This window comes from Plectrocnemia conspersa, unplaced genomic scaffold, assembly GCF_051122295.1.
Source record: "Plectrocnemia conspersa isolate PC_06_02 unplaced genomic scaffold, ASM5112229v1 ptg000009l, whole genome shotgun sequence".
NCBI classification, from domain to species: Eukaryota; Metazoa; Arthropoda; class Insecta; order Trichoptera; family Polycentropodidae; genus Plectrocnemia; species Plectrocnemia conspersa.
In genome coordinates, this window is record NW_028277173.1 from 11,280,001 (window position 1) to 12,355,000 (window position 1,075,000).

The 1,075,000-nt window shown below is 29.9% G+C and overlaps 21 protein-coding genes, 4 long non-coding RNA genes and 1 other non-coding gene across 55 annotated transcripts in view; 14 read left to right on the forward strand and 12 right to left on the reverse strand.

Annotated features, from left to right (window-relative positions):
* Positions 1 to 5,140, forward strand: part of LOC148231915 (uncharacterized) — a 20,425-nt gene extending 15,285 nt beyond the window's left edge. For both annotated transcript variants that reach the window (XR_015810601.1, XR_015810602.1), the window contains 2 exons: positions 67 to 2,882; positions 4,007 to 5,140. This is a non-coding gene — a long non-coding RNA (uncharacterized LOC148231915). The remainder of the gene's footprint in view (positions 1 to 66; positions 2,883 to 4,006) is intronic.
* The window catches only part of Mob2 (MOB kinase activator 2), a 192,325-nt gene extending 102,847 nt beyond the window's left edge, over positions 1 to 89,478 (reverse strand). The window contains exons 1-2 of one of the 4 annotated variants that reach the window (XM_088191724.1): positions 12,478 to 12,672; positions 7,239 to 7,525 (exon numbers count right to left, since the gene is read on the reverse strand). In XM_088191724.1, the coding sequence (XP_088047850.1) occupies positions 7,239 to 7,369 (131 nt within the window). In that variant the 5' untranslated portion in view covers positions 7,370 to 7,525; positions 12,478 to 12,672. Of the gene's footprint in view, positions 1 to 7,238; positions 7,526 to 12,477; positions 12,673 to 77,999; positions 78,569 to 89,319 lie in introns of those variants that run through there. The other 3 variants (XM_088191725.1, XM_088191720.1, XM_088191721.1) reach the window with 3 other exon arrangements.
* A 901-nt stretch (positions 89,479 to 90,379) lies between these two features.
* LOC148231916 (uncharacterized) lies at positions 90,380 to 90,779 on the forward strand. The gene is made up of 2 exons (XR_015810604.1): positions 90,380 to 90,533; positions 90,637 to 90,779. It is a non-coding gene; the product is annotated as an uncharacterized LOC148231916 (long non-coding RNA).
* A 1,276-nt stretch (positions 90,780 to 92,055) lies between these two features.
* Positions 92,056 to 97,295, reverse strand: NAT1 (N-acetyltransferase 1). 3 transcript variants are annotated; one of them, XM_088191733.1, is made up of 12 exons: positions 97,250 to 97,295; positions 96,488 to 96,753; positions 95,494 to 96,413; positions 95,284 to 95,420; positions 95,057 to 95,206; positions 94,832 to 94,941; positions 94,548 to 94,764; positions 94,295 to 94,473; positions 94,084 to 94,218; positions 93,774 to 94,025; positions 93,524 to 93,707; positions 92,056 to 93,450 (listed from the first exon to the last, which is right to left on the reverse strand). In XM_088191733.1, the coding sequence occupies exons 3-12, from the start codon at positions 96,261 to 96,263 to the stop codon at positions 93,266 to 93,268; spliced, it is 2,319 nt and encodes a 772-aa protein (XP_088047859.1). In that variant the 5' UTR covers positions 96,264 to 96,413; positions 96,488 to 96,753; positions 97,250 to 97,295; the 3' UTR covers positions 92,056 to 93,265. The 3 variants fall into 3 exon arrangements, with proteins under 3 accessions (XP_088047859.1, XP_088047858.1, XP_088047860.1); XM_088191732.1 differs by having other exon boundaries at positions 94,832 to 94,986; XM_088191734.1 differs by lacking the exon at positions 95,057 to 95,206.
* Positions 97,296 to 100,491: 3,196 nt separating this feature from the next.
* LOC148231918 (interferon-inducible double-stranded RNA-dependent protein kinase activator A homolog) lies at positions 100,492 to 105,661 on the reverse strand. The gene is made up of 5 exons (XM_088193172.1): positions 105,504 to 105,661; positions 103,750 to 104,061; positions 101,251 to 101,466; positions 101,047 to 101,182; positions 100,492 to 100,978 (listed from the first exon to the last, which is right to left on the reverse strand). The coding sequence occupies exons 2-5, from the start codon at positions 104,059 to 104,061 to the stop codon at positions 100,716 to 100,718; spliced, it is 927 nt and encodes a 308-aa protein (XP_088049298.1). The 5' UTR covers positions 105,504 to 105,661; the 3' UTR covers positions 100,492 to 100,715.
* An 804-nt stretch (positions 105,662 to 106,465) lies between these two features.
* On the forward strand, positions 106,466 to 110,063 carry LOC148231919 (mitochondrial disaggregase-like). Its single transcript, XM_088191921.1, has 11 exons — positions 106,466 to 106,747; positions 106,835 to 106,886; positions 106,960 to 107,159; positions 107,231 to 107,460; positions 107,532 to 107,637; positions 108,699 to 108,877; positions 108,944 to 109,105; positions 109,168 to 109,330; positions 109,414 to 109,619; positions 109,689 to 109,821; positions 109,881 to 110,063. The coding sequence occupies exons 1-11, from the start codon at positions 106,507 to 106,509 to the stop codon at positions 110,003 to 110,005; spliced, it is 1,797 nt and encodes a 598-aa protein (XP_088048047.1). The 5' UTR covers positions 106,466 to 106,506; the 3' UTR covers positions 110,006 to 110,063.
* Positions 110,064 to 113,480: 3,417 nt separating this feature from the next.
* Positions 113,481 to 126,872, forward strand: Tmem214 (Transmembrane protein 214). The gene is made up of 10 exons (XM_088192914.1): positions 113,481 to 113,627; positions 113,807 to 113,982; positions 114,042 to 114,297; positions 114,367 to 114,555; positions 114,614 to 114,822; positions 114,887 to 115,115; positions 115,185 to 115,327; positions 124,237 to 124,414; positions 124,494 to 124,884; positions 126,353 to 126,872. The coding sequence occupies exons 1-10, from the start codon at positions 113,546 to 113,548 to the stop codon at positions 126,474 to 126,476; spliced, it is 1,977 nt and encodes a 658-aa protein (XP_088049040.1). The 5' UTR covers positions 113,481 to 113,545; the 3' UTR covers positions 126,477 to 126,872.
* On the reverse strand, positions 126,870 to 130,422 carry LOC148231921 (deoxyribonuclease TATDN1). 5 transcript variants are annotated; one of them, XM_088192916.1, is made up of 8 exons: positions 130,284 to 130,422; positions 130,101 to 130,214; positions 129,604 to 129,656; positions 129,317 to 129,496; positions 129,069 to 129,252; positions 128,806 to 129,009; positions 128,540 to 128,743; positions 126,870 to 127,010 (listed from the first exon to the last, which is right to left on the reverse strand). In XM_088192916.1, exons 2-8 carry the CDS (start codon positions 130,103 to 130,105, stop codon positions 126,908 to 126,910), a joined length of 933 nt encoding a protein of 310 aa, XP_088049042.1. In that variant the 5' UTR covers positions 130,106 to 130,214; positions 130,284 to 130,422; the 3' UTR covers positions 126,870 to 126,907. The 5 variants fall into 5 exon arrangements, with proteins under 5 accessions (XP_088049042.1, XP_088049045.1, XP_088049044.1 ...); XM_088192919.1 differs by lacking the exon at positions 129,604 to 129,656; XM_088192918.1 differs by lacking the exons at positions 130,101 to 130,214; positions 130,284 to 130,422 and adding an exon at positions 129,735 to 129,874.
* A 3,129-nt stretch (positions 130,423 to 133,551) lies between these two features.
* LOC148231922 (uncharacterized) lies at positions 133,552 to 138,090 on the forward strand. Of its 6 annotated transcripts, none has more exons than XM_088191492.1 (9): positions 133,552 to 133,751; positions 133,812 to 134,062; positions 134,130 to 134,321; positions 134,907 to 135,088; positions 135,164 to 135,303; positions 135,830 to 136,127; positions 136,191 to 136,339; positions 136,407 to 136,556; positions 137,737 to 138,090. In XM_088191492.1, the coding sequence occupies exons 2-8, from the start codon at positions 133,841 to 133,843 to the stop codon at positions 136,511 to 136,513; spliced, it is 1,290 nt and encodes a 429-aa protein (XP_088047618.1). In that variant the 5' UTR covers positions 133,552 to 133,751; positions 133,812 to 133,840; the 3' UTR covers positions 136,514 to 136,556; positions 137,737 to 138,090. The 6 variants fall into 6 exon arrangements, with proteins under 6 accessions (XP_088047618.1, XP_088047620.1, XP_088047621.1 ...); XM_088191494.1 differs by having other exon boundaries at positions 137,740 to 138,090; XM_088191495.1 differs by having other exon boundaries at positions 137,884 to 138,090.
* On the reverse strand, positions 136,553 to 139,407 carry Pngl (N-glycanase Pngl). 2 transcript variants are annotated; one of them, XM_088191491.1, is made up of 8 exons: positions 139,255 to 139,407; positions 139,010 to 139,178; positions 138,768 to 138,943; positions 138,513 to 138,695; positions 138,113 to 138,435; positions 137,770 to 138,047; positions 137,014 to 137,175; positions 136,553 to 136,950 (listed from the first exon to the last, which is right to left on the reverse strand). In XM_088191491.1, exons 1-8 carry the CDS (start codon positions 139,288 to 139,290, stop codon positions 136,766 to 136,768), a joined length of 1,512 nt encoding a protein of 503 aa, XP_088047617.1. In that variant the 5' UTR covers positions 139,291 to 139,407; the 3' UTR covers positions 136,553 to 136,765. The 2 variants fall into 2 exon arrangements, with proteins under 2 accessions (XP_088047617.1, XP_088047615.1); XM_088191489.1 differs by having other exon boundaries at positions 139,252 to 139,407.
* Positions 139,408 to 145,528: 6,121 nt separating this feature from the next.
* On the forward strand, positions 145,529 to 149,278 carry LOC148231924 (uncharacterized). The gene is made up of 4 exons (XM_088191766.1): positions 145,529 to 145,623; positions 145,781 to 147,013; positions 147,082 to 148,038; positions 148,206 to 149,278. The coding sequence occupies exons 1-4, from the start codon at positions 145,578 to 145,580 to the stop codon at positions 148,997 to 148,999; spliced, it is 3,030 nt and encodes a 1,009-aa protein (XP_088047892.1). The 5' UTR covers positions 145,529 to 145,577; the 3' UTR covers positions 149,000 to 149,278.
* A 4,790-nt stretch (positions 149,279 to 154,068) lies between these two features.
* Positions 154,069 to 156,751, reverse strand: LOC148231925 (putative RNA-binding protein CG14230). The gene is made up of 10 exons (XM_088193213.1): positions 156,663 to 156,751; positions 156,406 to 156,596; positions 156,232 to 156,347; positions 155,729 to 156,172; positions 155,517 to 155,666; positions 155,240 to 155,443; positions 154,956 to 155,167; positions 154,641 to 154,891; positions 154,346 to 154,579; positions 154,069 to 154,274 (listed from the first exon to the last, which is right to left on the reverse strand). Exons 2-10 carry the CDS (start codon positions 156,593 to 156,595, stop codon positions 154,108 to 154,110), a joined length of 1,968 nt encoding a protein of 655 aa, XP_088049339.1. The 5' UTR covers position 156,596; positions 156,663 to 156,751; the 3' UTR covers positions 154,069 to 154,107.
* Positions 156,752 to 158,395: 1,644 nt separating this feature from the next.
* On the forward strand, positions 158,396 to 164,876 carry Eb1 (microtubule-associated protein RP/EB family member 1). Of its 6 annotated transcripts, none has more exons than XM_088193214.1 (7): positions 158,396 to 158,424; positions 159,025 to 159,307; positions 161,592 to 161,835; positions 162,777 to 162,866; positions 163,030 to 163,121; positions 163,194 to 163,349; positions 163,710 to 164,876. In XM_088193214.1, the coding sequence occupies exons 2-7, from the start codon at positions 159,041 to 159,043 to the stop codon at positions 163,776 to 163,778; spliced, it is 918 nt and encodes a 305-aa protein (XP_088049340.1). In that variant the 5' UTR covers positions 158,396 to 158,424; positions 159,025 to 159,040; the 3' UTR covers positions 163,779 to 164,876. The 6 variants fall into 6 exon arrangements, with proteins under 6 accessions (XP_088049340.1, XP_088049342.1, XP_088049345.1 ...); XM_088193216.1 differs by having other exon boundaries at positions 162,792 to 162,866; XM_088193217.1 differs by lacking the exon at positions 158,396 to 158,424 and adding an exon at positions 158,535 to 158,812 and having other exon boundaries at positions 162,792 to 162,866.
* A 1,523-nt stretch (positions 164,877 to 166,399) lies between these two features.
* LOC148231927 (uncharacterized) lies at positions 166,400 to 168,211 on the reverse strand. 2 transcript variants are annotated; one of them, XM_088193222.1, is made up of 6 exons: positions 168,041 to 168,211; positions 167,841 to 167,963; positions 167,703 to 167,778; positions 167,595 to 167,638; positions 167,466 to 167,515; positions 166,400 to 167,395 (listed from the first exon to the last, which is right to left on the reverse strand). In XM_088193222.1, exons 1-5 carry the CDS (start codon positions 168,137 to 168,139, stop codon positions 167,471 to 167,473), a joined length of 387 nt encoding a protein of 128 aa, XP_088049348.1. In that variant the 5' UTR covers positions 168,140 to 168,211; the 3' UTR covers positions 166,400 to 167,395; positions 167,466 to 167,470. The 2 variants fall into 2 exon arrangements, with proteins under 2 accessions (XP_088049348.1, XP_088049347.1); XM_088193221.1 differs by having other exon boundaries at positions 167,466 to 167,518.
* A 550-nt stretch (positions 168,212 to 168,761) lies between these two features.
* On the forward strand, positions 168,762 to 171,907 carry LOC148231928 (uncharacterized). Its single transcript, XM_088192333.1, has 9 exons — positions 168,762 to 168,955; positions 169,146 to 169,358; positions 170,123 to 170,306; positions 170,365 to 170,561; positions 170,628 to 170,738; positions 170,803 to 170,943; positions 171,008 to 171,185; positions 171,256 to 171,482; positions 171,552 to 171,907. The coding sequence occupies exons 1-9, from the start codon at positions 168,822 to 168,824 to the stop codon at positions 171,748 to 171,750; spliced, it is 1,584 nt and encodes a 527-aa protein (XP_088048459.1). The 5' UTR covers positions 168,762 to 168,821; the 3' UTR covers positions 171,751 to 171,907.
* Positions 171,908 to 171,965: 58 nt separating this feature from the next.
* On the reverse strand, positions 171,966 to 309,303 carry stl (ADAMTS metallopeptidase stall). 2 transcript variants are annotated; one of them, XM_088191736.1, is made up of 15 exons: positions 307,416 to 309,303; positions 187,794 to 187,866; positions 177,357 to 177,619; positions 176,467 to 177,290; positions 176,268 to 176,402; positions 175,646 to 175,752; positions 175,443 to 175,585; positions 175,177 to 175,382; positions 174,920 to 175,101; positions 174,721 to 174,857; positions 173,599 to 173,847; positions 173,420 to 173,531; positions 172,695 to 172,843; positions 172,293 to 172,482; positions 171,966 to 172,214 (listed from the first exon to the last, which is right to left on the reverse strand). In XM_088191736.1, the coding sequence occupies exons 4-15, from the start codon at positions 176,901 to 176,903 to the stop codon at positions 172,060 to 172,062; spliced, it is 2,202 nt and encodes a 733-aa protein (XP_088047862.1). In that variant the 5' UTR covers positions 176,904 to 177,290; positions 177,357 to 177,619; positions 187,794 to 187,866; positions 307,416 to 309,303; the 3' UTR covers positions 171,966 to 172,059. The 2 variants fall into 2 exon arrangements, with proteins under 2 accessions (XP_088047862.1, XP_088047861.1); XM_088191735.1 differs by lacking the exon at positions 307,416 to 309,303 and adding an exon at positions 225,677 to 228,280.
* Positions 228,329 to 234,331, forward strand: LOC148231930 (RNA polymerase II-associated protein 3-like). 2 transcript variants are annotated; one of them, XM_088191737.1, is made up of 9 exons: positions 228,329 to 228,513; positions 230,931 to 231,044; positions 231,237 to 231,347; positions 231,418 to 231,545; positions 231,607 to 231,817; positions 231,995 to 232,225; positions 232,295 to 232,729; positions 233,089 to 233,290; positions 233,358 to 234,331. In XM_088191737.1, the coding sequence occupies exons 1-9, from the start codon at positions 228,361 to 228,363 to the stop codon at positions 233,444 to 233,446; spliced, it is 1,674 nt and encodes a 557-aa protein (XP_088047863.1). In that variant the 5' UTR covers positions 228,329 to 228,360; the 3' UTR covers positions 233,447 to 234,331. The 2 variants fall into 2 exon arrangements, with proteins under 2 accessions (XP_088047863.1, XP_088047864.1); XM_088191738.1 differs by lacking the exon at positions 230,931 to 231,044.
* On the forward strand, positions 236,939 to 244,069 carry LOC148231931 (cytochrome P450 4C1-like). Its single transcript, XM_088191739.1, has 11 exons — positions 236,939 to 237,160; positions 240,864 to 241,047; positions 241,106 to 241,212; positions 241,275 to 241,365; positions 241,425 to 241,613; positions 241,681 to 241,750; positions 241,814 to 242,013; positions 242,096 to 242,208; positions 242,278 to 242,346; positions 243,203 to 243,371; positions 243,443 to 244,069. Exons 1-11 carry the CDS (start codon positions 237,143 to 237,145, stop codon positions 243,778 to 243,780), a joined length of 1,548 nt encoding a protein of 515 aa, XP_088047865.1. The 5' UTR covers positions 236,939 to 237,142; the 3' UTR covers positions 243,781 to 244,069.
* Positions 251,862 to 254,502, forward strand: LOC148231932 (cytochrome P450 4C1-like). 2 transcript variants are annotated; one of them, XM_088191743.1, is made up of 12 exons: positions 251,862 to 251,988; positions 252,067 to 252,241; positions 252,316 to 252,422; positions 252,557 to 252,647; positions 252,709 to 252,894; positions 252,956 to 253,045; positions 253,171 to 253,272; positions 253,345 to 253,454; positions 253,522 to 253,590; positions 253,750 to 253,918; positions 253,998 to 254,177; positions 254,234 to 254,502. In XM_088191743.1, exons 2-12 carry the CDS (start codon positions 252,067 to 252,069, stop codon positions 254,395 to 254,397), a joined length of 1,443 nt encoding a protein of 480 aa, XP_088047869.1. In that variant the 5' UTR covers positions 251,862 to 251,988; the 3' UTR covers positions 254,398 to 254,502. The 2 variants fall into 2 exon arrangements, with proteins under 2 accessions (XP_088047869.1, XP_088047868.1); XM_088191742.1 differs by having other exon boundaries at positions 252,956 to 253,022; positions 253,094 to 253,272; positions 254,234 to 254,501.
* LOC148231933 (cytochrome P450 4C1-like) lies at positions 257,346 to 260,031 on the forward strand. The gene is made up of 10 exons (XM_088191740.1): positions 257,346 to 257,664; positions 258,040 to 258,146; positions 258,212 to 258,302; positions 258,359 to 258,544; positions 258,609 to 258,678; positions 258,742 to 258,935; positions 259,001 to 259,101; positions 259,174 to 259,242; positions 259,306 to 259,654; positions 259,724 to 260,031. The coding sequence occupies exons 1-10, from the start codon at positions 257,475 to 257,477 to the stop codon at positions 259,891 to 259,893; spliced, it is 1,527 nt and encodes a 508-aa protein (XP_088047866.1). The 5' UTR covers positions 257,346 to 257,474; the 3' UTR covers positions 259,894 to 260,031.
* An 11,164-nt stretch (positions 309,304 to 320,467) lies between the features above and the next one.
* On the reverse strand, positions 320,468 to 646,591 carry LOC148231934 (uncharacterized). Its single transcript, XR_015810605.1, has 3 exons — positions 646,318 to 646,591; positions 355,529 to 355,593; positions 320,468 to 320,977 (listed from the first exon to the last, which is right to left on the reverse strand). It is a non-coding gene; the product is annotated as an uncharacterized LOC148231934 (long non-coding RNA).
* LOC148231935 (uncharacterized) lies at positions 426,218 to 427,416 on the reverse strand. Its single transcript, XR_015810670.1, has 4 exons — positions 426,696 to 427,416; positions 426,550 to 426,629; positions 426,352 to 426,475; positions 426,218 to 426,238 (listed from the first exon to the last, which is right to left on the reverse strand). It is a non-coding gene; the product is annotated as an uncharacterized LOC148231935 (long non-coding RNA).
* LOC148231936 (zwei Ig domain protein zig-8-like) lies at positions 562,903 to 660,572 on the forward strand. The gene is made up of 8 exons (XM_088191744.1): positions 562,903 to 563,202; positions 582,152 to 582,386; positions 601,296 to 601,510; positions 610,199 to 610,315; positions 610,405 to 610,498; positions 623,710 to 623,837; positions 656,580 to 656,748; positions 660,027 to 660,572. Exons 2-8 carry the CDS (start codon positions 582,323 to 582,325, stop codon positions 660,125 to 660,127), a joined length of 888 nt encoding a protein of 295 aa, XP_088047870.1. The 5' UTR covers positions 562,903 to 563,202; positions 582,152 to 582,322; the 3' UTR covers positions 660,128 to 660,572.
* Positions 660,573 to 755,566: 94,994 nt separating this feature from the next.
* On the forward strand, positions 755,567 to 800,795 carry LOC148231937 (zwei Ig domain protein zig-8-like). The gene is made up of 7 exons (XM_088191778.1): positions 755,567 to 755,912; positions 766,881 to 767,083; positions 770,428 to 770,544; positions 775,962 to 776,055; positions 787,900 to 788,027; positions 799,052 to 799,220; positions 800,440 to 800,795. Exons 1-7 carry the CDS (start codon positions 755,870 to 755,872, stop codon positions 800,538 to 800,540), a joined length of 855 nt encoding a protein of 284 aa, XP_088047904.1. The 5' UTR covers positions 755,567 to 755,869; the 3' UTR covers positions 800,541 to 800,795.
* Positions 800,796 to 850,947: 50,152 nt separating this feature from the next.
* Positions 850,948 to 851,061, reverse strand: TRNAL-CAA (transfer RNA leucine (anticodon CAA)). The gene is made up of 2 exons: positions 851,024 to 851,061; positions 850,948 to 850,992 (listed from the first exon to the last, which is right to left on the reverse strand). It is a non-coding gene; the product is annotated as a tRNA-Leu (tRNA).
* Positions 851,062 to 970,645: 119,584 nt separating this feature from the next.
* Positions 970,646 to 1,075,000, reverse strand: part of klar (klarsicht) — a 210,741-nt gene continuing 106,386 nt past the window's right edge. For 4 of the 5 annotated variants that reach the window (XM_088193582.1, XM_088193584.1, XM_088193583.1 and 1 more), the window contains 16 exons: positions 1,017,514 to 1,017,693; positions 989,643 to 989,789; positions 988,990 to 989,239; positions 988,225 to 988,919; positions 987,977 to 988,156; positions 987,538 to 987,825; positions 987,203 to 987,468; positions 986,681 to 987,017; positions 985,717 to 986,607; positions 984,062 to 984,176; positions 974,866 to 975,032; positions 973,729 to 973,910; positions 973,447 to 973,651; positions 973,214 to 973,375; positions 971,358 to 971,500; positions 970,646 to 971,286 (listed from right to left, as the gene is read on the reverse strand). In XM_088193582.1, coding sequence (XP_088049708.1) covers positions 971,028 to 971,286; positions 971,358 to 971,500; positions 973,214 to 973,375; positions 973,447 to 973,651; positions 973,729 to 973,910; positions 974,866 to 975,032; positions 984,062 to 984,176; positions 985,717 to 986,607; positions 986,681 to 987,017; positions 987,203 to 987,468; positions 987,538 to 987,825; positions 987,977 to 988,156; positions 988,225 to 988,919; positions 988,990 to 989,239; positions 989,643 to 989,789; positions 1,017,514 to 1,017,693 — 4,467 coding nt within the window. In that variant the 3' untranslated portion in view covers positions 970,646 to 971,027. Of the gene's footprint in view, positions 971,287 to 971,357; positions 971,501 to 973,213; positions 973,376 to 973,446; positions 973,652 to 973,728; positions 973,911 to 974,865; positions 975,033 to 984,061; positions 984,177 to 985,716; positions 986,608 to 986,680; positions 987,018 to 987,202; positions 987,469 to 987,537; positions 987,826 to 987,976; positions 988,157 to 988,224; positions 988,920 to 988,989; positions 989,240 to 989,642; positions 989,790 to 1,017,513; positions 1,017,694 to 1,060,453; positions 1,060,709 to 1,063,161; positions 1,063,203 to 1,075,000 lie in introns of those variants that run through there. The other variant, XM_088193586.1, reaches the window with a different exon arrangement.

Here is a 1,075,000-nt window from a genome sequence, read left to right on the forward strand (position 1 = left end):
TTAATTATTTAATAAAAAGTCCCGGCAGTTCTGGAACATTTTTCCAAAAATGCCCGGCATCCAAAGGGTTAAATAAAAAAATACATAAATATATTTAGAATTTCATATACAAAGATTAGTCTCATTACATGATAACCATGTTCTTTATGAGCATTATTTTTTCTGATTTTAAGAAAAAATAATTAAAATTAATATTTAAAAAATATACGATCGCGGATTCTATCATTAATTATATACGTTTTATTCAAATTTTAAATATAAAATTAAAAAAATATTAACAAAAAAGTTTATTAAAAGGTAAAAAACGTTAATATTTTTCATAAAAAAAAAACGTTTCCGTTCACGATATATTTTTTAATGTTAACAACAGAATGACGTAATGACACCATTTTACTTGTTGAAAACGCTCATAGCTTCATACTCGAGCGTTTTTTCTCAAGCAAAATTGCAGGGTGGTTTGAAGTTTCACTTTAGAGACTCAATTTTTCATTATGAGTAAACTTTATGAGCTTTCTATAGGGTCCAATGACCAGAATAAAAAATGACGTTGTATTATGTTAAATAGCAATTGTTACTAAGTTTCTCTAGAAGTGGATTTATTTGTATAACATAAGCCATCCATTACTTGTTCACGTGAGACACTTATCTATGTACCAATATGCATGTGCATATGATTTGGTAACACGGGGAAATAAATGAACAATTATAGTAGACATGTTAACAACCGTTGGGCAACTTTAAGCCCTGAAGGTTTCTCAAGAGCTATAAAAAATACAGCATTTTCACGAAAACCCATAAAACACAACCATGACAAGTCGCAAATAAAGAGCCCGAGTCTCGCCGCTGCAACATTCAAAGCACAGAGTTGCACAATGCTCTCAACTCAATCACAATGATGCAGTTTACTTCTCGCATCCGACACTGGTGTCGAAATCCATTGTCTTGTGCGGCACTCGCCAGAAAATACTCGAGACATTGCCGATTTGCCCATTTCTACCGCGTCTAATGATCCATCCTCGGTAGAGCAATCAATCAACGAAAAAGCAACAAAGAGCAGTAAATTTACGTGATTGACACGCATCCAAAATCTAAGAAAGGCTACAGGTAAGAAAGGGAGATACCTGCGGACCTGACGATTCTCCATGCGGATCTTTATGTTTCTAGGAAAGGCGCACTATTATTATATTTATAAAATAAGCATACATACAATACGCACTTTTGCAACCGACGGAACGACCATTGTATGGTAAACGCATCGGATTAAAAAAGTTAACAATGAAAATTAACATTCGTACGTGTGAACGATTGCGAAACTCGTCGCAATAGTAAATAACCCGTTATGGCTCGTTACTGCTGCTGTACGTATTTTTTTAATAATAATAAAGCTGTTTACTTCACGTTGCGCAACCGACTGTCGTCGTATCTCTCTTCCCTTGAAAAGCTCATTAGATCTTGTTTATATGCGAAGACGCTCGTTGAGAGCGTAGTCGCAGTTGATTTGCTCTGTTTTTGTCCATTCGGTGAGCTTTATTACACTTTCGTCTAATTTGCGTATAAGCTTTGAGCAAATAATAAAAACAAACAAAAAGCTCGTTGTTCCTAGTAAAGCCATCTTGAATATTGTCAAAAGATATCGTTCATCATAAAATGTTAAAATAACAATAGAACTTTTAAGAATCGGCTTATTGTATGTATTCTTAATCCGTTCGCAGAAATGGTTAATGATCATTGACAGACTTCATTGAGGTAGGGTATACTTTTTTTCGTTTCTGTTCATTGAATATTGAAAACACGCACACCTCATTTATCGTCATCGTGTACCATAACTAATAAACCGCAACGAAACTGAAACAGTAGTTTTATAGAAAATTCATTTTACGGTTCAATTGTGTCCAATGAGCAAACCCTTTTAAAAAAATATTTATAAGAAACAAACAGTAGTATTTATTACTCAAATATTTATTTCTTGACCGTTGATAAAGTAATTATTACTTCAGACGTTAAACATGGATCTGGATATTTTTGATTTGTACAATTGCTCGATCAGTAAGTTAAGCTCTCGTGACCATCCAAAGAAACATTTTAATACTTCGACAACGCAATTTATAATTTACTAGCTTACTAACATATTTAAGCAATAACTAGGAGTAGTAAGAGGAAACAAAATATCAAATCTGATTCAGTTGTTGTAACCTCACAACTGATAACATCGAATCATTATAATACAAGGCCACAGAAAAAAAAACATCTAGGATTAGAGTTTTTTCAAACGTTGAATTATACAGGTAATCATCCGCGTACGTGAATAAAATTCAGCGATAGCGAAGAAACGCAAAAAATTAACATAAATCACTCGGTTGCCAAGCGATGCGTTCGGTATAAACACCACGGTCGTGATTCTATGTGTTGGATAACGTTGTTATAAAATATGCCTAAATATTGTCGAATCAGATAGCTGCAGTACAAATTGGTATCATAAAACATTTTAAAAATACTTTACGTTTAACTACAAAATAATTGTGTAATAAATTTTCTGCCCTCTTTTTAACAGTTCATAATGATCACCCACAATTCACGAGTCATTGGGGCGAGGGTGTAAAAGACTACACCGTGCTAAGCTAATAATAAAACGGTGGAAACTCTGATTGCGAGTAACTTGGTTTAGTGTTTCGCAATACGAGCATTTCCCCCCAGAAATTTTGACTTGATGAACGAGCGGTGTGCATCACTTTCTCCACAACTGAGCCGAAGAAGTCGATGATTCTTCTTGCAGTGAAGAAATACCATTTGGAAAATAATTTGCTGCTCAAAATCGTGTTGATTATGGATAATACTCATGTTCATCCTCCAGATCTTAAGAACGACTTACTGAAGGCATTCGAGTTTATTAACCGTTCTAACGCCAAGCGCCACATACGAGGCTCAGTCGCTACGCGACCGTAATGCTAAGAGCCGCAAACGGGGCATTTACAGAACCAATTACTTACACCACCAAATAATATTACAAGACTATTTAGGTACATAGTCATCTATGGGGAAGATTTAAAAAAAAATACCTCTTGAATAGCAGTCTTAAAAATGGTTAAAATTAATCTACTTCTCGACCAAATTTCATGCGTTTCATAATATGATGAAATTGCCGAAAAGATTTTTTATTATTGTTATATTGCTGGTTTATATTTTATATAAAATATGTAAAAAAATATATATTTTTTACTTTCTATAAAAATTAATTCAATGTTGTTTTGACATGACATCGATTTTAACAGCTACAAATGGTGTCCAGATGTACTGGAAAGATGCACCTTTTGGATTATAAGTATCTTTGTCAAGTCGTTCAAACTTGACATCTATTTTTTAATTCTAAAAATAGCAGGCATTAGAGCCGTGTACTAAAAAATATATAGTGGCACGAAAATTGTTAAGATTCTTTCTCTCAACATCACACTATTCCACTCCATGAATCAGGAGGTCATTTCATACTATAGACGAAAATCTTTACACAAAATCACTATTTAGCGATGCTTCAAAGTGACCGAAGGAACAAATCTTGTTCTCGGAGACTTTTAATAAAAATCATTTTCACATCGTGAGTTTTTTAAAAAAACATTTTCAAATCAAGATCATAAATAAAGCATGGGCCTGAGTTACCAAAAGAACCTTCAATTCTGCTAATTGCGTTGACGGGATTGCTCATGAACAGGAGTCGCCAACTGAAGAACATGGGACTGGATGTGAATGTTAGTGGAGGAACATGGCCAGAAGCTGATCACCGAAAAACTAATAGATCTGCAACGCGAGCAACTACAGCAAGCAATTAGTTTATACTAATGAAATATAAAAAAAATTGGGAGTGAAACTATTTGTATACTTGAGCAACACAAGGGAGTCGTTTTTTCTCTCTCAATATACCCGAGTGACTAATGCCGCTCCAAAATCATTGGGTTTTTATGCATGTTTTGAAATACAAGCTTGTTTCCAGAACGAATTATGATCGTAAACCAAGGTTCCACTGTACATTATATTATACAAATTCAAGTTCAACCCGCATGCTAAGGTATCTTCTTGCGCTGTGGACCCTTTAATGAGCGCATCACCGCAACTGCGTGAGCTTTCGTTTTGTCAACTTAACGAGATGACATCCGAGTGCGTGTCGAAAAAAAAATGAAAAATTTACCTCTAGCCGAGATACGAGAAGTAGCAACCTGTTTACTTTTACACCTTTTTTCCTCGGTCGTTATTTAACCTGTTGCTCTCGGCGGAGGCGGCGAAAAGCAAATACATCATCCTCCTCGGCAAGGACATCTTGGGCAAGTTAATGTTATGGCACGGCCGTTGCGCAAGGCGCCCACTGATTCACCTCAGCGGGTCGCCACAATATTTTTTATTCGTAATCGAGAACACTGCACTAATTACACGCTTCGTTGACAAATTACGAACGCAAATTAATCGGTCGATAGGAAATGAAAGTTAAAAGTAAATTTAATTACTTGTCGCTGCTTTGAATGACTCTTCAGAAATATACACCCCAATGAGTATTTCGCGGAGAAAGTATATTTAAATTCGATCATCCGTATAGGTACTTTTATTTCGCACGAAACCCTTTCACGATAACTTTCAGTGTTGGCACTGATCCCGATCCTACTCCCGATACATACATATTTGATTCTTTGCTTATCACTCCTTGCAACGTACGTGCTAAGCATATAAACGAAATATACATACATAATATTATCATGAAGAGAAAAGCTGATAACATTATATAAAACTAGATTCAATCAAGTAGAATATTGTATTAACATTTAAATTACACTGTGACATATATGATGATTTAAGATAAAGCAGTTTCACAATTATATAGTTAGACCACATACATCTTGCTTACGTATGCATTGTTTACAAAGGAAATCCGCATGCATTGCTCAATTTATATAGGTCATTAATCATACGCGTGTGAGTTTATACGTAATCGTTTACATTGATTCAACCACAAACGGATAACACACAAACCAACCGCGAGCGAATAAAGTTGGTAGCTTATAATATTTATTTTAGCCTATATTTATATTGCAATAAGCGAACTGAAATATATATTATGTAATAGTTGCGTTTTTCATACCCTGTACAAACGGTCACACTCACGCCAGTAAATTGGGCGAGCCCTAAATCTCTCTCAGGAGGGGCCATTTGTTTAAAAAACAAAAGAAAATTTCCACTTAGGACTTCAAGAACAACCTAGTTTTTATAAATGCGAGACCAAAAGGATGCATAAGAACTTCAGACGGAGAATACAACTCGATGTCCGGAATTCAGATCCTTCGGACGCAGACGACATAAAGTAAACTTCATAAAATGTCATACATCTTATATGGAAATATTTCCATTAAACTTCTAGATACAAAGAGTACGACTTAATCGAGAAGCATCCAGCAACCCATATAAAATTCATTTTGACGCTGAACCTCAGCTCAACCCTGCGAATTTTAATTATGACCGATTCGTCATCTTTGTCTGTGACGTTCGCTTTTATCAGCAAACCCGTTCGACGCGTGCAAGGCGTTCGAGGTTATTTCCTGTTATGTGCCGGTCGTATTAGCATAATGACCATAAACCGTCGTCAGCATAGGAAGAGCGCCACGGCTGTTGTCACAGGTCAGTCGTCCGATCGATGACCGGAGCGGCCACTCTTCCGAGCAGCTGACGCATCTGGCTCTCCAGGTGGACAAAACGACGAAATTTCTTCGGAGACAAAGGTACAAGTTCAGCGGAATATGACCGGCGTTCGTCGATTCGACGCGCATGAGCTGACGCCGCGCTCTACTGGCCGACACGACGACGGCTTCCACTGCGACTTTTTCTTCCGGCGATCAAGCAACGGGACCTCCATTGTGTTCCAACAGAAGACGTCGTCATATCCAGCGAGCATAATAAACTACCATTCGAATGTCACGAAACGATGCTGCATAATAGATATGCAGATTGGTTCGGAATAGAATTTCCTTCTGCATCGTCGTATGTATGATGAGGTTATCGCACTATCTGCGTTTCAGAGTTTCAATCTGAACGAGCGAAGATAGCGGATAAAAGGATAATAATATATTAATAGTTGATTGAGAGCTATTGTTATAGTGAATTGTATAAAATTACGAAATACATAAATCCACGCACATAGAATAAACAAGATTAACCAGGCTCAAGTGTGTCTATATTTTGCCTACACGTAATCGAGGAGAGATTACGCATTTGTTTGTACACTACGTGTACATATGTTTGATTATCTACGATCAAGTTTTCAACGTCGAGACTACAACAACGTGGAAAGAGTTAAAATCACATAGCTCTGGCGGTGAACCAAAACAATAAGAACTACTATATCTAAGTACTATTATTATTTATTTATTCTTGTAATGAAATCATCATCTTACAAAAATCATTAACACACATCAGACCATTTAAAAATCAATACTACACGATAATAAGACGAGTGTTCATAAAAGTCGGCAAATAGTGACATGTCAGAAAAAAGCAGGAGCTCTACTCACAAGAGAACGAAACACTCGAACATTGCGAGATGTGACAGTACATAGCTTTAAGACAATTTATTGTTTAGTGATGTTCATATGATTTTTACGGCTCTTGAAATTTAACGGACTAGAAGTTGAGAATGAGCTCATCTATATTAGATCAATTCTGACAAATAATAGTAGATGTGAGCCGAAAATAGATAAAATACAAACCTATCGAAGATATGGAATATCATCACATCAACGAATGTTCGCATAGTTAGATCACATGTTTTTATAGTGGTGACATGGCCATTTACCCAATTATTTTTTAAGTATACCTTTACGGGGAATAAACTATTTGATAAAAAAATGGCTTGTAACCAAAAGCCTTCCTTCCATATTTAGAACAAAAATAATTCACATATTTATGATTACTACTCTAAAAATGCTATCATTTCGACTTCAATGATATCTGTTCAATTAAGCCAAATAGCCAAATAAAAAATCTTCACTATGGTCGTCGTATAGCGAGGTAGTATTTGCCTATGAGCAACAATGTATATATATGTACTTAGCCGAGTTTCACATCGACGTATTGTGAACAAACCGATGCTTCGCTCGACTTCCTACCTGGACTGTCGTTAAAGACAATCCGCATCATTATATACAGGTGTCGGTTAATCGCGCTCCGTTTGATAACATAAGGAATATATAAACATAATATAAACTTACGCGACTAAGCCTCCCAGGAAAGCCACCGGCCCGCCGCCGATCAGCCTGATCTTCCTGTGACATGAGTCCAGCAACGAGGGGCGCGGGGGCGGCAGCTCGAGGGCGCCCCCGCGCTCTGGCGACCTCAGCATCACCAGCCGCGCATAACTACACCAGCCCGACACCCGAGCGCATAGCACACCCACAACCGCCACTGGGGACAAACCTAGGCGACAACATTCGACCACACAATATCAACAAACTGCAGCGCCTCCTCGCTCGCGTCGTAGCACAATCATAGACGAACTCTGCAAATAACGTTTAACTTTCACATGGCCGTTGACGTTACGCCACGAGGCGTAATTGCCAAGGCGCGCTCCTTCTTGACCGACACGACACTTTCTACGCGACCTTTGACGTGCGCGCCGCTCTACAGTGCGATCCATATCGATCGAACCCGATCATGTCGGCCGATTCGCTCACGTGGTTGGCCTGTTGCCATTTGGCCGCGCAACGAACCGGTTTCCAGCGGCAGTGGTGACCGTTCACTCTTGTTTTCCCCGCGTCGGAAGACCGACCGGCGACCGGTCACTTCCCGGTGAGACCGAACTGGAACGGTCCAGCTCGATGTTTACGCAGAATGGGCAAAACATCTGCAGAATACGTGAATATAGCACAACGGAAAAATACTACATTATATCCATGACAACTATGAGAATGTGATTGTTATACATTTTAAATACATATTAACCTTTTGTAGTTCAAAGTGTTAAACCAAGTCCTAGCCATTTTGAATGAATATATTTAATTAACCTTTACAAATCCAAAGGCATGTATGTCATGTCCAATATATTTCCTATTTTCAGAAGACATATTAAATGATTTGATGTTAAATGGCTATTATTACCAATATTACTATGGACTTTTAATATGAGATTATCGGACAAAATATATTCAAACCGAATTTTGTTCAATAGGAGGGCGCAAAAACAATTATCACTTCTCAGAAGTCAAAAATTCACGTCAAAAGTAATAAAAACGTGTCGGCGACGACACGATTTTATTGCTTTTGATAATAAAGGGATAATTGTTTTTTGCCCTCTCTTATTGGGCAAAATTTGGTATATATGTATGTCCCTCGTTTAATTTGTAATATTATTATAAGAGTCGTAATATGAACGCTAGATAACCGAGCGATTCCACTGCGGCGACGACGGCACGATTTTATTGCTTTTGATGTGAATTCTAAACAAGGACCGAATTTGAACTTGGTCAAAAAGTGTCATTTAATGAAAAATACTATGAATCTTCATGAAATCGAAATATTAAAAAAAACGACCACTGCGCATTATTGACAGCTGTCTGATTTACAGTGCTGGCTAAAAAACTCGAATTGAATCACAATTTTTCTTATTAATTTAATTAAGAATATTTTAAATAACTTGAGAAAAAACGTCCAGACGTTATGGACATAGGAGCTGCCAGTAAAAACAGACGTCTAATACGTGTGGACAAAGGGTAAAGAATAATTGTACGAGGCGTTCAGAATATTAGGGACGAACTCAACTAAACGAGGGTAACGGTCGAAATGATATTATGAAAGTTCTCCCTTGATATTAGTTTCAATTGTATATCTATCCTGCATAGTGCAACTGCAATGCATGATTGTTTATTATTATGTTATAATTTAGGAATTAATTCTAGAATCGTCTATTTCACTCTACTATATAATATATTATTATAAAATAAAAAAATGACACTTTGTTGAGTTAGCATATAATGTGGCATCAAACAGAATTATAGCGTTATTTCACGTATTCGCCATATATTATGCTTATTAAGGATAATAGTAACTTTCGTCAAATCAACGTAACATGTGGTAAAACATGGATATGTGGTCTACTTATATACATATGTATAAAATCGCAGACAAGCAGATACAAAAACACAGAAATGGGTGATTCTAATTGCTCAATTTTAGTCAAATACATATCATTTTTTCTATATACGTGTCTGCAAATATATCATTGATTAATACAAACGATTAATTTATAAATTGTATAAATGCAGATTTATTTAATATATTAATAATTATTTAAATTACACCAATTATTAACACACATAATTGTAATTGTTTTGTCTTGAAGCAATTAAAGTAAAAGTCAAGAGATAATGTCAGTTATGGCACGTTTATTTTACTCAATTGGCATAGTAATGATCGAAGAAGAAACTACCAGCTATCCAGTTGAATTCTTAAGCTCCTTAAATCAAAATATATTACGACAACACATACTATTCCTATTATTATACTGTTAATAAATTTGGAATCACAAATTCTGACATGTAAAGGCATGGATGAGTTTATTACAATCAATTCATTGAATTGACTTGAGAGATGAATGCTTCTCTCAAGTCCAATTGTATGTATAATTCAACAAAAAATCAAGTGTCTAAATACCATAAAAATCTTTGTATAGGTATGACATTACAACATTAAAACTGGTATTAAATAAAACATGTGCGATTTAATGTTTCTGGTCACGAAAGAAAGCCCCATAATATTACTACATACAGCAATTGGCATAATTACTCGTCAATGATTGCATAAATCAGTAATGCTGACTACGAAAATGTTAAGCACTGTGACAAGTATTGCTTTTAATCGCCCACTGTGGATCAATAAATATTATAAACGTTACGTAAAACCATATTGACCATAGGTACCGGTTATTTTCTACTGATTCATGCTATTGTATTAACTTATGTATTGTTCAAGGCGGCATGAAAAGCCACATTTTAATTACGTTTACTAAACGAAAAATTAATTACACTCGTTTGTAATTCGATATAATGAAAATGTATTTTTTATTTTGTTATGTTTGATGAGAAACATACTTCAATATGAACATATTGAAGGGTTATTCAATAAAAATACCACATACCAGTTTTCCACTTCAAAAAGGGGCAACCCAAAAATAGCAATTTTCGTTTATTAACGTCAAAGAAGTTTAAAATAAGCTTAACTTTAACCGGTAAAAGTTACAAAGGCGAGACTCTAAAATTAACCTGTGCTTGATACAATCTGTATCACGTTTAATTAGGAGTTGTTTTAACAGAAGCAGTTTGATACTTTTTATCAGTGAGGATGCAGTAAGTTTTTGATGTTCTTTTAACGATTTTTAATTTTGGGTGATTATTATATGCTTATTAATCAAACATAATATTACCTAAAAATATTCTATAAAAGACAATATTTTCATTTGTCAAGAATTTAATAATAAAATAAATTATAACATAATACATTTTAATGTTAAAATTATGCTGTATTCTTCCATATACATACGCGATTTAACTACAGGACACACGACAGTTGAACACAGTGATAAGTGAACTCAATGACTATTGAACACAATCAGCAAAAAATTGAAATAATATGAATAAAACAAATTAAAAAGCATTAATTTGGATCATTTAAGCATTTAATATTATTTCTGAGAGTAGCAAACATTTAAATTTAGTTACATAAATAAATAAATCAGTTAATCATTAAATAATGACTATGCATGATCACTTTTCACCAAAAAATCTATCTGAACATTTAAAAAATAATGAGGCAATATTTTTTCCGATAGTCACATAAATAAACGAGTTTATCAATTGATCGTGATATAATAAAAAAAATATATGAAATGTTAGGGCAACGTTCACAAACCGGTGTTCCGTGGAGAAATTTGAATATACTTGAATCTGTTCATTAAAATGTTTTATTATATTCTAATTCGACTTTTTTCGATTTTTGCCCTAATAAATTGCGCATTAAAGGCTCAAGCTATTATACAGTATTAGCGATGGAATTGTTAATAAAGTTGCCATATATCGCGTTTGTTAAACATATTTAACAGGCGCCCCAAACCTATTCAGATAACAGGTTGCACTGTTTAAACTAGCGCGACAATCATAAGCAAGAAAACAGGCTACTATAATTATGCCTCCAGAGCGTCGTTCTTGCAATAAGTGGGCGAGCACTAAGACTCCCTCACGTCAAAACAAGTACCCTTTTTTATTTAGAATGTTGCTTCCATGACAATTAGCATGGTCGGGGTCCGCGGGATTCAACATTTTGAGTTTAATGGTCCGTGAGGTCCGAAAGGTTGACTGAGTTAGAGTACTTCATGATGGTTAAATGATCCAAATTAATGCTTTATAATTTATTTAATTCATACCATTTCAAACTTTATTGCGGATTGTGTTCAATTGCCGGTGAGTTCACTTGTCACTTTGTGCAATTGTCGTTGTCGTGTGTTATCTAAATAGCAAAAGATATGTTGAAAAGACTGAAGCAAACAAAATATTTTGATTTTGTCAGAAACGTAACTGTATAGATAAAATTACATCTCATGTAGAAAAATAGATTTATCTTGCAGAGCAACTAAATTTATCTATAACTGAAACATCGAGCTTTAACTAAAGACTTTTGAGAGAGAACTGAGGGATGTTTTGTCTACGATTAACTTTAACTTTTATTATTTTCTAAAACATACTTTACTGCGTTTTATTAAGAGATTTAATGGAGACTAAAGCAGAAAATATTAAACAATATGAAAGAGGCGATATAGTAGCAGAATCTATTTCGGGGGAAGAAAATAACTAACTAGAAAGTTTTAAATTAAATTATGGAAACCCTTAGAAAAACACTTTAAGTTTGTATTTATTTATATATATGTGCAATATTATATAAATATACAAATGTTAATTAAATTAGGACTGTTCTTTGGAACGAACATATATTAATTCAAAATTTGATTGAAAACTTATTGTAATGTAGTGTACACATACAAATAATCTAATTTACATAAAGCATTTCGCAGGTAAAATAACAATGGGCTCAAAGTTCGCAAAACAAATTATCGTTCTACATGACAACCTGCTGTCAATTCAAAACTTGGTTGATATTCACCATTCCTCCATATATATATATAACAAGTAATAACAACAAAACCACAATCATACCTAACCACAGTCATCCGTTACGAAAATAGGTGCTAAAAAAATATTTAACTCGAATAGCTGATAATAATCGATAATATTTAAATTTCCCCTTTCCACCGAAACGAATTATAAAAAAACAAACAAATGACAATCGGCCTAACGGCGCGCGCGTCAATATCACGTGGTATTTTTTTATTTGTGTGCGCTCGATATTCTACATCGCCATGCGTTTTGCAATGCAATTTATTCGCGTTTTGTTGCATTTTCTTACAATTCGACTCAACCGCTCTTCAGCCGAGAACGGGCCGAATTCTATCTTCGTATAACACAATTAGACCGAGTTTAATTCATACGAACGCAAATATAACGTCTCAATGTGACAAACGGAAAAACACAATGCGATAGACTCGCGAATACGAGCGAAACTAACGCAACCGACAACAGCCGCGGCGCCACTGGCGCGGTGCGGCGATTGCAGCAGCTGACGGGCAAGCGTGCGCGCATGCGCGCCGTCGCATTAACTTTGCGCGTGCGTCAACAATGACGGCCGGGGGCGCAGCGGCAATTTCAAATTTGTTCTATAGCGAAATCGATATATTTTAATATGATCTAATATGTTTAATATGATCTAATATGATGGAGTGCACGGTGGCGTATTTCGAGCTCATGACGCAGATGTAACGTTGTGCGCGAGAATAAAGCGCACGCAGTGTCACGCAACGTCAGCTGATCGCCGCGTCGCTCCGTCTCTTTCGCGGCAGTTGTGTCACATAGCGCCGTCTCGCTCCCGCAGTCTCACCTGACGTCTCTAGCGGTCGAACACATTGCGTTGGCAACGGAATCACAATAACAACGGCACAACGGCCATATCGACGTTCGCATGCGGCGGGACGACGTCTGTAGCGCTATGGCCAAAACGTGCGCTCTATTGTTTTTCATGTTTTTTCAAGAGAAAGTATATACCCAATGTGATACATTTTAATCAAAATGCATTTTTTTTCTTCAATATTAATATTAACCCCTTAAAATAATACACTTGCACCACGTTTCTTTCAATCAATAGCGGTCCGTCCATATGGGCTACAGGGCCGCAGCCTGCAGCCCTCCCAGTATAGAATGATTTTTTTAAATATTTTTATTTATGTAACTTAGTCAGTAAATTATTATTGTCAAATATAATGTTTTATATAGAACATTAGGGATATTTTTTTCAATATTTTAACTTTTATTTCTGCAGTCCCACTGCAACTACAAATTCAAATCCGCCACTGTTTCCAATCCAATGCCATACTATAATACACAGAATTCAGCTTACTCGTCTTAATGTCGCAAAACGACGTCCTATTTATCTACCACTGCGGGAACAGGAAAAATGTGCAGGAGGGCCATGTTTTTTTAATTCCCTTTAGTAATATAACAGGCGGAAACCCAATGCGCTACAACGGGGTAAATCAATCAGTATACATACACCAGACAGAAATTCAAATCTGGAAATCGGTAACATATATTTTATTTATTAAAACTTATCAATATTCTTTACAATAAATTTATGTAACTTTGCAATTGGGGCCAGTTTTTAATAATTCAAATCTGCGGGATTCGAATGTGGGGCTCTGGATTATTACTTCAGCACCTTAGGGACTACACTATGTCAGCTTTATCCTGTGAATGCAGTGTTGTTTGTGGCAGTGGTGTATGTAGTACTAAATTAAATATACTACATATGTATGTTGATTGACTCAACTTAAAAAAAAATTAAATATATTTTGATTTTTTGTAAATCTTATTCTGTTTGTAAATTTAAAAATTGTGACATTGTATATAGGTTTGAAAAAAGACACCCACTACCACTGCTTTTAGCCGAAGCTACGCGAATGAATATTTAAGTATGAATTTAATATTTATTTTCGTGTTGCAAAATTCATTTTTTGTACAACTTGCTTTTTCCATTTTTTGTACAACTTGCTAATAATATAATATTTTCTATCAACACCAATTGAACTTGACGTGCTTTTTTGCCACTGAGACGATTTGAAATTTAATTCGATTTTATAACCATATTTCAATTCTATCAACGACTTTTTAACAATTACTCAGAATTATTTTTGTTGAAAATTAAGCAGATATAAGACAAATTTTTATGACATATTTTAAAGATTTTTAAAGTTTAAGTTGACCTCTTAATAAAAATGTAAATTTAATTTGCTGAAGCGCTTATCAGATTTACAACAAACATTTCTGGAACATTTTTCTGACCAAAAAGAAAAATGATCTTGGATTCAAAATCCTTTTGAAGAATCTTGTGATACCTCACAATTTCACAAAAAGAATAATAACACATTATTATATCGACAGACTCCTTAAATTTAAATGTAGGTTTATAAATTAAAAGGGTTCCAAAGTCTGTGGAAGGTTATATTGACAAAATGATATTCGATAGTGGCTTTTATTTATTTTGTTTTTGTTTGTGAAGACATCATTTTTTGACCAATATCATATAATATACTTTTTATCTGGAACAGTTTTTGGATTCATAAAAAAATCGTTAAAACTAAAAACGATTTTTTCTAAAATTTAATAATATCAAAAATTTGATAAAACCAATACCTTTCATTTATTAGGAAGGTAAGATCATGAAATTGTATGTTTAATTTCAATGTACCGCGAACCAAGTATTGAGAATCGATGAATAGATTTTAAGCATTATTTTAAAGTTTGTGCACTGCGACAAAAATAATTAATACCTCTGCTTGTAAAAAAATATCGGTATTTCGTGTAGTTTCATTAGGTAAATGTAAATTTTTTTCGGGCCGCCATTTTGAATCGTTGGTGTTTTCATATGATGCGCAAAGTCATATTTCTCAGCTTTACATACTTTACGCGGCACGAGATTAAATTGATTATTTATACGGAGAGGCCTGCCTAATCAGAGTTTTCCGAGCGGAAGAAAGGTCGCCTTATCGCCGAGTTAACTTTAAGGCACAAAGGCCGCAGGGTCCGAGTCGATCGATACGATTTGAATAAAATTCAAAAAATGTACAAATTTAACAAAAGCCTCGAAAAAATTCAAAACAAAAGACGTTCTTTTATACAAATAACAAAATAAAAACTTTGATAGTTTTTTTCTTGTCGTATTAAAAGCTCTAAACGCTTCGTTGACCCATTTTCACGTAATAATTCTTTAGAACATTTCAAAAACACTCAATTTGCTCTCGAATGTGCGTTTTGACATTGTAGGTTTGTATATTTTTTTTCTAAATAGATAACTCGTCACTCACTTTTACTACAGCATTTCTTTATAGATACTCTTGGACCGTTTCCAGGTTTTGTGAGATGAAAGCGCTCTGAACTTACCTGAAACAATAATAATAAAAAATATTTAAAACATGGATTTTATTCATTAATATTAAAAAGCTTTATTTATTATACTAATATATACAATAAACACGTTTGTTTAATTTATTATATAAAAATAAATGTATTTGTATAGAGGCTTGTAATGTATTCTTGTTCGGTGATGGAAACGCAGTTGATGGTTAAATGATTGATTTATTCTGTGTGCGGAAGAAAAAATGTATAAAAGCATATTTTTAAAGGAGAGCTAAAACAGAATGATATAGAACCTAATTACTCTTACTCGTGTCATAATGTAATAGATTGAAAAAAGCTTTTTTCTTTTATATAAAAATATTTTAAATGCAATTATATGATTCTTTCGCAAGCAGTAATGTTTTATATAGTAAAAAGCTCGATTTGAAAGCTAGAGAAAAATGATCTCTTACGTGATTTTACTTATAAAGATCATCAGAATAAAATTTTCGACATATGCACAAATTCACAATCCAGACTTAAATTTCGGATTGATTTCGTTGCTGAAATGTGATGCCTTTTTTGGCGCAAAAATGATGGGCCAATTTGCTTCGTATAGTTTTGTGTGTCTACTGAAACCACATGTCTTCCAACTCTAATTTGGGTCTCAAAAGATCACGTAAACTGACAATTGTTGCTATGCTTAAGGACCACTATCAAATTGTTTCACAAAAATATTATCACAATTATTCTGCATCCTTGAAGAGTATAACTCTTTTTTATTTACAATAGCGTATATTGCATAGTTTTACTACAAGACTAGCATTAATCAGATAATATAAGTTGGTAATAGCAAAAATAGTGGACTTTTCTTATAGTTTCATGTTTTTGTATTAACCGACGTTTCAAAATAGCTGTCGATATATAAGGGTCTATTCGCAAGTATCTGACTTTAGTCATAATTATTGATTCTTGCTTTTATTTTATTTCCTTAGAATTGCATAAATATTTTTACTCTATGAGGTTGAATTAATTATTACGAAAACTTGCAGTCGGAAAAATCAATAGTACCGACGATGGATTGTTTCTGTTTGGTTTACTTTGAGATTCCAATTAGAATATTCCAATACTTTAAATTATTCATTCATTTTTGTTATGGAATATTCTTAAATGTTTGATTTCTAATTATGAACTTTAAAAACAAAATTCAACAACGCAAGTAGTCAACTTTTTTTCGTAATTTACCGCAGCAGTATTTATAGCACATTTTGTTTTTTTTGCTGTTTTGCGAAATATATCTTATATTTATAACAGCAATGACCGAGCTAAAAGCCGATAAAGAAACAGTCGCATACAAAGTAATGGGAAAAAAACTTTGTAATTGCGGAAATTCCAAAAATTATTTATATATTCGAGATAATATTATACAGTTGTGAACTCTCTCAATCTCTTTTAAATTAATACGTCAAAGTCTGTTTAAGTAAAATGTAATATTTTTTGAGTTAACCGAATTGTAATTGCTGCAAACCATTGCTGTAAATTTTTAGCCCACACCAGCAGCAACTAAATGAGTGTTTTCCGCAGCAAGAATAATTAAATTTAGTTCGTACTTACTTTAAGTTTAAAACATTTAATGCTCTAATATATTTTAAACAAAAAAATTATAGTCTTAATACTTTTTATGGTAATATATATGTATATAGATATTCGAATACCTGAAAATAGCAAATTTTTGGAAACTCCAGATGCAATACAAGTAGATATGTACATACAATAGAAAATTATTGACTGTACTAATGTTTCCATAGAGATTGTATTCTATAAGCAATTAATAATGAATGCATATCTTATAATCTTATTATGACAAGGTTTTTTGATATAGTTTCTTTGTAAATTACAATAAATATTTCACCATAATACTAAAAACGTAACATACTATTAAACCTATTTATAGTTTTTTATAATATACGGTATTTTGCTAATATCTCTTATATTTCGTGTATCGGTGTATTGATGAGTGGTCAGTCTTTGCCTTCTATGTTGGAAATTAGTATAATATAGTTACTCCGATAGAATCATTTAAAAACATTACAAAAATTAATTAAACAAATATGAACCTCATGCAAAACCTTATAAACACGCAAAAGCTAGCTTCATATGAATTGTTTACGTGACAGCGCATTTCTCTTTAGGGTGCGCATGTGAATGTAAATAATAAGAGCGGTTAAAAAGCACCCCCATGGGACAGTTTACAGCTGGAAAAGCTAACAAGTTCTCGGGATTTTTATCGCGCGGGACACTTATCGGCGGTCGCCGTGACCCTTTTTTTGGAAACCGTGACCCGCTTCGGACCCGCAACGTTACAATATAAATAGACAGATAGGGTCCCGAAGTATATGTATCATAGTTTGCCGCAGATAGATATATGGAGCGCCAATTACCAAATTGAAAACGTCCATCCGTTATATCCCTTAAAGGCAGTTAATCTGTCAACGTAACGGCAACGGGAGTAAATAACCGCTTTTCCCCACTCGCTCTCCGGGGAAAACTTAATACAGTTAATTACGATGACATATAAACAATTTTCGCAAATTGTGAGGCTATTGTTTTCTGGAAATAATTCGAATTTTAATTGGACATTGAATACAAATAATAATTGGGTAACGGTAAAAAAAGTATAATTAGAATGAATGTTTGTTGATATAGGAATGTATTAAGAAACGCTGGTAAAACAAGAATTTAGTTAATGGGATGGTTTAGTTAAATTTATGTTTTAACGTTCCTCGGGGATTAAGTATTCTATTTCAAATCGCCATTATTAGATCGACTAAGATTAGCTCGTACTTAATAGGGCAATAAAAACTAGATGTTAATCAATCTGCATCGCAGCGGTTCGGCCTTAATAATAAAGTAAATACTAAATAATAAAATAAAGCAATAAAGCAGCCAGTCGATTAAAACTAAAAGTTAAATGTCGCTTTGCTGAAACCAATTTGCAAATTTTATTGAATAATGTATCTTAAAACTGTTTGTGAAGCTAGATTGAAAAATAGAAAATATACTAATCGGGATGCTCTAATTCTAATGGATCAGACATGGCTTCTGATTTAATTTTAAAATCAGCCTGACTGTTCTTCGTTCGTCGTTTCATTATCGGTAAAAATTCACAATGATTTGTTATAATGAAAGCGAATAATTGAAGGATATATTTGCATGTTTAAAACAAGATACAGAAAAAAACGAGATTGAAGTTCGCCGACAAGCAAATATATTGGTGTAACTCTACGGAAAGCTCCCATACACTTTTGCGATCTGTCGATTCGCACACGAGTGGTTTCTTTTCGTCTACTAATGTAGCTATTATATTTCCAAATCAACGATAAGGCCGATTAGAGTAGTTGGGAAAATCATAAATAATTTTTTGTTATTTAAATGTTTCCGACCTCTATAAAAAGTTCTAATGCCTGTACGACACTCTCTGGAAGTTGGTCGAGTTTGGTCAAAATCTCTCGGAAGTTGTACGAGGTTACTCAGAACGGGAGGTAAAGGGGTAATTCAGTCGACTTGGCCAGCTTCGAGCGCTTCCGAACATTGTCGGCAAAAGGACCGAAGTCGGAGCTGCTCTTTCGATCGCAAGCAGTGAGATACTTCCCCTTTCGCTCTCTCACGTGTTGAGTGACGAGAGTGAGAGAGATAATGATATGGTGTTTCGCAAACTGAGATAGAACGAGTAACTCGGTTCAATTTCAGTATGCGCGAAGGCGTCCTATAGTTAACACGCACGTCGAGCACTGCATTGTGGTCACGTGGTCAAGTTATAATACCACATGCTTATCGGGGACTTCAACAGACTCTTACTGACATCTTTGAAAATTTTAGGGCACCGAAAGGGATTAATTATATTTTTGATAGTATATTATTCTAACAGATATCGTTATTATATTTTTTTTCATATAAAATTAAATAATTAAAAAATAATTAGTGGTACAAATTTATTTTCTAACAAAAAAAGACACTATTTAGGTGTAACTTAAAAGCCCATGATGATCGAATTTTAATAAATAAATATTGTTATGTAAAATACCGTTACATTTTTTTTATCCTCTACATTTTTAATTACTTTTAAAAATACGAACATCACGTTTCTAATACGCTAATAAATTCATTAATCATATTTTATTTTCGACTTAAAATGTATGCTTAATAAGACGATGATGTGATTTTAATTCTGAAATTTATGATCCAAATCTGTTGTACCGTACTGTAAGAATTAATAGAAAGATTTATCACATAATATCTCAAATTCAGCAAAAATGATACAAAACACATAAAAACTGACAATCCTAATATCAGTTCCTCCCCCACGGAGGAGTAAATGATTGAGGCCCATAATTTTTCATCCCCCAGGAAACGAGAAGCGCGTGTTTTCGTTACATAACTATTCGCGTTATTGCTTACAAAAAAAATCGCCACTGACCTCGGATAATGACGCCTACCGTGAATAATTTCACTGCGCGCACAATAAGCACATTTTGAGAGACTCGGCATTAAATTAACATAATCTTGAATAGTACAAAAAATTGAGGCCGCGTAGTGGCATCGTCACGAGACATGAAAATGCGTGCGCGAAAAAAGGCCACTCCCATACCGGAATTCGTTTGACTTTGAACTTTGTGGTGATTTTGATTCTTGATTCTAAAAAATCACAACCTAAACCGCAGTCTAGGGTCAGCAGTTATTTTTAAAAAAGCGTGCGGTGAGAATTTTTATAATATTGTGTTTACGGCGGATGCAAAAATTGCCTCTGACCGCATCAGGCGTGGGAAGGGATAAAATTGGAATTGATGTATAATAAGTAAAAAAAAAAACTATGAGAGATCTACCCTTTGGCTCAGGGCAATTGAGCTAGATTAAATATTTAAAATATACAATGAGTTACTTAAAATATTTTACTTATTTATTAAAGGGATCGACAACTTTTGTAATCTCGCGAATCCCATAAATCCGTACGTCTACAAAAAAATTACCAGGTAATTTCAACATTTCCAAGACACCATCCTCTTAACATAGATAGCCCTTAAAAATGTCATCCAAAATTCCACTATAATTAGCTAAACCACGAAAACTATACAGGCGGCCCTCGACTTTCGAACGTTCGACTTTCGTGCAATTCGCTATCTCGCACATTTAAAAAAAAAACAATTTTTTTCAATTTAATTTTTTTTTATAAAACGTTCTGATAGCGGTGAATCTTTTGCTTCAATCGGACGTTTGTATGATACAAACAGGTCTACGATATGTTCAATTTTGCAAAATTACAAATATAATTAAAGAATACGCTCAAAATTGTGGAAAATAAAGATATATTTCCACAATCTTTAATGATATGTTTCCAAAACAACACAGAAAAAAAAACATGGATGAAATGGAAAATCTTTGTCATCGTAGATCGATGACCAACATCAAAAAGATGTCCCTCTGACTTTCGTACATTCAACATTCGCACACATTTTCAGGAACCAATTATGTGCGAAAGTCGAGGGCCGCCTGTATAACTTAAACAATATATTGTCAGATATAGGATTATTAAATTTTCTAGTATATCCAAGAAAACTAAAACACCTAGTTACAAAGCTTTAGAAAAAAGAAAGCCGTTTCAGAAAACAGCAGTGACTCTTAGCAACTGGAGTCTTTTGAGCGAAAATTTCTGAGAAATATTTTCGGAACGATATTAGAATGATGCTGTATATATTTCGCATGGATAAAATGACAGAAATTAAAATACACAGGTTCATATGGGATTCGAACCCAAGTCTTTCAGATCAATAGTCAAAGGCTTATACCACTCGTATGTCGTCCTGGTTTAAAAAGGAATAACTATAATTTCCTTCATGTAATGTTATTACTGATATGCCTGAAAATATAAATATTCTTTCAATGTCTGATTTTTTGATAGGATATGTGAAAATGAAGATTTTATTATAATACATTTGAGACATCCATGTATTTATTATTATTATTATTATAATTATAAGCATCTACACCTGTAAGTACATAAATAAAATTAAAACAGTATTACAGGTTTTAAGACTATTATAATACTAACTTACGTTGCCGCAAGATATTAATCTGGGTTTAATATGAGCGCTTCCATTACTTTCTGTAGAGCTTATCAATTATTTGTTCTGGCTTATATTGACATTGACCTTTTAACCCAGGTGGCAGAAACCCAGTTTAAACCCGATTGCATCACAATTTCGAAAAATAACACAATACTGCTGAATTTCAGTCGAGAGAGAGAGATAGAGAGAAAGGTGGGCGACTACGGGAAAATTCGATTAGAAGCCGGAAAAGCACATACACTAATAACATTTTTACATGGACATAATGTAAATACATAAACATTATAATTTGATTAAAATTGTGCACATGTTATCAAATTATACATATATATGTAAATCATTTATTCTTGAGATATGTTATTTTATATGTAGATACCTTGTACACATTGAGTCACTACATAGAACAAGATAGCCGCTCATATGATATTCATAGATCCCAGAGGAAATTTTTTAATCTTCTTCTCTTTAAATAAGAGAGCAGCCATCAAAGAATGTTTTAAAAATGCGTTAGTCTACTCAGTTTGAGATCGTATTGTTCACGTGAACCGCAAAGCAGTGCCGCATTGTGCGTTGCAGGTAAACTCTTGTGACCGGTCAGGTCGAGAAAATTATAGCGAAAGGCAATTGTGCTTTGGAAAGTTTCCAAGAAGAAAAGTTTTAGTACGAAATAACCCCTTATTTGGTAGCACAATTATTAATAGATAGTTGCATGCATTCATTTTCTAATAACGTTGTCATATTTAACTACAGTCGGATTCCTGATCTTTGTTCTTTTGTGTTTTATTGTTACTAATAACGCAATATAAATATATTATAATATGTAATAATAATATTAGCATAAAATGATAATATTTGAGTCAAAATCTAATAGAATTGATCCATAAAATGATCTCAAATGTATTCAGTATGTAATTTAATTTATTTTTAATATAAAATATAAACGCAGATCATACTTTGAGTCACCACATTAAAATATTGCATTGCAAAAAGTGACTCAACAAATTTATTGTTAATGACAGTGATTAGTATTTTATCAGACTTATGACTCAAAACAAAGGTTATTAACTGTATCCAATGACAACTCGATAAAGGCAATTATGAAAGCTTTAGCATTATTAAAAAAAAATTCTTTGATATTTTATTTTGCTAAGGAAGGCTTGGAAAACTATATAAATAATATTTAACATTACAAACGAAAGAAAATTAAAAATAAAACATCCATCTGATATTCAAATTTTTGATCTTCAATATGTAATCAATAGCTTTCAATACTGGTAATAAGATATTTTACATAAAATAAAACTGTCTGCTTTGAAAAATTATGATTTTGTGTGAGAAAGGACGGTAATGATTTATTCAATTTTTTAGAAGACTACAGTTTTTAAATGTTTGGTTATCCCTGTTAGAAAATATACCTTTTTAACTGGCAACGTAGTAACCTAACTTCTATATACAGCCTACAAACGAATTATTGCTTATTTATGTATGCCCGTAAAATATTCACATCTACTCGAATATTATTTTATGAGTAATATAAATAATGTTTATATTAATAAAACCCGAATACGGAGAATTCTACTTTCATTTTTTATACCGACACAATGAGGAAAACTAAAGTATAAAATTATATAGAAGAGATTTTTACACAGCAAATCATATAAGGAAAATGGGCGCAACGTCAATGTTGCCAGTTGAAAATCATATCGCTCCTTTTGCAAAATTTACAACATCCGCACACGCTCCCCGGAAAACAATCAGACAATCAACTTATCCGATATGAATAGTCAATTTTCGTTCGTCGAACTCTGGATCGTACTTCCGTGGGAATCGTTCGAGTTTCTTCATCATGACGCAATCCGGTTCGAATTTGAGACATAGCTCCATACTACGGACGGTCATTATTATTAACTCGAGTGTTTTAACTTTATCTCGCCTAAACTAAGAGCGTAGCACGGTTAAAAAGGCTGTTTAGAGTCGAGAAACACGGTCGCGAAAAGCGGTCGTATATTAATTTAAATTAGGGAGCGAGCCTCGCTCGGGCTTTTAACTCCTACGCCTAAGTTAACTTGACCGAAAATATGTGTAACGGTGTTCGCGGTTTTTCCTCTTATTAGAATCAGTGTAAACCATAAAAATAACATTTCAGCGAATAGTCTAACTTGTGCGAAGTTAGACCGGTCTACAAATATACTGAAATTAGTGTATTGTTTGCTAAATATAATACATAATGGTCAACGTATGAGACTTAAACACTTGACATATCAAATCCTGCGACTGTCGTCCCTAATTTGAAGTAGGATAAATTATAATACATACGTATATGGCGTAAGTATAAATTATAGAATATATAAACAACGGATCGTATAAATTCGCTCACATAATAATTGCGAGATCGCTGTTTATTAATGTTTGCAGTGCAATTTTGTAACATTGCACCAAGAATCGGGTATAGCAATCTGATATTATACTGTATAATTAGCATAGTGTTATAGCTGTTTATATAACATGTTTGCAGTTTTACGATATATTTTTTATCAATAATCTACATTGCAATAGCTGTTATATGCGCAGTCGTAAAAATTTGATTTTTAATTTACAGTTGTATTCGAATCACGTCTGAAAGATAATATTCAGCACTGCAACGTATGAACATACTACCAGTGTAAAACCTAGATGACAAACTGTAGCCAGAAGATATTTAAAACGTGTTTTAGTGATATTGTAGTCTAATAATACAGGAATTAATAAATAGGCGTATAACAGAATTGTAAATATTATTATTATTTTTATACAAATCTACCGTCACGATTTGACAGGTTTCCATAATATGTCATGGTAATCATTTTACAAAAATGTTTATATAACATTTAATATAAATACATATATGTATATATACATATGCAAAATATTTTAATGGACTATGCTAGTACATTAAAATATTTTACCTAAATTATTAACATATTAACAATACTATTACAATAAATTCAAAACGTTGTCCATATTGTTCACTCGAGCGAAGCTCGGGGGCACTACCTAAGATAGTGGTAGTGAAGTATTATAGACTGTCGTACGTGTGTGTGCGTTGCCGCAGGTCAGATTTGCATGGACTATACTGTATTTGCATTAACACAGTCAGTCGAGAGCTATTCATTTCATCATTATTCATAATTGAGAAAGAGATGGCAAGTTTGTGTTTACGTCCCTACTATACCCATACCTCGCTATACGGTCGCTCCTTATACGGCCTTTCGCTATAACGGCCTTCTTCAATTAAGGCACGTTTTCGATTTACGGCCTAAAATGTTTCGCTATAACGGCAAAAAAACTTTTTTCGATGTCGATTTTAAAAAAAAATTAAAAATAGATTTAATTTGCATAATTTTAAAATGAAAGGTGAAGCAGCTAGCGCCGATGAGGCCGCATCTCAACATTTTAAAGGGAATTATTGAAAGAGGTGGTCATAAACCTGAACAAGTGTTTAACGTAGACGAAACAGGGCTTTATTGGAAGCGAATGCCTGATTGCACGTACATCTCAAAAACTGAAAAATCTGCGCCTGGTTATAAGGTGTCTAAAGAACGATTAACTTTGCTACTTGGTGCAAATGCCGCGGGTGATTTTAAGCTAAAACCACTTTTAATATATTTGTCCGAAAATCCAAGGCCTCTTAAAGGACTAAATAAAAATCAATTACCCGTCATATGGAGATTCAACAAGAAAGCTTGGATGACTAAAGCTACTTTTGAGGATTGGTTCAAAAATCACTTTTGCACAGAAGTGAAAAAATATTTGCGAGACAATAACTTAAGCAACAAGGCTTTGCTAATTTTGGATAATGCACCAGGGCATTCTACTAATTAATCCGAAATATCTGAAGATGTCATGATTGAGTACCTTCTGAAAAATACAACAGCTCTGATCCAACCAATGGATCAGGGTGCAATAGCCACTTTTAAGGCATATTACCTAAGCCGAACTTTCCGACAACTTATAAGGGAAACCGGTGGTAAATCTTCAATTAAAACATTTTGGAAAAACTATAACATCAAGAATGCTGTTGACAGCATCAGTGAATCATGGAAGAAATTAAAATTAACAACAATGAACCATGTTTGGAAAAAAATATGGCCAGAATGTGTAAAAAGTACTGATGCAGAAGTTAATTGCCTTCCTAAAATTAGGCAAAACATTTTGGATCTAGCACATGATCTCGGCTTTGAAGGTTTGAACGAACGTGATGTGCTTGATCTACTTGAATCTGATAGGGAACCCCTTTCATATAAGGAACTCATTCAGTTGCAAGCAGAACCGGCGTTTGATGAAGAGACAGAGCCTGTTGTATTCAAACAGCTAACATGAAAAAAATTGTCAAAAGCTTTTTCCTATTTCGAACAAGGAATAAACATCTTCCTTGAAAACGATCCTGACGTCGAACGTGGCACTAAAGTTTCTCGAGGAATTAACTCAGCCATTAGCTGTTATAAATCACTGAAGAACGAAATAGACAAGAAGGTAAGACAAACAACGTTGGACAATTTTTTTAAGCCAGGCCCATTCTTACCAGCGAAAAATGATGACGACAGTGATCTGCAGGTTACCATTTCTTCATCGTCTTCAGATTAAAGCCATTTTAAAAAATATTATGTATGTATACATACACATATTTTATGCAACATGAAGTTGTTTCATTTTTGTTTATAGATTATTGTTGGTTTTTGGAGTCTGTTATTATTTTATGTACAAATGTATGTACTTGTTATGTATGTATTTTTGATTTAAATGAAATAAATAGATAAAATGCATTTTAAATGATAAATCATGTTACATATTTAACAAATTTGGAACCGATCCCATTGAATTTGTATGAATTTGTATTAGAATAAGTGATTCGTTTTACGGCTTTTCGCTTTGCGGCCAAGTTTCGTGGAACGTATCTAGGCCGTAAAGCGAGGTATGGGTGTATTAGCACTAAAGCACACGATAATTATCTTTACTGAAAGTTTATATAGTATCGACAAAAACTATCTGCGCTTGTTCAATGAGATATTTGACACTGTCGTAGAACAAAATGGAGGTAAGATTTAAAGAAACAGTTGATTATAAAAAAATCTCCAAATCGACGTATGGAAGTTTATTTGATTCATCAAAATTGAAATGTGAATTGATGGTCATATACAGTCCATTGATTTTTTCTGCCAAAACGGTTACATTTACATGGATTATGAAATTCTTAATGGAAGTAGAACTGGAGAAAGAAGCGTTTTCAGAAATGTTTAATACAAGCTATGTTGTTTGATCACCACTATTCCTGTCAGTACTTCAACAGTCGAACGTACCTTCTCATATTTGAAACGCATAAAAACATCAGTTTGCAATATTTAGGGTGAGGTCGGACTTTTCACGCTTTTACTAATGTCGAAAGAAAAAGTTTTACATGAAAAATACAAAATCGAACAAATTTATTTGGTACAAAAATGATTTTGAAAATTCACGTAATTAGTTTCAATTTATTCAATCGTACCATCATCAGTTAATTTAATTGTGCTATTTATTTATGGTATATTATGGGTTAATTCAATTTGCTTGTTCCAATATTTTTGCACAATTTTTCTTGTGTATATTATGATGAGGGAAGTGATTCAAATAAGCTAATCATAGCTTTTTAATCAGTTAAGTTAACATGTGTATGTATTATATCTATCAAACAAATTGATTGATTTTTTGACCTTTTAATGTTAGTCTTTATCTGGATCATTTTGCTTTGAGATATTGCACTATATCTTTGCCGATAACACATCGTTACGAAACTTGATAGTAATCGTCATATTACACTGCAGACTAATAGTCGCCATATTCGACCCAAACACTACACTGTAACAAAACACATCAACCATTTTACGATGTGCTTTTAATGCGAAACTTGAATACATATAATGTGCAATATTGTATGTGCTCATGCATTTTGATCAAGTTTATTTAAGGTCATAACTCGGAGACAAAGCCTCCGGACCACGACGTTATGTCACGAGTGCTCTCGGTTTAACAGAGTTAACAATGTGTAACACTGAAGGACACGAAGTCATGAACGCGGATCTTGATCGCGGCGAATAATAATAATTGTGAAATTCTGTCGTTTGGGAGACAAAAAGAAAAAAAAAGCTATTTTCAATCCAGTCGTCATCATCATTCAGGGCAAAAACCGTGAAGCTCGGGCATATTTTTGTATTGTGCGCAATTTGTCGCGAGGCACGCAGACTTTTGACCCACCGCGTTCGAAGTTGTGAAACAATAATTTTTTTTGATAAAAAAATTTTATCGCATGTGTCGCACCTGGGATCGAATGTATGAGGTTTGCTTGGCTTGTTCAAAAATAAATTAATAAAAATTGGGCAAGATAAATATTTAAATATCTTAGAGGGATATTTTATAAGTCAATCCTAATCTAACTTCAATGCAATGAGTCCGGAAACGACTTTTTGTATTCCAGTGGCATATAAGTTTTTGTATGCTCTCTGTTTCGATATTCAACGCGAACTATAATTTCAGAAGCAGTTTCTTCTTTCGCATAGGAACGGATCAAAGATTATAAAGAAACGGCCATTTTAGTGACATCTTGAGCCTGTCACGTTACGCAGACACTAACGGAAATTTCAGATTTTAATTTTCGCAATATCTATCTCTTGAATAAGGATGCATGTATGTACATGGCGAATACATTAAAGAATAAATAAATTTATGGCACGAAATAATGTTAATTTTTATCTATAGTCAAAAACTTTAATCACCTGGGATGCATTTAAAAATACTATAAATAAGCACTGAAATAAAACGCAAAATAGTGTAGCTCTTCATTTTCTCACACAATAGGATTAAGTACAACTCAAGAATAATATAAAATAAAACTTGACAGTATGTTTAATATAAAGTACGTTATGATGAAATATGTTTTATTATTAAAGAAGATAAAAAATCTCTTACAGTATATATGTGTCGGAAAAAGTAGCGTTATTTATCAGAGAAGCACTTGTATTTATATGGTTCACTAAGCTTTCGTTAAAATATTTATTTATCATATATATATAATCTAAGCTTGCCGAACTCAAGCGTTTGCTTAGGGACCCGCTCGTGCTATGCGTTTCTGTATACCTACTGTATGATTCATTTTTGAATTCGCCATTAGAAAGAAAATCTGACTTCTGAAGAAAATATCTGCAGGAATGATACATGGATATAGAGAAGCGATTTTAATTTTATTTATTAATATTATATTATATAATTCATATTTGTACTTAATGTACACACATAATTTAGACTTGTGGTACAAGTCGGTGACTATTAACTAAAAGACCTGTGTTCGAATTAGGGTTCTGAATTATTCGTAGTTTTCAATATTGAATAAAAAATGGGTGAAGTATTCGAATATTCGAATTTATTGGTAATTTTTTTCTAGGTTTTTACTGATATTAATTTATTTATTAAATTACTGCAAAGAGTAAATTAATTGCAAGTAAAATATTATTTATTTACAAAATAATTATTGTTTAATAATAAAAACCTTAATTAATCATTAATTACTTTCATAATCGTTACACTTTATGAATTATATAAAATATGCACAACACAATGCTGTGCGAATTACTGTGAGTGAGGGCGTCAAAAGGAAAATGCATAATTTATTATTTTACGTACTTTTTGATCAGGAATGTATTTCCGAGAATGGCAAAAGCAAATTTACAGCGGATATAGGAGTGATTTAAGACAATAATAAATAATGCTGCTCTTATTGCTTTCTATGTATACAATATTCAACTGTTTGTCGGTGAACTATTAACAAATGAATTGATATATTAACAAATGAATTGATAAAAAGACAAATTTTTCAAAACGATATAAAGGCGCATTAAAAACCACGAATTTTGGAGTGGCACTAGTCACTCGGGTATATTGAGAAAAAAAACGACTAAGTATTCAAATTACAAATTATTTCATTTTTAATTTTTTTAATTTTATTCGAGATAGTATACTATATTTTATGAATATTCGATCAATTATTCATATAGTTGAAAATTCGAATAATAGAATATTCGACTGAGAACCCTCGTTAGATTCCATATGGACCCTAGTGTTCCTCAATTTCTATCGTGGGTGGGAGATCGGAATAAGTGATTATTATTTAATTATAATAGCCGCCTACGACCACATGAAGAAAAAAATTGCGCCAAAGGCAGTAAAATCATGCGACGGCATGATTTTATTGCTTTTGACGTGGATTTTTGACTTCTGATAAGGGATAATTGTTTTTTGCGCTCTACTATTGGTCAAAATTCGGTTTAGGGCATGGCACGATTTTATTGCTTTTGACTTGGACTGGAAATTCACTACATGGCAACACTGAGCAGTATAGAAAACACGACTAATTATCAGGTAAATATTATGAGTAAATACTTTTAATAATTTTTAATGTCTAATTACAACATTTCGCATAAAATATGATTTTAGAAAATATGTTTGAACGGTGTCTAATTTTTATATTTATTTGTAGCACAGTAAAGGTTTACTCGTACCTATTATTAATTATTTAAGAAATTATATTACGATGTTAAAAAATATATAAAATGCCATTTTTGTCATGAGGCCCGGAATCATTGTTTTCCCAGAACCCGGGTTCGCCCTGGTAATACATATAAGGGATTCAAAATTCTCTAATAATAAGATAATAAATTCATAGATATGTATGTATATATAATATATTATACTGTTAGGTTATGTATGTAAATATACATATATTCACAAAACTAATAATAAAAGAAAATATTTTTATTCTCTCCACTTTTATTAAATTTCTAAAAAGGTTATGGAAAAATGAATCTTAGCTTATGCATTTCTGTTTTACATGTGTAATAGTGTACATGTTAAGAATGCATATAAATTAAAATTACATATATTCATATTTAGTTATTTATATCACAATATATTTGTATTCTTTAATATTAAATTATTATTAATAAAATGATCATTTTTGCTAATTATACATTGAACCAGGGAAAATCAAAATTAAAGGGATGATTGAATACTGTGTTAATTTTCTGATTGATTTTGTGGTTAAGAGGTAGTTACAATAGGAATCAATTATTGAGGTCAGATTTGAAATCCTACGGCCGGATAGAGCACGTCCAGCTAATCAGATATACGGAGATATATTTTTTAATTATTTTAATACAAAGGTAATTAGTCTTTTTCGCTTTAATTTTGCACACTCCTAAAAATAATAATAATGATGATGTGCGTGAATTAGCCCTAAACTTATGGCTTTAATTAATTAAGAAAATGAATACTATTATGTATAATATAATACATAATTAAGTTGAAGGATCATAATAAATTACAATATTGACTATACATCCTCAAATGTATTCAATGCCAATAATAAATATAGTAGCACACACCTAAAAAAAAATGTGAACCATCCAGCATAAAGAAGGGCGTTCTCGGGCGTTGACGTCTTGGCCGCGATCAGTAATAAGGGATGCGATCGCGACAGCTGAAACTCACCGAGCATAAATGGATTGTCTCTACATAATCTAAAAGTCTTTATAGTATTATTTTATTAGTATCTGTAGAATTTGATATGTTTTATTGTTAGTCTATGGCACGACCATGAATAAAGTATAAATATTATTATGCAATTTAGCGGAAATTTTATTATCCGTTGTATAGATTGTGAACGATCGAATCAAGTGTTTTAGAAGTGATTTTTTTAACCTATTGTGCAAAAGAAAAACATTAGTCATTGTATAAATTTATATAACGATGGAAAACTTTCCACAGTGCAAAGACCGTCTTTTAATAATACTTAATTGACCACGGTTTTAATGTTACATTTTAAAATAATTACAAACGATTAATAATAACGTCGCGGACACAAAGAAACGAACAAAAAGGACAAACGAGGTGGATAGTGAAAATAAAATAAAAAAGCAATGAAAGCGAAGGCGTCCAACAATTGAAGTGTTTGTTAGCCGGACTGAAATGATAGGCACAATGGGCGTCGGAAGCGATTTTGACGTTGATAAGTTGCCGAAATAACCGTTACCAATGTCAAAACAGGGACGAATTGCCGCGATGACGTTTCTATTTGTTCAGATAATAAAATAACTGACCTATCATAATTGCGAGATCAGATCCAAAAGCGACGATACGCAATAAATAAATCACATAAAACATTTTTGGTATTGTTATAAAATAAATTCTCAAATAAAATACTTTCTTTTATGAATATCATGATATAGGTAGTTTATTTTATACAATTTATTTTATGGCCGAGTATATATTTTAAGCACCGCTATGATAATATATAACGTATTCTAAAACCCATCACTAAATAATAAACTGGCTTACGAGCACCCGACTAGAGTAACGTCCTCTTTCAGCAGTATAGGCTCAACCATCTTTACTGTATAAACCGACGATAGCGCAAAAAAAGCATTTCGCCTTTTATGCAATGGGTTCACAATGAATGCTCATAAAATTTTGAAACCGGACGCTGTACATAAAACACTACGTGCTCTAGTTAGCCTCCGGATTTCCACGCCACTATAGTTGCATAATAATATACATGCTCATATCGCAGCGCACTCACTTTATCCATAAATCTATGGGTTGTGGGTACAACCCTAATGGACGAATCGATTCGTGCGTTTTATGAGAAAATCGCAACTAATGCGAATTTCATATTAGGATAATGTGTTTTGATGAATGGTCAAAAACCGAAATTCGGACACGAGCCAGAAAGAAGCAGCCGTGTGGTGAATGGGTATCCCATGAAATATGTATGCGAAATCTGATTGTGTATCTCAGCAGTTCCACATCGGCGGGCCGAGAGTTACGACCATAGCATTAGATCATTAAGAGATATCATCGTTACATGAATCGCAAAGATGGGACTAAAACCTACGTAATTTTAGGCGTATTGAGATATACAATTTGAGGTGTTAATCCTTTGAACGGTATCGCCGTACATGTACGATGGTTGGTTTTTGACTGTTTGGAGGTACCTCAGATAGTTAAATATTTACATATATAACTAAAGAAATAATAAATAAAAAGCAATACATTTATATAATATTTAAAAAACGATTTTATGTAAATTATTTAAATATAAAATAAAAGATATTTTTATTAATTTTATAAATATTAAGAGCCTCTGAATTGATATAAAAAAAATCACAAAAGCCGAATAATATAATACATAAAAAATATGCAAAGTAAATTAACGAAATTTAATAATAGAAAAGTGTTAAAATAAATTATTAAAACATAATAATACAAAAAAATAGTAAAATAAATCAAAATCTAATTTTGCTGCTACTACATATGTACATACATACATATGTTGTATCAGGAACAGTTTTACAATATTCACTACTTCGATTCAACAGAAAATGTATTTTAGTATATGCTTATTTTTTCCATACTGAACTCTAATGCCTGCACTACACTCTCTAGAAGTTGTCCGAACCGAAGTTACAACTGAAGTCGGCCGAGACCTACGACTTCGAGTAAGCGACCACACTATCGCAAATTTCATATACCGTCCGTGAATGACGTCCGGACGGTGGCTTCTGTCACATACAGCCGGCATATTTGTTCGCGATCGAAAAATGTGCCAAATATTCGCAATTTTTAAATTATCATATTATTAAAATTACGCTACTGATAATTATAAAAGTTTGTGTGGGCACTCACCAATACAATATCAGTGAAAACTTTTCGGTCGTAAATATTCAATTTAGGCAAAATCTTTGTCGGCTTTTGCAGAATGCCATAAGGCATCAAAATGATACTTCAGAATACGAACACCACATCTGTGACTATCCCAGAATTTGTCGCCATCGATTCTTAATAAGAATTCGTTATAGTGTGACATTTATATAAACCGATCTAGGAAAATACATAAGGATATTCGAAACGGTTACTACGAATTATTTTTTAATTATTTAATTTTATATGAAAAAAAATATTATAACGATATCTGTTAGAAGAATATACTATCGAAAATATAATTAATCCCTTTTGGTGCCCTAAAATATTCATAGATGTCAGTAAGAGTCTGTTGGAGTCCCCGATAAGCATGTGGTATTATAACTTGACCACGTTACCACGATGCAGCGCTCGTCATGCGTGTTGACCATAGGACGCCTACGCGCATACTGAAATTGAACCGAGTTACTCGTTTTATCTCAGTTTGCGAAAAACCAAATCATAATCTCTCTCACTTTCGTTACTTAACACGCGAGAGAGCGAAAGGGGAAGTATCTCACCGCTCGCGCTCGAAAGAGCAGCTCCGACTTCGGTCCTTTTGCAGACTATGTTCGGAAGCGATCGAAGCTGGCCAAGTCGACTGAATTACCCCCACTTCACTTCCCGTTCCCGGTAACCTCGGACAACTTCCGAGAGATTTTAGAGCGGGCAGAACCGAACTCGACCGAAGTAACCCACTATATTCTCCGTCCTTGGCCAACCTTGGCCAATTTCCAGAGAGTGTGGTGCAGGCATAACATAAGAGCAAATTTTTTCTAATACTTTTTCAATGTTAATGTTACTTAATGTGACACTATGTGATTTAATTTTCACACATTGAAAAAGTACATGATATACTAAACTAACTCTAATAGAAAATGACAACCGAAGGTTAATTGAATATAAACTACCACCCACTTTACCAATTAAGACATAAGAGTATATACACTGCAGTTGGTACATATAATATATTATGCCTGCAATTAAAACGAAATTTCCAGTCCACCTTTCGAATAGCGTGAAACATTTAAATAAGACTCATACAATATACAACGGTATACGTATACCCATAATATATTAGGAGTCATAAAAAACCTCATTTTATAACACACCGTCGATAACGTTCATATATCATCGCTGACACGTTATTTTCGCACAAAAGTGAGGTCGCGCGCCCCACGCTCCAATCAAGGATATGTTATTGACGTGCTTCGGTATTTTACTAATCAATTAAGCTTAAACGCCTAATCGGCAATTACGTTAAGTGAATATAGTAAATATTATCTGACTTATATCAGCCAGGGGAAATATATCAGATTTCTTCACCAAATAATTGAATAACATCTTTCGAACCCCTGTATGTATTCAAGCATACGCTCAAGCGTTAAATAAATAAACGATCAATTACGCACCCTACGAGACTTTCAAATATTATTTTTAAACCCTCGAAAATCAATATGGCTCCGAAGAAAAAAATAATACCGCATTTTATTTAATCTAATTTGCCACATTAGCACTTTCCGGCCTGCCTCTTACCCTAACAACCTTTTTCAGTTCATTTCCGCTGAAAGTTATGCGGCATGGCTGCACCCACGCTTACGTTAACTAATTAACCTATCGAGAAACATACCCTCGTAACTCATAAAAAAAGTAATTGAATCCTGATAGTTGACCTTGAATATATAAATTAAATCTTTAAAATAAATCATGTGTCATCTCAGTTTATATCTACAAGAACCGAAAATAATTTGATGTACTGCAAAGAGTTGTTAAGTCACATATTTGCGCTGTAGTTTATCACCAATCCATAAAGCTCTTCAAACAAACCGTAAAGTGCGGAATTGTCCCGTTCGGATATAGAAAAGCGTACGTGTGCTAATACATACGTGTTAATATATATTTTCACGATGGTGTAATGTCACAGAAACGTAAATTACGGTAATTAGTCATAATATACATAAAAAGTTAAAATTTGTATAAATACATAATAGAATATTAATGAGATTTTTATCAGATTCGCATTAATAAAAGTTAGAACATGATATACGAGAGTAATTTCAAAAAAGTCTATAGAACGTAACACAAATATAATTTAAGAAAAACTTTTACGGTATCAAATCGCGCTTTTTAATTAAATTCGTTTCAACTTGTTATGTTATTTTTTTTAAATATATTATTAAAAATATAGATATTGCAAATAATAAAACTTTACGTAAATATATATCATATAAGTCAATTTTTGTATGAAAGAATGCCTTAGCTTAGAATAAATTCAAACTCATTCTTCATTCATTATAATTAAATTTATTTATCCTGTTATTACCAATATATTTAATATTTGGCTATATACAATATTTTTAGTCTCTTGCAGTAACACGTCATCGGTTGTCAGCGCGTCGCTGTTCTGCTCAACTTTCAATTTTAAAGTTGAAAATAGCATAGTTGACATGGCAGCTGGCAGCCAGAATGGCACGTGAAAATGTTCTTGTCTGGAAGAAATTTTTGTGACAGACAAACATAGGGGCACATGTATTTTCTGTTTTATATAGATTGTATAGATTTGGGTCTAGCATACAGCGACCTCTAACTACCCTTACCACCCAATATATATCATCGATTAACAATTAATTTAGTCACTCAACTCTTTGATATGCTATTTAACATAACAAAACCAATGATGCGCAATATTTTTTTTTAACATAAAAACAATATTTCTTAAAAAATAAGAAATTATATAGAAGTATTGTATGTAATATATAGTTTATACTTGTAATGTTTCAGTATTTTTTTGATTGATAGACTGATTTAATTTAATAATGTATGCATGTAAATTATATTATAGTAAATAATTAATATATAAGACATTAATTAAAAGATACGAGAGCATAATTAGTACATTATTAATTTATTTCAAATTCTATATGAGATATTATTGTAAATCTGACTGAAATATTTAATGCATGTTTAATTAACGATTATTTCCATCACGTAATATTTTCCCTCATATTTTGCAATGGTTTCTACATCATTTATACGAAAACATTAGCTTTTGCTTAATTTAATCAGAAGATAATAAAATCATTTTTAAGTCATTGCTTAGCAAATGTACGGGAAGTCAAAATTAAATGTTTGTTAATAGCAATTATTTAAAGTGTTAATCAGAAATTTCTGTTCCATTTCTTTGAATGCAATGTGAATTTAACGGTCATTTAAAAATATTCGTATGAATTTAATTTTTTATTAAAATACATTTTATGAGAATTCTCGAGAAGGGAGAAAAGCTAGTTTTTATATATTTATAGGAAATAAACACCAAGTATGTATATGTGTAAATAACAATCACTTTTGGACATAAATATGTACCTAATACTTTATGAACCTCATTTGGAAAACGCTGATATATATTTTAATGCAAAAGTACTGATTATTTTATCGCTGCGCACACATCAGACACGCCCCGAAAAACTTGGACAAGAGACCGTTATGGTCCGAAATGCATTTATCACAATTGTCGAAACCTTTTGTTTTATTCTGCTTTACACTAAACTCTGGATTGACCAAATCTGCAACAGTTAGTGAAAGTTTTATTGTTTTAGCCTTCAAAACACAATACTCATTAATAGTTTTTGCTGCACTTTAAATTAAATGGCATCAGTAAAATATCTCTAATAATTGTGCTATAAAAATATTTTATAATATAGCTTTCAATCACAGAAAATCCCCATTGTGCTTATAAGAATCGAACCTACGGCTAAAATTATCAATCTAGCATTTTTTCCTTCCCTTATACGTATATAATTCTTCGTTATCGTTATCTTTTTTATATGCTTTATAATTTATGGATTACCTTTGACGAGGATAATAATCGACAATTAATGGATTATTGGGGCATTAAAAATATGTTACAGTGCAATTTATTTTTTTACTAGTGAACAACTTGTTTTTATAATTGCATCACACTAATGGTATAAAAACATATGTTCTGCTAAAATTATTATCAGGGTTTAAAAAAGCAAAAAATCTTGCTTACAATTTAAAAAAGCCGTAGATTCATAGTGTGATTCAAAACCTAGACTTTTTAAGCGTAAGCCCATTGCATTACAACGGGGTAAATTTGGACCAAATAGATCAGACATAATGAATATGTAACGATTCCCAGAATAACTACCACTTTCCGTTATGGAAATCAATGACATCTATATAACTAATTATATATCATTATGTGTATTATAATTTATAATCAACAGATGCCACTTTGCAGCTAGATCCAGTTTTAGGAGTAGTGCATTTTTTATAAATAAAAATTTGAATCTGCTGCAGTGACTCGCACCCGCCGCCTCTGAATGATTAGTCTAGACCTTATAGACCACATTATTCCGACCGTTTAACTGATTATTACCATATTTTACTTGTGCAATGTCTTTTATAAAACAATATGCATTTTAAGTTAGTTTTTAATGCAATGTCTTTTAATAAAACAAGATGCATTTTAAGTTAGTTTTTTAATACTAAAAATAAAATTAAAGTACAATAATTTTCAAACGAGAAATTACACCCGTTTTTAATGCACATATATTAAATCATAGACAAAAAAACTGCAGATATTTTTCACAGCTAAATTTCACATTTCGTTTCAAATACATCAAACTCTTTAGCTTATATTTTTATTTATTAACATTATCTACAGATATTTTTTTTTTAATTCTATTGTATATTAGTTGATCTGCAATTCTTTTTGACAAAATATGTAATTTGATCTTTCAAAGAATTGACTAAAATTTATTTTGCTATGTTGTATAGTTAACAGTTAAAAATACATCAATAACCAAATATGTCAGGATTTGAATGAACTGAAAGAGTTATATGCTTTTTTCTTATTTTGATAATTTCATATTTAATTTAATTAAAAAGCACCGTAAATTCAGTACCACTGCGCATTAACAATGTCGAATCTTCACAGCTCGAATATTCGACAGTTATTCTAACGGTTTATTATGCTACCATTAAAATTTTAACGAATTCGTCATCCCACATATTATCGATATTCAGATCAATTAGTGGCAATTTATTAGACATTTTAATTGTCATTTCAATGCATTGTCGTGCAGTATAATTGGTCCATTTGTTCATTAAAATTTGCTGTTTTTGTAATTTTTCGTTCATATCATAAATTATAGGACAATATGAAATAGCAATAATTGATTTGATATGTTAAAAAATATTAATGAATTACTTTTTTAACGGTCCACCAATTATCTGCTTTGGTGCATTTTTTTAAACCATAATCGGATCGCTCTCTGGATAGTTGTTCTTTTTCTGAACACCTTTTTAATATTTTTACTTGTCACAGCTGCATTGTGTCCCAACTTCAATTCAATATATTTGTAAATTACAAAAAGCCGAAGGGGTTGACTAGTGTATGGAACCTTTCTCAATCGCGATCGATCGTAAACTGACTAAAAATCGACTGAAAGTTCATGTGATACACCTAGGGTAGAACCGGAATTGGGTACACCCGGTTACCCGCGCATTTAAAAAATAACCGAGTACTCTGTTATTTTTAATTTCAATTTTTTTCCATATAAAATATGTCTCAAGATGCAAAATTTGCAAAACCCATTTAGAGATTAAGTTGGTAGTGAGAGCGGTGTATCGAAAAGGGACAGAAAATTTATATTTAACAATCTGATAATATTGCTTCACAATGTAAGTTTTCTGACACATTTTGTGTCGGCATCCTCAAACATTCACGCTCAACAAAAACAAAATGAGAGGATTTGCTTAAAATACACACGGCATACTCGGGGGACGGTCGTACACAAAAACGGCATTTAAATCTATTGTTATTATTTACTGTCAATGATTTATGAATCTTGATCGCTTGTTATCCATCATTTGATAGATAACTAACTAGCAAGAAATGTGAACAGATTTTTGTTTAATACTCCAATGCAATTTTTAAATCAATTTCCCAGAATAAATTATTTGATAAGATAATAAATATTTATTATCGATTTACAAATAACAAAAATATTTATTCTTTATTTTTGGAAATATGAAAAGAGAAAAAAATACTTGTACACTTAAGTGATTTATAAATAGAAGATTATAAAAATTTTATAATCGGCGAAACACGTTAACAATGATCGGATCATAAAATATGATTTCAGAAAATATGTTTCAACGGTGGCTATTTTTATATTTATAACTCGTACCTATTATTATTTATTCAAGAAATTATTTTGGTCATGAGGAATCGTTGTTTTCCCAGGGTCCTGGTTCGCTCTTGGCGGCCCTGTATGCGATGAGTCCATTGGAATATATTATATATAGAACCGGTTAAAAAAATATGAATTATGATTTACTAATTACACACAACCAAGTGATTTAAAATTGAAATTTCTTTCCAAATCGACCGATAAGCTTCAGCTCGTTTGATCATATTCTGGACATAATCCAAAAGAATTTCTCTAAAGGTTCACATACACAAAACCCTCTGCGTGGGCATAAGAGAGACACTTAACGCTCAACGACTATTTTCGGTTAATTCATAATTAAGCCCCACGCTGTTTATAACAACGCCCCAGGAAGCATTAAGCAACGGATCCCCGACGAGGACATTATAAATTTGCTGGCAGGTGGGGCGCCGCCGCGGGTCTCCTCCAACCCTCTCTCGCGATCTTCCCTCCTCCCCTAACGGCCTTGGGCCTACGCTCCAAGGACGAACCCCCGCGACCGTGACCTTGCGCGGGGTCAGGTTGCGTAACCTAGCGAATCAATTCCGCATAGGCCGCTTATTGTAATCGACGCAGATGTGTAAAATGGATACTAATACACACACGAGCACACGTCATCACCGTTGCTCACACCAACCCTTATTTCCCTCATTTCCCTCGAGAAAAATCGATATCACATTCACGAGGCCCGCGACCCACTACCCCTGTTGTGTGCTTGTGTGCCATTCATTCATTCCCTTTGCGCTTTGGTAGCCGCCGAGGACGTTGTTGTAATTTTAAATATGTTAGCACTTGAGCGCATATATGTATGTACATGTATAATGTATATGCCAGCGGTTCGCAAACTTTTTAATACCTCGAACTAATGTAATGTTTTTATATAATACATAAAAGAAAATATTTTGAAGCAACTAATAATAACAACCCTCGAACAAAAACAGCGCAGGCCCAAGGCACTTCAGCGCTCTAGGCAATTCTAAATAAATCTGAGCTACCCCCCTGATTTTTATTTTATATACAAATGTATACAATGTACATCAAGTATCAAAATAAAAACATATATCTATATATTGAAAATATTTTATTTTTATTTTTATTTACATCCATAATTCAAAAATATTTCTATTATTCAGCACAAATGATTTTGATATTCAATAAATGGTATTATAATTATATTAAACAAGCCAAAAACACGTTAACTGTATTTTTTAACGAAAATGCGTTATAATATAAACATCAGCGGTTCTCTATGTGTGTTATGCAAAACTTTAGGGTTACTTATGAAGTTAATTGTTACATACATAGGGATATCGGGGCTCTTGCCATAAATAGATGCATTGTTTGCAATTTGTACAGAAACTAAACATTTCAAGTTAATAATAACATTAGATTACAAAAGGTCACAATGGATTCATACAAAATAAGCTATCATATTGCAACTCATAAAACCACACATTGAAAATTCTATATGTAAAATGAGAAATCTCGTAAACCAATTGAAATAAGCAATAATGAGAGGGGTAAAATTACCATATTTCTCCACAACTTTGACAATTCACGCACCACTAGGCAATCCAATCCCGAATCAAAATTTTAAAACCATGATTTTTAAATCGGATTTAACGATCCGGGATCAGTAAATTGCATTTTTATGTTATTACATCAAGTTATATATGTATATATATATACTATAAAACAAAAAATACACGCGTCTGTCTGTCTGTCACAAGAACTCCTCACAAACAGTGAACAGTAGGAACGTGACATTTGCACATATCATTCAAGGTGCCATTTCTTGGGTAACTGTGCTATTTTCAACTTATTTGTTAAAGACGATTACATACTACTGCAATACGTGTTAATGAAACCGTTGAAGAAGCCAAACAGCGACGTGCTGACGACAGATTACGAGCTACTGAAATATGCCATGCAATACGTAAAATGAAATAAATTTGTAATAAAAGGATGAATACATATTTTAATGCAGCAATTAAATCTATTCATCTTAGTTTTTATACATGTTTTTTTAAAAGCATTTATCATGACTTTTTTTAATACAGAAATGCGAATTTAAAAATTGCGTCGTCTGAGCACAAGTTTAAATCACGTCTTCGGAATGTTTCAGAAATGAATATTAATGGCTTAAAAACTTCTGTAATTTCTGGTATTTTCGTTATATGTAACAGTTATTTAAATCTATAAGCATTTTTTATATAATTAATTTAAAACATATAAATCGCTTCAGCATAATATGAGAACTATTCACCATAGTTTTACATTCTAAGATAATAGATTTTTTCCCGACATTTTTGTATAAATGAGCATCTTTTTGATGATATTTTTAATATTTTTTTCACTGTATTTACTATCTATATAAATATAGTAATTTTTTAGTCAAAAAATATTTTTTTTAAATAAGAGATAATTTTTATTGCCATCAGTAAATTAACTGATTATTTTCTCCGGATTGATTTAAATTCCATTTGTAAGGAACTTCAGAAATGGCAAAGCGAATTTCATGAGCGATGCATAATTGGTGTTTTGTAAGTTGTCTAACGCGTACCATGACACTGCGCACTGGTTTCTCGAAATAGGCATTCTGGTTTCTCGATGAATGAAAAACACCGAGACTTAAGTATCCAGCGCTGAAGGCAGTCACAGCCCGCGGATAAACTACGATCATGGACTCAAACATCCCCCCGCCAGCTTCTCCACCACCGCTCGGAGAATTACTGTCGATGCCACACCAATCCGAACTTTGAGTTATATGTAAATATAAGGTAATAAAACTCTAACTAGATTCCACCCTAAGTCTCACTGGCTACGAAGTCATCACACCTCTAGGGTTCTCAAACCCTATGTTTTTGCCAATTTTGACGATAGTTGATGCAGCGCTATAAAAAATGCAACGGTAATAAAACATTGCAAAATAATAATACAAATTTAATTATTATCAAAAAAGGCTCAAAGAAAATTATCGATAATCGTATGTTACAATAATAACTATATATATACTCATTGAAATACGGTGCTTTTACAGGATTTTTTCAGTAATTCTATACAAGAATCGGACGCTTAAAATTCGTACATACCATCTCTATTGTTTTTAACAAAAAATAAATCGTCCGGGATCTCGAGAATGAAATTTTATTTTATTTTGCAAGACAAAATACAAAAAAAATTGTAAGACAAAATACAATTTCATTAGACCCTGGCTAAAAAAAATTAAAAATATTGAATATATTATAATAAATGTTTGGGAAACGTTGATATGTATGTTTATGCTAGATTTTAACGTTGATGGCGATTGGAGTGATGGAATAAAACGAACGACACGACTTTTGCATTACTGCGTTTTGGTAAAAAAAATACATCAGTGAACCACGAACGAAATTTTAATGTTTTATTTGTGATGTTACATTAATTGTAAAATAAATTGAGGTAGTATATTTTGGTGCTATAAAAATCAATAATTTTGGATAATATAATATATATAATATTGGATTATATTATTTATAAATCTTATACCAGCGCACCCTAGCTTGGCTTTTATTAATAAACATCAATCCGTAAGATTAGGAAAATCTATAAAAACTGCTTGTTTCATATAGTTAAAATAATATTAAATATAATTGAAAAGAAAGCAATAAATAAACATAAAATATAGTACAAATGGTACCTTGAATAAAAATGAAAAACGAAATAATTAAAAGCTCGGCAACCCGAAAAAGCGTCATAAATGCGAGCGAATATTTTTGAAAGCAACGATATCACAATATAATGAAAAATAAAGTAATGAAACTCTTTCGTGTTGCATGTGAAAATATTTTAATTTCATTAAAGTGCTCGTTGTGATTGAAAATCTCGATTAACCCAATGCAGTGGTGCACTATAGAAAATCTCAAAGGATATCGAATTAATCGTATGGCGATGCAACAAGATGCGCTTTTGTAGCACTGCACAAACATTAGCTAATGGCGTTATATAATCATTTTATCACGTGACGTTCATACAAAATTGTTTTTGAACGTGGATAATGGATATGGCAGTGATCGCGTGTTGTTTCTTCTAAATTGCTCTCCGTACTTTAATTATCATTGTCAATCACGAAAGTTATTCGTTTTGTTGTATTATACCTACATCTTTTTATGCGAGTATCGAGGAAAGGGAAAGTTGTCGATGGGCGTGACTGACGGTCGTGCAAAAATCAATGTTATTTCAAAACTAGACAACATTTATGAGGAAATTTAGAAGGGAAGCGTGTAGTGTGCGACTCGCTCGAGTATCGAGCGATCGGGTCGTGTGGTTAAAAACCCATTTTCTTAATAATAAAAACAAAATGCCCGCTCTCGAAAAGATAGGACAATGAAATACGAGAGAGAACTGAATTATTATAAAATAAATGTATTCAAAGTAAAATAGAATTATTTATAAACACAATAACATGTCAGTATGTGTTATACTGTTATGCTATGAGAACAATAGTTTGTTTTCAAAGGGTAATACGATATTTTAAAGGCTATACGAGTATGTATAATAATTAGTAAGAGTTTCTGATGCCTACGTGTATGGATAAATATTATATAATAACTATGTACATATAAAGTAATGAGATAATTAGTTAAACCTGACCTATATAGTGGAATTACTCGAGGATTACCTCTGGCAAGTTGGGAAAACAAAGCTTGATAAACTTGCTATGGACATGATTTATCAAATTTGATTATGCCATAAAATGGTAGTAATACATTCTCATATAATTTATTAACAACACATGTTTTACTCCAATTATATTATACAATAAAAACAGAATCATTTAACTAGAAATATAAATAAGTGGTCAGCGTAAGATTTTCTGTTCATTAGAATTAATCGATCAGTATTTCCATGGAAATAAATAATTGCTAAAATAGATTAAAATAATAATGTTAACTGAACATTTGCGGCGACTACAGATAATTATATTTTATTAAATATATATGTATATATCATACGCGGCCGATTATAGAAAGAGTATTTCACCCCTTCGAATGTTCCTCAAGGGTCCATCCTGGTCCCTCTGCTCTTCACACTATTTTTAATGACATAAATACGGCAGTTATAAATTCAAGTTTTTTTCTGTTTTATACATTCGATATGTTGCGAACACCTTCGTTTTACAGTGATTTAGATTCCCTATGGAGATAGGCTTCAACCGTCTGCTATTTAGTGTCGGAAAGTGCCATACTGTGTTATTATCTCAATCCTGTTCGCCATCAGTTTATTCCTACGATCTCGGTGGGAACATTTTGGCTAAAGAAACTTTCACTAAAGATCCCCGAAACACTTTTGAGCGCAAGTAGAGATTCTCTCTACGCGTAAACGACATCTGGGATACATATTCCGAGATGCTTGGCTTCGTTTCATTTTATTCGCGTCTATGACACTTTAGTTTTGACATTTTTGAATCGGAATCTATAATTTAAAATCACCAAATAACCAAATACTAATTAATTAATCGAAAACTTTCAGAAAATGTTTTTGAGATACGCTTAAGAAATATTTGATTATTATCTGTTTTTGTATCACAAAACCTTTCATTTAAAAGCGTTGGAATACGATTCACTGAGTTCTCACAGAAAGTTTTTTTTTGCTTAGAACTTCTTTAAGCTACTGAAGAGTGCTGTTGACAATCAAAATATTGTTGAGAAATTCCAGTTTTGGGTTTCGGAACGGAGAATCACGATCGCGTCCTCTTTTATGTCTGTTAGAGACAGGATGTCCGCACAAGCCGACACACCTATGGCTGTCGCTACCGGGCTCCTTAATAAGCTGGCATTGCACATTGTTCTGTTTAATGTCAGGTACGAGGAGCTGGTCCGGCTCGTATTATTTAATTTTAATATTTTTTTTCTTCTTTTCAATGTATTATTTTTTATCTAGTATTACATTTGTTGTATATTGTAATAATACAATAAGAAACGAAATAAACTGCTTACTGGTTTAATATATTTTTAACTAATGCATAATTATATTGCCAATTAAAACTATTTTCGAAGTTGCTACCAAAAAATATTTGAAAATGGGAAAGATGTATTAAAACATCTTTTTTCTAATTTAAATACAGAAATAATTAATGAAAAAATTCTGACAACGATTTTATTAACATCAAGTTGACAATCAAAAAATAATTAAATAAACCACGATGATGATAAACGTCGATGAAATGAATTTAAGATTTTGCAACCATTTGGAGAATGGACACAAAATCTAAATCTCTAACATAAATTTTTGCTCACACTTAAACCAACATCAACGGAAAGCGAACGAATATTCTCAATGGCAGGAATATTTACTACGATAATCTTATTCGTGCCTAAATGCCTTCGTCTTTCCAAAAACTTATTTTGCCCAACCAAAATAAAATATTCCTATTTGTATAATAGAGCCTTGGCCATAATGATGAGGCAACCATTAAAATAGTGCGTAACTCTTTACAAGAGCATAGTTTGGCTAAAATATTTTAGTAGTAAACTTAATTAATTTAATAATTTTTTAAAATAATCATATCTTTTAAACATTTTTTTAATTTTTTGAGACGTGCGTCAAAGAGTCAGAGAATAATAGCATCCAAAGTCAAATATTTGGCGGAAGTGTTATGGTCTGGGGTTGCATGGCAGCAGCAGGGGTAGGAAACCTGTGACCTTGCGAGGGAGGTATAAATAGTGACATTTATATTTCAATGCTGGAATCCACTTTAATGGATTCCTACTGGAAAATATTCCAAAGCACAGACCACGCTACCAACTGATTCCAGCAAGAAAACTCTCCATGCCATACTACGCTAAAAAGCATGGGTTAGTTTTCGTCAAAGGGTTTGACGCTTTTAGGATGACCTACACAGTCTCCAAACTTAAATCCTATAGAGCGTTTATGGCTAAAATTAAAAAAAAATGTTGCCCAACACGATTGCAAACCCAAAATTAAGCTGCGAGAAAATTTCAGTTGGAATTAAGAAAATTGTCTCCGTCCTCCCGCAAGTCATTAATTGACAGTATGTCAAAAAGGGTTGCAGCTGTATTTTTAGCTAAGGATGGGACAACTATATATTAAAAATAAGCTTGAAATGAACACTTTAAACAATCTTAGCTGGTTTTTCATTTATATTTTCACGATTTTTTAAGATATAACACATTTATTGGGGTGCCCCATTATTATGGCTAAGTATATGTAATTTCACAGTTATTGTTTTAAATATAAAATTGAAATTGATTTTTTTAGTTAATATAAATAATAAATAAAAATATCAAAAAAAAAATTTAATCGATAAGCAAATTAAAATCTCACTTCTCGAGACTTTAAAATCATTAATCATATCGCGACCATGCGGGTTGACACGTTCACAGTTCCCAATCGTAACATTATTACTGAACCCATGGAAACGAATGGTTTATTTTATAACCTAGAAGAAGCATATTTGTTTTACATATAATTATGTACTTACTTCTTCTTATCCTGTTTTCGTTCGAGAACCCATTTTACAATTCAAATTTTAAATCGTGTCGAAATTTGGCAAATTGGCCGTGAACATCCGTCGCTCAATTTACATTTCTTTCCCATTATTTTTGGCACACAAAATAAAAACACCATACGAATTAAGTGACAATTTTCCTTTCATTCGAAAGCGAATGCATCAAGCCGAAAACGTAATAGTGTAGAGACGTATTGCGCAAAAAAAAGAAAACTGGTTCGGTGGGGAAGAAAAAAGCGGTCTCGTACCGTTTTCGTCAAAAAAGCCAAAGAGAGCAAAAAATAGCGTTGATCCGAAACTTTCACCTTATAGATCATGCTGAAAATTGGCATTACGAGGTGGCAATTGACGGCCGTCGATCTGACCAGATAAGACGCAGGATTCGTACAAAAAATGAGTTAACTACCGCGTGGGATTCGTGCTATTGTTATTGTCAGCAATGAATTGAAATGAACCAAAAAATATACAAAAACAATAATAAATATTAAAATAAAATTGGCTATTGAAAGCAATATTGTATTGATTTAAACAAAGAGCGTTAATTACATTGAATAGTTATAATAAATAATATAATTAACTGTGAGATATTCTTATGGTAGTTAAAAAAATTATTAAAACGATTTTTCATGAATATAAATTAATTTTTTATTATAGTTTGCTTGCAGATTTCTCCATTTTTAATAATAATTTATTACGATAGAAGCTAATGTCATTTTTAATGACTGACTTTCACAAATGACGTGGAAAATTAAATGATTAATTTATTATTATTATACTAATACTGTACGACACAGAAAATAGCTATGTCACCTAGTTTCGCCCGGGACCAACTAATAATTATTTTTACATAGTTTGTTACAACATTTGTTTTTAATTAATATTTCTCGGTAAATTTTACATTGAAAAAACCGAAACCAAATAAATTTTATCATTATGTTAAAAGTAAAATGTTAATTTTCTCTTTAAGTAAAATACCAACTAAACCAGATACGCTATTAGGCACAATTTAGAGGTCACAATAACGGCAACTTGAACAACGAAAAGAGAATTTTTTTACACTAGAAAAGTATCTACACATTTACGAAAGTTAAAAACACATACATCACACAACTGAAGAGAGATCAAAGTACCACAAAATACCAACGGCAATAATAGGAAATATTGCACAAACACAAAATTATTTTTTATGTAAAAAGACCAGCGCCAAAGGCAAAACATTTTACACCGCATCTATTACCATTGTTTTTCGAAATTCTTAAATATAGAGATGTTAACCACCCATTATCACCGCCAATAAAAGCAAGCCTTTCTATGAGAAGGCGCACGCCAGAGACAATACGTTCGACCCTGCGTCTAGTATCATTACCAAAATAGCCATCTATATCGTGTTTTCTCTTAAGGCGTGAATTTTTCGGAGGTGTGATTAGGAACCGATGCAATTGATTCATAACAACTGAGTCAATAAAAGAGCGCAAAAGCTCTCAGAATGCAAAAATTCACATTTTGACCTGGACTGGAAATTCACTATATGGCAACACTGAACAGCAAAGAAAACACGACTAATTATCAGGTAAATATTATGAGTAGATATTTTTTATAGCATATTTTATTTGTAGCATAGAAAGGGTTAATGTTAAACTATTATTATTTATTCAAAAAATATATAAAATGCTATTTTTGTCATGAGGCCCGGAATCATTGTTTTCCCAGGGCCCAGGTTCACTCTCGGCGGCCCTGAATACGATTCTGTGATAAATCGCATATATTAAATAAGCTGTTATCATCTTTTTTGGCGTTTTTTTGTATGATGTACACATATATATATATAAAAAACTGCAACTGTAAGATTTGGCTCAACTTGCGCAATATTAATCCATTAAAATATTTATCACAAATTATGCGCCACTAACCTCATTACGACATTAGTCGTTTTATGATGTTATACCTTGTAGGTGTTCGGATATTTTTTATACTAATTTATTTAATAATATGAAGTCTATTACGTCATAACTATAATATATACATCGATCCCTAAGCTTCAACAGCGTGTTTGTAAATTTTCATCGCATACCTTTGTATCCCTCGTTACGTAACGACTGCCATGCCTTCGTCCTCTACGTTCATGGTCCGATAAACCGATGCTAGGCGGAAAAAGAAGACCGCTACCTTTTATTCCGGCAAATTACTCACCTGAAACAAAAAGAGTCAAGAATGAAAACGACCGCTGAAGAAGAGAAGAAAAAACGCAATCAGACACAGCCCACCGAACTCATTTCGGATTGTGGGCAGGAGAGATTTTTATCTGCGCATAAAACATTACAGCTTATTCTATATTTCATGACATCATAACGCAAAGTACTTAGGTGTGTATCGAAAAAATACGCTAGTCATGAGACTTACCATTTACCGCTCAAGTTTTGTGGTTTACCGCATTATCATTATAAAAATGCATTACAAAACAATATCGGTGTTTTTTTAATCGAACGTTTGTGGGCATACAGGATGTTAAATTATCACATCATCGTTTAATTACTCGTTAAAAATACACAATCTATTAATAAATCATCGTATCAAGATTTTTTAAACACAATACAATTGATATGAAACGATTTTAATGCGGTAAAACACTGTATATATAACACGGTTCGTACAACACAATCTCCTACAATTAATTATTCTATCAGGAAATATTGTACAACATATATTTTTTTAGAAAGCTAAGTACTGCGAAATCTGTGATATTCTACTCAAAAGTTTTAACAACAAATAGATGTTTCACAAAGATTTTACAGCAGGATATAATTTCACTAGTGTTATCAGTTAAATTATATTTTTACTAGTAGATATATGGTGTAAATATATTTGCATATTATTTTACTAAAACGCTAGTGAAAATATATGTTCATTTGTAATATACATTAACTGTACTGTAAAACTGTAAAACCAATACAATGACCATTACCATGATTTTTATATGTTTTATTTAATCTTAAAGTTAATCTTACCTGTAAAAAAAACAACATATATATGATGAAATATAATAACATAAGAAATCAATGTGAATTTATATTCGGACCTCTTTAATAAACATTTTTGTACGTGATATTATTAAAATTAAAATTATAATACCACAAAACATACCATACGAAGGCGCACCACGGAAATGGTTTAGTTTACGAGAACTAAGATCCGTGAAAAATCATGATCTGCTACAGCGGAATCGAGGAAATGATTACCAGCAAAGATAAGGAAATTAAATATTCCGCATCGTCGAGAAGAAGAAAAATACAGTACACAGATAATTAGAGACAGGAAGAATATAAAACCAGCTTTGATGTGCGCCATTTTCCCCATTGCGATCGTACTTATCCGGATAACGCAGAGATGAACTGAACAATAACGATAATAAGCCAACGCTACGGAATGAAAACAAATTATTGAGAGATAACCGCTTTGGTTATTGTGAAAAGCTAGCAGATTAAAAGACGCTGCGCTGAGAAAAGGACAATATATATTATATTATGTATACGTAAAATAAAATGTATTGTTATTGACTAAGCCTCCATTCGATTATATTTATATTCATGTATGTAAAGCTATGGTATTTTTTTAATATCTTAATAATTCAGATTTTCCGGGCTTCATCGCTACAAATATCCACGATAACTCAAGGCGCCGATGTCCCACAACTTTTATACAGCGTCACAGAAGTCTATTAAAGATTGCAGACTTGTCTTTTCAGCATCACTCTTCTCATAAATACTGACGAGTTTTTGTGTCGGGGCGACGCCCTGTCGCTATAAATAATCACAGACGATCACCGCATACAAAAAAAAACACAATAATTGAACAGATCCGTCGAAAGCTCGTTTCTCAAAAGCTCCCATTAGTGCATCGGAACTTCACCGTTCGCCCACTTGACTATGAGCGTATAGCACACGTCGAATGCACCACTATTATAGTAGTGACTCAGACACGCGTGCATTAATCAAACAATAATAACCACCAAGGACTCGGTGGACGACCTTTAGCTTTGGAATCAGTGGACCGTTGACCTCCGGTGACCGCTCTGGCAATTGTGACGGACGACGTTCAATTACGGGATGATTAGGCGAAAACGTGTGCGAAACCGTTTGAATCGTAAAACGAAAACTGTGATTTTTGCTTAACTGTATTTCTTGATTATCGTCTGTTATTTAGTAGTCTGAACAACAGGTGTTATTGACAATTGTCTCACGATTTTTATTGACGGCCAAAAGGACCTTAAATTTTTTATTAAAACAATTTTAAAATATCAATTCTGAGCTAAGCTCAAAATTTCAATTAAAGAGAAATGATATAATCAAGAAACCAGACATTGATGTCACTAATTAAATATTTACAAAATCCAGAATCTTTCACCAGTCAAAAAAATAATGACTTCTTTAGTTATTCTTCAAAATTATAAATATATAAAATGGGAAAAGAAATTATTCGCAGATAATTTAATGGCTCGATGAATTCTAAGGACCCTATGAAATTGAAAATGTATCATTGGCGCAACAATTAGAGAAAGATATTTCTTTTAGCCTTACAGAAAGTAGTGTAAGAAAACCAACAACTTAAGAATTAATGAAGAAAGAATTCAAAATATTTTAATCGACGGGCAAGAGAACCAACATCAACACAAAACTAGAGGAATTTTTCCACGACCGAAATTTTTTTATCAAAAAAAAGAACGAGGATGTTTGATTATACTTTATATGGCATGTTTTTTTAAAGAGTTATTTAAAGAATCATATGTAATAATGTATCTTCAATACTTTACCGTATTACATACATTTTTTCATTCATAAAATTTCTCAAGAAATTTGAGAAATCGGGAATTCTCATTTTTAAAAAAATTAAAATCATCATCAAAAAATCAGAATGCCTACTTTTAGCCATAAATAAAATATTTATTTTTTCACGTGCGACAAACTTTGTGTCTAAGTTTAACATGTATCTAATATTAAAACGGTATAAATCTGCCTTTAATAAATTGTTCACTTGTAAACACAGTTAATTAGAGTTAAAAGTTTTGCACAAAAATATCAATAAAACAGTTAAGGTCCCTATTTTTTGTAGTTTTAAAAACAAACCTGAGAACATACATTTATTCATTAAGTGCGTCAACGAACAGGCAATTGACTTTAGTGAATCATTGACGTAGAACGGAACTCTACTAGAACAAACAGATTAATTGTGAATTGACCGACCAAATTGGCCAAACAGTCTTGCCCGTATATTTCTGCGTTCGAATATTATACAATATTTGCATAGCAAACACAAATAGGAACTGTTATTCAATCCATCATAATTTAAAATTCTGTAAATAAGCGAGGTAATGGCTGTATGTACAAACGTAGTGAAAATTAATTACGTACACTTTGCTCGGAAACCTAATATCAACTATCGAGAAACCAACTATTTATATATTTAACATAAAAATCTTTATGTATATTCTGTGAAAATTAGTAAAATTAAATATGGTACAAATATCTTTATAGGTGAAGAAATTATTGAGAACGAACATTAAGTTTTAGCCGAAATATACACCTATAAACTTCACAATAAAAAAAATATTTGACAGAGAAAAAGTTATGCCTGCACTACACTCTCTGGAAGTTGGCCAAGGTTGGCCAAGGATGGAGAATATAGTGGGTTACTTCGGGGTTACTTCGGTCGAGTTCCGTTCTACCCGCTCTAAAATCTCTCGGAAGTTGTCCGAGTTTACCGAGAAGTAAAGTGGAGGTAATTCAGTCGGCTTGGCCAGCTTCGAGCGCTTCCGAACATTGTCGGTAAACGGACCGAAGTCAAAGAAACCGAAGTCGGAGCTGCTCTTTCGAGCGCGAGCGGTGAGATACTTCCCCTTTCGCTCTCTCGCGTGTTAAGTGACGAGAGTGAGAGAGATAATAATATGGTTTTTCGCAAACTGAGATAGAACGAGTAACTCGGTTCAATTTCAGTATGCGCGTAGGCGTCTTGTGGTCAATACGCATGACGAGCGCTGCATCGTGGTCACGTGGTTAAGTTAAGTATTACTGACATCTTTGAATATTTTAGAGCACCAAAAGGGATTATTTATATTTTTGATAGTATATTCTTCTAACATATATCGTTAATATATTTTTTTTCATATTAAATTAAATAATTAAAAAATAATTAGTGGTACTTGATTTTGTTAAAAAAAATCGTTTCGAATATCCTTATGTATTTTTCTAGATCGGTTTATATAAATGTCACACCATAACGAAATCTTATTTAGAATCGATGGCGACAAATTCTAGTATAGTCACCGATGTGGTGTTCGTATTCTGAAGTATCGTTTTTATGCCTTATGACATTTTGCAAAAGCCAAAAATATTTTGCGTAAATTGAATATTTACGACCGAAAAGTGTTCACTGATATTGTATTGGTGAATGCCCATACAAACTTTTATAATTATCAGTAGCGTAATTTTAATAATATGACAATTTAAAAATTGCGATTATTTGGCACATTTTTTGATCGCGCGCAAATATGCCAGCTGTACATGACAGCAGCCGCCGTGCGGACGTCATATGAAATTTGTGGCAGTATGACCGCTACTCGGAAGTCGGCGACCTCGGCCGACTTCAGTTGAACTTCGGTTCGGACAACTTCCAGAGAGTGTAGTATTATGTCCTGTACATGTATTTAAATAAATAAATAAATTTACTGCAAGGATCAAGTTGAACTTCGGTTCGGATAACTTCTAGAGAGTGTAGTACAAGCATTAGAATGATAATTAAATTCAACATTATATTGGAAATTTATAGTGCTACTCAACGCTGACTTCATTGCTATAGGTTGCGTGGCGCATATCTTTAACTCATGATAAGTAATGCTTAGAGACTATGATTTCCAATATTTGTTATTTTCAACTATTCGGATTACGAACAGTGAACGATAAAAATTCGAATATATTCTTAAAGTAATAAAGTATAAAAAAATATAGTTTGAATAATGAATATATTATACATAGGTTCATAAAGAATTACAATTATTATAAAAAAAACAATACAAATACATATTTTTACAATACGTAAGTACGAATGAGGCGCGTATGTTGAGATATTCTCTCTTTGGCTGGCTCACACAGAAAGTAGCGGGCACCTAAATAGCACGTCCCCAATTTACCGTGTTATTGGGGGGTCTACCGTAGGCTATTTTCTACTTCATACACTATTCCTGCAAATACTATATTATTGTATCCAAATACAATAATATAGTATTTACAGGATTATTATTCTGAAGTTAAAAATAAAGTTGAAAAAAATACATTCCGATATTTTTTATTAATTTCAAAAAAATATATAATCGATCCCATATACGCATGACTTAAACGTAACCATTGATCCATCGTCATCAATCAATAATAATAATTGTGTTTCATTAGAAGCTCTCTGGTAATAAACCCACTGAATTTACTTCAGTACAAGGAGTAGAAAGTGCAAAATAAAATAAGCCTATAATCGTTTTTATACCATAAGTTGAACATTACTATTTTTTTATTAATAATATTCGTGATCAATATCAGTTTATTTATATACAGTATTATAAACGTAGCAAATAATAGACGAGACGACTGAATATATTTACAATATTGACAAAACACAATACGAACCGTGATTCGTAAAAAAATCTTTATTACCTTAACAATTTTCTCAACGCCTTCGTGACTTACAAACAAACTTTTCTATACATACTGAAAATCTTTACATTTAAAAATAGAATTTCTTTTATATAGAAGTCACATTATATATGTTCGTACATCTACATTATCTATATTCCCTTTCTAAGCATTTTATATATTATTCACCTTGAAAATTTTCCAAAAATATTCTTTTCATACTTTTTTTTGTGTCACCGAGCATCTGCGTGCTTTTATCTCAATTCGCTTTATTCAATCGCAGAGACGACTATGTCTCTGCTCGTTTGTACAGTTCGCATTCGAGACAGTTCCAAATTGCCCAAGTTTCACTCTCATATTAATTTCCCGTGCGATACGACACTCGATGGTCGTTTTAAAGCATGAAACTTTCCGAGAAGCCAATTCGTCAAACTCAGCTTTTTTACGACAACACATATTCGCTCGTATGCAAACCTTATTGAATCGTACAATGCGAGAGAATGAGAATTAGAACGGGCGAAGAAAACGACGCATATTGTGTATTTGTCAAGGCTATATTTTTAATACGACATTGGAGACAATGGTCTTGTTTTAATTCCGGCTTCAGTTGTGCGTCATGCTACATACGAATCAAGATTTAGGGACTTATAATATATAATATAATACATAAAGTAAATTAATACTGAATATTAAATAAATAAAATTATTAATCGTGATAATTAAATTAATACATACATTTTTTACTTTTGCTTAGTTTAATTTTACCATTATTCAATCATTTTCAAGGTTGACTACGTAAGAAATCACGCAAGGAATAAATAAAATAGAAAAGTTGCAAAATAATCGAACGATAAAAATAACAACGGGCGTAAACTTGATCAACAGTTAAACGCAATACTTTTCTAAAGGATTATACGAGAGGTAAAAATGTAAAAAATATGTTTCCAAATGAAATCTCCCTGAAAAAGTAATACGTCAATCTGCGGTCTAATCCACGGATTTGCGACACAAAACCCCAACGATTGATTATCGAAAATTTATTAGGTTTTTGTTGTAAGTGACAAGGAAACATTCACATACTATTATTATATTACATACACCACACAAATTTGACTGAAATAAAATAATAATTTAAATACATAAAGGACATATTTTAAATATTTTTTTAACATAAATATTTGATTTCACTATATAATAATAATAGTCTAATCTAAACTGTAATGTAGACCAGGTTTTTCAACCGGTGGTCTGTAAAAAACTTCTGATGCTCTGCAAATATTCGGCATATATTTTTTTAAAATGCTACGTTAAAACTTTCAAGAAAATCTTAAAAACCCATACATTTGCAATTCGTTTTTAATACCATGTTGTTATATTAAAAAAAATATATAATAAGCCCTACAAAATGTAAGTAAAGAAAAATAAACAGCAAAATCTTTTAATATTCTTTACCAACAATAATAGTCAGGAGAAGAGTAATGAAGTAACCGAAAATATTTCAAAAACATCAAGTCTATAAGAAACAAGGAAAACGAAATGTGTCGATTCGTCATTCGTCAAAAAGAATAATTGCTAGGCAATATGATAAAAAAGTACATAAAATTTGATACAAGAAGAACACACAGGAATGATTCTACTTTTAGAAGAATTTTTAATTGCTGTTGTCCTAAACGAAAATTCATATGCAATTAATACTTGAGATTCAGATCGTACTATATAATTAATATTCTATATTTCTGCATTAGCGGTCCGCAATATGTTTATCATATTTTCAGTGCATATGTAAAAAAAGTCGTGAAACACTGGTCTAAGGTTTTACGACTTAGCCGTAGAACGAAAATATTTCATATATAATAAATATTTGCTCACAGTTAAGCCAACATCAACGGAAAGCGAGCGAGTATTCTTAACAGCCGGAATAATTATTACAAAAAGTAAAAATATAGTATCCAATTCGTCCCTAAATGCCTTGATCTTTCTTTGCCCAGCAAAAATAAAATATGTATTCCTTTTTTTATAAAATACTTAATAAAATAATCCTATTTTTATAATTGTGTGGAATAATTCATTTTTTCTTGCCCGTTTAAGTCCGACAACACTGTAAAAACAACAGCGCTACCTATCATATTTTCTCTAAACACTCCTGGCTCTTATAAGAACAAACTGTGAAATTTTAAGCGAAATCGTTCCAGTAGTTTTTGAGTCTATAGGGCACACACATACAAACATTGCCTTTTATTTATATAGATTACAGTTGCTGTTATGTATATAAAATTAAAATTGCATGTTTTGTAGTTGTTTTAAATAATATACGAATATATATAAAATTTACGCATTGAATTATTTTAATAAATTAATATGTATGTATGCTTTTCAGACACACACATACACACAATATTTATCAAAAATATTATTTTGCTATGATTTTACATCATTAGTATATGCAAATGTATATTTACTTAGGTTACTGCCGTTTTTAAAACACTTACATCAATTATTGCAATTGTTAGAAAATATCCGTAAATTCAATTTGCGATGTTTTTTATTAAAACTAGTAATGAATCCAGTTTCGTATATGTATTTTATATAAGCTTATAACTTGGTATTGCCTTTACTGTTAATTATGCTATGCTTATTGATTATGCATTTGCTATCGATTTCACTGTTATATAATATATAGCATTTTAAATATGCACTTCAATGCCAACACTTCAAAATAACAGTAATTTAAAATAGGAGAATAAAAGAGCAAAACGCATTTGTAAGACTAATAAAATCAATCAATAACTGTAAGTGGAGCACTGGACGTTCAACGAGCCGTATAAATCATCTATATTCGTCTGCATTTAAGACGATGATACACCACTCAACTTCATCCATTAAGAAGCATTTGAGATATGTCTGGAACCACTGCTTAATTTTTAACGACCGGCTAATTAAAATATTACACTAAAAAGCTTTTGAAGCAATTTAAGAATTAAAATATTCACCACTAGCTCTATCACTATGTCAACTACGCCCTTGTCCCGTACACGTAAGGCTTCTTCGAATTTATGCAAAACGATCGCAAACACACCGCCGCCGTCACGTAACGTGTTTGTTACGTTGACGCGACATATATCACAAAAGATTCCCCCCTTTAAGGTGTAAATCTAATATAAAATTAATTGGCAAACACAGATTCAATCTGATACATAAAATATACATGAATACGTCCCATGCAGATCAATACTTACATCCTCCCCGGCCCGGTCGTGTAAACAGTTTAGAATTTCCCACTTCGCCAATGGGTTTTCTATGAATAGACGCGACGTCGTCGTCGTCGGTAAGTAAAGTCGCCGGTACCGACGACAGTCTGCGACCTCCGACGAAAAACAACCATCCATCATACATATGTGCAGAGGTGTGTATGTAGTACGTATCAAAGGAAATTGCAAAACAACGCAGGACCGCGCAGGCTGCCGCTATGAATTGTTTCTCGAAGAAAAACGATAAGAACACTCAAGAGTATTCCGCAATGCAGCACACCGATAAATTCGTCCTGGGGTCTAATATTAAAAAAACGACCTTGTCCACAAAGGTCGAATATTACTAAATACCTCATTTTTACTTGTAAATGTGAAAGACAAATTTGAATAACGTCTGCCTATATTTTATGCAGTGTATTAGCTTAATGAGTCACTCGCTGAAAATTATGTTTAAAAATTATACAAGGAAGAATTCACACACGTTGCGAAAAAGTAAACCCGTAGAATACATCTAATAACTCGAAAATAATACAGAAATACTTATAACTTATTATTAGTTTTAAATTATCATTTTCGTGAATTATTTTAGTAAACTATAGATGCTTCAGAAATATGATAAAAAGAAATTAAAAACAATTGCGGTCTTCCTCGAACACATAACGTGCATTTTCTTGAAAATTCAGAATGTAAAAAATAAGCATAACAAATATGAAAAATCCAATCTCATGGAATGATTTCGCCAGCGATCTGGAGCACTTGATATACATATACATATATAATATGTATATCAAGAGCAACATTTGTGTTTTAAAAGAGCTTTAAAAAACAATTGTGAATTTAATTGAAAGGCTTAATAGATAAGTCTATTTTTTCAGAACTTTAAAAAGGAAAAGCTGCATTCTTAGCGTGTAAATTAAATATGGACTGAAAATAGAAATCGTATCAATGAAGAGAGTTCTATGAATTTTAAAATTGACTGAATATAATTAGGTTATTAAATGAAAAAATATTGCTTATTGATTTTGTCAATTTGCAATTCAAAATTATTAGTTTATAAATTATAAATTTTACTCTTTTAACCTGTTTTTGAGATAAGCATAAAACGATAATAAATGGTGGACCTTTACAACATTTTATTTCGTTCAATTAATGAATTCTGCAAATTTCGGTCATAGTAGATACATCCGATAAACATTCAAATCGCACATGTTTTTCGAATGCGTAAAAGCATTTTTGGTTGAGACGCATTTTTCATTACCTCTCATTTAAAAAAGATATAAAGAAGCATAAATGACCATAGATTTTGAAGCGGTACTAGTCACTCGGGCATAATGACTACCTGTGTTTCTAAAGTATACAAATTGCTTCATTTTATTTTTTTATTTTTAGTTGAGATACAGTTGAAAATCGGGCAAATAATCCGATCAATCGAATATTCGATTGAGTGTGCAATGTATATGTTAGAGGTTAAGATTATATGTATTGTATGTACCTATGTTTTGCTTTTAATGATAATTTATACTGAAAACTAGTTTATAGGTTTACCAGTGTATAGACCACAGTCCTCAAAAGTTTGTCCATCTCTGATGTAAGTCAAGAATTCAATACCTCAATAGTTTGTATGCGAGGTGGAAATATCTTTTATATTTATGTAGGAGTACAAAGTGGAGCTTTTATTTTCCCCTTTTTCATATTCAATTTTCAAGCGTTCGCAAATTGGATTTTTACATCGGCGACATTCCGCCCGAAGGAGGACAATAATTGTCATCTCTAAATTTAATATGGCGTCGTTTTCGCAGTTGGGGTGAACCCTTCCGCGACAATGAACCTCACGACAATTCCACGACTTAATAAAGGCAATCGAAAAGTGCAATGTTAAATAAATGACCGTCAATTTTAACAGATGCACACACAAAAGTCTGAATCGAGTTCAAATGAATTCTTAAAAATCGCTTCGTGCAAAGCGAGTAAATTATGACAGTGATTTTTTTCGGCCTAGGCAAATATGTTTATTTTTTGCAGATGAATGCGTCATTGAGATGTGAAAAATGATCAAATTTAATGTTTGCACGTGACGTTGCTATGAATACAAAAAGTACAGGGTGATATAGGTCTATGAATTTTCATTTTAAAAAATCAATAATAAAAAAATATAGAAATATCTATTGTAGTTTACATGTACATATATCGAATCATTCTCAGAAAGAATATTATCCTTTAATTTTATGTATTTATTGGTTGGTATTTAACAGGGAATTATGATGATATATAACAGGGAAGAGATATGTGCATTTAAATAAATACTTTGTTCCATAAAAGAAATTGTTTTCTTCAGAAAAGGATTCGTTGCAGAGTTTATTCATAAGGTGTTTATTGTTCTGAAAACTACTCAATCGCTACCGCTCACTCGTTCGTAATGCACAAACAATTCATTTTATGGAACAATTATTTTATATATTGCGCATTTAAATTTTTTCGTATTTATTTATTTTATTGCACTGTGTTTTTGAAATATGTATGTATGTATGTATTTTGATGTTAAATAGAGGACGCAACAATGCGAAGTCTTCTAAAAGTTGTGCACTAATGGACAATGCACAAAGATATTCAGAAACATTGACTATTTATTTAAAAAAAAAACCCAGTGGATCTACTTCAACATATAGTTTTAATTAAATGGTGCAGTATCTAACTCATTTAATGTGTATTTTGGCATTGCGAAATACATGTTTATAAATGAATTCTAACTTCTTTCAGCAACACTAAAAAACTTATTATTTATGTGTCATTTTATATTTGCCGTTTCTCGTTTTTTAATACATACATATAAGATATTCCATATGAAGTTATAATATTTAATAAATAGAAGTATTTCTGATTAGTTATCGTCCCATCAGTTTATTGCTGCCATTTAGTAAAATATTTGATCAAATAATCTTTGGGGAATAAAGGATTAATGACGGTTTGGTTTCCGTGAAAATCACTCGACAATACATCAACTAAATAGTTTGGGTTTTTTTAATTTTAATATGAAGAAGAGTAAGTCTTTTAATGTTAGATATAAACACAGTGTGGCATGATTTGATTCATAAACTATACAAATACAAAACCTCTGACTAACTGCTTAATACGCTCATACCTGAGAAGTAGAAGCTATCTAGTTTAACTAAATATTGAGCTCTCGATCTCAGGAAAGTTCCTCGGAGAAGTTTGCTCTGGCCGTTTCTCTTTATCTTATATACGAACGATATACCAAAAATAAAAAATACTCTGACGATACAGCAATTTTAATTAATGTTTACGGTCTTAACCCAATCGCTCATAAATAACAAAAAAAAATGAAATCTTAAATATTTTTTTTGGGAGGGGGAAAATTAAAATCAATCGAATCAAAATAGATGCAATTATTTTTACAAAACGTAGACAAACTCTGCCACCACCTTTCTTAAATTAAGAGGGCAGTGAAGTAAAATGGAAAACAAGCGTTAAATACCTGGACTCCAAGTTTAAATTTAATAATTTTAAAACTTCGTTTTAAAAGACTTGCCGCTATTGCGGACATTAAGCCGATATTTAATAGAAAAAGCGAGTTAACTTAAAAAAAATATGAGACATTTTTTAACATATGTATAATCCGGTGTGGAGTAACACCTGTAATACTATTATTTTTTGAATTACAAGTCATTTAAAATAAAGTTATAAAAATAATATATAATACACCTTTTCCTACTAATCTTAAAAACTGCATATTAGCTTTCAAATAGCAACACTGTTATTTTCATACCATAAAATATTAAAAAAATATTTCGTGAAACTACGATAAAAACAAAATTAAATTTAAATACAAGCACAAGATATTAAAGCAAGCATTGCTTTAGAAGCTAAAGACAACATATCAATGGTTTCAGATCTTTAGTGAAATATATTCAAATTATCACTTATTTTTTTTTTCTTTTTCTCTCATTAAAATTGTAATTCTTTTATAAAATTGTAGTATATATAATTATATATGTTTGTGAAATTATTTATATTATTGAAATAAATACACACATTCTTAAACAGACTTAGATGACTATAATTAGGAATCACACGAAATTTTGTAATATAACATTAAACATTAAAAAATAAAAATTATGGTGCATATCTAAAATAGATGAGCACTATCACACTTGTTTTTTTTTTCTAGTTTTAGTTTTTAGCCTAGTTGAGAAGCTGGCTAGCAGCTGAAAGTAGGCGAGCTTCGACGGATTGTCGACACCACCCCTGAGCAACTTCAAAAAGAGCTTTACTGAATAGCTGAGATTGCAATTACTTATATCCCAACGCTTCTAGCAAAAATACACTAGGTCTTCTTTTCTTGTATTTATATTATTTAGATTTTTAAATACATACTTCCTTATAACGTCATTTTATAAAGATAACGAAATATTACTTATTTTATTATCTATGTGGAATAAACTTGATTGCACTATATGCACAATGTCATATACATGAATTAGATAATTCGCTTATCAAATACACGATTTTGCTTTTTAGGTCGAACGATAAGCAAGAATTGATAACTTTATTTAAAGTAAAATACAAAGATAATTAATTTTCACTATATACAGTGAAAATTTACAATTTTGAATATTCCTCTTATAGCCGAATGTGTACTGTGAGCCAAAATTTCAACAGACTTAACTGATAAGCAAAACAGTGTTTACAACGGATTTACGCAAATTAAAGCCTCTGATATGCAAATTCCTTGATGTTTTGCTGAAAAACACTAGAGTGTTGCACAACTCGCAGACCATTTTTTTAAGATTCAACTCGTCGAATAACATTTAAAAAATGTATATATTCGCCCTACTAATATGATAATAATTGTAACTTTTAACTTTTAACGGGTCTTCAGAGGTCTATGATCTGTTTACCGGATTACGTTGACGTTAAGTTTGTTGACGAATAAAATATAAATTGCCCGAAGTAATGTCGCTGAATTCTTTGGCAATGTATCAAAATGTTTAAGTAAAATTAGAAGGTCTACATGAGTTGTAAATGCGCACTTGTGAACCGCAAAAAAATACAATGCGATATCTAGTGCGTTCAATTTAACCCGGAAAAGGTATATGAACACAGTCCGCATACGTTGAAATCTGACCTATATTAAATTACCGACACTTATGTAGTATCAGTAAATTGACTTATATAGATTGACGATTTACGAATGAAATCCATTACTTTTTAAATCATAGTATATATATATGTATATACATATATATTACAGACACTTGTTCGTAGTAGATTCGCAATAAAAGGATTTTTAGCAAATTAATTGGATTGAGTCTTACTTTCATCAATCAAGTACAGTGCGCTTCAGCGAATCGGAACTATAAGAAGTAAGTAATCTAAACGCTCTGATAATTATTATAATGCTAACTTCTAACTAATAAACCATAGATTAAGAACCATTAAACCAGTTCACACAGTATCAATAATTAGTATAAGTCAGTATTTTCTCATATTCCTGCTAAAGAGTATACAAATTAAGACGATAGCTCTAGTATATACATATGTATAGTATACTTCTTAAAGATTATTTTATTGTCTCAATAAACATATAAATAGATATGAAATATTTACAGAACTGCTGCTTAGAAATTTAGATACATTAAAACTGTACAATGGAACGTAGTTAGTTGTGACGGCAACGATTTTAAGCTACAATTTTTTTACTTCGCGCAAATTTGCTTTAAAAACAATATAAAAGAAAATCGATCAAGGACTTAATTGAGATGAATACTTCTCTCGTAGTCCATTATATGCTGAAATGATCCTTTATATAATATTTAAGAAAAAAATATGTATTAAAGGAAATAATATTTAGACAATAGTTAATAATATAAACACAGATCCAACGCTTAAAATATGCCTCCCTTCATAATTATATGTACATGCCTAATAATACATAACCTGTATCCAACATAATAAACAAATATGTAATACCTCATTACCGTACTTATAGTCGAAAGCCTGAATCGGCACTAACCCAGTTCTATTATATATCACTATAAAGAGCCTCAAACTGACATCTTTATAGAGATTCAATAACGGTATTAAGTGAAACACAGTAACGATCCATTTATAGGCTTAGCGTCATAAAACCAGTCAAGTCAATATCGAATATTAAAATAAAAACGTATCCTTATTATCTGAATCTTCATATACCGCGCTGAACATAGAGTTACAGTCACTTTTTACGGTAAAATCTCAGCGTATGAGAAATCTGAAGAAGCAAACGACCTCCGCCGTTTGGCACGATTGCACCCCCGCTCCATTCGAAAACACCAGTGGTGTAGTGGGAACGGAACGTTCCGGAACGTCGTTCCTGCACTTCTTTCCACGACCGGAACGCGTTCCGATACGATGTGTTAGAAGATCTGGTAAAAAATATTCGAGCTTAATTGACTAGTTATCGACAGCACATTTTTAAACAGCGCACAATACCACCCGACTACAAAAAAAATAACCATTCGTAAATCTCATTGATTACCTTAAAAGAGAGTTGCGTTCCGATATCTATTTTTTCAAAACTACATCACTGCAGATTGGTAATATTTTTTGGCGGACAAGTTTGCCAATTATACGCAGTTTGGGTTGTTTCAGTAGTATTTATTAAATTATATGAATGAGATCGTCGGACGAGGCTCCGCTGGCCGTCGCGCTCCCGCTGTCACGTCAGTATTGCCAGATAACTGTCTAGTTTTCAGATAAATAAATCGACTTCTAACGAATTAAATATTGGTAAGTTTATTTTAAATAATTTTGATTGATTTTACAATCGTAGTTTAAATCTAAATAAATAATATTCTTAAGATCAATATGACACTATTCAATAAGGATTATATGCCCGTATCTGGCACAATATGTGTTTAAAGGTATATGTTGCCTTTCACTGGTCCTTCGAAGCACCGTTAAAACGGTATAGGACGGTGATACGCATCGTTTATGAACGGTCTTCGAAACCTGAAGTGATGGTCTTACAATGAGAGAAGAGTTGATAATTAGAATCGGTATCAATAAGTACACAGGTAACAAGTTATGCGAGGTTGATATAAAAACATTCCATTACTTGTTATGAGGTTGTTATTAAAGCATTGATATATCTAAAGTTGTGTCAGTGCCGACTGATTTTTCTAAATTATTTATGGAAGCTATAAGTGTGGAATTAAACGATTCAATATTAGTTGTAACAAAAATAGTGAATTAAATAACTACTCGAGCCTTTCACAATAAAGAATTTTCCGCGCTTTTACAGAAAGTTGATACAAAATTAAAAAATAATTATTTTAATTAATCATTAAAAACTAACATATGCAAAACATAATGCTGTACCCAAAATATAATATTTTATTTATCAAAAAATCAATTTATCCTAAAATATTGGCACATGTTATTTTTAAATTATAGTTACACACATATATACGAGGGGGGTTAAGTTTAAATTAGCGCTTCAGCACTATTAAATTTAACACTACACCACTGCCTAGCACCGAACTCACACCACAGGCGGGAGTTTTGAGACTCTTCGGAAGGAAAGCTCCTGGAAGGTTTCACCGCCCCTAACCACTTTTCTGCCCCGTGTCCCACATTGCCAGCGGTGACTCATCGAGTGTGTACGACCAGCCAGCTACCCGCTGAGCTACATTCGCATTCGTAACCAACAATATTACAATTTATTGACAACGGAATGATCGATGTGTTACATATAGCATACGTATAACAAACAATATGCAAAATACAGCATATTTAACAAATAGTATTGTATTACTATCTATACACGAAGTAACATCGTCATTAACATCTATTAAACACTGTATTCTAAGGTTTTAGAACGCTAGCAAGAATGCTTGCTAGCGTGCTAAAATATTAGCACGTACAATATAATATTAATTTAATATATACACGAATATTTTTAAATAGTGTATAACCACTGCATGCTAAATTTACAGTTGAATTCAGAGCATGTAGTGAGAAAAGAGACATGGATTTTTTATTAACATTCCAGAAATATGGTTTGACAATATAAGTTTTATGACCAACTATAGGAATTACGATAAGCAAATATTTTGCTCTGATATTTGCTAAATAATTATATTATTATAACATGTAAATGCTATTTAAATCAAACGATAAAAGAGTGAGATATAAGAGCATGCGGTCCGCATGCCTTTACCTTTCATTCACTCTCATCACTTTACACGCGAGCGATCGAGCGAGAAAGTATCTCACCGCCTGCCATCCATATCCATATTTTAGCTATTTGAAAAGCATCTGACATTGATTGTATGCTGGAAGTATTATTATTACACTTGAACGCCTCAGACTAACCCTTCATTTTGAAGCAATTGATTAACACTAATAATCACAAATAAATGCAGTATAATTCAATGTTGTTTTTTTATTTTTTAAGGCATTTAAAATGTATATTTATCTTTAAAACAAGCAAGTACTGAAAAGCTATTTTCAGCTGAGTGCTGATACTTCAAAAAGACAAAAATCAAACACAGCAGCAACATGACACCGTCGTTAATGGATATTCGGAGGCAAAATTGGCAGTTTATCAAACGTTTTTGAAATTTAATACTATAAGTAAATACAATTCTTTGACACAGTTTACTACGTCTTTAATATTATATAAAATATTTTTATTATATCGTTCGTGTTACAAAATTATAATTAATACTGCTTTTTGTATAGGTTATTTGACGTAGCGCGGCTCAATCTTGAACTAGTGACCTACTTGAAACACATAATCTGTTGATTTAACCGCTCGAACTCGCCAAATACCACTTTTTGCCACTTTTATAGATCGCTCGAATATAATAGCGTCTTAGCGTACATTTATAATAGTTCGCGTGCAATATGCCTTATTCGGTAAGAATATTTAAGACAGCAACGATCGAATTTTCACCCGTGCTTTGCGATCAAAACTGGTCCACCTTTTCGGCTAGCACCAGAAAAATGTTTGAACTCATCCCACATAGGAACTACCTCCACCTATCTAGCTGCATGGCCGTCTGCATTGCGGTAATAAATTTTAACGGCGTGCGACAATCTGGAGTGCACTCGAAATGCAATTTGTCAAGTGGGAATGTTTATGCTTTTCTTGTTCGCACAGAGTACTTTGGCTATACATAAAACACGCGAGTGGACATGACAGGTGGAAAAATCGCGATACCGGGAAAAATTGCAATTTTTCATGTCATGAATGACGTTTACCCTTCGGCGTTTGTTTAAATCCTCTCGACAGCGTTTCAAACAACAATAATTCCATTCCCATGTAAATATTAAAATACTCACTCGTACATATAAATTCAACGTTCAAAAGTGGTGTAAAAAATTACAGAATTTCAATATGCCGCAACGAGCAAAACCGCAGTATCTTATGGACCACATAATGGTATAATAATTGGGTTCAATTGGGCATTTTAAAGAACAACTCAATATTGATTATATACACATACATATCTACGTAAGTGTAAAATGTCTGCAAATCTGATTTAAACGTTTAATTGAAATATTATATAATGCTTTTAATATTATTTTCTAATATTGTGGTGAATATATAACAATACAGTATAAATTTGTGTTATAAAGATAAAGAAATGAAAATAAAGAAACTTACACATCAAATTTAAATTTTATATGTGTTTCTTTCTAGATTCTTTCTAGTTTTACTCCTTGGCGGTAGTTTGTGATGATTTAAAAGATAATTAAATATTTCTTCAGGTAGATTTATAAATCTGATTAAATCTACCTAAAGAAATATTTCATTATCTTCTAAATCATCGCAAACTACCGCCAAAGTGTAATACAAAAAAGATTCTCTACGTACAATATTGGTGGCATACATCTTGAATTTTCTAAGAAATTAATGTGATAGATTTTATAATGGAGAAAGATTTGATAGAAAGATACGAAAATTCGGTATATTTACTACGCAAAAGAAACGGTCAGAAAAGTTTTTATCGCAACGCATTTTTTTGTGAAAAAATAAAATAAAATGAACTTGTAACTAAAGTCAGTTCATAAGTAGCTCATTTATTAACTAATTAATTAAAGCCATTTATCAATGGTAAAAAATAAAGTCGAATATGATTGTTGCAGTCTTATTTAAATCTATCAGTCTTTCGGTGAGAATAGTTGCATTGTGAATTACATCAATAGGCAATTTAATAGCAAAACAAATGATTTTGAAAGACTTTCTTTGACTTCACCCAGTGCTCCCAAACTTTATTTTTAAATTTAACCGAGACACTATTTTGAGAAATTTGCAATTAATGCTAAAATAAATACACCCATACCTCGCTATACGGCCGCTCTTTATACGGCCTTTCGCTATAACGGCCCTCTTCAATTAAGGCACGTTTTCGATTTACGGCCTAAAATGTTTCGCTATAACGGCAAAAAAACTTTTTTTCGATGACGATTTTAAAAAAAAATTAAAAATAGATTTAATTGGCATAATTTTAAAATGGAAGGTGAAGCAGCTAGCGCCGATGAGGCCGCATCTAAGGAGTATCCCAACATTTTAAAGGGAATTATTGAAAGAGGTGGTCATAAGCCTGAGCAAGTGTTTAACGTAGAAGAAACAGCGCTTTATTGGAAGCGAATGCCTGATAGCACGTACATTTCAAAAACCGAAAAATCTGCGCCTGGTTATAAGATGTCTAAAGAACTATTAACTTTGCTACTTGATGCAAATACCGCGGGTGATTTTAAGGTAAAACCACTTTTAATATATTTGTCCTAAAATCCAAGGCCTCTTAAAGGACTAAATAAAAATCAATTACCAATTAAAGCTTGGATGACTAAAGCTACTTTAGAGAATTGGTTCAAAAATCACTTTTGCACAGAAGTGAAAAAATATTTGCGAGACAATAACTTAAGCAACAAGGTTTTGCTAATTTTGGATAATGCACCAGGGCATCCTACTAATTTATCCGAACTATCTGAAGATGTCATGATTGAGTACCTTCCGAAAAATACAACAGCTCTGATCCAACCAATGGATCAGGGTGCAATAGCCACTTTTAAGGCATATTACCTACGCCAAACTTTCCGACAACTTATAAGGCAAACCGATGGTAAATCTTCAATTAAAACGTTTTGGAAAAACTAAAACATCAAGGATGCTGTTGACAGCATCAGTGAATTATGGAAGGAATTAAAATTAACAACAATGAACCATGTTTGGAAAGAAATATGGCCAGAATGTGTAAAAAGTACTGATGCAGAAGTTAATTGCCTTCCTGAAATTAGGCAAAACATTATGGATCTAGCACATGATCTCGGCTTTGAAGGTTTGAACGAACGTGATGTGCTTGATCTACTTGAAGCTGATAGGGAACCCCTTTCATATAAGCAACTCATTCAGTTGCAAGCAGAACCGGCATTTAATGAAGAGACAGAGCCTGTTGTATTCAAACAGCTAACATCAAAAAAATTGTCAAAAGCTTTTTCCTATTTCGAACAAGGAATAAACTTCTTTGAAAACGATCCTGACGTCGAACGTAGTGCTAAAGTTTCTCGAGGAATTAACTCAGCCATTAGCTGTTATTAATCACTGAAGAACGAAAGAGACAAAAAGGCAAGACAAACAACGTTGGGCAATTTTTTAAGCCAGGCCCATCCTTACCAGCGAAAAATGAGAACGACAGTGATCTGCAGGTTACCATTTCTTCATCGTCTTCAGATTAAAGCCATTTTAAAAAAATTATGTATGTATTCATACACATAATTTTTGTAACATGAAGTTGTTTCATTTTTGTTTATGGATTATTGTTGGTTTTTGGAGTCTGTTATTATTTTATGTACAAATGTATGTACTTGTTATGTATGTATTTTTGATTTAAGTGAAATAAAAAAATAAAATGCATTTTAAATGATAAACCATGTTACATATTTAACAAATTTGGAACCGATCCCATTGAATTTGTATGAATTTGTATTAGAATAACTGATTCGTTATACGGCTTTTCGCTTTGCGGCCAAGTTTTGTGGAACGTATCTAGGCCGTAAAGCGAGGTATGGGTGTAATAGATTTAAATGTGAAAGTTGTAAATTTTACAGCAAAATACCATTTTTAAGCTCACAAAAATTTGCTTTCTAGCCCGCCGAGTTTAATATATTTCTGATCCGGACCTTTACAAAAGAAGTTTGCCGACCCTTGGACATATATTAAGCGTTATGCTCTGTACATCATTGGACCAATACGCACCTGGAAAAACAAGGAAGAAAAGACGAAAGTAATAAATATTTTTTAAATCAACCAAGGATAAGGTTTTAGGTTTTGTATATTAGTAATAGCAAATACGCTATTTTAATTTTTTAATCTTAAAAGGCAAAATGGATAAATAAACCGAACTTAATTAAACTTTCCCTTGATTAATTGGAAGGTCATTCGAATGAGACCAAAGCAGGACTCTCGGGGGCGGATGTCGTTCGGAAAGCGACTGTTTTGGCGCCGGAGGCGACAGAATTTCCGGAACGGCGACAGTGTAGAACTTTTATTAGATATAACACGGCGGGGGTTCTGAAAATGAGTCGGTTCACGTAGTGCACAATACGTAGTGACCTAATAGAATACTGATGTCACGTACATATAGATAAAAAATAATACCAAATACAAGACCTTTTAATGCGAAAACTGTTGTATCAACATGAATACATAGATGTAAAAATTTGTTCACCCAAAGAATATATGTTATATTGTAAATATAATATATAATTTCGGCTTCTTAACAATCTTAATAAAATATTTATTTTCTAAAAGATGTTTATATCATCTACAAACCCGATTAAGCTTTAAATTCGGTACGCATGCCTTTTATCAACTTCATATAAATATATCTAGATGCGTTTTATTATTTCTTATATCATAGTAATAAGATTGAATTAAATAGAGTACGGCAAAATAACTATTAAATATCACTGATGACAATTCATTTTAAATAAACATGCATACTGAAATAAAGCTTGGGGACTATCAAATGAGGCACAGTTCATTGTATAGAGAGAAGAGAAGGGCGGAAAATTTATTAAAACTATGCTGCCAAACATCTATTAGAACTAAAAGAGCACGACTGGTGTTTCTTACCGGAAAATATATCTCAAGAATTTCTCAAAAAAAAATGCTAAATTGAAAATACTCGTTTCTTGAGAAATTTGCTGATTTCTCGAGAATTTTCATAGAGCCTACTTTTGTTGAAAAATAAATTTGTAATATTTTTAAATGTTTTAGAACCGTTACATTTTTTGTACTACTGAATAAGAAAGGGTAGATCCGTGCCAGGTGCTTGAAAATATGCATGCTTTCTTGGAAGGAAGAGAGGTAGTATTTGTATAGCAAAAAATACGATTTTCTTAACTACTCTAATCGATCTCGTCTTTACATTGGTAATTTAAGAATTACATTAGAATTAGAGCTAAGTAAAACATATTGCAAAAAATATGAAGGCATTCCACAAAATTACGCCATAATTTTTTTTAAATCCTTGAAAATTTTTTGATACTGCCCACAAATTATTTTTAAATCTCGCTTTAATAGCACTTTCTTGACCGCGTTAAAGCAAAACCGCGTAAAACGAGTACTGCGTAAATCGAGGTATAAGCGAAAAAATTGAAAAGTGAAAATGAGAATTCTAATTTCTAAAGAAATTAAAAACACATAGAAAGCAGAATACCTACTTGTAATATATGACATTATAAAATGCTAATAATAAATAGGTTTCATATTAAAATTGAAGATAATTAATGATATATAAAAATGTACCTTATAGTGAGTAACTAATGCAAAAATAAATCGAGTTATCATGTTATCTTATCTTTGAGGATGAATTTTTATCGTACAAATGATTAAATAACAATTTTTCATTGCTATATCATATATTTCATTTAATTGTTTAATATTATAGTAGAGCTAGTTATCTTATATTTTACTTATATATATATATATATATATATATATATATATATATATATATATATATATATATATATATATATATATATATATATATATATATATATATATATATATATATATATATATATATATATATATATATATATATATATATATATATATATATATATATATATATATATATATATATATATATATATATATATATATATATATATATATATATATATATATATATATATATATATATATATATATATATATATATATATATATATATATATATATATATATATATATATATATATATATATATATATATATATATATATATATATATATATATATATATATATATATATATATATATATATATATATATATATATATATATATATATATATATATATATATATATATATATATATATATAATATATATATATATATATATATATATATATATATATATATATATATATATATATATATATATATATATATATATATATATATATATATATATATATATATATATATATATATATATATATATATATATATATATATATATATATATATATATATATATATATATATATATATATATATATATATATATATATATATATATATATATATATATATATATATATATATATATATATATATATATATATATATATATATATATATATATATATATATATATATATATATATATATATATATATATATATATATATATATATATATATATATATATATATATATATATATATATATATATATATATATATATATATATATATATATATATATATATATATATATATATATATATATATATATATATATATATATATATATATTATATATATATATATATATATATATATATATATATATATATATATATATATATATATATATATATATATATATATATATATATATATATATATATATATATATATATATATATATATATATATATATATATATATATATATATATATATATATATATATATATATATATATATATATATATATATATATATATATATATATATATATATATATATATATATATATATATATATATATATATATATATATATATATATATATATATATATATATATATATATATATATATATATATATATATATATATATATATATATATATATATATATATATATATATATATATATATATATATATATATATATATATATATATATATATATATATATATATATATATATATATATATATATATATATATATATATATATATATATATATATATATATATATATATATATATATATATATATATATATATATATATATATATATATATATATATATATATATATATATATATATATATATATATATATATATATATATATATATATATATATATATATATATATATATATATATATATATATATATATATATATATATATATATATATATATATATATATATATATATATATATATATATATATATATATATATATATATATATATATATATATATATATATATATATATATATATATATATATATATATATATATATATATATATATATATATATATATATATATATATATATATATATATATATATATATATATATATATATATATATATATATATATATATATATATATATATATATATATATATATATATATATATATATATATATGTCAATAATGGACTTCGTGGAATCTTTTACCATCGGCTTTATTACATTATACTTCATTACAGCACATTTTTCAACATTGCTAATCCACAGTACGTGTTCCAGTGATAAACTACAGTAGACTCCCCAATAACACGGTTGACTGACTAAAATATTGTTTCCTAAATCCGTCGATAGATTAACAGATTTTAAAATGATAAGAAACTACTAAATCTTTTTACTGCAATACATTGTTAGAAGTATTTCTGAGTAACTAATGATATAAAATACTGGAAATGTTATCATAAAGTCATTTAAAATGACTTTAAAAAATATAAATATATTGAGCATGACTTTGGACTGTAATGATAAAACCATTTTGCACATGACATACATACATGCCTTTGGACTTCTATACGTTAATGATAGTTTGCCTTTATAAATAAATATTTTTAATTCTTACAAGAACTAAAATAACACCAAAAATGCTTATAAAATCCTTATTAGAAGTCGATCGCCATAAAAATTATGATAAAAATACCCCAAAACGGTTGAAAACCCTTGCATTATATGATATTATATTATAAATTCGACCACCTACTTCAATAAAAATACAATAGGGACGAAAAAAATCAATCAATGTCCCACATCCTGCCACGTGCTGTACTTTTAAGGATACTCCAATGAAATGCGTACTTCCGGCAATGCGGGGGAAAAGAATTTGTAATAGAACATAGGACAATGTGATGGTGCTTCCACAGTGTCGTATACATTTCAGATGAACACTCGAGTTACACGCGCGTACAAATAAAATTGTATTGATTTACTTTTCGTCCGACCCATCAGCATTTCGTTTAACGGTCTGGCGTTAATTGAATTTTCAGCGATCCACTACAATTAGCGTTTGATAACAAGAGTAAACGCGTCCAGCGTGTGTACTAATTGAACGATCGAATCTCGACCCTATTTTTACGCAACGTATGAACGTAGTTCCTACATGGTGATAATTATCGTTCCTCATACATCATAAGTACAAGGTTTCAGGAGCTATTTAATAATTTATAAACGCTAATAAAATCGGCGATAACAGCGGGAAGCGTCCGAGGCCTTGTTTTTGATTTTGTCCAGAGAAGTGCATTCTAATGAGTTTTTTTCAGTCGTCGAATACATAACGGAAGCGAAAACGTATATAATTCAGAAAAGTGTAGTTAAATAATAAAAACGGTTATTTGGCTGTGCATGTTCTGGTTAAGCGTTTCGCCTGGCGGTTAAGAGTTAACGGTGAATATGCGGAGTGATTTAATTGCGCAATCGAATTAGATGCGGATTATTGTATCGAAATATTTACTACGGTAGCGTTGAGATTGAGCACTGATTTGGCGAAATTAGGCGCTTTCTAAGAAGTTACCATTACAAATCTATCAAATACAGCGACTCACCGATTTCATGCAGTCTGCCACTACTCAAATTAAAATCATTTATATTCGTATGCCAAGGAGGATTGACCTTGGTGGAAATTGAACGAGCACTGAAAGACCTGACCCGAAGACCGCTCTGGGCCGAATTACATTTATTTATTTTTTATCTAAGTAAAATTTGGTTTAAAAATAAGCCTGTATTCTGCAGGTTGAATAATTTTACCATTTTTATGATTTCGCAGAATTCGGCTAAGGATCAAATTGACCTATATATCTCTGTTTTAGAGATGTTTTGGAAGCGCAGCTAAATAAATCTGGACAATTTCTTATATTAAACTGTGATTTATTTATTTATTTTTTATTGCGAATCTGACCACCATGACTCGGCATTTTTATACAAAAATAAATATTTAGCATTTCATACATACACATACATACCCTTCAACATACATATTATTATTATTAATAGTTCACACAAAATGTTTAATTATACCATAAAATATTTTTAAAAACGCAAATGGTGCACGCTTTAAATATATGAACACCACTCTCCATATTTTTTTCCTGCTCCTCATATCTGTCGCCTAAAACATTATTATGTTTGAAATGTACGTTGAGAAGATTGTGCAAGAGGAGCGTTTTATGCGCTGACGTCCTGACCGCGACAGATTAGGGACGCAATCGCGACTCTCTAGGGCACTTTGAAATCGTCGAACATTAACGGATTATCGACACTAAAAAGGGTTTCATCGAGTAGACCAGTGTTTCCCAAAGTGTGGTACGCGTACCCCTGGGGGTACGGGAAGAGTTTAGTGGGGGTACGCGCTGCATAGGGCTTTGGCTACGCCTGGTGCAACAAAAGAGCCTATTCCACTTTTTCATTTGTTATGAAAACCTAACAAATGAAAGCATGAAACCATCCAAACTAAAGCACCATCTTAAGACAAACCACAATCAGTACAAATATAAGGCATTCGGCTTTTTTTTAAATAAACTTAAGGATTTAAATTAGTCTCGAAAAGTAATGTGGAGTTTGACAGGAGGTGACAATCAAAAAATCCTAGAAGCTTCGTATCGGGTGTCGCTTTTGATTGCAAAATGCAGTGCAACGGAGACAGGCTTTTGGATGTGGACAAAGAAAAAAATAAATATTTTTTTATTGTTATTAAAGTATATACAATTTTTTTTGACGAGGGGTACTCAGTGCTACGAAAATTTATAGAAGGGGTACACAGATGTCGAAAGTTTGGGAAACACTGGAGTAGACGATACACCGAGAATTCAATGAAAAGGCACTAGGATACAAATACAAATACGATCCAATTACAGCAAGGAATTATAGACCAGGGGTCGGCAACCTTTATAATATTATATTTATTTATTTATGATTTAAATAATATTTTTTTTATAAATATAAAAATATTATTTATATTTATATAATTTTTTTTTCATTTAAATATTAAATTTAATATAAAAATAAAAATAAAATGTATTTTTCACATCTAAATTTCGTTCAAATCATATTGAACAACTTTGCAAGAAATAGAATCGGAGTTTAAGGATGGTTGAATTAATGATGCTGTTCTAAAAAGATTTTTGCTTTAAATTTTTCACAGTTAAAAGTACACAGTTTATATGGTAATAACCATCCAATGGAATTGATCAGATTTTAACGTGTGATTAACTAGTTGATCGCAATCGACTGATAAATACCGGTAAATAAAACTAAAACTGAATGTGGCAAACGCGCTCCGCATAACGAAGCCGAGCATCCTCGACGCCTTATCTAAAACTTTGGCGATGCAAATCCCTGCTCGAACGCCACTCTCAAATTATCGACGGAAGATTTGTGTGAATAATATAAAACATAACCACACTCCAAAGAAAAATGGTAATATATTAATAAAATGTATATGGTTTCATGCTGTGAGACCTAAAGTGGGACGATTTTAATTTTTTTACGTACAAAATCAATAAATTCAGTTTTATTTCTTATTTTTAAGTTAATAACAAATTATCATATTTTACTTACATATGTAAGCTGTTTTAACTCATTATTGTTTTTTTATCATGTAAGCATAACAGCTCGATTTTAATTAATTATCATGATATTCATATTGATTATCGATTGGAATTTTAATTATTAAATAATCACTGATTCCAATCTCACTGACACACACTAAGGTTCAAATGGGATTCGAATTGCAGTCTTTCATGTGTTAATCGTCGACTAACATCATTGATCTAACGTGTTGGTAAAAATATGATAGTTAAGTCGGTTAGATATGTTGCTAGTCAGGGACGTAATTTGAGGGGGGCAAAGAAATGTATGGCATATAATGAAATACTATGAATTATAATAATATCAAAATATTTAAAAAATGACCACTGACTAACCTAGTTTTGCCCTCTTCCCCCTTGGAAAAAGCTGAAATGAAATGTCTCTGTTATGTTATAAAACAGCATGGATAATGTATTTACTATTTAGATAAAAAAATCTAGACTAGAGGTTCTGTAACAAGTCGATATGTCATTGTTAGGGGTCGATTCGGGCTCGGAGGTCGATGGAAAAAGTGAATTAAAAACCGCTACAGAGTAACGTCATATAAATTATTTTTTAAGTGCAAATGTAGTTTCATTGTTTTAGTACATTCGTGTGAAATACTTTTTTGAATTTTGCTCAATTGATTTTTATGTTTTTAATAAAATGGTTTAAGAGTGAAAAACCGAAAAAAAACGCACTGGGCGGCTGAAAAGATTCCCGATTTTTAGTCTAGACTGTTTTTTTATAGTTTTACCTGCAAAAGCACGTGACCGTCTCCTCCACATCGAGCGGCAAGGCGAATCCCCTCGGAGGAGGGCCCACACTCGTGTAACGAATGTTGAGGGCCCTTGCGGCAACTCCCCTGGCCGTCAAGTTGCCGAACATGGTCGAGGGCCACATGTTACCCACCGCTACGACCATCCGGCGCTAAACACTAGCACAACACTTTCGGATCATTTTATATATCGTCCGCGTCACAATAACTTTTCACTGTATCGATAGCAACCCACTCGCGCTATCTACGATAGCAACACATTATCGCCAAATCCTCCGCGATAAACAAATTTAATTAATCGATCGATACACACGTCTAAACACAATAGTGTTGCAATACAATAATATATGGACACATGAACGTCAGACACACGCGTCGCGGAAAATAACGTAAATTAAAAAGTTCATTGGTGGGGGTGGCGCTCTACGGAGTGACTCAAGGAAAAGGCAATGGCGATCGTCAAATTGATTGTCTTGCCTGATAACGACGCTTGTCGGCGGAGCGTCGTTTTGTGCGAGTGTACCTCGTTTCGAGAGCGTCGCGGCACTGGAGACCGAGAACAATTATTACGAAGATAACGTATCGCACGGATTCGTTAATCCCACCTGTAAATACAAAAGTGAGAAAACACGCCGACCGTTAACTATTGCACAAACACCGCACACGTATAATGCGAACGCAACGTGTATGAATAATGTTATTCAGATATTAGCACAATTCAACGAATGTAGATCTTGAATTCATTTGTTACTAGTATTAAAATTATTTACTGACCATATTTAAACTGAGAAAATGAGATACTATAGCACCACATATTTAAATAAAATATAACGGCGAACAAAGGAACTATAATCATACACCCCCTTCCCTGTGTTTGACATTTGTAGTGATACCGCGTAATAACAATTTTTAATGAAATGTATATTTTTAATTTACTCGACTTTTTATTTTACTTTACATCAGGGCTGCCCAACCAGTCGATTGCGATTAGAGTACTCAATTATTTGTAATTTTCAAATATTCGAATATTGAATAAAAAATGGATGAAGTGATCGAATATTCGAATACATTCGTAATTTTTTCCCGGTTTTTACCGATTTAAATTTATTTAAACAAATCAATTAATTTAAAAATAATTATTAATTAATAATGATTATCTTCATAATCGTTAACATTTTAGACACAATGTGTGCGAATTACTGTGAGGGCGTCAAAAAGTTTGTAAATTTATATATACAATAAAATAACCCCTCTCATATTAAAAATCGTCAATGTATTTACTGCTTAGGTACTTTCGAGTGTTCTGATCATAAACCGGGTGATTTTGCAGTCAGAAAGTGACAGTTGGAAACTAGTAAAAATTTTATCTAGTTTATATTATACATTGCGACAAACTGTGATGGGCGAGACTGTTATTCTCCGAGTAGTGGTGGAGAAGCTGGCGGAGAGATGATGTCAGTAGAAAACCCTTAGAGTTGTGATTGATGTGGCAGCGACGGTATAGCGGAGGTTGATTCCTCTCTGCTGCGGTGCTCGCATGGTAGAGTACCTCTCAGGATGTGAGCGTCCATGACCGTATGTTGTCCGCGGGTGGACAGTGTCTTTGCCCTCTTTTCATTGAATACCAGCCTTAAATATTCAGATATGCAAAGCTTGCTAACGAATCACAATCATCCAGCCAATCGTTTCACTTGCTTCTTAGAACAACGAAATATATATATACGCCTTTAGAAAGTGACACTTGGTGGACAACCCTCCGAGGCCAAATTGTGCAACGGGAATATTGTAGTCTTGTGGTGATATATTATTTCCCGTGACAGTTTCATTCAATACACCGGATAATTCTTGCGTGTTATTTTTGTGAAACCCTTTTTTCTAGTCATAACGAGGCTTTTGTGTGGTCCCACCCTTTACACTATTGTATAGTTTATCCTTAATGATAAATGATTTTTTTTTGGTCAGTCATTAACGCGAGTTTCAATAATAAGATCCCACATTGTTGCTATATTAAAAAAATGCACCGCAGAACAATTTTTTTTAATAAAATCAAATATGTTTTAATTGAGTTTTAGATTGTTGACAAATAATAATTCTATGATTAAATTATTTTATAATGTAACTCCATAAAGAATCACGTAATTAGTCAATTATACAGTAAAAAATAAAATTAAAGAATTAATCCTGAACGTAAATATAGTTGCAGCATAGAGTATTTAATTATTGCTGTAGGGGTACTTACAACTTTGCAGCTTTGGAGTAGAAAGAGGTTACATTATTGACAGCCGAAGGGCCTTTACAATTTTTGTTAAGACAATTGGTAAATAGCAATTCTGAGCTAAGCTCAAAATTTCAACGGGCAATTAAATAATCGAATAAACTTGATATCACTCAAATAGACCCAAACATAACGATCCTCAAAATTAAAAATGTTTAAAAACAATTTCAAGCGAGATTCGTAGATTTGGGAAAGATTGAAAATATCACATTTTTTTTTTATATTCCTTTCATAAAGATATTAACATAGAATGAATCGCAAGTCAAATCTCTACAATATTTAAAGCAAATCAAATTGAATACTAGAATAATAAATAACCAAACTTCAGAATAACTTATATTTAAAATCCAGGCATTGTTTTTGAAAATATGTACACCAAAGATAAATACATAATCCTTACAAAAACAGTACAAAAATTAATGTATTGTTTGGGCTCTACATAATGGCTGAATCTGCATTTTCTGACATTATAAATTCTAATATACGAAATATTTTGAGTGGTGAACATATTGACCAATATTTACTATTATCTTCTTCGTCGTATATTCATGACTTGAAAAATCTGGGCAGATCGACGATCTCATTATTAATATTTTATCTAATGTAGTATTTACTTTGTTTTTTTTATATGATTTTATTTTAAATTGTTAATTTTTTCTACTGAAATGTTTAATAAACATTCTATATTTAAAAAAATATATATTATTATTTACCCCTTGTTTATTGGTAGGTCGTGATGATTTTTTATAAAAAGAAATTGATCGTCAATACTAAAAGCTTGGGCAGCCCTGATAAGCACCGTAAACGTTTATTTTTTGACATTCTCTGCATGTATGATGCAATACATACATTTGTGTAGGACGTGTAGAAAATTGATCAATGTTTTAGAAATATGACTATATGGTTGCATCCTTAAAAGTGAGAGGCAAGATTGTGTCATTGAAATATATAACTATCGAACGACATTATACATATTTATTTTACTGAATGAAAGGCGTTATAAGTTGTGTGACACAAATACTGACCATAATTATCCGAGAACCATGTCTTCAAAACGAACGAAACAAAAACACGGTATTGTCCCGTTCAAAACGGTGTGTGCTCAGCTTATATTTAGGTAAAACTTTTACTATACATTCATCTAATCACATGGTGAGCCAAAAGATACTTTATATTTTAAAAGTATTTTTTTTTTATTTTGATCAGATTCTATAAATTTTTTTTTAATTTTAATCACGTTCGGCACACAGGAATTATATATTAAAAACCCAGAAGAAAGGACGTTTTTTTTATTGAAAAGTATTTTCACAATATTTTTTTGTACAATATTATTCTACAAAATAATCTTCATCGACAGATACAATCTTCTTTCATCGGTCAAGCAAGTTTTAATTCCCACATTTGTAAAAACTGACTGGCTGCGAGTTAAAATATTCAGAAAGAAATGTTTAAACTTCATTAACACTATTAAATTTTTTATCATTTAAATTATATTGTAGAGACTTAAATAAATGGTAATTTGATGGTGCTATATCGGTAGATTATGGAGAGTGAGCAACAGTTTTTCATCCGGGAGCATTAATTTTTTATCGCGTGATTCTCGCAGTATGAGGCAGGCGCGTCGCCTTGTTCTCGTCGCTTAATGCATGTGGAACTCACACGCCTTCCCAATATTTTTTAACTACTTTGCTTTATCATGAATACCCTGTCTTATCTGTTAACGCCTGAATCGACATCTCTGTATTGGCTTCAATTTCTGCAGCTATGCGGTATCATTGCTGATTTTTGGTGGTCTACTTCTAAGCTTGTCTTCCAAACAAAAAATTCCAGATTTAAATCTTTTGAACCATTTTTTAAATAAACTTAACCAAACATGTTTTTGCTGTGGTTGTCGATTTTTTTGTGAAATTCATACAATATACAAGTGCGTAGAAACACTTTATTCGGAACGAAATCTTCCATAAAAACTTGGGGTGTATTGTTGTTATATTCGTATCGCGCTCTCCAGACGTTAATCCAAACACTACCGAAAGAAGGACATGCGACTCGAACAACAAATAAATCACAAATCACCGTCAAAGTTATTCAGTATAAAAGCATGCTTTCTTTTGGGTACCCCTATTATAAACAAACTAAATTAAATTTTCTAATAGCTTTAGTTAAATTAATAAGCTTGTTTTTAAATGGTAGAATCTTTCAAATTAAAATGATTTGTCTACTGTCAAACTCATATCTGCTGGAGTTCCCCAATGTTCAATTTTAGAACCCTTGCTATTCACAAAGCTTGCTGATCATCCATCTATTCGCTGGATGATCAGCAAGCTTTGCAGCCCTGGATACTTAAGCATGGACTCCGATGAGGAGAAGATTGTCACAAACAGCCACTCGACGCCCGCGGACATCATACTGTCATGGACGCTCACATCCGAGAACAGAGGGACCATCCTCCGCTATACTGTCGCTCCTATGCCACCTACTAGACCTTTGAGAACCTCCCACGGACATCATTCCTGCGCCAGCTTTTCCACCATCGCTCGGAGAAAACATCTCGCCATTTATCGTCTGTCGCAATTGTAATATAATCTAATAAAACTGTAACTAGATTCCACTAAGCGTCTCACTGTCTACGTTCTCAACACTTAAAAGTGGTAGACTCTGACTTAATATGAATACTCAAAGTTCAAATCCCGAAAGTATATACCTTAAGCACAATATCACCGCTTTATTCGCTGATATGGCCATTTTATGTTCTTATAAAAAATGCCCATCGAGCAGTGGATAGACTTCAAAACAGAATAAAAAATATTGCAAGTGGTTCGACAAATCATTGTTCCACTGAAAGCGTCGTAGTAATTTCTGGGTAGTTTATTTATCTTTGGAACATAAATCAATTGTGTATCAAATTCATGAAAGACATAATAATCTACAGCGTATAATATGAAAATTATTATCCATACACACATTTACCATATTTTCCATACACCAACCCAGGAATTCGCTCATCCAAAAATTAAACATATTATTTTTAAATGTCAAAATAATATTCATCGATTATTCCGAAACGTATTATTTTATTTTAGAGAACGATCTGTTTTACTATATAAATACATAGCTATCACGACGTACCCACGTAATTGCGGATGGAAAATTACTAAATCGTGAGGTACGCAACACAATTGGCTAATTAGATATCAGACGAAAACGGAAAACTATTAAATATATATGTACATACATACAAACAGCGGACTCTCGAGAACAGACTGCTTCACTTACATTCCTAGGGATTCATAGAGCATGCATTTTGTGTAGTACTTCAACGTAAAATAATGAAACGGAAAGCTCAAGAAAAACTCCACTAAGGGCGTTTATGTTTCTAAATAATGAATTATTCAGCTTTATGTATATTGAATACTGAAATACATTTTAATTAAAGTAACGAATTCTCACGATTATTTATGGTATAAAATGTATCTCGAATTTTAATTAAAACGAATACTAGAAGTCCATTCCATTTTCTGGAAGATAAATTTTACAATTCGCGTAAATCGTCCGTAACAATATTCTGGATTAATGTACGTGCTTTTTTTATAACAAACAGTACATCATCGATGAATTATGAATAAATTAACAATCACATTTGACTCATATGTATATACAATAATTGAAAAAACACGTATTAGTGCAGGGGTCTTCAAACTACAACGAGCGATAGTTTCATCCATGTAAAATAAAAATAATTTTTATTTTACATTTCATTACAAATCTGATTTTTTTATATTCCACATACTATACTCTCAAAATATTATCTTTGTTGTATTTTTCAACGTTAATCTTTTACGTGTGGACGTGACAATTCTGTATGTCGAATCACAAGTTTTTTACATACAATATGTGTTCATAGTTCGCAATTTGAATGCAAATCCGTGAGTAAACATCCAAAGCACCATATACCATCACAAATAGTAATTATGTACATCTTCCAAAATAGCCACGTCAAATTACAGAGATTAATATATGTAGGTGTGTCAACAATGACGAACGCTGAGTGATCTAAATCGCGTGAATCATCGCTGCGGCAAAACGTTGCGAAACATTTAGATAAGAGACGACTGATTAAATGATATGTATTATAAAACAAAGCAAAATACGAGTTTATTATTTACCGTGTCTAAAAAATGGCAAGATGTAAAACAGTACTCAACATATTTTTAAGCTTTTCGTGCTTTTTAATTAAATTTATAACAATGGCATACCATTGATAAAACTATAAATATTTAATTAGCATATTTTTATTACACTTAAAAATACATAAATGAGACACGTCTGTTTTTGATTACAGTCATATTCCTAACGCCAATTTATTCGTTTACTTACTCATTTTATACAAGGGGAGACCCAAAAATAACGAGACGAGGCTATGGAGGGGAGGAACGTTCGGCGAACGAGTTCTGAGTGCTGGAGTGTTGTAGAGGCAATCAGTATGCGACTTTTCGTCACAGTGAGAGCATCCGTTCGTGCATAGCACTTTTTTTACCAAAACAAATGTGGCGAAAATGTGAGATGGCTGACGCTAGAGTTCTTGTAATGCTTCAAACAGCTTACACGTGTGATCCTTTGGGTAAAGCTCGGGTTTATACTGGTTTTCGAGGTTTAAAAGGGGCGAAATGACGATTGAAGATCATGAAGATCAAAAATTCGTCCCTAAAAAACACCCTAGTCCGTAAAGATCGTCGCTGAACAAATTGACCAGCTCTCTGAAAGGATTTTGTTGTAGAATTTGCACATGAGAAGAGTTGCAGCCAAATGTTTTCCTCATCTCGTCACTAAGGATCAAAGGGTGCGTCGTATCCAGGCCTGTCATGAGTTTAAAAATTAATTGGAATAAGACCTAGATTTTTAAAGGTTATTATGAGTATGATTCCGAAACCAAGCTACAATCAAGCTAGTGGAAGACGATTCACTCTCCTCGTCCGAAAAAAGTACGTCAAGTGAAGTCAAACATCAAGATGCCAGAGGTCTTGTGCACGCATAGTTTATCTAGGTCAAAGAGTTAACCTACACTTCTAAATACATGGAGGTATTGAAAATGTTGAGAGAGAGCATCAGGAAGAAAAGGGCGGATATTTGGCGCACAGGGGATTGGTTCTGCCACCATTACAACGCACCGGGTCATACCGCGTTGTCTGTGAGGCAGTTTTTGAGCAAAAACGGAATGGCACCGATTATTCACTCGTCCTACTCATCTGACCAGGCCCCCTGTGACTTACTTTTGTTTCTTAGACTCAAAAAGGACATGAAAGGTGAACGTTTTGGGATTATATATGAGTTAAAACAAAAATCGCTGGAAGGGATAAAAGACATCCCATTATGTGAGTCTCGGAACTCTCTCCTACCCGTCTCCTTAAATTGATTAGTATTGTTGAAAGCAATCTATAGTTTTGCGTCGATTTACTTGTCAATCGCAGTCTACTACAACCCAGGTAGGAGGTCGGACTTAACCACAAGCTGCCCAAGGCTTTGCGTGCAAACACTAAAAGACGACATTACTGCAACCATTACTTTCCGAATATCACTTAATTTTCTTACACGTGCAGGCGAGAGGCAATAACCATTCAGTGCCACAAAGGCGCGCACAGTGAGATTTCAACAACTGGGTCAAAAATTGTTATATTGTACATTCGCGATACGTCACCGAATCATACGGAATAATTCAATTACAAACACACAGAGCGACACTTATTTTCTTTGCCCGTCAAATTTATATTCCGTAAGCCGCACCTGAACCCGCGAACAAATATTTACCGTTACGCAATTTGTCAGTTTAACGGCGAAAAAAATCAACGGAATATAACGAAAGAACAGCGGCCGGTAACGACGGTTGTGACGATTGTGTGCAAATGTGGCGATTCTGACCACTTTGTGCGCTGCGAAGCACCATAAGCGCCAAGAAGCCTCCCCAAAGGTGGTCGCTAAAAATTCTCTTGAAAAATTTTTACATTCTTGGCAAGGATTTCGACCTGTCGCCAGTGGGTGGCGGTCAGTCACCTGAAAATATGGTACGCGCTAATCTTGCATCAAAAAGAAAACCCGCTTTACTTTTTATATCAACCTCCATTTACATGAAAGCTGAAATTTATCTATCGGTATTTTATCTAAAAACTCGATGAAGCTATTTTGATGCGTTTTTATCCAGCAAAAACAGACTACGTCTATGTAATATTAAGAGACTAAAAGTCAGGAAAGCCGGAAAAATAATATAACTAAACGATGTAGGGGTATTCTTAAAGTAAAGTTACAAACTCGTAAGCATTTTATTTCGGGATTAACTTATAATACCTTTAATACTGTGTCCTAAACCGCAACATATTTCAGTACTAAAAAATATGCATATATGTGTCAAATAAATTAATGGTTCGTAACAGTATCAAAATACGATAACTTTCTCGCGGAAGCGGTTTAAAAATAGTTATTGTGGCAGGTTACCCCAATGCGTCATGATGGTCAAATATATAATACATAGTATTATTACAATACACAAAAAAAATACAAATAAGATTAAAATAATACATATACACTCTATTTGCGATAACACAGTCAGTTCGAGAGCTATCCATTTCATCATTATTCATAATTGAGAGAGAGATGGCAAGTTTGGGTTTGGATATACTACGTTCGATATACTTATCATTACTCCGATTGATTGATAAATATAAAAGATGATTATAATATGGGTTTATCATGATAGCTTTACAACTACCATTGTAGATGCAGTATAAACACTTCTACACAAGCATGAGATTTCTTATGGAATTGAGTTTACATGTTTATTGATATTTCAGTATATATATTAAGCACTTATCAGCACAACTGAACAGCATTGCCAATGCGCAGTTGTTGGGCCTAGCTGGACCTGCTCATTGAAAATATAATATAATATTTAATTTTTAGTATTAAGTTTACAATAATATTTTAATTCAAGAGTGTTTGTACAAACAGCCTGCATATTCCTAGGTTAATTTACATGCAAATATGTTAAAATTGTTCTGTCTATATTTATATTTAAAATGTCCATAAAACTTTTATTATTGAAAATAATTTATGAGAATTAGAATGAAGCCGAAATTAACTCAAAAATGTATAATAGAGACTTATGCCAAGCATTTAATAAGCCCATATAGAGATAAAAATAGTCCTACTTAAATAGGCATAATATTCGGCATACTGTCTAAAAAGCATCAAGTTACCTAGACCTAGAGAACAACGGCTATCCATATATGTATATTGAATGTGTTAAAAAATGTGGGATTTATAGCGAAAGCTCTAATATTTCGTTACAAAATCGTGTGAAATATTACCATTAAAATTACCCGATACCAAATACTCAATATCTCTTATGATCAGATAAAAATGTAAACCATAGCATGCTAAATGTAGCATTTTTGAAGATTATCAAAATAATTTAATTTTACAAGCGAGTCATCGCATTAAGGTCACATATATTTGGAGCTTTTAATCTTAATATTATAAGTGGAAGTTGTGAATCTAATGACTTGTCTAATACCTTGTTTTTACATAGAAGAATATGAAACTTATATGTATGAAAGTATAATGTTAGTGACATTTATTTACTTTTAATTATTTATGTATGTAATAATGTATGATCATTTTCTTACATACATGTAATATATCTATGTAAAAATCTCCATCTAGTACTTCAAGACGATGTACTGTTTGTACAAGTTTTTTCAACAATCAATACGGCCGTACCTGCTGCACTGATTATGAAGATATAAAATAGCTTTCTTTAAGAAATTAATTATAAAAAACTGACGATTCTAATACCTCTTCCCCAATGTGAAAAGTTGATAACACATACACTTGTGGTTGTATTTGGAAACTGGGAATTAAAAAGATTTTAATTAATACAAATATTGTTTTAATTGAACATCTGTACATTCTATATATTAATATTGTAATAGTTTATCATTAACATTGGTTGTTTTGTTCCCTGGGGTAAAATTGAATAATCCCTCAGAAGTGCCCGTCCTAGAGCAAGCTTCATATAGTCGATCGCATGAAAAACAAGGTGATTTCAAATTTACATTGTCCCTGAGAATTATTTCTGGTATTGCGAATTTAAGTTTTAGTGGAAATTAAAATCTTTTAAAGTTAAAAGGTATGTCAATCAGTATTTTCACCTTTAGCACAGCCAGTTTAGGCAGATCCATGTTACGAAGTAGCATAATTGGAGTTCCAATTTTTAAAATCGAATTGCATGTAAGCATCTAAGATAGTTCCAAGGAATATATAATCTCGATAGGAAATTGTACTGTGTGTTCCTTAATTATTGTATCTACCGATTTATATTTATATTATTTTTGTTCAGTTACCATAACAATGTATACGGAGTAGTATTTTTTACACGTATAACATAAAATACCAAAATTTTAGATTTCTATGAAATGGTGTGGAAGTAGTAAGTCAATGTACATACACCACATGACCTTTTTATATATACAAATGTATATTAAGATCATCAAGAGTACTAAAAACGTTTACTAATCTACTCACACTGAATTTTAAAATATGCATGCATGTGTTGTTCTAAAACTAAATAAACTAATGCTTTGTGCTTTATGTGATATGAATGAAAACGTTTTAAGGAAGAGGATGAAGAAAAAAAACGCCAAGATAAAATAAATCTGAATGGTAGTATATTATATTATAAAAAATAAATACATTTGTTAATAAAGCAATATCGTTATATAACAATGATCAATGATTATAATATACATAAACATGTAAATAAACACATTACAATACATAAGGAACGTTCTGGATTTGTAAAGTGGGGCATGAGGATCGTTGTTTTATATGATGGATATTGATATTGATATTACTGCAGCATCTTATTATTTTATTACTAAGACGACGATGACAACGCAAAAAACAAAACGTCTAGTGATCGAAGAGGGTGGGGTGAAGGGTGGTGCAGCAAAGGGACACAAGGGTGGTGGTACGTACCCCATAAACCAGTCGACTGTGTCCCTGAGGTACTCCGGAAGCCGCTCCAGCTTGGCGATATGCGGGCCTCGCGGGCTCCGAGGGGCGAGCGGGCGGCGGGAAGGGGCGGAGCGCCCGCCGCCAGCGACCGGCGGCTGCTGCGCGGCCACGACACCCACTAATGCGGCCATGCACCGCATATGTCACCTGAGAATCGGATGCAATTTTATTTTTAATTCTTAACGAATCAATCTCACATACGGATTGTACAAATAATTTTAATACATTTTGAGACTAAATACGAGATATCAAATATCGCATATAAAAGCCCCTTCTCTCCCCTTTTTAAAAATTTAAGTTGATTATTTAGTAACAATATATAAAATCAACCGTAAATTACATATAAATAATAATAAGCTATATTTGAAAATAATACCTTACGCATAATCGTTACTAATATCGTAAACTTTTATCCCCCTATGTCACAAGATTTCATTGAGCCATACTCCTCTTTGCTTTACACTGTCTCAATTCCACTGCCCCCCCCCCCCCCCTCTAAACCTATGATATAATTTATGGAAGCTGCTCCAGAGTGAGATTAATTTCACTTCAAAAGTGAAATGGTGTGTAAGTTATTTAAAAAAAAATACTAATTCATGAATTTGATTATTCCCAGTGAGTGGTGTTTCTTAACATGTACAATGATAACGACTTAAAATTAAGTATAAACTTATTTTTTTAACCACTACTTACATCAATTAAAAGGGACTCGTCTGGCCTTAAATGTGACGCAGTACCTCAATTATTTTCAACTTATGCTATGCTATATTATAGTTATTATAAATCCGCTTCTGAACCATATCTCGTGTATTAGAGTTGTGATGCCTCAATGCTCTCGTATACTTTAATACCTTCTCAAACAGTTTACTTTTATTTCCAAACGCTCTCACATGAAAATAATTATTTCGGTGAGAAAATTGCTCAAAAACATTATTTTTAAGGTATATAGAATTGGTCTAAATAGCAAATTTGCCGAAAATCGATAATTTGTCGCTTACGCTGGCAGCACTGAGCTCTCTTCACTTCATTCGTGCTCTGACAGCTGGACTTCGACGCAATGTTTCGGCTTCCGATCGGAGAACGCGTGGATCCCGCAGAAGAGAAACGTCGCGTTAGGGAATCCACATGGCAGAGCGTAGCCACCTTCGTCGCACTCGTCACCGTCATAAGAATTAGTAAGTTTATAGGTTATGTTCGCAAATGCGCATAAGGCCTTTGACCCTGAATGTTTTATAAATTACGTGACGCTAGTTATAATTACGCGAAATTTTGTTTCAGCCCCGTTCATATTGGAGAATATTCAAGTATAAGATAAAACACTCAGGATACGAGACGAGAGGATGATGGGAGTACCGGAGGATCTTGCGGTTGTGTATAATAGATGTAAAATGAAACACAAATATAATAAATTACATTGAGGATCTTAATAGTTTGATTTGCAAATACAATATATAATATATCGTTAGTCAAAAGTTTTCAAAATGTTTGTCTGTCGTTCAGATATATAATATACAATTTGCAATACATATACGTACATCATGTAGTTGATGTCCTTTAAAACATATATAATATATATTTTAATTTAGAATTGATATTATTATAATTGGCATGTTGTATCATTAACACTGAAATACGGCTATATATATCATGATAAAGTAAATAGATATCGATTCATACGTATTCATGTCACCTAGAAATTATTATAAAAAAAAAACAACAAAAAGACACTACTCGTGATAAGAATCCCATGACAGAGGTGCTAAAAATTCACACATATTCGATGTAAATATGTAAAAATTCTAATAATTATCGTTAATGCTAATTTTTTACGAATTCAAGTTGGCAATCATTAAAAGGCACAATTATGTATGTTCGTGTAATACAAAAATTCAAATTTACCAATACCATCTCTTGAGAAAACGTCACAGGAGTCTCAACACAGGAGTGAAAACAACCACTCTCCCTCTTTACCTTTCGAAACCTAATATATAAATAAAAATATTGTGCACGGCCCGAACTCGCTCGACTTAGTTCTTATTTGATTATGAGTACAACTATTAAGACCTCCTGAGACTGATTTGATTCCCGCGTTGTTAAAAAAAGAAAAGTGGCTAACATATAAAAACTACAATCTAGACTCGATGGAAATAAAATCACATCTCTTTCCCTAGGTTATATAATATATAAAAAAAAATCATGGAGATCTGCAGATTATTAAACGATAAATCAAAGCGAGCGTTTAACTAAATATCACTATTACACAGAACACTAAATCAACAATAAATATCATATTTTTCTCAACTCAAATTGAAGTTTAGAGAAGACATAGATTTCGACTATTTAAGCACTCCTGCGGCGATTCTCTCGCATCTTATCTTAATTATAGTGACTGTCGCTAGAATGTTCGTTACTTCCCGAAGATTATGCAACAATGCGATTAACCTAATTGGGAACGATACTATTAAGAGAATCGCCGCTTTAATAAGAATGTAAAAAATAATTAATGCATAAATTACTATTTAACATTAACAAATCACTATTAAACATTAAAAATATATATATATGTATATATAATATTCATTATAAGATTGACGCATTCCTAGGTATCTGAAATCTCATCATGTCGAGAACGACATATTAATCATCACATACAATTACCTAAAAAATTAAAAACTGGGATATAGTGATATTCACAAAGATGGCGCAGTTTCAGTTTATTTTAATATATATATACGAGAATGATTACAATACACTTTTGAATCCACAATTAAAAAATACCTACAAATAAACACAGTATAAAATAGTTTTTAAAAGTTTGGAAATTGAAAAATTCATACATTTTATTATATCACTTTCCCAACGTTCCGACTTGTTATGAACGTATTCATTATACTAGCGTTAATGTATATTACGGTATGTTAGTTTCGCCTCACTACAGGATCAGTCAAAGGTAACATAATTTTTCTAAAAGAATTAAAGCTGGTATAAATTCATCGAAAACAGACTGTTATATCATACAATATTCATCCGGTGCGAGTTTCCTTCGAGCGATCGACTCAACGGGCGACAAAATCGGGTCCAACGAAATATATATATTTATATAAAATTAAACCAACACAATAAATCGTATATATGCACTGCAAAGTTTGTTAGTGGCAGTTCATAAAGGAGTGTAAAATAATAATTAACAAAATCATCTCGACGATAAGTAAGCATAGTAGTCGGTTGAGAAATATTTGGAAGTAGAAATTAAAATTGCAATTTACACAATTAATATATTTAAACATAGACAGCGTATAAAAAAATCTTTGAATATAAGTTAAAACAATCACAGCAAAAAGGGGATCCACAAAAAAGATCTCACTTTGATATATAAAGTTATACGTGTACGAAAACAAATTATGAAAAAAATTAAGAAGTACACCTTCGGCTCCGTCGACTTGTCTTTTTGTATCTCGACAAAAAAACAAACAACGCGCTGTCGGGCAATTATGCACGGAGTTACGTTGAATTTTTTATCAGATTTTTAAATTTAAACAACCTTTAAATTAATTTGGTTACAAAAGTGTATATTGGCCAAAGACGATGGCCGTTACTCACCACCGTAACATTTTTCTTTTAAAGACGTAATTTCGACGGCAGTGATCTGTGTTTTTATTTTTTGTGGATTTCAAGAGTTTGCAAAAAGCACAAAACTCGTCTTACTTTTTAAATTCACTAGTATTTAATACTTTTGAAACAAAAGTTCCATACATTTTCATCCATAATATATTGAAAAGCGACTACCCGACGTTAGATATGTAGGACACGATGTCGTTTGAGAAGCGCTGCTTTTCAACATATTTATGAATTGGCCAATATCTAGTTCATTTTTTTAATATTTATAATATTTTATATAAAATACCACTTATTCGTCAGTCTCATCTGAATCACTCTCGGCATTTTGTAACCAGACAAGCCAACTGTTAACTTGGAACAGTGCGTTTCCTTTTCCCGGATAAGCGTCGGTGATATCTTCTTTCCACATGAAAAACGCATCCTCCTCGCAAATCTCAGAATCGTATAATGCCATAAACCATTTTAATAACATTCCTAGAAATAAAATCGAGAGTCAAAAATCACATTGAGCATTTTTATATTATAGTAAAACAAGAGATCTACTAGCCTTTGGGAAAGTTGAGAGAATAACAATAAGCTTGCAACGAATGAAGAGCCATAAGCTGAAGTTGGAGATTCTGGTGTAGGAAAGATCGTAAGACTGGAGTGTATCGCGCGAGAAGAGCGCACTCTTTTTCCGTCAGAGCGACAGCTTTGTCGCCGACGGGCGCTCCGGGCGTCGCGGTCACCTCCTGTTTTAAAAAATTCGATTAGCGGCGAGCTTATTTAAGAGAGCGCATAAAAGACTTGGCAAATACCTGAGTGATGTATTTAATCAACACGGTGACGAGCGCGTTGATAAAACCGGGATCGGAATGATACGGAGCGTCCAGATTTTCCTTGATCCATTTGTAGAATTGATTCGGATTAGGATCGGCCTGCAACTGCTTCGATAATTCGGCTTGTATGCGCAACAGGGGGAACAAGAACGACAAGCTGCGCTCTTCTAGAATTTCGGCGAGTCGCTCCTTAGTGCGTTCGCTCGCCGGCAACAACGACATCAAGTTAACCTGATAAAACGACATTTATTATTAATTAATTCCTTAACTTATCGTACGTTTATATTACCTTGCTGCTGTTGTACGACTCGGTGAGAGCTTGCTTGCCCAAGGTTTTGTTCAACTGCTGCAGAACGAGCAAGAACAGCGGATAATGAGTTCCGTTTTCGGTTATAGCGGCTATCTCGGCGAGCATGATCAGTCCCTATGAATTAAAATTCGCAATTAGTATTCCTATTTCGTCGGACGTAAAATATATCTCGTTATCGACGGTCGCAGACCTGTTGCATCGAATTAGTCAACAGCTGAGCCACAGCCGTTCCGATACGAGGAGTCGACGCTTCGCGTTGAGAAATGACCGCAGCGAGCGATCGAAAACCGTCAGTGCATACGATCGTAGTAAGCAAAGACGCCTTCTTTAATGTCATTAAAAATTCGACACATTTCTCCGCCTGAGTATCTGTAAAATTAGCATATAAAATAAAAAATGTATAACGGCTTATGCTAGCGAGCGGAATTAAAAAAAAAGCTTACCTGATTTTTCCAGAGCGTAATTAAGTACAGTAAACGGTACGTCTTTGACGACTTTATCGGGAACTTTGATATTATTATATGCCTCCAAAGCTATCGATATCGGATCTTCTGGCAATTTTTCATCAGCGGGCTTCTCTTCTTGAGACGCTTCGTCTTCTTTCGTGAGATCGTCTAAAATACCGGTTACCTTTTTCAACACCTCTTCCCTATTCGGTCCCTGTAGAAAAATGAGCGTTAAAAATATTTTCAAACGACTCGACGAAGCGAACCGAAAAAACGGAGACCTTGTCCTTCTTCATCTTGCTGGCTTTGTCTTGCGCTTGCTTAATGGTGATGGCAGATTCTTTGAGCAGCGATCCGGGCTGTAAGTTAGCGGCGGACGACTTCGGAGGACCTGATAAGAAATCGCCTCCGCTATTAGAATTCGGTCTCAAACCGCCTAAAACGATACCGTGGTAATTTTCAACTACCGATCGACAACGATAAAAACAACTCGTCTGCGAAACTACCTGATTGAGGCTGGAGAGGCAGAGATTGGGGTTTGAGATTGTTGGCTTTATAAAGCAACGAATTGGCCGCCGGCCTCATTTGCAAATCTTCCACGGCGCCGGGCAATGCCATACTCTTTTTGAAACGAGGCGCTAGATCTTTGGCGCCAACTAAAATATACATAAAAACACAATCACTCCGAGCGAACTATCGCTAGAAGGATAAATTAGAAAAATTGAATAAATACCGTTATTGCTCGGATGTTTATTAAAGCCGACGCCTGGTTGTCGCTGATTGAAATTTCCGAAGCTGCCTTGCTGGTTGCGACCTCGGAAACCGTCGCGACCTTCGCTTCTACTGCTGCCGTACCCGTTGGATCCGAATCTAAAACGACGAGGATATCGGTGGAATGAACGGATCGAAAGCGGCTTATTAAATAAAATTCGAAGAGACTTACTGATATTTATCGTGGTGAGAAGGAAGGTGAATGAGATTATCGGACGACGAGTTGAAGGAGAGAGGAGAGAGCATGATGTCGTCCATTCCCGCTCTGGTCTTCAAGCTGGATCGGAACAGCGAGTCCCCGGCGACGGAGTTGTGGTTCTGCTGGCGAGATCGATCCGATCCGCCGCCGCGTCCTCCGTAACCGGAACGCAAGTCGTCGTCCCTGCTCAGCTGCTGAATGGGCACTGGCCCCTCGGCGGCGACCGCCTTTCTTGGCACCCATCCGTTTTTTCTCAAATCGATCAGGTCGCGCAACATGAATCGGATGCGCGGGGTCAGCTTTTCGCACTTGGATAATATGTCCATACGTTCAAAGTACTGATCCATGAGGCCCCTCCCCCTCTCCGTGTCCAGGATGCGGCCGCAGGTTCTGAACAACTGCGCCAGGCACTCCAAGTCTTGCTGGTCGAGCGCCTGCCTCGACTTCTCCAGCAGCTGCAAGATGCACTTGCGCACGATGCTCTCGGGCAGGATCTCCAGTTTGGCCAGCTCGCCGATGAACTTGATGTTTCCCAGCATCTTGGATTTGGCGACGTAGCGTCGCTCCTCGTCCTCGGGAGACAGCGTACCTCCATGTTGATCGAAGGTGTTGGTGACGGCGGATCTGTTTTCGAACTCGCTTCGGCACTTGTTCAAGAGGAGAATGTCGAACGTGCAGCTTTGGCTCTCTTTCTCGAAGTTGGGTACTTCTTCTGCTAGTCTCTTGCAGAGCTGCGCATACATAGACGAGTAATTGGGCTCGTCTAAGGCCTTGTCGAAGATGAGGATGATGACGCCCCTGATGATGGTCTCGGTGTTGAGGCCGATGCTCAGCAGGTCATCGCTCAACTTTTGAAATTTTTCGGGCGTGAGTTTATTGAGGAGACCTCGAACCTGCAAGGGGACAAAGGGGCGAGTGACAACACCGACACGGCCGATCGCTTCATCATCTTACATTACAAGTTTACCTTTCGAAAGATAGGATCGTTCTCCGACTCAAAAGCGAGGGCATCCTGATGCTTTAGCGTTGAGGGCGGGACCCAGCGTCGCTTGGCGGAGAGGACAGGAGCCCTCTCCGAGACACGAACAACTGGCCCCTCTTGCCTGGGGCTCTCCGTCTTGCTGGCGTGGAACGCACCGCCGCGACCACTCTCCGACTTCCCCTGCGCGACGATGGCGACGCCGGCCCGCCTGGACTCCTGGACGCTTGGTCTCCGCCGACCGACTCGAAAATCTGCAAAACGAACGAAACGCACGTCGCGCCGTCATCGCGAGGTCAAGGACCCCGATCGATACTCGACGTCGATGGCCGAGCGAGAGCTGCGCGCGCATCCCGTGCAACCCCGCAGCCCTCGACTGCACCGCGAATCCGCGATCTCGCGATCCGGCGATCCGGCGATCCCGCGATCCCGCGACCCGTAACCTTGCCCTCGTTCCGAAGACCGAGACCGAGACCGAGACCGACTCTAACGGTAACGGCGCGGGCGGCCGCTTCTCGCTCCGAATCGTCCGTCGTCACGGCTGGAGACCGCCGCGGCGCCCCTCGCGCGGCGGAGATTCGCGAACGCAACCCGAAATAAAATGGCGCACGAACAAAGGAACGACGAATATCCCGATTATCGCTCGCCTACGCTCCGAAAATCACGGGGGCGAACGGAAACGGCTCGGCGCCCGCGCTCGTTCGCGCTCGATTCGCGGGGAGAGACGATGCGACGAACGTAGAAACTTACGTCGATCGCGAGCGTCCGCTTCTATCGAAGGACTTCGTCGACGTCCGGCGGCGGGGCGGCGACGGTGCTTTAGATGTTGCCACCGCGAAAAATTACAACTACGCCAGCTCGTTACTGCGAGTCGCCGATGAACCGTTATTTTTTAACACTCGATTATTTTAACAGATATGTACATTTAAATAAATACTCTATTCTATAAAACTAATGTAAGCCTAATCTTTTTAATTATTTTCATAGTTATTTATAAGGTGTTCACTTTTCGGACCAATGGTCGCAGTAATGCGCAAATAATTCCTTTTAAAGAATAATTATTATTTATATTTCTCATTTAAATTGTCTACCTTTTTTAATTTAGAAATCCATTATCGAGAACATAATTATATTATCTTAAATTGGCATCCACTACGTCTTTGTTTATTTCATTTTAATTTTTCTTTTGAAAAATATTGTCCTAGATGGTTTTCATAAAATATGTGACAGGTTTTTCATGAAACTTTTACCCTCCCTAAATCCGAAACATAATTTATGATTTAAATATTTTAAGAAAATATGAGGCAATTATCGCTTGATTTTATAGACTTATATTCAAAAACACACCATCACATTTTTTTCCCTCCATTTCAAAGTTTGTGACTTTGTTTGATTGTGAAGTGTTGATTCCTAAAATCTAATCGGTGATTGAGAGTGATTTTTTTTTTAAATTATGGCTTGTATTATTTTTAATATTAGTCTTTCTTATATCTTTAACATTATCGGAAGAAAACTTATAGCCCTGTATTATACGACGTCCAACGTTTAGTAGGTAGTAGAATTATTGAGCCACCTTTTATAGGGTTGGGAAGTAGTTGAGTATGCTTGCTGTATTATATAAAATGGTCATTTTGTCTTTATCGGTAGTTCCTTCATAATTCTTTCATTTATCGTGTGGCGGCGTTCTGACAGTTCCAGTGCTGCTACACCACCGCTCAACTTGAGGAGCAGGTGGTTTTTAACAACTGACAACACATTCTCTCTCTCTCTCGCCATGACCAAGGCCTAGCACGCCGCGTCCCCGCCAGCTTTCCAAAAAAGGTCGTTTAATTAAATAGCCTTCAAAAAACACATACGCTACAATCGAATCATATCCCAGTGCCTTTTTAATATACAGCTTATTTAATAATAATAGATTGAACTTCTTTAAGAGTGAAATTCCTAATTGGCAAGTCAAGTTGAAGAGGTGAGCTTAATAGTCATTTCCCTGAGAGGAAGGTTTCAGCAAATTCTTTAGCTATTTCCTTGTTTTCTCTAGCCCATTTCTCATTAAATAGTCTGACCGGTGGTATAAATTGTTGAGACTTATTTATTCTATTCGTTACTTTGCATAAGAGTAATCTGTAGCTTCAGTGGCGTTGAATTCTTTAAATATTCCTGGATTGATTAATTTGTACTGTTTTTATTAGAGTGTTTTTATCGTGCAGAATTTGTGCGTTGGGTTTTATAACTATGCTATAATTTAGTTTGATAAGTCAAGATTCGATTCAGCCATTAAATAATTCTGGGATTACTTTTAATACAGTAAAGTTAACCAGTTTTTTTGCGATCCGAAAGCCAGTATGTAGGCTCCTTATAGGCTGTTGTTATTCGAGGATTTTTGGCGTTAAAATCATCTCCGACGAAAGTTCTGCTTTCCAGTGGTTTGAAGAAGTCTGTGTATTGCTTTTGCATAATTTGAGGCTTAGGAGGGCTATATATAGCTATAAATTTATTAGCCCTATGCTGTCTTCGGCTTTGACACTGGTGGCTTGAAAATAATGTTCTTGTATTTTGGTTTCTCGTAGTGTTTTAAAGAAGTTTTTATTAGAATACTGCACTTCCTCCGCGAGCAGAACCGTCCGGGTGTTCAGTATAATAAATGTTGTACATTCAAATTTGACTAAAAATTTTCAGAAGCAGTTATCTATCCATGTTTACGATCAGACAGGAGACTTATACCATATTGATTTTAATTTTTATGCACTGCAAAGAAATTATACTTCAGATCAAATTAAACAAAAAATGCCTTTCTTGGCCTCCCTTTCTTTAGATAATTTTATGACAAATAATTTTACGATTTAATACTAATTTTCAATAATTTATATTTGAAATTTATCTGAAATAATGTAAACATACTACAGATGTGAAAATAAGAACTTATTTTTCTTTTATTGGAAAAAAAATACTTCAATCTGTTATTGTATTTTTATTTTAGTTTGAAAACGACATATGTTTTCATTAATTCGTGTAGCGCAGTGTATTTTTTCACGAATAGGTAAAAGCACTCATTACTGTTAATAGGGAAATAACCAATAAAACTATAGAAAACATCCATCATATAGTACACGAATAAATCATTACTCAAGTTATATTTGTAAAAAAACAATAATCAAAATCAAATACCTCCATTTTGACACGCAGCAATATATTTTAATTTTAAATGATATTTTTGTATAAGAAATGTACATTTACTCATGCAGCGTTTTATTTAATATTTTAAGTGTAAATTTGCTATCTCTACTGTTGTAATCTAGTCATAAATTTGTTTGGAAAGTGACCTATGAACAAGTACAGATGAGAGTATGCTATTTTTGTTAGTGGACAATAACTCTATATTCATAGAAATGTATATCAAAGTATGCGCCGAGGATTTTGAGAAAATCATATTTCTTTTTACCATAAGACATGGGTTGATACGGGTAGGTAAATAAATAAGACGATTATTACTTTTACAACTTCTAATTTACGTGGCCGTGAGAGCAATGGAAACGTTGGTGAAACGTCAAAGCTTAAGTTATCAATAGGTAGGTAATCGAAAAATACATAAAAATTCACGATAAACGATGAAAAACTGCGCAGACGCATGTCACTACTTGCAACGCAACAGAATAAACCCTATCGCTCCGTTCCACTCCGTCCCGTTATGTTATGTAATGTTTAAGTTTGAATATTTTCATTTTTGTAGGTAATATATTGATGGTGTCAAAATAAAAAAATTAAGTCTTGATTAGTTTTTTTAAATGGTATATAATTCGTCTCCATTGGTCCATAGGCCACTTTTGCCCAATATCTTTAAATGTCAAAGCTAAGTTGATATGTTAACAGAAGCATGTGAAAAATTTATTTCATATTAACAACTAAAATATTCAATAGAATGTTCTATCTATAATAGTAAAATAAATATCTGTCCACAAATCGGTTCATATGAATGTAAGGAATAAAAATAAATCTTCTGTTAATAATATTTATTTATATAAATCACACACATAGAGTATCAATTTTTTAAGTCGAAAAATCATTATTTACTTTTAAAAACTACATATAAACAGTACAAAAGATTAATAAAAAACAAAATTTATATATGTTATTCTTAAGTTACACTTAATACGTTATATGATTTGGTTTGATAAGACTAATTTCATTAAGAAATATGGAATTTTTATAAATCAGTATCTTACAGTACAGTTATAATGTACTTTATAAGATCATCTGCAGCTTTTCTTTTCGCTTCCAAGTCCGTTTTTCCCAATGCTATCATACAAATGGGGGGATTTGCGTGTGGCACATTTAAACATCTGATTATGGTAGCATTTTTAGATGGTAAAGTTGTCCATGTGAAACTTAATTCTAACGATTCCAGGATTGATTCGCATTTCACGATCGGATCGAGGCCAGTCTCGGGCAATCGTCTTTCTAAGTCTTCACGTTGCTCTTTACCTGAAAATTAGTCAAGTGTGAAAACAAAATAAAACAATAGAAATATATTCAGTATCCTGTCGACTGACTTAAAGAATTACTAAATGCCAAATGATACTCAGATATCACTTGACCTAGTTTCGGTCTCCAAGTTGTAGGGTTATCCATATTATTGTACTTTTCTGCAGCCACATCGGACATCCTTGCGATTTGAGCCTCTTGTTCCTTTTTAAGCGATACGTTTGTACAATAAATCGGTGACGATAAAATTCTCATATTTTAGGACATAATACCTCAATATCGGTGATTCTTTTAGGAGCATGAGTGCTGAAATATTCCAATACTTTGCCGGCTGCTAATTGTCTGGCATTTTTTTTGGTAGATGCCATAGCCGTTTGCTCGATGGATGCCACTTTACATTTCACAGTAAATATTTTGCTGTGAGGTGGACCAGATTCGGACAATAAGTCATATTCCGGACAGGACATAGAATATTCCACGCACATGTCCTATAAAGTAAATATAAATAAAAATATAAATGCGTCATAATGTACTCCGGTAAATAAAAAACAAAAACTTGTTTAAAAAAATAATCATGTTTAGATGAGTAATCGATAATCTTTGAAGAACTAACAGTCTTGAAAAATAAAAAACATATTTGACAAAAAAAAATAAAAAAACTTGATTCTAGTTAACTATCAGTGTGTGTTCTGGTAGAACATCGTCAAAGATAAGTAAAGCAAATGTGACTGCAAGTTTGCTTCAAACTCTTTATACATCAAGAGTTACAGCAGTAGGGAAAAACTTTCAATTTTCAGCATGTTATGCTGCCGGTGTAAAATACAGGAATAAAATTAGAGCAAGAAAATTAAATAGAAAGAGAATACATATTTTAAATTGTTAGATTTTTAAATAAATATAAACAGCTATTTGATTTAGCGTGTTCAGTATATGTTATTAATTCTAGCTTGGCGAAACTAAAGAAAATTCATTAAAGTAAAGAATTTAAAATTATTATTTATATGAATTATGTCTAAGTCATTTTAAATATAAATTAATAAAGAACATTTTCTTTTGCTCTCGTAGTGCATCGTAACAGAGTATTGGGTCAAGTGTTCGTTTCTATGGCGTGTTTGAACTAGAGCATAAAGAAATTTGCACATGGAAAGCAGAGTGGGCTAGACCAGTGATTCCCAACCCAGAGTATGCGTTTGATTGCTATGGGGTATGGAAAAGATGAATCAATAATTGTGAACGTACGGAACTTATACATTATATTAAACATAAAAGTTTATTTCTTATTATATTCTAAAAATATACAAATAATTTTACTTTGAAAAAAATTCTACGTTGAGTAATGTGCTGAAACCTTCCTTCCTAATTACACAAACTGCGTGATGTATTTATTAGTAAACTTTTCACTGTTTTCTTATTCTGTTTCATTTCCCATCTTTCTCACTTGTGTTGCTGGTGTTCAAAAGAGTCAATCAGTCTGATAAAACACGTTTGACGCGTGGCATCTGTGGCAGTGGTGTCATCTTCGTTTCAGTAAATTCAACGCTCATTGGTTAATCAAAGTCAATATAATGAGCAATCATATCTTAATTTTAAATAATTTTATATATCATTTAAGGTTAGATATGGATCAGTTAATAGATAACCGTATTTCATTATAATTATCTTTTGAGTATAAATACTAAACATGTTACATGCATTTTATAATTACTTTGAATTTTTATCAAACAATTTATAAGAGCAGCAGTGTGGCAAGATAATAGAAAAGTAGAACTAAGCAACGAGCACATCTTAACTACGCCTTCACAATTAAACATTTTTTAAAAACTTCATCAAACAGAGCTTATTACGACTGCTGCTGCAATTCTATTTATTCATTGTTACAACAAATTAACTACACAAAATACAAACATTTTTTTAATGCAAGTAAAAAATGGTTGGGAGCAATTGGCCTAGATCAGGGGTTCCCAACCTGTTTGTATCCTAGAGCGCATTTTACAATATCGGTAGGGCGGCGGGCACCACCTGACTCGTCAAAGATTCCTTTTTTGCCACTTACAGGAGCTATAATCGGAAAAAAGTCGGCGATCTCGGCCGATTTCAGTTGTAGCTTCGGTTTGGACAACTTCGAGAGAGTGTAGTAGGGGCTTAACAAATAATTAAAAATAATTTAAATTTTTAATTAGTGTTTGTGAAAAAAATTCTATTGCGGTCGAATAGTGGCGGGCGCACACAAATCGGTCTGCGGGCGCCATGGCGCCCGCGGGCACGGGGTTGGGAACCCCTGGCCTAGATGGTTATATATGAATCATCAGCGTCCGCCAAGCATCATACCAGAGCATATTTTCATCGCATTTGCTAGTGTTTTAAAAACCTTTTATATGTAAGATTAAACTTTTATTAACTATATTATCGAAAAGTTAAAACAGTTGTCACACTACTTTTACATACGTGGTTTATCGTCAGTTAAGTCAGCTCTCCGTTTTTTTTTAACCCTTTACAGCAGCTGATATTTTTGCATGCCATTTCGCACTTTGCTATTGTGTGTTGGGAGAACCCATTTATGCCATAAATTCTTGAAATATTTGAGTTCAAAAAATTAAAATGTTTTTAAATATATAAAAATAACCATATTACAATGCTCAAAGGTTCATGGCACCTTTTGGTGCCCAATGCATACCGGCGATTTTCTTGATGGCATCTATAGATGCTATCCGCGGTCAAAGGGTTAATAGACGTATAACAAATTTGATTGTTAATTCAAATTTAAATAATACCTGTAGTTTCCCAACATTATTAGTGGGTATTACTGCTTCCGTAGATTGGACTTTGTCTTTCGGAAGGCTGTAGTTGAGATCGGGAGTTGGCGTGTATTTTCCTGCGCTCTGTAGTTTTTTTAACATCAATTCAGCGGCCAACTGCTTGGCTTCTTTTTTTGTTCTGGCTTTGCCGACAGCGAATCGTTGACAAATGTGAACATTGCATTGAAATTCACCAGGCGTCGTTTGCTCCAAAAAATTATAGATAGGAGTTTCGCTGTGTTTAACGGCGTACTCTTGCAACACCATTATGGGTGTTTTACCCGTCATCTATATAAATGGGAGAAAAACATTAATAAACAATTTATATTTCAATTAATAATTAATATTCCTAAGACAATCCACAAAAAGAAAAATGTAGCAGGTTTCCTTAATGGAACAAAGAAACATCTTTGTGCATTAAGTATTTTTTTATATTCTGTTTATGCTTATATTAAGTTTTATATGTAGGCTTGGATTATATTTGTTTAGTATATAAATAATTAGCTATATTAGCAAAATAAATAATTCTATGCAAATTCATCAAATTAACAATGAAAAAAGTGCAACGCTGGCTATAATAAAAACTCAAGATGATTTTGATTCTTTCAACCGGCTGAGACAAGCCAATGCTGTCGCACGCTTACTTTTGAAAAAGTCATTCAGAAGTACATAATAATCCAGGAATGGCAGTCAATTACCCCAAACGGGGTAAAAAATATAATATAGGGTGTAGGGTAGGGGGTAAAATATAACTTATTACATTTTTCACAAAAATGTAATAAGTTTTATTTTTTACTAGAATAACAAACAAAAAGGTTTGCAGTCATTTTTTGAACTTCGCTCCAACAATGAAACATGCATTCAATTTCAAGAGGTGCAAACTAGGAGTTAATATTCATGAAATAAAAATGTTAGAGTAAATTGCTTTGACATAAAAAAGCCTTAATTTATGTTCCATAAAAACGATAAAAACATATTTTCAGTGAAATTCTTTAGTTCCCTAATGAGATTTTTAGTAATTTTGTCTGTTACTACTTGCTTAAATTATGCAATGTATTTTTTAGTGGATTATTTTGTTATTAGTATTATATTTTTAAAATTGATATTTATCCTGTTTTAAAAAAAAATAATAATTATTATATTTAAAGAGAATAATGGCTGCACAGCTAATTGAATCTCTAAATTTTCTTTAAGAAATATAGTTGATTATTATAAAAACATCCAAAATATTTACGATGCGCTGGTAATTATTTCTAAGCATTTTCTTATAGAGAAATATTAGTACATGAGTAAAATTTTCGAAATTTTTATTATTACTTTTATTTATTATGAGCAGCAAAGAGGTATTTATTCTTCAGATCCTATTTCATATTTTTGTAAATCAATAATGTAAAGAAATTTTGTATTTATAATTGACTTTCATCAATTTTTATACATCAATAAAATTACATTCCGTGTAGAGATTTTTGGACCTACTCGGGTACTTGGCGTCGTCGATACAACAACGAATTATATGAGCCAGATCAGGAGTCTGATATCGTCAAGTATATCTAAACACAAGGTCTCGGGTGACTCGAACATATGTCCGGCATGGCGAAGATATTAACGTCTAATATAAATCCGAGTTTTCTAAGGTTTTTGGTTGCTTTAAAGAAAGGGGCTTTGTACCTAACTCTCTAATATATAAATGTATACATTGTGAGATAAAATAGTAATATTTTAATGCATACTTTACGACTTTTTGTCGAACGGCGATATCAGCCAGGGCAATAGTAACTGACACTACAATGTTGCCAGCTGCTAATAAAACCGACACTTGACATGCGCAATATAAGCGATCAATAAATCATTACAGTTAATCCCCGTTCATCACGACCCCGGCGAGTGCGAATCATTATATCGCTACCGACAATTTTAAAAATAATAGTGTCTTTGGAAAAGTAAATTAAAAATTATTTAAATGGTAGAAAATGGTGACAAATTCAGAGCTGTAGGAAGTTATTTTAAATTGGATTGCATTAATCACGATTTTTACATGATCGGATTTTTTAAATGAAATTTAAGTAAAATAATAATATATTTACACGTAATGCTCAATACAAGCTATTTAAAATAAGGTCTAATTTATAAACTAATCTGGTTTTAGCAGCGGAGGATCCAGGAATTGATAAAGTGGTAGTCATTCATAATTATTTTCCAAAAAAATATTTTTTTTTGTTTTAACACATATTTCGTATTTATTTATCAAATATTTCTTAGAAAGAAATTATTTTGTACTAAATAAAAATTTAAGCTTTTTCGATTTATGAAACTTCCTCTTTCTACGTAAATTCCCAGTTCTTGTCGAACTATAGAGTCTGTATTGATATTTTTTTATGAGTGGTATAATGAGGCGTGCGAAAATAACAATGCACTATGTTAAAACGTTTAAATTTTCTGTGTACATATTTTTAAGTGATTTTAATTGATATATGTATATTTTATAAATATTTAAGGATTTTAGAGAGGGTTAGAAATATTCTTTGCCTTTGGCGCCAAAGAAAAAAGAGCCAACCCTGTATTTATACAATATTAGGCGGTATATTTTTATATTGACAGATTAATTAGAATTACAAATAATATCTTTTATTTTTTATTTAGTATTTATTTAAATATTTTTTTGTAAGATTATGGTGCTATGGCCAAAATTATCGAGTGACAGATAGTCGCCCGGTGTTTCCGAATGGGTACGAGATGTTTACGCAGGGGTTGAAGTTCAGCGGTAAACTGTGTAGTGATTTTATAAAATTTGCATCACGAATAGTCAAAAAAGACAAGAGAAGCTATTCCATTCAGAGCGATTTGCTTCGTTATTCGCATTTGGCATTTAAAAGCAATGTAAATCGAAACTTTAATTTTATACTACCCAATTTTCACACTTTAACTTATGGAACCGTCGCTGTGGTATTGGCCAGTTCTCAATATGACACACGCGGTAAGCAATATAAAAATAAACTAAAACTAATATTTCATCATCTTGTAAATATTCTCATCATTTTGTTTATTTATATTTTTATTTCAGAAACTTCCGCCTTTATAGCCGCACAATCAGGAAACGCTGATGACATTAATAGGTAATCATAAATACAAAAATTGAAAATTTCTATTATGTTTCCATTTATAATAAAAACAAAAACTTGAATATAGACTGTGTGGCATTGATAAAAATAAAGTATCACCTGATTTACGGCACGAATTAGGATGGACGCTATTGATGACCGCTTGCATAAACGGAAACACGGAAGCTGTTCAAGCTTTATTGAAGTGTGGGTCTCAAACAGACTTACAAGATGAATATATGAATAATAGAAAGACTGCCTCAATTTTGGGTTTAAATCCATTATCAGGTTTTATAATAGTTTTCAAATGATATTTTAACATTCATTAGAGTGTAACAAAAATAATTTATATTAACTAGTCTTGCGTAAAAGAGAAGAAGAGTTTTGTCCTATGTTGAATGGCCGAGCAACATATGCAGGTTTTACAGCATTGCATTATGCTGCACTTGCTGATGTTTCGAATATTACAAAATTATTATTAGAAGCTGGTGCAGATCCTACGTTACGCGATAATGCTGGAAGGAGACCGTTAGATTATGCTAGAAGTGACAGTGAATCTATCAAGCTATTAGAAACATACACTAAAGAAGTAACACTAAAAAATATAATAGTTATTTACTTCCAGGATTGCACAATTGTTTTCAATTGTTTTATTTTTAGAGAGAAGCACAATTTCAATTGGAAGAACGAAAACGATTTCCTTTGGAACAAAGACTTAGACAATTTATCGTTGGACAACGATGTGCAATTAATACAGTTGCTGCAGGTTTAATTAATTATTATCATTATCATTACATGTTATTAAAAGAAAACTGTCACAACACAATCTTAATATATTTGCACGAGTTGCATAATATTAAAATATTATTAGTAGGCACTATTATGCAAATCAAAATCTTAAAAATGTCTTTGATTAACGAGTTAATTTTTTTGTAAGCACATCTTTTTTCTTTTATGTTTTTTACGTTATGTTGTGTTTCTTAAATTTAAATAAAATCCGTGGCTCTCAACATTTTATTCTTTGACAATAAATCAAATCACATTTAAACTTTTAAGAAAACGAAATAATGTATCATAGACTACATTTACTGAAATTTTTGTAGTTCGTATTTTATAAAAAAACATCGCATTAAACGTTTTATATTTTAAATTGGTTCCTAACTTTGTTCTGATTGTTCCTGTTGCTGGAAACACTCATTGACAAGCCCATGCGGTGAGATCTTTTCCCTTTCCCACTCTCGGGTGTTAAATGAAAGAAATGAGCATGCGGCAATTGCCTTAATTGTTAGAACTGCTTTAAACAAAGTGTCCTACGTTTCTGTTGTTTTTAATTATTTCGACAAACTATTAAAAATATTTTTTTTTCTCAAAATATCTGATACAATTAAAATGATTTTCACATATCATTGATAAATTTATGAAGTATTTATACAAAAATAAGTAATAATATTTTATTTGAAATTAAAAGCTAGTCATTTTAAAAAAGACGCCAGGGCATATGGGCGAACATGTACGCCCATATTAATCAAAGTTTTGACACTAGATTTACGAAACCTGTCAATTTGACGTGTTTTTGATTTATATTCTGATTTGGTTTGTATCAAACAGTATTTTTTTACGTCTTTTTATATTTGAGCAATTTTTATTTTCGGAAACTTCTTATTTTTGAAAATCTGGACAATATATACATATTTTTAATGAGACCCGTCAAATTGACGTATTTATTCCTGTATATCTAGTGTTAAGTTGAGACGGTTTTCTTCGAAACTGACGACATACAATTTTTATAATAATTTTATGTAATACTTATTATTTTTTCATTAAAAGCCATTAGACGTAAGGAAAACGGTTGGGCGGACGACGAACATCCTTTAGTATTTTTATTTTTGGGGAGTTCTGGAATCGGGAAAACAGAATTGGCGAAGCAAGTAGCAAAATATATTCACAAAGATAATCCGAACGGGTTTATCAGGCTCGATATGTCCGAATATCAGTCTAAGCATGAAGTGAGCATTTTTAAAGGTGCTGATTATGATTATGTGAATGTTGAACTAACTTGATGGTTATGACAGGTTGCTAAATTGATTGGAGCTCCGCCTGGTTATATAGGTCACGATGAAGGTGGTCAATTAACGCGCCATTTATCTAAACAAAAAGATGCCGTTGTATTATTTGACGAAGTTGACAAAGCCCATCCGGATGTTTTGACTGTGTTGTTACAACTCTTCGATGAAGTATGTCAAAATGCATTAACATAAAAAATAATTGATAATAAAATTGAATGCAATACACTTAGGGAAGACTCACTGACGGTAAAGGAAAGTTAATTGAATGTAAAAATGCCATGTTTGTGATGACTAGTAATCTAGCCAGTGAGGAAATAGCTAAATATGGCATTAAACTTAGAAAAGAAGAAGAAGATGTATCTAAAACCAAATTAAATATCGATTCATCAATAGGTGATTATTTCTTTATAAGAATATATATTTTTGATGACCAATATATGTACATTTATTCAACATAAATCAACTTTAATTATTAGACGAAGATAATGAAAGCGACGAATCAAACGCCGATATCACAGTGTCCCGACATTTCAAAGATAATATTGTCCGCCCTATTCTAAAAAGGCATTTCGGTCGTGATGAGTTTTTAGGGCGCATTAACGAAATTGTGTATTTCTTACCATTTTCAAGACAAGAGCTATTAACGTTAGTCAAAATGGAACTTGAATCCTGGTCTAAGAAAGTAATACCGTTTATCTAATTATTAATTGTATAATAAAATTATTTTTATTAATTTTTATTCAATTTAAAGGCAAAATCAAGACATTCTATTGAATTAAAGTGGGAAAATGGTATTTTAGGCTGTTTGGCAGATGGTTATGATGTATATTACGGTGCAAGGTCAATTAAATATGAGGTGGAGAGGCGGGTTGTGAATAAAATAGGTAATAAAAATATTAATCGATTTAATATTATCATAAATATATTGTGTTTATATTTATAGCTTTGGCTGCCGAAAAAGGCATGCTAGAAAAAGGAGCCAGTATTATGGTCACCACTGCTGAAAATGGATCTATTAATGTGACAGTTAAAAAGAAAGGAGAAGATAAATATGATGTTGTTATTTAAGTTGGTTTTGATTGTATCAAACATTGATTTGAAAAATAAAGTAAAAGTTGAATTTTAATATTTGTTTTTGTAATTAAAATAATCAACTTTTTAGATCATCTACACATTTTTATTAACATTGTTGTATTTTTATAACGCATTAATTTTCACAAAAATAATTTTACAAACGTAAGGAAAAAATGTTAACAGTTATAGGAGAAGACATTCACGGCGATCAATAGATGTAGTTGAACATTTAAAATAAAATAGAGAAACTATTATAAAAATGCTAGAATAAAAATCAATTTTCCTGGGCATCGCTGAAGTAATGGGTATTAATTTGAGTATCACACTGTGTTGTCAGCGGTATAGGCGTTTTCCCAAAATTAATATTATAGTTCAACACCAACCGTAGTAATCTATTACCGGTTACACTTAGTTTCAGGAAGATGAGTGAACTTTTTAACTTAACGCCGTTTTTCAATTATCTCTAGACCGGTAAAATCTAGGGCCTGCGATATTTATTTATGGGGCATTTGAAGAGTGTAATCTATGTTGACTCCCTTCCAGTGCTGTCAGCCAAATTTCGGAACAATGGGTTTTCGATATATACACCCATACCTCGATTTACAGGGTATCCACTTAATGTAATTTCGCTTTAACACTAAAGAAAGTGTTAAATTTAAAAAAATTTAAAAATCATTTTCGGGTAGTATCAAGAAATTTACAAGGATTTAAAAAAAATAAAACGCAAATTTTGATAATAGATTATTTCATAAGGGTTAATCCATAAGAATCTACTGCTAGATTTGCAAATTTAAAGTTAAGTTAACTTAAAAATATATTTTAATAATAATTTTGAAAATTATTAGTTTAATTTTTCTTAAATGACTATGATAATAATGATTTTGAACCAATTCTTAGGGAAAAAAACAGGTTAGATTAGAATACGGCAGCGACAAATAAGAATATCAAAATTGTTATCCCGTTTTAAGTTATGTACATATAAAGAATTGGTTAGTAATATTTTCGAGTACATATTGTTATCGTAAAGTAATAAATACTAGTTTTACCACAGTGACATGTTTTGTATTGATATACGAGAGTTCACATATATAATTGTAGGTGTACGCTTTACGTGATTTTTTTTAACTTTTCTCCCAATTTTGTATAGAATTTCATGTCTCGATTTATGCAGATTTTTATTTTTTGTAACCAATCTTCCTAAATTCGTATTAAATGTCAAGATTGGGGAAATTAACTATAAATACTGTAGGGGGCCTATTTATATATGTATATATTTAGGTTCATTATAGCCAAAACTGTGCGGCACTCTGGTAACTGGCGTAACGGACACTTCTCATGGCAGCTCTGGCGGGCTCGTGCTCCGTTCAATTGTAAACACCATGTAAACTAATACTTATAAATAAAAACACTACTGCAGCGGCTCAATCTGTGTCCCGTCGTCAAAATATATATTCTCAAAACTAGGATAATAAAGTATATGACTTTTTACTGGGAAGGACTATGAGTGCGGTTCACATTGAATGTCTAACAGCTAACCTCGCTTACGAGTTGGAGGTCCTCCTCCAGCCTGCTATGTATATGATTGTGAATCAACTATAACTTGTTATCAAAGTTGTAATCATCGAAAATAATATTAAAACATTTATAAATTCAACTTTAATAAAAAATACATTAATTTTCTAATTTCAAACAACGGGTTTCCAGAAACTTTTGCGTTTTAGCAACAGGTTTCCGGACCAAACAGAAAATCAAAATTCAATAAAAAATAATCAGAAACCCAGTTAAATGGTGCACGCTGATATTAAGAATTTGTTTGTTTGAATGAAGAACCTTTACCTACCATTAGAGATTTGTCAATCTATTTAATATTAAAGCCATTTATTTAATATGTGAATGAATGTATCACGTGCACAGAATATTATCTGTTCTGTGTCATGTGACACGCATTTAGCCTGCGAATCCATTTTAATTTAATAAATAAATATAGAATTCACCCAATCTTTAGGTTTATGTATATTTCCATATTTTTCAAACCAAAAACCATGTTGCAGATTTTCTAGAGAGCTTGAACACTACAATGTGTATATTATGAAGAAGCTCCGCAGATATTCAAGTCTTCTCTCGTTTTTTACATTATCTTTTATAATTTTCAAAGGCTAAGCATTATTATTGGTACTCATTTAGAATGTCAGCGCCACGCTCAGAAACCAATGGTTATAACCTTTCCCCTGCGTCAAATTGCTGGTTTGCCCCTAACGGCTACGAAAGCGGCCAACAACGTTTTGCTACATAGATACTTTTTAAAATTTAAAAAGGTTAGGTGCGAATGAGCGAGCGTTGATCAGAACAGTGAACATCCCACGAAAAACCATTTGCAATGAATTTACTTAATAGTAGTGTAGCGCATGTGGGTTCTGATGGCTATTATTAAAACAACCTATTTTGGAGAGCTGGCGGAGACGTTACATGCTAGTCCTTGGCCATGGCGAGAGAAAGAGAGAGAGTCTGGGTGCTGCCAGTTTTTAAAAACATCAGCTTCTCATGTCGAGCGGTGGTGTGGTAGCACTGGTTACTGTCAAAATGTCGCCACAGTAAAATTATATAAATTAGCAAAAAAATAACTTTACATAAATGTATGGGGGCCAATATAAATTTGTTATGGCCATAACTGGTCGGCACTTGAGTGACACTGGCGTGACAATTTTCTCTCTACATTTCCAATCTTCCGGGCGTCCGGGCGCGTCGTCTCGCGTCCGCCCTTTTACAATGTAAACTGCTCATATCTTCAATACAAATACTACTGCAGCGGCTCAATCTGTATATAATTGCCACCCGCCACCATCACCGTCCCTAAAAATGTTTTAAATATTCTGACCAACGCTCGCTTGCTCACACCTAACGAGTTTAAATTTTAAAACGTATTTGTGTAACAAAACGTTGTTGGCCGCTTTCATAGCCGTTAAGGCCAAACGCAGCGGAGAGTTCATAACCATTGGTTTCTAAGAGTGGCGCCGAAATTCTAAGCAAGTACCTTATTATTTCAATTCGTGGCATTGTAAAGATTTGCACAAAATTTTGATTCTACTTTGGCGACGGGTGGCAATTAGATACATATTACATGGTGTTTATAAAGTTTAACGAGGCGCGGGCCCGCAACCACGTGCGAACGCACTAGTGGTTGCTAGTTGCTAGTCGAGAGAATCCGTTACGCCAGTGCTACCAGAGTGCTGCCAAGTTTTGGCCATATATAAATATAAATTGGCCACTACACCACCATTCAGAAGTTGTAAAAGTTTAAAAAGAGGACTCATTTAATTGTTTTCAATTAAACTTGTTTTTGAGATAGGTCCTGGAACTTGTTTTTATGTGCATGATTTTTAATTTGATTAACAATTTTTCAATATTATGGTCGATTTAAATCAAGTTTAGGCCAATAAAGCTTGACAGTTAGACGCGTATAGTTGGCTGCAGTGTTAAGTGAGGTGTCAGCAGGCGCTAGTTGACACGTACTTGTCAAGAAAGTTACAGGCGATCATGTCGGATAACTGGAAAGTCGTAGAGCGCAACCGCAAACAACGCGTACGTCCAGGGGCTACCAATTCGAATAACATCGCAGGTAATTATATACTTTTAAACTTAATATAACTTTCTAACAATCTTTCAACTTGTCCACGTTAATTGTGTTAATGTTTATTTTTGTATAATAAATCATTTTCTCTTAGTTTTATTAATAAAAGTGATTATTTATTAGTATTACATAGTTTTATTAATTCTTTTTTTCTGTATAAACTATAGAAAATGGAATACACCAAGTGAAAGAAAACCATAAAGAAAATGAAAAAATCATTAAGAACGACAAGCCGAAAGAAAAACCCAAAGTGGAAAAACCGAAGATGGAGCCTGAACCTAAGAAAAAAATTGAAGCCGAAAAAGTTAAACACCCCAAAAGCTTAGAACAAGCAATGATGAAGGTGCGTGCTATTCATATAATATATTTAAATAGATTTTAATTTTTGTTTATAAATTGAAGATAAACTTGGAAGAACTACGTCAAACGTGTAACTCCGTGGCCTTATCGGATGTAGCGAGATTTTTAAATTCGCAATTGTACGTCGACCAAAACGATGAAACTTATTCTAAATTACCTATAGGTTATCCGCTTACCATTGTGCCTTCGATATATAAATCTGTAATTGAAAAAGCAATAATTGAGGAATCGAAACGTTCAAGTGTTCATTTTTGCCTTGAGTTTTGTCTATCTTATATTGCTCACAACATGATGAAAGGTATTACGTAATTACTTATTAACTTACATTAATTTACATGAGAGCTTAACGCGGTAAATTTACTTAAAGGTCAACAAGTCGCCGGATACAAACTGATGATACAGTTTATCGCCGAGTTTGATCCGAAGTTGTTTATCGAATGCATTCCGAAATTCTCAAACTTGATGGGTTCTTACCAGAACTGTCCTCCGATTGGTCTATCGCTTCTTTGGTCTATAGGCCAGGGAGGTTTTAGAAATTTCAGCGTCGGAGTCGAAGGTACTTGATTTTTCATTAAAATTTACTATTTATTATTTTAATTTTTACAAAATTTCAGTTTGGAAAAAAGCAATGCTTCCGCTGATGGAATTGAGACATTACTCAAAATTTGTGATAAATTATTTAGTAACGCTTCTGTCTAAATCTAATCTTAAATCAACGATAATAAAACCCATGGATTTTTTGGAGCTATTTAATTACATTCATTCTGAAAAGCCTCAAAAAGAACACGACAAATTAATACGGGAACAGTCGCCTATTTTGCGGGTACGTTCATTTAAAATTTAACAGTACCTTATATCATAAAGCAATAAATATAATTTTGTTTTAGGAATTATACTTTAAAAAGACAGCTTCTTGGAAAAAATTCAACTTCATGGATAAGTTGCTGGACTACTTACCAAACACTTATACTAAAGAACAAACTCAAGATTTTAAGAAGAAAGAAGTGTTGAATTGTATAATAGATGCTCTAGAAAGTGACGTAGCTAATTTTGATGTATGGAAGAACTCACATATTAAATATACAAAACAATCGAGCCATATTTTGTATTATATTGGTAAGGACAACAAAACTAAATTGTAAAGTATATTTATATAATAAATTAAACATATTGCTTTTATTATAGAAAAAGATTGGAAAGCAATTTCATTTAAAGTGAACAATACAAAACTATTGCAATGCATCAATCATTTTAAAAATACATATCAAGAATTAATAAACATGAAAAAGAAAGATGCAGACTTAGAAGTGGTTCTACAGTGTTGTGAGGTATGAAGATATTTTTACCTTATCTGTAATTTTAAATGCATGTTGAACGATAAGTAATCGTTATATATACATACTTATCTCTTTGGGTGCTAAATTTATGTTAAAAATTATTATATCACTTTTTATTTTTATTAATAATAGATAAGGCTTTAAAACAAAACATATCTGAAATACTGCCTATTTTCTCAATAGATAATTACCACTTTTTATTATCAACTACATCTAATTAGATGCAAAGTTTCAGACTATTAACTTTAATCCCAGACTAAAGGCTTTGTCAAACAGAGAGCTAAGCGAAGGCGTGGCGAAAGCGAATCGAAGCGTGAGCAATGCGAAGACATCACACTAGACGCATGGACATAGCGAAGCGAAGGCATGGCAAAAGCGTGACGATATTTTATTTTTGACTGTTTTATTATTAAAAAATAAGAAAAATGGCAAAGAATTTGGGTACACGACATAAATAAACCCGGGAAGACTATGGAGAGTATCATAGGCCCCATAATTGAATCTTATGAAGACCGATTTTACACTTATTTTCGTATGTCTTAACGAATAGTTTGTAAACAATTACAACCGGCACGCTTCGCCTTCGCTTCGCGTCTCGCGTTCGCTGTCTGTCTGTCGTCTTCCATACAAAGTCATATAATACTACTATCGCGCTCACGCTTCGCTTCGCTTTCATGTTTTGCTTCGCTTTGGGTTTGTCACGGCGTTAGGTTCGTCATGAAAACGCCTCGGAACGCTTTGCGTTCGCTTGTCTGTGTGACGAGACTCGAAGGACTCGGTGTATTACAAAATAAAAACGCCTCGCCACGCATTCACTTCACTCTCTGTTTGACAAAGCCTTACAACTCCTTGTGAAATTTTGTTGTTTGCTTTATATATGTATTTGGCTCTTATACCACTAAAAATCCAACAAATAAAAGCTATTAATATTTTTATAAAAATAAATTACTTGTAATTAACACTTCTTCCAGAATCTGTTGCAAAAAACAGGTATATTTTGGACTGTGAAAGGAAATAATGCTGTTTTATTATCAAGTTTTCAACTTTATTCTCTAGAATCAATATTAACTTAGTTATGATTTTATTAAATTTTTAAAATACCTACAATAATAACTTATATTTACAAGATTACAGTTTAATTTTATATTACTAGTGGGAAGATTACAACTTTACGTTTTACATAAAAAAACAACACTGAGTTATTTTTTTTTAATACGAGTCTTCAACTTCTGATTTAATAAAGGAAGTAGAGATGCAAAGAGTATTTTCAAGATGCTCGTATATAATTTTGTTCTAATTTTACTTTTTGTATACTTCATACAGAAAATAATAAACTTACTCTCCAAAATAAACATGAATAGGGCATATTTGTAGAGTACGTGATATGTTTCATTATACAATTACAGCTTATGAAAGTCCAATTAGAACTCTTAAATAAATAATTATTTAAAATGTATGTCTGATTTCAATTCTATACAATATATTTGTAAGTTTCCAGGCAACGTGTCTGTCAGTTGAGAATATTGTAGAAAATATACTAAAATGCAGTTGCTATTTTTTAAAATTTTAATATCTACTGAGTCCTGTGATAAAATACCAATTAATGCAGCATAATTTCTGCTGTTTATGTGGCTTTGTTCGGACAGTATTTCAGAGTAAATTAAGTTATTGTTCTTATTCTGAGATAGTCATCATTTTTGTTCAATTTAAAATGCCAATGCTATATGAAATATTTTTTAAGTGATTTTCATCGTAAAGATACATGCTCAGTTAATTTAAATGAGCTGTGACACCTACTAGAAATGTTAAATTAGCAATTTGTAAATTCAGGCACAGGTTTTCCTTTTGAGTTAATGATTAAACCACCTTATTGCAGTAATATACAGTGACTCCATACTGGTTTCCACGGTATTCAGAAACTTTAAATTTATGGTGATTTAATCCTTTTGATTTTTATAAACTTGATTGTGTTAATAATGTTTACAATATTGTCTGTTTTTAAAGTTGCTTTATTGATATAAAGTGAAATGATAATTTCAAATTTTTTGAATTGTTATGAACTAGTTTCGCTAGTCTTTCTTAATCTAATAATAGTTGGGGCACCATGCTAATACTGCGTCATACAAATCTGTGGAAAAACACGTGTCCTGCAGTGAAACAATTCTTCGATAATTACTAATTCGTTGTTAATAATCCTAATGAAATTGAACCATATCTGTAACACCAGTGCTTTCATCCAAAACTATGGATAAAGATTTGATTTTGCTATTGATAAGACTAGCGATTTATAGGAAAAAAATCAGGATTTTTATGAAAAAAAATTTCTACCTACACTTTCAAAATATTCCTTAAAAAATTCATCGTCAGTAAATTTCTCGAAATCGTTGAGACTTATTATTTTATATATAAGGCACATTCGTTATATTATGTTTTGGATGCAATAAAGCATAATGCTTTTAAAATATTTTTTTTTGCATAGCAAAATAGCAATTTAAATAAACCGGGCTCAGGTAAGACATCCATGCTTTAAATCATGAATTCTCAAACCTAATTACCTTATCGCCCACTTGTAAACCACGAAATTTTAAACTATTTCTATCTCATTTAATAATAAATTGTAAACATAGCGATGCCCATATGTTTTTAAAAATTCCACTAAAATATTTATATAGCTTGTGCAACTATAAAATTTTAAAGAGCAAGTTGAAAAATAGTTAAAATTATTTAATAAAATTAAACAAAAAATTCACACTTCATCACAAGATTTTCACTAAAAAAAAGAGTATTTTTTTGCTATTTAAATAATTATTTTTATTTATGTATACATATGTTATATATGAAAGTAAAAATGCTATTTATAATTAATATTTGCTATTTATATTAACACTTTGGGTGCTAAACAACGATATATCGTTGTTCGTGAAACTAGTGTGAAATTCTAACAATGATCGTTGTCAGCTCGTTGATGATGCACGAATATGAAAACTTTTTTTAATTAATTATTGTGTAAAATAGATATGGATATGTGACTAGGCAGGTTTATGAATTTCAATTACTGCATTTTATAATCCGGTTAAGATTGTTTATATAAAAAAATCACACAAATTACAAAGAAAAATAAAAAATACATAAAAAACACAAATTATATTAAAATAATCTCACTAATTCGCCACTGTCCATCAGTGGCCGATATTACCCACTTTGTGAACCTATGTTTTAAACGATGAACTGTTCTCACAGTTGCCTAACAGAAGATACAATATGATGTGTGAACCAATCTTGGAAAAGTTGTATATTAACCCGGGCTTTAGTGTTTGATTTCCAAATGACTAGATTAATTTATTTTTCTTTCCCCTTTAACGCGCTTAAGATTTTATATTTAATTAATTAGATTGGCGATATATATATCGATAAATACCTAACTTTTATATAAATATAAATTACAAAATTTTACGATAATTGAAAGCAGTTTGTATATAAGGACCAGGGCCGGCTCAGATGTCATGATAGTTCCCGAGGTTTAAATACCGTAAATATTATATATGTTATGAAATTAAAAATATTAGAAGTACAAAATAACTATGTTTTATGATATTAAAGAAATAAATATTTGATTAAATAATTAATAAAATCATGCTCATGCATTATTTTTACCTTTGTTTCGGGGTGCTCTGTATATAATATTTTGTCGAGGCCCAGCAAAAACTCCAGCTGGCCCTTATGACCTCAATGCAAGAACTTGTTAACTGATTAGATATTGACTGGATCAGTTTGTTTATCGATTGCCTTATCTTAGTACAAAAGAAGGCACAGTTCGTATCACTCGTCACTATCTCATACTATTCGTTCGTATCGCTCGTCAATTTAAATTAACTCCAATAATGGAAGCAATTAAGCAAATTGTAAAAAAAATGTATGTGAAATTTGCTGCTCAAGCAAGAAAAATTATGGAACAGCAAATATTAATTACTGAATTTAAAGGACTGCTCAACATCCAAACTGCAGCCCAACAACATTAGCCCGCGAATCTTAATAAATACAAGAAGTTGATCGCAAAACCCACGGACTCGGGGCCAAGCTATGCAATGGTAAACGGCTCGAATTTACCATCACCGATACGACCTGTTATCTCGCCGATGATGCATTAAGCACCATCCAGTGCTGTAAAGAAGAAGTCTTTGCCCGATGTTACGCCAGATGCCTGGACCGAGGTTAAGAATAGAAGGAGTGCACAATCGCGCCCTCAACTTTTTCGGTCCGGCCAGTAGGATGGACAACTTCGACTGACAATTAAAATGAGGCATGTTCATGTTCTTTTTTTGCACCCGGAGATGACAAGCTGTAGTTGCTAAATATTTAAGTGCAAAATTTCCTTTGTGTGAAATGTCAGCTTCGAAAATAATAATAAAAGGCACAACTTATGCATCTTTTAAGATGCCCCGTCAGTAAAAGTTCTGCGTCCAAAGTTATGGCTATCTGGATGCGTATTCAAAGAGTGGAGGTTTCTGCAAGGAACCCTAAGGAGGTTTCGGCAATATACGGAATTTGAGAAGGCCTTCGACAAGGTTTGTCATGTGTTATTTATAAAAAAATTGTCAGACCTTGGTTGCTCGGATGATTTAACTAGGCTATTCTCGAGTTATTAGAGCAATCGTAGACAGTTTGTAATCTATGGCGGGCAATTGTCTAAAGCAGGAGTGGCCAACCTGCGGCTCCGCCTTGAACATTTTTCTGGCCCGCAAGATTCATCACACTGTTACAAAATATATTTATTTTATAGACAATTTTCACTCCAAAAAAATGTCTAGTGTTTCTAAATCTAATATGGGGATATATAATTTTATATGTGGCCCGCGGAGTTATGATGCATTTCCAAAGTGGCCCGCTAGATCATTTGGGTTGGCCGCCCCTGGTTTAAGGAGTATTTCACCCCTTCGGGGGTTTCTCAAAGATCCAACCTGGGTCATCTGCTCTGCACTTTACTTATTAATGACATAAATACGGCAGTTACAAATTCAACTTTTCTTCTGTATGCAGATGATTTAAAATTGTATTAATGCATTTGATCTATTGCGGACTTCGTCTCACTACATTTAGATTTTCTATAGAGATGGGCTTCCGTTGACTGTCTACCCTTTAGTGTAGGTAAGTGCCATACTGTGTCATTTTCTCGATCTCGTTCGCCATCAGTTTATTTCTACAATCTCGGTGTAAACATTTTTACTAGAGAAACTTGTACTAAAGTTCTCGGAATCACGTTTGATAGCAAGTGGAGGTTAGCTTTACACATAAACAATTTCTGTGATCATTCTTCTAATATTTCGTTAGAGGAATGCATTTCTGACGAACCGTCAAACGTTATTTGCATCCTCATTGACACTAGTTCGCAGCATTTTTTTAATCGGAATCTATTATTTGGAATTCCAGAACTTCCATATGTGATACTCCTTACTCGAAAAAGTTCTTGAAATACCTTTATAAGAGGATATTTGGTTATTATCCGTTTTTATATTTTAGCGCCTTTCTTTTAGGAGCATTAGGATACGATTCGCTGAGTTCACTAAGCATTTCTTTAAACTACTGAAGGTTGCTGTTGATAATCAACAGCACCCTTCAGTAGTTAACAATCTATACTCGAGGAATTCCAGTTTTGGGTTCCAGAACGTCTTGTTTTTTTGTGTATTACTTTTATTCCTACTTATATATTTTTTGTGTATTTAAATAATACTTTATTGTTTTTTAACCACCATGAAATATTGGAATAACCTGTTAGATCACGATGGGCTTAATTTAATTTTAATAAACTATGGCAAAGATAGTCATTGATTACAAACGTAAAGTTTCTGTAAACTAAATTTTGTGTGTCCTTTCAAGTTAACATGGTAACACAAATAGAAAATATTTTTTGTATGTTCGCCTATGTATTTTTATATCAAAAATATCTTCAGGAGCTCATTCATAAAAATATTGTTATTGTTCCATAAATAAGTTATGTTCTTTACAATTAAAAAAAATATTTGAATACCAGAAAACTTTATTTAACATTTTAATCATTACATTTGTCATAAAACTTATTATACAATAATATAAAAATAGAAATCTGTTCTCAAATGTCTAAATATCTCAAGACTGTTATATTGTAATAAAATAAAGCATATTAAAACCTTATATTTTCAATAGACTTATAGTTGTGGGACATCACAGCTATTATTCATAGGATACTTAGTATTATATATTTTGCAACTTGAATTTTTATTGTCAGATCAATCTTTAAAAAATGCTAAGTCAATTCTACGCTGCGTTAGAAATCAATTCATTGGTTGTTCAGCTATGACAAAAGCTTGCTTTAGCTATTTTAATGTTCTTTTAAAATATTGACGTTGCAAATTCATGATAATAATAAATAGCAATAAAATATTTTCTGAGAATTTAATTTCACCATGTTACACATATTACTTGTATCAATAATATTTATTTTGATAAATGTGTACATAAATTGGAAGCATATTTTTTTTTAATGAGTTTTAATGAATAATCATATTTTCATCAAAAATTTATAAATTTAAAATATAATTATAAAATGTTTACAACACGTCATGATACTAGGTTAACATTTTTTTGTTTATTGTAAATATGTAATTTTGGGGTCGGCATAATGAACTATTAATTAAGTAGTGAGATACCAGTAACATCTATTATATTAATTATAAAATACCCACCTTGAGAATGCCATAAGCCTTACGGCATCCTCCAAGATAGGATAGTGCTGTCGTTGTATTGAGTTGCGCAATACGATTGTTTGAATATTTGTTAGTAATTAATATTATGCCAGCAAGAGGCAATTCCAACTTTATCGATTCCTTCATACCAAATGTCTAGGAAGTTGTTTTTAAATTACCAAAAAATGTTAGCTTAACCATTTCCTTGGTTCATCACAAAGAGTCTAATACAATCATAAGTACATGTAATTTGTATGTGATAAATTATATGACACATTTACTTCTGATTATATTTTTTGCTAAACGTATATTTGCGTCTTTTATATCATAATGTAGAATTTAAAACATAAACGCTACAATAAGAGAGTAGTCAAATAAACTTTATGATTTCAACTCATGCGGATTATTTATATTTTAAAGTAGAGAGAATATATGGCTCTATTTTTAAATGTTAATTAATTTAATAATCGAGACAAATTTGAATCGTGTATTTTTATTTTACGTGGGCAACATTCTCAACAATTTTTTTATTTCTTAGTTAGTTAATTATTAAATATGAACCGAAAATTAAACAGTTACTGTATTTTTATAATAAAGAAATGGTAACGTCAGCCTTAAAATAATAGTTGGCAACCGTGCTCTGTTCCGGTCGGTCCTGTTGGCAACACTAGCGGGGAGTTCCTCGCGTCGTTGACGCAGCACTCGTGTGGGAGCCTCGTTGTGCGAACTCGTTTCCCTTTCCCATTTCGCTGCCGCTGCCGTTGCCGCTTTCTTTTCGCACCGTATCCGCACACTTGGGCTTTTTATCTCGCGAGGTGAGGTGGCGTCTTTCACATAATTTATTCTAACTTTCTTCGCGCGGATAACTGTAACTGAGATTGTGCCGTTCTAAGCGACCCCTCACACCCCGAACGCGTTCGTGGCGGTCTTCGACGGTGATTAAATTCGACTTTAATTTATCATTTTTAGTATTCTTGCGATTTGGTCGATTTCTAATTAGATTTTTTGGTCTTGAGCGGTCACATTCGGTCCATGAATACGTTTCTTTAATATATTTTAATTTATTTCTACGATTTCTAATTGGGTTTTTTGGTTCCGAACTTTCTCACCATCGATACTTTTACCGTTTTTAATTTGCTTTTTTGGTCGAAATATTTTTTTTTTATATTTAATAATTTCAATTTTTTTATCATGTTACCTTTACATAGGTCATTAATATTGACACGTGATATGAAACGGTCAATCTTTAGTTGACACGATGAGAGCAATACAAGATAAAATTATCGATATCAGTCAAGAATAATATTTTCTACTTATCTATACATCCAATGTTTTTTTTATTACTCGATTGAAGATAAGCAAATAGAGAACGATCTAATTTTTTCTTGTGTCTTTAAAATAAGTAATTGCCTAACTCGATCAAATTTCTTTTATTGTAATCTTAATCGGCGGTTATCAGGTCTAAAAATCTTCTGCAATAAAAAATATTATTTTAGTGTTGTTTGATTCGTTGAGCGTGGAATAATAAAGGGTTGCCCAAATATAGTAATCTCAAATTATGAGGTCAAGGTCACTAAGGCCGATTTACACATGACACATATTTAATATTACATTTACAGTTTTCGCTCAATTTTACCTAAAAGTAAAACATAAAAATACACACATGAATTTTTAAAAAAGCTTGGTATGTTATATGATAATAATTCATATTCTGTTTGCAATTATAAGTGCATCGGCGCTTATAACTAGCGAGTCGTAGCCGGTAGCGATTAGAACTCGAGTGTTTTTTAATTATAAAATCTCATTGAACATTGCTCGATACAATGTGTTAAAAATAAGTAGTCTTAAATTTTTTATATTTTATTTACATACAAGTCATTTCTAAAATTAAATCTTTATTTACTGACACGGTAATTGAAGCCAGTATAAATAAAATATCTAATCTATAATATAAATGTATTATTTAGAAATTAATTTCTAGTTTTAAATTTGTACTTGTTATAATTCATACATTATCGTTGAATTTAAATATCTAATAAAAAGTCTTCTTGATCTGCCGTTCCAAAAAATAAATCTTGGTTTTTTTTGCTATTACTGAATGTCTATGAATTAAAAGAAAACTAATTGCAATCTCTTGTTTTATGACATGAAATTAAACTCAATTATTTATAATATTTTCAGAACATCATGAAGAAGACGTCGAAAGCTCAACAACAACAACAACAACAACAGAAACAACAACAACAGGCGAAAACGAAACGCGGCGGTTTCCCGTGGGTTAAAGGAATTTTTGTATTGCTAATAGCCATCGCAGTTGCGCTATCGGTGTACGATGTGTCACAAGCTGGATCGTTCGAAAGTAAAATGCTTATTTTTATTTCATTATTGCATTCTTAAGTTTGCAACACAATTAACATGCAATCGTTTCGTTCTTCTAGAAAGTCAAACTGGAAAATTCACTAAAATAGGTATAGAACATAGTCACTGTGCCCTTTCAAAAACTTTGGCAGTGTCAGCTCGCGGGTACAAATACTTAGAGAAGAATGCACCGCCATACTTCGTCGCCTTCTCCCAATCAGCGAAACCATACGGGGAGTTGCTCCGCGATCTGGCCATAATAGTCTTAAATCAGGTTCAACAATTTTACACTCTTACGAAAGAATACCTCGAAGAAAAATGGCCTATTGTGTATACTACGATCGACGGTTACGCGCCTGGTTTTTTAAAAGCTGTTCAGGAATACTCTTCGGCCTCTTGGAGCACAGTGAAGAGGTTTTTGATTCAGTACTACGACATAACTCAATCTTATTTGAAAACCAAAGTGTTCATGTGAGTATTTGATTTGTTTTTATCTAAATAAGATACTGTATATTAAGTTACATGTACACTAAATCAGACCAAAACACATTAAACATACATTTTTGTCGAAAATCAGTTATAGACTAGCTTTGTGTTCTTTCATATAGTTAATTGCACAAAAAACAGCTAGAATACGTTGAACCATTAGTAAAGAACATGTTAATTGTAATTTTCTATTGGAGTTCTATTTCATTAACCCTTTAAGTAGTGAGTTAATTTTACGTATTTTTCCATAAAATTTTTGTCGTCATCTATTTATTATTATTTTATTTATAGAAAAAATTTGCAATTTTAAAAGTTATATTGCGTTCATTTATTTTATTACTTTTTTCAATTCATATATTTTAATAATTTATTTTAACAATTTTCTAATATTAAATTTCGTTAATTTGTTTAACATACTTTTTGTGATATTTTTATTATATATATATACATATATATGTATCAGGCGCGGGCGGTGAGAGTGAGTGAGAGATAAGAGCATGCGGTCCGCATGCCCTTAACTATCGTCACCTAACACGCGAGCGGCCGAGAGGGAAAGTATCTCCCCACCCGCCCCTGATGTGTATATATCAATTTAGAGGCCCTCAATATTTTTTATGAAGTGAATAATAATATTTTTTGCTGTGTTAATTACATTCTGTCCAACATTTATTGATTGATTGTAAGCAGTTTTTGGTCATTGGCTTCCTACAACTCATTCAACGTACAAGGCTACCTTTATGACTATAGACACAACTTTTTAAATAATCCTAGAGGAAAAAGTCATAAATTGATAGATCAAGAGACCTAGGGGCCTAAGAAATAACACAACAGGTCCTTGTGTGTTATTTCTTTCGTTATATATGTAAATATATAACTATCCGGGTTACCACAAAACAGTGAAATATCGACCACCGTACATGTATAGCGATACCTCGTAAGGGTCTTTCCTTTGCAATATGAAAAATTTAAGCAACTCTTGAGCCATTTTCAGTGAATCTGTCAATAATTATGTTTAAAGTAATAAAAGAAAAAATCAGATTTTGATATATATATACTATCTTTATGCCTTATTTATATTTTCCAAAGTTGTGAAATTTATGCAATTTGCTAATACTATGTTTATGTCATTTGACGTGTTCTTGCCTTAGGGTCTTCATTGTTAAAGCAGACAAACATATGATGTACCAATCACAATATTTCCCCTATAAAGTTTTTAAGTGGTTCTATTTTTTTGTGCATACATGTGTAATGTACATTCACGTTTTCAGATTATTTCATTTTAGGTTTTTATTACTTTTTTATAGCACACATATTAGACCTATTTCAATAATAATATACCCGTTTATCAATCAGGGTAGTGTCATTTGATTAGTTCCGATATGTGTCAATTCATTTTTGTCTTCTGATTTTTTGTAATTGTATTCGTAATAAAAAATACATTTTTATATTTCAGAGATAATTGGGCTCCGGAAGTGTTGCATGCTAAACTTTCGCAAGCCTTAAACACAACGCAGTTGCACGCTGCCGACTATTACAAGTGGTTCTACAAACACGTCGACGATTATTCCAAGCTTTAATGATCTCTTACTTCTGTAATAGTACAATAAATACAATTTATAATTTCCAGCCTTTTGGCAATAATGTATCTCGACTGCCCTTAGTTTTTATTAAATTTTTTTTATACATATAAGTTCATATATTATACTTTATTTGTGGACGTAATACTTTGCATTTATTTTTATATAATTATTTATACTCTCGGTTGTATCATTTGAGTGCATTTCTCGCGCTGGTCGTCTTGAACATTTTCCATATTTATTATTTATGATAACGTATACAAGTCAAATGTTTTTAATATATAAATCGTTAAGATTTCTAATGCGGCAAAGAAATATTTTTGTAAAACGTTTCAAAGGTTGATCGATTTTTGTTGTCATTGAATTTTGTTGTTACTAAATAAAATATGATTATAATTTCCTTGTTTTATTTTTAATTCAATCTTAATTCATTACACTGCATTGAAAAACAATTTATTTGAATTTTCCAAGATAGTTTTGCATAATGTATCCTCGTCCTCGTTGCGTACGCTGGCCAACACTTCGAGTACTTGACTGAAAATAAAAATGAAAAGTTATGCATAATATATGAGAAAAAAATAAAAAAGGGGCGTCTAGATTAAGCGCAATATTGATACAGTTTGCTTATTTTATGGTGATTCATGTTACATATTATGATAACAAAGCTAGCCATAGTATTGCGGTTATTTTTTTATGTTGACAGAGATAAAACATGTTTGATTAATTTTATTGTACAAAATGTACTAAGGAAAAGCTATGTTATAATGTATGATCCTTGAAAACCATATCACTATGACTTAAGAGACCAGTCTATGCAATTATATGATCGTATTGCAATAAATATACTTGTAACAATAGAATTTCAATTGCTCGTTGAAGACAGTATATTTATTGAAGAGTTACACGGTAGTGACAATGTTTGATGATAACTAGAGATAACCAAAAATTTAAAAGGCGCGTGTACAGAAGAGCCGTGGCTGTTTTGAAATAATGAGAATGATGTATGTAAAGCTTTTATAAGATTGTAGTTTCGTTCTATGTATACATGGGTGATAGAAAAGAAAACCTTAAAGGCCTTTCCAAACAGAGAGCGAAGCGAAGGCGTGGCGAGGCGTTTTTATTTTGTAATAAACCGAGGCCTTCGAGTTTCGTCACACAGAAAGCAAACGCGAAGCGTTCCGAGGTGTTTTCACGGCGTTTTCGCGGCGAAGCGAAGGCGTGACGATATTTTATTTTTGACTGTTTTATTATTAAAAAATAAGAAAAAGGGCAAAGAATTTGGGTACACGACATAAATAAAACCCGGGAAGACTATGGAGAGTATCATAGGCTGCTTAATTGAATCTTATGAATGAGAATCGAAGGACTCGGTGTATTACAAAATAAAAACGCTTCGCCACGTCTTTGCTTCGCTCTCTGTTTGGATAGGCCTTAAAAGTGTTAGAATTCAAAACAGCTCTATTGTTCCGTAAAGTGGCAGAGAGCAAATGAGATATATAATTTGAAGAGTGACTAACACGTGGCCATTCTACTATCAGATTCAACATGCAAAGTGAAGGCACAGCATTATCTTTTAAAATAGCCACTGCATTTGCAATGCGCAATAATTCTTTTTATTTAATTTATCAAGTAGAGAAGAAGTTAAACACAGAAATGTACAAATAATAGTTCAGTAATGAATGACACATGTATGTCACTCCAGCAAGTGTAGACGTGTCCCGGTGACTAAGCGGCCTTAGAGGTCAGCACTTTATTCAAAAGAAAAAAGAACACCACAACCAAACAGTAAAACATAGTTTTGATCAGTTGAATATTCAAAGGAATAAATTTAATTTAATTAACTAAACTAAATAGACTAACCAAATTGTCTAAATGGTTTGTCAACCTTAAAAGAACAAGAATATTATTTTAACAGCAGGCTTAATTTTAAGCGGCATAATTCATTCAAAAGCTAAGTATTAGGTCAAAAAAATGCTTGGATTGTATGGTCACTCATCTTTGGGGTACATATAATAAATCAAGAGTGGACCGAATTAAAAACGAGAGAGAAAAACTATACTCACATTAAATTAATAGGCTCGTTTCTTCCTTTAACCATTGCGCCATTTACAAATTTTTCTTTTTTATTTGATGGGTATTGAGTTTTTACATATTTAAAGCTGGCATGAGCTGGTCTTATTTCGCACCATGGGCAATCAGTTTCAATCAACAATCGGTCAGCAGGAATAGAAGCAACAACCGATAAGTTATCTTCAGTTTTTAAAGAACTATAAAAATAATATAATATATTATTATAAAATAAATCCAAAATAAAACATATAACCCATACCATCCATTAATTCCAATATAGAGTCCCATTTCTATAGCTCTTTTCATGTTTTCTATTGAACCATCAAAAGAATGAACGACTCCGCCTCTTAATTTCGAACTATTGTTAGACATGATACAAAAAAAATCATCCCAAGCAGCTCGACAATGTAGAAACAATGGCAGATTATAAATTTCACACAATTGCAGTTGATATTCGAAATATCTGAAATAAAAGTTAAATTAATACAAATAAAAGTTATATCATATAACATTCTGACGTACGTCTTCTGTATTTCTCTTTCGCAAAAGTGAAGTCGATCATAATCTAAGCCGCACTCTCCTATTGCGACGACTTTGTCTTTCGCCGAGGATAGCAGATCTTTCAACGAGTTCAAATATTCGGATGGATTTAATACAAACTCATTACATCTCGTAGGATGACATCCGACTGTCACGTATAATCTATCTGAAAATTAAATAATGTATTTCTATAACGGTTTAAATAAAAGTGTTGAGGTTAAATGTTTTACCGTCAGTTTTTGCTAATTCCAGCGCAGTTTTTATATCGTTGACGCAACCACCGGTGATTATAATTTTTTCTAAGCCTCCATTCCAACATCTTTCCAACACAGTTGTAATATCGGGCTCGTGTTTTTTAGAGCCATGATAAATTCCTTTGTACATATCATCAGTAAGGTTTGCACCTATATCTAAAAATGTGATAAAAATAATAAAATACCAGTAGTAAATTAAATAAATTAATAAAAATTAGTTAATTAACAAGATAAATTAGTCATTAAACAACAATATCAATTACCGATAAACTTGCGAACAGAACTCATTGTCAAACTACGAATCATAACCTGCAAACTGTTTCAAACGACAACATGACAGCTGTTTTAGACAAAATTTTATTTTTAAATAAAATTATTACTGTTATTTATATACCAATTTTTAGTTTGTGTTTAAAAAATATTTTTTTCATAAGTGAAGGGGAAGTTAAAAATCATTAAACATTATTATTTTAAATCTCTAGTTCGCCGTCTTCAAGTATTAAGGTGAGCAGATTTTGAAGATATCAAAGGACACTAAAAATAAAAAGGTCAATTCGGAAATTATAGTCCGGATATATTGTTACAGGAGCAAAAAAATGGTCATCACAGAAATTTTTGCTTGAGGAGGACAAAGAAGGACAAACTATTATGGGATATAAAAAAAGGGCGTTTCAAAAATATTTGTTCAAGGTGGACAAAAAAAAATTAAGTAGGAGGTCTGGTCTATGTATATATGGTCTGATTATATGTATATCCTCACCTCATCAACTTCTTCAGAACCTTGTCGCAACTTCAATGCAGACCATCCCCCCCCCCTCCCATCATATAGGAGTAAGTAATAACACCAAAGGAGTAAGCTAAAGAATGGTAAAATCTAAAATTTTGATTTCTTTTAGTAAATCAAAAATATACATTCTGTTGTAATTTAGTACAATATCTATACTTATAAGCAATAACGTCTGGTGACAATAGAAACAGGTGGGGCTAGGAGGCAAAATAATATTTTTATTTCTTTCAAACTAAATATTATTTTTATTATAGATGCAGTGATGTGATCAAAACAAAATAAATTTTTAATAAAGACATACTGAAATAACATATATACAGAACAAAGAACGTATACATCTAGAAACAATATAAAATACAGGTTAAGAATAAAATAATAATAATAAATGAGTGGTTTCGTGACAGGTGACAATTATACATAGATTGAGCCGCTGCAGTAGTATTTTATTAAAGATTATTAGTTAATAGTTACATATTTAATAAATATCTGAGCGCACGGTGCACGAAGCCCCCACCGGCGTGCGAGCCACACAGACACGCCAAATGAAAGTGTCCGTCACGCCAGTGCTACCAGAGCGCCGCCAAGTTACACGCACCCTTATTTCCAACACAATGATGATGAGCGTTGACATCTTAGATGGATTATAAATAAGTATAAAAACATTTATTAATATATTAAATTACTGCAATAGAGTTATGAAATTGTATGTGAATGGGCCCGTGTCAGCCGGCTATAAGAAATGTACTGAGTCTGAGGGCCAGAGATTACTGGTTCTAACAACAAGAATATTCAATACGTATGTCGCGCCGCACCGATCACCGATGTTCTCGCGTTAAATTATTATTTTATAATAACTGATAAAATGACGACTGTCAATATAAAAATGCATACTTTAAGCTTTTTAATATAAATTATTTCGAATAATTAATTTAAATAACTCGTGGAGCCTGGCTCATGAAGACGGCCCCAAAAGAGGAGCCGCCTCTGCTTATAAGTTATTTTAGTGTTTTATTTTTATATAGGAGTATAAAATATCAAAAAAGCAAAAAAACAAACAAAAAAGACACCAGACTGATCGCGAGATATGCAAATGTCATTGCAGAATCAACAATACACGTGAAGGCCCATATACAGAATTGGTTAAGCACGTATTTAGGTTACCTAAGTAATTTCTCCAAAAAACACAATAATAAAATACGATGATCCAAAACAAACGTTTTAATCTTTACTTTGGAGGCACCAACGACTCTTGAATGCTTATGCCCTCTGAATGTATTAATCCAGTCCTGTCCACACGAGAGAATATCTTAAGCTACCTACTAACCAAACTAACTTTAGCTCCATTTATTCAAAATTTCTCAATAATTTTGGTTATAATAAAATATATTAATAGACCACAACAAAGCTATTGTGGAATAATATTATATTAAAAACGGATAAAAAATATATTAAAGTTAGAAAGCTATATTTTTTTCAGTCTCGATTACAAACGTTTTCATCGAAATATAATTAAAACATTTTTATACCAATGTTTTTTCCTATTTATAATATGTTTAATTGAGACCAAAATTTAAAATATTTTTCAAGCTAACCATCAAATTATTATTAACCCTTATACCGCCGACCGGTAAATTCTTAATTACTCGCTGTACGCCATGCGTTTTTAGCGATATAATTTTTTGGCTACTTACTCTGTTTAACACATCATTACAGCCAAAATACTCAATTTTTACATTTTAAAATTATATATGTATGATTAACATGATTTAAACATTCTAATTATATCAATAAACAAAAATTTTTAGTCGTATTGTTGGAAATATGAAGTGAACAAAACTAAATCAATTGGTCGGTCCGCGTGTTGGCTCGCGTGCACACACCTACACACACATGCACGCGCGCGGCACTATACAAGCGAACGACAAGCAGGGTCATGCTCACACTGAGACAATTTTAATATATAAATCTGCAACGCATTTTTTCTTCGTCTGACCTACATCCTATTATAAAAATTTACAAATCGACAAGATTTCTTTGATGCATACAAAATCACATATATCGTACACAAAAATAACCCTAATAACCAAACCGTTTGTTTTTAATCAATGGTGTTTGCAATTGGTTGTTGTTGAAGGTTGTCATATTTCTTTATATATAAAAATAATAAATAATAAAACTTGATAACAAGATACGATGTTACATTTAACTATATATAATTAGATGTATAATTTATAATATATACATATTCTTCTTCTTCTTCCACGGCACTACAACCGGTGATCGGTTTTGGCCTTTCCACCTAATTTCTTGTAGGGCTTCTAGATATATCTTGAGTTTTAGTATTTCTTCCGCTATTGTTTGTATTTTTCCTGGTTGTAATATTGCACATTCCAGCTTCCAAAATTGAAGTCCAATCGTTTATCTAGATTTCGATCGTCTAGAATCTAGATCATTATGAATCGGGGCGGATTTATTATTTCTTTGTGATTTTTTCATAACTATTTGGATTTATCCACGTTGGTTGGTTTGCTCCATGATAGAAACCCTCCTCCTTTATCCGGGCTTATGACCGGCAAGAGTGCAACATATCTACACTCCAGGCGGAATATGTAATATATATTACACACACACACACACACACACACACACACACATATATATATATATACAATAAATAATAAACTTTTCGACCATCGTGACGCATTGGGGGTAACCTGTTAGGTCACGATGGTATTAATTTAATGTAAATAAATAAACACATTACAAATAAATTATAAAATAATAGAACAAGTAAAATAAAATGATTCTACGACAAGGAATCGTTTTTGTTATTATTATTATTATTTAATATTTACTAAGAGTTAATATTGATATTTTATTAATTATATCTTATTTATATTTATTAATAAGTATTTAATAGTAATTATTATTATTTAATTATTACAAACAATAAAAAGCAATCACAAAAACAGTTGACAATATTAAAACAGTCGAAATAACGTATAAATATATTCACAAGTATTTACAAATCACAATTATCATTGAAATATTGATGACATAATTTAATTTCGATTCATAAATTAAAGTATAAAAAACGAATTTCCGCGATGCGTTTGTGCTAACCCTAAATGTGGCCTAAAGAAGCACGATCGAAACCGCGCGCGAAATACAAACGACTAAAATTAAGGCGTGACTTTATAATTATATATACCACTGTTTCATCGCAAATTCTATAAATAAAATCACTGAAATCGTTTACTAGGAACTCAAACTGATTTTTAAAACATATATTGCCAACTTTTACCTTACCGTTTTTTTAAAAAACGAAGGTTTTAAAGAGCGCATCATATCATGCGCTTGGCGTTGAAAGGATTAAGAATATGTTCTTGTTATTTGTAGAACTAGTCTAATTCACATTTACCACACTGGCGAAAAGGACTTTTGCAGCGTCAAAGTGACAGCTACAGTAGAAATTTACTTTTCGTTATATTATGATATTTTTAAATTATTTAACTTCTCCCTCACGTCGATATTAATCGAATTGATTATAAACCTATCGGAAAGAACCCACGAGTGTTTTATGACTTCAGATACTTCTTGAAATGTGTGTTGTATGATTTTTAGGTTAGTTTGAACATTGTACACATTAAAAGACGTAATTATAACTGTAAATTATTTTTGTAGAATATTATTTTTGATATAAAAAATATAAAATGAGTGCTTCGGATGGTGAAGTTGCAGTGTTATCTGATTCGAGTGAATCAAGCAGTGAAAATATAGAATCTGATAATGAAAGTGTTGTTGGATTTGAAACATCTAAATTAAGAAAATCATTACATCTACCCAATAGTGATTGCTTGAATGTAGACAATAATCTAGATACAATTCATTCTACAATGGTCAATTCTAAAAAAGCTCAATCTGATTTCATCGAGGTTCGTACATACTTTTCTGATGATATAATAATATTTAAAAAATAAACTATACGTTATCTTTGAATAGAAACTTCACTCTTGCAATATAGAAGTAACTTGGATACTACCAGAGCTACATAAATTGTCTACACAAACTGTACGACTCCCTGAAAAAAATGTACGAAACCAAATCATCACACTAGGCTTACCGCTTAGAAAAGGAAAATTTACACCAGAAGAAGACAAAATTTTGGCAAAAAACTGGAGAAAGCTTTGTAGAGTAAGTTATGATTTTCATTTAACACTTAAGCGGCGGGTCGGGTAGTATTTACCGATTTCGTCCACTGATGGTAACTGGTGGGACCGGTAATAACTACCTTTTACGATTTCTGACGTCGTGACTGGGTCCAGTTGTTTCTACCCACAAAAACTATGAATGAAGGTTTGTACTACAAGAAAAAAAATATTCCAAGGCAAAAATATGTGAGGAACAATCAAAGAACTCTTTGCATCAACAAGCTAAAGTAATAAAACCCGATCGTAAATTATTTTTAAAGTGTGACAAAGCTTGGCATAACAAATTTAACCCATGGAAGACCGAAATATTATTTACATATGATAATTCACATAGTTCATTTTATTTACATAATTAATTATTATCTATTTTTTTAAACTAGAGATATAATGAAGTAGAATAAAGCAAATTTTATGATATTAATTATTATTTTATGCAACCCACAGATTGAAAACCATTGATAAAATAATTTTAACATATGAACCAATACAATGCAGAACATTTGATAAATTTTTGTTTTTTAATACCGTTTAAGACCAAAACATAAATGATGTATTTTTCTCTATTTAGAAATTCAATCTTCCCGATGTTCCTCAAGCTTTGACTTCTTGGCGAAACAAAACCAATGATAGTTCATTAGCTAAAACTAGACGAACAACAGTATTATGGCTCGCCCGTGGTCTAAATAATCGCACACCAGCCCAAGTATTTCAACGATTTTCGCATACGTTGGGCGCTAACGTTAAAGGAAGGTAATAAAATAAATATTTTAATACATTTACAAAAACGTATTATAGAAACGTATATTATATGAACATTTTTTGTAGATTTTCAAAAGAACACTTGGAACTCATAGAATATTTCATGCAGAATAAACTAAAACAACATACACAACAACATTTAGCATCAATGTTGGGCAGAGATGAAAGATCAGTTTATAGATGCATTAAATTATTAAAAAATAAAAGTGAGTACAATTTTTCTATGACCTAAAGCTAAACTATAAATTAAATATTACATAGACAATTCCTGTTAAGATTAAATTATATCTCGAAGAATATCACAATTGTGGCAGTAAGTGGATGATGTTACTATGTGATAAACCATGATCTCAACTTCGCTTAGATCAACTCGTATATAGGCCGCTACTCCCTCGGGTGATACCATAACGCTCCACTGCGAGGCTGTGCTACACAAGGCGAACATTAACGAATTCGCACTCGCTTTCTGTTAATGTTAGTGCATAGACAATCTATCTAGTGGCTCTTATGATATTTTGTCTTAATTTATGTATCTGGTGAACTTTTACCTACGACTGTGTTTCACACGTGTACAAAATTGCATACTACACCGATGGGGTGCTTTAAACATCAAGTTTTATTCATTTTTTAACAAATTATGTTCCTTTTTCTTGGGTCCATATGGGAATTAAATTGTCACACTTCACGTAACCATCTAGGTTTTTTATTTATTATTCTCCTTCAATAATTTAGATCCAGAAGGCAAACAGCGACAAATAGTGTGGAACTTGGAAATTTGTGAAATAATTCTTAGGGAGTTGATCTCAATTGTCGCTGACAAAAATTGTCCGAATGCTAAAGAATTAACAACAGAAAATGTAGAAATGCTGAAGACAGTGACAATTACTGCGCAAAATTGGAAAGACTGGAGCACTGCAACTTCATTTCCTGTCGTGAGTTTAAAGAATCATTGGAGATTGAAATTATATAATCAACTTTTTTCGCCGAATCAAATTAATACAAAACCGATAGTTTTAAAAATAATAAAAATGTAAGTAAAGTTACCTGCTTGATCTCCTTTAGTGACACTTTATAATTAGAACGTTTGTAACAGATTCAAAGAGAGAGGATATAAACATTGGTCAGACATTGATTGGAAGAAAACAGCCCAAGAGTTTGAATTTTTAAAATCAACTCTTTTATGGAAAATATACTACCTTTGTGTTCTCAAATACTGTAAAAGTAAAATTAAATGTTTGAAAGGTTTACTTTTTTCTTTTGTTTCAATAGGAGTTTAAGAATCACAATTAAAATTATGATAACATTTCAGATACCGTGGATTATTTATATGATAACTTCGTTGTGGGCGATTGCAAAATGATGAACCAGAGATTAAAACGGTTAGAAGTGATAGATGGAAAATTACACTTCTTTTGACCGATTTATGATTGGCTGTATCAACGATTCAAGAAGACGTTTGGTAATCAACAATTTCCTTTATTTATATGAAGATACATGAAATTTAATTTATTTGAAAACAAATATGGTATTATTTGTTATACTGTGGAATTTAATATCATTAAGTAACATGCATTAATTACTGATAATCAAATTCTACGGTAATGGAATTGATTCAAAGATAACAAATTTAACGTTTTACATATTGTATATATAGATTATCGTTGAAAATTATTCAATACAACGCGGATCATTTATTGCCGAGATATATATCTCCATAGGAAAACTCTTAGAGTTCAATTCTTGTCTAAAAATTTGAGAATGTTGCCAAGATGTATCTCCATCTCCTCCGCTCAAATGTGCAGTTAGATTAAATTCACTTAGATTATCTACATTTTCGTATGTAAAATCAGATTCTAAAACAATAAATAATATATGTAGCTTGTTTATATTTTATATTCTTAAAAATAAATGTATACCTTGGTCTTTAGGAATTTTTATCAAATCATCTCCACACTGTAAAGACCACTCAACTTTTCCACTATGGTACTCTTTAGATATAACTTTGAATCTCAACTTCTTGATTACTTTTGCATCGCCTGCTTTTATTTTCCATGTAATTTTGGCATTCTCAGATTTTTCTAAATATATAAAAAAATAAATATTATGTACAAGTATGAAACAAATGAAAACTTTAAAATTGCAAAGTTAACAAATATTCATAATGCAAGTAAGACATAAGACAGCTGGCGATATGAATCAGGCATTTAACACAAAGGTATAGCAGTAGTTTAAAATGAGTGTTTCTTAAGTATTGAGAGTGAAACCTATTGAAATTTATAGAGAATGAAAGTTAGGTATAGTGATACACATCTATTACTCTAGAAAGTGTACAAGTGTACTATAAACTGTAGCAGACATCTATTATTGGGGTGCTATTTAACAGGAAATTATTTTGAGATATGGGCATTTAAATAAATACTTTGTTTTATAAAACGAATTGTTTGTGCATTAATGTAAGATAAACCTTCGGGTTTTTCTTCAGAAGAGGAATCGTTGCAGAGATTTATTCGTAAGATGTTCACCGTTCCAATGTTCGCTCGCTCACACCTAATCTGTCCATCAGTAATGCACAAACAATTCGTTTTATGGAACAATTATTTTATATATTGCTCATTTAAATTGTCCTCATTTTATTTCAGCAGTTGAAAGCATCATGAAAACTAAAAAAATACCCTCTCGTGCTAGATACACCATCTTCCAATCGGTTTCTTCTTTCCTGAATATATTTTCATAGCAGTATACTCCTCTATGCCATTTATTGATTGTGTGCGTTATTCTTCCATCAGATGTTGCAACTTCGTATAAATCGGACGTCGATTGATACCTGAGACAAGTTTCATCGTCATTTTCTACAATCCAAACAAACGGAGTGGCCAAAACTTCTTTTCGGTACAAACGCCAGGATAACGATCCAGATAAACGACCCACTTTTTCTTGCTCGCCGGCAATCCTAAATTATTATCTTGTTAATTAAATAATAAATTATTTAAAATTATTGTAAATAGTTTAACTTACTTCTCGTTCATCAGTTCCACTAATTCAATACAAAGCCTTTTTCTGATGTAATTCACTCTTTCAACGGAAAGCGTAGCCCATCTCTTATCGCGTAACTTAATCATCGTATCTATCAAATCTTTTTCTTTGCATTGTTTCCGTCTGCTCAAAACGTCTTTATGATTGCAGCTATATCTCCATGTGACGTCTTGAATGTCGTCTTTTGAATACGCCATGATGTAAACCAATTTTTTACCCCACCCACATTCATACATCAACGGTGTATCGACTGCGTTTTCGCATGGATCGCAATGTAGCCATCTTCGAAGAGAGTGCGAATACACCTGATAAAATATTAAGTTTCGAATCTTATTATTCCAAAATGAAACTTAACAACCAATCTATTATAAATATACTATACCTCAGTCCATACGTGATCGGTATTATCGAGAACATAACGAGCGTCGTAGTTCAAGGTACGACACATGAGCGTGAAGCAATTTGCAAACTCTCCACATCTTCCTTCTCTTGTAGCGAGAAGAGTTGCAGGATCATTGTATCTAGGAAAGTCAGTCATAGTGTCGCATAACGTACACTTGTATTGCTGTAACGTAAAAATATATAAATAAAAATATTTACACTGTTATATAATATTATAGTAATCAAATTATTAAACCTCGACTCTAATTTGATCTCCGCAATGCCATACGACTTTCATACCGCAAGTTTTAGTTTCGCCCGTACAAAAGCTGCAAGGTGGAGTATCGACCCAATTAAAGAATTCAGTCTTAAACCAATTTAATAATTCGACTAAAAACGCATCATTATATGAAATTTCGTTTTCCTTGCTACCTATTAAAAAATGTAAGTATGAGCGTTTACATCATAAGCAAGTATATTAATATTATATGTACGTACCTAGTTTGATACCCTTTTGCACTAGTCTAATTCTTTCTATAGCCTTGATCTCCAACCTTTCAACTGGAATGTATGATCGGGCTTTGATTTTCAACAATTTGTCTTCATACTTCAAAACCCTCTGGAATTGGTGCTCAATGTCGAGCAAGAACGGATTACTTACTTGTGTCTGTGTAACATATAATAATACTAATAAAAATATATAGGAGTAAGAGAAAAATTTAATGTTTTCAATTCTTTACAACGGTTGCAGTTGACGTAGATGGTAAAGATAAATCCATTATAAGCGTGTTTATAGCGCTTAATTATTATAATAAATTGAGATTTGCCAACGCACATTTAAATATTAATTTTAGGTTGAGAGACGTGTAAACATCGCTCGAGAGGCGATGTCAAACGATGGTTCTAGGCCATAACAAATAATATATCAGCCATATAAAAAAAATAATTAACACATTCTATTATTTCATACAGCTGTTGAATTTACTGATTTCCATTCCGAATCCATTAGCTAAAACAACTTTACTACTCCAATACGCGAACATATTTAAAATATAACCATCTCATGTTATGGTGAATGTAATATATTTATGATGCGAAAATGTTAAATTATTGCTATTGCGTAAAGCTGCTTATTACCTATATGGTTTTCAATTCAATTTTGTTTTTAAAAACTGCAATATAATCTTATAATGCAATTATTTAAAAATATATTATTTGTATTTATTGTTATTAACATGACCACTGATAAGTGGTTATAAACTTTAAAGCCAGGGACATCTTTTAGGAGGGGAATTTTCCCCTCCCTTAAATTTACACAGTCATCTAATGAAATACTATGAATCTTAATGAAATCGAAATATTAAAGAAACGATCACTGACCAGCCCCCCCCCCCCCATACAGGAAAAATCTGTCCTTGCTACAAGTCTAAATATGATATGTTTTATCTGTTATAAACTCTTATTTTTCTAATACGCAAAGAATTAATACAATATTTAGGGACGGTGATGGTGACGGATGGCAATTAGACACAGATTGAGCCGCTGCAGTAGTATATTTATTGACGGTTACAGTGCTTACATTACAAAATGGGGCGGACGCGCGACGGCACGCGTCCGAACCCTTACAAGCTTGCCGGTAGAGAGCGAAAACCGTCACAACAATGCTACTTCAGCGCCGACCAGTTTTGGCCATAACAAATCTATATTGGCCCCCATAAATACATGTAGTTTTTTACGTGTTTTATACTTGTAGTGTCAAATAAATAAATTTAGACAGGGCGTTTTTTTTTAAGTTTAATGTGAGTCGCAAGTTTGACAGGATTGAATTAAGAACCCACCATACACTCACTATATAAATTATGAAAATACCTGTTAATAAAATTTGTACGTTGTTTTATTTACAGTTCTAGACATTTTTAGCATTCTAAATGAAGATAAACATCATTGTAGTTTACGATTGATTTATTTTTATATAATGAAATTACAATTTGTCTAGTTATAATAAACATCATCGGAGTGCTTCTATCTACTTTTCCTTATGTACGAAATAAGCATAACAATACTTATAGTCTTGCTTTGGCATTCGACCGAGTTAGTCGCGCGCGCTATCTGTCACTCTGATAACTAGTGTTTGTGATAAAAAGTGGGAATTCCCGCTGACTCACCAGCCGCCTTCGCAAGCTACGACATGTCGACTGGTAAAACATCGTCCGATTCCATTATTATGGACACCGGGCAGGTGAGTGACCATGTATCGATTAATTACCTTAAAAAGGAAATGGAAGCCTTGCGCCATGAACTCCTTGAGGAACGGCGCCTTAGGATTAGTTTAGAAAAGGAGATGGAAGATCTCCGAAAAAAAATTAAAACTAAAAAACATACTACTAACCAATCGCCAACTAAAGTTAAAATTCCTACTAACCGATCGCCAACTAACGTTAAAACTCCTACTAACCAATTGCCAACTAACGTTAAAACTCGTACTAACCAATCGCCAATTAACATTAAAAATAACTTATCCGATCCTGCGACTACTACATCGCAAATTGCAGCTCCTAAAGTAGTAGAAAAGCCCCCAGTTAAAAAGAGACCACGCCCAAATTCTCCGGAAATGTCTGATGTTTCCGAAATTGTTCGCTCAATCGAGCCCGTGACAATTCAACAAACAGTCGAAACTAAAAAGGAATCAATTCCTCCGATTGTTCTTAATAAACCCTCCGACTTTAAAGCGGCTCGTCAGACCCTATTAAACAACGGTCTTTTATTTACCTCGGTTCAAAAACCAAACAATGTAAAAATAATTGCACCTACTATAGAGCTCTTTAGAAAAATTACAAAAGTCTTGGACGAACGTAAATTCTCATTCTTCTCCTATACATTGCCCGAAGATAAGCCTCTGCGCGTTATAATTCGAGGATTAAATTCCAACTTCACAATAGATGAAATAAAAGAAGAATTAATTCGTTTAAATTTCGATGTACTCCATGTTCATCAATTAATAAATAAAACTACCAACCAGCCGATGTTATTGTTTGCCATTTCATTAAAAAAAAGTGAGCAAAATAAAAATATATATAATTTAACCCATTTGTTACATCAAAAAGTTTCAATCGAAATTCAAAATAAACCAAAAAATACTTTACAGTGCCACCGCTGTCAAGTCTTTGGACATGCTGCTGTGAATTGCAGGGCAGCACCAGTTTGTGTTAAGTGTGCAGGCCCTCATGTGGCATTAGAATGTCCACACGGTAATAAAACAGATAACCCACTATGTGGTAATTGCGGTGGTAAACACCCTGCTAGCTATGGCGGATGCATTAAAAATCCTAATAATAAAAAAAGTGAATTCTTTAAAACAAAAAACAGTAAAAAAAATGATAATACAAAAAATCAAAAGACATATTCACAGTCCCTAAACTCTGAAATACCGACCACTCAGTCCGTACCTATTGAACCAGTAGAAAATACCCCAGCACCACTACAGGATATTAATATAGTTAAAACTATAATTGAAATGCAGCAGCAAATACAAGCGCTTATAACTAAACACTTAATTAACATAAATCAATGAAGTACGACTTATATAACAATAGTATAATAATAATCCTAAGACCGAGAGTAAACTCGCGAACAAAAATATAGAAATTAACTTAAAAAAAAAAGAAGCCCCTATGACTAATCCTAATGACATTAAAAACCCAAATCGTAAAATACTAAGAATAATGGCCTGGAACGCAAATGGCCTACGTGATAAGAAAAGTGAACTCCATCAATTTTTATTAGATCAAAATATAGATATTGCTCTTATCTCCGAGACACACTTAAAGAACTCGATAAAAATTAACTTTGCCAATTTTACAACTTACCGCACGGATAGATTATTAGGCGCTGGCGGCGGAACAGCAGTATATATTAAAAATAATATAAAACATAATGAAACGAAAATAAACGCGTACGCGCAATTAGAAGTAACGAGTATAGAAATTAAAACCGATGAGCATTCTCCAGTCATAATACATTCCGTTTACACTCCTCCCACACCAAAATATCCCATAGAAGATATTAAATCACTGTTTAATTATTCACAACCCATATTTGCCGCAGGTGATTTTAACTCCAAACATAAAGATTGGAATTGCCGAGCTACCAATCGCAACGGTAGAACTTTGAATAATTTTGTTAATGACATTTCTCATAGTAACATACACTTAGAAATACCGTCCGTGCCAACTCATTTCTCTACTCGCGGAGGCTCGGACATATTAGACATTGCCATCTGCAAAGATCTGCCCGCGTGTGAAATAGAAGTCCATAATAGTCTCGCATCAGACCACAACCCGGTAATATTCACGCTTGAAATTAATCTAAGAAATAATAATCCAGCCCCACAATCGCATAAAATACTATGGGACTTCTTCCCCTACTTCGTTGAGAAATCCCTTCCTGGTATCAACATCTTAAGAACTGAAACTGATATCGACGATGAAATAATCGAATTTAACAAAGTGATTAAATCTTCAATTGAACGGTGCACCGTTAAAAACAAAATTAATAAACATGACCCCCTACCCAAAGAAATTAAAGAATTAATTAGAGAAAAGAATCATTTAAGACATCTTTGGCAAAATTATCACGAAAAATCGGTTAAAAGACAACTTAACAAATTACAAAAAGAAATTAGAATCGCTATTGCTGAACATAATAATACTACTTGGGAAACCAAATTAAGAGATCTAAAACCTGAAGATAATTCACTTTGGAACACTTCAAAAATTCTTCGCCGCGAATCCACTGGCATATGTAAAATTAAAACAATAACGGGTAACTTTGTATATACAGTTGAAGAAAAGTGCGAAACTATAGCGGACAGTCTTCAAAATCAATGCTCGGTCGATTTAAGTAAACTTAAACGTAAATTTAAAAATAAAACAGAAAAGTGCCTAAAATCTTTTTTTGAAAAAACAGTGGATACTAATATTGATATAAAAATTACACTACCTGAACTAGAAAACATCATCCGTCTACTTCCTAATCGAAAAGCACCCGGCAATGATTCCATACCAAATAAAGCTCTCAAAATCCTCCCCCCAAGTGCCATCAATTATTTTTTAAATATAATTAATTCTTCTCTCGAGTGCCTATACTTCCCGACGGTGTGGAAACAAGCAAACGTAATAATCCTTCGCAAACCGGGAACAGACCCTTCATTAGCCTCTAGTTACCGACCTATAAGTTTGCTACCCGCTGCAAGCAAAATTTACGAAAAAATTATTCAAGCCAAATTATTAGTTCATGTTAAAGAAAATAAAATCTTGCCCGACGAACAGTTCGGCTTTAGAAACGCACACTCTGCTACTGATCAACTTCATCGAGTGGTGAAACATATCCAAAGGGGCTTTGACAAGAGAATGTCCACTGGAGTAGTGTTCCTGGACATCGCCAAAGCCTTCGATCGTGTCTGGCACACAGGCATCATATTCAAACTAATACATTTCAAATTCCCTGCTAATTTAATTAAACTAATCAACTCTTTTTTAAATGGGAGAAATTTCAACATAAAACTTGAAAATCATTTGTCAAATCCCAGACCTATAACTGCTGGAGTGCCCCAAGGTTCAATACTGGGTCCTTTATTATTCACTATATTTACGAGCGACTTTCCAACCAAGCACCGCGGTAACGACATAACTGCTCTATTCGCTGATGATACAGCTATTTTGTGTACCTATAAAAATCCTCATCGAGCGGTAATTAAACTTCAAAATAAAATAAAAAATATTGAAAAATGGTTCGACAAATGGCTGGTCACTGCAAATCCACTAAAAAGCGTCGCAGTAATGTTCTCTCTTAGAAGAAAAAAAGCCTTTGCTATAGAAAATTTAGCCAAAATTAAAATGTATAATAAACCGATAGAATGGCATAATAAGGCCAAATACTTAGGTCTTACCTTAGACTCTAAACTTTCGTGGAAACCACACATAGACACTCTAATTCATCGAGTTAAATACACAAGAGCTAAGCTTTACCCCCTTCTTTGCCGCAAAAGTAAACTAAGTATAAAAAATAAACTGCTAATTTATAAAGCAATAATCAGACCCGCAATGTCTTATGCATCCCCTGTGTGGGGATACATTATAAATACTCGCAAATACCCTCAAAAATTACAAGCCCAGCAGAATATTTCACTGAGAATCGCAGCAAACGCTCCTTGGTATGTTCGCAATTCGATGTTGCATCAGGATCTAAAAATAGACACACTTAAAAATCATTTCGAAAGGCTTAATAATAGACACCGCGAACGAATACAAAATCATGCAAATGGCTTAATAGCTGATTTGTTTGATTAATTCCAGTTAATATTTCTTAAACTCTAATAAATAAAATAATAATTAAAAGGTGATGCGTGTTAACACACACAGACACCAATCCTCGTCAAGCAGGTGAGAGACTTAAGTCTAGAAACTGCGAAAAAATATTAGATATTACAATACTTATCCAATTCATGCATTCAGTAAATAATTTACCTTATTTATCAATCAAGCAACAGGCTTGCGTTTTTCATGAACTAGGAAAATTCTTGCATATTTCACGCAATAAGCGATTTCACCGATTCAGTATAACACATCCACATTTCATTTAAGGTCAATAGTTTATTGTTGAATCTTATACGATTCATTGCAAAGTTCAACTAGAACGCAACAAACAAATAGCCAATGTTGTCGTCTCCGGCTACACATAAACTAAAATTTTACTGATCATTCGAATGTAGAGGAGCTTTTCAGTATTCTTTTTTTTAGCACTAAAGCATTGTGTATTTGGAAACTAATATATTTGTTTGAATTTACTTCACGTATTATTTTTTAAATAAATCAAAATACTCTTAATATACGTATTACGTAAATACATTTCAAATTTATTAATCAACATATTTAATTAAATAATTTTGCTCTCGCAGGTAATCTAAATATTTATTCATATTTTTTTTCTTAAACTGACAAGTACATTATTTCGTATGGCAACATTTGCGTTTGAATGTCGCGCGTCCGTTGGGTAACGCTGACTGAAGATGGAGAGCCCAGGACCGCGGGCTGCAAGTACACCTTTTCGTGCAGGTATTTATTTATAATTTTTATGTTTCGCTGTAATAGTCTCTGTGACGTATATTTATTAATATTTATTTTGACAACTTGTTTACCGATTAATGGATTTATACGAATATTTGTTAAAATATACTTTCCATATGTATAACACAACAACGCTTACTTTCAGAGAGCGACGCGATTAGTTCACAAAATAGTCGCAATGGGTCACAAAATTTATCAAATGCATCCTTTGATATTATTTCCTCTTCTCAAAAGAGGAAGCTGTCGCCTTTGAAAGCTAATAACAGTTTATCTAAGAAGAAGAGGTATCCTGCCGATTTGCAAACGCTTGCGAGTAGCAGTTTCAAAGATGACATTAAAAAAATCTTGGAAAATAGTGTTAACTTATCCACTAGTAAATTGACGAGAAGCATTTACAAAAAAATTGCAAACAATAGTACTTCAAACGCCAGAATAAATGTTAAAAAATCTAACGACTATTTGCATTTGAATGCGTCGAAAGTGAAAATTGTTGAAAGTAAAAAATTACATACCAAAGATCTTCCCAATGATGAAAAGCAAGAAATATCAAACAGATTGTCTAATGGTAAAAGATTAAGTAATAACAACTCCTCGAAACCTTCGTTCATCAGAAGAAAATTGTATTCGGCTATATCAGATTACACAGACAGCGATAAAACTCCCGAAACGTCTTTTTTAGATAAAAATACACTTCCAAATATTTATAATTCGAAAAAAAGTACAACATCCAACATTCTCGTTAAAACGGGAGATAAACTGGACTCCAGCAAAAAAGACACAGAATATTCTTTGAGGAAGGGCAATAAAAATTTCAAACAATACTTTGACGACAATATTACTCACAAATCTCAAGTATTTACTACCATACCAAAAGAAAACACATGTCAGTTCATAGCCGGCTTATTAAAAGGTATCAACAACGAATCTCAAGATACATCTGAGAAAGAGAAAGTGAACATGGATGATAAAATCTCAGTTTTGGAAGAATCTGATAATATGTTCATATTAAACGACACAGAACCTTCGATCGATAAATCTAATAATAGAATGGATAAGCTAAAACAGACTAAAATTAAAATATCTCGCAAAAATAAATCTGACAATAAAAATACTAATGTAAAAAAAGCAAAGATTAAAAATAATTCTGCAGTTATTTCTCCTTTAAACAGACGGAAAGTTGCGAAGAAATCGCCACTGGTGAAAAAGGTCAATAATAAGAGAGGAAGAAGTTTGCAAAGGAGTAATGTTGCCGAAAAGTCTAAAAGGTCTATCAGTCCAATGAAGAACATACGATCTTCAAAATCGAAGAAGGAAAAAGCGACTGTTCGATCTGAGTTAGATGAACTGGCTCGTTATAATAAAGTGCCTATAACAAAAGGTAAGTTTTTGAAAAACTTTGGAAACTATTAATATTTTATTATTTATTTATTATTTTTTTACTTTTAGATGTTGATCTTCAATCAAAATTGGGTAATATTTCTAATAAATATTTGATGAATGACTTATGTAAAGAAAACTGTTACAGACCAATCGGTAATAATACGATTACATCAAAATACAGTCAAAGCAACATATCATATTACGATTCGAGAGGTGAACCAATAAATCACCGATTTCCAAGAAATTGTGAAAGCAATATGCAAGTCAGAAGATACAATCCTGATTTATATAATAATAAATTTTCAAGAAATAACGAAAGAAGTATACATGTTAAAACATATGCTCCGGATAACAATCACCAACATATAAGAAACAACCAAAGCAATATGCATTTGCAAAGTTATGTCACAGACAACAATCGTCAATTTTCAAGAAACGATGAAAGCAGTATACATTTAAAAAAATATGCTTCGGATAACAATCATCAATTTATAAGAAATAACCAAAGCAGTATGCACTTGCAAAGATATGCCATGGATAACAATCATACATTTTCAAGAAACGAGGAAAGCAACATGCAACTTAAAAGGTGTGTTCCTTATAGTAATCACCAATTTAGGAGGAACAACCAAAGTATTGCGGAATCGCAAAGATACATTCCAGATATGTCAATGGGTAGATTCGGTCATGGGACGCATCTGCGAAACGATTACCATACTGCATTGGTGGCGGAAAATAATACATTCTTCAAGAGCAAATCTGATATGTCGTTATGTCAGTCGTCCACCGGATGCGATTCGATGATGCATCCGAACATGTCTTATAGGGATGCAACTCTCATAATGAACGAAAAGGTTTTAAGGCCGCCAGTTAAGAAGAAGAAAACATACAAAATTGACATAACAACCGATACCAGAATTGAAGTCATGAATGCTTGTAATGACGGTTTCAAAATTCCGATTGGTTATTCTCGAAAGCTTGCCATTACCGATCCACACATGGATATAAGAGAAAAATATGCTGGTTTGTAATTAAATATCTTATATACGAGGTTTAAGTTTTTTAAACAGCAGATTTCTCCTGTGTGTCAATATATTTTATATTGACTCGAGGATTAAAAAAATTGAATCTCCCATTGTTATTTCATTAATGGATCAAAAGAAATATATTCAATTTTCTTTCTTTTACAGGTGTTTCTTGTTTAGGTAATTCGACTACTGCTTTCAACCAATCAAAATCTCAAATTATCAGGCGAGACTCAGAAATTAGCAACAGGTCAACTTACGTTTATCGTAAAAATTCATTCAACAGAAGCTTGTTCAATTCGAACAGAAATTGTACACAAGCTGAAGTATTCGATAAAACAATGCAAAGAATCAACACAAGAGTTTGTCCTGAAAGTGTATCGTCTGATAGTCAAAATGGCCCTTTTACGCAATTGAGAAACAAATTGAGTGTAATCGAAGACGACGACGATCGAATTGATTTTGCTGGACCTTCGAGAAACAAAGAAATTATATCAGAGTTTCTGATACAACAAAAAAATGACATGCATACTTTTAAGGAGATTAACGAAAGAGAGGTTAATGAACCAACTGTAGAGTATACGTCGACGTTGAATAACAACAGAGAAATAATGTGCGTATCCCCAATTTTACAGAAGCCCAAGAAACCACAATTCAACACATCTCATGATGTGCTCCCTTCAAAGATTCCTTTCAGTATGTATCCAGTTGCTTCGAAAAATGATGTGTGTGATTCGCCAGGTCTCCAAAAATATGGAATATCTTTAAACGTGAAACCGGCCAATGACATTCCTACGATATCCAGATCAGAACAGGAGAGTAGAATATCACCGGTTTTTTCTTGCAAGATCAGAAACAAAGCGAAAATAAAAGATGGCTCGCCGCGTTCCTCTGAAGACAGTTGGATAGCTGTTAAAAAAACACCTTTGAATTGCTCACCTTGGAGATTTACTGGCTGATTAATCTTGAAATCAGTTGTATAAATTTAGATTTAGAAATTATCACGAGTGGCGCATGTATGACTATGTATTCTAAATTAATGTTAAAAACTATTGTATTGTGTAGTATTAAAAATATTTTTTGATTTAAAAATATGAGCTAGTTAGATCATGTTCAATTATTTTTTAATAAATAGACTTAATGAATTGAATTGTTTAGTTATTTACGTACATATGTAAAGAACCATGTTTATTTTTATGTATGAAAATATTTTGTAATAAAATATTGTTGTTTATATTTAATAATATTTTTGTTCAAATGATAAACGTGTATAGGTTTATTGTCTTTAAGTTGATGATAATTTAGCTGGACATTCGGCTAGTTTAAATTAACTTATTATTAATTAACAGAAGTAAATAGGTATGTTTAAAATTATGGATTGGTTTCATAGTTTTAATTCATAATTAATTTTATTTTTTGGATGAAATATTGTTTTTTACAAAAATATGCAGCAAAGTTCATCATTTTTCAATATATTGCATTAATATAATAAATAGTACACATTTAATTAATTTGTAGCTAAGTTTTGGGCATATTTGTAGAAAATTTATAAGAATCAGTATAAAATGTCTAGGTCGACATAGTTTTTTTACTTAATGATTGATTTTATTTTGCTGTTGACTGGTTATTGATGTAATTATTTTTTTCCTATACGCATATACTTCATTTAATATAATCAGATTCATATTTTTTTATAGTCGTGTGTAATATATATATAATTTTGTTTAAAAGAATTACTAATTTATCATTTTGTTATTATCGACTTTATTAAAATAATGTTAAAATACCTTGTTTTGCATCCAGCAGTGCAATTTTTATTTATTTTACTCATTTATTAACCAATTTATCCTTATTTGTGGGTCAGTCCTGTGTTGATTTTTGTATTTAAATCAAATAAAGAATACGCTAAATATTATTTTTTAAATTTCTCAGAAATAGTAATAAAATTAAGGTCAAAAATTTAAATCGTTTGAAAAAGATAAGCACTATTATAACCATTATTTTTTCGAAAAGAAGAAAAGTACATAAAATTATATTAATGTGGGTGTAATTTGAGCTCTCACTCTTTTATAAAAGGACAATTTAAATTAGCAATTTATGAAACACTTGGTTTCATAAAACTAATTGTTTATGCATTACAAAATAAGAAATGAGCATTAAATAAATGCATGGATTGAGCGACGTTTTGTTAGCAGTGTGCATTAAAATATATAAAATGCGTTTCGTTGGTGTAGCGAACGATAGAAGATAAGCAGCGTTGGGCGCAGTCAGGTTGAATGGGTGACCACTTTTAAAATTTCTGGAATAGTTTTGTATGTAGGGACGACATTTCAGCTTTTTTCAAGGGAGGGCAAGAGTGAAGATTCATAGTATTTCATTAAATGACATGCATTCTTTTGGGCAAATGCGCGCACCTGCCCCTCCCCCTCCCCAAATGACGTCCCTGATTGTATGTCTTGAAATAATGTTTAATTTGAGTTTATTATTACAAAATAAAGTATAATTTAAATGAGCAATATATGTAAAAATACGCATTTGTTGTAACTATTTTATAAAATTGTGAATTAAAAAAATATACTGAGTTTTCTACCCTAGGTGTCTAAAAACCGATTAACTTTGCTACTTGGTGCAAATGCCGCGGGTGATTTTAAGCTAAAACCACTTTTAATATATTTGTCCGAAAATCCAAGGCCTCTTAAAGGACTAAATAAAAATCAATTACCCGTCATACGGAGATCCAACAAGAAAGCTTGGATGACTAAAGCTACTTTTGAGGATTGGTTCAAAAATCACTTTTGTACAGAAGTGAAAAAATATTTGCGAGACAATAACTTAAGCATTAAGGCTTTGCTAATTTTGGATAATGCACCAGGGCATCCTACTAATTTATCCGAACTATCTGAAGATGTCATGATTAAGTACCTTCCGAAAAATACAACAGCTCTGATCCAACCAATGGATCAGGATGCAATAGCCACTTTTAAGGCATATTACCTACGCCAAACTTTCTGACAACTTATAAGGCAAACCGATGGTAAATCTTCAATTAAAACGTTTTGGAAAAACTATAACATCAAGGATGCTGTTGACAGCATCAGTGAATTATGGAAGGAATTAAAATTAACAACAATGAACCATGTTTGTAAAAAAATATGGCCAGAATGTGTAAAAAGTACTGATGCAGAAGTTAATTGCCTTCCTGAAATTAGGCAAAACATTTTGGATCTAGCACATGATCTCGGCTTTGAAGGTTTAAACGAACGTGATGTGCTTGATCTACTTGAATCTGATAGGGAAACCCTTTCATGAGTAACTCATTCAGTTGCAAGCAGAACCGGCATTTGATGAAGAGACAGAGCCTGTTGTATCCAAGCAGCTAACATCAAAAAATTTGTCGAAAGCTTTTTTTTGTTTCGAACAAGGAATAAACATCCTCCTTGAAAACGATCCTGACGTCGAACGTAGCGCTAAAGTTTCTCGAGGAATTAACTCAGCCATTAGCTGAATAAATCACTGAAGAACGAAGTAGACAAGAAGGCAAGACAAACAACGTTGGACAATTTTCTTAAGCCAGGCCCATCCTTACCAGCGAAAAATGATGACGACAGTGATCTGCAGGCTACCATTTCTTCATCGTCTTCAGATTAAAGCCATTTAAAAAAAAATTATGTATGTGTACATACACATATTTTATGTAGCATGAAGTTGTTTCATTTTTGTTTATGGATTATTGTTGGTTTATGGAGTCTGTTATTATTTTATGTACAAATGTATGTACTTGTTATGTATGTATTTTTGATTTAAATGAAATAAAAAGATAAAATGCATTTTAAATGATAAACCATGTTACATATTTAACAAATTTGGAACCGATCCCATTGAATTGGTATGAATTTGTATTAGAATAATTGATTCCTTATATGGCTTTTCGCTTTGAGGCCAAGTTTCGTGGAACATATCTAGGCCGTAAAGCGAGGTATGGGTTGTATATAGAAAAATAACATAACGAAATTCGTCGAGAGCGTTTATTTGGAACACAATAATTGTAAGTTATAGAAAACACATTTTCAATACCGTATAAGCTTTTCGCGAAGAAGTGGGAACGAGTCCATATTCATGAACTACTTTTAAGGATAAAGTTACAATAAATACAATAATTGGTATGAGGGTGCTTCACCAGGAACTCCAAGTACCAACAATAGTCTCGAATCCACAAATCGTGTAATAAAACATGAATATACATTTAAGGAAAGATTATCACTTTTCCGATTTTGTTATGTGCTGATGAAAATAGTAGAATCCTTTTCTAAAATGTATGAAAATAATATTCAAGGATTTTCGAACAAGCTTTTCTTCGACTTAAATACATGGACAAGCGCTTACCAGTGGGCTTGACTAAATAAGAAGGTTGAAGCTGTATCTAATAGTTTAGAAAGAATATACCTTATTCCTGTCAGAGTATACAGCGAAACAAATAAAATCAACCTAGTGAGAGAAACATAAGATAGTTTTAATGAATATATAAGGGAGAAAGGTTGTTATTAAAATTTAACCCTACATATGTATGATGAAAAATGGTCATTTTTTTTTAAAGTATAACATTTATTAGACGTTACAATAAGATTTAAATTGATTTATCCACCTCTGAAAGCGAATAATCTAGAAATTTGTATAAAATTAAAGCGCAGGTGACAATCGAAAGCTAAAAATCTTTTATATTTTTGTTTTTAAATAAGATTACTTTAATCAATATGTTAGTAATTTCTGAAATACTATTTTATGTTTTGAATTAATGTGTAATTTGAGTTTATTATATTAAAAAAGAGTACAATTTTAATTTGCAATATATAAAATAAAATCTGCATTTACTGTAATTTAATGAAATAAAAGAATTGTTAACTTTTATAGGTTTTTCATTAAACTGTTGGACATATTAGATGCGAACGAACGAGCATTGGTCGTAACGTGAATACCCCATGAATAACTCTCTACTACGAATCTTATATAAATTAGCATCAAATATTTTTTTCATCTATTCCGAATTTTAGCATTTATCACAAAAAGCACGTGTCTAACAATTTGCCATCCATGCAAAAACAAGCCGACTACTTTTATTCTAATAGTACTAAAATTTTTATTTAGTCATTGAAAAAATAAACTTTTAATGTTTATATTATTATTATGTACAAATAAACGCTATCGACCAATTCCGTTAGGTAATTTTCCTGTAAATATTGTTATAAGCAATTTACTGGACCAAATCACAAAAAATATTGCATACCAGAGGTGCAAATCTAGAGGGTAACCATAGAAAACTTACTATATTTTTTTAATTCGCATATATTTAATAAATTGCTTACAATAAATGCACATTTTATTTATTGCTCATTTAAATTTTATAAGGGGTCACATATCCAACTACTGATCGCATCCAATGCTGGTTAGCTTTGGTCATTTGCTAATAAGGAAATGATAATGCGCAGTTTATATACTTTAATGCACACTACAAATAAAATATTGCTCAATCTATAAATTCATTTAATGCTCATTTCTTATTATTGTAAAGCATAAGCAATTAGTTTTATGGAACAACGTATTTATTTTAATGCCAAATCTCTTAAAATAGCACCCTTTTTATAATATAAAAACAGAGTGTACAAAATGATTTTTGAATGAAGCTAGCTATTTGAAGCTAGCTATATTGGTTACATTTTGAAATAAAAAGAATTAATTTTATATAAGATATCTTATGCGATTAACCGCCCTACCTCTGGGTTATTATTCAAAAAGTAGTTAAAAAATACATTGGGTTTTTTTTTTCATTAGATTTCACAATAACAATACTTGTTTACAATATAACAGAAAAAAATACGCAATAGACACATTTGTGATCCTTTTTTGTATCCTTTGCAAGTCAGAGGTTCTCGAAAAAAGATTTCGCAAAATATTTTTTATAATACCCATACAAACGTATCACGTACGTTCGTATGTGTAGGGCGGTTAAAACAAAGTAAAAATAAAAGTCAAATTCCATAAAAATATATTTATTATAGAATCAATTCTACAATCACCTTTTTTTAAATGGCTTGGCGTTAACATTTTTGTGTAATGACTTCTTAGCTTGAAATTTGTCATTCCTTATATTGTTTTGAATTCTTTTTTTGACAATAAATTTAAGTTTTTCTCTCGATTGGTTGCATGCGAGACTCTTATTCATGAAGAACTCTAAACCTTCTGTAAATAATAATATTTTTAACGACAATCAAATCAATGAATCATACAAAAGTGCAATCAATATACAAAACCTTTTAAACGAACATCATCATTTGAAAAAAATAAATTTTCCATAATCATCAACGGTCCGCTGTCAATTTTACTATCCAAATCATTTTCAAGTTTATCAGATTTTACTTTTGTGTCATCCTCACTGTCAGACGAGTCGTAAAAGAAAGGAGTATCTTTTGATTTTAAAGGATTTTTAATTTTTTTTTCTGTTTTTTCGATTGCAGTAGAAGCATATTCTTCAGCATCGGCTATTTCTAAAAGTAAAAAAATAAAGATCAGATAAAGATTAAAAAAAATACTTTAAGTAAATTTTACCTTCATCTTTTTTCCCAAAAAGTGACAATAGGCTAAATGGTTGCTTTTCTTCCATGGATTTTTTTAACGAATCATCAACTTTATAATAGCGTTCTTTGGACACTTCTGCTGCTGGAATTACTTCAATTTTTTCAATATCTGCCTTCTTTTTCTTCTCTTTTTTTGCTTTAGGTTTTTCGGCAGGTGTATTTATATATTTTACATGATCAACTCGCGTCGGATCATACCGAAGCATGGTTTTGATTTGACCTCTAAAAATACACATTTTATAAATAATAACATTACATTTTTATAAATAATAACATTCATTAATACTTTTTAACTGTATTAGTTGAATTTGGAACATCAGGTGTCCCAAGTACGCTTTGAAGAATTTGCATCTGTCTAAGTCTTTCATTGTCTTCAATTGACTCGATGGCGTCGACTGGATCTTCTCCGTCATTTCTACCATTTTCTCCATTTTCCAAGAAACGTTCATCCAAAACGAATCGTTTATCAGACTTAAAACGTGATTGGAGTTCCATCAACTAAATTAATACCAAAGTTTAAAGAACGTCGCCGATTTAAGAAGTGAATTATAACAAATGATATAAATATACCTTACGACCTGATTCACCGTGATATTTTTCTTTGACTTCAAAGTTGTATTCGTTATCATCTTCCGATTCGTCATCGAACAATTTCTCTTTGTTTTTTGATAGTGTTTTTTTATAATCGTTTTTATTAGTTAAATTCTTATTTTGCTTTTGAATAGAAGTTTCATAATCATCATCAAATATAATTTTGTTATTTGCTTTTTTATCCTGAAATTGAAATTATGCTGTAAGTAAACTATTATATTTAATAAACCTTAATTATAATAATTAAAAAACATACCACATTAGATAAGGCTGATTTAATGAGCGATTTCTTTTCATTGTAAGCAGTGCGCATATGTTGAATTGATTCTATTCTTTTTATGTCCGATTGTGTTAAGACTTTCTCCACTTTATTATTCACTGGAGTTATTGTAACATCCGCATTTACCTAAAGGTATATTAATCAAAGTTAAAATCACATTAAAAAATATCTAAATCAATTAAACAAACCGTTTTTGGTGTTTTTTCGAATGGCACAAAAACTTCTTCATCGCCATCCCATTTTCTTTTTAATTGAACGACTTTTTTTTCTTCGTAATTTTTAAATGGAGTTGCTTTTTCATAATTATTCCATTTATTTTTGAATGGAGTTACTTCTTCTTCATATTTTTTGAACGGAGTTGCCCTTTCATTAATATCCCATTTATTTTTGAACGGAGTTACCTCCTCTTCATATTTTTTAAACGGGGTTGATTTTTCATTGTCGTTCCATTTATATTGAAATTGAGTTACTTCTTCTTCATGTTTATTTTTTAATGGGATTATTTTTTCGGCAGCGGGTTTTAATTTGATATCAAAATTGTTAATTTTTACCGAATCTGGTTTGTATTTTGCAACGAGTGAATGATCTTCTGTGCCGTTTTCTTGTGAACTAAAAGATTTATTTTTTTCTGCCTAAAAATATATATTAATAAAAATCTACTTAATACAAAAATAAATATGAGAATAATTACTTGTTTATTCAACGCTTCTGATCTCTCTCGTTTTAATCGATCCATAAAACTCTCCTTTGCAATCGAAACGTCCAAATACATTCCTTGAAATGAATTTTCCGAAAAGTCTTGAATGCCTACAAGCGAACGATATTAGCAAAAATACTATTTATACGTATAGAGCAAAATGCATACATTTGTTGACACTGTAGTTGTCTGCGTCCAATGTGACGAAAGCGAATTTATTCGATCCATCTTCTAAGCCCTTTTTAGCCTTTATTTCAATATTATTTACGTTACCGTATGATGAAAATTGTTTACGTAAATTTGATTCATCTAAATCTACTGGCAGACTTCTAACGAAGAGACGAACTCCGGTAGTCATGCTATGATTATATTATTTTAAAATACATATGAAATATTTATATAAAACGATATGTACAATACGATACCTTGATCAAGAATAATACGTAAACATAATACGACAAATGACAGTTTAGGTTATGGCACGTGTGACACAAACTAAAGTTGCAGCGCTTTCAAACCTTTTTAGTAAGGTTCCGTTTAACGTGCTCGTTATTAAAAAAATAGCACATAAATGCAAATTATGTGAAACATATATTTCGGACAATTTTATTCAAATAAAAATAACACATATTTTTATATATGATTTTAAGAAATATTAGTCATTAATTCATGTCAATGCAGATTTTAATATAAATAAATGGGTAATTTTATAATATTTTGGAAGTGGATTTTTAGCAGTGTTGGGGTCTATTTACATTTAAATTTAGATTTTGTTATGGCCAAAACATGGCGGCACTTTGGTAACACTGGCGGATGGTTATTCTCTCGCATGGTAACCCTCGGCCCCACTCAAATGTAAACAATTTTAATCGTCAATAAAAACACTACTGTAGCGGCTCAATCTGTGTCTAATTGCCACACGTCACCATCCCGTCGCCAAAGCCGATTTCATAAGTTTGTTCGATTTGCAGTTTTTTTAATCGCGACCATTTAAAACTTTTTTAATGTAAATAATAATATATTGAAAAGAATTGAAACTTTTGCTTTTATTATTCAGGCAGTATACCATATTCACTGTATCTAGCAAGCACAGTTGCTCGTTAATACTTTAACGGAATGTGTTTTCCACCTGAAGCGGTCGCGGGGTTACGCTTCTATATTGTAGTTATCAGCAGTCCGGTTGACGATCTGTGATAGGACGTTTGTACAGCGAACCGTACAAAGTGGCCCTTATGAAATCGTCCGGTACGTTCTTGACGCGTCCTGACTGGGATCCTTCGACAGTCGTCGATATTAAACCTCGAGCGCGTGTCCTGGAGATGGTTGCTCAAACAGGAGGCGAGGTGTAGAATCCGTGTAGTCCAGTCAGAAGTCCAGAGTCGAAGGTGTCTAAAGTGTCCTTGTGAGCCTTTTAGCGCCGCCTTATAATCCCGGTCGGGTGCGCAACAGTATCCCTACTCCGCGCGTTGCTTGCGGTGGTGGGGGTGCGGTGTGGTTGTACAACGCCGCTTAGTTCGGGTGCGCGGCTCAGCGGGACTTTACTTTCACTTATGCTGCGTCACGGACGGTCGTCTCGGGATCCCCATACACCCATTATTTTTTTTATAATTCCAACGTAAAATTAAGCAGTTTATAATTTTTAGATACAAGAAAGACATTTCACAGAATAGCCAACATATAAGGTTTCTAAAAATAAAGAAAACACATTTATTTCGTCATTTTAAAATCTTTAATGGTAAATTTCAAATAGAATGCAATTATTAGTACTTTTATGTTAACGGGGGTTAACAACTGTTTAGGCATTTTATTAATTTATATACGCCACTGTTCTGACTAATTCTTTATCACTGTTAAAAAAATGTAAAAAGTGAGCGTTGATCAGAACAGTATATAAATAAAAAAAATTAATAAGTTTTGGAATAAATTTGGACCACGATAACAGGAAGTATTATTATTGAATATATTTTATTATGGTGTTGAAATACTTAATCTAAGGTAATAATGTTTTCTTGAAATAAAGTTGATTTGATTGAAGAGAAGAAAAGAGAAGAGAAGAGAAATTTTTCCTCTTTTTTGAAATTAGAGGTTAATGGCCGCAATTTGCATCTCTGGGGCGAGGCGTCGCGGTTGTCAGCGGCGAGAGGCGCCGCCCGTGGTCACTGCTCTGGTGGCTGTCAACGTTCGTCGGTGAGCTCGGCGCCCCTTTTATCCGTCCTCGCTCTTTTGCCTCCTCTCCCGCGCCCCCACCCTTAACCGCGAGGCGAACGGAAGCGCATCCCTTCCCGCACGCTTCCGCCGACTTTGGTGCGTTATTTTCGGCCGACGCTTACTCACCGCACGCACCGAATAAAGGCGTGCATTTTGTCGGTTTCGTTTGTGCTGTGCACCGCGACGTAAACGCCGGCCATCGCTTGCATCGTGAAATTCACGTGTTCCACTTTAAAGTGGCACACCGAAAACCGACTGTTACTTTGCTCGAATCGACGGTTTTCGGCCACTTGCACATTATAACGGCGCAAGTTGTTCGCTCGTGTCCATCGTATCCATCGTATCCATCCAGACAACCGCACGTTAGGTTAGGTCCGGGTGCTGTCGTTTTGATTAATTGAATGTTAATTATAGTAATGGAACAATAAAGGGTAGCAAATAGAGAGAATATTTTGTTAGAAAAAAATTGCGCAATGGGCGTTAACTGCGAACTTGATTTATAGTCGTCTCGTTCTTGTCACGGATCACTGGGTTCAATTCATTCATTCCTTTCGAATAATTTTTATTGTAAAATTGCAGATAAACTACAACTAAAATGGCGGTCAACGTGTATTCCACCAACGTCACCACGGACAATCTGTCCAGGCACGATATGCTCGCCTGGGTCAACGACTGTCTGCAGTCAAACTTTGCTAAAATAGAGGAGCTGTGTACGGGCGCAGCTTACTGCCAGTTCATGGACATGCTCTTCCCTGGAAGCGTCATTATGAAAAGGATAAAATTCAAAACATGTCTAGAGCATGAATATATTCAAAATTTTAAAATTCTCCAAGCCTCATTCAAAAAAATGAACGTAGATAAGGTAAGCTTTCGACTTTTTCATCCAATTTAATATATGTACGAGAAGAACTAAAGATGAGAACATGTTTCCTTTTTACATTTTTATACTGATATTAGAATTGCAGTTTTTATTCGAATCTTACAAGAAATTTTAGATTGTTCACTAAATTAGGTTAAATTTTAATTAAACGCTACTGCGAGATGAGTAAAAGAAAGTGCACTTTCTTTTAATTGTCTCAGTTATTGAGTAGAATTAGAAGAATACTGTTAAAACACAAAATTTATAGATTTTAGGCAACATCTTGACTAAAGAGAATGTGATGTATTCTGCATTAAATCAGAGTTCTTTTATTTGATAATTTTATTGCCTGTTAGCCATAAAGCTTTTTTATAAACTGGTCGTCTTATCATATATTATTGTTAATATTAGTTGCCCGATATAATATTTTTTTAGATATGTTAGTTGTTTATATCTTATTTTTTATAATAACTATTATGAATCGACTATTATTTGTAATACTATAAATGCACAAAAAAATAATAACTTACACTATAAAATTTTATTGTAAGATATAATAAAGACCATAAAAAATATATAACACTTAATAATATCTTAGCAATATATCACGAGTGTCGCTCACCCCACTTCAACTGTTAAAACAGACTGAATTTTTAGGATATACAGCTTTTGTGACACGTCGTGCTGTTTACGGATGATTCATATTTGAATTGTCATGCATTTGCACACACTAAATTTATTTTGATACAAAATTGTGCGTCATACAATGGTGTAAAGCATATATGCATCACCATGCACTGTAAGGTTAATACCTATTTTCTCTCTTTCAATACACACGTGAAATGAATCGTCATTTTGCCTGTTATTTTTTATATATCTATTACAGTCAGCTTCCAAAGACCACAAACAAGTCTTCGACCTACTTCTATCTTTAGGTCTCGACGAAAGCTGTCGAGACCTAAACAATAACAATAGTTAACTAACTTTTGTACAAAATATGTTGAGACCACCAGAAAAATTGGTCAAATGTAACATTAAGATATGAATATAATATATACAGTGGAATCCCAATTTTACATGCCTAGAATTCACGTTTCCTGTTATTTGCGTATATTTCTGCAGTTCTTTTTCATTTTAGTGAATTTAATCTTGATTTTACGTTTTTATTTCTCGTAATTAAATTAGATTAAAATTCATGATTCAATTTATTTTAATACATTCAATTATGTGCATGGCAGTCGTTAAAATGAATATTGAGTTGCAAATGCACGTAGTGCTAAGTATTTAAGGCTCAAGGTTACACAGCGCAATTGGTTGGTGATTTTTAGCCAATTAGGAAATTCTTTTTAGCCAGTATACCTTTAAATCCATATATAAGATTAAAAAGGATTTACATATATGAATAAAAAATATACATTGAACCTTTACAAATCTACATTTCCCTGTTTTTCAAATTTTTGTCAGTCCTTTCAAAAACGTAAAATCGGGATTTACATAAAATAGAGCTAATTTTCTGAAGGCCGACGGCAATAAAATTATTTATTTTCAAATGTTTGTTAACGTGTTCTTGTCTTTGTTTCTTCATATGTCAATAGTTATCTAGATTAATTAAAATTACATTTTAGATAATCATTGACCCTAGTGTAAGTCGTTCCAGACAATATATCGAAAAAATATTTTGCAATGTTAATTCGTTCCAGGTAATTCCCGTTGACAAACTTATTAAAGGGCGTTTTCAGGACAACTTTGAGTTTTTGCAATGGTTTAAAAAGTTTTTTGATGCTAATTATGACGGGCGAGAATATGACGCCATGGAGGCGAGAGGTGGTTTTCCGATAGGCGCGGGCGCCATGATGGAATGCGGCGGTTTGCCTTTAGGAATGCTTCAGGTCGCGCAGCCGCGGTTGCCGCCTGTCCAGAGACTCGCCCTTAATCAGTCTTCGCCGAGGACGCAAGGCACAGAATACAGTTCATATAGAATTTTACCTTTTTATATACTCTTACGATAGTCGCAACTTTGTTTTTTACAATCACAGTATTTTCATTGGCCGTGTTCTACGTCGTATATATACATATGAATATGAGATGTCTATCGTCGATTGTGCAATAATGAAAATATTGTGGTCGATTTTGTACCTTTTTATTTTAAATAGACGGCATGTATGTTAATTTCACACTTTGGAGGTACACGGCAGCATTACAATGTTTCCTTTATTGCTTCGTATCGTAGTTGTCGTACGTACACTTTTTCATTTTTTGTTTTCTTTTTCTTTTGCTCGTTGTGTAGATTGTGCCGATTGACAAATTGGTGAAGGGGCGTTTTCAGGATAATTTTGAATTCCTACAATGGTTTAAGAAGTTCTTTGACGCCAACTATGCGGGCAACGATTACGACGCCGTGGGCCAGAGGGAAGGTCTGCCCATGGGCATGGGAGGTTCGAGCGCCCCACGTGGCGGTGGCCACGTCGGCATCGCCAGGAAGCCCCCTTCCACGTCACCTCCGACAAAACAACCACCAAAACCTTCAAATAGTATTATTTTTTTAATTTCATTATTTTAAAATATTACTATGTAGAACTCTTCATTATTTGATTGTAAAACATTTTTATATTATTATCGTATTAAGCATAACAACATAATAATGAAGGTTTCTATATGTTGCAAATATACTAACTTACATAACGTTTGTTTTCACAACTGACGGTTAAATCGGCTTTATTGCATATTTAAAAATGTTATTTCACATTTTTGCAGATTGATATTTACTTAACGTTCAATCTAATATTTTTTAACATTATGAATTGTTTTAATACACGCTTTATTAATATTTCGATATGTTTAACTTGAAAATTAATTTCTTAACCTAGTATCTATTTTATTCGGTTCACACTCGTTTGAGAATCTCTAATAAAAAAATTCAAATTGATTATAAAAATACATTAGGTTGTCACGTAAGTTCTGTCTATTTAACCAAAAGTGAAACTATTGTTGATAATTAATCTTGCAATAAATTTATTAAGTTCTCACTTTGCTCACAGTATTGTGGTTACCAATATTAGAGTAGAGGGGTATTTTAAGTGAGATTATATTACAGTTTGGAATTCTTAATGCTTTTTTGTTGAATTTTAACATCATAATTAATTTATATAGATAATGCATTATGATTATGGGGTCAATAGTGTGTCCCATAAAATTCCAGACTTACAACCCGAAGGTACCGAGTTCAATTCAGCTGTTTCGAATTTTACCATATAAATTACATTTAATAAATACTGGGGCAAACTGTTGTTGACATTATATTGAATTAGTCTAAAATAAATGTTGTCAAATAAATAATAGTAACTGATTAAAAAATATACAATAGACAGAACTTATTCAACGATCTATTAAATAACTATTGAAAGTGCATGGCAATTTTGTTCCCAAACTATAAATGTTATTAGCAGTGTGGTGTGATTATTTTGGAATAAAGTTTTTTTGTCCTCAGATTCTGCAAACGAGACGAACATAAGTCACGTCCTCAAATTTGCACCAGCACAAAAAAATGCTGCTATTGATAAAAGTTTGGGATTTTCTATTAGTCGATCAGATGGATGTACATTTAACTTAATTTTTGCGTGAAATAATAAGATTAATAAAAAATACGTTGAAAAATTACTGTTTGTGTACATCACAGTATAATCTTTGTTTCTCGAATGCTAAAATTATCCTGTTTGATTTTCTAGTGAACAGAGTTCCGGGGGCTTGTAAGCCGGCTCCAAGACCCGCCGCTCCTAATTCGAAGAACGATCTGAAAATGGACGAGTTAACGATTCAAGTATTTATATTTATGTTTGGATTGAATTTTTTTATAAAAAATAGGAGACGCTAATGTGTTTTATTATTATAGTTACAAAATATGCGAGTCACAGTCGAGGGTCTGGAGAAGGAGAGAGACTTTTATTTTGGCAAATTGAGGGATATCGAAGTGTTGTGTCAAGAAGCAGAAGACGACGATAAAACAGGATTAGTCTCAAAAATATTGGCAATTTTGTACGCTACAGAGGTGACTGTCTTTATTTTTGTTTCAGTTTGCTTGTAAATAAAAATCAATTTTCTAATTGATTAATAGCAATAATCCAGTAATAAATTTTGTACAATTTGAATTTTTGTGCTGCAATTGCTTGCATAAATATCAAAAATGTGTAAGGTGAATTAAATGTTAACATTAACTACTGATGATGTTAGAGGTAATAAAAAATACATAGAAATTAACACTGGGAAAAAAATTACTTTTGAAAATGCCCTTTTTTAACACCGGAAAATAATTCGTTACTGAATTACTGTTCATGGAAACAATTACATCTTGTACTTTTACCCTTGCTTTACTGTGAAGTTCGATTTTAATTTTTATTTCTCTTTTCAGGACGGTTTTGCACCACCCGAAGAAAACGATATTGATGATGGTAACGGCCAGGATAGGGACGAATACTAAACGATGATCTTAACAGAATAGCATGCTTATACTCGACTCATATTGCAGTAACAGTTATCCAAAAAGCTTCGTTTATTTTAATATTCTTTTTCACGTGTTATCATTTTAAAAGTCAAAAAGTCTTATTTATGAACGACTCGTCTAATTAATCTCTATATCCACGTTGCTTAATGTTTAAGAGTGTGTGTTTAGTCTAAAGCCGTTTGGCGTTGTGTATTCTATGTACCATTTTTGCAGTTGTGAGATATATTGTTAGTTGTTTGTCATTGAAGTTACATTGCCTATATTGTTTATTACAGTATTTAATTTAAGCCGAAGTATCCCGAACACCGTACTATAAAAAGGCACAATTTGTGCACGCTTTTTTGATCGATCGGTTTGTACTCTGATTACTATCGAAAGATTTTGGTGCTAGGTTTATTTAAAGTTAATTGCGACGTTATATGACATTTGAAATGAAATTTAATTTTCAGTTTGGTGCCAATAATTTTGTCAGTGACAATCCTGAGATTATTTATTTTATCGAGTTTGATTTGCTAGTTTTGTACTACTTATTTTTGTCTTTAGGTCTAAATTGTGGAAATTATTGTGTATTCCATTGAAATTCCAAATTTAAGATTGTGCGCGGGTTTTTAGACGTGATACGTATTGGAAGGCCCCGTGCGTCTGTATTCCAATCACTGATTATTGTAACGCATGCATCCTGATTTATAAGTGGTGCTGAATTTTCGACAGGGTGCATATCGAAGACTAATGAAGCTAAGTTTAAAGTCAAATTGACGTAATTCACGCCAAATAGCTTTATTGTCACATATGACGAATTCCCAGCCTTAATATTTTTTCTCATAATAATATATGTGTTTTTTTTTTATTTTAATTCATAATTTGTCGTTAATTAAATGCTGATTTAATATTACACTTATCTTTTATTATATTGATGCTTTAAGGTAAATAGACATTATTATCAGGGTTCCTTTTTTTATTACGTATACTTTGACCATTTGCATTTATCTTTTGTCTTTAAATGATTGTATGATCATTTTTAATACAAAGAAATTATGTTAAATAATAAAAATAAATAAATAAAAAACAACGACACCATATGTTTTTATTTACTTAACCTATGTAGAGTTTACATCTTCTATATGTTATACTAACCTTTTCTTTCCTGTTAAACTGTATCCTTTAACACCTGACTTATTTTCATCTGCTAGCAATTTAGGTGTATTGTGTGTTGTAACATTGCAACATAAAATTCAACATGAGAGAGGCACTAATTTTAAATAATTTCTTGTTCAGAAAATGTCCTTGGGACTTTGCCCAGGGCCCAGATAATAAGTAAGTCTTCACCTAGATTCTAGGCAAAGGATAGGTAAATTGGGAATTGAAGTCACAAATTGCTTGGAACAAATTTAATTCTGAAAATAAAACCATTACATTTAAATATTACTATACAATATTTGCGTTAACACGGTCACTTTGAGAGCTATCCATTTCATCATTATTGATAATTGAGAAAGAAATGGCAAGTGGGTTTACGCCCTACCGTTAGCTCTAAAGCACACGATACAGGTATACGTTTGATATACTTATCACTCATGTTTATATTTTGAACAAATTTATAGAAATTAAAATCATTACTATATTTTTTAATATTATCAACCCAAACTTATCTCTTTCTCAATTATGAATAATGCTGAAATGGATAGCTCTCCAACTGACTATGTTAGCGAAAATAGAGTATAGTCAGCATTTTTTTAATCATGTATTCAATGCATCATGACCAATCATATTCAATTGCATAGGTGTAGTGAATTTAAAATCCTCAGTAGTAAATATGGCAACCAATCTGGAGGGTTAGTTTGTAAAAATGTATCAGCTGCTTTAATTTGCTACGAGCATGGAACAACATTTTCTCATTCGCGATATTGACATAGAACAAGCTTTAAAATTCCAATGAAACCTGTATATTTGTATGGCTGGGTACAATAAAGTATAAACAACTTGTGAAACAAAAGCAACACATAAGTGGATAACAGATTTCCTTATAACAAAAAATTCAACAACACTGGACGATAATAATAAAAATCTTCATTAGATTCTAGCACATTAGACGTGTCAGACATTCTAGCGATGAAAGCCATATTTTTTCCTGTCCGTCATAAACGTGCGCGCATATTATCAGGTAGCAATGAATAGTATGTATTATTTTATTCTTAATTAAAATACATATCTATGAATAATATTTTGTAAGATTTATTTATTGGATATTCATTATTTCCTTTTTTAGACGATTTTCTATACCACAATATTGTTATTTTTTCAAATAACACGGTTTTTCAAATTTAGGGAACCAATCTTCAATTTTTATGTGTATTCATCACTTTTTTACAGATGTTTTGGTTGAACATACCTACCGTGTAAAAAAATTATTGGGTGTATATCATTTCGCATGTTAAGACGCAAAACAAAAATTGTTCGGACCAAGTTTGTTCTTATGTAAATTTGTGAGCGAATTAATGTGTCTAAAAAAAGGTTAAAAATAAAGTTATTAAGGTTGTCTCATGATATTTTACTGCATACAAAGCCAATACAAGAGCGAAAGGTAAAAATCAAACGAATTTACATAATACATTTTTATTTATTAATTAATTATTCATAACATCCTACGGATAAATGTACAATATATTTTGAAATTTGACTAAACAGTTAACTGGTCACTCATAAAATCTATTTATGAGTTACAAGCCCGGATTGGCAGCTAGCTAAATACACAAGTGCTTGTGAAATATTTGCGAGAGGGAAGTTGGTTTAACTGGGATGCACTAACTTTAACGTATAGCTATGAGATTATCATTATTTATTTATGTATACTTATACATAACAAAATGCACATATACAGGTCGACAATGAATACAAATTTTAATATTCTTGAATTAAGGAATAACAAATGTACATTAAATTTTATTTACAATAAATTGTACAATACCAACAGTCATATAAAATAAAAAAATTAAGAAATATAATGATTTGTTGTTTCGTTAAATAAATTCTTGCATTATTTTTGCATATATACTTGTGTATTTGTGAGCACCAGTTATCCGGACTCTACATATTAAACTAATAAATAATAAACATCTACTAATAAATATACTTTGTTTCAATCGGTCGTTATGCTATAATTCATTTTTGGCAATTTACATATATATATGTTTTAAATTAAAATAAATAGATCATACATGTATATAACTCGAGCAATATGTTTAATAGTAAGAATAATAAATTCCTTTAATTATTAAATTAGTATGACATACTACAAGGATCATCATATGAATATTTTTTATGTGTTTAAGGGACAGTGGACATTTGCCCTTAAAAATTTGTTTCTGGCTCTGTCAAGTCATTGAATAATAAATATGTATTAGACTGATATGATGTTTTTTTTGCTGTCTTCACTTGACTGATAATATTCCAGACTTTTAGTCCAATTTCTGTATTTAGGAAAATATCTAATTTATACAAGCGTGCATAAAAATTAAATTGCCTATGGAATGAATGTTAAAATTTAATGACTAGAATGACAAAAATAAGATGTTGCTCTTCAATGTTACGGAAATCTGAAAAAATATAATTGAAAATTACAAAAAGCACTGTACAAAGAAATATTAATAAAAAGCATATGCTTACCTATTTTAAAAGTCAAGTTGTTCAACGTATTCCTTTTTAACTTTAGTGTCCTTCTTAACAACAACATTTCTATATTGTAATAATTTTGTTTTCATCACATTATTTTATCAATGTAATTAATAAAACTACCTGATTTGCATGGTTTATCTCCACCTGATTTTCATATACTCTTTCTAAAATACAACACGAATTTTCAATAATATTATATTACAATAAAAATAAAATAAATTTTGTTACCCGTTTTGATATTCTGTTGTGCACATCCTCTATCTGGTCTTTTGTGATCATTTTCATTTTTGACTTCGACGAATTTCTATGTAATAAATTCATATTTAATCGTTTTTAACTAATTACATATGATAATTCGTGACAAACCTCTTCACTTCGACGCGAAATGGCATCTGAGCGGTAGCATAATTTTTTGAAATGGTAGAATTTATACACCTTTTCATAGCATGGTTGACAGAGGTACTGAGATAGCGCATCATTTGCGTTTATCTGGAAAGAATTATTAACATTAAATGCGGGTATTTTTGCATTTTGTATACTTTGTGTGACACGATTCATTTACTAACATTTAATGATGTACATTCCCTGAACGCAATTGCGCAGTCATTTTCACGTATACTTTTTAATTGAGTGGTTTTGCAGAGACAAGCTCTGCAAGCGTTCATTTTTTATTGAAAATACTTTATTTTATAGAACGATCCTTCATCAAAGCGAACTGTCAATTTGACGTTTGTCACAGTTTGGCCTAAACAATATATTAATTGAGTTGATAAAAATGAAATATAAGATTGATTTTAATATCACAACACAAAGTCGATAACATAAAACTAAATGTTTTTAAAATAATTTACATTGAATAAGATTACTACAAGGAGTCTATCGGCGGTATTTAGTTTTTACTGCTAATATTAAATACTTTTTTTTGATACAATGTGTATAAACTAATCTTATTTTACATTTAGCACGTACATGCTATGCTATTGATTTGTCATTTCATTTGTAAAAAAATAACATTATATTTTTTTTATTTTTGTTTATAATAATGATTTATTTAATATAAAAACCAAACGCTATATTATTTCTAGAGTAATTTTTAAGATGCGGAAGCAAATTCAAGTTATAAAAATATATATTTTTAAATTTAAAGTAAAACATTTTAAGCAATATAAGATTTTTTTTATTAATAAGAATTTGCAGTTTAATAATTAAAGGAGTATTTTTAGTAATTTAATTTATATTTAATTCGATATAACGAGCGTTTTATTATATCGATTTAACGAGTGACGTGAGTTCGATGTAACGAGTATTAAGTGACGGTTGCCGTTGGCGTTTGAAAGTTTCGTTGCGATGTCTGAGGGGGCGAAGGCGTTGAACGAGAGCGTCAGCCCTTTTTGGCTGGAGGCCGAACCAAAAGCTGCATTTGCTCTGGCATGGACTAGAAAGCGCATCGACTCCAAAAACCAGCTCCCTGATCTCGACAAGTAATTCCCTTTTCTATATGATTACCTGTCAATAATTTCATAATATATAGCATCTACTCGATTAAATATAATCAGTTAAACCTGATTTTTCGAATCAATGTTAATTTTAATTTTAGTTTCAATGCAAACTTGAAAAAATAATATTAATTTAAAAGAAGAAAATACTATAACGTATTACGTATAATTTCAGATGTACTCGCGCTGAAGTTGGTGGTATTTTAACTGATTTCCAAATCGATTTGGAGCTCGAAGAGCTTTCCACAACCAAATCGCACATTATAGATTTCGTCGTCGATGAAGAAAGCCTCGAAGAATACGAAGAGGGTCTGAACGATCTGAGAGAACAAATTGACAACATTTCTGCGCAATACGATTCTTTAGATAGACTGATCGATCATGGATTGTTAGTATTTTCATACAATTTAAAACTACAGAAACTAATGGATAAAAGTGCTATGTTATTAAATCAAAACTTAAATGATTTTAATTAATACAAATAATATTTTTATTATAAATCAGTACATTCATTAAATTACTATTGCAATGCTATATTATTAATAACATATTTTGTTGTTTAGGGTAAAATTAATAATTTCTTGGGAATGTCCAATCTAGAGCAAGCCACATGGAGACTTAGAAAAGCAAAATGATTCTAAATTTGTCTAAAATCCTTAAAGAAATTATCCCCAAAATTAATTTATGGTAATTGCAAAAGCAAGACTTACTGGAAATTACAATATTTTAAAGTTAAATGACACGTCTGTCAGTCTTTTTGTTTTTAAAATTCATGTTATGAAGTTGTATAATTGAAGCTACAACTTTTAATATTGTAGATGGTTCCATAGAATTTAAAAATTACATTTAAATAATCAAAAAATGTACACAAATTTTTAATAGATATATTATGGACATAATATATCTATTAAAAAATGTGTACATTATGGATATAATATACCTATATATAAATACCAATTAGTGTAACATAACGCTAGATATTCAGATTCAATGAATTTAATTAGATGTTTGATATGTATATATGCAAAAAAACAATAGATTTTTACCGGATATGGTTTTGGCTGCTATCTGCCAATTTTAGATGTTGAGTTTATTAAAATATTTGTTCAGGAAGTCGTCGTTTTAATAAATGCATAATGTATGTATTTTTAGAGAGCTGGACGGACAATTTAGCAAAGAACTGGATTTTTATAATGATATTAAGGCTCAAAGATTGCTGGAATTAAACGACATTACCAAAGAATGTGAAGATTTAGCTATTGCTCTTGAGGCCGAAAAATCACAACTATTTAAATTAACTAATGATGAAATGCGGGCATTCATTAGAGCCGGACAGGTGAGATTAAATTTATTAATGCTTATATTAAAAATTTGTAACTACAAATCTTTTTTAGAAACGTGAAAATCACAACAATGATGAACAATTTGAAGAATATTTTTCGACTAACGAAGATCTAAATTCATATTTTAAGTTATTTATTAGTAAATATCCAAATTACGATTGCGAAGATGCTGACATTCTGAATTGCGATGATAATCTTTCATTATATTTAAGCACTGACATTAAGAAGATACTTGAAACTAAAGAAAAGTGAGTTTATTTCGCAGATAAATTAATATTTAAATTATATTATAAAAAACATATTTCTTTTTTCAGTGTTGAGAATTCAATGATTAAATATATAAACACTAAAGTCGAATTGAGCAAAGCTAAGGAATGTTTAAAATTTCATTTGTGTCATAATGAAAATTATTATCCATCATTGAGGTAAAAATTCTTTAGTAATAATATTATTATTTTATTAATTATTTACTATATAAATATATTTTAGAAGCGATATAAATTATGACATGCATACAGTTAAACAAAGCGATTATGATAAAGAAGTATCTAATGCGGTTAAAAGTTATGTTAAACAGCAAATTAGTTTTGTTCTTTACGACGAATTAAAAATGAGAAATTTCGACGCTGAGTAAGTATATTTTTATTTTTATATTTGATTTTTATACGATCAATATAAATTGTTTTATTTATAGGAATTTATATAAAGAAATTAATATTGCATCTACAATGGTTTCGTCTCTTCAATGCTGCAGCGAAATGCTATTGAATTCTATCAAAAAACAAGATATCTTGAAAGAAAATATTATTATATTTTTTTTTTCATTGGTGAAGCTTTTTATGAATGACGTAGACATTGTTAATACTCGAGAGGTTTAAATTGTTGCTTATTGAATGTTCAATATTGGAAATGATCATATTATAATTATATCTTATATTTTAGCAAAATATCGAACGTTTAATCATAGAAGCTGAGACGAAAAATTCTAACGAAGTAGATGAGTTTAAATATTTCAAGAATAATATTTATAAAATATTTAAGCTCACAAAAGATACAAAGATGAGTGAAGCTTTCGACTATTTAAATTCCTTCTTAAATTCGTTGAAGAAATCTCAGCAGATGATCCTTTTCAATCGATGTTTAGATCTCTTATTGGAATGTGATAAATTGTTAGTATCCTATATTATTTATAAAATGTGTTTTTTATTCGCGTGTGTATTAATTAAAAAATGTTTTAGGTATAAAAGTTCACTAGTTGCTAAGAAATTTATTTGGGACGGTGCAGCAAATCAACCTAATATAATCAATCGGAAATTAGAATGCGATATATACGAGATGGAGAAGCATAATTCATTAGATGCCGATCAGATGAAAGCCGTCACTGGCAAATTTATTCAACTGAGAGAGACTTATTCCTGTGATCTTACTTTAAAATGATTAAAATAATTATTATTCAGCGATTAATCAATAATTTCAAGCTTTAATAACATATTTATATATAAAGTATATTTAGATTATCAGTTAAAATATCTTAAAAAAACGTTTATTTATGTTTTAACAATGAACTAATAATAAATCTTTTCAGAACTATAAAGTCTTTAATTAATAAATCCAAAAGAATCTTATAATGCATATATTAAAACAATCACTTACATTAATTAAAATTTATTTTAGTCTTTGTAATGAAAATATAAAACGACTATTACATATAAATAATTTATATATCACATTTATTATTATGTATAATTAATAATCCCATATTATGTGGTGTCTTCCGACTTTTGCCATGATGGTATCTTCCGGAGCTACGAATACCGGATTGTTGAAGTCCACTATGAACATATCGGGACTCTCTCCGTTTGGCATCATATCCAGGTTTAGCATTGGTTGATGATACACACCTGTGATTAAATAATATAATTAAAAATTTACAACGTTTGATGTATTATATATACTATATAATGTTGGATTATAAATACCTGAGAAATTCAAAGTAGAGATAATATTTTCTAAATCTTTCTCGTCTAGTTTAGCTTTGATTATAATTCGATTTTCTATGTTCCTTTTTATTCTCACCATAGATCGTGATGAAGTTGTTTTATTCATTCTCGACAGAAGAGGAAGTGTAAATTCAGTTTCCGATAAAGGTGTATCGTCAGGACCGAATTCCTATGATTTATAAAATTATATTACTGTTTGCTTTTTACGGTAGACTATATACGAACTTTAGAAAGATTGTATTTAGTCACTTTGTATGCAAATACCATTGCCGCTTTGTATTTTAGTATATTTTGATTTAAAAAATAAGAAACATCGAGGAATTTACAATTTTTTTTGTAACAATAGTCATGAATCAAAAATGCTCAAATTAATAAACTTACCAAACATTTTCCACTTATACAAAAGGCTTGTTTATTTTTACTGCAAGACGTTCCAAACGGAAACCATCCTTCTTGTCCGTTAACAAGATAGAATCTATGAGAAACGGATTCATCTTGACAGGCTATCCTACAAGGTCTATCTGGATCTTCTATACAATAATATAAAAATATTAACAGTGAATTCAATTAAAGTATATTGTGAGTATTATGACTTATAATCAATATCAGACATTTTTTTAAATATGCCAAAATGTAAAGCAAAAAAGTGAATTTCAGACAAATTAAACTAAATAATTAAAGGCAAATATTTGGTTGTTATTTTATTTGAATTTGATTGTATCCACGACGCCACTGATTGCTGTTTCGATTGGTTTCCATTTTTATAATTTTCTCTATAAATGTACTATAATTTTTGTCATTTAATGAGATCTTTGTTACCACAAAAATATTATATATAATTGCGACAAAAAGTTATGTTGATTAATAAACTAGTAACAGTGTTTTGAAGAGTGGCTTTCAGGCATAGGAAGGCACAACAGTAGCTTAAAATATCTGCTGCAGTTAAAATATGCACTAAGTGAAGCAGATCTTTTACTTGTTTTTTGAGTAGTAAAGTTATGAAACCCATTGGAATTCATTAGCGAATTAAGGTTTAGTTGTCAACCAGGTGAGGCAAGGCAAGAGGCAGTCTGATATTGATTATAGACATAATATATTATGTATACCTAGCGCCGGTGATATTTGCATGCCGATACCCGATAATCTCCTAACTCTTTCTTTATACTTTGTACATACGAATGTAGCGTGTTCATGTGGCGTTTTTAATCTGCCACATCCCTGAAATATTCAATATTCAATGACATTTATATATTGTTAGTGTTTCATTTAATAAAGCGAATATTACAAATTCATCAGGTCTGCAAAGTTGGATGCTGTTTTTAGGGAATGTGCTTTTATTTTTCACCAGTCTGATTCCAGATCCTGGGGAGATGCAATGGTAATGACATCCACTGGCGGGATACCATTGAGGACCGCTGGATCGGCGCCATTGTGTACTGCTGCGAACCGAGTCTTCTTCTTTGTTGCAAATGCCGTGACTGCTTGCAAATTCATAATCTTCATTTACGTCGTTTGAAGTAGTGCATTTGAATTCCTTAAAGTTTATAGTAAAGATTAAATTATAATACGTATAACATTCCATTATATTTTACTTTTACATAATCAAAATTTTACAATGTTCATATGATTTTATAGCTGAGATATAGATTTATTTATTATTTACAATCTTTTATTTGTAATATAAGAGTGTATGTATGGATACATACATATCCATACACACACTCTTTAACATACATATTAAATATTCACATGAAATATTAAATTATACAATTAAAAAAACGATTATGGTGCACAGCTAAACTATATGAGTACCATCCGACATATTTTTTCAGCTTCTCATAGTTATCGCTGAAAACATCTTTATATTGGGCAAGCTCCTTGAAAATCTGGATGGCTTGTACAAGACAGGGACGTCATTTGCATTGGGGTAGTGACACGCACTCTGCATAACGAAGCCGAGCATCATCGACGCCTTAACGCAAACTTTGGCGACGTGCATAGAAAATCTTCATCCCTGCTCTAACTTCATTCTCATGTCATCGATGGAACTATTTCTGCTTAAAATACCTCAGCCTAAACTCTAAGAGTATTCCGCCGGGCAAGGGATCTTAAAAATGTAACAACGTGACACTTAGCGATTGTTGATCGACTATCTCTACTGATATTAAATGTATTTATAAAGAGAGTGAATCTGAATTTGTGCGAATTCTCTGAAACACTTTCAGGTCATCAGCATATAAGAAATAGTCCAAATTTTTGGTTGATGAAAATAAAAAAGAGCAGGAAACCCAGATTAGATCCCTATGGTTTTTCAGAATAAGCAAAATACCCATCGGAGCGATGATTACCGTAGCAACTGCTATGATTGTTTATAAGTTTTTTTGAGAAATTATTAAAGCAATCTTACCACGCACAAACCGCTGATACAATGCATCGGTTTGCTTCCCGATTTCGTCTGACAAGTGGTACCATCAGGAAAAGTCCATCCACGACTTTTCAAACCTCCGCCTCTTGTATGACACCAAACTGTACAAGCATCCGCTCCTAAAATTACATACGATAAATCAAATAATTCTGCATATAATATACAAATAATCAACACACACCTTCAGAGTTATATCTCTGGAACCCAGTTCCAATTAAATCAGCGTCTACTTCTCTAGCACGCAGGCATATCTGATCAGCAAATTCGCTGATCGTCATACGAGGAACATTCAAGCACTGAGATGCTACGCAACTTCTGTATTTCTTAGAATTTCCTTCGCAGTATTCACCCCCATTATCTGGTCTATAGACAATAACATATTTTTTAAAGAATTCTTATATCCCATTTGAATGAAATTATATGTATTATATATCTTACTTAGGTTGATCGCATTTCCTCATTGAAACCATGATACCAGTACTTCCGGCACTAAGTCTACCAGAATCACTGTGTAAGCATCCAGATGCGCAATCTGGAAATGAACTCCATACGCCCCATCCTCCAGCTAATGGTGCGGATACCGGGGCATTTATGTTGTTAGCATCTCGACCGTTTCTACCAGCGCAACGTCCACCTCTACACCACTAAAATATATAGAAAATCAATAGATGCAATCGAGTTGCTTTTAAATTTGCTCAATTTACTTTGTGTTCTCCGCATCTTGTCCCTTCAAGAGCCGGATGAGACGTCCAAGTGTATCTTTCTCTTCTGCAGTGCAAATCTCTACATACTTCAGTCAAGGGTTGCTGTACTGCGTGTCTACTTTCTCTGCCGTATTTTAACATACCTACGTTATAAAATAAATGTTTATAAGTATTTTACAAATTAAATTATATTGCAAAATCACATTGTTGATCTGCTCCGAAGCGTTCGCCTGGTAAGAGTCCTTCAGCGCTATGATCCAACTGTCCAGCAGAACTACCATGATCCAATAAGCACCTCGATTGTTGTGTACTGTAATCATGAATTTTATATTCATATATTAAATTTTGCATTTTTTCTTCAAAGATAAGATTGATATGTAAATTTAGACGTCATTTATTATTGATTATAATAATTTCTTCAAGCAAAATATAATATTTAACTAGCTTCTAATAGGAATATGGTTCAAACAGTATTGGTTTAAATTTTATACTTACTAAAGGGTTAAAATTTATCATCAGCTTTTAATACTGATAAAAAAATACAAATATATTAGAATATTCGAATACTTTGTAATTGAGAACCCTATTACAAGACTGTTTTTTAGATTTTCTTTGAGGGATAACTCTTTAATTTATAGTTTGGAATTATTTTTTTAAATATTTCTATTTCATTTAGATTCATAGTATTTAATTAAATGAATTAATTTTTTCTGGCCAAATACAAGAGCCCTTTCATATGACGTCCCTGATATACAAATCAAGCCATTTTATCGTTGTGGCAGAATCTTATTACTAAGTGGTGTAAAACTTAATTACAGTACTTACTCTAAGAATGTTTGAAGATATCGCTTGCTGCAAGGTGACCATGTTATTTTACCACTACCCAAAGTCGGTGACATTATAAAGCTGCTAGGATCGCACTCGTTTTCTGCAAGTGGTCCATCATGTCGCATCCCTAAACTATAATAGTAACATATTAATGACAATTCTATTCAAATATATGCTAAAAATGAAATACTCATACTTGTGTCCTATCTCGTGAGCTACTACATAAACGCTCTCAAAATGTCTTCCTTCGTTAACTGTACAACTGCTGGTCACTGTACACATTCCAGCAACAGGAGCAAGACCTACCACTTGGCTGCTCACTTTCCCATGTTTACTGACTACGTACAAATCCAATCCTGTTAAAATTAAAGCATGGTCCCAATGAAGTGGATCAGTGTCGCCCGTTGGATTCTCCAAGCGTTGCCAGGCACAAAAGTTGCTCAAAAACCTATCTATATCATGAGGCCGCTTCAATGCTACTGGATCTTCGTGCAGTATCTCCAATCGTTTCAGTACAAAATTCACTGTCTGACCTAAAGTCGGATCGTGATATAGCAATTGAACAGCGTTTATCATAGCCAAGACAAAGCGCACCAATTCTCGCTCGGTGTCTTTAGGATAATTCACAGACATGTGCTTGTGCAAGTCTCTATCAACAAAAACTGCAGTTTCTACAAATATAGCCGGAACTATAGATCTCTTGCTTCGTTTATGCTCATTCAATAAATCGCCTTCTTTGTAATAATCGTTTAGTTTATCTAAATCTAAAAAAGTATCACTATCGTCAACGTCTTGTTTTCTCCTATATTTGGACCATTTGTGTATTTTTCTAACTTCATCTTCGAACACCGTATTGTTTTTGTTCTGAATTTCAGAATTGAGTTTGTGTGTTATAGGCGATACATATTGTTTTGAAGTTTTGCGGATAATCACTTGTCGGTCGTTTTGTAGAGTTTTGGAGAATCTCTCAGGAATCGGATGGACAGTGTATAAAGTATTATTGTGAGCAATAATGCCTCTCTAAAATCAAATTAACTTTTAGATTATATATTCTAAGACGTGTATTTTAAATTCAATAGTACTCACCACTCCACCGCAGAACGATAGAGCTACTCTATCGCTTTTATACAAGCATCCTTGTATGTCATCATTGGTTGGAAGTTGAGAAGCAGGCTCACTTCTGTTTGCCCACCGCCTCACGAATAAGAAATGTGGATCTAGGATATTCAAGTTTGGTTCTAGTTCGGCGTTGACTGTATCTAAAATATCTGATTCGATGATAACTTTCTTGCGCGTGTCTCTCTTGCTTCGTTTGCTAAATTTGAGCGTAGCCAAAGAAAAGTTGGAATCTGAAAATAAAAAAATAACCTTTAATAATATCTTATAATCATAAGTCGTCCAATATATTTTATTATTCAAAAGATAGCATGTGTATCAAAGAATTGATACAATTGGCAAATTTTAACTAAAATGTGCTTAGCTTCTATAATCTGGTAGAAAGTTAAAAACTATAAAGCGTAGAATCCATGTTAAATCAATTAAAATATTTCCTATATTTAATTGTGATTCTGACGATTTAAATACTGTATTCACCATATGGATTTCTTTTTTCTAGACTGGTTAGATCGTATCTGTGATTGATTACCCTTTAATAATTATATCCTCATTCTCAGGTAAATATTGATTCTCGGAGTAATTTTTAATCTTATTATCACCTTATTCAGCTATCATATTTTCATGTAATTTAGACAACATACAAAATTTGTAAGCTATTCTTATTTCAGCGATTGACTCACTATTTTTCTCTCGTTTTTAGTTAGACTATGCTCAATAAAAATACTAAGGGTGATATTTTTGTTATCTTTAAGCCATGATAACATATATATAATTTACTATAATATACTAGAAGCATATTTTCTATTTTTTTATCGGTTCTTTACTATATTTAAACATAATTATCTGAAAAAATAGTTTTAAATTAGAAAATTCTAACGTCTTTTATAATTACATGTTACTCTAAATGTAGACATTTCTTATTTAAAAAAAATTATACTTCTTGGCATTTTATCACATAGTAGGCAACTATTTTATGAAGTTTGTTTTTTTCCATGCAGGGGCATCATTTAAGCTTTTTCCAAGGGGAGGGGGGGGGGGCAAAATTTGCCCAGTCAGTAGTCGCTTTTTTATTTTAATGACATTTATTTAATGACATGCATTTTTCTGACCAATTCCATGTTTAGTCCACGTCAAAAGCAATAAAATCGTGCCGTCTCTCGGTTATTTAGCGCTTATATTAAGTAATTTTATAGCATTACGAATCGAATGAAGCACATATAAACCGAATTTTTCCCAATAGGAGAGCACAAAAAACAATTACCACTTCTCAGAAGTCAAAAATCCACGTCAAAAGCAATAAAATCGTGTTGGCGCCGTCGCAGTGGGAACCCGAAGAAGCGATGTTCGCGACAAAAAGAACAAATTAAAAGCCAATATATTGAAAATAAAATCATGTTGAAAGTGTTCATAACTGTTTTTATTAAAACGGTTGCGGAAAAATCTATCGGAAAAGAGAGCAAACGTTTCAAGTTACACAAAAGGTATTGAGGTCCAAGTTAACTATGTTGAATATAAATAACGGCATAAAAAGTTTTTGTATCTCTGTTATTTTATGTACTGTATTTTATTATTTGAATATATCTGGTTCGAACTTTTAGATAGGTATCGCACAAAATCATGCCTCATGGGTTTAACAAACTCAATGCCATAGTGATTGGTATGTAATGTCAATCATTATAAATTAATTTTCTTGTAGATATTGTCACTCATTTTATGCCTAGCGATTTCGCATTGAAAACTTCAAGCTCAACAGGAAGAAAGGGCAAAAACAAGTCATGCGATGAAACCCTAAGATTGCATCGACCTTCGTTATGAAATAAGGAACTGTTGCAATGGTTCCGCGAGCATCTGCCGTGATATAACAGTTTGAACTCCGTTAGACTTAACAACGCGGAAATTCAGTGCACATTGTTGTCGCGTGTGTTTTATCTACTACCGAACATCGTGGACTTGTTTGATGTGTAAATTCAGATGCCTTGCAATAACAATACACAGATCAGTAATTTACACACACTCTTCGGAAATCACTCGCCCTATCTTTGTTGATATCCGTCGAACATATGGTAACTATGAAATAACATTATTTTTTTCATTTTTATATATTTTTAAAGTTTTTAAAGCAATTTCAAATACTGGGTTACCTGTTTTAAACCATACTGAATTAAATTTTAACAAAAATCATACAAATATAAATTTATTTACACAAACTAGTTTGAAAATTAGTGCACTTGTTGTTCTCTTAGCAACAAACAAACAAAAAATATTAAAAGATAATATCTAATTAAAGACGATGTAGCTGAAAAGTCTGCAGCGGCTTAGATAAGGTCAAAATTATGCACTAGATTTTACAATATGTATGTACATGTGCCGGATTAGGTGTTACAACGTTACGATCAGACCACATATATGGTTGTTAGGACCAAAAATATTTACTGACCCGAATTATCTTCTTAATAGTTACATCTAAAAAATGTTGACTTGTAGCCAAAAAAGGTTGCCGAGGCCCGGTTTAGTGACTAGACCAGGTCTCGGCAAACTTTTTAGGCTATAGGTCAAATTTTTTTTAGATGTAACTATTAAGAAGACCATCGGGTCAGTGAATATTTTTGGTCCTAACAACGATATATGTGGTCTGGTCGTAACATTGTAACACGTAATCTGGGACATGTACATATATTAAAAAAACACAAAATACTATTTGCAGAACTCTAATGGGTCACTTAAAATCATCAAACCGACCGACAATTGCCGACCCCTGCACAAGACGATGACCCCAATATCAGTGGTCAAAACGTCGGCAAACGCAAGCCCGCATATCTCAAAAGCTAAGTAACAATATATTGTATATATACAGGCGGCCCTCGACTTTCGCACATAATTGGTTCTTGAAAATGTGTGCGAATGTTGAATGTACGAAAGTCGAGGAAAGTAAAAAAATTGAAATTGTGTGTATTTTAAAATATTTATTTATCAAGTAAATATAAGATGTTTAAGAGACACGTTTAAGTGGGGTTTGCGGGTGCTTCCTATGAAAAGTTATCAAGAGTTAACTGTTTTCCACTATTCTTTTTCTTTTCTTCATATAGTATTTTATAACATGCTATGTTTTTATTGATCGCCCCATGCACTTGAGATATGCGTTCTCCATTGGGATCACAATCTTCCATAATATTAAAAAATTTGTCAAGGTGCGTGAAGGCTTCATTCATATTTTTCATTGTTAAAGAGTCTTCCAAAATAAACCTGTCTCATCTACAGTAAATATTTGGCTAGAGGAATATTCTACATTTTCAATAATTTTGGATAATTAGGAAATAAATTATTTGGCAGCATCTTTATCCGCATCAGCCGATTCTCTAGTAAATTTAATATTATGAAAAGAATACCTCATTTTAAAATTGTAAAACCAACCGTTACTTGCTTGAAAAACCGTGTTAAAATATTTTTTAATCTATCTTTCCAATCCTTGTGCAAACTAAGAGCTTTTACTTGAAATTGAAATACTCAAAGGGACATCTTTTTGATGTTGGTCATCGATCTACGATGACAAAGATTTTCCATTTCATCCATGTTTTTTTTTGCTGTGTTTTTTTGGAAACATATCATTAAAGATTGTGGAAATATATCTTTATTTTCCACAATTTTGAACGTATTCTTTAATTATATTTTTATTTTGCAAAATTGAACATATCGCAGACCTGTTTGTATCATACGAACGTCCGATTGAAGCAAAAGATTCACCGTTATCAAAACGTTTTTTAAAAAAAAATGATATTTAAAAAAAATGTTTTTTTTTAAATGTGCGAAATAGCGAATTGTGCGAAAGTTGAACGTTCGAAAGTTGAGGACTGCCTGTATATATTTTCCTGAGAATTCTTATGAATTAATGAAAAATATAAAAAACATTTTTCTTATTTTTATATTGCATACCATTTCAAGTAGATCAAGGAAATTAACAGAATTATTTAAAAATAATAATGGATTTGAAAACATTTTATCAAAATTTTTATCAGGGAAATTGTCAGAATTATTAATAAATATTAATATGTACTTCAACGTAATTCCTCATATAGCTGTGAGTCTGGTTAAAGGAGAATGATAATTTTGTGTTCTGAAAAGTACTAAAAGCTTTCTACTATCAATAATAGGTCAAACGCGACTTAATATACATAAAATGTATATTTTAGAGGATTTCAAAATAATGAAAAAAAATACTAATACTAAAGCCCGAAAAAAAATATATAATATTTTTTTCTATAATTGAAAAAGTACAACTAAACAAGCATTACCATTTTATATTTTTTCTTGTGGATTTTAGTCTAGAAGGACCGCAAAACTACAATTTATTTAATCTAAGACGCTGGACGGATAGTTTAGAGGCCGTGCGTTCGGGTTCCGCAGCAGACTCAAAATTGTATTCATAAAAATGCGCTATTATTAAAATCCGGCTCCGACTGCAAAGTTACGTTTATCGATTGTAAGTAATTATAGTCTATATTTAATAAAGTAGTCGCTGATTTTCAGAAGCCCGGTTGATATAGTCGATTGTGTTTCTTCCGTTGAAATGCATTGGGCTCACACCTATTACGTTACAACGGGGGATTAAAAAAATATATTGAAAATCTGTCTATGCACAGAATAATATGTGTTTGATTCCAATGCAGTAAAAAATAACTTATAGCTTTAATCTAATGATGTGTGTAACCTAAATAGTTTGATAACTGAATTTTCAGCGATTTTAATGAATTCGTCATAAACATATACGTACATATACATATATAAAACAATTTGCTTTATTAAACCAATCATTATATTCCCACGAATCTTTGTCATTTTTTACAATAAATTCCATATTGTCTTGCAATCAAAAATTATATTTTACTTATTTTTGTAAGATACTATTTATAATTGGATGATTCGCCAACAATTTTCCGAATACAATTGATTTTTTATATTCGGTCATCTGTGATCGATTTAGTTTTAAAATAACTGTTGTATTCGTAATTCACATTTACATATTGCGATAATTTATCATTGGTATCACTATCATCATATTGTAAGTAAACGTATAAATTATTTAATTTCAAATTTTATAGTAGATATAATTTCTCGAGAAATAAGAAATCAAAATTAAATTTGTCGAGAAATTCTCGAGCAGAAACACTCGTTATCTTCAAATTATAAATAGCAATTTTTAGAATGACGCTACAGAAGCGATGCACGGGCACACAAGTTTGCATACAAGCACATACGCTTGCGTCACTTCGAAATCGTTACCGCGATCTCCTCGCGATTCTGACACCTTGGTAATACGTTAATCCGCCACAAAAGTGACTCGCTACTACTGTAGCGATTGCACACAGACGAGAAGCAGTGAAAACGGGTCAACACCGTATTCCTATTGCAATTATGCTATCCTGATCCAAAGGTAGGGGTGGTAGCGCTGTTGTCGAAATGCTTGACATTTTGTATGAATAAAAATTAAATCTTAATTCTCATTTCTCGTACAGGCGAATTTAACATATTATTTAATAATTAAAATATTTAGTTGCTTAAATAAATATTGCAACAGTCTATTTAATCTCAAAATGTGGATGTGAACTCGAAGTTGAATAAAAAGAAAGAATTAATCAAAATTACTGTGAATTATTAGGTCATTGAATTGTCATATTATATGCCAATTGGGAATGATGAAATGTATATTTTTTTTAAATATGATTTCTAAACCTTCCAAAATGTTTGTGAATTGTTTACATTCTCGCATTTTAGACTAGTTATTACAATAATTATATTTTATATATTGGTACACAAAGTTACAGTTAAAAATAAATAGCAAATAATAGTCTAGATTTTAAAGTATATTTAAAAATTAAAATACAATATACTACAATTTTGATTTTATTACAAAAAAATTTCTGCGAAATCTCCGGAATGTGAATATTCCCAAAACATATATTCTAACTCAAATATTCCTGAGTTATTTAAGTGATTGTAGACAGTTTGTAACATATGTAACATTAAAACCCAATTAATGCTTAAAAATTGTTTTTTACTCGTGACGCATTGGTTAACCTAGGTCACGATAGTCTTACTTTATTTTAAATAAATAAAGAAATTAAAAAGAAAGCTTTATTCTATGCGAAGTTTATTTCCTTATCTGGCGTCTGCAAGCATGTACCACTTTTCCTTCATATGTATCTTAGTGCCCAAATATTATACTGTCTTCGTTAACATAAACGCCATGCTGTCTTCGATCTATTCAAACTCTAGCTAGAGTATACATACATACATATATCTTTGAATATGAGAATTCAATGTTAAATTTATATTATGTGTATATTTTTACTGAAGTTTAAAATCTGTACTAAATATAAAATAAATATGGTTTTAACAGATTAACTTATATCGTGATAATATAACGCATACAAATATAATAAATATATAATTTATATGACGAATAACCGTTACATCGAGTGCTCCACATAAATTAACAATAGACCTAGTAAATGCGTGAGTTGACCAGCATTTCGTAACTAAGCTAGATTTTACTCTCCGAAACTTGTGTACAACGACGCCTGGATGGTGACGTATAATATACTAGATATTATACGTCACCGTTAGCTACCACTTTTAATTATGCGGTCCTGATTTATCGCGTTCGCAAACGCGATCTCCTAGCATATTTCGAAAGCAAACGAGCCCGTTCAAATTCTCTGTCACGATAATTCTCCTGTCAGTTATGCTATCCTTGCGCTTTTCGGACTAGTGTTGGTGTTGTTTTAAACCACTGTGCGCAGAAACGTTAGAGAAACCTCTTTTCGTTATTGTTATCCTGATGTATATCTTGTATCTTTCTTGACTGACGCGTGCTTGTTTTGAAATGTATCATTTTTCGCCTGTGTCAAAAATAGTAACAGCGTAGCGCAGAATGAGTAGCTCGTATCTTATTTATAAGTAATGATAATAATTTCAATAGGAGGTTTTTGCCAACTTTTTCTCTATCCAAACACAGATAGCGTTCTCAAAAACGTAACGATAAAAAATATACATTCACGTAATTAAGGAAATAGTTTATATTATACACTTACATTTAATTGTATATCAATTGCACCTGAAAATAATATTATGTTAAATAAATAAATTGTTAAGTTCCTTAGTTTTTTTTACAGTAGAGGTGTTGGAGTTGGTTCTCCTTCTTACTTATGCTAGGTTTATTTTATTAGTTAATTCAATATTTTTAACATAAAATATTTCTCCTCAGTACTAACTATCTTTTATATCACTGCACTGTTATGCCTACACTACACTCTCTGGAAGTTGTCCAAACTGAAAAGTTACAACTGAAGTCGGTCGAGAGCTACGATTTCGAGTAAGCGACCACACTGTCGCAAATTTAATATGCCGTCCGGACGGCGGCTTCTGTCACGTACAGCGCAATCAAAAAATGTGCCAAATAATCGCAATTTTTAAATTGTCATATTATTAAAATTATGTTACTGATAATTATAAAAGTTTGTGTGAGCACTCACTAATACAATATCAGTGAAAACTTTTCAGTCGTAAATATTCAATTTACGCAAAATCTTAGTCGGCTTTTGCAAAATGCCATAAAGCATAAAAATTATATTTCAGCATACGAACACCACATCTGTGACTATCCTCGAATTTTTCGCCATCGATTCTAAATAAGAATTCGTTATGGTGTGACATTTGTATAAACCGATCTAGGAAAAAACATAAGGATATTTGAAACGACTTTTTTTAGCAAAATCAAGTACCAATAATTATTTAATTTTATATGAAAAAAAATATGATAACGTTATCTGTTAGAAGAATATACAATCAAAAATATAATTAATCCCTTTTGGTGCCCTAAAATATTCAAAGATGTCAGTAAGAGTCTGTTGAAGTCCCCGATAAGCATGTGGTATTATAACTTGACCACGATGCAGCGCTCGACGTGCGTGTTAACCATAGGACGCATACGCGCATACTGAAATTGAACCGAGTTACTCGTTCTATCTCAGTTTGCGAAACACCATATCATTATCTCTCTCACTCTCGTCACTTAACACGCGAGAGAGCAAAAGGGGAAGTATCTCACCGCTCGCGCTCGAAAGAGCAGCTCCGACTTCGGTCCCTTTGACTCGTATTAGATTGAGATTTATAAAACTTAAATTTTGCACTTTATTTTGTGACTACAAAGTCACAAAAATAAAGGAATAAAATAAATTGAATATTATAAAAGCAAATTGAATAAAGGCGTGCAGCACATAAGTTTCATCTTATCTGAATATTAATGTATTTTATAGATTACTAAAGCAAAACATTTTTTGGTATTCAAATACTTTAGCCTATATTAAAAGCTTTTAAATATTCAAACATCTGGCATGGACCCACCTTTTTTATGCAGCGGTTGTAAAACATTTACAAATATTCGTATGAATTTAATTTTTAACAAAAATAGGTTCTGAAAATTTTTGAGAAATCAACAAATTTCTTGAGAAATAAGAGTTTTTGATTTTGAAATCCTTTGAGAAATTCTCGAGAAAATATATTAGTGTAGATGTTTCCAATATTAAAAAAATACCTGGTTACTAAAAACGTGACAATTCTGAAGGCATGGTTATTTCTACAACAAATATTATATATTTTGAAAATATAATTACAAGAAAGCTCAATGTGGACCTTATGTTTTGTTATCTAGACATACTAAAAGATTTAGAAAATACCCAAAGCATTGATGTCAATACATTTAAAAATACAATTTAAAAATTCTACATTGATTTAAAATAAAACTGGTAAAGTATTTGAATGGGTTACGATTTTTTATTTCCAGTCACTGAAATTGATTACGTTTAAACAGTAAATATATCATATACAAACAGTAAAGTCCTGGCAACACAAATGAACTAAAGAAAATCTTATTATATTATAGATGATCGAGATGAAAGTAGTATATTATTTATTCTATTAGAGATATAAATTAAATGCCACATTTTATTTAGTTAGTGTTAATGATTTCAGATGGATGCATGTGCAACGTTCACATGAAACGTGTGAATTTCCGCAACTGCACGTGAGTTTACCTACTAAATTGATTGGTAAATTTTGCTTGATAAGATACCATCTGAGTTTTGAGTAACAAAGAATGTTTGTATGATAGATAAAAACGTGGCATTGGTGATGATGATTTTTTTAGAATCTCTATTGCAGAGTCGTTATATTTGATTACAAAAGAGTTGCACTTAACCTAAGCAAAATTACTGGCCTGGACAATTTGCCTCGTGATAAATTGTACGTGAATTGTCGTGGCTAATAACCGTAAATTTTGACATTGGTTTCGGTTTGAGAGTTTCTTGATTTAAACCTGAAACTTTGGCAATGACTTGGGTGAGTGATTTGCACTTTTTAGAGCTACTGGTAAAAGTTAATTTATATATTATTCAAATAGAAACGGTAAAAGACTTTTAAATCTAAAAACTATTTATGCAATAAAGAAAAACTAATTAATACAAATAAGTTATATTGTATGATAGATCAAAATAAATTTAGATATGGTTTAATTATTGCATAAATAAAATTCTTTATATTAAATAGTTTAAAATATAGAATTATTCGATATCATGTGTCAATGTAACTATTTAAAAGTAAATAAAGTGCGGTTAACGTAATAGTGTGGTTTAAATTATGTTTTTTTTTTGGAAAATATTACGAATATGAGGCGGATGTTATTTTTCTTATTATTAGAAATTACTAGAAAGGTCTGTATCAATATTTTATTTTATTTTTTATAAGTTTGTTTGTCATATTTACACTCGCGTTCTACTTCAGTTTTTCTGTCATATTAAAACACGCTAATGGTACATTGTTGTCATGTTTTTTTTTTACGAAACATTCTACTGGACACTTGATTAAAAAATATTGTCTAGGTATGTACTTAAATAATTCAATAATAGGTTTCTTAATACAAATTACTTTTTTAATTTCACCTTTGCTAAGAAAGTCATTTATAATTGAAATAAATATCAAAGATATTTATCAAACTCTAATGTGTTTCAAATGTGCATTTCGATACATATTTTTTATTTATCTTAGGCATTCTAAGTTCGCCCCAGGCGATGCCGGGTGACACAGTTAGTATAATATAAAAAATATACTGAAACATTATAGATTCATCGAATTATAAATATTGTCGCGTTTAAATAAATAGTAGGTCGATCTATTTACCAGAGTAGATTTCTATTTTTTTTGGTACATATCCGTGAACTGAGCCAAACTTATATACTTTTTTGTCTCTCTAGATTAAACATATGTTTTTTAAAGCTGACTTTCCGGTATTAAATCCACAGTTAAAGTGTCGCTCTTGTTGATATAATTAATTAAATAATAATAATAATCACTCACCATCATTGTCGTTTCCGATTATATGAGACCATTCACTAGAAGTCAGCTCTCTCCTCAATATATCAGCTGTGAGCTGTAAAAATATAATAATAAAATAAAATATATGTTATAGTTCAGATTTATTTTAACAGGCGACTACGACCAACGGAAGATTTTGACAGGAAATGTTATTTTTGCATATTGCCATGTCATTGTTTGATTTGTACGCAATTCAATAGGACCGGGGACTGTTTTTTTCATTTTGGATATTCAACTGTGAGAACTGACTAGACGTGTTACAAAATCACAGTTTCATGGGAAACGCATCGACAGATTTATAGCGAAGTTGTTTTTATGATATGATTATTTTTAACAAAGGGCTCGAAAATGTCTCGGAAGAACTGTTATTTGTTATTTAATGGGACAAAATTCAATGTACATGAGTCTGATGGCAAACTAGAGTGAAATTTATTCGCGGATGAAAGATTGTTTAGATTGATAACGTTGCATTGTGGATGTGATGAACGTTCTTCCTGTTAGAATGTCTTGGAGAGGAACAGAAATTATTCATTTTCATGAGATTGAATTAATTTTTAGCAGATTTGATAAGACATTCGTCTTCGCGATTGTTAATTAATGTGTCATAGAAAAGCTATAAAAAAGTGGGCAAATCGATTTTTCAGTTACAATAGAAATTTAAACGACTTTACAATTAATGATTTGTAGCACTGCTCGTGCTGGTCTTTAACTCTACAGACAATTACTTAGTATCACAAAGAAGAGAAACTATATCAAAGAAGAAAAGCTTTTTTATAAATAGAATTCATATGTTTTTTTTTCTATTTTATTATTATTGTTGCTTAGAGATCAGCAGTAAAGATAAAATAATTTTCGATCATTGTATGATATTTACTGAATCTTGGAAACGTACGTCAATTATCATAATTTGTGCAAATTGTTGTTATTAGTGTATATTTTTTATAAAGTTAAGTTATATAAGTGGATTGAAATGCAGTAAGGATGTGAGAAAAAATCTAAACAAAAAGAACCGGAGATGCTGTACATTGGTACTATGAATTATTTATATATGCCTAATTGCACACTTAACAATGGATCGTTTTGTTCGCATTTTTATTTACGGGAAGCAAAATAAAATTTGGTTTACCTCCTAATCGCTACAGCAATGTTTCTAGATGTTTTAGTAAAAAATGCCATTATATGATATCACATAAAAATTATTGTGCTTAAAATATAATCACATAATTATAATACAAGGAAGGCATTGTATTTTTCAGAAATGTATGTTAAATAATATTATTTTAAAGTTGAAAAAATGAACGAATAATACACAAAAGTAGTTTTCCTTATTATTTACATATAAAAAATGAAGTAAATTGAATTAAAAAAATATTAGTTTAGTTATAATCCCTCATAATTAAAAAAAAACAGGTTGTTTAAGATGCGCCTAATAATTATGATGTGTGAAAATAATAATGTTGTATTTATTAAAATATTGCTTTAATATTATTGCCTATTTATTTTCTGATTATTTATTTAAGTAGTAGGAAACTAAAATCTGATATTTCGAATGTTTGAATACTAAACATATTTTTCTGTTTTTTAATTATTATTTATTAGAATATTTGTTTATATTTGGAATATTTTTTTAAATCACAAAAAAAACGCTCAGCTCTAAAAATACAGTTGTGTATTATTTTATTTCAACTCAAGTAGATATAAAAAGTCTATATATATATCATATCAATGTAGTCTATGTGTATTATATCACCGCAGGTAGTTATTTTTCTTCGATGTGCTGCTGCATTAATAATGGTTTTTTAAAAAAACTTTTGCGGCGTTGCAAAATCCAAATATTTTTTTTTGATAAAAAATATAAGGCTCTTATTTAACAAAAATCTAGTACTAGTAAAATATTTAAAATATTATCAACATTTATATTAATTTTTGTAACGGCCGCATAGCCAAACAGCTCCAATAGCCAGATGGAGTGCCAAGCGATGCGGCGCAGATTACGTACTCTCTCAGTCTCTCAGCGACTGCTCGCGATTAATTATGTTACACTTTTTTATTGCCAAAATTTAGGAAATTACTCGTATTTCCGAGTTAATATTGTGTAGATGTGAACCTTCTCAATGGCTGGTGTTATTTTTTCATTTCTTTGAATTAATTTAAACACATACGTTATTTATTAGTATACATATGGAAGTGTGTTATTTATACGTATTTTTCCATAATTTTTTTTGTTGTTATTTATAGTAACATAAATAAAAATCAATGTTTCTCAGCTTTGATTGATTTTACTACTTTTTTGTATAAGTATATTTAAATAATTTATTTTAACATTTCCCCAATACTAAATTTCGTTAATTTAATATACATATTTTTTGACTTCTGTGGATTTTTTTATATCAATTCAGAGGCTCTCAATATTTTCATATAAAATTAATGTAACATATATTTTGGTATGTTCATTTACGTACTATTTAATTTATAAAAAAATATTATATAAATATAATATTTTTAATTTTTTTTTTTTTAGTTATATATGTAAATATATAACTATCTGGGGTACCTCAAAGCAGCGAAATATCGACCGCCGTACATATACGGCGATACCGCTCAAAGCGTTAATGCAAATAATGTTAAAATTAACTTTGTATTGATTTAAATTTTGCATTTAACACTTGATCTATTATTTTAAATTTTTTTTATAACGTGTGTATGTGAATCTTTATTGATGATATAACTATAATAGCGGATTGGTAAATTATAGGGTTTATAACTTAAAATATGTTCGATTTTCATAACATAATTTTATTAATAATCAAATTATCAATTTAAAAAAACTGCTGAAGTTATTAGTTACTTAAAATTATGTTATAAATAATTTACATTTAATAAAAACAGATTATTTTATTGAAGTATTGTTTCACAAAGAAACGCTTTGAGTCATTCGCATACTGTAGATTTACAATAATGTATTAAAAAAGCATTGAAAAATTGACATGCAAATTAATTTTGTTAAAATTTTGGTAAAAAATATTTTCATAGTAAAAAAATGTTTGTATAAAACGTAAGTGCTTTTAACACTTTTTTTTTAATTACAATACTTTCTCTCTTATAATTAATTAATCTTAAAGTTCCGCCGCATATATGCATGCAAATTGAACATAATATAACTATATAACATTTTTATCCAAGTACACGGAATAGAAAATGCTAAGCATTTGTACTTGAACCTGGATAAAATATCAATAATTATGGCAAATCATCATCATTATAGAAAGACCGGTTTGCGTTTAGCTACGCAAGGGCAAGGAACCGCTCGAGTTGCATAGAACATTGAACTGGCTCTTGTATATGCAAATTCTCCATGAATTAACTTCAACAACATCTCTACAGAATTCTTCTTCGGTATGTTAATTTGTCTATTCAACAGATAATTAGCGCAAATCGGATTCCATAGCATCTTACTTTTATTTCGTGACCTTATCACGATTTTATATCTTAGGAGAATTTTACAATTGTGGGAATGTTTTCAATATTAGTAAAAAACAATCAAATTGCTTAGAACGTTTTGATTAATTGGTAATATTTTTCTAACAAAAATATAATTGTTAGTGTCAGTTTTAATTAATTAGTCACGATAGCGTAACGTATCAGCGTGATTAAACAGTATTAGTTATATAAATTAGCGTTCATTGATAGTCACGACATGTGTAAAATCTGCATGATTTGAATGATTTTTTAGTATTTAGAATATATAATTTATTATAAGGTAGTATTGAGTCTGAGAATTGGGCCAAGTGATATTTAAATATCGAGATGAATATGCAAATTATAAAAAATATTGATAAAAATATAAATTTCTTATACATAACGAGTACTTTGCTAATAAATTGCTGCCCCATTTGATAAATATGATATATTGTCATACATTTGTCATTACTAAACGAGATAAATTTCTTAATGTCTTTAAAGGAGTATTATTTTTATTTAATAATTATTATGATATGATACTGAAAAATATTAATATTTAATCAAAATCTCTCACTTCTTTTGGTTTTAATATCTATCCATTCTCACTCCTTTTCTGTTATATTATAATCATCAATAGAAAGATTTTTCATTTCAGTCCCCTTACTGAACTAGGATTTTTTTTCCAATCACCAAACGTTTAATTTAACGAGTTTAATATACTACTTTTATATTTGGTTTTTTACTGACATTTATATTTATTAAAATAAATAATTGATTTCATGGCACAGCTCATAAAAAAATAGCCAAATCATCCAACACATATGAATATAAAAGATCGAAATAAAATTTGCATTGCGAATTTTTGTCGCTAAAAGCGTAGAATATTTTTCAATAGATTTCTGAAAACACGCAGTGAAATGCAAAATGTATTGTCTGTAAGGTTTTGTATTCATATATATCTCCAATAGACCCTGAATAATAAAATACATAATCCTTTCCTCATTCACTGAGGCTGGCGACTCGAATGTTTGTATGGGGAAATGATTCGGTTTAGTAGTTTTTTAACACTGAATCTGTTGGTATAAAGAGATTTTTAAAATATAGTTAAAACCGTACAATAACGTGCAATTAATTTACATTTAATTATTATTTATCAATTAATTTAATATGCACTTATATTAAAGCGTGAAAATATATTGTTACATATCCGCATCTTGCAATACAACGATTGATGTTATCAAATTAAATTTTTCAGCGTTGCACAATTTATACATATTATCCTTGAAATCGCTATTTGTTAGGAAAATTAATAGGTCCGATTACAATCGTGTCGTAATATTTTTTTAGTACTTAGCAAGTGCTTTAATGGTTATAATCCGTTTCTTAATAGATCATGCTACATTTTAGTCGAGACGAGGGAGATTTGAGAATAAAACAATGTGGATTCTTGAATGAGGAAGGTCAGGTCATATTTGACGTTGAATTATTTCATATTATTTAAATTTTTATGTATGAGTTTGTATTTAGATATTATCTTTATTTATAATCACTGAGATAATATCGTAAAATATAATTATTATTATCAGTTACATCTTATATATAAATATTATGCATTTTTTAGACATCTGGATTGAATCCAAGGCAGGGGTAATATTTATTTTTGTCTATAGTGTTGCACATATTATCATATGGGTCGATAACTGTCTTACTTCTTAGATCAAAAAACAATAACATGTTATTCTTAATGTGAATACTGAGCTTGTTTTATCAATATCAGTAGATCAATTTCTGGTTTGATAAAGGATGTAGCGATGTTAAGAGTATTTTAAAGATGCCCATCTAATTTTTTGTTTGCTTCATACGAGAAAAAATAAACGTACATTAAAAAAAAGTAGTAATAAACAGGTTGTATTCGTAAGATGCATGGTATTTTCCATTATGCAGTTACTAATTACAAGTTGCTGTTTTCTGAAATTTTAAAATAAACACTCCTATGCTGTTTAAGTAGCTTTATTATGACAGTGTTTCAAAGTGATTTAAGTTACTGTTCTAATTGTCAGAAACATTAAATTTATTCTGATTTTCATCGTGGAGATGTATGTTCAGTTCATTAAAATCCATTAGAAATGTTAAATCAAACATTTTCCAATTTAACTGCAGGTTTTCCTTTTGAGTTAATGACTTAACTATCTCATTACGGTATAATAAATTGTATATTCATAAACTTGAAATTAAAATTAATTTAATACTTTTGATTTTTATTTAATTTGTTTAGTTAATGAGGTAGTTCATATACAATTAGGTGCTAATATGAAGTGGAAGTTATCGATCTTTTTTTACATCATCGTCCACTAGTTTCAGTGACAATTTTAAACATATAATGGTTAAGCGAAATCTTACTAATCTTGCCTTTTCTGCTTCGTACAAATCTGTGAAAAACTTTAGAGAATAATTCGGTAATATTAAATTCGTTGTCAATACCTCAAAATAAGTTGAACTATATCTGTAATATCTGTATTTTCATCCAAAGCTATGGAGTAAGATTTTAGGACAAATTATTTATGCTACGCTTTCAAGACATTTTTCTTCTTTTTTAATATTTTTTATTAGAAATTGAATTTGATACTAAATAACTTGCATTGACTAATAAATGAAAAGTCATTTTTCGAAATAGTTGTTGCTCAGATGTAATTTTGTTTACCAGTTTTTTTTATTTTTTTGTATAACGTACTTTCCTTGTAGTTTACTCAATTTCTTTAACAATTAAAGATAATGTTTTGAAAATCAAGTTATTTTGCACGTCAAAAAAAAAGTTGTTAGTAATTTTTACATAAAACGCCAATTTTTCATTTAGTTTTATTTTTCCTTTCACAACTTTTTTTATAAGATATTTAATAAGAAATGCTAGAAAATAATATATATATTTTTTTGCATTTTTTTAATACTGCACATTTATCATTTTTATTATCTGACACTGACGCTTTTAGCTTTAGTAAAAATTCATATTCATTATTTCATTAGTTCTTTTCTGATAATTATAAGATTTTTATTAGCATTTTTTTTTTTAAATTATAGAAAAAATGTTGAAACCAAAGATGAAAATCATAAAGAACAAATATTTTATTTATACTGTTATAAAGATAACGTATTGTAATTAATATTCATTAAAAATAATCATGAAATATTATATATAATACATATATGGATTGTTCAGATCAGTTAAAAAAACTCGCGTTTTTTTTCACACGCGTATGTGAGATACGCAGGCGCGTATGGTGAGATACATTTCCTTTCGCTCGCTCGCGTGTTAAGTGACGGGAGTGAGTGAGAAATAAGGGCGTAGTTAAATGCGTTCCGAAAAGGAATGTATCTCACCGTACGCGCCTGGTATTTGGCTTGGCATATTAGTGGCATGCTTTGAATATAATACGTAAATTAATATAAAAATCACTGAGACAACATAAACGCAGTATCAATTAGCATAAAATTTTCTATATGTATTACCAATGAAAAATATTATTTGTATATATTATAATCCCAAATGTTAGTAAATTGTCAAAACATTGTTTAATTTTATAAAAAATGATCCTATCCAAATATTACACATAAATAAATATAATAATGTTTATATATAAATATATTAAACATATATTTAGATATGATAACTAGTTATAAAATCTAGGCTTTAAAGCACTTAATATATGATCTCATTAGCAGGTATAATAATTGTATAGACTTTCTAAATTAAATTGAGAGTTTATTATATGTCTAATAATCAGTAATATTTTTACCATTATGGCTGAATGTATTTAAGTATTTTTCGTTATAAAACACTTACCTCTTTTTTAAAATAAATGATCGTACACATATATAGAGTACTCTCGATTATCCGTGTGCGTATTATCTGGTTTGCAAATTATCTGTGCTTGTTTTTGGTGATAGGAAAAGCAAAAATATCTAGATCCTTTGAAGGGACTGAATTTTTTTTTTTTATTGATTATCATTATCAAAATGAGCTCATTCATTCAAGAGGAATTTAAAACCAGTAGATTCCTAAAGTGAGATTTTTTTTAAATGTAAAGGGCTGCCACAGAAGCAGTGCTAATAAATAATGCTATTTCATACATAATTGAAAGTATATTAAAAATAAATGACGGTTTTATGATTGCAGATTTTGTACCGCCTAATATTGCAAGCTTATGTCAATCCATGGACCAAGTTCTTGCCGAGGAAAATAATTTCTGGAAAAAATAATAGCTTTGGATGCTATACAGTCACACTTCGATCGAACTCCTAACGTGGAAATAGATGTATTAGTTTCTGAAGAGACTGAGGTAAGTGATATTATGTCTTAAATAGGCAGATTATTGGATAATTTAAAATGCTTTGAAAATGTCCATCGAGGAGTGGTTTAATCGCGATTCAAACGATCCGTGCCCTTTTCCCCCAGCATTAGCCCGAATAATCGAGAATATGTTGATTTATTTTGAAGAAAATATAGTAAAAAAGTATATGAAAATATATAAACGCTGCCCTATTTAAATTGAATGAATATTTTAGAGCTACTAAACTACTTAAAAAAAAAATTTTTAACTAAATTTTTTATACAACTAAAACCACTAACGACGTGCAAAAGTTGACCTAGACAGGAAACACAAATAAAATCATGAACCGGAAAATTTATATATCTAATGCCTCTTGGGTTAACAGCCGTTTCACACGGTACATCAAGAAAGCGCCAATTAAATAGTCTAAAACGATTATGTTATCCAGCAGACTACAAAGGAAGCTTTTGCACGCAGGATGCGTTCTTTAAAACTCCCACTTTGTGTCTATTAGTACAAAAACTCGTTTAATACAATATTTATAAAATAATAATAATCAGAGACGTTATGCCACCATATTTAGACCTTCTAAATTGTATTTTTTTATTAAAATGATATACATAATCTCAATGACGTCCATCAAAACACATGTATTCATAATCTAAGTTCTCATATAGCTCATTGTCTGTTTTTCTCCGTGAGGTCTCATTTGCGTATAATCCGGGTCGTTTACAAGTACCAATATTGCAATTATAACACCCGATGGTTGGAATTGAACTCCATGAAACAACACAATGGTGTGCGACCTTCGCCGACGAACATGGTGGAACATTGTTTATATTTACTGGCCATGTGAATAATCCGAATTCACGCCGGTCAGTGCCATATTTAACAGGTCTCTTGTTCGAATCGTGGTTCTGTCATATCCGAACAGAAATGCGTAACACATGAATGTAATCTAATGGATTTTGCAAGGTCATGATATCAGTGAAATCTAGATTATGATATCATCGAATTATACTTTATAATAGAAGCAAGTTACGTAAACCTTTCTTTAAACCTAATTTTGGGGGTTTAAGAATTTTTGTGTGGTAACAATTTTATATGCATAGGAAGTCTGGTAATAGTTAAAAAAAAAATATCAGCGAGAAGATCAAAAACAAATAAATGTTATGCCTGCACTACACTCTCTGGAAGTTGGCCAATGTTGGCCAAGGACGGAGAATATAGTGGGTTACTTCGGTCGAGTTTGGTTCTGCCTGCTCTAAAATCTCTCGGAAGTTGTCCGAGGTTACCGAGAACGGGACGTAAAGTAGAGGGTAATTCAGTCGACTTTGCCAGCTTCGAGCACTTCCAAACATTGTCGGTATTTTTTCCGAGTCAAAGGAACCTGCTCTTTCGAGCGCAAGCGGTGAGATACTTCCCCTTTCGCTCTCTCGCGTGTTAAGTGACGAGAGTGAGATAGATAATGATATGGTGTTTCGCAAACTGAGATAGAACGAGTAACTCGGTTCAATTTCAGTATGCGCGTAGGCGTCCTGTGGTTAACACGCATGTCGAGCGCTGCATCGTGGTCAAGTTATAATACCACATGCTTATCGGGGACTTCAACAGACTCTTACTGACATCTTTGAATATTTTAGGGCACCAAAAGGGATTAAATATATTTTTGATAGTATATTCTTCTATCAGATATCGTTATTATATTTTGTTTCTTATAAAATAAAATAATTAGTGGTACTTGATTTTGTAAAAAAAAATCTTATGTATTTTCCTAGATCGGTTTATATAAATGTCACACCATAACGAATTCTTATTTAGAATCGATGGCGACAAATTCTAGGATAGTCACAGATGTGGTGTTCGTATTCTGAAGTATCATTTGTATGCTTTATGGCATTTTGCAAAAACCGACAAAGATTTTGCGTAAATTGAATATTTACGACCGAAAAGTTTTCATTGATATTGTATTGGTGAGTGCCCACACAAACTTTTATAATTATCAGTAGCGTAATTTTAATATTATGACAATTTAAACATTGCGACTATTTGGCACTTTTTTCGATCGCGCGCAAATATGCCGGCTGTACGTGATAGAAGCCGCCGTCAGCATATGAAATTTGCGACAGTGTGGTCGCTTACTCGAAGTCGTAGGTTCATTTATAAGAAGCTCTTTATAATTGACAGATTGATCTTATTTTCAGTATAAAATATTTTCTATCGTATTTAAAGTATCGATTATTAATATATTTTGACTATTTACTTCGAATCCATAGATACATAAAGAGAAAATTAAGTATAAAGTCTATATTTTTGATCATCTTGATTCATATTTTTTCCCTAACTAACATTTATTAGAAACATTGTAATACAAATCTTTATTTATTTCTTCCATCTTAAATATTCCGGAAATGTTACGGCTTGGTAACCATGTTGTATCATTTTTTAACAAGTATTTTAATTACTGTTAGTGTACGTGTTATTATGAGATTGTTGCCTTTTCATCTCAATTTAATATCTAAAACATTATATTATGCAAACAATTTTGGAATAGCTATCAAACATTCAAAGAAGTATCGAGATATGATACTATTTTATTATGTATATTATGTAAAATGTATACTTAAACTTCAATTTCTTAATATTTTCTATTTTTATTACAATATAATACTATTAAGATATCTCTAAAGTCCACTTTAACTTTTTACGAAATAGGTCTAAAATTTTTATATTTTATGTAGCTACATTTCATAAAAAAATTCGTTAAGTAGCGTATATTCACTGACAGTAATATTATACTAATTTGACCTACACACAGTTAAATTATGATTAACTGAAGGATCAATGCATTACATAAGAGCATTATCTTTTCCGGTTGACTTTGAACGTTTGAGTTAAACGCGTTACGCCTTGCGATTTCTTTCATTTTACAATATAATGTCTGAACGTAGCTATTATGCTTGCCTATATACCGTACCGAAATTTAAGGTCAAATTATTTCCTGGGGTCATGTCATAAGCGCCTTTATATTAAATTTCCGTTCTTTATAAGCTGGCATAATTGATTCAATATTAAAAAAAATGGTTCCCTTGAATTGATTGCACACGCTGACACTTCATTGTTATCGTATTTTTAATCGATTTTATGGCTTTTTTGTGTATTATTAATTAGTTCTACAAGTCGATATCCCCTCATTATGTTTCTTGATTTTGACAGGAAATACTTTTGAGGTCGTATAGTTCGTTGTTAATTGAGTGGATTTTTTTTAGTTAAGAATTGAAAATTGCCCAGAAGCTTAACAATTCTTTGTTGTTATCTCAAATTGATTTGAATTTGTTGGCACAAAAGACAAGACAGGAAAATTGCGCTGTTACATAAGCTTAAAACGCATTGTGTATACAAAAGCGTCGTGAAAATGAGGTCGTCAAGCTCGCATACTCGAATCGAAGAAAAGTCAACTTATTTGCATACGTAATCGTCGCAAAAGAAAACGGTTTTGACTAATTAACGACATTGCGAATTGCTGCGACTGATTTGTTTTTCATCGATAATATGAAGTTATGAAAGGAAATCTCATTTTGTCGGCATAGCAAAGAAAGTGACAAATAGTGCGGTCGGTGGTGAAAGTGTGCCAAAGAGAACTGAAATTATAATTTCTCTTAAAACACACCAAATTAGACGAAGAGATACCACTGTTTTTCGATTGCGTAATAAAAGATTTTCATGTATTTGCATACGATTGCTCCAAATACGCGCTGGCTGTACATAAAATGATATCATGGTACTTAATTGCTATTAGATGAATAGTAAGTAAGAGAAAATAGATTGTTTGTATATGTTACGCCAATCTATCATTTTCCATATTTCTTGGAAAACACGAAACTGAACAAAACTACAGTGAGCCTCTATTTAATGATAAGCTAAATCGTCGATTGACTTTTAATGTATGTACTTGAATATTTACTGATTCAATAAATAAAATTATGGTTTATCAAATATAAGGATACAAACAAAATCATTGGAGCAGTTTTCTTGGATTTCAAGAGAGCCTTCGAAACAATAGACAGAAAAATAATGTTAAAGAAATTGGAGAGTATAGGTATAAGTGATATAGTTTTAAGATGGTTTATTATTTACTTACATAAAAGAAAACAAAAAGTTAAAATAAATTATGTATATTCTGAAGAGAAATTAGTGTCTCTTGGAGTACCACAAGGGTCTAAATTGAGACCATTGTTATTTGTTTTGTATATTAATGATATAGTTAATAACGTGAAAAAATGTAAAATTCATCTATTTGCGGATGACACATTAATGTATTGCATAGGTGATAACATTAAAGAAATTGTAAATAATTTAAATAATGAATTAAGTATATTAGAAATATGGTGAAAGAATAATGTACTTAAATTAAATGAGAATAAAACTAAATGTATGTTTATTAATTATAAAAATGTGTTAGATGATAGTACCAAAATAGTAATAAATAACTCTAGTATAGAAATAGTGGATAATATAAAATATTTAGGAGTAATTGTTGATACAAAATTAAATTTTAAAGAACATTGTAATTACATATTAAAAAAAATTAGTAGAAAAATAGGTTTATTATCTAGATTAAGAAATATATTAAGTATAAATACAAAAAAAATAATTTACAATAGTATAATATTGCCCCATTTTAATTATTGTGCAACACTATTAAATATGTTAAATAAATTAGATAAGCAAATGTTGCAAAAATTACAAAATAGGGCAATGAGAGTAATCTTAAATAAAAATAGATTAACTAGTTGTAAAAGTATGATTGATAGATTAGATTGGTTGAATGTTCAAGAAATATTGAGTATGAATGTTTTAATATTTATATATAAGTTAGAAAATAATATGTTACCAGAATATTTTAATAAGTATTTATTAAAAAAAAGAGATGTACATAAATATAATACTAGAAATAAAGAAAATTTAAAGATAGATAAGTATAAGAAAACGAGTAAGGCTAGGGGACTTATGTACGGAGGTTTTGATTTATATAATAGTGTTCCAAGAATAATCAGAAAAAGCAAAAATATACCGGGTTTCATAAATGGAATTAAAAAACACCTTCGTACATATAGAAATAAATTATAATATTAAGTCTTATTAGTGTATATTTTTATTTTCTATTGTATATTTTTATATATGTTTATATACTTAAAGTTGTTTGATGTAAAGATTAGCTATTAAGCTAAATAAATAAATAAAAAGTAAATAGAAAATAGTGTATGTATATATATATATATATTTACATATATATATTTGTATATCTAGCATCATCTTATGGACGTGAAGTAAATGTGAAACTGTAGGTGTAAGCAAACTCACTTAGTATTTTGATCTTCATTGGTATATCTGACAGTGGCTTGATTTAATTTTTAAATAACTGGTAGTTAGTGGTCATAATATGTTTATGAATAAGCAATATAGGTCACTAGAGTAATAAATCCATTAAAATATATAGTAATAAAATTAATCGTCTTCTTAAACTGACGATTATCGAAAGTTGTTCTATCATATTAAATTAAATACACTAGTTATACAAATTATGGTATTATAGATCACAAGTTCTTGTTACATATTATTGTATATACATATATCCCTTTTTGGATTAATAAGCTTATTTTTATTGTATATTGCAACAATGGCGATATCATCTCTGTCCCACATACGATTTGCAATAAAATTATTCTACTAATTCGGTCATTCATATTATATCTGTCGTCATATATATTTTTCATATTGTGGTATAACAATATATCACGGTCGATGGTTTAGTTGTAGTGCCATCAAGACTAACGGAACACGTTTTATTACAATTTTGTAATATTATATATTTTTTTGATTGTTCAATGAGGCAGTCAATTGTGCGAATATTGCACAAAATGGCTACTTCATAGTTGCATTAATTTGTAATACTGGTATAGAAAGAGGTTTATTGTATCTATATGTACTTTTATAGGCCAATATTGCGTATATCACGTTCACCGCATTCAGACAACAAATATTATGCGATTGACTGGTCAAGCAGTTATCAGTTGCCAGATTAAATAGTTAATTTAGGTCGCCTATGTGCTTTCTTAATACATTCAATAAGTATATATCATTAATATTTAAAAAAAATAGTGTCTGGGATAGATGATTATAACACTAAAAAATAATAATTATAAACGTATCATAAATAACGCAATTTTTTTATTGCCGCTTTTCTTAATTTTTCCACGACTGAAATATATAATTATAGCTGCGATTGTGACTAATAACTTTATCATTCATTTCGTAAATTGAAAAATACGTTAATCAAAAACGTAATCAAATTGCTACAATTTCGTGATGTTGCTTTACGAAATTTACTATACGAGTGAAAACAAACAAATTGCAAAGGGAAAACAATAGGAGGCGTAATATACTGTCAACAATTTGACTGAGAAGATGTTTGTATAATTGTGGCCAATTAGTAAGAACATCAAATCAATCTCGAGATTCATCTCCATAATTGGAATATATTTATCTAAAAATATAATTTATTATCGCGCTTCTTTTTACTATATATTTAATCAGCAATTAGTCAAATATAAACTAATCATTAATGTACAGCGATACATCTAGAAAAACATTACATATTTAGCACGAAATCATTTTTTATGCATATATTATTCTTGATCATGATACTGAATATTTCTCTGTTAAAATTGTTCGTGCTTAATAGCGCAATGTTTTACCATTTAAACAATATGTTACCTTATACATTTCTCCATCTTCATACAACATCGTTTCAAATCTAACCTACTTGCCGACTTATAAATCAAAGTCGGATTGAGCCCTGATATCTTCAAAGTTCTATTGTGTTTGAGAGAATATTTCTAATTAAATATATTATAATTTTAATATGTGAATAATTAGATTTGATAAATAAGTCGCGCTTGAGCGCTGTCCAATTTATTTTAGAGCACGGACATTTTTTTATTTTGCAAACATTTCGGGGGCCAAGCAAAACAGCAGGTAAAATTAGTTTTTATCACAAAAAGTTTTGTATTAAAACAAAATAATGAAATAAAAAAATATTAGTAAATACTATTAATAAAAACATATTCAGAACCATATAAAATGTTCAAATTAAAGTATTTTAAGTAAGCGTCTGATTTTAGACTTGTTTCATTCTCAATTAAAATATTAAATATTTATTGCAACTAATTTGGCGTACGCCTGTCAAGTTGTAATGTTAGATTTATTATATAATATAATAATCAGTGCAATAATATTAATATGTTCATAAAATAAAACATATTTAGTATGTTCATAAAATAAAAATATTTTACTTTGCAATAGACTAAAATAATACATTTATAAAAAAAATTAAAAAAATTGAAAAAATTGTCGAACCTCGGTTGCTCGGATAATTTAACTCGGTTATTCTCGAGTTATTTAAGCAATCGTAGACAGTTTGTAACCTATGGTGGCCGATTGTCAAAAGAATATTTTACCCCTTCGGGGGTTCCTCAAGGATCCAATCTGGGACCTCTGCTTTTTGTGTTATTTATTAATGACATAAATACAGCAATTAAAAATTCAAGTCTTCTTCTGTACGCAGATGATTTAAAATTATATAAATGCATTTGATCTGTTGTGGACTCCTTCTCTCTACAAAGTGATTTAGACTCTCTGTGGAGATGGGCTTCCATTAACCGTCTGCCCTTTAGTGTCGGAAAGTGCCATACTGTGCCATTTTCTCGATCCCGTTCGCCATCAGCTTATTTCTACCATCTCGGTGGTAACATTTTGACTAGAGAAACTTCCACTAAAGATCTCGGAATCACTTTCGAGAGCAAATGGAGGTTCTCTCTACACATACAAGACGTCTATGATAAATCTTCCAAGATGCTCGGCTTTGTTATGAGGAATGCCTTTCACTTTGACGATCCATCAGATATTCGCATCCTCTATGACACATTAGTTCGTACCATTCTTGAATCGGGATCTATAATTTGGAATCCCCGAATAGCCAAATATTCCCTTTTAGTGGAAAAAATTCAAAAAAGGTATTTAAGATACCTTTACAAAAGGACATTTGGTTATTATCCGTACTTATATCCAAGCGCCTTTCTTTTAGGAGTGTTGGGATACGATTCGCTGAGTTCTCGCAGAGAGCTGTATGTCGCTAAGCATTTTTTTAAATTACTAAAAGGTGCTGTCGACAATCCAGCTATTCTCGAGGAATTCCAGTTTTGGGTTCCGGAACATTTTCGAGAATCACGATCGCGACCTCTTTTGATGGCCGTTAGGGCTAGGACATCCGCACTTGCTGACTCGCCTATCCGGCTCCCTAATACGCTGGCATTACATATTGACCTATTTAATGTTAGCTACGAGGATCTGATCCAGTTTGTATCATTTAATTTTGATATTTTATAATTTTTTGTCATGTTTAAGTATTGTTATATTTATGTATATATACGTTTTTTTATGTTTTATAAATTTAAAATTTGTTTTCGACCATCGTGGCGCATTGGGGTAACCTGTTAGGCCACGATGGTCTTAATTTAATCTAAAAAAAAATAAAAAAATAAAAATAACGTTTCATCTTTAGATATTTTTCAATTGTGGGGGAGTGGATTTATTTGACCAAAAGCTGGCAACATTGACGTAGTGGGACGAGAGCAACATATTATTTAGTTGTTTACGACGGGAAGACGACGACCGGTTGCGCCTTCATCAATCTCATCCATAACATTCAATAATTATGTTTTGTATTTTGAGGCTGACGGGTGTCAAAATAGACGCTGTATTTTTATTTTTATTAAGTAAAATTTAACACCGTACAGAAATAGTGTTAAATTGTATTCCGTTCACTAAGTACCGATGGAGAAACTGGGATTATTGTCGCGATGTTTTCTGGACGATGTGTTGATGTCTCTCATGTGGATTTGGGTCTCTCTCGATTTATCTCGGATGCTGTCCTCTGTCGCTAATGTCATCTGACTGTCTGAGCTTGTCTCCGACCATCTGCTATCTCGAATCGTCTTTGACTGTCTCGTCTCAAATCATTTGATTTAATCACAGATACGGATTCGCCCAACGAAGCTTGAACGGAAAATGATAATAGCGGTTTTTACGCAAAACAGACGCATTGTCTATCGGAGATCCTATAGTACAGAAGGGTATTTTTTGGTGCTTACGAGTGGACGTGCTAGCTCTATAATATATTCCAATTATTACGCAATAGTTTAGCGTTGAGAATTTTATTATATTGTTAGGCTTTTTGTTTGGTGAGTTGTTTTTTTTTTATATATTTAAATTACCTCAGAGTTAAGGATGCAGCAGATTGGACCTTCTACAGTAAACAGTACCTTCTTTAATAAATTAAATTGCCACGTCCATATGTATTGTTAACTTCAATGTATTTAAATTAATTTCTCTCAATAATAATTTCCGATAACCTAATCTTTCGGTAACGTATTTATAAATAAATAAAGAACTGTTCTGTACATTGTTCTTGATGTTATGTTATCACTGAATGAGCCTCGCGCTTGATGTTATTAGCAATTGACACAGCTTTATATATAATACATACACACTGCATGTATAATACAATGATGCTGCGAATCAAGTTAAGAAATTAATGCCATTTTCATAGCATATTTATTGTATATATATCTACATGTATTTTAATTTTATTATTTATTTTTAATCAAAAGTATATTGACAGAAAAAATCGATTCTGATGTATTTATGATATTATGATTTAAATGTCACAGTAGTGCCACAGTGTCGTATCTTTAAAACAGCTGAAATTTCACTTAAGATAAGGTCAATCTATAACGAGAGCGGTCATTGCTACCATTTTTTTGACAAATATTTATTTATATTTGCCTAATCACGCTTTGTACCGTTTTTGTGTTTTTCAAACAGTTTTAAGTTCTCGACCTTTGAGGGGAAACGACCGATTTCGTCGTCACGCAGCGTTACCTGCGCTTCGAATGCAATTTGCCCTAGGCGTAGTAAAACTGTGAGAATTTGACAAAAAGTGTCTTTTCTTATTTTTCGCACTGAGTTTTCCCACGGGGTTTTATCATACTAATACATCATGCTTAAAGACTTTGATGTAGATACTTGTAGGAAAAATATGTTTAATACATTACTGTATTATTTTACGACTCACTTTGTTCCTTTATTTTAGATAATAATACAAATGTACGTACGATATAAATACCCTCTGTGTTTTTCTCACAGAAGAGAAAATAAAAAGTGGATATATAATGTGATGCATTTTTTATTTTGTAGTTATCACATACTTAATTATAAAGAGTTAAAAAAGGATTTAAATATGTTTTGGTTGTACCAACGTTGAATTGTTCAAGTATAGTATTTTCTGTATATAAAATACTAATATCAATAGCGGTAACATAAAAACATTAAACTAAAGTTAAACATATTTTTAATACGTTGCAACTAAGGATATTAAAGTGACTCTAATTAAATATTTTCAAAACAAATACTGTTGGACTTTTTGATGATAGCATTAAAGATACTTTCGATACACTTCAATATATATTTTTATTTATTTATCCATATGTTCACAGATAAAAATTATTTCAAAGTATAACTTTAAATAAATATAATACAATATTATTACTAATTTTTATAAAATCAGGATGTTTTCGAACTAGATAATTTTATAAATTAATCTATCTTCTTATTAAAAAAAATATTGAATTTGGAAATATATTATTTGGCAATAGTTACAAGTTTTGTAATGTTAGATTCAATTGAAACTTACACAAAATTAAGGAAGCAAATAGCTGTTTTCTACGTCGTCATGTTTTCCGGATTCTTTTTATAGATGCAAATTCCCATTTTGCCCAGAATAATTAATGTTTAAGTATCACTGCTATTTTTACATTGCTTACTTACATAGATAATAAAAATCATGCCTCTGAATTGATATAAGATAGGCTATTTTAAATCAATGGCATAGCATTTTAAGCCATTCTCTCTCTCACAAAGAAACAGTTAAACTAAAATTCTTCAATTTTTTGGTTCATTTTTGTAGTTAATGTATTTAATTCAGGTAATCTTTTATAAAAAAAGTCATCGTCATCATCTCCGGTTGGCCCTTGGCCCCATCTAAGATTATTTTCTACCTCGCTTACGCCACGCAGAGCATGTCACTGATGCCGATCTTCGAAAATATTTTTTATTCCGTCCGTAGTCGTGTTCTAATTAATTGTATAAAATACTAAACACTTCGTGGGGTTTGAAGTTGTATTTTAATATTTATCAATTGAATTTAATTAAATTAAAACTAACGTGATCTAACAGATTATCCCAATGCGTCGTGATTTCTTATTTTGCTTTTTATTATATCATTTTTTATTATCGTGATGGTAAAAAATAATGTAAATATAAGAACAACAAAAACAAAAATGAAGAAAAAAGATTTTTTTTTCTTCAATTTCAGTTTCATAAGACCATTTCGAAGGTCTTAGTCCTATTCAGCAGTCTTTGCAAGTTGTCTATATTGAGGAGTTTGCTGCTTCGATGTTGACGTGCTGTTGCATGTTTAGTAGCAAAATGTTTTATAGCATTGGCGACGTCTTCGACACCTAGGTCAGGATATATGTCTATCGCGAACATACCACGGAGCATTCATAATGTTTCGTAGCACTTTATTTTGAAACTTTTAATCATTTTACCATGGCACTGTTTGACACATCCCCAGAGTAGTATGCCGTAGATCTAAACTGGTTTCAGGATTTGGTTGTATATCTTGATTTTATTGTTGAGTTTCTTCCCATAAGACTTTCTATATTTTATTTCAAGTTCTTATTTTTTCTTTTTTATCTGTTCCTTCCATCGCAGTTGTCAAAGGTCATGCTAAGGTATTTAGCTGTATTTCCAAATGGGATAGTGTTGCCTTTTATGAAAATTTGCAATTGATCAGTTGTATTTTTATTAGTGAAGTTGATATGTAGCGATTTTAATTCACTCAACTTTATTTTCCATTTTTTCGGTAGTATTTGCTAATTATTTTCACACTGCCAGTATTGCTATAAGATTTCCCAGACTTATGACTGGCGAACAGAAAGAAAATGTAGGGTTCCCAATGGAAAACGAGTGGCTCTCCTCGCTCTAAGAAGGCACGTCAGTCAAAGTCGAACGTCAAGATTATGCTAATTGTTTTTTTTTTCTATGGTGAGGGCATAGTGTGATCAGAGTTCGTTCCAAAGGGAACCATTGTAAACCACACATATTACAAGGGCGTACTGCAATGTTTGCGAAAGACGGAAAAAGAGGCCAATGTTTCATCCTTCATCACGACAACGCGCCGTCCACATCCACCTTACTCTCCGGACTTAGCACCATGTGCCTTCTAGCGCTTCCCAAAAATAAAAATCATGCTAAAAATACAATGTTTTGCCACCATTCTGTAACTGAAGGCCCTGAAGTTTATCGCTAGCCAAGGAGTGCTTTAAAAGAGATTAATTTAAATTTGATGTAAGCTTATTACTTTCTTCGTAATAAAATTATTCACCGTATTTTTTGATCACACCTCGTATGTATATTGCATGAAACCATCAAAAATATTCTTGACGATATCAGGCTCCTTATACAACTCGTACATTTCTACAGCACCAAGTACCACTTTTCCTCATAGCCCCGAAAATCTTTCTCGGGATTCTTTTGTCAAAAGAAACTTTTATTGGCTCAAATTATTATCCTGTCAATCTCGGCAATGATATCATTATTTGTGTTAATGAGAGATTCTAGACAAACAAGCACGTCAACCAGATATTGTCTCGATTTTAGTCATTGATACGAACCTACATTGTTTCAGTCAAGACTTTCCTAATGATGTACGTAGATACTTGTTGCACACGGCGCATCAATTCGCTTTGAGGTCCATACCCGAGTTATAAAATTATTGACCCATAAAAGGACCTTTAGCAATCGACGCGCGCACGTCCGAGCTAGCTATTTATAAGATTTTTCCCGGGTGCATCCGGAATTGCCAGGTTGCACATTATTGATTTCGAAGTGAAGCGAACACATTGCCCTAGTTGGTACTCGTCCGTCAAGCTGTCAACACGATACTGTGTGTCACCGTGACATGCCACATTGAACCCGTGCCAATATCTCATTGAGCACTTGTATTGATAGCAAAGAAAAACAATAGCACACAACAACAACAACAAACACTTCTCGAGAGTCCGTTTTTGTCATCACATTTGAGATAAATACCGGTCACATATGGTTAGGTGAGTGTACAATAGGTTCTATGTTCCTGCGTTATTATTATTATTAATTATAATTTTATTTATGCGCCGTATTGTCATTAAATGCAATTATGATATGTTTTATATTTGTATTTATCGTACATTTTACATCCAGACATACATGATCATGTGACATGCGCATCACGCTCTTTTCTTTTGTCTGGGGTCAGGTAGTCCAGACAACCAATACATATTTGATTCGCATATACATGTATCTGTGCGAATAAATTAATAGGGAGTGTCGAGGCTTTCGCGCAGAATCAAAAGTGCTTCATATGCATACTACGCATCATATTGCTAATTTCGTGCTTTAAATCTAGACATCGGACCATTTTTCCGTAAAAACACGGAACGTGATGCGCTTTTTTAACAGGCAAGTGGATAATTAATATCTATATTTATTCTCTATACGTATATATAAAGAAGAAAAGTATAGCCTTTGTCTTTCTCCGCTATATTGTATATTTAACTAAGTAAGTTTATAGCTGCAGTTTATCAGCAGGATGTTGAGCATTTAAGAAACTTTAAAATATTACGCGTGAGATAGGCGTGCCTTTGATTTCTAAATTTTTTCATCAGCGTTTATATGTCCAATAATATTTACTGAACGAGCACACATAAAAATGGCTGAAATAAAATAAGATAGCATTGTCCTGGTAGATAGATACAGAAGGCCTGTTTATTTCTTAGCACGTAGTTTATTTTATCTATATACATATATGTATGAATAAAATAAGCTAATAAGATGCTGTCTATATTTACGATTATAGTGATCTCTTCCTTTATATTCCCAACGCCTATTATAATACCAGTACGCTACCTCCCTTTGTTTATGCGACCTCAGTGATCCATACCAGAGTAGCGATCCTATCAACGCAGGCACGCTTTGTAAGCAACCGTTGTATAAATGTGTTACATTTACATAAAAATCATTGAATATTTACGCTCAATTAGTAATAATAATAATCAACAACTTACCTATCAGTAGATAGGGATAGGTTCTAAATCAAGTAAAACACCTTATTTAGATATCTATAAAATAAAAAGCGGTTTTTCATTGAGACAGTGACGCTTTGCAATATCAAAATAAAAAATATGATTTTAATAATAAATGTTTTGCGTATATTGCAAAATGATTCACTAATATGCGAAACTGTATTTTGCCTTTCATTTTCACGATAAAGTATGATGTCTTATGAACGTATTTATATTTATTAATATTAATATAGTAGACGTGACATTTAGTTGAATATAAAACACAATTAATTTATTTAATACGAATTATATGCATATAACTTAGTAAACCATCAGAATTTAAGGCACATTTCATTTAGTCATCTGCATCACATTTTAGTAACGTTCCATTACAAAACCTCATTATAATACAAAGTTTTGAGGACGCGATAAGCTCCTGCATGGTCGAGTTGCCAGTCGTGCCTACTTGAGCAATCATTCACGGAGTATTTACGAAAGAAACTCGACTAATTTCTGCACAAAGCAAAGCAATTAACAACCAGTTGCTAATATGATAAGTGAAATTATTTAAATATAGCGCACAGATGGCTTTCCAGTCTGGAGGCAGATCGTTAATGACCTTAAGATTATATTGGCTGAATTAGGAAGTTGTTTTCGATTGGCCTTTAAACTTGAGTTGACTTTATCTTGAACGACACAATGAAACAATTCTCTTAATTCATTAGTTCGTTCGCACAGTTTGTAAGATTTTTTACTTACAGCAGAATCTCTTGAATTTGATTATGAGCGTCCTTAATTATTTATTAAATGATGTTAGTTTTATTAGGAAAAATTCAGAAGAAATATATCGACAGTATTTCCATTATAAAAATAATAAAAAAAGATATTGATTTTCCATGACTATTTTCTTTTAATCAAGTACAACTTTTTTTTAGGAATATATCAACTTAATTATTGGTGATTCTTATGTATTATTATTTTTTTGTATTTATTTTATCAGGTAATACTTTGTAACTTTCTTCTGCTTTTTCTCTTATTTATCAGCCAAAGAATTGTATGTTGCATTTATTCTAAAATTAAGTTGCGTTTCTTTTTAATAATCAAAATATTATTTTTTACCTCACTTTATAATATTAACTTCGGTAAATGTTCCTAAAACGAAACATGGCTATAATTTTTACATTTAAAATACGAAGTCATAAAATAAAATTCATAATCGATACTGTAAAATGTGAGATTTGTGCAATTTTCTCATTTTTTCACACTTTTACCTGCTCTATATACAATAAATGCAAAATGATGAATTCTCATTTTTAAAGAAATATGAATGCTATATGAGAATTTTCATAAAACGTATTATTAGTAAAATTCAATTAATACAAATATTTTTAATGGTTTATTTTGAAAGCAAGTAGTGGTTCAAATCTGATATATTCACAGCTGCATTCAAAGCAGGTAGTGAGAAAAGAGACAGGGATTTTTAATTCACACTCCAAAAACCTTGTTTCACAATATAAGTTTATTGACCGACTATAGAAATTACGATAAGCAAACATTTCGCTTTGATTTTATTAATCATTTGCGGGTCAATAAAAAATAATAAGAACTCAAGGATCAATGACATAATAATGATCCATTTGCCGGCTAAACGAGACAGTAGTTATTATGCAATATAAATCATATATTAAAATGTTGTGTTTTTTCAAAATACAAGGGAAAATATCAATATGTCACTTTGTAGCTGGAGTCCGTTTTTAATATTAGCGCATTTTTATAAATACAATTTTAAGTTCTAACCAGCGGCCTCTGGGGTTTACCAGTCTGAGATGTTACGGACTGTACTATTCCAGCCTTTGAATGTGATGCAAGCTCAATATACTATAAGCTGTGCCGCTTCTGTGGGCCGCCCCGGGCGGCACTTGCTTGGGGGCGGCATATTCGCGGTGGAATCGTTTAGTGTGGTTCTTAACCATGAATAAACTAAAATTTATGTAAATCTACGAATAGCAAGAGCTTAACAATAATAAATTTATTATTTTAAGAAATGCTGATTTTATGATCCTGCAAAAAAATGTATGGGGGCGGCAATTTTAAGGATTGCCCCAGGCGGCACATACACTATCTACGCCACTGACTTGATTACCGGTACAAATGTTTATTATGTAGGATGATTTTCTTTGTAAGTATATAATCAATAGATGTAACTTTGTAGCCGGTTGGTTTAATAATAGCGCATTTTTATAAATAAAAATTTGATCAGTCTAGACCTTGCGGACTACGCTATTTCGACCTTTACATATGAGTATATATTTACTTATTAATCTCCAATAATTTACTATGGGCTTTTGTAAATCGTCTGTCCTTTAGTGTCGGAAAAGCGCCACACTGTGTTTATTCCTATGATCTTGATGGGAACATTTTGACTGAAGAAACTTCCATTAACTATTTCGGAATCAATTTTGAAAGCAGCTAGAGGTTCTCTCTACACGTAAACGACGCGACGTCTGCGATAAATCTTCTAAGATGCTATGTTAGGAGGAACGCATTTCACTCTGACGATCCGTCAGATATTCGCGTTCTCTATGACACTAAAGTTAGCAGCATTATTGAGTCAGGATCTATAATTTAATATTCCTGAATAACAAAAAAAATTTGGAAAAGGTCCGTTACGAGGAGCTGGTCCAAGTCGTATCACTTAATTTTTTTTTTTTTTTTGAATATGTATTATTTTTTGTGTATTATATTAATACGATTTATTGTTTTTGACCATCGTGACGCATTGGGGTAACCTATTAATTCACGTTGATCATTTAATTTTTACTACTACAAAATGTAAAAAAAAATTCTTTAATACATAGAATATTCTAAACAAAGTAAATTTAATATAGATTATTTCATTGCATATTAAAATGTTTTTTTATTGATTTTTATATTTGGTAATATTTTCATTACTGCACTTTTTCGCTAAAATGAAAATATAAAACAGCTTAGAACTTTTTAAGTGATTACTTTATAAAGAAAAAATATACATGGTAATTTTATTTTTTATGCAACATGCATATAGGTGTTTCTAAAAATGATTTAAAATAAAAATAAAAATAATAAGAAAAAAAATACACTTTAATTTTAGTAATATTTCAGACACAGTTATATGTAGGATATGTATTTGTAGTAGTTTGCAAGATAAAAGTCATAAATAACAATGAAAGTCAGGAAAAGTTTGCGAGAAAGTATAATAAAACAAGCCCCATTGACAAACGTTCTCGCAAACTTACTCGCGAAACAGGTGATCAATTTGAGAACTGTAAAGGGGTTAATGGTAGTCACGAAAAACTTATATGCTTATTGCATACATGAAAGCATAGAATGTTTTTTTTTTATATATAATATGTTATTATTTTGCAAAAAAATATTTCAGATGTATTGCTTAGGAAATTTAGCAAAATACATTATTAATTTTTTATCTAAGTTACCAACATAATTGATAAATTGGCAGTAATTAAAACCAATAATTTATATATAAATACATATATTTATTTTTAGACTATATGTATGTATATATTTTTGTGGATTGAATTTATTTATTTAAAATACATATATATCTATTTTTTTAATACATATAGGATATTCTCTATGAGCTAAAGTAGATCATTATTAGAGAATTTTCAATATCTAATAATTACGACCTAGCTGATATTAGTAAAATTAAAGAAACTTCTTCTGTGATGATCGATCAAAATTACAATTATTTAATAATCATCAATCCGATCTATCAAATATGATAGTAAATGAAATATGGGATTTGAACACAGATATTTCAGATTAATAGTCGATGACTTATACTACTTATCTACCGTTCTGGTTAAGTTAATTTAAGTCATAATTATATTTATAACAAATTGTTAAAAGAATAAAAGAACGGAAAAATTGATTCGTTGCACCTTCGCAGTTTCACTTAAAATAACACTTTCGTATTTCGTTATAAGCCCACTTTTTCAACTCTATAATCTGATACTTTACAGAGATCTGGCTCGCTCCGATAATAAAGCGCAGATGCAATCTTTGCGAGAGTGTGTTTAGTAAGAATTGGTTCAATGGGTTATTTATTTTCGTTTGCTTCCTTTCACTTTTATGGTGTGGTGCTTTTTGTAAAACAAATTTTGCATATATTACTTATGGTAATAAAATATAATTTAATGTATAATTGAATATATATATTTATATTTTTACAGACGCGTGGCCCTGTTTATCAAGCTCAACGTTTCCCGTAGGCGAACCGCCGACAGGGAAAACAATAATCAAGAAGACAACAATCAAGAAGCGAATAATCAATGCGTCGAGTACGTATTTTATTTATAATATTTTTGCGCGATAGCTGTAGCTGTTAAGAAAAATCTAATTGAAATTATTTTTTATGTAATTAATATATCAATTTGTGAGCACTCAATGAATATATGACAGTCCCGATGGGCAATTGAGATTTTTTTCACTGTAATACTTGAGTATCGTGGAAACTGGCGTTGCAATGCGGTTCCAAGGAAAAATCATTCATTGATTTAGCCGTGTGAGAAAACTTTCAATATATATGAAGTTTTGCCTTATTGTTTTCAGTGAATAACTCATTCGCTTATGCGTTTTTTCCTTTTTGCTTTTCGAAAGACATCATGCGAATGTTTATTGTGATAATTTATGGTAAAAAAGCGATTTACAACAACAAACGAGGTCGGATGAAAACGCAACAGAATACACACTGTGATATTATTATTATAATAACTACAGTGAAAATGAGATCAGACGTGTTTTTGATATGAAAGTACGAGGGCTTCCACCTTTGAATATAATATAATTAACCGTAAATAAATTTATATCTTCATTAACTTAATCAATTATGCTAAATAAATTGAGTTTAAATTGAATACAATAAAAATGATTCGTTATATGTACATATATTGTTTCGAGATCATTGGACTCTGGTGTTTAAGTGGACGTTATTTATGATACATAGAATTATAAAAAATATCTCATTTCGAGTTTTCTAAAGGTCTTATAAATTTAATATCAAATTACTTGAGCGATTGATAGTTCGTCAAGTATGAAAACTCATTTTCAGAACGATACAATACCTCTACTGGAATACCACAAGGATCCGACTTAGGTCCATTGCTGTTTTTATTGTTTATTAAAGACATAGAAAAAACAATCAATCGCTCATATTTTTAAAAAAGCGATTCCCTATTCCTGAATCTCAATTCTTTATGGAGGTAGGATTTCGATTGCCTTTCAGTGGCATAAAATGTCACAAAATTTAATTATTTTCAAGGTCCTCAATTCCAGTGGAATACTCCTACTATCTCGACGAATATAAATTATAGACAGGCATTTCTTTACTACGAATTTTTGGGTTATGTTTGAGAAGGACTGGAAATTCAACCTGCACGTTACAGAGACTCTCAGTAGATCGATAAAGAAATTCGTGCTATTTTAGGAGGCTTCATTATATGGATTTCAGGCGTAATGAGTCAATTGAAAAAATACAGCGTGAATTATTTCAGCTAGAAAGACGCCGTTGGAAACTAGTAATAGTTTATTATATAATATGACATATATTGGGACAAACTATGGTGGGTGAGTATCGCTGTTCTCCGAGCGGAGGTAGAGAACTTGGCGGAGGGATGATGTCCAATCTCTTCAGAGGTCTTGTAGTTGTGGCAGTTCATTCCTATCTGGTGCAGTGATCGTCTTCGGGGGTCTCTCTCTGGTCCTGACAGTCTATGAACATATGCCGTCTCTGGGCTATCCTCATTAGAGACTAGCCTTAAGTAGCAAGGGTTGCAAAGCTCGCTGACGAATCACAACCATACAGCGACCATTTAGCTAACTGTTGCACTTGTTTCTTCGACCAATGAAATATGTCCACGCCTCTAGATTTCCGAGGTCGAATGGTACAACGGGAATATTGTGACTTTATGGTGCTTTTTATCTTCCGCTGATATTTTGTTTTCGTGCCAATTTCGCAACTAGGAAATATTCTTTCAATACATCGGAGAGTACTTAACTGTTATTTATGTGAAACGTAACGAGGGCTTTTGTGTGGAACCTTATTTTACACTCACGTGCATCCTTATTGTATCGTGTTACAGTAATTAAGGGCGCGAGTTTCAAGAAGAAGTAACCCCACAATTTTTTCGATATTTATATTTAAATTAATCGTTGTGGCAAGAATCCTATTGTATAGTATAGCTTAAAAATATGAAAATATGGTATAAATTATCCCATATAGTATATAGTATTTTTATGAATGTATAATATATATCAATTGCACATGCAGGCGTTTCGTCAGTGTCTCTAAAAACTGTGTTATTAAAAAATAGTGGTAATATAATATCTGTATAGTTTATTTTAAATTTCGATAGTTTTTCTTTGATTTATTTACGAGTATGATACTGTCAAAACTAAATAATAAAAATTCGATAAATAATTTACATTTTAATGTTGATATTATTATTAAAAACTCAATTTATTTATTACCATCGCTTATACATGATATATGCTATTTATAAGAGTTTATAAAAAATAAAGTAGTTTACGTTAAATTCATTAGGCAAAGGAAACTTTTTATCAAATACAGTTTGATGTGATTTTTTTATTTGATACTAATACTACTGTTTCTGATTGATAAATCAAATCTAGTCATACTAAAAATAGCTTTTATGCGCTGGTCTATTTTATAAGTATATAATTTGGTTTTGACTATTCGAAAACACAACACATAAAAGCAAACCACAGCATTTAAATAATTGTGCATATCGAAGAGAAACTTTCGTTTGATTACGCTGTGTACTCTATAAGAGTTTCGGAACTTCGCTAAGAATACGTGTTTTGTTCTACATAGTTAATCTTTCGTAAAAGTGTTTCGATCCAATTTGTTCGTAACGATTGTTGAATTTCTCGAAATTTATTCAGTGCAACTGAAGTCTCAGTTACGAGATGGTTCGCACATGATCAACAATTTGCACAATACTTAATCGATGAAGATTTTTTTCCACTAGATTGAACTGCAATAGTAGCATGGGACTTTCAGTTATTTGGTTCATTCATGAGGTCGTGATGCACGAAACGTAGCGAAAAAAATCACGACAATGTGTTTAAGGTTTTGATTTGTTGCATAACTTTGTTTAGCAACGTTGCGATTTTAACAATGCCACGTCTCAATCTGTAAATGGCAGTTAATGGTCGTGAATTGACAGACCTGAAAGCACATTTTTAGAAAGTGTTTTTTCAAAAGACGTGAATGGAGAAGGATGCACGTAAATAGCGTATAATTGTGACGTCTAGAAACAGCATCAGATATTTACAATTTTATGGTGATTTTATTATTTATGCAGAAATGTAGAGCAAATACCACAAGTCTTTAATTTATATTCAGGGGGCACTTGAGATTGGAACACGTAATGATTATTCAATTAGTGGACAATGCGATGCATGCGAATCATCAAATTGTTTAATGCACTAACAGTTTGTAAACCAAACACATGTTTACTTGTTTATTTTTAATAATCTATAAATTCCTCTTTTTTGTTTACAAAGTTTTCATAGGCCTTCAAAAATATCTATCGTAGATTTGGGCTTTTACCGCATGACTAGTTACAGTATAATATATAAATGGTATATTTTTAATAATATAAAATGATTTTATAATCAAAATTAACATTATTATTATTGATACATCGATTTCTCCTCTATTGTTTATTGCATTATTATATAATAATATATTCATTGATACGTAAAATAAATGATCCATGGATGTTAGTAACAAGTTGTTATTAACAATTAATTAATTGACTACAGTATTTAGCATAAAAATATGTTTGACTAACTATTTTAGGAAAATTAAAATCAGATTTTAAAATCTTGTCGTTAGAGGAGATAGCAGTACAGATACATTATTTATCATGGTGTATAACAAGGTTGTCTATTTTTTTGTTTTGTCATTGAACAAAAACAATACTGATGAAAATCAACGGGTTTAAGTATATAATGATTACAGTTACTCATTCAAGGCCTCAAAGATTATGAGTTAAAACAGTGTTAAATAAATAACTGACACTTATTACATACTAAAAGTGCTAACGAAAAGGAAAATTATTGTGAGAAAATACAGTTTATGGAAGTATTATATGCTTAATAAAATAATACAATTTTATTAACTAATAAAAAAACGCTGTATATTTGGCATAAAAATATAAATTTACGGTTATATACTTTTTTATTACAATTTTACATGTATATTTGCACACATATTGTAAAAATGACTTATCTGGGCATCATACATATGTCATTAAGCTTAATACGGATATTAAAAGAGTAAAGATACAATTTTAATATCAATATAAAATATTTTTGGATGCAAGTGACATCTGAACGCAACCCGTACCGTTTAATATGACGAAATTTACGGTGTGATCAACCAATGTTTCCTCAGGAAACGGGACCGCCGCCCCGGGCTAGTAGGGTATACCCAAAGTATTTTTATAGTGACATTATTATAATACTCAAAATGAACATGTCGAGAATTGTGGGCCAAAACTAATACATATGATCATATGCCATCGAGATTACTATAGAGAATGTAATAATTCTTTCATCAGTGATCTTGAAACGTTTTGGAGTTTCGTCGGCTCTAAGCGGTGCGCATAATTTGCGCCAGAAGTTATTCATTGCGATGGAGAAATTTCCGGTGGATATAAAAATATATATATTATTTTTATTCCGTCTATGACGAATCATATTCAGCTTCCGATCGTAGTTCCACAAGACAGTTAATTTCCTTGCTCCCCTTCGATTAATTTTTAATTGGTCGCTTAAAATTTTATCGTTTCCTGATTTATAGAGATAAGCGAAAGTGGAAGCTTGCTGAAATTAATAGTCATATGTTTCAGTTTGTGAAATATGAAATATGATGAATTATTTAGAACATAAGAAAGCGACTTTTATGAATAGGAAAAGAGTGGAAAACCATCACTTATGATTAAAAATATTTTTTATTTATGAAAAGGTTTAATGAATTTTAGAATCATGTGTAAATAAATAAGCAAAACTCTAACATACTTATTAAATGATTAGCAAGATTTATGATGTTGAATAAGTCATTCCTAGGGTTACCAAATGAATTGAGATCCATCATTGTTAAATAATAGATTATACATAAGTAAATTTGAATATCTATTTCAATCTTAAAATACAACGCTTTAGAAATATTTTCTGAATATTGATCGTACATCCTGATGTGCCTATTGTAATACAACTAATGTTGTATGTATTTTGAAAGTCTATTGTATGAAAATATATTAAATTTTATACATAAGAGTCAGCAACGCAATTTCTGTTCTAGTGCATTCCTTTCCATCCAATGAAATTTTGTTGACATTAGCACATTCAGTCTGAAAGCCAGTCTATGCTGGATGCGCAAATTGGTAGACCGTTCTGTGATGTAAAATGGTGTACTTTCAATTCACACGTATGCAAATTGTATTCAAAACCGTATCGGAAAGGGAGTAGTAGTGTCACGCACGCCGCTGTTACACTTTTGCGTTCATATTTATGATGCTGTAAACTCTCTCCACTCCGGATTGATGTTTTCTAAAATCGCCCGGTTTCCTGCTAATAACGAATAGCATTTCGCTCAACGCCAAATGATGCAGTCGGGTTACTTTCGTACACACCAATTTGAATATCGAGCTTGGCTTTCGAACGTAGTGCAAAAAAGGTCGTTAAGAATAATGTATGTACGTACTTACTGGTTTTGCCCTCAATTCGAATACTTGAAGAAAATTCTATTATTTCCTGACGAAGAAAGAGGTACATACTATGTTTGAAGTGTGTCACAATTAATGGTTTCATAAATGTGAACGTGAATGATAAAAGCTGTCACAATTAAATTTTAACTTCTTCTTAGTACTTTTCGTGTGCTGCAATAATTAATTGCTGTTTATTTCAAAACTGGTAAAGAATGACAATTTTTCAATTATAAAGTAGAATTTGTACTGTAAAGACTATACGATAATTAAAAAAAAAAATAACACGATTTATGCATAAAAGCACATCCTAAAATCGTATGTGTAATTATGTTCTTTCAACAATGTTTTAGATGTCATTGATTTATTTTTAACAACATACAAAGTCTATTTCTTAATATTAAATATTATAATTTAATTGTCAGCTTATTTTTTGCCGAATATTATGAACGGTATAATATACATAATAAATTGGAAATTAATGTTCAGTGTTATATAAAAATAATATTTTGCGTCGTCATCGACGACGATAGATGGTACATACTCGCTGTGGTCGTGAGAAAAACAGTAAATTAATTTATTTATTTAAGAATCTGACTATTGTAATTTGACAGGTTAACCTAATACGTCACGACGATCAAATAAAAAATGAAAAAAATAAAAGCATTAAAAAGGATAGACAATTCATCTCAAAAGATGTGCACTGTTCCATACAAACTGAACCTACCTGAACCTTGTATGTGCACAAGAATATATCCATTGCCAGAGAAGAGTTGGCAAGCGCCTTGTCCAAGTCTTTACAGTCAAGAACATTGGACGCGACCGAGAACTATGCCCGCAGATGCTCGAGCATTAAAGAGTGTTTTATTACATCTCTAAGCAATTTCAAAAAGTATTTAATTACATAAACATTTCTGCGCGTTGATAATGAAACGTTTCCCAGAGCTTCCAAAATGAAAGAAATTGATAGGAACGCTAGGAATTCATATAATGGAGCTAGCTTCTAGTACACTAGGCGTCATAACGAGTGCACAGTACCAAAGTATTTTTAAAGTAGCACGCATTTATCAAAATAAAAGCGAGAATTTCCAGTGCTTCTCAAATGTCACACCATAGTCCTTATTTGAAGAATGCTTGTCTAGAATGAATCTATCGAGATGATAGGAGTATTCCGCTGGCATCAAGGAACTTGAGAATGAAATTTATGATACCGAAAGGCAATCGGTTATCGAAAGCCCACTTTTGTAGATTTTAAGATCCTCCAGTAGTTCGAAGAAATCCGAAATCCACTATACTCACTTGAAAAATTTAAAGTGATTTATTTCCAACTCTATGTCATTAAAGAACAGCAATGGACGCAAGTTGGATCCTTGCAGTACTCTAGTAGAGGTATATATATCGTTCTAAAAATGAGTTTTTATACTTGACGAACTGATATCTACTGGTCAAGTATTTGAAAAACATCTTTATAAGACCTTCGGAAAATATGAAATTAGATAATTTTCTTACGAGTAAATCGTGAATAACTTTATCAAATGCCTTTTCAAAATCTGTGTATATAACGTTCACTTTTACACTAGAATCTAATGAAATAGTATTTAAATAAAATAAAAGTAGCTGACGGATAATGCCAGCTGATACATAAAGAAGAGGTAGTACTATTTAATATAACATAACATAGGCAAAGCGTAAAAAGTTATCCAATTTTTAATATATTAATATTTTTTATGTAGTCCAGAAAGAGGAAAATCATTATAGAGAGGTTCTCCTGGAAGTCACTATTTTTATATAAATAGTTTGCTTGAATAAGTCGTACGGATTTTTTATAACAACAATATTTATCCGACTTTATATAATTAGTGTATTTATATGGAGTATATTGCTGTAGCTATTTTATCACTGATTACAGCTAGTTTAGCATATAATTTTACAATGCATACTTATGACTCAATCATGTAACAGAATTTTTAACATTAAAATCAACTACAAAGAAAAATACTATCGCGAAATTTTATGTATAAATCAGGTTAATATATTTGTCACAAAATGTTATGTTTATAAAAAGCTATACAGATTTATAAATATCACATTTTGGCGGAAGAGTGCATGGTTGCTAAAATTACAAATAATTCGTTGTATTATAATTCTAGCTTCCAGATATATATGTAGTATCATGTAGCATTTGTATTAAATCCGAGGCTTGCTTATAACCATTAATATTTATAATATATTTATTATAAAATATATAATAATTAATTTATTTAAATTTCGAATGTCTTATATACCAATTATACCTTATATTCCGTAAAATCCTGTACAACACATTGTCACAAGGATATAATAAGTTATAATTTAGCCTTGGATTGGAGTATGAATTGAATAGCTCTACAACTAAGTAAATATTTTTAAATAATGCCACAATGATCCTACAATTCTAATACACATTTTATACAAATATCACGTCAAAAACAGTAAGTCAAACACATCTAAAAAAAGCGTATCGATTGTATTAATATATGATTGTATCATCATATTCACATATTTCTTATTATTTCTCTTACTATTCAATAATATTAGTATAGTTTTGTTCGTATTAAATGTTGATTTTCCTATTTAGTCAATTTAAAATTATCACAACTTACATCTCTGCGGTAATTCATGAGATACTTTAATATGGTATTATAAATATAAATCGTGTATATTGATACAAATCTATCCATGGAAACCACGTACATAGATATAAACAAAATGTTCTCAGTTGCATAGCAAAATTTTGTTGTGAGTTGCTACGCTACATGCATGGACAACGTCTCGTGTGCACTGCAAAATACATATACATGTAAGTCTACTATTCTATTAAAATCGTTTAAAATCACATATAATTTATTAAACGGTATACCTACAATATACGATTATGCAATAGAGTTACATATACAGCTGAAACGAGCAATAATTTATTTGCATCTGAAAAAACAACGGTCGTTAGGTCAACTGATGACTTAAAAAAGCAAACAGAGAACAATGGAATTCTACTAAAAAGAGAGTACTTCACTTTTATTTACATCACTGTGCAATCGAAAGTGCACATCGAAAATTGGAACGCTCGCTCGTAATTAAAATCCGGTTTCGTCTCATCCGCGTGTGAAATAAAAAAAATATAATTGTAATTTTTCGGTGTGTTTTTTCTCGTATTATTTCATATTCATATCGCTCTCGACATTAACAATGAGCGCGTATTTTCTACTTTTCATTTCGACGGTTCGCTCTAAATATTTCAAAATTCGACCATGAAAGCAATGTTGCCAGTTAATCGATTCGCGCGGTTGATTTTCGATATTGCCCCGCGAGAATAGGGGGGAAATAACCAAAATGAAATGTCTCGGTTCGGAAATAATACGCACTAATTAATTATAGTCTCATTGTCTCGGTCAAATTTTATTATTATCATTTAAAATTGCAAGTTTAATTGTGAACTAGTGTTAATTATGTATCCAAAAACCATAGAACCATGTTACTGAATTGCTCTATTTATATTAGGATTCCATGAATAATTCGAGTTAGATTTTAAGCTTTTATCTATTATAATATTATATAAATCTACGAGAATATATTACTATACGACGCTCTAAGTACGATTTATAGTATTTATTAATTCTTTTCAATAATTCATATTACATTGTTAAGTCTATGGATGGCTAAATATACATTTGCATAGATTGTAGTTAGACATATTTGGTGTATGTTAGCAGATAAAGATTTGAGATATTAAGGTTTTTAGAAGATTGAGGTTTAAATTCTGCAATTTTTAATGTGAAATTGTGCTTAATACATTTTCAATTAATACCCATTCGTAAATATAATAAAATAACGTCAGATCTCGAGTTTGCTCTTTGTGCCTTATATGTTCCACTGACAATTTGATAACCAGAAATGAGAAATGGGTGTTGTACGACTACAATCGTCGTAGAAGACAGTTGTTATCCAAAAGTCAAGTAGCAAAACATATCAAAGCCCAGGCTTAAGGTAAAAAAATATTTTCTGTGTATTGTAGGATTGCAAAGGGATTGTACATTACGAAACTCTTAAGCCTGGTCAAACAATAACAGGTGGCTTATATTGTGATCAGCTGGATCGTTTGCACAAAAAAGTGAAAAAAGCCGAATAGTTCAACAATACGACAATGCGCATCTCGGTGTGGTTATATTGACTAGATAAAATCAAGGAACTTGGCTGAAAGGCTTAAACTCATTCACCTTATTTTCTAAACCTTGCTCCACTTCCAGGACGGAAAAAATTAAAAATGCAGACGATGTGAAAAAGGGGCTATTGGAATATTTTACATCAAAACCACCAACATTTTACGCTAATGGAACTAAAAAATTGACCGAAAGGTAGAAGCAAGTTATTTCTTTAAAATAAAATTATTCGAATCCGCGGATTCAAATCCCCCCGCAGACTCAAATTGTTATTTATAAAAAATACGCTATCATTAAAAATCGGTCATAGATGCAAAGTGATGCCTATTGATTGTAAACTAAAATATAGTACTAGTTAACAACTAATAAAATAGATGATACCGATTCCAAAACTTTGATTTTCGTTCGGTGACTTAATATTTACTTGTAGGTATTGATTGTGAACTGGTTGAATTATCCGTTGTAGCGCATTGGGCTCACGCCTATAATGTTACAACGAAAGTTGAAAAAATATGCAAGAAAATAGTTTTGATTTATATGTCCCAATAATATGATTTTTCAGTTTAGTAGTTATAAATAAAATATTTTTAATTCTTTACTTAAATATTATAATAGTATTTAATTGCATGTATGTATATTCTTTTTAAAGTAAAGTATGATAATTATAAATTCCATATAAAGAAAATTAAATAAAGTTGTGTTGTATTTTTAACAATCGCGTGAGTGTAACCGATGCATAATAATAATGATTAATGTTTTTCACTCTTATTGCATTTTGTTCATGTTCAATTTAAAACACGATTTTTTACTACAAAATGGTTCAAGTTATTTTTTAAATTATTATTTTCTTTTGTTTCTAAAATATCATACATTCTTAATTAGGTTGCTCTTAGTTAAAATCAACAAAACAAAATATTAACTGGTCATTTAGTATAAGTACTGTTAAATAAAATGTATCTGTGTTAAGTTATTTATACTGACTTTTATATCGAAGCATTCATAACTGTTTTGATTAGGATTATTAGTGAGTCTATTACATATTTAAAATGATCTTTAATTTTTAAATAAAAACATAGTAGTAGTAGTAGTGCTTGCATATTATTCCAATTATTAAGTTGGTTTTAAATTTAAATCGTTTTTCCAATAGTGTTAAAAATTTTTTCGCGTTATTATTTAAAAAAATATATTTTTAATTGTTATATATTTGATAAAATTATTTAACTTTTATTTATAAATAACTGTTTTATTTAATATACTAAACTTTATTATAAATGTAGATATATGTAGTTATAAAAGTGAATTATATATAAAAATGTATACATTTATAAAATATGTAGATTTTTCATATAATAATTAATTATGAATATTTCTTTAATAAAGACAATTTTCTATAAAAGTATATACATCATTTACATATTTATGTACGTGATGATAAAAGATAAACGATGTCTGTCTTTTTTTTTAATTTACCGATAAGCACATTACTGAAACTTTGGAAGCTATTTTTTAACATAATTTTTAATGGAATTTATTGATAATTAATAAACTAGTGTTAAAATATTTTATATAATATAATGGTAATTTAAAACGCGTGAAAATATATTATTTATTTAAATATTGTTGAATCAGAAAATGCTGCTTTATCGTACCTACTTTCAAGAAAGCATAACAAAATAATTATGCTGCAGCTTAGTATCGTATGTAGCTATGCACTACAATTACGTAGACGAGAAAATTTACACGTTAATACCAACGACTATACTTATTAAATTAATTAATTAATAACTGAAAATCATGACTCACTTTTGTGTTTTCGTCGAACGGTGCGGCCGCAACGCGTCCTATCAGGAAGATACAGATTGTCAGGAAGGCTCTCATGTCTTCCCGGACTCGTTGCGGTCTTCAGAAAAGCTCCATCCATGTGAGATCAACGATACTTTATCGATGTACCAATATGCATCGTCGCATATCGATCACCACATCACAATTATTGAAACATTCGATTTGTTAAAACGTAACATTATCCCCGGTTAAAACGGTCGGTTAAAATTAACAGGTTTTCGACTGTGTGTATATTGTTGTTGATTGGTTTAACCGGTGTCCGTTTGATGCGATTGTTGAATCGGTAGTGATAGTAGATCTGCAGAAATTGGTTAAAGCTAGAGCGAACGCTGGGCTCCCACCACTAACCACCCACTCTTATTTCTACTACCGTTCTCGCATGGTAAAATATAACCGAAGCATTTGAACGCTTTTCAGTAGTCGAGCTGTGATTTTTTGCGTATGTTAAATATGCAAACTATTTGCATTTTAATGCGTATTTTTCGGCCTGCGCCCGTGAGGAATGCAACAAATTAATTTATTAACTTAAAAAAAATCATGTTATATTATCATCTATAAAAACTCTTTACTCACTAAAACTTTGCTTTCAAGTAACATTCAAATTAACAGTTACTTAATTTACACAATTTTTCGTAGCTTAGACTATTTTGTATAGTATTTAAAACGAAATAAAAATATAATACTATCTTAAAATAGATCAAAAAAATTTTGCAATTTCATATTCACTATCAAAAATGTTTATTTTTAATTTCTAGATAGGTTGAGGGAAAATTGTGCTCTAACTATGTTTTAATTAATATAAATATACCGCGTTTGTAATTTAAGTTAAATCTTATTAACACATTAAACTGTCTCAACATAAAGAATGTCGTATTATGCTTGCGATTTATCAGTAGTATTCCTTTCATTTATTTAACAATATCTTCTACAGACTTAAATTTGATAAGTAAATAAAAATATTAAAAAATATTTTCGACCTTTCACTTCCATAATTTATATAAATTTATTTAACGACATCTCTTGTAATTTTCTAGAAAACATTTCAATGTGGTATTTGGAATTAGAATATTTTATTTCTATTAAAACAATGAAAAACTTATTTTAAAATAAACATAGATAGAAATTTAAGAAAAATAGCTAAATATTTTTCGTATATGGATTACAAATAAAAGGCACGTTGAACAATTGATTTCAAAAGGATTAGTGGGTCCTGGGGAGCAGCTATTAAAAAGTTTCATAATTTTATTTCTATTTGACTCGACGTCTAGCGGACCTGGTGCAAACCAGTAATCCACTTAATAATAACTGTTTGCAGAAGCCTCTACAAATGATTACTTGGTAATTAAAAAATATTTGCTTTCACAAAGTTCCATCAATAATTTTACATAAGCCATCTTAGGAAAACTTGAATTTAGCAAGGGCACCAAAAGTCGAACAAGCTTGAGGAGCATTGGCTTAACCCAGTGGTCGGCAAACTTATTGGCCGAAGAGCCAAATATGTACATTACAACGATTCAAAAAAGTTCTGAGAGCCAAATCTGTTTTTTTAATTTAGTAAACTTTTATTATAATTTTAGACCTTCATTAAATTAAGGGTACACTGAATAAAACTTGATTTCACACTTAATAAAGATTTATTCGTTGATAAACAATATTATGAAAGTAAGGTATCCATAAATTTAAATCATGACAATGAGTGACAAACACTTAATGCGAACAATGTCCTTGCATCTCCTTGGAATGTTTCAGTAAGTCAGGTTTATATGTTGTTGTTTTTAATTTTAGGCATGATTCTAGGTTCTCATTAATAAGACGACTTCTCAGTTTACTTTTGATAAAGTTCATGCTTGAAAAGGATTGTTCGCATGAATATGTAGAACCAAAAAGGGAAAGAATAGCAAACGCAAGTTTTTTCAGCTAATCGTAAGAGTCAGGAATACTATTCCAGACGTTGAAAATGATCATGTCTTTATTCTCCAGGTCTTTCAAAGCAGACCACTTGTGTTGTGAACTTAGATCACATTCGTTCTTCTCCAATATTTTTAAATCAATACAAAGACGTTGAAATTTAGAGCTCCATATTTCCTTGTTTTTTAAATCCTGCAATTGTATTTCAAAGTTACCAATGTCAATGCCAAAAGGAGAAAATTTCAACTCAGTTATTGTAGCATTAAGAGGATTTTTGACGAATGCTAAGGTCGCTTTGCTGTTTTTAAACTCCTGAAACCTGCTGAGAAATGCTTCCCTGATATTTAAAATTGTTATTTTGAAATGGTGTTTGTAAATAGATATATATATATTCACAAGTCGTTGAAGTTTGCTGTCTCGTTCATAAAACTATCAAAAATAATTATAAGCAGCAATGAAACGATTTTAGATATATAATTTATTTGAAAAATATTGCGTATTTTGCAGTCTGTATGAATTTATAAAAATTGTTCGTTATTACCCCATTTAAATATTAAAATATAATTCGTAAGAAAAACATAGTATCAAATACGCGGGCTTATTCGTAGATTTGAATATAATTTGAAATAATGTAATGTTTCGGTCCATAGTGGTCGTCGTTCGCTCGCCACCGTTCGCATAGGTGGCAACACTGCGTCAAGTGACAGAAACGCGCGGTTCGGGTGGCCGTGGTGGACATGGAATCCGCTTGCGAGGCGATCCAGAAGGCCAGACACGGCGCCGACGACCTACAGGCGTTCGTGGCCGACCTTCGTCATTGGGAACAAGACATGCAGCGCCAGGAGGCAAGTTTGGGCCGTCGCCAGACCGATGTCCGAGTCGGTTCTAAGGTATGCCTAACCTACAATTATTTTTAACTAAACTTTCCACGCACCAACGGGCGATTTATTATGTTTTTAATTACTTGTCTTAAGCTGAGTATAGGCTTATATGCCCAAAATCTTCTCCAAGTTGATGATATGAATAGTTGCAGATGACTGGATGTTTTGAACAGTGCTGAAATTATTTTCATTTTGTGAAACATAGGTTAGCTACGCGAAACTCAAGCTCAACAGCTCTTGCAAAACCAATATACTATTTTTCTTGCTAGAATTTTTTTTCACAAATTTACATCCATTAAAACTTGCGTGTTTGTCACACGTTCACACGGTTAATTGTACGCAAATAACCTTTACATGGACAATCTTTCCTTATCAACTAAAATAATATTATTAATTGCGCATGTAAGAACTGTCATATTAAAAAATCGCAAAATATAAGAATTCGTGATTGCATGCGTAAGCTTTGACGCAAGTGATCCTGTACACTCTAAAAAGAACGCGCGATAAAGTGTACTCTGTCACCAAATAAAATGTGTTTTGCCCAGCTATTAAAGTGATTTTAACCCATTGAGTGGTATCGCCGTACATGTATGGTGGTCGATCATTCACTGTTTTGAGGTACCCCAGATAACTGAAAAAATAACAAATAATAGACATTATATTTATATAATTTTTTTTTTTAATTTCATTTAATATAAATGATTTTTATATAAAATAATACCAATAAAGTTGAAGAGTACCAAATAAATTAATGTAACAAAAAATAATTATAAAATAATATATTAATTTTATAATATACAAGTCGAATAATATGTAAAAAATATGTTAAATAAATTAACGAAATTTTACAATAAAAGTGTTATATATACAGTAGACCCACTAATAACACGGTAAATTGGGAACGTGCTATTTAAGTACGTGTAGTTGGGGGACTAGAAAATACTCATACAATTTTTTGCACTAGGTACGTATCCTCCCTTTGGCTCATTCGCACATAAAGCGAATCACCGGATTTGTCTGTCTTAATAGGTGGGAGTAGATTCTTCAACATTTCTGATGACGACTCCTAGCAGTCATTGGCTGCATAAAAAAGATAACCCGGACTGATTCATTAACATTTTGCCATTTTTTTATCCTATTTAAGGTAGCCCTAGGGGTGGTTGACCTCGCGGCCAATGAGACTTGTGTGAATCTAGTTGGACTTTTTATTAAGTGATATTTACATGTGAGAAATGGACGATTAACGGCGTGACGTTTCTCCCGACTGCGGTGAAGGTTGCGCAGGTGGTGATGCCTGTAGATGATTTTCAGGGTTCTTGTGCCTGCGTGCGGCGAGTATCAGGTGTGACTCTTCGAGCGGCTGGTGGTTCAAGAGTTCCAGGAGTGATCTTCTGGTCTGTCGGTGATGGCGCGTGGCTGGTTCCTTCGGATGGTTGCTGATATTTCTTCTCTCTCCCTGGCTGGGTGGATCGTCTGCGTCGCTGGCTCTCTGCCCGTCTCTTGCCCGTCTCTTATCCTTTGGGGGTTGCACGCTTGCTGGCCAATCGCAATTGTGCATCGATCTTCTAGCCAATCGCTGCAGTCGCTTCGTAGAACTCGAGAAATCGGATGTGCCTTTTCGAAAGCGAGTTTTTGCTTGTCCGGACTTTCGAATTCTTCGGAAAGGGTTTGCAAGGTGGTGATTGATTGCGTCCGTAGCCGTTTTGTCACAAAGGGATTCTCTTAACGACTTGTGTTTTGTGGTCAAAAGAAATCCCTCTTGTGCCATAATATTTGTCTCATTGTTAATGAACGTTTTTGGTCACAGTCATTAACAATGAGACAATTGCCCTTTTTTGTATGTGGACCTATTTGTGTGGTCGCCACACCTATTTTACTGGCAAATAAAACGAAACTAAGAAAATAAAATATATAAATGAGAACTGTTATGATCAAATATATTTATCATTTATAAAAAAATAATAGCTGTCTTATATATATAATTTAGTTTTGTTAAACTTGTTCTGCAATATGCAGTCATGTGCATTCTTAAATGGAATTACATATGTACATACACAGGCAAATTGTCGACGGGTAGTAATAAATATACTGCTATGAGATTATTTTGTAATAATTTGATATCATTTACATTTTTCGCTTATAATGCCTTGTTAAGCATTTAGGTGATTTTGCATTATACAAATATTTTCCTTTCATCGTTGAAAGTATTGTTACCTCTTGTTTTTATATCGAAGCAATTGTTAATATTTTATATTATGCTTTCGACATTCATTTTGCATTTTTATGGTTTTATAGCAAAATGATTTATTGGATATCCTAAAATAGTAGTGGCTATAATAATTATTGTTATAGTATGTAGTGTTAGCTCCAGTTCTTAACATCGTCTGACTTTTTAGTTATTATTTTATTTTTAACGAACATTTCAGGAGTTACCGCCAGTTAGGAATGAACCGAAGAAGGCGATATCTTCTTCTAAACCAAAAAAGTCTGAAAAGCGTATATCTTCATATGACTATTCTGCATGGGAGAAATTTGATGCTGTAAGAATAATATTATTTTTTAACCAATTCAATGCAAAAAAGGAATAATTTATTTTAAATTTAGAGAAGAGGTTCAGGTTTAATGATTTATGAGTTAAAATTAATTACGAGCTTATAATACAAATAACAGTATGTAAATGGACATGGTTTCTGTAATTTTTCTCAGTAAATGTATGTATTTCAATTTTTCAGGATGAAGCTTGCGATGGCTTGGATAAAAAAGCTTCTTTTGAAAATACGGATGAAATTGATGATGTCAAAAGTCAAAAGCTCCGAGAAGAAGCCAACCTTGAAAAAGAAAAAGTTTGATTATTTTCCTAGTCTGTTTGAATTATTTTTGTATGAATTGTAATATTTAAAAAATATATTTCAGGGGAACAACTTTGTTGGCTCCAAAAAATGGGAGGAGGCTATATCTTGTTATACGCGTGCAATTGAACTCTACAGATATGAAGCTACTTATTTTGCAAATCGAGCTTTGTGTCATTTAAAAAAAGAAAAGTATGCATTCTAGTATTTTATAAAGTTGGACTCAAATATTTATCGTCTCTTTCCTTTATAGCTTACATGCGGCAGAAGCAGATTGCACGTCTGCATTAGAATTAGACTCAACATATGCAAAAGCTCTTTTACGTCGCAGCTCTGCCCGTGAAGGTCTCGGCTCTCTTCGTCGTGCAGCATCTGATCTCAATTTACTATTAAAACTTGAACCAAACAACGAAGCTGTAAAGCGTCAATTAGCCTCACTCGTTAGCCGCATGGGAACAAAAGGAGTATGTTAATAAATTTTTTATGATTAGTATAACAATACAGAAAGTCGTGTTTTTAAATTGGGAAAACATGTATAGAAAATCTAGTTTATTTAGTACTCTATATTTTGAAAAAATAACTTAAAAGTTTTGCATTAAATTATTCTGCTTATGTCATTATAAATCGTTTTCTTTTTTTAGCCAAATTCAAAATCATCACCGGCAACAACACCCTCTGATTCACCGCAAAAGATGTTCTTTTCTGATGATTCAATTTCGAAAGACGATTCTAAGGAGTCTGAAAAGAACGACGGGAGTTTGGAGAGTATTAATGAAATAGAAAATGAAAAATTGGATTTTAATAGACCTAATCAGCTGTGCGAGGTTCAAACAATACAAGCTGTGGATAAACCTCCACATTTAAGATCCAAAGTAATTTACTAAAATCGTGTTCATCGATTGTAATATTACAGTTAATAATATATTTTAATTTATTTATAGAAACATTTGAAGAGAATCCCAATCGTAGAAGTACCGAAAGGCTCTGTAGTAAAATCTGTTTTGTTAAAATCTCGTAGCAACGAATCAAATGAATTATTAGAGAAACATTTGAATAGTAAAACATTTAGACCGAATAATACTAGATTAAAGTCCGCAGATAAGTGTGTCATTAAAGAAATCACCCAAATTAAGCCTGACGTATTAAAAGACCAAACAAAAGCTAAATCGGACGCGCCCATGGAAAAATCAAAAGAGCAGCTTTCTTGTATTATTAGAAAAAGTGAATCCATCCAATTAGATAAAACTGAAATTGAAACAATAACAATATCGGATATACCTATAGAAAAATTTTCGGTACCCAAATCGTCTATCCAATTTCTGTCCGATTGGAGGTTGCTCAAAGGCAGGGATAAAGATCTGAGTTCTTATTTGAAGGTACGTTGATTTTATAAGTAATCTCTGTCCGTTATCTAGTCAGTAGATAATTTACAACATTATCAAGTCAGATAATTTACAATGTTTGACTGAAGCTTACATTGTATGCTTTCCAGTTTTTATTTTTTATGATAAATTAAATTAATAAAGTATTTTCTGAGAATTGTTAATTTTTAACACATTGAATTGCATCAATAATATTATATGGGTGATGATTATATTAAAGATATATACATGCTTTGAAGAGTGAATCAATAATTGTATTTTTTTTACTAACGTATATTGACTTCATATCAGACAGAGTATGGACTTTAATTATGTATAATATAAACATGCAGGAATTTTAATGTTTCTTTCAGGCCATCAAACCCACTGATTTGCCGATAATATTTCAAAATTCATTAGAGAGCGACGTTTTATCTGAAATATTAAATGTAATACACGAGGGAGTCGATTTTAACAAAAACGACTTCACATCATCTATAAAATATCTAAAATCACTTTCGGAAGTCAAGAGGTTTAGTGCTTTAGCAATGTTTCTGTGCAGTTCGGATAAAAATGGTATAATTTTTTTAAATTTGTATATTTTTCCATAGTTATTTTATTTAATATTTTTTATGTTTTTCAGTTTTATCAAAAGTTCTACAAAGGTGCAAAGAAAAAGAGGGTTGTTCAGATGATGATATCAAACAAATCAAAAATAAATATGAGCTTTAATGATTAATACAATTATACTTTTTGAATACAGTGGAATTTCATTTTTATCAGAGAAATTAAAAGATTTTAATAATATACTTAAAATTAGTGTTATTCATGGAATTGATGTTTAAATATGTTTGTTTTTATTTTCATTCTAAACCTTTGCAGTCTCAAAGTAAAATATGACTTAAAATGTGCTGCAAAAATTAATGTTTCACTGTGTTTTCCATATAAAAGTAGAATATCTTTAAGTACTTTTATTAGTAGAATTTTATTTACATAGCATTTATTTTCATGATGTAAAAATGTTTCATTTCATCCAAAGTAAGATAAAAATGAAAAATTATTTTTGTAATATATGTAATAATTTTTTAAAATCTGTAAAATAACAAAGTTATCTGCGAAAGCTATCGACAATACAAATAATTAAAACAGGCAATAGCAATAAAGATTGATGGATGCTGTTTTCTGTTCTATTTGATTAAATAAATGTGTGTACTACTATTTCTGTAGGTCTAATCTGTCGAATATTTTTCACAGATTTATTGTTCAGAGCTGCCATAAGAATATCTTTTGCATTTTGTTTAGAGCTAAAATAAGTATTAATATATAGCATTAATATGTCTTAAATCACGGTTCAATTGTGAATAAATGTATACTACTATAGACAAATTAATGAAATTAGGGAAAAATAGGGTAAGCATTATACACAATAGCATGGTTGTTGGTTTAAAAACCTTATATTGCAAATGCATCGAAACAATATTGATTGTAGAGAATCTCTTTTACAAAAAATTTTAGACTTGCCCTACTTTTCTCCTGAGGTTTGTTTTACTTTTGTTGAAATAATACATAATGTAATCAGATTATTTTTATGTGCAAATAAATGTTTAAAAATCTGTACTATATATATTTTATTCAAAACACTTGTTCCACAATTTTTCCAAAAGGCTTTGATATATGTAGAAAGGTGGGGAAAAGAAAACTACTTTATTGTTCTGTAAACTTACATATATAAAAGAATAAAGATTAGTCGACGGGTGGCAGTACGAATCAGGCATACAAGGCGAAGACAATTTCAGAAGATTTATTTTTTTATTTATAAAATAAAAGTAATTTATTTTATTTCATTAAAAATATCATTATTTTTTTATCGAATAACTAGATATTTTTTTTGTAATTTTGTGACATAGTAGTGAGGGAAATAGCAATATCAAATTAAACAACGTAACATTTATATTTTCCTCGTTTGATTGTCCTTCTCAGTAACAGGATATGGTTAACATTCCAGTTTTGTTTATATCGCCAGTGCCGCATTGGTGGAGATAGCGTGTTTCATATTACAATATTATTTGCAACTATAAACTAATATTATAACCAATGAAAAAAAATCAATGGATTGTTTATATAAATAAACTAACTGTTTATTCGGTTTGTATTGTACCAAGTTTGGTCTAACTTCTTTCTATTTTCTAATTTGGTGATCTCTATATTATGATCGAAAAGTCCTCTTATCCGTGTCTGCATCTGAATGATTCAATCATCTGCAAAACGGGTTTAACTCTATATTTTGGACATCGAGCTAGACCAGGATTGACGTGAAAAGGAAAGCGGGTGCTTACTCAAGTGCTGGGCCATAAAATCAACAACGTAATATGTAGTATACCCTTCGGTTAATATGTAATTAACTTCTCTTAGCCGGTCTCTAGTTAAGATTAAAACTATATACTGGTCCACATACCGAAAAAGTTTGAGTATGCCTGCTATAGGGTACGCGTACTCCATTTTTGAGACCACTGGTCGAATTAATGCATAAGTTACATATTAGGTCAAAAATTCGCCTCCAAATCAAATAAAATGCTATCAATTTTGGTAGTGCTATACGCATTGCTGAGTATACTATTATGCGCTGTGTAGCACATGCCATTCAGCTATCGACTTCTAATGCATTTTAATTAAAGAAAATATTGAGTTGCTAATAAGAAAATATTTTATACGTAATGAGCAAGCAAATATGTTATGGGGACCCATTTATGTATGTATTTATTTAGGTTTTATTATGGTCAAACTAGGCGGCTTTGGTAGCATTGCCGTGACGTAAACATTCTTTTGGCGAACTTTGGCAGACTCGCAACAGCCGGTGTTGCCTCGTGCACACTTTTTAATAAAATATTACTAATGCAGCAGCTCAATCTGTGTCTAATTGCCATCCGTCACCATCCGGCGCCAAAATGTATATATTTATTACGGTGTAAGTTGTAATATAAGATATGTCGTTTACAGTGGCGTAATGGGGCCGGAACGTCGTTCATGCTCCATCAGGGGATTACTGGCCCCTATTTCTTCGAAAACTAACGAGGTGAGGCTGTAATCGTGAATTCTAACTGGTACACAACATTATACATGATTTTTTCATCCCGGAATTGCAAGAATTTGAAGCCTACAATAACAGGCCATGGTTTCAACAAGATGGCGTCACATGCAATATGTCTAACGAATCTTTGGCTGTCGTAAAGAATATATTTGCAAGAAAACTCATTTTGTGTCGAGGTGGCATTTACGACAGTAATTGAAAGATAATGTTTGAGAACAAATGGCTTCTATTCCACCCGCAATGTGCTAGCGAGTTTTCACAAATTTATGGTCCAGATTTGAATAATTCTTGCAATGCGATGTGCACGCCTGGATAATATTATTTTTAGGATATGATTGTCCTGAATGTTTACTTTAAAATTAATTAGAAAAATCGATAAGATTAATAGTTATTTTAAATAATTTATTCCAAGCCACTTATCTGTACTGGCAAATAATCCAGCATAAAAAATAGTCATCATCTTAAATTGTTTCGTAGAAGTAACATTAAATTGGTGCTTAAAATAAAACTTGAAGAAAAAACAATCGTTATGACAAAAAACGAACTAAAGAAAAAACAAGGTTTCGTGCATAAAAATTGACTATATTAAACAAAATACCTCTCATCTTATCACATTAAATATTAGACAATATTATTCTATGAGCAGCATTAGCGTCACACGTTGCTCCTCAGACCATTCAGGAAGCTGATTAAAGCATTTTAGTGTAGAGGCGTTACAAAATGGAGAAGTAATACCGTTATGTGAGCAGATGCTTATTTTTTCATTGAGAACCTAATTGAACGTGCTGCTGACTTGCATATTTATTGCTGCAGTGCAGCATCACCAGTGAGCAGTTTTTTTAGCTTATCTGGAGGAATTTATGCTCATAGATTCCTACTCTGACTTTCTCCGTCTATCACATTAACATTCTGCAATGCTTATCATGGTTACCAATATTTAATATTTGATCAATAAGCTAATATTCAATCATTAACATCTACCTTTTGAAAATATTCTGATAGTAGACATATTAAACTTGTTAGATGCTTAACTAATATTATGTATAATATTAATAATCTAATGCAAATAAAACAGTTTTGATATAAAATTCGTAGCAATTATTTTATTTTTATTTGTAGATATACAGGTTTACTCTCCAGTTTAGTACTGTTGGAGGTCAGAAACTTGCCGCTCGGAAAGATTATTCGATCAGTTGTACCCACGATGGTGCATAGAATACATGTGTTGGACAGTGAGCAAAATTAGTGTTAGAGTGAAACGTAAAAATAAACAAAGATCTATCAATATATTTTGAAATACCACTTGCAGAGCACAGTTTAATTATAGTTACACGTTTAAAATGAATTCGAAAGATATGGTTTGTTTTTATTTTTTTATTATCATTTAATTGCTCAGTAACACACTGGTAAACAACAAAAATGTTTCGGTAACGAAATTATCAATTTATTTCAATGATAAATATACGTTTGATGTAACATCTTCATTTACATATATACATACATATGTTTACTAAGTAACATATTTAAATATAGGAGTGACGATATTTGTAGATATCAAAGTCCTTAAATATTTTTAAGAAGTTTTTAAGGAAGAATATTAATAATAGAAGTATATTTCACACATACCTAATAGTTAACTATTTAAAGGCCAGCGACTTTTTAATTATTATCTTCACGCATCTGTATCTCTTTCTTTAAATAAATATAAGATACTTGGTGTAGTGAATAATGAAGCTAATACATACAATAATCTTTAATAATTAATTAAAAAATATTTTTTAAATAATTCGTAAACTTGTTTTTAAAAAATAGTTTGTTTAAAAAAAATAATCATCAAAGTCGCTAGCGTTTAAGTGGTTAAGTAACTTCATATTGTAGTGAATTAATGACTTTTATTGCCTTAGATAATTCACTATTATTAAAGTGTATTAAAGTTATGTCGCAGAGGACAAAATATATTTATATTTAGCATATTAAATATTTGCTAATGTGATAAAGATAAATTTAAAAATGTCTTTATACTAGTCAAGCTATATCATTTTTTTCCACAGAGGTGATATTGCGATGTTAGTAAAACCTTTTTTTAACTACTAGGTGCACTACTAGTTTTTGTCCCAATAAACTCGTTGTTTAGAAATAATCGATTTCGTTTATTATTTTTTAATAATATGCACAATCAAGGTATCTTACCTCTGCGGAAAAAAATAATGTTTTTTTCCTAGATTTTTTAAAACCACTGCAGAAAAAAATATAATTATGTATTTACCTATACATATTAAGCATAAAATTATTATTATATATAAATTAAATTAACAAGAATAAATTATTGTATTCCTGATGTTATAAAATCGATTGAGAAGCCTAAAATTTGTGATGTAAATATATATACTTACATTGTGCGTACATATAAAAGTATTAGCTGATCCATCGCAATGAACCAAAGAAAACTGGAATACAGCTACTGTTCGTTCGATTCAATAAAGTAATTTATTATAATTATTTTTAATTCATTATCTTAAAACAAATATTGCATTTGTGCATAATATTAAAATTAATAGTAAAAGTTGTTTATTATACAATATGTATGTACATACATACTATTGAGAGTAATCATAACATTTTTTATTGCATTAAGGATAATATTTTTTATTTTGTAAAATGTTATGAAATAAAAAATGTTATGATACAATTTACAATCATACTTTTAAATAAAAATACTGATTTATAAGCATTTTTATGTTTACGATTGTGAAAAAGAAAAGAAAATTATTACGTTATTGGTTAATTCAAGGAAAATAGTTGTAGAGTACATTAATTGTACGACCCAGCAAACCCAAAGTGTACATCATCCAATCCGAAATGATGCAATGATGCAATTATTGTGAAATTGACTCACTGAGGGTGAGAAACAAAAACAAGTCGGTAGACTTTTGTCATACCGGCCGATAGAGTTTAAAGCATTGGTCTTCAAACTGGTGGTCCGCGGACCGGCACCGGTCCGCAATAAATTATTCCCGGTTCGTAAAAACTTTCACCCGATTCGGGGAATATAAAATTCTGGGAATCATCTACTGGTGCGACACAGCTTTACCAGAGACCGAATGTTATGCCTGCACTACACTCTCTGGAAGTTGGCCAAGGTTGGCCAAGGACGGAGAATATAGTGGGTTACTTCGGAGTTACTTCGATCGAGTTCGGTTCTGCCCGCTCTAAAATCTCTCGGAAGTTGTCCGAAGCTACCGAGAACGGGAGGTAAAGTGGGGGTAATTCAGTCGACTTGGCCAGCTTCGAGCGCTTCCGAACATTGTCGGCAAACGGACCGAAGTCAAAGAAACTCGGAGCTGCTCTTTCGAGCGCGAGCTGTGAGATACTTCCCCTTTCGCTCTCTCGCGTGTTAAGTGACGAGAGTGAAAGAGATAATGATATGATTTTTCGCAAACTGAGATAGAACGAGTAACTCGGTTCAATTTCAGTATGCTTGTAGGCGTCCTATGGTCAACACGCATAACGAGCGCTGCATCGTGGTCACGTGGCCAAGTTATAATAATACCACATGCTTATCGGGGACTTCAACAGACTCTTACTGACATCTTTGAATATTTTAGGGCACCAAAAGGGATTAATTATATTTTTGATAGTATATTCTTCTAACAGATATCGTTATTATATTTTTTTTCATAAAAAATTAAATAATTAAAAAATAATTAGTGGTACTTGATTTTGTTAAAAAAATCGTTTCGAATATCCTTATGTATTTTCCTAGATCGGTTTATATATATGTCACACTATAACGAATTCTTATTTAGAATCGATGGCGACAAATTCTAGGATAGTCACACATGTGGTATTCGTATTCTGAAGTATCATTTTTATGCCTTATGGCATTTTGCAAAAGCCGAAAAATATTTTGCGTAAATTGAATATTTACGACCGAAAAGTTTTCACTGATATTGTATTGTTGAGTGCCCACACAAAATTTTATAATTATCAGTAGAGTAATTTTAATATTATGACAATTTAAAAATTGCGATTATTTGGCACATTTTTCTATCGCGCGCAAATATGTCAGCTGTACAGCAGCCGCCGTGCGGACGTCGTTCACGGCCGTCGTCTGGACGGCATATGAAATTTGTGGCAGTGTGGCCGCTACTCGGAAATCGACGACCTCGGCCGACTTCAGTTGAACTTCGGTTCGGATAACTTCCAGAGAGTGTAGTGTAAGCATTAGAATTGCGTCAGCTCGCTTGTCGACGACGCTTATCGCGCTCGTGTTTATACAAGCTTTATTTTTAATACTGTGTTGTCTAAATACGGAAAACAAGTGATTTATTTGTTAAAATTATGACCCCCTACAATATGGATAAAAAATACATGCAGCAAAACCTTTTAAACTTCCTAATAAACAAAAGTCTAACTGTTAAGGACGGGGAAGAGGAATCGGCCAGATTAACGATTTGTTTAAATGAGTACGCTTTTGTATTGGTTCTGACCGCACTCTCTCTCTCTCTCCAAGTTCAAGATCAAGTGCTATCTCTTTATTTCATTACCATATTTATATACATTCAACACGTGATACATTTCCTTATGACACATTCCATAAGGTAACAAGTACACCATCTACCCAGTGATTATAACACGTGACACATTTCCCTGGGACAAAGAGAACAAGTGCAGTACTGTTTTCGGTATCGAGTATACTATTGATTCATCGCTTCGTTCAAACGAATGATACAAAATCGATCCCTTGTTTGCTCGATTTGCTTCACTATAAACAAACGTTCATATAAATCGATTTTGGGCAATTAACAAATTACGTCACAGCATAGCAATTGTGTTTTTTTAAAGTTTGAGTGGCTATTGTGCAATTATAGGTGTTCTGCTAATTTATAATATTGATTGTCTAACCAAATCGTTGTCGTTTCGCATGATTTCTAAATGTTATAAGTAAAACCATAATAAGTGCTTTAAAAAATGTATTGTAAAAATAGTACCTACATGAGTACAATAATATTATTATAAAAAATAAATTCCTCTATATCTTTGTATTCTGTAATTTTTTAGATAATTTGGCGCTACATTAGCATTAATGGAATTCTATGGCTAATATTATTTATATTTGGTGCTATAATTTTGAGAAAAAAATACACAAAGAAAGACTATGCTACCGAATTAATCAACTTGATTCCAGGCCCAAAAACTTATCCACTGGTGGGTAATGCTTTTCAAGTAGCAGCAAAAAGGAGAGGTAAAGAAAACAGAATATGTTTGATACTTTAAATGTTTATATTTTGCGTTAAAATTAGAGGTTGTCAAGAATATTCTTGGAAGATTTAAGCAATTTGGACCAATATTCAGAGTATGGCTTGGCTCAAAACCGATAGTTACTTTAAGTCGAGCTGAACAAATGGAGGTATTATTACTTCCAAGCATATCTTTTAAATATTATAATAATAATAAGAAATATATTTTTAGAAAATATTAGGCTCTTCCAAGCATATTGAGAAATCAATTTTCTACACTCAGTTGGAATGCTGGTTGGGCGATGGCTTATTACTTTCTAAAGGTAATTTATAATAATTAAGAAAAATAAGTATCAAATTATATAATAAATTTATTTTTCAGGAGCTAAGTGGCATTCTTATAGGAAACTCATGACGCCAACGTTTCATTTCAAAATACTAGAAAACTTTTTAGAAGTGTTTAACGAGAAAGCTAATCTACTTGTTAATAAGTTATCCTTAGAAAGCGACAACAATAAAGTGTTTGATGTTTATCCTTATATATCAAATGCCACTCTTGATATCATATGTGGTAATTGATATAAATTATTTGTACAAATTAATTAACGTGTGATTAATTTAGATATGTTGTATTTTAGAAACAGCGATGGGTTCAAATGTTAATGTTCAAGTAAAATCTGATTCTGTCTACGTAAAGTCTATTTCTGAGTAAGTTATTTTTATAATAATATATGTATGTAATTATAAAATTTATAACAACTGTTTTTGTAGAATAACAGAACTAATAGCATTTCGTAGCAGAAGGCTTTGGTTGTATTCTGATTGGATTTTCAACATTACAAGTTATGGAAAAGCATTTTATAAATCTTTAAACATCCTTCATAACTTTACAACTCAAATGATCAAAGAAAGGAGATTATATAGGAAGATTAAATCATATTCTGACACAACCACTAAATCAGATGATTTTGGTATCTGTTTTTATTAAATTTTATAAAGCTTTGAGCATAAGTACATAGATGGCGTATTTAATTATTGTATTTGTTGTAAAAGAGTATGAAAAGAAGAAAACAGCTTTCCTCGATTTGTTATTGGACGCGTCCGATACAGGATTTAATATAAGTGAAACGTCTATACGCGAGGAAGTCGATACATTTACATTTGAAGTAAGCCTTTAATACACATTAATGATAATTAATGAATTCTCAAATACATATATAATCCATTGCAAATAGGGTCATGATACAACTGCAACGGGTATTTCATGGTGTCTTTATTTGTTGGGTCTTCATCCTGAATGTCAGGTAATATTTATAGTATTATTATAATAAACACAATGAGTTGTAATGTAATGCACAAAGTTATACTCAATTAAAATTTATGGTTTTAAACTTAGATAAATACATTGACGTTTACATACATAATAAAATGATTAATTTAAATTAAAAGTATACATATGTATATATATATAGCAATAACCCATTTTTTTTTATACAAAATACATTTTTAAATAAATTAATATTAGTTATAAATTATATTATTTATGATTTTACTAGTTAAACTATACTATTTTATGTACTATTTTCTGGTTTATCAACGGGTACGTTATTATTATAAATATGAGGATCTTTAAGAGTCCCATAGATCCTTGATTTTTTTAAAACAATATTTTCGAGATAGATTCGAGACTGTTTTCTGTTCTTTGAGAGATAATCCGAGAATTTCTGGTTTAGGATCAGGGATTTTTAATTTCAGCTTTTTTCAATATTTCATTAAGATTTATTGTATTTAAATAAATGATATGGACTTTTCAGTTCCCCCCCTCAAATTACGTCCCTAGCGAACTTTGTAATATTGCAATAAGCCATGTTTAATTATGAAAAAATGTTGATTAATAAATTTAAAAAAAAATTGTTAATTAATGTAAAATCTCTCTTAATATTAATATTTTTTGCTTAATGATTTTAAAGCTCATTATAAATGCCGATACAAGTGGAAAGATTAATTCACATTTATTTTGTATTTTTTTTTATTTATTGTAAAATAGACTATGTAGTTATTATACTAAAGATAATTAGCAAACAAAAAGTTTAATTATCTTAAAGAATTATTAAGCTGCCTTCTTAAACAATGTTTATAATCGACTTGATGTTTCTACAGGAAAAAGTGTATCAAGAACTCAACGACATATTTGAAAATGAAGAACGACCAATCACATTCAACGAGTTAGGACAAATGAAGTATTTGGAGAGAGTTATAAAAGAAACATTAAGGTTATTTCCACCAGTGCCTATGATTGGCAGAGTATTAGAAGAAGAAGTCAAAATAGGTGTAGTATTTTTTATGTTTATAATAATAATAGAGTATGTATTTTTAATATTTTTATTTATTAATTTTAAGATGGCTACACTATTCCTGCTGGTGTCAATATGGGATTGTTCATATATCAACTGCACAGAGATCCAAAATACTTTCCTGATCCTGAAAAATTCGACCCTGATAGATTCTTACCTGAATTGTGTATCGAGAGACATCCATATGCTTATATTCCTTTTTCAGCGGGTAATAGGAATTGTATTGGACAGAAATTCGCTATGATGGAAGAGAAGATAATATTGGCTAAAATATTAAGGAAGTATAAATTTACATCTGTCGATCAAAGAGAAGATATGACTGTTTTATTTGAGCTTGTTTTAAGATCTGCTGATGGTTTTAAAATGAAATTTGCTAGCAGATAATTGTCAGTAATTTTGTTCGAATTTAATGATATTATTTTATACATTATGTATGTATTATAATACTCGTATATAAACATAGTATATTTGGTTATAGTATTGAAAAAAATAATCTTATGTTTGAACAGAAAGTTCTATCACAAAGCAATTAATTATGTTTTATGTGTTACAGTGCCCTTACTCCATTACGTTTTTATTGTTATCTCACAATTCCCATGAGTTATGTTATAAACTTTTTAAATAATGTTTGTTTCTGTTATTTTTCCATATAATAAAATAAAAATTGAACAGTTTTATGTTTATTATATTATATTAATATTTTTTTAATATCAGTTTAAGTTGCTTTGAAATAGAGCGAAAAGGGTATTAGAACCACGAAAGGGGTTGATTGATGATTTTCCAACATTGGCAGGTAGTTATGAGACCAAAGTTGTTAGTTTTCACGTTGCTAGCAAGTTAACTTATCGTTACACAAATGTCGTGTTAAATGGAATGTGAACGCTCGTAAATTATTTGCGTTTCAGGAGTAGAAGGATATCGTACGAGATAAGGAGAAAGAAAATATCTTCACTACACATAACGACGCTATGAAATATTCTAGCATAAAAAATTAATAGCTGATATAATACTTGATAAAAATATTGATAAATGTATATTTAAAAAAATAATTTATAGAAATTACTCCTGATATTAAAAATATCTGTACATTGAATATATCTCAGTATACTTATAGTGTGTACATGTATAAAAATATAATATAATATATACTTAGTATTATATTAACATAAGCTAAGCGTAAGGCTTGCTTGGCAGCGACCCATGGGAGAAGATAATTGCCCCAAAAAGTATTCGCCCAAGGAATAAATCAAGAAGAGGGATAATCATAAACGTATTATCTAGCTTATTTTTACCTCATTCCCGACGATAGCTTCCTTGGCTTAGCTGGTATTCGATTACACCTACTTTCGCCGTATCATTGATTTATGGTTCTGTGGCTCAATTCTCAATACTTTTATATCTATATAAAGTGCAGGAGATATTATATATGTTTTTTAACAATACATTATACTTTCGAGTGTGATATATAATATAAGTAAAATAGCGTTATGTAATATTTTTTTTTTATTGTTTTTAATGAGCGACTGCTAAATATAATCTTAATATTTCCTTTGTATGTTAAAATTTTCATTTGACAAATCTATATTATTTCAATAAGCAAATATCTGATCACCCAAAAAATACAAATTCTTATAAGTGGGTGGGCTACTAATGAATCCATCGTTATAAACAAATTGCAAAACACAGAGAGACGTACAAATGCATATTTCTCAGAATATACCTAACATATATCGCTTTACTGAACGCAATAACGATTATTAGAAATGTTAAAGAAAATGGGAAATTTCAAGACACAACATTGCTAGAGGTCAAAATGGCGAATTGTCTAGAATTTAAGCACCCCCGTTTAAGTTACTAGATAAAATCTTCATCGCTACCCTAGGATATTAACTCCATTCTGGATTCCGATCGATCTTTAATTTCAGAGATTTGAATATCCTAGATACTCGATAAGTCTGTACCAGAGATCTTTTAATCACGGGAGTTAGTCGATACCTGGCCTTATTCGACCTGACCTGTCAAACTACATATGAATAATAAAACAACTTGTAATGAACATTCAGAAGCAGCTTACGCCATCGCAATAATTTTCAGGAGAAGCGAAACTTTATGTCTGTGCAATAAACATAATTTAAAATCAGATATAGTTCTTATTAAAATCATTTTGACTATTTTGTTTGTAATCGTAAGGTCGTTGGATCTATGCCTAATAATCAGATATATTATATTTGCGTTAACACAGTCAGCTTAAGAGCTATTCATTTTATCATTATTCATGATTGAGAAAGAAATGAAAAGTTTGCGTTTACACCCCTACTATTAGTTCTGAAGCACATGATACGGATATGCGTTCGATATGCTTATCGTTATTCCTTTTAATATTTTGAACAAATTAACAAAAATTGAAATCATTACTATATTTTTTATATTTATCAAACAATCAGAGTAACCCCAGACTCGCCATCTCTTTCTTAATTAATAATAATAATAATGAAATGGATAGCTCTTGAACTGACTGTGTTAACGCAAATATAGTCTACGCTTTTGTTGTTGCGCCAAAAGTCCGTGGAGATTTTGCAGTGATGCGGTTAAAGATATGTACATATAATATTAAATAAAAAAAATATAATATTAAATAAAAAATATACACTTAAAATAGTCATAGAAAAAAATAAAAATGAATGTCAAATTATAAACTATATACATATATATAAATTATTGTGAAAAATTTAATAAACATATGCTGATATTTTGTGTGTGAATTCACAATTATGTGTTAAAAATTGGAACGCACGGTTGTGTTCCTGGGCAAAAAACTAGAATACGGCTAGGATATTAAAACTAATATACTGTTTTTTTATTATTTAAAAAAATAAATGTTTGATTAAATGAACTGTCAAGTTATATGTCATTTATATAAATGTTTCACTATCAGTTAGTATAGTTTTTTGTTTCATAAAAATAATTTGTTTAATATTTAAGAACATAAGTAAAAATAATTTGTAAAATATTAAAGAACATAAGTTGTAAAAATAAAAGGGTTAAAAATATAAATATAAAAGTATAAAACAATATTAATGTGCTATTATTCAAAAATAATAATAATTAAATAACATTTGGAGATACATATTTTATATCTATTTTTTACAAATAACATTTTTTATGCATTATTTTTGCGTTTATATTTACTGCAATTTAATTCAGGACATATCAACGAATAATATAATATATAAAAAAATTATTGTTTAAAAGTCAAGAAAAAAGCTAAACATAGTATTTTTTTATTACAAATCTGACCATCATCAGTTAACAAAATTCCCTAATGCGTCATCATGGCCATTATACAAACAATAATAATATCATAAATATTTTAAATTAAAGATAAAAAACAATTATGATGCACATCTAAAATAGATGAGCACAACCTCACATTTTTTAGTTCCTCATAACTATCGCTAAAAACATCATTAACCCTTTTAGTGCCAAACGAAATTATGCAGTGTATGCTAAAAATCATTTTTTTGATAGTTTAAAAAATATTACTAGGAGCAAAATAAAAACTATTTTATACAAGTAAGTATCATTTTTTTTAATAATTTAAAAAAATACAAAATTAACAACGGATATCCGTGTACTAGCAGCAGTTATGTCGTTGGACACAGGCGTCATTACGACATTCAAAAGGTTAAGCAAGCAAGCTCGTTGAGAAGCTGGATGGCTTGTGCAAGAGAAGCGTTTTCGAGCGCTGACGTCCCGGCTGCGACGGGTAAGAATAAAAGACACGATCGCGAATTTTTAGGACACTCAAACTCGCAGTTAAAAGACGCTTAGCATTGACGGATTGTCGGTACCGCCCCTAAGCAACTTCAAAAAATATTCCATCGAGTGGATACTACGCCGAGATTGCAATGAATTGTATCCCAACGCTCCTATCATCTTTGCATCAATTCATGTGTGTAGTATGTATCATATATTGTCAGTGTAATGTTGGCAAGGCTTTCCCCCGAATTTTACATTTGTTAATTAATTGTAGACATTTTTGTCAATCAATTCATTTATACTGTTTAAGATATTTTTAATTATTAAAAGATTAAAAATCTTGCTTATATAGAATGTACATATACAGTAATGTATGTTTAGATTTTTTCTCAAAGCTATCCAACGTCATCCGTGACCTGAACTTATTTGGCAGCCTTTTGCTTAGTCTTCTCCGTGTTCTGTATTCTATAAATAGAACTTCAACATAATGAACAACTCTTTTTCTTTGCGGTTGTACACGAACGTATATAGCACAAGTGTTTTGTGTTACTCCCGTCTTTGCTGGACAGTTTTAAGTCTGTTTCACAGGGCTAGCGTAAAAATAATATAAAATAAAAATAATTAAATTTTATACAATTATGGCAATATTTATATTATCGACGATTTGTAAAAAATGGAAATAAGCTAAATACTATTCTGAAATGACGTATTGTAATAAATACAAGTAAAAAAACACTATTTTTTAGCTAAAAGTATTTTTTCATGTCCAACCCTGAAAGTGATGTGCAGGTGAGTCGAGTCGGAGTGTGCATGAAATTGCAATTAAAATTTCACTCAGCCGCTGTGGCGACGTCATTATGGAAATGTACCGAACGTGTTGTGTGGATATAAAGAGACCCCTCACACCACTGACGCCCAGTGGTTTTGCTTTCATTCGCCACGACGAGGGTTAGAGGGATGCATGACAAACTTTAAAATTTATTTTTCCCAACGCGTGGCTGAAAAAATGTCAGTAGATAGCAAAAAATACACCATTACTCTTGGTAAAGTCGTTAGTTTGTTTACTTTGCCTGATACTGTGCTATCATATATAATATAAAACTTTGTATACACAGACAATATACGATGCTCCAAGAATATATAATATCTCAGATTTACATACATTTTCATGAATGATTGCTTTAAATTTTATATTTATATACTTTTATTGCATAGTTAATTTCTAAGACTCTTTTTATTCCATTGTAAATTTCTAAGATTATATTTATGTAGAATTTAGGGTTGTTACTACAGTAATTTCTACATTGTATCATATAGAGATTTTTTGCCAGAATTTAAACAAATTATTGATTATCTAAATAAAATCAAGCGCGGAGTCAAAACATGCCTAAAATTTACGTTAAAAAATATAGTAATAATTGCTGGATAATATGGTAAGAAAGCCATCGATAAGGTTTGTCATGTGTTACTCAAATAATTTAACTCGATTATTATCGAGTTATGTAAGCGATCGTAGACAGTTCGTAACCTCGCTTGGTGTCGGAAATTGCCATATTGTCTCATATTTTCTATCTTGTTCGCCATCAGATAATTCCGATCTAAGTGGGAACGTTTTGATAATAGAAACTTTCACTTAAGATTTCGAAATCACTTTTGAGAGCAAGTGAAGGTTCTCTCTACATGTGAACGAAAAATATTCCAAGATGCAAGGTTGGAAGAGAAACGCGTTTTATTTTGACGTTTATCGGTTATTCTTGTTCTTTATGACATTTTAGTTTGCAGCATTCTTAAATTCCTGTACGTATTTGGGTGATATAATAATATCAAAAATTCAGCAAAATAACATAGTGTGGTGACCACACATATAGGCACATTTAGAAGGGCGATTGTCTCATTGTTAATGATCGTGATCAAAAACGTCAGTAATTAACAATGAGACAAACATCATGGCATATGAGGGATTTCTTTTGACCACACAACACGGGTCGTTAAGAGAATCCCTTTTGTGACAAAACGGTACGGACGCAATCAATCACCACAATGCAAACTCTTTCCGAAAAATTCGAAAGTCTGGAGCCAAGCAAAAAACTTGCTTTCGGTAACATAACATCCGATTTCTCGAATTCTAAGAAGCCACTGCAGCGATTGGCTAAAGGATAAGCCTGTACTCCGACGAGGAGAAGGCAGACGGCCCAAGGCAGACGGTCCGAGATACGAGAGAACGAGACAAGAGACGTCACCAGACAGCAGAGCCAGCGACGCAAACGACCAGAGAGCCAAGATATACCAGCAGCCATCCGGAGGATCCAGCCACGCGCCCTCACCGACAGACCTGAAGATCACACCCGAATCTCGCCACACGCAGCCACAGAGCCCTGAGCCATCATCACCTGCACACCTTCATCGCGAGAAACGTCACGCCGTAATCGTCCATAAATTAGTTATATTATTTTGCAAGTCTTTTTGTACTTACTTCTGATGTTTTTAAACATTTTTGGGTGATTGAGCTGAAAATTAAAGCTAAAATTTTTGACAAAAGCTGCTATTTTGTAGATTATAATACAACTTTGTAGCTGAAATAACGCATAAAAGACCCCAGAAATATTTAATATTTTTATTAGTATATTATTTAATTTAACTTTGTGCGTTTATTTGCAAACATTTTTTTGATGTTTTTAGGTTGTTATGAGTTTAAAAACAGCTGTAAAGCTACAATAGTGTATTATATTGTACGATTTTTTAAGAATTTTTTTCGTATTATGATCTCTGAAACTTATTAAAAGTTACATATTTATAGCTTACTGAAAGTCGTTTTTTGCCTATTTGTGACGTTTTTAAACATTTTTGAATGATTTTCTAATAAATACAGCTGTGAAACTAAACAAAAAACTGCTTCTTTGTTTAAAACTTTGTGAGGTTCAAGAACGAGATAAGGAACGAGAGTGTTAATACTTTCAGCGCTTTATAAATTTTCTTGTGTTTATTTTTGTCTTTTTAAAACAATTTTTAATCATGTTTTGGGGTGAAATGAACTCAAAAACTGTTGTACAACTACAATTGTTTAAAGCAGGGCTTCTTAAACTATGGGACGCGACCCCATATGGGGTCGCTTAGCGAGATTTTAATTTGAATGAATTTAAATTAAATGTTTTAAATATTTTTTTCAAGCTCCTCATTATGATCATATAAGTTTTACTCACTGTCTTTTTCATCGGGAGTCCCTTGCAGCAAAAAAAATTAGCACCAGAATTGAACGATGTGCTTCAGGATGTTGTTAAGCTTATAAATTTTATTAAGAGCCATGCCCTTAACAGTCGCTTATTTTTAAATTTCTGTAAGGATACGGATTCCCACTATACATATTTATTATTACATACAGAAGTAAGATGGATATCAAAAGGTCAAAGTTTAAAAAGATTATTGTTATTAAAGGACGAAATCGAAATATTTTTAACCGAACAAAAATGTGATCTTGCTGCTTTTTTTAAAAATGACCTATGGCTATCCAAGCTGCGTTATCTGACAGATATTTCTGAGAAATTAGACAGTCTCAACTTGTCTCTACAAGGAAACAATTGCGATATGTTTACTTTGAATGATATAATTGAAAGTTTTATTAAGAAGATCAACATTTGGAAAAGTAGGGTAGAAAAGGATTCGTTCGAAATGTTTTCCAGTATCGACAATTTTTTAATTGAGAAAAATCATTGTAAAACTTGTATCGCAAAAATGATTATATGTCATTTAAAAATGCTAGAAACACAGCTTCGTATCAATATTATTATTTCAAAAAGTTATCTTGGATTCAAAAACAATTTTTGATTGGCTTGAGTGAAATTGATCACCTGCCATATAAAGCTCAAGAGGAATTTGCTGAGCTTTCGAGTGACTCAAACTTAAAACTAGATTTTCCAAATAAGCCCTTGACTGAATTCTGGATTGGAACTAGAACAGAATTTCCCACATTCTCTGATATGGCATTCAACACCACATATTTATGTGAAATTACTTTTTCGGCTTTAACACATATTAAATCCCAATAACGTTCATCGCTAAAAAATGTTGAAGAGATTTTACATCCAGCAGTGTCAAATATTGCACCAAGATTTATTTTGTTGCAGTAAAAAACAAGCACATCCGTCTCATTAAAAAACGATTTTTTCCTTTAATTTTTGTATACTTAACCACTTAACGACTGCGCTCGAATATATTCGAACGGACTAAGACGACCAAAATGCCCGGGCTCTAATATATACCAGTGACGATATATTTTGCTCAATATTCTCTTTTATTTATGTTATTACATAAAATGCAGTTTTGATGAAAAATAGGGCATATAATTTTTGTAACTATAATAAATACAATTTTACAACTATTTGTGAAATTTTTAATTTTATATTTTTGTATGTTTCTAAGCAAATTCTAAAACTATTTTTTTTCATATTAATGTATATTGTTAGCACAAATTAATTATCTTTATTTTGTATTTATCTGGGGTCGCAAAGAAACTCACAATCATAAATGAGGTCGTGAATGAAAAAAAGTTTAAGAAGCCCTGGTTTAAAATGATAAATGACATTTTGTTAATAATACTAGATATAATTAGCAATGAAACTGATTTAAAATAAGAAATAAATATAACAATTTTTATCACATTTTTCTGCGTATAAAATATTACATTATTAAAGAATAAAGCAATGTATAAACACGTTTTTATAATATTTTTTACAAAATATGTTAATCATTTAAAATCATATACTGAATATTTTGTCAGTGCTGTTCGAGCAGCATATACATAATATAGACGACTAGACATTCAATAGTTTAAATATAGTAAAATACATTTTTACATAAAGTTACTATCTTATAAGTTTAAGTTAATTTTTATAAATCACCCTGTTATATTTTTAGATGTTTTCTTTCAACTACGACTGTTTAGAGTTATTTGTTCATTCGTTTCTATTTGTCATTATTTTGGCATTTATTAAAGGATTTATAAAATGGTGCCGTTTTTATGTGATAGCTAGGAATATACCAGGTCCATTAACTATTCCGATTATAGGAAGTCGATTTAAATTCGAAGAAGGTAAAAGTGATTTATACATTCGTTAACTAAATATTATTTTAATATGCGTACCATTATATAATGTTGCAAACTAGACAATTTCAATAAATCTAAAAGAAGATTTGAGTATTATGGATCGACTTTTACTATGTGGTCTGGTCTGGACATATATGTACATTTTAGTCGGGCTAAAGATGTTGAGGTATGTTTATCATTGTTTTTTATTTATATTATAATATTTTATGCATGACGTCAACAATTATTATTTTTAATTATACATACCATTACATTGCAACATAAATTTTTAAAATTGATTGCATACTTATAATTTTTTAGACACTCCTTAGCGCGTCAGCGAATTTGACGAAATCGTGTTTTTATGTACATTCAAAGCCATATTTGGGAAACGGCTTACTAACGTCAAGAAGTAATCATTATATTAGAATTATATTTCATAAATACATTTACTTTTACCGTATAATTTTTAGGTCCAATGTGGAATTTAAAAAGAAAAATTATGACGCCTGGTTTTCATACAAAGTTTTTGCAAAATTATTTTGATTTTCTTCAAGCTAGGGCCGACACATTTGCAAAAGAATTAGAAATACATTGTAATGATGAAAATTTTGAGATTTTACCATTACTTTCATTAGAAGTTATAGCCTCAATTTTTGGTAAACCATTTTTAAATATCTCGGTAGATTAATATTATATATATTTTTTTTTAATTTTTAGAAACTATGATGGGAATAAAAATAGCTGAAGACAGTGATTATATTGATTATGTTCAATGTCATAATGAGTATAACAACATTCAATTAATAAGTTATAATTTTTTTATTATCGAGTTTTTAAAGTAACCGTACCTTTCAGAATATTAAAAATAATTTCACACAGAAATAGAAACATTTGGATATTTCCCAATTTTACTTATAAATTTACATCTAAAGGAAGACGTTATAAGAAGTGCTTAAACACAGTACTAAAATACAATAAAAATATAATTAAAGAGAGAAGAATGCTGAGACTAAACAACAGAGAGAATGAAACAGGTATTATAATTTAAGTATTATAAAAATAAATGTAACTGTTTATGTATGTGAATATAAAAATGTGCGTTTCAGATTTAGTAAAAAATGTAATTCTTCTCGATTTATTATTAGAAGAACAGGAAAATGGAATTTTAATAAATGATGATGAAATTATCGATGAAGTGAATACAATGGTATTTTCTGTGAGTATTTTTTATACAAGTTAATGGGAAAATATTATAGCATTGTATGTAAATATATTTTTTTCAGGGTAATGACACAACTTCCGGAATTATCGGATTTTGTTTGTTTCTTTTGGGAAATAATCACGACGTTCAGGTAATATTTCTTATTTATTTAAAATGACTATGATTGATGTGTAAGAATATAAGTCTATTAGTATATTAAGAAAATCATAGTAAAAACACTAAACTGTATTATTAATTTAAAAATACTGAATTATGACGTTGCTACTTTTATTGGTTAAATTGTCAATAGAAGAGAGTACTTCAAGAGATAATCGAAGTTGTCGGAGATGAGAATCGGCCGATTACGATGGAGCATTTGGCCGAGATGAAATACTTGGAGAGAGTTTTTAAGGAAACTTTGAGGCTTTATCCTCCGGCGCCGATTATAGGCCGAATAGCCGATGAAGACATCAAAATCGGTAATTGATCGCCAAACTTGGTGCACAATTAATTACGTAAAACTTTTCGGATTGTGTTTGAGATTTGGATTCTTTTCAGGCGAATATACTGTACCAATCGATGGAAATATTGTTGTGAACATATACGAGCTACATAGGGATCCGAAATACTTCCCGAATCCGGAGAAATTCGACCCGGATCGATTTTTACCAGAAGCTTGTAAAATGATACATCCATTTACTTATATACCATTTGGGACGGGTGCAAGAAGTTGTATAGGTAGTAAAATTTATATTACTTTTACTGATTGTTTTTTAATTTGTTTATATTTATAGGAAAAAATTTTGGAAAATTGCTATCTAAATTAATGCTGGTCGAGGTTGTGAAAAAATATAGAATTTTTTCTATGGAGAAACCCGAAGAAATAGACTTGGTGTTTGATGATGTACTTCGAATGAAAAATAATTTCAAGCTTAAATTAGTTAAAAGGAAAATATAATAAATGGGTTGTTGGCGTTAGTCAAGTGAAAATAAAAGGAACCAAAGATTGTCCTTTTAGATAAAGTTACCATAATAAATAAATTTAATAATGTAGTAAAAAAAGTACTACATCTATGTTGATAGTATTTTAAAATTATTTAGATATAGAAAATATAGTTTGTAAAAAATACATGTAATTATTAATGAATAAAGTATTACACCGTTATATTGCTAATCTTATTTATTATTTTAAGGTGCTAACTAGTTTTATGCCTATCAAAGTTTTTTTCTTAATATGAAAGTTATTATTGATATTATATATATATATATATACATATAAGTAATGAATCAATAGCTTTATCAGATGTTTTGTTTGGTCATTAATTTCATATTAAAAAATATTTTTTTATTCCTCTATCAGGTAAAGCTTTTTTATGTAATTTTTCCCATAACACATCATTTTTTATATGCGTAAGAGAATTTTTCGTGAGATTGTATAAATTATTTAAATTGAAAACATATTAAATTAGCGAGATAATAGCCTGAGGCATTTGCCCCTCTTGCCCCTCCCTCTATACATGAATATAATAAAATTATTTATAGAAGCTGTTAAATATAATATTAAGCCGTTAAAATGAGCACATATATAATAAATCCAGTTTAACGAATTTTTCAAAAGTGTAACAGAAATTAAAAACTTTTCTCTATGGTTTTTTAATTAAAAAAATGGAAAAGTGCCTGACAGGATAAAAGCACAATAGTAGCTTAAAATTACCACCGCAATTTCAATATGCATGAAAATAAAACTGCGGACTTTCTGTTGTAAAGGGATAAAACACATTGAAAATCAATATGTAGCAGAAGTTATATTAGAGTAATTAATATATTTGGACTGCCTAAAGAGACGATAATATTTAATAAGTTGCAGCAGGTCATGCACGTGTAACTGCGCACATGGAAAATAAATTTGTTTTAGAGGTTTTCTTGGACTTTATAACCGTTAAAAAAATGTATTGAACGTTATGGAGAGTATTTAATAAATATTTGTTGTTTTGTATCATGTTTGTGAAATAAATAAGCAAAATTGCTATAATCTGATATAAATAAAAAAAATGGATATTGGCTCAACATACTGACAAATAATCTGCTAAAAGATAATGTTGTAATTAAGTATAGACTTGAGCGTAAAAATATATATTTAATTACCTTGCTTAACATAAGCAATATCATGACCACTAAAAAATTTACTACCAACTAACTTCTAATAAGATAAAGTTTAGACTATAATTTAATTTAATTAAACATATCATAATTTTAAGATATTTTTTTTAAAGCATGCCTCCAGTGGGAGATTTAACACATGTAATTTTTCTTTTTTTCCCCTTAAGTGCCAAGTTCTGGGAGAAAGGAGAAAGAAGGAAATAAATACATATATTATAAGAATTGCATATTGTCCATGTAGACAAATTGCATTTTAATATTTTATTTTATTTTATAATCGATGTCACTTTAGAAACGTTCTGTATATAGTGTGTCATATAATGAAACGTTTTTATGCTAATGGTTATTTTTAATATTTTTGCTAAAAAAATATGATTAAAATATTTTATAAATATCTTTTATATGTAAATAGCTTTAGTAATCGCATATTTTACACAGGCAATAAAATATTTTTGTAAGACTATTTTTTAGGTTGCCAATATCGTATTTTATGAATTTAGAGGTCATTAGTTCGATTCCCAGTAGCGAAATAGTGTTTTATTTAAAAAGTCCAGTCGCTCTTTGTATTATTTAAAAACATACAGCCTTGGCCATTAATGGGACAGCCATCAATTTTTTCGCGGACGGTGAGAAAAAAGCTTAGCAATGTGGAACTCAGAGGTTTTAATACCCGACACAAGCCGTGACTTTCAGAAACAAATAAAACTTGAAGGTTAGAGTGGTCCCGAAAACACCGAGACTGGACAACTGAAGATTAGGCGAAAGTTATTTGGTCCGATGAATCCGAGATAATTTTAAATTAAAATTGGTTAATATAAAAACTAAATTTACTCAATTTAAATAATATAATCCAACTTTGTTTAAGCTTTAATTTAAATTTTCGCGACCCTTGGTCACGTACACGTGCGTCGAAGAGTCTGAGAAAAATATCTAACTGATTGCGTAGTACCTAAAGGCAAATATAGTGGCGGAAGCGTTATAGTCTGGGGTCGCACGGCATCAGCAGGAGTAGGAATCATGTATATTTGCGAATATAAATAGTGACATTCTTATTTTAATTTTTGAATCCACTTGAATGGATTCCTACTGGAAAATATTTTCCAAGTACTGACCACGCTACCATCCGATTTCAGCAAGAAAACGCTTCGTGCTGCCATACTTCGCTAAAAAGCAGGGGTTGATTTGCGTCAAAGGGTTTGATGCTTTTAGGATGGCCTACACAGTCACCAGACCTAAATTTTATAGAGCATTGATATACAAAATTAAACTAATAGGTTGCTAAACACAATTCCAAACCCAAAATTAAGCTGCTAGAAAAATTGTGTCCGTCCACCCGCCTTAGTTGACAATTTGTCAAAAAGAGTTGCAGCTGTAATTATAGCTAAGGGTGTGCTTAGTAAATATTAAAAATACGCTTAAAATAAGCACTTTAAATAACCTCAAAAATCACGTATAAGGAAAATTGATTCAGAAATTAAAACAATCGCAAAAATTTATTTTTTAAAATATGCGATATAAAAAAGTTAAACGTATTGAAAAAGATCCAATAAGGAAAAAATTTAGAAACAAAATTTACTGATCAATATAATAATAAATTTTCTACAGTAAAAAATACGTATACGTCATATATTATGGTTGAATCACACAAATTTTCCCACAAAAAAAGGTGACAATGTACATAATTTATATTAAATATAAGCCTACAAAAACGAAATTTTCATCAGTACATAACACACATTCTGTTACTCTTCATTTTGATTTAAAACTCGGTTGATAATGCGTGTTCACCGAAAAAATTATATGTAGTGTAAATGTGATATGTGAAATACGTGATATACATTTCATCTTACGAATTCATTCTCGTTTCAAGAAAAGATGGAATTATTGAGATTTTTTAATATAAAAGAATTATTAGTTTTAGTCTTATTTTTATTTTTAAATGTGATGCTCATAAAAGTATACATAAAATGGCGAAAGTTTGCGAATGTTGTGGATAAAATTCCAGGACCAATAGCATTACCATATATTGGGAATGGCTTAGAATTTTTATTTTCAAGTTCTATGAGTAAGTTACTTAAATTGTATTTTTTTGCATATTTATATTATACACTAACTACATGTGATAGTTATAACTAAACAATATAATTTGGATTTCATTATTATTATACAGTTAATAAATAATAATATTTTTGCAACAAAGATAAAGTTACTTGATATTTGTATATAATTATATGTTAAGCAATACTGCCATTATTATTTTATTGTTGTGAAATTCTAGAATAAAAACTCCATTTGTTTTTTAATAGTAATAGTCAAATTTTCAGTAATAAGATCGTCATAAAAATACTATATATTTTATTTTTTAAACATAAAGTGCAAAATTGGTGTATAATATTATAAACATGTTTTATTCTTTAACCATAAATTTCTCTACTTTCAGATTTATTAGGTGTGTTTAGTTACCTTTTTCATGAATATGGACCCGTATTTAGAATATGGGCTGGCAGTACACCATTAATTGCAATAAAAGACCCTGAAGTAGTCGAAGTAACACAATTACACTATTAGGTATAATTATTTTTAAGTTGATGTTAATATATTTATTTTTTTAGGCTGTTCTTAATTCACCGGTTAATATAGAAAAAGCGTATGGATATTTGTTTTTGTATCCGTGGTTAGGAGATGGATTATTAACAACATCAGGTAATTTTTAGCAATTAAGCAAGCTTGGTTCATTATTAAACATATCATTTTTTTAGGAAATAAATGGCATTTACACAGGAAATTAATAACGCCAACTTTTCATTTCAAAGTTTTGGAAGAATTTATGACTATATTTCAAGAAAAAGCAAACGTTCTTGTTAATAAATTAGAAAAAAATTGCGACACAGGACCGTTTAATATTCATTTAGACATTACCTTAGTTACTCTATATGGATTATGTGGTAACATATAACATATTTTAAATACTTTATTAATTTGCCTCTATAAGTGATTATTTATTTATAGAATCTGCAATGGGAATTGATTTTGACGTAAAATCTGGAGCTCCTGTCAAATTTATCGAATCTCTTTTAGAGTAAGTAGAAAATTTAATATATTAAAAATATATTGATCTGGTTAATTTATTTTTTATTTTTAGTGTTTCAACAATGGCAAGTGAACGAATGAAATGCTTTGTATTACATCCAGATTTTATATTTTATAAAACACAGAGAGGGAAAAGATTTAAGGAAAAGATAAAATCGCTACATGAATTTACCATAAATATAATACAGGAAAGGAAAAAAAATAGAAATAAAATTTTATATAGACAACTTTCAGCTGAGGAGTTAGGTAATGTATTGAAATAATATTTATAACTCTACATTTGATAATCATATTAATTAATTATTTTATAGGTATTAAGAGAAAACATACTTTCCTTGACTTATTGCTAGATTACACTGACAATTTAAGTGAAGATATGATTAGAGATGAAGTAGCCACATTTGCTTTTGCAGTATGTATATTTAGCAAAAAATGTTTAAAAATATATATTATATTACAAATATTAATTTTTAAATAATTTCAGGGCCACGATACGGTAGCATCGACTGTATATTTTTGCTTGTTTGCTTTAGCAAATAATTTAGAATGCCAGGTAATAATACATATTTAACAATATTCATAAAAAGAATGGCAAATAAATATGATTTTTTAATAGGATAAGGTGTATAAAGAGCTTTGTGATATATTTTTTGGAGAAGAACGCAACACCACAATGGAGGATGCGGGTAATATGAAATATTTGGAAAGAGCCATCAAAGAAACGATGAGAAAGTACACACCTGTGCCATTCATAGGAAGAAAAATTGTGCAAGACATTAAAGTTGGCAAATATCATATACCTGTCGGTGCACATGTCATGCTACAGATTTATCACATGCACAATGATCCAAAACTATTTCCAAATCCAAAAGTATTCGATCCTGATCGTTTTTTGCCAGATGCTATTTTAGATCGACACAAATACGCATTCATACCGTTTTCTGCTGGTTCAAGGAACTGTATAGGTATTATATTCATGTATATATAAATATTATTTTATGAATATGTTCAAGATTTTATTTTTATGTGTTTAGGACAAAAGTATGGAATGTTACTTGCGAAAGTGCTTTTAGCGACGATTTTGAGAAGATACAAAATAACAACGCTGGAGAGCGAAAAAGACATGAGGCTATCTATGGATCTGGTTATGAGACCTGTTAAGGAATATAATATTATATTGGAAAGGAGGAAAAAAAACACTTAAAATAATTGCAAATTTTTAAAAATATGCTGTGAACTATTTAAATCAAATAAACTATAATAAGGTTATCGTTTAAAAGTAATTCATAATTCATGTTTAGCAATTTTTTGTGTCTAGGTGAAATCTGTTTATTCTTCTTTATTTTCGCGTATATGAGATAAATCTGGACACTTTTTTATTTATTATTTAAATTTTTAAACATATATAGATTAAAATTAGATTTTTTTCAAGAATTTCTTGAGATGAACGCTAATCGGGATTCCCATTTCTCTAAAAATTTGCTGATTCCTCAAGGATTTTTATTAATAAATAAATTATATAGTTTATATAGTTTAAAATAAACAGATTTTCTAGATGCGTGGTGTAAATATTAAAACTTATTTTAAAAAATAAAATATAGATGTGATATTTCGTGATAAAATGGTATTTAGTTGAATACATATGCTAAATAAATATTTATTAAACAAAATAACATTTTTTAATTATTCTTTATTTTAATTTCGAACTACTTATAATAAAAAAAGTTCACTATAATAACCATAGAGAAAAGAATATATATAATAGAGACGGCGACATAGGCCAAATCATGCCAAGTTTTGATCTCGACGCTAGTCGCGCGATCATTACACTCGGTAAGTTTTCTAATCGCGATTTCATCTATAACTAAATTGCAAACTAGTTTATAATTTGTTGATTAAGATTTTATTTTTAATGCTTCAAATGCTTCAAACGTAAATCCTGGATCTCCGTTCAAGTTCTGATAGCATTTACCGATGGTTCTTAAATGAGGCAGGTTAAAATTTAAAGTCTGTCGAACATAATAATTAGCTTTGGGAGAATAAAAACTTAAATTTAATGCAAACGATCAATCTTGGGCTGAATACTTGGCTACTTTTGAATTATTTTTTCTTTTTAAAAAAGTTAACAACTCTTTTGAATCAGAATCAAAATTTGATAATAGTGACAAGCCGTTTTCCTCACTTAAAAGTCGTTTGTCTGTTATTGACTTAACTATATTTTCCAAAGTAACTATTTTTTTTTTGTTTCTACGATAAAGTTTTTGCCTTAGTGCATGTATTTTAAAAATAAATCCTAAAATAACACAAATAATTTCAAAATGTAACATTTGAAATGATAAATTGCAATATCTCTGCTGATCAATATAATATCTCTGCAGGAAGCCATATTTTATTATTAGAAGTTTATTAAATGCGCTGAGAGGGGCATTACCGGTCACGCGTTCGGGGTGAATGATCTAGAGACGAGGCGAATACTATTTTAAGGCACGCTAAATTTCTTCCTATAGGCCGCTCTATATTATATGATATTTTTTACTCTGTGATAATAACATATACATGATTTAAATGATATGGAGTTTTTAAAAAAATACTTGATAAAACTTATCGGAAAGAGAAAGTTAAACCTTATTTAACGATCAATTAATTTGTAACAATGCTTCATGAAGTTTAGTCATTCAAATTTTGGCAGTGCATACCTACACATGCTAGCAATTAAAAAATACTTTAATATACAATTGATTATTCTAGTTGCATAACACTAGATAGTTAATTTCATTGACCATACGCAATTGCGTTCATTTGAGCGTAGTTTATATATCTCATTCGCAGCGGGACGTTATGTTTGAAATTGCCACAGCCGCAAAATTTTGCCGACAAATTACTAATTTGCTTTGCGGCTTTGTAAACGGTTGACTTAAATTGGGTTACCATTGGCACAACCGAAACTTTTGTCGAAGCCTAGGCGCGATGGTGAGTGATTCACGACCAATCCAAACTCATCTATCAAGGTTTATCAACCGAGACGAACCTCCACAAAAGGTACACAGCCGATCCCTTTTCAAAGACACCCCCTCGCGCAATATTCAAGGCGTATTTCGAGCTTAATCATGCTTGCAAGAAATGCACTAATAAAATTTTAATCAAAAATTTCGACGAGAAAACAGGGTCGGAAAAAAATACTCATAGAAAATTCGACCGCCGAGTTATCTCGTAAAACGCTCTGAGAGCACTTTTTATCGTATTGTTTTTATTTTTTTTGTAAAAAAAATATATTTATAAATCCCTTTCTACGTTAGTTAGTAAATGCATCCAGTGCTGGACTTGGTGTAATATAAGAAGGTTTCAACACTCAATGGCCTCTTCTAAAGCGTCGTATACGAACAGAGTCTGGCTTTAACTACTCGGGTAGCTATGTGTGTATATAGCTTTGTATAATGTGAGCCGCACAGTTACACAACTTTAGATAAGTATATTTTTATTTAAAAAATATTTTATTATTTTTTAAAAAAATACTAAAAATAAAGGACAAATTAAACCATCCAGAAAGGTTGTATTTTCACCAAATTTGATTACATATAAGATAGCGCGGTGCAAATATGTTAATAATACCAAGCCTTGCATATATTTGTTATGTTTAAGATTTAAACTACTCCTAATGCTATACAGGTCACATAGATTTCCCTAAGTCGGTTGTATAATATGTCTCTGAATCTCTATCTCTGCGCAGTACGTATAATTTTTTTTATGGATATCGACTTTCATCATGGCACAATGATTCATACTTATTATTAATACAAAAAATGCTTATATTTTTGTCTTAAATTGAAAGAAATAAGTTAACAAGTTACAAGATCTACTTAATTTGCAGGGGGCAATTCATGAGGAATTCAAAAGTCGTATATTAAAACAATAACGTGATAGGGACGCTTCGGTATTTAACTAATCACCAGTCTTCAAACGTTGCTTAGTGATTTTGAAGTATTGGCATTTTTGTCCCGAGAATCAAGAAAAGTATATCGAAAAATATTTAAGATTAATATTTTTGGTATATATACACACAAGGCTTTCTTTGGAACAAAAATAGTGCCGGAATTCAGTTCTTAGCAAACATTTTACTAAAGAAAATTATATTCAAATAAACAAGAAGCGCATACAAAATTTAACATTTTTTTTGAGAGTTTTATTTATTTAGAGAAAAATTTATTGCTATGAGAGTATTGGTCTAAGTGTATTCAAACCGAATTTTGTTCAATAGGAGGGGACAAAAACAATTATCACTTCTCAGAAGTCAAAAATTCACGTCAAAAGCAATAAAATCGTGTTGGCGCCGTTGCAGTGGGAACGCTCGGTAACGAGCGTTCCCACTGCGACGGTGACGGCACGATTTTATTGCTTTTGACGTGAATTTTTGACTTCTGAGAAGGGATAATTGTTTTTTGCGCTCTTCTATTAGTCAAAATTCAGTTTGGATGTTCTTGATTTCATTATCATGTTCTTCATTTGGCAATGTAACTGAAATTTTCTTTCATTTTTAAACTTTTACCTTTAAAAATAAAGAAAATAAAAAGAATGATGGCATATTTACGTAAAAATAAAGAAATAAAATTTTACGCAGTTTGTCAATCAAATTTTAAACAGCTAAAGTACCGCAAAAAAAGTGCAATTAAAAAAATGAAAAGCGTATCCATTGCAATATTAAAAAAAAACTTACAACCACTACAAAAAATGCAATTTCAATTATTCATACAAAATTGCAATTGTAAGATTAAGAAAATAAAAATATGTATTCTATTTTGCTCTGCAAAATAGGTTTTTAGAAAGGTCTAAGCATTTAAGGAGGAATCATATAGGATATTTCAAATTTTAGTAGTGAATGTTCACTTGCTTTCCGTTGATGTTGGTTTAATGGTTAGCAAAGATTTGTATACAATACTTAGATTTTGGGTACGTTCACTAGTTGGTTGCAAAATCTTTAATATATTTCGTCGATCATTATTAATTTTGGTATCCGATTCTGAACTAAATAAAATATTATTTTTAATATAAAATATATTTTAAAATACTGATTTAAATTGCATGCTAAGGCAACAATTTATTATAATATATTATTTCAAGGCAATAATTAAAAAACAGTTAAATAAATTATATTTATAAATATAAAACGATGTGGGACTTTTGATCTAAACCGCATATGTGTTTTCCCAAGATCTGTATACTTAGAGCGTATGTAAACTCGAGAGAGTTTCAAGTGCAAATGTCGCACTTTAATGTCATATGTGTGGCTTATTTTGCACGCTCATTCTATCTTATTATATATTTATAATATTTATTACATTTTTTAGTATGATACAAATAGTTATAAAAGCATGCGCCGCTAATCGATTTAGGGTTGACCTCGACAAAAATGATTGGTTTCGTAATGAAATATGTTGGAGCTAAACGCGAATAAAATAATATTCATTATATAATACTTTGAAATTAAATTTGTATTTGGTTAGGTACGCTAAAAGTATTTACGTTGGCAATCAAGTGAAAACACGAAGTGTGGTGAATCTAATTCTTCGTAGGATATTTCACGGCGTGTCGACGGAGCAATTAGGGAAAAGTTTTCAAGTCATATTCTCCCTAGCTCATTCCATCGGCAGAATGGAATAGAATTTCTTATCAAAGGCAACATTGTCACCAATCAAAGGGGTTTGTGCCGAATTCGACAATTCCGATTGTCCCTTTCTCCTTTGCCGGCGTGGCGTTAATTGAACAAAGTGATGATTAAAAGCAATGTTTGCAATCTAGACTTTAATGTCTTTTTAAATTTTATTGTAAGGCGTAATACAAGTGCAATAAATTGCAACCAATGAACTTTAGATTACTAATAAACTTTTTTATGTGAAAAAAATGACATTTAACTTAATTTATTAAACGTATAATTTGAATCAAATATGTATGGTACAGTATTCCATTGAATTTTTGGGCTTGGGTTATCTGTTTTACGGATTATTCGTATTCGGAAATGCACCTAGAAATTATGAAATTAAGGTTTTGGTGATTAGAAAAGAAACAATATTCAAAATGAAGCATGGGTGGATAAAGAAATCTTCGAATATTTGTTCAAAACTATATAGGTGAAGCGGTTATACTGTGCTGATCTTTTCAAAACTTCTACTGAAAAACCTGATGGCTTGAGCAATTTTTGGAAAAAATAATGACATTGGATGCTATACATGGAATAGTAAAATCTTAGTCAAAGGTAAAGTAAATAGCACTTATTCGATCGTAAAAAATAATATTTTTGAGACTGAGCCATGTGCTTTATCTGAAATATGCAGATTAATGCTTTGAAAGTGTCGTTCGGTAAAACATCGAGGAGTGGCTTAGTCACGATTCAAGGGATTCGAGTTTTCAAACTTGAATGATGCGGATATCGTTTTTATTGTCACTCAAACAAAAGAGGAAGAGAATGATAGTGTGAATACAAGTTTCTTAATTTCTTATTACTTTTAAAATACAGTATACTCTCGATTATGAGGGCTAATGCTAAGTGGGAAGGGCACAGATAATTGAAAAACACGGAAACGCCATTATTTGGTTTTAATTCATCTACACAATTCTGAACATATTTTTTTTATTTATTAATAAAATCTGTGATTTTGAGAATCTAGCAATTATTTTAAAATATCAGTACGATTTTTTAAATATTGTTATATTCGAGTCACTTTTGGTCGATATAGTCTTGTGACTAATGTAATTGTTAGTATCTTGTATTTTTCTATCACTCCCTTTCTCTTTGGTTTACGTGTCAATAAAAACTCGGATCATTTGAATCGCGAGCAAACCATTCCTCAATGATTTTATTGATCGACATTTTTAATTGTAATCTGTGAAATTACTCAATACCACAATTTTGGCGTTGAGTATTAAACCTTTTGTCAAAACGAGTTGCTATCTTCCTTTCATTATATTTAAAATGGTCATTTGAATGACCTCAGGGTAAACGTTGCTGCTGGTTGGAGTTTCCCACAATTAATTATTAATTTGAATATAACAATATATACAAGTGACGTGTAAACAGAATAGATATACTTTAATTTGTGCATATATTTATTTAGTAGCGTTTCTATTTTATTGTAATTAAAATTCAGATAATTTATTATTACGCTATTGATTTATACAATACATTTCCATATTTTAATATGTAATATTGCGGTTTCGATTCGATCGTGCCGAACAGATGATGTATAACCTGCAATTTTTAGCATTCGACACAAATTCTACGGAGCCTACAATTTCCACAACAACTAATACGTTTCAATAAGCGCTCGTTTTGTCTGAAAACGTGATGAAAATGCGCACAGCAGCTGCAGAGTATTGCATCCGTTTACCGCATACTCGATGCCTTATTGAAAATGTCAACCGCACTCTGCGCTGCTCGAAACGATTAAAGGAAATTAAATTTCCGGATCCATGAAAAATCGTAAAATATACATAATTAAACTCACTGCTTAAAAAAATGTATTTTCTAGACAGGAGAGCGACATGGATGACAACAACAATACATTACGAACCTATCCTTTTAAGTTGTTTTGCTTTCACGGTCGAGCGTTGTGCTTCTTGGACTGTCTGGGTTCGAAGTGACCATCTGTCTTCATTCCTCGTTTTTCAGAGGTTTTCCGAATGCAACGTTTATTGTCGAATGTGTCACCTATTCTGTTTGATAAATCTATTTTGTCATATTATATTCCTGCATCCACATATGGATGTTTACTTAGAAAACGACTGATCAAATTTGTTAAAAATAATCTCTAGTCTGTCATCTAAACATAGCTCAAAATATATTTTTTTTTGTTAATATTTTATTTTATGTTTCTTTAGTATATAGAAAGGCTTTAATTTATTACACTAACCCTGCATAATTGTAATGAAATTCTGGAAGAACAATAATATGCAATAAATTATATATTTTTATGATTGAAATATAATGCATTTTATAATAATAATTGATAATTGTATAATATACATATTATTCGTCATGTTGTTTTAGATCAGAATGTGAAAAGAATTATTTAAACACTAAAAAACTATTATAATTTAATATTACTTATGTGCTATGCATTATGAATAAAAGTGAGGCTACCGATATATTTTTTTTAATTTCGTAAAAAAATAGCACAAAGACATCCAATATTTTTTTGTAATTAAAAGTCAAGGCGATGATCGATTCACTTATTATACTGTACGATGCAAAGCAAAGAAATATTTACATAAAAAATATCAGTAGTGGTATTACAATAGAAGTTGGAGAAACGTCAATAATACATACCAAAGAGTAAAATTAATAAATTATAAAAATAATTTATTTTTTTACTAAATAGAATTATCTGTAAGAGATAAATTCATTCATCAATTTAAGTAAATTAACTATAAGTTAAAATAATACAAAGTATTTGAAAAATGCTTGTTTAAAACTTTTAGTAGTTTTTATAATTATTTAAATTAAAAAATAGATTTTTAAAGCATATTCACTGCAAAGATTAGCTCTTTCTCTATTTCGAAAGAAAACTCTTTGATGCGTTGTAAAACAGTACGATTTATGACAGTTAATAACATATGATGCTACGAATTTCACACGTGGCTTTATGAGTGCCTCTTCAATTGTATGAGCTTCACCATTGAGTAACTTATGCGGTAAGATGCCTCTCTATGGTTAAATAAATACTGGAATATGTTCCATAACACATTAATGATCCGCGGAAAGTTAAAATATGTTCCACAAACAAAATTAAAATATGTTCGACCTCATATTAACAAGCGAGTGATAAAGAAAGTCTAATATGCATGAAAGAGATGGCGTATATTAATTTTATTCGGTTGTCTTATCCCAACTGACGCGACAGTCGACTGTCATTAGTCTGTCGACAGTTGCCAAGATTGTCAAATCGGTTGGTCGCGCCGATAAATTTGTTTACAAATCTGAACAAACACCATAAAAAACAGCATAACTTAAAATATCATATTATTATTTAATGAATAAAATTTATATTGAAATTATCTGTAAATTATTCACATGATAATAGTCTCATATACTTTTAGAAATATAAGTTATTTAAATTTTAATAAAAATTACATTTTTACAAAATCGTTTTTTTTGTTACAAAATTTAAATATTAATTAAAAATATCCGTTGATTATTGCTGTTGTAATTCAACTGAAAATTTCACGATTAAAGAAGAAAAGGATATGCAAAATATGGCTTTTTCAAAATCTAATATTAAAAAACAAGTGTCAAAGTGCCAAAGAAGAAGCTAAAAGAAATTAAATTTTAATGCATTTTTTAAAAGACAACACGACTCACTAAAAAACTCTGTAGCGACTCATACGATGACACTGATAATAAATATTTCGTTAAAAATATATTAGAATGTAAAAAAACCCAAATATCTTAATACGCAGTGGAATATCAAATTAGAAAATAAAGTTAAAACGAATCGTAAAGGATCATAGGATGAGATATAAAAGAGCAATCCTTAATATAACAGGGTACGTATTCTTTACAAATTGTAAATAGTGAACTATATTTTTATTAATTTTATTTTTATTAAATCTTCAGCTGTAACTTGACAGACGTAAGCCCAATGGGTTACAACAGGCAAATCTATACCAACTGAGTAAGTCAATCAGTACAAGTAAGTATTAACCACCAGATTGAAAGTTTGCGAATTGGTGCCATCTACATTATTAATTATAAATTATTATGTGCTATACAATTTATAATGAATATATATAATAATATAATATAAATAAAAGTTCGAGTGCCGCTGCGGGGCTCTAACCTGCAACATCAGGGTTACTAGTCTGAGGCGTTACAGACTACGCTATTCCGTTATATATATTATATTTGTGCATATTCTAATCTAAACGTTTGTAAAACGCCAAAATAAAATAATGAAATATTCAATATTCCAAACCAAAAAGTATGTTTTTTACATATTGAGTTTAACCAATTTTATTCGCTACTGACTTTTAATTCATTAACCGTCAAATAATCTATAAAACATCTACAATATTATTTTTTAGTAGTTACTTAACATTTGTTTTTATTTTACTATATTTGAAATAACTTATATATCTTAATAAAGTGTATTTTCTATTAACTTAAAAATACTTTATCGGGACTATATTTTTTAAAATACTAAAATATCGATTTTGTTATCGAATTATATATATTTTTTAACGGTACATTTAAAGGCAAGAATGTTTTTATTTCTTAAATCTATGGCGACCATACATATAGGCACATTTATCAGGGCGATTTTTTCATTGTTATAGACCGTTACCAAAAACGTTCATTCATTAACAATGAGACGAACATCATGGCACAAGAGGGATTTCCTTTGACCACACAACACGGGTTGTTAAGAGAATCCCATTAGTGACAAAACGGTACGGACGCAATCAATCACCACATCGTAAACCCTATCCGAAGAATTCGAAAGTCTGGAGCCAAGCAAAAAACTCGCTTTCGAAAACGCAACATCCGATTTCTCGAATTCTAAGAAGCCACTGCAGCGATTGGCTAAGAGATTGATGCACAATTGCGATTGGCCAGCTAGCGTGCATACCCCTAAAGGATATAAACCCGGACTCCGATGAGGAGAAGGCAGACGGTCCAAGATACGAGACGGCTGAGGCACGAGACAAGAGACGTCACCAGACAGCAGAGCCAGCGACGCAAACGACCAGAGAGGCAAGATCTACCAGCAGCCATCCGGAGGAACCAGCCATGCGCCCTCACCGACAGACCTGAAGATCACACCTGACACTCGCCACACGCAGCCACAGAGCCCTGAGACATCATCACCTGCACACCTTCATCGTCGCGCCGTAATCGTCCATAGTCAAAATTGTAATTATAACTTAATAAACAATCTAATAGGATTCACCGAAGAGTCTCATTGGCCGCTAGGTCAACCACCCCTGAGGCTACGCCCCTTAAAAAATTATATCCTTAATATCGCAATCTCAATAGTTCTTGGCGTGATAATCAATAAGCGATAATAACCGTCGCTCAATGTGACATTATTAAAAAAAATAAAAAATGGTTCTCACAAGACCACAAATAAAACGGCAAATTTCTGTATGTGATAAAAGATTAAAATAAATTAATAAACAAACATCGTTTATGTGTTGAAGAATACTGTATAATTAAGAGCATAAAGAGGACGAAACATACAAAAGGTATTTTATATAATATAAATATGGTTTATTATTGTTCGTTTTATTTTTATTAGGACTGCTAACTTTACAAATAAATAATAATTTCATAGATGCTACGACACGTTTGTAGTCTCTACGGCAGAAGCAACACCCAGAAGTCGTAATAGGGTATAATTAATTATTGCCGTATCGAAAAACTTTCGCATTAGGTAAAATTAATATAACTAATACACACTAAACTTAGGTTTAAGTTGAACTGTGATAAATATTTTTTTGATTAAACATGAATATTAGGCTTCTACAGAATATTTATTTTTTTCGTTAGAAGGAGAAAATCGAAGGTGTCTGATTTTAGAAATATTTATACCATAAGAACATGCGGCCAAAAAGCCGCATGTTCTTATGGTATAAATATTTACACACACGTTTTGAGTAATTCATCCCATTATTATTAATTCCGGAAAGGTCGCGCGTTCAATTAACTTAATAAAATTATCAATTATTATGTGGGGCGTGTTCGCGGTCGCGTGCCTACGACCACTTCACACTCTCTCAGGTGCGATGTCATATGAAAACGTTAAATATGCCATAAATCCGGTTAAAATACTGCCTCGTAAACGACTTAATGGCGCCATAAACACATAATAGTGTTCCAGACGCGTAATTGTGTATGCAAAATGTATTTTTTTTTTGTTGGAGCGAGGTGAAAAAATTACGAAAGGCATATCTAGATAAAATCTATTGTTAAAATTTTATTGCATTGTTTTCCGTATGCCTTAAATCATGGTTATAAAAATATAACACATAATTTTTACTGTACATATAATATACACATAATATGTATATTACAAAAAATACGTATACTATAATATATAATTTTATTGCATATAGAATATTTGAGCAAAAAGTTTTTTTAAAGTGATACAAACGCAAAACTAAAATCATTGAGTAGTTTTACAAATAAATTCAGTTATTATTATTCTCAAAACATAATATGTGAACAACAATCGGGATTCAGAGAAAAGCATTCGACTGAAACTGCATTACAAGTAGTGATAAATGATTGGATGTTGGCTAAGGATACAAACAAAATCATTGGAGCAGTTTTCTTGGATTTCAAGAGAGCCTTCGAAACAATAGACAGAAAAATAATGTTAAAGAAATTGGAGAGTATAGGTATAAGTGATATAGTTTTAAGATGGTTTAATAATTACTTATATAAAAGAAAACAAAAAGTTAAAATAAATAATGTATATTCTGAAGAGAAATTAGTGTCTTATGGAGTACCACAAGGGTCTAAATTGGGACCATTGTTATTTGTTTTGTATATTAATGATATGGTTAATAACGTAAAAAAATTTAAATTCATCTATTTGCGGATGACACATTAATGTATTGCATAGGTGAAATTGTAAATAAAGAAATTGTAAATAATTTAAATAATGAATTAAGTATATTAGAAATATGGTTAAAGAATAATGTACTTAAATTAAATGAGAATAAAACTAAATGTATGTTTATTAATTATAAAAATGTGTTAGATAATAGTACCAAAATAGTAATAAATAACCCTAGTATAGAAATAGTAGATAATATAAAATATTTAGGAGTAATTGTTGATACAAAATTAAATTTTAAAGAACATTGTAATTACATATTAAAAAAAATTAGTAGAAAAATAGGTTTATTATCTAGATTAAGAAATATATTAAGTATAAATACAAAAAAAATAATTTACAATAGTATAATATTGCCCCATTTTAATTATTGTGCAACACTATTAAATATGTTAAATAAATTAGATAAGCAAATGTTGCAAAAATTACAAAATAGGGCAATGAGAGTAATCTTAAATAAAAATAGATTAACTAATTGTAAAAGTATGATTGATAGATTACAATGGTTGAATGTTCAAGAAATATTGAGTATGAATGTTTTAGTATTTATATATAAGTTAGAAAATAATATGTTACCAGAATATTTTAATAAGTATTTAATAAGAAATAAAGATGTACATAAATATAATACTAGAAATAGAGAAAATTTAAAGATAATTAAGTATAAGAAAACGAGTACGGCTAGGGGAATTATGTACGGAGGTTTTGATTTATATAATAGTCTTCCAAGAGAAATCCGAAACAGCAAAAATATAACGGGTTTCATAAATGGAATAAAAAAACACCTTCGTACATATAGAAATAAATTATAAAATTAAGACTTTATTATTGTATATTTTTATTTTTCTTTCTGTTATGTATTTTTTAAATATTTTTATATATGTTTACTAAATTTGTTAGATGTAAAGATTAGCTATTAAGCTAAATAAATTAATAAAATAAATAATAATAAATAAATAAAACTGAAACACAAAATTAATTTTATTTTGATAAATTCTCTTTTATATATATATTTATTTAGTTTTGATGTGTTGTTGTAAGCATAATCTACTAAAAACGCACTGATTGTTATGTAAACATGTAGGGACAATTTTGAAACTATTTTGAAATTTTTAATTAATAGCTAATTAGTCTAAAATTAATAAAATAAATATAATATGTCGAACTCTTATGAAAATAGTTGTAATTAACAAATACATTTTCTACATATTCTGTACCCGAAAATATATTTACCCTATAAGCCTTTACAAACATATTTACGGCAAAACATAAGCATAATGTGTAAATTATCCGAAAACACAAAACATGATAATTTGCCTCGTCAGCGAGAATGATTCCAATTGGCTTGAGCTTTTCGGCGAGTTATCCAGTTACGAAGCTTATTCGTTCCCGTAGAGCATAAATCGTTTGACCAAAATTTATTATAGGGTTCCTCACCTGGGGTTTCTTTAGACTCCATGAAAATAATGAACAGTTAGCCTCGTAATGGTCGCACATTACTCAAATCGTCTCGGACCCTATTGCTTTATTTCCACTGAACAAATGACCACCGCCGTCGGCTTTATTGTGATAACCTCGACGAAATTTCAACAAAATCACCAAAGGTCACGAACGAGCTTTCGTCTTTAAATATATAGGAGAAAATGTCTTTTTAAAAAATATACAGGTTGACACAAAACAAATATATTTACTAATTTATACATATTATATATATATATACTACTTTTTAAAACTGGGGACCCGACAAAGCCGCGCCGGACAATCCCGCGCCGACTAAGCCGCCTCGACATAGCCGCGCAAGACAATCCCGCGCAATACAACCCCGACATTGCCGTGACGATAAAGCCGCGCCGACATTGCCGCGCAAATCAAAATTATAAAATTGAATAAAATGAAAGAATATGATTTTTTTAATTCTAATTATTTTGTTTTGTGGACAGCTCTATCACTAGTGATTCGCTTTTTGAACATTTAGTCATAGATTGGATGATGCTGGACAGTTACAAAATATACCGAAAGAAAATAAATCAATACAATATCATCAAAAAAAGGTTAGGTTGTTTGGTTCTACAGTGAAAGTCGGCGCGAGCGGTAGCAAGACGCCTCCCTTTTCCTATATATATATTTGTAATTATTAATAAATAAAAACCATGTTATAAAATGAATTTTGTTTTGACTTTGCGCGGCTATGACGGCGCGGCTTAGTCAGCGCGGGATTGTCCTGCGTGGCTTTGTCGGGGTGCCTTAAAAACCATATCACAAACAAATAGTAATTGATGCTAAAAAATATTATAAATGTTCATTTAAAGTCACATCGTATAATTCTTACGCCCAGCTTTTAAATTCGTAATCAATTTGGTTCTATCTGACACAATTGTGCTAATACTTCAAAGCTGATTTTATGCATTGATGTGACGCATATTAATCAAATATTTTAAAAAAGCATATAAAAATGACCTGGTATATATCTAACGAATCCTGAACTAATACAATTTAATAAATCGTTCCGCTTTTTGGGTCACCCTTTCATGAATGCATGTACATAGTCAGATTTGATATAAGCTCAAAGCCGCAATTAGCCGAATGAAAATGTCGACGGTAGTGTATGAAAAAATATTTCTCTCGGTTTTCTCGACTATCGCTTTTATGGCCGTTCGTTTTATAAGCGGGCTCTGTGCGGCATTTAATAACGCATTAAAGCAGTGGTGCTCAAATAAAAATTAATGGCCTAAAAACCGCTTTATAATCCCGGCACGGTCGGCCTCAAAAGTAATCGATCTTCCACTAAATTGGCTAATGATCGCCGCTAGATTTTATTTGCGACGAAACGAAATTTAATTGCCAAGCTGAGCGAATTATTATAAATAAATTTGCAATACAACTGCGTTTGGAAATATGTTTGGAATCCATATTTTGGGATTCCGCTTAGAAAGGCATTTTTCATATAAAATGTTAACACTTAAGGCACGTGGAAATGCTTTAGAGTTTTGATATATAAGGGAAGTACTTTATACAATAATATGTATGTACAATATATGATAAATGGTATGTAGGTGTAAATTATCTACATGTATACGAGTGTGCAATAAGACGTGAAGCAGTAAAGCATTTTTATCCTAAACACATTATATCAGTGGATTGAAAAAATGTATGGTTGCTTTCCATACAGCTACAATATAAAATGTGTCAGAAAACTTTTTACCTTATTCTAATTGAAAATAGAAAAAAATGTACATATCAATAGCTGGCATTGACAATTTTTATACGATTCAGGCATAAATATGGTATAAGTCCGAAATTACTTCTTAACTAGTCGATCTGTAAGCAATCGAAGTAGTTTTTAACATCCATTATAATAAATCAGCACACTATTGAAGTTTGTATTTTCAACTCTCGTTCTCTGTTTATCAATAATATGTTGCACGTATGTAAGTATGCATACTTAGTTTAGTTGGCCAAATTCAAAAACAGTGATTTTGTAGCGATTCATACTCAGCATCAGTTAAGAGACATACTAGACATGTGTCTGAAGTCCTGCGAACTGTACCTATTAACCTAGCAGCTGTCTAGAATAACGCTGAATTCCTTCTAAACCCTTTAACGCGCGGAATGGGGTTACGGTTTGCGTACACCAGGCGCGTATGGTGAGATATATTCCCTTTCACTCGCTCACGTGTTAAGTAACGGAGTGAGTGAGAGATAAGGGCGCGCGTTACATGCGTTCCGCACGCCCACTTCTCCTCACTTACTCTCGTAACTTAATACGTGAGCGAGCGAAAATGCAATATATATATATATATATATATATATATATATATATATATATATATATATATATATATATATATATATATATATATATATATATATATTATATTATTTAATCAAGATATTTAAACTATTGAAAGTTATATTTGTTTACGGGAATTTAATTATTCGCTATGTGCGAGAGGAAATCAAAAGCGCCGCGGGGCGTTTCCCGGAAAAGTTTCGACATATGCACCCTGGCAGATTGCGGTGTGGGTGCAGCAAGAGCGGCGAAAGCCGGTTTGCGAATGCGGGTCATGAATGCCCCCCAGTTTATTTTATCACTTTGTTTGGCGTCGATGTCGAGGTGCATTTGTAAGATTCGCAGCACGCGACCTCGCAACTACGTGACTGCAGTCGGCGCAACTGAAACCGATTCGTTGCTCGTGCCGCTAAGATATTTCTACGTCTTATCGACGTGTATACTAAAGAATCATTTTATTTTACAATATATAGCTGAGGTGAAGACCCTGCTGATCCAATGGCCGAAACCAGTAGCAACAGTTGCAGTGCATATACGAAAGACGTGGGATCAACGATATAAAGTAACAATTACTTACAGTATTATATAAGCTCTCATATGAGATAAAATCAGCACTTTTTACGTACATAAAATATTTATAAGGATCTGCTGAGTAAATATAAATAATTTTCAATAATTTTGGCTTGGCTTGACATGCTCTTTTTTTTTAATTAATCACGTTTTTTGGTTATTTGACTAATAGTAACCTGATACACAAAACATATTTTTTATAGAGTAAATAATATATAAGCTATATTAAATAACGTCTTTTGATATATTGAGTTTTTATTAAAAAGTGTTATATATAACAGGGCAGTCTAATATTTTTGTAGTTGCGATTTACTTTTTTTTATTAAAAATCATCGCGATCTACTAATATGCAGAAAGAAATATTAATCTTGCTGCTGAAAAACACCCAACTCATTTTGTTTAAAAATATAATAATAGAATAAACTACTTTAAGCAGACTTAAGATTATATTTAATTAGTATTTAAAAAAAGTCATAATGCTGCGGTAGATTAAAAAAAAATGATCACCTGCGTAGTTGTGATACGCAAAAATTTAAGAAATAATACATTAATGTTTTTATGCCTGCACTACACTCTCTGGAATTTGGCCAAGGATGGAGAATATAGTGGGCTACTTCGGTCAAATTCGGTTCTGTCCGCTCTAAAATCTCTCGGAAGTGGTCCAAGGTTACCGAGAACGGGAGGTAAAGGGGGAGTAATTCGGTCGACATGGCCAGCTTTGTCGGCAAACGGACGATAATTCCCATTTCGCTCTCTCGCGTGTTAAGTGACGAGAGTAAGAGAGATAATGATATGGTTTTTCGCAAACTGAGATAGAATGAGTAGCTCGGTTCAATTTCAGTATTCGCGTAGGCGTCCTATGGTCAACACGCATGACGAGCGCTGCATCGTGGTCACGTGGTCAAGTTATAATACCACATGCTTATCGGGGACTTCAACAGACTCTTACTGACATCTTTGAATATTTTAGGGCACCAAAAGAGATTAATTAAATTTTTGATAGTATATTCCTTTAACAGATATTGTTATTCTATTTTTTTCATATAAAATTAAATAATTAAAAAATAATTAATGGTACTTGATTTTGTTAAAAAAATCGTTTCGAATATCCTTATGTATTTTCCAAGATCGGCTTATATAAAAGTCACACCATAACGAATTCTTATTTAGAATCAATTTCGACAAATTCTAGGATAGTCACAGATGTAGTGTTAGTATTCTGAAGTATCATTTTTATGCCTTATGGCATTTTTCAAAAGCCGACAAAGATTTTGCGTAAATTGAATATTTACGACCGACAAGTTTTCATTGATATTGTATTGGTGAGTGCATACACAGACTTTTATAATTATCAGTAGCGTAATTTTAATAATATGACAATTTAAAAATTGTGATTATTTGGCACATTTTTTGATCGCGCGCCAATATGCCGGCTGTACGTGACAGCAGCCGCCGTGCGGACGTCATTCACGGCCGCCGTCCGGATGCCATATGAAATTTGTGGCAGTGTGGTCGCCACGGCCAACTTCAGTTGAACTTCTGTTCGGACAACTACCAGATAGTGTAGTGCAAGCATTGGAGTTTGGCAAGTTTTGGTGATTTTAGAATTAAAAAATCAAAATATTTCACTATACATATAAACAGTTGCCTCACGTTGAACTTATTTTTGAAAAAAAATCGGGAAAGTGTATTCGGTATTTGAATATTTTAATATATGAATTATGGTAAATACCGACGTAGCTCCACTTTGTGCGAGTACAGATTAACCTAAGTCGGAGGATATCACGTCGAAGTTTTTGTTTATTGCGTTTTTAACGCGTAATAATCGATGTTTTTCTTACAAATTTCTGTACCTGATGATGGTCGCCGGTGGTATAGTCATGCATATTTAATAATAAATAAATTTGATGTCAGTCAAGTTAATACGGCGTTATCCAAGAAGTAATGGACTCCGTGGGTTTAATATATCGCAATAAAAGTTATTATACGATGACATATGTATATCGATCATAAAAAAGTTAACAGTTAATAAAATCTATTATCGATTCCTAGATTGGTATTGTTTAATGTGAATATGCTTGTAATAATAATACATGCAAAATATATTAATTTAAGAATTAAGCTGTCAGAGAAATACATTTTTAGAAATAAAATACTACAAGCGAAAATCTCATTTTTTAATTGGTCTGGTAGAGGTTTTTGCATTGCATTGTGTGTTGGAAAACTGAAAAGATTTTTTTTTATTATTTTTACGCTCATTAGCCTATCGTCTGTACGTATTATTATACGTACTCGTATTTAATGAAAATCATTAGACGTGTCATAGTCTCGTTTCGGCTGCATAATAGATTTCCCTCTGGAAAATCGTGCGCATTGGGACATACACAAAGGAAGAGTTCCAGTCAATAAAATGCGATAACAAGGGTATTTTATTGCCATACGAATGGAGCATAACACGCGAAGAAGTAGATTCACGGTAAACGACTTCAATGTTTGGAGCTGCCCGGGCAATCTTTGTGCTTTGCCAAAGGAGCATATCAAATTTTATCTCTTATCCGAAAGATACACTTGCACACACGCACGAGAGTATTTTTTTCTTTAACCGGCGTGACGTGAGACTATAAAAGAATCGTAACGCTTTCTTTACGCATTTGGCTGCGGGTTGAATAAAAAAGTGCACGTATACGCTTTACGCGTGTGTAACTATAACATTTTTCAACCTGAAAACGGATATGATAACTACGTTCAAATATATGGGGATAAATAAAATAAACGTGACTTTTATTTATGATTAAGCCAATAAAGTATTATTAATATTCAAAATAATTTTAGACGTGATTTATAAAAAGCATTCCACATTATATGGAAGCAAGGGAATAAATTTTCTATGAAATTAAATTACTTTTTTAGATATTCTGCTTTTATATTTTATTTCATTATGTTTACTTATGGTTATTAAACGAAAAAAAAAATCATTATGGTTGATAAATGAAAAAAAAACATTTACCTCGGTATTTATGTATATGCACTTTTTTATGTAGTAGCTCGTACAAAAACAAAATTGTAATAAATTTACAAAGAAAAAAACAGACGGCTTAAGCATTCGCGAAAAAACGAACGCTCTCTGCTAATTAACTGGAGTCGAACGTTGAAAAATTTTCGAATAAATTTTCCATCGCTCGCATCTGCGTCTAATTATAATGAAATTTGTCAGAAATTGAGTTAAAAGTAGGTGGGAGAAGAAAGCGTTAAAATTCAAAGTTTCAATCGCGACTCCTTCGAGAGCTTTTTAACCTTGAACCTAACTGCGCGGCGTACAACTTCGATCAATTTTGGGCAATTAAACGCGTCTCTCGATTTATTATACTTTTATATGTGATAAAAACATAAAAAAAGGCTTTAAAATGTATCTTTTACTTGCCTTAAACGCATAAAACTGCGCATGATTTACAAATATATAATATTTTTAATATATTTACTAAGAAAAAACTAGATAGCTATATGTATGCATATTCATATAATATATAATCATAATAAGAGAAGAAATACCAATAATAAAATTATATCTACCAAACCGTTCAGAGTTTCAAGAAAACACATAAAAATTGTTTATACCTTCATAAGACTTCTATATCAATTGATATGCCGTTTTACCAAAAAAACAAACAAGTCTGTTTTAGCGCAATATGCCTTAAAACAAAATCAAATATGATTTTACTGTAAATAAAGATATGCAAAGTAAGTCAAAATTGATTCAATTGATTGAAATAAAACTATTTAAAATTTTAAAATATGTGCTTTAACGGAACGGACAACCGTCGATTTGAAGAGTTATGACCGTATGTGGTGCTCCTATTGCTTTGCATTCCATTGTGGCGATACGCAGTTATCATTCGACAGTCTATTCAGTGTCCTATGTAACACTTAGATTTCATCAAAGTTAATGCACGAATGTCGTGCTTTTAAAGCAGAGTGGAATGTGAATTATTTTGTTATCGAAATATATAAAAAAAACATTATGTTAATTGTACGATTATGTTATATCTGTACTTTAAGAACACAATATACGTCTTCTATACCAGACAGACTAAGCACTTGAAAATATATCAACAACTTGCCAAAAAAGTTTAAAACGGGTTTTTTAATTACAACGCATTTTTTCGTGAAAATATTAAATATACTGTAACTAAAGTCAGTTCAAGTGTCCATTTCATAATTAAAAAAAAATTTAGCGAGAGTCAAATGATTGAGTCACGTTTGATTTTTTCAGTCAAAGAAATGTCCTGGGTTGTTGAAATGTTCAAACTAACAGTTGTTAAAAGGGTTGAGCATATTGTAAGCTAATATTTTAATAAAATTTCAGCTAATATGATTGAATAATTGGTCTTGGAAATAAGTTTTTGCTGTAGATATCTTAACGAATTTAACTTGAAACACTTATAATGCGTTTTAAAATTTGAAAGAAATGACAATATTTTTTTGTAGCTCACTTTAATTTTCATTTCGAGCCCGCCGAGTCATATCACTTAAAATTTTAGGTAAAAGTTAACGACTTATATACATACACACATATAAACCACTAGAATTGCATTGTTTTATGCATAGAAAACTAAAAATATAAGTCAAAATACACATAGCAGCCGGTTTGGATTAAGTAGTCTTCAATTTTTTAGGATATATGGAATCCTTCAAGCTGATAATATAATTATAGAAAATTTATTTTGATTTAAAATTAATATTAAAAATATTATGTTATATGAAAGTTACTGACACATATATGCAGGGCTTTTTTTTCACTGAAACGACGAAGGGAATAAAAAAATTCAAAGAATGAGCCAACAATCACACTCTGGGAAAGATGAAAAGCTACAATTGAAAAAAAATCGATCACAGAGAATCTGCTGCACACAAAGCAGCGTTAAAAATTATTTCTGAAAAAATTAAAAAATTGCTTTTTAAAATTTTGCGAAAAAGTAATAACAGCAAAAAAATTAAAAGAGGATATAAAAATCAGGCATTCTATACTTGAAAGTGAAATTTATCTTTAGACGTTCCTGTTTAGTATACACATCAAAAGCAATAATATAGTGCCGTCGCATGTTATCTACCGTTCATATTAAAACTTTTTATCGCAATATTACGACTTACAATAAGTGATAATCGAATGGGGCATTTTTAAGCTAAATTTTGACTAATACGAGAGCGCAAAAAGCAATTATCCTTTCTTAGAAGTCAAAAATCCACGTCAAAAGCAATAAAATCGTGCCGTCGCCGTCGCATTGGGAACGCTCTATCTATCTAATGATATTTTAATATAATTTTCTTTAAAAAAGCTCGATAAGAAGTGAGTTTCGGCACCTTTTTTGTATATAGACGTTTATGATTTAATGAAACAAACAATTTTTTTACTAAGTCAGTGTGAGCAGGCATTTACCAATTAGATGAACTGCATTTAAAAATATGATTAATTAATTAAATTATATTAATATCATATTTTCATTATATTTTGTTATGTAAAAGTTTGTGTAGATTCGCACGAATTCGTTTCGCGAAATCCGCTTTTGCCGAGCTACATACATAGATTGATTTGGATCACTGCCAGTCGGATCGCTTCACAAGTTAAACATGAAACTGTACAAAGGCGACAAGCGGTGTGAGTGAGCCTCTCTCTCTTTGAGATACGTACGAGAAAAGAGGAGCAAATAAAAAAACGCCTTAGCGTCATTGTGAAAGTTTAGATTGTACAAAATGCCGAACGTAGGGGGACCGAGCATTAAAACTTAGCTGTCCCGATGCAACAAAATTGGCTATGTTTGCCTTACTACGTGTATAAAGTTTAAAGTTCCACCCGGAAGGGGAAGTCCGCAGAGCTTTGTCGCCCTGAATAATATAAGGCTCTAAGTCGCGCCGCTGCAGAGTTATTGATACAATGAAAGGATTCCGATTCTCTCTAGATCTACACGGAGGCAGACCACCCTCGGGAGGACCAACTAAACCGATATATCAATCGGCCAGACCCCAACTTGGAACTGAATGAGACCAAGTTGTTGGCTCAGACTTGGGGATTACTGCATAATATCTGATCGGCTATACGGATCGTGCGATGAGCTCGAATTAATTGCATTGTAATGCAACAGAACGCCTGAAATATTATTGATTGCTTAGCATGTCAAACTGAATTCGTACTACGTTTTATCATAAAAAATGTTTTTAAAATCATAAAGTAATCTACAATCAGTGTGCAATAAAGCAAACTGTTACTGAAAAAAAAACAAATTCAATTTATTGAGATTCTTCCTTAGTGCATTCAAAACGTTAAGCGTCGTATCTTTAATTTCAAAATTCTCTCTACAGTGTGATTAAGATTCCCTATGGAGTTAATTTTCCTTTTAGTTTCGGAAAATGCCATTGTTTAGATCCCTTTAGCAAACAGATTATTTTTACGATTTTGGTAAGAGCTTTTTTCTTAGGGAAACTTCCACTAAAAGTCATAGAATCATTTTTAAGAGCAAGTGGAGGTTTTTTGTTATTTTTATTCAGCATTTTCAACGAACTTATAAATTTCTCTGAATGAATTTGAACGAAATTTTCATGTATTAGAGTTAAAACCTACTATTAGAGTTTTCGAAAAAAATTTTGCTTTATATAATTCGCCTTTTTGTTGTCTTGTTGTTATGTTTGTGAATATATATAACAAAATATAATTAAAATATAGCAAAAGGCAATTCATGCCTCTATTAGAGTCGGTTCATATATCAGAATCTCTGAGCTAGACTTTATAAGACATTTTCTCAAAATAATCTATTATTTAATTAAATTAAAATATTAAAATTAAAATTCGAAGGTCAAATCTCACGTGACATAATTTGTTTAATTTTTTATAGTGTCTAAGAGATCAAAATGAGTAATTATTTTACTTTTAATTTAAATAGGTTAACTCACTTCACCTACTCAAGCGCTGTTTTATTATTTAAATACTGAATTTATAGATCCAAACTAAATTTATAATAATATATTTATGCTAAGCACATTTGTTTTATGCTGATATGCTTACAACTTATTACAACACCTGACTTGAGTTTGTATAATTTCTTAAATGTTATAAAATTATAACTTAAACTCACAACACACTTGGTAAATTAAGATTATAGATAATTCAAGCTTTATAAAGTTCAAACTATTTTACGTTCCTAATAGCTATAATTGTATAATGATTCCTTATCACGGCATGTTTCAAAATGACAAGACAATAATTACAGATAATCAGATAATTTTTATTCTTAATTATATTTATAGAGTAAAACGTATTTTTTTTTATAAAAATAAAATAATTTGTATTAAAAATAAATAAATTGCTTTTAAAATTTTGAATACATCAAAAGTAAAACTATTAGTATAAAATTGCTTCAAAAAATATGCTAAGTATATACATACATATGTGTATATATATGAAAATGTGTACTTGTGTGTAATATTAAAAAAAATATGTTTAAATATGGGGGTTAAGATTGAATATTATTTTAAATATTATGTTTTATAAAATTATGTATTATAATAATTTTTAATCATTTGTGAACGAAAGTTACCAATTGTCGATGAAATTGTGTTTTTGGGGAAGAACATTTCTAGGAGCTGATAAACCCTTCACTTCAAATGAAATTTGGGATATTCGTAAAATTTCGTAAAAATCCACCATCCAAGTAAGTGCGAGCCATGAATCTATTAATGACAATGCATTGTCATATTTTTGCCAGATCCTCAAAAATAGACAAAAATGATTGGATTGGTTTTATTTGGTTCATTGAGTAATTAGTGATACCGATATGATTATTTATTAAATTAAATTATTTTATCATAAATTTAAATAATATTTTGTATCAATATTTTTTAGGTATAAACAAATTATGTTCATGAAACAAAGTTAAACTGTACATAGAAAAAATTGCTATCATTACTGTAATGTATATATTTAACGTTGCATTAAAATTTCTATAAGTTAACTTTGATTTATACAATATAAACAGTTAAAAAATAATTAAAACCACTATGTCGATTTTGGGGAGCTTAAATGAATATTAATTCTATGTTTCAGTCGAACTTGACGAATCAATAAAAATATATTTAAATAAATTTAGCGTATATTTTTATTGTAAAGAAAATACCTAAATATTAATATATATAAAATAATCTTAACCTGATTAATTGAGAAATCTTTCCAATACAAGAGGCTGCTCACAAAAGCTCTCATCGTCGTCGTTCTTTCAGTTTCTCGAGCTAAATAGCAGTCATCAATCATGTCGTGTTTACGAATACAAACAACAAAAGCTGAAATATATGCAAAAGCAGCGAAATTTAGTTTAAAAATCGTATTATAATTTTAACGAGAGGTAGTGCGATAGAAATATTAGATTTATCATACTGTGAATCGGAATTACATATAAATAAATAAATATTTATTTTTATTATTTTATTTTACCGGTTCTCTTTTGCTTTAATAATTTCCTAAGAGCTATTAGTAATTAATTGAGGTTTGTGCTTTTATTCTGAAAATAATGCATTATCATATGCTAAACTTCTAACGTTTTTAATAAACATGACTAATTGGTAATTTATTAATATCAATCTGCATTAATATATGCGACAAATATTTAATTAACCCTTTGAGCAATATCGCCGTACATGTACGGTGGTCGATCTTTCACTGTTTTGAGGTACAACAGATAGTTATATATTTACATATACAACTGAAGAAGTAATATATTGAAAACATTAATTTTTAATAACATTTTTTTCATTAAATTTTATATTATTTAAATGACTTTTATAGAAAAGAGTACGTAATAAATGAACATAACAGAAAGTATTTAAATTAATTTTATAAAAAAAATGAGGGCCTCTGAATTGATATAAAAAAATACACAATAGCTGATTAATATATTATATAATAAGTAATATATATTATTAAATAAATAATAATATATGATGAAAAATTATTAAAACATAATAATACAAAGAACTAGTAAAATAAATCAAAGCAATAAAAAGTAAGAAATCCCTGATTTTTCCCCTATAATTTTCTATAAATGCAATATAAAATAATTATGGAAAAATGAATAAATTAACTCACAAATAAATTATTACAAAATGTGTATAAATTTTTATTGGTTCAGAGGTGAACAATAATTATTATAATTATATCGATATTAGATATTTATCCTAAATGTTCGGCAACCAAAAGGTTAAGCAATATTGCATTATATGTTTTCGTGGAAATTGTGCAATGGCTTTTCCCGTATTATTAACGTAAATATAGATTTATGCAAATGAAAACAAGTTTGGTAGAAAGAAATTGCAATATATTGAATAGTCATATTGTTACTGAAATATAAATACTGTCATGGTAAAATATTTTTAAAAATTTGGAAATATAATATATTCTACGCTGATCTATTTTATTAACGTTAATTTGTTAGTTTTGCACTATTTATAGGCAGCACCAATAAAATTGTGTGATTTGGTTACGAGTTGCGAAACGTTTCCTCCCACAAATCGAGCATTATCGCAGTGAATCGAAATGGGCGCTTTGTAACTTTTAACGAGTTTTCTATTGAATTATCTTTGATGTATACACTCGCGTTCCAGTAAATGAGTCGACTGAACTGCCGAAGAAAAGTTTGGCATAATGTAAAATATTGATTCGAGCCTCGAAATTTTGTACGATCTTATGTAGACGCGTGTAGTATATTTTGTACCGGGAACATTTCGCGCGTAACACGCATTAGGATATTAATAGGTGCGCAACCCCAGAAAGGTCTGATCCCGAGTAAACATCCTTGGGCACAAGATACTTATTCAGCAATCAGTATTCCCTTCTCGGTGCCGGCGACCCTACCTAGCTGGGATATTACCTTACCTCTAGGCCAGGACACGAGAAACTATTTATCCTTTTTCAACCCGACTTAGTTATGAGAAGGTTAGCGCGTGCGAGGCTCGTAATAATTACGTTTGTGGTTTTGATGATTTGCTAAAGACATTATTGTGAAACGCCACAAACATTTATTTTATACAAAAAAAATATATTTTTATTTGCTTTTAACGAAAAATGGGTCAGGGACGATAAAAAAGCTGAAGCTTTCCGCGAACACATGATTAATACATTTAAAACATATCCCCAGAAAAACACTTTTAAAAATGATCAGAATAGTGACAATGAATTTTTCGATTTTTCGTTAGATGTAAAAATAATTCTAATTTTTTTATAAATAAATAAGTAAAATACACATTTATGTCAAGAAGACAATAGGATATGCACAAATAAGCGGCAATTTCAGGTGAAAGTCGTCAGATTAATAACTATTCTATTCAAGGTAGTAATTAGATTATACTAACTTTCAACCCAATGGATGGTTGCGCAAATTATAATTTTACTGAAACGAGGAAAAAATCTAGACGATATATAAATAATTTTCAATTTGCCTCTGAATCAATATTTCATTCATTTTATTATTATAGTTTTAATTTCATGAGTTTCGTTTCCATAATAAATTAAATCGAAAAAAAAATATTTCTGTAAATAATTTTAAAGACTAACTAAAACGGACTGTATTTATGAAATAACACTTTTATACTATCTTATATTTTATTTGATTATCAATTATATTTTATTTAATTATCAACATATTTAATACAACGAAAACCGAGTCATTTATAAGAAAAATATTAAGTAGTTTATTACAATGCTTTAATTTATGTATACGAATTATAATATACCATATTAATTCAAAACACTTTACACACGTAAAATTCAAGTAGATTTTAGTCCTTTATATAATATAATATAATATATAAAAGCGACCTTCTATTCCTGTTTTTCCGTAACGTCCTCTAATAAGGTTTCCTCGAATACCGTCTAATTTAATAAATAATTGAAAAATACCTCATGTGCGGGTATTTTATACTCCAACAACTAATTTGTCGCTTTTCATTCAACCCCTAAATAGAATAGTATTATTTAGGGAATAATATTAAGTATTTCAGAAGGTACAATACCGAATTTTTTTAATAAAAAACGTTTCTAGATTAATATTGTATGCAGCTAGTGCCCGGTTTATGTACATTAAAAAAATATGAGCTCGATTAAACATTTATAAACGATATTTCATTTCGAAATTAGAGCAATAAAAACTATAAGTTTGTGTGTATAATATTTGTGTTCACATAATAAGCTTCTTTATAATCTGTCCTCAAAGGTTTACGTTGAAATATGAATCGGAAGTTATCGCACGATTTACGAGCACCGACGTCTAACGCGAAGGGGCGTTTTCCAAATTTCACAAAATGATGTTCTGGTTCGAAAAAATATGGGCTTTGATAATAAACGATAGAAATTTGCCCAAAAGAAAGAATAAATATTTATATGAAATGCGGATTGTGCGATAGTCTGACATTAAAAGCTGCAAAGTCAATAAATGTGCAATATCTGAATATTGAGGAATAGCTTATCAACTACAATTATCTTTGATTCTTGGCAGATTAGTATGTTTATTTGTCTTAAAAATTTAGAAATAGATTTAATAGTTTTAATTAATTAATTTTATTGATTAAAATTTTTCCGTTGATAGCGGATATATTTATATAAGTAGGTACTAAAATATAATGAAATGGTTTAATAGTGTGATAAACAATGTGAGAAAACAGAAAAGATATTATTGAATCGTTAGAGCAGGAACGATTTCTCTGGAGATTAAACTAAAAGTAGGTGCTGCGGTAATCACATCAATACGGAAACTTTTGTAATAAAGAGGAGTATGCAATGGAAAATTATTATTATTTACAAATATAAGCTAGGCGAATCTTGAATAAACAAGCCTATTTATTAAATTAAGCGCATTATTTTCGTGTACTTGTTATAACTTTTCAAAAATACATGTTTCTTCATAATAAAACATATATGAAGCGTGTTTAAAATTTCATTACACCCTACATATATTTATGATATTATATAGTAATAATAATTAATTTTATTCATGTACCATACTTGTATTTAGGCGTAAGCATTTCTTTACATATTTTGTCGAATAATTTTCTGTACTCTGATATAACATTAACGTTATTTAAATTTATAAAATAAAAATAATAATATATAACCATAATTTAAATAAAAAGGCATCGTAAATATATAATAATAATTCAGGAAAATATAAATAAATTAGGTTAATGTTTGAAGAATATTTTTATCATCTTCCATTCAGCTTAAGATTGTATTGGGAAATGTTTTTTTTATATTTATCAAAATGTTCTAATTGTACGTAGGAGCCCAAAATTTTTTTAATTTAATTTAATTTTAAATACAGTCTACTCTCAATTATAATGGTGCGGATTATCCACAAATAAATTCTTAAATTAATTTAAAAAAAAATTGAATGAAAAATAATATACAGGCGGCCCTCGACTTTCGCACAATTCGCTATTTCGCACATTTTTTTTAAAAAAACATTTTTTTTTAATTTAAATTAAAAAAAAAAAAATATAAACATGAGTGAGAAACGGAAAAACTTCAGTGTTGATACGAACAAAAAGAAATCAAGGACTCATAAACTTCACACGATTCGAGACAAAGATGGAAATTATTAGATGTTCTGATAGCGGTGAATCTTTTGCTTCAATCGGACGTTCGTATGATACAAACAGGTCTACGATATGTTCAATTTTGCAAAATAAAAATATAATTAAGGAATACGTTCACACTTGTGAAAATTAAAGATATGTTTCCACAATCTTTAAAGATATGTGTCCATAAAAAAACACGGCAAAAAAAACATGTCATCATGGATCGATGACCAATATCAAAAAGATGTCCCTCCGAGTATTTAAATTATTCAAGCAAAAGCTCTTCTTTTTGCACAAAGATTGAAAGGATAGATTAAAAAAAAAAGTAACGGTTGGTTTTACAATTTTAAAATGAGGTATTATTTTCATAATATTAAATTTAATGGAGAATCGGTTGATGCGGATAAAGATGCTGCAAAATAATTTATTTTCTAATCATCCAAAATTATTAAAGATGGAGAATATTCCTCTAGCCAAATATTTAATGTAGATGAGACAGGTTTATTTTGGAAAACTCTTTAACAATGAAAAATATGAATGAAGCCTTCACGCATCTTGACAAATTTTTAAATATTATGGAAGATTGTGATCCCAATGAAGAACGCATATCTCAAGTGCTTAGGGCGATCAATAGAGACATAGCATGTTATAAAATACTATATGAAGAAAAGAAAAAGAATAGTGGAAAACAGTTAACTCTTGATAACTCTTTATAGGAAACACCCGCAAACCCCACTTAAATGTGTCTCTTAAACATCTTATATTTACTTGAGAAATAAATATTTTAAAATACACACAATTTCAATTTTTTTTACTTCCCTCGACTTTCGTACATTCAACATTCGCACACATTTTCAGGAACCAATTATGTGCGAAAGTCGAGGATCGCCTGTAAAGATCGTAAAATGGTCAAGTGTTGCGAAAATGCATCTACAATTCATAAAATAAAACTTTTTCTGGTTAGAAAAGCAATCAATTAAAGGAATTGAAATAAAATTATTTCAGTTGATTATTACAACCAAAAAGAAACATGGATGGATAGAGAGATCTTCGAAGTTTAGTCCTTAAACAAGTACATACTTGAAGTGAATTTTTTAAAAAGAAAAGGGCTGCCTTAAAAAGTAATATTGTTATTAGATAATTCTTCTAATCTTTTGAATGAAAGAATATTGAAAACGAACGACGGTTAAAAGTAAAGCCAATTACACTCGTTCGATTTTAGGAAAAGATTATTCTTAACGCAAAAATAAATGTACTGGATTCTGAAGAGACTGAGATATACAGATTATTAAAAAAAATTAGATACTTTAAAATTTTTAATTGGGAAAACATCGAAGAGTGCTTCCGCGATTCCAATGATGTTTTTAATGATATCATTTCTATTGTCACTCGATTAAGAATATAAAATGATCAAAGCTAATCAAAAATCCCTGCTGCTGCCATACAACTTTATACCTCAACTAATGCATTTCTGTTTGACCGCAAATATACATATATACATATATTCGACTCTACACCTATGATTTATGTATGTACGTATTAAAGCAGGAGTACCAAAAACCTCGAAAATTAAATATAAAAAACGACAAGCTTTTTAATTAAAATATTGTTATATTCTATTATTATTTTTTCTTGTCGTAACTTTAGTCTATTTTACACTTCTGACATTCAGTAGTGGAAGCTGACATACAGTTAATGTGTATACAGTAGTGGAAGAAAGCTATTATGGTCGGTAATCGTCAATTTTATGTTCATTATTAAGTGATTCATTTTAAATTATATAAATTAAGGTTATTTTAGTTAAAGTTAAAATATATATTTCCTTTTTTTCAGAGCTTGGAGTCCCATTTTTTTACTTTTTCTTCACCGTATGTGACGAAATGTTTGCCACCCACTTGCTGCCATATATCCAGAAAGTTTTAAAAGCTCCCTAACGGTTTCCAAGTAACGCAATATATAATTGAATGCACAATATTTACTAAGCTGTTTTTGCTTATATAGGACAGCATGACGTAATAAATTGATTAGTTTTAATTCAGATCTTTCGAATCACATCAAATTAGATTTGATTTTTTATCTTAGCACATGCACATTTTTTAAATGTGGATATATTATTAAAATAAAATATATGATTTGCTTTATTCAGACTAAAAAAACTATATAATTTATAAACTAAAGACTATGATACTTATTTAAACAGTAAGCAAAAACATATATACCAGTTAAAACTACTACATAAAAACATTTAATAAATTTCCCCTGTTAACAGGTAGCTCATATACACTTATTTTTTTATAAAATTTAATAAAACTCAATTCTAAGAATGCATTATTATTTTATATTATTTTTTAATAGCGTAAAAGAGCTCCAGTCTTACGACTTAATTTGTATTGCGCTGTACGCCGGCGCCGGTGAGTTATTGCAATTTTTTTCATCGTTGGCTGTAACATCCAACATGCAATCGTTTTCATGAGTGATACATGAGAGAATTACGTGTTGGGAAAGTTTCGTACAAGTCTCGTGATTCACTGTGCGTGTACTTGACGTAATAAAGGTGTCAGAGGGGGTCCCTTGAGCGTGTTTTGTATGTAATAAAAAGTCACGTCCTCGAAAGCCTTCAGTCAAGGGTGCCAACGGCGACATCTGTTGCCCAAGATTTTTTTCTATCCCGCTTTGAGGATTTTCTCTTTGACTGGCACGAAAACTGTTAGAGCGGAAGTGTTTCGGATTCGTCGTTTTTTTAAAGCAATTTTCAATTTGAGAAAATGTTATTGGAAAACTCGGATTTAAATTCGAACATTGTTTGCGCTTGAAGAAAAACACAGCGTCTAAACAAAAATATTGTACATTCAATACAATGACCTTAAGAGTAAATTGACTAATATTATTTTTGGATAAAAATATTAAATAATTTCATTTTGTTACAAATATTTTATTTATAAATTAGTAAGTAATCTAATAGAGCGCCCCATTAAATATTTTTTGTTATATTGATGATAAAGTATCAGATACATCAATGTCTTTAAATGTAAAAATGTATTTGACAATATTTATCAAATACTAAATACAAACAGCTTTTAATACTTGTCATATAAATATAATACATCTTAAAAATAGCAAGTAATCATAATAAAGTTTATTAATTTTTTTGGCAACTCTATTGTCAGCGAAAGTAACGCTTCGAAATGTCTAAAAATAATTCCAATATTTTGTTCGCGAACCTGTCAAAGCAGAAAGTGTTCACGGGTGATGAAATTTTTATTAAAAACTGAAAAAAAATATTTTTACGAGAGATAAAAAAAAACAGATATACTACTAAGAAAATTATAATCACTTTATTTTAATAAACCTGTCCAACAATTATAACAAGTTAGACTTAAGCTTCTTGAAATTATCATCTACATATATATAACAAAATTATCTTTGAAAACTAGCCCATACGCTTGATTATAATTTTTTTTTCAGATGTTAAGACGTGAATCCTTTACAATGAAAATCTGAGAATAATAAACAAAATCTCGAGAAATATTAGACAGAAAAATAATGTTAAAGAAATTGGAGAATATAGGTATAAGTGATATAGTTTTAAGATGGTTTAATTATTACTTACATAAAAGAAAACAAAAAGTTATAATAAATTATGTATATTCTGAAGAGAAATTAGTGTCATATAGAGTACCACAAGGGTCTAAATTGGGACCATTGTTATTTGTATTGTATATAAATGATATAGTTAATAACGTGAAAAAGTGTAAAATTCATCTATTTGCGGATGACACATTAATGTATTGCATAAGTGATAATATTAAAGAAATTGTAAATAATTTAAATAATGAATTAGGTATATTAGAAATATGGTTAAAAAATAATGTACTTAAATTAAATGAGAATAAAACTAAATGTATGTTTATTAATTATAAAAATGTGTCAGATAATAATATCAAAATATTAATAAATAACTCTAGTATAGAAATAGTGGATAGTATAAAATATTTAGGAGAAATTGTTGATACAAAATTAAATTTTAAAGAACATTGTAATTACATATTAAAAAAAAATTAGTAGAAAATTAGGTTTATTATCTAGATTAAGAAATATATTAAGTATAAATACAAAAAAAATAATTTACAATAGTATAATATTGCCCCATTTTAATTATTGTGCAACAATATTAAATATGTTAAATAAATTAGACAAACAAATGTTGCAAAAATTACAAAATAGGGCAATGAGAGTATTCTTAAATAAAAATAGATTAAATAGTTGTAAAAGTATGATTGATAGATTAGATTGGTTGAATGTTCAAGAAATATTGAGTATGAATGTTTTAATATTTATATATAAGTTAGAAAATAATATGTTACCAGAATATTTTAATAAGTATTTAATAAGAAATAGAGATGTACATAAATATAATAATAGAAATAAAGAAAATTTAAAGATAGATAAGTATAATAAAACGAGTACGGCTAGGGGAGTTATTTACGGAGGGTTTGATTTATATAATAGTGTTCCAAGAATAATTCGAAAAAGCAAAAATATAACGGGCTTCATAAATGGAATTAAAAAACACCTTCGTACATATAGAAATAAATTATAATATTAAGTCTATTAGTGTATATTTTTATTTTCTGTTGTGTAGTTTTTATATATTTTTTATATATGTTTATATACTTAAAGTTGTTTGATTTAAAGATTAGCTAATAAGCTAAATAAATAAATAAATAAATAGGTAACGTTTGTTATTATTATTTATCGTTAATTTTTTCAAAATAGTAAAAATTATAAATATTAAATAAAAAAAAGTAAGGAAAAATATTCTCGCGGCACAAATATATTTATTAAAACTGCTACCTTAAAAGTTTTATTTAGAGATTTTAGTATTTAAGAAATATAATTATAAAATACCTATGTTGATTTATTGTAATTATCTTAGATATACAAATAATTTTTCACAAAAAAAGTATAGAATAAACATACTGTATATAATAGCAATTTTAAATAAATACTATTTTAATTAAAAAAATGCTAATTCTAGATGCATTTAAAATCAATTTAGAAAGAAAAAGTGCTGTTTACAATGATTAAGTCCTTTCTTACCAATCTGACATTATTGAAGCAAGATGTTGAACTGTTGGTAAAAGAGTATCCGAAAGATGTTGACTTGAAACTTACTGAGCTTTTGCTCTTTCATATATACGTGAGACAAAGCCATAGGCTAATAAAAATTAATTTTGGTATCATACAGACTTTTATCAAATTATATACAAGAAAAAAAACAGTTGGCCTTTCCCAATAAGGAAGCAATCTTGCGAGTTTTTCTTAGCTTAATGGTCAATAACTGTTCAGAAGAAATGTATTTATCATTTTGTGCAATGAAACTGAAAAACTTTAACAAATAATTTTGCATTAACTCTTAGTTAGCTTTTTATTTAGCTATGAAAAAATCTAGAAAAAAAAGAAATAAACTATTACCAGCTATTCAGGCGTCTAACTGGCTGCAATGTCACGCTCTTTGGGTTAAAACCTCAAAGTATTTTATGAACGATTACACAAATTAGGCCGCTGCAATAAAAGTTTATTAAAAGTTGTTATGATAGTTGCATAGTTACATTACTCAATTAAATGATATAATTGCTTGCGGACGAGGGCCCACCGGTCGTCGTCCGGTGGGCTCATGTCCGCAAAACAAAACATATATAACAGTATTAAAAGCTCTAATTATTATACAATATTGCCTAACGTTTTGATTTTAATTTAAGGACATATGATAAAAGGAATAATTGTATAGTCGACCCAATTACTGTAAGTTTACTCAGCACAAAACGATTCTGACCTCAAAATTCCAAACGATAAAATTAGAACGCTGCACCAGCTCACAATAAAATTCAAAGGATTATCTAACACAAAGCTCCCCTGCCGTAACGTTCTTAACCGGAAAACACATTATCGCTTTGGTGGTGCTGTTAAAAAAATTAACACAAACAAACATCGCTGCTGCATTTTCAGAGCTGAGAAATTTTCGGCACTGCACCATTAAGGTGCTGCGGGTAAATTTCCCGCTCCAATAGGCACATTAACGAATCAATTATAGCGGTCTTAATGTTTCAAGTTGTAGAACAGATCGGCGGTCAAACTAGCTAAGCTCTGTTTGGAATATACATATACATATAATAGCCAAGTTGAGGAAAGTACGTCATTGCGGATTCGCGAGAACGAACATTTATTTGCGAGCAAGCAATGAAATCTTACCATATACTGAATGCAATTTTGTATTCTGCGCTATAAGTTTCACTACAGCCTGTCTATATAAGTATGTTAAGTTATGATTACGAGTTTTCCAACGGGAGCATTCAAAGCAAGGATATTATATCTGCCTGTAAAATACCATCGATACGTTGCTCGTCAATATCTAATTTTGCGAACTGCGTAAGACGATAATACACAAAATGTTTATGGAAAATAATTTGCATTTAAAAATAAACGCGTTTGCAATTAGCATAGGTACACCAAATTAGTATGTATTACTTATATCCATTTATATTATATATCAATTTTTAGATAAGAACATTCAGAGATAAATATTTTTATCATACTAAGAAAAATAATACACTAGTAAAAACAGATTTTTAAAAAATCTGTTAAAAATAGAGATAATCAACGCCAATTAATACGCCGTAAATTAAGGTGGGATTGGATTGAATGTGTTATTAGGGTAAGAGTGGGTGTGGGAGTGGGAGTAATATTTTACGAGATGTCAGCGATTAAACTTATTTAAAAACGATGTTTGCTACTTGACACTCATGTGAGTGGGAGTTTTAAATGTAATTTAGTATTTATTTATACACTGTTTATGATGTATTTATTTTAAATAGGCGTTATATGAGTAGATAAATATATTGGCTTGAAATGAAAAGTAATATTATTTTAAAGTGAGTTTAAGATAAGCGTTCGATACGTCAAAAAAAAATTAAAATGACTCATGGGTATATGAGATATTTCAAAAGTACATTTTTAAGTCTGCTTCGCATTATAAATGATATATAGATTAAATAAAAGATTAAAATGTAATTTTTATTTTTATACTAATGAGTAATTTAATTACTTTAATATCAGAAGTAATACAAATTTAAAACAAATTTATTTTTAATCTATCGTATTGAAATGTTGGCAAATGTTCATAAAACGGAGATAATATTGACATAATAAAAATCTACAAATAATTGCGATAACACACTGTTTTATTAAATTTATATTATTCTTTACACCCATTAAATCAATATTGAATTGCACATAGTTGCATATTAAATTTTAATTTGAAAGTCAGCTTTGCACAACGAATGAAATTTAACTGTTTTACCGGAAAAGGAATTATATTACAAAAATTATATACACGTACACAATTACCTTTAAAAATCGACCAATTTGACTTGATGTCCTTTGAGATTAGGCTTTATAGCGCATGGCGTAGTATTTTGACCACGCTAAAACCACAGCATGCTTCTAATTTATATTTCAATTTGCGACTAGCACATTTGGATGTCATCAGCGCGTAAAGAATTTATCTGCGGCCGTGGACCGCTGGCGAAATTGCACACGGTATGGTCAGATTTCATTGCGCGTTCGCAATTAAAAGCCCATTCTGGCCAGTCCACAATGATGAACTTTACGCAAGCTGGTCTAATATATTTCAGAGTAACACTTAGATTTAATGTATATAAGGTTGTTATAGTTCCATTGCTAATATTTAACTTGAGTTATATTATATATTTTATGTAAAGTAAAATTGTATTTAACAATAGTATCAAAATAATATTTTATATATATATTTTTTTATTTTTTAAGCTTAAGACTAAGATCATAAAGAGAATCTTCTGATACATCTCAAATTAGCGTATAAATTTGGGCTATTTTATATTTGTAGCAAAAACATCAACCCTAAGCATACGTACAAAGAATATAAAACCGCGCATGATTTACAAAAATATAATATTATTTTTAATATGTATATTAGGAAAGGACTAGATATGTTAATGTATGTATATTAATACATAAAAATAATAAATAAAGAAATATCAGAAAGAAATATATTTACGAAACCGTTCAAAATTTCAAGAAAACACATATTTGTTTATACATTTATAAGACTTCTATTTCAATCGATATGCCATTATATTAAAAAAGTCTGTTTTAGCGCTATATACTTTTAAACAAAATCAAATATGATTTTATTATAAACAATGATATTATTATGTCAAATGATGGCTCACACATTAGACGAATGCCTGCACTACACTCTCTGGAAGTTGGCCAAGGTTGGCCAAGGATCGAGAATATAGTGGGTTACTTCAGTCAAGCTCGGTTCTGTCCGCTCTACAATCTCTCGGAAGTTGTCCGAGGTTACCGAGAACCGGAGGTAAAGTGGGGGTAATTCAGTCGACTTGGTCATTGAACATTGTCGGCAAACGGACCGAAGTCAGAGCTGCTCTTTCGAGCGCGAGCGGTGAGATACTTCCTTTTTCGCTCTCTCGCGTGTTTAGTGAAGATAGTGAGAGAGATAATGATATGGTTTTTCGCAAACTGAAATAGAACAAGTAACTCGGTTTAATTTCAGTATGCGCGTAGGCGTCCTATGGTCAACACGCATGTCGAGCGCTGCATCGTGGTCACGTGGTCAATTTATAATACCACATGCTTATCGGGGACTTAAACAGACTCTTACTGACATCTTTGAATATTTTAGGGCACCAAAAGGGATTAATTATATTTTTGATAGTATATTCTTCTAACAGATATCGTTATTTTTTTTTCATATAAATAAATAGTGGTACTTGATTTTGTTAAAAAAAAGATCGTTTCGAATATCCTTATGTATTTTCCTAGATCGGTTTATAAAAATGTCAAACCATAACGAATTCTTATTTAGAATCGATGGCGACAAATTTTAGGATAGTCTCAGATGTGGTGTTTGTATTCTGAAGTATCATTTTTATGCCTTATGTCATTTTGCAAAAGTCGACAAAGATTTTGCGTAAATTGAATATTTACGATCGAAAACTTTTCACTGATATTGTATTGGTGAGTGCCCACACAAACTTTTATAATTATCAGTAGCGTAATTTAAATAATATGACAATTTAAAAATTGCGATTATTTGGCACATTTTTCGATCGCGCGCAAATATGCTGGCTGTACGTGACAGAAGCTGCCGTCCGGACGCCATTCACGGCCGCCGTCCGGACGTCATATGAAGTTTGCGGCAGTGTGGTCGCTTACTCGAAGTCGTAGGTCTCGGCCGACTGAAGTTGTAACTTCGGTTCGGACAACTTCCAGAGAGTGTAGGGCAGGCATAATGTTTGTCAAACGACATCCTATTTTAATCCGGCACTCGAGTTCGAAATAGATTTAATGGGAGGTAAATAAAAATGAAAATAAGAGATACGTTCCATTACTTAAAATCAATTAATAGGATTTAGTAACTACGGACTATAATATTATTAATAAGAAAATGGTAGCAATGTACAATCGAGTTGAATGTGTCACATCCATTGGTGGTAAAAATATGTGTAGAACGGGTTTAGGTATAGCTGTAAAAAAGGCTTCTAAAAATGTGTTCCTTTGAACCTTCCAGCAAGTTATGTGTAGAAAGTATAGCAATCTATCATGTGTTACTGAACCAGTTGTGTCAACAGTGAAATTACCCGTGATTTTTTATCAGAAGTGGTAATCGAATATCTTGACTTATCCTACCATACAGCAGTTTTAAGGTTCAGTTATGGTAATATTTTATTGTCATTTTTTGAACTTAAAGAAGCAATTAATTTTTTTAACAAATTTAACTTAAGCCTACAATGAGATATAGTGCTTATGTATGAAACTTTTACTAAATCATTTTCTCTATTGACATTGATTAAGTCACTATTTATGGAAATCTGATTTATGTATTTCCCATGGTAGCAAAAAATTAAAGATAAATAAAATCACTATTACCACATAAATTTAAAGCTTGAAGTGTAGTTTTAGCAGCGTTTTTTAAATATTGTTGCAATTGCAAAATATATTAAAAAAAATCCATTCAACTGTACAATTAAGAAACTTTCACTTTACCTTCAATTGGAAGTGATTAATTCGCAAAGTAATACTAATTTCCAAAAAAGGAAACTAACAGATTTATCTAACTGTCTTATATTGAGATTTGTATTTATATTTGGCAGCATCTATGTGTACTAAAGTACACGAAGTACATAAAAACACGATATTAAGTCAGTAATAACAGACAAACATTTGCAATAGATTTTAACGATTGAAAGTGATGAAATTCGAGCTCCAGTTTGATGAAATATTAAAAAGCAACTACAATATTTTCATAAGTAAAGCTTATTATTAGAGACGTGTATTTGGAGCAATTTACGATAGATGCCAAAATTCAGAATATATATTCGAATGTATAAGATATGCAAGTATATGCTAAAAATGTTAATTTTTTTATAAAATTATGTTTTCTATTTTTTAGGCTCTCTTAAATTTTGCTTTTTACTCTGACGTCTAAAATATTTTCTATCTAGTCTTTTATAGAAAAAGTTTGTAGATCCCTGTTTTATACGTATACATGGTTCGAATTAAAAAGACTTGCTAAGTAGTTAAAGCAAAAAATATACGTAACTTCACTTGACAAACTTTAATAAATTATTACTCAACCAACTTTAGCAGTAAGCGTCTAAATTTAATAGTGGGAAATAAAAATGTATTTTGAATAATAATTGTACCAATCAAAAATGTTTGTGATTGAAATAATTGCTTTTTAATATTCAATAAATATAATTAGCTTTAAGAAATTATAATTACACTTAGGTATTACATTAAAATCTAGTTTTTCCTTATAATTTAGTAATACAAAAGCGACCAAAAAGATTGATTGATAAAAAGTGACCTCACGGTTTGCCTCGGTTCGAATTGAAAACGTGCGGGTTTTATTGAAACGATATCGCGAAATTGAAACGTTAAAAAGGATCCGCACCCATTGTGCGGATTCCTTTTTCGGCCTAAGTTATGAAGGGTTATCTCGGGATTTCTTAACGCAAATCGACACTTCCACGACATTAGCGGCGTCGGGGAGTCGAGACAAAGAGCGTTTTGAAAATTAATGCCCGGACGGTTCGGCGATATGGGACGGAACGAATTTATTGGCTTACCTGGGATCGCGTGTCATAAAACTGGGCTCGTTTTTATGCCGATACAGAATGCACAAAGTTATAGATTTATGGTGCCAATCATAAATAAAGCCGAGGGAAAAATCCTCTGCAAACGCTCAAACGCTACGAGTTTTATTCGTCCGCCAACAACGGGCCTGGACCTCAGATGGTCACGGTTTTGAATACGTAATGCCATACATATGTATTCATGTGGCTGTTCGAGGCGTGTCATCTGAATTTTTTTCAAAAATATCTATAAAAATATCACATGTGATAGAATTTTTTTGAGACGTAAATGATTTTTTCTATGTATCGAGATACAATATACGCGTTATAATTGCACAATATACTGAATAAGATTAAATTGTAAAGCAACGGTTCAGATTAAATATATTGCAAAACACAGGCTAGAAAATGAACGTTTAATATGTACAGCAAATTAATTTAAGTAAAAACATGAAAATTAAAATTAAATACAAAAAATAAACATTCGGCATTGAAATGTCAGAAATTAAGTCTCTCACTTTAAATGATTAAAATCTTTAAAAATTGTTGAATTTTAATGCAAAATGAATTGTGGGTTAATTTTTTTATATTATTATTAGAAAAAATCGGTATCGAGAGTTCATTATTTAATGCCTGCACTACACTCTCTGGAAGTTGGTCAAGGTTGGCCAAGGTTGGAGAATATAGTGGGTTACTTCGGTCGAGTTCGGTTCAGTCCGCTCTAAAATCTCTCGAGGTTACCGAGATCGGAAGGTAAAGTGGGAGTAATTAAGTCGACTTGGCCAGCTTCGAGCGCTTCCGAACATTGTCGGCAAAAGAACCGAAGCCGGAGCTGCTCTTTCGAGCGCGAGCGGTGAGATCTCTCGCGTGTTAAGTGACGAGAGTGAGAGAGATAATGATATGGTGTTTCGCAAACTGAAATAAAACGAGTAACTCTGTTGGATTTCAGTATGCGCGTAGGCGTCCTATGGTTAACACACATGTCGAGCGCTGCATCGTGGGCACGTGGTCAAGTTATAATACCACATGCTTATCGGAGACTTCAACAGAGTCTTACTGACATTTTTTAATATTTTAGGGCACCAAAAGGGATTAATTATATTTTTGATAGTTTATTTTTCTAACAGATATCGTTATTATATTTTTTTTCATATAAAATTAAATATTTAAAAAAAATTGAGTGGTACTTGATTTTGCTAAAAAAAATCGTTTCGAATATCTCTATGTATTTTCCTAGATCGGTTTATATAAATGTCACACCATAACGAATTCTTATTTAGAATCGATGGCGACAGATTTTAGGATAGTCACAGATGTGGTGTTCGTATTCTGACGTATCATTTTTATGCCTTATGGCATTTTGCAAAAGCCGACAAAGATTTTGCGTAAATTGAATATTTACGACCGAAAAGTTTTCTCTGACATTGTATTGGTGAGTTCCCACACAAACTTTTATAATTATCAGTAGCGTAATTTTAATAATATGACAATTTAAAAATTGCGATTATTTGGAACATTTTTCGATCGCGCGCAAATATCTGGGCTGTACGTGACAGAAGCCGCCGTCCGGATGTCATTCACGGCCATCGTGAATGACGGCCGGACTAGCATTAATAATTCTAACAATAATAGTCCTGTATTTTTTTATGTTAAAATTATCAAAAATGTGTTCATTTAACCTGTTAAATTGATAAGTGAATTGTTTGTTTATTATTTGACTATCCAGGGATTCAATTGAGCGCGATAGAATAATTTTTGTAATATTTTACTATTTACCCATAATAAAAGTTATACGTACAACTTATTTTATCGCCAAGTGTCATGTTGCAAAGGGATTTTCTAAGAAAGACTTGAAGTTATTTAAATATTAGTCACTCTAATTTACTGATATGTGGATATATTCGTGTCGATTTCCAAACTTTTCGATTGAAATGCGAACGCCGTAAGTTATTGTACGACGTTAAATTCCTTTTGTGTGCGAATACGCTTATAAGTTTCTTTGCCACAATTTGTTGTTATATCCGATCGCATGTGTTGAACTCGAACTCTAATTAAACACGAAATTCTATCGGTGGAAATTAAAGCGATTAAAACTCCTCTATAGTTAAACACGGTCTGAAGTTTTGAAATATTACATCGGCGCTTGCACGGGATTGACCCAAACGCCAAAGTTAGATTGTTCGACAGATTATGTTTTTAAAACGAACATGAAAAAAACACACATACAACCTAAAAGTTTGGGGGCGATTCAATTCTGAGTAAGCGACTCAATATGGCAAAGTTTACGGTTTTATTATCGAGCGTAGCTTTAGCAGTACGCTTGGTTAAACATGATATATTATATAAATAAACACGGATAACAGCTCGGGTATATATGATCTTAATAAACATAGATCAGGATTATTAAAGCCGAGCATAATAGAAAATATTGTTTATCGTATACTTGGTCTATATTAAAGCGATTCAGTTAAAAAAAAATCATGCTGTTGTATTTTAGTATAATATATAACGTACATATATTTTATGATAATTAATTAGATTATAACAAATATATATATTGTATAAGAAATGGTTGTTAAAATAATCAAATATAGTCAAGCTCAATAAATTATACACTTATTTATAAAAAAAATATTATATAATACAGACTTTTACTGTAGTAATAATGTTCTATTTTTGGTTCGGTAAAACCTAAACATTAATTAATTTAACCTATTTCCGGATAACTGCATTTTAATAACACCATTTCAATATCACATTTACAAAATAGTGCCTGTGATCACAAAAAGATCATATATTTTCAACAAAAATAATCCTCAAAAATAAAATGTGCCTTGAAAGTTTATTTCAATATAAAGAGAACGCTAGCAGCTTTTTATTCAATCGCAAACAATTACTTGTTAAAAGCTAAATTATTTACAAGTCATTGTTCCTTAATTTACCGGCAAATGTACAAGGAATTAGAAATGAACACTTTGCTAATCGTACTTCCTAGAGTCGGTCATAAAACTTATATTGTCAAACAATATTTTTAGAGCGCTATTATAAAATCCCATATACATCTACATGGCTTAACAGCTTAACGACCGAGGACTCACCCACGAGTCCTGAGAGTACCTTCTGTAGCGGCCGAGGACTCGCCCATGCGTCCTGCGTTATGCGTCTTCTTTTATTAAAAATACACTATGATACAATACAGTTTACCCCTATATTATAATGCGAGATGGTAGTATACTATTTCTACCTAATATAAAATATAAAATAAATTATATTTTACTTTAATTTTTCGTAAAAAGAGTCGTTTTATCCCACTGCGTCGCAATGCAACGAGTCGTCGCCTATTTTAGTTTGTTATATTCTAATATTTTTGGGCTAGTGTGTTGTTTGGTAACGGTTCTCCAAGCCGCTCCCCACTTACAGTGACCATATTTTTTGCATTGTGGAATATTATATTTTTATTTATTGTTGTTGTTATTAATAATTGATAATTTATAGTAAAAGTTAGTTTATAATAATAAAAACAGTGAATTGCGTATTTACAAAAATAGTTAAATAATCATTAAAGAAATTTTTGAAATTTGACCACGCTGATTAGTGCACGATTTTTTTTGAACACCACATTAACTTAAAAATGTGATAATTAAATTAATAGCATGTATATTTAAATGCTTCTAAAATTTTTTGTATAAACGATTTATAAAAAATATCCATTTATAATAAATAATAATTTGCACTCACTAAATTTTTTTGGGTCCATTTTCTGCGTACAACCGTTTCGAACACATTTATTTCCATAATTACACTGAGTGATACGTGTAAAAACATTTGTCATTATGAAGAAAATGAACTGGATGAGTGCAAACTTGTCACACGTGGTCTATGTTCACGTACACTTGAATTAGAATTACTTTCGCACACATCACTATGTTCACAATCACTGGGGGCGTTGGACAACGCGTCATCAAAATTTTCCAAAAAGGTTTAATTTCTTTCGTCCATTTTGCCGTGATTGAAAATAAAATTTTTAAATCAAAATCAAAATCACGAAAGATCACAGAGAGAAGAGCTATTTACGTTTCAACCGATAGTTTAGAGGAGACTAAATATACTGCATTACTTCGATTATAAAATGCATATTTTATCTGTGTGGAATTCCCGAATTTGGGAATTCCACAATAAAAAAAAGTGTCATATACCCCAATAGATGAATTCTTAAAAGGTATGCACAAGGTAAGCTGATAAGACGGGACAGGTAGTGGCGATTTACCCTTTTAGTTGATTGTAATTTATAGTAAATATTTAATATTATATTTGTAAACAAGTTTTTTTTCGTTATATCACTTAAAGAAACTCTGGTTAAATGATGTAATTACAATATATTTATGCAAAAAATCATAAGGAAGCTACAAATTAAATTTCGATAAAATATATTATTTGATTTACAAGTTATAGAGAATTTACTAAAAAGAATAATAAATTAACTAACTTAATTAAGAATAATAAATTAACAATAACATTAGATAAAATCGTAAACTATTTTTTTTAATAATAATTTCTTAAATAAAATATTATCATAATATTTTTGTGAATTACTATACACCTTGTAGTGTATGCGAATATTGTGGGCTGATCTAACTTGTGTTTCATGTAAATAACCAATACAAAATTAAGTAGAAAATATCTTTCCTAAGATTAGAGCCAATCTATCTATCGCAAGTGCAGGTAGTAAATTGTCAACAATGAACCTTTTAGAAATGGGTGTTGGCCTTTGCTCAAAGCATACAATATAATTAGAAAGAAACTGTTCTGAGAATTTATGTTTGGTTTTTTGTTTATATCAGCTATATAATACCAAATTATTATTATGGAAAGAATGAAAATGATGAATATAAAATATATTGAAAGCATACATGTTACTTTTAATTTATTTAAGTGCAATAAGCAAAATATTTTTAGTGAAGTGTACCGTAAATTCATTTCGTGAGTATGGGCATACAAATGGTCAGACATGGTGGCCCAGAAATAACAAATCAAAATTTTTATTTTTAAATTTAAAAAGTGATAAAGAATCAGGTAATTAATACTAATCTATTGAAGGGTCTCACTTACTTTGTATTTGTAAGATGTTTGCCAATGATATAAATTTGTTTTTGAAACTATTATTTTAAACAATTTGGACCCACAGGTTTAGAAACACTGGTTAAATAACGAACTTGACAGGTATTTATGCGAAAAATCATAAGGAAGCTACATAATAAATTTGAATACAATATCTTAATTGGTTTACAAGTTATAGGGAATTTACTGAAAAAAATAATTGTTCGCCATTTTTCCGTGAGATCGCCCGGCCACCAAGCAAAGTTCGGCAAATAAATACCGGTCGTTAAGCTATTAATATGATACTAATACACAAAAAAAATCTGACAACTGCTAAAATAAATACATATTTTTATATTCAGAAATAGTTTTAATTAAATTAAAATGCAAAGGAACTTTTATTGTGAAAACATATTTATTATTCACTTTAATACTCAGTCTAATGCAAACACTTCTAGCAGTCTTGCTAGAGCTGTATTTATCCTTTTTATTTATTTTGTTGGAGTTATTCCCCACATGTGTCCCTATCTCACATATATTTTGAATAAATTTCATGTGATATTACATACCGTGGTTAAATATATTATCATGTTGCAGAGGATGCACGACATGGATGAATCGCTTTATATTGCATGAAAAATAATCTCAGGCGTAAGATTTCCATAATTTTCAGTGAGATATAAGTACCTTCATATTGAAGATTAAGGGCTTTTACTGTGTGGTGAATAATTTAATCGCATTAAAAAAGCATGGAAAGAGATTCAAAGAAAAAAAACGCTCCCTCGGAGATCATTTCTCAGTTAAATTGCATCTTAATATAAAATGCTTTTGCTGAGGTCTGTTTATCTTAAAATCAATTCAGCTTATATATATCATTGTTAAGTAGAGTCAGGTTAATATATTAATATATAATTTATACTCATCTAAAAGAAAAAGATAATATAATTTTGACTAAAAGTCAAAATTAATTACTACTACATAGCAATGGTCTTGTACATGGTTAAAAATAATATAGATTATTAGAATAGTGTCATGTGACATAGAATATTATCTCTTCATGATATATAAATTACATTATAAATAGTTTAAGGTCTAGTTTTTCAATTATTTTACTTCTATTTTCACCTAATTATTTTTTATAGTTGTGGAAATGAAATTTTATATACACTTATAATGATAAAAATCATTAATCGTATAAAAAAACAAAAAATATTATAAATGCGTTTTTGTTACTGTGGGTTCCATATGTCTTCTAGGCGGGTTACCGTGAAGAGAGAAGCGACGGCTTTTGCGGTCTTCAATGGTTTGAAAATGGGTCGGGATCTCATTGGTTCACATTAGTGAGTCCAAGATAAATAGCGTTTGAAGTATAAATCAGTAGAAATGTCAGATAAAATCTCTGAGAAAATGTATTAAAAAATAATAGTTGGTTGCTTTTGCCTCTTACGGTGGAACGGCCGATTACAAAAAGAACAGATTGTGTTTCCGGTTACTGCAGAATGGCAATCTGAATGCGTGTTTATCTTTCTCGTCACATTTGTGACGGATCATCTTGTTGAAAAGGTTTTCTCAATCAATTTCACTCAACTCACTAAAGAAACCGCTTTTATTGTCTGAGACTACATGCCGACTGATTTTGTCACCCGAGCTTATGATTTAATAAGGGTTCCAAATGACTACTTTGGCGAATAGTAACAAAAAGTGAAAGAAAAATAGTATTATGCGAAGGGGAGAATAGCTAGCATGCGTCCTTTCCAAATAAAGAGTAGATTTTTGGTAATTGTGGGTGATGTTTTGGGACGGATGTGAAATATTTCCAATTTAAAAGGCAATTGTTTGGTCACGAGTTCTCTCTTCCACTATTGCATTAAATATTGTGTATTATATCATTTTGTTTGTTGAAAATGATCGTTCGAATAACATATATGTAATAAAAAATTATGCAGAAGGCGGAAACCTCCATAGTTTAACAGCTTAACACCCGAGGACTCGTGTACGAGTCTCGAAAAAACATTGTTTAGTGGCTGTGAACTCAGGCATGAGTCCTGCGTCATGCGTTTTTTTTTATTAAGAATATATTTGGATACCGCCAAGTTTGCCTCTACATGATAATGAGAGATGGTAATCTACTATTTTTAAATAATTTAAAATATAAAATAGATTATATTTTACTTAAAATTATTGTGAAAAAAATCGTTTTATTCCATTGCATTGCAATGCAATGAGTCGTTGCCTTTTTGGGGTACGTAAATTTTTTTATCTAAAAAATAATATTTTATGTTACACTTCTTGAACAGAAATATATTTCAGGGCCAAAACTGTATAGCTAGGTAAGTATAAAATCAATCAAGAAATCGAAACATCCGCGGTTGATAGTACATCAATTAACAAAGTTTTTCAATCTCAAATTCTGTATATTATTAAAAAAATTAAAAGTAAAAACGTTACGGTATATGTAGATAAATTAGATAACACCGTAATCAAAGAACTTAAAAAAATATCATCAATTAACATACGAACATTTTTACGGGTGTGTGTTATTTTAATATTTCCTCGCCATTTGGAAAACCGCAATGATTCTCAGATTAAGAAACTAAGGGGAAAAGCTACAATTCGGATAAATTTTTGCCGTTATTAGGTTAAATATTAAAAAAAAAATATGAGGAATAAAATCATGAACGAAAAAACATGTTTTTTTCATTTCTAATATTTTGTGTAAATTGAAAATAGTTGCAATAGTTACAAACCAGTTATTTGTAAATTAATAATATGGATGCTTAAATGCTTATATAAGTTTTTGTATAAACGATTTATAAAATATATCTATTTATAATATAAAATAATTTGCACTCACCAAATTTTTCGGCGTCCATTTTCTGCATACAACTGTCACAGACACATTTATTTTAGCAATCACACTTATAAACTACACTATTTATATATTTAATTTATTATTCACACTTTTTTATCTATTTATAAAATAATATAATTTGCACTCGCCAAATTTTTCGGCATCCATTTTCTGCGTACAACTTTCACGGACACTTTTTATAATTACACTTATAAACCACACTATATCCTTATTTTTATTTATTTTTATTATTTACACTTTTTTTATCTATTTCAATATATTTTCATACGTATAAATGCATTCGTTAATATGAAGAGGAATTTCACAATTCTGCACGTGCAGAACAAACACGACATTTTCTTCTCGCATACTCAACCCACGTTTTATTTTTATTGCCTGATGATTTTTCAGTTTATCCGAAAGCCATTATGGTAGATCGACACCACGGTAAGATAAGATAGAAACTGGAGAAATGTCTTCAGAATCGATAGATTTCACTGAATTTTGCATCTTTCCTTTAGCATTACTCAAAAGAAAATCTTTGAATTTAATTTTACCGTTACGATTCAAATTTTGATAGACACTGAACGAATTAAACAATGAAATAAATAACAAACAACATTTTTTGTTTATTCCATTGTTTTTCAAAATATTAGGTAACTATGCATTGTTTGATGTAATCAATACTTTTCATATATTTATTATAATTTTTTTTCCGTGTCTCTCATCTGGCTGTTATGAAAAGTATGTATCATTCTGAAATTTCTTTTCTTATTTGTTTTCTAAATTTAGATTAACGTCTTAATTATGTTTCATCTGTAATTTCATATTTTTGAGATTCTGGCTATTTTTCCGGATTGTTACACAAAGTCCTGTTCCGTAAAAATAAATGTTTTTCGAGTAAAATGCTATTATAAAAAGTGTCAACATAAACACGGTGCCACTTGCCAGTAAATAAATTGGCTACTTTTTCGATGCTTATTGGAAAAATCTTAATTGTTTATTGTTGGATCAAATTCACTTCAGTCTTCTGGGATAATATCACTATCACACTCACCATCACTGGATGAAAACAAATTCATCACACGTGATCTATGTTCACGTACACTTGGAGGCGTTGGACAACGCTTTTAAAAAAATCGAAAGGGTTTCATTTCTTTCGTCCATTTTGTGGTGATTAAAAATATTTTTTAAAATTAAAATCATAATTAAAAAAGATTAAGAGACTTAATATACTGCATTTCTTTGATTATAAAATGCATTTTTTTATCTGTATGCGTCATATACTCTAATTGATGAATTTTCAAAAGGTATGTCTCAATATATTTATGCAAAAAATATATTAAATTTCAATTAAATATCTTAATTGGTTTACAAGTTATAGGGAATTTACTAAAAAATATATTGTTTGCTATTATTCTGCAAAATCACCCGGTCATCAAAAAACCCCAGGCAAGTAAACGGTTAATACACATTTTCTGCATTTCGAATAATTGTTTTTAAAAAACTCTGGTATATTATTTTAAGGCAAAACCATTGTTTTAAATGAATGAGGCTTATTCATGATATTCCAATTTAATTATTATATATCAAACAAGCCATGCGGTTTTCATCAGTCGCGTGCAAATATTTCTTTGTGCCTGTGAATATTAATATAGGGGTGCAAATATTATTATCTCGTGCAAAAACTTTACATTTACCTCGTGCCGAGCCCAATTTTCAAATAGCCACTACACTTTCCGTTCAAAAACTCTCATCGTGGATTCTGAAGGAGCAATTTTCATTCCACAGTTTCTCGACAGGAAAACGCTCGGTTTAACCCAGATCCAGGGTTCGTTTATTAACAAACACATTATTATAACAGTCTGTTTAGTACGTGCTCCCGGCTTATGGTCTAACACGAGCACACGAACAGATATGTATATATTTTTTATTGTTTATCTTTGCGCTCTATTCTATCCACTATACAATTTAATTTATTCTGTATACTTCTAATCGTTTTAAACAATGTAAAGTAAAGGTAGTTAATCATTGCATGCATATTTGTCGACGTTCGTATCGTTTGAATTATCACTTGACGCTAATTAAAAGATTGTGTGATACATTTGAATTATTGAATTATGTTAATTGCCTATCGCGGCGAGAGGAGCCAGACCGCGCCAGACGTTACCAATCATCGGTCCGCGGCCCGCAACCGCTCACTAATTAAAACCCTAATTTATGACACCCGCACGGGGCACAATCATTATGTAACTATCGTCGCAAATTTCGAATTAGAGATGAAAATCAGCGAATTGAATCAGTAACGGAATTTAAATTTAAGGCTCCCCACAGAAATATCCGAGGTAATTTTATTGTATATATATATAATGTTAAATATTCAGTATTTTTTAGAAAATATATAAAATATTATACAGGTATATAATACTTAAAATAATGGCGACACACATAGTCTATTTTTTTAATTATTGACTCAAATTGATTAACCTTAGGTAATTTAATAAAATAAACGGATTTGATAAATATGTAATTACGTTAATACAAAAAAATACATAATACGCGAAAACATTATATAGATAAAAGCAGATCATATAAAATTATTGCTTGTTTAAATCAATGTGACTGCCTTTTTTTATCTTATTCTTTCAAGTGCTGCTGCGTTTTCAATTCTATTAGATCTTCATTACTTAGCTTTCCTTTGCCATATATATTTTTTTCTTCAATGTCTTCCACTTCAACATCTAAATAAGCACATTATGCCACAGTTTCTTGACGTATGACTAGTGGCGTAGCTATGGGGGGGTGGAGGGGGCGGGCTGCCCTGGGCGGCTCTTGCTTGTGGGCGGCATATTCGCGATGGGATCGTCTAGTGTGGTTCTTAGCCCTGAATGTACTAAAACATATAGAAATCCACGAACATTAAGAGCTTAATAATAACCAATTTATTATTTTAAAAAATGCTGATTTTATGACCCTGCAAAAAATGTATGTGTGGGGGGGGGGGGGGGGTGGCAATTTTAAGGATCATCCTGGGCGGCACATACCCTAGCTACGCCACTGCGTATGACATCAATTTACTCGTCTTTGTCAAAACCTTCGAGTTTACTTAGGTAACGTTTTAGACATTTTTTCATATGCATTGAATACATATTTCTGTCACTCTCTCCCAAACTAATTTAATATTTTTTATGACGTCTAAAATGTTTTATGATTTCCAAAAATCACGTAAGCTTAATTAATCATTTTATGTTGCTACTACAGTTATGATAAAGGTTGTGCGCTAATAGTACGCTTTGAACATACTTTTAAGGCAGATACACTATCTTTAGGGGTGGCATTATCATTCTTGACCAATGGTATGAAGTAGTTGATGAACCAATTCTCAAATAATGTTTGCATTATCCATGGCTTATTATTAAACGCGTAAAGTGTGTTTATCAATCTGCTTCAATGTACGTGAGTTTTTGGAGCGAGAGATGAGTAAAGACTTTAACTTAAACTCAGCGATATTTCCTCACAGCAACAACATGATTTTGTATTTGAAAGCCTTAGAAACAGGCATTGCTTTAGTTTATTTGTGTATGTAAGACCATTAAGGCATTTTTTCTCAACAAAGTCCGGTTCTGGGCAGTAGCTGCCTTTATCGACCATTTCGTCAAATTGGTCAGCAAATATTGCTGCCTTTACATCCGCGCTTGTCATCTCACCTCTGATACTCCAACTATGCAAGTTCAATCTCTGCCGACACCGTTGAAACCATCTATTTGCTTTCGCGTGTTTTTAAAGTCTCAAAGATGCTGCGTGCCTTGGTTTGAAATATTAAAAATTAAAATTCTCTTTTGCATCTGGTTGTCAAACCAGATCACTTATGAGGCCTTTCCGCTCAGTGGCGTAGCTAGGGCAATCCTTAAAATTGCCGCCCCCCCCCATACATTTTTTGCAGGGGCATAAAATCAGCATTTCATAAAATAATAAATTGCTTATTATTAAGCTCTTGTTATTCGTGGATTTATATATGTTTTAGTGCATTCAGGGTTAAGAATCACATTAGACGATCCCATCGCGAATATGCCGCCCCCAAGCAAGTGCCGCCCGGGGCGGTCCGCCCCCCCCCATAGCTACGCCACTGTTTCCGCTACTTATTATGGTTTAAGATGTTGTCTATGTATTCACTGCTTCTTTCACTCCAACCTTATCCTACAAGATTGTCGAAACGATCAAAAGCGCTAGCTTCAAGTCACGTGCTATAGCTTTAACATTCTTCAGTATGTGCACTAAAAAAATGCAAGTACAAACTGTTTAATGGAAATGTCTAAGTAACCGATTACCGTTATTTTACTTACTAGTTCATCACTTTTTACAATTATTCATTGGGAAAAATAATTGAAAATGAAAACAGACAGTTTCAAAGTGAATAGAAAAATTGTATTTTTTTGGTCAGATGAAAGACAAAGCAAAATGTTTTATTCGTCATGACTTTATTTAAATAGTAAAATTATACAATTTTAGTAGACTTTATGATAAAAACTTAGAAAGAATATACTGGCGACGTTGGGAAATTTAATGAACAAAGTCCTTGGATAAATCAGCAACAAGCATATACAGTAACCGCAAAAGCAACAGTGTTATTCATAATTACTATTGTAGCAACATGTCGATGATAAACAATATTACATCAATATTTATAATACAATTAAACACACATTGTAACACTTTAACAGATGCTTTGAGAATAATTACAAATACATAAAAGTGTACTTATATTTGGTAGTCAATAAATAAATTTTGCTCTTTAAAGACAAAAAAAAAAAATTTTGGTCGTTTTTTTTTCAAGCAAACTTCAATATGCGATATATTAAGAAGTGTCAATACTTTATTTTTATTTCTATTCAAAAACATATTTTTTTATACAAATATGATTTAAAACATAAATTGTTACAAAAGGATGAACTGTTATGATGTTTTCAATTCATTTCCGACTGTTTTGAGCAGGCGGTTAATTTAACTGTTCATAATTATGGTAATTTATGCGTTATACGTACCTTATATTGCACGTGCAAAATATCTGTCGTCGTGTTATGACAATGTTAATTAATATCTGACGCGCTACAACGACGTGCTTAATAAATAATTACGTACGATAAAATGGGGTTACTTTGGCAACGTAAGATTGCTTTAACTTGATGTTTATGAACTTTTAAAATGATTTTCTGACAATATTATTTTTTTAATATAAACGTTTATAACATTACGAGACCAACACAATAAATTAGCGATGTATGTATGTCAAAAAATATGTACAACAAATCGATAATAGAGCTGCTTAAATTTAAGAGAGGGAATAAGAAACTTATCACAATAATTGTTATTTTTGTATCGTTTCATTTACACCTAAAATAAGGTTATCGTTTTTATTTTTGGATTTTTACCAGAGATCATAGATCACACTTGTATGAAAACACAATAAAAGTACACACAGTGATAGTGATTTTAAAGAAACTTTATAAATATCTCAATATTTCAAAGAGCTTGAACTGAATAGTCTTAAAAATTGACGGCCCTCTGCTTTTTTTATATCCAAAATAAAAATTATTTCATTCGTTTCTTCTTGATGGGAAATAACATTATATAATAATATTTCGGACGGTCGTTTGAAAATTGTGTAGATTTTGGTTTATTAAATAATTTACTTTTAGGTATGGACTGGAGCCGAGTGGGCGGGTGCGTTGATGTTAAATCTTCCCTAGCGGCCCTCTATGAGGTTCTTTACTGTGCATTCGACCAGCTCTTTATTCAAAAGCGCCCTGGAGTGCTTGACGTGTCATATCCTAGATGGTTTTCTCATGAGATCATCTTATTGCTAAAAAGAAAGCACGCCTTTCATAAGCTATGGAAGAGATCGGGACATCCATCTGCTCTCGAGGAATTTCGTTTGATAATTTCCTGTCATCGCAATCATTACAAAAGTTGCCAAAAACAAATAATTAATGATTCCAAAGCGTTCTGGAAATTCATTAACACTAAACGCGCTACTCAGTCGACGTCGAAAGTGATGAACCTCGACGATAAAACATTGGACGGCTCACAAAATTTTGCTGACGGTTTTGCGCAATATTTTCGTTCTGTTTACGAGGAATCTTTTTCGCCTTCTGCTCAGTCGCTTCCTTCTTCATGTTCTTGGTCTTCAGTACTGACCATCAAAGAAACTGAGCACTCAGATCTTAAATACGAATTTAATAAATTAAAGACAAGGCGTTCTTCTGGACCTGATTTAATTCCCGATTTTATTTTGAAGGGTTGCGAAGTCAGTCTCGCTGCTCCTCTAAAATGTATTTATGATCTGATTCTCAAAATATCGTCATTTCCTGATCTATGGAAATGCACAAAAGTCACCCCTATTCATAAAAAGGGTGACAAATTATATGTAAAGAATTATAGACCAGTTGCAGTGTTGTCAGCTCCTGCTAAATTATTTGAAATATTTATTCATAAATATCTCTATAATCACTTTCGGCAAGTTTTGTTAGACCAACAGCACGGGTTTCGTCCTGCCCGTTCCACTGTTACTAGCCTTCTGTCATTCACCAAAACGGTGACAACTTCTCTCGATGCGGGAATTCAAGAAGACGTCGTGTATACAGATTTTGAGAAAGCCTTTGACAAAGTTTGTCATAGGTTATTATTAAATAAATTGTCGAACCTCGGTTGCTCAGATAATTTAACTCGGTTATTCTCGAGTTATTTAAGCAATCGTAGACAGTTTGTAACCTATGGTGGACGACTAACAAAAGAATATTTTACTCCTTCGGGGGTTCCTCAAGGATCCATTCTGGGACCTCTGCTTTTTGTGTTATTTATTAATGACATAAATACAGCAATTAAAAATTCAAGTTTTCTTCTGTACGCAGATGATTTAAAATTATATAAATGCATTCGATCTGTTGTGGACTCCTTCTTTCTACAAATTGATTTAGACTCTCTGTGGAGATGGGCTTCCATTAACCGTCTGCCTTTTAGTGTCGGAAAGTGCCGTACTGTGTCATTTTCTCGATCCCGTTCGCCATCGCTTATTTCTACCATCTCGGTGGTAACATTTTGACTAGAGAAACTTCCACTAAAGATCTCGGAATCACTTTCGAGAGCAAATGGAGGTTCTCTCTACACATACACGACGTCTGTGATAAATCTTCCAAGATGCTTGGCTTTGTTATGAGGAATGCCTTTCCCTTTGAAGATCCGTCAGTTATTCGCATCCTCTATGACACCTTAGTTCGTAGCATTCTTGAATCGGGATCTATAATTTGGAATCCCCGAATAGCCAAATATTCCCTTTTAGTGAAAAAAATTCAAAAAAGGTATTTAAGATACCTTTACAAAAGGACATTTGGTTATTATCCGTACTTATATTCCAGCGCCTTTCTTTTAGGAGCGTTGGGATATGATTCGCTGAGCTCTCGCAGAAAGCTGTATGTCGCTAAGCATTTTTTTAAATTACTAAAAGGTGCTGTCGACAATTCAGCTATTCTCGAGGAATTCCAGTTTTGGGTTCCGGAACATTTTCGAGAATCACGATCAAGACCTCTTTTGATGGCCGTTAGGGCTAGGACATCCGAACTTGCCGACTCGCCTATATCGCTATCCGGCTCCTTAATACGCTGGCATTACATATTGACTTATTTAATGTTAGCTACGAGGATCTGATCCAGTTTGTATGATTTAATTTTAATATTTTATAATTTTTTGTTATGTTTAAGTATTGTTATATTTATGTATATATACGTTTTTTATATTTTATAAATTTAAAATTTGTTTTCGACCATCGTGGCGCATTGGGGTAACCTGTTAGGCCACGATGGTCTTAACTTAATCTAAAAATAGAGCTCCAAGTGTATAAAATGTCCTTTTATATAACAGCAAAAAAAATCTTGGTCAATCTAAGAATATAAAAGAAGATGAAACAGTCGCTTTGGTCTTGGATTAAATTAAATAATAATAACATTAATGGATATTTTATGTAGTTTAAATAACTCTACATGGAGATACAAGTATCTAAAAAAAATATCTATGCTTTTATGTGTTCGAGATAGTAAAGCTGAATAAGATCAATGGACAAAAAGTAATTGGCCTTTGAGAGGAAATAAAACTGGAAAAATAAAACATCGAAATATATTTATATTATATTTTAAAAATAAGAGATGATGAAAATTATTTTTTTAATGAGCAGTATAATAATATTTTTATATTACGCGGCATACTTTTTATTATAAAGCATTTAAAAAATCAAAGATTTTTTTCAAGTCAAAAGTGTTAAAAATATTAATTTAGTCTTTTAAAAAAATAGATTTTAAATTAGCATGTAATCTAGCTGATAAATCTATTTATTTTATTTTAATGCACAATCAAATAAAAAAACTAATTTACCATTAATTATTAATATTAATAATTGGAAAGCGAAATTTGTTAATTTGTTTCTGATAATGACAAATTTGAACAAATTTGAACCTGATGGGAAAATTAATCGTAAATTATTTTGTTGACAAATGAACAAAGCGCCATTGACTGTGTAAATTGTTGTTAATTAATTTTCTTCGCAAATTGTTGCTTGTCATAGCAAAAAATTACTTTAGCATTCGCCACCAATGATCGGTATTTATGGTCCGAGTTATTGAATTTAATATTTTTTACATTGACAATATTTTAACATTACCTTTCTAAAACATTACACATACAGTTTCCTTATATACATAATATCTAGTCAAACTTGATACGATAAATTATGCACCCGCGAATACGTGAAATGCCTATTTTTATGGCAAAAAGGATACATATTATATCTTTGAAAGATCACGTAATTCGAGCAGTGTGAGAGCTATAGGCTGAACAGACGAACGCCCTAGGCGTCAGACTAGAAGTAGTATTCATACAGAATACTAAGTATTTTTTTAACGATTTATTCATATTTTCTTTATACAATGAATCCTGGGCGAGTGTAAACAAAAAACTAATTTCGGAACTCGCGTAGTAAATATACCGCCGAGCTGAAATTAAAAACCAAAACTCGCATTTCAATGTTAAATATCGCAAACGAGTATGGTTTTTAGCGCTCTTAAGCATAATTAAAGTTGTGAGCAAACGTTTTATGCCCGTATTTATATGGTAAGCTACATATAAAGCCCTAGATAAAGTTAATAGCTTTAAATGTTATGCATTTAAAACACTGTTTCAAAAACTTTATGAATAAACATAATACTACGCTATTTATCAGTACTTTTTTGGTACATATTGTATAAATGTCATGCAGTAAATTCAGGCAAACATTTGGATTCCGAGCATGCGTTGATATTGTTCGATCTTCGACATTATTTATTTTCTATTCGACCTTCGACACTTTCCGGCGCATGTATTAAATTAGGGAATACCATACAAAGGTGATACTTTGAAAGCGTTGCTCGTAGGTACTTTCGCCCTTTCGCAGATTTTCGCAACCTTTTCAAGGATACAGATAACCGAAATATTGTAATGTGCTTGAAGGTGAACATGAATTGGAAGCTCTCGCATGCGAGTTCAAACGGAGGAAAAATAAAATATATTTTCTTATACATACACATATGTACAATATATGTATGTGTATAGAAATATCTTATAATGAATATGTTTCAGTGTAAATATCAAGTAATTTTTTTCTTAAATAAAATAAATTTAACGCTAGTTCAAAACTGATGGGAAGTCTAAAAGTTTATAATGTTATGTAGTGTTTTTTATAATTAATTATACGTAATATATTTATTTATTTTTAAATATTACTTTATTGTAAAAAAATAATTAACTAAATCTTGTAATATAATAATCGCATTACTCAAGCATTAAATTAAATTTAAATAAAAATATTACATTTATGCTTTTTTGGGGGTCGTCGTGATGGAGCTCGGTGTCGCAGTGGCGTAGCCCTACGGGTGCGTGACGGCGCCGGGTGCTTCCTGGGCCGCGTGGTCGGCGGCGGCGACTGTCAGCAGCGACGGTGGCTGACGAAGGCGGCACATGGTCGGGGCTGCGGCAAGTAGTCGGCGGAAGCGGCGAGGGCGTGAGCGGAGCCAGTAGTCGAGTCTCGTAATGTAATCGGGCGACCCTGCTCTGTGGAGCTTCTGTCCCGTCTATTTATATACCGAACGGGAATATTCATAATTTATTGTTACCTGTCGCCACAGTACTCCCCCCTGGAGTAATTTGGATAAAATTACGATATGTTTTCGTATGTGTTGTTGTGGCGAAGAAGGCGATGGTCGTGGCAGCGGCAGGAGGATAGCGTCGTCGGCAAAGAAGGCGATGGTCGTGGCTGCGGCAGGAGGATAGCGTGGTCGGTGAAGAAGGCGATGGTCATGTCTGCGGCAGGAGGATAGCGTGATGGCGTCCGTGCTCGTACCGACCCCGTCCAGACTTTTTGCGTTAGTCTTCCGTCTGAGACATCAGAACGCAAAATTGTTATCCAAATTCACGTCGGTAGGTCACCAGTATGGGCGTCGATGTTGTTGTTGACGGAGCTGGTCATGATCAGAATGTTGCGTGTTCACGTCGGGTTGTCACCAGTGTGGGGGTAGTGTCGTCTGGTGCTGGAGCTCGTGCTCACGTCGGGTTGTCACCAGTTTGGGGGTCGTCGTGATGGAGCTCGGTGTCGCAGTGGCGTAGCCCTACGGGTGCGTGACGGCGCCGGGTGCTTCCTGGGCCACGTGGTCGGCGGCGGCGAAGGCGGCACATGGTCGGGGCTGCGGCAAGTAGTCGGCGGAAGCGGCGAGGGCGTGAGCGGAGCCAGTAGTCGAGTCTCGTAATGTAATCGGGCGACCCTGCTCTGTGTAGCTTCTGTCCCGTCTATTTATATACCGAACGGGAATATTCATAATTTATTATTACCTGTCGCCACACTTTAAGTAGTATATTATTGCTTTAATTTTTTTATTATTATCATCTTATATATAATTGTTCTAAGCCGCTTCCGCTTCTGGAAGCGTACGCTTTAAATGAAACATTATATGCTCTATTTTCTATGTAAATCGTATCGCTTTGTATGAACAGTGTATAATAATACACGTAAACAAAAGAAAAATATTTAATTATAATTAATAAAAATATAAATAGAGTTGGCATGGTGATTTTCGAGCCACCGGTAATGAATTCTTTTGTTGTCGACCAATGAAAAATAAGCATTCAAATATAAAACAAGATGGCCGACAGTAACGTGACAACAGTTTTAAATAATTATTATTTGCTACGCGACAGTAATTTTCATTAATTCGTTATGTGCGTTGTTCGATTTAAGTGAATAAAAAATAATCGGATTGCAAATTGACTAGGTATGTTATAAGTATGAAAATGAAATATATACATAATGTGTGTAAGGATTATAAGAAAACATTGATTAATCTAGATAAACGATCATAGAACAATCTTCGTAATGAAATCTTCAAATTTTGAATTCCCGTCGACAGACTCCGAGGCCGAAAAGTGAGTTTTTTCTTTTAAAATTACTTCCAATTTAATGCGATTAGATTTGACTCAATATAATTACTCGAATTGGAAATAGTCCAGGTACGTTTTAAACGTGAACATGTAATACATACTTAGTATGTATGAGGATTAAAGGTTAATGTCGATAAAACCAAATAAATGCTAATAAAACGTATTTTTTATCTATTGATATTTGAGAGACTATCTTTCACGATAATCGCTTGACGATGATTGTGATGCAGTCGGTTACTTAGCTAAAGAAGTTTGGTTCCATTTTTGTATAGTCATCTTATTGCTCGCTGTAATTGAACTTTTAAACTAATTTTATAATTGTCCTAAAAAGTCAGTCATGGGCTCTCGTTTTTTTTAACGTTTTTTGTGCCATATTTAGGGTAGTGAGTAAGTTGTTGTATACATCAAGGTATATACACAAAATAAATTAAAACCATTATCGCAGCATAAAAATTCACCTAGATCATTCCGTTTCGAGTGACGACCCGCAATATGTCAGCCATCGGACAACTCTTAAATGTGTAGTTTCTTGGATGTTATCTCATAGACGACATTTTACAATGTTATACATATGTAATTGCATACCTGGAATATTCGATAGCCAAAATATCTAAAAGTGGGTTATTTTTGATTCTGATGTGGCTAAATATGTATCTACATCATGACTTTTTTAGCAATTTTTCTTCTGTGCAATCATTTATCTTTTGGAACAGCCAAATTCGGGATATTCAGTCACATAAACCTGTATTATCTTTTTATAAAAAACATGTAGTATGTTTTCATTGCTTCTGAAAAATAATTAAAAACAATAAGACCTTTACCAAGAGCTAAACATTGAATACACTATTACTACTAATATAATCCATAAATTAAATTTAAACCACAACCGAAAAACAAAATTAACGAAAGTTACAGTAGAGGATAAAAAACGTAGATCGGCATCACTTCTTAACCCTTTGAACGCGGAAATTGACTAAAGTCGCCCAATTGATTTTTTATCTCTTTACGCAAAAATCAGTAAAAAAAATGCTTTTTAAGATAAAACTTTTTTGTGAATAAAAATAAAATATCATTTTAAATAAAAAAAATTAAAAAACAGAACATTTAAACACAGTATCAAGGTAAACTTTGCATTTTTCAAAAAAAAAAAAAAAAATTTTGATTAACGCGTTCAAAGGGTTAAACTGATCAGCTGTACGCCATAATTTAATTGTTTGCCATACGTAAATGTTATTAAATCATTAATTGCTTCTGAAAATTAACTGTAAAAAATACTATATAGTGGGTAAAATGCAACTCTTTGTTTACACTAATATGAGATTTTTCATTATTACTACCATTGCAAAATGTTTAACTATCTTTGGTATGTTTTTCTTTAATTGCCAAATCACTGCTGTTTGTCTTTGAATATTTGATCCTAAAGTTTATTATTATCCTTAAAGTTACACTAACAAGAGCGTGGCATGCGCTTGACAGATTGCAAGAGTTGTCATATGTAAGCAAATTTAATAGTTCAGGTTTTGAGCGCACTTGAGAACAAATGACGCAATTGATTTTATCGATTCAAATTGTAAAATACATATCAAAATATGTAGAAAAATCATCTGGTTTAAAAAAAATATTTTTATAACATAACAAAAATATATTTGCTTTATAAGGGATTTGAATAATGTAGATTTGTATTAGCTTCTCCATATAAAAAAAAGTAAAAATTCTGTAAAAAATATTTTTCTAGGGAATTTTTAAAATTTCACTTAAAAAAACATTTTTGCACCACTGCCGTTACTGGTACTTTGGTCTTACGAGTCCAACCCAATGGGTGGGCACCCAGCTTTTGATGGCCAGATGAGCGGGACCCACCCCCCGTAGTACTACATAATTATCAGATTTTCATTAGTATTTCTCTCAAGCGTACGACGAGACGTTCTCTCGTTGACTGACCTGCATTGCTTTGCATTGTGTGCATTGCATTTCATCCTTGTTACAACACCACCCCCCTGATCTTCGTGGAATGTTTATGCTGCCTTAGGCTCACAGCCTTGGCCCTCAGTTTCCTAAGTGAAAAATAAGTGATCTTATTATTTTAGAATTACGTCATAAGTTATACATCAACATACATGATAATGTAGATTGCGAATGTTCAAATATGATATAGTGATATAGTTATGTAATATATGACAATAAGTATCTTATTGCCGGTTTCTCGCTTCAATTAAGTCGAATTACAAACGGCAGTTTCAATTGCACAAACCATCAATCTAATGAACCAACTTTCGACTAATATTATCAAAGTTCGCTAAAACTTACTCGTTTCATAACGAAAAATGGAAATTCGGTTAAAGTTTGGTAAATCGATTTAATTGTGTCAGCCTTCGTTTTGCGGGTCCACCATCACGCGAAAGTTATAAAGTATAAAAAAATATTATAACAATCGCAAACACGCTTCGATTGAACAGCAAAAAAAATATGTCCAAAAAAACCACGTCGCAAATCATACTGTGGTTCGGCGGCGTAATTTATTTCTTTTTGCGATCTGAAAAAAACAATCTGCCTTTTTGTTTCATCTTCATCAAAATTCAAATTCGCCTTTAATCGTTGCGCTAAGGAAAACCATAATGGAAAATTTGCATTCAAATTAGGCAAATTTTTCGTACGACTAAATCTTCACCTTTGAAGACACAAAAATGATTTTTCTTTTTATCGCCGCTCCGTTTTTTTTATTTACCATCAAGAAACGCACACAATTAGTATGCATATTTTACTCGGTCGAAAAGTCTTTAAAAAACGTTTAACTCCCCTTTGGAAATCTTATAATGAGTTTTTTATCGAAACTCCACAGAATGAAACAATAATCGAGTTTTAAAGTAACAATAATTTTAAATCGTCCTCCCTGCGTTGCGACAGATTCACCCAATTCCGTTTGCCTTTTGATAAGATATTGCCTTTTTATTTCTAATAAGTAGGATATTCTATAATAGAATTACGTATTTAGTTATTTTATTTTTTATGATTTTTTAACATAAATTTTTATTATTAATTCATAAACTTTATAATCTGATAGATCAACAGAATATGTTATATACACATATTGTTTAGAACACATCTCAGATTAGTAATTCTGAGGTTGCGGGTTCGAGCCTCGGTAGCGGCACTCGAATTTGTATGTTCAAAAAATGCGTTATTATTATAAGTCGGACCCAGCTAAAATGACATTTGTTGATTGTAAAGTATATAACACATAATAATTATTAATTAATAAAAAATATGTCACAGATTCCCAGACTTTCAGTCTTTTGGTTTAATACTTACTTGTAGGTATTCATGATATCTGATTGACTGATATAGTCGCTACAGATTTACCCCATTGTAATGAATTGGACTTACGCCTGTCAGATTTTTTTAAAATTTATCTAAAATTATACTTTATACTGTTTATTTATTTTGTCGTTAAAATAAATAATGTATGAATTTATGTATATAAGTCAGTAATTTTAAATTTATTACCATTTTAATGGTCTGGGGTTTCCCAAATTTTTTCTGCGATTAAACATTTCATAAATCCTAAAATTTTAATACCTTGTTTATTTTATAGGGTAGATAATAATACATAATCAAAATTAAAATAGATAATAAAAAGCAATTATTTATTAAGTAATTATTTAAAACATTACACATTCGATAGAAAATAATAAAGTTTTTAATGCCTTTGATGATTTTAGGCTATTGAATTGAAAATATTCTTTAAATCAGGACCATTTTAGAAAGTTTAATTCTTATATCTAGTGTGGCATCGAGCCTGTTCCAGGACTTTGGCTTAATTGCAGCCTAATAAAAAATTCATGCTTCATATAAATATGCCGTAGTAAGCGGAAATAAAAAAAGAATTGTTTATTTTGACAAACTAGACCCCTCTTCTAATCAATTCTCCCAGAAATGATTTAAAAGCTGATGTTTGTATTATTGTTATAAATCAAAGGCATTAAAATGGAACGGAAAATGAATTACGAACCAAAAAGTCCTCATCATTAGATTTCGGAAAATATTGCAAAAGTGTCGTTTTTAAGTCATACAAGTATTTAAAAACATTTTTAAGAAACATCTTAATCTACTTTAAAATTAGATTTAGTCAAACATTCATGTGAAGCGAAAAATCAATCAAAATTATTCTGTTCAATTTGTATTAAAAATTTTAATACTCTTTCCTTGTAATGATATTTTAACTACATTTCATTTGTGAAAATATCTGCCACATATGCAAAATTTAGCAACAATGAAGGATTTGTAAAAAAGTCAATTAAATTTGGTCATGATTTATTGTGCTCCTTAAGTGCTTTTCTAAAAAACAAACTCAGTTCAGTATGAATTAAAAGTTAGTTATGTTCATTACCTGTTTCATAGTGCAACAATTTAAATATATTGGATTGACGTGGTCAAGAGATTACATAGATTAATATATTTAATACTTCATCCATAATAAGTTCTTGCTTATGCAAATTGAAGAGCTTGTTGATGGCTCTTGGATCTATTTACAGGATATGTGATACAATTTCCTTCATATTTCCTACCATTGCTCGAGTAAATATCAATGCACTTCTGCTAACTTATTTAATGTTTTATAAAGTTATCATTAGTGCAGTTAAATATACATATACATTTTTGTAGTTTTCAACCTAGATATGCGCACATGATTGAATCTTCTGCAATACTTTTATTAAATGTGTAACGAATATATACTTGTAGTACTGCCAGGCGATAATTCATTTCAGATTTAAACTTTTTTGTCACGTTGTCTCTTAAAAAAATGCATGCTCATTATTTTCTAATCACCATCGTTTCAAAGTGCATATGAAATTTAGCTGATACCAAAAATCTGTTTGCAACTATCTAATGACATAAAACAAACATTGCATCTGAATTACTTATTTAAATAACTGTACATAAGTGACACTTGTTCTTTTTTGTTTCATTTTAAAGAAACCACAGTTTGTATATCTTTTTTGTTTTCAATTGTGAATATATCAGTAAATTACAATGTCTTGAACCAAAAATTAGTTTTTGAATGAATTTTAAATTTTTTCAAAATGTAATTTTTACGCAAATTCCAAAGTTTATAAGCCTATTAACATGTAAGTAATTTAGATATAGTATCGATTAAACATTGAATTAATTTTAATGATAAAAACAGCAAACATTTATTTGTTAAATATGTAGGTAATATTTCCTCAGACTTTAGACAGCGGTATACTGAATATTTAACACGTATTTTAAGCATATGTTTTTAAATTTGAATCAGATTTCTAATAAAAAAATTATCAGCGAGGCTAAGCCATTTGATATTCTTGTCAACTGTTGACAGACTAATGACAGTCGGCTGTCACGTCGGTAGGGAGTGGGTTGCCAAAAAAAAAAACAATATACGCCATCTCTTTAATGCGCATCGGGTGTAAAAACATAATATCACAAAATAAATTGCAGTTTAATATATCTCTCGAACGATTGACGTTACTGAGAAAAAAGACTAAATTTTTATTATTATTGTTCTACTTAACTCTATATTTAGAGTTAAATGATAGAAAACCGTTTTGAAAATTATTTTTTACTAATTAGAATTAAAAAATAGCTTTTGGACCAACTGGTATATTTTTATTAAGAAGCTTAGATAAATAAAGGTCACGCCACTTTGTGGACGAGAGTCTTGTTTAAATATTTAAAGTTTATCGTCGCATAAAGTACGTTAATGATTTATTCCATTTAATTATAAATTTCTTGTGTCACGGTCTTTGGAATTTTACGATCAGTATTTTTGAGAGTGCAGTAATTTGGCACTAGGCCTCCGGTGTTAAAGTTGCCTTATTAAAACGTGCAACGCCAAAGACCCCGGGGTCGTAATCGACCCGCGGCTCCTAGAGATTCATATAAAACGCTAAACAAGCGGAGCATATAATAAAAAGAAGTCGTCAAACGAGTCTCTTTCTGGTGTTGAAACTGTCTAGTGCCTTTTAATAACGTCCTTCGGACGTCGGATGTCGACTACATAAGTTCATGTCTTCGTAGAGCAATTTGTTACTTTGGGACTTTAAACGAAGTGACGCGAGACCTCCCTCTGTGTATTCAACCGACATCGACAGTAACCAAGTTAGATGGGTTGTGTCCCATGCATCTATCAGTCGATGTCAAAGGTAATATTTTAACAAATTTACAACTTAATGATGTTATTTTGGAAAAAAATAAAAATAAAATACGACTACTAGAGTTGTATTTATATATGCAAATAAAATCCCCAATTTTTATTGCTTGAATATAATTTTAGTTCAACATGATATTGTATATAATAAAAACATTGTCACTGAAACAATTAAAACGTGTAATTTTCAGTGACAATGTTTTGATTGTGTATATTTTGAGTTAAAAAATAAATATTATTTACTTGTCATTTCGCAATAGATACAATCTAAAAAAATATCAACTTGGCCCTACCATAAAAAATTAAAATCTTGACATTATTTGTTTTAACCAAAAGCTCGCGTGCTAGTAACTCGTAGTTGAAAGAAGTATATTTCCACATAACATTCACAAAGGGACATGGACCACGACAGATGAAAATACTTGTAATCGAATAATTCATTACTTGATATCTTGAAAACACCGCCACAACCTTATTGGTGAAGAAGTTATATAAGAAACTAACACAAATTCTGGTCACATGCTTGTAATCGCAGAAGTACGAGTGCGAATATCAACCGCAAATATAAAGCTTCACCCTCGTAACCATAGATTCAACGTGAATCGCCTCAAACTTCCATATGTCCAAAAGGCGTACACTAGGGAACTTAACTCCTATGGCAGAAACTCAAAATAGTGGATTCATTGTCAAAATAAAATAAATCAAGCGACGGAAAAAGTAGTCGGAAAGATACCCCCCCGTTTGGAAAAGATTGGTTCGATGAAGAACGTGTTAAAATAACAAAAACTTGGCATTTAAAAAGACGCTACAAAGTCATTATACACGTAGTACCCAAGAGGACTATCGATATGAACCAAGAAAGAAAAGGGAATACACTAAGGAAAAAAGGAAATATTTTATATTCTTAAAATTTATGAATGGCAGCATTTGAAGTCTAATAATATAAACATAGCTTTCTATAAAAATAATAATGAAGCTCGCAGCAACTGCAATGCAATAATATCAATCTGAAACGTTCAAAGTTCATAAAGATTGCATAAAAATCCACGTGAAACAATATACAATACTAATTGTATTAAAACTCTTTATCTTTAACGCGGTCAAAATAAAAAAGACGACGCCGTCTAGATTAATAAAGCTTTTTATAGACAGATCCACTATTTAATTATAAATTTACAAAATTCAATAAAGTCAGACATTTTAACGGATTAGTTAATAGCATATCTTATTTTACCTTTAGAGATTAGTGTAGGTATATAGACGTAGTGTAATATTCGTAAAAATATTTAATAATTAATTGCTTTTATGCATAATCTAAAATTGATTATTGAATAAATTAACGAAAAAAAGATTATTATTTAGAGATAAAATAAATATTTTCGAAAGTGCTATTATTGTAAAATGTTTTATGAGAATATAAGCATAAATGAATTGTTGCAAGGGATATATTGCTATATTTATAAAAATCCATTTTCCAATGTTAAGTGTGCATCATACTCGCCGTCGTGTAGTATGTAGGTGAAGTGGAAATCTCAGTCGGCGCAGTCGAGTGTCCGTACTTAATGCTCACTGAAAGCTGGTAGACTTTGGTACTACCAGCTGAGAGGGTTCAATATGTTTCACTTTAAATCCTCAGTACTTTGTATACAAAATCTTTGTGTGCTTGGTGTGCATATGAGACAAAGAGATAGCGCTGCAGTTTATTTTTTACTATGCATCCATTTGGGTAGCTTTTTTATCTGCAAATAGCTAAGTCGCATTTGGGCTTTTATGATTTTAAATGCATACATGTCTTATTTTATTTAAATGATGAAAGCTTTCAATTTTAAAGTTTAAAATAAGACTGAAAATATTTATTATTAAAAATATTTAATAAGTGTTGTTTGCTGTTTAATACCATTTTGGGTTTGAGGTATTTTAACTAATCAAATATGCATTTATTAATTGTTTTATATTCCATTCTTTAAAACGTTGATTGTTCTTTGACAAACAAGATATAATACAGTGAATACTAAAATAATAAATCTTCAATTTGTACTTGAAAAACTTTCATACATTTTTCATTGTAACGAAGACTGATCTCAGTATAACGCAATAATTTGATCCGAATTTAAGAATCACGTAACAAATTGACACAATATTTCTGCGAATTTAGTTCGTTCTTGACTTGGCGTGTGTTCATAAGCAATATCAAGGTGTTTCGCGGACCTTTTTTATAAAACTTATTTTAAGCAAATTTTATTGTGTTCATTACAGTATCCTTAAAAATGGACAAAAAACGATCTGTCGAATAATATGGTAATTAAAATAAAATAAAAATATAGCATCTTCCTTGAATTCAATATAAAGAATTTTCAGTATAACAATTTTTTTCTTCGGTACCGCGAGCTTCGCTATATTGAGATTTCCCTGTACTATATGGAACCCCGACAGAGCCGCGCAGGACAATCCCGCGCCGACATAGCCGCGCAAAGTCAAAACAAAACTCATTTTATAACATGGTTTTTGTATATTAATAATTACAAATATATATATATATATATATATATATATATATATATATATATATAGAAAAAGAGAGGTGTCTCGCTACCGCTCGCGCCGACTTTCACTGTAGAACCAAACAACCTAACTTTTTTTTAATGATATTGTATTGATTTATTTTCATTTCGGTATATTTTGTAACTGTCCAGTATCTTCCAATCTATGACTAACTGTTCAAAAAGCAAATCAGTAGAGATAGAGCTGTCCACAAAACAAAATAATTAGAATTAAAAAAATCGTTTTCTTTCATTTTATTCAATTTTATAATTTTGATTTGCGCGTCAATGTTGGCGCGGCTTTATCGTTGCGGCAATGTCGGGGTTGTATTGCGCGGGATTGTCTTGCGCGGCAATGTCGGCGCGGGATTGTCCGGCGCGGCTTTGTCGGGTCCCCGTACTATATATTTTCATTGGATTCTAGGATATTTTATTTTTACAATGTTGGTTGAATTCAAAAGGCAAAGATATACACGTGTTAGAAATAATTCTTGAGAAGGTTTTATTTCTGGGCAAATTATATAAATTTACTTTGTGTATAAAAATGTTTTTTAATTAGAACAATAATAATTACGCTAAATATAAATACTTATGAATATGGTATTTAAAGATAACCATTCTATTTAATTTTAATTATTTTGCGCCTTAATTTGCTGCAATTTGTTTTATTTTTCTTTGTTTTATACTTTTCTCAGCTTCTAAGTTTAACTAATCAAATGTCAGGACCTTTCGAATGTACAATCAAAACCTTTTAATAAGGATCTCGTTCAAAACAACCAAACACACTGTATTCATAACTCCTTTTCTTTTCTGGAAAATGTACAATGGAACTAAGTTTGCTAATGAAACGTGATTGTATTTTAAAACACTCGTATATCAAATAACGTAAACTCAAGTTGATTCGTTCTAAGACCCAAAAATATTATTATAAAAATGCTTAATATTAAATACACATCATTAAAAATTCATATCAAAATCACTGATGATAGCTCAATGAAATGTTAATTTAAATTTGCAGGCTTCGAAAGACCAAATTCAGGCTTATCATTGAAAAATAAATTGATCAATACTTTTGACAGATTTCAGAATAAATTCTTCAGGTTTATGATCGGTGCTCTTTGATCTATGCCTGACAATTATAAATTTAGCGACTGCAGCTGTCTTAGTGTAAAATAAATATTTAAAAATATAAATAAATAATATTTTAAAATATTAAAAACTCACCTTAACATTCTGGCAAATAATCTGCTATAATATAATTTTATAACTAAACGTAGACTTCAGCGTGCAAATATGTTAGAAATTAGAAATATATTTAATTAAATTATTAAAAGTACTATTAACTAGTTTTAAATTTAAATTTTATTTATTATACTATAGTTAAATTTTAATTCTATGTTACTTAATCAAAATATATTAAATTTGCTTGATTTGGAGAGACAATCGATGTGTTTTGTTAAAAAATATATTTTAGAGTCTGTCAAGTCGTTATTAGGTTTTATTTTATTAAATGTTTTATTGCGAAGAGGAGAGTCTAAATATAAAACACAATAATTATTTTAATGGAAAAGTTTAGTGAAAGTTTTAATTTTAATTCGTTTAATTGTATAAAAGTAAGTTGCAATTTAAACTTCCTAAGAAATATATGATAGGGTAAACATGAAAAATCCTACGAACTTTTAAACTAAAGCCCAATAATAAATTGGCTTACATTGTAATATTTATTATATCTATAATCTCAAGTGATATCTCTTGTGAATTTGATTAAATACAGTGACTCAAAATAAGATATAAAAACCCTCTGTATTTTGTAAATAGAAACATTGTTTTAATTATGTTTCGCCCAGACACTTTTTGCTTGACACACTGTATTTGTGTATAAAAAAGTCAAACTTGTCACAAAGTCTCAGAGTCCGAGATGATAAGTGTTGTTGTACGTCATCAGCGTTATATGGAAGAAGTCAGAATAAATTGTTTGGATAGCAGAGGGATAATAGAGCAGCGTCCCCAAAGGGAGCTTTGTGTATTGCCCCGACGCCCTACAGTCACAAGGAAAAATCTCTCTGACGCAAAATTTATATGCAAAATCCATAAGGGAAGCGCCCTTGCAAATAAAGCGCCACTATTATTTTCGGAAAAGTGCTCATCGAAAAAAGAAATTGCTCGTTGCCGGAGATTTTTCTTCGCTTTTCGCGCATATTTTATGCTTTCGATTTCTTTTTATTTCTCAATGAAGCGAACGAATTTCAAGCATATATATGTATATATTACAAAATAACAATAATTTACTATAGTGTAAATCAAAATGTACGTTTCTAATGTTAATTAACTTTACTAAAAATTTGCATATGAGATTTCGCTGAATAAATTTACCATGTCGATGAATATCGAGTTAATTGTAGCGGCTTAACCCTTTGAAAGGTCTATTATTTCTGTGTCAAAACCAACCTTCGACTACCTGAAAGTAGTAATTAGTGATCGGTTTGCGTCGATGTTAAAACGTAATTAATCATTGCTTGCAAAAATATATGCTGTAGTTAAAATGGCAAATTGTTAATTAAATATCATTTTATTTTCAAGTACTATATAATACGTACAAGATAATTAATTATTATGAAAACGAATGGGAGCAAATATAGCTAATTAATTAAGTGGAATCGTAAATTAAGAGTACGTGTTTTGCTTCCGTGCCAAAGCTTTAGGAGTGTATGATTAAAAGTTTGTTATTTTTTTATTACACTTTACAACAAGGTAATAAACTAGCTTTACAAGTAAAATTATACGATAATTACAGCTACATGTATAAATAGATTTTTCATAAGGTTTCTTTTTCTGATAAATATAGATTTTTTATATGTATATTTATTTTAAGCTCTTGTGTTATATATTATATAAGAGTGGGAAAAAGTGTTTAAACACACTTATTATTTTTATCACATAGTTAAGCAACAAATTGTGACAATATCAAGTCTTAAAATAATCACACAATTAATGAAGTAATTGAGATGACTTAAAATGTTTCATTTTTGTCAATTTTGTGTAGGTAGTAAATTGTGGTGGGTACACAAAGATCATTAAAAAGTATCAAGATCAGATACATTCGAGTCATGGGTGCTTATATTTGTTTTTTAAGATAAAGTTTGATGTTATTTAATTTTTGTGCAATTATTAAAATCATTTTGGCCATAATAATGGGGCACCCCAATAAATTTGTTATATCTTTAAAAATCGTAAAAACATAAATCAAAAATCGATAGAGGTTATTTTAAGTGTTAATTTTAAGCTTATTTTTAATATTACGTAGGCCCAGCATTAGCTTTAATTACAGCTGTAACAAATTTCGGCATAATGTCAATTAATGACATAAAATTTTCTTTATTCCATCTGAAATTTTTCTCGCAGCGCAATTTTGGATTTGCAATTCGCGAAGTATGGGACGTAGCGTTGTCTTGCTGAAATTGGATGGTAGCTTGGTCTGTGCTCGGAAATATTTTCCTGTAGTGAATTCCAACATTGAAATATAAATGTTACTATTCATACTACCCTGGCAAGAGCACAGGTTTCCTACTCCTGCTGCTGCCATGCAACCCCAGATCATAAAGCTTCCGCCACAATATTTAACTTTGGGTACTACGCAATCAGCTATTTTGACGCATGTGTACTACACCAGAGGTCCCTAAAACTTTAAAAAAGTATGATAATCTTATAAAATTATTGCTTTGAAAATTTAAAAATAAGTTTTTATTAGGTCTAAAATTACATTAAAGTTGGATTCATCGGAGCAAATGATATTCGCCCAATCTACAAATGTCCAATCTCGGTGTTTTTGGGCTCACTTTAACCTTCGAGCTTAATTTATTACTGAAAGCCACAGTTTGTGTCAGGCGCTACACTATTTGAGTCCTTCATTGTTGAGCCCTATTTTCACCATCTGCGAAAAAATTGATGGCTATTCGATTGCAAAGATTTCAGCAGCCAGCTTTAAAGAGGTTTTTCGACGATTTTTAAGGGACTCTCGAACTTCCTGGGCTTTGTTATCTTTCGTTTTTTTCAATTTTTGGCTTTGATTTGTAAGAACCACATCGTTGAACCGTTTCAAATTATTTTAGACAGTGTGTCGTGAACAATTTGCAATAAAATTATATTAGCTCTTTTAGTTTCACTTAAATCGCATTTTTCTAGCATTTTTTAAGTGTTAGAAGGGGTGCCTTATAATTATGGACAAGGATGTACAGTTTATATACGTGTAAGTTTTCTGTGGGTGCATCTAATGTCTTCAAGTGTCTTCTGGGACCAGGAGACGCGAAGAGAGAAGCGGCGGCTTCTACAATCTTTGTTGATTGACAAGTGTCTGTGGTGATGATCTTTGGCTTATTTATACATATGGTCTACATAAAAAAATATATATTACAAATGGCCGTTTGGATGGTAATCCAGAATTCATGTGCTAACCTTTCTCAAGGTGTTTGATCTTCCTGGTTCATGACAGGTATTTTGACTAAATCTGCAAAAAGTTTTTACACGGTAGTATCCTATTTTTTTTTATCTTAAGCGTTTGAAATTCGTTTTATATGTTAAATCACTACTGACTGGACTTTAACATGATTTAATAGCTTAAAATTTGGAGTCTCACGCCTGTAACTTTTGCTAAAATCTTTTTGACTGTTTTAGAACGGTCGATTAAATCCCTTCGCGGATGGGGGGGGGGGGGAGGGAAGGGGATGTCATTATTTAATGTTCACTTTATAACCACAATTTTTTTTATTACAAATACTGTATTTTATATAAGCTGAAGTTTTTTATTATATAATAATTTTTAATTTCCAATATATATGACTAATTAATCATCACGATATTTATCCGTGATATTAGGAAACTTTATGAATTATAATTATATATTAATTACTAATCTCGCAGATACGATTTAAATTAAAAAAAAGTTAAGACCCATATTAGGTTTTAACCCAGGTTTTCCGGTCAATAGTCAGAGATTCATACTACTTGTCTATCATGCTGGTTATTTTTGTTGATGTGTTTGAATTATTTTGAAGTTTTTTACTGAAATAAATTAAAATAAAATCAGATTTTTTTTACATATAAGGAAGTACATAGATAGTATATCTATTTAGACTGAATCAAGACTGGTTGTTAATATTTCGCCATTTTGGACAGTTGATGTAGAAAGAAAGTGTAAAATATGGAAAGTTTTGTGGTCACTTGAAACGCCAAATATAAAATAATAATATTAAATTTAAGATATACGATCCTTGTCAATATCAAGTGGGAGAAAGAAATTCACATAAAACGTTAATAAGTGAAAGGCATCAAATTAAAATTTATATCGTTTTAGGCGAAACAGCCGCCCGCATGTCTTGATGCGGAGTGAGCATCAGAATGTACTGCCAGTTAGTATTTTTATAAATTGAACTTTTCATGGTTAGATTAAATCATTTAACGTTTAACATTCGCTCCGCAAAACCATTTCTGAATTAAATTGTAAGTAAAAGAGGATTGCGCTAGGTCACCGCCCATAAATTGTTCACTGGTTTGTTTAAGCGAATACAACGAAAAAATAAGTAAAACTACAATTCTCAAAACGATGGCGGCTCTCTCATGCAGCAAAGCGCACGCCTTTTAACGCTTTTTGTCCGCCCTAAACCATTTATGTATAGCGAGTTGTCGCATTGTATCGTGGGACAAATGAGACAGAGTCACGTCAACGAGCGGCCAGCGCTTGTTATCCGATGAAATGTTACGTTTATATATTTTTATACATTTTTTTGTATAGTTCATGCAGCGCATGTGACGTGTATATCAAAAAATAATATAAAAGTACACATAGCTTTAATGCATTTTTTACGCGCACGATTTCCCTTTGGAACTCTCGGAAAAAATACGTGAAAAAAATGAGGAAAAGCGGTGCGTGGACTCGTACATATATATTCTGTAATACCTTTTCTCGAATGTGTTTTAATATGAAATATCGCCAGAGGTGTGTATGTGGGATTGCTTTGTGTTTCTTGAAAATCAATGGGTATGAAATTGAAATACTAAAAATGGATATATCAAGCACTTTTTTTAGCCGCCTCTGTAAATTATATAACAAAAATATATTGGGGTGTATTCTGATTCACTGTATTTTTTCTTTGAAATTAATTGAAAAAAATATATGAAACAGCGTTCATGGAATAAGTAAAAATATTAAAATAGCTGAAAAAATATACTGTGTGAACAGATTTTGTAATTATTTAACACAAAATGTGAAAATAATGTTTGTGTCTTTATTTTAACTTTTTGTATTTCCTAAAAAAACACTGACGAATAATTTTAGTTGAAAAAAACCCATTTGTTTTCTATGTAATAAAACTTAATGTTAAAAGACATTGTGTATAATTAGCTTCAAATTTTAATAAATTGCAAAAAATGTGTTGTGTAAAAAATTAAGATTTAGAAAAATTTTACGTTTCAACAACTATTCGAAAAATACTTCTTATTTAATATATTAGCAGGTTATTTGGTGGATAATTTAATTTATAAACAAAGAAAATTCGTTTACTGGATATACATTTATTATGACCTGTCTTAAAAGCTTAGATAAAATAATTTGTTCTAAAAACATACAGATACTTATAAGTTAAGCAAAGCTCTGATGTTACAGATACGACCGAACTATTTCTAAGGAATAGACAACTAATTTACTGACTTTCCTAGATTTACTAAAGGTCGAATTTTCCATTATTGCATAAAAAAAAAATAAAGTTGTTTTTTGGAATATGCCCTGTTTTTGCCGTCTCTTTTGAAGGTTACGTAAATTTTTTTTAAGTATAAAAAAATAAAATAAAAACAAAATTCATTCGAACATCTTTAAAATACTCTTTGCATCAAAACCGTTTTAGAGTCGATTGAAGCACATCTAATTTTGACCATTAGAAGAGCGCAAAAACAATTATTTCTTCTCAAAAGAAAAAAAATCACGTCAAAAGCAATAAAATCGTGCCGTCCCCGTCACAGTGGGAACGCTCGTTGCTGAGCGGTACCGTTTTACGTGAATTTCTTTTCTTACTTTTTATTGACAAGAATCGTGTTTTTGAAATTTTATAATACAGTGCAATCTATATTTCTCATTCCAAATGAACACAAATCTTTCCATGTTTTATTTTTATTTCCACAGTTGATTGTGTGATAAAACATTGGTACGTCATTGTGTCATGAAACATTGAAATGGCTCTGTTTTTGTATAAAAATCTATAAACTTTGTTGGAAATAAAGAAAATACCGATTTGTATATGCCGTTTAAATGTAGATAAAAAATTGCAATAAATTAAATCGCTTTCATTTTCTTTGAAAATTTTCTTTCAAAATTACCAAATTTTTTTTAACTGCTTAAGCCTTAAGGATAATATGTATATTTGTTTATTAAGTTTCATGCAATTATATTTTTTTTCATATAAATTAGTTTGAATAGCATACCCTGAATTATTATAAAATTAAGCAAGATATGTGGAAAACTCATTTCCTTATTAGAAAATCCTCACCCATCCAATTAATTTTCTGTTCCCACAGCTCTAATTAAAATAGAGGTTCTTGCTTTGCGAGTACTGAGTATACGTCATCCTTTACACGTAAGCTACATCATTTTTTCAGTATTATTATTACCAACGCAGATTGTGGTTTTTCCACGAACGGAAAATCCGGAAATGAAACCGCGAACACGTACCTACCGGAAACTAACAAACTCCAAGCTTTTGTTGCCAGCCACTTCCTATGGTTACATACTAAGAATGAAATAAGTGAGAAATAATAAGATCTTACTCATACTTATATGTAACATATACATAGGTATATAGTATATGAGCACGTATTGTAAATATGCTGTTCAACGATAGGAAACGATTTTATGTATTATTAAATTCTATAAATAAGTACAGTATTATAAAATAAAATAAAAATGGCTTTAATACATTTTTATACGCTGTAAAAGTTAAAAATAGTCTAATAAATATGAATTGAAATAATGAACATGCTTTAGAAACATTGTGAGAAAATATATATAATAGATTAGTGATTAGATTATATCGCTATCTTTGGGAATTAAATATATATGTTTCATTTTTGCTTATCTATTTTTTACTCAATAAATTATAACTTTAGCATCAAAATAAGTGCAATCGAACTTGGCGATTGCAAATTATTATGATACACTTTATTTTGAAGCACTTTATTTTAAATAGAATTTAGAAATCCAGTTCATATTATAAGTATAATTGCAGTTAAATAGCACAACCGAGCAACATTGCCAGTTAACATATGTTTAGCTATATTTTTTGTACAGTCATAAATTTTAGGAATTTAATTAATATACTGACTTTAGTTCAATAAGTAGTGTTTAAAACGTATTTTATTTAAAGCATATATGTTCTTAGGTATAGAAAATACATTTTTTATTTAAAACGTACTTCGAATCTAAAAAAAGCTTTTATTGTAGCTGGTTTCTAAAAATGATTAAATGGTTTTGTACTTGTTAATTATTTTGTACGTATTTATATTAAAATACATTTACTAAATATATTTAATAAAAATGTTACACTTAACAATTTCATGCTCTTCATATAAAATGTATTGGGTAAATATTTTAAAATAAGCTTCTCCTTTAGTTAACGTGTTTTTAATTATAACAATATCGACCGTCTGCTTTCTATTGTAATTATGATCGTAATAACTTTTTAATACATTTTATATCCACATGCATAAACATCGTTAAACCCAAGTTAATAAGTGTACATTTCGTGATTATCAACACGCCGTTATGGGCTCGATTTCTGATGGGGTTTCCAATTTTAATTGAGCAACAAATTAATGGCGGGTTTGCGGGTTACCATTACGGTGCGAATGTGACGCTCCGCCCGTTAACGATTTACTACCAAATACTGACCTTACAAAGCTCGTTTGAGCAAACACAAATATCTTACTGATAATAAAGATATTTCTGTATAGAAAAATCCTATTGCTTACATTCAATAAGTTCTTACAATAAAATTTGGTTTGATATATTTTTTCATAAGCCAAAGCTTACCATATAAATTGAGTTAAACATTATTATTGTGTTTGTATTGATCGTATATTATAGTGATTCAATAATAATCGATATTAGGTTAACTGGATAAAAAAATAATGTAAGAAGGTTTTTACATAAAATTGTATATATGTATATATCAACAGTTATTATAATTATTATTTTATTTATGCTCAGTAGCACTTTAATTTAATAATATTTAATAATATATTTTTCTGGTATATCGGGTGTTCCTCAATGGTCAAACCTTAGCACTCTGCTATCATAAATATGGCAGTTAACAATTTAAGTTCTTAAAATGAGTTGTGGAGTTCTTCTTTTTACATGGTGATTTAGATTCTCTATGGAGATGGGCTTTCGTCAACCTGTGTCATTCTGTGTTTAGTTTATTCCTAAGATCTTGGTAAGACCATTTTAACTAGAGAAGCTTTCACTAAAGATCTGGTAATCACTTTTGAGAGCAAGTGAAGGTTCTCTCTATGCATAAACGACGTCTGTGCTCGGCTTTTTTACTTTGCAGATACGTCAGTTATTTGTGTCCTATGACACTTTATTTTGCAGCTTTTTTGAATTAGGATCTATAATTTAAAAACTTCCAATAAAAAAATACTTCATCTCAATCTAAAAAGCATAGAAAATGTTCTTAAGATACCTTTATAAAATAATATTTTCTTATTATCGGTTCTTGTATTCCAGCGCTTTTCTTTTAGAAGTGTTGAGATATTAGTGCTGAGAAATTATTAAAAATCACGATTGCGTCCTCTTTCGATGTTCATTAGGGCTGTCCGCACTAGCCGATTCATTTATGGCTGTCACCATCCAGCTCCCTTATACATTATGTTATGATTTTTTCTTTTTCTTGTTATGTTTTTAATTTTTTTTTGCGTGTATTGTAAGTATACAAAATGCTAAGACTAGTTATGTGTGAAATTAAATAATTTAATAGTATTCCTAGATTTTTACAAATTATATGTATCGTGTTTTTTAAGTAGAATAAAGAAAAATGTTCCTGTTATAATAATAACGTATTTTAAAGTTGTATATATTATTTTAAATATTTGTTTCGATTTTTTTGTTGTATTTTACAATTACAAATATTTAAGGAATACATTTATTTAAATATTTTATGAAAAAGTTATAGGGTTTCATAAAAATGGGATGTGTTAAGTGTAGCTAATAGTGGATATAAATATTGTTAAAATAAATAATGTATATATTTTAGTATTTATCTTGGCTATGGATTTGAGTTTAAACATATTTTTGGGTATTAATAATATTATTCCAGATTTTAAACTTTATCTTTGAATATTAAAATTGATTAATTGTAACTACAAAATAAGTTGTGAAAGGGAGCTATGGTTTATGATTTTTAATTTCAGCATCCAAGGGCTAAGTAAATACCCTAATATTGTCATAAAAAATATTTCAAAAAGATATACATTAAAATTAACGTGAGAAGAATAGCTCTTTGTAAAATTTCTAGCTCAGTTTCCATTTTCCTTACTAATTATTTATGATATGAAAATTAAATAAATACCTTATTATAGTATATATGAATTATATTTATTGCCAATGAATTATACTTAGCCCATTAGAGCAACAAATACATTGGTACGTTGGACGGATTTTTGTGGGATTTTAACAAAATATATTAACCCTTTGGGGGAAATTATTGTAATCCTAATAGTTTCGCGAGAGTAAATCCCGTTATTTTTATTACACAAAACCCACATTTACATTCGCGTAAAAGCCTTGATCATTATTATTTTCTTAAGAACATATAAAATTTTTATTAAATGCTTATCTGTCGTTTCTTATATAAATAATATTACCCTAGCAACGCGCCAATTTCATTGAACTAAAATTAAATTTTACATCCAAACAATATATTTCCAGCGCTAATGGAAGACAAAGGGTCCTTCTTTAATTAATTTCCAACGATCCTGCCGTCGAATAAGTTATTTTGTGTAATAAAAATTTTCGCTTCGCACTTGAAATAAGCGCGCTTAATCAAGTACGATTGCTATCGCTTTGCATTAAACGGATAAGCCGGTTGCAATAGCGCCGCAAAAAAATCGTCGGTGTAAGGGGGCCAGGGATCGTAAATCTCTCTCTCTAAACCTCCTTGTTTCTTATTCAGAAAGGGAGGATCCTTTGGCTAAATTGTCGAGCGACACGAGAGCGCTGTGCTAAGTACGCAATCTGGCCAAATGATCGGCTTGGTACCGAGGCACAGATTGCACTGTGTAAATATAATGGGTATAAGTATAATAGAGACCTTACTAATATTAGTTAAAAGTATATAATAGTGTGTACATATGTATTAATGAAACAATCACATATAAATATATGTACACAAGATCTAAAACTAATACTATGATTGTGTATATTTTTGGACGTATATAAAGCACAAGTAATTTACAATATCTAGAAACGCGAATGTAGTAATACATCTGAGAATATTTAATATGATAAATACCTTTGTGTTTATATATTGAATATGAAAAGCATACACTATGTATGTAATTAGAATAATTTCGGGGTTTAAGGCCGAAGGGGTTTGACTTTGTAGCCAAATAGACGCTGGAAAAGCTAGTAACAGTTTATTTTATAAACATATAGTAATTACGACATACATGTATAGAAAAACGTAGTAGCCATTATCAGGCGGTGGAGCTGAAATGGCAGGTTTTGTAAGTGGGAGAATCTCTGCTGGCGTATCGAGTTGTATTATTGTCGGATTTAATTTTGATTTATCATTAACTTAAATCTTGTTTTTTCAATAATAAAATTTTATTTTTTATTTTTATCTTGTTTGAAATTTGAAAAATGTAAATTAGTATACCGGAGTCCAAAATTCCTTCGTAGCTCAACGCTCTATAATCAATCGATGTAGATCGATTCGTTCTGGTACTTTCACTCTTTGCTATCCTTAATCATCATCTTATTGAGTTTGTTCTTTGTAACGATCATCCAGTTCTCTGTTCGTCAATAATATAAATATATTTACAATCATTTTCCACATACTATGTATTGAATATATTTTATTATTTATGAACATTTTTCGATAAAATCGTACAGTAAAAATAATAATTCTTGGTATAAATGATCTATTAGTTGATCCGTGAAAATTTTTGAAATATCAACACAATTGTTTGGTTACATGATCTCTCTTCCATTGTTGAGAATATACGCATAGCTCGACTTAACAGATTGATTTATTTTTTCGTTTATTAGAAATAGTTGTTAAAATGAGCTGTAAATTATAACAAATTGTGCTTGTGATTGAAACCTTCAAAATCATATTATGAAGACTTGATATTTAAATTTTGTATTTATTTTAAATATTGTTTATGCATTGATAAACTTTTGTTATTTTTTTGTAAAAGTCATTTAATGTTTTACCATATACAGTGTAAATATTTTATTCTTGACTTACATTTTTTTAATCAGCTTAATAAGTAAAAGTTTTTCAAATAATTTTATGGTTTCTGGTTTACATCCATAATTTTTTTTTATAATAATATTAAAACAAAATTTTAAACCGTAATCTATTGATTTTCTCAATGCAGATTTAAATCAAGTTCCGCTTTACCGGTGCGCAAAATATTTTTCCGCCAGCCGACATACTAAATAAATATATACAATGTAAAACAATATTTTATTTGGATCATTCAGCAATAAATTCAGCAATAAACAAATAACTGTTTACTTCACTTTAATCTAATTTTTTTAGAAGTTTTGGAAACGTTTATGCTTCTTAATTACAAGCATAAATGTTTCCAAAACCTGTTTTTAGATAACATTAAGATTTGTCTCTTTTTTATTGTACATTTATTAATTTATGTTTTTGATTTTGTATTTTTTAAATTAATTCTAGATAATAATTTGTTATTTTATCATATAAAACCTTAACATGTTTTGATATATAAGCGGCGCCGAGTGACGCATCACGTTTCGGCTGCTCGGCAAAGATTGAAAATTTCGACGATTTTTAAGGATTTTCTTTTTATTCACACACTAGAGTGCGACATAGTGGAAATGGATATAAATCGAAAAAGAGGTTTTTTGTCTGTAACGATAAATAGAACGACTCGTTCGTGACGTGCTTTGTAATAAATAGCTTTTGACTTAGCGAGAGAATATGTTGAAAAACATTTTGAGCAAAAAACCCAAGCGGATTTAAAACAGAAATTCACATATATCATAATATTTTTCAAATGAATAATATTAACTATTTAATGCTTGCTATATGATATTTTAATAGCTTTAAAAAAACGCAACAAATTTTCCCAATTTATATTGAAATAATTCGAAAGCTTATTAATACAGCAAATATTAATTTACACATTCGTCAATGTATCGCAATAATTAAAACCCGAAAAAGCTTATTGCGTGTAGATTTAGATGGTTCTCCGATAACGTATAGCACCTTATCCATTTAATATGAGATCAAGTGTGTTTTATGGGGGCGGAAGTCGAGTGGAACATCCACCCTCGAGTAATTCATTTCCAAAAAGGGTTCGGACCTTACTCTCCACTCCTAGTACATACGTCTAATTTGTTTACCTGTATATGGGTCTCAAAATTTAGAACTCCTGCCAGACAATACGCTTTGTCGCAGATCCAATTTGAGCCGTGCCAAGCGATTGTAGAAGTAGTTCACTTCACGTTCAGCACTTTGTTTGTGTCTTTGAACTTATTTACTATAAATGTTCTATAAATAATGGCAAAGCAATGTTTATAAATAACGTTAAAGAATTTATTCTTTATTAATAAATAATCATATTTTTACACGTTATATGAGGCATACTTATTTATTGATACGAGAAACTTATCAGGAAGCAATATAATATCGTCGCGTCCTAGCGCAACTTAAGTTAATAAACTCGATATTGGAATGTGCTTCGAGTTCTATTTAATACTAATTGTAATATCATACATTGATTGTTTTTTATCGATACAGGATGCGGCGTTATTTAAATATTGTATTGCTAATTAATTTATTTTACGTATGATGCAAATTAATATGCTATTGATTAATATATATTATAGTTTTGAAGTGGATAACAAATAGTATATTATACTGATATATTTTCATTCATACTGTGTAAATAAATATGTATTTGTATACGCATATATAGATACACATAAAAAAAATCAAATTCACATATTCGAAGCGACCCACTTTCATGTTGTTCATTTTTCTTCCTGACAATCCAAACACCGAGATTGCCAGAAATACTCAGATGACAAAGGATAAACTCGACTGGGTCACCAGAAGATTTTCGCCGCGTATGGAAATATTTATAAAATGAAAAAATATAAGATAAATAATAAAAATAGAAAATGAATTATAAATTAATTTTATTCACAAACAACGATGCAAAAATATCACTATCATTACATAATTTATGTATCAGGGTGATTTTTTCCGTTATGTGAAAATTTTCATAAAAATGGATTGATATCGATCCTGAGATTTGAGTTTTTCTAAGCTTTTCTTTATGTAGAAAATAATACGATCAAGCAAATTTATTTATCGTGAGGCAAAGATCATTCAATATATAGTGAAATAATTCCATCATTTTTTATGTCAAAAAAATTGTACGCACCGTTAAGAGCAGACAAAGCTTCAAAATCTCTTGGGATTCCTGATTAATAAAAAAAATATTCAAAGGTCATAGGTTATTGTACTCTTAGCTCGGGTCCACAGGACACGAAACTCAGTAATAACAAGCGAGTTTCTCGACGCCTTCCGAAATTTGTGGAGGGCTTTCTTCAGAGTAACGTAATTACGTTTTGAAACAAAAACAATTTAAATATATCCTATTGCTTATAATATTATCTGAGCATTTTAGAAGTGTCGAAACAATGTTGTTGCACTTATTTGTTCGCCTCCAATCATATTTTGCAAACATATTACTTGGAAAGACTAAATTGCCATTTCCGAATAATTCCAAGCACATATTTGAATCAAACGTCTCGATAATTAATGGAACGACATTATCATTAAATGTCAATTTCGACTTAATTGCGAAAGCTGGGTGATAATTATTTCTAAAATGGTTAAGTAGTCACTGCTAATTACATCACAGTTGATTATGTTTGTAAATAATTAATCAAACCTACCGCCGTGATAATTGCGCACGCGATTGATCTCTTTGAGGTCGAATAAATCCGACAGAGTCAATATTGCTGGTCCAATCCTATGATTGAATATTGAAATAGATTGTACTATTTCAGAAAATATATGCAGATAATATTATTTTATGTGAATATTTATGTTATTAAAATAATTATTTCTTTTTATAGAATATACATAGTTTGTTACCGTTTTCAAAGTGTTAAAAACGAGCGCCCCGTTGTGTGATTTACACATAAAAAAATAGAAAGTCAACCGTTGACCTTAGATTTTTTCAGCCCTTTTTCTATTGCCGTTGTATTTGTATTTCGTTAAATTTATGTATCCTTTAAGCGCGTGAATAGCGTCACTTGATAATAATAGCAGGCGCGTCGGAAAAGTGAGCTTTCGGCGATAAATCTGCCGTATCAAAATAAAAAAAAAATACATAAAGGAGGCTCAGTAAAAGATAAATGTTATACCGACAATAACAAATAGACAATGGGGTCAAGAGGAAATAATGTCTTCCGTGCGCCGAAAAAAGGAGAGCCTTCGCAGTCCGACCACACAATGGGCAAAATAGACAAAAACAGACCGGGAAATTGTTGACATTTATTATTTGTTACCAGTCGAACATGAAGGAAAAAATGCCTATAGCCTCTTAGAATTGACCTTTAATAAAGCAGATATGTTGGCCATTATGGACGATTTTCACGCCACAAATGGTTATCGTTTATTTTTTAAATTCTAAATATCTGTATTTATTTGTTTCAAATTAAATTATAACCATAGTGATTATACAGGTTACCCCAATGCGTCATGATTTTATAGCCAAAATGTACTCAGGAATAATCTAATGGCAGACGCAATACAGAAAATGACACAGTATGGCATTTTCCTACATTAAAGCCTATCTCAATAATTATTATAAATTACCCTGTACAGATAAAAAGCCTAGAACAGATCAAATGCATCAAAACAATTTTAATTTATCCTACTTGAATAAATACATATTTTAGAACGTATTTTTGATTTTACTTTAATGTTACGTAGTTGTATAGCAGAAAAAAATAGTTAATAATAAAAATAATAAAAAATATAAAAAATAACAGGTAAAGAGCCGACTAAGCAAATTAGTTATAAATAATTGCTGAATTTCTGTTTTTAGACGTTTGTACCTTGTCATTGTTTTGCGGCTTGGTTATAAGCAAGTTAGGTTAATTAAGTTGTTCAGATTCCGAGCTCAAAAAATTCGTAATTAAAATCCGAAAAATATATGAATTACCTAAGTTGATTGAGAAGATTTTAATTAAATCCAAATAAGGTGTACACTAATTGTAGATCAATTACCCAGAGTTGTAAACACAAGAAAAAGGCAATTATTAACTTTTTTACTATTTCGCTTTTTTCGCAATTATAAATTTATTTTATAAGATCCATAAATTAGCATACTAATTAAAATACCGTTTTTTATAATTTTGTTTTTATTCAAGGAATAAGACGTTACTATAACATAATATTAATTGATTATCTTGGCTCGTTTTGTAATGCTTGTCATTATTGTGTTTAGTGAAGCAAGGTGATTTTCTTTTGATAATAATGGATTATCACATCTCCGTGTGTGGGTAGGCGTTTTTCATAAATTTCCTTAGTTTGCGATATTGAATTGTCTGAATTATTTACGTGAAATGTATTATTTACGTAATAATATGACTCCCACATAACATTGAAAACAATTGCTTTGAAAGGCTTCTTGGAAAACCTGAAAGCGCACAATCACTCCATTAAATATTTCTATGATAATTTATATTTTTGTGAGCATATAAATATTTTATCATTATTATTTTAAAATAAGTCAGTGAGTGAGCAAATGCTATTTTTAATACCGGAAATCATTTTTGCGATTATGATCATATAAATTTATAAAAAAAAATAATTAACGGTACAGCATAAAAACATGCAATGCTGTTTTATTTGCCAATTTATTTATAAATGTGACGTTTACTATACATACAATAACAAAAATATAATTTACATATTTATATAAAAAAGATAAATTATATTTGTAAAAAAATATATAAATAAATAATCATCCCATTTTAACATGTCTGCAAGATGTAATGTAGCATTTTATTTTATAAATTTAAAATAATTGAAAATATAGCTAGTATTAGTATGTAAAAAAATAATATATTAATTATGGCATATAATGTTTTTTTTTTAAATTAAAATTCACTAACTTTCTAGTTAGCTTTTATAAAAATGGTTTTTAAGAAAAATTAGGAAATGATACGAAAATGTAAAGTTCGTGTAATTACGCCATTGATGATATGTATATTTGATTTAATTAACATAATTAATACATATATATAAAATTTGAATTTAATACTTCTATAGCCATCATAACATTCGTTTTAAATGAATATTTATAAGGTTGTTCATTTGCGTTTGTGTAATTATGTATGCTTAATTTATAAAGTATTAAAATAATCTATTAATATTGTTAATTTTATTTTTTAATCATTTTGTGAAATTCTACTAATAATAATAATAAAAATAATAAATTTATTAATGTCATTTACTTTTTATAAATTAATAAATATTTGCAATTTATAATAAAATAAAATAGTAATGACAAAAGCAACTTCAAGCTGGCATGATAAAAACGTTTAAGGCGAAAAATATAACCGTCATATTTAAATTCTCATCAAAAATGAAATACGAATTTATGAATTATTTATAACTGACTTTATAATGCTAATATAAAGGGCCAGATACTGGTTCTGAGATGGATTAGTATGATTGACATTTAAGCAGATTAATGTGTAAGTCATGACTTTCAAGAAAATCTGTTTTTAAAGTTATATTCAAAACTAAATTATAATGAGCATTGAATGAAATTAAGTTAAAAGCAATTATCTACAATTTCATATAATAGTATTAATTATATATATTCTGTCAAAAATATTTTTCTTTTAATCTAATTGCCGATGTAGTTTATTATATATTATGTCATACTGGAGGCACACCGCACATTAATACAATATAAATTAATTAAATTTTCTCATGAATGAGATAATCGAAGGACAATTAAGCGTTCACGGTTCGTTGCTTTGGGAACCTTTGGAATCTAAACCGTTTGCAATTCGCATCTGCGGTGTATCGATTGTACTTGCGTTAATGAATTGCTTAATTAGTCGGTTTTGATATTAAATTATATATATTGAAATTACTTACATAACAACGTGTTCGATTTACATTTCTGTTTGATATGAAATCACATGTTTTTGCCTTAAATTGTATTATATTATATAATAACCACGATGTTTCTGAATTATTGAATTAAATAATCATATATTCAAATAGTTAGATATTTTTTATATATATTAATATTAATCAACATAAAAGTTTATTTATAGAATTAATAAGCTTAGTGTTTTTCACTTTAAATTATTTTATGTTAATATATATTTTTTATTTTGCTTGATGGCTTAGAGTTGTTTTTATGAATTATATATTTTGATTGAAAATATTTGCAAAATATTGAAAAAAATGTAGATAAATAATATAAAACAATATTGGTTTTATTTTTTTTATTAAATTTAAAAAGAAATTATTTATTATATTATATAATTATAATTACGCACAATTCCAAAATAGTAGTTATAAATAATGAGACCGCTTCGCTTACAAGTCGATTATTGTAAAACCATAGTCCGGATATTGTCCGGTTTCGAAAATTCATGACAATGAATCTTCCCTTTCGAAAGGGTTGGGAGGATCGAGCTTTTAGCACAATGGCATTGCGGTTGCATTGAGACATATTACATGAAGTATAGATCGACTTTACATTTAACTTATATATAATACATCCAACTGTAGATTTTATTGTTTATAAATTAAATTTTTATACATGCAAGTAATAAAATAAATTATAATTTAATATTGACATCTTACAATAACTAATAAATTACTTAGCAAAATCTCAACATTCGATAAAAAAGATAATTTAAATCAGTATTTGCAGGCCCCATTGTGCTTTGGTTAGTCGTGTTTGATGATGGTCTATTGTTAGCGAAGTTATGGTTTCTAAAGATTCCTAGAATTTATTAGAACCCTACTATATTGTATATATTTTGTATAGCGCATGCTATCCATATATTGTAATGCATGCAAATTTTACATAAATCAAGTGTTCTTATTCTAAGCGACTATGTAAACACAATACTATTATTTGTTTATAACGTGGTGAAACGCTTTGAATGCATTTGCACATAATATGCAAGGCATTATTATATTTCTTGCCGGAACTTACTGAATGCGGTCAACAAAAACAGTACCTCCAGTTGCTCTACAAAATTAAGTTTGTCAGCAAACTTCACAAATAGATGCAAATTCGTGAGCAAATTGTACTCGGTTATAAAGCACGATCCAAAACTACCAATAGACGATTCTCTGGTATGTAGTCTTAAATTACTGTTTCGATAAATATTGATGGCAATAACGGATATTAATATTATTTATTTAAGTATTAAGCACACACTGTTAGTATTTTGGGCATATAAATATTATTAGATTTAAGACAACAACAAAAATATTAATAATAATTATTAATGTAATATCAAATTTCACGTCCAATTAAATTTGTAGGACTTTGTTTAATACAGAAAATTATGTTGTTTATTATTATAATTGTGGCTAATTGGAAACGGTAACTAAATACACGTAGACATATATGTATGTAGCAATGTGTACTCGGATGATAAGCCTAACTTATTTTCTTATATTTCATTATCGTATACATTTATATTAATTGTTTATTTAGTTTGGTGCAGAATATGTTTATTTATAATTGTAACTAATATATCATTTTAATTATGAAATATTATACAAGTAATACTATTAGTTTATTAAATTAAAGAATCGTCTGCTAACGAATGTATGTTACATTTTTCACATTCCATATATATCGTTTATATATGTACATAATAATTATGGTCCTTACTTGTACCCTTGTTTTACATCCTGAAATATTGCCCTTCCCTTTGAATATACATAGTATATTTTCACTTCCTAATTTACAAGCATTTCCATACGAACTATGCCTATATTCTCTAGTTATTTAAACATTTATATTTATCTATTGTTTCAAAAACTACCTTAAAATCTAAGATTATTAATAAAATAAAAAAATAGAATTGTTTACATCCTAGAATATCAACTAAGCATTTTTGAATATTAATTTTTTAAGAAATAAAAACTAATATTTTTATTTCTTCATGTTCTCGAGAATTTTCGTGAAATTTTAATGATTAAATATAATGTGATTTAATATTTTAGTATATTATTGTACATAACTTAATGTATGTGAAAAATCTTAACTGTTTGTATTTCTGCAATATTTTTTTGCCAATATTTAGCCATGTTAATTATATTATTTGTAGTAATAGAAATATAAAAGAACTGGAAGAATGATGAAACATTAATGATTTATTAATACACATTAATAAATACATTATTACACATTATTTTTAAAATATTTTTTTAAAGCACACCCCATCTAAAGTATAATCAGCCACCCTTGTTATTTTTTATTGTTAGGAAATTTTGGCCGTGGATTTTTTTTTTCGTTTTGTGTAGCGAGACTTGCAAGTGTGCGTACTTTCATAAGTGCAAATTATTAAATATGATGATGAATTGTTATAATGGACACAAATTATCAATCTACTTTGATTGATAGATCATCGAATTATGAAGAAATTTTATGCTTTCGTAATAAACCTAAATCGTAGACAACCTTTTTTGAAGTGGTTTATCACCATATGCTGATTGAAATTGTACAGAAAATCAATAAAATTCTTTTGCCTTTCAAATATTCCGACCTTTATTAAAAGCTTTCAATAAAGCATGCGTATTTTAAAACATCTGGCACAGACCCACCTTTTTTTGCGCAGCGGTTGCAAAACATTTAAAAATAGTCGTACAAATTTAATTTTTAACAAAAAATGGTTCTATGAAAATTTTTGATAAATGATAGATTATTGATTTGTGCATTTATCAAAAAGAAACACTACTACCAGCGAATCATTTATAGCTTGGTGCGATTCTTGTTCATTTAAAATATTTTATGTAATAGCGAATCCTCTTATTGGTTCTATGGCAAAAAAATTTTTATAGCATTAGTTTCATTGTCCTAAAATTTTTGATATTTAAATTTCATGTTTAATAATAGCATTTCTTTGTTAGAGAGTGACTTTTTCACATTTTAATGTTATTTTGTCTTAAACATAAAGTTTAATAGATTTTTGGCATATATTTATTTATTTTATTTTAAGCCGGAGAACGAGTCTTCTGATTTTGTTGTTATAAAAGTCTTACATTATTTACCATTATTCGGCATTCAATTTGGGCAGAATTTAATAAGGAACAAATCTAAATATTTCTAGTCATTTATTATCATAGTCTTCTAATCGTTACTTCTTTAAATTTAAGGCACGCTGTATTTATATTAAAAAAATAAGTAATTATTTTGTTATTTTATTGCAAAAGAAACTTATAAATAAAAAAACCTCGCACTTACTTTATTGTTTATGTAGTGTTTTATAGTATTTTCTACTTCAATTAGTTTTTTGTTATAATCGATTGGCATTGTTTTTGTGACTCCTTGTAATATCTTAAAGATACGACATTATTTTAGAACATATTTTTTCTGTTTTAGTTTAGAGTGAATCTGTTTTAATTTAACATGTACTAAAGTTTTTAGTTTCCTATAAAACGAGCAGTTTTGATATAGGACATACAAAGGTGATATAACTTTTAATTTAACTTATATTGAAGTTTTATACACATGCATTTTATATTATAAAAAAATTAAAGAAAGCTTGAATTATATTAGTTTTAATGCTTTTAGTGACAATAGAGTTGTCCGATTTTATTCAAGCGCTTTCTTGTAAGGATATAATTTTTTATGTAGGATCAGTATTCCAAATATGCGTCAATCTTTATTTGCGACCTACACTATAGTAAATAAAATATCAAATTGGTTTTAAATATACCTAAAGTTATATATATGTACAGTATGTGACGCTCATAAATACTCTATATTTTTATAGTGGTTTGTTATCTTACACATCAGTAGGAAGGGTTTGGAAGATAGCCAACAAAAAGGTGACACAACACGATAATAAATTACATTTTTTGTAATACTACATTGATTATTGATCCAATTTTACCCATAAGAGTTTTCTTTCAAGACATTTTTTATTGGAAATTTTTATTAAAATTTAAAAAAATCTCACCAATTTGTTTAAAATTAAAACCATTGTGACCTGATAGGTTAATCTAATAGTCCAAGATTGGCAAAAACATAAAATATATAAAAATTAAAAAATAAATACGTACACGTATAATTAAAAAATCTTGATGAACAGCATTGAGCAGTCTTATGAATTTTGTTAAAGCTTAGTATGTTGCAAACTAGAGCATCATAAAGAGTGCCTAATATTTATTGACAAACGCGCATTTCTCAAAATAAAATCGATAAATTTTTTATTGATATTTTGTGAATCTCTGGAATGTGTAAGCTAAATTTTATGTGCTTTTTGAAAGTCACACAAAGATCATTAGTAAAGAAAGATCTGTCTAGAATATTTCCGCCAATATGATGGGAGTATTCCGCCAGCATCGAGGATCTTGAAAATTAAATTTTGTGACATTTTTGAGATTGAAAGACTATCTAAAGCTTACTTTCATAAATAATTAAGATTAAGAGAATCTGAAATCATCTTTAAGATTGATTCATTGATATTAGACAAACCTTATTTTATATAATTAAGAACAAAATAAACATTTACCTAAATTTATAAAATATGGGTCATAATGCTAGCGTAACATACCCTAACATAACCTAACATAATCTAATCGAACTTTTATAATAATTTATTTATGACTGACTGATTTACATACTATAACCAATATATTACAATTTTTAGGTTGCTGTCATTTTTTTTGTTGTACACATATAATTTATTTTTTATAAGCTCAAGCAGCTCATTTTTTGAGAATTTTCAATACCTGATATGTACGACCTAGCTCGATTATAATCATCACCGTATTTATCCGTGAGATTAGGAAAATCCAGGAAAACTTAATCTGTGATGAATAATTAGAATTATATTTATGTAATAATCACTAATTTTGATCTCCCAAACATAATAGAAATTGAAAAACACGGGACAAAAGGACTATAAGGGATCTTTAGTATAAAAAATAGAGAAGACATGAGATATATTATTGTGAATTCCAAATTACTGCATTGTCTTCATTCCTTTGATACTAGCAAAGCCCATAGTGAGTTCTTATCCTTCATAAGAATAATGAACCACCAGGCTAAAGGCGCTGGAGTTTATTATTTAGTTATTTTGGCACGGCTGTAAAATGTATTACGCTATAAAGTTGTATGTCAGAGTCACTCTCTCTCAAAGTTGAGTAACACGTACTGACTTTGCCGAGGTACTACTTCTGGTGCTACTCTAAGGGTTCATCGTTTCGCTTTGACGACGTGTGCCGTTTTAATTGACACGAGTGTCGTTTGCCTTAATAAACGTAATATACGACGAAGGGCTACGTTAGAACACAAAATTCTAGCTTTTCATATAATAACTGTTAAGATGATTTTTTATAAATAAAATTGGATAGATTATTTTGTAAAGCTGCATCACATTAAAAATTAAAACGAGTTTATTCTGTACGTAATGAAAAACTGCTCAAGCAGTAAAAATACGTTATAAACAGGCAAATGTATAAAAATTGTGTCGGGAATTTAAAGTAGTAAGAATCGTTCATGGGGAAGTAAAAAATGGAAAGTCATTCTTTGTCACCGGTTAACTCGTTTGATACAATTTGAAATAAAATGTTTAAGCAATAAAACAGAGAAAAGCTCTGCGCGCTTTGGGTTCTAAATTAGATATATAAAATACTTCTATGACGCTAGAGTCAATTAATTAGATTACAACAAAATAATTATGTACATGTCGAACATGAAAAATAAATAAAGGGGTATTTTAAAGATAATTATGTAAATCATAAAATAAATTGAATTAAAAACATTTTCTAATTTCTTTATATATTTTATGTTATATATGATATATCAATTAGTTGTATTATGTATTATTTTAAATTATTAACGATTCCTGAAAATATAAATTCACAAGCTTAAAGAATTCTGGAAATTTGAAGGATCCCTTAGGGACAACAATTCTAGATCATTGCCTCTCTTCGTCTCGAATTCGAGACACGGAAGTCGGAAAAAAGCGGAAAATAATCGTCGGAATTTTCTCGCGTTATTAATACCGAGCGAACTTTATCGCTCGGAATTTATGTTATACTCGAAAGTTTTGCCAGTGGCTAAATTGCACTATTGTTGCGGATGAGTTATGCGATTTTAAACGCGCTGTCTGTAATTAATGCAATTAAGCAGTAACTTGTCTCATATAGCAGTTAAATGCCATCATATCAACTATAACGTTTTTGATCTTGTCTAATAGACTAAGGTTTGATTAGATCTGCATGATTTAATGCGCTACAGGATCACAAAATATCACAACACATTTTAATTTTACATGGCCAATAGCTGGCCACACACGGGCGGATCTGCCCGCCAAATTTCTCCGAAATGGATGTCCGACGGACAAATCCGCCAGTGTGTGGTGTTAAAACTCTCGGACAGATCCGTCTGTTGTCTGTCCGTTGTCCGTGCTCAAAACGAACGGATCGGACACGGACAAGCAGATCTGAGCAGAGATCGCGCTCGCGTAAATGACCGTTTACTATGTTTTTTGTTAAAATTTGTCCCTTAAATGATTTTATGACCCGGGCCTTTATTAATTTGCGACAAAGTTGCCGCCAACGTCTAAATTTTTTTAAAGTTTTATTACTTTATGACCCCTTTCTATTATATTACTATACAATAGAAAAAATAATATAAATTTAAGATGCACTTAGAGACTCTAGATATGTAAATATTACATACAATATTACATAATAAAAAATATAATTTTAATTATATTAAAATTAAAGTTATTATCATTATTGAAAATGTATGAAGAGATCAAGGTGTATATATATATGTATGTATATATTAAAAATATTAATAAATGTCATTTAAATTTAGAATTTACTTTAGCACTTTATAAATTTAACTTCTCTTTTACAATATCTACCGAGCTCAGTCAGACAGATCCGAGCTCGTACATTTTGCGTCTGTGGCCAAGCCCGGACAAATCCGTCAGATGTCCGACGGGCAGATCCGTACGTATGTGCTTAGCTAATATCTTTAAATATATAATTAAGTACACTAGATTTTTTGGTCTAATGTTGGAGAGCAATGGCACGTATAATATATTTAATTAAGAAAATCTGTGATTCAGGTTTACTTTTGAGAATTTCTAAATATTTTTTTATTATAAGTACAATTTAAAAAAACTTATTACATCTTTGTATTCTAATCCTTTTTATTAAATGTATTTCACTAAGTTTTAACAGAAATCAGTGCCATCTTGTGACTAATGTATAAGTATATTCTTTACTTATATTTTTACTCCACTCATTTTCTGTTTGCATGACAATACAAATGATTAGCATTGAAAATCTGGATCAATCAAACAGTAAGCAAAACACTTTTTGATGTTTTCCCCACCGACATTTTTAACGCATTTAAAAGTTCCAATAATCTAGATATTTCATATTTTATCAGAATCCAATACATCTATTTCCACATTAAGAAAAATCTTTCTCCATGATCGAATACATGTAGCTGGTTTTAATTTTGACTAAGATTGTGCAATTATATGTATAGAATTCAATGTCGTAATTTTTTCCAGAATAAATTATGTCATTATCTTCCAGCACAATAAAGCAGTTTCATTGATGATATTACACCTTGGTCTAAAGATTGAATTAAATTCGTAACTTAGGTGTGTTTTAAATATGCTTACGGATTAGATTAGGATTAGAAGAAACAATATTTATTAACAATACTGCTGTGGCAATCCTTTAGCTTAAAAAAATACTCTAGGAACCAATTTTCATTTGAACCAATCTTTAAAGATATTTATTTACAATAATAATTAGCAGAAAGATTTTTATTTCATTCCCTTTACCTTATCACAACATTTTTTTCATATGTCACAATAAAATTTAATTTATTTCAAACGGGATAATCCGCAACCGGATAATCCACAGTATATTGTATTAGTATTTAGTAGGTCGTTCTTTGAATCATATACGATTTTTTATCGTGTCTTTCGTAAGTAATTACTTTCATAGTAAATAAAATGGCAGATAATATTACAATAGACCATATAATAATTAAAGCATTTAAAAATGTCATTATAATACTAAGCATACACTAATTACTCCGCACGGTAAAGTACTTCTAAAATAAATAAGGAGCAAGAAATTATTATCGAGTGAAGAATTAACAAGCTGGCCATCGGATAAAAAAAAAATTCTTGAATAAATTCTGCGTAACAAAAAAAATATCAAACGTCTTGGACCTCTAATCAGACCATTCATCAGTAATAATAACTTAAGGAACGCAAATTTTAACAAAACCTATGCCGAAACTTATTAAGGAACATAGAAAAAAATTACGAAATTACATGATCCAGTTAAAACAAAATAAATTTTGGATCAAGCATTTGCTCAAGTTCAAGAAGCCATGCAAAACTCCTAGTTTTACAAAAAAATATAGCGGAAAGGAAACTAAAAAAACTAACAAGGAAACCAAGCATTAAAAATAAACTAAATATGGTAACAGAAGAGTAAAAGGAAATTCTAAATGATAAAAAAACAATCAATACAAAACTATTATTAAAAAAATAATTGCAACTAAAGACACAAGTTATTCTCTATGAAAAACAGCAAATAAATCAAACAACCACAAATGCTTGAATCATAAGAAAATGGGAACTGGGCGCAAATTTCTGAACCATTTCCAGCAATATGTATAAAAAAAGTCATTTCAGGAAGCACGGTATAAACTAGATTTCATTTAAAAATAAATAAAAATAAAATAAATTAATCCTATAATTAAAATGAACTAAGCCTTAAAAAAGCTCTTGGATATAATTTATTTACTAAGAAATGTATTAAAAACTTCCGAAAAATAAATAATTAAAAACATTTTCAACGCAATAATAAAACTCCAATATTTCCCAATGCAGTGGAAAATGTCACAAGGAAAGGACCCAAGAGACGTGAAATCTTACAGACCAATTAGTATTTTAAATATTTGAGATGTTACTGTTGCATAGACTAAATCCAATACTACAGAAAAAAAATAATCACAAGCTACCAATTTGGCTTTTTGCAAGAGTACGGCACGATTGAAAAAATACACCGAGTGGCAAACGAGATTAATAAAAATCTACAAGAGAGGAATATTGCATAACTACTTTCCTGTATATAGGTCAAGCTTTCAAAGTGTGACATATGGGATTAAAATATAAAATCAAAAATACATTATCTCACCATATGTATGAGCAATAGATTTTTTTTAGTAAAATATAAAGTTGAAATATCATACGTTTGTCCTATAAAATCTGGAGTATCTCAGATCAGTATACTAGGAGCAGTACTATTTTTAATATGTACAGAAGACATGCAGACTACAAATAAGACTACCTGTGCAACCTTTGCTGACGACACAGGTAATATGGCTGCTCATTCAGATCCGGATTGTAGAAAACCTAAATAAAATACAAAAATAAGTAAATATTTGCATTGAAAAGAAAAACGAGTTAAAGCCGGTCCATAGTACGTTTACAATGATAAAAAAACACGTCCTTCAGTCTGTCAATATTAATTGCTTGTATATAAATCTATCATTAAGTCAATTTGGATGTAAGCAACTCCAATATAATTCAGAGCTTATTTATCAATTTATATAAATATTGATTTAGTTAGTTAGTTAAATCACTATCTACTATTACAAAATGTACCTTTAGTTTATGCAAAAAAAAATAAACCATCAATAAGCCATTAATTATTCACAGATTACTGCGACACTGTCGTGTAGTTGCTGGTATTCACTCGCGGCCATGATTATTGTACATTATTAATGCATAATCTCATCTCAAATACGAATAATCAGATACCGTTCGGGAATTGAGAGACGTACCCTGTTTTCGTGAAATCGATGTAGCATAAACATAAATACGTTATTAGCATGTATTAGGAGGACAAATTAATTACCGGGGGTGTAGCGATTACTTCGTTGTTTCGCTACAACGACTAATTATAATCGTTAATACTTAAAGGGCTAAAAGATTGCACAACTAGACGGTCGTTGATTATAATACGGCTGTGTTAAATGTGGTTGAACAAGATATCAACGCCACGAATAAAGTTGTTTTGCAATGAGTTAACAAAGCCGTCAACGCCAAGCAACAACTTTCGCCTTGTAACCACTGTAGAGGTACACAATACAACATAATATTATATCGCACAATAAGAATTGTATTTTATTACAATGGTGTGATAGCCCGTTGACGTAAATAAGAGATTTGTAGATGTATTATATAATATTTATATATCAAAAATGATTTATATTATTTTAGTGGTTTTTAAATTATTTTGCTCGTGTTTATAGGTTGTATCCTTCATATTAAATTTATATAGTTGTTATTTAAAACTTAGGTGTATATTATTACTGTAAATAAATAGCTGTTGCGTGACAAGGAGTGTGCAAACTGAAATAGGCGTCGCATTTTGTGTGCCATCATAAAGATTTGTAACTAAAAAAGGTTTTTTGTGCGGAGGGTAGGGCACAATTATTAAGTGCTTAGTGCTTAGTATAATTTTCACACAAGTCTTGTTTTACCACACTACCGTTCTGATAAATAATTTAATATAATAATATATTGCATATATTTATTTTAATTAAAAACATTATAAATTACAAAAAAAATATTTCATATTATTTTTGCTTGATTTGGGCTCAATATTTTTTTTATTAAAATAGGGTAAAACTAATAAAATATAATATCTTAAATTTTTAATTAAATCAATAATTTAACTATAATTGTTCTTTTTTTTTAGAAATATATTTTTACTAGCGCATATTCTCTGCAACTAGAAGTAAATAGGGAATGTACGTACATTTGATTTCAGCTTATAATATATGCCACAAATATGTCCCTACTACGTAAAAAAATACCAGCGGTGTTAAAATGGTTAAAAAATAGTTTGCCTAGGGTTACTCAGCCGATGTAAAAGATGCTTGATACAATAGTCTATGTCATACATCGTTTGTATTTCTGCAGTAGTTCATTCTTATTTGGAATGTACTTATGTTTTAATAGTTATATTCCTGTTAAAATACTTATTTGCAACAACCAGATTGTTATATTTTGAATTTATAGTAAAAAAAATGTCTCATACTATCAAAAAATAATTAGAAATATTTCAAATATCATAATCCACACCATTTATGGAGTAGATTACAATTATTAGAAAGATTTCTTTTCAAGAAATCGAGTGCGACTAAAGTTATGCAGATTCTAAGCGATAGTTAAAATAATAATTATCCTGCTTTAACTTTAGTTCATCCCATTTCATACCCTAGTATGTAACTTAAGGTTATAAATATCAAATAAGGTAACCAATAAGGTTATTATCACCTAGTATAACATTTTTAACTAGCACAAATATCAAAATACCGATTTTTTTTATGGAAGCCCTGTTCAAAATTTCTATGCACTATAAATTATATATATAATAGTTAACAAGTAAATATATGTCACAAAAGTTTAAATTGTAGAATTTCTTATGGGAATTATTTATATTCCGAATATGAAAGCCTCTTAATTGTAGGCCATTCTTTACAAAATTCATTTTTTTGGGAAATATTTTTTTAAATCTTACTTCACTTAGAATATCTCCATTTTCAAAGCCGCAGAGAAAGAGGAGAAAAATGTAAAATTGTGAAACTTGTAATAAAAAATTTGGTTTTCTTCTAGGGCAGTGGTGGCCAACCCGTGGCGCATGCGCCAAACGTGGCGCATTGGATGATCACAAGTGGCGCATTGCATCCTTGCGTCCCTTAATTCAATTCATTCAGCCTTCGGTAATGTCCAACTTTATGCGGATTTTTCGGCTTTTCATATTTTTTTTCGCGGTGCACCAGTTCAGAACCGCTGCTATAGGTGTTGCCATTGCGCGTTCCCACTTAAACGTTCGCAAGCACTGCGCACTAGCAACACACAACGTGCTTGTCAGTTAATTCTGAGTGAGCCACCGTGGCGTGGAGCTTAAAGCGGAGTTTTTGCGAGTGTTAGGTGTACTAGCGTGGTTTTTGTATTGAGTGATTAAAAGACAGATTCAAGAATAAATATGTATTACAATTGTCGAAGCAGAGCAATATATAGAATTCAAATCCCACATAGTTGATATTCTGTGTAATATGACGTACGTACATTGGATCTATTTGTTCTTTTTCAACTTTTTAGAGTTATATACTTTTCTATGTTTTTTATAAATTCCTGTTATCTGTTATAATGCAAAAGAAAATGAAGAAAAGAAGCCAAGATAGTGATAGTAAGCGCGATTTCAATGAAAAGTGGGAAAATGAATTGCTATTTATAGCAAATTCATCAGGAAAACCGTTTTGCATTGTTTGTGAAAGTACTCTTTCACATAATAGAAGACATGATCTTCAGAGACACTATCAACCACAGCATCAGACTAATATAGAAGAAAAAATGAAGCTTGTTTTTGAGTTACGAAAAGAATATGTAACTAAGAAAAAGGAAGAAATCAGAAAAAAGACAAAATATATTTCTTAAAGTAGGTTGTGAAGACTTGGCGATGACAGAAGCATCATATAAAATTGCTTGAGCATTGGCAAAAAAAAAAGCTTTTTTTCTTAAGGAGAAGAAATTGTTAAATCTTGTCTCCAAATATTTATCCAAAGTTTTAGAAAGAAAGGATGTAGATCAGCAACTGGGAGATGTTGTTCATTCTTGTACTTTCTTTTCGCTAGCTTTGGATGAATCAATGGACATATGTGATGTTGCCTAGTTAAACATTTTTATAAGAGGAATTAATGATAATTTTAATGTATTTGAAGAACTTGCTAGTCTGAAGTCATTGCATGGTAAAACAAGAGGAACAGACATATTTGAAAAAGTAAAATTATGCCTAGAAAATCTAAAATTCGATTATAGTAAACTCATCAGTGTCTGTACTGATGGAGTTTCTGTATTTACAACTTTGCTTGAAAACTTTTTATGACGTCCTGTATTAAAATATCACTGAATTATACACCAAGAGGCATTGTGTGGGAAAACTTTAAATATAAAACATGTTATGTTGCTGGTTGTGAAATGTGTGAATAAAATTAGAGCAAGAGGATTAAACAGACGAGAATTCAGAGAATACTGTGAATTGCTAGATTTGGAATATGGTGAACTTATCCTTCAATGTGAAGTGTGCTGGCTTTCTAGAGGTCCGATTCTGAGTAGATTTTGGAAATTGAAAAATGCCGTTTCTAATTTTTTGGTAAAGGAAAATGAACTACCTGATAAAATAACTTTATTATACTGGCTATTTGATTTGGCATTTTTAGTTTACATTACTAGCCATCTTAATGATCTAAATATAAAACTACAAGATAAGAATACATTATTTTTTAGCTAAGTAAATAGCATTAGTTTATTTAAAATCAAATCAAAAATGTTTATCTCCCAGTTACAAAATGAGGATTAAAATCAATTTTCACACTTAAAAGAGCAGAGTGAACGTGCTGCGGGTAATAGCAATTTGACCAAATATATTGACAAAATGAAGATTTTGCAAGAGTCATTTTAAAGTGGTTTCGTGATTTTGCTAAAGAAGAAAACTGTATGCTCTCATTTATAAAGCCATTTTCAGTAAGTGAACAAAATTATATGCAGATGCTTTGTAACATGCAAATGGAATTGATTGATTTAAAATCAAATTCCTTCATAAAAATGAAATTTGATAAGCTTTTCCCGGATCAAAATGCGTCTGACATTATTAATTTCTGGCATTCATTACTTAGTGAACATTTCCCAGAGCTAAGAAAATATGCAAAAGTTATATATGTCGCTTTGGAACCGCATACAGGTGTGAACAAGACTTTTAATAAATGAAATTAGTAAAAAGCAAAACAGGGTCGCATAAAACTAATTAGAATTTGAACAGCGATCACCCTCTCGCCCATGTGATTATTTCTTACTATTGTAGATGTGTGCTCTAATAAACGTGTGCTTTTAAAATGACGTAAATTAATTAATTGAATTCCGTGATTGAGTTATTTCTTTTCCTCCCATAAGCGAAGCAGTTCCTACTTCTATCTTTATTTTACAACCCCAAATGTGAACGTAAGAAGATAAAAAAAGTGCTTGAGTTGTATGGCGCATCTGAACTTGTCTCTGAAAAAATTGGCGCATGGTATACAAAAGGCTGGCCACCTCTGTTCTAGGGGATGGCTTAAAAAGTATCACACTATACTTTATTTCAAAAATTGGTTAATTAAATAAATAATTAATATACACATTAAAAAAGCTACTTTTATGTATGTTAAAATTTGTGTTTTAAACTAAACATCATTATTGACAAATTTACTGAAAATGGCTTAAATTTTCTGGAACACTTTTGAAAAAACATTAGGGTATAAAATTTTTATAAACAAATGTGTAACTTAAAAGCAAAGTAAAAAAATGGTTTTAAAAATACTTGATTTTAATTTTTCGAGGTATTAAATTGCAGAACAGCTTTAAATTTTATATTTTATATAGGAAAAATTAGGCTCTCAACTATATAATGTTTTTTTTTGCTTCTAGCTGTACAGTAAAATACATGACGGTATTTTTTTAGTCACTGTAAATTGCGAATTACTGATTTAGTGAAATTTGTTACCCAGTAAAACTATATATTTATTATAGTCCAGTTTATTATATTATATAATACATATAAATCAACATATATGTTGAATAATTATTGGTTGTGCTAAATGTATATTTATTTGCCTTTATTACATTCTTCTGAATTTTCGGTGATTATACTCTGCCGTAATAAAGAAAGTAGTTCTATTCACTTTGAGGTTTTAAAGATAAACTTTTTTACATTTGTTTGTAATAATTTGAGCAAAATTCTTTGGTTAAGTCCATGAGAAAAAATACTTAAAAAAGCAAGTAAGGTAATAATAATATTGGGGATTAGGAACAATTTCGTTATTTTTATAGCCATTTATATAACATTAAAATCCTATTGAAAAAAATCTAATAACCCATTACAAAAAATATTGCTCCAAAACCCTAATTCTATACTATTATAAATAATAAAAATAATTTTGTTGTAAAAATTAATGTATTTAAACAAAATAAAAACATTATCTAATATATTTTAAAAATAAAATTAAGTTGTATCTTCTTTGTTGTAATATATTATAATATATATTGTACAGCGTTGTTTATTTTGGTATAAAATTATTATTTTTCCTGGCATTAACCTTGAAACTTCGGAAATAAACGTCGCAGATGGCAAATTCTGGATATCATTAAATGTTTATTTTTTTTTGCTGGATATTCGATAATAGGTAAAACATTCAGGGTATTATTTGTCGTCTCTTGTATTTCACAATATTATATTGAAAATAATATCGTACACAGAAATATTATATTACTGTATCTAGATGAGCAAATAATAAGCGATTTTTCACGTTTATGTGATGCACAGCCTGCGTGTAAGTATTCCTTAAACGAAGGGAATAACTATTTGCGTTTCAGTTGTATCGTTGTAAAAAAATATTATAGATACAATAACATGTATCATGATGCCTTTGATATTTACCTTATTTGTTATTTAACTACTGTAAGAGTGAACCATTGCTGCTTCAAATAAATGAGTAGCTCTTATCCAAGTCTTAGTTCGTTAGTAATAATAACATTTTCAATAGCAAATTTTTGCTAACTTTTCCACTACTTAAACACAGATAGCATAGTCATGAAGATGATAAATTATACAGACACGTGATTAAGAAAATAAGGATACTTTAGTTAAACTGTATATCAATTGCACCTTATGTTTATAAAAAGATTTTTTGTTTACCCTGTATGAAAAAAGGTTGCTGATTATTTTTTATAAATAGGGCTTAGAAATTATTATTTAGATTAAGCATTAGCGATTAAGCGTAGCATAATTTTTTTTAATATATCATTATATATTTTATGTTGTAAATGGTTTTAATTTTAATTTTAATATGAATTTATTTGTTATATTTTTATTAATAGTAAAAATACTTTTATTTATTTACGATATTAGAAAAATCTAGCCCATGGTGATTGATTGAAAATATAATTACATATTTTTCAGACACGACAGAAAATTGAAAATGTGGTGGGTTCGCGTGAGACTCGAACCTTCAATTTATAAGCAATGGCTTTTATTAATTCTTTATCGTGCTAATAAAAATAAAAATAAATATTATAACAGAAAAATATGTTTTATGTTATAATGTTTTTTTTTGAAATAAATAAAATGCTAAAGAATAAATATACTAAATTATTATATAAATTTTCCATGTAGTATCAAAAATATGTCAGGTCTTTAATAACAATTTTTTTGTGGCTTTTGATCAGACATCAACAAAAATTGGATGAACTTTTTTAAATGCTTTTCATAATATTAATAAATAATCAAAGTTTCAATATCTTTACTTTTTATGAATAGCATAATAATTCACATGATATCTTGCTTCTCAAAACAAGTTTTTGCTTAATAATATTTTAAGAAATTTAAAAAATTTTTTTTTTCGTACCCAATTTAAAAAACCTGTCTTCAAAAACATTGAATTTATATGAAATATAAAAGGCATTCATATTTTATTTATTAGGATCATATTTTTATAAAAAATACATTTATGATATTAAAGTATTGTTTGCTGAACTTTTCATTGAATTGTAGCACAAACTATATGTACATTTAAAAAAACAATTTTAAATTTTCTTTCAAAATAAAAAGTTATTTGTTACGTTTATAATTCAATTCTAAAATAAAAAATAGTTTATAATATTTGTGTTATACATAGACACAGTCGCGAAAGTGATAAGGAGATGCTAAATTGGAAATTTCCTTATCAACCAATAAACGATTAATACGCTTCAGCGTAAGCAATAAATTAGTTCTTGTAAGACCCTTTCGTTATTAGTGTGCAAATCTCTCTCTAGCAAAACATGGCAAAGCTACTTACGTTTGACAGTAAAATACAACTCTGAAGGTGAAATGGAATACGTCTTTTATTATCGATATTGTTCAGTTCACGCGCCGGTAAATATGGAAAACAATACAATATATTCTCTACATGCTTGTAATTGCTACGTCGTCTGAATTACATTGATACATATCATACATGCGTACAATATTTTATCTTGATAAAATTGTCTGCTTTGGAAACGTCGTATGGGGAACATTAGTCCTGGGAGACTTGTCCTGAAAATTTATAGAGTGAGGTTCCCTGTCAGTCGGATTGACCAGATCAACCCTACAATATAATCAATCCTGGCGAAAAAGAGGGTAGAATCCCACGAGAAGATGCGTGACAGTGGGCAAGAATGGGAATCACTGATCATATCATGGACTTTCAAGGAGTATTATAAATTACTGCAATGCAAAATATTTTGACATTCAAGCAGTAAAAATATATTTCGATGTCTATGGCTTAAACATTTGAAATGTTTATATGTTTATAAATGTATTAATAAGACTAATATCAATAATCTTTTATCATCTTTATGGTAGCTAAAGAATTTATATTTAAAATAATTATTGAAAAATAGTAGATTTATACCACTGCAAGAGATCTTTGTAAAATGTAAGGTTAGGGTGCTAGGTGTCTTGAATATTCCATACAAGTTTAAGTATATATAGTCTCCATATTTTCTTCTGGGAACTCTGTCCTCTGCATGTTTTTGTCAATCGTCAGCATCACGTATAGAAATATCGCTAGGAGAATTTGGGAAAACAGATAGATATTGAGATTACAATGTACCCCACAGAAATATTATAAATACATATTTGTTACTATTCCTTATAAAATAATCTAAAATAATGTATTTAATACATGCAACTACATATAAATTATCATACATATTTTTAATTTATAATATGTTTTAAATCCAACTGGCATGTTTCGTACATTATGTCAAGCCTTTCGGGATTAAAACACGCACCGGACGGTTAATAATAATTTGTCACTAGAAAATGTCAGTCTCACGTGACGTTTCAAGCTCACACACAAATTTTCTTCTCCATTTATACGAATTTGGATTCTCTTTCATTCCTCTCTCACTCTCTTCTATTATTTATTTACTTCATCTCTTTTTCCAACCTACGTGAAGCTCTTGCGTCATTAATTCATATTCGGCATCGACATGCTCCATCAGTGCGAAAGAAATTGGTTTGTTTGCTAAAATGGTATAAATTTTTCGGTAAATCTATTTTTATTGCCATATCGGGCGAATTTCGCGATAGATAATGTATAGAGGTGTATTCAAAGGCCCGTATCCATCGGCCATTAGATGTGTACACAGATAAAAGATTAAACATCCAACTCCGTAAACTCAGATATTGAACGGTTATTTATTAGGCTAAAAGAAATATTGCGGAAGTATCAGAGCTAATCCATTAAAGCAGTATTGATTCTATTATATTTATTTATGTCGCCGAATAGTTGCCATTTTATTTCAATGTAGTGTAAAGATAACGGAAGTAATAGATATTTTTTCCTTATTTATTAACCTACATATTCAATATACTGTATATAATATAAAAATTAAAACATACGATAAGTAACATTTATTAACTTATTATTGATTTTAAGCTAGATGTATGTAAGCATATTTTACATATTGTCTGTGTATTATAATTATTGAATTTTGTCGTGTAATATTTTAAAACAGTATATTCTAAAAGCTTGTATTTTCATTGTGGAATATCTTTAATTACTTGATTTTGATATTGTATATTATATAGCAGGGCCCAGCAAACATTCTTACTAAATGGCTATATCGTAAATATTGTAATGCCTGCACTTCACTCTCTGGAAGTTACCGAACCCAAAGGTCTACCGAATATGGTCAAGGTCACCGACTTCCGAGTAGCGTCCACACTGCCCGCAAAATGTATAAATTGCGCACGGTGTGGTATTTCGATTAAAATCGACTATGAAAATTTAAGCGCAGATAAAAAAAGTTGCTCTGTAAAGCTGATAATTTTTCGCAACTCGTACATTGGGCAATTATTATTATTTTATTTGAGTACAGTGAAAAATTCAAATCATTGATTGTGATTAAGCAGGTAAGTGTTTCTACGTTTCATAGCTCTTTCTTGCAATAGCTGTCATATTAAACACACAATATTATTTTGAATAAGTACCATTTTTTAGTACATTTTCCTAAATTTTTTTTTTTTTTGAGTTCATTAGTTATATTTCCCACTACTTTTTAATCTAGATTTTATATACAATATGTAGCTTAGGTCTTTCTCTTTATGATACATGTAAAATTGACTGCGGTTTTTAACCCATTGCATACCTTAAAAATGCATTATTCTTAAAAATGGGACGGGGCTTAGTCGCGAAAGTTAGGACCTAAACCTTTTAAACAATTATAATTTTTTAAATAGGTAACGTGTTAACGTCAAATTTTAAATACAGTTTTGTAATGATTGTAATTTTTTAATAATATGGTTACCGCGGTAAAATCAGTAAACGTCAAATTGTGGATCGCGTACTAATAAAATAAAAATTTGTTTAGAATTACCAAATATACGCATATTTAAAAAAAAATACGATACCGAGTATGATAAAATGCTAGTCAAATACTTTTTCTTAATAAAAAAACAGCAAATTTGTGACATATACAATTTTTTTTACGCTACGCGGCGAAATTCGCACGACCGTTCAACACGGAATTCCTCTTCCTCGGGCCTACAATTAAAGAAATACTTTAAATACTTTTTAAAATAAAATTGCATGAATTATTTCATTAAAAATAAAAAAAAAGAGTTAACTTTTTTAGTTTTTTTAAAAAAAATTTTTTTTTCTATAATGTATTTTTTAACACTTATAAAATCATATATTTGACTAAGAGCACTTATGGAATCAACTAAAGTGGAGAAATAATTTTGGCCGTCCAGATCGGGCAAATACCACACAGTGCAGCGATCGTGAAGAACGCCCACGCCCATATTGAAATTGAACCGAGATACTCGATAGATATCATTATCTCTCTCACTCTCGTCACTTAACACGCGAGAGAGCGAAAGGGGAAGTATCTCGCCGCTCGCGCTCGAAAGAACAATCCGACTATTTCTTTGATCTCGGAATGTTCGGAAGCGCTCGAAGCTGGCCTAGTCGACCTAAATTACCCTCACTTTACCTCCCGTTCACGATAACCTCGGAGAACTTCCGAGAGATTTTAGAGCGGGGAGAACCGAGCTCGACCGAAGTAACCCCGAATTAACACATTATATTCTCCGTCCTTGGCCAACCATCGCCTACTTCCAAAGAGTGAAGTGCAGGCATAAGCGTTGCGGGTTAAAAAGTCAAATTTAAGTAAATATTGTATTTTTTTCCAAGTTTTTTTATTTTTATTAATTTTTCAGATATAAATTGTGATTCGATTATAGATCATTTTTATTTACATATAAATAATATATGTAAAATTAAAAATAAATAAGTGTCGCTCTCATCACCAGAAATATGTAGTGGTGAGATATTCTCATGAGTATCTTAAATAAAATTGACATATTATATTTTTGGTAAATTATAAATGTCGCATACGAATTCAGGTATCACTCCCTGTGATTATTTAGTTCTATACATTATATTGATATTGAGAATGTGCGATACATACTTTTAAAGCAAGTTATTCTGGTAATTTCTGTTAAAATTATCTCGAAGTTTAATGGCTAGTTAAAAGCCTTCTAAAATTTAATTTGAAGTTAGTGGAACCCCTTATGCATCATTGTTACACTGACCTATCGTAAAATCACGTGCTCTGAAGTGCTCTGAAGTTTATTACCAATATTGTAAATTAGCACATCATCCAAATACGTAAAATAAACACGTAGAAAATTATATTAACGTTCCAATCAGCGTTACAAAATTTCAACGCAATAATAATAAATAATCCATTAAAACCGTACAAGAGCACTCATGAGTTTGTTAGTACTACATACCAAGTCCGTTCGCAAGCAAGGGGCTTAACTAATGATCTCGCATAAGGCACTATCGGCAAGTTTATAATTATCTGACCCGATGTCTGCTGCCTTCCGAAGTTTATAGTAGGACATCCAATCGATGTAGTTTGCGGTGCCATATTGCGCGATTTTGGAAACGGGGCCATCATAATGTAACGCTTTATGGTACACGACCTATAATGAATACACTACAAACGATAAAAGATGGAACAATATACGTCTGCGCCTTTACGTGATCGACCTACTAATAATTCCGACTACCGTGTTGCTGTCCAGTTGCTCTCGATCACTCTCGGTTTGTTAACTTAAAACTTGAGCTATCGATAAATATTCATTGGCGACTGATCCGGAAATATTTTTTTGCAATTGGAATTGTAAAAGTTTAACAATGGGTCTTGTGCGTCGTCGTTTGATAATTACGGATTAACTGAGAAAGAATCATTTTATTTAATTTGGAATAAAAAGTTATTGTATTAAATTAGCAAATTAGACAAAAAGAACTCGCTTTTTGGATAAAGTTTTTCTATACATATTATCGAATTTATTATTATAAGGCTTGCATTTCTCGCTACACTTATGTATTCTGAAAATTATACAATAAAGCGTATTGTATGTATTCAAAATAAAAATATTGAGGTTAATTCTATGGGTTAAACCAGGGGTCGGCAAAGTGCGGCTCCGGAGCCGCATGCGGCTCTTTGGCTCCTTGAGTGCGGCTCTAGCACAAATATCCACGGGCCAGGGCGCTAATTCTGGTCGAGTGTCCTTTCCATGTAACGTTGAATGTGTGCGTGAGCGTTGACGTAGTACCTGTTTCGTCCGGTAGGGGCGCAGCGCAGCGTAGTAGCATGACAGCTGTCAATCTGCGTATTTGGCGGTTACAGACGGGGCCAAAAGTATGACCGGCGTCAGAAAAGGGTCTGTTACCATTTTGGTTTATCATTGCATTATTCACCAAGAAGCGCTTTTTTGCACAGACATTACCGGAAGAAATTAGTAAAGTTATGGGATTAGTGATCACGATCATCAACTCCATTGTAGCTAAAGCTCTTAATCATCGTCAATTCAAAGAATTTTTAGTTGAAATGGAGAGTGAGTATGCTGATCTTTCGCTTCATAACAAGGTTCAATGGTTATCAAGAGGGTACGTTTTAAAACGTTTCGCATCCCTATTGCCAGAAATTGAAGCATTTCTCCCTGAGAAGGGTGTTCACTATCCAGAATTTACAGACAATCAGTGGATCCACAACTTTCATTTCATGGTAAACGTTATGTCTCATTTAAATCAGCTTAACCGTCAACTACAAGGGAAAGGCAATACAATTTTTTCGATGTTAGAAAAAGTCATTTAATTCGAAAACAAATTATCCCTTTTTGCTCAAGATTTTGAAAGACCAACCTTGTTTCACTTTCCGAGCCTGCTGAAGCATCGCCAAGAAAATAATTTCTCTATTGACAAACACCGTTTCAAAACAATAATTTTTAATATGAGGGAAGCATTTCTCAGCAGGTTTCATTCGTCAAAAATCCTCTTAATGCTACAATAACTGAGTAGAAATTTTCTTCTGTTGGCATTGACATTGGTAACTTTGAAATACAATTGCAGGATTTAAAAAACAAGGAAATATGGAGCTCCAAATTTCAACGTTTCTGTATTGATTTGGAAATATGGAGAAGAACGAATGTGATCTTAGTTCACAACATAAGTGGTGTGCTTTGAAAGACCTGGAGAATGAAGACATGATCATTTTCAACGTCTGGAATAGTATTCCTGACTCTTACGATCAGCTGAAAAACTTGCGTTTGCTGTTCTCTCCCTTTTTGGTTCTAAATATACATGCGAATAATCCTTTTCAAGCATGAACTTTATCAAGAGTAAACTGAGAAGTCGTCTTATTGACGAGAACTTGGAATCATGTCTAAAATTAAAAACAACAATATATAAACCTAACTTACTGAAACTTTCCAAGGAGATGCAAGGACATTGTTCGCATTAAGTGTTTGTCAGTCATTGTCATGGTTTAAATTTATGGATACCTTACTTTCATATCATATTTTATCAACGAATAAATCTTTATTAAGTGTGAAATCAAGTTTTATTCAGTGTACCCGTAATTTAATGAAGGTCTAAAATTATATTAAAGGTTTACTAAATTAAAAAACAGATTTGGCTCTCAGAACTATTTTTAATCGTTGTAATGTACATATTTGGCTCTTCGGCCAATAAGTTTGCCGACCACTGGGTTAAACGATTGTTTTTTAAACATATTTTTGTTGTATTCCATAGTATACAATTGACATATGTTTTTATATTATTATTTTATTTTTTTGTGGTAAGATTTACATTCTACGTTACTGCTCTGTTTAATTCGAGTAGGCGGTGGTAAAATTTGTCTACGATTCTTTGATTATAATTATCCATCTTAATTTAAATAACCAAAATATCAATGATTATAAAGAGTTCTGGAAATTCCCTAACACTAAACGCGCTGCTTAGTGACGCCGAAAGTGATAAATTTCGATGGTAAAACTTTGAACTGTTCACAAAATGCTTTAGCAGTATTGCGCGTCCTTCTTCTCGTACTTGATCTTCAGTTCTAAGCAGCAAATAAATTGAGGATACAGAACTTAAACAATTAAATACGGCTTTAAGAAGTTGAAAAATGGGTTTCCAAGTCAATTTCGCTGCTACTCTAATATGTATGTATTTTTGACGTTATCAATCTTAAGACGTCATCATTTCCTGTACTTTGGAAGTGCAAAAAATCAAAGGGTAAAAAATTGTAAATAAAAAACTATAGCCCAGTCGCAGTGTGCAGCTTCTGTTAAATTGTTCGAATTAATTTCAATTACATTTAGCAAATTTTGTTGCACCAACAGCATTGGTTTTGTCACGCACTTTATATTTTGTCTTTCACCATAACGGTGACAATATTTCTCGATTCGGTAGTACGGATTTTGAGAAGGTCTTCGACAGGGTTTGTCATGGGTTATTATTAAAAAAAGTCAGACGTCAGTATTTATAATGCTTTAACTATTTAAGCGATCGTAGATATTTTGTAACCAATGACAGCCGATTGTCGAAAGAGTATTTAATTCCTTCCGGTCTTCCTCTAGGGTTCAACATGGACTTCATTCTTTGCGTTATTTATTAATAACATAAATATGGCAGCTATAAATTCGTGTATTATTTTGTATGCAGATGATATAAAATTGTTTAAATGAATTTGATTTGTTGCGGACTTTTTCTCTCTGTATTAAATTCTCTATGAAAATAAGCTCCCTTTAACCGTCTGCCATTTAATGTTAGAAAGTGCCATTCTGTGTCATTTTTTCGATCCCGTTTGTCATCAGATTATTCTTATGATCTCGCTGTGTTTGCTTAGGCTAGAGAAACTTTTACTAAAGAATTTTTGAGAGCAAGTAAAGGATCTCTCTACTCGTAAACTATCTAAGATGTTCGGTTTTCTTATGAGAAACGCATTTCATTGTGCCGATATTTCAGTTATTCGCGTTTTTTATGACACCTTATTTCGCATTAGAATCTATAATTTAAAATCCCCGAATAACCTAATAATATTTCTTAATCTAAATAGTTTAGAAAAGGTTTTTGAAATATCTTTATTATAGGGTATTTGGTTGTTATTCTTTGTATTCCAGCGCTGTTTTTTAGGAGCGTTGATAAACGATATTTGCAGAAAGTTGTATATCGCTAATCAATTCTTTCAACTGCTGAGGAGTGCTGTCAGCAATCAAACTATTTTCGAAAAATTCCAGTTATAGATACCGGAACGTCTTCGAGAATTATGATCACGTCCTCATGTTCTCACTAACTGAGCCGCCTATGGTTGTCACCACCCGGCTCCTTAATACGCTGGCATCATACATTGCTTTATTTTTTCGAGGAGCTGCTTCGGTGTATATCATTTAATTTTTATAAATTATAATTTTATTTTATTTCTGACTTTTACTATATTTTTTGTGTGTGGTAATAATACTGTGTATTGTATTTTTATCATCGTGATTTAATGGGATAACCAGTTTAGTCACAATGGTACTTTTTAATTTAACCCATAACGCATACAAAAATAATAAGAATTAAGTTTTTTTATAATTTATGCTTTTTTTTCGCGATTGGTTTAAGACCGTAAGCTATCGTTAAAATAACTATGTCATTAGCGTATATATTATATAATAGATAAAGAGGAACGCTTTAAGCAAAATTTCATGAGAAACTTTAGCTGGAATTCTATACAGTATCGAGTGTTAATTATTTGAAACAACATACCTTCTTCTTTTTAGGTATAATCGTATTAAATGTAGCAGATAGGCAAGGTATAGTTTGTGAATAATACCATATAATATTGAAAGTTATTTCTATATCTAACATTTAAGGACCTGTAATTTTCTTATTGTTAAAATTAGCGCAAATATGCTTTGTCTACATATTAGATTGACGTGTTGTCAAGTGATTTTCGAGAAAGTCGAATTGTTCGTTAATAATTTTATTACTCAGAGGAATACTTTATTCATATTAAAATTTTACACAGCGTATTGCTAAAAATTTATAGGTTGATGCTGCTTTGTAGATAATATATAAAGTCACACTTTTTGCTCTCACAAAGTTAGTATTTATTTTATATTTATCTGTGTTAGTGTAACGGTAGTGAAAATTATATTGTATTTAATTAAAAATATATAAATAAAATACAATTTTCATACAATATTATTTTTATCCTACTCTTGATATTATAAAATATAAAAATATTAATATTCTGAATATATACAAAAATTAAATATGAATGTATAAATAATTCATTTAAAGATACTTGGACGTTATTTTTAGAAAATTAAAAAAGAGGCGCGCTTGGAAATTTTGATAATTAAAATGTATGTTTTGGATTTTTTATTTACATTATTAAAAGCGGTTTTCTTAGTATTTTACACCCGCACAAATCATTCGCGAGCTAAAATATCATAAGAAAAAAGGCGTATAGACACAAAGAGGCAGTTTTGTCAACAGTCTCATATTGATTTTGGCATATCACAAACTTTATTTGCTCACATCTCCCAATGTGCGGAGGGGGCTGTATCTGAGTGGTATGGGTAGTCGTCTGGAGAAACTGGGGAAAGATTTCGAATGAGAAACCCTGGAGATATTATCAGCTAAATATTTGATTTGCGGCCGCTGACTAGTTATTGGTTTTTCTTCATTTTATATTGAATTACGTGAGCTTCCTACTCAGAAAAGGACCTTATTACCAACAGAAAAAAAATCGTTTACGGATTCGTTTCGAAGCTTAACACTCATACTATTTATAACACAATTGTATTGTTAATTTTTATATTTTTCAATACATTAAATGTGTGTTGTATTAGATTATATCGTCTACTGTAAATATTTTGCGATGTACTGGTCAGCTTCCAGTCGTTCGAGGAAATGAGAATCATTATTCAAGTGAAACTTTTGTAGAATAAAACCATGCTTTTACGGTTAGTTGTATGAAATATGACTGTAGGACGATACATTCATTTTTCAGTTGCATTAAAGCATAAAGCTACAAAATATTGCATAGATTATGCACAACAGTTATTAATTATGCTTAACAAAAAAAAAATTAGGAATATTTTCTAGAAAATAAGCAATGTATTTTATTATTATATAATAACCAGCACTTAATTAAGGCTTGCCTGCGGCTGTTTCGCGCACAATGTTTATACTTACGCAATAATTTATCAATAGTAAGAATTTATTGCTAAGTTGTAATTTTTATTTATTTTTAATACTATAAAATATATACTTTTCAATATTCCTGGACGTCAATTTAGCCTTTAATCGATGAACATGATATCAATTATTCACCTTAGAAAGCCATCAAATTTGAAAAGAATAATCGATTATTGGCACAGCATTGTTTTCAATTATATACTAAATTTACTAATATTAATTCCCATGAAACAATCAGTCAATCAGTGACTCAAGGGGCAATAAACAAATAAAGCTTTTGACCTAGAAACAAGGGCATAAAATCAAGATTTCGCTATAATGAAAAAAAAAAACGGTCCTGTGATTACAATTAGAAGACTTAGATGACGATTTACTTATGTATAAATAATTGTTTTCGTTATAATGTTTCTAATTTTATTTTAAATATTTTAATATATAATTATTGAAACGAAAAGAAACACTACCAACAAAACTTATGACGTCTATACGATACAAAATTTATATTTGGAATGATTAAACGTATGCTTGCGTGATTTTTTATGAACTACTTTTCTCATAATTAGATTTACTGATACGATAGATAGCTAAAAACATAGGATGTACCTTGGTAGATAGAGGCAGGTTATCTGTCTTTATCGACCACAAAACCTGTTCCCGTATTATGATCTTGGTATTCCACAGCGGTAGTCAATAATAGTGTAAAATATTATTATGATATACATTTATATAGAATAGATTTAAGCTGTTTCTTTGTAATTTTTTTTATTAAAAATTACTTCAATTTATTTTTTATTTATTTTATTAGTAAAATATTTTTTTTTCTATCAACAATAACATAGGATTATCAATAACGCGATGACAAATAATACACTGGCGTGTTATAAACAGTTTTAACTTCGGTTTTGGTTAAATACATAATCCATCGAATTTCAGCCTAAATTATTATTCGCGAAATTGCCGGAATCGAATGACATTATTTAAATGGCATATTTATTATATATATATATATCCCTCGCTACGCAAAAGTCCATTGTGTTTCAAAATGGAATACCGTTTCTTTATATTCAATGCCAGATTAATACGCCTGATTGGATTATTTCAATTGCACATTTGACTGCTCAAAGCCAATTAGTAGATACGTACGGATCGTTATTAATTATAAAAGTGGGTCAAATCATTCTATCTTTTAATTTAAATATATTTAATGCGCCATTATTATGTCGAGAGTTCCTACATTCCAAACATTTTCTTAAAACTAGCTAAACTACTTTGCATGTCTTTTGAAGAGGGCTTTTTCTGCTCGTATTTAGCGTAGTGATTAAAAACCTCTTTTTTCACTAGACGGGAAACGAAGAAACTTTCGTACTGGAAAGAAACAATGTGCATATAAAGTTTCTTCAAGAGCTTTTTTCCCCCTGGCTGCGTTAAAAGCTTTGTTATTCGCCATACACCGTGTAATCCATTGTTTTCTATAAATTTTCATTATTTTAATTGCTTTTACTCACTCGTCCGTATAACATTAAAATATACACAGATTTAATCGAACGTCATCTCGTATTATTTATTATAATTCGGAATTTTACACGGTCCGTTTAACCTCATTAAGCTTTCATTCGATATTCGAACTTTTGTACGCCAAAATCCAATAGAACGCTAACTTGTATTAAGCGAGTAGATATTATATAAAGTTGTAACAAATTTGATTAACGTCATTTTCGACTTTCATTATTCGGCACGAGGGGGGTGATTCTAAATTTTGACATTTTTTTTACTTTGTTCATTATATTGTAAAGGCAAAATATATGTAATATATTTTGCAAAAAAATGCTTGCTACGATTATTTGAACTGTGAAATTTAATAGTGCACAAACAATATTCTTACTTTCGACTCTATAGGAACACTCTTTGTCTTTTTATTGTACATATATTTTATTTTTCCTAACGATTACATAGAAAAACGATAAATTCAATACCCCTTTGTACTTGATATACAAGAAATAGAAATCATGTCTTTCTAATATCAGTTATAAGCAAACGTTCAAAAACACCTCAAAACGCAAACTAATATTTATGGCTAAAATAAGTTATAATCTTTGCTAAATATATATAAGTGCTATTTTAAATAAACACATTTTAATAACAAGTAAGGCGGTAGAATACATTAAACTAATAACTTGATTTTTTATGACAACTGAGTTAATTTTAAAGTAGTTTTAAAAAAATATAAATTAAGGAAAAAAAGATAGTTTCATATTTACATACATATAATAACAAAAAATATGAAATAACTCATTAGAAACAGAATATGCTTTTAAAAAAGGCCTTAGTAGTATTTTTATTCATAAACTAAGTCACACTAGTTTGACTAAGGCCTTCTGTATTACAATACAATATGCTGTAAAAGGCAGCCGGTCAAAAGAGCGTGCGTCAAATGAGCGCCGTCAAATAAGCGCTGCGTCATAAGAGAGTTTACCAAAGTAGCGCTATCACAAAATAGCGTGCGTCAAATGCGCAGAGTCATATGAGCGCTTAAAAAAATAGAGCACGTCATAAGAGCGCAAAAACAGAATAGGAATTATGTATACAAAATATAAGTAATTGTGAGAAATTTACTAAGAATTAAAATTCACGAGATATAGGCGGTAAAATTAGTATTTTATGTGCCAGAGCGCAATGACGATTAAAATGATTAGACAATAAGAATATTATTATTTATTAATTATTACGTACATACGAAAGTATGGCTCCCCATCCCCATACATGTGATATATGCATATCATTGTCGTGCGGTAACTTTGAAACAGGGCATGCGGTTAGTGGGGATAGGAACAAAAACTATATTTTTAAATTTATTACAATTTAGGTGAAGCTCATACAATAGGGGGAATGGGAATAAAAACCATATTTTTAAATTTATTACAATTTAAGTGAAGCTTTTAAAAAGCACGAATGCTCTTAACCTCACATATGCGCTACTATAAAATTAAAAAAAAATAGTAAAGAAAATCGAATCGATGATTTCTTCAGTGCTCAATTTAAGGCAAATGTTGAATTAAATAATAAGAAAGTTACTGCAAACAGATATATTATTTCCAAATTAATTGACGTGATTTGGTTTTTATCTAAACAAGAACTTTCTTTTCAAGGACCCTCTGAAAATAATAATACCGTAAATGGAGGCAACTATGTTGAATTATTGTATTTTCTAAGTGAATCAGAAACATTATTAAAAAAAGTGAGAATAGATTGTCAGCTCTTGCATTAATATCAATAGAAAAAAAACTCTTAGACAAATTAAAGAAAGGCAATATACTGATTACATAATGCGGTTATTGCTGAATTTTGTAAGGAGCTTCGAATAAAATTAATTTTCAATTAAAATAAATACATAATATGTTTATTAAATAAATAAAATAAATTTCAAAATATAGTTTTGTTCAGCCCCCCCCCCCTAACCCCCATATTATCAATATGTAATAAAAGTATTTTTTTTTCACTATTTTCAATGAAAGAACGTCATTTGAAAATGTCGTAAATTTGGCACATATAAATTAGATTTAAATAATTTAAAACTTGAAATCATCGACATTATACTTTTAGAAGGTCAACAAGTCAACAACAAAGGTGACCTTCGTGTCACTCTCGCATTAAAATAAATTGAACAAAAGATACATATTTAAAAATAAACAAACAACTTGCATTAAAATAATTCGAATTAGAGATAAATATTTTAAAAATATACAAATAGGTGAATGACATTTGGTATTTTTAATGAAGCATAACCTTCAATTGTCTGGATGCATCTAGAAATATTAAAAAAAGACCAGTAGCTATGCGACCACGATCGTAAACGGACGAATAAATTCTTTTGTTCCATTTTTCTCGAATAAGTGTTCTCGTTCATAATTTTTTATAATAATCCGTTTCGATGTTTTTAATTATAAAGTGATAGTGTAATTTAGTGTATGTGTTAGAATTAAGCGGTGTATAATTTAAATTAGTGTTACTATGCAAGGCACCGTTGCATCAGTGTTTTTCCACGGCGTGCACCGGACGCGACGCGTCCCTTCCCCCGCCGGCCTCGCGGGGGAAGGAACGCCAATTGAGCCATACTTTTTTATGTACGTAATAATCAATAAATAATAATGTTTTCATTGACTAATCATATAAATTGTTAATACGCTCTGGCACATAAAATATTAATTTTACCGCCTATGTTTCGTGAATTTTTATTCTTTTTAATGTTTTTACAATTTACCGTTATTTTGTATACCTCATTCCTAAAATATATATTATTAAATTATCTTCAAGTATTTTTGCGCTCTTATGACGTGCTTTCTTTTGTCAAACGCTCATACTAAAGTCAATTTTTACCTCGGGACCAGATTTTATTCCAGACTACATTATGAAAGGATGCAAGTCTGGTATTTTACAGCCTCTAAAATTTATATTTAATTAAATTTTGAGATCCTCTTGTTTTCCAGAATTGTGGAAATGTTCAAAAGTCACTCTGATTCATAAAAAGGGTCCCAAATCTCAGATTGACAATTACAGGCCAATAGCTTTGATCTCATCACCTGCAAAATTATTTAAAATTGTTTTGCATAAATACATTTTTAATCATTGCAGGTGTATGCTTCTCGACCAACAACATGGTTTCCGTAAATCTCGATCCACTGTCTCTAATCTAATTGTTTTGTCTAACTATGTTTCAAAATCATTGGACTCTGGTGTACAAGTGGACGTCGTATACACAGATTTTGAAAAAGCATTTGATAAAGTTAACCATGCTTTACTTGTAAAAAAGTTATCTAATTTCGGGTTTTATGAAGATCTCATAAATCTATTCTCAAATTACTTGACCAATAGATATCAATTCGTCAAGTATAATAACTCCTTTTCAGAACGATATAAGACCCCTACTGGAGTACCTCAAGGATCCAATTTGGGTCCATTGTTGTTTTTATTGTTCATTAATGACATAGAAACAGCAATAGAGCATTCAGATTTTTTATTATATGCAGATGACTTGAAAATTTACAAGAAAATGCATTCGATTTCTGATTCCCTCGACCTACAGGAGGATCTCAACTCTATATGGAAATGGGCTTGCTATAACCAATTGCCTTTTAGTATAAAGAAATGTCACGCAATTTCATTTTCAAGGTCATTAACGCCGGCAAAATATTCATACCATCTAGGCGGATATTTTCTGGAAAGGTTTTCTTCAACTAAGGATTTAGGAGTGACTTTCGAAGAACGTTGGAAATTTAGCCAGCACATTGCAGAGACTCATAGCAAATCCTTAAAAATGCTCGCTTTTATCTTGAGAAATGCGCGTTACTTCAGGAATACTTTAGTATTGCGCACTCTTTATGATACTCTAGTCCGCAGCATACTAGAAACTAGCTCCATCATTTGGATCCCAGGCGTAATGAATCAATGTAATGAATTGAAGCTCGAAAAAGTACAACGTAAATTTCTTCGATATTTATACTTGAAGGAATACGGGTATTATCCGTTCTTGTTTCCCAGTGTTTTTATTTTGGGAGCCCTGGGATACGTTTCTTTGTCGACTCGCAGAAGTGTTTTGTAATTAAACACTTCTTCAAGGGCATCGTAGACAATCCTTCAGTGCTCGAGCAGCTTCAAATGTGGGCTCCTGAAGGTGGTTATAGTTCTCGGTCGCGTCCACTATTCTTGCCTGTTAAGTGTAGAACTGGAGCACTTGCTAACTCTTCTCTGGCCAAGGCTATTTATCTGCTCAACTCTGTCCATAGTAATATTGACATTTTCTCTTGCACATATGGAGTTTTGGTTCAGTTCGTATAGGACAATGCACACCTGTTGAGGTGATTTGTGTCTGTTGTTTTGTCTTGTTTATATTTGTATGTATTATGATGTATTAGTACTTTTGACTATCGTGACGCATTAGGTTTGCCTGTCAGGTCACGATGGTTATAATTTTAATAAATAAATAAATAAATAAATAAATATGACGGTCTGCGCATTTGACGCACGCTATTTTGTTACAGCGCTACTTTGGCAAGCGCTTTTATGACGCAGCGCTTATAATGCAGCGCTCTTTTGACACACGCTCATTTGTCCGCGCTTATTTGTGACGTTGCCGCTGTAAGACAATCCCAAAGTAAAATATTTATTCAGTCGGTCGTACTTACATATATTTTTTTTATGGAATAAATAATTGTAAATCATATATTGTATTATCTATTATTTATTTTATTATAAAAATACTTCACTGACTTTCACTGTCACAGATAAGCCGTAAGCGTCACACGTGCATGGCGTGAAAGTACAGTTTTTTTCTTAATATTTATTTCATCTCGCTTTATATTCATTTATTCAGGGCTTTCTGTACGGACTCGTCAGATATATGAATGCTGAAAGCGTTTGCTCGCCACGTTTTCGATTCGCATGCAACACACTCTGATTAAAACACATTACCTTAATGTGCGTGCCAGTGACCGCTCGTGGTTAAAATAGTGTCTTTTTACCAAATATTAAATTTTATAAATTTAATAATCAACACAAAAATAAACTCAATTAGTGCTCTCATATAAAAGTATTATTAATTTTAAAATATTTATTTAAGAAAACGTAATTTCTAATATAAACAATTTCTATAAAAAACAAGGAATGATTGGTTGTCAATAAGTTAATTTTAACACATTATAACAAATACATAAAGTAAAAGTAGTAAAAGCATTTTCTACTACTAGTCACTATTTATGACCAACAGTCTTGTTGGTCATAAATAGTAAAAAATTCGAGTGCATTAAGTTAAAATTTCTTCATTACTTCAGCCCATAAATCAGCTGGTCATTTTTAACTTCAAAAGCTTTACACCAAATCACTATTTCAGCGATCCTTCGGAGTGGCTAATTAATTTACACATTGTTAGCTGCCTCAATATCATCGATAAAACATAGTAAGATTAAATTTTGCTTGAACTGTGGCCCTATTGCGTTGACGAGTTTGCTCGTGAACAAAAGCTGGTAATTGTCGATGAAATTGTGTCCTTGGGGAGGAACATTGTATTGGAAGGGAATGAGGATGATATTCGAGAGTTGATGGAGGAACATGGTTAGAAGTTGACTGTGCTACAGTAGAACAATGCTACAAAAAAGATCTCGCCTGAGAAATAGGAGAAAGAGGCTGAGAAAACCCTTACTTTAAATGAGATTAAAGACATCTGTAAAATGTGGGAAACAGTGAAAAATTTTCTGGAAAATATTTTCTTACATTGTGAATTTGATTCACAATATTATTTTGTCTTTAAGCAAAGTTAGTAGGTTTTTATTTTCGTATAAAATACATAAATGTCTATCGACACTATTGCAAAGGAAATAAAAAATGCTCTCATTCTTACTATCGCTGTATATTTATATCTGTATGTATTTATACTATTATTTCAATTTCCTCTTGATATTAAGCTCATACCTTCACAGCTATTTGAACCGCCGCCTCTGGCGTGTGCGACTTACACACGTGTGAATATTCAAAAGCTCATCCGCTGAATAACCAGAAAAAAATAATGAAAAAATGGAGGAAGTAGAAAAAAATTACGCCGCGGGCGCTGAGTGTGCGTATTTAATGATTCATGAAAGCAATCTAACCGTAAAAGTCTGCTATTATAGTATTTTCTATGGTGGGCTGAAATGGGGGTAACTAGATCGGCCAATATGACAGAAAATCACCTTAACAATAACCCCATTGCACCCACGTTTATGGCGCACATCGCAATTTGGCCGCTGGCAGTTTGTCGATAATGTCATCACTTAAAAGGGGGGTGTATTTTTTTTACAGAGCGCAAAAAAATTAAATCACCTACATGAATGCGTAGCTGTGATGGCAAATCAATTTTGTGCTATGGGATGTTCATGATTTTTATCGTGACAATATTTTTATGTTGTGTCATAACATTTTATGTAAGAGGTCTCAAAGGCAATGGTGGCAATTTAAATTAATTTAGTGAAATACTAAAATTCGAAATGTTGAAAAGGCATTCGTTAATGAGATAAGCTCAGCTTAATTAAGGCGAAAAATCGTTTACGTATTCATTTCTTTGAAAAAAGCGTATCACTTATATTCAGCCAGACAATGTTAAAGCGGGTCCCGAGAGGTTGCTCAAAGAAATTCGCTTTAGAAATTTTGTTCTGAAATTCCCGCGGGGAAAAACAGTAGGAAGCGTAATATGAACTAATTAGAGCGCGAGTTTGATACTGTAAAATTAACAGTTATAAATAATTAAAAAATTCTATAGATGTATTATATTACATAGCTTTTATTGCATTCTATAAGAATGTAATTATTGAGTGAATAATTGACGCTAATTACTTTATGATGATTAAAATCGAGCAATATAAATTTCATTTACATATATTAAATATATATGCTAAAAAAAATGTTTACTATATTTTTAATGTTTCTATGAAAATGTGATTCAATCAAATAACACTCAGAAATTATTCTAATTTTTTCTCAGTTTTTTCAAGTTTTGTACTTCCTTATACATATACTATGTCTAATATTGTTGTACTCTTGCCTTAATATTTTATAAATGATTTTCTTACAAAAATAGCATATTGAAAATTAGTTTATTAGTAAAAATTCTTGTTCTCTGCATATCGTCTATTTTATTTAAAATATAATTTCCAAAACTTAAAAATATTTTTTAGGTATAATTATAGTAAACTAAAATACACAATATGTTTTATTTTTAATTATTTATTAGCGAGCACGGGCTCTGGGAATACAATGATTCCAGGCTTGATGACAAAAATGGCATTTTATGTATTTTATAACATCGTAATATAATTTCTTTAAAAAAATAATAATAGTTACGAGTTAACTCTTTCTATGCAACAAATAAATATAAAAATTAACCACTGTTGCGACATATTTTCTTAAATCATTTTTTATGCGAAATATTTTAATTAGGCATTAAAAATATTTTACCTAATAATTAATCGTCTTTTTTTTGCTGCTCAGTGTTGCCATATAGTGAATTTCCAGTTAAGGTCAAAAGCAATAAAATTGTGCCATCGGGGTGAAAACGCTCGATTAGACTTTTTACAACAATATTACGAGTGAGAATCGAATAAAGCACATCTAAACCAAATTTTGCCCAATAGTAGAGCGCAAAAATAATTATCACTTCTCAGAAGTCAAAAATCCACGTCAAATGCAATAAAATCGTGCCGTCGCCGTCGCAGTGGGAACGCTCGTTACCGAGCGTTCCCCCTGTGACGGCGCCGACACAATTTTATTGCTTTTGACGTAAATTTTTGCCTTCTGAGAAGTGATAATTGTTTTTGCGCTCTACTATTGACCAAAATTGGGTTTGAATATACTTTGATCAGCATTTTTATATTATACGTCCATAGTAATATCGGTAATTATAGCTAAAAAAAATTTAAAACATAGTGTTATATCAAAATGCAGACAAACTATGAAGCAATATGTGAGATGTGACGTCTGTCTGTATTTATTCTTCCGCTTATTTTCCCCTGAGAGATGAGTCAGCTTAGTTTGTATTTTGAACTTGACCTAATGAAAGTTCTAAAACTATAATTTATTTTAGAACTTTCATTTGATTAAGTTTGGGTTTGAATAGCAAATGGACGTATCGCAACTGTCAAATTGAGCTGTATAGACATTTTAAAGCAGCATAAGTATGTAAATATATACATTACTAAATATAGAAAAGTTGAAATAATGTAATTTTACTAGCACCTACCAGATAATTTATATTTTCACCGGTAAACATTTATGGTAAAAATGTATTCCAATATGATTTTACTGAAATGACATATTTAAAAAAATATTTTGTGATAGATTCGAGACTGTTTTTTCTAGATTTTCTCTTAGGAATAACCACATGAAACTAAATATATTGCTTATTTATTTTTCTGCATTAAATTCAGTTGTCAAATTACTGATAATAAGATCCATAAAAAATGGGATTGTTTTTGATCTTTCGTTATTTATTTACTTCTAAGGTATTTGATCTGAAAATTCAGATCAAATACCTAAATATACTGCTACAAATTTACATTCGTTGAATATTTCCTGTCATTTTTAATATTTTTTAAACATTCAAAAAGCAAGAACGTAAACAATAATTATCAAACAAATTTTTACACAAATGGAGCAGCGTCAAAAAACTGCATTATGTCTGTTTGAATAATAATGTTTGTTGTGAAAGTACTACCTAGAAAGTGTTTGCTTTTGAAGGCAATGTTCCGCTTCTTGCATTTCTTGTATGTATAAAAAGAGCTGAAGAAACTAATGCATTAAATATATCAGTACATACATTTCAAAGAACTGTAGTTTAGTTCAGATTCATTATTTGGGGTCGTTTTTTGCTTTTTTTTATACATATATCTTGAGTCGGGCCCTTCAAGGAGAACGAGCCCCGGCAATTTGTCCCCCCAACCCCTCTCTCGGCAGGTCTGTTTGTAGATTAATTTTAAGCTGGAGTTATTGTAGTAATGTAGTCTACTGAAATATTTATTATTTTTTGAAGTCATTCATATATTAATATTTTCTATTACTATAATTTTTATTTTTATAAAAAATATTTTACATAGTGGTTATGCGCTTATTTAAAATTTGTTACGTTTTTTATATTATATATATTTTTTTAATAATAATTTAAATATATAAAATAACGAAGGAGTACATTGAAATAAAATTTTTATACTTTTGTAAATGTTAAATATGATTGTAATCATAAATTAATTAATAATTTTAATAATAAAAGTTTATCCAGAATCTTCAGACTAATAAGACATAATTTTGATAATCTCGTTAATTGATCAAAAGAGCTTCTTTGGTATTATCGTTTCCTTTTTGGCCAAGACACAAAAACGTGATCAATAAATCGGCCTGCTATTTGGGAACGGCATAATATAACGCTGGCGCAGCGTGGGTAATAAAGGCTGTGCTTTTCACGAACTGTGCGTATTTTCCAAATTTGACTGTTTGATTTACGCCGCGACACGATCGAGAAAAACTCCGTGGAAATATCCGCCCGCCATTGTTGCCGAATTTCCCGCAATGAGAAAAAACGACGCGATCGTTGTTTCCTTCCTGATCGCGGGATAAAAGCGAGTTAACGCGCTCTTTGGAAGGGTATTTACGGGGCAGGATTTTCAAACCCTTTAGCTTTTGCAACCGCCCTAAGAAAAAAAACAGTTTTTTCATTTTTTATAATACACCGTATCACGTGATAGCAGTGATTTTATCTATTTATTATTAAGTTTAAATTTTGAGACCAGGAGTCACTTAAATAAATTATTTATTTATTGATCAGTTGCAACATAACAGGCGATTAGGCATAATCATAATTAATAAGCCTCAGTAAGTAGTAAGACACTTGACTGAAATTAAAGTTTGTAAATCAGTAATTATTATATTAATTATAAACTATTATTACAGCTAACAATCAATCGATGTCACTATGCAGAACCTAGCTCAATTTTATTTTAAAAATTCGTCACAATATCAATCCGTGGAATTATGAACGCAAAATAAATCATATCTGTGACGGTAGATTGAAATTTTAATTATATAATAATAAGTTATTTACATTTAATCATACTTTATAAATTCCTGGTATTTTTAGGATTCAAAATTATTATTTATTTACATATATAGTAGTAATTACAAAGTCGAAAATTCTTATATGATGATAAACGGCTTTATGTATATTATTTTAATTAAGTGAATTCTAAAAATATCGATTCGTATTTCTGTTCATATAAAATATTCCGTCGTCGTATACACGGATTTTGGGAACGTCTTCGATAAGGTGTGTCATGTGATATGAGTAAAAAATTGTTGAACCTCGGTTGCTCGGATGATTTAAGTCGGTGATTCTCGAGGTATTTGAGCGACCGTAGACAGTTTGTTACATATGGCGGTCGACTGTAAAAATAATATTTCACCCCTTCGGTAGTTTCTCGAGAGTCCAACCTGGACCCTCTGCTCTTCGTGTTATTTATTAATGACATACGTACTGTTAATACGAATTTCAGTTTTCATCCATAGAACGATGATTTAAAATTCTTTAGATATGTTTGCTCTGTTTTGAACTCCTTTTGGTCAGCAACTTGATTTAGATTCTTTGTAGAGTTTGTCTTTTAGTATCGAAAAATGTCATATTGTGGCATTGTCTTGATCCCGTTTTTTATCAGATTATTTCTATGACTTCGGTGGGAACGTTTTTGCTAGTAAATGAAGGTAAACGTAAACGACTTATGTAAAAAATATTTTAAAAAGATCGGCTTGTTAGGAAGAACGCGTTTCACTTTGACCATCCCTGTCTTATATTTGTCCTCTATGCAGTGGCGTAGCTAGGGTATGTGCCGCCCGGGGCAATCCTTAAATTGCTGCCGCCCCCCCATACATTTTTTGCAGGGTCATAAAATCAGTATTTCTTAGAATAATAAATTGATTATTGTTAAGCTCTTGCTATTCGTAAATTTACATAAATTTGAATTTATTCAGGGTTAAGAACAACACTAGACGATTACATCGTGAATATGCCGCCCCCAAGCTAGTGCCGCCCGGGGCGGCCCGCCCCCTCCGCCCCACCATAGCTACGCCACTGCCTCTATGACACTTTATTTCGCAGTATTTTTGAATCACGATCTATAATTTAGAATCTCCGAATAATTAAATACTACCTCTTAGCCGTAAAGGCTTAAAAAATACTTGAGATAACCTTTTTATATGGTATTTGATTATTATCCGTTTGTATCGCAGCGCTTTCTTATAAGAACTTAGTTCACAGCATTCTCAAATAAGAATTTTTAATTTAGAATCCAGAGTAACCAAGTACTTTGTAGCAAAAAATAAAAAATATATAGTTATTATCCTTTCTTGTATCCCAGCACATTTCTTTCAGAAGCGGAAAGATATGTGTTGCTGAATTTTCGCAGAAAGTTTTATGTCATTAAGCATTTCTTTAAGCTACTGAAGAATGCTGCTGACAATCAAACTATTCTTAAGATATTTCAGTTTTGGGTTTCGGAAAGTCTTCGAGAGTCACGACCGCGTCCTCTTCTAATGCTGGTTAGAGCCAAGACATCCACACTAACCAACTCGCCATCCGGCTCCTTAAATATGTTAGAATTACACATTGATCTATAATATTTCATGTAAGCTACATGGAGCTGGTCCGGTTCATATTATTTAATTAAATTTTTTTTTAAATTTTTCTTACTATGTTTTTTTAATTTTTGAGCATTGAAATAATACAATTTATAATTCATTTTTTTGAGCAAAATGACTCATTGAAGTTCACTGTTAGATTACGACGTATTGTATGACGTTATTGGCGTTAACTTTCACTAAAAATAAATTTTATTTACCGCGTTTTTTATCACTTTTTTAAAGATAAGCTTTGTCACATGAAGCTAGATCTAAATAAAATGATACAAAAATATGTATTTTTTGCAGCACTGTGAGCTGGTGCATTGTCGCGATGAAGCAGTAGGTATTTTTTTTAATGATTTGAATGTCATTCACCGACAATTTAATAATTAAACATAGATTTTAGCAGTTCAATCGTCATATTATCAACCAAAGAATTGAAAGTAATGATGTCTATAATTTTGATACTCCATAGTCTTCATAACGATAAATTTTGTATTTGCCACTAGTAAAGATTTTTTTCTAATCTAGTTACACTATTGTTTTATTATTCAAACATAAGACGGCGATATTACACACGAGTCGTTTTTTGAACGTTCATTATCAAGTTTAGTATCCTTTGAGTATTTTGCTTAGTGAAGGGTGAATAATCATACGATGGTTTGCTTTGTAATTAGTCCAAAAATTTTGAATATTTTATCAGCATCTAAGCATGAACAGATAGATCGTGTTACTTACGAGATAATTTATTTTAGGAAAATTTAAATAACAAGATACAAAATACGTTTTCTTTAAATTTGGATAATTTTAAATTTTTGTTGGAAAAGTATGCTTGAAAATAATTATTAACACTAAAAAATTTACAATTATTGTAAATAATGTTCGTATGAAATCTTACCAGTCATATAAATTTTGTTGTCTAGAAATAAGTTAAATATCAAAAATTGTGCCTATATATATATTTATTAATTGGTTCGTATATACATTTAGTTATGTTGTATTTTTAAGTATAACACTTATTTATATTTATTTAAGTTAAATATAGTAATGTTTTTTAAAATTTATAATAAGACAAAACAATTATTTACATCGTTATTGTTTTATTAGATAATTTATAAATATAGCAAGTAATAGCTAATAGCTGAGTTAATACAAACTTATGTAGATTGATATTTGTTTACAGTCACAACTTGTACCTAAGAACTTATCAGGTTTTTTTAATTTGGCAAATATATATGATTTAAATATTGCAGTATTGCATGTTAAAATGCTAACACTGCAATATTAAAAAAATGCCATTTAAGCGTGTTATAGTTACTTAAATATTTTTTATATTTAATTTAAATAACCAATATCCATTTTTATACAAAATCTTATAATCATTAATTATAATATGAATACAATTTAAATCTGGTATATATTCATTAAATATGTAGTAAGGAATATTAACCTCCCCCCACCCTTTCAAAACTTCTTAATGTAAAACATTAAATGCAATTCATCATTGATTGTATCTTGACAACAGAACGATAGTAATGTTTAATGCATATTCATACTTGACTATCAATAACGAATTACAACGCTTGCAAAACCAACTCATCAGATAAGACGTTTGCAAATAATATACGTGCGCTCCAAACACAAAGAAGCCATGAGCGTAAATTTGCAAGCGCAAAAGTAAAAAATCTCGATGTGTGTATTTTTTGCGCCAGATAATGTGACCTATCGGCGGGTGGTCTCTCTCGCTCGCGGGGGTATATTATGTCTGAGCCTGAATCTGAAGAATGAGTTGAGCCTCTTCGGGGGAGCTTATACCTGTGATGGAGGGTAGAAAAGGAATGAAGGGTTGAGAGAGCCGCAAGGCGACGTGGTAACAAATGTGGTGTGTCACATTTCACTTCGACTAAGCTTGACGAGGAGCTGCGACAGGGGTCGAGCACATATGATACGTTTTGAAAAAATCCAAAATGTATTCAAAGCTAATATGATATATTATTTTATAAATAGAATGTTTGGGAAATATTGGTTTGAATGCAAATGAACGGTATTTAATACAGGTTTAGTGGTCTGTCTACACTTTCATAAATATTAAAGTGAGGTTAATGGTAAAAAAATATTGATAAAATTGTTTTGACTAAATCAAAAAGTAAAAGAAAAGCATATGCATATGTGTCAAATTATAAAAGTATTATCGAAGACACGAATATTTTTTTCCGCAGACATCGTTTATGTGTGGAGAAAAAAATTTTGCAGACATCCATTCGTTATCAAAAGTACATCCAAGATCTTTTCTTAAAGTTTCTTTAGAAATTCTATTCGAGATCTAAGGAATCCTATTGTATTTTGATATATAATAATATTCAAAATTAGCCCGCGTTCTTATTGTATATATTAAATCGCATTATAATAATGATTATAAATATTGACTATGTAAGAGTTTTAATTAAAATTATATTTAAAAAATACTACTACGAATAAAGGCAGACCTCTCTGAAGGGATAAATTCTTATTAATCACTGAAATCACAGAGCTGAATCGGTGAAACCCATACGTAAATAAGAAATATTTATTTGGATGAATGATTTTTCACGTTTGTTAACACTTAATGTTTGCTCTGATGAACACGTAATTTTACACTTTCCTACGCTTTGATATATTCTAGGAACTAAAACCCATTTCTAAATAGTTTCAGCTAACTTTGACACTTGATTCATGTGGTCAATCTACTTGTATGGATGTAAGGATTTTACTATTTGTCTTTTGGTCATATTACGGTCCGTCTCCAGCATCTAATCTCCAATGGTTTATTTGCAGAATTTGTTAAAGTTATCGTCTAGGTCTATACTCTCCGACTGAATGTCCTGAGCTACACCACAGTTAGATTATTTATAAAAAATAGGTCTGATTACTCAATCATTGATTAGTTGAATATTAATCAATGTGTCTAAATATAAAATGGAGAGTTATAAAAATTGATACGGATATTTACAAGTTCTTGATCAAAATATGATACACTACATTCTATTATTGGGATTTATATTATATAATACAATACAAATGTTATTATAAAAGCATTAACATTGTCAGCACAATATTTGATAGACATTAGAGCTAAGGTTGCGGTACGTAACAGTCACGCATGAACCGGTTTTTAAACCAATAAACACAATTTAACTCACTTTTATATTTACAATATTGAGATAGTGAGATCTAGAGTAGTAAATTGGAGTGACCATATCTTCAGGTTGCAAAAAATATTTTTTTTTATAAAAAATATTTCTTAGATACTTCAGAGATACAATAAACTAATTTATTAATGATACTTGTAAAGCATAGAACATATTTTTAGAGTAATTTCTTTCTGAATTAAATTTATCTGTATTAAATTAAATTTAATAATGGATACTAAAGTAACTGTTTCTTGTCTTATATTTTTATATTTTTTTCTGATCATAACGTTTTTGCAATACCTACAAATTAATCATGAATAATTCAAGCACAACATTGTTGCTACTATCAACCCTCAAAAACCACTGTGCTGCTAATCAATTTTTATGAGTTTTGCAAAATTTTTAATAGTCCTCGTATATACATATAGAAAAATATTTTTTTGTAAATAAATATTGATATAGAATATACGTGAGAAGATGCTCCACCACATTATAGCTCACACGATTACGCGATAACTGCTTCATTTTAGAAGCTTACCTCAAAACAACCAACACACTACGCTCTCTCGATTCGATTTAATTAAGTTATAATCCGCGGCACCATAAATAATGCGCGACGGTTGAGAATCCCTGCCTTATGTTCGCGTAAGCGTTACAACGCGCGTAAATTCTATTTCACGGTATATGAGAGTGAGAGAGCGGCAGGCTTTACGGTTTATTACACACATCATTGTATTATTCCGGGACTGACATCTTCCCGAATTCACCGGCGCGTACCTCTGTGTCCTATGTGTAACTCCCCAAACCAACCGCCGCACCTGGTGCGCTACACCTGAAATTTTGCTTACACAATCGCCGAGCGCGACCTTTCTTTGTTTGGCCTTGCCCTGCCGGTGGAAGGGAATAAATCCGGATAAGCAAACAATTTTTCATTATGCGCTACAGTTTCGCGAGTGGGGTATTTTTTGGTACAGGTACGCGAACATATCTCGTTAGGTTCACCTAAGTGTAAAATCTATGCTGAACACAAAAGTTTTTATTGGAATTGTTAAAAGTTGCAGTGATATCGGAAAACCTGAAACACGTGTGTGTATTTTTATTTATAAGCAGCTTGATATTGCTAATCTACAAATAAATCAATGTACAATTTTTTCAAAAATCTATATAATTTTTTTTTATATATTTAACTTTGATTGTGCTCTAAGATTGGTCATCGACACAAAGATTAAATGCATAATCTAACCTTATTTCTTACAAATATTTTAGTACTTGACTTTGTTTGTATATACATGGTGTTTGTATATATATGGTGAACCTATGACACGCGTGTCAAAGGTGACACGCCAAGATGCTTTAGGCGACAAGCATCGTTTACGGACGGTCTTTGTCCAAAAACAGTTAACGTTGACTGTTCGTGAGTGATAGAGTTAGAATCAGTGGCAATAAATACACCAGGGAAAGGAATATGTAAGAATATGGGGGACTCAATATGGTGGAAAATATGTGGGATTTATTGTATTTTTTAAGTTATTGTTAATGGAAGTTATTGGACGCCCATTTGTTACTTTTCATTGTTTTGTCTATGGCTTTTTTGTCATATAACGCGGTAGAACGGCGTTTTGGAACCTTTTTACGGTATTTTTAATGTTTCAAAAGCAATTGTTACTGAATGCATGCGCGTAGTGGTCAGTGACGTAGCTATGGTGGGGCGAGGGGGCGGGCCGTCCCGGGCAGCACTTGCTTGGGGGCGGCATATTTGCAATGGGATCATCTAGTGCACTAATATATATATATATATATATATATATATATATATATATATATATATATATATATATATATATATATATATATATATTTAAAAAATAATTTATTTACGTGATTTTCTCGCGTTGTTTTTTTAAATAAGTCCCTCTATATTTTGCCGGAGATTGTCCCAGAATTCTCAGGAGTTTTCACATTGTTTTACTTCGCTCAGGGAAGGATTTTTTATTCGCACTATTTTTTGGTTTTAATGTTAAAAACACGTTTTTTAGTTTAAATGTTCCACGAATAGGAGCATACTGAAGAATTTTTTATCGATCGTTTTTTTGTATTGTTACAAATGTTCGATCCTTAAAAAACGATTTACAGCACGTAACTGTTAATAGTATTAAATTGTTTTTTTTTACTCGGCAATATATTTAAAAAATAATTTATTTACGCGGATAGGAGCATACTGTATGCTCCTATCCGCGGAGCAGTAAGGGTATAATAATATTCAAACTAAAAAACGTGTTTTTAAAATTAAAATCAATAAAATAGTGCGAGTGAAAAATCCCTTCCTGCGCGAAGTAAATAGAAGTGTACAATATAAAAAAAAATGTAAAAAACTCTTGAAGATGCTGGGAAAATCGCCGGCGAAATATAGAGGAACTAATTCAAACGCGAGAAAATCACGAAATTAAATTCTTTTTTCAAATATATATATATATATATATATATATGATATATATATATGATATATATATATATATATATCCATGAATGGCAAGATCTTAACAATAACCAATTAATTATTTTAAGAAATGCTGATTTTACGACCATGCAAAAATTGTATGGGAGGGGGGGGGGCAATTTTAAGGATCGCCCCGGGCACCACATACCCTAGCTACGCAATGTGCAAAACAACTATTTCTTATTTTCACAAAATGTGACGTTATTTTAATTTATTATTTTTAAGTTAAACCCTAAGTTAAAAAATAAAAGAAAATTTTTAGCTGCCGGTCTCACTAAAAAAGTGAATTGAGAAAATAATGCTAGTTAGCAAAAATGTTGATTTTGCACTTTAATTTTTTTAAAATATTATATATAATGTTTTACATTTTATTTTACATTTCTCTTTTGTATTTGTTCGTTTAACTTAGGACTTAACATGTCTAAAGTAAAGAAAAAAAAAAGAGATAAATTTAATTAAATTATTTATGCACTTCGTGGCATAGGAAAAGCTGATTTTAATTTAATTTAAATGATATTTAAATATAATTTTATTTAGTAAAAGTTTGACAAAAAGTGAGTTCTGGCATCTTTTTTGTAAAAAAAATATAAGGAGGTGCTGTGATCCTAGACAAGATTCATAGAAATTTAATAAAACTAGTAAATTTAATAACTGATTGAGCCCTTTACAAGCGAAAATTTTCTGTGCTTTTACAGGAAGTTAATTTAACTTATAGTGAGCTGCTAATGTTAAATTATGTATAATGGCTAAGCCGAGAAAAACTACTTTCACGATTCGTGGAGTGCTTTGTAAAAATAAATGTATTTTTTGAGGATAAGAATCTGGCAAACTTTTCTCAGTAAAAGATCAAAAGTTGGTCATGTTTTTTACATATCTCTCTATTTGTATGAATGAACTAAACCTCAAATTATAAGGTTTAGGCAAAAGTATTAATGTTCTATTGAAATAAACGAAGACTTATAAATAATAATCTTGTACGTCCAGATACTTATTTAAGTGTCTGGATGTACAAGATTAATTATAAATAAATTTGATATACAATTCCTTTGCTAGTCATTAGTATATGTTTGTTTTTTCAACGTAGATATATAATTTTATGGGAAAACCCAAGTCTATTAATTTAAAAAAAATGTGATATGACTAACTTGCTTAAATACTTTTTGAAAATTAGGGGTAAATCTGTCTGATTTCCTTTGTCGACATTTTTTGTCATGAAATTGGACCATGCTGTTGAGTTATAAATCTTTTTAGATACGGTTTCAAGCATACTTATAAATTATGATTTCGATTATTTTGTTTGGTTGATAAAATTAACACCAGCTTATATTTTTCTTTATCATTGATTCATTTCCATTTTCGAAATAGGAGTTTATGTAATTTAAACATTATTCATAGTAGGCGAGTTCAGCATTATAATCTCTACTTGATAACAATAATAACTAAACAAGCCCTTTGTAACTAATAATATATTTTAAATTATCAGATTTGTTAAAAAAAAATTTAAACTGGAGCGAAATCTTAGTTTAACCACGGAATCGAATTAACTGAAATATTATCGCGGCTTCGTTAATTGAAACGACGTCAAAGTCCGCAGCATACGCCCTTTATAACAATGTTAAACAATCGTCTTCTTGACTAAAACGTTGTCGCGATAACAACTTCGTCGGACGAATCCTTTACAAAACGTGGGACGAACACACAGCCCCAAGGTGTACATCCATTATGGCGTGAACTGAGCTCTCCAGTCTGCGCGAAAACGGAAAGTTTTTGTGCTATATATCGTCACTTTTCGCGATAACCGCCAGCGTTTATAAAAGTCTTACAAACCTAGGCAACGCTTTTGCCTTTGAGACACGACATAATATTCAGATGAAGCGAATGTTGCCACTCAAACCAATTATGTTAAAATCTTGTAAAATATCAATGCTGATAAACTAGTCAAAAATATTGTTTAATTTATGTAATGTGATATTTTAAAAAATGATACCACTGAAATATTCAATATTAAATAATAATATTAAATTTTTGTTAATTTACAGGCATTTCAGTTTAAAAATAAGTACAGATTTCACTTAGAAAATCTTGCAATTATTGTATTAAAATAGAGTACGCTCGGGATAAGGATGCCGGTTTGTTATTGTGTGCGTGTATATGTATATGAGAGGGAGAAGCGATGTAGCGTGTACTTCGTTGTCTCGCTTTCTCTTTTAAGGACAGTCGCTGATTCGTCAAGGCTGGTATTCGTCATTAAAATGCAGTGTGGCACAGAAGTTTGATCTTCTCTAGTGATTTATTTTAAATAATTTTGTGTTGATATTGGTTTAACCCAGATATGCCCACTGTCCCATGGGTAGGTAACTAAACTCGTGCCACTGTTTTTTATTTATAAATTAAATTTTAAGAGAATAAAATTTCTTGGGCATATCTGGGTTGATTGATATCAAGGCTTCAAATATACACTGTAAGTTATTCGTTCTCTTACCCGTGGGTTAAAATATTTTAATTATTTTTCCATTAATCCGTACGTTGATGGTTTTTTTACACTATTCTCTGTAAGGCTTAAAAAGGTTATTATTCTTATCGTTGCGCCAATGATCATTTTTTAATTTATTCAATGGATTCTAATGATTTAATAGAGTCGTCGAGCCATTAAACAATCTGCGAATAATTTCTTTCCCCATTTTATATCTTTTTGCTTTTGAAGAATAGCTAAAGATTTCATTATTTTTTTGACTAATGGAAGATTTTGAATTTTGCAAATATTTAATTAATGACATCAATGTCTGTTTTCTTCGAATATATAATATATTTTTAATTGTCCGTTGAAATTTCCAACTTAGCTCAGATGTATGTATGTTAAATAAACATATATTTTCTTTTAAAATAAAAAAATTAAATATTCTGCGCGAAATTGTTTTGAACCACACAGTTCACGCACACAATAACAAACCGGAATCCTTATCCCGAGCGTACTCTAAAATCATTAAAATTCTTATTAGAACTAACAATAATTTCAAGATTTTCTTAAAATAAAAAAATAGGTAATAATAACCGCCACAAAATAATATTTAAGAAGCTTTATTACATTACCATTTTTACGAAACCTCAGTGAAAAAACTAGGGTTTTATTAGAATATTCAGACGGATAATTTAGATATATCTGTATAAACAAATATGTTTAAAAAATGCTCTTTTTAATTCCACGTTATCGATTTATATTTATCACTTGCATTTCGAATCACAAGTGCTACAGTTTTTTGTCATAAAATCAATATTGCACATGTGATCCGATTCTGTTCTAATGAAAAAATTATTGCTTATTAAAGTAAATATTTTTATTTATGAGTTAAATACAAAGATAGCCTAATGACCGCCTCTTGTTTCTACACTAATGTTAACATTTACGTAAATTTGAAGTGATGTTTCAACTTGTAGCTGTAATAGCGTATTGCTTGAAGTAAGGGCTCAAGGGACTACGTTTGATTCTCGAAGCAGAATCGAATTTTGCCACCTAAAATTTGCGCCAATTATGCAGGAGTATTTCATTAATTAATTTTAAATTAATAATAATTCATATTTAATTAAATAAATGCCTTCAGTTGGCCATATTAATTATTCTAACATATAGTAAATTTGTAATGCATTAGATTCATGTTTCTTACGAATATTGAGACAAAAATCATACTATTTTTTAAGTTAATGATCTTAATTAAAACATATTTTTTGATAACATCACAATAAAATATTTTTTTTAGATCTTAGCCAGTTAATATAATCGTTTCAGTTAATCTTAAAAGATTTCTTGAAAAAATCTACCTAATAAAATTATTGCAAAATTTATATAATTTGAAATGGTGCTCGTTGTTTGTTATTATAGATATTAACCTACATGGATATATACGAATATATGTTTTTAAGAAAATGTTACATAAACGACTACCAAAGTATGGTCTTTTTTATGGTTCAAAGATTGTTTCACGATTCATGCAATCGGCATTATATTCAATGATTATTCATTTGCAAGACTAATTTTAAATAAAGAAATTGCTTGTGTTTATTGAATGATATATTACATATGATTGATTTGATTCGAAGAAATCGTACGAATATGTTATTTGTCGTTTGCTGTGAATTTAATCTGAGAGTAATTCTTAAGAAATTGTAGGCGTAATTATTCATTTAATTATTATGATTACAGATATTACTGCCTTTTAACAAAAATATAAATAAACCCAAACAACGATGCGGCATGATGGTTAATATATAAACAATAATTATAGAATTTAGCATTTAAAAAATAATAATAAAAAAACAGTTGTGGTGCGTAACTAAAATATATGGGTACCATTGTATTTAATTTTTTTCTAGTTCCTCATAGCTATTATCAAAAACATCTTAGAGTTTTGCAAGCTCTTTGAGAATCTGAATGACTCGTGCAAAAGGAGCGTTATCAAGAGCCGAGATACTGGCCGTAACGGGCAAGAATTAGGGTCGCGATCGCGACTCTTTTAGATATATGTAATTCAAAACCAGTAATAAATTACCTTATTTATAAACGCATTTCTACGGTAAATTTTTATTAAAATTAAAATATTTTTTTTTAATACCTTATATAGCATACATTTATTTTATCACCAATAAGAAGCCTATGTGTTTATCGTGTATGTATATGTTAACAAACGATAGCACGCGACCTTGCAAGTTACAAAAATATTTGGAAGTCGTACTTAAAGATACGAAAGGCTAAACAGTTGAATACATAAAAAAGCTTTAAGATGATTTTCGAGCAAGAAAAACTGTAATACAAGCATTGAATGAAGATCAATAAGAATTGATAATGGTTTATTTGCTTCCTATGAGATTTCACAGTGAATTGAAAAATTCGGGAATATTTAATTTTGTCAACAGTGTTTATTGTTATTTCATTGAGGATAAAGTTAATCATTAACTTCTCTTCTGCAAATAGGAGATTTAATGATATTTAAGCTCAACGGGATTAGTTATTACCACAGCCATTTTAAGTACACATTGAAAGCACATAATAGCCAATTAGACCAAAAATGCCACGTCACGCGGACTATACGGAAACGGCATTTCAAGATAGTCTGCGACTCTAGTATAATTTTGCACTTGAATACTGATCGTTTTTTGTATCTTAATTTTCACATTGGTATTTATTATTAAAAAATATACATATGTCTACAATCAAGGGTGGCTGGTGAATTTTTGCACATGTGCCTTAAAAAATAGAAAAAAATTAAAACAAAAATTAATACAAAACAAAAAAATAGAGAACTAACAAAAATTTGAAAAACTGTAAAATCATAAATTTTTAAAAAAAAGTTAAAAACTACAAAAGTTTTTAATTATTGCTAAAATGAATTTGACTGGTTTTTATTTAAGGGAAATTTGTCTTCAAAACATTAATATTACAAGAGTGAGCAATTTAATTTTTTATTCAATTTATTGCTAAATCTTTCAATTTTTCGTCTCTTAAATTTAAAAAGTATTCCTTTGAAACACATTTTTCAAAAAAATCTTTGCAGTTGCGAGACACGAGAATTTGTTTTCATTTAGCATTGTGGCTGGGGCATTTAATGTCAGACCATCAATTCACAAATAAATTCAAAGTTGGAAAATTTATTGCAGTTATTGTTTTATAGCAGAATAAATGTCCTTAAAGCACTCACGGCGTTTAAATGGCTTTCCCATCTAGTATTGCTTTATATTTAACGGTTAATTTACAATTCATAGACTTGAAATTTTTCCAATGCTCGATCCCAAAAATAATTGTAAGTAGTTAGGATGCTTGAATTTTTTTTTACAATTTGAACTGCTCCTTTTACAACATCAACAATGACTAGATTCAAAGAATGTCGGACACCTGGAATGAAAAACGCTCGTAGATTGATATTTGAAATATGAGATTCTACACCGATTCTTATACCTCGCGTATTGGTTCCATTGTCGTAGCCTTGACTACGAAGATTTTCAATGGATAAGCCATATTGGCTCAAAGAATTCAAATTTACATTTTCGTTCCAGTCGTGAATTCTATGAAACTTTCCTTAATTTCCACTTTTGAGTTCGGATTCTTTTCCAATGTGCGCATATCACACAATAATTGCATTTTCTCATTATTAAATTTATAAAATAATGGGTGCTATTTAGCAGGGAATTATTTTGAGAGATGTTTGCATTTAAATAAATACTTTGTTTCATAAAACGTATTATTTTTGTATAAATGATTCGTTGCAGAGAGTTATTCATGAGGTTTTCACTAGTTTGACCAATGCTCGCTTGCACATAATCTGCCCAACAGTAATGCGCAAACAATTCGTTTTATGGAACAAATATTTTATATATTACTCATTTAAATTATCTGCTAGATAAATACCAAGTATTTTTCATTATGTTTACAATTTTGTCTTTGGTAGCTTAAGCGATCAATGTGATGATTTCTTGCTGGATTTTTTTTCTCAAGTAATGCATTTCGTATGGATTTTTACTCTCCGTTTTACGTGTTTATTTATCACCGGATCATCTTCTTAAAACTGCCAGACAATTTTATTAAATTAACTATTATTTTTGATAAATATTTTATAAGGAATTCCCCTAAAATTGAAATGCAATGAATAAAATATTTATAATGATTCTCTTGAGTAACTCTTTTTAGTGTTTTTATTCACTAAAGTATAATTTATTTCTTAAAATTTATTTAGTTATCCTCGATTTCTTGACAACAAAAAAAAAATTGAAACTGTAGTGATGGAATGTGATGCATAAATGTATAACTGAGAATTATCTGAAATATTCTAAATTTTTTATCATATTTAAAAAAATATTTTAGGCGCCAGTGTGCGTCGCACACAGCTATGTGCGGCGCATACATCCCTGTCTACAATTGTGATAGTATAAATTCACGTGTATATGTTTAAAATTTAAGTCAATATTTGTAGAGAGTTGTTGACTAACTGCGCTCGCAATTCCCATCCGGTGTCTTAATATGAATTTGCATGTAAAAATATTTCATATGTGACGGCAGCAATATATTATATTAATAATGCAAAATGTGGGTATATTCCTTTGGGGAAAATTCGATGACGCCAAGATTACATCTTTTCGCATAGAGCCGGCATAATGGAGAAATCTTGTAAGTCGTCGGCGTGTCTTTGACAAAAATAACGCACATACGAGACTACCACCACTATCATACGTCCGACACGAAATGAATTTAATCTTCATCAAAGACTTCAGCAAACATAATAAAAATAAATTACCAAAAAATATTTGCCGGACAAAGCAATGTCGTTTTTGCTTGTAGACAAAATAGATATGGAAACGAGACATGCAGGAGGCATTTGCTATATAGTAGTAATATAGGAAATCTCATATTCCGTCTAAAACAATACTCAAGTGCGTACCAGTGTAATGTGAACGTGATTTTCGTATGTAAGACGAGACATAAACATAATACGAAATGTGTGGAGATACATATGTATGTAAATATATGTATGTACTTGGAATTCTCTCCGTGTTAATACATTTCGTTGCGTAAATCGCTGAAGAGATTTCACTGTCAACCCCCATCAATTATATCAGATAAGAATATTAATGCTAGGGCAGTGGTTATTATTAATCCATATATAGTCAGAAAATTTGCATCTTAAAGAGTACATTAATTATAAAGTTATAAAATATTTATAACTTTTTCATGATAATGGTAAAAAGTTTAGATGTTTTAGAATCCTAAATTACTTATTTTAAATAAAATAAATCTACAAGGAATGTTAAGTTAAAAGGTTTCAGAGTGTACTAGTGGCTCATCGTTGTTTGAAACTGGCCGTGAAAATTAATAATCACGTCAAATGAGACATAATTTTAGTCCCCCTGTTCCACTATTAACTTTATCTTTCGCCAAAATGGTGATTAAATTTTTCAATGCGGTAATTCAAGTAGATGTCATATATACGGGTTTTAAAAAGACCTTCGACAAGGTTTGGCATGTGTTTTTATTAAAAAAATAATCGGAACTCGATCTCCCGGATGATTTAACTCGGTCATTTGAGCGATCGTAGACAGAACATATAGCGGACGATTGTTGAAAAAATATTTAAGCTCTTCTTGGGGTTCGTCAAGGGTCAAACTTCTGCCATCTGCTTATATAATGTTCGATTTGTTTTCTTTATAAAATGATTTAGATTATATATGGAGATGAGCTTCGGTCAACCGTATGCCCTTTAGTTTGCCATTCAATTATTTCTGTGATCTCCTTGAGAACATTTTGACTAGGTAAATTTCACTACAGATCTCGGAATCACTTTGTGGAACGAAGGTTCTCTCACACGCAATCTACATCAGCGATAATTTTTTAAAAATGTTCAGGTTTGTAATGAGGAACGCATTTTATTTGACGATCCGTTTTATTCACGTCTCCTATGACACTTTGGTTTAGAGCATTTTTGAATCAGAATCTATAATTTAGATTTTTAGAATAATTAAATACTCTTTAATCGAAGATATTTGGTTATTATCCGTTCTTTTATTCGTTCCAGCGCATTTTTTCAGGAGCGTTAGGATACGATTGACTGAATTATCCTATAAAGTTGTATATTGCTAAACATTTTTAAAACTACTAAAGGTGCTGAGAATAATTACACCACTGTCATTACCAGTACTTGGGCCCTACGAGTCCAACCCTATGGGCGGGCACTCAGCTTTTGACGACCCACTCCCCGTATTACTAGATATTTTATGTAGTTTCATTAGTATTTCTCCTGAGCGTGGGGTCAATCTTTTAGTGCTCTCGTTGGTGACCTGATTTGCTTTGCAATTGCATGCATTTGCGGATCATCCTTTTAACAGTACCACCCTCCTTTTATAGAGTGGTGTATATACTGCCTCAATCGCAGCCTCAGCTCTCGGTCATTTTAAGAGGCCGAGCCCTTTGGCGCTGCTTGTATTACTCTGCTATGCTTTGTTTGTCATGAATAGTGCCTCGCGCTTCTACCTCAGACGGTCGCCCGAGAGATCACTCCCTCAAGGGTATGGGTCTTAAGCTCATGAGGAAGAGATCAACTCCAGCGTGTGGTCGATTGGCGCCGACTGAAGGGTGCTGTCAACAATTAAACTATTCTCGAGGAAGTCCAGTCTTAGGTTCCAGAACGTTTTTGAGAATCACGATCGCGTCCTCTATTGCTGCCCATTAGCCGACTTTTCCGCACTAGCCGACTCACTATGGTTGTCGCCATCCAGCTATTTAACACGCTGGCATTGCATATTGATCTGTTCAATGTAGACTACAGTATGCTGGTCCGGTTCGTATTATTTAATTTTAATATTAAACAATTTTAATATTTTTTTTATCTTGTATTATATTTTTTGTATTGAAATAATACTATAAAAGGTTTTTTGCTTATCGTGATGCATTGGAATAACCTGTTAATTAATGTTAGTTTTAATTTATTTAAAATGAATAATATTATCGTCATAAAATTTACATAAAATACACACAAAATATTTTTAGCAATTTTTATATATACATAAAAGTAAAAGTATTAGTTTTATACATACATACGAGTAATTAGGTTCATATTTATTTTAATTATATATATATATATATGATTAGTATATATTTATTTATTCAGTCAATGTGTCTACCTTATAAGATCAACGCCTTCAATTTAACAACAACAAAAAAATGATTTGCCGCCGTTGTTTATTGCTTTTTTATAATTCCTGTAATATGATTCAACGGAATTGAAATTTACTGATAAAATAAGTTACAAACTAACATGAAAATTCACATCAGAACAGAAACTATATAAAATGTTATACATACTTTATCCTCTCCTACACTATTTCAATATTGTATTTATTTTAATATCTTGACTCGCTTCTGTGTATAGGTATAGTATACAATTTCGTATTATACTTGTATGTAGTTCAAACGTTGCATACGTTCACGTACAATTTGCTCGTTTGACCACCGCTCCTTTCTCATATTGAACATTTTTCATGTCCAAATTCGTGCTGTTCAGTTTTCCTACCATTTGCGTGTTCGACTTACATAAGATTCGCATATTCGCTCAAGCCCGATTGCCTATTGTGTTTTACGAGAAACAGCGTGCCAACTTATGGAGGGTTTTGTGTAGTAAGCCCCAGCTTTTGCCGAGACCAGGTTTGGCAAAATGGGATATGAGGCTTTGTTCTACATCGCACTACCGTATATTTTGGTCGATAAAATTGTAGTCATCGTTTAACGGCGATATTTCATACAGTGTATAACAAGGAGCACCCTCTAATCTTGCGGCGCCAACGTTTGCCGCTTAATATCACGTTCAGTGGAGGTAGATAAAATTTTACAGATTGTTTTTACTGGCGAGAAATGATTTATAGAATCAAGTATTAAACTGTTATTTTTATTTATTTAACAAAATATTTAATATCGTGGTAATGTTATTGTTTATTAGCGATTTTTTGTGTCTTAAGTTATATATTTTAAGTTAAATTAGTAGTTGACTAAATAAGGTATTTTAATTTTATCTTTAAACCTAAAGATTTGTTTTTCAATAATATAAATAATTTTACAAACATACCAATTGTGTATATTACACCCTTTTCACGTATACAATTTGTTATTAGCTATTTAATAAAAATAAGTAAATAAAACACAACGTTGATGGTTAAAATTCAAGGAAAAAATTAAAAAACCTCTTATAATTAAAGTGAAAGTAAAATTAAAATATAGGAATAAAATGACAATAACTTAAAATTAAGACACAAATAAATTAATTGATAATTTGGGTACATTTAACTCAAGATCTTAAATCATACGTTGTCCTCTAAGCAACTAGCTTTGGCATTTCGTGCTTATATTTAAATTTAAGGTTTCTATATTGTAGTCATTGATACATGAGACTAGTGGGTATGATGAATATTTATTTAATATTACAGTGTTCTTTAATTGTTAAAATTTTAATGTTAATATGAAGTTTCTTAAGCTTTATTATTATTGTATAAAAAAGTGTTTTATATATTACAAAAAATAGTATTATTGCTGTTACTCCTCACCGAGCAGGCAAACTATTGTCTAAATAATTGTTTATATATTTAGATTATATAAGTAGTTGCGCGCTTTTTATGTTAAATAATATTCTAAGGGACGTAACGGTGGCAAGCTTTTTAGAGCAAAGTTTATAAATATATTTTACATTATTACCATGTTCATTTGGGGGTGGGGGTAGCAGAGTTTGTCTACGTTAATATCTGAATATTATATTAATCAACAATGTGTAACATCGTATTATTATATTTGAACTACACTTTAAAACTGACATGATCACACATAGAGTAAAGATAAAGAGTTATAAAAAAATCTAGAGACGAAAGTCAATAATATAAATTATAAAAATGTACCATCTAAATATTTACAAATTAAAAATAAGCATAAAAACATATTTTTGTATTGCATTGAAATACGATATTATTAAATCAAATTTGATATTTAGAATTAGTAATGGTTTTGAGCTGGCACTTACTATTTTTTAAGCTGAAGTCATTGGCTTATACGTCAATGAAAACTCTTCGAATTCCAAGTGTTTTTTGATAGTAATACGAAATTTATTAAAATATCTATTATTATAACATGGCTGAGTGTTCTTTATATCTTTGTACTTTCAAACATAAAAATACTTCAAAACTTCTGCCATATCCTATTATAAAAAAATGCACACCGTGTTAAGTAAGTTTGTTTTAAGCTTTTAGACAAGAGCCATAAAAATTATTATGGAAAGCTTACCGAAGATAAAAAATGTAATTTAAAATACCAATTATAGTATAAAGAAAATGTGCATTATTTACGTCACATTATTATCGGCTATGTGTTAGTTAACAAAGTTGAAAACGTATTTTACACATTCAAAACACAAATTGAATCACGACCTGGCATTAAAACTTTGCCCCAACTAGGGACGATATAAGATCAAATCTGTGAACTGACGACAAAACTTGTTCCGCAATCATATATTATATTATACATGAAAGAGGCGACACACATGCAGTTTAATTTTTCCCAATGGAAAATATATTATAATTATACATGAACTGAAATAAACTACAATATCCGATAAAATAATTTGTAGTATTAAAAAGCACGTATTGCATATTTTTTTCTTCCAAATTCAATGATAATTTTATACTTTATACAAATAAGTAGAAGAAAAATATTGTTGAAAATATAATTGGGGTTAATAAAATGTATCTGTTTTAGTTGTTTTAATTAGAATGAAACATTTTTTATCGTATTTCTGTATAACGAATATTATAAAAAAGAATATTTGTGAATATATTGCACTAGTTTAAAATTATTAAAAAATAATAGTTAATACATGCGGCCTTTATTGTAAAGACACATTATGAAGGCGTTAGCGAGAAATTTTCGTATAAAATTCTAATAAATATTTTCAAGTAGAACAATAACCAGGACCATTTTCCGCGTGAAATGATAACAATTGCATTATCAAGAATTTCCTCACAGGATACCGCGAGATATACGACTCTATGGAATAAAACGCTTTGCGGAGAACTGCCCAGGTTAATTTATATACATAATATAAACCTATTTGTATTCAACAACCAAACATGACCACTTCCATGAAGAGTAACCAAATAAATAAATATTATATATTTAAATAAATATTACACTACAAATAATGTATGTAAACTGACTTGGAAAATATTTCATTCCAATTTTGTATACTAAGAATATATCTTCGCTTCGATATGTCTTGAATGCCGCTTATATATTAATATATAGGAATACCTTTTAATAATATATGAAGTCTAAAAATATAACATACACGTTATAAACGGCTGACGTTTAAACCTTAATATCAACCGTTATGAAATCTCGCGATAGTCTCGGAGTCGGATGCCGAATTTTCCAGATTTAACTGGAGTTTCACTGGCGAACTCCGCAGTAGTTAATTGAAGATTAAATACTTGCATAAATTAGCCTTAACTCACGAGCGTTGATAAGAACAAAGTGGCGGATAGCTGTACGGAGAAAGAGTTAATCCCTATACCTTTAAACATTCGCTGTACGCTAAATATGGTACTTTACAAATACATAACTTTACAATTTTAGTAATGGCTTTGTTGCTTAATAAAATATGAACTTTCAAAATAGTACTTCAATAATCGATTGTAATTAATCTTATCTTTGTAAAATATTGTTTATTACAGAGTTTCATGGGTATGAGATGGAATTTCTGAAATGCGACTAAGAGGGTATGTATAACTGATAAAGAAATTAACATTTATATAAAAATTCTGTTAGAATCGTTTGATATGTATTTTTTTCTAGACACTAAATAATTTTAGTAAAATATATTCATACCCAGATAGATATTGTTTATTTAGTGATGACTTGAGCTTTTGAAATGTGTTCAGAACTAGGGCATTCGAACCGGGTAGAACCGGAACCGGGTACCCGGTTACCCGCCATGTTTTTCATGGAACTGAAAACCGGGTAAATTTTGACGGGTATCCGGTTAATTTCATTTAAATATTTTTTTCCATTATTTCAAATTAAATGGAAGAGCCGAATCGGCGTTCTTAAATGACTTACGTCTTTGAACGACAAAAAAAGGGACAGCACTTAGCGACCAATAGATTTCGAGATAAGCGAATAAATAGATAAGGATTATTTTAAAAGGATGCAGTTGTAAATAAAAATAAATTTTAATGCGTTCTAGGGTGAAAATATAACACATTAGATTCGTTAGTGTTTTTAAAATATAACTTTTTACAAAAAGAACATCACTAAAACTTTGTTTCTCTACCTACATTATAATACATATAATAAATACAATCATCTAATTTCTTTTATAATTTTAATAAAATTTATTTCCTCAGTATTTTTCATGTGCAATTTGTATTATTATTGCCAAATATGTGTTCAATGTGTTATTCAAATATAATAAAAATTAGACTCTTAACGGCTTACAGCAATTATCCGGAACCGAACCAGGTACCCGGTTATTTTCCGAAAAATACCCGTATAACCGGGCATTTGGATGCCCTAGTTCAGAACCCAATATGCTTTTATTTGCAACAATTTTTATTAAATCTGGAATCAGTTTTTAGTGTAATAAATATTTTAATGAGTAAGAATATTAATCAAATATTTATTATTAGTTTCAGCATTGTATTGTTAAATCAATGAGTTTATTTTGTGCGTGTGCGATTTGTGAGATTTGATTATAACTCACATAAAATTTGTTGAAAAATCAAATGATAAGGTACTTAACCAGCATTAAACTGTGTCTGAAAAATTATTGTAGTTATTGGAAAAAATACGAAAAAAAATATACACAGTTTGAGAAACACTAATGATCAAATAATTGCGATTACTTAGTAAAAGTGTTTTTTTATATTTCTCAAGAAATATTATGAATTTCTTAAGAATTCTTAAAAAAATAAGGCAAATAAAAACATATGTATTTATATTATTGCAATATATATCTTTTTATATAAAAAAAATATTGATTAAATATAAAATATGATTTTTACTGATTTGATTTTTAAATTATTGCTTATATTTATACATATGAATTAAATTATAAATAATAATTAAAATATTAACGAATAATGGCTAAACATATGTTCATACATAATATATGCATTAATAATTTGTTTTTATATGATATATTAATAATATTCAGACTAAATTTATTTATTATGACCATTAATTTAACCGCTCTTTTATGACATGATTATACCCCTTAATAACGGTATCGGAAGATCTAAAAACGGTTAAAAAGCTTTTACAAAAATATACAGTGAGAATCGAAATATGCTATTGAATCATAAACACTGTTGACAAAGCCAGTTTTGGCATGTGATATAGAAAAATGAGTTTTAGATTTCTTAAAAAATATAGTTTTTTTGTTAAAATGGAGCACCACCGTGAGAAAATCTTTTTGCATATTGAGTCAGAGTACTTGCCAAAAATCAGAAATTTGTCGCAAATGCATTAAAAAAACTCTCACATTCAGGATTCAAATAGACCTTTGTAATTTTTAAAGTGGCTAAAGGCATTCTGTTTATTTTTTGTTATTATCTGTTCCACTGAAAGAGGCGGAAAACAAAATCTTTTATGAAGAGAACCATACATATGAATACGGCAGCACTTCTACTGACATTTATATCTGAACATAGGCATTAATTGCTCAAAGCGTCATAACTTTAAAGCTCTCCGACTTAGACTGACTTGACTGAAGTTCGTACGAACTTAAACCATGAAGAGACAGACTCCACTTCAGACCGTCAAAGCTCGTAGAAACCATTGTTTCTCTCTTCACATCCTTTGGTCTAGATAAATAATAACATACAAAAAACAATTTCGTAAAAAAATAAACACACCTGCTACCAAGATCAGGATAAAATATTGCATGTTTATTAAATGGTGATATTTCATTACTTTCAATTGTATTTTTCAAAAAATGACAACATATTTACATATAATTTATATAAAAATTTAGTTATGATTATTTTTGCCGGCTAATAAATTTTTACTAAAGACTTAATAATTTAATTATTCTTAAGTTATTGATCCTTGAAACTTATTTTTTTGTTGACTGACAAATGTTCAAGAAAGTTGCAAATTGTAATTCTTAGAGTCGGTAAATTTTTTCTAAATTTAATTTGAAAGTCCCTGTCTCTTTTATTATATATATATTACAATCTGTTCTAAATGTACTGTTTTTTTTAATCATTATTTATTTTTAAAATTAAAGCAGTAATTAACCATTAACAAATATTTGTCAAAATCAGAATTTTAAGAATAATACATGCATGCCCAATCGTATGCGATTAATGTTTACGTATGCAATGTTAAGGACTTAATTAATACATATGTTAAAAACATAACGAAACAGAAATATTTACATAAAGATTACTCAATCTATATAAAGCGACAAATACTATAATATTATCAAAGATGCGTGCTCAAAGGTATTGCAAAAAATACTAATTACATCTTCTTCATCTCGATTTACGCGGTAGATACGTTCCAGGAAATATCGCATAAATAGAAACCGCGTAAATCGAGGAATAGAACGAAATTTGTAACAAAACAATATTCTATTTAAGTAAGATCTTCAGCGTTACGCCTTTGTTTCAAAAAGTAACTTAGAGGTTAACACTTTAAATTAAATATATTTAATTTAGAGTGTTTAAAAAAAATTCTTAGCCACGTAAAAGCGAAACCGCGTAAAACGAGTGTTTATAATTGTTTATGCATTTATATTTTATATTATATTAGAATTGTACCAAATAAAAAATAGAAAAATAAAAGTAGTATAAACTTAACAGCTGACCTAATTTAACTAATAATAGAGTTATGAAAAGTTATATACTACATGCAAAAAATAATCTCATTTCACAAGTATATGTATGTATATCATACGTATAACGATCGGGTTTTATTTTTGCATCGCATTTCCAGTTGGTCTTTAATATATTTATGGAAAATGTTCTTGCATGCCTCATACAGGTAACATGCACATACAAAGGTGTTTCGATTTCATCTTTGCCAAGATAACACTTGAGTTTGATTTATTTTATTTGTTGTTTTTCTCTCTTATATATCATATAATAATTTATAATTAAAATTTTTGCCTAAAATTAGTTCATATATTTAATGGTTTCCCGAATGGTTTCTGTATTCATAACAATTATACAATGACTTTAAAATTATAAATTTATAAAATAGAATAAGCAGTTATAAAGTATTTAAAAAGCATATTTATTGGGTTATTATATTAAATAGTGATTATTTGATTTTTATCGCGAATCGATATTTTTTTACTAAGCCGCGGGTTGTAATATTTATATATTTTTTCCACCAAACATTATTTGAAAATTAATCTCAATAATCTCAAAAACACACATACAAACAACAATAACTCGACATCCGGAAAAAAACAACACCAATAAAACATCAAATTACAAATGACACATTCGTGTGTTTGAGCAATAAAAACGTCAAACCAACAACAGCAACAAAAAGTTGTAAAAAATTCAATAGACAACCACAAAAAATATGACCTGGAAAAACATTCACACATACAAACATACACGCGTGCTGAATCGCGTGTGCTAAAACTATAAGCCGCATAAACAATTTGTTTTAGTGCGGTTTATCAGATTATTTCGCTGTTTATTCGTTTTCACGCCCAATTTTTTCTTCACCTAGTTTATTTGTCTGTATATTCACATTATTTCGTTTTGAAATTTGCTCGTGCCTCCGCCTACAAAATTACCTTCCACAAAGCGCAAAGCACGTCAATGTTTCGTAAATGCAATGCAAATTGCATACATGATGTCTTGACTTGTATGCACTCTTATAAAAGTTCGCTTGCAACGAACCGTTTTGTGGCTTTTCATACAGCGCCGCTTCTTAACCATACCGTATTTGCCATTCACTCGAAACGTACACATTCATACACTATTACTATTTTACTTTCAGAATAAAATTTCCTGTTAGTAGTTTGGCAATTGACTCTTTGGTGCTTATATTGTATTTATATAATATGTAAATGTATTATTTTCCGCAAGGTAAGCTCATTATAATATACAACTACTATTATGTCTGAAAGACCAGAATTGTAAATATTTTCAATTAAAATTTTCACGCTATATTTTATTTTTATTGATGGATATTAAAATGATTAATTAGGGTGTATTATTTATTGTGATACGACTAGTAACAATACATTTGTATGATACTGAATAAGATGCAATTATTGCTTTTTTTTGATACATCAGTGTTGTGGCGACCACACATATAGGCACATTTAAAAGGGCGATTGTCTCATTGTTAATGACCTTGACCAAAAATGTTCATTCATTAACAATGAGAAAAACATCATGGCACAAGAGGGATTTCTTTTGACCACACAACACGGGTCGTTAAGAGAATCCCTTTTGTGACAAAACGGTACGGACGCAATCAATCACTACGATGCAAACCCTTTCCGAAGAATTCGAAGGTCTGGAGTCAAGCAAAAACTCGCTTTCGGAAATACACATCCGATTTCTCGAATTCTAAGAAGCCACTGCAGCAATTGGCTAGGAAATCGATGCACAATCGCGATTGGCCAGCTAGCGTGGATATAAGAAAAGGATATAAGCCCGGAATCTGATGGGGAGATGGGTAGACAGTCCGAGATACGAGACGGCTGAGGCATGAGACAAGAGACGTCACCAGACAGCAGAGCCAGCAACGCAGACAACCAGAGAGCCAAGATCAACCAGCCACGCGCCCTCACCGACAGACCTGAAGATCACACCTGACACGCTGTAATCGTCCATAGTCAAAATTGTAATTATAACTTAATAAACAATCTAATAGGATTCACCGAAGAGTCCCATTGGCCGCGAGGTCAACCACCTCTAGAGCTACGCCCCCTAAAGTGTTAATACTGATTTTTGATAATTAAACCTACTTTTTATGTACTATGGAAAATTTACTTTCAAGAATTTTATTTTTTTACAACAGTCATTGAGTACGATTAAAAATGGTCTGTACATAGTATTGTAGGGGGCCTATTTATATGTATTTATTTAGGATTATTATGGCTAAAATTTGGCAGCACTTTGGTAGCACTGGCGTGACGAATTATCTCGACTGGCAACCTTCGGCGGGTTCGCGCGCCGTTACGGGCCCGCGTCCCGTTATACTTGCAATTAACTTGATCGTTCAATTAACATACTGCAGCGGCTCAATCTGTGATTCATTGCCACCCTTCACCTCCCGTTACCAAAGTATAAATTTAGTGAACCTATACTTTTACATTAAGATTTTCAGCCAGTTGACAAATTTACCATCAATATTTTTGGTTATTTTCAAAATTGCCTCCTCCAGAGCTTTGGTTGAATAAAAGTCTTCACTTTTTATTTAGTGTAAATTTTGTCTGTGACATTTTAGTATTAATTTGTAATAATCCTCGAGAATGTACAAAATAGCTTTTTTGAATAGCTATTTCTACAAATCAAAAATCGCGATCTTTTGGATAGAATGAATGTTTAGATAATAAGAATTTATAGTCAATATTATCTATATTGTTATCGATAGACTGAACAATTTTCATCAGCTTTAAGGTCAATTTTATATTTCTATTTTGGCCAGTGCACATATCTCTATGTTATTGCATTGTCACATTTTGTAGATGTTTTAGACAATAAGAAGCTACTTCTTGTGATCCTCTGGATGCAGTTGGTTCATCACAGATATACATATGAATTTCATCATCATGTAAATTGTGGAAAGCTTGCTTTAAAACAAACATGTTTCGTTTATGGTATGAAACAAAAACTGTCAGTTTAGGGTTAGTGATTTTTACAAATCCAATGTAAAAGCAAAAGAGTTTTCTGTGTTATTTGAGGCCAGCTTTATATTATTGTAAGTCTTTTCTAGCTAGTTTGGAATATTTTAAATGAAGTTCATGTTTTTTCATTAGATTTGTTTTTTTTTCAATATTACGTGACGTTTTAATTTGTATATTGAGCGAATCGGACTTTTGGCACGTGTCTTCACGTGATGATAAATGTGAAAATTAAATTCTTTGTTGAAAATATTCCTATGAATTTTCTCCTTAACATAACTAGTGTTATTTTTCTCACATTTATTAACGTATAAATTGTACAGTTTCTTATATTCAATTCAAAGTATAAATACTTTCTATTTGGAGATCTTGTATAATGGCTTTTGCTTGAGGAAAATTCTCAACGTGTTCCTTCACGCGTTTTACTTCATTCTTTGTTTTTCTAGAAAGAACCTTTCATTCTACCAAGATATTTTTTTCCGTTTTTTTTTGCTCAGAGAGCACGGTCCACATTTCCTTTAGATATATTAAATGTGTCTAAAAAAAATCTTTTGCACACAAAAAGTTTTGCTTCTTTGGTATCTAAATTATATTTAAAACTACAAGTCCTTTGCGTTCCCGTGTAATTTTTCAGTTATATTCTTCTCTTAGCACACTTTTTTAGCACAAAAAATGAAAAATAAATTGTTTTTACTCTTCGGAATAAGTTCGATTCATACATTTTTTTTCTGAACAATGAATCTAACATTTTCAATATTCTTCTTATTTTTGTAAAATTCTGTAATCTGTATTGATTTACTTCCGAGTCCATATATCATATTATATTTATCTATTTATTTTATCTTTTGTAAATATTCCATTAAATTTTATGTAGTTTTTGTTTATTATATATATATTAAAAAATATAAATTAAAGTTAAAAAATATGTAAATTTTATTTATTTAAAAACATGTCCATGTTGTAATTGTTTATCTAATAACTGTTTATAATACATAGTAAGTTGCTTTCCATCTTGACAAATATAGGCATCTTAAGTAAAATATATTGAATATTATCTAAATCAGTGATCCTCACTAAAATTTGAACGTGGGACTCAAATCATATTTCCAGATTAGCTAGATTAGCTTAGGGTATGGAATTTACCATAAAGTCGTGGTTGAGAATATCACACGAACCCACCAATATTTCAATTTTCCATCGAGTTTGGGTGATCGGAAATAATGGTTATAATTAATTATAGTTCCAATTAATCACCGTCGATTAACTATATAACCTTAGAAGTGCTTTGTAACAAGATAATGTGTGTAACTTAAGTTTTTAAATCACAGATATAAATATAATATAATATATATTACGTCAGTGATTTTTAAGTGTATTAAGATTAAACAGAGATATAGATTTTATATTTTAATCCAGACTGTTTTATACAGTCGCATTTTTTAATAAGTTGCAGCAAAAGTGCAAGAGGTAACACTCGCAAGAATAGCGTGACTGTTCAAGGAGGTCCATTTGCATGAAAAGGGCCGGAAGGGTGTTGTTGCCAGAACCAGCCCCGGTTACACGAAAGTGTTGAATGCATTCGTTTGATATCGCAATATCTGAAATTTCACTTATCGCTAGCTATGGGCGGTTGCTATCCCATATATATGCTTGAAACATATTTTCACCATAGTAAGAGATTATATGTACTTATAATATATATAAAAACAATCTACAACAATATTAATAAACGGCAATAAAATTCCAACTTAACCTATAATCATGATTTTTTAAGCAAAAGCTAAAAAATAAATATTTTCTCTGTTAATATAAAAAAGTTCTTTAAAGAATAATAAATAGTTAGTAAAATAAAGAGCAAGTAAAATATTAGGATTGGGATTTAGTTATAATATAAAAAAAACTATGATTTTATTTTTAGGATTTTTTTAATTGATTCATAACATATTAAAATTATTAATTGTTAAGTCCTGATTTTTATACTATTTGTGCGGAGAGGAATAAAATAAAAATTTTCATCTCATATTGTTCAAAAATCCAATTATAATTAATTGGGACGTTATTGTGAAATTCTGTACATTTTATTTTTAATAAAACTTTGCATTATAACCCGTTTTATTATTCATTACTTAAATATAATATTAATATATAAGATTATAGTGCGATTTTAAATGGATGTAAAATATAGAACATGTAAAAATGGTTAATATTGTTATTTAGTTTAAATGTTTTTATTATAAAGAATTTTTGAGTAGGGGTTTTCGATACTAATCCATACATAACATTTATGCAGACAGAAAAAGAACAAAAACCCTCATTCTTTCATCCCCCATCTTCTTAGAAACTAATTGTAATTGATGGGTCGAAAATGTAAAATGCTGTACAATTTATTTATAAAAAAACATATTACCTACGTCAAGTAAATTGCTTAAATATATAACAATGTATCTAGCGGCATTTTACTTGTCTAATGCACCGATACGAAAAATAGTGAAATGTGAAACCAAATAAAGAATATATTTTTGTAAAGGGTATTACACTTAAGCTTTGTAAAAATAGAAAGCTTAGTACCATAATTACAATATTAATTATTTATGTTTTAAAATAAATTAATAAATAATAAATATTTTATTATCTAGGATACAATAAATATATATTATATGTACCTGTTAGAGTCTCCAATTCGAGTAATCGAGTACTCGATACTCGAGTATACTTGTCTATTTTTCAAGTACTTGATAATCGAGTATTTTGAAAATTACTCGATTAATACTCGAAATTAAAAAAATTTGAAATATTTGAGAAACAAAATTAACTTTAACTCGGTCCGGTAAAGGTTAACGTCTTGCTTTTATTTGACGTGTATGCCCGAAGTCCCGAGTTAGAGCGGTTACTATCAGGTATAATTTTTTCATAGTTCCATAGTTGCATAGTTCCGGTCGTCGGCTATGTTAGTGGGTACGACGGAGAAATTTCTTTTGTGTTTTCTGTTCGACAGTCCCGACTTATCTAATTTATGGCAATGAACAATATGAAATATCAACAAAATTTTTTTTAGGTTTTATGACTATGCAGTTGTAGCGTAAAGTGTTGTAAATTGTTTATACTGATCCCTCAGCTTTAAATATAAATCAAAACAATTGTGTGTTTTAAAGGCATTTAAAGTAAAGTCAGTTCTTTGCGAACCGTTTAGTTCTAGAGTGAAAGGGATTCACCCAAATACATCTTCGAAGGATATAGATTAAAATTCTTCGCATTAATCAGAAGGAGTAGAATATTGTATATTGTTAAGAAAAAAAATCTATTCAGGAAGAATTACAAAATGCTATTTTGTCAATAGTCGAAGGAAATAAGAGAAAAGCAGAGAAGGGAATGAAAGAAGAGAACATAAAAAGAGAGTTCAAAAAATTTTATATCTATAAAAAGCGAACAGATATAAATTAGAAGCCTTATCCAACGCGTTAATGACAATAAGACCAACATCAACAGCAACGGAAAGGGTTTTTTCCATAACGGGAATAATAAAACCAATGGTTAGCAGTAATATTAAATTCGAGACACTTTTTGCATTATTGTTTTTAAAAAGTATGTTCGTGAAGTTAAAATAATTGTAAAAATTAACATACTAAGTATTTTATTCATTTATTTATATGTGCACGAATTTGAATAATAGCTATTTTGGTACATTTGGTAAATACTCGAAAGTACTCGAGTACTTGAGTATTTTAAAATTTTAATATTCGATACTCGAGTAGTTGATGGTTCGAGTAATTGGAGACTCTAGTACCTGTCCATATTTTATGTACATATTATATATAATACATATATAGTACAAGATACGCCAAGCATTATTTTCTAAATCTATATAATAAACACATTTTTTCTAACCCTTTTTGTTCAGAACTTAACATAATTATACTATGTTTTATATTTAACTTTGACAGTGATTTTTCGTCATATCTACTATTATTTTTATTTGTAGCTTAAATTTTCTATCTCACCTTAAATTAGCAGTAAGCAGTAAACCAGTAAACCAAACAGATCTGACTAATAAAAATCAAAAATCACAAGAGTAAATCAAAGATATTCAAACTGTCTCGTATGTCAAGCAAGAATTTTTTGGGACTGGCGTAGTACAAACGGCAACACAAACTAAGCCGTATAATGTTAGGTTTATTGTTTTTACTTTTAAAAAAACCGCTATTTTATATTTATTTTAAAAACCCCATAAGGTATATTTGGTCGCATCGAAATAATAATGCTTATTTTCACTACAAATATTTTTACATTGAATTTAAATAGGATTTTGTATAAAATATTTTATAAGTTAATTTTTTAAAAATGCAAAGTTTTTAGTTATTTAATTACAAAGTGCATTTTCACTTAAAAAGTGTAAAGATTTATTTAGCCACATTGTAAAAAAAATCTTGAGGTATTTTTAACGTTTTATAAATCTTATCGTTACTTGAATATGCGACGCGAATAACGTAAATAATCAATTTTATTTACAGATTTACATATTTAATTTTTGGATTCTTATATAATTATATTTCACAATTTATCAGAAAGAACTAACATTTTCAATTGCTGTATGACAGAAAGTACCTATGGATCGTTTATAACGTTTGTCGAAAACTTATCTATTAACATAATATATAATTTTAAAATTAAATATAATAGTGGTCTTATAAAAATATTTCAAAACAATAAAATATTTTTAGGAAAAATCGAGTTAAAAATGAAAAACGTTACATTTTTTTATATTAAATATTTTTTTTATTTTCCGGTAGATATTTTGCTACTCTATTAATATTTTGAAGAAGTTTTTATAGAATTACTCATATAACGTAATTCAATCAAAATCTCATTTCAGACTTAAAACGTTATTTGCGTCGCATATTCAATTACCAACCGCTTTTTAAAGAGAAAATAAAAACTGCATGGTTATGCATTATACAGAATATAAGGTGCTACAAGTTATGTATGTTTATTCTATTTTACAATTTTTAATTAAATTTATATTAAGAAAATCATTTCTATAAAAATTAAAGCAGTAAGTAATTAAGTTTTAATTAAAAATTCATAAAGCTAAGCGAATTTGTATATACAGTATATTTTTAATTCTAATTAAAAGCCATGTCACATAACTTATATTTACAAGCAACTCATCCTTCGACTAGATAAATAGATTCGGGATAAAATCGAACTGAAAAGTAGGATGGGATGAACAGCATTTTATAATCAAAGTCGTGTATGCACGAGGGATGATCGGAAAGATAGTCTAGAAAAATATATTTATAGCACTTTATTTTATTATTGACTTATAGTACAAATAAAAAATACATTAATTAATTTGTAATGTTGTCACTATTAGTCTCTTAGCAAATAATTACCTTTGCTTTTAAATAAACATTTTATAATAGAGCAAGTGCATAATTTGGCAACATATATCAATAAAGACTTTAATAATAAAAAAAATATTCTTAGATTCGAACCAAACTTGATTTTGACTACTCTACAAAGTTAAAAGACAATTCCACCTAAATGATATCAAATTAAGATTGGAGAAATGTTGCACATTGATGCTGGTATAATTCATATCATTAGGTCGCAGTGATTTTAATGAATTCTAAATAAATAAATAAATTCCTAATTATTAGAATTTTAAGTACTGTGCTCATTTATTTTTTATTTTAATAAATTAATTCTTAAACAATTTTTTTTAGGGTAGTTTTATCTGTTTAACTTATGTAAGTATTCGTTTTCCTCAGGTCGAATGGTATTGTGCTATTCACTTATATTTTATATTATATTATTATGAAAAAATAAAAACTTCATGGTTAACGTTTTCTGTGTCGGTATGGATGGTAAGAATCCCACCCCATAGCGCTTCGGACGATTCACGCGGCAAAACTCTGACTTTAGTGGGCCATATGGACCAAAATGTGAGCCATAAGAACGGCCATAAGAGCAGGCTCGATCTCGACCTAAATATTTCGGGCGGTGCTCTAGCCCTGTGGAATGTTTGAAAATTCTATTTACATAAATGCTATGGCCGGTTCGGAGTGGCCTAATGCGTAAGCGCGATGATATATCGATAAGACGCGTCGGGATTATGAATGTATCGACGAGGAGAAAGCCCGAGGGCCTTCGAGAAAAATGGGGATTATATATGAAGAAAAAAAAATATGAATGGTTTTTTACCCCTGAAATGTGTTTTTTTTCTCTTTCGTGTGCGGGCGGATTTCTTTTATGAAATATTTTCACGCTGTTATTTTTGTATAAATTAAATATGTATAGGCAGCAAATATAAGAAAGAAAATTATTATATTGTATGAGATGAAATATTAACGGGCAGCGAATCTGATAATGTTTCAGTGTTTTCTGATACCAGCTTGTTATCACTTATCAGTCGATACTAATGGTAATAAAATAAAGTATTATTATTTAAGCTGTTTGTCAGGTTTTGGCGATTAGGCTCTGTAAGCGTTTTGCGTAGTTTTGTTGTGTATGTATGTACAGGAAAGCAAACAAGCTTATAAAAGTTAAATTATCTTATTAACAACTCGGTCCTAAGTCAATTCGGCGACAAAATCCGAAACGGCGGGATTGTCGCTTTAGAGCCGGAATTATGTAATCCCGTGAAAAACTCACACGGCAAGTCGAAAGTTTCGACGCGAAAATTCGCACATAAATCACGTCCTCGGCAACTTTCATTAATTTTGACTGTAGGTTTTTCCTATATTTTATGTCCCGAGTCAAAATAAATCTATAATCAAAGGCCGATGTTGTAAAAGTTAAATTTTTCACATACATACTATGTTTATTTAATTTAAATCTAATTGAACTACCAACTTTAATATATGTAGATAAATGTTATTTTCAAAGCACACAAGTCTTATGTGTAATGTATTAATTATAATAATCAAAAATATAATATTATCAACTAAAAAATATAATAAAAAAAGTCATTCAAGTGAGATTAAAAGAAGACAATATTATAAACATCATCATTGAAAAAATTCGTTTAATAAAAAATAATATAATAAAATCGCGATTATTTTCAAGCTTCTGAATCCTGTGTAAACTAACTACGAATACTTGAATTTAAAAATAGAATATTTAACATTTCTAGTGGATATTGCTTCTTTAAATTACCTGAATATGTATCCAAAATTAATTGTATGTATGTCACAGTCATGTATATATCAAACAGTAAACCGAAATTGTGCTTGTCTGAGGAAAGAAAAAAATATGCTGCTTTAATTGATATTTTCTCACATAACTTAAAGAATTGATTTTCAAATTAAAAAAAAAGAATTGATTTTCAAATTAAAAAAAATACTCTAATCTTAGTTGATATCGACACATTGCAAATATAAAGTATAGATTCGAAATCAGATATGTTTTTTTAAAAAATATTTATTCAAGTGTCCCTATTAGACTTATGATGGTCATATTTGTAATAAAAACAACATCAATCAGTGACTTATGTAGAAATTTAAACATGAAAAGAGATCAATCAATATTGTACACGTTCGTACGTTGGGAACATGAGCTTGTAATATGTATTAAATTTATTTTAAGTCGTGTACGAAAACATGTTGTTTGCCAGATAAGTCTTATGGAAAAAATCCTGAAACATATGCTTAGAATTTTTTTGAAAAAATATATATTTAAGTTATTCAAAATCAGAATCATAAACGATAGTTCCAATAAACCTCTAGTTAAGTTTAAGATGATTAAGAAATTTTATGATGAATATTATTACGATTGTAATAATATGTTTTTGGAAAATAATTAATACGGATAATAACAAGCATAACTAATTTAATCATATTATACAGAATAAAGGCACGAGTAAAGTACCATAAAATAAAATTGAATTAAAATTATTTAATGTTGGTTTATTTAACAGTTATTTTTAAGTCAAATGTTGCAAATGCGCTGAATTGTTTATCAAGTAAATATATTATAAGTTAATTCAACAATAAAACTTTTATATTCATTAACTCTAAAAGTAAACAAGTCACGTTTCAATTATTATTCTGTCTTAGACTATCACACATATATAAATTTAAAGTGTTTTTCTGTGTTTAAAAATAATTTATAAAATACTGAAATTAATTACAAACCTTAATGTGAATAAAAAAATTAGAAGTTTTAGTAAAAAAAATTATCAATTTCTGCTTCGATTCTAGAAATTTAAAATTATTTTAATGTTTTTTATACAAACAAAATAAAAACTATGTAAAATATGCGTATGTTTATTCTGCGCATTGAAAGAATTAAAACACATGTTACCTCCAATTTTTCTAAAGAGAATGCTAATAAGTAAATATTATTAAATACAACAAACATGTTTGATTGAACTAGTTATTTTGAACATATGTATACATAATTATGGTTTAGAGTTGGTTGCAGAACACATAAACAATGGTTGTTATTGCATTGCATTCGAATCAAATAATATTAGTTATTTTTTAATTAAACGACACAGTGTATGTATATAATGAAGGATCATTAATAGATATTAAAACACGTAAGCTTTTAAGATACTAAGATTTCCCTTTCTCTATTGGTATTAATTAAGTAGTTTTATGATGCTGTTTTCATTGTTAAATCATTTATGCAGTATGGAATTTTTACAGCAATCACCTTTTGTGAAATAATGCAACTAACTAATTTATTATGTATTTATTATTGAGACTGAAAAGTCGATAATTTTAGATCCGAAAAAATTTTGGAAATTCGTTAACTCAAAACGCGATGGCCAATCCTTACTGTCATCGATGAGTTGGAACAACATCAATTTTGAAGGTTCTGAAGAGATTGCAGATGGATTTGCTAGGTATTTTCAAACCGTATACCATAATGATGGGTCACATTTAGAGTTTAATTCTAATTACGATGAGACTCATCGTTCATGGTCATCTTTGTTATCAATCAAAACCTTCAGTTTGGTTGATATGGAATATGGATTTAGCAGACTAAAGTCCATTTTTACCTCGGGACCAGATTTTATTCCAGACAACATTCTGAAAGGATGCAAGTCTGGTATTTTACAGCCTCTAAAATTTATATTTAATTTAATTTTGAGATCCTCTTGTTTTCCAGAATTGTGGAAATGTTCAAAAGTCACTCCAATTCATAAAAAGGGTCCTAAATCTCAGATTGACAATTACAGGCCAATAGCTTTGATCTCATCACCTGCAAAATTATTTGAAATTGTTTTGCATAAATACATTTTTAATCATTGCAGGTGTATGCTTCTCGACCAACAACATGGTTTCCGTAAATCTCGATCCACTGTCACTAATCTAATGGTTTTGTCTAACTATGTTTCAAAATCATTGGACTCTGGTGTACAAGTGGACGTCGTATACACAGATTTTAAAAAAGCATTTGATAAAGTTAGCCATGCTTTACTTGTAAAAAAGTTATCTAATTTCGGGTTTTCTGAAGATCTCATAAATCTATTCTCAAATTACTTGACCAATAGATATCAATTCGTCAAGTATAATAACTCCTTTTCAGAACGATATAAGACCCCCACTGGAGTACCTCAAGGATCCAATTTGGGTCCATTGTTGTTTTTATTGTTCATTAATGACACAGAAACAGCAATAGAGCATTCAGATTTTTTATTATTTGCAGATGACTTGAAAATTTACAAGAAAATGCATTCGATTTCTGATTCCCTCGACCTACAGGAGGATCTCAACTCTATATGGAAATGGGCTTGCTATAACCAATTGCCTTTCAGTGTAAAGAAATGTCACACAATTTCATTTTCAAGGTCATTAACGCCGGCAAAATATTCATACCATCTAGGCGGATATTTTCTGGAAAGGTTTTCTTCAACTAAGGATTTAGGAGTGACTTTCGAAGAACGTTGGAAATTTAGCCAGCACATTGCAGAGACTCATAGCAAATCCTTAAAAATGCTCGCTTTTATCTTGAGAAATGCGCGTTACTTCAGGAATACTTTAGTATTGCGCACTCTTTATGATACTCTAGTCCGCAGCATACTAGAAACTAGCTCCATCATTTGGATCCCAGGCGTAATGAATCAATGTAATGAATTGAAGCTGGAAAAAGCACAACGTAAATTTCTTCGATATTTATACTTGAAGGAATACGGGTATTATCCGTTCTTGTTTCCCAGTGCTTTTATTTTGGGAGCCCTGGGATACGTTTCTTTGTCGACTCGCAGAAGTGTTTATGTAATTAAACACTTCTGGAAATTGCTCAAGGGCATCGTAGACAATCCTTCAGTGCTCGAGCAGCTTCAAATGTGGGCTCCTGAAGGTGGTTATAGTTCTCGGTCGCGTCCACTATTCTTGCCTGTTAAGTCTAGAACTGGAGCACTTGCCAACTCTTCTCTGGCCAAGGCTATTTATCTGCTCAATTCTGTCCATAGTAATATTGACATTTTCTCTTGCACATATGGAGCTTTGGTTCAGTTCGTATGCACACATGTTGAAGTGATTTGTGTCTTGTTTATATTTGTATGTATTATGATGTATTAGTACTTTTGACTATCGTGACGCATTGGGTTTGCCTGTCAGGTCACGATGCTTATAATTTTAATAAATAAACAAATAAATAAATTATACAAAGAACAAAAGAGATTTTAAATATCATATAAAAAGAAAAGAACAAACTACTTATTCTTTTTATACATAAAATATATGTAAGATATACTGGAAAATAATTTCCTAAAAGCACATTCATGTTTCTGCATAATAAAATATACATTTTATACATCTTAGAAATTTGAGAAAAAATTGTTTTTCATGCCTTTTAAAATACAATTTTTAAGAAAGGAATTATATTATAGCCCTATGACAAACACAGTTTTATTAGTTTTTAAAAATATGATTTTTTTAGTATTGTTTTTGCATTTTACATTTACGTTAAATTATCGCTTGTTTATATACAGGAAAGATCTAATTAAATTAATTTTATTTAGTTATACAATGTAACTATGTTAAAACGCGGTTATAAAAATTCAACAAATAAATCAAAATGTGTTGCCAGCCATGTGGGTCGATCCAATTTACATTTGCTAACACGAGGTTTAATTAATTATTTTGAAGGTATTAATTGGTTTTGCGGTTAAACATACATGTAGATAAAATCCCTGATAATCAAAAAACCCTTAAATATTTAATTTAAAAATATATATTCTAACTCAAGACATATATTTTTTTTAATTAGTTTATAAAAGTTTATTCTTATGACTCACTTGTAGCAATAATCTATCAATAAGTTTATATTTAAGCGAAAGTTAAGTTTGTTTGGCGTCGCCTATTAATGAGGTGAGTGGATTATTATTGCCGAAATATCTTGAATGTTGAAATAAATATTAAATTGTTAAAATAAATGGTGAAGCTTCTAAAGGCTATTGTATTATTTGTATCGCTTTATTTATTCATAGAACTACGCAAGCGTATGTTATTCCTTTTAAATGTATGAATATTACAAATAGTTATTTGTATATTTAATTTAATTTCTAACAATAATGTCCACGTGGACGGTTTAAGTATTCGATGCTTGCTTTCCAGTTATAGATTTTACATAATTTTATTTTAAGAGGCGAATACTATGACTGTATCTGTATATATTAATAATATATATGTAAGCTCTAGCTTTTATAAAGCTTAGTTTTAATTTTTACTATTGGCTTCAGACTTAAAGTACTATATATGTACAATGTAGTCAGCTTATAAATATATCTGTATGAAAAAATAGAAACATCAATATTATATAAATTTCAACGAACGGCTTAAACTCCAGCTAAAATTTAACGCGGTATCAAGAGTTAATTATTTAGCAATACATCATAGCTTTTACCTTTTATGTATGAGCGTATTATGCGAAAAAGATAATCAGGGGATTCAAATTTAATTATTGTGTAATGTTTGACTTTAGCTTTTAGCTTTATATTTGAATCCATTAGTAGAAGATAATTCATATAAACTTTCATGTTTATATGGTTTTTGTAACATTAACGAAACGGTTTAGATGTTTTTGTTTAATTTTGTTAATAATGAAATATAAATCTAAGTAGCTTAAAAAAAGCACTTATTTGCATTTATTATTTTTTAATCAATATTATATATTTGAACATTGCATCTTTATTTTCATAGTTTATTTTTGCTTTTTTGTTGTTGTAGTATTTCTCCGTATTTTAATTTAGTTTAACAATGCTAATATACATATGTAAAGTAAATTTTATTTATGTATTATTTAAACATAATTAGTCCTAACAAGTATTGTGTTACTCCTGTTTTTTTTAAAAAGTCAAATCTCCCATTGCGAGTAATTTAATACAAGAGTGCTTAGTAATACGAGAAAAAAAGTCATTAAATTTTGACTGCAATACGTATTATATCACTTTTCTCCAACCAGATTATTCTTATCGACAGTCGATGATTTTTGACATATTTTTTAGAAAAGAATATGGCATACAGTCTTGTTGGTAATTACATAATGCTTTCGCCCATCCTCAAGACTTTGAGGACACTTATTGAAGGAATTCAAGTTCAATACTCGATGAATGGATAAGGTTCAAAATGACCCACGGTCATTTTGAACCTTAAAAAACTTTTCAGCAATTAACTATTTCAGCGATGTTTAAAATGACACTTTTGAAATGATCACAGAGACTTTTAGAATGATCATTTCTACATCGTGAGTTGACTCAATATCATCAATGAAGCATGAGATGTTGTTATCAAGAGAACTCTCAAATCTGGTTTGAGAAAACTGTGCTTCATTTTGCTCATGAACAAAAGTCGCCAGCTGATAATAAAATTGTCTCATTGGGAAAGAATTTGAAATAAAGGCGAATACGGATGATATTCAAGAGTTGGTAGAGAAAAAGGAACAGAAGCTGATCACCGAAAAGTTAATAGTTCTTCATTGCGAGCAACAGCACAAAACTACAGATAATATATTTTTTAATGAGAAGAAGAAAAAAGCTGAGAAATCTCTTATTAGGGATATCTGTAAAATGTGAGAAACTTTCGTGAAAAAGAACTAGCTGAGCAGTTTAATGCCTGCACTACACTCTCTGGAAGCTGGCCAAAGTTGGCCAAGGACAGAGAATATAGTGGGTTACTTCGGTCGAGTTCAGTTCTGCATGTTCTAAAATCTCTCGGAAGTTGTCTGAGGTTACCGAGAACGGGAGGTAAAGTGGAGATAATTCAGTCCACTTGGCCAGCTTCGAGCCCTTCCGAACATTATCGGCAAAAAGACCGGAGTCAAAGGAACCGAAGTCAGAGCTTTATATAAATCGGTTTATATAAATGTCACACCATAACGAATTTTTATTTAAAATCGATCGCGAAAAATTCTAGGATAGTCACAGACGTGGTGTTCGTATACTGAAGTATCATTTTTATGCTTTATGACATTTTGCAAAAGCTGACAAAGATTTTGCGTAAATTGAATATTTACGACTGAAAAGTTTTCACTGATATTGCATTGGTGTGTGCCCACACAAACTTTTATAATTATCAGTAGCGTAATTTTAACAATATGACAATATAAAAATTGCGATTATTTGTCACTTTTACAATGGCGCGCAAATATGCCAACTGTATGTGACAGAAGCCGCCGTCTGAACGTCATTCACAGCCGCCGTCCGGATGGCATAAGAAATTTGCGACAGTGTGGTCGCTTACTCGAAGTCGTAGATCTCGGCTAACTTTAGTTGTAACTTTGGTTCGGACAACTTCCAGAGAGTGTAGTGCAGGCATAATGAAAATGCAATGTCACATTTTTGCCAAATCTTCAAAAGTCATTGGATATGTCCTTAGTTAAAATTTCTATATTTCATTGAGCTAGTGATTTAAATATTATTAGTTATTTAATTATCAATCATCTTATATATAATTGTTCTAAGCCGTCGCTTCCGGACGCGCATAACTTTAAATGAAACATTCTCCGTTCATTCCTCTACTCTGTAAATCGTATCGCTTTGTATGAACGGTGTGTAACAATACACGTAAACAAAGGAATTATAATAATAAATTATAATAAAAATAAAAATTGAATTTGCTCCGATTGATTTTTGAGCCGCCGGCAATGCGTTCTGTTGTTTCGACCAATCAAAAATAAGCATTCAAATATTCAAATAGTTTGGACCAATGAAAAATAAGCATTCGAATTCAAATATACAGTACCGTGACAACGCTTTTATTTAATAATAAAATTTTGCTACGCGACAATAATTTTCATTAATTCGTCATTTGACTGAATATAAATAATCGGATTGCAAATTAACTAGGTGTGTTATAACTATGTTAACTTAAATATATACATAATGTGTTGAGGATTAGAAGAATACATTGATTAAACTAGATAAACAATCTTCGTAATGAAATCTTCAAATTTTGAATTCCCGGCGACGGGCTCCGAGGCCGAAAAGTGAGTTTTTCCTTTTTTAATAATCGGATTGCAACTTAACTAGGTCTGTTATGACTATGAAAATTAAATATATACATAATGTGTATAGGATAAAAAGAATACATTGATTAAATTAGATAAAGAATGATAAAACTATCTTCGTAACGAAATCTTCAATTTTGAATTCCTGTCACCGGGCTCCGAGGCCGAAAAATGAGTTTTTCCTTTTACAATACATAAAAATTATCGTTGTTTCTGATTTAATGCACATATTCGTTAGATTTTACGAATTGCAAATAAATCCTTAGTATGTATGAGGATTGAAAGTTAATGTCGATCAAATCGGCGCTGTCGGAACGCTATATCAGCCAACGGACAGCTTATAAATGTGTAGTTTCTTGGATGTTATCTAATAAACGTCATTTTACAATGATTATAAATATGTGATTGCATACCTGGAATAATCGATAGCCAAAATATCTAAGAGTGGGTTATTTTTAATTCCGATGTGGCAAAATATGTGCAATTTTTGTTCTGTGCCTTTATTCCTCTTTCGGAGTAGCCAAATTCAAGATATTCAGTTACATCAAACTTATGTAGTATGTTCTTTATAAAAAGATAATACTTGCTGACAGTGACTTCAACATGAGAAGATTCACTCTTTGTTTATATATACCAATTCTACATTATAGGCATATAGGTCATCAAATTGCTCCATCATTGCTTCTGAAAAGTAATTAAAAAACAATAAGAGTAAACATTAAACACATTATTACTACTAACATAATACATAAATTAAATTTGAACGACAACCGAAGAACAAAATTAACGGAAATTACTGTAGAGGATTAAACACGTAGATTGACATATCTTCATCTTCTTCAAAATAGTCGCAATATGTCATACATTAATTGTTTGCCATACGTAAATGTTATTAGATCTCTCATTGATTCTGGAAATTGACTGTAAACGATACTATATATGGGTAAAAAGTAACTTTTTGTTTACACTAATATGAGATTTTTCATTATTACTACCATTGTAATATGTTTAATTAACTTTGGCATGTATATCTTAAATTGCCAAATCACTGCTGTTTGTCGTTTAATATTAGATCCTAGAAAGTCAATAGTAATTTTGTTAGAATAACCGTGATATAGTATTCATATAACCAAACACTTACTGGCACTCATAATTTATATTTCGATATAGTCTATAATTCCAATGGTAAATCACTTTGAATCATCTTCAATTGTAACTTAGTAAGAAAAATGCTTTGTTTAATTAACATATTTTACTGTTTATTGAATCGCACTAAGCTGTATCCCGGCGCGCGCTTGACTGATGACAGAACTGTCAAATGTAAGCAACTGAGGGGATATCCCGATACATGATCGGGATATCACCGCGCGCTTAAGAACGAACTACGAAATTGATTTTAACGATTTAAATTGTAAAACACTTATCAATATATGTTTAAAAATCATCAAATTCTAAAAAAAATATTTTTTAAAATATTTTTAGTTTATACGGTATTTAAAATATAATATAAATAATGTGGATTTTTATTAGCTTCTCTTAACAAAAAAAAATATGTACTTGAATTTTGGCGAACGTTGACAATTTAAATTAATAGTTTTTGAAGAATTTTTAAAATTTCGCTTGAAAAAACATTTTAAAAAAAAGGGGGAAAATTTCAAAATAAGTACTATTCATTACCAACCAACTACTAAACACATAGTGTTGCAAAAATCTCTCTTACTGACCCCTTTGAAAGGAAACTACACAAAATTGTAAAATATTTTATAACTAATTTAATTTTTTTAACTTATTTAAATATTTTTTAAATTATAAAGTTTTAGAATAAATTTTCAAGATTTATTCAAAATATTTTTTTCAACCTTAAAAATATTTTTTATTTTATTATGGATTTTAAATATTCTTAATTTATTATAGATTTTAAATATGTTTAGTTTATTATTAATTTTAAATAATGTGAAAATTTTTTGCACTTATTAATTATTAAAATTAATAATGCTGCGCAGATAAATCATTTACTTTAAAAAATATATAAATATAAATATTTTTTAATAAAAATTGACAAATTTATTATTTTTAAAGCGCACTTTTGGTCTAAAGTAACAGATTAAGTGCTTGATATTTTCAGTTTATTATTTCTTTCTAATTGGCTTTTATATTTACACATAAAACATATAAACAACTTTTTTAAATTATAAATCAACTTATGGTGTAACTAAAAAAAGTTCTTATTACTAAGATTTAAATTTATGATAAAATTGTGTTATATGCAATTTATTCATTGGTTCCGTAAGCTTCGCTGTATTGAGATTTCACTGTACAATTTTTAATTTATTATTATCTAGCTAAGTTCTAAACCTATTTATAAATGATATGCAATATTTAGATTTATCATTAAATATCTAAGTTTCAAATATAACGATAAAATTTAACGTTTCAAATCTAATAAATAATATAAAATGTTTTCTTCTGGAAATATTTAGTCAAGTTGTAAACCTATTTTCAAATGAATTGAAAATGTTAGTAGTTTTTTTATAGATTAAACCATTTTGTCTATTATTGAAAATCCTAAATAATAATGTCTAATTTGAACCATTCATTTTTTTTAAATATTTAAAAAAATCTGAACGAAGCAAAAATTATATTTAAAACCCAAAAAGTTGAGGGTCCGGTATACGCACACTCGCTAGCTTTCGGTACCTCACGATAGTGAGGTACCGACAGCTAGTTTTTATATAAATACTTTTTGACTTGAGAACGAATCAACTCAAGCTTTCATTATTTCTTATGGGGACATTTTCTTTGATATACGTATGTTTTTAAATACAAGCACGCTTCCAAAACGAATAATGTTTGTCTGTATTTCTAATAAAAATAATATTTTATTTTTGGTTACCCAAATATTCTTTGAACTGATTTATAACATTTTGTTACAAACCGTATTTGTTAATAATATTGTTTTAAGGGGCGTATAATTTTACATTAAATAGATTAATTTTTTGCATTGAAGAATATTTTTGCCAGTCTTTTCGTCGCTTGAATATCCTTATGGTGGTGAAATTCAATTAGATTCTCAGCTGTAAGCTGATTGCTCTCACCTGGCGAACGATTTTTGCTGTTGAAAACCGCCGCCGACGAATATTTGCGCAAATTGAGAACGGAACACCCGGTACTGGGCGCATGCAATTTTAATCGAAATTTTCCCGCACCGGCAAGTTTTTCCGCGAAACTCACTTACTTTGCGAACTGTACTTGCACAAGTGGCAAACGAACTATTAAATTTTCAGAAAAGTGCGAAAATTGTAAAAGTTTTAAATGTTGATTCAAATGTATGCTATCAAAAATATAGCTCATCTTATATCATTAAAATACATATTGAAAAAACATTTAACGGTTATAGGGAAAGATTAAGATATCATGTGTTTCGATATTTGTATTTGTCATCTATAAATATGTGATTTAACAGGATCTAAAATATGAATCTGTATATTTTGTGCAATTTAATAATGTGTCTAACAATGTTGTTAGTTACAATACTAATAAGTAATCCTTTATCTGCATCACAGTCAACTGCAGAAGGTTTTGCTATCTCTCTCTATCTGAGTTTTACTCTCTTATTGTTATCTAATAAATTTGCTATATCTTTGCATTTAAACTCTATTGTTATCCCTTGACCTAAGAACAGCAAAGTAATTTGTTTGTTAAAATTAAGTTATTACTAACAGAATGAATTCATTTTCTTAGATATAATATATTTATTATAACTTACACTTTCTCGCGTGTTGCGCAATTGTACAACATCGTACACATACACGAGAGTGTTTTCTGAGGTTTTTTCTTCATAAACGAGAAATGTTATATGGCCGACATGAAATGCTTACTTAAAAGCCTACCAGGAAGACAATGATGGATGCGGCGGCTTTATCAAGCCTTCTGGTTGTTCGCCCCCGTACAAAAATACACCGAAAACACAACACACGATCCGTTTCACCTCACGATACGACCCTTTCCAAATACCCCCGAACGACTCTCGCCTGTCAAAGTGATCGAATTAAAATTGACACTTTACTTAGCACACCCACATATATGTATACATATATATATATATATATATAATATAATTTATATGTATACGAGAGCACGGGCATATCTAATTTCCCTCTTGTAACTTTTCCCTATCCGCATATACGTTTATATATTAAGTCTTGTTAAAGAAAATTTTGCCATCCTAAATCCGAACCCTCGGCTTTCCATTAATCTTCGTCGAAGCTTTAATACGTGGCTTGTTTACAAAGCCTTTAATTGTTTGCCGAGACAATCACGGCTCTCGCATTCAATGCCCAATAAAAATCGATGACTCTATAAAATCGAAAATTCTTCTTTGTAATTTGCGCCCTAAATACATTCAATGGGTATTTACACAGCCATAAAACATTATTTAAGGTATTGACGTTTTGCTTCCGTTCATTGTTTTATTATGTTCCATTTGAAAATTTAATAGAATTTGCGTTAAATTCCTAAACGTTATTTCATGGTAGATTGCTTTGTGTTTGTCGATAAAAAGAAGGGCTATTTAAATTAAAATAAATTTAATATTTAATGATTGCTTATGTTTTAATGCACAATAAAGATATATAATCATTGTACGATCAGTTTTATTTGATTTTTAATCTACAAACCCGGGCTTAAAATTGTTTTGCATGTAGAATTTTAATATTGAATGTGCACCGGGCGTAACCGTTTGTCGAGATGAGGGTGTGCACAGCATAAGTGGATTAAATAGAAAACCTTACAAATGAGGTTCAACTATTTGAATTAGAATTGAAGACAAAGTTACGGGATAGAGTCGCATTCGTTATGTCTCCTTGAAGTGGTGGGGGACCAGAAGGGGCGCAAGTGCTTAATCAAACAAGGGTGGTGGGACGTTATTATCTCGTCGGTAACCGGTCCAGGTGAGTTGTTCGATAATTGATTTTGCCTACCTGTAATACTATGATTATTGAAATTCAGCCTATTGAGACGGGGCACAAATCATGTTGTGATTCGATTCCGGGTAATCCTTTGTAAGATCGATTTATGTTGTACGCTGAGATTGGAGTTTGTTCCAATCAAATTGGATATGTATATAAAACGACACGAATAACACAAAACAAACAAATTATTTGTTAATTAAATATCTATACAAAAGTTAAATCAATTGAAAATTATTACAAGTGATTAAGCAATTTATTCGTTTAATTTATTTGTGAGAAAGGTATGTAAGTATTATTATAAACAAATATTTTTTAACTGATTATCTGTTATATCAAAATTTTATACATTTAAAGGGGACTAATTTTAAAGAGGTCAATCTGGAAAAATTATAGCAAAAATATATAAATAAAAAAAATTAAAAACCGACCTCAAATAATGAATTTGAACTAAACTACATTCGTTTAAGATATATGTACTGATGTATTTCAGGAATAAGTTCTTTCAGACCTTTTTATACATACAAAAAATAAAAGGAGCGAAACATTGCCTTCACAAGCACCCACTTTCTAGGTAGTATTTTCACAATAAACATTAATATTCAAAGGAACAGATTGTAGTTTCATGACGCGGCCCGTTTGTGTTAAATTTTCCTGCAAATTATTGTTAACTTTATTGATTTTTGAACGCTTAAAAAATATTAGACATAAGAGAAAATATTCAACGAATGTAAATTAGTGGCAGTAAGTTTAGGTATTCAATCTAAAAATTCAGATCAAATTCCTAAATAACGATAAATTAACAAGAGCACCAGCTGAATTATATAAATTCAATATTTTTATAGACTGTTTTATTGATAGTTTGACAACTGGATTTTATGTAGAAAAAAAGATAAATAATACACTTAGTTGCATGTGTTTATTTTTATTAAATAATCTAGAAAATCAGTCTCGAATCTATTCCAAAAATAATTTCAAAATTTTTAATTAAGTAAAATCATATCAGAATACATTCTCACCAGTGAATATATATTATCATTAGTAAAAATATAAATTATCTGGCAGGTGCTAGTAAAATTATATGATTTCAAGTTTTCTATACTTATCATTATTTATAAATATCCGATGTATAAATGTTACAGTGAATGTGTATTTTTTGGTAAAAATATATTTTCACTAGTAAAATCCAAATACATTTTCACCAGTAAATATATATTTCTACTAGCGAAAATATACTTAAACTGATAAGCTCTACTAATATGCTGCTCTAAAATGTCTATGAAACGCAATTTGACAGTTGCGAAACGTCTATTTGCTGTTCAAACCCAAACCTGACCTAATGAAAGTTCTTAAACTAATTATAGTTTTCGAACTTTTATAAGGTCAAGTTATTTTATCTCTCAGGAGAAAATTAAATAAGCTAACGTTTTTGAACTTAAGAGGCCTGATTTTCAAACCAAATTTTGATTAACAGGAGAGCTCAAAAACAATTATTACTTCTCAGAAGGTAAAAATTCACATCAAAAGCAATAAAATCGTGTCGGCGCTTTCGCAGTGGGAACGAATGGTAACGAGCGTTACAAATTTAAAATGATGTAGCACTTGGAATTATAGACAATATAATCAAAACTATAAGTTATGAGTGTGCCAGTAAGTGTTTGATTGTATGAATAATGTATCATGGCTATTCTAACAAAATTACTATTGACTTTCTTGGATCAAATAGTAAAAGGCAAACAGCAGTGATTTGGCAAATAAAGAAATACATACTAAAGTTAATTAAATATATTTAAATGGTACTAATAATGAAAAATCTTTTATCAGTGTGAACAAAAAGTTTTATTTTACCCACTATATATAATAGTATTGTTAATAGTTAATTATCAAAAGCAATGAAAGATCTAATAACATTTACATATAGCAAACAATTAAAATATGACGTACAACTTATCAGTTTAAGAAGCGATGCTAATTTACGTGTTTAATCTTCTACGGTAACTGCCGTTAATTATGTTTTTCAGTTATCGTTTAAATTTAATTTATGGATTATATTAGAAGTGATAATGTGTTCTATTTTTAACTCTTGATACAGGTCTTATTGTTTTTAATTATTTTTCAGAAGCAATGATAAAACAATTTGACGACCTATACGTAGAATTGGTATATATAAACAGAAAGTGAATAATCTCAGCAAGTATTATTTTTTTATAAAGAACATACTACATAAGTTTGATGTAACTGAATATCTTGAATTTGGCTATTCCGAAAGAGGAATGATGGCACAGAACAAAAATTGATTAAAAACCACGACGTATACATATTTTGCCACATCATAATTTAAGACAACCCCTCTTAGATATTTTGGCCATCGATTATTTCAGGTATGCAATCACATATTTATAATCAATGTAAAAGTTATTAAATAAAAATTTAGAAAAAGTTATTAAATAATTTAAATCTAGGTGAATTATTTTGCTGCAATAATGGTTTCAATTTATTTTGCCGTAACCAAACTTCAGCTAAAAAAAAGACAGCATTACAATCAGTATCATGTATTCCCAAATATCAATAAATAAAAAATACGTTTTATTAGCATGTATATGATTTTTCTAACCTCAATCTTTATACATAATCAGTATATATTACATCCCGTTTAAAACGTACGTGGCTCAGTCAAATCGAACGTATACGCGCATTAAATTGTAAGCAGTGATAATGTTTATGTATTATAAAAAGAAAAACTCACTTTTTAGCCTTGGAGCCTGTCGACGGGAATTCAAAATTTGAGGATTTCATTACGAAGATTGTGTTATGATTGTTTATCTAGATTAATCAATGTATTCTTTTAATCCTTACACACATTATGTATATATTTCATTTTCATAGGTAGAACATACCCAGTTAATTTGTAATCCGATTATTTATATTCAGTCAAATCGAACAACGCACATGACGAATTAATTAATGAAATTATTGTCGCGTAGCAAAATTTTGTTATAAATAATAATTATTTAAAACAGTTGTCAGGTTTATGACGACCATCTTGTTTTATATTTGAATGCTTATTTTTCATTGGTCGAAACAACACAACGTATTATTGGTGGCTCAAAAAGCAACGGAGCAAATTCAATTTTTATTTTTATTATTATATTATATTTAAAAATGTTTCTTTTGTTTACGTGTAATATTATATACACTATAAAAACAAAAAGTAAAAACTATATAAATTTCAAAATATATTTTTTTTAGCACACACATTAACCTTGAAATTTTCGTTTAACATTAATAAGGAATCGATATGTGTTTGAGTTTAAAATACCAATTAAAATATAAAGTTTTACTTATTAATTTATTTATTTGGGCATTCTTATACTTCTTTAAAATAAATTTGTTTTATATTTTAGTACCGTATAAATATATGGTTGTGTACACATTTGTTGATTTATTACTAATCGTTTTCACTTATTCTTTACAAGTAAGGCGTATACAAAACACCTACATTTTTCTTCATTCTAAATGACATTATTCTCTGGCCGAATTTTGCCACGACAAAGCTTTCCATTAAGCCGTTATCAAGTTGGTTAACTCGCATTCTTCAGGGTTAGCGCCGTAACGTTTATGAGTCTATGCGAGCGGATGAATTATCTCAATTCAAGTGAGCTACCTCCATTAATTATTCGTTAATGTTGACATATTAATATTGTTTTAGCACAACGTCAAGTTTCATAAATAACGCTTAGATGGGAAGCACCGCCGGCTGATGCTGCTGATCTCCAAATATTACAAGCCATTTACAAGCCGCGGCCCCATCTCGCCGTTATTTGGATGCAAATGAGACTTAAGCTGGAATGCTAATGTGTATCTTAATATTGCAAGTGAAGCTTTTTGTCTGTATTATAAACCGTTTGTTGGCTTATGATTAAGGTGAAAGTTTAAATAGCCCAGAATTAAAAATTAAGCTCGTTACAGGAGCGAGGGCAAACTTTTTTATTTAACCCCTCGCCATTGACTTGTAAATGATGAAGTTCTTAATAAAATATAGTAACATTTAAACGCTCTATGAATTACGTATGAGGTAAATTGTGCCTAAATACTACATGATAATGCTTAATTATTTCGTCTGCATTGTTTGTGAGAGTTTTTTGCTTGATTTTTTTTACACTAAGTATAACAAACCGGTCTAGACCAATCCATTTGCTGGAGAATGTCGCATTAAGGAAATTAGGCATTTGAAAATTCTTTACGAGCACTAAATTGCTGAGACTGGATAATACACACTTTAACCGTAAAAGCATATTCCAAGCGCTTTAATGCATAGGCAATTTCGTTAGTTTAGTAAGTAGAATTTAAATTATTCTCTTAAACTAGCATATATACAACAAATAAAATTATATATATATATATGTAAATACACAAAGCTCAATGAGGTTATGTAATTATGTTTATATTATATACATTAACTACAATAATAATTTATAAAATACTATGTAATCATGTACATACTAGCTATGCAAATTATTTGCCAAAGTATTATCAAAGTTTGTCTATTATGATATGGATCCTTGTAACTATATAATATGTAAATTATGTAAACTAATTTAAGGCTTTTATAAAGTATAATAACCATGAAGTTGTATATATATTACATGCTTTACAAAATAAAATTAAAAATTATTTTAGAATGTAAGCCATTTAATTCTTATACTGTTGAATATCAATAAAATAGTTATTTGTGAGCAATCTGGTGTTTTGTTTACAAGAACAATTTTTTGTCTGCACATTAAGTAATGTCGCTTTTTCAACATACAGTTTTTGAAAATAGTATACATGTATTTTATTTTTTTTATGTTGTGACCTCAGATGATATTTGTTTTGTCAGATTTATCAATTTTTTGTTTATAATTGTAGGGCATCAATTATTCTTATAATCATGAAAATACAGTTAGAGTTGTGATAAATCGTATTAAAAATTAAAAAAATGAGTTTCTTCTTTAAAGGGAAGCACCGCTGAAATCCTTATAACGGATTAAGGTACGCGCTTTAAAAAATAGAGGATTAAATATACACCGTCTTAAAAATAGATGATCATTAAATTCAAGTTTATCCTCAAAACTACTGTTTGTAACCTGCTTTAGCGGCCAATGGCAATTTGTATTTAAAAAAACTCACGACCATTCTGTAATTAGTCATCACACTCAAAAAAAGGTAGACATTTAAATATCTACCATAGATATAAAAATTAGAACATGAACAACTAAGAATAACTTCTCCGACACTTCTTGAATATCCACATCGGAGATCTTCACGAATCCTGTAACTTGGACTGTAACTGAGATGATCAGCGAAGATCACAGAAGCTGCCGCTTCTCTCTCGACGTCCGGAAGCCAGAGCGAGCCACTTCGGAGACACTTGCAGCTTACGGATGCATCCACGGACAACACGTCTCAATCGTTATGCAACAAACAAATTTTGTCTTAAGCAAATAAACGTCCGGATAATTTAATGATAAAAATACACTTTCATCTAATAATGGGAGAAATTTGTCATTCAAAACAGATTTTATTGAGTTGCATATTTTATGAATTTTATATGAAAAAATGCAATATTGTATCATACAGTGAACTTTATTAAGTGATATTTATAATGAAAAAGCAATAAAAAATATTTTTAACATAACACATTGCTAGATTGACGTGGGATAAAATCTGCAACATAGCTGGGAAAGGAAAAATATTGATTAAAAAAAATACACAGTGGTCAGTAGTAATTGATTAGATAGGTGAAAAGAGGTTGTATAAAATGATGGAAATTACATTGTATCCGAATTTGATTGAAAAAATAATACTTTTGGGAACCTCTATAGTGTGCATTCATTAATGGACTTGCTGTATTATAATTTCAGTAATTGTTCAAGTACTAACAGCAAATGGCCAGTGAATTTCTCTCAATCGATTATATCAAAGTATTGATTTAAGGAGTGACGATATACTGAGCAAATATTAAGCTGCCACTTGAGTTGAATCATACATATGAAATCTAAGTGAATTATTACAGCACAAACTAATCCTCAAGGTTAATAGTTTTATATTACTGCTGAGAATTTATTTAAACTATGATTCAATGATCGCGTTATAATTTTCTTATAATTTTATTATATTCCATTTAAACGTGTGACACGTTTTTGAAACTAGAATTTTGTCTATAGCATACTAATATATTAAAAAATACTTTTACTATACAAATATGTTACATTATGTGGTCTAGCATATACTTTATAGAAGTATCATATTTAGTGATGTTAAAAATAAAATATTTAACACTGAACCGATAATCGATTTTAGATTTACACTTTGCACTATTTTTGATCCTAAATGTCACAAAAAATACACTAAATTCATAATTTATAGTATATAATAAATATAAGAAAAGACATTTATTTAAAAAATGTATTATACAGTATGCTAAAAACGTGTCACAAATCTTACTCGGAAAGGGTCGGATTCGGCATGTCATTTACAGACGTAATAAACTTGTCCAAACAATTCATTAAAAAAATAAAGCAGCAATGTTTTGACAACGCTAACGTCTGTAGATGACATAATTTTGGAAACGAGAATATTTTTCAGTGATCTTCAAAGAATTCATTAGAGCGTTTCAACGTGCGTCATATAATTTTTAAAATTTATTTTTTAATTTTAACATATTACAAAAAACGTTTACAATGAGTCATCAATGATATCTAGACAAGTTATTAAAATATTTTTTATGGAGTAAAGTTTTTCATATGTGTTGTCACTTTAGTGTTATTTAATATATTTTAAAAAGAAATAAATGTATACTACGTTTTATACATCCGTTTATTTTATCTGTAAATATATAGTAAGCTTATCTTATAAATTGCTGCATTGAGAGGTACCTATTATTCTTTATTACGTATTTTCGACCACACGCATAAAAAAGGTTTATTCCTTATATTCCATTGTGTAGAGTAATATTTTTGGGATGCTTCGCGCAGAAAAATAGAGATAAATTGTTATGCTGAAAAAATCGATTTTTACAATGGGCATTGCATTATTGCTGGTTATTGCGGATATATAGATGTTTTCTATATATATATATATGACGATACAGAACTTTATTTTTATTCACTGTACTATGCTTATATTTATAAAATTTAAGTATAGTGCAGTGAATTAGAAATATTATACAATAAATAATGGTTTAGCAATACTAGTTCAGTCTTTCAGGTGTTGTAGCAGAGTATTGTCAAGTTAGGTCAGGTTTAGTTTTTTAATTTAAACTTAATAAACACATGTTTTTGATGTGCTTGTTTTTTCACATTGCCTAATGAAAACTTTTACATTACTATGTATATTGTAATTGCTAGTTTCCCAAAATATTTTAATGTATGTCTGTATAGATTTTTCTGACTAACCTTGGCAACTGTTCATTGGCTTAGTAAGTAACGTAGTATAAGGTATGCATTAGAATGCCTATGAGAATAAATTATGTCTTTGCGCTGATAAATAATAAATTATGTCCTGTTCGTATTGCTGTTAATAAAGCTCTCATTGCTATTAATCAGCATCCTGGATGGTTTGAGAGGCGGTAGTTGATGATGATGATGTAAGATAATTGCTAGGATGTGGAAGTTCTGTTGATCTCATAGGTAGATGAAGTTAGTTCATATTTCTTTTAATTATATAGATCTTATAGGAATTAAAATATTTTATATTGCCTTGGATTAAAAATAGTTAATTTGATTGAATGTCATTTATTTTTTATACTATTTTATTATTTTTTTACATTGTCACTAGTTGAATTAAAAATAATATCTGTTTCGGGCTCGATTTAATAGGAAACTATTTTAAGAGACATGTGCATTAAAATTATTATTTTGTTCCACAAAACAAATTATTTGTGCATTACAATTGTATAAAAATGAGCATTAAATAAATATATCGATCATGAATTAAAAATATTAGATTAGGGAACATTTTATTTGTAGTGCAAGCTAAAATCACTGATTTGTGTATTATATTATTTAAAAACGACTATTAAATATTTTTTTTATTTAATAAAAAATATGTTCTTACCTAAACGAATTATTCTAATTAAAGTTTACCAACCATATTACATTTTTAAACTTTTATTTGGTAAGGTTTGGGTTTGAATAGCAATTAGATGTTTCGCAACTGTTACAGTGAGGTTATATTAAATTAGTAATAAATTATTATTTTTAATTCTACTAGTTAAAACTGCATTTATTCACTGCGCGGATGTCTGGTACACGTACGTATGTACGCTCAAAACATTTTAGCCTTAACTGTTAATATGTAACCGCAGTACGCTAATGCACAGCTTATTAATTTTAATGCACATACATATATTTTATAAAATGCTTGCAATAAACTCGCATTTTATTTTAAATATTCCTCATTTAAATTGTCCTCATATACATTAAGCGTTGCTTTATAAAAAACATGTGTTTTAATTGTTTACCCACTTTAGGTGATTGATGGTTTTATCCAACATTTTACAACGCTGCTCTTTTTTACGTATATTTTCTCTAATATTTTGATGGAATAATATATATGCACGAGATATATATTTAGTTCGTAAATAGCTTAATAAAACGCGGGTCTTTTATTATTTTGATCAAATAATATTTGATTGCTATTTTTATTTAAAATGATCTTCGACATTTCGATATTTTTTTTTATAATAGACTATTATTTTATACAGAAACTAAAATAGTGTCACGTATAATTAGGTCAGTAAAGTTAATAATGGAATAATAACAATATTTGCAGCATTATTAAATTTTTGACCTAAGGTCTCATTTATGTACCAATTCAATAAACTTCTAAGCCAAATAAGATTATTGGTATTTTGATTGAAAACATGACAGTAACATCGGTTTCTAACTGGACGGCGAGTGTCATTTACAGGACACGGGAGAGTACGTGGTATGCGAGTCTGTAGAAACATCTTATTAGACAAGGCTTCGCCTTGGCTAATCAAAATTTGACAGATAGTGTAGCTACGTGTCACTGTCTTTATAATTATTGTCTTTTTGATTTTTTCTATCAACTATTTGATTTGAAGACACAATCTTCACGCATGAAACTTGAAATGTTTTGACAGTTTATACTCTCTACTATAGTTTATGCCAAAGGGTCTCCAAACATTTTTACCCGAGGGCATTCGTATAACGTGAAATGTTTGATAATAACTGTGTTCTTGGTAATTTATGATTTTTTATTTAGAGTTGTCACACAATCGAAGACGAATTTTTCCACCCTAAACAGGTAAAAGTGTCCCTTTTAGAAGCAATGAAAAAAATAGTTTCAAGTCAAAGACAATCATTTTAAACCATATGCAAATGAGTATCTGTAATACAGAAAATAAATTCGTATCAAACTATTATTTTTACAATGATGATATATGTATGTATTAAAAAGGCGTACGTTTGCTTTACTTTATTTTTTATAAATAAATAATAGTAACTTGATCATAAAAGTATCGGTTGAACGAAATCAAATGAGGTCAAAATCCTCGCATATTGGGGTATATATTTTTCAATCGCCACTTAAATAATCCCTTAGTAAAAAAAGAGTATCATCAAATTACCATCATTTATAAACTAAAAAAATCAGTTTTTGTGTGATGGTCTGCGGACAACGGTTGATAAATTCCATCCCTTCACTTTTTGCCCCAACTTACTTATGGCAAGAGTCGATTTCAATTTTCTTACTCGCACGTACGCAGCTTTGCTCGCGAAATTCCCAAATGAGGTATCATGTGTGATCCAGTCGCTTTAGCGCAATTTATCTGCCATACGTTAAGCTCGAACTTTTATTTGGAAAATGCCCGTTGCCTTTTTCCGCTCCCTTTTTTTTGGAAATTGGGCGTAAATAACGTTCCGCAGGGTAAACATACAAAGATCAGATGGGACCAGAGGTCTAGTCCGGTGAATTGGCGCGCATGCGCCGCACAGTGCGGCTAAAAGTATAATAGTGCTTATTTATTATTTTTTATAAAACTACTGCTGTACAATACAAGCTTATTGTAAGTTAAATGATCACATTCAGTCGTACTCCCGTCACATCGATGAACCAAGTATTGCCCCTCAATAATTTTCATTTCTCGAGAAATGAGAATTCTCTACATGACTTCTAAAATTTCTCAAGAAATTTTGATGATTAAAAAAATGTATGTTTTACAGTTAAGTATTGCAGATACATTAAAATATATTATTCTTAAATTAACCCTTTAAAAAACACATGCCATCAAAAGTAGAATCAAATTTTTTTTTTTTGTTTTCCTCCCGTTTTGTGTTGATGTTAGTTTATTTGACAACAAGGCTTCAAATATGCACCGTAAATTATTTGTTTTCTAACCCTTCAGTTAAAATATTTGGAATTCTTTCTTTATTAATCAGTAAGATGTTGGTTTTCTTACACTATTCTCAGTAAGGCTCAAAGAAATTTCTTTCATTAATTGTTGGGACCATGATAATTTTTAATTTCTTCAATATATTCTAATGATTTATGGGTGTCGCAAAGGTCCTTTAAATTTATCGAGCCTCTATTTCACATATTTCTGCCTTTAAAAAATATATAAACAAGTCATTTTTGACTAAAATTTTTTTTTCAAATATATAATTAATGACATCAGTGTCTGGTTTCTACGATTTTATAATTTTTCTTTAATTATCGTTGATATTTCGAGCTTAGCTTAGAATTGATATTTTCCAATTGTTTTACCAAAAATTGTAAGCCCCTTATGGCTGTCAATAATAATCGTGAGACAATTGTCAATAACGGGTGTCGCTACTTTACAAAAACAATATAAAAAAACCTTTTTGGATTTTTGAAAAAGAAAAATTGCCATAAAATGCAGATTTTTGAATTGCGTAGTTCATTATTATCAAAGCGTGTTTTTAGGTCACCAAAGCAAAGATAAATCCGCCGGCCGGTTAGAGTAATAGAAAATTGCAAAAAAATGTTGGATAAATAAATACTTTCGATCTTCCGAAAAAGTATGCATATTTTTAAACATCTAGCACAAACACTTTCAAAAAGGTTTCTTATCTGAGTGTCTTTAAATATAATTATTATTTAAGCAAAAATAAGGCGAGTTTGGTTATTAAAAATTTGTAAATATGTATTTTTTTGTCATTCCTAGACCTCTATTAAAAAAATTTAAGAAATATCCATATTATGCATTGCCTTTACTTATGCAGCGTTATAAAAAGGGCAGTGGTTGTATTCATTTAAAAAATATTTGTACAAATTTAATTTTGTATAATAAAAAATGCTTAAAAAAATTCTCGAGAAATCAGAACATTTCATTAGTTGATTAAATGCCACCAAGCTGTATTGTAAGCTTATTACATCACTGCCGTTAATATTAAGAGGTTGTTACATAATTACAAATAATTACAATACTTTCGTTAATAAAATCGACACAAGTGGTTAATAAAATGCATAAAAGAGTTATGTTACAATCGATTGCAACGGTTTTGGTAAAATTACACAAGTAAAATTATGTAACTCACAAACAAAGAGCCGCAGATTGTAGAGTTTGATTCCTACAGTATTTTTCATTTATAATAAATAATTACAATAATATTAAAAAAATAACTTGAGTTGCTCATTTTATAAATTAAATCTTTGTGATTCATATTACATCACAACTGTGCCATCGCAGAGTGAAATATGACTAAATAAATTGATATTATACAAACGCGCAGCTCTTAAACTTAAGTGCTCCAAAACAAAAACGATATTCTTATTGACTTTGTTAATATAATATTCAAAATATTATTTAATATTTTCTACTTCTTATTAATTATTATTTTTTATTAAATATAATAAATATAAATTAAAATAATATAAAGAAAATCAAAAAATCTATATACGTATATTACGTTTATTAAAAATAAAAAATAAGTTGCTTAATATAAATATAAATTATTAGATAAAGCAAGTGATTTTGGCCGCACCGTACGCCGTGGAGGTATGCCGGAGTGGGACCCTTTTTTCGCAATTGAGCAATTTGTGCGGATAATTGCGTTTCTTCGTCCGGAACAGATCATGGGAACGATTTACTGCCATTCGTTTGTTTGCAAAGTTAATTAACCGACCAGCGCACCCATCTCTCCAGTTACCAAATATACCAAACAGTGAGCCGGGTTAACTGCTACTGCATTTGAGGATTATTTATACAAAGGGTAATCTTGAATATTAAATTTGATGTGATTTTAGAGCCCATATTAATAATCATAATATCTAATTATGAGTTATTTTTACTATTGTTACCGAAAAAATCAATAAATGTAGTAGAAACAACAGCAAAAGATGTAGACGAGCTCTCCAAAAATAATACAACTGTATGTTGTTTTGCCAACTGATTAATGACCTTTATTTTTTTTAACCGATCCATATTTTTACTAAATATTTAATACGGTACACGTGTAAATAAATAATAACATAAAATTTAATTATTTGTAACCATGCAAATTTATTTTTAATGAAAATAATATGCAGTTAACTTGCGAGTATGAGGGGTTGTGTCAATATGACGTAAGCGATATCAGAAAGTTGGTTACTATTTTTACGTGTCCTGGTCTTAAATGATGTCGCTTAGATCACGTCGGGAGTCACCATTTTAGCGCCTTCTTTCCAGAAGGCACTGTCGTAGTGGAAACCAGGAACAAGTGCGGCCTAGATTTTTCAAAAATAATACGACGATGTGTCATTGTGACGACTAGTTATTGACCTTGATTTTTTTTATTAGCTCCATATTTATACTAAATATTTAATACGATACACGTGTATTAATGAGAAGCACGTGTAAATAAATATTTACATACAATTCAATTAATTTGTAGCATATGTATAAAACAAAATTCGTTGTTGCTATGCGGATTTATTATTAATTAAAATACTATGAAGTTTACTTCTTGGTTCAAAGGTTTATTATATATAATAGAACACAGTAGCTAGATTTTTATGTATCCTACACATTAGTTAAGGTTTTTCTTAAAAAATATCGCAATTTACAATTTTTTTAATATTAATAGGGCGAAATTGCTATATTTACCGTATACTATGAAATTTTTTATTATTAATAAATACAATAAATAATTAATAATATATAAAAGGCAATATAAATAAACAACAGTTTAAGATTATTAATATAAAAATTATGCAGTAAAAGTTTGAGCTTTTTAATAAATACTGGCAATTAATAATTGTAGTAAGTTAATTTCGTAATGTATATTGCACTTTTTATTTGATTTTTATTTTTCTGCCACGAAGTCTGTGTGTCATGCACTTTTTGCACCGCCATTATGATATTAGGTTTACGTCTCCTTGAAATTATAATTTTTACTTTAAATTAACTTAATACAAATAGCTTAGGTTGTGCTAGGTTTGCCTTGTTTATAGCCTAACTCAGCCTAACCCAAATTTGTACATATACATAATTAAAAAAAACTTTTGTTATATTTATAAAATTATGAGCAAATGTTTATGGTTTGATAAAATTTAGTGTAACACGTACATATATTTATAAATTGTAGTAAAGTATGTGAACATGACCTAAATTTGTCCAGCTTAATATTTTGACAATTAAAAAAAATCGTGTTATATTTTCAGGTATGTTAAAAGTATGAAAAGTGCGTAATTAAATAAATTATTATAAATTTTTTTTTTATTAATTTGGTTTTAAAGTTTTAATTTATACAAACAAATTTTTTTAATATTTTTTATTAAATTTGATAGCACAAAAATCTTCTTTACAACATAAATTAAATAAAATGATTAAACAGGTTTAATTAAAAAATATTTAATTTTATATACATATATGCGATGATAATTTGTCCTATTTAATTCTTATTTTTCTAATTATAATTGATTAGTTTTTGCAAAAGCAATTTTTTGCTACATTTTTTTTGTTTCCTCTATGTTTCAAAGACTCATTGCACTGCTCTTGTGACGGCTACTGTCTTCCAAAATTATTTTAATTTTAGATTATAGAAAGCATTTAACAAAATTTATAAATCATTTTATTATATATATTTATAAACCCAAATAATTGATTTCATGTGTTAAAAAGTTGTTTTTTTATAAACTTAAATGAACTTTATTTTATAGTTATTAATATTTATAACTTTATTTTATAGTTATAAATATTATAATTAATATTATAATATTAATTATAATATTTATGAATATAACAATATTAAAATAATTATTTTCTAATTTCATCATTACTCATGTCTAGGGATTCCAATCCCGGGCCAAAATTTTGATCCCGGGATTTCGGTATTGCAATTAGTCGATCCCGGGATCCCGGGACCAGTCCCGGGATAATTTTCATGTTATTTTATCGATAAAAATAATTTAAAATGAATAATACAATATATTTTTACATCTGTTTTTTATAACGTACAATGTATAAAGTACGTATAATTTTAGTCTTGGACTTAAAATAGAAAATAATATAATAAAAATAAAAAAGGGAAGGTCTTATATATTTATTTGAGAAGAAAAAAATGAACTTTTGACAATGTATGTACATAGGTATGTACATTCATAGACACAATTAATTGAAAACATTATTTTGAATAAAACTCACGAAGTAACATCAAAGCATCAAGTGTTTTATCATTTAGCCTTGATCTGATTTTGGTTCCTAAGCAGCCTGCTGCTGAAAAAGCACGTTCAGACTCACAGCCTCAAAGATTCACAGATGACACGTGCAACTTGCGCAAGTTTGTACACGAAATATGACGATGTTGTCAATAATAATTCGATTGTGCTTGATAAATCAACCAATCCGAAAAATTCGGGATTATGTTTTATAATCCCGGGACTCATCGGGTATTGAAAATCGTCCGGGATCCCGGGATCCCGCGATTCGGGATCCCGGGATTGGAATCCCTACTCATGTCTTATAAAAATGTATAATTAATAAAAAAAATTATTATTTATTAAATAGAGACAGATGTTGGTTGGAATATGTTTTGTGGAAAATTTTATTAAACGCTGAAATAAGTTTTTTTTAGAAAATACATTTAGGACTAGGAATTTTTTTGCCAGTTTTTTGCATGTGCGCTTTTGTCGCGTATATGATATTATATTTTATATTTTTTTTAATAAAAATAATAATCAAACAAATATTAAAAATATTGTGTCAAAAACAATGTAAAATTAAATATTAAATACAATGTAAAGGAAAAAAATCTAAGTAAACTTTTAAGCTAATTTTAATTTAAAATTTATTTGAAAAAATGTAATAAGAAGAATATGCACTAAAAAAATGTCTATTTAAAACCAATATGTGCATATATTTTATTTGAAGTTAGTTTTAACCATAAAAAATACTTATCACTGGCAAAACCACAGCATAGACAAAATAAACCCCAATTTGTTTCGCTCACAATCACAAAATAATCCCGTGGAATAAGGAAACAATCCAAATACGATGTGACAGCAATATGTTTTCGTATGATGAGATTTTCTAAGCCTTTTAAATCTATTATTACATTTATTTGTGATACTTTTCGTACGTGTAAACTTTATTACAAAGCATAAATTAAATTTAGCTTAGATTAGTTTTATTCATGTATCATTAAGATTTTTAGTCATTCCTTAAATATTTTTTAATTATTATTTAGTATAAATATTATTATCGAATTTTATACTGAATTTTAAATATAGAAATAAAGTAGGTTTTTAATTCTAATAGGTATAAAAAACATTGATATAATTATTTATAAACATATTAAATAAATATCGAGTAAGCTCATATACCCACTAATATGATATAGATCATATAACAAATAATCTCAAGAATCAAATAAAAAAAACCTAAATTAACTAAGTATATATTGTAGTATTACTAATGTACTTTAACCTAACCAAATCTAACCTTTATTTGTAAAAGTATTTTGTTTGTTTTATTATTATTATTTTGTATAAAGATTATTTTTATATTATATACTTATCTTTGAGCAAAGATAAAAATATGATTTTTTTGCCGTTAACTATTATATTTAGAATAAAACAAATTGTCATACATTTTTTATGTGACCGAAAAACATATTGTCGAAATAAAATTCCTAGAAATAAGATCAATCGTTTTTTCAGTCTGATTCAACACTTTTTTGTAAATATGTTCCAAAATATATTGTACAAAAATAAATGATCAATAATCAGTCAGACGAATAAAAATATCCGTAGATAAATTAGGAGAACTTCACAATGCTTAAAAATAAAAAATAGGTAAAAAATATAAATGATTTTTTTAAATGTTTTCTATAGTAATCTACAACAAATTTGATTAAAATTATTTTTGTATTATAAGTTGCAAATGAAATAACATGTTAAAAAAATGCTATTTACTTATATAAAATAAAATATTGGGCTTTAAGAAAGGCTTCTAAAAATCAATTCCACAAGCATATATATTATAATTATAGAATCAAACCAGACAAACATGGCATTTATATGGTTTCCTTCCTTCCCGTTTCACTCGTTGAAAATTAATTGCGGCAACCATGGATGCGCCATGGCAGTGAGTATATCATGCCTTTGAAATTTATGCGCTTGGCGTATGAGCCAAGACGAAGTGCATTTTTTATCTTTCAGGAAGTTCAAAGGCTATTCCGGGAGCAATAAGTCCCTGGGGTGGAATCGAGTCGGGAATGGCGTGCGAATGCACAATCAAGGGGCGAGTTCGCACTCTATTCCGTGGTGGGTAATTGAAATTTGTTGTTGGAGTCGAGATAGCCAATCTGGAGAGCTTTCGTGACAATCAATATTTGCCCTATTTAGGTATACACAACACAAAGCCGATCTTTTGCTCTTATCGAGATCTAGCCGATCGTTTCGGTTACGCAATCTGACGCCGGAAATACACCGGGGTGAAATAATCAACCCCAATTGAAATACACTATAAGTGTATTTTATTTTGCAAACTTAATTAAGTGGTAAATTAGATAATAAAGTTGACCAAACAATTTAATTTGTATTATTATAAGGTTAAAAATAGATTATTGTACAAAATTTATTATTAAAATAATAATAATCACAGTTATAAAATGTATTGCTTGTGGATATTGAAATATTAATATTGCTTGTGAATATTAATGGTACAAATAAGTTCACATAAATTTGATTTTTTATAAATTACATTACTAGATATAGTCATTTATCTTGTGTTTTTTCTCAATTTAATTTATTTTTGTAATAATTTTCGAGAAATATGCAAAATGTTGATATCTTACATAAGAATATTTTTTAATGATAAGCTACTGCTACATTTATAAAAACAAGTTTTATTTATAAAGTTCGCAGTTGCATTCAAAGCAGGTAGTCGAAAAAGAGAGATTTTTGAATAAAATTCCATAAACAATGTTTTAATATTATTTATTATTATTATTATTTATTTATTAAAATTATAACCATTGTGACCTGACAAGCAAACCCAATGCGTCACGATAGTCAAAAGTACAAATACATCATAATACATACAAATATACAGCATGCATACATACAACTTCACATACGCACAATCACACACACACACTCAAAGCATATAAGTAAAAACACAAAGAACAAGACAAAACAACAGACACAAATCACCTCAACAGGTGTGCATTGTCCCATACGAACTGAACCAAAACTCCATATGTGCAAGAGAAAATGTCAATATTACTATGGACAGAGTTGAGCAGATAAATAGCCTTGGCCAGAGAAGAGTGGGCAAGTGCTCCAGTTCTACACTTAACAGGCAAGAATAGTGGACGCGACCGAGAACTATAACCACCTTCAGGAGCCCACATTTGAAGCTGCTCGAGCACTGAAGGATTGTCTACGATGCCCTTGAGCAATTTCCAGAAGTGTTTAATTACATAAACACTTCTGCGAGTCGACAAAGAAACGTATCCCAGGGCTCCCAAAATAAAAGCACTGGGAAACAAGAACGGATAATACCCGTATTCCTTCAAGTATAAATATCGAAGAAATTTACGTTGTACTTTTTCCAGCTTCAATTCATTACATTGATTCATTACGCCTGGGATCCAAATGATGGAGCTAGTTTCTAGTATGCTGCGGACTAGAGTATCATAAAGAGTGCGCAATACTTAAGTATTCCTGAAGTAACGCGCATTTCTCAAGATAAAACCGAGCATTTTTAAGGATTTGCTATGAGTCTCTGCAATGTGCTGGCTAAATTTCCAACGTTCTTCGAAAGTCACTCCTAAATCCTTAGTTGAAGAAAACCTTTCCAGAAAATATCCGCCTTTTCACTATCGACTTTTCACAGTCTACAATATAGTTCCGATGGCAATCGGAAATCATCAAATTTGCATGCGATCGCAGAGTACAAAATTCTTCATAGATGAGAGAATTTCGTGTTCGTTTCCAGATTTTATGTATGACATGTTTCTTTCTAAGAATTGTAATTACCTCATTCGAGAACCATATTGGATAAATTCTATAAGTCGTTGGATATCTTCTGAAAAAACATTCATCAAAAATACCATAAATTAATTTATAAAAAATATCAAGAGTAGAACTAACATTAATGGTTAGATACAATTGTGTCCAATCCGTTTGACAATTTTAAGATTGATTTGTTTTAATTATAGTAATGACGCTCTCAAAATGTGGAAAAGCGGCTGGATCACATAAGAAAAAAGCTTATTTGATAGATGTTTTACAATTAATAAGCTTTGTGGAATATCCCCGGAAGCATTCTAAACTATTTATGATGAAATATAATAAACTTGCGTTCTAAGGGTATTACAGCTATTTTCTAAAATTCAATGCTTAAGAAAAAAAAATTAGACAATAATAATGACAGATAAATATTATTATTTTGCTTATAAGCTGCTTATTTTTTTTGAAAAAAATATCAATGCATTAATAGAATTTAAAATTAATTTTTCTAGTAATCAAAATTTACAACTAAATGTAATTAATATATTTAAAACATATTTTTCGTAAAGCCTATAAAGTAAGACAAGCATATTTGTAATAAGTGTATCATTACTACACACTAGTGTGTTATAGTAAAATTTATACATAAATCAAATACCATTATCTTCGTAAAAAATTACTGTGTATTTTACCATAAGAGAACAGGTACAAAAACAAGTTATTTTATTCATTAAAATAAAATCAGCTAAAACTTTCCAAGCAACCTACATAATTTAATATCACCATTACGTAATACATTTAAAAACTTTGATAAATTAAAATCGTATCATTTAATCAATAAGATCAAACAACGATTTGCTTTTTCACGCGTTATTACCCCGGAGCTTCAAGCTTAAATCGTTGAATTTATACGAAGCACCAATTCCGTTAAATATTCGTTGAATTTATTATTTTATCAAGAGCTTTCGCATTGTTTTATTTTTTAGCATTTTTATCCCGGTTGTCGGTATTAAAAACGTTGAAATATTCGCCATTCGAAGGTACACTTCTCAGCCAATAAAGGTTATTAATCGCCCAAATTTAAAATAATACAGCGCCGAAACGTGGGCCTGGTTCCGGGTTAAATACCATATATTTTTACGGACCCGGACCCTAATGTTCACCGGACCGATAAGGCTGCGCTAATACGACCATTCGAGACCATGGCCCGAGATATGTACAAAAAGGGAATAAGCACATTTGCGAGATTTATTTTTATAGCTTTATCATCACAATTTTTGTCACCGGAATACGCATGCACGTATGCGAAATTTATTCGCGCGGATTATGTTTAACCTGAGGATGGTTTATTTGTTTTGTTAAAACCCGCACCTGAGGTAATGTGTCTATGTATAAATTTAAATAGTTTTAAATTAGGATTTATAAAAAATATATCATTTTTAACCACGTGGCTTATTTTAAATTTTATTTTGTAGTTATAGGTCTCTTTTTGCCTAAAAACATATTTTTATATTAAGCTGATTTTTAACATTAATTATTATCATAATTTGGACGAACGTATTGTGGTCTTGCGCATATTTAAAATTATCTTTTACTTTGCTCTCTCCTGGGCAAACCATTTAAATTCTCCTTTTTATTTTATTGTGGTCTCCCTGAGCTCCTTTTACCTTCAGGATTGTTGAATATTAACTGCTATGTCGACTTTAAGTCGTCCATGCAAAATAAATGTGTTTTATTGGTACTGTTTTAAATATGAAGCATTTATGATGCAGATTATTCTTAAACTATGGGTCGCGACCCCAAATGGGGTCGCGAGATTTTAATAAACAATATTTAAATACATGAATTTAAATTAAATGTTTTAAATCATTTTTTTAAGCTGCTCATTATGATAATATAACTTTTACTCACTGCCATATTCATTGGGAGGCCCTTGCAGAAAAAAAAAAAATAGTACCAGAATTGAACGATGTGCTTCAGGATGCTGTTAAGATTATAAAGTTTATTTAGAGTCATGCCCTTAACAGCCGCTTGTTTTCAAATCTCTGAAAGGATACGGATTCCTACTATACAAATTTATTATTACATGCAGAAGTAAGATGGATATCAATAGGTCAAAGTTTAATAAGATTATTGTTATTAAAAGACGAAATCGAACTATTTTTGACAGAACAAAAATGTTATCTTGCTGTTTTTTTTCAAAATCACCTATGGCTATTCCAAACAGTGTTATCGGTCAGATATTTTTGAGAAATTAAGCAATCTCAATTTGTTTCTTCAAGGAAACATTTGCGATATATTTACTTCGAATGATATAATTGAAAGTTTTATTAAGAAGATCAACATTTGGAAAAGTAGGGTAGAAAAAGATTCGTTCGAAATGTTTTCCAAAATCGACCATTTTATAATCGAGAAAATTCATTGTAAAAATTTTGTTGGAAAAAATATTATAGGTCACTTAAAGGCGCTAGAAACAGAGTTTCACAAATACTTTATATCAAATATTGATTTCAAAAAGTTATCTTGGATTCAAAAACCATTTTTGATTGGCTTGAGTGAGATTGATCACCTGCCATATAAAGCTCAAGAGGAATTTGCTGAGCTTACGAGTGACTCAAACTTAAAACTAGTTTTTTCAAAAATGCAGTTTTGATGAAAATGGGGCATATAATTTTTGTAACTATAATAAATACAGTTTTACAACTTTTTGTGCAATTTTCAATTTCATATTTTTGTATGTTTCTAAGCAAATTCTGAAACTATATTTTTCATATGTATGAATATTGTTACATAATCAGCATAAAATATATATATATCTTTATTTTATATTTATTTGGTGTCGCAAAGAAACTAACAATCATAAATGGGGTCGTGAATGAAAACAGTTTAAGAGGCCCTGACTTATATAATAATAACCACCATCTGCTCTCTTTTTTGTTGTAAGGTATAGCCTTTTTATTTTGTCAATTACAATTACATATGAATATAAAAAAAATAACGAAACAGAATGCTCTAAATTTTAATTATAATTATTTTCATATTTTTTTAATATATTAATATTAAAAAAATATGATTTTTTAAGGCTGCTTATTTACTAATATACAAGTATTATGATGCGCAAACTGGTTATTAAATTTCAGATTTATGTTCAAACATATATTTTACCCGGTTCAGTTCGGCGCAACAACCGGTTTGTTTTCGGTGGTGACCGACTGGTGAAAGTCCGCCAAAATTTGTTCTGCAGTATGGCTGCATTTGTAAATATATATCGAACTGATATTACGATATAATTTTGAACAAAGTATGAAGAAACTAAATAATGATTATAGCTCTATTTAATTATTTTAAATTTATTAGACAAGTACTATATTTTTTTCATAAATTGAATGTAAACATCATAAAAAAATAAGTTTATTAAAGAATAAAGCCTGTTTTTTCAATAAATATACCAAACTTTAAGTGATTCAATACAAATTTACGATTTGTATTATTGTTTATGTCCAAGATCATTAAAACCATGTAATAAATATATAAAGAGATTTTTTTTTTTTTTATAAAAGTTTATTTCTTAAATAGACATAGGTAAAATAGCATACAGATATATTAAATGCACAATACTGGTTCGTAACCATTTACATTGTTTACAAATTGTTAAGTTATACAATAACATAAAAAGAATAATAAATTATACGAGAGTATACTAAATTAAAGGAAAAATACATAAAACCTTTTACAAATTTAAAAAATCCAAAAAAAAAAAAAAATTTTGGAAAAGAATGAAGCAGATGAGAAAAACAAATTATACAAAATACATAATATACAAAATAAAACACATACAAAGGTAAATAAACCTAGCCCTGTAGACCTGAAACTGATGACACTGTGATGAGCTTAACTGCATCAAAGCAATATGTGCTTAGGCATTTTATGTTTGTATTTAAATTTAAGTTTTGCTTTGTCGTAATCACCGATTCTTGAAATTAGTGGGTTTGTGTGGTCTCGCGAGATTTTTTTATAGTATTTTTCGGTTTGATAATAACAGTATTCTTTAATGGTGGGAATTAAATGTTTGGTGTGGAGTTTTTTAAGGTTAGTATAAAACGGTGTATTATAAATTATTTTTATGGCTTTATTTTGGATTACTTGCAGTTTATTAAAATTACTATTACTCGCGTTACTCCACACTGGACAAGCGTAAGTTAAAACAGGTCTGATTAATTGTCTATAGACTAAAATTTTATTTTTTATTGTAAGCGCACTTTTTTCTATTAAATATTGATTTTAGAGCCGCAATGGCGCCGAGCCCTTTCGACCAGAGTTCAGTTATATGTTTATTGAATTTTAGTCTGGAGTCCAGGTGTATACCCAGGTATTTAACGCTCGCTCTCCATTCAATGTTATGCCCTTGTTCACTTTTAATGGGTGCAGGCAAGGGTTGTCTACGTTTAGTGAATATTATAGCTTCTGTTTTGTCTTGATTAATTTTAATTCTCCATTTCATAAAATATTTTTTTAAGTTTTCAAGGGATTTTTGAAGTTTGACTGCAATAGGTTTAAGACCATAAGAACTAGTAAGGATTGCGGTGTCGTCAGCATACATTGAGAGTTTAGTATTTTTTAACATTGGAATATCATTAGTATATAGAATGAAGAGAAACGGGCCAAGTATACTTCCTTGAGGAACACCAGCTGGTATTTTACGCGGCGTCGAAAATGTATTATTTAGCGAAACAACATAGCTTCGATTCTTCAGGTAAGACCGTAACATGTGAATAATGTAATAGGGAGTTTCATATTTTAAAAGTTTATACATATAAAAAGATGATTCATGTTTTAATTTAAGACAGACATGATTTAATTTAAAAATGAAACCTAGTAAAAGTTAAAATAGTCATTAATATAAAAATTAGCTGTGTTAAGTTAAATAAATTAATAAAATAAATATGTAAACAAATATACACTTATGTATAATATTTACTCTGTATTACAAGTTATTAAAAAATATGTTTATTGGATATTTTAACATATACAAATATAATATAATATTCTAAAATACGCTCGCAGTACGAATATTCTTAAGATCCGAGTGTTCCACTCCATTTAAGTTTAATACAAGGCGTTATGGCAGCAATAAAATAATTTTATAACCCCTATGTACATCTACATTTAGAATGCTTCGAAATAAATATTGTTTTAACACAATATATTGCATATTATAAACTTACAAAGTTTACAGCTGACATTATTAGCAATTCTATAAAAAAACGAATTATTTAATGGCAGTTTACTGAGAAAAAGAAATATCATTTATGTGATTCCCCTTTTTATAAAAGACATATTTTCGGATTTGCTGAAAATCCTACACAATGCCCAAGTTTTCTGCGAAATCACTTTTTATGGCAACAAAAGATAACCACATTGGACATAAGGCGCGGATAATCTTAAGTGAAATGTTTATTATTTCATTATACGAAAACTGTTGTATTGTACAAATATTTAATTAACATTCTAAATATGGTGTTAGTGATTATTAAATTTTTATTTTAAACTTTTGCCAAATTACAACTGCAGCTAATTCGCGGCGATACAGCCCTTTTGGAACCGTTCCGCAAATTGAGCTACTAATTGAGCTCGGGTTTATGACTAAAACCTACATAATAACCAAAAAGTAAGACTTGAAAGGGTCTCGGTAACCCTTTGGAATGTAGCACAGCAATCCACTCGCCGATGGACTAGAGTTTAAGTGTATGGCATTCTTGAAATCCTCTAATGCAAACTTAACAGCATTCTAGGCCCAATTAATTAGTTTTTTTAATTGTTCTTGCTTTGATGTCTCTTTTACGACTGTATAATATGCATAGTTTGCTCCTAAGACAGTTTTATTATGCTATAAATTCGGCAATTGCCTTGTGGGATGGTTAAAATAACTTATTTTTATTCTAAAAATAGGTATTACGAAACTGATTCAATAATCAATATAACACGGAAGTACTCGTCGGTGTGGATAATGTTTGTTCTAAATTTGTACAATTTTCTGTTGGCATGATGGGTTCGCGTGACTAAGACGGCGATAGGAAACACCTACACCTATCTACCGGAAAACTTGCGATTGCTTTCCATCCAAGGCAGTTACGAAAAATGTTCGGTAAATGGTAGCCATTAATGAGAGTAGCTGTAAATCTATTAACAGCAATTGTATATATTTTATTTTATTATGTATGGATTCAATAGTCTGCTATCAAGAATATACGTATATTCAAATATATTTGAGTCGTACGCTAAAGACATATATACATGTATGTAGCTAGATTGTATGGTATTTAATAAATTCAATTTAAATATTAAATTTACTTTAAAATTTCAATATTTATTTTTTGATATAAAAAAAATAATATTTGTTAATATAACACTTATTATATTTAAATCCCGGTTACTAGTTGAAGTTTCTATCCATTAATAGTCGTAAATTTTTTTTTATATCGTTAATTTTATTATTGTTTTTAACTAACAAATAACTCCTAATCTATTACTTTGGAAGCTTATTATAAAATTTATTTTAAAATTAGTATTATTAAGCAATCACTGCTAAAAAAGCCATACTTTTAAGCATACCTAATATTATAAAATAATATATGTATATATAATCTTATAATGTTGTAGTTATATAAATGGAATTTAAAAGTTAGGTAATAGAACGACTTCTATAATAATATAAAATATATTTAATATTATTAAAATAATTAGGTTAAGGTATATCATAAAATCAAATTATAAAGGTAATGCATAATGCATAATAACTCCCTTATTAAACGATAAAAAGCAGTCAACTATGAAGATTCCATCATCCCACAAGTGTCAGTGACCACCGTGGGGTGATAATGGAACATCCTTCTATTTTCACATCGTATTAAATCGGTTAATCTATCGTTGCTGCTCAGTGGGCCGAAAGTATCGCGCGAAAGAGCGAGAGCGTTTCCACTGTGCCAAATAAAAACTTGTTCTTTGTTTTGGCCACCGACCGCCGCCACCCATTTCTGGTGAGGGTTAAAAAAACAAAAAAAAGCGAAAGACGATGGGGGTGAGTTCCGTATTAGGTTCTTGCAATAAAAAGCGTCTAATGGTGGATGGCGCGGTCTGGGTGGTGTCCTCGACGGCTTATGGTAATGTCGTTGGGTGATAATCGAAAAATGTTGGTTGAAAGTAGTCTATTACACTTATATAAATATAAAATTTTCAAATATTATTAAAAATTAAAAAAACAATAAGTTATTATTTTTAGAAAAATCTGAAAAAATATCCGACAAAAAATTTTTTTTAAAGATTTTTGTGGTGGTAAAAATATATGAAATATAATATATGAAATAAAATATAAGTAATTTTAAAGTTACTTAGCACTCGTTGAATTTAAATAGAAAAAAAGGCCGGCGAACTTTTAAAAAACGATTCGATGAACAAATTTCGCATGAACGATTACGTTCAGTTGACTGATTTTAGTTGCTTTATGGTACACCTTGTTTTTACACAAGTGTGGAATATGGAAAATTGATGAATACCTTTTAATCCAATATTAATTAAACAATAATCTATTAAAATAAATGCAAATTAACAATTTTAATGTGTGTCTGTTACACCAGAGAAAATCTGTATCTGTATTAATACATACAAGTACGTATTAATCACCAGAATTTTCAGTCTGGGAATCAGTGATATCTGTATAATTAAATATTAATTAATATACGTAATATAATTAATAATCAATACATGCAATTTTACAGCTGAAACCGTTTTATATATTATTAGCGCAATTTTAAATATAAAAATTCGAGTCTGCTGCCGTGGCTCGCACTCGCAACATTTGGGTTACCAGTCAGATCTTATGGACTACGCTACTCCGACCTTATCATATTTCACTATAAAATAATAAATTATGTTTTCTCGTGTTATTAAAGTGATTTACAAATATTATGTAACTACGTCTCATAATAAACAATCATAAAAAAAATGATAAAAAAATTATTAGGAAAAAAACATCAGCAAAAAGTTTATAAATTAATAAAAATATTGTTTATTTATTTATATGCTTATAAATGTATTTTTATCAAATGTAATGGATACCAAATTGCGATGTTGATAAAAGTACAACTTATTTTTCCACCATAAAACGGAGCTATAATAATAATACATTTATTTCAATTATATAAATAATTTTAAAGACATACTAATTATATATAATATACGAAAACAGAATTTGTACAATATCAATTTATATAGTCCTTTAATCGTTTAAATTAAATTAAATATCACTTGCTTAGTAAAACATAAAAAAAAAATATTTTAGAAAAAAATAGTAAGAGTAGTTTTTTGTTATCTAAAAAGCTAATTAATTGTAGTTAAGAACTTACAAAAATTACCAAATTCAAAAAATATGTTAGAACTGTTCACATTGAATTATTCTTTAGTTATTCGGAAACATTTCATTATAATTTAAAAATATAGTAAATTTATATTAACCATTAGACACGTTTTTAACTTAGTAGAAAAATATCTGTTTTTCAGATACAAAATTAAAGCTTAACTCTCAAATGTTTTTAAAATATTTGTTAATGATAAAATTCAACATTTTTTTAACTAAACTTTTTAGTGGATCCCCTGTGTTGCCAGTATAAGTAAACGGTCGTTTTATTTAGGTATATTGTACCAAAACATATAGTGGTACTTAAAATATCTCTTTCGGGAATTGAAATACGTGCAGACTGCTCAAGCAGCAAATGTGCGAAGTGAGAGCAATTTAAAATTCTTTTTATGCTATTTTAAAAAAATATATATGTATATGTGTGTATTTGTTAAGTAGTTTTTTTAAGTATCTATTACTAAATGTATACTTATTTGCGAACTACTTTTTTATAAAACCTAATATGTACACAATAACGTCGCTTTTCAAGTTTGAGCACAACACAAACAAACAGACTCAACAATATTTTTGTACTTTAAAGCGGTGCATTCCTTTGCCGCTTTTATTTTTACAACCAGTATTTGCTGGCCTGTGCGCAATTTTCTCATTTTCATCAGGTTTTTGTCGATTTCCAGCGTGTTGGAGCGCGTGAGCCGAATGCCAGAAAACAAAAATACACACAGAATACGGTAAACGTATGTACTTACTACGAAAGGAAGTCAAAAGTTTGCGGATCAAATGTGGTTTGAAATAAAATAAGATCTTCGTTTTTTAATGAGAATTGTTATTATAATTCTCACACTTTACATTTGTATTACGTATTTAGTTTACACTATATTTGTGTTGTACTATAATAAGTTTTATTTAATTATATTTAGATAAAGTAATGTCATCATATACGACTAAAATAAATGTAGTGTCAGCAAATAAATGTTAATTTTGTATGATACTTAAGTAGAAAATGATAAAGAGTAATACTAATGTACAATACATTGACCAGACCTATGTTTCTATGGTTTAAAAGCACTCTAGCAAAATTTATATCACATGATAAAGACATATTCCGGCAAAATATGAATAGATTACTTTTATAATCTCACCAAAATTATTTATTCAACGATTAATATATTATTTTATACTTAATATTAAAGTTAAATTTATGTTAATAAATATCAGCATATTCGTATGTTTAGAGTTACAAATGTCTAATAGAATTACTGAAAATTATGCAGTGTTTCAGTCTTATACTTTTACATTTTCTTTAAGTCACGACTAATTTGAGCTTTTCAGCTTATGGGTCGTACTTTCATGACTCTTTTTGATATATGGATATCAAGACAGCTCTAAATTTACCCTTTGGCGTTTAATAAGGAAGTTGCGATGTTTAATCCCATTGTTTTAGTTAGTTGTTATTTATTTTCATTCAGTTCCTAGTCTTAACTTGTATGTTATTCACTAAGCTATTTCAAAGTATTTTGGACAACTTGACAACATGGAAATTTAATTGCTTTTTGCTCTAAATCGGTTCTAGAAAATTTTATTAAATCGTATTTTTTCTTTGAATCTATTAATTAATTGTGGTTTATTGGCATTTAAAAAGCTAAATGATTAATCTGGACCTTTTAAATTTATTTATATTGTATCAAAATAATATATTTAAAAAATATGCCTTTTATGGTTTGGCTTTGTTAGTTGTCCATGTTAAGGTTCGCTAGTCGCAATGAACTAGATCACAGTTTATTTGTTGTTGAATATGTGGCGACCACACAAATAGGTCCAGATATAAAAGAATAATTGTTTCATTGTTGATGACCGTGACAAAAAACGTTCATTCATTAACAACGAGACAAATATCATGGCACAAGACGGATTTCTTTTGACCACACAACACAAGAGAATCCCTTTTGTGACAAAACGGTACGGACGACGCAATAAATCACCACATCGCAAACCCTTTCCGAAGAATTCGAAAGTCTGGACAAGCAAAAAACTTGCTTTCAAAAATGCAACATCCGATTTCTCGAGTTCTACGAAGCGACTGCAGCGATTGGCTAGGAGATCAATGAACAATCGCGATTGGCTAGCAAGCGTGCAACCCTAAAAGATATAAGCCCGGACTCCGATGAGGAGGTGGCAGACGATCAGAGACACCATATGAGACGGGCTGAGGCAAGAGATGTGTAGAGATGAGCAGACAGCCAGCTACTCAGATGCTCCACCAGCAGTCACCCAGAGGAACCAGCCATGCGCCCTCATCGACAGACATCATTCCTGAAATTCCCGAACTACCAACCGTTCGAAGAGTCACACCTGCCACTCGCCGCACGCAGCCACAAGAGCCCAGAGCATCATCTACGGCCATCACCACCTGCGCCACCTTCACCTTCGTCGCGAGAAATGTCACGCCGTAATCATCCATTTGTCACATGTAAATATCACTTAATAAAAAAATCCATTTAGATTTGCACAGGAGTCTCATTAGCCGCGAGGTCAACCACCCCTAGGGCTACGCCCCATAAAAATACATATAAGATATTCTGTATGAGCTAAATTAGCTCATTATTCATTAATCATTATAACTAATATGTACGATCTAGCTTAATTTTAATTAATCATATCGATATTTTTCTGTAAGATTAAGAAAATTCAAGTAAACATAATATGCGACGATCTACCGGACTTATATTTATATAATAATCACTAATCCTGATTTCCAAAAAAAAAAAAAACTTTGGAAAAAACTATCCCAGATTCATATATGGCTCGAACAAAGGTATTTTAGGTTAATTATTACCTACTTATAACACTTATCTATCGTGCTTAGTGTTTTTTTTCTGAATTTTTGAGAATTATTTCTTGAAAAAAATAAACAAATCAAGAATTCATTCCTTCTTTCTTAAGCAACTTTTTTGTTTAAAATTACATTTGTACGAAGCATGGTAACAAATTGTTTACGATTTTATCAGTGTTATCTTTGCTTTGGTAATATAAAAACTACATTTTTAATCAGACAAAAAAATCCACTCCGTGTGAGAATTAACAGATTGAAAAAGTGTATGGTGGCGTTCGACAGAGTTACGCTATAAAATTTGCCTGTCAATAAACTTTTATCTCATTTTTTCAATAAACTTATTTAAAATTTTAATTTTTTTAACTGGATTTTTTTATTGAAATTTATTTTTTATGATTTAATAAAATTTGATTGATAATATATTACATATATTTTTGTATATAGCAAAATTTCTCAAACAAATTAAGAAGTGAAAATGATAATTTTCATTTTTTTACAGATAAAAAAGATCGAGATAGCAAAATGTCTAATTATACTGGAATACTGCTAATAATTCTGCATTGTTAGTTTTAAAACAACGTTTAAAAACGTGTAAAAATGGAGATGAAGAGCAAAATGATAATATATCTTAATTTCAAGTTGTTGCCAATATGAAAGTATTATATAACTGCTGTTCTCTTATACAATATATTGTTCAAAAGTATATAATAAAAAAATAATCAGATAATGCTATTTTCTTTGTAAAGTGATCGACAATTTATGATTAGCTGCTTAAGTAGTAATTGTTTTGCTAATTTATATAATTTTTGTTTTCACAGTGACTAGTGCCATTATTGCTTAGTATATTTCAATCGACTTTATTAAAGCAGTGGTCATCAAATTTTTTTCCCACTGGATCTACAAACTTTTTGCTCACCCATAGTGGGTACCGCATACTGGAAAGCGCGCGAGGGGTGTATCATCACTCCTGCTGCGAATAAACGTACAGGCGAATTGTTTGAATAACTGCCGACCGAGTTTCGTTTGCCGAGGCAAAATTGAGATTAGAGTAAACAACGACCAGAGAGCATCCGACGAGCAAACACGGTTTCGGGAATCACCTGCTCGCGGGGTGGTAGGTATTGCGCCTGGATGGTGCGACGTTCGCGGAAATTACCCACCCTCCGGTGTGAAAATACACCTATTTGTTTCCTCTCAAACAATGCGGCCGGATCAGCCGTTTATGCGCCAATAAAAAAAGTGTTAAGGCTCAACGAGTTTTGGGAAAGGTACGCGATGATTTAGAATATTTGGTTATATGTCGTTCCGACTAGGTAATATAATGAAAAGTATCCAATAAAGCCAGTAACTGAATTTTTTATAATAAGTCAAAGTTCTGTCTAAAACACGACTCAAATAACTTTGTCTAGGTTCTTAATTTTGTTACATATAATAGGTGTACCGGAAAAGAATGTCGTTTTTTTTGTTATCACTTTTAAGTGGTCAGTTGTGCTTCATCAGTTGAACTTTTACAACGTTTTCTGTGTTGTTTCTCTGACTACGTATACCTGGAGTGTATTAGGACTTTTAAACAAAAAAAATTACAACCCTATATACAATGGAGAGCTTTGTAACGAATGACAAATTTATTCGAAATTTTATGCTTTTATCATTTCATGAAGAAAAAAAGTGCAACACGTGTTACAAAAAATATTTGTGATTTACTGGGAGATATTTTGAATGTTCGTAAATGCCAGAGGTGGTTTAAACAATTTAAATCCGGCAATTTTGATCTAAAAAATAACCCTGGAAGTGGTCGACCTGTTAAAGTGGATAGCGGTGTTTTAACTGAGCTGATTCACCAAAATCCATCTTCAACGATTCAAGAACTCGCGGAGCAACTCTGATGTTCATGGTCAAGCGAGCAAGAGCATATCAAAAAAATCAGCAAGACGCGGAAACAAGGAAAATGGATACCTCATGAATTAAGTGAAAAATCTAGGTGAGCGTCTAAACGCGTGCACTGAGTTATTGGAATTAAATACCAAAACTCCATTTCTACAACATCTTGTAACTGGTGACGAAAAATGGGTGTTGTATTCAAACCAAGGACGCAAGAAACAATGGCTTTCAAAGGGCCAGGTACCAAAACCCACCCCTAAGCCCGGGCTCTCTGCAAAAAAAGTTATTTTGTCTGTTTTGTCGAACTGCAAGGGAATAATTTATTTTGAAACATTAAAACCCGGACAGACAATTAACGCTCAAATGCATAGTGATCAACTAGAGCGTTTAGATGCAGAAATAAATAAAAAAAGACCTGCACTGGCTAATCGTTAAATGCACAAAATTGTTTTATTAAAAAAACGACATTCTTTTCCGGTACACCTAATACTAATATATTCTCTTTTAGGTAAATAAGCTTATTATTTGCGAATTTTTGATATATTATATGTAAAATTTTGTTTGATTTTAATTAATCATGACAATATTTATTCATGAGATTATGAAAATCTAAGTAAATAAATCTACAATGATCGATAGAAATTTAAATTTCATAGACACAATAGAATTTAAAAATATTCAGCGACTTATACCACTCGTCTATCGTGCTGGTGTAGTTTAGTTATTAGCGTGTATATATGTCTATATTTTTCTTTGCGTATATATATGTATACAGATTTTGAGAAAGCCTTTGACAAAGTTTGTCATACGTTATTATTAAAAAAATTGTCGAACCTCGGTTGCTCAGATAATTTAACTCGGTTATTTTCGAGTTATTTAAGCAATCGTAGACAGTTTGTAACCTATGGTGGCCGATTGTCAAAGGAATATTTTACCCCTTCGGGGGTTCCTCAAGGATCCAATCTGGGACCTCTGCTTTTTGTGTTATTTATTAATGACATAAATACAGCAATTAAAAATTCAAGTTTTCTTCTGTACGCAGATGATTTAAAATTATATAAATGCATTCGATCTGTTGCGGACTCCTTCTCTCTACAAAGTGATTTAGACTCTCTGTGGAGATGGGCTTCCGTTAACCGTCTGCCCTTTAGTGTCGGAGAGTGCCATACTGTGTCATTTTCTCGATCCCGTTCGCCATCAGCTTATTTCTACCATCTCGGTGGTAACATTTTGACTAGAGAAACTTCCATTAAAGATCTCGGAATCACTTTCGAGAGCAAATGGAGGTTCTCTCTACACATACACGACGTCTGTGATAAATCTTCCAAGATGCTCGGCTTTGTTATGAGGAATGCCTTTCACTTTGACGATCCGTCAGTTATTCGCATCCTCTATGACACATTAGTTCGTAGCATTCTTGAATCGGGATCTATAATTTGGAATCCCCGAATAGCCAAATATTCCCTTTTAGTGGAAAAAATTCAAAAAAGGTATTTAAGATACCTTTACAAAAAGACATTTGGTTATTATCCGTACTTATATCCCAGCGCCTTTCTTTTAGGGGCGTTGGGATATTATTCGCTGAATTCTCGCAGAAAGCTGTATGTCGCTAAGCATTTTTTCAAACTACTAAAAGGTGCTGTCGACAATCCAGCTATTCTCGATGAATTCCAGTTTTGGGTTCCGGAACATTTTCGAGAATCACGATCGAGACCTCTTTTGATGGCAGTTAGGGCTAGGACATCCGCACTTGCCGACTCGCCTATAGCTGTGGCCATACGGCTCCTTAATACGCTTGCATTACATATTGACCTGTTTAATGTTAGCTACAAGGAGCTGATCCAGTTTGTCTCATTTAATTTTGATATTTTATAATTTTTTGTTATGTTTATTATTTTTAAGTATTGTTCTATTTATGTATATATACGTTTTTTTTTTTTTTTATAAATTTAAAATTTGTTTTCGACCATCGTGGCGCATTGGGGTAACCTGTTAGGCCACGATGGTCTTAATTTAATCTAAAAAATAAAAAATAAAAATATATATGTCTATATTACTTTTCAAAATATTTAAAAAAAGGATTTAGAGAATTGTATTTATTATTAATACATTTTAGTAGAAAATGATATGTGAAGTACTATCTACGTGAGATTAAATACTAAAAATTAAAAGGTAGAATTTCATTATGAATTCACAAAAAATACAGATGATTTTTAATGATTAATAAATCGTTGATATATTTATTAAACTTTTAGTTTTTATGCCATATGTGTACGCTTGCAACAATTCAAACAAAAAAGTATGTATCTCTGTTCACGTTATTCACCCGGGTTGCACTTTTATCAAATTTCATCCACGTAAAAAGCAATCCATCGAATCGAAATTGGGCAGTAACTAAAAAAATGATTCTGCACCGAAATCCTCTCAGTTTTCACGAGTCATATATGCAGAGCACAAAGCGTACCAGAAGCCATCCAAATTGGTAGGCACGAACGAAAACCGGGGAGGCCCATTGCGAATAAACAAAAGTGGCCATTGTGCAAACACTAAATTACGTTTAACCTCCGTCGATTGTTTGAGCGAATCCCGCGGCTATTATGTGGATATTATTTCAAGTGACGCCGATTTTGGTCGACGGCGTCGGAAGGGGGTTAAAGGGTCGATTTTAGCCGAATTGCCCCCGGGCGTCCCGAACGAAATTTCGCGCTGAAATTAAATTTGCGCATGTCGCTTTACGACGCCCGTTACGCGCTTTAATCCGCTGCGAGCACGCCCGTTACTGCATTTGCAGTAGTGGATTATGGTCGTTGCAATCATATATTTTATAGCATGAAAGCTACCGAAATGATGGTGAGTGAATTGCGTGCGTTTGAATTAATTCTATTCGTTCGCAGTTAATTCGGATTAATGGTGTATAAATTGTATTTGGCTCTTTTTAGTAGTATTTTAAAGCATTCCTAGCTATAGGACTATTTCTTTACATTTGTAAATATGAACATATGTTATATACTATATACATGCAGGGATTAATTGATTTGATGTGATTTCTCCCTGTCGGCGGATATGCAAATGGTTTTGATTTTTGCTTTTATTTGGAAATATATACAACTTTTATTCCTTTATATATTTGGAATGTTATAATAAATTGAAAATATATAGTATATAAAAATAATGAATATAGCTTACCGTACATTCACAACAGATATTTGGAAAGTAATAATGTAAGATATTTAACACTTGCTTTAGCTTGCATCCACGTGAGTAGCATTGTTTAAAAACATCAATCGCAGCGGTATCGTAAGTATATTCAAAAGCTCTATTTCGTATCAAAAATTCAAGTCTATATCTTTAAAAGAAACCAAATACGAGCGTTAACTCTAAGCCAAGTCGCATAAAATATAATTAAAAATTGTTTTTAAATACAAATTAAACGTTTAAACACTATTTGAATACGACATTTTTAAATAAGATTTTATTTTGCAAAGTTATGACACTTTTTTTAAATTGGCCGCCATTTTGTAAAAATGTTTTTTTCATACAAAACGTAAAACGCTATACGATACTAAAAAATTTGAATTTAATCTTAAAAACCAAGCAGTTAAGAGCGTTAACTCTTCTGAAAGTCTCAAAATGGCTCGTATGGGGGTCCGATCGAAATGATACATCGCTTGTTTTGAAGCAAAAAACTATTTTTTTTATATTTTATTTGGATGTAGTTTAGGCTTTCAAACGTTTTGTGTATAGCGATCTTTTCGTTAAAGTTTAAACTTACTGAGTTACGAGTGTTTAAAATTTTATACTTGTCGCCATTTTGCAAAAAATTGACACATTGGATTTTGCTAACAAACATACACAGGATGCTTAAGAATTCTATACTGTCACAAAAATTGAAATTGAAATATGTATAAATAAGCTTACACTGACCTTAACTATATTGCAAATCTTATGAGCGTATGTATGGTGGGTCGATCGACTCATAACACTAAACGTGTTTTGAAAAAAAAAAAACTTTTTATTTTTAATTTTTAATTTTTTTAAACGGTATCGTAAGTATATTTGAAAGCTCTATTTTGTATCAAAAATTCAAGTCAATATCTTAAATAGGAACCAAATACGAGCGTTAACTATATGCAGAGTCGCATAAAAGCTCGTTCGGGGTCCCGGTCAATATACCGTAAGACTCGGTTTTTATTAAAAAAAAATAATAAAAAATTGTTTTTAAATGCTAATTAAGTTTCTAAACACTTTTTGCATACAACATTTTTCAGTAGAATTTCATTTTTCAAAGTTATGACACTTTAAATTTTTACATTAGCCGCCATTTTGAAAAAAAAAATTATATATTTTTTTAATACATAACGTATAGGGGGTGCTCGGTAGTTCTATACGATACTAAAATTTAGATTTTAATCTTAAAAACTAAGCAGTTAAGAGCGTTAACTCTTCTGAAAATCTCAAAATGGCTCGTATGGGGGTCCGATCGAAATGATACTTCGCTTGTTTTGAAGCAAACAACTATTTTTTTTATATTTTATTTAGATGTAGTTTAGGCTTTCAAACGTTTCGTGTTTAGCAATTTTTTCGTTAAAATTTAAACCTACTGAGTTACGAGTGTTTAAAATTTTATACTTGTCGCCATTTTGCAAAAAATTTACACATTGGATTTTGCTAACGAACATACACAGGATGCTTAAGAATTCTATAATGTCACAAAAATTGCACTTTAAATATGTATAAATAAGCTCACACTGACCTTAACTATATTGCAAGTCTTATGAGCGTATGATGGGTCGATCGACTCATAACACTAAACGTGTTTTGGAAAAAAAAAACTTTTTTTTTTAATTTTTAATTTTTTTAAACGGTATCGTAGCAATACCAATTTCAGATTCCACCAAGTATTTTAAAAGCTAAAATTTAGCACTAGTTTGATTTTGTGTGTGACGCTATAAATAGGCAATATGTGGAAAAACAGTATCATGAACTTGAAACAATAAGTAGTAAAAAGAAGCTTTTTTGATAGGCATTTAAAAATTAATGATCTTTATAATAAATGCCAAGAAGTTCTTAAAACTAGATTTCATGAATAAGTTACTAAAATATTATATTTAAAAAAATAATTAATGAGTTTTAAAGGTAATATCATTTATTTCTAAAATTAAATGCTTTAGAAATCATTTTTGGAGAACAGTAAGGTTGACATTTTATTTCTTAGTAAAGTATAATTCAAATGACTTAATCATTGAAATTTTTTGATAAAAACAGTTATTAAAATTAGGTCACATGAAATGTTAATGGCACTTTAAGAACATTATTAAATTACAAACTAATTATTGTCTTTATATGTAAGTCTCATATTTCTCACCATTTACATTGCTTATTTGCCAACTGAAATATAATGTACAGTCATTAAAAATAAATAGCACCAATAATGAGAATAACCCACGATCAGTTGGCAAACGATGACTACAATATCGTGCACAATAAGAATTAATGTTTATTATACAAAGTAGTTTAAAATTAAATTAAGCATGACCTACAAAAGCACACTCATTTCAATCGCGCGTATCCCATTGAGAGCTTGCGTGTATCTATTAGAATCAAATCGTTTCCTTTCCGAACAAAGTTTTTGGCAAGCACCTAGTTGAAAACTCTATTAGGCATAAAACTTTCAGTTGTGTGGGGCATTCCTTTTTTGAATTTGATTGAATCGAGGGCGGTAATCGCTGCAGCCAAGTTTCCACAAAGTCATTACGAGAGCTCCGCATAACAATGAAACGAGGAATTCGAGAAATAGGTAGACTTGGTAACTTTACACCGAGGGACCAATTTCGCCCCGGGGCGGTATCGGCCGGCGCTCTATTTAATTTATTCCAGGCTCTCTGAATATTTTTCGGACCTTGCATTATATATATATGCGTATTTTACGGACGAAGAATGTAATTGCGCTAATAACCGTCGTGGGTGTAGTTATCTCTGAGGCGGGGCCGGGATAACTAGGGCAATATTACACGTGTATTGTCCATGACTCGCTTTTGAGCGCGCGCACTTTTGGATCTCCACAAGAGGAGTTAACGAAGCTAGTTTTCCGCAATTATGAAGGTAGAAAAAGTTGGTCGTAATTATTCTACGCGATCAAACTTTATAATTTGTCGACAGAGAAACTGTGCTTTTGTGACGTAACGAGCGCAAACGATCCGAGTTGATTTTACATTGTTGCACACGAAAGCGAACCGCTTTTATTTTAAAATTTACCTGCTCGTTTATCATTGAAACTATTAATTGTAAATTTTAGTGTTCAATTACTTTAAACAAATAGGAAACTATAGTAACGTAATTTCTTTAACGTCACAATTTATATGTCATCATAATAACCACTTTAACAACGAATTAATAAATATCCCACGCTAGCTAATTATCAAACCCGTTAAAAATTAGATCACACAACGAAAAATATATCTGGGTACTAAACAAACGACCAGCGGCAACAATTAAAAATGTTTAAAACACCGAATAGCACAACCCTTTGTATGATCAGACCGATGACCATGCATATATTACCATTGTATCATATCAATCGTAAAAATAACCACCTGGAATGCGATTTCTCTTAAGGCGTAAACATGTTATGGAAGCATGTTTAAGAAGCGATGCTATTCGTTCATGAGCATCCTCATCTGGCATTCGCCACAGCTGTCTCAATCAATCAATATAAAAGGTGTGACACTTGATCACATCGGGGAAGACTTTGGAGATACATCAGAGCAGAATCTGGAGAAACAACGAAGCAGACACAAGCAGTTCTATAGAGCAACAGAGTTAGATCAATACTAGAGACATCAACGGATCACAAGAACACAACATCGCGGCAACAATAACAACTTTTTCACCAACACTGGACAAGCATAAGTTAAAACAGGCCTGATTAATTGTCTATAGAATAGGATTTTATTCTTTATTGTAAGCGCGCTTTTTCTATTAAAAAATGATTTTAGAGCTGCAATGGTACCAATATATAAAAGTTTTATTTAAAATAATACCCGTCACCATATTTTAATTATTACAACCTTGCTTTAGTTGGTAACAGGAAAAAATAACATTGCACTATTTTCCAACGAAAAATGTTTTTTTTTATTATAGAAAAACATACATTAAACGCAATTTTTTCGAATACGCTTTTTATTTAAATATAACTATTGAGACGAATTTTTTACTAATATTTAACACATATTCCATGGACAATTTGGGTAAAAATATATTTGAATGAAGATAAAAATGTACAAATAAAAAAAAATCATGTATGCAACACCTGCTTTTGTTTTCACTTCGCCAGCCATCCGTATTATAAAAATAGCGCGATCATTTCTCTGTTACATTACAAAATTACTAAGAGCTGCTAGGTACCGTTAGATTTACCTGAGATTAAGCGAATGCATTCTTTTTATGCTGAAACATCGCGCATTTACAAAAAGAATATCGAACATGTTAAATTCAATTTTAAAAATTTGCGCCGAAATATCAGTCAGCGGGTTTTTTTGCATAGGTAAATGAGCCGATATTTCGGCCCTATTAGATTAAAAGAGGTAATTTCCCTGATGAACTTCAGCTGAAATTTTACGTGGTATCAAGTGTTCATTATTAAGTAAAACAATATAGCTTTTACTTCTCAGGTGTAATCCAATAAAGCGTAAAATGTAGTCAAGGGTTATGTATTTGTATAGTTTGTGAATCAAATTGTCATATAATACCGTGTGAAAATTTTAACTTTTTTATGTGTATAGATTTAATAAATACGATCTTTTTATTTTTCGTATGCTAGCTAATAATATAATTTTATTATACGCTATTTATTTAAGTAAATATTTTATTATACTTACAATGTTTATTTAACACTTGTTTATAAAGGAAATGTAAGCAAAAACCTCTGCGGATATGTTGTTTGTATTAATTTTACAAATTTTAGGGAGTTGAAATTTGCAGATCGAACTTGCGCGAGTTGAAGTTAAATTCTGCGTGAACTCGAATTCGTATATTCAACTCTTCATTTTCTTTGAGGACTTATTAACGAAGCAAATATTATCTTAATGCAGATTATTTCACTTCTCATATCATCTATTTTTAGCTTTTTAAAATTATATTAGTCAAAGAAGCGCCTCATAAGGGGTGTCTACCGTTTAACTTATCTCCCCTAAAGAGATCTCGAGTAAGCGGAGCGCGACTAAGCCCATTTACTCCCTTTTTTAAAATCCATATTCCACATTCAACATAAATAGTGATGCCTGGATATCATCAACTTTGATCGTGACCGCAGTCATCAATCGTGTAGGCTTAGGTGGAGAGCGGAGGTGGAGCAATTCGGGTCGCAATAAGAAGCAGGTTGGGGAATATATTTAATAATTGGGAATGAAATTATTAACGAACAGTTTAATTTCCATGAAAATCACTCGACAACACATCAACTTATTAGTTTAACGAAACACTTATGCGCTAACTTATATATGAGAAAGAGTACGGGACTTTTAATGTTAGTTATAGAAAAAGCTTTTGACACAGTTTGACATGACGGTTTGATTCATAAATTATACAAAAATAAAACCACTGACTATCTGGTACGCTTACTACGCTCATAACTGAAAAGTAGAAACTATGTTGTTTCACTTAATAATAAACACTTGATTTCACGTAAAATTCCAACTGGAATTCTTCAGCGAAGTTTGATTAAGCCGTTCTTCTTTATCTTGTATACGAACAATATCATAAAAATAAAAAATACGCGCGACGATACAGCTATTTTAACTAGTGCTTATCGTCTTAAACCAACCGTAAATAAATTATAAAAATCTTTTGAAAATCTAAATAAATATTTTGAGAGATGATGAATTAAAATCAACCAAATTAAAACAGAAGCAGTTATAAATATATATAAGCAATATACAAAACTTAGACAAACTATGCCACTACCTCTCCTAAATGAAGAGGACAATAACGTCAAATGAAATAAGCGTTAAATACCTGAGTTAACACTTGGATTCCAAGATTAAATTAAATAAATATATTTTAGAACTGCGCTTTCAAAGGCTTGTCACCATTGCGGCTCTTAAACCAATATTTAAAATATCTTAAACCTATAAAAAATAAAGTTTTTGTCTATAAACAATTAATTAGACCCATTTTAACATACGCTAGTCCAGTGTGGAGTACTAGCAGTAATTCTAATTAATTTTTTGTACTAATTTTAAACAGTCTAAAAACATTGTCATTTTCATACCAAAATATATAAAATAAATAATATCATAAGATAAAAACAACATTAAATTATAAAAGTTTTTTGATTTTTTTCATTAAATTATACAAACAAGCGTATTGTTTTATATTTGTATTTTTTATTGAATTTAGCTAATAATTAATTGTAATCATAAAAATAGCTATACAACAGTAACATATATATAATTAATATGTCTGTAAAATTATTTATATTATCGAAATAAACGTATTTGAAAAAAAATAAGGAGCAGATGGGAACATCTGGAGTACCTTTACTTGTCATATGAAAGTTTTGTTTTAGTAATTTATTTTTATATAAAATGTTTTTTATTTTTAAAACTTGTAGAAGCTGTATTATGGTAAGGATTTATATAAATTCCTAGCTCATGCATGTGTTTTGGATTATGCATATTTTGCTAGATAAACTATCGGGTATGATAAACCATTTAGAAGTACTAAACTCTGTTATTAAACCAAAGTTTGTCATTTTCTTTGCTAATAACAATTTATATTTTATAGCTATATCTGCGATGGTTAAAAATCCCCTGATTAAGAATATGCTAATGCAGAGATAATAAAATAGTGTTGTTATTATACACATTTTTTTACATTAGGTTGTTGTCTACTATCTGATTCAAATGTCACCTTAATATTGAGATAAATAGGATGAAACTAATAATGCGGTAGATAAAAAAAAGGCAGTTTTAAAAGTTGGCACGACATCGCTACCCATGCGAATTACTCGCACGTATAAAAGCAATTTGTACATAGTTCCCCTAGCAAAGGTTTTCCTGATGGATGCTCATATTAAATTTGGGGTACTGTGGGACACCGCGAGTATGGATAAACAGCAAGCTCGGGGACAGCTTGCTCGGGGAGAGCTCATTGTTTAGTCTAGTCAGCGTAAGATGTGTCCCCGGGGACGCCCCCTAATGGGTTATTAGTTTCGAAACATAACCTTTGCCCGCGGTTCAAACGCTTGTCGCACAACCCTGACTTATTTGGTTCTCTGCCCTATAGTCTATGCAACACTTGGACATCGCTAGCCGAACGTAGACAGCGTTCATTCATCACTCTTGACGTAACCTTCATACGAACCGTGACGAGCGAGTCTAATATAGCTAGGCTATATAAATTAGGTAAGCAAGATACAAGTAAACAATACTTTAGATCTTTTAATTTAATGAACATAAATAGTACAAACAATTGTTATTAGATCATGAAGTGAACAATGACAAAAAACGTGTTTAATCCTCTACAGTAACTTCCGTCAATTTTATTCTTCGGATGTCGCTTAAATTTAATTTATAGATTATATTAGTAGTAATAATGTGTTCAATGCTTAACTCTTAATAAACATATTGTTTTTAATTATTTTTCAGAAGCAATGATGGAACAATTTGATGACCAATATGAGGACAACGTAGAATTGGTATATATAAACAAAAAGTTGAAGTCACTGTCAGCAAGTATTATCTTTTTATTAATAACATACTACATAAGTTTGATGTAACTAAATATTTTGAATTTGGCTATTCCGAAAGAGGAATGATGGCACAGAACAAAAATTGAATAAAAACCATGACGTATACATATTTTGCCATATCGGAATTAAAAATAACCCACTCCTAGATATTTTGGCTATCGGCTATTCTAGGTATGCAATCACATATTAATAATCATTGCAAAATTTCGTTAAAAATTAGATAATATCCAAGAAACTAGACATTTATAAGCTGTCCGTTGGCTGATATATATAGCGTTCCCACTGCGACAGCGCCGATTTGATCGACATTAACTTTCAATCCTCATACATACTAAGGATATATTACACGTTTACGTTTAAAACATACTTGGTTTATTTGAAATTCTTAAAATCTAACGTATATGTGCATTAATTCGGAAGTAATGATAATGTTTATGTAATATAAAAGGAAAAACTCACTTTTCGGCCTCGGAGCCTGGCGACGGGAATTCAAAATTTGAAGATTTCATTAGGAAGATTGTTTTATATTTGTTTATCTAATTTATTCAATGTATTCTTCTTATCCTAAACACATTATGTATATATTTAATTTTTATATTTATAACCTAGTTAATTTGTAATCCGATTATTTATAAAAGAACTCACTTTTCGGCCTCAAAGCCCGTCGCTGGAAATTAAAAATTTGAAGATTGCATTACGAAGATTGTTTTATGATTGTTTATATAATTTAATCAATGTATTCTTCTAATCCTTAACACATTATATATACATTTAGTTTTTATAGTTATAACACACCTAGTTAATTTGCAATCCGATTATTTATATTCAGACAAATGACGAATTAATGAAAATTATTGTCGCCTAGCAAAATTTTGTTATAAATAATAATTATTTAAAACTGTTGCCACGGTACTGTCGGCCATCTTGTTTTATATTTAAATGCTTATTTTTCATTGGTAGAAACAACGGAATGCATTACCGGCGGTTCGAAAATCAATCGAAGCAAATTTAATTTTTATTTTTATTATTATAACCCGATATTTAAAAAAGAATTGGACCCCAAAATTTACGATGGCAGTATTTGCAGCAAGTGAAAAATCTATATAAAACTACATGCTCGGAAATTCGGCGGTTACTGCCACTGAAAACAGTGGTAGCTGAATTATTAGATATCCATAAATGTCAAAGATGGTTTTAAAAAAATTCAAACGAGATATTACGATATCAAGAATATTCTTGGATGTAGGAGACCAGCCAAGATAATATCTTGGGTGCAGAAATAGAAGTAAACCCTACTCAAACTATTCAATAACTGACCGATAAACTAAACTAGTCCGATTCAACATTGCATAGACATTAAATTCGGTATAGGTTCCACATGAATTGAACGAAAAATACAAGTCGGTACGTATCCGAATATTCCAAAATTCTGGATCATTTGATAACCGGATATTAGAAATGTGTGTTGTAAAAATATGTCTTGTAGAAGATAGTGATTATCCAAAGGTTAAGTACCAAAACCTACGTCGAAGCCCGGGCTCAATGTAAAAAAAGCTATTTTTAGTGTATGGTGATATTGCAAAGGGATTGTTCATTACCAAACTTTCAACTTGACTAAATAATTATAGTAAGGTTATATTGAGGAAGTAAAAAAAGGCCTGAATTTGTCAATATAAATCAACATAACAATGCGCGTCCCCATTTGTCGAAAATCAAGGAACTTGGCTGGGAGGTTTTATCTTATCAACTTTATTTTACAGCCACAAAAAAAAATGTAGATGATGTAAACAGAAGGCTATCGAAATATTTAAAAGCAAAGCCTTCCAAATGTTATCCTAATTAAGTGTAAAGTAGGAAAGGTTATATCTTTAAAAGGAACATATACTTTAAATCATTAAAATAATAAACAATTTAAAGTGATTTTGATCAAAATAATACTTATTCCGGAATAAATTAATATACATATATATTTTAGTTACTTTTATTCATACCGAAGTAATTTTATTATTTACCTTACATTTCTCGAAGTTAAATATCATAGTTAGTAATGATTATTTTTATCAGAATAGACCGATTTTGAAATACGCATTGGAATCGAGTGGAATGAGACTAATATGAAAATAATTGTTGGCGTTTCCACACGAAGTAATTTGACTGATAACGCCCGAAATGCGAAACGAACCAGAAAGGAAGTCATGCTCCATCGGATACCATTAAGATGCTCCATCTCGGAGATTCGCCATCTTTGAAATTTAGCGGAATGAAAGCTGCTCTCCTAGTGTGATGCGATTATTTGGCCAAGGACTGGAGGGACCAAGAGGATGCATGTGAGAATAAACGGTTTCGTCTAATTTTATACGAGAAGCTCAAAAGTTTCACTTGTAGAAAATGGACAGTGGAAGCTGAGCTCTGAAAAATGAGAGCAAAATGTGTTTTGCGTTGCAGCAACCGAGATCAGACCCACTCAGACTTGGGTTAATATTTTTCGGGCGTTTGAACTCAGATTGGCCAGTTGAATAAATAAAGCCAACTTGCAATTTCCCAAAACGACGTACGTATGACGCTGGAATGTTTGCGCATACAATTTGCCTGTAGCGAATGTTTCAACTCGAAATTATAAAATTTGAATACGAACCTCAGAGGAAATTATTTCTAATGGTTTTCAGTCAACATTCAACGTCTACTTGCTCGTTTGGATATCGAACGTGCACTGCTACTATTGTTTATAAATCGTTTCAATCGGCTCGTGTAAATAAAATTTACAAAGCAAACAATTTAATGTTTATGTTTGTTTTATATAGGATGTTATATTTAGTTAAATTAAATATATCGAAGTATAATTAAACCTAATTGTTTTGTTATGCGCACATGTATTGGTAACTTCATTGCTATGTGCTGCGTGGGACATACACTTCAGCTGCAGCCACATGATGGTTTTTTCGACCAAGAAAGCATTGAAACAATATAAAAATGTGCAGAAAAATTGTATGTAATTGTATAAGCAGTAAACTAACAAATATGTATTTTTCCAAGTTGTAAGATACCTGGCCTATTAAAATAATAAATTGCCCAAATAAATACTGATGTAAAAAATAACAGTTTCGACTAACGTTAAATATATTATATCAATACCATATATGACTTTAGGTACATATTCATACATAACGAAGGTGTATTATGAATTTTCAACATCAAACATTCAATTTCAGCAGAAAAATAAAAAGGAAGCTTTGATCGATCTCTAATGTGACTTATGCCTGACACTTCTATAATGTATTTTTACTTGAAATTCAGAAGTATTAATATTTTAAAATAAAATATTAAATTTTAAATAAATTTATGTATAATCATTAACCATTGCATTTTGGGTACATTTTTATAAAATACGTGAAGAATCTTTAATAAGTTCGATATACCATTTTACGGGACGCCCTGTATGCACGCGAGAGTTTACATATCCATCGTTTCCCTGCTGAAAAGTATTTCTTTTCACTTTGCAATATGGTTAAGAAAGCACGTAAGTTTATATTTACGCGGAGGTTCGTTGCAATCTTCAAAGCGCTCGTTTTTAAGAAGCTCTATCGAGGCGCACGAAACCTGAAAAGCTCTTCGACAATCACCGAGCCGAATCGATCATGCTAACTCGTTTCTTTTCTGGAAAAATAACAAGCAAAGTCTTTTATCGGTTGTATTTTTCAGTTTTTCTTCGCGTGTATCGAACAATCGTTCGTTGATATTTTCTATTTTTGAAAGCGAAAACTTTTTAAGGGCTGTGTATAAATATAACACCAACGACGAAATAAACAGACGGTATAAACCACTATTATGTGCACTTAAGTGTGTGGGGGTGAGCTATTTTATTTTTTACATTTTTAACACGTCTCAGGTTGAATTATTGTTTCGCTGAGAAAATGAGGTGTTTTGCTATCGCTTGCAGCTATTGCAAAAACAATATATTTTCGCTCCTTGTCTATGTGTTTTATGTGAGCTTCTTTCAAGCTTCACACTGTGTGAAAACTCTTTGTTTTGCTCTGAATAGATTTAAGATCCTCTAAATATTTTTTTAGTATAATAAATATATTTTAATTGAAACGCTACATAGAAAAAATAAATTAAGGCAATAAACTTATAAATAATAATAAACTACTTTTTAGAAACATTTTTAGAATTTATATTTTTTAACATGTACAAATATTCATTCATAACAAAAAATATTCATAACTTAATTTATTTTATTTGAACTATTATTTATATAAACATTTATAACTTGAATTTAATTAATGATACTTTGAACAAGCAAAATAAATATATTACATAGGAATTAATCATATTAATCAAATATTCGTAACTGACAAAAAAAATAAGTTAAATAATATATTTTAATAAAATAAATTGTCGAGTGGTGCTCTAACCCGTAGTATAAAAATTGAGGAGGCATCCAGAAGCGGTCGATCAAAGATGATGTTATCCTATATCTATTGTTCTAAAAGAAGAAAGATTTGACGCCCGTATTTATGAAAATAAAGTGTTGTAAGTAAAATATAAAATATATCGAAATAATACTTTAGTTTTTTCTAAGCAATAAACATGGTGAATCATGCGAGCGTTATTTAAATTATTTTTTCGGTCAAATAAAAAATAATAATAATGTCAATACCAATAATACCGGTATTGACTGTCTTCTCTCTCGGTAATATCGCAATCCATACATATAGCGATTGTATATGTACCGAAAAGTAACTAGTACTATAAATAAAAACATTATTAAATAATACTCTATATTGTAAAAGTAGTGATACAAAAAAAATATATATTTTTTCATATAAATAATAATTATATATCTTATTATAAAAAGTGAAGAATTTAAGTGTTGTTTGGAATTAAACAAAAAAATGGTTAAAGGCGGATTAAATGTCATATTTACAGAATCAAACAAACAACATCGTAAAAATTTTAGAAACGTGATCAGTACATATGTACATATATGATCCCTAACAAGATTTCTCTGAAGGATATACTTTTTCGTGGAATGCAATGCCTCTCTATGATATGAAAAGGATAAATAGAATACAATTTGGTATACATTAATATTTTTCGACTAGAGATATATCCACTCTACTTTGGCTAATAAAATCAGAATAGCTCAATCAGACTATAAGTACATACTTCTAATCTAATATATTCTAATTACGTCCACTTGACTCGGTTCGATTACAAACACCGGATTCTCGCTTGAAACCCGTCAAAGCGACCGTACGAATTGCGGTACCGGTTACCATAGCTATACCTATGTATCTAGTCTTTCTGTGTTTGCAGAATACCCAACCAGGACACTTTAAAATCAGGAAATCGAAAATTTGGTAAGGGCATTTCATCGCAGGAAGAGCGCTAATAAGCGAACAAACGGCTCGCATTTAAAGCTACACTCCGCTCCGGTCGTAATTCGCTTTATATTAAGTTTCTGTGTTTAACTTCGGCTGGTTGTTGCGGAACCGTCCTCCGTTCAGGAAGTCACCTTAATGAATTTAACTGCGGAAAAGCGGCGCCCGCACGCCACGCCTATACACTCGCCGACGCTCATCCGGAACGGGGGCCCACGGCGTTGGGGCGTAGCGCTGGAACGCTGGAGACAAATTCTTTTATTGCTTTATACACCCCCGCTGGGCGTGTGCATTTGCTTGCAGCGTTTTATTTAGTTCATTAGTTGTATAAAAAAGAGATTCAACACCTTTTGCTAATTGCCCAGGAAATTCTAAATCTATATATTTATAACGAAGGTATGAAGTCTTGGCTCCGTTATGTGAAATGCATGTCGCTTAAATAAATTGTAGTATTTTTTGATCCCAAAACATATGAAATTAAATTTATAAACTTAAATATTTTTTTTTATAAATAAAAAAATAAATCTACCAAGAGAAAAGTGAAGCAATAATTTTTATAACACGCAGACAATACCTCTGAAAAGTTAACAAAGAAATTGCAATAAATGAAAGGTGAACACTAGGCTATATATCTGGACTCCAAGCTTAAATTTCTTGAACATATCGCGGAACTTAGGTCTAAAGAGCTCGCTGCCATTGCGGTCCTAAAACCTGTATTTAACAAAACCAAACCACAATAATGAAAAAAACTTGAAAGAAGCATAGAAGAAAACAAAAAAAATTACATAGGACATGCACGTCTTCCATACATTCAAGGGGTAACACAAAAGATCGGAAGAACCCTAACGAAGCACAATATCAGAACTATTTTTCAGTCCAAAAAAAATTAGTTCAATGCTTCTAAGCATGAAAGATCATCTAAAAAATCCCAAGGTGTATATAAAATCTCATGTGCAGATTGCGAAAAAATCTACATTGGACAATCTAACAGACGCATCGCACACAGAGAAAACGAACATAAAAATGCTGTAAAAAAATTTAATAGCAATTCTACTTTAGCTGAACACAGTTTCACAGAAGACCATAAAATTGATTTTAGTAGCACAAAAACCATAGCTATTATTAAAAACCCCTTTGTTCGTACGAAACGAGAAGCACTTGAAATATAAATTCACAAAAAAATCGCTATGAACAAAAGAGATGATAATAGCATATTATCAAAATCTTGAGTCATTACGAAAAATAAAATCACAAAAAAATGTCACCGACCTAATTGCCACACCATTAAGCAAAAAAATTCACACAGACACAAATGACTCATTCAAGACAAATGGACAATTAATTAATATAATTAATAATGCCCCACCGGAAATGGTATATATGACAAGGTCAAGGACAAGAGCGGCAGTCGCAAATAATTCGTGATCATGGCCGGAAAATCACGGCCGAAAGATAGAATATAATACAAGTAAGAAAAAATCGTGATGAATCCCGAGATTTCAAAAATAATTTATATATATATATATATATATATATATATATATATATATATATATATATATATATATATATATATATATATATATATATATATATTTTGAAGGATCGCATTCTAATCTTTGTATGTATTTATATAAGTATAACATTAATGGTTTTCCCCAACTAATCCAAGTTTTATTTGCGGTAAATAATAAGCCCGGACATCAACGGCCCCGGACCCGATTTAAAACAAATTAAAGCATGGTTGAAGATCCCACCAAATTGCCTGCCCGAGCTAATTGTCATAAATTTAATCGGAGATCGCACGGTCTTCGGTCGGTTCGATACTAATTAAAATTTTGTTTTATACAAAATATATTTGGTTACTTACTTTTTTTTAGTCGATAAGGCTAAAAATATCTGTCTAAGACAGAGATAATGGTTAGAAAAATGCGATAAATTGTTTTATTCGAGTTAATATTTAACGTTCAGGGGGAAAGTGGGGTAATTGAGAACGATAGCATTTTAAACACCAGTTGCCACGGAAGCACGTACTGCGTTACATATTTATAGCAACATTGTGAGTACTATTAAAAAATTGTATTACACAGTGGGCCATTGTAGAAAGGATATGATTAAATTATTTTATTGTAAAAATATATAAACATCATCTCTCAAATATTTCAGGCTAATTAATAATTTTTTTGCAAACAAAATAATTTAATTTTACAATTTATGCTGAATAAATTCTTAAAAAAAAATTAAAATGTATTTATATCTCTTTACTAAACAAACTTTGGGTTTCTTTGTCTCCTTGTTTGATTTCAGAAACGATTTTTCTTAATTTGTAATAATACTCATTTTAAAGCTTTTTTTAAATCATAAATAAAATTTATGTCAATAATAAAAACATTAAAATATATATGGAAGTATAAAATAATATAAGTGAAACCAATATATTACGAATAATCTTAAGTCATTATAATTCAACTCGTACCCCGGAAGAAGTAGGTAACCTTTACCCGGAAGCACAAAGTCAAGAGTAGAGAGGTGAGGCAATACTGGTGACAGGTGATTAATGTTAAGGATCACATTATACAACCAAGAAGAGCGCTTCTTGTATATTTAAGTAATGTTTGATAAAATATAATACTAGGTATATAATCAATAAAATTTTATTTGTTAGTACAAATATAATAATTTATTTACTATAATAATAAGTTACTGTTTGATAATTTTTATAACAATTTCGCAAGTTGTTTACTACAACATAAAATTAAAAAAAATATTTATCAGTACTACATGTTATAATTTATTATTATTACCGTATTTTATTAGCATCGGTATTAAATTATATTTTAAGCAGAATCTAGGTACTACCAGATTTAAAAAAAAGATATAAACACATACACTCATTTTAAGAGTCATATAAATTGCATTTTACGTTTTGTTATAGCATATGTACATACTTCCTAATAGCATTTTAAGCAAAAAAATATATTTTCTAATTATTTTAGTGATTAATTAATTTATAACTTAGATGTTATATTTTGGTGGTTTGAGGCAGAATGGGTTTGATTTTCCAGCTAAAATAAGAGCCAAAAATCTGGTAATAGTTTATTTTTATTATGTATAATTTACGACAGGTGTTTTAATAAAAAAACAAGGCTCACAAAAAATTTAGGGTCTACATATCTGTATTATTATTTTTAGCACTAGATTATTTTAATAAATAAAAGTAAAGATATTTTATCTTAAAACTAACATAAAATACTGAATAAATATTTAATGTACGGTAACTTTACATTTAAAAAAACACATTTGTAAATTGCAATATAGTAAAAACCAAGGCATAAATTATTTTTATGCCTTAGTTCAACGTAGTGTTACATAAATAGTCATTGCTTTATAAGTGCTGATGCTTAGACTAAAAAAACTCGCTGCTCTTTCTAGACGTTTGCTAAACCATATCTTCTGCATAAATACAATACATGAATTTCAAACACGTTTCTTTACAAACAGAGTTATTTACCTTAAATTTCAAATCATAGCTTTCCAAAAGTCTCCTCTCTTGGCTCGTCTTACAAACACAAACATCCCCGCAATGATTTTGAATCCTTCAACCGCTCCATTGCCATTTTGAGATTTTCAGAATGGCTTCATTTAACTCAACGCCAGTTATCATTATGGCGTGTTATTATAATTTTAATCGCAACATCACAACGCCAACATTTGAATATCTGTATTCCTACACGTTAATGGTGAACATTCCTAAAGTAATGCAGCATATGTGTTTAAGAAGTGGAAATTGCGTTCTAGAGTTCGAACAATTCAAGTAGGGAACATAACCATTTTTGCCACCGTAAACACACGACACAAAATTTACATATCGTATTTGCATGTGTGTAAGAGCAAAAGTTAATTGTTTTATTACGATGTGCCGTTACATCCGAACGGGTCTAATTAAAGCTGCGGAATGAAAACTCTTCAAGTTTCACTGTAAGTCTAAAGCGCGAAACATTAAAATCACACTCGACTTAAGCAAACGGACGATTATAAATAATTAAACGCGATAGGTGTGCCTCGGCCGAGGAGCAATCTAATTTTCGCCGTGTAGTATGTATGTGTTGTATTTAATTAAGACGCGTCTTGCCGAATCGCTAAACTTGTATTACGGTTATAATACAATTTCGGGTGTGTTGTTGTTATGTTATGGCATGTTATTTCGGTGAAACTATTGGAGATTACGAGAAATTGCCGCTGGTGTGACAAAAACGTTATATAGAAAAGCCAAAAGAATAATACGTTTTTATGTAATTACTACCTCAAATCTATAAACGGATAAAATAAAAACACTAAAGAATTTGCCAGAATATAAAAAAATTTAATTTATAAATTGTGTTTATTTTTTAAAAAGGATTCTCATGTATAATAAAGTATATTTTAAAATAATATTAAAAAACTATGAATACTACTTTTTTTATCTATAACTTCATAACACAGTGTTATGTGCATTATTTTAATTCTAAATCAAACTAAAACAATAAAAAGAAAACTCGCAAAATCGTCGCAAAAACGATTTTAACAATTAAATAATTTTATATCGATTTAAAAGATGAAAAGAAGACTCTGACGGCACAGTATTAAGAAAGTATGTTAGGGGTTGAAAACTTTCCATACAAACTCAATAAGTAATTATTGCGGGAAAATTACGATACGTGGTCTAGAATTTTTTCGGTGAAAAAAAATTCTCAATTTCAGTTTAACCAATGTTTTTTTCCCCCTAATATCTGCATTTAAGTGATAAAGCTAAATACAAAATAAAGTAGAATTTGTAATATGTGATATACTGGAATTATATTAAACCATGAACCAGTGAATTATCAAGTAATGAATAAAAAAATGTTGATATTTAGATTAAATATCCACACGATGTCTGTCTACAGCATTTATGGATGTAAACATATAATTTTTTGAATCGCAGTTTTAAGACACATTAATGTGCTATTTGTAATATACATTGAGATTCTACTGTACAATGATTAATTTATTATTATCTAGCTAAGTTTTAAGCCTTTTTATTTAGATTTATCATATTTTAAATCTAACGTTAAATAATATAAAATGTTTTTTCTGGAAATATTTAGTCAAGTTGTAAACCTATTTTCAAATAAATTAAAAATGTGAAGTAGTTTTTTATAGATTGAACCATTTTGACTATCATTGAAAATCTTAAATAATAATTTCTAATTTGAACTATTCAATTTTCAAACATATTTAAAAAAATCAGAACGAAGCAAAAATAATATTTAAAACCCAAAAGGTTGAGGGTCCGGTATTTGCACACTCGTTAGCTTCGGTGTCTCACGATAGTGAGATACCGACAGCTAGTTTGTTATATATTATTTTCTGCATTTTACAGAATTTGTAAAAATAAAAGGAGCTGATCTTTTCTATAAATTTTAATTTTACATGACGTCTAGATCTCTACAAATATTGTAAAGACACCATTATGTTGTGATTAGGGATTCTGTGTCGAGACAACCCGGGAATTTATTCCCGAGAATTCAAAGATTTTTTGATGTCTCGAGTCCCGGGAATTTAAAAATTAATAATCCAGGACTCGAGACTTTCCGAAGTGCAATTTTACAAAAATATGTAAAGAGCGAATTTGATGTCGAGCTTAATTTATGTCTGGATATGAAGACAAGGTGGAATTCCTTATTACCCATGATCTCGAGATTTTGAAAGTTACGATATTGCATTAGAAAATCATTAATTGATCTTGGCATCGGCCAAATTTGGAATGAATCGAACATTCACGTATTGGAAAATATTTGTGAAGTACTCACTCCTATAAAACTGGCAGTTGAAGCTCTAAGTCGTCGAGATGCCACTTTATTAACTTCCGAAATTATTGTAAATTTCCTTTTAAAAAAAATATTTGAAATCAACACAACTCTGTCGCACGAACCACCAAAATATTTCAACGACTAGAAATAAAAAATTCAACTTTAAAAAGGAGTTTCAGATATTAGATTCAACTATCAAGCGAACTCCGAATCTAGAGCTTTTATTCAAATCATTGCTTACAATTAAGCCAACATCTACAGAAAGCGAGAGAGTTTTTTCTACATCTGGAATATTTGCCACAAAAACCAGGAACAGGCTATGTGATTAATCATTAAACGCCTTGGTGTTTTTAAAAACATATTTTTCCTTACAAAAGTAAAGGTTTTAACTTAATATTGATATAAATATTTCGATTAAAAAAATTGTAATAAATTAAATTGAAATAAATATCGAATAAAGTGTTTTTAAATTGTTTCAATAAATTTTCGCCTATCGTACCTATAACACAAATAATATAAGTTAATAATAATAAATTAATTAAAGGTAATAATAATAAGTTAATTAAAGTTAATAATAATAAGTTAATTTTTTAACATAATTTTTTTTCATGATTATACGAAAAATAATCAAAGTCTCGAGTCCCGGGAATTCCCGGGACTTTAAAAATTGGGTCTCGAGTCCCGGGAATCGAAAAAACCCGAGACTTCAGAATCCCTAGTTGTGATATATGTCAGACATAAAAAATAAATAAAACATATAACAACGTTAATGTTATTTTATTATATTAAGTAATCAAAATACTTATTGCAAATTTAAATACGAAAAACATTTTCTTTATCCCGGACAAAATCTATCTAAACTCGGTCAGTATTTAATATTAACAAATATTATAAGTTTGGTTACTTGGTCTTACGATCTTTAGTCGACTGTGCCAACCCCTTATTTAAAGCGACATTAAGTCACTAGGATCCCATTCAACCATCTTACTTGCATTTCACTTTCCGTCAGGCTTCGTGACAGTCGTTCGTCTTGCGCTTAGTCGTTCATATGAAAAACGCCCATCTGAAGCATTGATAATAGAACTCTCGTTTTTAAGGACGCCGCTATACTGTATTTTCACAAATTGGGGTAAAACCTTTCTCAGAATTTTTGATCCACCGACAGTCAGCATAGTTCTGGGTCAAAGTGCGGTCTTCAGCATAATGCAAAATATAAGTGGCTCGTGGTGAAAATCGAGTTTGATACGCCTGATATCGAGCGTTCTACACATAATTTAAAACGACCGTATTCGTATATACTGGGTGTATACTACACAAACGTATTTGGGGGGCGTATCATGACATTGCGTAATTTAGCCATTTTGCCATGCGATCGAGTTTATTTGTCGAACCAGACCGCGTTCCGGGCACGTATCTCTAAAAACACGTGCACCGTGTTCAAAGGCAAACGTACCTAATTACGTAAGCGGAAAATCTTTTGATCGCCGCAAATGGAAAGCTCTCTCGATAAATCAAATACATCAAAGACCAAACTAGACAACAGCGACTTTATATATACGTATATGATATGCTCATATATATAATACATACAATAGATGGTATATGTATAATACTTTATTTTAAAACAATAATTCGCTTACAATTGATTCCGTGCATAAAAAAAAAAAATTTGTTTTTTTTTTCGCTGTAGTTCGGTTTTTCATGACCTTTTTAGTGATCGATACCCTATTGAATCCGAAAATACGTGCTCTCACCACATAAAAAAATATATTTTTAAAGTGAAAATATCTGATGTGTTTGACGCAAATAGTATCAAGCAGTCATTTTTTTTAATAAATATTATTTTATCAAGTTCATAAGACATTAAGAAGTTGCTAATTAAAAAATGTTATAAAGGTATATCTCCTTCAAATTGTTGTCACGAAGCTAATACTACTAGCTTGCACTCATTTTTTATATTAGAAATTTTTCTTGCACCTAAAATGTTATGTCAAGCTACGCTACGGAACCAAGGGGACCATACATGCATGAAAAAATAATAATTTTAAATAATAAAGAAAACTTTTTAAATTAGCACTTACTTGTGCTATATTTTTTTTAAATGATCAGATAAGTAGCAATTTTATATGAAATATAAGAGGGCATAAATAGATCCAAATTCGTCGACTGTTGTTTATTTACATAGTAAAATTTTGCAAAGAAAATAAAACTGTACTTCCTATTAACTCATTAACATTACACACATGTTTGTGACCTAATATTATTGTAAAAAAAGGACGGTAATTCTAACTCGAAGGACTGGAAACTGTGAACAGATTTTCTGCTCTTAAAAATGAAATATTTAGTATAAATACTAAGGTCACGTAACTATAAATATGTAGCACTGCTATTTTTAAATGTATGGGGAGATTCAAATCGTTTTGGGTCAAAAAACACCCCAAGAAAGAATTTAATTGTTTATTTAGTATGTGCTATTTCGCTATAAATTATTAAAACAGTATTTTTTACTTTATTTTTAAACATTTACAAATGCCAATATCTAGTGTATGCTATAAAATTTATTATTGTAAAAAAATCAGCGCTATAATAATAATAATAAGAACTTTCTAATATTGAGTAATAATTGTAATGAAACGACAACCTTAAAAAATACAATATAAAATAAGTTATTTTTTTGAGATATCACGTAAATCATTAATGCTACAAAAAATGAGATGAAAGAAGAGAAAGGCTAAGATAACTTGAGATTTTTTCATGATAAAAAAAAGCTTAATTATCTTTTCAGTTTCCTTAATTTGTATTTCGTTGAAAGAATATGATTTCAATTAGCATATTTTTAATGTAATTTAAGCACTAATTAATATTTTTAGATTTCCTATTTAGATCACATTGAAATATTTTTTTTAAGATTTATCCACAAGAGTTCAATTATAAATAGTTACACAATTTTTATTTTTACCTAACGGACTAATATAAGAGGTATTTCACTTAAAAATATTTTTTTTTTATAATAGTCAAATGAAAATTGTAAATAAACTTATTATGTAATTAAACTTATGCCATAAAAAAAAATTTCCTGTATTATTTTAATAATAAGATTAAAAATATTGCTTAAAACATAAAAAACAGTATATTTTATGCATACATGTATAGATATTTTAAATTAAAATATATGTATGTATATTTTAATAAACGTCTATTAGGTGAGTAAAATTGTCGAAAACTTCAGATCTTTTAAAAAAATTACGTTTATGGATTAAAAAATTATACTTGCATTTAGAAACAGCAGTGAGCACACGTGGCCAAGAACATTTGCTAGAAATCTATAGAGAGCCCCCATACATATTTGCAATATGTAGATTTCTCTCATCCGTTCTTATGCAGTGGTATAAAAGATGCAGCGGTTAAGAAATATTTTAGATTATTCATATTATATAAATTTCATTTGTAACAAAAAAGGCTTCTTGGAAATTTTCGAAAAATGAAAATTCTTAAATCAACATCAACGAGAAATTCTCGAAAAGAAACATTACAAACACGCTTTCAAAATATGTATATGTATGTTATAGGTGCATTTATTCTATAAATAAAAATGAAATTAATGTGTTTTCATATACTACTGTTAAATATAATATAATGTTCCTAATTAAAGAAATACAAATATTCAGTTACTAACACCCGTTGAAAATTAATTTTATTTTATAGTGTATAATAAAAATTTAATTACCGATAAGTAAATATACAATTTAGGATAAATTTAAACACTATGTTAGTTTAGTAAAAATGGAATTAATTTTAATTTAGTGAGATATTTAAATAATATTTTTGAAAAACGCTTGAGGGGCTTTGGTGTATAGTGGATGTGAAGGATAAATGAAGGTTAATATTATAAGCACATATAAAATTAATAACAATATAAAAAACCTTGTAGATAATTTTTAAAGTTTTTTCACTCGAGAATATATTTTAATACTATTACTCGCAAAAAATATGGTAATTATTTTTTTAATGAAAATTATATAATCTACCGCTAACCCGATATATATAAAATATTATTTTCTTATTATATATAATACCATACATGTAAGAATAAAGCAATTTGAGAGTTAGTTTTTCTTAGAAATTTAATTTTCTCAAATGAGGAAAAATTGTTGCAAATTCGAATAATCCGTAAAAAAACTTTTCTTTATTACAACCCAATTTTGTATTTTCGTTTTGGATATTATATTTATATATATCCCTTTGTATAAACAGTTTATACTTGAATTTAATTTAAAATAATTCATTTAGCAATTGTTTTCGTATTTATTCTAAGAAGCACATACACAGCAATTGTATCATATAGTCACATGAAAAACCTTTTTTTTAGTCTTTCCCACACGCAATTGACGACGAAGCAATTTCTTACGTGACATTATAGTCGCTCAACTCAGAAGCGCTTGATAAGGAATAATGTATTATGTAATGTAACTCTAAGACGCAATAAATTGCTACCTTATCTTCAAACTCTACCCGTCTCGTCGATTATTATTTTTTTATTTATTAATACTTTTCCCGAGTCCGTTCGAGTTTATTTAGAAAATTTTACTAGATAGCAAAAACTGTGAGTCAAAAATGATTTTGCGAACCTTTTAAGCCGTGAGATTATCCGGATTTTAAAGAGTCTTTTTATCTTTTTGCACCAGAAATTGGCCAAAGCATTTACACTGTGGCATCAATCCTTTACAATGCTTCTATAATAAATGTCTGTATTATACTGTTCTTACATTCATATTGCGATAATAATTTTATTTGTAATATTTATTTATAATGTAGATTAACTACAAAATATAATATGATATGTATAGAATTACATGTAATTGCTCAGAAATTTAATGTTTCAACGTTTGCATGTGTGTTGGTTTATTTCCGAGGACCTATTCAAGAGTTGATTGATACCTAATAACGAGAGGGTTCGGGGTTATTGCGTACGACAAAGACACAAAAGGCAAATGAAGGATGATTTATCATTTTGATAATATTGGCGTGTGTTACTCGGCGCCTGTCAGTGTCTAGTTGGGCGGAAAAGTTTTATAAAAGAAAAATATAGGACGGATTTTGATCATATTATTGCGTTTTTATTATGAACGTATATTATTTTAAACATTTTTGATTAAAATTGTAAAGGTTAATTCACAACCCTCAAATACAGCGTCAAACTTTTCATCTACTGGATCAATGACCTGCGAGATACTCCCCTTTCAAAAATATTTTCACAACCTTTAAGATATTAGGTAAATTAGCATTCTATCTCAAAAATTTATAATAATCATTCACCCTCAAAATGAAAATTGACTCTTTTGCGTAAAATTTTGAGGGGTGGATATATAATATCTTTAAAAAAATAGAATTATCTATATATTATATTAAATATTTAAGTTATTTAAATATCTCACTAAGTTAAAATTAATTCCATTTTCATTAAGCTAACGCTGTTATTAAATTTATCTTGAATTGTATATTTATTTATTGATAATTTAATTTTTACTATATATAGTGAAAAATATTTCATTTTCAACGGGTAATTCTATTTTAAATTAAAACTTAATTTTTATTAAAAAAATTTCAAATATATTTTTTTTTGTACAGAACAGATATAAAAATCTGATGGCGATCGGAATCGAGAATATGACACTTCCTGACTGTAAAAGGCCAACGGTTGACGTAAGTCCATCTCCATAGAGAATTTAAATTACTTTGTAAAGGAAAGGAATCCACAACAGATCTAATGCATCTAAACAATTTAAAATCAACTGCATACAGAAGAAAACTTTAATTTGCAACTGCGACATTTGAGGAACTCCCGAAAGGGTGAAGTGCTATTTTGACAATTGGCCGCCAAAGGTTACGAACTGTTTATGATCACTAAAATAACTCGAGAACAACTGAGTTAAATCATCCTATTTTTGTTATAATCTCATACCTTGAACAATGACATGATATTCAATTTACATAATAACGAGTCATCTAAATAGTCTTTCAGATTAGATATAATCGGGAAATTAAAAATTCTTACTTTTTGTGACAAAATTTTCTAGTTCTAGCCCCTGTATAGCTATTAAAGGACGAGTTTTTTAATATTATTTTAGTAGCTAAATTTTTATAGACCGATTTTCGTTTTATTGTTTTTAATAATATTATCTATTTAAAATTAAACGATTTGTATTTTTTTTATTAAAATAGGGAGTGGTGATATTTTTTGCGGAGAACCAAATTAAAGAAACCATTAATTTTTTTACGTAAGCTCTAATTGAAAAAAATCAACTCAATCTCAGAATTTATGTAAATGGACCAGAGGCTTATTTTTTACGTAGGTACATGTTTTCGGGTTCATCGAGCATTCTTTCTTAATTGGAATAAAATTAAACAAGACTTCAAACGGCGCACAAATTAATCGTTTGGTTTTAACCTGTGATTGACGCTTCTCAATCAAGACCCCAGACGCGACGACAGAATAAAAAGGGGCGTAGGATCAAACGAGAGGACGGAATTTGCTCTCGGGTCGAAAATGCGGTCGGGGAATGTATTTATTTGAAATCCAAGAGTGCAGCTGTGGAATTTTTCCGTCTGCGCAATTGCACTTAAATTAGAATCGGGACAAAGGCAAGAAACAATACATAATATATAAGTAGTATCGATAGTAGTAGTAGTCTCAAAATAGAGTCGTACTATGGCACGCCAGCGTGAATTTCGACATGCACATGACTAAAACGTATGCGTGACGAAAAGGACCATCGCGGCTCGCGTGCCACTTCTGGGCACGGGTCGTGTGTTACATTTGATGGAATGATTTATGGTATATTATATTACGTAATGTGAGTTTTGGTGTGTGATTTTTACATAATTTATGTGAGATTGGATTGACGGTTCTAGTTAACTTTTCCATATACTTAGTGACAAAAGAAAATTGACATATTTGCAACTTGTTATTTATTGTCCAATATTTTTTATATCTTTTACACCTATATATTTGTTTATATAAAACATTTATGTTTCAACACAGACTGGCAAAAACATCGTCTATAATAAACACAATTGTATTTGATTGCGGCCGCCTGTGCTTAAATTTTTTATTTTATTTTATTAGTTTTTAAAATAGCTGTTTGTGAGTATATCATAAAAAAATGGTAGTTTATTATTATATAGCAATCTCGTAAATTGTGCAACTTTTAATATTATATATAGTATACTGTTTCTAGGAATTTTGTCGGAAATTATTGGCTTTTTTGTCGTCTTGTGTCCCGGAACTGTACCCGAGACTCGAGACTTGCTGACTTTCTACTGAAAAAAATGTCTGAAACTAACCCAAATTTATCAGTCGAAATATTTAAAGCGCAAAAATGAAGAAAAAAGAAATAAGCAGCAGCTCATTGGTTTAATATATTTTTAACAAAAGTCCGACAATGTTGGCAATGAAATCTATTTTAGATATTATTTATATAAATATATTTTGGTGACGGGAATTTTTTGAACAATTTTTTTTGCATAATTAATTTAAAAAAATAATTAATAATGAGATTTATTAAAAATATTTTTCCAGTAGAAAATAATAAATGTTGTCAACAAAAGACTGCAGCTAACTGGAGATATAAATCTTTGCTCACTATTAAGTCAACATCAACAGAAAGTAATTAAGTATTTTCCACGGCAATGATAATCACTACGAAAATTAAAAGTAGACTATCTGGTTAACCCCTCAATTTTTTCCACTTTGCTTAGCGCAGCTCTTAGGCCGGTTTCACACATGCCGAATGGATTTGCCCGGCACCGGGCCGGCGCTGTGTAGTGGGGGTAGTGTTGTATGGGCAGCGTCGGGCTGGCGCCGGATGGATTCATCCGGCACGTCTGAAATGGTAGATACTAGCCCATACAACACCATCTCCACTACACGGCGCCGGCCCGGTGCCGGGTGAATCGATCCGGCACGTGTGAAGCCGGCCTTAGTGAGCCGCATATAATTTAATTGAGTCGGCTACTCTTGTTCACGTTGTTAAAATTACCAGTCACCAAATATTCGTATAATTTAATAACAAATTAACAAAACGTATTTTTGATTTATTATAATTATTAAATAATCAGTTCTTGAGTCTAAAAATAACAATAATTGTGACTACCGTATGGAATTATATGCCATTTTGAACACAGACCGCATCTTACAATTATTTGTAAATCGTATTGTGCCTCTTACAATTTTTGCAATTGTATGCGTATGTTTGTTACATACATATATAATTAATCTTTCCTTTTAAATTTTTAATTATACATTTTACAAGAGAATAGTATGCTTTTATGCCTTTAATTAAATTTTCGCTTTTGCGTTTGTGTAATAGGAGACTAAGAGTGCCAACTTGAAACGGAATTTGTAATTTTGCAGTACGAAGCCAATATTACATTACAATAATTCAATACGACCCAAAAACGTAGTTAGTCTATTATAATATTTCAATAATAACTTAGCAACTGCTGAGGCGTTCTTTAGTTTATGATTATTTTGAACGAAATCGACATAGGATGTTTTCATAATGCCGTCGCCGTGAAATATTCTCCATAAAGGTGTCTCTTCTCTTAAAGAAGTAATATAAACGTGGGTTTACAATCTCGTAACGGCTGAGGACAAAAGTCTCATTACGAAGTCATAATTTATTCAGTGTTGTGTGACTGTTAGCGAAATACTGGAGAATAAATTTATTTTCTGAGGAGTTTATTGCCGGTTTTTGGGTAAATACTTTAAATATTTTTCAAGTTCACAAGAGCACAATAGACGCAAATGATTTCGCCGAATTGAAATAATAAAATAATGGATAAAAATAAAATTATTATGTTTTAAATTAATTATTAAAAACTTAATTTAAAATAATAATTCACGTTTATATTTCGAAGCGTTTATCAAAATTAACGTAGTCGATTATTTATTGCTAGTGGTGAAACTGCTTTTGGTTTCATTATTTATTGCTTTTTCTATTTAAAATTTTATTTAAGATATATTTTGTAGCGCTACCAACAATATATTAATATTTAACAAGCTTCTCTGGTAATATTTTTAAAGGCTTGATAGCGACAATCGGTTTTTTAATAGCCTGTAAAGTTTACTTACAATGCGTAGAAGTAGTACGTGGCATTGCGTAAAAGTCAGAGAAAAATCTTCTCAAAAGACAAAACCTCGTACTAGTAGAAATCGATATATGTTTGTAAAATAAACATGAGCAAGATAACTCAATGGTTGTCTTGCTTAATCAAAATATATAGTATCAATTTTGCTTAAAGATCGGTTTCGGTCGTATGTTTTAGACAATCGTGCCTAAAGTAATTTATAAAAAAAAATTTGATCACCCTGTTTAAAAACACATGCTCGTAATTTACAAACAAACTACTTATGTAAGTGATATGAAAAATATGTTTAAGCTTGCCTTTAATAATGCGACGCTCTGGTGCATAATCAAAGTGGCACGCAATGCCCTTGCCAAGACGGTCCTTTCCGTTGAATATTCAAAAAATAATGAACCATTAAAAATTCAAAAGAACCAAGGGATTTACACCTGCTCTTTTGTGCGAAATATAAGCTATTGCTACTCTCGCCCTATTTCTCTCTCTCTCTTCTATGTGCAAATTATCTCGTAATCCCCATGATTAATGAGCAGAAAAAACCACGCACTACCGCAATGATTTTCAATTAGTCTGACGAATGAGCCGCACTTTGTTTTCGTTTTGAAAATTAATTATACACAAGCTGGACAACGAAAAACTGATGATTAATTACACAGACTATATTCGAGAGTTATAACTTTCGGGTTAAATATTTAAACGTTCGGCGACGTATCAATTAATTTAGTGGACCGATAGGGTTGAAAAAATCGTAAACCGAGCAAAACATGCCAACTTTCGAAGCACTAAATCAATTTTGTGTAGATTAATTAATATAATAAACTAAAACGCAACGCTACGTATTTATAATCAATATTCATTTAATATTAAGCATTCCAACTTTCAATTTGATTCAACATGGCTTTTTCATCATTGAACTATGAACATGACTATTGTCGAATGCAACCTTTTTATTTTAGTTTTTGTTTTGGAACATGTGCGAGTTATTAGACTGTTATTTTTTGCCATTTCAATATTTAACTCTGAAGCGATTTTTTGTAGCTTTGAACACACAAAACATAAATAAAGTCTGGTTTATACTATTTTCAATTAAATAAAAGCGCATAAATAAAAATAAATAGCAATAATGGCAATGCATTGATCAATGCTTTTTTAATATTCCACATTTACAATTTTACGTATAATTGATAATGTAAAAAGTAGTAGTAGCAAAACTGTTATTTAACGTCACAATTCTTAACAATATTTTGAACAGATTTATAGTTGGAGTTCCTCAAGGAAGTTTGCTCGGGCCGTTTCTCTTTATCTTGTATAGAAACGATATCGCAAAACTGAAAAATTAACGTTTTTAATTATTTAAATACAATTAAGACCTAACAGTTATCTAAATCACGATGGCAAAAAACGATACCATACATTGTATTATTACAATATACAAAATAAAAAAACTACTATAAAAACAACATTAAATTTAAATATAAGCACAAAATGCCAAATCACATGTTGATTTAGAGGATGAAAAATTCATGTCAATGGGCTAAGATCTTCAGTTAAATTTACTTAAATTAGCACTCAATTCATTGTTTTTTCATTATTTTTTACTTTAACATTAAATGGTTTATTATAATTTTAATTAAATTTTATTTATTGGCAAAATTAAAAACAACAGCTACATGTATTGTATTTAATGATATGTTTGTAAAATCGATAAATTAACAAATTATCCTATTGAAATAAATATTTAATATATGTAGAATATACAATATATAGTATAAATTTACCATCAGTGCCGCAAATGACTAATTTAAATAATACATTTTTAATTTCGCTGAAAAAAAAATACTAAACAATACATACAAATTTGTATGATTCTTAGAATTTTAAAAAAGATGATTATATATTTTTTTAGATAAGACATTAAATAAACTAATGTATTTATATTAATAAAAAAATATCAATATGATTTAATTATTATATAAAAATATACTTTTAACTATTACGTAAATCAGTATTAAATAACGTTAATAAGATTGGCTTCATGGAAACTATCTACAACCATTTTTTTTCTATGGCCTGCCTTAGAATATAAACATAACAGTTTTAGATAGCAAATATTTAAATATGTAAAAGCTTAAATATTAAATTTAAATCTTAAAGTTTGCCAACATTTAAACAATCAGAAAGCATTAAAATTAAATTTTCTATAGGCTTTTCATTATTTGATGTTTGCTCGAATATAAATTTTACTCACTGAGTATTTCTTACTATTACCATTTCTATTTATTTTTGTGAGAGGTTTTGATAATGTAAAAAACATATAAATAATTTAAGATGAATTGTTATACCAGATAGTATTTTTAAATTCTTATAAAAATAAAAGTCAAACATTGCAGAGTAAATTAAAATACGTTTTTTTTTATTATTAAATCTTAATTGTACTATTTTTTTTTAATAACTGTTTATTGCAGTGTTTTTTTGATTAGTTAAAAATTATAAATTAATTTGTTTGTATTTTTTTTAGGATTTTAAGACTCTAAATATTTTTTTTATGGCACCCCATGTATTTTTTCGCTTTCAATATTTGCTACGAAATATTCGTATTAAAACATGCTTTTTTTATACGTAATTTTTTTATACATTTCTAATAAAATATCCATGTTTTTTATTATTGAAATTTCGTAGCAATTTATCGGCTCGACAAAGTATATAACTCGTTTAAACAGACATTCATTTCGGCGCGGATCCTTATGTTTTCAATGATCGCGCGAGTGAGGAAGGAAAAAAATAAGCCCGAAAGCTGTAAAATTTACGGCTTCGAAAAACAGTCCGACCCCTCCTTACTTGCCATACTCGAATATCGCGATTCGAAAGTAACGAACGAAGAAAGGAGGTAAGAAAAAAATAAGTTTAGCGGGAACGGCTAGGAGCGGCGCAGCTTTCCAATATTTCTTCGGCGCTTTCCGAAAATTTAATTATAAGAAAACAAACCGAGAGCAGCATATAAACAAGAAATTGAAAACAAACCGCGGTAATAACGTTAAAATATAGAGCAATAAAAACATAAAGTTATCTCTGTGTACAAGCGAAAAAACAGCAACGATTAATCATAGCGGAGATATTTGTACAACATAAATTAGGCGAAAAACGACCAGCGCCCATCCAAAACAAATTATATAATAATAATCATGTAATAAGAGTGTTTTTATTTACTTTTTATTATATTAAGTTCATAAGAAGATATTAAAAAAATATTAGGTAATAATAAATGTAGAAAGACTAGGCCTTAAATTTCACTCTTACTAAAATAAAACGTGGTATATTTTACAGTTAAGCTTAAAAAAATATTATACTTTAAAAATAAATTGTTGTAAATATGACTGCGATATGATGTACCGCCATTCCTAAGGCTAGCAGTATTTTGCTTCTGGGGTATCGCATGGATCTAATATAGGATCATCAGACTTTGTCCTTGGCCAGCGGGCCCAAACGGAAGACATCTTATTGATAATTTTGATGTCTTTAGAGAATCATAATTTTTTTATAAAATGCAAAATATTATTATTTTTAAAAGTTCAATGATAGAAGCCTAGTAGTTCAACCAAGAAAGCTATGATCCAAAAAAAACAATAACGACAAATTCGTTTTATTTTTGTTATAGATATTAAAGTAAGACATGTGCTCAAAATAACTATTGTTTTTTTTATTACCAATGCTTTAAGTAGTACTATTTCAAAGTAATATGGTCTAACCATAGAAATATTACCTTTTATTTAATTTTTAAATAAATAATATGTCTATATATACAATAAAAAAATAGCTATATGTTTCTTTGATGCTTGCTAACTATCATCTAATAAAATGAGTATAGTTAGTTTATTTATTTTTAAATTGACAAATTTTTGCTGGGTCACCTTTTACTAAATTCAAATTGTATGCATCAAATTTGGAACACAGCTCGTTTACATATGCATCGGACCTCGAGCAACTTTTAACTCGATGCCCCCTAGTTTTGTTTCCGCGCTAAGCTCTCGCAGCTCGTCTGGATATTTGCGGTAAAAATTTAAATGGCCAATTTAAATACACAATGCGGTTGGTCGGCTTCGGGAAAGTTTGCAAGCCACTGATGTAAAAGTTAGCATTTCGATTGCACCTGTGTTCCCCGTTGTTACTTTTTCCATGGCGAGGCATCCTTAAATTAGCAACGTTAAAGTTTTTACGAACTTTTCGGTACCAGAAAGCCCAACCGCGTTTGTGATATATGATCTCGCAGACGTAGCTGTGTCTATTATTATTTCAACGGTGTATCAGAAACAAACTTGACGAGACTTAATGAGATTTCGAGGGATCGTTAAAGATAACATTATCTCGTTACAACAATGCCTTGCAAGATGCAATCAATCATTGCACGTTTTGGTGTCGCTCGTAAATTACATGATGGATACGCTGGTTCACGGTTGGGAACTTTGAGCGAGTGTTGTGTTATACTTTTTTTTATGTATTATATTCTTTTAAAAATATTAACTTGACTTCGTTATAAGAAGCGTAAATACAAAGCATGTTACGAGAACCCTTCGATTAACACGACAATGCGCGTTGATTTAGAAAGCTCTCAATAAGGTCCGACAGTAAAATTTATAGTGGACCTTATATACAAATGGAATTATCTATGAAATGATCTGCTTTTGGTCTATTGAATTGGGACTTTTTTTGTATTGGTACTAGATGTTTGAATCATTTCCAATGGTAACTTATAGATACCGATGGGAGCAGAATTTTTGATTTCTGTATATATGAAACCTAAACTAATAAAAAAGGACATGTTTGCAGGCAATGTAAGAAAAGACAGGTTGTGAAATATGTTTATCGTATGTTTTTTATATAATAGTAGCAATCTAAAGCAAAAGTTGAACGTTAACTTAATATTTTTTCTAAGCATGGTTGATTGATGCGGTTGATTTAGTACAACTGAGATAAGAAACTATTGACTGGCGACACTAATTGGTAGTGCTGGTAAAAATAGAATAGCAATAAATATATATACTAGCAGCATAAGCGATTTTCTATGTAACAATATCAGATACACAGTAAATATTTTAGGGAATGGATATAGATATAGTGGTTGTGTAATTGGGACAATCGCATAATTTTTTTTAATAAGAATTTCAGGAAAATAGCAAAGACATAAGTAATGATTTTTTTTAAGCTTCATTCATGTAATTTGCAATACATATGCAAATGTTCAAATCTGTGTATATTTGAATTTTTATATTGTATTATGCGATAAATAATTTTAAAATATAAAAATCATCATCATCAGAGTACCTTGTGAATAGATTTAATTATTTGTATATGTTACAGGCAAAGTGTAAATTAAAAAATGCCTACATTAACTAGGCACTGTATGCACTGTCAAATCACTTTAGTTACAGTACACACAAAATAATTTATAAACAATGTAACTAGTTTTTAGTATGTTAGTATTTAAAATTAAATAATTTATATATTTAATAGGTATTTAAAACCATTTATTTAGTGGGGGTTTACTGTTTCGACTAAAGCTCGCTTGATCGCACCTAATCTGTCCATTGCTATTTTTTACTGATTCTACGATTAGTGGCTGTCAAATACGCTCATCTATTAAAATCTCGTTCGTTGACGATGTAACTAGCTTACGTCAGAGAGTTCACACACTCACCAGTTAAATGTAGTACACGAATGTATCATTGTAAGCTGTAATTAAAACTCATAGTTAGTGCATACTTTGTCTAGCAATATTAATTAATTTAACACTTTTACTGTAACGTATACATAAATTAAATATTTTTTTGGCAAAAATGGCAAAAATTGGTTTGCATTTACATTCAAATTGACAGATTACTAAAATGTATAACACAATTAAGAAATCAGTGTAAAAATTATTATGTGCTGTGAAGTACTTTAATTGCGCATTTATATTGTTAAAGAAAAAATCAATTTATTTTTTTATGCGGAGTTTTACTATTTACTAAAACGGATTTATATTTACGATAGAGTGAGTGATAAGATCTGCATCAGAATCATGATTCGTATATTATATTATTTTTTCCACGTCTGTATTTTTTCTTCCAACGTATTTATTATATCTCACATGACGTATCGTTGCCACGCCAGGCTTTCATGCGATATTCGGGAATGTTTGCGTTTCGTTGATCCTGTCATACGCGAAATGATCGAAAGTGTTCAGACACGCGACGTTTCTAGTCTCGACGAATGATTTATGCACGAGCTGAGCAATAAAAGATGGAATATCGTCAACCAAAAACTTGCAAGTCCTATCTGACCTAGCATAAATCAGACGAGGCGCGGTCGATAGAAAGAAGCAAGAAAAAAAAAACATATTCGTTTTCAACGGCCGTATCATAACAGTGTTTTTTTTAGAACTTACCAACTATAAATTAAGGCCAGCATGATATATGATAGCGTCGGCGTACACCACCAAAGGCATTTCACTATTTTCCGGCCCTTGTAATAATACCCTTTTTATTATTTTCCAAAGAAAACATGCTGATTTTCTCAGATTCGCCTCGGGTATGCCGTGCCATGGACGCGAACTTTCGGTAAAGTAATGAGAAATGTTGCCGTATCTGTGTGTGCTCATAGATTGATATATAACGATAGATAAGTATTAAATTTATTGCTTGTAAATAAATTGTACTTAGACGATATTATAAATTACAAAGCTATTATATGCGTAACACTTTTTGGTGAGAGATAAAATAATGTGTATTGTAACATAAATAAATGACTAAATTTTGTTCAACTTATGGTTCTATGTAAATCTCTATATTAAACTTCAAATTAAGGAGCCATTAACCCATAAAAGTGAGTTTTGAGTGTCGAAAACTTTTGAAAGTTATAAGGGTAGGATTTAAAAGGATAATAAAAAAATGTTGTAAAATATGGTGAAATACATTTTAAAAGTAGTATTTTAAATTATGTTAATTTACAGCCTTGCCCATAATATATAGTAGTGGGAAGCACTTTGAAACGTTTCTTTAACCTTTACAAGTGCTAATGATAGCAAATCATTTTAAATAATTATACTAAACAATATCTTATAATTATACAAAATAAAATAATTAAATGAAATAATACATTTAAAATCAATGGTCAATTAGAAAATTTCACATCTCATTACATGGAATAAAAAATATTTATCTTAGGAATTGAAAAGTATGTGAGATTTTGCAAAGATAGTTCAAAACTGGTTTGCCAGATCACAATACAAAAACACCCTAAGTGGACTCGTTTGAATATTTTTATATTTCTGCGAATATAAATATCTTAGTTAGTCTTATGAATGATAATATTTTTTAATACTAGATTTTTCTATGAATAATGTGACTACATTGCAGAGATTTTTCACATTTTGCATCTCAAATTCCAGCATTTTTAAGCCTTATTTAAAATTCAGGTTAATATAAAGCAAAAAAGATTTTTTTAATTGCTAGGTAATCCCACAGGGCTTAGCTTTTAAGGAAACGTTACAGCATTAATGAATGTTATCAAAGCCCATATTCATAAAAAAGAGGCGGAGAATAAATAATCGCTCTAATACATTTTAATATTTTTAAATCATCAGCACTTGTAAGCAGAATAAATATAAAATACCAAGATTATTGCACTGTTTTGAGAGTTGCAAATCGTAAGCAAATTTTTTTTTAAGAAACTGTAAATTTGATGAGATTATAAAATTAATTATTATTACTATTTATTTGTAAAAATCGAGATGAATATTTTGTCGAGACATCATTTTGTCGCAGATGCCACGGCACGGGGGCGAGCTTGTTAATTAACATTTGTTCTTCGTATTAATCTTGTGACACAGCAACCACACGGTTATTGTACACAATTCACCATTGTTGTTTGTAATTGGATTTGAAGCCTTCGACGTAACGGTCCTATTTGTCCTTATTATTATTATTTCGGTAAAATCGATATTACAGTATTACGAGAACATCAAGGGAGGATTTAATTTGGCCAATGCCTTGTCACGGACAGAGTCTCAATAACTGACATACATTAATCATCGGTATTGATTGCTGTCAATTCGTAATATTAATCTGATATAATTTGTATTATCGCATCAATTTGGTACAAAATTATTATCAATTGCGCTTTGAATTAAATTATATTATGAGACGATTTTATAAATCGATTTAAAACTTGTTTAAGAGTTAAATTTCTTACAACGCAATATTATAGACATGTAAATTGTTAGCCGAAACAAAAAATCAGAAATTTTGTAAACTGATGCATATAAAAGTTGAATATGAAACGAATATACATAGCTACATATTTGTATATCTGTAGTAAATTAATATTTGTTATTGCTCCTCGTATCGGTTAGGAGTTATTTGTGAGGTTTTGTATGTATAGGGTAAATAGTTTGCGAGAGTATATTTTCAAATATTTTCTACGCCCAATTGTTTGCCCACTATTAATAACTTCAGGTATTTTTCAATTGGCGAACATCAGATATTGGAACGCGATAAAAGTGGGAACACTCTATTGTTGTTCGCATATTGGTACCGAATTGTAATATTATGTGCATTTTCTTTCCGTGCTCAGAATGCAATATAAATATATACCATTCTTGGAACATTTCAAAAAATCTACAAACATTTTATTGTTATTCCACAATATACACCACAATGAAAAAAGATTTTTTCTATCATGTTCTATAAAATATACAAGAATCTTTAATACCTTAATATGTTTTCAATAAAATTTATTATACGTATAGTTAGTTGAGAGCTTTTAATTATTATTTGTGCACAAAACACAAAAACGTCTCGAAAGATTAGTAATACATTATTATGACACATTTAATATTATCAAATAAGTTTGTGTACTAGCATTTTGCGATCTTATACACTTATTATTATTTTTAATTCTTTATTAAGTCATTTATTAAGGTATTATATATGGATGCGATTGAACAGAATATTATTTAATAAAATATGTGCATTTAAATTAATACTTTGTTCCAATTAATGAATTGGTTGTGCATTTATTTAAGGTAAATATTCAGATATTTTTCTTCGGAAAAGATTCATTAGAGAGAGTTTTCCATGGAGTATTTAATATTCTGGCCAATAAATTTTCGAACAGTAATGCACTATTTTATATATTGCTTATTTAATTTTTTCTTATTATTTATATAAAAATAATAAAATTTGAGAAAAATATGTTTTAAGATCAATGCTTTGGAATTAAATACATATATGTAATGGTTTATATCTATAAACGTACATTTATGTTATAATTTATATCTATGTACTATTGTATATATGTATATAGTATTAAGGTAAATAATCTACAGTTACATATAGTATTGATGAATATAATTGATTAATAAATGCAAAATATATTTTTCTTTATTTATTTATTTTAATAATTTATTTAGCTTAATAGCTAATCTTTACATCTAACAAATTTAGTAAACATATATAAAAATATATAAAAATACATAACAGAAAGAAAAAATAAAAATATACAATAATAAAGTCTTAATATTATAATTTATTTCTATATATACGAAGGTGTTTTTTTATTCCATTTATGAAACCCGTTATATTTTTGCTGTTTCGGATTTCTCTTGGAAGACTATTATATAAATCAAAACCTCCGTACATAATTCCCCTAGCCGTACTCGTTTTCTTATACTTAATTATCTTTAAATTTTCTTTATTTCTAGTATTATATTTATGTACATCTTTATTTCTTATTAAATACTTATTAAAATATTTTGGTAACATATTATTTTCTAACTTATATATAAATACTAAAACATTCATACTCAATATTTCTTGAACATTCAACCATTCTAATCTATCAATCATACTTTTACAATTAGTTAATCTATTTTTATTTAAGATTACTCTCATTGCCCTATTTTGTAATTTTTGCAACATTTGTTTATCTAATTTATTTAACATATTTAATAGTGTTGCACAATAATTAAAATGGGGCAATATTATACTATTGTAAATTATTTTTTTTGTATTTATACTTAATATATTTCTTAATCTAGATAATAAACCTATTTTTCTACTATTTTTTTTTTAATATGTAATTACAATGTTCTTTAAAATTTAATTTTGTATTAACAATTACTCCTAAATATTTTATATTATCCACTATTTCTATACTAGAGTTATTTATTACTATTTTGGTACTATTATCTAGCACATTTTTATAATTAATAAACATACATTTAGTTTTATTCTCATTTAATTTAAGTACATTATTCTTTAACCATATTTCTAATATACTTAATTCATTATTTAAATTATTTACAATTTCTTTAATGTTATCACCTATGCAATACATTAATGTGTCATCCGCAAATAGATGAATTTTACATTTTTTCACGTTATTAACTATATCATTAATATACAAAACAAATAACAATGGTCCCAATTTAGACCCTTGTGGTACTCCATAAGACACTAATTTCTCTTCAGAATATACATTATTTATTTTAACTTTTTGTTTTCTTTTATATAAGTAATTATTAAACCATCTTAAAACTATATCACTTATACCTATACTCTCCAATTTCTTTAACATTATTTTTCTGTCTATTGTTTCGAAGGCTCTCTTGAAACCCAAGAAAACTGCTCCAATGATTTTGTTTGTATCCTTAGCCAACAGCCAATCATTTATCACTACTTGTAATGCAGTTTCAGTGGAATGCTTTTCTCTGAATCCCGATTGTTGTTCACATATTATGTTTTGAGAAGTAATAAATTCCTTTAATTGTTTGATTACTACTTCTTCTATTATTTTTTCTATACACGGTAGCATGTTGATTGGTCTCATTTCTTCAACTTTTTTACTATTTTTTATTTTAGGTATAGGTACAATAGTAGAAATCTTTAAATTTTCAGGCATTTCTCCTAAGGAGAGTGCTTTATTTATTAAATAATTTAATTTAGTTCCTATTATTTCCCATGTTTCTTTAATTATATTTATATCTAGTTCATCAGTACTAGTTCCTTTTTTAAATTTACATATTATGTTATGAATTTCATCGAATGATACTGATTTATATTTACTAAATTTTACAATTATTGCTTTATTATTATATTGTACTAAATTACTAATCCTTGGTATTGAATTCACAATTTCTTCTATGCTCTCAATGTAATATGTATTCATTTTTTCTGCTATTATATAAGGATCTTGATATATATTTCCATTAATTTCCATTTTTATTATGTCGTTTTGCTGAGTTGGATTAATTAATTGTTTTATTGATTTCCACATCTTATTTGGATCATTTTGTATTTCATCTATCAATTTTTCATACCATTTCTTTTTAGCCATTCTTAATACTTTGACTGCCATATTTCTACATTGTGTGTATGTTTATAAATGTGGAATTTTACCATTTGTTTTTCTATAGAATTAAAGAATTTAATTTAGATAAATCTTAAATGCTTTTATTAAATAATTATTAAATTATCCACTTAAAATAATAATTTATGCAAACTCAAAATACATATTCAGGCACTTCAATTTTACTCTTTTCTTAACACTATCATTTTAATTTCTTAGTACAAATAAAAGATTTGCACATTATTTATTTAAAATACTGATTATTGCTTTTTATGTAAAACTTTTGGCTTAAAAATACTAGTGTTTAATTTTTAATATAATGTCTAGTAATGCTAAACTAATTTTTGTTTATTGTAAATTATTTTCTTTATATGAATTTAAATCTACTTAAAATATGTATTATTCGATTAAATAGTTTTAAAATTTATGCTTAATATCAATAAAAATAACTTAGCACTAAATTAAATCTTATTTTTCTACGTTAATTTATTATCTTCTAGACTTTAATATAATTTAAGTCATTTACAATAAAGTAATACAATATTATTTATATATATATATATATATATATATATATATATATATATATATATATATATATATATATATATATATATGTATATATATGTATGTATATATATATATATATATATATATATATATATATATATATATATATATATATATATATATATATATACATATATATATATATATATATATATATATATATATATATATATATATATATATATATATATATATATATATATATATATATATATATATATATATATATATATATATATATATATATATATATATATTACATGATTTATAAATAATATCTGAAAAATATGTATTTTTTCAATTTTAACTATATTTAACATGAAACTATATATGTTGTATAAAAATATTTATGTTTTTTATTCTCTACAACCAATATGGAAAATTCAAAGAAATACGTACTATGGTACGTGATATATATTTATACAATATATGTATGTTTATACATAAATAATAATGTAATATTTTAGTTACTTAATTGAGCAATAAATTATATATGACGTTAGGTATACATTTATCTATTTATATAAATATGTTATTTTTTTACTGAAATAAAATGATAAATGATGGTGGCCTTTTCGCAACTTGTTTCAATTTTTATATTTCTCACAGGATTGGTCCCTTCCTCTGATATTTTTGCAATAATATATTATATTTTTATGCTGATGTTAAAAGTTTTATACGCATTTATGTACAATAATGCGACCATGATTAATTGTGTTTATCATGAAATATAACTTTATCAACGATCATTTGGTAGTATAAAGCCGTTTTATCATTGACGTCAATTAAACCGTTTTTAAAGACATTATCAAAGGCTCTTAGGAAGGTTTGAAATGAAATCTTTCACAGTCGTAAAATGACACGAAAATACGGATATTCCGTCCTGATGAAAATCCGAATATCCCGAGTCGTCGCATTGTCTCGAAGTTTTCCTCGCCCTTAAGTGCAAAATTTATGTGAATTTTAATAGTTTTCCTTCTACTGTGGCAGCGTTCAGCGACGCCATCGGAAAAGTGAACTTTATAATTCCAAAAGAAAAATACTTTATAAATTTCTCTCGTAACAAGTGCAAGCCGTGCAGATATTTTCTTTTTAGCGGTGCCGCTTTTTGTTATTCGCGAAACTCGTAAATTTCGCTTTGAAGTATGAAAACGAATGGACAATATAATTAGAGTTTAATGAATAATAATATATCAGGATTACGACCTTAACAAATTATTGGTCACCGAAGGACGGGACCTTTGTGTTATCCGGACTAAATGGCACATCTATTTTATCTGGGGACAGTGTAACCTTTCTCATTGCGATTTTAATCAGTATTGTAAGAGCAAATGTAGTGTTTTATCATTTAATAAAACATGCTATGTAAAAGTAATAAAAGCGATTTTAAATAATCTATTTTTGAAGACACAAAAATATTTTGTTAATTATATACTATTTAAAAAAGTATATTCCAGTAAATTATAAATCGTTTAAAAACTGATTTTTAGTTTTGATTAAAAAATAATATGTTTAAGTTTTCGTCATCGACGGTTAAAAAATAATATGTTTAAGTTTTCGTCATCCACTCAGTCTTCAGTAATAACTCAAAAAATATTTATTTATTAGTTAAGAAAATACTACTTTGAGAAGTTAAGAATGGAGCGTTTTTCTGTGCCTGATTATTATATAACAATCTTAGTATTCCTCCTTATCTTATTTTACAAAATATGTATTTTATTAATATATTATATAAATTTACATATGTATATATTTTTATAATGTTATTAGAAACACAATCAGTCAGGAAATATACTTTAATTTTGTCACGATTGTTCCCTTTTGAATGTATCATACATATGTATATACATATATTTTTAGGTAGAACCAATGGAAAAACTATCAAATCGGACGAACGTTAAGAGCAAAAAATATATTGCAATAAATCGTTTAACAAATCTATGACAATTTGTAATAACATGTCAATGTCAAGACTAGACTACTCTTTCAATTTGACTAGACATAATCAAAAATCAAAACATAAATATAGTTTATAATATAATCTTTATACTGCGAATCAATTACTGTTTGACATTTTATACGATAATTGTAGTTTATTTGTAAAATATAAAAGTATTACGGTTCGCTGTCATACAAACATTTTTATTTACGACACAAAAAAAAAATTATATACTGCTGTAAAACATGTAAAAACGTAAAAATATTTTTTGCCACATGCAAATTTCATTAATAAAAAAGTTTTAAAAGTGAAAAGAATATTGAAACAAAGGCATGAAAATTATTATAATATATTATATAAAAAATAAAATAAAACCTCATAAGGCAATATTTCTAGAATCTTGAGTGCTAGAAAAAAGTTTTTTTTTTGAATGAACATAATATATAGAATTTAATTTTAATACGACTTTGGACAAGGCCCATCAAGCGAATGTCGCTTTATAAAGGCGTATACCTATTTCGCCGTTCTAAGAAGAGAATGCAGCGATTGATAACAAGGTAATAAGCACCATACCAATATCTGTGCCATTGTCAATTTGATAAGCAGAAAAAATATTTTTTTCCTCACAATCGTTTAACATATCCCGAATTTTGAGATTTTATACTTTTCTAAAAAATGGTCTTATTTTTCAAGCATACCCCGAATGGTATTTTTGTACCGGAAGAAATTAGATTTGCAGGTATAAGATGATGTTTGTAGCTATGCTATATTTAGTAATTCATAAAATATATTTATACGTATAATATTTCGAAACAGCGTATGTCACGTTTAACGCCGCTTGTATATATCTACTATATTGATTATTGGACACATTAACATTCTCCTCGCACGTACAACGTACAAGGCGCTAAAATAACGAACTGCCGATATTTATTTATGAGAGTCGCGATAAAAAAAAGTTACTGCCGTTCGTAAATCAATACCGTTATAAAGTTTATATTAAAAAACACACAAAAACAAGTAATCAGTTGAAATTTGAGATTATCGCGAAGAAAGGGTCTCGAGGGGCACCCCTCGACGTTGAGTTAGGAAGCTCGGTTTGTGTACAGAATGTCGTAAAGCTCCGCGATAACCCTCACGCAATACCGAACGAGCCCTAAAAGCTAACTGAGATAAGGCTAGGAGGCTTTACGCGCAATAAAAGCTCGGACTAATCTGAAAAATGAAGACATCATCGCCGTTCGGCTTAACGACGGGCACAATAAGCTCACACGTGCTATAGCACGCCACGTGGACATTATATACCCGGAGACCCGGAACCGGATGTCTGTCTGAAGCCTTCCATTGTCTGGTTTCAGTGTTTCGAGAGGAGCGTTTCGAAATTCTTCACGCCACCCATTGTGAATGCAACAATGACGTGTATTTGCGAGTTTAACTCGTGTATGAAATGTATTGTATAATGGATTATGTTTTATGAAAATATATTTCATTTTCAATCATTAATATAATAAAAGCCCAATGTATATACGTAGCAGAGCGTAATTGTAAAAAAATGTCTGTTTTGAGTCCAAATTGCAAAACGCTTGTAAATTAAATATTTTTATTGTGTAGCAAAATTTAGCGATCTGATATATTTTTATGTCGGTAAAATTGTATTTTATTAATATAACTACTATATTTTATTCTAATTAGTATACAGCTATAGAATAATGCGCTTAAAAAGAATATTTCCAATTATAGCATAAGTACTACGTACTATACATATAGACAGGGTTCTTTTTTAAACAAAAAAGGTGCCTGAACTAACTTCTTGTTACGCTTTTTACTAAAAAAAATATATTCAAATATCATTTAAATAAAATATAAGGCACCTTTTCTTATGTCCTGAAGCGCATAAAAAAACATGTTTACTTGAAAAAATAGGAATAGAATTCAGATCAGATATCAAACGCAATATTTTTTCAGAATGCTTATTCGAAAATGTATTCGCGCAATCACGAATCATTTTGATTGACATGTTCCTAAAATACATCTCTCCAAATGTCAACTGAACAACAATATCTTCAGGCCAATATTTTGAATCTAGTACGCGAGTCTAAAGTGCAAACTCAACATTTTTGCTATCTAGCATCCTTTTTCAAAATTGACTCTTTCAACGTGGAATAAAATGTTTTAGAGTCAATAGGAGAATCATTTTTTAAAAATTTTTCATAGTGTGGAATGTACAGCAGCTGCAGCACATTTATAATAGGATCCAAAATTAGCGAAGTCATTTAAAACCATACTATAATTTTCCCCCTTCATGGAAAAAGCCTAAATGACGTTCCTGATTACAAACAAGAAATTCTCGGGTTATCCCTTAAAAAATATTAATTAAAAAACAATATCGAATCTATCCCGAAAATATTTTCAAAAATATCTCATTGCAGGGAAATCATATCGGAATACATTTTCACTAGTAGAAATATATCTTAACCAGTAAAATATAATTTATCTGGCAGGTGCTAGTAAAATTATATGATTACAACTTTCCCATATGTATAATAGTAATACATACATTAACATCTATCGTTATTTATTTACATGCGATGTATATATAGTTGTATTTTTCAGTAAAGTTATATTTTCACTTGTAAAGTCCAAATGCATTTTCACAAGTAACTATATTTCTTCTAGCGAAAATATAATTTAACTGAATTTAAATAACATGAGGTTCTAAGATGTCTCTGAAACTCAATTTGACATTTTCGAAACAGAAATTTGCTGTTAAAATCCAAATTTAACCAAACCCAACTTGACCAAATGAAAGTTTAAAACTAATTACAAGTCAAGCGCGCGCCAGGATACAGTTTAGTACGAATAAATAAACAGTAAAATATGTTATAATTACAGCATTTTTCTTACAAAGCGTTAATTGAAGATTATTCAAAGTGACGTAGCCCTTGGAATTAAAGACAATATAATCAAAACTATAAATTATGAGTGTGCCAGTAAGTGTTTGGTTATATGAATAATATATTACGGTTAATTTAACACAAATACTATAGACTTTATAGGATCAAATATTAAAAAATAAACAGCGGTGATTTGACAATTAAATGTATACAAACCAAAGTTAATTAAACATATTACAATGCTAGTAATAATGAAAAATCTCGTATTAGTGTAAACAAAAAGTTACATTTTACCCACCATATAGTATCGTTTACAGTTTATTTTAAGAAGTAATGATAGATCTAAGAACATTTACGCATGGTAAACAATTAAAATATAACATATTGCGACAATTATAAAGAAGATGAAGAAAAAAAAAGAAGATAAATAAAATTAAATCCTCTACAGTAACTTCTGTTAATTTTGTTCTTCGGTTGTCGTTTAAATTATATTTATGGATTATATTAGTAATAATAAGGTGTGCAATGTCTTACTCTTGATAAAGGTCCTATTGTTTTTAAATATTTTTCAGAAGCAGTGATGGAATAATTTAATGACCTATATGAGGACAACGTAGAATTTTGTATATATAAACAAAAAGTTGAAGTCACTGTCAGCAAGTATTATCTTTTTATTTAAAACATACTACATAAGTTTGATGTAACTAAATATCCTGAATTTGGCTGTTCCAAAAGAGAAATTATTGCACAGAAGAAAAATTGATAAAAACCTATGACGTAGATACATATTTTATCACATCAGAATTAAAAACAACCCACTCTAAGATATTTTGGCTATTGATTATTCCAGGTATGCAATCATATATTTATAATCATTGTAAAATGTCGTCTATTAGATGACATAAAAAAAATACACATTTAAAAGCTGTTTTTTGGCTGATATATATATAGCGTTCCCACTGCGACGGCGCCGATTTGATCGACATTAACTTTCAATCCTCATACATACAAAGAACATTCAGATTAAAAATGTACATGGTTTATTTTCAATTCGTCAAATCTAACGAATATGTGCATTAAATCAGAAGCAATGATAATTTTATGTATTGTAGAAAGAAAAACTCACTTTTCGGCCTTGGAGCCCATCGACATGAATTCAAAATTTGAAGATCTCATCACGAAGATTGTTTCATGATTGTTTATCTACTTAATTCAATGTATTCTTATAATCCTTACACACATTATGTATATATTTCATTTTCATAGTTATAACAAACCTTGTTAATTTTCAATCCGATCCAAATCGAACAACGCACATAGCGAATTAATGAAAATTATTGTCGCGTAGCAAAATTTTACTAATAAATAATAACTATTTAAAACTGTTGTCACGTTACTGTCGGCCATCTTGTTTTATATATGAATGCTTATTTTTAATTGGTCGACAACAAAAGAATTCATTAGCGGAGGTTTGAAAATCATCGTGCCAACTCTATTTATATTTTTATTATATATAATTAAATATATTTCCTTTGTTTACGTATATTATTATTATACACCGTTCATACAAAGCGATACGATTTACAAAGTTAAAAATAGAGCATTTGTTTTAATTACATATAAGATGATTAATTGTTTTTTTTTCTACTGAATATATTCTATGGCACAATTAGGGTTTTTAATAAAATTGTTTATTGACCAAACTCGATTAGATAGAAACAACACTGTATATAGTATATATATTTCAGTTGAAGATGTTTACTAAACCTGATACCCATCAATTGATTCATTAGCACGTTTAGACAATATTGATTTCTAATAAATGTTATGTATTATACACACCTATGTATATATATATATATAGCAAACGAGGTATTTTAACCGCACCAAGCTGATTGAAATACTAATGACATACGATCGAGTAAACAGTTGATTAATTATCAATCCCCTTAGTACGATTACACATAAATTACGTATGTAATTGACGTATTGAAGGTTGATAAGTGCGATAATCGCCGGCATTATTTGCTGGGAGGGTTCCATGTGGACATGGATGGCGTGGCCAAAGACCATTGAAGCTCAGTCATAACATAAATTCAAACTTATCAAGCCAAAGGGGGTCGGTGTGGGTACTATATCCTATCCAGGCCAGGATACGGGGGACAAATATCGTCTGGCCGGGGTGCCGTCAAGAGGTATGCTATCTTTGTTTCGGTGATAAATATCCTAGCCGTCATGACAAATGGTAAGATAAAAATGTTCAACAAGCGGGTGGTTGTTGGTCAATAAGGGTACGTGGATATTTATGAAGAAATATTATGATGATATATAATACGTCTTATGGTGATTATGTTTGATAAGCTTGATATGTAGTTTTTATTACATCTCATTTTATTCGGTGAATATGGATCATTATGGTTTAGAGATACAGACAAACAATACCATAAAGTGATTCACTAAGTTATTATTATTGTAATTAATTTTAAAATATGTATGTCTATGTATCTATATAAAAAAATACTAGTTTTCCCATACAATTTTTACTTTTTTAAATTTTTACTCTACTGATTAAATCAGCGCTGGCCTATCGAGTTGTATTTTTGTCGGCTGTGCTCTCTGGACGATCCGCTAATGTCTCTCGTGTCGATTCAGTCTTCTAGTTCTGATGCTGTGCTCGGTAGCTACATAGTTTAAAATGCTGTTTTAAACCAGCTCTGGCGTATAGCAGATGATTAAGTTTTTCGAGCCAATTGGCAAAAAAATTTGTTCATTTCAATTTCTAAATGGTCGTTAGTTCGCATTTTTTCCTAAATAAGTGAAGTTTATTTGTCACCAATATTCATGTACTATTTATTAAAATTGGATATCAAAAATATTTAATGAATATTTTCGGCTTTTTAAGTTGGCTTTTTGTCTAAATTGACTATTTATTTGTCATCTTTTGGATAGTAAAAGAAAAGGTTTCTAGAAAAATAATAGAGTAACCCATTTGTAGTTTTTAGTTAATAATATAGATATAAAGACTATATTTGATATAATACAAATTTATAAATTATTTAATAAAGCTATATGAATATAGAGATATATTATTTTTGTGTATCATTTTTGTAAATAGCCCGAGGCTCACGTAGTCACTGGTTTGTAAAAAATTCAATCATAAGGGATAATTCAATATCCGATAAGTAAGAGTATGCATATTTCTAAGAATTTTTATGTTTATTAATATATTGCCTAATCGACGATAAGTTAAATTCCTATTAAACAATTTACATCTGTGAGTTTCTAATTTATCCTTTAAATTAAATGAATTTGCCGAAACAAATAGCACTAGTCTTCGCACATTGTTACCCTATTCCTGACATATCGTCCACCATTCTTGGCCCATACAAACCGAAACGGTGACGTTTCTTTTCTTCGTCACCCTCGCTCCGCGGGGGATTAATGGCGGCGTTTAAGTGGCATCCGGCAAATGAACGCACAATTTGTATTTTGGACAACAATAAATTCCGGTTAAACCGCGTCGTTAAAATAATTGACGACCAAACGGAATAAGAGGGATAATTTTGTCAGCCTCCCGGGGATATGGCGGCGCATCTGTTAGCCGTTAATTGAAATTTACTCAAGAATCGAGGGCGGCTCAGGAATCTCATAAAATTCCCAAAGCCGAGCCGTTCGACAAAAGTTTCACGCTCAAATATATATACGTATATAAAACTTTCGTCGGAGCCAACGGGAATTGGACGAATACTATGTAGTATGTATATGCGTACGTTATTCTAAATATTTAAATGAGAGATAAATTTCACGACGAGCTTAGACGTGAGTTACAAATATGTACAATTTCAATATTACATGCACGAATTGCTCGCAATTCATTTTTTTTATGCGCCGGTATGTATATATTTTTTGCACGTATACACATCCTTTTTTTGCAGTTTATATGTATTAAATATATATGTTTATATATATTTTAACTCTCGGGATTCATCGCGATTTTCGCTTACTTTCTTTCTATATTTCGGCTGTGATTCTTCAGCCATGATCACGAATTATCCGTAACTGCCGCTCTGGTCCTTGATCTTGTCATATATACACATTTCGGTGGGGCAGTATTAATTATATTAATTTGCCCAGGACGCGTCATTTGTGTCTGTGTTAATGTGTTTGTGCAATTGTATGGCAATTAAGTTGGTGACAATTTTATGTGATTTTTTCGCTCCAAAACCGTCATTTTACACTGTACAGAAATATGTTAAGAAGGGTCTGATTATTTTTCTGTATATTAAGATTTTATATTTTGGTATAATCGCACCCTCTTTCTATTAAATACGGTTTGGTTGATTTTATTTTAAGTTTAGGAGATTTTTGTAATTTATTCGCGGTTGGTTTAAGACCATTAAATATTGTTAAAATAGTTGTATCGCTATATATAAACGCGTATTTTTTAATTTTAAAATATCGTTCGTATAAAAGATAACAATAAATGGTCAGTGTAAAGTTTTTTAAGGATCTCCATGTATAATTTTACGCAAATAATGCGCAAATAATTAGTTTTATGGAACAAATTATTTATTTTAATGCACATATCTCTCAAAATAATTCTCTGTTAAATAGCATCTAAGGCGCTAACTAATTTTAAATATAGGATCTCGATATTATTTTTTATTTAAATAATTCAGCAGCTTTCTAAATGGTTGGGAAAATATCCTAAAGATAAGTAGTCATTTAATATGCTTATTGAGTTAATAATGCGAATTCCGGTAAGGTGTTTAATCAACGTGTTATCAAATTTGTCAATTTCGAGACCTTTTTATATGTTTCAACTTTTTAATGTCATTTAAAATTTTCCTGAGCTAACTTTGTTAATCGGATTGTTATATACCGAGAAAACATATATTTTTCTGATTAACCTGGTAATATTTAAATAGTATCATACTTATTTTTTTACATGGAAATCAATACATATTTTTCACCCTTTAATATTGGATGTAGTTGTAGTAATCAAATATCAACGTAAAATATAGATTGTTGTATAAACTTTCGAGGTTGATTTTTCTTTGCTCTTTTGTTTTAAGATTTTCTTCAGATCAAGGCATATTTTATACATAAAGAATTTTATCAAACAGTATTTGTAGAACGCTATTGTCAACTTTAAATTATTTTTTATATATTAAACGTATAATCTTTACGTCAATTTTTTAGATCTAAAATAACTTGATAAATTATCTACAAAAATATTATCATACATTCGATACAGGTAGTTTAATTGCCATTATAAATGTACTAGTAAACAGTACGTTTACGATATGTAGATCCAAAATGGCGTTCCATCTTCGTATTAGGTTTACCGCAATCCTTAGGTTTCGGCGAGCAAACACGAGATAATTGTCGGGTTCGAAGCAGGATAGTCCCGGGTCACTGTGTATAATTTGGGACACTAACATGCTCGCTTTGTCTGGGACAATACATCATATGTCGAGCTGTGGCCTATTCGTATTTAAACCAAGCATAGGATGGAATAATAGTTCACATTGTCTTTTCTACGTTCAACGTGACAGAGTAGGAAAATATCACAGGGTTGCCGAAGTCATCCATTGTGGCTTATGTTTGCCACACGCAAATATTCATGGCAAAATCGATTCACTTTGATTCGGTTCAAATGCTAAAAATAAATCTATTATGGATGAACGTTTCTCTGAAGTCTACGAACGATATAGATATGTATGTTATATAGGTAGAGGTGGATAAACTTTCGAGGACTGCGGTCTAATCTGTAGCGGAATTTTGGGTTCTCTCAAAATAATATCAGAAACAACTTAATAAAGTTGCCCGATAGTTTAATTTAATGTTTAAAATAATATTAAAAAAATAATAATCAACGTAAGTTATACATATATTAAAAATCATATTTAATGTAACACAAATAAGTGTTTAAATATAAAGAGAAAGGGAAATTTTTCACACAACGCAATTTTTTTAGGATTCCACTTTAAATTGATTTTCTTAAGAAAACTTATTTAAAAGCGCGGAGACAGCGTTAAAACTAAGAACATTTTATTATAAATTCATTATTTTTTTTTGACAAAAAAAGCTAATGATTATTTGGCTCTGCAGATTTAAAATGCTTGGCTTAAAAACTTTTATTTTAATTTTAAGGAAATGCCAATGTTTAATTAGTCAGCAAAATTTAAATACTATTTTTTAAATGTTAATATGAGTTGTACTATGTAATTTGTGTATGTACTGTGTTTTTTGACTTGAAATAAAACCTTTTTCTACAGTATGTTTACTTTTAAAATATTTTTACATGATTATAAGTCGCTTTGTCGTGACATGATTTCGTGCTTGTATACTAACGAGAAAAAGAAAGCTGTCTCTGATATACTATGTTGTTGTGGCTTTTTTAGGGGTAAGGTTGAAGAAAGGAAGGATTTTGAGTGACTTTCGGAGTTTATTGACTTCTGAAGGACGACCAGGAAAGGTCATGGTCGATTTTTTTCTATTCATCAACAAATCGAAAACTTCTCTACTTATTTTTTATGATAATTCGTGTCCATTTTAAAACGAATTACGAAATTGTTTTTTTTAATATTAGACACTACTAAATTTTTAAAAGATGTGTTTAGATATTTACATATTTTTTCATTATTTTTTTAACGTTTAATGGTTGCCACAATTAACTTGCGAGATTTTCAAAAAATCCCAATGTATGATAGATTTGCAGTGAAGTGGATTTTTTTGCGCATTTTACATTAACATTACTATATATCTAAGAAAGACTTATTTTTATTGGTTGCTTCCATTTGCTATTTAAAGTTTATTAAAATCAAAATATTTTCTTATAATTATTTGTACAATATATCTCGTATATTTCTGATAAATAATTATAAGTATATCTTAAATTAAACGTGTAACTTTGCTTTCTATTTCTTGTTTTCGATATTTTATTTCATATATCAGACTTATTCAATATGTTATGTTTTGGAATATTTAAAATGTATTTCCGGTCAGTTAAATTTTTAATACGTTTAGAGGTAAACGAATTAATGGGCATGGGTTAAAAACTATGCATGATTGAATTTAATGAGCATATAAATATTGCAAATATTTTTAGTACTGAAGTATCTAAATATGTATTTCATAAGCTATTTCTGTATGTTTTGGTATGTGGTCAATTCTTTCATGATATTAATTTTAAAATAGAAAGCAATATTCCAGCGACAGTTTTATAAGAGCTACCGATTTATAAGCAAATGAGATTTTTGAAAAAATATTATTAATATATATATATATATATATATATATATATATATATATATATATATATATATATATATATATATATATATATATATATATATATATATATATATATATATATATATATATATATATATATATATATATATATATATATATATATGGTTAATATTTCTAGGAGTCGGATTACTCCGCGTACTTTTTTGATTCAACCACACGCATTCAACCACATATATATATATATATATATATATATATATATATATATATATATATATATATATATATATATATATATATATATATAATTGCCACGTCGTAGTCTAATATTATTACCTAATATATTAAATTTAACCATGAGTACTAGATTAATAATAGTTATTATAAATAAGGGTCAGATTAAAGATAAGTCGCAGGTCGCGATCAGATTGTAGGTGTATGTGATATTTGATTTGTACCTGCCGCTAGAGTTGAATTAAGGTGAATTAATAATAAACGCACTGAATTACACCCAAAACTTTTCGTATTTTAAGACAAATGATTCTTAATCCGACCCTAAGTTATAAATTTGTATTGTTGATTGAGAAATATGATTTCTTAGAATATTAAAAAACATGATTAATATTTTGATCATATATTTTTGCATAAATATAAAACAAGCTATTTAATATTTGGTCTTACAACTGTCATTTGATATAAATATAATATATTATATATAGGTGTTAATATTATAACAAAAACAAATATGGACCATAGTTAAAGAATTGCTAGTAAAAAGACTAACAACATTAATAGATTTTATAGATAACTACAATAAAAAGAAACATCATTTAAAAAACATATTCTGTTTATTTTAGAGACAAACACTTTATCAGGAGTTAAAAATAGCAAAGATTAGAACAAAGTCATATTATTTTATAACCAATATTTAAAAAAATCAACAATCAAAAATAATAATCTAAACAAATCTCAAAGCAAATTGCATAAATTAAATTTATTATGTACCTAAATATACATATTTAGGTACATAATAAATAAAAAAATGTCCCTTATTACCCAATAAATGCCTTTGTGAACTGCTTAATCAAAGCTCTCTTTTATCACTTTAGAATTTTTATGATTTTTTGTAAAACTAACCACAATATGTGAAGAAGAATAATATTAAGATAAACACAGCTTGAGCGAAAAGATGAAATAATGAGTGCACGCGGACACAAAAAAAGCATATTTATCGAGCTTTAATATTTTTAATATATAATATACAAATCTTTCAGTTAAACCATTAAGTTAAACTTTTTAAAAAAAATTGTTTCCTTTTATTTTTGATAGGCAGCCAAATGCCTCGATGTTCATAAGTACCAAACGTTTATCGAAAGCGTTCTTTGTACGTCAACAATCGTGTTATCCGAAATGTAAGCGACAAAACCGAGTAGCGACATTAATTTACGTCGGCGATGAATAAATTTACATATGAGCAGCAACGTTTAACATTAAATCTATCAGGCGGGCTAAGTTTACACATGGGAGAAATTCTTACCCTCATTAACCCGTTGTATGCTAGGAGGATGAACGTACACCGTTTTTAACTGAATACTCAAAAATAATTTGCTTAGTATTATATATTATATAAAATACGCTTTATATTAATATTTTAAAATTATAAAATAAAACTTATTATTTTATGTTACAAATGTGTATCTTTGCAAAGAAAATTTCCATAAAACTTATTTTTTAACTATCTAAAAAATCCATGCTGGATTTTATTGAAATTAAAGATTATGAATTATTAGTATTGAAAATAAATAAAATTATAAAAAAAATAATATACAGATATAATGTATTTAATAAAAGCAATAAATGAGATAATCGCGTTGTATTTAAAGAACGTAAACAATTTTGGATAAATATTTTTTTAGTTTAATAAGAATCCTATATACATACAGAGTGTATTGTGGTTAAATCAACTCAATTCTTCTAGATAATATGATCACTAAAATATACACATTATTTTTTATCGTTTTGCGATTGAAAACAATTTCATTAAAATATTCGGTCTTCGATATTTTTGTCGTGGATTCAGTGGATGTGATAATGTATCAATTCAAGCTATTTCAGCATTATACGAATTCTAAATAGGGATACAAAAAAGACACGCCTTGTATAATATAGCTATTATAACTATGCGTAAAAAAGCACAATTTGTTGTATACATTTAGAATTCTATAGTGTTTTGTATGCGAATAAATTTGTTGATCCTAGAAACTCCCACGTTTCAGTGAAATGTTGCTTTTCTGAAGTAAACGTTATTTTAAATAGCTTTGAAAATAAATATTTTCATCTCAATATTCTTATATAATTCTGTGATACTTCTAAGCTATTTTTGGTTTCAACTTAATAAAAAGTTTAGAGTGATTTCAAACGATTTGTCACGATATAGGTGAGACCTATGACTAAGGTTTGGAAAAATCCGAGTTTCTTGGACTCGACGAGACTCGATCATCATTATTTTGATTTTGTATGCTAGAACTTGTTTTCTTGTAAAATAAAACACAAAAGAATAGGTGTATAATGTAATTCAAGCACAGGTTAAAAAGTACGCGAGATATTTTTCCAAACTTAGCTATTAGACTCCGCTTATTATTGGTTGATCCAACAATATGTTTTTTTTCTATATCTATATTAAATAAACCTAAATGATGTTCTACTTTATCAAGTAACTGAGTAGCTGAACATAAGTTTAAAATTTTGACTAAACCAAGAATAATCATTTTATCATCGTTTTCATGTAAATTGATATTTAAGCATATTTGCATTTTCATGCTCGTCTACTTATCAGATGTTTTAATAAATCGTTGCTCTAATAAATATAATTTATTTCATAAAAATATGAATTAAATTCATAATGCCAGAATTTGTAATTACTATAATTGATATATTATCAAACGCAGCTATTTCGGAGACAACTTCTTCAAAGATTTGTTTATTTTTAAATTGTTTAGGAGCGGATTTTTCTCTATCTCTATGTGTAGGGTTGAGAATTATGGCCGTGGAATTAAATAAAAGGATCACTTTTCTGCATGAAATCGTTTTTATGTAAAAAAATATATTTTAAATAATTTTAGCAAACTTTCATTGCTTACAGAGATTCGCGTGTTGCCAAAAAAATTTTTGCTACTCTAAGGTTAATAAGTAATTATTTACTTAGCTAAGCACACACGCAAAGATCTGTCCGACGAATACCAAGACAGATCTGTCTGAGCTTCGCCACGCACGCTCTGAACTCGAACATACGTTTCCTATCTAATGATATATTGTAGAATATTTGCGCTACAGTCGGAGTTAAACATGTGAAGATTTTGCAACCATGTTCGCGTATTACATGATCAGCTGTCTACATTTGTGGATGCCATACATTGTTTTGTGTTTGTAAAGGCACAGCACATATGTTTAGTGTGTTTTTAGAGATACTAATCTCTCAAAATATCTGATCGTCAGGTACAAAATCAATTGTTCGTGAATCGTAAAGATCGCTATGAGCATTTTTTATAACCTAGTTGAGCAACATGAACTCCGCATTCTACACCGCCGTCCAATACCGACAACTAAACTACATATTTATTCATTTTACTATTACATTTTATAGTCGTACATTAAACATATTTTTTTAGCTCTAGTTTTAGATGGAAATAGCAAATAAATATAATTGTTAGTCATTTTAATATCGCATTATAATAAAAAACATTATTCACTAATATTTTGTTCGTAGAGCAATTTAGATGTACTAATTAAAAATGTATTTTACCTCAATCAACAAAAAACAAATCATTTTAAAACTTTTTACTACTACCACTTTTTTTAAATAAAGTGGTAATAATAATAAATTTAATTTAAATAGCACAATTTTTTGCCAATGATGTTTTTCACAATTTTAGTCGACACGCATAGTTTTCCTATTAAGCCATGCCACGTCAAATATTTTTCCATGAGAAATGTTATGGTTCTTTTAGTGGCGCCGTATTCATTCCACGTGGCCATTAAATTGCGACCACAACACCAAAAGTCTTGTCGCTCAATTTATGAAACAATCCTAACCATTTGTTTCGTTTTAAACGACTATACGACTCCGAGGCGGTCATGCGACAAATTAAACAGAAATAAAGGAACCCATTACAAAATTATCAGACGGCAACGTGTGCATAGTTACGTCTACATCTCAATCTCCAAACTTTAAACCGCGACGGCAGTCGCAGACAATGAGCTATCCAAAAAAAATATACATCGCTAACCAAAATAGAAGTTACTACTCCGTGGATTCCACTTACGAATCAATCCAGACAGCTCCTAGATTTGTACTCGGGATAGATGTCTATTTACGGATTGAAGCGCTTTAAACTCTCGGATGGGAAACTTACTTTGTTTTGCTCGATGGGCATGCTTAATTGTCAGGTGTAGACATCTCTTGTTCCTCAAGTGATTCTTTTTTTGTTCTTCTTTATATTAACGCGAAGTGAAGTTGGCTCGGGCGGTGTAAGTAATGGAGACTGACATTGCGCGATTGTATTGTGCAAATGGAAATAAATGCTAATCAACGCGAATTAATTACACGGTGAACGAGGGTAGGCATAAGTAGAATTTTATCATGTAAAATAGACAATGTCATTATCATAATTCAGGCTTCTTGGTATTATCACATAAAAATGGTCTTAAATATAAAAATACCTTTAATATATTATCTTACATACAATAAATAAAATATCTTGTACAAACTTTGTTTCTTAAATAAAAATTTGACACACATTTTTCAAAGGAGTGCAAGATTCAAGGCGGGCCGATCTCTAAAAAGATTTAATAGCACTGTTCTAAGCGGATCTAGCTGTATCTTATATCAAAAGAATATATTGAAAAAACCACGTTAATATTATTTTGTCGACAATGTATGCAAACAAACACATAAGTTATTCGTTAATTTTTTTTATGCACTTGTATAAATTTAATACATTTGATTATCGCACATACTTATCTTAGGTGATTTCTTTTTGTGCTTTTATCCGCAACCTACGCATCCCTCGGGCGTTCGAGATAAAATCGCTTTTATTGACCTATTTAGAGATCGAAGCCCATCACAATAGTAGCAATTTACTTACTCGCTACAAGTACCACCCAAACACACACATGTATCAACATGTTTATTTCTTTTGCTCTTAGCGTTTACACAAATAAGTTGTTTCGCATTTTCTGATAAAAGCATTTCCTTATTTATGGTGTAACCTTGTGTGTTATATGATGTACGATTGATAATGACACATGTCATATATTACTATATATATATTGTCATGTGTATAATATAACATATGATAAAAACATTACAAAATCAAGTAATGATTTAACGTGCATATATTCGCTAGTAACCCTGCGTTGTCGACCCCTGACGCGAGTTTTGCAAAAGCCACAGACGTTTGGCTGTACAACATTAAACTTCGACACAAGTCTGCCGCATTGTTTTAATTTTATTTATCTTTCTCGAGCAAACAGCGTACTCTTTCGGCGCTTTCCAAATATTCCCAAATACACAAGTGCTCCACAACGTTTTTCCAGCAAACTAATCAGCGACTCATGGAATTATGCTTTTTCCTCATGTAATTTACGTTTTTCTTATTTTTTTATATTTTTTTTTGACTAACAAACCACTAATTATTATTACTGCTCACACTAAAATATTTCTTACACTTTTAACTATTATTTATGTAAATGTTTTAACGAACTTGATATTTTTTTAATTTAACAAGTTCTTTATTTATTAATAAATTTGATGCATTATGTATTTATGATATAAAGTACCTAACCTAAGTTATTACTTTAATCTACTTAATCTACAACATCTTGTTTCTTAAAATTATTATTTCAGTCTAGATTATTAAGCTTATTATTTATAGAAGAAAAGTTGGCAAAAACCATTTTGCGTATCTGCTATTTTAAGAAATTGTTAACAATTTTCACACTAATTTTGGCGAGTCATCGAAAAATATTTTAAATGCAATTTTAACTTATAAGTAATTAACAGTTTTTACAATCGTTCATATGGCATTTTTGGTTCAATGTCGAGTGCCGGAGTTAGCTTGGTATTATGTTTTAAGTAAGTTAACTTTTACCCTGTGTAATGTTTTCCCCTATGCTGTTTTGCGTAAAATCATAATAAAAAATGATTTCCAAAAAGAGTACTTACACAAAAAAAAAAAAATATAAAAATATTGACATATAAATAAAATATATGTCAATAATTTTTAGCAAATTTTTTGATTGCATTATTTTATTTAATATATCTTTTACGACATTAGGTTTTTGATTTAATTTATTATCCAATAATCATTAATTTATTTTAGCTTGCTAATATTAGGTATTTCCGAAAAGCGTGTCGTTTTTTAAAATTAAAGTTTTAACAGTCAGTCATGCTTAGACCATTGCTACACCTTTTGTTATATTTGTATTGGTGCACATCTAGACTCCACATTTCAATTACAAAAAAATGCGCTGCAAAATTTACGATTGTAAAACTTTTACCAAGTGAACAATTTATACAAAATTGCATGTTATATGAATTTAAAAAAAAAAATCGGCAACTACGGCTGCTAAAAATATTTGTGAAATGGTAGGTGATTCATTAAATACACATTATAAATAGCACAAAGAAAAAATATAAAAATTAGCAATTTTTAAATTACTAGAAAATATTAAAGTAAAATTCAACATTTTTTCATTCGTCTTATGTATATACTACTTACACATATGCAAGACAAGATGAGAAATTAAAAAAAAAAATTTTTTTTATTTATTTTTAATCTTTTACATTTCAAATCTAATCATCATGACTCCCCCCAATGCGTCATATCGGCCATAATACAACCAATAAAAAATAAATGATCACCATCCCATATACTATTTTTAGCTCCTTGTATCTATCACCAAAATCATCTTTGTATCTGTACGGCAAGCTAGTTAAAAATCTATATGGCTCGTGCGATATGAGCGTTCTTAATCGCTGACGTTCTGTCCGCAACGGAAAAGAATAAGGGACGCAATCGTGACTCTCAAGAGCACTCTGAAGGTCGCAGAAGATTGTCGACACCGCTCCTTAGCAATTGTAAAGAGTGCTTCATTGGGTCGACTCTACGCCGGGAATGAAATCAATTGTATTCCAACACTCCTAGCAAAAAGGCACTAGAATACCAATACGGATACGACACTACTGCCTCTTATGGATTTCTGAAAAATTTTCTTTTAATTCTCTCTAATAACAAAGACTACGCATTTCTGGAGTTTTACATAATAGACTATTTCAAATATATAATATTTATAGCCTTTGAAAGTATGTTTTCGATGCATCACTGTCAGCATAAATCAAACAATATATTAATTACCTAAAGAAACACAACGAATCGTTAGTCAAAAATATAATATCTACATTTTAAATAGTAAATTACACAATACGGTTATAATTTATATTAATCATGATTAAATGTTGTTCGCAATTTTATTTTATATTATTTAATAAATACACAAATGTTTTTTAATAATAAATAACTATACATTTATATGTAATGTTTTTTCAAAAAATATAGTAATAGTTAATGACGCATATAATCTAAATAGAAAATTAATATAAATCATGGTTTTAATAACTCGAGTGTATCAAACTCAAACAGTAGAACATTTTATTTCTCACGGTTCGTTGAAAATATGCTAAAACTCCCCCAATAAATTTATTACCAGTCATATTGCAATTATGAATCGGAGCATTTAATGTGATTAACGACTCGTTTGCTCTGCACGTGGTATTGTCAATATTTATATTAAACAATTAACGATATGATACTAATAATATATACATGAATTTTAATTATCAAAAACCATACGCACTGTTTTGCATTTATAATGAATCGATTACCCTTTTGTGGTAAACTAGGGTGAAGATACACGCCGCATTTATGTTAATTGCATTGGCAGTATAATTCTTTCATGGGGTTCCTTCGGGCTCGCTTCGCATATAACGTCACTTCGTGTTTGTCCAAAGATTTTAAATGTACAATTGAGTATGTAGGTCTTACTATAGTTGGGGTGGCCAAGGGTGGATTTCGAGCAAAATAAATGTTTAAATTGGATCCGCGAGGAAGCCGCGCTACGAGGAAAAGTTGTAAACTTTGCGCGAACGTAATTTGTGTTGAAAATTTTAATATCAACATTTTTTTCTTTTCCTCCGAGAAATACAATATATCATGAAATTTTAGTTTGGAAAGTACTTTATTACCAGAAATTCACACTCTGTTTGTGGAAAATAATAAATACTAATTTGAGGTAACACTTAAATTGAGTAATGTAGGTGTACATTTTTGATTTGTATCCAAGCTGAGAAACATACTTGTTATTATTAAATAGTTGATGTTTATAAAATAAATTTACCACATCAGTCGAAAATTCGCCGCTGACGAGTTTAGATAAAAAAATTGTGTGAAGTCTTGAAGAATATGGATTTGTATGCATTTAATTAAGTAATGCAAACTATTATACTAAAAACGTGATACAAAGCCTTCAAAAAGTCAACTGAAATTTTCCCGTAAGATTATTCTGAATTATTTTTTTCGGATATTGAAGCCGAAGAGGTGTGCTTTTTCAAATAAGAAGACATCAGAAAAGCTGGAAACAGTTTATTTTATTAAGCATATGTGAATTATCACATTTATATGGCAATGTAGCTGCTGTTATCTGACAGTGGAGTAGATATAGCTAGTCTTGAAAGTTGGAGAGTTTACTGAAGTGAAAAATATTGTCGGTAGTGACCTATCGTACTGTGATATTGTGATGATGCTGGACTATTTACCGATGTGACTGATACTGGGACTGAAAAGCGTCTTTCTTTTGTATATTTTATATTGCTAATTCGAGACAGCTCTGTCGAAACACAAATGAGGATGATTGTGGGTCAATTCAATCGCGCTTTGGATACACATCCACGAAATATTATAATGTGAAACAGCCATGTAGCCACTTTCGGCGATTGTTCATCGCGCATCTTTTCCAAACAAATAGTAGTGTTTATTCCGAATACTTGTGAGTGAACAATTATTTTTGCAATTGTTTAGCCTCCAAGCTTTTTCTTACCGATATCTTGACAAGTATGTATTTATTTTCATTTGTTCGAAATGGTCGTTACAATGACTTCTAAATTAATTGTGAAAGTGGTTGAAACCCATAAAATTAAAAAAACATTTTGTAAATTATATATATAGATAATCTAAATTGAGATTAAACGATTTATCTGAAGAATCGTTGATAATCGATTTAATAACTGAGAGTTAAAATTGATTTAGTTTTTCATCAGTCATAATGTTATATATTTGCGGGTACGCGATGAAAATCGGTATTTAGGGAGTCGTCAGACGGACGACTGACCGTATGGTTTGAAGTAATTAGTAAGAATGCTGACGAACAAAGGACATTGCCCTATTTATATAACTATGCTAATTAGATGTAAGAAAAGGGGTGTCCGCATCGTCTTAGTCCATAAACAGACTTTCTGGATCAAAACTCGTATGAAGGGTCATTGATCTTAAGAAAACAAAAAGTTATATAACAATATATAACAATAACGTAATACAGGAACGATTTATTAATTCGTATATGATATTTAAAAAACATATTTTGAAGTATATATGTAGACAACTTTTCTAGTAGCTTACGAAGAATCTAAGACCGTTTAAGAAACTAAAGTGAATTAGTTTTTCTAAGAAAAAGCTAGATATATATGTTAAACGCTTCGCAAAGTCAGTATATACGTCAACCTGGATTCAAGCGTCGAGGGATCTTTTCGCCGTTTTCGAGAAGTGACCTATGTAAGATGTGAAAATATATGTGTTTATAGATAATAATATGTTGAACAAAAACAATATGATTTTATTTAGACTGTGAATGAAAAATTACTATGTTTTCACAAAACATATGGAACTACTCTTAGCAGAAAAATACTGTGTACTATATTGAGTCAATATAACATTGTCATACTAAATATCTACAATGCTTCACATGCAAAAATATACCAGGCGCGTTCCACATAAACAGCGATTTTTTTACAGACAGGAGGGACCAACCACCAAGATTCGGGCTTTGTTGGCCAAAAGTCGCTGAGATTTATACGCTTTTTATGTAAATCTTCGGCCGTGGAATGCGGACGGCACATTCGTTATTGCGAAACGCTGGAAGTGTAATATTGGGCGTTCATTTTTTCCACTCTTCCACGTTCGCCCTCTCACAAAAGGCACGGGATTAAGTGTCGCATTACGCGCGTCACTCACGGCAGGAATCTCTTTTATCCCGACGATGGGAAGACTGAGGGTGAAAAAAGCTCATTTGGCTCTTTAATCGCATTATGTACTCGCTAACTGTACCGCTGAATAAATTATGAGGGTAAAATAAAAATATACAAATACATCTTTTAAAATGCCTACCTATCTCAAGCACCGGGAGTAAATGGGATTCTTAATTATACCTTTTTTATACACAGCTCGATGCTAATTTTGCATTTAAATTGTATTTATTTACAGCAGCGATAATTAGATATTTTTATTTTCTTTTTCTTTCTTGTTTCATGCAATGACTATATCAAACAAATTATACGCTAATATATTCAGGTAAACAAAAAAGTTCAATGGTTGCAGATAATTGAAATAATCATTCTTAGAATTTTTAGTCTTTTTAATATGATGTTTTTCTTTATATACATATATTAATTTGCATATAAAATATATTTTTGTTACCAATTGTATCATTTCAAAACACTTTTTATTGGTATGTAATATATAAGCAGAGAATGATCGAACACCGTTCGAATCTAAAAAAGAAGTACAAGTTTTTGGTCATGAAATTAACGAAACCTTAACCAAAAAAACATGGTCCGCATCAAATACAAATCTGGAACCAAATTAAGACAAAAATAACGCTCTGTCTTTAACTTCTCTAAGCCTCATTCAAGATCATTGATGATCAATACTAAAGTGTAAATACAAGAACAAGAAAGAGATTAAGTTAAAAGCGAAAAAGATTCCTCAAAAACAACAAAAATATTGCCTCGAAACCTTTAGCAATATTTTGTGAATCAACCAGTTTTTTACTTTAAGCGTAAATTGAGCAATGCGAATTATTAGCACATTTTAGGATCATTATTAGAATTTATTTTATTAATATAAATATTAATAATTGTACTGCACTAGTTTTCAAATATCCACTAAAACTTTTACTATATTAAATTTAACAAATAGTATTTTATTAGACATGCATTTGTATTGAACCTTTTAATATGCACCCATATTAAATTAAATCATAAATTTTGATCAACGTATTTCGCAAGACCCTTCCTTCGAAAAGGTCAGATCTTGAAGTTTGGGATATTTCGTATTCCGCAAGTGGTAGGGAACACTTTCCGTAGGACTAAAAGATTTATTACATTGGCCGAAACCGAAACAATCTCACACAATTTATATCAAACCATTTTTGCCAAAGAAAGTCTTCACTTTATTATTTTAATAAAAAAAAACGATATGAAATTTGACATTTTCTCTATTTATTCAAGCGATGTTATCTAATTATTTTTTATTTTTATTTTTTCGCTTTTTTTGTAGATAATGCGCGTTTATGCCATGAACTATCGCGATTTTCACACATGAGTTAAGGTCCGATTACTCGCGGGTCATTTACTTTCGAGATCTTACGCGTTGCTTATTTCATTTGATGTTTGAAGATGTGACCTAGAAGGTTGAAAAAGGTCGCTCAATTGGCGAACCCGAAATATAATAATAATCTTCTATTGTGTTGTGCTCCATTTTCATTTTGAACAAACTCTTAATTTTATTTTAAAATAAAAAAGTAAATATCTTTTGATTTTATACCAACACAACTCTACGAAATTATATATTCTACTTCAATTGCCCCATAATAATATATAAAATCGAATAAATCAAGCAATGATTTTTAAAGCGACCATACATCACTGCTATAAATAATGCATCAAGGCAGCACATATATCTAAGCAAAGCGAATACTGCATAGCCCTTGTTCGGTTCTACTAGAAAAGCTCGCCAGCTAGAAAGGCTGAGCAACGAGCTTCCAAAGAGAGTGAGCTTTCCACCGTCAGCTCCTACGGCCGGAGAGTGAAATAATGTTTTCTCCCAACACCCCATGGCGGCATTTATTTTTACTGGTCCCCTCGGAGTCACCCTTCAAAAAGAAAAGACTTCCAGCGCCCTGTCCAGAGTTAATGCGGTTCTCGTTATATTGTTCTCGGGGCGAGAGGCAACCCTTCATTTTAACTGACGTCTAAGCGAAAAATCCAACGTCATAGGCGAATAAATATATGTATGTACAGGATGTTTAAAGGAAACCTTATTTTATTTCATATGCTTATATTTAGTAAATCAATACTTCAGATAAAATTAAAAGTAATTCCTGAAAGTTTAATTTAATCATCTTTAATTTCTGGTCAAATTTAAATCACAATATATACTTATATGAATCAAGCCTATAGATAATTTGAGATGCGCGTTATAATGTGCTATTTATTCGAATGATTAATTTAATGAATACGTGAAGTTGAATACTTCTAAATTTAAAAATAAAAAATAGTTCAAAAACTAAAAGCACTACTATGACGTATATTTAAAAATTTTGAAAAATATAGTATGAAAAGTGTAATACATCAAAAAACTATTTAAAGATTTTTGTATAAGTATTACACATAAAAACATGAATTTAAAAAAAAAGAAAATGAATGAAAAATATAAAAAAGGATTATTTAACATTTTTAGACACATAGTAAAAAATCTTTGAAATTCAATAATAAATTCAAAAACTATTTTTTTAAAATAAACTCAAAAAGAACACTTGCATTATTACTAATATTTTTTTTAATTAAATTTTGTTGCACCCCCTTTAGCCTAGGCTTTAATTAATCAATGATTCAATCAATTTATTTTCAATTTCCTCGAACACCACTTTATCGATCATTTCTTTTGATTTTCATACACTAGATGGTTTGTGCACTCTAATTTACTTCTTTATCATTTTACAAAAAAATTCAATAGGGTTCAAATCTGGCTGTTATCGGGCCAGTCCAACGATTTAATTTCGTATTTTTCCTTATAATCTGAAATCTTTTATTAAATAATTAGTTGTATTTTAATTTTCAATTTCATTTATAAAACATCGATAGAATTGATTAAAAAAATATATTACTGACTATTTTTGCCCAGTCATCTATGAAGATTCAGTAAAATTAATCTCATGTGCTCTGTCATCGAAGAGATTAAAAAAAATTTGTAATGTTCCGTCTTTACCGTTCCGTTGATAAAGTATATACTTCCTACTCCGAAATATGAAAAGAATCTCTGGATCATTTGTCTTCCTGGATTTCGCACAGTTGGCTGAATACAATAATCACGGTATTTTTCAACGACGTAAGTGCTCCCCCTGAACCGAATAAATTAATTTTGCTCTCATCGGAGAACATCACCATTCTCCAATCGATAAAAGTCCATTTTTTATTCCAAGTGGCTCATTCCATGCGTTTCTGTCGCATTTTTTGGGTCAATAACGGCTTTTTAGCAAGTAGCAAGACCCAAGAGACCTTCATCCCTTACGAGTTGTGTCCACGCTTGTTTGTTTGATTTTGTATCATTAAACTCGCTGGTAATATCTACACCAATTGCATAAGCAGATTAGACGTATCAGCCGATCTTCACCAGATGAGGTAATTTTTCTACGCCCACTCGAATTGTTGAACCTGTTTCGATGTTTTCTTTTAAAAGTCTTCAAACTGTTGATTACTTACAACCAACAGACTGCAAAATTTATTGTCGAATACACAATGATATCGGCTTTTATAATATTAAAATATTTTTTTCACGAAAGCTGTCAGTCAACTATTAGAAGACAATGGAGACTTACCCCCAAATGGACCAAAAAAAATTCGAGAATTCCAGCAAGCGATGACGGAAATATTTTTTTACGATTTCAAAAAGTGATGCGTTTTTTGCACGCTACTGTACATATTTCTTTATATTTAAAAAATATATTTTTGTCGATTTACATTAGAAGTCAGCGAACTATTTTTCTCTGTCTATTTAAATCCGGCTCACATACTTGGAATGCAATTATTATTATTCATGTATATTCATCTTGTCATTATACAGAAAAAAACAGCCTAGTGGATTTCGAATGTCGTGGTTTAAAAATATAGTGGAGTGTATTTTGTTGTACAATGACATTATGTCTATACTTAAATATTACGCGACTAAGAAGTTGACATGATATATAACTAGATATAATCAGTTTAAAACGGATTTTTTTTATCACAAAGTATTTTTTTCACAAAAATAAATATATAAAGAGGGAAAAGAATCTAATTAAATTATATTAAAAAATATCTCATTTAATAAATAATCAAAACAAATCGACAAATCGTAAATTAATAAAGTCGTGTATGGTTGTTGCAACCTTGTTTAAATCTATCAGACTTAGAAATATTGAGCACATTATGAGTAACATCAATAGGCAATTTAATAGCAAAACAAACGATTTTAAATAAAATTGCTTCCCAAACTATTTCGACTCTCAATCTCCATGAATAATTCAGGTTTTCCCAAATATAACAATTACAAATTATACCAAATTATAAAAATTGCACTTTGTTATATAGAAAATATTTTGTATAATTAGAGTATTAGTTAAAAATAGTTACAATGAGTAACTATTTTGAGTGGCATATTACTTTACCTTAAATTAAAATTGATTAATCTGAAAACTGATGACATGTTCAAAGGCATAATCCAAAAAAAGAAACCATAAATGTGCTTTCAGGTGACGAATATGACTAATTAAAATTATATGCTTGGGGATCTATATTTCCATTTGGCCGTATGATTTTTAAAAAAAAAATATGTACATGAAATATAAATTTCAAAATACTATTTGTAATAAATCTGGTGAATATTTGCAATAAACATAAAACTATTTGCAATAAATTTGACATACTTTGAACTTAAATTTGATGAGATATTATTACAAAAAAGCAATTACATTATTTTCGTAATAAAAGGTCATTAATTGGGAAAAGTATTATGAGCGATTTGCGATAAATACGAAATTTTAAATAATATTTCAATAGATTGTAAAATTATAAAATATGCAAATAGAACATTTTCAAAATTTTGCTTTCTGGCCCGTCGACCTTAAATTATTACAATCCGCCTCTTTACAAACATTTGCCTAATCCTGATTTAAACATTTATTGCATTAAGAAGACCAATCACATGTATTTATGAATAAATGTTTATTTAAATAAAATATAATAAAAAATATTGCAGAAATAAAAGATCTTGTATTGAAATTGCATATTCACGTGCTATTTTTTCGGTTTGTGAGACTTTAATGTAGGATACTTGAATAATTGTATTAGTCAGATCGATGCCAGTTATACTGTCAATTAGAATTAAAAAAATTGATGCAAATTGACACGTTTTTTTTAATAAACAATTACAATATATTGGCTTTTAAGCTCTTTGTGCCATCCTGTATATTAGGATTATATAATATATTGCGTTACATAACGATAGGGGGAAAAGTCGTCGTATTACGGCCCAGGTGGTCGGACAGACAGATTGACAACGGCTGAGCGTGGGCAAAATGAACCGTGTTCGAAAAAATGTACGACAATCGTGTCCAAAGTGGAAGAAAACTTTTTTCATTTACTCGTAGGATTCGCAGAGGGTAAACGAATATATAATATGTATTTTTGCATATTTTTCATATTTAAACTAGTGAAAGTCGAGTGGATTTATGTAATCACAGAAGTTGTATACCTACGTATGTTTTATATAATACATAATATTTTACTTATTTTTAAAATGAAGGGCTTAATAAATATAATTAGAAAATCCAATATTAAAAGTTTAGTTGATCCATAAAAAATGTTATATTATAAAAAAACTCAAGAAAGTGGGATGAATTACACTATTTTACTTTCGGGGTAATCAACGTAAATTAAAAGAAAAAATATTATTAAGCCATTTATGATAAATAAATGTGCTTGCCATAGCCTCCCATAATTTTTATACAAAATTTACTGTAAAGGAAAGTATTATTAATTAGCTATGTTTTTGCTTTTACTAGCCATGTATCTTTACTTTCTGAATATCTCTCAAACATTAATAATAATTAATAATAAATTTTAAGTGGTTATTTTATTTATTCAATTAATAAAAAAATTAACTATTTTTTCTTTAAATTAAAGTTTCCAAAAAATAATATGTTTTATAAAAATAGTTTATATTATATTCAAAAACTTTTTAAGCTTGTTTAACAATTAAAATTTTGTAGAATATTTAAAAATATTTTTTTAATCTAATTTAATTAATATAGAAGATATTTAATATATTAAATGCGTACATCATTTATATATACATATATATTATATAGATTGTGATTTATAGCACTTTACACATCTATTGAAACATCTATCTGTTATTTTTCTGTTTTCACAGTTGGTACTCTACTGTTAGAAAATGCTCGAACTGTCCCTCGAGAAATCAATATCATTACGCCCGGGAAATTACATACTGTTTCTATAGAAAGTGTGTCGATCACATTTATTTCATATGATTTCACTCGTACAGAACAAAAGTGTTTTTCGATCTGTGAAAATACACACGTCAAAGCTCTACCATTTGGAGATTAAATGTATATTTTTAATAAAATCAATTAACATGCTCGAATTCTAGCATACACACTTTTTTCACCTATGATATTCGAGATAGTTGGATTATTATAAAATATATTTTGAAAATTTAATATATAATTAATATTTCATAATAAAGAGCGAGGCAAAAAAATATTGATATAAATTTACATATGATTAGTGATTTTGGCTAGTGATTGTGATTGTGATTAATGATTGTTTTATTATGTAAACCTTATATATGATTATTGCAGTAGTAATTTTAGTTTATTTATATATCGCACTTTAGAAATCAAAGATTACCAAGATGTGGGTTGCAGTTTTATATATAAGGTTTACATAATAAAACAATGAAAAAGTTGAAAATTTAATACAATAGTTAATACACTTGAAACATAAAAGGAGCACGTTTTATAATATAGCAATATTCATACTTCAATCTGAATTTATTTCTTTTAGCAAATACTAAGATATTCACATTATTGTATACGTTCAAACAATAATGTGTAATGTTATACTTGACACATGAGTGAATAAAACTAAGTTCGATAATGCTTTTTGTGCGATCAAACACTGGATTTCGATAAAGAGATCTTTTGATATAAGCAAACATTTGCCTTTGTATGTGCACAAAAAGAAGAAAAAAAGGTTTTCGGCACACATACGGGTGGGTATCTCTTTCCAGTGCTTTTTGTTTCTTGTCGAGATCGATATGTTTGACTTAACCGTTTATTTGCGAACGTTCTTTGGAAAACGACTGTGACAAATTGGTATTATTAGTGCGATATTATACAACTCCCGTCTGAGTGCTGGAATATCTTTACAAGAGGTAAAAGCAGGCAAACGGGACGCTAACCATAAATCAAAAATCAAATGTGTTGACTTTTTATTTCTTCCTCTACCGCCTGTAGAAAACTATACGGACGACGGGAAAACTCGAATTATAAACGGAAAAATACCATTGGGAAACTTTGACGTTTGAATTATTTTTATGCAGCACAAATGAAAAACACAGCGCGAATTTTACATAGCAGAGTTTATTTTATTTTTCTGAAAAAAGTTTAACATCTTCAAATATCCTGTAAAGTGCTTTGACCTATATTTTTTACGTGGATATATTACAGAGTGGCACAAAACTGTTTCGAGAAATACTTTCATGTATCAATTTTTATTTGAATTTTATACAGTTAACGTTAAATTCTCTCTCAGTATTAACGATAATGTTTCTACTTATAATGAAGTGTTTTTATCGGTGACCTAATTAGAAGTTATGTAAAGTTTTGACAAAAATGTATGTCTATGAGGATAAAAATACACGTAGAAATTGCAAATTATGTGTAATCCTTGAAAAAAACATGAAAATAATAATTGCTTAGGATATTTTTTAAATAATCAGTTACTACAAAAGTACGAGATAGTTTATGTATATATACTTATTAATAATATACAACAATTTATATATTATATACCTATTATTATTATTTGCTACAAGTCTGACCATCATGACTTGACAGAATTTTTCAATGCGTCACGAATGCCATTATACAAATATTAATAAGCAATTAAAATAAATAATTAAGAATAACAGTTATTGTGTACAGCTAAAATAGATGAGCACCATTCGACATATATTTATAGCTATTGCCGAAAATATCCTTGTGTTTGACTGTCTGTATGACTTGTGCAAGAGGAACGTTCTTAAGCGCTGACGTTCTGACCGCAACAGACAAGAATACGGGACGCGATCATAACTCTCTAGAGAAGTACTCCCTATTGTAGAGATAATTAAGAAATTTACTTTAAATTCTCTCTAACAATTAAAAGTACTTTGCTTCACTTGGATTCCTGATAATAAAGCCATATTCAATGACACAGAATGCGAATTGGCAATAAATTATTGAAGTGACACTCGTTCCGCATAACGAAACCGAGCATCCTTGACGCATTATTGCAAGCTTTAGAGATGTAGAAAAAAAAACTCTGCCTTAACTATAAGAGAATTCTGCCGGGCAAGAGGATCTCAAAAACATGACAACGTGACAATTGAAGGTGCTAAAAGGTAATCGATTGTTGATTGACAAAAAGTAACTCAAAGTTTTTCTCTATAGAGAACACTTTTAAACACTTTCAGGTCATAAGCATATAAAAAAAATTCTGAACTTATAATTGCTGTATGTACATATGTCTATAATAAAGAGGAGGGAGCCGGAGGGCCCAGATTGGATCACTTTAGCACTCCAGAATGATCGAAATGTTTATCGGACGACAACTACCATAACTCACATACTAACGGCGACGAATTAAGTAACTTGAAAAAACCTCAGTGGCGTAGCTATGGGGGGGGGGGGGGGCGGAGGATGCGGGCCGCCCCGGGCGGCACTTGCTTGGAGGCGGCATATTCACGATGGGATCGTATAGTGTGTTTCTTAACCCTGAATGCACTAAAACATATATAAATCCACGAATAACAAGAGCTTAATAATAAGCAATTTATTATTTTAAGAAATGCTGATTTTATGACCCTGCAAAAAATGTATGGGGGGGGGGCGGCCATTTTTAGAACCGCCCTGAGCGGCACATACCCTAGCTACGCACTGAAAAAGCTAACAATACTATTTGAGAAATCAAAGTTGCTTAACTTAAAAAAAGGAGCTTATTATAAATTTCATCGAATTCTTTTAAAAAGTCTTTTTTTTTTTTAGGATTAGTAGGTTTAATTAGCGCGTGCAAGTAAATCCACTAAATCAAATGCAATTCTTTACTGCTATATGTTGTGTGGCTCAATCTTCCACACAATTAGCAAAAATAAAATAAAAGCTTTAATAAATAAATAAATGTAGAACCATTTTTTTTAAATGTTGGTAAGATTTCAAAATGTTAAAAAGTTATATGTGATTATTTATTTCAGAATAGGCATTCTATGATTTACATAATATGAACATCACTGCGGCTTTTCAAATAATTCATAAATCTGATTCAAGCTTATGGGGTTTCCTATGAAAGGGTTGAAAAAGCGTAACGTAAATATATCTATGTAAAGCTTTTTTGGGAGAAGCCATACTGCTGATATATGTAACATATACTAATGGCCTTCAAATTCAACACTATATTTTAATTTATTTTTCAAATCTATGGTTATGACCTAGCAGGCCTAATGCGTTACAACGGTGTAATCAGAGACATCTGAATAATTATATGTAATATATTTTTTAATAAATAATTGATACTGCAGCTGGAGCTGCTTTTTATTATTTAAGAATTTTTTTATAAAATAAAAATTCGAGTGTCTCTACCAGGACTCGAACCTGCAACCTCAGAGTTACTAGTCTGATACTTTACGGACTGCGATATTCCGCTCTTTACTAACTTAAGTTGAAATTAGTTAGGCTAAGCAAATCTACATGTTTAGTCATGATTTTGCAAATGTGATTATTTTACTTTTATCGTAAAATATAAGAATTAAATTTCAAGTAATGCAATTTTATTATACAAAACATTTATGAATTTAAATCCATAAATAAATTGCTATAGTTTGTATTTGTTAGGTACTAATAATATATATAGTAGTATATTTCGCACACATACGTACATTAAAAATATGGTAAGCGCCCTGGTACTGGCACAATCTGTTTTGATGCGCTCTATTATAAAAATCCGTACTAGGAATCTTGCATATGCATTAATATTCATATTACTTTTCTCGTACCTGCATTAAAAACGCAAGTAAAAAATATTCGATTTAAATTAATAAATAAATAAAATTTACTACAACAATATAAAGAAAACTAATAAAATCGTTTCGATTTTTATGTTGTATAAAAAATAGGTATGCATATATTTCAGAAATGTATTACTAGTTTTTTTTTATAGCTGCATATATAAATATTTTACAAGAAATCTAAGCGCAGTATTACCTAAGTATTATTATTAAATAATAAATTATTTCAAAAAAGTACAATTAAGTGCATATTAATTTTAAAATGATTAAAAAATATTTACCCTAAATATATATTGTACTAGTTTTGTTCTATAAAAAACAGCTTTTCCTAATTTCATATTATAACTACATCTATTTTTATTATCATCGCAATTAAGGCATTGTTTGCGTTCTATTTTTTAAAGAATTCTCCATATTAATGAAGGAAAATATATGTAAGGGTTTCGGTCCTTATTTTCCTCCCTTCCTTATATCATCCCGGACTTTTATTGGGTATTCGGGATTCTCATACAATTGATTGTATTTTTAATCAGCTTATGCTAACGAATTGATGGGTTCTGGTTCGCGAAAATAAGTTTCGCCTATTTTGTTTTCCGCTTGCGAGAACATATTGCTCCATTCGAAAAGCGATCCGTCGACACATTTATTGTTCGCACCAGAAATCGATTCAAAAAACGTGGTGTGGTGTGAAGCAGATTCTCAAAGAATAACTTTCACTGAAATACACACGATACATACGATATATTTAATAATCAATAATTCTGTATTTATATTAAAAATAAATAAAAGCAAGATTTTAATGTAAATAAAATACATTGAATAATTTAGGAAAATATTATATGAAGCTACTTTTTTAGGTTATATAATTTAATAAATATATTTTTCAAACCAAAACAAAATCGTTTTGGCTCAAAATTTAGTTGTAGCCGTAACCTAACACTTACGGCTGTCTTAATTAAATTTAACTTAATATGTATACAAGCGTTTTTATTAAATAACAAGTAAAAGATACAAGTGCTTGGTATACGCGTTTATTTTTTAGTGAAAAAAATTATAAGTGCTTTTAAGTTGTTTTTACACTGCTTTAAATTGATAATATGAAATAGCTCTGTGCTGTGTTATCGTTCCAAAAATTAAGTTCTTGGTGACTTACGTGGCTGCGAAATCCATAGAAAGCGGTTGCTTTTCTATGGATTTCGAAAGTGTTATATGTGTCGATTTGGTGAGGCTCTACTGGTAACGAGTTTGAGGTTAAAGTGAAGTCAAAAATTATGTAGATGGTTCTAGTGAAAGTCTCAAGTGGAAGTTTGAGCAGAAGTATTTTTTTATAGTAGCGTTTATATGATCGGGGAAATGAGAGCAGATCAACAATCATCCTCTTTTAACTAATCCTGGTTATTTTGCGAAAATGTATTGATCTAATAATATATTTTTATATGTTCTAGTTATTGGCAAGTGCAGTGTAACTTGGTCAGAAAAACTTTAAATATATATTTATTTAACTACTAATGTACATTATGTACATGTAAAAATATACATATTTGCTAAATTCAATCAAATTTTATAGGTACATTAAGACTTATGGATAGTTCTGTATATATATATTGAGAAATCTACTATGTGCATATAGAACACTAGCCAATACAAGGGTATGGTTCGGACGGGAGAAAAGATTATTGTGTCTGATGATTTATGGTTTGGGACGTGATCCGATATGGTATGCAGATATTTGCGCGTGATCTTTGGATTTCGACAAAATTCACAATGGCGTCATTGTCGTTCTCGGTTATTATCATAAATTATTCCTTTTGTCGTTCAACCACCAAGGCGCTTGTGAATATGCGTTGGAAATTCAAAGGTTTCCACAATACACTACAGTAAAAATTGTAATTTTTGCCAACGCGTAAACTTTTAATAATAATATCGGTAGTGATATGTCGTTTGCGTAATCTGACGTGCCACATCACATGCTGCGGAATGTGATGCATAAAAATGTGATTTACCAACGCAAACCATGGGAGTATGTATGATTTACGAGGCGGTTTTCCCGATACGTTTTCCGCTTATGTGGCGATTGGGCGCCGACATGAGTGATAATCTTATCACGTCTCTTTTTTCCGAATAATATTTTTTCGGCCGCGAAACCTTCTTATTTTCCGCATTTGTGGCGTTCAACCCTTTTCCGGGGAGCATTTGACTAATGCGGTTATTTCGGGTTAACGGAAAACAAGGACACCGCTCGCATGCCTAAAGACACTGATGAATGTTCGGATCTGTACAAAATATTGTTAACTACACACATCCTCTTCCGGTTATTATCGGTTCGGTAGGTAATTGATTTAAGGGTTAAGATGCTCTTGTGACCTTAATAAATAAATTCTGTGTAATTTAACTAGCAAGCAATGATAAAAGTTATCAGGGAGAAATGTTCCGGTAATTTAATTTATAGTGAACTAGCGGTTTAAATTTTCCGAGAAATAAGATTAAACGCAAATAAATATATTAATAGTTAAAAGGCTTTGTGCTATTTAATTTTATTCACTTACATTTACTGATTGTTTCTAAAGCATTAAAATATATTTAAATTTATTTATTAAAAAACATTTAAATGAAACCCTTACAAGAGTAATAAAAATATGTTAATACGAATAATAACAAAAATAGATTAATAATATTAATTAATATAAAAGCAAATTAATTATGTATGTATATTAAAAATACAAAAAAAACCCATAAAAATTAGGTGTATCTAGCGCGTGTACGAATACCGGACGCTCAAATTTTTTGGTTTTAAATATTATTTTTGCCTCGCTCTGATTTTTTTGAATCTATTTTTAAATTTAACCATTGAAATTAGACATTAATATTTGGGATTTTCAATGATAGTCAAAATGGTTCAATCTTTAAAAAACTACTTAACATTTTCTATTCATTTAAAAATAGGTTTATAACTTAGCTAAATATTTGAAAAAGAAAACATTTTATATTATTTAAAATTATTTTTATAAAATCCTTTATAAAGAAAATATTTTTTTTATGTAATAAAAATATTTTTTTTAGAACTTGATGATTTTTCTACATATTTAGATATGTGTTTTACAATTTGAATCGATAAAATCAATTGCGTCGTTCGTTCTCAAACGCGCCGATACCCGGGATTCCCCTCAACCTTCCGTCATCTGGCAAGTGCGCGCCGTCATCTGTCAAGCGCGCGCCGGGATACGGCTTAGTGAACAGTGAATATGTTATAAACACAACATTTTTCTTACAAAGTGTTAATTGAAGATGATTCAAAGTGTGTGGCATTGGAATTATAGAAATATAATCAAAACTATAAATTATGAGTGTGCTAGTAAGTGTTTGGTTATATGAATAATATATCACGGGTAATCTAACTAAAATACTATCAACTTTCTAGTATCAAGTATTAAAAGACAAACAGCGGTGATTTAACAATTAAAGGTATACATACCAAAGTTAATTAAACATATTACAATGCTAGTAATAATGAAAAGTGTAAACAAAAAATTACATTTTACCCACTATGTATCGTTTACAGTTTATTTTCAGAAGCAATGATAGTTCTAATAACATTTACACATGGCAAACAATTAAAATATGACATATTGCGACAATTTTAAAGAAGATGAAGAAAAAAACAGAAGATGAAAAAAATTAAATCCTCTACGGTGACTTCCGTAAATTTTGTTCTTCGGTTGTCGTTTAAATTCAATTATGGATTATATTAGTAGTAATAATGTGTTGAATGTTTAACTGTTGATAAAGATCTTGTTTTTAATTATTTTTCAGAAGCAATGATGGAACAATTTGATGACCTATATAAGGACAACGTAGAATTGGTATATATATATAAACAAAAAGTTGAAGTCACTGTCAGCACGTATTATCTTTTTATAAAGAACATACTACATAAGTTTGATGTAACTAAATACCCTAAATTTGGCTGTTCCAAAAAAGAAATGATTGCACAGAAGAAAAATTGATAAAAAACCATGACGTAGATACATATTTTGCCACATCAGAATCAAAAACAACCCACTCTTAGATATTTTGACTATCAATTATTCCAGGTATGCAATCATTTATTAATAATCATTGTAAAATGTCGTCTATTAGATAACATCCAAGAAAAAACACATTTATAAGCTCCGTTGGCTGATAAATATAGCGTTACCACTGCGACGGCGCCGATTTGATCGACATTAACTTTCAATCCTCATACATACTAAGGACATATTACACGTTCGCGTTTAAAATGTACCTGTTGTATTTTCAATTCGTCAAATCTAACGAATATGCGCATTAAATCAGAAGCAATGATAATTTTATGTATTGTTAAAAGAAAAACTCACTTTTCGGCCTCGGAGCCCGTCGACGGGAATTCAAAATTTGAAGTTCTCATTACGAAGATTGTTTCATGATTGTTTATCTAGTTTAATCAATGTATTTTTATAATCCTTACACACATTATGTATATATTTCATTTTCATAGTTATAACATACCTAGTTAATTTGTAATCCAAATATTTATATCGTCAAATCGAACAAAGCAGCACATGCCAAAATAATGAAAATTATTGTCTCGTAGCAAAATTATTTATAACTGTTGTCACGTTACTGTCGGCCATCTTGTTTTATATTTAAATGCTTATTTTTTCATTGGTATAAACAACAGAATGCATTACCAGTGCCTCGGAAAGCAATGAAGCTAACTCAATTTTTATTTTTAATATTATAATTAAATATATTTCCTTTGTTTATGTGTATTATTATATACACCATTTATACAAAGAGATACGATTCACAGAGTACAAAATTAAATGAAGAATGTTTCATTATAAAATATGTGCATCCAGAAGCGGCTTAGAACAACTATATTATAGATAGATAGATTAATGAACTGGTACTGCTTTTGATTTTTTATACGCACACTGAAAGTGTTAAACATGATTCTGAAGAATGGTAAATTTGTTTCATGTGTTTGTGTAATTTTTACTGTATAATTTTTAATTGTGTAATTATTTTCATGTCTGATTGTTTTTGTATTATCAATGTGTAACCTTTTACTAGTTGTATGTTTTTCAAAGCTAAAATTTATCAATATCACTGAACTTCTTAATTGAAAATTGTACACCCTGTTTTGTGGAATATATATAAAGACCTTTGGTTAAACAATGTTAAATAAAATAAATTCTTGTAATATTTTAGTACTACATAAGCGGTGGATTATTTTGTTATTATCAATATAATAATATTTTGGTAAAGAATACCGTAATTAAAACTAAATGTATTTTATTTAATATTTATTCATAGTGACTTTTACCTTGGGAGTAGGTACATTACCCTAACTATAGCGATTGTTCTATACCCAACTACAATAAGCGTCGATAGATATCCAATGATGCCGCACGCCTATCTTAGTCATTGTCGGACGACAATAGTAATAATTTTGTATTCGGATTTGATTTCAATACAAATTAAATGTACGTTTTATATAATTAATAGGACGAAGCGCTTAGTAGCTATTGTAGTAGAAAAGTTAAAAGTGAATGTTCTTAATAATTACCATTTAATATTCAATACGGTTGAATACTTTTTCCACACAAACAATGAAAATTAAACGAATTTCACAAAACAGGATTGTTTGAACTTTATTTTTCCGACTTGGTACCGAGCTCGCCATACATTCGGAGGTAAGTCTAACTAATCGGATTTCCACCCACCATGGAACTTTTGGAGTGGCTGGTCACATGACCTCGCCAATCTGCGCTCCTCTAATCTTCATCCTCTGTTTGCGATTTCAATTATCTTCAAGTTACATTTAATTTCGCGGACGCTCAGCAGAGAACGTAGCACTTTGTTCAAACAACATAATATATTTTTTAGCGTTTTTTTTTTTATTATAAGTTTATGCAGCAAGAAGGTAAAACTTTCTTATCTATAATATTTATTAGCAATCATATTATAAAAATATATGTATATATAAAATAATTTCCAATAAATACTTATTTATTTCGAACAAGCGACTTTTTTTAATGTCTTTTTTGATATTTTCGCCTTGAACTTTTAATGAAGCATTAATTGACTTATCTTTTCAAAATCTGACATTCTTTCTTAATGAAGCAGGATTCCAATTATTTAATTTGTTCGTCTTTTGATAAGAAAAATATTATTTTCTCACAAAATTTTATATTCTTTTAGACAATTGATTTTTATATAATTAAATGCTATATTCAGTTAACTTTCAAGTTCCAGCAGATATACTATACAAAGTCACGCAAAGAACAAGTTTTAAAACATTGCAAAAGAACCAATCTGCATTACTAATAGTGTTTTTAGTTTCTCGATCACGAAAAAAGATTAATCCAAATTTATCAAAAATGATCAAGAAATTTAAGAATTTAAACAGCACACAATGATTTAAGCTTCTTTGTGAATAGTTTGTGTTTTAATAATATTTTTACATGAATGTTATTTATTTTAAACAAAAAATATAAATATTGTAAAAAGAAGCTTATCTAACCGTGTTTTTAATTATTAGCAAGTACACAGTTAATGCTTTCTTAATACGTAAAGTTCAAGATTTATTATAAATTATTCTGCAACTATTTAGACTTACTATAAAAAATACTTCGCGTACCACATCGCATAGTTTTTGGTATCGTCAACAAAATTTAATATGTGCAAATCGACTTTAACCACATTGACGCAGATAATGTTATTACGTTTAAAAATAGAGTTTCTTTCAATTAGCTAAAGCCTGTGGGATGTAGCAAGAAAATGTTATACTTACGCTGATAACGAGGTCTAGAATGTGCAAGGAGAAGAAAAAAGTTATTCAATCCTTGATGCTGAGAGGGCTTGAAATAATTGCATATTCAAATAGCACCCGAGAGAACTTCTAGAGAGCGTGTTTAATTTTTTTTATAATAGTAAAAAAAGGTAAGATTACTTTCATTTTAAAAAACACGAAAGTTCAATACGATTGTGGTGCTGCATTTTATATTACAATATTAAGATTTTTATCTTATTCTCTTATCTACTTGAGCAGCGTATAAATTTTGTCCTGAATTTCCTCCTTGAATTCTAAGTTAAAAGCAGTATCTGCCACGATACTATCTAAACCTTATATTTGGATAATACAAATAAGTTAGCATTCGAAGATTTATTTAGTCGCGCATTTTATGTATGGTAATAAAAAATATTATCATTTATTACAATACAATGAGATTTGATTTGGAAATGTATTATAAGATAGGGATACTTAGTCATATATATGTAATTGCAGATTGTAATCTGTATTTATATTTCTATATTTGTATTAAATCGACATTCAATTAGAGCACAACGATGAATTCACTACGAATTTTGGATATTTTATGGACAATTATTGATACGTGAGAGCATTGATAAATCCGTGACAGTATGTACATATATTCTGACAAGCTAAATTTAATTTATAGCTATTATTTTATTTTAATTTTTTATATATACAAAGCCTACGAAAAAACTACTCGCATTAAATAGATCTATTATTAGAAATATAAAATTATTTTTTAATTATTATTGTAGTTTTTTTTTTGTTTACATTTATAATTACGTTGCGATAATTGCGACTGTTAATACGATTTTCAATACAGTTAGTGTAGTGAATCACATACTATGACTGAATTCAAACAAACCAACCAGAAAATCACGCCTGTATGAATTCACCCTAATAATATACCGCAGCATCCGATTTCAAAGTGTGACTTTACTACCAGCGCATTTAGATTGCATCTACATGTGTGATGTTTATTAATTAAAGCTACGTACTTGCAAAAACGCAATATTTTTATAGCATTTACAAATAAGATTGAAAATGTGAATTCTTTCATGAAAACCAGTAATAAAATGGCTTTCGAGTATATGTAAGATAATAAAATGGTAGTATATTTTTTTATGAATATCTGTGTCTGGAGAATACCGAAATATGTGCTGTCGTAAAATAATGTCATAAATATTCATACATTTTCATAGATATGTAAATTTGAGAAAGTTTTTTTACATATGTACACATCATTTATTATCATGATTATAATGATGCTTATTTAAAGAAATGCTATTATTTTAATATAAAATATCTTTAGATATATATATACATATGTGTTATATATTGTATAAAATATTTCACAGCAAATTTGGGGCAATCATATCGGATGACTAGATAGACCAATCGATAACTTGACCAACAGAAATAGAGAGATTGTTTTTAAAATGAAATTATGATTTGCATTTTGATTTACCGGATTAGAATATATGTTAAAATTAACGATATGCACTACAAAATTATAGTGAAATCTGTGAAAAGGACGTGTATTTTACTTTTAAAAGTATATATAACATTAAATTTAAATTTAACTTTAAATAAGTTTTACGCAAATAATGTAACGAATGTTTTATTTCTTTTATAACTATTTATGATTAAAAATAATACTTTATTTCATAAAATCAGATTTAAAAGCTATATGGATTTCAGATAAAACCGATTTGTAAATTATATGTGTGACAGATCAAATTTGTGTGTTTTTATAATCGTGTTTCGATAAATATTCTATCCTTTTTATTTGCTTTTCGTATCTTCTGGTAATACCAGTTATCTGAACAGAACCATTACAGTACCTTATACTAATAAGGTAATATTGGATATTATAGAATAATTTTCATAGGAAATCGTACACATTTCGCATTATCTTATTACAAACATTTATAGGCAATTTTCGTATTTCGGTGTCAGAAATCAACTTTGGTTGCCAATGTGTATCGTGTACCTACATAAGAACATACACACGATTTGCTGCGTAATGGGATATTTGGGGATAATTTGAGTTATATCGCTTTTATATCCAAATTTCGAATACGAGATTATATTGACATGCTTCAAGGGGTGGGTGTTGTGTGACATACCCAGGGGTGGTCTTCGGGGGAAGCATCTCGGATAAATAAACATGGTCCTCACTTGCGCTTCCTTCAATGTATGTACGCATATACATACATATTATTTAAATACATATATACATACATATATTTTTATCGAAAATAAAATTCAACGGGCACGTACGCTTCGGTACGCCTACTTCCGGATTTTTCTGGAGCGCTTTACAAATTCTCTTTAATTCATATTGTGGTAACAAATGACCGGCGACAATGAACCCGGTTTTGCTTGGCCGTAAATCACTACGACACGTCCCACCAGCTTGTGTGTGTGTGTTTTAAAAAATTCGAAAATACCCGGAAAATGGGTCGTTTGACTATTAGCGCTAGACTTTGTGCTGTCTCTTTTCGTTTTCGCGGTAAGAAGGTTGGAATTATTTTACGCATACACATAGCAAAAGCATATAGCTGTAATTTATTTATTTATTTAAATTAAATAGGAGCTTAATGATTAAATAGCTTACTCCAATGCCTCACGATGAACAAAAAAAATTAACAATACACTGTATTATTATAATACACAATAAAAAAATATAAAAAATAACACACTATTATATCTGAGACTTATTTTTGTTCTTGGAAATTTACTTGCAATGGATCGCTTCACGGGGGATCAACGCTCATTTCGCGTAAAACAGTTTTACAAAAACAACGATTCTTGTGTGATTGTTCGGCGCCTGTTTCGCGCTTGCTACCGATTACATTGTACGAATCAATGCCCGAGTATTAATTTAATTAAATTGTGGCTCAGGAAGTTTGAGGAGCCCAGTTTAACGCTAAATAAAACTAAAACCAAGTATAGAGCAGAAGAAGCGAATAGAATGTCGCGCAAATTAACGAGTATGTATGAGAAGAACCGGGCGTGTGGTTTCGCAAGCGTTCAGCTGCTATAGCGATATCAAGATCAAATTTTAAAACTGGTTTTGCTACTACATTGTAATAATACAATATTGGGCAATCAAATGTGATTACACCTGTGATCAAAAAAATGTTTCCTAGCAAACTGATAATGCGTAAAGGTAACATCCCATGGCCCCCTCGCAGCCTAAATTTGACATTTCCTGAATTTTTATGGAGTATATCTTAAAAGTCGTATTTGCGAAAATAAACCAGCCAAAATAACACAATTTAAGACATAATATTCGGTAATAGATATCCAACATCCCACGCGTTTTGTGTCAGAATGCTTCAAAATATAGGTACTAGATTTGAGAAATGTCAGGGGCGGGGTGGTAGACATTTAGAAAAAATTATAAATAAAACATGATTTTCTTAATTGTGTTATTTAATTTAAAATACCATTCATTATCATATGACTTTTAGTATTTTTAAAATTGCAATAGTGTAAAAACTTATAACCCAAGCTTTATAAACGCATGTTTTAATATATTTATAATAAATTATTTCTTTATGTATTGTTTAATAGTATATTTTATACACTATCACTTTCAAAGGTAATTTTTCTGCATAATGTACTCGTAAAAATGCATTAGGTATAAAATAATATGCTGTAAATCATATATTATTTTTATAAATTAGTTAAAATTACTTACATTATAATTATTATAAAAGCATTGTTTTATTTTTGATTGGTTATGTTAATTTATTAAAATTCATATCTAATTCTTTGAAATTAGCATTTATAACATCACTAAATTGAGGTAGATTGTTGGCAATTTATAATTATTTTTCGAGTCATTATCTATTTATTTAATGACACATATATATGTGAATAATTTAAGCTAAAATTAATATGTAAAATATATTTTTTTTACATAATAACATATTATTTTATGAAGCTATGTGTACAAAGGTTGATATTTTGATTAAGCATTTTTAATAAAAAAAAAACACCTATAAAATGTTTATTATTAAATAAAGTAAAAAATATGAATCTCTTGAGAATTTAGCAAGTGTTTTAAAACTTAAAGAGCAACAAAAAATATCTCAATGTAAGCATTTTAAATATCAGTATAAAAATATAATTATTAGTTAAAATAATCATTTTTTTTATTAATTTATTTGTAAATAATTTCTAAAAAATGTATATTTATTGAAATCGTTGCTTTTATGTCTTAAAATGCTATACATTTCCATTGCGATAATCAAAATATTAAAAATTTACGAGCATCTTCCTTCAGAATTATGAATCATGAATAACTGGGTCGAAGTGGTTACTGCCTGTTTATCGTATCTTATAAAATGAGAAATAAAACGTCAAGAACCCTTGTAACATATATAAATTTCGCTAACACATACACACATATGTCTATAATAAATTGAAACGGAAATAAAAATAATTGTATGCTTGAAAATTATATAAGTTAAGGCAAATAAATTATTTTATTTATTTAGACGTTGTTTCTTATCTTTACATCGATTGAAAATAAAAAAAATTAATAATACGCATAGTAAATATAAAATCAATATTTTAATAATTTTAATTAAGATAATAGCTTTATATGTGTGGTTGTTCCGAGTGGTCTTCTAATATCAATTTACGATTTTGATTTCAGTGGTGTTTCAACTAATTCTAGTTCTAATTTCAACTAATCCTTAATTTTTATTTTAGCAGTGCTTATTATTTATAATAAAAAGAAAATGTCTTGTAGTGTACACTGTTGTTAGATCTTTAAGATCTAACAAGAATAGATAGAAGAGTATCAAGATTAAGTAGTGCGTTTTTATAGCACATAGCCACAAGGAATATATATACTATTTTTCGGGATAAATAGATTTATTGCAATCATAATTATACACTTTAATTTATCGTGATTAGCTTGGCTGAATTTTGAATATAAAAAATATATCAAAAGATTACTAGTAACTCAGGCTTTTTATTTTATAAAATTCTAGTCATATTACTCGTCGCCCGCAATAGATTTAATTAATTAACTGTTGACGTATTGCAGTAGCACGTAATCAGTCGCCAGAAATTTTATTTAGTTTCTTTAGTGGATTAATTTCCACGTATTGCAGTAGCATGTAATTGTCTTTAATAAATAAAACCTAAAATTTAGAAATTGTTTACCTAGAAACGGCAGCCGGAATGACGTGTGTAACTGTCACGTCGCTACTGTCCACCGTTCGGAAAGAGTTATTGTGACAGACAGATATACATGTATTCTCCGTTTTATAGTATGAATTATCGTTACTAATTAGGCATTTTTATTTCGTTCTTCCAAAAAAAAATACTTAATTTTAATAATATTTAAAAAATACATATGGTAAAAAAGTCAAGCCTTCACCGTACAAATAAATTTAACCCTTTATTTCCGCACATCTCATCAATTATTTCGTCCAAATTGATACGATAAAAAATAGATATATCCGCACATAAATGAATAATTAACATGAGCAAGAGCGAAGCGTGGCAGGAGTTCAGGGTCGAACAGTCATTGATTACACGTCAGGTGTTGACTGATGAATCCAGAGCTACGTGTTCATTTGATTTATGGCGTCAAGGGCGCACCGCGCATATTTCCTGCGGGAAAAACCGCGTGAAAATTCCAAAAGCGATACAACGCAGTATATCATAAATATTCCGATTCAATTTTCACATGACAAAGTAAGCGCTTTTCCTGCTGCCTGCCACGCCGATGTTTTCACTATTATGTGTGCGTGTTCGTTTTGTGTCGCGTTATTTGATTTTGCCACCCCTTTAACTCAAACCAGCACGATGACTCGATAGCTACTGTAAGTCCACGGTACAAATATACACTGCTTATTTTATTAAAATAGTAATTAAGATTTCGGAAAACCTTTTGCGTGTCACCCAATTACGCTGTACAACATGAATTTTGATACAAAGACAAATTAATTTAATTAATATGCAAATGAGACATCGAGTGGCAAAGGAAATTATTAAAAATCTAGAAGAGATAAATTATGCTCAGCTGCTTTCTTAGATGTTACTCAAGCTTTCTATGAGGAGTGGCAATATAAAATGTTAAATTAAAAATGCACTATCACACCATATATGTATCATAAAGCCATATTAAAGCGATAGATCTTTCATAGTAAAATATCAAGATAAAAAATTCGTCTGTCCAATAAAGTCTGGAGTACCTTAAGGCAATATACTAGAGCCAGTACTGTACTTAATATATACAGCAGACTTGCTAACTACAAACAGGATTATTTCCGCATCCTTTACTGACGACAATCATGAGAATCCAGATACAGCGTCCACGTATCTCTAAAAAAAACAAACAAAATACAGAAATGACTGCGTATTTGAAGAATAAAGGCAAACGAGCTTACGTATACCATGAAAGAAATAATCTACCCCTGTTTGATGAAATTCCGTAACATTTATACAAATTGATAGTGCAAAGTATTTGGGGATGCAACTCGACAGAAGCCTGGAAACTCATACACCTATTTTGAGTACAAGAAAACAACTTAGAAAATATTACCGGCTAATCGGTAAAACCTCCCAACTAACCAATTTCTATATACGGTATTTAATTCTGGGGATCAGCAAGCAACTCCAACATACAAATAATTCAGTGTTAAATAAAATGTTAGAAGTGATATTGGGGGATTCGTGGTATATGTCAAACTTTATTATTCACCAAACAAAATAAAAATTGTCAAGGAGTAAGTGAAACACGCAAGACAAAAATACAAGGAAAGAGTCTTATAAATTAATTACGAAGAGATTAACTGGAAAATTACAAAGAAAAATAATTGATTTATAGATGTCCTGACGAAAGAAGTTTTTCTAAATGTCAGGATGAAACTATATATAGTACACGCTAATTGAGGCAACATTCGATTTTCTCATTTTTAGTTATTCTTAGTTAAAATTTTGTAATAAAAAATATTAAACCTTTGAGAATTAAATTTACTCATTCAGTTAAATAAAAGTTTAACAAGTTTAGCTAAATATAACGAAAGCCATAATATTTTCAACCCGTATGTAACCTTTGCCAACACTTCTCATAAATGAACAGAATAATTTTATATTTCGTAATTTCATATTAAATGGAGGGTAGTCGTTGAATACATGTTTTGCCTAAACTTAAATTTACTAAATATATAACTGAGCTTCTATTTGAAGGGCTTAACTTCATTAATGCACAAATAGCGCTTTATTAGTTTAAAATAAAATCTATATTTATAAACAGCTCATTAGACCTGTATTATTGTAACACGCTTTCGGTATAAAGCAACACTAGTAAAACAATTTTTTATTAAACTTAATAAAATATAAGCGGAATATGGGTTTCGATAAACTCTTTCTTTACTAAACGGAAGACTATCGCAAAAATATTTAGAAAAATATAGTAGCTCATTAATCGCAAATAACGACTAAAGCAAAATATGGCTCTTCTTGCTCTCAATTAGCTTTACTAAAATTACAATATTAATAATCAAAAGCTATTGAAAAACTATACCCAAACATATAGTTACATTTAAAAATAAACTTTGAACTGTTGAGTAGTGAATACGTTTTTGTGAAAAAAATACTCTTTTACGTGATCAGATAAGGATAAATTTTTCCTACAAAAAAATTTTTACGAAGCTGCATATTGTATGAATTTTATAAGAAAAGAAATGCAAAAGCTGCTACAAAAAATATATTTGAGCAATTTATAGCGATATATTAGATGTCAGACAATGCCAGAGATGGTTTAAAAAATAAATCTGCTGTTTCTGATTTTATTTATGATCTTTAAAGTGGACAACACAACTCAAGGGATTGAAATAATCATACGAGCTGAAACTGAATATGAAATAAATCCGGATTGCACCCTAAAAATACTAACTTTTTGTATGGTGGAATTATAAAGGAATTATTTATTATTTATTTAAACAGTAGTTAACAGCGATGGTATAAGTGTACAATTAACTTTTAACTCGATTTAGTGTTGCATTAAGGGAAAAGAGACCATGTCTATTGAATAGGCAAGAAAATATTCTTCAACATAGCACATTGCTTAATTGACTCAGAATAAAATCAGAAACTTTGATTGAGATGTTAAATTGTAGCCCCACCGAAATTTAATTATCTTAATAATTAACAATTTAATTGAATTTATTTGATTAAATTTTCACCGGGCTTGGCACTTTCTTACTACCACTTGTTTCTTTAAATGAGGCTGGTGTTTTTAAGAGAAAAATATTTAATTAACTCCATTAGGTATTAAATCAGCTCTATTTGATTGCTTAATTTCTTAAATATAAAATTAATACAAAAATTGAAGTAGTAATACAATACATTATAAATGGCATTTTTTTTAGATAAAACGATTATATTATTATATAATATAAAAAAATCTAAATTAATAATAATTGCTATCTGAGTTTTATTGGCACAAAGTCCTTACTTCTAAGTATGAAAGTTCATGACTTATTATCAAAACCATAAAAATACTACTAAATAAACAATAGTCTCTGTTTTTATATACATAAATATTGTATTATTATTCCTTAATTTTAGGTTTTGTTTTTTGGTACAGAGGCGTTAAGTTGTTAGGCCCTTCACATATATACAAAATAAATAAATAAATATATACATAATACATATACAAAAACAGATAGAAAGGCTACCCAACTCACTGTCAATTATGAGAGTAAATAAATTTACAAAATATAAAACATTTTATAGCAATAAGTGGACGTAAATCCTATTTATTTTGATTTGGTTCCATTAAGCAGATCAATATTGGTACATAAGCAAAATAAAATCATCTTAGTGAATGCATATAAGCTTTTGATCTGGTTCTATCAAGAAAATTGTGTATGTGGTTATTTGAGACGACGTAGTAACCTTTTGTATATAATGTTTGTCAATAGAGATTTCTCCATTATAATTGAAATTTGCTGAATATGCATATACTTCTATGGAAAATATAATTAATATTAGGATGAGTTAATATAACGCTTAGCTTATACATAATATAGTATAAATATGTATATTATGTATTTATTTTCCAGGCGCCTGTTGTTAGAGGCTTCTCTGAATTTGTTATTTGACGTTTTAAAACCAATATTTCAAAGCGCTGCTTTCGGATGAAATATTTGGAAAAAAAGAAAATAATATAAATTCAAGACAACCAGCCAGTGGGAAATATTATTTGAAAGTTAAGTGGTCGGCAGAATTTTCATATTATATAAGCTTTCACATTTATGCAAGTACTTTCATCAATACATACTGAATCTATCATACATACATATACTATATTAGATAACTACCTAAATACAATTTTAAATAGATTTTAATAAACAATTAAAAACGACAACTTCCTTTGAATATTTTTCAGAAATACGGTTAAAATATGTTGGTCATATAATGCACTTGTAAAGATTTACACGCCATTTTAAAGGGTGCCCCATTATTATAGCCAAGGGTGTATATATGTATAAATATACTTTTATATACATCGCATATATGTATGTATATATATAGGTGAATATAATAAAACCTCGTCGCAGATGTGACTTAATTCGATAAAATCATTCCGGAATTCTGCCTCTCGATATTTGGAATATAATTCTAGCGCGGGACCGTTTACCTATTTGATATTGCCATTTTATCAACACGCAAATTCCTTCCTTTAGCAAATAAAAACCTAATTAATTTGCTCGCCCGTTTTGGCGACGTTCGTGTTAAAGATGGCGCTAATAATGGCAAACAATCGCTATGTGTAAATAATACCCCGATTGGTAAATTCGGAGAGCAAATACTTTGAATGACCGAAAAGTAACAAGTATTGAATTTATTTAGGACGAGGGCTATGGTGTTAATTGGATACAGGATTATTTTTTACAAAGGCGATTCAATATCCCTTAAAATTCCGCATTGTAATATTTATTGTAAATGCTTATTAAATAATATTATTGAGTGAAAGTCAATAATTGTTTGGCAGGGTGAACGATGTTATATACATGCAACCTTATTCATATAAATTTGTTATAAAATAAAGATAGCGAACCTTTTTAAAGCTATTTATGGAACAAAGCTTCCTTTATATTCTTTCATTGTTATTAATACAATAAACTTTATACTGCAGCCTGAGCGTAGGTCTCAAAAATCTCTGGTCACGATCTGTCCTGCGTCAGTGTCTTGTGTAAAAATTACTGATAAATTGATTAGCAATATTATACTTAGAACACAAAAATATCATTAGATTAAATATGGTTTGCTTAATTCGATTAGGTTAGGTTTGATTTTGAACTGCAAATGGACGTTTCGCAACTGTCAAATTAAGTTTAGAGCAGCAAATAATTTCCTGTCAGTAAAATTATATATCATTTGTTTGATACATTGTAATTAGATTTATTATTTAAATTATATTTATAGTTGTTAAAATAAAATCCTACTCAAAATACAACATCGCACTTATGAATTTTATAAACTATAAAAATATGTACACGTTTAAAAGACTTAATCGTCCATAAATATTTCGTAATGCACTCATCCACCTAAACGATTTAAATGACGTAACGATTTGGAAGAAATGACTGAAATAATAGTACTGCATATCAGTGTGCCCCTATGGATCGGCGAATCGTGCTTAAGGAGTTTCAACCCGGTTTTTATCACATTGAAATGGCCACTTCTAAGTTGTTCATCCCTTTTTCTACTCTATCGAAGTAGTAAGCATCCGGGTGTATGGGTGGGAGTTAACTAAAATATTTTTAGTAACAGATAATTTAATTTCTTATTGGCAGCATTTGTAGTTTATAGGCAAGTATTTTTTTATATAACATATTATCGAGATTGTGAGTTAATATTTATTAAAAAATATTATTTTCATATAAATAGTTTTGACATAAATATTTGCGAAAAATCAATGAATTATATGTTGTTAAAATTACAGTTTCTTCTCTCTTTAGTTTTGATTGTTAATATTAATTTCTTTGTGTGAATATTATTATTGTTTAAAATTAAAATTATAAGTAGATACATTATAATTGAGTTTTTCAATGATTTAAATTTAATGTTTAATGCCCTAAAGCAAAACATTTTATTTAATTAATGTATTGTTTACATGTTATATCTTCAAAACAATTATGTAAACCTTTTTCTAATATTATATTACATATATACGTATAACTACATGTATTTTATATATTGCATTTAATATAAGTAATACTTGTATAAAAATGCACACATTTATTGAAAGAAAAACAATATATGTAGAGAAAAATTGTGGCCAGAAAAAAATGTTAGGGAAGAATTTACGTCAAAGCTTTTTAGGCAAAGAATATTCCTAGACCTCAAATTTTTCTACGTAGCTACTCCCTCAAACTCAATAATGCTTTTGTCACGCATTAACTATACATTATACAATATATATAACGTATACACTATTTCATTCGTATAAATGCCAAAACAGACTGGCGATGAATTATCGAATAGGTGAGGAAAATACTAATAAGACAGGTTAAGCCTCGATAATTTAGGGTGATAATAATGCAAAAGGGAAAGCACACAGCGCAGGATAGAAGACGCTGACGCCAGGGACGTCCCTACCCGCGGAGAGCCTTTAAATAAATTTCGTTCAAATAAGAACCGAAATAAATTTTCAATGCCCGCCTCCCGTGAGGTTAAACCGCCCCTGTCGACGGGGGTATAATTTATTTAACCCGGTTTCAAACTATAGATCTGGAGGCCGTAATTTGCTACATAGCATAGATTTCTCCTCTCTTTTTGCGGGCGTATAAATGAGAATCTGAGCACCCTTTAGCTATTATGCCAATTGAAACTATTCATGTGACCAGGACCGCTTTCAATTTATGAAACAGTTCAGCATTTGCGTTTGTCAATCGTGTTTGTTCTGTGCGGTTTGGTTTGTGTGTTCGGAAATTAATGGATCGTTTTTTATATTTCACTGTGGTCGTGGTTGTAATTATATGGCTTGTGTTTTAAACACAATGTGCTTTATTCATTTCATAGGGGACACTGTGGCTGTTTGTAACAAGAGACAGTAAAACCAACGAAAAACATGTTTTAAATCATTCAAAGTTAAAAATCTACAATAATTAGTTTTATATAAAGGCGATAACAAATATTAATAAAATAAACACCCATATCTACATATTCAATATTATGTCATTATGATAGTCAGAAAAACAATAACAGATTAAAAAAGCAATGACGGGATTTTTTTATTTTAAAATGTAATAAATTTAAAATTAGAGACTAATTTTATAATAATTCAGCACTGCTTTCTGCACTGAACTATGCTTCCATAATTCACATTGTTGTGTTGTAATCAATATTATAATGCGATATATGATTAACGGAATAATGCCCGACACAATTTTGGAAACGCGGAATTTATCCATATGCATTATTTTAATAGCACTTTGCGGTTAAATGCAACTGTTTTCACATTGATTTATATAGTGTTTTGGCTTGCCACCGAAAAACATCGCATTAGTTTTATTTTTAGTCTCCCTTATATTAGCGTGTACTTTAAGAGCATCGTGAGAGGGTAAAAATATAAAATAAAATTTCAAAAATGTATTGTTAACTTGTAAAATTATTATAAATATTTAAGTTAAATTAATTTATACCTATTAGATAGAAAAAATATTTTTGAAAATTATAGCAATAATTAGATGTCATAATATTATTTATTAAAACTAATATAGATTATTTTAAAAAACTATGTTTTGCATTATGATTATATATAATATACAATATATTTTCAGTATATTTTTTTATTTTCTATTATAAAGAAAAACAAATAACTTTGGCAAATTTTTGTTGAACCTCCCAATATATTATAGGGCTACTTCCAATCCTTAAAATTACAAAGGTGCTCCTAATTTTGCAATCATCTGAATAGCGTAATACATTCATGTAATGATAAAATGCATTTAGAACTTATATAATAATACTTTTGGTGATTAGCAAACAACAACAAAAACTAGATAAATTAAGGAGACTGAATTGAAAAATGTTTGTGTTAATTATGTTAACTAAAAAGTAGTATGTATGAATAGAAAGACCTTCAATGAATGATTAAAAACAAAACGGTTTTCTAAAGTAAGTTTTTTAAATTTATCTAGCCATCATCTTTCTCTTGCTAAGAAAGATGATGGCTAAATAAATTTCTGGAAAAAATGAAGACATTGGATTCTATACATGAAAAAACTTGATTAAAATTAAGCAAGTCACAGTCACAACCATGGTCACGAATTATGCGTAATAATTCGTGATCATGGCTGAAGAATTGCAGCCGAAATATAGAAAAAATGTAAGCGAAAACCGCGATGAATCTCGATGATATTAAATATAAATATATGGATTTTTAGATTTTCGTGAGTATAATTATTTTTGAAAACTCGGGATTCATCGCGATTTTTTCTTACTTGTATTCTATATTTCGGCCGTGATATTCCGGCCATGATCACGAATTATTTGCGACTCACATGATCACGAATTATTTGCGTCGCAAATAATTCGTGATCATGGCCGGAAAATCACGGCCGAAATATAGAATACAACTAAGAAAAAATCGCGATGAATCCCGAGATATCAAAAAATATATATATATATATATATATATATATATATATATATATATATATATATATATTAAAAATTCGCAATTCGCAATTATTCCTACATGTTAGTACAAACGCGTCCATTACAGCCGCTTGGATCATTCATGCGTTTTCAGGCAAACAGGTTTCATGCGTATTTCCTTCCAAAAAACGACCGGCGTAAACCGGTCGTTTGTAAAAATCAATATAAACAAGTTTAAACTTTAGTCTTTTTTGCTATTAATTGTGACAAACAGGGTGTTCTTAAATTATATGCTCACTTAATTTGAATAAAAATAAATTGTTACTACATTATGCGACAACCTATCTTTCTCGAGACAGATACAAACATACACACGCACAAAGTATACGACTCTCCGATAGCAACTCTATGGGTCGAGTGAAAATTTACGACCATTTTTACTATTGATCGCGTACGAACGGGGGCGAGCATAAAAGCTCACAAATCAAAAACGTGCTTTAGAGAGAATTCCAAAGCGCATAATGAGATTTGCGTCAATAAGTGCGGATCGCACGAGGAGTAATTATTTAAATTGCGACGGTTTGCTATATAGACCACCGAAAAAATAGAAGACGTGGCAAATTTTGTCTGGGATGACGATGCAATTTCCCTGAATTTATTACGCAAAGTAACCGAATACCTCGGGAATGAATATTCATATTAATCGCTTTAGTTTTGAATGAATTTTGCGACAAAAAACACTATGGCTTTAATTGAAATTTATGCGCAAACTTTTCACTCACCGCGGATCCGAACCCAATGGCTCCTCGGAAATTAGATTTAATTGACTATAAGGAAACAGCTTTCCGCGTTATATTAAACGGCGCGAATAAGCATACTCAAAGCGCAACAATAAAAGGCGGCGTCAAAAGCCGAATCAAAAAAAATAATAATAAAATAGAGAAAAATGTTCCGTTTCATCCAAATCTCTCTTTGGCGTTTCGCCGACAAACAAAAAGGACGAAATTTGTTAAATTCAGATTTATCACTTGGTCCTTTCTACTGAATAATTCCGCTGTCTTTGTGGACCTGTCCCACTCTTTTGATCTATTTCGAGCGCAGGGCTTATTAAGGACCCGTTTAGAAAATTAATGTTGCATAAACAATTCGAGCGTTTTTGGTTTTGTTGGCGAAACAACCCTATATTTAGTTTAAATATGTACATATTATACGAATGTGTAAGTATATTATGCGGAAGAACGCATAAAATCTTGTAGTGTCATACGAAAGCATGATGTAATATATAGAACAAATCTTTGTATGGAAGAAGCAGTAAATGTCTCGCATGAAATATATATTGCCATATGCATTAATGTGAATTAGCTAATGCTTAATGTTTTATCTTAGAAAAAAGCCAATATTGCAATTTCCTTTCGCCGTACATCTGACAATACATGTTTTAATTTTAGATATACTACATTTTTATTTCTTTATTATTATTATTTTTATTATTTTAAATGCAATCTGTCTATTTTGACAATAAACATTTCGTATAATATATGTTTTCTCTTTTATCCTTTCTCCCAACAACAAACAACTTGAAAATAAAAAAATAAAAAAAACATGTAGAAAGTCTCTCATTGGAGTCTTCTTTTAAATAATTAACAGAAACTGTAGTATGTTTAATTAAGTTAAATTATAGTGTTACATATATTATAAGTGAGTCTTAGTAATTTAGTAATGGTCATGATATTGCTTACGTTAATTAAATATATTTGTTAATTTTAACATATTTACACGCTAAAGTCTACGTCTAGTTATGACATTTTCTTTGAGCAGCTTATTTGCCAGTGTATTGAGTATATAGTATAAAAACTAGTATTTATTCATAATTACTAAAACATAATATAATATGTGTACATAAATAAAATTTCAAAGCATAATAATTTCAATCTGCTTTATACTGACTTAATAAAGAAGAAAAAAACCTTAAATGTTTATTAATTATAAGTGATTCCAAACTATTCATATAAAATTTATTTTTCGCCAGAAACATCCGCAGTTTTTTGAGCTTTTTTCCAATAAACCGAAGATAAGGTAATCGGTGCGCGAACGATACTATTATATATTGGCCCTTGAGGCGAATGGATTAAAATATGAAATTTCCGGCAAAAATCGGAGTCAATTTGGATTTTGTCAGATGCACGATTTCCAATTCCACTAATATTACTTTTGTCTTAAATATTTTTTTATTGAAAGTTTGTAACGAATTGATGGGTATATTATTATAATGTATGGCTAAATACCTTGAAAATTATAGAAACTGTTTTGGCAAAAGTCGCTAAAATTCTGTAGTTTCTAACTTTCAAAAATATTTAGACTCAATATTTTGATATTTATTTAAGGTTTTGTAACCCTAAGGGGTGTGACTCGCAGCTAGTGTGACGCAGGAAAACGCTAGTGAGAATTTTATTAAATTATATTACATATTGTGACATACTATGAATTGCGAGATGTTTTCTCCGAACAGTGGTAGAGAAGCTGGCGTAGGGATGATGTCCGAGAAAGATCCTCAGAGGTTTTGTAGGTAGCGTTTTAGCGACAGTATAGTGAAAGATCTCTCTCTGTTGCGGTGCTCGAATGGTGTAAGATGTGAGCGCTTATGACAATATGTTGCCCGCGGGCGGCGGGTGGTGGACGTCTGCTGGTCTCTTCGAGTATCAGCCAGAGTCTGCGAGTGACTGCTTGTGACTGCCCTCTCTTCTACTTTTAGATAAACCTTAAATACTTCTGACGAATCACAAGCATGCAGCGATCGTTGAAATAAGTATACGCCTTTAGAAAGTGATATTTCTTTGATGAGAATTGCCCAACGGGAATGTTGTGGATCCGGTAATTTATTGTTTCTCGTGACTGCTTCACCACAAATAAATATTCTTTCAATGACGGAGAATATTTACAGTATGAACATGAAACTATGAACACTTGCGTGTTATTTATGTGATTCTTTCTGGTCGTAACGAGGGCTTTTGAGTGGTCCCATCCTTTACGCTACTGTATTGTTTCCTTGTTGATGAATGATCATTTTGGTCACAGTAAATTAACGCGAGTTTTAAGAATAAGACATCAAATTTAATAAAATAATATATTTAATATTATATCTTATTATAATAAATATTATATCTTATTTTGTGATCAGTTGAATCGTTGCACGTAGAAGTAAGAAAAGGCTTGCACTTTCAAATTGTCGATAGAAGTCATAAAACTCTATGACGCCTCTTAAAAAAGTCAAGGAACTTGACTGGAAAATTGTATCGCATTCACCTTATTCCATACCTTGGTATCATTTATTTTGATTCATCAAATATTTTTAGGCAGAAAAAAAAATAAAGACCATTGAAATATTTTTAATCAAAGCCTAAAACATTTAAAGCTAATGGAACTTAAATAATGCCCGAAAGTTAGGAGAATGTTATATTTTTACCTAAAAATTAGATTTTGTGTCATTAAAAAAAAAATAAACATTTATATGTGATTTTTTTATTTAATTCAAAAATCGACAATGTGATGAGTTTTGCTCAGCAACAAATGCATAAAACACCTATATATTTTTGAGCTAGACGACGAAGCGATGTCTATTTTTTGATGTCAAAATAACTAATTTGCACAATTAAATAAATTAGAATATCCCTTTTTCTTGAGAGCATTACTTCCAATAACTCAAAATAAGTCAACCGGACAGTCAACTGACCGTTAAATATCAATCTTTACTTAGTCTCAGCTATCACATAGATATGATAATTATTTTATGTCGATATAACCGCACTAACCCACTTGTGTATCGGTGACTACTAGGAAAACAGTATTAAATTTAAATAGAAGTGCAAAATACCAAAGCACATATTACTTCAGAGGAACAAAATATCAATGGTATCAGATCTTCAGTGAAATATACTGAAATTATTGGTTTTTTCTTGCTTATATTTTTATAACTACCAACATACTATTTTTTAATTATAGCTAATAATAAACTATAAACATGAGAAGGGTTATAAACCGGTAACATGGATAGTAGATATATATAATTAGTATGTTTGTGAAATTATTTAATATTGAAATAAACGTATTAAAAAAGGTGATATTCATCAATAAACATGAAAGTTGTAAGAATTGAGACCTTAATTAGAATACCTCGACCCTTCTCGAAACCTACCGCGATGGATTCGCAAAACAACTTCGAATTGTGGCATCGGTGAGCTTTATCGAGAGCCGGCAATTTACAACACCATAATATTTTACTATTTATTTTACAGCTTCCTCCCTTAGACAAAATTTTATTCAAATGCAGTATGTAGCTTTGTTGAAAAGTACAGGATTATTAATTATGTTTTTAGTAAGCCAATACTAGTACAGTAGTTGCAAAAAACATATTATATACTTTATGTAACAACAAAACGAAATCATTTTCAATGGCAGTTTAGGAAAGAAAATTAGGTTTATTTTTCGTTAGAATTGTTTGTTTGAAAAGTTGGCGCGTACAGGCACAAGATAGAGGTAAAGCCGAAATTCGTGAAGGGCGCCAGGGCCGGATTGGATCCTGTCAGCGGAGCGATCTTTACGGGGGGCGCCTAGGGCGGCAGGGCGCCGGCGCCGCGACGCCGCCCGGACAGTTCTCCGCAAGACGCTGCCGCAGCGTCACGCGGCACGGGCACAAGCACAAACGGTCTAAAAAACCGCCAAAAAACAACGTCAAAAGCACACCACGAGGTATAATTACATATAGTGATATTATCTGCGGTAAAAAATAACCAATCTACTCAAGTGAACCGAGAGTCGGGATAGGAGGGGGGAGTCGGTCGGTATAGTTGCTCATGTGTCAAAATGTCCAATGACAAGTATGTGACAGAACGCCGTCGCGGCGGTGTGTTGTGCGTGTCGATTGTTGTGAAGTGCGATATAATCTTTGGACACTGGATGAAATTCATATGGTGAATATATATTTTTATAATATTAATAAAATCACAATTTTGTCAATATGCTGTATACTTGAAACATTTACATTTACTGGTTTTTAATTTTTTTTAATTCTACAATTATGATTGTGTTTTATATAAAAAATAATAAATTAAAATTGTTTTATAGCAATTTTAATTAAAAAATCTTTTTATAGATTTGTTACTATTTAAATATGCGTATTACTGAATTCTAAGGTTAGGAGTTTTTATGTTAAATATAATTGGCTTATAAGCGCGTTACTAAAAAATAGCCAACAAATTATTATACTGGGTTAATTAAAAAATTTAAAAAAAAATGTTTTCACAATTTAATCTATTTAGATGATGGCTAACTAGAGAACGTATTACAGTGTAGTGGTTTTTTAATTGCCTTATACGAAAATAAAAATAGATAATAGATTTTTCTAGAATTTTTATCACGCTTTTCTTGATTTATACAAATTATATTATCCTTGGAATTTTATGATATCCAATAAATCTTTATTATGCAAATATTTTCTGTGTAGTTAGCAACTTTAAGCATAGCAACCAATCTTGGCTTAAATTATCAGCTCAATATTTATCTGTTATAATAAATTAAGAAAAATAGAAAACCTTATTTTATTAATTTTAATTATAATTAATGTACTTTTCCCAGATATGATTGATTCAACACAATTTTTTTATTCAATAACAACCATAAATTTAACATAAATTTAATCAATTCATGCAACTTTAATCAAATAAAATTAAGTTATTTATCAATATCACTACATAATCAATCTTTTTTTTTCTTATTTGTTCTTTTAACATTTAATATTAAATATATTTAGTATATTTATTATATTTAACTTAATGAAATTTATCAAATTGTAACCGCACTAAGTAAGTAATAAAAATAATATTGAAATGGGTCTAATTAATTGTTGTTTATTAATATTTAATTTTTTGTTGTAAGCGCGCTCTATCTATTAAATTTCGGTCTAACGGCCGCAATCGGGGCAGGTCTTTTAGAGCAAAATATTTATTTTGTAATTATATGAGTATCAAATACACACTGATATTTATATAATATATAAAAAAAACACACACTAATATGTTAGTTAAATAAATACACTAAGATAAAATAATAAAAAAATTAACGGTGGGTTCACAAATTAATTATTCATAGTTGAATTAAAAATATTGTAACCTTATTTTAGATAATAATTAGCTGCTCAAAAATATTGTTTTATTTTATTAAAAAACATACATTGAATTTATCAATAATATTTAAAAATATAAATCTTGTAATAAAAATACGATCAAACTTTTATTGCTTAATGGTAATTATTTAAACACTAGGAATCATAAAATATTAACATGAGATTGATTTTTATATCAATTATTTGAGGCTTAAAAATTCGCTAAGAATATTATGTTGTATTTTATAAAATGAGTCAATGTAATAGTATAAATGATACATATACGCTATTCTTTATAAGCTAAAGTAGAGAATATTCTATACTATACTATTTTAATAAATCATCACGATATTTATCCGTAATATGATCTAGTTTCACCTAATGATGATCAATCGCAATTATATAATAATATAAATTGTAAAACACTAGTCTTTCAGGTCAATAGTCAGCGACTTATGCTACTCATCTATCATGCTGATTAATTATTATTAACAACAACAAGTAATAAAATATATATTACAGCAAAAAGTATTAAAATACCTGTTTATTATTTCTATCTCGGTTATCTTGATTAGCGCTTCACGCAGATCTGAACGTATATTATTTACTGTTCCATCAAGTTTTCCCTGGGGCCATAATATATATATTTTATTCGTTGCTTCTTTACAATACAATGTATTTTATTAAATATTTTGTATCATCATTGTTTCATTCAATTATAATTAAATGCAGCAAATTGGTGGCGTAGTATTTTGAATGTTACATAATAATTTCTCACTAATTCAGAAGTATACAGTAATCAATTAAAGCTTATAGATTTTAAAGATAGTTGTAATTTAGAGTAAAAAAAGCAGCATAGAATTTATAAAATATATTTTTAAATAATCATGGTTATAATAAATAGTGAATTTAAGGTGTGAAGAATAATCAAATTTAATATGTAAAATTGTGATAAAAGTACACTTGTTTTAAAATCGGAAAGGCACGGGGAATCATATATTTTAAATATTCTAAGAACAAGCATTACATATAATATATAATATTTCAACTTTATGTTGTGATAAGACTTTTGAATTACTCTCGTTGAAGCGAAGCTCTGTAATTAGACTATTGTATAATTCGTGGAGGCTTTTCGGTCAAGTATTAATTTTGTATTTTAATTAAGTTACGGTTAAAAGTTAAAATGTCGACATTGTTATCGTTGTTTGTATTGAATTTAATTAAAACTTATTTCCACCGCTGCTTTAGCGTTTGAAATTAATCACTCTTAAATAAACTTATACTAAATCTCTTGATAACGATATAAAATTACTTTATTAGTTCATTTAAACAAATATAACTGTTTATAATAATAATTTATAAATATATTTATGTTACATAACCACAAATTGTATGTGGTAATTTTAAGGTTCGTAAAAGAGAATATATTAGCATTGTTTTTAGTAAGTGTATTTAAATATTTTAATTGCTGTAGAATATTCAGCAAATTCTTAGTACTATTTTAATTATTCTTTGTCCGACTCACAAAGGATTTTTTCAATTAATTGCTTTGAAGAATAGTGTAAAAAGAGAAAAATGCTTTGTCTTTAGTTTTCTCGCCGTTTGAAATCGTCATTAATTCGCACAAACCGTAAAAAAAATCCTGAAATTATTCTCCAAACTAGTGATTTGTAAATACGGTTGCCGTTAATTGTAGTCTATCAGTTATTAAGCCGTACTGATACTTGTATTTATTGAAAAAAAAAAACAATTACCTTTTATATATTGTGTTTTTATTGCAAAACGTTTATGTATTTTATAAATTGAACAGCTCTACATCGAAAGACTATGAGCGATTTGAACTTAGCTATTGTCGTTATATAATGAATTCAAAGGCGGAATTTGGTTTATATTCTTAAGGAATAATAACAATTATCTTTAAGCGAAGAGATAAACATTTAGAGGTGAAACTTTTGAAAGTGCTTTCAAATTTTAACGAAAGGAATAATTTTCTTTTGTGACAAATTTTAATGCTAATAAAACAAGTGGTTATCCAAGATTTGTATTTAAGAGTTTAAGACAACACTTGCGACACTGGATGATTCATAAGTTACTTTAACATTCAAATCACACTCGTATTTAAAACATACGTATATTTATAAAAAAATATATTAATACAATTACGGTAAAATATTGCACAATAAGCATTGAATTTTTCAATAGCAATATTTAATTGTGAGTATATTTGTCCTTGATTTTAGTTGAATTTAAAAAGTAAAGGTCATATATCTATAAGACATATTTGGATAGTAAGCAAATAAATTCTAAAAAACTATTTTTTCAGAATAAAAAATAAATTAGCTCTACATCAGGTGCATTTTTTTTAAATTATGAGATTATTGATTGCAATAATGGTTTATAATTAAAGTTTAAAACTGTTTAAATTTAGTATTATTTTTTTATACAAATATAAAATAAATCGAGAAGTACGATAAATGTTTTAAATATTGAAATATTTCATACACGTAAGCCGAGGGGGATATGTTTGAGTAGTGAACCGGCGACATCCTTTTGGTCCTTTGGGAATAACCGCGCATATGCATATTTTTCTCGTGTATATTTTTTTCGCTTGCCCTATCTTCACACATATTTCCGTTTCCGTAAAACCAACACACCGTGTTTACAAAGCGTTTACATTATGCGTGAGCGAAAATGGCGGCTCCCGTGGGCGTCGGGGGCTCATCTTATACCAGATTTATATCTAGGGTTATAATTCATCGGGGACTTTGTTTGATTGACCAATAAAAAAATCGTAACTTTCACAACGACCGTCACCTTTCGTAGCCTGAAACAACAATAACGACTTACCCCTTCACGACCAAGATAGAAAAAGTATAATAAAGCAAATATATTTTTATCTCCTATCTACAAATCTCATGCTTTTGAAAATATAAATAATATTAAGCGAAAGTTTACAACATATAATTGCAAGGTTGTAAAATTTTTTTTTTAAATTTTAATTATTTTGAAGTATTTATTAAAACAATTTTTAAAACATACTTTTGCTACCAATTAAACTTTTTTTTTGCTAATAATAAATTTCTCACTAGTAGTATAAATGAATACAGGATTGACAAAATACTAATAAGGGATTTAAGAAATATTATAAGCAGTATATCAAACTAATTATATTACTCATATACACATTATATATCAAATTACGTCTTAGGTTAGGGGTTTGGGGTTATTACCCAACCTAAAACACAATTTGATATAAGATACGAAAAATAAATTTAGGGTAGCTCACAATTTTTAATAAACTTTTTTTAGTACACATATTTCTCCTTAAAATGATTTTTTCGATATAAGTTGCTTTTTGCAAGTTTTCATTTTATTTATACTTGTACAATCGTGATATTTTTATTATTTAATAAAAATACTTAAAAATTTGTATAAGCTCGCAAAAGAAAGGTCTGAAAAAAATGCATAAAATACATTTCTTCTTTGAATATTTCGATTCATTGGTTTTTTAATTTTATTTTTGTGTTACATTATTGTAGTCCTAAAATTTGAGATTGTCAATCGTATCTTCATCTTGTACTCAAACAACCTCATCCAATCAGAATTTATTAATTACGCCGAAAGTAATAAACTTCGATGAAAAAGCTTCGGAGAATTCACAAAACAGTTTCGCACAATATTTATATTATGTTTTCAAGGAATTGTTTTCGCCTTCCGCTCATTCGCTTTCTTCTTCTTGTACTTGGTATTTAGTACTTAGACCATCAAAGAAACTGAGTGCTCAGATATTAAATACGACATTATTCTGGACCTGATTTAGTTCCCGATTTCATTTTAAAGGGTTGCTAAGTCAGTCTTGCTGCTTCTCTAAAACGTACCTAATTCTCAAGACATCATTATTTTCTAATATTTTTAAATGCACAAATTTCTTCTATATTTACAAAAAAAATGCAAAATTGTAAATATATAATTATAGACCAGTCGCAGTGTAGTCAGCTTCTACTGAGTTATTTATAATGATTATCCATAGATATAATTTCAAGTCTTGTTAAACTAACAGCACGGGTTTTGTCTTTCTCAATCCACTATTATGAACCTTCTGTCTTTCACAAAAATGGTGACAAAATTTCTTGATGTGAGAATTTAAATAGACGTCGTTTATACAGATTTTCGGAAGAACTTCAATAATATTTGTCATAGGTCATAAAAATGTATCGAATTATTTTAGCGATCGTAGACAGTTTATAACCTTTGGTGGCCAATTGTTGAAGGTGTATTTCACCCCTACGAGGGATTCTTAAGGGTCCAACCTGAACTTTCTGCACTCTATGTTATATAATAATGGAATAAATACAGCAGTTACAATTTTTTTTCTCTGTATGCAAATAATTTAAATTATTTAAATGCATTCTCTACAGAATGATTAAGATTTTTTATGGAGATGAGCTTCCGTCAATGTCTGCCTTTAAATGTTAAAATGTCTCATACAGTAACATTTTAGCATTAGTATATTCCTAAAACTTCGGTGGAAAAATTTTAGATCAAAAACTTTCACTAATGATCTTGAAAACACGTTTAATAGTGGAGGTTTTTCCCTAAGCGCTGACAACGTCTACGATACATCTTTCAAGATGCTCGGATTTATCATGAGGAACGCATTTAACTTTGATTATAAGTCAGTTATTTGCATCCTTTAGATTGCATCAATTTAAAATCTCCGAATAACCAAATATTTCATTTTAATCGAAACAATTTAGAGAAAGTTCTTGATATACCTTTATAAGAGGATATTTGCTTATTATCTGTTCTTATATCCCAGCACCTTATTTTTGGGAGCTCTCGCAGAAAGTTGTATGTCACTAAGCATTTCTTTAAATAACTGAACTATACTGTTGATAACCAAAATATTTTTGAGAAATTACAATTTTGGGTTTTAGAACAACCTTGATAATCGCGTCCTCTTTTGATGCCCGTTAGAGCCAGAACGTCTGGCTCGCCTATGGCTTTCGCCATCCGGCTGGTATTGCAGAATTATGTGTTTAATGGTTAAATAATTGCTTTGTACCATTTAATTTTAATATTTTACGAGTATTTTTTCTACTATGTATTATTTTGTACCTTACTTATATTATATTTTTTGTGTATTATGATACAAATATGTATTATTTTTTTAGTGTCATGACGTGGTGGTAATTTAATTTTGATTTGGCAGTTCATGTTGAACTTTATTTCCGTACTTTAAAATAGTGAAAATATTCTAAAAATAAGGGTAGATTGAAACGTCGTTGGATGTTATCAACTCAACTAAAAAAATAGTCTCACATGCTTAAATAGTTCCCCTATTTTACTATATTTTATTCTAAGTTAGCATTATCTATGATACTTGATTAAATAAAATATGCTATTAAAAACTTTTGATCATCAAATTTAAAGAACTTAAATTGCATCTTTACCGTAAATATGATAATTAATTTTTCTTTTTAATTTTTGGTTTTAAGACAAAGGACACGAATAATCAAAGCAAAAGGATGTTTGTTTTTATAAAAAATAAATTAACACTAGATCAGGGTTATACTGTAATAAGAAATAATTTGCCTTTCACTTGTATTAAGGCTTTGAGTAATTTATATGTTTAGGCACATGAGTTACTTATATCAGTAATCAGTATATAGAAAAATGGTATATATATGATAATATAATTTTTAGTTTAATAGTGTTGGTAAATATATTACATGGTTTACGTAGAAGGAAAGTGTGTATCTTGACAGACAATTAAACTCCTTGAATGCCCTTTTCTTCTCTACGGATTTTCTCTTCACACATTCTTCAACAAACGAAAACAACCATTTGTAATTGATACGTCTGTTTCTCCACCACAAATGGCAATATTTTCGTGCGTCTGAACCTGTCGTTAAGTCGGCAGTAATCCGGAGCGTTAACCGTTCGTTCGCAGTAAGTTGTAACCGTAACGGGTGAAAGCTCATTTTGGAAAATCACGGAAAAAGCGATAGTGTAGCAGTAAAAATAAAAAAATTCTCGTTGATGTTTATTGCGAAAGCTCACCGGGCGCAATAACTAACGGCTCTTTCTCTCTTTCTCCCGACCTAACGGAATTTGTCCGTTGTCGTTATGACACTTTTACGGACGCGGTCCGAATTTTCGAACGGACGTAAAAATTACGATTCGAACCGAAAAATTTACGGCGCTTTCGGTTTTATTGCCCGTTACGCTCAGTCGTTATGGCGTTTCGCGCTCTTCGCGAGATAATTACGACCGTGTTATTTATAAGAAATAAATATCAGAGAGTGTAAAATTTTCACGATTTTTTCGACAGTCGAGCGTAAAAATTGCGATTGGTAAAAAAATAACGAGGTTTGTCATTAGTAGAGGTTTTTTTTTGGGATTTTTTATATAATTTAAGGTCCTAAAAAATTCAATGGATAGCTATCATTAGGATTCAGATGATTAAAACATAATAATATAGATGACTCTTCTCTATTATTTTTTTTAAATCCTATAAAATACTTAAATGACTCATATTCTAAGCTTTTCATGATTTATTAATATTTTTTATATATAAATAATCTTTACTGGTACTTGACAGGCAATTTATCGTTTCAATGAATGCATATTTAAAGCATGGCGTATTCTTCACACTATTTACTTCCATGACTACCCATAAAAATTACTTATACTTTTATTTTTGCTCGCATGTTCATTTTCACTATTTGTAAATCGATTAATATAGATGTACTGTCTAATATTAAGACTTAAAACTGTAGTACTAAAAATATTATATAAACTTGTGAACATCCTTTACGTAGAATATTTTCTACGTAATTACTCCACAGTTTGTCTGCATTTCGATATTACACTGTTTTAAAAATATGATCCTTACCGGTATTACTATACTCCTAATTTAATTAGGCTGATCAAAAAATTTTTAACCGAATTTTGATCAATAGGAAAGCGCAAAAACAAATATCACTTCTCAGAAGGCAAAAATTCATGTCAAAAGCAATAAAATCGTGTCGGCGCTGTTGCAGTGGGAACGCTTGGTAATATAATTTTTAATGGCCAATTAAAATATTTCGCATAAATTATGAATTATGGGAGTTAATTTGTATGTTTATTTGTAGAATAGAAAGGGTTAACTCGTAAAAATATTTAAAATGCCATTTTTGTCATGAGGTCCGGAATCATTATTTTTCCCATGTCAAAGTTCGCCCTCGTCGGCCCTAGCTGAATTTATATCATTTTGTTCGATTACATGTTAAAATGTCTTAGTATTTTTTGCGACTATTTGCTTAAATAGGTTTTATTAATAACATAATTTGTCACATTAAAGCGCATTATGTATGATTCATATTTCAATTTCACTTCGGTGTCGCATCACTAATAATCCGTTAATTCCTTATTTCTGAAGCTATAATAAACTCTTTGACTATCCAGCTCTCAAGAGGATCTGAAGCCATTTATAAGTGACATGAATGAAATTTCTAGTGTGATCAAAGGAAAATATCGAACGCTGTGAAGTACTAGAAAGTATCTGAAAGCTATAAAGATGGTTGATAGAGCAGGCGTCAAGAAATGACAAAGTGCCGACATGTGTGCGTTTGTAAAAGTATTATACTATATGTACATACATGTGTATGCAATATAAGGTGTGCGAGCAGAGTGAATGGTATAAAAGTTTTGTAAAAGATTTTTTTGGATATAAACTTTTACTGTGAAAAATAAAATAAAAATATTGCTCTTGGGGGTACCTCGTGAACTTTTGCAGCTGCACAAAAAACGAAAGCTCATTTCAGGTACTTTCCTTTGATGTACCACATATTAAGCTAAAGTGTAAGCGGTTTTTAAAAGTATATATAAAATATTCAACACTGTATGAAAGATCAATCCTACCCTTTTATTTGGTGTAACATATATCCATCAACGTCTTAAAGACATTGATTCTTAAAACTTTTGCGTTTAATACAAAGTTTTTTTTTAAATATAAGAAAAAATAACATTTAATACGATTTAAAACATATTTTTTTGCTTAGTGTTTTTGTTTCTCTTTAAATAAAACAAAAAACTATGGTACGCAAAGCTTTATATCAGTTGCACATTATTATTTTGGGTATCTACTATATAATATTAACTTACACGTGCAATATTTGTATCTGATGTTATATTTAGAGGTGCAAATTAAAAACTTTTCAAAATTATACATTCTATACCTGTTCTATAGAAATGTTTTGTACAGAAATGCCACTTTTTCTATTTAAAAAATACATAAATAATAGCTGATGAATAACTTATATTAAACCTTAAAGCAAGAAACAAATTTTGAAACTAAAATATGTAAGTTTACACATACATACATTAACAATTATATATTCTAAATAATTAAAATGATAATGGTTATCTAATATAGGTGTAATTTAAAATTATTTTTATATATTATATTTACATATATAAATTAAGATACTTTTACTTAAGATAAAAATACCTATTAACCAATAAATGTTGTGTGTGAAGCAAAATAGATAACCACAATAGTTATCTATTCCCATAGGCAATACCTATCATTTACCATTTCGCGGCTAGTGAAATCACCTAAAAAATTTGTGTAGCTCTAGTTGCAACTGAATTTTTTATATTATTATGTATTTATTCCAGTGGGGTATTTCTTTATTTTATAACTCACTGTTTTTTGACCGTATCTGTTTCTGATTGCTTAACGAAGTATATATGAAAATTCAACAAAAGCAATTACAAACGTTCATTGCTGGGATTTAATTCTAGTGGGATCTTTGAAATTGAATTTGCTCTAATCGTTCAGTGCATCCGCATAGCGTTAACAAATTTTCGAGCTTTAACAACGCTAAAATTAAAGCTGCAACAAACGAAAAGAGAATAAAGACATAACAGAATAAAGCGTTAAATTTTGTTTGCCGGCTACACAAATAAAGGCAGGGAGAAGAATGGCAAAAACACGAAACTCGAGACGAATCTGCGGAACGTTCTATTTTTACTTAGTTTTATTAAGCTTAATCGCCGGGAGAGAATAGCTTTTTTGCGTTTCCCTCTAATTCCACCGGAAAAATATATTATTCACCCCCATTTTGTCCCCGCCCACCGTCTGATCAATCTCACCCCTGGGGGTTGCTTTTTTTCACCCTTCTACTTCTTCGCTCCGCGGGCGGCCTGAGAGCTGTCCGCGTACATAGATGATCCGTCTCGCTGTCGAGTGTTTTTCCTCTTTCGACATTTCCATCTTTTTATTCTCAGAACCACGAATTCATTAAATGATGTTATCAAATATTATGTGGTAGGTATACAAAGATTACATTAAATCTAAAAAAACTTCATTAAATCAGATACTTCTTGCGACGAAGTAATCTGTATTAATTTTTATAAAGCCCATATTGCTTTTAAGGCTTAAGAATGCATTATATCAGTTTTAAATCTGAAGTTAAATATTCCTAAACTATCATTTTTTTTATTAACATTAAATCTGTCTATTTGAACAATAAGCAATTATTATATTATTAAGGGTCGGTTGGTTGAACTTTTGTCAGTGGTGATTACAATACTTATGTTAGCTTAATATATTTGTTTGTTTTAACATATTTACACGATAAAGTTTACGTTTAGTTATAACATTGCTTTTTAGCAGATTACTTGTCTGTATCCTGGGGTGAGATTTAATTATGTTAAAAGATTATTTATTTACCTTTAAAATGATTTATTTTACATTATTTTCTGACATAGTGTCAATCACTTAAAATATAATTGTTTGGCACAAACCAAGGAGCACCGGTTATCAATCTGAGCTATTTTTTTTTTTTGGAATCTCCCAAAAATATTAATATTGGATATGGAGGTCATACTCAAAATTTTAGCTCCATAACACCGTGAAGGTTTTATAATAGAGTTATATATTATCATTTTGTTTTCAATAATGAGCTTTAACTTGATTTTGTGATCCAGTGCGTGCCTGTAAAGTTAAAGTCTAAGATGTTATTTTTTGTTCCAAATATGAGTTTTGCAGATCAGTCTTTTATCAAGATATTTGTGGTATATTGCCCGTTAAGCAAAACCAGAGGATAAGTATCTTTGTTCTTAGTAAATTTAACATAGATTTATTTAGATTCATTTGCTCTGAATTGCTATTTAGAGATCCAAGCTTGGAATTTTGCAAGATGATCTCTTCGATGCTATTTTTAGGTCATTATCACACGCTATTATGTGTAGTCAGCAAACGAAGCAATTCTTGCTGTGTTCATCTGAGGAGTATCTATCGTGTATAACAAATACAGCATATGTTTATGAATATTGCTATATTTGGTACAGTTTTGTATTTAATTCTCTAATTTTATTTCATAGGTATTATTACGAAGATGGGTCAAAGCAGTCTCCTAATTTTGTAGAGTAGTCCAGGGTGCCACACTTTGTCAAAAGCCTTGTCTATATCTAAAAATATGGCTAAGCAATATTTTTATATGGAAACTAAATAATCACATATTAACGCTTTGAAAAACAATATAAGTTAGCAAAACAATTTTGAGATATATTTTATTTAAATCTGATTAGGGTTGGATAAATGTTTAATATTCTTTAAGTGTGATATAAAATATACATCATAAATAGTAGATATACTATTAGTGAAAACATCAAAGATTAAAAAAAAAATCCTTAAAGTTTTATTTGTATGAATTTAATTAGTTAGACCTAATTTGCACTCCGTTTTGTTGGAAATATTTTTATGAAAAAAAAATATCAGGATTTATTTGATAACAGATTTTTCTGTATTAATTGAAGTATAAAATACTGGCTTTAATTTAATCTTAAGATCTAAATTTGTTAATTCATTGTTAAAAGTATTATATATGTATTTAATATATGTTATAATTATTACATGTCGGTTTAATCAGTTTACTATTTAAGTGATTCGTCACTATAGTGTGAGTTTATATATTTAAGTATCATTCCATATGTTTCAGAAGCTGTAAAATAAACTAATAAGTAAATTCACTAAATATTTTAATACTGTGAAAATAAATTTTCGAATAAAAATTCCTCCTTTGTAATTCTACCACCGTACTTATATATTTGTCGTAAATCAATAAATCTTTTATATTACATTTGACATTAAAAATAATGTATTTAGCGTATTATTTTAACTTTATATTGCTGTATAATGTACTTTGATCAATGAATCAATAGAAAGGGATGAAAGTTAATTTAAATTTATTGTGTTACATCTTAATTTAGCATTGATGAATAGCGGTTTGGCGAATCACCTAAATTGTAACTGAATTATTTGATTTATCGTAATTTTAATTTTCGGTCTACTTAGTTAAGTTAAAGTTAAAGATAACTATTAAAGTTGGATGGTATACATTGTTTAAAATGATCGATAATTTGATCAAATGTTATTACAAATTTATCATTGATTTATAAATATTGCCGATCTTTTTATGTATCTTATGTATATCATTATATTAAATTTTAAGACGGATTGCAAGGGTGCGAACAACATATTGATAAATATTCCGATGATTGATGATGCATACGCAGCTCTGTAAGGGGAGCTTTTAATGAGATATAGCATGTGTGTATGCTAGGATAATAAATTAAATTAAAATAATTTATTTATAACAACTCATTATGTTTTTCATTTAAATGCAAGCAATGACTGTAAAAACGATAAGCAAAGATATACATAATAAATGAAATAATCCCAGGGCAATTCACGGGAAGTTAATTCGATCTTGTATCTTATAGAAAAAATATATTATAAATATTAAAATATTTTAAATAATAATATATTCCTAACAAACATAATTTAAATAATTAACTTTAACTCGTATTATTTTACTCTTAAATAAATATATTTGAGTTTCTAATAATACGATTTTTAGATTTTAATAAATATTTTATATTATACAATATTATTTTGGCGAAAAGCAGTTTATTTTAGGTAGTCTTCGAAGTTCAAAGCAAAGCCGATCAGCTTGATGGATTTTTGCGGCAATTTACATTACATTTTTATTTTATAAAAGACTTTTGGCTTTTTATCATTTAAATATTAATACAATTAGCGTTTGGTATAAGGTATGACTTATAAGCTGGTAATACAGGGTGGGCTAGAAGTCGCGAGCCAGCGTTAACAATTTATAACTAATTAATTTTGTAAGTTTGTTTTTTTTAAATAATAATTGAAAGCAAACATTAACAATTAAACATGGAAAGTTTCATTACGGAGCAAAGAACAAAAGTGTTTGAATTATTTTTTACAAAAAAATATTCATTTGTTGAAAGCGAATAATTCAACATTTTCGAGCACAATGATCAGTTTCGATCTTTTCACGAACGAGAAAACTGCAATTAAAATTGCAGCCACGTTTGAACGGGTAAAGAACAGTGTTTCTAAAAATGCAACATCACGGAAAATGCAGTCATAGAAAATTCATGGATAATACAGTGAAAAGAGCAGCTTTGTGCGCAGCAGAAAATGGAGGTTACCTAGGTGATATATTTTTTTTCAATTAATTTATAAAAAAATATTGATTAATTTAAAAAGTCTAATCGACATTTTTGTGATTAAATTATTATTTTTTAAATTATGGGGTAATTAAATTAGTTGGCGACTTCTGAGCCACTTGTATAAACATATTACTAATTAAACAAACAAAGCTTTTACTATTTTATTATTTAACGCTAAATTATTAAAATCTTTTCAATGTGCTTGATGGTATAAATCTTCTAGAAAGTCATATATAAATTTTAACCTGAACTGGTAACTCTGTCTGTTTTAATAAAAAACGCTCTTTTTTATAGCAAGAATAGTCAATAATAAGTTAGATCTTTTTTATTTAATTAATTATGTTTAATAAAAAAATACTATCAAGTAAAATGGCTACTTAAAAGTGTGGTAAAAAACATTTGTAAGCAAGTTACTTGTTATCGAAGACGATACGCGTCACACGTATAGAGGTAGCTTTGGACTGTGCTTAAGAATAGGTTGCCTGTTTTTATCAAATAGTGGATATATACAGATTGCTTATTTGTATTATTTATACTAGTAGATTCAGAAACATGTCACCTTATTATATATTCTAGTAGATGGGTTCAGGTCTACGTTTTCTACTATCACGATGCATCCTTTCGTTTATGCGATCTTTGAGATTGATAAGAGAGACATTTCTGATCCATTAGTAATTTATAAACATATATGAAATGTGAGAGTTTTAAGAGCGAGCACTTCGTAAGCGTGAAGCGCGAAATTACGAATGTGAATCTATAGCAGAATTACGTGGTTCAAGAGCCTCAAAGGGGTACCTGAAAAACAAAGGGCCATATGATTAAATGTAAATGCATATTTGCAATTTTCATACATTTTTTCATATATATTTTTTAGAAAATCAAGTACATTTCACATTTTGTCAAAATAAATATATAAGGTATCGAGGGTTCATGATTTAGATAAACAATATAGCTTTTACTTATTATGTATAGGTATATTAAATAGCAGATAGTCGTACGTTTTTTATTTGTGTAGTTTGTAAATCACACCGCCATGTCAAAAGCTTTTTCTATATCGAACATTAAAAGACACAAGCTATTTGTTACTGAGAACTAGAGCATATATGCTTAATCAAAATATTAAGATGATTTGTTGTCGAAGCTATTTTTATTACACCTAAAATTTACCATGAGCTAACTTTGTAGTATTGAATCATTATATACTATGGGTGTTTATATTTGCTTATTGATCTAGTTTCTTTGATATCAATTTTATAATATTTAAATAATTTCATACAATATTGAAAAAGCGCTAGCTATCATCACTGTCTTTCTTGTCTATATTGGCAATGATATTTCTTGTTTTTTGTGTACTTATTTTTAACTGATTCGAATATTTTTAAAATGAATTATCTGTAGGTTTTAGTTTCTTAGGTTTGCGCGATTTTATTGTATTTTTCGAGAATTTTATCGCGAACATCAAATACTTTTGCCTGGTTAAGTCTTTTAAGGCTGAGATTTAATTTTTTGTTACTGCGTTCTAATTTTATCAGAAATTTGTGTAGTAAGTTCATTATGTAAGTTGATTGATTACTGTACTTAAATACTGAATATCATAGTCGATTGATTTAGTAGCAAATGAAGTTCTGACATTAAACCACTAAATGGAAAAATGAGCATTATTATAGTAATAAAAAATATTAAGGATAACACCAGCTTTGTTCTACAGTGTAAAAATACACAAGAAGGTGATGTGAAAACTTAAAAGTTTTTTAATGAAAAACTAATTTTCGCAATTGTCCTTGCTAGTATTTCTGGTTATTTATAAAGAAACATGCATTATAATAATAGTGTAACCTTACTATTTAACTTACTTCGCGATACGACATTTTCTTTGTTAAGTTGCACATAGCTTAGGATTACTTCTATGTTTGAAATCGCATGCCATAAGTCATCCGTAGTCACATAGTGGGTGAGAGACTGAGAGAGTACGCAATCTGCGTCGCGTCGCTTTGTCACAGAAATTGGCGATTGCACACAGAAATACATATCTTACTGGTACACGATTCTTGTTTAATAATATATTGTCAAATAAATTTATTTAATTTTTGCGACCCCGGGACTCATGGTTTGCGCTTTACTGTTTTGGATTATTTTATTGTATTTGTGATTAGGAATGACAAAATATTAGTTCTGCCACTGACGTGAAGTACAAATTTTTTAGTGTTATAAATAAGCAAGCACCAACATATACCATATTGAATTAATAAATATGAAATAAGTATGTTTTTCATTTTATTATTACCTAATATAATATTTCATGGGTGTTTTAAAAACATTAGGTTTATTAAATGCTACTATTAACTTTTTTTATCAATCTTATTTCTTACTAACATATTCACATATCGTTCAGCTCTGTAGATTTTGTATGCAAATAATGAAGTTTTAACGGAATGGACACACAGAATTATATGACCACTCGTAAAACTCGGTCTGTTTCAACCCCGTCGGAGGTTTTGGGTTCGGCGATAAAAAGTGAGCACCATCAGCCCAAATACCACCTACTCGGGCCCTAGTCCAAACCCGAGCTCCAAAACGGCCCTGGCAGACATTATGGCGCAATATCCGTGTAGTGTTGACTATAAGACATCGTCCCTTGAACTTGGAATACCAACCGAGAACAAAATTTATACCGCATTAAGCCAACCCAACGAATAAATTCAATTTTTAAGCCTACTTTTGAATAGATGACGGTTTATTCCCAATGACTAATTTCTGTTTTTATTTCTTTCTAATACGTTATTAAGAATAAAATATAACAATCCCCAAAAAAATGCGTTGCTTGAAAAAATATTTGATACACAAACGACATAACTCTTCTCGCCAAATGTATCAAGGACCTTTAATCTTTTATGATATATACAAAGGAAGTAATATTATTAATAAATAATGAAACAAGGAACTTTATTAATAAAATTTGAGAGCTTTAATAAAGGATTTATTAGTTGTTAACCGAAGGGAAAATATAAGAACAGTGCTAGATCAGAAGGGTACAATTCTTGACAAGAAGCATTCATAAATGAATAGATTAAATTCTAGATACAAAATTTCGGAGTTAACCTTGCTCTGAAACAGTAGCTTAAATTAAGTTGTTGAAAATAAACAGGTAATCTCAATATCAAACTTAGAGTGAGCTTGTAATTTTTTGGTATTAAAATTTAAATAATGCCAAGCCTTTCATAATTTTTATTTTCTTAATAAATATAACTAAATTTTATTAAAAGAGTTAAAACTTATTTACGTAAGAATCATCACACTTATCTGCCATATATAGATTACAAGCCATAACACATACAAAGTTTTTAGCTTTAATATCATTTTTGTTGCCAGTGAATGACGATTTCTTTTTGGCATGAAAGGTGCGCCATCATGTAATATAAATTATATTCTTAATTTATGGACATATCACATTAACTAAGAATTGCCTGCATATAAATTCTGTCATGAATACAATACACCTGCCGATATATTTAATATTTTTGACGTTTTTTTGTACTAGTATTTCAACAATTTTTTTTATGTTCGTGCCCAAGAACAACCATTTTAGTGTTGGTTGCCGATTGTTTAATGTTTTTTTTCTTTGCGAAAATATGACATGTTATAAAATACATAAATGAGTAAGTTTATCCAAAACTCAACGTTGTAAACTTAATGAATAAAATAGTGCTTTATTTTTCTTTACAATTCCCAGAATATATTTTATTCTACTTTCACTGTCTTTTCAGTTAATTAGACGGTATGTTACAGAGAGCTTTTGCATATATTTTGTATATTGGTACTCAGGTACGATACCTTATGAAGTGTTTAAAAATATATTAGATAAATATTATTTAAAATAATTTTATTTTATGGGATTTATGATATGCATACATTTATATTTATTATTATTCGCGTTTCATGGCTGATTAGGGAATCGCTAATCCGAGAGGGCTCGGATTTGTCAATAGTGACTTTGCGAGATCGTAACATATGAAACGGGTAAAAAAGCGTCACATTAAGCGGGCGAAGGGTTCCGAAATCCTTCCATCCCCTCTGAATTGTTGGCCCCGGGGGGTGCAAAAATAATACCGCCGAACAAGGGCGGAAAGAGGCGCCCGGGGGAAATTTCGCCCACTGTTCGCCAACGATCGTCCCCCGCGGTGTTGTGATGGAGTGAGAACTTTAACAAAGTTGTAAGAATATATAAGTGGAGATATATAATTAAATAATTTGGGCCCATTTCGGGTGAATTATATACTTCCGCAACGTTAACGAGCTGCATTAAAATATTGATTAAAATGTAAAAAAAATATTGATTTTCTCAAAGATAATATTTTCTTATTTTTTGTGATATATATTACGCAAATTTATTCAAAAAGTGTAGAGCTATTCTGTGATAGGTAATATTTAATTATTTACAGCTTCAGGATTCTTTGAGAATCGAACTTTAATGCTGTTATTTGTGACAAATTGAAATAATAATAATCGACGAAAGGATTAAGATTCTTGATGAAAATAAGATAAATTATTTGGTTAGTCTATCCCGTTTGTGGTTGTGGTATTTTTGCTATACTATATTAATATCATAGTGAAACTACAAATATCAAACTATAATATATAATTTATTTGATTAATTTTTAATACTTAATATAATAAACATAAGTAAATTATACAAACAATATTTGAAAAAGTAAAATTTTCAGTTTTAAAAATTTTTACAAAAAAACTTTTTTGTAACAAAATATATTTTTTTATTTACAAGATTTACTTTATTCTATTTTATCATCGATTTATAAAGTAATATAAGTTAAAAATCTATACAATATTAATTTACCATTGCTAAACCAAAATTAGTTAATTTGAAACTTAACTAAGTTACGTAGACTTTTAAAACTTTATGCAATAATATGTTTTAATATTATAGCACGTTCTTAACATATTATTACTATAAATGTTTTTTGCTTTTACATAGCTTTAAAATAACATTTTTACCTTAATCTTCTGAATAAATCAGTAGAACAGAAAAATAACACTTAATACAAAAAGAAAATACAAAAATACATATTTGGAACAGAAATGTATATAGCGTGTGTATGATATAATAATAGAAAATTAGGTTTATATTATTAAATAGCCCTATTGATCTTTTTTGTCATACCATACTATTAAATTTTATTAATATTGATTTCCTTATGTTTCAGATACGCCACAATGAAGAATATACGCAGTATAAAACCCAACAGATAAAAATATTAATATTTTAATAATTACAAATACAAAATAAATGATTATACAGTGAGTTAAGTTAAATTTAAAAATAATAAACCACAAATTATGTGATATACTCAAATTATAGTGCAAAAAAATTGAACATGTTTTCTATAAAAGAAACTTTATTGTGGCCATTGGTGTTGCTGATGTTACTCATCAAAACAAGTAAGTAAATCTTATATTATATTTTGTATGTTTATGTATCATATATACTTATATATTTTGAGTTTTGTTTATACCATTATACAAATGAAAAACTTTAAACTTTCATTGTTTTAATTTTCGAGAGGGTCTCTCAAACAGTAAAACAGGGAGTGTATTATAAACAAAAGTATTTTCTTTCAACGTTATTACGGTACTTATGATAAGAACTTTTAAATCTGTACAATTATACATTTTATGCTTTTGCAAAAAATTATCTGTATCCCTAGTGAAACATATACACTATGACCTTTTGACATTTAGAAATGGATTAAGAAAGGCCAAAAGGGCAACGGAAGGTTCATGAAATAAACTCTACCTGTAGTGCTCAAGGTATTTGTTTGTGCGGAAAATTGTTAAATCGTGTGTGTGTTTATTTATCGTTGTAGAACGTATAGATAAAAATACACACATATGCACCAAAAGGAATATTTATGATTGAGTTATTAGGCGTTATAATATATAGGAGTTTGAGCTCATATTTTATTCACGTCGTTATTTTCAAACTATAATACATAAAATGCAGATAGGGTTTAAGATTATGTGTTATAATTGCTATTTACACCAGTAATGGCAAAACTTTAATACTCTGTGTGTCAAAATTATCAAAAAAAAAAATTAAATGGGGTGCTAAGTCATATCTAGAAATATCCATAATTTTGTAGCATTTTAAGTTCTTGTAAAAAAAGTTATATCTTGTATATAATTATTTATTAAGAAAGCAAAAACTAATAGTATCTCACATTAGTGACTTTTTTATGATGAATTGCATTTGTTAAATCTTAAACTGAACGTTAGTTTTTCCTTTACTTTAAGACAAAACAAAAATTTCAAAAATTCTTTATTTTTTCTCAACGTGCCCCATCTGTCATCACAGACCTTTTAATTTTAGACATATCTATGTCACGAAATGTTTTTACAACAATCTTTTTTCGGGATTCTAACCCTGAGGGGTGTGACTTCGCAGCCAGCAAGACGCAGGTGGAAGCAAGTGAGAATTTTAATGTATTATATTACATATTGCGACAACCTATGATAGGCGAGATTGCTATTCTCCGAGTGGTGGTGGAGAAGCTGGCGCAGGGATGATGTCCGTTGAAAATCCTCGGAGCTCTAATTGGCGTGGCTGCGACACTGTAGTGGAGATTGATCCATTTTTGCTGTGGTGCTCATATGGTGGATTCCCTCTCAGGACGTGAGCGTTTTTGGAATATATTGTTATTAAAATAAAACAGTTCTTGTAGCCCTCTTTCTGTGATTTAATCTTCCTTTTAAAATACCAATTAACTGAAAAACATCCATGCACTTTGTCAACAACTTGGATAAAATGGTTCTATACCTCTTTTGCCAAGTTGATTATAAAAACAATAACGCTTTCATGTAATTCACCTACGTATCTCCAAAACTATAAATTAAAAAAAGTTCACATTCTCGTCGAACGGCTCGAATAACTTAGTCCGCTGCTTCGCAACGTGAAATATACACACACATAAATCTAGCACAGTTGAAGGGCAGTTGCAGTGCAAAATTTCGCTAGTAAAATATCGCTTTTGGACAACGGCAAAAGTTTTCGCGATAACACTAAATATGCGAGTTCGTCCTCATGTAACACATTTCGGCTCAGTTGAAGTTTCGGGCGGCAAAGCTGAAAATCGGGAAACACAGAACCGGCTTCAGGTTTTCCGCGGGGACCGGGCTCATTGTTTAAACCGCTGTCACCCAAGTTTGCCGCAATATTCACCAACGAAAAATGCCATGGGAGTCCTGTTTAAAAATGCAAAGTGGGACATTTTTCTCAAACATATAAAAATTGCTCAAATTCTCCGGTGGATTTTTTTATGTCGGCAATATTTTGCAGCAACGATCGATTGTGATACTTGTTTGGAGCTAATGAAAATGTGACGGAGATTTAGACAGATGTTTGTTAAAATAATATAAATGGGCGTATTTTAGTACATTTTGCATTTATTATTTATTTATTTATTATTTATTATTTTATTAATTTATTTAGCTTAATAGCTAATCTATACATCTAACAAATTTAGTAAACATATATAAAAATATATAAAAAATACATAACAAAAAGAAAAAATAAAAATATACAATAATAAAGTCTTAATATTTTAATTTATTTCTATATGTACGAAGGTGTTTTTTTATTCCATTTATGAAACCCGTTATATACCTTAATTATATAATAAAAAACAGTAGCCAATATATAAAACCACCTGTCACTTAATCATTAGAATTTGGTGTATAAGTTACACAGATTTCAAAAGGTGTTTGATAGAGTAAATCACGATTTACTTGCAAGAAAATAATTTCAAATCTAATTTCTGATTTTATAAAGGTTTACATACTTGATTTATATCTTTCTATTAAACTATCTAGTAGATTAACGCCACCCGTGTGTCTATTGTATTATTATATGACGAATGGACAATCTATATCGATGTTTCGCTTTTCTGGTAGTTAGAAAGCCTATTCTTCCTGAATGTGGTAGATCCAGATTCAAGAATGATGCAAACTAAAGTATCATAGTGGACACGAATGACTGACGAATGAGCTCGAAGCAATGACACACACATACAGAAAAAAACCTAAATTTTTAACTGCCGTATATATGTCAATAATAAATAACATGAAGAGGAGAGGGCCCTGGTTAGATCTTTAAGGAACCCTCGAGAGGATTAGTATTGTAATTAACGTTGTACAAAAATTAAAATAAGCGCAAGATTAACTTCTGAAAAAGTATTCTTAGGCTTAAGGATGGCTTTAACAGAAATATATTTGAAAAATATTTTTATTACCATGTAAACGTGAAAAGGCAGAAAAGTCTGAAACATTTATTGGCACGTTAGTCGGCTCGTGGGCTGATTCGGTTGGCCGGAATGCAAAAATGTTCTACCATGTTTTTAACTCACGAACGCCATTTGTTAGAATCATATCGTCTTTTGACAGGCTGATAAATTATTCATGGACCACACAAAGCGGAGTTCACCTATTCGCGTCCGTCTATTAACATATTTTCGGTCTCCTTTGATCGGGCGCTCGCGAAAAGAGACGCAGGGCCGTTTTATGTTCGCAAAACGGACACACTGCAGAGAATGATGAAAGGAATGAAATGAAGTAAGAAAAAAGAACACAAAAATGCCAGAGAAATGCCTATCCTTTAATTCTTTCCGGTTTATGTAAATATCGCCTGTTTATTTTGCGTCGCTTACGTAAAGTATAAATAAATACATACGCGTATGTAAGCATAGCGATAGGATTTCTGCGCTGCTGGTAAAAATATATAAGGGAGTTGTGTATTTTATTTTTGTGTGTTTTCTATATAAAATTGTACGTATTGCGGTCGAAAGGCGTAACTTGGACGAAATAAATTGTATTTTACACGTACCGTTACGGTTTGACGCCTTAAATGAAAATTTAAGGCTAAAGTGAATAATGTGTTTTGTTAAACATTTTATGTGGGTTGCTTATAATTTAGTATTTACAATAATGTTTATTGAAATGCGTAAAAACATAAATTTATATTATATCTTAATCACCTACATAAATAAAAATTTAACTTAAAATCGAACCCTCAACCAATAAGTATGTAAATACAGTCCAAAAAATATTTTATTTTAGGATTGGTTTTTATTATCTCAATACCAGTAGTTAGTTAAATATAAATGTGGTTTTAAATTATTTTATGGTTTACAAGAATAAATTAAAAAAATAAAATATGAATATTAGTAATATAAATATAATCAAAAAAGTATTAAAATTATTTAGCAGAATGCTATTTATAACTATTGGGGACCAAGAGCTACAAAAAAATATGTGTATAAAAATATGTATACAAAAATAATTTTCAAAGTAAAATAAATTATTAAGCTCAAGATTATTTATATTTAGAGCATTTAACTAAGGATTTCGAGCTACTTAAATATTTTTATTTTTTCTAGAGTAAGATGTGCTTTAATATTTCATGTTTATTGTTAAGCTGCTTGGTATTGACGTAGGCTCTGATTCTAGAGATTAGTGGGTTAATAATATGCTACAGTACGAATACGTCAATGTTCTATAACTGTTGTTTAACTATATAAAAAATGTATGTTATAGCTTTATTATGAAATAATTCGAGCTTAGAAAATTGTTACTCTATACTAGGCCAGCGTATAATATTAGCTTGTTTGTAGTGAATTTTTATTTTTTATCTTGGTAATGTACTTTTTTGTTAAATATTGGTTTTAGGGTCGTAGTGGCAGTAAGCCATTCGAACCAAAATTGCGCGATATGCTCAGTAAATTTAATTTTAGAGTCCAGGTGTTGACCCTAAAATTTTACGCTCACCCTTTATTTAATGCAGTTTACCTTTACAAGGTAAAGCAATCTCCAACCGGTGCCCGCGAGTCGCGTGCTACCTTCGTTCAATATTGTAAAAACTGAATCAATAATATTATTTCAGAATTGAAATAATTTTAAAATTACTTCTACATTATCTCTTAATAAAAGTGCTTAAATGAAAAAGCAAAATATATGACAAAATAGTATTTCATGAAAAATAGACTAACGTCTATTTTTTTTGAGAATATAAAGCATTTTTTCTATAATGCAATAAAACTTTTTTTTTAAAGGCAGTATATTTAATTTCTTTTAAAATTTAATTTATTTGCCGTATATAAAAAAATAAAATCTGGAAAAAATCTTAGGTCTTCACAACAATTATTTTAAAAAAAGACTTATGTGTAGTAAATTTAAGTTCTAAATAAAGAAAATCCATTTATGAATTTATTAATATATGCTTTCAAAGCGTAGCAGAAATAATCTTTCTTAAAAGAATATAGCTATTAAGTCTTAATACATGTTATATATATATGGTTCAACTTCTTTTGAAAAATAACAACAAATTTAATATTACTAACTCCTGAGACACAGTGCACTTTTCTATTTTCTTATTTAGTCATAATTTTGAATTTTTGAAGGGATGATTAAACATTTTTGCTGCATATCATTTGAATGAACCGAATATACGTCTCAAAGATGAAAATTAGTCAATGAATTGAATGTCATCGACATTTTAGATACAAATAAATTGTGATTATCTAAGAACAGAAACAAGAACATTATTCACTTTGAAGTACTGTCTAAATAAAGCCACGTTGTTTTTTTTTTTGAGTTGACATCAACACGTTACCTATAAACTTGTAGATATAATGTATAGATTTAGAATCAGATATGTACCTTTATGAATTGTTTATTTAAGTGTCTTTATTACACTTTTATAGGTTCATAACTACATAATAAAAAATACCATGCACTCTAAGAATATCATCTGTTTATGATGTTTCTTTGCAAGAGCTTGTTTATTTCTTTCCCTAAAAGCAGATAAAAAGTAAAACATCTTAAAAATATTTCTTGCATTGCTAATTTCATTTATAAACCAGATATTGATGTACTTATATCAAAAAATAAGCTCAGTGTTCACATTAAGAATAATATGCTACTTTTTTGTGTGAAAAAGAAAGTTGTAATCGATCCATTAGTAATATGGGTTACATTGTAGGCAAAATTAAATATTACATTATATACGGCCTAAACAATTTATAAAAAATTCTAAAACATCCAAAACTGATGCAAGGGTTGTTTGTATGTTGTAAAAATTATTGCTTTAGTTTTTTGTTGGTTTATTTTAATTGTACATTTAATAAAATATATATTTAAGTTAAAAAATAAAATTATAAAACTAAATTGCAACTGGTTTAATACGATACACTCTTGTTATGACGGCTATGTTGTCCATGTAAATGTGTGTCTGAATTTTATTTGATAGGAATGTCATTAGTATGTAATGAAGAGGAACGGTTTGAGAAAACTAACCTGCAGGACTCTTGTGCTAGGATTTAACGAGGTATCAAAATTTCATCTGCGACCTTTCACGACAAATAATGCCTTGATAAAACATTGATTCAGTATAGTCTTTTCGGCGCCGAGAACCGACAAAGTTTAGACCCACTGCTTTATAGAATCCTTATTTATTTTATTTATTTATGTCATTGTAATTGGGGATGCTATAAACTAGTTTCTTGATTTAACGTATTCTTATTTTATTGCACTCAATGGGTATAAGACTATTTTTAATGAGATAATTTTATAAAATATTACTATCGAGATCATGTAACAATAATTAGATTTTTTATTTTTTAATTAGTTTTTCAATAATGAAGGTGGATTTAAACAACCTTTTTAATGAAAAAATGTTTTAAGAGGCATGGTCTAATTAATGTTTTAACACAAACACATTAAACAGTAACTTTGAAAGATGTAAAAGTGTCTTGAGTATAGTCTGAGGACTTCCAACTATTTTTTTTATTATTCACATATTCGGAAAAATAAAAATAAAATTGGATCTGCGCTACAACCATATTAAAATTGTTTCGAAAAAATATTGTCACGATTATTGCGGTTTCTTGAAGGGTACTTGTATAGTTCTTAACATTTGTGTAGCAGTACAACGCGAAGATTGTTACGATACATAATGATCGAAATGTATTTTTCGTCGTTCTGCTACACCTACAAGACTACGGTCATAATCATTGTACATATCGATATTTTTTTTACGGAAACTTGAAACTTTGGATTTGAGCAAAAAAGCACCCCACTTTATTTTTTTAATTTAACCTTAAATCCGTGATAAATTCACAACAGTTCAAACACCGAAAGGTTAATTATTAAATACTGACTTTCGCTTCCATTCCTACTCTCACTTTCACAATAAAAAAAGTCATTACAAACAAGCGTAACCATCACAAGTTTTTTTTGTTTATAAAACATTTATTTCAATAATGTAAATAATTTACAAACAGAGCATTATATTCGATTTACATTACTGGTTTATAACCATTTTCGTGTACAAAATTTGTTACTAGCTACAATTTAATAAAAAAATGAAAATATAATAAATTATGTTGGTGGTATATTTTAAGGGTAAAAACTAAAAACCTTTAACAATTAAAAAAAAACGATAGATTAAGTGCTAATTGGAGTACATTTAGCTAAAAATCTGGAATTATTAATATGTTGTCTTTAGGGTCTAAAGCAAAATGTGCTTTGTAATTTTGTGCTTATATTTAATTTTTATATACATATTTTCACTATTTTCTAGTATGGAAATGACAGTGTTATTTGATATTTGATATTTTAAAGCTCTCATGAATTTTTTTACATTTAGTTTAGAAATATGTATTATAAATTATTTTAATAGCTTTATTTTAGATGACTTTCAATTTAAAAAAAAAACAGTTTTGCTACTGTTATTTTAAACTAATCAGAAATATGCTAATATGGGTCTCATTAGTTGTTTATAGATACAGATTTTATTTTTTAAATATTGGTCTAAAAGCCGCAATAGCGGTAAGCATTTTATAACGGAATTCCAAAATGTATTTTTATTCTACAATACTGCCCTGTTCATTTAAAAGAGGCGATCGTAAAAATTGTTTACGTTTTGTCATTATAATTGCTTATGTTTTATTTTAGTTGATTCACATTCTCCATGTCTCGATATCTGTATTTAATATTTAATTTTTTTTTTAAATTAGTATATTTAAGACCTTAAGCATTTGTTGAAATAGCTGTATTTTCAGCGTGCATAGATAAATGCGTATTTTTAACTTTATAATGTCGTTCGTATATAATATAGAGATAAAAGACTCTAGCTGAAATTTTATGTGGTATGAGTGTTAATTATTTAATAAAACAACATAGATTCATACTACATACAATCGTATTTAGCGTAGCATATATTCTAGGGTTTTATTTTTGTATAGTTTATGAGTCAAACCGACATGCCATACCGTGTCAAAAGCTTTTTCTATATCTAACATTTAAATGATGTACTGTTTTTATTATTAAAATTAACGCATATGTGCATCCATTAAACGATTTAGTTGATATGTTATATATTGATTTTCAAAGAAGCTGAACTGGTTGTTAATAATTTTTCAAAATTTATTTTTAATGCTTAAGAATTATTTTTACTAAATATCAGTAGCCGTGTAAGTTCCTAATTTAACCTAGTGCTCCGTTATCTTAATAATATCTAAAAAAAAATATGTTTAAATTCATTGTCAACTTATTTATGATTATAAAAATGAATTGGCAGACTATGACAAAATTATTTTGTAAATTTAGAACGGAAAGAAATGACGTGTATTATAAAGAATGGAACGGAAAACAATATGTTGTCACTTTTAAACTTATTATTTTAAAATGGTACTAAACAATCGATATACAATGGCAGTAAGTATCCAATATATTCACTTTGAAAAAGACTTTTATGTCGTTCGAATTATAAATCCCGTTTTTCAGGCTCAACGTGCGATTTATGTGAGGTTTATATTAATGATGTTAAAAAAAATATATTAAAATTTATTAAGGAATATATTTTACAATCTTTATATGTATCTTTATTTTCCTAATATTTCTTTTACTTTTTAAATTATAAAATAATTTGTAAGGAAAGTTATTATACAAATATATTTGTTTACTTTTATAATAACGTAAATTTACATTTTGTGATCCGTAAAATATATATAAATATTTAGCTATAATATGAATACTCGAATAAGTACACAAACTTTTCATTATTTGAACGCGGAAATTTGTAAAATTAATCTGAAATGAATATCGATATTGATTAAAATATGAAAGTGGTGTTTTAATCAATCACAAAAGCTATTTAATGGCTCTGTTGATAGTAAAGTCAATAAAAAATTCAAAACAGTAGTAGATATGTATATAAATAAGTCTAATGATGCCCCAGACATATCAGCATATTTATGAATATATTGTGAGCAAATTCACAACCAATTTGTGTTATAGAGATTTTAAAATATTTATATATCACATTGCCTTTAATAAAATATGTAAACGTATATTTATAAATACTGCTGAATCAACATATAAATTAATATTTAATGAAATAAAACCACTTCTGGCTTATGTCAAGTTTTCATCATTTAATATTACGTGTACACAGCTCGTGCGTAAATTAAAGATACGAAAATTTTCATCTCGGGCCTACGAAAATTGGATTAACATCCCATCTTCTCTCGTTTCTGGTTTATATTCGTTTTTTACCACTTCGAATTCGCAACGAAAGGAAGCGATCGGCGCGGAAACTTTAGGCGCGCAAAAGTTGTTTCGCGAAATTTCATTGATAATTCTTGTTTTCACCGAATTGCTCTTCGCCTTGAAAATTTTCCTCGGAGATATCGTAATACGGCTCCAGTGGATACTTTTGCTAAAAAATGAGCTTTCGAAAAGAGTGGGTAATAGGTTCGCAATCGAAATATTTTTTGTCTTGCGCTCATGCCAAGAAAAGTTAAAGTAACACGTGAATTACTTTTTCCTAAGAATATGTCAAAAGATATTTGTTCAAGTTTATTAGAAGCAGGAGGATTTATTTTTCGTGATTAATTACGGTTTTGCGCTTGACGGCTAATTAAAACTATGAAAGAGTTATCTGATGAATTTTGAAGGTACATTTTGCAATTAGCAATGCAAAGTTTTGATAAATTAATTCAATTCTTAGAATTACACTTCGTCCAAGATTCGAGTGGAGATAAAAAAGGATTACGGCTTTGGAAACAATTTTTCTGCTTTGAGAAAAGTTTTGCGGGTGTAATTTAGGGAAACGTAGTATATCATAACCCTGGTAAAAAATGCGAACGGTCTTAAAAGAGAAAAAGTGGATTTCTTAAATTTAAACCATTTTATTTTTAGAAGAAAAAAAGTATATTTAAAAAAAAAAATTACCTTTTTTATTAAAATTATTTAATAAAAAATCTAAAATGATACGATAAATCATAAAATATTGAAAGTTTAAAATGTAATTAATGGTTTAAATTGCTCTTGATGTAGACTTAAAAATTCTTAATAAATATAATATATTAGATTCTCAGATGACACTTGAGAATTTAAAACACGAATAAAATTTAATATTATATTACATACATACATACATACATACATATATAAATTTTATATAATATAATATTGTGTATATTATATAATACACGCTGATATCTATCGTTTGGCAAATGGCTTGATTTGTCGGAGACGTGACATTGTAAAAATGCTGATATCTCGGGACCCATAAAAATGTCTTTTTTATGACTTTATTCATTCGAATAATATACAAATATATCAATAAACATATATAAATATAATTTCACACAAATATATATACGAAATATTATAATACATTTTTTTTATATAATTCCACTTCTGAAAGCTCATTTTTAGTCTTATTACGAATGTGGTTGGTTTTCACACAAAGAGTATATTTTTTATATTTGAAACTAGGGCTAAGTCTTGGTAGATTTTATCCGGTTTCTACCGCTTCAGTTCGTGGCGGTTCCGGTTTCGCAACTGGGTACGCGCGTTGGATTAAAGCACGAATTTTGCAACCGACTCGAATATTGGAGCGCGCGCATTTTCAACTAACAATAAATATTTATCAGATGGGTGCGCGTATTTATGGTTTTCGATTTGCGTGGAAGCCATATACGACAATGAATACAGGGTGGTCTGTAATAAATATGTATTATTTTCTTAATAAAAAAAAACCGTGCAGATACATTTGCTGTTGTAGTACTTTGATATAACTTTTAAGCTATGCTATATTTTGTTTTTAATTGTATACAGTAACATTAAAATATTGTTCTTTAATTTAGATAACTATCAATTTTGTTTTTATCTCTTATATAAAAAATCTGTTGATATAATTAAAAACTAAGGAAAAAATAACTTTATACTAACTAAAAAATCTGCAAAATTAATTATGCGTACCAAAAATATTATTAATAGATATAATAAAATATTAATTTTAATCCATGAACACTTATGGGCAACCGATTTATTCTTAACCCTTGGAGTTACGCTATGAACCCTGGTACAAAGCGGCGACATAAAAACTACTCTGTAGAGAAAATGAGTCAGAAACAGATCGAATGCATATTTAAATTTAACCCTTAAATGCATGATTTTTCGAAATTTAAAAATAAAAATATTTTTATACTAAAATTAGGCTGAAAATTAAAAATATTTAGGTTTATTTGTGGATTATATTTATAAAAAAAATGCTTGTTGTAAATATGCAACATCATTCAAAACGCGAACAAAATATATTAAAATTAAAAATATACAAAAAATATTTACAAGTGGAAATTATTCAAACAATTTTCTTTTCTTATTAAAACATAAAAGCACGCCACATTTTTCACACATTGTATGTGTAATTCCATTGCATTTCGGCATTTTGCATCTGTTCTTCTTGGTCAATATGGACCAGTGTCTACAACTGCATGTTTTGTTTATTTTATGCAACTATTACAAAAAATAGAAATCAAAAATAAATAAACAACGGTAGACTAACCTTTTTGGAGTATATAAATTAATTTTATTTCTACTAACACCAATGAAAACAAATGTTGAAATTCCCAAAAATGTGACACATTTGCACTTAACGATTTTTTTTAAATGGCATTATCACGTGTACAGAGACAACTATTGAAATAATTTGAACACACAATGGCTCGGCGTTTGTTACACATATGTAACATTATGCTTTAGAGTTCCTTTATTAAACGTAGACTGAGTTATAAGCGCTTAAATGAATTGTTGCAGATTTGCAACACCATGCATTTAAGAGTTAAATCATTTGCATACAGAAAAAAAATGAATTTGTAACTTCCGTATTTATTTTATAAAAAATATTGGATCATTAATATTGTCCCTTAAGCACGTAATCTATATCTGCAAAAAATCTTTAGAAATGCTCGGCTTTTTTATGAGAAACGCGTTTCACTTCGATGATCCGCTAGTTATTTGTGTCGTTTATGACATCTTGGCTCGCAGCATTTTTGAATCAGGATCTATAATTAGGATTTCTTTCAAGTAATAAAATAGTCACTCTTGATTTCATTAATATAAAAATATTTTTTTAATATCTGTTCTTGTATCTCAGTGATTGGATTCGTTCTTGCAAAAAGTTGTATGTCGCTAAGAAATTCATCAAACCACTAAAGAGCGCTTGTCAACCAAATTTTTCTCATGGAATTCTAATGTTGTTTTGATTTGATTTTACTTGAAAAAATCGCAATTTATGCTCTCACAACTATACCTACATACTTTGATTTTTGATAAAAACTAATTTTCGTAAAATAAATACATATAATTAACCTTCCAAATCTGAAATAAAAAATATTTAAGTAATAACTTAAAAAATAATCATTGAAATAAACTCAAAAATTAATTTCGGTGATTTGTATAACTGAATATATATAATATAACAAAGTATTAAGCTAATTAATATGTTAGCCTTCTATATCAAAAAAGATAAGTTATATTACTTGCTTCATTTAAAAAGTGTTAATTTTTTTATCTGAGAAATTACTTCAAAAGAGAACGATTTGTCATGGCTTATTTGAGGTTTAAAACACAACAATAACGCGACTGTTTCGTTCTCATAAAAGAAAGAAAATAATATACGCCTTTTTTAAATGAAAAGAAGAATTCGGAATGAAGAATTCATTCATCCAAATAATTGCTGTCGGAATAGATGGAGAAGAGTTATTTTTTAATGGCGTTCTTGCCATTGCGATTTGAGGTAGTGCAAAGCTAAAATATTTTTAATGCTCGTTTAAAACATCCTGTATATTACTTGAAATGAAATAAAAAAAAGCAAAAACCAATTAAAAGCGTGTTTATACTGTTTGAATGAAGTGAATTGTGGACAATGTGCTGATTGTGGACAATGTGCTGTCGCGTTTTGTATGTATGTAGGTTGATTGCTCTTGATAAATTGTTGTTTTTTGTGATTAATTTGTACGAAAATAGATTTTCGTTTATCACTTCTCTAAATGATGTAAGCAAATACATTATATACAATCTATTATTAAATTTGAGTTTGTATTTATGAAATTCAATAACTCTTTACTATATCGAAAATACGTATGATATAAATAATTAATTATATATACATTCATATACAATTTATTACAATACGTGAGTGATATTAATAGTACTCTTCTTATATCAGCTTAATATTACCATGGAATAAATAACACATTTAGATATTCTGTTCAAAGTATAGTGATATACATTTTAATGAGCTTGTATAATGTAATGCATTAATGTAAAATGTTCTTTATAATTTAAGGAACAATATACGCACAGTACATTATTATTATCATTAGTACTATCTTCGTCCAAAAACTGTTAAATAAATTTGTATGGTTTAATATAAATTTTCGTTTCATTACGGAATATTTGTTTATATCGCAATTTGAACTTTGTATTATAACATTTCTTTATCATATCTAGTTATTATTACTTTATTTGACATATTTTATAAAAAAAAAATAGAATAAGTTACGTTGTTATTGAGGTGCTATATCTAAGTATTATTTTGATAAAGTTTTAACGTATTTTTATTTTAATTGCCCATTATCAAATAAGAAATTATTAATTAAAAATTAAATTCTGATAAAAATGAGACAACTGTGTTTTTATAAACAAAATCCTCTTCTTTACAAAGAAAAAAAATAAGCTTCGTTTATTTTGGGCCTTCTTGTTTGTCAGAATAATGAAAGCTTAATCATTTTCACGCAAGTCTGAAAAAAATAAAGTTTACTGTTTATAGAAAAATTAAAGTTTAGATCTTATTTTGATTTTTGACTCGAAATCTTTCTGGTCAGCAACGTTGAGTCAATACAAAGATTCTTTAAAACTTTATTTTATATAGATATGTGTGAGAGTTTTCTTATCTATATGAATGCATCCTCAACCCTTCTTGCTAACGATGTTATAAATCTTACCCCATTTTCTAAGAAGCGTTTTAACGCGTTGTGTAATCTCCACCATGCGTGTTCCCTACAATTTTTCGATATCTTACCCGTTGCCGAATCGCTCGCGCTGCGAATACTAAATACGGGATTGAGCAACCGACATTGAAAACCGGGTCTTCCGGTTCCGGGATTCAAAATTCCATAAAATACGAGCTTGGTTTCAGCGGGGGTTGATCACGATAAATGTGGCCGTACGAGCGGAATTTTATATGGCGGCGTCCGTACGAGAAGATTTTATGGCGCAAGGGCACTTCGATAAGACTCGTCGTCTGCTCTGGCCTGATCTTGTTTCATCTTTACGATCGTTTTGCGCTCCTCGAGGCTTCGAGGTGAAATAGAGACTGCGCCCGAGGATTCTCTCTATTTTATCTAGAACATTCACGTCTTTTTCTCGGTCCGTATTTAACACAAGAAAATTTGTTTGAATTGAAGAGGTCATTTTTTTAATTTTGTAAATCTACTAGTGATGTATATTCAGAATCTTAAAAATAAATTCAAATTAAAATACATATTCATATGTGCTAAAGATATTCAGGTAGTCTAAAAAATATTTAGGTATTAACTTATAATTTAATAAGGAAAATTAACGCTGACAAAACAGGGCAAGAAAAAACAGCGGCAACGCAAAACACCGCAACGCATGTATAAAAAATAAAAACTCGAAAATATTAATAACAGGAATAATATATATAAAAAATTCGATAGAATACCGTAACGATAAAATAAAAATCGTTACCACGTAGGTTATATTTTCAAAGTTCACATTTGCATTTTCGTTGATCGACATTATTTTTAATACATGCTATGTAATTTTATTTAATAAGTCGAATCTTGTTATAGCGTTTCACAAAACGTGAATAAAAAAACATATATATTTTTTCAATTAACATAAAATTTCTCTATCGCAAAAAAATAGTTTTAAAAATAAATAAAATTACGTTTAAATTATGTTTTAAAGTTCACAATATTACGATTGAATTTCTTGCAAAAATTATCGACATTATTACTGCATTTTACATTTATAAAGCGACATTTAAATACAATATTATTAACGTTTTTATTAACAAAATATATTTAATAAAAATCAAAATTACATCACAATTGTTTTGAAAGTTCGGAACCCTCTGGAAACTAGCTATAGAGACGCTATGTACTTAACTGCAGTCAAGTGGTTAGGTCATGGACTCAAAAGGATAGCCGGTACTTGAATTTGTAAATGGCTGATTTATTATTTCTAGTGCATATCTCTGCTCATTTTAATAAACTGAACATAAATCTTTAAGATAAAAATCCGTTTATACATTGAATGTTTCAAACAGCGTCGGCTGTTGAGAATTAAACGAAATTTTGCCTATCTGAGAATTTAAACAGTAACCTCATTTACTTTAAAACACTGTCTAAAAGAATACGTACAAATTAGATCTGCAAACTGGCAGATATAATATGTAGATTATAAATTATAAATTTAATTTCAAGTATTTTTATTACACTTATAACAAAGTAATGAAAAAAACTTAAAGAATATATTCTGTTTGCCACGTCTTTTTTGAAAAGTACGTTTATAATTTCTTGTATGAAGCAAAGAAACTATAATTAAAACAAGACATTTAGACAAGTATCTTTAAAATACTCTTAGCATTGCTTTTTCATTCATAAACCAGATGCACTAATTTCGATTAGATTGGGCCTTTTTAAATGTTGACAATATTTATTTTTGTATTAAATAAATCTCTGCCTTTGATTGTTATTAGTCGAACTGGAAATTAAGGACGGCCAATATATATAATAAAATGCTTAACATAGTCCAGTGTGCTCTATTTTATTATTCAATATATTATTACAATTGAACATTTTTAAATTTCAGTCTATTAAGGTAAGGTTAAAAAAGATGCGATATGAACGTTATATGAACTTTAATTAAATAAAAAAATAATATATATCGACCGTATGTTCATATATAAATTTTCTTTTTTTCTTACAAAAATTAAATTTTATTTTAGATAAAATATTAAAAAATGAAAATATACATATTTATCTATACTAAAATATAATAAAAATTAAAATTTTGCAAATTAAAAATTAAAAGACGTAAATTTTATATATGTACATAAGCAATACTTCAAATAGATAAATTTTTAATTTAATTAAAAACGCGACAAAAAAGTGAGTTAAAATTAATTTTGCATACATTTTTTATTGTATAAAAATATTTTGATATAGTATATTATATATCATATCTTCAATGTAATATGTATCTTTATTATGTATTACATAATATATAAACATTATTGTTTTCGTTGAGTAATTTATTACTAAAGCAAAGATGATAAAGTTTATACTCGCTTTTGGAAATTACACACAAAAGAAGCACATGTTATACTAAAATTTTGCAAAATGTTCATCATTTATGGTTAATTTTCCGTAGAGCATAATTAAAAGTAAGTTTAATTTATCAAAATTATTTCTGATTATTTAATAAATAAATAAGATCTTTTTTTACCTTTACTTACTTGAGATGGTTTCTAGATAAATTGGATACTTAATTGGTATATCATTTTTTTTTCTAATTAGTTGGTTATAAATAGCTTTCACACTAGATTGGTTTTATAGGATATATATATAAAGGGATTGGTTTTATGAAATAACCTACATAAAAAATATATAACATTCTACTCGCTTAAGGTCATATGAAAAAAAAGTCTGGCACATATCCGAGTACGTGACATGTCTCTTGGGTATTAAATGTTTGTCATTCTTTCCCTTTTCGACCTTAATCCAGTGTTTTGCCAAAATTTTTTGTCATAGTGTGTATAAAGGTGCAGTAAAAAATAATACACGAGCTTCATCACCGAAAGAGTGTAAATTAACGCTACGTTTAAGATGATACTGAAAAAAATATTATATGATTACTGCCTTAACTAGCTTATTATCTTTCATGTGCAAAGTTGTATTTTTCAGAATAATATTTTCTAAAAACTGCTGTATACAATGGTTATTATTTTTTTCGTACACAAAAAATATACTAAATTTTTGCAAACAGTATATACATATATGAAAATACTTTTCTGGCTTAAGAAATAAAAATAAAATGTTATATATATATATATATATATATATATATATATATATATATATATATATATATATATATATATATATATATATATATATATATATATATATATATATATATATATATATATATATATATATATATATATATATATATATATATATATATATATATATATATATATATATATATATATATATATATATATATATATATATATATATATATATATATATATATATATATATATATATATATATATATATATATATATATATATATATATATATATATATATATATATATATATATATATATATATATATATATATATATATATATATATATATATATATATATATATATATATATATATATATATATATATATATATATATATATATATATATATATATATATATATATATATATATATATATATATATATATATATATATATATATATATATATATATATATATATATATATATATATATATATATATATATATATATATATATATATATATATATATATATATATATATATATATATATATATATATATATATATATATATATATATATATATATATATATATATATATATATATATATATATATATATATATATATATATATATATATATATATATATATATACATATGTATATATTACGACTAAATTAAAAAATATATATATTCTAGTAATTGATTATAAATGCAATTTAACATTTTCTGACATAAAGCAGTAGAAGCCGATACAATTATGAATATTCTAAGAGAAACTTTGATATTCATAAATTGCTCAATTAAACTAAAGATCCTATGTATTGTTTAATGTTTTCACATTCACACATAATTATCTTTGATAGAAATACTTAGTAGCGATTCTTGCAAATTATGTGCCACAGAAGCGAAAGTGGTCGCAGAAAACCTTTAATTGCTCATAGCGTCAATATTATACATTAAAGTATCAACAACAATGTAAAATTTTATGTTAAATAATTATTTAGATACTTTTTTTGACAAACGCTTTACCTTTTTTTGTTTAAATTATTCTTCCCTTAACTTTTCATATTTTCTGCTATATTTCTGTTTCTAGGAAATTTTATTCGAAGCTCGTAGTCTATATACAATACCACGTCATCTAAATATTATCTTTGTTGCATGCTTTATTGGTACATGTTTTAATTGAAATGGTTCATTTATCCGTTGAATAATTTTATTTTATACAATAAAGTAATGACAAAATTTATAATTGTTATATATCACCGAATTATTCGCACTCGATTAAACTTTTATAATCAATATATTCTTTGTTTCGGATAATTGCAAACATAATGACATATTGCTTTAATTTTTATGATTATCTTGCTAAAAAAAATTTTAAAACTTTAACCAGTAAATATAAAGTTTTTCTTAAAAAAAATCTCTTCGTTGAGGACAAAAAAAATATGAACTGCCCAGATTACAAATTAAGATAATTTTATATTTTTTTAATTCGTATGCTTACTAATACGTACAATAGTATAAAAGACAATTTTAATAATATTTTTGGATCCCTTATATTTATATTTTAAAATTATTATAATGAATCATTATTTATTATTTAACTTACGACAACCACATGACAAACCTGTATTTTTCTTTATGAATAAATCATTTCGTTATATAATATATTATATGTGTATTACGGGCGGATCATAAGATACTTTCCCTCTCAATCGCCCGCGTGTTACCTGACGGAGTAAGTGAGAGATAAGGGCATGCGGACCGCATATTCTTATCTCTCACTGACACGCAAGCGATCGAAAGGGAAAGTATCTCACCGCCCTCGCCTAATGTGTATGTACATTTTGTCATTGTAAACTTAAACTAAATATACTATTTTTACAGGATCGGCAGGAAACCAAATATACAGCCCAGCGACGCCACACAACCAAGTCCTAGATATGGGTAACGATCACTTGGATATGGAGGATTCTGATATGCATCCCATTCCGTTGGATCGTGGACCTTTCTTCGACACAACTGCTTCCAAAAACGTCACAGCCCTTGTCGGAAAGACTGCGTATCTCAACTGCAGAGTCAGAAATCTTGGCAACAGAACGGTAAGTCACTTATTTAACGCCGTGATTTATACCGTAATATTAAAGTTAAAATGGAAATTTCACTATTGGTAGGAAAGGGAGAAAAAATAAATGCGGGTGTGAGGGGCACGGTTATTATATTACAATCCAGGCCCAACATCTGTTGCTTCGAGATAATGGAATAATAGGTTGAATAATGTAACAGAAACGAATATATTAGTACCCTTTTATTAAAAAAGGAAGATAAAATCGAAAATATAATATGTGTGTATGCTATCATATTGAAAAATGTTCTGTAATAAGGCTTCGGTAAAATAATATTATATGTTAAATATTATATATAGTGTGGGGATGAGTAAAGCTTATTGGAAAATTTGTTTAATGTTTATTAAATATGCAATTTATTATTTATCTTATATAAATAACCGCTCATGAACAAAGCTCTTGCAAAAAATAATTATTTTATGTTGTGTATATTGTTTTATGTAGAAACATAATTAATACATATATATATAAAAGCATTGTTTTAAGCCATAAATTTTTATTTGTAAATGTATTACATAAAGGGCTTTAATAATATTATAAATTTACATAAGGCGTTTCATCCAGGTAAAAATAATTGTTAATAGTTATTTTTATGCACCACCAAACTTCAATTTAATTTTACCGATTAATACAGCTTTATTCATTTTAATCATATAAAAGAGTTTTAACTGATTAAGAATCCAAACTATTTTAAGCGAAATGAATTACAAAACATTGTTAATATTTTATTTCTTTGTGATCTGATTTAAAAAATTGCAACCAAAAATTAAATCACTACAGAATTTGAAAAATAGTCGTCTATTAAAAGACCAAGAATGCTGAACATTTTTTTGTTAAAATGTTTTTGACAAAATTATTTATTAAATAATAAATGGACTTAAGCAATAATTTCAATACATTTCATTCATTGGCATTTTTTTAAATTTAAATGGAAATTGTATGAAATGGATCAAGAGAATCTCCGGCAATTTTTTTCTGGAGAAATATTAAAATGAAATAAGTGACGAAGTTGTAGAAGAACTAATACTGCTAAAGCATATTTTTGAATCAAATTGAAAACTCAATAATAAACCAGCAGAAAGGCGTGCAAAGCTTCTGTGAAAAATGAAATGCTATAATTGAATACATATTTAATACAATAGATTTTATTGTCTTGCCCACATTTTTTAAATTTTGAGGACCTCAAAAATATTAGTTGTCCGAACGCATATTTTCTCTGAAAGGCACTGTATATATGTAAATATTGATGAACGCTATTCACAAATATTTTCAATCCTAATACATAATATCACACTTTTATGTAGCCTACGTCATTTTACAGCAGCGTGCTTGTTATTGTTAATAAATGTTTAATATAAAACACGTTTACATTTTATATTATAAATAAACACATACGTATGTACATTCTCGTACATGCACATGTAGCATGTACTAGATGTGAATAACGTACATTATGTTATAAAATACACGGACAGACATTTTTCGCTGAAAATTTAGGCACCGGGTCCTGGCCGAGGGTCGTTAATATTGCGCCGTTCGCCCGCGGGGTCGACGTCAAAGAAATTAGACGGGCTTATTAAAATCTGGGCCCACATTTCTTTGACTAATTTATGGCGGGTCCTTTTTCCAGGTGCTCGGCCGAGTCAATCTTAATAATTCAAGAGATTACGCCCCGCTTTAATCCTTTGCCCATGCTCTCTCCTCCACCTGCTACCCTGGGGCTGCTGTTAAACGTGCCCGAATTTCTCACTTTAATTGGACAATATCAAAAATTTTGCGTTGTTCAATTTCGTTCATTATCTCTAATTATTATTGCGTGCTGTTAAGTTGCGCTGCGTAAGATTTCGTTAGGCACCAACGCCGTATGGAATGTCGCGACGATGTTATCCGTACGGTACCACTGTACGAAAATCCGCTTGCTTTAATTATTATTATGCCTTTTTTATGTCTGAGCAGTATTAAAAGTATTTGCCGTGTTGTTCTTACTATATTTATATTTTTACGAAAACTTAAACCTTGCGACATTAGTAGAAAATATAAATAATAATTATTGCTATACCACGCAATTATTTTTATTTAGGATTTAGTTATACTAATAAAATCGAAACAGTAGTATGCCTGCACTACGCTATCTGGAAGTTGTCCAAACCGAAGTTACAACTGAAGTCGGCCGAGACCCACGACTTCAAGTAAGCTACCACACTGTCGCAAATTTCATATGCCGTCCGGACGGCGGCTTCTGTCACGTACAGTCGGCATATTTGCGCGCGATCGAAAAATGTGCCAAATAATCGCAATTTTAAATTGTCATATTAATAAAATTACGCTACTGATAATTATAAAAGTTTGTGTGGGCACTCACCAATATAATATCAGTAAAAACCTTTTGGTCGTAAATATTCAATTTACGCAAAATCTTTATCGGCTTTTGCAAAATGCCATAAGGCATAAAAATGTAATTCAGAATACGAACACCACATCTGTGACTTTCCTAGAATTTGTCGCCATCATTTCTAAATAAGAATTCGTTATGGTGTGACATTTATATAAACTGATCTGGGAAAATACACATGGATATTCGAAACGATTTTTTTTAACAAAAGCAGTAGCAATAATTATTTTTTTATTATTTAATTTTATATGAAAAAAAATATAATAACGATATCTGTTAGAAGAATATATTTTTAAAAATATAATCAATCCCTTTTGGTGCCCTAAAGTATTCAAAGATGTCAGTAAAAGTCTGTTGAAGTCTCCGATAAGAATGTGGTAATATAAATTGACCACGTGACCACGATGCAGCGCTCGACATACGTGTTAACCAAAGGACGCCTACGCGCATACTAAAATTAAACCGAGTTACTCGTTCTATTTCAGTTTGCGAAACAACATATTATTATCTCTCTCACTTTCATGACTTAACACGCGAGAGAGCGAAAGGGAAGTATCTCGCCGCTCGCGCTCGAAAGAGCAGCTCCGACTTCGGTCCTTTTGCCGATAATGTTCGGAAGCGCTCGAAGCTGGCCAAGTCACCTTAATTACCCCCACTTTATCTTTCGTTCTCGGTAACCTCGGACAACTTCCGAGAGATTTTAGAGCAGACAGAATCAAACTCGACCCACTATATTCTTCGTCCTTGGCCAACCTTGGCCAACTTCCAGAGAGTGTAGTGCAGGCAGTATACTTTGCAAACTCACCAAGCATCTCCCGACCAAAAACATGATCAGGTTTAGAAGAACAACTTCTCAAAGCTGTATTTATGAATTAAAAAAATATTTATTTAAATCTTACACACAAAAATTGCACAAAGTTAAAAATAAGTTCTTGTAATTTATATACATATTATTTTTAAACAGTTTTTTTGTATAAATTAAGTGAAAATAGTCATTTATTTTCATTGAAAAGATAATCTGAGCAGTTATAGTAAAATAAAAAAAAATAACATTACGCTATTAATTATATGTTGAAACGGCTCATTAAAATTAGATAAAAATATCTCGCCAATTGGTTCTTACAACAGCAGACTTTGCACTACGGTAAACTTAATAAGAAATAACGCAACCCCATATGTTAAATTGATCTACGAAAAATATATTATATTCTGTAAGCTTTTGTATCTGCCTATCTGTAAATAATTAGTTTATGGTGTTCTAAAATGGGTTGCTGCTGTAATTCAAACTGTTCGATGTAAAAAATTTCAAATATCTGTGTATCAAATCCAGTTATTTAATATTTATTGTACATTGTTATTAATAAATAGCAAATCCTTATTTTAATAAATTAAAATAATTAATATGTTGGTCGCTGATTCTTGAATAAATATTTTTCGCATCGGGTGCTTCTGTGTTTTTATAAAATACAAGAATATTTTTGAATATTCATAAATATTCAGGATTAGATTATTACTTTTGAATTATATTCCAAAACGAAATATTTATGAAAAATTTAAAAATAGATAGAACACAAAATTATCTAGACTCAACAACCTTTCTGCATCAGACTAATAAATGCAACAGTCTAACTCTAACCACCGTTAGATTAGCGATTGAATATTCGCGAATTATCAATCAATCGAGTCTCACTGCGGCCATTTACATAAATGAATAACTAAACGGGCGTTAACGCTTCGCACTCGTTAACGTTGTTTCGGATTATAACGACGGTTTCGCGAGACCTCGAGGGTTTGGGGGATTTTGCTTCGCGGCCCTTGCGAAGTTTTCGTATTTTCGGGTAATTTCGCACGACGACGGTCGAAGTAATTTGAATGGAGTCAAAACAAAAGCAGATGTTTCCCACCGTCGTCGTTCCCTGCTCTCGTTGTGTGAATGTTTATGTGTGTGTGTTAATTAACATACATTAAAGTACGCCGATGTTAACGGCGTCGGCGGGGAAATTAACCAAATGTGGCGGTTGAATTATTGTTCAAAAAGTAATTTAAGTAATCGTTATTGTGACGATGGCGAATTCGGCGCGAGGTTCGACCCTTCCTCACCCGATTCGAAACTAATTTCGAGGTGTCGTGCCTGCCTGTGCGATAATAACGTTGGGTCGTTAGCGATGGTCTAAAAATTAGTTCAATGTACAATTAAGATTTATATTCAAGATTTTGCACCAAAACAAGAACTATAGTAATATTAATAATGAGAATTAATAATATTACCAATAATAAAACGTCGTTAAAAATATTAAGGAATTTATATTAATATTCCTTAAACATATTACAAAATAAATCCCGATACTAATAGGTCGTTAACTAATCACCATGAATACGAATTTGATGCCAGATATATTTATTTTTTATAGCTGTAAATTATTAGAAATTCTAATAAAACTTTACATAATACTACAACATTGAAAATCAGCATTTAATAAAAAGTGGCTGTTCTAAGTAATTATCAAAGTTACAGTTGTACCGTTTTTACTCGGAGCGTGATATGTTAGATTAGCTTAATTATACAAGCTTTAAAAATAATGCTTATATGTTGAACCACAAAAAAGCAAAAAATGGTTCTAATATACTATCGTTGCTGTATGTGGCAGGTCAGATAGATATCTAGGTCGATCGAGATCTGGCGGTTGATCACTCTCAGATGCTAATCGATGAAAAAATGCGCCCTCAGTGTTGAAGTCATACGTCTCAGTAAATATTTTTAGTCTACTTTCTGGTTAAAAACTAACGAATCAACATTTTCACCGTTGCCTTAAACTAAATGTGCTGGGTAGATATTATTGGATTTTGAGGCCAAAGGGTAGTTAGTGACTTTGCAGCTAAATATACGTCGAAAAAGCTATTTTTATAACACATTTATTGCGGTGCCCCATTATTATGACCAAGCCTCAAAATACATGGGTTTAATATCGCAACACATGTAAAAAAGATTAGTGAGTAATGATCTTAAACTAACAGTTGTGAACGCCACTTGTTGAATCCTGTACGCCACTTGTGAATTTCGTTTAAAAAAATAGGTGTAGGACGACACATTGTCTATTAAGGCCAAAATATTCCGCACATAGAATATATACAATTTTACTGATATTAACGAGTAAATTCTTTGTTTGATATATTTTAATTAGCATAGTTACTTCGATATATTAAATTATAAAATATAAGTGGCGAAACTTCCAATAGCTATTCAAACCTATTGAACCAAATTAACCTAATAAAAATTCCTAAATTAACTATACCTTTAAAACTTTCATTATGTCAAATTGGGTTTGCTTAATTCTTTTGTTTATGTTTATTTTTAAATAAAGTCATTTTTAGTTATGTAAAATTTTTAAAGCAATATGCAATTTCACTATCAATTAATTTATACTTTCCTCTGAAAATGTATTCGAATATGATTTTACTGATATAAAAATATAAATTTACTGAAAAATACATATTCACTGAAACATATAAAACGTTAGTCGGAAGTGAAATAATCTTTATTTTTAAATGTTTTTATGAAACTAAAGTTTAATGAATATATGAAAAAATGGTAAAATGATTTTATTCTTAATGGACATATTTATCTATAAAAATTGTATTAAAAAATAAAATAATATTTAGTTTATTATTTTATGTTTTATTCAGCTAATTGTATGTGTTTTTCGTTGGTTTAATTTCTATTAATAAGTTAGATTTAGAATATTGTAGCTTCATATCGAATCTTTAAGTACCTCTAGCGTTGGATAATTAAGTAAAACAATAAGTTTTAAAGTATTTTTAACTAAACGTGAAAGTTTATTTATCTGTAAAGGTTTTTGTAAATCGGTTTCTCTTTAAATAAATAATAACTTAGTTTAAAATCTCTTTTTATCTTTATTTAAGAAGACTACAAAGTACAGCATAAAATATGTATGGTAATAAAATTTAATATATAAAGACGCTTTTATTCTGAGACATGATCACGAGGTCGATATCGTTACCTTTGAAAGCAATAACCTTAAAATTACTTATACGTTGTATTCATAGAATCTCGTTATAAATGTAAATAAACATACATAATTGATGTCTAGGGGATGAAAGTGACAATGAACCGTCTGAGGGGATAGACAATTATTTTATAGAGAGTGAATTTCTGGCATAAAATAAACAGAGAGAGCAGCTTGGATGATACTAAACAAACTAATTTTTTTTTTGAGATTTACAAAGACTAGTTAATAACTGAATTTAAAATTCAAATCAGATCTTACGGTTTTATACATACTACAGGCTCAGACTATTTCGTGGTATAATGTTTACCTAAATGCAAATTAATTGGTCCTTATACATTTATCAAAAAAATAATCTTGAATACAATCTAGTTATGAAAGGACTCTTCTTTGAAATGTTTGCAAATTAGGACAGTACCAGCATTGTGGTCGGGTTGCTTTGAACGCGGAGTGGATCTAAAATTGTACAACCCACAAAGCAACGTTGAATTCAAGTTTTAACTAGAAGATCTATGCTTTGTGCGCTATTAATTTCAAAATTGCGTGTTTAATTACGAATGTCGTAGCGAATTAAATTCACAGAGGGGTCTTTCAAAATATATATGCTGTGACTAATTAAATTTCTTATAAAGTTTCAGAAGCGACGCGATTATAGTACAAAAATAATGTTTAGAGTTATAAGAGAAAAATCTGTGGATTTTTTAATAGAAGCTATGATTATATCGTTATGCTAAAACCAAACTTAAATTTTTGTATAGACTTCAAATGTACTATAATTACCTATTATTAGAAAAAATAATTTAAATATGAATCTTTAGTTAATTAGTTGATTTAAAGCTATACTATATTTAATAATTAAAAACTATTTTCATTCTTAACTGTTATTTTCTCTATATACATTTTATTTTTATGGTAATATTCGCTTTTAGTAATTTTAAAACTTGTATTTTATATATGTTTTATTTAATATTGTAATAATTTTTTTGGAATAAATAATCTCAACTAAAATTTCTAAGAAATAAATTGTGGGTTAAAAAAGTCACACTTGCTATATTATTATTTATATATAAAGCCATTATTTTCTATACTATAACATTTTTGTAATACATAACATAACAACGTGTAAAGCAAACTTTAATTCCACACATATTTCAAAGTCAAATTGGTACTTGTACTGAGCAATTGTTGTGTCTAAATCACACAACTTTCGCGCGTAGGTGTCTGAAACCGAGCAAAAGGCTCTAGATTAAAATGTTATCTTATATACGAGGACACTCGTAATTGAAACATATAAATCACAAGAAACGAGTAACGACTGCAAAATGTTTTCTATTCTCGTATTCTTTTTTTTGTTTTTCTATAATTATGCTGAAAGCTTTGCGGAAAATCACCGATGAAGTCGGAATCTTTCAGACCAGTAAACACTTCGATTCTTAGCCAGCGAAATGCTTGATAATGTTTCTTTTCAAAAAATTGTTACGCTTTATATTAATTATAAAGTGATCTCTTTCATTCACTTCATCATCTTAATTAAATCTTTAAAAAAGGGAAAACTAATTACTCAAGTATTAATAAAGTAGATCTGAACCTTTTTAATTATTCAAAAAAGGGAATACGTTTTCTTTTGTAGATATAAATAAACTTTAATTTAATATTAACATTTTATTGTGTCTGTAAAGCTAAATTTCTTATTTTTAAGAAACTTTACGTGACAAACTGAACCTCAAAATTTGCTGTAATTAAATTGCAACTTTACACGTATTTAAAAAAATAGGTTTATTTTATTGCGCTGACACACTAACCAAAACACTCGATTTATGCAGGTTAAAAATTAATTAGTTGCGTCAAAAATGTACATTTACAAATTATTTTTGATAAAAATTATACTCGTAAATATCAGGCGCGTACGGTGAAATACTGGGCGTGCGTTCTGCACGCCTTTATCTCTCACTCACTCTCGTCACTTAACACGTGAACGAGCGAAAGGTAAAGTATCTCACCGTACGCACCTTATAAATATAACCACAATCGCATTTTGTACATTTCATTCAATCATTTATTAGTATTCAATCGATGACTAAAACATTACGTTCTAAATAAAAGCGCTTTTATCAAAATTAACTACATTTTTAAGTCCTTATTGTATTTGTATTAATTATGTTAGATATGTTATAACTATATTTTGTATTTATATTAATTAAAATACTATAAATTATTATTTATTTGTCCTGTTTGTCTTTTTTGTAGGTGTCGTGGGTTCGTCACAGAGACATCCATCTGTTGACCGTTGGGCGTTCCACTTACACGTCAGATCAAAGGTTTCAAACAGTACACAATCCGCAGCTGGAGGACTGGACTTTGCAAGTAAACAACCCGAACAATTCCCCATATACTGCTACTTATGACGTTCTGCGGTCTGAAATTTATTGTGCTCCTATTTGATTTCCCACCAGGTTAGATTTCCACAGCGCCGCGACTCGGGTATATACGAGTGCCAAGTTAGTACTACACCTCCCATGGGACACCACATGTACCTCTCGGTGGTCGGTGAGTAGCTATTTACTTAACGTCCTGTGCAGATAACTTGTGATTAGTTTCTGAACAAACCGCTAACTTTTGACGCTCTCGTAGTCTATAATGTGAACGAACCGTGAGCAATCGGCGACTGGAGCTTTGAACCCGTTCACTTGATACAAAACCGTTAAAAGTACATCAAACAGCACATCTCTCCTTTATAATCACTTTAAAAATAAAAGTTGTAGCAAATCCATGCAAATTATATTTATAACTTTGCCATTCGTCCCTTGCTATTTTACGTATTTTATCAAGATTCGTAGAAAGTTGTCGGAAAAAACATTGCCTCGAGAAAGTTTAATTTAACGATCTGTTACTATCTGAATGTATTTAATTGCTTTTTAAATGCAGAAGATTAACTAGTTTTTTTGATTTAAAGTAATATTAAATCATATAAGCAATTAATCTAGTATGAATAATACAAATTATAATGCAATATTTTACGTGTTTAAAGCAGGGCATCGAACCGTTATTTTTTCGTTCCGGTTCAATAGATATCGATTCGGATTCGGTTTTCGTTCCAAAATAAATATCGGTTTATACGATTTTCGGTTTTAGTTCAACTTCCAGTGATTATTTTCAAATGTTTTTATTTGTATTAAAAAATAATTAAAATAATATAATAATAATAATAATAATTATTATACAATTTAAGGTATAATAATCTAAACTATAACTAGATGATATATTATATATGAAAACAATATAATTTAATAAGCGAAACATATGTAAACAAAGCCAATTCGTATTTTTACGGTTGAAGTAAATAAAATTCTTAGGTATCTTTTAGTTATAATTAAAAAATATGAAAGTTTCCTCTATTTATCAATATATCTTTCAGTGTATTTTTATTCATATTATTTCTATTGTCTCAGAGACACCCCTTTTAACACAAACTGCTGTGTTGCTGGTGCTTTTAAAACCACCATTACAATTTTATATAAATGAGGATATGTATATTTATATTCCTACTAAAAATCAAGAATAGGTTTATTTTTGTCTTTTTTTCATACATAGTTGAAGTTATTCAATATGAATTTATTGTCTATCTGTAGATATACGAAATCTATGTGTTGCTAATTCTTTACTTTTTAAAAAATCTTTTAAATCATCTAAATTTTCATCGGATGTTTCACTAGATGATTGTGTCTGTTCGTTTGTAACTAAACTTGATTTCTTAAAAAATTATAATTTTTTCCAATTATTTTTTAAATGTTACACAGTTTGCATTTTTTGTGACAGCGTGTTTAACAGATATTTTTTCGGTTCAGTTCCGGTTTTCGTTCCGACAAAAATAACGGTTTTCCTGTTTTTAAGATTTTCAGTTCAGTTCCGGTTTAAAGAGCTGTTTAAGTATTTTTATGACCATTTCGTTCACAAAATTTCCCAATAATGTATTAAACAAAATACATATTCGATGCACGAATGTTTAGGCTTTAAAAGCAAGGCGGTGGAAACCACTATAGAGATTATTAATTTGTGGTCTAAATTTAATATTCATAATATATACTAATAATTTATATTATCTTTACTTATATATTAAAGTGTGACAGTTTTTATTTATATTGGTAGTATAAAATCATAAAATAAAGTTAGTTAATTAAATGTGATTTATGTATTACATTCACATGAAACAATTCTTAACTTTACATTGTTTGAAAATAATTTTACAGTTTATAATTCATACAAATAGCTGTATTAATAACTCAAAACTTTGTTTATTGTTCGGTTTTTATAGCTTAAAAAAAGTTAAAAGTCAAAGAAATATCATACAATACAAATAACATATAAATAAAACCAGGCCATAAAATAAATTTGTGTTGCTCCTAGGAGATTAAAATTTATAAGTATATTTTATATTACACTTTTATGTCTAGAATAACTAAAACACATTATTATATACAGCCGTTAGACAAGGGAACATGGGAACCGGTGACTTGCAGCATTTTATTAAGTAATTAATTATTAATATGTTTGGGTTAAAATGTGCTTGTTGGAGTACAGATGTGGAAGACGATTTTAAATGCAGCAAAGGTCCATCTTAGACTGTAGTATCTAGGTTATTTTAATAACTTTTTCTTATTTTAAAGATAAATATTTAGCTCTTTCACTTTTTTGTTCAACAATCCCAAAGATTTTACTTCATAAAAAAAAATTCGTGACTGTGACATCTGTGCCAGTTAAAATAAATATATTTTATTTACAAGTGTCCTTATTTATAACATCTATCAATGATAGTAAAATAGGATCAACTAAAATTGCAGCAGTGTAATTATTATCTTGACTCGGTTTTTTTTGAAAAGAACTCTTCCGAGAATGTGAATAATGGGCCAGTATAGCCAGTTATATAAAAAAACATCTTCATATATTTATAATCGGTCTAAAGCTTTTTCTATAATATTATTATAATTGTCATCATCATCTCTACTTTTCAATTCATTTTTGATAGTTTGCTACATTATTTTAGAAAAAAAAGTAATACTTAAATTTTATTTAATCAGATGCTTAGTCGTAAACTGAGAAATTTGTCTCTTCTTAAATCGTTACCTGATGTTTTAAATAAAATAAATATCAAAACAGTACTAGATAATTTAAAAACCAGCTTAAAAAAAGTTTACCTCGACATGTGAATTATAAAGTTAGTGTAATAATATTACAATATATAAATCTTAATACAAAAATGATTTAAATATAAATTGTATTTTTATTTCAATCCGTTATTATTAATAGATAGTCACGTATAACTATTGTTATAAATTGTTAAACCATAATTTTTATTACGACGTAGTTGTTTTGTTAACCACCTCACATTTTTATTTATTTTCAGCTTCCAACGATTCACTTTTTAGCTCTAATTCAATTTACGGATGTGAATGTTTTTCTGCTTCTGTTCTTTTTTACCGATATTTTACCTATTCTACATCCACGTTCATTATCACTCTCCTCTCTTGCGTCATATTTTTTACTCGTAAAGGATCGTTTATTTTGTTTCACGAGCCGAGCGCGCGTATCAATAGTAGCCGTTGAGCTTTTGGGACCCCTTTGGACCGACACAAAAATAGATTGACAAATTTGCATATGACACTTTGGGGCACCTATAAAAAGGGCTGTTTTTGAAGTGTTGTCCGTGCTAAACACCCACGCGAGCATTTCAATCGGCGACCTGCTCGTTAGCCATTCCTGTTTGGGCCTGCGTCTCTGTGCCTAATGGATGGCAAATTTTCCTTTGTGGTACATAATGCAATTTATTCCATATCATATAACATCGAGGGGGTGTAATGTTTGCGGAGGGTGTTGCCTCAACAGCCCTCCATTACTGAAGAGTAATGGAAACATTACCTACTTGTTATGCGGTTCACTTCGATTCAACCCGAGTGCTTCAACATTAGATTATCAATCATTGACATTGATAAAAAAAAACTTTTATGTATGAAAAATAATATCTGAATGAAATTTGTTGGTCGGATATGAGATCAATACAATTTTTAGTTTTTATTAAATTTATAATATAAACGTATACGTAAATTACTCAGAAACAGCAACCAAACTACGTGACGCGTATTCTTAATGTTTTTTCTTGCTAAAATGTATGAATTAAATTAAGATATTTTTGCATATAATAAAGGTTAATGAAATAAATATTAAATTAAAATATACCAATAAATCAATTATAACAATTGCTGGTTAAATCTTACTATTTCAATATTTACCATATTATAAACAACGAATTTTTAAAACATAAATCAAAATATTAAAACGATGAAAATGGCGTTTTTTTGCAATTTTTAATAGAGTTAAAGTTCGATTGCCGTTTTAACATCGATGAAATTAACTACCGTGTAAATGTTAACAAACAGCTATGTAAAAGTAAATAATTCAGGTGAATTGATATTTGTGTTTCATTCACAGATAGTGATTCTATTTTAAGGAATTTTTAATGGTAGTACTATTGTTTTTGAAAATCGTATTGATCAAGTAGTGATGAAAATGCCCAATACATTAAAAGTTTATATAGATTTTTATGATATCGCAAACAAAATTATTAATTAATTAGATTGGAATTACTTTTAAAATACTAATTAAATAAAGATTTTGTCACATATTTTCATTTCCATACTTTCTAAAAAAATATTAGGAAGTATGAAACTGTATATTTCTCAATATATCACCTTGTCTCTGTGTAACTAAACAATATACGCAGTCTCTTCTCAATACAAAATATATTAAAAACTTAAAAGTTACTATGCTAATTTTTTAAATAGAATGATTGTATGTAAAATATCAATATATAAAAAACATACAAAAATACATTTCCGCAAATATTAGTGATTTAAAACTGAATATTAAGAATACTCTACCTCAAACATAAAAAAAATATATTTCATATACAGATTCTATAAATATACATACTTAAAAATAATGGCAAATAACAGATACAGAATATAAATGTACTAATTATCTTGAATAAATAAAAACACGACATACTTAAATCACGAGAACATATTTATAAAATCGTTTATTTTGTTAATGTGCTTTTACTTTATTGTGCTTTCATTAACATAAAACGTACACCCACATTTGAATATAATAAAAATTCATTGTGGACTCAACAAAATGCCACCAATTAAAAGTCCAGGTTAATCACCAAATGCTCATTATCTGCAACACAATTAAAAAAGCTGTGGTATATATTTTAACAATACTAAAATATTTTATATTTATACAAGGTATGGATCAAACTTTATAACAAAAAGATATACAATATATGTTTGAAATAAAAATTGATTTAATAATTTAATTTACTCTTTATATGTACATATATTTTTTAACATCATCTAATTAAAGGGACTTTTTGTCGTTCATTTGATTTGGGGCATTGCTTATTAAACATCTCTAAAACATACCTCAAGTGACTTTGATTGAAAATATTTTGCTTACAATATTCACATAAATAAAAGTCAAGATCAGTCATGTATAGAAACCATAATACATTTTTGTTGTTGAATACATATAAGATATTCTCATAAGCTGAAGTACCTTTTTATTAGAGAATTTTCAATACCTATTATGTACGATTTAACTTGATTTAATCACGATATTCATCTGTGAGATTAGAAAAATCCAGTTTAACCTAATTTGTGATGATCGATTGAAATTATATTTATATAATAATTCTAATCTCCCAGACACAATAGAAATTAAAAAACACTGAGTCTACGTAGCTCTAAGCCCAGATCTTACAGATCAATAATCAGTGATTTATACCACTTGCTTATCATGCTATTTTATAATAATATTATAAATCTTTCAATGAATTTTCAACAGTGTAACCCAAGCTAAATCGATGGGTTTTGTTATATGTAAGTAAACTAATATATGATAATAAATTATATTACTCATAGGTAATACTTTAATTGTTATTAATTGTTGCAACCAATATTTTATTTAAGTTCTTGAAGATAAAATATCTTTATTCAAATGTTATAAGTTATACGCTATTTTTTTTGTAGAAATATTTATTTAATATAATTTGTGTTACTAAACTCTAAATTATTTAAAAAAAATTTACAATATTTATACAAATATTTGTTTTAACGGGAGCTTAGGAATTAAATGTACGGATATAAAAAACTGCATAAAAGTTCAATAATCGAAGCAATCAAATCATCACAAAGTTTAATCACTGATTACAATGTTAAAGGGAAAAATTAATATAGAACGATAATTCTAATTGTAATATACCATTTTCTTTAACATGTATATCTGATACGCATTATAGTGAACCAAATCGCAAATAATGCTGCCCAACCGTTATATAGTGACAGTAATTCTGATAAAAATAAAATAAGTTACTATTAATTAAAATAAAATAAATAAAAAAAAATTTAGAACTTATTATTTTTCTAAGATTTTTTATACGATTTTATGTATATTTTAACTCACTCACTTAAAGTAATGCGATTGTAAAAAATATGGTAAGCATCGCTTATTTTTACACATAAGCCGTGTTTTTTTGTGGGATATTTTTTTTATACGGTATCCAGTGGAACGTATCTACCGCATATAAAGAGTGGATTCATATTTCTTTGTTTAACATGAAATTTATGCTCATTCCTTCATAACTTTAATCAAATGTAAATTGTAATTTTACAATGATACAGTAATTAAGCGATCTGTCTAATGAGCGTAAAAGTTTGACAAACACGAGCGTCTCCTATCGGAATTACATTGTTCAAACATCGTTCGTCTGGAGCGAGTATTTTGAGAATATCTCGCAGTTCCCTCACCCGAAACCCGTTACCATAAAAGAGGTTCGTTATTATTAAAAATATTCGTCGGAATACTTCTAAGATAAGCAAAATTCTCACGGTAAAATATTAAGTGTTACTTGGTTGCTACGGTTACCGACTCCTTCTCCGCTCTCAAATATTTTCTCGCGAGGCTGTGCTGTGGTATCCGCAAAATTTCTCCTTTGCCTTTGAAAAATGCCCTCACGCGCAAACTTGACAGCCAGCATATTGTTGCCGTTAAAAGGTTTGCGGGATTGGAACAAAGGGACCAGAGATGTGTAATTCGGCTCTAAGTGGCGCTAATCCGCAGGCAAGTGTCGCGAAATCTGCCCGCATCATCGGCATCCTAAAAAAAGTAGTCCTCTCCTTTTTTTAATTTACAAAGGGATTGCTTTTCAAAAGGCACCTGTACAATGGGCGTCAAATCGTTAAACAATGCACATGGTGTGAGAAATTGCTGGGAAAATATTTATCATGATTTGAGAACGTAGAAATAAAATTAAAAACCTTTTTAATAGGTCTCGCATTTATTATACTAATAATTTTTACAAAAAACTAATTATTAATCTATAAAACTAATACAGTCGATCTGGACTCACGGTATATAACTATGGGAGATTCAATAATATGGTAATTTAAAGAGTGAAAATTATATACATTAAAAATGTTTAGCTCTACGTAGGTACGTTTAAATACTGAATATTTACATATAATAGGGGCTGACAATAACAACTAGAACTCTTCTGAATTATAAAATATTTAATTATTGAGTGTAATAAAACCATTTTTAAAGTGTTTTCTCTTTGATGTTAAGCAAAGACATTTGCCCATATAATTTAATTGCAAAGATCATATTTCATTTGAAATGGCAATATTAATTTTCTATTTATTTTATTAAAGGTTCATACCTTGTTACGTTAAGTGAAACTTACTCCAAGCTAGATCAACTTAATTAAAATAAATCTTATTAAAAAGAAATATATTTTGGTGAAATTATTTAAAAAAATAAATACTTGCAAGTTATTTTCAATTATTTGAGTTATGATATATTTAATGCATTAATTTAACGGTCATTTTTCATTGCACGATATTTTTCTCTGTATTTTTTAAAATATTACAAAATTTTATTGTATGAATTGTATTGAATTTAAATTAAACCCAACTCTTGTTTTAATTAGCCGTCAAACAAATTCTTGCCATAAATTTATAATAATAATTTTTATTAAAAGACACCTTTTTTTTTCCTCTTCTGAATTTTTTTACAATAAATTATTTGAAAGTCTTCTCTCAAATTGACCATTTTTTATATTTAGAACTGAAGTAAAAATAAAATAACTGCACTTATAGATCTGTAAAAATTTACAATTTAAGTTCATCTGCTGATGTAGTTGTAAACATATTTAAAGATATTACAATTGAAAAAATTTTATCTGTCAATAACTGATAATTAAATTTAAATGACAATAAGAGTCTTGTCATAACATTTTAATTTCATATTTAATTTATTTTATTATTAACATGAACTCTCCTCCCTAATACTTACGTATATAATTTTTAATAAATCTAGCTCTCTATTAGCAAGGGTATTTAAATTTGCTTTAAAATATTGACTCCTTGTAGTTAATAAAAATCTGCAATATGTGAAATACCAGGTTTTTAAAATTATTAATAATGGAATTTTTACATTGCAAAATAACATGACTCTCTTATTCATGCATTATATATATATGTTATAGTGAATGTTTATAACCAGTTAAGTTATATTTATACGTACATCTTAACGAAATCGTATATAAATATATTTTCACTATAAATTGACAAATTGAGAGTTGCAAGACGTCCATTTTCTATTTAAACCCAGACATAATCTAAATGAAATAATCAAATCCAACTTGACTTAATGACATTTTTTAAGTTGATTTTGGTTTACACCTGCGTGTGATTTTACTAGCGTCCTTGAGTTCAATAATTGCTAGTAAAATTATACACATGTATATATTTCAGTATAAATATTGTATTATAACAGTTATAGTTCACAAAAATACACATTTACTGTACCATACACACTATTTTACCAAAGTACACACAAAACATTTTTATAAGTAAGAAATAAAACGCGTAAAAAAATAATTTATACGTGCTAGTATTTTTTTCTTCTAATCTGAAAGAGAAAATGTATTCGGAACGACTACAGGTACATAAAATAATGGTTAAGAAATAGGTACAAAAACTAAATAATTTTTTTAATATTCTATATACATTTAAAAATTAGTTTTGTTATAATATACAAATAAATAAGAGTATTTGATTCATTGTAACAAACCGTAACATGAAAATAGATATGGCAGTTTTATCTTGAGCTTTTAGACAATTTACCGTTTTTTTGTAGCAATTTTAAAATAAATCCGCATAGGCCAATAAGTCTTTATCTCTGTGTGTATGAAGTTTCAGTTTGTTTTATCCTTTAGACATCTATTAACAATTTTTTTTAAGAGAGGCATATAATGAAATCTATATCACTTTAATTAAGCAATTTGATTTGATCGATGGCAAAATTTAAACAAATTTTAAATTTTAATATTTTTTTAAGCTGTACAAATAATATGTGTGTATTTATTTTCTCCGTGTACTTCTGTAACTATCTTATTTTTTTAAAATCATTCTCAAAAATATTTTTTAAAATAAGGTTAAAACTAAGACATAAAACAAGTATGTGTGTATATAAGTTTCTTAAAAAAAGGTTTATTTAAAGTACGATTTATTATATAGAATGAAAAAATGAATCAATAAAGAGATTGACTGAAATAAATTTGAAGTACACGTTTAAACTTGTCATTTTTCGTGTAAAATATCATCAATCAAATTTGCATATCAAATATTTTATCGTATAAAAATAACAAAAAAGTTAAACGAATTTCTTGTTTGGTTTAAAGGTACACAAACAGCATTTAACATGACAGATGGCTTATTGTAATTTTAAAATATAAATTGATATAATATTTTTATCGTTTATTTCAATTTGAGTTAAATACTTTGTTAAATAATACTTAATTAAAATGGTTTGTAAACCTAATGAAAACTTAATTACCTTTGTAATTTTAGTTTTAAAAAAATGTTATTGTAAAGATATTGAACTAATGAAACTTTTAAAATTATTAAATATTTAATAATAAGTAATCAGAAATTTAATTGTCTTTTAATAATAATTATTATTACTCGTTAAGTTAATTAATATGTTGAGCTAATAAATATTTGAATAAATCTAACATTATTTTACGATAAAGTATACGTTAAAGTCATATTATTAATATTATTTATATTATTAATTACTTTACAAGCCTTTCAAATAGTATACAGATATATATATTTGACTGCTTTGAATAACGTGAATTTCGATATTAATTATTTATTTCAGACACGTTCGTTAATACGAAAGCTTTAGTATCGCCTCATCAATTTAAATAAATTGACACATACCATCAGACGCTTGTCAATCAAGTGCGTCGCATGAGAAAACATCAACAAGCTCAGCATTTCCAAAACTATGGTGCCACATAAACTTATCACAATAATATTAAAAAAAAAAAATTTTAATGTTAAGGATTCAGTTTAGTTGCACTTTTTTCTTATCTTGGTAATTTAAACTGCACTGTTTTTTATTAGTTTATTTAAAAATACATAGTAAGACATACTATAAAATATTTTCTTTAAAGTGCTTTTATTTTCATTGACATTGGCGGAAATGTATTCTGTAAGTCTGTTGAATTTGTGAGCGGTTGAGTGTTTTCCGCGAAAACCAAATTGTTTGTTTATTATTTTACCTCTGAGAAATTCCGTTAGAGACTGCATTAAGCGACCCATCTGAAAGCCTGCATATAATTTTGTAATACATATTTTAGCTGTAAGAAATACACATTATGCGTAGCCCATTAGTCAATATCCGTGTTCAAATCTGGATTATACATAGAAAGATTAAGGCTGTTTTCCGACAAATACCAAATTTACTTTGGAATCCTAAATTATTGATTAAAACTGCTTAATTCATACAGCTTTTAGAATCGTCCAGTATTTACGACTTTTCCCTGAGAATTTATAAAATATATTTTAATTAGCTTCTGTTCTTTAGTGCTCCTTAATTTTGATGTACATTTTGACTAAATATAAAACAATATTTTTTAGTAATTTTAGAAAAATAGACTTCATGATTGGTGAATATTTTTTTAATTCCAAAGAAAATTTTTAATTTATGTTTTTAATAAAAAAATAATTAACTTCTTAATAGTTAAATAAACGTTATTATTCAATAAGATTTGATATTTACTCAGTCGAGATGCTTTTATGTCATACGATGCGTATGAATTATTAAGTTTTATATCGAAGGGGTTAGCTAGCTAGCATTGTCCCAACATTTTGATCACGTCCTTCATCTTCTTGTAGTACACGCCCGGTTTTCAATTAATTCCCCTTGTTTCGCTAATATAAGTGTCGCGATATGAATGATTCATTCGATGCGGTTTTGTAATGCGTAATTAATTCCAAGCGCGTTTCGCAGATACACACGCTGAAGTGGTGTTTGACATAAATATAATATCATGTACATACCATGTAGATTTTAACGTTTCATGCTAATTATTAGGTAACTAGAGTACCTACGCCGTTAGCGCAAACGCGCGGTTACGAGAGTTTCGTGTTTTCCAATTAATTTTAGTTGATAAAAGCGCAATTATATTAGTCATTTTACTTGAGTGAGTTTGAGCTTACGTTGATAAATATTTATTGAACAAATCAAATTAACCTTTATCGAATTCGTGGACTCTTTTAACACCATTTAAATTATATGTTTTATTGAGTCTTCGCATGTTTCATCTTAATACATATAGTAATATATTTTTAGATATATTCTTGTAGTAACCTTTTAAATTAAATAAATTTCTTTGCATTTTTGTATAAAATATATAAAAGGTAAAGACGGGTGCGTTGTTTTGAGCCTGATTTGCTAATAGCTTTGACTATAGCGACTCTTTACTTATTTAAAAAAACAATTATAAATTTTAGAATCTTTGCAGATCTCTATATGTAATTTGATTTCTCCCAATTTCGCTATATTTTTGTGCTTTTCTCATCACAAAAGTTTTATTTTATGGGTTTCAGATGCATTTTGTGTAGCAAGGTGTTTCGTTGGCAAGTGCTTCCATTATCTGCATTATAAATTTGATTGAGTTTCAAATTTTCTTTAAAATTAAATAAATCTATTTATAAAAAAGAAGTTCAATTTGTAAGCGAAAAGTACTTTAATATGTAAATTACTGCACATTCTCATTTAAAAATAAATTAAAAATAAACTAATTTATTTCAAGCAAGGTAAAATTTCCAAAATGTAAAACAATATAGTTACGTAATTTTTAAGCAACACAAAGTCATATCTGGTAATATACATATATGAATATACCTCTGTATGCGTATTTTTATTGCATTGTTTATTTTACCCATTAATTCAACTTTTACGTTAATGTTTTTATCTTTTTTATGAACGTGTTTTTTTATAAATTTAAAAAATTTAACTTATATAAACAAATAGGCTGATGAAAATATAACACTGAAATATAAAAGCTTTGTACTACAAACAAGTGGATGCCAAATCAACACCAATATACATAAATATATGTGTTCACTAATGTAGCGTATATACTATGTATAAGGATTGGGGTTAAAATAATTTATACAATTTTACATTTATGGATTATCATATTTTAATAGAAAAAAATAGACCCGTAATAAATATTTTATAATTAAAAAAACATTTTGTTCTATTTAGTACTGTTAAATAATATTCAATATTATTATTTAATTTTCTCTTGTTAGTAATATACTTAATTTATATATAAATACTTATATATGTTTTACTTTTTTCTTTACGTTACATTTATAATATTAATGTTATCATCGTAATTTGTTGTTTGTCGCGTATTATGTGTACTATATATGAGAAAACCTTTATCGTCGACCTTGCCAGTAAATAATAAATCATATTACGTTGTACAGTTCAAAAATTGGAAGATTTTTTCTTCTCCTTCCATGTAACCTTGTGGGTTGAGGGTTGACACATTAGATGGATAGACAAATCGATACATAGACAGAGTCGTTATTTTCTTTTTGCCATTATTTTTTCATCGCTAACCTTATCTTGTATTTTTTACTTATTTATACATACATGTGTATATGAATACAGGTTTATAAATGTATTTCATTAAAATAAATATATTTATTCTGCTTGTGCTTTTATTCATTTACTTAGAATATACAATTTATTGCATATGAAAAAATATGAGAATGTTTTAAATTTAAGGTTTTTGTTTGATCTTCGATTTGTATCCCTCTTACTGGTAATGGCACTATAAATAAAAGTTTGCGGTAATGAGGTCTGGTAATATATTGAGTGCCATAAATATCGGATGGTAAATAAAATATCTAACAAATTAGTAGATCTTCTGAATAAAAATTTAAATTGATGAAACTTAATACGCAATAAGCTTTTTCAACAAACATCTGTGTCAACGGAATTTGTGGCATATGTGGGTTAGTTACTAAGTATATGAGTCACTGCAGTATTCGATATCGTTGTTTAAATTTTATATGTATATTTATTTTATTTTCCCCCGTGCTATAATTTAATTTATCATGTGCAATTAATATGCATTACTTATAATTTTATTTAAATGAAAAAAAACTACATATTCACATATTTTTTGTAGTAATATGTCTCACCCTTTATTATATATTATGCAGGATAGTACCCAATAAGTTTCAACGTGTTTGTTCAGAATTATTTTTCGTATAATATCTGCCTATTTATGCTTAACCCTTTACGTAATTATCCATTTATTTTCGTTTCAGAGCCGATAACCATTATAGTCGGAGGTCCAGATCTCTACATCAACACTGGAAGTACTCTGAACCTGACATGTGTGGTTCGCCACTCGCCTGAACCTCCGCCCCATATATATTGGACACATAATAATGTGGTAAGTTTTTGATTTTATGCTAGTTCATATATATGTATGTAGTGTAGAATTTAATTAAGTGTATATATATATATATATATATATATATATATATATATATATATATATATATATATATATATATATATATATATATATATATATATATATATATATATATATATATATATATATATATATATATATATATATATATATATATATATATATATATATATATATATATATATATATATATATATATATATATATATATATATATATATATATATATATATATATATATATATATATATATATATATATATATATATATATATATATATATATATATATATATATATATATATATATATATCGATTTTTAGATTTTTCGCGAGTATTATTCGGAACTCAAACGTTGCGAATAATTCGTGATCATGGTCGGAAAATCACGGCCGAAATATAGAATACAAGTATGCAAAAATCGCGATGAATCTCAAGATTCCAAAAATATGTATTTATATATTTTAATGTCAACATATATGTCAAGGTAATATATATTTGTGGCTAAGATGCAAAATATTTATGAGTTCTATAATAAAGAGGTTCTAATTTTCTATGCTAGAACAGAGTGCCTAAAAATATAATTAAATCGTAAAATATTTTACTAGGCAAGTCGCATATGACATAGAAACAGCAATAGAGCATTCAGATTTTTTATTATATGCAGATGACTTGAAAATTTACAAGAAAATGCATTCGATTTCTGATTCCCTCGACCTACAGGAGGATCTCAACTCTATATGGAAATGGGCTTGCTATAACCAATTGCCTTTCAGTGTAAAGAAATGTCACACAATTTAATTTTCAAGGTCGTTAACGCCGGCAAAATATTCATACCATCTAGGTGGATATTTTCTGGAAAGGTTTTCTTCAACTAAGGATTTAGGAGTGACTTTCGAAGAACGTTGGAAATTTAGCCAGCACATTGCAGAGACTCATAGCAAATCCTTAAAAATGCTCGGTTTTATCTTGAGAAATGCGCGTTACTTTAGGAATACTTTAGTATTGCGCACTCTTTATGATACTTTAGTCCGCAGCATACTAGAAACTAGCTCCATCATTTGGATCCCAGGCGTAATGAGTCAATGTAATGAATTGAAGCTGGAAAAAGTACAACGTAAATTTCTTCGATATTTATACTTGAAGGAATACGGGTATTATCCGTTCTTGTTTCCCAGTGCTTTAATTTTGGGAGCCCTGGGATACGTTTCTTTGTCGACTCGCAGAAGTGTTTATGTAATTAAACACTTCTGGAAATTGCTCAAGGGCATCGTAGACAATCCTTCAGTGCTCGAGCAGCTTCAAATGTGGGCTCCTGAAGGTGGATATAGTTCTCGGTCGCGTCCACTATTCTTGCCTGTTAAGTGTAGAACTGGAGCACTTGCCAACTCTTCTCTGGCCAAGGCCATTTATCTGCTCAATTCTGTCCATAGTAATATTGACATTTTCTCTTGCACTTATGGAGTTTTGGTTCAATTCGTATGGGACAATGCACACCTGTTGAGGTGATTTGTGTCTGTTGTTTTGTCTTGTTTATATTTGTATGTATTATGATGTATTAGTACTTTTGACTATCGTGACGCATTAGGTTTGCCTGTCAGGTCACGATGGTTATAATTTTAATAAATAAATAAATAAATTTGCCATTCTGTACTCGTATGTATGTAAATATTCTTTTATATTTATACGAAAATCTCTATAAAACTTTGTTCACTGTAATATTAATAAAAAATATTGGACTTTGCTCCAAGTTAAAATTTTCATTATCCAAAAAACTTTCACAAAAAATTCATAATGTTGTTATTTGCTCCCTGCTTTTTTGATGTCACATTGACACAATAAGATTCGTTAGCGTTTCGTCGTGTAAAAAGCAAGACACAATATCAAGAAAGTACAAACATATATATATATATATATTAGCTGGGTATCTTAAAATTAGGTTTGAGAAATAGACGTGACAAAATTATTATCGAGCACTTGGTGATTCAACAACGCATTTTAATTAATAAAACGTACTGAAAAAAGATCACAACTCAACTCGTTTATTTGATAAATTCTAGTATTGTGATACTTTACTTGTTATATCAAGATTAGGTCGCAATACGCGTAATAAAGAATGAGTATTTAGAAGCTTACTAGTAATTTTATACTTCTACAGAAGTTGAATAAGAATTGATTTATTATTGAAAAAAAATCCTGACAAACGACGCTAAATGTGAAATTATGAGCTCTTTGGGTAAAAGCTTCGAAGTTCGTATTGTTATATAAACTAGAGGCGCTTTACTGACCTCTCTGACTTTATGATATATTCTTTATACTACAAATTCTAATAAAATATTTATTACTAGGATTAGTCGAAGTTTTTTTGCCGAATCTGTATATAAACCTAATGAGTCGTTCTGCAAGACTGACTCGGATAATTTCGATTCGGGCTTAAATTTCGCGACACGTTTTTAGTCACGCTCGTTAATAAACTTATTTACATTCGCAAAAGTTGGACCTTAATTTGTCACTGAATTCGCGACCTTTCAGGCGAAAATCACAAATTATTAAATCGTGTGCGAGCGTTCGGATAATGATATTTGTCAATCCTTGTAAATTTAACAAGTTACTAAAAGTCGGCGAAAATTCGCCAAGATTAATTTGAGGCGTTGATGAATGTAAGGTGTCTAAATTAACACTTAAAATTTAAGTGGAATTGACAATATTAAATTGATCAACTTTAATAATACAAATATTAACAGACTTATGATTTTGAACGCCCTTTTAATAATTTTTCAAAATTATATTACGAGCTAAAGAACACGTGTCTTGACACTTATTCAACCCTTTTTATTGCTCTCAACCGTAAACCGTCTATCTTTTTGTAAACATTCAATTAAGTTTTGGAATCGTTAAACGCTAATTATTTAACTATTGATATATCTATGATAATAATAAGAATATATTTATATTATTTTCATTATAACGAGACAATATCGTTAGTGAAAATTCAATTACAATTAATTATTTTAGCAAACAAAAAGCCAATTAAGACGTCACATTATATTATATATCTACACATCATGTGTTCAAATGGGTAATATTTTTTTGACATTCGGGCAAAAATAATAAAGGTCTCAGCCCTAATTGGAAGAAAGGTACAAACAGGCACATAAAAACGTACTGTGATTAAAGCGAGAACCAACATATAAATTATTCTTATAAACGTGTACGGGTTGACGAACGTGATATTTCTATGCTATTATATATGTTTACGTTTATCTTATTCGCAAAAATAATATATTTTGTAATAAAATACGTTGTTAAATAAATTGCAGTAAAAGTCGAATAGTCAAATCATTGTCGTAATTTGCTTTGAGTTATGGCGACTCTATTTTCAAAATACTTACTTTTGTTGGGCAAAACGTTTTATTTACATTGTTTAGTGTTTCAGCTTGATTTAGCGTATGAAAGTTAACTATCATATTTATTTTTACAGTTAAAATTTATTAAATAAATAAATTAAGTTAATTAGATTGTATTTGAACAAACTCTCTGTTATTAATCCGTTCTTTTTGAAAACTTACAACAAAAAAATCCTTGATTTTTAGTTCTTAGTCATTAATTTTTGCTCTGCTTATAAAAAAATATGTAAATATTAAACATCTTTGTGCTTAATTGTGTCCTGAATAGTTTAAGTCCTCTTTGTAAAGCAGATTATTTTTTTTGTTTTTGCCCTAAAATATTATCTTGTCTTGAATTAGTCCGATGACGAATTCTAAAAAATATTTTCAAAAATTTGTATTTTCTGATTATTTATTTATGCTTTTATTTGTTCCTTAAACCAAAACCTAGTAATGTTTATTCATTCAAGAAAAAGCCACTAACAAAAATTATAAAAATAAGAAACTGGAACGTAGTTTAATTAAAACCATAAAAAATCACTATAATTTGTTCAGATAATTTATAATAGACAGACTGCAATTTTACCACTTTCAACCAAAGGATATAAAACTTCTATGCATAATTAAATTATATTGATAAAAAAATTAATATAATATAAAAACGCAACCTTAATGTTGGAAGCCTGGCTTAAAATTCGTATTAAATTTAAAATTTAGAACGAAACAATTTAGAAGGTACCTTTTTTATTTTGTGTTTTCACACAAAGTGCTATATCTAATAATTAAATCTATATCTGTTTCATTTTTTATAGCCATTTATTTTATTTTTGTGGTAAAATATGGTTCATGTATTTCATTGTGGGTTTTTTTTACAATTTTTGTTTGTAAATAAACTTATGTAAAATATTTTCCTATAAATTTTACTTCTCTGCTATGTAAATTTTTTGCATTTACATTTTTGCTTTTTAATTCGCATAAATTGTATCTCTATTATTATGTAATATTTGTTCTTAATTGTACGTGTCTGTTTCTTTATATATTTAGTTCGAAGCTGTATTGCTTACTTTTCCTCATCAAATGTCTACCAATTATCGGATAAAAGTTAATTATTTAATCGCGAGGGATTATTAACCATTTTACAGGATTCGAGGCTGATCCTTTACAAAATTTCAGAATCTCAAATTATCTAGTATATATACAATATATATATTTTTATAATGTAATGATAAAATTTCTATATTTATAATTTTTTTTTTTTGTATTGTAGTATAATAATAATAATTTATGCCCTACAGTTTGTCTTTGCATTGTTTTACGCTTTCAAATTGTACAATAAATGGATCATAACAAAGCTATGAAGTGATCTCACTTAACACAATGGCTTTATTGGGAAACTTGACTGGGTGATTCTTATAATTTAGCAGCACAGGGTAGTCCAAAATATTCTCGATAAAAACAACAAACAATCCATTGTACACGAGCGCTTAATTAATAGATACGTACCGATTGTTCTACAACAAAGGTAAAGGTTTAATTTTTATTTTTCAACGAGTAACAAAGCGCAAGCATTAGATAGCTTTGCATTTTTCATACAGAGAAATCTTCCTGTCTCCCGCTATTATTATTTTATCCAATTATTTCTACGTATCCGACGACAGTAAAAATCCAGCAATTTAGCATTTTCTATGAGCACTGGTATAACTTCGTTTTTATAGGTTTGTCGGTTTCTATAGTCTAGTTTAGTCCCATAAGTATGGATACTACAAAATATATTATAAAAATAATGCTGTATCACACAATAAGCATTAAATGCATTAAGCTTTATTTCATGAGACAATAAATCTATAGAAAGGGCTACATTTGAATTATTATTTCTTTTAAATATATATATTTATAAAATTATTTTAACCTGTATAATTTAAACGACCTTCACTTAATAGTAGCAAACATAGTTAATAATTGTATATCTTGCTCCTTGTCGTCCCACATATTTAAAATATGGTATTTGCTAGAAATTCTGTCAAGGGTTTCTTAAAAAAATCCACTCTCAAATCCCATTAAATATTTCCTATTATTAGACTGTTAACAACATATCTTATTTTTTCATTGGAATCCTAATAATTTTAGAGCAAAAATTTTCAAGTTTATTAAAAAAAAAAGTGGCGTAAAAAAGTCAGTTACAAAATGAACTATCTTTATTACACAAAATTTTAAATTATTTTGAAATCAATATTTAATATTATTATAACTCATAAAATCAACACGCGAACAATTCATACTATAATTTTTTCCTCGAAAAAAAAATGTATTAAAAAAAATAAAAAGAAAATATATATTGATTCATTACTTACTAATTATATTTCAATTGAAAAATTTCCAACTTAATGATTACAAAAAAACTACAGAATGCAATGAATAAGCTAACGGTAGCTGCGTCAAATATTAAGAATAAATTTGGGTTAGAAAAAAATATCACATAAATAAATTTATTAGAACCATTTTTAAATTTACGAATACAAGCACATAATTATTACGAAATTCACTATGCAATATTTTATATTTAATAAATATATTTTTATATCATTTAAAAACCAGAATCTTGAATTTCAGGATGAGATTCTCAAATCATATTAGTTTAAGAAGATTAACATAGAAATTAGTATAATAGATAAAATATTAGTATTTAAAAAGCACTTTGCTTATTTAACGTATCGTGAACAAATATTAGTAATATTTTTTAAAAACTTAAAAAGTTAAGATACATTCAAATGACAGCAAATATTTTATATTGCTTATAAATAAACAAATAACCATAATCTGTATTATTTTGCAAACATATATTTGTACAAAACTTCACATATATATATTTATTTATCTTTGAAAGCGTATTTTTCTTTGAAAGCGCAAAAATCTTCCAAGAATTTTCCACGAATCGCTACTGGTTAATATTATTTTTTTCATACGTGCGCGGTGTATACATCACGCTTCGTCCCCAATTTTTGTATCCGGTGCGCGCTCTCCTTTCTGTCAAAATTAGGCCAATTTCTCACTATAGTATTTTTTAAATATAAAAAAAGTTTTACCCTAGAAACTTAATAGCAAAAAAAGTTGTAAATGTTATTTTTATTCTGTTTATGAGTCGGTCTAATACTTGACTTTCGTTATTTTTTTTATGACAATTCTTAGACCTTGCAAACAATTCTTAATTTTATCGTTTTGAGCACATAAACATAACGAACAATAGTTTATTGACTAAATTAATGATATCAAAGTGAATTATAAAGATATTTCGCTTTTAACAAGACAATACTCCAAAGCTGCTTTTAGCTGAAATTTAAATATTATTATTCAGCAATTACTTGAAGTATGCATATGATAAAAATCGTTATAAACTATGTCAGAAACAGGTTTGCTGCATTTATTTGTATATTTTTTTTTGAAGCATATAAAGCAATTTAACAAAAGTAGGTTTTGATACAATAAATTTTTAAATAAACTATTTCTAGCTTAAGAACATCCAAGAGCCTAAGAAATATTACACTTTTTTGAGTTCAACATAAAAATGTTGTATTGGTAGTTATTATTTTAAATATTATTGTATTAAGGTTTTACAATTTATATTTAAAAACTGTCAACAAAATGTCACAAGAAATAGTTTTCTGAAATATTGACGATACAAGACGATATTGACACACGATGGGCTCAGCCATTTTCAGATATACGGGTTTTAAAGATTTTATTTTTATTTTTAGCATAACATTTTAAAATAGACGGCAAATTTTTAGGGACCACCGGTTAAGAAACGCTGTTCTAAACAACTCTACCAAACTCAAATTTAAATGGTATGTTTCCATTACTATAGTATATAAAACAATAAAATAATATACTCCTACAGAAATATATAAAAATAGATATCTAAAAGTAACCAAAGTTAATTCAGTAAAACGTACATACGGAATCTTTACTCAATTTTCTTGCCTTACCTCACTTGTATAATTATTTTTTTTACTAATAGATACATTACTTAGACTCTTATAATTATTTTATCTAAGGTTTTTAGCGTTTTTAATAATTCATTAACGTTTTTAGTTATGATTTATACAAGAAAACAAATGTCACATGAAATGAGATCAGGTAAATAGTTATACAAATAGAGATACAATAGTATGTATGAAAGACTTACAAACTAAAACTATTATATTACTAACTTTATGGTTTATATAAAATGGTTAAGTATCAAGCATAATTATTGATTTTTTGACTTGTAAAATACAGATAATCTTTAAGGTTGAAATATTTATTGTACACCGTTACCCTAGCTTTATGGAGAATAAAGTTAATCGTTCGTTTTATTAGTTAAAATATAGCTCACCATAAATTAAAAAAAATAATTATTGCGTATTTTATTACATATTCCATGTTTTATTCTATTTTCAATAATAATAAAAGTATATTTCTATGTGTACATATTAAAAATAAATTGAATAGTGCAATAGCATTGTAGAAAACGTATGGTATATCGAATGCCTTTTGCGTATATTAAATTATTTTACGAGCACATCTATTGTAGAAGCATACAGAGGTAGTATAAAAATACAAAACTCAAAAAATTATATACATGCATATAAAAGCGTTTGTTCTCATTTTTTGTATATATTAGTATGTTTTTCAGTAGCAACGCGATATTTATTGCTTCGGATAATATTTTCTTTAGCGCCGACTGAAGTTATAAGTACGCACAATGGGAACGCTCGCATTGTGACACTGTTCTCGTAAGGGATGAGACGATAAAAGCATAAAGATAAAAAAGACTAAAAAGGTTTTTTGTTATGTCGTGTAGGGCGTAGGGCGGTTTCTTTTTAGTTGCTACATTGAATTCGGGCGGCCAAAAGGAGGTGAACCACCCTTGCGGGTCAAATTTTAAAATTATCCAAAAATCACTGACTGGAAAAGCGAACTCGATTGAATATATTGAAAGTAAATTATCGTTATCTTGATCGTGTGTTATTATGGTATAATTTATTTACGAAAATTCTTATTGAATTTGCGTTTATGTATTAGTATATTTTAGATATAAGAGTATACCTACGAGCGAGTTACTGAAATATTATTATCGTTTCTCTCGAAACATTGGACTAAATTAATTTCAGGAATATAAAGGAGCGCCATTACCATTCTTATTAACGCAGTTCGCTATTGCGATCATCTCTTCGGAGTCTGAAATCATTAAATTTAATATTATATCTTGTATCATAAATACAATATATATTTTATATAATTAATGCAAATACTGTGAAGTAGAATTATTATTAAATTTTAAAATATTATTTTTATTATTAAACTTGAATATTTTACATAATTATAGCATATATAAAATATGTCAATATACCCTTACCGAAGTCTAAAATATCTAGCGATAATAATTAGCATTTTTTAATAACAATATCTATAAATTCTAATATATAATATATATTTTTAGATTTAGAATTCCGCGTCATTAAAGATTATTATACAAACAATAATGAACATTTAAAATAGGAGGAAACATTTATGTTGTACAACTAAAACATGAGCACCATTCCACATATTTTTTCCCAGATCCACTTGGCTATCGCCAAAAATATCATTGTGTTTGGCAAGCTCGTTGAGAAGCTGGATGACTCATGCAAGAAAAGCATTCTCAAGCGCTGATGTCCTAGCCGCAACAAACAAAAATTAAAAACGCGATCGCGACCTTCCAGTCTTTAAAAAAAGCTCGCAACCGATAGTCACTAAGCATTAAGGGATTGTCGACACCACCTATTAACAACTTTAAATGCTTTATTAAGCAGATGTTCCTCCGAGAATGCAATGAATTTGTATAACTACTTTAAAACACTTCCAGGTCATCAGTATTTATTAAATAGTATAGTTATGGATTTCTGCCTGTATGTAGTTCATAAAGAACAAAAAAGTAGAGGACCCAGATTGGATCCCTGTGACACTCCATAATAAGTGAAATATTCATCCGAGTTACGATTGCTTTAGCTCACATATTGACGGTGGCGACTTAAGTAATTATAAAAAATGTATCAAGACAGTTCTAAAAAACTAAAGATGCTTCACTTTCAAAGAGGTAGCTCATAAAAAAAAATTGTCAAATGCTTTTTGGAAGTATTTTTAAAACTTCTCGTATTTTCCGAAAATTTTGATATATGTATAGAAAATTATATGTACTTTTAATATTGTATATCTATATATAATTAATAAGCAACGTTAAAAAAAAAACTTCAATAAGATAATGATTTGTTTTAATAAACGCGAATAATCAGAGGAAATAAACGGATCGATCTACTTCGATTGATTATAGTATTGAATTACAAATAAATTTGTGGCTTTCGTATTTATACCCGAATCGTAAAGTAAATTTTCAATAACAGCTGTTGCTACTTTACATTTTTCATATTTCGAAAAAGTTAAAGATATAAAACCTCTTTTGATTATTAAAAAAACGATCTCCAAAACATTTTTATAAAATGCGAAATTTTATGCAGAACTGTTTTTTCTTATCTGATTATAAATTTAGTTCTTAGATTACCAACGCAAAGATGATAATATTATATTTTAATAGGTAAGAAAATCGTAAACACAGTTTTGCCTTTCAAATACTTATAAATCGTAATAGCGTAGACTGTACGCTCTTGACTGGTAACACAGAGACCACGGGTTCGAGCGACACCAATAGACTTTTTTATCAACAAACTTTTATTTTTAAGCATGCGCTATTTTTAAAATTTAGCCCCAGCTGCAAAGTGATATCTATTGCTAATAATTTATAATACACATAATAGTTTATAATAGATTATATGCTTGTCACCGATTCACAGACTAAACTGTCTGGCGGTATTAATATTTACTTGTGGGTATTCATTATATCTGATTGACTTATCCAGTTTATATAGATTTATCCCGTCGTAACGCATTGATATAATGCCTGTCAATTTACAACGAAAAATTGAAAAAAGAGGACGAGCTTTTTACTCTATTAAATAAGTATATTTTTCAAAGTAAAAAATAAAAGTTTATGTACTTAAATTGCTAAAAATATTTTCTCGTTATATTTTTTTTTTCTAGAAAACAATAACATTTTTATTATAAAATAAATCAAGATACATTCAAAATTAAATATTAAGTAAGAGATATTAAAAAAAGAATATTGATGTTGTATAAAATATATTTTATAAACTTGTAATTCTATATACAAAATATTAAATTCTAAGTAAATGGCTTTTTAGACCTTTTTATTTACGTATGTTCTAAAGTAAAAAAAACCTTTACACGTTAGCTGCTTAAATAGTAACAAAAGAGTTACTTTTAAAAGATCTCGCGAACTGTTAATGCTATAAAAAACAAAAAAGGATGAAAGGTAAGCTTATTTCGAGCTTTTTCACTGACACATCAAGAGCACCACAAACAAAATGAAAAAGTCGACTCCTCATGAACTATTAATGCTACAAAAAAATACAGAATTTGATGCATTATCATCTCTAGCCAGGCTTTTTATTTATCCCTTTCATTCATGCTTATGTCGGTTAAAGTTCAAAGCAAAGCACGTGCTTTAAATTTTCCTATAATGTTAATTTAGCCTAATGAGGTATAATATTGCAAAGTGGATGAGTTTATTGATTGATATTTAAAAATAAATAAGATACCTTAGATATTAATTTATTGCCAAAAATTAGTTTCACAATTATATAATATATAAGAAAAAGCTAGGTCACGCTAACATATTGATAAAATATAAGCGTATCGAGTTGATAAGGTGAACAATTTCATGTTGCGTGAGTATAAAGATTGGTTTATCGAATGACCCAATAATAGGTCATTTGTATATAGCGAATTGATAACAAATTAATTATTTTATCAGATTGAATATTAGCACTTATAAAACATTATTAATTAATGCAATTAATTTCGTAACTTAAACCGCATGCGTTATTTACTGTGTTAATTTAACTCGACTCCGATCCTAAAGCGTTCACGTAACTCGTATACGACATTGGTATCCTTTTTATATGAGCGGGTGGGGAAGCCTTATAGCGGTTGTTTGTGAATAATATATTCCGATTTTAATTAAAATCGAGATCGAAATCTTGGGGAGTTTATGAAATTTCACCACGCGTACACTCGTTTTATAAGCCACAAAGGTTGGTCGTCCACACCGCATACTAATAACTGTCGGAAGCCTATAAAAGTTTCCGGAACGGATCCCCACACCGGACCTAATGCCGCAAAAAATTAAAATATTTAATATTTCCGCAATTTTTACGGTTACACAATGGAAACGGATTCCTACGGCGGGGAAATTGTCGACAACGACGCTTTAAATTTCTTCAAAGTCAATTGTACTGTGTAAAAATACTGATAATAAATATTGCTAATGATAAAAATTTAATAAAAATATACTCAAGTATACTTTTATAATGACTTAACAATTTTAATAATATATTTCAATCAGATATCACAAAAGCGTGTGTGGTTTAAATATTTTTATTTGAGATTGTTATATAAAATAATCCGATCAAAATTATTACTTCATATTTTATATAATAGAAATGTTTAATCATAGTCTGAGATATAATCATTATTAGACAGTTTTCTACTTATAAATTTATTATATATACGTACTTACTAATCCATATTTCGTTCAAGTGTAAATTTACCATAAAATACATTTTCTTATTTCAATGTAAAATATTGTATATATATACAGTTGTTTTAAAATTGCTTATTATTTTTTTTAAATAATATACATGTATAGAAAAATATAGTTATAATTATTAAGTGATTGAGTCAGAAAATAGAGCAATGTATTCAATCGGTAATGAAACGATAGCCCTTCTTAAATAATACAATATGAAACAGAATGTTTAAGGTCAGAAAAAAATAGTCTTTGAAGTGCGGATTGAAATCGTAGCAATTATGCTATACAAAAGTTACTATTAAACAAGAAGCAGCAAATGGTTCTAGTTTTCTCGTGGTACATTTAAGAGCGAAACATAGAAAAACCATCACGGGGAATAAATTATTCATTGCGTGGTTGCAGTAGCAAAAAAAACGGATCTAGAAAAAGCCAATTTATTTAATAACATCAGTATATCAGCAAACGCTGTGGCTCAAAGAGTAGAAGATAATATATAAAATATACCATTTAAACTTACTGAAAAAAAGCCAAGACTGATTTTCTGTGGCTCCGGATGAGTCAAGTTATTTCAATAATATAAATAAATTTTCTAACATACTATTTATATATAATATACATACACGCTACTAGGTTATAACCGTTCTTATGTTTAAAATTTGTTATTAGCTACAATTTGATAAAAAATATAAAATCAAACGTTGGTAGTTCTAATTAAAAAAAGTTAAATAATCATATCTAACAATAATAATAATTTGAGAACATTTTACTAAAGATTTGGAACTATTAATATGTCGTCTTTAGCCTTAAAGCAATATGTGCTTTGACATTTTGTGCCAAATGATATTTTACCTGTGGGTACCGATGATATTTTAGCTTGTTCGATTACGTTTTTTAAATAATCATCGATTGTTTTAGTATCCATTGGGGGATAACTCTTACGCTTAACCACTATACGACTATCGACAATACTCTTGAAAACCTTCCAATCAGCATTTTTATTGTTAAATACAATTTCCTATATAGCCTCGACCTCACCTTTCAGTGTAAAAATACACAGAAACGTGGTTAAATTACATAGCCTTAATGCATTGCATATCTGAGATCTACGCATTACTCTTAATTAATGCAATATCTGAAATTTACAGTGTCATTTAATTGGTAGGGTAATGTGTTGGTGAATATGAAAAGTGTTGTTTAAGAAGTTAAAAAATTCACGCTGGAACAATTCCAATGCATGTGCCTAGCGTTGAGATCTCAAGTTAAAATCACAGAATTTTTATGACCAAAATCAATTAACATTTGGGGAACTATAACATGTGACAAGTATTATTATACTATGTTTATGTTTAATTTGCATCTCGACAGTTTCTAGGTTAATTGTGTTGGTGTTTATGCACTATTGATTTATTTACAAATTTCGTTACGCCTCCGTTAGGTCTTGATAGATGGTATTTCCAGAAACAGGCAGTTGGGAATGTAAAGGTTAATGTGTGGTTTAAAATAGATTTTGGCGAATATGATAGTATCAATGTTATACTCAATCAGTAGTTCTATAGTATTATATCGGATACCGCGGGAATTTTACGTCAAAATGTGAGTATAAGGATGTTTTTGATATTATTTAAATCACTTCATTTGAGGAGTAAATAAAAACAATTATGTTTACGAAGAGCTTCTTGACATCCATAGCATTCACGAAACAACCACAGAAGAAGTTAAGAATGTTTAAAATATTATTTATTTTTTAAATATTTTTTAAGTAAAACAATAGAAGTTTAGAATACCTGTCAGCATTTTACATACATTTGCCTATGAACTTTTTGATGAATACAGTACTGCGTGTTTTAGTATGTTTTCTAAATTACAAATTGTATAATAATGAATTCGAAAGCCTAATAATATTATAACAATGAAAACGCTTAAAATAAAAAGTATAATTGGAATTTGCTTAACGAATAGTTGTAAAACTTTTTGTAAGAAAACAATTTTATAAGAAAAAACTTTATATAGCACTAATTTTTAATTTAAAATTTATTATTTGCTTAATTTAACGGAATATTGATTTATTAAAATAAATGTATTTATGGATATTTGTATGTTAGTACGTCTTCTCATAAGTTTTCTCCTTGTGCACTAAAACTCTGAGACTTACATAATCATGATTCGTTTTCAACGCACAGTAAAATTTTACGTCTTCCGTATGATGTACAATATATTCAACAAATTTATATGTACATACATACATATTTATAGATAGAAAGTAGCAAAAAAACATTTTTTATCTACTCAACCCTACACACCCCAAATTGACTGAAATTTTCCATCGTATCAACTTATTTAAGCTTTCCTTGCATGCATGTTAGTACGTTGTGTCTCGAGACACCCTACGGATACATAGCTTCATAGGTTCACTTTGAGAACGTACACGTCAGCTTATTGACTACGGAAGGCAGCCATCCTAATCTCCATATAAATTCGGCAGCGTCCCTTAGAAGGTCGCATTGCATAATGCTTCAACGAGCTAACGGCGCCGGGATTACTAGGACCCACTAAACAGTTCGTAGACGAAATAGCCGACCTCACATACTAAAACTTCCAAACACCGCCAAGCCGTGCATGGGGTTAGAGATAGCAAGGGTATGGGTGTCGTAGGTGGGTTAACTGGGTTACGCACTTTTCTCTCTTTCCGGATGCCGAAACTTAATCTTGGCTCGTCAGGATTTACGGTGTGTTTGACGCCGAATTTGTTTATTCGCTCCTCTCTCTCTATTTTTCGCTCTCGATACACTTATATGGTACGAGTATATATGTGAGATCGTTTATCATTAACTTTGCGGCGTGCCCTGTCATATAAATGCAATATTTAAAGAGAAAATTCATATAGTTTGACGATTTATGCGAAGGATCACGAAAAATTTGTACGCTTTAAGTGGGTTTAGAATATTTTAGAGTTGCGTGACTAATTATACAGTAAACAACTTTTATTTAACTTGTATATTAATCATTATTATCCTATGAAATATATATAAATAGTTAATGGATAATTCTTTGATTAAAACTATTGTATAACTATTACCAATAAGTTAATTGATTAATTTATTATTTTGGTTTGATTGATTAATATTATATCTGCAAATAAAAACTTATAGCCTAATGAGATTATCAGATCCCTAGAGGTGCGATATATAAGTTATCTTAAGATCTAAATCCCGAGGGTTGATGCTGAAACAGGTCTTTTGAAAAGCAAAAAAAGGTTTTTTTTAGCAACGAAGAGTTTTATATAAAAATGTCGTTTGACTTAGTCACCATAAATTTGCTTCTTTAATTTTGAGATGAATAATTATTTTAAATTAGTCGGATCTAATAAAGTTAAATGTCTTTTTTTATTTTCACTGTACTAGTATTGATCATGTCGTAAAAATGTTACATAAAGAATTTAGTACTTTACAAGCAGAAGCTACAAAAACACTTTCTTTATAGTACACTCATTCGAAATTATGCACACGGTTAAATTTTACGTTCTCGCGCGTCAAACGTGAAATTCTTTTTTTACTATTACTATTCTCCGTACTTCGTATTATACGTGATCAATGCGCCTAATTGTTATTGTTGCGAAAAACGGCCGCAACATTCGACTCAAATTGCTGCAAAGAAGCCTTTATGGCCGTTCAAAAACCGAGTCTAAAATCGTTGAGAAATAAAAATAAAAATCTACAACGAGCGCAAAAACGGTTAAGCGGTTCGGTTAACTGTAACGACCGTCGATACTCGGTTGGCTCCCGGTGTTACGTCCGATAATCGTCGTAATCGCGGGGTGCCATATGCGAGAGGTATTCGTGTTGGATATAAGAGTTTAGTTTAAATCCGATGTATCCAAAGTGTAAATTTTGGATTACATAACATTTTATATGCCTTCAATGATAGTAGCTAGTTAACATTTTTAGTGAATTTAGTGAGTCTTTAGATATGGAGTTTTGAGAAATATAGTATATTGTATATATTTTTGCAATATTTAAAAATATAAATTAAATTATTCACGATAATTTAAATTTAGAAGAGCTCAAAAAATGGTGAACCATATATAATTTACTAAAACATATGACTTCTATTATAACAACTGTTGCTATTACTATACATTTTTTTATATTTAGAAAAAGATAAAGATAAAAAACCTTTTTGGATTATTAAAAAACCAGATTTAAGTCAGCCGAAAAGCAAATTTTATAGCGTAACTCTGTGAAAGCCACCATACATTCTTACAATCTGCCGATTCTCACGCGAAACGGTTTCTGTTTATCTGTACATAAATGTAGTTATTCTATTACTAAAGCAAAAATAAGGCTGATTAGTCAAAAAATATTTAAGAAGATAAAAATATTAAATTTTAATTTACCCTTAAAAATAAATAACCACTGTTTAATTTTATACAATATGTACTTCTTAACTTTTTCTTACAAATCGATTTTCTCAATTTTCAAGAGTCTAGTTGGTATCGCCGATCCCATTCCAATATTTTTTTACTATTTTTTGTAAGGTCACGGTTCATGTGGAGCTTTTTAACCTTTACTAACACTTTATTATTAACATTATATGTGATTGGTTGCCTTACGTTCAACAGACAATACAGACACTTCACTATCCAGCTCTGAAGACGTCATTCAGTGCGTTTTAAGGGACTCCGAAAGTATGATCGAATTAGCATTTGCGTTCTTTAACATCCTAGTTTTAAAAAAGAGTGTAAAAAGTGTGAATAATTTAGCGTGATGTAATAAAAAAATTATTAATGTTGGTCTAATGCTGTTATTACAAATACAATCAAATTTAATTCGTTCTTTGATGTATACTTAAATCAGGTTTTTAGTATTTGAGAAATGTTCAAGTAATACCTAAAATACATTAATAATAAAAAGATTATAAAACAAAAACACCACTTAATTTTAGACAAAACAATAAAACGAGAACCTATTATATTTATATAGTAGGAAATATCATTTGTTTAATATCAAAATAATTTTTTAAATAACCTTCTGAAATATATTGAGCAAATTCATAATGATGGAAATGGCTGTATATGTTTATATATTTATGTATATTTGTAATAATTATTATTACCTAATTTTCCCTCAGTATTATTTGAATTATACATCGTTGAGATGATGCATTATTTTTATAGATTAATCTGCACAATGAATAACGATGTCACCAATTACTGCAAAATAGAAACATATGCACATAAAAAAGTTATGTTACATTCCGTTCTTATTTCTGCGCTGTATAAATAAATTTATAACACGCGATTTGAACTTATGAGCCAGTTAGTTAACACATAGCACTTACCCCTCGATTTCTGGCTACGTGGATATTGCGAGAGGTGAAAAATAAAACTTCACAACGATCGGTAAAAACGGTTAAAGCGGTTCGGTTAACAGTAACGGTCGACCCCGCGTTACGTCCAATAATTGTCGTAATCGCGGGGCGCCGGCCACGTATGCCGGTTAACCAGTTTTACGATCACACAATTCGCGCATCATTTTTATTGACCCACTTTACGATCGGAGCTCTCCGCCTAAAAATCACCTTGTTTATTCGCGCACTAAAAAAAAACACCGTAAAACGAAGCGCGCAAAACGAAGCGCGTTTTATTCGCTTCCCGTCCCTGTATGATTGCCCCCCGTTTGCTATAGACATTATATAACGTAGTACGAACGTTTATTATATGTGTGTGGGAGACTTTATATGGAACGTGTGTTCCGGAGCAAGTAAATTGTGACCGGTGACGTGAGAACGAACTGACCAGACGCTATTGGCACGGCCGTAAAGTCGTTAATGGAGCTTTCATTGCACATTTTCAACAAAATATAAGCTATCTTATTTTTAACAATTTTTTAATTTAATTAAAAAACGCTATATTATGTCACAACAGTGATATTCAGTATATAATAATTTATGTACTAAATAACAGGGTACGACAATATTTTTGCCATAACGATAAAATAGCTCGGTTTATATATTATTTCAGTCGTGTAATTGGTTATGTGGGGGGCTTCAACCACCTGCACAATTTGATTTAATTTAGAGGTTATTCTAACGACCATTAAAATCGAAAAAAATTAAGGTTCAGACCCCTCCCCAATCGACTACGAAAGGCAACTGATATCCGGCCTTCGTCTGACCTGACCTTTCCAACCTATCAGAACCACAACTACAAAGAGGTAGATTAAAATCGACGCAATCGATGTTGTGGAAATATATCTGCAAAACGAAATGACCAGCAACAATTATTTATAATCGATTTTTATCGTTAGAACATAAAAAGTTATTGTGTAAGCATTGGAAAAGGAAGGTTTGAAAGTGGCAAACCAGTCAATAAAAATCATTTCATTTCAACAAAAATATTTTACAATGTATTGTAATTGTATTTTATACATTTTTCTTCTTTAACCATCATTTGTATGTTATTTTATAGTTTTTTTTTATATGTTGTAAATATTGTTATTGTTATGCCTGCACTTCACTCTCTGGAAGTTGTCCTAGTCGAAGTTCGACTTAAGTCGGTCAAGGTTGCCGTCTTCCGAATAGCGTCCGCACAGCCGGGAATCAGCTGTCACTGCTCTGTGCTCTCGCGTATTATAACTATGTGCGTGTTTTAAACACAAAAAAAAATAAAACCAAATGAAGAAAAAGGAGATGGTGGATGATTGCAATGTACCGGAATAGATCAATGTTAGTAAATAAGACATTTTATGTTGAATTGAGGCTTCACTGTCACTAATAAATAATAAACAGGAAACGTTCAAGTATGCAACTAATGAATAATTTCTATTATTTTTTAAGGAAAAGTATGGAAAATCAATTTGCTGAATTGAGATTGTATATACAATATATAGCTTAGGTCACTCTCTTTATGATACATGTAAAATTGACTGCGGATTTTTGCGGTTTTTAACACATTGCATACCTTAAAAATGCATTATTCTTAAAAATGGGACGGGGCTTAGTCGCGAAAGTTAGGACCTAAACCTTTTAAACCATTATAACTTTTTAAATAAGTAACGTGTTAACGTCAAATTTAAAATACAGTTTTGTAATGATTGTAATTTTTTAATAATATGGTTACTGTGGTAAAATCAGTAAACGTCAAATTGTGGATCGCGTACTAATAAAATAAAATAAAAAATTGTTTATAATCACCAAATATACACATAAAAAAAAAATGATACCGAGTATGATAAAATGCTAGTCAAATACTTTTTCTTAATAAAAAACAGCAAATTTGTGACATATAAAATTTTTTTTTTACGCTACGCGGCGAAATTCGCACGACCGTTCAACACGAAATTCCTCTTCCTCGGGCCTACAATTAAAGAAATGTTAACGTCAAATTTAAAATACAGTTTTGTAATGATTGTAATTTTTTAATAATATGGTTACCGTGGTAAAATCAGTAAACGTCAAATTGTGGATCGCGTACTAATAAAATAAAATAAAAATTTGTTTAGAATCACCAAATATACACATATTTAAAAAAAACAATACCGATTATGATAAAATACCTAGTCAAATACTTTTTCTTAATAAAAAAACAGCAAATTTGTGACATATACAATTTTTTTTTACGCTACGCGGCGAAATTTTTTTTTACGCTACGCACGACCGTTTAACACGGAATTCCTTTTCCTCGGGCCTACAATTAAAGAAATACTTTAAATACTTTTTAAAATAAAATTGCATGAATTATTTCATGAAAAATAAAAAAAATGTTAATTTTTTTCAAGTTCATTTTTTTTTTAAAAAAAAAGTTTATTTTCTATAATGTATTTTTTAACACTTATAAAATTATATATTTTACTAAGAGCACTTATGGAATCAACTAAAGTGGAGAAATAATTTTTGCCGTCCAGATTGGGCAAATACCAAACAGTGCAGCGATCGTGAAGAACGCCTACGCCCATATTGAAATTGAACCGAGATACTCGTTCTATTTCAGTTTGCGAAAAATCATATCATTATCTCTCTCACTCTCGTCTCTTAACACGCGAGAGAGCGAAAGGGGAAGTATCTCACCGCTCGCGCTCGAAAATCAGCTCCGCCTTCAATCTCTTGATTTCGATCCGTTCGTCGAAAATTTTCGGAGGCGCTCGAAGCTGGCCACGTCGACCTTAATTACCCCCACTTTACCTCTCGTACGCGGTAACCTCGGAGAACTTCCGAGAGATTTTAGAGCGGGGAGAACCGAGCTCGACCGAAGTAACTCCGAATTAACACATTATATTCTCCGTCCTTGGCCAACCATTGCCTACTTTCGGAGGGTGAAGTTCAGGCATTACAATCGTTTATAGGTACGTCTGATATGCAAATAGTGAAATTTTATTTTATAAAAAACTACGAAAAATAGTAAAAAGTACATATAACTAAAAACCTAGACACTCTTGCGAAAGATTATTGACAGTAATAAATAAAATATGTCAGCATGATATAAAAATAATGGCGGCCGGTCAAAAGAGCGTGCGTCAAATAAGCGCCGTCATATGAGCGCTGCATTATAAGCGCTGCGTTATAAGACCGTTTACCAAAGTAGCGCTATACAAAATAGCGCACGTCAAAATGCGCATACAATCATATGAGCGCTTGACAAAAGAGGACACGTGATAAGAGCGCAAAAATTAAGTAATGAATACTTTAGGAAGATAAAAAATGTAATTTCTTATTACAAAACCCGATACCTTGGAAATATGAAAATACTGTTATTCCCTAATGATATTTGAAATTAGAACCATATTTGGACATACCAAAATACTTAGGAATTTATTAAAACAGTTACATGATTACATTAAAAAATTATTCTAAAACTTGAAATTTGCACAAGATTTAAAATTTGTAGAAATAGTCTTAGCATGAACATATCTAAAGCTGATGTTGAACATTCGTTCAGATCGTTGAATCGCATTAAATACATATGAGAAATTTGATTTCCCATGATGTACTAAATGCCCTTGCAGAATCAATCAATCCAGAAAGTGTATAAAATAAATCAAATTAAAAATTTTAATTTTAATTATATTTAAAAAATCTTAGGACAATTTTGCAATTTTAAAAGGAGACCATATATAAATTTGTTTTAGAAACAATATTTTTATTAGATTATAAATAATAATAATAAACTATTAAGCTAATCTCTCTTAGTAAATTGATTAGTGTTTTTATAAATCAATATATTATTCTATAGTTTCGGGTCTCTGGGTATCTGGACAGTAAATGGATCTCTTGGTGCAGAGGTATTATATTTGGTTAACAATATTTACTTGGCGCACCATACCAATTGTCATATTATTTAAGATTATAATTAGATCAAATATTGGCATAATCTATCTTGTTTTAAGTGGTTAGATATCATTCCTACTACTATTACTGTCACAGTAATAATAACACGGTTAATATCAAACTTATCGTCACTTCCTTAAACATCTATTATTATATCGGATAATTTCTATAAGTAAATCAATATATGTATTTATAAATAATTAAAACACAGATTACTAATTCTGTTTTACATAATTTAATAATTTACTAGCTTGAAAATGTGACACATTTGAGTTATCAAATAGAATTTCGATTTTATAAATACATGTGCATGTGTCAGATTACGTGCTACGACTAGACCGCATATATGGTTGTTAGGACCAAAAATATTCACTGACCCGAATAGTCACATTTTAATTATTTTGCCCCGCAGCCAAAAAAGGTTGCCGAGACCTGGTGTAGACTAACATTATTATTTGAGTTAAAATGCTAACGCTAAAAATGTCGATACCCAGGTCGATACTTGTCAATCGCTCATTTTAATAGTGCTTGCATCTGGCTCTTTTTTTCCGTCTTACTAAATTTTCTAATCGTTTTATTTCATAACAGACACACAATATTAAGTAACAATTATGCACAATTAGAGCATATGATCCCGTTTTATCCCATATCATAAAAATATAGATACCATTTGAAGGAAAAAATCAGTTTACGACCAATAATTGTCAAGTATCGGGTTATGCATCACGGTCTTAAGACCGCTCGGTCCGGCCATGTTCCGATGAAAAATTTTACAATAAACTTACACTCGTATTGAGTTATTTGCATAAGTTAAAAATTGAATCTTATATATAATTGTATTACTAAAATGTGTTTACCACAACTTTTTTTACCTTTAATAAATTTAAATTGACACAATTAGTTCGTACGCAAAGCCAATAAATGCATTTCAAGTTTTGTCGACGTAAATTGAAATACACTCGGATGTCGATACATTGTCGACTTACGAGCACAAAGGGTTAACTAGTATATATTCGAAAGACACAGAAAATTCCAAAGACATTACCTTGTCCTTCGGCGTGACGGGTCGTGCGGGGGGAGGAGGACATCGGCGCGGCGTCTGCAACGACGCTAGCGCCACGCGCCACGCGCCGCGCCGATGCAATAAACACTATTATATACACTACACTAATTTTTTTTATACACTGCTTAATTCTAACACATACACTGAATTACACTATCACTTTATAATTAAAAACATCGAAAGGGATATTATTATAAAAACACTTATTCGACAAAAATGTAACACGACCGTTAATGACCATTGTCATATAGCTACTGATATTTTTTTTAAATATTTCGAGATGCATAAACAAGTTCGAACTAGTTCAAGGTTATGATTCGTGCATAATAAACCATAAGGATTCAAATGTCGTGCATCTCACATTACAAAAAAAATATATTTTATCAAAGATTGACAATTTGTCTTGTTTTAAAATATTTATCTTCAATTCGAATTATTTTAATGCAAGTTAATTGTTTATTTTTAGAATATCTATCACTCGTTCGATTTATTTTAATGCGAGAGTGACACGAAGGTCACCTTTGTTGTTGACTTGTTGACCTTCTAAAAGTATAATGTCGATGATTTCAACTTTATTTATATGAAAAATATTATTGAAATCTAATTTATATGTGCTAAATTTATATGTGAAAAAAAAATTTTTTTATTACATATTGATAATGTGCCAGAGCGTAATGACGATTAAAATGATTAGTCAATGCAAACATTATTATTTATTAATTATTATGTAATATGGCTCCCTATCCCCATACATATGATATAAATATATATTTTGTACTAAAGTGAAACGCTTATTTCGAATTTATCGTTAAATTTGATTTGTAATGTTTCATTAAATTGACAAATATTTATCGACTTGACTTGCAATGAATGCATACAGTTTTAGGGCAGGTACATGGCCCGTCAGTCTTTTTATTTCATTTATTTTAGACTACTACACTTTTTCGTGAATGGCGAAGACAAGCGCAATATAAATTTTGAATAATTATTTTAATAGTCGCTCAGGCACATAAAATACTAATTTTGTAAATTTCTCACAATTTACTTATATAATATGTTTTATACCTAATTCCCAAAATATTCATTACTTGCTTTTCTTCAAGTATTTTTGCGCTCTTATAACGCGCTCTTTTTTGAAAAGCGCTCTTATGACTGTCTGCGCATTTGACGTACGCTATTTTGTTACAGCGCTACTTTGGTATACGCTCTTATGACGCAGCGCTTATTTGTCCGCGCTCATTTGTGACGTTATCAAAAAAATATACATAGCATTTTTTATAGCATTATTACTTGTTTTATGTATTCCATAGCTACAAATATTTAGCTGTTCATCAATAAATATGTATAATGCAAAAGCAAAAAAATATAAAAAGTAAAAAATTTTCATATACTTTCTATTTTACGACATTTTAACAAAATAAAATTAATAATTTTTTTAACCACAAACTATAAAAAACACAATCGGTAGATCATGCATATATATTGTTTTCGAGATTTTATGTTATCACTAATAAAAATGTTATGTTACGTTTAAAGTAAAAATCTAGATATTATAATTAATCTGTTTACAAAAATATGTATTTTTGGGCATATAAAATAACATAAATAATATTTATTGCTATACTTTTAAGACCAATTTAAAAAAACGATAAAGGTATGAGGCTAGACTACAAGTATTCAACATGAACAGTGCTTAAAATGTATTATTTAATTAATTCACCTTGGTAGACATTTTACGTTTTTTAAGATTAATTTTGAGTTTAAATATATATTAATAACAAAACAATAGCTCATATTTATAAGACATTATTTAGATTGAAATTATTCGTTAAAATACAATATTAACCAAGTTTCCTTTGTGTCTGGAAGTAAATATAAGCAATTAATAATAAAATTACAATTTTGATTATACACCTTGTCTTATAATATTTTAATCCCATAGATTATTATCGAGATCATTAACAAAAAAATATTTATGTAGTAATTTATGAGCTATAATAACAGTATGTTATTGAGGTATTATCAGGTTGTTTGCGTATCAAGTTTTTATCGTGATATTTCGGCTAGATCACACCAGCCATCGTCAACGATGGCTGGTGTGATCCAACCGAAATATCACTTATATATTATTATATTTTAGAGACAATAATAATAATACTACGATAACTAATATATTACTGCAGAATATGGCCAAATGCCCATAAAGTTCTGAACGGCCAAAATTTTATTTTCATTATCTACTTACACGTGAAAAGTATAATATTCGCTTTTTTAATATGACACCAATTACTTTTTACATTGTAATAATTTAATATAAATAACAACCCGTAAGTAAATATTATGTATATTTTACGCCAAAAAATATAACAAAGATGTTTTCATAACGAAATGAGATCAAAGCAATTATTGAAAGCTAATCAAGAACGATTTTTTTGGAAATCACTGGTTTAGAAAGGCAGTCGATAACTGGCAACTTTTCAATCTGTCGTCTTCTTTGACGCCATTATTTCTGCACCTGTGGTTACACAGGTCTATGTTACTTATTTTTTAAGTTTAAATACTAATGGTATTTACTTTTCAATTACACAAAAATAATTTTAATAAATTTATTACATCTATACTTAAATTTGATATAGTCACACAGGATAGTCAAAGGACCCATATATTAATTGCATTCGATCGTTATTATACACACTCAATTATTAACAGTTCAACGTCATGCCTTATTATACGAGACATTCCACGTTTTGCCAATAAGCATAATATAATAGGTACCAATAGTGTATTTGCCAATCTCACTGTTTAAATACAAATGAATTAGGATCGAATGGAGGTATTGATACGTAAGGGAATATAGGTTCACTAATATTTAACAACGTAATTATGGATTAAATGACTAAATTGGCGATTTGAAACCATTAAGTTGATTTAGCGAACTTACTGTGTTGTAAAACTATCGAATTGCTCAATTTAAATTGCCTGATGGTAAGCATTTAATATAAATATCCCTATTTGCAAATATTGATATATTATTAATTTTTATATTATTATATGTGAAAAATATTATTATTTTAAAAGCATATTTATTTTAAAACAGTAAGACAAATAAATTGATAAAAAAAGCACAGTCATCTTCGTTATAGTAAAATGATCGCAAAGCAATAGCAATGCTTTTATATGTATGTATATTTCAAAATGAAGATGCCTAAATGTATTTCTAAAATTTATTTAAATAATAATATTATGTTTAGACGTTTTGCAGAGTTGATTTCAATGACGATGCAGCTTTCCAGTTTTACTTGTTATTTAGAAGAAGTGAAATTTTCATAGCATATTCAAAATAATGGTGAAAGCAAAACAAATTAATATTAATTTTATGCAATCTATTATTGTCCTGTTATTGCACTTAAAGCCATTAATGTAATAATTTTAAATTACGTTCGTCTTTAAAATGCGACAAGTCGTTGTTTTACTAATTTCGAAGTTCAATGATAATAATAATACATTATTATAATATTTAGTCAACGCTTTCGTTCAGCACACCTTACAAATTAAATGAGCCGTTACAAGGACGTTGTAAAAGTGACAAAGGGCTCCAAGATGTGCTCATTAGCGCCAAGTTCGCCCTTCAAAACTGACAGTCAATATTTGCCGCCCGTCACACCCCCACATCCAGTTTCCTTTCCACGGAGAGTTATCGATTAATTCCTGTCACGTATATAGCCTTCGACTTGTGTTTTAATAACACTTGTTGGAAAATACGCACGTACTGTACGAACAACGATGGATATGTGTGAATGTACACACATTTATTGTATACATATATAGTATTACGTATAATACATAGGCGACAGCGGAACGCAAAAAAGAAAAAGTTTTTATTGCCCCATATACGACCAGCCAAGTAAAAAAAATCAGAAATCCCTTCACAGAACTTGTGTATGTTGAAAAATTTATATACACACAAAAGATACATAAACAATAAAGTAAATGTACATACAGGTCGGAAAGAAAATAAAAAAAGTATTCAATTTGTAAAAAAAATATTATTTTTCAATTGATAAGCATAAAACAACGATAAAATCATAATAGTTTTTTATAAATATTTTACCAAACATACATATGTTTAGATTTATATATATATTTAAATTTTAATATATAAAAAAATAAAAAATTACAATAAAAAAATATTTGCAATTGATAATGTTTTCATAATGTAGATTTTTTTTTTTTTTTTATTACAAATTTGACCATTTGACTTTAAAAGTTTTATGAATGCGTCATGACAGTAGCTTACACGCGTAGATATAAATACTCTAGACCGCTCAAACCACCACACTAACAACATTATTTTTTTTAAATATTGAGTTTGTCCAAACTTTAAAGCTAGTTGCAGCCGCTTCTCTCTTAACATAAATTTGGTACAGCTCAAATCTAAAATCCGACATAATTATTTTGTATTTGTAACACAATTATTAATGTAGAATATAAGTTTATTGATACATAAAAAAATACTTAGCAAGTGTTTTTTTGTTTTGTGAAAATAAAATCATTACTTCCTACAACTTTAAGATATTGATTTATTAAATAAATAATTTATGTCTTGTGTATATTGATGTTAACTTTAATACCTAACTATTTTAGTATAAATATTTTGTATGACGTAATTGTTGTAGTATGTCTTATTTATTTATAGCGAAAAATATTTTAGAAATTATAAAATAATTTAATTTTGCTCTTCTCGTTGCAATATAATTTCAACTTTTTAATCTTTTAAAAAATATTAATTAAATAATAGTAAAAAATATTAACAGTATACTTAATACGACATTATACAATCAAAATGTAACGTGTAATTATGTTATATAACAATAATATACACAACGCAGAATGTTCATCTCGTAAGTGCAGTAATCTAATTTAAAGCTTGCTACAAATATAACTTTCATAGCAAAAACAGCACATCTGTGTTACACTTTCATACATTTTTTTAACGAGATTGTTATTAAATGATAATTTATATTCACTTAACATATAACACAAATTTGCTCTTTTATAATAATTTAATATATTGTAAATATGTACTCGTGTTTTTTTTCAACTAATTATATGATGTAATCGAATTATATCTGGGGCTGTAAATCTCGATCCACGTCCGGACCTATATCACGGTTAAAGCTTACCGAACGCACAATAAACAAATTATTGTCCCCTGTTTTTACACTCGCAGGGACTAAAGAGGACTAAAAGGGTATTACCACGAGAGACGGTAGAGGTGGTTCCTCCCTCTAATTAAGTCAGTCGCACTCGCGATTATCCCCTGGCAAATAAGATTATATGTAATAAACCATTTCAGGATACCCCGTAACAATTCGCTTCTTTGGCGGACATTCGATTTGCATGCAAATTGTATCGTAAAAGAACCGACCACCTACGCCGGATGGAGAGTTGGAGAGCAGTCATTACGACGAGTAACTTTATTGTTCTGGCCAATTAGTAGCAATGTTGCCAAACTTCAAAAATAACTTTGGAAACGTGTTAAAACCTTGTTGCCCCGGAACACGCTAATTACACCTACAATATATAACATTATACGGGGGTTGAAATGGTTAAAGGTCGCTCGGAGTTTTACGAGTGACAGATCGAGCTTTGAACGAAAAACTAATGTAATTGTATTGTATGTATTCATTATTAATGTAAAGGACTAACAAATAAATATCATGTTTATTTTGATGAAGATAGACTATTGCTATAATTATTTTTACGGGAATGTTTGGTAAGTTGCTATACGATTATTTGGTTTTTTATCAAAAATATTTAATAATCTGAAATTTAACGTTAGAGCTTTAACAGCTTAAGACTCAAGTGAATTTATTAGAAGAAATTTGCTCCTAAAATCTTAAACATTCTTTGATTAACGAGATTAAATGTTTTATTATATTTAAATTTATTGTGAATCAACACTAACGATGAAAATTCAGACCTAATATTATAAAACTACAACGTTAATAATTCCAAAAGGCACAAAAGCTCGACGGGCTTAAAGTTCAACAATTAAACTTGGTGAAATAACACCGACGGGGTTTCTTCGCGTGTCAAAGGTCTCTGGTAAATTTAACGCTCTACAAACTCACATTCGAACAAATATATTATGAATTAGAACAATAATTTACGCGAATCTCGTAGCTTAGAATCCATTATTGAGCTTTATCTCACAGCCATAAATAACGGCCGTATTGCCTTTTTATCGTACGTAATGGAAATATGAAAAGTTTGCATATTATTCATCCGCATCACAAAACCGAATAATAATTTATATCCGCCATGTTCTGGTATTATATTAATAATTCATTATTTATTTAATGATAAATATGGAAAACGAGGCTAATTACCCAAAACCGTTTCTTTTTATTTTCTTTTAGAAACGGACGCGCTACAGAGGTTTTGCGGGGTCACGGAAGTGTTTTCGTATTAATAAAATCGCGAATTTAGTATAACAATAAAATGTTAAATGACTCGAAATGAACACGCACATAATGCCGAGAATGACTTAATGAACTGTAAATATGATACGACATTATAATATAACGCGCTACGTACGAAAATTCAGTTCACACGCAAATACCATACGTAAAAAAGTTTATAAATACATTTATTAAACTGAATGATTTATTTTATTAATCTTTGTATATACAGAGATCAGACTGTTTCGAGCATAAATATTTAGACCTTCGTATATTACAGAGGACATGAATTTATTTATAATTTACCCTTGTCAACGGACGTCTAAACATGTGACGTTCTATATAGTTTTTGTATGTAACACTCGACAGTATTAACGTTGACAGTTCTGGAGACCCTTTTTTAAATAATTAAAACGCAGTTTTTAATGAGCTTTTAATTATAAAAAGTATATATTTATATTAGGGATCGTTATAGAAATCAATATCAATTGCATACAATACAACTACTTTAGTGCTTGGGAGATATTATATATTAATAAAAAAAAATAGCGTTTGCTCTACGACTCATAGTCTCCATAAACATTTTTTTAAGCATGCTATAAAATATATCTGTAAAATTAAATAAAACCAATTATAAACTTTTACTTCAGAAAACCAGTCAAATAATTAAATACAGTGTAAATAAAAATAATAAAAATATTAAATAAACATATGGCGTGGCATCTACTAATTAAAGCCATTTTCAAAGTTGCTAAAGGGTGGTGTCAACAATCCATCAATGCTCGGCGATGAGCTTTAGGGTTGCAATCGCGTCCCTAATTCTTGCCCATCGCGGCCAGAACGTCAACGCTTGAGAACGCTCCTCTTGCATGAGCGTTCTTGCATCTTATTTTTTAACAAGCTTCCCAAAAACAAAAATCGTCATAGATAGGAGCTGGAAAAAATATTTGGTGTTGTGCACCAAATTTGTTTTTTTATTTTTTAAATATTATATGGTATGATTTAACATTTTGTATGAAACTTTTTTAATATGTCTGTTAAAAAGTTTCTGTATAGATGCTTATATATTGTACATGTGTATGTACATATGTAAATTGTCAAGTATTTTTTTTGTATAAGTATATTAGAAATATGGTTAAAGAATAATGTACTTAAATTAAATGAGAATAAAACTAAATGTATGTTTATTAATTATAAAAATGTGTTAGATAATAGTACCAAAATAGTAATAAATAACTCTAGTATAGAAATAGTGGATAATATAAAATATTTAGGAGTAATTGTTGATACAAAATTAAATTTTAAAGAACATTGTAATTACATATTAAAAAAAATTAGTAGAAAAATAGGTTTATTATCTAGATTAAGAAATATATTAAGTATAAATACAAAAAAAAAAAATTTACAATAGTATAATATTGCCCCATTTTAATTATTGTGCAACACTATTAAACATGTTAAATAAATTAGATAAACAAATGTTGCAAAAATTACAAAATAGGGCAATGAGAGTAATTTTAAATAAAAATAGATTAACTAATTGTAAAAGTATGATTGATAGATTAGAATGGTTGAATGTTCAAGAAATATTGAGTATGAATGTTTTAGTATTTATATATAAGTTAGAAAATAATATATTACCAAAATATTTTAATAAGTATTTAATAAGAAATAAAGATGTACATAAATATAATACTAGAAATAGAGAAAATTTAAAGAAAATTAAGTATAAGAAAACGAGTACGGCTAGAGGAATTATGTACGGAGGTTTTGATTTATATAATAGTCTTCCAAGAGAAATCCGAAATAGCAAAAATATAACGGGTTTCATAAATGGAATAAAAAAACACCTTCGTACATATAGAAATAAATTATAATATTAAGACTTTATTATTGTATATTTTCATTTTTTCTTTCTGTTATGTATTTTTTATATATTTTTATATATGTTTACTAAATTTGTTAGATGTAAAGATTAGCTATTAAGCTAAATAAATTAATAAAATAAAATAATAAATAAATAAAAGCCTTAATTTATTGTGATATGCATAAAAGCCTAAAATATTTTTTATAATTGAAAAATTAATAAATTTTAAAAATTAAAAAAACTATAATAAAGCCTAAAATAAATATTTTTTGTATAAAAGCCTTAATGCATTGTGAAATAAATTATGAAAGTCAGACAATTTATGATGTCAAAATTTGTGATAAAAAAATAAGAATTTCAAGTAGCTATAGATTTTTTTAAATTATTAAACTTTTTTAATGAAATTATTTTTTGAATATATACACATCATATATTTATTAATTTTATTATCATTAAAACATTAAAAAAAATTCGATGTATTTTAAGAATATATTTATTTTGTGATGAAATTTTATGAAATCACGTTTTTATATTTATATCTCGGTCCATTTACCGGCAACTTTTTATTTGTCTTTCGTTTAGCTTATTATTTCTATTTTTTCGAGTTGCCAAACAACAATCGCAATTCCCTTGAACATTTTGCGGATTCAAGGTCAACAAATTTGTGTGGACCTAATAATAATATCCGAGCAACTTTGGTCCGGGCACAAGATACTTTCCAGAGTACCCCTGGGATAGATTTAGCGATTTGTGCGATTCATCGACGAAATATGTGGCAGGGAGAAACTTTTAAAAATTGATTATATTATGTAAATTTCATGTAAATAACTTTGAGGTATCCATAACGCCATACGCTTATTCGAATCGGTATAATTCAGAAGGGCTAGATGTATTTAGGCACTCTCGGATATATATGAAATTATACTATTGAGGTAAAATTTGCATATTTAAATTATACGTCAAAATTTTGCAACTTATTGTAAAATATATTATATTATTTCTAATAAAAATGTTTTAACGATTTACAGTCCATCATTAAATTATATTTTCAAGTAATAAAAAAAAATGCTTATATTTAACTATTATATTTATTTTAGAATATATTAATTTACCTTTGAATCACCTTGTATAAGAGTACGAGTCTAGGTTGTAATAAAATTGAGCTTGGTGTGTAAAATAATATTATATAAAGGCGAAGTTATAAGCGGCACGAAATCGACTTATGGAAGTCTTGCAATAGATTTTATCAAAAAGTTTTTTCTTCTTCAAAAAATACATCAAGGTCAATACAAAATTTTCAATATGTACTGAATTTAGTAAAAAAACTTATATTGAAATAGCGGAAAAATATTTCCAAATTTTGTTGATAAAATCCTTTGAAAACATTTTTTTAGACAAATTCGTATGAATATGGTATACGTGTACATACATTTACCTTGCTTGAAGTAATCAAACATTTTAAAAGCTATGGTTTTACCTTGCCTATGTATAATATATAAAATATATATATTGATCTTCCAGTGCAAAAAAAACAACATACAATAAGTTCTCAATTGTCATTTGCTGATTTATATGATTGAACTGGTTGATCGTTATGTTATGTTTAATTTACAAATTAATAATTATTTTGTAACTATTTAACTTTAAATCAATACAATAAAGTAAAAAAATTAAATCTATAATATTCTTTTAGCCTATAAGAATAAAGAATTTAAAGAAATTATTTACAGATCTATAATAAATATAAATATAATGATATGTGTATTCATAGATATGTTTAACAAGGCAGATACAATCACTCTGTATATACAGGTCATAGCCCTTATGCATGCGGAGTGGTTTATTGCTGTCAAATGTGGGATATTAAATATCCCAGGTCTGACACTCAAAATTAATGATACTCTATTTAACAGGAGATAAACTATGACTCTCCCCGAGGCGGGGTGAGCGTGATAACGGAGAAGGGCGATATAACAACATCTTACCTGCTCATCCAAAGGGCGAAAGCTCCAGACTCTGGAAAGTATACATGCAGTCCGTCCAACGCTAACCCCAGGACAGTCGTGGTGCACGTGCTTAATGGTGTGTATAAATTATTAAATTTAATTTCTACTATTTTTATGAATTTATATATTTAGCAAAGATAAATTACAGCAACTTTTTAAATAACAAATCTATAAAATATATTTATTAATATACATTAACATAAACCAAATACAGTTTACGTTCGATTATCGAGGCTAATGCTGGGGAGGAAGTGCACGGATAATCTGAATTAGGAATTTTGATTAAGTCCTAATAAAAATATAATATATTTACAATACAATTATTTTATTTATTAAGAAAATCTGTATAGCATCCAATGTAGACATTTTTTCCAAGAAATCTCAAGCCATTATCTACCTCCGCAAGAGTTTTGAATAAACTAGAACGGAAGCCGTTTCATTTATAGTATAATATATTGCTCCATGTGTTCAATTTAGCTTTGAACCAATATTTAAAGATCTTTCTATCAATTTATGGTCCAAATTTTTTTAATGATCAACAGAATTATTCGTTAATTTTGTCCCTCTAAATAATGTAGATTTTGCTTTTTTATTAGATATAAGTTTAATTGTATGACTTTCAGATGCATTTCTGCATGACTGTAAAAGCTCTTTAAATGTTTTGATCGAGTTTTTTTAATTAAAAATATATTATAATGTATTCTAATCAATCTAAAATTGAATCTATTTTAAGTATAGATAATCTGCATCTGGATAATTAAGGGTACACTGTATATTACTAGAAATGTATTAATAATTAAATATAATTTACATTTATTTTGTAGATGACAATGCTAAAATATTTTATTTGACAGTATATTTAACAATACGTAAAAAAAACTACTTAGCTTTAATACAATGTTTAAACATAACTTTTTAACTAAATGGTCTAAAATTAATTACTTTTTTAATTGCGGATACGTTATATAGTGTTGCCAAAATAATATCAATAAAATTTAGTAAGGTAAAAGCATTCCAAGCTTTCAAAGTTTATTGTAAATAGTGTATATATATACACCTAGTACCCGAGAGCCAATTTATCGTTTTTCTGATTAATTTTAGTACTGAAAGCAGTTTTTTATGGCTTATCAATTAGAACAAGAGCTATTATATATATACTGTTCTAGACAAATGTTTCTTCATAAGATTATTTGTGTAAATATGTGACATATAGTAAATTAAATATTTGTTATTAATATATGTCAAGCCCAATAGGCAGATTGTATTGAAATCGTATATAAAAATGTATTAAATTAACTTTAATTATTAGTTTGAATTTTTTTCGTAATTAATATAATAATTGTGTGTCTTGAGAAATTATTTAGAGTATCATAGTCTAAATAACGTAAATTTTTTCAACATTAACATATAAAAAAGTACAATAACACTACACTTGATAACCTAATATATTACAGAGCCTTAGCATTGTTTTCTCAAAATACATTGTATACACGAAAACGTCCTGCGAAGAAACTGATATGACAATAATTTAATATTTAAGAGATTTAAGAGTTGTATTGGATGACTAGCTGTAAAATATTTCGAAGAAGACATTTGAAACCATTTTTTTCAGTCTGTATAAGCCTCCTTGAATAAAATATATTTTTATTTAGAGTGACGATCCCGATATATAAGTCCTTAAATTATCTTTGATCTTTCATAAACAGTATTATTTTTTTAACTTTTGCCTTGAACATAACAATGTAAATAAAAAGTTTGATACTTAATAATTTTAAGTATAAATATTTTATATATTGCAATGATGTGTTTAATTTAATTTATATTTTATTTATGATCTGTACCGCAGTTTAATAATATGTATAATAATAAAATGCTTAAAAATCTATTTACTGTATATAAATTAGCTGTAATTTAATCATTAAATTTATATAATGTACCTAAATATTTTCTGTTTATCAAAAAGTGTTTGCTATTTCTACGTCTCCTTTCAAGTTCCCTTCGAAGATATATCGTTACAGTTAAAGCTTCACCAAGTCATTTACTCGAGCGATGTGTCAACACGATGGAGAGCTACTGTGATTAATGTGCTTGTTAATTTTCTCTTTCTTCCACTTATTCTTCAATTTGATTTATTACAAACACGTATAATACATTTTTATATAATGTTTTTATTAAAAAGATTATATATTACATCAACATGAAATATTCCAATTAGAGACATATTAAAAATATAGAAAATTTAACAAATCGATATATTCAATGGCTCACTTAACTAAAAGTTATTAAATGTCAAAAAGTTGTGAAAAATTCCAGGCATACATTTTCCCTTGGGTGTAAATTAAAGGTTTAGTCCGTGGCAAAATTGCCAATAAAAGTTTTATTGAACTTGTTCGAAGCATATATACGTGCTTACAAAAATAATATAATGGTTTAAATTAAAGTATAAATCACAGAGAGGTGCATTAAAATTTCAACACGAAAGCTTTTATTGCGACGAGCTTTCGTCGCTCAGCCTTATAATTGCATTAAGCTGCGACTTAATATAAATTATCATCCGCACGTAGGTAATAACAAGATTTGAAAAATATACGCTAAATAAGTATGAAGCGTAGGTAAATTAACATGATGCTATTCATAATAAAAGCTGTTTGCTCTTTCTCTTCGGCGCTCAAAAAAAAGAAACAGTTATTGTAGTAAAAATTAACTGAAAAATAAAGTTAGCGAGATTTTACAGTAACAATCTTTTTTTTATTTATTATTAAAAAAGTATATTAACAAAACATTTTCATAATAAAAATTTGATACTAGAATCATCAATTGTAATGGTTTAACGATAATGCACACGTAACAACTTATCGTCATTTTGGAACAGATACTATAGTTATATTACATGACAAAAAATTATCGATTTAAACATTTGAGTAAAGATATTAAATGATCAATAACCGCAAAATGTTATATTGCTCCATGTCAACGGCTCATTGCCTCTTTTTTTCTTTTATGATTAACAAATTTTCGAAAAAGCGGTAAAATTTATTGAAAGCGAAGACTTTTGATGGCGTATATTCATGAATGTACATATATTACAACTAAATGTGTTTAATATATCATAAAAACAAAGCGAATTTTACGTATATATAAAGTACATATATTTTATGTACCAAAATATATGTACTTTATAATATTATTAAATGTTATTTTTCAAATTCCTAATTTGTGATAAAAAAAGCGTATTTTGCAAAAATATATTATAATTTATTTATATAATAATATTATTTATTATTCTACCATTTTATTTAAACACATTAAAATATTAAAACTTACATTTTAAGAGTATTTTTAATTTAATTTCAGGAGAACATCCAGCAGCAATGCAACATGGCGGACAGCTCAGAATTGAATATCCAATTTTCATTGTATTATTAAGTTTCATAGTTACCATTATGGGATGCTAGTATCCATTTTAATATAACGTTATATTTTATTTTTAATAAATAATTTTGCATTATTTTTATTATAAAATTATAAATCATGCTATATATAATTTGTGTGCGACTTGATTTGATTAACAACGAACCTTAAATAGAATAATTGTTTTTTCTAGATAAAGCTATAGTGAAAATAAAGTGTGAAGTTTTGTCCAAAAATATAATTTAAAAACCGCCTTGTATTGAGATTGTTTGATATTTATACATATATAAAAACGAATATTTGTATTATATCTTATAGTATTGTACATTCGGATGTAAATATGTATATAATATATTATAAATCATGTATAAATAGAAAGTATATGATTGTCCTTAAAATTATACTATACAAATTATACTATAGTAAAACAAAAATATAAAATAGAGTACAATTAAATTTTTAATGTTATTTATACACTAAATATATAAAAATGGTTAAGCTTATCAAATCATCAAGAATATTATATAGATAGTAATATTATTAAATTAATAATTTATTATAATTACCATTGATTTTATTAGTGAATTAATATATTTGTTGATTTTTAATAATATTGAAAAAAAATGTATATATTCTATAATATAATTATTAAATCTCATATGTATTATGATTTTTTTATCAAATAAAATTTACGAAAAAACCATAAATATTTGTATTATTATTTAATCTATTACATACCTTATTTAAATTTATTTATTTATGACACCTTAAAAATAATTTGAAATTTAAATAATACACACTTAATCTGACCGTAGGGTACAATTCAAAGTTATTTCAGAAGCTGTTTGCAATCAAAATAACATGGGATAACGTTTTTGCTTTTATAGGATAATTATATGCAGTCCTTCGAGACCGGGGCTTTTGTTATTAAATTGTGGTGTACCACGAACCTTGTTTATAGAAATTGTTGTCGAATCCAATTGTATAAACAAAAACGGATTTACATCACGACCTCTCAAATGTGTATAATTTAGGGTGTATATTTTTTTCGGTAAACCATTACATGGAAGGTGTTTGAACGGGGCGCTATTAAGGCTAAATTATACGAAAGTTTGTGTTGAAACGGTTAAGTTTAACCCTTTGAAGAAAAGTCTTAGCGCGACCACAACATTATAGGGATTAAAATAAACCCGCTCAAAGAGAGAAAAATGGACCAACGGCGTAAATACTTATACGTATATTTAATTGCATAAATTATAGAATAAGATATATTTTATAATAAATAATAAAATGCAAATTTAAAGTTTGAACTTCATCGAAAACATAATTATATCTCAAAGGTAAAGTGGTATTTTGCCTTTCATGGTTTGCCTAATCTTGAATAAATATTTTAAGGTATCCTTACTTATTAACTAAGAATTAACATAACACATGATTTATTTTTAATATTAGGCACGAAAATTTTAACCTCAAATATTTTATTTTTTATTTTTTATTACACATCTAACTACATTTTTACATTCATAAAATTAATCCCGGAAGCATAAGAACATAATTTTTTTAGCTTAGTGCCACAAATTTATTTATTACTTTTTTTTATACTATTTTTGCTTAGTTGAATTAGATATTGATACTGATACAACTTATTTGGAAGAGAGCAAGAAAATATAAATCCTAAACAACAAAAAACGATCCATCCTATTTACTATTAGCATTCACAATTATTATGATAAATAACTTGAAAGAGCCAATGTGTTTGATTTGTACAAAAGTTTTGGCTGGAGATGGTATATAACCATGTAAATGGCACATTGCGACTGTGAATCCTAAATTTATTAATAAATCCATTATTCGCAAAGAAGTTATTGTATCAAAATATGTGACTGAGGCACTTGCCAGCATTTTTAAAAAAGTTATAAATTACATCAAAAAAATTGCTATAAAATCTAAATCATTTAAAAAGTTACGTAAATATATAAAACTTAGTACACCTCCCTTCTATATCATTCGAAAGTGTGTTGACTATCTCATGCAATAGTGATTCAAATGACTTTCGAACTTAAAGGGCAAATTGTGAATTTCTTTAATAATAAAATTAATTTAGGAACCATGAATTAAGTTTTAGAATTATCTATTTAGTATATATAGGCCAAACTGTGCAATAAAAGTATTTATAAAATTACATATACAGAGTTACAATGGTCTTAAATTATCTCAATAAGAGCATATACAGTGCATCACCAAGAGTCAAGTGCTACCATTGACTAATAATATGTTTAAGATTGACGGTGTCTTGTTGTAAGGTAATTTTGAATAGTGGATAGTCGTAACTGTGTCATGCAAACATTGTATTAGTTATATTGCATTGTAAACAGGATTGGCCCGGATCCATTTGCACCAAAACAATTTTAATGCGAGAGCTTGGTATTCAAATCCCTGGTTAAAATAACAAAGTTCAAATTCAGCATTAAAGTGGTTATATAACAATTGTAATACTTTTATTTTTTTTATCTTAATCACGAACCTTTCTAGGCTAATGGTGTTTAGCTAGATTAAAATTCAAGTCCTATATCCTTTTTTAAAACAATTGTTGCCCTCTTGAGAGACAGTCCCTCCAGTGGCAAGCACAGTTTGGAATGGATATGTTAACATGGGTTTTCAGATTAGTTTCGGTGATTACGACAATAACAACTTTGTATTCACTAATCAGAAGCTTTAGTTTGCTAGTAATATTTCGGATTCTACGTAAGTATGTTGATATTTTTCTGTGAAAATGATGTCAAGGTATTTTAGCAGCATTCGGAAAATATTCATTTTTTAATCGCAACTTGAAATATTGATGCACGTTGTAATGGTTTTAGTATGTATAAGTGGGTCTAATGCTAAGTGAGAACAGTTTGTTGTTTAACTATTCACTGTCATTTAAGTCACACAAGACTGATTAAAATGAATCTGCTTGAGATTGAAGACATATCTCTGTTGTCTATGTGGTTATATTACAGACTAGTTCTCACTTTTCTGCCTTGATCTTTATTCTAAACATTTTTCTAATTGCCATTTAAGGGAAATTTAAGAAGATCTAAGATAATCCATGCAATCTAATTTTTATAATCTTATCTTCTTCTGTGGCAAATGTATGAAAGACGCGCTGACCAAAAAACTTGTTCAGATATAAAACAACGTAAAATCTATAATTTTATTATACATTTATCAAGTTTATCGTTTAAATGTAAGTACTCTTTAATTTTATAATAGTGAATCAGATTTTTATTATCGGTTATCTGAAAGATTTTCTAACCGGTTAAAATACAAAGTCGCTTAAGTCTTCTGTTTGTTACATACTATCCCTGTCTTCTTATGTAGCTGTCAGTTTACATTAGTATATGTAGCTGTCAATTTACAACATTTCTTTTTCACGACATTGTTTTCTTCTACTATATGTATTAACCTCGTGGCTCGAATGCGTGAGCAATTTAGCAAACAACAGACGGAGTGATTTTTTCTCGTATGTACATACATGTATATCATTATAATTGTGTTGTTAATTCGTAGTATATATTATTATTGCTGTATCTTTCCTTCAAGGTGTAACTAGTACTTACTTTTAGTATAAGTCTCAGTCTAACACCCCCCAATATACACAGTAAACGAATTCGGTATCGCTAAACCGTTTATGAACTACCATATACCAGTGATCCTCCTTTATGATTTGCATTAATATTTATAAGGGTCGCCAGTAAAACGGAGCGAGCGACATCTTAATATGCATAACGTGTCTCCACAATTCGGTACTACATCAAACGCTGTAGTGCCTTAAGATCTCCATAAATAACGACTACAGGTTGTACTTAGGGCGAATTACCAACGACGACTTGTACCATATAATTGTGCCATTTCGAGCTGAAACCGGGACACACCTGTTTATTGCCAAGATTAACAGGTAAATACGTGTACGTAGAATACATTACCGAGCAATTGTGGAAATGCAAACTATATCCTGGATGCGAACTGACTTCACAATCCAATAGAAGCACTCAGGCTTATATAAAATTAAACACAATAAAATAACATAGGCATTAACTCGCAATTAAGTATATAAATATATATAAACATACTTTTTTGTATAATTTAACATAAAAATGCGCATTCAAATGCAAATGTAATATTTTTAGCAAAAATATATAAACACAGAACATAAGCTTGAACGTTTACGACTTATAATCCTTGAATAAAAACCTTTAAGCATCTCGTTATAACGATCTAAGACAAAACGCTCACATTTATATGTAGGGTGTTGTTACAATATAATTAGTAGCAAACCGAAAAGCACTAATGAAGATATCCAAATACGGCTTTGAAAATCCATCATATCCCAAAGTGGTAATAGCACATTCATAATCCAGGGCTGCTTCTCTGCGATGTGCACGACACGCTCATGGTCTACATAATTCATCTGAAACCCGTATTAATTCACACCCCCAACTGCGTGAGTAATTACGTGCTGTGTGTGTGCTATCCCCTATTTACTTTTCGATAGCAATCATTCGAAGAAAGCCGCAAGGAAATTGCATTTCCGTAGCGCATTTATATGGTTAACCCTCGATTGAATTATGGTAGGTTTCTAATGCAACTACAGCGTTTAAGCTTCTCTGATCTGTAATACTCCAGACTAGTAGGATTGGTTAAAAAATATACATTAAATTTAATTTATAAATATAATGTGATATAAAAAATATATAAATAAAAATTTTCTCCAATTATTTTAATTATTGTATATTCTATAAAAATCTCTAAAATGCCATTTAATTATAAAAAAGTTTATGAAACAAATTTTTGTTCTCCATTGTCACTTAAAGCAACCCTGCAAAATGTCTAAAAATAACTTTACCATTTTGTTGACAAACCTGTCAGAAAAAAGTATGTCAATGAACTGAAAATAAAATGTCTTTTAAGAATATACGATTAATAAAATACCTGCGTATAAGAATCTCGCTATCTTTTAATTAAGTTGAGAAATTATGGAACGATACAAAAACAGTATAGATTTATTATTGCATGCAAATATAACTATAATACATATATAAAATTATTTTTAATGCCTTCATTAATACCGAAAAGTGTATTTCTTGAAATTATAAATGTTATTTGGGTTTTTATTATGTATAAGAAAATTAAGTTTTATTTTATTATTCTACTTTATAATATAATATACAGAATCAGTAAATAATACAAACTAAATACGCACATATACCTGATTAAATTATAAGCAATAAATTTTTGAAACTATAGCATTTGTACAATTTTAGCATTGCTGTCTAAAACATTTTCACAAAACTAGTGATAACTATGTAACCCTGATTTAAAAAAATAGCATTTAATTTAAAAAATTGTATAGTATTTTTTATAAAACATTTATTAAATAAATTTAAAATCAATATAATAGGAAAAAAATAGTAGGTTTTATATTTTAATAGGAATATATATTTTAGAGTGAGGCTATTAAAGTTATAACAGCAATATATGTGTTATAAAACGCACGGCAATGAATATGTGCAAGAGAAAAATAAAAGAGCAGGAGTAAGAAGATTAGGTTGCCTCTCAATGAGTGTGACATTAACGAGCAGCATCTTGCTATGCAATTTTTCTGAAAAAAAGGTCTAATAACAATGGAGATTCACAAATTATACTCGTGTATGGTAAGTATAATATTACACGCGACGTAGTTCCGACAGCAAAAAAAATAATTATACATAAAGCGAATTGCATAATTTAATTTTATTACTTCGTGTTTTTTTCTTTCGTACCATACTTCGTTTCGTTTAACAGGGTCACTTTGAGACTTATCTCGTATTTCACAACGGTCTTTCATTGGTCAAGTTTCATTAGTTATTCAGACATTGTTACCGTCTTTAAATTGTCATCGCTTTACATACCTAAATGATACCGATTAATAAATTATTGTTTTTGATAGCTTATAACTCTCACTATTTCAACATAAAAAATATAGTTATATTTCAAACTCTCTAAATTATTTTAATATATAAAAAATAATAATGATAATTAAATCGAACGTATAGACGCATCTTGTACTTTAGAGCAAATTGGTGGGCGTTCATCCAATTTTTTCACTTATGAATAATGATGAAATGGATATACATCAAAGTGACTGTTAAAAGAAACAGAGTATAAGTATTATTTTTATCTTACTAGTATTATTTTATTTGTGTATTTTTTTACTACTTTGTATTGTTTTTTGACCATTGCTTCTGTTAGGTATTGATTAAAATTAAATATGTATACATTTTATAAATACATATATGTATAAAAAAAATACATTTGGATCAATAATTAACTTATAAATCATAACAAATTAAATTTAAACTCTTTATTTAAGCTTGACCTATGCAATTTAGGGTTAGTACGGAAGCATTTCACATAGCAAACGTGTTAGTCGCAAACCCTTCCGACTTAAGTAATTATACTAGTAGTATAGTAAAATAGTACTTGTGTGGTGGAATTTAATGAAGCGTTCTTCGAGCTGCCTTTGGACTCGTTTACCTTTGTCCAAAAAGCTGATCAAACAAAAATAAATAGAATCCACTTTGAGACGTTGTAATGCCAGACCTTTGTATTTTTCAAAATCACTTCTGCGAACACACGCACACTTTGCCGAAGGCCAGACAAAGGGAAATTTAAGACACGAGCATTATTTTGCGAAGAAAAATATTCCTGTGCTTTTTTCAAGAGCACATACGCAAAGATGGTTCGATAATTATTTTTAAAATTAACATAAATAATATATGTATATACATGTCATATTGTTTTTTTGTGGCATCTAATCTTTATCTCAGTATATATTTATTACATAAATATTTTTTTCTATATATATTATTGCGAAAAAAATTACATTTTAAAAAAACATATTGTATACTAAAAATATATTTTTTTACACTCAAAAAATCATAATAGGGTCGGAATAGCGTAGACTGTGAGGTCTAGATGAGTAACCCAGAAGCCACGGACTTGAGCCAGGGCAGCAGACTTAATTTTATATTTATTAAAATGCACTATTATTAAAAATCAGCAAAAGCTGCAAATTACATTATAATACACATAATAATTCATAATTAATTAAATATTGATACTGATTCCTAGACTTTTAATCTAGCGTTTATTACTTATTTGTAGTATGAATCGCAGCTGTAACGCATTGGGCTTACACCTGACAGGTTACAACGAAAGAATAATAAATTATTATGATTTTGTCTAAAACTACAGCTGTATGAATTAAATATGTGATTATTATAATAATCGATTTAAAAAGATTTTATAAGTCATAGAAAGCGTTAATTTTTATCTTAATACAACTGTAATGTATTAAATAGTATTGTTTGCTATACAATAAAACTGTGAAATCGAATTTTATTGTTGTATTTTATAAAATCAGACATTATTTTATTTTATCGATCCACTAACAAAATATTTTTTTATACATATGTGCATAAATATTTCTGGGCAAAAAATTGTTGGCTATATATTTTTAACATTTTGTAAAGATTAAAAACCCATACCAGTGTATTTATGATTGATTACTGATATACAAATAATAAGTAATAATTCATATTGAAATAGTGTGGATAAAAACTAAAATGGTAATACATAAGATATATTATTCAATTTAATAAAATATTAAAACTACATTTTTACAAAGATTATGTCAATTTTAAAACCACAGCTGAATTCCTTTTATTTTTGTAGATTAAGACAATGATAAAATTACTATATTTAAAAAGTAATAGCTATAACTATTTTTTTATGAACATAACATACATATTTATTTCATATAAAACAACAGAGTCAAATGGCAAAATACATCAATGTCATTAACATGCTAATTATAATTTTTAGCAAGTTATTAAAGTAAATGATACATTTTGCATTCATAGATAAGTGCAGTATTGTGTGTGTATTTATAAATATCGTAACTTAATATTGACAAAAATTTCCGTTAGATTTTTGATATAAATTTAGGCTGCAGATTATATTTATCTAAGTAAAATATTTATTTTTAACTGTAAGCTTATGTAAAATTGCTAAAAATAATGTTTATCAAAATTTTTAATAAAATTATAGTTTTGCAATTATGGTTGATTTTATACTTATCGGTTTTGCTTTTATTAAACTATATTTTTTCTACGAAACAGAAATAAACGTAATAGTACGCTATTTATAATATTAATAATAGTTTAAAAAATACAAATCTTGACTTAAATTTGTATTTAATGCAACTCTATATTATTTGTTTCAATGATTTACGGTATCTATATTCCAAAATGTCAAAATGTACCTTTCTCAAATTTGATCGGGCGTAAATCGAACATTACTAAATATATTGACAGATACCTGTAACCACAAATAGATACAATACATCATTTGAGCGCTATTAATGAACCATACAAGCTTTAATTATTTATAGAATAAATCCTAAATCGTTTCGTTACCTAATTGCTGATTTAATTATTCTGCAATCATAAATACAAACATTTAATTTATAGCAATTCATAATCATAAATCTTAGAGCTGCAAAACGTTTCGGTATTTTGCCCGAAAAAGTAAATCGTTCCCGAGCATAAAAAAGTCATATTGCAAAAATAATTCGATGCAAATATGTTTGAGCATTAAAAGAGCGATTTTTTTTGATCTGGGATAAAAATGAGAAAACCGTTTTAACTCCAGGAGAAAATCACATTAAGCCACTAGCTCTCTGGCTGAGGGCGACACCCACGCAAAATAATCCCCGAGGAATGGATCCAAGATTCGTCTGAAGAGATAATTTTCCCCCTACGTAGTACGTCTTTGCTCGCTATTTACTTTGGTAGTACGCGAAACGTTCTTGATGCCGTTGAGAATTTGAACGCCAGTAATTAGAGCCTCTGTGGCTGACAGTTAACTTGTTATATGTTTTTCGTTGACTCTACTGTAAAAAAACTTGACGCAGGTCAATTGTCATTATATGTATACGCTTGTGAGATAAAATAATATAGATATAATAATAATAATAGTAAATTATTATTTTACATCACATTTTTACGAGATGAAGAGTGAAACGAGACAAAGAAAAATGTCATATTTAGATAGTAAAGCTCTCGTATTGCTATTCGAAAATTATTGAGTGATTTTTAAAAGCAAGCAATAATCACAGATGTTTTTAATAAATAAGAAAAAATATAATACATATTTAATTCATGTTTTATAACCGAACAAAGAATTATAGTTCGGATCATCCGTGTCTTTCAATTATCCGTGTCCTTTCTTCCTATGATGTATGCTGTATAAGTAAAGTAATATTATATTAATTTGCTTAACACACAAATATTATTCTTAGAGTTTAATAATTATTTTTTGTGCATGTTTTTAGGCCTATCTAAATTTATTTAATAACTATTTTAATATTAAAAATAAAATTGATGTTCAGTAATATTCTTCCCACGCTTTATAATTAATTGGGTTAATTTTAAAAAGTTTGCTATAATAAACAACAATAATATATTAACTATTATAATAATAGTAACAACTTATAAATAATAAATTAAGCTGATTCTTTTTACATTTCATTATTGATTGTTTAATAAATTTTCTAATAGTATTGAATTCAGATAACTTTCGGTGAATTTTAAAATGGAAACTATACTGGTATGGTAATAATAACCTTACTAATTAATAAAAATGTTAATAAATATCTATATTAAAATGTATGTGTGTCTGATAATAATGACCTTATTATTAATAAATTAAAAATATTGGTATTAACGGCATATGTGTAATAAAATAATATTCAGAAATCTAGCTGCATAACATATGTATTTATTGCACTTGCAAGTGTAATTTAATTGAAGGAACATGTGGTTTAAATACAGTTGTATGTATCTGTTTACAGTATAAGTTAAGCTGTCTAGAAAAAAATATCTTTGATTACCTAATTGTGCCAGTTCTTCGTACATAAATTATAAATTTACACAAATGTTATTTGCTATGTTATACTTTTCATCGAAGCATGTTATTGCAAAAATACATTTTTTTATTAAAATACCATTTTTAATAATCTTCGTTTCTGCAGAGCTTCCTATATTGAATATCCATGTACATATGAAATATATATATAAAAAACTTCGCTCGGAGAAAAGGGAAAGGTATAAAAAAAATGTAATCTGTTTTATTGATATATTTCGTAGGTGCGATATGCTCCTGAATACAGCCTAATGAAAATATATATGGGCTTGTTTATATTTTAACGGATTTGTTAGATTTATGCGGATGTTTTTATCGAACGTCGTAAAATCGAAATTAGGCGACTTTACTACCAGTTAGCTTTTCTACAGGACGGTTTTTGATGATCTTTTGATATTTTTTCTACTCACGTCAGTTTTTACCGTTTTTATTAAATTTCGGCATTTTCTTTTTAATATCTAGAGGAAAATTTTCAGTTTCAGTTTAACATCGGAGAGCGGATGGGCCAAAAATCGCCACGAGGTTAAGTTAATGAGCCAGAAGGTAACGGTCCGCCGCGCAAACCTAAAAGCTTAAGTGCTGAGAGCATTTAAATCCCAGACCTTAGAGGTAAAAACGTTTTAATGTTGACAACAATAATAAATTATTAGTTATGAACTGTTTTTAATGGTTAATAAAATAAATAAAAAAACACAGATTTAATAAAACATACATAGTTTTAAAGGTAAAGCGTTAATATTTGTATTGCGTAAGCCATGTAAAAAATACAAAAACACTATTTAATTGCAAGAAAAATATTTTTATGTCATATATTAATAATATTAATTTAAAAAAATAAATATAGCTTTTCTCAACTGCGTATAATTTTTCCCAGAAAATATTCTAGGGTTTTTATTTAAAATATAATTTTATTTGAGCCAAAAGACAATTAGTATTATCGAGCAGTGGTACACAAGAATAATGTGGTTTCACGAAATATTTTCAGATATTAAAATGACAGCGTTCTTTAATTATTGGTATTTAAAGGCTATTGCAGTTTAGTATTAAATGTACTATTTATAACAATTTACTTAACTGAAGACCTGAAGATAGTAAAAAAATAATTTATGCCTCTATAGCAAAATGTGTTTGTACATTTTAAATTTTAGTAATTCAATAAATATCCGTAATGTCAACGGAATATTACAATATTAAGTATAGTCCTGAATGTGGGAGATTAGCAAGGAAAGACAATGATATCCTGGTTGGAAAAATGTAACCAAATCATTTTTAAATTATCAATTAGCTGCCCGAGAAATTAAACCAGTCCGATTACACAGTCCATAAGCACATTAAGAAGATTGGGAAGGCTTGGAGACACGTTGTATGGATTCCACACAAATTGAGCGAAGAAAACAAATCTGTGCGTATCCCATTTTTTCATTTGATAACCAGATATCTAAATTGGGTTTTGTAGGATCATGATTGTCGTAGATGACAGTGGTTAACCAAAAGTCAAAGACGAAAATCTACCTCGAGGCCCGGATTCTCTGTTAAAAGTTATTTTGTGTGTATAGTGGGTTCGCAAAGAGATTGTGAATTCAATAATCACGACAAGCTTATATTATGATCAATTGGATCGTTGTGTACGATGATATAAGAAAATGGCTGCACTTGTAAACATAAGTCGAATACGACAATGAGCAACCACGTGTGTGTCGAAATTGATTCTCGATAACAACAAGGAACTAAGCTGGAAAGTTTTATCTCATCCACTTTATTCTACAGACTTATCCTCTTACGACTACCATTGATTTCAATCGAAATGTGGACGATGTAAATAAAGGATTGTCGGAAAATTTTGCATCAAAACCTTCAACAAATTATTTTAATGGAATCGAAAAAGAATGTTATAATATATATTTAGAACAACACTATATTTTAAATCATTTAAATTAAAGCTACTTTTTAAAGTGTTTTTTTTTTGCTTCGTTAAAAAAACGACAAACATTTAATAATTACTAATATTAAATATCTACTGTGTTAACTCAGATTTTTCATTTCTTTCAAGATGAGGATATGAAGGTGTGTAATATATTATTTTATTCTTATATTTATAATGACTTTAATCTTAAAAAAATGAATTATTAGGGTTAAGCGTGTGTTATTACCAGTCTAATCTTTTTCTGTTTTACGGTCGCAATGGCAGCAAGTGCTTTGCACCTAAATTACGCAATATATTATATTGAATTTTAGCTTGTAGTCTAGATGTATACTAAGGTATTTTCTTCTTGCATTTTATTTAATTTAGTTTCTTTGTTCACTTTTGAGAGATAATGATAATTGTTGTTTGCGTGTAGTTTTAATTTTAGTTTCAGTTTTTTATGCCTAATTTTAATAACTTCAGTTTAATAAATAATATTGTTACTTATTTGCGATTTAATTAGGATCGTAACAATTTGTTATGACGGCTGAATCGTCAAGCTACATTAATAAGTCAATATTTTTTAAAATATGAATGTCATTATTATTCAGAATGGAAAGAAACGATCCGAGAAAACAACCCTGCGGGACTGGAATTTTACGCTATATCGAGAGTTTATTATTTAGCATAACATAAAAACTTTGAGCTATGAGGTATAAGCATATCATGTGTGTAAAATAACCAGGGGCTATATATTTAAATAATTTATAAAGAGCTAAGCAAAATTATTTTTTAAGAAGTTCGTAGTTTATTTAAATGAAAAGAAAGTACTAGTTTTTTCCTTTGTTTAAAACCGGCTGGAATTCGGACTAGCAGTTATTTTTCATAATTATCCAGTCTGTCCAAACCAGTATTTTATATGTTGACATATGTGTCAGCAGAGGCAACATTAAATCTACGCCCAAGAAGGTGACCCCAACGTTGTAGGATAAAGCGTTGGCTAAACAGATGACCGTTAAAAATGCGCGATATGCAACCCCAACTATCTAGTAATGCTAAATATCGTATTGATCTTTTTTTTTGAAATAAAACATTGAAATATATCATGTGTATCTGTGTGTATATATTATATATTAATCTAGCGACTTCTGTCCGTTATATAAAATAAAAAAACAACCACGGTAATATAATTTCATTTCAGTGAAAAGGCAATTGTAACGTTTAACTAAGTCATTTCTGATTCTCAGAAATTATAATAAATTTTGAAACATTTTATCTTAGTGTATTCGTATAAAATAATCACTATATAAAAGTTAAAAGAAATTGTTTTAAGACAATCTTATACATATTTATACATTTTAAAATATCTAAAGACTTTTTTCATGACTTATATACGTATATATTTTATTATTTTTAAATGAAGTTAAAAAAAGTGTGTTTTTATATTATGTCACACAATTGAATTTTCCGGCTTTTTACGCACAAGAGAAACTCTTCTTCAGTTTAAGCACTAAAGTGGCCCGACGGACAACTTTCTCCTTGAATTTGATGTGCTTTGCGGGATCAAAAAAAGAGGAAGTTCCTCATTGTGGAACAGAGAACTGGAGAACATATCGGATTTACAAAAAAGAAGGCTTTCACCTCGTTCTCTCGGCTGTCAGTTGGCTTTGTGTTCAGAACGGCGAAAATTTTCCGTGAAACGCCACAATTTCACGACTGTCGTTAAATATTCGCTTTGAATGCTCTCGTCGCGAATTTTCATATTCATTTATATTATACAAAAGCCCAAATATTTATAAAAGTCATATTGTAAAATCTCGAATGTTCGAGTACATTGTGAAGTATCGCATAAATCAATATGATTCGATATTAAACTGTATGCAGTGAATCTGATATGTGGAAAATATGAAAAAATATTTACAAAGCTCTTTTAATACGTCCGGTTGAATGCATGGAACATACAGTTAAGTACAAAATCTATGACATACCATTGCAGTTGTATTGTTTACAAAACCCTTAGAATCGAGTTGTAAGCCAGATCATATCAAAGTGTATCATCTATCTACTATTTGGTATGTATTTACTATTCTAATATACACAGTATATACTTATATATTCTACGCGAAACTTTTGACAAATTTTATGTGAATGTATACGGTCAAAACGTTCTCTACATATATATTATTATAGATTTTAGGCGAAGGAAATGGATTTACACAAAGAGCCAAGAAACTCGCCCTTAAACCATTCACCACTAATGCATTTCAACTACTCAAAAGGAAACCAATATCCGGAATAATTACCAAATGATATGAACAGTTTTGAGAGTTGTGCCGAATCATCTAATGCGTATGATAAATATATGTTTAATTGCGTTGAATATGCTAAATTTCAGAATTTAACAATTATACAATTATGAACGTATAATTTGATCTCATGTGAATACAACGCTAAAAGTTTGCTTCTTTTTCTTGTAGAAAAATGATTCTAGATGATTTTGGACACAACAGCATTTTTTCAATTATGAGTCCTGACATTTTTTATGTGGCAATCTTTTTACATATATATAAAAACTGTATATAAGTTATTAAAGCTTACAAATAAAACCAACTATGGCGTTTTGAATCAATGATAGCTGGTGACAAATTAAAAAAATATTTCTATTCAAGAATTTTTATTTCTTCTTGCTTTAGCTATATAGTAAAGCTCAATAAACACTTAATAATATATAATAATGAACTTTTAGCCAAAATTATTCTATAATTTATTACAAAATGCATTTGCATGATGATTGCACAGTATTAAACATAATTTTCTGCGAAACAAAATTTTACAATTATTTATTTTTATACTAGGTAGGATAATATGTTTACATTGAAATCTGAAGGGGTCTAAATGTATACATTCGAATCGGCGAAGAGAGTATATTATACTGTTTAATGTTATATTGCATTACACAAACGTTATTTTATAACGCGCAAATAGCCAAAATTTACTTTATATATCAAACACTAAACTTTTACGATATCGCCGAACGACATTTGCGAAATTGGGTATTTTCGCAATATTTTTGTTAGCGTATTAAACGTCTCCGTTGCCATTGTTAACTTTTTGTGCGATGCGCCCTTATTTTCGCATTTCTAATGCTTCATTTCCTAAGCTCGGTGAACGAAAGTTATCAAAGCCCCTTTGGGCGAATTATCATACATACGGCGAAAGTTCGCCATCGGAATCAGGGCGTAATGTTAGCCAAATTGTCGGCAAGCGCCCTTGCAAAGTTTCGGTGAAAAGTTTTTTTTTTAAAGACGATTTCGCGAGGATTCTGCTTTGTGTAGTTCAAATATAATATTATCGCAAGCGACCGATAAAGTTTTTCATGACATGAATATTTTATGATACAATAACCACTGTCTTAATACATAGAAGTTTACTTGCTCTTTTTCCATTGCTTTTCTCTTCGTTGCAGAGAATATCGTTTTATAGTCGGACAAATTGGAGCGAAATAAATTTTATCATGTTATCGAGAACTTTTCACGTTTACATATTGATATTTTTTATGCATCCGCTGTTTTCATATAGTTAGATTTAATTTATGTACTTGTAATATATGAAGACTCGTAAAAATAGACGACATGAGTAAGATAGATAAACATTGACATAAACTATATATACATATATTCGTTAACTGGATTATTTAACTATGTGTGCGGATTTAATCACTTTTTTTATAATGTATATAAACGAAAAGAGAGATTAAAAGACTCGAGTTAGGCACACACAGTATTTTCACAACATCGGAAAAGAGATCTCGTGACCAAACACAATTGTTATTTATTAGAAATATTTTACGAACTACCTAATAGAATATTCGCCGCTATATGATACAAACTTAAGTACTACTAAAAAAAGGATATTCGCTAGACAATATGTTTTATCCTGCTCATAATACCACATTGTTTTGTGGGTCAACCCACAAAATTATGACGAAATATATTGATAATTTAAATATTTTGCTCATTACGTTGTACCTGTATGTGGAGAGTAAAAATATTATCAAAAATTGCATTTAGGGCATGTTAAACCAGTCAGAAATAATTACAATCATGGATGGAATACCTTTGGTTTTTTTTAAGTAGTGTAGATAATTTTCTGCAACTACAAACAATTTTCGAATTGCATATAAAGTATTAAGAAGTAAAGAAGCGACAAAAGGAGTATATACTTTAATGTCTTCACTCGTATGTGATGATAGAAGATTATTTAAAAAAATATTTTATTCCTCTGGCTTGCGACGGGGCTATGTGGTGCTGTAGCAGGGTGTAGAAGTAGGGCGAAAAAAATGCTATTAGAAAGTTTTCCTTATATTATAATTTGAAATTGTACACATCACATACTAAAATTATCAGTAGGTGATGCTATCAATAAAATTTCTTTAATCAATAATAGTAGAGAGTTGCATTTATGTGCAAAATTACTTAAGACTAAAATTTTAATTACCCGATGACGTCATATAGTGTGTCTGATTTCCGTACAGTATGAAATATATTTGTATTCCTTGTGTATCATTTTTAGGAAGCATTTTTTGATCCTACAAATATCAATGATAAATACACTTAGGATGGCTTTAAAAAAATCACTTTTACAGATTGGACCTAGGATTGATATATGACGCTCTCGAAAAAATATGATATCAAAGTTTGGACCTATAGACAAGGCAAATAAAAAAATAAAAAAATGGTACAAGTTTAAAAAAAAATAATAACATGGACCCTACTTTACGAAAAAAAATTTAAAAAAAGATGCTCTCATTGACCCAATTACATTTTATACAAAATTGAAAGAGTAAATTGTAAAAATATTGATTGCTAGCAAAGGGAATGAGTTATGAGGTAACAATATTTGCTGTACCTTTTTACTTACAAAAAAGTACTAAATATAACTATTGTATTTTTGATAATTTTGCAATAATCTTTTTATATTCTATGTGGATATAACTATTAGGCAATATTAATATGTTTGTGTATTGCTTAATAACCTACAACGTTTGCCTTTTCAATTACAAATTCAATGAAAACATCGTGTCTCAGAATTAGTAAAGCGTTGCCATAATTTTCTTCATAGGGGATTCAAAACGTAACGAACGATAAGTCTGAGCATTCAAATATAATTATTAGAGATTCTGAGACTAATAAACTATATATAATACACACATATATCGTACGGACAGTCGTATCTTGATCTGGCGAGATTTGCATAATACCTCGTTACGTATGGGTATGGTACATATTATATTTGCAAGCGTGGAGATAGCGCTTTAAACTTTGCGCAAAGTCTAATATCTCTTAGGCTTTTAAGAACGAAGGTCGCGTCTCGAGTTTACGAATCAATATTTAATTATGCAAATCTTGAGGCTTTGCTATTTTTTTTCTCACTCGGGTATTTATAAAACAGGCATTACGGTATCGCTGTTTGGTGTTTTTCGAAAATCGAGAACAATCAATGCAAACATCCGAAGGATTTTCTTTAATCTTAAAAGTGAAGCTTTGAAACTTCTCACTTCGATTCTTGTATTGTTTCTTTTATAATACTTTTTGACAATTGCTTCGAGACAATTGTCATTTTGTGTGTGCGTTTTTGTTGCTTTATCACAATATTAAATATATGTAAAAATGCCTATATGTTTATAATTAAACATAAATGGTTTCGTCCCACTAACTTAATAAAAGATAAGTGGGTTAATATAATATTCGGGTAATATTTGTGTAATTTATGTAAAAGTTATAATGTAGTTGTGTTAAGAAATATTAGTTTTAAAAAATCATTACAGTTGTAACCCCACATCTGGCAAGCACGTGTTATATATTTTAGCGGGGCTATACTTAATTAATTTTTATAGTGAAAAAATATTTGGAGAAAGCAAATAGCTCTGCGGGACTCCAGCTGGAATTTTACACGGTATCTTGAATTCATCATTTATAAAAACATCAAAGCTTCGAACATTCAAGTACTACCGTATTATGTAGTAAAAATTATTAGGGGCTGGAATTTATATATTAAACCGTGGAGCCATACCATATCAATAGATTTATATGGTATTATCATAAATAATCGAGTACATTTTAAAATAAAAATTGCCAAAAAAATTATTTACATTTCGTTAAAATTAGTAACAAATATTAAATTACATATTCTAACTAAATATTCATATATATTTTTTATTTACAAAATGTAAATTCTGTGTGTCAAAGAACTTTGTCTCTGATACATAATGGAATAATATCACTGTTACGTGACAATTTGTAAAATTTTAATGCGACTCTCTGTCACGGTGGTCACGTACTGACCAAACTTCATGATGAAGTGACTTCAAAGTTAAAAAAATACATGAAAAATCGTCATAAAAGTATTTTACGTGCTCTGACATGAACGCGTGGGTTACCACTGAAAAAGTAACAGTTCATTTTAATTAAAAAAAATGTACAAACAAATATATAAAAAAAAGCAATATTACTCAGCAGTCATACATTGTATGAATCGATCGTTGTTGTTAAAGACATACAAAACTTATAATAAGTTTTTTTTATATATATTAATTTAAAGAGGTAATCATAGTTCAATATATTTTTAATTAATTATATAACTTATTTTATACAACATGAAATTAATTATATACATAAACTATTGTGTATGTAATTTTGTAAATAATATGAAAATAAAATAGCTATTTTTTAAGAAGCACAATTCTTTGCTCTGAAATGTTTTTTGATGAAAATGTAAAACTAATTTATGCCAAAATATTATTTTTATAGTTGCTATTTATGATTGATCATTATAAAGTATTATGCGTTGTACATCATTAATGATAATTAAATATAAAAAAACATTTTTTTTAATACTTTCTGAACTGTAGCTCATTATTAGAAAATATGCAATATCTAATATATATAACCTAGCTCGATTTTAAATACTCATTCGTGAGATTAGGATAATCTAGGTAGACCGAACCTGTGATGATTAATCGGAAATATAATTATATAAGAATTAGTAATTCTAATTTTCCAGACACGATAGAAATTGATTAATACGCCATTACATGTAGTTACTCATATTGTGCGTAATCAAAAAGGTAAATAATATTTGAAACATTTTCCAAAATAATATGATTTTCAAATGTGCATAAATTTTCCTACGTGGATTATTATTATGTGCGGATTATTGTGTGCTGATATTCTTTGTACCCATTCTTCAATTTTAACAATTAAAATTTTCATTCGGTCAAATGTTGACATTGAGCCGATGCGAACAAAAGGGTTAAAGTTACGTATATAATAAATAATAAAATATACAAAAAATATACACAACTTTAATATTATATAATACGCTTATTAATTTAAAATATATTTATTAAACTATTAGCTTTTTAAAAATATAGATCACAACACAATATGTAATATTAAAGATATACCATTATTATCAAAAATTATCCCGCGGACGGAGAAGATCATAGACTATCCTGCACCACCCACCAATTCATAACATTTTTATGCTCAGGTAAACTTTTATGAGAGCTGCCGTTCCTGAAAGTATTTTTAATGTTGAGCAATCATGTTTTATTGACTATTTTCAATGCGTGATAAAATGTGTCTGTAAAGGTTTTTATACATTTTATTTTTTAAATTCAATGTAAATTTATAATTTTTAAATTTCATGTCCGCTCAACCAAATGTCCGTTCAACTAAATTTCCGGCCACGATCTACTATCACTCAAACAATTTTTTACTAATAATGTCGATAGCAGTGAGCAGTTTTGCTTTTAATTATTATTTAATTATTTTTTATAACTTAAAATCTTCTTTGATTAAATGATACATAACATGACATACGCCAATAATTAAAAATCGACACAAAAACAATTGTCACTTTTTAGTCATCCTGTTTTCGAGAACGGGACTCTGTGGAAATCACGCTGGAGTGGGCCGATGTTTTATTCATCCCCCAGGGAAACAATGCTGAATCCGAGTGAAGAGCAAAAGACGCGCCCTGGACTGCGAATGTTTAAAGAATGAAAAGAAAAAATATATAGGGGTGTGGGTAGGTGCCGGTTTTGGAAGCTTACGACTCATCCTTTCAAAGGAGACTTTCAATCTGACTCTTCTCTTCTCTCTTTTCGATGCGATGGTGAGAATGCAAGAAATCAAAGGAGAGTCTTAATGAGCTGCGACATATGAGAGGGACTTGAAATAACTAAGCCCGAGTGTAAAAGGAGCTATTTTAAAAATATGTAAAAAAAAGATTAATATGACAAAGAATATTTTTATATTATTATTTAATAAAATTAATTTTTAAATATAATGAGCAAAAATACGGATATATTTAATCACATCTAGTGACAATTTAACTAGATGATTTAAATTTAATTAGAGAGAATATTAATTTTTATAATAATATAACTATACAAACATGAAACATTTTTAGATATTTTTTATGTTACTAAATATATACACAAACTAGCCCCAAACAGTTTTTAATTGCTGATATTTTTTTAACTTTAAGTGCTTTCTCATTAATAAAAAAAAATTAAGCCAAAATTTTAAGGTGCTAATCTAATGCGTTACAATGTAACACCTACAAATATACAGACTGAAATCTGGAAAATTGTGACGTTGTAATTACTAGATGTCACTATGCAGCTAGGAACTGTTTTTATTATTAGCATATTATTAGCATAAATAATAAATCGAGCAAGCCCACGATAATACCTTATAGACTACGTTAATTCAGACCGTATTTTATAACTGCGTATCTCGTTTTATATAAACATCTTAATTCCAAGATTAGAACAAAGCACGAAATCTGCTTTTATTTAAAAAAAATATAATAAACTCAACTACCGTTACGTTGAATTTATACATAATCGGTTTATCCGACGTTGTCTCCAAAAAATCTGTTATAGATAATACATACAGCTACCTATTCTAAGGTAGTTTCTTGAGCACACCCATGCACAAAAAAGTTATCGTATCGCTTATAAATAGTCTCGGCACATCTTTTCAGATATTTATTGGATTATGGAACAAAGCCTCCTTTCGTGCGTTCCAACTTGCGTAGATATAAACGAAATGCGTATAATGTTATATATCTATAAGGTTTACTCGTTCGGTGGAATTTCGGCACAGTGAGCCATCTGCTACGTACGTGGTTCATTTTCGATTTCGATATTATAACGCAGAATCGGGAAAAAATCAAAGCATTTCAAGAGAAAGGGTGAAACTAGGTCCTGATACAATAGAATTCTGAATAAAAAAGGCGATCGCGTTTGAAGTGTATATTATTATGTATGAATAGTAAATAAAATAAATAAATATTAGTATAAGTGTTACTAATAACAAATATTTTTATTTTACTGTTATACGTTGCTAACTGGACACAGTACATTTGTCAACACCTATACATATGTATATACGCTGATTCTTTGTATTATACTTTTACTTAAACCGGCACAGTAACGGACGTAATTAATAAAACTTATTGCGCCGTTTACTTCAACCATTATGACTTGAAATATCACTTTTTATTGTAGCTGCATTTGAATATTTTGTATAATTATGTGGATTATTGTCAGTTAGATTGGCTTTCTAATGATATATTAAGCCGATGTTATATATAAGAGAGAGACATACTTTTGTATAATTAAAATACTTTTAAAGAGGAATCTCTTTGTATGAGTTAGTAAGTAATTATAATTTATTTAAAATTAAGCCTTCTGTAAACGTAAAAGAATTTTTCGGTTGTTAATTTAATTAAAATTTATAAAACAATTATTTTAAATATAAATGTATTTTTAGTAATTAACAATTTATTTTATCTAGAAATAAAAATTTTTGTTATAAAATAATATTTTAAAATATAAATATTATATGCATAACAGAGTAATGGGATTAATAACTTTATAATGAATAATGAATAAAAACATTAGCTAATGAATATTTTTTTGTCATTATGTATAATTTAAAATAAATAATATTTAAGTACTCGATGGCAAGACAATGTGAAAAAGTTTCAATAAAATACCAATGTCGCTTTAAACAGTTAAAATAGTTTATTCAAAAAGAACAGGAACTTCAAGTAAGAGATACGTCACATATTTATTTGTCTCAATATTTTAAAGCTGCATATCTTTTTTTATACTTTGCAGGAGTGATGAGTCAAATGCATTACAACACAATTTACACACAAGTAAATGGTGAAACACTAGATTTAAATTTAAGTCTGTATTTATTTTATAATTATTTTTTTCTCCTATCCAAGCGCCTTTCTTTTAGGAGCGTTGAGGTGCGATTCTCTGAGTTCTCGCAGAAAGTTGTAAATCGCTAAGCATTTATTTAAACTACTGAACAGTTTTGGGTTCCAAAACGTCTTCGAAAATCCTGATCGCGTCCTTTTTATGGCCGTTGGGGGTAAGACAGATTAATACACTGGCATTGCACATTGATCTATTTAATGTCAGCTATGAGGAGCTGGTCCGGTTCGTATCATGATTTTGTTGTATTATTTTAATTATATTTTTTTATTATATTATATATTGAAATAATACAACTATAGTTTTTGACCATCGTGATGCATTGGGATAACCTGTTAGGTTATGGTGGTCTTGAATTAATTTAAATAAATAAGTTATCTTCAGATAACAATCAATAAATTTCACATTAAATTTAGGGCTGGGTTTTATTAATAGCGCATTATTATATAAAAAAATTGATTCTGCTGCAGTATCTGAATCCACAGCCTTTTGTGAACTACGCTATTCCAACCTTTAATTTGCCGAATAATTTAACCACCCTGATAAAACTTATAATAAGAAATGTAAAATACCAGATGACATTCAATTGATTTCTAGCCTTTGTTTAAAATTGCCATAAAAATATCAGACAATATCGTTACAAGGCATTGTATATGCATATGACTTTAATATAATTAGTAACATTTAAGATACAGACAAAATCAGTCATCTGCAAAGAATAAGAAAAAACAAATACATGCCCGTTATAACGCAACTTAAACAGTATTTTTAAACAAAGTGTAGCGACCACACACAAATGGGTCCACGTTCAAAAGGGTCATTGTCTTAAACACTTAACTCGCGTTAATGACTGTCACCGAGAACGATCATTTATTAACAATAGAGACAAATGTAATAGCGTAAAGAACCGCACAGTAACTATTCTCCGTCGTTAAGAGAATCTCTTTAAGGAGAAATGGTCTCTGAAATCATAAATCACCACATCCGTGACCGTTTTGAAAAAATGCAATACAACCTTGGACGAGCGAACGTCGCTTTCTAAAGGCGTAGACGTATTTTGCCGTTCTACGAGGCGACTAAAGCGATTGGCTCGAATATCGCCGTACATATGCGATTGGCCAGCAAGCCTAAAAGATGAGGAGAGGTAGACGGTCAGAGAGGAAGATAGCTAGAGAGACAGACAGTCGGGGAGTGAGAGTCATCACCAGATGCGTCCTCACTTACAGATGCAGAGAGACAACCTGGAACTCCTGAACGACCTTCACCGCAAGAATAAATATCCCCTGACGCTCACTGCAGGTAACCACAAGATCCCTGAGGTTCATTTGTGGGCATTGTCTGTGACACTCATGTAAATAATCAATAAAAAACTAGATTCATACCAGAGTCTCATTAGCCGCGAGGTCAACCATAACCCCTAAAATAGAAATAAACGATTATACCTTCGAATGTGTTGATTGATTTATATAATATACATTGAAACGGAAACAGACAATGTCAGTGAAGAGATTAAAATCCAAATAGTATCAGAAATAAATATCACTTAATTAAAAAAAAACAAGTAAAATGGTGTATACCATAATAAGACAGTGCTTTAATATGGTATGAAGATTTGGACTCTTATCTTGGCTGACAAGTACTCGTTTGACATATTACTGGTCAAAGAAATTTTCAAGATATATGGATTTATAAAAGGGTTATTAAAAAGCTTTAGTCTCTTTCAAGAAAAGGGTGTCTCCATTTTCATCAAAATCAGAAGACTGTTTTACAGGTTTCATTTCTCAAATGAAGAACGCAATCGTAACTCTCGAAGACATTCGGAAACCCAAAACTATAATTCCTCAAAAATAGTCGGATTTTCAACAGAACTCTTCAGTTCTTTTAAATAAAGCTAAATGGCCTACGTATTTTTGCAAGAATTGAGAACATTGTATCTTAACGCTTAACCGAATACCTTAATTACAATACAAAATATTAAAAGTATCTAAAGAACCTTTTTTAATTTCTTTTGATTAAAAATAGTATGTGGCTATTAGCGGATTTTACATTATTAATCCTTATTTAATATTGCAGCGAAATATAGTGTCATATAGGACACGAATAACTGCGCTTCGTCAATATAAAACGCGCTCCTCATAAGAAAGTCGAGCATCTTGGTAAATTTATTGCGAGCATTGTTTACGGGAATAAAAACTTTAATTATTCTCAAAAGTAATTCGGAGATCATTAGTGAAAGTTTCTTTATACAAATAAGATCGATCAAATTACGCAATATGGGATTCTCCGACATTAAAAGACTGACGATTGACTGCATGCACTCTATCCATAGATAATCTAAATCACTTTTTAGTGAATAAGAGTCTGTAATTATTTAAAGAAAGAAGAGGGCATATGTTGGATCTTTGAAAAGCTTCAAAGAGATGAAATTTTCTTTTAACAATCAGCCGCCATAGGTTACGAACGTTTTATAATCGTTGAAATAAGTGTTAATATAGTAGCCGATTTCGGACCATTTTTTTACTGATAACCTATGACAAAATTTGTTAAAAGCCTTCTTTAAATCAGTATATAGCCAAAATGCTAGATAATCTCAAAACTAAGATATTTGTGGAATATTATTTTAAATACAAAAAATAAAATTTGCCTATAGTATTCTAAACATTTCATATTAGTTTTATTTAAATGATTTTTTTTTCTACGTTTAATAGTCATGAATTTAAAAAATTATATCGGTTTTATTTTGTCATCATAATAGTAATGTTTTATGTTGTAGTAACGTATTGTTATAAATATTAAAAGTTAATTTCTGACTTCGGTAGTTTCGCGCTCGATAACAATGCCTCGTACATAATAGAGGATCATAAGTGGCCGGGGTGTTTCTTATTTGTATACCATTTCGCTTTGGTAGATTTTCTTTTGTTTTCCCTCGGCAGCGAATTTCCCCATTCATGTAAGTGAAGTTTCCCCGGTCGGCCGCCGTGTAATATTGCGCCGGGCATTCAAAGACTGGCAATAAAATATAAAGGAGTGCGCTTTTGCTTTTGTTGTTGTTCGGCTAACCGCAAATAAGGACAAAAAAAAGGAGAGGGGGGCGAGTGGAAAAAATATAAGAAGAAGTGGAAGGGAAAAAAGATAAGACAGTGCCGAGACGTGGGCCGAGCAAAATCGAAATATGCCTTTTGGCGCGGTCAAAGGGAATGGTGAGAAAATGGCCGACGTCTGTTTTTCTCCCCGCAACTTGATTATAAGGCTTCCATATCGGCAAGATTTGATTTCATCCCCGAGCGAAAGGACGTTAGAATCCGTACACAAATGGCCTTAATGCCATTTTTGGCCTCTGTGTGTTTCTTGCGTAACGTATCAGGCGTGTTCTTGTACTGTAATGCGATTTTGTTACATAGCATATTATATATCATAGTGATAGTTATAATAATAAATAAAAGTAGTATTATTTTACACCATATTATAATAAAATTAAATTACAGATTGTTATATAGACTATTTCCAGCCGTTCGCTTTAAAGAAAATCAGTAATGTGAAAATCATTAAACAGACTTATGCGATTTTGTACATATTTTGAATTTAACAGGTATACTTCGAAGGGCAGATCATGTTGTACAAATTAACTCTACCAAGCACTTAGGAAATGACTGGATAATTAACCTGATGGTCGAAGATCGGCTGACAGAGCAAAGTGTGTGGATGATGTTGAAAAATGACAGTGCAACCGAACCCAGCAACTGCAAGAATCTGGCGCAAGACCAGATGATATGGAAAGCATTATTGGAGAAGGCGAAAGACCCATCTGAGCTTTTAGGGCCAATAATAATGCTTATGATTCTAAAGCAAATTGTTATCGATTATATCTCTAAAATACATTTGTTAAATTGCCCATTAATTATATTTTTTAAAATACGATAACACTTTTCCTAAAGGATTATTGTCATATTTTTTATTGTAGTAGTTACTTATTTTTTAATTTAATATAAGCCAAAACTAATTTTATATTGTGAGCAGAATTCACGCTTCATAAGTAGCTACCTTTTTTGATCTATTGTTGACATAAATTTTAATGTAAGTAATACCTAATTATTAATTTATAAACACCTTTGTTTAAAAATTAATTAGTTTACCATATTTTTTGATTAGATGCACAACAATAAAAATTATACTACCCTTATATTATGATAACATATAAATTATCTCATGATGTGATATTTAAAATTATATAAATATGGTTTCAGTTCCTGATTTAATATTTTATATAATGTTACCACAAATTAATTAAACTAATGGAGTAGCGTGTATATATAAAGCTTCACCCCTTCAAATGTTAAACTGCTCCGTGAAAATTAAACGAGCACGATATTAATATAACGACATCATCATATTTTCATGAGATGTATTTTTTATATTATTTATTTAAATCTGAATTTGACGTTATTGGTATTTTGTGCGAGAAATACTCTCACTCCGTGCAATATGAATGAATTGGAGCAGAAGTAAAGCGAATTGGTTTCTTATGTGTTATGGAACACACGTTGAACCTTAGATAAAATATTCAGGCGAAGGTTTGTTATCAGAAAAAGGGATTTTAGGCAAACGGGGATAAAGCTGAAAAATTCATAGAGCTTTTCCTTCTCGCGCATTATTTTTATTTTATTGCATTCGCCACATTGTCTAGTAGGGTATAGGATAAGTTTTCGTCAAGGCTGCGCCATGTGCTAGTAAATAGGGAACATAAGCATTTATTTTTGTTCTTTCTCACGGCTCTGCGCGTAATCTCGTGGGTCAGTTTTTTTTCAAAATGCGCATACCCATCTTTTACGTACACGATTCACACTATGACCCGAGAGTATTCAAAGTATCGTTAGGCCAGGGTTCAAGTCTGCCATCGAGACTCTGAGGGAAAACTTTTATTGCCTGAGGTCTCAGGTTCCGATACGCAGCTCAAAGTTTCGCAAAACCGCAAGGCTTTAAAGGGCAAGATTGATAACATCAAACTTTTCCATCTCGGCAGAAATCCTCTACCCTCATCCTTGAGCTATTGACTTGATTCATTGGCGGGTTGATGAGAGCGAAAAATAAATTTGACTATTTGGTAATATTATATATTTATCCAGCACATAAAATAAAATTTGTTAAGTTGTGCTTTAACACCATTTAATGTAAATAAAGGCGTATGTACTATACGTGCTTTGTGTGAATAAAAAGCTTCGCGGGAACCTTTCACGTCTCGCAAACCTCTATATCTTACAGTTTCACAGTCAATTGATTTTAAAAAGAGGCAAGATCTTTTTTAACCCTCATCAGCGCACAAAAGTTTATCGATCTCGCTTTCAAGTAACAAAGCAAGAGAACCGTTAGACGCATGAAGTATATTAGTGATATATTCGATATTTATTTCCTATACTTGTGTAATATTTTTGTGTTTATAAATATTATAATATATCATTTGGATAACTGTTGTACCAAAGATAATCGCAACCTGGAAATGTTATTTGCCAACTTCAAATAATGTTTGTTGTCTGTAAATATCACTCGAACAAACTTTAAAACTTCAATTTAAACTCGAACCATCCATGTGTACAATAATAAAAACGAGTTACGTTTTAAAATAAGGCATTGAAATTTATTTAAATAAATTTAAATGCATTTGTGCAATTTATTATTTTATAAACTTGCAATATCAATGTATTTTTATTTACAACTAATAATATATAATGGAAAATATAATTATTTTAAATTAAATTGCTGAAAATTTTTGTTGAAATATTAACATTATGACAATGACTACAAAAATAAAACGTGAATCATCCAATGAATCAGATAAATGGCATTTGAGTAAGCCAAACTTTTGATAAATTAAACTGCAATAATACATATATTAGTAATATTAAAATAAAAAATATTGTATGTTAAATAATTAGAGTTGTAATTTACTTATTAAAAAGAGTTATTTTTTTATTCTTTAATTTTTTTAATCAGCTACTATATTCATTGCAACAATGTCATACGATTTTTAATTTCTATGATATTTTTAAATCCATCATTCAACTAATAATGGCATTATAAATATATTTTGCCTCATCTGGTGAGTGGCAAATAAATGTTATAGGCGCGCTGTGAAAACCTGAAGGCTTTCCGTTGACCGTTTGCTTTTCTCTATCCTGTAATGGAACAATTTACTAAAAGCTTAAAAAGCTCGAATAGCGCCAAGTCACCCGAGTGCTCAGGCTCCTCCAGTGACCTTTCCGTTAATTAAACATTTCCGGCTTTATGAACGCCGGTGGAATTTTCGGACCCCGGGCTCTGGCCATTTTGACCGGCACCGTCAAATTATTGAAATGCCAACACTGAATTTTTCAATGTTATATCGGCAGCCGCAGCCGCATTGTTTCTCTATTAATGAAAGATAAGGAAATGCCGCTAGTGCAAATTTTGATCGGATATATGACCTATGCGAAAAAAATTCCATGTAAATTAATAAATAATATTAGAGCTATTTTGTCAAAATTCGTTCTGCTTATAAAAGTCTCTATTAATTTTTTAAATTATAAATTTAATTTTTTTTAAAAACTACTGTTAATTCAATGTGCTTAAATTTTAATAATAAATAATACTTTTGCGCAAATCACCGTCAAATAATGTGATATTGCCTGAATTTTACACTTAAAAAACATTCTTTGAATATCAATTTCGTATGTCGCTTTTCTTTAATTATAATATGCGTTAAAGAAAGTAAAGGTACAGGTTTTTAAAAAATATTATTCCCAGAATTAAGAAGCTAATACGCACATAGTCGTTTCATTGTCAAAAGATATTGTGAGAAAAGAACCTTTTAAAAATGTTGGGCGTTAAGATATACAATGAGCTAAAAAGTAGCTAATGAGAAGGTTCACAGTTGCACAATATTAACTCGAAAATATGCTATCTAGAAAGGTATACCGATTCTACAATTGATCAAATAAAAAACCATGAAACTAAAAATAAAACAATATACGACAATTCATCGCCGACCAATAATTATTTTTATCATTTTTTCCCATAATTCTGTAAAACGAAATCTTTTTATTCTTTGAGCAAATTTCATTTATCGAATTGCTTGGCAAAATCTAAGCTATATATTTCTGTCATGATAATGCAATGTAAAACAATTTTACACAATACAAAAATAATCAATAATGTGTAAGCAAATTGTAATTGATTTTTCCTAGTAATAGAACAGACATTGATATATTTGTATAATAAATTCAGGATAAAAAAACGATGAGTTACAAAGCAACACACGTGTACATATATATTTGGTACACGAAAAAACTACATACTACCTGGAAATAGTATATAGATAAAAGCAGATCACTACTAGTTTAAATAGATTATATAGTCTTAAGGATTATTATTTTTTTAAAACACGAAGCTAAATTAAACTCTCTTTTTATTATCGTTTTTTTAATCCATGATCCTGCAAACTTCTCTAGAATTAAGTTTTTAATCGTTTATTGTTCAATAAAGGTAATTCCTTCATTAAATATTTTTGATGAAAATATATTAATAAATTATTCCCCCATTATAAGGATTATGATATTACATTTCAAACTTGTATTTTTTGATTTCTTTAGATAATAAATAAAATTCCGAATTCGCATTCAAGTAAAAATTATTGACAGAAGATATTATTATTAGCTATAAAGATTAAAAATTGTGAGGATTATAAAAAAAGAATGTTATTTTTCTAGTTTCCTTGGAAAATTCATGGTCACTGAATACTGAAAATACTGTTCAGAAAAACAAATAATAATTTTTTAGCGATAAATATGAGTTAATAACATTTAACTTAAAATTGTACATTTTATTAAATATAAGAAAAATATTAAATAACAATTTTAATTTGATTTATAATTTTGAAATATTTCCTGAATTATTATTTTATATTATTATCTCACAGGTTTATATTTGATAGTTGACAATAACTTTAGGTGTTGATTATGTCTGATTAACTTGCCTAATTGGTACTGATTTAAAAAATATTTGAATCATAATTATACTACATTTAGTCGAATAAATAAATGTTAAATTAATTTATGCACCATAAAATATAATAAAAAGCATAACAAATATACATGGCTAATAATAATAAACGACGTCACTTATGTATTTAAATTAAATTTTCATCGGCTTTTATACAGTCAACGTAAAACCAATACAACCAATCTGCTACGAAAAAAATGATGATAAATGAAAATAATTGCAAAATAATAAATTGTTCTATATCGAAGCAACTTGAATTGACTTTTCGACGCAAACGTCGAAAACTATGAATATTCATCACTCGATGACCTACTACGTTTAGCCCATTTGAATAATGAATTAACTTTTACCTCTCGGGCGGAAATAATGAAATTCGCAAAATGAAATAAAAATCGCTCCCTGCGGAATTTTTTTTCTCGAATCGTATCGATGTAATTTTTTAATGTTTTTTTGCAACGATTCGCCTGAGGTGTGTCGTTAAATTATGCAGGTCGAAGCTTCTCCATTTTTATTTTTTTCTCTGCCGTTTTGCTGCGCCGATTCTCGTCGATTATCATCACTTCCTAGTGTTATTGAGTGACAATGGCGTGATTTTGGGGTAAATGGCGTCAATAAGCTCCTATATATAAAACGTTTCTCCCTAAAAGCGACCCCCTTGTCGATCATCATCCAATTACAATTTTCACAATGGCCTGTGATGATGGCGCTGACGTGATAATAATGAATTCAAATGGAAAATTAGGCGTTCGTAGCTATCTTGATTATTTCATTTTTTTAACTTTTCGACATATATGTGTATGATGTATAATAACATAAATATACACATTAAACTATAATCAGTGCTTTTTTTGTCATAAAATGCACCAGAACAGCGTTTGAACTGCTTTTTTTATATGGATATATACAAAGTTTAAAAATTAACTTTTTGACAATTTAATGTTTAGTCTATGTGGATTTAATTCGCCTTTTTGAAAGGATGGAATTCTGTTCAAACAAAAATGGAAATGAAATTTTCCTAAAAATGTACCAACGATGAGATTCCTATTCTACTGAATAACATATTCTGGCAAAGATAGAATGAAACATTTTGGTTTAAAAATATAGATATTATTTCAAAAACATGTTTTATTATCATTGTCCCCTACATTGTAATTGCGACTTACGTCATAATCCAGCCATAATTACTATATGGAAAAATATTATTAAAAATGGTACACAAATTAGATGTTTTGTGACGATCTTAACTGTTGCATAATTTATCTATTTTAAATACATTTATTACTAATGCAATAGTAATATTTTTGCAGATTAAAACATGAAACAGTAATAAGTTTTCGTCATTTTTGTTACGTTGCAGATTACACCGCTACGAAATTCTAAATAAAATACATTTATACCATTAGTCAACTGTAAATATGTATGTAATAGCTTGAATTATTGAAGTTATGTCAAAAGTAATAGATTATATAAATAATTTGTCAGTATAAACTGAATTCAAATATCAGTTGTTGTACTATTTTTTTATTTCAGCAATTTTATAAATTTAATAAAAAAATTAGAATAAAGTCAGAAAATATATTATTTCATGAAAGAATTTCGATAACTTTTACGATTATACTTGTATAAATATGTGTATATATATTATATAATCAATTTCATCACTAGTAATACATATTTATTATTATTGTTCAATAGTATTTTTACGTGCTTTCACGCATACCGTATACGTATAAGTGTACATCGTAAAAATGGGCGGAAATACTGTAATAAACCAAAAAATTAACTTATATCACGAATGCGCAATCATTGTGTCGTTAAACTACGATACAATTTAATTATTACGTATAATAGAAAAAAATGGCAGTTGTTCATGAAAATGCATAACAGAATATCGTACGAGTTTATAATACGCTTTTAATGTCTAGTTATAGTCAGAAATAACGATATTTTAATACGTGGCTCACGAGTAGTTGGCTATACGACCGATAGAAACTTTGTTTTATAGTTTAAATGAGAAAAACATGGTAAGTCTTAACAATTAAATAATTTAATTCAGAATATTTTATTATATATTTATATAAAAAAAAAGTTTATATCGAAAAACGTATTTGAAAAACATTTGGTGATATTAAATTTAGTTTTAATAAGAAATATTTTTATATTAACACGAAAGTTTTCATCCGTGTTTTTGGAGTTAAACAATATTATTTCACTCTTGGGAAATTACAACAAGCTAAAGTTTTATCGCATTCAAACAGTCATGTCGTTGACAAATATAAAGTTGCGTGCAACTGCGATATCGTCATATTATCCGTTATTAAAAGCTGATTAATGCCTACTAAATTATAGCATGCCTGAATATAATATTTTGGAAACATACATCAAGCGGTAATTTAGAACTAATATTAAAATAAATATTATATAAATCAACTTATAACAAATAGATGTTTTACTATTTTTTACTTGATATTTTAACAACGCCTAGCACTACTTATAACTATATCTTGCACGGTATGTCACTTCAAATTTTATATCATGCCATTTATTATTTATACTATTTTGTATACATAAGTTTGGATTTACAACTTTAAACAACAATATTTTAAGCTTAAAATGTACTTAAAAACATTAATATGTACAACATATAGTACCTATATTTTGGATGAATTTAAATTAAAAATTTATTGTATTTCTGAGTTGTCGTTGCAAATTAATTCTGCGTTGAAAAACATTATGAAATAATGTTTTAATGAGCACGTGTTAGCAAAATTCAATTTATATTAATACTCACAAAAAATAAATACTAATGTTGAGCTTTTATTAATAAATAAATTATTATCATTAACTTATTTAAATATATTTCCTGTAACTACTATTAATATTTGCCTTGAAAGTGTATTACTAAGATATCAGCAAAAATTGAATGTGTCTCATCGGAAATAATAATTTTACTCAATAAATAATATGTAAGCGAGGTGTCAAATCTGTGAGACGATGTAGATGCAACCCTTACCGCTCTCTATATGAATTTTACAGTGTGTTTGACTATTTTTTTCATACAAAATAAGACCACAAATTTTAAATACCATCGAGAAGAACATTTTATTCTACAGAGTTTCGATCCTGGGGCCTAAGATAAGATAATGGTGAAAAAGATAACTGTAAAAATTAGCTTACCGCGGCCTTTTATTTGACGTGACAGGTGTGTGACTCTTCGTGTAACATGCTTTTCTTGTGACCTGCAAAAGGTTAAAATTTGTTTAAATTATTTTTTAATAATAATAAAAATAATAAGTTAAGTTATTAAAGCAGTATAGTAATTGCTTAAAAATATTTGATATACATAAGGTTATTCTAGACAATAATTATTTAATTACACAAAAATATTCTAGAAAATAATAATTTTAATTACACTTTGAAGCTTTGATTTTCACATTTATGTTGTACGTGTTCGAACCTTAGCTATATTTATAACCAAATTTGATATGAGTTAGAAATAGACATAACGATAATCTGTTTGTGACCATTTATTCCAAGAAATTTTTGATTTATGATATATTAGTGCGCTTAGTAAATTGACATATTTTTATTTTTAATATTGAATAATTAAGCCTTCGAGCAAATGGTCTTTCAAAATTTTGCATTTGTTCCAATGTCGATAGTTGTAGGTAAAGCATAACATACACATTTGTAAAAAAAATCCACTCCTGTGTCCAATTGTTTTATTTACAATTTAAAATTGCACCTGAAGCAAGGTTCCTATTTGTTCATTTGCATTTTTCATGACAGTCGCTCGAATGTTATATTCATAAAAGAAAAGTGGCGATGTACATGCCTCCTCTGTCTCACTCTCAGCCGACACCTTTCTTCACCATTAGGCGGAGATAACGATTTCCCTTTGAGAGTATGCCTTATCTTTTAATGATGGAGCCTCTTTTATAAAACGGGAAAATCCATTAATATCCTGGTTCGCTCGACCGTTCGCATCGGCTGCTTGCGCGAAAAAGGAAGAAGAATACTTTAAATTCTAAATTCAAAAGTTCACTTAAATAACGTAAATAATACTTTGCTCCGAAAGCACCTGTATTACACAGAGGAGTAAAGCATTCGTTTCACTTAAGCTAATGCAGAGCGAAAGGTTTCTGAATATGATACTGAGCAATTTTCCGCATTCAAAAACACATCGATTTGTATGTTTTTTTAATAAAGTACTATAAACATAACACATGTACAAAACGTAGTATACCGTTTGTCGTTGTATTAGATTATTATAAAAATTTGCGAATTTATAGATGTTGATAATAAATATGAAACTTTTACCGCGATCTGAAAAACAGCTATATTATTTTATTAACAGTTATATACTGAATAAATATTTTATTGTTAACAGATGTTAACATCAAATCAGTAGCAAACGCAGTTTTTTTAAGTAAGTAATAGTGCTCATTATTAACTGCAGAAGAATGGATTTCAGATTTTAAACATAAGCGTGAGCGCTCTCTTAAAGTATCACGACACTAGAAATTGTTTCAGAGAAGAATCAATATGGTTATATGCATCTAAGATCAACTACAATTACAGATACTAACTAAAGAATGAGAAAGTTATTAGCATGACAGATGCCGCGTTTGTCAAAAGTTGCTTGAAAACACAATTGAATGCATATTTCTCATAAGTATATAAATGTTAAGCGTTTTTTCGCCAATAGTAAAGGTAAATGTATTATTAAAATATAATTTTCAGGATGGTATTAAAGAATTTGAACGTCGCTAAAAAATTAATTTAGTTTGAAAAAATATATAAACAATAAACTATTTTTTTCTAAATTGAGTTGCAATATATTTAAATTGCTTATCTTAGAAAAAAAAACAATATAGTAATCATTTAAAAAAAATGCAATTTATATATAAATATATACAAAATATATTTAATTTGCCACATTGTTTAATGTAGTTTATTAATTTTAACACGTTTATTTAAATAATAATTTCCATGAAATTTTCGCTTAAAAACGTTTTAAATTCTTTATACGTATTAGGGTGTGAGTATTTTGTATCTACGTTTTACTGTGTTTTTTTTATACAAAAAACGTAAAATAAAATATTACTGCTAAAATATTTATTTATTATAGACATTATATTATATTCGTATATAATTATTATTACTATAAAGCATATTTGAAATAAATGTCTGTATTATATTTTAATATAATTGTAAAATACAATTTATGAATATTTACAATAAAATATTACTTTTCATTGTATATACTATAAGTTTATACTATACATATATTTGTAGTCTTAACGATGATAAAATTTGTATTATTTTTCCATTCAATACATTTTAATAAATTTATATGTAAAGCTCACAAGATTAGATTGTTACTTTTCTCTATTATATGCTATGTTATTCTGACCACATAATGCAATAATATTATTTTGTAACTTGTATACCAGTTACGAGACTGCAACTGTGTCTTTGCAAAGTATAATACTATAATATTTGGTTAGTTTTTACCAAAGTATATATGATATAATATAATATAAAATATAATATTACTATAACACAATTGAAAAACGCTGACCCAAATAAAAGTTGTATCCTTGTCTTTTTGCATCCTGTTTCCTTTTTTTAAGAAAACAAACTTGTAAGCCTATAAAAAAGTAAAAGTTTATTGTAAGCTACGTGTTTTTTCCCTTTTGCTGTTTTATCATGATTGATGTACTAGTTCAGCAAATTGTCTTTTGCAAAAAGTTTTATCTCGATTATCCGAAATAATATTAAGAAAACAACATTTAATAAAGTGCATTTAACACTAGAAATACATTTACACATATTAAAATTTTCTTACATACATAATTAAGCTTAAAATAAAATTGTATATAGAGATGTAAAACCTGGAACAATCTTAACAAAGGGATTGAACGAAATTGTAGTCATTAATTTTAAACAAAAAAATATCGTTGGTTCGTGTAAGAATATAACCATAATCATAAATAACTTTTAATGCTCCTTAATTATGTTGAGCTTAATAGGACATTAATTAAAAATATTGCATAAGCAATAACTTTTATAATTAAATTGCAATAATATGTTAAAATCATACAGTGTATTTTAAAAATACTCAAATTTAAATTTAAATATAATTTAACAATACATAAAATAATAGTTTAATACATATTTAAATTGGGTATACAAATTTAAAATTAATAAAATAGTAGGTACATATAAACAGCTTTTTGTGTAGATATTATCCTTTATAGGTATACAAACCGCAGTCAAAATCTGTGGTTTTATCAAAGATTTGGGATAATGGAAAATACAGAATAAAATTACGCGGTGCAAAGAACCCAAATGTAAATTTTATCGTTATTAATAATATTAAGTCAAACAATATATTTATATATGTATAGTACATGCACGTGAAGCGTATTGCAACAATACACGTATATTATACGTGAATTGAATAAAAACATATTAATTCCATTAACATAACATTACATAATAGAATATTAATGGGTCGTGTCAAAAGCGGCTAAACACTTAATTGTGCTCCATATTAGGCACACTACGTGTACGTTGTACGCGTTGGTATATTTTATTCTATTGTGCTCTAATGACCGAGTTCCATTTTATATCCCTATTTATTTTGATGGGGCGCAATCGTAAAAGTAAATTTAGATCGCGACCAGAAATCGGGGGATTATGAATTTGTGGCCCGCAATTATCTAAAATCGTAGCGATTTCCCGATTGCTAATACACTTCTCTATGAGCCGATGGATAGGAAAGTGTATTAGCAATTTCCATGCTCCGGCGTTATTTGTTTGGGGTTGTGTTAAATCGTTTTGCAATTTCCACGGTCGCAGTTAAGCTCGGCAAAAGTAATGTCTTTATTTTTCAGATTAGTTTCACGCCTTTATTGCACTATAAAACGCGTGCCTTATCTACGGTTGAAACCTTTCTTCGTGAGTGTGTGTAATTTTTTTTATCTAGCTGGTTGAAATCTTACGAAATTATCGACAGGGATAACTGGTTGGGTTGGTGAAATAAATAATCTAATTTTAAGATTAGATAAAAAAAAGAACTATTTTTATAGCGATTAAAGTTAAAGATAAAAATAAATGGGTTACATATTTTATTTATATACATTTAAAAAACAGAAAATTTCTTTATTTAAAATCAATATCTTTTTCAATTTAAACTACATAAAAAAATTGCTAAATAAAAAAATATTGTCATAAGTGCGGGTCATGATAGCCATAAAAGTAATAGAAGGTTTATTAATTTTTGATGAATCATTATTTGGTATTTTAATGTCAAATTATGATTTATTTCATAATTTTGTTCAGACAATTTTCTGATGGAAACATTTCGAGACAAATTTTCAGAGTTCCGCACGCCTGTTTAATATTAAATCTAGGAGCGCTAAATTTCACTTTGATGCGTTCGACTCTCATTAAATCAAAGTTTCGTCGTTAAATATTAAACTTGTCCGAAACAAAGCAGCGTAGCATACAGTAGGTACAGAAAGAAGCAAATTATTTTCAAGTTTTCACCTTAGTCAATGTTTCGAAAGCTCATTTTACACCCGTCTCAGAAATTTTCAGCTTTTCGACTGCCGAAAGCTACGGTTGTCGCCAGCCGACAAGAAAAAGCTCGGATATGACCATATTTCATTTTATACATCAAAGTTTTAGTGAGAGACAGAAAAACACAGCCTTGACCAAATAAATATATACAGAAATTTAAAACGTATCTATTCGCTTGTAGATAGAAAAGACGGTAAGATTATTATATTATATCACATAAGGAGTGCTTCAAAGGCAATAAATTAAATAAACTAGCTGTCGGTACCTCACACCCGAAGCTAGCGACTGTGCGAATACCGGACCCTCATATTATTTTTGGTTCGTTTTGATTTTTTAATCTATTTTTAAATTCAATGGTTGAAATTAGACATTATTATTTAGGATTTTCAATGATAATTAAAATGGTTCAATCTATAAAAAACTACTTAACATTTTCAATGCATTTGAAAATAGGCTTACAACTTAGCTAAATATTTCAAGAAGAAAACATTTTTTATTATTTAAAGTTAGATTTGAAACTAAGATATTTAATGATAAAACTAAATATTGTATTTAATTTAAGATCAAGTTCAAAACTAAGCTAGATAATAATAAAACTAAACATTGTACAGTAAAATTTTAGTAAAGCGAAGCTCATGGTACCGAAGAAAAAAATTCGATACATTGAATGTAAGGCAGGTGATATATTTTATTGAAAACAATAAAATTTGTAAAAAAATGTTTTATAAAAAAAATTTGAGGATCGGCGAAACACTTTGAATGTTGCTTGTAAATACATCCGGCACACGACAAGTCGAGGTTAAACTGAATTCGAAAAAATATTATGTCAAGTTATACCGTCATTCTTAAATTAGGATCAACATATTTTGTTATACTGAGATCAGTCTTCGTTACAACAAAAACATTTTGTGTGGAAATTTTTCGGGGACAGATTAAAGATTCGTTATACTAGGAATTTCGTTATTTCGGTAATCGTTACAAAGAGATATCAATGTATTACGTTTTGAAATAGGTTTGCAAATTACCTTTAACTCTCAAATTTGCTTACACGTGACAACTTTTATGTCATCTGTCGAGCGCTCGCTGCGCCAAGTTCGGTGCAATTAAGTAAAAAGTGAAATATGTTATAATCACAATATTTTTCTTACTAAGTGTTAATTGAAGATGATTTAAAATGATGTAGCACTTAAAATTATAGAAAATATAATCAAGACTATAAATGATGAGTGTGCCAGTAAGTGTTTGGTTATACCGTCTTTTTCCGAAAATAAGACATCCTCCGAAAATAAGCCCTAGCGTGATTTTCAGGAGTTTTTGGAATATAAGTCCTCCCCCGAAAATAAGCCCTAGTTAAAATAATGTGAAAAAAAAAATCGTTAAAAATTGCTGTTGATTTATTAAGTATGTTTAGCTGCCCTAATACCTACTTGTATTTCAGAGAAATGTTTGAAACAAAATATTCCGAGAAATTCATTGTTTACCTCTACAGTTCATTTCAAGCAATGCACCAGCACGTGTCAAAATTAATTCTAGGAATTTATCTTAAAAATACAACTAAAGCAGCAGTATGCATTGTGCGACAGTGCAGGTATAACACTTGTTCATTTCAGTCTTGTAAGTCTGATTATTTCCTCATACGTAATTTTATTTTTTATAAAGTGAATAATTCTTATCCTCAGTTAAAATGAGTACAAAACGAAAGAGCTATTCCGTCGAGTACAAAAAGGGAATCGTGGAAGACTCAAGGGGTGTAAATCTTGTAACCTTCTGTAAAGAGAAGATGCTGGATCTCCGTATGGTTTGCAAATGGCGTGCAGACTACGTTAACCTGTCAACTGGTGGGCCAAGGAAATAATAAAAAACGCAGAGTTAGATCAGGTCGGCAGCCGTTATTTTCTGAGTTGGAAGAATGCATCTGGGAATGGATTGCCGACAGGAGAGCAATGGCTTTGGTTGTGCGCAGGGCTGATATTCAAAAGTTTGCTCTACTTAGACAAGAAGTATTCATTTAACGATAGCTATATTGCAAGACATGAGAGATTCGGACCAATGATTCAACAGGAAATGAATTTGGAGGAAAATCAGAACAGAATTCAGAATTTGATCATTTATGACGATATTTTAGAAGAAGATGACATGACTTTAATTGAATAAATTTAAATTTCTGTATTCTGTGTAAAATAAATAAATATTAAATAAAAATATATAAATATACTTTTATTTTTGCCCTCCCCCGAAAATAAGCCCTAGCGCGTATTTTGGACTAAAAAAGAAAGTAAGACAGTGTCTTATTTTCGGAAAAAGAATTAATAATGTATCACATTCTAAAATAATTACTATTAACTTTCTTGAATCAAATATTAAAAGACAAACAGCAGTGATTTGGCAATTAAAGGTATACATACCAAAGATAAATAAACATAAAACCATGGTAGTAATAATGAAAAATCTCATATTAGTGTAAACAAAAAGTTACATTTTACCCACTATATAGTATTGTTTACAGTTAATTTTCAGAAGCAATGATAGATATGAAACGATCGAGGTGAATTTTTTTTTTGACATTAACCTTAATCTTAATACATACTAAGTATATATTACATGTTCACGCTTAAAATGTACCAAGTTCAGTAAAATCAAACGTATGGGTACTTCTCGGGCACTATGCCTGCGTCCCGCAGTTGGGCTTGGGAGTTTCAGCCTATGGACAACTGAGATCCAACCCAACCTGGCGTTTGCCTCCTTCCTTGGTCGTCGCGATTGACGACCTTGGACGGGTCTACCGTCGCGAAACGCTATTGATGGTCTCCGACATCACTTAACCGTTGGAGACGGAATTGAATAGGGGAAATGGAGGGGCGAATCTAACGTATATATGCATTAAATCGGAAGCAATGATAATGTTTATGTATTATCATATAATAGGAAACACTCACTTTTCAACCTCGGAGCCCGTCGCCATCGCCGGGAATTCAAAATTTGAAGATTTACAAAGATTGTTTATCTTATTTAATTAGTGTATTCTTCTTATCCTCAACACATTATATATGTATTTAATTTTTATAGTTATAACACATCTAGTTAATTTGCAATCCGATTATTTATATTCAGTCGAATTGAACAATGCACACGACGAATTAATGAAAATTACTGTTGCCTAGCAAAATTTTACTAATAAATAATAATTATTATAAACTGTTGTTACGTTACTGTCGCCCATTTTGTTTTATATTTAAATGCTTATTTTTCATTGGTCGAAACAATAGAATGCATTAGCGGAGGCTCGAAAATCATTGTGCCAACTCTATTTTTATTTTTAATAATTATAATTAAATGTATTTCTTTTGTTTACGTATATTAGTATACACCATTTTGGCATTGTAGACTTTTATTTCACATTTAAATAGTACAAAAAAATCTATAATAATAGCTATTTTTATATTTAAAACGGCTGCAAAATATTATTTATCGTTTGCCATTTATCAGTATTTTTCTTTCATCGAATAATTGTGAAAATTCTTTATTTCATTGAATAAAAATAAAGACCTTATACACGTTTTAAAAAAATACTTTTAATTAATAATTTTGAAAGAAGATTGCACCACAAAAACATATTAAGAAAAAGAGAAAAATGTAGATTATGATCTGCGTCTACTTACATATACAATTAGAACACAACATAGTACAATTAGTTGAGCAACAGCATTAATTAAAAAAATGCTAATATTAAACAAACAAATATTTTTTATACAAACTTAAGTTTACTTTTATACTATAAGAAGCAAGAAAAAAAACTATGGTAAAACTATTTTCATAAAACCGATTATTAATACTTTAAATCTATGCCTAGCCTTTAACCTTAAACTTTAGAAAATATTGTGTCTAAAATACCTAGGCCTATATTATATTATGTAAGTATTGAGTCTTAAGATCCAGCATAAATTGCGTTCTCTGTAATCCCATTCTAAACGCAGGGATTGTGTTTTTTTGTTAAAAAAAAATACTTAGCTTTTGTGAGCGTTGGAAAACGCGGAAAGTGTTTACGCTTTAACTCTTAGAGTTTCTCATTATATATATTATTTGACAAGATATTTTTTTCTTTCGAGCTTTCGCTGGCTAAATGACTATTTACGGCCGTAACAAGATCTGGCGTTATAAAGTAAAGAACGCTTGTTTTCTTCCACGTCGGTCTTATACAATTTTGCAAACTTTTTTATTAAAAAAATATTTTACGTCAAATATGACAGTAATCCATTTTATTTTACGTACACATGAAAGGTAGGGAAATAAAACACCTTTCAAATAAGTACATTGTATACGTTTTATAAAATAATACACTAGTTGAATCTAGCGTTCTTCTTTGCACAGATATAATTAATAATCTTTGAGATTGATTGAAACTGTCCGTTATAGTTATGACCGAAACCAACATTGTAAATTTTTTTTTTTTTTAATATATATATACATGTATGTACTTGCAAATATGTATCTAAATAACTGATTGATAATTCTCCAGTTTAGTTTAAAAAAATCGAATACTAGCGATCAGGATTAGTAGTGCTGTAAACGCCGTAGTCTATGCTAAAATTTTGATAAATTGACTGTTCTTTACTTCAGACTCAAACAATTACACCTAAAGAAAATTATAATAATTTTTTGTCTAAAATCGTAGAATAGAAATAATTGATAGGTTGAGAAAAACGTAGTTTCTGGTGTTAGTCTACACTGGGCAAGCGTCCAAGCGTCAAATTTTACTGTTTCTTGTTATACATCTTATATATTAGATATCGGTTTTAGGGTAGCAATGGCAGCAAGGCCTTTTTTATTGCGGCCCTAAAACTGTGATATGTGAAATGAATTTAAACTTCCAGTCAAAACTCTAGTTGTATACCAAGGTATATGCTCACCCAAAATTTAATGTATTTTTTTATTCATTATTAAGGGATGAAGCGCAAGAGTTACGTATATGCGTATTAAAAATATTGCTCTCGTTTTCTCTGAAATATTTATTAATGTTTTTCAAAGATTTTTGAAACCTAATTACAATGGGCTTAAGATCGTATGAGAAAGTTATGACCCCTGTGTCGTCAGCGTACATTGATATTTTTTTTCAAAATAATAATGTTATTAGTTTTATATATAGAATAAAGGGACTTGGAATTTTGCTCGGTATCCAGAGTCCATTATTTATCAAAGCAACATAGCTGCGACCCTACGGATATGAGCGTATTGTATGTTTAAGATAATCAGAGGCTTTAAATTTAGAGAATTTATAAGCCATTGTACCAAACGGTGTCGAAAGCTTTTTCTATGTATTGTATTAAATGGCTAAATCTTGTTATGGCTAAATCTATTCATTAAGACTGTAATTTTGTGGTCAATGCATTTCGCAAAAAGCATTTAATTTTTGTTTATAAACCGAAAAATAAATTACCTTTTAATAATTATCTAAAATATCTAATGCGTTATTATAATTAAGGTATGCTCTTAGTTACTGTAAAAACAGTCAAAATTTATATAATTAAAAATTAAAGAAGAAAAATAGCATTTCGATGAATTATTTTATAATTTAAGAAATATATCTTATCACGCCTAAAATAATAGAACTGTACTACTGGAAGATTATTTTGAAGAAAGGTTTTTTAATTAACATATTTTGACTGTTTTGACAGCTAAAAACTGTTTTAAACTACATTAAAGATCCGCGTGTTCACAAATAAATAACAGTTGGCAATTATTATTGTTTAATTGATTATCCGTAATAATATGATAAATATACGTTTCATGTTCAGTTTCTGCGGTTTATTGTGCCGAAACTAGCATAAATGTGTCGGTATCTATTATTAATCATACATTACATATCACGTATGTTTAATTTTAAATTTTAAACATTAAATTTAATATATCTGACTTTTCATAAAATTATTCTTCATTATTGCGCCATTTTATATTCAGCTCCGTCTTTTTTTCAAAAGAGGGAGTGGATCTTAATGAAAATATTTTAGCTGATCTCCGCTCATTTTTTAATTTCTCCTCAGAGCAATATCGGTGATTTATACGAAATCTAGGCGCATCATTATTTAAGGAGCTCTTCGAACAAATGAGCAATTACTTAAACGCCATAGGTACTCTTTCCCCGGACCTTTTTAATGATAACGAACGATCCGCTTTTTACTTATTATTTTTCATCTTTAAGATATTTTATATTAACGAAATTTATAAACGCTCGTGAAATCCGTAATTAATTAATTCATTTTCTAAAGACTAGTCGGAAAATGGATTTTAAATACACTAATAAGAGCTGTTACAATGTAAAGCATTCTTTTGAAATAGATATTGTTAAAAGTTGTACGTTTTGTTTCAGTAATTAAAAACTAAACTCACCGAGTTGCATTTCAAAGCTGTTTCAAATCTTACGTATTTCAATTTCAGATTGTAGTAAACACGCTTTTTGCTTTTTGACTTTGACTTACTGTAATTGAACTCGTTTAATCCAATCGTTCTGCAATACATTGATAAATAAGTGAGAATACTAATATATAATTAATTAAAATTAATAAAATATATTATTTCATGTGCATGCATTTTTAACTATCATATTTTATGAAACATTAATGATATGGATAAATATAGTATCACTATTTAAATAGACAAAGCAGCATATTTTACGTATAAATGTATAATTTGTAAATCTGCAAACGTATTTTATGGATTAAGTTAATAACTAATATTTAATTTTATTGTAATATGTTTTAGCTGTTTGTTAAAATAAACACAATAATACTTTTACACGTCATCTCTACTGCTTCAACATTTTCTAAACTTGTTCTACTATTTGTGGAGCAACTAATACAGACCTAGTTGTTATATATTTTTTTATCAATTTTGTTGCCATGTTTAATTTTAGCGCAAGTTTTAGAAAAATAATTTGTGCTATTATAATATCTTAAATTTAAAATGTATTTTTGCATGTTGTTTTTTTAAACTTATTAAAGTATTAATTCCCCAGGCTACCTAAAATGTTTCTACAGTCGACTAGGTTATAAAAGACAATTTAGATTTGTTGAAATTCATGAAAAAAATACAATATTAATATTTTTTGTTTATGTTGTCTCAAGATGAAATATAATATAAATAATTCCTAGAAGCGTTTTCTTGTAATAAATGCATAAAAGTTTTATCACGTTATATTACGTATGGTTTGTCTCAAAGTTATTAATGTCGTAAGGGATGAAAGGTACACGTTCAACTCTCCCTGTTTATTTGTTTGGAATTGTTTACCATCTAAATGGTCTGGCGACCAAGACAATGAATCGCAGTTCTGAATCGTCAGGATATTTATGACGGCGCTGCACTCGGAGACTCATTCTCAAAGTTACGACGTTGTATAGCCAACTTTTCAAAACTAATAAATTACCGGAAGAACTTTGAATTAGAGACAATAATGGAGCAACTGGATCGGGTCATTGGTACCGACTGTGTTGTGATTTGGCAAACTTTGAATGCAATCGTAAAAAGAAATTAGAATAAGATATAAAGTATGTCATATAAATTTTATCTGTACAATGCTAATAATATATATAAAATTAAAAGGCATGTGTAATTATTTATAACGCATTTTGTAAAAAAAATTAGGTAGGATCTCGGTAAATAAATTTGACTATTTGTAAAATCAATTGATGCTTTTAAAAAAACTGTGTTCTTTCAATAATAACATTTAACTATTATGTAGTCCAAATAATGCAAATTGATTTCATTATGTTATAAATCTAAGGGTTTCAACCAGCAGCACAAATTTTTACAATTTAGAGGTCACCCCAACGACCATTGGATAAAGCGAAAAGAGATACAAATTAATAACAAAGACGTTAATCATCCATGAGTTACGGTAAGAAAACTAACCTTTGCTTAAAAAGGCGCTGGAAAATACATTCTACCCTGCGCACATTACTATTGTTTTTTGCCTCTTTGGAAACTGATCGCCGAAGTGGTAATATGGACCGTTTCTATTTTAAAGCGAAAATACATTTTGGGGGGAAGGGGTGGGGTTGTAAAAGAAGCGATGCAATTGCCTTGCAAACATTCTCATCTGCGACTCGTCAGAACGGCTTTGAACGAGCACTCACTCACTACAGAGTGACAACTCTTTCGATGTTTCGATGAGACAGGAAACTGCTTTGACATGAGAGACATCTGAATATCGTTCAAAAAGCATCGCGGGATCATATCATGACAATTAAGCGAAAAAAATACAATCAGACACATCAGTGAAGACTTCACATAGCTACATTCGTGGTATGACAGTACTTTTGATAATGTAGTAAATTGTACATAATAAAAATAAATTGATTTCAGTTTTTCCAGTCTACTTAGCTGCAAAGTCACACCATTTTTTCTTCAAAACCTGATAGATTTTTTCAATATCTGAGCTTATCCATGAGAATTAATACCACGCTAACCGATTTTATTTATGCAACCATAACGATATGTCTATATATCGTTATGGTTGCATAAGGACAGTTGACTTATCTATTGGTATATAAGGACAGTACAATATGATCGTTTTATTAAAATTAACTAGATTGGTACCACTCAAAAAGTTTTATAGGTAACGTGGTAATATTTATTTTTTTAAATATAAATATTGCACATCAAAAAATGTCGCATACTGTAAATTTACAAAGTAAATCAAAGTCAAATAGTTTTCGTGGATAGTAAGCATTAAAACCGTAGATAACCTAGTTAAACTTGATACAGCACAAAAAAAATAGCGAGAGCAAATATATTAATATATATCGAAAAAATGGGTACTGTGAATCTCAAATTACATATAAATGCGTGAATAAAAGGCAAATTTAATAAAAATGGTAAAGATTTATCACAGAAAAACATCTTAAGACTTACGTGCTTATAACTTGAAATGGTAAAGTAATATAGTGAAAAATAATACACATTCGTATTAATATAGTAATATAGTAAAAAAAATAATAATACATATTCGTATTAATGTAGTAATAACGTGAAAAATAATACACATTCCTTTTCATTTTATTTGTACTTATATATAGTGTTTGTTAGAACATACTACATATACATATGTGTATATGCATCTGTACTATATTAATTTTATTTTACTTCGCATATTGTAGTAAACATTTTTCTATTAACCAACAATATTTACATATTTTGTTATTGAAGTAGACAATTGCAACATATGCACAAACACAAGGCACGTTACAAAATGGGTCCTAAAATGAAACTGACAAAAAATTTAAATTTTTATTCGTTAATATTTTTTGCGTAAGCGCATGTAGTTTGGTTTAAATAATAAATTGTATATATGTATACATTTCAGCCGTTTTTAAACTGCCCTCACCCTTAAAGAAGCGTGAGCTTGTTCAAAAGGGGCCGTAAAACATTTAACCTCTAATCCTTTATTAAAAATTAATTTCTAATTTTTGCCTGTGTACAAGATATAAGTCCCAATTAATGAAGATACTGATGCTAATACAAAATAGTGGGAATAAAACGAGAAAATAGAAAGCACAAAGCAAGAAAATACGGGTTTTTAAGCTATTTAGGTAAATAGCTTAAAAAACAATAATTTTGCCTAAATATAACAAGAAACTTATTGCAAAAATGCGTTCTAAGATATTTAGTAAATCCATATATATATTTAAAGAATATTAGATGAGTTCAATAGGTAAAATGAAACGTGCAAAAAATAGTTTCTGTTTTATCAAATATTGTATTGTGACCAATACAAACGTAAAGAAATGATTCATAGAAATGTCACATTCAAGTTGTTCTAGCCCTCGTTTCTTTTGCACAAAGAATTCCAAGGGAGCGCAAAATTGACCATGGAGTTTTGGTAGAGCGCGAAGCCGGATATGTTTTACAACTATATACAAAGTCTAAGACGGCAAAAAAAAACCCAAAAATTGTACAATTCTGATTTTATTGTGTTTTTAAGGAGAATAAAATATTACTACTATATGAATTTTATATTTTGTAATAAAAATAGTATTGACGTCTTTTATTAATAAATTTTTACTTTGAGTGAATCGGTTTCGTATGCTCAGAGCCCTGGTTCCGGTAATTAATTGCAGAACAGTTACGATAGATACCGCTTGCTGATAATACAGTAAAAAGCATGATTTATGATGTATTGTATATGAAGATATTTACGATCGATTTCTAGACTACGAACTTCGTAATTTGCAATAAAACTAGATGAAACAATAAATGTAGCTAAAGATGCTTATTAAATTACATATGTATAACAAGAAATAATATACAGTAAAATAAAATACTATTTTGTAACTCAATATTTGTAAAATGTTTTTTAAATATAATTAACATGTTTAATATGAGAACGACAAAAAGTGGAATACCTGAATTTAATTAATAATCAATATCAAAGCACATAGTAAGTCTTTCAAGCATTAGTTAAAAATAAAGCATTAAAATTTTTTTAAACGTACATAATTCAAAAAGCTTCAAAAAATGTGAGCAAAGAACATAAATTAAATTACATCAAAAAACGGTCCATTAAAAACTTTTGGGAAGTTGTGTGAAGATAGTAAAGCAAAATTTGCCTCTTCCATACCATTGTGAAGTGCGTTGACAATTGTGATTCAAAGGGCTTTTGAAATTAAAAGGGTAATTGCGATTTTCTTTGACGAAGTACATAAGAATAAGGCAAATTGTTTGATTAACTTTGTGTTAATAAAAAGTTCATCCATCGCATTAATTAATTATTCTATGAAATCAAGAGGGCGGAAATATATTTTTATTATAGGGCGTAGTAACATAGAGTTTGAAAACCACTGAACAAGTTCATAGTCTCAATCCACCTCATATATATTGTGCATCTAACGGTAAAATTTATACACATAATTTTTTCATTATCATCCCCTATGATACAATTTACCACTACGTCTGTTATACAGGGAGGTCACTATAAGAAAGTGTAATTAGATGTCTATATTTTTAACATACACTTTACAAACGTATTATAAATGACTGCATCAAACTTTAAAATAGCAAAAAAATTACTAAACGTAAAAAGTTTGTTAAAAAGTCTGTGAATATGTGAGTTATGGCAACCGTCACTCTGATAAGTATTTCGCTCATTCTGAAACACCACAAGGATCCAATATAGGTCCTTTGCTTTTTGTATTTTTGCATTATTTTTGCAAAAACTAATGGATAAAATATTTATTTGAAGAATACCACAATATCTTAATAATCATTTAAAATCGAAAGTCACAACGTTTTCACTTGCTTTAGCGAGTTATTAAATACCCAAGGTATGAACTGATTAAATTTCAAAAATGAAATAAAAAAATCTCGCATACAGTAATTGAAATTTATCCGAGATTTAAAAGTGAAAATTTGCCATCATAAACAGGTCCTCGCAGTTAGCAAAGCATTTATTTATTAAAGTGAAAAGCAATCTGCCTTTCGTCGGTGAAAGAAATCCCGCAAAACCGAGTATTGCTACGATGTCTTCATATAAATTGTTTGTTTTTCATTATAAAAAAACCGAATGAGTTTACGACCTTCTCTGGTTTGACTATAATGAAAAAATGCGTATAAATAAAAAATATGTTTAATAAACAACTTGCTGAATTTATTTTTTGATTAATTTCTTCGTATATTTAAAATTTTATATTAGATGGACATATACAAGTATATCCTTTTAAAGCCATAATCATATTAAAATGTTTCAAATTATAAAAAGTATTACGTTAACCACAAAAACTTCCGATACCTTAAAAATACTTAGTTTGTAAACTAACTGCATATAAATGTAGTCTGATTTTGATCAACCATTAGGAGTTTAACATAAGTTTACCACAAGCAAGTTTACCTTACGGGTAGTTTTCAGAGTATAATATTTATATGTATTCAATAATGTATGTATATCATGCAATATTTAGACTTGTTTTGTATTATTTGTATAATAAGTTAATTAGTGAAAAACTTAACAACTTGGTTACAGTATAAAGTCAATCGTTTATTTACTTTCTAAAATAATATACATATATCTTATCTAATTTGACGCACAAAATACAAATGAAATGATTAAAAAATATTTATAATCTGAAAACTAGAAATATTTTTTTATGACATCTAATTTATAAATTAAATTAATATAATAGAATAAAGAGCAATACACAAAATGTTTAGTATTTTTTTAAAAATTGAAATAATAAAAAAAAATATTTTTTATTTGCTATAGTACATACATAGCTATAAGCAATATTTCGCTGAGATTCAACATAATTTCAACTTTTTCACAAAGGTTCAATAATCAAACTTACATTAAGAATTATACGTTGATGTTATGGAAAGGTAATTTACTGTTTTGTTTTATTTATTTTAAATAATATCTGTATCGTTAATAAATTATTATGAGAAACATAAATATCCATATTGAGTACATAAAGTGAATTGCAAGCGAAATAGCAAATACAGTTTACTTTCGATTATCCGGTTGCGGATTATTTTCGCTTGTAAAGAAATTTTATGAGATGCATCTGAAACTATATCATTTACGGAAATTGAAATTGAAAAGATATCTGTTGATTAATTTAACCAAAAAGGATCATGGATAAATAAAGATTCATTCGATAGTTCAAAACTAGCGAGTTACCAACTTTTTTATAAATTAAATTTGTCAAAAATTCCTTGATAAATCAGCATTAGTAAAAAGCATAGTTTTATTTCATAAATAAAAGTAATTAATAATATATGCTGGCTTCAATTGCAAAATATTATCATTACAGTATATTTAAAAATAAACTTTCAATATTAGTAATTGATTTTAATAAGAAAATTATTTTTGCTGTTTGGAAACTGTGCCTGAATATGCATAATGAATTATTAATTAAACGCCGTATTATTTATGCGGCTACTAAAAGTTTCGAGAGAGTAAATCAGAATGCGAAAACTCTTTGTGTATACTTAATCAGCATCAACGATCCTTTTTGAGGTGGTCGGGTGGTGGTTAAAGAAATAAGAGAAGGGGGTTTCTGTTCATATACCGCTGACATTATGTGCGAACGCCTCACCTGTTCCCAGCTAACCGTTTAAGTGGCGCCAGGTGAACGCATTCGGGGGCTCTGAAATTACTTTGAATACGGGCTTAACTTTTTACCGCAGCTTCTGCAAGTTTTCGATCTCCATACAGTCGCCCATTCCATCGAGCGTGGGTGGCCTGTTGTCGACACACCCAGTAATTCTAAATTTTGACCAAAGTGTTTGTGTCTTACGATACGCTGACCTACTTTTTAAATTAATTTCAGTAATACTTAATGCAGTGATTCTCAGTCGACGTAGAAAAAACCCTCTTTAGATTTTTGCGAAATAAATTAATTTGTGAAAACCTACAATTCTTTAAATATCTGTTTTGTATTAAATAATTTAATTTAACGGTAAAGTATTTAACAACCACAAAAGATAAATTAATCATATATGGTAACAACTAGTTTATTATTTACTACTTTTTTATTTACATAATAATGATTAGTTACTTTGCCATACTTATAATAAACGAACCCGAAATGGAGATATTTAAATAAATAAACAAAAATTTTATGCGATAGTAAAGTTGTTGCTATTTTTGACGCGTATGCCTTTACACGATGACGTCACTTGTGGTTCCTAAGCCTTTATTATAATAGTAGACGTTAGTAGTCACTATGCTCAGTTTCAAATACAGTTCTATGGTGAGTATTTATTAGTACTAAATACTAATTTTAATAATAAATACATCAATAAAAAATAGCATTTAAATAATTTTAAAATATGCAAAATTGTTATACCTGTATTCCAAGTATAGTTTTAATTATAATCATACATAGCATCCGTTACGATGTGCGTACAAACACGCTCCGTTTTGCCGTAGTTTTTGCGGTGAGATTCACGTAACTAATATTGTGTACGACTATGTCAAATCCCGGATTTCCTCGGAGACTCAAAGGGTTGGGTTAAACGAGTTCATTAGTAACAAAGCATCCGACCCCAAGATTCTACTTGTGCTCCTTTAACCATACTCATGTCTTAATATACAAATATAATTACTCTCCCACACATAGCTTGCGTAAATATATAATATGTGTAATGTACACGCGTGTTTGTTTATATCACATATTAAAAAGAGTACAGACTGGTTCATTAATATTGTTATATTATACAATTAATTAGTAATAAAAATCATATTTAAATAAATATATTTTTTAATACTTTTTAACAATTTTAAAACAACAACTGTTACGACGCTAACACGTTTTTGAATTCCACAGTAAATTTGTCTAGTCCTTGAAATACAAAAGGAATCTTTATTTGTATCAAAAACACAAATCAGTCATCAGAATATATAGATCAAAAAACTAATTTTAGAAAGCAAATGTTAGTTTGCATACTATATACAATAATAAAACTGAAATATATAGTGCAGTTAATGAATACGCTGCTAAAGATTTTTATCAACACAAAGAGCGAGCATATAGACCAGTGATGGCGAACCTATAGCACTCAGTGTGTCATAATCAGGGCTGTGGAGTCGTTAAAAAAAACACGACTCCGACTCCGACTCCGACTCCGATTCCGATATTTACTAACAACACGACTCCACTCCGACTCCGACTCCGACTTCGACTCCGACTCAAAAAAGTTTAATTTTATCAGGTATTTTTGGTGTTTTTCTACACGTTTATTATTCATACGCTATACACATTCATTATTACGCAATTAAAAATTCATAAACTTCATAATTTAAGAAAATGCTCGGAGTCGCTCATTTTTCACGACTCCGACTCCGACTCCAACTCCGGCCAAAACACCACGACTCCACGACTCCAACTCCGACTCCGACTCCACAGCCCTGGTCATAATTGTTTTTATCTTGTATACGAACTAAGCGCATACAGTGAGATACATTTCCTTTCGCTCGCTCGCGTATAAAGTGACGAGAGTGAGTGAAAGATAAGGGCGTGCGATAAATGCGTTCCGCACACCCACTTCTTCTCACTCACTCTCGTCACTTAACACCTGAGCGAGCGAAAAGGAAAATATCTCACTCAAAAATACGCGTTTATTTATATACGCTGATGATACAGCTATTTTAAATAGTGCTTTCGGTCTCTTTGTTTGCTAAAACTATACCTGGCATAATGTATTTTAAATTAACATTAGTATCCCACTAACAAGGGATAAATTTAAATGAATTACTCATGTAGCACATCTTTTTATAGAGAAAGTATTTTTAATTTTGATTTTAGTTAGTTAAAAAATATTTAATATTTAACATATATTTTTCACCTTAAAATCCTTAAAGGTTTTTAAACATTTATAATATTTTTTTAATAAAAACTATGTGTTAAATAGCTTTTATTGCTAAATAATTTATATTGTGAATATATATATATGCTATGCTTAATAATATTTTCTGATTTATATTGCCAGAAAAACACATCAAAAATATAATACAATAATTTAATTTTTCTCCAATAAAACCAAAGTATAATTTTTGTTACTAAACTTATTCCGAAAAATTTAAAGATGAACTTGAATTTTCTGTCACGAAAAGGCCACGGTCGAGAAAATTAATATTATTTTATATTAAGAGAATCGCGGCATACACTCGCGTAGTATACAAGTAGAGAGACCAAACTTTTCAACCGTGCGTATAAATTGTTAATTAAATTATTATACACAAAGTGAAATTTAATTAAAATTTTGATAATAACCGCCCAAGTTTGCATCGCCTTTGATTAACTATTCGAAAGTTTAAATTATGTTTTGAGTGTATTTGGATAGAGTGGGAGTGTGAGCAAAGGGAAAAAAGAGTGGCGGGATTTATGCGAGTATACTTAGTCGAACGACTTCTCGATTGCCACTTTTTAGAGACGCAAAGAATGGGCCAATTTCCCATTGTGAACGAGCAAAGACATAATAAATCTAAAAGTAATTTAGGACTTTTCATTTTGCGGCCATCCCACTCAAAGAATGATGGCACACCACGCCCATAATTAGAACTGTAAAGAGAGCCACACAAAAACAATAATGGATTGCCTTGGACAATTGTAACTCTCTGAAGCTTTAACTGAATCTTAAAATCGAATCAATTGTACAAAAGGTTTATCTAAAGTTTAAAATAATTAATTATTAAAAGCTTTTTAACCCTTAAAACAAACATAGAATTGCACGTTTAAAAATGCGATTTATTAAGAAAGCATAGCTAAGTTTGTGAATCTTATATTTTTTCTTGTGACAGTTATATGTACTTTTAAAGTATTTTATTATGAAGAATAAAATTATTAACATATTCAGTGAATATCACACAACAATACATCGATTTAATAGTTTGATAGCATATATGCGCTAATTATATTATAATAGGAAAAATAGTACGAGCCTTTTAATGTTTGATATAGAAAAAGTTTTCAACGTGGTATGATACATATGTCGGTATGATTCACAAACTACACAAACACAAAACCTCCGACTACCTGCTTTGCTTAATACGGAGAATAGAAATCTAGCGTTAAATACCTGATCTTGCACTTGCACTCCAAGATTAAATGGAAAAGCGTGTTTGATATATAAACAATTTTTTAGACCTATCTCAACATATGCCAGTTCGGTGTTGAGTAATTTAAAATAAAGGTCGAAAAATAATATAGAATACATATTCATATACTAATCAAAATAGCTGTATATTAGCTTTAAAATATTAACAATCAAAGAACAAGGTATTTTACATTATATAAAATATCAATAAAATATTTTGTATAAGCACACTAACCCATTAATCTCGTATATCGAATACTACGATAAAAACAAACATAAATACAAGCACAAACTGCCAAAGCACATATTGCTTTGGAGACAACATATTAATGGTTATATATATTCAGCTATATGTACTCAAATTAGTACTTAAGTTATTGAGTTTTTTTCACCTTAATTGTAAAAGGTTCCTTTTAATTCCATTAAAAAGGTCTTTCTTTTTAATTCCATTAACTTCTTCTATATTCTTATTTTTATTACATTGTAACTAAAAACAAACTAAACAATAATATGTATTATAAATAATATTAATATGCTTATAAAATTAATCATAGTTTTCAAATTAAAATTAAAATTATATTTCTGTGTTTTTGATAGTTTTTTTCTTAAATTACAGAAATTTATCTTGTTTATAATTACAATTTCTGTTAATAGTTTATTAATAATTGTATTGAACAACTATTGTTTTGATTAGAAATATCGTTTGATAACGATCGGACTTTAATTGCATTAATTAGTTTAGAATTCGATTTAGTTTTCGGACCGATAATCGAATCTAAGACATCTAATATCAGGATTATACTTAATATATTAAGGTAAAAGCCTTAATGTTTTATTCCCATAAATATACTCTCATATTAAATACAACATTTTAAGTATTCGAGCAACAATTTAGTTGGCACGTTTTAAAACTGTAACTTAGAATATATTTCTTAATACTCGGGCAATATTCCAAATAACATGATCAATATCTCATGCTTTAAACTTTATTGTCTTTCAAAATCGTGAATTACATAGTTTGAGTTTCAGCATATACTTTTTCGCAAAAGGTAGGTCATGATTAAAAACGGTTATGCTTAGCGATTCTGGCCGTGAGCATATTCTTACACCTGAAGCATATAATATAATATGATACACGAAAGGTTAAATTGCAAAATTTTAGAACAGTGTTTGCCATAACCATTTTGAAAACATGATAACAGATTTTATATCCTATTAACTTTAGGGAATGAAAACTGCAGAGTTGCAATATACGGCGCGTTTGTTTCGGAAACTGGATTCTAACATGTTTAAATATTATATGATGCTTTATTCGTATAATCGAAAATTGAACGCAGAGATTCATATATTACATTATATGTTTCTCATATTAAATTTCATACTATAATACAGACGATGCGAAATTCGAGAATAATACGTCGAATATTTTTCTCCTCCGAAAAACACATTTTTATAACGTTCTTATTCGATTAGCATTCCTTCAAAAGAAAAGCTTGAGATCGCAAACTTATCCATATTCTTATCATGATAGTTATTAAATTTAGGGTGAATTTGATAAGATCCGCAAAAAAATGTAAGAAAATAAAGCAAAACCGAGCGTTATTCAAGTAATGATCCGGAAAACGGGTGGAAAATTTATGATGTTACGGAAAAAAACTACAAATGAAGTGAGTCAATGCTTGCAAAACGAAATTAATCTAACCAACTACTACCTTAAAATTCATATAAATCAATATAACACAAAAATATAATTATATTAAAAATATCCTAAAATTAAAATATAACTATAATACGAAAATAGTGTTTAAATCGATCAGCTATATGTATTTAGTAAAGTAATAATTATAAAAAATAAATATAGTGTTAGTTATAATCATATAGAAATCATGTCTTAAAATTTTAAAATACACATAAAAAAGAGGTTAAAGTACAATAAAATAATATATGTAAAATATGTATCTTTTCTGGATCAGATAAAAATACGTATATTTTTTACAAAAAAATCATAATTGTAGATCATTCATTAAAACTAAATTAAGCTTAATGGGAGAATTCTACAAATATGCGCACTACTCAAAAATTATGAATTCATCTAAAAAGCTATTTGATATGTAATGTGAACGATCGGTTATAAAAAGTTTTCATTGCGACGGCGACGGCAAAATTTTTGACCGAGTAGTAAGAATAACACAAAACCTATTTAAACCATATTTAGACAAACAACAGAGTGACACAAATATTCTTACTATTTAAAAGTCAGGAATTTATGTAAAAATAAATTAAATAGTGCCGTAATGTGAGCGATCGGTTAGCAAGCGTTCCCACTGCGATGTCGATTTATAAGAAGTAAGAATTTGACACATCCCATTAAAACTAAATTTAGTCCAAAAGGATAGTGCATCAATAACGATTCACTGCGACAGCAATAGCAAGATTTTAAAATTAGGAATAAAATAATATGAGAATTTAATAAATAGTTTAACATCTCAAAAGTAATGAATTTACATAAAAATCGATTAAATAGTGCCGTCACCGTCGTAATGTGAACGATCGGTTATAATGTGTTTTCACTAAAATTACTTTTATATAAGCTTTCAATTATTTAAGATACACAGTGACCCATAACTACTAAACTACAGTTTTATTGCCTAGAAAATCGCTGTCCTTGGAACTCGCGCATACACCTATGAATCATATATTATAATACCAACGCAAAAGCGAGACATTCTAAATTTCATGTAAAAGGAATCCATAAATGCTGATACATATATACGTACACTAATAGCAATACGCACACTAAAGTACGATGCGACAAGATTCGTCGCAACAGTGCGACATTCTTTACATCAGTCGTATATTAACTAACACATACAAACGCGCAACTTTGAAAAGAAAGTGTCACAAAATACCAGATGATACATTATAAATAGAGAAAAAAAATCGATCGAATAAGATATATCTAGGGAATCCAATCCCGGGATCCCAAGATCATGGACGATTTACGATACATACGAACCCCGGAATTAGAAAATTTAATCCAGAAGCTATCAGTATTGACTTTTTTATCAACAAAATTTGCTTGTATAAAAAATTGTAACGTTTGGTACACGTGTAGGTACATCTGCTCGCAGATAATAAATACCATCAAAAATCAGTAAAATAGGGATATAGCGTACTCCATTATATTCATAAGAAACTTATTAAGTTGAGATGACTATGTCAAAAAATTAATAAATATTATTTTAAATAATTTGTATAAAAAAATAAAATTCTTTAAAAATATCCATCACACATTAATGAATGTATCAGTGACGTTGAAAAATTACTTTACACCATATTTATATTTATGACTCAAAAATTGCGGGAGTTATATTTTTGCTGCCTTTAGGAAAATCGTAGTTTCTTCTCGTCTTTTTCGTTAATTATAAATCATTAATATCAATTTGAAGCTAAGAAACAAGCTCAAAATTTGCGGTTCGGTTAAATTTCGAAACTCCAACGAATATCGTTTATCACGTCACACGACCCACGGCTTTATCTTTAATTATGTATAATTCAATCCATAAAGTGTCTTGAATAAATAACGAAAGTGCCCACCCACGATCCGTTTGACCTTCGCCTCAAAAAAATCCACATTGTGAGCATCCCTTTTCTGACTATTTTCTAGTGAATCCATAGTGAACGGCCTTACAGGAAGACGAACATCGCCCTAGAAAATCGAAGGTGCCCCGAGGACGTTTTCCGAACGCATTCGCCGACACACGGCCAGCTTTATGTGAGCACCCTTAAAAATTTTATGGTTCGTATTTTGCCCGCAAGGTCCCGTTTCTGATATAGGACCTGCGGATTATGCCCAAGCCCCGCGTGCACGGATCATTTGGGACCTCGGGGGGTTGCTTTATCGAATGTACTTGAAACCAGTAGCGGTTTGTGATAGAACATATTTGTGTTGGTAAACGAAAAAAAAACTAATTTAATATAAAATTTGCTCAACATTTGGTAATGTATATTTATATACAAAATAATACTGAGGACTAAATAATTATAATATTACGAGAGATCGCGTAATTTTAATACTATTGCTGGCATTGCTTCTATAAAATATATATATCTACTGCATTTAATTTCGAAAATAAAATGCTTGACATGCTACAAAAAAATTCCCAGTATCGCTACCACTGGATAACCCTTTCTTGGCTGAGGTGTAACTTTTGCGACGGTGTGTGACCCGCGCACGAACGACTGCCCTTTGTTATGAGCTTTTGTTTGTGACGTACGCGGAATAAAAAGAAATACGACTTGGAGGCCGACATACGCTCTCTCACTATATATCACCGTATGAAAACAATGAAACGCACATAAATCCATAAAACATAATAAAGCTGAAAGGAAATTATTTTAGCATGTTTCGCATGCACGCTTGTCGGAGCGTCGCCGTTGAAACAATATACGCATGAATCGGTATTCGTTTATTTTACACACAAAGTGAATATATTTAGCAATCAAAAACATGTTTCAAATAACCACGGTGTAGTCAGTGCGCGAGTTTTGGATTCTTTTAAGGTTTGGCGTTCCCATCACGGGTTTGCAGACATTTTTTTCGTATATCGCATGGAAATGTTTTAAACGCGATAGGTCTTGTGTCAACTTTCCGTACCTCTATTATTTTATATAAATAGACCAACATGGTTGATTATTGATTATCTATTATACTAAACATTCATATTTTTTTAATTTGGATATAAAAAAAATATAATAAATTGGGGATATTCAAAAACTTAATATTACTGTCATGAAGTAAATATGTGATAAAATATATTTTTCTCTAATTTTTAAATGGCTTTATTTAATATAGTCTTACCCATTTCATCATTAGAATATTTCCTTCTACGTGCTTTGAATATACGACACTGTCTACCACTTAACCCATTCACGATACTTGAGTTAATTTTTTTTGTGTATTCTAACATTTTACGATTTACACTAAGTAAACTTATTAATTGACATGACCATTATAAATTCACATAAAATTACTATTTGCGTTAACACCGTCAGTTCAAGGGCCATCCATTTCATCATTATTCATTGATGGAGAAAGAGATTGCAAGTTTGGGTTTACGTCCCTCCTATTACCTCTAAAGCACGCGATACGGATTTACGTTCGATATACTTATCATTCAATAAATATGCATGTAATAATATTGTTGCAATCTGAGGGGTAAATATTGAGATGCGCATGCCTTCGGCGTGGCAGTGGCGGGTGGGATGCAGCGTTATCGCTCCTTAGCAATGGATGCCGGTAGACACAATTCACGTGCTTTTATTTCAAAAGGCTCTGATGCAACGGCCTCACATAGGCTCACGTAACATTGGTATTAGAAGTGTTGCATCAAGATGCCGTAAAATCACAGAGGAATCGTGGAGTCGGAGTTGGACGCCATTACTAAACGCCTCTCCCTCGTCGAGACTGAGGAACGGAGGAGCTTCGTGCAGTATCCGACATTCGATGGCGGACGCTGGGAGGCGTTTATCAGACGATTCACCTTCGCGGCCGAGTTGAACGAGACCGAGCTGTCTGCTCGAATACTAAGAGGCGCTAGATTTCGTGCCGACTCTTCAGCCAAAGATGAGACAGGAGTGGTCATCACTGGCGAAAGCTTTGGAGCAGAGGTTCAGAAATCGCACATCCGACTTTCAGATATTTAATCAGCTCGCGACCAGAAAATGGCGGAAGTCAGAAACGTTAGCGGAGTTTGCGTCCGAGCTGGAAAAGATGGTTTGAAGACTATTCCCCCAGATGGACGAGAAGGCGCTTAACAGGCTAAGCGTCTTTCATATTACGGCAGGGATCTCCAAGACGGCTGCGTACAGGGCCGGAAGCGACACGCCGTTGTAAAATGTCGTTGTTATTGTGCAATGAGTGCACATGTCAATAAAGGCAAGCCGTGCACGCCAAATTATCATGTAAGTTGAGGATACTGGAGACGCGGGGGTTATAGTAGCCGAACTGGAACTCGGTTCGGGAAACAAGGAGTGTCCGCGTTGACAAAGGCAGCAGCGGAGTGCACAATGCCGCCCGCGAAGATCGGTAGAGGTTATGTCTAAGAGAGCGTAGCCATTATCGCAAACGGGAAGATCAGAAGCGTGCGTTGTGCGATGACCGTCGATACGGGAGCCAATGTGACGGACATCCGCCCTGAAATACGAGTATTAATAAAAAAATGTAAGGGCTTGAGAGGGTACTCGACAATTCTCACAACAGCTTTTGAAGCCAGCAAGCCAGGGAGGATCGAGACCAGCCTAGCAATACAGGTATGATGAATAAAGTTGTAAAGAAAAAAACTCTATTAAGGAAATTTATAATAAAGAAAAATTATAATAATAGATTGACTGAACTCTGGTAAATTTTTAGAATTTGATTATTTTTAAATATGTTTTAAAAGTGTTTTACAATTAAAATGACAAAATCAGTTTCGTAGTTAGTTCTTAAGCGCGCCCAAAACCGGGATTTCCCTTTCAAATTTGCTTACATGTGACAGCTCTTCTGTCATCTGGCAAGCGCTCGCTACGCGCAGTTCTGTGCAATTAAATAAACAGTAAAATGTGTTATAATCACGGAATTTTTCTTACAAATTGTCAATTAAAAATGATTCAAAGTGATGTAACATAGGAATTAAAGACAGTATAATCAAAACTATAAATTATGAGTGTGCCAGTAAGTGTTTGGTTATATGAATAATATATCACGGTTATTCTAACAAAATTACTATTGACTTTCTAGGATCAAATAATAAAACACAAACAGCGGTAATCTGGCAATTAAAGTTATATATATCAAAGTTAATTAAACATATTACAATGCTAGTAATAATAAAAAATCTCGTATTCGTGTAAACAAAAAGTTTCACTTTACACACTATATAGTATCGTTTACAGTTAATTTTTAGTAGCAATGATAGATCAAATAACATTTTCTTGAGGCAAACAATTAAAATATGACATATTGCGACAATTTTGAAGAAGATAAAGAGATGCCAATCTACGTGCTTAATCCTCTACAGTAATTTTCGGCAATTTTGTTTTTCGGTTGTCGTTTAAATTTAATTTATGGATTATATTAGTAGTAATAATGCACTCTCGATAAATTGATTATTGTTTTTAATTATTTTTCAGGAATGATGGCACAGAACAAAAATTGATTAAAAACCATAATGTATTCATACATATTTTGCCACATCGGAATTAAAAAGAAGCCACTCCTAGATATTTTGGTTATCGATTATTTCAGGTATGCAATCACATATTTATAATCATTGTAAAATGTCGTCTATTAGATAACATCCAAGAAACTACACATATGTATATTGCGAGTCGTCACTCAGAACGGAACGATCTAGGTTATTTTTTTTTCTGCAATAATGGTTTTAATTTATTTTGCTGTAACCAAGCATCTTCAGCTAAATAACCGACTGTATCACAATCATCGTCACGCGATCGTCGTAAAAGATAGTATCCCCAAATATCAATAGATAAAAAATACGTTTTATTAGAATTTATACGGTTTGATTGACATTAACACCATTCTTCATACGAACTAAGTATATATTACATGTTCACGTTTAAGTTCAGTCAAATCGCAACTGAGATCCAACCCAGCCTGGCGTTCGCTCCGGAGTACTGCGCACTCCGGCGCTAGGCCAGACCTCCTTCCTTGGTCGTCGCGATTGACGACCTTGGACGAGTATACCGTCGCGAAATGCTGTTGATGGTCTCCAGCATCACTAACGGTTGGAGACGAGTTGGATAGGGGAGTTGGAGGGGCGAATCTAACGTATAAGTACAATAAATCGGAAGCAATGATAATGTTTATGTATTATAAAAGGAAAAACTCACGTTTCGACCTCGGAGCCCGTCGCCGTCGCCGGGAATTCAAAATTTGAAGATTTCATTATGAAGATTATTTTCTGATTGTTTATCTAATTTAATCAATGTATTCTTCTTATCTTCAACACATTATGTATATATTTAATTTTCATAGTTATAACACACTTAGTTAATTTGCAATCCGATTATTTATATTCAGTCAAATCGAACAAATGAAAATTATGGTCGCGTAGCAAAAATTTATTTATTAATAATATTTATTAAAAACTGTTGTCACGTTGATGTCGGCCATCTTGTTGTATATTTAAACGCTTTTTTTTCATTGAAAGCGACGGCTTAGAACAATTATATATAATATGTTTTAAAATATTGAGAGCCACTTTATAACACACAACTACTTAAAATGTACGCATGAAAATTATTATTTAATAAATTTAAAACGAAATCACTAAAATTAAGTCACAAATACTCCCTAACGTATTTTTAATATATATATATATATAGCAATGTTTAGATAATATTTAAAATCACTTTATAATACACAATAATTTAATATATAGGAATGAATGAATTATTTTTAAATTTTGATTGAAAACACTTGAATAATAACACAAAATTAAGCACCATGGTAGTTTAAAATCTATTGAAATGGTTAAATATTTATTATAGTCACTTTACAACGTACAATAATGAAAAACATTAAAAGGTATATTATTATAAAAAATATAAACGAAAACACTTATTCGAGAAAAATTTAACGAAATAATTTACACGCCCGTTAGCCCGACAGTGGTCGCAAAGCTACTAATGTTTTTAAATATTTCCAGTCGAAGGTCATGCTTCATGGATAATAAACCAGAAGGACTAAAAACACAAAATGTCGTGCATCTCCGATTACAAAATAAAATATTTTTTATCAAAGGTTGACAATTTGTCTATTTTTAAAATATCTACCTCTAATTCGAATTATTTTAATGCAAGTTCGTTTGTTTATTTTTCGAATATTTATCTCTAATTCAATTTATTTTAATGAGGTCAACCGATGTCATAATATCCGAAGGTCACCTTTGTAATAATGTTGCCCGTCTAAAAATATATTGTCGATGATTTGAAGTTTATTTATATGAAAAATATTATTTAAATCTAATTTATATGTGCCGAGATTACGAAATTTTCAAGTGACGTTCTTCCATCGAAAATAGTGGGAAAAAAATATTTTTTATCACATATCGATATTATGTGAATCTATATTGCCATATCTTGAAGAAACTTAAAAAAAACGTATTTGATTATCAAGTCAGAGGACGTGTAACGTGTTAATATGAAAAATATTGATCAATTCTTAATCAGTATTTAAATCAATATTTAAATATAAATCAGTACTAAAAATATATAAAGGAAATAATGTATTAAATGCTATAATATACTTTAAATAATCAAATCGACCCTAACCAAAACAATACAAATTATGGCAGTAGATTTTAAATAAAATTTCCTACTGGAAAAAGAGGCAGGAATCAGTTTGATTTTAATGTAAAAATATGTAAAGGTATTTAAATTTATATACGTAAAAAACATGTTACGTATATATAACTAATTACTATGACCTGCAATAAAATTAAATAATATGCCACAATCAAATATTAGCCAGCACTTCGTCGATAGAATATAACAAATATGCTCATCGCCTGAAAAGCTTACTTACGTTTTAAATTGTGATGTTGAAAACAAAAAACATAGCAATAATTTTCATCGTAAACGCTATTTAACTATAACAATTTTTGTCTAATTAATGTACTAAATTTATCAGCAATTAAACATTATTGGATGAAACTTTTTACTAAAAAAAACATTGTTATTTTGGGGGTTAGAGACGTGCTAGACGTCGTTTTTGTGGGATTGATCCGGTGAGAGGATTAAACCGTGGAGATGGCAGAATCTTGTCCAGGTGGTAATGACCGTGACGTAGGTAAGCGCTATGCCAATAAGATTACCATTATAATTAAAATTCCATTTAGTATAGAATTTATTGAAGCAGCTTAACATAGTAAGGCTTTAATTGCCATTTATATTATACTATATTAGAGAGTAACGCAGATAATATATGATCAAGATAAGTAAACAGCAATCACTTATAATTCAATTAGTGGAAATTAAAGAAGTCCTAGTCTAAAGACCATGATTAAATTTTAGATTATTGAAGGCAAGGATTAAAAGAACCCTTTTAATGCATTAATTAGTAATTATTATTATATTATAAGGTGAAATAAATAAAATCAAAAAATAATTATTATCTGTATATATTAGTTTAAAATAGTTTTGCGTGTTATTATTCACAAAGAGATTTAATATTTATTTAAACTGGTCTTATAATATTATAAAAATAAACATTGTATTGTATAATATATATATATATATATATATATATATATAATATGATGTAATAAATAAATATTGCCTTTAAACATCTAAACTACAACAATGATTATCTTTGATTATCTTGACTGTGTTAGGTATAGTATATCTCATTATTGCATTTTTTAAACATTTATAAACTATATGTAGTGCATTAGGATATATTTTTCATCAACATGTGTCACAAAAAAGCTATTTTTTACATCGAAGATTTTCATACCGCATTAGATATTCGCGACTGCCATTAGCGAAATGTAGCATCACCTAATTTCAACGGTTCGCTCGCCTGAAAACGTTTATATCATAATTATGATAAAACACACGAAAAATGCGGTTAAATAAAATATTTTTATTTAATTTCCCAACTGAACGGCAATGTAATTTGCTTCACGATGCAGAATCATGAATATAAATACAGGTTGTATAATAAATAACGTAAACGATTTTTTCCTTTAAGAAACATCTTTGAATATTCATGGAAAAAGATTTTATGGTTTCGTGCAAGATGAAGTTTTTCTAAAATTTAACATCGTCGTAAACAAGCAATTTGACGGGTAGAAATTAAAAAGTATGAAATAATTCAGATTGCCGTATAAAAACAATCGTTTACGTAATATTTATAATATTTTGGATGCTATAACTTAAAATAGGTTATAAACTAATTAAAATATATAATTTAATAAACTATGTAATACATTTGTTGGTAGATCACAGTACCTAATTAAACTTTAAAATGTTCTCTTTTTTTGATGGAGGCTTAATATTTTTAATAAGACATTATCGCTCAACCATTAAAACCCTATTAGTTCCACTTACAAAATTTCATTAATGAATACTTACCTTGCAATTTAAAAGAACATTTACTTATAATATATTAAAAAAAAATCCTTACTTAATCCAGAAAATTAACTATATATTTTTTATAAGCTTCAATGATAATATAGATCAAAAAATGTTTTAATATATATTATTGTGTATTTCGGTTTATTTAAACTTTAATAAACTCAAAAAAAATCCCATTATGTAAATTAAAACATTTTTTCAAGTTGAGAAATTTCAAAACTTATTTCAATGTAACATAAAAAAACACATTTAGAATAAATAACACATTTTTAGAATTTCAGAGATTGACTTAAATTAAAATGAGCATACAACTTCATGTTTTAAATAATTTTATTAATTATTCGGAATTTTAGGTATCCATTCAAATTTCATTGCACTTTAACTATTTCTTATCAATCAAAATGTTAAAAGCGTCGCATGCAAATTTTTTTAGAAATGTATCAGCTTTGTATAAATAAAATACAATTGAAGTATTTAAAAATCATGACGATGACTTTTCGTCAACCACTTACCAACTTATACTCGGAACGAAAGCACCCAAACCTAGCTATTATATTTAGTGAATTAAATGCTTTTATATAATGAATTCTGACTTTTAATATATAAATATCAAAATAAAAATTATCATAAGAGTTGGACATTTTTTTATTTAAAAAGGGAAAAAATTAAAATTATAAGAGAAATCCGTTTAATGACCAAATGACTGCCTCATTATCAGATACGTTTGCTTTATTTTTATCTTTGGTATCTGTTGCTATCTATGGTATTTCAGTTTTGAGATTTAAAGCAATTTTTTTTAAAAAAAAACTTTCTTTCCGACCTTGAACGAAGGTTAGTGTTTTGAATTGTTGAATAAAAAAATATGATTTTCATTATTGAAATTTAAATGTGTCGCAGATAATAATTAAAGTTTTAAGTTATCGGTCACACTATTCAACAATTTATCTTTAATTTATTTGAATTGATGGTCATTTTTAAAAGAAATATTATCAGTTTTAATATGTATTGTTATTAAACTGACTTATGCTTAAAATACGATTTGAATCTTTAACAAATCTGAAAAAATCTAAAAAAATATCAAGAGGTTCTAAGTACTCAAAATTTTTAAACAACAGGTTTTAAAGAACCGGCTACCAATCTACCACTGGCTTTTTAACGCTGGCATTGCACATTAATTTATTATCTAATAGCTTCGAGGAGCTGGTCCGATTCGTACCATTTAATTTTATTATTTAATGATTTTTTTTAGTTTACTATGTATTGTTTGGATGAATCCTATTCCGAAAAAAATACATATGTAGTAAATACACAAATAATTTATTTAATGGAACAAAGTAAATATTGAATTAGTATTTAATACATAGCAAGTCTAGCTAACTTTAATTATGTATTTATTAGTTTAATTTCTTCGTTTACGTTTATTAAATTTCTTCAGTTACATTTAAATAGTTTATAAGTATTTATCACTTATATTCAGCAAGGTCAATTAAATTTATTACTATGGTTTTTAATGATAAAATGTTGTTTTCTTTCGAACATACTATATTACATTTTAAATAAGCAATACCTTTGCTCTCTAACATTAGTGAAAAAACTTTATTACAGTTTCTTAACTTTAGCGTACATATTACACCAGGGTATTTTTCTTCAGCATGAGTAAACATTTTTGTATTTTTAGCTATACCCCCTTTATACATAGTTATGAATTTTCAAGCTTCTTAAAAAATAAGCGACGCATCACAAGACGAAATAATAATTTATGAGAGTGGCCGCTAAGAGGTTATTAGGTAAAGGCTGAGGGCTTGATAAGAATTCCGTCGACTTTCTTAGGGAAATGGGCCCCTTAGCGGTTCGGTAACATGGCCTTATAAAAAGAATTTAATGACAGGGAACAAATAAATGATGGCATTAAGCCCTATTTTATTTTACTACGTGCGCCACATTAATTTCAAAATATCCCCAGGGAGATAAAATGTTTATCTGAATCCTACTCGGACTTATTTCCTGTCTTATTTTTTTTCACAATCTCACTTCATTACGCGGAAAACGAATGTGGAAAATTGCTATTGCCTGCGGCGATAATTTCACATGCCTTTGCGATGCGTCCTTGTGTGTAGAGAACATTGGGTTATTATAAAATCTCATACAATATAATACGTTCACAAAAAGTATTTTATTTTTGCATCACTATATAAATATTATAGATTATTTTTAGACTTTTTTAAATAAAGATTAACAGTAAATTAATTTTTAATCTTGAATGAAATTTATGTTAAATAAATTATTTATTTACACAATCGATTTTATATTTTATACAAGGCAATCTAAAAACTTTCTACAACTTTGTATAATAAAAATCATACTAAAGCATAAATATTTAGAACAAAAATTATTCATTTAAATAATTATCTCTATATTTAAAAATTCTGGCAATATATATTTTTTTTTATACTATTGTGTTAAAGACCAAAAAATCTACTATTCCCTTTACTGAAAAATTGCCTATTTTTCACGAGATTTTCTAGCGCAAAAAAATATTTCCACTGGAAAAATATTATGAGTGTAAAGTAAGATTTTTTATTCGAATGCACAAACTTTCTTTCGATTTGCTGTTTCTGAAGTAATTCATCTTCTACACATTTTAGTTGTATCATGTAGATATAAGCCATAAAAATTAATTTGTAATACTTCGTATTAAATGATCTTAGAGTGATTCCCCACAACAAAAATTAAAACACAGTGATTTAATTATACTGACTTATCAACACACGTATCTCTAGAATCAGTGAATATGATATAAGCTAACATCAATTTAATTCTAAAGTGTCTAAGCACATCTTTGCTTTAGATGTATACATGTAAATGTCAGTGGCCTCAGGTCTTTGATTACCAAAGTTAATATGGATATATTAAACTTGTTCAGGTCAAGTTTAAATTATTGAAATAATGTAAGGTTCTGTATAAACTAGATTTTGAATCCCATTTTATAACTTTGCAAACACTATCGAAAAATTACCGTATATATGAATTGAGTTAAGTTGTAACTAAAAACTTTTTAAGGCTCAATTAAAAATGGATAACATATATAAATAGTAGCATCGCAATCACGTAGCGACTTAAATCCTTTGAAGGGCTGATTTCAATAAAAATGACAGAATAACGAATGACAATTCATATACAGAATGAGGTCCATTCTTATCCTCTAGAAGCGAAACGAATTCTGTCGTTACCGTTTGGCTCCAGCCGCAAATCTCTCGGGTATAACAAATGCGTTTTGAAAGCATGTCCTGAATATGGCGATACAATCTCATGAAGCAGCGCTTGGCTTTTGGATGCTCAGATTTTCCATTCGGTGCACTATTGCCATAAGAAAAATGCACAAGAGTCGTCGCCTCGGACTTTTTAGTGAGTCTTGTGAAAAATTTTCAGCAGAATAAAATTCGTCCGTTTTCGCACCGTCCTCGATGCTCTTTCACCCCAGGACGGAAATAAATCTTCGACAAGATTCGATAAAACCTTCATCGTAAAACGCCAAAGACGGAAATCTTCATATGAGATAAGAGGTGGCTTCAAGCGTAATAAATTCTTAACGGAATTGCTGCCTCTTTCCGTTTTACGTATTATGTATATGCATCTATATTATATCGTTCTTAATTTACTGTTATGAAATTAGGAGATCGAAGAAAATAATTAAAGATTCTTAGAATAATATTGAAATTATTGTCAGATAAATTAATCCTAATACTTAAACGTCTGAAGATAAAGGAAATCCTAGAAAACCGAATTTAAGAAGAGTGATCGAAATGATTATGATTAATTGAAATTCTGAGAACTTTAACTTTTAAAATATTTTTTTTATTAAATCAAATCGCTTGATTTGCAAAAATCATATTATGTTATAATCCGATAAGCGCCCTTCCAAATGATTTATTCAATGGAAATATTTTTTAGACATTAAAAGTAAATGTATTGTGCATTACCTAATTATACAAAAATTATGTATATATATTAATCAATTATATTCATTTATTACATAAAAGATAAAAAAAATATTTTATAAGAAAAATTAAATCATAATTTGGCATTTATACTGAGAAATTCTTGACAAAAAACTCACAATCAACGCCTACGCGTAGGTATTTTAATGAAAAAATGAATTATGATATTCAGTGCTATATTTTTTTATATTAAGAAGCATATTTATATTATAGCTTTAAAATATCATTAAAAAATAGCACTACTTTTGGACAATTGACATTTAAAGTTTTACTTATTTAAGCACTAAATAAATCTTGCTTCACAAATTTAACCCTCGTCTCTGTATTATTAGTCTAGTATTCTCTACGCTATTTCAATATGTTTTCGATACTATTCAACAACAATCAAACCTCGGTCCACTGCTATTTATTACATTTCTAAATGATTTAAAAATCGAGCAGTTCTTTTTACATTATACGCTGATAATTTGTTTATATTAAAATTTAATAAATTGATAAAAAAATCATGATATAATATTTACAGGAGAGGTTAAATTTTCTATAGAGTTTTATCGATTATCAACCAACACTAATATATTTAATTTGGTTTTTTTTATAGAAAACTACGCCCTATAAGATTCCCTGCGTCCTCAAAGGAATTCTAAATATCAAAAATGCTGGAGTTTGTAACATAAAATTGGAGGCACCTTTATAACATAGGGTTGTATGAATTTTAGCGCTTAATGCCTTATATTATGGATTGATAATATAAATACCATAACGATGACATTCATATAATATTTGCGTTTAAATGCGTGTGTTATTTTTCGTAGATATTTAAAATTAAACATGTTGATAATGAAATGAGTCAGTCATCTGTCAGATTATAATGACAATACTTTAAATAAATATAAAAAACTTGCTTTCCTGAAACTTTTGATATTAAAACAATCAAGCCCAATGGCCGCGATTGTCGTCAAAGCAAATCCTTCCATTAGGTGCACTCTCGAGTTTCGTCGTGTATTCGTATATAAACAAGTCCATAAATTGGTTAAGCTCGAAAAGCCGTTTAATCTGCAAGGCCATGCGGATCTTCGACACACGAGAGGCAGGCCTGACTCTATAAGCACTTTGGCAAGTAACAATATGGCGTGCTTTTTACGGCTTCGGTCTATAAAAATACAAAAGATGGCTCCGAGACGCACCCTCATTATTGGGTTAAGCACCAAAAGACTTTTATTTCTAACGATTTTAATGGCCGACATTGTTTTTGGCACCACACCCTTCCGCCGCGACATATTAGGCCACACAGTCAGTATTTCATTTATATGCTTTCATTATCACCATGACCAATTTTTATAACCGTCACCATCTGGTAATTGTATACGAGTAAAAAAGCACAACTCACGACATCGTGAAATGGAAAAATGTGACAGTAATTTCATGTTATTTTTTTTTTTTTATCTAATACGCATAAATGATTTAGATATTCTTTGTATATCATTATACTTTAACATTACGTAATTGAATTAACAAGCAAATAAAAAATAGTAAAAATAAAATAAAACTTTAATAACGTATGCATTTAAAAAGAATGTGATTTTTTATTCTTTTTACAATTGCCATGAATTATGGATTTTTTTTCAACAGGGGTAACTTAATATTACATAAGTAGTTTATAATCTGTGCAAAAACATTGTGTATTTCTTATTTACATCTACATATTGCTCACGAAACGATGTTGAAATGTGTTGTTTTTAAGTAATTAACAAACGTTCTTACTCATACTGTAGTGTCTAAAGAAGCTGCAGACCGCAACAATTTTTAAGTGCAGTATTAAGGCATATTACTACAAAATATTTTTGTAGAAACTTTAGGTTAATTAAAATTTGTGATATACAGCTATAATTTAATAATTTATTTTGTAAATAAAAAGTATTTTTATTTATGTAAATAAGTTTGTGATTAACAGCATGACAGTACAATAATAGTATATTTAGAATCAAATTATCAATATTAAATTTATTTTATTTTATTCCTTGTAGTTTTAAAAGATTAAATAAATTTTAATTATTTACCACCGGTATATTTGTAACGTCCTATTAAATTTATGATATAATTAATTATTGAAATATAAAAAAATGCTTTGCGATTAAAAGCATTATATATTATATATAGTCTGAAATTTTATTCTTAAATAAGAAAAATAATTATATATTATTCAAAAATAGAATAAGACATAAGATGATGTATATAATTTAAGAAATATGTATTAATAATTAAAAATTTGAACATTTTGATATCATTGATTGTGTTGTAGCACAATATTTTTTATTAATTTTTGTAAAGTAATGATTTTTGTAATGTAAAGTAATGACAGTTTATGAGTTTGGTGTAAAAATATAAAAGAATGTCTTAATTATAATAATTGGTAAAATAAAAAATCTTATTTGCTCAATATTCTGCTTAAGACCAAAAATGGAAACTCGTATGTATATAACTATATGCTTAAGAAATAACAAATATTTCCACTCACAGCTAAGCACTAAAATTGTCACTGCAGAATATATATTTTATTAATTTTCCAAGACATAATAATAATTGATTTATTATGTTATATTACATTACTTTTTATTATTTAGATTAAATACAAAAATGATATTTACTTTTAAAATAAATATTTTATGAGGTAAAATATCAGCTTCAAAAAATTGTTTATAATATTTTATGAATTCAGAATATGATTTTGAATTTAAAATTTTATACAGTATTGTAGAAATGTAATGATATTGAAAATCTTTTTTTTTATTTAATATTTATAATATTATTTAAAATAATTTTAGCAGGTACAAAAAAAATATAAGAAGCAAAGAAAAACCGATGAACTGAAAAAAATTTAAAAAAACCAAGTCAAATTTTTTTATTTTAAATTAGAACGATTTATATCATTACTGAGAAAAGTTGAGATTCTATGATCATTAAAATCACGTGTATTTTTGATGATGTTATATAATGTGTTATTTATTCTAAGCCCAAAAATATTTTTTTATCATGCAATAATTGTATAGTATTTTACATTATTATTAAGTATAAAATACACTAATAAAAACAATATACATAGATAAAACTTATTCTATGTCAATTCATTTTTATATATAAAAATATACCAAATTTATATTTTACGCAAATCAAAATAAAAACATGGAGGTATCTCATTAAAGTCCTTGCCCTACCTAACTTATTCGAGAATGTCGCACCGCTGCAAAATTATGAATTTAAAATTTTCCAATTTAAAATTCAAATTCTTCCTAGAAGAACACCCATCCTTCTTTATTTCCCCCATGGCAAAACTCTGTTCTTTTAAATTCTTGCGTAATCTTATACATTTTGTTTTACATCAAAGTCGAGTGGAAATTAAATCAGTTTAAATTCGTGCCCGTCACGAAAGGCTAGAATTAAAGCATAATATGCAATTCGGTATCACGAGCGTGTTTTTAATACGCAATTTTCTATTTTTTTGTATATAATATAACGCTTTACTTAATATTACTTAATTTCTACAAAAACAGAGGTGATTTGTATAACAAATTTGATTGTTCTGTAATTATATGTTGTGCTTATTGTTACAAGCTGCTTGCTTTTAATATTATGCATCTGAAACTAAGTTAACACTATGAAAATAAAGATCGCTTCTTAAAACAAGGCGCAAAGTTTGTTTGAAGGGTTATTCAATATAAGTAGATCAAGATGATTAAGCTTGCTTTCGATATTAATTAAAAAAAAACATTATGAATACCGTAAAATTAAAAATTATTGGTGTGTTAGAGAGCTAGTTGCTTTTAAAAGTTAATACCATGAATAAATTTTAAAAGTTTTGTATTGAAAAAATAATGTAACAACCTACCAATGTTGATTTTAAAATTCCTTGAATTAAATAAATGAAAATTTTGTCGCATAATATTAAAACATTTTTTTCTGTATTGTAGTAATATAATAAATTGCTATTTTTTACTATTATGGCGCACTAAATAACATGTTAAGTAACTATTGCCCTAATTTAATTTAATTAAATAAAATAATATTTTTATTATTTTTTTATAAAAAATATATCTAGACCATGACAATTTTAAATCAATAAAATATTGGAGGGCGGGATAGAAAAATATCATTAGCAAAAGATCTCAATGAAACTACAAAAAAATATGCAATTTTAATATTAAAACAATATAAACAAAAGTAAATAAAAAAATATCTATGAAAAATGAAATGTATTTGTTAACATAAACCGTTGCAAGTGACAGTGATGAATAATAATAATTATCTACCTCCATTCTCGCGCCGAAAAGTGCGAGCTGGAAAAAAGGCAATTTATATTTTTCAAGATTAAATCTCCTGTATTACACTTGTACCTATGCCTTTAATTATTTAATCTCTAAATTTTCCATTATGAATAATATGAATATAAAAATTCACATAAAACGTGGAAAACAAACAATACGAGCTTTATTTGTTGCATTAGCGGAGATGAAGAGGCTCTTAATTGAGATGTAATTATGAATGGACGCGGAGAAAATCGAGTTTTCGAAATTGGGGAGTTTTATAATTGAGAAGGCGTCCCCTAAAAAGTAACATATACAAAGAAAATAAAGCACAATGTTACACTCTCTTTCTCTCTCTCTCTTACTCACTTGATCTCTCTTTACTATGTATATAAATACAAGGCATATTTTTGATGCGAGAAAATTTAGTTATGCTAAAATTAAAAATTCGATTAAAAACAATATTATATTAAACGCGATTATTATTTGTAAATAAAATAATCCATTTATGAATTTTACCATTTTTTTTATTATTATTTTAACCTCACAGATATTATATACATATTTAAATGATCATAATAGTTTATTACCTAAAATATAACTTAGAAGCTATTTTTAGATACGAGAGCTCATAAGTTGTGTATAAAATATATATTTTCTACGCAACTTATTTAAAATATTTTTATCTTTTAGTCGATAGTAAAAAATATTCTTTTAACTTCTTCACAGTGAAAAATATTTTTTGAACAGATTAGTTTTTAAAGTTTATACTTCGTAAATAATAATTTTGTAATATTTTCTACGTAAATAACAACTGACAACGAAAACGAATATTTTTTTATTTACATATTACCAAAATCTCTGTTGGTGATAATTATTTAAAGTACTTGGTTTAAGTCTATTTTTAATATAATGGTAATAATAATTTTAAGTACTTGTTTCAAGCCTTAAACATTTAATTATATTTATCGGGTTTTAAAGCTCAAACACTGCTCTCTATTTGTAGCCAAATAAAAAACGGAAAAGATGGTAACAGTTTATTCTGTAAATATATATAAATTTCAATATATATAGAGTAATGAAGATAAAGCGGTGGAGTTTATCTTGGAAGTCGGTAAGTAATAACTGGCGTGACGAATTGTATTATTGTCGGCTGTGATGTCTGTAGAGCAGCTGTGATTCGTAGTGATGTGTTCTTGTGAAGCTTTCTAGACGATGTCGCTGATGTCTCCTGACTCGCCTTTTCTTCTGTCTCCCTTCCGATTCTCAGTTAGTCTTCCAGGATGAAGAGTGACAGACTCAGCAATAAATGTAAAATAGTGTGTTCCTAGCGATATGCTACATATAGCAAAAAATATTTAAAATTTATAATACTTATAACAGAAATAGTATATATGTATATTCATACATATATGTATGCTTTACTTAAATATGATGAATTCTTCTGATAATATCAACATAAAAATGTCTATTTACTTTAATATTTTGTCAAAGTAAAAGTATTACAAATATTTATAATCCTTTTGCTTTGACACAGCAAATCGCCAGCATCCATTTGTTCAGTTAAAAGGGGCTGGAGAAAGAGGTAGCTTTTTATAATATATTATTTTTTATTGATATTTTTATTATATATAACTGTGTATAATAATACACGTAAACATAGAAAATATATTTAATTATAATAATAAATAATAATAAAAATAAAAATTGAATTTGCTTCGTTGCTTTCCGAGGCACCGGTAATGCGTTCTGTTGTTTCGACCAATGAAAAAGAAGCATTCAAATGTAAAACAAAATGGCCGACAGTACCGTGACAACAGTTTTAAATAATTATTATTTAATAATAAAATTTTGTTATGCGACAATAATTTTCATTTGTTCGATTTGACTGAATATAAATAATCGGATTGCAAATTAACTAAGGCCGGTTTCACACGTGCCGGATGGATTTGCCCGGCGCCGTGTAGTGGGGGTGGTGTTGTATGGGCAGCGTCGGGCCGGCGCCGGGTAGATTTGTCCGGCACGTCTGAAATGATAGGTACTAGCCCATACAACACCATCCCCCACTACACGGCGCCGGCCCGGTGCCGGGCAAATCCACCCGGCACGTGTGAAACCGGCCTAAGTGTGTCATAAGTATGAAACTTAAATATATAAATAACGTGTTGAGGATTAGAAGAATACATTGTTAAACAAGATAAACGATATTAAAATAATCTTCGTAATGAAATCTTCATATATACATATACATAATGTGTTTTAGATAAGAAGAATACATTGATTAAATCTGATAAACAATCATAAAACAATCTTCGTAATGAAATCTTCAAATTTTGAATTCCCGTCGCCAGGCTCCGAGGCCAAAAAGTGAGTTTTTCCTTTTATATTACATAAGTATTATCATTGTTTCTGATTTAATGCACATCTACGTTAGATTTTAAGAATTGCAAATTAACTAGGTATGTTTTAAATGCGAACGTCTAAATAACAATAATTTAAATATTTTTTAAATTATAAAATTTAAGAATAAAATTTCAAGATTTATTCAAAATATTTTTTTCAACCTTAAAAATATTTTTGTATAATATTATGAATTTTAAATATTCCTAATTTATTATATAATATAAATATGTTTAGTTTAATATTAATTTTAAATAAAGTAAAAGATTACGTGGCACAGTTTATATATTTGGTATATTTAGCCGAACAAAATATGAATCTTTTAAACGAATAAATTTATACTATTATTTATTCAAAAATATCCATTATTACTGATTCATTAAATCTGCATTTTTTCTTAATAAAAAAACTTAAATTTTTAACTTCTTCCCAAGTATTTTATTAATTTTCGATTATTCGCGTACTGGATTTTTAAATAACATCTGGCTGAGAGCATTTAGAATATTTTTTCCGAAAGTAAGAGGAGCGTGGAGTCTGAACATCATATAATACTTTTTTACTTAGAAAAGTTTTGATATTTATTTGTTAAAGTATGTCGTCATTAATTGAACTGAAAAACGCCTAGAGAAAAATATAAAATGCAAATATTTTCATTACATATTTTTTTATGTATTCTCTTCTTATTTTGCGCAAAACCTTTAGAGCAGTAATTTTTAACAGATTAACAACAGTATACGTGTATAGATATGATATAACCTACAAAACTCAACGTAAATGAAATAATGTATATACAATACACATGTAGTATGATTTGCAAAATACTGTAAAAAAGTATAAAGAGGTTCTTGTACTACAGTTCGCTTCTTTTAGTGTGAAGATTGTTTGTTTTTTTTATTACTGATTTATGTTTAGCTTACTGTACATGTATTTATTTGCAGTCATATTTATCTCACTGTATTTTAAAGAGCTTGGTAAATATTTTGGATAACATTTACAAGGATTATTTTGAAAAAAAAGTGCACGAATGATGTCGTTTTGTCTAACTAGCTCAATGGTGATTTCTTAAAAACCTGCTACTTCATTTTATTTCTATGGCCAATTTTTTTTAGTTTATCTCTACCTGTGTTTTTCTATATAAGTATGTTTATAGAGTTTCGTTTTCAACTAACACAAAAAAAAACGTGTATAAAATATAAATTATTTTATAATGTGCTATTCGAAATTTTTACCATTTAAAATCGTTGGCAGTTGGTATGGATAATAAGAAATATTATATTAAGGGCTTAACATGGGAAATATATTAAATCCGAATTCCATCGCGGCGGCATTTACCTGACCCATTTCATATTTAATATCCATTATGTGAATGAATGGACGCCATCTGAAGAATGGTCGATATTTTCACGGTATCCCGGCGGACCGGAGCTTTTGCGGAATTCGCTCGCGACACCCTTGATTATTTATGCTTTAATCGTTTTGTTAATTAATGGACGTGCACCACCTGCCTGCACTCACCTGGTTTACAGATGGGTATTCGCGTCGAACAACCGTATTTTGGCAAAGCGAGAACACAACAATTTAACAACGATACAAATCTAGTTGTTTAGACATGTTTGCAAAACAAATCGAAGAAATTGGCTTTATAAAATATATTATAAAATTATTGATTTTTAAACTGTAAGTATAATTAAAAAATATTAGTATTCAGAAGGAGGTAGTAAGTAGGGGCATTAATTTTAATTAGATATGTTTTTATTACGGGCCCGAAGATTTTTCACATAATTTTTCTATCAAACACTCGCAGCCTCTGACTATCGGCGGTGCCCAGCTTCTTTGTTTCTGCCCCGTATGTCAGCGCTGGCCTTATCGATGTTTTATTGAGTCGTATTTCAGCACTCGTTGGCATAAGAATAAATCTTAAATATTTATAAAGTCCAAAGAAATATCTTTTTGCACTTCGTCACGGACGCTGTTACTTACAGATGTTCTTGCCGTATTTTTGCTCTTGTGATGTGCATATCTGCATATTGCCCTTTAGCTCCATTTTCTTAGTCATCTTATGAAGGTCATTAAATGCCTTCAGTGTAACTTATATTGAGCTTCAAATTATATCCATATAATCGGCGTAGGCCAAAAACTATAAGTCGGTGTGGAATCAGAGAACTCATCTTATATGCGAGCTAGGGTTTTTAATAATGGTAGTACTGATACTGTTAATACAATGTCACAAAATTAAATTAACAAAAAAATCCATTTTCTTTAAATTTGCACATTTTATTTGTTGAAAACGATATCTCAATGACTTAGAACTACGAAAACGATGATGCATATATTCCTTGAAAGCAAAAGCGGAGAAGAAATTATGCTTATTGTAGGGGATTAACGGAAGCAGTGTTATAGGAGTAGGATATCAAAGTATTTATGTCTTTTTTATTCTATAATATTCACATAAACGTTTACAACTTAAATTTAATTACCGTTTGACATGAGTAGAAATAAATAAATATACGAGAGATTAATCTTAATAAAGAATAAATGTGAAATAATGCAATTAAAAATTTATAAATAAATTACATCTTAATCACATAAATATCTCAATCATCAATATTATAAAAAAATATTATATGATGATTTATTTCATTATTAATAATTCACAATTTGAATAATATTTTACACACGTAATTTTGACTTTATTTGGCATCTTTTTGTCGCTATTATAATTGCATTATGAAAAAAACGGTCCAGTATAATGTGTAGGGACACACATAATTGTTAAGTAGACAGCATTTATTAAATAAAAGCGCTTTACAAACACACTCTCGAGAGAAATCGTCACAGTGAGACACATTAGAATCAGGCGTAAGCCTAGATCACCAGAGACTTTCGAAAACAATAAATATTAAACACAAGATTGTCTAGGGTTTCCCAACTTTTACTGCGATAAAACATTTCGTAAATCTTAAAGTTGAATTTGGGCAAACATTCACGTGAGGCTGGAAAACAATCAAAATTATTATATTCAACTGTAGAAACTTAAAATTGTATTTCCCTCTCAAAAGATGCCATTTTATCTATTATATTAAATATTGTAATACTCTTTCCCAGTAGCTATCAATAAATATTATAGCACTTTGTAAAAATATTTGCCAGATACGCTATATTTTTAAACCATAAAGGATTTGTTAAAAATTCAATAAAAGTTTTTCTTAAATTATTTTATTCTTTAAAGAAGACCAGTAAATCACATGGAAGTTTTTAAAACCTTATTAGTGCTTTTTCTTTGGGTAGTCATTTCACTTCAGTATGTAATAAGAGTTCGAAATTTTATATACTCTAGAGTCTGGATTAAAGTGGTTTTGAAGATTTTACATATGTATATGTATGTGATCAATGTTACTGCTTCATCCATATCGTTTTTTGAATTTGTTTTTTTTTTAATAGTAGTTGCCTATGCAAGATATTTTTTTATTTTATTAATTGTGAATTTCGGAACCCAAACTGATTGCAATTATTTTCTTCTCTATTATATGCTTCATACCAATCACTGCTGATTGATTAGAACTCAGCTCAAGGCTCTATATTCTATATCTAGGTAGCTGTTTGCCACCTTTCTGGAAATAAAGGTGGAAAACAGTTCTCAAGGAGGTCTGGCATTTTTTTAGGATGACTCTTGTAGCTACTTGTAGGATACGTGATACAACTCCTTCCATTTTTCTATATAAATATAATATTAATACATTACTCCCAACCGATGTCCTGTTTCATAATGCAATTAATAATATAGTAGAATATATCTTCTATCATATTTTCATGTAGTTAACCGCACATGAGTAAATCTTCTTTAATACGTTTATTAAATGTGTAGAGTGCAGTGCCTCTGTCGTATTTTTAGTTTTAGTTTTGGTAATTGTAATTAATTTGAGTTCATAATTTTTTAGTAAGTCACGCTGTCTTCACGCAAGCGTCCTTTTGTATTTAGGAAAAACTCCTATACCCCGATCTACCATCACCTGTTATATCTTTTCATTATGAATGGAATAGCGTAGTCTGTAACGTCTCAGACTAGTAACGCTGAGGTTACGGGTTCAACCCCCGGCAGCGGTACTCGAATTTTATTTATTAAAAAAGCGCTATTACTAGAAAACCAGCCACAGCTGCAGTGAAATCTGTAAATTATAAATTGTATAACACATAATAATTTATAATTAATAATATATATGTCACCGATTTCCAGAGTTCTAGTCTGGTGGTTAATACTTACTTGTAGGTATTCATTATGTCTGACTGACTTTCTAAGTTGGTATAGATTTGACCGTTGTAACGCATTGGGCTTACGCCTGTCAGGTTACAACTGAATATTTAATAAAAATACATACATACAATAATTAAACACATCATCAGTATCTGAATTGGCAATAAACACAAATCCAAAATTTAAATAGCTTTCATTGTACTTTCATTATGATCTGTTTATATGTGAAACTTGCACTTTAATATTACATTTTAAATAAACTTTTTTTTTAATTCTAGATGTATTATTTTAATAGCCACGTTTTTTATTTGTTAAAGTTTTTGTTCTTAACATTTATTTTTAATAATATCTAAATAATTTTGTCAAAATGTTATTTTTATGCAAATTTAAACAATTTATATTAGCTTAATATCATTTTAATATTTTTTAAATAGTTTTTATGAAAATACGCTTTAATTTTAATTATTAAATAAATACACATTTGCTTGTGAAATATGTAATATTTCTGCAATCTCGTTTCCTGCAGAATTTAGACAGTGGTGCATTAAATACTTAACATGTGTTTGTAATTTTTTTATCTTTTAATCAGATTTATGAACAAATTTATCAGTTGGCCAACTGACTTGATATTCTTGGCAACTGTCGACAGACTAGTATCAGTCGGCTGTCGCATGCGCACTGGGTGCGAAAAGATAGTTCTTAGTCACTTGTCTGATAATATACTTGAATTTTGTTCACTAGAACATAGTTTTGAAAATTCTATACTAGACATTGTGTACATTGTTTTTAGTAATAAATTCTCTGTTTAATTATTTTTTTTGTAAATAAATTGTTTACAATGGTTTATGGTAAAAAAAGTATTCATAAATACATTTTTTTTAATTAAATCATATTTTAAGTACTGCGTGCTACTGCATAACTAAGAATACTGGGATTATATACTGTTTTACAAGGTCCTACATAATTGGGTCTAACAAATTAAATATTCTTGTTTACTGTAATAACTGTTTATGGACTGTGTTAAAAATAGTCGTAAGTTGTAAGGCTTTTGCACCAACTAGTATATTCACACATATTTTTTTATAAATTTTATTTATCTTTTCTTTTTACACTTTTTGTTGAGTTGATTACGTAAACACACAAAACGCATCTCGCCAAACAAATTTAGTTGACTCGTGCGTTTTTTCTACGTATATATGTGCTTCTCTATACAAATTCAGGCGTGTGAATTATTCGCTCGAGGATGCGTGAAGCGCGCGCCGGCATTACGTAAATATTTTTATATTACGCCTCCATTCGGCCCAATTTCGCTTGTTTTCGTTTCGAGAATTGTTTTTAGCCAGATAACTGTATCATAAATAATCGTCTCTTGCCATGCAAACTGTTTATGACCATTTTTATACTCGGCTCCTTCCATGTCCGGGAACGAACACAGAAACCCATACAGACACACGCATCACACAATGCAATATGTATATACATACATACACACACGCAAGACAACTTCTGATACAAACGTTTCCCTGGTTCATAATAAATTTAATAGCGACCAACCCGAATACAAATGTTGACGATTATGAACGTACGCACACATTTGTCTATTGTGTATAATCAACTTTCTTGTTGTTAAAATCCGTGAGGGTTTAGTATATTTTATAATAATGCTTTGTATAATACAAATAACATTTCTCTAAATATTCTGGCAGCATAAAAAAATAATTGCACTGCGATATAAACCATTATAAAGCACAAAACGTAAGGGTTGTAAAATTTTATTAGGCATGCATGCGTTTCGGAATGCTACATTATTTTTACCTCTAGTTTTATTTTAATAAGCTGAACTCGTAATATAAATACCATATTCAAGTTCCACCCATTTTTAATAAAGGTATAGCGAAATACTTGATTTGTGAAATGTTGATGGTTAATATATATTAATAATATTACTGAAGAGCCACATAGTCATTGCAGTAAATAATATCTTTATCATTGTTTTTTATATACTTTTATTTTAAACGTCGTGATCACAGAAAGAAATGCTTATTAAAAATAAGGCAAAATAAATATAAAAGATGGAAAACAGAGACTTAAATTGCAGGATTAATCAAAACGAATAAAAATGAGTACTGGTTTTATAAACAACCAGAATGAAGTATTGCCATTACAAGTTCTATGAAATAGAAACGCAAAAACAATACATTGCCATACATTTGCATTTTTGAACAACCCTCCGGGAGCAAAGTGTTAATTATAAAAATATAATCACATAGACAACCAGCAGCAGATAATGTCAGACAATAAAAATCGACCAATACTTGAAAGTGAACAAATCCAAAACATCTCAGAGACTCCAGCGACTGATCAAATTAAAAGACCGAGCCCGATCGACAAATGCAAAAAGGTCAAGTCACGGAATTTACATTTGAATATTAAATTACTTGGTTTACTCAGTTAATCAGTTTAGATTTGCTATTTTGTTATTTATTTGATTTTAAATACTCTACGTATTATTTCTGTGCGAGAAAAATACAAATTAAAAATTAATATTATGTTATTACATTTAATATTTTATCCGTTCAAATGTTGTATATGATAATATATTATATATAATATATATATATTAGAGTAGTTCGTTTCGTGGCCTTGCATCATACAGTGTCCAGATCATCTCGAAGCTTGACTTACCTCCAAGCGGCTCAAAAGTTTTAGCTGGGTTGGACCAAAACCTCACGATTGAAGTGGAAAAACTGTTAATGGTATGGACCTGAAGGTTATTAGTGGATTATGGCCGCCTGAACTTAACTGTAATGAAGTAAAATAAATCGGAAGAAACCACTCTGAGGTTACGTTTTGACTTATATATCATTAAAGAATGAGAAAAAAGTCTTTCTTCTTCGTCGAATAACGTGGCATAAAATTCTTCTGTTTTTTTTTTGACAAATTAGATCTATAGTTACCAATAAAATAATACACTTTGTGGAGCTCATCCAGATGTGCAGTTACGTTAATGTCACTTAAGCACTTCAAAACGTAATAAAGTAAATAACAACTCCTATAGACAAAAGGTCTACTTACAAAAAGATAATAAAATACACAATTGCATGATTTAACAGAATTTGCACGTTTAGAATGTCCATAAAATAGTACCCTTTTATGCATAAATAATACAACGGACACTACGTCTACAGCGTAAAACCACAATTGTGATTCATTCTTTTGCATTAACGACCTTCAACGACGTTCATCTTGCAAATTTCTCTTATTCAAGGCGTGAACATATTTCGTTGCTAGAATATACATGCGATTAAATTGATTAACCAATCTCTGCATTTTTGTAATTCGACACGTTTTCGCATCGATCTTGCGATTCGAGACGAGAACATTAGAGACAATCGAGAGATTCGAGATGATCTTGCGATTCAAGACACCAGATAATAAGACTTAAACTAAAACACGAGAATATCAGCCGAAAATCTTGAGGACATTACTTCTGCACCAGTTTTTCTACCATCGATTTTAACAGAAATATATATTTTTGGTAAAATTGTACAAATTAACTGAATAAACTATTACCAGCTTTCTAACGTTTAATTTACCTGTCTTAAAACCTAAAAACAGCAATTTAAATGCCATTACCTTCTAATAATAACGATTCTACCACAAAAATATTTTTAAATTAGATAGGCGCTTCTTCTGATATTTAAATGTTTTCATAAACATTGAAAAGGTCAAGGGTGAATTTTGTAGGTTCAGCCACCTGATCTGGAAATAAAAAAACGTTCCTAAACTTAGGTCGACATTCCTTTCTTTGTTTACGTCTGGCTGGCTTTGAGTATTATCCGTTGTACACGTGACGAATACACATGCGAGTTTTTTGTTTACTATCCACTCGCTCGTGGGTATTTGACAAATTGCGCCAAATAACTCAAAGAGCCACAAATTTTTCTGTTACTGTCAGGCCAGTAAGTGTGCGTTTTTATGTTATGTCGCTAAGCTGCCAAACTGTCACAAATGCATTTGCTTTTATGGCTTTGTTGCCGTCTTAATTACTAATAGCATAAATTTGCATAATTGTATATTATGCGTACTTGTAAATATTTTTTGTCCACTTATACCAGTCACCACAGTCCTGATTTTCATACAAACAAGTGCCAGATAGATTAAATAAATTTTTATCTTAATAAATTTTATTAATTATTTTAAATATTTAATACGTGCTTATCATTTAAGAATGCGTTGCCCTTGTAGTTGTCACGTCAGTGTTACCAGAGTGCTGCCTAGTTTTATGGCCAAATTAAATCGGCCCCCCACAATGGCAACTGAATAAATAATCATCCCACTAGCTTATTATATTCATTAATAAATATTAAAAAAAATTAATAACACATAAAAAAAATCTCTTAGTAATAAAATTTTTAATTTTGATTTGTGAAATGCATTATACATTTTTTGTTGTATATTATGTTTTTATATATAAGGATAATAATTTATAGTTTTTACCGGTGGCTGCCGTGGTGTGTAATAATACTTCGCGGATCTCCTTTCGCCAATCTAAGAGACGCAGATATGGATTAAATTTTGTTCAAAATGTAAACAGGCTCTGTGCATACTTATAGCATACAGGTATATAAAATACGCAAGTTTTGGGATCAGTGCCAACACATGCCAATACTTCGTAAAGGCCATACAATATGTACCAATAACTGGTACACAAGTTTGGATTTAGCTGATAAGCTATTGGCTGAAGACACACATTTACTTTTTTCGGAGAGGACTGCCGAAAAAGTTACCAGATAAAAATTAAATGCTGCCAAGCAAAATATAAAAGGCGTAACTATTTTGAAATCGAGAGACATGCGGGATGTCACTATGCTTTTAACAAAAAATAATATAAAGTTAAAGACAATAAAAAACTAAAATGGTAATCTGGTTGATAACCCGATAACGATCCACAATTACAATCAGGGAAAATCAGCGGTGAATTTATCGGACCAGATGACAATGTATTTCAGTCCGCTTCGAAAAACAGTGAAGTGGTACCGCAAATTGGCAATCGAACTCCTTTTGAATACTTTATAGTAAATTATTTTGCTATGTTCAGAAATGTAACAAAAGAATAAATTTCTATCGTGGAGTTTCGGAAGTAGCTCGCGTTGTATTTTACGTCGTGCAAAGGTTTTTCTGAACCGTGAACTTCAACAATAAATAGAATACGATCACACAGTGAGTTATTAAAAAAATATGGTCACGTAATTGCGCTAGGCTGTACAAATTAAATTCTAAGTTTATAAGAAAATTTGCGAGACATGAAACCAGTAAAGTACCCACACTCTACTTCTGTTTCAATACAGAATATAGAAATATCTCTATGTAAATGTATTTACCTACATATTTGTGAAGTAGCGTGTTTTTCATATGTATGTTGTACATACAATTACCTGTCCAATGTCTTATGCATATTTTTACTATTTAATTTTTTTTCTTAACTGTTTTAAAAATTATTCTTAATTTTAATTTGTGGCATTTTATGGTTTTATTACACTATTTTTATAATTTTATCTAATAATCTTAATGTTCTAATTATTTATAATATAGTGGCACCCCGATTAAGCCGCGCAGGACAATCCCGCGCCGTCATAGCCGCGCAAAGTCAAAACAAAATTAATTTTATAACATGGTTTTTATTTATTAATAATTACAAATATATATAGGAAAAATGAGGCATCTCGCTACCGCTCGCGCCGACTTTCCCTGTAGAACCAAACAACCTAACCTTTTTTTAATGATATTGTATTGATTTATTTTCATTTCGGTATATTTTGTAACTGTCCAGCATCATCCAATCTATAACTAACTGTTCAAAAATCGAATCACTAGTGATAGAGTTGTCCACAAAACAAAATAATTAGAATTAAAAAAATCATTTTCTTTCATTTTATTCAATTTTATAATTTTGATTTGCGCGACAATGTCGGCGCGGCTTTATGGTCGCGGTAATGTCGGGGTTGTATTGCGCGGGAATGTTTTGCGCGGCTATATCGGGGCGGCTTAGTCGGCGCGGGATTGTCCGGCGCGGCTTTGTCAGGTCCTCTAATATAGTATGTGCAAACAATATTTTTTTTTTATTTCTTTGTCAATTGAAAATGCACGTAAAATTAATGTATTAAATAATAAAACGTATGTAAAACTATCTATTCATCTAACTTACCACTAGATATTGTTTTACTACGAAAATCTTCTTATTTTGTAATTCAGCTCATAGAAGGCAAACTTTTTTTTTTGATATAATTTATTAAAAAAAAAAAATTTGCTTTGCATTTTATGCAGAAACTCCGTGTCAGTTATATCTCATGTTAAGACTCCGCCAAAAAGTGACTGATGGCGTATGGGCACATATTCTTTAAATCAACTATTGGCAGTCACCTATAACTCCCATGGCGCATTGGTATTAATAGCAGTCACCGGTATTATTTAAGCATTATTTAAAAATATTTTATACCTCTATGTATAATTTTCAGTAGGCGACCGCTTTTTTAATCGCTCGGAAATACTAAATTCTCTCTTTGAAGCCCCGGTGCCACATTCAGAGAAACAAACTTTACGGTTTAAAACTGCATACATTTTCGACCTCGGGTTCAAAGCACGTTTCACGCGTTGAACGCTCGCCATTTTTTATAGGTATAAATTTTCGGGAAAAAATAGGACCTCAATAAGGTCGACATTCATAAAGATAATTCGAGTTGACTTTCATGAATGTGGTGCGTTGTAAAATATTCCGCCGTCTCATTTTTACGACTGCTGCTTATCATATTTTAGCCATAGCTATACCCCATAAATGTTGTATATTTTACGATATAATAGCTAATATAAGAAGGCAGTGCGAATTTTCTTAAGGGCGACTTTTTCAGCTATAACCGCATTGTTCTCCATCCCGTTTAATGACTTACGACAAAAAAACAGTAGTCGTACATAATAACATTTTTGTGAAGTGGCCGCACTCTAAAAACCGATGAGTATTTTAGTGTTCAATTAAATATAAAATTGGATTAAATTCAAATTATGTTAGACATCAAAAGCAGACTCGGAAGTTCAAAGTGTGCATTTGTACTGGAACCAGCGCTTGATCTTTTCAAAAATTGCCCTTTGATGTTTTTATTGTTCATAATACCCAAAATATAACAATAAGTACATGAACCCGAGCATTTTAATATATATTAAAGTAAAATTATATTTAACTATATATTCCAGAATTACCAAACATTTTAAATCAATCATATACTTTTAATTACAATTTTATAAAGGTATTTGTTTCGACAATTTTACATATATTTATGCATGGCCGAATAAAAGTGTGTTATGGCCGTGCGTGGTTTTTTGTGTATAAATAACCTGAAGGCGCCTCAGCTGTCACGGCGGATGGTCGTGCGTCAGCAAGGATTCTGAGGATGTAAACTCTGATAATAAAGCATTTCTATGGTTAGAGGTGTTTAATTCCGTCGAGAGACGGTGGTCCTTCGAAAAGAAAAGACGGCCATCTCCAAAGGGGAGAGGTCGCAACAGTATTATTAGTGTATAGCAAAAATATAAAATTAAAAAACAATTAAATATAATACATATGGTATTAAGGCGATATTTTATATATATATAACTTAGGTAAATACTATGTTTTTTATATAATTAAGATCTTCCTCATATCTCATACTCAAATTATACATATGAATTATTATTGTCATTCTCGTTTTTTTCAAATATTCTCATAAAAGCTTTTCCAATATTGTACAATATATAATATTAAACATAATAAAACTATATGACCACTGGTATATCGGTTCGCAGCGATACTACGTGTAAAAGTTTGTTTATCTGATATGTGTAAGGCAATGATGGTTCGAGTAAGACATAAAGAAGAATAAGTTGGACACATTATGGAGTTTGCCGGATCCGTTTATATGTGACTATAGTAGCATATGTCTTTATTGCCGCCGCGATTTACCAAACTACTCTTATGTTGGGCAATAAATCTGTACTGTTGTTGAAAGTGCCCCAATACTAAAGTGCTGGATTATTGGGAGGGATGTGTTCTGAACAAATTTGTCTAGAACTTACATTGCCTAACAATATGCGAGAAGATAAAATTTAATTATTTTTTTAATGCATTATCTAATGTGCGTTTGTGAGTTAATAATTTATGGTAACATTAACAACATTCGGTACTAAAATTAAGACACATTTAAATTTAATTTTAGATTGAAAACCTAATAATGAATTGCCTTAAAAACCGAAAAGAGTGCTAGCGTTTTATTAAAATGTCACATAAACACTGCGAGTTATCATGACGCATTTAATAAGTACATTGAAATAATTAAAAAAAAATAAAAAGGAAATATTATTGCTTAAGCCAGAATATAATTATTATTACAATACAAATTTATTTTTTTATAATAAAAATCGGTCTTGAAATCAATGCAACATAATTTCACAATACAAAAATAGATATATTACGGCAAAAATAAAATAAATTCGCATTGCTAACTTAAAATGTTTTAAAAAAATCACACCTTAATGTTTTTAATAAAAACTTTTTACAGGTAGTGAAAGCTTGTTTTTCTCTGCAAAAATATTACTTTATATGCTTTATATAAAATTTAATAAGAAGCAATGAGGGCCAAAGTAAAAGTCAGAAGACATAAAAAATGTGTTAAATTAGAGTGTTTATATCACACGCTAATTATTCTAATATCAAAATATCTATGAATGAGATAAAGCTAGACATCAAAGGTAATTTTATGTATGGCAACTTTTTTTATTTTTTTTTTATATTTTTATCATACTAATCTGTTGCTTTTAAAAAAAAGTCTATCAAAGCAACAATATTTACATAATATAATAAATATAAAATATTACGATTTGCTCTCTGGTAACGACTCGCCAAATAAGCTAACGACGTTTTATTGTATTCAATTTTATAAAAAATAAATGTTTAATATTTTTTAAACCAATTTTAAAAAGCGTGAATAAAGTTGAAATACAAAAATCTATGCCGAAATTTTCCAGTGCTTATTTTCAGCACCCTCTACCAAGACTCTTTTGAACTTTTGAGAAAACACTTTTTCTTAATAGTTTATGAGCTTTGTTCTAAGGTAGCCTGCCCTTGATCTACAATTACATAAAGCTCGGGAGCTTTTACTTTCTCATCCACGCGCTTCTAAATGGTGCGTTTCAGAAGGTCTGTGCTCCGTAAACAATGTATAAAGTAGCTTGTTGTACCTATGTTTAACTAGTCCTTATTCTTATGTTTAAATTTCGTCTGCTTCGATCAATCCAAGATTTTCATAGCTTTTTTTTTTATAAATACTACAATTAAAGAAAATATGATTTATACGAATTATAGAAAAAGGTTTCGAGAAAGTATTCGTGCTATGATTTGAGTAAAAAAAATTAGAATAGCATTGGTCTCACGAGGTGAAAAACGCACAATGTGAAAATGTTTTTTCAACCATAATGGAAGTAAAACTGACTTTAGTCACATACATACTTGAAACACAATCCATAATTTCATAACCTTAGTTTAAATTCACTAACATATCTTTAAGGTAAAATTATTTTATGATGCTACTTTTTTCTACACTCAAACAATTGCTACAAAAATAACATGTGTAAATGAAAAACTTAGTAAAATTTGATAATTTTATTATTAATAAAAACTACATTGTAAATGTCTGAAAGTAACTATTTTCCTGAATCGGTTGGAAAATATTGTGTACTGATTAAAATTTAATAAGGAAGAATTTAATAAATTTGCAAGATCCAACTGTCATAGTCTTTCAACGAAGTCAATTAATCCATGCGTATTTGTCCTTGTTTTGGCTTAATTCACCTAAAACATTGATTTTTAATTCTATAACAATAATACAGTATTATTAAATATATTTTTTATTGTAAGATAAATATAAAATATATTTTCAAAAATATTACAATGTTTTGAACTGTATAAAATATATTATTAACGCATATATTGTTTTTCTTTCTGAATCTGATTAACTAATTTAAAAACAGCACGTATTAATGGAACTACGAATACTTGAAAATTTTAATGAAAAATATTCATTTCCTTTGAATACAAATGTCTTACAATTTTTTTTATCTCTTCTAATAAGAAAGATAATTTTATCATATAATTAATAATTAATAACACGCTTCTATCAAAAGCTTTTTAATTTTGTTTTTAACATAGGAGAAAGAGCTTAATTGTTTCCTGGAAATGTATTACAAAAAGTATTTATGTATATAATATTAATACAAAGCTCAATATTGCTTTGTAAATAACATTGAGGCTATTTCTGATCAATGGGTTCGGATAAATATTTATCAGGTCGTTTACGGCGAGGATACCTGAGCTGACTATCGAAGGTGTTTAGTACAAAAGACCGAGTAGTCCAATTGAAATAATAAGAAGTTCGAACCCCAATTTTCCCGATTCCATTATCGATAAAATGAAAATGCTTGCTGAATAGTAAAACAAACGCCTAAAAGAACAAGAAAGCAACGGAAACGTCGGACGTAGAAAAAAAATGAAACAAGTAGCAAACGAGAATATAAAAGAATCAGCAAAAATTCAGGATTGTAACAAGGACACCCTTAAAATTATACGGTGTGGTTGTGTTTGGCGCAATGTCAAAATAATAAACAAGCTAGGATTAGGCATTTATATAGAAAATCGTTTTACTTTGTGGGAAAATAAAAACACCCACAATGCTAAAATTATATTTTCCTAATAAAAGATAATTAAAAAATAGAAATCTAGTTAAAATTGTACAAAATATATCACAAATTTATCTATCTTTAGAAATTTATTATAGGTCTGTTTTAAAGCAATATGATAAAAAGCTGACTAATATATTGTAACACAGTATTTAAGAGCTTTTAAAGTCGTAAATGTATGTCGTAAAAATATTATAAAATATAACACGTGTCCGAATCCTATGTATGCATGCAGTATGTGAAGGTACACTAGTAACCAAGCGTCTAGAAATATGTGAGACAGTTTTGGATTAAATAGTTGTCCTACATTAATAATTGTGATTTTAAAAATGGTCCCGTTTTCTTGATACAATGTTTTTTTTTCAAGATTGACTTTTACATGCAGTTAGACACAAAAGAGCTAATAATAGTTTTTTTAACGTACTGTACTTAAAATCTACTTTTTTTAAATTCAAGCATTTTACCTTGCGGTCAAATGAGAAAGCTTCACATACAATAATTTTTGAGTTTATTTATCAAATATATATTGTGAACTACTAGAACACTGCGAACTACTAGATAAAAACATATAAAATCTTGAAAAAGAATTTGCTGTACTATTAAATTGCCTATTGATGTTACTCACAATGTGCTTAACACTTCTAGTGACTTTTCTCACCGCAAGCCTGATATATTGAAATAAGGCTGCAACAATCCTACTTAATTAATTTACAACTGATTAATGGCTTTATGTTATATATATATAGATATTCGTGAACTGATTTTAGTTACTGCCTCATTTTTCTAATTTTATTTTCGCGAAAAAAATACGTTAAAATAAAAAATCTAAGCTTGTCTGTAAGTTGTAAATATTATGTCGTGTGCTTATTAAAGTAATGATGACGTATATATGTATATTATATTTTTTTACAGACATAATATCATCGCATAATAAACATAATGCTTTTTCATTTAATTTCATAACAAAATAACTTACAATCCTTTCTGTTTTAAAAGCACGACATAAGTCCACTTATCTTTTTTTTATAGCTTTGACAATGACACGACAAATATCCACGGGTAATAAAATAAAAAAATAATATCGAAAAAAAGCGGTACACGAGGCACTGAAGACGCTGTCGGAATACGAAGCAATAGGATCACCATATACGATAACATATCGTAACTCCTTAACTAAAGCTGTTCTATTATGGCACATACTTTGAAATTTTAAAGAGTTTGAAAATATATAATCTACTCCAAGCTCGCGGCCAAATTAAAATAAACAGCAATTCTGATTTAGCTAGCGTGCTGTAGTTTACCTCTCTTAGACTAAACTATATGGCATTGTATAATATTTATTAGAAAATATGTCTTATTTTGAAAATCTGGTCACCTTAGTGGTACACACACATACAAATATACTATTGATGTAGATGATTTTCAAACTCTATCGTTGTACTCAAATAATTTATTTTTTTATTATCCTAAAACATAATATAATGTGTTATAATATAATTAATAGCCTTCTTAATTAAGATCATAATTATAAATGGCTTACGTTATGTTTATAAAATAAATAAGAAATCGTTACACATGCATTGATCTAATTATTTTATTTACATCATAATTAAATTAGAAATTTTCTATAGCCATATACCGTGTTTTACTTTAGGCGTAAGCCCGTTTGATGTTCAAAACTAAGAAGGTTAAATAGAAACTAACTAACAACTAAAATAAACTTTACACAGTGCTATGACCCAGTTCTATAGTTAAAAAAACGCTTCATCAATATCGAGGTGGCTTGTATTACGTGCTTACATAAGTTTTGTGTTTGTTATAAATTGGGAAATTTAATAAAATATTCAGTGTACTTTGCATTATATAATAAAATATTTATTTTAGTAAGTTCAAGTTAACATTAATAAATCTTTTATACTACATAAACAACTTAGTTAATTTGCACAATTTTGTATAATGAAGTATATAGTCATGCGGAATGTGTTATTTGTATTAACATAAATTAATATTTATTAAAAATGTAATTTTTTAATAGTTTATGCGTGTCTAAATTAGTGTAAAAAGTCAGATTACAACAAAAATCCAACTCTGTAAGTTAAATATTAATAAATAATATATAAATAAATTTCTATATATAATTAGGCACTCTAAAAAATTACTATTATTAACTTAATAACTGCATACAAAAAATGATATCTGAATGGAAATAATATTATAAAAACAATGGTAGCATCTGCGATTAATATACTTTAGAGATGCGGTTTAAAATATAATAGAATTTTTTTATATAAAAAACATCTTTAATTTATAAATTTAATAAATGAAATTTTTAAATTAATATTGTTAAAAGAACGTAGATACATAAATACTTAGCTAAAAAATCTAAAGAGTGGTGCTTAACATTTTTTTTTATTACCATGTGAAACCATTTCATGATTATTTGGTATCCATATTATTTAACAGTAGAAGAAATTAAATTAAATGTATATTTGAAAAGAGTCTTCAGCGAAACGATCGATTGAAAAATAATATTGATGAACATTTACAAATGTCGCTACAAAGAAAAATGTAAAATACGGTATAATTTTTTTATTGAAAAAATAATCGTATATATGATAATGCTCCCATAAAAGTATTGCTTATGTATCATCTAATAATACATACAGTTTCCGTTGCAAAAGCATTTTAAAAAAATATCAATATTTTAACTGGTGCTAGACTGAATGCAAATTATGTATAGCTATAATCTGTGTCACCTTTCTATAATTTACAAATAAATAAATTACACTGTAATTCAAGGATTAAATATAACTAAAAGTCCGTAAAACATACACTATTGATTAAATTCGTGAACAATGTAAATGACGTTGAGGGCACTTAAATCCAGAAGATCTATCAATTTGTTTCAAGCTCGCTAAAATCCTGTCAAAATTAAAATATGCTTGTTAAACCTTACTGCCTCTATTTAATGGGATATTATAAGTGGTGTAAAAATCTGCAACGAGGACAAGCTAATTAGTTATTCGATCAATATATATCTTAAAAAAATATTTTTTAGGTTTTTCGTATTAATTGCGATTTTAATACATACAATTAAATATAAATCTTAATAAAAATATTGCTGATATTCACATTATTTTTTTTAAATTCTTTTATCATTGGCGTGGTTTAGCTTTTAAATGGTAGCCACAGACTCACGCCAGTGATTTTCAATCACGAAGGGCATTTAGGTGGCTTTCTGGTCGTTTCATACACGACGATAAAGATTTATATTTTGATGACCTTCACGTGGTACATCGTATCTAAAATTGTATTGCTATAAAGGATTTTTCTATTTATTGTTTATTTTTCTAGCTAACTATTTGAAGACTGTCGTCAAATCGCCTATACAAAACTATTTTTTCAGATATATAATAATATTATTTTTTAAATTCAGGTAATTAATTGCTTACAACTTCATGCAAATTATAATATATGTATATATGTATACATACATATAAATACTCAGAACTTTGCCGAGCAGCGTGCAATTGTTGTGTAATTTACTACGAACTGGTATTTTCTGTAGTCGCTATACAATTACATGTGCAGCGTGAAAATTAAAGATATTTTACTCATTAAATGATATGGTTTTTAATTGAAATTCTAAATATTTATAATGTTTTTACTAAAAAAATATTTTTCTTTTAGAATGTAATTAGGCCCAATACTGAACAATTGCGTTATTAATTAGAGAGCACATCGAAACGTTCACTTTTTTATTTTTCACTATAAATATCTGTCATTCATATGAAACCATTTAATAGTACATAACATAAATCATTAAGTTCACCATAATAAACATCAATAATGTCTCTATGAATATCGATAATTATATGCTGAATCCGACAAACAACATTTATCCAATTCGCCAACAACGCAATCAAAACAACATCGTCAAAAAAACAAGCTTGTAGAGCTTCTCCAATACGAACATAGACAAAATCATAGCTTTATATAATACCCGAATTTTCGATTATCCGTTTTTTTCTCCTCACCTACCAGATAATCGATACGCGCTTTGTTCGCACATCCGACTCGTCCAGATGGGTGTTGTGCCCAATTCTTGGGCGATAGTCAAGAGCGTTTGACGGTTGAATCTCGAAGCCCACCCAAGGGTTGGAACCCCCGAATTACCACCACCCATAGCAAGGGGTGGCAACTCAGTGCGTCTGCTCAGTGGGCCAGTCCTGGTAGAGGCGCCGAGCGTATAGCATGTGGCCCTGGCGAGAGAATTCACGCCCCCCCTCGATGCGGCCCTGCGCCCGGGTGACGTCACGAGTTTTTCACGTGTACTGACAACGCGCCGGTGCGTGACGCGAATGTAATAATCGCGGTGGCGAGTGTGTGTTTGTGTGATCGTCGATTTGAAAAAAAATTAAAATGTATTCTCGGTTATAATTTTGTTCTTATGAAGTGAAGTTGTAAATATAAGAAGATAATCAAATAAATTTTTAAAAATAAGTTGTAATAATCTACGAAAATGCAGAGACTGTTAGCTGTGTTAATTATAATCATAAATAGTAGTGAGTATACTTTTTATATAATATATTTTTTATGTTATGCAATTCACGTGCTTATATCAAACATGTGTAATATTAAGTCATTTTTTTTAAATTTTGAACTACTTTTCTTGTACTTTTTATTGTTTATTTTTCTGTTTATTAATAAAACTTTGTATTTGAAAATGTAATTTTCAACTGACAATAATTAACGTAATAATATAATAATAAAAAAAAGAATAAAGTCCACCATGGCCAAACTGGTTACCCCAATGGTAAAAAAAATGTAAAAAGGTAGTAATAACTAAAATATATAATAATAATTGGACCAGCTCATCATAACTGACATTAAATATATGAATGTAGAATGCCAGCGTTAATATAACATTATACATATAAATAAATATTATGCATTGATTTTTTAAATTTACATCAAGTATGTTATTGTTTGTTAAATCCGTACGAAGCCAACGCGGCTTTTCTGTTTTCTCTTGCCTACATTTCGGCATCTGATATTGGGATCATCATTTCTGATTTAGCATATACTTTTCATTTTTTACATCATAGACAATTCAGAGCTTTAAAGGTTTATAAAAATATTTTTTAAAATCTCGTATTCAGTCAAAAAGCAAATAACAATTAAAACTAACATTGAATTAAAATCTTATTTAACCCCTATACAAATAAATTTGAATTTAAAACATATAATTAAACGTTGCGTACCAATTGTGTAATCTTTCAGATCGTTAAAGTATGCTATAGAATAATACATAGAATAACATGTATGTATTATATATATTTTGTTTAGGTATCGAATTTTTTTCGCTAGTGGTAAGTTAAAAAGTACATTTGCTTTTACAAATATAGGTTAATACTAATTGTGTGATTGCAGATCGTAAGCGTGTTCCAGTTCAAAAACTTGCTTTCGATTATTGTAGAGTCACAATACCTGCTGTCCATTAGTACCTGTATAAATGTGTGTTGGCATACATACCATACCAGCACGATAGACTAGTGGTATAAGTCGGTGACTAATACCTAGAAGACATATCTTTTTCAAATTTTATCGTGTTTATGAAGTCAGAATTAGTAACTATTATGTACATCAATATAACTATGCTCGTCCATCACAGATAATACTTTTTTAATTTTTATGGATGATTAATTAAAATAAAATTTAGTTAGGTTTTCATCTACTAATTATATGTTTATGCCACCATAATGAGATCTTTTATTGTTATATTTTGTTAAAGATTCGCGAGTAACAATATTATTTAAATCTCGAGAACATAAGGTTCGATATTTCGGCAGTGATATATATATACACAAAGTTAATAAAAATTCGTGATCATGGCATAAATAATACTGCTGAAATATCGAACAGTATGTTCTTTGCTTTGATTCAAAATATTCTGATTCTAATTCTATGCTAAGTGATTGAAGAATATGTATTTAAATTCCTATAAATGTTTTTTAGCTTACATAGACTGCCGACTTAGCTTAAGATGGATATCGCTATACTTTCCTGATTGTCTATCGCTATACTAGAACTTATGGAATAATTTAATTTCCGACGATTACAGAACTGGGCCCACCTCTTTTTTATATTTTATTTTTTACTTGTAAACAAAATTTTGTTTGTTTGTCTACCTCAAAATAACTTGTTAAAACCACTTTTTTAGTTTGTATAATACTAGATTATCCATTTCTTTTCGAAGTATGCTCAACAATAAACAATACGGTAGAGAGCGTCTCTTTGTTATACACCCGATTGAACTCTGAAGGGCTCTGAGAGTACTTCGCATTTCGCTTACAAATTAACATTTTAAAATAGTTTTAAAATTAGCAACGTTTTTAATTTTATGATATGCTTTATTTTTTTTATTAATAATAACATTAAAAAAACTGTATTGGTGCTAACTAATAATTCAGAACATGGTATAATTTCTTTTCGAATATCCCTCGAATGGTCAACTCGAGTATAACTATTAAGCTATCGTGCTGATATGGCGTTTAGAAGTTAGTTTTATAAATTATAAATTAGCCTTTTTTTATAGTCGGGTTGTGTCTAGTTGGCTTCGAAGATAAGATTATATTTATTATATTAAAATCGTAAAATCTAGGTGGGGAGTAAGCAAAATGCCACCCCTTGTCCCTTACTGCGGGCGCCCTGATTCCACTTTATACGACTGTGATGACCTGATAACCGAGTACATTGAAACCGTTGTGGTATAATTGTAAACAAAACCAGCTCAGGGTTAAATTTTAATAAAATAAATTTAATTTAAAACATATAATTAAACGTAGCGCACCAATTGTGTAATCTTTCAGATCGTTAAAGTATGCTATAGAATAATACATTACTATATAATATAATTTAAGTATCTTGACACATAGCGTAATATTATCTAAAATAGAAAGTAATCTAAAAGCTTCATTTTATACAGTCTTTCAAAAAGAAGATTCTTTTCCCTAGAGGGTTAAAGTTTGCGCTTGTAGTGGTAGTGCCCATACTAAACCGAGCAACATTTTTCATCCAGATCACGCGATTTATCTTGGACTTACGCATTTTTTATACAAAATATTCTTTTGCTCGCAACATACACCTAAGCATACATATATGTATATATTTACATATATACATAGTAAATACATACATTGTATACATAACCTCATATACAAGTTTATTTATTTACATATATTTAATAAAACGCTTTAATTAATTAGTCTTGCGTAACAATACCAAGTTCTTGTCTTTATTAAATTCAGAAACCATTGAACTTAATTAATATATATTATACAGAAGATAAACATATTCAATATAGTATATTTTGAAAGGCAAACTTAGCCTAACCGCTGTCTTATATTGTATAGATATATGTACTTCGTATAATAATAACATACTCATTGCAAATTAGGCATTTATATACAACATAATATCGCCATATGAGTATATCAATACATAATTTTCTCGTTAGCCTTTTGAAAGCCACTCTTAAAGCTATATTTACTATTATGCTACTTTGATTTCTATATATTTTTGGCTAGGCGTATTAGCAAGGTGGAATGACATGGCAAAATTTTGGAAAGTTATTTGTTACAATTTAATCAGACGTTTAGCTTTTTTTATATCAAGTATGTATTTATTATTTTATTATGATCTTGATAAATATTGTATACAAATTAAAATTAATTTAAAAAAAAACACAAAAATTTAATGCATTATTCGCACACCATTTTTATATCCACAAATAAGTGAGAGTATGGAAGAGATCAATTTGATTCTCTTGATGCTGTTGTCGGGAGTGAATCTTGAAAGCTTGATATCTGTTTTTATACGAAAAACTTGTCTAACAGAGGTTTAGTGCTCTTCCACGTTTTTCTGATACGACCAACTACGACGATTTAAAGCAGTGGTCACCAACATAAGGCCCGCAAGCCGGATCCGGCCCGCCAAGGATTTTTTCCGAAAATTCCTGATTTCTGCGTATAAATAATTTATAGAATTTTCTAATTATATAGAAAAAAAGGGTAGTTTAGGCAAAACAGAGGCTGAATCGAAAATATTTACTTGCAATTCAAAGTTTGCAGTGTGCACATTGCTTGATTATTGTGATAGCTTAAAGGGAATAGTAATAGTGATTGGCGGTGATTTTTTATTTAAAGTATGTTATGATAGTAATTCCCACAATTTTTAAAAATAATATGCAAATTTTAATTGAAATTTATTCAAATATAGTGCCCCAATATAATAAATTCTAATTTGATTTTAATCGAAATAAGAATTTATTTTTCATCCGGCCCCCCAAGTTTTTAAAAAAATCAATCTGGCTCTTTTTTCAAAAAAGTTATTGACCACTGATTTAAAAATGTTATTAAATTTTTATGTAGTCTTCCTGGATTTATTTTGTAATGACGGTTTGAATAAGTTGCAACTTGTCATCTGAACAGGTTTGAAACGGTCGGTTAATATTTTGAGCAAGTGTAAGTACTATTAAGTGTTGTTTTTTATTATATGATTAAATCACTTGCAAATAGTCTCGATTATATATTATATTGCTCTTGGTTTAATCATTCTATTGTCACGTACCGTCTGCAGTAAAAAAATGCATAGGAGGATTGTGAAGCTGATTGGTTTTGTAATTCGTAAAAAGTTTTGTTTTCTACTTTTATTATAGTGAAAGCCTATAGAATTGTTTGCTTTAATCAACGGTCGACCTCAACAGATAGTAGTTCCCACATACATAACAATTTATTATTTTTTCCATATTTGAGCATATTTTTGCTATTGGTATTCTTTCGGTATTAAAATAAATATTATACATTGTGTGGTACTTTATTACGAAATTGTATTGTTTTATTTTATTTTATTTTTTATTACTTGATTTTTATCAAAAAATAGGAAATTTACGAGAATATTACGCAATAATTTTATGCAACATGCATAAAACTCGCTTTTAGCCCATTTTCTATACAAAAATATAGAAAAAAAACACTCACTCTAAATATAAGCAAACAATTTTAATTGTTTAAGCACACGTTACATTAAGTAAATTTATTTATATTTAAAACTACCTTCACCTTCTTTATATTATAGTAAATTGTTATATCCGCTGTATCGTTACATAATAATTACTATGAAGCAACGTAATATAATATATGTATACACTTTGATTATTGATATTTCTAATTATAGATAACCAACCAAAATTGTTTTTATTTATATAACTGTTTGCTTTATTATTGATTTAACTATTATACATACTATTAAATACTAACTTTTTCTATATAAAAAAATCTGCAGCAATTTTAAAAATCATAAATATGTAAAACAAAATTTATAATTAATAAACATGTTCATTAACAAGGTTTTCTTAAAGAGCAAGGATTATCAATCACCATTTTTAAAAAGCATCACAAATATTCTTGCAACCAGTAGAAAAGACTTCTACCAATATCAAATTGACCATTCGTTCACGCGCGCATCTGTTAACTCATGCGTGACGACCAAAAAGGAGTTGGGGAAGTCTCGCAAAAACATAACATATACTACTGACAAAAACTAATTTAAAATAAAATTCTCACGCAAAAACGAAAATTATTAACCATGGTCTACGAATTACCCATTTGAATTTTTTTTCTTACATGAGAGTCATAATCGTAAACACACAATAAAATTTTGAATCTTACCCCTGCTTGTAAACCAAACTTGTGGTAAAAATAGTGATATTCCGTAATATAATTTTCGTTCAGATTTTCTGTATACATCACTGAATTCAAGACTCATGAACTGTAAGTTCATCTTCAATTATAAGACTGCAAGATATCTATTTACTATTGGATCGAGACACGCTGATTTACTTGGTCGGTCGACGAGAAAATAATCTTCTCGTCAACCGTTGAAGCCAGCGGACGATCTTGGCAATGGAATCGTTGCTACTTTGAGCTTCATTGTATTTAGTTTAAATTTTATTATATAACTGAAAACCATCTAAGAAAGATTCATTTTGCATAAAATAATAATTAAATAGTACAGAATATTATTTGCCCAATGCTGTAATTATATTAAATTTTCTTTTATTATCTCTATATAAAAATTCGCTCAAAAGCGAACGCAAAATTAAATCATCAGAAAGCACACGTAAAAGCTGAGACTCATCTAACGGGCCGGAGCTTTCTACCGGTCACGAGCGAAATTCCTCAATCTTTCCTAATAAAATTATATATAATAAGCAGTGCTATTTTCAATAGATCTTTTATATGTATGAATGGATAAAATTCAAGGTAAATTTCCTCAAAATGCCGATTGCTTTCAATCAGAAATGTGTAGTGCTTAATTGAAATTTCCCCTGGATTCCACAGCGAGCCCCCTAAAAATCTTCGAAAGACAACCGACCAACGCCCAAAATCCGAAGTTTCCTGGAGGGAAAAATCTTGATTAGCGCTGTGGGCTCGAGAGCTTTCGAAACTTTGACAAACTTCATAATTCGCACCGCCAGCTCGCCGGCTAATGTATTCAATTAAACGATGTTGCCGCTCATTGTTCGCCACAACAAACGATCATAATTGGATGAATCGCGAGATTCGCATTCAATTCAAAAACTTTCCGTTAATATTTCAAAATCGTATAGGTATGATTACATACATAGTATGTATATTTATTGAGTTTCTCTTCGCCTTTGTGTCAACAAAATCTACACAAAGCTAACTTAATAAAGTGCGAACAATAAAATTAAATCGTTTCAAGCTTTACGTATCCCAAAAAAATAATTAAATTATGAGATTGCTATTGAAAAACAAGATTTAACAGTGTCGTACATCTGATGCTCTTCTTGTTATTATGTATTTTTTTTAAATACCAGCATTGCTTATTTATTCATGAATATTTTTTTAATTGATTAAACCATTATGCCACAGATTAATGAAGACTGCCTCAACTGTAAATATTTTTTTTACATAATAATCTTAAGTGTTTATAATAAAATTATTAAAAAATATATCTTTTAACTAAACAATAAAACATATAAACAGCAATGCGTATAAAATATAACAACATCAATGCCTTTACAGAGTTCAAAGTGATCACCTGTTTAGAAGACCACATGACCAAGTCTACGAATAGCTTTGTCAGTTTTTTGCTACTCTGATCAACCCTTTCATATTTCATTGTTCTTTATGCTTTTTATGTATCATATAAAAACAAAGAAGCTGTTTAAAATAGCGACAACGATACTAATCTATATGTTTTAACATGTTTAATTTATACAAAATTATTTAAATAACATCACAATTAACTATTAATAATATCATTATGACAATTTAAGCAATATTTTAAAATTATTAACACTTTCTCCACACATCAAATTCATTATCCCCGTACTTAAATATTATATTTTCACTATATTCATCGAATCTGTGTATATTGTGTTAGCTATAAAATTATTATAAATATAAAGTATCATACACAAATAATTAATGTATCAATTTCACGCACAAACGTCACGTCTCATGATATAAAATTGTGTTTTTTTTCGTACTGCTGTGTCAGTTATTATTTTTCGTATTATACATAACCCGTCCCGGTTAATTTTACATTTCGAAAAGGTTGCTCTCATTTATTATTTGGGCTTTCATTTACACTGACACATTTAATCCATCACGTAAAAATCCATTCTCTTGCCAGAACACCGGCGTGACAAACGGAACTAAATAAATTTGAATGAAAACAGTAACATTTATTTTATTACGCAATTTATAAATTGCCGATCAAAAATAGCATATTCTCATTGTGTAACGTGGGCGTATTTTTTTTGCTCCAAATACGTACTTAAGACGCAAAGTGACCGTGAACAAGGAAATGATCTTAAAAGCTTTAGAAAAGGGTAAAGCCCTCGAGGAGTCAAAGAGAGCTTACGTTGGTCATAATAGAGATTTTAACGGGTTAATGAGGGAAAACAAAGCTTAGTGTAACACGTTCTTATGTAGACACGAATTTACATTTAATACGCAATATTATGCATGTGTAATCCTAACTGTGGCGTTAATAGTTTCTTGCGTTACGATAAATATAATCGTATATTTAAAACAACACTTTTGGCCGGATTGTGTTAATTTAGAGATTACAACAGATTGTTAAAGTTATTTCAACTTTAGTCGTACAATTTTCTAACGCTATATTATGTAGTATATTTTCTATATTAAAGTTATAAATAATGATAAATAAACTAATTATAGTAATAGGTTACTTTTACAATTGTCAACTAAACAAAAAAATATTTATAAATGAAACGCTTTTTTTTAGTTGACAGTTGTGGAATTTGCCAATTTATAACTTATTATAGAAAAATTAGTAAAACCAATTAAATTTGTCTGGTTCTCTTATATATTAGCAAAATTAATTCAGTAAACTGTTTTTTTATTCTATAATTTATATATGTACGTTGATAAGCCCAAGTAAAATTCTCTCTCTTTTGCGAAAAAAAATATAATTATTCTTAGACTGTAACATTACAATTTGTAATAAATATAACATATTTTCCTAATGTGTTTTTTTTATATTAAAAATTCTTATAATGTATTTTTTTAATTATATTGTCAGTACTTTTTTGAGTGACTCTAGGACAGTGATCATAAACTTATTACACGCTTGTTAAGTGGATTATTATCAGTTGTAAAAAAATAGTGAATTTGATAGCTGCTTGAACCCCTCACAAGCAATGAAATAAAACATTATTCATTTAATTTATTAAAGAACACTTTTAATAGATTAAACTAATCTATAATATTAAAATACTTTTGTACAAACAAATATAATAACAGAATTAAATTATAATGTAAGTATAAGTAAAATTAACCTTATTTTAAAAATAACCAAATCTTAATCAGTGAGAAATGTATGGCAAGAAATAATAAAAAAGGATGTCTACAAAATATTTCTAAACCAATGAAATTTTGGAATCTAGTCTAAAAATATTTTTAAACATTTTTGATTGATTTATTAATTATAAATCAAATGGTAACCATGTCCTACAGCGTATTTAGTGAGCTTTAATACAAATTTCTATAATCCAATGTCATATTAATTTATTTAAAACAATTTTACATACTGACATGTTGATTTGTTAAGTTTATCGATCATTTTTAATGCATTAAAATGATTTCCCTTCACTTCTATATTTATCATGAATGCAACTTCTTTCTTCTTTAAATTTATATATTTTACATGCTCTTAACAGAAACTGGTTAATGATGAACTTTATATATACATTTAAACAAAATGTCACTTCTAGCAGACCCTAACGAAAACGATTAAAATAATATATTTCATTATAAATAGCATATAGCGTGTGAAAAAATCCTAGTTTTAATTTGTTACAAGCAAAAATATTAGTCGCAAAATTCACCACGCATATAGGCTCTTGCGGAAAGTTTTGGCGAGGGTTTACTTAGTAAAACAATCTGCATAATTCTGTTAGCTGACGAGCTTAGAGACGAAGGCTTCAATGCGATTACTTAAGAGACGAAACTCTTCTTGCTGAAAATTTTCAACTTACTACTTACGGACACACACCCACATACTTAAAAACACACATACACACGCATGCGCGCGCTTATAACCCGTGGGGACGAGTTTTGCCATTTTCACAGCTGACGAGCCTAGAAATTGAACCCAGTTCAAAGAATTTCCATCAAACCGAAGACTGAATATATTTTCTCTTTTGTTATTAATAGATACTTCATGTATAGTATATTTATTAATAACACGGTAGAAGTATCTTTTCCCTAATTTATTTTGGGATAAGATTATCCCAGAATAAATTATTAATCATCACTAACATATGTTTCCGCATGAAGACACCGCCTTAAATAATTTGTCGTTAATCATGTTTTTTACACATAATCATTAAAACTCGAATACTAAAATATTTATAGTCATTTTGCACATTATAAAATGCTTTTTTTCACAATTCTTAAGGGATTTTTTCATTCAATGTTTGACTTATAAAAAAATAATAAGTTTCGTTAAAAAAGTAACATTTCTTTACATAAAATATAATTTCATTATTTGTTCTTATTTTACGAGGTCTTAAAATTTTGAATAACGCAATATTACAGCAATAAAAATATTTTTAATGCTAAAATTACCCCATTTATAATAAAATATTGTTTATTGAGTATTTATAAATAAATCTTATATATAATTGTCCTAAGCCGCTTTCAGACGCGCATAACTTAAAATGAATGAAAAATAAAATAATACACGTAAACAAAGGAAATATATTTAATTATATTAATAAAAATAAAAATTGAATTTGCTCCGATTGATTTTTGTGCCGCCGACAAAGCATTCTGTTGTTTCGACCAATAAAAAATCAGCATTCAAATATAAAACAAGATGGCCGACAGTAACGTGACAACAGTTGTAAATAATTATTATTTATAAATAAAATTTTGCTATGCGACATAATTTTCATTAATTCGTTATGTGCGTTGTTCGATTTGACTGAACACAAATAATCGGATTGCAAATTAACTAGGTGTGTTATAGCTATGAAAATTAAATATATACATAATGTGTTAAGGATTAGATGAATACATTGATTAAATTAGATAAACAATCAGAAAACAATCTTCGTAATGAAACCTTCAAATTTCGAATTCCCATCGACGGGCTCCGAGGCCGAAAAGTGAGTTTTTTTTTTTTATAATACATAAACATTATCATTGCTTCCGATTTAATGCACATATACGTTAGATTTGACTGAACTTGGTACGTCTTAAACGTGAACATGTAATTTATACTTAGTACGTATGAAGATTGAGGTTAATGTCGATCAAACCGTATAAATGCTAATAAAACGTATTTTTTATCTATTGATATTTGGGAATACTATCATTCACGACCATCGCGTGACAATGATTGGGATGGAGTCGGTTATTTAGCTGAATTTATCGTTTGAACCTGAGAAAAAAATATAAATGATTTTTATCTCATTGAAAAATGTTTTAAATTTTACATACAATTGCTAAATTAATTCTTGTTTCAAAACATAATAGTATAAGGAAGGCACAAAATTTTTAAATAAATAAAAATGATGTATATTGAATATTATAAACTGATAATTGTATACATATATAAAAGTAGTATCTATATATGTATTTAAAAATATTTATTTAAATTGTTGTTATTTTATATATTAATGATTTTAAACACGAAAATCTTGCATTATATATTATATACCAAATTATATATACAATTAGACAAATTATATGTTAGAATGTTTTTGAATGATAAACGCTCTCCGAAACTTTTCGTATTTGTTACATTATAAGCCTATACGTCGAAACAATAAGTTTCGGTTACGTAACGCATCGTCTCCACAAGAGCTTTCGTATACTACCGACCCAATTTTATTTATGGGTCGCGACCCATTTGTCTTTTGCGGTTATAAAATATCGTTTTAATATGTTTTAATTTTTTATTTTTTTCAGATTCTTTCGGAGATTACATATACACGGAGGATCCTCCGCCATATCACGAGCACCAAAGCGACGGTGTGGAAGACATAGAGGAGAATTTCGTGCAAATGGCACACGGACCGTACTTTGAAACATCTGCCTCTAAGAACGTCACGGCGCTCGTAGGAAAAACGGCATATCTTAACTGCAGAGTGAAAAACCTAGGCAATAAAACGGTGAGCTGATTTTAAACTGCCGATAACAATCTTTATGCGTTATCTTCGGTTCGCGGTCGTAAATAACTTTTTGATAATGGCTCTAAAGAGCCTTCATGTTTTGAAAACTTTTCGAGGAACGATCGCACACGTGTGTATCGTGTATCTTATATATAGTTAAACATCAAAACCAAGTTTTGAATATATGATTGAGATTAGAAATAAATGTATTTTTAGTAGTACAACTTTAGTAAGTTTTATTAAAAGCCCACATATGATTATCGCACGTTTTTGTTACCGATTATGTCTTAGATTTTAGTTACGTGCACGGTGATTTTAAACAACACAAAAATATAACTCTTGTAGATTGGTCACACAATTTTTAAGACTAAAAAACTGTCATGCACCTGTAATTGCAGAATTTTAAATATTTAGGTGTAGAAAAAAGCAATAACATTTTTTAAATAAAACATTACGAAAGAGGAGGATACAGTTTTAAACAGCATAATTAAATTTATAAAATACAAGCAATATTTTCTTATTTAACTGTAAATGAGCATTTATATAATTATCTTGTAAAATTGATTGCTTCACATTCAACCATTTAGCTACTGCAAAGTAAGTAGGGCTTAATAAAAAATATTTATGTAGCTCATGCTAAAATAGTGTGTAATTTAAAAAAACGGTCTTCTAAAAAAATATCTTTTAAATAAAAATTAAGTAATCTTTTGAGTAAAATTGCCTTTACTTTAAAATTTTTCAATTTAAAAATAAAATAGTTTCTTTTGGCATTTTGATAAATTTTATTTTTGCTCATTTTTATTTTTTTCAGATGTATAATACTATATGTATATCTGTTTGAAAAATGATAATAATTAGCAAAAATAAGTAGATTATTAGACTAAGGATTAATAAATTTGATAGTAAAATAAAAATTATAATCAAAAGTATTTTTATATATATTTCGACATTTAATTAATTGCACGATATGTTTTTTTTAATTTATGCTAACAATAGAAATGTAAAACATACAACAATTCATTAATTGGCAATCAATGGAGCGACGTTGAAAATAATGGCAAATACGATATTTATTGTAGGCAGTTTGTTAGTAACTTGTAGTATTAAAATAAACTATATTTAATCTGTAATTTGATATTATTTATTACGAATAATAATAAAAATAGGTAATCTCGAAACTATTGCTGTTTTAATGAAATCAAAAAAATATTTTATCATATCTTAACCAATCAAAATATATTTTCGTGCTAAAGATACCTTCTCCCATTGTTAGACATATTTTTTAATTTAGTACAAAACGTTAGAAACTTTGATTCAAAATATTCTAGAAGCACTCTTTTTACATCTCTTGCGTAATCAAAATATTTTCCATCTAGAAAGTGTTGCATCGATCAAAATAAATGGCTGTTATAAGAAGTCATGTCTATAGAATAAAGAAGGTGAACCAAGTTCCTTGATTTTATCGAGTCACTTATGCCATATAGAGACGCGTATTGTCGTATTGCAGAACTATTTATTTTTGTTAACGATACATCTAATTATAATAAAATCTTACTAGGATTGTTTGGCCAAGTTTAAGAGTTTCGTAAAACACAATTTTATTGACTTTTTTACAGTGATCCTGAGCTTTGAAATAAATTTTGCTACTTGGCCTTTGGATATACACTGTTTTCTATAACCAATGTTATTCAACACGCATTTCTCTTTTATTATTATCAAATTACTGAGAAAAGGTAACCAGTTTCATGAATCAGAAGATCTTGGGGTATGTTTTCTTTGCTCAATTCGTGTGAAAACACACTGTCTCCAAGCCTTCTCAATTTTCTGTGTCCATGCACTGTTGAATCGGATTGCTTTATTTTCTTTGCCAACTAATAACAAGTATATAAATTATCTGCCGATAAACCTTTAAAAATAGATCAGATTGTAATGACAAATTACTACACATATATTTTATTATAAAAAATAATGCACTTTTCGTAATGAATTTGTCATAAAAATACTCCCATGGATTCAAGTAATATATTTGCTATTTTTAAAAAAATCACTATTTCTAAAGAAAATGCAAAAATATTTTATATTCATATAATACCAAATATGCTTAAATTCGGAATAAGCAATTCTTAAGGACTTTTATAAAAAATTATAAGTAATTTAACAGATTTTAATTGTGATTTATATTTATTATTTATTTAACAGATTTCAACTGTGATTTTTTAAAAAGTTTTAAAAAATCCTGAGTGAATGGGTAACTTAATAAAAATAATCCGAACTTTTAAATTTGTTTTAGTAACGTGTTATATGGCATTTATAATATTAATAAACGTAAAATTAATAAATACATATTTTGAGAAAATCCACCAGAGATTGCTGTGGTTGCTGTGGACAATCAAACTATTCTTGAGTGAGTCTAAATATGGATTTATGAACATATATTCTGATAACCCGTTTGATTCAGGACGTCCGCACTATCCGATTCACCCATAGCTGTCGCCATCTGGCTCCTTAATATGCTAGTATTGCATATTGATTAATTTAACGTCAGCTACGAGGAGCTATTTCAGTTGCTATAAACTTTTTAGGTATAGCTTTATTTTTTGAAAATAAAATATACTTAAGCATAATATATGATTTTATTTATTGAGAAAAAGACTTTTTAAATACCGCATATGAGTGATCATTTTTTTGTACATTTTAAAACATAATTTAGAATGAAAACCTTTAATTGGTGAATTTAAAAAAGTGGTAAGCAAAAATATTAATGGCTATAGCATAAACAAAACACTAAATTTTACCTTAGGTATTAAACTCGCAACGTTATATCATTTTTGTGTTTTCACAACCGTATCGGTAACTTTTACGCCATTATTTTTAACGCGGTTTAAGCACACGATAATACACGATTATTATTGTTTACATTTTATAAATTATAATTTTATTACATAATCGTATAAAAGTGACTATAATTCATTAAGGTAAATATTTTTATTATGTTTATCTGATGTAATTTTAATGGTACAGGAATAAAAACGAATACCGAAAATAAAAAAATATTTAAGAGTATTTATGTTTATAACCTGCTAAAAATAATTTATATAATAAACAGATTTTTAAGGATATTGTTTGTGTGAAAATAGTATATCCTTCCACATATATAAAATATATTTTTCAGGTAATATATGATTGCATGATCAAATTTATTTAATCAGATTACTATACTTTATTACGCAATGAAATATTTTTAGAATAAATAAAAAATAATTTGTTACCGACTTAGTACTTCCTGATTTTATGATTTATGCAATTAAGAAAAGGCATTGGCTAATTACTTATTTATTTTGCAGGTCTCTTGGATCAGACACAGGGACCTTCACTTGCTAACTTCCGGTCGTAACACTTACACTTCAGACCAGAGGTTTCAGAGTGTCCATAATCCGCAGACGGAAGACTGGATTTTACGGGTAAGTGGGGCAGCGAAACGCTTGCTTAATTTTAAACAATGAATGCATTACATTAAACAACCCTACACATAATGCCTTATTCAAAGACAAGCCCACGTATTTACAACCGTACCGTTAATAAACGCATTAACGACGTTATTAACGACAATCACGTTACCTGCAAACCTGTACCCCAATAAAAGCTCGCCAAATAATAAACACGGCGTAACCCTTTAAGAGCCGCTAGCCGTGACAATATGTAGGCAAATATAGGTCTACATAAATAGTTTCGTTATTATTACTCCCAAACGCTACGAATAATTCGGTACTCGGCGAATATTTCAAAGGATTAATCAAATTCGCACAAAGCACGTTTAGTTTGACAACGTGAGTACAATATCATATCAGATATTCAAATGCGGTAGATATACGAGTGTATATTGGATATATATGTAATATTATTTGAGAACGATCTATTGTGATAGAAAATGTAAAACTTATTGCCTGTTGACAGTAATATAGTGCGGTAGAGAAAGTATGTGATTCTGTGATGACCTGTATTTAAATAATATACATATTTAACGGAGAATGCCTGTATTTCCAATATTGATTTATAATAATACAATGAATTATTATTATTTTTTTAATATTGTGAGGCATTGGGGTTAGTTGTTAAGACACAATATTCTTAATTTAATTTAATTTTGTACACTTTTCACGTGCTGTTTTTGTCGGAACATTTGGAACATTGGGATATTTAATTAAAACGTTGTATTTTTATTAGACAATAGTTTGTTAGTTATTTAGTAATTGCTATACATTTTATATAGCATTAGTTTCTTTTCTATAATTATATAGAATTGTTTTATTTTATGTCCAACGAGAGTGTCTTCGTACTCGAATTCTAGGACCCTTTTAACCGTATAATTTCTATCCCCGCAGACAATTCCTTGCCGCTTTCGTACGCCACTCTTACATATTTTATTTATATTTGTCTCAAGGCCGAATTTGTAATCTGACCCTTAAAGGCAATAAGTGGATCGAATAACGGAGTCGACGTCCGCAATGAACGCAAACATGAAATAATCATCTCTATGAAAAATATTCCCTTATTCCCAGTACAGCTTACTTTTTACATTATGTTTTATATTTACTTTTGGGTTTAATATTTAATGCGATCGAAGAAAACAACGTTAATATTGCAAGAAAATATTAACTGATTATTAAAAGTTTTAATTTAATTATGTTTCAATGTTTAATATCAGAGTACACATACATAATTTAATTTAGAAATGTGTAAAATTGATTTTATTTGCGAAAATGGTTTTTCTTTCATAAATGTTTTTTTTTTTGCTTCATTATAAAAAAATATTATAATTTAAAAGATTCGTGGAAGCTTATGAAAATAAGCTCACAATTAAAAATCTAAAACAGACTACGTATTAAAAATAGAAAAATTTTCAGTGTGTGCTTAAAATGACAATATCTAATTCCGTTAAGTGCGTAATTCACTTAATTGTATGAAAGTGGTTACTTCTGAACTTAATCAATAAATTGTTTATGTGTAGGTCAATGTAAGCTGGTATTATAAATATAAAATTAACACTTAGAAACTTTCTCTTTTGCTGAGAAACAGTTTGGGGTTTTTCAAAGTGATCTGCTAAAACTCGATGTATTAATAAATGTGCCTTTATATGGTCTAAAGATATTTTTCTATACACAACATACTCTTCATTATTTGGGCTAATGCTGGGAAGAAAAAGTACGGTTAATTTTTATTTAATTTTAAAGTATGTATAATATATTTTACAAAAAAATTATTAGGTTTTTTATTCTATTTTTTCTTTTTTAAGAATCTCTGAATATTTTTTTAATAGCGATAACAATTTTTTCTAAGAGCTATTTAGTCGATGTAGTCAAATAAATAATGTATCTAATGTTAATGTCAGTCTTGAATTCTCACTATCACTTCACTCGTATACCCGTATCGTTCAAGCATTGAAAACCTGGATCATTTGGATCTCGATCAAACCGTTTTTCCGATCGATTTTGTAAAGCATTTTACTTAAATAATCTCTTAATTCATAAAATGATCTTCGAAGATCTCACTATCAAATAATGCTCTTTTTTGGTCACAATAATTAAGTGTTTTTATTTAAATTCTTTACCTTACCGCACTGTTTGTTTTATATGTACCAACAGACACGCAATCTTATTGAAAAAAATGAATATTCCGCACCAGGATAATATAGTACACAGTAAAATAAGACAAGAACGCTTCGATGAGCATTCAACGTTTGATTAAATTTATAAACAATGTAAGGAAATTTTTAAAACTGCTGTACCTTTCTGCGCGTTGGATACAAAAGAGATCTGATATTTAAAGTTAATAACAAAGTAAAATATGTTCTTTAATATATATTAACCAGCCAAATATCATTAATATAAATAATAAAATTAACGTAATTGCAATCACACAAACAAGGTAGAATAAGTACGAGTGAATTCTAAATCAGATCACATTTTACATCTTGTAGATGACGCATATAAAAATAATACCTTACTACAACATAACCATAAGAATCGAACCTCGCCATAAACGACCAGCCCCAAAGAGAATGGGAACGAGCATCGTTCAGTGCTGGCAAACAATAAATTTATATAACCCACTAAAAAGCTCCTTCTCTAGAGGAAGAAAAACATCCGCGCCTCGAGCTCGTCAATTTTTCTCTTCTTTCTCATTTTGATTATTCCATCTCGCGCGCGCGTCATTTTTATAGTGTTTTTCGTCGCGCACCACGGTGAAATTTGCATGCGAATTGGGTGTAAAGAGTGCGCGGGCGGCAGGCGGCCGTCTAGCGGGGGAGGCACAAAAACAGAAGAAGAAAAAAAATAATAACCCATTGTCTGCGGCGCTTGTTTTTACGAGAATGCTCGTTTTTACTCGAGGCGGAAGCGAATTTTCGTCACCGGAAGTTGGGGCCAACGAAACGCGCCACGTGCGGTTTCGATCTTGTCTTTTCGGAACACGCACCTGTCCCGAGGCTAAGTGGTCCCCGGCGCACACTTCCGCACGCAAATCGAGCGTCGCCGACCCCTGGCTGCCAGCGAGAAACTTTACCTCGCAAGGCGTTTTCGATACTTCGAAAAAGATTAAGCTTTCAATAAGACAGTGAAGATAAAATCGATTGCGTATAAATACATAAATTGCCAGTTGCGAAGAAATCAATAGCCGTATTAAAAAATCATAGAAAACCTATTTTTACTTACAAAATTTTGACAAGAACAGAACATAATTTTATAAACATCTGTAAAAATATATTTAAATTGTTATATACAAAATAAAACTACTAATATGAAGTTCTAATACGAATAAATATGTATTATTATAAAAAATAATTTCTTTTTAGAATTTGGAATTTCTCAATAAATTGATATAAAAAACACATATGATATAATTTATTTAATATCTTAAAAACATTTGAGTATCTCGAAATAGTAAAGTTGATATTTCTGAATAAATTTATCTCCCAAATCGCTTATGATGCAATATCGTTATATTTCATAAAATTTCAAAGCATGGTAATACCTACCTATATGTACATATTATAACATGCATATACATCGAGTTAGTTAGCCCTTTCACCTTTGACATTTAAAAAAGTCAATTCAGACTTATAGAAATGCATATAAGTAAACTAATATTATCATTACCAGAATTATGATTACTATTGTACATATTACGTGATTCTCATGTGTCAACTTAATTTTTAAATTTCATAATAATATTCATAAAATCTTAAAAATGTATTTTTATAAAATTAGGTTATACCATATTAAGTAGTCTTATGCCTGCACTACACTTTCTGGAAGTTGGCCAAGGTTGGCCAAGGACGGAGAATATAGTGGGTTACTTTGGTGAAATTCGGTTCTGCCCGCTCTAAAATCTCTCGGAAGTTGTCCGAGGTTACCGAGAACGGGAGGTAAAGTGGGGGTAATTCAAGCAACTTGGCCAGCTTCAAACGCTTCCGAACATTGTCGGAAAACGGACCGAAGTCAAAGGAACCGAAGTAGGAACTGCTCTTTCAAGCGCGAGCGGTGAGATACTTTCCCTTTCGCTCTCTCGCGTGTTAAGTGACGAGAGTGAGAGAGATAATGATATGGTTTTTCGCAAACTGAGATAGAACGAGTAACTCGGTTCAATTTCAGTATACGCGTAGACGTCCTATGGTCAACACGCATGACGAGCGCTGCATCGTGGTCACGTGGTCAAGTTATAATACCACATGCTTATCGGGGACTTCAGCAGACTCTTACTGACTTTGAGTATTTTAGGGCACCAAAAGGGATTAGTTATATTTTTGATAGTATATTCTTCTAACAAATATCGTTATTATATTTTTTTCATATAAAATCAAATAATTATTAAATTATTAGTGGTACTTGATTTTGTTAAAAAAATCGTTTCGAATATCCTTATGTATTTTCCTAGATCGGTTTATATTAATTTTACACCATAACGAATTCTTATTTAGAATCGATGGCGACAAATTCTAGGATAGTCACAGATGTGGTGTTCGTATTCTGAAGTAGCATTTTTACGCTTTTTGGCATTTTGCAAAAGCCGACAAAGATTTTGCGTAAATTGAATATTTACGACCGAAAAGTTTTCACTGATATTGTATTGGTGAGTGCCCATACAAACTTTTATAATTATCAGTAGCATAATTTTATGAACATGATCATTTAAAAATTGCGATTATTTGGCACATTTTTCGATCGCGCGCAAATATGCCAGCTTTACGTGACAGCAGCCGCCGTGCGGACGTCATTCACGGCCGCCGTCCGGACGGCATATGAAATTTGTGGCAGTGTGGCCGCTACTCGGAAGTCGGCAACCTCGGCTGACTTCAGTTGAACTTCGGTTCGGACAACTTCCAGGGAGTGTAGTGCAAGCATTATACTGTGGTTCACTATGAACAATAAATTGGTGATTTTCTATATTTCAACCACTCGATATATCAACAGAGAATTATTAGGCATATTACCCAACGATTGTGTTTCGATTTTTTAAAACTTTGTCTATGCGAGTAGCATAAGGTAAAAGATCATTTAGTGCTCTTAAAAGAATTAAAATACACGATCAACAATAAGTTAGGAACGACTAAATAGACTGGCAACACTTAACTAGATAGAGCTTATTTAAGACTTTAAGAAACGTCGTATAGCTATTAGGTATTTTTTTAACTATAAGAAGCAGCCATATAAGACTTTTAAAGAATAATTATAATTGGATATGAAAATCAAGACACATTAGCAATTTTTTTAAAATACCTAATTCCATAATAACTTTTTATCGTTAATTGCTTAACATGTTTTATGTATCTATAAAATTATTTAAATTTTTAAATTGTTACTTATTGTATTTATTTTTTCAGATACGTTTTCCACAACATCGAGATTCTGGTATATACGAGTGCCAAATTGGTACTACGCCACCAGTGGGTCATCTGATGTACCTTTTAGTTGTAGGTGAGTACCATGAAAAAAAATACATGACACTATCATACATATGCGTAACGGTGCACTTGTGATGTTCTGCGGTGCCAAAACGGTAATAAAATATTGAGATGCAATTTTCTATCAAAATACTTAATTTACCGTAGTACTATCTTAAACTTATTTCCACCCCTCTAAAACAAAACAAAGTTGCAAAACACATATTTTTTGTGAAAGTAAATTAACGTGAAATATACTCAGTTGAAGAGCTGATGTTCTTTACTTATTAATGTGATTAAGTATTCATTTTATTACTTATTTAACCTTTAAATTAAACGGAATTCCTAATCGGATTACATTTAAAATAAGCAAGTTTCATCTTGTAAAAATAGTTTGTATTTACCTCTCCACTTAATTCTTAAATTTAATTAAAGGTAAACTTTCTCAAACTCAAAGAAGCCAGGGTGAAAAATTAAAGTTTATTTTTGTTCCTGGAAATTTATACTGCGAGCTTAAAATTAATAAGTCGTTTGGGAAATCAAACGCCTAAGAGCAAATGTGCAATATTTCTTTGTTATTATACTCTTTATCCTTTTCCGTAAAATATACCATACTGTTGTATACTTTGTATAAATTATTACATGTAATGTATAAATAAAACAATATTTTTTTCGGTTGCACCATTGTGTATTATATCCAACTGTTTAATGTAGGACTCGAGCTTGAGTGCTCCTAATGCTTTTTTTTATTCGTGTTTTTTTACCATACGAACTGGCGTTTCAAAGGGCCCATCGTGCCCTAATAAAATAGCCTCTCGTGCGGAAGGTATTTTTTGCGCATGAAAATGATTTTCATGACTTAACTTTTGAATGCTTTCATTTTGGACGAAAACGGCGAACAATGGCCAGAACGCAACATAATTTCGCTAGCCAGTGTTAACCAATCCCAAACACGTACATTTTTTATATTAAAACATGCAAATAATACAGTTTGAGTTACGATAAGTGTAACCAGCACGATATATCAGTAATATTAGGTATCAATTGTAAGGTCAAACGTTAAAATCTCGAATTAGCTTCGATTTTCAATAATTTGTTTGTCATATGAAATAATATAATTGATTTAGTTTTCATAGATTGTTTTAAAATCGTTGATAAATAAAAATGCGTTAGGTGCTATGATATATTAGACATATGACACATTTTATTTGTTTTTCTGATATCTCTTTTTATAAGATTATTTGCTTTATTGTTTTTTACATTATGAAAAAAAGAGAGCTTTGATATTGATTTGTATTATATATAAATATTTATAGTGAATTGAATAAATTTCTGTTCGAAAAGCAAGGTTCTTAGAATAATGATCTGTTTATTTATAAGTAAATTAATTAGATTATATCACTCTAAATACAAACAATATTATATTTGCTGCATTTCGGCCCAGAAGGTGCTTAATTGGACTAGTTTTTTGTGTATATTTGTTTTAGAACACTTATATTCCTATACTATTTGCTGGCTAAGCTTAAGCTTAATAAATAAAAAAAAGCGTTTATATATCAGAGATTTGTTTTAAGCAGAAGTATCGTATTCATATTTTAAGAGAAAAAAAGTTATTGCGTCAAATACATAACATTCTTGATTTTGCTAAAATTTATAACATTCTTGATTTTAAATTTTGATTTAAAAACAAGTCTTAAAAGAAGGCATGTTTTATAAATTTTTTTAATAATTTCGTATACTATGTTTTGTGTTTATTTTATTAAAATTCACTTTTGTAACTTGCTGTTGAGCTTATCACTATCTCTTTTTAAACATTTGATCTAAACATCAATGTTATTTTATGCTATTTTGTATTACAAAAGTATACGATCCTGAAATAAATATATAATAAAGGTAAATATAAATATTGTGACATAGATTTGACTATCATACATTTCTAAATTATTTCTGACTGAACGGAAAGACGTAAATTGTACCTGTTATCTATTTAATACAATTACATTCACCCTCGTATTTTTTTCCAGTGCTCCAGCACAAATTTGATTTAGAAACCCTGACTCCGACGATAAAATCTGCGTGACACAGTATATCTTTTGTTATCTCATAAGAGCTACACATTTTTCCGGATACATGAAATGAAAAAAAAAAGACATGTATACGTTTGAATCCGAAATGAATACACGCCCTTTTATACACAAATACACAAGCCATAGACACGTTTTGATTCGACTGCAAAAATGGTCCCAAATATTTGCCATATATAATATTGAATTTGTTTTTTTATTGATAAGGATCGCTTCTTTATTGATAAAGATCGTACCAAAAAACACCGCTAGTTTAGTTTTTTTCACTACTCTTTTTACGCAGATCTTATTAAAAGCAGTAGATCTGAAACATTGTTGAATTTGTAAATATTTATTAATTTTTTTTGTGTGCCTTTCCATATTAGCAATTTCCTCTTTCACAACGTTGAAGTAAGCACGTGTTTCCCATTTTCAAGATATTTTTTAACTTGTTTAAATATTACTAACATCTGTGAATTTAACACAGTCATGCTAATAATTATTATTTATATACTCTATTTGCGTTAACACAGTCAGTTCAAGAGCTATCCATTTTATAATTATTCATAACTTAGGAAGAGGTGGCAAATTTGTGTTTTTATCCCCCTATTATTAGATTTAAAGCACATGATACGGATATACGTTTGACAAACTTATCATTACACCAGTTTATTTTTTTAACACATTTAAAAAAAATAAAAAAAATTGTTCTTATACAGTTTTTCGCAGTTGGTGGACACATTGTAGTCTACGGAATATTGTATATAAGTGTATCTAATTTTTCCGTATATTTTTTTATGTATTCTGTCATTATGAATGGTTTTTTTTTCCTATGTACAAATGCATTAGCGTAAAGCGGTTATGATTTGCACGTGTATTTCATATATAAAAAAAATTACGTATGATTATAAAGAACTGATTTGAAACTTATAAATTAAAAGCACATCTACCACACCTTTTAGAAAGCTTGACTAATGTCTCAGAAGTATATCTTCTCGTGTAGCTTTGATGTATTTTATTTTATTATCGGTAATTTTTTTAATTATGTCATATTTTTATAGAAAAGCAAATTGATGATTCTGCATAATATAAATGTTTCAAAAACTTTTAATAATATTGGCAAGTAATATAAAATATATGTATTTTATTCTTAAGGGTTTGATAAATAAACAAAATGAAAAAAGAGGATTGCTAAAAATATTTTTAACACATTTTAAATGCCAATCACGATCAAAATTTACATAATATAAAAACTTGTATCTTTTTAAGAGGAAAAAACATTTCTTACAGGTGTAAACTTCGTGATGCTACTGTACCAAAAGGGTGTTATTTATTGGAAGTCGGTCGGGTCAGGGCGGAAGATACACTTTGATATATTTATTTTTTAGACAGCCCACAAAACAGATTCGTTGAAATTCAAGCGAAAACAAAAATTTTCCTAACAAAAGTTTTCAGCTATACAAACACTTTTGAATAAGAATAAGGCTGCGGTGAATCAGAAAGGTTTGCACTTGAGTGTTTTCTTCTCATAGAATATTTAACTTTAAAACCGCAAATTTAAACGCTTATATATATCTTACAAATAATTAAATATTATTTTATTCCTATGGCTTAATACCATAGGTTTAATAAAATAATTGCGCGCTGTTGATGAACAAAACTCCTCGAGAGGTGACGGTTGTCCCAATCTTTTATATAAATTGGAAGGCGTGCTTTCCTTTAGAATATAATTATTTTTGATATACATGTTTATCTATACCTCAAATTTCTATATACTATAAAACAGAAAATCGTCCCTAACGTTGATCAGTAAAAACGTGACATTTAGTCAAGTCATTCTGCCATTTCTAGGTCAGCTGTGCTATTTTAAACTTTCACCTTTAAACTTTTATTTTTTTAAGACAAGTACATGCTACGTAATTCGTGTCAATGAAACTGCTAAAAAACTGAACAGCGACGTGCTAACGACCAATTACGTACTACTGCAATGCGTACAATGAAATAAATTTGTATTAACAACATGAATCAAATTAATTAAAATTATTAAATAAGGAGTTTAAATCTATATTAGGTAAAGCCGGGTAATAAAGCTTGTTATAAATAAATAAATGTTCAGTTTTGTATCGCAGTAATTGGCAATAATGGCTTTTGAAATTCTGCGTGGCTATTGTAAGTTTCTCTTGTATGACTATGTATCGTTAGAAAATTTCAAAATAATGAATTCACCCGTGTTCTGTATGAAAACTCACTTCAGAAAGCTATTATGTTAGAGCCCCCACAATATCTTTGATTTTAATAAAATATAAGTTTACTGAGAAATATAATATATGTTTCCAGTGAATGGGTTTAACGTTAGCTTTTTTGTATACATAGCTTACTGTCACCTGGCTGCTATACCCTATACATATATTTACGAGATAATTGAATAAATAAAATATATATTTACATTCGAGCCTTGTAGGTATGTTACATATTGAAAATAATATGTGATCAAAAATTGATTACAAATCTTGGAATAATCGATTGTTTTGAATACCTTGCGTTCTTCTTCATTTAAATTTAATTTATATTTTATTCATTTAATCCAAAGCCTTTTCTCATTTTTTCCGCTAAAAAACGGTATAACGTCAACAACGTCCGGTTTAATTTTCAACAAATTTCCATTAAGGTCGCTCGCTGAATTATTTTTTTATCCACCTAGCTCCATATTACAAGATAAGAATTATTAATGTGTAACCGTTGCGAAAAGGTCTTTTTTTCGGACGGAATCCCTCCGCCCGTGAAATATGCGAGCCCCTTCTCAACACGTTATAACCACGGTTAAATAAACACGTCGGGTTATATTTCAGGTTAGGTCAAACAAATGTACGTTTCGGGGCTACACAGGGGCGTATTTGGGCACAGGCGTATCAGTTGCCCGCAGCCGCGGACAATGGTCCAGCGCTGAAATAGAAACTCTCTCAAAAGAGATAATCAAGATTTTCTATAAATAATATATTCGAAACGGCCTGTCGGGCATTGCGTTCTTTCTTTTATTTTTATATTTTTGGTGGGGAATTATTTCGTATTACGCACAAAAATATGTTTCAATGGGTGGGGTCAAAAACCCGTTTTTATCGAAAATTATTTTTGGTGGTGGATTATGCATGTTTATTTCAATTTTAATATAATGCAAAATATTTATATATGCCGTATATGTTTTATATAAAATTATCCCAATTATTAATTTGCAGTTCTTGAAAATCACAGATTTTCGAATCTATCAAACTAATACACAAAGTCTTAAATCAAGTTTATATAAAGATGAGCCAAATACTCAGAAAATAAATATATTAAGCACAAGCTTATTTTTATATATATGTATATATATACACTACGAATATTAATGAAAAATTTGTAAACAACCCTTTCAAACGCTTTCATTTGAAAGGTCTATAGACATTATAAGATGAGCGTAAATAAAAATTACCAATATAACCTTTTTCAACCGCTAGACATTACCCCTCTTGTTAAAAAACAATTAAAATTACTCATTGGCGCGTTGTGAATAATTAACAATTAATTGTCTCTGAGGAATGCGAGATAGTGGCATAAAATTAGGATCGGTCTCATTAAGATCCAATTACTCCAGAATTTTTCTACTGCCCTCTGATTTTTCAGATCAGAGACTTAGAATAGATATTTGACTCAAGATTCCTTTAATTTTGACTAAAAAAGTCCTCCGAACAGTTGAGGATACACAGCTTACGTTTATTCCCACTATTTGGAAACCACTAAATTGGAAAAAATATCTTAGAGCAGGCAACAATAAATAAAAACAAGGAATGATTTAAAGGTTTAGGGGGGCATAGCCCTAGGGGTGGTTGATCTCGCGGCCAATGAGTCTCTTCGGTGAATCCTATTAGATTGTTTATTAAGTTATAATTACAATTTTGACTATGGACGATTACGGCGCGGTGTGACGTTTCTCGCGATGAAGGTGTACGTGGCGCAGGTGATGATGGCCGTAGACGATGCTCAGGGTTCTTAAGCTGCGTGCGGCAAGTGTCAGATGTGATCTTCAGGTCTGTCGGTGAGGGCGCGTGGCTGGTTCCTCCGGATGGCTGCTGGTAGATCTTGGCTCTCTGGTCGTCTGCGTCACTGGCTCTGCTGTCTTGTCTCGTGCTTCAGCCGTTTCGTATCTCGGACAGTCTGCCTTCTCCCCGTCGGAGTCTAGGCTTATATCCTTTAGAGAGATGCACGCTAGCTGACCAATCGCGATTGTGCATCGATCTCTTAAACAATCGCTGCAGTGGCTTCTTAGAATTCGAGAAATCGGATGTGTATTTTCGAAAGCAAGTTTTTTGTTTGGCTCCAGACTTTCGAATTCTTCGGAAAGGGTTTGCATTGTGATGATTGATTGCGTCCGTACCGTTTTGTCACAAAAGGGATTCTCTTAACGACCCGTGCTGTGTGGTCAAAAGATATCCCTCTTGTGTCATGATTTTTGTCTCATTGTTAATGAATTTAAGTTTTTGGTCACGGTCATTAACAATGAGACAATTACCCTTTTAAATGTGCCTATACGTGTGGTCGCCACAAAGGTAAAGATACAGAATTGCTAAAAGCAACCAAAATAAACCTGTCGTATAAAATAACGCAGCAAATAAATCACATAAGAGTATCTTTCGAAAACTACAAATTACTGCGCAGAGAGAAAAAAACGAATAAATGAAAAACACACACCGAACGAAGTTAAACAGTTTAGAGAGAGCAATAACAAATTATTAATTAAACCAAGGAACTCTATGTGTATTATAACTGAAACCCTAAAAACCATTATAACTGAAACCCTAAAAATCTTACATAGATGAGTAGAACACTTACCTGTTAAACGATCTAGAGAGGAACTCAAAACAAGAAAAATACTACTCAGAAGAGACACAAACAAAGCTTTTACGTTGTGATGAACCCTTTCTGGAGGAAGTGCACAAAGCGTTAACGCGTCTTAAAAATAATAAGTCACCAGGCACAGACAAACTTTCTCAAAAATATTTTTTGCAACACACAATCAAAATTATTAAAAATATTTGTCAAAATGAAAACATAGTCAATCAATGAAATAAGGGAAATATTTGTCCAATACATAAGAACAGTGACCCGCTGATATGTTCGATCTACAGAAGTATAAAATTATTAAATATGCAACCATACATGCAACCCTTTGAAACAAAAATAGTTCGGAAATATCAATGTGAATTTAGAACAGAAAAATCAACAATAGACAATTTCTAGAAAAGTTCATAAAATTGCACGCACCACCTATTTATTGATTTTATAGTTACATACGAGTCGATAAATATAGGTAAATTATTTGCAACCATGGAGGAATTGGACGTCCCGAAGAAGCTTACTTCCATTTTAAAACTCGCGATGGGTAGTATAGAATGGCAAGTGAGAATGCAAAATGAGATTTCATGTGCTTAATGGTGTTGCATTGACATGCATTATATTTAAAAATGCACTAGAAAAAATAACCAGAGATGCTTAAGTCAGCATAACAAACAGTTTATATAATAAAATTATATGAATTATATGAAGATATTGTAGCAAGGTCAAAACAAGCACTAATAAAAGCCTTTGAGTAACCAGCCAAGAATATCAGCCTAAGAAATAACGAGCATAAAACAATGTAACAAAAGATGCCAGTGCAACTGGAGCCAACAACTGAATGAACCTGGCGCAGAATCAGAGGCGATGTAGAACATTCTTGGAAAAGGCGAAGACCCATCTTAGATTGTCGGGCCAATGAAAACGATAATAATGATCTAAAAACCACAAAAATTTAATTGATTTAAATATAAAGATAGAAATTAAATGTAATATAAATAACGTACTTAAAATTTAATAATGACTAGTAAAACAATACCAACGAACAATCAGGTTTTTACGAGAAGCACTCATATAAACATACAATTATACAGTCAATTATACTTGCCATTCATTAACTATAAAATAGTACGACAATTTAATAAAGTACTTAAATATAAAGTCCTATTTTTATACTAAATGATAAACTGTCAATTTTATTTATTATCAGAATTATTTTCAATATTCACAACTACGTGAATAACATATATTTAAAATAAAATATATAATTTATATAGCTAATATTATTAATAAAATTAAAATATTTTACAAGCAATTTCACACAAGAGGATACTTCCATCTAAATATTTTTTTGAATAAATTCAAAATATGTACATCCGTCCCAAGGCTACCATAATTCTGAAAGTTCTGACAGTTGAGATTGATTGTTTTTATGAAAATGATAGATGCTTCAGGCGCTTCAATTTATTATTGTTTTATCTGTAAAAAAAATATTAAACGAATCGCTCAGATTGAGAAGAAATCGCTAGGTAATAAGATCCGATGTTGAAATTTGTTTACGATTTATTTATTATTAAATTTATTCCAGACTTTCACATTATTTTGATACATCATTTTTCATATTGTATTTGATAAAATAAACTTATAAAGTATTAAGAAACATAACAGATTATATTATATAAAAAATAAACACTTAGTATTATTTTTAAAATCGATAAACATCTAACAACTTGTTTTATAACAAAGTAAATTTTATAATAAATATTAAATAATGGAAGCAATGTTATTTAATGTGATTTTATTATATTTATTTATATTTTTGTGTTATTTTCATTCTTAGAGAGGAAGAAAAGCGTGAACACGTGCCTCCAATAGGTGATCAGCGGTTTTGTTTGCGATTCTCTCGTCGTCGTCAGGTCTTTCTGAAGCACAAAAGGAGCCAAATGACTGTTGGAACCGAGTCGCTGCGGAAACGGAAAATGTACTTGGAATGGGTGATAAAAACAGACTTAAAATAGGTTTCCAGCACTTTTCAGATATGCTGGAAGGAAAAGGCGGACTGCTTCTGATTTCACACAGTTTAGGTGCTCGATTGCCGCATTCGAATATCAAGCGGATTTTTTATTTTCTCAATGCATATAGAAAAGAACTCTGAATAAATAAAAAAATTAGGTAATATTCTTGTAAAAATATTTTTAAATGGTTTATTTAAAAATGTAATTATAATTGGGATACACGAGAAATAATTAGAAAGTAAAAATACAAGGCAGGTAAAAATTAGTTCGATACCGATAAATTAATTAAAAAATATTTTATATGCATGTAATGCTCGGATAATTTAATAAGAAATATAAATTAATTTTTACAACTGTTTTTTTATCAACCAAATTGCAAAATATCAGCGCGAAATTTAATAACGTTTGAACCAAGAAACTCATTTCCATAACTATCAATGCGTTAAGGTCGATGGTAACATGAAAATTAATCAATGCTGGTAGTGGTATTAAAAACAATTTGCATAACCTTTTTAGAATTAGGATTACATCGTCCTTTATAAAAAATATATGCTTTGGGGCAAGTAAAAACATGATTGTGTTAGAAAAATCTCTTATTAATTTATACTCTGAATTTACCAATATATTATTATTTATTTATATAAAAAACTTACGTTAATAATACGCGATTTTGACTTTAATATATTTTATAAATTTTAATAACTATTAATTTAATATGTCTATTTATAACGTTAAACTTTAGATTTTCGTAACGTTTTTAAATTAATTATTTTCCGAAGCCCCTTTTACTTTGCTCGTTCTTTACCCAACATACCCAACACGTATCTAATTTATTATATTTTCTAGTATTAAATAAATTATAATGCTATGTTCCAAAAATTTTAACCAATATATTAGTTTATAAAACTTGTAGTTTAAAATGAACTAGTATGCAAACTAGGTACCGCATAAAACAATTAGAAAGCTTAACAAGTTAATAACAAGAGTTTGCTGTTATAATTATCACAATTTGAAAATAATTTAAATTTACTTATATTTATCACATATATGTAGACTTATAAGTGCGTATTTTTCTATAATATATAATAATATATGTAATTAATCAGAAATGTTTTCATGTGGAATTACCAACACACGTAATCCGAAAGCAATTGCCGTCAGCTTTCACTGACCTTCAATATTCGCTATAATATATTTTTATTATTATTACACAGAAAACATTAATAACAATCCACAGGAATGGGTTTTAATTGTATATAAATTTAAATACTTGAACTAAATATTCGTTTTGTATCAATTTATGCTTCGTGTTTTTACACACCGAATCACTCTTATATACTCGAACTTACAACTTTTGTATTTAATTAAAATAAACAACAAAAAGTATATACAATGGTTTTATGCAATTGCATAATATGATCCTTTGAACCGATTCAAGCTATGTTTATTTTTATAAATTATTTAAAAATACACATGCTTAATTGTACGACTCCTTTATTTTTAACGCAAGAATAGTACACACATAAAAGACCATTAAAAGTCTCAAAGAATTGTCATTTATAACGTCCTCTTGGGGGAAATTAACTCAACGCTGAAACAACAGTTACTGTTCTCCAGCAATTAAATTAGCCAAATGTTTCGACTATACACTAAAGGCACCATTTTTAGACGTATAAAATTTTAATAATTTAGTAAAAATATAATATAGGAGTGCATATTTTATTGCGACTAATTAAATTGCAACCACTCAGCTTCCGTGTTGTGAAAATTAATAATAATAATATAATTTGATTCGGCGGCTGTATCACCCAAATTAAAAAGTAGCTTTTGCTTCTGATCTCTCAGTTTCAAGTCGTTATTTTAAGCTCTTATAATAACTTCAATATTGACTTGACATTAATTAATCATTCGCCTTTAATATCAATCCTTGGGTCACTAGGCCACGATCGATAAACGCCCATGTGCTGCGTGTCTTTGCCGCAGTTCGACAACAATATTATTATTAATAATAAGAATTTACCAGTCAATAACAAGATGATGATAAATATATATATATATATATGGAAATCATCGCGGCATTATATGGTTACTTGTCAGATCATGATGGTCAGGTTATTTTTAATAAATCAATATATCAGGCAAATGTGATTTTGTTTACTGTTTCTAAATAACCAATAGGCAAACGGTTGAGCGATCAACTCAGTTGTAATACAGTTGCAATATCAAAGACAAACAACTAGAAATATATAGTTTCGATGTTGTAACTCATCTGCATAATCTAGAGCAGTGTTCCTCACTAAGCGACGCGGCGGTTTTGTGCAGCCTGCCACTAGCTAAATCATAATATAAAATATATAAAATGTCACGGCTTTAAATTCTATTGGGAAACACTAATCTACTAATCTAGATGTAATAATATACTTCTTGAGCTTATATAATAAAAATCAACTGAAGCAAAAATTGAATTTTGTCGGATAATTATATACCTAGTATAAAGTTCCTAATTTATTTATTTTACCAATCGACAAGGTCTCATAAAACACACGACCTTCCAAGTTTATAATTAGACAAATTACAAATGCGTCGAGAGTCGAAACGCAACGTTGATTCAATTGCCCAATTTTGAAGAAAATTAATATTAATTGGTGCCAAATTCGGAACCTTGTTGAATTTATCCAGGGGAGCAATTCCGCGAAAGGATACAAAATTTCGTTATTTCCTGACGGGAAAGCCTAATATATAGCCTCTTCGTTTTTGACGAAAACTCCCCGAGGATGAAAATTACACCGTGAAAATTTCAACGGACCGGAAAAGTATATATCATGGCGCCGCGGCTCGCAAATCACAATTAAGCTTTCGATACGACCTTTATGGATAATACCAAATTTTTCAATTTCAGTGTAATTTTTTTATTTTTATTATTAATTTCAGAACCGATCACGACTATCGTCGGAGGTCCAGACTTGTACATAAACACTGGTAGTACATTGAATTTGACATGTGTGGTGAGGCACTCTCCAGAACCACCACCACACATATACTGGACGCATGACAATGAGGTGAGTTTTAATTTTAACATAATTCCTCTCAATTAATCCCAAAGTAACCCACTTGACATTTTTAATATAATTTAATACAAACTCTATATTTGTAAATACTTAGGAATCCAATCCCGGACGATTTTCGATACCTATGAACCCTGGGATAAGAAAATATAATTCCGAACCTTTCGGGATTCAATTTTTTATCAACAATATTAAAATTATCTTGTATAAAAAATTGCATCGCTTGGTGCACGTGTACATGATCTCACAGATAATAAATAACAGCGTAAATCGGTAAAATAGGGATATAGCATACTCTATTATTAAGTTGGGATCACTCCATTACTCACACACACTCAATTGTGTATCACTCATGGAATTCACCTAGCTGTTTTTGAAGTTCTTTACAAAGTGCTTCAAGTTCAACCTTAAGAAGCATGCTCGGAATCAGATGATTAATATGAATTCACCGGTGGATACAAAGAATGAAATGGATTTTCAATTTTTTATTATGAATCTAAAAATATTGCTTTATCTGAAAAACACTGCATCAGAAATGTAAATAGTGTGACAAAATTCGTGCTATTATTCGAAAGTTCATCTACTAAGAATTAAGTTATTTTACAAAAATATGTTAAAAACGAGTATAAAAATAATTTTTAATATTATTAATTAGACTGAAAAACCAGATGGAATAGTGTTTTAATATGCTGTAGCGATTAAATATTCCAAACGCAAGATTTTTTTAAAAAAATACATAAAAGAAGACGAATAGATTTAACGGAAACGCTTAAATATTTATTAAATTCTAAATCTGGTGGTTTTTTTTCAAATTTTAATAAAACTTTCTCTGTAACAACTCTAAAAACTATTAGGTAGTCAAATATAAAATTAATTGTTAGGTTAACTGAAATCCATGAGCAAGATGTGGTTATATCATCAGAAGAGCCACTTGAAGTGGTCTCACAACAAAAAAAATTACGTGAGGCAATAACAAAAATCTTGATGACATGAATGACATAAAATTCATGAATTTTAAAATGATTCTAGCCGTAACGAGAAAAGTTGATTTTGTGAATATAGAAACACTAGCAAAGATCTATGTATAAATATGTAAAGAATCATAATATGTAAACTGCTTTTTAAAATATAAAGTTTTTGTATTTATATGTTTAATGATATAATTCTACTTAATAAAAAAATATACATTTGTTAAGTTATTTTGATGGCATATTCATTTTATTTTAACCGAAATACGATGTAAAAGCTTTTCGGTCTCTCATACAACCTATAAAATATAAAATTTACTGTAACATATCATTTCGTATGTGTTTGAACAATGTTACACGCATTTTCCATTATCTGTACTTTTAGCTTCTTCCTCCTACGTAGGTAATGAATTGAAGGATCTGTATTTGTCATTTTGTGTGATGCGACCTATATGTTTCAACTTTTTGTCGCTGTTAAAGGAATTTAATTTTATTTCCTTATATGAGGTACTTTATTACATTTTCAATGAAATTCAGCAGACAATAATAAAAAATGTCATTTATGATTGTGAAACTATTTATATTATGTAATCATTATAATTTCATTATGAGTTAAAATTTTATATTTGTTAGCTATTTATATTCCGTTTACAAAAAATATGTTTAAAAGCTATAAGACGTTGTAATTTATAGCTAGAAATAAAAGAAAAGGCAAATAAAATTCTGAAAAAAATATGTGAAATATACTATATATTATACAGCTTTAATAACATAATTTTAGTTTCTTGTATCCATATCAAGCAGAGCTTAATATATTAAATAGTACTTATTAAATTTTATTGAAAATTTCTATTATATATGTGTATATCAGTAGTTTTGTAAAAGTCATTAGTTATATTAAAAATAAAGTATTTATTTTGTTGGGATTTTTTGCTCCATTATATCGTATTTAACATAACATTTCTAAAATCCATAAAAGCAGTATGGCAAGGCAAAGAATTGAAACAATCGAGTTGGATCCCGTAATCAATTCAGGTCTAGGTAGCATCTGGCATAGATATTTTTTCGATTAGGGCCCATCTTTTTTGTTTTTCGTCCGATATATGGAAAAGTTTTATGCGTCACGTACCAAACTTGTATTATCTTAATTTGATGGCAATAAACAAATATCCCGTTTCTATTCCTCCCTTTCGGTAATAAATTATTGGGAAATGCGCAAAGGGAGTTTCGTTACGAAAACTTAAGAAACGGTTCTCTTGCCGAGAATCCCAATTAAGATCGCGGATCGCGTAGCAAACATTTTACTGCCATATAATTACACCATTGTGTATAATACGAATATAATTTATTAAGAAATTGATTTATTAGGAAGAGCCAGAATATAACACATTGAATATTTTCATAAATAAAAACTAAAAGGAAAACATGGATATTTATATATACTATATACGAATAAATGTTCGTGAATTTCTTGTAAGACAAAAATATTTTTTTTTTTAAATATTATGGTATAGATTTGATAATTTTCTGAAATTTTGTATTATTAATATTTTTGGAGCGCACTGTCTACGTTTTCGGTCGAACGTTTATATTGCGCAGTTAGAGACTAGAGCCGAAATCCAACGTTGCGAAAATTACCCACAAATGATATAACAGCAAGCAAATGTTCCAATCGGGAATTAAAACGCTTTAATCAAAATCCCAGTGCATATTTCATTTTTATTGCTCGTTTTTCAACCCTTTTACTCGGGCGCCAAGTTTTCTTTTCGTAATTGCTTCACTCCGACCTTGGACTAATGTGGGCCACTCAATCTTTAATAACTTAATTGTAATCGCAAATGACTTTTTATTGGAATGCTAGATTATAAATAACCGCTATAGAAATTTCAACCCGTTTTTGGTATAAATTTTACAATTTGTCTATTGTAAATATTTGGTATTAATTTTGCTAGTAATGCAGGTGAAAGAAATAATATTTATAAAATTATATTTTAAAACTAAAAATTATTCATACATAATTTTGCGGGTAATAAGTTATATATATCACAAGGTATAGTCCGTACAGTATTTATCAAGAATTTTATATTTATAAATTATTATTTATTTTAATTATTAGCAGTTAGAATTCGTTACTTATGACTCAAGGAAATATACAAATAATCTCTTAAGCAACAGGAACAGTTTTCTATTTTATATAAATTTAAGACTTGTCTCTAATTGCCAGACTTTTATTTTTGTCTAAAAAAATAGTAGACGCCCTTTCGTTGATTTCTTAACATAATCACCATGGACATATTTTTTATAAAACACCGTGCATTTAATTATTTTTATTTTATAAAACGTTTATTTTAATACGATAATAAATTATATACAATACATGTTATTGGTGTATAATTATTTTAATGTTCACAAATTAATTATAAGCTACAATATAATATAAAATAAAAATATGTAAATAAACGTTACAATTTTGCGGTTCAATTAAAGTGAAAAATAATAAAAAAAAAAAAAGAAATTTTAGCTGAAGATCTAGAAACATTGAAATTTTTTTTTTTTTTAGATTAAATTAAGACCATCGTGGCTTAACAGGTTACCCCAATGCGCCACGATGGTCGAAAACAAATGTGATCTTTAGCCTCTAAAAAAATGTACCTTTGCATTTTGATCTTATATTAAAATTGTTTTATCATAATCTCCGATACTTAAGATTAGTGGATTTGTGTGGTTATGTGAAATATTTTTACATTACTTTCTGGTTTGAATGTGACAATGTTTTTTAAATGATGTTATTATGAAGTCCTTAAATATTAGTACAAAAAGGTGTTTTATATATGATTTTAATAGCTCTACTTTAGACGACTCTGTAATTTAGAAAAAAACAGTACTACTTGTATTACTTTACAGTGGATAGGCATATGATTATTTGTTTGTATATTAGGGTTTTATTTTTTTGTTTTAAGTGCGCTCTCTCTATTAAATATTAGTCTACAAGCCGCAATGACAGCAAGTTTTAAAATGTGTATTAAATTTAAGCTTGGAGTCCAGGTTTAATCCCATGTATTAAACGCCCGATTTAATTTTGCGAAGCGGTGGCAAAGTTTGTCTACGTTTCGTGCATTTAAATAGTTCAATAATAATATCTGGTTATTATCACTTTATTAATTAGTATTGCATTAAATTCATGACGTTATGTTTACACATTTTTTTTGTTCATATCATTGCTATATACATAATTTTTTTAACAAACCTTACAATTTTTGGGACTAAAAAATGATACAGTCATTTTAAACATACACTTAAAGCAAATCAACGTTACTATTATTATAATTTCATTATTGATATTTAAAAAACTTATATTTTGAATTTACCTGAAATATTTCCAATACTACTGATATTCGTATATGTATATAATCCTATTTTTCACTTTATTCAGAACAATGTGATGAATATACTAATTTCAAGCAGCTTTACATCATTGGTACAAAAATACATTTAAAACCCAGGGTGATACTTGTTATTTTTGTTAATCCTTACAAATTCATTACTATCAAGCAAAATTTTCACTCGGCTTACGCGTTTAATCACGTTAAACGAGGGGTGCAGAAGATAGATTAATTATTTTTAAACTTAACTTATCCTACTAACTTAACTTAAGTTTTACCCACTGGCACCTAGATGATGTCTCGCCATCTCTAAAGACTTATTTTAACTACAGCTACGTCTTTTCACTGGCCGGTGCAAAATCTACGGTGACTTTTAGTCGACTTTGGCAGCAATTATTCTCATTTTTAATTATATACCTTGTTAATTTGACTCTTTAAGCTCTAGTAATTTTCATGGTTAAAATATCGATATTAATTCTTGACCAAAATTGTCCATTATTTATATTTATATTAAATAATTATGAAAATTGCAATATGACAATTTACACAATTATCTTTTTTATCGTATTGTTTTACTAAATGCTCTTCTGCTTTTTTTTGCTTTTTTTTAATTTTACATAGCAGTTATAACAACGGTATATAAATATATCCTTGTATACTTTCCACATATCCCGTTCGATATTAATTTTTCCTACATCCATAATGTTTTTAAATGTTATAATATCTACTTCTACAATAGCGTCATACATATTAAATTAGTTTTTTTAAATGTTTTACTTCCAAATAACTTTAGTTTTTGTCTATGCATGTATTTTGTTTTATTACAAACTTTCTCAATTAATCAATTTTTAGTTCTTTTGAAATAGCAGTTATTTTTATTTTTACTTTTTTTTTAAATTTCCTACTTTTATATTATACTTATCTTCTATTTTTTTACTGCTTCTTCCGTTATTTTTAATGCATCCTCTTTACTGTTATACGTTATAATTAGACAACAATTATAATCTAAGCCGTTATAAGTCAGTTAAAAATTAAAAAATTCAGATTCTAGAAATAAGTATCAAGTTTTTTCCCATTATTTAAAATTAAATTTTAAGTTTTCTTAAAAAAAATGTTTTTATTAGCTGTAGACTATACTATTGACATCGATTCAAAATGTATTTATTTTAACGAACTCCCCCCCCCCCTCCTCCTTAGAGTTCTACACCACATAGTTAACTGTTGAGTTTACAATATAGTCCACAGTTGCTTTGGTTTTGTGTACTTATTTCTAAACTGCTTACTTAAAATTAACGTCGACCACCTATTCTAGAGGTGGCGTTTTCGCGTGCAATTCGTTTCAAAAGTTAGGATTTGATGGGGCGACTAACGGCTCCCGGCAAGCTTTACTGAGCTTTCTAATAACCCGAATCCGACGGACGACTATACGCCGCACAAACAAACAAACACAATAGTCAGTTCTCTCACGGTATCTCGTTTACAGCTCATTAAGCTCCTGGGCAATGTGGACCCGAAGCTGGCAAATGAGACTAGCACTCGCCTTCTCTCCCTCAGTAGGAATTTCGAAGGCACTATCCGCAATGGAAATCGCTACGACGCCTAAGGCGTAAGCTTTTGTGTAAGGCAAACTGGATATGATTATTCGCTTAAAGCCCTCCGCGAAATTTCCGCGCGTTGATGTCTCGCTAAATCCTTTTTCAATAGCTGTGTGCCGTGCAAATATGTGCGCGTACGTTTTTGACTCTATTGTTTGGTTCGGAGGCTGGTTCCTTGTGTAATTTACACAATGCGAGCCACACACAATCGTATAATATATAATGAATAGACGAAGCACGTCGGTTTAGGCTTAAGCGAGTTTAAATACATTTGAACGGTATAATTTTGATTTGATATATCGTGATATTGATTTTTAATGATATTTATGATAATTTGGATCAATTTGAAGCATCTGTGAAAAAAGTGCAAATTAATTTACAAATATATATTTGTAGAGCATAACAGCTTTACACTAATGCACGTTACACATTAAAATCTATTATATATAATATTAATGGCATGATCACAATTTATCACAACTAACCTGGATTAAAACAAATCAAATCTGACATATTTATAAAAAGTCGTATAGCTATATGCTATCTAGTTGTCCAATATTAGAGTCTCCAATTCGAGTAATCGAGTACACGATACTCGAGTATTTTTGTCTATTTTTCAAGTACTTGATAATCGAGTATTTTGAAAATTACTCGATTAATACTCGAAATTAAAAAAATTTGAAATATTTCAGAAACAAAAATAACTTTAACTCGGTCCGGTAAAGGTTAACGTCTTGCTTTTATTTGGCGTTTATGCCCGAAGTCCCGAGTTAGAGCGGTTACTATCAGGTATAATTTTTTCATAGTTCCATAGTTGCATAGTTCTGGTCGTCGGCTATGTTAGTGGGTACGACGGAGAAATTTTTTTTGTGCTTTCTGTCCGACAGTCCCGACTGATCTAATTTATGGCAATGAACAATATGAAATATCAACAAAAAAAATTTTTAGGTTTTATGACTATGCAGTTGTAGCGTAAAGTGTTGTAAATTGTTTACACTGATCCCTCAGCTTAAAATATAAATCAAAACAATTGTGTGTTTTAAAGGCATTTAAAGTAAAGTTAGTTCTTTGCGAACCGTTTAGCTCTAGAGTGAAAGGGATTCACCCAAATACATCTTCGAAGGATATAGATTTAAATTCTTCGCAATAATCAGAAGGAGTAGAATATTGTTTATTGTTAAGAAAAAAAATCTATTCAAGAAGAATTACAAAATACTATTTTGTCAATAGTCGAAGGAAATAAGAGAAAAGCAGAGAAGGGAATGAAAGAAGAGAACATAAAAAGAGAGTTCAAAAAATTTTATATCTATAAAAAGCGAACAGATATAAATTAGAAGCCTTATCTAACGCGTTAATGACAATAAGACCAACATCAACAGCAACGGAAAGGGTTTTTTCCGTAACGGGAATAATAAAACCAAAGGTTAGCAGTAATATTAAATTCGAGACACTTTTTGCATTATTGTTTTTAAAAAGTATGTTCGTGAAGTTAAAATAATTGTAAAAATTAACATACTAAGTATTTTATTTATTTATTTATATGTGCACGAATTTGAATAATAGCTATTTTGGTACATTTGGTAAATACTCGAAAGTACTCGAGTACTCGAGTATTTTAAAATTTTAATATTCGATACTCGAGTAGTTGATGGTTCGAGTAATTGGAGACTCTATCCAATATCTCTGCTCTTGCAAGCGTCACAAAAAACTTATAGAATCTCTATATTGTGTATAAATATTTCCTACCAGCAGCTTGAAAAAATGCTATCTCAAGTACACACATCGATGCAACTCGAGGTAATCATATTCCATCATAACTTGTATGAGTTTTGTGTAAATAAAAATGCATAATATTAATATAATCAAATGTTTATGTATCTGAGAAAACTTTTAAGCATTTTCTATTAAAAGTTAGTCAGTCACAATATTTTGAAACCAGACTAAAGAAGCATGATTGAGGGTAGTGCACAAGTTGACATTAAATTCGATGGAGTTCAATGGTTTACTCGACTCGAACTTCTCAATACATCGTAATGTACATCGCAAGACAAATCCCAACATCACCCAAGGATCACTACCACTTCATAAAAATGCACGTTATTATCTATTTCATAATAAAGGATGAACCAACTTGGGATTCAGAACTTGAAAAAACATAAGCAAATTAATAATTTTTTTATTAAACATTTGATATCTTTTATTATTATGAAAAGCAATTTTTTTACAAAACTTTACCACCGCCTTTCCTAATTAAAAAAGGGAATAACATCAAATGAAAAACAAGCGTCAAATACCTGAGCTTACACTTGGACTACAAGCTTAAATTAATTAAATTTATTTTGGAACTTTGCTCTAAAGGGCTTGACGCTATTGCGGCTCTTAAACCGATATTTAATTTAAAACGCCTTAACTATAAAAAAACTAAGCTACAAACAGTTAATATGACTACCCAGAGTGGCGTAACATCAGTAATACTATTTTTCTAAATTACGTACAAGTCATGCAAAACAAACCTATAAAAATAAGTTATAACACATATTTTTATATTAGCACTGTCATTTATATACCTGAAAACATTATAAAAAATATCTCGTGAAACCACACTAACCCACTAATCTCGTGTATCGTTGAATACGATTAAAACAACATTAAATTTAAATACAAGCACATATTGCTTTGGAGACAAAAAACAACTAATCAATAATTTCAGTTCGTCAATGAAATGTGAGCAAGTCATCATTTACATTTTTTTCCGGTGTTTAAATTTTTTATTCCGAATAATTGTTTTGTAAGGGTTTTGTATTTTTTCCCCTAAATTATAACCACATACGTTTTGTTTTATATTCCATTTTTTTTTATTAAATTAGACTTTTAACTAATTGTAGTCATTCAAATGGTTGTGAACCAGTTAAATGTATATTATATATAATTAGTATTTAAAAAAAAAACAGTTCCGTCAAAAACATTTTCGGATACTTTTAATGGTTCTAGAGCTTCGTCTAAAATATTCATATAATAATAATCATCATCGCTACATTCAAATTATTTTTTGCTAATTTGAGATCTTCTCTTTAACCTCGATTTTAATCCTTAGACCGCCGACCGGTAAATTCTTAATTACTCGCTGTACGCCATGCGTTTTTAGCGATATAATTTTTTGGCTACTTACTCTGTTTAACACATCATTACAGCCAAAATACTCAATTTTTATATTTTAAAATTATATATGTATGATTAACACGATTTAAACATTCTAATTATATCAATAAACAAACATTTTTAGTCGTATTGTTGGAAATATGAAGTGAACAAAACTAAATCAATTGGTCGGTCCGCGTGTTGGCTCGCGTGTACACACCTACACACACATGCACGCGCGCGGCACTATACAAGCGAACGACAAGCAGGGTCATGCTCACATTGAGACAATTTTAATATATAAATCTGCAACGCATTTTTTCTTCGTCTGACCTACATCCTGTTATAAAAATTTACAAATCGACAAGATTTCTTTGATGCATACAAAATCACATATATCGTACAGAAAAATAACCCTAATAACCAAACCGTTTGTTTTTGATCAATGGTGTTTGCAATTGGTTGTTGTTGAAGGTTGTCATATTTCTTTATATATAAAAATAATAAATAATAAAACTTGATAGCAAGATACGATGTTACATTTAACTATATATAATTATATGTATAATTAATAATATATACATATTCTTCTTCTTCTTCCACGGCGCACAACCGGTGATCGGTTTTGGCCTTTCCACCTAATTTCTTGTAGGGCTTCTAGATATATCTTGAGTTTTAGTATTTCTTGCGCTATTGTTTGCATTTTTCCTGGTTGTAATATTGCACATTCCAGCTTCCAAAATTGAAGTCCAATCGTTTATCTAGATTTCGATCGTCTAGAATCTAGATCATTATGAATCGGGGCGGATTTATTATTTCTTTGTGATTTTTTCATAACTATTTGGATTTATCCACGTTGGTTTGTTTGCTTCATGATAGAAACCCTCCTCCTTTATCCGGGCTTGGGACCGGCAAGAGTGCAACATATCTACACTCCAGGCGGAATATGTAATATATATTACACACACACACACACACACACATGTATATACAATAAATAATAAACTTTTCGACCATCGTGACGCATTGGGGTAACCTGTTAGGTCACGATGGTATTAATTTAATGTAAATAAATAAACACATTACAAATAAATTATAAAATAATAGAACAAGTAAACTAAAATGATTCTACGACAAGGAATCGTTTTTGTTATTATTATTATTATTTAATATTTACTAAGAGTTAATATTGATATTTTATTAATTACATCTTATTTATATTTATTAATAAGTATTTAATAGTAATTATTATTATTATTATTTAATTCTTACAAACAATAAAAACCAATCACAAAAACAGTTGACAATATTAAAACAGTCGAAATAACGTATAAATATATTCACAAGTATTTACAAATCACAATTATCATTAAAATTTTGATGACATAATTTAATTTCGATTCATAAATTAAAGTATAAAAAAACGAATTTCCGCGATGCGTTTGTGCTAACCCTAAAAGTGGCCTAAAGAAGCACGATCGAAACCACGCGCGAAATACAAACGACTAAAATCACTGAAATCGTTTACTAGGAACTCAAACTGATTTTTAAAACATATTTTGCCAACTTTTACCTTTCTGTTTCTTTAAAAAACGAAGGTTTTAACGAGCGCATCATATCATGCGCTTGGCGTTAGACAGTAGATTTACTTGCGCATGATATCATGCGCTTGGCGTTGAGAGGATTAATTAAGTTTCCATTGAATATGATATTAGTTTGTATTGCATTCAAATAAAAACATTTCAAAATAGCTTAAGCATTCTTTTTAATAGTTGCCATTGTGTTTCGTATATTAAGCCTCACATATATCGCCCCATAGTGTACATGCAATAACGAAATCAACCTACAGATATTTATTACCTCACGCATTAAACCCCATAAAAATCCAACGTGATAAAAATGATATTATTAACACCCGCATTTTTCTACCCTAGGAGATCAACTACGACTCTCCGCGTGGCGGGGTGAGCGTAATCACCGAAAAGGGCGATATAACCACGTCGTACCTTCTGATCCAAAGGGCGAGGGCTCCAGACTCAGGAAAGTACACGTGCAGTCCATCCAACGCCAACCCTCGCACGGTGGTGGTACACGTGCTAAACGGTAAATACTTTAATCATAAACCATCCCAACCGCGCAAAGAAAATTACTTCGTGCCAAACTTTTAACTTTTTACATAACCAACCACGTTATGATATTATAATCTATGTATATATCTAGCGTGGTTAAGGTCAAAAACTGGCCGTACATACAGTTTTTCGTTATAATTACTAGTATTATATTTGAAGTGTGTTTCACCTCAGCGAAGTTTGCTCGAGCAACTCTTGAATATATTAAAACGTTTTAAGGTTAATATAATATTAATTTTGTGTAGCGCTTCGAATATATTATATTAAGTACACCCTCTTTAACTGCAAGTGTTTTGCTCAAATAATTTAAGCTATAAATTCTTTTTATAGATCAAATTAATAATATAAAAAGTTACTATAAAATCACTACGTAATATTTTTTCAGTTAATTACTACAAGATGTTATATTAAACGAAAACAGCATTTTCTTCGCATTGTTAATTAAACCGTAATTTAAACGAACACATGTTTAAGGTGAAATTATAACGTTCATTGTAATTCATCACCCGCACGGTTATTAATTTAGTATTCAATTTTAAGGATTAGGGATTTTATAAGGATGCTTTTATATATAATATATACATGTACATTATTTTATATGTAAATTCCAGGAATACGGTTTTCAAAATAAATTCCAAAATGCTTGTTTGTATAAGAAAGCTTTTTGTAATATATGATAGCAAAATAATTAGATATTCATAAAAAAATAAGTGACCCGAAAACTCGTAACTCGAACTGACATTTTGGTAAAGCATTTATGTTGTAATATTTTATTTTATAATATGATCGTTGATTTATTACATAAACAAAGATTAAAACACGCTTAATTCATTATATAAAATAGTATATCACAATAGATCGTTAAATAGATAAAATGAATTCTAAAAGTTTCGATTTTTAAAACATACATAATACATACACAGAAATACAAATATATAACTCAACATACACAAATATTTGAACACACATGCTTCTTCAGCAAAGTAGTGATCCTGAACAAACAGAATCATCACTATTTTTCTTTGCCTTACACTCTAAATTCAATCTCAGCGGCAAATATTTATGTAACCGCAAATCCATCACGTGTTTGTAATTTTTTCACTTCCAGTCTGTCGTTTCCCCACGCGGTTAATTTTTTTTCGGTTAAATCTTATTACGCTTCTCGGAATTGAATCTGAAAAATTGTGTTTCAGGAGAGCAACCGGCCGCCATACAGCAAGGAATCAGATTCGCCATTGCGAGTCCTATATACGTGATTGCATTAAGTTTGATCATTCTATTAAAATCATGCTAGTATTTGTACGAATCAATGTGAATATTTTAAATAATAGACGTACTGTAATGTATTATAACAAAAAAATTAAATTAAAAGAAAATGTAAATATTTAATTTGCATTATGATCACAGACATGTATTTTACAACATATATGATGTTGTTTTTCGTTTATTTTAATTAGAGATAATTATACATACATCAAATATAAGATTCGTTTAAATAAATATACATTATAAAATTTTGTTTTTCAATAAATCAATTTTAAAAGTAAAATGTTTATTATTATTTTTAATTATAGATACTTATGCATGATTCGTTGGCTTTCACAAGAAGCACTTCGAATGCATCTTCGCTCACAATTATTAGTTCATAATTATGCGCATTTTCCGGAACGTGAACCATGCAGGAGCTAGCTCCATATTGTCACATTCTTCGTTCGAGGGCATCCAGGAAGTGGAACAACGGGAACTTCAGGATCGTTGGGGCGTGACAAATAACCCAAGATGAAATACTGGGAAAGTGTTCTATATGTATTGCTAAAAGTATAGCAATTCGTAAATGCTTCTAGAATTATATTTGAAGAGAAATATTAAATAAATGGTACATCATAATATCTATTTTTATTAATAATATTATATAAATAAAAATAAAATTTTGTTACTACTTTTCTTGCTTACATTTGAGCTTATTTATTCTGTACATATATTATATATTATATTTCATCATTAATTTTAGATATAAATCATTATTAAAAAGATACTATTTTATTGTATCAAATAAATATTTTTTTTAATTACTTGTACAAATATGAAATATTTGAAGAACAATATCAATTTAGATGACTCAGATAATCCGGAAAAGCACGTACAATATCGAGCAGAGTTAGTTTTTTTAATGGTGACGAAACTGTTTTGTAAATTAGTAACGCACTAAGGTTCTGAAGATATGCCACAAAACAAATAAAAATCGTAATAGATAGATATCGGTTCTAATCCCTATATCCATTGTTTAATTTTTATTGCTTAGACTCTTAAAGTATAACATTTCGTAATAAATAAAATATTTTTCTTCCATTAATTACATAATGATGATAATTAACCGGTAATTTTTGTTAGAAATCAATATTATTAACAGCTTACCGCCCGGAGTTTATTTGCCGAACTTTACTTGGTGGCCGGGCGATTTCACAGAATAATGGCAGAACAATTATCCTATAACTTGAAAACCAGTTAAGATATTTAATATGTAGCTTTCTTATGATTTTTCGCATAAATATATTGAGACATACCTTTTGAAAATTCATCTATTAGAGTATATGACGCACCCCGAATTCTGGAATTCCATACAGATAAAAAAATACATTTTATAATCGAAGGAATGTAGTATATTTAGCCTCTTCTGAGCTATCGACCGAAACGTATCGTGAAAACTGCTTTTTTCTTAGTGATTTTTTGTGATTGTGATTGTGATTTTAATTGAAAAAATATTTTTAATCACTCCAAAATAGACGAAAGAGATGAAAACTTTTTGGAAAATTTTTAAAACGCGTTATCTAACGCCCCAGTGATTGTGAATAGTGATATGGGTGAAAGTGACTTTAATTCCAATGTACGTAAGCATAGATTGCGTGTAATGAATTTACTTTTATTCAGTAATGGTGAGTGTGATAGTGATACTATTCCAGTAGACTGGGGTGAATTTGATCCAACAAGCGATAATCGAGATTTCGAAGGAATTCCCAATAATAGTGTAAGCATCGAAGAAGTGGCCAATTTACTTATTGGCAATAATTTGTTTGAAATAATAGTTTCAGAAGCAGATTTATATCTCACAAATACAAAAGTATATAAAAAAAAACACAATGGAATGGTGTGACAGTTAGTGAATTGAAAAAGTTCATAAGTGCAACAAACCACATAATCGAGACGCCGATATTTCGAAAAACTATGTCAATAAATAGATTTAGACAAACTTTAACTTTTTGCATTTCGTTAAAAATGCAACAATTTCAAACAGTACAGATAAACTAGCGAAAGTGAAACCAATTGTTGATTATTTTTTAGGCAAATTAAATAATGTTTATAAGTCAAAGCAAAACTTATTTTTCGGGTATTCAGTCCTCAATCAAATATGAAATGTTGAATAGAATGGTTTGCAAATCAGATACCGGCTCTATTTGTAATTTCAAATTATACACCAGAAAAGCAGGAAGATTAGTAAACACGGCAATGAAAGTACTAAACATTTATCTGGACAAGTGGCACCGTGTTTATGCTGACAATTTTTAAAATAGCGTTTTACTCGCAAATATTTATTTTTACGGTAAACAGAACTTTGTGGAACAATCCGAAAAAATAGAGGATTGCTAGAATCGCAAAAATATAAATCTAAGGCCCCCTATAGATGAAACATGGCTGAAAAGGTAAAACGCTTATCCAAATTTGGAAAACAAATAAGAAAAGAGAATGATATCTACTTTTCATAACAGCCAGATGATAGACACGAGGGAAAAAACCAGAACAACCGGCCATAAACCTTAATATAAAAAGGACTGTAATAAATATATGAGATGTTAATCAATACCTAGTTACACATTATTTCGAAAAACAATGGAATAAACAAAAGAGGTTGTTTTTTTATTTATTTTAATGCGCATTGTTTTATTCGTTCAGTATCTATCAAAATTTGAATCGTAACAGCAGAATTAAATTAAAAGATTTTTTCTTTAGTAAGGGTGGATGCAGAATTTAGTGAAATCGATCAATTCTGAAGACATTTTGCCAGTTTTTACTACACCTGTGCTGTCGATCCAAGAGAAAGACTTTTGGATAAGCTGAAAAAGCATCAGCCAATAAAAATAAACAATGTGAGAAGAAAATGTCGTGTTTGTTCTGCACATGATATAACGAAAGATACAGCATACATGTGCAGAAGTTGTAAATTTTCTATTCATATTGACGAGTGTTTTTATACGTATCAAAAAATATTAAAAAAGATAAAAAAGTGTAATTAATAAAAATAAATATAAATAGTGATATAGTGTGGTTTATAAGTGTAATGATAAAAATAAATGTGTCCGTGACAGTTGTAAGCAGAAAAACGGCGCCGAAAAATTTGGTGAGTGCAAATTATATTATATTATAAACGGATATTTTTTTATAAATCGTTTACACGAAAAATTATAGAAGCATTTCAACATACATATTATTAAATTATAAATGACTGGTTTGTAACCATTGCACCCGTTTTTAATTTACACAAAATATTAGGAATGAAAAATACATATTTATTCGTTCATGATTTAATTCCTCCTTTTTTTTAATTGTTTTATTCCTTTATAAACTAATACGGCGATAATTTATCCGAATTGTAGCTTTCTCTTCTAGTTTCTTAATCTTTTAATCATTGCGGTTTTCCAATTGGTGAGGAAATTTCAAATTAACAAACACCCGGTAAAAATGTTTGTATATTAATGGATGATATTTCTTGAAAGTAACGATTTTACTTTTTAATTTTGCAATAACATACAAAATTTTAAGTTGAAAAACTTTGTTAATTGTTGTACTATCAACCGGGATGTTCCGATGGCTTTTGATTGGTTTGGTTTTATATTTACCTAGCCAGACATTTTGACCCTAAAAGTTATTTTTGTTCAGGAAATGTACACATAAAATATTATTTTTAATATGAAATATAAAGTAAAACTTAATTTTTATGTTTCGATACATATTTTCGCCTTTATTTTATGCATTGTAGATATTTATTTCACTCAGATAAGTTTATAATTAATTTTAAAAACGAACTTTTTTATTTGATATAGCTTCCGGATTTTATAATCATTTTCAATCCTTTTTTACCTCAGAGGATTGTAAACAAAGCTACTTTATTTCATTTTCTATTCTTTGATGAACACCTTCATAAGAAAATAATTTTATATGACAATTTCAAAGACTTTATTAAAATTTATTATCATGTTTTAAAGGCAAGAAAAAATAAAAATAATGTGTTCGATACAAAAAAGTTAGAATTAAATAATGAGATAGAATAGGTACTTATAAAGGCAAATGACATATTTCTAGAATAGCTGCTCTTACTAAAAAAATATATATTTATTTTTTTATTTTAAAAAGTTGTGCCTGTAAACCAGTGTTGATTATATTATATGCGACACAGCAAAATACGTTTCGGCGATTTAGTAAAAATAAATAAACACACGCAAAGACACAGTTCTTAAATCATCTGATTGCTTATAATAATTGTTTATACACATTTCCATCACTTTGTTATCCCACTTTATATTTGATAAATATCAAATTGTTCCTTTTATAATACCAATTGCTTATGGAAGTGAGGCTCACCCTCGCGCGTGACGTGCGGTGTGCTATAGAGCTCATTATTTTCCGCAAACTGTGCGACGGTCCGGTCGTAACGTGACGGGTGCCGCACCGGTTGGCTCTGGCTTAAAGCTCTTATTTCAGCCTTAATCCATATCATATTTTGATATAATTGTAAAATTCGCAAGCCACAAGGCAAAATAAATTTTATTAAAATATTTCACAAATATTCCTATTATAAAATTTTTAAATATAATATTAGGCAATATTTAAAAAAAAAATACAAAAGTAGAAGACTACTTTATTTTCACAAATCGTTTACTTGCTTGCTCTATTTGGCGACTTAGTAATTTCAGATTGAAGTATTACGTGGTACGAAATGTGATTACGAAGCGGAATACGCCCTTCAGTTTTGCCGCCAATAGAATGAGTTTTTCTCTATCGTTCTTACGGTACTTTCCCCCTAGCAATTTAGTATTAAAAATGATTACAAAAAGAGACATAGATCTTGGCATTTACTTGGAGCTCTTGTTGCTGCTCTAAGTCACAATTATTACTTTACATTGCAAAATTTACAATCTTTTAAATTTAGTCTCTTCGACTTAAAAATTATGTTTTACAGTATTTCATATTAGCCTAATTAATGGCATTATAATTTGTATAATATATTATTACATAATATATATAATACATATATTCATATTTCTGATATTTGTCAGGCTTATTTATTTTTTTTTTTTAGCTTAATTACTTATTTTTATATCAAAAAAATTTTAACTTAACATATTATACATATAATATATAATATAACATATACAGAAAATAAAAAGGCTTAATATTATAATTTATATCTTAATTCACACAGGTGTTATTTTTATTCCATTTAAGTAACAAGTTAGAGTTTTATTTTTGCGGATTGTCCAAGGAATATTATTATACAAATTCACATCTCCGTATATAATTCTCCTAGCTCCGATGCCAAGGGCGTATTATATATAATACAAGAAGTGGGGCAAAAAATCCTATTTTAATCACCTTTTGACTCGTTCAATATTAAGTAGAACTGCCCTAATTTTACGACTAAGAGTCATTCAATGAATAAAAACCGCATTTTAAAGGCAAATATCTGCAGTGCTTCAAAGGATTGGTGGTGAATTTTGGGCAAAAAAAATTTCTTAGTTATAACTAATACTTTTTTCTGACAATAAATGTACATTTTAATACAAAAGGTCTTTTACGACTGCGTAATTGCTTTCTTTTACTAATATATTTGATCGCTAAGCATAAAACTATTAAAGGATGCTTTCGACAATCAAACTTTTCTCGAAGAATTCCAGTATTGGATTCCGGAACGTCTTCGAGAATTACGATCGCGTTCTCTTTTGAAGCTCGTTTGACGTCCGCACTATCTGACTCACCTATAGTTGTCACCTTCAGGCTCCTTAATACGCATATTGATCTGTTTGATTTAATTTACGAGAAGCTGGTCCGGTTCGTATAATGTAATTTTGTTGTTTTATGATTTTTTTATTGCTTCTTTCTTACTATGTACTATTTTTTGTGTATTGATAACAAATATTTTGCAATTTTATTATGTTTCACTGATTGCACATGATTATTTACTAAATCATTCAAGCTCTGCGTACAGTTGTTTCTTTATTTAGATAAAAAACATTAACAAATTATAAATTGTTTACAAAAACAATATTTCCGTTCAAATAGCCAATTAGTGATATTAAAAATATTTTGCTTAAAAAGTACAGTATATAATTCTTATTCACACAATTGATGATATTTTTTTTCTCTAAATATCTTTATTTACTAAATGTATATATTAGCTAAAATACACATGATATTTTTACATATTACGTATCAATGTAGCTTTGTATGTGTGCATCATAACATCGCTGGATAATTTATCTAACTTAGATAAAGCAAAGTATTTCAAACTTGGTGAAATTAAGCAATGAGAGCATGGTCGAGCTTTTTTACAGCTAAAGTTTCCGATTATTAAACCTCGGCCGCACATTGTGCAAAAAAGCATCAGCTCAACGTAAAATACCGCCGTCTTTATTAAATTCAAACCATAAAAGTGTTTTCAAAGATTTATTTCATGTACTGCCCGTTCTCGTTTTATAGGTTTTTAAGTGAGGCTTAAATTACGTCAAAGAGTAAAGTATATAGACTGCCATCTAAAGTTGTAGACGTTCCTGGGAGCGAAAAAATGTCCACGGGTTCCGATTTTACGATCGAGGGTGGATTATTTATTTTATCCTAATTACACTTTAAAATATGCTCTCAATTTTATCAGATTATGTAGTACATATAGATTATTAAAACTTCATCGCAACTTGAAAACAATTTCAATTAAATTAAAAAATCTTATTAATTTAAATATATTATTTTATAAAATGGAAAATTATACTCAAACAAAAATATATCCAAAATTCACAACTATTTAAAAATAATTGCTTTATTTTTTTTAAAGTTACTACCTACTATTAATAATTGACCTAATAAATACTAACGTATAGAGAATCAAAAAATCTGAGAGTTGTCCATATTATACATTTAACTTTTCCCACATAGTGATTTACAATCAAGCTTATTTGAACTGATGCATAAATGTGCTATTAAGTTGATCAACTCAGAAATATATGGGATTCGTAATGATATTTTATATTAAATAAAATATGTTGTCAAATATTTAAAAGTGCAGAAAATATTTTGAATTTATTAAACGCAGCGTAAAATATATATGTATATATACATGTATGTATTAATATTGCAATATACCTGCGTTTTAATGTTATTTCCAAATGCAATATATATAGTACGTCATGCTTGATTTTTTTTTAATAAAAACACATCTAACGATGACATATACAATTTCTTAAGCAGTCCCTGATTATAATATTGAAAGTATTAAATCATCAGAAAGCATTTACTTATTACAATAAAAATGCAAATCAATAAAAAAAATTAAACTTGTCTTTAGGTTTAATGACTCGTGTAACCATACGACTATTTTAGTTGCCCCATGTAAAAAGAAATATTTCATACAATAAATAAATTCAAGCTAATTAGTGTTATGATATGTTATTAAGGATTACTTAGATAAAAACTATAATTGTTAAATCATATAAAACAATAATTGAATAATTAAAAAAAACGAATCAGTACATTTGCAAAAATAAATTATAAAGTAGAATATTATGTATTAAATATTTACCTAGAATAAAGTTGTAAGATGCGGAGAGGAGAATTGTATGGGTTAAAATTAAAACTACTTTAGCTTTTTCTAAGCGTTACAACACCCAGTTCACCTTTTAATAGCTTAGTAAAAATGTTTATCTAGATTGTAAAAACTTTAAAAAATATATTAATATAATTTTTAATATCTTTTATACAAAAGTATTATACTCACACTTGTAAATTCTACTCTTGTACTATACTACAGTGAAATGTTAATGGATGTACTATGCAGTGTCAGTTTTACGGCATATTTGTTATGATTCTAACGCAGTAGAGTTACAGTTTAAATATTTGGGAACGATTTTCCAATCGACCATAGCCATATTTAATAATTGCGCGTTGGTTCGTTCATTCTCTCTTCGAATAACGTCGAAAAGCCATTACGGACAAAATTTATTATCATGAAAGCTGTCTGCTATTGCACCGATGCATTATGGTGCACAGAATGCATTTGCATGGGCGCTATTTGTTTTAATTCCGCATTATTATTCACTCCAGTTAAATAGTTTTTATTATTAGAAAGGATTTTTAAAAAAAGTTATAAATAACAGTTATTAATATATTGTATTATTCTGTTTGTTTCTCTAAAATTTATTATTAACTAATTAAATTTAATTATACTTGATCTTTCAGATTAAAGTAAAACAAATTTCGTCTCATATTTTAATGACATTTTAGTTTAAGTGGTATTTAATTTACAAAGGTTAAAGCTACATAAAGTTAAATAATAATTATCAAATTGGCAGTTTAAAAAAAATACATTGCCATTGTAATAAACTTATTTAATCTGGGTTTTGAGGCCGAATGTTTTTTTTTTGCAGTCAAATAGATGCTAAAAAAGCTTGAAATAGTATATTTTATAAACATATATACATATATTTATAAAAATAAAGATGCCGCTATTAGGTATTGGAGTTAAAATGACAGGTTTTGGAAGTCGCAGAGTCTTCGCTGACATGTCTAGTTGTATTATTGTCGGATGTGATGGTTGTAGAGCTAATGTTTCTTGGCTTGTTTCTCACCGTGACTACCTCTGTAACCAAGTGTCAGATATTTCATAATGATGTGTGCGAGTCAATTGCATCGCTTTTTAAGCACAAGATATGTGTTTACGTCTTAAAAGAGTAACAGACCAGATAGTTACTCTAGCTTTCAGTAGCCATAGGGCAGAAAAATAATAGTATGATCTTTCTTCTATTGTGAATATACTGTGTGTGACTTTCGAGACTTTGAATTCTTCATTTAGTGTGTTCGAAATGGTCGTTAGAAAGACCTACAAATTATAACAAATTGTGCAGGTGGTTAAACCCTCCACAAAGTAAAAACATATAAATTTATAATTCATATACGTTAGGGTATTTCTTATTTTTCGACTTTATTTTTTTTTGCCACAGTATTAACTTTTTAAAAACTATATCTAACATATTTTTTTCAATAATTTAATAATATTATTACGGCTACGTGTGATGGATTGCTACTAACACTACAAACTTATTATTATGTTTTATTTATTTTATTTTGCGCATAAATGTCAAAATCGACTAAAGCAAGCATAAAACTGTAATTTTAATTTTACTTTTAATAACATTTTTAATATATAATACTGTAATTATTATAAGTATTTAGTGGAAAATATTTTATTAAAAATAATGTTTGCAGTATTTTATCATACCGTTATTATATTATTATAAAAAAAACTTGTTATATAATGCTATATGTTATATAAAATGCGGTTGATGTAAGTTCAAAACTTATGTGCGATAATGACCAATAGAGAGTTTCTTTTGTATTCTTTTGCACTTGGATAGTATATTTTATTCACATAACCACATATATCTAAATATGTCCGCAGAAAGTGTATTCCCATATCGAAAGAAAGCCATTCATTATTTTCTTTTATAATCTGGAAATAGAGCTGTAAACACGCGTAAGGCGATTTCCGCACAAGATTTACGACCACAGTTGTTTTGTCTTTTTTCTTCTACTTCCCCTATTCTTTCCCTGTGGGTAAATTGTCACTTAGACGTAGCCAGCGTTACACAGTAGAAACGCTACGCTGTGAAGAGGGAACAAAGACTCGTATAAATCTCAATTGCGATAGCAGAAGCGAAATTAACAATACTTTACGGCTTTACGGTATATTCATAAATATATAATTGCTAAGCACTCCTTTAATACGCCCATTTATTTAAATGCACGTGCTACGTACACGTAGGCTGTGTAGATGAGCTTGAAAAATTCATTACTACGTGCCGCTGTGAACAAGTACTGTTAAAATTAATATTTTATGATACTTCCAAAAGAGCAAGTGCATAGTAACCGTGTTTTATTTATCACAACAGCTGTTTATGCATTATATGTTAGAGGGCAGTTACAGTGTGTACATTGCGGCATTGTTTGGTTATTGACAGCAAATATATTGAACAATACTGTACGCGAGAATAATATATAGCTAAGGATATTAATACATCACGTTATGAGATGCTAGACGACATACATTGTAACAAGTACTATGTGAGTTTACTATAGAAAGGATTACAACAAGGAATTTGCGAATTCTTCAAATATTGAATCTCACTTTAGATACATTTCGTAAATAAATTTTTAGGCACTTTTATTGCAAAAGATATGAAATTATTTACCAAGAACTGTAGTGGCATTCTAAATAGCTTAACATACACATATAGATAGATTTATTTATATATATATATATATATTTATTACATAAAGTATTGTACCGCAGAGATCCATCCAAGATCCTCTGCTCTTTTTTTCCCTCATTAATGACATAAATTGAGAATTCAAAGTATATGTATTAAATATTGACGACCTGTAAGTGTAATTGCACAAATGCGGATTCACTGTGAAGGTGGTCGATTAAAAACTGGCTACATTTCAGCGAGATGGAAATTTTGTATGCACATCGCCATAGTTTGCGATAAGGTGTCGAGGATGCTCGAATTAGTTATGCGAAGCGCGAATCACTTTAATAATTTATTGGAGCTTGGCAATCTGTACGATACGCTAGCTCGTATCATCCTTGAATATTGTCTGAAATCCCACAAAAGCAAAATTTTTTCATCATTTCTTTTTCTGATAACGAAATTTTATTATTTTTACATTGAAATATAATTACTACGATTTAAAACTTACAAGTAAGTTTTTACTTAAATTTTATATGAGTTTATATCATAATATATTTAATTTAATTAATTTTATTTTTTTTAAATGGTTTTATTGATTTATATATATATATTTTTTCATTTATATAATCATATTAACTCTTTGAAGTTCACATGAAGCTATATATAATTGGCAATCTAGCTTAATCTTAGTTAGGATCGGATTAGGAAAAATAAATCAGGGGTGATTGCTTAAAATTTAAATTATTTTAAATATTTCGAATGCCTTAACGCGATTGACACTTATAATATAAATAATTTATAAGTTTAAATACATTTTATAAATTACATTAGGAATAAATATAATCTATTAAAATTATTTTTATAACAATATATTTTTTTTTGGAAATTGAATTGTTACCAATTACTTTTTACACAATTTGATTTATATTATTCCATTAAATAACTTTTAAAAATTTTCTTAATTATTTTTTTTACCTTCAGTTACAAAGAAAATTATTGCAAATATTGTTTAATTTAATTAAGCGAGTGTATTTTATTTGTCCCAAAACTAATAAGTGCCAATTTTTTAAGACTAGTTACTTTTAAAATTATCAAACGACTTCAAAAGCTTTTAAATACAAAAATAAATATATATTGCATACATTTTTAATTTACTTTTACATTTTACATGAATAGGTAACGAAGTGCAATATAAAAAAGGCACCCAACCAACAACGTTCAAAGGGAACTACATTATGTCGGCTCCCACCGCAAAGCTCGAAAGCTCGCCGCACGCCGATACCCATAACGACAATAATGGGACCGGCAACGACACATTTTTAGAGAAAAAAGCACCCAGATAAGGAACCGAGAATAAAGCTAAACATGGAACCAAACCGATGCTTTCTCCTTTGAAACTTTGGCGCTGAAAGCTCCCAAACGTATTACGCTGAAGTAAATTCACAATTGAAACGATAAATATACAAGAAAGTGTACCCGTACATATTTAATATTATGCCTTATATATTTACCGAATATATAACTCTTTTCTATCTATTCAATTCTCCAACGACATCACAAGAAACTTTTCACTGACTATTTCATATACTAACATGTTTACTACTCAAAAAGTTTACGAACTTTTATATATATTTTATCTACAGCATTGCTTAATTTTTTTTTGTCATTTATTCCTTGTATTTACGATCCATGCCCTGCTTTTCCAATTCTTCATAACCTGACTTTAATATCAACATTGACAATTTACCGTCAGTATATGTATATAAAATCCTTTTTACCAAAGTTCCTTTATCTTGAAAATAAAATTGTCTAGAAATTGAAGCTCATCAATAAAATTTGTAGCAGTGAGCAGATAATACATTATTCTTACATTGATATATGTATGTACATATTGCTGGTGTAAATATCTCATAAAGACCGAGAGTCAATCTACAATTTACTTTATAAAAGTTTTTAAGAAGCTTTTCGTATCGTAAATATATTATTTAAATATATTTTTGTATTCAGAACCGTTCCAAGAACAAATCATTTCCTGATAATGTATATAATTTATTTAAAAATGTATAGAGCTTTTACGCTTATATAATACACACTGTTTTTTATGAAAATTCTTCTCCGTCAATTTACACACACCCTCTCAAACTCTCACTCTTCGTGACAAATAAGATTACATCACAAAAAACAAACAGGCGATACGTCGTTAAGCGATTTTTGTCAAAATAATGTAATTTAAATTTGGGACAACATGCTGTCTACATTCTTAAGTGCTCTTCATAAAAACCGCTTTATAAAAATAAGATAAAATACTAAAAATCACTAATCAATGATTTTAGTTTTGAAAGATCAAGTTCATCTTCTCTGAATATGTGGTCAACCCATCCATAGAGATCTCTTTGGATCTTAAATGCTCTCCTGGGAAACCTTTTTGGGTATTGAATATCACCCGTGGGTGTAAGCTATTAAACCTCATATTATATACATGTGCTCAATTCCTAAAATATTTATTTTTAACTCGCTAAGCTGGCTAAACCAACATTAAATAAATCTTGTCTAGAAAGTTTATTTTATAGTATGATGCGTAATAAGATATTCTTAAGCTCCTAATCCCTAAACTCAGTTGCAATTAAATTTTATTATTTTATAAATTATATTTTAGTTATTGCTAGTATAAATGTAACTGGCGCAAAACGTATTAATAAATTGTTTAATACTGCATGCGACATTATTTCAAACGTAAAATTTTTCATCATGAAAATATGAGCATCGGGTCATTAAATTACAAACTCACATATACGTCAGTGTCCATGAAATCGGACTGTAAACGCGCTTCCTAGATGAATAAATAAATTCAGGGGTTGTAAACCCCGATCCGCGTGCCTCTGTACACAGTGATGATAATAAAAAATACAAATAATAATAAAAGAAAAACGCCAAAACGAATTTACATCGAACGGTAAACGCTAATTGACATAACCGGTTTTTATTGCTGACATATTTACGACAGTTGCGTATTTTTGACAGTGATGAACGCGTTCGACGAGAATTTAACGATCGCTTATAAATACCTATGTATTTAGGTGACATATTGACTTTTTATGTACTGCGAACTTTATAATTTATAATTAAAGAGATCCGCTTTAAACCCAGATAAATATAAAAAATGATATGTGATTCGCGTGGTATTAGTAAAAACACACTTATCTGAATTTGATTTATTTATATATTTATTATTAATTTTCAATTTCAATGTAACAGCTGTCAGTTTGGTGCGTTACAACGGGATATATACATTTAACGATTAGTGGTAGGACTTATTAGGCTATAATTATTGTATAAATTTAAAAAAATTATTAGAGCTTAAGCTATATTTCATTACATTCGTTTCTCGCGATATTCACTAGTAAGATAACAGAAACATAGCTGAATATAATCTACCTCTATTTATCGAGTCATATGAAGCTTTAAAATCAATACTTTGGTGGTGAGTTTTCTGGTATTTTCTAGAAATTGTCAAATTGAGAAAATTTAGTCTGATGTTGATTTTCCTGTTCTGCATTTACATTATTATTTTCTTACTATTTTTCTCCATAGAGTTGCATATCCCTCACTATATTATTCGATCATATATTATATGTTGTATTTAATGCTGTTATAGGTATATAATGCAAACAAATTAGTGGGTCACCCTTATTATGTACTGGACTGGAATATTTTTTTTTGTTGAATAGGTACGACTATTACAATAATATAAATAAATTAACAAACATACTAATTATATGGTTAATATAATATATAGTTTCTAACAATTTTCTTGTTGACAATATGCTATTAGCTACATTTTTTATAAAAAAAATAGAAATACAAAATAAAACGCTGGTGGTTATAGTTTTTGGAAAAAAAAGCAAAAAACTTTTAACAGTTTAAAAAAGCTAAAAAAAAAATCAAAATATAGGATTAATATTAGGTACATTTCACTGAAAATTTGAAACCATTGATATATTGTCGTTTTGAAAATATGATACGTGTCGTAAAAATAATACATTTCGTAAATATGATACTTTTCGCAAATATGATTGATTCTATTTTATTTTGGTTAATTTTAATTTTCCATCTCCCAAAATATTTTTTTAGGATTTCAAAAGAAATTTCTAATTTATTCGAGATTGGTATGATCATAGGCACCTGTTAGCTGTAATATCAGCGTATTTTTATATTTTTGGAATAGCTTTCGTATACAATATAAAGAGAAACGGCCCGAGCAAACTTCCCTGAGGAACTCTAGCTGGAATTTTACGCGGTATCGAGTATTCATTATTTAGTGATTGCACTCTCTGAGCTGTTTAATCTCATTTAGTGTGTATTATAATCTCATTTAGCCTTTCTGCACAATAATTTGTAGTTTTCAACAGATGCTCTTATATGATTTCTTTGCTCTTTTATTTTATATGCCAGTTTTTTTATTGCTTCTTGCCATTCTGTATTAAAACATTTTTTGTATATATTTATTGGTGCCACAACAACACTTTTACGGAATTCAGTTGCATCTTTTGCTTTTATTGTATATGAAAATCTGTAACCTGTCTTTATGGATTTTAATTATTTAATTGTCCGTTTAGTGACAGGTGGGTGATTCGCCCATCAGCGATTCACTTCGCAACTGAAAATATAATTTTAGCCTTTACTTTATAAGATTTCTTTCCTCGTCGGCCGTTTTCTACATTAGACTTTTGTTAAATTCTTCGCAAAGTGATTACGTTGATTCGTCAGTTTTTCTTTATATTTTATGTTTGTCTTGTAGATCTCTTCTTTCGCTAATACTATATTTAGCTCTCGGTGGATGTATGAATTTGTAACAAACATTGCGGCATCCAATTGATATATTTGGATTATTATCCATATCGGTTTTATGATGCCTTTTACACGAGTGGTCTACTGTCGACTGACAACTGAGAGTTCTTAGGACACGTATTAATTTCTTGCCTTTGGTCCATGTCCATATATGTGTCTTCTATGTGAGTATTTTGATCATCTTTTGTAGTTTTGGCAGCCCTACTTTTTTAATATACTTTTTTTATGAATTTATGAATATACTTTCTAATAAACGTTGTTTTCTCCTTTTTGAAATTAAATATGCGAGCATGCAGATTTGCAATGATTAAATATTGGTCCGAGTCTACATTAGCGCAACAATATGACCTGACATACATTAGAGTGGTTTACGTTTCTACCATCGGGGTTTTTTCATGTGCCTTTGTGGATATTTTTATGTAGAGATTTATACACCTAGTGAATACTTTATGTGGATGTATATACACCATAAAGCCCCTATTTAGAAAAGCTGTAAAAATTGACAATTTAATGTCTGTTACATAGTAATTTGTCAATACGTTTCATACTATATCATTACATATATTGCATGTGACTTAAATATTTTATCGGTGATTATTATTAGTCCGTAATATATTTAAATATGTATTTATTGTCGAGAATCCAAATTAGGACAAAATACTTTTTGTTGGTAGAGAAAATTCATGATATTTTTCGAAATTTATACAAAATTCATTACGGATCATATCCGTACGGAATATTATCGCATTTTATTAGATTGTGATACAATTTATTATATTTTAGACATAGTGTGTGTAGTACAATTTAAACAGACGTAGGTATGTTTTCAGCGATTACTACGATTAGCTGTAGCAATTCATATGAGATAATGCACATCTATTTTTATTGCTACCCAAAAAAAACTATTTAAAATATTTATATAACATTAGCAATGTGTTGCCCAGAAATATTAAATACCATATATTCACAAAGTAACATAACTTTAATTATTAATATATGAGATTAGGAAAAACTAAGAAAGCCTTATTGTGATGTTAGGGCTAATCTGCAAACTGTTCAAACGCTTGAACACGAGTACATAAAGCTTAAATGTTGCTATCGCAAAAGTTTCAAGAGATTTATATACCACTGAGAAAGTGCAAAAAAAGTAAATAGAAAGCTTACAAAATGACAGACCGTACGAAAAACTGTACCGTATGAACTCATTTTCCAACTTGGTATCACAAAATTTAAAAAAAGTAGTTCTTAAACTTAATTCTTTATATAAATTTTACTTTTTTTTAAAACTCGGCTCCACATTTTAAAAAAATATTTAAAAAATCAATATATACATTATCATAATATAATAAGCTAAATAAAATATTAAATATGTATATAACGTTAGCTTCTAAATTTTTCTAAAAAATATTCAGTGTAGATATCGATTTTTCATTTAAAATTTTATATTAAACTTCCATTTCCTAAATGATACACATTATTATGAATCCCAAACGTGAGCCAGGTGGTAGAAAATATTCATTCGAGTGCACCTTTGTTGAAACTTTGGGTATTTTCGCTAGAGTGACGGTTCCAAATAACGTTCGTGACGCATATGTGGTTCGCTAGCTGCATACCAATGACCCGTTGGGTCATTCAGAAACCATTCCGATATCTCCCCGGGTAGGTCACTTGAATTCGAGTAGGTAGCAATAAGCATTTGCTAGTCCCAACGTACCTTTCGATACCATTTCCGATACTGCATTGATAATAAATACTGAGACGGCTAAATGAAGTATTATTATTAGTTATAATATATATGCTATGTTTAATAAATAATATGGATTCAATACAAAGTACAGTTCCTATTTATCTTATATATTTAAAATTTATTACTTTTTTGAAATGTTTGTATATATATAGTATAAGTATATACTATATATGTATGTATGTATTTATGTTTCTAAATTATTTTGTGAATTTAAGCTAGATTAGTTACAATATATAGGACACGTATAAATATTTCTAGAAAGACTGTTTTCTTTAACAAGTAAAAATATAAAGTAAGCAAAATATAAGTTAGAAGTATAATATTTTAAATTTGAAAAAATACAATTTTAATATTGATAAAAGTATTTTAATAGTCGTATCACGTATTAAATATAAAATATTAAAAAAATTAACATGCTTAACAAACTGAGCAGAAATAAATACAAAATTTCATATTAAAAAAATAAAATGCAAGAATTGCGGCAGTGATCATGTCTTAAAAACAAACAATTGACAAAAATATAAAAATAAAATATTTTATTTTTTTATTTTGCTTTTATTTTTATTAAAAAACATTTTTACTCTCTTTACTTTTTTCTCTAAAATGTTTTTTAACAAAGATACGGTTTTTTAAATTTTTGAATAGCCACCATTTTGAAACAAAATGGTGGATGTAGCTGGCTAACAAATAAATCTGAGATGTTGACAATGTTTATTTCTTCTCAAAAAAATTATGCTCATATAATAAAAGCTGCGGAAGTTATCGTGTCCCTAATTTTGAGTAAATTTCATATATAAACCTATTATTTTCAAGCAAAATGTGTTTTTATAAGGAATTGAGATAGGTTGAGTTAGGTTCTGCTACGATATATCGTTGCATAACCTAACTATCGTAGCACAACCTAACATAGCCTAGCTCAAAAGATTTTTGTTTAAGGAAAATATAAATTTATGTACACGCGTTTTCAATTTTATACCTTCAAGTACACAAGGAAGCGGTCACCAGTGCGGGGCAACGGGTGCAAGGTCCCTAAATCTGCATATTATAAAGAAATCTAATTTTTTTTTTTTAATTTAAACATTTTATAAAAATTATTTTTTTAAATTGTTTTTTTTTAAATTGACCCTTCTTTCTATAAATATATCTACATATAGGAGTAGTAACAAGGGCGGTTTAACAAGGTATAAAGTACCAAGGTTCCACAGTATAAGAAGTTGCGAAGAACGTTAAAAAAAAATTTTTTTTTTTTAATGCAAAAACAAAATAAAATTTTTAAAAAAAATTTGAAAATTAAAAAAAATATTTGAAAATTTAAATTTTTTTTTTAATTTGTTATAAAAATCATATATTTACATTTTTTTACTTGCAACTTATACTGTGGAACCTGGGTCTCTTACAACTTGTTGCACCGCCCTTATAACTGCACATATATGTAGATAAATTCATAGAAAGAAGTTACAATTTTTAAAAAAAAATAATTAAAATTATTAATTTTTATTAAAGGTTCAAATTTTTTTAAATTGTACCCCCTTATAATATGCAGCCTGGGTACCTTGCACCCGTTGCACCGCCCTGGTGACCGTCTTTATGTGTACCTAAAAGTATAAAATTGGGAACGCGTGTACACGAATTTAATTTTCCCTTTAACAAAAATCTTTTGAGTTAGGCTATGTTACGTTATGCTACGATAGTTAGGTTATGCTACGATAAATCGTAGCATAACCTAACTCAACCTAACTCGATTCCTTATAGAAAAACATTTTGCTTAAAAATAATAGGTTTATATATGGAATATACTTAAAATTAAGGACACGATAATTTCCGCTGCTTTTATTATATCAGCATAATTTTTTTGCAAGAAAATAGATCTTATAAACATCTTAGATATATTTGTTAACCAGCTATATTTACCATTTCGTTTCAAAATAGTGGCTATTTAAAAAATTAATAAATCGTATCTTTGTTAGAAAACATTTTATATTAAAAATAAAAGCAAAAAAAAAATTAATTTTTTTTTTTACATTTTTGTCAATTATTTGTTTTTAAGACACGACCACTTCCGCAGTCTTAAACATTTAAAATTTTTTCCTAAAATATATTTTTTAATTATTTTTGCTTAGTTTATTAAGCGTGTTTTTTTAATTTTTTAATGAAATTTGCTACCTCTTGCTAAATTATTCGAAATATAATTCACAGATACGTATTTAATCTCTTTCGGCAAGCTTTGTTAGAGCAACAGCTTGGGTTTCTTTAGTTTCAACAGTTTGTATCACTGCCTGTCTGACTGTCTCTCTTCCTCTTTGACCGTATGCCTCTCCTTTTTATACTTTTATACTTTACGGACTTATATACTTTAGGGGTTAAAAGCTTGCTATCTAATCGCATACATGCAGTGATCTTTCAGCCAATCGCTGCAGTCGCTTCATAGAACGACGAAATTCGTCTACGCCTGAATAAAGCGACGTTTGCTCGTCCAAGGTCGTATTTCATTTTTCGGAAACGGTCACGAATGTGGTGATTTATAATATCCGTGACTGTTTCATCGCAAAGGGACTCTCCTAACGACGGAGAATATTTACTGTCAACTCCCGTTCTATGCGGTCCCCAAATTCTTTTACGCCAATATGTTATTTATCTCCATTGTTAATAAATGATCGCTATTGGTCACAGTCATTACCGCGAGCTTATGGTTTGAGACAATGACCATTTCAAGCAAATCGCTACAATGTGATCATAGAGTTCGTAACCTATGGCGACTGATTCCCTAAAGAATATTTCATCCCATCGAGGGATCCTTGAGGGTTCAACCTCTATGTCCTGACATAAATTACTTAATACGGCAGCTACAAATTCAAGTATTTTTTTTATCCAGATAATTTTAAATATAATTAATATTTTATATACTTGTAATGATGATCTGCTCTTTAGTGTTGGAAAGTGTGTCATTTTTACAATTACATTCACCATAAGATTTATCTACTATGGTGTTCGTGGAAACGTTTTGACTAGAGAAACTTTCACTAAAGATCTTAGAATCACTTTTGAGAGAACGTGACACGTAAATGACATCTGCGAAAACTACACGTAAACAACTTCTCCAAGATGTTCGTCTTTGTGATATAAAAAGTGTTTCACTTTACCGATTTGTTAGTTATTTGCGCCTTCTATGACAATTTAGTTGTCAGCGTTCTAAATTCTGGAACATTTTTTAATCCTCTAATAACCAAATACTCATTTTTGCTCTTAAAAGTGCAAAGACGCCCGTTTATCGATATTTATTTATTTATTTTCCGTTCTATATCTTAACGCTTTTATTTAGGGATACGATTCACTTAGTTCTCGCAGAAAGTTATATTTTGCTAAGCATTTCTTAAAACTACTGAAGGGTTCTTTTGATAATCAAATATTCTCAGTGAATTTCAGTTTTGTTTTCTAGAACCTCTTCGAGATCGTAACAATTGTGTCGTCTTCTGATACCCATTAGAGCCAGACTATCATGCGCTAGCATTGCATATTTATATATTTAATATCAGCTACAAAGAGCTAGTAAAGTTCGTATCAATGATTTCGATATTTTATGTTTTTTTCTATATGATTGTACTATGCTTTATTTCTTTACAATGTAATAATACTACGTATTTATTTACCATCGAAATGCATGAGGGTAAAATATTACATATATTCTTAATTTAATTTTAATAAATAAAGAAAATATATGTAAAAAGAGAGCTTTAGCGAGACTACACAGAGCTGAAATTTAAGAAACTTCCAAGCTCACATAATAAATAAACATTTTTGGCGATTATAAATGCTTAAAAATCAATAAATGTGTTGTTAAAAAGATTGTCCTAATATATAATGATCTGAAAATATTTATTACTTATAGATATATTTTTACGGAGAGTTTATAATGTTTGAATCCATAAAAACAAAATTCTATTTAGAGCTTTTTGCCAATACTTTTGAGAACGTTAAGGTAACATTAGCACGCTTTTTCACGATCATAGATTTTATGCGGACAATTATGTATTTACGCTATATTCTCCACACAGGGCACTATCGCCGCGCATCAAAGTTTTATTTTTTGTTATCCAATTCAAACACGCTTTGAAACTTTGTTTTATGAAGTTTTATGTAGGGATGAGGCGGACCCTTGACACGGCGCCTTTCATCGCCCTTTCCCTTTTAGCGAAATTGTCGGCTTCCATATATAAGAAGTGCGCCCCAGGAATTTGCGCGGAAAAAAGGCAGTAGCGCTCGCCAAATCTTCAATTTCCATTTGTACAAAATCGCAAAGTTTCGTCGGCCCGCTCAGGAAATGTGTCTGGAAAATCCAAGAAGAGATATATTTTATTGTGCCGTATTATGTACGAGTTTTATTATGTCATATTATACGACCAAGCATAGCAAGCTTAAACTTTAAAATATAAATATTTTATTTAAATTAAATATTTTATTTATAATCAGCAATAAAGTTTTTAAGCTTTATTTGATTCGTTAAAAAATGAAATGGCAATATATCTATCATTTTTTTACAATTTATATAACAGAAAATTAATTGTGCAGAATTGTGACCTCATTAATCACTTTTATTTATTTAAAAAATAAAAATATATCTAATAAAATATCAATATGATAATATAAATACTTCAATAATTAAAATAAATTAATAATCATTAATGATTAAAAAAACAGTTTTATTGAAATTTATTAAAATTACTTTTGTTACATATATTTATAAACAGATTGTAAATAAATAATGATAATTAATTTTATTACTAAATATCAGCATTAAACTAATAGTACGATAATTGATAAGAATTGTATGATTTTAAATACCCTTGTGAACAAATATATAGCCTTAGCATGAAATCTCTCGTTTTGATTTTTGATGTTGTGACCATCAAATAGAAGGATGGTTCAATCGTATTACGTTTGATGCATATTTTTGTCTGGATCAAAAATAAATTTCTGGATATCAGCAGGTATAGTGTTATCCCGTAAATATTGCTTTGTAGCGTGTCAGCTCATATTTTTCGACTAGCGATTTACCATCTTTGCATCGCATTTTAAAGTATCGATCTAAGAGATGTGTCTTCGTGAGCGATTAGTTTAAAGCTTAGACTAAATATTTTCAATCGCCTGTGTCACAAATTTTAGCTATTTTTATCATTTTTTTTATTATTAACCACACTGTGTATTGCAAAATATATAATTTTATATGCATGCACTTATGAGTGCAAAATCTTCATGACATATTGCTCTCGTTGTGGTGAAGTTGTTACGGCTCTGTAAATTTTGAGTATTCATGAATATTTTAATCGATCGAAATGTCGCCGTGACATTATAATTTTACGATCGTTTTGGCACGATTTTTTGACAGTAAATCCCATATCGTTAAATTTAATTGCTCAGCTCGCGTTTTCGAAACAATTTGGGGCGCACGTAATAGCGGCGGATTTGTACATACGTAAATTATATGAACATAAATTGTATTATGTAAATATAGTTCCTTTTTGTAATAAAAAAATTAAAATGCTATAGATAATGTGATTATTTTTTTTTTTAAATGTTACATAACCACATAAAATCTAATATTAATTATTTAGGAAGAGTTCTTGCCAAAAGAGACAAAACCCGCCAATGGAATAAATTCCATTGAAATATTAATACCCTCGGCGGTGCAAAAAGGTCAGATTTATCGGTCGCCGGGTATTGAAGTATCAAAAAGACTAGGTTAGAGCGCGAGAAAGTTTGTCTCCATTGAACGTCATAAATTAGCGGATAACGATTCCATACCATTGGCGAAATTAAAAATAAAAACCCATCCCTTCTCAAAATCCGCCAATTTCCTGCACGATTTTAACCCGTTTAAATTGACCACAAGGACCGAAGGAAAACCAACCCATTGTACAAGCTCTTTGGCCTCTTTGATGTTTCGTCATATGTATGTGCAAAAGACATTTGCGATAAAATGAATTTTGTACGTTTACGTCCCGGGGAAATTGTGTTCACAGAAGCGATAAAACGTTTGATTCTACCTTCGAGATCGTCGTTCCTCTTATACAACAAACTAGACATAGCATGTTGCTTGGCAACAATGACTTAACAATTCATTTTGGCAATCAGCGATAGATGGGTAGATATTAGAATGACAACTATTATCGCAATCGTAATAATAATAAACATTATTAAAAGTCGTACCTTAAGGTAGTTTACTTAGTATATTAAAAAATAATATTTAAGTAAATTTACTTGAATCGATTGAGAACATATTGATAATAAAATATAAAGGCCGTTCAAAGTTGTATTTATTTCGTATACAAACGAACCTTATCTTTTTGTGCGGATTTCTTGAAACGCATTTTCAAATTAAACCCGATAACGCCTCAGTGTTTTTGTTTATGTGCTTATGTGTGTGTATGTATATGTGTATATGTATCTATATATAATGTGTGTATTTGTATGTAAAAAAGAGAATTCCATCTATCTTTCAACGTGTTATTCTTTTACCCTTGTTCTTATTAACTAAGGGGAATAGGAAAAAAATGGCTGTAAAAATCACTAATGTTAATAGACAGATTGAGAGATAAAGGGGAGAGAAAAAATAGCTTATGGTTGATATTAAGCTGATATGTACGTAGCTTGAGACTGCATTCAAAGGAAATCATCATTAATCTGTTCATTTTCATTCATTTTAGAGAGGTGCTTATTATTGTGTATTAGAACAAGTAATAATAGATAAATATAAAAGTAAATTTGATTAGCATTAAATATAATTATTTATAGCAATACTAAGACCGAATATTTTTGGGGCTACCCTTAAGTACCGATTCTTCGGTTTTCCAGCAACAAACAACGTATTAATTGTAGTTAAACAGTGAACCGCATAATTGCCGTTGAAACTTTAGAATCAATTAAAGTCATCTTTGGTAAGTTGTGGCGCAAAATTTATACTCCAATTGTGTGTATGGGCGCATCTTGCGGAACACGGCAAACTTCTCGCGGGGTACTAGGTCAGGGCCCACATACACTTTCGATATTGTCTCACGCCACCTTCTCTGTGCTCCGGGTCAACAAGCGAACAACGCGTAACGACTTAGCTTACGGGATTTATATATTTATGACCCCCTAAGCTTATATATGTAGTATACATGAGATTAATCCGAGCTATGTGCTCGCGGAGTGGGAGAGAAATTTACCAAAATCTCAGAAGCCCCAAGTGCTGGCTCGGCATGTTGTCCTATCGGAGGATTTACGGGATTCGGTCGTTAAGTTTTGACTACTTGTTGACTCTGATGGACCGCTGTTTAGCGTTCTGGCTTTTTACGACATTGTTGTGGGATTTTTTCGTGGTGGAACACGCCATAAATCCAAAAATATCCAGCGTCATAAACACTACAATGAGTGTATGTAAAATACTGATACTTGTCAATTGCACCTGAGGCGATCGATACAATTTACAGACTCGAGATGTGTTTTCGCGAAAAGCCCTTTTATATTATTGCTACCGGGCAGCAAATATTTTAATTCTATGAGTTTAAATTGAGTGGTAAAGAAGCAGAGATCGTAAACTAAACAATGTTTTCAGTTTAAGTATTTTTAAATGAATAAACAATGCAATTTTAGTTAGAAAAATTCATTTTTTTGGAAAACTATAATATCATGTATTATGTTTATGTACTCATTGTACAGCTGTTGAAATTATATATGTAATTTTAATATAAAAAATGTTTTTTACTAAATTTTGACTCTCTCAATAAAATATAAATATATTTACAAATATCATATTATATTTTTTATAAACATAAAAATAAATTTAGGCTTATAACTAGTAATATTATATATTTATTAATGTATGGTATACATATACACATTGTATTCTAACATTTTGTGTTCAAAGCGCGTTAACGTCTCCATTGTCAGGCATCAAAGCTGTCGGGAAAAATCTAGGCGTCAACGGTGTTGCTGTAAATGCAAGCGGTACTTGGCATCGCAAAAAATATAACTAACAAAGGATTTTTTCATAACAACAACCGGCTGACGTATTTCAAACTCTCCGAATATATGTAGGTACATATCATATATAAAAAGACAAGAGATATTACACAACCCTGGTTTGCTAATTATCGCACGGAAATTCTATACCTTTCCGCTTAGCATCTAGCCGCTCGCTTATTAATAAAAACATGAAGGGACTAAAGAGCTTTTAAAAAAAGTCTGTTATAACGCTAATTAATCAAAAAACTATATATTAGAAAACCACTGCAATCTACATAAATATATTTTAAATATTTAAATAATAAGAACATAAGCACAATTTTAATCAGAAACGTGAAAACTTTTGCGGTTAAAACCCCAAAATATATTTCTCATCTCATCTCCACATCGAAAATCATAAAATATGTACTAGTTATTCAAATATATTTATTTAACATTAATAATATGATTGTGCCCCGAGTATATTTTATGTTAATAATATAATATATATAAAAATACAATAATGTAAAATCAATTTTTAGGCAATTAAAGTAAATAAATTTGTATTTTTACATTAAAATATAAGCATTGGTTTAAAAAAATATTAGTTCAATACAGTAATTAAACTTAAAATTATAATAGTACCGGTACAACAACCAATTTTTTACGTTTTTCCCCTTTTAAAAATAAGTAATTACCTTATTACATATCTCAAATATATAAATAAAAAATCAATAATAATATAAATATTACATTTATATTCGTATTATATAAGAACTGACTGACGTGATAAAAAATATTATAAACAAAAATGAATTTCCCATGAAATGTCTACTTTTCGTTATTTCTTTTTATCCTTTAATTTTTGCCATTGTCTACAAAGGATCCTTTACTCAAATTTTATGTCATTTACATTTTAGGAGGGTACGGTAAGCTAAATAGATGTGAAGGAAATGAACTGCGATAATTAACTTTTATGGCAGATTTACTCAGGTGTAAATTCTTCCATCCTTCCATTAATTCGCCAAAATTTATGGGTCTCATTTCGTGGTTTACAATTTATTTAAATATAAATTCAGTACGATAGATAGTCATTGATTAACTTTAAATCCCAAATTGGGCCTAAACCTTTTTTAATCCAATGTATCAATAATATTCAATATTATAAGTATAATCTAACGTATAAATTTCAGAGTAAAATAAAAATCAATATAGGACAATGTGATATTCGATGCGGTATTAGTGCAATGCAACATGTATGTATAAAAAAAATATTTATAAATTTCTGTCCATCGTATTAAAACAGACATTTAACATTTTCTTTCAAACTATAAAATAACTTAAATTCAAATATTTATACATTTGTAGGGGATTATCTATATTTATATACATATGGCCAAAACTTGGCGGCACTTTTGTATTACTGGCGTGACGGATTCTCTCGACTGGCAAACTTCGGCGGGCTTGCGCGCCGTTGCGGGCCCGCGCTTTATTTACTTATAAACATCATGTAACTTTATAAATCTTAAATAAAAAAAACTATTGTAGCGACTCAATCTGTGCCTAATTGCCGGTTAAGATAGCTTTTGGTAAATTTTTAAACTAGTACTAAAATAGTACAGTAGTTTTTTAACTATAATTCGTTATAGCAAGGGTTTGAGTCACTCCAGAAAGTTTTCCCTTAGCCTGACACCAGAATTTTTAATTTAGCTTGTTAAGCACCCATTAAAGGGCCAACAATTTGACAAGTAGTGGGCCGCTACTTGCCAAATTTTTGTCATTGGCTAGCCACCTTCATTAGATACGCTAAGGTTTATACGCTTATCATCAAGGCTCCTTAATTAAACAATCTGATTTGTCGATGTTTTTCATTTCTCGAAAAAATGTATTTTTATTTTTACTTTTAGATTCTCTTGATAATTATTGAAAAATTTTAGTGTATAAAAAAATCTATATATATAATATAAGGAATTTAAATTTTATAATACAGTATAATGTTGTATATATATTTATATTATTGATGAACAGAGAACTGAATGGTCTTTGAAAAAAATATACTTTTCAATAGTATTATAATTTGTTATATTGGACGCGAATAATCGAAGGACTAGAACGTTGAACTACGAAGGAATTTTGCGCTCCTGTATTTATACCCGAATCGTAAAAAAATCTCAATAACAGCGACTCTAAATATTTCATATTTCGGATAAGATAAATATTATTGGATTATTAAAAAAACCAGATTTAAGTTTGCTGACAGGAAAATTTTATGGAGCTCTGTGGAAAGCCCTTATATACTTTTGCAATCTGCTGATTTCCACGTGGAGCAGTTTTTTCATATCTAATTATTAATTTAGTTTTAAGATTACCAAAGCAAAGATAAAGCCAATTACGGTTGTTGAGAAAATCGTGAACAATTTGTTTCCGTTCAAATATATCTGACCCACCCTTTCTCATGCAGCAATATAAAAATATTTGTATAAATTTATTAACAAAAAGGACCTGATAAAAAATCTCGATTAGGCATTTTTCTCTAAAAATTCTCTAAAAATATTTTTTTGAAAGAAGCACTGTCGGTAATACTTAAGCAACCAGAGCTGTATTTAAGTGATGTTGCATTAATCATTATGAGCATATTGTCTACGACGTAGACTAAAAGCTCACAATTTTGGCATTCTCTGGTGATAGACCCCAACTGCGCCTTCCTCTGAGACCTTTTTTAGAGAGCCAGCCTAGAGTCTACGTCACTTCGTCTTCCTTATAACGATTACTATCTCACGCTCTGATGACCAACAGATTGCGTGTCGCTAGGGTCTATGCCCCTGAATAATGTGCTCCATAAACTGTATTCCCAACGGTGTTTTTTATCTGTTTTAGCCAACGCTTTTTATGTGTTATAAGTATATTATACATAAATATATTTTTCTTCGCTAATGCTTTTATATGTATTATATTTTTTTTTAAATATATGTGTACAATAATTTATTAGTCAAAATATATCTTATCTATTTTGATATTTATGACTATATTTATTACTTGAAATGTACTTAAGGTCATAATTTAATTGACCGTTGCATATATAGTTCAAATAAATTTCTGCTTAAAACAATATATTTTATAGCAAGTAAAATAAATTAATTAAATTGAATAAACTATTCATGAACTTTTCAATGTTTCAATATAATTCATAATTAATAAAATTACGTAAAGTTAACAAGTTAAAATCCTATAAGCGTAAACTTTACTTATAAATTTAATTGAGCTTAGGCTTAATAATATACATTATTAGAAATAATTAAACTCCACATACTTAGAATTTTAAAATTGTATACATATATTGTATTTTATATTGTAACGAATTTAGATAATATATATTTTATATCCATGCAAAATATTTTTTTTGTCGGATTTTAGTTTGGCTTTAATAAATACAAATGGTTCGCGTGAAAGCTAACACGTAAATATCGATTAAAAATGCAGTTAAAATATATCGTTCCCAGCGGTGTAGTTACCATTTACGGTGGTTCAGTTAGAGCGCCGGACACGGCCGCAGAATGCACTCGGCTCAATTACTACTGCGATTAGCTGCACTGATCGCACTTTAAACTCCTCCTACTAACTACTAACTACGAAAATTTCTGCCGAAGATATGTGAGGATGTATTTATGTACAGAGCTTCCTTTCAAGATAAACCGTGCAATGGCTACTGCGACAACGCTACGGTGTATTTTATGTCATGCTAGATACGACGAACATTCCATTTACTGTAATATAATACCTGATACGTTTATAATACAGAACATATTTCTGTTTTGAATAGATAATGATTTCATCACAATACTTTTTATATATATAATACACACGCATATGATTATTATTGTAGTAATTTAATCCCTTAATTAAATATCTTATTGAAGAAAAGTGAAATATTCACATTTGTTTACATTTAACTTACTAGTTAAACAAATAAATATAAGAAGAATAGAAACATATATTCTAGACAATATTTATGAAAAAGTATGTGTCTTACTTTAAAACACCCATATATCAATTCTTTAACATTGTTACTCAATGAATCTCAATATTTTTGATAAGCCTGGAAACGAGTTTTTAGAGCTCAACGTCTTTATAAACAAGTTATCAACATTTTCTGTAGAATTTATCAGTCAGTAAACACCTATATATTTTTCAATTATTGATTTTATCAATGCCAGCGAATGGTCTTCTTTAAAATTTATGTGATTAAGATCTGATAAACTCTGTCACGTCATGTGAACCCAAGCTGAAACGGCAACATTTCCAACCGAACTAAATAAAATTTTGCTTCCTCTTTTATACCCTTTGTAACGTTTTAAATATTTATCGTATTTAAAACCGCCACGTTTTATGCTTAAGGAGTATATACTATGTTATAAAATATGACAGTAAAAAATAAAACGAAACGTCTTATTTAATTCATACGTATATTTTTTTCATAGTTAGCGATAAACCTATAGCATACTTCAATTTAAAATAATAAAATATATAAAGAAAAAAATCTTTAAATCTAATTGAAAAACATTTATTTTCATCATCTGACAGATTTATTACATTATTTATAGTTACGCTATTGCGCTAGTGTCGATATGTATGTGCTAAAGATTACCACAATCAATGAATAATGAACTACAAAACAAATCCCCAGCATCTATTATTCATAGCGTCCGTCTCTTACTCGTATGAATAATTTCTCCGTATTAAAAAGCGAGAATAAATATTTTTGTTTACGAATGAATGTTCTCGCACAATGGTTGTACGCACACGCTTGTTGCATTTGCAATTTTGATTTGCATATATGTGGATATTCTACAAAAAAATATGAAAATACAATACATACCAGTGTTGTACGAGAAGCAGATTGACAAAATCAATCAGCGATTTCGCATCGAGTATTCAATTGATATTCGCAAAGCAAACTTAGAAGAATATATAAATCTTTGATAGTGCAATCAGGATCTTTATTGTTGAGCTTTAATACCGCCTTGTTCGGAAACTTGCACAATTTCCAGTTGGATTCTGTATTCTGAATAAGTAACGATGGTCTCGATGGAATTCATTATATGTGGGATGATGACTGTAAAAATACACTTTAAAGGAATATCTCTAATATACTTTTAGAACCAATTCATTTAAGGAATTAGATCAATATAAACATTTATTTATTTTTTTATATTCAATTTTAAAATTGCAAACCATGTATTCATAGCATATTTATAGAGTGCAACGTATATTTTAGATGTGCATATTGTAGAATCTCTAGCTACAAAGTAATTTAATCAGAAGTTTTGTGTGAATTACTGATTCAGTTAAAATAAACAGTAGAATAAAGAAAGTGTCTGTTTCAAAAGCACTAATGTTTTCTTCTTCTATGCTTAATATATCTAAGTCAGAGATCGAATTTTATAACATATGTGGTTGCTATTTAAAAAATAAAGCAGGTTTTTGCAGTGGCAAAATTAAAATTATGGAACACTTAATTACATAAAAACAATATATTTATTGCTACAAATAAAATATAAAATTACAGCCATTAGCTAATTCATATTAAATTTTAACATAATATATATTGTTTTAAACACTTTTATTATAACTTATCTATGAAATTATTGGAACAGAATTATGTGTTTTATTAAACAATATTTCTTTCAAAGCAAACTATTAGAACTTAATTTAAAAATAACGACATTCATTATGAGATCAACTATTGATTACAATCCTTTATTAAAAAATTATTAATATTTATAGATTTTAATTTTATCTTTATTACTCAACTTGCAATAGTACGAAGTTTAAGTTGTATGTTATTACTATCGAGTTACTAACGACAAAAAAGTAAAACGTTATCCAATTGAATGTTTATTTGAAAGTCTACTACTAGTTACAGTTAAAATCTAACACAAAATAATCTTACAAGTTGATTTATTCACTTGCTACACTACCCAAATAAATTATCGCGTATACATATATGGCATATTTATATGATGCATAAAAATGAAAATCGACTATTTTTCCATGTATGCTTTTTGCACGCGATAGTTTCGTTCCAAATGGTTTTCCGCGAACGATCTCTCCTGCTGGCATGTTGCCACAGCCTTCAGGTTAATAAAACCGGATAGAAAATTTGGTTTTCCTTAGTCGTAAAATGTTTCTCTTTGCAATGGTGCGGCCGTAGGTTGTTCGCTCGGTTTCGAAAAGCGAACGAAAATAACAAACAACAACAAAAAACTCAGAGGTAATACGAATTTGATTGCTTCCGTGCAATTATACATAGATTTTCTACGCTGCGGTTACAATGCATATTTTTGTATCAATAGCTCGAAAGCAGAGGTTTTAAAAAAATGTTTTATTGAACGTGGAACACGTAACAACCATAAAGGATTTGACGGCGTGTGAAACTACATAAATGAAAATTACGGCTATTGATGTTCAGTCACGTGGTGATATTTCAACCTTAATTTTTTTATAGCTAGTGGCACAAATATAACTATTAAAAATATCATTCTATAACATACTAAAGTTTAATAAGTTCATATTTTGATTGTGAAATAAATTGATTTTATTGTTAAATTTTAAGCTTCTTACAGTTTAATTATATCAGCAAATTTAATAAGTAATATTTATATATTAATTAAGAACTTGAGTCTTTTACAATCTCTAGTTTAAATAATTTAAGCTAAAATACACTTTCTTAGAAACTTTTCTAAATGAAAATAAAAATACCAACCATTCTTATTTTCCACGAAATTCATACGACTATAAATTTGCATAAGTGTGTATTAATGTATAAAATTCTAAAAGAACTACGTTTTTTTGCTGATATTTAATAACCAATTCCGCGTTCACAAATATTTACTAATACGGAAGTATGAGTTTACTCTCTGGTAACCACTGCAAATTTATTATTTTATTCTCAATCCTAAATTGTCAGTTAGTAGAAAAATGATAGATTATATAAATGTATCAATATCGATAACTTAATACTAATTTTATTTATTGGGAAAATTTTACGAAATTAATATCTAGAAACTAGTTCTCAGTCTTACTAAATACATTACGTTCTATCGTTGAAAGATATTCGACTTTCCTATTTTCTTAGTAATATACTGTTTATCGCATCATTTTCTTTTAAGTTAGTATTTTATTGCCACAATACGACACAGATAAATAAAATTGAAGAGAAATTTTCTGCAGTTCTCGAGATAATAAAACAACGTTCTTTGTGACTGCTAGTGCATTCTTTTATGCATACGTTTCAGTATACCGTAAAATATTTTATAACCTTATTTGTTCTTCCAATAAAATTTATAATCGTACATTTACGTATAAACCATATAGTATCAATTATTATTTAGGATTTATTAAAAGTAGAGTTATTTTGTAATTTAAATCTTTATAAGGTAAATAAAATTTAAAAAATCGGGCAAGTGCATCACAAAAATAGTGAAAGTATTAGTACTACAGGTAAATTTAAGCATATCATTTTTTTTGTTAAAAACAATTAAATCACCAAGTGAACCTAAAATTTTCCAGGATTAATAATTTTTGTGATGTACTTGCACTATCACGTCACCTAGATGTCAATTTAATAACAGTATTAGTAATTGAGTAAAAACATACTTAATTTGCTTACACTTTACGTGTATATTGCTTGAAACTTGTTGTGTAATATTTAGGAGTAGGTATGTACTGTTTCTTCTCTGAAATTATTTCAAAAGAATTTTCACGGAACCATTTTTTTTGTTAAAAATTAAATTAATACGGATATTTTTAAATGTACTACAACCACTGATTTTTTTATACAGTTGCATAAAAAAGGGTGGATCTGTGCCAGATGCTCTATGCATATTTTCTTAAAAGCTTTTAATAAAGATCGAAAATGTTTGAATGGCAAAAAATATTGACGATTTTCTTAAGTTCTCTAATCAGTCTTACATTTACGTTGGCAATTTAGGAACCTTGTTAATAATCAGATATGAAAAACTTGCACTACGTAGGAATCGGCAGATTGCAAAAATATATGGGGGCTTTCATAGAGTTCACTTTATTAATAGCATATTGAAGAACTTAAAAGTCGTTTTTTCAATAATTTAATGAGGTTTTTATCTTTATCTTGCTCGAAATTTGAAAAATATATAGTAGCAACATTGTTATTGCCATTTTTTCTACTATTTAGGTGAAAATTCAGGAGCCCGAAATTCTTTCGTATCTCGTCGCTCTGTAATCAATCGAAGTAGATCAACCCGTTCTGATCCAATATAACAAATCATCATCTTATCAAAGTTTGTTCTTCAAATCTACCACCCATTTCTATGTTCATTAAAAATATAAATATATTTAAAATAATATACTGTATTATCATAATCACACATATTTTTTATATATCAATTTTTTTGAGAAAATCGAGAAAATGCCTAATTAATGGGCCTCGATGAGAAACCTGTAAAGCTTAACGTTGAGCTATCTGCGGTGAAGTATTTTATGGGAGCGGTCGGCCAAAGACAATAGCGTGGCGAATAGCGGCACATTTCAATGTTGGCATGTTAAGAGGCCAAAGAACCTTATTGGTTCAGTCAGAACAAGAAAAATAAAGTGCATTGTCCTCTCTCTTCTGGATGACAATTCAAGATAAAATATCCGGTATGGCTCAATTTTTTTGATATTTCTAGCATGTGGTGAAAATGATAGTATCTCAAAAGTAATTAAAAACATGTGATTAGCTAATAAATTTTCAATAATATTTTAGTGAAATTTTAATTGCGATTTCTAACCTTTATAAAAAGCAGTTTTCATCCAAATTTCTCGAGAATTAAAAATTATAATTCTTATTTTTTGACATATAAAAAACATAAAGAATCCAGAATTTCTAATACTATGTTTTATTGTGTTTTCACAACTAATTTTAATAAGATTCCGTATTTTATAGAGCAACAGCTGTTTCTAAATAATCTGGTTGTATATACAATACAAGAATAATGATATTTCAACCCAGTTAAAATCATATAAAATGTACTTTTTTGCAAAATGTCGTACGTTGATATTGAGTCATATTCTCAGCTAAAAAGTATATTCTGTAAAATAATTTATAACATTCCTTTTTATATTCGTATTTTATATATCATATGCATACTCGAAAATATGTCGTTATCTCACAAGACTTTCTCCATACGTGCGTCCATAATATGAAAAGCATTTTATATTATATAAGTGCGAATTTTTCACTCTTGCGAACACTGCTCGCTCGGTTTCAATTTTGACATTTTCAAATATAAATTTCACGCACTTGTGCAAAAATGTTATATTACTCTCTTATTATTTCTCGTATTAATAAAATGTGATTTATTTGTAAAAATGTCTTTTAATGCCTGATCTTAATTTTTGTATATGTACGTAGTATTTGTTTTAAAATAACTACTTTATTATTCTTTATAGAGGTAGGTTTAATAATTTTGTTATTTATTATAATCCCACCTGTACTAAAATATGCAAACGATCTATAAAAGCCCATATTAATGCATATATTTTTGGGGCAAAACAAACGCATTGCAGTACAGTGTATATCCAATTTAATATTTTTGTGGTTTAAAAATTGGTTTTAGAAAAATCATGCGTCTATTTCATTGTAATATAAAAATGCAATGATTCGAAATGATTGTTTATTTTATTTGTAAAAAAACATTTTTACAAATAAAATAAATAAAGTTTTTCTTTTATTTTCGCAAATATTTTGCTTACAAGTTATGGCAACTAGAAATTTTAAATTCGCTGGGACTATTATGTGCTTCATCAGATGAATTATTGTTCAGGAAAATTCCCGGTTACTAAATTTTCCTTGATTTCTAGTTAAGGCACTGTTTGATTTTAAACAGAAGTTTTTTTATTTAATTGGTATATATAGATTTTGACAATTTCAAATTAGATTATTTATTTATTTAGAAACACGTTTGATGTCTCACTAAATATTTAATTTTATCATTTATATTCTGTATGTGTAATCTTCCCTACCTATTGCTTAAGAAAATTTAACTGAGACTAATGCATTGCGGATGGAACTAGAACCAGTACTGAAGCTTGCCTAGAACTCGACTCTAAATGCTAATTAAGTTACACTGTATCTAAGGTATTTTTGTTTTATTGCATTATTATTATTTGATGATAGCTACGAGGATCTGAAACAGTACATTTGTGCTTGTTTATTTTATGTATGCGACAATTTTAAATATTCTAAGATATGTACATATTATACATAAGTGCAAATTCAAGTTGACTTAAAGTATAATATATGTATAAAATGCTTAAATTATTTTGTATTAAATACATCATACATTAAGGAAACCTGCAAAGTTATGATAGTCAGATATATATTAATCAAAAAAACAATTATAACTATTATAAAGACGGATTTTAAACGTCTAAGACAAATGGAAACTTTATTTTTAAAATGTAACAACACTGTAATAAAACTTCGCAGATTAAGTCAAAGTATTCACCATAAATAATAAAAAATAAAAGTATCCGTCGCAAATGCCCTAAGAAATGATAACATATGTTTTCTGAACTGCCTTCCAAACGGCCGTTTGTGATAATCTGTTCAAAAAAACTACCCAACGGCCGCAATTTTGTAATTGGTCGTTTCACTGAAAGAGGCGAAAAAGAAAAATTCTTACTGAGAAAGCCTTAGACGAGACTTTCTTTGACACTTCGACTGATATTTAAAAAAAAAAATTAAACAAATATTCTGCGACTGCTATATACTTACTTCTATATGCTTCTGATTATTATTAAAATGAATATTTACCAAGCAATATACATATGTTGAAATTCAAATAACTTAATGAAAACCGTTATAATGGTCTTTAATAAGCTAATACTCAATACCACGTTACTAACGGTAATGAATATTTTGATTAGATTCGTGCTTTGCATTACATTACGGATAATAACATCTCAAGCACACAAAATTATTTAATATTTTTTTTGATCAAATAATATAATACTTATCAAAAAAAAATGTCCCACTAAATTGCTTTTATATACAATTTTTTTATTCCGTGGGCATAATTTTAACCAGTTATCCGTTTACTTCATGTTCTTTCTGTTTACTCTTTGTGTTAATTTTAAATATCATTATTTCTTCGTTTTTCTTTGTTGGGAAGAATGTTTAATATTCGACCATGAACAGTCAATTAATGCAGTCTGTTTTAACTTGCAAATTTTAGTACGCAATTAAAGTAATCTTGGGCGTAGGGCAAATGGTCTCATAACTTTTCATAGTGGTTCCATTAGGATTCATACTGAGCCCGACAAATCTTCGCACTGCTCATTTTCGGTCACGGCAACGAACAGCACGTGCAAATATTTGACCTTTAATATTATTTGTAGTATGAATTTATCGAGTTTTCCGCGAGAGCGTCGTTACCTTGACTACGGCCTTTTAAAGCCAGATTCGCACCGAACATATACCGTTTTTGAATGTGTATATACATATGTACATACATATGTGTATTTGTGGAGAGTGTTTAAATTTATTATGCGCATTCTCGGCGAGCTGCCACTAGAAGATTCCATAAAATTTGCGATGTCCGCCAATGGTCAGAGCCATATATTACACAAAGGTTATAAAGGGGTTGTGCTTAAATTATTTCAAATGGTTGAAACTTGAAATGTTTATCTAAAATTATAACTATTGTTAATAACAAAAATCAAAGGTGCATTTATAATTTAAAAAAAAAATATTTGTATCTATTCTATCATGTTATTTAAAAGTAATATGCCACTCAAGTTATTACAAATATATTCATCTTATGACTCAATGATAAATATTTTACAATATGTATTATATTTTTGAAATTTTTTTTTTTTGCTAAAGGTAATTTTATTGGTATGGTGTTTGCTAACAGATATAATATTAATAAGCATAATGATATCTAAAAAATATTTTTTTAAATAATATGTATAGCCGTAGATATGCATATAAATATTGTTATAAATATTTAAAAAGTAAATTATTAAAAGCGAACATGATACTACCATAAATTCAAAAAAAAAACTGCGGTCATGCATCAACTTAATCTTTCATCGTAAAATATCATCGAATATCTCATAAACTGTCAATAACTCAACATAGAACTCAGAGTATTGACCAAAGCCTGTATCGAAATTGTAATAAGTAGTCAAAATAAATGTCGAAAAAAATCATAAATCTGAGCAAAAGACTTATTTATAGGCAAAATATAAATAAAAAACCGACTTTGATTAATAAGGGCTTCGTGCGCCTACACATGAGCTACTTTTATCATTTATATAATATAATATCAGAAATACATTATTGTTAATTGTTTGAAAATGTAATGGACTTAAATTATAAAAATATAATTATAATTTAGATCCATTACCCAAGTTTAGATTTTATTTTTTAACTTAATGGCAAAGACTATATTTAATGCAGAATAAATAAAAAAAAGCTTTATATGTACGTATATAGATATATATTATATTAGTAGAGGGTGTTATTAAAAATTTAAATATACATCTAAAAAGGAAACTGATAATAGTACGAATATTAATTAGAACAAACAAATAATGCTTAAAAAATAATATTGACAAATATTAATGTTACTAATAACATGATAAAATATAAAAAAATGTTAAATACTTAAATTAAAGTTGAAGAATGTCCTTATTGTAGATTATTGTCTAAATGTAAACATCCCGGCAATCTAGAATTATTAACTGTAATACAATATCAAAAGTCAATGAAACCCAACTATGCAATATAATAAAACTTATTATAATAATATAAATTTATTGGTAAACTGATATAGTAGAGTAGAAGCTTAAAATATATTATTATACATATTAAAAAGTATACTTTTAATGACGAAGGTATTAAAAAATATATTTTTAATAAACGCATAACATTTTATATGCAAATTATTTTATTTTTAAAAACGTTTTTTTTAATAATTTAAATTAATTTACAAACATAACATTATATTTATACAATACATTTTGCTTCTTTATACTTATAGTTATAATTTTATAAAAAAAAATATGCTTGCTAAGTAATAAATGCAAATTCCAGAAAGGTCTTGAATCAGCGTGTTATCTAATCTGTAAATTTCAGGAATTATTTTTATTTTTAAAGTTATTTATTGCCATTTTAAATTTTCCGTGAGCTAATTTTGCTATAAACTGATATTTGAATCTTTGTAAAAGATAGCAGCAAGTAGTATTTAAAATATTGATAAAATGTCTAAATTTGAAAAAAAAAGTGATTTAATATTTAAATTTATATAGGACTACAAGTTATTGTAAATTAATATTTATTTTTTATTAAAAACGGTCAATGTTTATAACTATAGATTTTTAAATTTTATTATAAAAATAAATAGGAGAAAAAGCAAATTTTTTAAGCAAAAAAACTGAAAAATAATCAGTAGTGATTGATATAAACCGAATTAATAAGCCAATTAAAAATATGTTTTTCCCCTTTTACTATTTATTAAATCATAAAGGAATAACAATATGTTTTTATTGACAAAGCTGTTCATTTGAAAATTAATTTATTTTATGCAAACATGAAAGAGAAAAATCTTTAATCATCGTGAAACAGCTAAATAAAAGGTTCTGCTTTAACATCAAATAATCATGCCTTTGCTTAAATTTATACACCAATATTTTCCTTTGCGTTCCTATTTTTCCGAATACAATTTAGATATTTTTTATAAAACAAAAATGTTCACAAACATAAAAATAATTCGAGTTTGCGAAAAAATCGTCGGAGGAAGTAGGACGATAAAATACAACAATTAAAAAGGCATCTTTAAAAAGGTTTGCGTCTGACTGTTTATGGAATTTCCCTAAAAATCCCAAATATTTATCCTGAGCGACTTTACACAATTTCTTCCCTCGCGTTTGTTTATTGCCCTTTTTTTGTTGTTCTTAAATTTTATGCTTAATTTATTTTCAAGTTTGCGTAAATATAAACGCGTTTTGATTTCAAACCAAAATATAAGCATACTTGGGTTATATTTACGTAAGCTGTTTAAACACAATGTATATACTCCCAATTAATAGGATTAACAAAAGTTAATATTTTGCAGAGCCTTTAAAAACATTATCTTCCTATTACTAGGATTACCCGAAAACTTTAAGTGTACATAAATTATACATACTAATAATATAATTTTGTAATTGCATAGCATTTGCAATATAAGCAATGGAAAATTTATAATGTTTGTTGATAGAATGACTTTCTTTTAATGTTGAGTAACTAAAATGAGAAAATTAGGTTATGGTGAAAATTTAAGCACACAAGAAATCATAAATTATATTATAAGTAGGAATTAAATCAAAAAAATAAATAATTTAATAAAACGCTATGTATATAAAAAGTAAGCTTTTTCTTTATTATGAATATCTTAAAAGCATTTTAAATAAATTTTTAGTCTGTTTTTTGATAATATTGAGTTTTGAAAGATGGAAACTAAACAATTGATTTTACAACAAATTGTGGAGCAACAGAAATTGTTCATAAATGAAATAATTACTTAGTGTATGAATTTTGTTAGTAAATTACGGTGTAATTGTGGTTCTAAAAAAGTTCTACTGGATACGAAATGAAAAATTTCGTGGGCGTTTTTCTTAAGTTGATAACGACCAACTGAAGCGGTTATTATGAGAGCTTGCACAATAGTTAGTAAATATATATAAACCGCATCAAATCTATAAGGTTTTAAATATCTTAATAAATGGGTGCCGCATAAACTGAATGAAAACCAAAAATCAATGTTACATTAACTTTTCTTATTTTACGCAACGTAAAATATTCATGCATTGATCGTTTTGTAATGTTCGATGAAAAATGGTTACTTTTCAATATAATTCAGTCTGCATAATACACCGATTTGGAAAAAAATTATGTATTTTTAAAACCGATATTACACCAACATAAAATATAATAACTGCTTGTTAGCGCTCGATATATTCGACTTATGTTTTGAATCCTTAATAAACCATTGCACTTGAGATTTAATGACAAAAACTCTCAACTATGACGTCTTTATTGAAAATGTTTAATTATTTGGCACGACAATGCACAAACACACATTGCACAATTGCTTTACAAAAAATTAAGTTAAAGACTTTAACATGTAATTGCCGAAAGTTCGTTTCCAGATACTTTCCAAATACACCACCCAAACAACATTTTTTTAAATTTGATTGTCATTCACCGTAATTTCTTTTCTAATAATCTAATAGCAACGCATAAATGATTTTTTGATTTCTACACGTCACAAACAGGTTTACCTTTAATTTTTTTAGTAATATACGGTAGCGTTTTAAGTTGACAGTTAAATCTAAAGAATTAAAAATCAATTGAATAATGTTTGCAAACATTTTTTTAAATTTTATGCGGCAACACGTCTATATGCAAACTTTAATAATGTTTTTTTCCATAAAATTCCCCCTACATTGCAGTTTAATAAATAATCATACACCTACATATGTATATACAAAATGACATCGAATATACAAATATAATATGTAAATCAGTTGATTTCGGACACTCTTATCGGTTAGTTATCGCAGTGAATTAGTGATTGTAGCTTGTTTTATTTATGAATTATAATATCATTTTGATAATGATATGTTATTTGCCTTTTAGGCCTAGGCATACATTTGCCAGTATAAAATATGTTTCACAATAAGTCTATTTTGCACAATTTAATTAGTTGCCAGTATTTGTCTGGTTCCGTGAGTTATTTAATATAAATAAATATATATTTGTATGAAATTATAATAAAGGGTATAAATTGAATTAATAAATTTTGTAACTTTTGCGATTATACATACATAATTATAATCATAAAACTTGCCTAATACACATTTAATTTAAAGATTTGATTTTTTGGTAATATTATATGACCTCTCTCATTAACAGAGGTATTTTAAATAGAAATACCGTCGATGACTTGGGAGTTACATTTGAGCAGGGATGAAAATTTGATAAGACATCGAGACTGCTCGGCTTCGTTATGCGGAGCGCTTGTCACTTCAATAATTTGTTGGCGATTCGCGTTCTGTACGATGCGTCCTTATAGTGCTCCTTGTTTCTCATGGCGATCGCTCCCTTTTACTTTCCCGTTGCGGCCAGGACGTCAACTCTTGAAAACGCTTCTCTTGCACTAGTCATCTAGCTTTTCAGGAGCTTGCCAAGCACAATGATATTTTTGGTGATTACTATAAGGAGCTGAAAAATGTTATATAGGGTGGTGTTTATCTGTTTAATGTTTGCATCATAGCTGTTCTTAAATTATGTTTTAAATGTTCAACTAAATACTTATTGTTTAGCCAACAATAATTATTTAATTGCAATGAGGAAAACTGTTAATAATAAAAAAAGAATGATCCCTAATAGTTACTTAATGAACTGGTATGATTTCTAATTGTTTTGCGAAATATACACATAAAACGTGAGGGAATTAGCTAGCTTTTAAATTACCCATTAAAGTATGTACATTATAGAAGCAGCGAGCGAGGTTGCCGAGTAACATTACCATACGCAATAGGTAAATTTGTGAAATTTTGTGATTATATTAATATATGCATAATTCACGTGGGTTGTTTGGAAAGTCTATATGTTCTTAATCCAATTTAGTCGAACAAAGCTAAAGCATAGCATAAAGTTTTGCAAATTAAAATTTATGACAATATTATTCTACAGTTTTATTCGACTGAGCAAATATGCTTACAACAGACTACATTGTATTTGCATTAAAGAAACAAGTTGATGTAATAAACTAAATAATTATTAAAGAATCTAATCACAAAAAAAACATTATGAGCTTGTCCTATAAAAATAAATGTATTTTTTAGTTATTTGCTGCAAGTTAATATTGTACATAGTTATATTGCTTCTAATATATGTAAGCCCACGATAGGATATTTCTATGAATGTCATATTGTTTCATTATGCTTTTATGTATTTCAAGAATGATTAATTGTGATTTTTTGCCCTTTTCAGAGGTTCCTGAAGGGTCTAAACTCGCCCCTCTGCTTTCCACGCTATTTATTAATGACATAAACACGACAATTATAAATTTAAGTATTCTTTTGTATGCAGATAATTTAAAAGTATTTAAATGCATTGTTTCTGTCGTGGACTCCTTCTACTGTGTCATTTTCTCGATCCTGTTAAGCTCTCGGAATCACTTCTGAGAAGTGATTCCGAAAGCTTAATGATGTCTGCGATAAATTTTCCAAGATCCTCAGATTGTTTTGAGAGACGCATTTCACATTGACGATCTATCAGTTATTCGCGATCTCTATGATATTTTAGTTCGCAACATTATCAATTCCCGGATAACAAAATACTACCCTATAATAAAAAAAAGTTTAAAGATATGAATTATTTTTAAAAACACTGCCTGCGCTCGTCTTTGAGACGAAAATTTGTCACAAATCAATCGCTCACAAAGCGATTGCTCATATCAATATCGCCTACATGGTTTAAGGAAAGGTTGCGTATAAATTATTAATTTATACATTTATGATGGGCTAACGAATTTTTTAAGTTTTAAATACATATAAAAATATATTTTGTTGAAAATATTTTGAATCAATTTATTCATGTTTACAGATACTTTTGGCCTTCAATTTAATGTGTATTATTTTCATTCTGTTGTGTACATATTTATTTTTAGAATATATGTATGTATATTATTGAGAAAATAATAGAAATTATTTAATAAATAGTGTATGAATATTTATTAATTTCTTAGCTCAAACAATTACATTTTTTTTCACTTTGTTTTCTGTTAATTTTAATAAAAAACATATAGTATTATAATTTTTATTAATATTGAATATCTTCTTCAATCTTAAAATGAATTATTAAATTAATTCATAATTATAATAACGATAAATAGGATTGTTATATAATATTATTTAAATATTATTAAGATTAATTTAATATGTATTTTATTTAATTTATACATATATCTTGACTTTTTTTTCTTTGCGATTTCATGAAACGTTTGCTTTGTTGTTTATTTATTTATTTATAAATTTGGAAAAAATATTTATTTACTTACGTATTTCAACATTTCAAATAGAATAATATGCCATTAAAAAATATAGGGATTGCGCTGTTTTTCAAAGTAGTTGTGAATTATTTATTATGGCAGGAGTAAAAAAACATATAATACATTGCATTATTTTGATTTTATTTATTTTTTAGACTATCGACTATTATATAATTATAATTATATCTATTACCGTTCACTGATATATTTAGTTTAACAAATCAGCAGCTTTCATAACGTTTTTATAATTAAAGTTATCCATATGCTTTCGATTTTAAAATAAAAAATTCATAACCCGGATATTTTATTGTAGTGTTAAAAAAATAGTGTATAAATATTTATTAATATTTTATTTCAATCAATTTATTTATTTCACTTTGTATCTTGTTAATATTGAAATTAAATAACTTTCCTTAAATCGTGTGAGCAATATTAATATATGAAATGATTTTGTGATCTATCGATTTGTGACCAATTTTCATGTGAGCATGTTGCTTTGTGAGCAATAATCCGCGTGACAAATTGCCATGTGAGCAATGATCACCGAACCCATTGTCGTAGCTCCATATCTCTCAGGAACGCCTTTGGCGTCTCTAAGGACGCCATCACTATCCTCTGAGAGTCTCTTTTCTTCATTCATAATATTCTCCCACACTGGAATGACGGACCATCAGCGTGTGATGGACTAGCACCATACCAAAAGGTTCTGTTGACAATCAAACTATTCTTAAGAAATTCCAGTTTTGGTTTTTGGAACGTCTACGTAAATCATTATCTTGTCCTTTTCTGATGCCTGTTAGTCAGGACAATAAATATACAAGATTATTTATTGTATAAATAAAAATTGCTTTTTTCTAGATTTAATTTTAATAAAAGTTATTAATTTTATAATAATAAATAATATTTTGGACGATATTTTATTTATTTACACTAATATTTTTTTTCTTACAACTAGCATATCCTATGTTATATTTACTAAATAGCGCTGATTAATTCTAATGTTGTCACAGACAGTTTATTTGAGACAATATAATGACAAAAACGTCGTGTTTTTTTTCTAAATTAGTGCATCTATTTTGATTATGATGGATTATGGTATTTTTTATTATTTTTCTATTGTCAATTACATCATTTTAGTGATTTTTTCTCTTAGATTTGGTCATGTAAACCTGTTGCATTTGTATAGTTACAGCATGTTTTAATTACAGCTAACATTAAAATAGCTAAAAATAAGACATTTATTAATAAAATATTTTCATAAAAAATGTATTATGTACTTCGCTAAAACAATTCATAATTCGTATTTAGCCATGTGCTAGAAAAAGACAGCATTTAATAAATTTATTCTATAAAAAAATAAATATTTTATTAACGAAAAAAAGTAGGTATGAAATTTTGCCGCGAGATATACTAGCTATAATATTTCACACATACACACCTAATTGTCATGGGAAATCAAGGCGAGGAAAGCCGACACGGTTGAGTGAATATCCACAGAAGGTTATGTGAACTCGCCCAAGTGCACCCCTTGCACGCCGGTTATTATCGTCATTGCCCGTGTGGTCCACGGGCACCGACTTGTACAAGTCACGCTATCGTTATACAAATGTCGTGTTAAATGGCACGTGAACGTCCATAAATTATTCCTCTCTCTCACCTCTGCGGATCGCTTAGTCGAGATAGATACCGCTTTTGGCCCGCGGACAGTGGTTGCCAGTTCCGGCACGCGAGCCTCCGCAACTCTCTATGGAATACTCTGCTTCTAACTGTAAAAAATGCTGTGAAATACTGGGCTTTCTGATAAAGCACCTGACACAGTATCCAACATCATTATCCAACTCTAAAGCTTATAGAATAATATGGATGTAAAAAATGTATAGTTGTCGATTTGAGAATTGTATTGCTACTGAATGTGCCCATAAAATCTGCTCCAGTGGCTTTATATATAGGTAATTGTTTCGACACTCTGTAATGGCAAAAGTTATCTTACTAGACACGGGCCCACTAACGCTTGCGCTTTGTAAAAAAATGTTAAAAAATGGCTAAATATAAAATAAACAAAATATGCAAAATATTTTTGAGCCGTTCAAGCATTTTTATGAAAAAAATATATTTTCTATGGGTAATCAATATTAAAAACCTATGATAATTGTATGTATTATACTAACCCACAATTTACACATAAATGTATAAATGTATATACAGGCTAGCGACAAGGTATAGATAAACGCATGCATAAACATATTGTTTGTTTGGTTCGATCTTATATTTCAGAAATTTTAAATTCACCCCATGAAATCCACATGTTTTTTCATCAGGCGTCGCAGATAAGGATATTTCATTTCCGCTATTTCCGGCTCTCTCTGAAATAAGTATAAACCAAATATATATTATCCAAAGAGTTCAACGAGGGTCGATAAGATCACCGAATATTTCATTCTAAATATGCATACGCGTAAAAAACTGCGTGTATATTGAATCATACGTTTACAAGGTTATCTATGTAACACGTTATATAATATAATACGCACTTTTTTACATATGAACATTATGCGAAATACACGCCGACGACTCCTTTGTACCCTAAAATTATTTGGGAGAATAATGATTTTTACAATTTACAAAATGAGACGATGATAAATGAAAAGCACACCAGAGGCAAATTTTGCTCTTTGAATTTCTTGCTCACATACGTTATGTAACATGAGAAACGTTTTTAGTGATAAATTGCAATTAAATGTCGTGCGTGATTTTTTAAGCTCTGTATTATATAATACTAAGCAAGAAGGGAATATCCTTTCAATATTACATATATTTATATATGTATATAGCTGTGATTAATATTTAAAACTGTGATTGTTCTGGTTATATTAAAATATTATGCATACATATATAGGGAGGAGGTCTGTTAGAAAAATAATGCGTAATAAATTTATAAGATTGATAATATGGGGTGACAATATTTTCTACAGGGTCTTAAGGTGCAACTGACCAAAATTTAAAATAAATGGTTTTTTATTTACAAAATAATATAACTTATCTTATATAGCAATGAGTTTACGTATTTGAAAATGTATATGATAGTATATACTCGTTTGGTAAAATCACGAAATATCTATAGTTGTTATATTCCTTTTTACTATCCAAATTATTTTATTTATTCTTTAAGAATGTTGACCTGAACATCGACTCGCTAAATTAATAAGTGTAGTAGTTTACCGTTGCTGTCAACATGAATTTTCTGATACAATACGCAAAGAAGAAATATTTAAAAATAGTGAATAAAAAACATTTCTTGCACACAATTGTAATTAATTTTATTTAATTTTATTTTATGATAACTGTTAAATATAAATATAAGTACGATGAAAAAATTTCTGTGCGTTGAAAACTAATAATAATATCGCAAATTATATGTTTTGATATTTCTATCGGTTACTGGTTCTGCGTATATTGTAACATAAATAGTACCTAATACAGATACGTTTCTAAAATTATAAACGTTTCTTTAAAAACTTCAAAATATCTCTTTTTATATTATAATATATAATAGATACGTTTCGTCTAATATCGTCTGTCATTTCAACACTTGGCAGCGGAGCGGGAAAAAACTCGTTTGCGAATCCACCACCGTAGCACCGGGTGGTTCAGAAAGGCGATCGTTTCGTCGAATTTACATTTCAAAAGGTGATTACGAGTCCGATTTTTAATTAAGCGGTCCTGTGGGAGATTTTTTATTTTTAAAAAATTGATATCGAAAATATATATGTATATTCCGAGCGCAAGCGTCGCGATTACCATTGCGAAAAGAAGCTTAAACAAAATCTCTTTATCCGTTTAACGTAATTCCATTTCGGGTTGCGAACGGAAGCTTATTGTTTTAAAGTGTGTATTTTCTTTATGTAACTCTTATGGGTAATTATAAGATGAATTGCAATCGTTTATGTAACTACTAGCTTTATCAATGTTAAATATAAAATTACAAGTGGAATTCAACATTTAAAATACTAAAAGTAATGAACTTGATTCAGCTTACTGAATGGTTTAAAGAGCGGCAGTTAATATTAATGCAGAATACCTTCTAGATATCTAATATGTTATCCCAACCTGTTAATCCAAAATAGTTGAGGTAATAAGATGAAACATTTTCTTTGTAAAAAAGGTTTTTTATCTGCTTCTTGCGTTGTTTTTATTTCTCTGCGTAAAATATCGTATGCAGTAAAAATATTATTAAATGCATTTAATAACTAAGAAATAATTGACTTATAAAATAGATACATTGTGTGTAATATTTTTCTTATTTTTATTTATATGTTTTTGCGCATAAACAGCATGAAAAATGTTTTTCAATGATTTCGGATTATTTATAAATATTTTGCCTACTTATAATGAAAATTACATAGAATAAATAGTAATAGAAACGGAACAAACTGTTATTTTTGTAATATTAATATATTTACTAAAACAATTTTTTTTAGCCAAAATATCGTTTACTGAATTTCAGCTTTAAAAAGTGTTTTTGCCCAAAAATCCTACAAAATATTAAAAATTTGTGAACTTGATTTTTTTATTTAAGACAGACTATAAATTAGTGAAAAATAAAAATATTGTTGTTATTTTGGTGATTTCGGGAAAATTAAATTTATGTTTAATCTTGGCGAATTGTGTCCCTAATTGAATTCTTCAAAAGGTAGAGTTTCTAATCGTCGTATTTTTTCCTGCGAAATCACATAGGAATTTTATACGATCCCGACCGCAATACACGGGAATGCTTCTTATGGATCCAATTAGCCTTTTATGTGATTCGTGCGACGATCCCATCAATAATTCTTGTGCAGGGGACCAAGCGGATGGAGTTTTACGTCAATGCGATTCGGACTTATGGACGATTACATTTTATGTGCGTTCCTTCAAATATCATATAATATTTAATATATTAAATCGCATGGCAATTCATTTAAATACGCTGGTAGTAACACACATTTTAGGAATAAATATGTAGCGTTAAGAATCTTTAAGGGTTAAACAACTATAAGGTTATTGAATTGCCTTAGAATAAAGGCAAACTAAACTATGTCCAATCCTATTCTTTAAAATCAGTATATTGAATGGTTCAAGAACAGAAAATCACACATATCTTGTCAATTGTATTTATACAACTACAGTGCAAAATTATTTATTATTTTCATTCTGTGATCGCTTATTTATTATGTTACTATTCGAGAATTAATAGATATGATTTGATTTAATGATTAAAAAAACAACTTGCATAATATTCTGAACGCTTTATATAATATAAAATAGTTTTAAAAGCCTAGATGGTTTATGTGTGGTAAATTTATTTATATTGCTTACACACGCTCGGGCAAGCACTCTGAGTCATCGCATTCTTGAACTGGTTCTCGACGTATTGTTTATATCATAGAGTGCTCACCATTGTTTCAAAACTTTGTGTTTTGACTATCCGTTTCTTAAATTTAATTGTCAAGTTTAGACCAGTACATTTAGACGAATTAGCAAATAGTAAATTGCATTTTTATAAATATTTAGTACCTAAATAATTTTTAAAATATTCTAATCATAAAATTTATTTCTCTCTATTAACAAATGATATTTAAGCAAAACTGCGGCCGGTGCTTTGCGGCTCAAAGTAAACGCAAACTAGCTTATGAAGCTTGTGATGCAATATAACTTTGACATGTCTCCTTTATTTAGTTACCTGAATGTTAGCATAAAACGATGTTAAAAGTTATATGCACATTATATTTGATACAAGGAAAATTGAATTACTTAAAGCCACGCTAATTTATCCAATAAATGTGCTCGATATAGGTTTCATTTAATAGTTCAATTTATTTATAGCATTATAAATTCATAAGCTAATTTGTTTGAACTAAGGTTTAATTTTATTTGCTTTTTAACAAAACACATTGTATAACAAGAGATCAATCGCGAAGTTATTTTAAAATATTTGTTTGGTAAGGCTGTCAAATATGAAAGGTTGTTATCTTTTTTTATTTTTTCCACTTATTTTTTATTAATATTGGCATCATGAGTCTTCGGAATGCATTGGCATATCAGAAATTCATCAAGGTTTTATTCTCGTTTATTTTTGATAATTATACAGTTATTAATCTTTACTATTTGTTGTTCCCCGATGATCTTAAAAAATCCTTAAAATATATTTTATCGAGAATTGTAAAAAACTTATATTTAATGTTCAAAATCTATGTGAGAAATTCTATACCAAAAAACACGACTTAAATTTTAATATTAATGGATAACAATGTGCTTCATTGCACATCAGTGGTATCCGACTTGGATGTCCTATTTAAAGAGCACTAAAGTTTTTATCAGCACACAGAAAACAAATGTAATAAAATCATAAAGATGATAGGATTTGTCTTATAATACGAGCATCAAAAATAAATTTAATCCATAATATTGACAGATATAAATAAAGAGAGATTTTTTAGGCTCATTATGTGGATGGGGCTCGTAAAGCTTCTCACTATCTAACTATATTGGAGTCGACAGATTCCATTTCGACAATTTTTTCCGTCATCTATAAAGGGTTTATAGTATCGATATTGTATAAAGTCTTTAATATCGTTTCGAAATATTGCTCAAAATGCTTTATTTTGCATATACCGCTACTGCCGATTCAGAAGATCGAATTTCAAAAATACGGTATGTTGTTGATACGGTGAATACTAATATTCAAGAAACATTATGATCCTCGCGAAACTGTTTGCATCGACAAGAGTTTAATACCTTTTCGTGGAAGAATAAGTTTCAGACAGTTTATGAAACAAAAAAGCACAAATATTGATGTACGTTATCGAGGTACATCTACATACAGTCTTAAAATATACACCGGAAAAATAAATTAAGCATTTTTCTTTTCACTTCTGATCAGTAATTTGCACAGAATTGTGTTATGCGTATTTTATGAAATTTAAAAAAAATAACGATTAATAAAGTAATTATTGATTAATTAAAATAATTATTATTAACCCTTAATTATTCTTTTAATTAAATAATATTTTAGAGACAATAAGTATTTTTTTGCACTAATTTTTTTTACGTTTAATAACAAATTATTTTAATAAAATAAAATTTATCTATTTAAATTGATAGTAATATAAGAGCACCTATTAAATCAATATTAGTAAAAAAAATTATTAACAATAAAAAATTATTGCAGCGCCTCTATCGGCCGCTGGAAAATTTTTATTTTCTAATATTTTTTTATCGCATTTATATTACTTTTTTTATTTTAAATTAAATGCAATAATTATAATAATACAGGACATTATGAATACATATATTTCATAATGTCCAGTATTATTATAATAAAAAATAATTTATTATTTTTAATAAATCGATAATATATATTTATAAAATATTTTTTTTTATTGTAATTACTAGTTAATGTAATATAAAAAAGTGTTTCATATTCAAAAACTATAAAAATAAAAAAAAAAGATTTGTCAGAAGTGGGATTTGAACCCACGCCCTCAGAGAGGACCAGAACAGCTCGGACCCATACTATGGGCAAGTTAACCTTGAGTCTGGCGCCTTAGACCGCTCGGCCATCCTGACAGTTGTATGTCGACACAGAAATAGCTGCCTAGTTCAGATATAATTCAAATTTCGTCACACTTGATATTTTTATCAATCCTACACGAATGTGTATTTATAGTTTTATCTATCTTTACATCCCAACGCCAATAATTGGATAAGGCAATTACATACCACGACTCGCGGCATACGGAATTAATAACTGCCGCATATTTCACAATAATTAAAAACACGCTCTTCATAACGAGTGTATTTCGAGTTATTCTTTTTTAAGGCAACTTAAATTGGAAGATAATTGGCAACAACAATTTTTCGTATTCAGTGCCAAAGCCATGAATAAAACAAGGCGTGGAGCAATTAAGCGCTCGGGTCAAAAGCGCCCAGATATAATTATTGTTTCTAAATAAAAACCTTGTTAGGGTACTCTTTTATTTTATTTTATTTTTGCTACTCGAATCTCGTTGTCAGAGTTTTCTATTTAAACCCTCGGCTAATATTTCATAATTAGTCTAGTACTTGATTTAATTCCTTCTTAGAAAAACACTATATTTAGATAGCACATCTTGAACGAATGTTTTTATGAGTATAGTACAATGAGTGTTTTTTATTAGTATAACTTTCAAAAGAATAAGGTAACACTTTAATATGTATTAGTATTAGAGACTTACCAAACACTCAATATCGGACAAAACAGGCTTCGCCGGTACCAAACTGAATATTAAATTTGTACAATATTGTCAATAGATAATATCTAACAATTGTCAACTGTCATTTTAGTTATTGTTAAACGCATATCCATACTATCTGGTAAATTCCAATCAGCTAATGCAAAGCCTTGTCTTATAAGAAGATATTCTCAAGCCACCGTTTAGTAAGTGACACTTGTCGGACAGTCAAGAATCGATTGTGGCTGTCAATTATTTATTTACTATTGAGCTTATTTGACAAAAAAGCTTATGAGCAAAAGTTTTTATATTTTAGATAATATCGACGTTGTGTAAACCTAATCTATATGGCTACTTTGGCAATCGGAAAACAAAAATTTATCTCTCTTTTCGTTGTGTGGTTTGTGAGTTTTTAACTCGTAACGGGTTGTAGTGCGGGAGATTTTTCTTTTCGTTGTTCAATTGGTCATTATTGTGACATCTTAATTGTTACTAATAGTGTAGGTGTCTTAAACACCTCACAAAAAATAGAAAAAAAGGAAAGGAAAGTTAAATGTACCAGAGGCGATTGGTAAAAAGCGAAAACTTTCGTTGATCACTTACTTAATATATTTAAATCATTTCACAAGAAAGAAATTGTGAGAATGACTAGAAAAAAGACATTGAAATTTACGATTTTTTAAATGCAACTCTTAGAATAGTAAAACAAATAAAATACATAAAAAAAATATATTGCGTCATCAGACTAATGACCATCCTATTTAACTCAGTAATTTTATTAAACTACTTACCATCTTAATGGAAGGTTACTTAAATAATAAGTTTACTAAAAAAAAGATAAAAAACACTTTCACTATTTTTAGTGAATGTATTTATTCTTTTCATTGTAGAAAATGCTCTTTCTACAGAACGGTAAAAATTAATTTTATTAAATTGAATACTCTTGTTAAAATATCTTTTAGTTAATCTTTAATAATCACATTATTAATGCAATTTATAGATTTTAAATGGAATTCTGGTGACAAATATATATAAATTAGTTCGCTTTTCAACCACATAAAATTCCATACAAGCATTGAACTGATATTTGAAGCCATTCTGGAAAATTCTTTTCTGATGTAAAGTGTACGAGAGATTTCAAACCTGCCCGGCTATTAATATGGGAAGCTGGCAGCTCCCACTGTGAAACTTATCTATCCCACACGAGATAGCTTTACAACTAACAGTGCAAAGGCGTTGGCTAATATATAATAATATAAGCTAGTCAGTTTAATACAGACAAATATTAACCTATTCTATTCATAGCTTGTTCTTATGTTTGTATACATTTTTATTTTTGTTTTATATATACCTAAATTACACAACTAACTCTATTAGTATTACGTTTCTAATCAAAATAATTTATTATATTAACATACATGTTCATATAATATTTTTTAAATAAATGACTTAAAGAATGTTTCGAGATCAATGTAAAAAGGACTAGGGCTCTCATTTGTACGCCCATTAACCTATATTTTATATGTGTATGTTTTGAAATATTCCTCTTCAAGTGAATATTAAATTAATGTAAAGTTTCACTAGAAGGGGTCTCTGGACGAGCATTGAGGCGTTAATTTTCGTCATTATTATTATGGTTGTAAAAGTGAAATGTGGAACGAGATACGAAGATTAATTTTATGCAAACAGCAAAACAATGGCACTAAGACGAGATAAGGAAGGGCGAAGGGTCGTTCTCGCTATAGAGAAATTCTTAAACGAATAAAGAAATACCCTGCATACCAACCTATATAATTTTAATTATATTTAATATTTAATATGGATGGGATTTGCTGATTATTTGCCGCATAGACCCTCACTTTCAACAAGCACGCTTAGCCCACCGCAAGCAAAAAAAAGTCGCGAATGCCCCGATTATTCAGTCGCTCTTTTTATATAATAAAAGACAAGCCTTAGTAAAAGATATTATAATTTTCCAATAATTATGCACTTATTACAATGCCTTAATTATATTAATATATACAAACTTCTGCAATGACTTCTTTATTTTAGCTAATATTTCTTAGAAATAATAATCGTTTGATCAGGAGTTATGTAGTAGTTTCAAATTATTATTAAAAATTAAAATCTTATTTTGGTTGACTAGCAAGAGTTCATTAGTCGGGGCGGGTATTTTACGACATTTTTCTTTAAAATAATTGCAAAATATACTTTTAGATTTTGAATAGATGATAAACGAAGGACTAAAGTATCATAAAATTTACAGCGTTTTTAATACAATAAAATACAATAAACTTGCACAATGCCTGTAAAGTTTTTACTTCGTTTAACTTCTCGCGAGAGAAAGCAAAATGAATGTAATAAAATAATAAATCGATTATTGCACATGAATGATTATTTTAAATCTTTGCAATATGAGTAAATATAGTAAATATGATGACGTAATGTTTTATTAAAATTCAGAAACGTGCAAATGAAATATTTAATGTTATATATGTATATAATATATGGGTATGTACTAAATCTATATTGTTTGTACATTTATAGTGTACATTAAAAAATCGTTTTTATTTTATTTTCAAGAATATATAAAGTAATGACTTTTGCGATTGTGTGTTAATTTTTATAGAATACAAATTTACTATGTATATTAGAAAACAAGAACTAGCGTAGTTTTTTTTTATAAAAATTAAAATTTTTAAAAAATTGCTCTAATAAATATCTTTGTTAAGTTAATTATGTAGCTTGACTAGCCATATTGTTTCAAAATAGCGACTATTCAAAAAATGTAATTTTAACGGTTCATGAAAACATAAAAACTGCTTTAATTTCAATATTATCGACATGAAATCTGTGTTAATCTGCATCTTAGTTAAGTTCGTTCGATACTCCATCGTGTTTCAAAATGAGGGCTATTTAAAAAAAATAAAAATTCGTTACGTAAGTCAAAATTCTATAAAAAAAGAAAAGAGCTCAAAAATGTTTTATAATAGATATTAAAATATAAAAATGTTAATTTTTTGGTCATGTACATATGTATATATAAATATTTGGGACATATTTGTGACCACAATAACTGCTGTAGTCGAATCTCCATAAAAAAATATGTAATAAGCTTAAAAAATATCCCAACTAAGTCTGTTAGTTTGAATATTAATCCACAATCCAGTAAAAAATTGCAAATCTTATAAAAAAGAGTGAGTAGGTCAAAAATATTATATTATAATAGATATTAAAATGTAATACTTTTTTATATATAATATATATATTTAAGTTCGGATATGTGCTTCGCTCTTTCCTATTCTTGACCTTCTCGTCAATGAAATGATTTAAGGGCGGAAACAGATGTTATTGTCTTACGTATCTAAATATCTCTTTCATTACAGTTACAGTTCATAAAAAAGGTCGGAATAGCGCAGTCCGTAACGTCTCAGACTCGAATTTTTAATAATATAAATGCGATTTAATTAAAAACCAGCTCTAGCTGAAGAGTGACATCATTTATTATATTACATCATTATATTGCACATAATAATTTATAAATAATAATATAGATTAATAACTGATTCCCAGACTTTTATTATGGCGGTGTTAATAAATACGTATTTGCAGATATTCATTATATTTGGCACAGGTCTACCCTGTAGTAACGTATTGGTCCTTACGCCTCAAATAACAACGCTAGATTGAAAAGAAATTAAAAAAAAATTGATAAAAATAACAAATTTAGTTTTACGCTCAATGGTTGGTCCTGAAAGTAGAAAATAAAAAATATAACTGCGACGTCAGTAAAATAAAAAGCTAATTACGGCACCTACAGTAATTTTCAAATCACATAATTCATGCACTGTGCATTTCATTTGAAACGCAATCAGATTCCGAGAAGTTTTCAAACAGGCAATGTAACCCTTGCCACAACATCACAGCGATCAAACGAACGACCCTTGCGACTCATCTCCGATCTTCATCGAGCTTTTATACCCTCCGCTCAACACTTACATAAGCGTTAATTAGCCCTAAGCTAGCTTAAAGAGGACCTTTACTCTCATGTGCACATAATAACATCGCATACATATATATAAACTATATTTATAATTATACCCGAGAATAAGTATAGCAGTGAGATAGATAGACACGCATTTGTGCGCGAAATTAAATTCAGCGAAGGCGATACAAATTGTAGCACCCGTCCAAAAGGCGGAAGATAAGGCCACCGTTAAATATATAGACCTTGTTAATGATTTCGCTTTTGAACAGCGTAACGAATTTCGGATACAATAATTTATTTTGTCTTTATCGTAAGGGTGGTGGCAGTCGGGGGCGGTTGAAGCGCTCCCTTTTTTCGACGAAGACCGCGCCGACAAGACTGTTGAAAGTCTCCGAGAAAAGTTATTAATTCGCGAAATCGCTAACACGGCTGATTGTGACATTTTCAATTTTGGCGTCGCGATTTTCAAACCAAATTCATTGTTCACTGCGGCAGAATCCAAAGTAATTTTTCATGTCAGAACAATAAGTCAAATTGTATTCGATATAAATACGGTGCGAGTTTAAACGATCGTACCTACCATTGTTTTGTATTCTGTATACGCAGTATATAAAACAATCTGCTTTATAAGATTGAGCAAAGAAGGCTTTTTGGACCCCTTTCTTTGAATTATAGAATGATATAGATAAGCGGCTTTCAACTTTCTTTAAAACGGAAGACTTTTATATTACAATATTTATGTCACGGAGAATCTCGAATAAAACTTAGTATTAAATCCTGGAAAATAAATCATTTGAAATATATACAAATATCCTTTGATATTCGATAACAAGCAAATTTAAATTTATATATAAAAGACTAAAATTATATAAACTTTGCTATGCAAGAAAATAACCTTCTATTAATTTAACAGAAGAACTAACGTACTGGTCAACAAATCGAAGAAAAAAACTAATATCATAAACTTCTGAATAATAACTGAATATAACAAACCTATATCATACTCTGGTACAAACTTTTTCCTCTTTATTAAAAATTCCTAAATATGAATTGATCTTTGTCTATATTTAAACCGAACAATAATTAGCGTTTTAAATAATTTATAAAGAATTGCATGCATGACTGTCGTAAATAACTTTTTGCTTAGTTAGTCAAATATAACTAACTAGACGGTTTGTATTATGAATATGTAGGTCAAGGATTCAAACACTAACAAAGTAAGGTCCAACCCATTCTGAAGTATCTATAGAGAAAAATCTATTACAAATTTATGTATTTTTCATACACAAAAGCTCCATTCTTGCGAGCGTGTTATAATTTATTCGCGATAGTTCGCCGCTTTCCGAACACGCAATCGAAAAAAATATTAAATATTTCATTATATTCGCCTCTTCGCGCGGAAAAGCTCAATCTTTTGCTTTTCCGCCAGCCGCTTGTTTTCCATTTTTTCCATTTTTTTCAGTCTCTCCTTCCACACACTCCAACTACATCCACCGTATTTTCCGTGTAATACTATGTATCCTTAATTTTTAACTCGGTTCGCCTTTTTCACATTCTCTTTCCGCACGAAGGTCCTCGTGTTTTCAAAAAGGATCATACGTGGGAGAAATATAAATGTTATCCAAGTCCTTGCGGATTGTTTGCACAGTAGAGAAGAGCAGTAGCTGTCGGTGCATCACAGCTCAACGATCAGTGGTTCCTAACCTTTTGCTGTCGGTCAATTTACCTGTATTACGTGACCTATAAAATCGTGGCAAGTCAACCGTGTTCTTTGAATATGAAACACATTTTAACACAGTAGTATTGTGTCTACAATGTTTTTAGTGTAACACGGAGCATGAAAAACTGAATATGAGTAAATACAATCACATGAATTTTATGTGGGCAACCTAAGCTTATAAATATCAAAATCGACAAATAAGTTATTCAGGCCATGAGGAGGCGTATGTCTTTTTTTTATGATCTAAAAAAAATATTCATATTCTATTTTAGTTGACATAAACAAATTTAATTTAAAACAAGTATATATTAACTTATAACAAATGTTAACTTTATAACATGAATATGATAATTAATAGTTATAAAATGAAAATGAGAAAATAGGTGAAACCCTTTTACATTATATATTATACACAATTATAATAATAATAGCAGTAACTTTTATATATAACTTTTAAACTAATGTAGATAATTAATAAGATCAATATGTGTGTTGGCATATTGTGTTTATATTTAAATCTTGGTGCTATTTTAACATAATCTCCTTAACTTGATATAAATTTGTTGCCCAAACGAATGATGGAGCTAATTTTATGAAGGGTGAGCAGGGAGATAAATAATTTTATTTTTGCTGGAATTTTTTCATGGAGTTTTCCTTATGTTGAAAAGTTATACAACCAAACACAATTGAAAAATATTGATGATTGTAAAATTCAAAAAGCATTGAATGAATTTCATTACATAATTTTAAAAATCTGTTTTTCAACTCTCTGTGAATCTGCTAGCATGAGTAAAGTTATTTAGAGTAAAAAAGTACGTAACCGTATTTGTAAAAAAATAAAACAAAGATTTGCTTACAAAAATTATTTAATAACTGCTAAACTATTTTACCAGGAAAATTTTCAGAATTACCATATAAAGTTGCCAATTCTTTAAATAAAAGAAACGTGTAATAAGTATTCAGATTTATTTGAGGAAAAAATAGAAACAAAATTATGAATATTTTATTTATAAAAAGAATTTCATAATTGTAATTGATTGATGTTAATGATTTCGATCAAAAGAAGCCTAATTTCGGAAGAAAAAAAATAATTTAAGAGTACATAATTGAAAATGTTTGACAAGCCAACCTTTGTTCTAATATTTGAATAAATAATATTATTATTTTTTCCTAATTTAAGTTTTTTATTATATGCTTATTTAATTTTCTTGTATTTTTAATCTAATATAATTTTTACCCAAATTGTTTTTGTTTTAAAAAAACTGCGTATGAAGATAGTATAGTTTATAAACATAAGTGGTTATTTATGATATCCATATTAACCCATAAAATCCCACGATTAATCAAAGACCTTTGCAATTCACAGTGCCGGCTTAATGTGAAGCTTTGACAAGATTATTCCGTTCCGAACGTTGATTAATTAGCTCACACGTCGATGGTTCGAGACACCTGTTCTTATCTGGAGCAGTATAAATCATCACCTACTTCGTCTTGTAACCTTTGTGACTGTAGCTGGCGTGTTTACGTTTAATATATTGAACGAGCTTGTCACATGAGAAATAAGCGTTCCAAGAGTATTCACTCCCATTTCTTTGAACGAACTAAAACAATATAGGTCAAGTTGCAAAGAAGAAACGTACACTTTGTACAAATTGAAAAGAATACATTAAATATATGTATGTTTTATATAACATAAGCTGAGTAACAATAATTAAATTTAAGGACTGTATATGACAGGATGTCTAAAATCACATTTCCCGCAACAGTGAATCTAAGACATGACAAGTACAAAGTACATTATTTTCAAAGTTTACTCAATCATACACATGTATCCCTCAGCTCTTGTATTACAGGTTTTTATTTCCCCAACGTGTAAAAGATCTTCATATACTATCTTGTAAACACGATATGAAACACCTTTATGATAAATGTACGCTAGCATTTGTTAATCAAGTGCTTTGTTACGAAGCATTATTTTTAGCCCTAGTCCAATACGTACAAAACCTTTACAACATCATGGACCTCGTTCATGTTTTACTTATAATCGCCAGACCGCGTGTATTAATATGTATTTTTTATAAAATACTGCTGTTTTGATCAAATAAAACAGCAATATCGATTTTACTATAATTTGTAAATGGCGTATAAAAATAAAACACGACAGTAACACTATAACATTACAAAAAAACTATACACTATGCCTCTAATATATATAAAGTATGAAAAACATTATTAATGTTCTTAAAACTGTTAAGAATTTGTTTTCATAAATTGGTTATTAATATTACATTGTAGTTATATTACACTTCGAACTTCGAGTTTCGAACTTGAATCGTCGAAATGGTCAAATGCTGCAGTTACCAATATTTATATGGAATAAAAAAAATAACGTTATACTAATTATTCGGCGAGATAAGAGATGACTCAGCAATACAAATTTCAATGAGCAATGTAAATCTGCAAAATTTCGTTTTCTTTCAAACTTCCGCTAATAATTAAAATATATTTTTTACAAATAAATCACCTTCAAGAATGGATTTAACTTCCAAAAGTCTGCATCAATAATTATAATTTAATATTGCATTCACAAAAATATCTTCATAAATATGTTTAACACTTTAAGGCTTGAAAATCATATTATTATACACTACATTAGAGCCTGAAGATAAGCATTTAATCTTAGTGACATAACATTTTTATGAAATCTAATTATAGCGAAATTTCGCTACGCGTCAGAAGTAGTCGTTAAAAATGATAAAACAGAATATTAATGCGCCATGATACTGCCGTAACGTTATAGCATTCATCACGACCTCAAAATGAACATGGTGACAAGCAAAAGCCCCAAAGGCATGAATTTCACCTTCCCAGACACCTAAATACAAAAGCATCATGTCTTCAGCGTACCTCAAGTAAATCTAAGGCGACTAAAACAAACTAAATCCACGGATTTATTTGTTATGTTGATCCCAGCTTATAAATAATCTAATTAATAATTATTTAAGATTAATTTAAAAAATGTTTTGTACACCCTCGGTATCTTACATCATTAAAAAGTTAGTTTTAGTTTATATTTGTAATTTTAAAGCGTGTTATAAAATTGTCATTATGTAATTAATAAAAATAAACGAAAATTCGAGTGTAATGAGCCAGATAATTGAAAAATCCGGCTAACCTGATAAATACCTTAATTTTTTTGGACATAGTATACAACTCGGATAATACTATATTTAGGTATATGTACAAAGCCTTTATATTATATTAAAGTTAGGCATCGATGAAACACAAAATTATTCGCAAGTCATTTGGTGTACCTAGCGTTTTCCTAGCTGGGGAAACTTTTAATTAATATCCGCATTTTTAATCTAATAAGTGTTGGTATAGCATATTTGTTGGAGTTTGTATGAGTAATTGTTTTCACTAAAACTATTAATCATTTCGCTACCACACCTTGAAACTAAAAGATATTCTGTGCATACACACGACATTTAAAGCACGTGTAATGATTAATTGCCGTATCGCATTGTAGTTTGTGATTGTTTCAATTAACCCAGAGAAAGGATACATAAACACAGGAATATTAATTTATTTTTCTTTGTTAATATAATTTAATTGTGTTTATTTATTTATTATTAAAACAGTATCAATAATACATTCAACATAGATAAATTAACGATCTGATACTCAACAAACTATATCATTTGAATGTCAAAAAGGACATAAATATGTCAAAAAAATGTATTTAAAATTTGAGCTTTTTTAACGACTTTATGATATTTTTAAAAAATATGTTCTGTTTTAATGATTCTTAAAATATATATAAATAAAATATATAGTGCTTATTTATCAATATTTTTTTGCATTTTTTACATTATTTCTAAAAATTTGTCTTATTTATTTGTATTATTTATATATGTACATATGTTAGACGTTATTATTAGCAACTTGAATAATATTTAAACACAATCTGCACCAACTTATTATGTTATTCGAGGTTGAATACTCTTGTAGGTTTCCTTCCCTTGCTCTTTAATTCAGAGGTTATTCGTGGAAGTTTGAGTTAGGTTAAAATGTTAATTTTAGAAATTCAACCACCTAGACTGACACCCAAAAATTAAAATTAAATGCTATTGTTGCGCAATAATTAAATGCGATTGAATTCCTTAAATATATTTATTTATGTATATTGCTAATATAATCACACTTTATTTTTATTATATAATAGCTTGTTTTCTTTTAAATTATATAACAGCAACTCAATATTTATTGCTGTCGATTTTGCTACACTCAACAGCGTGTTACATAATTTCAAAAGAAAGTTATATTAACATAAATTATAAATTCAAAATAACTAGGAAATTTAACAGCTCCGTGCTTTTATCTTAACAATAATTAAGAATTGCCAATAAGCCACCACATTTTGCTTACGACGTTTACATTATGATTGTGTTTTAATTGGTTCAGAAATTTAATTAAAAAACAAGTACAGTATACTCTTGATTATCCGGGGTAATGCTGGAGAGAAAAGGCACGGAAAATTTAAAAACACAGATAATCCAACTTATCAATTTTTATTTGGTTGTAAAATATGTATATATTTTTTTATATTGTTATATTCAATTCCTTTTTGGTCGATGTAGTTCAGTAAAGTTGTAACGAAAGTCAATGCCGTCATGCGGCTAATGTAATTCATAGTATTCTCACTATCATCACCTTCCTCTTCTGTTAGTGATAATAAAAACGATATAAAGGTATCCTAAGGTCCTTTTGTTTATTTGGAGAGTCAAAATTATAGATTCCGAATAACGGAAGCCCATCTCCATAAAGAATCTAAATCACCTTGTAGAAAGAAGAAGTTCGCAACATATCGAATGCATTTTAATTATCTACATACAGAAGAAAACTTGAATATTCAGGCTTCCGTATTTATGTCAATAATAAATAACTTTGGACTCTTAAGAAGCCCCCGAATGGTTGAAATAACTCAAATAACTCAAGAATAACTAAGATAAACCATCCAAGCAACCGCGGTTCGACCACTTTTTTAATGACAAACCTTGTCAAATGCCTTTTCAAAATCCGTATATTCGACGTCTACATGAATTCCGTCATTGAGATATTTTGTCGCTGTTTTGGCGAAGACAGAAGGTTAGTGGAACGGGTGGGATGAAACCCAAGCTGACTAACAACACTTTTGTTGGACCAACTGAAAGTGATTGAAATCGTATCTATGGATAATTAATTCGAACAATTTAATAGGAGCTGCCATCACTGCGATTCATCTATAGTTTTTTATGCACAATTTGTCAATTTGTTGATGGTGTCTTGAGTGTCAGATCAAAAATACGTTTTATAGAAGCAGCAAGACTGACTTCGCAAAAGATAATTAAAATTGAAGCATGTTTATGCTATATATTTTTAAGATATATATTAAATTATTTTTAAACACCGTTCAGTTTTTTACCATCTTTGCCAATTTTTATTTTCCTAAATAAAAGGTTAAGTGTCACTCAAATGTGTAATGATAAAAAAGAGTTTTTCACCCCACAAATTTCAATTCCGCGCTTGTTGCACAAAATCATAAATTTATTGGTAAGCTGATGGTAAAAAAAATGTTATTTAGGTGAATTAAAGAAATATTTTTTGAGCTTTTTTTCTTTAACGAATTGCCCCGCACCCCACCTAGCTTAATTCGTCCTAATATACGTACTATATGATTAAAATCTGGTTCTTAACTGTTATAAGGCGGTTTATTTAATAATAGATAACATCAACTTTCTTCCAACTAAACTGGATTTATTTCTACATTATCTTAAATTCACACTTTATTAATATATTTTTTTTATTACGTATATACTATTTAGCATAGGTAACCATTAAGTGGATTTTTACTTACAATATTGTACCTTATTCTGAACAAAGATAGGCACACTGAATTTTATTTACAATTCGCTTCTTTTAACTTACATGAAAGTTTGTCGATATTATGTCCTGTAAATATACTACGTTATAATTTTGTTGTTAGTTTATGGTTTGCTGTTTTCAACCGTAATATGATATTTGCTATAATATAACCATCAACATCATAATCTAATCTAGCAATGTAAAGATTTTACCTCGACATTATCCTCTCAAATCAACTATAAATAATATATCAAAATCTATACTTCATATATTATGCAGTTACACCTAAAGAATGATAACTCAAAATGTATACCAAAATTGTTTAACAACGATATAATATGAGAAAGAAACTGTGTTGTTTACTACTAAAATTTTAATGCTTAAAAATGTTGTGTGCATACTAAAACTCATTTATAAACTTCTGATAACACGTTGTAATAATACATTTTCATGTACAGGTTCAGAGAATTAATTTTGTTTTTTTCATAATCTATTTATATTAGAATCAAATAATATTATAAATCAAGGACCATGTTTGCCTCTTTTGGGCTCTGGACTTGATCAGGTTTGACCCAATGCCTTATTGAGAATGAGATTACAGGGGCGGTCTCATATTAACTTTGCCCTGAATGGGTTCCATATATGATTAAAAAACATTTTTTATACCTGTACTATATCACTATTTCTATAGCATTATCCAATAAATACACAAATTGTCATTTAAAGATAACTTGTTAGATCGTTGATATAATGTATTTTAAATATTTTAAGAATTGAAATATAATTAAAAATAAATTTTAATTTTTAAAAATTATTATTTGTATGTTTGGTCTTGTAATCTCATGTTTTAATGCTTAAATTATTTTAGGTAGAGAATTAATGATACATACATATACTATTTATGGGTTATATATATTAATTAATTTAGTTTATCTTATTTATACTATGCGCAAATCTAAAATGAAATACTGTATTAATAGGACACATTTGTTCATTGATGTTCCAATATTTTTATTTTTAACATTTTCTATATATATCGTATTGGAAAATCAATTGTAAAAAGTTTAAGCATAAGTAAGACAAAAATGGTAAAAAAAAATAGAAATACAGTAAATTATATAATTAGCTCACAAAAATATCTGACTTACCGTTTCAATCTCAAAATTTAAAGATAATCACTTAGTGAATATTTTATATTATTCGTACTTTAATTATATAAATATTAGTATTCCATTTTATTATTTAAAAAAAAACTTTTAATTTTTTTATAAATTGACTTTAAATAAGACGTGCATAAAAAATTAATAATATATATCTAAATTCAATAAAATAGTTAGCGAATTTTTTCGTTAGTTTATTACAATTGGTAATTTATTTACAGCGTACTTTTTATTACTATATTATAAAGTTTATATTAAAATACACTTTCAAGACAATAAATAACTTTTATTGCGTTTACGTGACTCTTGGACCCTCGTACGTAATACATGTAAAATTTTACACGAAGTGCTGGCTATTTTCATCTTACTTAAAGCTCCTCGGAGCGCTTTTGAGTAAGTCATTAATTTTCGCCATTAGAGAATTAGTTATATTTTCTTATAATCGAGTAGTAAATCTAAACACGAGCGTGTTCAAATCGGCCGCTATCGCACGTGCGTGACTTTTAATCTTACTGTGTACAAGTATAATTTTTACCGACTAACTTGGGCATGTAAACATTTTAAAGACGTCTGTCGCGACTTTCCTTAAATTATGTACGCCTTTTGACGTTTTGTCAGAAACCAATTCATTATCCAATCAAGCGCTAAATATTTAAAAAAATGTACATATTTTTTACTTCATTAAATGCAATATACAATAGTAACACTTTTTCACCCATGTGTCAAAAGTTTAAGTAACATAAAAAAGGTGAAACACAAACCTCAACAATTACATTATCACATAAATAAAGATATATTTAATTAGTAAGCTAGTTAATAAAAAATAACTTATACGTTTAATGTGCCTCAATAATCTTCTTTAGGTTATCTGTTTTTTTGTTATTTATAAAAAAGATATTACTATTTTAATTAATATTGAGCTTATACTTAATACTAAATTGATTAAATATATTTAGTATAAAGGGAAAATAAGAGAAGGGAATCGTCACATTCCAATATAATTTGGTAAGCGTGTCATGGGTTCATTACCAGTGATATAATATAATACACATCGTTAAAATATTTATTCGAATCGCGTCTCTATATAATTAACAAACATATTAATTATATTAAAAGCGCTAATTATTGTTAAGAAACGTTCGTTCTCGGTAAAAGTAATTGCCAAGTATTTGTAAGTGTAATTATATATTATTCAAAAAAGCACGCAATAAAAATTATGTACTATATAATTTATCTATATCGATTCAGTCTTCTTATCAAGTTACGTACCATGGATTTAACTATGTATGTGTCTGCCCTTAACCATAAAATATACAAGAAGGAGTCAAAACAAGAATATAAAGCAGGTTACCATGAGTGTTTGAAAATACAAAACTTCCGAAAACGCAATGGAGGGTAGTATCCTTGAACTATATTTTTCATGAAATATGGCCCATTGGTTGTTTGCCAAAAAAATATTTTCAATCGGATAAGTTTCACCTTTGTGTGCCTATATATGATATCGTTTTTGAAAAATATGACGACTTCAATATAAATATGTATATATGATTTTCCAGAATATAAAACGGAAAAGACACTGGAGAGTTACGAAGTATAAACAAGTATCAAAATAATACACAAGCTGTCAGGAGCATCTGCTATACCGTAAAGCAAACTACCCATTTTGGTTTTGTTTATACCCCGCGGTGATTTTATATAAATGTTGTGTAATTATATAGTTTAAAAAGTGAATTTAATACTATAATACGAGGGTGAGTCTATTATAATTCACAGTATATTATAGTAAAAAGTTCGTTTTAATATAATAAAGCAACTTACAATAACATAAATTTTTAACATTGTCCTTTTACTTTTCAACAAGCTTATTTATGCTTAAAAAATGTTTTACCATTAGCATGACACGCATATACTCCTTTTTATATATTAAATAAATATATTATTTATTTATATAAATATTTTTTTCGCGGTTTATTTTAACGTATATTTAATTTATCTGCAAATAATTTAATCTAAAATGATAATCAAAACCGTATATTTCACTGTTTCGCTTTTTAGATGTATCAAATAATAAATTATTACAATACATTGCTTCTAAATATATAATAAGAAGCTTTAACGGCAGCCAAAAATATTTTAAAATATGTATGTTCTAGCAAACGTAAAAGTAAAACATGAAATGACATTTAAGTACAAAAAAATAACAAAGTAACCGTTTTAAATAAGCAAAGAAGGTTTTCAAACGGTTATTTTGATTGGTTGGTGTTCGATTACTAAAGAATAAAAATAACGGTTATTTTGTTAAGTTGGTTTTCGATTACTCAAGTAAAGACTAATCTTCGGATAAAATGAATTAATTATACAGATTGAAATGCGATTGCCACTTCTATCACGGGCGAGTTACCAGCTTATTTTGAATTCTAATACAATTAAGACAATCTATATGGGCGCTTACTGACTACCATAATAATCAGAAGTTGTTTTAAATTAAGCCAATAAACCTTGACATATTATGTGCTAAAAATCAAAATTTTAAACCTATAAGTTTATAAGTAAATGTGGAAAACAGCAGTTTTAATAAGCATAACTAAATTTTTCGTATACCCTGCAAAATAAATTTTATCTGTAACGTTTCAATATATGTATAATATATACAGCTCAATAATTGCAGAAGAAGAAAATTTTTGTATGTTTATTTATTTATAATTAAATTTAGAAACTTATGTATTATACAATATGTATGTATTAGATCTTTTTTAAAGATTGTTTTAATTATGTTTTTTCTATTGTTATTTACCTAAAGTAAAACTATAATAAAATTAATGTATTAATAATGATAAGAGGGCTCTATTTTTTAGTTAAAATTCAATGTTCTGGATGGATTCTCCCACAAACAGTTTCTTGCTAAGTATAACAATTTAGACAGTAATATGCGTACGAGAGATGTTTGGAAACCTTCTTGTGCACACTTTATGAAAACCAAGTCAAAGGAATGTTAATCCACGTGAATAATTTCAGAACATTTTTTTTGTAAATTACTTAATTACTTTAATCAAACATTTTAGATAATAAAATAAAATAAAATCCAGCAAATAGTTTTACATATGAATCAGCCTTTTCAGTCATTGTTGCATAAGCATGTAGTCAAGTTTAATATCGACTTAACAATTTATATCAATACGTTTCACCTAAAATATTAATACCTTCTAAATATATTTCGTATATTATATTAGTTTTTCTGATACACCCAAAGATTTCGGCAGCAAACGCTCGTTCTCCCGCACACATTGGGTAACTAAATAAAATCAACACAACCAAGTTTTTAGCTCGTCATATGTTATTATACGGTTTCGGAACGACTTCTGTGCAAGTAAATTTAAAGCAATTTGAAAGAACAAGCTCAAGATCAAAGCCGACGTCTCTATAAAAGCAATTGAAGTGTCAATGAAGTTAAGTTTTAGCTTGCCTCGTCAGAACTTTTGCCCGCCCCTCCTTCTTACTAATTAATGACGAGAATTCTTTCTTTAATTTTGATATTTTTAGTCAACTTCACTTCTTTTATTAGTGTCTTTGATATATATATTAATGACTTAAAAATATGTATTTATAGAAACCATAAACTGCAACTTATAAAACGGACTTTCTCGGGAAGAAAAAGATATTTAATTTTATTTTTCACTAGACCAAATGCATCAAAGATAATTAGGTCTTATAAATACTGCTTGAATAATAAAAGTATATATCTCAAACGGTCACTTCCGAATCTCTGACCTACAATGTTTTTATCTTCCAGGTACTTTTAAATATCCTAAAACCATAAAAATTGATACCAGATATTTTATTTTACAATTCGTTCAAGTGCTAATTTGTACTGACACTCGCACCCATACTAAAATGCAAATTCGGTAATCAATCGTGGGGGTTTTAACCACCTGCACAATTTTTTTATAATTCAGATATCACTTAAATGACCATACGAATAAACCAAAAAATATATCAAACCATCTTGAAGGTAGGGCCACAAAACAATAAAAGAGAGATCCCGTGACCAAAAACTTGCGTTAATAATTAAAATTATTGCATGGACTATCTATTACAGGGTGATCCAATTCAAGTTTTCTATGTTGGCAGAACTGTAAATCAAACAGCTGTCAATAATCACGCACGTTCAAAGTGTCGCATGTTTGCCATCGATTAACGCGTTAAAAAATAAAATTATTTTACAGATATAGCAGTTCTGACGAACTGTGTATCGAAATCTACGGAAAGATTAGGATCAATTTCATCGTCATACTGAAAGAACAATTCGCAACTTAGTGTAAAAAATTGAAGACGGTGGAAAAGGTATTTTTATGGCTCCCTTTTGTATCTGGACTTGCATTTACACCCATAAAAAACTCAGGCAATACAAGAACTGAAGCTCAGAGACCATGGACAGCGAAGAATTTACGCAGATTGTGTGTTTATGATAAATCTTCTTCTCTAATGAGACACATTTCCACCTCTCATGAGTATTTTAATAAACAAAATTGCCATATATGGGGAAAGGAAAAACTTCATGTGATTTACAAGAGACTATTACATGCCCAAAAAATTTATTGCGCATTGTGGTCAGGCGGCGTCATTGTGCCTTGATTTTTTGACAACGATGAAGATCGGAATGACACAGTCAACGACTTTTTTTGCAATTTTTGCCACAAAATCCAAGATATTGATTCGGAAGACATGTGGTTTCCACAAGAAAGTGCAACTTGCTACACGTCAGGTGCAATGTTATGCGTGAAAAGTTTCCGGGTCGCTTTTTTTCGTGTTTTGTTGATGTTAACTGGCCGCCAAGATCATGCGATTTAACGTTATGGATATTTTTGTGGGCTTACACTAAAATCGTGCTTACGCTGGCAAAGTCAAATCGTTTGAGCACCTAAAAACCAACATTCGGCAAGCTATAGCCAGGATATGGCCTGAAATGTACGAAATAGTCATCGAAAGGATCAGCTGCTGTAAAAGTCCAGAGGCAGCCATTGAATTAATCAAAAAAAATTATAATTTATGAAGTACATAGTGAAAAATAATTGAGAAAGTTTTCAACCGAAATGAAAAGAGATGTTTCCGGTCGATCTTCATTTTACTGTAGAAATTTCTAGGAGGAGTTTTATATGTGTTAACCATTAAATTATAATATATGTATAGATTTAACCGCCAAACCAGTGATACCTAAGCGTACGTTTAAACCAAGAAAACGTTTATTAATACCATATAATCTATAATATATACGGTCTACTTTGTTTACTTACATCCCGTGTATTAAGCGTCTCAACTCGAGCTTACGTAGACTGATAGAGTTGACATTGAAGAGCTTCCCGACCCCATACACAGACGTTACACAAAAGATGACCTCAAAGATTCGCTTCAATCTAACGACACAAGATCGAGCACAAGGATGTTGCGGAAAATCCCGTCTTTTGATAGATTTAACAATGGAGCGTCGATAAAACGTTCACGTTATTTATTGTTGTGTTAGGACTATAATAGTTCTGCCGGGTCATCGCCGAAAGCGTTTCTAGAAATTGTTTATTTTGCAATATTACCGGCTTTAATATGTTGAATACGGCGATGTCGTTAAAGGTTTTAGTTGATAAACTTCTTCGAAGCTCGACTAGATAGAGAGCAAATATAATATTTTCATATTAGAAAACTTTGCGAAGGCTTTCGTTCGTAAGAGGAAGTGTTTCTCACGGTAGTTTATTACTTTATATATTTATAAGTTAAAATGGTGTTAATGTAATATAGCGTAGTTAATATTTTTTAAGTCACGAGAATAATTTATTAATCTAATAATTAAATTTAATATTGGTAGTAGTTTCGAGAAAGTTTTGGTTATGTTCGTATTTTTAGATCCTTTAATTTTACTTAACAAGTTAGCAATGAATAGCTGTTTCTTATTTTACAGAAAAATATATATAAAATGTTTAAGAAAATAAAATAAGGCACAAAAATTTTCGCGGGGTAATTCAAACACTAAACTACCTAGTAATATTTGTTTTCGTTTTTACTAGCTTCATTTTTACTTAATAAAGTTGTAAATGTCGTGATTTTCTATTAGGTCGATATGGGAAAAAATAATAAAATATTAACTCAGTGCTTTGAATACTTTAATTTACTAATACTTTACTTAAAGACGAAGAAATTAGAACAAGTTAACCCTTTATACTCGTAATGTGAACCTGAATATAATTATAAACTAGTAATATGTACAGTGTACGTTTATATAACTCGTTTGTATAACTTTGTAAATTTAATATACAAGCGTTTGTAAAATTAATTATTATATTGAAATAAACATTTTATAAAAAAGTGATATTTTTTAATTCTTTCATAAATTTTAAACTTGACCTACTGACCTCTTTTTCATTACTTTTATTTTAATATTGATTATTTTTTCAATAGTACACATTATTCAGGTTTCTACCTAAAGTTTATGTAGAATCAGTGACATTTTCAGGTGCAATAATATGTATAACCATAATTACTAGCTTATATAATCAGAATTGTATTCTGTTGATGTGGGAGTCTAAGTTCTACGAATTAATAAAACCAACCAACAATGTGTATAAAACCACCATTCACAAGGTTCCACGAAAATAAGATAGTAAATGTTACATTTAAATGCGACAAATGGGACCATTTGAAGCTTTAATTAAAAATACAAAATGGTGTGATTATTTTTCATTCTCAGAATATAGTGACATTTGTGTATGAAAACCCGCCTATTTTATAAAAGCTCCTAAATATTTAGTAAAGATACATCTAATTAGTATAGTAATCTGAGCACATCTATAAAAAATGTGTGTATATGTATGTATTTTATTAGTCCATCATAACCATCAGTTCATGTTGCCCAAATTTTAAATAAATATAATTAGCAAAAAATATTTTTCCTTTGTATTTTTGCTGACCCAGCAACATAAATTGCTGTATATTTAAGTATTTAGTTTAAGGATTACTATTTCAGTATTGGCCGAGCTTTATTGCGCAAAGTTGAATCCATATTGGATTAAAACTTTTTGGAGTTATACGATTAAACATTTATCCGTGAGGCTTAGCTGAACAGTAAACGCAATTTGAAGTGAGCTAATAAAACGATAATTTTGCTCAAAAGCTACTATTTTCTTTTGTCAGCCAATTTTCTAGAAACCAGGGACGCAGTGTTTCTTCGAAACTATCATTGTTGGTCGTAGCTCGGTTTAACTTTGTTCAAAACTTGTCGTTGACGTTTTTAGCGCTTCGCGTAGGTTCTATTAGCGCCGCAATAACTGTCAAGAGAGAGAACAGCGTTGACCAGCGCGAAGCGTGGTGATGAATGTTGACATATCCATTATTTTGGCCACACAATTAGACGAAGAATGGGGCGAAATTATTTCGAACATAATAACGGCGTGTGTAATCTGATTAACGACTATTTATGTAAGGTACATTTTTAATATATAGAAAAATAATACTGGTACATAACTAAAAAGAGATTTTATAACTCGAACCATTTTGTTTTAATAAAAATTAATCATTTTTGCAGTCAAAACAACAAAAATATTTGTTAATCGTATTGCATTGTATTTAAACATATTTATAAAATATTCCATTTGCAATAAAATTAAATTTATTTATAATAGCTTTCGTTCGCGGCGTTTCCATTTATATCATATCTTTCAACACTTGACCATAGACCAGGGTTGGGGAACCATTTCAAGTTAAAAGGCCACATTGAGTTAGCTGAAACCCAATTAAAACGTATTTGAGAAACTTATATTAGATGCACTTTACAATAAACATTACTTTATAACTAACTACTTATAATTGAATTTAGGAACAAATTAATTTTATTGTTCTTGTTTCGGTAATTATTTATTGTAATTTTATATTTTAATAATAGAAAACTACTGTGTCTATAATTATTTATGTTACTGATATTAATGAAATATTTAAATTTTTTATATACCTAAAATACGATGTTTATCAAGATATACCATTATATAAATATATTACAATTAAACAAGATAATTTTAATAATATATGTATCTCGTTAAGATTAATAAATAATATTAGATTCAAGCAATCGGCTTTTCTCGATTTCGGTCATCGAACAATCAGCGTTCAAGCAATCGGCTTTTGTGACTTAGACCCGAACCCATTTCAACACTTGACTAAGACGAAAAATAATGGTCAGTCACACGAAAAAGTCTTAAGTATTGTGTTAGGTTTTAGTCCTACATATTCAAGCCATACTCTGTCATAGTAACATGATAAAGATTTACTACTAAAAAGGCGTTTTATAAATGAGATTCTGCGAAAAATTGAAACAGTAAAAAAATGTTTAGCCACGTCTTCGAATACGATTACTCTAATAGAGTTTTTATTGATTTATGATTATTAAAATACCAACCATGCGCAATTAATTATAATTAAGAGATCATTCTAACGATTATTTCGAACAAACGAAAAGAGAAATCAAAAGTGTTGAAACTCGGACAACACATATATATTCACAACAATGTAAAAAAGATTATATTATACCGCCGAAAAAACTGTTTGTTTTGAAAAGACGCGCGCTAGACAATATATTCTACACTGCGCATAATACTACTGTTCTAATACCTTTAAATACCGATCGCTGAAGTGACCAACTGATCCGATTTTTTTAAGGCGTGAACACATTTCGTGGATGCGTCCAAGAAACGATACAATTAATATTTTAATTTTTAATAAGTCACCATGAAGAATTGTGAGAGTACCGAATCCAAAGACAGTTTGGTGTTAAATAATACATTAAAAAATCGTACTGCATTAGTAGATCGGAGCTATTTTTGTGAATACATTTTTTACGTATACAGATGTATGCGAGTGAGAAGCAATACACGCGTGTAAGAATATTCGTTGTCTCGCTTGTTATTGTTAAAGTGGCAATGCTTATTTCAAGGTTTTTTGACTGTGTCACATCCGGCTATAAAAATAAAAATATTTCGGCCCATTTCGCACATAATAAATCAAAAAATAATATTTTTATAATATCACAGTAACTCCCGATTGTGTTAGTTCAGCATGCGTGTGTTTTGGATAAAAAGTGGAAGCTGTGACATTCACTGATCTAGAGAGCACTGCGAGAACCCGTCACGAAAATCCCAGCCGTTAAACCTAAATCACAGTAGACAATATTACAACTCGACACGCTAGCGCCTCTTTGATTTCAATGACCTGCTATTTTAGCTCTACAGTCTGATATATTTATATTTTGTTACTATAAATTTAGTCAAAAAATATGTACACATTAAAAATATTTAAGGCTCAGCTTTTATTGTAATGCTAAAATATTCATGGTTCGTTACGATGTTATTAAAAAAAATAGATGGCGATATAGGTGCATTGGCTGCCACGATTTTGGGGATACCTGAAATCAATATTGTATGATAATATAGAATAACAATAATTGCCACGATTATTTTAATTAAATTAATCACAGCAATCCGTGATGGAATCACAGACGTGGCGGATATTTAGGCGACTTTATTTTAAAACATATAACATAAATCGGATTTTATTTTGATATAAAATTGTATCACTCTTATTAGGACACTATATAAGAGTTAATTAATTTAATTAGAAATGGCTGCTATATAGAAATGAGCTATGGAATAAGAACGTTGAGAATCAGTTTTTGTGCAGTGAAGCATAAAATTACACAAACTCTCTTTTAAAAGCAAGAAAAATTAAAAAAATAATGGAGCTATTTACATTCCTTTTTGTATAAATACTCGCGAATAGCCCTTTATTTTAAATATTTACAAGCCGTCGCATCTTTAAGATAAACATACATAAACTATACAAACGTTCTTGGGAAGTAGCTCAAAGCTCTTGCTACGTAGAATAGCAAATCTGAATTTTACATTAATATAAATGGCGAATTCTTTTTAGCGAAACTAACTCACAATTTACATAAAGACATTATCTCGTTGATAACGTAGCCTCTATATTTACTCTCGGAGGGAGAAAAAAGGCACATAAGGCTTCTTCACGTGTTTTCAGCGGAGCGGATGCCAAGTAATTTAAAATGCGTTATGCCCAGCCAAAAGGAAAGGTTTCCTCCTCATCTCATCGCTAGAATGTAAAGAGCTGGCTAAATGTGCTGGATGTATTTTTAAATGTGCTCAAATACGTTTCAGATTACTCAGCAGTTACCTCATTGGAGACAGAATATAACTATTACTTGGTACATAACGTCGCAATTTATTTGAAAGATTTCGAAACGACATGCTATAAGCTGAAAGTGCTAAAATTACAGCCATATACTTAAAGGTATAAATATAGTGATATAATAACAATTTTTAAGCTCTTGCTTTTGTATACATTGCATTATTTCCATTATTAATTAGTTTACAAGTAACTTAATACCAATGATGTACTACTTGTTGTTTGAGAGGATTTGCAGATTACATTGTGCAATCTTAATTTAAACACAGAAAACATATAACAATAACTTTGTACTAAAAAAAAACACCCATGACATTCGAAAGTTAAAAAAATAGTTTAAAAACTCAATACTGATTCAAAACAATAAAATTGCAACTTTGTTTACTATTTTGTAGGTTTTATGTCTTTGAATTATTTTGCGTCGTATTTAAGAATTAATCTTTCTTCAAAATATATTTTATTTCCGCTTTTACGTATGAGAGGAGTTTTGACATGTTTTGACATTAATTGTACATTATTTAAGATCGATTATCAAGTTAAAACGTACTTAATCTTTAGTTATTTTCTAATATAAATAATGATTATGGTTATTAAATTTATGAATATTTATAAATAAAATCTATAAAAGTGTAATTAAATTTGGAAGAGAATATAATTATCCACTTTTGCCTTCTATTACTGCCCTAGACCGTCGCAATTATTTCCCTTTCTCCTGATAGTCAACTATACAACTATATATCTCCTTGACAAACTTACCAGACACAAAGATGTCTTTAGCGATAACTTTGAAGAGCTAGTGTATTTTTTATATTAAACATGTAAATGTATATGTTACAACTCGTAACTGTTTAATGAGATACATAACTTATGAGGCATAATTTATAATTTAATATATATAAAATATAGTAGCAAATATTTCAGTTGAGCAACCTAATATTTATTTATTACATAAATGTAAATATCTGCGTATTCGCATTTTGTTCGGCCATTTTCGCTCTGTATACAAAATTCGAAATTTCATACATCCTTAACGCTTTAGCGTGAAATATTCGAACTTAAACCAATTGTATCACATACAAAGTGTGAATATAAATCCTCCGCGAAATAGCTTCTCGGATTTTATTGCATTCGTATGTAAATCCAGTGTACTTAACATGGAAATAGTGCTTTTCGGCGTGAATAGGTCAAGTATTAAGTTTGCCAAACTTTGTTCGTGATCCTTTCATCACAGTTGTCACTCAATAGTTAAGATTTGCCACGTTGCGAAATTGTTCATTAACATATTCTAAAGTTGAACCATTAAACCTAACATAATGTGAAACCCTTCATCTACCAGTTATACGCCGCGTATTATATACTATCATGGCACTGAAACAGTACATACACTCTTGAACGTTTATATACGTCTAATTAAACGAATCACATAATCAAGCTTTGCTACGATTTAAACTGAGTTTGCTAATTGTTAGTTTAAGTCAATATCATGATGTACCACTTTGAATCTAGTTTCTTTTCTCATTAATTCCGACAGACTAACAAGGTTCTTTAGGCGAACGTATCGATTTGCAAATAAATTACGCAATGGCTCAACTTTTACTAATACACGTAGAGTAGTTAATTATATTCAAAGTATCTAATGATCTAGAAAATAAATTTACCATTCGATGTAATCAATTTCCCTTATACACTGTCTAACATTTTTTTTTATTCCCGAGAGAAAATGTTATTTCTTGATTAATGCATATTATAAATATCAAAGTTTTTCACTGTCTTCCTGCCTTGAAATTTTAGCGAACTTATTTTTTTAGGAAACGTTTTTTTGTAAGATTATTCAGTAGATAGGTCTTAGACTGGTATTTAAATTACAATAATGTATAGATTTTTTATCGAACAATGCAAATACCCATATTTTGAATTACTATATATTTAAATAATATTTAAATAATCTATAAAATAGATTTAAAATAGCAATAAAAACTTACGCCAAATAGTGTAAACGTCGTTAAATAAATATTTATTTTTTTAAGAACATGAAGTCAGTTGCAGCTAGTCCGTTGGAGTTGAGTATGTCTAGTTCGGTGTGGTATCTCTACCCCGCACATTGCGGGTGTACTTCTCGGCGACTACTAGGCTCGCAGGCACTGCTCGCGGGATTTCAGATGCGCGTGTTCTAGTGCTATGTATGAACCTATAATATGTTGTTTATATATATGATACATATGTTTGCATCTAAACTTTGCTTTTTATATACATACATATGAACTTTCAAATATTTGTCAAAAATATATTTTTGTTATGATTTTACAATTAAAAAACAAACGTCTATATATATATATATATATATATATATATATATATATATATATATATATATATATATATATATATATATATATATATTGTTATACGCTTCAGAATCACTAGTTATGATATATTTATACATGGAGTGAAATACACATAAAATGCGATCTTTTCAAAGTGTTTTATTTTATACTGTTACATTACAAAAATTACACGATTTATTTCTACCATATTTTTAAGCTTTATATCTCTCGAATTGCATACTTGTCTTGCTCCCACTGTTCTTTGCTTTTAACACAAATTTTGCACACGCTTATGTATATACATATTAACCCCTTAAAACACGGCACGGTGACAGGGTGGCATTAGTTGTTTAAGCTGCCGACCGGTCATTCCCTACCCGTTAGTTCTGAGGCCGCACGGGTATCCATCATACCCTAAGTGACGCGGTGGCGAACACGTGAAACGCCGATGACTAATGGTAGTGCCGTAGAAAAGAAAATGTTTTTTTGCGTGTGCCAAGGTCATGCTGTGATAAGACATTGTACTGGATGGTTAAAAAACTGAACGATTGAAAACAATGTTATAAAAATGTTGACCAAAACATTCTTTGACTGAAATTCTTAGATCGAATTATTATGAAGACATGTTAGATAATGTACTAATCGGGTTTTGTGGCTGAAGGTATAATTTTCCAAACTATCGAAACAGTAGTATCACAAATGAAGCTCCTGGAAGTCAGAAAGTCGTCGTGGATGTGTCAAGCTGTATTTGTCGGCTACTTTCTAATAAAATAGCTGGGACTGTCGTCGTGGTGAGATGAGATCTCTTTTTCGTTGTGTAATGTGTGGTTTAAGCTTGTGTGTTCGTAACGGGGTAATGATGATATTTTTTCGTAGTTTAAGTGGTCGTTATGATTAACTATAAATTATAGCTAGTGGCGCAGGTAGAAAACTCGCACAAAATTATTTATAAATAATAGATAAAAAACAATCAATTGAGTTATAAATAATAATTTTATTTTCATTACTTAACATATTTTTAAATTTGACGATTTTTTGTAATTATTTTTTAATTATTACTGCGCCCATTGCAAACGTGCAAGTATATAATATTACAGTTCGACAGATAGAACTTGCTATAAACTTTTTTGTTATGCTATTGTTATTGCTTTAACGGTTAGGATTTATAAAATCCATTTAGTTTTGGTCCTACCTGTATATGTTTGTGTATCATGTACGTGTACGTGGTGTTGTATCACAACGAAAGCTCGCTGTTTTATTTCGTGTTTAACGCGTTAAGTGACGATAGCGCGCGGTTATCTTGACACTGTGATGGCTTTGCCAATATTACACGCAAGGCACGCACAAACCTTGGGTATATTATATACAATAGATATACATGTATTATTTGTTGGTTGCTATGTAAGCCGATACGCTTATTTTAACCTATAACCTTTATTTATATTTAGTTTATCAATAAACCCTATAATTTAAGAGCACGGTACTTTTATATTACTTATTTAAATTACTACATGACAAACACTATACGAATAACTATTTCAGTATGTATTTATTTCATTGCATGTCAAAGTCCACCTAAAATATTATCGGTGTTTCAGTGTACAATACAATCGACCGCAGATTACAATCGCAGAAAAAAATTTAAAGCTATACAACTATATAGTATTGTAGTTAATCTCGAAATGAATTTTGTTGTTTTAATAAAATAAAATGATTTTGTTTTAATAAAATAAAATGATAAGTGTTAATAGTTTAAAGTGTTAATAAAAGTGGTAATAATTCAAAATACATTTTAGTACTTCTTGCTCAACTTTTTAATTCCATTAGCATAAAATGTTAAAGGTTTTAATGCAAAATATTCTAATAGCTTCCTTTTCACATCATTTACATTTTAATTTGTTTTAATTTAAGAAGTGTTGAATCGATCGAAATACATGGTAGTCGGAAGGATCAAGGTCTGGAGAATAAGGTGGATGAGAATAAAATTCCAGGATAGTTCCTTCATTTTATCGAGCCTTTTCAATCTTCTTTTTGTGTCTATGCACTGCTAAATCGGATTAGTTTAGTTTCTCAGTCAGATGATGAATAGTTTGATTTGCTTATATTTCTGCAACAGGACATCGTTGTATATCTTCACATGTCTAGCACAGCCGTGACTATACTTGCTATCGTAATTTTTCGATTGAAATGTTTCTTTAATGAATCATCTACCACTTCATAAATGCTTTAGTTTACGTAGATGCCTTTTAAAAAAAACATATGACATGTAACTTTGTATACATTTTTCACAAATTCTAAATCGGAATTTTAAGATTAAATGTGTCCAATATATATACATAACAACATAAGTAATCAAGTATAAAGAAACTGAAAAACATATATATATATAACTAAAATATAGTTATATATATATATGTTTTTTAAGTTTTATGTATTATTGTTGTTTTAGCTAAATCCCTAATATTTATAGCTGAAAGTATTTTTATAAAAAAAATAAACTAAAATATATTAAACATATAAATGCAAACTTATTTATATTATATATAGTAATTATAAAACAACTTATTTGCGAAAAAATATACTACTAATAACAATTATTATGTTACCTTCTTGTTAGATAGTGATTAAAATAAACATAAAGATAATGTATACTTTTAGGATCCAGTTATTTTTCAAAAAATAATATTACTAAAAGTATAATATTTTTGTACTAAATAATACTTAATTAAAAAAATACACCTCTTATTCTCATAATGCCAATATAGTACGGTTCTTGAATAAATACGATCTAAATATTCAACTTTATCTTACTATATAGCTTTATATAGCTTTTTTATGTATTTTATTCTAATATTTTTTTTGCCATGAAAAGCCTTATTCATACTAAAACATAATTATGTATTTAATAAAGCAGAAGACAATATCTGCATTTTACGCAGTCATTCAATTTTATGTTATTATCGCGCAATGCCCCCTTTAATTTTATTAATAGAAAATGTTAGCTTATACATTTATTTAAGGAGTGTAATACAAAACAATCTTTCGTAATAATAAACACTCAAGTATTAGAGTGTAATTTAATTTTAGCACTGAAATCCAAATTAAAAATAACTTTGATACTTTCAGCTCGTACCTTCGGCACTACGGTTTCAACTAAATAAAGTAAACGAAGTGTCTTTTTCGACACGCAATTATAGAATTTCATTATCCTTAGTGACAAGTATTTTTCTTAGTAGGCTTCATTCAAGCCACGGTTATTAGACGCAATGGGTCACTTCCTCGTTTCGATTTATTTTTTTACTTTTGGATAAATAAATTTAGTACCATTGTAAATTAAATTACCAAGTACTTATGTATAAACCATATATTTACAGGTGCCTCTTGTTATCGCTATATTATAAAATGAAATAACAGTAGTACCGTGAATATGTTTTTTTATCCGTACATCTTATTTGTTGAAAACGATATCTCCATGGCTTACAACTACGAAAACGACGATATCCATATTGATTAAAAGCAGAAGCGGAGAATAAAATAATCCACATTGTAGTTTTATCGGGGTAGGATATCAAAGTAGAATAATATTATCTCCTTTATGCCCCAGAGGGCCAAAATATCGACTCACCTTACCTATACAAAAATCACAACAGCCGATATTTTGACACAAATTTTTAAAATATAATTGAATATGTTCGATACTTTAGTACGATTTGGGCGACACATCAAAATAAAAGGAATACATTTGCTCTATACCTAGCAATTCACAGTAATTAAAAACGTTCTCTTTTTTATGATAAGGATGGCTGGTGAAGTGAAAACAAAAGCAAACATATTTTTACTCAGAAATTAAATATTAGCAATAAGTATGTGTCAATAATTTTATTTAAATAAAAATCCTATTTTAAAAAAATATTTTTTATAGGAACATAATTTATAATTATTAAAAGAGTTATGCAGTATTTGCGTATTTTTTATTCTATAATATTTATTCAATTAATGTTACTTTAAATTTAAGTATTGTAGAAATAAATAAATATACGACAAATAAGTCTATCGAAAATCAATTTTAATAAGATATTTTAAAACAATATTAAATGTGCAATAAATAAAATAAAATATTATAAATTAATCACACCTCAATCACATAAATATCACAATCATCAATCATTTAAATCTAGGGTTTTTTTTATAATGACGCGTATGAACAAACCCTCCTTTCTCATCAGGTTCTTTCGGATAATCGTAACTGGCAAAAAATATGAGTAATATATTTTATTAAAACAAATTGCCGAGTGGTGCTCTGCCCTCTGGTATAAAAATTTAGGGGGCATCCAGAAGCGGTCGATCAAAGACGATATTTTATCAAAGGCGACGTTGTCGTAGATTTATTGTTTAGTAAAATAAAAAAGAAGAAAATATACAATGGATCAAGTGCTAATTTAAGAACATTTAGATGAACACCTGGAATCATTAATATTTTATCTTTAGCCACTAAAGCAATATATGCTTTGACATTTTGTAAATATGTATATTTAATTTTTTTTTAAATAGTTCTTAATTTTTTTAACTACCGAAACATTATCGCGTTAGCATATATTTAGTTTATTGCGGTAACCCTGCTCGCGAGAGCAGGTTCCTTTAATTAATCTTAAATTTGGGATCGCATCCTGTCAGAAGATTTAGTGTGACCACACGTTCGCGGTTGAGAGGTACGATCTATTATACGAGCATGAATGTTGAACGATGTGGTTACTTTGAATATAAGGATTATCTTAGAGTAATACAATTAAAAACTAGAAGCAATTTAGTTAGCTATATGCTTAAGTAATACGTCAGTATATTTTTATTAAATAGCGTTTTTTTTTATATCAATCATATATTTCAATACCTTTGTATTTATAAAGTACAATTAAAAAATTGAGTTACATTTCTAACGTTCACTTTAATATAATTATAAATAATTGATTTACAGAGTCCAATTCTTATTGACATGTAATGTAATATTTTATTGACTATCTGATTCCCATTTTTGCAAAACTTATTATAAAAAAATCAGCACATAAATGTCAGTGATAATCTTAATGTAATGAAGTGTGTATGAGTGCAACAACAAAATTATTAAATTAATAGAACAATAGACCTTTGGATGAAAATGAAATATATGTTTTGTAAGCAAAATTATGTCGTTTATTTTATTTAATGATACTATGTCCTTTATTTTTTTAATCATAGTCAATTAATAAATTGTATTACCTATGTAATCAAAAATTCTTATCCTTTTGATCAAATAGTGCCAATTTATTATATTGTCAGTCCAGTCGTTAACTAAGCTTTGACTTAATGATACCTTACGTCCTTTATTTTATCTAATGACTAATTAAACGAAACTATAAATGCTTTAGCGCTGTATTAAATACCCACTTATTACATCATAACACGTGATTTATGCTCACAATAAAATCAAAAACTATATATCATAGTAAGTATGTATATAAACAATCAGATAAGAAAGCTTTGCTGTTTTATGTTACGCTGTTAAAAAATGAATATTTTAACTTTGAATTACGCTGACAAACGTAAATTTCGCGAAAAATATACGACTGTCGTAAAAATTTATCGCTGCGGAATTGAACATAAAATCTATCGAAGAATTTTTATGCTAAGGAGCGTTCTAGTACTGTTTAACATATTTTAATTAATTATATAAAAAAATCCATTGCATTGATTTGCTTTTAAGAAAATTGAAATGTTTGTTGGCATTCAATTCACAGATATTTAAGTTGCAGAACTACAAATTCAAAGGTTTAACTATACGATAGAACTCGAAGCCCGAATGTTTGAACTAAAGTTATGATAAGGATTACAAATAGATATTTTGATAAAATAAACAATTATTAGGATCGAGAAGTTAAACCATGGCAATTTAATCATGGATTAGAATAATTTCAATTATAAAATATTTGACTAGATTAATATACTGTCACGACTAATTAATAAAGGTTAACAAACATTTACACCTTAGAATAAGAAATATAAACGCAAAATATATAAATTAAATCTACAGCCATTTTTTGCAAAAATATTCAACGATATATTTTTAAAAATACAATTTAATTTAAATACAGTGATTAATTTTACTAATGAATTAAATTACCCCATTATCTTTGTGGAATGTTATTTGAAGTATTATTATTAAAATAATATTATATTAAACTAATGAAGATTACTCTCAAAATAAATTCATTTTTTTTATTATATTCTTATATTAATAGCTTATTACTTAGCATCTCACAAAGTGGTAGGTATATATTTTATACAATCGAAAAATATGATAATTTAGTGAGGCGTAAAATCTTTTTTTAACTTTACATATGTATATATATTTATATATAAGATTCATATGAAAATACATTTATATTAAATAATCAAGTTACTTTTCACGTACTGTGTTTCAGTTGGGACAGAGACTCAAGATTAGAGACAATAAAATAACAAGGCATCTATTTATTAGCGTAATGGCATGTCAAACATTTCCCTATATTTCCAGTTTATTTTTTGTAATTAATTTATTATTCGTTTTTAAAATTAATAAATTTATATATGTTACTATTCAGACAACTAGGTAGTAAAAAAACGACAAATAGTTAAACTATTTTATTATAACATAAGTTCTTCGCTTCTATTATTATAATAAAACTTCTTTACATATCTAACACTGAATTATTCATAGCATATTCAAAATATTTATTCATTGTCATGCGAACGATTGGCGGGACGCGAGTTCGAAGTCGCACCTTTGATGCGCCACATCGTCTACCAAAATGCATTTGGCAAATCAAATTTATCACAACCACCCAACAGCATCTGCAAGATTTATTAAGTGAAGCGTCGTGATAAACTGCGCGGTCCCTCGACTCCCTCGGTTGAGGGCACTTTGGCGAATATATTAAGGACGACGTAAAAGAGGAAGAAAAAATCGATACACCCTTACGTTGGCCGACTATGAAACAGACGCACAGTGCGGCCAAAAGTTTTATATTACAACTCATTATATCTAAAACTATTAAAGTTTTTCCTACCTTATTTTTAAAATAACAAGTTGGCGATTATCTACAGCGATTTGGATTATATCTTTCCTGTGTGGCACGCAAAGTCAGGGTAATCATCGTCCACTACTTGATAGGATAAAATTACTTATGTCTTTAAAACCTGATGTTAAAATCCTAGAAAGTTATTGAGATGCTTAGATTAGTTTAGGGTCTCCTTAGATCTTTACAGATAGCGTAAATAACAATATCAACATTAAATTCAATCGTAAAATTGTTTGTTATATATAGATAAAAATAAAAAAACCTCTTGAGATTATTAAAAAAAAGATAAGTTAATTAAGTTTGCCTACAAGTACATTTTATGGTTTACAGGTAAATTTTATGGGTTACACGTAAATTTATGGCGTTGAAAGCCCCCATTCATTTTTTTAAACTGCTGATTCTCACGCGGAATGTTTTTTTTATTATTTGATTATTATTGTAGTTCTTAGATTATTTTAGCTAAAATAAGACCAATTAGAGTAGTTGGAAAAATCTTAAACATTTTTTTGGAATTTAACCATTTTTTATGCAGTGGTATAAAATATTCATTGGTTGTAAAATATTTTTAAATATTCGCGAAAATTTAATTTTTAACAAAAATATCCAAAAATGAAGAATCTGTATTTGGGATCTTAAAAAGTGATCTGCCAAAAAAAACATTAATCTTGCTGCTCCTTTAAAGCATATTTTACTGATTTTTTATACGTCATCATTTTCTGCTCTCTATTTATAAATTTATAAATCTATATTTATAAATAAATTCATATTTATAAAAATATTTATAAAAAATCGATATTTATATTTATTAAAAGCAAAAAATTGTGCATAAGTAATTATAGACCAAAGTTTCCAAAACTTTTTCTGTAATGAAACCCCTATTTTTATTTTTTATGTTGGGTAGTTCCTAATAGTAAAAAAAAATGTTATTAAAACACGTTATTTATTTAGTAATTATTTTGAAATATAAAACTATATTATAATATAAAAATATGAATAGATAAAGCACTTAATGCACAATATCCTGCACTTTGACATCGTTGCAGCATAATATGAAAATCCCGATTCGCATATATAGATTGTAGAAAACGTAAGTAAAACAATAATAGCTTGTTTTGAAAAATTGGGTTACTCTTCTGTCAAACTCGCCCAGAGATCATTCAAAGTCTGATCTTCGTATTTTTGTTTCAAGTTAGAGTTACTAATTAAATCAATTGGATTTTCATAGCCACTCGCGCTTAAGCCTACTGGTTTAGCTGTCAAGGAAAATGGATTCGGAATCCAGGAATCGTCCTTACTAGTTTTCAGAAAATATTGCAAAAAATTGTTTTCAAGCTACGTAGGTGTTCCAAAAATACTTTCGAAAATTCTTCATCTACGCTAAAATTCAATTCATTCAAACATTCATGTAAGGTAGGAAAACAATCAAAATTATTAGATTCAACTGATGGAATCCAATGTATTTTTTTTATCAAAAGATGTATTTTATCTTTTGTATTAAAAATTGTAATATTTTTTCCTTGCAATGATAAGTTAACTTCATTGCACTTAGTAAAAATATTTGCCAGATATGCAAGTTGTATCAACCATGAAAGATTCGTTAAAACTTCAACAAAATTTTGTTCTAAATTATTTGTGCCTTCAAGAAGACTAACTCATAGACTATTGACGGTGTTGTAACTTCTGTCTAATTATTTAGAATAATTATCAATAACAGACTTGTCAGAATATAAAGTATTCGTATGTGAACTAATGAAAAATTAAAATAAATAAAAAATAAATAAATAAATCAAGAAGAGCAATAAATTAAGTATATAATTTTACTGTACAAAAAAATAAAGTCAATGTTTTGTTGTGATGTATAAAATAATACTGTAAAGTTAACAATAAAATTTTTAATTTGTCGATATTTAAATATATATAACCATTCAATTTGATACTGGTCGTTTAACTGCACTGTGAGACCGCTAAACCCACCAAGCCTTTTGTTCCACCAGCGGTTTCTGAGTGGTCACGAATGTGTTTCCCTGTTTCCACTTGTCGTATCACACGCCCCATCTGATAGGAGCCCGGAGACGGGCGATCTGGTGAAGCGGCTAGCGGTCTACGTTCTTGTTCTGGTGATAAGCAGACGATGCAATCAATCACCAGACGCTGATTACGCCCCTCTTGGCAAAAATGGCGTGTGCAAATCGGCTATCCGCGCAACCAGTAACCAGTTCACGTAGTAAAGTGCTGTAATCAGCTCGTCTGCCATCTATGTACAAAAAAGGTTTATGTATAAACAGCTCTATCTATACAATGTAGTATTTACATGTATATAAAAGTGCATAAAACTATTTTTTTTATTTTAACATGTTACAACGATAGTTTTCTCTATATACCTATCATTGCTTTTCAAACGCATGGAAGCAAACTAATGTAATAATTAGGTACTAAACCTATGCATCATTATTTGTCGTTAAATCAAACTAAATCATATTAACTAATTACTAAATATTATATAATTATGATAGAACTACACTTTATAGTCTGCTACTTAGCAAAATGTTTGATTAAGAATTGCTTCAAATGGTAAATAAACTAGATATTGCCCCAAGACTTAAAAATGTACACTAATGCACACCATTATAATAATTAAAATATAAAACATTTTAAATTAATTAAGTCTCACAAAATAAAATCATATAATTTAGAGTTATCATAAATATATACACAATAATTTTAAGTTTATTTTAGTGTGACTTATTAATCTTTTAAGCAAGTGAAACGGCGTGTGTGACTAACTCTCCTCGGCTAGGCACACCGAGTTGATTGCAATAGCGCTTTGAGTGTCTTCTACATCCGCTAGATCCTCAAAGATTACCACATCTTTGATCACCTCAAAGAAGCGATAAAAGGAAAGATTTACAGATCCGATGAAGAGGTAGTACTTGAATAGCTGCATACGTGACTTAAATACTTGTCTAGAGAAATTCTTACCCTTTGTAATCGCTGTATCGAACACAATTAGGAATACGTAGAAAAAATCTTTATATGAAGTATTTATAAAATACTATAAAAACATATTTTACACTTATTTTAATTTAATGAATCTACAAATATTGAAAGCATTTCCGCAAAAAGGAATATTTAAGCTCATTAAATTATTCAATGCTGTTCTGAAACATTGTTTCGTATCAAAAAAAATTAATACTACTGAAACAGTCACACTTTCTAAGCTAAAGCCCTGGAATAAGCATCACCATACGGTGATTGAAAATATATTTTAAAAACTGTTTTTTAAAATATTAAAACCAGTAATTAAAAAAATACATTATTTTGATTTGATAACTAGAATCTTAGAACAAACACAGGATTACTGAATATAATTTAAGGATAATTTACGATAAATAACGCGAAGTATTATATCTACAATAGAATGTTTCTCATGACTAGTGTTTCCAAATTCATTACATTTATCATCTCGAGCACTTTATTCCTCGAGAATTCAAAAAAAAAATATGTTATATATAGTATACATTTTTTTTAATACCGATATATTTTATTTTATTATATATTATATATATATACAGGCTGCGCCATAATAATGGGGCGCCACAATAAATGTGTTATATCTTAAAAATCGTAAAAACCGACTAAGATTATTTTAAATATTTAGTTGGTCCACCCTCTGATATAATTACAGCTGCAACCCTTTTTGGCATATGTACTGTCTAATAATTATTTGCGGGTAGACGGAGGCAATTTTCTCTATCTCAACTGAAATTTTTTCGCAGCTTAATTTTGGATTTGCAGCTTAAATTTACCCATAAATTCTCTATAGAATTCAAGTCTAGTGACTGTGTAGGCCATCCTAAAAACGTCAAACCTATTGACGCAAAGTAACCCTTGCTTTTAGCGAAGTATGGCATGGAGTATTTTCTTGCTGGAATCTTGCTGTTCTTAAAAATATTTCCCAGTAGTAATCCACTAAAGTAAATTCCAACATTGAAATATAAATGTCACTATTCATACTACCCTCGCAAGTTTACATATTTCCTACCCCTGCTGCTGCCATACAACTCCAGAACGCTTCCGCCACAATATTTGACTTTGGGTACTACGCAATCAGTAAGATATTCTTCCCCAACTCTTTAACGCACATGTACTACCCCAGGGGTAACAAAAACTTTTAAAAAATGTTGAATAAACTATGATTATTTTAAAAAATTACTTCTCTAAAAAATTTTGCATAAATTAAGTTTTTAATATTTTTTTATATTAACCAATTTTAAAGTTGCTTTCATCGGACCAAATGACTTTCGCTTAATCTTCAGATATGCAATCTCTGTGTTTTCGGGCCCACTCTAACCTTCGAGTTTTATTTATTTAATATTCAAAATAAATTATTAAATAAATAAAAATATAACCACAAATAAAGACCAAAATTACGCAACTGAACGTAAAGGTCATTTAAGCGAAAATGAAGAATTTAACCTGCAATATTTTTTTGCCATCGTGATTAGTACTTTTAGAAAAGTTTTAATAACAGTTTAAAAAAATGATTATTAGACGTATTTGGTAATTCAGAAATAAATGTTTTTTTTTAAACTTATGTTAGTTGTGCTTTAGTCGTTGATACATGAGTAAGTATTTTGTTATTATGTTGATGCACGTATTAACTACATTCCAATATATAAAAAAATAATTTACCTTAAAAATTTTACCAATTATTTATTAAATTTATTAAAAACTGCATTTTATATAAATTTATATTAAAAATGGCAATAACGGTTACTAAAAACATTTGTGAAATGGTAGGTAATTTAATAAATATCCGTAAATGTCGAATGAGAGAATATTCCTGAGTGTGAAGACAAGCAAAGATAGACTACAATGTCCTGGGTTGCAGAAATGAAAGCAAATCCTACTCAAACTATCCATAAACTAGCCGAAAAACTAAACCAGTCCGATTCAACAATGCATAGATGCATTGAAAAGATTAGGAAGGCTTGGAGACAAGTTATGTGGGTTCCACACCAATTGAGCGAAGAAAATAAATCAAGCGCGTATCCGCATATTCAAAGAGTTTCCTTTTCTTGAAGCTGAGTCACCTTATCTTGATCATTTGATAACCGGAAATAAGAAATGGTCGTTGTACGACAGCAATCGTCGTAAAAGATGTGGTTATCCAAAGGTCAAGTAGCAAGACATGAAGCCTGGACTCACTGTAAAAAAAGTTATTTTGTGTGTATTATGGGATTAAAATTAAAAATTATTATGTTTAGCTGGATCGCTTACACAAGGAAGTAAAAAAAAAACTCACTTATCAACAGAATTCGAATAGTTCTACAACACGACAATGCGCGTCCCCATATGGCGAAATTGCCTCTCTATAAAATCAAGAACTTGGCTAGAAGGTTTTATCTTATACCCTATTCTTCCGACCTTGATCCAATCGTCACCATATATAATGCAAACGACGTGATAAGGGAGCTACCAGAATTTTTTAAAACAAAGCTTTCAATATTTTATGCTAATAAAATTTTGCAAAATATTTTAATACTCTAAATCATTGTTTCTGTATAAATTCAGCTATTCATCGATATCTTAGGATGCAAACTATGCTAAAAGAAATCCTGCAAGTCGATAAGAAACTTATATTCTTAGTTTTCTAGCACTACCACCTTAAAGCTGTTTAACGGCACCTTAAAGCTGTTTCTTAGACTGTTTAAATCACCTTTAAGATGGCATTAACGGACATGTGAAATGATTGAAGGTAATCTAACAGAATAGAATAGAAAGGTGGTTGCTAATGTTACATGCTGTAAATGAATATCAAGCGATACGGTAAATAAAATAAAAATTCATTTATGCAAAATAACTATAAACAAACTTACGGACTTACTAGATATATTCCCGTAAACCCACGTAAGACGTTTTATAGTAAAACATCGATCACTCACCGAGACTCGTCGGCATCGGGAAGTGGATGTGCGTGAAAAAATCATGCTTTATTTAAAAAAAAAAGCGCTCGCTCCCGAGGAATCCCATTGTATTATAACACAATTAAAAACATAAACAAGCAAAAGGCCCAAGTCCATTTTGCGAGCAACGGGAAAGCTTTTAGGTGATGCTTGTATTATGTATACCATTAAATGAAACGTGTTCTTAATCTTTATATGTATGTATATGTATATTACATATTATGTATTGTAAACAAGCATGCATTATTGATAATGTGTACGTTTATGGTGTGCTGCTGGTGTCTAAATATGATTTATGCAAGCATGTGCAAAGTTGTTTAAATACGAGATTCTGTTTGAGGATTAAAATTTCTTATGTTGTTTGTATACGAACTAATTTTAAGCTATTTATTTCCGCTGTGTATACAATTTTGATATATATATAATACATATGTTATTAGGATTTGTTTTGTGGTAAGCCTAGAAGCTGAGCTTCCATGTTGATGTTTCATATTACACAATAAAACGTTCATAATAATTAGTTGGACGTGCTGTTTAGAGCAGCTTTCCCCTAGGGTCACTTTTAGTACATAAAGCTATTTAACTCGAAGCGCTCCTGGTTAAAATATTTAATTTAGACCTACAAAGTGCAACCTTGGCTCACGGATATTAACGTCTTAAGATTAAGTTCATAAAGAATTTTCATGACTACAACTTTTTTCTTAGTATAGTAATAATTATTGAGTCTATGCAAATGTAAGTGACTTTGAAGCTTTAGAAAGTATAAGATTATCCCGTTTAGACTGAAAGATGTAAAAACTTTTCAAAATACTTTTGTGTGAAATATAGTTAATTCAAAATTCATAAATATGTTTAATATTTAATAACTTTAATAAAAAAATACAATATGATATGTAAAGTTCATAGTTATAAATTGATTTTTAAATATATACATATATAAGAGTTTATTACAAATTTCAAAATACAGGAAAATGTATACATAAAGATTAAGTAGAAGTTCATTGTTTATATATTTTTTTTCTATACGTATTAAATGAAATTTACAGCCTATTTAATCTCAAAAACTCATCCAAAAGTTATTTATAGCCTAATAAAGACATTTTGTTTCTATTTGTGAGGTTTCTAAGCATTTTCAACTGATTTTGCTGGTAACTAAAGCTAAAAAACTTGACACAAACGTCTGATACTTTTTACGCTGATTTTTAAAATTTTCAACTAGTAGTTTAAGCGCAAAAGCTTAAATTTGTATACTTTATTTCTTTTACTTAAAGATTTCTGAGGTGTTTTATGGGTGGTATGAACTGAAACAATTAATTATCTAACCTAATATAGGACTTATTAGGTCCATTTTTCACGTTTCTGAAAAAATTTGGGCCATTTTTCAGGTGCTTTAAGATTAAACTATGGATTTTTTAAGCTCACAACACTCATACAAATCTTCCCACTATTTTAAATGAATATATTTAAAATCATCATTAACGACTGCTTCAAGCTGAAAAATCGATATAACTTCGTTTCTTTAATTTTATTGTTTAAATTTGCTCTCAAAACTTTGAAACATTCAACTTTTTTGAGCCGAAAGTTACAATTGTATACCATATCATATGATTTTTTGTACTTATTTCTTTAGTTTTTGTGCATTTTTAAATGATTTTGCTGGTTTTATAAGCTTAAATACATATTAAAAACTACAAATTTATAGTTTTTGTGAGATTTTTTTGAAATACTAGTGAATGATTTGACAGTTTTTATATATGCATAAATTTGTGCCTATTTTGATTTTGTTTTAACTTTTCTGGCTTAAAATACTTACTTATAAAAAATATTAAAAAGTTGAAAATGATATTGATAGTGTACTTTTTGTTATGTCGTATATAATAACGTCAGATTATAAAATTTGCTATAAATATGTAATTCTCTATACAAAATTCTCCACATAACTATCCGTTTACTAAAATAAACACGTAAAAACATTAAAATCAAAACATAAAATATTTAGATAGTAATATGAAATATCATAACATAGTATCTCTTAAAAAATGAATATATCCAGATCATATAAAATATGTACGCTTTCAAATTGACAACTCCGAATCCTTGCTGAATATTATATTATTTATAGACATTTTTTCTTGAGACGAAATAACAGTTTGACGAAGTGATTTTTTCGTTATAATGTCAAATTGGACTAAAAAAAATAACGCGGATAATTACGTTGCTATCGTAAATATATTTTTTATCGCAAAAAAATTATACTATAAGATTTCTGTCAGAAAAATAATTTTATTAATTATACTTTGAAACCAGTTACGACTTCGATTTTGTTTTGATTATTGCCAGAAAATGTAAAACATTGCTTTAGCAAAATACACAAATGTATTTTTTACAATTGTTTATGGTTACAAAAAATGTAAAGCATAAAATATTGAATTTAAAATTGCAATATATAATAAAATATGCTGTAAAATAAAGCTTAATATATTCTAATTATGCATAAAAAATTCAGTGTTATTATACAAAAATATATTTATGTTCTTATATTATATTACATTACAGCTGTTATTAATTTTCTTAAGAAATAATGTATTAACTTTAAATCCAAAAACTTTAAAAAAAAAGATATATTGGTAGGCCAAAGATCGTTAAGTAATAGCAGCTATCAATGTAACAACGAATTTATTGTTCAAGCTTTCCTAGAATTTAATATTGATTGTATATTAAGATGTTTCATATTTGTAACAAATAAAATCCTTTATAATTTATAAGTCGATAACAAAAAACTATGCTTGTTAAATATATAATATTGACAGGTTTTAAATTGACGCCTAATTTTACATATAATTTTTTCTGCAAAAAATATATAATTAAAAGTGTATTCTCAAGGCTTTATCAATATCATTATGAAAAGAAGTAATATTAACAAGACGAAATTGGATTTTTAATGAATTCCAGCTAACCGTTCTCAATCGACAAATAGAAATGTTTAAGCTTTTCTTAGATTTGCTATCGGAAATATATTTTAATGTACTAAAATTGATTGATTTGTTAAATGAAACTTTTGCGATACGGTTTCGCTTGTTGGAATTGCTCAAACTAAGATGTTATAAAACATTTTCACAGGGCAAAGCACGTGTATGGTACATACGCCTTTGAATTTATATCGGCAAAGCTTCGACGAGTTCTCAAACAAGCTCAACCACGGACGGGTGGAAAACTAATGTGATTGAAAAACGAGCGTGTGTCGGAACTTGCTGGACTTTAAATCAAATAACATAAACGACAACATACCATATTCCAGATAAGGCATAGGGCCCCATTGAGGCATCTGGCTGCCCTCCATTTTTACGAAAGGGCGAAAAGCTTATATTTAAAGGGACGTAAGAATAATCTCTTCATTTAAATTCAAACAAGAATGCCTCGGCTTCTGTGATTGGAATTCAAATGCGGCCTTCCGCCCGGTCGAGAGATCTCTAGTCGAATCTATGGACTCAAATTTACAAATGCTTCGTTTGCTCTTGTCTCTCTTTCTCTTTCTCTCTATATTACCTCTCTGTGATGTCTCTATGCACCGTGAATGTTTACCGATAACACGATAATGGATTTGTTTCATGTATTTTTTATATAGATATATATTTTAATTTTATATATGTATTGATATCCTATTTTTCAATAAAAAAATCATTGAATATATTAAATATATAATTAAATTTAAAAATGTTAAATACATTATAGTTTTTCTAGTATAGTACAATATACGTGTAAAGCGATAAGCTTTCTACGGTTATTGCCTTATAATATATATATTACAACTCGGTGAAATATTACAGCAAAAGTACTAGATAACGTCGGTAAATTTATGAACACGTCATACACATTTTACTCAGAAAGAGTCGTCTAGTATAAATTTATGCTGTAGCAGGTTTCTGTTGTGGCTGAAGTGGCTTCGTTACTTACGTGCAGTTGCATTTTTATGGTTATCTCACACTTTATATGTGTATATTTATAAATAAATTATTTAATTATGACCTTAATACATTTATCAATGTCAATATATAGTTAAAATTGCAGCACAACTACAATACATATAGTATATAATGGTAAGGTGTTAAAAAGAAACTTAATACCCATTATTACTTGTTTTGTTATTCTCGATTGATTTATTGGCTTCTGACTGATAATAATAAAATTTATTTTATTTTATTAATCGTGTTGTTGTTACCCGATTCCATGGTTATATTATCTTGCCAACACATATGTCAATTAAATTGAATAGGCCCTTTATAATGTATAGCACAATAGTTGTCAAACATTAAAAAAATATTGATTGCTGCTTTACTTTATTTTTTTGTATTGTTAAACCAATCCATTGTTATTACATAACAAACATTAAAATAAATTAAAATAATAACATTATTTAAATTAAACTTAATTGAGGCGAATTTTATGTATGCGAAACAGATATTCGTATGTATGAGATAATTGGTTGAAAATTAATTCATCGCGCGTATGCTTTTTTGAACTGTTTTACTTTGTGAAAATTTTAGTAATATACCGAAATGGCACAAAAACTAATAAATCGAAAAACCATATATTTATAATATTTACGAAATTATTGGCAAATATATAATAAAATTCTAGATAGCATAATTTTGACTTAATAAAATAACTTTTATTTTATTATGGCAAATGGCAAAAAATATGGCTTTTGAATACCATGACGTAAATTAAACGAAATGATTAATTAATTTTCAGACAAAAAATGAAATAAATACAATATCGAATAAGTGTTTTGAGATAAGATCTTCAAAAACTAAGTATTTTATTTGAAATTTTACCAAATAAACTTTTTTAAAAAAAAATGTAAATCTTGTGTTTTTAAACCATCAAAACACATATTAACAAATCGCATAAGCCGCCGCTTCTCTCTTCGCATCTTCGAACTCAACGAAGTTAAGCCCACTTGACTTCTGGAGCCCATAAAAACACCTACAGGAAACTATACGTATAACGAACTAATACAAACTGTAGGTGACAATCTAAATTGCTGCACAAAAAATATGTTATAAAAACATAAATAATCATCCCTTACACAAACGTTAGAACAATATTATTTTTAAATTAAGTATGATATTTTTTAAATTATTAAACATATATTTGTATAATATTTAGTTAATAACTCAATTTATTTCTTAAAAAAATACTAAATCAAACATTGATTAACTGCTGATAAAATGTCAGAAGCTAAAACGAGACCATCAACGATATTGACCAATGCGGGCGCAATGAGTCATAAAGTTAAGAGTGTTTCCCTTCACGTTTTTATTTTATTGCCTTATTTACGATTCTCGGTAGTATACTTTCGTTTTCTGAGAAAGATTCGCCCATCTCTTTTATCCGCTAATAAGCCTTGATAAAACTGCTTGAGCTTTATCTCTGCTTAATCCACATTCCAACCCATTGCGTTAAAAATAAGACGTGTTTTTAGCAAACATCGCTAATAACTAATACTGTCTGAAAAGACCATTGTTTAAACCTTATCTCTGTATATCATTAACTCGAAATAATGAAAAACCTAATTGCGGCGTTGAAATTAATTGTTGGCCATATTTTATAGTTGATAATGTTTTTATTTTTTAGTATTTATTATATAAACGTATGTATGTGAACCAATAAAGTTTTTGTTACTCCCATTGTTCAAATTGCACTTTACAGCATATTGTACCAAGTTAAGTCAAAGTTGAAAATTATGTTGTAAAATATTATATAACTTTCCTACACGTACATACGTACATGATTATATTGTCGAGAATAATAATAAAAATAAAATATTTTAGTTAAAACAAAAAAAAACGTTCATATAACAATGCATAATCAGAAATGTTTGCAAACTATTTATAACAAAATTACAAAAATGTCTATGGCAAAAAATTATCTAATCTTAAAATATTATTTTAATAATTATTATCGATGTTTTAATTATTTTATTAAATCGTTAAAAAAACACATCCATTTATAAAAACGGCGGAACTTTCATTTTTCACCCTCGGAGAAGTTTCCTGTGAAATATATGGCACACAGACCGCGGTGCACAGTGCGCCTGCCAGGGTGATTTATTTAATTTAATAATTCGAAGAAAAGCTTGATTACCTTCGCTCAGTTTAATTTTATTTTTCAAAAGGAAAGTCCGCCAAAGTTTGGCCGCTCTCCAAATTGAGTTCTCTCTCAGTTTATGAAGAAGGTATCATAACACTGCACTGCAATGCGCCTCGCAGTTGACGGTGTGTACCTTCATTCAATTTGCACCTCTGCCTGCGTGGGTCAAAGGAAACGACGATAAAGTGGGACGCTAAGAAAACTTTTTTTTTTCAAAGTGATTTTTCAATGTTGAGCTAAAAATAAAATTTACCCCATTGTGTGTAACTTTATTTGATTATTACATAAACAAAAACGATGTGTCAATTATTTTTTTATTATGCACCAACTCTTTATTAGTGAGGGTTATAATCTCTCGACATTACTTATTCACATCAATATTTACTTATGTGAATATAAAAAAACTGGAAGTGATCGATCGGAATTATAAATATTTAAATCTTAAATTCTGATTTAAAAATTGAAAAAGTGTGAATTCATATGAGGCTGGTTTGAACCCTTGATTTTTAAGCAATAGTTCATACCACTAATCCATCACACTGACTATCACTACTAAATTTTAGTGGAATAAAAATAAAATAGTGAATAATAAACTAGGTTATATTATCTTTGAGATGAAAGTAATTTTACAGTATCATTTAAAAAAAATAATAATAATAATTTTTATTATATACTTAAAACATTTTTTGGTCAAAAGCTATATTATAACATATTCACATACATAATTAAACTCGAGTTCAAACATACATCATACATATTATGTTTGAACTCGGGTTTTCCACTAGATTAAGTTTCAATACATACCACCAGGTTACTAACACAATTATTTACCAATGCGGATAACCGTAATAGCTTTTGAAATGCACCTTTGATGCTGCAAACGAAATTAAATATCGAGCTTAGTTAAATTAAGCACACAAAAAGCTTTCCACTCGGTCCGCTAACGATCCGCGGTGTTTTTCAATCATTTGAATGTATTGTAATTTGACCAAATTTTATTGACGAAAAATATATATGTAACAACTTAATGCCTTGTTTTAACGTAATAAACGGTCAGAATTTATGAGCATTCATATGAAAAAGAGCCTTTGTGTTTTGTGATATGTATGTATTATATATATATGTGATGATATAATATAAACCCAACGGACCTAAATGTGCGCTCGGGTGTACCTGACTTACATAAACCAATTTCTTGCTAAGATCGTTTATGTAAAAAAAATATTCGAGATATGTATATTTTGTTTGTAATTATATTATATTATAAAAGGAAAAAATATGCTCTTGATCTAAAAATAGAAATTAGAAGAAAAATGTTACTTAAATTTGTATTCACGTTAAGATCTTACTCGTTATGTATGATTCATAAATATAAAATTTTAAATTATTTTGTCGCCACAATTCATAAAAAATAAAAACGCATATTAGTTAAGCATCAGTTTAACTTATTTATTTTACAATTATGTCTTGATTGTTTTTAAATAATCAATAACAACACTTTTTCAAGATTTTTATTATTAACATATTTAGAGTAAGGTGTTAAATTGTTTTCATATAAAGCTAAGAATGGAAAAATCATGATTTTTAATCATGATTAAAAACATTTAATCATTTTTAATCATGATTAAAAATTAAAGCATTACTAAAAATAAAATTAAAACTCTTTAATCATTTTTATTCATGATAATTATAATTAAAAATCATTACAAAAATCATGATTAAAAATCATTAGAACGTCATTTATCTTAATTTTGTTTTACGACACTTTGTCTCTTAATTATGTTATTGCCATAAGGAGAAACAACTTCTAAAAACTAAAAAACCCTCGCACTTTGAAAACACGTTGTACATATTGTGTCATTTTTTCAATCTCTTTTGCCATCAGATTATTCCTACAATCTTGGTAATAATGTTTCTAAAAACTTTCACTAAAAATCTCAGAATCACTTGGTTGAAAAGTACGCGGAAGCTCTCCCTACGTGTAAACGACATTCTTCCCGGATGCTTGATTTTGTTATTAAGAACGCGTTTCATTTTGAAGATTCGTCAGTTATTCGTTACTTCTTTGCCACATTAATTCGCGGCATTCTTTAATCAGCAAGGAAACAAGAAAATAGCGTAAAAGATGTACCACACACAAAAGCCCTCGTTACAACCAGAAGAAATCGCATAAATAACACGAATTTCGTTCTTACAGTAAATATTCTTTGTTGCGAAACGGTCACGGATATAATAAATCAATGGATCCACAAGATTCCCGTTACAATGCAATACGACTTTGGACAATACCCATCAAGCGAATGTCACTTTCTAAAGACCTGTTTCGCCATTCTAAGAAGTGATTGCAGCGATTGGCTGGATGATTGCTACATAATTGTGATTGGTCAGCAAGCTTTGTAGCCCTGGTTACTCAAGCCAGGCAGTCACCAGCAGCCACTCAAAGACTGAGGCAGGCACTCGAAGAGACCAGCAGACGCCCGCAACCGCAGACAACATACGATCATGGACACACACGTTCCGCCCCCAGCTTCTCCACCACCGCTCGGAGAATATACTGTCGCTTCCACACCAATAAAAACTCTGAGGATCGTCCACTGACATCATCCCTCGACTATCTTTTCCACCACCGCTCGAAGAAAACTCGCCTTTTATCGTCTATCGCAACATAAGTAAATATAATGAAATAAAACTCTAATTAGATTCCACTAATCATCTCACTAGCTACGAAGTCACCCCTTAAGGTTCTCAAACCTTAAAATATATTTATTTTTAAATAAAGTAATAATTTATGTTTTTTATATTTTTTTATTAAAAATTCTTACAAATTTTGGTTCCCGGGAGGAAATTGATAAATTTAATGTCAGCTACGAGAAGCTATGATCTTAATTTAATTTAAATAAACAAATAAATTATACCAAAAGTTATTATTAATACTACAATCAAATCTCGTATAAGAAGATTTACATTAAGGTATTAACTATTTATTTATATATAATTTAATTAAATAATTAGTGTCATTTTTACTGGTATTAATCATAAATAATTTTCTCACTTAAATGATTAATCAACCACGCTTTGTATTTACCTATTGAAGTACTATTATATAATATATTACATTTTCGTCCTTAAGGTTATTGATTTAATTAACGAATGAATGGCTAGGCGATAACTCAGTGGTTAATAGCTTGGGATTAATACGATTAATACAAATGTAGTTCTAGATTGAAAGCCCAATTTATTTTTTTATTTAAGTAAACTAATCAACTCAATAATCTTCCATAAATTTAATTTAATTAAAATTATTTCCACCCTACATTCAAAATATATACACGTACTTTGTATGTTTGTATGTAGTCCGTGAACCGGCATGTAAGTGAATTTAAGCTCGTATCGATTTACATAATATAATACACACACAATCCCTTGTAGTTGCACGTGTACATAAGTTTCAATGGCTAATAACTTGGGAAGTGCATAGAACTTCGATTCACCATTAGTGTTTAATCTGGCGGAGGACAATCCATTTGCGATTAGAAAGGTGGTCAAATCGATTCTGAGCTTAAATTCCGTCCGGGAGAAGAGATGGTTAAAGAGGACATTGCAAATCGGAGAATCGGGCGAACCGGGTGCCTAGAAAGTTAGCAACTGGTAACTCGCTAGTGAATTTAGACCGAATCGACGGCGACAAAGACGTTGTGCAACACAAATTAATTTCAGTCCACCCACTATAGATTCGATTGTGTTATCTACATTGAATACATTAGTATTATTTGGACTGTTATAATTAGTTTTAGTAAATCTTCATTATTTTAAATATACTGTGAAATTATTATTACTGTTGAGCTCAAACAAATCAATACTACAATTTGCATATAAACATCCCATTTATTATTTTGATAAAATAGACAATGATATTGTAGCGACTGTGTTTTATTTATTTATTTTTCGTGCAATTAATTTGTGATATACACATTTCAATATTGAAAACAACACAATATTGAAGAAAAAATAGCACGGAATGGGAAATATCTTAGCAACGAATGATTGTATTTTTAAATACTTGATAATGTTTATAGCAATGCTTTTAAATTTTAATTGTAATAAAAGTAGAGCATACAAATAAAAATAAAATAAATATTGAGAATTTTTTAAGCTAACTGATGTATATTAAAAATGTAAGCGAAGCTTATAAAAATTGTAGTGCAACGTCCTTAATATTTCAGTGTTATCCTGTGTTTTCATACTAATTCATAACGATGATTTTTTTTAAAGAAGTGCTTAAAACTTTAACGCTACTTTATAAATGAAAAAAGCTCTTGGCGTATACATACTATAGAACTTTTTTCAAATTTAATAAATAACTTTTTTTTGTAAGAAACTTTTCTTTTAAGTATTTTACTAGCACATTTATGAAAAATATTTGTATTTATTAGCAAGGATTTTTTAAAGTATATTCTGCGAAACATTGGTGTTAATAAGTGTTCGGCGAAAAAATATTTTGACCACATATTTAAAGTTTAGTGATAAAGATATTTTTGCAACCAGTGCGCATAAAAAAGATTTTTGTTCGGCTTCCCGATTTCAACCGATGCGACAGCCAACTGTCATTAGTCTGTCAAGAGTTGCCAAGATTTTCAAGCTGGCTAGCCTTTCTATTTTAAAGTTAAAAGAACAGCTTGAAAATAGATGTATTCAGTATTCAGCAAACCGCTGTCTGAATTTTGCAGTTTATAATATTATTTATATCACAAATAAGTCAATGTTGTTTTGATGATTTAATCAAATTTGAATTGAAACTATTTGTAAATTATTTACATGATACAAGACGTATACACTTTTGAAAATATAAATTGTTGAAAGTTGCGTAAAAATTCCATTTTGACAAAATTGTTTTTCTTATTATAAAAATCAAATACTATTTAAAAACTATCTATGGATTTTTGGTTACAAACGTAGTAAATCTACGACGTAAGAAGAAAATGATTTTTTCAAAAGCCGACCCAGATTTCATTCGAGTATTTTTAGTTATGTTTTTACAAAAATGTATATACATATATACATTTTTGTAAAAACATACATATATACATTTTTTTCATACCATCTGATTTTGCTCCTTCGCGAATTTTTCTTATAACCAAAAGTGCTCTCTGGCTTCAAATAGGTTAAGAACCACTGCTGTAATACAACCCCTTTATTGGTTACAACGTTGTCTCCGTCGAGATGAATCACTCAAGTATGCAAAAGCTGACAAAACAAAGACGCGATCATTTGGTTACAAGAAGCACAACACGGAAAACTATTTGCGTGCCGTTATGACAAAGTAGGGTCAAAGGCCCATCCACCCTCCAAAACACGCACAAAGTATTCACTCGAGTATAAATCATTGACAACGAGGTGGATCGCCTTTTATGGTGATATTGGATTGGCAGATTCCGCACAGAGCGGCCTTTGAACGTATCATTACCCCGTTCTGTCCCGCCTTCTTTGTACGGCTTTATCGCATTAAGCTTCCTTACGTATGTTTACCTACTAGACGTTTTTTACTTATTTTACACATTCAAGAAGAAAACTTAAATATTATCAAGTCGTTTCTTTACAAGCAGCAACATGGTTTATTTATTTTTATAAAGGAAAATACGAGATTTATCAAACATTTTCCATCGCTGTTGAATGCAACACGACACGACGTGATGCTTCGTTATTTGCAGCAAAAAAAAATCACAAACTAAAATCTAAAGAAATAATATTTAAATTAATTATCTACAAACCTTATGTTTAATATCGAAAAGTGTTTAAATTATTACTTATCGTTCTTAAAAATAAATAAGTCACGGTTATACCTGATGTATAATACATTTACAACAATTCATTGAATTATTTAATGTATATTTTTCCATGGAGATACTAAAAAAGTTCATAAATGGATCTTGGATCAATTTTAATTTGACCTAAATTCAGTGAAAATTCAGTATAAAACACGTTATTATTGAAGTACGAGTAAATACACAAATACAAATGGAATTTAAAAAGCTGAACTTAAAACAATTCTGATGTAAGCAGTTAGAACCTTAACTTTAGCTGGCAAAAACCTGTGTGGAATGTGATTACTTTTGCCCAGAAATGCAAGTAATGACTTCCGAAAAACAATTATAATTATGATTTAGCAACAACAAACTAGCCAACAAAATTTTATATATTATGTAGTATGTATAATACATACATACCTATATGTATAAATGTATGTACATATGTAAATATTTATCAATAAATAAAAATCTTGCACTAAATGTCGTTTCCTAAGTAAAAAATCAACACATGCGAAAACATATTTTCAGATTCAATGTACCGATCACTAAAAACAATAATAAACACTAGAATAAATTAATAAAAGTCTATTCTAAAATGAAATGCTTTAGAAACACATATTTGTATAATTCATCTATATTAAGTTTTGAAGGGCGTATCACCATTAAGCTTCTAGACCCTCCGCGTATGTATATTTATAAAATAAATAAATAACAATACAACAATTATATATTGTTCTGCTTCTAAAGTGATATCATTTCACTTTGCAATCAAAATAAAAGTGATTGTTAAAATCATATTGATTTTTATACACTGTTTTGATATACAGAAAAAGCCGAATAGTATATTTATGGTAATATAAAGCTTTTGCCAAAGTATTCAAAATAAAATATTTAAATACAAACTGAATATAATGTTTATTTTGTTGTGATTTTCAAAGTGATTTATATATATATATATATATATATATATATATATATATATATATATATATATATATATATATATATATATATATATATATATATATATATATATATATATATATATGAAAACTATGTATGTAGTATAAATGGAAACATTTACCAATTAGTAAAAATCTGCAAAAAACGTGTAAAAAATAATACATTTTGATACATATAACCTATATTATAAAACATATGTAATATACTAACGCAAATAATTTGGTGTAGTACCTAATGTTCAGAGATTATAATTTGAGGACAGGGAAATTATCTAAATGGGTATAGAAGATTTAAAAAATATGTAGCAATGTTCGGACCACTTTGGACACGGTCGTGGTTTTACGAAAAATGGCTCTCGTTTCATTCACAAATGGCCAAAATAAATATCGCCCATTTACGAATGAAAACGACAGGAGTTTTTGCAAAGAATGCAATTTAGCAAAGTATGATCGTTATTACGGTACCTTTTGCCACATCCATTAGCTGATTATGCAACAAAATATTATGGTCAATAGATGAAAATAAAAAGAAAATTTTTAATTTCCTGAGATTCAATAGTTATTACTAGTGTTTATGTCCTAACACCATGTTATTTATTATTCCTTTTAAATCATAGTTCTATAATAAAATACTTGATTTAAACTTATTTTTATTTAATACTATATCGCCTTTTACTTTCCATGTTAATTATAAATATGCTTCAAATAAAATATATATTATTTATATATTTTATTTTTCATAAATATTTGTAACCAGAGTCTATCAGAGGAAGGGTAGAAAGAATGACAGTTGCCCCAGGCCTCACAATATTAGGTAATTTAATATGTAAAAAAAAAGATTCTGTATGAAATTCGATCAAAATTATTTATACAATAATGCAATATTTTATATTATATTTTTGTAATTAAAAATAGATAAAATGATATAAAATGAGAATAGTGTAATATTTAAAAATATCCTTAAAATACAATATTTGTGCACCAAACAATTTTTTACAGACAACGTTCAATATTATAACTAATATTATAGCTAATCAAACAAATCGTAATCCATTTTAATATATTTTCAAAGTTGTAGTAAATTTGACTAAATATTTTTATTTAAGAAAAAAGTGTTATTTTTATATAATATTATAAGATATTTAAAAGATTCATTTTTAATTTTTAAGAGAATCCAAATAGCCATTAAGCCATGTATATTAATTAAAAAATCACCTTTTCTTCTCTCCCATGGTTATTTACATTGAAATGCGATTTTTTTCTTACATCACGCTTGATGTATTTAGTAAAAGGGTTTAGTGCCCTCGTGAAGGAAAGGTTTCAGCGGCAATTTGCTTGAAGACGCCGGGCAGTCTCCAGCTTCACAAAAGCTCCGCTGCCATATAAAGATTGCACGAGCTTTCTCCGTTTGTGTAATACAACGAAGTGGAGCAAGCTTAAGTGAGGCGCTTTTAACGCGCCCGACGACGTATCCATGTGAAAGCGGACGAAAGCATGAAAGCTGATCTTACTACATGGAATAAAAATATCAAACTGTATCAATTAACTCTTAGAGTTTCCTTTAAATAATGGCCAATTTTAACCGGTCTTTTAAGTGCTCCTTTGCAAAGCCAAAATAGATGCAATAACTTTTAAAGCGTATACTTACTATCAAATGTTTTTGCTCATCTAATAGATTGAAAAAAAATACATACAAATTAAATTCGGAAAGCATGGATAATATATTAATTTGAGATTGACGCTATTAAACATCGCTTTTAAATAAAAGGATGAGTCTGTGAAAAAAATTATACAACTCTGAGTTCACTTTTTCTTACTTTAAATGAACATCATTTTGCTTATTGTATTGTTTATTATATCATTATCTTAATACGGAAATTCATCGATAATAAAAATAAGTTATGGACAAAAATCGCTTTTATTTTTACTACTCTTGTATTTGTACTTTATATAATACCATTTTTAGGATAACATTGATATTTTATTGAACTATAAAAGCACTTTGAATGAACCGCATATAATATGATAGTAACCTTATTTTTCTTTTACAGTTCGTTCGTTTATACTGGCTTGCAATGCATATTGCCCTCAACTACAATATAGCAAAAAAATTAATTTTAAATTATAAAACAGTATTTTATTTAATATTTTCAGATCAGAATTGTGGACATAAACTGACCTAACAGTATATTTAATTATAATATAAAATCGACGTTTCGCAAATATGACAGCTCCCTTTGATGCATTGCCCCGCGTGTGTTTGGTATAGATAAAGGAATGTTAATTTGACAGCAGGTTGACGAAGGTTTATGAGATTTGCTTTAGATAGGGTCGAAAGTATCAATAAGTGTTGGCGTGTGTGTTGATTTAAGCAATCTTAGATCGTTATCATAATGTATGTATGAGATATTTCCGTCATACATTATTACCATAGTTTCGCATGAAAATAACAATCATAATAAATCATTTTTACATTGAAATGCCTCGTGCGTCCTACAAGACCTTAATAGACTGTATACTAAATCTTGGGATTTCAGTATTTATTATATAAAATATTCTGTTATTCTGAAATCTTACAGCTTCACTTGAAATTCGCAAACGGAAATATCTTATGATATTTTTGTTACATTTCCAATAAATATACAGTATTTTATCATATTTCGACTATCTAATGTTTTATAAAAGTATTTCACTAAATCCTTGTGAAGTCACGTGCCTCTCCCTATGGGCTACTGTTCAGCAAAGTATCAAGGAGACCACTAAGAAGCTTACTTAGGGAAAAAATATGGCATATTTTCCCAGTGAGTCATAATAGCTATTATATGATACAAACAAGTTTTATTTTATCAATTCACTTACATTATGTCATCAGCATTAAGTACATAAGTATATAACGATTATTTTGTATTTGTATGTAGAGTCTTCCTTAATTTTTTTGTACGAATTGAAACTTATATAATATTTATAACTTAAGAAGTGTTTTTATCAACTTTTACAAATTAATATAGTCGTTAAAATATTAATATAAAACCACATAAAAATATATTAAGAATTGCAAACGTTAAATAAATGCAGATGTAAATTGGACACAGTTTAGCTGTAGTATTCCATAGAGATTTCTTTATGTTTAAATAAAATAACCGGCGTTGTCTTTTTGCTTCTACATAGCAATCCCTAGTGGAAATTTCTTTGCGCATCGCTGTACTTGGTGGCGCTAGACATCGTCGAAGTTTAGAGAGCAAAGAAGGAGTGCAGATGTAATTTAAATTTATGTATATTTAGATCTCGCCAAGCACCGAGAATATCTACAATTTCAAACGAACGTAATTCCAATTGTATATTTCAATAATGTAGTACATCTCTGAGATTTTCCATTTCATACACGAGCGGCGTTCACCTTCGATTTAAGACTTAATGTGAATTTTTAGATTTTTTTTATAGATTATTTTACACCCTCGCTTCACTTATGTAATTTGTGTGAAATGGAATCGGGGGGATAATAGTAATTTAAAGTAATATCCTTTGAGACTCCATTACGAGTCGAATCAATGCACCCGCATTGCACGAACTGCGGAACGATATTTCAAGAGATTAATGGCCAACGATAAGAAAGAACTAGGGTCACGGAAGGTAAGTAGAGTTGCCCAAGAATGCTTTGTTTGACTTTGTGCAGAAAAAAAGATTTATTTCACACATGATACACTATATGTATTAAATTAAATATAGCACAACACTTTGGGGGGCCATTATCAAATTATTCATAATTAAACCTTCTATTTTGGGCATCTTGTTTTTGCTCGAGTCGTTTTATTATATTTACGTTTTGCATGTATTCAAATTACGGGTAAAATTCGTGGTAAGTTTGCGTACAGTAACCACCTTTGGTCTCGAAGCAAAATTAAATTTTCAGCCGAAAGTTCTTCGCTTTTATGTATATTGTTAAATTATGTAATCGCGCGAATCTTCGCAATTCTTTCATAATTAAATATGCAAATTTACGTTGTTTAAAACAATGAATGCCGCTTCAATAAACATAATATGAAATTAAATTTATAACATGAGAAATAATTGAATATCTCATAAATAAAATATATTTTCTGGGGCTTAAAGAATAAATTATACTATGTACACCTACGAGTTATATTTATTCTGCGGAGTAGAGGTTAAAATTAATGATAATATTTTATTTACTACAACACATATTCTAAGAAATATATTGTATTAATCATTAAATCTGTAAAAACTAATGTTTATCAATTGGAAAACATGAGACAATATTGTCTAAAAATAAATTATCATGAAAATTTTATAATTTTGAAAAAAAATATTAATAAGGAACGAATTGTTTCTATAAAAATTTCTACATATAAAAATACTCAGCATAGATTAAATTAAGTGTACATATTGTACTTTATTTTATAACATATGTATGTACTTAATTAAACTAATAATGTATTGATCATTAAAGCTGTAAAAACTAAACATGCCAGAAAAGATCCAGAAATAAATTATTGTAAAAAAATTTAATTTAGAAAAATATTGCCAAATTAGAAACGATTTAAAAACATTGTTTTCGTAATTACTCATTGCTCATTTGAGTTTCAAAAATAAGGGAAAAAGACTTGCATACATCACACAAAAATATCTTAGAACTGTTAATATTCTTAAATTTATAAGTACGTATTTTTCTCGCATGCTATGTACTAAAGCTATTTAAATAATATAATTAAATTTTATAAACACACAAATTTTATTATTAAAAAAATATTTGTAACTATATCTCTGTGATACAAAGTATTTTTTAAATTATTTTCAAGACAGATTCTTATATTTAAAGTGATAGTTATGTAGAGAATTTTATATAAAGAATTACATATTTATAGCAAATTTTATAAGCACACATGATTGGTCCAATTCAAGTTTATTATGTTGACAGCACTGTAAATCAGACAGCTGTCAATAAAAACGTATGTTCAAAGTGTCAGCAACAACACATTTACGAAAAGGATCGCTTAACTTCCCCTCAATGTGATAAAATCGTTACATAGAAATAACAATTCTGTATCAAATTTTACAGGAAGATTTCAACGTAATAAAACAATTAAAAAACCCGAATATAATTGTCTATTTATTTACATGTTGCATCTGAACTTAACCATACGCTGGTATGAAATTTAAATTACACAAAAACTAAAGCCGAGAGACAATGGATAGCAAAGAATTTACGCAAATTGGGTGTTAGAGTAGCAGGAATTTTCTGCTGAATTTTCAAAGAAAATCTTCATTTTTCTAGATAAGTTATTAAGCAAAACTTTCGTATATGAAGCGAGGAAAATCCTCATATGATTTACGATTTTTTTTGTTTGGTGCGCATGGTGGACAGGCGGCGTCATTGGGCTTTACTTAATTGAAACCATGACTGCAACTGTCAATGGTGAGCGCATAGGCGCATGATAACCGATTATTTTTGGCATGAAATCGAAGATATTGCTGTGGAAGACATGTGGTTTCAATAGGATAGAGTTACAGAAAATTATATCGAAAGATTCGGCTGCTAAAAAAGTTTCAGAAGCGGGCATTTAATTGCCACTATTTTTCCTAATTAATAAAATACATTAAATGTTCGATTATATGAAAAAATCGGAAGATATCCTAAATAGATAGAATCTAAATTTGTATTTTTTTTATTATATTTGGATCACCCTTTATATATACACCCTTTATATATCTGCATATACATTGCAACTTATTATATATGTAGCAGAACTTAGCAAAACGCTTTTAACTTTTTTATTCCTTACAGTGTCTAGAGTTGCGATTTGTTTATGTGACAAATAAAAATTCTTGAATTTTGCCTATTTTTGTAAAAGCATTCAAAGAGACAAAGCGAAGTTTTACACTGTTACAACTACTCACAATGTATGCACATTATTCATGACTCTGCTTACATCCTCTGCTTACGTGTACGTTGCCGAGTTAAACCAATGCACTCCTTCATGCATAATTAACAGCGAAACGCTTTAAACAAATACAGCTAAAGGTTAACTCGATGAATCTACTTAGATTGCGGAAATGGGATAAGACAGCAAGATTGTGATAAATTTAATTATGTAAGGTATTTAAACTCGTTACTATATTAGATAATTAATAATTTACGTTAATATGCATTTTTATTATAAAGGGTACATAGTATATAATCGTTAAGATTTGTTAAGATATAAAAAGATATTTTTTCCAATTAAGAGGAAATTAATTAATGAGAATATCTAAAGACTTTTAGCGTGACCTATGTAAATATATCTCAATGCAAAAGTTTAAGTTGAGATTTGGCCGTATTTAATGAAATATTAGCGCTTGTACAATCGACCGCCGAAACCGTTTGTTTTCAGATTCGCACCGACGCCAATAAATAATAACTAGGCGATAGCGGCTAGGCCAAGGGGAGATAGAACATTGAAATTTCAGGCGATAAATCTTGAGGTGCTTGAATGCAGCAGTTAACTGCAGGTTCCAGGGACAGGTGGGCACCGTCATTATTTAGGACGCTCACTAATTTCCATCTCGACGCAAGCTGCCCGAAACACTGAACTTGATACTGTTGCATAAATTCAAACTTTGTCATCGGCACACTTCCTACGGCTACAGCTTATCTGAACGCGCACGAGCAATTGATGGCTTTTGAATTATTAAATTTGCGACAGTGGCCAGATTGTTGCTATTTCTATTTTAAGCATTAGAGTTATTATGCTAGACATATATACAATAACACAATTAAATAGTTTTGTCTGCTGATAAATCTTCAAAGATTTTATTTGATATTACTCAGCCTCATTTTCGCGTATGTACCCTGCGCGAACTGGTGTTAGGCCAAGCCTCCTTTATTGGTCGTCAGAGTCGCGATTTAACTACTGATGGTCTCCGGCATGTCGACAATTAAATTATTGTTAAGAATTTCAACTTTGGGTTCAGGAACGTCTTTGAGAATCACGATCGTGTCCTCTTTTGATACCCGTTAGGACGATAACGTCCGCACTAGCCGACTCGACTATGGCTGTTGCAATCTAGCTCCTTAATGCAAGAAGCTTATCAATTCGTTAAATTTAATTTTAATATTATTTGATTTTTTATTATTTTTTTTTTACAAAATTTTTTTTTAAATACTATTATGTATTGTTTTTTACCATCGTGACGCATTGGGGTAACCTGTTAAATCACAATAGTAATAATTTAATTAAAATAAATAGCTGGGCAATGGTAATTTTCTTTTTTGTAGCACTTTTTACCTAAAAAAACGCAAATTTATGAGATTAGTATAAAAAGGTGTATTGTTTTATAGCTTTATTTTTGATGACTTGAAATTTAGAAAAAAAAATTCTGGCGTAAATAATATACCAAACAGGCATATTAAAATAAGTTTAATTAGTTGTTTGAAAATAAAAATTTTGTGCTTTGTAAATATCGGTCGAATGGCCGCAATGGCGGGAAGCCATTTAGAGCAAACTTACATACATGATACATGTATTTATAAAATTTAAGCTTGAAGTTCAGGTGTAAAAAAATAGCCATTGCATTTTATCTAAATTATATAATTTATAATTAGATTATGTCTCTGAAGAATATGTTATAAACGCTGTTAACGCTTTTGACTAACGCCTGTTATGTTACAGCAGAAGATTTACAACTATCAAAGACGACACAATAGCATTATACTTTTATTTTAATTGATCATTTACTTATTAATATTGAATATCACACATTTTTATTAGGCATTTATTAAAAGTACTAATTCGTAATGATTTTATTTTAAAATTCGTAGTTCACACCTCACTCAGTTGTCATTATTTTAAGACTCCCCCTTTATTTTAAAACGTGACATCGTTTAGCGAAATTCCCATTAAATTCGTTTTAAACTAAAATATCTCCCAAATGGATGATGGAGCAACCCTCGCCCTCCAATTTTTCATGTGAAGCGTAAAACTTTTTTAGTAGAGTGCTAAAATGGGCTTATGCTCGCGGTGGCTAAATTGACCGTGTTAAAAGTTATTTATAAAATATGGCATGCGGAAAATTATTTTTATAACAATGGCTATGAACACATTATAAAATATAAATGCTTTTTATTTCATATGCAGTGGCGGAATAACGTGAAGGGCCATCTTTAAATGCAAATGTAAAATCAGATATATTAAAAATAAATTTGTTATGCATTATCTTAACCTAGTATGTTGAAACATACTGAATATTATTTAAATACGTCTACTAGCAAAGCTTAGTGGCGGGTAAGGTATAGCACTCTGAGCTAGTGAATATACTTTACAGTTGGTTATAGTGTCAAGTTTATATTTAAAAATTTAATTTATACCTTGATTTAAATTATACTGGGAATTCAGTACACGAAGATTAATTTAGAATTTTTAACACACTTTTAATTATTAATTTTATAATTTTTTTACTAAAATTCAATAGAATATATTCTAATTTTTATAGTTTCACGATTCTGTTCTGTACATATTATTTTTAATAATTATATATATTGCGCAATAATCTGTTCTCAAACGGGTCTAGCTACTTGTAAAGTCAGACGATTGAGCTAACAATCAAAAGTTTAATAGTTGTTACCGACTTTTTAAAATAAAATAACATGTATCATTTATCATTCAATATTGTCACAATATACGTGTATATTATGTGTTGAATAATATCATTTACATGTTAAAAAAACTATTTTTAACAAAGACTTATCATTTAAGCAGCAAAGTTTATACAGAATATCTAATAAATATACAACATAAGAAAATGTTATTTCCCAGCTGATTTTCGATAAATTGAAATTATTCAAATGGAGTTTTAAGCGCTTCAATTGGTTTCCGAGACCAAATCCTGTCCTCGATTTAGACGACAATGTAATCTAAATGCATTTTTCCGATGCGCTTCCCTAATGCCCTCATTATTCAGGCAAATTCAATCTGGACCGGTTTTAGCCATAGTTCACTTGAACGCTCAACCTGTATAATGCCGACGTTCTCAAACATTCCATATTGAATTTTTCAACACGCCCCTGGTGCAAAATTTTACAGAAGAAACTTTTCATTCGAATGAAATATTCAATACGTCGAGCTTTGCCATGAGAGAGAGGGAGGGTCACGTCGACTGTGTGTATAAATTAACTTACCTATCAGAAAATCTTGCTGAATAAGCATCTCAGACTTTTGTCAAGTGATATTTCGTATATTTTTTATTGCTTGAAATATAATGTAACGTTCATAAATGTTCTTTGATTAAGATTAACTTTAGCATTTAAATGTAAAAATTTTATAGGAAAAAATAATGTAACTGAAAAACCATAATTGTACCTTACTATTAAAAGTAATTCAGTGGTATAACCTAGCAACTAGGTCAAAAACAATTCTCAAAGGTAATATGCACTAAGTGATTACTGCGCACAAGGCACACAGTGCCCTCGAGCTCTTTGTTCCCAACATCTTAGAACAGTGCTGACGAACCATTTAAGCTCAGTGTGGCAAAATTCTAATAAAATCAAGCAAAACTCGGGTGCCGTGTTATATTTAGAAATATCCATAATTTTGTGATATTTGCATCCCTAGTAAAAAATAGTTATATTATTGATATATTTGTTTCTTAAAAAATCAAAAAATAGTTTTTTGTTACTGAATTGCATTTACAACATAAATATTTCGTGCATTTAATATGTCAGTCGGTTTCATTTTTTTTTATACATTATTCAACGCAGAAAATAAGGATATCGAGGAGAAAATTGTGAATAAAGTAATTGCTAGATTTTTCAGGATGCTAAAAGTGTCCGATAATCAGTTCCATGCACTTTTTCCTAGTATCACTCTTCTTCATTCTTCTTTACAATCTGTAATCCGCTTAAAATAGCACCCCCAAATTGTATGCTACTGCTGTGCACATTGAAGCACATTGTAATTCATTTTATAATCAAAATATATGAACATAAAATGAGAAAAGCTATCAATAAAATACATTTTACATTGTAAGTTATAATTCAAATCCTTCATTAAAAAAAATATTAGGGTACGATAAAAACTGAACTTTAAATTTGGATCAATCTCCTGTATGATTGCAATGTTTTTAGCTCGAAAGATGCAATTTTAATATCTAAAAGAGTGTTTATTAAAAACTATGATATATGGTGACAATAATAAAAAAAAATACACGCAAATGGTCAGCTATAAAAATATGAAATTTGGACTTCATTGTAACAGATACTAGCTTAGAATTTTACATCCATAAAATCAGAACAAATCTATTCTCAGTAAAATAAGATGTTCTCAGAGTTCGAGGCGATCGTAATTTGTCGCCAACCAAGTTCTAGAAAGCGTAGAAAATCCCGTGAGTTGCATCTGAGGTTCACGATTCGCTAAAGCGCATATACATAAATGAAAGAACCTCTTAAAAGATGCTATCTAAGATGAGAATACTCGTTTAAAGTTTAATTAAATAGGGCGCAATGCTTCCGGCCAATTTTACTGAGTTCATAAATTCAATGGCAAATTAAAAGGATATATCTGAAATTAAATACTATACTTTATACATACATATTTTATAAATTATACTATTGTATATGTATATTAAGCATTCACGCTCCACTTACGAATGCATTGTATAAATTCAAGGATTTAGATAAATCAACGTGGTGCAGTGGTTAGACGATATAACTCCGACTCTATAAAATTACAGTGCCGCTAAAATTTTCATTATCCTCGCCAAAATGAGGGAGCTTTACTGAAACGATTTAAGTGGTATTTTATATAAATAACGTACTTGACAACATAGTTTTTTCTGCAAATATAATTGAATTTATATATGTGTAAGATAAATGCGCGCCGGTTTAAATCTCAGTAATATAGCTTCCTTTAATTTGTAGAAATAATCAATATTATATATATTTACATTTTTTACATATATTTTATTAGTTTAATATACGTATTAATAAACTAAAATTAGCTATCAACGCTTTTAAATTAACATATTAATTTAGCTACCATAAACTTAAATCTCTAAAATATCAAATTTAAATCAATACAATCCCATTGTCACTAAATGCATTGCAAAATATCTTGAATATCTGCAATGATTTTTTATTAACTGTAAGAAAATACACTATGTTTATGCACTGATACATACATACATGAGACAAAAAAACCATGACAATGTACTAACACTTCAAGTAACAATATCCAAGATAATAAAACAACACAGTTTTTCTCCTTGAAAGAAAATAAAACATCGCAGTTTTTCTCTTAAAGTTGTACGAATAAAACTATCGCTATAAAGTTCTTGTTTATGCTATAGATTGTAAATATGCGTTAATAATTTTCTTAATTTAAAATTGGCTACAATGTTTAAATAAATAATGATAAACACAGCTACTAAAATAATTAAATAAAATTAGTATTTATATTGCTATGCATTATTATATTTATGTATCTATATATGTAGCTATATATGTAATATTTAATCATATAATGAGGCATTTACTTAATATGACCTACACCGGTTTTTACCAAACACGTTAATATAAAAAAATATTATTCTTGGTACCTTAAAAAACATATACATATCATCATACATAAAGGACATGTCAATAGAAAATGTGTTAATTAAAATAAATATATTTTGTATTATTAGCTGTTGCATCGAAAGCATATTTTCCTCTTGATAAAGTGCTGTTTTTAATAGAAACTAGAACGAACGTAAAAGTCCGACTTTCAATTCATGCTGTTATATGAACGTAATTTATCGTTCAAGTTTACGACAAATTTGCTTCCAGCAACTGACACAATGCAAAGCGAGTAAAATGAAATATAATAATAAAATAAAACTTTTCATCGGTCATATTAACTGATGAATTGAGCTTTGTCTTTTTGTTATATTTAATTCGCATAAATGTGAATATAATAATATATTATTCATCGAAATTTATTATAGCAACATCATAAATTAATGTTCTTCATTAAAGGCTTTACTACGGTTGAACCAATTTAAAAGTTGATTTGATCAATACCTTGTATCTCTTATTGTATCCTTTAATGCTTCCGACGGTAGCGGAACAACACAGCATCTCGGGCCCGTTTTTAAATCCAATTACGATTTTTGATCATTCTGTTTTTACATTAATTAAGTAAATTCTAAGTATTTTATTAATCACAGCTTTTCGAAGAATATTTGTAAGGTAATTAACATGCATGCATGTGTATGTATAATATCAAACTTTAACGGCGAGATAAATTTAATGAAATCGGACATACTAGAAAACACATATCATTCATATAAATTTCAAGACTGTTTAGATTACTATCATTTTTATATTTTACTAAATTAAGTCTTAAATAAACGTATCAATAAAAAAACTATTTATTTTTTCAGTGTTGCTATTTTTGCAACATTCTTGACAATGCGTCTACCTGCATAAAAACCGCTATTTTTATTTTACCTTGTAGTAATGTTTTGCGAAGTTTTACCTTGCAATTTCACTAATTCAAGGCGTAAACAGATTTTATTGATTAAATAATTAAGCGATGCAATTCGCGCGTTTTTTTTAGACTTTTTAAGGCTGTCTTTATTCATAAGTATAAACAATGAGACAGAGAGTTAAAAATTTAATTTGTTCAAAACTTTTTTAATGTTTGACAACCCCTCCTGCATAAGATTTATATTACTGCATACAAAATTCTTGACAAATGTTAAAAAATATGCATGCTTTCTTAAAAGCTTTTGATAGCGACCGGAAGTATTCGAACAGCAAAAAAAATTGCGATTTTCTTAACTACTTTTGTTGACCATATCTATGCTTTGGTTGTCTAAAAACTACATTAATAATCAGATAAGAAGAAACCACTCCGCGTGGGAATCGACAGATTGCAATAAAGTATGGGCGCTTTCCATAAAGGTACACCATAAAATTTTCATGTTTAAACTAAAATCCATTTTTTTTAAATAGAGATTTTATTATTTTTATCACCTTTCATATTATTTAAATATGATAAATATAGAGTATTTACAGTTTTTGTTGCAAATTTTCAAGTTCAAAATACCTTTGTAGCTCGAATCATTAGAATCTTATAAATCCACTTAAGAAATCAAAAATTATTTCGAAAAAAAATATATTTTAGTTTCATTGAAATTATGTAAATTAGCAAGACCTTACTGATTAATAAAGAAAATTAATAAAAAGATAGAAAAATATTTTAATCGACAAGAGAGCAAGCAACTTACAGTGTTTGTTTGATGTTTGCTCTGTTAAACCAACATTTCACAAAATGAAAGAAAAAAATAAAAAGGATGGATCTGTTTTTAAAAATAATATTTTAGGAATAATGTGTAATAAAGTACCTATTCATATATTTTAATAAATAATAAATATTATGAATCTTTGATTGCAAACAATGATTTCAAAAATAATAACACTAAAGATATTTTTCATTTAAATGATTGACAACTACTGTAATTTTAAAAACATGTAGTATTTTTAAATCCTACAAATTCACAAATACATTTAGAGCAGGTAGTCAAAAAGGGGGAAATCATTTTTTGGCAATATAAGTTTTGACCTACTATGAATTATAATTATCAATATTTTGTTTCTACTTTCTCAAACATTTGCCAGGCAAAAAATATAAGTATGCAAGGATCAATGACTTCATAATTGGCAAGGATTCGTTTACCGGCTAAATGAAACAAGAGAAAATGTTAGCCAATAACTATTTATCAGTAATTATTAAATTCATTTCTACTTAAAGGTTATTTTTACCAATATATTATAAATAAATAAATTATGTTGAGATACAATTTTAGCAAAATAATATATTTTTTATTACATTATTTAACCTTTACCTTAAACATTTCTACTGATAAAAAAAACAAGACTTATAATATATAATTATTCACTTAAGATGTAATAATCACTACAGCTGACACTATTATCAATTTTTACTAAAATATAACTTTTAAATTATTTTATAGAAATCATAATTAATTAAATAAAGCTTTGAATAGTAATCTCTTAAATTTTTTAATACATAACATCAGACATTAACTTAATAATACTGTTATTTGTATTAATACTATTTTTATTGGACTCTCTAAAATTATTTTATATAAGTAGAATTTTTTTTAAATAAATTCCAATTTATTTCTTAGTTTCTGACTATTTATTTTTCATGTCATATTATTTACAGATTTTTTTTCCCCACTAATACAATACAACATTTTATAAAACGTTTCTGTATTTTGTAAATTTAATTGATAAATGCTAAATGATTCAAACTTAAAAGCTCATATATTACAGGAAATTTAATTCAGAAGTTTTTCATTAAACATGATCCATCTGTGATCGTTGTTAGATACAATATCCGCTATAATTAAATATAATAATTAAAATGATTTCATACCCTCTTTAGAATTTTAAAAATACTAATTGAACCGGATGCTAATAGTATGATAATATCATGAAAAATACCATCGATAAATAAATTTAATTTTGTCATATTATCTCGAATTTCGAGAGACTTTTTTTATATTTTCTAGTAGTCGGAACTGAGTAATGAAACTCTGCAATAATTGCTATATTGCTCCTTTTTTCTGTTCGTTACATCTCGAACACAATTAATTAGTGACTAATACTGTAATGCTTACTGTGCCGTATTCTTTTATTGGTTCTCTGTAAAATACGAACAAATGGAAGGTGCATTCTGATAGATATACTCGTATATAAAATTTAATAAAAGTGTACACTATTCATTATTTAAAGTGACGTGCTACACCCGACAGGGGCAAATTTAATTTCCTTTCTTCCATTCCAGCAATAAAGCAAACGATTTTGAAGTAAAACTCGCACAAAATAAATATCCGTCTCTCACGCCCTTTTCCGTCGAGCTTTCTACATTAAAACGGCCCTCGTATTATATAGAAAAAAAGTATTCCCAAGTATCACGGATATGTGTATGCAAGCGTGATACCCAATTTCCGTTTATTCGTTATCGAGCATGTGGCAATTGAGACGTGTGTGTGCGTGCCAAGTTCGCGCGACATCAATCAGAATAATCTAAATATGCGTAAACTTGACATTTCGTTTTTTTGTCTGTTTAGATAATATACATTATATAAATAAATCTTATCTAATATTTAATTAAAAATATTTTAAGAAAATGGACAGAACTGACAGATACGAATCAATTAATACATCATCCCAAGACACAGAGTTTTTATTTTCAGCCAAACAGAAACAAGAAGCATAAGCTGGTCTAAATTTGACAGATAGTTTATATGCGTCTAGCTCCAATTGCATATAAAAAATATATTCAGGCGAAACCTAATAATCAGCATCAAGTGATCGGCCGTGTCTCAGTCGTTTTCTATTTTAGTTCTGTTAAAATATGATAAGCCTAGTAAAGAGAGTTGCATTCTGTCATTTATTAAAATACTTCATTTTAAGAAATATTTAAAAAAAAAAAAATTTAGCTTACATCTTTTTTATTATGTTTATGAAATATTAGTACTAGTATTCGTATATGGTGTAATAACGAATTAAATACTTTATAAGCAAAATTTATCTTATCTCAAATTAACTTTTCCTTATTGCATGTTAAAATCTTTGAAGCATTTCGATCGAAAACTTTTAAAAGGAGCAACACACTCGCCTCAAGATTGCCATTTTCTCTTAGCAAACATTTCCCATTCCTGATTTCCCAACACGTTCAACTTTTCCCGCAGTTTCGTTGTTTGTGTTTTATTTATCCGCACTCACGTTTATGTTACACATAAAAAAATCATTTTAAAATACGCGCATTACTACAAAATAAACTTTAAAAAGTTGCCATAAAGACGCTGTACCGCCAAACACGTGTTGAATGCTTTTGTAAAGCATCAAGAGACGACTTTAGAAACGAAATATTTTAAGAGCGTATTACTCCTACTACCTCATTCAATAGTTGACTAGCACAATAATCAATAACACTTTATTTTAAGTAAAGCACATTTTAGAAAAATAAAATCAAATTCTATATTTTTGTCGATCATCTGTAATTTAAAATATATCCGACTATGTGAGTATCAAAAAAATATTTCTAGATATCAACGAAGCATTTATATGTTTTTATATTATAAGTCGAAGTTGTTGTTTTCCTTAAGCATGAATTCTCATTATTGCTTAAAACACCAGTCGGATTTCCTCAAAGAAATGTTCAAACCATTACGTTTAATTTTACATGTTATATAAATATAACTGAGATATTCATACTTATTTTTGTAACAAAGTGCGTGCATTGCCCTATATTGAAGTATGTACATATATGTACATATAACTTTTAATGTCTGAAGTGAAATCCATGTTCGTTTAATCGAACATTCGTGTTAACACAGTTGACCTTTTGCGTTGTTTCGCTTTATTTTTATATTTTTCGCAAACTCATCCGGCGTCCATTATAGGATTATTATGCGGAGCTTTCGATATCCCATAATCAATTCCGTCCTTTACGTTGACGCCAAGGTTTGCTCAAAAGGGTGTTGGGTGTTATTGTCCTTGAATTCGAAACAGGATCGTCGCGTGGTTACCCGAAGGTCTAGGGTCGAATCTGAAGGTTTACATGTCAGCACTTGAATGACAGCCCTGAGTGACTCGCGCCGCAAAGCCGTTGGCAATTCCCAAAAGCGCCACTTTGTCCATGCGTACCGTAGGTAAGCCGAGTGACACCTAAAACCCATCAGTGGTAAATACCAGTCACTCAAGCCTAGGAAATAAACCCCATAGCACTACAATGAATCGGGTCCTTTCTTGTGCTGTTGTTGTGTGCTAACAAATCGACGCTATGACCCACCTCGGTTTAAATTGGTCAAATCCGCCTGTCTGTTAACTAAAATGATATACAGATAATAATGAATCATATTTGTTGTAGATGATTAATGACAAATAAATGGTAATTGAACTTGTATAAATTTTTATTAATAATCAGGAAAATTTTAAATGAAAATCTTAATGTTAACTTTTGTATAATTTAATAGGTTTTCCACGAGTTTTAAACTAAGAAACTATGTATTGTCGATACTGGTCAGTGATGCTGATAAATAAATAATAAAAAATAGTAGATTAATTTATGTTCAGATGTATATAGGCACATCTGTGTGTAAATATGATATTTTTATTCATTTCATATATATTATTATTTAACAACTACATCAAAAACATTATGATTGATTGCTTTCTATTAAATCGTGAATTTGTGCTCGCATTACACTTATATTTATGTTACTGTACACCTGACGTAAACACACATTGGCAAAATAGATTAGTGCAACCACTATTCCATCATTTATCACTAAGCTTCAAACTAATAGGATATTAAAGCGAGAACCTGTGTGCTCATACTATTGAACTTATACATTGGACCCCACAAATATTTGACCGATTCAAATATAATTAACCACACACCGGAACAAACTTACTGATTATAATAGAACTAGCAAACATTCATAGAATGAAAGCAATCGATTTGGTCAACTTGTTGATGCAATAAATTATTCTGCCGAGTGACTAACATACTATTTATAAGATGCTTTATTGTTATTTTTTATGTTAATTAATCTATAAACTTAATTTAATTTTTATTATATTTTTTGAGGTCAAGTTACGCCACGCTCACAATCGTTTTATTTTCAAATGTTCAGTCACTCTAAAATATTATTTATTTTAAGTTGTGTAATTATGCGAATCATTAATAAAATAAAATAATAGCTTAAACAAAACCGTTCGATTTTTTGCTACAAAATATTTATATTTTACTTCAAAAAAACTAATGAAGCATCAAGTTGTTTAAAAACAAACACAATACACGATATTTAACGGGAATTTCCCGTGAAAGTTATTGAAAATAAATAATTTAATCATTTCAACGCAACAGCAGAGTATCCATTGTGCGGCTCGTTGTATTCATTAAATTTATTACGCAAAATTCCACTCAAAGTGTAATTCTTTTTCAAAGTTTTAATCCCGCGCCCTCGAAACAAGTAAAGTACCCTCGAGTGCTCGTTGTCAAATAAATATTTAATGATTTATATTAGAGGCGAAAATCGAAACTTGTTTGGCGAACTCACCTTCTTGTATATACACACACACATCAGCTATAAGGGAGTACTTTCTGAAATTTCCACGCCAAATAAATTTCCCATTTATCCACCTCGATATTCGAAATGTCTTCGCACATTCGATTTTGGCATGTGTGAGTTTTCACTTTTTTGCTCTCCAGACCCAAACCAGAGCTTCCCGGAATAAGGTGGCGCGGTAAGAAATGCGATATTTTTGAGCGTCGGGACGCACATCAAATATTTATCTTTCCTAATATGGGATTAATATAAAATAAAACGCATACATTTATATGCACACCGTTCGTTTTGTTGGCTATAAAAATTTAGGCTCCGAAGATTTTTACGATATATCTTGTTTTTATACTCAATATGACCCTTTTTCGACGTATGCTACGTATTAAAAATTTACACAGTAAATCAAGTTCATTTTACATAAATAGCATTGTGCTAGAATTTGTAATTATCCCATTTATGTTTTATATTATTCATGTATATTACATTAACACATTATTTAAAAATGTGTATTAGCTACTTTTGGATTATGACCTTAAAATTTATGATAATTTACAATTAGCTTATTTAAATAAATAAGGTAAATAATTTTCTCTGATAAATTTAAATATTTTGGAATAGACTAGTTATTGTCTTAAAGCAGACTTTTAAAAAATAAAATAAAATGATAGGAAAGAACTACGTATTAAAGTTTATTTTTTACACGGTTGTAGTCTCGATTATTTTATATTAATAGTAATATATTAAGATTATATTATAATAAAATTCTACAGATGTAGATTAACAAAAAATTAAGACATTTCTAAACCTTAAACTTATTAATAATTTTATATAATATTTATACACAAGTAATAATGAAATATTACATATAAATGTAAAATCTAATAAATGATAATAAATTATCAATAATATAAAACTAGTGTCGCATCTGTTAAAAAATATATATGTTGTATTTAAAAAAAAAAGAAATTCAATCCTGTGTAAAAATTGTAATCTCATGATTTCAGTATTACAATTTGATTACTAATGTTAGTCACAGTTTTTCATGATACATACTGTATACTCTATAATTATTATTTAATATCTTTGATTGCTTAAGAATAAAAAAAAATAATATTTAAATTATTGGTTGGGTTTTATTATTATACGCACATTGCTAAATATCTATTGAAAAGTCACCAATATATTTATATTACTAATGAATTCTCCTTCGAGGGCTCCTAAAGAGTCCTTACTGGGTCATTTGCTCTTCGCGTTATTTATTATTGACCTAAATACAGCAGTTACAAATTCAAGTTTTTTCTGTGTGCAGATGGTTTTGATTGCTTAAATTGTTTAAATGCTAAATTAAATTTATCGGTGAGAAAAAAAATTATTCAGGTATATTTATGTGACCACAAAAACTGTACATAAAAAATATATTATCTGCGCCTAAGCAGCGTCATTACAACTAACTAGAAATTTAAAATAAGTTATAATATTATTATTTTTATTCTAATATAAATAATGTGCTTTCAAATACAGATTTATTATCGCTCGAAATATATGTATACATGTACATCAATATTTTACGTTGGCAATCTAGAGGTCGGAAAAGGAAACTGAAAATTTTCCCATAATTCACTTGGGGCTTATACTTTTCAGTTTTACCACCAGTCGATAGATAAATCTGGAAATGTGTCTAAAGGATAGCATATTGCCTTGACAGCCAATTATCAAAAAGAAATAACGTTCCTTATGTAATAACATATAATATATTATTTTAAAACGTCGAAATAATTTATGTTTAATTATTTTACGCGATAAAAAAATATAGTGGGCCGTTTTCCATTTTTCTTCTTTGCTTCCAAATAAAAACGTAATGAGCCATGAGACGCTATATCTTTTTATGTACACACAGCGTCGGGTCAAACTAATGACCGTGAAAAAAATAAAGATTTGGTAAAAATGAACAAAGGCTCCGACAGGGACCTGCGAGTGAAAAAAACTGCCAATTTCTCTTGCGCCGCCTTTATGCCTTCGCTGAAGTATAAAACCAGGGCTGCGGAGCAAGAGTCAGAGTCTGTATATATCTGTAACTTTGACTCATATTGTGTCATTATATAAGGGAGGACCTATAGAAGCAATAATATGCATTGGAATAAATGGTTTTGAACTATCACATTATAATTTTACAATACATTTTATTACAAGCAGGCCTGCAGAAAAGAGGGGTAGAGGGGGGAAATTCCCGGAGCCCGTTTTCCTTGAGTGGCCCGACTCTGGAAAAAATCATAGCAAAAATATATTTATAAAAAAAGTAGAAATCGACCTCAAATAATGAATCTGAAATAAACTAGTTGTTTGAGATGTAATTACATATAAATTTCAGGTATAAGTTCTTTTAGCCTTTTTTATAGATACAAGAAATAAAAGGGGCGGAACATTGCCTTCAAAAGCACCCACTTTCTAGTTAGTACTTTCACAATTAACATTATTATTTGAAGGGACGGATTGTAATTTTATGACGCGGCTCCGTTTGTGTTAAAATTTGTTTGCGACTTATTGTTGTCCTTGTGGCTTTTGGAACGTGTAAAAAATATTAGACATAAGAGAAAATGTTTAAAGAATTTTAGTAAAATCATATTAAAATACATTTTTACCAGTGAAAATATAAATTATCTGGCAGGTTCTAGTAAAATTATATGACTTTATCTTTTCTAAATGTAGTAATATATGTATTTACATTTTATCATATTTTTTTTACATTCGATGTATAAATGTTACAGTATTTTAGCTTAAGTTATATTTTCACTAGAAAAGTCCAAATACATTTTCACCAGTAAATACATATTTCTACTAGCAAAAATATAATTTAACTGGTAGTACACATTCACTGTAACATATATAATATTATTATATTTTAAATATTTTTCTTCATTCAATATTTTATTATTTTGTGGATATTATTTTTATCGCAAAATATTAATAAATTTTTGCTTATAGCATACATATGCAGTAATATGGTAAATCATACACATACATTTCCAAAATAAATCTATTTGAGTCGGATTCAGAAAATTTATGCACTTACTCCGCAGCCCTGTTTAAAACAATGGCCATTTGCTTCGCTACTTCAATACGTATTGGAATATTTTACCGACGGGAGACAAATATAAAAAAATATAACAACACTACAGGCCAAGGGGGAAAGACAAGTGGTAGGATTGCGCGAATGTTAGAGACAGGAGATTGGATAAAAAAAATCCGAGAATGAAAATACATAAGAGTTCGTAAACTGAAAGCAGAGGTGCGAAAAGGAATTCACGTGATTTTCCGGCCTGGCGGCCCTTGGCCAGGTAATAGTCTCTGGGAAAGTGTGAAAATTGATCCCTTTTGTTCAATTGAGATATAAAAATGCGCGGTCGAGAGCGTGTTGTCAATTTCCTTCTATTTTCGGCTAGACTGGAAAATGATTAAACCCTTCAGCGACTCGAATCAAAATCGGAGATTCATTCACGGTGATTGGTTTCTAATCAAATATTATTTTTATATATAAATATTAAATTTAAGAATTAATAATTTATTTAAACTATTCTCAGTTGAACAAGGTCAAAGTGGCAAAAAATATGCGGTAAAACCACTCGCCTTCCAGTCGGTCTGCTTAATGAATATAAAAAAAAAACAGGAAGTATTTCTTTTATGTTTCTCGAGTCTCTTCTTATACTTTCGTCATGCATTTTTCACTTCTTCCTAGATAATTTTAATTTTTAAGTATTTTTAATAAGAAAGTTTAGACATAACCATCCAATATGTACTGTACATTCAAATTGGATAAAGAATGGAATTATACACTACAAGTTATTTTCCACTGTCATTTGGGAGCTTTTTCTCATTAGTCAATAATATATTCTTAGACTAGTTGTTTTATGGATTATGGATTTTCCAAATATGGATTTTACAGGCCAGCTTCTGTGCGGTGCATCCCCAAATACCATGAACCATTCAATTATAGAATTATTTTTCTATTTAATCGGGCGAAAGGATATGATACTTATTCTAGAATATACATATTCTCTAAATATTTTGAGGTTTTCTTGGATATAAGTAGACGCTGTATCCGGGTTCTCATTAAAAGCTATAATAACTGTGTCGTCAGCAAAGGATGTGAAGGTCCTGTTTGTATTTTGAAAATTTACTGTATATATTAAATACAGTACTGGTCCTATTACACTGACCTGAGGTACCTCAGATTTTATAGGATAGATGAAGGACGTAGTAAGAGAAAGTTTTTATATTTTACTATAAAATATGTATCGATATGATTTTATTATTTCATATACATAATAGGTAAGGTAGTGCTTTTATTAATTTAGTAGTTTAATTACATATGCCATATTTTGTCAAAAGCCTGGCTTATTTATGCCTGGCCTTATGGTAGTTAAATTAAATTTAAATAAATAAATAAATGGTATTAAATAGCGATTTCATTTCATTGTCAAGCAACAAACCATGATGTGTAGAGATAACCTCTATAGTACATATCTATGACAATGATACGTCTGATATTTAAAATAAATTACCTAAGCCCCTCTGCGTTAAATTAACTTTATTATAATAATGAATGTTGTTAGGTAGGTGTAGTTTATAACGTTTAACGGCCAATTGTGTTTACATTGTTCAGGAATTCACACAGGAGCCTCGGCTGTTTACGAATTGTTGCGAAAGTCTTGTTTAGAAATGAACTCATAATTAATTACGACGCAGCGTACAGGTTTAATGGCTAATTAATAACAGAACCACGGCTATAATCTCTATGTATATGGAGATTATATCTGCGAACACTGTACCCCGTCTTCAAACACGAATATTCATAATATACACACATTCTACGTAATATAATATATCTCTCTCCAAGGTTATTCCGAATATTAATTTGCGGAAGTTTATACTAGTTACAAAAGTTCTGTCGTTGTCGTAAAACAAACGCGGAATGAATATATGTATGTTTTAGGCAAAACAAAGGTGGGCCGAAAACCTTTAATTGGGAAGCGAACGGGGTTCGTGTAAAATTTATTATTGTGGAAATAGCTCCCTTTCAACTTTTAATTGGTATTTTATAATAAATTAAAATGTATGCGCGTTAACATTTTATAAAATATTAAAATATAAATACCAACCTAAATAATTTCTTTATATCATCACAATCAGCATATTTCCGTCACCGACTGTTTAAACAAACGATTCTATTTAATCATATGGTTTTGTCTAAATTCATCGTCAATGCATAAGGCTATATGGGTAATGAAATTGTGCTCATAATATAATAGAAAGTTAAAGGTCATCTATTGCTACTGATCAACTCATTAAAAAATACGTTTCAATATGCTTTTCTGATCTATTATATATAGGAGTATGTTACAAATAGTAAGGTTATGTAAACACACTGTTAAAACAATGACGTTCAATGTTTTTAATTAATTTGTATTTAATATTAAACTTAATTATATTTCATATAAATACAACCATTATCAAATTATATATTGATTTAAAAAAACATAATATATTTGAGTACATTTACTTGAGGATAGCCTAAACGGAAGCTTTGTAATGGCTTCTGAAAACTTTTGACAGCACTGTCTATCAGAATTTTGTACCTTGCCTTTACTTCGACAGTTCGTACTTTTTTAAACTAATATATTGTATGATTTTCTTTGTAAATTTTATTTTATTAGGTTTATTATTAGTTAACTAAACTCAAGTCATCCCATAAAAAAAAACTATCGGAATTATCTGCGTTTTACACCCGATCTTATACGTTCGATAGTCTTTGAAATAAAATCCAGCATCCATTGTAGGCAAAATAATACTATATTTTATTTAAAGGGTATAAATTTCTCTAGTTTAGTATAACGACATACGAATTCGAGCTTTTCCCAGCGTCGCTTTTCTCGCATTTCACACGCGCGATAGTGATAAAGGCAGACCCGTTGCGTATATTAAGATTTTTCCCTATACCTCCAAGGTAACCGCGAATGGCCAATAAATCGAATCGTAACGACTGAATCCCCCCGCACGTGGGTATGCAAAATAAGTTTTCTCATATAAGGCAGCGACGGTAAACTTATAAAGATTTCAAAAGACATTGTCGTTATCATAGTGTGTACTCGAAAAAGGCGTTACTTTACAAGCAGTGTTGATGGTGGATGGTGCTCGTTATCGCCAGATTTATACCAGGTGAGTATCGATTCCCCTTCGTTGTGAACTTGATATATTATAACAGATCGCAGTGGGGATGCTCTTGTTAGCGCTGCGACATCTAAGATAAAGGGGTGGAGCTGCTTGAATTTCCGGTCGAAAATGAACTCGAAAAGCTCTGCAGCCTGACTTTAATGCGATAACTTTTCCGTATAACTCTGCGCCAACTTTACCTTGAATGAAACGCGAGAGGTGCTTTAATAGGAAAAACGCAATAAACGCACGACACAAATGAGGTTGTATTCACTGACGTCGTACTTAAACTTCATAATGATAAATGTTCGTTAAATAATTTGAATGAGGGATAGCAAAAAACACATTCAACATGTTGAAATATAATTCCTAGATTGCCCTAATAAAAATAACTGCAATATGTATAATGCAAAATTCGTTTCGAAAGAATTTTAAGAGAGGCGAAACAGCACCTTAAGAAAAAAATTGTGTTTTCGCGTTTAAAAAATAAATAAACTGCAAGTATCAAGTCCAGCTATTGACATATTAATGTTTCTTTTGTGTATTATAAATATAAGTTATTTGCAATTCCAAATTCTCACTTCTGTTCTTAAAGTAAGATTGTATATTACTTAGATTTGATGTTGTAAAGCTATCTGCGTGGTTATCCACAAATGGATTACCATTTCTCATCAAAAATGTCATTCCTTGACATATTTTATACTCTAGTCTGAAAAGTGCAAAAGCACCATTAAAATTCGATTATAAAGTGGGTAACAATGTGCTACATCACACAAAAATGATGTCTGATTTGGGTTTTCCTATTTCACGAGGACTATATATTCCATCTGCATACAGAAAACATTCGTAATAAAGCCTAAAATATGTAGGGTTTTGTATACGCACGTCAATTGCGGAGCTCGAAGACACTATGTGCCTTGTATAATCACCATTTGCGCGGTATCCTTAAGCATGCTTTTCTGGTCTGGTTGCAACCGACAACGAGATATCTGCCAAGTTTCAGCTTGCTAGGAGCCAAATAGCCACCTCAGAAGTCGAAACAACACGACCAAAGCGCAACCGAATATCTGTAATTGTCGAAACTTTGTGAATTTTAGCTTCAAACGCACTTTTTACTACAAGCCAAGGACGTCATTTAAGGGGGGCAGGTGAGGGCATTTACCTTTCTTGAATTTGGCCAGAGAAATGCATGTAAATTAATATAACACAATGAATTTAAATTATTCAAAATATTTTTTTTAAAATCGGCCACTGACTGCCTCTAAAAAAACCTGCATTGCTAAAAAAAGAGATAATTCTCTAAATTCTAATTTAAACCAGTTATCCCTTAAAGAATTTTTTTTTAAATGTTAAAATTATCACGATTTTTTTTTTAAATGTAATTTAAGTGAATTCATATTGGAATACATTTTTACCGGTAGATTATATTTTACAAGTGAAAGTATAATTTATCTGACAGGTGTTAAATTATATTTTAAAACTTTTATTAGGTCAAGTCCAAAATATAAAGTAAACCAACTCAACTCTCAGGGGAAAATAAGTAGAAGAAGTATAGATAGACGTCACATCTCGCATATTTTATTTATTTTATTTATTTTATTAATTTATTTAGCTTAATAGCTAATCTTTACATCTAACAAATTTAGTAAACATATATAAAAATATATAAAAAATACATAACAGAAAGAAAAAATATACAATAATAAAGAGTTAATATTATAATATTTTATTTCTATATGTACGAAGGTGTTTTTTTATTCCATTTATAAAACCCGTTATATTTTTGCTGTTTCGGATTTCTCTTGGAAGACTATTATATAAATTAAAACCTCCGTACATAATTCCCCTAGCCGTACTCGTTTTCTTATACTTAATTATTTTTAAATTTTGTCTATTTCTAGTATTATATTTATGTACATCTTTATTTCTTATTAAATACTTATTAAAATAGTGTATATATTGCTCCATAGTTTTTCTGCAAAATATGGTAGCTATCCTTACAGATATTTTATGCTATGAGAGTATTGCTCAAAGTGTAGTCAAACCAAATTTTGGTCAATAGGTGGGCGCAAAAAAAATTATCACTTCTCAGAAGGCAAAAATTCACGTCAAAAGCAATGTATCAAGACGATTTACTCACTATAGACAGTTGTTCGATCTCTACTTGACCACTTTCTATAGACAAATTGCCACTATATAATACGCTTCATTACTTTTTACCCAATTTTACTCGACTCCAATGCTGCAATATTAATCCGGAAATTAAATTGCCACATCGCATACGTCAAGCTGCCTTTGAATGAATGACATGAAAGCATGTGCCCTTTGACATCGTTTTATTCCCACGAATGAAACAGCAACTTGAAAGAAAGTATTTTACTTTTATTGACGAAATTTAACGAGAATCGCTGGCAACCCTTAACAAAATTCTGGGAAAAGAATCCAGGCAGTATTCTCTGAAGTAGAAGAGGTTCTAAGATTATTTCATTTAATCACATGGTAAGACATTTAAAAGGATATTATGTTTCAGACAAATCTCCACTTCAGAAAAAGACGGAAAGTATGCATTGTCATCTTTAAATTTTATGATACAATCTCTCAACTGAGAAATTACATTTTTATATAAAATTTGACATCAATATATTTAAAATATCTCGATCAACTATTATATATTTAATATCAAAATACAGTGTTTACCAAACCCGGTTAAGGGTTTAATTACTATTTGACCTATTCTAATGTAACACTAATAATTGCTTAACACATAAATATATTTGGCAATATTATTGCAAAATATTATAAACTGGTGGTCCATACCAGGCGTTGCCCGAGATTAAGATTAGTTCGAGAGAGTTAATATTATTATATTTACACACTATATAGATGGAAAGCAGTTATTCAGAGTACACACGAATAATCTTACTCGCCGTCAAAGCGTCAATAGAAAATTACAAGGAATAAAAACAGATTAACAAATACCTTTGAATTACGCACTCCCTTCTAGATGAGGGATGTCCTAGTTTTGCGTAGGCCCCCAAAAGTAACAATGTAGCTTAATTTTGATTCAGATAGAAGGAATATGGTGGCTATACTATCATGAGAGTTCCAGCATTCCACGCAATATATTACACATTTATTCAGAGTGTGGAATTTTAAAGAATAATGTTGTAGTTTAATGGTTCTGAAAAGTAACTATGCAAACATAGATCAATAGTTATAATATCATATTAAAAATAAACAAATATATAGTTATAATATTATATTAAATATAAACTCTTTATAATACATATAAATATATAATGAGTTTATTGTTGAAACTAGTATGTTTATTGACCGGGAGGGACCTGAATTAGGAAAACACTTTGCGGTGAAGATGGCGCAGGTGGTGATGCCGGTAGATGATTTTTAATGAATGAAAGTTTATGGTCACGGTCATCAACAATGAGACAATTACCCTTTTAAATCTGGACCTATTTGTGTGGTCGCCACAATATAATCTTTATATTGACTGCTCACTCAAATATCGAACTCTAGATTCAGCGTATAATTGACTTTGAATGTGTAGTTATGGGAATGTGTGTCGTGTATTATCCGATCGTATGTATAATATATACCTATCTTGTGGACGAACGCCTTGAACGGCACACACGTCCACGGTCAACATTTGGTCTACGAGCCATTTGTGAGCTTTGTGTTACGTGACATGGTAAGACGGTAACAGTGTTGAATTTCAAGCGTTTTATGCGAACTACACACATAGTAAATACGCAAGAAATATCTAATTGACTGTGGATTATTTTTTGAATATTCATATTATTTACATAAAAATTGTGGTTCAAGATAATTCAGTATTTGTTTGTACACAGACTAAACTACCTTATGAAGATATTTCCTAAATTATCTTTCAAAACAGAATATGACTTGAAAGTTCTGGATGTGTTAAAATTGTATAGAGACGAAATAAATTTATTTATAAGTATTATAGTAAATAAAATTATGTAAATATATACTTGTTTTTGAGCATTAAAACTAAGCTTTTAGTCCACGAAACTTTTCAGACCAAAGTTTAGTACGGTTTGTATAGGAATTTATTCCCAGGCAATTTATAGAACACACTTTGTTTTCTCAGCTTAAATTCCAGCAATTTGCATGTGGACTCTAGTTTGACTACAAAGCTAAAGGTGCTGATCGAGGCACCTTCGCAGTATACAAACTACAAATAGGATGCAGGCCACGAGGAAATTTGACCAACGAGTTAACCACTGTTTACGAATTTGCAGCATCGAGTTTACTTTGTGTTGTATAAAGGAGCAACTACAGTGGATTTCTACTAATGAGCTACGAAGCAGCAAACAACCATTCAAATAAACAACTTTATATTAATGTATTTATTTATTAGTGATTAGAATAACATGGTAATTAAAATTAACGTATTTTTTTTTTATTTGACAGTAGTACATATATGTTTAAAGCGTAATAAATAAATAAAAAAATTATCACCAAAATATTTGCTTATTATATATTAGTGAATATGAATGCTCTAAATATAATTATCATTAATAGCTTTAAATTAAATTAAGTTCTCACAATTTTTTTAATACGTTAATATAGATAAATCTATACTATTTTTATAGATGAATCATTAACAATAAAAAAATACCCATATAAATTAAATAAAATTATTTATCTCGGTTATATTTATTATTTATATGTATTATAGTTGTTATAGTATAACTTTAAATAAGATAGCAATTATTATTGTCAGCGTTAATTGAAAAATGTACATAGAAAGTGTTAAGATTCATTGTTCTTTGTGAGGCTAAAGGAGATGCCGTGTTCATTGAAAACTTTTGAAAGCCAAAAGATCCATTTTATCGATAAAGGATTGCTAGTATTCATCTGAGGAGATTAATGGTCGACGATAAGCGTAATCAGTGCGACTTAAATTCGAGGATTTCAATTGAAACGGAAAGGTTTTTTCATTAGTAATCAGCAAAACGTCGTATGATTGAATGGATTATTCTACAAGAGTTCAGCGAAAAAGGTTTTATTGTATTAAAATTAAGGGAAAATTAAATTTTATATAATCATTTTGAAACTTATTTTTTTAATACTTTGAAACAAGATATAAAATATTTTATGCCCCTATGTATTTCATAATTATGCTAATAACACTGTACAATATTCGTGCCACAAAGATAATATTTAATCTATATATATTTTTTTTTTTAAATATAATCGAGTTTGCTTTCGATGAAATTCATCGTTTTCACCTTTATAAGTTATTTTAAAAGGATAAAATTGCATTTTTAATAAATAATATAATAAATTATAGCACAATTTAATAATAAAGTCGTGTATGATTATTTCAGTCGCATTTCAATCTATCATAATTTCGGTGAGAACAGTTGCTAGTAGTGCTAAGCACATTGTGAGTAACATCAATAGCCAATTTAATAGCAATGCAAATTTCTAAAAACTGTATAAAACCCTCACACATTTGTTAATATCAAAAATAGTACCAGTATGTTACTATTTTTAGAAACTTATGCAAACAGTTACTTAGTGAATTAACAATTCACAATCTAATGTAAAATCAACTAATATGTGTCATATCCGATGTTGGTAAAAATATGAGGCATGTGATAATATAAGGTATTCAAAGCTTCTGATTATTCACTGTATTATTCACAATTAGTTTCGTTGTGGAAAATATCTCAATCCATTATGTGTAATACAATAATTAACAATCGTCAGTTCCGTGACTTTTTTTATCAGAAATGGAAGCCGAATATACTGACTTACATTACCATGCAGCAGTTTGATGGCAAATGTTTTCAATTAAGATCATATGTTATGGGATTTATACAAGATATAATATAGGAAGTGATGAACTTCAAATCCTCATTTAATGAAATGTTACCTCAAAAAAAGATAAGCTTATTTCCAGAGACACGTATTTTGAAAAATTTAATTTTAATAATCAGATATTATATTTTTCATAATGTCATACATCCTCCATCCAAAGCACAAATGTAATGAAATACTTTTCTGTTTTTGGATTTATTATTAATTGTTATTTTATTTCTGTCATTCAAAAATTATTAAAAAGTAAATATATTTAATTTTCATTTTGTAACACAATATCTAAAATTAAATCACTCCAATTTCCTGACTTGTGATTGCCAGAGTTATCCACAATTTCGACTTTGACAAAGCTGTCAACGAAAAGTTGGAAATATTATACGTCTAATAAAGCTGCGTTTGACGTTTAATAAACCGACATATTTATAATATAAATTAGCACAATTTTACATATATACACAAAACGCCTTTTAGCGCTGGCCAGGAGTTAAATACTATTACTGTGCATGATTTTTTTCTCTACTTGCGACCTACACGATAAATTCATTTACGACCTCTGTCCAGAGTCGTGTGTAAATTTTTCCGCTTTTTTCCTTCGCTTCGTGCTTTTGTATGTGTGTGTGTATGTGCTCATTTTCGCAAGTGTGGAAATTGCATTTCATTCTTATCACGTTGTTTATTGTTAGTGCGGGTTGGCTAGGATTTCCTATCCTTTTTTACGCCCGAGTGCGAATTCTAACCGGTTTTGTGTAACCCATAGCCATAGCCAAATTGGCTCCTTAGGCAACAAATTGGCGAGATTTGTATTAGATTTTTTTTCATATTCGGTATATAATAATTCCTCTTAGTATATATTCAATGTTAATAATTGAATAACTAAATAATGTTTTTCAGCTGTAATCCTTCCTTTGCGTGTAACATAAGACTTTTTTTAACAAACAATTAGCCTCGTCCATATTTAATATATGTCATTGTCTAATATGTATTTTTAAGTAGAACTTGACTGTTTAAATAAAATTAATTTTTGCTTACAAAATAATTAAAAATAGCATTATTTTATTTTCTAACTGTGTGTCGTCAGTGTTACACCTTTATACTGTATATATAAAGCAACGAGGTTTTTTTAAAAGGACCTTACTTCTCCCTATGTTCTGTTAGAATTGACAACGAGTGCAATAATTGGCTGGATGATCTCTGCATGTTTGTGATTCGTCAGTGAGCTTTGCAACCCATAATTCTTAAGGCTGGTATCCGTTGAGAAAATGGCAGCGACACGGTTATGAACGACCATCACCAGAGAGCTTCACGTACAAGGCCTATGAGAATCTTCTACTGACATCATCCCTCTGCCAGCTTCTCCACCAACGCTCGGAAAAAACAATCTCGTTCGTCATAGTAACTTGCAATATGTAAATTTAACTAATAAATTATTATTAGTTTCCACCGACGTCTTTTTGGGTGCAAAGTCACACCCCTTAGGGTTAGTAAATCTTAAAATATAAGCAATAAAAAATTTTACTTTAAAATAAACATTTTTATCTTGCTATAATGAAAAGAGAAACCTTAAATATCATTTCAAAAAACCTCATAGCTTGCTATCCAGTCCAAAAATAACCGGTTTATTAGCTACCTCTTAATTATATAATTGGCTCATCTAATAGTTTTTATGAGACTGCATTTTATTTTTATTTTTATTTTCTAATAAACATATAATTTGTTAATATGTTTCTATAATTTATTTATTGAATAATTGCCATGTGAACGAATTCACTATGTTCAGTTAGCTTTAACAAAACTAATACTTTTTCTATGTGAGTGGTGTTTAAAGTTTTTTGATTCAATAATGGCTCTATATGTTAAATTATCAGCGTGTTTTTACATTTAGTTCTGTCGACCTAACTTAGTTTTGTACTCGTATTGCTCTATACTTTTATCGACAACATGAATAGACTTCATAACTAATTAAGACGTTTTGTTGCGATTGATTATAAACATTTTTCTTTTCATATTGTGAATAATTATATCGTTAAAGAGAACATTAGTAAACCGCAATAGAGTTGAAATAAAATAATTTATACTTAACAAAACAACTACTATACTACTATATACGTATATTAATAAATGAATACATAATACGACCAATATAAAAGTATATAAAAAGTAAGTATATATATAATCAAATTACATTTGAAGTAGCGAATCGTTTTTGCGGTCTTCTCCTTGAGGACGCACGGTCTATTCCCATTACGGTTTTTCTCTTTTAACGGAATAGTGATGAGGGATATCGTGAGTGGATGTCCGCATGACATGTGACTTACGAATCGAGGGTTTAGGTCTCTCAAATAGGTTTTTATGGCTGCCCTTTCGCTCGGAAGACGTATAATTGTCGTTAAAATGGATATGTTTTGCCTTCGCACCGTTTTTATTATTAATCCGGTTCAGTTTTAGTTAATTAATCAATGCATCAACACCTACGTTATATAGCGTGAATATTGTATTGTATAATGGCCGATCACTTTGGTATAATATTTTTATAAGTATAAAAATATATAAACCACTCGCATAACAAAGGTAGTTGAAAGCAAATTCATGTTATATTTCGAGTGAGATACGGTTAATTTATTCTCGAGCGTGTACAAAATTAAATGTGAAGTTCAAAACATTTTAAATATTTATTTTGTGTAATTTTATTGCGGTTGTACCACAATATGATTACACAAAATAATCAACAGATGTTTAATTGTCAACACTACAATAATTTTTTTTATATAATTAAAAGTTATAATCACATAACTATTGCCTTCATTATATATGGGTCATCTCAAGAATAATACGGTATTTTTCAAGATATCTTTGTAATTATACAAAAAAAGTTTCTTTAATTTGATCCAAGATATATTCCTCACTATTATTTATTTTTTCCTTTCATCTTGCTCCCAAATTTACATTATGATAAATCAAGTCTCTTTTAGACATCATCATCTGTATGTAAACGTTTTTCATTATTGTGGTTTCGGAGACTGGGAAAAGGATGCCAGGTCATGAGAATATAGTAAATGCATGTCCTATTTAAATAAGACTACAGATTATATAGACATATAAAAAAACATATGCAACAAAACCTTAAAGATGTTGGGATCAATTATGGATCTCGAAGGCGCTGTGTGACTTACATATTCACCTAATGCGCATTGCACTTGATCAGTATTCTCTGGTCTGGTTGCCCAATAATAAAACCGACTCACTTTTAATATAAAATGTCTGAAAAAGTAAAATCAACATGTGGCACTTCCTAACTAAAATTAACATGTGGCAACTGGTTTTGAACCGACTTTTTGAAAACTTCACTATCGAATAGAAATAAATGATTTAAAAAAAAATTTTTCACATGATATTTTAAATCATGTCATGGGCTAACGATTTTATCAAATTATAGTTTACACCATGCTAAAGGGATACTAAAGAAACAATGCAATTAAATACGCTACATAATCCCCTAAATATCCAACAGAATTTGGCAGTATTGCGTCATTTATTCTGATTAAATCAAAAACATTATGCTTACACTACACTTTCTGGAAGTTGTCCGAACCGAACATCAACTGAAGTCGGCCAAGGTCACCGTCTTCCGAGTAGCGGCCATACCGCTATAAATTATATATGCCATCCGGACAGTGGCCGTGAACGACGTCCGCACGGCGGCTGCTTTCACATACAGCTGACATATTTGCGCGCGATCGAAAAATGTGCCAAATAATCGCAATTTATAAATTGCAATATTATTAAAATTACGCTACTAATAATAATAAAAGTTTGTGTGGGCACTCACCAATACAATATCAGGGAAAACTTTTCTGTCGTAAATACTCAATTTACGCAAAATTTTTATCGGCTTTTGCAAAATGCCATAAGGCATAAAAATGCTACTTCAGAATACGAACACCACATCTGTGACTATCTTAGAATTTGTCGCCATCGATTCTAAATAATAATTCGATATGGTGTGACAATTACGAATCTAGGAAAATACATAAGGATATTCGAAATGATTTTTTTTTAACAAAATCAAGTACCGCTAATTATTTTTTAATTATTTAATTTTATATGAAAAAAATATATAATAACAATATCTGTTAGAAGAATATACTATCAAAAATATAATGAATACCTTTTGGTGCCCTAAAATATTCAAATATGTCAGTAAGAGTCTGTTGAAGTCCCCGATAAGCATGTACTATTATAACTTGACCACGTGACCACGATGCAACGCTCGTCTTGCGTGTTGACAATAGGACGCCTACGCGCATACTGAAATTGTAGCGAGTAAATTCTTTCTATCTCAGTTTGCGAAAAACCATATCATTATCTCTTTCACTCTCGTCACTTAACACGTGAGAGAGCGAAAGGGGAAGTATCTCACCGCTCGTGATCGAAAGAGCAGCTCCGACTTCGGTCCCTTTGACTTCGGTCCTTTTGTCGAGAATGTTCGGAAGCGCTCAAAGCTGGCCAAGTCGACTGAATTACCCCCACTTTACTTCCCGTTCTCGGTAACCTCAGACAACTTCCGAGAGATTTTAGAGCGGGCAGAACCGAACTCGACCGAATTAACTCACTATATTCTCCGTCCTTGGCCAACTTTGGCTAACTTTCAGAGACTGTAGTGCAGGAATTAGAGTATTATGGGATGCCCTGTTCAATATTATATATTTACTTTAAAAAAAAGTATATATTATTATATAAAATATTATATAATTAGATATTCGGTTTTAAAAACTTTTATATAAATGATAAGTACAGAATATTATAATGCGATACATCTTCGTATTGCACCGATCTTTGAGAAACTTTGTCAAACGATATTGCCACATCCAGAAATTATAGCGTCACACTTTTTATATGCACCTGATCAATAGTTACCTGTTAATATTGAAAATCAAACTGATAAATATTTGGCAATGTAAAAACATGCCCATGTGAGAACACACTTGGAGGAGACGAAGGCTCATCTTGGGTTGTCGGGCCAATAAAATTAAATCATTTTGCAACTGCTTTTTGAAGACTTTGGATTGATATCCAAAGTCTTCGTGTATGATAAGATAATGTAATAATTTTCCGTGTTTAGGTAAGTTAATCAATAAGTGCATACAAATTCGTCTCTATGTATTCTACATATTCGAATGCACTCGGTACACGCATCATATAATATTAAGCCAATCATACAGCCTGTGTTTATTTTATGTTCTATTCAAATTGGACATCTGAATAGTGCACGAACAACCCCGCTCAATAAACCGACTTGTCGTGTTTCAGCTCTGTCGACATTTGCATGACCAATCAGAAACGTTTGTCGTTTTTTGTGCCATTATTTATCCATCAAAAACGACAGTTTAACCGCCAGTGTTATTATTGTGATGTTCATCGAGGATTTTAAGTTTTTACGTGGAGAAGGTGTATAATTTGCCGAGAGAAAGTTTAGCAAAGTATCGTCGGGTGCGATAAGCTTGGTAACAAAAACGTCCGGACACCCATTTGTCCCCGAAACTAATGGCTTTAATATAATTAAATGCCTTATTTGAGGGGATTCGGAAACCATTAGTTCATTTCATTACGCGGAGCCCGCCGAGTGATAAGCAACCTTTCCGCACACGTTTCGATGCGAAATTTTCGCCAATTCCAACCGGGCGTGATGTTGGGCGCGTGTGTCGGTCAAAAGGGATCATTTGCTAAATTGGATTTTTCGTTTGGATCTACATATCTATATTGTGCTATGTATATTGAAAAGTATCGCTTTTCCTCATTCAGTGTGATTAATCAATTTTCACAGCGTGAGGCAATTTAATGAGGGTGACACAATTCAATATATATATACACAATATGTATATAGTATGTGTAATATAATAAATAAATTATTTTAAAATCAGGTGTTAGGCGCAAATGTTGCTACGAATATTATTTATTATTGTTTCCATATTTTATAAAGACCAACCCTCGAATTATTTCATTCTCTCATATATACGTAGAACCAAGGGTATAATATTATCTGTTTACGGAGAATACATGCAAAAAAAATGCCTTAGAAATCATGTAAAAAAGTTCAATTATAAAAATTACTGAATAAAAATGCGTGTATCTATTAACCTTAAAAATCTATTAGAACAATGGTCTCCAAACTATTTTGATCAAGTACCGTTAGGTATACGTAATGACATAGGGTACGCGTATCCCACTTTGGATACTACTGTAAAAAATACGTATTATGTCAGCACTAACTAATTTGAGGACGGTTACTGACGAAGACTTATCAGTAACACTATACAGCAAGATTTTCGATAAAATCCTATATTAAAGGTGAAACTTACATAGATAAGTACATAATATTTTTAGTTAAATTGTCTATTATTGGTAATAATCTTTCGCATACCAACTCTTATCGTACGTAGAATATTAGTATGTCAGTTAAATCTATGGCGTGTATTATTATGTAATATATTAACTTCTCAATGTGTAAGCATGTTTTATCTACGCATTTATTTAAAAAAAAACTTCCCTACCGCGTACAATGTCGCTATGTAAGAGAGTAGTTGCAGCACTCGCTTTACAGCTTTAATGTCTTGATAATTTGCGAAAGTGCACAAATAATGAAACGTGTAATACGTCCGATGCACGTGTGAAGACGCTCAAGATGAAACTGCACAGTGCATAAAATTGCAATTAAAATTTTCACGCCGGAGCCGAGCTTCGTCATTATGGAAATGCAGTGAACGTGTCGCTGGGACATAAAGCTTTATGACACTTCATACCCGTCAACTTGAGGGGTATACTAAAAATCACTAACTATAGTATACTGGTTCTTTTTTAATCGACTTGCCAATCTATTTTTAATGGTTCATTCGCTACTAGCTTTATCCAGCGTATTATTATAAAATTAATTTATTCAATAAATAACTTGAAGCAATATTGAAAGAATTACACGTTATAAATTACATACGATACGCAAACTACTTTTGAATGTTTTATTCATAGATAAACCCTGTAACAAAAAACTAGTTTGATAAATTAATTCATACTAGATCTAAAAATGTTAAAAGAATATTTAATAAAAGTTATTCAGACGTAATAATATCAAGTCATTTAGATCAAGTTTTATCATTTTTTTATAGAATATAAAAAAAATTATTTACTTATGCTTTTATAAAATGCACCAGTAAGCTTATTATAAAAATATTTTATTATATTTTTCTGCAATTATACTTAAATAAATAATTGACAAAATGTTTAATTGATAAGTATCGTTAATTTATTTATTTATTTATTTATTAAAATTATAACCATCGTGACCTGACAGGCAAACCTAATGCGTCACGATAGTCAAAAGTACTAATATATCATAATACATACAAATATAAACAAGACAAAACAACAGACACAAATCACCTCAACAGGTGTGCATTGTCCCATACGAACTGAGCCAAACCTCCATATGTGCAAGAGAAAATGTCAATATTACTATGGACAGAATTGAGCAGATAAATAGCCTTGGCCAGAGAAGAGTTGGCAAGTGCTCCAGTTCTACACTTAACAGGCAAGAATAGTGGACGCGACCGAGAACTATAACCACCTTCAGGAGCCCACATTTGAAGCTGCTCGAGCACTAATTGATACATTAAAAACTATAAAATCAAATAAGCAATTCGCTACACTAAGAAATTATACAGAATGCGGCGCCATTACTAGCCAGATGTAACATATTAGGCATTTGCTGCATACTTTATGCAATAGCAAATCTGGGCTAAGTGTAGGCAAATTTAGAGCCATAAACTTTAATACTTAATATACCACTTAATATTTTAATAAAGACTCTCAATGATGTAAACATATACATATATACAACATTATTTTTACAAAATAATTATAAAAATATTATGCTAGAAGTAAAGTATAAAAAAATTAAGATCAATGTATAAATTTATATAATAATTTAATTAATATATCATGCATTAATTTCCATATCATATAAATTTTTTTTTTAATTGTGAAGAAAATAATTATTGCAATATACAATGGAACACCCTCATACATAAATGTATAGTAGGTAAATTAAATATTTAACTAAACAAATATGCTAAATTAGTTATAAAAAATAGTAAGAAATTCAGAATCAACACATAATTCTATATATAAATCAGAATATTAAATATTTTATTTAGTATAATTTATGGGAAATAATGCATATGGCGTCATTTTTATAGTTTCCGCTTATTTTTATTAATACATCATTTTTATGTTATACCTTCCGTTGTAACATGATAGGTATTGTCCTAAAGAGAACAACTAAAAAGTAAGTAGTAGGACACCAGACTAAAATCAATGTATTATAAATTAGTGACAGATAGCGTGCATCCCCCTAAAGGATATAAGCCCGGACTCCGACGAGGAGAGGGCAGACGGTCAAGAGACGGCCCACGGAGACTGCTGAGGCACAAGACAAGAGACGTCACCGGCAGAGCCAGCGACGCAGACAACCAGAGAGCCAAGATCTACCAGCAGCCATCCGGAGGAACCAGCCACGCGCCCTCACCGACAGACCTGAAGATCACACCTGACACTCGCCGCACGCAGCCACAGAGCCCTGAGACATCATCACCTGTACACCTTCATCGCGAGAAACGTCACGCCGAAATTGTCCATAGTCAACATTGTAATTATAACTTAATAAACAATCTAATAGAATTCACCGAAGAGTCTCATTGGCCGCGAGGTCAACCACCCCTAGGGCTACGCCCCTTAAAAGTATTTATTACAATATAAAAATCTAGGAAAACCTAATTTAATAAAAATAATAAAGCTCGCAGCAACTTTATGCAATAGTATTAATAGTGACATTCTGAATGAAAAAAATGTGGTCAGAGTACTTTCGGATTTTGTTGAATGGAGGTGAGTACACTAATAGTAATAAAATGATCTCGGCTTAAACCCAAAAAGCAATTGTTAAACCAACATTCGATGAGATGCTGAGAATCGTAAAAAGGCTAAATAATAATAAATCACCAGATAGTGACTGTATACCAGAAGAACTTATTTAGTACGGCGGAAAAAAATACCTAAACATCATCTATGCTGTAATAATACAAATATGAAAAAACAAAGACATATTGGATATATGATCTATGATAATTCTTTGAGTATGTCTCGAATACATTATCACTTCTGGCTGGCTGTAACAAACGGGTAGATAGCAATTCTGTCATAATTATTCTCAACAAATTAAATTTTCGTCATCCCGCATTCGGTCAAATGACAAATTACCGAACATTATCCTCCGGACCTGAACACGTGCCCTTTCTAGCTTTGGATTATATTTCAGTGGAATTTTCATCTATCGCTATGTTTGTATTTAGACAAATATAATGCCCATTATGTGATGAAAATTTATAACACGGTGTATACGTTCTTGCTCACATTCACATAATACACACAAAATTCATATTTATCATATTTTATGATATATTAAACCATATCAATTCGATTAAAGCCGCGTATCTATCTGACTACAGTATATATATAAAAGAATCCGTGAATCGTACCTAAAGCTCGAACGTTCAACGTTAAGTTATTACCTATAATGGGGACAAAGTTTAGAACTTGGGTCTCTTTAAATGCGCCTTAATATGATTTTAATATGCGAGTGTGCGATAGGATTATACCCTGCTTTATTTCAATGTAGCAATTAAATTTAATTTCAATACCGATGTTACGCGTTCGCATCAATGCTCAATGGAATAGCAATCATTAAAGTGCGGGTTCGGTATATGTAAAATCGACTGCTATTCAGATTACCAAATACTATTAATACAATTAGAACCAAATTTTATTTGGTAAATGCCAAAATGCTATAAATTAATTAGACCTTTAAATGTTTTATTTTATTATTTAAAAAATGAATGAATCAAGTATTAAAAATTAACATAAGATGACTGGATACTATGATGCACTATAGTGCCATAATAAGGTGCAAGGATTCATATTTTTAGAATCAATGGGACGCTGATCGCTAAAAACATACTATTTTGAATATGCTATTTTATTATTTATTTTAATTTATATTAATAATACTTTGTTGTAACACGATCTTTGCCTTCATAATATGAAATTACCATAAATATAATTTACTTTTTGTTTATCATTAAGCCCTTATTGTCACACTGAAACGTTATCAGATCGTCTCGGTGCTTTTAATTCGGGTCTTATCCTCGGCGGGGCTTGTTTGTGCTCTTTATCTGGGGTACGGGTTCCGAAAATTTGCGGCTCGAGAGTACAAATAATGATGATTTATGGCAAAAAACTCATATAATTTTCCCTTTCAGGGGAGGCTGTATTTTTCCGCAGCCTGACCGCGGACCTGAACTAAATAAAACGGCGGCGGCTTGAGTCAGCAAGATGTTCAGGCCATTAATCAAACCGCGGCGGGCTCGGGTAACTTTTTCTATTTTCGTTAGTCACCCGTGATCCATCACCTTAATTTGGTCACTCGGCTGTTGTTGAACAACCAATCTTTTTAAATAATCTCGGCGACGATGCGTAAGCATGTGGTTTGAAAGGGGTTTTAGAATTGGGCTGCTAAAGGTTGAGGTAAATTACCTTGTTTTTTTTTGTGGTTTATTAGGATTTGATGATGAACGGTAAATTAAGGCAACCAGACGTCTAGGGTTATACGGGTTAGATTTAGACTTTATCAAATTGTACTTCTATCACCGCTAGATGGCAGTACAATTGAAATATGCTAGGAAAACAGACCATTTGGTAATATAAAAAATAAATGCTCACTATATATGGTGAGTAGTAACATTTATTAATTCTACCCCCTAGAAACTAAAATGTACGCGTTTAATCGTGAATGTATAAAATAAAAACATGAAAATGTTAAGCAATTATTAATTTATAATTGTAATTATGTTACGCGGATTACTGGTGTTCTGCGTAAAATTAACAAAATTTAAACATGTTTGTCAAAGAAGAACTATCTATTCGCACCCTGTGCACATAAAAAAATGCGTATATTGTTTTTGTTCGATAGTCATTAGTTTGATGACAGTTGCCAAGATTGTTAAGTCGGTTGGCCGCGCTGATAAATTTTCTAACAAATCTGTTTAAAATATTAAAACAGCTTGAAATACGTGTAAAGTATACAAATTTTAGAGGAAACACATCACTAATTTCACAAATAAGTGTGTGTTAAATGATTAAAATTTATTTAAATTTGAATCGAAACTATTTTTAAATCATCAACAATACATAAAGCTTATATAGCTTTAAATATATAAATTCTTTAAGTTTGCATCTAGATGACATTTTATAAAAAATATATCTCCAATCATTAAATTAAAATAATATTCAAAAACCATCCAAAAATGTTTGGTTCAAGGCAGAAACTTTAACAAAAGAAAGACGTGGTAATTTGACTGATATATCTACGGTAAAAAAAGAAAAGGATATATAAACTCAAGTCTCAAGTCTCATATACAAACAGACCAAAACGGAATTATGATGTAAGTTATTTAAATTATGGATGCAATGTGTGTTTTATGTTATAAAATACTCGCAAATAGTTATTTGGCTCTAGTAGGCACTTTGAATCGATACAAACTGTTCACAAAGGAAAGGACAACATGATTCACTGGAAAATTCTATACTTAAAATGTTTACAATTGCTAAAACTGGAAATGAAAATGCATCAGAGGCATTTTTCGCATGAGTTACCGCATAGCACATATTGGCGAGGCTCATACAATTGGAAAGACAGTCATACAGACTTTAAAATAAAAAGATGCATTACAATTATTAAATAAAACTCTAGCTTGGACTTTGATGAATCTACAGATGTAACAGTACTGGATATACTACTAGTATTTGTTCGTTGTACATTTGATAGAAGTATTAAAGAATATTTAATATACTCATGTGCGCATATCTACATAAAAAAGCTTCAGAAGAAGATATTCTACTATATTATTGATTACATAATAAAACATAAGATAGGTTGGTAAAAGTGTATTGATGACTCTCAAACAATGGCAGGAAATAAGAAGTGAATTGTATCACTAGTTGTATTTTGCAGTATCTATCTACAAGAGCCACTAACAGACATTGTATTTTGCATAGGAAAAAATCTACAATTTAAAATAATGTTGTGGAAGAATCCGTAAACATGATGAACTATGTAAAATCTCAACCACTTCAATCCATTGAACATAATTTTTTTTGTCCTTTTTGGCTAATAAATCTCGCGTATTTGGCAGATATTTTTACAAAGCGCAATTTAATTAATTTATAATACACACCAGAAAATAATTTTACTTTCTATTATTATGCCTGATCTCGAGAAGATTTGCAATTAAAGGACGCAAAATCATAAACAAGTTCTCTACATTTTTATTTTATGTGTAATGTTTTAAATCAATACTAGTTTTTTTCTAACTTATTTTAATTTTGATTATATATTATTCACATATCCTACAAAATAAACAAGGTATATCGTTAAAATCGTAGGATTTACGAAGTGTTTCATCGCATAAATAGTTTGGTGAACCCTACCGTTATATGTATATTTAAACAAGCATGATTAAAAATGAATATTAAGAATTTCATAAATTATTTGCGTTAATTAGTATTAATATATTTATAACTTTTACAATATTAATATCAATACCAAATATATATGTTTATTGCTAAATATTATCTTAATAGTTTTAATAAGTTTTCTACCATATATTTATACACATATATCTCATCAGTCCTAACACCTCTAAAAATAATTATACTTTTATATGTTAACAGAGGTGTGTTCAATCGCAAGTAATCCTATAAGCCTTCATCATTTCCACGAGGAATTATTGCTTTCGGGCAAGTTTTGTAAATCCGGGTTTAGGCGATAGCGAGAAAATTGCACGAAAAATTCAGCGTAAAATATTTTCTTTACGTCAAACGCAACGGCATCACTTGTGAATGGTTGACAGTAATTGCCAAAGATAGTAAAAGAGTGGAAATCCCGTAGAATTTATCATTTAGATGTCAAATTCAATACGTGAACGTTGGAAAAAGCTGATACATTAAAAATATCAAAGGTATCTGCAAAGCTTCAAAGAAAGTAACTGAAAATCAAAGGGCGTTTTATAAAATAAATTGTAATAATATATTTTTTAATTTTCAATCTTTTGGCTTCTGTGAAAATTCCAAAAAATTATGATTTTCCTAATGACGTGTAGTGATTTGTCAGTTGATCGTCAGTCATTTGATTAGCGATATACTTTATAACTAGAAAAGTATACCTATCTGGTATAAACGTATCCACTCTCTTCAAGCGTTTCATGCTTTAATTTTTTAGCCAACTAATTAAGACTATATTTCTCGCAGATTTTTTTTTTAAATCTTGATATATTAATAAATTTGGAATAACTATTGGGAGGTTTTATATGATTATCAGAATTTTGTTCGGGAATCCTTGTATAATTTTGATATAAGATATTCCAGTCGAACTCATTAGTTACATCCTACACATCTATATCGTATTTATATAATAGTTCATTATATATTTTTATATAAGCCAACAATGTTCTCGTTTACTATATCCTATAGGTTTACGTTAAGTTTATTTTCTTTCTCTATGTCAACCTGCACATATGCATACCTGTATTTTTCCAAAGCTTGACTAATATCTAAGAACAATACTTATTTGTCAGCAGACATCAGAAAGGATTATTTCTTATTTTCGCAGAATTATTTTTGATGATATTAACATGCAACTTTAAGGAATATAGTGCTTTTGTAATGTTTTTCAGAATAAATAATATAATATAATATTATTTTCTGTGATTGAAACCATGTCTGAAACCAATAACATAATAATCCGCTCTCCCTTTTGTATAATATAATGTCATGAAAATATATTATGTTACGATAACCATTAAGCATTTTATATAATATAAAAACCTTTTTGAAAAGGGTTAAAACATGGATAGATTATTCATGTGAGTTGGGGTGTGATAAAATATATTTTTAATCAATATTTGAAAAATGATGTATGTATAAATTTATTTAGGTGCATGTCCAAAAGTATCCGTTATAAGTGAAAAAAAAATTAATACAGGGTATTTTTATCCTAATGCTTTTTATATACGTTTATTAACAATTTTATATACTTGAAAAAATTAGTTGTATGACTTACTTCAAATTAGTGTCATTATCAAAACCTAAACTACTTTTATTTACCTTGCAATTTTAGATGATACTACTACTTAATATAGTTGACGATGCATTGCCGATATAAAATTTAATATTCAAAGGCCCAAATTTAATTGATTTTCAATACATTTTTTTCACTGTAGCAGTAATTTCACATTTTAGCGATTGTCCTGCGTAGTGTTTTTCTCAAAAATTTCTCAAGATAAATGCCAAATGAAAAAATTGAATTACTTGACTATTTATTGAGCCTTTAATTTTTTAGATCCAGATCTCTGAAAAAAGCAAGCTTTTCTTGAAGCTATAGGGAATTATTTGAATGGCAAAAATTTGATTATGTTTTTATAGATCATTGCTTTGGTACTTTAAGAACTTCTTTAAGAACTATAATTATAATCAGATAAGAAAAAACAGCTCCGCGTGGGAATCGGTATATTGGGAAAATGTATGGGGGCTTTCCAAAGAGCTTAATTTTTCACCGAAAATTTCTTAACAAAAAATATAACAAGTGTGCCCGATTTCCCCTTAGATGGTATGTACTTTCTCAAACGTTATTTTAAGAATAATGTGTAAAATTTTACGCACATATATTTTAATAAATAATTCACATTTTACTATTTTTTAAGTTTTTTTATTGCTATGAATAATATAATTTTCTTGCTTAAAAATTGCCAAAAATTGATCGCAAAAACAAAAAGTATGAAGATATTTTACATATATAAAGATATCTACAATAAGAAACTGTATTACTATTAGCATATTTTTTTTATAAAAAATTCTCGAGAAATATCGAGAAAATGAGTAGTGAAAATGAAATTATTTTTTCTCGAGAGATGAAACTACAATTCAACAATATTAGGATACTTTTTATGAACATATTGTATACACATACATTAAAATGTATTTTTATGCAAAGCATAAAAATAAAGATTACTTCTTAAGTTTACTTTCGGCTTCGGCCGAAATGGTGTGTTGCGGCCGGTCTTAAATTTGTATTTTTTGGGCCATATACTTTTGAATTCACTTGCATGTACTTTTGATGGACGCGTATATATTTTTAATTGTGTTACACGCTTTTAAATTTAACCATCAACTTGGTAATCTGAAGATTAATTAAATCACAACTGGATCGAGAGAGAACGATGATTAAAAAATAATCCTTTATACTCGAAAATATTACACAGTTATAACAAAAATAAATTCCACTTAATATTTTGTAAATAATGTATTACATGTGAATTTATTGAAAAAATAATTAATTAAAAATATTATTTTATGATTTTAATTAAATGTCTGAAAAATTTAATTACATTTTTCTCCTTTGACACTACTGATTGAGATCGGAGAACCTTTTGAACGATCACTTTGTTATTTGATATTAATGAAATACTTAATTACACTGTTACTTGATCTAGCTTAGGTATGTTATTTATACTTCAAGGAAACGTTTTTTATTATATATCATATAAAATACAATCACTAAATATTTCTTAAGTTATAAATTATACGTTACTTCCATTCCTACATCTGGACAAAATGCAATTGTTTCAAGTTCTGAACTAAAAATTGTGACTTTATTTTGTGATTTAGTTCTACTATTAATATATTAAAATTATCATCAACGTTTTATTGTACATTGAATATGTTATAATTCAATACATAACATTTGAATTTGTCCTTTATCCTATTTCTAAGACGACCAGATGTCCTGAGTACACGGGAAAGTTCCGAAAAAAACTGTGATATACAGCATTTTTCCGGGCTTAAGTCCGGTAAAATATCTAGATTACCAAAATGTCCTGGATCTGTCTCTAATTACACACGATAACCTTTGAAGTAAAATCCAGTAACTATTTTAAGTAAAATAGTTCAATCTGGTCACTTTATAAGTATTTATGAACCAATTAAATTAATATTTTATTGCTATTCGAGTCTTAAATAACACTGCAAACAATAACCAGATAGCCACAAAGCAAACGCATTAGCCGAAATATTTCGACTCGTGCCGCATTCCCATTCATATATATCACAATATATGAAAAACTTCATCGTTTGTCACGGGAGAAACTAGGTTGGACATTTCAGCAGACAAACGCGTATAAATTTGACGCTTGCCACATACATATCGTACATATGTATACGTTTATCTCGAGATCGTACACATTGTTGTTTATGTATGAATATTGTGTCGGCACATATGAGTTTCGTCTTTATCGTTTTGTTGTTTGTTCAGACTAGGCAAAAACTAGGAAAATCTGTGTGCAAGCTGGGCAGCACGCCATGTCCGCGAGATGAATGACAGTCATAATGGTGGCCATGAATAATGGAACAGTTGTACCGACGCTAATGTTGGCTATTTAATAAAGCTTCGTATCATGTCCTGGCGATGCTATACACCGATCTGACCTAACAGCATGGGAATATCAATTTATATACGCGTATAGCACTATAATATCTGCGATACATGTACAGAATGTTTCCTATAAAATCGTTTTATTTTAATGTGAGTACAATTTGTAATATGAGAAAAAGTTTAAATTCATTATAAAATATTTTTTAAAATGAATCTCTCCTAGACTGTGTCAGGAGTATTTTTTTATTTAAGAAGTATATTTTTTACAATTAAACGTAAAGTTGTATAGCTATGTTAATTTATACGTAAATTAATTTTTCAGCGTCCTAATGATCCTGTCGTTTCCAAAGCGGATTCAACTCTAGATTCTGGGCGTGAAGAGGGAAGCGGATGCTTTTCCGATCTCCTCCTCGCGCAAACTTAGTGACTGCAATTTTGAGATAATAATAAATCATATTTATTTTAAATTCGTTGTTTAAAAATATTACAGACGCTAGCCCAATGCGTTTAAACGGTATATAACAAATCAACACCTATAAGATACTATTATTACATATTTTACACGTTTTTGTGAAAATGACTGGGAATCGATTTCATATGTTTTAATTGATTTAAATATTATTATTCTTTTCATTAACAGAATGTTACTTTTTTATAAATAAAAATTAGATTGTGCTGCAGCTTTTGTTATTTATGAGCTGACGTGGCTCATAATAAAAAAAAACATGTCTAATATTTACCTACGACCTAGCTTGATTTAAATTATTCAGCACGATATTCCTCCGTGAGATCTGTGATTAATGATCGGAATTATAGTTTTACAGTTCAAAATTCTGTTATATCTTTCATACAATGGTAGATAGTCAATTGAAAAAATCTCAAATAAAAAGTCGATTTCATTACAAATACCTAATGATACATATGACGAGCATGCATCTCATAACTCTAAATGGTCTTATCATATTTTTCGTTAAAATAAGATTTAATATAATTAAATTCATATCTAACCTAATGCTTACAAATAGTACACGTATTAATAATATATTATATTTCATTTTAACAAAATGTAATATATTTATTTAATTTTAATGAATACAAACCATTATGACTTAACATGTAACATGTGTCATGATAGTAAAAAAATAATAATAGTATTTTTACAATGGAAATAAAAAATCGGTATTAGTGGTGTAAGAAACAAAAAAATCACCTAAAAAATGGTCTTACTTTTTTATTTAAATTAAATTAAGATCATTGTGCTGGCCATACACGCGCGGATTTGTCTGACGGGTCTATCCGTCACGGATTTCTGGCGGACAAATCCGATCGTGTGTGGTATTAAAAAAAACAGATCTGTCTGTCCGCTGTCTGTGCTCAAAATAGACAGATCGGACACGGACACGAAGATCTAAGCATCTTCTCTAAGCATATTTGCACAAAAACGACGGTATAAAATATTTTTTGTTAAAATCTGCCCTTTAAGTGATTTCATGACCCGGGCCTTTATTAATTTGCGCCAAAGTCTAAAATAATATTTTGTTACTTTATAACCCATAGCAAAGGAATGCTTATGTAAAAGATTTCTATTACATCACTATACAATAGAAAAAATAATATTAATTTAAAATACACTTAAATGATATAAGTATCGACTCATGATAAGTATATACATATGTATATATACGTAAATACTACATATCACTATTGAATATGTATGAAGAGGTGAAGGTATACATGTATATGTATGTATATATTATTATTATTATTAATAAATGTCACGATGTTTAATAAAACAATGCATTGTATTATTTCAATACACAAAAAATTATACATGATAAAATAGAGAAAAAAATATTATAATTTTATGATACGACCCGGACCAGCTCCTCAGAGATTAATTAGATCAATATGTAATTCCAGCTTATTAAGGAAAACCTCTAGGTCGTAGCTTCGACCTGTGCACAACAAACAATGCACTATGTGATTGACAATAATGAGAAATCTAATTGGATTACCAGGTTTACCCAAGCACTATCGAACGTTTCTCTCTTAGTAATCTAATGACGATATGGGGACAGGATTTGAAAGGTGGTTCAATTAAGTGAAGGAAATTTGAACTTCGAGCTTCGAATTAGATTGCAATTTAGTAATAATTAATGCACTCGTATTAAGTAAAAACATTCATGTAGAATCAAGTTAGATCGCGACATAATCCAAATATGTATAATATTTTTTTTTAGTTATTTCGAAACAAACATAGATTTTAATACAAACACGTGCTGTTAAAAATATATTTAAAAATACATGAAAGCTTTCAGCGCGTTGTAGTTGCTAATTTGCATTTTAAACAGTCAATTTACTGCCATGAATGGTGATATATTTTTTACTTTGTTCGTTAGAATTTTCCCTTTTTCATTTTTACCAAAGTAAACTACATAGGGAGCAATGACCTGGCTTTTCTTTTTTATGAAGGTAATTTTCATAGCAAAGTTACACATAAATATTTAATTTTATTACAACATATAAATAAAATAGATATTTCACTGGCAACTCTACGATGGTTATCTTTCCCCTATCTAAACAATTCATACATCTGCCTACATGGGAAGATTGGAAAACAGCATGTATCGAGCTAGTTGCATATTTGTATTCCAAGTAGTGTCGCAGTTTATCCATATTTGAGACAATGCAATGCATTTTTTCCCATGTACTGTGCCATTTTTCTTTTTTATCACTTCTACCCCACTCACATATTAAGTACAATACAACAAAAGATTTTATATTCAGTAGTATAAATGAAATATATGTAAATCGCTCTATATTACTATAATAATTTTTAAATTACATTTTTTAAGGATGTCTCAATTTTATATCCAGTTACTTATCATTATATGGTAAGGTGTTTCAAATACATTGAAAGTATTTTTAACATATATCATTTTTTTGTTACGCGTTAGTTACTTTGAAATTAACTAGATTTGAACTTGTTGCCAACAATCATTATGTAGTTTTGCACTAATTTGAAATCGGTCATTAGTGTTTTTCATGGACTGTATATTTGTGTTTACTTCGTTCTATTTTATTATCTAATTTCCTGATTTGCGGTATGATAATGTTTATTATTAAATGAGTTAAAAGCGTTTTATAAAAATAAAAAATATTATATTATTTTTATAATAATCACAGTTTTTCAAAGTGTATTTCTCTTAAAACTTTATTTTTTTACTCGACGAAGTAGACAAAGAGGACATAAATTAATGAAAGTAAAACGGATTCTCGCAATTTAGAATCGAAAATGGACCATTTTTTTATGATTACGCTCTGTTACAGAAGTACATTTTCCCCATTTATTACATAATAATTTACTACAAAAAATATATTATATACTGAAGAGTGTCTATTTTGGGGAATTTATGTTTGAAAATTGATACGAGTTAAAATCGAGCGGGTCTTCCGTGCATGGATTACATTCAAAGACCCTAACGACCCCAAACTCAAAAGGCTTCTTATTTGTATTGGAATATATAAAAACGGACCTCCAGTGGTTTCGAGAATCATAATTTGGTTTACCCACGTAGTCAATATACGATATTTACATAAAGGTCATTGTGAGCTTTGAACACTAGGCTCGCTTTTACGATCATAGGGACGATGTCTTGGATATGTATTTTTTAACACAGTGAATCAAAATATTTTATTTAATAAACGCATATATATTGAAATAGTATGTCTTAAAAAATAATGTATGAACAAATAAAAATAAAATTGTGTGTTTTGGTTTAATAATCCTAATTATATTATATTGTATTGATAAAAATTTATCTAATGGAATCAAATTATCGTGTCAGTATTTCATACAAAAAATAAAATTATATACTATATAAACGCTGACTAAGATACATTATTTTTTATTGTCAATAGAGAACGAAATCAAAAATGTGCTAATGTACCATAATACCGATGATATCTCGTCATTCGGACATTAATAAAGAGGAGAAAAAAATATTGCGACATTCCTATAAGGTCACAAGGTCCTTAAGGGTTCAGATATGATCGTAACCGGCGTCTCCATGGCGAGCTTTATAATAATAGGTCCATAATAATAATGGATCTATTAGCTGATATATTTAGGGCACGGCCCAATTTTCTTGTCGCATTTTACGATACACATCATTCATTCAGTATCAGTGTAACAAATTTATTTTTATATCAATATTAATTAAAAAAAACATTTATTTGGAAATTAGTAGAGCATTAAAATAATTTAGGTAATAGGAAAAAATAATAAAAATTAACCACAAACCATATTTTATGTAAATAAAATTTACAAAAATATTATAAATAAACTTTTACTAAATTAATTCGAAATTAATGTGACATAAAATATATTAATGTTGTGACTATTATTAGCTTTAAAAATATGAATAGACAAAAATAATTTGGAAATAAACATGAATTTAAAAAACCTAGATAGTGTTTTAAATTAGTAAATAAAGTACCAGAGCAATGAAGAAAATTTGTGAGATTTAATTTTGCTGAGCTTGTGTTTTAATTACCGTTTAAACACCAGTAAATACAACTACTTTGTAAAACAACAACTAGATATTATCTAAAAAAAATAATTAAATAGCTCGGAATGTTATTTTATACCACGGGTGAATTGAGCATCTTATTTGATTATATGTTATATGTATATAATTGTAATATAACGCAATAAATTATAAATGTTCGCAAAATACTGCAATATTATTTTTATTAATTAGTTAAAGAAATCAACTAATAGCATAAACCAATAAAATATCTATTTATGAGTAAAAATTAAAAAAATACTCTGCAGCTAAATTTATGAAAAACAAATCTTTGCGAGGAATTCAGTGTCATTGTTCTTATTTATAATAATTTTCTTAAAATAAAATAAAAGTTAATTTATAAAATGTAGAAGCTGCCCTTATGAATCACCGCGTTATAAATAGCATACGATATCAAAAGATCAGGCATTCCGGAAACCACAAATGACTTTAAACGATGAAAAATAAATCTTAAAGAAGACAATAGCGTTGTCGTTTTAGATCTCACGCTAATGATAATAAATGCCTATAAACAACGAAAGAGACGTCTGACATATATCGAAAAGGTATCAGAGTAATGGACATAGTAATCCTACAGGACACCAAGTATTGCACAATAACCACAAACTTTTAAAAGCCATTAATAATTACTCAAAAAAGCAGCCAAAAAAACTCCTTTGTCAATAGCTCCACTCTCGCATAGAATATCTATCAATATTTTAATTATGATGACAACTTAAAGAAAAATAATAAACACTTGCGCTCAGATGTAAAATGAACTTCGTAACTACAATTGCAGTCTGAATTACCAACTTTAATGTTTAGTGATAATTAAGTTTATATACCTATGTGTAATATTCTGAATGTATTTTAATATATTTTTTTATATGAAACTATTTTTTACAATATTATTAAAATAAAAATAATTCTAGATTTTTTTAGGAAGGCTTGCAAAGTTTAGAAATTAGTATTTATTGTTATACATTGTTACCCATTACTTGTTTGACAAAATAATATCCTACCTATACATAGTTTTTAATTTATGTCACTTTATATTTAAAGAGGAAATGTCTGTCAGCTCGTGTTGCATTGAATTAACAACCGGTTCTATGACCATCGTCGAATTGGCTAAATCGCGCCATAATTAAATCGAGCTTGAGTGACGTTTCGTTGATGCAACTTGTGTCATTGGATTTGGTGCAAACTGGCAACCGGCTACTACTTTCGTTAGTGGCATATTCGTGCCATGGCTACTTTCAGTGCCATCACTCCAATGCATGTCCATTATGTACGCTTTCCCGAGCACCGTGACTAATTTTGGACGCTTTCAACCAATTCCGCACGCTATTAATTCGCTGTGTGTTCCTAATTTTACGATAAAATTTAAGACAGACATTTTTGCCAATTTAATTAGAAAATATTAGTAAGTAGCTAAGTTAAAAATCAGCGAAAAAACAAATATTTTTTTGTCATGAAAACAGCGTTTGTTTTTTCCAATTAGGCACTAGTCTCATCTTCCCTAAAAATCAGCAGCGAATAAAAATGTTAATTGCGGTATGAGCCAAGTTTTTTTTCTACCTCATCGTAGTAAAATTTTTTCTACCTCATCGTAGTAGGAAAAGCTCTTGCCCGAAAGACAATGTCTATAAAAGTCGAACAAATAAAAGCAACACGTTGCTCACCACATTATAGCATATATCGGGACGGGTGAGTCCTTTTATGTGTTTTGACGATAAGCAAATTCATATATTAAAACTATCCCATGCTTACAGACAAAATCAAAACAAAAGTGGTTCTGAAATATTTATTTGCAATTTTTTCCATTTTACTTTAATTTTGACTGTGGAAAATAACATTTATTTATTACGACTAAAATTAAATCTTTATTAGATTTAATTTTATAAAAAATATATTAGTTCAATATACGGTGCAATACAGTTATCAAATTGTTTATCCGCTATTCTACAAATATTTTAAAATTAATAAATTTATCAACCCTAAAAGTCTTGTACCTATTATTTTATACTTAAATTTGGTCATTTCTTAAAAAGTCAATGAAAATTACATTGTTTCTTGTGACGATTTGCTTTGGTTCATTCAAGCGTATTTATACCTACAGAGGGCCAGTGTTGGCTGGCCCATGGCTAGTTTCTTATCCTGTCACTAACTTTCAAGACGATTGCCTATATTCTAAGCCATGGGCCATATTATACGGGCCTACTCAACAACAATACTATTCTCAAATCATTAGCAATAGATTTTTTCGACGTTTTTTGATCATATGTTTCACATAAGGCTTAAAAAATCATATATAATATATTTTTTCTTATTTTAGAATTCCAAAGAAGATAATTGAAAATTAAAAACTTATAGCTTTTTAAAAATGTATGAATTTATCAGCATGACGATAAAAAAAATAGAACATCCTGTTCAATATTCATGACCCACTGTTAGAAGCAAAAAATATTGTATTTTAAACATCTTTATAATATTGTTCAAAATTATCATTTTATCTACAACTGGTTCTGAATAACGCCTCAGTATTTTGAGTCATAATAATTTGAGTGATAAGAATAGACATACATTAACAATAATCATTGACTGTATAAAAACTTGAGGTTTTCACAAAAAAAGTACATTGTGAAACAACGCAATCGAATAATTGCTATAATTATTACATAAAATTAAACTTTGAAAAAATTGAAACTTCTCTCAATGAAATGCTTAAATATGTTTAAAATATTACACCAAACTACTATTGAAAATGCTACATATATATTTATGCTGGTTAAAGACAAAAATATAACACCATAAAACCCGATATCTTAGAAATACATGTGAAAGCAGTGTGCACCTCAATTATAACTGAAATCGAAATAAAATTTTAAAATAGTGAAACTTTTTATGTATTTAGTGTTATTGACAACAGCTTAGTTTCTACAAAAATATTATAATCGATCATTTTGATAACATTAAAAAAATATCCTAAATAATAATATATCATAGTTATTTTAAAATTATATGTTATATATAATAATGAAAGCTTTAGTGTTTTTCACTATAAATACCCAACCAAAAATAATGAAAGATGAATGACAAACTAAAAGATGAAAGACAAAATGAGTCTTTATTATTTTCACAAGTTTTAAAATTGATAGAAATAGTCTTAATGCGAATGTTTCTACAGCTGATACTAAACATTCTATCTTTCTATCACGTCGTTAAAACGCATTAAACACTTATAATAAATTAGATTTCCCAAGATATGCTAAATGCTGTTACTGCATTATCAATTCACAAAATGTGTAAAATAAATTAAAATTAGATGGAAAGAATATGTTTTTATTAACTTATTACTAATAATAAAAATAATTTTTTTGGAAGACTTTTTAAATATGTATAAATATTTTTTAATAAAATTGATTAATCAATTACTTATTGCTTAAAAAATAATAACACGTGTTTTTTATTAACCAAATATATTTCTGAACCTTTCCTTTTACTTGTACTAAAAGCGTTTGTTATTAGAATATCATCATAGAAACAATGAGCACATATCTGATATCGTTATGGATTCATTCATTGTCACTCGCCTGACATTAATAAAATAATTTTATATTAATAGACTAATAATTTATTTATTAATTTATATTAGTTATTCTTCCTACAATTCGCTAAATAGTATTTCAACCATTACCCATCTCTCTACCTGTCCCATTAAAATTTCTCTAAAAAACTACAGCTGAAATTTTACGTATTGAGTGCTCATTATTTAGTGAAACAACATATCTTCTACTTCCCATGTATGAGCGTATTAAGTGGAGGAGATAGTCGAAGGAAAAGATATTGAATAAATGTGGCTTTAATTCTCAATTGTCATGGCAATATGTAACTGGAATTGAATTGAGAAACGAATGCTTTTATAATAGTAAATTTAATGTCACAATGTCACAGACAGAGAAACCACATATATGTACAAAAACATCACTTATGGTCGAGTGCTGAAATATGTGATATACTGGGATCGACGCGCTGGATAAGTTTGTATTTAACTGTAATTGTATTGTTATATACAATACTAAAATTTATTTTTTTGATAGACCATACATAATGAAGACCTTTACATACATTAAAAATGAGCGTTCATTTAAATTTATTAAAATCAAGAGATCAAGAAAAATCTAGTATTTTTCAAATTACAAATCATTTTTAACATATGTTATTTTTATATCATATGTATAAACATGAGCAACGTGACATTATTCAATCATTTTCACCCAAAAGTAGACAAAAGTGAAGTGATCATCGATTTGATCCTTGTATTTTATTAATAATGTTCGCAAAAAAATGCATTCACATACCTTGGGAGTCTACTAGAACGCAATTCGTTAGAAAAGCTAAATCAGTTAAACGCAAATCCCCAGGTGAATACACATATTTCTTCGGGCGTCTTCAAAGTGAAAATTGTTGCTCTGTGTCGGTTGGTAACGTTTCTGCTGAACTGTTTTACCCGGTTCGACGTGTCTGTAAAAACCTCGGGGATAAGTCGCCCGGGGATTTTCACAGCCGGAGGGGGATGCAAACGGAAAGCCAGAAAGCTCCAACCGCCAAAGCTCGGCCACAATAGTCGAGCTTTAAGCGGACGAAGAAATTCCGGCCGACTTGTATGTGTAAATACGTATGCAGTTTTGTTTCAGGTCAAATACACAAAAAGCATATTTGCTCTCTCTTTACAAAACGACGCTTTAACTGATACGTATGTATAATACAAAGTACGTATAGAACTATACGCGTATGTGAGAGATAACATTTCGCGAAAGCTCCGATGAAAGTAGCGCTTCGCTTTAATGCCGCCAAATATCTACAAATGTACACTTTTTTATCTCCCCGCGGACATGGAAAGAAGTGAAATATCAAAGTTCAATTTTGCGAACGTGCAAAAGGTATACATATACGCGAGATAGTAAAAAAAGCTACTCGAGTGAAACTTGTTTTGCTAAATTCAATTTGCCGAAATGCTATTATAATATATATTTTTATATAAAAGAATATAAAATTCATACATATTTTGTTGCTAGACATAATACCCTACATTTTTATTTAAATATTTTAAAATACATTTATAGTGTTACGCAGATAAGTCTAAAAACCAAAATGCATTAGTCCTTATATCTTGTTAAACGTTTACCCGTATCATTATTTTTTTATTCATTAAATAACCTAAATATTAAAGGATTGTATTAAAACAAATTTTAGTTACTTGAAATTGTTTTTTGAGAATTCCATGTAGCGAGACAAACAGACTTTCACTACTAACATTTTAAGTTTTTTTAGACTATGTGGCGACTGGCATTTTCACACAAACGGAAAATAACAAAATTCCAATTGCCCGGTAAGATAAGAGATAACTCATCGATATAAATTCCAAAGAGTCATATAAATCTTGAAATTCAAGCGATAATTGCAGCGAGGACGGCCATAGAAATCAGACCCACAATTCCATAATCTTCCCAAAGAGCTGGCGCCTTAGAAGGGCAAATATTCGACATCGTTTTCACCATTTTTATTGAATGATTTTCCGTATGCCTCGCAAAACTTCAAAAAGGCAGAAGTGTTATTCTGTGTCAATTAACTTAAGCGGCTACAATGAGCTATATTCAGGTAACCCCATAACGTTGAAATGTAAAGAAAGTTATTCAGACATCTCATGACAGCTCCATTGCGTATGATGGGCGTCTTATGGCGCTTCTCCACAGATACATAATGGACTCATCTAACTTAAACCCGGGCTGATATTCTGTTATACATCAATTTTTAAACTAGCATTTTTTTAATTTGCTATTTTACAATACTTGATTATAACGTTCCTTTCAATAAAATACATCCCATATTAAAAAGCGTATGGTTTTGGTTAGCACCCCTCATTTTTTTTGTATAATAGTTGTGAACATTTCTTCGACACTATCCAGAATAATTCTCGTAATTATTATGATTTCGCTAGGAGCCAATTACTAACTTCTAAGTGCCAATTACTGAGAAATGTGGTCTCTAGATCTTTCACGGTCCGTAAGGCTTAAATTGTTGGTTGGTCTCAAAGGGAGTAAAAGCACTCGGAGAGAAAAAATAGTAAATGTCGGTTGATGGGTTGTAAGTTTAAAAAAGTTTGAAAAATTAAGAATCTTAACAAATAGAAAAGCCGCAGCAATATTTTTTTGTGCATTAACTTCTAAAGAAAACTTCTGTATCATAGTTATAAAGAAATTTAGAAAATATATTCTGAATTAAATTAAATGGAAAAAATAACTTTATTTTAACAATTAACTTTAACCTATCGTACTCTCAACTAGATTTAATTATGGACTTTTGAACTAAACATAAAAATTTTATATATAATTAATTAAACAATATTTTATTACATTTATATTTGTAGATAACTTTTACGTTTCAATTTGATATATTATTTTTACTATGAATCTTAAAGCAATAATGCGGGAAGATTTTTAATATTGTAAGATTTACAATATTTGACAAAATATCCTTTTTATCTATAACTAGCTTTGAATATCGCCCCAGTATTTCTAGGCATTATAATTTGGATGATAAAAAGACATAAAATCTTATGGTTTTTAAGAAAAACATTAAAAAAGGGACCATATATAAACTTGTTTTAGAAACAATATTTTTATTAGCTTACACATAATAATAATAATAAACCATATGCTAATCTCTCTTGGTAAAAAAAAATAGTATTTTTATAAATCGATATATTATTTTATAGTTTCGGGCCCTCTGGGTATCTGGACAGTAAATGGATCTCTTGGTGCAGAGGTATTATATTAGGTTAACAATATTTACTTGGCGCACCATACTAATTTATTGTAGTAATATTTAAGATTATAATAAGATTCGTATTCATTATTTGCATCATATATTGGCATTATCCATCTTCTTTTAAGTGGTTAGATATCATTCCTACTACTATTACTGTCACAGTAATAATAACACGGTTAACATAAAATTTATCATCACTTCCATTAGTATATCGTCATTCGTAATTATATGAATAATTTGTAAAAATAAAGCAATATATGTATTTATAAATAATTAAAACACAGACAACTAAATCTGTTTTACACAACTTAGTAATTTACTAGCTCAAAAAGACTAATATTATTATTTGAGTTGCCGTTAAAAATGTCGATAGTTGTCAATCACTGATTTGAAAGTGCGAGCGAGATAGCGAGCTCTGCTTGCATCTCGCTCTTTTTTTCTAATCGTTTTTATTTCATAACAGACACACAATATTAAGTAACAATTATGCACAATTAGAGCATATAATCCCGTTTCATCCCATATCATGAAAATATAGATACCATTTGAAGGAAAAATCAGTTTACGACCAATAATTGTCAAGTATCGCGTTATGCATCACGGTCTTAAGACAGCTTGGTCCGGCCATGTTCCGATTAAAAATTGTACAATAAACTTACACTCGTATTGAGTTATTTGCATAAGTTAAAAATTGAATATTACTAAAATGTGTTTACCACAACTTTTTTTACCTTTAATAAATTTAAATTGACACAATTAGCTCGTACGCAAAGCCAATATATGCATTTCAAGTTTTGTCGACGTAAATTGAAATACACTCGGATGTCGACACATTGTCGACTTACGAGCACAAAGGGTTAACTAGTATATATTCAAAAGACACAGAAAATTCCAAAGACATTACCTCGTCCTTCGGCGTGACGCCAGCGCCACGCGCCACGCGCCACGCGCCGCGCCGATGCAATAAACACTATTATACACACTACACTAATTTGAATTATACACTGCTTAATTCTAACACATACACTGAATTACACTATCACCTTATAATTAAAAACATCGAAAGGGATATTATTATAAAAACACTTATTCGACAAAAATGTAACACGACCGTTAATGACCATTGTCATATAGCTACTGATTTTTTTTTAAATATTTCGAGATGCATAAACAAGCTCAAACGAGTTCAAGGTTATGCTTCGTGTTATGTTCATATAAACCATAACGATTAAAATGTCGTGCATCTCACATTACAAAAAAATAAATATTTTATCAAAGGTTGACAATTTGTCCAGTTTTAAAATATTTATTTCTAATTCGAATTATTTTAATGCGGTTAGGGGAGGAGGGGACAAAACTATATTTTTTAATTTATTTTCTTAATTTTATAAATATATTATGTATTTATTTTTTGAAAATTAATTTTATTCGACGCTTCTTACAAAAGTCAACAATAACCGCATAATTTAATATATTGTTATAATTTAATATATTATTTAATATTTTTCACGCTCTTTTGTTCGGCGGCAGCCGGTCAAAAGAGCGTGCGTCAAAAGAGCGCTGAATTATAAGCGCTGCGTCATAAGAGCGTTTACCAAAGTAGCGCTGTAACAAAATAGCGTGCGTCAAATGCACAGAGAGTCATATGAGCGCTTGAAAAAAGAGAGCACGTCATAAGAGGGCAAAAATACTTGGAGAAAATCAAGTAATGAATATTTTAGGAATTAGGTATACAAAATATAAGTAAATTGTGAGAAATTTACAAAGGCGGTAAAATTAGTATTTAATGTTCCAGAGCGTAATCTCGATTAAAATAATTAGCCAATACAAACATTATTATTTATTAATTATTATATACATACGAAAGCATGGCTTCCCATCCCATACATACGATATACGTATATTTTGTACTAAAATGAAATGCTGATTTTTAATTTATCATTAAATTTGTTCTATAATGTTTCATTAAATTGACAAATAATTATCGACTCGACTTGCAATGAATGTGTACAATTATAGGGCAGGTATATGGCCCGTCAGACCTTTTTTTCATGTATTTTAGACAACTACACTTTTTCGTGAATGGCGAAAACAAGCACCATATAAGTTTAAAGCGCAAAGTGTAAGATAAATAAAATCATCTGAAAATAAATGTGATTGCATAGGGTTAAAACATTAATTTTGCGAAAATTCATTTTAATCATATTGTGTAATTATCAAAAAGGGAGCTACCTATGATTTTTTAAATACCTAATTGTAACCCTTTACAAAAAAGTTTCACCACTGTCCATGTGAATACCATTGCATGACATTGGTGAATGACACGGACGATACGCACTCGTTTAAAATTATTTTTACGATATTAAAACTTAAAGTAGTAATTGGTAAATCTGTGTGATTTTTTTTAATACTTTTTTTATTAGTCTGATATTTAATTTTAATGTGTTATTACAAGTAACCTAAATTTATCGCGACTACGATAAAACTATTATTTTGTGAATTTCGTGCTTTGTCATTCCAAAAAGGGTAGTTTTTATACAAATTTTTTGTCCGGTTCATACCAAGAAACCGGACAAACTATTAGAATATCAGACAGATCAATATATGGTTCTAGGACACTAACCCCCTGGACATATACCCTTGGACAATAATCCCCCGTTAAAACCCCCCTGGACATTAACCCCCCCGTACAAATAATCCCCCGTGAAAATAACCGCCTGACAATTAACCCCCCGTGCAAATAACCCCCCTGACAATTAACCCCCGCCACGTATAAAGATAATACAGATATTACTAATCGACGGTACAAATGGTCTGTTATTCGAGAGAGACGAGGCAGATGGCAGGAAGATGAAGCAGCTGACAGACGGCAGACGGTGAAGAGACAATGCTCCTGTTAACGCTCATGATACTCTATAGACGGCTTAGAGATAGCCCCGTGAATCGATACGAGCAACAAGAGACCTCAGAGGACCATCCCCAAAACATCATCTCTCCGCCAGCTTCTCCACCAGTGCTCGGAGGCACAGGCACATACAACTCTACAATAGTTTGCTTCGGTAGATATATGTATTACTGAATAAATAGTTACCAGCTTTCAGACGTATATTTCTGGCTGCAAAGTTACACGCTGGGGTCTGAAAACCTTAAACTACCTTTAATAAAATTAGAATACTTTGTTGGGCATGCCACGTTGTACGAAAGGACTCTACCCAACCGGCGAGGTAATCACTGGAAAGACCCATCTTGGTTTGTTGGGCCAGGTGTATAGCTATTTTAATATCCATTGCGTACACCACTGCCGTTACTAGTGTTTACGAATCCAACCCTATGGGCGGGCAGCCAGTTTTTGACGGCCGGATGAGCGAGACCCACTCTCCGTAGTACTACATATTTTATCGGAGTTTCATTAGTATTTCTCCCCAGCGTTGGGGCCGACCTTTAGTACTCTCGTTAGCTGACTTGCATTGCTTTGCAATTACATGCATTTGCGTATATTCCTAGTAACAACACCCCCCTCTCCTAATATCCCAAAGGGGTGTGTATGGTGTCTAATGGTCAATTTTACTAATACTTTTTCTTTTAGTGACAAGGATTAAACTCGTTTTTTGTCCCACCTCTCATCTCATCATTGGGCATAGCACAACAATGTATTATAGAGTGGCATGTACACTAGTTTGCTTACCTTTTAAACAAATGCTATTGTGTGACAATCTATAGCCCTTAATTGAGATTATCTTTTGCTCGCTCCTTAAACACAATGATAGATTTCCTTCTTGCTGGTTCATTAATATAACAATGCTGTATTGTTTATTTCATTGGCTTATTTATTACATCAAAGGCCTTTCAATTTGTAAAAGGTTGTTTTACAATTATTTTAAACGCTTTATTTTCTCGTAGGTATTGTTGTCAATCTGTCTGTCGACTTGAATATTGAAGCATTTTATCTTATACTGATGATTTCTATTATCCAAAAGATTTAATAGTAACATGACGATCGTTGATTTATTATTTGTGGGGCTTGGTCTTTCACAAAATTACGCTGTTAACAAAGTATTATTAAATATAAACCGAATATATTTAATTGACATGCTAGGTTTTTTGCTCAAGTATTGTTACCTCATATAGACTTATGTACAATTTAGTTCAACTTAAAGGGGATACAAGTTTCGTATTTGAATGTATAAACATCACAGTAGCACACAGTGCACAGTTTATACGGTGATGTGTTTGCAGTCAAAATTTCTTATTACGGTTTATTGCGACTCTGCGCGCGCGAACGTCGACCAAACGATAATAATGTCGGCCCGTGGGGCGATAAAGCTCGTGGCCCGCTCCAGGGCCGGAGATATGTGGGCGGGATGACTAATGCCAGGAGCGGGACGTTTCTGTAATTTGTAAGCGGTGGCACACGTGCGGCCGCCCATAACAAACGAGCGCCCTCGGCACCGACACAAGACGCCCAAGAGGGAGGTTACCTGTGGCGCTAGAGCCTTCGGGGATAGTCGACTCACCTTAAAGCTCCTTTTCAGCTTGATTACGGCCACGGGTGTGACAACTGAGAATTTCAGCAAATACTGCAGGAATATACATTAGAGCGGATACATGTGTTGTGTTGTACTAAAACATGCCAGCGAACCAACCAAACACTCGGTGCTTGAACTGAAAATTATTTTGGCTCTTTATTGGTTAAAACAAAGCGGTTGACGTTTGGTTGTTTGGCCTTACGTTTATATTTAAAATGTATATATCATTTTTATATAGATGATTCCAATAAGTTCACGTCCGCAATCAATAGAATAACAAAGTCGGAATAAAAGTGTCGTGATTTCATATTGAAGATATTTGAAGTAGCGTCTATTCCCCTTGTGTAGGCTTCAAATGACGATCGATCTTGAGAAATGTATTATAGCATCAACCATTTACTACCTACGCAGAGAAGCGTTGCGACGTAGACTACTATTAAAGAGAGAATCAATATATTGTAGATGAAAGACGGTGTCCTACTCATATCAGTGTGAAATTTCTTTACGCTCGCAAACCGCAGGCAGCTCTCAGGTACTAGATGTAAAATGAACAATCTAGACAAATCTCTTGAATTTCATGAAAAAAAACCTCCGGACATTTGGATAATCCGTATTGGGAGCTAAAAAGGCACTCTGAAGAAAATATGCGAGCAAAACTTCAACAAAAGTTTCGAAGTCTAGACATATCCTAACAAATCCAAGTGTCTTACAAGTCGAAAGACATTTAGGCATTCTTTCAAATGAGTATTTGTGAGAAGGTTATTCAGAAAAAAATCGCTGTGCGGTTGAATTGACCTCAAATTTTGTAAAAAATTTGCGCTGCAAGTTTTAATGATAATAACTGCAATTTATTTGTAACATCTAACATCACATCTAAACACATCACAAAGTTAGCAAAGTAAACTTCATATTTTTTTTAAATAAGATATCAGTTTTTTTAAATATTTAAAAAATCAATTAGATTTATAAAAATGTATTTACTGCTCTTTATTGCTTAATTGTTGTGATACTAATCTTTGGTTATTCGCACTCAAAAGTTTGCCGACCTCTGCCCGAATTTTTAATTCTAGAACCATAAAAATATATACTGTAAAACCTTGGGGTTCTATAAATTTTTGCTTACGTGGGGACCACACAGACTGTCATGGACGCTCACATGCTGAGAGTGACTCCACCATACAAGCACCTTAGCAGATAGGGATCATCCTCCGCTATACTGTCGCTGCCACACCAACCAGATCTCTGAGGACCTCCCACGGACATCATCCCTGCGCTAGCTTCTCCACCATCGCTCGGAGAATAACGATCTCACCCATCATAGTCTGTCGCAATATGTAATATAATCTAATAAAATTCTCACTAGTTTCCACCTGCGCCTTACTGGCTACGAAGTCACACACCCCTTAGGGTTACCAAACCTCAAAATACCTAAAAACGGTCAATTAAAAAATAGGCGGTTCTCAATGAAATGCTGTGACTACACCTCTTAATTGACATATTTACGTTTAAAAATAATTAGACTTCAAAGAAAAATAAAAATGTTCTAACTCATGGTTTAATTTATTACGGCAATTATTTGCCATCTAAGTGGTTTTTAAATAAAATTCAACACTTGTATAATATTTTTATATGTCTAAAATAATATTGAAATTAATATAAGCAATTAAATATATTGTTTTCAGAGAAAATTAGATACTTGTTTTGTATAAAAAAAACAGGGGAGAAGAGGGAAGGATTTCAATGAAATGTTTAATACGCGGCTTGCACGTAGTTGATTAAAATTTTGTTAAAAAAAATAGCCAAAAATTTTTTAATTTACCGATACACAATCAATGTGCCAGAAGATTTTTTTAAATTTAAGATTTCTATAAAAATAATATGAGGTTAAAATATTAAATATCAACCATAAAATATTTTTATAAGAAACTATTATGCTATGAAGATTTTTTTTAAGTTTGCTTAGCCAATAATATTGTTTTGTACGAATTAATGTTTAACAACGAAGACACATTATGAGATGATACATATATATATACATATTTATGAATGTCACAGTTCGTCAGCCCCGGAATGATTGTGTCTACTAAAAATCCGAACCCTTTCATAGCGGACTTTTGACAATATCACTGCGTAATCACGTTCTTTTCCTCGTGATTTTGTCCCCTAAGCAGGTATAACATTCAGAATGTTATAGTGTTCTTACAGTTTTAGTCCCCCTGTGCCTGAAAGGTTTTACATAAGCCCGAATTGTATTTTTATTTTCTCTTTTGCGTGAGGATTTTAGTTCAAATTAGTTTTTGTCATTGTTTTTATTCAATTAAATTTATGAAAACATAAATTTTTAATTGCACTGTTTCCGCAGGCTTACCCATGATTTAGCAGGTGCACACATAGACGAAGGGTCGATCTTGAGTAGTATATTGTCTCAAATCCAGAGTGTGCTCCTATCTAAATTATTCATCAGTATTTGTTATGTAATTATTTATATATTTTTTTATGTAAAATTATATAAATCTTGACAAATAAAATTTTAATATTATTTTTATGTTTTTTTATTCTTAAAAAAGAGGAGTTTTAAAATAAAAAGTCGATAAATATATTTTAAAAAGTATTTATTATGAAATTCAGCCTGAAACTGAAACATATAATGTTATCAAAATACACTATAAAAAATTAAGGTACACAGATAAATATTATCTGAAATGATCGGTGTTTTCAAACATCAAACTCGACAAATTTATAACATCTGTAGTAAACATTTAGATATTTTCAATATTTGCTCTTATCCAAAATACTCACCAACTACAGCCACTTAATACCTGCAATAAAAAGTTGTAAACATCCAAAGAATGCTAATAAAAACATTGAGGATTGCCTGACTTACTCCTACAATATTTTACCAATTAGTGCTAGGTACATCTGAGAACTAACTTATACATTAAAGTACTTCATCAAAGTGAAAAGAATATATCAGAAATAAAATAAGTTATTCCACTATAACAAATACTTTAATCTGTCGCACATGACCTTATTTAAAACCCGTCTAATTTATCTCAATCAATAATAAAAAATATGATGTTAGATCCCAAATTATTATAATTTAACACCTTTATATTTTTTTTATTTTGTTTCATATTTTTTCCCTTTAGTTTATTTTGCACTATGATCTTAATTAGCCTTAATAATTTTTGTGGTGCATGTATAACCACAAAAATCAATATAAAAAACCTTATTGTTTTAATACAATAATAAATTAAGGCCACACATTAGATTTAATACGTAGTAAAATCTAAGCTTATAAAAAAACTTGTTCACAACATTCATAGCGCAAACATATATAAATAACCCTGTATAGACAGTTTTAGCGGACAGTATTTTCTCCTTACATCTTTCCCATTTGCGATAAAGAGAATAAAATAAACTTGCAAATTCTTACAAATCATTGAGTCTTCTATAAAAAAATATATATTATATATATATGTATATATATATTAATATAATTTACGACTAGATAAAACAACTGTTCGCATTCCGCAGCTTTATAAACTCGCGATGAACAATATTATAAATGGATATATAACTTTATTTTATATATATTTGTGTATTGTAAAAAAGGCAGTGGTTTTTTTAGTCTGATAATATAAATGAAAACAGTAACATAATAATAAAAATATAACAAATATCCAGATTCGAGAAATACAATAGAACTCAATTTTAAGTAAAATTCAAAATTTTAATTTAAAAATAGTGTAAAATAAAATAATTACTTCAAAATTTTTCATTGTGTTCTACTGTAAATAATATTTCTGGAAAAATAAAAATTTTATGAATGGTATTAATATACATATATTTATTTATATTCTATCAGTCAGATATGTTCTTTTTAATAAATAAAAAATAAAAATGAACCAAATAATAATATTTCGAAAATTAAATAACCAAAATAAAGCCACATCTAAACAAATATATGATTAGGAAAATGTGATTTTTAGATGATTCGTTAGTCATAATACTATAAAAATTAAAAAACTATAAAAAATATCTGTTCATTAAGAGTTTTGTGGTATTTAAAGTATTTACTTTGTTGAAAGTATTTTACAAATACTAATAGTCCTTCTGGATACTATTTTTACATGTTTACTTTTAAAAAATTGTGGGGGAATTTAGAAACTGAAAATTTTTATTAAAATGAGTTGTATCAAATATAGCAGTTATTTAGAAATCACAAAATAAATATTTTTTGCAGTTATTCAATTTTTTAGTATATGCTTATAAATTTTATAAAATAAATCAATTTAATTGAAATTAATAATTGGCACAATATATATGAGTTTTTTTAAACAATCAAAAAAATGTTATGTCTGCTCTTCATAGCTCAAACATACCATGTTAATTTATCATAAAAATAATTAAATAAAAAAAAATTCTCTCAAATAAAGCGAAACTTAAAAAAATTATTATGGCCTTTTTTCACCATCATTGAAAAAAGTTCAACATTCATGCAAATCTAGAAAAATCCTAATATGTAATCATATCAATTACACACTAATATTTAAGAACTACAATGCAATGGTTTTTGATATTCTTTAACAACAAACCATTGCAGATTGCATAAAAATCAAAAGATCTTAAACATACGACCGTACGGTCCTAGCATTGTTCGCTATCCCAATCCGTAACTCTTCAAAACTTGTGCAATCACTTATTGCTCCAATTGTTCGAATCTTGTGATCATCCAACTATGCGAATTTGTGACATATTTTTAATCCTCTTAATATACTCTCAAAAATTTTTAAATATTTACACACAAATTTATGTATATATAATATACAAATAATAATCCAAATTTTAGAAATAATTATATTGATTTTTTACTGTATTTTTTTCTTTATAAATTAACTTTATCTTTTATTATTTAGAAATATTAGAGAAAATAAGATATTTTAACATCGAAATGGACGATCCAACTTTTCACTCATACAAACATGTTCTCAACTACTCAAACTCGCAATTACATTGTACATCAAAGGATGGAATAATCATTGTATAATACTATTATAGATCATTTTCAACTCCATTCATCTCCAACTTCAACTCCCAACAAACATTCTTTTAAAGGCCTCATTGCTATGTACTTCTATGTCCCTGATTAAAGGGCGCTCAAAATGGAATAAACCAACACAAAGCATCAAAGCAATATACAAGGTCTCAAAATTTAAAGAGCTTACAACATTACAATAATGTAACTCTTAACAAATGTAATCCTTATAAATATTACGTCGAAATACTTAAATCGGAGGTGGTCCTTTGACATATCTCAAATGCGGAGTGAAGCTTGAGCCTAGATTGTTGACAGCATCGCAGCATCTCGGTCCGCCAAAAAGACATGCGCAGACTAATGCGAATAGGCATAATTGCAACGGCAAAGCACACCAGGCCCACCGTTTCATGTTGCCACAATCTACCACGCTATCGTTCGGTTCGCTTTCAGGGTCATCGGGTGATGTTCTTAACGTTCCGTTGTTTCCATTTAATAAAACCAAAGGTCTGGAATAAATTAATAGATACATTAATATTTAGACTATAAATAATTAAAAAAAATTGTTTTATATATTTACTCTATTGGCGTTGAATTTGATAACACAAAAGCTTTTAATATATCTTTATCAAAGTTGGTGTTTACACTTCCGGCTGTCCGTACAATGAGTGCTCGACAGGCTGTTTGTAATGCTCGTAGCTCATTTTCAGCTTCATCCATTCTCTGAAAGTAATACATATTTTATCATGACTTTTTTCGTTTACATGAAATTAATAGATAACAAAATAACGAAGAAACGCTCGGCAAAGAATTTTAAATGTAATATAACAATAAGATTGGAGGCTTTCAAAATATGGTGCTATATATTACACAAATGATGAAAATTTTGTTGGTCGAAAAAAACTATGTATAATAAAGATTTTTATATTTTTTACAACACCACTGATACACAATTACGTAATATATAAAAATGAAATGCTGACAAAAAAGTGGTCCCATAGAAAATAAAGAAGAAAAAATACTTTGTAGTTGCTGAATTTCCAGAAATTACTCATATTTCCGAGTTATTAATTAGTGACTGTATATTGCTGCAGTATTAGAGAATTTCATCTCTACTCGATTGTCTGAATTTAAAAAAATATTTTATGGGTTTACAAATGAAAAATAAAAAAAACTGAACCCAATTAAATGTAACTATTTTAAATATCTTGATTGATGGATAAATAAACAAGTAGAAATCAACGACAGGAACGTGTTTTTAATACCTGCAGTATATATTACAAAATAGCAAAAGAATCAACTCAAAAGTTTCTCTCTACTATCAAGAATTTAATTCCATTATGTGTGGAAGTGTCAAAGTTTTTAAGCAAAATGAAAGAATATTCAACAATTTAGTAAAAACAGTTGAAATGAAAGTCTACTAAAGATGATATTTATGCTAGAGCCGATTATGTCTTAACACTTAACCAATGAGCTTCCTCTTCTGAGGCGATGGGAGGGGTAGTGACTACCTTTTATGATTTCTGACTTTTAAGGAGGGGTCCAGTAGTATCTACTGGCAAAAACTAAAGCGTTTCGTGCTGCCATCTATGAATTAATGTTTGTACTTTTAAGAAAAAAAAATTTTAATGCATAATTATTTTTATTGCCCTGGCTGACTTCCCATGTGAGGGACAATCAAAGACCTTTGTATAAACAAGAGATGATAATAAAACATGATCGTAAATTATTTTTAAAGCTGACAGCTATAAGCATAACATTTTTAACACATGAAAAACCGAAATATAATTTATATATGATAATTCAGATGGTTCATTTTATTCACATAATTATTATCTATTTTTTCCGTTTTCGCAGATCATGCGGGAAAAAAACGACCTGTCGGCCAAGTGTTAACATGAGGTACAAAATACAAGTATGGCGGCGTTCTGACAGTTCCCAGTGTTGCCACACCACCGCGCAACTTGAGAAGCGGGTGGTTTTTAACAACTGCCAGCTTTTCAAAAAATGGTCGTTTAATTAAATAGCCCTCAAAAACCGTATGCGCTACACCAGTATTACAGTAATTTAATAAAATCCAATGATAAATACAAATATCCCAAAACAAAAATAATAAGTATTATTATCATATTTTATTGACTAAACACAAGTTTACATGTGTAACTAATAAAATTAGACATGAGCGAAATAATAAATATTTTTATAATGGTTTGAAGTTTTGCTAAATATAATATTTTAATGAATTTTTGTTATTCATAGATGTAAATATCGTTGAAGAATTATTTTTTTTTTATTTATAATAGATATATTGTGGGTATAGCAATACACTGTCTGATTTTTATAAAATACAAAAATATTATTTGCATAGGTTAAAATGATGCGATATTAAATATTTTTTAATCACAGAAAGATACTTCCTTAATATAAAATACTCACTTTAGCAATAGCTTTTAACAGTTGACTACCAGGAGCTAGAGCCGTTTCCATTGCTCTTGCTAAAACTCTCAAATTCGTAAGACGCCGTTCTCTCTCCGAAAGATCTTGCTCAGAGCCCGAATCTGATATACCACTATCGGACCAAGATCCACATTCCCCTTTCTGGAAAACCAAAAAAATATAATATAATCTCCATTATCGAAGCAATAAAAAATATATAAAAAAAAACATACCTGCTGGGTAGTTTCAGATAAAAGACGAGCTACGTGTGATACGTGAGGAGCAACTCGAGCCGGATCTCCAGCAGCCAACGCAGCCTCGATAAGGCGCAACGTGGCCGAATCGCCTTTAAGTGCTCCCTGCAGTTCGGCGAGTCCTTGCTCCCAAGCACCCCAAACACGGAGAACTTCTTCCAATTGTGTAATCTCCGAATTTGTACTATAATATATAAATTTATAATAAATATAATATAGTTGATGTATAATAAATAAATATCTAATTGTAAACAATCTAACCTTTCGTTCGCATTCTCCCACATTCGATACATCTCGCCAACTTCATCTTTCAAGTTTTGGCACAGGGTGTCGGTTAACGTGCTGCCAGAAGTATTGTTGCCAACGTCCGTTAACAAACGGTGCACCGACACGTTCATGTTCAACATTGATGCCTTTTGTTCTTGCAACGATTCCTGCTTCTTCTGCAATATTAAGGTATTGATTAATTTATGTAAATGGTAACTTTTTTATAAGGTTTTTAATCTACCAATGTCAATTTTTATTTGTTCTCAGTGCACGATTTCATTTTTTTGTGTGGATCTAGGCAATTCCATAAATTTTTTAACGCATTCAGTCATTTTGGTTGAATAAAGGGGAGAATACGCATTTTTCTCTCAATAATTACTCAATCCACAAACAAATCTTTAATTTGGCTAAAGAATAATAACAGTGTATAAAATGTAAATGTTATATTATATTTATCTACTCTTTCTGAAGAACTACCTTCAAATCTATGTATATAAATATAACAAGAATGGCTCTCTTGGACTAATCACATTTATTTGTATTAAATCCTTGTCCCGGTTACAGACTGCTAGTCCAAAATAAACTTATATGTGTTCAAAACAATGAAATAGACTGCAATATTTATGTATTACAGTGAATGTGTATTACCAGTGAAGTTATTTTTACTAGTATAAATATGATTTCACAACTCAATATCAGTAAAATTGTATTTGTTCATAAACTGATGGTCTGGTATGCGTATTTCACAGAATTGTGACCTCATGCTGTTCATTAAAATACTACAATATTTAAAATAAATCAAACCAAAACGAATCAACCTAATGAAAGTTCAAAACTATAGTGTTTTAGAACTTTCGTTACGTCAAGTTGGGTTTGGTTAGGTTGGGGTTTGAACAGCAAATGAACATTTCGCAAGTGGCAAATTGAGTTTCATAGACCTTTTAATACATCATATAATTTTATTAGCAACTAATAGTTAAATTATATTTTCGCTAGTAGAATACCTACCGGTGAAAACGTATTCAGATATGATTTCACTGAAACACTAGAGAAAATATAACTTCACTGTAACATATGCACTATTTTTGATAAACATGATGAATTATTATTAATCAATTTAATGACACAAACCTTTAATTGATCGAGACGGTTTAGTATTTGCGGACGGGTGTGTAATGGAGACCCAGGCGGAAGAGGAGAAGCGTATCCTCTCATAGTCAACAATTCGCGTCTCAAAGTTCTAGCTGCTCCCCGTTTTTCGCTCACTGATAATACACCAGCCCATCGGGACACAATTTCTGTAAAAATAATCAAATTACAATTATTACTTAGATATTTAGATCACCATATGGTGTATGTATAAATATAACACGTTTAATGCACATGACCCTGGAATGCACTTAACATAGTTAAATGGAAATGTTTCATTATGCATGGAGCATGGAACATGTTCTAAAATAGAGAGCAGAGGTTGCTTTATCATACAAACATTTATATATTACACTTTGTGCAACGAAACATCTATTTGTAATACAAAAGAAGCAAACTACATATACATTACACAAAAAGGGAAAGTTAATTTCACTTTACTAAAGCGTATAACAATTCCATGAAAAAGTAGTTTATTTAACTGTCACGGTTAATGATTTTTCATAAAAGAAACAAAGTATTGGTTACAAAATCAATGGAGAGTACATAAAGGTATTATAAATTTACCTCAACGAAAGTTTTCTACATTTATGCATTTACCAATATAAATACAATTTATTCATAAGACATAATTAAATTTAAGAAGTATTAATTCATCTTAAATATTTATAAACTACTATTGTTGTATTTTATAAAAATAAAGATGTTTTTTTCAATACAACACTATTATTATAAAAATATGCATATGAACATATCCAACGATATGGAGCTAAATTTATTTAGACAAGTATTATTATCATGCAAAAAGTTGTCACTTCATCAAGATAAGTCGCAAGATCTACAGATGCTTCAACGACCGCATATAATCTCTTCTTACACTCCTATCATATGTTGTACATATTTTTATGACAGTTATTAAAAACCTGTTTCTGCATACCGTAACTGGACATGGAGACTTAATTAGATTCGAATCTATTAACAACAATTCCGTTTGTTTAATTGTACTAAATGTCAATTGATTATTACTTTACAGTAGATCGAATTAAAATGATGATATGGAAGTGTAGAAAAAAATATATACGCATGCCATCTGTTCAAGAGAGCGTATCGAAATGTAAATTAACAATAAAGGAAACCAGGGTATGCCTATATCAAAAGTAAATCTTGAATATTTACGTTTTAATCTCATCAACACGCATTAGAAGTCTAGTTATATAATTAGATATTTCACTTTTCATGCACTATTTAAAATACAATTTTACATAATGATGTCAAAAGTGTTTTGTTAGCATGTTTTGGTTGAAATAATGGCAGTTTGTGACTAAAGAAAGGTAAATCAATATAACCACAAAACTTGCAAAGGCTATTATCTCAAGTTAGGTCTGTTCTACTGAGGAAATTTTCTTGTCTTATACAGATCATTTGATTCAGATAAAATATATTGATGTTTTATATATGTATTTACATAGATATCATCTCAACAAACTTACAATGTTTTTTATATCAAATTTAAATATTGTATTATATTTGCGTTTTAAAATGTGTATTATATACTACTCATTTAAGATAATATTCAGGACAAAATCAATTAAACTTTAAGAACAGTTTTAAAATTACAGTAGCATGGTTTACTAGCCGATATTATAATTGTGCCCTTTGACCGAATATTAAACGAAATAATAGATATGCTAATGTTATTGCTCTTTTGCGTGTATCTTATATTTATTATGCAAGAATTTAAGAGAGTAAATCAATTGTGTTATTAAAATATATCAGCTATCACATATGCCTGTTAACAACTGTCTCAAATTATGATTATAGTGACTTTTTATTAACTTATTATAGTTATATATCTTCAATTAATCTTTACTATTTCGTATTTTTTCATTTTTAGCTTAATTATAATTAGTTAATATTGTATATGTATGAATAGACTGAAAATGAAATTTATTGTAACTGTAGTAAAGGGAAAAGATAAAATTCAGCGCTACGTTTTTTTCCGCAAATTACCTCTATTCATAACTCACGCAACGCTACTGGTAACTAAATATATAAGCCCCTTCCTGGTTCTTACATTATTTTGGCTTATTTTACTTTTTATTTATTTATATTATTTTTACTAGTAAAATAACTGCGATTTATGACCTTAATTGATAATTTATTTATACTGAAGTCATACTTATTTGTTTATTTTACAATTTTACATAGCACATTTATAGTTATGTAAATTAAAATATACAATGGCTTGAAGTATTATCATGGTATAGATATATACATTTTTAAACCGATCATATTTTTTCAAGGTTTTGTTACTCAGCTTGACTCAACTATAAACATGTATTAAAAATCACACGTGTGACGAAACGAGTTGACTGTTACAGTCGATTAAATGCATTCAACTAACTGTCTTTTTAACGGTAGGTACACGATCAATGTACAATTTATAAAAAATAGAACAATATAAATAATACATATCGACAACAGTATAAATGTTACATGCAAATTTATTTAGTAAAAAAACACTAATCTAAGCGCATCGACACAAATCGTGCCAAATCAATTCGCAGAGGTGTAGAACATTTTTTATAATATGATTTAATTAGTGTTATTTTTATGTCTACTCATGTATAATAACCATTTCTAATTTTCACACTCGAGTGAAAACGTTTGATTGAAAATTATGCGATTCATCCGATTGAAAGCGGTCTCACTCGTGCGAACGGACATCCTCAGACCTGATCGGACTGGCGACAAACGAAAGTTTTCGACAGGAGAAATCTTGCGTTTTTAATCGCTTGTGATTAGTGAATTTGGTTGTAGAAAACGTGCAATTAGCAATTTCATGCGAAATAGTTCTACTCAAGGCCAAACGATGCGTATCTGTTATACTATCATCAAAAGGGTTCAAATTGACGGACCGCTTTCTTACGTTATGGACGCTGATTTTATTTGGTTAATCTTGAAACCCAATCAAAAAGTTTTATAAAATTTATCAAATAGACTAGAGGGAACAAACATAATACGAAATAAACTAAGGTCGCCAAGCATCCGGGATTAAAAATAAATTGAATTTATTAAAATGATCAGATTACCAAATTTATCGTAAATTGTGGTTCTCCTTCCCTTCAAAAATATATAGAATTAGACTCACAGATTAACATCTAGAAAAGTGTATTCATATGGGATGTACAATAAACTTTTTTTAAAAGTGAAGGCAGATTTTTCTACTAGTGTTTATGTATTTTTAAATGTATTGTTTTTAAGAAAACATAAATTTCTCTTTGCGTGGCACAATTAACTGAGGAATTTTTCACGTCATTTTCTAAAACAAAATACATAATATAAAAAATATTGCTTTTTGATATAAAAAAAGTCTTTTATTCAACTCATTTTGGGTGAAAATTTAAATTTTAAAATTTATTTCTGGGGTGAAAATTTAAATTTTAGGTAAATACTGTAATACTAAGAATTGGTAGATGGTTTGCCAGATAATTTCATTACATTTTTACAAGTTTCGTAATCACTGATCTAAATATATATTACATATCTGTGAAACCATACATAAGCATTTTAATAAAATTTGTATAAATCAAATATTTTTATACACGTACATTACCGTTATTTTTTTTTAAAGTTCCTTTACATTGCTTAGTCAGAACAATAGCCATACACATATGGATTAAAAGTTTAATATGGCGTCAAATCGACGCCAAACCTTAAAAATCCATTGAATAGGAACGCAATGTCTATATTAAATCGCTTGAACTTAAATTTTATGCAAAATCATTAATATTCCACCCACAACCTTAATCTGTTTTGGGATTACGGTAAGACGTGATCATAAAACTGTACGACAAGCAGTCACTTGAATACATAATAAATAGTACGTTATAAAAAATCATAATAAAGTACATAAGTTTAATGCGCGAAGACTATAATGTCAATACATAATAATTTTAAAACTGATTTTTTGCTGATTTAATTGATATATAATATGAATGAAAGTTTTAAATCTTGATAAACGCCAGGTTTATGTATAAAAAACTAATGACGAATTTAAAATTGAAATCTAAATTTATTAAAAAAATATTTTCAAGAAGTTAAACAGTGTTATCCTAACCTAAGTAATCTTGTTTTGATAACAATGTTCATACATTACAAACACCCTCCATTATTACTCACCCAAATCATCAGTTTGAGTGGACCCAACAGATTTGACGATCACCGACTCCTTTTGATCCATCTTCTTGTTAAAATAAATTGAACTTTGACACTATCACAAAATCACTGATTTTAAACAATAACACAACTTCATAATAAATGTTTACACGTTTTCAACGCTAGAGACATTAGGTATGACATTAGTAAATATACACTATTTGATTTAGTATGAATATTTTTGGTATGTTTTCCCTATTTTCTCATTCCTTCTATAGCAAAGTCTATCACTGACATCGAAACGATCGACTTTAAAACGCCTGAATCAATATGTTCAATGGTTGTAATGCACAATATGTTTAACAATATCTTAATAGATGAAATCGTAAGACTTCAAAAACTACAATTTTAAGCTGTTTTATTGACGACATACTGTAGAAACTGGTTTAGAGAAATTTCTAATTGGTTGAGTTATGCAATATAACAATCCAAATACAATATTATTCAGTTTAAAAAGAATTTTGTAATTAAGCAATAATGTCACAAAATCATATAATTTATCTACTTTTTTAAATATTATATGGTTTATGAATCATTGTCAGATTCAATACCAAAAGCTAATCAGATCAAAGTGATGTTTCTTATAATTTAGATACTAAATGAACAGTTTATATATTTCTGTATAGTGATACAAATAATGTCCTTGTGGTAATTAAATTTAATCAATCAATAAACGTTTTTAAAAAAATATTATCTTCTCCGAAAGGTCAAGTCGAACTTCACGTTCAAGGTCATCTGCGTGTTTGCATGTTTTTTAACAAAATATTAAAAAAATGTTTCTTATCACTGTTGATAATTTTACACACTTGCAACAAAAGTGCATACTTTTGTAACTTATAAAATTTGGCATACGTTTGTGTTTATATACAAACAGCCTTGAAACAGCAATTTATTTTCCCACAACTCAAAATGATCTATTAGATAAACATTGATGAAACACTAAACACGCAATCATATAATATTTAAACCACTGATGAGAAACTCGTAAAACAGTTTATCTACGTACGCGCGTAATGTAAATAAACATTGTTTTATTTATATATACCAGGTATGTTATTGGAAAATCTAAGTTTTTGCATACTTAGCAACAGATTTATGAAAAACAGATTTTAAATCGATCGATGCGTCTTAAACAAATGTTTGTAAATGTTTGCGTCATCGCGTCAGAATTTTCGCTCTACGTGGGAAATCGAACCTTGAAACTCGCGTAGAAAAAGAAAAAGCAACCGCTCAAACGGCGATCGGATCGCGACTGATGCACGTTTTAAATATTGGACAGTTTCCAAGGTGTCGAGAACCGCTGGCACGCGAACTAGGACACCGATGGGCCCACGCGAATAATTCATATTAATTTTTAAGATTCGATATCTCGGTGTAAACAAAACCAGTTCTTGTTGTATTACTAACAAAAGAATAAAAATATTAATACGATGTAGATTCAAGAAAGTAAACGTACTAAAATATTGATATTTATTTTGGAGTTAAAGCAGGATTGAAACATGTAGTTACCATAGACCTGAATGCATTTGGTGAGACTTGGACGACTAGTTCCTAATTCCAACATCATAGAAGACTCGCGCCTGCTCTTTTTTTGCACCCAATGAGCGAAAAATATACAATAGCCAATATATAAAGAATCATTGATCGTGAAATGCATTTCCAGGCAAGTTTTACTTTAATTTTTAATAAGTTCCTCAGTTACAACGGATGACCTTCCACTCTTTTATTCATAATAAACATGTATTCCTGCTTCACGAATTCACTACACCATTTAGATAGTTATAGTATTGAATTTCGTATTGAAACAGACCATTGAACGAATCTTTACTTTCCGAATATCCCTTAAACAATTTTATTAATTCACAATATCCCTAAATATTTATTTTCTTGCATTTATTAATTTACACCCACATCAATTCCAACCATATTTTATAAAAAAATATGAATAAATCTTTAAACTTAAAAAAAAAATTTGATGATAATAAAACATATTAACCCTATGGCTGCCGACACTTTTGGGATTGCTGTTTCAACATGGATGTTTTTCATAATAAATAAAATATGTTATATACCCCTGAAGTAACTCTACAACACATTAAAAATGTATTTGATTCTTTCTTCAATGATAACGTTGCTATCCTTCTAATTAATATCAATATTATTGTATTATATTGCCTATATATATTATATGTTTAAAAAACAATGTTATTTCATTGCACTTAAGTAAATTAATCAAATAGTTTATTACTTCAATTTTAAGTATATTTTACTCACAATTTAAAGATTGCAAAACAAGTATTTTACTTCTGAATAATATACCAACACAAAGATCATTTCTACAATATTGTCATTAGCTTTTATGTTACTGTTATTACTGTGTCCAACAATAGAAATGATTAATCTAATCACTCAACTGAGCATTACTTTATATGTACTTATATTTACATAAACAGTAATATTATTAACACGGAAATCTATGTGTAATGCATAAAATTCATAAATATTTTATTAAAGGTATTAAGCTTGAACAATGTTATATTTATCTATGTGTAACACATGAAGTTAACCGCAAGTGAAATTATAAAAATGGTATGTATGGTTTTAAACTTAGCTAAATAAATCTACTTTAATTTATTTATGTTTACAATATAATATATTAAAATAGTTTATCTTATATTGATAACATATTTATAAATAATAACATATCATCTGTTTTATAAAATACAGCATTATTACGTACATGTGAATTACTAAAAAAGTTATATTTTTACTGCCGTTTCAGTAAAATCATATCTTTACTAGCGAAAATATAATTTAACTGATAGGCGCTAATGAAATTACATGTTGCTTTAAAATATCTATGAAACCCAATTTAATAATTGCAAAACGTCCATTTGCTATTAAAGCCCAAACCGAGCCTAAGCGAATTAACCACATCTTACTTGACCTAACGCAAGTTCTGAAACTATAGTTTTAGAACTTTCATTAAGTCAATTCGTTTTGTTTTGATTTATTTAAAATATTAAAGTTTCTGTCAATGAACAATGTGACGTCACATTTATGTGAATCTCAAATCATGTGGCATATCGCATATGCATATCGGATCATCCGTTTGTGAACAAATACAGTTTTAATGATACTGAGCAGTAAAATTATAAATCAATTGATTAATACATTTTCCCTGACTTAGATTAGAAGATTATACTTATACTAGTAAAAATATAAATTTACTGGTAATTCAGATTCACTGTAACATATTCATATTAATGATTATAATAATAAGAATAAATTATATTTTCTGTGGCTAATAAATATAAACATAGTTTTTCAACGATTAAAGTACTATTAAAAATAATAATAATTATCCTTAAAAGTATGTATAATGGTTTTAAACTCCGCTAAATATATACATACATTTTAAAAAACAATAAAACATTTTAAATACAGCAATAAAATAGCTGTTAAATATTTTTTTATAATTGAAATATGTATATGTAGTGTCAATAAAAAAAATGTTAGTTTATATAGACTACTTTTATGATCTGTGTTGATATTTAAATGGGTAAGATACTATAATTATAATTAATTTTAACATTGTAGTGATTTTAAGAAAAATTTAAAACATCTGCTAATGTTAATTTGCAATAAAATTATGCACTCTTTTAAAACATTAATTTAACTACATAATTTATTGTTTTATCAAACAATTGATTTGATGATTTAGCACACATTTGCAGTCAATAACCTTAGGCTATTGATATAGCAATTAAATATTATTTTTGATTTGATGATCTAATCAGATGAGTAAGTACAAAATAATGCAACGTGAATGTACCTGCGTATGCTCTGGTGATTTTTTTTATACAAATGTCCAAATATGATGATGATGATCATACTTATTACGAGCGGTTTTTAAAGATGATCACATAAATGATGTAATATAACTAGGAACTTGTGTCACAAATTTATATAAATTAATCATATCAAAAAATAATGTATTTTTGATTGAATAAATTGTACTTTATTGTAGGTGAAAAAATATTTCTTTAACCTTTTAGTTGCCAAGCCTTTTGTGATTAATAGCTAAATATTGATGTATTACATAAAAAAAATATTTGATTCAGCAGATCAATAAAACGTATATGATTATTACATCAATGCTGATATCGAATCCGGCAATACTTGCCATAGAAAAAATCCAATATATCGGATTTCAGCAACAAATAATAAATAAATACAATTTTATTAATTTACTGACGTCATAATAGTTTTAAAACCAACATAAACGTTACAAATTTACGTATTCGGGAAGATGGGGTTTTTAAAAGAACTCAAATACCTCTTCGCCGTGTTGAAATATTAATAAATTTAATTAAGATGCGGAAACTTAAAAAGAGATAGTATGATGGTTGTACTATTTGTAATAACTTAATGTAACGAAGAAGAAACGTTAAAGGCTTATACAACCTCTAAATAAAGTATGTATATAAGTTATTTTTTTAATTGTATTTTAGTGTTACCATATAACAAAAATATAATATGATAAGGGTTCTTCCCTAATGTGTCGCACTAATAATGTTCTGTTAAAATAACATTGTATGTTAACATTTATTTCCTATTTAAATTATATAATAATTACTATGCATAATTCAAATATTTTAACACAAATCAATTAAAAATTGAATTAAAATTAAGTTAATTTTAAAGTGAAGTTATTTAAATTACTATTATATTTTTATTAAATAAATAAAAATTACCACCACCCACGATCAACTGACTAGCATGATCGCTTAACTGCTTGGCTACTATTTTTTTTACCCATTTAACATGAACAAACAAACAAGCCGTATATTAATAATATATAATATATATTTCAAGTATGGGTTCAGTTGGACAATGGAAAATGTATTGTGATAATAGGTTTGGAGTGTAATTATGATGACATTATATCTAAACTGACCTCGTATATCTCTAATCTGAGGTATGGAAAGGATGCTAGAGTCCCCTTGTGAAGCGCTCGCCAAAACAGCTTCCAAGCAACGGATGTTTTCTCGACATGTGGTCACAATTTCAATCTATGAAAATTAATCAAATTCTTATATTAAGTGATTCAGGCAAATGGAGTTTGTTTTATAAAAAAAATATTAACATACATTTACACAGTAACATTAGTTTGCAAATAGAGGTGCTATATTTCATTAATTAACTGTATATTACGGCTAAAAATATTAATCGAATAATAATAATAATAATAAACTCAATAGGAAGTTTAATAAAATATATAATATGTAGATTTTACAGCCTTATTCAATTATCATTTTTAGCCTTAACTTATTATTTGTATTATTTAAAAATAATGATTGGAGATAATCGAGTAGTGTATTGACATATAATGAATTCCATTAATTAAGATAAAATGTAACCATTAATTTATTATTATATTTACATAAAACAACAAGATTATTTTTAATTTAGCTTATCATTCTTAAAGACAACCTTAATGTGTATTTAATTAGTTGTGGTTCATGCGACATATCTCTGTGAGCGTGTGGAAATAAGAGTGTAGATAGTTCATGCAGCATGCAAGCGTGCGTTTAATATACAGTAAGTGTTTTGTGGTTAAGCTTTTTTAATGATTTATTACATATTTTAATATTATACATATACATACATCGATTAGAAAAATCTGAAAATTGTATTACAATGTAAAAAGTAACACGATGCATACAGTCATGTCGCTGATCGTTGGTTTTATTTCAAGTTACATATGCATATAAAACATTACAATATGTACAAAAAAATGAAGAAGCGTAGCTCCGTTGCAGATTTCGATTGTATGACAACCTAAAAGCTATTTTGGGTGATCTTCGAAGGCAAAAAATAAAAGGAATCACACTACAGCACCACAAAATGCTAGATACAAGACTTAAAACTTTACAAATTAAGCCAAAACTAGTAATAAAGAAATAAAAGTGGGTTGAACACACACACACGTTTGGAAAAAATTTGGAAAAAAAAAATTGGAAATAAGCTTCATCTGGCATTGCATAGAGCTGTTTGAAATAACAAACAAATCAATTTTATGAATTGAAATTATTTTATTCTACAGCATGCCATTTTACATGTGTATAAAAAATTAGTAAAAAAGTAAAACAATATTCAATAGTCTACATTAAAACTTATTAATGGTAACTTACGGCTAATTAAACTAAAAAAGGCACCTTTCGTTAAAACATTTATATTTATATCACATTGTTATTAAGTTAATTAATAAATAATGAAAGTAAAAACTGTTAGTTTCACAAATATCTACAAAAAGAGCACCTCTTTTCATTTAAACCTATAAAATAATTCACAAAAGTTAGTTCACAACTCAAAAAAATCACACACAGGTTATATTAATTAATTAAAATAAAAAAAAACACAGGGATGTTAAGAAAAAAAGGTATACAAAAACAATCATTAGTAAGAATTGAAAAAATATACAATAATTGCAACAACTCCCATAGTACACAAATACCACGAGAGATATGCTCGATTATCTCCTTTTTCTGGGTCAGACTTAGCTTCTGAACTTACTTTATCGGAACTTATAATATGAATTGATTTCCTTACGTAATCGTTAGGTTGTAGGAGATCCGGAGTGATATCCTCCTTAGCTAAAACAGATTCAGTAGCCTCCAATTGCGAGCGAGACCTTTCGATCAAATGTTGGACGTCGTCTTCAGAGTCGGAATCAAACCCGTTAACATAATCGCCATTCGGCCCCGAATACAATCCTGCGATTCCCGAAGAACCTTTCCTTCTCGTTAACGAACGGTTCAATTTATTCGGTCCATTTATATCATCAGAGCTATCGTCGGCGTGACTATTTGAATACCTTTTACGTCTCAGCGGCGAATCAACACAACTATCATTTTCAGCCAATTCCACCGATAGTGGTAGATTATTTACGATCAACTCTTTCGACAATCTTCTTGGTGCCTTTTCTTCACAGTCAGATTTGTTATGTGGTAAATAATGCATCTCTAAAGAAGTATTATTGTCACTATTAGTCGAATTAGAAGAGGTGTAATATCTATTGCTGTCGCAATCAGATTTTTTGGACATCTTCCTATCCAAGCTGTTTTTGCTTCGGCGAAGCTTCTCACTTTCCGAGTTTTTCTTTGATCGCTCCAGACTATCCAGCAATGTCTTCTTCCTGTCAATACTCGAAGATGAAGATTTTTTGCTTCGTCTTCCATAAGAGTTGTAATCCATACTGGCGCTGTTGAATGCTTTATAAGTTTTGTCCACCATGCTATTATCGGTCGGGGAGTAGTTTGGCACTCTGAATCTACGACGTCCCATCAACGGGCTAGGTTCATGGTCAGGATGAGCTGACAAGCTCGAACAGCAATCTGACTGGGAATCGAAATGAGCACGGTAATCATCGCCGAATTCCAATAAACGACGAGCAGCGTCTGAATCAGGTGCTTCAGAATAGGGCTCAGAGTTATACTTTTCCTAAGAAAAAAAATAATATTGACTTACATGATCTTTAAAAATATACAATACAATTTTTAGTAATGATCTTTACCTGATATGAGTCCCATGCTTGTTCAGAAAATGAGCTGTGCTCTTCAGTACCAGCTGTTTGAATGCTCTTATCTAAATCTGAATCCCTATCGTTGCCCAAGTCAGTAGTTATTTTATCAATGACGGCAATAGCCAAAAGCGGTAGTCGTGGCCTAACTAGTCCTCCTTCTCGGCCAAGCTTAAACTTGGGTACAAGTTCACACTTTTGTTTGTACTCGTCGTTATCTTCAGAAGATAATGCATTCAAAGTCCTGTCAGTACTTCTATGCACCCTTGACAGTAGATGCAATTTGACATTATCTTCACTGTCATTTCCTGATGTAGATGTAGAATCAAATCTAAAATAAAATAAAATTATTGATACATTGAACACTACATATTAATTACAAGTAATTCTTGAATGTTGCTAATAAATATTTTTGTAATGTTGTCATAATAGTTACTGTAAAATAAAATATTAATTATCGCTCCTGATTTTTGTTTATGAGGTATGTGCAATTCTAAGTCACATAATAAAAACTACCTATGCTTATTTCTTGAAGATGACGGATCACTGGCTGCACTTCGTTCAAATTTGTCTCTCAATAACTCAGATCTACCAGAGAAAGAGCAAGATTTGGTGAGCTTATGTCCTTCCTTAATCTTATCCACACTTTCCAAATCAAACGATGCATTCCTGAAGTTTCTTTTTCTGAGTTTAAAGCGTTTACGCTTAGACAAACTCTGTTTTGAGTCACTCTGTTGTTCATTGCATCCATCGATTAATGTAGCCGAACTAGATATATTACCCTAAAAGCAATATCAACATTAGGCTATGACCACATATTATCATATAACAGCAAAAGTGAAAATATATACCTGAACAGTGGTTTTGACGCTACTCAAACTTCCCTGATACTTTCCTCTATTCGGTGAACAACCACCCATGTTTTGCGGTGTCATGGTCAGAGTGTTTAAAGCTGATTCAGAAATCGACATTCCAGACGTTCTTTCGTAAGTAATGGTATCATTCAAAGATGACGGAGTGTTTAAAATATTTCCAGATCCAGAGGTTTTTGCAACATCAATAGGAGTAATTTGAGAGAGACATGAAACTGACCACGGTCTTGCACTTGACGTACTATTTCGTTTTCTTCTCATAATGACCTAAATAAAAAAATAGGGTTAGTTAAATTAAAAACATTTCATAATTAAATCTTCAGTGCAATAATTTTATACTGCGAGTCCTGTATTTTTTCAACAGAGTTGTAAAATAGGACAAGTTCAAAAGTTCTAAATTCCATAAAATATGAATTACCTTTGTATGCTCGGGTGTACTTTGATTAGTCGGAGTCATTGCATTAATACTATGTTCTTGAGAGGACATGTGTTTATATGTAGCAATGCTGGGAGATAATTCTTCAGATGTTACAGATAGCCTATCAGGATCGCTATCGCCCGTTGTGTATTCGCCGGAAGCGTCGCAACTATCAAATTTCTATAAAAAAAATAGTTCATTAATAACGATCATCATATCATTGAATTTATCATATAGAGTAGACTTACAAGTTGTGAGTTATCCGAGTGCTTGTCTTTAGAATGCTGCCGAAGCCATTCCCTGATGCGCGAGATTTTAATTTGAGTAGCAACTCCGTTAGAACTTTCGTTGAACACCAAAGGTTTGAAACTACGGTTAATTTTGCTTTTCTTACCAGAGCTCTTAACCAAATCTTTAGAAATCGGATTCATTTTCAAGACCATCTCTTCAGCTTGATTCACAAGTTGTTTGATATTTTCCTTAGTGTATATGGTCTGATAAGTTGGCTCTTTATTGTAGATGATCATATTGTCGTGTTCATATATTATATTGCTGTTGGATTTATTTAATTCGTTGTTGCAACTCTCCAACATTGATTTCAGATCAGATTCCTTGATGTCATTAAATATTTCAGTCTGCTCTTCGACAGAAGAAGTCATGACGTCCGCGTCTTGAGCAGAATTATCTTTTTCACAATTGGTATAAGTCCACTCCTCTTCTGACGTCTCTTCCTGAGATTTTTCGTCATTTCCCGAAGCACCGGATACAACCTGCCTATCAGAATCTGTATCGTGATGCTTGAAATAGAAAGTGGCGAGATTCTTGGAACTACGGTTTGAGCGATTGAACTTAGAAAAGTCCACAGGTTTCTTCTGACGTTTGACTACAGTCGGCGGAGTTTGTTGTTCATCGTACATCGAAGTATTGAGAGTTTCGGTTATTTCTAAAAATATATATTTAATTAATATTGTTAACAGGAATTATATTGCTGATGAAGTCCAACAATTATTTACCTAATCCGCTGATTTCATCTATTTTGTTAGAGTCGATCACGACCTGATCATCACTCATGCATCTTTTGAAATTCTCTTCGACTAAAGGCATGGCAAAAATTTTATCGTCGCAGCCTGTTTGTAATGAGCTCATAATGATATCATTGTCGTCGATTACAGAGCCTTCTGTATCAGCATCAGATCCAGGAGACGTATCTTTATAATCATAGCAATCGGGAACTAATCCATCGCAATGGTCGTCTCCGTCATCCTAAAAAACATTATAAATTTAATATAGAACTTTCATGATATCATATTATTTGAATAAGTTAAATAAGTAACACTGTTAAGTTTAATATTTTATAACAAAAATTAATAACTAGTAAAATTTCTAAAAAATTTGCGCTACGCGGCATAAGTTACTGCTCCTTTTTATCTCTCAAATGTAAACCAAAATATATATATCTATCAAAGCTTTAGCTTTAACAAATAAATTCACATAAAATTAAATAATATTAAAGTCCGACATTTCACATACACCCACATCGATCATTTGCTACAAAAGTCTAGACCTATTATCATTATGTAGCTTTGTAGTACAATAAAAATATATATTTAGAGGTCGATGTTGAAACAATCACGCAATATGTATATTATTAAAAATATATTAATACCTCAGAATACGAATCTTCGTCGCTGTAAAGTGGTTTTGCAGAAGGACCTGGTATATCTTGATCAGCATCACCCGAAGGATCAGTAAGACGACGATGTTTCACGACTGGTCCTTCATTATTCTCGATGACGGGATATTCAACAAGTTCCTAAAAAATAATAAATAAAATATGAATTAAAACGTAAAGTATTCACATATATTTATTATAATACACGTAGTAAATGCTCACGGTAACCAAATAGCGATAATAACACGAGAGAACCATATTGAACCATAAACAAAGACTAAACTCAGCAGCTCAAAATTGACAACCTGTCCGAAGGACGAGCAAGGAGCGAATGATTTGTTGTATCACCTGTGCCAAGTTCGTCCCTCGGGTGAGTCCAGTTAAGAGATAAGAGCGATTTCCTGGAAATCCCCACTAATGGTGCGTCAAAAACGGCGTATTACGCGAAAACTTACTTTAACGAACGGATAATTATTTATACCTACTATATTCCTAAAATATAATCGCATGCATAATTTTATTATATTTTGCTTACAAATTAATTACAAGATTGCCTCAATTAATTATAAGATTCAATTCGCCGGTAAGAGAAATGCAAATAGCATTCTAATTTATTTAATATCTAGTCGATTGTAGACATTTACACGGCAATTGATGTTAAAACGGTAATGAAAATTACCTTAATTACTGCTCGAATCTTTCGGTTTCTACATCAACGCTAACTCGGTGCTTCACTATTTTCAAATATATATTTTTAATTATTTTTGGCTTCATATTTAGCTTTAGCTCCTCTTTTGGTATAAAATTAATGATAACGTTAATTCAAAACAGTGGTTTTTTAGACTTGAAAAAACAAGCATAAAATATTGGCCGTTAATAATATTGTTTTATTGTCGACAATATGCAACTCCATTTGAATAACCATCAATACATATGTTTCAAGAAGTAATGATAAGTAAAATGTACTTGAACATAAAACTGTTTTAGGTAGCTATCCTAAATGTCAAATGATGAAAGAGTGATGCATCGCAATATTATGCACTTCCAGCCTCACGCTTCTGCATCACGTACAACAAGCAAACGTGGCCAATTAAGAGCATCATCATCCAGCATCGAACATCTCGGGTTTGCTCTCACGAAAAACAATACGTTATTATACCATAAACGCCAACACGAATCGAAATGTGCATGTGCATACACACGCAAAGTGCATTAAAATCGCATAAAGCTCGCGATCAACATAACATTTAAGAGTAGGGCTGCTAACATAAGTAAATTGATTATTTGAACCCCTAAAATCCCACAACGGCAAATTGCATGATGGCGAATCGAGGTATTAGGTGTTATAGCACCCCCGAGGGTTGCGATGATAGACGTAAGAATGACACGTACGAAAATTGGTTTTGGGGTGAAGGCGGTTTTGTTTGTTGTGTATGAAATATCGAATTATATGGGTAAATATTTTGTGGTGTAAATAAAATAATGCTATATTTCATAAGTGTTTAAATACAATTAATGCTTTTTATAAGTCGATTTTCAATTACACGTGTTATTGGTTTTGAATGTAATGTACGATTGAAGGAAGAGGAATATTTTCCCATAGATCAAATAAATAATGTCACAAATCTTCCAACCAATATTATTACAAATGAGAGCAGCTATTATATTATACATATAAATTGTTTGAAAAATGTTTCTGGAAAACATTTTTCCCTTATGCTATTATACAAGCACACATTAGCATGCTATTTATTTATAAAAAAAGTGCGCGAAATTTGAGCCTAAGACTGAATTTTAATCTCATCGTTAATACGCTAAAGCAATACTAGAAAAATAAATATTTGAAAACTCCTGATTTTTTTTAAAGCTATGTATATAATAAATATGTTTTGCAATTCAAGTCAAGTATCTACAAGAGTTCGTCAAGTACCATTATATACAATATATTTGTATACTCGTAGTTATATCTACATTCAACATAATCCACCCCTCTTCGAAAGCCAACGGTTGCTATCACATTTTGGGCTTTGGTAGTAAAAATCAATAAACGGTGAAGCCAATAAATCTAGCCGATACAATATAGGCACGGTGTTAAAATATGCAATGACAGCGAGTGAAAAATGTTTCGGCGCGTTCCAAATAGTATTTTAATTATATATGTTAGTATTGAAAACGGTGTTATGTACACAATAAAAAATGTACGTATCCTATATTTGGATAACCTTGTCTCGAAATAATTGTTACATGTCATAAAGCGAACGTAACGTGTAATTATTACGAGACGGCGAGCAGCGTTTCTTTGAAGTCTAAGTGGAGGAAAAAAACAGTCAGAAACCATTAGCTTGCATTATATTGTAGATAAGGATGTTCGATTTTTTTTAGGGATTTACCACTCAGGTGTATAGCTGTAAATCTATTGCGAAATAATTGTTAAAAAAATAAAAGATACGCATATTTTTATATACCCTAATTAATTTACAATTACATTAAAATTGCATATTTTTTTCAGATATGAAAAAAAATCAGTTTCAACATAAGTTAAAATAAGGTATACATAGAAATATTTTTTATAAAAATGAAAACGAAACATGTTTACATATAACGTATATATGTAGATTTTATGTTATCATCTAATTAACATTTTTAAATTTTAACTAAAAGGATTTATTAAAAATACATATTTTAAACCAATGATTATATGTAGCAAAAGTAGGTTGAGGTTTGCATATTATATATCGATAGCATCACTTTGATCGCAATCTACAACTGCATATAATAGAAAAATAATGAGTTTAATGATCGCTGTTAAATGATAAAGATGCACACAGCACAAAGATTATTATTACTAAAACAATGAAATCTTAAAAATCATATTTCTGCACATTTAACCAAGCATTTGATATTCTCTTATTTTTCATCTACTTTCTATATATTTGATCAAATAAAAAAATATTATTTTATAGATCACAGAAATACGAACAAGTTGTTTAAAAAATCTTTTCATCATCTGCCATTTTACATCTCAAAAAAAATTGTGTCAATGCCAATGAATATATTCACATTAATCATACCCTGATTTTTAATGAATAACAAAATACAACTTTAAACGTTCTTTTAACATTAGTTAATAAAGAGCATGAAAATTGACACTAATACCATAAAATAAAGAATTAGTTTTAATGGATTACTATATGTCTATGTAAGATAAATTGAAAGATTTAACTTTATTTTAAAACATATAAACGTGAAATTTGTCTCAAGTCTACAAATTTGGTGGTGATATGTTTTTCGTATTACTGACAAAAAAAACAGATAATAATCTCGATCTGTTTTGTTTATGAATCTTGTTTAATAATATTTTTTTAGGAAATCACGATTTATAATTTTAGCATATGAAAATTGACACATAACTTAAATTTAGAATAAAAATATTTTTTCAAGCACTATATGTAGTGTAACCATATTTCCCACGACTCAAAACGGAACGCCACGCCAAAATAAAAATCCCTCGCCCATATATAAAAAATAATAAAAGTGTTGTACGTCCAAAAAAAATTACAGCTTTTCCTTCGAAGAACCATTAATATCATCAAGGAAATATATTTTTTCAGAAAGTACAAGAAAAATTAATGAAACATGAAGATAAAAAAATATGTTTATATAAAAATAATTATAGCGATGAAGGACTATTTTTTTAATTGCATTTGACGTGAATTTTTGACTTCTGAGAAGAGATAATTGTTTTTTGCGCTCTCCTATTAGACAAAATTCGTTTAGATGTGCTTTATTAGATTCTCACTCAAAAAGTTTAAATACAAACGTTTGATAATCGAGCGTTTTCACACCGATGGCACGATTTTATTGCTTTTGACCTGGACTGGAAGTTCACTATATGGCAACACTGAGCAGCAAAGAAAATACGACAAATTATCAAGTAAATATTATGAGTAAATATTTTTAATAATTTATATATATATATATATCGCATAAAATATGATTTCAGTAAATATGTTGCAACGGTGGCTAATTTTTATATTAATTTGTAGCATAGAAAGGGTTAACTCGTACCTATTATTATTTATTCAAGAAATTATATTACGATGTTAAAAAATATACAAAATGCAATTTTTGTCATGAGGCTCGGAATCATCGTTTTTCATGGTCCGGGTTCGCTCTCGACGGCCCTGAGTAAAGTTAGTGTACACTACGGAATTAATTGAGATTTTAAAATATTCCCTCAAATCTAAGGTATAATTATTTACTTTTACAAAACAAAACACTGCCTTAACCACAGTATTTAATAAGTAAATGTGAACATTACACATGCCGCTCACTGCACCAGATTCACATTCACGCACACATACAAAATTTGAATAATCTTATACGATTCGTTCCAGATTACGAAACCGTAATATCAGATGAGATTCGTTTCGATCAAATCAAACATACGCGTGTTTCAAATAAAAACCTTAACTTTCTTCAGACAAAAACTACTAAAGCACCACAAGCATATATGCATGATGATCTCGAAATTGAAGAGAGCACAAATATTGAGATTTCAAATTCCGAGACGGTCACGAGCGCGACGAAGAAAAATCTCACACGAGTGGCTAAAAGTGGATGCTGGGGACCCGGACTCTGGGGACACGAACCAGATCACGTGCCGCCGGTCTCCGCATTCTAACAGAGCACTTACACGACGACCATCCTTGTCGTGATGATGCGAACAACACGGCGAAAATCAATCACGACCTAAGCAGAGAACCGCTCTTGAGCGGGATGATGCTGGATATGCGTTGTAGAGAATGGACCAGAAGACGCGAGTACGCTGTTGACACGAACATCACATAAAATACATTCCGGAGAAGGTAGTCTGAGCTTTGTAGGTCATGGTGAGGATGGACTGATGAATGATTGATGAAATTCAGCGGCGGCGCGCCAGCAGGTTAATTTTACTAATATTTTTATATCGATCATATATATAAACAATAAGTTTCGGCCCTCGATTAAAAGATGATGCGTTCACAGCTTGCCTTCAAACGGTTTCAAGCGTTACTCTAAAACTCACTTTTTGAAGATGTATTTAAAAAACGACTTGCATTTATGTATGAATGTATTACAAAACATACTATTTTTTTACCTTTCAATCTTATAAGTATTTTTTTCATTTTCTGCGAAATAGAAAGTGGGAATTTTTTTATCATTTAAGTGTTTTTTAGGAACCCTCTAAATTAACAATTTTTAGAACTTTGACTCAAAAATTATATTGATTTGAATAGACGTAAAATTAAAATCTATTCTGCGTCATTAATTACATGTTATAATTTAGTCTTAAAAAATAATAATATACATTATATGTATAATATATTAAAGTAACATTGATACTAAATTGCAGAAAAACATAATTTATTTATAGTAAAAAATGCTATCAAAAGCTTTAGCGTACTTGAGATAAGGTATATTGTTATTAATAAAAAAATGCATTCCATGAATTTTCTTATCGTTACAAAAAGATATTGTTTTTTTAGATAACTTTCATTTTTTAAAGAACTCGTTTAAAATAATCTGTTTCTCAAATTCCCTTTAAAGTATTATAAAAAACAAGGTGAAATAGAAAGTGGGAAACTTTTTTGGCAATATCAGTTAAATCGACGGCTTTGTGAAGAACCTTTAAAATACCACACTGCGAACTTTGACTCAAAATATATTAAGTGAAAGCGATATACACGCAAACGCTCAGTTTTTAATTAAAAAAGCAGCAATTCAATACAAGATTTACACGCCAAATTAAAATTTAAAAATACGTACATTAATCAAGAAGCTGATTAGAAAAATTGATGTTTTTACGCGCGCGTTTATCAAAATCGTGACCGTAAAATTATAAATAACAATACGCAGAAGAAGTTGTTCAAAATTGAAAACCATAAAGGGGCCCCGATTGTATATGGCTAAATGACTATGTGGATATCATAGCCATATAATATACGAGAGGAAAACGTGATGATATGCCTTCGACGGGCCATGACGGACAATAAACGTAAAAAGATGATGAGAAAACTTTACGGAAACGAAATCGTATGTGGGTTAAGGACGACCTCAAACAGTGATCCAAAAGAGTGTGCCCTCGAGCCGCTTTTCTAGCAATCATACTATCATGTGGACGTATAATTATGTAAATGTACAACGAAGAAAAGTGTTGATAATGGAGTAACAAAAGTGTAATTTGATACTATTCAATTCGAAATAAAACTTGTAATTTTACACATGAACTATTTTAAGAATAGTTACGAAAAGAAAGCTGCAACCAATCAAGAAGAGCATCAAAGAGCTCTTAGTATGTTATATAAGGTAGATTAAAACAAACTATATAAGATAACATTTAACAAAATGTATGCAGTAATTTGCTACAAAATAAAATATGCGTAAAAAGCATTAATACATACATAATTCGTAATTATTGTATCATTTTTGTATTTTGTAAATGTATCGCATATAAATATTTGCAGCAATTGAGCCTCAAAAGTATCTCTTGTGTATCTGTGTATTGATAATTTCATTTATACGCCTATTGAAAAGTTTTTTATTAGTGGAAAGGACAAAATTAAAATCCCTGATCGACAAATAATTATTATATTGTTGAATCTCTGGGCGTTTATGTCATCGGGTTTAATTTAAAACGAAAGTTCTAAATCAATTAACAGTACGATCCGTATCATTTCTTAAACGATCTAATCAATTTATTTACCCTTTCTTCACTAAATCACTCTCCAAATTAGAAGTCGGTCTTCTAGGCCGTAAACGTTTCGATAAGCTCGCTCCTCCCACGCGCTGCAACGCCGAAACGCTCAGCTTCGTTATAACTAAATTAGCGGCGTATCTTTTCAATTGTGCCACCGTAGATTGATAGTGATGTAAAAATAGGTCCAATGAAAAAATATCCTCACGCACTGCGCGTAATCAACGCCCGAGAGGAGAAAGTGAGTGCCAGAAGAATGCAATTAAGCTTTTTGAAAGCTCGACGAGAGAGACCTCCCTCGTGGACCTGGACGTGAAAGCTTTCAAGGTGAGCATCGATCGGTGATCGAGTTCGGACAATCAAAACATCCGGGCGGTGTTGCATAACCGTACAAATTTGTTGTCATAGCTGAGATGAATGCTTTTCTCACACAACAATGGCACCGAATCGACGTCTCGGAGATTTTATCTCAGATTCTAATACCTATACAATATCTAAACGCAATCAAGACCGAATATGAAGTATCACAATAGACAATGTTGAAGTACACAGTTTGAAATATTTACATAGAATAAATAGCACGAATATGAATTAGTGATGTATAATGAAATAAATCGCGTATATTTTTTTACACATTATTTTTTCCATCATTATCTACAACCACTTCTTCCAGCTCTTAAGTCCAATTTTTAAAATAAAATTCTGAGGAAGCAATAGTCATTCAAGTGATGTTTCATTTCGAACACTGTAATATACACTCTTCATATGTATACTACTTATTATTTTATAATACTACTTATATAAAATAAAGCATCTAAAATGTTTACTTGTCTTCCTTACACAATGAGCTTATTAATCAAACAATTAAATTTCGCCCCGGAACCAAACAGGTTTTGATCGAAAATTTGGAGCGTCTTGTTCATATTTTTAAGGCTCCAATCCGGTCATGTCTACGTAATTTACCTGTTGCAGCTGCACGCAGATGCACGTGCCCATTAGCGCAATATTAAATCGGGATAAAAGCAAAAAATAATATGCACGTCTTATTTAATGCATCGCTTATTTACCCATCTAAATCCACTAGGCGAGATTTACTTAGAAATACTCACGACGTTATACGGGGGCTACTTGTTACACGTGAAATATTACCAGTGTTACCATTATCTATGGCAGAGATCCAAATGAGCTCTGGTTATCCAAGATGTATTTAGTTAGCTTCCTGGATAATATTATGTGTAGTCTAGCAAAATAGGAATTTTACAAACATTATTTAATTGATGCAAGAATTTAATTGTTTAAATTACTGGTGGCCTAATGATACAATCGTTATACACATATAATGGATGTATTCACACAAATTCGTTGACCATGAAGCTCTGAGCAGAGGTCATGTTAGCATGTAAGGTGTTTAATACAATGCGATTTTGGATGATTGCTATAAAATTATAGCAAAAAGCGTGAAGATTACCATCAAGATTTTTATGAAGGTATTTCAAGTCGTTATTTAAATCTGGTATTGAAAATTGTAGCTGTCATGATACATAAAAGCAAGTATACCGAGCCTACTACTTTATCTCGTATGACGACGTCTAAGTAGTCAAGCTATGCTCACTACTAGATCATCTTAATATGTGATAAAATTAACTAATTATAAATTTTAGATTCATATTTTAATTATTATTGTTTATATATTTTAATATTTATTTCGTAAAAATAATATTAATAAAGAAACATTACAAAATAATAAACATAAAAATTATATGATAAAGCCCTATTTATTATAAATAATACAAAATGAGACTTAGTATGTATAGGCATATGAATATTTTTCGTATATCTATGAACCATAGATATGAATTAATGAGTATAAATTTTTATGTAATCACACACTTGTACAATTTACTAAAGGGCAACACAATTATTTGTTTCGGAACAAGCTCGTGCGTTGCCATTGATTTTTGTTTTGTTGATTATTATTTACCCATAATATAGTGTTTGTTTATGTTACAGTACATATGAATTATCAATGAAAATATATTTTCACTGGCATTTCAGTGAAATCATATGTAAAAATTAAAAAATTAAGTTGTGAATGCCACTTGTTAATAAATCTTGTACGCCACCAGCGAATTTCGTTCAAAAAATAGTTATAGGGCGAAGCATCTCCAGTTAAATCCAAAATGATCCGAACGTATGTACGTGTACCAGATCATTCGCACAGTGAATAAACACAGATTCACTGATATTGATCAGTGAAAATATAAATCAATTTTTTGATAAATAAAACTGGTCAAGTTTGTGAAACTAGTGAAAATATAACTTCACTTGCGAAACGTATATTTGCCGTTTAAACCCAATCCTAATCTAAGCTAATTAATCCAATCCAACTTGACACAAGGAAGGCCTTACAATTAACTATAATTTTTGAACTATCGTTATACTACATTTGCGTTAATACAGTCAGTTCGAGAGTTATCCATTTCATCATTATTCATAATTGAGAAAGAGCTGGTAAATTTAGGTTTACATTCCCCTACTATTAGTTCTAAAGCGTACGATACTCTGATTTATTGATAAATACAAAAAATATAGTAATGATTTTAATTTATATAAATTTGTATAAAATATAAATAGAAGTAAGTATGTCAAACGTATATCCGTATCGCATGCTTTAGGTCTCGAACTGACTGTGTTAACGCAAATAAAGTATAATTCAAGTTGGCTTGGTTAATTCGTTAAGGTTGGGTTTGGGTTTGAACAGCAAATGTATGTTTCGAAACTGTAAATTGAGTTTTATAGATATTTTAAAACAGCACGTAATTTCATTATTTCACTATCAGTTAAATTAGTAGAAATATATAATATAATATATTTACCGGTGAAAGTGTATGATTTCACTGAAACAGTTCTATTTATACTAGTGAAAATTTAACTTCATTGAAAAATACACATTCACTGTAACATATACACATTATTGAAAAAAACGGGTTATACAGAAAAACTAGTACATTAATAAGAGCTTATTTTTTTAAGTAAAATATAATTATTGTATACTACTGTATTACATAATTAAACTTGAGAAAAAAAATAAAAAAGTTAAACTGCTGGCACCCAAAAAGTATTGTAACATGTATACACGTCGTCACGACTTTTCAAACATCGTATAAATAAAAATATATAGTATTTGTTATCTGAGAAATATTATTCATATTAGTTCTTAATTGTTAAAAACCGAGAACATATTTCAACTTCTTCGAAGCTTCACTGTTTATCGCATTATCATGATATGTAATCAACTTGAAATATAACACTCAAATCAGTGTAATGTTTTTGAATCTGAGAAGGTCTCGTAAAGACAATTTTGGATATGTCAGTGTGAATCAGTTTCGATTACCATGAATGTAATCGTATTAAATATCTTATTTACTTTCCATCAGTAAAATGCAAGTATTATATTATATAAATTACTCTTTAGATTCAGAATTAAGGCTCTCGTCTCAGATAACACTCCAACCGGCAATTTAATGTAATCAACTCAATTTTTCAACGCCTCGCAGTCTACGTTTCGCTTTTTAATTCACCTAGAAAAACAAACACAGCAACATTGCATTATATACGTGCAAAACTAGGGTGTTTCGCCACTGAGGCAATTCGCCTCGTGATTACGTGGAGTGGAAGAAGCAAAAAAACGGCTTTATAGAACCGCAAATATCAGCGAGATGCAATTTACAATTACCAGGTGTGTTATTCTCGGGTTTATGATACATGGCAGTCTGCCCATTTTTTACACAGCTGTACAATAAATGCCTTCTGTGATTCGTCAGATAGATATATAATACGTACAACGCGAACGTGTAATGTTAAAGGTTTCAAAATGTATATAATGTGAGTGGAGCCGACCGTCATTACGAGAGATAGATAAGGTGGAGCGTGTAGGAAGATGCTGGAAATCACGAGGCATGCGAATGCAAACTAAAAATTGTAATCTAGATATGAGGTGGTACTTAGAAGCTTATGAAGTTACTAGCTGTTATAACTTGACGCTGCTGAAAGGAACGTTTGTAAAGATAAAAAAGATAAAGATTCAACTGGACTATTTCCAAGATTAAGAATCATAGTATGATACAATGTAACTTATTGATTCTTTATGCATCTATTCATTTTACTTTTTTTTATAAAAACTAATGAATGTTTTACGAAAATGTAATAAAATACAATTTGTGCAGGATGAGGTACGTTAAAACATTGTTGTAGTGTTATTGAGCATATTAAATCGTAAAATGTTTTACTTTAGTAGATACAGAAAATAAAAAATAAGAGAGGTATTAGATTGAAAGAAAAAAACTAGTATGGGTTAGGAAATATCGTAAATTGCCTGATCAAATAGCACTAAATAAAAACTCTGCGGACAGTCGACAAGAACCGAACACGGCCATTGTACCAGGAAAAGTAAAAAATGGTACATGTAAAACTATAAAAGTAACTAACGTCATTAAAGCCATTGTTAGTAACTATAATACATCATAAGCACACGCGTGTCCAAAAATATTGCATTAAACAACCGGAAAGTAATTTCGTAACCAAAATTATCAGAGGGGAGGTTTTTTATTCGTGCAAACAACTTAGGGTTGATGGGCACGTGTTGTTCAACGAAAACAACACTCGGCATTTACATACCACAATAATTCCATTTGCAATATTTTCCGGCGGGAATTGCACGAGCGCATAAAACACTCCAACAATGGTTCAACATAACAACTAGCGAAAATACCATGACGCAACGCGTAGATTGAAATCTTTTAAGAAGATTTTGCACGATGCACAAACCGCAAATGTCATCGGCCGCGAACCTATCGACAATCGGAGGCTTATTAGCGAGTAAAGGGACTGGATCTGACGATAAAGCTTTCGAGATCTCGATGAATCTCGAACTCACGAAATATTGTATAACAGCGAATGCCTGTAAACTGTCTCATTTATTCTTAATGTTTATCAAAGTGATATTGAGCTATTAGGTTAGGAGTTGAGAATATTAAGGACAGACCCAATAAGTTATTATTATTTATACATTTATAATACTTCATATAGTAAAAAAAATCCTTGAATACTACAATGCCAGACAACTAATAAATCAATAACGTCTATAAAATAAGTCTAAATGTTGAATAAATACTAATTGGGGGAACGGTCACGGTAATATGAAAGATAAAGTGATGATTACAATCACAATTCGTTTAATATTGCGATAGTAAGTTGTGAATAAGACCTTCCAAATGGCATCCGAATGTGAAACTTTTGCAGAATAAATCTCAAAGTCTAATGCGAGTATTCGTGAATCTTTGCTTTTAAACATTTGATCGCAAAAATATCAAAAAAAATGTTGATTCACAGCTAATTGTATATAAAGTTCAGTAATGCATAGGAATAGGATTAAACGAAAATAAATATGAAAATAATTTGAGAGTCGTTTCTGTTATATTTATATACAATACATACGCAGATCAGAAGACGGCTCTGCAGAAAGAGTAGAGGAGTAGACAAATATTTATTCATTAAATGTCAAAGGTCACCGGGAAATACCAAAAAAATATCATCCTAGAGTGCAACTGAGTTAAATTGTGAGGATGCTTGTGTTTTTAGCAGTCCTAAAGTTACTATAAATCAATCACCGATCAATAGATTACATTGAAAGTAAAAATATAGACAGCCAAACATTCATTTTTATTTATTTATTTATTTAAATGGATGTGTACACTTTTGAAACCGAGCCAGAAAAACACGCTCAAATGTACTAAGCAGGGCCGCCGAAAACGAGTCCGGCCCTGGGAAAATAATGATTTTGGGCCCCATGATAAAAAAGCATTTTATGTATTTAACACTTCATCAAGTGTTAATATTAAAAAAACATGACATGCATTTTTCTGACCAAATTCAAGAGGGTCCCTGTTTAGAATTCACGTCAAAAGCAATAAAATCGTACAGTGGAAACGCTCGGTTATCTAGCGTTTATATTAAGAAATTTTATAACAAAATTACGACTCACAATAAGTGAGAATCGAATGAAGCATATCTAAACCGAATTTTGACCAATAGGAAGGCGCAAAAAACAATTATCCCTTCTCAGAAGTCAAAAATCCACGTCAAAAGCAATAAAATCCTGCCGTCGCCGTCGCAGTGGGAACGCTCGTTGCCGAGCGTTCCCACTGCGACGGCTCCGACACGATTTTATTGCTTTTGACGTAAATTTTTAACTTCTGAGAAGTGATTATTGTTTTTGCGCCCTCCTATTGACCAAAATTCTGTTTGAATACACTTTGATCAATACTCTCATATCAAAAATTCGTAGTAATATTGATAAGGATAGTTTTCATATTTTTAAAACATAGTAAAATATCGAAGTGCAGACAAAGGAGCAATATGCGAGATGCGACGCCTGTCTGCACTTCTTCCGCTTATTTTCCTCTGAGAGATGAGATGGTTTAGTTTGTATTTTTGACTTGAACTAACGAAAGTTCTAAAACTAAAACTGTATGGGTTTGAACGTTTGCAATTGTAATATAGTTTCATAGACATTTTAGAGACAAATAGACAGTTAAAATCTATTTTCGCTAGTAGAAATATATATCTACTGATGAAAATGTATTTGGACTTCACTAGAGGAAATATAACTTCAATAAAAAGTACACACTCACTGTAAAATTTAAACAAACAATGATAAGTATGTAAATTATATATTACTACATATGGAAAAGTTGAAATCATATAAATTTTTATTAGTCCCTACCAAATAAATTATATTTTCACTAGTAAATATATATATATCTACCGGTGAAAATATATTCCGGTATGATTTCACTGAAATGTTTTTTAAAAAAATTTTTGAGATTTTTTCTTTGTGGTGGCCATCCATGCAAAAGTAGTCGTTTTATTTTAATATTTCGATTTCATTAAGATTCATAGTATTTCATTGAATGACATTTTTCTAGCAAAATTCAAGGGGGGGGGGAATGCCTCCACCTGCCCTTCCCCCAAATTACGTCCCTGACAATAAGTTGTGTGGTACAAAATAACCTTAAACCAATAACAAAATTTAATTATTAAACTTTTGAAACTGAATTGCTTCAATTAAATAAAAATTACTTCAGTTTTATGTACATCCTACTTGAGTCAAACTAAGAAGGAAACGCCTTCTATAGTTAAGTAGTCTTATTTTACCGAAACCGAAAAGAAACCATCACCGTGTAGCTCCACAATGACTCATGAAGAATTCCTCCTTTTTTCATGTTGCAATTTTCACGCTCGGCTCAAGGCTCTCGGCGATAACGCTCCATCATTTATTTGCACGATTATTCCATTTTTTCAATATCGGAACGTTTCGCACGATTTGGTTAACGTATAAATAGTTTCTGCCCAGACTTTCAAGAATTGTGTTCAGAGGCTTAAAGTCCCTTCATTGCCTCATCTCTCATTTCCCAACAGTTCATGCAAATCACCATCTCGCCTCGCTCCTTTTACGACCCTATCTAAGTGTTTAGAACACAAACATTTCTATCGTTGTCTAAATTGCACAACGAGACAATCTTGCAACCGGCCTTGCAGCTGTCGTGCCGATTCGCAAACAATTATCGATTACAATGTGTCAATATGGCCAGAGAGATGCTAATCGATAGGTATTAAGTAATAAATACTTCCTCGTTTCGTTGCTCACAAAAATTGTTTTATTGCCGCGATTAAACGGACCGCACAAGTAGGCAATGTTTGATCGATTGCTTTAACCTATCGACACTCACTTTTACTTTTTGCGATAGTAAGTCGACTTCAGGAGCGATTCGATACGGACATGATTCTGATAAATTACTTATTTTCCTGAATTGTCGTTTTTAAAGTGGTGTTTTTGTGATTTTTAAGTGACAATTATGCCTTTCTAAACACAGCGCCATTATCATGTATCGTTACTATTGACAAAACGAGTTAAACACCATAAGACGTAATATCTATCAAATAAAAAAGACAAGATAAATAATGTACAATTGTTAAGTATTTTATTCAACAGTAAGTAACTTGTATCATGATTATGTCATAATTGCATAGTTGATCAAACCGTTTTTTTTAAATTAGTACCTTAGCGAAATGTTTGAAAACAAACGGCAGCGCATTAAGTATAATTGTTTGAACCCGAAGAACTTCCACAGATTGAATCTCTACCATTATGGTAATTGATGGCCGCGGGCCACAAAGATCAGCATCTGGACCATAAGACCATTTCGCATCATCATGAGCGCAAACAACCAAAGCTCAGCTTCGATCGCAATTAGCTACCACGGCATGCATACAATAATTTCAAGGTAGCAGCAGCTGAAAAAAATGGTATTGAGCACTTCTTCGAAAATGCACCAAAACACACATTCAACTGGATCGAAACATTTCATGGGTAATCGCGTATCTAATTGTAAATCATTACATTCGTACAATAACCGTAATTACGCCAGGCAGTGGGCTTTACGAACACATTGCCTCGGGGTTTTTTAGTGAACAGTGTTGCTTAGAATTATTGCTATTCAATGCGTGGAAATAATTGAAAATATAAAACTATATATAATAGATAGACGGTAGACCGCCACATATTCCATAAATTGTATGGATATGCGATTTGAGAGTGGATGAGCGAGAGAAAGTCGGATAGTCCGATCATAAAAGGAAGTGTTTACTGTTACGAAACGAACGCTAATTCAATTAAAGGAAATTGAATATCTAATGGATGGTCGAGCGAACCATTAAATAATGAAAAAATGTCGCTGCATCTAAAACATGTTTTATCTAGCTTTATCTGATGTTTTTCATATATAAAAATTCAATCAAATCAACTGTAGATATGAAAGAAACGTATAACTCATTATAAGTTTCGAACATTACAATACTCTTTATCGTAAACGATTCGTAATTGGAATTACACAAGATGTTTGCCATAAAGATAAGACATCTCTATTTAAATATTATTTATTTATTTATTAAAATTATAACCATCGTGATCTGACAGGCAAACCTAATGCGTCACGATAGTCAAAAGTACTAATACATCATAATACATACAAATATAAACAAGACAAAACAACAGACACAAATCACCTCAACAGGTGTGCATTGTCCCATACGAACTGAGCCAAACCTCCATATGTGCAAGAGAAAATGTCAATATTACTATGGACAGAATTGAGCAGATAAATAGCCTTGGCCAGAGAAGAGTTGGCAAGTGCTCCAGTTCTACACTTAACAGGCAAGAATAGTGGACGCGACCGAGAACTATAACCACCTTCAGGAGCCCACATTTGAAGCTGCTCGAGCACTGAAGGATTGTCTACGATGCCCTTGAGCAATTTCCAGAAGTGTTTAATTACATAAACACTTCTGCGAGTCGACAAAGAAACGTATCCCCGGGCTCCCAAAATAAAATCACTGGGAAACAAGAACGGATAATACCCGTATTCCTTCAAGTATAAATATCGAAGAAATTTACGTTGTACTTTTTCCAGCTTCAATTCATTACATTGATTCATTACGCCTGGGATCCAAATGATGGAGCTAGTTTCTAGTATGCTGCGGACTAGAGTATCATAAAGAGTGCGCAATACTAAAGTATTCCTGAAGTAACGCGCATTTCTCAAGATAAAACCGAGCATTTTTAAGGATTTGCTATGAGTCTCTGCAATGTGCTGGCTAAATTTCCAACGTTCTTCGAAAGTCACTCCTAAATCCTTAATTGAAGAAAACCTTTCCAGAAAATATCCGCCTAGATGGTATGAATATTTTGCCGGCGTTAATGACCTTGAAAATGAAATTGTGTGACATTTCTTTACACTGAAAGGCAATTGGTTATAGCAAGCCCATTTCCATATAGAGTTGAGATCCTCCTGTAGGTCGAGGGAATCAGAAATCGAAAGTATTTTCTTGTAAATTTTCAAGTCATCTGCATATAATAAAAAATCTGAATGCTCTATTGCTGTTTCTATGTCATTAATGAACAATAAAAACAACAATGGACCCAAATTGGATCCTTGAGGTACTCCAGTAGGGGTCTTATATCGTTCTGAAAAGGAGTTATTATACTTGACGAATTGATATCTATTGGTCAAGTAATTTGAGAATAGATTTATGAGATCTTCAGAAAACCCGAAATTAGATAACTTTTTTACAAGTAAAGCATGGTTAACTTTATCAAATGCTTTTTCAAAATCTGTGTATACGACGTCCACTTGTACACCAGAGTCCAATGATTTTGAAACATAGTTAGACAAAACCATTAGATTAGTGACAGTGGATCGAGATTTACGGAAACCATGTTGTTGGTCGAGAAGCATACACCTGCAATAATTAAAAATGTATTTATGCAAAACAATTTCAAATAATTTTGCAGGTGATAAGATCAAAGCTATTGGCCTGTAATTGTCAATCTGAGATTTGGGACCCTTTTTATGAAATATACATTTTAATTAATTAAAACATACATATATAGAAAACGAGACCTTATAGAAAAAAAGTTAATGATACATGTGAATTCAGCGGTTAATGTTACATATACAATATACTACTCTCGTTTATCCGGATGCGATATATCTGTGCGTAATTTTTTTTTTTTTATAGTTAAATTTTTTAAATCATTTAAAGAGCGTATTAGTCATGTGTTACAATCATCTGAAACTGGATTGGAAGAGCAAAAAACCTAGATCATTTAATGGGACTGAAATAAAAAATCCTTCTGTTGATTATCATAACCAAAAAGGAGCATGGATGGATAGAGATCTTCGAAGATGGGTTTAAAACCAAATTGGTTCCTGAGGTGAGAGATTTTAAAAAAGTGAAGGGTTGCTACAGAGTATTATTAGCAGTATTATTAATTGATAATGCTCTTTCTCATGCCAAGGGAAGCATATCGAAAACAAACGACGGTATAATGGTTGTAAGTATATTTTTATGAAGAGTTTAATCGCCTAATGTTACAAGTTAAATTGCAATGAACCAAGGTATTATATCATCAATGCCAATTTCTATTGCCACTCAAGAAGAAGAGGAAGGTAGTGATAGCGACAATACAAGTGCAGATGTAAACAAATACATAAGTCACAATACGGCACTGATTTCTGCTAAAATGGACTAAATCGACCAAAGCGAATTTAAATATAACGAAATAAGAGCACTTAGAAAAAGTCGTATTAATATTTAAAAAATATTGAAAGATTCTCAAAAGCAAATGGGAATCACAGATTTTCCTAATAAATAAAAATCTGTATTGTAAAAATATTATACATTTTTTAAAACCATATAAAAATTGATAGGGTGGATTATCCGTGTCCGGATAATCGAGAATATAAGGTTAGCATATTTTTGTTGTAAAAAATGTACAAAATTGTGTTGTAAAAAATGTATAATTATAAGTATAATATAACCACTGTACTTTTTATATTAGAATTTCTAAGTTTATATACTACTCGAGTACAAAAAATATATTGTGTTCATAAACTTTTATCGTTTGAGCACGTGCACACCTGGTCTAGACAGGGCTGTAACGAGCACCTGCCTGTTTTTACCTGCCAGTTGTAGTTCACGGTTCACCTGGTGCAATGTGATATATTAACATCCCCAAACCTCAAACCAACTAACTTTCACTATCATCCAATGCAATTTGTTTTTATGTCCGTTTTTAATAAAATGTTATATTCTATTTATTTTATATAATCAATTCAATATAACCCCACGTGCATTAAAAATTAGTCTTCCGCTTCCAGCACGTGTCGCACTCGAATTCCCATCATTAAAAGTGGCTCTGACGAGCATTATTATCATTGGTCAAAAGTACTCTCCACCATCCATCAAAACGTCGTTTACGTGCTTCTTGAGTGCTTAAAGATGGTAAAAAATGAAATAAAAAATCTCATCTATGATACGTTTACTTTTTAAACCGTCGACAACGTAACCGAGATGAGTTTAACGTGTAATTTGGTCAGACATCTCAAACGTGATGGTTACAAATGGATTCGTAGACTTTGTGAATTATGCTAATGATTTGTTGAGCTTTCATAACCGTAATGCGGGATTACTTCATATTATAGATCGTGAACGTAACCGCAAACTGATTTCGTTTCTAATAATGAATCCAATGCATAACCTTCGATACTTTGAAAGTTTAATCCGACATATTAGTGTGTGTATAATACATTTGAAATGACATTGGAAGCTTCCTAGTGCATTGATTCGCTTTCAATTATTCATCGGTTAAAAGAAGTAACCTTCTATAAAATTGCAAAAAAAGAACATTTGTAAAGCAAATTTCGTATATCATCCAGGACAAGGCTGTTTTATAACTAATTATTTACTGAATCTATAAATTGTTTTTATTAAGATTAAATATAAGTGGGATGCAATAATAAATACAAAAATATCTATATTCTATAAAATTGAATAAATCACCACAACACGTCCTGATAAAAACACTACTATTATTTTCTTTAAATGTGATCACTATTTTGTAATTAATTTTCTGGTATGCTTACTTATGTACTTGTTGGATATTAAGAAGATATTAACTAACAAAATATAATGTAAATATGAGCCCAAGTATTTTGAAGTACAATGACAATTATACTCTAATCCGAATATTTGAATACCAAATATATTTGCCCGATTTGTTGTTGAGTGGAATGTTTAAAAAAATAAATTCCAAAATTACCAAAAATCGATTAACTCTCAAAACACAGTTGTGTATTATTTTTTTAACAACGCAGGTAGTCATTTTTTTATTTGACGTACCGATGCATTATCTACGGCCAAATTAAACCATTTTTTTTTTACGAAAAACTGAAATTAGTATTTTTCGATTTTTCAAAAATTTACGTGTGGCGACCACACAAATAGCCAAGATCTATCAGCAGCCATTCGGAGGAACTAGAACCAGACGATCAATCCTGGAGCTCCCGAACCACCAGATGCTCGAAGAGTCACAACGAACCACTCGCCGCACACAGCCACTAGAGCCCTGAGACATCATCACCTGCGCCACCTTCACAGCAACCGGGAGAAACGTCACGCCGTTAATCGTCCATAGTCAAATGTAATTATAACTTAATAAAAGTCCATCTAGATTCATACAGGAGTCTCATTGGCCGCGAGGTCAACCCCCCCTAGTACTACGCCCCCTAAATACGAATAAATTATAATATTCGTATCCTCAAATATTTGGAAACTTTAGTGATAATGTGTAGATATACATATGTATATTGTGGAAGCGCCGCATTTTACTATTTTATTTTTCAAAAATCTATAAATAATTATATAACCCAATAAATTTAAGTTTTTGAGCTAACTAAACCTGTTTTTAGCCGCTTTATTATGCTGTGAGATATCGTAAGCATGCGACCTCGCTCTAGCAGTCGAGAGCGGGGTCAATGAGAATAAAATAATATAAACCTTAGCATCGCCACATTAAAAAATAAATCTTATTACGCGACGAACATATTTTTTCTGTTTTATAATTGTAAAATTACCCATTCTACGCAACAGTAGTTCGAATATCACATATAGTATATTATGTATAGTCTCACTATTTTATTTAAATATCAAGTGTTCAATTTTGATGACGGTACTTTAAAAAATGTTATTTAACCTAAATGTTTCAGTTGTAGATATTATAAAAATTAAATATTAAATATTAAAAAAATACTTGGATGATATGGTAATCATGCTAATTGTAATATGGTAATTACGCTAATTGTGATCATATGAAATTATACATATAATACTGAATACCATTAAAGTAATGAACTAGCAACTCATGCAACCAATTAGTTAAAAATAACTGAGCTGCGAAAAATGCAGACGGAATTTACACAAAAAAACGTCTCTGTGTATTTTCAACGCAAAAAATATATACAAAGGTATTTCCAAACTACAGTCAAAAACCTTAATCAATCATTGATCATGTAGTAAATAAAATCTCAAAAATTGAAAAGCACACGTGTTGTTTAAGTAGCTCTTTAGTTTAACTCAGAGTTGGCTTTCATGTGTAGTAGCTTTTCGTACGTGTCCAAACAGCCACCGCTCTGGAGCTGATCAATATTTGATCTGCTCTTACCAGCTTTCTAGGAGCATTTCCACGTTTGTTTGAAAAAAACCGTCAACACACTATTGTGTAACGATCGCCACCTGGAAACTCCATCAAGGTTGTTAAACCCGATGACCACACCCCGTACACGTAACACGTACAGCGCAAACAATCTTACAACGGGGAGGATCAATATTCATTTTGTAAGTCAAATCCGGTAATGGGTTTTAAATGGGAATATAAAGGCCGCGATACAATCATAACTTTGTGATTTCACAAAATAACGGGGGGGAGCTTTTGAAAGCTCTCGAATGTGGACAAAGCCCACGCGAGGCGAGTTATGCAAATTCATAGCGCACACGTATATGCATATAATACATACCATATATTTGTCGTATCGACTGGTTTTGTATATATACGTATATGCACTATGACTGGTAAGATGCGGTTTGTAAAACGGAGATATCACGATTCTCCCATAACGGTCAAGGTCGCTCGCAAGGCATCTCGATTATGGCGTGTTCCCACAAACCATTAAAAAAATGTGTGCAATCGTTCCACGTGACCGCGGAACACTTTTGAGTCCAATTTATGATGGAATGAAACACAAAAATGAAGCGATGCGACGGTTATGTTGCAAATCCACTTTGCGTGTCACCAACGATCGTCTTTATATGAACAATAAAAGTACATATACATTTAAAGCCATAATATATTTTTACATAGATAATGTAAATATACTAGATATATAGTATTTCATAGACTATGCTTTGTTCTGATCGTTGATTGTTTGAACTGTCAGAATGAAGTTTGACGTTGCGTGTAGCTATAATAAATATTATGCATACAAAAAACCGTTTAACCAAAATGAGATAAACACACCTTGTTCGATATATCGTGACATCGTTTGTAGCATGCGATCAAAAACAGTTCGAGAAAATTTAAAAGATAACATAAATTAACTGTAATAGTTAAATAAAACACAAAATATTGCGAGCTTAAAAGTAACCTTTTATATAAATGACAAAATGGCATCATCGATACATACAATGATATTTTATTGATATGACTTAATAATCCATTTAGTAGTGGTTAAGTAGATAACATTATTTTATTACCCCAAATACGGAATGTCGAATTATTGAATTATAAATTAAAAAAATGGAATATGTAAATATCAGTTAGTTATATAGAAATACAAATGGTAATATATTTTTAATCAAAATGGTTTTAGAGCTATATATTCTCAAAACATACTTATCGGTTTTATTCAACAGCATGATAAAAATACAAGGTTAAAACAATTTTGGTTCCACTATGACGAATGATATGCGTTTAAAGGCTTTCATTCATAACTGTATCTTCCGCCCGCAACAAACAGTACTTTACTGTGTATCATAATAATAAACACGCATAGAAAGTTTTGTATCAAAATTGCTCTAACACAAATCATGGACACTTGAAATATGCATTCGAACGCATATACAAAAGGGTTATTTGATAGTGGTATTATTGCTCGCGTTCTAGATTCCCAGAAACAATGCCTCTTCAGTACATAATGCATATCATTTCGTTCAAGAAACGAAGAATGTCAAGTGGGCGTAGATGATACCCTTTAATAACTTTCTTTGTCATGGGTATAACACAAAAAATACAACATACGGAGAAGATTGGAGAGAAGTCTTTCTCGACAGCCGATAAACGGACATGAAAGTCGAGTGAATTCGTAATTGCGAACGATGTTGTTAAAACGAACAAAACTAGTTATGTGCAGCGCGATACGTGTATGAAAATGATACAGTGAAAAGTATTGCACGCCAGCGATTCTTAACCTTTTATAGGCAAATTGTGAAAAGGAACGTGCGAAAGCTGAACGATAAACGCTAGGTTTCCAACGTAGATGATAATTGATGCGCGAGCTTCGCAGCTGAATTTTTGCTTCAATATAAAATTTCATACATTGAAAGCATACAACCAAAGGCAATAATTTCAAACATTTGATTGATGCGAAAACTCAAAAATTTACATTTTATACTGTCATAAATTATTGGCTTAAAATAAATTTATATATAAATTGTCTAACTCTATCAACTCTACAGAAAGAACAATACTATTAATTTATTTAAATTAAGTATGTAATACTAAAACCTAAAACTTATTCGGTTCTTTTTACATGAAAAATCAATTTATTCACTAAGCTCTCATTTTTGACAGGCAAACAAATTGTTTATTGAAAAGCATTTTTTTTAAGATTACCGACTTAAAAATTTCTTAAAAAATTTCATATCAAAAGAGTGCAAATAAAGCATTATTGAGTATTTTCGATCAAAAGTTAGAGAAAGCCAATTTACACATAGAGCATCAATATTAGTTTTACTTTTTTATACTTAACTGTGATATTATTATCAAAGCTAAATATCATTTGTAAATTAAATTATGGATTTAATTTCAGATTGTCAATTATAAACTAATACCCTAATTTGTATTAAAAAAACACCCCTGAAATATAGGGCAGGACTAGTGTTACATAAATGAGAAAATGATCCAAATTTCCTGAGAATTTTGAGAAAAAAATGTATGTATTATTCAGTATGATTTATCTATCCTTTTATGGGAAAAATCTTTATACTGATTTCATTTACAATTTGGGTGACTATTTATGCATGTAAATTATATTATAGTTAATGACTAAAATATAAACGAATTAATGCGTATAATGATAAAACATCCGAGTACATAAATATGTATTACATTATCAATTTATTTCATATTTTAATATGAAATATTAATATATATTTAACTAATATATTTAATATTTAATTAACGGTTAATTTTTATCACACGATATTTTGACAACATCTTATCGTATGACTTAGAATTTACATGAAAATATTGACTCTTCTTTCATTTAGTCTGAGAACGAATCTGTACTTGCTAATTTGAGCCTTGCATTCTACATATTTTTTAACTAGCAAATGTTCGAGATAGTCAGGACGAAGTGTGCTAATTGCATGTTTCAAACAATGTTTTCGCAGCGCTAATCAGAAATCCTATTCCTTTTTCTTACTACCTGCTCTGAATGTAGCTGTGAATTTATCAGATTTAAAACTACTTCCCGATTTTAAAAAAAGCTGTTGTGTGCCATTTAAAAATTTTACAAAAAATAATATTTCATGAGAATTTCTTTATTATTTTGCATTTTTCTCGAGAATTACTAGCCAGAAGAAATATAATTAAATAATCAATGGCGAAAAAATATGTGGATCTACTATCTATGAACCTAAATCGCTCTTGTCATTTTGAGTGATTATTAGGTCGGCCATAAAAATATTCGATTTATATAGTGTTTCATCAACTTTGTATAAATTGGCCCATTTTTACACAATTTAAAATATTAAAAAGATTAAGGAAGGTGGTGCATGAATGAATGTAGATAACAGATAAGGAAATAAACGTAGACTATTTTATATTTTATGAATATGTCATGTATGGCAATTTCCAATTAAAAAAACTATAAAAAAATCAATTATCGATTTTATGATACGTTTACTAACTTATGATATTTGCAACCATGCGTTATCTTTATTCATTTATTCAACATTAATAATTTGTGAAAACTGGAACATTTTTTTTTAATTTACAGAAAATAAGTATTATTTCGCGGAGATTTTTTAATCAAAAATAATAAATTTTATAAAACGCTTTTATCAAAATGTATTGATAATATTTATAATACAAACAAATAAATAATAAAATCTATAACAAATAATATACATTTGAAGAAGATTTTTTTCTGACAGTAGTAGTTTATTTACTGTATTTACAATTAGATACATGTTATTGAAATGATACAAGAGATCGGCGGACGACGCCCTGCCGGTCGTCGTTTCCCGTCGAGGTCCACAAAATAATACCAGAGCAACGCCTAGTATTTAGTCATAGAAACCCTCCCCCCCCCCACACACACACTTTAATGACAGCTTCGAAGGCAGCGATATGTACTTGTATCGTATCTTAACCATCTCATACTAGAACTTTTATTTTTGTAGAAAAAATATTTTTGTTAAATTCTTTATTTAAGTGAATTAAATAATATTGTGTACACTGTGATGTACAAAAGATAAATAAATCGAAAATTGCTTCAAAGGCAATCATTGTAATGTGCACTGAGTCTGAGGAGGTTAATGTGAAAAAATAAAAAAAAAACCTGTTGAACCCAACAAAATAATACATACATATAATTTTGTATTTTTATTTTGCATTTTCTCAATAATCTAAATTTTGGCTCATTTTGCACTAAGGTAAACTTGACATAGATTTTTTAGAAATTTGCCGTTCGTTCACACTATGCCGGATATATGATGATTATGACGCTTTCTTTCTCATTGGACAAAATACATTAAAACAAAATTTTATCTTATCGAAGAATTCACACGAAAAGTAATAAATCGTCCCGTGTCTGACATTGTGAGAATAAACCTTACTTCTTATATTGATAATAGTCTACTGTCGATGGTTACTATCTTTGTCCGTCTTTAAAGAAACCAATTATAGAAAGCATGATGTGACAGACAATGCTTACCATATACGGGCATAATTTATTTGTACACTCATTGAGAGGCACCGCCATCTCTCAATAAATACTAGACCTTATTGATACACACTGACAAGTCTCTGTAGCAAAACGTTCGTTTTACAGTTTTATCGCTATGTATATATGCTGATAACAGCCAGACCACGTGACCACCGTCAGATCGGCATTTCTCGCAGCGAGAACGTGCCTAAGAACTAATCCACGCTTATAGGAAATAATAATAGTATCAATAAATTAATCAAGCTTATCTATGTCCGATATTAATCGACGACAACGCCACATCGAGCGGTTGCGCTTGCAACCGACGCAATTCAAGTGCTCGCGAATCCAGAGGCGAGTAATAAGTGTTTGTTCGCCGTTAATAACAGTGTTGCCAGTGGTCGGTCGACATTGTTCCGCGTGTACGCAGCATGCGGGCATAATTGTTCGTAATCCAATGGTAAAAGATGGCCATAAACATTGATTGTCGGAAATGTCCAAGTGGACGACCGACGCGAGCGCCTCTAGCGAACGCGAAGAGTAATTATACGATTGATGTTGCCAGCAGCAATAAAACAATAAAAAAATAACAGTGTAAATTTATTATTTACGTACATCTAAAATAGCCATTTTAATAATGCAAACAATTGCAGTTCAATTAATTTTACCAGCTTTATTAACAATTAATAGTAATTAAATTGATTTTACCCTAAATAAAGTAAGCTATTTTCAATAATTAATAAAAAGGTGATAATACATATGTATAATTATCAGGCAAAGAACATGTTAACGACACTTTTCAATGAAAGCCAAATATATAATTTAAAGCAAGACTTTGACATCCTGGTTTCTCAATGTTTTTCCTTTCTCGAGAAATGAGAATTTTTGCTTCTAGATTTTCTTGAAAATTCTCGAAAAATTTTGATAAGTAAAAAAAATATGTAATTGTAGTAAAGCAGTATATTATTGCATCTAGATATCTTTATATTAGTGGTGAACAGAAAACTGTATGATCGTTGAAGAGAACAAACGAATAATCGAACAGATCGATCTATTTCGATTTATTACAGAGCGACAAGTTACAAAGGAATTTTGGGCTCCCATATTTATAACCAAAACCCGAATCGTAGAGATAATTTTTAGTAACAGATGTTTCTATTTTAATTTTTTTATATTTTGAGCAAGTTAAAGATAAACAAAAACATTTTAGGATGATGAAAAAAAGAAATTTAAATTGAATGGCGTAACTTTTCCGGAAAATCCCCATACATTTTTGCAATCTGCCGTCTTTCACGCGGAGCAGTTTATTATAATCCGAGTATTATTGTAATTTTTAGATTGCCAAAGCAAAGATAAGGCCGATTAAAATAGTAGAGAAAATCATAACACTATTGCTATTTAAATAGAAAAAAAAACCTTTTTAAACATCTGGCACGGGCACACCCTTGTTTATGCAACGGTTATTATATATCCAAAAATATTCGTGCAAATTTAATTTTTAACAAAAAAATTGTTATTGATTCTCATTTAATTTTGCAAATTTTTTTGTTGGCAAAAATATTGATTTTGCATTTTTCTCGAAAAAACCCACCAGTTTAACTGCATGACATTTAGCTCTAAAGGTTCACACAATTGCTTTAGTACGAGAAACATTTTGTTCTGTTGTATGAATGTGTAGAAGAAATATACGAGACCAGAATATTTTAGGTTATGTCATGAATGACCATCATAAAAATATCGTTTGATATTTTTAATTAAATATATTCCTATAAATATTTAATAATTGTTTAATGGTCTTCACCTACCATTGATCAGTAAACATTACATAATTATATCAGCTATAGTTTTGGAATTAATTAAAATTTTCTCGTCAAAAATAGATATGTTTATAATATGTACATATATATTTTTAATATATGTGTGTACATACATATATCAAAGATTATAAATACATACTATTATTTGTAGCATTACACTAATAATACGCTATAAATATTTACAGTGCATTTTCCTACTATAATAATCAAATTTAATATTTAATGAATTTATATTGTATAATATAAAAGTGTATAGTCGTTAGGTTTTGTATACACAATATAGTCATAGTTATTTGAAAACACTAATAAATCAAACAAACCATTGACCTAAATAAACAAACCGCAAAATAAAGCGCCACGAGCTTCCGAAACTTATAATTCGCAAAAGACACGAGCTTTCGCATTGTTAGAGATAATTTATGACACTAGCATAAAAATGACAGTAGTTTTTCGTAAATAAATTATAATATATTAAACACGCGATAATCTAATAAAGCGGATATACATTACGAAATATGATACGGTGACCCATCGCCTCGATCCCCAGAGATTTATGGGAACGAAGGGTGAAAACTCGTTGACTTTGGCACTATATTCGCTGAGGGTTGTGATGTTTAATTAAATGCTATAATATATTACGGACTCACCTTCGAATCGACGTTCGTCAAGCAATTTTCCAGATGAAACTGCCATTCCAGAGACCTCAGATATAGATGGTGCCAGCGGCATTCGAGAGCACGGGCAGCTTCTTCGGATGGACCGTGACGACAAAGTCTCACGACTGAGCTCACAATCCGACCCTGCCACTGTACTTCCCGTTGCAATACCTAAACAAAATACAAAAAATATATTAAAAATAATGAAAAATATTTTCGTACATAATGATACGAATTGGTATTCAAGCTCAACACTTTTGTAAAGCTTGGCTTTGATAGAATATAAAAGGATTTGTGTATAAAAGGAACTAAGATGAGAAGTCGTTAACACAACAATTAGCCAAATTCGTAGATTTTTATTTAAAAACTATTTAAATTCTGATCAAATATATTTATTAAAAACATGTAAAGAAATCAGCTCGAGTATTATATTTAGTAACCGGAATTTCAAAATTGTATAATTGATATATAAATTAGTATAAAATTTATGATTAAAAATTTGGATGAAAAGTGTAGATAAATTAAAGTCAAAAGCAATAATATGAATAGTTCTTATTATTATTAGGTTAATAAAACCGGCAATTTGTCGGTGACTCACTATGGCAGATAACCACAGCTATCCGACGGGTGCGTATGCAGGACGTCAATTATATTTACTTTTTTTTTTTTTTTAATTATATATTGATATGTCAATCATTTTCAAATATATGTTGACTTTAAACATCCGAAACTGTGAGGATATAGCCCACAGCCAGACAATAAAACGACTGTACCATGTAAAGTTGTTTAACGAATTTATGAAGGTGTCTTTCGAAAGACACGTCCAGCAGTCAGTCGTTGGTCTCAGATGATTTATTGGATGCTTTGCATGGTCTCGTTATAACGGGAAAGTAACGACGAAATTATCGACGATCGCGAGGGTCAGATGGAACAACGGGCAATATTACTTTCTACGGCGGTGGTGGCGCTTTTAAAAAGAAATAAAGATGAAGATAATAGATAAGAAAGAGCCGGGCGGCCGACACGTGAAAGTCATCGAGAATCGCGGGAATATTCCTAGGCCGCGCGATACGCGTAATCGATTGTCTTGTGAGAGCAGTGATGTTTTATGGTAAGAAAATTTAAAAAATGTTGATTGAATCAAACGTAAATATACCTGTGATTTATGCTACATTTACATACATAAATCAGAAAAAAGTACACAAATATAACCTTAGTTAATGAGGAAAAAATAAAGTCGTAATATTTTTTTCATGTAGTACAAACATTCATTCCATACATGACAGCACAAAAAGCGTTAATTTAAAACCCTTCGTTAACATTTTTATTCCAATGAGCCACGTACGGGGCCCAATCGCATTGCGACCGTATTACCAAGCCAACTCAAGGTACGAAATAATATTACAAGATTATTTAAGTATATATGTAGTTATCTATGTAGAAATGTTTAAAAGTATAACCACTTGAATATGAGTCAAAAGCCCTTAACAAGTATTTAACATTTATTTTTTAATTCTAAAAATAGATGGCATTGAGGTGACGTATCACGCAAATCACTTTGGCACATAAACGGTTAAGTATCAGAGGACAATAAGGATAGATTATACACGTCTCATGGTACTACCTGTAATAATATACCGTACAATTTTTTTTATAAAAGTCGATAACACAAGATAGAACTAACGTTAATAAATTAAATGTTATGAATATACTATTAAATATCTCTAATGAAAGTTTTTTACTTATTCGACCTATGAACTGTTGAAAAAATATATCATAACATAAACAATAACATAATATTTATCTTAAAATACTTTTACGTTTGATATTTTTGAATGAGCATTGTATTTATTGATAATTATTAAGTTACATTCTATCAATCAATTTATATGTTTATACATTTTATTAGATAAAATAATAAACTTTGGACCTACTCATAAATAACTTGTTAATGCTTTTACTACATTTACGTTTTGTTCGTATAATATTATAATTGACGGTATAATAATCGAGTTAATAAATTGCTACATTATTCGCTGTGGGCAATCTGGAAAATAGAAAATCCAATAATTGAGAGATTAACGACCACGGACATGTTTCCGTTGAGCTTACGCTATATATTATCATTATGTTTAATCAAAATCTTCTCTTTATTAACATTTTGTAACGATACGGGTAATTTATTTTGCTTTTTAATAAAACTGAAAAGCAACAGAGGATTTCGTGAAACTCATTATAACCACTGACAATGAATATAATGGAACAAGTGTTGAGAAATACTGCAATTCATATCAACGATTCACATTTTGGTTCAACTCGAATAATTAAAATGACTCACTATGATGGACCATTGTTGAGATAAGCAGATTCACAGCGCATTCCAAAACCAGGTAATATATTCCTCTAATTATCCTCTCGCACATTATTGCATAACGATAATTGTACCCTTCGTTCATCACAAATTCATAAATTCGATTGTTTGTTCTCTGGCGATTGAATATTTTATAAGCGAAACGTGTCATTAATGGTCCCCGCATATAAGCGCATGCAAACACATTAAATTCCCCCTAAGAAATAATTTGAACCACTTCAAGTCTATTCAATATAGAGAAACTTTAGTTACGATGGGGAATCGAATGCGGGAGGTAGTATTACACAAGAGTGATGGATCGATAGGAAATTTTATGGGATCGTTATAACTCAAAACCCACATATTGAAAAGTAGGGTTGTTAATAGATAATCAAAAGAAATAATAATTGTTACCATGAATATCATTCATAATGGAATGATTGATTTTTTTATGGGCTAGGATAATTTACTTTTTTCGTGTGGGTTTTGTACATAAATTGGACGTAAGTAAAATTTACAGTAGGCATATCACATCCAAAAAACGGGCGTCATCCTGAAGAGTGGAGATGAAATCATCGTTTTAATTTAGAATGGTAACTAACATCACGCAAGGTCAAAGACATGAGGACTGTGGATTATTTTGACCGCTCATACCGGGTGAGAATCGCCAAAATAAAAAAAATGGAAATGAATCAACACATAAAAAACGAGCAATAATAAGTATTATTTTAATAGAAAATGAAAAATGGTTTTGAGTTATGTATGCATATTCAATGTCCTCCTCCTTTGACCTTGAACTACAAAAATGTCCGAGGTAACTTTTTTTAACTCCCGCAGCATCCCTAAATTTACAAAAAATTCTCCATTAAAAAATTAACTTTTAAATATAAAAAAAAACAGATACTTTGAAATATCATTAGGGTTGCTATGGTTGTTATAAATAACATAGATATAAAAATAAAATTCACAAACATCAGGGAAGGGGGTTTATGCGGCACATCAAAGGAAAATGTGTTTTTAGAGTTAGTGCAATTTCAAAATATTCCATTACAAATCAATATGAACGAATATTTTCGAATATTTTGACAATATTCGAATAACGAATAGCTAAAAAATGGTCGAATATATATTTGGTATTCGAATACTTGGATTCGAGTCTCTAATCTTAAGGGATTGCGGGTCAATACTAATTTGATTAGGTTTAGAGGGACAATACATAATAAATACTATTTCCTATACTTTTCAAGTGTATTGAATTTTATGAAGGTGTCCTTTATTTCCTTAAAACTTTGCTACGGTTATTCTAATTATGTTATTATTCAAGTCGGTTTCTTTATCTTGGCAAATTTTTTGGACTCATCAACGAGATATGATTGAAGATTGAGAATGTATAATATTATATACATATATTCTTATTGTTTACTTATTTTTTATACATAGTTGATCTTAACCCAAGATCTCGGTCTTTAGTTGCGAGTCAAAGGTCGCTTTACACTTTCATCTCAAACATTCAGCGAAGACTGATCGCGCGTGTCTCTCGTTCGACACATTTCAAGATCTATGCAATAAGATTATTCCCACAAAAATACCATACAATATAATATAATAGTCGGATACGAGCATGCCATATAGTAAATTATATATACACATGCTTGCGGTTAAAATATTTATTTCTTTCTCCAACTATCGGATTCGCATCTCGTGGGAATGCAATCGATATATGGTTCGATATTGAATTCCTCGTACAATCGGTTTAATTTCCGCGGTCGCACAAAGCACACACGCCCCGAGGCCGATTTTTAATTGGTTCAATTTCGGTCTATGGGCAAATAGTCGAAATTAGATTGGAAACCAATGATATGCCTCATATAAAATATATACGCATATACGCAAGTGAATAGAAAGTCCATTACAATAGTCTGCATGGTTTAATTTACCAGAATATGATGTACATATCTTATTCTTCCTAGACTTATGAATCCTGTACTGACATAATAGTTATTATACATAAGCAATATAAACTCTAGATTAAATCCAAAATTTAATACAAATAATTTTGAAACTCATGAGCTGTATGATTATATGAGTATGTATGTTTTGATAAGGTGTGCGGATCAAGTACGTTAAAAATGATTTATTTGATAATTTTTAAATATTCTATTTAATCTTCCTAGTGATCTATAGAATATAATTAAATAAATGTCAGAAGGCGATGTCCGATTTATTGATACAATTTATCTGCTTGATGCTGTTCTTCAAGAGACGCTAAGATGATTGAATGAAAATTATTGGTCCATGGCAAGCATCTCGATGCCGTCGGAGCGTGCAATTTGTACACACTTGGTAGCGGTGCGGTTGTCATCCGTCGGTTTTCTCTTGCATTCTGCGGATTTTCAGTGAAATCGAGAACAAGCGACATCGATAAACACAGTCACGAAATCGAGAGGCAATATGTAGAGATTAACAATGGAGACAACGTGGTTGTGTTCAGCAGTTGTGTTTAGCAAGCACTCCTGCCGTTAAACTAATGAACATGTTACCTTCCGATGTGCTATTAACACTCTAATTGGAAATATTGGTATTGCGATTCAAAATATAATATATATAGCTATTGTGCTTTTAAAAGTAGCGCAGAAACATGTTAAATAATTTAAATTAAAGCTGTGATTTAAAAATAAAATGATTTTTAATACATCATTGTATAAAACTTGAAGAAAAAAATAAACTTGCTTATTTTCAGTTTTGATAAATATGCAGATTCTAAACAATAGATATTAATTATCCTGCTGAAACAATAATTATTCTAGTATAATTTTTTTAACTGGCACAAATCTCAAAGGCCCAATTTTTTAATTTTCAAGAGCACTGTTCAAATTTATGTTGCAGAAAACAATTTATTCATTGTAGACTTTAGTATTTTAAAAAAATAACTCAAAAAACTGTTGCGTTTGACTCCCCTGGCACTCGCAAAATCAAAGACATTATTCACGCGCGTGTCGCAATAAGAACATAGGGAACGTGCTTTTGTTTACAAACTAAATACAAGATCATTTAATACATAAAAAATGGAAGGAAAAGTTTGATTTGCTGATTTCGTTAAACTCACATAATACAGTTGCAAGAACATAACCTCAAGTGTTGTATGGGTGCCCAGTCTCCTATAACGTAGTACATATTCCTATAATGAAGTCCCAATCTTTACGATAGCGTAAAGATAAGGGGGGGGGGTTGACTGTATATGTATGGACGTTGGACTGTAAAGAGTTAATTTTAAATAACAAAGAAGCAGTCACATAAAAATAAAAATAAAACATCTTGTAATCGTTAAATTTCCCTAATTTACTCGTAGTTCAGAGTTAATGGATTTTTAAATTTTATAGAATATTGAATTTTCTAATCTCTACAATCAATTTAAATAATTTTTAATATTAAATCTCTTAAAAAAAATTATTACAATGATATTATTTATTCAATCCGAGTTATTGTTATTATAATAAAAAACGCTTTTTGTATTTTATTAATTAAAATTAAAATTCTTTATAAAATTAAAATTATAATTTAAGAATCAATTGTAGAGAAAAACTTTAATAAGTAAATGAAAAATAGTTTTATATAATATATTTAGATACGTTTATAAAAAAAGTACAGAAAGATTATACATAATATGTACACAACACTGATAATAAAGTCCACGTCAACAACAACTGAATGAGTCTTTTCGGCTGTAGGAATAATTAAAATAAAACTTTAATTTTAAAACATGTTATATTAGTTTTTAAATTAAAATAAATATTTTTATTGCTAACATATAGTATGAAAATGTACTCATTATTCAAAATATATTTATTGATTTTTCATAGCTTAACTCTACTGAGAATTCATTCGTATTTCAGACAAAAATATCGAATTTATTTACTTCACGATAATTACACTCAGTCAGGATGTAGATGAGATCACTGGCACTCAAACGTTTTCGTGCTGCCATAATACAATTAGAAGTACAAAATACAATTTAACTTTACACCCTTCGTTCGTGTAATATTACAAGCCGTATCCGTTGAAAAAAAACATCGTAAAGCGTGTATTTGAAAGCATCAGGGTATACAGAATCCATACTAACCCATTTATCCACATACATATATCCACATACAGATATGGATATTGAATAACGTTTTAAGCATAGTAGTATATCAATAACTTAATATTCTTACCCATTTAAGCGCAGTTTTACAAATATTGACATTAAATAAATCACGAAAAATTTTTGCGTGACAGGAAAACGACGATTCCAATGACATGACATTGTTTTTAAATAATAAAAAATCAAACAAAACGACCAATTGTCATAACGATAATCAGTACAATGCTGTTAACATCAACAGAAAAACTGCAAGCATCTTATCTATACGTTTTATTTTAAAATAAAATTATCTGATTATAAATATAACATAGATATCATTGCATTATTACATTGAAATTTAGCAATATCAAATCAGCGGTATTATGTGGATAAAGTCACGTTTGCAGTAAGAAACAAGTTTCAAAAACTATTAACACATTAATTTAATGTATGAATCGATCGTACACGATAAGCTTGCAATTTTACCATTTTATGAAACTAATCTAAACCTATCTTAAGGTAACTATCATTGATTCAACGTTCACCAGTCGCATCGCTATTAATTTCCCTCGACTCGCACTAAATAATAAACTAGTTACAACAATTTGTTCCATCGTCAAGATTCAATTCGCTGGTAGAAACTATTACAGACGTTTATACACATATATAATGCGAGAATGACGTGGCGATAGTGTCAAAGGTACATACGAAAGTGGCAGTGCCGTTTTACGATATCAATAAAAAGTGACAGGCTGATTGCTGGATTGCTCAGTTACCTACCACGTCTTTCATTTGTCAAGAGACAGAAACCATTATCTACTGTATGGTGCGTTAAGTTTAACATCATTAAATATAACGCCGCAGATCCGTATGGTGGCATGGCGGTGCCTACAGAGAAAGTGTTTTAATCTGCGGTGCGATCTCGAAGCGTGAAAAATTCGCCGACTTTCATACGTGTATGTATATCGAAACAGATGCGATTATATTACATATCAGTGCCAATTAGTTATTACTGCAAGTGTGAAATCTATTTAAACCATTAAATATAATTACGCGCGGTAACCGTGAATTAGGATAAAAGATATTCTCTCTACAGCACACGTGGGCAACCTGCGAGTCCAAAACTATTGTATAATATATAAGTTATCAACTCGGCCTTTTTATTTTAATAAATGTCATTTACACAAATCATACTCAATGAATATTTTTTAAAAAGTAAAGGGTTACCTCAGAAGTCAAGTATTGCTAATAGATAATGTTTATTTTCGTTCAGCTTATTGATAACGAACGACGGTCTTATGGATGCAAAATTACCGCTTAATACAAGTTTAATTTAGCCCATGGACCATAGCTTTACCGTGCTGGTCTTTTCAAAACTCTTGCCGAGGAAGATAATGGCTTGATCAATTTCCGAAAAAAAATTTGATGACATTGGATGCTATACATGAAATAACACAAGCTTGGTCAAAACTAAAGCCAGTAACACTTGCTTGATCATGGAGAAAGATTCTTCCTAACGTATAAATATCGACCGGGACTTCGTTATAGGAATACAACGTTATAGGGGACTAGGCACCCATATAAAATTTGATATTAGGCAGCCTTCCTCCTGGGGAGGAAGGGCTGCCTCACAATATTTCCACTGTTATAATAAGTTTAAGTTATAATAAACAAATCGAGAGTCTACTGTGATTTGTACGTTTATTATAACTGAATTAAAGAACCTTCCTTTAATTAAAGCGTCATCGTCCAATAATAGAAGCTCTTATTATCAACGAGATTATATTTTTTTAGTTGAAAATATAATAAAAGTGACACTTCAAACATAATCGCCTAAACGCGTTCGATAGTACAATCTGAACGACTTTATCTCGCTGATAAAAATCGATCTTCTCTAATTATACGCGCGTCGATTCAATACGTTTTATTATAAAATAAGACTAGAAAATAGAGTGGCAGTACATGAACCTTTAAATAAGACATTTGATTTCATTTCATACATTTGAATTTTGAGGTATTTAGATACCCCATTAAATCAATCAAACTATACTAAATAGTAAATTTTCTGTTATAGCTGGAGGTGATAAAATATACGACTAATGACAGACATATTGAAAAGGCAGGAAACCGAAGGAGGTATCAAAACCGGATTAAGTGTCTGATCCCGGCTTCTGTTACCCTTGATCTCATCGTGGGTAACGGCGATTCGCAATTAATCCGAATAATTAAGGCTTACAGTGGACGTCATTCCGAGTAACATGAATGGAAGTCAACGCTTATAGAACGAGTACATAGTTACACATACTACTGGATGGATAAACTTTTTGCCTATTTCTAGAACGCTTTGTGCGTGTGCGACTCGCCATGTGTCAGACGTCGGGTGATAAGATAAAGTCTATATATAGTCATGGGTGTACGCATGTTTCATGATGAATAGTTGTGTTCATGATATGTTGGACATATGTGTGGGTTCGTAATAAGTTGCATAGTTGCTTCACACAACATGCGGGATTAAAAGGATCTGTTAAAAATCCATTTCAAGTTATCATGCTACACAAAAATATAAATCTAGAAAAGCTAAATATTTGAATTAATAAATTAAACCACAGTTATTGTTATATCGATATATAAATGCTGCTATTAAAATTTTGGTTTCTTATACATTTTAAAATTACATTTTCATTGACCTATCAACAAAAATAATACACACAAGACAATCTATGAAAAAAATTCTATAACTAAGCTATTTCCTCAGAAAACGGCAAAGTACATTAAAACTGTTTGTCCAATATTAGAAACATACAGAAACGCAATCAGAATAATAAATATTTTATTAATCGTTAAATACGTATATGTAAAAATAATTAACGTTATATTGATAGATCAGCATATATTAATATACATACATACACACATATAAATGTCTGATTTTTTAAAATACAATATTAATCTCACGCCTTATAATCGATTAGACGGATTTTAAAGTATGTTATTATAAAGTACAACTATATTTCATTAGTTCATAAATCTTTAGGGCTAGGTATATTTTATATTATATTATATATGTACATATGTATAATAATATATTTTCAGTTAATTTATAATACTTATATAAGCAATTCGTTGATTTTTCATTTATAGTGTAATGGAGAATATATAAAAGAAACGTGTATATAGAGATTAATATCACCATCCGTCATTTCTTATATAATTAAAAAAATATATGATTAAAACTGTTCTTTATGATTACGACAATAATTAAATTCTAACTATTGAGCCTTGGTATTAATTAAAAAGTTTAAGGTATAATCACATTATAAATGGTAGATAAATTCGAAGGTTATGCCGAATTTATTGTGTATAAATTGGATTTTTATGTAGTTTTACGCTATTTTTATTCATATGATGACGAAGCGACTGACTGGAAAATTTGCATATATTAAATACAAGGTTCAAAAATACGCCAAATAGGAATACAAAAAAATAAGCAATTTATTAACAAAATTTAACAACATTGAAAACAACTAATTAATTATTGTTTACTAGTATAAATTTTTATATAAAATATATTTTAAAATTATTAGTATACTTATGCCTTTTTTAAGGTATATGTAACAGCGAATGTGTATTATCAGTAAAATTATATTTTTACTGGTGTTTCAGTGAAATTATATCTATATACAAGCTAAAATATAATTTTAGTGATTAAATTATATGCTGCTATATGAAACTCAATTTGACAATTTCAGAATTTGCGGTTTAAATCCAAACATAAGCGAAGTAAATCTAAGCCTTACTTAACCTAATGAAAGTTCTAAAACTAACCATAGTTTTTAAACTTTCATTAGGTTTGGGTTTAGTTGGCGTCACAAGGGTACACGAACACCCGTTTCTTAACAAATACAGTTTTACTGATAATGAGCAGTAAAATTGTTAATCAATTGTTTGATACATTTTACCTGGCTAAGTAGTGAAGTTATATTTATACTAGTAAAAAATAACATTATTATTATACAATATATTATTTTAGTGTACGTCTTCAGTTAGCTCACAAAACAAAACTCAGTTAACTCGCAAACTAAAATCAAAATACTAAAATAGTATTCAGCACAGACAATACACTATAATTGGCAAACAATCTAAGAAATCTTGAGAGAAAATTAGCTCATAGAATTTTAACGCAATTTCTAATTATTGTACAGTTGCGTGTGCGATAAAATTAAATTTAAAATAAAGTGTTTAAACAATTTCTCAAGCGGTTAAAACGATATTATAGAAAGAATGTTCCTAATAAATATACCACATAAATTTTCTGATATTTTATATCATATGTATTAATTCAGTAAATATAAACGGGAAGAGGCCAAAAGATTACATAAATGTAATATATAATTAATGTTAAGATCCATATTAAGCAAAGGCATATATATTACAAAAATATATATAAAAAAATTGTGTAGAATAGTAGAAAAAATCTTATAATTAAATATCAAGTAGAATAAAGCTATAAACACGTAAATGGCAATTATGTACATTAAAATGGATAAACCTCATCAATACGTCCGCCAATTGTTAGTAGTACTCGGATGAAAATTTGGAAGAATCAATAATATTCAACAGTTGAAAAGTGGAATAACTATATCCCCTGGAGATTTGTAAGCTCATTATCTTTCACGTGAACTTAAGCGCTGGTAATTATGTAGTACCAAAAAAAAGTTTTTCTATATTCTGCAAGTCATATAAAACACCGCCTTAAAAAAATGCTTTACCAGATATGTACATAGACGCGACTCTAGGGTTTCTTGTCTGATAGGAATGCTTAGTAATTATAATCTCTCATATAAATACATGTTAGGTATCTCAGAAATATCTATCAAAAAGAATTTAGTAATATTATTTGGCAATCAAATCATATATATTTGATGACCAAGATATCTGAATAGCTGAGAGCAAATCGTATTGTCATAAAAGAATCTATTATATATTCTTTATAATTATGCTAATAGAATTTGAATCAGTTTGAAATATAACATATGTATATTATACTAAATTCAATAATTTAATCGATTATTACATCAAGGGATTAAAATAGATAAGGGAATGGTGCCAAACAAAAAAGAAAACTAATCCTTAACATGCCCGGGCATCAGCATTCTTTCACGGATCGTCTAAAATTTTACATGCCGAATTTAGTACGCGTTCCGGCTATTTTCCGTTAAGAAATTAACCTATTAACTACCCGCGGGCCTCCATAATACACATAGTTTCCTCAGTCAACACATAATCAGATAATCGTTGAATAATTATATTCTTCACGGATTAAAGAGCGCTTAGGGCTTATTCTAAAGTTACCGATAATGGCACTGGGGCGTCCTATTGACCTAAATGCGAGTGGTGCAACCAATACATAACATATAATTGTGTGAGAAAATACGTCAAATTGTAAAATTCGACACGTATCTACAGCCTCCATAAATCTAGCCACATTTCCATGCGTCCCACGCGAAACCTCCTTTCTCTAAAATATTCTATGTCTTCTTCGTCAACCGAGTGGGCGATCAGTGAGATGTTCTCTAACGAACCGCACACGAAGCTCGAGAGAAGAAGCTTCGGAGCTTTCAAGCAGTTAATTAATTAATTAAACTATCGTCTCTTGTATAATTGTATAATATATACCAATCGTTAAAGTGGAAAATATGTTATCCTGCTTCTTATGTTTTATGGCATATTCAATTCGTTACCAATTCAAACCAGAAGCAATAAAATGCAATCGCTATTGGTGTATCGTAAAATTTAGTAGTTTTCGATACACAGAACGAATAATTGGCGCTAGTAAAAGTAGCCCGAGTAACGGATTTGATTCGATTATAATAAAATTTTGTAAGAGGAATTTATTGCAATAAATAATTTCTGGTAAAAAATGTTAAAACTCGGATGCATTAAATTACAGAACAACATGGACCAAAAGTACTGATAATCGTGAATTTAAAACACAACAAGCAGTGGTCAGTTAAAAGTGTATCTGAAAATCTTAATATTTCTAGAAATCAAATTTATAATGCCCTTAAATATTTTGAAAAATATTAAATATGTGAAAACGTCTTTCACAACAGAAATGCAAAAAAACCTCTGTGCGTTTGGATCGAAAAATAATAAGAATTTATAAAAAAAAATCCACTTAAAACCACTGTGGAAATAAGAAAGGAAATGCATACTTGGCATGGAGGTGATATTAAAGAAAATTGTGTGAAGCACAAGTTTTTTTTTCGTCAAAAAAAAAACAATTGATAAAACAAGTTATTTTGCCAAAAATCACATTAATTGGACAATCTCAGACTAGAAGACTATTTTGTGGTGAGTGTAAATTTAATAGAATAGGCTTTGATGGAAGGCGATATGTGAGACGATTTGTGAATGAAGAGTTTAACCCAAGATATACCATAAAAACAATTAAGTATGGGGTTGTATGTCTCGGCGTGGTGTTGGGCCCATACATTTAATGGAGGAATTAGAAGCCAGAAAGTTTATGTGGATCTTTTGAAACGCATAATGTTACCATTTGCTAAGGAAAACCTATTAAAATATGTTTTTTTCAACAGAACAATGACCTGAAGCTCAAAAAAGTAAGGAAAAAAGTGGTTCAAAGACAATACTATTGATGTTTTGTAGTGGCAATCGTGCAACCCAGACTTAAATCCAATTAAGCATTTATATAAGATTAGAGACAAAAAAATTACAAATTTTAAAGAACTTCACAAACTTGTAAAACATAAACGTGAGTTGATTCCAGCAGCAAAATTTCAGTCAATGCCAAGCCGTTGTAATTTTTATTGACAAAAGGTTAGCCTAGAGGTAAATTTTTATTTTCATTTTATTTCGTTATTATTTTTTTAGGTATATTATAATTTTTTGATTAGAGGCGATTATAGTTACCAATGTTATTGATTTAATTTCATTTAAAAAATAATTATTTAAATATTTTTATTTGTGTTTATATATATTACTTGTAAAATAAAGAAAAAAATGGTGTTTCACAATATGTTTGCGAATGTCCTTTTCATTTGACTGCTTTAACTGTTTCAGTGTTATCTGACTTTTTTATTACAAATCAGATGGTATTACAGATGTCCATTATACAAACAATAATAAGCATTTTGAAAAAATAAAAATAGTGCAAACCTAAAATAGATAAGCATGATACCAAATATTTTTTTCCAGCTCCTCATAGCTGTCGCCAAAAACATCCTGTGTTTAGCAAGCTGGTAGAGAATCTGAATCGCCTGTTCAAGAGGAGCGTTCTCAAGTAATGACGTCCTGGCCGCAACGGGCAAAAATAAAAAACGCGTTTGCGAAGGCAAGGGTCACCAAACCACGGCTCGAGCGCCGCATGCGGCTCTTGTGCAAAATGCGTGCGCCTCTTTTTTTTTATCTAAATTCACTATTTTTAACAAAAAATTAGCAAATTGTAATTTTTTTTAAATTTTAAAAACAAAACAAAAATTATCTCTTCAAACAGTGAGCGGTAGAACTATTAAATTGTCTCTACTTATAACCCCACCCAACAAGTCGAAGATCATATGTAAGATAATAATGTAAGTATGCATAATTTGCTATATTTGAAAATCATATATAAAAAATTATATACTTAGTAATATGCATTTGAATTTAAAATTGGGTTCAGAATAAATTAGTCTAACCTAAATTGATTCAGATTTTAATTTATAAGACTATTCGTAGAATATATTGCAGTCTCCATCCTATATCCCAATATTTTTTTCTTATTTATAAAGAATATACAAATAGTATTTTAAAGAGGATAATTAAAGCACAATAGTATTTAGTGTTTCAGTTTGTCATACAATTAAATTAATTAAAATGAAACCTATTGTGTCACGCTTTGCGATACTTTCAATATAGTATCATCAATATAAATCCAATCCAGCATATTATATGTAACCCATCCATCAAATTAACTGTTACACACAATACCGATCCATGCATGCATCTAGCCCGATAATTAACCTCGATTGTCTATTAGATAGAACATTACATCACCTAATAGACAAAAGGCACAAAACAAAACGAACAAATTAACGGTCAGTAGCTGTACATACACGTTCATCATCATCATCATCATTTAAATAGCAAACTAGATCTAAATTACAAATTGTTATGCACGATGAACGGCAAAAGCTCCGGTATGGATTTTCGGCCATTGAAGTGTCAATTAAACCGGTGTCCACTTCCTGAAAACTTATTGTACTTATACAGTACACGGGGCGCACCGCCCGACAACCCTGTAATTAGGCACACGTTCCACCGGAGCACAAACACGCGATCCGGTCGTTACCAGATCTGGTAGAACCCTTACGACACAACATTTGCATACATAATAGAGGAGGAATTTCGCGGAAAGCTCGCTCGTACTAAACGAGCCATTAGGGCATCATTGGATAGGAAATGCGGATAGAATTTTATGATGCAATTCCTTCATGGGAACTAATTATTGCGAGAAGTTTTACAATCGCTGTGAAGTTTATTGTATATTATAAATTTGAATTTCTTGTATAATATATAAGATTGCATATTCGCTGGTATGTTTTAGAACAATCGTTGCCTCACAAAATTTGTGATGATTCATGGTTACGATATGATTGGATGAACAATACGTCAATTTGGAATAAATAATTATGATAAGAAAAAATATAGCCACTAGAGACCGTAGTTATACGCTCGTTGATTATAATTTAACAAAAGTGTCGGAAGTATAAAAAATAAAAATAAAAATAAAAAATAATTTTAATGTAGGTTATTTTTCTATTTGAGATGAATATGTTATGATAGTAACTCCTACAATTTTTATAAAACAGAATATGCAAATTTTGTTTTTAAAATTTCGATTGAAATTCATTAAATTATAGTGCCCCAATATAATGATGTCGAAGAAAAGGAAACTAAGGTAGGTGCGGGCATTAAGGCCTAGCTAAGGGAGATTTGAAATAAAATAAAAACTATATATCGAAATCAACTAATTTTAATGTAAAGTATACCTATAGATACATTACTATAAAATAAAAACAAAAAATGGCAACTTTTGCCGTAAACAAAAACAAAATTAAACATTTTGTAAAACTCTATCTTTAGGCCTTATTATACTATGGTCGGGTAATAAGGCCTAAGGCTTTAACATACTATAATAATCAAAATATGCATCTTATATTTGGTAATTATGATCAATAATCATAGATATGCATTATTCATGCATGAATTCTTAAAAAAGCAACAAATTCCGTTGATTAACAGCCATCAGGACACTCAAAAGTGTCCGTATCATCTGCTGACAAACCAACGCACTCCTCGTGATACCACTTGCCGCATTTAGCACATTGCCTCATATCTGCCATCTTATCCTCTTCACAACCATGACAATACCAGCTCACTTGTTTCTGCTTAGTACCACTTCTACCTTTGAGATTCGACGTCTTTATTATATTCTTTTCTTCTTTGTTTTTGTCAAACATATTTTTAGTGACTGGAGTTCCCCTATAATTTAAGGCTTTTCTCCTAACGATTGGTGTTTTTTCAGTATTTTTGACTGGTGTAGGCATAAGCTGCTTAAATACTGTTCTTTTTATTTCAGCGAGAGGCACATGATCTTCATCATCGTCCGAACTAGAACTACCGTAAACCATAGGGTAAAACCTTCCAGGACGTTTGTTTGGGGTTTGACCAATTAATTCTTCTTCAATTCTTGATGTTGATGGTCCCGATGTTGGTGGCCTAGGGTAGACGAGATATGGCGAATTTTCTTTGTTAACATCGTCAGATACAGGAGGAGCTGGTGCCTCTGTCAGTAAAGATGGTGCAAAAGCTGTTTCTGGAATAGCCTGTGGATTCAATGGATACAAACCAGTTGCCCTGAAGCCGCTTATAATGTTATTATGGGTCATAGATTTCGACCACACATTTGAGAGAATAATATTAAATCTTGCCTTAGTGAGTTTTTTATCTGGGTTTTGTTCCATAAATGTTATAACTTCAGCATCCCAATGGTGCTCAAATGATCGAAAGACGGCTTTATCAAGCGGTTGGAGTTCATGAGTGGTGTTTGATGGTAAACAGTATAATGATATATCGAGTGAATCGGCAACTTCAACTATGGATAGGTCTAGGTGACAGGCTGCTCCATCAAATATTAAAAGGCACTTTCCTGTACTTTTGTACCGGGCTAAGTGTTTCAAGAAATCCTTGAAAAGTTCATTGGTCATATAACCCTTTGTAGATTTTTGAACTAATGTTCCCGGTGGAATGTTGTCATATAACTCTGGTTTCAGTCGTTTACCTTTGAAAATGATCATTGGTGGTATTGCAATGCCAAGTGCATTTATACATCCGGCGATTGTGACACTTTCAGCGTGTTCTGAAGACTGTAAGTGCACTCTTTTAGCTCCTTTCTTTGCTAAAACAGTTTGCTGATGATGGATCGTTAGACGGCAACCTTTCTCATCCATATTGTAAATTCTTTCAGGATGACTTTTCAAGTCCAAATTATCATAAACTTCACTCAGTCGCTTGAAGTGATCATCAACAATAAATTTATTAAGCTTTTGAGCTCTGGCAGGGTTTATGAATTGAGCTTTTCTTCTAGATATTTCTGGATGTCTTTTCATGAATGCATTAAACCAATCTTTACCAGCAACTTTATGAGATGGGTTGAACTTATGATTGATGTTATTAAGTTCGCAAAATTTAAAGACCAAGCGTCGGAGAATCAGTGGTGTCACAGGCAATCCAATTTCAGCGAACCTTATGATTCTGCTTACAAGTTCAGTTTCCTGGTCGTCACTGAGTATGGATTTTCGACCTAGTGTTTTTTTTAAACTGCCGGTCTGAAGATGATTTCTAACGGTTCTTCTGGGTACTTTATACCTCTCAGCAGCTTTATAGGTACTCAGTATTCCTCTTTCTACCGCTCGAACAGCCGACACCAAGTCATTTTCAGACCACAATGCTCGTTTGGGAGGCATTGTGATTGCTGTCACTAAAAAAAAACAATAAACAGTTGTCATTACTTTTTATAACACTCCTTGCATTTTAAAAAATATACTAACTAAAGCTGTGATATTGATACAAAAAGGAGGATAATAAGGCCTACGATCAAATTTTGTAGGCCTTAATAACCACCGACAACATGTGTAAAGAAAAATAAAAATAATATGATTCGGATCATGATATTATAATTTAAACTTCTAAGGTCATAAAAGTATGAAATGATAGAAATCTATAAAGTAAAATAACATAATTATGTGAAATATTTCAAAAAATACTTACGTTTGTAACGGACGATTTTTTGTTATTCGTGTTGCGCAACCGCTTCCCACAATGAACGACGACGCACTGGCGAAATCGCGCGAGCTATCCTGTCGTGACACGTTTGAAGGGCCATCTTTGAGTGTTAGCTACTTATGTTTGTAACCTTGAGTGATTTAAACAAGCTTAAATTGGATTTTTATTACTTAGGCCTTATTACCCGACAGGCTTTATTACCCGAACCTACCTTAGACGCCGAGTGACGCATATTTAATGAGCAGTGGTCAATTCGTTATTTTTTGTGAAAAACAAAGCCAAATACATATGCCTAATTTGCAATGAATTCTAATTGGATTCTAATCGGAATAAATATTTTCAAGTATCTGGCATAGACCCACCCTTTCTTATGCTGCGGTATATAAAATACAACAGTTGGAAACCATTTAAAAATATTCGTACAAAAATTATTTTTTAGCAACAAAGAATTTCAAAATATGATTTGTGGTTCATATTTAAATTTTACTGTGGATCGCTGCTTCAAAATAAAGAACTAAATTTGAATAAAAAACACATCGGCAATTTTTTTAAATGTATTATTATGGTACACCTTGTTTTTTATACACTCACATTTTTATTTTTTATTTATATGCCTTTGTTTTGAAGACGTTAACGTGCACTAATCAATTCAAACAGATGCTACATATTTTTTAGCTTAGGGTTTTGAGTAAAAATACTGGGTATAAATCATACACTAAAATGAAGAACTATGAATGTATATAATAATATGAAAATTTAATAAAAAGTACGAATAGATTTTATCAACCAAAAACAGTAAAAAAGCTTTTTGTGTAATATCGTGATTAATGACATATTTCCACATAATAATGATACAAAATAATAGCACACATTTTCTACCATAATATCATTTCAATCGTACAAATATAACGTTTATTTAACGTATGATATAGAATCGTGCGGCATGTCAACGCACCGTCGTGAACTCTCACGTTATTATTTACGGTACCTTTTGGTAAAATTTCCGTAATTTTTAGTAAAGTACATTAGAAAACGTAGGAAAACTATACCAACGTTTGCTCACGCCATTCGTAAATTACCTACGCACTTTTAGCGTTGTTCTGTGCCGTGAAAAATTCACAACAACCAATTTCGCCAGACGGATTTTCACATCCGACAGATTTGTAAGATTGATCTCTTAGTTACGCTTTCGTAAAATTTAATACGAGGTCGAAACGCACAAAACGAAAAAACAACAATATAAGTATTGAATTTGTGATATTTTATAGCATTTTCAGAAATACTTTTAAGTGCAAAAAACAGTTAAAAGTTAAAAAAAATATAAGTATATGTAACATTTACATACTTTTAAGTAAAATGCAATATTGGTCATTAAATATTTATCTTTTTTATTATTTGTTTATGCAACATATCATATAAAATAATATTATAAAATAATTTATTTAAATTTCATTTAATATTAACATCAAAAAGCATTAATATAATAGATTAAACATATTATTACTTAAAATACAACTCAATTACAGAGTACTATAATAGGATTGGATTCATTCAATTCAGTATTCAAATACAAACATGCAGCCTTATCTTAAGTTAAAATTTAAACACACGATCTTAATTTGATTTAATTGTATATATTTAACACAATGGAATAATAAAGTATTTCAACCTACTTGGATCTAAGCCCAGAATCGTATTTTTTCTTCAATAGAACAATACGGTATAATTAGATTTCTCTAAGGGTTAAATGGTTAAAAGAACGCCGACCCACACGGATTCGTCAAAGGCACTAAATAAGATACACATTAATTTAATTGAATTCGAACAAGCAGTGTTTATATGCAATAAAGTCCGTTTCCTTATACAATTGCGTTAACGAAAAGTACATACATAAGTAAGATGATAAAGAAATAGCAGGAGGTCTTTGTTTTAATACTATAAGCTACACACAACTATCGATTCAATCAACTTCTATGGACCCTTGGGGTCAACGGTACAAGTTTCCCATAAATCAGACATGCGGCTGAATCCTTGAACGTTTACAAAAGGTACTCAATTCATATAGCGATGATAACTGATTACTTTTTAATTAAAAATATATTTTAACGTTAACGTTAAGAACGCCTGAGGCCATGTAGCAATTACATTATTATTATATTTTCAAGTTACAAGAATACTTTCTTACATAATGGCATACGTGTAACAAGAGAATGATTTATCATAATCACTTTATTATTGAGTTTCTAAAATATAAAAAAAATATTTGTGTATAAAAATATACGAGGATAAATTATAAAACAATCAATTTTGTATGGACGTTTTTATGGAGAGACAAACGAACGATCGAGCGCAAAACCTGAAGGCGATTTTTTTTTTATTTGCAGTATTTGATATATGAGGAATATAATAAATTATTAAACGATAGCATTATATCAAATGTAATATGAAGCATGCCCTTTTTAAGCATTTAACGTTGCGGGAACGACCATTAAAAGCATATAAATTATATAGGACAAAATGATAAGCTTTTGAAAACGACAGACAGAACGGAATCGCGTGTAAAGGTCTCAAATTATACCGAAACGATAAAATGACGTGATCCGACAGAGAACCTACGCGTTTTTTATAAGAGAAAAAAATTCGTACCAACGTTTTGTCAGTCAACAACCTTAAAGAAGGATAAAAACGCTGTGATTAATTGCTTAGGTACATGACGAAATGGTCTGAGGGGAAAAAACATTTGTACACGCACTCATCACATAAAAATACTATTATATTTTCATGGTTGTTTAATTGAGTATTATTGTGACGATGGATATTATGGCCTATGATGATAAAAAACATTACGCAAAACTCGTTCATATTTAACACCTTCTACAGTGCTAGATAATTATTATTTAATTGTGTGAAAATACTAAACAAGTAGTACACAACACGCAATCATATTTTTTTTATGAAATAATTCAATTATTTTACCTTACTGCGATGGGCCAATTTAAACCATATATTTTAAGGAGCGCATCCTCACCTGTAACAAAAATTAAATTTAAATTAATCAAAAGATAATATAAAACATAACATACATATTTGACTAAAAACGCAACACTAATTAATTGAAGACATTAAGAAAATTACTACTGTCGCGTCGGTATTTTAATGAAGCATAATTATATGAATGCACTGTACCAGAAGTACCCAACCTATGGTTTCGTTTCTGTTTAACAACCTCTCTTCTTTGCTTAATACCAATTGGCAACTAAAATTTATTAAACCAAAGATATCAACAAGCCACGTGCACTGAAAATAGCAATAAACAGCTAAAAAAATATCTAGAAACCCTATAGTTATTCACGAAATTCTAAAAAAAACATTTAGATGTCAGAGTTAGTCCATTAAAAATCCAGGAGACGACGTAACTAATATATCAAATTGTAGTAGACTATTTTCTATGAGTGCGAGGCTTAAAAAATAGGAACACTTATACAATACGTATATTGTATTTTTAAGTATACATTTATTTCATTTAGATTACCAAAAAATATTTAACCCTAAGAACTCGAGATAACTACATATACTTCTCAAACAATCAGTGCATTAACACCATCGCAAATTACTGCAATTTGTCACCCTCGTGCCATTAAGCTTGCATTCGTGACGAGCTTTCATAATTTTCGCTGCACAAGTCGCGTGCATCATCATCCACTCATCTCCAATTACCGAGTCCGAGATAACTGGCGTATTATATAATATTTAGCGATAAGGACACGTTATCGGATGGTTATGTGTAGATAGTAATAATTTTCTTTTAGCTGTAGATTCAATGAGGCGGAGGCGTGCGTCCGTTCATAAATAACCAAAGACTAGACTCATACGTGGGCAGGCAGGGCGATTGTGTATATGAAATTACTACAAACAGGACTATATGCATACGTACTCACATGGGTACATATAAATAAATCGTAATGTGCCACTTTGAATTCCTTTTGTTAACAACAACGCCGAATCGGCGATGGTATCTCAATGGGATGGCTATGACGAGGAGGTTATCCGAAAATCATATATCATAGACTATGGTAATACAACGAATAAATAGTGACGTTTATGATGCTTAAGTTAGGATATATTATATGGTTATATAATCTATGGTCAAAAAAATACGAATCTGTTTGGATTCAAAGTATAAGGTTGGGTGATTATGGGAACAAACAACTGCCATCCCTTTTTTAAACAAAAAAATAAGTCACTAAATATTATCTATAATTTTAAAATTCAATTTTCACATTAATTGTGATTTTAATTACTGAAAAATATTTCTGATCTATTAAGCAATATAATATTTGTTCGCAAAGTGTACTATTAGAAAAATTGTATTTTAAAAAATTTGAATTTATCTCTTAGAAATTTTATTATGATTTACCAACTCAATATAATTTTAATAATAAGGTTGATTTGAATTTTAAAAAATCATAAACAAGCCATTTGGTGACCAAACGATTGTTTCAAAGTTTGAAACTAATCAGAAAATAATAAAATTTTTGCCACAAAAATAATACAATTCGTTATGAAAAATTAATATATAATATAAGATATTGTAGGAATGTTTTTAAACATTTTGGCAAAACTTATCGATACACTTTTGCTTTGATTATTATATATTTGGCTCTAGATTTTTTTATATTATTATTATGGGTTATAATTATATTACTACGAATTAAAATTAATGCTATTTTAATTATTTATTTAATTATTTTTTAAGAGAGAACAGGCGATAATATATAATGACCTATTTGATAATAATGTTCTATACTATTTTCCAATGGCAATGCGATTTATTGCTTATATGGTCGAGGTAAACTATTTTCATTTCCGGAAATCATATAGGTATGTATGTCGTTTAGAAAACCCTTTATAATATATACCTATCCCACCAAGATTGAAATCTATTAAATTAACTACCCTACTGGTTAGCACGATTTTTAAATTTATTTTATACGGACCTCGAAATTATATATTATATATAGAAAATAAATATATCAATATAATTCAACTACAATATAATAATTTACTTTAAATTGCTATCTATATTCATAAAAACAACAGCTGATCAAGTTTTATATAAAAAAAAACGATATTATAACATAACGAATATTCAATTTCTTCGAGAATTATTTATTACAAAATATGGTACAAAACATAAAATTGCATCATCGTCTGTCAAACGAAAGCACTACGGCAAAATCAATTATTTTCGCCATTCTTCATCCTATCATTATATTATTATACATTGTATAATAATGTATGCAAAAATCTCACGCTTTCTATGCATACAAATCAAATCGCGACAGTGAAATATTAAATATTCGCGCATCAATGATTCTGCATGTATATTTTTTATATTTTATTGATTGGACATTGCGCAATAAAATATGTATAATACATAATAAAATAAATTGTAGTGAATCAAAACGGCGATATACAAACCGGAAACGGAAGAACTAACATATTTATTCCGTATAAAGGAAGATAACCGCACAGGTGTAATTTGCTGTGACTGAAATCGGCGTAGTCAAAATGACAGGCGAAACGGTCAGTAACCGACCATGGTAAAAAATATGACAGAATGACAATCCAAAGCCAGCAGTTATAAAGAGGGGAGAAAGTGCGTATTCAGCATCAATCATTTCGATATAGAAAATATATAAATTATATATAGTGCTATAATAATGTACACACATACAAACAAAAGTTTATTTTTAAAGTAAGTTATATAAAATACATTCATACAGTAGTATTTTAATACTACTCAGTGAGCATGCAATAAATTAGTCTAATGGAGTGCGCACGTAGAAAATTGATGGCGTATCTATTATGGATCGATATTAAATGTATATTGTGTAGGAAAGCCATAAATTATGATACAAAAGTATGTACATGCTTAATTCAACGCAAAACAAATTACATCGCCGGGTTGAATTCAAAAATCGTGATGCAAATTTAGATTACACGATCTACATTCGAATCGCTTTACATTTATCAAAATGACATACGTGATTTACCATAACGGTATTGAATTAATTTATTCGGTTTAATATAACAGTAATAAAAACACATCATTAATAGAACTAACAGAACATTTCCTGGCATTTTTTATATAAATGAAAACCATTTAGGTCTCCCTACTTAAATAAGATGTATGTCTTTAGCTTGAAGGGGATCTTATGTATGTATCCAGCTTCTCTGATGTAGAGGGAAGATTGAAAATCGTTCACAACAATGCTTATCGAGCATACAAAAATACAGCTTTGTGGTTCTAAACATGTAGCAGTAATCTTTAAAATGTCATTAATAATATGTATATAAGTATTTTATGTGAATAAAAAAGAGAGAAATAATAATAAAAAAACATCTTAAGAACCGTTAATGCTTAATAAAAATAATTCATAGAGCACGGTAGCCATTTGTGAAAAAAGTAACAAAGAAATATGTTACAATAATGCTTCAGATATAATGCTATATAGCACAACTAAATGGCGCGACTGAATGTAGTCCGATCAATAAATTTGATAATAGATATTCTGTTACTACCTAGTCTTCTGTCTTTCACAAAAAGAGTGACATAATATATTGATGCGGATTTTGAGAAGGCTTTTGACAAGGTTTGTCGGTTATATGTAAAAAAAAATATCAGAACTCGGTAGCTATGATGATTTAACTCAGTTATTCTCGAGTTACTTAAGCATTCATTTGTAAGCTATGGCAGCCGTGGTATATTTTTTGTAACTAAGTGTTGCACATCAGTGATTTGAACAAAAAATACCTAACGAAAAGTTTTAAATTTTTGAAATATTTCAAGCAAATGAAAAGGTATTGAAATAGTAAAACACCTAAGAATATTAGGTCTTTGAATATAGTGTACCACAAAAAAATAAAATAAGACTTATCTCACGAAAAATGATCAATATTGATTTTTTCAGTATTTTTTTCCAATAGAATTTTTAAATAAATTATGTTTTTTTCGTAAATTTTGTAAGTTTATCTGTAACAACGAAAGAACTATGTATTATATTATCATAAGTACTTTATGATATGTAAAAGTCTTATAGCATATAGATATCTTTAAAAAAATTGTTTTATAGTGATGAAAATGTAACAAATTAAGTCTTATTAATATATTTTTCCAAGTATTAAATTTAAATGTTTTTTTTCTAAATCAAACTAAACAAGTAATATTTTTTATTTAATTTAGAGTTTCAGTTTCTTTCTTACAAGCCTTTTAGTTGTATGTATTATGTGAATACTATTTTTATACGAAGAAGCAGCGCGCTTTAATGTAACCAGAATTATATAAAATGGAGTGTCAAGTTCGTGTTTTAAAGTCACGCAATACACGAATTAAGCTTTTTGAGGCATATTATTAAGGTTCACTTTTATTATTATATAAAATAAATTCCTTAAAATGACAAAACAATACAATTTCAAAGCATATGATACCTGTACATACAACTGTCTAAGTAATTGACGTACTATTTAATGAACTACAAAAAGATAAACCACACACTATTTAGCAATGTTAAACAAATAGCCTGCTTTACCATATTTGTTTATGTTCAAGTCGACATCAATCAATGTACTGTTATCGTAATGCGTATACTCAAACACATTGTAACAAAACGCTTTCAGTTCAAGCAACCGACAAAAAAGATCATTCTCAACCAGCATGCAACCTCATTCACGTTTTCGTATAATTTTTTTTATTCTTCCAATTCTGCCCTAGGTCACTGTCGCATTAGTACGAATATGTTCTAATTTCAGAACTGGAACGACCGCTACGATACGTCCGTGACTCTTCGACTTGAGAAGACTCACAGATCTTGTACCCCAACAAAAAAAATGGCAAACACACAAAGGAATGACTAATGTTCATATCACTATGATGAATAGATCCCATATTTTTTATACTAACGAGTATTGAATTTAAATATATCCAGGTCGGCTGTATCGTAACTATAAAATGCTTATATATAGCAACCCAATCTGAAAACTAGAACGGTGAATAACCATAATCGTACCGGCCGGCGAGTGGTCATATCTGATTGCAATTAGCGAGACCACTTCGAGTGTTGCAGACTGTTTGACGACTGTTGCTACCACTTGGTGAATATGTAACTTTGGAGATGTATGAAGTTGTCGATCGGAGATGTCAAGACATCTTTATTTATTGATTCATTAGAACGGAGGTGTAGCTCGCGTGACAAGTGCAAGATCGTGAGATAGCACAAAACCGGTCGATTGGTATAAGCAGCGTTTAAGATGCATTTACATCTATTGATATGTGTATGGAAATTAATTAATGTTTGTATTACTTTAAATGACACTGCTGATAATAAATAAGTATGTAAGCTTCTAATATAATATAAACAAATAAGTTATATCAAATGATTTGATGCAGTTTTCTTCTCTCGAGTTTCTCATGTATATTATTAATTACTTTTTTTTATTAATGTTCGGGAAAATTGCATCAATCGCTGATATATGCGTATAAAAAAACATGTTCAATTAAATTTTGTTTGCACATTTAAGTACATAAAGTTATTGAAACATAAATAGAATCAAAATGAGAGTTAAAAATAGAATTCTAAATGAACTCAATAATCAAACTGTAATAATTTGGATGCTGTTTTGACACAAAAATAAGATCACTATATACATAATAAAAAAACATTTTAAGCTTTAGATTGATACTTTTAGATATCGTCGATAATGTTTTAGTAACATTTATCGTATTTTAGGAAATACTAAATAATAATTGGAATTGCTTATTTTATATACATATACATATGTTACAGTGAAGCTATATTTCCACTGGCGTTTCAGTGAAATCATATCCAAATACATTTTCACCAGTAGATATATATTTTTAATAGCGAAAACATAATTTTACTGATGGAGGATTCTGAAATTATGTGTTTCGAAACGCTCATTTGCATATGTCATACCAAAACCTAACCTAAAAGAAACTATTTTATTTATGTTAGGTTTGTGCTTAAGTACCAATAAACGTTTAACAATTAGCAACTTGAATTTCAAAGATATTTTAAAGCAACATTTACTTTCACTAACTGTAGTACGATACGTCATTTGTTGAGGCTTAAACTGTTTGAAACATTAAAATTGGTTCGGGTAATGAAATTATATTTACACTAGAGAAAAAGTAACTTTACTGAAAACATATTCCGATATAATTTAATAAGTCATAGATTAATTTTAGAATCTTGTTTATTAATTATTTTTTAAGTTGTTTTAAAACTAATTTATGGTCTGCTATTTTCTTGGAATTTTATGCTTTGACATAAGGTGACATATTTTCATGGTACCATAAAAATTTTTATGTACATATGCCATCACTTGATAAAAATTTAATTCATTATTACGTTCGTACGAAATTTTTACAAGCTAAAGTTAAGTAAGTTTATGACCGCAAAGTTTTGCTATGACGCGAAAACGAACCGTAATGTGTTGATTATATTATCGAATCATTTTGGCCAAAGACTGTTAAGCAAGTATTATCAAAAGAAAATAATGCAAATAGGTATGTGTTATTAAAAAATGTAGCTGTAAAAATTATAAGATTTTTTACAAAAAAAACGAATCGTCACCACAATAGTAAAAAATATAATTTTGAAAAAAAAGCAAAACAGATATTTCACGATTTTAATACACAAAATTACATTTATTTTTTAAATCATAATTATTTATAACCGAGAATTCAAAATTCAGTTAAAAATTATTAACACGTTTACTATGCGCTAAAAAATATGACAGTGAATTATAAAATTGTAATTAAAATGGGGAAATGATCTCTGATTCATTAAACACTTTTTAAATTTGGACTTGTATAAAATGTATGATTACAATTTATACCACTGAACCTTCGAATTGATAACAAAGAAAAGGAAAAATTTTTAAATAACTTTAAAATAAACATTGCGCTATAATAATTTTAAGTTACTTTTCTATTACTCATTCATGTATGCTTACATTCTCAAAGCAGAATAATTGCGCAATCAAATGTAGCCTGATGATATATTTCGTGCATATGAATAATACCATTATACACCTATTTAAAATCACCTACAAAGCGTTTAATAAAAATTAAAATTGAAATAATATTAAAAGCAATTTGTAACCAATAAACAGACACTAAAATGAAATATAATCAGGTGAAAGTGTTTTACGGTGTCTTTTCTTAATAATTTAACCATATTAGAATTTCCAACACGCGATTTTCCCACATTCCCATAATAACACCGTAAATTTGTATTCAACGGCACACATATTTTTTATTACGACCGCAACTTAAGAGCGAACATATTATCATCTTTATAAAATAGTACCTGCACAAGGTACACCGTTGATTAAGGCACATATACGGAAGTGCAATAAAAACACAAATATAATAATCAACATTTCACATGTCGGCCTTATATGAAAACAAACATATTATAGAAACGATCGAATCGGAAGGGATACGTTATTATTTCATATCATAACTATCAATAAAAACTGTGATGATTGAGATATCTAGAGCAGTGACTAGACGTTTGATTAAACAACCTGTGTAGATCGTATCTGATTCATAATCGTTAATTCTAAATGGGCAATCATGTTAATGACACTCAACGAGACTAGTTTGCTTTATTAATTATATTGGTTTTCAGATAAACTTTTCGGGTTTTAAAACTGGTTTCATACGATGACGATAATAAAAAGTTAGCGTAGCGAAACTTTGGCGTGCTGTTGTTATAAAGGGCATCTGACAGGATGGTGAAATTATCTTTGGTTTTTGTGTATGTATGTGTATATGAGAAGGGGAAGTGTGCAAGAAGTTCACCCTATAATGTTACACGGTGCACTGTAAATCCTTATAAAGGGCCGGATGTGAACCAAGATTTGATAGGAAGAACAATAAGTAAGGCGACCGGTAGAACCATCAAGGGGAGGCGGTTGCCATAAAATAGACCTTTTCTAAAAGGTAAACGGCCTAATGGTATTTAATTATTAGTTAGAAAATAAATATGTAGAATTTATGTTATGTTAAAATGTAGAACTTAACTCAATTGTAAAATTAATTTAGTATACGATTGGCGTGTTTATCTGGGCGTCGCAGATCGACGCCCTAAATGTAGGGTAGGGACCGTTGCCATGGACACGGGGAGTCGAGGGCGTCTATTTCCCTAAAACGGTCCATTATCTTGCGAAACTGGACTAAAATATAAACCAGGATTAAAACGTGCACACTGGGTGTATTTGTTCAAGCTTCAACTTAACTTAACCCCAGGATATTCAACATAAAGTCAAACTAATTTTATGGTTATTTGCTTGAAACTCAAATTTTATTATACGTAATATAACTTAAATTATATGGACAATCAGTAGTTATTTTGAATATTTATAAGAATACCTTTAAAATTTGACATCTTTTAAAATGTTAAATATAAAATAATAATTTATTTTGATTTTTATATATTATTGTCAAGAGAATAAATAAATCATATGTATCATATAAGAGAACATAAATATTAACGTTTTAAATACGTCATTGTTCATTTTTATACATTGTCCTTAATAAATACGGAAAATTCGTACAAAACTAAATAAACATGTATGCCAGTGCAAATATCAGCTTACGTTATTTAGGTTTCGCCTTTAAGGATATTACGTGAACTAACACACTAATTCCATTAACGAAATTGGAAGGCTAACACAATAGCTCGATAACGTTAACGTTGCTCGTCTTTATCTCTTCGTATGATTTATTACACCAATAGAAATTCCGGATCTAAAAATTCATGAAGGGGGAAAAAAGTTCCGGAGACCCTAAAGCTGGAATGCAATTAAAAAGTTTGTAATTCCAGCTGTTGTTCTAGTTATATTAGCATCAACCCACACCCCATCTTGAGTGTACAATTTGCTAAGTATTAAATTAAAGGTTATATAACAGTTTCAGAAATGTATCATTGTCAATATATCCATATTGCATATATGGGAAGTTGCGCAAGAAAGTCAAGTCCAATTACGCTTGAATGAAAAATGATGATGCATCCAACGCACACACAACGGTTCATATCGAAACTCATAAATCATTCACTAAAGACACGATTTTCAAAATTATCCACCACGTCAAGATTAATTTGAAATGGTTTCGGTGTTTGGATTAATTGGTTTGGAGCCAATTCTTTAAGGGCGACCACTGTTCGGTTGGTTTCGTATACTTTTAAGCGGAGAGAGCACTAAAAAATCTAAATTTAACACATTCTAGGTCAAAAGCTTTATTTCTAGTTTATCGAAACTGTTGGAAAAATCAACAAACTTTTTATTATTTTAGAATCTAGGAATCCGTCATATATCGATTTAGTTTTAGAAACTTTATTTTATTAACACTTAATCAAAGTTGTAAATGTTACAGATAATGGGTTAAGGGATACGATTTTATCGTGGCAGCATTTCAAGATATTTATTTGATATTTTTGTTGTTGTATTTCAGCGTCAATTTTTATTAATACATACAGTTTACTCTCGATTATGCTGTGAAGCAAGAGCACAGATAAATCAAACTATCTATTGTTATTTGCTTTTAAAATATGTATAATATATTTGCAATACAGATGGTCATTTTTTTGTATTTATTTAAAAAATCTGTGATTTCGGTTTAATTTTGAGAATCTCTCATAAATGAAATATTATAATAGTATGATTTTTTTAAGAGCTATTATATCATTATATTCGAATCTCCTCTGGTCTATGTAATCCAGAAACTCAACAGAAGTCAGTGCCGTCTTGTGATTTGAGTTTCTTACAATTTGTGAGTTCTCGAGCATGAAACTTAGCTTTCGCTACCGTGCTTTTCCGGTGAAGGAGAAAGGACGTTTTGCTTTTTTGATATTGTTGATAACATCCAACGACGTTTCGATCTACGAAATAATGATATAAATACTCTCATTTTTGTACATTTTTCAGGCCGGACCATAGTCAAATTTCTGCGAGCCCCACACAATCTTGTGATTAGTGTAATTGCTAGTATCTTCTTCACTTGTATTCTCACTATCATTCCTTTTCTCTTCTGTTAGAGCGACAATAAAAACGATATCCCATCATTCAAGCACTGAAAACCCGAATCATTAAAATCGCCATCAAACCATTTTTCAATGATTTCCTGAATGACATTTTCAAAGCAATATAAATTTTCCATTAATCTGCATATTTTAGATATATCAGTTTCCCCCACTATCTTCAGAATCTAATACATAAGAATGTTTCTCCAAGATGGAATAAGATTTACTGACTTTACTTTTGACCGAGATTGTGTTATTCCATGTATTATATTCCAGAAATGTATTAAGCCATCATCTTCCTTAATAAGGAGCGAGGCTTTTTTTTTAATAAAAAAGGTGCCGGAACTCACTTCTTGTCAAGCGTTTTACAAAAAAAATGATATTCAAATTTAATTTATATTCAATTCAAAGCTGCTTTTCCTATGCAACGAAGCGCATAAAAAATTAAACAAAATTTATATGAGAGTATTGATCAAAGCGTATTCAACCCGAACTTTGGACAATAGGAGAGCGCAAAAACAATAATCACTTCTCAGAAGTCAAAAATTCACGTCAAAAACAATATCTTTTTTTTTATTTCAGTCCCCTCAAATGATCCAGATTTTTTTGCACGTCCAATCATTAAAAGTTTTATTTTATGAGTTTCAGATGCATTTCCGCAACACTGTAATACACTCCTAATAATCGAATCTAAAGTTTAGATCATTTCAAAATTTGAAATCAATTTGTAAGAATTACAATTAATTTAAAATATTACAATGTGCAATGTGAAATCGAGAGAACGCTAATTTGCAGTTTTAAGCCATAACTTCTCACCTATTATTATTGTTTGAGAATAAATAAATGTAAGTAAATAACTAATATTCCTTATATAATAAAATAATTGAGGAAAAATAACAGATAAGCCACACATGTTAAAAAATTGCAACATATATAAAAATATTTGTAGAATACCTTGACTACCCATATGAAACTCTACACAAAGATAAGAAATTAAATTGTTCAAATTTGCTTTTAAGGTAAAATAAACAAACAATTGTGTGCAGATAATTTTACGTTAACGTAAATATATACCACGTGTATTTTGAGTCAAGATATTTACATAGCATTTCAAATAGATCAGTACATAAATCCATATATGTACATATAAACTAATCGATCAAATACATCAATAATCAATTGCGAAATTGATTGACAAGCTTAGCACCAACTGGTGTGCATATAAATAAAATAATATATAACTTAAGCTAGACAGAATCCGGAATTGAAACGAGTTTTAAAACCGCAAAGCTTCGCTATAGAATGTCATTCAAGACATAGACACAGAGACGAGAATCCGTATGAATTGATATATTTCATTATAAATTAAATACGGTGTACTCTCTCAGTTATCCGGTTTAAAGGCGGATGATCTGACTAGTACTTCGTTCTATTATATTTTATTCTCATTGAGTTCAAGCATCAACTCTTAAAATAATCGCAAACCTACCTCTTTGCCATAAGGTCGCGCAACTCTTAATGGGACATAATGGCGTAAATTGTAAGGATAAACATACACACATGGTGTCAATTAGAGCAGTGTATGGCTTCAAAGGCAGAAGAGGTGTAGCAAGAACATCTGCTAGCCCACGCTCGTTCCTGACCCTTCGTTCGTAAATCAAAAAACCCTCCGGAGGGTTATCATCATACATAATCCTTTGGATAGGTCGTATTTTTTCTCATCTGCAATTGAGTTTTCATCTCGTGAAACGGTCACGTACTCAAAGTGACGGACTCGCTGACAGCCACGTTGCGGTACCATATTGAGAAATGCATAAAAATGTCACGACGTGCAAAACCTCTAGCAACATTCGCAATTACCATCCAGACATGAACACAATTAAACCGAAACGGTAAACTCATCTAACGGTCGTTCACATAATTACCAAAACATGATTTGAAGAGATTCGACAGTCGAGGAAAAAATTACACAATATACACACAACTTGACTGTTTTCCCTTAGCTTAGATAAAATCTGTGGAACACGAGTCAACAAAAGAGCCTCTCTTGATGATTCACCTTGGGACGAGATTGAATCTGAGCGATGACTGTCAGAATTTTGGCTTTATGTACGGCCGCGATTGTATCGAAGAGTATGAGCAAAAAAAACGACTGTCGCTTCAAATATTTGTTACTAGTATACGCATTTTGAGCATATAAGACTTGTCAAATTTGATTTTTAAGATGTAGAAAAAATAAACCGTACATAAATATGTAGAACATTGATATTGCGATAAACATATTGTATTACCAATGTGTGCCAATGGTATATATTATAATAAAATTATTATACATTTTCTGCTAACACCACTAGTTTATGTATAGGAAAAAGGATTAAACATATTTATAGTGTTATAAAAAAATGTAGAAATGTTAACATAATATATTTTAGTCATTCTCAAACTTATAAATTCGAAGCTTTATATGTAATAGTTTATTTATCAATGAGTTACGATGCTACTATATAACCATTAGATTGTAAATAAGTAATTTCCTTTATGTTGAAGACCTTAAATTTTTCTGAATGAAAAATATTAATCTCAGCGTAAGCTTATTTCTAGGGGAGAGATTCTATTATAAAAAGAAGAAGAGCAATTGCGTATTATGAAACGCAATAAATTATTGAACGAAAAAGGGGAGATTCGACTAACATGAATATATTTAAACACCAAACCTTGATGGTAAACAGGAAGCATATTTTAAGACTAGTAGATATTCCTGACTGTGAACGACACTACAGAATTAGATAAATGTTAACCTTCATACGATGTAAGCTCTCTATTTCGTAGACATGTAAACAATGTTAAAAAAAAGTGATAACGCTGCTTTATCTGAATGATTACATTTTATCTAACTAATAATATATCATGAGCAACTAAAATATGAACATTTATATTTAGATACATGTGCCATATGGTGTATCGCACAGACGGTTAAAGTACTACACTAGTCGGTTTCCCACCCACATAATTCGAAAGAGTGATAGGGCCAATTGGTTGTGAAAAGGGGAAAGGGCTAAATAAATAGAGTGAAGGGACTTCAAATCAAATATGAGTTACCTAATTCTATTTCCGACATCAACGCAAAATGGATTTTCGCTCGAGTGCGAGAGAAAATCTTACATAATGACCGAAAACACGCACATCTTGTTAACAATTAGATACTCGTTACATGGTTACATTAGTATACAGGAAATGGAACTATGATTCAACCGGCTGCCAAAAGTTTGAACGGAAGATGCTTAGACAAATTGTACGTGATTTCTACGTTGGCCAAATATGGTCGTTGGGTTATGTAATGGAGAAGTAAATTACGAAATTGTATTGTCAATACACTTATAAATATTCAAAGGGGAAAGATAAACTTAACCAGTGTTTATTTTTCGTAAATACATATAGGTAACAATTTTGAAGTAAATTAACCTTCTAATGTAGTTTTAATATTGTTGTAATATAATTGAGCCAAATTTATGCTTACAGGAAGTAGAATATGCCTCCATAGTTTAAAGGATATAACAACGAAAGATGAAAATAAAGCATATACTGCAAAATTTTACTTGATTTAACTGATTGTTATGATTATTTTTTATCTTAAATTCGATAAAATTCATTGCTCTGAGAAAATTTTCAAAAGTAATTCATACAAATATTTTTGATAATAATACACATTGCATTCATTGGGAATTTAATTTTAGGACCTTAATCAAGATTAAGAGTTGCGTAATAAGAGAAACTGTTTTTAAGGTCAACAATTATTTTTGGCGATTTTCGTATCTGAAATTTTAAAATCAAATAGATTTATTCCAATTTCCTAAGTATCTCACATTTTGGATAGCAAACCCTAACAATTATTAAAAATGGCATTTGAGCGGATTATGATCTTATCTGCATTAGATCAATAATTGTATGATTACTTGAAATCCAAACATTAAAAGATCATGTTGATTTTAAAATACAATGTACACATTCTTAACCAATTCTCGGAATAATTACAAGCATAATGATCTACACAAAGTAGCAGCATAAAAATTGAGATCATGTCTCACGATCTTCGCAAGCAGCGTTCGGTTCACAGTTAGCCAAACAATTAAATAGTAACCGACCGCGTTTAAACGCGTCCGAATGCAAAAAAGAGTTAACCGACAAAAAGTTGCTATAGAATAGACCGCAAAGGAGCGGTTCGTATTTCGCAACTCGATTTACACGTACACGAAAATAATTAGAACGACCGCGGGGTTCGAACCCAGCGAGGCGTGAACCACGTCGACTACTGCCTGCGAGATAAACGAAATTCAACACTTCCTATCATCGCGGCAAAGCTTGTGTAATTTTCACGGTAGACTATGGATATGGAATTGTATGACAACCTATAGATATTAGCAAATTTTGTGTAGGAAGATTCAGCGAATCGTTGTATTAGGCAAATGATTTTTGAATCCAGCAGTTCGCGAATATGGTCAAATCGTGTGGGATTAAGTTTATCTCTTTAGAGACTCAGATCATCGTTACCCACCTGTGAGAACCTCTCCTTTTCAAGACATTATATCCTATGGTGCTCTGCTTTATTACCAACAAAAAAGCTTTTTGATTGTGAAATGGGTCTGAATATGGAAATTAAATCTATGACCTCAAAATTTAAAAAAATGCGTGTAACAAGGAAATTCTCTAATCGATTGAAACTAAGAGCTAACAACCTACAATTGAACGAAAAAGTACAGTTTTGTATTTGACGCCAAGTCTAACAAAATGATGATTGATGGCCTCTTGGAGTGAGGCGCTCCATAGAAAATTGGATATAACTGGACACGGCATAACGAGACGATAATATCGTAACGCAATTTTACGAATGATAAAAATGCGGAATAAACTTACCACACGCCCTATAATACACCTGGAGGTGCGACTATGAGTTATGTTCAAAGGTAATAATAATGCTTTGTATGGGTTTAACGGTCGGGGGTAAGCTCACGCTGTGTTTGCATTAAGTACATTATTATCGAATGTGTTTAGGATTTATTTATATACCAGTGTTGGAATAACCATTAGTCATACATCATGCGGTTAAATTTTAAATGAACTTTAAATATTGTGGTTAATAGAACGCATCCTGTAGATGCACAAATTTCCTAATAAATACTGCATCTGGTAATTTATTTGCAATACACACGTTCGCTGTTTAAAACTAGAACTATACGTATTTTTGCCAACAATACAGAATATTAGTTATAATCTGATTATTACTGCTAATTAGATTATAACTAACTGTTATAATCTGATTATTACCGAAACTATTAAACTCCATTTTTTATCAGAATTTTTTTTTACATTTAAACTTTTTAATGAGCAACTTACTAAGCTTCGACATTTTTTTTTAATGATATATTTTAATAAATATTTTAAAATGTTAAGAGAGGTTTTTTATCAAACTAATTTGCAATCAAACATTTGCCATTTTATACAAATTTTATTGATCCCATTAAAATCTTCTATGCATAAGGGAATGTCATCAATAACTGCCTTAAAATTAGACTTAGAGAAGCGCTGTCAAGAAACATTTTATATAACTAAATGTACTCTACAAATTTGCAATCAAACATTTGCCGTTTTATATAAATTGCAAATTTTATCGATCCCATTAAAACCTCCTATGCAAAAAGTAACGTAACGCCAATAAATGCCGTAAAATAACAGCTTAAGAAGAGACAAATTTCTTATTTTCTCAAACAATCAAAGATGGTTTTGAATATAGTGACGATAATGACTATTGTATGAATAGTTTAGGAGAAGCTTTGGAACAATTTAAAATATGGGAAGATGTTCTTAATGGAACTGACTTTACTTCACCATTATCCAAACATTATAAGATGGATTTAAATCCGCAGAAAGATATTTTTCCAAGAAATCGAGTGCGACGAGTTATGCAGATTCAAAGAGACAGTGAAGATAATAATTATCCTTCTTCAACTTTAGTTGATCCCAATTCACTACCATAGGTAGATGTATAATAACAAATAAGGACGTTTATATACCTTGTATAATTTTTTACCCGGCACAAAAGTCAGGACCGAATTTATTTGTCTCGGAAGCGCTGTTCAAAAATTTTGTTGAATTAAAAATTAAAACTAGAAAACAATGTACTAAATAGTATATTTAGCATAATTTGAAAGATGTCACAAAAGTCGAAATTATAGCATTTCTTAGAGTAATCATATATTATATATGTGAATTATTTATGTTCCGAATTTAGTTTTCATTCCAGAATGCATTTTTTATTAAAATAATTTATTCTTCGTTCTGGTTTTTATAACATTAATTTGGAATAAATATTTAATAACCGATCCCGATCGGGATTTGAGGATGAGAACCGTAATACCTGAAGAAGACCAGTATCGACGTATTATGGCGTGACTTGTGAACAAATATCTGACATTTTTTTAGGAGGTTGTTAAAAAAGTATCACGCTTTATTTAATTAAAAAAAACTTAAATAACTTTTCAATATACACATTAAAGAGTCATCATAATTTAAACCTCCTTTTATATTTATTAAAATTTGTATCATTTTAAACATGATTATTGACAAATTAACACTAGAACAAATATTTGGAGTGCAAATGATAATAAAATGATAGCAAAAACTTCATTGCTGTAGAATTGATAAATCACTAAAACAGCATATGCATTTTTATGTTTTTTTTAATAGTAGAATTATTAAACTTAAATGCTTCTCATGAAATTCAACTACTCTTAACTTCTCAACTTGAAATTTTCTTACTATGGAACTGTCCTCCTATGTAACCAACTAATGATCTGTAATGTTATTAAAAAGTAACAAATGGCTGGTGATTGGTTTATTGATCGCGATCTAAAAAAAATAAGCTTGACTTTTTCTTTAAAAAGTCTACCCCTTGTAGGCAACCATAATCATTTGAAATGAAAAAAACTATGTACTTGACTGTTTTATTGTGAAAATATTTGTGGTGAAAAAGATAATTCAATGTTCATAGTGTTAGCTACACTATTTTATCTTATCAATGGGAAACAGATGTGTCTTTGATTCATTCAATCAACGTGTACATTATGTATTATCGGCAAAAATAAAGAGAACAGTGTATACACAAACATAGTTACAATGATGAGTTTGATGAGTTTAATCACCGGTCATTATCTTTCAAGTTCAATCAACACGTACTAACTGTTAGTTTATGGTAAACGGATCAATCAACAGGTGAGGGGTTTAAATTTAAAAACATCAACACATCGTCGTGCATATGTAAATTCAACAAAAAAATCAACGAAACATTTACTGGGTACATCGAACCAGATGGTATTGCTTCGAAGAAAGTTCGGTAAGAACCACACCGCAGAATACAGGTTTTTAACATCCGATAACAGATCAATTAAGATAAGCTCGCGAACGCCGCTAATGAGTCACGCTAAATAGCATTGTACAAAAAATATCAATCTATATTACCAACATACGATACGTGTCGAAAACTGTTTTCGAACGGTGCGAAATGAGAATCTTCGCCATTGTATCGGCGAATCGCATTCATCATGAATAGATGGTTAAAAAACGGCGACAGATGGTAAAAACCGGTCACGATTTCGTAAAGAAAAAATGTTGGCGTCCGCTAACGTCGCAGGAAATTGGGGGGAGAATTATCAAAATATTCTGGAGATGGTTTTAGACGTAGGTGGATTTGGAACGAGTCCAAGAAAAAACACGTGAATCTCTTTCCGCTTATGTATAATAGATAGAAATGCGCATAATTCAATGGTTCAATGGGGGGAATATTACCATTTTATCAACTTGGGATTCGAAGAATCGTTTGAAGTGTGACGGTTGAACGCCGTTGATACATTTCGTAATGGATATCGACAAGAATTCAACACCGTATAAACAAACAGATCGACAATCAGATAAGATTGAATTTCTCTCAATTATATTCAATATGAACATTGGTTACGCAACTTCGCGTGCCAGTGAAAAAATATTTAATTGTATATTATATTTTGATATTTTCAGATATGTTCTAAAAAGTATATTTGCTATTCTTGTGATATATGTCGCTAATTACTTATTTTATAGTTTTAATCGCTATGTATTTTATTACACGTGATTGATAAACAAAAGTTGCATCGATTTTGTGGGATTTTTGTAGCAAAAAATAATTTCATCTATAGCCAAGTCATTAAATATAATTTACAGCCAATATATGTATATTTGAAAAAAATATACTTAGTTCAGAAAATAACTTTTGATATTTTTAAAACACCACTTTAGTATTTTTTTAAATTTTGTTCTGTACCCATCTTAACATTTTTAATTGATTGTTATTTATTTTATTTTAAAATCAGGATACATTTTCTAAACTTTACTGCCATAAACAGAAACAAGTTGGCAATTGAATTTAGCACCAGTTTCTTCTTTTGGATAGAAGAAACAGATCACTGATTATGATATCACGCACTTATTTTACGATGCCAACCGAGTAATAAAATCGCTTCAATTTTTACTAGCGTTATATTATTCTTAGTAAGGTACTGTCTGCCATGAAATCAGTACTCGTGTGATTTTGGCATTTTCCCAAAATAAACAATTATTACTTTAACTGAACATAATACATACTCTCCAACTACACACTGTAAATATTTAACAAAGTCTAAATATAGTGGCACATACACACATGCTCTTCACTACAAACAATGAGCGTCTCAATGATTGTACAGAATCAAATTACAAAATAAATGTTTAAACAAAAAGCGACCCCCCGGCTGTACACAATGATAATTAAAACACGCGTTCATTGAAACACAAGTCGGCGAAGGGGTTAACCGAAAACTTGTTCGCGTATGACATCATTCTCGAGCCGTGCAAAAAAAAACAAAGACACGGTTAAATAAATATAATCATGACTGCCTAGGCTAGGAAGAGCTCAATTAGGGACGGAGAGAACGAGCAAAAAAGCAAAGAACGAGAGCGTTCAACGGGTCAACGGGAATGATGTAAGCTTTATAAATAACGCCAAGAACCTTCGCCAATTTGTCAAAAATTGTTACAAAGAAAAAAGTGGAGGCGAGCGCTTTGACCGCGACGAATCGGTAGGTGAATCTCCCGCTAAGATTTTTCGTATATTTTCGTACTTAACGGCTCTGCTCAATGCCAAAAAGTGATATTTGAGAGTGAATGACTTGAGTGTTCGATTGCGAAGCGATCCGTTGAGATTGATGGTACTAAAATAATCAAGCAACTGCGAATTCTCAACTTTTATCAGTATGAAAAACATTTAAAATCATAGATTGGTTTAGTAACAGTTAAAACTTTTGTTCGGAATCAACCTTGAAAATCGCGTTTTTATTGGATTATATAAATAATAACCAGGCTGACCAGAATTTTTATGTCACACTAAGTCAAAAAATATCTAGTACTATTTTATGGAATTTCATTTTTTGTATCGTAGTCTCGTGATTTGCCATAATATATTGAAACTAATTTATAAATATTATTTTTAAATTTAAAATTGTTTCTTTGCGAAAACATTAAAATTATGTTTGATGAGTGAAACCATAATACATTTATAATTAATAAATTGTATTCAACATATATTTTAAGATATTAATTTTGATTTATATTCTATGAACAAATATTTAAAGCTTTAAACTGAAAAGCTAGCATGTGGCAAAACAAATACTATTTTAGTTTGTTTTAGCTAATATCTGCTACCACCCACATTGATGGATACATGTATTTCTATCTAATACGTTCGGTATTATTAGAATCTAAATAAAATTAATTATATATATAATACCCGTCGAAAAATCTAGGAAAATCACATAAAAACGTAAATATTACCCAAAAATTTTCAATACTTATTTCTCATGAAAAATATATTTATAATCCAATTATTCCATTAAAAAATATTAATTTGATACTAAAAGTAGTAAACTGCTTGAATATTGTTTCAGTTTATGGAAAGAGACATGATTGCATTTATGCAATTAAAAAATTAATTATTTTTTTGAATTACATACTTGTAATTCTTACTTATATCTATGAATACTATATCCCTTAATTCACACGATACTTATTGTACGCGGTTAGAAATAACATATTTTTTTAAATATTCCAAAACAAACATATTTGGTTCCACGCGTGTAGCGCGGTAAAGTACAAACGCATGGGTTTATTTATACTTCTTGCACTTGACCTACATATGGAACCTCTCCCACTACCCATGCAGTCTCCTGAATTGCATTTTGGAGTGCGCACGTGTCAGTGAAGATTTTACTCGTTTACTTCAAAAGTGTAAATTTAAAAACAATACTCGAATATGTTTCTATACCAATTATACATGTAATTTTTATTAATAATTCCACGAAAAAAATATGGTACTATTATTAAACTTTTGCAATTTTGCTTTCAATGACAATAACATAGTTACATTTGATTGAAACGCTTTTTATAATTACTTGCGACTTTTAAGATGAGATCTTTATAGTATCAGGATTATGGAATCAATAAGTAATTTTTAAAGATTATTATAATACCATTTTTATTATTATTTAAATACAACAATAAAAAAAATCCGCAAAAATTTTTTTTACAGAACATTGTGCTATTAATGCCTTATATTTTCGATAAAGTTTGTCATGAGCTAGCTTTTTTTGAACGGTCTTATTAGCTTTATTTTGAGTTACTTAAATTGCCGCCGTAAGTATGTAAACTATGACAATAATCGCTCCGATGAGTATTTCGCTCATTGGAGTACCACATGGATCTACCCTGAGTCCCGTGCTGTTTTTGCTCTTTAATAACGACATAAATGCGGCAATTATATATTCGGAATATTTATTATATGCTGGTGACCTGAAAGTGTTTCAGTGATTCACTCTCCTTACAGAAAGACCTGTAGTCGCTGTAGAAGTGGTCAATTTTTCAGCATCGCCAAGTGTTACGTCTAGCGTTTTATGGTCAAAATCAATTCACTATATTTTATAAAAAAAATATTCTATGATGTTCTTCAATGTACATATATTGATTGTTTAATCAGTATCACTATGAGCAACGATCATAAAGCAAACTAATCTTATCCGAGTATTTTTTCATTACAATTTAGTTTTAATACTTAGGTACATATCCGTTCTTATGCTCTATGACTAACCAATTCTAGGTAAATAATATAAAAAATAACCATCCTACAAATAAATGAATGACATCACTAACCGGAAAATTAAACCGCATAACCACAGTTATCTCATTCATGTACTATTTTTAACATTATTAGCACAAATAATAAAATTAATAAAATATGTATTTGCACAAATTAATTATATCTTTGTCGGTTCCTTGTCATGTTTTATAAACCTATCGTACAAAATCAATACATGACATACAGATAACATATGATGTAGGTATGTTAACTATTGCAAACGAAACGACAAGTATAATGTAAACAATAATATTTATTTCACACGTAAACATTTATACTTTTTGTTATCTTGATTTTACTGTATTTTTTAATAATTTACCTAATAACGTGCATATTAAATTCACGGTTAGTACAATTATAATAATAATGTTATGGTTAGCTTTTGCAATAAAACTCATACACCGTAAAAGTATTTCAATTTCATTTTTGTCATTGAAAAAATATTTTCTTGGTGTATTATCAAGCAATCGAATTTTACACACCATCAAGGTTCGGAATAGACTAACCAAACCAAAAAAAAAAAACTAAACCAAAGCGCAGCCCTGATTCGTGAAATGTAAAAAATACAAATTTTTAGATATATTTAAAAATATCCAGTTTAATTAATAAATGTTGTTAACTGAAGTTAAAATCTGACGTTAACACAAACAATAAAATAATTACACAACAACGGATGACGAGGGAAATTGCGCGTAGCTGAATCGCGGATACGTCGACTATTTAAATGAAAAAGTTACTTTCTACCAACTTACCTAGTTTCGTGTATCGACAGACAGTCAGAACAGTAGCTATGAGTCAGGACGTGAACTATATCCACCGCGATCGATCCATCAATTCAAAGAAGCACCCAACACACTGACATATTAATTAATAGCGAGGCACAAAGGGGTTGGTTGAGAACATCTGGTCTTTCCCATGAACGACTATACAGTATGCACTTTATTTCCACAAGTGGTCTTATTGATACATGTTTTTGTCAAAACCGTTGCACATTTACAATCTATTCACTGAAAAAGTTGAACATTGATCATTTATGTATTTACATGATAAATTATATTTAACATTTCAAGGTTCAATCATAAAATCATGTTAACGATTCGTTATGCACATGGCGAGACGACAACGAGCGGTAATTGGCTCGCTTCGTACGTACGTGTAGTAATCTAAATAAGAAGAAAAGAATTATTAGATTGGACCAATTGTAGAAGCAAAATCTAAATTAGCTTTCACACAAGTGCAGACACTGAGTAGAGAACGCTCTCGAGCGAGAGCAACAATGAAAATTGTGTATGCATAATAACGATGCAGTTAACGGAGCGATTACGCGAAAACATACTAATTAGACAGTCGCTCATTTCATGGTTAACTTTTGCCCTTTTTTAAATAGAAAGTGAAAGTCAGTAAATGTGGATTGTCCATCATGCAACCAGGAGCTGTACGAGAAATGTGCATTATGCAAATTGTGTGGGATTAATGATTTTGACCTCTCGTAAGCATACCTAATATTACATATAAATATTCCATAAATAAAACAATACACAAAGTTGTATTAAATACGTAAATAGAATAATTAAAACTTTGCTTGTAAATATAAAAAGAAATCCGGAAAAAAGTAACCAAACAGTTTTTATTCTTCCTGTAGTTAATTTTATTATTAAGTCAGCCAATTTATAACTAACGCCATGGATATATTTTATTCCGATAATATATTCTTGTTCCAATTATATAACATATGTTTGGAACAAGACCTTGTTTAAATAAAATCAATATTAAGGGAATAGAAAACTAGCCGAATAAAGTAATAATGAAGATACTGCAAAACATGTATACGGCCGAAGAGGTAACAGCTTCCCTTACATGTTTTCTTAGAACACCCTATGTCTGACGCGAAAGTGTGAACAAGATAAACTCAAGTGCTTAATTAAAAACGAAACTTCCCAATTCCACGAATCAAATAATGGAGGGTGATGGAAACAACATAAATCAATTAGAAGCACAGAGGAAAAAGTCTAAAAACACTTTTTCGGGTTGAGCCAAATAGAAATTCTAAAAAAGCAGTCTGCACAAGACGATTTATAAAATATGATCTTATTAGTAGAAGATAGGAACAGATGGTTCCATGTGGTGGAGCAGGCCAAAATCCACAATGAATAATAGCGCAAATGTAACAAAACAAAAGTCGACAGAATCAACTATTCTAAGAGAATATCAATATAAGACGTTTAGCAAGAAAATGACAATAGAGTTAGTTCGCAAATTATCCTTAATCATAGGTTGCTACTCAAGTTATTCAAATATCTAACTACAGATCTATAAAAATGGTAATCGTCGAGTTAGGTAAATACCATACAAGCTTAGTATCGTGATGTGTCAAGGTAACGATTTATACAGTAACCCTTCCATTACGCTATTCACTTTTAACATCATAGATAAATATGAGCGATGGTGTAACTTTGATAAGTAAAGAATGCCCAAGACCCTAATCCAGGTGAGAACATGCTCCTTTTTACCTGGACGGCCTTCGGGCATGGTCAAGTTCGACTCATATATTATTGATGAGCCTCTTCGGTAAAATATGTTGTAGAAACAGCAGGATTTTTAGGTGGGTTTAAAAGTTTAATTCCAATGAGTGTGCCACGAGGACTCTCCTTTGAAGCGAAACGTATAAATTATTCCGCGCGGAGGGAAGAGTGCCCTTTTTGCAACGGACCAGTCCTTGTTCGCGAAGCGAGACGGAGATAGGTGGAAGCGAAACGCGAAATCATGATGAAGAAGAAAAAAACGACGAAACTGCACGAACAAAAGAGCAACTCAGTGGCCGATTTAGGCCCAAGAGCAGACGCGGGTCAAAGAAGGGCATAGCTCTTGAGGTCGGGAAGTCAAAAACGAAAATTAAATCCATGAATCTATGTTAAACTTTTGTCACATGCCAAAATATCACTCGAGGGGTGGGTCTAAATTGAAAGCGAAGGGATCCAATGTAAACAAGCATCCCTCCGGAATAGAAAGGAGCGAGAAGATTTACATAAAACTAGATTGGTTTTTAGACGGCGCTCTTTCAGAATTATTTCGGATAATTAAGATGGCAGAGTTTAAGTAGGCCAAACATGCCAAAATGTATTCATATTATTTATAATATGCACAATACACACACATGCACTGTGATCCGGTTGACTGGTAGACATTCTAACTGAAATTCACCACATGGCGTAGATTTGGTCATTGAAAAATGTCACAAATGATTCAGTTATTTGTGGCACATAGCTTATAAATATAACTCTTATATTTAAATATAATAATTTATTGTATTTTTACAACAATATAAATTTAAATAAATCGATAAATCACAATCGCGTAGAAGCACTGTTTATCAACAATCAATAGTCACTTATTAATATAATATTTTGTATTATATAAAAATAAATATTTATGTGTAAATAATATTAAAGCGATAACGGACGGCAACAGACGTCAATACCACGCGAAACCAACTGCCAAACTGTACGATCAGACAAAAAAAGCGACGGAAAACCGAGAACGGAAAACGTTAGTATTTCCGTCCCAGTTGTACGGTATATGATTGTACGCTGTTAGAGAGAGACGGGCGATCAAGCAAGTATATCTCACTCTGTTAGTAGATATAGCGTAGGAGGGAAAGAGCAACGCATATAGACCTTTTTCGGTCAGGGGATTCAAACCGATCGTAGTTAAAGTGATGTTATTATAAAAGTAAAGCAATTTATATTCATAAGAAAAAAATCAGACAATAAATTAATTATATGAAATTATATAAATATCAGTAAAAATTAGGACAAAAAATGTAAATATAATAATTAGAGCAAAATTTTTTTTAATAAATACGAAGAACTCGATTTGAACTAAAATTTTTTTATACCTAATATGTACAACCTAGCTCGATTTGAATTAATCATCACGTTATTATCCGTGAGATTAAAAAAAAATTAGGCAAACCTAAGCTGTCATAATCGTTCGGAATTATAATAGAAACATGTAGACGTCATATATTTAGATGTCAGACGTCATAAAGTGAAATCTCAGTAGCAAAATAACCTCTTACAAGATTAACAGATCGTTTTTTGTCCATTTTTAAGGATACTGTAATGAACACAATAAAATTTATGAGAAAAAAGTTTTATAAAAAAAATTGAGGATCGGCGTAACACCTTGAATGTCGCCTGTGAACGAACAAAACGCCACGTGAAGGACAAACTGAATTCGGAGAAATATTGAGTCAAGTGATAACATCATTCTTAATTTCGGACCAAAATATTTCGTTATACTGAGATCAGTCTTCGTTACAATGAAAACATTTTGCATGAAAGTTTTTCGGGTCATTTTGAAGATTCGTTATACTGGGAATCTCGTTATTTCGGTATTTGTTACAAAGAATTCTGATAAGGTATGCCATCGGTTATTAGTAAAAAAAAATGGCGGTTCGCGTTTGCTCAGATGATCTAACTCGATTATTTATGACATATTTGAACGATCGTACAGTTCGTAACCTTTGGCGGCCGATTGTTAAAATAATATTTTACCTCTTTGGGGTTTTCTCAAGGGTCTAACCTGGAGCCTCTGCTTTGTACATTATTTATTAATGATATTAATATAGCAGTTACAACTTTTAAATATCTTCTATATATAGATGCTTTAAAATTGGTAAGATGTATTAGATCTGTTACGGACTCTTACTCCCTACATAGTGATTTAGATTCTCTATAGACATGGGCTTTCTTTAACTTCCATTAAAATGCCATCTGGTATCATTTTTTCGATCACGTTCGCCATCAGATTTTAGTGCCTAGAGAAACTTCGATATCGAGAAAAACGATAATGGCAACGATTGACAGAATTAAACATCGCCTTTGAAAATTGGTGAACAAAAAAGAGTAGTATTTCATCACGATAATGCGCGACCACGTGTCGAGATGATGACCCAACATAAGCTAAGTGAATTGAATTGGGATGTTATCAAGCACCCACCCTATTCTCCAGACCTTGCTCTTTCTGATTATTATTTATTCAAATCACTGCAATTTTTTTAAAGTAACAAAATGACGCAACAGAGCTGGAAAAACATCCCTTAATGCATTTTTGCATCAAGGTCAACGGAGTTTTACTCCAATGTAATTAATTAAATCAATACAAAAAGTAAAAATAATGTTAAATAAATTTAATATAAAAAAAACGTTAGAACTTTTTTATCAACCCATTATTTACAAATATAAGTACGCGTAAAAAATGTTTTTTCAATAATATATCATTATACATGTTCGCGAAATTACTCTCTTTAACCTGATTTTTTTTCAATATATGTACAGAGTTGCAGACATCTATTGGCTTCGATAAATCCAGACATTAGAAAAGGTTGACAACAAAATATTGTAACACTATTAAATAAATTCGTAAAGATAACTGCTAGCATTATTACAAGGTCAATTAAAATAACGTCATTGATTGTAATATACTTTAATTTTAACAACACATCCTGAAGCATATGCATCGAATTAAATTCTTCTTTAAATTAAGAATATACATTAAATTAAACGTCAGCGGCCCTCGCTTCATCGCCCCTGTCGCTGTGATTCATACAGCGCGCTATGGCGGGAGAGTTTAAATACCGCGTTCTAAGAATAATCGGTATGCGACCAAAAGCTATTTCAGACTCCAGAATTGTACATGCAGGATATATGCATCTCTGGAAAACAAGGAATTCACAAAACGACGACAATGCGTGCTCATTCTCGCCTGGTCATTTTTTTAGTAGACAAAAATTGAGTCACTAAAACAACCAAATAATTAAATGTAATTTCACTACACTTGTATGTTCTACCTACGAAGCAACATGCTATTAGTTTATTATTCTCAAACAACACGTATGAATAACAAGCATATTTTGATGGAAAATAATAATTTAGTCAATTGAATATATAAATAAAATAATTATTATTGCATGTAATCGAATGTTTATTCTTTGGGATAAAAGGTGTGAAGTGAGAATCGAACTTTTTTAAGTCGTGGAGTTATTAGTATTCTAAAATATTTTATATTTCTGGTGCTGGCGTCACATTAGAGAGTGTAAATTAAGGCCGTATCCTTCTAACCATGCGTAACCAAGCGCTTGACGTCACTATATTTGTGGATTTAAATGTAAAGCAAAAAAATAATTTTTATGATATATTTATAATTTTACTTTTTTGAAATAATATAATAATGCCGTATAATAAGATATTTGCCGCAAAATTAAGATATCTCAATTTTTATACGTAAATCCAAGTTATAGGTTAATCTTATTATCATATTTTAAACCCAAGTTATCTTATTATAAACCCTTTTACTTTGACAAAGTTGTAATCAAAAATCATTTTGTACACTATATATGTATAGTGCGCATTAAACTTATTCACTCTAGTGTTTGACTATAATATAATTATACATTTTTAAATGTATAATTAAATGACTGATGTGTTTTAAAATCGTCAATTTTTGATCATTAAATATTTTTTATCTACTGCTATATGTTTTCACAGTGGTTGCCAATCGGTTGTCCGTGGACCACTTACATTGAAAGCCCAGACCAATATCCGGTGTTAGAGATGCGATTATTAAGTAAAATTATTCTTCCAACTACAAAATAATTCAAGATTCCAAAATATCTTGTCCGACGATGTTTAAAAATATACATTTGATATTTGTTAGTTATTTTTTTTAAATAAAATTGTGGGATGCACTTAAGTGCATCAGTGCACATTGGCAAATCCAAAGCATAGCAGTTTTAAAAGCTTTTATTGAAATTGACGCGCTGGCCAAAAAAACAGAACCTTTTACGCATCAAAAGCGCCATAAAACAATTTATCATTTTTTCGCCGGACAGTGCGGACCGTACGTGACAATAGACGGAATAAACTAAGAGCATCATAATAGTCTGCAAACATATAACAAATGAGCATATATAAATAAAAAAACGGGTCGCGAAGTTGCCATATTTCACATTTGTTCAAAATATTAAACGGCCGTTTCAAATATGTTTAGATGAAGGGTTGCAAATTGTTTTAGCTACAACGCAAAGGTCATTAACCCTTTGAACGCGTAAAGCAACTAAAGTCGCCCTCTTTACACAAAAAGCAGCAAAAAAACTTTTTTGTGAATAAACATAAAATAGCATTTTAAATAAAGAAAAATTAAAAAATCAGAACATTAAAACACATTATCATGGTAAAATTTGCATTTTCAAAAAAAAAACAATTTAATATTTATTTTTGATTAAAGCGTCCAAAGGGTTAAAGTATAGTAAGAGAACAAGCTAATCAAATTACATCCATATCTCAACGTTATTGGTCGTAACAGCAAAGAGTGGGTGAGCACTTAAGCTTCCCAGGTTGACCATGTGTATAAAAACAGATACACAGCGCTTAAAACAACTCGTTTGAGACTCGCTTCCAATAACACATTAATAACTTCCATTTGAGCTCTTTAATTTGGACACAATTTGAGGGTAACACCTTATTTAATAAGGGTAAATACAGAAGAATCTACTGCATTATATGACTGATAATAATGATTTTTAACCATTTCTAAAGAATTCTAAGGTTAGATTAGAATACAGCATCGATGAAGAGGAATATTAAAATCGTTACCACGTTATAAGTTATGTACATTATATAAATAATTTTACTACACTGCCATTTATTGTATTACATGTATAAGTATGTGTTCACTTTTTTCCTAATTTTCTCGATAAAGTCTCGATTTACGCGGATTTTCATTTTTTGTAACCTGTCTTTCATTTTTGTATATGTTCTATGCCTCGATTTATGCCAATTCGATTTACACGAAATTTCGTGGAACCTATATACCGCGCAAATCGAGGTATGACTACATTTAAAATATTTCAAAAATAAAATCGACGAATCGAATTTTAAACCGAGTGATTTTATCATTGTGCCAAAAAAGTACACAATTATTGTATTGTAATTAGCAGATGAGTTTAAGTATATTTTTCTTTGACTATATAATACAGAGACTCAAGATTATTTTTTACGACGTTATAAACATTTCATACCCTGCTATTTTTTCGACATCTAATGCGCGAAGTTTACGGTAATCGTTTCATAAGGAATAACTAATCAATTGTTCATAACGTTTATCAATCTTTATATGGCATAGCGAAACGGCTTTTTTCATCGTTTTTTAGTGGGTTCAATTATTTCTCATTAACTTCTTTCTACTTAAAATACCATAAATGTCTACAACATTATCGCCATTAATTAGCAATAAATTTCAGAAACAGTTTTTCTTTCATACAATCAAATGATCACTGAACGAACCTTGCACTATCTCTCATTCTCACATCCCTGACGTCCATTATTTGTCTCCCAACGGCCCCTTGAATGCTAAACAGCGTTACTGGAGACTATCGATAGTTTCGCACTCGATTATCCGAACGCAACTGACACTTACAACAGCCCAGGTAGGAAGTCGTGCCTAACCAATAAACCAGACTTTGTAAGGGCCGTATTTACTAATGGACCGAAATTCTTAAACCTTGTACAACTATTGAGCGAAGGCTAGCTGTTCGAGTCATATGCACACTGTCATTTCAAGCACAACGTTGCTGCAACTAATGTCTAGTAACCTCTGCTACACCACGCGGATCCTAACAGTTACGTCTGTGTTACCAAGCCGTTTAAAAATTCGTTCCAATTTTGACTAGCTTATCTTTACTTTCCTAATATTATTCGTAGTCAAGTTTGTAATAACAACTTAAAATTAGCTTCAAAATGTAAGTGTTGGCAATCCAAAGTAAATCGCGTGTGTGTGATTCGTTGTTTAGTTAGGAAGCATGTTTATAATGACAACACTTTTACGTCATTCCACGCCAAATTTAAGTTGCCCTTTGGCGTAAATCTGAACATCAGAAAGCAGCGCACGTCCGTCCTTCAACATCCAAGCCGGCTACAAGGTCGGAAGTGCTCGAATGAGCAAAAAAGTTAAACATAAGATAACACGTATTTGAAACTAACCGGAGAGTTGACCGTGACATCATCGGGTGTCCGTCACTCAATCGACTGACTCGAGTTGGCACAAGGCCTATCTCTCCCTGCCAAATGCCAAGTTCAAAGCTGTATTTCGGCAGCCGGCGAGTGCATTGGCACCATCATCTGTCTGTGCACACGGCTCAAGTGTGCTGCACAAAACTACTGGTACGGTCACGAAACATTTTCGCGAAAAGGCCATTAGCGGCCACCAGATCGTGATGCATTGATCGAATGCTGCGGCCCGATACTGTTAAATCATAATTTTGCGGTCGGACAAGCGCTTTCTATATAGGCACTGTGTTCTTTGTTCGAAAATTTTCGAAAAAAGGACGTCCGACAATCACGTGCGTTTACCATAATGACACTGTGGGATGTCGGACATGAACATTTTCATACTTATCGATGCCACCCTGGTTGCTGGCTGAAATAGGTCGATGGGTTTCTCGGTCACAAAGTATGTTATGTTCATAAAACATACAACTTAATATAGATTTAAAACGGCCAATAAAAGTAATATAAAAGACTGCAAAAAATGTAAGTTAATATACAATACACTATATGGTGTGGCAATTATATTTTTAGTTAATAGTGGTCGAACTCCATGGAGCAAGAACTTACAATACAATTACATAATTCATACTATCACAACTTGATGAAACATTTCTAAAAGGTTACTGAAAAAAATATATGATACAACCACATTTTAGCGGATATATAATTGCAATACAACAAAAAAATAATTAAACCCGTCTTGCAATCAAAATTATTTTTTTAGATATAAAGAAAAATCCTTAACAAAAAGATTAACTGTTTAGAATTAACATTATAATATAATTAATTCATTAAATTTCCTTAAATTATAAAGAAGCAGTTATGCAGCAACTCAAAGACATTTTCAGTGAATATGTCGATAAATATGTAATGTAATACAAAGTAGAAACACGTTTAATATACATACATATTATACAAAAAAAGTTTATATTATTTTTTTATTTTATTAAATATTATTTTGTAACCTGACAGGCGTAAGCCCAATGCGTTATAATGAGGTAAATCTGTTCCAACTGAGTAAGTCAAACAGATATAATGAATACCTACAAGTAAGTGTTACCCACAAGACTGAAAGTCTGGGAATCGGTGACATCTATCTATATTAATAATTGTAAATTATTAATGTGTAATATAATTTGTTACTGCACAGCTGGGTTCGCGTCTTTAATAATAGCGCACTTTTTTAAAAATAAAATTCTAGTGTCGCTGCCGGGACTCGAACCCGCAACTTTAGAGTTAATGGTTTGAGACGTTACGGAATATTCTACTGCAACGTTAAATTGTGATGACTCTTTAATGTGTAATGTGATTATTGTATTTGTGGCAGTCTATTCTGCACTGATTTTGAAAACATCACTCGCAAAACACGGAGCTGTCGAGATTAATCAACTAGTTTATTTACTTAACTTGATCACTATGAAAGTACTAGCAAACTTTCCTCTTAGGGAAATTAAGATTTCAGGTCTTATGTGATATATGTATGAAAAATGTAACCTCCGAATTAGCTCTCTGTTTTCAAACACTACAAAAATTGTATTAAAATAAATGGAGAATACTTTGAATGGATACCAAACATTGTTTGTGTAATGATATCTATTGGATCACTACGGAAATTAAATTGTCACCCCTGGTATATTCAAGATTATATTTCATCTCAAGGATGATGATTTATTTTAAATCAAGTTTCTTCTTATGATGTACATATGAAGGATATACGTTACGAAATGAGTGTGTAATTTAATAAAAAATTGGAAGGCATATATTATATTTATACACCAAGAGCATTGAAAAATAAATAGTAAATTTATTTACGCATAAAGATATTTTTGGTTCTACATATATTATATCATATATGTATATAAACATAAGGATGCTATCTAACAGGTAATTATTTTGAGGGATATGTGCATTTAAATAAATATTTTGTTTCCATGAACGAATTGTTTGGAATTCTTCGGAAAAATATAGTAGATCTAATACAATAACAAATCGTCCGTGTTTTTGATAGACTTTTTTTAAATTAAAATACATACAATACATACATATGTTTTGAATATAAATAAATTATATTTTTATTTGGTAATAAATAAAAAAATCTTAAGCTAATATCTATTATTTTTATACCATCCTTTGAAACGCTCGATTTTAGTATTATTTTATAATAAAAAAATAATAAATATGTTATATAATATATTCGCTATGATCTGAAGTAGCTCATTATTATATAATTTTAATCACGATATTCATCAGTGAGATTAAGAAAATCTAGGCAAACCTAATCGATTGGAATTTCAGTTATATAATAATCATAATTCCGCTCTTCCAGACACAATATAAATTGATAAACATTAGGGTCCATATGGGATTCAAACCCAGGTCACTGAGAGCAACCTATACAATGTTTATCGAGCTGGTTAATTTAATTTGATAATATTTAAATGATCAATAATAGTAATATGTAAAAATAATGTGTTAATCTCATTGATCTTATCTTGTTTTAAAAAAAATATATTAATTTGATATAAATTATCATACAACAAGAATAATTAAAATTTGTCTGTACTAATATAAAGAGATGTACAGCTTGTGTTTTAATGTATTTCTCAACTTTACGAAATGACTTACAAGACATTACTTATAAACTATTGTTTTCACCGAATTTAAAGTTCTCATAATTCGTCCAATCAAATATAATAAATATAAATTTTCCCATGGGAGAAGTAAATTAATGTTTAATTTTTGAAAAAAATTAGAAATATACTTTAGTTTAATAGAAATTAACCTATAAATTATATATTTAAAACTTTGTGAGGAAGGAAACGTACATAATAAATATTTTATGTTAAGAAGCACTATAAATAATTTAAAAGCGTACGTTTCCTTCAATGTTTAAATGATTTGTGTTCTATGGAAATCGCATATCATACATTTATATAATTTATACATTATTGTATGTTCTTAAATTCTCTTGCGGACTGTAATTAATATACTCTAATCAGAATCACTCATCGCGCGTCGTTATTATATAACCATAATATAGTTTAATAAAAAATCAAAATTAATAAATCGTGATACACAAAATATATTAGTATTCGACACAAAAAATCAACCATATAATTAATCACGATTACCGCGCGTCACGCTTGCAAATATATCGAATGTATTTAAACCGTCGATATAAACAGCAAAAAAACTTATTAGATACAAACAATAACATTATAGTTATTGGCACGATCCCTATGATATTACGTACTTGCTTAACAGACCATCGAAAATCACGATCTCAACGGTGTTTGTGTTTATCACGGTAGTGCAAGTGAATGTCAGTTAGCCGTTGCTTACCTGCGAACAAAGAACAAAAGTCAGGCATAAGTGAAAACTATCGCTAATTGCTAATAAATTATAAAACGTCAAATAAAATATATAAAACGTAAATCATAATCGATCAGATACCGACTGCAACGGTAGGGGAAACAAAGTTTTATATACCGTTTTATTGTATAATAACTAATGTTAAATAATGTAAGCCAATACAATTTTTATGTGTTTATGACATATACATAAAATGCACAAATTTAATACATGTACTGGTTTAAATTAATTATGCATTGTTCATATTCAATATAAATGTAATAAATGTGTCATATTATTAACATAAAAAAGCAAAGGCGTTATTCTGTATGATAATACAGGCGGCCCTCGACTTTCGAACGTTCGACTTTCGCACAATTCGCTATTTCGCACATTAAAAAAAAAAACAATTTTTTAAAAAAAAAACGTTCTGATAGCGGTGAATCTTTTGCTTCAATCGGACGTTCGTATGATACAAACAGGTCTACGATATGTTCAATTTTGCAAAATAAAAATATAATTAAAGAATACGTTCAAAATTGTGGAAAATAAAGACATATTTCCACAATCTTTAATGATATGTTTTCAAAATAACACAGCAAAAAAAAAACATGGATGAAATGGAAAATCTTTGTCATCGTAGATCGATGACCAACATCAAAAAGATGTCCCTCTGAGTATTTAAATTATTCAAGCAAAAGCACTTAGTTTGCACAAAGATTGGAAGGATAGATTAAAAAAATATTTTAACACGGTTTTTCAAGCAAGTAACGGTTGGTTTTATAATTTTAAAATGAGGTATTCTTTTCATAATATTAAATTTACTAAAGAATCGGCTGATGCGGATAAAGATGTTGCGAAAGAATTTATTTCCTAATTATCCAAAATTATTGAAGATGTAGAATATTCCTCTAGCCAAATATTTAATGTAGATGAGACAGGTTTATTTTGGAAAACTCTTTAACAATGAAAAATATGAATGAAGCCTTCACGAACCTTGACAAATTTTTAAATATTATTGAAGACTGTGATCCCAGTGGAAAACGCGTATCTCAAGTGGGTGGGGCGATTAATAAAAACATAGCATGTTATAAAATAATATATGAAGAAAAGAAAAAGAATAGTGGAAAACAGTTAACTCTTGATAACTTTTCAAAGAAAACAGCCGCAAACCCCACTTAAACGCCTCTTAAAGATCTTATAATTACTTGATAAATAAATATTTTAAAATACATACAATTTCATTTTTTTTTACTTCCCTCGACTTTCGTACATTCAACATTCGCACACATTTTCAGGAACCAATTATGTGCGAAAGTCGAGGGCCGCCTGTATACGGATTTATATTATATAATCACAGTCCGTAATTGGCAATGTCTGGTATTCAAACCTGACGCAAACATACCTTGTTATATATCTATAGATACACAAATCAAAAGGCGGTTCTTCAGAAAGCGTAGACATTACTTATTGGCTATACATGTTTTCCCCGTCGATCCTATTGTATACAAACATTTACTAAACATAACTGATAAAAAAGTATTATTTGCTTTTTTTCGTGATTTTATTAATTTGAATCAATGAATACTATTTGGAAAAAACATTTTAGCTACATATGTAGATTTCACTACAGTAAAAATATAGAAAAAACAGAATTTCGTAAGAAAATTATTTAAAAATTCTGCGATAATAAAATAGATTCATAATACTTGAAAATACTTTTTTTATCCTTTGCAAAATATAAAAGTCAGTCTGAATCAAATTACAGGAAGCTATCTAATTAACAAACTACTTCTAATATGGTCTATGTAATTACGATGCTTCAATGTTAAAAGATCACGCATAAAGTTGCTTTTAGAAGACATACACATTTAGAATTTATATGCATTATCTATTAAAACTACATTATCCATAATTATCAGGTATATACAGAGCATTTACTGCTATTTAATGTCCTGTAGGACATTAGCAGTTGGTTGGAGACACATGAGCATGCAGTTTTACATTTCATTCCTTACTTTAGTAGCACAAGCAAGTTATTTTTCTCGAGGTAGATAATTATCAAATACGTGACAAATCTCATTGCCTTTAATTGTTATAGTAAAAAATATTTTTATTAAACACAATGGTGTTCACCGGAAGTGCAGACTTGTTGGCACGTGAAAGTTAAGACTCGAGACAAAAATTATGTAATAAAACGGAAACATGTTAATTGATTCTAAAGATATTCAGACAAAGATCGTTGCAAAAATTGACGGATATAGCAAGTCACAAAAACAGCTACTAATTTACGATGGCTAGAGAAATCGATCGAGTTTTATTGTTAATTTTATTACACATATCTAATAAACTAAAAAGAGTTATAAAACTTAAATTGGGTCAATACTATCTGCTTTTAGATTTTACCCTGCGTATATCGATTAATCAATAGCAATTAACTATCATTAGGCCAATACACTACAATTACGCATTTGTAGTTAATAGCAATATATATTATTACTCTTAAGAATATATACAGTTAATTAAAAGTAGTCAGCTGTCAATCAACCGACACTCGACGCCAAGTGTTTGTATATTGGAAATAATCTACTGAAACTTTGCTGAGTCAATATTCTCTTAATTAGCCATTAGAAAGCGCGTTTCTACGTTGGTTATATAAAAAATTAAATACTCGTACGCTCGTAAATGCGGACAAGTACTCATATTTAATTTATTAATTTATTCGCAAAAAATAACGCGAATAATTTCGCGTTAGACAAATCGTAAAAAATCAATTACAAAGCAAAACACGCCCATTGTATGGACATTAGAAAAATAATTGACGATCGTGAAGATGTAAAG

What these genes read in the sequence shown, in the direction of transcription:
- NAT1 (XM_088191732.1), bottom strand. Translation starts at nt 96,263, where the DNA reads ATGTATGCGCAGCTCTGCAAGAGACTAGCAGAAGAAGTACCCAACTTC. An exon ending in TTACGCTCTGGAAAAATCAG is followed by an intron (nt 94,474 to 94,547) that starts GTAAGCTTTTTT and finishes CTAATTTTACAG; the next exon opens with ATACTCAGGCGGAGAAATGT. An exon ending in AGTCGTACAACAGCAGCAAG is followed by an intron (nt 94,026 to 94,083) that starts GTAATATAAACG and finishes TCGTTTTATCAG; the next exon opens with GTTAACTTGATGTCGTTGTT.
- LOC148231918 (XM_088193172.1), bottom strand. Translation starts at nt 104,061, where the DNA reads ATGACGGGTAAAACACCCATAATGGTGTTGCAAGAGTACGCCGTTAAA. An exon ending in ATAATGTTGGGAAACTACAG is followed by an intron (nt 101,467 to 103,749) that starts GTATTATTTAAA and finishes TTTACTTTATAG; the next exon opens with GACATGTGCGTGGAATATTC. An exon ending in AAAGAATCACCGATATTGAG is followed by an intron (nt 101,183 to 101,250) that starts GTATTATGTCCT and finishes TCGCTTAAAAAG; the next exon opens with GAACAAGAGGCTCAAATCGC.
- LOC148231919 (XM_088191921.1), top strand. Translation starts at nt 106,507, where the DNA reads ATGTTTACGCAGGGGTTGAAGTTCAGCGGTAAACTGTGTAGTGATTTT. An exon ending in TTGAATCCTGGTCTAAGAAA is followed by an intron (nt 109,620 to 109,688) that starts GTAATACCGTTT and finishes TTCAATTTAAAG; the next exon opens with GCAAAATCAAGACATTCTAT. An exon ending in GCGGGTTGTGAATAAAATAG is followed by an intron (nt 109,822 to 109,880) that starts GTAATAAAAATA and finishes TTATATTTATAG; the next exon opens with CTTTGGCTGCCGAAAAAGGC.
- Tmem214 (XM_088192914.1), top strand. Translation starts at nt 113,546, where the DNA reads ATGTCGGATAACTGGAAAGTCGTAGAGCGCAACCGCAAACAACGCGTA. An exon ending in CAATTCGAATAACATCGCAG is followed by an intron (nt 113,628 to 113,806) that starts GTAATTATATAC and finishes TATAAACTATAG; the next exon opens with AAAATGGAATACACCAAGTG. An exon ending in TGGTTCTACAGTGTTGTGAG is followed by an intron (nt 115,328 to 124,236) that starts GTATGAAGATAT and finishes TAATATTTTCAG; the next exon opens with AACATCATGAAGAAGACGTC.
- LOC148231921 (XM_088192916.1), bottom strand. An exon ending in GGAATTAGCAAAAACTGACG is followed by an intron (nt 129,253 to 129,316) that starts GTAAAACATTTA and finishes TTTAATTTTCAG; the next exon opens with ATAGATTATACGTGACAGTC. An exon ending in GAAAGAGAAATACAGAAGAC is followed by an intron (nt 129,010 to 129,068) that starts GTACGTCAGAAT and finishes CTTTTATTTCAG; the next exon opens with ATATTTCGAATATCAACTGC.
- LOC148231922 (XM_088191492.1), top strand. Translation starts at nt 133,841, where the DNA reads ATGAGTGCTTCGGATGGTGAAGTTGCAGTGTTATCTGATTCGAGTGAA. An exon ending in GGCGCTAACGTTAAAGGAAG is followed by an intron (nt 135,089 to 135,163) that starts GTAATAAAATAA and finishes CATTTTTTGTAG; the next exon opens with ATTTTCAAAAGAACACTTGG. An exon ending in TAAAATTAAATGTTTGAAAG is followed by an intron (nt 136,340 to 136,406) that starts GTTTACTTTTTT and finishes ATAACATTTCAG; the next exon opens with ATACCGTGGATTATTTATAT.
- Pngl (XM_088191489.1), bottom strand. Translation starts at nt 139,290, where the DNA reads ATGGATTTATCTTTACCATCTACGTCAACTGCAACCGTT. An exon ending in CTACGTCAACTGCAACCGTT is followed by an intron (nt 139,179 to 139,251) that starts GTAAAGAATTGA and finishes TATGTTACACAG; the next exon opens with ACACAAGTAAGTAATCCGTT. An exon ending in GTGGAACTGATGAACGAGAA is followed by an intron (nt 138,048 to 138,112) that starts GTAAGTTAAACT and finishes ATAATAATTTAG; the next exon opens with GATTGCCGGCGAGCAAGAAA.
- LOC148231924 (XM_088191766.1), top strand. Translation starts at nt 145,578, where the DNA reads ATGGAGAGCCCAGGACCGCGGGCTGCAAGTACACCTTTTCGTGCAG. An exon ending in TAAAGTGCCTATAACAAAAG is followed by an intron (nt 147,014 to 147,081) that starts GTAAGTTTTTGA and finishes TTTTACTTTTAG; the next exon opens with ATGTTGATCTTCAATCAAAA. An exon ending in TATAAGAGAAAAATATGCTG is followed by an intron (nt 148,039 to 148,205) that starts GTTTGTAATTAA and finishes TTTCTTTTACAG; the next exon opens with GTGTTTCTTGTTTAGGTAAT.
- LOC148231925 (XM_088193213.1), bottom strand. Translation starts at nt 156,595, where the DNA reads ATGACTACCGGAGTTCGTCTCTTCGTTAGAAGTCTGCCAGTAGATTTA. An exon ending in AATCAGCCTTATCTAATGTG is followed by an intron (nt 155,444 to 155,516) that starts GTATGTTTTTTA and finishes TTTCAATTTCAG; the next exon opens with GATAAAAAAGCAAATAACAA. An exon ending in TGATGATGTTCGTTTAAAAG is followed by an intron (nt 154,275 to 154,345) that starts GTTTTGTATATT and finishes TATTATTTACAG; the next exon opens with AAGGTTTAGAGTTCTTCATG.
- Eb1 (XM_088193214.1), top strand. Translation starts at nt 159,041, where the DNA reads ATGGCGGTCAACGTGTATTCCACCAACGTCACCACGGACAATCTGTCC. An exon ending in AAATGCTGCTATTGATAAAA is followed by an intron (nt 162,867 to 163,029) that starts GTTTGGGATTTT and finishes TTGATTTTCTAG; the next exon opens with TGAACAGAGTTCCGGGGGCT. An exon ending in TGGACGAGTTAACGATTCAA is followed by an intron (nt 163,122 to 163,193) that starts GTATTTATATTT and finishes TTATTATTATAG; the next exon opens with TTACAAAATATGCGAGTCAC.
- LOC148231927 (XM_088193221.1), bottom strand. Translation starts at nt 168,139, where the DNA reads ATGAACGCTTGCAGAGCTTGTCTCTGCAAAACCACTCAATTAAAAAGT. An exon ending in ACAACAGAATATCAAAACGG is followed by an intron (nt 167,639 to 167,702) that starts GTAACAAAATTT and finishes GTTGTATTTTAG; the next exon opens with AAAGAGTATATGAAAATCAG. An exon ending in AGATAAACCATGCAAATCAG is followed by an intron (nt 167,519 to 167,594) that starts GTAGTTTTATTA and finishes GTTGTTGTTAAG; the next exon opens with AAGGACACTAAAGTTAAAAA.
- LOC148231928 (XM_088192333.1), top strand. Translation starts at nt 168,822, where the DNA reads ATGTCTGAGGGGGCGAAGGCGTTGAACGAGAGCGTCAGCCCTTTTTGG. An exon ending in CAGCTCCCTGATCTCGACAA is followed by an intron (nt 168,956 to 169,145) that starts GTAATTCCCTTT and finishes GTATAATTTCAG; the next exon opens with ATGTACTCGCGCTGAAGTTG. An exon ending in CATTCATTAGAGCCGGACAG is followed by an intron (nt 170,307 to 170,364) that starts GTGAGATTAAAT and finishes AATCTTTTTTAG; the next exon opens with AAACGTGAAAATCACAACAA.
- stl (XM_088191735.1), bottom strand. Translation starts at nt 225,751, where the DNA reads ATGAGAGCCTTCCTGACAATCTGTATCTTCCTGATAGGACGCGTTGCG. An exon ending in CCAGAGATATAACTCTGAAG is followed by an intron (nt 174,858 to 174,919) that starts GTGTGTGTTGAT and finishes ATGTAATTTTAG; the next exon opens with GAGCGGATGCTTGTACAGTT. An exon ending in GCAAATATCACCGGCGCTAG is followed by an intron (nt 172,844 to 173,419) that starts GTATACATAATA and finishes ATTATTGTATAG; the next exon opens with AAGATCCAGATAGACCTTGT.
- LOC148231930 (XM_088191737.1), top strand. Translation starts at nt 228,361, where the DNA reads ATGGAATCCGCTTGCGAGGCGATCCAGAAGGCCAGACACGGCGCCGAC. An exon ending in ATGTCCGAGTCGGTTCTAAG is followed by an intron (nt 228,514 to 230,930) that starts GTATGCCTAACC and finishes CGAACATTTCAG; the next exon opens with GAGTTACCGCCAGTTAGGAA. An exon ending in ATCTGAGTTCTTATTTGAAG is followed by an intron (nt 232,730 to 233,088) that starts GTACGTTGATTT and finishes TGTTTCTTTCAG; the next exon opens with GCCATCAAACCCACTGATTT.
- LOC148231931 (XM_088191739.1), top strand. An exon ending in TGGCTTATTACTTTCTAAAG is followed by an intron (nt 241,366 to 241,424) that starts GTAATTTATAAT and finishes TTTATTTTTCAG; the next exon opens with GAGCTAAGTGGCATTCTTAT. An exon ending in AGAAGAAGAAGTCAAAATAG is followed by an intron (nt 243,372 to 243,442) that starts GTGTAGTATTTT and finishes ATTAATTTTAAG; the next exon opens with ATGGCTACACTATTCCTGCT.
- LOC148231932 (XM_088191742.1), top strand. Translation starts at nt 252,067, where the DNA reads ATGTTTTCTTTCAACTACGACTGTTTAGAGTTATTTGTTCATTCGTTT. An exon ending in TCGATTTAAATTCGAAGAAG is followed by an intron (nt 252,242 to 252,315) that starts GTAAAAGTGATT and finishes GTTGCAAACTAG; the next exon opens with ACAATTTCAATAAATCTAAA. An exon ending in GTCGGGCTAAAGATGTTGAG is followed by an intron (nt 252,423 to 252,556) that starts GTATGTTTATCA and finishes ATAATTTTTTAG; the next exon opens with ACACTCCTTAGCGCGTCAGC.
- LOC148231933 (XM_088191740.1), top strand. Translation starts at nt 257,475, where the DNA reads ATGGAATTATTGAGATTTTTTAATATAAAAGAATTATTAGTTTTAGTC. An exon ending in AAGACCCTGAAGTAGTCGAA is followed by an intron (nt 258,147 to 258,211) that starts GTAACACAATTA and finishes TTATTTTTTTAG; the next exon opens with GCTGTTCTTAATTCACCGGT. An exon ending in ACTTTCAGCTGAGGAGTTAG is followed by an intron (nt 258,936 to 259,000) that starts GTAATGTATTGA and finishes ATTATTTTATAG; the next exon opens with GTATTAAGAGAAAACATACT.
- LOC148231936 (XM_088191744.1), top strand. Translation starts at nt 582,323, where the DNA reads ATGTTTTCTATAAAAGAAACTTTATTGTGGCCATTGGTGTTGCTGATG. An exon ending in GAAATCTTGGCAACAGAACG is followed by an intron (nt 601,511 to 610,198) that starts GTAAGTCACTTA and finishes TCTTTTTTGTAG; the next exon opens with GTGTCGTGGGTTCGTCACAG. An exon ending in ATTGGACACATAATAATGTG is followed by an intron (nt 623,838 to 656,579) that starts GTAAGTTTTTGA and finishes TCTATTTAACAG; the next exon opens with GAGATAAACTATGACTCTCC.
- LOC148231937 (XM_088191778.1), top strand. Translation starts at nt 755,870, where the DNA reads ATGCAGAGACTGTTAGCTGTGTTAATTATAATCATAAATAGTA. An exon ending in GATGTACCTTTTAGTTGTAG is followed by an intron (nt 776,056 to 787,899) that starts GTGAGTACCATG and finishes TATTAATTTCAG; the next exon opens with AACCGATCACGACTATCGTC. An exon ending in ACTGGACGCATGACAATGAG is followed by an intron (nt 788,028 to 799,051) that starts GTGAGTTTTAAT and finishes TTTCTACCCTAG; the next exon opens with GAGATCAACTACGACTCTCC.